This window comes from Lissotriton vulgaris, chromosome 7 (genome assembly GCF_964263255.1).
Source record: "Lissotriton vulgaris chromosome 7, aLisVul1.2, whole genome shotgun sequence".
NCBI lineage: Eukaryota > Metazoa > Chordata > Amphibia > Caudata > Salamandridae > Lissotriton > Lissotriton vulgaris.
In genome coordinates this window covers 1,514,975,027-1,516,109,829 of record NC_141695.1, presented here as the reverse complement: position 1 = coordinate 1,516,109,829, position 1,134,803 = coordinate 1,514,975,027, and the positions used below count along the sequence as shown (strand labels likewise).

The 1,134,803-nt window shown below is 46.2% G+C and overlaps 2 protein-coding genes across 2 annotated transcripts in view; one reads left to right on the top strand and one right to left on the bottom strand.

Moving 5' to 3' along the window:
* Nucleotides 1–99,833, bottom strand: part of LOC147705913 (uncharacterized) — a 336,615-nt gene extending 236,782 nt beyond the window's left edge. The window contains exon 1 of the mRNA XM_086929576.1: nt 99,731–99,833. Within this exon, the coding sequence (XP_086785702.1) occupies nt 99,731–99,833 (103 nt within the window). The remainder of the gene's footprint in view (nt 1–99,730) is intronic.
* A 138,601-nt stretch (nt 99,834–238,434) lies between these two features.
* LOC147705912 (inactive serine/threonine-protein kinase TEX14-like) lies at nt 238,435–961,222 on the top strand. Its single transcript, XM_086929575.1, has 17 exons — nt 238,435–238,573; nt 272,485–272,599; nt 274,670–274,835; nt 322,216–322,337; nt 323,029–323,083; nt 341,012–341,142; nt 509,059–509,175; nt 515,405–515,528; nt 591,579–591,769; nt 592,265–592,416; nt 592,642–592,832; nt 700,804–700,960; nt 725,316–725,656; nt 753,867–754,482; nt 754,883–755,076; nt 831,820–831,929; nt 961,030–961,222. The coding sequence occupies exons 1-17, from the start codon at nt 238,435–238,437 to the stop codon at nt 961,220–961,222; spliced, it is 3,114 nt and encodes a 1,037-aa protein (XP_086785701.1).
* Nucleotides 961,223–1,134,803: the final 173,581 nt, after the last annotated feature.

Here is a 1,134,803-nt window from a genome sequence, read left to right as displayed (position 1 = left end):
AATGGCACAGTTTTTTTGTAAAAGAATAGCTTTCATTCTGCTCAAAGTATCAATTCGTATAGAAGAGATGTTCAGTGAAGGCCATAACAGCGGCTCTCGGTCTGTCTTGGTTTTTGGAACAATACTTGCATACAGCAAGTCACCCTGGCTGACACAGTTACGAGATAGGCTAAACCTGGCAACATGCCACAGCAGCTGTGATCATTCAACATAATGTAACTTCTATTAGAAAGTTGCCTAAAAATTGGATCAATCACTGCAGCTGCTTAACCTTGCAGGTGGCAGGATAAATTGCTAGATGAACCATCGCAGGCCCTGTGTAAATTAATACCCTGACAAAGTAGAGAGTCGCTTAGTGCGTTCTCACAAATATCTCCACTAAGAAACACTTCTTTCCCCCCACTCCAACATCTGTGTGTGTAAGGTAATTCCCAGGATGTCTTGATGTATTCTTTACCCAACCTTTCATATGGGCCTGCTGGTATATGTTTTAAGCAATACTGAAAATGGAAAATTGTAACAGGCAGAGTGAGTGTACCGTGTATTATCCATTCAATGGCTGGTTTTTCAGCAACTGTAAATGGCAATCTTTCCAGTTTTTCAATGTTCAGCACCGTAAAGTCTGCTCCACTCTGCGCCAATTTGATTTGTTTATCTGTGAGATTGAATTCAGAAAATAATGACGTAGTGTTGATTAAACGCCAAGGCACAAAGCCTGAACAAAGGTTTTGTAACGTCCAGCCTAATTGAATGATAGAACTAAATTGCGACTGGACCATGTTGAAACATGACCAAACCCTATTCCATTATGTCTATGGCAGAGGATACTATGCTGTCCAAAGAATTTATCCTGGATGACAGAGTCGTTAACCCATTGTCAACTACTGAGAGAGATTTCTCTAAATTAATACAATCAATTTCTCGTATTCGTTCTGCAGTCACTGCTTGCATAATCTTCCATGCTTCATTATACATGGCATAGATACCGGGCGTATATAAAACGTTTATGATGCAATTTCTTAGGTCCTTGTAAGAAGTCCCTCAGGTCAGCGCCATCTTTAAGTAAAGATAAGTGTTGTTTCACTTCCTTCAGTGTAGACTTGTGCAGCCACTCAAGGCACAGTTTCCCTACGCTGTATGATGTTACTATCCCTGGATGCTGTCTCTGAACATATCTTGGATCTGGCCTAGTGAATGTGAACCCTTGTGTTTTATTCAGGAATCAATCTTGACAGTTGTTTGTGTCTGTGGGCCACATTAACAATTTTTTCCAACCAGGATCGGTTCTGTTGTGAAGCAAAATAGTATTTACATCAACCACCCCCTCTGAAGTGTTACTGGTATCAGGGATAGGTGTAGGTATGGACGGTTTGTTTAAATCTTTTATTTTGGCTAACCCAAGACAAGATGTCTGTTGAACAGTGTCATTCAAAAACATTATTTGCTCTGGGATGATGCAGGCTCTTAATAAAGCTTCTAATTCCTGCACCTGCCAGTCTTTTGTGCCCCAGACAGTTTTCGTTTCGATGTTGTCTTTCCAAAAGTCAAAACCTAATGTGGACAGCTGAGCATAAAAGTCAGCAGAATAAATTTGCTTTGTATATGTCAACAAACTTTTCATTCCTGTCCTATTAACATTTTTAAAGTAAAATGATTCTGGATTGGAAGCATTATACCCTGAAAAGTATGGAAATTTGTCATAAAATGTTTTTGAGCTACCCTTCGGTGGCGTAGGACAATGTTCCCATTGGTTATAAGTTAATACATTTCTAGGATTTGCAGAATTATGCAAGAAATGATGACCATAGTGATTATAACAATACATATGTTCATAATCTGATGAACCTTCTAAGTATTCATGATTTGTAAATTCTGCTGACATTTCTAAGTCTGACATCATATTATTAACAGTCTCGAAGTCCCAATCATCAGAAAAGGTACTAGATGAAACAAAGTCACTCAAGGAAATCTTGAATTGGTGTAGAATTTTCAACAGCTCTGCCGGATGAAGAATGTCATATTCAGTTCTGTCCCAAGCTATACCACCTGGTATGGGAACGGCTGTGATGTTCACTGATGACAAGTCTCTTAGTTCACGATGAGATGATTTGTGTGGCTTGAGGAGTAAGTTGATCTTCTTACTTGCTGAATCCTTTTTAACATATCTTCCATTTATCAGCATTTCCAAAGTAAATACAAGAGTCAACCAAAGTAGAAGAAAAAGTACACCCAACATAATTCAAAGTTTAATCCATGGTGAAAACAAATAAGTTTTTCCAGTTTATGAAAAAATACTGTAGCTTGTTCTTTAAAAGTTATTTTTACTGGCGTTGTTTCAGGTTCGCTGGATCCTTGGAAAACGTATCAAAGTTAATGAAATAGCCAGAGGCAGTTCTGTCAATTGTAGCAATTACATCAGGATTTTTTTTAATCGCTTGAACCACTTGATCACTTGTTACATTTGTGTAGTCAGTTGCTATTTCATTGTAGACAGGCGTTTCTTTACAAACTGTTACTTGGGTCTCAAGAGGTACAATTTCCATGGCTTTGTTACATAGTCCTTCATTTCGCACGGCAGATTCTTCAAAGGTGATGAGTCTCTCAGTTTGAACCTCTTGGATAGTAGCCAGATTAGGGGATTTGCTACATCTTTGGAGTCCACTGGCCTACTGCTTATGTTCGGCCACATGATGTGGTTTTACCAGGTCAATGGACACAAACCTGTTCTCCTTTTTACCAGCAAGGGGCGGAAGTATCACTGTTCTTGATCCGTGGATTGCTAGGACAGGTACTGGTTGTCTGCAAGAAGGCCCAAATTCCTTCTTGTCCACGATCTTTTCTCTGACTAGATCCCCAGTCTTTGAAATCCAGACAGGCCTTGCTGGGACGGATGGTTTGTCTTCAGTGGTCGTTGGCTTCACAAGTACTTTACTTTGTCTGGATATTATTTCATTTAAGTCCTGCAAAACAGCCAAATGATCTTTGATATCAAATGGTTTTTGTTCTACCACTGAAGTGTGACTATCAAGGTCCTGCACAATCATTCTAGTTCCAAAAAGGATTTCATAGGGAGTGATACCCCCTAGAGAACTTCTTGGCAGATTGTTAAGACTACGTTGGACACTTATTAGATGTCACCCGAGCCTAATAACCTAGCTGTAGATTGCTTTATGTCCCGTTTTTTCTCTCTCCACTACCGAATTTCCATCAGGATGGAATGGACTAGAGTAGTGCAATGCAACGCCCATATTGGCCATAGCCTCCTTGTAAGCTTGAGGACCTTGGTCAGAATGTAGCGTGCCTTGGCGTATGTGCCGATAAAGACTCACAAATCTTTTATAACAGTTTGAGTGTCAGCCGAGCGCTGAGGCCACATACAAATGAATCTTGAGCACGAATCCACTGCGACCACAATATATTTATAGTTACCATCCCTCTGTAAGGGACCGCAGTGATTTAGGTAACACAAGCTAATGGTTTATCTGAAATTAACAGGGGCATCTGCACAGGACTTTTCACAGTAGAGACTTTCATAGTTTGGCACATTTCACATTCCAAAACATAGTTTCTGGTCTGTTTCCTCATGCGCGGCCACCAGTATCTCTGTTTTAATAATGACACTGTGGCAGAAACACCTGCATGTGCAGAGGCGAGCCCTTCATGTGCTGTTAAGATTAGTCCTAATCTATGTTCCATGTTTGGAATTACTCTATCCCCCACTCCAGGGATTCAAACAAACGGAACATTATTTGCCTAAGTTATGTACCACTGTCTTTGCTTGAAGCAGTGATAGCTAGCATTATTTCGCTGTCTATTTTTGTTTTGGAACAAGTGAATGCAGCTACGGAAGCCGTTTGCACAGCTGCCTTTGTGGCTTCATCTGCCATTGAATTCCCTGCAACATGAACGCCATCACGTTGATGACTCAGTGTATGTATAACGTGAGCCTTTCTGTAGTTCTTGTCGTAACTGAACTACTTGTTCCCAAAGCAACTTATGCTTAATTGTGCCACCTTTTGCATCTTTGAAACCGTTTTCAATCCAGTTCTGCAAGTATTCATTGTAAGATTGAACACAGTAATACGAATCGCACACCATGAGTGTGGGGAATTCGCAATCAGTATTTTCAAGCACCATCACGAATGATTGTAGTTCAGCTCACTGAGCTGTACAAGCTCCTAGAGATTGAGTTTTAGTGATCATAGGTTGGAATTTGCCATCTCGCCAGCGACCTTTAATGATCTCGTACGCAGCACTATAAGCTTGTTTACCCTCAATAGCGGGCTGTGCTGATCCGTCTGTATACATTATACATTCATACTTCTCTAGAGGCAGCATCTCAGAAGGCAGAGGACATTCTTGTTCATATTGTAGAAATTCTTGTGTTTTTAAATAAGGATCAAAAACGTATTCAACGTCTGTCGCAGCAAGAGAATTAACCCATTGTATCCATCTCGGATGTAAAGCTTTTGAATTTGGAATGCTCGCTTTTGTCACCGCCTCTAAGGCAGGTACTGGTGTAAAGACCATTATGCGTTTACCCTGTGCGAGGGCTCTCTCTTTTGCTACTGCAGTTTTAACCACTGTCAGAATTTTTTCTGTAGAAGTGAATTTCATTTCTGCTTGTGTGTACAAGTGAGATTTATAAGCTATTGGTACTTTTTCTCCCTCATTAAAGGTTAAGTACGTGAATCCGCATTTTCCTGGGATGATTGGGATCACTAAGTTGCATACTTTCACGCGTGTTTGTAAATGTGTTGTTGCCAACATATCTTTTTTGACTGAACGCAATATTTATGTGTGTTTTTGAGTCCAATTAACTGTTTTGAAATCAAGTTTGATTAATTCGTAGAGAGGTTTAACCCTTTCTGCGTAATTTAGAAAGTAAGTTCTTCCGAAATGTAGGAAACCTAGAATCGTTTTTGGAGGTTGGAGCAGCACACATTTCATTAGAAAGTTAGTTGCCAGGCTTTTGCCTTCACTTGATAACTCATATCCTAGAAAAAGGACGCTAAGGTTGGCAATTCTCGATTTCTTAAAATTGAATTTATACCCTTCAGTGGCGAATCCAAGTATAATGGTATTCACTCTGTTCAAGTGCCTATCCAAATCATAATCTGTTAGATAGATGTCATCGACATATGATAATGCCTCATCATCATAGGTTTGCAGTAACTCTGTTACTCTGGCTGAAAATAATCCTGGACTATTCTTGAATCCCTGTGGGAGACAACAGAATCGACGCTGTGTCCCCATGATTGAGAAAGCGGTCAAATACCTACTTTCATGTGCAATATTTTGACAGAAGAAACCGTTAGAAATATCTAATGTTGTTTTATATTTTTTACGCACCATGTTATTCATTAGTGCTGCACTGTGTGCATTTTGTACTGCAAAAGTTTTGCAACAAGAGTTTAGATGTCTGTAATCCAAAACTAGACGATAGGTATTGTCTGGTTTGGAGACTGGAAACAAAGGATTGTTCATTGACGATGTGCATGTTTCAATCACCCCTTGATAATCATGTTGATCTAATATCTCCCTGACCTGTTTTTTTAGCTTTTTGCTTAATTGGATACTGCCTTTGTGCAGTTGGTTGATTTTTTAACTGGATTTTATGTTGAGGAGAATCCTCATCCCATCCTACATGATTTTTAGGTTTTGCCTACGCAACGCGCATGCGTTGCATTGGAGGGGACCTCATGTAATCGACTTGCTTTTTGGGGCAAAAACGTGCACACATTGCATTGCCATCAATGGCAACGCGTGTACGTGAGGGGATCTACTTACGGAAGCGCGCGCCGCCAAATGGCAGCAATTATCGCTCCCGCAAGTGCAGGCCCCCCTCCTCACCCCTGCTACCGCGCGAGCTTGTTCCTGCTAGTCATGGGTGAGAGTTTATCTTAGTGCGTGGGGTAGGTGTATCGCTATTATCATGGAGGGTGGTTTTGGTAGATGATACAGGACATGAGGACATATGTACGGGATGCCCAGAGGACCACGTGGTAGTGACGTAGTTCATAATTTCAAGAATGCTTAAAAATATTTAACTGGTGTAGGCCCCAGGGTAGTTTTAGTATAGTTTTGAAAATCAATACAAACTAGTGGCTAGCTTCAAACATCAATTGGGTCAATCACTCAGGTTGAAACAGCCGTAGAAGGGACCAACACCTTTTGGCAGGCAGGCATGGGACCAGATAAGCTGGGCAGTGCTTATGAAAGGAGCCGTTTTACAGTGCTTCGAAGAGCCCCACCCCCTTGATATCAGCAGCCTGAATTAGGAAATACCCGCAGATGGAAATGCCTTAGTCAGACTTAAATTATTCTTCAGACCAATAAATGTTGGTGGCGGATGTTGGTTGCACCAACTCTTAATGTGCCAGTGTTATGCAAGGGTTATTGCAGGATCCGTAGTCTGACCCTAACAAGCTAATGCCATTAGGATAAGGGGACGGGCCCAAGAGGCTGGACGTGAAGCAATCTGCATCCCAACCTCCCCGGGCCGCCCCCGGGATTGGCAGACTCCGCGGAGCCAGCATTAATGGCATTTCTCAGTACTGTGCCTCCTGACACTGGTATCAGCCAATCAGGGACGTCTTAATCAGCATTGAAGGCATTATCCAACCCTTTGCAGCGTGACTGTGGTATACCCCAATCAGAGATGTCTCATTCCGCAAAATGAATATGCTGCCTGGGGTGTGCAATGGCAAAACAAACCGCCTTTGACAATTAGAGCTCGTCGACGAATGATTGAACGTGTCCCTGTAGAACTCCCAGGGGAAATCGTTCAATGATAAACAGTATGCGCTGCTAATAAAATGCTTTCATGCAGGGTCTCTGAGTTACTTTCTACTATGCATACAGAGAATTACAAATATTATGCGGAAAGAAGCACGTCTTCAGTGCACAGGGAAATGGTCAGATTCAGGAGATGAGATGTAACAAGCAGCAGCTTTCGTTTTCTTAGTATTTTTATCGAGATCCAAAGGCACGCGTGAGACCCGGGCACTGTTAGATCTGTGCCTTTGACACACTTTGCCTGTTTCGAATTCCAGTTGACCATTTGCAAATGGTTTTTGCGGCCCCAGTTGTGTCATGGGGTGTTATAGAATGGACAATAAATAAGCAGCGCGCCACAGAAACAGGAAAGAGTTAAATAAAATACCGAATGAAAGCAACTACGCTCATAAGCATCAGAAACCCGGGGCCAAGATGCAGGTGTCTTCGACTGGGTTTGTTTCCTACGTAATTAAGTAACAAATCACAAAAAAACGGGTAATCGGAAACCCACGCCTCCCGTTTCCAAAGATTTTGGCCATTCTGGGGTCTCGAATATTTACATCTTTTAGATTCTCAGATAGCATTACGCCTAAAACATTGGATTGTCCACAGTGTGGGACATTTGCAAACCTGGAGTTAGCTTATATTTTCAAAACCACATTCTGCAAATGCATTTTGTTCTACACTGGGGAAAAAAATCAATGTGAAACAATCATCCCTTTGCCTCCCTCCCGCACAGCCATCCCTTAATTTATCTACAGGCTGGCGTGTGCATGTATGGTGGAAAATGCATGGCAAGTTTTTTGAGAGTCATCAAAGATTCCAATTAGTGTGAGTCCCCAACATCTGCAATGGGCACCGCGTTTACACTCCTGAGGCTCCAGGGAACACCCGGGTTCCGAATCCTATTGGGCGCAGAACGCATTGAGGAGTTACTCCCACCTGGCAGAATATCCCCACTCTTATAGACCATCAATTCCCTTATGTATCTGCAGAGGCTGTTTCTGCAAAAAGGCTGTGGAATTTGCGTGGCAGCTGAGTTTTTTTAGCCAAGTGAAGTTTCTCTTAGGTGAGGAAAATTAGCTTATATGTCCAAAATATAAAACACTGCATTCACATAACTCAAACAATTGAACAATTGAAAAACTATTTGAAACCAGTCCACTGGAATTTCCAACATAATCAAATCTAAAAAACACGAATGTCTACTGAGATTGTTTAAAATGCTACATATAAATTGCATCAAAGCACAGTTTGAGATTGAGCACACAACTATAGGACATTCTTACCACTCGTTTTTAAACATCTTTACCCATCTAATTATCACATGCCTTTTCCTGGTGGTTTTGTTGTAATAATTTTACGAAATAGAAAAACGCCCGAAAACCTAAACAATTGCATTTTTTTGCGGCTTGCACGATTCCCAACAACTTTCTAATTGGGGTGAAACCTACTTGCGTTATGCAGTTTTACCGCCCCTTAAATGAGGGGTTACACCATCACGAAAAGTAGAACCATTTTACCACGGTATTAAAAAAATCCATAATCATGGCAAAATTTGCAGAATTAATTTGCTACGCATTTATATTTTACGTTCCAATTAAAATAGTCCCTACTTATCTGGTGAAAGACAATTTACCTCTTATGTGTTTGCAACGGTGAGTGGTTGCTGAATATGCGTCACTAACAATGGTTAACGACTACATGTAAAATCGGATGCGACGAACACTGTCCTATTTAACATTCTTAAACTGGCTTGTTAGATTTATTCTGAGAAAATGTATCATTTTATTTACAGTCGTGCTGCATCAAATGCCCAACCTTGGAACAAAGGGCTACGCGGTAACTTGACCCTAAGGTATCAGAGGGCTTTTACATGAGCCCCAGTTACGTTACACAAGGATGCATTTATTTTTTGGTGGGCACGGGGAGATCAAGTGATTTGCCCAGAATTATATGATGTTGATCCGCGACTCGAACCTGGTCCCCCAGTGCCAAAGTCGGCATCTCTGACCAAAGTGTGGCTCACTGGTTAGAGGAGGCAGACCTGGAAGCAGAGGTCAGCCAGGGACCAGGGTTCAATTCCCGGCTCGGCGGGGTCTTGAGTCCTAAAATGTCCATGGACTCGTCAATTCTCGCTCTGGTGCCTACTCGATTCACGGGTTCACACTCTGCGACTCTGGGCAATAGCTTGTTTAATCTCCACAACGGCCCCTCGCGGCGGGATGCCTGGCTTTCACCTTGCGGATACCCTGCCGGGGTTATCTCACAGGGGAATACCAGGACGGGTTCCCTAAGCAAGCGCTTAGAAACCGCTCGGTGATTTGCGCTATATAAATTCCTGTACATTTACTTTTAGGCCACATTATCAGGAACGGCGAAGTCGTGTAGCATCCAGCAGCCCCTACTAAACATGTAACACTTTGTTAGCCGGGCGCCACTGTGTTCGGCATGTCTGTGGTCATGCCATGAAGCCCAGCTGATTTGTCCCAGCAGAAACAGGGCTAATGGGCCTGTAATTATCGGCGGATGCTTGAAACAAAACGTGTTTATTCGCTGGCTATTAATCCCATTGATGCCTGATTGACTATCTATTAACATTTAACAGTACATCAAAAGGCCGCTGAATAAACTTGTTAGCATTTCTAAGAAGGGAGGGCGCCAGGCCTTCCAAACAGTCATCAATTTCCTTATCGGGCTTATTTAGGGCTGCCCTTCACTCGCCAGAGGTAATTATGTGCTGTCCTAAAGGGGTCAGGCAAGGGGAGGCGCCTATTGTGTCACCTGCTCGGCCTGGGGACAGTGCAGTCCTGAAGCAGTTGAGGTGCGAGCTCCCCGGCCTGCAGGCTTAGATCGGGTCCGGCCTCTCCGGAGGGTGCTGGCGGTGACGCCAGACCACTGGCGCCATGCTCCTCTTCGCCATGGGTGCCATGATGCCTGCCATGTTCATCCATTTTGTCATACTGCCTTGTTTTTTGACTGTATTGAGCAAGGATTCACAACAGAGGAACATGGCTACTAAACGCTCATATATTATCCGATTTATTCTCCCTGCCTTCAGTTCTAAGTTGCCTGGACTTGCAATGCAATTGGTCTCGCATTTAAGCCAGTTTAAGCTATTGACATTGCAAATAACAATACCTTTTATTTTTGTTTCCGTTTTTAAAACAAAAATAAAATTTAAAAAATTGTCATTTACAATGCCAATAGCTTAAACTCGTGTAAATGCGAGACCTATTGCATTGCAAATGCTTGTTATATAATGCAGGAGCCTGGGCTACTGCCCATTTTCTGTCATAAGTACATTTTTTATTAATCGGAATGTTGTTGGAGAAAGCTGGCATAATGATGTCTTCGCCCTGTGGGCACTCCCTGACAAATTCAGGTGGCCAGTCTTGTTCAGCTAAAAGAATGTCATAACCCTGAGAGAGCTTCTCCCAAAAGACTGCTCTTATTTTTTTAGTTATGTCCCCCTCCCTCTGGAGTATTACTTCATATAACTTATGTGGGACAATAACCCTGGTATCTGCAGTTTCAACTTGGATGTACTCATTCAAGTCCACTGTCTCCAGATGATCCTTCAAGTTATTGCGAGCTATAGTGACTTCTGCTGCACTGTCCAACATCGTTCTAGCCCATTTCCCGTTCTTGAGTTGTGTCCTCAAGACCCTCGGCATGTCTTATTTTTAGACCTGCTACCTTGGTGAATTGAGTTTTCTTATTTTTTGGAACGTGTTGATCGTCTTTGGACTTCACGCGTTTTTCTTTTTGTTCTGATCGTCCTCTTCCTTCAGATTTCTGTGTGGAAGTTTGAAAGGTACGAGAGGAACGTGTATCAGTATCTTGAGATCTATCATGTTTTCTCAAATTATACCTGTTCCTGAGGTTATACCTCCTTTCAGAGGGCTCCTTTTGAGGAGACCTACCTCGGGACTGAAAACGCTTCTCTTTAGAAGTTTGTTTAGTGTTCTCCCACTTCTTTTTAGTAGTAGTAGGAGTGCTCTTAATAAAGACCTTTTCAGGACTTTCAGTCAGTTGGGGTTTCACTGGTTTACCACCCAAACTGTCTCTACCCAGTTCTTCATAGAATTTTTCAACTATTCTGGCCAGTTTATATGGTTGCTCAGTTACATCAAATTCCCTTAACTTTTGGCGGATCGCCACGGATGATGCTTCACCTTTAATATTAGCTAATATTATTGTTGAGACCTGTTTGAAATCTTTCAGTAGTTTCATACCCAGATTTAAAGCAGGTTCTGCCCCATATTCATTTTTAATCTGTTTCAGGACGTCTGGTATTACCGCCATAGACGGAACACCATGTGTTTTGGTGTAAATTGCAGCAAAGACTGTACCCCAAGTGTCGCAGTCCTCCAGGTGTGGTGCAATCCCCATTGGTAAACAGATTGTTAGAATCCTGTCTTTCTCATGAGGGTTAGTATCAAGAAATACTGCCTCGATTTGAGTAATTTTTTGAGCTATCCAGAATGGAATTTGTTCCTGTTTTGCGGGTAATTTACCAATGACTGATTGTATAGTCTGTGGTGTAATTTTATTTGTATTCCCCTGATAAGGGGTGTGATGCAGAATCCTTATTGCTGTTTGGACAGTAAAGGTCCGCATGACATATTGAACCAATAGTCTGTGGATTTTAATAAGCTCTTTTATCTGAACCAATAGTGCCACATCTGTCATATTTTCAATGGCAGGATGTGGGGTATAGCTGGCTAATACCGGCCATGTTGCTCCTGGTCTACCTAGTGGACCGAGCCTGGTAATGTGATGTGTATGTTTTAGGGCACCTTTAAACCAGAGCGCATGCTCTTGGTATGTTAGTGGAATTTCAACATCCTCGAAAGGAATGTATTCCTCTGGAGCTTCATCTTCTTTGTAGAAGTGAAACACTTTTGTTCCTGGATTTGCATCAGGGAAGACTATCCATGAATAGAATACCTCTATCTGATGATATTCGTGTGCCTTTATCACAAAAACTACCCTACGACCTCTAGATGATAGGCCATTTCTTATAAGTTTCATAGTGATGGCTTTCCTTAAAGTTTCTGGAATGCTTATAGCATCATCGTCGGTCTCTTGGAGACCTGTAAAGTTTAAAGCTTGTACGGCGTTGCTGCCTGTAGCTCCACCAGTTGTGGTGTTATCGTTGTCGATCCTTTTTGTTTAATGAAAGTTTGCAGAGCAAGTTTCAAGGAAACAAAGATAAGGTGCACAGTATTTTGGAACACTGTATCCTTCAATGTTGAACAAACCAAAAACTAATACATAGGATTTTTCATCCTACTCAGCTATGGCGGATATTATCCCTTTACCCACTCCAGACGTCTATTGGAGTATTTACGGAAAAAGGGGTCTCTGAGAAAATCACGACTGAGTTACTTTAGTATCTAGCGTTAAATTAGTGCCTTACCAAACGCTGGGCGCCATGTAGTGTAGTTCCTATATTCCTAATTGGCTCTGCGCATTGTAATAACGTATCCTATAGATTAGACGTAGGACTGAGGTCGACTAGGTCTCTAACGAATATATTAAACTTAATAGTGAGCTCCCCGGGGAACTTTGTACTCTGCTGTTAGACTTAATAGTGAGTGCCAGCTAGCTCAGAGGTCACTAGAAACTTTCTCGAATTCACAAGAAGGGATTTGTTTCTGACAACCGTATAAACCGCATTTGTTTCCCAAGAATAAGAATATATCTCTAGAGTCGCGGAAACAATAGATAAGTATTTCACTCAGTCAATCGTGCATGCTTAGTTTCAACAGAGTTTGTAGAGAAATAGAGAGGCGGGCGTTTTCAATAAAAAGGTTTATTTAACAGTCTTCTTTTTCATACAAGAGAAGTGAACTGCTACAATCGTTATGAAGACTGCAAAGTATAATGCGTAAAGCGAGAATAGTATTTTAAAATAATACTGTAAAAGCATTGTATGGTTTGTAAGCCATATAAAAATACATACTTAAATAACAATGACTAAATACTCAACTGGTGCTTCTAAATACGCCTACCCCAATGGACCTAACCTAAGTCTAGTACGCCAGAAGAAGTATTGTGTAGCATAGGTTTAGTTTGTTTTTACCAAGAATCTATCCAAAATTTCTCTAGGTTCTAATCAGCTCCATACCTTGGTTAGAATGAAGGAGGTCTGGTATCTCTGTCTCAGGACTCGAATTCCCAACACCCCGCAAGGGGAGCTTGGAAACACTGGAGCTGGATTCTCAGCGAGAGAAAGGCAGCCTCTTGATCAAGGCTGGAGAGTCGGCTTCCTTCTGTACTTGCTGTAGCGAGATGCGTCGGGCAAGTAGGTCTTCAAACTGCTCCAAACCACCGTAGTTTGCTATAGCAAGTGAAGGTATATTTATACCTTGAAGGTGTTTAGGAATGCCATAGATTGACGTAAAGTCGGGCATAATAACGTCAGGAAAGAACCCCTACGAATAGTTGTTCTATGCAAAGTACATGAGTTCTTGGACAAATCAATATTCAAGCAAGGGGAAGTTCCCTAACTGCTTAAGCCAGTTTTCCAAGAAATCGTTGTGACGTTTGTAACGGGTGGAAGTAGCCATGCCTGTATTTGGGTAGCATGGGCTATGCCTAAATAAGGGATTCATTTATATGCCTATATAAGGGCATGAATCGTGAAAATTCACTCGGAGCTTACAACGCCACACAACACTAGACCTCAACTTCGGGGGTGGGGCAGGGTGATGGGTGGTAACAGACCAACCCATGGAGGCGGGGCTAACACTTCAAACAATGGGGCAGAGCTATCTTTAGAGACAGTACGAGAAAACTGAGTGATAATGGTCAAGCCTTTTATGATTACAACAAAAGTTTTTTAGAGAATGATTTGACAATGTTTATAGGCCACTGACAGTGATCTTCCAAAATGGAATGAGTGATTTGTCTATTAAAGATTAGTTACAACAGATTTTAATACAAAGGATTTTAGAACCAGTTTTTGCAAAGTTAGTTCAAGATGGCAACCTCTTTTGACAATTCTCCCCAAAACCCTCCTATAATATGACAATGACCTCATAAAATATTTTTAATTCCATCATCAGAAAGACACTCCTGCCTGACTGCTTATTAAAGGTACATTTTCAGTCTACTCATCAGTACATATGCTTGTTTGATGCTATACACATAAAAAGGTCTCAGAACGTTGAGCTTATTAAGATAATGAGGTTGATTTCAAGATGTGTGACTGACAAGTCTCACTTTTGATTTCTAATGTAACTTTTATTCCTACAGAGACTGAAAAGGTGAGTGCCAATAATTTGACAATGTTACTGCCTATTAATTACTTTGTCAGGAATCAGTTTCTAAATTAAAATACTTGCTGTTAGCACTCCATATCAGACGTTTTCATGTGAGATGACTAAGCTACTGCCATGCTAGAAGCCACCCGGTTAAAGAGCTGGTGAAAAAGGTACCTGCCATGAAATACATTTTCAGTGAGTGATATTCAAGCATCCACAGGATAGACATATTATTACTTCAAGCACTGGAACACATAGAATGTATTTGATGGGCAATGTCCTACTGAGGTCACTCCAACAGAAATAGTAAATAGTGTCTCTTAATATCATATGTTTTAATACTTACTATACTTTCTCAGACTTTCTCAAACTCACTCCGCCTACTTTGGAGCATGTACGCACCAGCACTTACTTTGCTGGGAGGAAGCAGGGTCTGGGAGCATAGATGCCTAGTGCACTGAGGTTGTCTTCTGCCTCCTTCTCGCCTCCACACCTTCTATCTACAGCCCTCTCTGGCTCTCTGCTCCCTAGGCCAAGGCTCAGCTGTCGTAGCCAAGAATCAGCGCTCGATTTCTGGCATCAGTACTGCGTCAGCGTCTGCAGTCTCGACAGAGCCTCTCATTCCTGTTCCTGTAACTATGCTTTCAATTCTGTTCTGAAATCCCCAGCACATTAAGTGGCAAATCCATTACAATATCAAAGTTGTTTTGTAACTCTACACAGGCAACATGCATTTTAAAATGCTATAGTTAAGAATGTCTTCATAACTTCCTTAAGACGGACCATATACCCTCGGAATAGAAAAGGCAACCTTGATGGGAAAAAACCCTTACACATGGCTTGAACTATGCTGTGCCTTAACAGGGTGGTCCGCACCACGGATGCATCTTTACGACGCATTCCTTAACCATGCAAGTTGTCACAACAACTTCCCTTAAGGAAAGTGTTGTTGGATTGATGTTGCACTTTTAAGTCCAACACTTTCCCAAGTATTGCACAGACTGGAGTTGGAATAGTAAGTTATATTATTACAAGTCCAGCGCTTTCCCTGAAGCAAGTCGTTGTAAGCACTTGTGTGGTAACGGAATGCGTTGTAAAGACACATTCGTTGTTTGAACCGCGTTATTAAGGCAATTTAGAAAAGGGGGTGGTGATGAACAGAGTGTCTGAGTTAAACAGACCACTCTTACCCAGTCCAAAGATCAGGGCTTGATCCATCACCGTTATTTATCTCACTGCCCCATCCCAGCTCAGAACCTGGCTATATGCAAATCAGTCTGTCCCTGGCCCAGTGCATCATGGGAACAGGGCAGACTAAACTACCAAGCCAATTCTTCACCAGAAAGGAGACAAGCTACCGGGGACCGGTTTCTGGCATTTCAGCCTTCTTCGGCCCGGCTTGCTTGCATCCTGATGGAGCAGTGAGAAAGGGACTCATGTCTGAGTATACCCTGCCACACCTATAGTGGCCAAAAACGATTTAGAAAAGGGGGTGGTGATGAACAGAGTGTCTGAGTTAAACAGACCACTCTTACCCAGTCCAAAGATCAGGGCTTGATCCATCACCGTTATTTATCTCACTGCCCCATCCCAGCTCAGAACCTGGCTATATGCAAATCAGTCTGTCCCTGGCCCAGTGCATCATGGGAACAGGGCAGACTAAACTACCAAGCCAATTCTTCACCAGAAAGGAGACAAGCTACCGGGGACCGGTTTCTGGCATTTCAGCCTTCTTCGGCCCGGCTTGCTTGAATCCTGATGGAGCAGTGAGAAAGGGACTCATGTCTGAGTATACCCTGCCACACCTATAGTGGCCAAAAACGATTTAGAAAAGGGGGTGGTGATGAACAGAGTGTCTGAGTTAAACAGACCACTCTTACCCAATCCAAAGATCAGGGCTTGATCCATCACCGTTATTTATCTCACTGCCCCATCCCAGCTCAGAACCTGGCTATATGCAAATCAGTCTGTCCCTGGCCCAGTGCATCATGGGAACAGGGCAGACTAAACTACCAAGCCAATTCTTCACCAGAAAGGAGACAAGCTACCGGGGACCGGTTTCTGGCATTTCAGCCTTCTTCGGCCCGGCTTGCTTGAATCCTGATGGAGCAGTGAGAAAGGGACTCATGTCTGAGTATACCCTGCCACACCTATAGTGGCCAAAAACGATTTAGAAAAGGGGGTGGTGATGAACAGAGTGTCTGAGTTAAACAGACCACTCTTACCCAGTCCAAAGATCAGGGCTTGATCCATCACCGTTATTTATCTCACTGCCCCATCCCAGCTCAGAACCTGGCTATATGCAAATCAGTCTGTCCCTGGCCCAGTGCATCATGGGAACAGGGCAGACTAAACTACCAAGCCAATTCTTCACCAGAAAGGAGACAAGCTACCAGGGACCGGTTTCTGGCATTTCAGCCTTCTTCGGCCCGGCTTGCTTGAATCCTGATGGAGCAGTGAGAAAGGGACTCATGTCTGAGTATACCCTGCCACACCTATAGTGGCCAAAAACGATTTAGAAAAGGGGGTGGTGATGAACAGAGTGTCTGAGTTAAACAGACCACTCTTACCCAGTCCAAAGATCAGGGCTTGATCCATCACCGTTATTTATCTCACTGCCCCATCCCAGCTCAGAACCTGGCTATATGCAAATCAGTCTGTCCCTGGCCCAGTGCATCATGGGAACAGGGCAGACTAAACTACCAAGCCAATTCTTCACCAGAAAGGAGACAAGCTACCGGGGACCGGTTTCTGGCATTTCAGCCTTCTTCGGCCCGGCTTGCTTGAATCCTGATGGAGCAGTGAGAAAGGGACTCATGTCTGAGTATACCCTGCCACACCTATAGTGGCCAAAAACGATTTAGAAAAGGGGGTGGTGATGAACAGAGTGGCTGAGTTAAACAGACCACTCTTACCCAGTCCAAAGATCAGGGCTTGATCCATCACCGTTATTTATCTCACTGCCCCATCCCAGCTCAGAACCTGGCTATATGCAAATCAGTCTGTCCCTGGCCCAGTGCATCATGGGAACAGGGCAGACTAAACTACCAAGCCAATTCTTCACCAGAAAGGAGACAAGCTACCGGGGACCGGTTTCTGGCATTTCAGCCTTCTTCGGCCCGGCTTGCTTGAATCCTGATGGAGCAGTGAGAAAGGGACTCATGTCTGAGTATACCCTGCCACACCTATAGTGGCCAAAAACGATTTAGAAAAGGGGGTGGTGATGAACAGAGTGTCTGAGTTAAACAGACCACTCTTACCCAGTCCAAAGATCAGGGCTTGATCCATCACCGTTATTTATCTCACTGCCCCATCCCAGCTCAGAACCTGGCTATATGCAAATCAGTCTGTCCCTGGCCCAGTGCATCATGGGAACAGGGCAGACTAAACTACCAAGCCAATTCTTCACCAGAAAGGAGACAAGCTACCGGGGACCGGTTTCTGGCATTTCAGCCTTCTTCGGCCCGGCTTGCTTGAATCCTGATGGAGCAGTGAGAAAGGGACTCATGTCTGAGTATACCCTGCCACACCTATAGTGGCCAAAAACGATTTAGAAAAGGGGGTGGTGATGAACAGAGTGTCTGAGTTAAACAGACCACTCTTACCCAGTCCAAAGATCAGGGCTTGATCCATCACCGTTATTTATCTCACTGCCCCATCCCAGCTCAGAACCTGGCTATATGCAAATCAGTCTGTCCCTGGCCCAGTGCATCATGGGAACAGGGCAGACTAAACTACCAAGCCAATTCTTCACCAGAAAGGAGACAAGCTACCGGGGACCGGTTTCTGGCATTTCAGCCTTCTTCGGCCCGGCTTGCTTGAATCCTGATGGAGCAGTGAGAAAGGGACTCATGTCTGAGTATACCCTGCCACACCAATAGTGGCCAAAAACGATAGAAGGGTAGAAGGGTATTCTCAGATGTGAGACCCTTGCTCATTGTACCATCAGGATTCAAGCAAACCGGGCCGAAGACGGCTGTAATGCCAGAAACCGGTCCCCGGGAGCTTGTTTCCTTCCCAGTGTAAGAATTGGCTTTTGTAGTTTGGTTTGCCCTGTTCCCATCATGCACTGGGACAGGAACAGACTAATTTGCATACAGCCAGGTTCTGAAACTGGGATGGTGCAGTGAGCTAAAAAACGGTGTTGGATCTAGCCCTGATCTCTTGACTGGGTGAGAGCTTTCTGCTTAATTCAGAGACTCTGTCCCTCACCACCCCTTGTTGTAAATATTTTTGTCCACCCTAAGCGTGGAAGGGTATTCTCAGATGTGAGACCCTTGCTCATTGCACCATCAGGATTCAAGCAAACCGGGCCGAAGACGGCTGTAATGCCAGAAACCGGTCCCCGGGAGCTTGTTTCCTTCCCAGTGTAAGAATTGGCTTTTGTAGTTTGGTTTGCCCTGTTCCCATCATGCACTGGGACAGGAACAGACTAATTTGCATACAGCCAGGTTCTGAAACTGGGATGGTGCAGTGAGCTAAAAAACGGTGTTGGATCTAGCCCTGATCTCTTTACTGGGTGAGAGCTTTCTGCTTAATTCAGAGACTCTGTCCCTCACCACCCCTTGTTGTAAATATTTTTGTCCACCCTAAGCGTGGAAGGGTATTCTCAGATGTGAGACCCTTGCTCATTGCACCATCAGGATTCAAGCAAACCGGGCCGAAGACGGCTGTAATGCCAGAAACCGGTCCCCGGGAGCTTGTTTCCTTCCCAGTGTAAGAATTGGCTTTTGTAGTTTGGTTTGCCCTGTTCCCATCATGCACTGGGACAGGAACAGACTAATTTGCATACAGCCAGGTTCTGAAACTGGGATGGTGCAGTGAGCTGAAAAACGGTGTTGGATCTAGCCCTGATCTCTTGACTGGGTGAGAGCTTTCTGCTTAATTCAGAGACTCTGTCCCTCACCACCCCTTGTTGGAAATATTTTTGTCCACCCTAAGCGTGGAAGGGTATTCTCAGATGTGAGACCCTTGCTCATTGCACCATCAGGATTCAAGCAAACCGGGCCGAAGACGGCTGTAATGCCAGAAACCGGTCCCCGGGAGCTTGTTTCCTTCCCAGTGTAAGAATTGGCTTTTGTAGTTTGGTTTGCCCTGTTCCCATCATGCACTGGGACAGGAACAGACTAATTTGCATACAGCCAGGTTCTGAAACTGGGATGGTGCAGTGAGCTAAAAAACGGTGTTGGATCTAGCCCTGATCTCTTGACTGGGTGAGAGCTTTCTGCTTAATTCAGAGACTCTGTCCCTCACCACCCCTTGTTGTAAATATTTTTGTCCACCCTAAGCGTGGAAGGGTATTCTCAGATGTGAGACCCTTGCTCATTGCACCATCAGGATTCAAGCAAACCGGGCCGAAGACAGCTGTAATGCCAGAAACCGGTCCCCGGGAGCTTGTTTCCTTCCCAGTGTAAGAATTGGCTTTTGTAGTTTGGTTTGCCCTGTTCCCATCATGCACTGGGACAGGAACAGACTAATTTGCATACAGCCAGGTTCTGAAACTGGGATGGTGCAGTGAGCTAAAAAACGGTGTTGGATCTAGCCCTGATCTCTTGACTGGGTGAGAGCTTTCTGCTTAATTCAGAGACTCTGTCCCTCACCACCCCTTGTTGTAAATAGCGTTATTAAGGCAGGCGTGATTAATCCCTTTGTGGTTCCAACATACAACCGCAATTCAAAGTTGTTATTTAGATGTGCACTTGCTTTTGCATTGGTAATCTGTTTTACACAATATCAGACCTATGCTTCTTTTGGCAGACCCAGGCTTAGCTTGACAGCAGAATAAGGTTTCAAAAGCATTTTGATGCCAAACTACAATAGTTTGAAGAGACAGACACGGCAATGACATGCCTAAATAGTGTGCAGGTGTACTGCTTTCGCATAGACATGATCCCAGAAAAAATCTACGCAATGCATACGTTAAAGCAAATTCTACATCTGCCTTATAATGCACTCAGAGTAACTGATCATAGAGCTGTTTCCTTTAGGAAGCAAAGGTATGCCTCTGGCCAGATATAAATTATATTTCACACAATATATGGATAAGATATCTCTCAGTCTATCTACAGGTCAGGCATCAGCCATCTGACTTATCCTTCAGGTGAAAATGCTCCATCGCCAAGGCCAAGAGCCACAACCCAAAATGTCTGCTCTATTTCTTCTAAAATTGCCACTGACCCTGCTTTTAGTGTCTTATGACACACAATACATATATAATATAAACCTAAGCAAACAGGTATGAGTTGAGCTCAGTTGTTAATTGTAAAATGCAAAGAACGTCGTGAGGCACCTTGGTGTTGAGCTGACTAACATCAGAAAAGATATGAAGATAGTCAATAAAACAGCTAAACTTTAGATAAACATAGAAAGGTCCTCTAATTTGTGCAGGCAAACATGAAGTGCATTCCAAACAGAGAAAGCAACACAAGAGAAGGCCCATCCCCCTCTGTCCCCTGCCCCAGTGAGCTTTTCTAAATCGAGTAACTGATAGGTAGAATAAAGGGATTGCTTCATTGGAAAGCAGGCCCATAAGCAGAACGGGGCCCACTTCACCATAGGCATTGTGGGCAAAGCAGAGCATCTTATAATGGATCCTTCCTGAAACCGGCAACCTGTGCACCTTACAGCGAGTCTTAGGGAACGTATATCATTTCTTTAAATGAACCACAAGTCGCACTGCCATATTCTGAATGCATTGAAGCTTTTAAGTAGCTGACTCAGGAAGACTAATGTCGTAAGCACTGGTATAGTTTACTCTGAAAATGATGGCAACATTATCACCACAAGCTTTAAAGTGGCAAAGAATAAAAATAAGTGTTTTATTTGAGATCCTCATTTGTAGGTAACAGGGCAACATGTGCAACCACAGGATGAGGCAGATGGAAATGCCATAATTACAATCTTGACTGACGTCATTCAGTAGAGCAACAGGGGCAGCCTCAGTGCCTAAACCAGGCCACATACTAGCCCGGCTACCATCTAGTAATTGCGCTCTTCAAGATATTTAAAAAGTCTGTGAGCCAGAGTTTCTCACCAATTTTAGTGACTGCTAGCTGACGAAAATGAGCCTATAATTAGCTTCTGTCTCATGGTTCAAGTATAACTTCTTGAATGGGGTTTGACAACACCTTTCTTCTATCCACTAGGGACCGTGCAGCTGAAAATAGGTGTTATGTATGAAAGTAAAATCAGGAGAAACGATCGCAGACAAAGATTTTAGAGTACTGACAAGACAAAGGTTATTTGAGGATTCTGACTGTAGGGAAGGGCGGGGAGTAATGAGGAAACCTGCTCCTCTTCCTTCTTCACTGGGAGAGTTGTGCGAGTAGTGATAAAAATGGGTGAGGGATTGTAATCATTCTACATGAGATAGGATAAAACCAGAATCTAGGCAAGACATTCAAGAATGGCCTTGATCTTCTCATAGACAGAAAAGAGGCCACATTGTCACAAACACCTTGGGAAGGGGGAACAGTCCTTTTGACATAAAGCAGATTGGTGAGGTTGAAGACTCCCTGAAAAAAAGCGCTGTAGAAGTTTAAGGGCTGAGAAATACAAATTGAAATAAAAGAGATCTTAGATGCAGTCATTTATAGAGCATGAGTTGTTGATATTTATGTGGTGCATTCCTTGTCTGATGTGTGTGTAGATATAAATTTGGGTTTTGCTCAATACAAATAATTAATATTTTTAACATACAAAGGTTGGGGTGTTGCAGCACTGGCTCTCTTACCCTGACCTCAACCGGATATGCCAAACCACCTCCAGCCTATAAACTGTCTAAAGAGAAATTCCTGTCTGTTTATCAAATCATTTGTGTTGTGTTCTTTAGTGCTGTGGACTGCATGCTGGCAGTTTCAAGGAACCAGGAGCAAAGACATAGGTCAAATTAAAGGTCTCATTTAGGGTTTGGCAGAGTGGGAGCACCACCATAACTCTGTACCTCCATGATAAAATGGCTGGTCCCTCACTCTATTTAGAGTTGGTAGAAGGACCAAGTTTACACTGGGTAAGCTTAATCTGGCTCTGCTGGTTTAAACCTCTGACCTGGTGGCCCATCTGCTAAGGAGCCACCAAGTCATAATGATGGTCGTCCCAACCTATTGTGGGTTTAAATACCACCACTCATTTTGTAATCCTGATGAATAGTGGATACATGCAGGGAAAATGTAGAATGCCCCCAACATGCAGTGAGAAACCTTCCTCAAGTAGGCCACCTGCTTTTTTGTATTGAGAGTATATTTTCAATAAAAAAGGGTACAAAGTGGGAGCTTTAAAAATGGTGCCCACCTCCGCAAGACTGCAGGGCTCTGAGGGGGGTGTTGATGCCATGACTGCATCCACAGCACAGAAATCCGGGACAGGCAGGTAGAGATCTCTAAATAGGGTGGATGGTCCACTATCTGAATGCAGAGGCCACAGGTTTATCCCCCTAGCAGATCTGCTGACTGTCCATTAGGTTTTAAATGCCGCCCTAAGCATGGTTTACAAAATTATAGTAGGTAGGGAATTTGACATATCAAGCAATTCTGGTGGTCATTGTGGTCCATATCTATATATGATCCTGATAATGCATTCAGGTATCCTCTATGATGTTATCATAGTCCAAGAGCAAAGACAGAATTAGTGACTACAGGAAAATGTCTAAAACTGATGGCTCGCTTTACTCTCCAGCCCCACACACTCACATCCACAACCCATACATTCCAAAGCCCTAGTTTCTTTTATACAGAATTGTGCTTTCAGAACTAAGGGGCCGATTAGGATTGCGGTGATTCTGCATCCTCCGGGCCGGCGGAAGCCACCGCCGGCCCAAAGGATGCGGAATCACTGCAGCAGTGCCTCCAAAGACCCCCCGCCAGATTAGGATGGCTGGGGGGTCATCGACGGATGGGAAAACCATCCGCCGCTTTTCCGCCGCGGTCGCCTTCCGACCGTGGCGCAAAAGCTCTAATATGGTGGCGGTTTCTATCAGACACCGCCAGCCATATTAGGATGGGGCAGGAAACATGCTTTTCCACGGCGGGTTTTCCGCCGTGGAAAAGCATGTGGTCTTTTGAGTTTGGGGGCCCGTTGCGGGCCCCCAAGGTGCCAGGAGGTGGGGGGTGCACATGGGGGATACCTATGGTACCCCCCTGCATTTACATGAACAAAGCGGCAGGCACCGCGCGGTGCCTGCCGCTTTGTGCGTGTAAATGCAATACATGCATTTTTAACCTTGCGGCGGGTGCTGCTTCAAGCAGCACCCACCGCAAGGTTAAAGATACAGGATGTGACCGCCAGGGTGGCGGTCACATCCTAATTGCACCGGAGGGACCACCGCTGCCCCTGCGGACGGTCCCTCCACCTCTGGGGTGGCGGACGGACGCAGGTCCGTCCGCCATCCTAATAGGCCCCTTAGTTGGAGTTGGAGTTTTATTAAAGGCTGCACAGAATGCAGAAACATGGGCAAGCTAGGATGACTAGGTGACCCACACCAAGACATATATATTGTAAACTATGTCCCAATGTGGGTATCATCGTCAAATAAGCATAAAGACAGATTTGGATCAAATGCCATGGTTCTAAGTAATGTTGAATTTGGGCGATAATCAGTGCACACTGTAATTGCGGCTACCCCGGTATTCAATGGGCAACAAAACTAGCTTCACCTACATTCCCTATCTCAGAATGAATCATAACATGTGGAATCTGTGTTCAACACACTGTTTACTGCATGTTTTGCATTTATGTTATTTTATCCGGATGCATTTCCTCTGGGTCTTACTGGTGAAATCTGTCAGCAAAAAATTGCAGAATGTGGTAATTGATGAACAACTCAGAATTCTGATCGGTGTGCAAACATCTATTTGCATATAGACTCGAATTTTTAAACACAACTTTGAATCAGGGCCTAGATAAAGTATGTATGTTTACAGAAGGCTCTGTATAGGTTTTGTAATTACAGACTTGCCTAAATCCGTATTGCCAATTGTAGGAAGGTGGCTACCTGACTATGGTTACCCCAGATTTTTTGCCTTGTGTTTAGCTGGTTTTCGACTTAGTTGGCCTGGTTCCCTGCTAATCAGGGCCCCAGGCTATCTGCTCTCTCTGTAAAATGGATTCCATGTACCCTAGGTGCATAACTAGATTGGCTTGGGTCACCTTATCAGCCCCTGTACAGAGCACTATAGGTGCCCAGGGCATAGGTGCATCCAAGGCCTACCAGGGGCTGCAGCATATCTTTTGCCACCCCTGGCTGGCTATCTAAAATTGACACAACTGGCTGATCACTCAGCTGGGGCAAGGTGGTGTAATCACCCCTTGCTTAGATATAGTATGCCTATATCCAAACCTATCTGGACACATATAAACCTGTGAGCCACTCCTATGGCAGGCCTTAACAATCCTGAAGGCAGAGTGCGTGGTTTAATGTGAGATGGTGCTCTAGCATGAGCTGAGCCTGTCTGCAGCTGTCGGGACCAATTCCCTTAGCTGTTCCGGGATAATGCCAAACCATATACTCTTAAGCGCCTTATAATCCTCGCGGTTATATAGCAACTTTGGTTTGGCTTTATCAAAACATGTCGTGTAAGGTGTCATACGAATTGGAATACTACCCCCTCGCCAGTTCTGGCGACGGGGGTAGCATTCCACCCTTCTAGAGGGAGAAGACATGTTACTTTGCTGAAACGCGGTTGATTTAAAATGAGCCTCAGATCCACAAAATGGATGCCCCTGCCACAGACACGGGTCTGGCCTCCTGCTGCTGACCGAAACCCGGCAGAGGAGGCCTGGACAAAGAGTTTCCTGTCACAGGGCGGTGTCAAACCACCCCAGACAGGAGATAGTGGATTGGAGTAGGGAGGTTTCAAAGAAACCAGACACTGCCTGGGGAGCACAAGGCTGCCCCTTGCAGGATCCGGCCAAACCGGTTCTGGGGCCTCCCAGCCCCTGTCCCAGCGCGGCCAGGATCAAAGGAGAGGGGTGTAACCACCCCCTTCCTGGGTCCCACCCATAGGAGGGGACCTAGCAGGATGTCCAACCCCCTAGATTCGAATAAGAGGGGGAGCAGTCCCAACGGACTTGAGATCATCCTGAAGAAACATAAGAAACGAAATCTGGACCCTTCGACTTTCTACACGACGTGAGAAGACTGAAGAATCTCCCTTGTGGTCAAGGAGTGACCACCCTGTGCAAACAGGCACCATCCAGCCCTCGACCCTTGCTTTGTTGCAGTTCCCGCCGGAACTCGAGCGACCGAGATCGACGAGATCAAGCTTGCCTGCCTTCTACCTGCCCGATCCACAGTCCCTGCAGAGCTGAGACCCGTGGAGGCGACCGGAAGCGTGGGGCACGCCATCTTGAAAAGGCCACGAGACGCTGACCGTGCAGCCCACGAGTGACCCTCGAAGCTGTACACCGGGGTTTGAGAAGCCCCAGCCCCGAGCTCCACTTGCACCAAAGCTCACCCCTCCACACTCGACGAGTGCTGCGTGGGGCCCTTCTGCTTGTGTGCGCTTGACGCGTTGGCCCGGTCACTTGCCAGCTGGCTTGTGGCCCCTGTGCCGACGAAACTTGAAATACGACTTGCTTTTCTGGTTGCTCCAGATCTGCACCAGCTCCTGTGAAAAGGAGCACCCACTCTGACCCTCCTGGTTCGAGTGATAAGCAATCTCCCGGTTCTGCGTGGATTGCTTTTGCCAAGTGCTGTTTGCTGCAATCTTGAAGCCGACGGTGCTGACGGCGAGAGCCTACGTGGGACAGATCGTGACCTGCTCCTGGACATCGCAGATGCCCCAGAGCCCACGTGACAGCGGAGAGAAGCCTATCGACAACCGCCTGATTGCGCCCGACATTGCCTGGTTCCGTCCTGGTTCCACCCTGGTCACTGCTGAGTGACCCAGACTCTGTCCCCTCTGCTTTCAGGTACTTTTCTACTTCGATCCACCCTTGGATCGCACCGGACACTTCTGCTTCACAGCGCCTGCAGCTGCAACAGCTTCAAGCACCAAGAACCTGCGTGACAGAACCCGACGCCACTTCGACCCTGTGCACCCACGGCCTGTGGGTGAGGTAACTTTGCAACGCCGGTGTCCTTACACTGGTACACACCTCTAGGGTCTGTGTCTAAAGTTTTGTGTTCCTAGGTTCAGCGGAAGTATCATTTAATTCACTTTATCCAGCTTTTACGCACCATTGACTTTACATTGGTGCGCGCCGCACTTTCCGTGCTGCACCCGTCTCCTGTGGGCTACTCCCGACTTCATCATTGCTAGTCCTGACTGCTCCCAGCGAATCTCTAGGCCCTAGGCCTAACCATTGTTCGATAAGTGTTACTTATACCATTTTTTTAGTATATGGTCTGAGTGGCCACCCGCCCTCATCCATAATTGTGCAACTTTATATGTTTTACTGTGCTTTTGATTTAACGCTTGTGCCCCTTTCCTCATAAAGAGTACTGGGGAGTAATTTAGAAATAAATACATATATTTTTATAATATATACTTGTGTGGTGTCCTTTCATTTGATTACAGGATTGTATGTGGTAAAACAGCTCGCTTAACACGACCTCTTAAGTTAAGCCTTTAAGGCTGCTTAGTCCATGCTACCACTAGGATAGCTTGTCTAACAAGGTTGACTTACAACCTGACATCTTTGGGGTTTGTTTGGACTGATACCAAGTGGTTCCAGAATTGGAAACACTACATATCAGGCCAACTTCTCACATTGGTGTGCAGCGGTGCGGATTTGAGCTTGCTGTTTGTTTTACCATTGCAATCTTTACATCAAATTGAAAGATCACATCAAGTACCTCTAGGTACATATAAATCAAAAGCTTAGCATATTAAGTTCTACTGAACTTAGTAGTTGTAGATTAAAGGGATTAGCACACCCTGACTACAACTCACTAGCAAGGTACAGTAGGAAACCACTTAGTGTAGGTAAGTGCACCACTTACACCTCACTAGCAGTCATGTCTGATACAGGTAGAGCCTCAGGCTCTGCTCCTGTAATAGTTGATCCTATAGGGACAACATCCAGATATGACAACCTTAGCCACAAAGACCTGAGTGCCTTGTGCACAGCCAGGGGGCTAAAAAAGGGCAGAGGCCCTACCATTCCTTCCCTAGTAGCTCTCCTAGAAAAGGATGACTTAGATAAGGTGAGTCAGGCTCCCTTAGAATCAGGTGAAGGGATACACTCCCCTGAGAATGAGAATCTTCCAGAAGATGAAGAAGAGGAAGAGGAAGAGGAAGGCTCTGATTTAGAAGAGCCTGAAGATCAGGATCAGAGGGGAAACCAGGTACAGGTTGCCAGGCTTAACCAGGCCAACCTGGACCTACATGAGAATGGAGAGGGCCAGCACCACTCCAGATCTCATAACCAAATTCTCCCAGGTAACAGGAGGGTAAGATCTCAATCAAGGGACTCTCATCTTTCTAGTGCCTCAAGAGAATCTCAAAGAGGGATGACTTCCTCCCAGAGAAAAGAGCATAGGGCCAGGATGAGGGCTGTCCAACTCCAAATAGAAAGGGAAGAGGTAGCCTTGGCTCAAGCTAAACTTGCTTTAGCAAGAGAAAGAAAATTGTGTGGCTTAGATGCCACTGGTTGCAGCAATATTCCTAAAGAGAAACCCAGGTCCTATGATAGTAGAAACCTGACAAAGATTGTGCCCCCCTATCAGGAAGGGGATGACATCCACAAATGGATGACTGCTCTGGAGAGAGCCTGCATGGTACAGCAGGTTCCTGAGGAACAGTGGGCAGCAATCTTATGGTACTCCTTTTCAGAGAAAGGGAGAGATAGGCTCCTCACTGTCAGACATGAGGATGCCAGCAATTACAAAGTCCTGAAGAGTGTTCTGATAGATGGGTTTGGCTTAACCACTGAACAGTACAGGTTAAAGTTCAGAGACACCCAGAAGACACAGACTCAGGACTGGACTGATTTTGTTGATTGTGCAACTAAGGCTCTGGAGGGTTGGCTAAATGGCAGCAAAGTACATGACTTCACAGGATTGTATAATTTGATTATGAGGGAGCAGATCCTAAGTAATTGTCAGAACCAGCTCTTACACCAGCACCTGGTGGACTCAGATTTGACCTCTCCCCAAGAATTGGGAAAGAGGGCAGATAAGTGGGTCAGAACCAGGATTAGGCCTAAGAATCAGGACAATAACCAGAAGAAGGAGTCTACCAAGCCTCAAGATAAGGGTGGGGATAAAAGTAAAGAAAACACTTCCCCAGGGCCCCAAAACTCCAAGAAGGGGGGTGGGTCCCAAGACACTTCTTCAACAGAGAAAAAGCCTTATTGCCATGCCTGTAAACAGGTTGGGCATTACAAAACAGACAACTGTTGTCCCAAGAATGGCAATAAAGAAAACATACCTCCAAAGCCAGCTCCAACACCTCCTGTTACTGTCAGCAGTAATCCCCCAGGAAGTGGGAGCACACCCAGGAATCTGGGTGGGTTTACTTTTGGAGCCCAAGGGGACCCTGGCCTATCCAGGTCCCCATCCCCAAATGATCTTGTTTATGAGACTGGCATGGGGTTTGCCAACTTCTCTGTTTGCCCAAATACCTTGAGCAAATATAGACAAGAACCCATCATCAATGGTTTGAAAGTTGAAGCTTTTAGAGACACAGGGGCTAGCATCACCATGGTGGCTGACTGTATAGTCCCCTCTAAGCAACTTTTACCTGGTGCCACATACCAGGTAACAAACATTGATGGTATCCAAACAAATCATCCCATGGCAGTAGTAAGTCTCAGCTGGGGAGGTGTCATTGGCCCAAAGAGAGTGGCAGTGTCACCAAACTTGCCTGTAGACTGTCTACTGGGTAATGATTTGGAAATCTCAGCTTGGGCTGAGGTTGAACAGGAAATCCATTCTAGGATGGTAAATTCCAATGGAAAGGTTAGTGGGGCTGTACTGGCTATAGCCCCAATCCAAGATGTCCTTCCTGAAAAGGTTGGTAGGGCTGAGCAACTCTCTGCCCCATCTTTAACAGAAGCTCTTCCCAAACAGAATAGCAAAGCTGTTATGATAACAGCAGAAACCCAAACTGAGTCTCCTCCTGAAAAGGTTGGTGGGGCTGTGATGGCCACAGCCCAAACTCAAACAGATATGTGTGTTGTGAAGCCTGAAATGATGGATCACTCCACCCAAACTGAGAGCATGGAGGAGGAAGAGAAATCTCCCCCTCACCAGACAGTAGGACAGGATCAGCCTCCTCAGGGAACTGATCTTACCCCTGATGAAGGAACTGCCCCAGAGGTTGTTAGGCCTGGCCTGACAGAGCCTCTGATGGCAGTGGACCCTTCTCAGGTGGGATCCAGTCTGGAGCAGGTAACCTGCCCCTCTCTACCTTGCCTTAGTCAGCCCAGGGCTGCAGAGGACAAGAAGGACAGTGAGACCCAGAGGGCCCCCTGTCAAATAAAGCACCCCCATCAACAGATTAGGGGCACCAAAACTAGTAGGCCTAGTAAGGTGAAAACTTTAAAAACTCCTGAGGGAGCCCCCTTAAAAACAGTTAGGGACCTCCCACAGATGGATTCTGTTGGGCACAGCCAAACCTGGGACCCAAAGGGCCCAAACCTGAACTGTCCCTCCAGCAAGCCAAACAGAGGGACCCAGCCTCCAGCTTTAGGTAGCAAGAGGTTGACCCTGAGAGCACAGTGCAACTCAGTTGAAGAGAGAAGGGCACACATGGTGGAAGATAATTGGAGGAAGCTGAGTCCTAAATTAGTGGAGCCTCACTTCAAAACTCCATATTCAAACCAGCCTTCTAACTTGCAAAGACACACTCAAGGTAGTGATTCCCTATGGTGGAGACCCTCTGATACCCCTAGGGTGAGGGACTGCTTAGTGGACCATGAGACAGGGGGTACCCATGCTAGTGCAGGTACTTCCTTATATGGCCACTCAGGCAATATAGGCTTACCTGGCCAAGGATAGCCTTATCTCCTTTCGTTTGGGGGGGGGTTATGTAGGAAGGTGGCTACCTGACTATGGTTACCCCAGATTTTTTGCCTTGTGTTTAGCTGGTTTTCGACTTAGTTGGCCTGGTTCCCTGCTAATCAGGGCCCCAGGCTATCTGCTCTCTCTGTAAAATGGATTCCATGTACCCTAGGTGCATAACTAGATTGGCTTGGGTCACCTTATCAGCCCCTGTACAGAGCACTATAGGTGCCCAGGGCATAGGTGCATCCAAGGCCTACCAGGGGCTGCAGCATATCTTTTGCCACCCCTGGCTGGCTATCTAAAATTGACACAACTGGCTGATCACTCAGCTGGGGCAAGGTGGTGTAATCACCCCTTGCTTAGATATAGTATGCCTATATCTAAACCTATCTGGACACATATAAACCTGTGAGCCACTCCTATGGCAGGCCTTAACAATCCTGAAGGCAGAGTGCGTGGTTTAATGTGAGATGGTGCTCTAGCATGAGCTGAGCCTGTCTGCAGCTGTCGGGACCAATTCCCTTAGCTGTTCCGGGATAATGCCAAACCATATACTCTTAAGCGCCTTATAATCCTCGCGGTTATATAGCAACTTTGGTTTGGCTTTATCAAAACATGTCGTGTAAGGTGTCATACGAATTGGAATACTACCCCCTCGCCAGTTCTGGCGACGGGGGTAGCATTCCACCCTTCTAGAGGGAGAAGACATGTTACTTTGCTGAAACGCGGTTGATTTAAAATGAGCCTCAGATCCACAAAATGGATGCCCCTGCCACAGACACGGGTCTGGCCTCCTGCTGCTGACCGAAACCCGGCAGAGGAGGCCTGGACAAAGAGTTTCCTGTCACAGGGCGGTGTCAAACCACCCCAGACAGGAGATAGTGGATTGGAGTAGGGAGGTTTCAAAGAAACCAGACACTGCCTGGGGAGCACAAGGCTGCCCCTTGCAGGATCCGGCCAAACCGGTTCTGGGGCCTCCCAGCCCCTGTCCCAGCGCGGCCAGGATCAAAGGAGAGGGGTGTAACCACCCCCTTCCTGGGTCCCACCCATAGGAGGGGACCTAGCAGGATGTCCAACCCCCTAGATTCGAATAAGAGGGGGAGCAGTCCCAACGGACTTGAGATCATCCTGAAGAAACATAAGAAACGAAATCTGGACCCTTCGACTTTCTACACGACGTGAGAAGACTGAAGAATCTCCCTTGTGGTCAAGGAGTGACCACCCTGTGCAAACAGGCACCATCCAGCCCTCGACCCTTGCTTTGTTGCAGTTCCCGCCGGAACTCGAGCAACCGAGATCGACGAGATCAAGCTTGCCTGCCTTCTACCTGCCCGATCCACAGTCCCTGCAGAGCTGAGACCCGTGGAGGCGACCGGAAGCGTGGGGCACGCCATCTTGAAAAGGCCACGAGACGCTGACCGTGCAGCCCACGAGTGACCCTCGAAGCTGTACACCGGGGTTTGAGAAGCCCCAGCCCCGAGCTCCACTTGCACCAAAGCTCACCCCTCCACACTCGACGAGTGCTGCGTGGGGCCCTTCTGCTTGTGTGCGCTCGACGCGTTGGCCCGGTCACTTGCCAGCTGGCTTGTGGCCCCTGTGCCGACGAAACTTGAAATACGACTTGCTTTTCTGGTTGCTCCAGATCTGCACCAGCTCCTGTGAAAAGGAGCACCCACTCTGACCCTCCTGGTTTGAGTGATAAGCAATCTCCCGGTTCTGCGTGGATTGCTTTTGCCAAGTGCTGTTTGCTGCAATCTTGAAGCCGACGGTGCTGACGGCGAGAGCCTACGTGGGACAGATCGTGACCTGCTCCTGGACGTCGCAGATGCCCCAGAGCCCACGTGACAGCGGAGAGAAGCCTATCGACAACCGCCTGATTGCGCCCGACATTGCCTGGTTCCGTCCTGGTTCCACCCTGGTCACTGCTGAGTGACCCAGACTCTGTCCCCTCTGCTTTCAGGTACTTTTCTACTTCGATCCACCCTTGGATTGCACCGGACACTTCTGCTTCACAGCGCCTGCAGCTGCAACAGCTTCAAGCACCAAGAACCTGCGTGACAGAACCCGACGCCACTTCGACCCTGTGCACCCACGGCCTGTGGGTGAGGTAACTTTGCAACGCCGGTGTCCTTACACTGGTACACACCTCTAGGGTCTGTGTCTAAAGTTTTGTGTTCCTAGGTTCAGCGGAAGTATCATTTAATTCACTTTATCCAGCTTTTACGCACCATTGACTTTACATTGGTGCGCGCCGCACTTTCCGTGCTGCACCCGTCTCCTGTGGGCTACTCCCGACTTCATCATTGCTAGTCCTGACTGCTCCCAGCGAATCTCTAGGCCCTAGGCCTAACCATTGTTCGATAAGTGTTACTTATACCATTTTTTTAGTATATGGTCTGAGTGGCCACCCGCCCTCATCCATAATTGTGCAACTTTATATGTTTTACTGTGCTTTTGATTTAACGCTTGTGCCCCTTTCCTCATAAAGAGTACTGGGGAGTAATTTAGAAATAAATACATATATTTTTATAATATATACTTGTGTGGTGTCCTTTCATTTGATTACAGGATTGTATGTGGTAAAACAGCTCGCTTAACACGACCTCTTAAGTTAAGCCTTTAAGGCTGCTTAGTCCATGCTACCACTAGGATAGCTTGTCTAACAAGGTTGACTTACAACCTGACATCTTTGGGGTTTGTTTGGACTGGTACCAAGTGGTTCCAGAATTGGAAACACTACATATCAGGCCAACTTCTCACACCAATATTATCACCTTAGCAGCTATGGAACGTCCAGCTCCAGTGCTGAACGTTCCATTGCGCAGGTGCAGTTGGAACGTCCAACGGCCGACTGCAGCACTTCCGAGGTAGTGGTGCCGTCGGCCGTTGGAATAGGCGCAGCACTTAAAAGCCTCGAAGAGGTGTGTTGTACTTCCTAGTAGTTGTATTTATAGAGTGCTTTATACTCTTAATGAGGACCAGAATTGCATTTGCGGAGAAGTAAAGCACATCAGTGTCCGTCATGCGCCAGAAGTGGAACAGTAAGTGCTTGTCATGGGGCCTAATATTGAATTCATGCTCCAAGAGCTATGTTTTGTTGCTATGCTTCTGTGAGAATATGAAGATAAAATGAGTGTGAGAGTGGCTTCTCGAGCATTTACTTCTAATTGATGGACAGAAGTGTGAGAGCACAGTATATCCTAGGTGTCAAGTATTTTGTGTGCAGAGATGGCTGAAACTGCTGAAACTGTGTCAGCATGGGTGTTGGATAGAAGTGTAAAGCTTGCCCAGCTGCAAAAGCCAATAACTGCCACCTATGTTGTGGTCTGTGTATCTACAGTTTGCATCATATAGACTATGGGGCTACAAAGTGTAAAAAGAGGACAGGAGTTACCATTGGAGATGCAAAATCGGGAATTAAGGCAGTTATGGGAGTGCATCCAAACAACCCCAAAACTACCTCAGTTGAAGAAAAAGGCCATGTGAACATCACAGTGCAATAAGGCCTACAAGTCCCACAGTACACATTGCTAAAGCCACCAATTAACTGGTATCAGAAAAGTGGACAGGCTTTGGAGGGCTACCACATTATTTAGAATCACTGCTAAATCCTGATGACAGAAAAAAAAATCTTGGATTCTCTGTCTTTGGCTAAAAGTGTGGTGAAGCACCCCGGCTGTGTATGTGTGGATGTGGTGTGATGTGATGACTGGGCCCCTCACCCCTGTTAAAATATTCCCAGGAGGCACTTAGTAGCCCACCATGGCTCTGATTACAGGTTGTATGATACCGACAAGGTGCAAACTCCACAACAGTAATTACCAGTAGAGTGCAGCAACAACCCACCTGTACTGTGCAATTAAGAGTTAATCCCCACGGAATGGAAAATTACTGTGCAGACCTGGATTTAACATGCCGTAGTAAGCACATTATTTTCTTTTTTGTAGGGTTAAACAAGCCCATTTAGCACCTGCCCTCAGAAGGTGGTAAAAGTGTGCAGTGGACTGTTTCAAGTTGAGGATGGTAGGAGTGGATTGGGGGAAGGAGTAAAGATCGTTGGCTGGCTGTGGGGAGCATCTAATGCTTTCTTTATGCCTTCTCTGAGGTTTATGCTAAGGTCATGGAAGGGGTCTGGGTTACAATGCTACCCTTTCTAACAGTAATTTTAACTGCTGGGTTTTCCGGACACTAAAATCAGAATTGCTGTTCCTGCACTCAGTAACTCTTGGTGCAGAAACACAGGACCTTCTGTAATTGTGCAGAAAGGGAATTCTGATCTGCATTGTTCTCAATCGGGGCCCATGTCTTGTATCGGCTCCTTGCAAGAGAGTTGGCTGAGCAGAGGGAGCGCAACACTATGAGGTACAAGAAGCAATGATAAAACAAACAAACAAAGCTTCCTCTACGTATAAATAGCTTTTGGATGACCTCAGTGGTTGCAGTGAACCAGATCAATTGATAACAATGCTCCCACAGTTCCCATACTTTTTGTTACATACAACCATTCCAGAACATATGTTACAGATCTTCCAGGTGGCTCTGGTTGAATGGGAAGGGAGGGGGGTCTCCTGTTCAGTGAGGCCAAAGAAAAGGCAGACAGAAAAAAAATACAAGCCTTCTCACTGGGGCGCCTGACACCTGAAAAAATGTAATGCATGTAATTTGTTTATGTCGGGATTGGACCTCAGTGCAGGGTCACTCCTTAACTTTTTGCTATCGCCCCTCCTGTTTTGTGAATTTGCCTTGATACTATTAGGATTCCTTGCAATTTACCGCTGCTAACAGGTGCTAAATTGCTTGTGCTCTCTCCTTTACACATGGTAAAATTGACTACACCCAATTGGACCTATAATTTACTTGCAAGTCCCTATTAAAATGGTGCTACACGTATCAAGGGCCTGTAAACTAAATGCTACTAGGTGAACTGTTTATTGTACCACCCATTTAAGTAGCCCTTTAAAACATGTCTCAGGCTTTGCAAGCATACACATGACTTTTGGTTACAGGTATGGGCCCAAATTAATGTAATTTTTCATACCTGCATTCCCTTGTCTCCCACCCATCTCTTTTTGGGGAGTCTTTCTCATTGTTGGGTCAGAACTGATCTCCATGTTCGTATTGTTGATTTGCTACTGGCTGTTGCATTTCAACAAATTACTATTAATTGGAAGACTTCCTCTGCCATTTCTTTCAGAGCATGGTGGTATAATGTTTGTCATAATCACAGACTTGATATTGCTTTTGTTTTTCCTGCCCAGATGGCAGCCAAACGTGCTGACCTATGGCTTCCTGTCACGATGTATCTGGATAATTGTACAACTCGTTCATTTTGTCCACGACCTGCTCAGCAGGAGGTCTCCAAACCCCCCTGATGCCCTTCTCATTCCCTTTCTTTTTCAACATTATTATCTGCATATCTGCATTTGCATTTGCTTTTGTTGTATAAATATTGTGCCCTTTCTTTTTACTTTTTAGTGCCCATGATAAGTTTGTTGTAATTTCTCCAATTATACAGTATATTCAGATTTTTCTTCCCATGCTTCCCCTCCCCTCCCCGTTTTCCCCATATTTCTTTTGCTGTATTATGTATTGATACCTTGCATTATGATTAATAAACTTTTATTGAACTTAAAAACATGTCTCAGGCGTGCCTATGTATCCTGTAGTGTAGTTTTAGAATGCAAATTCAACCATGGCAAAATAATTCTTTTGCCAGGCCTAAACCTTCCTTTTTAATATATATAAACAGCCCCTAGAGAAGGGTGAATTGTATTTAAAAAGTAGGATATGTGTTTTTAAGTTTTACATGTTTCTGTAGCGAAAAACTCCCAAATCAATTTTTTCCTACTGTGACATCTACCTCGCCCTTAAGATAACATTGGGTTACCGTATTACATTTAATAAGTGCTAACTTTTGATTGGAAACAGTGAGAAAGGTCATATTTGGGCTTAAATAAATTGTAACTTAAAATCCTCTTTAATGGTAAAGTCGGATTGTAAATCACAATTCTGAAAATTCCACTTTTACAAAGTTGGCCTTTCCTTGTCCTAACCATTTCTTGCCTGCAGCCTTTGCCCTGGGTCACGCAGTTGGGGTTTGTGTATTCATCCCAGACAGTGGGACTGAGTGTTGGTGGGAAAGGCTATACTGCCAGGATGAGTGGGGATGAGCTGTTTCCTGTTCAACTTACATTTCAAAGGGTTGACTCCAGCACATTTACAAAGGAAGTTGACACATGTCTTTTGTCACACTAAACTACTTGAAACATTGGCAGAGGAAGGAAGGAACATTGCAGAATCATATGTGGGGGTAGCCTAGATGTTTACCCCACTAAAAAGGCTGCCACCAGGTAGAAATATTGGACACTCAGACCAACTCTTCAGTACACTCCTGGATCTATGGCGGACTTCAGAAGTGCTACCCCACTGTTTGAGGCATTCTTGCACTTCGGAGTTCTGCAGCTTGAGCCTACCTTGATGCTTGAACTCAGGACAAGCAGACTGACTCCAAGGGCATGTTGGCTGGCCTCCTTTGGGAGCTACAGTGACAATGTAGAAATCTTCACCATATCTCTGTCCATCGACAACAAAACCTCCTCCTAGAACACCGTTAGCTGCCTTGCCTTGCTGAACTTTACCTTCTCATGAACTTTTCCTTGAAAATATTTCTATGTTCAAAAAGAAAGCCAAGAGGGGGCGTGGCTAGCAGCTGAGCGCGATGGCTACCTAGTTGAAGTAATCCGAACATAAATCCGTGAACATAGCAATCTCCAGGGGCTGGAACTGAGGTCTGCGACCGGGCGGAAGCAGCTGGGGCAACTCCGGTGCTGGTCGGAAACCGGGCAGTGAAGATCCGATCGAGTGAGCAGGAGTGGCCCACAAGGGAAACGGCAGCCGGGGTCTAAAGTACAGCAGGAGAGCCGGCGTAAGAAGCGAGGGAGTGGAGGACAGAGCAGCAACGTACCGGTGAGGAGGGGTGCCCGAGGCTGAACCAGAGGAGACCTATACAGAGCTAAGTAAGGACAACAACCTAGCCCTCTCCCATCCCACGCCTACGGCAACAAAAGAACAGTACTCGCCGAGTAAGGAATAAAACACAGCAATTTATAAAAGCACGACTCGCGCTACAGAAACGGACCGCGCCAAACAGAGCCAGTGGTTCGAGGAGCTGAAGGCAGCGATGATTAACGCCACAACACCCTGAAGGGCGACCCCAGAGCTCTGCAAATGAAAAAGCGGGCCCCGGTCAGTAAAAACACTACAATAACAACGGTTAGCTGCGCCCAGCGTCGGTGATAACTGTGGGGTAGCTCTGACCTTGATGCAGCTGCGGTTCCACTCAAAGGCTAAAACACAGCCCCCCTGCTAACCTCTCTTCCACACTGATAGTACGGCACACACACGTGGGGGCCCAGAGAAAACGCAACACGTTAACAGCCACGGAGTCACGGCTACCACGTGGTCCGCACATCAACCCGCCCGGTTATATCCCACGGGCACAGAACGCATGGCTCCTAATAACCGGGAAGGGTGCAACTAAACTCTGATATTTAGACCCGCCGAGACAGTGTGCCCACCAAACCTCTCCCACTGAAGGGGTGGTGCAAAACATAGCACAGCAGTGAGGGGCAAAGGAAAAGGAGCGGTGACGCAGTTCAAGGCACAGCGACAAGAAGGGGCCCGGGACAGGGACGGATCACACTAACGCTCACCGGGGGTAAAAGGGCGATTAGAAGGCAAGACCCCTGGCGCTTACAAATAAGCGAGGGACGGCGTGGCAAGACCCACCACGACCCGTCACACACGGCCAAACAGCGGAATTGCACACAGCAGGGAATAAACGACCCCACGCGGAAAACACCATGGCAGGAAGGGGCCCTAAAAACAGCGCCACATAAGCCAAACTGGACAAATTTGGTTTTGAAAGAAACGCAACAACCCACTCAGAAGGACGCACACCGACAGGAAAAAGCCCGAACGGAGAAGGGGCAGGGGGGAAAAAAATCACTCTGGAAGACATCATGAAGGCACTGTCTTGCGTACAAACCACGGTGGGCACTATCTCTACCGACGTCTCATTGCTTCGAGCTGACTTACACAAAATGACGGACAGGGTGAAGGAAGTAGAGATAGTAACGAAATCTCTGGTCACGGACACATCGGAATTACAATCCGCCGTCTCTCAATTACAAAAAGAAAACAAACTGCTAGTAGAGAAGCTTGATGATCAGGAAGGGCGCGCAAGACGAAACAACGTACGTATAATTGGCATTCCGGAGATAGAAGGCAAACAAGCGATGCATCTCTACGTGGAGGAACTGGTGAAAACCAGGCTCCAACCCAAGGGACTTTCAAACTTCTTCTCCGCCTATACGTATGCACAACTCTACCATAACCTTTTTCCCAGACTACACTGCAGCAGTATCTAAACGCAGAAGGAGCTTTCAGGAGGTGAAACAAATATTGAGAGCCCAAGAGCTGCCATACTCTATGATCTTCCCTGCAAGGCTTCGAGTAGTTGCAGATGGAAAAACATGGTTTTTTGAAACGCCGGAAGCAGCGCAGGACTGGATCGAGGGATGGCGAACGGTGGGAAACCCGAATCATGGTAACAGACAACGCCGCCGACGAGAAGAAGAGGATGACCCCGGATCACAAGAAACAAGACACTCAGAATCGGAACAGACACTGAGCCGGGAGAAGGAATAGATGGATGGGCATGGCAAGTGCCATTGATGATCTGCCGATGGACCGGTCAGCAGGGACAAATAACAAGTATTATAACCAGGGCTGGGCCGGCCGAGATGGCGGACTGAGGTGGGCCCGAAGGATACGGAGGGCTGAGGCCTCCACTGGACCTCTTACCCCAGACAAGCAAGTTCTATGCTTTTGGGAGGGAAGGAGCACTCTGCTGAGTTGGGGTGGCGGGTAGTTACAATACCGCTAAGCAGGGAGGCAGGGAGGGCAGAGAAGGGAGGGGGGGAACAGTTGAGTTTTTTTGGAATTGGTTAGCAAAGGTTAGTGGCAAGGACTATAGGGAAGCGCAGCGATTGCAAAACAGATTTCTAGTTAGGGAGACGCGGTACACACTGCAGACCTGGCTTTGGTACACACAGGGGGAGCGTAATTATCACCCGTCCACAGACTACAAATTCACCGGCTCAGTAGCACCTCTAGCCGTACACCACAGACTGGGACACCCCGTGCTGTCACACACCACATATGGCGTCAAACTTAATACCTAATGGCTCGAGTGACATGACACAGAAAACATCAGTACACCCCCTTAAAGTTTTGACGTGGAACGTGAGAGGGCTGGGGGACAAAATAAAGAGGGGATTGATACTACACGCATTGAAACGTCATGGCCCGATGCTGGCTCTCCTCCAGGAGACACACCTCGTAGGAACAGCGTGCAAAGCACTAGATAGATGGGGGTACAAAATGGTCGCCCACTCCGAGTTTACCTCAGGGTCCAGGGGAACCGGCATATTGATTAGAAAGACGTCACCATTCCTGGTCCTGCAGACTAAGGTTGACGATCAAGGTCGGTTCGCAGCAGTTCAGGGCCAATGGGAGGGCAGACTCCTGAACAAAGTGTCGGTATATATACCTCCAGCACTCCTCTCGGTGGCTCTACCAGCACTCAGCGAATTCCTACTGACACTTCCGGAAGGGGACCTCATCCTGGGAGGAGATTTCAACACCACACTAGATGTAACCTTAGACAGATATCCTGCTTGACCGCAAACGCAAATGCCGTCACGATTCCAAGGATTCATAAACGCGATGGGTCTCATCGATATCTGGAGACACGCACATCCCGCTACTTGTCAATACACATACCACTCCACAGTACATAACACTCTTTCCCGGATAGATTATTTTCTACTCGTAGGCGCCAGCCTCCAAAACGTCGAGGAGGTGGACATACGACCAAGAGGCATTTCAGATCACTCCCCAATCATGCTGACACTCTCATGTCCAGAAAAAGCTCACCGGCGTGTATACCCCATTTATCCAGGTTACCTTAAGGTACCAGCCATTAAAAAAGAACTCCGTACAGCCACCAAACACTATTTTGAGGAAAACACGACGTCAGTAGAATCCGTTGTAATGGTGTGGGAAGCTTACAAAACGATATTTAGGGGACAGGCCATTGTGTCCATCACCGGTCATAAGCGATTACAGCAGAGAGAACTTACAGAGTTAGAACTGGCCCTCTCTGAGGCGGATAAAGCTCACACACTCGACCCAACACAGGACGCAGCTCATGTCCTGAAACTCCCCCACCAACAGTTCAAGGACTATCTGGAAAAGCGGACCATGGACAACATGACGAAGACTAAGCAGAAAATGTATGATATAGGAGACAAGGCCGGCAAACTGCTGGCATGGCTAGACAAGACACGAGACGGCACTAAAGGCATTTAACAATTACGATCACAGGAGGGTTCAGTTCACTCACACCCAGAAGAAATAGTACATTTACTAGCGGAACACTTCAAAAGGTTTACACTCCAACTACAATACTGACAGAAACAGAAATACAGGACTTACTTTGAGCAGATCGAAATGCCGACGCTGACATCAGAGACCGCATTAGAACTAAATGGGGAACTCACTTTAACAGAATTACACACTGCACTTAATGCAGTGAAATCAGGAAAGGCGCTGGGACCTAACGGGATACCCATAGAATGGTTTAAGCAAATGCCAGAAACACTAGGGCCATCCTTATTAGCGATGTACAATGAAAGTCTGGAGAGAGCGGAACTCCTGTTGGGCCAGTGTATCGCGACAATAGTGGCGATCCCGAAGCCTGGAAAACCGCCGGCGGAATGTATGTCATACTGCCCGATATCTCTTCTAAACGCAGAAGCCAAAATCTTAGCCAAACTGTTGGCGAACAGATTGATGACCCATCTGCCACAGTTAATTCACCCAGACCAATCCGGTTTCCTGCCTCACAGGAATACAGCTCTTAATTTGAGGCGTGTGCAGGGGGCGCTGGAGAGTGCCCCATTCCTAACGGGACCAACGGTGATATTATCACTGGATGCGAGAATGGCATTCGACATGGTAGAATGGAAATATTTGTTCGGAGTGCTACGGTGGGTCGGATTTGGCCATAAATTCTGTGCCTGGATAAGACTCCTATACACCAATCCTGTAGCCCGGGTAACTGCTAATGGCCATTTATCGGAAAAAATACCGCTAGCACGAGGAACGCGCCAGGGATGCCCACTATCCCTACTATTATTTGGACTAGTACTTGAACCCCTAGCAACTCTGATTAGGGCGACCCCGCTGCTGAAGGGAATCAGTTGGAGGGAGGGCTGGGAAGACCGCCTCTCACTCTAGGCGGATGATATTGTGGTGGAGTTCCTATTTTCCCAATAGGCTCTGCACATTGGAATAATATAAACAGCAGTGTAGACGTAGGACTGAGGTCGACTAAGTCTCTACTGACTATATTAGACTTAATTAGTTTTGCCAGCTAGCTCAGAGGTCACTAGAAACTTTCTTGAATGAACAGGGAGGAGTGAACTTCCCTGATTAGACAAGAAGGGATTCAGTTTCTGACAACCGCATACACATGACAACTTGCTCCCTCAGAATAAAGAGTGTATCTCTAGAGTTGTGTGAAAAAAATAGGCAGCTATTTCACTCAGTCAACCGTGCATACTTAGTTTCACCAGAGTGCAGAGAAATAGAGAGACAGGCATTTTCAATAAAAGGTGTTATTTATTGAGCAGTCTTCTTTCTCATGCAAGAGAAATGAATTGCCACAATGGCAATACTTATCATAAAGTAAAGTGCGTACAGTAAAAGTAGTGAAATAATACTGTGAAAGCATTGATATGGTTTCTTAGCCATATGGTACTTTAAAATGGATAAAATATATACATACATAAAAACATTGACTAACGTACTCAACTGGTGCTTCTAACTACGTCTACCCCGGTGTACCTGACCTAAGCCTAATACTTGGGAAGGAGTAAGTAAGTAGCAGTTTAAGTTAAGTTGGTTAAGATTGTTTTGCCAAGAATCTGCATCAAGAATTCTCTCAAGGGTTTAGTCAGCTCCGTACCTTGGTAATAGAATGTGGGAGGTCTGGTATCTCTTTCTTCAGGACTTGATCCCCAGGCAACCCGCAAGGGTAGCTGGAAACACCAGAGCTGGATTTTCTTGGCTGGAGAAAAAGACAGCGTCTCTCTCAGTGCGTCAAACGGGAGGGAAGGCTTCCATGGGCTCTCGGATCAGCTGGGCTCTCGGGCAAGTAGATAGCCGCTCTGCTCCAAACCACTGTGTGTTTGCTTAAGGCAACTGTTGGTATATTTATACCTGAAAGGTACCGAGGTTGACGTAAGGTTGGACATAAGACGTCACTAAGAACTAACAGTTCTTTCTGGACTCCAGGAGTTCTTGTTCAAATCAAAACAAAAGCAGGGGGGATTTCCCGGGCTGCTGGAGGCTTGGTTTGTTTAAAGAACGTGTTGTGCTTTCTAGGAGTCGATGGGAGTAGCCGTGCTGTGCTTTGGACTGCATGGGCTATTACTGAATATGGATATGATTCTTATGCCTTTATAAGGATATTATTAATTATAACCACATAAGGGCATGAATCGGGAATATCGAATTAGGGTCCTAGATAGAAACACAACAAAATGTTAGTGTATTTGACAGAGCCGGAGGCCGGCATACCTGAACTTCTTAATATCTGTAATACCCATGGAAGACTCTCGGGATACACAATCAACTGGACGAAATCGGTCATTTTCGTTTTAAGGGGACCCCCGCCAGCGCTTCCCTCAGACTGCGCGTTATTGATTGCAGAAGATTCCTTTAAATATTTAGGGATACACGTCATCAGAACCGCAACTGACTTCTTTGCTAAAAATTTGGCACCACCACTGGACAGGTTGAGACGTGACGTGATGCACTGGGCATCACTGCCCCTTACGCTGCTCGGGAGGGCGGCATTGTATAAAATGAAGGCACTCCCTAGATTCCTCTACATCCTAGAAAACACACCCAATCTCATATCACCCCACTACTTCCGTCAAGTAGCAGCACAAGTGTTGATCCTGCTCTGGGGCAACCGCCCAGCTCGTATAGCTCAAGCGAAGCTATACAAAAGCTGGTACGATGGGGGGATTGCACTACCGGACCTCCAACTATATTATTGGGCGGCACAACTTAAAATAATAAACCAATGGATTCACATACCCCAAGACGACCCAGCATACAGGCAGACATAGCACAGCTGGGAACAAATAATATGCTGGCAGTGCTGTATAACAAAAGATCAGTCTCAAAACTGATAGGCCCAACTAAACACACTGCCCAGCTCTGGCATGTGTCACAGACTCGGCTGGGGTGGAAGGGGGTGATAACCAAGATGACCCCACTGTGGCACACCAAGGCGCTAGGGCACCTACGACGAAATAAAGGATTCACACAATGGGACAGCATAGGCATATCCACGGTGGGAGACCTGTGGGATAAAGGAACGTTGCTGCCCTTTGAGCAGCTACAACAACAATATCAGCTGAGCTCGCAGGAGAAATTTAGATACATACAGATACGACACGCCTTATTGAAGGCACTACCACCTGACTCGGAAATCCCAGAGGCTCCGCCACTGGAAGACCGGCTGCTCACAGACTATAAGGAAACAGGGGCCACCTCATTCACATACAGGAAACTGCTAAATAACCTACCAGACTCCACAAATACACTGAGGCTTAGATGGGCGACAGAAGTGGGAGACTTAGAAGATCAGGAGTGGCTGGAAGCCCTAGCGTCACCTAAAGAGGTGGGAGTATCCAACAGGTTCAGACTAGTACAGCTCAAAATATTACACTGCATATACTATACCAGAACCACCCTACATAAACTACAGAGAGCACTACACCCATTCTGCCTCAGGAGATGTGGGGAGGAAGGCACCTTTTTCCACACCATATGGGATTGCCCAATACTGGTAAACTACTGGCGTCAAGTACTACGCACCATATCACAGACGACCAAGGTATCACTCCTACCACACTCGAGAAGGTGTTTACTAAATATATGGGAACCCAACGACCTCTCACGGTACATGCAGATCTGGGTTACCCTGGGCTTCATAATTGCTAAGTGAGACATCGCACTGAAATGGGGAGCAGCGGAGGTTCCAACATTGTCGGCAGGGTGCAGAAATATGGACTTGACAATGATCATCGAGCGCACAGTATATGCAAATAGGGGATGCCCACGAAAGTGGAATAAAATATGGATGACGTGGAATACTTACAGAGGGGACATATGCGACCCATTGCCAGAGTCAGAGGTAGATAGCTGAGACGAGGAGGGTGAAGAAAGTTAGGGAACATCCATAAGACCGAACAGAATAGGGAATCAGAGAGAAAATAGTACCGAAATGTGTGTAACAAAGAATTGTCTTGAAGTCGGTGACGTGATATAATTGAGTTTTGGGAATGTATCTGATATATGTGCTGCACAATGTCTTGCCACTTTGCTTATTGTTTCAATAAAAACAGTTTAAAAAAAAAAAAGAAAGCCAAGACTGGGCCCAATCCACCCCTTGTAGCCGAACCTCATCCCATCACAGTTGGCCTTACCTTTTGCCTTTGCCCTGGTTTTGTTCGATAAGATACCAGTGGTTGATGCTTTGATCTTTTAAGAACTAGTTTTCACTAAAAATGTAAAATTATGTAACTCTGATTCTGCTGAATGGATTTTATTTGTTTTGGTGTCATTTTATTCGGTAAATGTTACTCTATTTTTAAAAAATAGGTGTGGTGTGTTTTCCTGTTTGGTGTTTTCCCTTTATTACTGTTTGTGAGCTGCATAAATACTTGCACAGTGCCTTTAAGTTAACACCTTTACCGCGGCGAACATTCCCCCGCGGTGCGGGCGTTCGACGGAGTGGGCGGGGCTGCTTCGGCCAATGGTCGTGCGCAGCGCCCAGCAGATAGTGCACGCGTCGGCCACTGGCCGGCGCGAGCGGGGAAGGGTTTAAGCTTGATTGCTTTTGGGGTGCTGCAGCGCTGGTGGTGGCTGTAAAACAGAGCAGAACTCATCCTGAATCTGTGGAGTATCTTTCTAATGGTGCATTTCCCCGTCATCAAGGACCTACCAGGACAAAGATCAGCAACTTAGCGCTCTGACTGTGAGTAGCGCTACCTTGACTTTCACCGCTTTCCTTCTGGGGGACTGCAAGTCCCAAAACTTCCTCTGGCCACGCACACCTGGCCCGGATCATTGCCACGCCCACAGCCCCAGGCGCATTCAAATCACCTCGCCGCACTCGCTGTCGCGGGTGCCCCAGCGCTGGTGGTGGCTGTAAAACGGAGCAGAACTCATCCTGAATCTGTGGAGCATCTTTCTAATGGTGCATTTCCCCGTCATCAAGGACCTACCAGGACAAAAACCAGCAACCTAGCGCTCTGACTGTGAGTAGTGCTACCTTGACTTTCACCGCTTTCCTTTTGAGGGACTGCAAGTCCCAAAACTCCCTCTGGCCACGCACACTTGGCCCGGATCATCGCCACGCCCACAGCCCCAGGCGCATTCAAATCACCTCGCCGCACCCGCTATCGCGGGTGCCGCAACGCTGGTGGTGGCTGTTAAATGGAGCAGAACTCATCCTGAATCTGTGGAGTATCTTTCTAACGGTGCATTTCCCCGTCATCAAGGACCTACCAGGACAAAGACCAGCAACTTAGCGCTCTGACTGTGAGTAGCTCTACCTTGACTTTCACCGCTTTCTTTGTGGGGGACTGCAAGTCCCAAAACTCCCTCTGGCCACGCACACCTGGGCCGGATCATCGCCACGCCCACGGCCCCAGGCGCATTCAAATCACCTCGCCGCAGCGCTGGTGGTGGCTGTAAAACGGAGCAGAACTCATCCTGAATCTGTGGAGTAACTTTCTAACGGTGCATTTCCCCGTCATCAAGGACCTACCAGGACAAAGACCAGCAACTTAGCGCTCTGACTGTGAGTAGCGCTACCTTGACTTTCACCGCTTTCTTTTTGGGGGACTGCAAGTCCCAAAACTCCCTCTGGCCACGCACACCTGGGCCGGATCATCGCCACGCCCACGGCCCCAGGCGCATTCAAATCACCTCGCCGCAGCACTGGTGGTGGCTGTAAAACAGAGCAGAACTCATCCTGAATCTGTGGAGTACCTTTCTAACGGTGCATTTCCCCGTCATCAAGGACCTACCAGGACAAAGACCAGCAACTTAGCGCTCTGACTGTGAGTAGCGCTACCTTGACTTTCACCGCTTTCCTTTTGGGGGACTGCAAGTCCCAAAACTCCCTCTGGCCACGCACACCTGGCCCGGATCATTGCCACGCCCACAGCCCCAGGCGCATTCAAATCACCTCGCCGCACCCGCTCTCGCGGGTGCCCCAGCTCTGGTGGTGGCTGTAAAATGGAGCAGAACTCTTCCTGAATCTGTGGAGTATCTTTCTAACTGTGCATTTCCCTGTCATCAAGGACTTACCAGGACAAAGACCAACAACTTAGCGCTCTGACTGTGAGTAGCGCTACTTTGACTTTCACTGCTTTCCTTTTGGGGGACTGCAAGTCCCAAAACTCCCTCTGGCCACGCACACCTGGCCCGGATCATCACCACGCCCACAGCCCCAGGCGATATTTAACCGCCCTTCCTTTTCCGCGACCCGGGAATGCGCCGAAGCGTCCCGGGAGGAGCCCGGGACAAGGGCGGGCCGGTTTTGGCCTTTAGTGGCCGGAAGAGGCCGGGTCGGGTCACCTCTCTTGGCCCTGTGGACTGGATTGGAATGGGGTAAAAGGACATCTTATATTCTCAGTAAGACTTTACTTTCAATCCGGCTATTGCTATTTGTTAACTCTGGTGAACTAGAATATAGAGCAATACTAAGTACATCTGCACTTAGTTCGGAGTATTACATGTGATAATCTTACACAGCTAGACGCTAGTATTTGAAACAGTAGGAAACTTAGCTCTTGCTGATGCCTGCCCCAGAAATAAAGAAACAGATGGCCCTAAAACCCCCATTACCCAGCCTGACAGCGATCGATCGTATGCTCCAGAAAACAATTGGGGTAGTGGCTAACACCATTGAGCATACTGAACGACGCCTATCACTTCCTGCTGGGTCTCTCCCATTTTTTCCACCTACCAATACATCGTCGACTACAATTATTTCCTTGGATTCAATTTTGGCCCCATCCTTTGTCTCCCTCCCTGGTACCCACCATGTTGCAAACATTCATATCAGTCCTCCTACTATTGACAATGCATCGCCAGAGTTTCTGCCCGCGCTGCCTAGACTATCTTTGACTTCAAACCATCTTTACTAATGAGTCATTAACTAATCCACCATTCCAGGTTGAGGACCCTATAGCTATTGGGTCAGGTGACGCTCCTACAAGCCCAATCCTTATTCCCGCCTCCCCTTTAAATATAAGGAATGTCCGAGGGTTACAACCAGAGAGGCCAAACTTAATACAAATAATTCTAACCCTGAATATTTAGTTACTAATGATAATCTAAACGTGGGAGGGCTAATACAGAAACATAAGAAGGCACCTACAACATTAGCCAAAACACAGGGTCCAAATACTAAAAAAGGCGCGCCTGTCGTAACACCTGCTTTAAGTAAAGACAGCAGTCTTAAGGACAGAAATAATGATAACCCACCCAGCTCCTTACTCTTCCCTTTACATGATGAGGGCCTATTGAATAAAAGCGTATAGGAGATAAAGTAGACAATCTGGAGAAAGTTTTGCTTAGCCGCGAGATTACTCTAGGGCAACCATCTGGTGTAGCGAATCCAAAGCCCACTATTAAGCAATCTTGTCTTACTACACAGAACACTCTCACAAGTAACAGGACTCAGCCTCTACCTGAGCGCAGAACCATAGCTAAACATACAACGACCACTGCGGACATCACGAGTAGACCCCCACAAAAAACCTTAAGGGCAGTGGATTCTAAGGAGCTGGAAAATGTAGAGGGCACTATAGATCAGGGCACGAACCAGGAGGGACATTTAAAAGCGAACCGAAGAGCAGTAAAGGACCCTTCCCCGACCAGAAAACCAAGCAGGACTTTCTCACGCATCGATCTCCCCCCGCAATCGCTACCCTATACGGTGGTACTAGTAGGTGTCCCAGAACTACCCCAATGAAGATCCGAATCCTTCCCCGAGCTTCGAAATAAAGTGGCCCACTGGCTTAACAAGAACAGGCCCCTGCCTCCTGATTTGTCAGGGCCCATATTATTTGCAAGGAAACTCAGCTGGCTGGGACACAGAAAAAAGGATCTCCCGGGGGATTGCGCTGTGGTAAACTTCAGGGACAGACTGGTCATAGAATACATCTCCAACTGGCCTCCCCAGTTTAGCGATGGCAAGATATTTACCAGGGACTTGAGCTTTTTCTACCCCAACTTCACACATTCCAATCTATCAACTATAATAAGGGACACACTAATAGACCATACTCAGAGGTCGGGGGGAGAGATATAACATCCCAACCTTTAACTATTTTAATAGGCTCTCGGATCTGGAGCAGGTAGATTGACTCACTGTAAGGGCTCTGACTGAACCCATAGGCCCTAGCGCTTCCGTTAATTCTTTACCCTTAGATAACTTAGAACAAAGTGGTGAAGCAAATAACGAAGCACTACCGAATTCTGCACAGGCCAGTTCCCGTGTGGAACACGTGGAAGTAGCCCATAAACCCGGAACAACACGGGGTGATCCCTCGCTGGGCATTCTGTTTTGGAATGTCGCGGGCCTCCGTTTAAAGGCTGGAAACAATATTTGGTTCGATTTCCTCCACGACTATAGTGTCTTGGGTTTACAGGAAACGTGGGCTACGGTGGAGCTTCATATTCAGGGTTATAGAACTTTTTCTTCTCTAGCTTTACCATCAGCCTCCCTTTAACTGCTTTACCATCTCCCTCTGTCAGGGCAAAGGGGGGATTGGTCATATATGTATGCAACACCCTACTACTCCAAAGAATTGATTCAGTAAAACTGGAACCAAACTATCAAATACTTATTCTGCACCAAACTAGTGCTAATGCTCTGATAATAGTGAACTTTTATAACAACCTACTCACGGATGACCTAATAAGTGTAATTAAGGAAATAGGCCTCTGTCTCCACGAACTAACCACTAAGGCCTGCAAGGAGCTGACCATAGTTTGGGGTGGGGACTTCAACCAGACCCTGTGCAAGCATAGCGCCAACCTACAATGCGGTATAGCGGACGAAAACAACGATCCGATAACCCACTTTCCTCATACTGCAGTTGGGAACATCTTGAATGAAACCCTGTGTGGCTTATCCGAATCTGTTAATGAAAAATGCGAAAAATCTCAGAAACCCCTGAATTGTCTGCTACTTAACTGTCGTTCGGCAACGAAACATGCATCAGACATAGCTGCCCTCATCATCAATAAGGAAATTGACTTGGCCATCCTCACGGAAACATGGCTCAATGAATCATCATCTCCTACCATGGACCTCTTAATACCACCCCAATATAACATTGTCAGGTTAGACAGACCAAGGAATGTGGGAGGTGGCATAGCTTGCATTCACCTCTCAGAGATCGAGGTCTGCCAATTCCAATCTGACCCCTTAGACTCCTGCGAATACCTTGGTATCAATGTAAGAACACCAAATAATCAAAGCTGCATCTTGCATGCATTCTATCATCCACCAGGAGAGAATGCAAAGTTCATAGAACAATTGATGGAGATCATAACGACTAACTCTAACTCGGATGCCAACAACATATTCCTAGGCGACTTTAACCTCCACTGGGATGACGGCAATGACAAACTGGTCAACGCGCTTAAAGTCTTCCTCAGTGAGCTAAAACTTATACAAGCTTGCAACCAACCCACTCACTCACAAGGAGCGACCTTAGACTGGATTATTGCAAGAAAGGATAAGGCATCAATCCTCGCTATAGACCCATGTGACTGGTCTGACCATCACGTCATAACATTCGCGATACCGATAATGAAAAAGGGTAGGCCCGTGCAACCACACAAGCTCAAGAAACTGATCCGAGACACAAAAGAGGCTAATATAGAACTACTGGTTGAAAGGTGTGAGAAAGATCTGAAACCACCTTACAATAAACAAAATGTAAATGAGCTGACGGAGCACTATACAACCGTGATCGATAATATCGTCAATGACACCATGCCCCAAAAACTGAAAAAAGTCTCAGAGAAACCAAAAAATCCGTGGTTTAATGAATCATTGAACGAGGACAGGCGCAAACTGATAATGGCCGAAAGGAAATGGAGACAACATCCCTCCTCCCCGGAGCTGAAAGCCCTCAGAAAAACTAGAAATGAATACAATAAAAAGATAATCAACTCCAAAAAAGAATTTATCCGATCGGAATTGGACAGAGCCACAAACAGACCGCGAAAACTCTTCGAGATTTTAAAACAGCAGTCAAACAAACTAGCCAAAACGGTTCAAGAGAATACAAAAACTCCCATAAGCTGCGAGGAATTCTCCTCATTTTTCACGGAAAAATCCAAATTGCTAGAGGTTGAACTCTCAAATGCAGCAACTAACCTCTCGACCCTTCCTCCACCTAAAAATGAGGCCAATGTCGCAACAGAAGATCTACAAACAAAAAATATGGCAAAATGGGATACATTTGAATTATATGACCAGAGAAAGATCGCCAAAACGCTGGCGGAACTCAGATCGAACAACCACTATCAAGATCCTCTACCGGGAAAATGTGTAAATCAGCCACACTCTAGTTCCGATCTGGACCGAGATAATAAATGCCTCACTTGCACAAGGAACCCTCCCGGACTGCCTAAAAACAGGGCAGGTAGTGCCCATCATTAAAAAGCCGACAGCTGATGCAACAGACCCTAACAACTATCGACCAGTGACCAACATCCCTCTACTGGCCAAACTCATTGAGAAATGCGTACAGGGCCAACTAAGTCAACATATCGCTAAATTCTCACTACTAGACGATTGCCAATCAGGATTCAGAACAGGACACAGTACTGAGACTGCGATCCTGCATATTGTCGATGATGCCCTTCAAGCCTTAGACCGAAATCAAACATGCCTACTAATCCTCCTAGACCTGTCATCAGCATTTGACACGGTAAACCACGAAGTGCTAATGACCAGGCTACAAAACAGGATGGGATTGTCCGGAAACGTGCTGAAATGGTTCAACTCCTTCCTACAAAATAGGACTCAACGATTCTTAGTGAATCAAGCAATCTCTTCCCCGAGCCCCAATGAAATCGGGGTCCCACAAGGCTCAACGTTATCCCCAGATCTATTCAACTTGTATGTAGAACCTCTCATGGAGATTCTTCAACAATCACAGATATCCTATCACATGTATGCTGACGACACGCAATTATACATAAAGATCGCCTCCCTCGAGGACATTGACCTAATGAACAAGACACTAAAGAGAGCACTGCAATGGTTAACAATGAACCATCTGAAACTAAACGCCCAGAAAACAGAATTCCTGCTAATTTCACCGACAAGGAGCCAATCGGATGTTAAGGAATGGATTAAATTGGTGACGGCGCTAAATTGCACCCCGACCCTAGTTAACTCAGCCAAGTCACTAGGAATCACCTTAGACGAAAACCTTGATATGAAAGACCATATTAATTCAATGGCCAAGAGCGCCCGCTTCCACTTAAATTACTTAAGAAAACTGAAACCCTTTATCTCAGAGTCGGATCTAAAACTGGCTATCCAATCACTAGTTATCTCGAGGATCGAATACGGCTGCACCACACTAGCTGGCCTACCGAAAACATCCACAGCACCACTAAAAGCCTGCCTCAACGCAGCGGCAAGACTCATCACGGGAACGAAGAAATTCGATCATATATCTCCTCACCTGAAAGCACTAAACTGGCTACCCTATGAAGCTAGAATTCAAATGAAGATGGCCTGTATTACACATAAAGCGGTTCACTACAACACGCCTAGATACCTAGCCAAGAAACTTAAGATATCAGGAGGTAACAGAGCAACTAGAAGCGCAAAAGAGCTGCTGCTGCGACCAGCCTTTTTCCACAAGAAAAAAACTTACAACAGAGCATTCTCTGGAGCTGCCCCCAGAATCTGGAACTCACTCCCGCCAAGCATCAGGAAGATTCAAAATACATTATCATTCAAACGAGAACTTAAGAGCCACTTGATGAGTAAATACCCTACATAGAGATACCTACGGACTACTGAGATGATCAGTTATGCTACCAGAGGATTGTCCACTTCAGGAATGTTGGAAGATCAATACCTGACATCTGTCTATGTCCATGTACAAGCCGAGGCTAGACACACTCTGCTACCTCATTTACTTGTGATCCTGTAACTATATCTCACTGACAAAACTATATAACCTCTACCTCACCTATCTATTTATCCACACTATCCTAATATGCACTGGAATACCATATATCTCTACCTCACCGAGCTTGGTTTGAGACCAATGCTAATTGCACAGACGTTAAGAACTTATATATCTAATCACGTCCATTCATTATATTGCCTTCTACCTCATATATATGTTGTTATTATTATTGTTACTATAATGTCTATTTGTTATTCTTTCCTGTTAAGCGCTCTGATACCCACGGGTCTTGTACGCGCTATATAAAACACTATAAATAAATAAATAAATAATAAATTAGATCTTACCATCGTTAATAATCTAGTAAACCCTCCTGCACCTGTTGTTCCTACCTACAACGGTAGAGGAAGGCTTAGTATATTAGATTTTATATTTATATCTGGGACAGTAGGAACGGCCCTCTTAAATTGCAAAACACATGACATCGCTGTCAGTGACCACTACCCGAACAGCATCACCTTAAAATCTCCCAAGAATTGTCAGAGGCCTAATATAGAAATCCTTCTGACCCAGAATAACCTTATAATGGACAGAGTAAACGGCTACTCACTAAGATGGGAGAAAGTGGATCCGCTGGCTATTACAAGAACTTTGGTTACAAGTTTTAGGCAGGAGTTCGCAAACTGTTTAGATCCAGCAACCACAAGTGAGGGAATACTTGTTAATTTTTCCAAATTACTGATAGGAATTAAGGAAAACCTTTCCATTAAAACGAAAACTGGTAAAATCATCTCTAAGGGGTGGTTTGATAGTTCCTGCACAAAAGCCCATCGGGACTTGAAAGTAGCCCTAAGTAGTAAAGACAGAACGCCAAAGGAAATTGCAGTTCTTAGAAAGACTTATAACCAGACACTAAAAATTAGAAAGAACACTCTTATACAAGAACTCTGGTCACAACTCCATAGACCGTTTACTTTAAGAGATAGTACAGCGTTTTGGAGAGTTTTGAAGTCCCCTTTCTTATTAGTTACACCGGATAACCCCAGTATCGAAGTTGCGGTTGAAGAGCAGTCGTGGGTTGAGTATTTTGAGCGGATATTCAGCCTCCCTTTAACTGCAAATCGACCAGCTTCAACTGGACCAGAACAAATGCACTTCCCGCTGCCTATCCATATTACCCATGTGGAGGTAGAACTTGCCCTAAAAGCCAGTAAGAATGGCAAGGCGCCAGGCCCTGATGGGGTCCCAATTGATCTTTTTAAGTACAGCATAGATCTGTGGTCCCCAATTCTAACCAGGGTCCTTCAAGCAACACGTGACCTTGGGCTTATTGAATCATGGTCCCAGTCAATCCTCGTGCCTATCTTTAAGAAAGGGGACCGCCGACTCTTATCTTGTTATCGTCCAATATCCCTCTTGGATTCATTGGGGAAAGTGGCCGGTCGTGTTATCTTAGAGCGCCTCCAATCGTGGGCTTCAGATAACAAAGTTCTCTCTGACCTGCAATTCGGGTTCCGGAGGGATTGGGAACCATTGAGCAAGCACTTAATTTGTCCTTATTGATAGGGAAATATGGAAGCGCTAAGGGAGGGGCCCTTTACATGGCATACATTGACCTCTCCGCAGCATTTGACTGCGTCAATCACAATAAGCTGTGGACTATTTTAGAAGATATGGGTATAGAGTCTCCTCTTTTAACATTCTTGCGGGAACTATACTCAGACGCCACAGCTAAAGTCAGATACGGTACGCGGGGTGAACTAACAAAGTCGTTCAAAGTTGAGCGAGGGGTAAGACAGGGTTGCGTCCTGGCCCCGTTTTTATTTAACTTGTATACTAATGGCCTAGAAAAAGCCATGCTGACGGGTAGCCAGTGTAGGAAGGTGGATATCTGACTATGGTTGCCCCTAACTTTTTGCCTAGTATTTTGCTGGTTTTTGACTTAGTTGGCCTGGGATCCTGCTATTCAGGACCCCAGGCTTCCTGCTCTCTCTGTTAAAATGGACTCCATGTACCTTAGGTACATATCTAATTGGATACTGGGTCACCTTATCAGCCCCTGTACAGTGTACCTTAGGTACCCAGGGCATAGGTGCACTCAGGGCCTACCAGGGGCTGCAGCATGTATTATGCCAGCCCTGGCTGGCCATCCAAATCTGACACAACTGGCTGATCAATCCGCTGGGGCAAGGTGGTGTAATCACCCTTTGCTGAAGATATAGTATACCTATATCTAAATCTAAAATGGACACATATACTCCTATAAGTCACTCCTATGGCAGGCCTTAACAATCCTGGAGGCAGAGTGCTTGGAATTATGTGAGATGGTGCTCTAGCATGAGCTGAGCCTGTCTGCAGCTTTCGGAACCAAGTCCTTTAGCTGTTTCCATGATAACGCTATGCCATATACTCTTAAGTGCATTATAATCCTCGCGGTTATTGCTAACTTTGGTATAGCATTATCAAAACATGTCAAGTAAGGTGTCATACGAATTGGAATACTACCCCCTCGCCAATTTTGGCGACGGGGGTAGCATTCCACCCTTCTAGAGGGACACGACATGTACCTAACTGTGAACCCCGGTTAAAGTTAACTCGAGCCTCAGCATCACAAAATGGATGCTGCCACCACAGACACAAGTCTGACCTCCTGCTGCTGGGAGTCCTTTCAGCGAGGGAGGTTTGGACAAAGGGTTTCCTGCCTTGGGAGGTGCTAGCACCACCCCAGACAGGATTTTGTGTATTGGGTAGGACTGGGCTCAAAGGAATGAGACATGCCTGGGGCACACAAGGTGCCCTGTGCATACACTGGTTCAAACCAGTTGCTGGGGCACTCCAGCCCCAGCTCTGGCGCGACACCGGACAAAGGATAGGGGGTGTAACCACCCCCCTTCCTGGTCCCACCCATAGGAGGGACCTAGTGATAGTACAGCCCCCTTTAGCAGGATAAAGGTAGGAGCTGGTCCCATTCCAAATCAGATTAATCCTGAACTGAAATTCTGCAGGAAGAAACTCTGGACTTCGGCTTTCTACAAAGAAGACTGAAGAAATCTCCCTTGTGGGCAAGGAGTATCCACCCTGCACAAGCAGGCACCATCAGCGTCCAGCGGCTTCACTTTGTCGTCTTCCCTCGAGGATCCAGACTTCAGAGCCCAACGAGACCCGGATTCCCAGACCTCTTCGACCTCTACCTACATCTGCAGCACAGCTGAGATCCGTGGGTGCGACGAGACACGTGGGACCGGCCATCTTGGAGAAACTGCACTTCGCTTCCAGCACGACTTCTGAGGTATCCTCGACCAAGTACTTTGGGGACTGAGAAGCCCCAGCCCCGAGCAGCTCCTGCACCGAAGACCAGCCCTCCAGCATCCACGAGATCTGCGCGGGGCCCTTCTGCCTGTTTGCTGCTTGACGCGTTGTCTGGTCACTTGACGGCTGGCTAGTGGCCTCCTAGACAACGATCCATGACATCAACACTGCTGGTGTGATTGCTCCAGGCTGGCCCTTGCTTCCTTCCAAAAGAGAGGCACCCCGGACCCTCCTGGTCCTCACCAGACGTCTTTTCCACTCACCGCGTGGGTTGTCTTTGCCAAGGCCTGTTGACTCCAAATCCGGATCTGACACCGCCGACAGTGAGAGCCTGCGTGGGACAGCTCGTGCCTCCATCCTGGTCATCGAAGACACCACATGGTCCACGTGGCTACAGAGTCAAGCGTCCACTCTTCACCTGATCGCGACGACAGCCTCTGGTTCCTTCCTGGTTCCACTCCAGTCACTGGCTAGTGACTTTTAACATTGTCCCCTCTACTTTCAGGTCTTCAGCATCTCTGATCCACCCTTGGATCACACCGGACATCTTCCTCCTGGTCGCCTGCAGCATCTTTCCTTTCAGGCTCTATAGACTTCAACGCCGGAACCCGACACAACTTCGCACCAGGGCAACCGCAGCCTGTGGGTGAGGTAACAAGAGCATTTCGGTGCTCAAGGGTAGATTGACTCTCCTAGTGTCCAGTTCCACAGTTGTTTTAGTCCTAACTAGTCAGAATTGTCCGTACTCACCTTTTTCTTGAACTGTACTGTCCATAGACGTTGTTACGCATCTCGCGTTTGAGTTCACACTCTGCACACGCGTCCCGTGGGCCTCCTATTACTTACCTAAAGTTAGGATAGCGTAGTTCCAGCGATCCTCCAGCCTCTGGACAGCTCCATTACTTTAATCAACTGACTTATACCATTAACTTAGTATATGGTTTGTTGCGCCCCTAGGGCAACATTGTCACTTGTGCAACTTAACATATTTTTCTTAAGAGTCTTGTCATGTGCGTAGCCCTCTGACCTCATAAAGAGTTCAGAGGTGTTTGTTAGTTAATAAATATCTTGTTTATTTTCATAACTACCTGTGTGGTGTCCTTTCATTTGGTATTCAAGGGGTTATATGTGGTAAAACAGCTGGCTTCACATGCCAAAAGAGTTTAGCCTAAGACTACTTTGTCCATGCTACCATTAGGATAGCTGGTCTATAAGGTTGACTTACAACCAATCACCATAAGGGTTGTTTGGACTGATACAAGGTGATCACTAGAACTAGTGAGCATCATATATCAGGCCAACTTCTCACATTGGTGTGAAGCGGTTGGGATTTGAGCTTGCTGTTGTTTTTACCAAATATAATCTTGAGATATCATTTGAAAGATCACATAAGGTACCATAGGTACATATAACAAAGCTTAGAAATACTCTGAGTTCTACTGAACCAGCTGTTGTAGTGTAAAGGGAGTAGCACACCCTGACTACAACACTTAGCAAGGGATCAGTAGGAAAACCCATAGTGTAGGTAAGTGCACCACTTACACCTCACTAGAAAGCATGTCTACCACAAGAGAGAACACAGTGACTCCCCTTGTGGGCAGTGACCCTCCACAGGTCCTTTCCAGATATGCAGCACTCAACTTCCAGGAGATGAGACAATTGTGTACCTCCAGGCAACTGAAACAGGGTTCAAACCCTACCCTTCCTTTTCTGTTAGGTCTCTTAAAGACATATGAGGCCAGAAGGGCTTCTAATACAGGCCCCTCTAATCCAGCAGATGGAAGCATACCCCCAGTATAAGATGACTTTAACCTCCCTGAGACAGAAGATGTGGAGGAGGAGGATAGAGACTCATCTGATGGAGAGGTAGATAATGGTCAGAATAGAGTCAGCAGACTTACCAAGGCCAACTTAAGTCTACATGAGAATGGAACTGGGGGAGCCCCAGGCCCATCCTCAAGCAGGCCTAACCTTGGGAATAGACGAGTTAGGTCTCACTCCAGAGGCTCTAACAGATCTATTCACACCCATGTCTCTCAGGCATCTTCTCAGAGAGGGATGACATCCCCTCAGAGAAGAAAGCATGAAGCTAAGATGAGGGAAGTGAATCTGAGGATTGAGAGGGAAGAACTTGCCCTTGCCAAAGAGAAACTTGCCTTTGCCAGAGAGCAGAAATTGAGTGGGTTAGAACCCACTGGTGGCAGCATTATCCCTAGAGATAAAGACAGGAGTTTTGATAACAGAAACCTGAGTAAGATAGTGTCCCCCTTTAAGGTAGGGGATGACATCCACAAATGGATGACTGCTTTGGAGAGAGCCTGCAAAGTACAGCAGGTACCCCAGAGTCAGTGGGCAGCTATCTTGTGGCTCTCCTTTGAAGGTAAAGGAAGAGACAAGCTCCTCACTGTTAGAGATGAGGATGCTAATGATTACCAAGTCCTGAAAAATGCACGGATTGATGGGTTTGGCTTAACAACTGAACAGTACAGGTTGATGTTCAGAGACACCCAGAAAACTCAGTCTCAGGATTGGACTGACTTTGTTGATTGTGCCACTAAGGCTCTAGAAGATTGGCTACTGGGAAGTAAAGTTACTGACTTCACAGGATTGTATAATCTTATTATGAGAGAGCAAGTCTAATAATTGTCCGAACCAGTTATTACACCAGCACCTGGTAGACTCTGATCTGACCTCTCCACAAGAATTGGGTAAGAGGGCAGACAAATGGGTCAGAGCCAGGATTAGGCCTAAGAACCAGGGTGGTGACCAAAAGAAAGAATCAACCAAGCCCCAAGAGAAGGGTTGGAATAAATCTTTAGATCAAACCACATCAGGGCCCCAAAAATCCTCTGAAAAGGGTGGGTCCCAGAATCCTTCCAATACCCAAAAGAAACCTTATTGCCATACCTGCAAACAGGTAGGCCGTTGGAAAACTGACAGCAGTTGCCCAAAGGCCAACAATAAGGAAAATATTCCTCCAGGTAATACTCCAACACCTCCTGTTACTACTAGTAGTAATACCCCAGGTGGTGGGAGTACCCCCAAGAATTTGGTTGGGCATACTTGGGGAACTCAGATGGACTCTGGCCTAACCAGGTCCCCTACTACAGATACTCTTGTCTGTGAGACTGACATGGGGTTTGCCAACTTCACTGCTTGTCCCAACACTTTGGACAAGTACAGACAGGAGCCCCTCATCAATGGTCTAAAAGTTGAGGCCTATAGAGACACAGGGGCTAGCATCACCATGGTGACTGAGTGCCTAGTCCGCTCAAGGCAACTTATACCTGGAGCCACATACCAGGTGACCAACATTGATGGAGTACAGAGAGATCATCCCATGGCAGTAGTCAATTTCAGTTGGGGAGGTGTCACTGGTCCCAAGAAAGTGGCAGTGTCATCAAACTTGCCTGTAGATTGCCTACTGGGGAATGATTTAGAGATCTCAGCCTTGGCTGAGGTAGAGCAAGAAATCCATTTTAAAATGGTAAACCTCCATGGTAAGGTTAGTGGGGCAGTGATGGCCACAGCCCCAGTCCAAGATGTCCTCCCTGAACAGGTCAGGAGGGCTGTACCAGTCACAGCCCAATCTCAGACAGATTCCTTCCCTGAACAGGTTGGCAAGGTTGTGATGGTAACAGCCCATATCCAAACTGAGTCCCCGCCTGAAAAGGTTGGTGGAGTTGTGATGGCCACAGCTCAAACTCAGACAGATGACAGTGTTGTGAAGCTTGAAACTATGGATCACTCCACTCAAACAGAGAGCATTGAGGCAGAAGAGAAATCTCCCTCCCACCAGACTTTAGGACAGGATCAGCCTCCTCAGAGAACTTATCTGACCCCTTGTGAAGAAACTGCTTCAGAGGTAGTCAGGCCTAGCCTGGCAGAGCCTCTGATGTCAGTGGACCCTTCCAAGGTGGGAACCAGTCTGGAGCAGGTAACCTGCCCATCTCTCCCCTGCCTCAGTCAGCTCAGGGCTGTAGACGTCAGGGAGGCCAGTGGTGGACCCCAAAGGGCCCCCTGTCCAAAAGAACTCCCCAATCAGCAGATTAATGGCACTGAAGCTAGCAGACCTAGCCAAGTGAAACTAAAACAAACTCCTGAGGGATCCCCCTTAAACTTAGTTAGGGACCTCCCACAGATGACACTGTTGGGCACAGCCAAACCTGGGACCTAAGGGCCCCAAACCTGACTTGTCCCTCCAGTAAGCCAAACAGAGGAACCCAGCCTCCAGCTTTAGGTAGCCAGAGGTTGACCCTGAGAGCACATTGCAACTCAGTCCTGGAAAGAAAGGCATATATGGTGGATAGTGATTGGAGGAAGTTGAGCCCAACATTAGTGGAGCCTCACTTCAGTTCTCCATCCCAGCACCAGCCTTTTACTTTGCCAAAACACACCACAGGTAGAGAATCCTTATGGTGGAGACCCTCAGATACCCTTAGGGTGAGGGATTGCTTAGTGGACCATGAGATAGGGGGTAACCATGCCAGAGCATGCACCTCCTCATATGGCCACTCAGGCAATATAGGCTTACCTGGTCAAGGATAGCCTTATCTCCTTTTGTTTGGGGGGGGTGGATATCTGACTATGGCTACCCCCAACTTTTTGCCTAGTGTTTTGCTGGTTTTCGACTTTTTTGGCCTGGGATCCCGCTATTCAGGACCCCAGGCTTCCTGCTCTCTCTGTTAAAATGGACTCCATGTACCTTAGGTACATATCTAATTGGATAGTGGGTCACCTTATCAGCCCCTGTACAGTGTACCTTAGGTACCCAGGGCATAGGTGCACTCAGGGCCTACCAGGGGATGCAGCATGTATTATGCCACCCCTGGCTGGCCATCCAAATCTGACACAACTGGCTGATCAATCAGCTGGGGCAAGGTGGTGTAATCACCCTTTGCTGTAGATATAGTATACCTATACCTAAACCTAAAATGGACACATATACTCCTATAAGTCACTCCTATGGCAGACCTTAACAATCCGGGAGGCAGAGTGCTTGGAATTATGTGAGATGGTGCTCTAGCATGAGCTGAGCCTGTCTGCAGCTTTCGGAACCAAGTCCTTTAGCTGTTTCCATGATAACGCTATGCCATATACTCTTAAGTGCATTATAATCCTCGCAGTTATTGCTAACTATGGTATAGCATTATCAAAACATGTCGAGTAAGGTGTCATACGAATTGGAATACTACCCCCTCTCCAATTCTGGCGACGGAGGTAGCATTCCACCCTTCTAGAGGGACACGACATGTACCTAACTGTGAACCCCGGTTAAAGTTAACTCGAGCCTCAGCATCACAAAATGGATGCTACCACCACAGACACAAGTCTGACCTCCTGCTGCTGGGAGTCCTTCCAGCGAGGGAGGCTTGGACAAAGGGTTTCCTGCCTTGGGAGGTGCTAGCACCACCCCAGACAGGATTTTGGGTATTGGGTAGGACCGGGCTGGAAGGAATGAGACATGCCTGGGGCACACAAGGTGCCCTGTGCATACACCAGTTCAAACCAGTTGCTGGGGCACTCCAGCCCCAGCTATGGCGCGACACTGGACAAAGGATAGGGGGTGTAACCACCCCCCTTCCTGGTCCCACCTATAAGAGGGACCTAGTGATAGTACAGCCCCCTTTAGAAGGATATAGGTAGGAGCTGGTCCCATTCCAAATCAGATTAATCCTGAACTGAAATTCTGCAAGAAGAAACTCTGGACTTCGACTTTCTACAAAGAAAACTGAAGAAATCTCCCTTGTGGGCAAGGAGTGTCCACACTTCACAAGCAGGCACCATCAGCGTCCAGCGGCTTCACTTTGTCGTCTTCCCTCGAGGATTCAGACTTCAGAGCCCGACGAGACCCGGATTACCAGACCTCTCCGACCTCTACCTACATCTGCAGCACAGCTGAGATCCGTGGGTGCGATGAGACACGTGGGACCGGCCATCTTGGAGAAACTGCACTTCGCTTCCAGCACGACTTCTGAGGTATCCTCAACCAAGTGCTTTGGGGACTGAGAAGCCCCAGCCCCGAGCAGCTCCTGCACCAAAGACCAGTCCTCCAGCATCCACGAGATCTGCGTGGGGCCCTTCTGCCTGTTTGCTGCTCGACGCATTGTCTGGTCACTTGCCGGCTGGCTAGTGGCCTCCTAGACGACGATCCACGACATCAACACTGCTGGTCTGGTTGCTCCAGACTGGCCCTTGCTTCCTTCCAAAAGAGAGGCACCCTGGACCCTCCTGGTCCTCACCAGACATCTTTTCCACTCACCGCGTGGGTTACCTTTGCCAAGGCCTGTTGACTCCAAATCCGGATCCGACACCACAGACAGCGAGAGCCTGCGTGGGACAGCTTGTGTCTCCAACTGTGGTTTTTGCATTTGTCACCCCGAGTGGGATGGGTATGCTCAGACGTGAGTCCCAAGCTCTCCACACCACTGGATTCAAGCAAGCCGGGCTGAAGACGGCTGGAATGACAGAAACCGGTCCTCGGTAGCTTGTTTCTGGTCCAGGGAAGGCATGGATTGGCAGTTCGGGCCTGACTGTTCCCATGAGGCACAGGGTCAGACTGATTTGCATATGGCCATGTCTGAACTGAGGTGGTGTGGTGTGCAAAAAAACGATGGATTTAGGCCCAGATCCCTGTACTGGGGTGGATGTATGACATTGTTCTGCATTCTTTGCATTTGTCACCCCGAGTGGGATGGGTATGCTCAGACGTGAGTCCCATGCTCTCCACACCACTGGATTCAAACAAGCCGGGCTGAAGATGGCTGGAATGCCAGAAACCGGTCCTCGGAAGCTTGTTTCCTGTCCAGGGAAGGCATGGCTTGTCAGTTCAGGCTGGACTGTTCCCATGAGGCACAGGGTCAGACTGATTTGCATATGGCCATGTCTGAACTGGGGTGGTGTGGAGTGCAAAACAACGATGGATTTAGGCCCAGATCTCTGTACTGGGGTGAATGTATGACATTGTTCTGCATTCTGTCCATCAATTGTGGTTTTTGCATTTGTCATTTGGAAGCAGGCATGTCCTATGTAGTAGACCTGATTCGGATCCAGCCTCTTCTTTTGTGGCACCGCATTTGGACGGCATGTGAGACCACTCTTTTCCGGGGAATCATAGAGGATTGTCTTTCCCTAGATATGGCTGTAAAGATTGGCTGGATCGCTTATGTTAGAAAATTCTTTACCGACCTTGAAATGATTCAGTACTATCTTTCACCCACCTCAATAGCTGTCATCCCGAGAAAGAAGTTTAAAAAGATCTGCCTGGCCCACTTAGAATCTCTCGAGTTGTTAGTGAGGTCTCAAAAGTCACGGTCCAGCACTCACTTCAGATACAAACATCTTTTAAGTTCCAGCCCTATCTAACCTACAACTTTGAGAGATTCTTGTTAACCAGGTTTAGACTGGACATTTTCCACCAACTGGTCACCTTTCCTAAGACCAACATTTGGAAAAAACCTCTTCAGACTTGTCCTTGTGATGACAGCTCACCCCAAACGACAATTCATATCATACTGTTCTGTAAGTTTTACAAGGAACTGAGGCATTATTGGCTTTTGCCTATCCTCAAAGTCATGGGCTTACGTAGGTGCCGCCCAGCTTATTTGGCACTACAATTCTTAGACGCTGAACCTTTTGCCAGACTGGTAGCAATATTTCTGAAAGTAGGTATTAAACACAGGCAGAACTTGGGCTGAAATTTTATGTCAAAACACGCTGCGGTGTGCTAGCCCCCTGAAACTTAGATCCGGGTGTTAGACTCTTGGATCTTAGATTGCGCTATCTCAGTATTGTTTTTTAGCTTCTGAGTTCATTTGTTTAGCAGCTTGTATACAGGTGGAATCGTACAATGTGCAAAGACTTAACATACAATGTGAACGTGTCATTTGTTTTTAGCTTGTTTTTATCTGTTTTAGTCACTATCTTTTTAGTCGAATTTTAACTGGAATTTTTCTATATGTACTATAATGTGCTTTTTTCTTTTTGAGATATAATGAAAGGGTGTCATAAGTTGAATTCTGGAGTGTGTCCTTCTAATTGTAACTTATAAAAAAAACATTTGCACTAAGTGTAGTCTAATTGTGTATTACTAAACTGTTCGCACTTATTTTATATTAAAAGGACTGATTATGAGTTTAGCGGTACAGCGCCGGGTCCATCTCTCTGCAGAGCCGCAAAACCTGTGCTTAGGCCACCCACCAGATTAGGAGTATTTCTCATGTCCTGTGGGCTTTTTTCTGACGTTCCCACAGCAATGCCTCATAAAATGGACACCACAATGGGAGTGCAAAAAATAGCTCCTTCACAGCATGCATGGCTGTAAAGTCCATACCTTGTAGGAACTGGTGTGCATTCACACAGGGGGGCACATGTTGTGAAGCACCTTTCCTCTAAGCCACAGTTTTTATGGAGGAGAAACCGCCATAAAAACAGTGCTGAAGTGTAAACTTTCTTTTTTTAGCTTGTGAAAATACATTTTTGTGTTGTATTTCTTTATTGCATATTCAAACTATTTAACATAGAAAATTAAGTAGGGTTATACATACACTGGTCTGGGTTACATATACATTATCGATACAAACGTGTGACGTGTCAAAATAAAGTTTTGACACATTAATCCTACGGGTAACAATTGTCCACTGCAATTTACAAATGAGGGTGATAATGGGGAGAGGGAAGGGTAGGGGGAACCCCTTAAACAGAAACAAGATGGGGTGTATGTATGTGCATGCCTGCACAGGCACATTTGCTTGCCTCCTTCCCAACTGGACTGGGTGAGAAATACCAACCTCTCTAGGCACGCACACTCCTCCCCTTAACCCCCAACATTATTTATAGAAGAATGCGTCTCGCTTTGTTAGCACCTTGTTTCCTCTTGAGTGACGGACCAAGAAACAAGTACAGGAGGGACGTGGGGGCGGGGGAAGGTCACGGATACCGGATCGCCCCATAAAGATGATAGTAATAATGGCACTGAACACGACAGTAGTAAGAGTAATAGTAATATCAGCTGTTGTATACCTGTAGGTCAAACAGGAGGTCAGCCAACTGTCCCTTGTGGTCACTTATATAGTCCTAGGATCAAGGCAAGCAGGTCCAGTTTTCTTTAAGGTTCTTTAGGAAGCAAGACATTCTTTTGATTCTTCACAGGTCCAAGAGTATTCTGAGGTGAGATCTGCTGGGCCCACTTGTATGCCCAGTGCCAACCTGTGTGTGGTGGGCAAACATTTTTTAACACCCTAAACCAGTTCTAGTCAGTTCTTCCTGTCTCTTTGGGTATTAAACCAGCATGACTAGAGAGACAAAAGTGAAACAAGCTTAGGTGTGAGATTCATCTTCCAGTGGCAGGGTAAGCAACCTTTCAAGGTCAGGAAGGGGTTGGGCAGAGCCCTCAGGCCCTCCAAGCAAGTGAGAAGGCTCCCTTCTTACACCCACAGCCTTTTATCCTATGTCTGGGAGCAATGCACATCCCATCACAAGGAAGCCATCAGGGATGATATCTGGACATAGATAAGAAAGCCTTTTGATTATAGGAAGGAAAATTACAACTTTTTAAAAAGTATAGTTTCCCAAACAGTAATATAAAATCCGACTTTTCCATCAAGTTGGATTTTAAATGACCATTCAAATAAGGTCTTGACATTGTTTTCTACCTAGTCCCAATCTGAATTTAGCACTTATTAAACGTAATAGTGTAAACCAGTGTTGACCTCTGGGACAGCATGGCTTGCCATAGTAAAAAGGACCTTTGGAGATTTTTTTTAACTGTGTTTTATTGTTTTATATACCAACTCACAACATACAAACTGCACTTGTACATTAACAGTATGCAAACCACAATACAGTCCTCAATGCAGTTTAGGGTACGCTGCACACAAAGTATGTGCATAGGCAAGGTCCACAATATTGCATATGCCCTCGAGGGTGTCGAGAATCAAACTGCCCACTCCTGATCTGGCCTATCAGCACGAGTGTCTCCCATCTCCCAGTGCCTCTGAGTTGTTGGGGCTCCAAGACTAGGCCATCGAACTCTCTATGCCCCCCATATCTTTCGAAATTTCCAAGGGCAGCCCCTTAGTTTATATACTTCTCTTTATGCCTCCATACAGAGGGTCATACCTATCATGCATAGTTCCTTAGTCAGGGTTCCCCAGTCGCGCGCAATGTAAATTGTTTAATTTATTTATTTACTTAACTCCTTACCTCCATATGCCGGAGTTTACTACCCCCCACACTGCCTCTGCCCCGCCCCACCCCACAGCTCTCCCTGGTGAGCCGCTACTAAGCTGGGGACATTCTCATATGGTATGGAAGAAGGAGCTCACCGTGTCTGCATCTCAGGCAGCTAGGAGACTGACCTGCCCATCTTGAATAGCTCACTCCTATTGTTCTAAACCCTATGTGAGATTTTTAATTGGATGAACCTCAGGCTTGCTTTAATGGGGACCTCACATAGATGCATAAAAGCTGATTTCCATTCTAGGTCTTCCATTCCTCCTACATCAGCCTCCACCCGAGCTATGAGGTTTCATAAGTTGTTCAGTTAATTATTTATGAGTGTACGGTGCGTGTATGAAAATGCCTTGCTGGTCATCCATTCCAGCAATATTCGGCTTTCGTTAGGGCTACTACCCACCAAAGTGTTCAACTTTATGGATTCTGGTTTGGAGGTGTTTTTAACTAGTAAGTATCAGAAAATCTGGCATAGGTCTAGATTGTATTCATCTTGTACGTATCAGAATGTCTTCATTACTTCTCCTCTGACTCTGGGACACTGTTTGTGCCCAGTTATGTGGTGGCAGATGTGCAAGGGAGTCATTGCAGGGGCCTAAAGGTACGCAGGCAGTGGTGGATGAGGTGAGTCCGCCCTGGGTGGCAGGAGAGGGGGTGCCTGAGGGGAGAGTTTCCAGTATTACTTAGCATGACATTTCGACTATGTTTGTCCTGGGGAGGGCAGGCATGATCAGTGATCTATGTTTCTACATTGGTTGGTCAGTTTTTTTGGCAAAGTTCTTGGCAGGTTGCAAAGGTACTGGGTATGCTGGGTAGGCGCGTATTGACAAATCATATGAATGGGAGGATGATTTAGGATATTTACCCGGAAGTCTGGCAACTGGGTTATTATGTTAAGAGGTAAAAGAAAGAGTCCTCTCCTTCTTGAAGCACCCCTGGGTAAATGTTGCCTGTCTACAGAAGACACAACTCACAGATACAGAGATTGATAAGTTGGCCAAGAAGTAGATGGGGCACTTGTTTCATGCCTCTTATTCTCTTACACCAGGGGCGTACGGGTTTGGGTGGCCCCTGGGACACCGTTCTTGCCCAGTTATGTGGTGGCAGATGTTCAAGGGAGGTACATTTTTCTGCAGGGTAGGATTGATGGGAGGGCTCTCACATTGCTTAATATATATGCGCATAATGTTGATGACCCCTGTAGGAGAGTAGGGTCTGCAATCCTATGATCACCCGGACTTTTTGCTTTTGTTTCACTGGTTTACGACTTTCTAGGGCTGTGGGCCTGCTAATCAGACCCACAGCCTAGCTGTTCTCTCACTAAATTGATGCGTGTACCTTAGGTGCATTACCCAATTGGAACTGGGCCACCTTGTCAGACCCTGTAACTCAGGGCATCGGTGTACCCAGGGCCTACCAGGGGCTGAAGCATGTATTATGCCACCCCTGGCTGGCCATCTAAATCTGACACAACTGGCTGCACGACAGCTGGGGCAACGTAGCGTACACGCTCGTTGCTGTAGGTATAGTATCCCTATATCTAAACTCAAAATGGACACCCGAGTTCCTATCAGTCACTCCTATGGCAGGCCTTAACAATCCTGAAGGCAGAGCGCGTGGAACCGTGTGAACTGGGCTCTGGCACGAGCCAAGCCCGGTTGCAGCTTGCGGAACCAAGACCCAATGGCTGTTCCATGATAACGCGTATCATATCGGTAACTTCGGTATAGCGTTATCAAGACATGTCGAGTAAGGTGTCATACGAATCGAGATGCTGCCCCTTCACCAATTCTGGCGACGAGGTTAGCATTCCGCCCTTCTAGAGGGACACGACATGTACGTAACTGTGAACCCCGGTTAAAGTTAACTAAAGCCTCAGCTCCACAAAATGGATGCTGCCACCTAAGACACGAGTCTGACCTCCTGCTGCTGGGAGTCCTTCCAGCGAGGAGAGCCTGGACAAAGGGTTTCCTGTCAAGGGTGGTGTTCGCACCGTCCCAGACAGGGTTTGTGTATTCTGGGTAGGTAGGGCTTTGCGAGAAGGTGACTGCGGAGTGGCACCCCGGTGCTCACTACGCATCTGCCGGTTAGAACCAGTTCCAGGGGCGCGCGGCCCCTGACCTGGGGAAAGTCCGGCAGGGGAGAGGGGTGTAACTACCCCCCTTCCTGGTCCCACCCTTAGGGCAGGACCTAGTCATGTACCCACCCCTTTCTTTACGATAAAAGCCGGAGCGGGGACCCTTCCAATTTAGATCATCTTTGAATCAAGAATACTTTCTACGAAAGGACTTCGAGACTCTTCTCAAGATTTCTCCCTTGTGACTAAGGAGTAGTCACCCTGCATCAGCGGGCACCATCTAAGAACTCTGCGGTTTGCTGCAAGTCCTTCCTCAAGGATCCGACGGCCCAGCTCGACGAGAACCGGCTTCCCTGGCACCTCTGACCTCTACCCATGTCGTCAGCTCAGCTGAGATCTGTGGGTGCGACGAGACCTCGAGGGACCGGCCATCATCAAAACCTGCACGCTTTCTTAATCAGCACGACCATCGAAGTAATTCTCTGGTGAGTGCTTTGGGGTCCGAGAAGCCCCGACCCTGAGCAGCTCCAGCACCGAAGTGCAGTCTCCCAGCATCTCCACGATCTGCGTGGGGCCCTTCCGCTCGCTGCTCAGCACGTCGTCTGGTCACTAGCCGCTGGCTTGTGCCCTTCCTTGACGACATCCGACAACCAACGCTGCTGGTCTGGTTGCTCCAGACTGGCCTTTGCTTCCATCTTTGAGAGAAGCACCCCGGACCCTCCTGGTCCACTCAAGACGCCATTTTAGGCCCACCACGTGGCCCTGAAATCTGCCAAGGCTTGTTGCCCCAATCCTGGGCCCAGCGACGCCGACAGCATCAACCTTCGTGGGACAGCTCGCACCTCCATCCTGGTCGCCGACAACGCCTCCTGGTCCGTGAGACTGCAGAGCCTAGCGTCGCCCACTCACCTAGTCGAGGTGACGGCCATCCGGTGCCTTCCTGGTACCCTCTGACTACTGACTAGTAGTACGAACTTGGTCCCCTTTGCTTTCAGGTATCAACGATCTCTGATCCAGGCTTGGATCTCCACGAACTATTCATCACTGGTCGCCGGCCAGCAACTCCTTTTCTTCCGGCTCCTGGCTCGTCAGCGAAGACCCCGACGCCTGTAAGACTTGTGCAGCCGCAGCCCTCGTGGCTAGGTAACTTCGGCATTTCGGTGCCTGCATAGCCTCCTTACTCTAGGGTCCCAAGTCCCTCGCTTCCGACTTGCCTTATCGGGTCCGCCCGAAACCATTAGAACTTTCTGTGCCCTCGGGCATTTGTTTTAATTGTGCACTTGAAGTATTTTCCTAAGAGTTTTGTTCTGTGCTTAGTACCCTGTCCTCATAAAGAGTCCAGGGCTGTTGTGATTCTTAATAAATATACTGTTTATTTTCATAACACTTGTGTGGTGTCCTTTCACTGGGTGTTCAAGGGGTATGTGATGGTATTACAGCTGGCTTAACACACCCTCTAGAGTTTAGCCCGAAGACTGCTCGTATCCACGCTACTAGGATAGCTGGTCTAAGGTTGACATACAACCAATCACCATAAGGGTCGTTTGGAACGATACATAGTGGTCGCTAGAATAGCGAACGCTGCATATCGGGCCAACTGCTCACATTGGTGGCAGCGGTGGGATTTGAGCTTGCTGTTGTTTTACCACGCGTATCCTAAGAATATCTTGTGAAAGATCGCATAAGTACTCCAGGTACATATAACTTAGCTTAGAATACTCTGAGTTCTACTGAACCAGCTGTTGTAGCTCCTCAAGGCTTAGCACACCTTGGCTACAACTCTTAGCAAGGGATCAGTAGGTAAACCCATAGTGTAGGTAGGTGCATCACTTACACCACACTAGAGGCAGCATGTCAGACAAAGGCGGAAACTCTGAGTCTCCCCTCGTGTCAGTCGACCTTCCACAGGTCACCTCCAGATATGCTGCGCTTAGCTTTCACGAGATGCGACAGATCTGTACATCTCGAAAGCTAAAACAGGGTGCAAACCCTACCATTCCGTTTCTGATTGGTCTCTTGGAGACTTATGATGCAAAGAGGGCGGGTAACACCGACCCTTCTCATCCCGAAATGGAGATGCCTCCCCTCGAGGGAACCCGAGGTGACCCTGACCTTATCCATCTCTCCGCCGAGGGCGAAGAGGAGGACGAGGAACCAGAGACATCCGGGGACGAGGCAGACAAAGGTCCAGTCATAGTTAGTCAGCTAACTCAGGACAACTTAAGCCGGCACGAGATTGGTACTAGGAGACCCCTGGGGCCTCTCTCGGGCCAGCTTAACATTGGGAACGGGCGAGTTAGGTCTCTGTCGAGAGGCTCTAACAGATCTGTTCGAACCAATGGCTCTCGAGGCTCTGCTCGAAGAGGGATGACATCACCTCAGAGAAGAGTGTACGAAGCAAAGGAGCGGGAAGTCAAACTGCGGATCGAAAGGGAAGAACTTGCCCTAGCCAAAGAGAGACTCGCCTTTGCTCGAGAGCAAGAGTTGAGTGGGACAATTCCCACTGGTGGCAGCATTCCCCCACGGGAACCCAGGAGTTTAGGCACTAAGCACCTGAATAAGATAGTGCCCCCCTTTAAGCAAGGGGACGACATCCACAAATGGATTACTGCTTTGGAGCGGGCCTGCACTGTACAGTGCGTCCCCCAGAGTCAGTGGGCAGCTATCTTGTGGCTCTCCTTTGAAGGTAAAGGTAGAGATAAGCTCCTCACCACAAGGGTCGAGGATGCTAACAATTACCAGGTCCTGAAGAACACACTGATTGATGGGTTCGGCCTAACCACTGAGCAGTACAGGTTGCTGTTCAGGGATACCCAGAAAACTCAGTCTCAGGACTGGTCTGATTTCGTTGATTGTGCCACTAAGGCTTTCGAGGGCTGGTTGCTGGGCAGTAAGGTTACTGATTACCAAGGATTGTATAATTTGATCATGCGAGAACAGATTTTAAACAATTGTCAGAACCAGTTGTTGCATCAGCACCTTGTCGACTCGGATCTGACCTCTCCCCAAGAATTGGGAAAGAAGGCAGACAGATGGGTCAGAACAAGGGTTAAGCAAAACCAGGGCCAGAACCAGGGTGGTCGGAAGAAAGCAGACCAGAAGGGTAAAGATTCGAAAGGGGAACAAACTGACCAGAAGTCTTCGACAGGTCCCCAACAACCCAAAGAGAGGGGGGGTCAGGCTTCCCAGAAAAAGAAGAATCAAGAAGGCCAGTCGAAAAGGTGGTGCCAATACTGTAAAAGTAAAACTCACTGGTTTAGTGAGTGCACCAAGAAAGGAGGGCAGACTCCTACTACTGCAGCCCCTAAGGCACCTGTGCCCCCTAGTACAGCCAGCAGTAGTAGTGCGCCTCCCAAGGGACTAGTTGGGTTAACCTTGGGTTCTGAGGGGTGTGACAGCTTAGCTGGTACACTCACTCAGGCTGTCCTTGTCTGTACAGGGGATGTGGATATATCCCCTGATGTCAGTCCCAATACTTTGGGCAAATACCGACAGACGCCTTTAACAAATGGAAGAATGGCTCAGACCTATAGGGACACTTGTGCCAGCGTCACCATGGTGACGCCTAACTTTGTGGACCCTGGACAGATCATGCCAGGTACCGATTTCCTGGTGACCAATGCCAGCAACGTCACTACCAGTCATAGTATGGCGATTGTTGCTTTCTCCTGGGGAGGGGTAAATGGCCAGAAAAAGGTTGTTCTTAGTTCAGACCTCCGAGTGGATTGTTTGTTGGGCAATGATTTGGAGTCATCACGATGGTCAGAAGTGGAGCAACGGACTCACATGGAGATGTTAGGCTTGCCAGCACACGTGTTTGCTGTGACCAGGTCACAGGTCAGACGATGCCCCACTGAACCGGTGCTGGATCCTGGAACAACGGACCAGACACCTCCCAAGAAGAGGAGCAGTCGGGTTAAGGCTTCGCCTTCCCCCTTGCCCCAGGTCGAGGATCAGGACTCAGAGGAGGCTCACCTCCAAGAATTGCGGGAAACTGAGCCTAAAGAACTCGAACTTGATCAAGTTGAGTTTCTGGGCTCAGGGGGACCCACACGAGAGGACCTGGGGAAGGACCAGTTAGACTGCCCTTCTCTTGAACCCCTCAGACAGCAGGCTGCTGCTGAGGCTGCTGGGAACGCCACAGGTACCCACAAGGTATACTGGGAAGATGGACTCCTGTACACTGAGGCAAGAGACCCCAAGCCTGGCATGACCAGGAGGCTGGTCGTCCCCTTGTCTCAGCGTGGTTTCCTCCTTACCTTGGCCCACGAGATTCCCTTAGCAGGACACTTAGGCCAGACGAAGACGTGGGACAGGCTTGTCTCACACTTTCACTGGCCTCACATGAACGAAGATACCAAGGAGTTTTGCCGCTCCTGTGTCACTTGCCAAGCCAGTGGTAAGTCAGGTGGCACGACAAAGGCCCCCCTTATACCAATGCCTGTGGTGGGGGTGCCCTTTGAACGGGTGGGGATTGACATCGTCGGTCCCATGGAACCACCAACAGCATCAGGGCACAAGTTTATACTGGTGGTAGTGGATCATGCCACCAGGTATCCTGAAGCTATTCCCCTTAGGACCACTACAGTGCCTGTTGTGGCAAGAGCCCTAGTTGGAGTATTCTCCAGAGTGGGCTTCCCTAAGGAGGTCGTCTCCGACAGAGGTGCAAACTTTATGTCGAGCTACTTAACTGCTATGTGGAAGAAATGTGGTGTCAACTACAAATTCACTACACCCTATCATCCACAATGCAATGGGCTTGTTGAGAGATTCAACAGGACCCTGAAAGGGATGATTCATGGACTACCTGAAAAGCTTCGGCGTAGATGGGACGTCCTGATCCCCTGCCTTTTATTCGCTTACAGAGAAGTCCCACAGAAGGGGGTTGGCTACAGCCCTTTTGAACTTTTGTACGGGCATCCTGTAAGAGGACCCCTGTGTTTGGTGAAGGAAGGATGGGAGAGACCTCTCAAAAAGCCTGCAACCAGCATAGTGGACTATGTGCTGGGCCTCCGCTCGCGGATGGCTGAGTACATGGAGAAGGCATCCGAAAACCTTAAGGCCAGCCAAGAACTCCAAAAAGCTTGGCATGACCAAAAGGCTGTCTTGACTGTTTATCAGCCCGGACAGAAGGTGTGGGTGTTGGAGCCAGTGGCCACAGCAGCACTCAAGGACAAATGGTCCGGGCCCTACACCATCCTGGAGAAAAAGGGAGAGGTCACCTACCTGGTAGACCTGGGAACTCCCCGGAGCCCCCACAGGGTGCTCCATGTCAACAGGCTCAAGGCATATGTCGACAGGAAGGACATGAGTTTGCTCATGGCCATAGATGAGGGACAGGAGGAGGAGAGTGACCCTCTCCCCGACCTGCTCACTCAGAATCCTGACGATGGATCGGTAGATGGTGTTGTCTTTTGTGGCAGCCTCTCCGAACATCAACAGGAGGATTGTAAACAGGTTCTTCAATCCTTCCGGCATATGTTCTCTCTAACACCCAGTCAGACCACTTGGTGCACCCATGAGGTTGACACTGGTGACAGCTTGCCCGTCAAGAGTAAAATCTACCGGCAGCCCGATCACGTTAGAGTCTGCATCAAGAGTGAAGTGCAGAAAATGTTGGAGCTGGGAGTCATTGAACCCTCGGATAGCCCTTGGGCTAGTCCCGTAGTTCTAGTGCCGAAACCTCACACCCCGGGCGGTAAGAAAGAGATGAGGTTCTGCGTAGACTACAGGGGTCTCAATGCAGTCACTAAGACTGACGCCCACCCAATACCAAGGGCAGACGAACTTATCGATAGATTGGCTTCGGCCAACTACTTAAGTACGTTTGACCTGACAGCTGGGTACTGGGAAATCAGGTTAGCTGAGGATGCCAAGCCTAAGACCGCATTTTCTACCCCTGGTGGGCATTATCAGTTCGTGGCGATGCCCTTCGGTTTGAAAAATGCACCTGCCACCTTCCAACGGTTGGTGAATCACGTTCTCACTGGGCTGGATGACTTCTGTGCGGCGTATTTTGACGATATTGCTGTCTTTAGCTCCACCTGGGAGGATCACCTGGTCCACCTGCGGAAAGTGTTAGAGGCTCTGCAAGCAGCAGGTCTCACTATCAAGGCTACCAAGTGCCAGATAGGGCCGACACAGGTTGTATACTTGGGCCACCTCGTCGGTGGAGGCCAAGTTCAGCCACTGGAGAGCAAGATACAGTCAATCAGGGACTGGGCTCCTCCAACCACCCAGACTCAGGTTCGAGCTTTCTTGGGCCTGACTGGTTACTACCGGAAGTTCGTCAGAAATTACGGATCAATTGTGACTCCGCTCAATGAACTGACGAGTAAAAAAATGCCAAAAAAGGTTCAGTGGACAGCGAGCTGTCAAAAAGCATTCGATGACCTAAAACAGGCCATGTGCACGGCACCTATCCTCAAGAGTCCAGACTACTCCAAACCATTCATTGTCCAAACAGATGCTTCTGAGTTGGGTGTGGGAGCTGTTCTATCTCAACTGAATTTTGATGGTAATGACCAGCCCATTGCTTTTATGAGCAGACGGCTGACCCCCAGAGAGAAAAATTGGTCAGCTATAGAGAGGGAGGCCTTCGCTCTGGTGTGGGCCCTGAAGAAACTGAGGCCATACTTGTTTGGCACTCATTTCAAGATTCAGACCAACCATAAGCCCCTCCTATGGCTAAATCAGATGAAGGGTGAAAACCCCAAACTGCTTAGGTGGTCCATTTCCCTACAGGGGATGGACTTCACAGTGGAGCATAGACCTGGCACTGATCATGGCAATGCAGATGGGCTCTCCAGGTATTTCCACTTAGAACAAGAAGACTCACCTGGTCAAGGTTAGCTTATTGTCCCAACGTTTGGGGGGGTCATGTAGGAGAGTAGGGTCTGCAATCCTATGATCACCCGGACTTTTTGCTTTTGTTTCACTGGTTTACGACTTTCTAGGGCTGTGGGCCTGCCAATCAGACCCACAGCCTAGCTGTTCTCTCACTAAATTGATGCGTGTACCTTAGGTGCATTACCCAATTGGAACTGGGCCACCTTGTCAGACCCTGTAACTCAGGGCATCGGTGTACCCAGGGCCTACCAGGGGCTGAAGCATGTATTATGCCACCCCTGGCTGGCCATCTAAATCTGACACAACTGGCTGCACGACAGCTGGGGCAACGTAGCGTACACGCTCGTTGCTGTAGGTCTAGTATCCCTATATCTAAACTCAAAATGAACACCCGAGTTCCTATCAGTCACTCCTATGGCAGGCCTTAACAATCCTGAAGGCAGAGCGCGTGGAACCGTGTGAACTGGGCTCTGGCACGAGCCAAGCCCGGTTGCAGCTTGCGGAACCAAGACCCAATGGCTGTTCCATGATAACGCGTATCATATCGGTAACTTCGGTATAGCGTTATCAAGACATGTCGAGTAAGGTGTCATACGAATCGGGATGCTGCCCCTTCACCAATTCTGGCGACGAGGTTAGCATTCCGCCCTTCTAGAGGGACACGACATGTACGTAACTGTGAACCCCGGTTAAAGTTAACTAAAGCCTCAGCTCCACAAAATGGATGCTGCCACCACAGACACGAGTCTGACCTCCTGCTGCTGGGAGTCCTTCCAGCGAGGAGAGCCTGGACAAAGGGTTTCCTGTCAAGGGCGGTGTTCGCACCGTCCCAGACAGGGTTGTGTATTCTGGGTAGGTAGGGCTTTGCGAGAAGGTGACTGCGGAGTGGCACCCCGGTGCTCACTACGCATCTGCCGGTTAGAACCAGTTCCAGGGGCGCGCGGCCCCTGACCTGGGGAAAGTCCGGCAGGGGAGAGGGGTGTAACTACCCCCCTTCCTGGTCCCACCCTTAGGGCAGGACCTAGTCATGTACCCACCCCTTTCTTTAGGATAAAGGCCAGAGCGGGGACCCTTCCAAATTAGATCATCTTTGAATCAAGAATACTTTCTACGAAAGGACTTCGAGACTCTTCTCAAGATTTCTCCCTTGTGACTAAGGAGTAGTCACCCTGCATCAGCGGGCACCATCTCAGAACTCTGCGGTTTGCTGCAAGTCCTTCCTCAAGGATCCGACGGCCCAGCTCGACGAGAACCGGCTTCCCTGGCACCTCTGACCTCTACCCACGTTGTCAGCTCAGCTGAGATCTGTGGGTGCGACGAGACCTCGAGGGACCGGCCATCATCAAAACCTGCACGCTTTCTTAATCAGCACGACCATCAAAGTAATTCTCTGGTGAGTGCTTTGGGGTCCGAGAAGCCCCGACCCTGAGCAGCTCCAGCACCGAAGTGCAGTCTCCCAGCATCTCCACGATCTGCGTGGGGCCCTTCCGCTCGCTGCTCAGCACGTTGTCTGGTCACTAGCCGCTGGCATGTGCCCTTCCTTGACGACATCCGACAACCAACGCTGCTGGTCTGGTTGCTCCAGACTGGCCTTTGCTTCCATCTTTGAGAGAAGCACCCCGGACCCTCCTGGTCCACTCAAGACGCCATTTTAGGCCCACCACGTGGCCCTGAAATCTGCCAAGGCTTGTTGCCCCAATCCTGGGCCCAGCGACGCCGACAGCATCAACCTTCGTGGGACAGCTCGCACCTCCATCCTGGTCGCCGACAACGCCTCCTGGTCCGTGAGACTGCAGAGCCTAGCGTCGCCCACTCACCTAGTCGAGGTGACGGCCATCCGGTGCCTTCCTGGTACCCTCTGACTACTGACTAGTAGTACGAACTTGGTCCCCTCTGCTTTCAGGTATCAACGATCTCTGATCCAGGCTTGGATCTCCACGAACTATTCATCACTGGTCGCCGGCCAGCAACTCCTTTTCTTCCGGCTCCTGGCTCGTCAGCGAAGACCCCGACGCCTGTAAGACTTGTGCAGCCGCAGCCCTCGTGGCTAGGTAACTTCGGCATTTCGGTGCCTGCATAGCCTCCTTACTCTAGGGACCCGAGTCCCTCGCTTCCGACTTGCCTTATCGGGTCCGCCCGAAACCATTAGAACTTTCCGTGCCCTCGGGCATTTTTTTTAATTGTGCACTTGAAGTATTTTCCTAAGAGTTTTGTTCTGTGCTTAGTACCCTGTCCTCATAAAGAGTCCAGGGCTGTTGTGATTCTTAATAAATATACTGTTTATTTTCATAACACTTGTGTGGTGTCCTTTCACTGGGTGTTCAAGGGGTATGTGATGGTATTACAGCTGGCTTAACACGCCCTCTAGAGTTTAGCCCGAAGACTGCTCGTATCCACGCTACTAGGATAGCTGGTCTAAGGTTGACATACAACCAATCACCATAAGGGTCGTTTGGAACGATACATAGTGGTCGCTAGAATAGCGAACGCTGCATATCGGGCCAACTGCTCACAACCCCCACTTTTACTTCAGGCTCCAGGGTCTGATGAGTTTGGATGTTGATGGCCCGCTCATTTGGTTGGGAGATTTCAATTGTGTGTTGGCCTGGGAAAGCGATAGGCATCCACCCAAGGCTGACATGAAGCTAAGAATGACTGCGTTGTTGCATGAGGTGATGTTTAATTTGGGGCTGTTGGATGTTTGGAGGGCATGTAGACCATTGGACAGTATCTTTACCTGCCATTCACTTACCCACTGCACTTTCAGTAGGCTAGATAAAGAGCTGGCTGCTGGATTTTTGTTGCGTCCTTGCCGACAGTGCTGCACTTGTCCCATTTTTGTCGGATCATTCACCATTGCTCAGTAAGATGGACTGGGGTAGGTACACAAACTCAGAATTGGCCATGTCTTTTCGCATGTGGTGGGAAAAACTACGCTGCTGTAGTCTTTAACTGAATATTTGCAGGTTAATTGGGGCTCGAACAGTGCCTGAGCAGTCGAATAGGAGGCCATAAAAGCTGTGATGAGAGGGCATTGCCTGGGTTTGACCTACGGGGTGTGCAGGCAGTTGCTGCAGTAGTTGCCTACAGAGGAAGAAGAACTGGCAAGCTTGCAGAGGCTAGACCTGACTAAACCGGAGCATTCACAGGATGAGTGGAGGGCGCAGAGGAGTATAACGGAATAGTGGGATAGGCTCTATGCATATACACTTACACAGCACAATTTTGAAGGGAGAGTGCTCCCCGTGATTTATCTGATATAATCGGACAAAGCTGTGGCAACTTCACGGGTGGAGGTGTGGCAGCCTTTCAGTGATTCTTGGAGGGGTGAATGGGAGGGGCACTCATAGCTCAGTGGATCAGGTTTGAGTTTTACTGGGCCCTATGGATCTGCCTCAGCTAGGCACAGTGGTAGCTGGGTAATTGGATGTGGAAGTTACGCTGGAGAAGTTTAGGGCACCTCAGTAATTGATACCTAAGAAGAAGGCCCCTGGCAGGGGAGATGGATTCCTAGCAGATTTTATCAGGGATTTACAGCTGCACTGACCCAGATCTTATTAGAGGTCTTCTTGGAAGCCAAGGAGAAAGGGCTACTCCCGCCTAGTATGAGTAAATGCCTTATATGCATGCTGCCTAATCCAGGGGGAACGCTTCAGAACCTACATCGTACCAACCATTTACAATGACAAAAACAGATAGCAACGCATGCTGCCCGCAGAAATTGCGACTGCTTTTAAATCTTTTGAATTGTACCTGAATTTGCTGCATGTTGGTCTTTTAAATACTGTCTATTGAATTTGCTGCTTGTTGCTTTTAAATACTGCCTAGTTTGCACATACCTTAAGAGTTGCATCGCCAGTCCCCGGTCCGCCACAGCTGTTGTGCCGATCATTGCGGAGGGATGTGGCTCTTCCCCTCTCACTCGCATTTCCGGGGGTGGAATTACCATATAAGTGCCATGCTGAAACGGAGGCGCGCAGCAGGCATGCTGATGGCGCGCCAAAGACGCGCCAAAGGCAAGCACATCTGCCCCCGTCCGTGTCTTGAACGCGACTAGCGCTAGCCTCGCTACCCAAGACCACAATGCAGCTAGAATATCTTGGTCCAGAGAAGAGTTATTTGCCTTCTCCCGGGTGGGCTGCTTGAGCATAGCGTGTATAGACTTGTCTACTCTGGAGGGCAGGAAAGACAACCTGAGACCACAATGTGATTTTTGTTCTTTTGGCCAGGAGAGGCGGCCAGGGAAGGCGGACGGGTGTATGGCTGATGCTTCGTTATCTCCACCTACAGCTGGGCCACAGACATCGCAGTCTCAGATGCAGGCCTGCCTAATCAACTGTAGATCCCTGCCAAAACATGCAGTTGAGATTTGGCTAAATCTTGAAGCTAACTCTTAGGACGTCATGTTTTTAACCGAAACCTGGCTGAAAGAGAGCTCCAATCTCGATATAGGTCTAGCCATCCCAGATGGCTACAGGATGGTAGCAGCGAACCGGACTGGTAATAGACGGGGTGGGCTTGCAGTGATTCTCAGGAAGGATTGGGAGATCTCGGCAAGACAAATTAAATTAGCAGGTTCTATAGAGACTATGTTGTTTTACATTAGAGTGTCTCCTAGCTCTTCTTATGCAGGGCTGTTGGTCTATAGACCTCCTGACTTCCTGTCCTCTCATTGGCAGGAGTTGTTTGATATCATTGCAGACTTATCTTTAAAATATTCTAACTTTCTAGTTCTTGGCGACTCCAATGTCCACATGGACAATGATAACTGCCCCTTGGCCCTCCAACTGACCGATACTCTTACGGGGTTAAACCTGATACAAAGGGTGTCAACACCTACCCACGCAGCCAGCCATATGTTGGACTTGATTTTCTCCAATGATTATACCCTTAAAGTGATGGATCCTTTGCCACTGACTTGGACGGACCATCCTTTGGTTCACTTCACTCTAACTGGCCTGGTTGGCACCAACCAGCTGAGTTTAGAGGCTGAAGACAGAAGAAATTGGAGGAAGATTTTACCTGTGCACATGGGGGCAGAATTACAGGAAACACTCGCCCTACTTATAGGAGATCCCAATCATGATGCGTCCGCTTTTGATGACTGGATTATCCTAGCTCCTGATAAAATAGCCCCCATCAAGCCCATGAAACCAGCCAGGAATAAACCGTTGCCCCTTGGTTTACGCTGGAATTGCCCCAGGAAAAAAGCCTATGTAAACTGCTCAAACACCTATGGCGGAAAAAGTACGACACAGAGGCCAGAAGCACATATAGAACAGTATTAAAAAGATTCCACAGGCTAAAACGCAATGCACTGAAGGAATATTTTATGGATCAAATAAAATCCTCCGATAACTCTCCAAGAGAAATTTTTAAAAGTGTGCAGGGTTTTTTGAAGCCACATGCCCTAAAGAGCACGATTGATCCCTCAGCTCGTTTATGTGAAGATCTAGCGAGTTTCTTTCAGGAAAAAATGCAAGCTATCTATGCCTCCTTCCCCAAGATAACACCATATAGGCTACCAGCTAAGATTGTGCCTATGACCCAGCATGTGGAAAGCTGGGCTGAATTTCGTCCTTTTAGCCTGGAAATTTCTATGCTGGAGCTGTACAAAGTTAAGTTCGGATCTCCGGCCGACCCTTGCCTACCTAGATTTTATCAACTTTTAGCCTCTTGGCTGAACCCCCATCTCAACTTCATCTGGAATTCCTCTTTGAAAGCAGGTATTTATCCAACTAAGTGGAAAACAGCTTATTTTCAACCTGTTCTTAAGAAAGAAGATGCAGACCTAAAGAATTTTAGGCCGATCTCTCTTCTCTCTGTTCCGTCTAAGGTACTGGAGAGGGAAGTCCAAGTACAACTGACCGAATTCTTAGAATCTCACAAACTTCTTCATGACTCTCAGTCGGGCTTCAGGTCTGATAATAGCACTGAGACTGTTTTGCTGGAGGTGGGGGAACCTGTAAGGGAGACGGTGGAATATGGGAACTGGGTGATGCTAGTGGTGCTGGATTTATCCGCAGCATTCGATATGGTATCACACCATATCCTCCTAGAAAGACTTGCGTTTCTGGGAGTGACGGGAACTACCCTAAACTGGTTCCGCTTCTTTTTGGAGAGACGGTCTTAAAAAGTGTACCTCCGCCCGCATGTGTCCTCTTCCAGCCCCCTAGTATGCCGAGTTCCGCAGGGCTCAGCCTTGAGCCTACTCTTTTCAATGTTTACCTTGCCCCCTAGCTCCAATAATTGAACAACTGGGGGTGAAGGTAATCTCGTATGCTGATGACACTCATCTTGTGTTCTCTTTTAGGGACCACTCAGAGACGGCATTTACTAATTTCAAGCAGGGTCTGCTGAAAGTGGCGACTTGGATGACTGACAGTTGCATGAAGTTAAACGCAGAAAAAACATAGGTTTTATTTTTTAATCAATCTTCTCCCCCCAGGCCAGAACTCTGATGGCCCTCAGAGCTCAATCCCCCACCCCTTCCTGCAAGGTCGGCCAGGAACCTGGGATTTAAGTTTGCTTCCAATCTATCAGGCAAATCTCAGATTGGCCAGGTCTCTTCCACATGTTTTTGGAAGCTAAAAGCCTTGAGAAAATTTCTGCATCTTCTGCCAATGGACTGCAGAAAGTCAGTAGTCCACGCATTAGTTATTTCACAGCTGGACTATGCAAACAGCCTATATCTGGGTATGCCAGACTACATAATCAGGAAACTGCAGACTGTACAAAATACTGCAGCAAGACTTATTAGGAATGAACCATACCGCCACCATATCTACCCCCATCTCCGGAGCCCTCACTGGTTGCCGGTTAAAAGACGTATAAAGGCTTTGGCCTTGGCTTAAAGAGCAACTAACGGCTATGGTCCACAATATATCCAGCAAAGACTCCGGAAATACCCTCAAACAAGGGCTCTGCGGTCTAACCATCAGGAGTTATTGGTGACGCAGCGCTTCAGGAAGGCCAGGATTGGGATCCGGGCTTTCTCAGTAGGAACAACCTTGCTATGGAACATCTACGAAAGGCCAAATCGTAACGCATATTCAGAAAAGCACTGAAAATTTGATTGTTTAACTTGAATTAAGCACTCCCAGTCTCCAAGGTATACTGTTGCTCCTGCTGTTAGCGCAGGGACACCTCCGTTGGAGGTAGCTGCACGTTCCATAAATGTCACTAATAATAATAATATCAAAATTCTGTGTAAGCTCTTGGCTTCTCATCTGAGACGGATTATGCCTGACCTGGTTCATGGAGACTAGTGTGGGTCTATTTCCCGCTGCAGCACGACATTGATTCTGAGGTGCCTTCTGCATGTGCTCCATGAGTTTAATGACAGCCAGGAGAACATAGTAGTGGCCTCAATTGATATTAACAAGCATTTGCAATGCAATAGGTCTCGCATTTAAGTAAGTTTGAGCAATTGGCATTGTAAACGACAATGTCTTTTTTTAATGATTTGGTTTTTTAAACATAAAAAAAGGCATTGCCATTTACAATGCCAATAGCTTAAACTCAAGTAAATGCGAGACCAATTGTATTGCAAATGCTTGTTTTCAATGTAGTCTGGTATAGCTTCTTGTTGGAGTGACTGGGGGGGTTGAAGGGAGATATTGTGCAAACAGCACGTCCTTGCCAATGTCACACATTATTACCACCCTGAGGTGTGCACAATGCACCCCACTCCCACAAAGAGCACTGCATTTTGAGGTGTGCCCTTTGGTTTCTTGGTCCTCGCGGGAGTGTTATACATTATTTTCAAGCATTGTACATATCTATCACATAAGCAGTAAGTCAAATTAAGGATTGTTCACAAATGCATACCAATTTTATCTAATAGTAAATGAGAAAGCACTAGAAACAAAATCAAATTTCACTATTATATTTCCACCCCACTTAGAAATAACAGAGAACAATTGTGTTGCCTTGAGCATCACTGCATCTCAATCCATTAGACTGTTTGTTACTTTTTACAACAAGGGAAGTGATCTTTATAATATATTTGATGGCTTAAATCCTTCTTTAAGCAAAAAAAGGTTTTTATTTTTTTCAGCGCTTTTGGCATTCTGCATTGTTACTAAAACATTTTATGCCCTAACTATATCCTGCTGAACTTCTCTGTTCTAAATATACTAAATTGTCTGTTACATCATAACATGTATTCCGTGCTCATAAAAAGTTTGCTGAAAATGCACAATGCAACAAGGGAAAACCAAGGAGTAACAACAAGGCCGAAGGATAATGCAGAACAAATATATCCCGGCATCATTTCCTAGCTTTTTGTGTTCTGCAAGGAGAAAACGTAAAAAAAAAAAACAAAGTTGCAGACTTCATGGGGCACAGTTGTGGTGGTGGGAACGTGCCTGCCTCGTCTGCCAGTTAGTGAGTGTAGCTCTCTGTGGCAATCTGTTGTTTATTTATGTACGGGTTAGGCCCTCTGTCCTTGAGCAATTAACCAGAGCCATTAAAGATGTAAGAAGAGCCACGCCCCTCGAGTGCCCAGACAGAACCCAGCTGTGTAGGGATTAACTGCCCCTATGGAATCCGAGCAACAAAGGGTTAAATACATCCCTGCCGTGACTTAATGCCACCTAGTAGGTCCCTGCACACTTATGTTCCTATATTGTATTGTAATCGCATTTATATAGCTCTTACTACCTCTAAATAGGCTTCAAAGAGCTTATATGTCATTTTGTTTGACAAGGCTGTATCAACTGAACTGCGCAATTAGCATATTACATTTGTTGTAGGAGCCACACGCCAGCCCTGGAGATCTATATAAAGTATGTGCGTCTCGATTGTAAGTGATTTCTGCCATCGTGAGCCACCTACACTTATTCGTATATTAAGAGCACGAGGGGCATGTAATTAAAGTATTGTCTTATATCTCTTCTCAAGCATGACTTTTTTTTGCCCATCTGCCTTTATTATGAGCACATTTTGCTGTTCATCACTGTATTGAGTTGCTTTATTCTGACAGTATTCCTTCCTTTTTCCAGGGATGAAGAAGTAGCTCTCAAACTACACACACATGAGATACATGTCGGGTAGGGTGGTAACAAACCACTGATTTCATTTTTCCTGTTAAATGTATTAACAAAATACTTGTTCACTTAAGGTTTTTTGCAGTAGCACTTCTCACACATATGGTCCTGAAGAAAGCCAAGCCAACGATCTTTACGGCTGAAACATGTCGACCTCACTTCTAGCCAATAGATAGTTCAAATTATCCCATACTATCCATATGGCATCAGGACAATTCCTAATAAACATATTTTTTGTCCTTTTAGTCATTTTTATTACACACACGTTTATCACTTGCACTGCACTCCATCAGTCCTCACATACCTTGAACAAACAAAGAGGCTGAGACTGTTTTGAGAGTAGGAGGTCTAGTATTTATGCCTAAGTACCATCTTTGGCTACAGGTGACCCCGCTCTCTTGGTTTTCCAGATGACGAAGTTCCGCCAAATGGGTGGGCTAATGGAAACCACACTCAAGCCAGAGATTGTGCGAGTTATGTACTATTGGTGAACTGTAGTTGCTCTTATATGGGTGGTCTTTCTATCACACCAAACACTCCGGTTCCCTTCCTTTAGTTAATAAGGCACTTAGATTTTAGCCAGGATCTTAACCTCACTGTTTAACAGGGAAATCGACCTGTACAAGGCACACAGGTTGCCAGGTTTCCCCACCTTGGGAATCACAACAATTGTTGCGTGTGTTAGGTCAGGTGGCAATTCACCTAATACCCGGGCCTCGTTAAACCTGGCCAAGACATGGGGGCCCCAGAATTGACAGGGTTCGCTTACAGAACTTCGCTGGTATTTCGATAGGTCCTAGAGTCTTACCCTGGCTACATTAGCCCTACCCCCTCTGATACTTCCTCAAGATAGAGCTCATGCTCCACACAATGTCTGTCCTCTGCATCTAATGTCGTAAGCTGCTGTTCCTCAAGGATGGCAATGGAATTTTCTCTTAAGTGCAGCGTATCACAGCATGCAAGGCCCGTTTGCACTGAGTGAGCATCTCCACTATATCTTTATCCGTATCAATACCAGACCCATCTTTCTGCTTGAGCTCTCCCACCTACAGCGGGCGAGGACACTGAATCTTTCTTTTCAGCAAAGTAAAGGGAATATGTTTTTATGCAGCTCCTTCATAGCTTCACCATCTTAAATCTCTTAGCTATTTAGTCACCAGCTACCCCTCTGCTCTCTAACTTTAACTCCCAGTATTGCCATGAGAGGGGCATGATCCAAAATTCTCTTCTACAAATATTCAACATCTATTTTATCAGAGCATACCACCGTCAGCACAAATACATTGCCCAGCAAGGAGAAAGAATACTTCCTGATTGTGGGATATTTAGCTCTCCGACATCCAGAAGATCCTTTGTATGTTTAAATTGCACCGACAGGGATGCGCTGTCTGTCAGCAAGGGTTGTGTACTTCAAAGAAGGGTTTTTTTGGTCAGGGATTTCACCAGGCGCTCAGCTAATATACGCAAAAAAGTGTAATTTCACCAAATGGTCTGTATGGTGCAGCTAGGCAAGGGGATAAGCCCTATAACCGCTCAATTAAGTGGTGGTAAAAAACCTACACAGAAAAGACAAAGACCAAACACCTAGGCATTGAATCTTGCAAGGAATTATAAGACTGAACTTTACACTAACAACATTTGAGAACTGTTACTTCCATCTGGAGAATACCTTTTTGTCTCTATTACACCAATGTTTACATTACTCTGATTTTCTTTTATGAGTGCCTAGGTGCTTGGTCTTTGTCTGTCAGCAAGGGTTGCTTTTGGGGAAGTCCTGCCTAGTGTCCCGTCAACTACATCGTTAAAGTCCAACCTATTATGTGAATGTCAGCGGAAGATTCGAGGAGCTAGGGCCCTAGTGCATCTAATAATTACTTTTGGAGTCTAAGTGGCACATATATGCTAATGATGAGCATCGATTTATGACCCCTAGAGACCAGGACCCTGAGAATCTTCCCAATGGGTCCAACCACGTTTTCTAAGTTTGGACAGTACTATTTTGTCAGGATCGCAACTCCTCACAACCCTTTTGCATACCTGCCATGCCCTAGGACCACATATTGACCCCTGTGTAGGCAGGCACAATGGTTCCCAGTCAGGTGTATTTCATGCAGTACTACCAGGTCTGGGGCTTGTTGTCTAATGTATGGTGTAGGTGCTCCTCTTTGGAGTTTACTATTCAGGTCCATGTCATCGGGGCATGCGCCCAATGAGCTAGTGTAATGGTTGTCCAACATCTTGGGTCAGCTACAGTAGTCCCTCCTCTTAAAGGACTGATCAATATCAAGTCAAGTGTACTGTGGACAACTAAGCAAGTGACTCCATGCTGTCTCATGGGACAGTTCTCCACTGTCTCATGACAGCTACGTTGGAGATCCCATCTCAGGGAGAACCCAGCAATTGTACAATTGGCGCGTTGAACAAATTCAAACCTCAAACTCCCCAAATGAAGGACGCAAGTCGCAGCTTCCCACCAAACTCTCCCCACCCCATAGTTTCTGATAAGGCAGTATCTGTTGCTTCATAACTCAACTACCCTCAACATGTCTCAAAACAGATCGATGGCTGTCCACCCTCTTCCCATACCCTAACTATACACTTAAAATGTTGTGAGATCCTTGTGCATCCTTCGAAGTCTGAATTCAGCAGTATCACTGTGGAACAGGCCCCAAGCCACCCCAGGTGCTTCGCCCCACTGTACATCTGCAGTATGACCCTTTCTGCTGTTCCAGGGGGCTACAAAACAGTTTGGTTATCTCAGCCTTTTATGTATTGACAGCAGTGGTGAAGCCCGGTTGCCTCCAGGGTCATCTCACTGGCGGGCAAAGCAGAACTAGCAGTATAGGAGAGCTTTTACTCATATAATGATGAGTCCCTTTTCCAACCTGCACCGTACTTATTGGGTACTGATGTGGTCCATCCGCCTAGTCGGTGACAGCTGGGCCTGGACCGAGGGACTACCCTGCAGGAGTCTACTTCTCAGGCGAGTCGGCCACCAACACCAGCTTTCAGCAGAGGTCTCTTTCCTCCCCACCATCATGTTTCCTTCACGTCTTCAAAGAAGTCTGTTTTCTCTTAATAAATTAACTTGAGTCTTGCCAGTTAGGAGAGCATCTATTTAATCTGCATTGCTCATAATGTAACTTTCACTGCAGCAAATATTAAGTCTCTGCTGTGGGACTTTCACTGTGTAGTCCGGGATGATCATTACTTTAATCGAAGTCAGCAGCAATGTTTGCCAGGTTCAGGCGATCTTGAGGATAGTGTCCTTGTCTGCATAGTTGAAGCAGTCAAAGGATGACCAGTCTGGGAGGAGCTCCAAGTGGTGGCTGAGGGGCAAGAGACCTGTGGGCCTCCTCTACAGTCAAACAGGAGTAGAGTTAATTTTGTAGGAGCCAGGATAAAAACTACATATTGAAGAACTGTTTAGTTGCAATCCTTTCATACCTTCTGAAATTTCCACCAGCCACAAATTATTGCACCTGGATCAGCCCTCCACCTCTTTCGCTTGTCTTTCAAGTTGGAGCACGACCTCCCAAAGTTTTGTAAAGTCAGCCTTCAAACTGCGTTGTTCATCTTCAGCCTAGGAAACCTGGGTCTCAACCTCCATTATGTGGTCTGTTACCCTTCAGAGGTCTTAGCATAGTAAGGAGACCTCCACCCCCCACTCCATCTATTCATCCATCTAGGGCCTCTCTTACATCACGTATAGTCTGTATATGGCCACTAAAGAAATCAATCCTCTTCTGCTGAAGCCGATTCAGTGTGGCCCCCTCGGTCATGGGTGCATCCAACAGATAGATGCTTGGTGAACTAGTCAATTGTCCCTTAAGAGGCCTAGTGAAGTAGTGTGGCTCACTGGTTAGAGGCGGCAGACCCGAGAGCAGAGGACGGCCCGGTACCAGGGTTCGATTCCCGGCGCGGCAGGTTTCTGGACCAGGGTCAGCGGACTCGATAATTCTCTCGCCTCGGTGCCCACTCTGATCAGCGATCACACTCGGCAACTCTGGGCATTAGCTTGCCTCATCTTCACTAACGGCCCCACCAGACCGCCGGGGATGCCTGGTCTCACCCTGGAGATACCCATTAAGGGACCATCTCTCAGGGAAGCCAGGAAGGGTTTCGCAGCGGTCGAAGCGCCTTGGGACCCTACGGGTAAGTAGTGCGCTATATAAATGCCAATACATTTGACACCCTTCCACCTTCACCATCTTACGTAGTGTATTGTATATACTCCATGCCAGGTATTAAGTCTCACCTCAGAGTCACTGAAGGTAAGCTGGGTCCAACGAACATGTGTGTCAAATTGTTGTGTCCCCCTCTTGGTGGGGAGGTGAGACGGAAGGGAAAGAAAGGCCTACATCAACCACCTCTTGTCAGTTTGGGGTGAGCCAGCAAGATTGACTGCTCCACAACCCTGGGGTCTAAATGATTTCCAAGTTTGACCAAATGAAGACATGGGCCATCCCCCTCATGGAATTACAGCCTCTCACAAATGCACACAAATGGCTCCGCTGGCAGGGGTCTCTGCTGCCCAGTCCAGGACTACCTTTTTTTAGGCTGAGTTTAAGTTACTCTGCAGGGAGCTAATGCCCAAGAGTACCACCAAGTCTTACCCATGGTGGCACACCTTGTCCCATATCGGCTCCTCAACTGAGGGGTAAATGGCTCCTCAACCCCTCTTGAACAGTGTCTAGCAGAGTCTTAATCATGGCCTTTGTGCTATTTTGGGTGCTGTGACCGCTGCCAAATCTTATCAGCCTCACAGCCCAGCACCCTGCCATGTCCCACCTGGAAAGGGAGTTCTTCCACCACTGTGGTTGGGGACACCGGTACCAGACAACTCAGGTTGTCCCATGCTCCCACATTTGTGACCCATCTCACCTCCCCGTGACTGGGAGGAGCATGAGTGGCCCAGCCAGCATCGCGTCGGAGGGCTCCTTGGCAGACAGCTTCCTCCTGCACCAAAACCCAACCTCGCCTAGAGAGCAGCCTACACTCCACCTGCCTACTCGGTCTATGGTGTCCGGCCCAACAGTCTTTCCAGCTCTTGAGGTGTTCTCCAACACTGGATTTCTGCATTCCAGAGTTTAACGGCCCTAGGGAGCTTTGGTGGTCCGACTGAGGCAGATGGACTGCGACGTAATGAGGGATATGTGGGGTCTCAGGCAGGAGCCTTAAGGAAGCTCTCCTGGACCCCATACATATCCACTTATACTGCTGTGTGACATCGCTGACTCCATTGAGTGTCCCGCCAATCCTCCAGGGCACAGCGCTCTCTCCTGATATAGTGCGCTCACTCGTGCAATGGAGATGGGGTCAACCACCCTTACAAACTGTCTTCTGCCCTCGGCCCCCCACCCTCAAAAAGGCAACTGACTCAACTTCTTGGGTAAGGATGTAGCAAATTTACTCCACATGAAACAAGGTGGTATAACTGTAAACAAATGACATTACAGAATAGAAAATATTACATAGACATTGCACATATCCTATTTACATCCCCAATTGGGGGTAACATCATAGAGAAAGACCAGGTGAGAAACGTTCACATTATACATTTCGACCATTGCCAGAGACTGCATAGCGGATTGGTCCCTGTCGGGGCATCCCATGATTCTTGGTCATGCCCCACATAACCTTCGGGGTACCCGAGGTAGGACTAGAAGGGTAGGGCCACCAGCAGGTCAGCCCTCCTTTCAACCAGCCTGACCCCTGTAAGGCTTCTCCCGAATGAGGCGTCCAACGGTGCAACTTAGTGCCTTCAAGCATGTGTCATTACACGGCTATGATGGGCATCCATGTAGTGATATGCTGGGGTGGGTGGGTGGCAACCATTCTGTCCGGCTCCCACAGCACGTCAGGGGACAAAGAGGGAGTCTCTGGGGGGTAGCCCCACTTTTAAAGGGCTCTACTCTGCCCCCTCGCCTCTGTTGAATAACTCATGACCACTTCCTGTCATGACCCACTTCTTTGGTCCCCCACCCCTCCACGGTGGAGCGACTAATGAAGCCCACCTACAAATGGCCGATGGGCTCTTGGCCATTACAGTGTGCGGACACCTGCCTCCGCACCTTCACTTTCACTTTGCAGTTATCTTAAGACTACCTCTTTGGTTTACAGTATCCGCTGCGCACGGAACTCCTTTCGCAGCTCACCTCCCTGCCGCAAAACTTCCTCGTTAACCTATCAAGAAACTCACCTGACAGGTAACCCCACCATGGCAGCGCATGCCTCCCCCTGCAGACGCCAAACTCTGGAAAGACCGTAAAACGTTTCATTGCATCTGTTAACAGCATTAGTGTAGAAGTTTCAACATCAACGACTCAAATTTGGCACATTGTCACGTCCCGATAAAATTAGCTTGATCACATTAAGAAATAAAAAGGTAGACTGACCAGTCAGGTAATGTCAACAATAAAAAGTCATTTTAAAATCTAGCACTGGCAAAGCCTATCATTTTGAAGTTTGTATAAAGTGAAAATGCTCTCTCGGGCTTCAGCAGAAACACGTGGATGGCTGTATGAGTGATCGCCTTCCTAATACTGAGAAGGTAAAACTTCCCTCACACGCCTAAAAGTACGAAGTAGTTGTGAAAGCTTACAGAGACTCGTAGGGTGACCAACCGTCTGTAAATTTCACGGACAGTCCGTAATTTGGACCTCACGTCCGTTGTCAGTGAGGAAACCTTTTTGGACGCCTTTTGTCCGTAATTTTGGCCATCACAGGGAGCAGCACTGCTGGGCTCCTCATGCCTCAGTGTACATTTGTGCGTTCTGTAAAATAAAAGGCAAAACTCTAATGCTGCAACTTTAGCAACGTAAGAAAACAGTTTATATAAAGAAGCCTGTAAAATAAGTTTAAAAGAACGGGTTATCGTTCTTTCACTGTCTCATCATTTTTTAACTGAAGTATTTTCAATATTATATCCAACAAAGCCATGGTTGCTGCTTTTTTTTATTTAAGCAACTAACAACCATTGACAAAGCCAATAGTCCTGGTTTTTGTTCGTGTAATGATACTTGCTGTATTATATATCTGGATGCAATGACAGAAACAACATAATACCAGTCGGGCGGAACACTACGCTAGCGCTGATTTTTAGCCTAGGTGTTTTAAACTATGCCCTTAACCACTTGGATGCTAGGCATTTTCCCGCTGTGTGCTGGAAAATGCCATTTTAGTGGCACCATGACGAGCTCAGCTCGTCATCAGCACACGACCCCCGTGGGTGATGACGAGCTGAGCTCGTCATCAGCATTGAAGGGGTTAATTACATCGAACACCCACTTTGAAGAGATGCCCCAGTTTTTTACACCACTTCAAGCGCTGGAAACAACACCATGTCACAGTCACCTCACATCCTGGCACTGTGCATCATGTGTGACTCATGACTTCTTCGTTTTCAGTCTGCCTAAGTGCAGGGGCATAGTGAACTTTCCCCCACCCCACCCCTTGCTTTAGGAACTACAGCGATGGTGAAGTTCTTCATGGGCCTCTTCTATCTGCAACTCTGTAGACAAAGGCTCAGATCATAATGTGAAAAGGTGGGTGAGTAAATAAGTGAAGGAATGTGTGAATGGCTGGATGGATGACTGAAACGATGAATGGATGAATGAAAGGGTGAATGGATAGATAAAAGAAAGGATGGATGGATGAGTGGAAGTATGGATGAGGGAACAGGTAAATAGATGGATGTATGGGTGGAAAGGTAGATGGATGGGTAAAAGGGTGGATGGGTATATGAAAGGATGGATGGATGAGTGAAAGCTTAGATGATGGGCGAGTGAATGGGTGGATAGATGAGTGAAAGGATGGACGGATTGAATTGATAAGTGAAATGGTGAATGTTTGGATGGATGAGTGAAAGAAGTAGATGGACAAAAGGATGAATAGATGAGTGAAGAAGTGAAAGGGTGGATGGATGAGAGAACGGATGGATGGATGAGTGAAAGGATGGATGAGTAATAGGATCAATGGATGGAATAAATGAATGGATGAGTAGATGGATGGATGGATGATGGATGGATGGATGGATGGATAAGTGAAAGAGGGATGGAGAGAGAAAGGGAGGATGAATGACTGAAAGAGTGAATGGGTGGAAGGATAAGTGACTGGGTGGATGGATGAGTAAGTGAATGAATGAATGGATGGATGGGTGAAAGGGTAAATGGCTGAATGGATGAGTGAATAGATGGATGGGTGAAAGAGTGGATGGATGACTGTACGGATGGATGGGGTGAAAGGGTGTATAGATGAATAATGGATGGATGACTGACAGGGTGGATGGAGGGATGGATGAGTGTAATGATGGATGGAAGGATATATGATGGATAGGTTTGCAAATGGTTGAATATGTTTGGATATAAATGGGCACATAGATGAAAGGACAGAATGAATGGTGAAAGACTGAATAATAGATAAAATAATGATTACACCTTGTAGCACCCATTATCTTAAGTAGCATTTCCTATACATTGACTTTCACGTTAATATGAGTCAGTGTCTCTATATAATGTGTGTGATGTAACGCACTCCGACACCCTGTCCTACATAATTGGGATGAGTAACACTATAAGAGAAATTAAATACACATGAGAGACGGTCTAAGTGAAGATGAGGGGCACCATTGAAGGGTGATAGCACGGCAGGACAGGCCGGACCGGGCATCGGGTGTTTCCCTGGGAGGCTGGAAAGGAGGGGGGGGGGGCGGTTTTGTTACTGGGGGCTGGCACTGCAAAGTTCCTTATATATCCAGTAGTTTTCAATCAACAATACAAGCAGCTTCACTTATATTCAGGTGTGGTTCACCATTGTCTGGTGATTAATGTACCTGCTGGAGCGAGATGCGAATTTTGAATTGTCTATGGCAGCAAGTTGCAGCCATACTGAAAAACCGTGAAGTGCACGATTGTCTCAACCTAATATAAACCTATTTTGACTTGTACTTAGATGGTTGTCTATTTACTTACATATATACTATTGCGTGACCACCTCTGACGTATCTGTAAAACTTACCTTTTGTGCAGAAGTTTTGTCCTGAATTTTGACCTTTTGTCCTGAATTTTTGTCCTGAATTTTGACCCTTTGTGCTGAATTTTTACACTCACCGTCCGGAATTTGCACCTATGCCAGTTGGTCACCCTAGAGACTCGCTCCGTATGACGTAGCTCGGTTAACGGTGCTTGAAAGCTGTGGGTCATTATGTGCCTCGATGCTACGGGAATAAACTGCGACCGTAAATGTTTCCATACTATGATATAAGCGACCGGGTGTGGTCACCGCAGTGAGCTCTAAAATAAGCATCCCGTGCTTTCCCGTTATCGACCACCCGCCCCCTCTTCACACCAGCAACACAGGTGGTACTAGGTAAAGACATGTCCATCGCTGACTCCACCCCCGGCCCGCCGGAGTGAAAGACCCCCTCACCTGGCAGGAGCTTGGTCCGTGGCTCTCTGCACCGCAGTCTCCTCGCCCTCATTTTCACTTTGCTCCGTTGCCTGATAACAGCCTACTTGGTTAATTATAGCCGCACGCACACGCAGAGCAGGGCCCAAGAGAGCAGCAGCAACATACGCACGTCAAACAAGACCATCATAGGAAACAGAACTTCCCTATTTTCTGACACATACGAGTGAGAAACAGGATGGCATCAGCTGGGACCTCGCAGTGTTTTAAGTTTGCTGAAAAAGGCGGAGGGTCTTTAAAGGAGATGTGCGCTAGGAAGCACAATTAAGAATAATATTCGAGAAGCGGCTATAACTAACAGCATGTCCTTTCGCATCTGACCTAGAGCCTCCCGTCCCTCTGGCAACCATCCTCCTTGCCTAGCACTCCCTCGGCGGAAATGGTACTCCAATAGGAGTGTGATGGTTAGTAGTTGTGTTGGTGCTGTCAAGGACAGCGCTGGCAGGGCAACGGGTGGAGGAAGCTGCAGTGGCCCACGGAAGAGTCCCCAGCTATGGCACTTTCATACAAAGCACTGCCTGGGGGCTTTCCTCACCCTGCTGCTTCCCTCTTCAGCCCCCCCCCCCCCCTCGTCAGCAAGTTCCCGATCCTCCTTATGTTAGTACTACTGGTATTTCTGTCCATGTTCTCTTGTTTATCCTGGTGGCCCTCTTTCTTATGACCCTGCTTCTCCTTTTCTTTCTTCAGGTTCTCATGAACTTTCCCCAGGTCCTCCGGGTCTTGGCCCTCAAACCCTCACGGGGGGCCACTCCTGGGCCTCCAGGAGTGGCCAGTAATGATGATTTTGTCTGCCCTGCCCCCAGGGCTTTAAGTGCGATGAAAACACTGAGGGGTTGCTCAAAGTGGAGTGACCAATGTAATTAAGGGAGTGGTTTAAAAACACATAAGCTAAAAATCTGTGCTTAGCATGGTGTGCCGCCCGACTTGTATTTTGCTGTTTCTGTCATTGCATCCAGATATTTGATACAAGTAACATCATGGTTACAACAAGTCAGGACTATTGGCTTTGTCAATGGTTTTTAGTTGCATAAGATGAATTAGCAGCAACTATGGCTTGTATATAATATTGAAAAAGCTTGCACTTAAAGCCCTGGTGACTCCACAACAATGTTGCTGCTGCTGAGTATCAAAAAGAGAAGGGAAATCCAGTGAGAAAATGACTCTTCAAAGGATTTCCCTTCCCCTACAACGCTCACCTGTGCCTGCTGTCACTGCAGTCCGGAAATAAACGGACCGCCTAGGCCAGGGCACAAAACAGAGCCCAAAAGAGACCCGCTTTGAGGCCCCCTTTAAAGAACTGCCGGTGCTCAGCACCGGTGAGACGCGAACAGGGCTTTAAGTGGGAAAAAATGGGGGTGCTCTAAAGGGCGTGGCAAATTTCTTAAAGGGGTTTAAGGCAGAGCAGGGTCACAATGGTTGCTGGAGAAATCTTGCTGCAGGCCGTAAAAGCAGGGTTGTGCCGGTTCTAACCAGCTGTTGTTGTGCCGATGGCTGGCACAATGACGTAGGTGGTGCTGCATGTTCAAAGAGAAGGGAAATCCCGAGAGAAAGTGTCTCTCTTCAAAGGATTTCCCTTCCTGCTACAATGACGTCACACTTTAAGCAGTGCACGTGCATGCTCACCCGAAACACCAACAAAAACCGGGTCGTCTGGTCACCCTAACGTTGACCTTTGAGTCCCGAAAATAGAGACCCCTTTCGAGGCCCCCCCAAAAAACTGGGGGTGCTCAGACCCCCCCTCACTTAAAGCCCTGGACCCGGAACACCTAAAGCCCTGCCTGCACCCTCCTTTGCTCCTCCTCATGTTCCCAGTTCACATTTGAGTAGTGATCCTCGTCCTCCGAGTCATCTGGTCTTCTGGCTCTTTTGATCTTAATTGTCATGGTCGTCCTACTATTGGTCTTCCTTGTTTCTGGTAGTCCTTCCCTTTTCCTCCCAGTCCTCGCCCTCCTAGTGGCCTTTAACTACCTGGATTTACTCTTCATCTTCCTTGTTCATGTCCTCCCCCTGGTTCCTCAGTTTGACACTTCATGTTCTTTATCTTTCTCCTTTTCCCTAACTAAAGAGAATCAAGCATGCACCCCAAACAGTTGCAGACCTGGTTGCCTGCATAGTGAACCTACGCAGTGCAGAGATGCTGTGAGGGGCAACATTTGTTTGCAAGGTTGCTGGAGGTAGCAACTACAGTACTGAATACAAACAGCCAGCCACACACAGCTAGGGAGAAACACCTTTCCCCCATAGAAATACTAGCAATGAAGAAGGGAACACCTGCAGTAAAGTGACCCTAAACCAGCAAGGGACCAACTCAAAGCAGCATTAGCTGGGTTGTGTTTGTTTCGTAATTGCATTTATATAGCGCTTACTACCCGTGACGAGGCTCCAAAGCCAGCCGCGGTCCGTGCAGGTAACAGTGGTGGGGAGGGGGGGGGGGGGGGGGGATTTCGAAGAAAGATGCAGAGGGAAAATTAAATAAATTATAAATTTTTCCTCTGCATCATCCCTCGAAATCCCATCTAACGTGGCTCCACCGGTGTTACCTGCACAAACTGCGGCTGTTCGTATAGCTTTTTCTGCGAGTTGCATGCTACTCCGGAACCCATATAGGATTAGTGGGTAATTTGTATAGTGAAATATGAATGTAATTTGAGTGGTGGATATGTTAGTCAGTTATTTGGTTTGAGAAGGATAGTGGAGGGATAGAAGAAGGAAAAAGGATTGCATTATTATATAGCGCTTAATGGTATCTGTATCATACCGCTACGCCTGCCAGTCGTAATTTTTAGATCAAGCCTAACTGCGCAAATGCAGATTGGTTGAAGTGTATGTCATTCCAAAAAGCTTTTTTCTCTATGTTTTCTTGTGGGAATATTTCTCACGTTCTCCTACCCTGGAGTATTGGCCTATTACAGGATTCGTTCTCTTAAGGCTTTGTACTTTGTATTTACACACTCTTTGCTGCTTGTACATCAGCTTTTTAAACATGGCGGCTGTCCACCTTTCTTTTCAGTTTATTTACTTTTGCAGCATTTGCAGCAGCCCGCACTTTAGCTCCACATGTTTAAATGTAAAGCGCTGCGTGCCGCGAATGCTACAAAAGTAAATAAATAGATAAGAAAGGCAGGCAGCCACCTATACATAATTTCCAGGTTTGCAGCTTGTATGTCTGCTTTAGCTTTACACATGGCGGCTGCCTGCCTTTCTTTTCTATTAATTAGGTCTCGCCTAGCAGCGCACATGCACTGCTTAGGAAAAGACCTAAAACCATTGCTTTGGCTTTTCAGCCAAAAACGTGCATGCGTTCCATTGCCTTCATTGGCAACGCATGCACGTGAGGCAACTCCCTTTCGGGAGCGAGCTTTGACACCATATGTTTGTAATTAACTTGCAAACATATGGTGCCCTTGCTCGTTCCCAGAAGGGAAACAGGCGCAGGCCTCTTCCTGTCTTCCCTCCCACCCCCTTCTTTAGCACGAGTCGCGCGCATGTTTGTTTTCTTTCGCTGATTCACCTCAAACACATGTCACTCAAGCAGCTGCTGGGTTGGAATGCTGTCATGAAATGCCTCGTGTTGTACTAAAACTGAGTCTTCAGTGCATGCACTGTGAATGACATAATCACAATGCGACGCTAGCTAAATCGGACTTTGTACTCTTTTAAAAATATATATATATTTGCGTGTATACTGGACTGCTGATTTTAACACAGAGTAGCCGCAATGTTAGCCAATCAGAGATTCCGGGCCTTTTGTCTTATTATGAGCATACCCTTTCAAGCAGGCATAATGCACAGTGCACATATAGCAGCTGTGGAAGGCGCTCAAATCTCTGCTCTTACTTTGTATGCCAAATGAGTGCAAAGTTCGACACAAACACTAAACTACTGTGACTGAACGGCATTCGTGGGCAGCCATTGTCTTCAACCTAATTAAAATCACTGCTGATTCTTCGGCAATCGTGCTGATTGCATGCTGTAGCGCTGTGCTCATTTGTAATTAAAACCCGTAAAGAAATGTTTGTGAACAACCTGGTATGTCCTTTGTTAGAAATTGGATTTCTGGTTGGCTGAGGCTTGCGCCGAAGCCAGGCAGAAACCACCACTCTAGTCAGGGCAAGGGAGTTACACGCCAAAGATAACCCCTGCTCACCCCCTTGGTAGCATGGCACAAGCAGTAAGGCTTATCCCGTAGGCAATGTGTAAAGCATTTGCGCACGCACCCACCAGAAAAAACATCCCAGGCCCCCCACAAAAGAAACTCCACACAAGGTTATATCAAAAATAGCCTTTGTATTCTCAAAACACATCAGATAGTAATCACACCATATACATTGTGCCAACTGGCACAGGCAATATTTACAAGGGATTATGTACACCTGACAGGGCCACATGGACCACTGTCAGCATCAGCACTTGGTAAAAATAGATAACTTGGCCAAGGTGAACTAAATCATAAACATACAAGTAAAAATAGGTCATAGAACGTACAGCCAGTAAACACTGATAATCACTGCACTTGCAACAGTCTGTGCCATGAAATCCATCATGCACAGTATCCCACCAGTCTAACTACATTAGACCCTCACCACCTAAGTAAACCTTACACTAGGGGCATAAATCACACAGGGAAGTATAATCTCCCTAACATTAACCTAAACAGGCAAAACAACCTCATATCTAGAGGCATCAAACGATGTGCGCAAAACATACTATACACAGTACATTTCTTAACTCCCAAAGCATTAGCACATAATCACATCTAGCACATACATCACATTAGGGCCTGCGCCCTATAAATTTAACAACCCCCATGGCCAACTGGCCATCTAGGAAGGGGCTCAAATGCCCTATGTCCACAGAGTCAGGGCTGCTGCCTAAGCAGCGAAAGTCCAGGTTGTGCCACTGCACCAAGCCTAAACGTTGCAGCTGCCCACTACTTGCTGGGTAGCTGAGAACAAGAACTGGGCCGAAATGCTGCAGCTGGCCCTAAGTGCTGCACAGCTGTGGAAGGCCAAAGTAGGGGCAAAGGAGTGTGTCCCACTCCTGAGTCCAAAAAGAACAAGTCCCCTGAAAGGAAAACCTAAACGGTGCAGCTGCCCACTACTTGCTGGGCAGCTGTGAATCAAAACTGCGACATGGGCTCTCACTGGCCCTTTAGAACAACAATGCACCAAAACATGGGAGCCCTCTAGGCTTTAGAAATACATATTGTGTGGGGCGCTAGAGGGCGCGCTTGCGGAATGGCTGCCTAGACCTGCAGCTCCCGCTCCTTGGTCGCTTATCCTGCTGTGATCCTTCGCCACGGGGTGCCGCGGTGCCCCAAGGAGACCGGATTCCGCATCCGGGGGGTGCCATCTACAATCGTGCCAAGTCTGGAGTGGCTGCGACTCCCAGAGCCGAAGATACGGGCTTCTGAAATCTGCCCGGTGCCTGCTCTGGAGCTGCCTGTGGCGGACGCTTGGCTGCCGCGACTACGCGACCTCGGTGCCTGCCACGAGGCTCCCAGGCCGCAACGGACCCTCGTCTGCCCGATCCTGCTGTGCCGGCGTGCGGAGGGGACGGTGAAGGTAGGAGACTGCTGCCTGCTCTCCTTGGGTCTCCCCCCGGCCGTCACCGTGCTGCCACGGACGGCGGGCTGCTCCTGCTGCGACGCCTGCAAACGCAGCGCTACCTGGCCGCCGTGCCTGTCTCCCCCGGCACCACAGCCCCGTACCTGCGCGGCGATGCCCGCCTGACATCCTGGATCGGGTGTAGGAGTTGTGCCATCGAACGGAGCTCCCCTGACGTTACACCGCATGGCTGAGTTATAGTCTGTCTCGAGCACTGACTGCGCTGGGGGCTGTAAACGTATCACGCAGCTGCCATACTGAGAGGCACTAATCTGTATGCCGCGCTACTCCTGGTCACTGGCCTGCCTCCCTGGATCTGACCCTACAGCCCATCGGAGGGGGGGCGACGCTCTGGCCTCTGCACTACCTGGCTAGCGCACGGCGGGTGCCTGCTGCTGCAGCCGGGTGCCCAGGGCAGGACTAGCAACCACTGCCACTGGACGTTTGGCGACCTTTTAGCACTACTGGTGGCACCGGCTGCATTGCGGTGTACTTCAGTACACTGCGCCTGGGACCCTATTACCTACTCCTGGCTGTCTCCTACCCACAGTGCTCTGTCGCCTTATTTCTTTCCTTTTTGGCCTCTAACTTGCCTCCGGTCACAACCATGGGACGATCTGAGACTCGCCAGCCTAAACTGAGCTTCGATAATACACGCAAAAGCAACACGTCGGCGCAGATGAATCCGGGGCCCAGCGTACCGCCACCACAGCCTGCCCCACCCATCGCTCCTGCTGCGGACCTTACCAACCTGATACAGGAGATGCGTCAAGGCTTTGCCACCGTCGTAGAGAAGGTGGATGGCGTCACGGCCAGACTGGACGCCCTGGTCCATAAGGTAGATCGCCATGAGGAGCGCCTTACATCTGCGGAACAGAGGATCTCCGACAACACTGATGCCGCCGCGTCCCATACGACGCAACTAGCGAGAATGGACAATCTCCTCCGCATCATAGCGGCAAAGAATGAGGATTTGGAGGCGCGTAGCCGCCGGAATAACATCCGCATTACGAATGTGCCGGAATCCACTGCTACGGGCAGGATGGAGCTCTATGTGGAGAAACTGCTCAAGGGTTCGATCGGAGATGAAGCTTTCTCATCCCAATTCATTGTGGAAAGGGCCCACCGATCCTTGGCGCCTATGCCCCAGCCAGGCCTGCCACCGAGACCCATCATTGCTCGTCTTTTGAATTATCGGGACCGCGACACGGCCCTCAGGGCTGCCCGGACACAAGGATCACTGAGGTTTGAGGGCATTACATTCTCCATTTATCCTGATTTTACCCCGATGGTCCAGGACGAGCGGCGCAAATTCCTCCCAGTGAAGAAAAAACTGCGGGAGGCCCAAATAGACTACGCCCTCTTGTACCCAGCGAAGCTTAGAGTCACCCATCAGGGCAAGCAACGCTTTTTCACCAACCCGCAGAAGGCTGAGGATTTCCTCAAGACGATCCGAAGAGCACGCAGAGATGAACAGGCCCCTGCAGACGAACAAGAGAACGATGACCTGCCTCCTGAGCACCATGCAGACTAACGGATCTTACATACTCTGACTCACATTTGCATCATACCGGACCACTAGCTGGCATTGACTCACCACTTGAGAATTGGGGAGATGCGTGAGCGGCGATCGACTGGACACTGCACCCCAGTGGTAACGTATACCGAGGACCACTCTCTCGGCCCTAGACTCCACCAGGGACGGTACAGTTTGGAGCTATGGGCCGGATAGTGGCAGCGCGCTCTTTCTGATGTACCCCAATTGGGTGTTCCCCACTGACTTATTGTTCGTTTGGCCGTTTGCCTCTCTGACGTTGGGGGGGAGGGTGAAGAGGGGGGTTCATGTTGAGAGGATCCAAGGCTACTGGCATGTTTGGGATGCTGGGGTGGGTGGGGGGGGGCTAGTTTCTGAGAGGTTAGCATTGCATGCGCTGTGTACTTATTACTCCGCTTGGTGTATGACTCGGTCCTTTGGGGTTGGCGGTGGATCCTCTGTTTGGCCCTCTTGGGCTCTTTCGCCTTTGCTGTCGCTATATCCATGGCTGCTGTGAACACTGCTGCGCGACTGACATGTCTATCATGGAATGTCCGGGGGTTGAACGATGCTAAAAAATGCAGGAATGTTATTGCTTACTTGAATAGACATCATGTACAGGTTGCCATGCTGCAGGAGACGCACATGCCCATACGCAGGGACAACTCCTTTGGACTCAAATGGGCAGGTACCCGTGCCTTCTCCTCCTATTCGACATATGCGAGGGGCGTGGCGATTCTCATTGCCCGTGGTGTGCCTTTCCATCGCTTCGGGGAGGAGGTGGACAGGGAGGGGCGGTATGTCTTGCTGTGGGGCAGGGTAGGACATGACATCTATTTATTTGTCTCTATGTATGCACCGAATGTTGACTCGCCTGCCTTTTTTTCCACATTGTGGGGTAGGATTGTTTCGATAGGGGCACGACATGTCATCTGGGGTGGTGATTTTAATCTGGCGCTGGCGCCCCCCCTTGACAGGGCGGATGGTGTTAGCTCCTACAAGCCCCGGGCCAGAGAGATTTTGGAGGGAGTGGTGGAGGAGGGTGGTCTGTTTGATGCCTGGAGACACCTGTATCCCCACGGGCGGGAGGGCACACACTTCACACCTCACACTGGGACATGGGCGCGCCTGGACTACTTCTTGGTTACCCGAGACATTACTAAGGAGCTGATAGGGGTTGACCACTTGCCCAGAACTTTTTCAGATCACAGCCCTGTGAAGTTGCAGTTCAGGACCCCTGGTTGGGACAGTCCGAAACCACAGTGGAGGCTAAGCCCCGACGTGCTCCTTGACGGGCTCTTTCGCACAGAGCTGGGTGAGGAGATTAGAGAATTCTTCCCTAGAAACAAGGGCTCAGTGGAGTCGGTAGAGCACATATGGGAGGCTTTCAAGGTCACCATTAGGGGGTTCTGCATTTCCAAATGTCACGGGGTCCTACGTGCTATCCTGCGCACTATCACCACACTAGAGACAGAGCTGCGCGCACTGGAGCTCCAAATGGCGGTAGATGATGATCCACACCTGCAGGTGACCTTTAGGGACACGCTGTCCAAATATGAGGAGGAGGCTGCCAGGGAGGCGAAATATCGGGGTAAACACTGGGTGGCCCGGAGATACTGCGAGGGGGAGAGACCTGGGAATGTGCTGGCTTCACTCACACGCACGCCACGCGCACACAACACTGTCTTAGAGCTTACGGATGCAACTGGCGCCGCCATTAGGGAAACGGATGCGATCCTTACTACATTCACGACACACTACTCGACACTATATACGTCCACGGCGGAGGAGGACGCTCCATATGCTGAATACTTGAGCGAAGTGGCCCTCTGCTGGCTTAGCGATGGAGATAGGGAATTCCTTGCGGCGCCCTTCGAGCTCGATGAGATTCGCGAAGCCATCATGTCCCTCAAGAACGGTAAAGCCCCGGGGCTCGATGGCATCCCGGCCGAATTCTACAAGGCCTATATTGAAATCATGGCTCCCGTGCTGAGTGAGGTGTTTGCCGAATCGTTGGCTGATGGGATACTGCCCTGCTCTATGCGGGAGGTGGTTATCACCTCGCTTCTGAAACCGGACAAGGATCCCGCCTCCTGCGACTCTTACCGCCCACTCTCCCTTCTGAATTGTGACGTCAAGATCCTTGCTAAGGTCCTGGCCACGCGACTTTCACTGCTCATGACCAGACTTGTCCTACCTGATCAGTCTGGATTTGTGGCGGGCAGGTCTACGTCTCATAATCTCCGCACCCTTTTTTCCTTGCTCCGCACAGTCCACCCTGATATCCCTGTGGCAGCTGTGTTCCTGGACGCCTCCAAGGCGTTCGACTCGGTCGAATGGCCCTACCTCTTCTCGGTCTTGGCCAGCATGGGTTTCCCTAAACTGTTTTTGGCCTGGGTGCGCCTCCTATACACAGACCCCACGGCAAAAGTGCTGATAAATGGAAAATTGTCGCCACCCATTAACCTTACAAGAGGCACCCGTCAGGGGTGTCCGCTCTCGCCTCTATTGTTCGCTATTGCAGTGGAACCCTTGGCTTGCCGTCTGCGCCAATTACACCGAGCAGGAGCGGTACAGTGTCTGCAGCGGCAAATCGATGTATCCCTCTATGCGGATGACATAACGCTGTACGTCAAATACCCGGATCAACACCTTAATCCCCTGCTTCGTGAGTTTGTCCTTTTCGGAGGCCAGTCGGGCGTTCACATCAACTGGTCTAAATCGCAATTCTTTCCTCTCACTGATGCTGTGCACGACTTCCCCCTAGATTACCCATTGGTGTGGTGCCGTGAGGATCTCAGATATCTTGGGATTCGTATCGCACGCACCAAGGACGAGACACTCCGCTCCAATTATGGCGTAGCCGTGACCAAACTTACTGCCTCCGTTGATAGGTGGATCACTTTGCCTCTCTCCATGGCTGGTAGAGCTTCCCTTATAAAAATGATATTATTGCCCCGATTCCTGTACCTTTTCCTCAATATTCCCTACTACCCTGGTGCCTTTTTCTTCAAGACACTTCGCACGGAGCTGCGCAGACTTTTTTGGGGCGGTAAGTCTCCCCGTTTGAAATGGTCGACGTTGACCCTACCCTATGACCAAGGGGGCTTTGATGTCCCCGACTTCGAAACGTACTATTTATGCGCACAGGCGCATTACGCCTATCATTGGATGGCCCCTACTCCCTTCATGCCACATATAGCGGTGGAGGACTGGATAGTACACCCCCTCCCGCTGAATGGCCTGCTGCACTGTCCCGAGACTTCCATCACCACTTCGAATACCTCGGTTTCTTGCACGCTGGATGCATGGCGCCGTATTGCTCGGCGGCTGCTCTGCACGCTGCCCTACTCCCCCAAACTTCCCCTTACTTATCATCCACGTCTGGCCTTGCTATCGGAAGTAGGATTTCGACAGCTCTGTGGCAAGCTTCTTATCGTCTGCTGGGGAGACCTGTTCCACGACGGACTTTTCAAATCGGCCGATCAATTTTTTGGAACGCATACCCATTCGCCCCTTGACCTATTTTACTATATCCGACTACGTGCTGGGATGCGTGACATCCTACCTGACTATCCTGATGAGCCTGCGACCCTGCCACCACTACACTATCTTTTAGAGTCACAGGATGGGACACATTTGGTCTCTGGGCTCTACCGCCAGTTTCGCGGAGCTACTCCTTTACAGGCCTCTGCTGCCCGATTGCACTGGTCGGCGGAACTGGGAACAGATGTCTCGGATGACCAATGGAAATACTGCTGCGTATTAACTTCCCGCATCTCGGCCAGCTGCAGATTGAAAATAATACACTATAAATTCCTTCAGAGGATGTATTATACGCCGGTCCGGAAATTCAGGTTTGGACTGGCCGATAATGATCGCTGCGAACGATGCCGTGCTGAACATGCTGACTTTCTCCACCTGGCATGGTCCTGCCCCCAGGTTGCTGACTACTGGCGGCAGGTCATCGAAGCCGTCGCGGAAATGGTAGATGAGGAGGTTCCTGCGGACCCTCTGGTAGCCATCCTTGGATATACCAAGCTATTACCTAGGGAATGCAGAAAATTCATTGACATAGCATTGCTCTTGGCCAAGAGACGTGTTGCTTGCCGCTGGAGCAGGGGCAGAGCTCCCAAGTTCAAGGACTGGCTAACTGACTTGACATACTGCCAAGAACAGCACACCACCTTTGCTGAGCTATTGCCTCTCTCTTGCCGGCCTGGGAACATCTGGGGCCCACTGGTACACTATCTGCTTAAATGCTCACCGGACGATGCGCAGTCAAGCGATGAACCCGACACTCCCCAGGTACAGTGACACATTTCTAGACATTGACTAAACCCCTGGATAAATAGCGTTGCCTTCTTACCCCCTTCTGTGCCCAAGCGTCCTCCCTGCCACTTAGACGGACAATCCCACCTCTGGTAAACTATGTCCTCCATACCCTACTGATCCTGAGATTACGCCCCGCGAACTTCCACTCACACTAGCAGTCGAGACTAGGACAGTCAATCTCCCCGCGCAGCGCCACCCACCAAGATAGCCGCGATGCACCATTACCATACTCTAACGCAAAACAGTCATGCGACACCTCTTAGTTTGTTAACTCGTTGGGATGTTTAGTGGTTCTTGTTTCACAGACAACAAAACAATGGTGAGACTATTCTCTCGCTCAAAAAATCTGTTCGACTGCTGCTCATCCTCGCTTGGCCTGCTCCACCGGATACTAATGCGATGCAGTGACGCTCTATACTCTGCCGCCGGGCCCCCGGGATGCCGGCTTCCAGGCTGTGTATTGTTGCTCATCCATTGCTGCCGGCCTCCGGGTTGTAGGCGTTCCAAGCTGTGTATCCTACTACTTTTATCTCAATAAAGCAGATTTGAACCCCCAAAAAAAAAAAAAAAAAAGAAATACATATTGTGCACATGGGAGCCCTCTAGGCTCTGGTTGCGGGGGGGGGGGGCGACTCGATGGAAGCTTCGTTGGTAGGTGTGGCTGGACATGTCTCCATGTGACCCATTTGGATGTTAGCTTTGAGACAACTTCCTCACCAGGGTCTGTGGTTGGGTGTGGAGCAGACCTCTGCTTAGGTGCCATCGTGCTGGGGAGAAAAGGTCCTTGGTCCTTGGGCAGGCTGCGATAGGGATATTAATGCTTTTGATTATGGAAGGGGCAGCCACTAGCTTATAGAGTGTGCTCCTCTTAAACCTCCTTTTTGCTTCTTATTTCTGTCAGTTGGCTTATTTAGGTGCTCCTGCGGAGTCCAAGTGCCCTCGTCATCGGGAGCATGCCCAGGCCATCACACTGCCTCATGAAATGATGCACGTGTGATACTATAGAGCTCCAGGTCCTGGTGAGGTAATTGTTTAGGCAGCTTTTCTTTATATACTGCCTCTACACAAGCAAGGTAAGTAAGAGTGGGCTCTGCCTCCCTGCTGCGAGAGTTTCCTACCTAGAAAGAGGGATCAAAGAGACTGCAGCTGGGCTGAGTGGGGCTCTCTGAGATTCCACAAGCCGCACCCAGACCTAGCTGGGCTGCTTCCCTGGAGACCTCGGGGCACACTCTCTGCAGCGGCTGGCTAACTCTGCTCATGCCTCCCACTGCTGCTACTGAGCCGTGAAAGTCTGAGGGAGCTTGAGGAAGCTTGAGGAGCAGGCTGGGGCTATGTGGCCAGGGAAGGCTTGAAGGCGAATCCAGAGCCAAGCCGCAGGAACCCCTTTGGGCTGGAAGAGGTGGTGGGGTCCTGCACCCCTGGGCACCTGTTCCCCAGGTCTGGTCCACTGTGCCCCCTAAATCCTGTTGGCATGCTTGCACCATTTCCTGTCTCCACCAGCTTGCTCTCAGGGCTTTGCTGCAACCCAGCGCTCCACACTCTGCAGCAGCAATTGAGTTTCTTCCTCAGTGATGGGGTCTAGCACCTACCTGTAGAAGAGGGGCGGCCAAGATTCCAGTCTCTGCCTTTGGCTTTCTCCCCCTTTTAAAAATTGGGACACTGATACTACATTTACAAGAAGTTGCGATTCTACTTCCGTTAATTACTTCTTCAAACACTAGTGTAAGGGACGTGGCCCACAAATTGGAGCTCAATTTGAGTACATTTGCGGACAGACCACCCGCTCTTGAGCCTGTGATTTTTTATTTTATTTTATAGATTGTTATGTTTCTTCTATTGATGGGATCGGTACCTTCCATTCTGTGAAAAATGTGTCTACAACATTCATGTTAAACTCTGGATCACAAACTGATTAGGTTCTATCGATTTCTTTATGTAAATATACTTAATCCAAACTCCCTCTTCCACAGGATTTCCCTCGATTTTGCTCTCTTTTAGCAGGATTTTCCCAAGAAAGTCTTAGAACTCCCTCTCTTTATGCCAGTAAGACACCAATCGTTTTCTTTGACTTTTCCAATTTACCTACTAATCTCTTAACTGTATTTTTTTCTCTATTGTTAATTTCTAATTGTTATTTGCTGTACTTGTTAATTGGTTACGTTGATTATTGAGTATGTTTATTAATTGAGTTGATCTTGGTGCTGAATAACAAAACCTCCCTCAGTTGCTGTGCTCATGCCCGCGCACACACCTGCTTCACACGCCGAGGAGAGCCACCAGGCCCTAACTGTTGATGGCCGCCATTAACGAGACTTTGTCCATGTAAACCAAGAGAGTGAAGTGGAATAAAGAGCGGTGATTTCCAAGGGGGGCATTCCAGGACACTTTCAGCGCTACTTAGGAAGGCGGGGCCGGCATCGGCCATGTCACAAGTATGGCGGGTGCACCGGCCTCCCTCCCTCACGATCACGGAGGCAAGCCTGTCGCGCAGTAATGAAGCGACATGCGCGCCTCAAGGCAGGTTGGTCCCCGGTCCGGAATGTGACCCGGAAGTGATAGATTCACTTCCGGGTCACATGAGGTGCAAAGGTCAGGCCGGTTAGAACCGGCCAGGCAGGTAGGGGTTAAAAGGCTGAGGAGCGCGATGGTCTGCCTCTTGACTCCGCTCTTCGCAGCCTGCCTCACCAGTCTCTAGAGAGGCTGTAATTTGTTTTCTCTGTTTGTTTTTCAGGTGCGTAGCAGGATTAGGGAGCATCTTCTGTGTTTTTTTTCCCCCTCTTCTTTTTTGTCCTGCAGGTGCGGCATATACAGGCGAGAAGTGTCAAGTGAGCGGTTGGATGGCGGAGAACAGCGTTGCTGGAGAGGCGGTGGTTTTTTTTTCCCTCCATGTTTCTCTTTTGCCCTACAGGTACGGCGGATAAAGGGGAGCGGTGTCGGGTGATCAGTTGCGTCGCCCGTGCGTCCTGTTTTGGCTTCAGGAGACTCAATGCTCCCTTCAGACGCAGCATTCGGCGAGGGCGTGTGGTGACGGCCATGAAGACAGGATTCCTGGCCCGTTACCGCGTGGCGGAAGGGTGCTAGCGAGGCTGCTGGTTTACGAGAAGCACACATGGTGCTTCTCGAAGGTACCGCAAGGAGGATTTGGTTTCTCCAGAGCAGTTAAACGGGCGGCGGAAGCGGGAAGGCAGATTTATAGCACTAAGCGGATCTGCGCTTGCCTCCGCTGCCGAAGTTAGACGCAAAATTGCTCGCATCTTAAAGAAGCACGTGAAGCGTGTGAAAAGGTACCGTGTGTCTCAGGTGCATTGGCGTGAGAGTGAGTGTCTTTTCCAACCCCCTTTTTGGAGATTGTGTACGTTTTTGGGGGGCCAAGTCGCCTGTTTGATATCTAAGGCACATTTAGAGAACAGTCTGTGCCGTTATTTAAGGGAACAAGAGCAGTTAAGTAGATTGTGCATTGCTTTGGGCAAATTTCTTATTAACAGCCAAGGTGCATATTAGACCTGCTGAATACTGTGTGTGTTTCAATTGTAGTGCTTTACTGGTGTTATATAGAGTCTGCAATAATGTACAGCAACAGAATGCTGAGTGATGTGTTGTCAGGACACTCATTTCACTGCTTATCATTGTAGAGCACAAACAAGGAGACTCAACGCAGTAGGGTGTCAGTGGCGGCACGAGAAACATCGCCTAAAGAGGATACAGACAGGCCTGCATTTCACTGCTTCTGTGGGCCGCACGGGCTAGAGAATACTCGCCCAACACCCAGGTTAGCTGGTGTGGCACGGCTCCAGTTGCGTGGTTTGTGTGCCTCCAACAGAACTAAGGTAAGGTCTTGGCATGGTAGCAGGCCTGTGATACATTGTGGGGTCTATCTCAGCAGGAGTAATTACTTAAGTGCAGATAGCATTGTGTACGTGGTGTTATTGTTTAGCAACTTTATAAGTAACCCTGCCAGTGGCAACAGGAGTTATGGCCAGTATGTCAAAACGTGGCGAGAAGCGCTCCCGCATGGAACACATGATGGAGACAATGATGCGCAAAATGGTGACTATGGATAGGAGATGGAAAAAGGTTGATAAAATAGGGCAGAGCCTGGCAGATCTCAGAGCGAGAGTTGAGGGTCAGGGTGGGATGGTTGAGAGACCTAAGCGCACTGTAGTGCCCCCCAAGCCAAGGAGGGAATTGGATCCAATTCCCAGGCGGGCTAGGCCCAAGAAAGGGAAGATTCTGCCAGGAGCTCCAGTGCCCATCCCCCATCTCGGTGGGGACGGGGAAATGCCCGGTCCATCTGGTGTGTTTCCTTCGGGGGAGGGTCCCTATGGGGTCCCAGTCCTAGTGGTCCCTGTGGGGGGGTCCCGCAGGGGGGTTTCACCTGTCCCAGAGGTCCCTACACCTGTCCCAGTGGTCCCTATGCCTGTCCCAGTGGTCCATACACCTGTCCCAGTGGTCCCTACACAGGCCCCAGTGGTCCCTACACCTGTCCCACTGGTCCCTGCAGGGGTGAGCCCGCAGGGTGGGGTCCCATGAGGTGCCCCTGCAGGCACCAGTCAGGTCCCACAGGAATTAGTGGCAAAGTTAGCGGCGGTTCTCCCTTGAAAAATGCAAAAACAGAGGGCGGAGGCTATTGAAGACAGCACACAACAAATTGAATAGTGTCTTAAGGTAGCACAAAGAGGTGCACAAAACCAGAGAGTACTTCCCTCTTTACTCCCCACACAGTAGGAACTAGTCCCACTAAACTACAATTACAAAAAGGTTTCAGCACTCAAATATATCCAAGTAGATTATTCATAAATAGAGTCCACAAATTGACATTGTGACCAGGAAGAATTGTCCGACCTCGTGATGTGTTTTTCAAATGCAGATTTCACTTTATTTTAATCATCAAAAGTTCATTCCATTGTTCCACATAGCATAGCCAACGCGTTTCGTCTAATCAAAGACTTCTTCGGATCTATTGGGAAAATATACAAAATACACATAGTTTTAAAAAAAAGAGGAGCCTATATATACACATTACATATACTTTAAAATTTACAAAAAACAACAAACATACAACGAGCAAAATTCCTTATTGAATATTTACAAAATACAGTGCCGTACACACCATAGAGATACAGAGAGCTCCAATCATAGTTGATCTCAAATATAGATGACTCAGAAAGAACAAATTTCAGCCAATACCACAATTGCAGTTGGTCTCAAATGTGTTATTACAAAAACCATAGATGTCAGTCAAGGTCCTTGTTTGTTTTCAAACCCTAACATGTGTGTTCAGACATAAAATCCAGTAATAATTTAAATCAAAAAATAGATCAATCCAATGTATATATACCTATGTTCAATTAATAAAATTATGCAATAAACGTAGTGTGTTCTATACCTTGGAGTAGTGGTGCAAAATGTATCTCAATCCAAAGTGCAGTGGTTTCATTTCATCAGACAATATAGACCTTTCAATTTCTGAAATATTAAAACATTCAAACAATGAAATTCATCATCCCCAGGGAGAGGTGAGGAGATTAAATATAGTCAACACAGAAACAAGTATTAAAATAGCTTGAATACACAACTACCACGGAAAAAAGCAGAGAAAACCACGGAAATTGTGTATATTCATGCAACTAAACATAGTTTGGGAAATGACTTATTGTGAATTGCAAAGGCCTTATTTACCATTATTGTGCATTATCAAGCCTTATCTGTTTGCAATAGAGAACAAGGAACGCAAACATGGTTTAGGAACAGACTTGTTCTGAATTGCAATGGCCTTATTTGCCATTATTGTGCATAATCACGCCTTATCTATTTGCAATAGAGAACAGGGAACTTATTAAATAGCAATACGACTCTAGCTAGCCATGACAAATAGGATGCATGTCTACTTTGTTATGCATCGAGTCTCTGTTCAATGTCAATACGCCTCTAGCTGGCATTTACATTTGAAATGCATGTCTATTTTGTTATATGTCAAGTTCTTGTGGCATATTAAATCGGAATATTTGAAAACAAATATTCTCCAATTTAGGTCAGCACCTCTCGGTTTGCTCCTAGTTTAATAAAACATTGTGAATGTAAACCTGCTATCCCCACGTTCCAGACTGGTCTCGATACTCCAAAGTTTTATTTGACTATTGAGCACCAGTGTCCATTTGTCAAAAGAAAGGTTTGCTATTTCCATTTCTTATTTTTTCGACACAAACACATATCATTAGCCTTTATTGCTAAAGCGACCTGCGATCCCAGTTAACTGCCAGATTGAAACGCTTTGTATATTCATGAGCCGCACAATGTGATCTTATAAAAAAGTCCTGAGTTAGTCGTTGTAGCGCTGTCAAGCGGGGAAAGGAACGCCTACGCCACAGAGTGGGGCCTAATCTCCACACTGTGAAGGATTCCACACAGACACTAACTGACAGCTACGGCCAGAAGACCACGAGCGGTCTCGCGCCCATTCATTTATACCCGTCAGGCGAGCCCGCCGTCAGGGTGTATGAATGCGTGCCTGCGTATGTACGTCTGTGCATGCCTGAGTGTGTGTGGAAGGGCCGGGTGGCTCCGTCAGTACAGTGCCAGGTGAGCTTTGATTGCATCGTACCAACAAGGTGCAGAAACATCACTCGAGCAAACCCTTTATCATGCTCCATAGTCCCGATTCAATTATATTATCACAAGTTAACAAACGCATAGTAAGCACTGCACCATTTAAAGTAGGCTCCCGAGTAGGTTTAAGTGAATGAAAAAACGAGTCGTTTTTCACCTTGCACGTGGGATGCATACAGGCGCCGCCATATTTTGATGTGCAAAGGCACGATAGAGTTTTACGAACAGCTTAGCACGGCAGTGTTATTAATATCCCACCAGCAACTCACTAAGTGCTCCTAACAAACCCTACATGTCATTATCTAAAGTTCTCAATGATTTAAGCCGGTGCCGAAAAATATATAATTTAATAATCGCGACATTACTATTTTTGTCACCAACTTAAGCTTGCAAAATTACGAGTTAACAAACACATAGTAAGCACTGCACCATTTAAAGTGAGCTCCCGAGTAGATTTAAGTGAATGAAAAAAAACGAGTCGGTTTACACCTTACATGTGGGATGCACACAGGCGCCACCATATTTTAATGTGCAAAGGCACGATAGTGTTATACGAACAACTTTGCGTTGCAGTTTTATTAGTATCCCACCAGCAACTCACTACGTGCTCCTAACCAACCCTACAAGTCATTATCTAAAATTCTCAAAAAATTGAGAAGGTGATGAAAAATATTTAATTTAATAATCGCAGCATTACTATTTCTGTTATAAACTTAAGCTCGCAAAAAAAAACAGTATATGCGATAATATCCAAAATCGTCTTACCCTTTGTAGCCTAATAACTGCCTCACATCAACATCCGTAAGTTTAATTAGGGAAACCCGAAATGTCACAGACTCGCGTTTTTAAATGTGCCGACACCGAAGGAAAGAGTCACATGATGCTCACTTTCCTTAGAGTGTAACTATCCCCCACAACAAAAGGTCAGCTAATTTGGCAGCCATATTGAAGAGTACTGGATGAATGGCAATATTGTGCAAAACAACATATGATTTGCCATATAGATTGTGAATATATTCTAAACAACAATGTACAGTAAGGCGATCATATGTGGTAATGTAACCTGTGATTATTTGCCGATTACTTACAACTAAAAAATATATATGTTGCAGTGTAACACTTAATTGTCACCAGATAATGTTTAATCGATATTTTTAGAGCAAAAGCTTGTCATTAAATTCAATAACAGCGAAAAAGAAGGCAAAAAACAGACATGTGGAAACACGTCGTGTTCTCGTATCACTACTATATGTTAGGCAACGAAAAGACCCAAACGATGGCGGCCATATTGGAGGATCTGAAAACGCGAAACTGTGTTGATTAAACAACTACATGAATATCCCAGTTAATTTGTTGACGCATGGGCTAATAAGAGATGGCAGTTGATCTGAAGAAAATTGTTGCCAAAGGTGTAGATTAGATATCTATTATTATGTGGTTTGATATTAGAAACCACTATTTGCGTGGACTTGTCGAATAGAAATCAAAACGGCACCCATGTTTGAGAATGCCATATATAAAATATATTGGTCACCATTGTCAAGAATAAGCTACCCTTTATGTCATCTGGGTCCCCCCAGCATTTTAGAAGTACAACACACAGTGTCTGAAATCCCAATGTATGATCTAATAAATGAGTGCATGCTTAACACGTTCTGAGAATCACAACGTCAAAATACATTACCAAATACAATCAAGAGTTTTTCCTAAAAGAAAAGAGGGAATACAGTTTCAATGTGTGATCTAATACATAAATGCATGCTTAACACATTCTGGGAGTCACAACGTCAGAATACATTACCAAATACAATCAAGAGTTTTTCCTGAAAGAAAAAGGGGGAATACAGTTTCATTTTTCATGCACATCAAAGATTGTTTGTGACAAGAACTGTACATAATAGCAATAAATCAATGCATTCCTGATGTTGTTAATTATGTCTGATTCATAAGAAATAATGCATTTCATCATTGGTAATCAAACCAAAATTAACAGTTCTAAGCCGGCATATCCAAGACGCTTCACATTGTCTGAAAAGCAACTCTCTATCACCTCCTCTCTCCGGCATTTTAACATGATCAATACCAACAAATGAAAATGACGTATCTTTTGGATGTTCACGGTGTATATGTACGGCAACAGGGTATGAGTCATCTCTATTTTTGATTGCTCTAGAGTGTTCTTGAATGCACAATTTTACGCTACGGATGCTACTTCCAATGTATTTATTCTGACAAGAGCATATAACCATATATACTACAAAAGTAGTGTTACAGTTGATAAAACAATTTATGGAGAATTCCCTAGAGTTGCTACCTTTGAACTTCCTACTTTTGTTCAGTCCAAATTTACATATGGAGCAGTTTCCACAAACGTGAAAACCCAACGGTTTGTTTGGTAACCACGTAGTCACTGGGGCAGTGAAGCTCCTAACATAACTAGGACTGATCATGTCCTTCATGGTCTTACTTCTGCGATACACTACTTTAGGTTTCTTGGTGATGGGCAGTTTTATTGGGCCACCATTGTCAAGAAGATGCCAATTCTTTCTGAGAAAATTATAAATATGATTACTGAACATATTATATTCAGTAATGAACACAAACTCTGACTCATGCTTTTTCACATCTCTCTTCTTCCTTCCTCCAGAGATCAAGGTTTCATTTCTTTTAGGTGACACTGGTCTTTTCTCTACCTTTTTAAGACATATTTGATTGTACCCTCGATTAGAGAAATTGGTCTTGATGTTACAAATATTTTTGTTGAAATGTTCCTCTAGACAACATTACACCTCGCACGAATCAAGTGTGCACTAGTAGCATGTAGGTAGCTGTTACATGCAGTTTTTTTCTTGAAAATATCACTTTGTATTTTGTTATCCTTGATAAAAAGTTTCAAATCCAAATACTCTATGCTATCAGCGGAGTATTGGATAGTAAGATTTACATTCCGTCCGTTCCTATTGAGATAGAAAAAGTATTCTTTCAGAGTTTCAACCGAACCGTGCTATATCAGAATGATATCATCAATGTAACGTGTGTAAAAAATCACGTTATTGCTCCAGTTGTCTTCCCCCGGGCCCCAGACATGCCCCGCCTCATACAACCCCATAAAAAGGTTTGCATAGGATGGAGCAAATCTGGAGCCCATCACTGTCCCCTGTCGATGTAGAAACCATTCCCCATTGTGCAGGAATGCATTGTGTGTTAAGATTAACTCAGCCATAGTCAATAGCATTTCAGTATGTTCCAAGAACTGTGCACTCCATTTCTAAAGAAAGTGTTTAAGGGCCTTCATTCCATCTTGGATGTGAATACAAGTGTAGAGGCTTTCCACATCCATGGATACAAACATCAAGTTTTCATGGTCCCAATTAAAGTCCTCCAGCTTACATAGAAGATCAGAAATGTCTCTCAGAGAGGATGGTAAGTTCTTCACAATAGGCTGCAGGAAATTGTCTACGTATTCTGACATGTGCTCAGTGGGCCCACCATTACCGGAAATAATGGGGTGGCCCGGTGGAAAGGGGCCGCCCTTATGAATCTTAGGTAAAACATGAATACAGGGTGGACGGGAATGGTGGGCTAAGAAAAACTTATATTCATGATCCGACAGAAGATGAGACTCGTGCCAGTCCCATAATTTCGAGTTAATGTTTCCTTCTATTACAGTCATTGGATTCGCCCCAAGCTTGTCATAACACTCCAAGTCATTGACCTGTCTATCGATCTCATGGAGATAATCACTTAAGTCCATGAGAACGATATTTCTGCCCTTGTCCGCTTCCTTAATGACCAGGTTTGTGTCCTCCCTCAATGATTTTGATATGTCTCTTTAAGAAGCATTCAGATTGTCCTTGTGTATGCAACCTCTCATCTTTTGATGGAAATCCTCTAAGTCATATAGATAATTTGTCACTTTATTATAAAAAACATCGATAGAGGTTGTTTTGGCGGACGGAGGTATGAATTTGGATTTACATCGCAGGCCACTATCTAAAGTGTAGTCCTGGGATATACCTAAGTGGCCGCCAACCTGAACTGCATTACCTATAGTGTCTTCATCATACAATGAGGCAAGTAAGTGAGCGTGATGTATATCTGATATAGATGGCACAGACACATCATCACCAGAGGTAGACAAAGGACATCGAACAACTGGATTTTCTTCGAAACATTTCTTTATTTTGATCTTGCGAATGAATTTGAATAGATCTGTATGGGCATCCACAAAATCAAATTTATTTGACAAACAAAAACGAAGTCCTTTGCTCAAAATATTCTCTTCTTGTGTCGAAAATTCTCTAGAGGACAAGTTAGCAATGGACAAGGTGTTACATTCCAAAGGTATAGTACAACAATCAATTTCCTCTATAAGCATATCATTTACTTCTTGTTGCTCACATTTTGTGCCCTGGCCCTTGTGCCTGCCCTTGTGTTTTTTGCCACCCCTTCGCCTGCATTTTCGTTTGGTGTTCTCATACGATTCCCTAGCCTGTACCTTCTTACCTCCTGTAAAAAAATAGGAAGGGGAATCTACAGATGGCATGTTACTTGTTCCTTCTCCAGGATCACTTTCAAGAGTTGACAGTGAGGTGCTGCTAGATGTTATGCTCACAGTCTTCTCACTCTTTTTGTTGTCACTCTCTAGGGGTTTTTGCACATAATCATCATACTTTCGTGCAAATGTGAATATCTGCCTCCTCTAATAAGCACCCTCGTCTCTTTGTATCTTCCTCTGCTTTTTGTCCTTGAGATAGAGTCGATAATTGTTCAACTCTTTTTTTTTTTAAATCTCCATGTTCTTTTGTATTATTTTTTTCAGATTACTGTCATTAATTTCCTTTTCCAAAATTCTAATCTCTTCATTGATTTTTGAAACTTTCCTCTCAGCATTAACAATGAGTGTTCCCATCATTCTATAAGAGGCTTCGTAAAGCCCCTCCTCCTAATCTTTTAAAAGATCAGAGTCTAAATCTTCAAAATTAGGGAAAATTAGAATTCTTAAGCCCCTGGGTATTCGTTTATTTTCAATATATTTCCTCAAGGTGGTTCCATCACACCATTTTCCAAGTTTGCCTTTTTTAATTTTTCTAAACGCATAAATTTACTTTTTAGGCCCTCATTCTTATCAGTGGATAAGCTTTTTTGAGCTGCATTAGATGTTGTCTTGTCACTGAATATGTCATCAAACAACTCTTCCCGTTTGTCATCATAATCCATGATTAAAGCACAATATGTTACAATCCTGACCTTCAAAGTTGGTGCAGATAGCCCATATACAATTCAAAAATGCAAAAAGAGAGGACGGTTCTCCCTTGGTTAGGGAGAGCGGGGATGTTGCCAACATCAGTTGGGGCAAAAGAGGTAGGGGAAGACCCTTTGGCTGAGGCAAAACATATGGTGGCACAGTTTATTGCAAAACCTAGTGGTGCGCTGGGCAAAGGGCCAAGTACCCCAGCGTCTCCCCAACCAACTGGTGGGGCTCCCCCACTAGGAATCAACAAAGAAGTGCCAGTGAGCAGCCTGGGGAAGGAGAAGCTGATGGAGCCAGCTGCAGTGGTTCCAATCAGTAAGGAAGTGACATTGCCATTACTGGGCGGGAGTGAGTCACGCACCGGGAGGGAACATTTGGCCAGGCATGTAACACGTGAAGTGAAAGAAATTATATGGTCTGGAAGTTATGTTAATATGTTCTCTCTGCTTGTGGACGAAAGGGAAAGGGAGGAATCAAGGAAACAGAAAGATTGGATGCTTCCTAGTGAATGGCGTAGTGAATTGTTGAAATTCAGGGTAGAGGAGAATTTGAACAACTGGATTCGGGCTTTCTCAGTATGAAAAATATGGGGGCATAGGGTGGAAGGAATATGAAAGAAATTTCAGGAAGGCTAGGGCATCTGACCCATCCCTTTCCTGGGACCGGGTCGACACGATCTCATGGTTGGATCAGTTTGGGCCAGGACAGCCTGCTAATTCAGTGCAAACCTTCAACAGAGGTCAGACATTTCAATCTTCTCAGCCCTTTCGGCCATCCCAAACCACGGGCACTGCCCCTTGTCCAGGTAGCAGGGGGGGCGAAAGGGGACATGTTGGGATTTTAATATGTGGACTTGCACCAGTACCCCAGGCATGTGTAAGTTCAAGTGTTTTCTGTATGGTTTTAGGATCCCTGCACTGGATTACATAGGGAAAAGAGATTGCAAAAATCAACTCTCTGTTAGGACCAATCCTGGTTTGGCAGCAGCAAAAATTGCAAAAGAATTACGCTTGGGCAGAATAGCTGGGCCTTTTGATTGCATCCCTGTACACAATGTTGTCTGCTCTCCCTTGGGAGTGGTCCCCAAGACAGAGGAAGGGGAGTTTAGGTTGATTCATAATCTGTCAACCCCTTGAGGCAATTCATTGAATGACGCCTTCAGTGAGGAAATCTGTAGTGTGAAATATGCTTCCTTTGAATAGGCAGTTGAAGGGGTTTGGGCCCAGGGGCCCTGCTTGCCAAATCTGATATTGAGTCTGCGTTCCGTTTGCTGCCAGTTCACCCACTGGATTTCCACCTTCTGGGTTTAAAATTTTAAGATAAATTCTACATGGATATGTGCATGCCCATGGGGTGCTCCGTCTCCTGCGCATACTTTGAAAAATTCAGTTCATTTTTGGAATCGGTTTTTAGACAGGCAACAGGGCATCAGTACGTCATGCATTATCTGGATGATTTTCTTTTTCTGGGGTCAGCGGGCTCCCGGGAGTGTGCATGGGCATTGCAGGAACTTTGCGTGCTCATGCAGGCTTTTGGGGTTCCCCTGGCATCAGGAAAGACAGTAGGTCCAACAACTACAATCGAATTCCTGAGCATCGAATTAGGCTCAATACAGGGGTGTTTCTGGTTACCTACAGAAAAAATTAAGAACTTTAAGACAGCATTACAGCAATGCCTGGCAAAAGATAAGGTAACCTTACATCAGTTACAACAGGTGGTGGGTCAGTTGAACTTTGCGCTGAGAGTCATACCAATGGCACAAGCATTCTCCCGCTTCATCTCACAGGCCATGACAGGTCTCCAAGAAAAACACACACACAAGACTGTCATCTGAGGTACAGCAGGACAGGCGTATTTGGATGGCATTCCTGTGGGATTTCAACAGCAGGGTGGTGTGGCCCGGTCCACCCACTACTTATGCAGTGTTAGGTTTATGGACCCACGCTGCAGGCAGTGTAGGATTTGGTGTCATACTCGCTAATGAGTGGGTGGCTCAACATTGGCCAGTGTGGTGGGCGGAGAATGTTGTGACAGCCAACATTGGTTTCCTGAAACTATTTCCCATATGGGTGGCACTAACTGTTTGGCCAGAACATCTGTGTAATCAATCAGTGGTTTTCTCGTCGGACAACATGACTGTAGTTGAATGCATCAACCAACAAGCAGCACGGTGTAAAATGATCCTCCGCCTGTTGAAGGAGATAGTGTTGTTATGTATGGAATTGAACATGCAGTTTAAGGGTAAACATGTCCCAGGGGTCTTGAATAATGCTGCTGATGCACTCTCTCGCTTCAAGATGCAGGTTATCAGGGAACACCTACCCTCTGAGGAGGCAACCCCAACATTCTTCCCAGAAGTACTTTGGCATATTGGTGCCCCCAATTACTGAACCGCGTGGCAGCTAGCCTAGCTCCCAAGACCAGGAAAGCTTATGAAGGGGAGTTTTGGGCATATTGCGCTTTTTTGGGGAAGGATTGGGCTGAAAGCTGGCATGACACAGGGGCACCTCTATGGTATTTAGATAATTTGAATAAAGAGGGGCGCTTAGCGGCGGCAGCCAGGCAACATGTGGCGGCAATCTCCTTCGCGCAAACTAAGGACAGGGGGGATCCTACCAACAGTTTCATTGCTAGGAAGGCCCTGAAAGGGTGGCAATGCCTTCAGGGATCAGCACCAAACACGAGATGCACAATTGGGATAGAGCTGCTAACATCTCTACTGGCGGCTTTGGATGTCATCTGAGGCTCTACAAGAGAAGCTTTGCTATTCAGAGCCGCCTTTTAACTGGCCTTGTATGGAGCATTTGGGATAGGGGAGTTGGTGGCGCAGAATAAGCAGGATGTGAAAGGGGGGCTGCGGCTTGAACATGCAAAAGTGCAGGGCGACACCTTACTAATATCCGTTAGAAAATCCAAAACAGATCAAGAAGCCGCTGGTGCGGGGGTAATATTCGACCGTGCACATGGTAATCCTTGCTGCCCCGTGACTCAGCTAGAAGCGTTCCTGCAACAGAGAACTAGTACAATGGGGGGAGCATTGTTGATACATACAGACGGTACCCCGCTCACCAGGTTCCAGTTTAAAAGGGTCATGGAGATGGCAATAAACAGGGCAGGTTTGGATCCTAGTTGTTTTGGTACGCACTCGTTCAGGATAGGGGCTGCCACTGAAGCAACAGCTAGAGGTTTGCACACCAGCAGTGTAAAAAGGATTGGGAGGTGGTCCTCCAATTGTTATAAACACTATGTGTGGCTACACATGCTGTGAGTGGGGCAATTCGCACATGTACTGATGCATTTTCCATCTCTGCTTGCATTTTACAGTTTCTCGAACCTGTCACGCAATGGGGAAACTGGCGGCTGCGCATCAGCAGCAAGACCCAATACAAGGACGGGCACATCCACAGGAAGCAGGACCACATGTTGTGTGGGTTATTGGCCACTCATATGTAAGACGTTTGAATGGCCGGTTGGCAATTTTCTTTTCAGGAAATTACAAACACAGAGTTAAACAGGCCGGTTTTAGGATGTCATTTCATGGAAAAGGGGGTCTCTTCCTTAGTCAGTTCAGGGGTTTTGTCACAGATATTTTGGGTTACCATGGGCCCCACCTAGCATAGTTATCTTCCAATTGGGGGGGAACGATATGGTAAACCTGGGTAGAAGGGGGTTAATGGAGGCCATAATCTCAGAAGTGGGTTGGTTAGCTAAGAAATGCCAGGGGTGCACCATAGTATGGTCTCAGATGGTACCCAGATTAAAATGGAGGGAGGGAGATTCTGTAAAAGCGTTGAATCACTCAGTAAGGAGCATCAACAATAAAATAGAAAAAATGTTCAGCTCTCCTCAATTATAGACGATCGCCCACGGGTGTATCAGGGGGGAGCCGTGCATCTTAAAGGATGGGGTTCCCTTGACTAGGGTAGGGAATGAACTCCTGTTAGAGAATTTAGTGGCTTGGTTGGGGGGTCTCAAAGGCAGGGCATGACCTTTAAGTGAGGAAGTTGGTGGGGGGGGCAGATAGTCGGTCAACTACACTGGCCTGTAGCAGTAAGGTCATGATTGGTGAGCAGTAAATTTAAGGTCCTTAGACGGCAGGCCATTCTTGAATGGGATCGCCCAAGGGGAGGGACAAGTGGTCTCTCCTAGAACTCCAGGGGCAGTTACAGTCGGTTGGCTAGATGGGTGCGGGGGAGGGGGGAGTCACGCTTTCTCTAGGCCGGTTGGCCACCCTGCACGTGCACCATGACGCCAGTAAACGGCGCAGAAACGCAAGGGCCCCCTTTAATGGAGTTATTAGAGCGTACGAGGGTAACCAGGAGGGGGAAGTACCCTCACAGTAAACGCGCCCTCTGCGCATGCGCACTCCGACTGGAGGGCGTGGTTAATTGATAAGGATCTGACACCAGTTAGTGACCTTGCCGTAGTCCCAAATAGGATACGCAGAAAAGTAAATGCTGTATGATTATGGATGATATGTTAGATTCGGATAGGAAATACCTTTGTACTAGAATTATGTTAAGGTTAGCCATGTGACATCTGTATTTATCAATTGTATTCAATGTAATGCAAGTGTTTTTTGCGTACTCATGTAAATATTTGTTTATTTCAATGTTTGTTTAATTTTATGTTTAATAAATACGGCCGGGGTTGTACGATCCCCACTTCCAAAGAAATTCTTCTCATGCCAATTAAATAAAGTTTGATAAGGGAGGAGGGGGTATAGGTAGTCCCTGGCCATAGAGAAAGGCGGGCCGGCATCAGCCACGCCACAAGTATGGAGGGCGCACCGGCCCCCTCCATCTCGATCACAGAGGCAAGCCTGTCGGGCAGTAATGACGCGAGAGGCGCGCCTCAAGGCTGGTTGGTCCCCGGTCCGGAATGTGACCCGGAAGTGATAGAAACACTTCCAGGTCACATGAGGAGCAGAGGTCAGGCCGGTTAGAACCAGCCTGGCAGGCAGGGGTTAAAAGGCTGAGGAGCGCAAGAGTCTGCCTCTTGACTCAGCACTTCACAGCCTGCCTCACCAGCCTCTAGGGAGGCTGTAATTTGTTTTCCCTACCCACCGTTCCCTAAAGCAGATTATTGGTGTGGTGATTAATGATGTTTTTTCACAGGCTTGTTGCATATGTAATGGAATACAAGTGTATTGTATTAATATGTTTTGTTTCTTAGAACTTTATCCCGTTTACAGGCAATCAATCGTCGTATTTAGAGCTATTCCTTGGTCAGGCAGTAAGGTCATGATTGGTGAGCAGTAAATTTAAGGTCCTTAGAGGGCGTCGCTATTCTTGGATGGGGTTGCCCAAGGAGAGGGTCAAGTGGTCTCTCCTAGAACTCCAGGGACAGTTACAGTCGGTTGGCTAGATGGGTGTGGGGGAGGGGGAGTCACGCTTTCTCTTGGCTGGTTGGCCACCCCGCACGTACTCAATGACGCCAGTAAACAGCGCAGAAACGCAAGGGCCCCCGTTAATGGAGTTAATAGAGAGTACGAGGGGTAACCGGGGAGGGGGGCAAGTACCCTCACGGTAAAGGGCCCTCTGCGCATGCGCACTCCGACTGGAGGGCGTGGTTAATTGATAAGGATCTGACACCAGTTAGTGACCTTGCCGTAGGCCCAAATAGGATACGCAGAAAAGTAAATGCTGTATGATTATGGATGATATGTTAGATTCGGATAGGAAATACCTTTTTACTAGAATTATGTTAAGGTTAGCCATCTGACATCTGTATTTATCAATTGTAATCAATCTAATGCAAGTGTTTCGGCGTACTCATGTAAATATTTGTTTATTTCAATTTTTGTTTAATTTTATGTTTAATAAATACGGCCGGGGGTTGTACGATCCCCGCTTCCAAATAAATTCCTCTCATGTCAATTCAATAAAGTTTGATAAGGGAAGAGGGTGTATAGGTAGTCCCTGGCCATATAGCCATTCACTGCAGCCGAGAAGGCTGCAGGGGAGCTCTTGGTCCTGTCTGCGCACTCAGAGCCCACTTGCACCTCCTGTGTCGCCGTAGCTGTCACTGTGCCTGGTGTACTCACGGAGGCGAGAGGGTTCAGGTGTACGGCAGGGCGGTAAGGTGAATACTATCAGGTGCTTGTTCGGGTGGCAGTATGCGTTTTGGATGGCATCAGAAACCGGGAGACTCTCCTTGAGACAGATTTTGGAGGGGGTACGATTTACCAGTTTCTTTGGACCCAGCTGAGAGCATTGTTGATGGTCCTTTTTCAGACATCCAAAACTGGTGTGGTGTGGTGGAGGTGGCAGCAGGTGTTTATGATGGGTGGGTCACTGTTCTGGCAACTAATTACCCTCCTGTAAAACCTACTTTCAATTATCCTGATTTCTTTGTGACTCCTTCCTGGGCCGACATCGGCAAAGTGACTTATGTGCCTTTAATTCCATATCCTTTCGAATCTTGTCATTTCTTATTTTATTTTACTTATCTTACAAAACAGGAAGCGGAGAGCATCCTTGCTCGAGCGCTGGTGAAGTACAAAGTAACATATCTGCTGGGAGTCTTAACGCTGGGGCAGATGCTGATTTCTTGGGCCGATGGGGACTACGTGTCACAGCTTCCCTAGCAACACTGCCTTTGGAAATAGCCATGAGTGCCTTTAAAGCGTGACATGCTCGGAAGACGCATATTTTGGACTCTAGAGAAAAGTTATTGTAATTGCCCTAGTAGGTTTAAACTCTGCTGTCAGGTAAAATCTGTATCGGTCTGGAAACTGGTTGCCACCTGTGGAAAGCCTGTGTAAGGATGGAAAAACACAAGGGAGATAGTATTAATGTGGCAAAGAAGAGACCCAGATCTTAAAATACAATAATGCATTTCCTTAATAATGCAGTGGGAGTGCTTGAGCTCAAAATCACTCAGGTGGAAGATCAACTGACCATGCTTGCTACTGACTCCTCACCAGGGTAGCCCTTGGCCAGTTCAGTTATTGTGAAGTCTATGGGTCATGTGCAGCCTTTCGAATCTGGCGTTTTAGATCAAGAGGCAGAGGGGGACTCTCAGCCTCTTAACCAGGCACTGACATTCAATTCCGTGGCCCATCAAACAGAAAATTCCCCAGCCCTTACAGAGGTGCGTAGAAAGGCTTAAAAGGCAGGTCTATTGGCAGTTAATTGGGCTCCTGGATCAACTCTTTCTATGAGGAAAATCAAGAAGGCAACATCAAAAGTGGTGAATGAGATGACCGTGGATAATTCTAAGTTAGATCATATGGAATTTATCTTGCAAATTCAGAATGCTATAATCCCTTTAACTGTTTTATTAAACTAGAGGAAAGGTTGAGGAGGGTAGAGTGAACTTGAGAAACCAGCTTCATTGCTTTGGAGGCTGGATTCTGGCTCATGGCAGAGAGTTTATTCTCCGCATAGCGCACACCCTTCCTTGTTACAGTCCCTCAATCAGGAGACTCCAGGTTTGGGAGCTGTTGTGGGGGGGGGCAACAGAAAATAGTCACTCTAAGTCATCTCTAAAGGCTGCACAGGAAAAGCAGGATGGCTTGGGTTTGCAGGGGAAAACAGTGTCACTCGATTTAACTAATCTACCAGCCAGACAAATAATAGGAGAATATAGGTGGCCCTCAAAGGCGTTTCTAGAATTGCCACCGGCTTCCACAACATATGTCCGTGCCATGACCAATGTTACCTGGTTATCAGAGAGGGTGGAGGAGAGCTATTGTGAGCTGGCTCGCTAGCAGATTGGGTTTCGTAAATTCTCCGCATAGCGCACACCCTTCCTTGTTACAGTCCCTCAATCAGGAGACTCCAGGTTTGGGAGCTGTTGTGGGGGGGGGCAACAGAAAATAGTCACTCTAAGTCATCTCTAAAGGCTGCACAGGAAAAGCAGGATGGCTTGGGTTTGCAGGGGAAAACAGTGTCACTCGATTTAACTAATCTACCAGCCAGACAAATAATAGGAGAATATAGGTGGCCCTCAAAGGCGTTTCTAGAATTGCCACCGGCTTCCACAACATATGTCCGTGCCATGACCAATGTTACCTGGTTATCAGAGAGGGTGGAGGAGAGCTATTGTGAGCTGGCTCGCTAGCAGATTGGGTTTCGTAAATTGTTCTTGCCATGAGGAGTTTATCATGGTGCGGAGGGTGGAGTGGATTTGGGTTCCGGAAAAAGTGGGACAAAGAGATTGTATTGTGATCAATTTCAGAAAATCATGGAGTGTTGGTCAGATCTTGGCCAACGCTAGGACCCCCTTTGAAATGAATTCTGAGATTGTATTAGTCCCCTTAGGACATTTTTACCCTCCTAGGAGGCTGGGTGTCGGGCCGTCAATTTGGGGTGATATACCACAGAGGGGGAAAAAAATTTGACCCACCCTAATAGGGCAGACCCTCAGACAACCTCTTTTGTCCAGATTTCTATTAGATTTACACCCTTGTCAGACCTTAATGAGTTGGATTGACTACCCTCTGTGATCATAGGAAGTGAGGTGTAGCTGCGAGGGACAAAGAGTCGGATTACTATCATTTTGCAAATATTAAGTAGGAATGTGGCAGGGGTGAGGTCCCTACTGAATTATGAGTATAAGGTTAATTCTCTTAGATTCTATGAGGTTATTTGACTGCAGAAGACATGGGATAGCCAGGGGATTTCCTGTCTAGATGCCTATGCAGCTTTTATGCCCACGCAATTGCTTCTACCCATGGGAGAGCTAAGGGAGGTCTAGTAGCGTTTGTAAGGTTAGATATAGGATATATGATGAGGGTTGTTCTGCACACAGCCACTAATGTTTTAGGGGTGGTCTTGATATTTCTCCATTACATCCTGATGCTTATTATAAATGTTTATAACTCATCGAGCTCAGAGGAAACTATGGAGGGGGATTTAAGAACCATTCCAGAAGGGTGTTTTTTGGCTTATTCTACTTCTCGTATAATTGTGCTGGTAGGAGATTTTAATGTGCGCCCCTGCTTGGTGTGTGTAGGTCTAACGTAAGGGAGGATGATTCAGACCAGTACTCTGAGCAGTCTCATTTTACACATACTCGTAAAGGTGATGCTTTAAACACTCTTTTATCAAAATACAACCTCACTAATCTCCTGTCAAATCAATTGCTGTACTCCTCTGATATAGTACCCACCTTTAAGGGCAAGGTAGCTATCTCTTTTATTGATTACATATCCGTTTCAGTCAGTTTTTTGTCTTATTTAAACAATTAAAAAAAAAGTTGGAATAATAATAGAGACCATAACCTACTTGTTGCAGAATTTAGGTGGTTTAACATAAGGGAAGATTAACCCAGCAATCTATAAGGACCTCCTAATATTGAAGGCACAAGGATGTAGGTTATGATGGGGAAAGATTATCCCAGAAGATTTTATGAGAAAATTGTTACAATTATGCACTAGGGACTTGGATGCTTGTCTTCGTTGGGATAGTCCCGATCAAGTTATCTTGGTTGCCTTTTCTGGAAAGAAGGTAATTCCGGCTGGACCAAGAAAGGGAGAAGGAATGCTAAAGAGGGATATAAATGGTTCAATAAGAGTTGCTCTAAGGCCCACAATGATTTTAAACTAGCACTGCATCAACAACCGAGATCTAAAGAGACTGTAAGGCCAGAGCTCAGTATTTAGGGCATGGAACGATGGGTTGAAAAAGGAAGCCTTTGAACAGCTACTGTCTGCCTGTGAGTTCAGAAATAGTTCTGCTTTCTGGAAAGTGGTAAATCAACCTATACTAAATGAGGTAGTAGCTCCATATTTGGTTCAATTTATTCTTGCACAGGCATGACTCACACATTTTGAATTCATTTATGTGACCCATTTGAATGCCTACACTGACCCACGAGAGGGGAGAAACAGTTTCTTTTAATTCGGGAATTTGAGGCTATTGACGCTCTACCGTCTGGTAAAGTGCCGGGCCCAGATGAAGTCCCAGGGGACCTTTTTAAGAGTTGTACAGAGATATGGCCCCTTGTAGTAGCACAACATTGCAACGCAGCCGTAAGAGGAGATATTGCCCCATCCTGGCAGAAATCAGTTATTGTGCCGATATTTAAGAAAGTTAACCGGGCAGACCCAGCTTGCTTTCTTTAGTGGATGCTGAGGTGAAGATTATAGGCTGGATAGTGCTGAAGCATCTTACAGAGTGGGCTGAAGGAGGGAAGATCTTATCAGACATACAATATGGTTTTAGGTCTGGGCAGGGGTCGATTGAGCAAAATATGAATCTTCATTTACTGATCTCTGAATATACTGTGACGTGAAGGAGTCAGTTCATTTGGTCTTCATAGACCTCAGCACAGCCTTTGACACAGTGGATAGATCGAAACTGTGAGCTGTGTTGGAGGACATGGGAGTGGAGATGCCTCTTTTGGCTTTCCTGCGTAACTTGAATGCTTTATCTGAGGGGATCAGTCCGACAAGCAATCTTGAGGGAATGTACGGAGCACTTTAGCTTGGGTTGGGGAGTTTAGCAGGTGTGTATTGTAGCCCCCATGCTTTTTATACTGTATATTAGTAAATTAGAACTATTTTTGGTGGAAAAATGTAAAGGTGTCCCGCGGGTAAACAACAGGCCGATCCCGGCCTTGCTGTACACGGATGATACTTTACTAATGGCACCTACAGCAAATGGACTGCAACTCTTAATAGATTGTTTTTATGATTTCATGGAAAATTAGGCCTAAAAATAAATTGCTCGAAGTCTCATGTTATGGTGATAGGCCATAAACGTGTTAAAACAAAGACTTTTAATTTTGACAGCCATTTAATAGAAAATACTAATCAATGTTGTTACCTGGGTATTTGCATAGATTGCTAATTGAACTGGGACTCTTTATTGAGAACCCATGTGCAGTCCTTTAATGGGCTTGCTCATAGCACTGAGGCCTTTGAAAGATGGTTAGGTCATGTTCATATGAAATCTATTTTAGATCTTTATAGAGCAAAATGCATACCATCAATTTCTTATGAATCAGAAGTATGGTGATATATATCCGGTCACTGTATCCAGGTAGCTGAAAATATAATTTTGGGAAGGCTCCTGAGGCTGCAGCAGAGTGTACCAATGGAGCTAGCTCATGCAGAATTAGGATCAGATTTTATTTCAGATCTTATTAACGTTTTCCCAATATTATAATGGATTATTATGGATGAATATTTGGCCCAAAAAAAGAACTGGACCTAAACAGATTGATCTTGAAAGATTGTTTGACATTGAAATATAGTCTTCATTATTCCATGGATTCATTATGTCAAAAGTACCCTAGATGAACTGGGTATTCCACAATTGCTCTCTAACACTGAGAACATCTCTAAGCTAGAGGTGGGGCGGGTCAAGTAGGCGTTTCAGATTAAAGCACATGAATCAAGATTTAATAGCATGATGGCTAAAAAGTCTGGGGTGCACTATTTTATGGTCAAATCTATAAGTAATATAGAAATGTATCTGACTTGAGATATGCCAATTTTGCACAGATGTCTGCTATCTTACTTTCACTTGAATCTGTTTCCCTAATTGTTAGTAGGAGACATAGACCTTCAGAGCTACCAATCTGTACTTGTGATGGGGCCAGTGCAATTGGCACTTTACATGCAGTTTTTATATGCCATGAGTATGTATCTCTATGACACAAGTAAATCCACCCTCTTTTTATAAATTAGGATTTTAAACAAGTTCGGCCAGCTTTGTTATGTTTGCAATTTTTATCTAATGTCAAGGATTGCTTTTATGTAGGAAGGGTTTTAGCTCAGGTTTTCTATTCTGAGAGGAGACAAGTTTGGTCATATTTTAGGATCATTTTTATGACGAATTTTACCTTTTTTGCACTTTAATTATTTACTATGTTTAAATTGATTAAAGTAATTTTTGATTGATTGAGTTGAATTATTTGTGTATTAATTGCTAGTCATTTATTTTGTGGTACCAATTAAATGAATGTGTGTCATTCATTTGTTTTTGTGGTTGCTGGATTTCTGGGATAGTATGTTGGGAAGTGTTTTAAATGTACTTAATTGTAATAGGTCATACTTTATACATCCATAATTCTTAACCTATTCATTTTAATTTAGAATTACTGTTTTACATTTAGTAATCCTAAAAATGCATTTTTAAATATTTGTGAAAATATCTATTTTAAAACTGTTTAAGTATGTATATATATATATTCACTGAAAAAACCATAGGTTTCACACCAGTTATAGTTAGGAATTAGCATTTAAAAAACCTATTAAATTCACTGAAAAAACCATAGGTTTCACACCAGTTATAGTTAGCTGGAAATTTTACTGATATAAAACCATTGAAATTCCCACGTTATAGTTAGATGGACTCACTATAACTTGCGCGTGCAATGCACTGCTGATGACATCACATATTACATCACTCATGACATGGTCAGTGACATCACTCATGACATCACTGATGACACCATCCAGTGAATGTGTGTCTTTCTGAAAAATAAATATATTTTATATATGTATATGTAAAAGTTGATGGAAGAATAAATGTTTAAATAAGTGTCTAAATGGATGGTTTTTAAAAATTGATTGGTTAACTGGCTTAATAAGACATCATCAGCAGTGCATTGCACGCGCAAGTTATAGTGAGTCCATCTAACTATAACGTGGGAATTTCAATGGTTTTATATCAGTAAAATATCCAGCTAACTATAACTGGTGTGAAACCTATGGTTTTTTCAGTGAATTTAATAGGTTTTTTAAATGCTAATTCCTAACTATAACTGGTGTGAAACCTATGGTTTTTTCAGTGAATTTCATAGGTTTTTTAAATGCTAATTCCTTTGTATATCGAGTTTCTAACCTTTTTTTTTTTTTACAATTTGCTGTTTTTTTTAAAGTATTCATGTTTTTTTTATATAATTTTTTTCTTTTGCGCTCTGGGTGCGCGCTCCGGGAAGCTTTCAGCTAAGCTCTCCGGTAAGCTTTTCCGTGAGCTCATCTGAAAGCGCACCCAGAGCGCAACTGTCGTTCGTGAAAAAAAATATGAATGAAAAGTTAATAATAATGCAAAACATTTCGTACCATACAAATAAAATTAGTTTTTTTTAATAAGGAAAATGATTATGCATTTCTGTAAAAGTTTGATGACGTCACTTCGGCGCGCAACGTAAGTGCCCTCGGAAGCGCCTACGTTCGCGGCGCATAAACGCACGCAAAAGCGCCTACGATTGCGCCACGTTTGCGCCCCGGAAGCGCCTACGATCGCGCTGCGTAAACGCACCGGAAGTGCACCGGAGCGCGCAGCGTAAACGCGTCGGGTCATGTGACCCTAAAATAACACTTTTCATTGGTTGCTAACAGTTTTTTTTTACAATGAATGAAATCCCCACCCATTTCCTTCACTTCTTATTTCACTTTTGTGACTGAAAGACCTGCCTTTTTTGCTGTTGCATATTTCTTGGATAATCATGGCTGCCAGACCATCCAGCAGTGAAGATGACTCCAATGATTTCATTGATGAAGAGCCTCCTCAGCCGAAGGTCAAAGAGCATTTCATCTGGAAATTTTTTAAGTTTCCAGCAGACCAGAAAAAGGTGAATGCACCAAAAGTAGAGTGCAGGATCTGCAAACAGGTCCTGTCACGGGGTAACCCCCAAAAAAAGTATTCTTTTGGCAACTTCACCATGATTCGCCATGTGGAGAGGAGGCACCCCCAGAATTTTGCCCGGGAAAGTGTCAGGGCTCTGGCACAAGAGGTTCCCAGAGATGGGGCCTCTACATCAACAGGAGGAGCAACTTCTTCTGGTAGAGAGCAATCGCAGGAGCAGGTGGCAAACATACAACCTGCATTTAACCATGGGGTCGTCAAATGCAGATACTGCAATCAACTCCTCACCTATGGGGAGCAAAGTGTCCTGCTCATGGTTCGAGCATTGGAGAACCATCGCTGCCCTTCCCACCCCTAATTTTTTTCTTTTCTTTTTGCTCCTGTTGAGCAGTTTCCATTCCCTGTTTTTGTTCCTGTTCAGTTAAAAGAAGAAAACCAAAAGTTCTTTTCAGAACTACCTCCAATTCTCATCAAAGAGCTATATTCTTAAAAAAATGAAGAGTAAGTGAAATATAGTGCATTGATAATTGAAAGGAGAATGAGTAAGAAAGAACAGAAAGGTATGAGAGGTGAAAGGAAGTGAAGTAGGAGGAATGAAAGAAGGTGAGTGTTAGAAAAGAAAGTTATGACACAGTGAATAAACTGGAGGCCTCATTTCTGAAAAGTGACGCATCGCTACGTGAAAACAGCGATGCGTCACTTTTCTGGACGCACTCCTTATGACATTCCAGATATGTCATATTGAATATATGACTAATCAATTCGCAAGGAGTTACAGATATGTCAGTATTTCTGACGTATCTGTAAACACAAAAGTAACGCATTGCTGGAGTGCGTCACAAAAGTGACGCAACTCCAGTAATGTGTCCTTTCACATGGAAAAAGCACCATGTGAAAGGTTTGCTGTGAAGCAGGCGCAAGATTCTGGCGCAACAGCATCCTAAAAAAGACGCACTGCGTCATTATTACCAAGCTTTTTGCAGGGGAACACCCCCTCTGCATGCATTATACCTGACACTATTTTTAAAAAGTGACGCATCTAGGTACATGGGTCACTTTTTAAAACTCTGCGCCACATTATATCTGCATCAGGTATAATGTATGCAGAGGGGGCAATCCCTCGCAAAAAGCTTGGTAATAACGACGTACTGAAATCTATGAGATTTCTCTGCGTCACTTTTAGGATGCTGTTGCGTCAAAATCTTGCGCCTGCCTCGCGTCACTTTCATGTTTACAGATATGTGAGAAATACTGACGTATCTGTAACTCCTTGCAACATGATTCGTCATACATTAAATATGACACATCTGGAATGTCATAAGGAGTGCGCACAGAAAAGTGACGCATCACACCAGCAGTGTAATAAAATGTGCCTCGTTGCACTATATTTAAAGGATGCAACAGCATCCTAAAAGTGACGCAGTGAAATCTCAAACATTTCACTGCGTCGCTATTACAAAGCTTTTTGCGGGGGAACACCCCCTCTGCATGCATTATACCTCACGCAGATATAATGTGGCGCTTGATTTTAAAAAGTGACCCATCTACCTAGATACGTCACTTTTTAAATATAACGCAACGAGGCACATTTTTTTACACCACTGGTGCGATGCGTCACTTTTCTGTGCGCACTCCTTATGACATTCCAAGTAACGCATTGCTGGAGTGCGTCACAAAAGTGACGCAACTCCAGTAATGTGTCCTTTCACATGGAAAAAGCACCATGTGAAAGGGCTTGCGTCAGTCTAACACCTGCTGTAAAGCAGGCACAAGATTTTGACGCAACAGCATCCTAAAAGTGACGCAGTGAAATCTCAAAGATTTCACTGCGTCGCTATTACAAAGCTTTTTGCGGGAGAACACCCCCTCTGCATGCATTATACCTGACGCTATTTTTAAAAAGTGACGCATCTAGGTACATGGGTCACTTTTTAAAACTTTGCGCCACATTATATCTGCGTCAGGTATAATGTATGCAAAGGGGGCATTCCCCCGCAAAAAGCTTGGTAATAACGACGTACTGAAATCTATAAGATTTCTCTGCGTCACTTTTAGGATGCTGTTGCGTCAAAATCTTGCACCTGCCTCGCATCACTTTTATGTTTACAGATATGTCAGAAATACTGATGTATCTGTAACTCCTTGCAACATGATTCGTCATACATTAAATATGACACATCTGGAATGTCATAAGGAGTGCGCACAGAAAAGTGACGCATCACAACAGCAGTGTAAAAAAATGTGCCTCGTTGCACTATATTTAAAAAGTGACGCATCTAGATAGATGCGTCACTTTTTAAATATTGCATAACAATGCGCATTTTTTTAACACCGCTGGTGCGTCACAAAAATTGACGCACAGGAGGCGCAAAACTAGCAGCGCAAAGCCTTCATAAATATGGTCCTGGATTTTCCCCGTGCTTCGCCGGTGCGCGTACCATGCGCTTCCCCCGCGCAAAACGAAAAAAAAAAAAAAAATGTAATGCCCTGCAGGACCCTATTTTAGCCCCTACATCAAACCTAGGGGGTCAGAGGGGGTCTACTCTTCCCCCTTATGGCCATTTGCCCCTTTTTTTTTCAAACCCCTTGTGTCTCGATTTTACCGAGACACAAGATGGCGGCCGCTCCAGACTGTTTAGAATGTTTACAGACACCCAAGAGCCAATCAGCTTCCTGCGCGCAAGTCGCGTGTCGCGCCGGAAGCACCGGAGAGCGCCTATAGATATATATATTTTTTTTAACCTAAATTACTCGAAATCCACTGCAGCACATATCTTGAGACATAGCAAAGGCACATCGGGCTACCAGTCCCTTCAATTTTGCCAAGTTTGCTGGAAATCCATTCAGCCGTTCGGGCTAAAAGTGAAATCAACCGCCCTATGGAAATTAACATGGGGAAAACGCGTTTTGGGACCCCCCTTTAATCTCGGCCCCCGCTTGACGTATCCCCCCCAAACTTTCAAGGAAGGACCCGAGCTCGACGAGGCCATTTTCAGGAAATTTTCAGGCAGATTCATCAACCGGTGCCAAAGTTATTCCAAATAGAATTTTGAGATTTAACATTGAAAAAAATCCTAACTATAACTACCTACTGGCGACCGCCAGTAGGTAATATATATTTATATATATATATATATATATATATTCACTGAAAAAAACATAGGTTTCAGGCCTTATATAGTTAGGAATTTGCATTTAAAAAACCATTGAAATTGCTCCTATATAGTTAGTAGTACTAACTATATTTCGCGCACCCGCAATGCACTGCTGATGATGTCACATATTACATCATTCATGACATGGTCAGTGACATCACTGATGACATCTCAAATGACATCAATGATGACATCACTGATGACATCATCCTGTGAATGTGGTTTGCTTCGTTATTTAAATATGCATTATATATATAGCAATTTGCATTGAAGTATGAGTGGATATATAAAAATAAATATTTGGATGGAGGACTTTAACAATTTATAGTGTCTCACTAAATATAGTGGATAGTGACTAAACTGTGTGAATATCTGTATCACGTTGTCAGTTGTTGTGTAAACTGGTTCTCCAGTTGGTTACTAGCTATGTGAAAGTCTATATTAGTTATTGATTAGTTAACTGAGTATTTGTATGGGAGAGTGAATCTGTGTGTGGTTCGGTGGAGGGTGTGTGACTGCCCAAAGATGTGTGGATAGTTGATTCAGTAGATAAACTAGAAAAATAAAAGGCAGTGTATGTGTCAATTGTTGTATATAAATAAGTATACATAAGACTCAATGATTGTGTGTGTGACTGTATGGATAACTGTATACTTGTAATAATGATTTTATTCTACACTAAATTTGACTTACTATCTAAATAAATAGATGAAGTGGTGTTAGTATAAGTGTGTAGCTAAGTAAGTATGTAAGTATGATCCATTGTTTGCATAAGTGAGTAGGATAACTTCATATGTGAATAGGTTGTGTTTTGGTGTGTAATGTGGATATGGGTGTATAAGTATTTTTGATAGTGTTCTATTGATCATTGACAGCATGTATGAGTGAATCTTCAGGTAAGTGGGGTGTGTAGTGTTGGACACAGAGAGTCTGCCACGACACATCCTTTCCACTGTATTGTATGTCATGCTCACTTACATACTGCATCACAGATGAGGGCCATTATCACGTTGTTTGCTGTGCTGGCACTCTGCCTGTGTATGAGATGGCCATGTAGTGTGTCAATCATCATACATGTATACAATTCTATGAGAATATTTGATCCAAGTGTCCTCATATATGCCACCAGAAAGTATCAACTCTAGATGGGATCTCTCTGGGCCACTGGCACAAACCGATTTTGATTCCGCCTCTGGATTAAGTGCTTGGCCTACAGAGGTCACCCAGAGGTAGGCTGTCTCCTTGCCCAACTCCCGTTGCCGATTCCGTTACACCTTGCCCCTTGGGAGGACCGGACCACAAACCTCTGGCATAATCATTGGACTATTTATTTATCGGTCCATTCTTTCAGTGCAAACCAGACCTTAGTAGCGCCCTCTCCGCTACACAACATATCTGACTGGCTAATAGCCATGATGTTTCTTAGGCAATCAGCGAATCTTGGGGGGGCCTCAGATTTCCACTCTCTGCATATCTCCCTCCTTGCAATGACAATGACATAGAATAGAAACTGTGAGGTACTGTCTTTAATGTTATATCCGTGTGGCAGGCCGAAAAGGATCAATCTTGGACTGCAAGTAACTGATGTTAATAATACCTCCTCTAAAAACCCACACACCTGCCGCCAGTAGCTGGTAATTTCTGGGCAGTCCACAAACATATGTATATCATTAGCTGTAGGGAATTTACATCTTGGACAATAATATGATTCCACTATGATCTTTGATAGTTTCGCGGGAGTCCAGTACACCCTGTATGCAGTGAACAGGTGGTTCCTTCTGAGGTTAGCTGGTTTTATGATCTTCTGTGAGATTATAAATGAGTCTATGCAGACCTTCATCATCTCATCTGCATTGTCCGTTAACAAGTTATCCCAAAGTTTCGTGATTTCAAACTCTATACTATCCTTTGCACCCACTAATGAGTTGTACCAGAGTGCGACCTCCCCTTTCCATCCTTTCCCTCTATTGATTGAGTCTAGAATCCGGATCTCCTCCTCATTCCCCCAACACTGCCTCCTACACCAAGAAGACAATTGATAGTATTTAAATCTTGTAAGGGACCCCCCGTAAAGTTTGATAATGATTCCCAGTCCATTAGTTGAGAATTATTGCAGAGGTCACCCCATTTCACAAAGCCTGCCTCCCTCAATGGGAGAGCCAATCGACCTAATACAGTCTGGAGTGCCCGGGGAATCCCATATTGGGGCTTGGACATTGTAGTAGGGATCACCAGAATCTTGCATATAGACTGCCAGATCTTGAGTGCTGCCTGTAAAAGCTTCAAGCGGACCTTTTTGTAGTATTTTTGGTCCCCAAATTTGTAGAGGAAAAATTCTAGGCCTTGTGGCTGGTCTGATAACATTGCTCGAAAGAGACGGCCATGCAAAGAAGAGTCCAACTTGTTAGCCAGGAGTCTGAAATTCTTAAACTGAAAAGCGTAACAGTAAAAGAGCAGATCAGGGAGAGCCAGGCCCCCCAGCTTCAACCCCCTTCTCAATTTCCTCCACGCTATCCTAGGGGATTTAGTGGCCCAAATAAAGGACCCGATCTTCCCTTGAAGATTAGCGAAGTCTTTATGATTAAAGATCAGGGGGATGTTGTTACATAAAAAGGTGATTTTAGGGAGGATAAGCATTTCGATCAAGTTAACTCTACCATAAATATTCAAGGGTAGACTGCCCCATCTGATTAACAGCTTATTTATCTCCTTTACCACTATCTGCCAACTGGTTTTTGAAACGTCCGCTAGTTTCTGTGTGAGGTATATGCCCAGATGTCTAATTTTTTGTTTGGCCCCTGGTACCGGGGTCAGATTATTCCAGCTCATTATGTCAGTTTTTTCTTTGTTTATTTTATATCCTGACTCTGTGCCGAATTCTTCTGCTAGTTTAAATAATCTGGGAATAGCCTCAGAGGGGTTGGCAGTATAAAGGAGAAAATCATCAGCATATAATGCTGTCTTTAACTCTAAATCTCCCATTTTAAATGGTGTAATTGCAGGATCCAGTCTCAAGGAGCAGACAAAGGGCTCGATGTATATGTCGAAAAGAAGCGGGGACAAAGGGCAGCCCTGCCTCGTACCTCTGAAGATATTAAACCAGTCGGTCAGGCCGCCATTAATCAAAACCTTGGCACGGGGGCTCCTATATAGTGTTTTGACTCCTTCGATAAAGGAAGATGGGAACCCAAACTTTACCATAGTCTCCCATAGAAATACCCAGTTGACCTGATCGAATGCTTTTGCAGCATCAATCGCTACAATGGTGAGTGGCAGTCCTCTCTCTTCAGCTACATCGATTGCTCTGAACGCCTGAAATGTGAGCTCATTAAGCTGCCGGCCAGGTATGAATCCCCTCTGGTCTGAGTGAATAATAGTCTTGATCACTTTAGCCAGTCTAGTTGTTAATATTCCAGAAAATATCGTAAGATCCGATTTAGAAGGGAGATAGGTCTATACCATTCAATCTTTTTAGGGTCTTTATTTGGTTTTACTATCAAGGCTATAGTGGCTTCTGACCATGAGGGTGGAATATCACCTCCCTGTCTAAATATTCTGTTAAAGAGTGACAATAATACAGGTAAAATTTAATCAAGATTGTCCTTATAAACCTCCGTCGGCAGCCCGTCCGGGCCTGCAGCCTTGCTTCTACTCATCTTGTTCACTTGTGCCCTTATCTCGACTCGGTATTATCACTGGCTAAAACAGTTTTATCAGAATCACTCAGTTGGGGCAGATCCCTCGAATTCCACCACTGCTCCAATTCCTCAACTCCCAGACAATTATTTTCTTGATATAGTTCCTTCATAAAATCCCTTGCTTCTTCCCTGATCTCCTTATCCTTCGTTAACAACACCCCCGTGTCTCGCTGGATTAAGGAGTTGATGTTATTCCTACTCCTCTCGGATCTTGCTTTCCAGGCCAGAAGAGCACCGTACTTTTCTCCATACTCAAAGTTCTTTAGCTTAGTGATCTCCCATCTATCCTTGATTAATTTTTCCGCTCTTACTTTAAATTGTGATTGTAATTCTAAAAGTTCCTTTTCGAATTTCGGAATTTTTTCCCTATTCTCCAGGGCAGCCAGCTGTAGCTGTTGCTCCTTCTGTTTAATTGAATCAAGGTCGTTAATGTCCTTTTCCTTGATAGATCTTCTTTTATGAGCCATCTGAGAGCTCAAAATCCCTCTCATATAAGTCTTAAATGATTCCCAGACTATTTGTTCTGTGGCTGTGCCTATATTAAATAGAAAGAACTCAGTTGCACTATCCTTGACCTTAACTATAATTTCCTCATCTAGAAGAAGTGTTCTATCAGAGTCCATCTACTGTCTAAAGGTCTGGCCTTCGATTTAACCTTTAATTCGACAACAGAATGGTCGGAGAGACCTGCTGAGTTATATGAAATTGAAGCTATGTCTGGCATAAGTACACGGTCTACCAAAAAATAATCAATTCTGGAATATTGCCTGTACTTTTTACTGTAGAAAGAATATTCCCTTAAAGCTCCATGCTTGGCTCTCCATGTATCCTTCATAATATTTTTAAGAGCCAAGAAAGAATTTCTTGGAACATTATACTTAGCTTTGGAGGTACGATCCAACTGACTGTCAAAAACGAAATTAAAATTGCCTCCGAATATTACTGGCGCCGTGTGCTGTATCAAAATTCCCTCTACCTTCAGAAGGAAGCTGGAATTATCCTCATTAGGACCATAATATACTGCACACGTATAGGATGAACTACCTATAGAAAGGACTGCCACCAACCATCTTCCGGACTGGTCAGTATCCCAACTCTGGACCCTGATCCCTTTGTTTGCTCGAACAATTAAGGGTACCCCCCTTGTAATTCCTGTTTGCCTGGAACATAACAGATCCTGAACCCAACTGAGTTTCACGAATACTTGCTTACATAACTCAGCCTCTAGATGTGTTTCCTGTAAAAAGTAGACGTGGGATTCAGTATTTTAAAAAAATTCACAGACCCTTATTTGTTTTTTACGACTCCCCATACCATTTAAATTCCAGGAGAGAAATGTGTTACTTATTGCCATGCTAACAGCCATTATCTAGTTTGATCCAGCAGGTGGCCCCCATATGTAACTTAAACTGCTGACATGACAATTGTATGACATATGAGGACATTTCTATTTTTTCACCCCCTCCCCCGTGACTCCTCCCAAACCCTCCCCTGAGTAACCCTCCCATCATATCAGGCGTTGATCTCGCCTTTAGGGAGCCCCTCGCACTCGCGACACTACCTCTGTAAAAAGATTTCTTTCTTTTTTTTTTCACCCAACAAATTCTGCCCCATCTTAGTGAAAGCTGTCCTATTATTATTTTATTTTGAATGACTAATAAGAAAGAAGAAAAAAAAAGAGAAAAATATGTGTATGTGTACAACTAACTTACTTTTCCCTGAATATAGTGAATTTCCTAATTATACCTTTCAGTGACCCATTTGAATTGAGCCTAACTATTTCCTCATTTTTAACAGGAATTCGTCCACTTCCTCGGGGTGATTACAATTGTGCATTTTGTTATTCCACATCACCTTTAATAGGGCTGGAAATTTCATTTGCACTTGTGCACCCAGGGATCTGAGTTCTGGCATCCTGGATCCCAATTCCCACTGCCTCTGAGCTGTCCGCCCCCCTATATCGGATCTAATTTGGTATGGATTAGCCCGGTAGTGGAGGGTGGATCGTGCAAGACATCTGCTTAGTATTAGCTCCTTAACACTAAAAGTTTGAAAATTTACTAGGATCTTTCTAGGCGCCTTCCGACCCGGATGAAGCCTAAAGGGGTCTCTATGCACCCTCTGGATTTCAGCCTCAAGATCGATATCCAGCCGATCCTTCAATACCCCCTCACGTAGGAGTCTACAGACAAACCCTTTAATGTCTTCCACTTCCTCTCCTTCTGGTATTTTTAAAATTCTAAGATTGTTCCGTCGGGTTTGTATCTCCAGCCTTTCCATATCCATCATGAGGGACCGGTTTTGTACTTTAAGAGTGTCAATGTCTTTAGAGTTCCCCGAGGTGGTTTCCGAGAGCGTTGAAACCTTGCTCTCTAGTGAACTGGTCCAGGTTGCTATATCATCTAGTTTGGCTTCTAACAAGTCAAATCTATCGTGTAGCCTTTTTTGGTTAAACTCTGAGACGTCAAACTTTCCCAGTAAATCTTCCCGCAGTGTTTGAAATAGTAAACCGGTTATATCGCCCTCAGGCTCAGCAGCTGCCAAATTTGTAGATTTGGCAAGATCTTGAGTAGCTGGACTGCTTTGGGGGGGAGACTTGGCTGGAACATGAGGTTTTACCAGCGGTAGTTGAAATATCTGAGGTATATTTTGCTCTCCAGAACTCGCCGGGGCCAGGGAGGATGTGGAATTCCTGAGACCTGACCCAACAGGAAGCCCTTGTACTACTATTAGCTGGGTAGAAGAATCTCGGGGTCTGACAGTAGTATCAACAATAGTGTCAACAATAGTGCCCGACAACAGACCTACTTCTGGGTGTGCTGGAACCTCTAGGCTCTCGTCGTCCTGGATGGTCTCAAGGAGGGCATACCTGTCCCCCAAGGCCAGGGAGCACGAACACGCAACCTGATCTAATTGAGCTGTGGCCCCTGTTACTGACTTTCCCATTGTGCCCTTGGAGCTCTTGGAGCCCGCCAAGTGCTCCATGATCTGAAAGTAACTTTTAAGCGAGGGGGTGCTCTTCTGCGCCTGCAGCTGTCGGGTCGCCTTGGTGTTCCCACCCTTCTTAGTCCCCCACTTTCTTTTCTTCTTGTATGGGGTTAGAGGGGTCGGTCCTCCCTTCTCAACTGGCTCTGCCGATTCCCAGACCCCCTGCCATCGCAGGTCCTGTTTTGATCTTAATTGGTACCTTTTTCTTGTTTCCCCTGCCGCCTCTTTGGATTTATCCTGCCTGACCCCAGGGAGGCTACCCCTGTGCTTAAATGCGGAAGGTGTATTGCGGAAGATGTAAGATATATTGATTCTACAATGGTATTAGCGGAGCCGCCCCCCTCCCACAAGGGCCTGTCTTGTGGAGATGCTGTTGCTGCAACTTCAACTGCTGCTACTGCTACTACTGGTGATAGATTTGTCTCCATACAGACCTCCCTCCTTAATATCTCCTTACCGGTGTTTTGCGCCCCCAAGGACTTTGCTGCTGAGAACTGCCCCCAACACACCGGACCTCTAAAATGAAAAAGGAGTGCCCCCCAGGAGCGGTGCCACATACTCCTCCAGGTGCCCGTAACCTGGCTCTCGCTCTTGCTCCCTTCCTCCTGCTCCTGCCCCTGCTCCTGCCAGTCGAACCTCCGCCTCAGCCACTATTGTTACTTGTTTCTCGAGGTAGATTCCTATGCCGTCCCAGGTACAAGCTGGCTCCGCCTCCGCCGTCCTCGCTGTGCGCTGTTCTTGCATTCGCCTCGCCTCACTTATGCCGTAGCCGCCGCTGGAGAAAGAAAACAGATGCCAAACTGGTAATTGCCCCCTGGATTGTGCCAAAGAAATGCCCACAGTTTCTCACCGCATAGCTTAGGTGAGGCCGCTTATGGAATGCCTATTTTCATCGACTGTGCCGCCTTTAGTGCCGCCGTAGCGAGGAGCTCCGCGACAGCCGTCAGCCTGCCGCCGCCATGTTCCTCCTCTCCAGCTCCATCATGTCCACTCCTTGGAATCCACAGGATTATTCATTGTGTGAAGTGTGTAGCCCAGGACACTTGTCGTGCTTGTGTGCGCTGTGTGGCTAGCTCAATAGTGTGAATATGAAAGTCCGTTGGTGCACTCTGTTATTTCTATTTTGGTTGTTTTAATCTTTGTTGTTGTGGTGCTACGTCGTCCAAGTGCTTAGTCTGCAAGCACTATAATATGACACTATCGTTGTAAGACAGAGAATTCTATATTGGTTGAAGCGTGCACAGTTGCATAGACTCAAGAGGTCTTCTCATTTCACTCTCTTTGAAAATAATTCAATTCACTTCTTTTCTTGTTTTCCCAAAGGTTATATTTATTTCATATAATCTTAATTGTTTATCTCGTCATTCTTTCAAAATACAATCATATTCTTCATCATTTCTTTTATACCCAATGCATTTCGGGTCGAAAATTTGACCCTTCCTCAGTGGTCTATGAATAAGGAAAGAAACAGTGGCAACACATTGGCAAGAAAAGGGAAATAATATTGCACAACTTCGATTCACCATTTTAGAAGTAATTAAAAGCAAGAGAGACATTGACCCTCAAAAAAAAAATTGCGATCAGAATATTTTTGGATACAGAAGATGGGGAGTCTTTGCCCGCAAGGATTAAATGACAGACTAGAATTATCATGTTTTCTCTAAAATTATGAACTGCCATTAAGAATGTACTGTTTATTTGCATAATATTATAAGTATTGCTCTTACTTACATCCTCATTCAATATGGCCGACAAAATCAGTCACACAACACCTTTCAGAGACCTTAGCGTATAAATATCGACATATAGTCACTGATCAGGTTAATTTACATATACCGTTTTATCATAATGTTTCACTCAATTATAATCATTTCCGCTTTTAGATTGTTAATGATAGTGATTAAAACGGATAGAAAACACATCAGGTAGAACAAGCGATCATGTGACTCCTCCTATCCACTTGAACACCTTGTTAAAAGCCCACCTAAACAGTAAACCACATCCTTCCCTCGGATTGGCCATTCGATTGGACGCATTGAATGACGGGAAAACGCTACACGCACTTGATCGTTTTACTGAAGTAAGTTTATTCTCGTTACCCACAAGGACATTCCTGTATGTTCTTTAGTCATACATTTCCTGACGATTATTCACTTTTTATCACTACAGCGCTTTCAAACGAAGTGCACAGTTTAACGAACGCCCTGATAGTGGCAATTCAAACGGATGTATTATATCATGGGATACCGTTACTTGCACCCGAGTCTCTAACTGATGTAAGTTAATCTCCGCTAACCACAGAGACTCTTGTAGTCTCTTGAATCTATTGTTGCGATTAACCTGATACTATCCAGTGCTTCGACCCTTGTTTATCCCTATGATAATTTACAACATTTCCGACGTGAGGAGTCAATGTTTAGCATCACATCGAACATTCATGTCATTTTCCCTACAAACCCCTAGGTGAGCATGCTCTATTCCATATATGAGAGTGGACCCTGATCAGTATGAATATAACCATAAATGCTGATGGGCTAAATATAATTAACATCACGCTAATTTTAAATACTCTAATCACGATTTCCACTAATTAGTTTAAATCACATGACAACATACAGAAGTTGTTTGTTTCACTTTTCACGATGTAATGAATGACTAGTACACAAGATTATAACATAAACAGATGAAATGTGCAATGAGGTTAGCTCATAATAGTTTCCGTTTCTTTCCTTATTCATAGACCCCTGAAGAAGGCGCTGGTGGATTAATTTTGCACCTTCTTCATCAAAACAAAATAAGGAAAGCTGTGGAGTTTGCAATGGCACGGACAAATCTAGTCGCATAATTGACTCGCGCCACGCCAAACATTCAAGCCAGGTAAGTGCAAGGTGTGCAGCACTACCACCTAATATTCTTAAGCCTCATTAGGCCCTTGAATGTAATGGTATTAGTCCGTTGTTTCTCACAGCACAAACATAACTTAGTCAAAACTGCGGTGGAACACAAGATTAAATTCAGTATATATAGTGACTCACAAAATGTACAATCTAGCCCAAATAGATCAGCAAGTCTGCTGTTGTAGGGATGCTTCCAGTGCATCATTTTCAGCAATCGACAGGTAGCCAGCATGACGGGTTCTTCCAGGATTCAACTCATTGCTAAATTCTTGTAGTAAATTAATCAGAGTCACCGGTACAAGTTGAACTTCAACTCTTTATTGAATACTGGAACAGTGTAGTTCAAGTCCAACACAGCCCTCTGCTCTCAGTGATCTCCCCCAACATTCCATACTATGAAATGAAATGAAATGAAAAACGATTTTTAACGCGCAACTAAGCCCAGGTGGGCATCAAGGCGCCTGACCAAATAATACCAGGTAACAGAGAATAATCCTAATTACGGATATGCCCTAACAAAACACCAGGTCTTGTGCGCCTTTTTAAAGGAAGACAGAGAGGGTTACATCTTAATCTCAAGAGGTAACAAGTTCCATAGTTTGGGAGCAGCAATGTAAAAAGCTCTGTTTCCCCAGCGAACCCTTTTGGCACTTGGGACAACCAACAAATTCATCTCTGAAGATCTTAAAGATCTACCAGGCTGGTAACGGGTCAGCAGGGCACCAAGGGGATCAGAAGAACCCTCTGCCACTACCTCTATTTATACGTCTCTACATTATAACACATCGTATTTAACAATACATTGAGGCCCAAAGACAACACCCGGCTACTAGTTAAATAGAAAATAATCTTTTTAACTTACCTTGTGGTTAGCCAGTTACAATTCTCTGCTATTTACCCAGTTTATGGCCTAATCATAAATAAACCCAAGTTAATCAATGGCAGAATAAACCGCAGCCAAAGTTCATTATTTACCTAGTGGCTGCCTAATTAGATGGCACATATAGACAATAGGTGTTTCAGAGCATAAGGGAGGGAGGAGGGGAAAACATATATATATATATAAAGGTGAAAGGGAAGGGAGAAAGACTAGGACGCGTAATAGAGGTGGGCATGCCAAGCAAGGTTCAAACAAAATGTCTGTTTCTTGTTCGGCTGTTGTCCCACTGTAGCTGGTAAGCCAATATAGAGGCACGCCAACCAACTCAGGCAGTGTCCCTTAACTCCCTAATAACGTTTTATACAGGAAAAATTACTTGATGTTTTCCAATGCAATCCAAAGGTCGAAAGTGGGTGGGATCTATTGGGAAAGAAACTGCTAACCTTTTTTCATTTTCCGAAAACAGTCCCCATACTTTTTGTTAAAAAACAATCATTCTTAAATGGTTAATGCGGATCTTGAATTGTCTTAGTCTGAAATGGAAGAAGATGTTCTCCTTTACTGTAAAGTGCGAAAAAAGAAAAGTAAATATATGCAATTTCTGTATCCGCAAACGTGAAACCTGCTTGGGAGCAACATGGTTTTATTGATAAAACCATTAGAGGATTCATGGTGACAAAGATGTATTTGTTTTGCGAGGAACATTGAATCTGATGGTTACCAGATTCGGGATGTGTAATTTTAGCGGAAACCTATTTAACAAGCATTTACAATGCAACGGTCTCGCCTTTGCAAAAGTTATGGCTATTGGCATTGTAAATGACAGACTGTGATGGTTTTGAAAACAGATAAATAAATGGCATTGTCATTTACAATGCCTATAGCTTAATCTCTGTCAAAACACACACAAAAATGCCCCCTTCTCACACTACTTGGAGTACGATTTTTACATTGACCAAATAAACAAATTCATTAAATCTGGTCTGGTACATTTATTTATACCTATTATTCATATATTCTTTGTAGAAAATAGTATACTTCAAAAAGTTTGAAAGGCAGTCAAGGAATACACATGCCCAAAAAGGCACTTACGATCTTGAGCAGCAAAGCTAATATCTCTTAATCAAAAAAGCACTAGAAAATTCAACAGCAATAGAAGTGCACTTCTATTGCTGTTAATCCTGTGGCATCCGATATGAGTAACGTTGCTAAAAGCATTATATGTTTGTTTGCAACATAGGATTTAAGTAGACAGAGAAAAATATTCCTCCGCCCCTCCCACAGCGCCAGCCAGCGCAGACGGAGGTATGTAATTTACTAGTAATTTTCACTTTGCTCATGACTGAATGGAAAATACATATCCTACATACAGAAGCTATATGTGGTTATTTTCTAGATTATAAAGTGCGCCATCCACCATTGAAGAAAAGAGAGAATCTATTGCAAGAAGTGACTTTTGGTCACCAGCTTAGGAAGATACAGGTACAAATAATTTTTGTCCCAAACGACATGAGAGTTAGTGAAGAGGTCAATAGGTTGTCATTAAAACTTCATGTTTTTTTGCATCCTAAACAGATGATTAACAGAGCCCTGATGAGAGTTTGGGGAGTAATGACCCGAACCCGAACAAATCCACCAAGAGCCAACTATTACATCTAGTGTTTTTTTGATTAAGAGATATTAGCTTTGCTGCTCTTGTTATGAATTATGTTTCTTTAGGATTGAATTAATGAAATGATTTAGTGTATTCTAACTTTTAGCATTGAATTTTGTACATGTTTATTGGATGTAAGCTTTTTGTTGTATATATGATTTTGATGTCATTTCCTTAGTCGGTATTGTAAAGTTTTATGTGAATATGGAATGTATTGATTGATGAATAAGATCGTATAAAACGGTCCAGCCCTCCCTCAGCCCCCCAAGGACCTAACTCCTTTTTTGCGCAATATAGCTTAATCTCTAGCAAATGCAAGACCTATTGCATTTGCTTGCACACACACACACACACACACACACACACCCACACACACCCACACACACACACACACACAGAGCCACACACACAAACAGAGCCACACACACACACAGAGCCACACACACACATATTATAGAAATATCGCCTTGAAAAGGGACATGAGCCTCCCCTCAATAGAGCTCGGCTGACTAGAACCCAACACTGTGACATCAAAGTGCCATCCGAGGCCTCATGGCTTGGTCCCCATTTGTAATGACTCTCAATGTACAATGATTGTGCCCAGGCAAGAATGAATTAACATGTATAATTCCACAAGACATAGATGTAGGCCTATGGATATTTTTCAAATGATCACTAACCCAAAGCCAAGATTGTGGACTCTTTTGTTTCTTGGTGACCAGAACAGAAGTACTTTCATCCTAGTCCAAGGGGCATCTAATCTGCCGTAGAGCAAAGAGTTAGGGATGCGCCTGCTAAAATAAGCCTTACATTCTTTCCCTTAGAAAAATGCAATGGCTCAATTGTATTGAGAAAAGACTACAGATCCCAGAATGCATTATGTTATTTAAAAAAAGTTCAAAACTGGGACACAGAGTCCTAGCGGCCCATTAGGATGGCGGGCGGATAGCCCCCGCCATTCGTGCCGGAATGACCCCCGCCATATTAACATGGCTGGGGGGCCCGCGGAGGATGGAAAGACTGTCTGCTGCTTTTCCGCCCGCTGCGGAAAAGGGTTCTATATGGTGGCGGTGTCTATCAGGCGCTGCCAGCCATATTACAATGGGCATTTTTTTTCCAATGCCTTTCCGTGGCGGTAATGCTGCCACGGAAAGGCATGCAGAGTCTACCAGCTGAGGCCCGTTGTGGGCCCCCAGGGACTCCGGGGGTAGGGAGTGCCCCCTCTGCATTTCAAAGAACAACGTGGCAGGCTCCGCAAGGGACCTGTCACGTTGTGCTTTGAAATGCACAACATGTATTTTTACCATTGCGGCGGAAGCACAGCCCGCCGCAATGTTAAAAATACAGGATGCGCCTGCCACTGTGGCGGGCGCATCCTAATTTCCCCCACGGGACCCCCGCCCTTATGGCGGGCGGTCCCTTGTACCGTGAGGATGGCGGGCGGGCAAAGTCCACCCGCCATCCTAATAGGGGCCCTAGTGTTATATGGTCAAGCAACAGAAACTGTAAATTCATTAGTAACAGCATGGTCGTGTAAGGGAAGGCAGAAGCATTTGTAAAGGCAATTCTTTTTTTGGCAAATGTTTATAATTCCAGTTGAAATAATTTTAATTCTATGCAGTTTACACAATGTTACTGCTTTATTGCTTTTTCAAACCAATGGCTTACCCGCCCTATCGCATAGTATATTTTTTACAAGTAAAATTGCTTGTTTACATACCTTTTCATAATAAGCTGTCCGCCACACACCTGTTAAAATTAAGCCCCTGTAAAGAATTCCTTCTAGATAGATCGGCAAGTTACATGCGGACTGAAAACATCTGAAGTGATCAGCAGGTCATAAATTGGAGAAGGGACAAGAAAAGTGGATGAGACAAACAGATCAAGTGGGACAGATGAAAGAAGTGAGAGAGAGAAGCAGACAAAAGAGAGAGAGAATTAGAACAGACTTTTTCTGCACTGTGACTTAGCTGCCCGAGCAACCCGTGAAAAATCCCAACTTAGAAAAGGAGGAAACAAATATTTATTCGGCAGGATTCCTTTTGCTCAATGCATCATCATAGCCGGTATGATAGCTCAGTGAGTTCAGTGCTCACTGCTGTAATTTGTGTGTGATATGCAGGCCGCACAGTAATATACCCTCCGATCATTGTGAGGCTAACAGAGCAAATGCCACTGGGATAATCACAGCATTCAGTGTTTGCTAACAAGGGGTTGCCTCCTCTACGTAAAACATTTTTCACTGTTGTATTTTATCCCGATTTCTAGCTTTCAGCAAGCTTGTGAGCGACTGCGTTGATATCTCTGTATACATAAAGGCTTGTTCAACTCCCCTCCCATCCCCCTCCCTTTGCCGCCTGCTTGCTTTGTGTGTGAGTGAGAGGAAGGGAGCAGGGCGAGGGAGAAAGAGAGTGAGAGTGTGTGAAAGGACCACATCTTGTAAATGAGGTAAACAAATGTTTCTTCTAAGGGACTCCCTTTTGCTGTAATGTTAGCAGGTTATACAAACATGAAAGCTGGTGTTTTAAGATATGCAGGGTTATATTACTGCGAGACAGCAGTAATTCACAATCCAAACAGCAAACAGATCAAATGCTTTGACTTCCAAGCCCTATTTATGAAAAGCCCTATCTGATGGTATATATTATACCAGTAAATGTGCATGTTTAAATGTCTTTTGTGGATAAGCGTTCCATTAAACACCTGTTCAAATTAAGCTCCTTAATGGCTATACGGCAAATGCCAGGAGTGTTGTTTTTTTTTACCATATGTAAGGGTAAAGGCCCAGGCAAAAAGTACAAAGTCTGACAAAAACAAGAAAAAGGACACACCAATGTTTTTCATGAGGTTGGATTATGAGCTACTATGGAAAATTGCAACACCTACAGCTATAAGACAGAATATTCCACTAAGTCAAGTCAAGTCAAGTCATAAAATTTATATAGCGCACTACATACCCAGAGGGTTTCAAGGCGCTTAGGAAGGGGAGGAGGATTATTTGTCAAAAATCCACGTTTTAAGCTGTTTTCTGAACGCTAGGTGATTCTGGGTGAGGCGAAGGTAAGCGGGGAGTGAGTTCCATGTTGTGGCAGCTAGGTATGAAAAGGATCTGCCTCCCATGGTGGTCTTGTTGATGCGAGGTACAGTGGCGAGGGCTTGGTTGGAAGAGCGAAGTTGGCGGGAGGGGGTGTAGAAGGACAGTCGAGAGTTGAGGCTATCTGGTCCGATGTCGTAGAGTGATTTGTGTGCGTGGGTAAGCAGACGGAAAGTAATCCTCTTATTGACGGGTAGCCAGTGGAGGTCTTTGAGGTGACCAGAGATGTGTTCGTTGCGTGGGATGTCTAATATGAGCCTGGCTGAGGCGTTTTGGATTCGTTGTAGTTTCTTCTGGAGTTTAGCGGTGGTACCTGCGTAGAGGGTGTTTCCGTAGTCCAGTCGGCTCGTGACCAGGGCATGGGTGACTGTTTTCCTTGTTTCGGTGGGGATCCAGCGAAAAGTTTTTCTGAGCATGCGAAGAATGTTAAAGCAGGAAGAGGATACGGCGCTGACTTGTCTGTTCATAGAGAGTGAAGAATCCAGGATGACGCCAAGATTCCGTGCGTGGTCTGTCGGGATGGGTGCATTTCCGAGGGCTTCCGGCCACCAGGAGTCGTCCCATGCAGAGGGGGATTTACCTAAGATGAGGACTTTCATTCCTTCGTGTAGGTTAGTTTTGGCGGTGCTTGGGGTCCTTGGTGAGAGATAGGATCAGTTGAGTGTCATCCGCGTAAGAGATGATGTTGAGGTTGTGTTGGCGGGCGATGGCCGCGAGGGGGCTCATGTATACGTTGAAGAGGGAGGGACTGAGTGAGGATCCTTGTGGTACGCCGCAGATGATTTCAGAGGCCTCGGACTTGAATGGTGGGAGGCGGACTCTCTGGGTTCTTCCGGTGAGGAACGAGGTGATCCATTCCAGTGCCTTTCCTTGGATTCCGATGTTTCTGAGGCGTTGTAAAAGGGTGCTGTGGCAGACTGTGTCGAAGGCTGCAGAGAGGTCGAGGAGGATGAGGGCGACTGTGTCTCCATTGTCCAGTAGAGTTCGAATGTCGTCTGTTGCTGCGATGAGGGCGGTCTCAGTGCTGTGTTTGGCTCGGAAGCCAGATTGTGAGGGGTCGAGAGATTTGTTGGCTTCGAGGAAGGCGGCGAGCTGGTTGTTGACGGCTTTCTCGATGACTTTGGCCGGGAATGGAAGAAGCGAGATGGGGCGGTAGTTTTTGAGTTCGGTGGGGTCTGCTGTTGGTTTTTTCAGAAGGGCGGTGAGTTCAGCGTGTTTCCAGTCTTCTGGGAAGGTAGCGGAGTTGAAGGAGCAGTTGATGACGTCTCGGAGGTGCGGAGCTATGATGGAGTCTGCTTTGTTGAAGATGTGGTGAGGGCATGGGTCTGTGGGGGATCCAGAGTGGATGGAATTCATCAGGCGGATGGTGTCCTCAGTGGAGATTGGGTTCCAGGCGTTAAGGGTGTTAACGAGGGGAAGATGGTCGGCTGATGGTAGGGTGGGTTGGCTTCCGGGTTGGTTGTCAAAGCTGTTGTGGATGTCAGCAATCTTGTTGTGGAAAAAAGAGGCTAGGGAATCGCAGAGGGTTTGAGTGGGGGTGATGTCGTTGGAGTTGGCCGAGGGGTTGGAAAATTCCTTGACGATGTTGAAAAGTTCCTTGCTGTTGTGGGCGTTGTTGTCAAGTCGATCCTTGAATGCTGTTTTCTTGGCTTTTCGGATCAGTTGGTGGTGAGTACGGATGGCGCTTTTGAAGGCGTCCTTGGTGTTGGTGGATGGGTCTTTTTTCCAGGCCTTTTCAAGGGAGCGGCAGAGTTTCTTGGACTTCTTGAGGTCATCGTTGAACCATGAGGCCTTCTTGGTGCTAGGTTTGTGTTGACGTTTTTTCAGTGGTGCTAAGGTGTCGGCGGTGTTGGATAGCCAGAGGGTGAGGTTGGAGGCGGCTTCGTTGGCGTTAGAAGAGAGGGCTGGGGAGGTTTGAAGGAGTGATGTGGAGATCTGCTCCGTGGTGATTTTGTTCCAGTTTCTTTGTAGAGTTGGTTGGAGGTGGATGGTGGGTTTCGGCTTGTTGTAGGTGAAGTGAACGCAGCTGTGGTCAGTCCAGAGGAGATTCGTAGTGTGGCTGAAGGAGACATGATTGCTGGAGGTGAAGATGGGGTCGAGTGTGTGACCTGCGATGTGGGTGGGGGAAGTGACCAGTTGTTTAAGTCCGAGGTTGGCGAGGTTGTCCAAGAGGGTGGCGGTGTTGCAGTCGTTGATCTTTTCAAGGTGGAAGTTGAGGTCTCCCAGAAGGATGTAGTCTTTGGAGGGGAGCGCGTGTGGGGTGATGAAGTCTGTGATGTCTTCACTGAATTTTGCGCGGGGTCCTGGTGGTCTGTAGAGGAGAGTGCCTCGGAGTGTGGTTTTGGGGTCGATGTGGATCTGGAAGTGAAGGTGTTCGGAGTTAGCGAGGTTGGCGTCAGAGCTGGTTGAGATGCGGATTGATTTCTTATGGACGATAGCGATTCCTCCTCCTGTATGGTCGGTGCGGTCCTTGCGTGTGATCTTATAGTCATCAGGGATAGCGATGGCGATGTCGGGGGCGGAGGAAGCGTTCATCCATGTTTCCGTTAGGAAGGCGACGTCAGGAGAGATGGTGTCTAGTAGGTTCCAAAGGTCAATGGCGTGCCTGTGGACCGAGCGGGTGTTGAGAAGGATGCATTCTAGGTGGTTGGGGTCGGGAATCTGTGTTGTGGACGCAGCGGAGATGTTGTCGGTGCCGCTAAATTTGCAGGAGAGGCAGGAGAACGGTCCATGGGTGCGTCCAGGAGCGGCTTGGACGCAGTTGGGGGCGCGACCGGGGTTTAGGGCTAGGAGGGTGGCGGCATCGTAGGTAACGCGGGGGGGCTGGGCAGCGCGAGGGGCAGGGGGTATGGCGCTGGGCGCGGTCCAGGCGCGGACGGGCGTAGACGGGCTTACCTTTGGCGCACCTTCGGCGTGTCCGTAGCGCGTGGACGCTGCGCGTGGGTACATCAGACATAAATGGAGAGAGGAGGGGGCGGAGCGAGGGAGGGGCTGCAGGGAGGTGTGATCGTGGTGGAGGGGCGGGCTGGCAGGCAGAACAACAAACAAAATGGCCGGAAGTAAATCACCGCAAATATTTTAAGATCGGCAGCCAGGGAAAAGAAACGTGCAAGTGGGCAGAGGCACAGTTAGCCTTGAAAGCGGGCTCACACAACAATAGGCACAAGCGCTGCAGGCAATATGCAGTTAGATTTCAATATCGCGCTTTTTCAATGGTAATGAGCATGCGAGAATGTAGGACAAAATGCGGAGCAAAAATGCCAAGGGTGCAATCAGGAAGCTAGCGCTACGATACCCAGAGTTCAGGGAGCCTGGGGGAGCGACCGGAGCTGCGCGAGGCAGGAGAGTCCACTAGAGCCCTTTTTGCTTAAAATTATAGCCCTTAAAGGAGAGGCTATTGAAGGTTTTAGTAGGAAAGCAGCAGAGAATTATCTGGTGAAAAAACAGGATGCGTACGAATTGAGTGAGAGAGTTGGACATATTTTAGCTGTCCGAACTAGGCAACGTACTGCTGCAGCCGATATTAGGGAGATTCTGGATTCACACGGAGTCTTAGTTACAGATCCAGATCTGATAAGAGAAGTGTTTAGAAACTTTTATGTTGAATTATATGCTCTTGGGGATATAAGGAGCCTGGTTGAGATCGATAGTTATCTTAGCGATATTTCTTCCCCCTCATTGTCTCTTGAGGAGAAGGAAATATTAGATGCTCCACTAGGATTGTATGAGCTTATTGTGGCCTTGGGTAGTCTCCCCTCAGGGAAGGCAGCAGGGCCAGACCAAATCCCTGTCGAATTTTATAAAGTCTTCCAGAATGTGTTGATGGTCGATATGTTCAATATTATGTTACATACACAACGTGGTGAACTACCGCCCCCTGGGAGGAGTAGATATCGTCGTTATCGCAAAAAAAAGGGAAGCCGCCAACTCTCCCTGGCTCTTATAGACCTATTACTCTGATGAATTCAGACGTTAAGGTCTATTAAAAAATGCTGGCAAAAAGGCTCGGAGGGTGTATTGAAAAATTGGTAAGCCCTTCACAACATGGTTTTATACCCGGTAAGAGCACAACTCAGCACTTTAGGACAGTAATTACTAGGTTTGATGCTGCAGGGGTCTCGGGCGATCCTATCGCGGCACTCCTTCTGGATGCCGAGAAGGCATTTGATAGGGTCGCCTGGGAATTCCTATGGGCAGTAATGAAGTGGAGTGGAATAGGTAAAGGATTCACAATGGCTATACAAGCTCTGTATAAAGATCCATCTGCAAAGATTAGAGTAAATAGGGGGCATTCAGAGCCAGTTAACATTTTGAGGGGCACGAGGCAAGGGTGCCCATCTTCCCCGCTCCTTTTTGCACTTTATCTCGAGCCACTATTACGTAAATTGGAAAGAAATGTGGGGATTCCACCAATGATATTGAATGGCTGTACAATTAAATCTTTAGCTTATGCTGACGATGTGGCTATTTTAACCCCAGACCCAGACGCAGCTATTAGGTGCGTGGAAATAGAGGCTCATAGGTTTGTGCATTTGTCAGGATATAGTTTAAATAAGTCTAAGACGCAAATAGTCACGAACCAGTTTACAAGATGTGTTGACACTAGGGTGGTCGGATCTGCAACATATCTGGGAATTGTAATAACAGCGAACCTGGATAATTTGATAGAGATCAACATGGCTCCACTACTGACCAAGGTAAAAAAGGATTTAGAGAGGATGAACAATCTGCATCTCTCTCTGGTTGGGTGTACTAATGCAGTGAAAATGGTCATACTACCTAAATTCTTGTATTTATTTAGATCGATACGTCTTTTTTTTTTTATCAAATTGGTTTAATACATTGGAAGGCATATTAAATAGGTTTATATGGGCCCACCGGAAAACTCGGAGGGCATATAGATTCATGTCCATGCCAAGAGAAAGAGGTGGTTGGGGTGCGCCAGATTTTAGGTTGTACTATATGGCGACTGCTCTTAAATATATGCAGGGTTTGATAGGTGGTGGTGGTATTCTACAGAAAATAACAACTTTGTCCATAGAAGTATACGCAGCGGTACTAGGGCCAGAGGTAGAAAATTGTTTCCTGCACCATGTCGATTTAGGATACTTTATAAGGAAATCAGCCAAAACTATTGGTGCAGCCCTTAAAATTTGGAACGCCTTCTTGAAAAAGGCTGGATTGGGTAGATATAACAGATATGTTAAATTGTACAACAATAAATCCTTTCCTCCAGAAATATTTTCCGATTCAGTAATGTCCGCTTAGGAGGATAAAGGTATTAGGCAAATTGGTGATCTAAGGAATCCAGAGGGAGTAGCACAGTTCGATAATTTAGTAAGAAGATACAACATAGATAGAAGAGATTTCTTTAAGTACTTACAGGTTAGGAGTTTCCTGAGTAGTAAACAAGGGGGTCCAGTTGTATACAACAGTAATGAGTTCATGGAAAATATAACTACTGGAGGCGAGACCACGATTAGATCAGCTTATGCGTTTTTAGTAAAGGGTAAATCAGATTATATAGATAAATATAGGAATAAATGGGTGGAGAAAGTAGGGATAGAACCTGAAGCCTTTCAAGATTCACTGGACCTGGGTCGCACTATTCTGTGTTCAGCCCCCCTTCAATCCCAGCACTATAAGACCTTATACTCACTCTATTATACGCCAGCTAGGATTGCCAAATGGGGGGGATCAGAAGGGACAACTTGTCCAAGATGTATTTTCCCTGAGGCGGATATTCAACATATGTTCGCTACTTGTCCCCAATTACATACTCTAATTAAAGGTATTGAGGGATTCTTGGATAAATCATTGGGGATTCAGATACTTTTAACTCCTAGTTGGATTCTGTTGGGCATTGGAACAGAAGGAAACAAAGTCGCTCAGTCTGATTTCATGTTCTTGGCAATGGCAGTCTTCAGATTAACCTTAGCAAGGGCCTGGCTAGATACGACGCACCCACAACTGCAAATTTGGTTGGCAAACTTAATAGCTGCTTATAATTTGGAAAAACCTATATATGCTAGGAAGGGAAGGGTGGGAAGAGCTTGGGGTGCAAGAATATGGGAACCCCTAGCTAAATGGAGGGACGGGATAGGGTAATGTGATAATGCCTGCGTTTTCGTCTTAAATTGTAATTGTTATGTAGGAATATAGGGGATGTCTGAGCAATTAATGTATAACACTGTGGCTATGAACTCAATGATTACTTTATTTGGGAAAGGTGCTGTTCTGTAATACTATAATGATATTGTTTGTGAAGGAAACAAACTACCGTATGTATAATGTATAATGTGTGTGTCAAAGTATAATAAAAACAAGGTTTAAAAAAAAAAGGAACATTGCAACACCTTAACTTAACTGTAGCGATTGGCATAAATGAATTATGTTCATATTAGGAAGAATTAATAGATCAGTTAATAGATAGTCTTAATGGTTACCATAGATGAACATGTTAGGCACCGTTTTGTTTTCTAATATACCTCTATACTAACTATGTTAGAAAACAAGCGTATTTCTCTCCATTATTTTTATAATGGAGTGCCTATCCATATATAAAACTCCTTTAACATCCTCGCAATATAGAGCCATTGCTTGTGGCTGTCTTTGAGAGGAAAGAGAAAGGGTGGTGTCCTTTGGGAACCAATTAGTATTTCTTCCCTTTTCTCTTCTGTTCTTTACACCGCCACAACGAGAAAAATGCATCAGGGCCTTTAAGATAGAGAAGTCACACACCTGTGCACTCTCTAGGGAGCAGTAGACATATAAAACCGCCCCTGCTCTCAAACGCCAGAATTCTTCGGTTGAAAATCAGGCTCCCATCACGTCGCGGCATCATCCAATTTCAGAACGGTATGTTTTAATCGCATAATGACTCTGCTTAGTCATTTAGAGTCTGAACTCGCAGGAACGGACTATTTCTAACCTGCACCGCTTTTTGATAATTTGTATCTTTGCTAGGCTCCACCGAAGGGCTTTCCAGACTTCATCTGCGCTTTCAGAACTCTAATTGACACGCACGGCAGAAAAGGAAAACTGTTTGCCTCACCAGTTCGGTTACAACGAACAGGTATTTCGCATGCCATGCCGGTTTAATTATTTCGGACGACTGACACACGTCCTGAACTAAGCTAACAATAGTTATATGCATTTACTTATTTTGAAACAGGGTTATAAGAAAAGGACCGCGTTTGTTTTCTACCAGTAATATCCGGGGCCTGAAGCCGGTTTTATATCGATTTATCTAAATACTAAAGGGTTTTACACATGCGTTCAGGTAATTACTTGCTAAACCTTTAAGATAACATAGACTTTTCCGTGTTCTTTGTTCTACTAATATTATGCCTGTGAAAAAGCTTATCTAATAAGGGGCCTTATCTTCTGTCCTTTCAGTATCAAGTGAATGAAACTTGTTTTTAAATTAACCAAGAAATACACAGGACTTAAGTCACTAAGGAATCCCTGAATCATTATAAGCCCAGCATTTGATAGGTAATACCCCCTTATCCCTGGGAAATTAATATGATAATTTAGGAAATATCTCTCTTGAAAAAGTCAACTAATGTTAGTGCATTTCTTTTCCATGTTATTTTCTCTCTTAGCGTTTTAACGAAGCCTTCATTCACTTGGCTTCCTGCTTTTAAGATTTTCCTGGCTCCACCTGAGGTAAGAAATATAAGAAATGCAGGATAGTATAGGTAACAGAGCTTCTTTTCTAGAATTAAGATATGGATTAGACTAATGAACCAGGGATCTTGCAACAACTTTAATTGAATACTGTGGAAGCATAGGACCTTTTTGTTTTGTTATCTTCCCATAACAGATGACATCCCACTTCATTGTAAAGTTTCTTCGGGCACTTCAGATAGGTTACAATATGAGAGAAAGATATGAGGATAACTTCTTCCGAATGATAATCTAGATATGTTAAAAAGTATGGCATAGATTGTAAATAAATTCTTTCCCCCTCTTTCTAATAATTTTTCTCTCTTTTCTTTCTCTCTGTTTTTCCCCTTCTGTTTTTTTTCTCTCTCTCTCTTTTTCTTGTTCTCTTCTTTCGAGCTTTCTCTCTAATACGTTTTCTCTCTCTTCTCTTTTCCTTTCTTTCCTATTTTTTCTCTTTTTCTGTTTTTCTTGCTCTCCTCTCTCTAGCCCTAAAACATGGTGTATATAAGTCATTGATCTGTTTACACAAATGGTTTAAAATTAATTTTTGTACAAATTTTTGTATATATGTAGTTAGAGATAGTTGTATATAGGAAGCAAACTTGTTTAAATGTCCTCTCTAGCGATGTATCATGTTATATATGTATGTATGTATTTTTTTCGATGTCTGACGACAGATGGTAATACCACTGTATATAGTAATAAGGCTTTAACTGCGACTAACATAAGGAGATGTTATGACTCTTTGTTTGTTTAAATCTTCAATTTGCTGATATTGTCCTGAGGAAGACACAAAAAGGTGTGTTGAAACGCGTCGACAGAAATCAGCATCCTCAACAATCTTTGGGCATTATTATTATGTTGTGACCTATGTATATTTCTTTTGGAGTAACAGATTATTTTACAAAAATCAATTTTTATCCCTTCAATTTTAATTATGTGTATCAATGAATATGTTCATATCGATTTTTTATTAATGTAATTAAACTTTGTACTTTATCATATAGTATTTTCTTTTGAGTATCTTTTCTCCTTATGCTGTGTCCTTTTTCCTGTTTTTGTCAGACTTTGTACTTTTTGCCTGGGCCTTTACCCTTACATATGTTTGCTTAACCCTGACCCAGGAAATGTATCCCTTTCAGGGGGTCCCTGTTACCTCACCAGTTTTTTTTTTTACCTTCATAATGTGGATATTTTTTAATAGTAAATATAATAACTACTGTACCATAGGGCAACTTGATTTGTGTTAAAAAGATGGCCATTATTATAAAAATATAGACCCATGACAACATATGAAAAAGCCAACACACAGCACGGTACTAATAAAACATAGTTGAAACGCACTCACATGCGTGCGAGAGGCAGGAGCTCATGTGGAGAAGCGTCCTCGGTTACAAACACCTCGTGTAACTAACAGCGGCAGCATTTTAAAACATTGTTTGCACTTTAAAACAAAGAGATTACCACAAACATATGTTTAGTTTAGAAGAAAGTGCCTGTATTTTAGCCCACCTTAACAGTACTACAACAGTGCACTATAGAAACCAAAGGAGGGTAGGGCTGGGGAGAGTCAATGGCTGCAGCGCTACCCAGCGTGAACCCAAACAGCCCATGTACATTATAAATGCAACAAAGAAGACGCAGCCTTGGTTACAAACACCTCGTTTGACTAAGGCGAGAGGGGGAGGTGGGGGTGCAACTCTGTGTGGCTTGTGCTCTCCTGGCGCCTCTGGTCTGTTTACTGTTCACACATGGAATTCCAAACCAATCATTAAGCCGGATGGCTCCGTCTATGTTGTGCACCACTGGCGCCTTTTGTCTGTTTCCAGCAGAGAGGAAGGAGCTAGAGAAGCAGGAAGCACGCACTCCCTATACAGCCGGCTGTGAAATTGTAGGCACAGTTAGTATGCAAGATCTGCAATTGCTAAATGTAAACACATTTTATGAAACGTAAGAAGAGATGTCCACATGTTTGGGGCTATAAAAAAATGCATCATTGGCTGAGGGGAGGTGAACAGTTAACGGGGTAATGAAGTGGAAATGAGGACGATTTATTAATATTATTTTGCACCCCATGTACCTGGTTCTGTTTGTTCTTTCTTTTTTTTAAGGTAAAATTAAAAAAAACGTTATTTTTTCAGCAGAATAAACAATACTTTCCCCCCCCCAAAATTGGCATCAGTGTATAGAAAATACATGTGTACGTAGTTCACACTCCCAGCACGACTTCAACAGTTGCAGATAGAACAGGAGATGCAAGAATCAGATCCACGGGATACAGTGCAAGTATAGAAACTGACATAAGGTAACATGTGCGTAGTCATCAGGGTAGTACCCGAGCCCCTACTCTCCCTCCCCATCACCCGCCCCCGCTTCCTCAGGTCCCGATTCCTCGGACGAGAACAATGCAGCACTAGTAGCATCAGAGTCGCTGTCAGCCGACCCCACCGCACACATCATACGCCATGCAAGCAAGTCCTCCTGTAGCTGCTCATCTCTACGCGTATGTTGCATGTGCGTTTCTTCAGCTAATGTCCATTCCCCCACATCCCGAAGCCATAATGTCATATCGGGCGCCCTTTGTCCCATCCAGGTGATAGCCACCCGCCGTCTAGCCAGCACTAAGAGCAGCTGCAGCATCTTATATGACAGATTCCTCTTCTTAGGTTTGGGGACCAAGGCTAACAAGCAATAGATTGGGGTCAGGTCAAGACGCAGTCCCGTGACCCTCCGGATGTAGGCTACTACTACCCTCCAGAAGTCCCCGACTAGTGGGCACTCCCAAGCTAAATGGAGAAATCCGGCTCCTACTGAACCACACCGAGGATAGGCATCCGATTTATCCGCCGCAATGCGGCGCAGAGCAACTGGGGTTACGTAAGTGCGGTGCATGAAATTAAAATGGATTAATTTGAACGTTACACGATACCTTCTTGGTGAGCGTCCCTATCTGCCCCCGCTGTCCTGGGTCCAAGGCAACCCCTAAATCTGCCTCCCACGCCGCCCAGGAGTCGCATCTCATCGCTGTATATAAAAGCGTTATCAATCGCCGTCCCGCGCCGCACAATAGCAAGATATTCAAAGTATGGGACACCTGGGGCGCCTCAAGGAACTGTGGCCACGTCGCTCTCGACATGTCCCGCAGGCCTCCATAGTGAAGGTATTGGCCCCCAGTAAGACTGAAGGCCACGATAGCTCTCTCCAGGGTCACAAAGGACTCGTTCGGGTATAAGTCTGCCAATGTGTCGCAGCCGCCCTCACGCCATTCCCGAAACTACATGTGCTCTTCCATTAGAGTGACCGGTGCCAATATCCATATTGGCAGCTCCCTATGAAAAGGGGCCCGTCTCAGCACTCTTTCCACCACTCGCTGCTAGATCCCCGCAGTATGCCGAACAATATACGGCAGGTTGCCATCCGCTCCTCTGCCACGCATCAGAGCCAATTACAACGCCTTCTCATCTGCGCTACCAGCCAGGAGTCGCAATTCCCAATTTTCCTCACCCGCGAACCAGCGCGCAGCCGGAATAAGTTGGGCCACGTAATAGTAGAGATCAAAGCGTCGGGCCTCCAAGCCCCCTTCCTCCCAGCGTCTGACCATCGTACGCAGCGCAACTCTGCTGCGTCTGCCTGCCCAGAGCAGGGAGGTAAGCATCGTATTAAGCTTGTTGAAAATTCGAGGAGGAAGAGGACAGAGGGTATTCTGTAGGATATACAATATTCTAGGCAGCATCACCATCTTTGAGACGGCCAATCGTCCCATGAGAGAGAGTGGAAGCGTATTCCAAAAGGATACAGATTGTTGTAGGGAACTAAGCACACGGTCGGCGTTGCGGGCCAGCAATTGTTCATCAGAGACAGCCACCTGAATACCCAAATAGCGGAAGGCCTCCATCTCCCACCGCAGCCCCAGGGGCGGGAAACCCACACAAGGGTCTTCACCGCATCCCGCAAGGGGAAAGATCAGGGATTTCTCAGGATTAAGACGCAGCCCAGAAGCTGCACCAAAGCGTTCCAAGTGGTGTAACAGGATCGGTAGCGACTCCCGCGGGGAGGTCAGGTAGAACAACGCATCGTCCGCATAAAGCGAAACCAGGTGTACCACATCCCCCACTCGTATTCCCCAGGGTGCCATCTCCGCGCGTAGTGTCACTGCAAGGGGCTCAATCGCCAGAGCGAACAGGAGCGGTGACAGGGGGCACCCCTGGCGGGTGCCCCTGCCCAACCGCCACTCCTCCGAGCGGGCCACTCCGAGCCTGACCCTGGCCGCAGGTGCACTGTAAAGGATACGAATCCAAGTGCAGAAAAGGGGCCCCATCCCGCTAACCGAAGCACCTCCAATAGGTACCCCCAGCTAACTGTATCGAAGGCTTTAGCCAGGTCTATCGAGACCAGGACTTGAGGATCCTCCCTATCGCGCACCTCATGTAAAACGTGGTTCAGACGCCGGAGATTCATGGCGGTGTTGCGGCCCGGAATGAACCCGCACTGATCATGATGAACCAAGTGCGTCATATGTGGAGCCAGCCGGGTGGCCAAGATCTTAGTAAGAATTTTGGTGTCGGTATTGATTAAAGTGATCGGCCGGTAGGCCGCAGGATCACAGTCATCCCCACCCGGTTTCAGGAGCATGCAGACCTCACCCTGCTGCATGGTGGGCGGGAGCACGGCTCGCACCATCGCTTCATGGTAAACCTGCAAGAGATGGGGCGCGAGGGTATCAGCAAACGCCTGGTAAAACTCTGGGGGAAAACCATCTCCACCCGGCGACGTAGCATTCGGCAGGGCGGCCACCGCCACCTTGACCTCATGAAGCGTCACTGGAGTATCCATGACCTCAGCATCCTCTTTAGAGAGGGTTTGAAGGGGCAAATCCCAGAGGTATGGCTGATAGGACGCATCTGTCACCAGGGGGTCAGCAGTATAGACCTTCTGCAGATGTGTGCGGAGCACCGTAAGAAGGTCCCGTTCCGAGTGTACTAGGACCCCAGCGGGATTTCTCAACGCAACAATCCTCGCAGGGGCCGATTCCCTTCGGAGAATCCAGGCCAGCAATCGGCCCGACTTGTCCCCCTCACGGTGAAGGCGTTGGCGATATCGACCAAGAGTGAATCTATCTAGCCAGTCTAGGATATCATGGACGCCTTCTCGGGCTGTCCGCTCAGAGTCCATGTTCGACCCATCCGGGTCCGGTAAGGACTGGTAGTGGCTGAGGCGCTCCTCAGCACTCGCGAGGTCACGGAGCAGCTGTTTGCGGACTCCATATGTCAGACTCATACAAGCGCCCCGCACGACTGCCTTAAGGGCATCCCATTTGGTCGCAAAAGGGATATCACCCACTTCCCAGTTCAGGTCCAGATAAGTACGCAGGGACTTCTCCACATGGTCCCGTCCCACCGGATCCTGCAGAAGATCCCCTGGCATCTGCCAGGTCCTTGGGCGGGAGGATCGGTCCACCCACTGTACCGTGCACGTCACGGGCGAATGGTCGGGTAAGAACCGGGCCTGATGTGTGACCGATAAACAAGGGATGCGCCAATGTTGGCCGCAAGGACCCTGTCGAGCCTGCTATGTGTGTTATGTGTGGGGGTATAGCAAGTGTAAAGCTTCAGTCCCGGATTGCCGAGGCGCCAGACATCTACAGCACCCAGATTCTCCATCACCTCCCGGAGTCGTGCCGTCATCCGAGGTTTTGTACCCGCCCGGGAGGGGATGCCTGTCCAGCAGTGGATCCAGTACACAATTAAAATCTCCAAACCAGAGGAGGGGGGCATCCAGGTCCGTCGCTATAAGCTCCTGCAGGCCGGTAAAGAAACCCGGGTCATCTATGTTAGGTGCATAAGAGTTCACCAGCAGGAAGTCCCTCCCATCCAGTTTCACACGTATAAGAACATATCTGCCCTCAACATCAGCCTCAACATACTGGACTGCTAGGGGTACCCCGGGAGCCACCTAGATCAGAACCCCCCTAGCATAGGTAGAGAAGGAGGAATGGAACACCTGACCCCTCCATTTCCCTGCCAATTTAAGAGCACCCTCTTCATTCAAATGCGTTTCCTGTAGGCACGCCACCGACACTCCATGCCGACGAAGGAAGGATAGCACCCTATGCCGCTTGGAGCAAGTACCCAGGCCACGCACGTTCCAAGTTAAAAATTTGAATCCCATAAGCGTTGGTCTTGCCCATCCGGGCACCCAAGTTTAACCTCTGCAAACAGCCTCCTAGGGGCACAAACAGTAGTACACACTATGCCAAAAACAAATACCCCCCACAACTCCCCCCAACCCCACATTACCCGCAACCACCCAACCCCTGAAACAGTCCCCCCCCCCCTCCCCCACCCACAAGGAGGAATGACTCAACAGGAAAACACACCATCCCGGTCATCCCACGCCAGTACCATCCAAAAACAATAGGACTCAACACCCCATCAGAACCAGTCCCCCCCCACCCGCGAGCAAGAGGACAGCAACAACCAAGAACGCTACTCTGCCCTTCCCCTGCCAGTGCCAGGACGTGCACAGCCACCCCATACACCACACGCACCCCACACTCACACACAACCAACCAAAACCACCCACCCTCCCCCCCAACTCCCCGAGGACCCAATGTTCCAGGACAGTCTCTGGGAATGTTCATGAAAGTCAGTTCCAATGCTGGGCGACGGTACGCCATAAACTCTTGGACCTCGCACCACATCGCCTCGGCCAAGATGGTATCCATCCTCTTATCAGCCCACCAACCAGGGTTCCCAGCGCCAGGTAGAGACAGCATTGGGCAGGCAAAAACCAGGAGGGGAAACTCACCCAACCTCCCAGGGCAACAACATTTTAACAAGACAGTACCTCATATCAGAGTTCACTTAGGCTGTGTTTCGGAGAGGGCGGTTTCCGGTATCACCGGGGGAGCAGAGTGTACATCCAGCAAAGTTTCCTGCAAGGTATCTGGGACCAGGATCTCCCCAGGTGCAGGGGCCTCAGGTGACCCCGGAGCGGCCCCCGCTGTCGATGGTCTCACGTGGAGCGCCCCATCCTCACCTACGGTAATCCGGGGCTCGGGAGAACCCCGGGATCCAGACCTGCGATCCCCCTGCCTCGCCGGCGCCTCGGGGGCCCGGGTCCCCCAGGTCTCTCGGGGACCACCTCGCTCACCAGGAGGTAGGTCATCTCCCCGTATCTCGAGCCACTCCCACACCTCCGCCGGGGACTCGAAGAAGTGAGCGTGTCCTTGGGAGAGCACCTTGAGTTTGGCCGGGTAAAGGAGCATGTATTGTAGCTTCATGTCCCGGAGTTTCTGCTTGACTCCCAGGTAGGACTTCCGTTGCTCCTGCACCTGTTGAGTATAGTCAGGGTAAATGGAAACACGACTATTTTCAATGGTGATGGAGTCCATTTCTCTCGCGGCCCGTAGAATACAATCACGATCCTTATAATTTAAAATCTTTGCAATGATGGCTCTAGGTGACTCGCCTGGGCGTGGAGGGGGAACCAGGGCCCTGTGTGCCCTCTCAATAACAAAGACACTGGACAGTCCGGTCGGGCATAGCTGGGTACGGATCCACGTCTCCAAGAAGCGTTCAGCGTTTCCCGCCTCAAGGCGCTCCGGCACGCCTGGGACCCTGATGTTGCTCCGACGGGCCCTGCCTTCCGCATCTTCCGCTCTCCTCTCCAGTGCACGGGTAGTGGACGTCAGGTGCGCGACCAATTTCTGCAGGGAGGCCACTACAGTTCGCAATTGTGCGATGTTGCCCTCCGCGTCTGAGACCTTGTCCGCCACCTTACGGAGGTCCGTCCGGAGGAGATTTACATCAATCGACACAGTCTCGATCTGCCTCTCCAAGGCAGAATGGGATCCCTGGATTGCCTTCAGGATCTCTGCCCGGGAAGGTTCATGCGGTCCATCGCCCCCATCGTCCGGTCCCGTCTGCCGCGTGATCCTCTGTGATGGCAGTCTTGGGGTGGTATACTGCACGATGGTGTTGGGTTGGGAGGATTTCGCAGTCCTATCCTTGCGGGTCGTCATCCTGGGGGGCAGACCGGGAGCCCCCACGAGGCGCCTCAGCTAGGACTCGCCCGGTCCCACCGGGTAGGCACAGATCCCAACAGCAGCGCGAAGGCGGAAGGACCGGTGGAGAGGACAAGTCAGCAGGGCGTACCAGGCAAATCCGGCCCAAGCGACGACCCCCACCACCAGCAAAGGGAGAGCGTGGCAACCAGTGGGCAAGATACACTCACCGAGCTGGGCGGGAGGACCTCCAAGAACCAGATTAAAAGCAGCTTACCGCCAACCAGCGCACCTCAGGCAAGCCCCCTCCAGGTCCAGGTGCAACAATGTGATTTTCAAGCCTCGTGGGGCAGCACAGTCCGAGTTCCGCTGCCACACAGGGGGGGGGGGCGCTCCGGCAATCGGGGAAAATAGCACGTAGTTTATGGGGGAGCCCCAGATCGCCCGTGTCCCCCAGGAGTCGACACTGCAGGACGTCACTAGTTACAGCGCCAGTGCAAGTTCCACGCGGAATGGTCTCCGCAGCACCCCGCAGTAGGGACGGAGGCCGCAATCCCCACAGCCGCAGGGAAACCACAGGGGACAGTCCGCGCAGGCCGCACCGGCTCCCAGTGCAGAGGCGGGTCTTAATGCAATTAGGTCCGGCGGGCCAGCGTCCAGCTCTCGGCGATTTCACCGCCTCAGTCCCCAAGAAGTCGCATAGAGCCCCAGGCACCAGTGGAAACACTTACCCTGAGCTGCTCTCCGCAGCCGGGAGCACCGGTGTAGGATAGGGTCGGTGGGGGGAGGGGCCAGCACCTCAACCCCCTGCACAGGTCAGCGGGAGTCACCGGACCCCAGCTCAGCCCTCCACTGGCCTCTCAGGACGTCCACTACACGTCTCCGACCATCGGGAGGTCCGCCGTGTACGCGAGCACCTCCCCAGATACTTCTTCAGCAAGCGGGCCGCACGCACCGCTACTCTCTCGCGCAGGCCCAGTCCGCGGTCTCGCGTAAAGACAGGCGGAGCCCACCGAGCGCCGCGGTGTTCTCCGGCAGCGTTAACGGGGCACCGGAGGCTCTCCTGGCGACGTGGTGGTCCCAGACGGGACGAGAAAGGATCTGGACCGTCAGCAACCCTTTGGAGGGTCCAGCAAGGATCTTTTTGGCAGTATATAAAGGGTCCTCGGACGGAGCTGGTGAAGCTCACGTCCTGTCGGCCATGCTGCTTGGCCACGCCCCCTGTTTGTTCTTTCTTTACTTCCGGAATATTAATTTTTTTTAATCAGAGGCGATGCTGGAAAGAAAGACAGAGGGAATGCTGCAGAGAGTTGTTTAGAAAAGAAAGATATAAATATTGAGGAGATGGACAGGAGGGTAACATTCTAATGATTGATGCAAGTCTTTCTGTGGCAAGCCTGTCACTTTTAGCCAGTCCTTTGTCCTACATCATTTGGCAAGCTGTGATTTATGAGAAGTTACTTTAAAAAAATCAGCGCCAGCACAGGACAGGGTGCACAGCCAGCGCCAGCACAGGACAGGGTGCACGGCCTGCTCCCCTCCAGGGCGTCCCGCTACAGAGCAGCGGCAGGCAGCATTTTTTGGGTCAAGAGTATTCCTATCAGGAGAAGTACTTTCTTTCCATAAACAAAGAACAGATGCACAAAGGCCTTGATTTGATTTGTTGACACCTAGCACAAAGATCTTGCAACAGTAACATGAACCCACTGAATTGCACAATACTTGAGGAAAGTGCTGGAAAGCTTCAAGAAAGGTCTGGCAAAGCACGTGTGAAAATGTCAGGGCTGCCTGAAGAACTATGCGTACTGCGCCCCTTTCAGCCCCCGCCTCCTCCCCCGCAATCCAATCCGGCTGTATGCACGGGCCAGTGGCCCCAGGCTTGAAAGGGGCCCCTGGCCCACGCTGCTGGCTGCTTGTTTGACGTATCCAAGGCACTAGAACTGTTTTCAAGTACACAGCTGCCCAAGGTCACAGTCGCCCAATGTGATTAAGCGTGAACTTCAGGGCATGCATCATTGGGGACACGCTGCAAATAAACAATAACGGGCCAGAGCTCTCGAGGGACCCTCACTCGCACTCGCAATGAGCGCCTGCGTCAGCGGGGATTAGCACAGCAGGTGTAGTGGCACCGGGGACCACGGGTGCGTGGGGACCGCTACCCCAGTTATAGCTGTTTCTTTGGTAGAAAACCACTAGCTGGGCCCATTTCATGGCTTACAGCCTTGCTTCGCCCCTGCGGCTATTACCCTATTCGTAGCCGACAGATACCTCACAGATTCCTGCTACAACTTTGCCAATACATTGCCTGAGCTCTGTTTTTGTAAGGAAGCCTCCAGCAGAGCAGTGGTCGGACAGTCGGAGGAAACGCTGAGAGCCGGTAAGTGTAGCGCTGCGTGAGGCGCAGCTCCGGGTCCGGGCACCCCACGCCGTGCAGCTAGCACGGATGTGCCAGTATTTCCTCACTGTATACTGCCTGGGGATGTGGAGTCCTTCCTGCCCCACCCGGGCAGGGTGCCAGCGCCTCTCTGCACCCCGGGCACCTCTCCGTCTGTAGCAGAGGAGGGTGAGGCGGCCGCTGGTGTGGCCCCTGAGGAGGCAGCCCCAGCTCTGCCCGGGCCCGCATCTCTGTGCAGCCCCCTGTCCCTTCTGTGTGGGAAGGGGCCCCTCCGAGGCTTCCGGAGCTATTGGTTCATCTTCCACCCGCGACGCTGCCGCCTTACCTACCACAAGGGGCCCGCAAGATCCAGCGCTTGGCAGCATCGACATCTCCGACGCAAGCTTCGGCCTCAGCCCCGAGGAGGAGGGCCTGTTCCACATCCGGAGCGAGGGGCGCGACTGCGTGCTGAAGGTGAGGGGGGCGGTGCACTCCAAGTGAAAATGGGGGCACTAAAAGTTTAAGGGAAGTAAATAGGACCTGCCAAATGGGAAGCTTTGGGTGGTGGAAGGGCTGCAGTGCAAAGGGTGGGTGGGTCTTGAAAGTTAGAGAGTAACGCTGTGAGTAACAAGCGCTGGCAGTGACGTCGTGAATTTCTCTTTGTCTGCCGACTTACGTGTGTGGTAAAAGGTTCCTTATCTTCTTTATGGGGCCAACTGTTTCGCCCCATAAAGAAGATAAGAAAGCTTTTACCACACACGTAAGTCAAGGAGCTCAGTCTGAAAAGGACAGGGCTGAAAGAGAAAAAAGAACGTCACTAGGACCTCTTCTCCAATGGCTGGCCACCGTTTAGCATGAACGGTGATGCCAGGCAGTGGAAAAGAGGGGAGGGGCGTAACCTCGCTAGTGAAAGATACTGAATGTCGTTAAATCTCGCCAGCTCGACTGCGCATGTCTGCGCAGCCATCGCAGGACGAGACCCAAAAAGTCTGTACTAGGTACACTGTAAGCACTAACACTGAATCTTTGTGCACATTTTGCGGATGCTTATTTTGTTGTGTGTGCAGCCTATCTTATACTCGGTGTAATACATTTTTTTAAAAAACGAATAACTTACCAATTCGCCGTGCTTTTTGTCACAGGCACTTCATGGTAGTATAAAAGGCATGTGATTAATTATTCTCCAGTATACCAGCCAGGATTCAAATCGTTACTCCTCGGGTTACTCCTAGAAACATTTGAGCTGATTGCATTAACCAAGTGTGGATGTGTTACTTAATATAGCTACCTGTAGGTAAAAAGAAACGAAATAATTAAAGAGTATTTAGATTTTTGTTTTTATGTACGTCTCTGCCTCCAACTCCACAATCACTGACCACGCCCTGACGTACTCAGGATTGAAGATCCCATACACGTATTACATTGTCACACACACTGAAGAAAATTTCCTTATTAATGATATTGTTTTAAAAGAGGCGTATCATATCTCATACTATTACGCAACGTTCGTTGCATAATTTACACTCTAGACCTGTTGGTGGGTCGACGCCAACTTTTGCTACAACGGCCAGTCTAGAACAAAACCGGTAAGGATTGGTGAAGCAGGAGAGCGATAGGGTAACTTCATCGCAAGCACATTATGTATATACGAGGTGTTTTTTCTGCTTTACCCTTTTCCGGCTCAACCAGCACGCTCTCGTTACGTTAACGTGGGCGCATGCGCAAGTGATACACTGGTGCTAGTGGTGTATTTGACGCACACACGCGTTAATTGAAGTCTTGTCTAATTGAATGTCGGCGGAAGGAACTAAACTGGTGTTTTAAAGAAGATCACCTGAGTCATAAAAAGAAGCTCAACAGAGAGTCCCAGTTCTCCGTGGAAGGCTAAGGAGGTAAGGGGGTCTTTGAAAGGAGTTTGGGGTCGACCTGTCATAGAACAACTTAAGATCGCTGCGTTTGAGATTGAATACGTGATGTTAGTTTCAGAGAGACAGTACAGCAGGCTCACTGCATATACGGTGACCAACTGGCATGGGTGAAAATTCAGGACGGTGAGTGTAAAAATTCAGGACAAAAGGTCAAAATTCAGGACAGATGGTCAAAATTCAGGACAAAACTTCGGGACAAAAGTTATGTTGTTACAGACACCTCAGAGGAGATTGTGCAATAATATATAAGTAAATAGACAACCAACATAAGTTCAAGTCAAAAAAAGTTTATATTAGGTACCAGGTAAACATTGTTATTTTCACGAAAGCTCTAACTTGTACAAATGTGTGACCAATTGCATATGCTTGTTTTTTAAAAGTAACTGGAAAAGTTACTTCCATCTAATGTGTTACATTTTTTTAGGTCGAGTTTAGAGGCAGGTTGTATGCGCTGCTCTGCAAGACTTGTTGTGGTGGAGTAGCGAATAGAATCCCGCCCACTCTCTGCCCATATTTGCAATTGGCTTGTGTTAATTGTCGGTCCTAAATGCTGGCTTCTGATTTGGAAATAGGCTTGTTAGTCTGTCCTTAGAACCGCCTCCTCTTCATTTGTCACCTCCAATGGCGACTGACACCTTTACTTCCGTTGTTACACAGTACTTGATATTTTAGGCTGTAAGCAATATTTTCTTTAATGAGGTTCTCCTCCTCAGGCACGACATGCTTTGGTACCTTCTATAACCCCCGCCCTCCCTTCTGTTGTCTCTGCATTCTTCACCCGCCCTCCCTCCAGCTGTCCATGCCTTCTCCCTCCACCCTCCCTCCCGCTGTCTGTGCCTTCAAAATCCATCCCGTTGCCCGGCCTCCCTCCCGTTGACCGTGATGCCAATAGTTTACAATGCAATAGGTCTCGCATAAATGCAAGACCTTTAGCAATTTAAATGCTAGTTCTAAGATGCTGTAGAAGGTAGCAGCAAGCAGGCATTTTAAATCCCATCTCCTTTCTAATGTCAGAACATGTCAAGTTTTATTAGGCGATGGCGACGGCCTAAAGTCAGCCGGTCAGGGCGCTCTGCCTCCTACAGAAATGCTCTCTTCCACATCTTGCGGTAAAAAAAGCGGCATTTGCCTTTCAAGAGCAGCCTATATTAGGTTAAAAAAGTCTGACCCTTGAAGCCGAAGTTTGCTCTCCACACTTTCAGGCATAATAGGCCGTAAGTGATGTGCCTCAAGTGTCTTACATCGCCTCTGTATTTATAACATGTAGAGGATGGCATTTTCAGGAATTGCTAGTGGGAAGGCAAGAACACACTGTGCTGAAGCACCTTGCATGATTCGTTGGCTTTTAGGCTGGGCAAAGCAAGACTCCATGATAGTGGGGGTGTTGACAGTGTGTCTTAATTTTAGCGATGGTTCTCTGAGCAATGGCACCCATCATTTCTCAATAAGAGGCTTGTTTAAGCAATGGTGTGGGTTTTACATGCTGTAATGTTCTGTCAAATTCACCTTTATGATGCACATACATTGGTTTCGGTTTTTATCTGAGGCATTGCTTGTTGTCATGATTGTGTCACGTAACAAAGGTGGTGTGTCAGCTGGTGTTAAAATCTGTTTCAGGCGTCTCACATGTGTGCACTCTTAAACCTTTATTTGTGCAGCACCCACTGTAAAGTCTGGAAATTAAATATTGAAGCTTTCAACATGCAGGTTATGTACTAGTCATATGTTTTTCTCTTCTCGATCCTTTGTGCGCACAGGATGCCTCACTCGATGACAACAATGGTAACTGAGACAATTTCTCCCACGGAATTATATGAATAAACATATTATTAGTCAGTTTAATGAATACATCTTACCAAGTGGACATCTTGAGAATCCACTCAACTGTAAAAAGGATGAAGGATCCAAAGACGTTTCCAAGCATACTCCACATTTGTGCTTGCCATCGTGGACCTATTGGAATGAGTTCAACTATTGCTGCTTTACAATATACCTAAAAAAACATTGACAGAGCCAATAGATCTCACCTACGCGAGCCCTTGCAGCTCTGCCAGTGCTTGTTTTCCTTGCCTCCAGGCCCACCACATGCCTTAACTGCCCAGACCGGTCCATTGTCATTCTGTATGCCACAATTAGCCAACATACAGAATGACAGTGGGTCCATCATAGTCAGTGAGAGGTTGGGGAGGGGTTGCTCTTCAGCACAGAGGAGTGCGAGGTGGCTCCAGCAGGCAGGTTTCTCAAAGGTGAGCAGTGTAGGTCCCTGTAATCCCCCAAATTACGGACAAAAGGTGTCCGTAAGAGGGCTCGTCACAGACAGCAGACGTGACTTACAATTAACGGACGGTCCGTGAAATTTACGGATGGTTGGTCACCCTAACTGCATAACGAGTAGGAGCCATCTTTTGCTAGTGTCTTCTGACTCTTAGTTTGCCCATTGCCACGGCGCAAGGCTGCATTATGAATGCTGTGGATAGGCCTGGGCCCTTACCACTGTCAGTGATGAGACGCGTATAATGTACGGGTGAAAGACCACATGCTGTCTTTGACCATTTTTAGGTCGTGCCTAGCGGCATGCACTAGCCACAGCTCGCTCGCTCCAGGAGGCATGCTGTAATAGAGTATGCACTGGAAGCTCCGCCCATATTTGTCATTTGCTTCTGTCATTGACCTTCCTAAATGTGGCCTTCTGATTCCTAAATAGGCTTGTTTGTCCCTCCTTAGTATTACCTTGTCTTCATTTGTACCCTGTAATCACAAGGAGATGATGGACGTAGCGCTGAATCTTTTCAGACAGTAGCCCCCCTGTCACAGATCTTGTTGAATCCATCATCATTCTTTAGCTCACTTCGCCACCTCAGTTCAGACCCAGCTATATGCAAATCAGTCTAGACCCTGTCCCTCATGGGACCAGTCCAGCCCGAACTGCCAAGCCAGGTCTTCACTGAACCGGAAATAAGCATCCTGGGACAGGTTTCTGGGTAACACCCTTCATCAGCCAGGCTAGCTTGAATTCAGTGGCAAAGTGGGCAAGGGACCCACGCTTTGAATGCCCTAAGTTGGCAGGGTAAGCCCAGACCAGAGATCTTTTGATGAGAAGCCGTTTGGGTGCGTGGTTGTAAGTGGCAGTGAAGTCTAAAGTGGTGTGTTAAAAAATTACTGGAGGGTGAGTGGGTACTATTTATTAGGGTGATTCCTCTGTCATTGTTAAAACAAAGTGTGTAGTGCTGCTCTAGGGGATATTATGTCGCTCTGTAGCTAGGTATATGTCCCTAATGGACATTTATAATGGTCAACATGTTTCGGCCTTTATGTGGCCTCAGAAGGAGATCCAAAGTGCTTCACCAGGACCAAAGGAAGGTCAGTTTTAGTATCAGTGGCGACCTGAACTAATCAGTGCCACCAAGTTTGTAGAATGGAGTAGCGTTTCTGAAAAGAGAGAAAGTGTAGGACAAAAGTATAGTATGGTTAATATCTTTTCATTATAGGTTGTCCGGGTCTTTCATTGGAAGGCCTGGTGTGCATTACCCTTAGCGTTTTATCGCTATAGGTTGGCATAAGTGCATATATAATAACAGTGATGAGAATAATTGAAATGATTTGTCTCAGCATAGTGACAGACATACATAAATAGGTATAAGATCAATGATTAGATTTTGCCAGTGTAGTTCTATATCCATACGTTTACTCTGTCGTTCATACAGTACCCCTAGGTAAAGTACCCAGGTTGATGTGACTCTATAAAAAGGCTCATTCATCAGGTAAGTATATGAACCATAGCTGTCTAGGTAGATAATATCGCAAAGTAGGACCCACCATTGATGGCAAACCTCTAGACACTGTTGTCTTGTTTTTTTACAAAATACATCATGTTTCTCACCCCTTAATAATAAAGTCAGGACCTCATGAGATCAGTGAGGGCCCTCTGGTACAGTGAAATGAGAGAAGGCAAAGAAAATATTATTATAAGGTTTCGTTGTATCCCGCTGTTGTTGTCAATAACGTATGTTGTTGAGAAACAAAACCGCGTTTGTTTTGAAGACTAGGAAAAACTTAATAGCTGTTATACGGAGTCCAGGGACGATCCCCGCATGCTGGATGGATTTGCCCTGTACAGCTAGGGGGAGTTGATAGTGCACGGAGTTGTCACATTTCGTTATGATTTATTGGGTTTGGAGGGCTGTGCTCTGCGTAGATGTATGCAGCTTCATAGTGCCGCACTTATCAGGCCAAAAAGGTTCTAATGGGTCAGTGAACTATGCATGAAAATCAGACCTTACTCGCATTTTAGCGGGTTTGACACAAAAAGACAGTACATGTATTAATGAGGCTTAGTTTTAAGAATCAATTGTTTAAAGGCTAGGTCTTAATAAAACCAGAGAAATGTTGCCTCACATACTGAAAGGGTTTTTCCTTTCGATTTTACCCACAGTTCTCCCTTATTAGCAGGGCCGATCCACCTGCATGCCTCTCCCAGTCTCCGCAGGTAATGGGAAGGTTGGCCCCTATCCCTTATATAGCGGAGGTGTGTTGTCAATCAGTGAGTTAATTACATGTTAATGGGAGAGTGTGTTACGTGATGCGTGGGCGCCATCTTGCAATGGGGTGTTTTGAGTAGATATATTTCTTGATTCTTATTGTCTCAAGCTATTGTTACCAGCGAGTGTCCTATAATGAATTCTTTATTTTTCTAAGTGTGATGGTTAGTGGTGCAGGTAGTAAAAACTTACTAGTACAATTAAGCAGATAGGTTTATAGGGCACGGGCGCCATCTTTGAGTGGTGTAGTTGGTAGGGCAATTGTTTGACCATGGGAGCCATCTTTGAGTGGTATCGTGATACGTTATTTTTCACTATATGTGAACAGTCAAGCTCCATTTCTAATATTCAACATGCAAGGTTTTGTCCTCAAACGAAGTGTCTGAGGTGGCCTGTATTCTGAAAAAATAACATATGTGTGTATTGTGTGTCTCTATAGTTTACACATCATTATGATAACTTTGTTTTCAGAATTGGGATGAGAAGAGGTTGAGTGTGTGGTGGTCATTAGGCTACACTACCTCAATGCACATTATTTCAACGTTTAGACCATGGGTATTTGTCCGTAGGTGGTAGACCCATCTTTGTTTATTTTGAAATAGTGTTCTATTAGACCATGAAGGATTGGACTCTATCACAGTCCAGGTCATTTGATCTGGTGTATGTCCTGTTTCGATGCAGTGTCTGCTCATTTTAGTGGTGTTTTTCTTGCAACATGTATTACTTCTGTGTTCGTTCACTCTCGTCCTCACGTCTCCGGTTGTCATTCCTATATAGAGGAGGTTTCAAGGACATTTTACCATGTACACACAGTTTTTAGTAAATGCGTACCTTTTTTTACTGGTGGGGTAGAAGGACAGGTGAGATGGTGGGCATAAAGGTGGGGGGGCTTAAAGAGTCGAAGACAAATGATCTGAAAGCCCTCTCTCTTCTTTGTGCAAGTGCAGACATTTTATGATGTGCATTTCCGTTCTTGTAGTTAAAAAGATATACCCTTTGGACTAGAGAACAATTAATTAAATCAGAAATACATTCACCACATCCATACACTTGGAACAACTCCAAAAAGGGGTAGAATCTATGACATAAAAATCTTTTATTTGTTACAAGGACAATCAATCAATCAATCAATCAGCAGTATATAGCGCGCTACTCACCCGCTAGGGTCTCAAGGCGCTGGGGGGAGGGAGGGAGGGGGGAGTCGCTACTGCTCGAACAGCCAGGTCTTGTGGTGTTTCCTGAAGGAGAGATGGTCCTGGGACAATCAATCAATCAATCAATCAGCAGATTTATATAGCGCGCTACTCACCCGCTAGGGTCTCAAGGCGCTGGGGGCAGGGGGGCGAGGGGAGTCGCTACTGTTCGAACAGCCAGGTCTTGTGTTGTTTCCTGAAGGAGAGATGGTCCTGGGTCAGCCGTAGGTGGGTGGGGAGGGAGTTCCAAGTCTTGGCTGCCAGGTAGGAGAAGGATCTTCCTCCGGCGGTGGTTCTGCAAATACATGGTGGCGAGGGCGAGGCTGGCGGATCGGATCTGGTGGGTGGATGTGTAGAATGTGAGGCGCCTGTTGAGGTATTTGGGGCCAATGTCGTGGAGAGCCTTGTGTGCGTGGGTGAGGAGTCTGACGTGATCCTCTTGCTGACGGGTAGCCAGTGCAGGTCTCTCAGATGGGCAGAGATGTGGCTGTGACGGGGGATGTCCAGGTTGAGTCGTGCAGGAGCGTTCTGTATGCGCTGGAGTCTTTTCTGGAGTTTGCCTATGGTTCCTGCGTAGAGGGTGTTCCCGTAGTCCAATCGGCTGGTGACGAGGGCCTGGGTGACCGTCTTCCTGGTTTCGGTGGGGATCCACCTGAAGAGCTTTCGGAGCATGCGCAGGGTGTTGAAACCGGATGACGAGACGGCGTTGACTTGCTTGGTCATTGTGAGGGAGGAGTCCAGGATGAAACCCAGGTTGCGTGCGCGGTCAGTTGGCTTGGGGGCGGTGCCCAGGGCCGAGGGCCACCAGGAGATGTCCCAGGCAGAGGGGGATGGTCCTAGGATGAGGACTTCCGTCATGTCCGAGTTCAGTTTCAAACGGCTGAGCTTCATCCATTCCGCGACGTCTTTCATTCCTTCGAGGTGGCATGTTCTGGCAGTGGCGGGGTCGTTGGAGACGGAGAGGATTAGCTGGGTGTCGTCGGCGTATGAGATGATGTTTAGGTTGTGTTGGCGTGCGATGGCTGCAAGGGGGCTCATGTAGACGTTGAAGAGGGTGGGGCTGAGCGAGGATCCTTGCGACACGCCGCAGATGACTTCGGTGGCCGCGGATCGGTAGGTGGGAGGCGGACTCTCTGGGTTCTTCCGGCAAGGAACGAGATGATCCACTCCAGGGCCTTCCCTTGGATTCCAGTGTTGATGATGCGCTGTATTAGTGTGCGGTGGAATACGATGTCGAATGCTGCTGAGAGGTCCAGGAGGATGAGGGCCGCTGTTTCTCCTTTGTCGAGCAGGGACCTGATGTCGTCGGTGGCTGCGATGAGGGCGGTCTCGGTGCCGTCGTTTGCTCAAAAGCCGGACTGCGAGGGGTCGAGGGATCCGTTAGACTCGAGGAAGGCAGAGAGTTGTTTATTGACGGTCTTCTCGATGGCTTTGGCAGGAAAAGGGAGGAGCGAGATGGGGCGGAAGTTCTTGAGGTCCGTGGGGTCTGCGCTGGGTTTCTTCAGGAGGACACTGAGCTCTGCATGTTTCCAGCTCTCCGGGAAGGTGGCGGATGCGAAGTAGTTTGGGTGCGATGATGGAGTCGGCTTTGTTGAAGATGTGGTGTGGGCAGGGGTCGGTTGGGGAGCCGGAGTGGATGGTGTTCATCATGCGGGTGGTGTATTTGGTGCTGACCGGGGTTCAGGTGCACAGGGTGGTTGTGGGGGGCACTGGTTCGGTGGTCAGGTGCGTGGTCTGTGCGCCGAAGCTGTTGTGCATGTTGGCGATCTTGCGGTGGAAGAACGAGGCGAGTGAGTCGCAGCGGTCTTGCGAGGGTGTGATGTCGTTGTTGCAGGCGCTGGGGTTTGAGAACTCTTTAACGATGCTGAAGAGTTCCTTGCTGTTGTGGGTGTTGTTGTCCAGACGTTTTTTGAATGTTGTCCTTTTGGTGGTGCGGATCAGCTGGTGGTGTTTGCGGGTGGCGTTCTTGAGGGCTGTAATGTTTTCTGTTGTCTGGTCGTGGCGCCAGGCTTTCTCGAGCGTGTGGCAGGTTTTCTTGGAGTTTTTGAGTTCGTTGGTGAACCATGAGGCTTTCTTGCTGCCGAGTCTGCTGGGAGGGTTCTTCAGTGGTGCGAGGTCGTCGGTGCAGTTGGTGAGCCACTGTTTGAGGTTGCGGGCTGCTTCGTTGGGGACCCTCGTGTTGGTGGGAGGGTTCTGGCTGAGTAAGGTGGTGAGTTGGTCGGCGGTGATCTTGCTCCAGCTTCTGCGAGGAACCTGTTGCGGCTGGTGGTGGGTCGTGGTTCTCCTGAAGTTGAAGTCGACGCAGCTTTGATCAGTCCAGTGTAGTTCGGTGGAGTGGCTGAAGGCGATGTGCTTGCTGGCTGAGAAGATGGGGTCTGGCGTGGGGCCGGCGTAGTGGGTGGGGGTGTTCACCAGTTCCTTGAGTCCGAGGTTGGCGAGGTTGTCCAGCAGGGCGGTGGTGTTGCTGTCATTGTTGTTCTCCAGGTGGAAGTTGAGGTCCCCTTGGAGGATGTAGTCCGAGGAGGAAAGGGCGTGTTGGCTGACGAAGTCTGCGATGGCTTCACTGAATTGTGTGCATGGTCCTGGTGGTCTGTAGATGAGAGTGCCTCTGAGGGTGGTCTTAGGGTCGGTGTGTATCTGGAAGTGAAGGTGCTCGGCGGCGGTGAGGGTGTCGTCGAAGTTGGTCATGATTCGGATGGTGTTTCTGTGGACGATGGCGATGCCTCTTCCGGTTTGGTTGACGCAGTCTCTCCGGGTGATATTGTAGCCATCCGGGTTGGCTATGGTGATGTTGGGGGCTGAGGAGGCGTTCATCCAGGTTTCCGTGAGGAAGGCGACGTATGGTGATGTTGTGTCGAGGAGGTTCCAGAGTACGACGGCGTGTCTGTGGACGGAGCGGGTGTTGAGCAGGATGCACTTGAGGTGAGTGTTGCTGGTGCCTGGCTTGGCGGGAGCTGTGCCGGTTCGGCGGCAGGAGAATTTGCAGGCTTGGCAGGTGAAGGGTCCGTGGGTGCGTTTCGGGATGGCTCGGTAGCAGGCGGGGTTCCGGCCGACGTTGAGTGCGTGGAGGGTGGCGGCGTCGTAAGACCTTCGTGTGGGCTGGCATCGACGGGGGCCAGGGGTCCTGGCGCTGGGCGCGGTCCAGGCGTGGACGGGCGCAGACGGGCTTGCCTTTGGCACGCCAGCGGCGCGTCCTCGCAGCTGCCGCCAATTATTACGCGCAGGTGAGGGAGGGAGGCTCAGGTGGGAGGCGGGGGGACGAAGGCGACCAATGAGGAGCTGGGGGGGGCGGGGCCGCAGGGGAGCAGCGGCAGGAAATCAGGGGACGGTGGCAAGAAACAGCGGCGAAATGGCGGAGGGGCCGCCTGAAGAGCAGGAGCAGGAGAAACAGCAGGCAGGCTGCGGCGGAGCTGCAGGAGAAGGGGAGCGACCTACCAGAGGTCAAGGGTCACACAGTATATTAAAAAAATGATTGCATTACAAATCAAAACTCATTATATCCCAATATTAAAAATCTATGCCTAGGTTATCACAATTAAAATTCATGGTTCTCACAACAAATATAACATCACTTAACAGCAGAAACAGCAGCAAGTCAAGGCCAGATGTGTACCACTGCTTTGGTTTGTGCTGTGTAAACACCCCTGATTGTGATGTGCGTCCTTTTGCACATCTACACGGTACAGCTGCGTAGTTTCTACAAAGTCACTTGTGTGTGATTCCATCGTGCAGTTCTGGCTGAACTGAAGATTGCATTCTGGGACTTGCAGTTCACAGCTTAGGCATGCGAATCCTGGCCTTGAAATCTGCTGATGGTTAAAATGCATGACAGGCTGAAAGTATCACACATGTGACACTACACCACTGGCGGTACACTGATTTTGTTGCTTACCCTCTTCATTTAATGTTGGCAAATCTGTTTCATTCCCCTTTTCACAAGTTATGCATGGATCAGAATTTGTCTATGTTAAATTGATATTACACACCAGAGTCGTTTTATAAACAGCTATGTCATATTTTTATTACAATAGTTTCCCCATTTTGCCCTATTGGCCGGCAGCAAAGTCTGATTTAAATCATCAATGAGCTATTGCACAAGATGCAAAAGTGGTGCAGATAAGTCTGGCAATGCTTCAATTAAGGGCGGCACAGCACCCAGGATAATGTGCTGCATGACTAACCATTTATAAGGTCCCAAAGGCGAGACCTATTGGCTATGCCAGTGGTTCACAAACTGTGCGCCGCGGCTCCCTGGTGCGCCGTTATGAGTAGCCAGGGGCGCCGCGCACGATTTGTGAAAGATAGCGTCCGGCCAGACCTGAATGCTGCATGAAGTTTATTCCAGTCGCAGAGCAACATACGGTGCAACATGTGGGGGAGTTAAAAATGCCACCTGCAGAACCCGGGAACATGGTTTAGCCAAAGAGCCCACTGCTGCATTACGTGCGCACGTACTTTCAAAGACGTAGCCTCCGCATTACTGGCATACTCAGCTCTGACTGTGGCGTTGAGCGTTATTGCTGCCTGCCGCGTTCTGCCGTGCCTCGTGGGACCCTCTTCAGAAGTTACTAAAATAGCCGGTAAGTAAGACTAGGGCTGGGAGTGTTAGTTTGTTTAACTGGCATGCGAGGGATTACTGTGTGGTTGAGCAGTGAGTAGACTGGCTGGCTACTTTGTTCAACAAGCAATGATGTGTCTTTGGAGCTGCTCCCTACAGCTCGGTCATATCGCATGAGGCGGCTGGGACATATTTGGTGTGACCCTGACCACTGACCCTGAAAGACTCAAGAACCGTATAATCATGAATAGAAAGTACTAACAGGCAGGGTGTTATCAATCAGAAAAGGGGGTTAAGAGCCGTCCTTAGTAGCGGCATGGTAACTATCACACGGCGCAGAGAGATTTTACCTGGTTTGCGATTCTTGAGGTTAGAAAATGCAGCATAAGGATGACTTGTGCGTGCTTATTCCAGTCAGCGCATTTTCCCGCAGTTTAGTTTCCAGCATTAATTTCCTATGTAGAATGTTAAAGCTCCGCCATAAAACCAAAGGCCTTAATTATGATTTATTTTTTAACGAGCTCCATGCAGCCCGACTTTTTAGTGTACTGCCGTAATGTAAATGCTGGTGGTACTACTATTATTAATGGATGCCATGCCGATCTTCTGCCCAACCTCAGTTTTTTCACTAACTAGAATAGACTCAGATTTTACACGATCTTGTCAGTATTTATGTATCCAGGACTAGACCTCTTTCTGTCATACCTTTTCTCTGAACTTTCTAACCCAGCACACCGATCGCTATTAGTAAAATTAAACTACTGGACTCACGGCACTAACTTCAAATACGTCACAGAAAACGACTTTGAGTTGGAAGGCTGAGAAACCCTTTCCTCCTCTTTGCTTTGTGGTTCAATATGCTGCCTTATTCCCAATTGAAAGCAAAATCACTAACAGTCAACCGCAGAACAAGAGGAAGGACTCCGCATTGATAAAATTGTTCTTCAGTCAACAAACAAATAATAAAGAAAACACCCATCGACTGCCGACCTGAAATCTGTTCTTTAGCTAGGCATATGTAACCAAACACTAGATTTAGGTATACACAAAACATAGAGGAGCACTTTTATGAAGTAGTATTATGGAATATTTATATTAGGTGTGCTGGTGTGGATACAAGTTTAATAATGTCCTTACTTAAATAAATGTAATGACAATACGCAGTTACTTGTACATTCACATAACGCCAGAAACCTCTGGAGCTAAGTCATGGAAACATATTTGGCTATTAATCTTGTGTATAATTTCTCACTTAACACATTTTTATTAAACAACTGATATATTTTTATTTTGGTACAAATATGATTATAATACCTTCATTGCATCCCAAATAATTTAAGGAAGACAACAGGAAGTACTCCCGAGGTTGGGCTTATATCCCCCCCACCAGCCCACCGGTAAAAAAATGGTGGGGAGCCACGGCCAACTGCCAATTAGGTCATGGGGAGCCACAGGTCAAAAAAGTTTGGGAACCACTGGGCTATGCCAATGCTTGTATTTATAGTCTCTGGCCGCGCCTAGCCAGAGGGTATGGTGCATGACATCAGGGGCAGGGTTGAGCTCCTGCAGGGGCCAGATGGCTCACTACATCACTTTCCCACTTTGCTCCAAACTAGGGTGTCCAGATTTTGAGAAGCAAAAACCAGGACAAGCCAAGACATAAAAGTAGGACTACATCTTTTGTTCTTACTTCTATATGTGGCCTGTCCCGCTTTTTGCATAGCCGTGTAAATATGTGCGCATACATACATGTACACGTAAACAACCCTTATTGGTTGTTGTAAAGGTAACCTTATAGACAAGCTATCCTAGTGGTAGCATGGACCAGCAGTCTTAGGCTAAAACTTCATAGAGCATGTTAAGCAAGCTGTTTTATCAATTATATTCCCTTGAGTACCAAATGAAAGGACACCACACAAGGTATGTATCAAATATATATGTATTTATTTCTAACACAACCCCTCTGTACTCTTTATGAGGTCAGAGATCGAAATACATCACAAGTTACTCAATTAGCATACTATAAGTTGCACAAATACAGTTATGCCCTAGGGGCCTCACAAACCATATACTAAGTAAGTGGTATAAGGACCACTTCAGGAATAGTGAATAGGCCTAGGGCCTAGGGAATCGCTGGGGCTACACTAAACAACCAAAGGTTAGGAAGTAGGAGGCCCACGGGAGACACGTGCAGTGTCTAAACACAGTCGCGAGTTACCATTGAGAACGTAAGAGTTACAAAGTTACTGTTTAAGGACACTTCTGGATGGACTACGGTAAAACCCCTTTAAACTAGGACACTTCGAGAGTCAAGACCCACGGGAGCACCGGAGTACTCGAGTTACCTCACCCAGGTAAGCCGGGTGCATAGGTGCCTTTTCGTGTCGGGTTTTGCCGATGTTTTCTATGGAGATCTGCAAAGAAGTGCTTCAGGCAACCAGAGTAAAAGTGTCCAGGTGGACCCAAGGGTGGATCGAAGAAGTGAAGAACCTGAAAGCAGAGGTGACAGAGTCTGGGTCACTAGCCAGTAACCAGGAAGGAACCAGGCGATGTCGAGTTGATTTCAAGTAATGAGGTGAAGCGTGTCTCTGCAGCCACGAGGACCAGGAGGCGTCGACGACTACCAGGAGCTGGATTCGAGCTGTCCCTCGAAGGATCTAGTAGACTGTGGTGTCGGTATCCGGACTGGACCCAACAAGCCTTGGTAAACGCAATCCACGCAGGAGTTGAAGATTGGATTCGGAGCAGACCAGCAAGGTCTGGTGAGCTTCTCCTTTGTAGGGAAGCTGGAGCAAGCCTGGAACAACCAGCAAAGCAGTTTGGTTTCAAAGGAAAGTCTTCGGAGGGCTAACTAGCCAACAGGCTAGCAACCGGGAAGACGCGTTGAGCTGATATGCAAGAGCAGGCCCCACGCGGCACTCGTGGAGTGTGGAGGGCTGAGCTTTGGTGCAAATGGCGCTCGGGTCTGGGGCTTCTCATACCCCAATGCACAACTGCGAGGGCGCCTCGGTAGTTGCACTGTTAGCAAAATGCAGGATGGCCAGGGTGTCCGGTCCCACGTCTCTCGTGTCCGCCATGGGTCTCAGCTTTGCTGTGGATGTGGTCGGAGTCAGAGAAGTCTGAGACTCCAGTTTCTGTGTCGCTGAGTCTTCGGGTTCCGGTGGGAGCGTCAGCAAAGCAGACCGGCAAGTTACTGGTTGTGCCTGTTTGCACAGGGTGGTCACTCCTTGACCACAAGGGAGATGTCTTTAGTCTTCTAGTCGGTATAGAACGTCGAAGGTCCAAGAGTTTCGTATCAGAGTTTCATTCCAGGATTATCTAAAGTCCTGGGGACACAGCACCTATCTTTACACTAAGAAAATGGGCTGGATTACCTACTAGGTCCCTCGTATGGGTGGACCTGGGAAGGGGGTGGTTACACCTCTTTCCCTTTGTCCAGTTTTGCGCCAGAGCGGGGCTGGAGTGCCCCAGCAACTGGTTTGAACCGGGCTATACATGGAGCACCTTGTGTGCCCCAGGCAGTGTCTGGAAAAGCATCTTTCCATTCAACCCACCCTGCCCCAATATACTACAGGCTGTCTGGGGAGGAGCTAGCACCTCCCTCGACAGGAAACCTATTGTCCAGGCCTCCCTTGCTGGAGTTTCCCCCAGCAGCAGGAGGTCAGACTCGTGTCTGTGGCAGCAGCATCCATTTTCTGATGCTGAGGCTCTGTTTAACTTTAACTGGGTAAAGTAGTAACTACATGTCTTTTCCGTCTAGAAGGGTGGAATTCTTCCCCCGCCGCCAGAATTGGCGGGGGCGGTAGTATTCCAAAGTGTTTGACACCTTACACGACATGTTTTGATATAGCCAAACCAAAGTTAGAATTAACCGCGAGGATTATAATGCACTTAAGAGTATATGGTATGGCTATATCATAGAACAGCTATAAGTAGATGGTTCCGAAAGCTGCAGAGGGGCTCAGCTCATGCTAGGGCACCCTCACACATAAAACCAAGCACTCTGCCTTCAGGATTGTCAAGGCCTGCCATAGGAGTGACTTATAGGTGCATATGTGTCTATATATATATATATATGGGTAGATATAGGTATACTACATCTAAGTAAGGGCTGATTACACCACCTTACCCAAGCTGAGTGATCAGCCTGTGGTGTCACTTTGGATGGTCAGCCAAGGGTGGCATAATACATGCTGCAGCCCCTGGTAGGCCTTGGATGCACGTATGCCCTGGGTACCTATGGTACACTATACAGGGGCTCACAAAGGTGACCCAATACCCAATCAGGTAATTACCTAAAGTACATGGTTTCAATTTAGAGAGAGAACAGCTGGGCTGGGGGTCTGATTAGCAGGCCCACAGCAGCCACACTAAAGTCGAAAAAACAGAAAATCACAGCAAAAAAGTGGGGCTGACCCTAGGAAGCTGACCCTACTCTCCTACAAGAGGCGTCTGTGAATGGTGCGTATATCCTTACAGAATGGCCTGACTTTTGTCCTAAAAGCTTGGGCATTTACCTAAAATTAAGAAAAGTGTCGGACACCGAGACAGTTCTATTGAAACCGGGACTGTCTGGTGAAATCTAGGAATTCTGGTCACCCTACTCCAAACCTTCAACCTGGATATTCTGTTTGAAGTCCTTAATCTTCTGATTTTTCTTGGGATGGGGCCGTAGGTCACTCTGCTGATAATGGAGGGTCTTTTCGAACCACCTCCCTGGCTCCTCTCTGACGGCTCAATTGTACATTCTTCCCCAGTTGCCTGGCCCCTAAATTGTTCACTGTGTGCAGTCTGTGACTGCCATGTTGACTTGGTAAGTGCACCCACTTGCCAGTCCCTAAGCCTTCCCTTTTCTTCATATCAGACACCCCTATGGTAGGCCCAAGGGCAGGGTGTATTGTAGGTATAATGTAGGACATGCCCTGGTGTGTGTAGCATGTCCTAATAGTGAATTACAGCCCTTTTCACTTTTCACTATTGCAAGGCTACCTGTTCTCCATAGGCCAGAATGGGCAGTTAGATTAATGCATTTTATAATCCTAACTGACTCATGGAACATGGTAGAAATTAGAATTTAGTATGTCTGAACTCAGAATGATAAAATAAATCTTTTAGTAAAGTTGGTTTTAACATTCTGTTTTTGAAAATATCACTTTTAGAAATTAGGTATTTTCTTGCCTAACTATCCAAAGCCTGCCTCTGTTAGGCTGTGTATTCCTTGTCTGGAGTTTGAGTGACAGGGCTGGCGGATCCCAAGAGACAGAATGAGTCCGCCCAATGGTGAATAGGGAGATCTACATCTAGATGGGAGGGAGGAGTTGCACCTGGGACCTGAATAGGGCTGGGCATTCCCTCTACAATGCTGGCTCCACCCCCTGGCGTGCAGCTGATGTCTCCGCCCTGCACTGTGAAAGAAGAGAAGGAATCATGTCAACAAAGTGCTCCAGGGCTGTGCTTTCCCTCCACAATGCTGGCTCCACCTCCTGTGGAGCGTCTGATGTTTCTGCACTGTGAAAGGAAAGAAGGAGTCCTGTAAACAAAGTGCTCAAGAACTGGTTTGGACTAGGCAGAGGCCTCTACCTTCAGACATCAAAGAGAAAAGCAGTATAAATATTGCGACTCAGACCCAAGGACTTTAGATCACTTCTGGGAACAAGAAACCTTTTGCCAAGGAGAAGAACCAAGGAAGCTGCAGGAGTTTGGACTGCCCCTCTGCCAGTGTGCTGTTTTCTGGGTTGGCTTGCAGTGGTTTCTTTATTTCCAAGGGAAAGGAAAAGGAACTTTTTAAGGACTTTTCAACATCTTACAGAATATTCTCCAAGGGCTTAAATTTGCGCTTGCCTCCTGCTGAAGTCTCAGGGACAAAAGACTTCATCTCCAGCTCCCACCTGAATTTCCTTGCTGGGGATTCTAACTGCAGAAGCCTGCGCGTCGCTGGGAGCTGGAAGCGTGTCGCAACGAGAAGAAGCGTGACCCCGCCGCAGCTGAGATCGTCGCATCGCCGGAGAAGCGTGCCGCCATCGCATCTCCCAGGAAGCGTGTCTTTGTCGAAGCTGCCTGCTGTCGCATCACCGGAGAAGCGTGACGCCATCGAGAGAGTCGCCATCACATCACCGAAGTAGCGTGTCGCAGGGCCTTTCACGGCTCCAAAGTACAGAGTCGGCGCAAGGCTGCCAGGGCGTCTAAGCATCATCGTCGCATCAAGGGCGCCATCTTCTCGCATCGCAACAGGATTGTTGCATCGCATCGAGGCGCCATCTTGCGCATAGCAACTGGACCCCAAGCCGAGAACCTACGCATCATCCCCGCACCGGTAAGGATCACGACACATCCCCATCCCTATATATAAAGAATACTTATTTTTATAAAACCTGTGTTGTGTCCATCTGTAGTGTTTTCACTGTATTACTGTGTATATGCACAAATGCTTAACACACTGCCTCTGAGATAAGCCTGCTCGTGCCAAGCTACCAAGGGGGTGGGAAGGGGTTATTTAGAAGTATAATCCCCTTATCCTGAATTAGAAGTAAGGGTCCCTATTTGGACAAAGGTGTATACCATTTCCAACTAGAGACCCCCAGATCTAACATTCACCACGGTTTTGTTGACCTTGAGATCCGTCTGTCACCATGGGGTATCCAGTCTCTTGGATTTCTTCATATTCCAGTCTCTCCTTACCAGAGACCTCCACCCTCTTGAACCATAAAATGTTCCGACTTACTGTCTCCTCACCCTTCTGTACAGTCACTATCATTCCTTCTGCCTTCATCACTGTCTATACGCCTAGTTCAAATGGCGTTGTGAACTTCCAGCTAGGCCTCCGATCCTTGAGTAATACCCGATCACCCAGTTTCAGGTGGCGCTGGGCCTCTCTCTTCTGGATCCTGGCTCTCAGAATGTTTTGTGCCCTCCTGTGCTGGGTACCTTCTGGATCACTCCAGTTGTTTCCATTCTGTGTGTACATGAATCGTGTCATGCTTGTGGCCCTTCAGCATGAGTGTCCATGGGGGCAATGCTGTTCCTGAAGGAAACAAAGGCTGACTTCCAGGCTCTCCGCTTCATGTCTGGCAATGTGCATTGACTTGTTTAGTGTCCACATGAACCTCTTGACTCCCCATTTGCCTGAGGCCATTGTGGGTGTGATGCGACGGTGGCGTATGCCTAAGTGACTGAGCAGATTTTGGAGCTCATGTCTATGGAAAGGTGGCCAGTTGTCTGTTTTGATTTTTTCAGGGAGCCAAATTGGGCTAGTGCCTTTTTCAACGCTGGTGCCACATTCATAAAAGCTGTCGTGTCAGTGAGCTCGAGAATGGGGTATTTTGAGTGGCTGACCATGAGGACCATGGTGGTCCTTCCATCTGGAAAACTGCCAAAATCCATGCTGACTTTCACCCATGGATTATTACAACGCCCCTCAGTTATAATCGGTGCTACCACTTCCTGACTACTGGTAACCAGATGTAGCGTACTACCTTATCAGCTCATTCACTAATGCTTCCAGTCCAGGGAGCTTCACCTTCCCTAACAGACAAGAGTTTGTTTTTGCCATCCCCTGATGCCCACTATGAGCAAGCACAGCCACCTGCCGTGCCTTGCTCTCAGGAATGACAGATCAGTGGCCACACAAGGCAAGACCCTCTTGTGTGGCACTGAGCTCATACTAGACCCTTCAGAACTGAATGAGATGCTCTTTGTCTGTACCACTCCAGTAATTGGCAGTCTGCAGAAAAGATTGTCAGCTCCCTTGTCGTTGAGTCACCAGCACTTCTACAAGCACTCTGTCACCAGTGGACCACCCTAAACGCATTCTGAAATTCCTCCGCAGCAGATGATATCCTAATACTTCGGCTCTTGTACCGCTGTAGACCCAGGTGAGTGGAACATTTTGTTATATACCTGCTTCCCTCGGCTAGCTGACGTTGGTGGTAACCAGCATTGAAGTCCAATTTTGAGAATCATCTGGCCCTGTTTAGATCAGCAATTATATTGTCCATAATTGGATTGATGTGCCTCTCCCTCTTCCTATAGGGCTTGTTTGGGAGGCGCATGTCGATGCATAGGTGTATCTTGCCGGGTTGCTTGGGTTTCTCAGCGATCTACATGGGTGAAACCCAAGGAGTTGGACCAAACACCTTCGTGATCGCTCCTAACTTCTCCAGCTTCTCCAGCTCCCATGTCACCACCCAGGTAGAGTGGCACACAACAATGACGTAGTGCCACCGGCTTGACAAGGTGTACGTTGATTAAAGGGGCTCGCATGCAGCCTAGTCCTTTGAGCAGGCCAGGGAATTGGTTCAACAGTTCGTTGACTTGGAAGGCCTGTACATTTCTTGGAAATAAAACCTGACCCAGATCTTCCGCTGTGTGACTCCCTAGTAGCGTGTCTGTTTTTTTGTCAATTACGTGGATTGCCGCTGTGATCTCTTGGTCGTTCGACTGAATGCACACTGTCATTAATCCTTTCAGTGGCACTGGTGTATCCCCACTGTACATGCATATCTTGGTGTGGGATGGGGACAGAGCTGGCCTCTGACGAAGGCATTGATATTGTTGGATGCCCATCATGTTCACAGAGGCTCCAGTGTCATTAGAGCCTTAACAGCTGCTCCAGCAAATTTCACCACGCACAAGATTTGTGGCCTTCTGTGCCTTTTAAGACATTCTGCTAATTAAATAAGGAACAATTTGTCCTGTTCCTCCTATGGGGACTCCTCAGTGTCCGACCCATGGGTGGCTCTTGACAGCTCCTTAGAGCTTTGGGTCATCCATCGAAAGCTGCCTGATGGCTTTTGTCCGGGTCTGCCTCCCCCGGGCTACTCTGCCTCTGGGTCCTCCCCTGCACACATTCTCAAGCATGTTCTCCCCTGAGTCAAGCAGTTCTCCAGGAGATGCCCTTTGCTGCCAAAATTCCTGCATTGTTTAGTCACCAGTGTGGCTGTTGCAGCCCTTGGTCGAGTGGTTCACATCCTTGTGAAGACGGCATCTGTATGCTCCACTTTCATACTGTGTGACTTGCTGGGCATTTGTGCTATAGCCATGTCCATTTCTGTGCAACCTCGCCATAATAAGGATGTCATCCATGCTGATGTTGAGCTGTCTGAGTATCAGGCCCATTCATTTCTTGTTCCGGCACCCTTTGATGATTTGCACCCTGATCTCCTTGGGCTAATCGTCCACCATGCTTGTGCTGACTAGTTCACGAAGTGTGTTGTAAAAATTGTCAATGGTTTCATTCTTGCACTGGTAGGCTTGCGGTTCTTGAAGCACTCGGAATTTGGATTCAGCTGCAGGTCAAAATGAGTGTTGAGGGCCCTCACCGTTGCATATGGTGATCCACTGCTCCTGTGTTGGCTCAAATAATTTATAGATTTCCTCCCTGCATAGGGGAGTAGCAGGGAGCACTTAACATTCCCATCATTCTTCAGGTGTCTATGAAGTAGTTAGTCAGTTTCCCCACCCATTTTTTCCACCTGGGCGCAGCTATGGCAGATTCAATAAGCTCCCTGAACTGTTGAAGAACTCCTACCAGTGTGTGTTGCTGAGGAACAGGTCATGGAGGTGACCTTTGCGCCGGCGCTGCACTGGCGTCATCTCCCATGATCCTGGCAGGGTTGACTTAACCAGATCACCAACCCCGAGCTCAGGTGCTGTGCTTTACAACCAGTCAACATTAATATCCTCCTTCTGCCCCCGCTTTTTCCCCCAATCATCTCTGTTCACTGCTTTCCTTAAGGTTAGTCTTCTCTTAATATTTTTTCTCTATTTCTCTTTTCTTCTCTCTCCTCTTTGTACTGCCCCTTTTCCATTTTCACTTTAGTTTTTTCTCTTAATTATATATATTTTTCTTTCTTTTTTTCCGTTTGATGTTGCCATCTGGCATGCGGCCCGAGGGCTTGCTCTACAGCGGTCAGGAGCTGTGGGTGAGGCGCATGTACTTCATTAGCGGGAAATGGAAGTTTAGCCTCTGTGCACGCAGAGCTGCTCCGCACCTCCATGCACTAGTGTTACAGTCCCTCTCCACAGTCACAGGGCACAGCGGTGCCTCGCAGGCTAAGCTGCGAAACTCACTCACCTCCCACGTCCCAGTCGGGCTGTACCGCAGCTGCACGGGAGGCGTCAGAGCGGCAACAGCAGTTGGACGGAGAATAGCGGTCAGGTTCATGGCCACAGCACAGCTTGCAGGCCCCCTGGGTGAGTCCTTGTCGCCAAATGTGACATGGTGGCCCGCCCTATGAATGCTGTGGATAGGAGCCATTACCACTGTCAATGAGGAGACATGTACACTGTATATAGTATGGGTGAAAGACCACATGCAGTCTTAAGCCCCTTTATTTGTAGTCTCTTGTCGCGCCCTGCCAGAGGGTGTGGTGCATGACATCCGGGGAAGGGTTCAGCCCCTGCAGTGACTGGGTGGCTCACTACACTCCTATATTAAAAAAAGAAATGTCCATTTGATGTTCTGGGATCTTATTCAAGTACTCATTTTTGTCGGATGCATTACTGTAGATAAGATTTTAATAGTTTTTCAGTGAGAAATGGCCCCCATCGTAGCTTCAAAAAGTTTGTATCACAATTACTTGATAAACTGTTCATTACTGAGGTCTGAAGCAAACTTGGGAGCCTTAACTCTTGTTGAGCTTTGTCTAGTGAGTCAGTAGGGCTGGTACTCACTCGTAGGCGAATGTCATGAATAAGCCATAGAAGTGCTCCTCTGAGGAACTAGCTCAGAGACAGTTTATATAATAAAAGCCTGATTTCATCTGCCATGTGTCAGAGGTGCAATGCTAATGTGTGAGTTTGTCTTCCAAAATCAGATCTGTCTCCATATGGACAACCGAAAGCAAGCGCAGCGTGCTCAGGGTTGTTGTAGCCTTGAACAGAATGTACAAGTGTTGTAATAAAATAATTTTTGTTTTAAACTCTTTTTTATTGGCATTTTGCTATTACTACACATATACATAATTGTGACATGAGGGAACCAACTTACAGTATAGTCCAACCTTTCACGTAACAGATGACTTTCAAATTTGTCTGTTCCCAAATATGATTACTAGGCCTCGAGATTATTAAATGCAGGGCGTTCCCTGATAGTTCCTCAGTTATGAATACTAAAAAAAAGCATTATGAATACTAAAAAAAGCATGATCACTTAAGGAAATTATTGCAATTTTCAAGGAGACAGAATAAGAGATAAGTCAAAACAAAAGAGTAAGAGGACGCACTTTTCCTCTTAATAGACAGTCCTGTGACATTATAACTTGAGGATGCAACTCTACTAACATGTTTGCACAAAAAGAAAGGGAAAAAGGAAAAGGAGGAGGAAGAAAGGAGGAAGGTGAAATAAAAGTGCAGGGGTGGAGGGAGAGCTTTATCACTGATGTCTGATCTCATGTATAAACCCAATGTGATGCCGTCATTCATCATGTATGCTAATAAGGGGGGAGGGGAGATCTCAGCAAATGGGCATCCACACCCAGACCCCCACTCCTCAGCCATGTATCGCATATTATCCCATGTCCAAGCTTTGTCATTTATTTTGTGTAACATGCGGGGGGTTCATAAACTGCAGGTGTTCATTTAGTTTTTAGAACACATCTGCGCCAACATTGCAACGCTGTCGACAACAGTATCCCAGGGTTTTGGATCACTATTCAGGGATTAAGTAGTTTGGCCTCTAAAAGATCTATTTGTGACGTCCACCTAGATTGTCCCATTTCTTCTTGGTAGACCCCATCCTGCCACAGTGTGATCCACTGGAGCTGAGATGCTAAAAAATAAAGTTCGAAGTCTGGTGCCCCCAGGCCTCCTTCCTCTGGAGTACGCTGAAGATTTGCCAGTGAGACCCAGTGTTGGCACTCATCCCAATTCAAGTCATTCAGCAGGGCGTCCCGTTGTGTGAACCAGGATGCCGGCACATTCACTGGTAGATTTGTAAATAAATATAGGAGTCTCAGTAGCATGACCATCTTGGAGATCGCAATTCGGGTCATAATGGATAACTTGAGCGATCGCCAAAAGGGTACACAGGATCTCAGGGAGCGGAGGGCCTCTCCTAGGTTACTATCTCAAAGGTCTTCTGCTGTGTGGAATATCTGTTTCCTAAAATACTTAAAGGAGATGGGTTACCACGTCAGATCTAGAGGTAAGCTCAAGGGTCTCTCCATCTCAGGGGTGACAGGGAATACATGGGTCTTGGCTTTGTTGACCCAAAGGTTGGACTCTGTTTCTAAGGCTCGTAGGAGCTCCAGAGCTTTGGGAACACCAGAAATCCAGTCTTACAAATAAAGGAGTAGATCATCCGCATAGAGCCAGATATGTTCTCGCTCCTCGACCACCAAGCCCCAGCCCAGACCTCTCTGTCTCAAGAGCTCTACAAGGGGTTCAGTAGCCAGGGCGAACAGCAGTGGAGTTAGTAGACATCCCTGCCATGTGCCCCTGCCTACCTGATACCAAGGGGAGAGCATTGTGCCGGTCCTAACTCTGCCTGACGGGCCGTGTATAATAGTTTGACACATTTGATCCAATTATCCCCCAGACCCATCTGCCTCATCACAGCAAGTAGTAAATCCCAGCATACCATATCAAAGGCTTTTTCAAGGTCCACAGACATCAGCATTGCTTCCTGGTTAGCACTTGTTGCAGGGTGGTGTATTACATGGTAAAGTCTCCTGATGTAGTCGGAGGTGTCACACGAGAGAATAAATCCACTTTGGTCTGTGTATAAGTGCCTTCAGGCATGGGAGCAGCCAGAGGGCCAGCATCTTACTGGAGATTTTGAAATCTAAATATAGCATAGAAAGGGTACAGAACTCTGTGACCTTATCTCCATTCTCCTTAGCTTTAGGTAAGGGGATAGCTACGGTATCATTGGTGGAGTCCGGGAGGGTACCGACCCGCCAGTATTCTGCAATTGGCTTTTTGGGGTGTGGGGCCAGAATCCCAGTGTATGCAGCAGAAAAATTCAGTTGGCAGGACAACAGGACCTGGCGTCTTACCAGTCGCCATGCCCTTGATGGTTGTTCAGATAATAACGGGGGCTCCCAGTTCAGCCCGGTGTTCTTCAGTCATTTTTTTCAGGGGTATTTGACAGGAACATTGTTAGAGCTTCCTCCGGTAGGGGTACGGGAGCAGAAAATAAACCTGTGTATTAGGCACAGCCTCATTATTAATGAGTGTGGGGGAGTACAAGAGCTGACCATAATTTTCCGAATGTATGACAAGAGAGATCCTCAGGATTCCGGCCCAATAAGCTACACTAGAAGCCGGCAGGAATTCCCTTCCTCATTGTGAACTCTTGCAATATATTGTTTATAGTCGTGGGCCCGCAACCTTTCTAAGGTGGTATTGTAATAATTTCTCGTCTCGTCTCTCGGATCTCCTCTAAGAGTTCGGGTTGGGTACCAAGAGAGGTATCTAGTGTGTGTAGTTTGTCCTCCAAGGCCTGGAGCTCCCTCTGTAGCGCCACCTGGATGTCAGCTGTTTGGCTAATGCATTGGCCTCGTATTAGAGCCTTGAAAGCCCCCCATTCTATTGGGCTTGAGGATGCCGATCCTTGGTTACTAGTAAAATAATCAGAGGTCGCTTCTCCCACGGATTTGCGGTAGCATGCGTCTTCTAGTGAGGCTAGGTTGAGCAGCCATTTTGGGGCGGGTGGACGTTCTCCTATTAGTACAAATCGTATTAAAACAAAGTTGTGATCTGATTTTTTTGTTTGATCTGTTATTAAAAAAAAAACCACTTTTTATATGTACATGAACATCAAGCGACATAATTATAATACTTACCATACAGAACCAGTAGGTAGGTAACAAGTCCAAATCTTAAATCAACAGCTCGATGGCATGGTTACATTAATGAAATTATGTACAACTGGCGCATATAACCTCCCCCCTCCGTCAACAAAGCAGTACAATCACGTTATGGTACATTATAACTCAACTATGCAATTTTCGTCAAGTACATAAGCACATCACTTATGGCTTCAATCTGCCATATCACATCAATCTGTTTATGCAATCAAAACATTTTATGAAAACCACCTAACGTGGAAAATGCTATCAGGAAGGGGAGGTTGGGAAAGGAAACATGAATCTCACTTGTCACAAAACAGGAACTTATTGACTATCATATGGGTGAACAACAGGACTGCCACGAGAAATGACCGTTCAGTTTTGGGGTACAAGAAACTTTGTCCATACATCAGCGCAAATATGCCCATATATAACACCCTGTTATTCCGGAGTGGGACCATCCAGTGGGTCTTCCGACGCCAACAACCCCTGTAACGCACACAGCATAGCACTCCATGCAGCAGAAATTGAGAATTTGTGCAAACCTTGCGTATCCTCCAGTACCAGGGAAACCGCCTCAGCCTTCACCCAGTTCAGCATGATTAGGAACCAAAGCTTCATCGGTGGGGCTCCTCCTCCTTCCACTTACGGGTAATCAATCATTTGGCCACAATGAAACCCAGATCCAGAAACCGGGTGGACATATGTCTCCCATGTCTGCGGCACCTCCCTATCTGTGCCTCCCAATAAGCAGTCAAATCAGGGCAGGACCCGAGCATATGTAAAAGATCGGCATTCGCCAGCTTGTAGCGCGGGCAGCACATGTCCTGTCTGCCTCCCACTTATTTAGCAATGGATTTAAGTCCATTAAATTATGCTCCCTGATCGATTCCGCAAACCACTTCACTAAGGGGCGTCCCGTACCCATAACATGTAGGTATTGCATTAGGACATGCGTCGAAGGCTCCTGCGCGATGTCTCTCCACTAGTGCCTCATCGCGGCCGTCCAGGAAGCATAATGTAGAAATTGGTCTGGGGAAAGCCTGTCCTTGTCCGTGATAGCGAGGAACAGTTGTAATGTACCCTCTTCGTATAGGTACCCTAGGGTCGTTATGCCAGCCCTCACCCAGTCTGTAAGGTCCACACCCCGTATGCATCCCTGCACGGTCAGCATACCTAAAATAGTCACAACCAACGCGTACAGTGTGACGTGTCTAGTGAGATGAAGTGCCCTGCAAAAGCGTTTCTGCAACATAAGGACCAGTAAAGGAAGAGGTTCATTCGATCTGTTACAAGGAAGAAATAGGGAGAGGATCCTGTCCGGGGAGTTCGGAGGCTCACGTTCCGCCCAGTCAGATAAATGTAGTTCCTCCACCCATTTTGCCACCCACAGGATTTGAGACGCCAGGAAATAATGTTGGGTAGGGCCAACCCCCCCTTGAGCAAGGTAGGTACAACTTCGCCAGTGCCACACTGCACCGCAAGTTAATCCAGATAAAATCCCTAACAATCCTTTCCAAAGAGCAGAAGAAGGCCACGGGTAGGTAGAGCAGTAGATTAGCAAAGTAATAAAGGAGATGTGGTAATATGACCATTTTGATTAACTCCATTGTACCTATAACCAAAAGGTTATTTTATTTATTTGCAAAGTTTTATATAGCGCCTACTAGCCCCGGAGGTATCAGAGTGCTCTACATGAGGATCAGTGAGTTACAGGTTGCATAGAAAAGTATAGACATCGGAAAAAGAAAAAAAAAACATGAGGTTACACAATAATGTGAGATAATTAGCACATATACACGTCTTATGGGGAGCCAAGAGGTAGAGGGGGAATGGTAAATGGGATCAGGGGATGCCGGTAGGAAAACACAACGGGGAGGCCAGGAAAATGATGTCCGATGTCCGGCTGGGTAGGTGACGGCCGGAGGTGAACCAGAGCCAAACTCCTCTATAGCTGCATACGATAGCCTCACCGGGCATCAGCCAAAGTAGCTTGGGCACTGCAGTATTATTTGCAAAGTTGTATATAGCGCTGGCTAGACCCGGCGGTATCAGAGCGCTTTACATGAGGCTTATAGGGAGTGAAGAGGTAGAGTGGGAGTGGTAAATGGGTATAGGGAATGTAGGTAGGAAAGCACAACGGGGAGGCGAGGAAAACGATGTCTGATGTCCAGCTGGGTAGGTGTCGGTCGAGGGGTGAACCAGAGCCAAACTCCTTCATAGCTGCATATGACAGCTCCACCGGGCATCAGCCAAAGTTGCTCAGGCACTGCAGTAAGAACAGACAGTTTTTCGTTTCTGCCCAGGGGGCATCGTTAAAGTTCCATCAAGAGCACCAGTCATGGTGTTGCTGGTAAACGCCGTCCGCCTCACCCTCCAGCTCAAGAGTGGATGTTACCGCCCTCGTGATGTTACCATCCATAAGATTCCAATCATTATGGTAAATGCGGATCCCCAGATACCTGAACGCCACCAGCTGCCATAGTACTACCGTCCCGTCCACCTCCCAAGCCGGATATTCCGTACGAGGATTAAAGGGGTATAGGCAGGATTTGCCCCAGTGCAACCCCAGCCCAGTTAGAACAGCGCAGCGGGAATTGTAAGGAGTTGTTCCTTGATGCTCTGACCTTTGCGGCAGGGAGAAAACACAAGGGAGTGAGAAGCTAGTGACCGGTGGGCGCCCTGCGTTTTGACTACACGACTGACTTCATAATTGAAGGTGAAGATTTGGTTCTCCCCCCGGGGGGTGTGTACACTCCTGGTACATAGAACTCTCATAGTGTTTGAGAGTGGGAAGAAAATTACAGATATTTTGACCCTTGTCCTAAAGAGACCTAAAGGAATTGTGGGTTGAAACGCAACAGCAAACGCGTCGACAGATATTTGAGGAGTCCCAGAAATTATGATATTGGCTTGAGAGTATAGGCGCAGACCAGTGGATAAGAAAAAGGTGTGGTACCTCTGGCGCTAAGAGGACGACCTCAGTGTGTATCACTGTAATGATATCCAGGCTTGTTCCGCAGGAGCGTCAGGAATCTGGAGAGTAGTCCTCAGCCTTCCCCAACGGCCCTTCGACTCTATCAGACTCTAGAGTATCGGATGGCACGCCAGGGGAAAACAGGGAAACAAAACAAGGAAAGGCAGGGAAAGAATAGGTCTTGGCTGTGGAACTTCAATGTGGACTCTTGTTGAGGAGGCAGGCTGTAAGGGAAGGAAGACGTTACAGCCTATACTGTAGTACAAAACAGCGTACATAAACAATGCCTACATACATATGTAGACTGCACCTACCACTGCTAATAGTCTGGACCTTGAGATACCACTGGTGGGTAGAATTGGCGTCCGCTCTCTCTGTGCTAGAAAAGGACCAAGAGTATAAGCACTCTACCCCACTCTGTTCTAGTATAATAAGAAAGTGATATGTAAATCTCACCACACTATCTTTATCAAGGATACTTGAAGAGCGCCCAAACTCTATTCCAAGGTGAATTGCACTTGTGCGAGCCATTATTCTGATAAATTGTACAAGGTGTAATCTGCCAAAGAATATCACACTAGTCAAATACGACATTAACCACATACAAGATAATAATAGAGGCAGCGTGATGCGCTGTTACCGTGATTCCAGTTGCTGAGCAGCGAAACACACTGGTCCACGCAAGTGCCCCAAACAAGAGTATTCCAAAATGCCAAAGGGAAGGCTGGTTGGGTGGTTCACCCAACGGGAGACAGCTCCGGCTAGTGAACCAAAATATGCAGCAGGCAGTACCCGGCCGGATGACGGGGAAGGACCCGGCCGTCAGGCGGAGCACCAGGAGCAGGGGTGTCTGGGATAAGCAGTACCCGGCCGGACGACGGGGTAAAACCCGGCCGTCGGGCGGAGCACCAGGAACAGGGATGTCTGGGATGAGCAGTACCTGGCCGGACGACGGGGTAAAACCCGGCAGTCGGGCGGAGCACCAGGAATCAGGGAGTATGAATGGAGAAAGGAAATAGTAAACAAACACGAGTTGCCTCACACGAGTTTGTGAAAAAAAAACAATAAAGAAAACAGAATTAAGAGTGTCAGCGCGGTAGAGGAACCGCCAAGGAAGGCCGCCGGGTACAACAGAACAGACCTCCAGTACAGAGGACACGGAGAAACAGAACAGGAAACCCAACGAACAAAACCGGAAGTCAGGCAAATCCCACGGGGTCAGAACATACGGAAGGGGGAGCTAGACGCTAGAACGCAAAGCGGCGTTCTGTTGCCTTAGTGCGTCTTTTTTTTTTTTTTTTAAATTTTTGAAAACCTTTATTGCACAGTAGAATCAAACAAATACGGGCCTACAACCATCCGGCTGGCCTCGGCAGCATTTGAATCACAGTAGCAAGCTATTGGGCGACCCGGCAGCATATTAACGCAAAGCAAGATTAAACTGAGTTACACTGGAAACATTTGCGCCACCGGGAAGTAGGAGAAGTGAAGGTTTAATTTTAAAGTTTTTAGTATGTCCATAAAAGAAACAAGAAGGGATCAGAGGCAAAATAGACCATCCAGGACATAAGTGGGCAAGTGTCAGCATCGGCATCAAGCAAACAATATCAGCTAAGCAATTGACCGCAGAAGACTAGGGCAGGAGAAACTTTAAGCAAACATTACTACAGACGGCGGCTACTACCCACACCACAGCGATCCACCCAATGACCCCGAGAAAAAGGGGAAGAGAAAAGAGTAGAAGTAGAAGAAATAAAATTAAGGCCCATATAAACGAAAACGAACAAAGGAAGACCCGCCCCACCCAACACGCATGCAGAGGCTACGGCCTACCCCCCCCTAGCAGTGTGTCTGTCGCCCAAAAAAGAGTACCCGAAATACAGAAGAAGAGAAAAGAAGGAAAAGAAATCACAGAAGGCCGGAGGAGGGCCCATATAAAATGAACAAACAATCAACGTATTCATCCTCGGCCATCCCTCCTCGGATCCCGACCCGACACCTTAATAACGTACACCACCCCAGCAGTCCCGGTTATCCATCGACAATGTCAGCATCAGACCACATTAGAGAACGTGAAGACAGCATCAGCCTTGTCCCCGTCGATCCAGCCAGACAATGAGATCCAGGCGAGCAGCGGCCATCTTAGACGGGAGTCGCAGATGTAAAGACCATAACCGGATCAAAAACCCTTCGCAGAGGTCTGTCCCACGTAGTGCCAAACAGTCAGTAGCTACCCAGTAAAGGTGGAAACACAGCAGCAGTACCTGAAGGCCGACTGACCAGGGCCATAGCAGCAGTCCCATGATAGAGCAGGGGGGCCCACCGGGGGACCACGAGGTAGGCACAAAGCAAGGCGTCCAGCAAGTACTCTCCAGCCGATGGACAGGGTCTAGCGCCTCACTGCCCAGCGCATCCTGAATGGGTGACCCGGCAGCCGTCTCGTCCGGAGTCTTCCGTGCCTCCACATACGACAGGAGATACTGGCCACCACCGCCGATCGCAGGGTGTGGCAAGGCGGGCAGAGCATGACGAGCAATACAGCAATTCGGGGGCTCACCAGGCACCGCAGCATCCAGTCGGTCCTCCAGGTCCCGGGCGTTTGCACGCATAAAGGATCGCAGGTCGCGCAGGGCGTTCAGAACAGCAGCAATCACAAAGGGTTCCTCAGCAGCAGAGTTACGCACCTAGAGGGCGTCGCCATGTTGTCGTCCTCGGCAATGTCCGCCAGTGCCCATCTCAAAAACAAAGCGCCAGCAGTGTTCCCAATAAGCACAGTCGTCACGGGGCAACTACCGCAAATCTGTCTCCGGCTGCCCGGACCTAGCTACAATGCAGCACACATCTCGAAGAGTGCCCCGTGCAATATTCCGAGGGCAACAAGCCGAGGTGCAGGGCGCCCGGTGAAAAATGGCGTCCACCGTAGCGCTGAGGAGTGGGGAAGCTCCCAGTGCCGGTCCCAAGTCGAGTGAGGGACACAATGTATCTCCTGCCGCAGTCCCTGGAAGCGAGCGTGGAAATGTGCAGGGCCGGGCGGTACACTGTATCAAGTGCTGCAACAGTAACTCGCCAGCCGCCGGTCCCTCCCACTGCAAGCGTCCGCTGTTGCCGGGTCCTGGGACAGCCGTCTCCGAGAACAAAGACCCGGTCCCTCACACGCCGCGTTGAAGCGAGACAAGGACGTATCTCTGGGCCCACCGCAAGATGCACAGCGGGGATTACACCATCCGAGTCAGGAGCACAACCCGATTCCGAAGCGCCGACTTTTATGCAGGATGGACTTCAGGATCTGCAGCGATTCGGGCAGAAAGCGGGCGGGTCAGCGGAGCCGAGGAGTCAGGCGGCCATCATGGTTGCAGGCGTGGCTCCTCCTCCTTAGTGCGTCTTTTATAGTGACAAGGCAATCGGGCTTCTTCGCAAGAGGGACCTCGGGGCATGAGAATCACTCGGATTTAGGAGTGTGGATCAGTAGTTGTACATGTTACGGTTCTATATAGGTTGTATATATTGTGTATATGTATTATATTGTTGTTGTTATAATGATTTGTGTCTTTTCATGTTGTATGTATATTATGTCTGAGTTATAAGTAATTGATTCCATGTCCCGCTGAATAATATGTGTTCTTATTTGAATTATAATAGTCATATTTTTGAAATACTGAAACAATCAGAGTAATTGATGGTACCTTGATTGAAAATAAATTATTGATTGATCCCTCCTTACCGTTCCTTTTTTGCACATCCCAATCCAGCTAGAGACGCAAAACACCTCAGTGGGGCAGGGATGACTCGCGGGATCGCCTGAATATCTTCAACATACAACAAGATGTTGTCCGCATAAAGCGAAACTGGATGTGTGCAATCCCCAAGACGTATCCCCCATTCCGGTGCCTAATTTTGTAGTGTCATAGCTAATGTTTCAATCACTAGGGCAAATATCAAGAGGGAGAGGGGGCACCCCTGGCAAGTCCCTGCTCTATCAATATAGGGTGAGAGAAGAGAGTCACGAGCCGCCCCCCTCCCACAGGAGCCCTATACAGTAATAAGGCTGAGAATGTATGGCCCAAATCCGAATCGATGGAGCACAGCAAACATGAAGGACCACTCGACCGTGTCGAAGGCCTTCTCCAAGTCCAGCACACTACAACCGACCATCGGCCACTCCATTGTAGCACAGCGCATCACCCATAACACCCGCCAAATGTTACGGGATGTGCTGGGGGCCAGAACAAACCCATTTTGGTCTTGGTGAACCAATTGAGGGATCAAGGGCGCTAACCGAATTGCCAGGATGCCCGCTAAGATCTTATAGTCCCCATTCAGGAGCACTAAGGGGTGATATGCCCCACAGAGATGGGGTCCCTGCCCGATTTGGGAAGCATGCTCAATGTAGCTTCCATCATTGAGGTTGGGAGGGCACAGGTCTCAAGCGCCTCCAAGTAAACCTTAAGCAGCTATGAGATTAAGGGGTCAGCATATGACTTATAAAATTCATGGGGAAAGCCGTCTGGACCTGGAACATATCCTGATGGCAAAGTCCTCATCGTCCTCCTAAGCTCGTCCAGTGTGAGCGGGGCATCTAGTTCCATCCGCTATTCCAGTGACAGGGCCGGGAACGGAAGTCCCTCTAGAACAGCTGAATCGCCCTCTCCGGGCCTGTTGACCAGATTTATAAAGCGGTGTGAAATGTGTGGACAGCTCATTGTGGATTTCTAAATGTGTGTGCCAAAGTTTTCCATCCGAAGAACGGAGAGCCGTAATAGGCCCACCGACTGTTCCTGTTTAATCACCCAAGCGAGAAGAGGTCCCGAACGGTCCGCTATAGCGTGCACTGATGCGGAGTGTATTGCAAAGTTGAGTTAGCGCTGCTTGTCCAGGAGCTCCACATGTTTCTAGCATGCCTCCTCCAACTCGACCAATCCCCCGGCATCTACCACTGCCCTAGACTCCTACGGCAGCAGAAGTCTTTCTACATTAAGCAGATCTGTTTCCACCTGCTGTCGCAGCCAAATCCCAAACACTTCCCTCTCAAATTGACTTTCATAGCCGCCCACTCCACCAACGAGGAGGAGGCAGTCCCCTCATTAATCGCAAAGTATTCCTCTACAGCCTCTAAAGATTGAATCCTCAAGACGTTTTAGATTGGAATACACTGCATACCTACAGGAAGACGTGCGGGGACCCCGGACATGCCAGGTATCACGTGGCCCATGGTAGAGCTAAGAGAAGTGAACATCAGTGAATAGCGCCCCCCCACTCGAATCCCGATAGTTAGCACTCGAACATGCACAACAACAATTCCAATGTCCCTCCCTTAGACTCTCGCAGCAACAGGGAAATGGGAATAACCAAACAGGGAAAGAAGAAACCTTATGAGGGCAACCCCCAGAACATTGAGCTGTCGTCCAAACAAAACATACAGCAACCTAGCCGCATGTCCTACTGGCCCTGAAAAGATGGGGCGACCCGTTAGTTGTGCTACCATGCAGGGTAGGCTCCCATAATTCCAACATAATCAACTAATAGTGCATTGCCATAGCATATTTCCAAAAGTCAAGAACAGACTCCAGTGTACCAACTCCACCCCATCCGGATTCATGAAGGGACACAGATATTAGAAATATTAAAAAACCCCTTCCCCCTCCCACAGCAATTCAAACAACAGCACCCAGAAGTGTCATTTCAGGACGACCATTTTCATACGATACCATCCGCCATCTGGGCTGTAACGTCTGGCATTCTCAGGTACACCTTATCCGATGAGTCCACTATTGAGGAGCCCTCCCCCCGAAGAATGAAAGGAAGTGTCTACTTTGTCCTTCGCCATTGCTGCGTCTGCCATCTGCTTCTCAATACGTACCACCTCCTGCCGCTCCCTTCGGATCTGGTCCGGGCCAGGCACCGTCGCCGACGCCAGGAACCACCTTCTAGAACGTCGTCGCCAGGATCCTCTACCACCTGCTTCCCCAGAGTATGTTGCAGTAGTGCCCATGGATCTTGGACCAGAATACTGACCTGACTTCTTTAGCCAGTCCCAAACATCCTGAGGCATGTCAAAGAACCTGGACTTCCCATCCGAGACAACTCGGAGCATAGCCGGGAACATCAACGAATAGGAGAGATTGAGCTGCAGAAGCTGACGTTTAACCGTTAAAGACCTCCACTAGCGCTGGACTTTGATTGTGTAGTCAGGACAGAACAACACTTTGGTGTTTTCATATTGAATGTCATCCAGGTTCCTCGTGTCCCTGAGGATCACATCCCGATCTCGGAAGTGTAGTAATTTGAAGATGAGGGGCAGTGCCTTGTCACCTGCGGCCGGCTTCCTGCCTGGGACACTGCTGGAGAGTAGGATCTGCTTCTTATAGTTACCCCCACTTTTTGCTGATGTATTACAGTTTTTCGACTTTAGTCTGGCTAGGACCCTGCTATCCAGGACCCCAGCCTATCTGCTTCCTCTCTAAAATGATTCCATGTACTTTAGGTACACTCCAGTTTGGTTACTGGGGCCCCCTTCCGAGTCCTTAGTAAATGGTACACTAGGTACCCAGGGCATAGGTACCCCAGAGGCCTACCAGGGGCTGAAGCATGCATTATGTCACCCCTGGGCAGCCTTCCAAAATGATACCACAGGTCTGCTACAACAGCCTGTGTGAGGTGGTGTATGCAACTTCTTTCTTAGATATAGGTTCCCTATATCTACCTTATATCACTACACATATAAGCCTATCAGTCACCCCTATGGCAGGCCTTATCAATCCTGAAGGCAGGGTGCTGCGTTTTGTGTGAGGGGATGTCCATGCATGAGCAGGGCCCCTCTGCTGCCTTCAGAATCTATTCTACAGGGTTGTTCTGTGATGCAGCCAAACCATATACTCTTAAGTGCATTATAACCTTGCTGTAAATGCTAACTTTGGAATGGCTGCAAGGAAACATATTGTGTTTGGTGTCAAACACTTTGAAATCATACCCACCCACCAGTCCTGGCGGCGGGGGTATGATTCCACCCTCCTAGAGGGAGAAACAGGACCACACTGGTACACCCGGTACCAGCTTAACAGATCCCTGGCATCACAAAATGGATGCCACAGACACAAGTCTGGCCTCCTTCTGCTGGACGCAACTCCGGCAGGGGAGGCCTGGACAATAGGTTTCCTGTCACAGGGAGGTGTCACCACCTCCCAGACAGGCTTTAGTGTATTGGGGCTGGGTGGGTGTACTCCAAGAGTGCTTTGAAGTCGGCACTGGGGGCACATTTGGTGTCCCTGTGCATAGCCCAGTTCAAACCAGTTGCAGGGGCTACCAGCCCCTTCTCTGGCGCGAAACTGGACAAAGGAAATGGGTGTACCCACCTGTCTTTCCAAAACCCCCCATAGGTGGGTCCCCGGAGTTTGTCCCACCCCTTCCTTGGGTTTAAGATAGAAACCACTGGCAACAGGACTTTAGATTACACCAGGACGAAACTCTGATAGTGAATTCTGGAACTTCGACGATCTGCATGACGCTGGATGACTGAAGAATCTCCCTTGGAGTAAAGGATTTACTCCCCTGTGTGGCAGGCACCAAAGACGCATCTGACCGGTTTGCATCTCCGAAGCTCCCGCCGGACTCCGAAGAATTTGCAACACAGGAGGTGGATTTACATACTTCCCCTAGGCCGACCGAGTCCCCAGCAAAGCTGAGACCCATAGCCTTTGTGGGTAGAGTGGAACCGGAACCCCTGGACACCGTGCACTTATGCAAGTGCATCTGCTTCTCGACGATCCCTGAGGCTGAGCATTGGGTTACTTGTAGCCCTGACCCTGAGCAGCATTTCCACCGAAGATTGCTGGCCTACACCCCACAAGTGTTCCGTGAGCCATGTGTGTTTTCTCTCGAGGTACCTTCACGATCCCTGGTCCGTCGACTGGTGGGTCCCTGAGAAGGCAACTTTAACTTTTTTTTGGCTTCCCTGGTTGCTCCAGATGTGCCCTGACTCTCCATCGCTGGTGGAGTCCCCTGGACCTTGCTGGTCCATACCGAAGCATTGATTCTCTTCCTGCGTGGGTTGCTGTTGCCAAGGCTTGTTGTGTTCAATCCGAGCACTAACGCCGCAGCACTCGACATCCTTCGTGGGACAGCTTGAATTCAGCTCCTGGTCGTCGACGACGCCTCCTGGTCCTCGTGACTGCGGAGTCAAGCTTCACCCCTTCGCACCTGAATCACCTGACATCAGTGGGCATTCGTCTATCGTGCCCCTGGTCACTGGCAAGTGACCCAGACTCAGTCCCCTCTACTTTCAGGTCCTCACATCTTCGATCCAGGCTTGGATCACACTGGACACTTTTCTTCTCTACGACAGCAGCACTTTGCAGAAGGTCAACATTGAAAACCATGACGATTCCCGACACCATTTGACGCCTATGCACCCGACTTCCCTGGGTAAGGTAACTCGAGTACCCCGGTGCTCCTGTGGGTGTTGGTCCTAGAACCCCTTAAGTCTAAAGGGGTTTGCTCAAAGTCCTCTCCTAAGTTTCCTTAATCTTAAAAATTCCAACCACGACTTTCCCCATAGAAGCTAACGGTGCTCACGGTTGTGTTCTCACACTACATGCGTCCCCCGTGGGTCCCCTGTGTCACTACCTTAGGTGGTTGCTTGTGGTCCCAGAGATTCTACAGGCACTAGGCCTTGTGTCTAGTCAAGTCGTGGTTCTTATAACACTTTCTTAATATATGGTTTGGTCCCCCCTGGGGCCCAGTGTATATTGTGCTATTTACTGAAGTTCTATTTTGTTTAAAGTGTGTACCTTGCTCTGTAATCTTATAAAGAGATTACTAGAGAGTGTTTAGTAAACAATACATATATTTTATATATATACCTTGTGTGGTTCTCCTTTCATTTATACATTCAAGATGTTATAATCTGGTAAACCAAGCTACTTTACACTCCTTAAAGATGTAGCCAGAAGGCTGCTCTCCATAGCTACCACTAGTATATCTTTCAATAAAGGTTGTCTTAAATCTATCATCAATTAGGGTTGTTTGGACTGGTGGAAGGTGCCCACAATAACTAGTGGACAGCATATGCCAGGCCACCGTCTCACAGACACGATACGCTCGTTCTATGGTTAAGAATGGGGAGAACTCCGTGTGTGGTAAGATGGTTTTACGCCAGTGCTCCTAGAAGCCGACCTCTTCCTGACCCTCCGCATCTTCCTGCAGCCCAATCAACCAGACATTGTTCTGTCGCGAGCAGCCCTCTGTATCTTCAATGTGATCTTCAAGATATCCGATCTGAATCTCATGGGCCTTTTGTTGTTTTTCCTGGAACTCCATGGCAGGCTTTAATTCAGCAACCTCCTGTTCTACGTCAGCGACCCGATACTTCAAATTACAGTGGTCAGCATGCAGCAGGTTGCGGTCCAGAGCTACCTTGTCCAACTTGGCTTCCATGGATGCACTAGAACGTTCAATGACCTATAGGATAGCATCTAGGCGATTATGAGGAGCCGTCGGCTCCCCCATCTTCTGTGGTGGATCAGCATCGGCAGCACCCACCGTCTGCGATGAGGCCCTTGACCCATTCCCCCATGTGCATACCATTCTCCCATACAGGACCAGGCATGTCTGCAGTACCCCCAACCTGTCCCACGGAGTGTGCTGTACAGGTGCTCCCTCATACAGCACTCTCCCAAACAATGCCACCTCTTCTTGATAAGGACCTGCCAGCTTGGCTTGTCAGGGTGGCCCACACATATGCCTCCCTGCGTATACTGTCTGTCCGATCTTGGGCCACCAACCCAAACTGGCTTCAGTCAAGCGCCACCATCCATCTTATGGCTCACTTCAGGCCTACTAGGCCCTCCCACCACTGTCTGCCTCCGGGCAGCCCCTGGTACAACCAAACTGTCTCGTTGGGGATTCACTGGGGCTTCGCTCCACCATTGCTGGCTCCAGTCTGCACATGGGCACCTCTGCACCTTTCCCACCAGCAGTCAAGGGGGCAGCGTATATCCTGACTCGGCTGCAGCCAAGGTACGCCTCACTCACCCCAGTTCTCCACGGCCGGATCTCCTGCTGCCCGCTCATATACGGCGACAGACCCAACTGTGCCCCCGGGAAGCAAGGCTCAGTCAACAGCGCTCCGCTAGGTCGGTCGCGACCATGGCTCTTCCACGGCTCACCAGTGCGCTAATGCGTGCAGCGGAGGCCCCCGTATTCACAGGCCAATTTGCTCGCTACCTCCCACGACCCGCGGGGTGACTTTTCTATTTCTCCGCCTCGCCCCCCACCCCGTCATGCGGGGGTACGGACTATAGCGATGTCCGTGTCAGGGCGGAGAGACCCAGCCACAGGTTAACTTGAAGGAAGATGGAGAGGGAAGAGTTAAGCCTAATGTTATCTTTGATGATGATTTGCTTGCTAGATTTGCCGATTTAATAGAAAGTAAAATCAAAACCATTGTTAAACCTCTACTCACCAAAATAGACAAATTACAATCTGAGGTTAAAAAGTTAGGTGGGCAGCTGAATAAAATAACAGAGGGTGTTGATAACGTTACGAAGTTGGTAACAAACTTGGACAATAACATTGGGGAACTTGATGATCAGGAGGGGGAGAACAAAAATGAAGTATTACATAATAATCCTCCAACTCAGATACCAGTCTTAAAAGCTAACGGAACAAATAATAATAGTAGAGGGGACGGTTCTTTAACAGTTGAGATACCCCCTGCACAAGCTCAGCTAACTGACCCTCTACAATTTATAGTCGAAGCCTCACCTGTTGTTCTAGTACTGGCTAATGTGCCGCCCTTAGAAGCTGGTATTGAAGAATCCCCTTCCTCTCTGTCTAATAAGGCACTGCAGTGGCTTACAAATAATATGAGGCTAGCCCCAGGGGGGGGCCAACAGCTGGCTCAAGAGATTAAGACTGCTAAAAGGGTTTCATGGTTAGGAAATCGCCCCAAAAAATTTAAGGGGGATTGTGTGGCAGTAAGTTTCTCACACTCTGGTGTGTTGCCAAACATCCTCATTAATTTACTCCCACCCCAACGTAGGCAGGGTTCTGTTGTACCATTAACATTGAAGTTCTTTTATGGAGAACAGCAGAACGTCACCTACCCTAAGACACCAGCCTTTGGATGGGACAATAACTGGGATGTAAATAATAGATGGGGCCGTGAACAACACCAGAATATTGTAAACCATCCCGCTCCTTTAGCATACCATAATCCTTTTGCTCAACCCCTCTTATTGTCCAACCGATTTGCCCCTCTATCCTTTTTGGATCATAATGACTGACTTTTGTCAGAACATCCTAATCAAGCAGAGAATATTGTGCCAGTACTCAGTATGCTTACTTGGAACATAGCGGGTATCAGGGCTAAAGTAGGTAACGCAATATGGACAGATTTTACAACTAAGTATGACATTATTGCATTGCAGGAAACCTGGGATACAAATAACAGTTTCTCTCTAGATGGCTACAGTCATTTTTGTATTCCCGCTGTGGCTAGCGCAGCGGGAAGAGCTAAGGGAGGATTGCTAAGCCTCTTTAAACTAGACATTAAAGGTAGCCTTAAGAAATGTGACTCAGGATCCGAGCAATGTCTCATTGTTGAACTGTCTTGTGTGGAATCTCCCAACATTTTGTTTATAAATTTTTACAATTCCAACGCAGTAGACTGTACATCATATAGTCTAGGTAGATTGGATTATTTCTTGTCAGTCTATAGTGAAGACGTTAATGCCTTTGAAATCATATTTTTGGGTGATTTTAATATACACCCTTGTTCACTTATGTGTGTTTGCGACGACTTAGAATCCCCTCCTAATTGTGCGCCTGTTCATCTTGAACATAATAAACAGGGGGGTTGTTTAGAGAACTTTCTAGCAAGATGGAACCTATACGAATCCAGTTGTGGGGAGGGGGGGGATAGGGCCCCTACTTTTAAGGGAACAGACAATGGCTCTATTATTGATTACATTTTTATTTCTGCATGTTTTTTACCTAAGGTTTTAATGTATAGAACTGTGGTCTCCGCCTTCAGTGATCATAACCCAGTCTCCCTGGACCTAGTAGCTTCTGACCTTATAGGGCGTAATTATGGCCCTTGTTATGATAAACGAGCGCTCAAAGTTAAGGACCAGGGTCGTAGACTGAAATGGGATAGTATAATCCCAGAACCCTTCGTTCAAGAGGTACTCTCTGAGGCTGAGGAGGAGGTCGGTGTGTGTTTATCTAGTGTGTCCAATGATAGGGAGGTGATTCTTGCATTTAGTAGCATATGTAGTAAGATAAACTGTAGGCTTTCTGTGACTAGCAAACCTAAGCTGAAGACCATTAAGAGATGGTTCGATCACAGTTGCTCAAAAGCACATTCTGTATTGCTCAATGCTTTAAAAACCGTACCGAAAAACCGTGATCTTATCACCACTAGTAGAGCCCTATATAAAAAGGCTATCGCAGAAAGGAAAAAACAGCTTAAAGACGAAGCCTGGACACAACTCACTGATCCAGCAATACTAAAAAATAGTGGAGAATTCTGGAGGATTGTCAACCAACCCTTATTTACTGGGGAGGATAATTCCCCCCTTGAAACTAACATCCCTGATGAGGGTTGGATCAAACATTTTAGTGACATCTACTCAGATCACAGTAATGGTGGATCTAGGGAGCAGGAGGTGAATATTATCCCCGCTGGGAACCATTTGCACTTTGAAGTTAAAGAAGTATTATCTGCTATAGACTGTACCCTGAAAAAAAAGGCACCGGGACCAGATGGTGTTCCTGCAGATGCCTTTAAATGCTTCCCTAACTTTTGGTCAAGACTACTTTGCAGGGTCTTTAATGCCTTAAACCATGATAACATTCCTAAGTCATGGAAAACATCTATAATTATTCCTGTTTTTAAAAAAGGAAATAGACAGGATCCTGCATGTTATAGACCAATCTCACTGATAGATTCTTCAGTTAAGATTTTAGGGAGAGTCATATTAGCTAAACTGAATGAATGGGCTACAGAGAATAGTATCTTGACTAATGTGCAATATGGGTTTAGACCTTAAAGAAGCACCCTGGATCAATGCCTTAATCTCCACTTGCTGATCGAGAAATATACCAGGGCCAAGGAGGGGTCCATGTACCTAGGTTTCATGGACCTATCCTCTGCGTTTGATATGGTTAACAGAACAAAGCTCTGGTTAAAATTACTTGACATGGGCCTGGATAGGACCATAAATAATTTATTGGCCGACCTGCACTCTGACCTTACTGCAAAGATTAGAGTTTCCTCGAGTGGAAGGTGTACAGATGTTTTTGCCTCTGAAAAAGGAGTCAGACAGGGATGTATACTGGCACCACTTTTGTTCACGTTATATGTGAACGCTTTGGAGCCTGCTCTTAGGGGCGTGACTAGCGACATCCCGCGTGCAGGGGATCAGGGGATTCCTGTTCTCCTTTACACTGATGACGCGGTTCTTCTTGCACGCACCGGGGTGGGGCTTCAACGACTCCTGGATGCCTTTGAATCCTTCATGGGCTCACTTGACCTGAAAATAAACGCTAAAAAATCTCAGGTTATGCTTATGGGCAGGGCTTCTAGTAGACCTTTTCACAAAATCTTTCTCTGTGGGCAGGAAAAGCTTGCTCGTGTATCCTCCTTTCCCTACTTAGGGATCACCTTTGATGAGAAAGGTAGCTGGGGTCCCCATGTTAATAGTAGAGCAATCATGTTGGCTAGGACATCTGCAGCCTTTATGGGTTCTCTAAAAAACTTGGGGGTATGCCAATTGCAGCTGTTAGTAAAATCTATAAGGCCAAATGTATCTCAGTTGCATCATATGGTGGCTCATTGTGGGGATATAGGGGAGTGGAACCCATACAGATAGTGGAAAACAAATTCTTTAGATCTGTTCTTGGCGTCCCCCAGTCAACTCCGTCCTATACCGTCCATATGGAATTAGGGGAAAGCTACATCTCAGACCTGATAAAAATAGCACCTCTAGTTGCCTGGCTGAGGATGTGGCTCAACTCAGAAATTCCTCTAAATCACATCATAATGAGAGACTGTTTGTCCTTAGACAAAGTGCATAACATCAGGTGGCTGACGTATATTAAGGAAACCTTTTTGAGGTTGGGGAGGCCTGAGCTCTATACTGTTATTGACTCTGTAACATCTAAAGATATTGTTTACACTAAACATGCAATGAAGGAGCTCCTATCCCTGGAGAGGGAAGAAATCGAGCTGAAAAAACCTAGTGTCAGGGCCAGTTTATTATTATCTATACCTAATGGTCCTGATAGCTATCTTAACGTGGTGACTCATCCCTACCACAGGTTTATTTTAACTCGTTTTCGCCTCAATTTGATACATTTTAATCTGGGCTTTTATCCTGTATGGAGTACCCCAGAAAAGGCGCCACCCTGTTCCTGCGATCATTTCTCTAAGCAAAATACCATGCACTTTACAATGTTTTGTAGTCACTACATTGAAGCTCGGAGACTGTTCCTTGTACCTATACTTAAGGAAGCTGGATTCATTTTAGTTAAACCTGCTCTTATTTATCTACAACTGTTACAAACTCCCAGGATTATGTTTCACGTGGCTAGTTTCCTGGTGAGAGCTATTAGAAGCAGGAACATTAGATTAAAAAATGTGTCTACTTCCCTCTGTAGTACAGACTCTGCACTTTAGTTAGTCTGTTTGTAACCTTCCTGGGACAGTAATTATAGAAAGCACTGTAACAGGGTCATCAGATGCTAGTAATGAATATTTCGCTGGGGACCTCCTTAGTATTTTTAAGTCTTTTTAAGTCTTTTTGCACACTAGCACTTTGCATATTAGCACTTTGCACTTCTTTCTCTTGTTGATATAAACTGCAACATGATGTATGATGATTTTTAACTTGTTATATTCTAATTGTTTTTAATTGCTCTTAAATGTATGCATTGCTTGTATTGTTATTAATGTAACATATATTTGCCATTGTCTTTGTATGATATTAAGTTATCGCAATAAAGTATTTTGACTGACTGACCCAGCCACAGCCGCCCCGCCCAGCTGCTCAGAATGTCAGGCCTCTAGCTGGAAGCCGGCACTCCGCTGTATATCTCGGCCAACCTGCCCTCCGGGTCCCGTGTCGATCAATGCCGACCCCCGGGGTGCGGGAGGGCATCACCCACTTCCTGATGGAACCAGATGCCGGCAATACAGGAGAAGTATTCCGGATGAAGGGGATATACGACGGAGCGTTCTAAGAACGAGTCCGCCATGCTGCTCCTGTTAGCCACGCCCCCCCAAAAGGTTGTGATCTTATATAGTTCACCCTAAATATTCGGAGTGGACCACGCTCTGGGCCAGTTTTTGGGAGCACTCAAAACAATCTATTCTGGTATGTAAGCTATGGACATGGGAGGAGTATCAAGATGCGTTTGTTTCCATGTTGCTTTCTCCAAATGTCCCCAGTGTCCTACCCAATCTCGCAGCCCTTCCGCCATTCTTCTCACTGCAGTCCCCATTAAGGGGGAGTCAAGAAGTCTAGTTGTACATCTAGTACACAGTTGAAGTCACCCCCTATTAACAAGTTGTCTGGTGACGTACCTGCCATGTGTGTGGAGAGGGAATGGAGAAAGGTTGTCTGATCCTGGCTGGGGGCATGAATACTCCCTAGTGTAAACTCTTTACCTCACAATCAGCCCTCCAGGAGGACATATCTGCCTTTTTTATTGGTAATCAAACGGATCAGCTCAAAAGGTGTCCTGGCTCATACCCATATTAAAGTCCGCCTGGCGTATGCCGAGAAAGAGGTGGCATAGAGTTGGCCCTGACATCTTCGCCTCAGCTTGCCCATCTAAGACCCAACTAAATGAGTCGCCTCCTGGAGCATGGCCACCTGGTACCCTCTCCGTCTAAGCTATATGTAGATTGTATGCCTCTTAGAGGCTGATCACCCCCCACTAATGTTCCAGGAGATGAGTGTCATTGAGAGTCTGAGGTTATCCATGTAGGACAATGTTGCAATATATCCCCTTCCCCCACTTAATCTCCCTGATCCTATACTCCACATGCAAACAAAAAAGCGAAAATAAGGGAAAGGGAAGAAAACAAAGGGAAACAAACAATTCCCAACAACAACTCCCAGACCCCAGGACAGTATAGCAATTGCTTACCATCCAAACTGTGAAGTACAAACATATGTTTAGCGAATTTCAACTCTGGTCAGCCTATATGGGCCTTACCAGAAGGGGCTTGCCAAGAGGGGTGTATCAAAAACACTCTGTGCCAGCCGATCTCCTAATTAGTAATTTATGATTCTCCGGGCAATATATTGCTGTGCACATAATAGATTGCAGGCAAGGGCCCCTGGTAATGGCACACAGCTCTAGATAAATCTGTCCCACCCCCTTCCCCTTCCTTCCCATCTGAGTTCTACACAGTGTCATAACATCAGTGCAGCTTTTGGTAAAGGATATCAGATTATATTTTCTGCCTTCTGAAGTGTCACCACAGGAAGGCCAGTCTCATTCCCTCGTGAGGAGACAGAGTCAGATCTTGCTGATTTCCTTTTCAGGGGAGGAATCCATCTCCAGGGTCTTCTGCGGTTTCGACTCTCATCTCCACTACCACCTATAGTACTGCCGCTCTCTCTATTCAGTCTGTGAAGGAGACGGTCCACTCCTGGTTCTGCTCTGTGTAGCCCCACGGGGGCGCCTGAGCTTCCCTCTCCTGGAAGGTAATGATCTTGGGTGTGTCATCTGGAGGGTTGTCCCAGGACTGTATGCTTCCAGCCATGTCCAGGGTCTTAAAAAAAATACCTGGCGCCTTCAATTGCTATTCTAGTCTAGAGGGAAACATCAGAAAGTATTGTATGCCATTGTCCCTGAGCATCTTCTTGACCTCCAAGCAAGAGGCTCTTTTGGCCTGTACCCCCACCGTATAGTCTGGGAATATGGACACCTTATTGTTGGCCACAACAAAGGGGCCCTTCAAGCGCGCTTTTTGCAATGTAGCATCACGATCTCTGTAGTTTAGTAATCTGGCCACCACCAGTCTGGCTGGTCTGCCTGGGTCCAGCGGCCTTGATTAACTCGATGGGCTCGTTCCAGCGCAAAGAAGGAAGTCTGCGACTCTGGGGCCACTTCAATTTGCAGCCAGTTTTCCAGAAAGTCCACTGTGTTCCCCTTTCCAATCTCTTCTGGCAGGCCAGTTACTCTTATGTTATTCCGCCTATTGCGCCCTTCTTCATTTTCAGCACGTTTCTCAAGGAATTGAACTCTGTCGGGCAATTGGCTGGTGAGCATCTTGCATTCTGGTTTGAGCTAGGTGATGGGGGTTCCCACTCCCTTGATGAGGTCTGCTAATTTGTGGTGTTCTGCCCTCAAAGACACAGGCCCACAGACACTTTGCCTATATCTTGCTGCAGGAAAGCCTAGGTGTCTGTTATGGGCGCCGGGATCTTGTCTAATTGGAGCCATATGGGGTCCACAGGGGGGGTGCACCCGTATCATTCTCAGCTGGAGCATCGTAAGCCGGGTCCTGGGTTTCAGGTGGGGCTCCCCCTGGCCTGGTTTTGAGTTCCCCCATCTGCGGCAGGGTATGTCAGGTGTCCCGAAAATCCTGCGTCGTATCACCAAACACTCACTAGCAGTTCTCTACTTCCACACAGTGTTGGGATCTCACCAATCTCTCCCCTCAGCAACTAAGTTCGTCAGGCCCAGGGTGGCCCCATCACCAGCGTTAGGAATTCCAGGGCAAACACCAGCCTAGGATGGTACCCAAGAGGGCAGTTCCTTCACAATCAGTCCTAGCATGGCGATGGGGTCACTGTGGATCTCTGCACGCTGTTTGTGTCTGCTCCTTCCTGGACCCTCAAATAAGCGGTTGGCAAAGAGATGCCGTGAAGCTGTCCCCCGCGCCCCCTCACAGGTAGCAGATTCTGTATGCAGCTAGTGCCAGTCCTGCATCACGACCTACAGGGCTATTTACCTTACACAGGATCTCAGGTCTCAATAAGTCTCTGGAAGTGCAGTGTCCATCCTTGTCTGCCCTGTGGCCTCCAGGGTGTATCATAGTCTTCCAAAGCAGGTATAATGATGACCATAACCATGTGATCTGCCATCCATCCACTAAGAGGTGGCTCTGCTCCAGGGGGGCACAGGGAACACGACGCCACGCGTCCAGACTAGGTGGCCTTCAGGAGTGCGTCTCCTACCAGAGCCACCTCGCTCCTTTGCGACTCTTCAGGGGCCCCTTGTCCTGCAGCAGGCCGCACAGTGTCCGATATTGAGGCTTGCTGATCTGGTCCTCCCTCAGCCATGTGTTCCCAAAAATGCACATCTGGGCTTCCACTGCAGACTGCTCCGTGGCTGCAGTGCGGGACTCTGCTCCTTAGCCAGGCTCCGGCCACACTCACTGCCCTACTCCTGCTAGGCGTGGCGGCATCCCAGAGTCTTGCATGGCGGCCTCCTCTGGTAGTCAGTCCTGACGGTGCGGAGGCCTACTGCTGTCGACTGTGGAGCTGTGGCGCCATTGGACCTCAATCAACATGTGCCCCTTTAGCAGCCATCCAGGCCTCAGGGATTCCGCTTCTGCTGAGGGGCCGGCACCACCTCTCCCCTCCAGGCCCTCACAGGTGGAAAGGTGATGTGTACCACATAGTGCCTCATCACACATCACATGTGTCAACAGGTCATCACACATCAATTGTGCAACATGAACTGATATGCTGTGCTATATCAGTGCCTGGCACACCTAGGGCCTGCTCATGTAAGTATGAAATGAGACAAACTTGATAGACATCCTTGTGTTAACCGTACTGCTACATCCCTGCCATGTGTGCGCTTCGTATCACTATTATAATGCTGCCATACGTCAGCAATGCAATGTACCATCCCCCTGCTTTGACTCCAGCATGTGAAACGCACTGTGTAAAACGCATCGTACCCCTGCATTCACATCTACGTGTGAAACGCACTGTGTAAAACGCATCGTACCCCTGCATTCACATCAGCGTGTGAAACTCACTGTGTAAAACGCATGGTACCCCTGCATTCACATCAGCGTGTGAAACGCACTGTGTAAAACGTATCGTACCCCGACATTGCGTGCATATGTGCGCATCGTTTCAGTATTAAAAAAGTGGCATACGCGAGTGAACCGTACCACGACATTGTATGCGTGTGTGCGCATCGTTTCACTATTAAAAAAGTGGCATACGCGACGTGAAACGCGCCGTACTTGTGTGTGGATCCCCAAAAATACATAGGGGACACCTAGGCTACGAGTAGTAGGGCCAGAATGCAGGCTGGTGTACATGGATATTGAGATTTGAGTGTGTGCTACAGGTGTCCTGCAAAAGTCAGTTGGGCAAAACGACACAATGTTGCAAAGTTGTTGTGGAGATGAAGCTGAAATTTTGAACCATGCAAATGTGTGTCAGGGCCTTATGTTAAAAGTGATTGGATGAAACGTAGGATGCTAAGTAATTTGGCCTATCACACTGTACTCCTGATACTGAAAGCCCCTAAGCAGCACTGATTTAAGGCTGCATGTGGCTGTGAGAGGGCACTTGCCTGCACAACATTGGAGTGGACCACACTGCTGCTGTCTCTGCATTCCCTGGACTCTGATTTTGCTGACCATGGAGAGGGCACCTGCATTCAGTGAGGAGGAGAACCAGGCCCTCCTGGATGCCCTCCTACCGAACTACAGCAAGCTGTATGGGAGACCAGGGGAGCAGGTGAGTGATGACTGCACTAGCTTTGACTGTATACCTTTTGTGTGAGTGCCACTACAGCCATTGTGTATTTGTGGATCAGACATGCAATGTGGTTTGGCAGTGAGTGCAGGGTGTGTACATTGTGGTGTCTTCCATGCAGAGCATGTTGTAGTAAAACTGTGTTTACTCCTTACTTGCATTATGGTGACTGTGACATTCAATGCATACTGATTTACACATTCTGCTGTGCCACACCGTGCATGCTTTTTTTGGCATGATTTAATGAGCTGTAATTGTGTTCACCCCAGAGTGCCAGCTGAATGTACTCACTGATGTTTATGGTTATTCTTGACCTGTGGTGATTTTGTACATATGCTGTGTTTGAACTCATGGACATTGAAGGGTGTGAATGTTCCTTGTCAGCTGGCTGAGTGTGTATGTGATGTTTTGCACCTCAGCTGCATGGCGTATGCAGCAGCTGTAGCCATCTGATGAGACAAGTATGCAGTGTTGTGTGCATGACTTGCACAGTTAGCCCAACACCTGTGGCACTTCTTTGTCAAGTGTGACATGTGCAAAGTGAGGGTTGTATACAATGTTGAGACTAACAGGCAAGTGATCTGTGCCAGGGTGTGTATGTGTGGTCTGCTGAGGGTTCGTAGGTGTAGTGGGATTTGTGACAGCATGTCACGTGCGGTCCAACACCCTGCAGTTGCATGTGTTGTACAGTGTGTGCCATGATCAGTGAGTGTATTGAACCCCTTATGCCATCTGTTGCCTTTCTAAGGCATGTAGTGCATTTGTATGTGCCCACTGGGCAAATTCAGATGGACAATGATGCAAGACCCGTCAGCATCCTATGCCCTGTCCACATCATCAATGTAGTGCAAGTGTGTGTTTCTGGGACATGCAGCAGGTGTAGTGATTTTGTTTAACTTTCTCTTCCTGACAGGTAACTACCTATGAGCAGGGGGAGATCTGGTCGGACATTGTCAGGGCTGTTAGGTCTGTGGGGAGCCCTCGCCGTCGGCTGATCAACATCAGGATGTGGCAGGACATCCGGTGTTGGACCCGCCGTATTGCCCGGGTCCAGCAGAAGCTGGAAGCTCCATGCCGGCATGGCGGCAGACGTCACCTCACCCCCCACAAGCTCCGGGTCCTGGAAGTGGTCTTTCCAGACCTCCATAGGCAGTTGCAGGACGGACAGCAGCAAGGAGGGGGTAGGTACATGTCTGTTTGTAGTGTTGTGTGTCGCATGCTACTTGAGGTGCTCTGAAGCCTGTGAACACTCCCACAGTTGGGTGGTCTGGTGAGACAGGCTATTGGTGCATTGTAGTTTAAATTCACCATATTCATCTGCTGCTCTTTTCCATCCCTTCCCCTCCTCCACATGTGACCTCTGGTTTGTGTGTTTCCATTTTTTCACATGTACTTCTAGGGTGCAAGGTCATTAGACAGCACATTGATTTGCGCATCATGTGGTTGGGAGGTCTGTGACATGTGTTGTTACCTTGCCTGTGCCACGACCTGTGCACTGTGTTTGGTATTCATATTTGTTTGCACTGATCATGAGTATCAACATAGGAGTGCAACTTATATGATTCAGACCCTACCAGCATGCATGAGCCATGTTGCATACTCATACATGATGTACATCATTTGCAAGATTTGCATAGTGACAAGACGGTTATTCATGAGACAGTCAGCAATTTCTTGACCCACAGATCTGTGTGCCCACCACAGTACCCTGAAACACCCTCGCCTCCTAATCATGTGTGTCATCCAACACTGCGCCCATTCTATGTGGGTTCACCATGGGTGTGCCTCAGTGGCATTGGTCACTGCCATACTTTGTATTTATCATGTGTTAGCTACATCTGCACACTGTCCATGGATACATAATTTAGCTTGTGCATACTCACACTGGGCATTGCCTGTGTGTCTATTCTCAAGAATATGTTGCTGATTGTTTGTGAATAATATGGATTGCCAGCCACAGAAGGTGACCTTGCTGTACATTTTCAAAAGGCGCTGCACAGTTTTTGATACCCTGATTCTCATGTTTAACTTATTTATTTATTTATTTATTTATTTCGGCCAATTGGCCATAAAAGACACACATATATACATACATAAAGCAGAGGATCATAGCAATATACATACATCAATACTTTTAAAAACAAATGACTTTTAAAATACAATACAAAATTAATTTTCAGCAACCTCTTTTAAACATGTTTCATTTAGCAGCAGGAGCATAAGCTTGTAAAGGAGTCCTACTCAAAGCATCTGACCAAATTTCCTACGAACAATATACATAGAAAAGAGGAACCTACTGATACTGAATACAATAAACTGGGCAGTATTAGTTTTTATAATCCTATATGCTGTGAGACAAGATCTAGTTCCTAGGAGAACACACATGGGTTTTAGCCATCTCTTTCGGGCTTTCGAATACGCTTTGCATTTAACTTATTGAGCAGTTTCAAACACATTAAAGGAGTGATGGGTGTCTTGTGCAGAAGAGGTGTGATGGGCCTGCCTGTTTGGCCTTGTCAGTTGTGAACTGTGGATGCCATTTGTGAGTTAGAGTTATCACTATGCACTTCCCCTGTGATGCTGGACAGTGCTGTCATTGGGGGCTTTACAGGCTATATTGTTTGCTTACAGAGATGATTGTGCCTCAAAGATTTTTGCAACATGTATGTAGCTGCGGTGCTTCGCTGTTTTGTCCTAGTACGCACAATACAGTGCTCACATTTCCCATGTGGTTAAGGGTGTGTCTTTCTATGCAGCAATGATTTTGATCTTTGCAATTGCAGGCACATTAGCTTAAGCATTGTCCTGATTTTGGACATGTGAGCCACTTCACATGACAACCAGTGTGTGTTATGTGCTAACAACTGTATGATCCGGTGATAGCATCCCCTGTGAGGAGTGACACATTTGAAGTGATGTCACATTGATGAATGTCCCTAGGCACCCCCAACACTTGTTGAGAGTTGTTAATGTTTGGAATGTGTTCATATGACAAAATGTGTAGGTTACACTTATGTGTCTGCATTATAGTTGTCTCACAAGGTAGTGCACACCACACAACATGTGCAATGTTTTTGAATAAGCAGGCAGGTTTTGAATGAGCCCAGTGTTAGTGGTTAATGGTGTGCCTTGATCGACATAGGCACATAGGCAGTGTGGCTCACTGGTTAGAGGCGGCAGACCCGAGAGCAGAGGACGGCCCGGGACCAGGGTTCGATTCCCGGCGCGGCAGGTTTCTGGACCAGGGTCAGCGGACTCGATAATTCTCTCGCCTCGGTGCCCACTCTGATCAGCGATCACACTCGGCAACTCTGGCCATTAGCTTGCCTCATCTTCACTAACGGCCCCACCAGACCGCCGGGGATGCCTGGTCTCACCCTGGAGATACCCATTAAGGGACCATCTCTCAGGGAAGCCAGGAAGGGTTTTGCAGCGGTCGAAGCGCCTTGGGACCCTCCGGGTAAGTAGTGCGCTATATAAATGCCTATACATTTACATTTACACATTACATTTACATAGACATGTCCTCACAGTGGGCTTGAGTGCTTAACACTCCTTTGCTGTACAGACTGATGTGTGTCAATCCATCAAGACCTCTGTTGGACCATGTATATGGTATATGGTCCACGCCATTTATTTCTAACAGTGTTTCATCTTGAAGTGTACAAGCTGTCTCAATAAATTTGTCTATGTAGTTTGTGTGGATTTCCTTGTGAGAGATCTTTCGTGCAGGCCCATACGTGTTATGTTCAGAAGATGGATATTTTGCAGATGCTAAACAAGTTGATTATGTGAAGTATGCAGAGTCAGAAGATGCCAAGTTTTTATGCCATTACTATTTACTAAACACTACTTCCTGGGCTCTGGGAGTGGTGTAACCTTGGGGAGTGAGGTGTGTTACTTTGTCCTGAGGGGAAACACAACAGTTTATTTATTTGTGAACTTGAGGTGGCATAACTTCATTGTATAAGATCTCATGTGAACAAACAGAACCTCCTCAGTGTGACTCTCACTCAAGTTGTGGCCTGGTCTGTTATTTGTATCCTTGTGTTCAAGTAGCATTGTGTCTATACCAACTGTGCAGTACTAGTCTTAAATATGTGCAGAGTTATGTTGCTGTTACTCATGATGCATGTCATGATTTGCAATGTGCCCAAATAAATGTGAGTTCATGTTTCAGATGTGTACAGGTGACTGATGCATTTTTGTTTCTTCTCCTTGCCAACAGCATCATCAACCGACGCAGGAGGAGACATTAGCACGGACCAGGAGGGGGGACCCAGCCGCAGTGCCACCAGTGCTGAGGAGTTGGAGGGAGCCAGTGGCACCGAGGGTGAGGGGAGTCAGGCGGCCGGACCTTTGGAAGGCGACACTTCGTATCATGCGGACGGCTCAGCTTCTGACTCTCAGGAGGAGGGGGAATACGCTGCCACAGCTTCTTCCACCACTGTGTCTGTCTTCACCTCCTTGAGACCCATCTCCACCCTCCCAGTTGCTAGGGTCCCTTCTGTCCGTGCTGCCCCCATTTCTCCTTCGTCCCTGGCACCGCAGCCCCTGCCCCTGTCTCCCCTGCTGCCCTCAGTGCCGAGTCTGTGGACCTACTCCGGCAGATTCATGTTGATCAGACATCAATGCTGACTGTCCTCCATGGCCAAACTCAGATACTGACACAGTTGTTGTCATTCATGGAGGGAATGTCAGCCTACATGTCTGACCAACGTCGGAGTCTATCATCCATAGACTCCTCACTGACGGCAGCACTTGCCCTCCTGCAGCGGCCCGTCCCCCCCCCACTCCTTCAGACCCATCCACAACCCCCTCATCCATACCTGTCCACAGAACACGCAGACACACAAGATCACACACACCAACAGACCCACCCAGCACACCACCACGGAAGTCTAGGCGCAGATCTCCAGGCAATCTCAGGGGGATGCAGGCACACCCACAGGGACTGGGGTCAGACGGCAGGCACGTTGACACAGACACAGTCCTTAAGACTCAGAGCCCTCTACCTCCACTCCCATTGTGTCCCCCGGTGCAGGAGGTGGTCTGGGGGAACTGGCAGCAGTGTGCAGCCATGAATTTCTTACCACCTTTGGCGCTGTACAGGCCACTGAGGAGGTTCCTCCCCCCCCTGCACCCACAACACTTACCCTTCCCTCTAATGTCCATGCGGTGCCGGCCACTGACCCAGATGATGCCCCTCATGGGTACACAAACCTTTAACTACATCATGTGCAGGCAAGTTTGGCGGTGACAACCTCCACAAGATTCCAGCAACATAAAAAACTTTATTCTGGACTGGCCATTGGCCTTCATTTGAGCCTGGACTCATTTATGAACTACATTTCGTTTTGGAGCTGCATAAAGCTTTTTATTTTTCATTCAGAACTATTGCATTTCAGGTACTTGCTTTAGCTGCTGTGTGCCTAGGAGTTGGTGTCATGGCAATGTTTTGGTATTGTGAAATATGTGTATTTTCTAATGGTAATGAGGCGGACCATGGTATCTATGTGCCATCACAATGTAGCAGCTAATTATCTTGATTTGTGTGTGTTCAGTTTGCCTACAGACATTGTCCAAAAGAGTGTAACTTCCTCAGTGACACATGAGATCTTCAGTACAAACAGTTGCACAATTGTTGTGGTGACTTTTGTGCACATTTCCTATTTTTTTAAACATTCCCTTCAGCTTCAGCAATGGCCGTGCCTGCTCACAAATGAGTTTTGCTCATTAGTCTGTGCCATCCATGCTACTCACTGTACTTTTGTGTTTGTAGTATGTAGTAATGCCTTCATGGACACCTTTTGCAAACTATGCAGATGTATGATCACAGCCTTACCCTTATGTTTGGTTTTGTTATGCAGGGTATTTGTGCACACGACTCACAATTTAGTGCTTTGTATGTAAGGGGTTTCAACCCTGTTCCTTCCATGAGGGAGTACATGTTTCACCACCTGGACATTCATATCAGGCCTGTGTTTTTCCTTTTTGCTCTATTTCTTTTGTGTGCGGTTACATGACTATACACTATAGCAGAGGTCTCCAACCTTTTGTATAGTCAGAGCTACTTCTAGCCAGTGAAAATCGTCGTGAGCTACTAAACCCGAATCAACTCGCGCATTTTTCCGAGAGACCCCCCCCCACGCCCAATTTCATTGACTTTAAACCTAATTTCATCAGAGCCCATACTGTGGTTTGAACAAAATACCCAAGACAGGCCTGACTTAAGAGTTCCCTAGAACACCAAAAGGAATGACTTTGGATTTTTGACGCTTCAAGACATTTCAATTTATAGGTCCAAAATTAAGGTCCAAAATTAAGACCTTCCAGTAATAGTTGTCATTGAAATAATCATTGTAATGCGGCTCAATTAACAAACATACATGGAAAGCAATCTTACCTTCAATGTGGAACTGATTTGTTCTTATGCTGCAAATAATCATTTGGAAACATGCTCAAGATTCTTCTCTCCAGCTACGTTTTATTGTGTTTGTAATACAGGCCTGCAGTACACATTGCATTGTTCTTGTTCAAATAATAAAAAAGCTTTGCAGGGGGCTGAAGATTCTTCTCTGCAGTGACTTTAATCTTGGGTTTAATAATGAAACAGATTTGTGATTTCACCAGGAACTGTGAGCTGACAATTGCGCACTCCTGAGGCGGAAGCCGGGAGTTTTTTAACACTTGCTTATTACTTTCACCTGTGTCACCTGTTTAAACTTGTACTTTTAAAACATACTTTCACCTCGCGCTAGCTAAGCGCCAGGGCACCTACCTGCACCAAACCTTTGCGAGCAGCGGATCTAGCGCTGTCTCCTAGGTAAACAAAGCTGAGAAAACACGCCAATCTCGGCGAGGACGGAGGCCACGCCCCCGGAAGGCCACGCCCCCCCCTGTCGGGTATTTAAGCGCTGAAACACGAGCGCCTAAGCCTGACAATTGCGCACTCCTGAGGCGGAAGCCGGGAGTTTTTTAACACTTGCTTATTACTTTCACCTGTGTCACCTGTTTAAACTTGTACTTTTAAAAGATACTTTCACCTCGCGCTAGCTAAGCGCCAGGGCACCTACCTGCACCAAACCTGTGCGAGCAGCGGATCTAGCGCTGTCTCCTAGGTAAACAAAGCTGAGAAAAAACGCCAATCTCGGCGAGGATGGAGGCCACGCCCCCCGGAAGGCCACGCTTCCCCTGTCGCGTATTTAAGCGCTGAAACACGAGCGCCTAAGCCTGACAATTGCGCACTCTTGAGGCGGAAGCCGGGAGTTTTTTAACACTTGATTATTACTTTCACCTGTGTCACCTGTTTAAACTTGTACTTTTAAAAGATACTTTCACCCCGCGCTAGCTAAGCGCCAGGGCACCTACCTGCACCAAACCTTTGCGAGCAGCGGATCTAGCGCTGTCTCCTAGGTAAACAAAGCTGAGAAAAAACGCCAATCTCGGCGAGGACGGAGGCCACGCCCCCCGGAAGGCCACGCCCCCCCTGTCGCGTATTTAAGCGCTGAAACACGAGCGCCTAAGCCTGACAATTGCGCACTCCTGAGGCGGAAGCCGGGAGTTTTTTAACACTTGCTTATTACTTTCACTTGTGTCACCTGTTTAAACTTGTACTTTTAAAAGATACTTTCACCTCGCGCTAGCTAAGCGCCAGGGCACCTACCTGCACCAAACCTTTCCGAGCAGCGGATCTAGCGCAGTCTCCTAGGTAAACAAAGCTGAGAAAAAACGCCAATCACGGCGAGGACGGAGGCCACGCCCCCCCGGAAGGCCACGCCCCCCCTGTCGCGTATTTAAGCGCTGAAACACGAGCGCCTAAGCCTGACAATTGCGCACTCCTGAGGCGGAAGCCGGGAGTTTTTTAACACTTGCTTATTACTTTCACCTGTGTCACCTGTTTAAACTTGTACTTTTAAAAGATACTTTCACCTCGCGCTAGCTAAGCGCCAGGGCACCTACCTGCACCAAACCTTTGCGAGCAGCGGATCTAGCGCTGTCTCCTAGGTAAACAAAGCTGAGAAAAAAAGCCAATTTCGGCGAGGACGGAGGCCACGCCCCCGGAAGGCCACGCCCCCTCTACCCCCTATGCTGTCACCGGAAGCGCAGCGGGAGCGCCGTTTGCGCGCCAAAGGCGCGCCCAAGGCAAGCCCGTCTGCGTCCGTCATCGCCACGACATCGCCAGTCGCCAGTCCCCCTGGTCCAACCAGGCCCCACATGGTCATACGGTATGACCGTGAGGAACTCCTTTCCATAAATCTTAGCCAAAGATGTCCTGAGGCTACTGGCACCCTGGGCCACTCGCAACTCCATTGCAACCGCTGCCATTTTTCCACCGACATTCCTTCTCGCGTCTGGGAAAACCGAGGTAGAACTACAAGCCCGCCCCTGAGGATACTCCAGCTTAACGTCAGATCCCTCTACAAACATCATCTAGAGGTAAACTCGCTCCTATTGGATGAAAATCCTGACATCCTCTTTCTCTGCGAAACATGGCTACGAGACGGCGTATCCACCATCCCTAACCTGATGCTCCCAGATGAGTTTCACCTGGCCACCATAAACCGCGATACCTGAGGCGGTGGCATAGCAGTAATTTATAAAAAACACCTCATCTGCTCTTTTACTAAAGAAACTCTCCCTGACTGCGAATGCGCCCAATTTAAAATCAGCATTAGCCCTCAGTTCACGATGTCGGGTCTATACAAAGTCAAAGTCAAAAAGGTTTATTGCATAATTAATTAAAATTATTACAATTTTCACATTATAAATAATAATACAAAGTGTAAATATGTTTGGTAAAATTAAGTCTCCTCCCTTGTTAAAAATAATGTGGGACGATATTTTAAAAGTTTCTTCCGGAGATGCTCCCGCTGTCTTTGAATATCAAAAATGTTTTTGCTTGTTTATACAAACTTTACCACTCGTTAAAATCAAGGCAGCCTTGGTGTCCTGCTTCTTAACCTTCTCCTCGTTCTACTTGGCTCAAACTTTTTTTCACTTCTGCCAAGAATTTTGTTCCCTGGCAAGCCATCATAATAGAACTCCCTCCCAACCAACAAGTTACTGCTTGTCTGCAGGTGCGGATATTTAGCTCATTGCAAATACCTTTTAACAGTCGTTGCCGTTGTGCCATAAGTGCAGGACAGACACACAAAAAATGAGCTAATGATTCTGTTTTATAGCCGCATAGTCTGCATTGCGCAGTCTGGTGGTTACCTTTCCAGGATGGTAATAGATCCTTCGAGATGTGCATGCCCATCCTATAATCTGTAAAGGCTCTTTTTAAATGCACGTTGAAGTGAGAGGTTAAGTAAGCGTGTGGTAATCCTGCTTTGAAGGAATTGATAATGGTCCAGCCGTGTCGCCGTTTTAGTAGTGTCCCTTTATCTTCTTGAAAGGATTTTTTCCTTGCTGCCTTGTTGGCCCATCTGCTTATGCTTGTTTTATCCATCGCGGATTCCCATGCAGCTTCCAACTCCAGCTCTTTTACGCAGATTTTCAGGTAGTTTCCCCAGGAGCACGGGGTTCCGGTCTCCCCTTGATTTTTTATAACTTCCCAGTTTAGCCAGTCCATGGATTCCGGGTCTGCAGATCTAAGTTTATAGCACAGTTTTACGAAGCCGCTCATGCTCCTGTATTTCTGGTTTTTGCAGACCAAATTCAAGCCTAACTTGCGAGGCTGAGGCACATCTTGGAAGATTAAAAACTGCTTTGTAGATTTTAGTTTGGAGCTCATTTAGTAAGTCTGTTTCCTTGCCACACCAGGTGACTAGACCGTAAGACAGAGAGGGTAAAATTTGTGCCGACATGACCTTCAACAGATGTTTGTGATTTGGACAGTCCATCTTTGTTTTTAGTAGACGGTAAGCGAAGATTAGGGTTTGGGCTTTTGCGCGTATTGCAGTTCTATGCTCTGTTTGTTTTGCGCCCTGAGATATTGTGATTCCGAGTTACTTGTACGACCCTTGTTCCTTCACCTATGTCCCGTTCACCATGCATGTATATCTTAGTTTCTTTGGGTCTACCAGACGGACCACTTTTGTTTTTTCTTTGCTTAGGTCCAGACCCTCTTGCTTTAAGTATTTTGCTAGTAGGTTTAGAGCTCTTTGTAGACCAATTGGAGTTTTACTCAGCAGTACTATATCATCTGCATATTGTAGGCAAGGAATTCGATGATTAGCCAATGATGGAGGGTGAACTTCATCCGTCTCCAGCACTTTTGCGAGGTCGGAAAGGAAAAGATTAAAAAGGGTGGGTGCTAAAACGCAGCCTTGTTTTAGGCCCTGGTACGTTGGTATACTCCTCGTGGTATAAGCTCCATTTCCCAATTTCACCTTTGCCCATGTGTTTTGGTATAGAACTTTTATTGCCTTTAACAGTTTGGTCGGAATCCCCCAACACTGTAGCTTACCCCATAAACGCTCTCGGTTAACTCTGTCAAAGGCCGATTTGATATCGACGAAGCAGGCGTACAACCGTGCCCCTTTGCTGCCATTCTATATCTTAGTAATGACAGGCAAGTGAGGTTGGTGATTGTTCCCATTTTCCGCCTAAAGCCTGTCTGGAACCAAGGAATTCTGTTTGATTCTTCAATCCATTCTTGCAGCTTTAAAAGGATGCAGGAGGCGTAAAGCTTTGCTTCTACATCTATCAAAGATATAAGCCTATAGTTTGTTGGAATACGATGGTCACCATGTTTAAATATTGGGTGAATGACGTTACCCTTCCAAGACGCGGGAACCTGGGCATCATTATAAATATGATTGAAAAGTGGCATTAGGGTATCTGCCCAGAATTCCGGCTCGTATTTGAAGATGGCGTTGGGCAGCCCATTCGGGCCTGCAGCTCCTTCAGCTTTTAGTCTTTTAATAATTTTACAGAGTTCTCCTCTAGTAGTTAGTTCCGGGAATACCGTCTCCTCTTTTGAACCCCCCTTCGTCCCTAGTCCTTCTGTACCTGTGTTGTTGATTCCCGTCTGATCATCCTCAATTAAATTTGTTGACCTTATGTCGTTCGAGAGACCTACTGTTGTTGTGCAATATAGGGATTGTACGTGCTGGGACCAAGCGTCAGCTCCTACTCCTTCTTCCTGATGGAGTTTAGATCCTTTGTTTAGATCATTAATAATGCCCCAAAAGTAACGGCTGTTAGGATGTTTTCCTGCACTTAGGAGTTTATTCCATAGCTTTTCCTTGTAGGAGGATTTTGCGATGCTCAGTGACTTTCTATAAGCGCTTCTGGCTTCGATCAGGTCTCCCTTGTTTGCTTGTAACCCCAGTCTTTTTTGTCGTGCTAGATCTCGGGCCGCTTTGGCTACCCTCCTTTTTTTTGTTCTTAGTTCCATGTTGAACCAAGGCTCCTTTTTGAAGGTAGACTTGATCTGTGTCCCTGGTGTTGCTGGGAATTTATGGAGAAGGTCCAGGACCAATTGCTCCCGATTTTTTACAAGATCTTCCTTTTTTTGCAGCCCGTGCTCAAGTATTCGAGCTGTGATGGCGGACCGAATTTTTTCCAGCCCTTCTCCTCGCCATTTTAATTTCTCTAGGTTGAATTTGGATGCTTGATGAAGTAGACAAGAAAGGTTCGGTGCCAGAGTGGGCGTGGTGTTTAAGGTAGTTATTTGGGGGAAATGGTCACTTTCTGGCCGTTGAACAATTTTGAAAGTCTCGACGCCTGGAACTAGGTCGTCGCTTACTATTGTATAGTCTATCGTTGAGTGAGCCCTTCCACACAGGTACGTAATACCTGCCGGCCTGTCCCCCCTCGTGTTGCCGTTCAGAATCGTCAGACCTAGTTCTCTTAGGTTAGAAGTTAACCTCGGCATGTTTCCTTTTGCCCTGTTTTTGCCGATTAGGTCACAGTTGAAGTCCCCGGAGATTAATAATGAACATCCTGAATGGGTTTTTTGCATCAGTTTTATCAGTGACGTTAGGCTTGTTTGTTTTTCTTGGTGTGACTTCCGTTCCGGGTGGATATAGACGTTGAGAATTATGATTTGCCACTGCTCGGACCCAACTGCCAGAGTTTCTGTGATTCTAGTCACTTGCACCCAATTAAGGCCTACGTCCAGTGCTTCCGATGTCCAATTGTATTTTTGGGTTATGTGAGTTGATAGGCCTCCCCGGGGGTGCCCAAAGTTTGAGAGTCTTTCTGCCAAGATGTGGTGGGCCTTGAATCCTGGTATTACTGTGGGTGATAATTTCCATGACTCCTGAATCAGGATTATATCTTGTTGGGAAAAGAAGGCTTGTGTGTCATGGTCCAGCTCCATTTCTTGGAAGCCGTGTACGTTCCATGAACAAACAGAGAGGTTTGTTGTTTTTTTAACACTCTGCATTTCCTCCCTCCTGCATGGAGTCATTGAAAGGTTTTTCTCCGTGTTAGGGACCCTTGTTACTCAAGACCATAGGAACCCAGGACCAATCCATTTTGTCCCGGCCATGTTGACTGGTTGATTGCTTATTTACTTTCAAGATTACCCCATCCGTTGAACTTGATGCTGCTGATGGTGAAGTAGCGCGTGCACCTAGTAGACAGGAAAAGGGAGACCCTTTTTTTTTCGTTCCCCTTTGTTTCATTGCGGGTACTTTTTTGTAACAGGAATGGATATCTTGGGCGTGTGTTTCGTACAATCGATATTCCCCATGTTTCAAAATGATCTTTTGTGGAGAATATCTTGTCTGTGATGGCCTTTGAGGCCCACGTCGTGACGGTGTCTTCAGAGTCTGTATTCTGACGGTTTCTTTTGAATTCGACAGCCAGGAGGTCCTGTGATGTTATCTCACTTAGTGCTGGTGTTTCATGAAACAGTTTTAGCAAGTTGCCTCGATTAAGGATATCCTGTGGTCCCTTTGAAGGATATTCTGGAATAAAAGTTAGCTTGTGATATGGAGATTCAGAGTGATGAGAGAGTTTATTGGAAACTTGCAGGAAGCCTGTTTTGGTCAGTTGAGGCTTCGTAGATTCATTAAGGTTGCTACTTTTGGGGGGGGAATCTTGTTCCTGATCCATTTTCACTGAGTTCGTCGTAATTATTGTGCTTTGGTTTTGTCCAGGATTGGACTGCTCATACGGCAAAGGATTGTGGCGCGTTTGGAGTAGGGCGCAGGAGCGCTCGTTTTCCGAAACAGTGACGCACATGCGGGCAAGTGCGGTGTTCCACTTTGGTCCTGAAATTCCTCCTGGATTTACATTTGAAGATGTTACCAATTTCAAGGAGCTGGACTGTGTACTGGGGGGCGTCGGATTGTGATGGTTGGCCGATTTTAGATGGACTTTGTATGCCAGGGTTTTCTCCCATGGGTTGTCTGGGCTTTGTTTGCTCTGGACCTCCGTTATCTATGATATGGGTAGAGTTGGTAATTCCTTGCCTTGGGTTGTGGTCTTTCGTTAAGACTGAACTTGTTTCTCTTTGGTCACTATGGACTGTAGCTAATGTGGAATTCGTTGGGCAGGATTGATTAGCGGATAATGTTGTTGCTCTCTGCCTTGATTCCCCGTCCCTCACGAGGATTTGGGTGTCTAGTTTGTCTGACGGCTGGTTTAGTTCCTCCTTATCGCCTTGCGGCGTGGTCATTAAGGTGGAGTTGGTTTCCTGGGGGGTATTTACTTTAAAGATCGGAAACAAGTTGCCTGGTTCTCTGTTTTGTTGCTGTTTATACTTTAGTCTGGCTTTCCTGGCCTTTTTCTTTTGTCTCTTGGTTGCTATTTTTTCCTCTTTAAAGGAAATTTGAGTGGGCTGAGTTGTTTCCGGATCTTGTGCTGATCTTTCTGGCCACGCTTCCCTTAGGTAATGTTCTGAAACCTTTCGGTGGTTGCTCGTTAATTGCTCCATTATGCTTGACCTATGGGGTGGATGTGATATTTCCGGAGTAAGATTGGTTGTTTTTTCGGCCGGATTGCGGGAGTGTCTTACCTCCCCTAGAATGTCCATCAGGATGGCCGGCAAACTTGCTAATTTTTCAATTATGAGACCACAACCACAATAACACTCTTGTTTGTTTGGGCCGATATGGGCGTCTGGTTTCCCCTGGTTTGTTACTAATGATGAAAGTGAGTCCAATTTTGTGTTTATGCCTGCAATGTGGCCCGCCACTAAGGTGATGAGGTCAATCTGCACCTCCATTTTATTTGATTGATAGTTCAGGACTTTTATGGCTTGATCTAAAGAACTTAATAAGGTCCTGATCCATGTGGACGGCTGATCTCCTTGTGTCTTGTTTGAATCTTTGGTGTCTATATCCATCGAGCTGCCTGATGAAATAGTTATTGGTGCAGTTTGATTTGAGTGAAGGTCATTTATTGACGTGGTGTTACTGTCATTTATGGTAAGGTTAGGATGAGTTCTTTTTTCCACTGGGCAGCGTGGGGTAGACATCGCCAAACCTAGACTCGGGTATTGATTTTTCGGACTCCGCTCAGTTCGTAGTGCTCTACCTTGAGTGTCTAGGTACATAGATATTCTCTCCGTTAATTCTTCCAATTCGGAGTCGTTCGATAGAAACAGCGGTTTTTGCCATGGATCTCCGTCTCGTAGGGATACTGTAGGAGAATTGCTATGGGTTGCCGGTCCCTCGTTGGGCCTTGCCGGACCATCGTTAGGTCTTGGTGGACCTTTGGAATCCATTACTTCAACCAGGTCGGTAAGTGTTGTGCTGTGGCTTGCCGGTCCTTCGTTAGGCCTTGTTGGTCCTTTGAGATCCATTACTTCAACCAGGTCGGTAAATGTTGTGCTGTTGTTAATATTCCGACTACACTCCTTTGTGATGGGATCAACCACAATGTCCTTTGGGATTTTGGCGTGATCTTTTTCCCCTAAGTGGGGGTTTGAATGATGCACTTGTGCAGTAACGATCGCTGAGTTTCCCTTGGGTGTTGGGCCCTTAGATTGTGGTTGGGGAATTGACCCTTGTTGACCGTCGGTCGTGTTAGATGGGCTTTTATCCGGTGTAGGGAGTATGTTAATTGGGGAAATAGGGTTAGGCAAGTTGCTGGCCTCAACTGTTGGTGCGTAAATTGCTGCAATGGGATCCTTTAGATAAAAGAATTTTAGGAGCCCTGATTTTCTTGTAGGATTTGATGTCATTTCAGGGGTTGGTACTGAGACCAACCTCTCCCTTGGGCAGGATTTGGCCCCTGACGGAATGTCTTCTGCGTTTTGCTTCTTTGATTTTTTTGAGGGCTTTTTGTTTTCAACCGGGTGTCGCGTTCTCCCTGATCTCATTTTTCCCCGATTGGGGCTTGGGCCCGCTTCTTTCCGCTCCTTGCCCCCCTGATCTTTAATGAGGGAGTACTAGGGACTTGGTGTCTTGGCGTCTTGGCGTGGTCCAATAGAGGTTAATACGGGTCAGCACGGGTCAGCACGGCAGTGTGTGAGGGATTGGCGGCGAGGTTATACGGTTCTTAGCCAGCTAGTGGGAGAGCTTTGCTCCCTCTTCCTCTTTACCCCCGTCCTTGCGCCTGGCACTTCCGTTTGATTTCAGTTTGAATTTTTTCTCGCTGAGTGTCTGCCGGTCTGTACCAGTCTGTGCTGGTCCGCTGAGGTGCGGGCTGTCTCCCGATGTTTTACGCCGCCCTCTTCTCCCCTGGACTCCTTGCAGCGCAGACTGCAAGACTAATTACTTGACCGACTCCTTACTCCCCTCCTCTGAACCCCACTGAGCCCTACTTGGTCCCGGGCTAACAGTGGGTTACAGTGTGTTGCTACTGATGCCTGGGGAGTGCTAAAGGAGTCCTCTGTGGACTGTGAGACTATGGGCAGTGACTACAGTGCTGGCAGTCCGGAGCAAGTGCAGGTGGGTATGGGTGAGACTTAACTAATGCAGGGGTGCGCTCTCACCTTGCTCCTTCGACACCTCCAGCCCACTGCTCCGCTTCTCTGCTTGCCTGTGATCCCTTCTGTCCTCCTCCCATCCGCTCTAAAATGCAGGAAATCGCTGCTGTTGCCTGTTGTTGCCTGCTGCGAGCCGATTGGCTGGGTGCCCGATTGTTCTACAAGTGCCTCTGGAGTCAGGGAGTCTGTCGCTGCCACTCGACCTCCCCCAGCCGAGAAGAGGAGGGGGAGGGAGCGGGGGGGGGGGTCGCTGTGGAGTCCGGACTCAGTTCGAGCGTCCTACGGGCTCGGGCTCAGGCTTGGCGTGGGCGTGGGCGTGAGTGCAAACGTGGGTGTGAGCGTCACCCGAGTCACCCGGGTGATCCTGAAGTTTTGCCCGGAATTTGCCTGAATCAGTCTGACCTTGCCTGGGTCCCCTTTGCAAGGCGGCCGTGGCCCGCAGCTCTCCTGCGGCTCCCGTTGTTTTAAACTTCGCGGGTCTCCCGACTCTCCTTCTTTCCTCTGGTTTTTCTCCCGAGGTTCGGCGCCTCTTGCAAGGCGACCGTGGACCGCAGCTCTCCCGCGGCTCCCGTTGTTTTCAACTTTGCGGGTCTCACGACTCTCCTTCTTTCCTCTGCTTTTTCTCCCGGGGTTCGGCGCCTGCTGAATTGCCGCCGTGCTGTGCTCACTGCACACTGCTGCTGTGCTGCTCTCTAGCGCCACCGGAAAAACGGTTCTATACATTTACCGCCCACCAGGCCCTGCCTCCAGGTTCATTGACGCCCTTCTCGAGACGTCCACGGCACTCATTACCAAATCCGCCAATTTCACGATTCTGGGCGACCTTAACCTGCACTTTGATCTATCTAACGATCACACAATTGCTAATCTCCTCACAGACCTTTCGGCTCTGCAGCTCAACTCCCTCATCCATGTTCCTACCCACATAGCCGGCCATACCTTAGATCCGGTTTTCACCAATATCCAAGAGGCTGCCACTGAGATCCCCACCCCGATGGGATGGACGGACCACTACCTCATCAAACTAACGGTCCCAGCCCCAGGACGACACTATACTACTGAATCCAACCGTCGCTTAAAAAGACCCTGGCACAAACTCTCCACCCCCACTCTTCATGAAACATTAGGAAGATTCCACTGCGAAGACAATCAGGATATAGATACGACCTATACCGCTTTTACCACCTGGATCACAGATGGGCTTGACTCTCTCATCCCAGCTAAACTTACCAAGGGACGACTCACACCCTCTAATCCCTGGTATGATGAAACCCTTAAAGCCATGCGTAAGGACTGTAAGAGAGCCGAGCGCCAATGGAGGAAAAACTTTGACGGTCAGGATAGAGCTAACTACTTATCCAAGCTCAAAACCTATCACAAAGCCATCAGCACTACCCGCGCAGCTTTCTATGCTGAGAAAATCAGCTCCAACCCGAACCCATCTAAAGTGATCTTTGTCAAAGAATTACAAAACCTTAGGTCACCCTCTCCCAAAATTTCATCCAACGAACATTGCGAGCAACTGGCCACATACTTTGTGGAGAAAGTTCAAAAAATCTACGCAACTTTTCTGCAGAATCCTCCTTACTCTGAGGATGGCAAGAACCCAGCCTTCACCAGCACTCCTCTCACCCAAATCCCTGCCATCACGGCTACTGAGCTGATTAAACTTTGCAAGAAAGTGAAATCTGGCTCCCCGGCGGACCCCATGAGCCCTTCTCACTTTCTGGACTCGATTGACTTCTTCCTGCCCCCCATGATGGATATTCTCAATCTTTCCTTCACTTCTGCTTCTGTACCCATAGCTTGGAAGCATGCGTGGGTCTCCCCTATAATCAAAAAACCCACCCTGGACCCATCAAAACCGGAAAACTTCCGACCAATATCCCTCCTCCCCTGGATATCTAAAATAGCAGAAGCCCATGTCAATGGCATTCTCTCTAAACATGTGGATCTAAATGGAATCCTGGACCCATCCCAAAATGGCTTTAGAGCGGGTCACAGTACCGAAACTGCCCTATTGGCCACGACCGAACATCTCCGGACGATTTTAGACTCCGGTCAAAGTGCTGCGCTGGTCCTTTTAGATCTCAGCGCAGCCTTTGACACGGTATCTCATGACATCCTTCTGAAGCGTCTGGAGATGGCCGGTGTGTCTGGCCTCGCGCTCGCCTGGTTCCACTCCTTTCTTAAGGACAGATCCTTTAAGGCATCAGCTCCCCCATTTCTCTTGAAGTCCCTTCCTATAGCACAAGGAGTCCCCCAGGGTTCAGCGTTGAGCCCCTCCCTCTTCAACCTGTATGTCCAGCCGCTTGCGGATGTGCCCAAAAAGTGGGGGCTCACGCTGGTGTCGTACGCCGACGACACCCAGCTGGTCGTCACCCTCACGGAAAGCCCGTCCACAGCGGCATCCAAGTTCAGAGAGGGCATGGCAGCAGTGGCACAATGGATGACGGATAACTACCTCCAACTTAATGCCGGAAAAACCGAGGTGCTCCTCCTTGGCAGAAACACCAGCCTATGGAACGAGCACTGGTGGCCGTCATCCCTTGGCACCACCCCACTCCCCAAAAACTGTGTAAAAAATCTGGGAGTTTGGATGGATGCCAACCTCGGCTTCCAATCACACACTAAAAAGGTGGCAGCCACCTGTATAGGTCTCCTAAGAAACCTCAGGCCTATACTCGGATTCTTTGATCCTAAGGTTCGACAGTTAATTGTCCAAGCAACCATCTTGTCACGCCTTGACTATGCGAACGTCCTCCTCCTGGGAGCAAACACAGCAGAAACGGCTAGGTTCCAACGAATCCAGAATGCGGCAGCTAGAATACTAGTCGGCCTCCCACGCAGATGCTCAGCCAGAGCCACCATTCGCAAACTCCACTGGCTGCCTGTGGAACACCGAGTCAAATTTAAAGCTCTCATCACGATCTTTAAAATTGCCAAACAGGGAAACCCCCCTCTGCTACGAAACCTGGCCTGCCCCTATGTCCCTGGGCGTGAACTACGCTCCTCCAATCAACTTCTTCTGAAAGTACCCAGAACAAAGCGCTACCGTACTGGAGGCCGCTCCTTTGGCGTTCTCGGTCCCAAACTTTGGAACGATCTTCCTCTCAGCATTCGCTCCATAGATTCTCTGTCTTTCGCAAGGCAATCAAGACCCTTCTCTTCCCTACCACCTAGGGTTTCTTTCCACTTCCTCCCTCCTCCGCTCAATAAGGTGTGTGTTTGTCTCTCAGCGCCGGGACGCCCCTTTGCTGGGGTAGCTGTTGCGCTTCACCAAACATAGAATAGAATAGAATAGAATATTGATTACGACTGCATACAAATAATTTCAGTGAGAGACTTGACATTGCATGGTGTCCAGTAATGCCTTGTAATCTGGGGTGTAGCTTGAGAGGGCAACTCTTATGGAGTCATTTAAATGTTCGTCAGTCAGACGTGTGCGAAACTTAGATTTTATGAAGTTCATATCGGAAAATGCAGATTCACAAAGATAGGTAGAGCCAAACAGGGAAAAAAGTTTCAATGCAGCTGCGTGGATGTTCTTAAACTTTTCTGCATCTACAAGACTCCAGAAATTAATGTCAGATTACCTTGATTTCAATTCAATGTCATTTTGAAGTGAGACCATCTCCATTTCCATGGTGTCAGAGTCAATGTTCAGAAGAACACTAATTTTCACTGAAAGGTCACTAACATCCACTTCCATAAAGGGGTTTGAAGTGAACATCACACAGGGCTCCAGTTCCTCAGTTGTCTTTGATTTGTGTAAATAAAAATTTGTTCTCCCACTCTTGATGGAAGTTGAAAGTCTTCACCCTTTTGGAGGGACCCGGCTCTTCACCCATCATTGGTTGTTGAGGCTGTAGCAAGAGTAAAAATGTTGATGAAGTCCACATCCAATCCATAAAAGGCAAGAATACCGCATGGACACCTTTTAATAATGCTGTAATGCAGACCATTAAACCAAGGAAAAGACTTTCAACCACACACAGAAATGTTGAAATATCACATTCACTATTAATGGTGGACCTGGGAATGCGTAAAATAAATGCTATGCCACCCCAGGTGAGGCGTAACAAGGAGAACTACCTTTATTGCTTCTCTTTTTCCCATAACTCCTATTGTGAGGCCATTAATGAAATGATATAAAGGTATAACCTAGAGCTCATAGAGCAGACCCATGATGCAGGAAGACCAGTGATTCCAACCTTGAGGGAGATAGGCATTGCTCTATTATTGATCATATTTTGATATCTGAAAATGTCCTAAGATTAATAGAAACTTTGATGATGCCAGCAGTCAGCCCTGTGAACACCAGCCCCTACTATTGGTCCTTAGAATTAGAACAACCTATAGGGATGGGGAATGTTTAGCATCACATATTGAAACACAAGGTAATAGTGGAGTAAGCATTAAGTGGTCAGATACATATGTGACCTCTTTCCTTAATAAAATAGTACAGGACAACCTTTTGCAATTGAAAGCATGTATGGATGGGAATACCACTTTGCCCCATATCATCGCTGCTTTTTGTAATATCACAGCTACTATTGCAAACAACTTAAAAACCACAGGTAAGAATATCTAAAAAAAGAAATACTGGTTTGTTCGCTCATCGCTGCTCAAAAGCAAGTCAGGACCTTACAAAATCCCTAACAGTTAGGCCAAGAAATAGTGAAAAGATCAAAACCATGAGAACCTCTATGAACAGCCTCTAAACAAGAGAAAAATAGCGATACAAGAGACGGCATGGGATACAAGTGCAGGCAGCTGATACACAAGATATGACTTTATTTTGGAAAATAATGAATAAACTCTTTCTCAAGGACCAGACATTTTCTAAGGTGGAGGTCCTAGTTCAACGGTCAGACTAGCTGAAACACTAGGGTAGGATATTCAGTCCTAATGATGATAGGATAGCAGTGCGTGAAAAAGCGATGTTTATGATAGGCCCCTCCCTTCTAATACTGTTTAGCCAAGAAGAAGTGATTAATGCTCTGCAGAAAATGCACTGATGGTAAGGAGCCTGGCCCTGACGGGGTGCACATAGATATTTTTAAATCCAATATCCTTCTTTGGGCAACCATACTGACGAGAGTGTGAAATTCAGGCTAGTGGCTTCCTGTCTGTAACCTGGACTGAGAGTATTATTGTACCGAATTTCAAGGAAGGGGACGGGTGATGCAAGGTGTTATCACCCCACCTCTTTTATTGATTTGACAGCCAAATAGATGGGTAGGGTCCTTTTAGAGAGGCTGGAGACCTGGGTGGATGAGAATTATGTGCTTACGAATTCCCAATATGAACTTAGAAGAGAGATAGGGACCATGGAACAATGAATTAATTTACATCTTATTATTAGTAAATACACTCTTTCTAAAGCAGGACACATCCATTTATGTTACACTGGTTTAAGTAGTGTGTTTGACCTTGTAAATCATGTAGAATTATGTCATATGCTGGACAAAATGGGCGCCCTCAAAGAGATGACCATATATATGTCAGAATTATATGACTGCTTGTCTGGTCGAGTGCGATATGGGTCAAAAGGTGAATGTACAACATGCTTCAGGGTTACACGTGGGATTTGACAAGACTGTGTTCTCACTCCCCTTTTGTTTTTCCTTGGGATAGATGAATTATTGCAAAACCTAAATGCTGATGCTCCTAAGGTTGGCAAGCGAGCACCCCCCGCACCCCACCTGTTCTCCTATACGCAGACGACTCGGTTTTGCTATCAAGACACTGCTGGGAGTCATATCCACACACCCCCATACTGTTGGCCTATGCTGGGAGTCATATCCACCCACCCCGATACTGTTGGCCTATGCTGGGAGTCATATCCACCCACCCCTCCTATGTCTGGGCACTGCTGGGAGTGATATCCACACACCCCTCAGATGTGACGCACCGTACCCAAACATAAATGGCGTGTGTGCGGTTCGTATCACTATTGCAATACTGATATACGCGAGCGTGTGACGCATCGTACCCCAACATTCACGGCATGTGTGCGGCTCGTATCACTATTGCAATGGTGATATACGCGAGCGTGTGACGCACCGTACCCCAACATTCACGGCATGTGTGCGACTCGTATCACTATTGCAATGGTGGTATACGCGAGCGTGTGATGCACCGTACCCAAACATGCACGGCATGTGTGCGGCTCGTATCACTATTGCAATGGTGATATACACGAGCGTGTGACACACCGTACATGTACACTTCCGGTGTTGTGGTACGTTGTTCTCACCGTATGTTCCGTCGTCGGTTTCTGTGCACAAGGTTTAGGCGTACAGGACTGGGATGACTCGGTCAATGGGGTTCATTGGCGTGTCTGTCACGTACCGGGGTGCGGTTCGGGACGGACTTTTACGGTAGTTTTCAGCTCCCGTAGCAATAGGGTCGTACGGAGTGTCGCCGAGATGACTCGTACTTGCTGTGCCGGAAACTGATGCCTGTTTACGTACGGACGGCCAGTAGAGCTTGAACCAGATATGAAGCGTATGTATTATTTGTTCGTTCGATGTTTGGTATGATTCGTATGTTGAAATGCTTTGGGTTAGGATCGTACATCATCGTACGTACGGGGACGTTGTAGTTGCACAAATCGTATGGGAAAAACGGACTGTACTCCGATTCGTGGGGGATTTTACCGGATCGGAATTGGCCCCTTGGTGTGCATGGTAAAAATTAATAAATCCATGTCTTGTTAATACCATGACTTTAGTAAAGGACCAATTTTAATTCCAGAGCACAAAAAGAACTAGAACACATGAAAATTAGTATCAGAGTCAGATGGATGTTGACAAATCAATACAGCAACAATGACAGTGGTTGAGGAACGCACTTGCATTAGGTGTCCTTGAAAATGACCACACTTGCCTCCCTTCTACCAAGTGTCTTGCTGATTTTTCTTTGTTGTCCTGCTATTACACACTGTTCAGGGGTAACTAATTTTCTGACAGCCCAGCCATGCTCTCTCGCACATACTAGTTCAGCCCCTGAACACAATTAAAGAGAGGGAGATGGCGTTTGTGTTTTGAGTCTTTGAGGGAGGCATGACAGTGGCTGTGGGTAGGTCACTGTGTACATATGTGTCATGCTGGTGGCCTGTGTAAGGGGGCTTGTGTTTTTATTCACACTGACTACCATCTCATTTGCCTTTGCCCATTGCAGTGTGAGTACCTCTTTAATGCCGAAGGATCTACGTCCACCCTCAGGATGTCCTGTGGAGCTGGGCCTTCCAATCGATGACAGCTCATTTTCTGCTCACCTTCACATTGGAGCCAGTAAAGGGCAGCTTGGGAAGGTGAAGAAAATCCTGCACACAGGTGGGTTCTACAACCTATATTTAGACATTAAACATTGGGGGTCAGCGTTTTCTTATTGATCATAGGTTCTGTATGTACCACTTCTGATATTGAAAAAAAATAATATTTATCTTCTCATAGGAATTTTAAGAAGGGCATTCTTGTGTTACACACCCTAGTTCTTGGCAGCTGGGCCTACGTAGTGCCCTTGTACTAAGTTAACTGTGTATCTACCACTCTCCCACATTAGTACTCTACTCATCACTTACACACTTTTTTAGGTGTTGTCATGTTCTTTGGTTTGACGTTCCACTTCTTGCCCAAAAACACCAGGCCTGTTGTCTACTTCTCATCCCATTGCCTGTTCACCCATGCCCAAGTAACTGATTTTCTCTCCTCTATCAATTACTGAATAACCCTCTGCTCATGATTTAGTCTAATCCCAGACAAACTGACATCATCTGTTATGCTTAATTTACTTCAATCATTTGTCTGGGGCAACATTCTTCTCGCTACTTGGGTTCAGAACCTAGCAGTTTTCATCAGCATCAAAATCAGACTTAACGTCTTTGTCAACCATCAACCACCCTTATGGCAAACTGCTTGACATCCTCAAGATCCTTTTCTATCTCCTGTCCCTGCTTGATCACTACACTCAACCACTGAAGTATTAATTACGGCAGCTGTCTCCTCCTCCAATTCACCGAGTACCTATCTTTTGCATGGTCCTCTTGTCCACCTCCATCATAGGGCTTTGCTTCTAGAAATACAGTGTAACAAGCCAAAGCACCTAATCTACATGCACTGTAAATTGCATCAGGCAAGCAGACTGGGTGTATTGACTTGCCCCATTACATGTACTCAACCTCTGTACACTCAGCTTTCATCCACTCGTTTTTGCCATTCATCATCACCTTTCTTTCGTGGAACCATCTTTTGTTTCATTAGTGTTCTCTTTAAATTACTCCAAGGTTTAATTAAAAATATGACTAAATTCTAATCCAAAAATGCCAAAAACAGGGCAAGGGGATCACCAAAAAGAGAAGGTTGGAACCAGGCCTCAGTCTTCATGTTTTTTGCAGCAGTTTATTCACACTAAAATAAACGGTTTGCATTCATAATGAAAATGTCTAGATTACTGATGATTATTATAATGTCTTCTTGATTTATTGTCAGATGCCCATATTTTTATTTTCAGTATAATATTTGTTATTGAACGTGGTGAGACATACAACTAAATAATGCACATTGAGAAACCTACACCACTGTATAATGCAATAAATGACTACTTTTTGCACTCCAACCATATTATGATGTAATCCATGTTCCGAATGCTTACATTTCCACATTAAGTCAGTTGGGTTTATTGTATAGTAAAAGAAAAACATTACGAAATATGCCAGACATTCCATTGTAACATAAAAAACACTCTAATAGTCAGTTAAAATTAGCAGTGCAATTTCTCCTTGCAAGGACGGCTTATTGATAACATTGCAGGTGTGCCAGATTTTATAAAAGAAACTTTGCAGAGATAGCATAAAGTTGTTCCAATATTATACAGGCTGTGCTGAGTCAGTCATTATTGATCATTTAATTAATCTGCCTCACATTATGGGATCAACTCAAGCTGAAAAAAAATTACAGTTCGCATTAATTAAACAAGTATTCGCAAATCCAATAGGTCTTGTCTTTTTAGCTGTTGGCCTTGCCAATGCTTTCTGCAGAAGCTGTGTGACATCAATAGCAATACAGCTGCTGCAATGTTATGTCTAATTGTGTAAAGCGCATTGTCACACATAAGGGTATCCTGGCTCTGAGCCGGTGTTTGTGTCTGGCCTTTCCTTTTGAGGTTCTTATGTGGAGCGGGAGATCGCTCCAAGTTTTAGGAGCAATGTAAGAGCATGCATGTCCTCCTGATCTGATTCTGTGTTTTCAAGGGAGGTGTGTGAGTAGGAGTCCTGCAGAGCAGAGATTTTCTGGGAGGTTGGCGGAAGTATGTGCGACTGTTCTGGTAGGTGGGGCCTAATCTATAGCGTGTGCGTGTGAGGAGTTTGAAATAAGCACGTTTGTGGATTGCGAGCCAGTTGAGCTCCCTGAGGTGTGGTGTGATGTGAATTCTGTGTTGAGGATGAGTCTTACTGCCGAGTTCTGAATGGTTTGTAGTCTTCTGGTGAGGCGCTTTGGGATTCCGGTATAGAAGGCTTTCCCATAGTCTAACTTGCTGGTGACTAGGTCTTCCGTGTCAGTTTATCTAGTGTTGCTCTGGAGCCATTTGAAGATTTTCCTCTGCATCTTTAGGGTGTGGAAGCAGGATGCAGTGATGGTGTTGACTCCTGCAGTCATATCCAGTTTGCTGCTGATAATGATTTTGAAGTTCCTGGCATGGGTTCTGGGTGTGGGCATGGGTCTAAGTTGGGACAGCCATCAGTTAGAGTCCCATAATGAGCTGTTCTTATCAAATATCACTGTCTGTCTTGTTGGTGTTGAGAACAGTTGGCTTTCATCCAGTTATCAACTTTGGTCATGCAGGCGGTGAACTTATTTATTGTGTTGGGAGTCTTGTCTGAGAGAGCGAGAGCTGAATGGCATTGGCATAGGAGCAGATGCTGATGTTATGCTCAAATGACATTGGCCAAAAGGATCATGTCATGTCTGAGTTGAAGAGGATGGAGCTGAGCAATGACTCTTGAGGCACTCTGCAGGTGAATTTGTGTACTTCCGACAAGTAAGGTGCCAGGCTGACAGCTTGTGTTCTATCATTTAAAAAGGAGCAGATTCAGAGGAGAGTAGGTCCTTGGATGACAATCTTGTGCAGGCGCTTGTTGAGGATGGGGTGTGAGATTGTGTCAAATGCTGCAGAGAGATCCAGGAGAATGAGTGCTGCTGTGCCTCTTCTGCCATGGATCATGCAGATGCTGTCTGTAGCACTGATGAGTGCTGTTTCTATGCTGTGGTTGGGCTGGAATGCAAACTACTTGGTGTTGAGGGGCTGGTGGTTTCGGATATGGTGGTCAATGAAGCGTCAGTTGATTAGTTTCTCTAAGACCTTTGTCATGTATGACAGGTGGGAGATAAGTCTGTAGGTGGAAAGCGGGACTGAGTCAGCGGATCGGTCTGGAGCAGGGGTGAGACATTTGCATGTTTACAGATGTGCAGGATTGTGGCTAAGTCTATGGAGCTGCTGAGGATGGGTGTTAGTGATTCTCTGATTGGTAGGCGGCCTTTGGTGTAGGTGTAGTTAGGGGCAAAGGTCAGATGGAGCCCCCAAGTGGATAGACTTCATGGTAGCAGCATTTTCAACAGTGTTGACTGTGGGCCATTGGGTCCAGTTGGTCCTTCGTCTGTAATGGGAAGTTGAGTTGCAACACTGACGTGGTCTGGTTGAGGGTCAAAGTTGCTGTATATGCAAATGATAATTTTTTAAGGTCGAAATCTTCCAAGAATTTGTTACAAAATAAGTTGCAAATTGGGGTCATAGCACACAACTAAAGCTGTCTGTAGGTGAAACCAAAAAGATAAGGAAAACAACATGACATAACGGGGATATAAAACATATCCAGAGATGTTATCTCTGGATCTGTTTTATGTTTTCCTAATTTCCTAATAGTGCCCTTATATTTTTACTGGGATTTTGAGGGTTGTCGTCTGTATGTAAGGCTAATTAAGGACTTATAACAAATGATACTTAGCGAGTTGGCAGTCTACCCATACATTACATTTGCTGGAGCAGAAAGTTTCTCTTTTGTGAAAAACCATTTATAATCGCTCGTTTTCAGATTGGTCTTTCACCTGCTTGGTATTGCCTTTCAGGTCACCATGCAAGCGGTTGCTACTCTCCGTAGAGAGCTATACATTCTAAGCTCACTAGAGCATAGACAAAAATTACTAATGTACATTGGTCAAGTTGACACTCAGGGGGTCATTAGGATGTCCGCCCCCATCCTCCCGTGGAATGGGACTGCCCACCATTTGTACGGGGGTCCCGTTGCTGACAATAGGATGCGCTCGCCACACTGGTGGGCACATCCTGCATTCCTGACATTGCGGCGGGCGGTGCTCTCAGCCACAATACCAGGAAGGCATGTTGTGCATTTCTATGCACAACATGGCAGTCACTGCGCGTGCCTGCCATGTTGTGCATGGAACTGCAGGGGGGTACCTCCCCCCATGTGCACCCCCCCACCCCCCAGAATCCCGTGGGGCCCAGTACGGGCCCCCAATGGCGAAAACTGCCTGCCTTTGCCGCCTGCATTAAAGCTAATATGGATGGCGGTGTCTCCCAGATACCGCCACCATGTTAGCAGCTTTTCCGCCCGGTCGACTCTGCGACTGGGCGGAAAACCGGCAGATGGTCTTTCCATACGCCGGGGTCCCCCCGCCATGGTAATGTGGCGGGGGTAATTCCAAAGCGGGTGATAGTTTTTAGCGGGCGGTGGCGATCCGTCCGCTAACCTAATGGACCCCTCGGAATCATCTATGTACAATAAATCTGCCCAACACCCTTCACCTGCCAGCCAGCACCTCCACTTCAGAGAGCTTAAGATAAATTACCCTTATCTTTGTTGCAAGCCCTTTACATACTCCTGGCAATAATCCTAGTTTATACATTTTTGCTGGAAAACAGTAAATTCAATTTTTCTTTTTTTACATTGGGAGTAACAAAGTCAAGCCTACCCTGATAGAGTAAATGTCTCCATTGAATTCTTCCCATTGCCCTGCTGAGCTATCCACCCACATGCGCCCACTCTAGTTTTTATCATACAATTCTCCTCAGGTCGCACTGTTGCATTTGCAGGAGCAGTTAGTAAAGGGATGTTCTGACCACTGCAAGCTGTAGTGTCTGTGTGCGAGAATCTCAGCGTCGCACGTCAGTGTGTCGGCTTGGAAGTTGTGATTTCCTCTAACTATCTCAGCAAGGTGTGATGTTTATATACCCGAAGGTATCTTCAGTGTTTCTACCTTGCTGTGCACTGTCGGACTCAGGATGATGTCGGGAATGAACCTTGTACATAGTTATTATGGAGGAGATGGTAGTCCTGCTGAGTTTCCGAGAATCCAGGCTCCTCATACATAATGTCTGAGGCTATTGTTCAGGGTAAATCCCACGTTGTGTAAGGAGTACTGTAACTAGATAAAGGGTAGGTCCTAGCAACCCGTTATGTATGTAATGTAGGGCCGAATATAGGCAAAAGTTTGGGATGTTACCCAAGCCTATATTGGTGTACCTATATGGAATATAACACCGGTAAGAGTGAACAGCTGTGGAAACAGGGAGACATCCATAAGTTTGTGCATATTGCAACTCGCCCGCAAAGCTATAGTCAAGCATATTCCTGGTCGAACAGCTTATATTTAAATTTGAGAGCCTCAAAATGTACTTGTGAAACATCTTTACATTTTCATTAGTCTCTATTATTTTATTATCAAGTCCTAGAAATCCAAAACAAAGATACTGGTTTAATTATTGCTTTTTAGGTCTCGCACCTAGCGATGCAGCGCGAAGCGCTGTCGCCAGCGAGACCTATTGTTGCTGACTTGGCTCTCAAGGGAGACAGAGATGGCCACGCGCAGGGCTTTTGGCGATTGGAGCTCGTGCACACGCACGTACAGCCACGCAGTGTGCACATCTCTGTCTCCCTTCTGAGGCAAGCCTCAAGCAGCGTTACTTTCACTTTTCACATTCCCTCCCGTCCCGTCCCCCCCCCAATGCTAACCTCAAGGCAGCTTTGCTGCCCAATTGAAGCCCCTACCCCCATGCGCTGCCCTGGCTGATGCCCTGGCTGATCAGCATCTCTTTGCCCATCTAAACAGGTATGGCTGGTCAGCCATCTTCACTGCCTGATAGCGCCACTGCCCATCTCTGCATTCACCACTTCCCCCCTTTGTCCTATACCACCACGCCCCAGGTCCCCCATGCCCCCAACCCCCTCTCTCCATCACCTCTGCACTGAGGACGAGCCTCCCACTGCCCATCGCCGCATCCTATCAGCAGCGAACTGCTGCTTGCCTGATCACCAGCACAGCAGCGGGCAGAGGGACTCCTAGTTTGCAGGACACCGTACAGACCCTCGACGCTCAGAGCCCTCGCTGCCCCCCACTATGGGAGCCGACACCGTGCACCGTCGAATAATCCCCCACTCACCCGGTCTGCGGGGGGAATCCTCCTCCGCACTCCCTCTATGGCGCCAGGGCTCCCTCTGCACCACGGGCGCGAGCCACAGGCCACGCTGATGTGCACGCTCACAGCGTGCACGCTCACGGCGTGCAACAAGCGCATGGCGCTCTTTAACTTTTTTCATTTGTGCGAATTGGCTCAAACTGGGCAGGATAATCAGGGAGCACAGCTGGCAGGAGCCAACGTGGGCAGCGTCTTCAGGCCCAAACAGAATGGAAGGGGTAAGTTGTTAATTTAATTTCATTCATGGTGGCTGCTAGAAGGAATCCTTTCCCTCTGAAGAAAGTGTCCCTCCTGTATACCACTATGAAAATGGAGCAGTGAAGTATGCTGGCCTGTGTAGAGGCTTTGCAGGTGAAAAGTGAGCACATTATCTGCCCAAACTACTCAATATAATGTATAACTGTAACTCTCAAGGTAGAATCTGCACAGTTTAAAGTCTGTGTCTCTTGCCAAGTCAAGAGCTTACTATGCTGCTGACTCAGGTTTTTCTCTAGCGCGCGTTTTTAATTGTATTTACTTGCAGCTATCACTGCAAGAAATGTATGTATACATCAAACCATAACACCATGCGCTGCTGGTGGCTTACATAAATCGTCTTTCGGAAGCAGAGCTTGCACGCGCCCAGGTAAACAGTGTTCCAGGAGAGCTCCTGACGTAATCGAGAGAGGGCGGAATGCTGGGGTTTGTTTTGGAACTTACTGTGGAGGTAGTGTGTTTGCGTAGGGGTTTGGTTAGGCGGGAGTTTACTCTGAAATCTAGGCAGAGGCTGTTATGATAAAGATGTACAAGCATGGCGAAAGACGTAAATTAATGTATTCCCTGCTGCAGGTGGCTAAGGAACAACACTCCCTAATGCTGTCGTTAGGAGTAGCCGGTAATCCCAGCGGGGCCTGTAACATAAATTACTGCCCCTACCGGGTTTACAAGAATACATTTACGAAAACATACATCCCTGACTGAGCCAAAGCCTCATGCAATGTGTTTGCTGTCCTTATATGCATGGACATTCTCTCAAGTTTCCATAGTTCGTGCTTGGCTAGTTTATCCAGTGCAGATTATATGCCCTATGCATTCTGGTACTTGTAGTCCTGAGATTTTATGCATGAAACATGACTGGCAATGCCTGAATGCAAAAAAAGGGGCTTCATAGCTTCTCACACACGGAATTGAGAAATATGAGCGCTCTGCAACCCATTCCGAAGTTGAATGCAGTATGACCCCACCCAGAAGCTGTGAATGTCTGCTACTAACAGAACAGACTGTGAGGTGAATGGCCTGCCTTATTACATTGGGTATGACCACCTCAGAGGCATGACATTTCTTTCAGTAACAAACCTTTACACTGCAAGATATTCAATCAATTAATCAATCGGCTGATTTGTAGAGCACACTACTCACCCGTTAGGGTCTCAAGGCACTGAGGAGGGGGGGGGGGGGGGGGGCGGGGTTGACGGGGTTCGGGTATTAATTCAGTGTTTATACAAGCATCACTTTGAAAACTACAGGGGCAAAGCGTTTTTCTAACTCAAAAGCCTTTCTCAACACCAGAGCCTATTGCAGTGCCTTCTCACCTTGGTGGAAGAGCGATTTACGCACTAACAGTGCACCCTCAGGACCAGAGCCACCACAGATGTGGGCGGCATCACTGACTTGCAGACAACGGGCCCTAAGAGTCTAGCACAGAGTGTCTGCATACCCTGAGGCTGCACGCCACCCTGAGTATCAGAGTTTATTACAGCATGCTTACAGCTAGAGCCAGGGGGCTCATTCAGTAACACTTTATTCTGAGCATCACAGCTCAGTGGGTACATACAAGATTGTCTTTTCAACTATTGCAAAACTGCTCCCTACAGGAGGGTAGCCTATCTCGCTAACGCCAACCCGAGCATCAAGGACTAGTGCAGGGATTTGCACAAATGGAAAGCAGAGTGCTCCTTACTACAAAACCATTGATTGCTTACTGGAAAAGCTGGTAAACCTGAGGCTCTAAAATAGCTCTGTGGACTAAGGCATCTGTGAGTAACCTGAAGGTCACAGGTTTAGATTATAAGAGGTCCATTGTTCCAAGGTCTATGAAGTGAGTGCCATTCAATTATTTAATGAGTATCACTTGTTATCGGTGCATTGAAACCGTTCAAGTTGTAGAGTGTGTGATACAAGTTGTGTAATTATTATTATGGCATCTTCTGTAACCAGTTTACTGCTCCACTGTAATGCTAGGCTCCAAGGTGCTTTCCTTGGCAGAAGATTGTCAGCCCATAGGCAGCTGCAATTCCTGGAGGGTGGAAGCATAGACCTGAGCCAATCTTGGGTGAATACATATCACATGCCCTGTCCTTTTTAGGTCTCGTCTATTATATTCCGCAATGAATTAATAGACAAGAGTATTGGGGGCAAACCAAGGTCTAAACCATCGCGGATTTCGTCGAGTGCATGTGCTCATGCACGCGCTTGCCATTTGCTCCCGCCTGCCTCTGAGAGCTTCACTTCAAAGGCATCCGCTCCCCCGCCCCCTGCTTCACACTTTTCCGTGTCTCGCATTTATCCTCCCCCACCTAATATCTGCTGTTGCTGCCCACGGCCTCCCCACTGTCAGTAGGGTCCTCAAAGTATGCTTGCTTGTCATGTTACTTAAACGAAGAGTACATGCCCGCCGAACAGAGAGAATCTCGGTTTCCCAGTCTTTCTTAAAAATGTAACATGGAGATGTTAAAAGAATCACTGCTTAATTATTTTTCCTGTTAGTGCACAATGATCTACTTTGCATCGGTATTACGAGAAAGAGCTGCGTCTTCTCCTTTATCTTTAGTTAATTACCAATGTGTCTGTTGTCTTCTTGCCAAGAAGCAGGGGTGTGTTCTTCTTCTTTTCAAAGTATATATTTTTTGTTCTCCTAAAAAACATCCTGCTTTCACTTTCACGGCCACGAGGCCGTGAGCTTCACTTCAATGGGGCGCCAATGCTTTCAGCACTCCGCTTCCCCGCAACCAGCATTCAACAGCTTCACCCAAAATATAGCTTGTATTCACAGGCTTTTCCATTCATTTCAAGCTTGACTCTATGGTACTGGCCGCTTCACAATTTTAATTCACTTATTATTCTCCACTGATATTTCCAAAGTATGTTTCCTTATAGCTCTAAGCTCTTCACAGGTAACAGCAGTTAAACACAGCAGTTTGTGGGCAGGTCACTCATTTCCAGATTTAACCCTGATAGAGAGAGACTCCCACTGTGCCGGCAAGTGGCTCCAGTTTCTGCTGCAGCTCCACCCCCCACCCGCCCCTAACGAGCGCATTATGCAAGGCAGACACACAGACCAATTCAGCCTTCCATCCTTCTAATGATGGTAAATTGATTCGTATTAAATTGAGTGATTTATACACCTGTTATTTGCAGTGCTTACAGAACTAAGTAGCGTTTTGTGAAGCGCTATATCAAAGCAAATATATAACAATTTATATATAATGAACCATGAACCCTGGGCATCCCGCTGTGTTTTTCTTGTCTGCATGTTCCTGCTGTCACCATTGGGCTGCTGTAATCGTCTAGATTAGGACACTGGTCCTGCCTAGTTTGGCAAAATGTTAAAACAAGCGCCTTGTCTGTGTGTCTGTCTGATTGTGGCGCTGCATCCGGGTGAGTCAGACTTTATAGGAAAGCTGCCATTTCTGGTCTTGCAAGATACGATAATGGTCACCTTTGTTATTTCCTTAAAACAAAAGGCTACTTTTTACGTTAAAGATAATCTTAACGGGCTCTTCTTCTTTTCAAAGTATCTATTTTTTGTTCTCCTAAAATACATGGTAACGCGCGCCCTCCTGTGTCCATATAGGTTGTCATAATTCAGTACTTAAGTATAGCCCCTTCGACAGAACCCAAGTCAAAATAGACGTCAGCGATTTGCGAATAGAGTTCAGATTCTATCACTTTTTGTCTTGTCTTAGTTTTTTTTTTATTTTGAATGTCATCGTTTTATCTTTCCCTTACTAAAGCCTGCTCATTCTTCTTCCATCAATTCCTGATTTCTGCTCTTTTCATCAATACATTACCTTTTTTCTTTGCTTGTATTTCCTCTTTAATATGATGTTGATTATGAATGTTCAAAGGCAACGACACCTTTGATGATGATAGGAACAACAACGTACATTGCTTCCTCTTTTTTATATTATGCACCTCATTGCTTCCTGTTGAATGCACCTTTTGTGCATCACTCAGCACCACTACAGCATCACTCAGCACCACTCAGCACCACCACAGCACCATTCAGCACCACCACAGCACCACTACAGCATGACTCAGCACCACCACAGCATCACTCAGCACCACCACAGCACCACTCAGCACCACCACAGCACCACTCAGCACCACCACAGCACCACTCAGCACCACCACAGCCCAATCACAGCATCACTCAGCACCACCACAGCACCACTCAGCACCAGGCACTCAGCACCACCACAGCACCACTCAGCACCACCACAGCATCACTCAGCACCACCACAGCATCACTCAGCACCACCACAGCACCGCTCAGCACCACCACAGCAGCACTACAGCACCACTCAGCACCACCTCAGCACCACCACAGCACCACTCAGCACTACTCAGCACCACCACAGCACCACTCAGCACCACTCAGCACCACCACAGCATCACTCAGCACCACTCAGCACCACTCAGCGCCACCACAGCATCACTCAGCACCACCACAGCACCACTCAGCACCACTCAGCACCACTCCAGCACCACTCAACACCACCACAGCACCATTCAGCAGCACCGCAGCACCACTCAGCAGCACCACAGCATCACCACAGCACCACCACAGCATCACTCAGCACCACCACAGCACCACTTAGCACCACCACATTATCACTCATCACCACCACAGCACCACTCAGCACCACCACAGCATCACTCAGCGCAACTCCAGCATCACTCAGCAGCACCACAGCATCACTCAGCGCCACCACAACATCACTCCGCGCCATCACAGCATCAATCTGTGCAACCATTCAACAACAACTGGTTCAAATATGTTCTCTCAATGTTTCAAGCTTCATTACAAATGTCACAAAAAGATGTTAATATTTCACTTCTGTTCTTGGATTTTCATCACAATAAAATACACTGAACATAATCTTCACAAAAGTTATTTACAAAAGTTTAAGCTAATGCCATTATAAATTACAATCACTTTTATTTAAGTATTAATTATTTAAAAAAATTAAAAGCCATTGTTATTCGTAATATCAATACATCTAAGTCACGTAAATACAAAACATGTTGCATTACAAATGCTATAGGTGTCACATTTGCGAAAGTTATAACTATTGGCATTGTAAATGACAAAGCTATTAATTTAGCTATTTTCAAAACCAACACATAAATAAAAAAAATTGTCATTTACAAGACCAATAGCTCAAACTTTCCTAATGCGAGACCTATTGCATTGCAAATGCTTGTTCTATGTTCTATTCATATGTGACACCGTTGGTACTGTAAACTCCACCCTTCGCTCAGAGCCTAGGGAAAAAAGACAGTTCAACTCCAAAAAGTGTAACTGATTCTTTTTCAAGTAACTCCAACCCTGTTCCTCAGCTCAACAGAAGTGGTCCAACACATCTATTGTCTTGAACTACACACAAACCCTCTCAGCATCTCACCATGTACACTTGCCTTCAGCAAGAAACTCCTCTCACTCCTTCAGGAAGAAGTGGATGTCATTAAAGAGACGTCCACTTTACAGAGTGCTGCTGCAGCATCAAGGAAGTGATGTTTATTCTCTCTCTTCTTTCTCATTCCAAAAACAGAAGGCTTCCTAGGACTATGCTTGCTCTTGGTCCTCTCAACAAATACATCCTATCAGAACATTTCTGCATGACAACTCTGCAGATGTTCCTCCCCCTTCTCAACAGGGTAATTACTTGACGCTACTTGATCTCAAAGACGCCTTTTTGCACATACCCGTCCACCTGGTTTATCTACGGTGCATTCGCTTTGTGGTAGGCGGACTACTCCATACACTATTATTTCAAATTAGTTCCTTTCAGGGTCCCCACCGGTCATAGTCTTCACAAAGTGCCTGGCAGCATGGGCTATGCATTTGTGAAGGGGGTATTCACGTCTTCCGCCCTACCTTTAAAAAAAATGTATGTTTATTGGCATATCCGCATAACAGCAGTATATTGCGAATACAACAGTTATGCAATACAGAAATGACAGCCAAATAAAGCACCTGGTGCACGTACATAGCATGCATAGTGCTGGACATCAGCAACATTACATCTGTAATCCACCCTAGGCGAGACAGTTGGCAGACAAGCAAATATAGTGGCTTATAACATAGCACATGGACCTATAGACCAGGGTATGAGGCATAAAATTGTAGTGGCTTTAATCAGGGTTAGTGACATCAGTTCTCATTGACGCTTCTGCAGTGTCGGGGGGATCTGTGTCTCTACTTCGCAGATAGGCAGTAAAGCATTTCAAAATATCTTTAGGGTGATATTGTAGTGGTATGAGTTTCCAGAATACAGACAATTGTTCGTGGCAGTAAGACACATCTTTAAGCCAGGCCTGGAACGTAGGGGCCTGCTACCTGCCCCAATGCATTGCAATCCTGTGTTTAGCTAATAAAAGTAGCATGGTTGTAAGTCTGCTGTGGATATTTGGTATCTCTTTTACATATCGTAGTAAACCAGTTGCAGAATTGAAGGGAAGTGATGTACCAGTAATATAATGTGGTGTGCTTAAAATCTTGCACCAGTAAGCGGCAACTTTAGGGCATTTCCACGCAAGATGTATAAAGGTGGCCTGGTATTTGTGGCACCGTAAACAGTGGGGGTCGGGAGACAAACCCATCTTAAGTAGTTGTGTTGGTGTGCAGTATAATCGATGTATGTATTTGAAGTGTATGAGATGTAGTGGCTAGTTAGACAACAGCATTTCTAGTTGGCCAGAGCAGAAGGCCCAATGGGTATCTGACAGATGAGATTCTAGGTCAGAGTTCCAGGCTTCGCAAGCTTTCAGGATAAGGAATGGAGTGGCGTTTTATGTGTGTTTGCAGAGATGTGTTATCACTTTGCGCTGTGACGAGCTCGTATATATGTATTCCAGTCCAGTAAGGGTCGGCGGAGGGGCAGAAAAAGTCTTGTGGAGCGCACAACATGTTGCTCGCAATTTTAAATATAGGAATGTTTCCAGCGGCTTGGGAGTGGATGGGGCTCTGCCTTCTGGTGGGGGAAAGAAATGGTAATCAGAGTATAAATCCGCAAATGTTTTTCTACCCATTGTGGTCACGCTCCTCATTAGCTCCTTTGTTCTATAGTGGTGGGAGCATGGAGATGTTGGCAAGAGGGATAGAAGAAGCATACAGAATAGAAATACCAGCATGTTTTCTGAGCCCTTCCCATGCATAGCATACACTTTCCACAGTGTTAATCTCAGCCCTAGATGTTTCATGACGCAGGATTGGTGCTGTTGTGAGCGGCCAGGAGGAGGCTTTGTCACGCTCGATGGCCAAGTGTAGTTGGAATGTTATGGGGTGAATCCAGCAGTGCAAGAAATGGGCCTGTGCACACTAAGCATAAAGCTGCATGTCTGGTGCTCCCATGCCCCCCTGCGAGTGTGGCAGTGTAAGCAATTTATAAGAGGCCTGAGGCTGCCCCCTCCCATATCAGCAATATCAAACTGGATCGTAAGCGTTTGGAGAAGCTAATGGTCGGTGGGATTGGGGAATGTGGGGAGTATCATCATTTTTGCTATTGCAATGCAGCCTGCCACAGACAGCGGGAACCAAGAGCGTGCTGGAACCCGGTCTTCCAGCCAGCCAACTGTGCCCCCATAGTTGGCCTGCCATTCTTCATCTGGGTCCCTGCTGAGCCATATTCCAAAGTATTTGGTCGGGCCAGTTGCCCATTTCAAATGATAATCTGTAGGAAATGGCAGGGTGGTGTCTGTTAATGGAAAGAGGACTGACTTGTACCAGTTTATTTGAATACCTGAATAACCCCCAAAGCACACAACCTCTTGCGTCAGTGGGGTAAGTTTGACCGGGGAATACATGTGTAAAGGGTGATGTCTTCTGCCTATAATGATAATACTACCCCCAAGGATAGCCTATGCCCTTGTCAGAGTGATGTTGACGGAGCCTTGCTGCTAGGAGATCAATGGCGATGAAGAACAATAGTGGTGAGACTGGGCACCCTTGCCGAGTGCCACGTGTGATTAAAAATGGTTCAGAGATAAGGCTGCGCGGGGTCTGTGGAAAGAGTATATAGGAGCTGGATCTGCTTAGGCCTAATCACTGAAGCAGTGGAAAAAGATATGCCCACTCTAGCGAATCAAATGCCTTAGTGGCATCAAGAAGTGTAGTTACTGCCGCTACCTGCGGGTGTAAGTGGTACATGACTGCAAAAATGGTGCGGAGTTGTGTGATATAGATTGGCCTGGAATTAAGCCCTATTGGTCTGGCCTCTCGATAAGCATCAGCAAAGGCAACAGGCAGTTTGTCAGCACCTTTGCAAATATCATATTGTCTATATTTATTAAAGAGAAGGGCGATAAGAGTCACAATGCTCGGCTGGTTTTGTCGAGCTTGAGCAATGTAGCAATAACTGCTTTCCTTAATGAAACGGGGAGGGAGCATACGGCCATGGAATACTGGTACATCTACAGGAGGCAAGGAACTAGGAGCAGGGTGTATTCTTTATAAAAGGCTGATGTTAGGCCATCAATGCCTGGGGCTTTATCACCCGGTAGGCTTTCAATCACTTTATCAAAAAATCCATCAATCAGGGTATTTGTAAAACCCGCTACTCACCCGGTAGGGTCTCAAAGCGCTGGGGGTGCTGGGGTGCCGCTCCGTTTCAGCAGACGAGCCAGGTTTTGAGGGTATTCCTGAAGGTGTTTTGGGAGGGGGCACGTCTGATGTCTACCTGTAGCTCATTCCAGGTCTTGGCTGCGATGTGAGAGAACGATCTTCCGCCTGATCTAGTTCTGCAAATCTGCGGGGTTTCGGCCAGTGCGAGGTTGTAGCATCGCAGGTTTCTGTTGGGTACGTGGAAGTTGGGCGTTGTCTAGCCATAAGAATTAAATAGTATCTAGATATGCAGACAAATGTAAGAAATAGGTAGTAGTGTTCCCCAATGGGAGAAACCACACATCAAATAATCACTTAGTATATATGTCTTATAGTCTAGAGCGTGTGACCTTTTTTTCCAAAAATTAGAACGGGGTGCTAGGACAGCTTGTAACATCTACTACCGAAAGATGTTGTCAGCACATTAAACATTAACATGCACATACATCAGCTCCTAAAAGCTTAATCAGCACACCCTTATGTGTATTTATCAGTCCAACTCTAGTATAGGATTAATTCAAGACCCAAAGAAGATACACTATTAGTACAATTCATTCTAACAAGTGTAGATTAATCAGTATTATTCGTATCCAACAGACAGTCCAAGAACAAATTAAACAATCTTTAGATTTGTGTCTTTATTGATTCTTTTTTTTAAAAGATTCCCAGCACACGATCTAGCCGACACATGTTTTGTCTGTACTCAGACTTTTTCAAGGCTGGAAAAGTAAATGCGTACAATAAAAATTCCCTATATCTACAAAATACAAGTATTATTTATACAAAAATGAAAATTATAGTTCTTCACTGATCAGAGCCATTACAATGTAAGTAATCATGATTACAGTTTCAAATAGAAGTATCTCAACATTGATACAAAGTTTGTTCTACTAGACTGGTATTATGAATCAGAGAGAACAAAAAAATGAGGCGGAGAATCTACGTAACATAGATATTAATGGCCCTCTCTAGGGCAAGAGAAAAGGAGACTAATTTTCATATGCATGCTATAAGAGAAAGTTGCCTAAAAAGACGGTCAGAACCAGTGAAGTCATCTCAAAATAGGTCATTTGTGAATACCACCAACAGCAGAAAGGAGTGTCCCGGCACCATTCACCGCTGTGGAGGTGTACTGAAAATAAAACAGTCACCCATGGCATAAAACCTGAATAATGAGACCCACCGGTATGGGAATGTAGTAACAGTTGAATCCAACAGCGAAAAGGCACGACGGTGCATCAGACTGCGTGTGAAGTTTTCTTGCGTATGTCGCTTAGAATAACCAATGATCTAGTAACACAGAGTAAAGACATTTAGTAGATAATACCAAATATCGGTAAAACTGTAAGCGGAGGATATGAAGGAATGGTCGCGAATATATCACTAAGACCAAAGTATATTGCGCATTAGCGAAAAGTTAACCTAGCCTCCTAGGTATGGGAAAAATGTGCTCAAATCACATGTGCGTGACCCTGGTATGTGACCAAGCTGACTGTCTACATGTCAATCTGGTCTTAGGTATCGGAGAAGAAACCAAACCCGTGCCTGGACAAATAAACCGCAGATACGAACATAGTTTATAAGTGATGTTGCTCAGTACAGTTTAAAGAGATTTAGAAAAACGATTTAGTAAAAAACAGCGGCACATACCTAAAACACCGCCTGGACACGCGTAGATACACAGGGGACATGTGATGAATAGATCTACCGAAAGGGATGGTCAAGCCATGTGAAGATAATGATGACAAGCGTTACTAGTGATAAACCTCACCTCGGTCAACTGTATTATGTATAAGCTCGTATTGTTGCTGCCTCACGGTTATCCAATACCCCTGCTCAATGCTGAACTGTTCTCATTCTAATACAAGAGAACAATAATGAAAACGGAAACTATAAGGGTATCCTCGTTGTGGGAAGCGTGGATGTAAAGTAGACAAAACCACTTTAAAAATGACCTACCTCTTAAAAGGCATGGAGCCTCAATATGTATATATCATGTGGGAAGTTCAAATGGGTATGTAGCTTGAGGAAATAGTCAGAAATACTGCTACAAGTCCGTAGTAAGAATGTACCTGACAATAAAAAAACAATAACCCAATCGATAAATAGATTGAAAGTGCGTGTGTCAATAGAATATGTCCACATGGACGTGAACTTTGTACTCACCGAGGTGGAGCCTAACGCGCGCCTAAGATGGCCGCGTAGGTGAGCAGCTCCGCCGGGACGGAACCCTCACCCCTATATCCTGAAACAATCCTGAGACGCTGTCTCGAAAAACGGTCTGCGGAGATTCCGTGGCACCCCCCTGAAACAACTTCGGTCCCGCTGTGAGATTGGGACCCGAAGCGACGTGCGGCCGGCCGCAAGCTGAACAACAACCGCAGCCAAAACCGTAAGTGACCGGCCGGATCGGAGCATCATTAAATGTGGCCCAGAAACGAAGAGGTGGACCTGCGCAAGCTGTTCTGAGGCCCCCCAGGCTGCGCCTACCCACGCAAATACTGTGAGCAGCTACCGGAGTGCTTTTAATGCGGTTTGGGCACGGCTGATCTGACGGGGACGGGGGCACGGTGGCTCAGCTGGTGCACGTGTTTGCTGCAGACGTGGCTCCGGTTCCACGGCAGAAGTGAGGGCTGAAGCGGCGGATTGAGAGACGCGGCCCCCGGTGTTGCGGAAGCTGGGGGCCTTTGGGGGCGTCGCCCTGCTGCTGAGCGCAGTACACCGGTGGACGGCTCCGATCGGCCACAGTAAGCGCAAGAGGCGAGATTGGCTGCCTCACTGAATGAGGACCTTGAGGTGTGTGTTCACTTGATTGGCTCGGTTGCAGGACAGAAGCTTGAACATCCTGCCCCCCCTGCCCCCCTTCTCCCCCCGATCACCTGCGCGAGGACAGAGAGGATCGGCGAGGATATTGTGGAGACTTGGGCTTTCTGGATTGCCGGTGTTGCAACGATTGGTACCTGGAGGCGGTTGGTGACAGGCGAAGAGTGTGGCCTGCAGGTCGATCCAACACCCGGGGGGGGACAGAATATATTGAGGTTGGTGGGGTAGGGGGGACCGGTGTTTGGGGGCAGCGGATATATTTACAGTACAGTTTGGTGTGGTAGTGGACGCTTTGCGTACTGTTGGAAGTCCTGGCAGAGAATAAAACATGGCATCCAAACCTGAAACCGAGAAGTCCCAGTCTCGGTCCTCTAAGGGATCTTGTTATGTCCAGACTAACAAACTGGACCGATACACGATGTCCAAGGGGTCACCACAAGACTTGAAGAAGGTGCAGGACTTGGGGAAGGAACTGACTGGCCCGCTGGTAGAGCAGATGCTTCTTGATGTTATGGCTGCTATAGACGGGGTTAGAACATCCCTGGGACAGAAAATGGAGTTGCTTGATCATAAGTTAGATACAGTGACAATTGAAGTAAATCTTATCCGTGCGGATCTCACCAAAACTAGTGAGAAGGTTAAGCCCCTAGACATTAAAAGAATGAGCTTGACAGATGACGTGGCATCGTTACAGCGGAAGGTACGGGAACTCAAGAGGGCCGGGGAGCTTACGAGCCGGAAGCTCGACGACTATGAAGGGAGTGCCCGAAGAAACAACGTCAGGATCGTTGGGGTTCCCGAAAAGGCGGATTTATTCGTAGGAGATCTCGTCCTCAACCACCTTCATCCCAAAGGACTGAGTAATTTCTTTACTGTCGAACGGGCACATAGAGTCCCGGGTGGAAGGCCAAGGCCTGGGGCTCTCCCACGTCCACTGATTGCAAGAGTACTTAATTTTAGGGATCGAGATGCTATACTGTAGGCCTCCAGGTCGGGCGACCCTCTGAAATTTGAAAATGCTAACCTCTCCTTTTTCCCTGATTTTACACAAACAGTGCAGAGACAGCGCCAGGGTTTCCTGGGCATTAAAAAGAGACTCGGGGGAAAGGGGTTTGAAGTATGCCATGATGTTTCCGGCCCGACTGCAGATTGAGCTTAATGGGAACTGTGTTTTTTTGATAATCCGGACATTGCCTCAGACTGGTTGGATGCTCAACCTGAGCCGGAGACTGAGAAACCGGGAAATGTAGAGAAGGGTGATGAGTTAGAGCAGGAATAGAGGGCGCCGCCTTTGGAAATAAACATGGGGGTGTCCGGCAAACGTGTTTTACCATAATGACCGTAAGAGATGAGTGCCACTATTGACATGTGGTTGGGAGCTAAGGGGGTGGGGGGGGTTCTTAAGAGCTGTCTTTCTCCTCATTACTATCTTTAGTTAGTCGGTTAGTTAGAGTATGGGGCGACAGGCACACTGCAAGTTGGGGTTACGCGAAAGCCAAGAGCAGGGGTGCAGGGCGGGGGGAGGAGAGTTGGGAATGTTATTATTGAGGTGGGTTTTCTTTTGTTTCATTGATTTGTTTGGTGTGTTTTCAGTTTTTGTCCAGGCATCGGGTGGGACTGCAGCATTTGTGATTTGCAACAGACAGAGGATCACCGCTTCCTTTTCATGTTTGATGGTGGGGGGTAGGGAACTGAAGATTTTGAGTTGGAATGTGAATGGGTTGGGGGACAAAATTAAACGTAGTATTGTTCTTCAGTACCTTAAACGTCACTCACCAGATGTGGTCTTGCTCCAGGAAACACATTTAGTTGGCAATTCCTGTAAGGCTATACATAGAATGGGGTACAAGTTGGTGGCTCATGCTGGTTTCACGTCGGGATCCAGGGGGGTGGGCATTCTGATTCGAAAGGTGCTCCCATTGGTGATTGACTCTACGCTAGAGGACGACAGAGGCAGATATGCTGGGGTGACGGGTTGTTTGAGGGGCATGTCCTTACCCTCTTGTCGGTGTATATCCCTGCAGGTATGCAGCCCACTACTTTCGTTGATCTGGGAAAGCTCCTGTTGGATCTGCCAGTGGGACTTTTGATCTTGGGGGGGTGGGGTTCAATGCAGTTCTTTCTGGAAATATGGATAGGCATCCCCAGCGGGATACAGGGCGCACTCAGCAATGGCTGCCCGACTTTCTAGATGCAATGGGCTTGGTGGATGCCTGGAGACTGCTCCACCCAGACCAGATGGAATACACTTTTCACTCTGGGGCCCATGGTAGTCTCTCTCGCCTAGATTATTGTCTGGTGCCTGCAACCCATGCATCTTATATAATTGAGGCGGTTCACCTGGCCAGGGGCGTTCTTGACCATTCCCCTCTCTGGTTTTGATTTTGTGTTGCTTTCGGTTCGGCAGGGAGGGTAGAGTAGCCCCTATTAACCCCTGGTATATGCGTAACCCCAGACTTCGTAAGGACCTCATCAAGGTACTAGACCATTATTTTGTAGAAAATAAAGAATCTGTGTCCTCCTCTGTGTCTCTCTGGGAAGCCTTTTAAACGGTCATTAGTGGTCAGGCACTGTCACTAATAGCTGGAGTGAAAAAGGAAAGGAATAAAGAGGTAGTTGAAGCGGAGGCTGAGATTTGCCGCTTGGAGAGAGAACTGGAGCAGGATGTAACTCGGGCTAAATTGCATATCCTGACTCTTAAGCAGCATGATTATAGATCTGTAGTCACTGATAGTGCCAGGGCTCTCGGCAGGGAGCAGCAGGGTCGACTTTACGACCTTGGAGATAAAGTAGAGAAACTTATCGCTTGGTTGGACAGAAAGGATAGGGCGGAGCGTGTCGTCCCAGAACTTGTTACTGCTGAAGGAGCGCTGCTTACCGATCCCCAGAGTATTGTCAATGGCTTTGCGACGCATTTTCAAGCGGTGTATACCTCGGTCTCGGATCGGCCAGAGGAGGACTCCCATTCACTGCTCGGGGACATACGGCTCCCGTGCTTGTCCGGGGAGGACTGTGATTTTCTGGATAGCGCCCTTACGACAGACGAAATTGCCCTGGCTATCCGCTCCTTGAATTTGGGTAAGGCACTGGGACCCAATGGGCTCCCAATTGAATTGTATAAGCTTAGGCCGTATAAGCTGGCTCCTCACCTTAAGGATATGTTTGTTGAGGCACGTGAGAAGGGGATACTTACTTATGATCAGAGAGTGGCATCGGTGGTGGTCATCCATAAGGAGGGTAAACCGAAGACTAATTGTGCTTCTTATCGGCCTATTTCCTTATTGAACGCGGAGCCCAAAATACTTGCCAAGCTTCTCTCTAATAGGTTGATTAAGGTTATTAGCGGACTAATTCACCCAGATCAATCTGGCTTTATTCCACATAGAAATACAGCCCTAAACCTACGTAGGTTACATGGCGTGATAGCCAGGGCTCACACCCTGCGGGACCCAGCCATAATCACTTCACTCAACGCAATATTGGCTTTTGATACCGTAAAATGACCGTATTTGTGGGCAGTCCTGGCTAAATTTGGATTTGGCCCTGACTTTATCCGCTGGGTGCGTTTACTATATACTGAACCACTCGCTCAGATAGTGGTTAATATTCGAGTCTCAGCGCCCTTTCTTCTCGGTCGAGGCACTTTGCAGGGCTGCCCCCTCTCCCCCCTTCTTTTCTCGCTGGCCCTGGAACCCTTAGCGACCTGGATTCGCTGGGAGCCGTCTATTCGAGGCATTCGTTGGTCCCTTGACTGGGAGGATTGAATCTCCCAGTATGCGGACGATATTCTACTCTATCTGACCTCACATAGGAAGTCCCTTATTGTTGTTTGTAATGTGTTGGCGTCCTTTGGTAAAAACTCTGGGTTATCAATCAACTGGGGGAAATCTCTCTTATTTGTTCTTAAGGGGAAGACCCCGGTTCCTCCGCGCAATTGCCCTATCCAGATTAACATGGATGGTTTCAAATATCTGAGGATTTTTATCTCGCTGGAACCGGTGATCTGGTATGCGAGGAATCTCCTCCCTCCCCTGTAGAGGCTTAGCGGCGACACGGCTAATTGGAAGAAACTTCCCCTCTCTTTGTTGGGGCGAGCAGCCCTCTTTAAAATGGGAGGGTAGACCCAGTACTGCTTTAGCTAAACTGATGCTTCCATGGTATGATGGTGGTGTTGCCCTCCCGGACATCGCGCGATATTATTGGGCCTCCTAGTTAGCTGCAAGCAACCAGGGAACATACGGGCCAGTGGCGGACCCCAGATATGCAATGGATAAGTGGCTCCTCCCTGGAGGTAATTACAACAGGGCGCTGTACTCTAAGTCAGCGAAGTTGAATTTGACAGGGCCCACTAAACATGCGGTGAGGATCTGGCACGATGCCACGGGTTCTTTGGGTTGGCAGGCCCGGCTGACATTAACCACCCCGCTGTTTGATTCGGAACGTCTGGGTAGGCTTTGGAATAGGAGAGGGTTTGATAAGTGGGATCTGATAGGGATATCAACCATCGGTGATATCTGAAGCAAGGGAAGGATTAAGACATTCGAAGAACTTCAGGTCGAGTTTGATCTGATGGAACTGAGTACTTTCGATGTGCGCAAATCCGACATGCATTGAAGGCGGACCTACCTGATGCCTCACCTCTCGAGGATAGAATTTTAGATGGCCATCTACCTGAGAAAACTATCTCTTTGATCTATAAGAAATTAATTAATCATAGGGTAGACATCTGGGGTAAGATCCACAACACTAGTGGCACAGACACAATGGACTACACTAGGTTACATGATTGCAAAGGGGAATATTGCTCAGCAGTGGGGATCCGAGCAGCCTCTTACACTCGAGGGCTGGAAAAATGACCTGGATTGGTGTATGTTTCGTGAAAAGACTGTTTACATAGCGAGAGGCCGGCCTCAAAAGTGGGCATCAGTTTGGGGGCTTTGGAACCAATATAGGGGAGAGATCTGTGTGCCACCTAGGGACTCTGTGTTTGATGTGCCCCCATCCCCCTTGAACGCTTGACACAAATGTACCTTGATCCCCGCTCCCCCCCCCTAAAGATGTAATGTGATGTTATGACGTGATTCTTCTGTACTGTGCTTTTTCTCTTGATGCCTTGGTTTAATAAAAAGAAATATAAAAAAAAAACTTTGTACTCACCCCTGTAGTAGGATAGTCCACAGTGACTAGCAGCACGGCAGTCCACTCGCATAAAGTAAGAGGAAAAACGAAGAGGCCATCTTGGAAAATGTAAGGTCTCAAGCACGCCTGACGTGATCTGCGTCGGAGTGAAGTGCATGAGTCCAGGTCCGAAGTAAAAGTTAACGGGGGCAATAATAATCTGCTATCTTGTTAGGTTGCTCTGTTCGTTGCGAAAGACGCATCAATCATTGGTCCGGCAGAATATTAACCCATGTATCCGAAGCGTAGTTAAAGTGAGTCACTTGTTAACATTGAGAGCGGTGTCAGTGTGCTCTCGATTCCGACAGATTGCTAAAAACTATTACCGAAAAAATAGTTTGGTGAAAGCCCTGGTTGCCATGGGAAACAATGTTGATTGAGTCACGGTGACATGATATGAGAGAGTGTAATGCTCATGGGTCCAGTGCCTTACTATACGTTGTAGTGTGTGGAGGATAACCGCCATCTTGTAGGCATGCCCTATTGGTCATGCAACATCGATTATGTATAAAAAGGGCAAACTGAAGGTGTCCTGGGAGGGGGCATGTCTGATGTCTACCGGCAGCTTGTTCCAGGTCTTGGCTGCGATGTGAGAGAACGATCTTCTGCCTGATCTAGTTCTGCGAATCTGCGGGGTTTCGGCCATTGCGAGGTTGTAGGATCGCTGGTTTCTGTTGGGTACGTTGAAGTTTATTGTGTCGTTGAGGTATTTAGGTCAGTTGTCGTGCTGGCACTTGTAGGGGAGAGTGAGGATTTCTTCTGCAGTTATGGGTGAATCTAGATATTCCCAGTGGGCGTTGTCTAGCCATAAGAATTAAATAGTATGCAGATATGCCTTAAGCTTCTCGGAGTCAGCTCTTAGGATGGTGGTAGAAAGTTGGGCATGGAAAGAGGTTATAACGCTTGTGAGATCAGCTTGGGAGGAAATGGTTAGGCCTTCTGCGTTTTGGAGCTCTGCCACATAAGCTGAAGCGTGTGGTTTCGAAGTAGTCCTGCTAGTGTTTTTCCCAAGGTGGTGTCCCTCGCCATCTAAACGAGCTTGGGCTTCTTTACCTTAATGGTGTGTTTTGCGAATCGCTTAACCTTGGTATTCTGACAATTTGTTCCTGATATTGGCGAATATGGAGGCGTCCTGGGAATTAAAGAAGTCCAATTAGAGGTTACGAAAGTCCACTTGTATTCTGGAGAGCATCCAGCGGATAGCTTTAACCCTTTCGATGCTCATGACGAGCTCAGCTCGTCATGATGCACAGTTGAGCTGTGCTGATGACGAGCTGAGCTCGTCATGAATAATGTACTCAAGCATTTTCCAGCACAGGGGGGGAAAACGCCTAGCAGCCAAGGTGTTAAGGACTCCAGATTGTTTGTCAATGCAGACACCCGTATGACTACCTTAGAAGCCTCCCATAGTGTGGAGGGAGATTGCATGGAGCCTGCATTATGTTCAAAATGTTCAATAATGGCTACCCGTATTTCTTCCCCGTATACAACGTCCCACAAACGAGCCTGGTCGAAAAATGCCAAATAAATGCCCGGGGCAGAGTGTGGGGGGCCTGTAGAATGAGCTTTACTTGTGCATGATCAGAAAGGGTGTATGAATAAATGAATAAATGAATGAAAAAGACTTTTTAGAGCGCCTAGCTACCCCAAGGCATCCCAGAGCTGTATGGCAGTTGACTTATAGACCTGGTCCAAGTCTGAGCATTTTTGTATATTAACCAAAAGTCTATTCTTGACCATTTGTTATGATGTGAGGAGAGGCATGTTTCTTCACATGCATCGCAATGTGTAAGACGCCAGGTATATTGTAAGTGGTTGCCAAAGATCTAGGTATGCAGGGTTTTGTCCGCCTTGGGACGGGGATATCTGTAGGTCCCATATCTGTCCATAGAGAATTCAAGTGGGATGTTGAAGTCTCCCCCCATAATACGGTCCAGGAGCCGAAAGTCCAATATATGGTGCCACACCTCCGTGAAAAACCCTGGGTCATCACTGTTGGGACAATACAGTGCGGACAGAAACGCAGGGTGTTTGTAAAAGGTGCCTACTAATATAACATAACGTTCTTCCTTATCACACAGGAGATGAAAGGTTTGCTAAGGGAGATCCTTTTTTTAATAATATTGTGACTCCCCTGGCATAGTTGGAATAGGTTGAGGAGTACATTTCGTCCCACCCCCTTGTGTGAAGCTTAGCTGCAGGGACTTTGGCCAGATGGGTCTCTTGTAAGAAACAGTCATCAATTTTGTGTCGGTTAAGATAGGAGTGGACCAATCGTGTCTTTCTGCCATCATTTAGCCTACGTATATTCCATGTGAGGCTGTATGGAATGGAATTAAACAGCGTGACATAAGCTGAATTTGTAAAGGCCATGAGTGCAATGTGTGATGCAAAATTTTACCTCTGAGCAACAGTGCATGGCAATTAGCCAACAATTAGAAAAGTGGCCATACATAATATACTAAGGGAAACATCAATCATCGTCACTTATCGGAGTTCCTGTAGAAGAGTGAGGTGAAGTCGCTGGGGATCGATGAGTCTTAGCCACCTGTTTGGCTAATTCTAGGGCTGATTTGGCATTGGTGAAAAAATGCATTTTGCCCCCGTAGGATATCCTCAACTTGGCAGGGTATAGGACAGCGTTCGGCATGCCATCTGGTTAAATAATCTTCTGGGCCAGTAGGAAATCGCAGCGGGCTGCCTGGACCGCCATAATGAAAGCAGGAAAGAAGAAGATATTGTTACCTTGATGTTGTATTGCCCCACATTTTCAGGCCAACCTGAGGACCACACTGCGATCCCGATAGTTCAACAGACGGGCTACGATAGAGCAGGGATGGGCACCCGTAGGCGGCCTTGGACCGAGCTATCCATGGGCCCTCGAATTGATGAAAACTGGAGATAGGTCAGTTACAAATATGTCCGGCAACAGGGTCTTGATGTAGTCCTCCATTCTTGAAATGGCAGTGGTTTCCGGAATTCCTATTATATGGAGGTTATTGTGTCTTGACCGTCTCTCCAGATTCTCATTCTTTGCCTTAAGTAGCTCTAGCACTTTGTCCATCCTCAGTAGGTGTTCCTTGGATTTGTATGTAGATTGTCCGCGTCTGAAACCCTATTTTCCGAGTGGTCCAGTCTCGTATCATGCTTGTCTACTCATTGTTTAACATGGTCAAGTCAATTTGTGAGAAGATACAGTTTGGAGTCTACAGATTTTAGACTTGCCTCAACATCCAAGAATCGTGTGGGGACCTGCATCCTGCAAGGTAGTCTCCTCCAGCTTTGGCATATCAACTTTAGGATCTTGAGTATGCTCAATTTGATGGGTAGAAAGCCTGCTCTCAAAGTAGATATTTGTAAGCTTAGCATCATGTTTACCCATTGTGAGACAGATGGGGAATCAGTGCCAATATGTGGGTTGAGTCTTGCAACCATAGTGTGGTAAGCGCCAGTGGATAGATGCTCTATCCCTTCGGTGCAAGTCAGGCCAGAAGGAGATAGGGATGTCCTTCCCGGTCACATGAGGCCCTACCAGACCTCTCTATACTGGCAACATAGGGGTGGAGGGGGCACAAGCAGGCCACAGCTCCAGTTCGGCCCACAGCGTCAACAAAACCGGTGGAGTAACGAGCTGGTGCGAGGTGATGTTAATAGGTAAGCAGACATTTGCTGGCGATCGTATGCACATTAGGTACAGGCCCTTCATTCAGGTTGACAAGGAGAGAGTGGTTCTTAGAACGAATCCTAGGTTGCTCCCTTTCCACCTTAATTAAACCATAGATTTCCAAGTCTTCATGTAGTGACCTGATTCGGTCATGGAAAAAGCTATGCACATGTATGGCGGAAGAGCATTTATGTAGTCAACAGGATGAAGCCTTTTTCCGAAAATTCTATCAGATCTTTGTTGCCTTTGCAAAACAACACAGAGGGCATCCCATCTAAAAAGTAGACCTAGATGGATAGTCAGATGTATTCAAACCTGCTACCACAGCACAAACAGAGACCTATCTGTTCCACCCAGAGCATACTTCACTTGTAAGAAAAGAGTGATATTTGCAAGACAACCTCTTACATATCACCAGACACCTTTACCGAGCATTACTGTTGTGGACGTCTTTGTCGGCCAAGAGGCCATGGTGGGCTAGATGGAATCTACACGCTAGCCACTGTTTACAGAACACACTTGTTTACAGTTTATGCCAAGCATGTGTATCTACAGCCACACATGCTAAGAACGAAATATGCTACTTATCCTATACAGATCTATAGTGCTGTAGATTCACATACATCCACCCTCCACCCTAGAAGCCTGCCTTTTGCATATCATGCTTACAGTATTTCCATGAACTTCGCGCTTCACATACCATATCGATGTTGCCACTTCATACATACTCTCACCCACTGTGCGAAAAGAACCCAACATGTCCAATACTCATGTGCAATGTACATCAGTAGAAGGATTCACACAAAAACGTATGACTTGAAGTACTTGTTCAAAGAAAACAACTTACAAATGTTCGTGCCCAACACTAGATGGCTATATAATGCTAAGTAAGCATGTGAATCAACTCATACTGCAAACAGATGCTTACAGGACAATTAGTATTTTCCTTGTCTTCAAATTCAGCCATAAAAGGAATGGCTACCACTGAGGCAAAGGTATGTCCCATCCCAGTACCTTTTGTTTTTAGGTAGAAATCCCCATTGAAGAGCAAGTTGTTTCTCTTCAAGGCTTTCTTGGCAAGCTTGCCGGTGAACTTATACGCAATCCTATGGTTTCTTTTTCTAGATGAAGTTCCACAACAGCCAAAACAGAGTGCTTGAAAGAAACTCTGTTTATAGGGAGCCAATGTAGTTTGGGAAGTCCTGATCTTATAGAGGACTGTTTTCGGGGTTTTTGCAGTAACCAGGCTGCTGCATTCTTTACCCTTTGGAGCATCCCCAGCCTGCCCTTTGAGATCCCCAAGTAAAGTATATTACAATAGTCCAAGCGAGATACCAGCTATATAACCGTTTTTTTCCGATTCAGGTAAGAACCACAGAATTTTTCGAACCATCTTTAATACTCTAAAATAAATGGCAATCTTAGTTGTAATCTGATTTGCAAAGGAGAGAGAGGGGTTGAAGATGATTTTCAGATTTTTAACTTTTAATTTGGGGATAAGAGTAGGTCCAATTCGCATGGCCACCAGGCGGAGGTCCAAAGCGAGGGTTGTTTCTCGATTACCAGCACCTCTGTCATTCCTGCATTCAGTCTCAGGCAGCTAGAGTCCATCCACTCTTCAAGATTCTCTGAGCAGGCTTGAACTTTGCTGCTGCCCTGCCGTCATCTTGCACCAGTGTGATGATCAACTGAGTGCCATCAGCATAGGGTACAATTCTCACACCATTGCGTTTAATCATGTCAGCCTCTCACCTTGCAAGGCTGGTCAATCCATCGTACCCCCCGGCCCCCAACGCACCAGACCCTCAACACGGAGCCGAAGAGGGGGGGGGGGGGGGGGGGGTAGAAGGCAGTAAGCCCTTTTACAAAAAACTGCACAGGCAAACCAAGGGCTCTCCTGCCAGTAGCAGACAGTCGTCCTTACCGCAGATGACACCAATGTCGACATCTAAGCCAGTCTCTCAGACCACTTGGCTCTTCAGGATCTGCCCACCCTGTGCTTGTCCGGTGTGGGTGAATCGCTTGGCTCAACTGTGGCCTGCGGGTCAATGGCAGTCTTGTCTGGCTTCCATGGAGGTGCACTGATCGTAATGGCGTACTCCTCAGTCGTGGGAGTGTGCCAGGAGCATAACAGTCCCTCCGGGTTATGGTCACTGCACATTGTAGGATTTGCATGGAACGACCATCTTTTCCCCCCGGCTCCTTGCGGTAAGCTTCTTTCCCCGTTATGGTGTCCACTACATTGGTGCCAAACAGTTTTCTGCCTTCTAACGGAGCCAGAGGGCTCTCGCCACCACGGGTCACCTATTGCTCCCTGTTTGCGGCTGCAGGGGTTGCGGATTGAGCTGATCACTTGGTGGGACGGGGGAGCAGCAGTTCAATAGGTGCAGTCTGCCATCTTGCCTGGCCAACATACCCATGGTCTCTAATTTGAAATGATGCTTGTCTTTTTCTAATTTTGTGAGCTTGTGAAGCTCTGTAAACTCACTGAATTTTGTTTCTGTATTTGCAATTTATCTTGACAAGGAGATCGTCACTCTCAGCCAGGGACTCTGCTCTTCCTCTAATTTTGGAATCTTTTAAATCCTTTTTTTGTTTGCAGATCCTCTGTGATGTCTTGATGAACAGGGCCATTCACTTTGTACTGTGTGTAGGAAAGTGCCCTTTTTGGATGGTCACCTCTCCACTTTTTGCTCCATTGCTCCATTGCTCCATGGCAGCTACCCTGTGGGGTTTTAAATTTTGAAAAATGGAGAATATTATGGCACCCATTGGGGAACATTTGAGGTAAGAACTACTATAACCAGAATGCAAATTGTTGCCACGCCCATATGGGCGGAACTATAAATTCCACAGCGAGTGCGATGGGACTAATTGCTGCCTTTTCTCCATAAATGCCGGAGTCATTGATAAAGGGCATATTTGAAAGCTGGAACAAGCGATGGTGTTTCCCCTGCATGCCTTGCAAAATAAAAGGAAGCGACCACGATTGTGTGCTGCGCCTTCACTGTTGGGCTTCACCACACATGCCTTTGTGTTGAAATGCCAGAAACCGGTCCCCGGTAGCTTGTCTCCTTTCTGGTGAAGAATTGGCTTGGTAGTTTGGTCTGCCCTGTTCCCATGATGCACTGGGCCAGGGACAGACTGATTTGCATATAGCCAGGTACTGAGCTGGGATGGTGCAGTGAGATAAATAACGGTGATGGATCAAGCCCTGATCTTTGGACTGGGTAAGAGTGGTCTGCTTAATTCAGACACTCTGTTCATCACCACGCCCTTTTCTGAATCGTTTTTGGCCACTATAGGTGTGGCAGGGTATACTCAGACATGAGTCCCTTTCTCACTGCACCATCAGGATTCAAGCAAGCCGGGCCGAAGACAGCTGAAATGCCAGAAACCGGTCCCCGGTAGCTTGTCTCCTTTCTGGTGAAGAATTTGCTTGGTAGTTTGGTCTGCCCTGTTCCCATGATGCACTGGGCCAGGGACAGACTGATTTGCATATAGCCAGGTTCTGAGCAGGGATGGTGCAGTGAGATAAATAACGGTGATGGATCAAGCCCTGATCTTTGGACTGGGTAAGAGTGGTCTGCTTAATTCAGACACTCTGTTCATCACCACCCCCTTTTCTGAATCGTTTTTGGCCACTATAGATGTGGCAGGGTATACTCAGACATGAGTCCCTTTCTCACTGCACCATCAGGATTCAAGCAAGCCGGGCCGAAGACGGCTGAAATGCCAGAAACCGGTCCCCGGTAGCTTGTCTCCTTTCTGGTGAAGAATTGGCTTGGTAGTTTGGTCTGCCCTGCTCCCATGATGCACTGAGCCAGGGACAGACTGATTTGCATATAGCCAGGTTCTGAGCTGGGATGGTGCAGTGAGATAAATAACGGTGATGGATCAAGCCCTGATCTTTGGACTGGGTAAGAGTGGTCTGCTTAATTCAGACACTCTGTTCATCACCACCCCCTTTTCTGAATCGTTTGTGTTGTAAAGGCATGCGTGGTAAAGTTATATGCGGGGTAAAAGATTGAGGAGTGATAGTACTGCGGAGTAATTGCTCAGGCGTTGTAATAAATGCGGAGTCATGGTATGCAGGATTTTAGTTTTCGGAATAACGTCACAATATTCGTAAGCAGGAGCTCACTCATAATAAGTTTTTAATGGTACTGCGCACTCCATACATTACTAAAATGTCTTATGGTACAACACCCTCTCTCCCCAAATAATTCCAAGTTCCCCTGAAGCCTACCTCCGACTTAGTGTCTCTGTCTCACCCCTCCCCAGGCTCTCTGTCCCTGGCTGTCGGTTACCACTGGCCACACTTTGGTTTTTCCAGTGCTCATAAATGGTACCAGCATTGGCAAATCCATTAGCAGTGACTGCTATTACTTTTTTATATTTTCATGATGGACATCACATTACATATAAATGCAACATGGCAGCCATGTTGAAAGTTTAAAAAGTAACATTCCAAGATTCCCAGCCAAAGCTGTTTAAATTGCCAGTGCTACGTGATGTAATTTTGCAACCAATGACAAGGCCAATAGCTGTGGCCATTCATCTTGGAAGGTGTTTTTCTACACTTTCAGGATAGCTACCACCTTGTCTTGACCACTGTTCCCTTTAAGGTGCTTGTGCGCACACCTTTCTCGCTGCAGGCGCACACTGGCGTGTGTGGAGCGCACAGACACACAGGACATCCCGCAAGATTGGTTGCGCCGCCGCTTTAAAAATGCGAGTGCACGAAAAAACGGCATTTCCTGGAAGCCGTGTGGACGGCAGAGGAAAAGTCAGGAGTGCCGGTAAGTCTGTCTCGGCTTGGGGCATTTGAGCTGAGGGCACTGTCAGATTTGGGCTTTTGTTTAAGTATTCATGTTAATTGCAGCCCCTTCACGAGCTGTGATTAAAATGAATACTTAAACAAAAGCACACAATCTGCCCCGCAGCTGCTCTTTAGTAACACAAGAATACAGCAACCTTAAAAACACAGCATGTACTTTCAGTTTAATCTGAATGCAAACGCCCTGTTTTTAAACTTGCTGTACTCTTTTGTTAGTAAATATTGGCAGCTCTATATTGCGCAAACTTGTCCCAAAGCTATTGGAGTGCTTTACAGGGTTAACAATTATATTACACAAAAGATGTGTCCAGAATCACGGGATGGTGTTCAGATGCCAAGACTCGATCCTTCTTCCCCTACCCAGCTCCAATGTCAGCAGCTCTAGCCATTACGCTACAACCTCTCCATCAAGGACTAACCCAGAATACATGAAATGTTGTCAATATATAACTAAAGATGTATAACATCAGCCAATCACGAGCCAGGATATGGGGCTATAGTGCCCAGAGTGCTAACTTGATTCAACGTGAGGAAAACGTGTTTTTAAAACGATTAATTTGTGCACCGGCTACGGCTTCAACTGAGATAGTACATAGGTAACTTGGCATGAATTATGTTAATGATCTAATTGCTTTACGTCCCCTGTCCTTATGGCGCTCAATCTGGGCAAAGGAAGAGACAAAATTTACCCAGGATGTAATTTCTGATTGTTTAAAGCTCGATCGCCGCTCAAATATCCCCTGGTTATGCCACATACAACACTGGTATAAGACACTGTACTGCTACAACATCTTTGAAGATTTAACAACGGGGTTCGTGTTGTCGAAGCGGGAGCTTAAAGTTTCATTCCTTAAACATACAGATAGGATTAGAACGGAAAGATATGTAAAACAAAGTACGTTTAATCTATATCTAGAATATAACAATAATGAAGGCTTCCAAACTTACCTAACTATTGTTAGTACCAGTTCCCACCGTTTTGTATTAACACGTTTGCGGTTGGGAATTGTGCACCATCTTGTGGCATTTCCTACAATTAAGAAACCCGGTACATGTTTATGTCCCTGTGATGGCAAATCCAAACAGAGTATTTGTCACTTTTTGCTATTTTGTAACTTTTATACTCTTAGGAAATGTTACCTAAAACCCATCTTTTTAAAATACAATATGCGTAGTACAAAAACAGCAATGCAATTGATGTTTAATTTAGAGACCCCAAATGTATGTTTCTATGTGGCCACTTATATTTTAAAATGTATTTTTGCACGGAAATCAATTATTGTATGAACTCATCCAATGATGCATTTTTATGACAGCTTAGCATCCCCTTTTTATATGTAGAAATTGTATATCTCCAATACTTATATCACTTATAGCACTTTATACTGCGATTTTGCACATGCCTTGTTACTGGAATGTAGTGAGAAACATTTCTAGAGCATCCGGTTTTGTGCTGCTAAATGTATACTGCACTTTAGGAAGGATGGTATAGTCATTTTGCACTTTATTATGCTAGTTTGCACATCTACTTCCAGAGGTATGCACTAAATAGGCACCTTAAATGCCAGATATACGCTGCTATTGTATACTGTGTTCAGAAAGAACGATATTGCCACGTTGCACTTTATCTTGCTACTTTGCACATGTACTAGTAGAAGTATGCTCCAATGTAAGTTGTACATATGTAAGGACGATTCAATTAATCTTGCAATTTAATATTGCTAAATTTGCACATACATCAGTATACAAATGCACTAAAAAGCACTTTAAAGACTGTCGGATATGTGGTGTTAAATGTATACCGTTTTGAAGTAATCATGGCATTTGGCAAACCAAAATTGATATAAATATATGCTGTTTTTATTTTATTTTATGTTGTTGCTATATGGTTGTATTCATACATACCGAATAAAGCATTTTTGAAATTGACTAACCCATTTTCAATCTTCTGTACAACAAAGTTGTAGTTGTTGCTAATTTATGCTACCAACAACCAGTGACAAAGTCATGGTCCTGGCTTGCTGTAGGTGTATGCTACTTGTTGTAGTATCTGGATGGAATGACAGAAGCAGCAACATACCAGAGCTAAACACAGATTTTTAGCTTAAGTGTTTTTATGCCACGCCCTTAATTACATCAGTCATGCCCCTTTGTGAGACCTCCCATATTTGGCACTGCACACACGCGCCATCTGGTTCCTGGCGCACATATCCATGGTTGCAGCGCACAGAGACCCTCCACTACCGCACATAGAGGAAAAAAATTAGAGGGAACATTAGTCTTAACTATTCAAAAAATAGCACTTATGGTCTAATTTGTTTTTTATTAGGTAGCACTGGTATATTCCTGGGCTTCCCAATGTGATTCTTAATGTCCTTTTTTAAAGGAATGGATTTTGATTCAGAGAACAGTGCTGGCCAGACACCCCTCTTCCTTGCAGCGTTGTTTGGTCAACTGGAGACTGCTGATTTTCTTCTCTTGCATGGAGCAAACCCTAACCAGTGAGTATCATTCTGTTTCCCCATAATATAGATACTGATTATGCATCTTAAAAGTTGCAAGGGTAAGCCTCTGCATGAGTCCAGGTAGAGCTGTATAACTTTTTGGATGGCTTGATATGAGTTTGTGGTAGGTCTGTGTAGGTCCACTAGTTCTTAAGTAGATTTTGTTTAATTCTTTGTGGTTGTTGGGGGAAGATTTGCTGTGGGTTTGGGTATGCCCCTTTATTTTCTGGATTTAAGAGAATATCTGTATGGATATGCCAGTTGGGAATAGGTTTATGTATTAGAATGTGGTTTGGGATTGACCTGTTTGATAAGGGTATCTAGATCAGGGGCCTTTCCAACCTTTGCACTACTTTTGAAGAATTATACACTTTGAAAACTACTACTAAACATATTATTTGCATTGGTTTTAAAATGGGATATGAATCAGACAGGATTACTTTAGAGACCACCCAATGCAGGATTACAAGTGGTGATCACTTCTTTGAATCAGGACAGGGATACAATCTGCAGTGTCATAAATATCTTTATAAATCTGAAAGCCTCTACATAAGTAATGAATTGCCAACTGTGACAGCAGACCTTCTCTGGAAGCAAGGGGAATAACATCAGCAAAATGTCTCTAACTTAGCATTAGTTATCTTTTAACTTCCAATTTACATATATTTTCAGAATGTACTCATCTTGCTTTCAAACATCAGATTATGAAAAAATATATATTTTGCTGTAAAATGAATAGTTTTCATTTGTAATAAATATACCCTGGAAAATTGTTCCAAACAGAAGATTATTAGTTTGTGTAATACATTTTCATTTTCAATATTTACTAATTGAATACATACCTCACATGGATCTATTATGTCTCACATGCCCTTGCAATACAATGACATGCCAGGTATGGGAACCATAATGTCAAGGATGCCCCAGTATTACATGGTTGGCAACATTTTGCCTAAACCACCACTGGTCTATAGCTGAACATGCTCCTAATGATAAAAAACAGTAGGTGAAGACTGGCCATCATTATAACAGAGATGGCTGCCTTTGTGCCATCGTTAAAAAAAGAAAGGGTACCTGTTTGGCATGATTAGGCCAAGGAATCCCTCTGGACATCAAGGATAGCCATGATTGTGCCAGCGCTGGATACCATACTACTGAAGATAATTTACAATATGTCAAAGAATGTCAAAGATGCACATTATTAGTTCAGAAGTAGCCAGCAATATACTATGGGACAAATACATTTAGGCAAGGATGCTAAAAGTGGGTGTAGAAGGTTCACCATTAGCGGGATCTCTTTAATCCTAGGGACTGCTAACATTAAGATAGGAAAGGTACCAGAAATGAATCCGTATTTGCCATTGAGAACCACAAAATGCCTTGAATGTCTCAGAAGCTACTGATTAGCAACAGGGAGGTACACAATCTGCCATTGAGAATCCCCTCTTAAGAGAGACACACTTATACTGGGTGCTTCCTTGTGTCTGGACACATCTATACCTCTCTGAAGAGCTCTAATGAAAGCAAAACACGTGCGAGGGGTTGCCTTTATTCTTTTCAGTTTGGCTTGGTTGGTATTTTACCAATTCAAAGCTGTAATACTGTACCTGGAGTGAAAAAAGGTTTTTGTCATTTTACAGCTTGGCATGGATGGTACTGTGCTGGTCCTATGCTTAATAACTCTGATGTAGAAATGACAAAATACTTTTTCCCTTTCTATCTCAGCTTGGATGGCACTTTGCTAATCCTATGCTTAAAGACTGATTGAAAAGCAGACATTTGAGATGAGCACATTTAGGAGTGTCTCTGGTGTTACAAGTGCTCTAATTAGGAGCTGCTTTCCGCCGAAATTTGAGAACTACCCAAAGTTCTCTGCTTCTTTTTTATATATACACACGCACCCCCCCCCCCCCACACACACACACACTCTTTATACACAGGACATAGGTTCTGGCATTCTTGGGCTGCGATATAACTGTTTCCCTTAGTACTCTACTGCTTCTTGGGAACTGGCTCGCTGCTATGTTAAAAACCCTAATTAAAAAATCTCCTTTCTCTCCCTTGTAGCAGATGTTCCAATGGTAGCACCCCGGTACACGCTGCCTGTTTTTCTTGCAAACCCTCTCTTCTGCTGAAGCTTTATGAGGCTGGTGGAGACCTACGTCTGCACGATGGGGAGGGCAGAAGCACCCAAGACTGGGCCAAGGCGGCAGGGAGAGATCGTAACTGCAAGGTAGGTACTATGTTAGACCTGTCTAATTCAGGAATATTTAGGTTGGGATAAAGATGACATTGTATGGAACAATTTCAAGAGCATAACTATTCTGCTTCCAGAATGCCTGCATACAGAATGGGAATTAACTGGCAGTATGTGGGAAAAATGAATTGAGTAAGAGAATTGGAGGAAGGCATGCATAGGGTGTAAAAGGAACGATGGTACACTGTGATGTCCTAAAAAGGATAGAGAAATGGATGGTGTGAAGTTGTCGTTGAGGGATGTTGCACCTTTGTGGGACAGATGGAGATTGAATCCGGAGTAAGGACAAGAATAATAATGCTGAAAGGGAAGTATTGCTAAAGAAATGGAGAAACCAGGGATGCTTGTGGGCTTCACTTGTGCGCAATGCTTGCTACACCTGAGCTGCAGAGGGAGCTTTTGGTTCCCACTTCTGTAGGCTGCGAGTTGTGTAGTACTCATGCATCCAGCCATCTCCCTTGATATGTAGGATGTCCAGTTTAGGTGATAGCGACCACCTGAGGACATTGATTCACGGTCTAAAAATAGGTAAAATTGATGCATTTGTCATTCCAAGCAATATTCTTTCTATCTTCCCTATAGCTTTCTCTTAACTCATTGAGGCCAGACTTCCTTTGTACAACATGCACAGGTACTACTTGAGCAGGCTTTTACCTTTGGTTATGTGTCTTTTTTGCTGTCATGACGTTATACATGCACTTTTAGTGGATCCCTTGTAAGCTCTAATAATGGACTTCAAGCTGCAGAGAAGTGCAGTCTTATTTTTTTTAATTCTTTTTTTGTCCTCATTTGTCAATATATGCTAAGATGTCAAAGAAGATCCTTTTGACTAAGACAGGGGTGCCCGGTCTCTCCACACGGAGGGGATGTAGTAAACATCCCAGGCTAGCAGTTTTCCTCCCGTCTGGACAAAGGACTGTCTCCTCTGAACCGGTGTAAAGAAAGAGTGGCTGGACTATGCTCAAGGAGGATTCTGTGCACCTGATTTATACCTCTACTACCTCTGTGCACAGACGCAGTACGCCTACTACTGGTGCCACCCACACGCCTTCACACCACAAGTCGAGGTGGAGGATGGGGACGCGCATCCTGTCCCATTGGCTGGAATCCTTACACATACGCACAGGGTCACGCCCACGACAGAGATAAACACAATTGACCCCACTATAGCTGCTTGACAATCGATTGGCAAGCTGACGAAGAAACTTCAGATTTATGCCTTCCGCCATGCCGATCGCACACCATGCCTCACTTTCAGTCATGGAAGAGATGGGTTGGATTCGCTTGCTGCAAGTGGTTGGTATCCGACAAATGCATGATATCTTCATTGATGAACACTTTCTCACGTCTGAAGACCTTTAGTACATTACAAACCAAACACCATTATTTTGCTTCACTGTTCATAGATTGAAACTTGCATTCCAAAAACATTATGAATCATATCCCGTGGAACCACCCACATTACAGTCTTTACAGTTGTTGCTTGTGGCACCCTCAAGGCGGGAACTGGTAACCAAGCTATATAAGTCAGTACGTGCTGAAATTGTACATAGGGAAGACCGTAGCTTGAACACTGTACTTGACACCCTACTGACCTCGACGGAATGGGAGCACATATGTACACTGACAGGCAGACTAACCCCCAATGGGAACCTCAGGATAATTCATTTCAAATATATTCATCAGATCGATCATACACCGTCCAAACTACACAGGATAGGTCTCCGGGACACAAGTAATTGTAAGCAATGTACTACACCAGATGCAGACTTTTCGCACTTGGCATGGCACTGTAACCTTGTCTCACAATACTGGACGGCAGTCGTTAATTGTTTGCAGGTCATGTCCAATCAAATCTTGCAGTGTACACCGGCGGTCTGCTTGTTGTGTTACGTACCTCAAGTTAGGGGCACTATGAGAACATTTTTGAGGATAGCTCTGTTACTAGCAAAGTGGCGGGTGGCTCACTGGCCCCCATGTTGATCACTCACTGGCTGAAAGACATGGTGTACTGCAGAGCAGTGCTTAATTTGTGCCGGTGCTTTCCGGTGCTTAGCATCAGCACTTAATTATCAGGGCCGGGTCTACTCATCTGCTGCGCACGTCACACATTGATGTTTTTTCAAATTTACCGTGACTGTACTCAGTGCGTGCAGCGCAGCGTGTTCACTGTGAGTCACACGGCAGTTAACAGTGACTAGTTGCAGATGTGTGAGACTCTTTAATAACTAAGCCTGCCCTGAGACTGAGTCCAAGTGCTAGAGAAGATTCATAAATTAATAAATATATGTTCATCAGGGCAGCCGCGGGCCACGGCCCTTAGTTCACACTACAGTGCAATGTTAACTGTTGCAGACAGAGTTGCCACTTGCCGGTGGGCGTGCCGCGGGACACAAACACTTTGTGCGGGCTGGTTGTTGGTTCTGATGGGGGGTAGGGTCTGTGCACGAAGCGCGGGGCAGCGTGCGCAGATTGTTTCACAAGGCCACACCCACCATAACCACCGCAGCTCCACGTCCATCCATGAGTCATCATCGTCGTTGAAGTCAGCCGCTACCCGACCTGACCGACGACATTGAGCCTGGGCACTGTGGGCAGGGCAGCCTCTGCAGTCATCGATGGTTTAATCCATCATCATTCTTTAGCTCACTCCACTACCTAGTTCAGACAGATTTAACCTAGATCAGTTGACTGGGGGTGAGTGTTTGATTTGCTCAAACGCTCAGTCCATCATCCCTTTTGGTTTTGCTTTGTTCGCCCTAAGTTGGCATGGTATGCCCAGACGTGGGTCTCTTGCTCACTTTGCCACTGGATTCAAGCTAGCCTGGTGGATGACGGCTGATTAGCCAGAAACCGGTCCCAGGATGCTTGTTTCCGGTCCAGGGAAGACATGACTTGGCAGTTCGGGCTGGACTGTTCTCATGAGGCACAGGGTCAGACTGATTTGCATATGGCCATGTCTGAACTGGGGTGGTGGAGTGTGCTAAAGAATGATGATGGATTAAACCCAGATCAGTTGACCAGGGGTGGGTGTTGGATTTGCTCAAACGCTCCGTCCATCATCCCCTTTGGTATCGCTTTGTTCGCCCTAAGTTGGCAGGGTATGCCCTGACATGGGCCCCTTGCTCCCTTTGCCACTGGATTCAAGCTAGCCTGGCTGATGACGGCTGATTAACCAGAAACCGGTCCCAAGATGCTTGTTTCCGGTCCAGGGAAGACATGGCTTGGCAGTTCAGGCTGGAAGGTTCCCATGAGGCACAGGTTCAGACTGATTTGCATATGGCCCTGTCTGAACTGGGATGGTGGAGTGAGGTACAGAATGATGATGGATTAAACCCATATCAGTTGACTGGCGGTGAGTGTTTGATTCGCTCAAACAATGCATCCATCAACCCCTTTGGTATCACTTTGTTCGCCCTAAGTTGGCAGGGTATGCCCAGACGTGGGTACCTTGCTCACTTTTCCACTGGATTTAAGCTAGCCTGGCTGATGACAGCTGATTAGCCAGAAACCGGTCCCAGGATGCTTGTTTCCGGTCCAGGGAAGACATAGCTAGCAGTTCGGGCTGAACTGTTCCCATGAGGCACAGGGTCAGACTGATTTGAATATGGCCATGTCTGAACTGGGGTGGTGGAGTGAGCTAAAAAATGATGATGGATTAAACCCAGATCAGTTGACTGGGGGTAAGTGTTTGATCTGCTCAAACGCTCTGTCCATCATCCCCTTTGGTATCGGAGGTTTACATTAGTTTCATAAACCCCGAACTAGATGTCCCACAGTTTCCAAAATTTTGTTCTCTTACCCTGCTTAGTGGCTCTGTCAAGGGTCGCTACTCTTTATATTGATCGTATCCATTCTGTCTCTATAGGGGGAAAGGGGAGTATCCATTTAATGCACAACTCTCTTTGTGCAAGAAGAATTAAAACAAAAGTTTGCATTTTCCACCCCGCCCGACAGTACCCCAAAGATTACTATATCCAAGCTCAACTTTAGTTCTTGACCCACAAGCTCCCATATAATCTTACCCACTTTATGCCAAAAGATCTGGATCGAGGAGCACTGCCAAAACATATGAGCTTCATTCGCATTTTCTTCTCCACATTTAGGGCATTTCTTCACTGCCCGACTTCCCGATTTCGATAATTTCTGAGGAGTCCAGTAGGCCTTAAGGACAGTGAAAAGATGATTCTTTCTCAGACGAGCAGATTTCTCGTAAGACCGTAGATAAGACATAGATACTTGCCATAAAGCCTCATGATCCTGGTCTGTTAGTTCCCTCTTCCAGGTCTCCATTAATGCATTTTGAGCCTCTTCTTCTGCCTGAATCAACATCCCATACCATTCTGTGACTTCTTTCCGCAGAAGGGGGCATACGCGCATCCTCTCCTCCATCTCTGGGTTCCCCTTACCATCTTTGCTTTGCCCAAGGTGTTTGCCCAACTTTCCAGTTGATAACATTTAAATTTTTAGACCGAGTCACTAGAGATCTCTGATAGTCTCTGCCACAAAATGAATTTGGTGTTTTCTAAACGCTGTCTCCAGGGATAAATACCGCACTCACGCAGGGGGATTGCTAATGAGGCCAAACGGCAGCCAGGGGTACCAGGGGAATCCCAGATAGGGGCAGAATCGCTGTAATATGGTATTTGCAAAGAGAGTCTTATGTAGTACCAGATCTTGACTGCTCCCAAGACAATCTTTAGTCTAACTTTTTTTTTAAATTTGAGATGACCAAATTTAAGAAGATTCTGAATGGACTGAGGGATCGTTTATGAGAGCCCTAAAAAGGGGAGCCACGTAGGCACTGCCCATTAGGAGCTAACGGAAATTCTTTAAATGAAAAGCGCGGTACTATTGATATAGATCTGGGGTAGCAATGCCTCTGTGCTCTTTTTTTCTTCGTAATTTCTTCAAGGAGATTCTGGGGCTTTTATTTCCCCAAATAAAGCTAGTAAATTCTCCTTGCACTCTCTTAAACCATACTTTCTTGAATTCTAGTGGTATGGTGTTAAACAAAAAATTCAACTTTGGGAGAACCAACATTTTTTAAAGATTAGATCTACCAAGAAACAATAGAAGAAGCGCTCCCCAAACCTGAAGTTGTTTTTTTTAACTGTTGTAGCTAGCTTGTCGGAATTCACCTGAGCTAACTTTTCCAGAATATGAACTATTTGGACCCCCAGATATTCAATTTATTGTCTTATGAGGTTACTCCTATAATGGGTATTTCATTGCATCAGCTCTGTTTTTAGCTGGTTAATGGCATACCCAGATACTTTTCCAAATCTTTCCAGAGTCTCCCAGATAGCCATAAGGGAGTTGGGTAGGCCTCCAGTAAAAATCATCAAATCGTCGGCATATAAACCGATTTTTTGCGACCAACTGTAATTGACATACGGTTGGGTGCTCCAACTTGCTCTTAATTTGCAGGCCAAAGGCTCAACATAGATGTCAAACAGTAGAGGGAAAAGGGGACATTCCTGTCTGGTCCCCCTACCAATATTTATCGATTTAGTAAGGTTCCCATTAACAAGGACCTTCGCAGATGATTTTTTGTAAACTGCTTTACTTGCTGCCAGGAAGACTTCTCCTAAGTTAAAGTGTTCAATCATCCTATACAAGAACGGCCAGCTGACCCTATCGAAGGCCTTGGCAGCGTCCAGGGTCATCACTGTCAAGGGATTACTGAATTCCCTCGCTGAGTCAATAGTGTTGATTAGTTCATCAGTTAACTCATGAAGTTGCCTCCCCCTCATAAAACCTTTTCGATCAGCGTGAGTTAGTGTTCCTACCACCTTATCCAACAATTTTGTGAGAATCTGGGTATTAATTTTATAGTTGTTGTTAAGGAGGAAAGTTGGTCTATATGGTTCGCAGGAACTCAGGTTTTTTTTTGTTTTAAAAGTATGGTTATAGTAGCTACATCCCAGGACAATGGCAGATTCTGTCTATAAATAAAAGCAGAGTTAAAAATGTGTAATAGTATTGGAACAAGCTCATCCCTCAGTATGGTATGAATCTCATTTGGGAGGGAATCTGGCCCAGTGGCTTTTCCTTTTTTTAGGCCCCTAATAATGTGAAGCGTTTCCTCTAGGCTAATGGTACTATTTAGCACGTCTTTTTCAATACCCTGCACTGAAGATAATTCTAAGTCCTGAAGAAATTCATCAATTTGTTCATCGTCCACCCTCACGTCTTCTGTGTAAAGGTCTTGGAAAAACTGAACAAATGCATTCTCAATCTCGCCTTGGTGAGAAATTATATCTCCTGAGTATTGGCATCTGAGGTCTCTAATCTGATTTCTTGTCTGGTTGGCCTTAGGTTTCCATGCACGCAGTTTGCAGCACCCCTTTCCATATTCGTGGTGCGACAATCTGCTGGCCTCCCATTTTTTCTTAACGATTGTGTCAAGATAATCAGCACTCTCAGATTTTGCTGTTTGCAGTGTTTGCTTAGTTTGCGATACATTTAAACCTCTGGGATTTTGTTCAAATTCTAGCTGCTAACTATGTATTATAGTTTTCAACGTTTTCATATCGTCTTTAACTTTCCAGCTCTATGCTATACACAGGCCGGTTAGAATACCACCTTAAGTAGGCCTTATATGTGTCCCAGACAACATGGAGTGGAGCCAAATTCAAATTAACAAGAAAATAATCGTTTGTAGCATTTTTCAATTTCTCCACTACCTGAGGATCTAAGAGCAGGGATCGATTTAAGGTCCACCTGCGAGGAAGTGGCCTAATTCTTAACGCAATCTCTAAAACCACTGCAGAGTGGTCATAGAGGTGTTCCAGGACATGGTTAACCTTTATGGTATTCTTACTAATACATGGGTCCACAAGAAAGAAATCGATCCTAGATCGGTGGCTACATTTTTTAATATGAAAAGTAAAAACTCCCCCACCTGTCCCAACCTTATCTCCCTTCAACCCCAATATATATACGAGGCCGATATCTACCATCAGTTGTTTCAAAGTGGTTTTCATCTCAAGGGTTGCAGCTGCTACCCTCTTAGACATCGTATCATGGGTTGGATCTATAACTACATTAAAGTCTTCATCTAATATTATAGGATTGTTGGTATCCACCAGGTGAAGGAGTAGAGTACATAGAGAGGTCGGATCATCTATATTAGGGCTGTAATATCCCGCAAAAGTTAGCCAAGATCTGAAAATTTTGGCCCTAGCAATGGCCAATCTACCAAGTGGGTCGACCAAGGTAGCTTGAATAGATTTTTTTTTTAAAGTAGTGCGACTCCCTTTGACGAGTAGGCTTGAGTAGTACACACATAATGGTCCACTCACTTTTGCACTTTGAGTATCTCAGCCCAATCCTCTTTTGATAGATAGGACTTTTGTATTAATAACACCTCGCTGTCTGAAAGTCTCAGGTACTCTAAGATGTATTTCCTCCTAGGGAATACTATGAGGCCATTAACGTTCCAAGATAAAATTTCCAGTTTCTTAGGCCTTTCTGAGCGCATCGTATAGATGATCATTAAAGTAACCTAACTTGTCTGGCGTGCCTAAAATAGCTTTATCTAACTGGAAGGACAAAACTGTATTGCAATCTGATTGAATTACACAAACAAATGAGGATTTTTTCTTTTTTAACCCATATGCTCCCCCACCCAATGAAAAAAGAAAACTTTTTTTATTTTATTTTTATTTTATGCCAGTGACCCCGCCCTCCCCCTTCCCCTCCTTCCCACCCCAGGGAACCCTCTCAAAAGTGATAGAGGTATATAGGTAGTTACCTCTAATTTTGGGCTCCAGTGCTCCAAATGGAACTAACAAATAATGTTAGATGTGCTTTCATCTGTTCTATCAATCTGCTAACTTCAATGGGGTCTCTAAAACAGTGCATTTTATTATTCCACATCACTTTTCGGGAGGCAGGGTAACGGAGACTAGCAGTAGCCCCGAGTCTTCGCAATTCTTTAAAGAATTTCCCTACCTCCCATTGTCGGTCTTGTGTGGTGTGTGAAATATCAGACCTGATGCAGAAGGACCAGTCTCCTTTTTTGTGTGTACCTGCTTTAGAAGTGTGGTCTTGTGGTTCATACTTCTTGAAGTACGGTAGCCACCCTACACGTTTTTAAAACTTGATGGCTGGCGAAGGTAATTTGTTCCAGACCTCAGCTTTCGCGTTCTATGATTAATAACTTTGGAGTATCCGTGAGGCCTTAATTAAGTCTGCACTGAACTTTATATTGTCAGAAGTCGTCAATTGGCACAAATAAACTTAACTCTTTGGCTACACAAGTGCACTTTTTCTGTTTCAATGGTTATGGCTAAATTCAGCACTGATGGCATGCAGCACATAAATGAGATACCTTGCAATACTACCTTTACCACTGTGTTTAGATCTCTACAGAACACATGCTCAGATTACTTACCGTAAGCGTCATTACCCCAAATCGTTGTCTTCCTCGTAACAGTCAAAACAAAATGATGAGGCTGCTCTTCACCAGCCGTCCCCCTATACAAGTAAAAAATGTATTTTCCCCTACCAATACGGCTGAATCAATTGCTTCCTGTGTGAACCTACTTAGGAAGGGAAAAGCTGTAACACTTCCTGAAATATCAAATTATTAAAAGAAAATACATAATCAGACAGTTTTATTCCTCATTCCAACTAGGGAAGGGAGGGAGGTAGGGCGTGACATGTGACTGTGACGAGGAAAACAATGACTGAGTAATGAAGTTTATCAGTAAATAATCTGACCATTACCTCCACCTCAGTCTTTCTTGTGCTGGTCAGAACAAAATGAGCCGATAACCAAGCTGAATAAAGTTGCTAACAGTGAAAATAACAAAATCAAAGGGCGGCATTAAATACTGCTACACCCATTGTATTTATTTGGCAAAATAATTATGTTATTGTTTAAAGGAATGCTTCTCTAAACGAAAAAGACAAAATTCCCTACATATTGTGGGGCAGATTTACAAGCCCCTTGCGCTGTGATTGCGTAACTTTTTTTGACTGTACGGCGGCGCAAATAATGCAGCCAATTTACAACGGGACGCATTGAGAGAGATTGAAAGCCCTGCATCACATTATACCTGTGCCAGGTACAATGTATGCAGGCTTGGCATTCACACGCAAAAAGTCATGTAGAACTGACGCAGTGAAATTTACAACATTTCACTGTGTCACTCTACGCCTTCACTGCGTCAAAATCCCTACGCCTGCCCAGACCAGGCATAAGGAATGACGCAGGGCTTTTTGTATGGGACTCACCTATCTGTTGTGGCACATTGCTGGAGTTGCGTCACTTTCATGAGCAACTTCAGCGATGTCACTTTTGTGCCAACAGATGCGTCAGTATTTCTGACCATTGGTTAATCCTTGCGCCATGGAGCACTGTAATGTAAACACAGCACATCCATGGTGACGCAAGGACATTTGGCACTGGCGCAAGGAAACTGACGCATCTATGCAGATGCGTCAGTTCCTTGTAAATCTGCCCCAAAGTTTGTCGTTGAAAATAAAGGTATTGTGTAGAGCTCACATTACTGCTTCAAAAATGCCCTATAATGATGTTAATCTTGAGGGGACGGGCCTCGGAGGCCAAGAAAGTATACACCCCACACCGAACTCCCAGTCGCCGAACCGGCTTTTCGTTAACCTTGGTGATGATGAGGCCTGTTCGCCTGCCCGGGACTCCCTCAAGCCATTTGGATGACAGGGTGGTGCACCAGGAGCAGCGTTAGAAGTGGGCGGGATCGGAAGGGCACGGCATGCCCCTACTTGAAAAATTATCTCAGTCCGTTCCCCTACTTCTTTATTTTTTAAAAGCGTCCCAGGACGGCAGGAATGTTCCTAATTGAAAAATATGGCTTTCGCATTCAGCCATGTCCCCTGTGTGGTGCACATCGAGCAAGGCCTCTGCAGTGCCCACGGCCTCCTCCCCCTTCCCCTCTGTATCTGGGGGCAGTGGTCTGCAAATCAACACTGAAAGGGCCATCAGTCTTGGGTTAGCACGCAAAAACGGCTACCTCTGATGGCCCTGCTGCTGCAGTGATTTACAGGTATTTGTCATACTCCTTTTCACCCCTGAGGCGGAAGCCGGGGGCCCTTCAGCACTCTTGCTCTATTTTGGATTCTGCTAAACGCTAAATGGAGGTTATTGATTTCTAATAACCTGATGTTTTAAAATCTGTATATATTTTAACCGGATAGATTTTATGTATCCAGTTGGCCCTACCTTGGTGCAAGAACAACGTTGCCCAGGGCGGCCTCTTACCCCCTCCTCAGCTGTCAAGCGACGCTAGTTTCGGGCGCTCGGCGCTGAACTCACTTTGGGCGCCATCTTGGGTAGGGGTAGGATCGCGGTCTAGATGATCGACGATCCCGCCCTCCCAGGATACAAAAGGAGTCCTTCTTCGCATACTCGAGGTATTTGTCATACTCCTTTCCACCCCTGAGGCGGAAGCCGGGGGCCCTTCAGCACTCTTGCTCTATTTTGGATTCTGCTAAACGCTAACTGGAGGTTATTGATTTCTAATAACCTGATGTTTTAAAATCTGTATATATTTTAACCGGATAGATTTTATGTATCCAGTTGGCCCTACCTTGGTGCAAGAACAACGTTGCCCAGGGCGGCCTCTTACCCCCTCCTCAGCTGTCAAGCGACGCTAGTTTCGGGCGCTCGGCGCTGAACTCACTTTGGGCGCCATCTTGGGTAGGGGTAGGATCACGGTCTAGATGATCGACGATCCCACCCTCCTCACGCCCCCTACAGTGGATATAAACATCAGAATCCCCCGTCCGCGCAGCGGGCGGGGGCAGCGGGCGTGCCGGCGGCGCGCCGAAGGCGCGCCAAAGGCAAGCCCGTCTGCGCCCGTCCGCGACCGGACGGGACCAGGGGCCATACCCCCTGTGCAAGGCAGACCAGAATGTAGCAGATCGATAAGGTATGACTCCACCACTTTAAAAAACCTAATGCCCCCAATTATTCACACCTGTCGGCATTCCATCCATCCCTACTCTCCTTCTGGGATCTGCTCTCACTGTAAATTCTCACTGACCAGCTATCAAGATAAGCCACACTCTGTCAAAACCTACAAAATGTTTCTTTTAAATTGTCGGTCATTGACTAAACATGCTGCGCAAATGTCTCTCCTGCTAGAGGAAAATGAGCCAGATGTAATATTCCTGACAGAGACGTGGTTAAAAGACGCTTCTGACCCGGATATTACTTCCATCTTGCAAATGGGATACACTTTGCAGAGATTAGATAGATTAGAAGGTAGAGGAGGTGGCTTAGGCATCCTTCTTAAAAATCACTACCTCTGTAGGACCTCATCGGCCGCTATTTCTAACTGTGAGAGTATGCTCTTTACACTTGAATTCTCACCTACAGACTCATTTTCTGGTGCGCTTATCTACCGCCCCCCCAATCAAATAGGAGATTTTATTGATTCTCTTCAATCTAAAATAGCTGACTTAGTGGTTAGTAGATCCTATTTCTCAATATTAGGAGATATAAATATCCACTTAGATGACCCCAACAACTCTACGGCTAGTGCATTTTTGGATAGTATGGCAGCTCTCCAGATCATACAGAAAGGCTTTGAGCCTACGCACGAAAAGGGTCATCTTCTCGATGGGGTATTCAGTAATGATAATAGACTGGAAGTAGGGACCCCACTGCCTCTTACCTGGACAGACCACTATTTAATACCCATACAGTGGACTCCAGCTATGTCACCACAGCCCCCCCCTCGTACTACCCTATTTGGGAGAGACTGGTCCAAAGTCTCCCCAGACCAATGGGCTAACTTGCTTTCCGCTGCCCCCCCCCCCAAAATGTGACAGACCCGGCACTGCAATATGAGAACTACATCAAATGGCTGTGTACAGCCCTGGACTCTATTGCACCTATCAAAGCCCTCAAAGAAAAAACTAAATCCAAGGACTCACCCTGGTACACTCCCCAACTTAAAGAACTAAAAAGGGTGTGCAGAAGACTTGAAAGAAATTGGAGGATTTCTCGTAGTAAGATAGATAAAACCACTCATCTTGAAGCCATCAAAAAATATAAAATAGAAATTAGACGTACTAAAACCTTATACTTCGAGGAAAATTTTTTAACTGCCTCCAACTCTTCCAGAGAAATCTTTCAGATAGCAAAATTCCTGATTGACATCCCCCCGGTTCCTGCTGATCCGAGTAAAGCTCAGGCTCGCTGTGAGAGTCAAGCCGAGTACTTTCATAGCAAAATACAAAAAATTGCCTCCGCTTTTAAATCACCTAATCTATCCCAGGATATGGGAACCATCTCACCTAACGTCATGGCTCCAAAATTAGATGAGTTTCCACTGTTGGATGAGAACTCACTTGGGGCTATCATGTTGAAAATTAAATCAGGATCTCCTACGGACCCTGCTCCTCCCTGCCAGTTAGTAAAAATTGAGAATACTGTCAAACCTGTTATCCTTAACATATTAAATACTTCTATTACTACAGGCTCAGTACCCACCGCGTGGAAATGTGCACAAGTTAAGGCTTTGCTGAAGAAACCCACTCTGGACCCGGAAAATATGGCCAACTATCGGCCTATTTCCCTCCTTCCGTGGATCAGCAAACTCTTAGAAAAACACATCAACACGTCTATCACTCAATTTTTAGAGAATCATCATCTCCTCCACGATTCCCAAGCTGGTTTTCGTCCCAAATTGGGAACTGAGGCGGCCCTCCTGGCGGTAACTGAGCTGGCCAGGAAACAAATGGACCAAGGCGGCACCACAGTAATCATGCTACTCGACCTTAGTGCCGCCTTCGACACTGTTAACACCAGCATTCTCCTTCACCGCCTCCACCAGATGGGAATTTCTGGGAAGGCCATGCACTGGCTCCAGTCCTTCCTGGAGAATTGCTCCTTTAGGGTTGTTGAGGGCACTACCTATTCAAAAGTCTGGCCCTTGGATCAAGGTGTACCCCAGGGCTCTTCATTGAGCCCTACTCTTTTTAATATTTATATGCAGCCTTTAGCTGATATAGTGCACTCATTCGGCCTTGATATAGTAACCTATGCCGATGATACGCAATTAGTCGTATCTATGAATCAGGCAGACTCTCCCTCTTCCAATCTAAGTAACTGTCTGGTAGCGGTGGCTCAGTGGATGGCTACCTCGCATTTAAAATTGAATGGCGAGAAAACTGAGCTCATGGTGTTAGGCAATTCAACCATTCCCAGTCCTTTGTCAGACTGGCCACCGTGTATGGGCCCCACGCCCCAACCAAAGTCCCATATAAAGAGCTTAGGTATTTGGTTGGACTCCAACCTCAGCTTCATGCAGCAAGCTACTACTCTCTCCGCCATATGCTTCGGGCTCATGCGTATGCTGAGAAAGGTGCTGCCTCTTCTCCCCTTTGAAGCTCGCAGAATAATGGTTCAAGCCATTATTTTGTCCCGCTTGGATTATGGGAACTCCTTGTACTTAGGCGCCCCCTCATTTACAATCAAAAAGCTACAGGTGACTCAAAACGCCGCAGCCCGCCTCCTATTAGGCCTCAACAAACGAGAATCAGCTACCATGGCCCTGAGGAAACTGCACTGGCTTCCTGTTAAGGCCAGAGTGTTGTTTAAATCTCTTTGTATTATGCACAAAGCCATGTGGAAGAATGCCCCCACTATGATCTGCTCCCTGGCAAAACCCTACCTTCCTCACAGATCCCTAAGATCTAGTACTGCTTTCCTGGCTACTGTCAACAAAATCAGACGTACCAGATGGGGCGGACGTTCCTTCTCCTGGAATGCCGCAAAGGAATGGAACTCTCTGCCCACTCTCCTTCGCAGTGAACCTAGCCTTTTAACATTTCGGAAGGATCTGAAAACCTACCTGTTCATTTAACTTTTTCCCTTTTTAGTATGACGGTACTTAGCGCTACGAGGCCTCCGGGTTGTTTGCGCTCTATAAAACCCGATTAATAATAATAATAATAATAATAATAATAATAATAATTACTGCCAAGGCTACCTGCCTGCCCCCACTGTGACCAATATGTGGTAAATAAAGTATTACCCTGTCATCATTTCTATACTTAAATAAACAGAGGGTCATGCATATAAAGAGAGGCAGAGTCCGTGGTGTCCGATTCAAAAGGGCTTTATTTCAGTAACTCGAGTTAAGGGAGAATCGGGTTCCATCACCACTAAGGTTCAGGAAGGGTCTTCTGAACTTTATTCACAGAGTACAATATTTATACATTGAATATACATTGAATTGCATAGAGAAGGAGGAGCGCTCCAGGCAGAGCAAGAGAAAGAGAGAGATAAGAGCATGTGGGCGTTCATGAGGGCGTTCACTTGAGGAGTCATAGGTGAGTCATAGGTGGGTGGAGACATGGAGGGGGTCTGCATGGCCAGCTGGAACCTTTGCCCTACTTGTGTGCGTAACTTGGTCATGACTTACTCTCTCCGCCATATGCTTCGGGCTCATGCGTATGCTGAGAAAGGTGCTGCCTCTTCTCCCCTTTGAAGCTCGCAGAATAATAGTTCAAGCCATTATTTTGTCCCGCTTGGATTATGGGAACTCCTTATACTTAGGCGCCCCCTCATTTACAATCAAAAAGCTACAGGTGACTCAAAACGCCGCAGCCCGCCTCCTATTAGGCCTCAACAAACGAGAATCAGCTACCATGGCCCTGAGGAAACTGCACTGGCTTCCTGTTAAGGCCAGAGTGTTGTTTAAATCTCTTTGTATTATGCACAAAGCCATGTGGAAGAATGCCCCCACTATGATCTGCTCCCTGGCAAAACCCTACCTTCCTCACAGATCCCTAAGATCTAGTACTGCTTTCCTGGCTACTGTCAACAAAATCAGACGTACCAGATGGGGCGGACGTTCCTTCTCCTGGAATGCCGCAAAGGAATGGAACTCTCTGCCCACTCTCCTTCGCAGTGAACCTAGCCTTTTAAAATTTCGGAAGGATCTGAAAACCTACCTGTTCATTTAACTTTTTCCCTTTTTAGTATGACGGTACTTAGCGCTACGAGGCCTCCGGGTTGTTTGCGCTCTATAAAACCCGATTAATAATAATAATAATAATAATAATTACTGCCAAGGCTACCTGCCTGCCCCCACTGTGACCAATATGTGATAAATAAAGTATTACCCTGTCATAATTTCTATACTTAAATAAACAGAGGGTCATGCATATAAAGAGAGGCAGAGTCCGTGGTGTCCGATTCAAAAGGGCCTTATTTCAGTAACTCGAGTTAAGGGAGAATCGGGTTCCATCACCACTAAGGTTCAGGAAGGGTCTTCTGAACTTTATTCACAGAGTACAATATTTATACATTGAATATACATTGAATTGCATAGAGAAGGAGGAGCGCTCCAGGCAGAGCAAGAGAAAGAGAGAGATAAGAGCATGTGGGCGTTCATGAGGGCGTTCACTTGAGGAGTCATAGGTGAGTCATAGGTGGGTGGAGACATGGAGGGGGTCTGCATGGCCAGCTGGAACCTTTGCCCTACTTGTGTGCGTAACTTGGTCATGACGTGCAACTAACGTGTAACTGGGGGGAATCTGGGGGGAGCTGACTTTCGGTCTAGTAGAGAAGCCTTCAGTGTCAGGACGACCTGCACATCTGGTATTATCTGATATCTTAAGTTTGGAGGATGTATTGTCTGAAGTAAAGGTCGCTCAAGCAAAGGTTGCTCATCACCAAGAGCCGGTGTGGGCATATATTTCTTCTTGCATTGCGTGGGGGCCATGTGCTTTCTATGGATGCGAGCTCTGCAAATCACTTAAACGGAGACAGAAAGGCTAAGCCCTATCTCTGCAAACGGGTTCTGTTTACCTTCTTCACCAGGCAAGAATGTGATTCTGTAGAGCAAGCAGATAACTGTGTGCAAAATACTGTCTTGGCACCCCTGGCTGGGCCCCTTTCGGCTGAGCCAGAAGAATGCGAGAGGTCAGGGATACATAGCTGAGCTGCAGCTCTCAGAGTGTCTGGAGGCATGAAAACCTTAATTCGGGTCCTGGCTCAGACTGAGCCACAAAATGGGTTCATTTCGGTATATTAAACGTGCACAGTGCAAAAACATGGACAACACGGGCCTCAATGCAATATTAACGTTTCTTTCATGGAAGGCTTGGTTACTGACATTCTAATGTGGGACGAAAATGCAGAGGCCTCATTATTCAGGCCACTAAGGGAAAATGCATGGATGACATGCACATACACTAAACGTGGGGTACAAGCAGGGGACACATTGGCCACGTAAAATTTCTATTTCCTCATTCCCTCCTTGTCCCCTACTGTGCCCTTCAGGACACATCTATATTCATGAGACCGTATATCTGATCATACAGCATCATTTGTTCGTCTTTTCTCTTTTGTATACGTGGATGGGGAATACAGGCAGTGGCACACAGGCCGCAAATCGCCGGGCCACACTGCAGACAGAGACAGCAGCCGAATATCATAAGCAGTATCATTCCTAGGAATGATAACATTGTCCATCCCCATCCCGATATTACACCCCAGAGCCAACTGGACCAAGTCCATGGGTCTTGATGTATCTCGTGAGCTATCTTGTGGAGCCTTGTTATTGCTGCGTACACAGATGGCGCGTTATTTGGAATAAACACGCAACAACTGGAGCTGATCACTCTACAAGCCCCGCCCCTATCTGCCAGGATGACGTCAAGAACAAGGCGATTCTGAAGAACAACAAGTCGCATGGCAGACTGCTCCTGGGTCAAGTTCATCAGGGCAGATGCAGTCTCATTCACTACTGCTTCTAGAGTTCTTGTTAACCTGCGTATGAGTTTACTGTTATGGACGGGACCTATGAACCAGAAGTATCCTTTAATGAAATCTGTATATTGCTCCCAAGCTGTCTCAGTCTGATCAACCACTGGGGAATCGGTCTCCCTCCTGTGTCTAACATGCTCTAGTCGTGAATCTTGATGATAATGGGACGGGGCTAGAAAGACAGGTGGCAGCAGGAACGCTATATAACATGTCCCCCCCCAGTCTGAGGGCAGATGTACATAGGCTGTCTGACCGCAAATGAAATAGGAATGGCGGGAAGCTTTGAAAGAAGACTTTCCTTTATCATTAAACTCGACTACAGCATTACACTCGCTGTGTCCCAAATGTACCGATCCTTTCTTTCTAACGCACAATTCACCTTTTACTGGTAGGACTGTAATAGATTGTGGACTTGTATTTTGCTTGGGCTGAACATTCAGAATCATAAAGCTAAGGGAAGCATTTCCTTGCGCGTACTCTTCATTTTCTAGATCAGTCCCCTTCCTTTGGGGAAGACCGTCTTTGTCTGGAAAACATGCCTCATGCATTACTGTATTCAAGTTTCCCCATATCCAGACACCCTGGGAAACTGCGGACTTTCTGTCTAGTGATGACATTAAAGCAAACCATGCTCCGCACGAACCATTGTGCGAGAACGGAAAAGGGAAGAGAGGCAGAACTCCCTTCGTTTTCTGATAAGGTGGGAGTCGGCCACATACCCAGCAATTTGTTAAATTGCTAGTCTGATGAGAATGGTGCAACATTCGAATAAAAGTATTGTTGCGCAGGGCTAGTCGATATGACAGTTCATGGGGTGGCAGATCACTGAATGTATGCTCTACAGTGTCATTAAAGGAAAAGTGCATATGTGAGGCAATAGGAGGAAAGAAAAATGTAGTGTCAAGCTGATACATATTATAGTGATACACAGAAGAGACAGAAAAATCAGAGTTACTATACATCTACTGCGTAATATCTTGCAGTAGTTTTCTTTCATTTTGCTCTTTTTACTATTCTGGTCTACGATCTTATACATGTCAGGGACCTGTCTAACCGATTCACCACCTAGTGGACTTAAACAATTAAACGCTGTCTGACTTTCTAGATCGTAACTTGGACCTATATTCTTGCTGTGGAGTCTTTTCTAGCAAAGGGGGCTTAAAGTCCGTACTGTGTTTAGTACTTTCTGTATTGTCCTTTGTCTTTATCAAAGTTCCAGAGTATTTCTTACAATGATGGGCGTGAAGCCATCCTTTTCTTCCTTTGACTTTGATGGCTGTCCTCGTGGTCAGTAAAACTAATTTCGGTGTCTTCCAACGCGGCTCAAGGGGGCTTGATCGATCAAAGTTCCGAACACAAACAAAATCTCCAGGGACTATGGCATGCTCCTTGACCTGGGTGTTGTCAGGGAAGGCGGCGGCAACCTGTGAACGACAAGAGAGTAGTGCAGACATCAAGGAAGCCAGGTAATCTGTCAGCATGTTACTGTCAACATCAGTTATTTTCTTAGGCAAGGCGTACCCCACATATTCGGTGGTCTACCGAAAACCACTTCATAAGGAGATAGGCCTGTTCTGGAATGAGCTACCATACGCATGTAAAAGAGGGCAACCGGCAAGGCTACCATCCAATCCACGCCTTTTTCTGCACAGATCTTCGCTAATCTCGTCTTAAGTGTCTGAATATGGCGCTCTACGAGTCCTGCTGCTTCAGGGTGTCGTACACAATGAAACTTCCACTGATATCCTAACAGAAGGGACACTTGTTTCATTAATTCAGAAGAAAAAGGCTGACCATTGTCTGAGTACACAACACGGGGCAATCCATATCTGGGGAAGAATTCACGCACCAATTGCCTGGCGGTGGTCACAGCAGTATAATCTGGGACTGGGTACGCTTCTGTCCATCTAGAGAGTGCACACACAACTACCAAGACATACTTGTAATCTCTACATCTGTCCATCTGGATATAATCCATCTGGAGGACTTCAAAAGGATGGTCAGGAGGATGAAATCCGCCTTGTTCCACCGGAATGCCTTTACCTGGATTGAACTGGCAACAGATCATACATGTACGCACTTTTTGTTTCGCTGCTGCACGCAGGTGCTTGTTAAACCAGATATTCTGTAAGCTGTCTAGCATTGCCTTCTCTCCTAAGTGTGCTGGACTATGTGCTGTGTTTATGATCACTTGTACCATAGAGTCTGGGAGAAACCATGTAGCTTTGCCTTTAGTCATCCAACCTTGGTCAGTCTGGACCCCTCCTTGTTCAGTCCATTTCTTTATTTCATCTGAAGTGGCATGTGTCTGTATGTCAAGTACATCTTGTGAAGGATCCCTGACTGTCATGCTTTTTGTCAGTAATGGTACCTCTGTCTTTGTCGTGTCTGCTGGTGTCTGGGCTGTAAGTTTAGCTGTTCGGTCTGCCAGGCCATTACCCTGGGAAATGGTGTCTGTAACTTTGGTGTGTGCTTTGCATTTCAGGATGGCTATGGCTGCAGGTAAATGTATTGCTTCTAACAGAGCCTGAATAAGCGGACCGTGCTGAATTTTAGTACCATGAGAGGTCAAGAAACCTCTCTCCCTCCATAACACTCCGAAGTCATGAACAACGCCAAATGCATATTGTGAATCTGTATAAATGTTCACTTTCAAGTTCTTAGCTCTTATGCAGGCTTGTATCAGAGCGATGAGCTCTGCTGCTTGTGCTGACAGTGTGTCTATTCTGTGTGTCTCTATGACTTCAGTATCAGTGGTCACGGCATATGCGACCACTAACTCTCCCGAACTCGTTCTCATGCATGAACCATCTACATAAAGTGTCAGGTCAGGGTCTGGCAGTGCAATATCTGTCAGGTCTTGTCTTGGTTTCGTCACTGTGTTCAATATTTCCACACAGTCATGTGGTGCGGTGTCTACTGTACCTGAGGGCAAAAGTGTAGCAGGGTTGAGAATATTACATCGTCTGATCTCTATGTGTGGCTGAAATAACGTCAGTTCATATCCTGTCAGTCTCGCTACAGTCAAGTGTTGTGTCTGTGTCCTGTTCAAGAGAACTTCCACTGCATGTGGTACCTGGACTGTCAGGGGTGGCCCAGCACTATGGAGTCACTTTGTCTTATGGCTAGGGCTGTTGCTGCAACTGATTTCAGGCACGCAGGCAGAGCCTGGGCCACTGGGTCCAGTGTACTAGAAAAATAAGCACAAGGTTTGTGTTTTCCTGCTTGATCTTGTGTGAGGACAGATAATGCTGTTCCATCTCGTTCAGTGACGAAAAGCATAAAAGGTTTGCTGCAACAAGGAGTCGCTAAAACTGGCGCTTGACATAAGGCTCTTTTTAATTCTTCAAATGCCAAGGTATGTTCTTGTGTCCAAGGGAGGACAGTCGAAGACGCTGCCTCCTGTGTTGTCAACTGTATGAGTGGTTTGGCTAGATAGGTATACTGGGGAATCCATTGTCTGCAGTATGAAGTGAGGCCAATGAAGGCCCGTACTTCCTTTTGTGTCTTTGGCTGTGAAAGGTTAGCAATTAACTGAATACGTTCTTGTGTCAGCTGTCTACCCCTCTTGGACAGCAAGTGTCCAAGGTACACCACTTGCTGTGCACAGAATTGTAACTTCGAAGGGGACACTTTGTGCCCCTTGTCTGCCAGAAAGTGTAAAACTGTCAGTGATGCATTTTCGCAGTCTGGTTCTGATCGAGCTGTAATTAGGATGTCGTCTACGTACTGGAGCAGTGCAGTGTTGGTAGGCATGTTAATACTGTCCAGCTGTCTCTTTAATGCTTGGCTGTAAATGCTAGGACTCTCTGTAAAACCTTGAGGAGCTCTCGTAAATTTAAAGCTGCGTCCATTTAAACTGAATCCGAAGAGATACTGGCTATCTGGATGAATGGGAACACTAAAGAAAGCATTCTTCAAGTCAATGACAGTAAAGAACGTTGCCTCAGAATCAATAGCAGTCAGTAATGATGAAATGTCTGGAACCACTGGGTATTGAGGGACTATACATTTATTCAATTCTCGAAGGTCAACAACTAGTCTGTAAACAGGTGGTGCATAAGGGTCTGTTCGTTTAAGAATAGGGATGACAGGTGAATTACATACATTCGAGTCAGTCTCCACTACCACCCCTTGTGCAATGAGTTTGTCAACAATTTTCAATAAGGCTACTACGGCATCAGGTGGTAACTTGTATTGTCGGATACGTGGAAGTACTACTCCTGTCTAGAGAGTGACACGGTGTGGTGTAATATGCATGTAACCTACGTCAGTCGGACCTTGTGCCCATAGGTGCTGTGGTACATTCTGGAGTCTGTGGTTGAAATCCTTCAACACATAATGTCCCTTAAAATCACGTAAGAACAGTCGTACTCCTTCCGGAGGACAACAGATAACTGCTCCTAGTTCTTTTAATGTCTTTATACCAAGCAAGTTTTCTGGACATGAATCAGTAAGTAACAAGTCTGTGGTACGTGACAATGGACCAACCCCTAGGGAAACTGGTTTCGATACTTCGTTAACTATAGGCTTTCCTGAAAATCCCAGGGAAACATTCTGTGAGCCTGAAAGGGGTGCCCCTGGAACCTCGTCATGGCTGATGGTAGTTCTGCTCGCCCCTGTGTCAATCAGAAACTTTCTGTCCTTTCCCAATACACAACTATGTACATAGGGACCCTCTTGATCTACAGGAACCTCAATAAGGGGCAAGCCAACTTCCCTCTCTAGGCTGTTTCATGAGAACTGTTGGTATTCTGGATAGTCCGACTGCGTGTACTGATACATTTGTGTCGGGGCATTAACAGGCGGTGGTGGGGGTGGAAAATTCGCTACTGTCTGTTGCGTGTTCTGTGGGGTGCTATTCTGCCTAGGAACGTGTGGTCGTTCTTTGGTTCTGCCTGTAGCTATATTGTGTTTCAGAACAGCACAATCTTTTACAAAGTGACCTGGCTGTTTGCAATAATTACAGTTCCCTTTAACAAGTGTCGTACCATTTTTGTTCGTATTTGCCGGCACCGTTTGGGCAACCAGCACTTTCATTTTCTTCTCTTTCATGCGTCTCTTTTCTTGATCCTGCTCTTCTCTAATTCTGTTCTGGTGATACTGTAACATTTGCAACATTTGTGAAGGGCTATTTGCTTGCCAAGTACTCTCAACCTTCAGTACTCTATTCTTGATCTGGAGTAAGGAATTCTCTACTAATTTGCTCACGAAAAGATGAGGATATGACTCGCTACTGGGCTTAAGGCCACTATTAATAGAAAAACATTTCTCGAATCTAGAATAGAAATCACTTGTGTCCTCGTCTTGTTTCTGTTTACAGGCTGAAATAGCATCCCAGTCTTCCTTTTTAGTAATCAATAGTCTCGGCAAAACCTGTATTAGGAGTTCAGCGAGTTCTCTAGCTTTTTCCCCAAGACCAACCCCCGGGTGCCTGCCTTTATCCTCTGTTTCCAATTCTGCCCAACTTAACTTTTTCTCTCCCACCTCCCAGTCTTTTTCCTTAAGCTTTTCATAAATACCTGCAGGCAACAGTACTTTCAATAGTTTCAGAATGTCAGCGTACGTATAATCTCGGATGCGGAGAATGTCTTTTAATTCTCGGTGAAACCCCCCCGGGTCTTTATCATGGCAGGGCAGCATCTTTTTCATTTCCAGTATTTCTAATTTCGTCAAGGGTGTGTAAACATACACTCGCTGAAGCTCACCCGCTGCATTTTTGACGGGATGTACCTCTCGTAGGGGGTTCTGTCTGTCTATGTACAGGTTCTTTCTGTCGTGGTGTGGGGCGGGAAGCATGCATGTGGTCAGAGAATTCAAGTACTTATGTCGTTGATCCAAGATGACATTAATTAAATCAGTACCTAGGCCTGTCCATTTTTCCAGAAGTATGTCGTCCAGTAATTTATACAAGTGACCAGGATCAGAATATTGACTCTCATACAACGTTATCAAATGTTGGACCATGTAAATACCGGCCAAACGCTGTTCGTTCGGCGGAAGGCTCTAGAAAGTCTGAGCCACTATGTCATTGCTATATATGTTAGAATTGGACACCCACTGGACGGCTGACCGGACCAATTCCTTTTCGTGTGGGGTGTGAGATCGCTCGCTCTCTACCCGTCGTTTCAGGGCTTTTTCAGTAGCTTGGAATAGATTTTCAAGAGAATATCCTTCTTTTATAGCCTGTCCCTGTTTAGGGTAATCGAGGCACTTGGGCCTGTCAAACTGTCGTGCTTTGCCTACATAATTCATTTTGTCCTTCGCCTCATTTTCTGACTCTAAATCTTCCGTTGATGACTCAAACTCTTCTCTGTGTATTTCTATTATTTCCTTTCGTATTTTCTTGTACATAATGTCTGTCTGTCCCTGTCTATCATGCCGACCGGCATCTATGCTGTCACTCCATTCTGTCAAACCATGCCTTACATCTCCGTCTCCTGGGTCTTGTTCCCTGATCAGACAGTTAATTATAAAACGTAGGATGTAGTTCTTAACCTCCACCTTTCTGTGTTTCATGGCCTCTTCTATGCACTCGGGTCCCTCCCCCGTTCTAATGAAATGGTATATTTTATCTAGATGTTCCTTCATGTCTGGTAAGGTGACCAAATAGTCGACGGCTTTTCTTAATCTTAGTGAAAACACGAGCATTGAACCCTTTCCTGGTACTGGATCGTATATGCAACGTGGAATTGCTACATCTACAGAAAACTTAAATGGCGTTGACGCTGACGTAGGCGTTAACGTTGGCGCTGGCATTGGCACTTGCGTTGGCGTTGGCGGTGGCCCCCCTCCCCCTACGGCCCCTGGCCCTACGTCGTCTTTCACGACCTGCTGAAGCTGTTGGAGCTGAGCCGCTGTTGGGGGCGGAGGAAAATCTGCGTTTACATAATCCGGTGCGGGCTCCTCTAGATAGGAGGAAATAAAAGCTTCAGAGGCTGTCGGCTTCGTTCTAAGTACTCTAAAGGGTACTGGTGGTGGCGTACGCGACCTACGGGGTATTTCTGAGGGGGTCACTCTAGCTAGTTCTTCTGAGAGGACGGGATAAATACCAGCAACGAGGACATTTCTTTCTCTATCAGCCTGTTCTGCCTTGGCCCGTTCCCCCTCCTCCCGCAGTTCTTTTTCTTTGGCTTTTTCCGCTGCTTGTTTATTTCTCTCTGCTTGGTGGAATTCTTTCTCTGCTCTCCTATGCGCTTCTTTACGCCATAACTCAATGGCATCTTTCTGAGACGGTCTTGCTTTCCTTTTCCATAGCGCTTCCTCTACTTTCATAATGCATTCAGAATTTCATGTTCCTGAGGCAGGCCATCTGTACTTCTCCTCTAAATCCTTCGTGTAATCTACCCATAAGTCTAAAAACAATATGGCATCTAGCCCGTGCTTGTTATACATGTAATGACCAGGTGTGTCTCTAGGCGGGACGGGAACTGACTCTTCAAGTATTCCTTTCCTGGTCCCTATCTGACGTAATTTCGAAAACAGTGGCATGTTGAAACTTTGGATTCAGCTTTATCAACCAACTTAACGAAAACACAATACACACAAAAATAGTCTGATTGAAACAACCATTCACACTACAACACTAAAACACTAAAACAGATACATTCTGATACATGGGGAAAAACATGAACTTGAAAACAGTTAACTTTATGCACTGGAATACAGTACAACCATACCGGTCTAATAAAGAGACGCGTCTTTACCGTGCCTACCGAAATGGACCCGTCTTTACTGTGCCCGTATGAACGAGACACGTCTTTACCGAGCTCAAATAAATGAATCCGTCTTTAATCTTTATGCATTCCCAATAGCGGTACTCACCGGGAAGCAGAACTTGAAGGCCTCGGAAACTTGATACTGCGTGAACTCGATACTGCGCATGCGCCTCGGAACAGGTGGACCTCTGGAAACCTCGGACCTTGCTCTCTCACGGCTTGGACTCTGGTTGGGATGATCCGCGATCCTCACCGCCTCGTGTGGATCCCCGGTCGCATTCCGTCTCCTCCGTGGGCCTGAGGGAGTAAGCAGGAAGTCCCGCTGGCGTGTACACTTTGAAGTCCGTCACGGCTGTAGAAGGGGGCAAGGGCTGGACCTACATCACCGGCGCGTGGGGAAGGGGATTTGTCCCTATTCGGGCGCCAGATTTATGTGGTAAATAAAGTATTACCCTGTCATAATTTCTATACTTAAATAAACAGAGGGTCATGCATATAAAGAGAGGCAGAGTCCGTGGTGTCCGATTCAAAAGGGCTTTATTTCAGTAACTCGAGTTAAGGGAGAATCGGGTTCCATCACCACTAAGGTTCAGGGAGGGTCTTCTGAACTTTATTCACAGAGTACATTATTTATACATTTTATATACATTGAATTGCATAGAGAAGGAGGAGCGCTCCAGGCAGAGCAAGAGAAAGAGAGAGATAAGAGCATGTGGGCGTTCATGAGGGCGTTCACTTGAGGAGTCATAGGTGAGTCATAGGTGGGTGGAGACATGGAGGGGGTCTGCATGGCCAGCTGGAACCTTTGCCCTACTTGTGTGCGTAACTTGGTCATGACATGCAACTAACGTGTAACTGGGGGGAAGCTGGGGGGAGCTGACTTTCGGTCTAGTAGAGAGGCCTTCAGTGTCAGGACGGCCTGCACATCTGGTATTATCTGATATCTTAAGTTTGGAGGATGTATTGTCTGAAGTAAAGGTCGCTCAAGCAAAGGTTGCTCATCACCAAGAGCCGGTGTGGGCATATATTTCTTCGTGCATTGCGTGGGGGCCATGGGCTTTCTATGGATGCAAGCTCTGCAAATCACTTAAACCGAGACAGAAAGGCTAAGCCCTATCTCTGCAAACAGGTTCTGTTTACCTTCTTCACCAGGCAAGAATGTGATTCTGTAGAGCAAGCAGATAACTGTGTGCAAAATACTGTCTTGGCACCCCTGGCTGGGCCCCTTTCGGCTGAGCCAGAAGTATGCGAGAGGTCAGGGATACGTAGCTGAGCTGCAGCTCTCAGAGTGTCTGGAGGCATGAAAACCTTAATTCGGGTCCTGGCTCAGTCTGAGCCACAAAATGGGTTCATTTCGGTATATTAAACGTGCACAGTGCAAAAACATGGACAACACGGGCCTCAATGCAATATTAACGTTTCTTTCATGGAAGGCTTGGTTACTGACATTCTAATGTGGGACGAAAATGCAGAGGCCTCATTATTCAGGCCACTAAGGGAAAATGCATGGATGACATGCACATACACTAAACGTGGGGTACAAGCAGGGGACACATTGGCCACGTAAAATTTCTATTTCCTCAAATACAATGGTCACATCAGGATGCTTTGGTGCCCCCCCCCACACACTCAGCCCCTCTGCCCTTTATTTTTGGGCTCACGCATACTGAGGGACGCCACCTGGAAAAGAAAACAAGCATTGGCATAGCCAATAGGTCTCGCATTTGGGATCTGCTGCATAACTAAATACTTATAAGGTCCTAAAGGCGAGACCTATTGGATATTTCAATGCTTGCTACTTGTTTTTCTGCCCCTCTTAGAGGCCCCTGAGCTTGTCTCCGTACAGAGAGATCTGCCCATTCTTTCCTTGGACACGTCACCTTCAGCTCACGGGACCCCGCGGGCTGCCAACGACGGCTGCCGGACACCTCACCTCCTGTACAGGACTCAGCGCCAACAAACCACCTGGGTACCTTGGAGGCACTGGCTCTGAGGAGAACAGCTCAGTGTCTGCAACTGGGACTGTGAGAAACCAGGGAGCCTCTTGATAAAAGCAGGAGCCACCAGGGCTCAATGGAAACCAGAAGAACTCTTCAGAACGCAGTGATCTCTTGTTAAGATCAGGAGCCACCCTGGCCACGTCAGTGAACATGAAACTTTTCATAGCACACCAGCGCTGATGGCAATAAAAGGAGTCAACAAGGCCATGTCAGACCCAATCCATCCTTCACAACATACCTGGGCAATGATAACATCAGGAGCCAAGGTGGTCATGTCAGAACCAATCCATCCTTCACAGCATACCTGGGCAATGATAACATCAGGAGCCAAGGTGGTCATGTCAGAACCAATCCATCCTTCATAGCATACCTGGGCAATGATAACATCAGGAGCCAAGGAGGTCATGTCAGAACCAATCCATCCTTCACAACATACCTGGGCAGTGATACAGGAGGAGCCAAGGAGGTCATGTCAGAACCAATCCATCCTTCACAACATACCTGGGCAGTGATAACATCAGGAGAAAAGGAAGCCATGTCAGAACCAATACATACTTCACAACATACCTGGGCAATGATAGCATCAGGAGCTAACAAAGTCATCTCGGAACCAATACATCCTTCACAACATACCTGGGCAATGATAAAATCAGGAGCCAAGGAGGTCATGTCAGCACCAATCAATCCTTCACAATATATCTGGGCAATGATAACATCAGGAGCCAACGAAGCCTTGTTTGAAACCAGGAAGCTGCTTAAGAACACATGCAGTCCAATGATAAAATCAGGAGCCAGCCAGGCAGAGCCAGGAAAGAGCAGCGCTCTGCAGTGTAGCGTCTCTGTGAATGTAAAGTAGGCACCAATCAGGCCGTGCCACGCACATGGACTCCTGGTCAGGGAGTCCTGGGGCTGTGCCTATGCCAAGCCGGAAGTCGTGTGCTCACGTGGGTAGGTCTGTGCTTAAATTCTGGCTCCATGACCTGTGGCCCCCCTGGGGCCCCCTTACTACCCTGGCCATCCTCACTCAACAGGGTTGGCTGCATGATAAGGCAGAATGACCTACTGAAAAACTTCAGGTCTGAGCCTTTTGAAGGCCGGGAGAGCTGGAAAGAGTCAGTCACACAACAGGAGTTAGCACCTGTGAAAGGTCAGGAGAGCTGGGCCGTGTCAGTCACATGGCAGGAGTGAGCACCTGACAGGACAGGAGAGCTGGGACGTGCCAGTCAGAAGGCAGGAGTGAGCGTCTAACAGGTCAGGAGAGCTGGGCAGAGTCAGTCACAAGGCAGGAGTGAGCGCCTGACAGATCAGGAGAGCTGGGACGCGCCAGTCACAAGGCAGGAGTGAGCGCCTGACAGGACAGGAGAGCTGGGATGCACCAGTCACAAGGCAGGAGTGAGCGCCTGACAGGTCAGGAGAGCTGGGCAGAGTCAGTCACAAGGCATGAGTGAGCTCCTGACAGGTCATGAGAGCTGGGACAAGCCAGTCACAAGACAGGAGTGAGCACCTGACAGGACAAGAGAGCTGGGCAGAGTAAGTCACAAGGCAGGAGCGAGCGCCTGACCGGTCAGGAGAGCTGGGCAGAGTCAGTCACAAGGCAGAAGTGAGCGCCTGACAGGTCAGGAGAGCTGGGACGAGCCAGTCACAAGGCAGAAGTGAGCGCCTAACAGGTCAGGAGAGCTGGGATGCGCCAGTCACAAGGCAGGAGTGAGCGCCTGACAGGTCAGGAGAGCTGGGATGCGCCAGTCACAAGGCAGGAGTGAGCGCCTGACAGGAGAGGAGAGCTGGGATGCGCCAGTCACAAGGCAGGAGTGAGCGCCTGACAGGTCAGGAGAGCTTGGATGCGTCAGTCACAAGGCAGGAGTGAGCGCCTGACAGGACAGGAGAGCTGGGCAGAGTCAGTTACAAGTCAGGAGTGAGCACCTGACAGGTCAGGAGCGCTGGGCAGAGTCCGTCACAAGGCAGGAGTGAGCGCCTGACAGGTCAGGAGTGCTGGGCAGAGTCAGTCACAAGGCAGGAGCGAGCGCCTGACAGGACAGGAGAGCTGGGATGCGCCAGTCACAAGGCAGGAGTGAGCGCCTGACAGGTCAGGAGAGCTGGGCAGAGTCAGGTACAAGGCAGGAGTGAGCGCCTGACAGGTCAGGAGAGCTGGGACGAGCCAGTCACAAGGCATGAGTGAGCACCTGACAGGTCAGGAGAGCTGGAACAAGCCAGTCACAAGACAGGAGTGAGCACCTGACAGGACAAGAGAGCTGGGCAGAGTAAGTCACAAGGCAGGAGCGAGCGCCTGACCGGTCAGGAGAGCTGGGCAGAGTCAGTCACAAGGCAGAAGTGAGCGCCTGACAGGTCAGGAGAGCTGGGACGAGCCAGTCACAAGGCAGAAGTGAGCGCCTGACAGGTCAGGAGAGCTGGACAGAGTCAGTTACAAGTCAGGAGTGAGCGCCTGACAGGTCAGGAGCGCTGGGCAGAGTCCGTCACAAGGCAGGAGTGAGCGCCTGACAGGTCAGGAGTGCTGGGCAGAGTCAGTCACAAGGCGGGAGCGAGCCCCTGACAGGACAGGAGAGCTGGGACAAGCCAGTCACAAGGCAGGAGGGAGCGCCTGACAGGTCAGGAGAGCTGGGATGAGCCAGTCAAAGGACAGGAGTGAGCACCTGACAGGACAAGAGAGCTGGGCAGAGTCAGTCACAAGGCAGGAGTGAGCGCCTGACAGGTCAGGAGAGCTGGGCAGAGTCAGGTACAAGGCAGGAGTGAGCGCCTGACAGGTCAGGAAAGCAGGGACAAGCCAGTCACAAGGCAGGAGTGAGCGCCTGACAGGTCAGGAGAGCTGGGACGAGCCAGTCACAAGGCAGGAGGTAGCACCTGTGAACAGTCAGAAGGGCTTAGGCCAAGTCAATTACAAGACAGGTGTTCACCCCCGAAAGGCCAGGAGGACTGGGCCGTGTCAGTCACATGGCAGGAGTGAGCGCCTGTAAATGACAGGAGAGCTGGGCCGAGTCAGTCACATGCCAGGAGTGGGCGCCTGACAGGACAGGAGAGCTGGAATGTGTCATTCACATGGCAGGAGTGAACGCCGGTGAAAGGTCATGAGAGCTGGGCCGTGTCATTCACATGGCAGGAGTGAGCGCCTGACAGGACAGGAGAGCTGGGCCGTGTCAGTCACATGGCAGTAGTGTGCACCTGACAGGCCAGGAGGGCTGGACAGAGTCAGTCACACAGTAGTAGTGTGCACCTGACAGGACAGGAGAGCTGGGCTGAGTCAGTCACATGCCAGGAGTGAGCGCCTGTGAAAGGTCAGGAGAGCTGGGCCGTGTCAGTCATATGGCAGAAAGATGGGGAAGAACTTTGGGGGGGGGGGGCAGAGAGACGGGAGGCGGGGAAGCTCTAAGAGGGAGATGTGGGGCAGAGCTTTGGGAGGGGCAAAGAGAAAGGAGGAAGGGAAAGCCCTAGGGAGAGATGTGGGGCAGAGCTTTGGGGGGAGGGGGGGGGAGAGAGACGGGTGGAGAGGGAAGCGCTAAGGGGAGATGTGGGGTATAGCTAGGCTGTCCGGAATTCGGTTAAAACCGAATGTAGCCGATAATACCATACCAGATGAAAATCAGCTGACTCGGTTTAAACCGAGTGTCGCTGATTTTCAGAGTTATTGCATCATTTGGCCACTTGGTGGAGCCAAAACTTTACATGCAAACGGCAATTTTGGCTCGCGAAGAAAAGCAGCTCCGAAGGTGAGTCACCCCATTAGGTGTGAATGGCCCAAGGTCCAGGCCAACACCAGTCACCCTGCCTGGCTCACGTGGGGGGGGGGAGAGGAGCTTTTGTTGTCTGCCGTCTGTCTTACTGCGGCCGCCGCACCCACGTACTTAACAGGTCTTTAAAAAGACCATTTGCTTAACGAGTCTTTGTTGTTATTTCGGCACTTCTTAGAGCCCCTGCAGGTACCCTGTCTCCGGCTTTGCTCATGACTGGGCCCTGCTCCTAGCCGCTGAGGGCACCCATTGTGGCTGGAGCCAATCAATCAGCCCCTGCACTGCTGCCTTTGCTCATCTTGCATAGTGCGGAATATAGCTACACAACAATCGTAGCGTGAACTTGGCCCAAAGCTGTTAGCGCTTTTTCCCCATATTAGTGGCCACTCAAAATAAAAAATAGTAAGATGAATAGCTGCTCAACGGCACAAAATCTGCACTTCAAGTCCTGGCAGGAGTTGATGGAATCAGGTGCGGCAGCATGAGGGGCGTGTGTGTGGGTGGGGGAGGGGGGGGGGGTGGGGGCGGTGAAGCAGTCCCCGGCGATTGCAGCTGTCAACATGTGAAAGGTTTGAGGGGTCAGGCCGGGCAGCTTCCACGCTCCTACGAGTTATGTTTTATTGTTACCAGATGTCTGAAGTCACAGCAGATACTTAGTTGGTTTATAATAGCGAGTGAGAGCGCGCCTGAGCGTAATCTCCAGCTCGGCTCGCAGCGCCCTGCCCGGCAGTTACCAGATCTGAAAGCATCGGCCCCTTTGTTATTGAACCACGGCGCCATTCTGGCAAGGTTATGTTAATTATGTTAATTCTAAGGTGCAACACGTCAAAGATGAAACGACTTGCGAGTCAGTCTTGTTACACAAAAAGTATTAGTTTGCAGAGATAACGTGTGAACTACTTTGAAATATCGCATTTATATAATCAATAACTTGCAACTATTTAATATAAATTGAATACGGATGCACATAAAAAATTGTCAGACTGAGGTGACTATCAGATTAACAGAAGAGTGTTCCGAGAAAAATATGAAGACACTTTTGTGGAAAAAAAGGTCTGGCATTAGCTCATGCACATAGCAATTAAAATGTTTTACGTAAAACCCAAAATGCTCAAGAATGAATTTAACTCGACACACTCCCAGCTTTTAGACCTCCCTCTCTAAAATAATCATGACGGATTGCAATGTGGGATTCTGCTTGAGATCGAAACCGGCCATTTCTTGTGTCTTCTCCCCATCCCCACCACCTCCCCAGTGCAGTCAACCACACCCCTGATTCATGGTGCATAGCCACGCCTCTCTGGTTAATTCAGGGACAGGGCAGGAGCCTTGCTTTTAATTATTTATTTATTTATTTATGCATTTTTATATAGCGCGGACCCCGATGTGCCCTTATTAACATGGCCAGCCCACACTGAGATCGCATGTAATGGACGCAGCTAATGAAGACTTTTGCAGTTTGTTTTGTCTGTGTTTTTTTTGTTCATGTGTGCGTTCTTGGAATGTGACATTCCTAAGACTTCATTTGATGAACAGCCTCTGTTCATGACGCGTTGCTCTCTTGGGAGAATATCCAGGTTTTAGTGAATTCAAAAGTTTAAGAAAAGGCTTAAGGCTGGCATGTGAGAGAAAAGCGCAACTTCACAAAGCACAGACTGGAATATGTTATCAGCCTCTCCCAGCCCATGCTCCTACCGCCTGCCCCCCCTTAACCACAACACCCCACACTCTCAGACCCCGCCTTCCTTCCGCCTGGGGTCTGGCAACAGCCCTGAAGCGGTCGGTGAAGGGATGCGGCGGTTGCACTCAGCACCCAGGGAATGAGGTTCGAGGCACGGACACATACATCACATGAGATCTCAGCAGCAGGTGCAATAACACACTGAGCTACCAGCTCGTGGAGGTTACAAGGAGTACTGGATTCACACCACGGATCTGCTGATCATTACATATCTCCCGCACCCGCAGCTGACCTTCAGTGGGGAACTGGCACAGTCTGCTAAGCGTGTAATGAGTTGTTTTCTCCTGTCTGGCTTGGGGTGGAATACACAGCAGCGCTGGTGGTCCTCGCGGTGGCATGCACAACTGAAAGGACATGCGAGGTAAACAAGAAGCGCAGGTGACTTTTCTTGGCAAGGAGCAGTCAAATGAAAGGCATTAAGGCACAGACTGCAGGCAAGAAGGCGCACTGATTGAAACGCTCACTGCTGACATCTGTGGCGATATGCGTGCTATGGGCTTGAATCTGAGCAGTGATAATTGCAGTCATTTAGAAGTGCGTTAACTGAAATCCCATCACATTGAATAATAGTAACACGTTGTTAAAAGTACCTAATAACAGAAGTGCACAATGAAGCTCTACATAAAACAAGCCATTGGTATCAATTGGCCAATTGCAGTTAGTTCTCTCCGGTTCATGTATTGTTAGAGCTGCCTGACAACATTAAAATTCAGTTGATATATGCCTTTAAGGCAAACAGATTTAAATAATAATGGGTTTTTGTCGGTGTAAATTTTAATACAGTAAGGTAAATCCAGTAAAGATTCATCATAAAATCTTTATTCAGCATGTAAAAACAAACATTAAAGAACAAGATAACTCAGCAAAAGTTACAGTGCAAATATAAAACACATGCGCAACATTTAAATAAATAACTTTTAATTACCAATCATCAATAGGACAAGATAAACAAGCATTGGCATAGCCAATAGGTCTCGTCTTTGGGACCTTATAAGTGTTTAGTTATCCAGCACAATATCCTTGGTGCAACAACATCAACTGTTGCATGGCTAAACACTTATTAAGGTCCCAAAGGCGAGAACTATTGACTATGCCAATGCTTGTTATATTTTATTTTTTCTAGTGCCGGTTTTCAGAAAAGACAGCATTCAATGATTTGGTGCTTTCCCACGACTATTTCATTTAGAACACCAGTTTCCAAACACAGAAATTAACATAAGATTGCATTTCCATTTGGGAAAATACGAGACAAATGTCATTAATTCACTTTGCTGTTTTAGTTTTTCAGTTTCCAGTTAGAATTAGTTTGACGTTGACTCAAGGGTAGCATTGACATCTAATTAAAGGACACATGCACAAAAGAGTAGGTTGAGGCAATTCACAAACAGTTATACTTTATTCGAGGACCCTAATGCTCCCAAAGCTCTGTGGCACGGTGTCTACATACCATACATCAATGAAGAAAGCAAGCAATAATAAAAGCAAAGCGATCCATAAGCACCTGTAAAACACTGTTTCAGTTGTTTTTTATGGCGCGAAAATGAGTAACCACTGAAAAGCACTGTTTTTTTGGGGTATTGAAATCACTGGAAAACACTGAAAAAACACCACCAGATTTTACCGAAAATAGAAACTGAAAACAGGAAAGCCTAGGTATAGCTTTAAGGGGGGCAGGGAGACGGGTGGAGGGGGAAGCTCTAAGGGGGAGATGTGGGGCAGAGAGACAGGAGGAGGGGGAAGCCTTAGTGGCTAGGAGTAGAGATGCAGACAGAGGCTCAGAGGCCTGAATGCATTTGTACTATACTATGTTTGAGCAGCTAGCTGACTGACATGAAAGAGGATGGAGCCCTTGTGGGTTTCCACAAGTCAGATCAGATTCTCGTGAAGAGTCCCTTTCCCTTCTAAGCCCTGCTTAACACTTGGATACAGGATGAACCTTGTATTCATGTCCTCAACGTTTGAGACAAAAAATACTCATTGCTTTCTGAACAATGAGAGTAAAAGCGTTAAGGTAACATGTCGTTCCTGCTTAGATTTCCCACGCTTTACATAATCCTGCATTCCCTATAAGTGTTTGCTTTTTCCAGAATGTTGTTACTTTTTTTCAGGCAGTGCAAAATTTTTATTGAGTCACATCCACGTGTTCATAATGGGGCAGAATCGGGTTGTAGCTGATGACAGTGTGAGTTTAAACCGTTTATTAACCTCCCTGGTGTTTGTTGAAAATATGGGCATATTATATGGTGCTCTCACAGAATTGGGTGACCTATCCAGAAGGCTGCATATACAAGGCCGATCGTTCAATACTGATGCAGACTTTAGCGTTTGAATCAATGGCTGATTCACCTGGCCCTTTGCATTAAATTCTGCAGAACTGATGCAGTTTGCTGGTGTAGGACTGCAACAGAACAAACGTGGTGTTAGCATCATTAGGGCACAGTTCTTTAGGAGCTTAGCAAATAACTTGCAAAAAAGGATGACCATGAATAATGCATCAAATATTTCTAGATGCACAACCACAAACATTGACGAAATAGAATACAAAGATTTGGTACATAGAATGAAACTCCTACAACCAGTTTCTTGTCCAGATCCAGTAGACATCTTATATGGTGAGGGAGAATTACAAAACCTTTGTAGCAGGTTTCATGTATTTGATACCAGGCAGTACATCATTGATTTTAGAGAGTACAAACAAAATAGAAATTGCATCCCTGAAACCATTAGTGCACATTATAGACACCTTTTATACCACCACTGCTGAATGTGAACGGGGCTTTAGTGTAATGAATGATGTGCTCACACCACTGCGGAACAGAATATCAATCAATCATCTGTCTTCTATAATGTTCATGGCTTATGATTCCACTTATAAGTGTGTTTGGGACATTCTGTGATTGGAAACATGTCCCACATTGTAAATGTATTTTAATGTAAATAACTTATATATTAAACCTCAAATAAACATGTCTTTCCGTTGGTAAATTAAATAACGTTAAAGCTGTAACTGGTCAGTGAAATGCCGAACGTACTAAAATTGGTATGTTTTGCTCTTTCTAGCCACACCTCTGACTCCGCTCACTGATCCAATCCTCAGGTTATTCCTGCCCCCTGATTCTCCGCCCACAGTTCCCCTACTTTTTGTCCCCCACTTCGACCACTGACCAGGAGCAATTTCAGGAGCAGCGATGGCCACCGCATCCACCAGCATTCTCGCGGCCTGGGATCTTGCAGCTCCGGAGTCGGAGGCATGGCCACGGGCATCGTTGCTCCTTGCAGCTCCCCCGCCTGCCTTCAGAGACGCTTGGGGACTCGATCTCACGAGCATTCTTGTTGTGCTAGACACAGTGATCAGGGAGGAAGTCAAGCAAGGCCCCGACGAGAGGTAGCTGCATCAGGACTCGTCCAGCTGAATGGTGAATGAGGGGAGGGCGATTTTCCCTTCACCAAGCGTGCCACATCATACCTAAAAGATCAGCACAGACTGTGACAGGGGAGCCCAATATAATCTCGGGAAGGGAAGGAGTCAGGGAGCCCATAACACAGAGCACCTGTGAAGGCCAAACCTCCTAGGGTGTGAGGACAATTTATTCACAAGAGTAGGACACCCTGAACCAGGGAAGCATGGACTGTCAACTCTTTGTAATGAGAGATAAAGAGATAGGCAGTGCCTAATTAAAAAAAAAAAATCAGCACAGGGGCCCAAAGATTTTCTTGAGGGCCCACTGCAAAAGCAGCCGAATGCTGGATTGCATAGACCTGTGGGTAACTAATGTCTGTTTTCCACCCCCCAACACTGCTTGTGTCTTTGTCTCCCTCTTACAGGGTTTTTTTCGTCTATGCTTTTTCCTTTTTTAAAGTTTTCCTATCCCTTCTTCTTTTTCCGCCTTTATCTCGTACGTCGTCTGAATAACAACAAATGTGTCCTATTCCTTCAAAAAAGAGCTCAAGACCGCACCACCTGCACAAATGAGGTACGGGAGATGTAGGGCTTTACCCGGATGCCCCTCGTCAGTTGGACACCATGTTTACAATCCGAGGCTTTCGTTTTAGGTATCTTTGTTCTCAAGTGTGTTTATACAAAGTGGTCTACTGGGGCATATCAAGACTACAACTCACAGAATACACCGAATGGTTAAATTACCATAGCTGCCAAGGTTTCAGATTGCTGTGTGTGAAATTTTCATAATTTCAGTGTAATTATGAGTCAGCTGCCGCAGGTGTTTGCACCAGTTTTAAGATCTTAAGTTTCTCTTTTCTCAAATCGGTCCAATGTCTGATATATGTGTTTCCCTCGTCTTCATTGCTTGATTTTTGCTTGTAAGAAAGTTTCACTCATACTCGTTGAAATGTCACTCATAATTAAACTATAATTATGAAAATGTCACACATTGCAATCTGAAACCTTGGCAGCTATGCACTCGGCCACTGGCTGGAGGGGGTCTCGGCCCATACCAGGGTCGGACTGGGCCACCTCACATCTGAAATGATTTTCTTCATCACACTGCCTCACAGGGACAGCCCTGCCTTCGCGGAAGATACATAGAACACCTCATCTGGCGCTCCTGCGCACTGGGCAAACCCCCACTCCATATAGTGGCCCTGGCGTCTTGCACTGCCCTGGGACTGAATGCTTTCCATTCAACCTCTGAGCTTCTTCCCTTCTTACCAGGCTGAACCCTGTCCTCCTCTTGGTGCACAGCCTGATCTAGACCAGCTCGGGAATTGCCACTACCATCATCCTGGTACTGCCAACAATAAGGCCCAGAGAGTGTCACCAACGTGGGCCGGAACTGACCTTCCTGCTAGACCTAGACCAAAATTCACAAGTTTACAGCCCCAACGTCTGGAGCCCAAATAGCTTCAGACTCCGCAGGTCTAGCACTTCCAACCCCGAATCCTGGCAACGAGGATGCATTTCTCCAGACCATTCAAGCCTCTCGCACTGCCTCAACGCTTTTTGCAACAACGCCCTGCGTGGGATGGCAGACAGAGTCTCTTAGGCAGCAGTTGGAATGTCCAAACTTGAAGACACAGTGAGGGAACTTAAGTCAGTGGTTTCCTGCCGTGGACGTTCATAATGAGGACGCTGAGGGATGGACACGTGGATTTAACCTCCGATTCAATGGGTTCTCAAGTGAGTTGAGAGTCCCATGGCTAAACAATTTTTAGAGACCTGCATTGCCAGCTGTATGCCCAAATGTCAACTCTCCACTTGCTTTCATGTCGATCGAGTGCATCACTTCCTGGGAAAGAAGACCCCCTGTGCCCAATGATCGTAAACTACTGAACTACAGGGACGCGATCATTAGAGAAGTGTGCAGGTCTGGGATACCCCAGTTCAAGGTACACCGTATTAGGATTTTCCCAGGCTATATGCCCCTGGTTCAACAACAGCAGACATCTTACCGCAAATTTAACGTAAACTTGGAGCCCTGGGGGGCCGATACATACCCCTGTTTCCTGCAAAACATAAAGTGCTCCACAGCTCCAAATCCCTCTTTTTTGAGACCCCAGAGGCGAGATGGAAATGGGCATCAGAACAACAGCCCCTTTTGTGCAATTAACTGCCCCCATCGGGGGCAAACTCCATGCAGCGATATGACACCAAGGGATGGAGCCCAAGAGGTTGAGGAGACAAAAGCGTCAGGGCTCTTCGACACAGATGCTATCAGACTATGAGGATGATCCCCTCAACAGTGCCCAGTCATTCTAGCAGGACCAACTGTGGCCAATCCAGACAGTTTCATGTTAGATCTAGGCTACTTCAGGTATGATTGACTAAGTCTACCACCTGCTTATACCTTATTTGTCAGCACAACTATATCCTTTCCACAAATGATCTGGCTAGGATCGGCCTGGGACACAGTTAATGTTTTGTTTAAGGGACGGTGACATATTCTTCTAAGGCAGAAATGCGCATTACCCTGTTCCAACTGACAGAAGAAGAAATACATGAGAGGTATAGGCTTCACTCCGCTACCATCTTAGACCTGATACGTAACCTGCATCCAATCCTGGAGCATCAGATACGCAGGGCACGAGCAATTCCACCACATATGCAGGTCCTATGTTCCCTCACCTACTTGCATCAGGTAGTTACCAGGGGGTGATAGCTGTAGCTGGAGGGTCTCACAAAGTTGACTGTCACACTTCCTAAACACCTTCCTGGATGCCATACTTCAAAGAATGCACAATTACATCCGGTTTCCCAGCACATACCAGGAACTGCATAAGACCAGGATGAATTTCTATCAGATGGCTCAATTCCCACATCATTGGGTGCATTGATGGGACACATATTGTAATCTGTCCCCCCCTCTGCTACTTGAGTACGTATATCGGAACAGAAAATCATATCATTCAATCAATGTCCAGGTCATTTGTGATGCATCACACATCATGGCTGATATAGTAGAAAAATCCCAGGAAGTACGCATGACTCTTACATCTTCAGGCATAGTGGAATCTATACACGTCTGACTCTGGGAGAATTTGGAGAAGGATACCTGCTAGTTAAATGCATGTGACACACTCTGATGTATACCTTGGATCTATCTAGTTGCCTCTGATTAATATTTCCTCCTTTCCCATTTAGGTGCGTGCATTCAAACTCACCCCATTTATCAACCCATCTACCCCAAGTGAGAGGAGATACAATGCTACCCATAAGTCTACGCGAAATGTGGTGGAGCGGACATTTGGACACATGAAAAGCAGATTCTGCTGCCTCTACAAAAGTGGTGGTGCACGGCAGTACCGCCCCAAGATATGCTGCAAAATCATTGCTACCTGTGCCATGATACACAACCTGCGGTCAAACACTCACACCCAGTCAAAAGATCTGGGTTTAATCCATCACCGTTCTTTAGCCCACTCTGCCACCCCAGTTCCGACATGGCTATATGCAAATCAGTCTGACCCTGTGCCTCATGGGAACAGTCCAGCCTGAACTGCCAAGCCATGTCTTCCCTGGACCGGAAGCAAGCTTCCGAGGACCGGTTTCTGGCATTCCAGCCGTTTTCAGCCCGGCTTGCTTGAATCCAGTGGCAAAGTGAGCAAGGGACTCACGTCTGAGCATACCCTGCCACACTTATGGCGGCCAAAAGCGGTACAAAAGGGGGTGGTGATGGACGGAGCATCTGAATCAATCAAACACTCACACCCAGTCAAAAGATCTGGGTTTAATCCATCACCGTTCTTTAGCCCACTCTGCCACCCCAGTTCAGACATGGCTATATGCAAATCAGTCTGACCCTGTGCCTCATGGGAACAGTCCAGCCCGAACTGCCAAGCCATGTCTTCCCTGGACCGGAAACAAGCTTCCAAGGACCGGTTTCTGGCATTCCAGCCGTCTTCAGCCCGGCTTGCTTGAATCCAGTGGCAAAGTGAGCAAGGGACTCACGTCTGAGCATACCCTGCCACACTTATGGCGGCAAAAAGCGGTACAAAAGGGGGTGGTGATGGACGGAGCATCTGAATCAATCAAACACTCACACCCAGTCAAAAGATCTGGGTTTAATCCATCCCCGTTCTTTGGCCCACTCTGCCACCCCAGTTCAGACATGGCTATATGCAAATCAGTCTGACCCTGTGCCTCATGGGAACAGTCCAGCCCGAACTGCCAAGCCATGTCTTCCCTGGACCGGAAACAAGCTTCTGAGGACCAGTTTCTGGCATTCCAGCCGTCTTCAGCCCGGCTTGCTTGAATCCAGTGGCAAAGTGAGCAAGGGACTCACATCTGAGCATACCCTGCCACACTTATGGCGGCCAAAAGCGGTACAAAAGGGGCTGGTGATGGACGGAGCATCTGAATCAATCAAACACTCACAACCAGTCAAAAGATCTGGGTTTAATCCATCACCGTTCTTTAGCCCACTCTGCCACCCCATTTCAGACATGGCTATATGCAAATCAGTCTGACCCTGTGCCTCATGGGAACAGTCCAGCCCGAACTGCCAAGCCATGTCTTCCCTGGACCGGAAACAAGCTTCCGAGGACAGGTTTCTGGCATTCCAGCCGTCTTCAGCCCGGCTTGCTTGAATCCAGTGGCAAAGTGAGCAAGGGACTCACGTCTAAGCATACCCTGCCACACTTATGGCGGCCAAAAGCGGTACAAAAGGGGGTGGTTGGTTTGATTGGTTCAGATGCTCCGTCCATCACCACCCCCTTTTATGATACACAACCTGGCCACAAAGAAGGGAACCCAGTGGAAATCACAGATTCGGACTCAGAGGATGAAGAAAGCCCACCACCACATCACTGAGCAGCAGGTGTTGCAGGTGTTGTAGGAGCCGCAGATGGGGGACACAGATGTGGGGAGATCACACGCAACTATTTCTAAGTAAGTAATGACACAAAGCTGATACTGATATTCGTATAACAGTGTTTTATTGTCCTTATATCAGGCAATATGTATGCACACCACCTCACAATACTGGCCTTTGTGCCTTGGGTTGCCCCTCATGGCATGTCAACACTGCATGCACATTGAAAACCCCTTTTACTGGGTCACATGGGTTACCTCACCCATCAGCAAATGTTAGCCACAGCATGGACTTATTTTCTGCACCCACACCCAGCAGTGCTTCACTCAGTGTGCACACTTCCCTCCCTTGACAACTGTTCTGCTGATGGCCCTTACCTTGCAATATGCCGTCTGGGCTCAGCGATAGGTGGAGTGATGCAGCTGCGGCTGGTGACCTCCTCACTGCCTTCACCATCCCCAGACCCTCTGGCAGCTATCTTGGCTGTTTTTCATGGCGCCTTGCACCACTTTCACTCTGAAAGTTGCTGCATAATGGCTGTCTTGACACAGTCATGTCACTCATGCATTCTGCATTGGCTCTTTGACCCTCAGCAACAGTGGTGTTCAGTTCATTAATGCCCTCATTGATGTCCCTCATGTTCTTGTTCAGAGACACCAGCTGCCGTTGCATTAATCTCATTGCATTTGTAGCCGCTGCACCTTCACCATGGTACCCTCAAGACCCGCAAAGACACTGGATTCCTCACCCTGCTCAGACAGACTTTGCGGCCTTGGTCTGCGTCAGAGACCACTGGTGTGGCTACGCTGTATGGGTGACTATAGGTCGGGAGACTGTGCTGGCTCTTCAGGCATGGTCTGTGGAGCTTCCTCGGTCTCCTCCACTCCCCCCTCCATCTCCTGTAGTGTTTCCACAGTGTACGTCCTAGGTCTTGGTGGTTGCCGTTGTTGAATTGAAGTTGCCGACACGCGGGACGCTTTCATTTTAGCGCCAATAGGGAATGCACGCCTGAATTATTGCGGGTTCCTTACTCCTGGGAGATTTATAGTACTACATATTTATATCTATATTGTCAGATACGAAGTTCAGAAACCACACAATATACAAGGGTTCCTTACCCCTGGGATTGTTTACCTACAACGTAACCTCGAAAATGTATACATACGACTAACTGATACCGCGTGTTAGATCTATAGCACTACACATCTATATTTATATCGTCAGGTACGAGGTTCAGAAACCACACAATATACAAGCATCGCTGTCCCCCAATTATCTTCATTATTAATAGGAGGACTATACTATATTTTTGTAATCTGAGAAGATATCTCGCTGGACGAATATCTTTTCTGACTGGGAAGGAGGCTGAGTACCCCTTATTATAATCTAAACGATACTTAATGATCGAGAACTATTGGGAAACTTTCATTACAATTGTCCTGAGGAAGGTGGTCTAATTTTTCACACACCACCGAAATGCGTCGATGCACAAGGAGTAATACTGGGTCAAGAAATTGAGGAAAATTCTGAATCATTGTTTGAATTTAGTCCTTTACCTGTACCTCCTTTTTTATTGGAATGTTGGATTTATTTATTTTATAGTGTTCCGTCCTGTATGTTTCCCATTTTTAACGAAATATAGTGTATATGAATAAATTGTCTAGATTTACTTTTATTACAGTGTTTTCACTATTATTTTTATATTGTTTATATTGCTTCCTTGTTGTTTACTGTTCTGAAATGGGTTGTCTTTATATGTTTTGTCTGTAAGAACTAGTCTTTCTACGGTAATTCGCCCAAAGGGAATTATACTTTGACTTATTGTCAATTGCGGAACCCTATCCCTCTGGCTTTGGGGTCCCTCTCTCTTTTATTAGAGGTGGTGTAAGTGTGACATCTGTGGCTTTCTGCGACTCTTCCTCCCCAATATGTTGTTGCCCAGGTGCCTCATGTGTCTCCCTCTCTTTTACCTGTGGTGCAGGTTCGCCTGTGGCTACAAGATGTCCATTTACTGACTTTTCTTGAAGCATTTGTATTACTTTAAATTTACATGATTTGCTATTCACACTAACAGTTCTCCGCTTGGTTATTGACTGGTGTGAGGCCCCTGCGATTGTGTACACAAAAGTCACTGCTATGCTATATTAGTTTTGAGACTACATCTCCCATGATGCATTGGGTACAGAGCAGGAATATCGTCGTAAAAATATCGACTAACCTAAATATCGCTGCAAAAATATCTACAGGAAGAAATATCGATGACAAAAATATCGTCTGACCAGAATATCGACAGACAGGTAAGTAATATCGTTAACATTAATATAGTTGTAATAAATATCGTTTACAAAAACATAGTTTACAATAATATCGTTTTTTAAATAATTATAAGTAATGTAGTGTTTTTAATGAATATTTGTAGTCAAAGTAGTATTTTTAGTAGTATATTATTATTTAATAATGTATTTTCAGTTGAATTTAGTATTAATAGTTCCGTAGCGGGTTGTGGGTTTATAGGGGAGTAGGGTGGGAAGTAATTTAAATATAATGAAATAATACATTAATTAATGTTTTTAATGAATATAAATAGTGTAATAAATAATAGTTAAATAATTTCAATTAGTTAATTGAATAATAATTATGTAATTAATTATGTTAATTTTTTAATTAATTTTAGGTGTGTGTACAGGATTTTTTTTGTGAAAATGTTTTTGGGTAAAGGGGTATTTTTAGGGTTCAGGGTCAGTTTTCAGTTTTTGGGTAAAGTGGTATTTTTAGGGTTCAGGGTCGGTTTTCAGTTTTTGGGTAAAGGGGTATTTTTAGGGTTCAGGGTCAGTTTTCAGTTTTTGGGTAAAGGGGTATTTTTAGGGTTCAGGGTCAGTTTTCAGTTTTTGGGTAAAGGGGTATTTTTAGGGTTCAGGGTCAGTTTTCAGTTCTTGGGTAAAGGGGTATTTTTTGGGTTCAGGGTCAGTTTTCAGTTTTTGGGTAAAGGGATATTTAAATATAATGAAATAATACATTAATTAATGTTTTAAATGAATATAAATAGTGTAATAAATAATAGTTAATTAATTTCAATTAGTTAATTGAATAATAGTTATGTAATTAATTATGTTAATTTTTTAATTAATTTTAGGTGTGTGTACAGGATTTTTTTAGTGAAAATGTTTTTGGGTAAAGGGGTATTTTTAGGGATTAGGGTCAGTTTTGGGTTTTTGGGTAAAGGGGTATTTTAATTATATGTATGTATTATTGTTGTTATATAAAGTAATGTGTAAAATCAATTTATATGTCCACATTTATTAAGTTTATAATTAAAAAGTGTAGTAAATTTTTTTGAAATAGTTAAAAAATAAAAGTAATGTAATGTATTTTGTTAATAGTACTTATATTTATTTATTATTTAATGTAATTTTAATTATTTTAAAAAGTCGATATTTTTTACATCTATATTAATTACAACAATATTTTGGAGTCGATATTTATGTACTTACCTGTTTAAGTATAGGGTGTCGATATTTTTGTAAACGATATTTTTACAACGATATTTATGTCAGCTATATTTTTGTAATTGATATTTTAACACCCTACCGATGCATTGCTGGTTGTTATCAAAATGTGGACTGGAGTGGAATTCTTACCTGCTCATGGTGGATTGGGGAGGGGGAGGGTTCAGGACAGGCTGTGCATGCATCTTTCCTCGTCTGGTGTTGTCTTGGGCTGAGCTGTCCACGACTCCTATGCCACTTATGCTCTCAGGCTAGATGGTGGAATCCACCAAGTCATCCAGGGGTGATGTTGCAGGCTCTGTGGAAAGGCCCGCCACCTGTCTTTTTGGCTTGCTTCAGCATGTCTGCTACCCTCTCCTTTGCCCTGGAGCGCAAGTCATACAAGCGCTTCTTTAGGTTGTCGATGGAGTACTGTGTGACCCGAATGGCATTGATCTTGGTATGTATCTCCTTCCGGATCTTTCTCTTCTGCGATTCAGGTACATGCGGTGATTTCTTGCCAAATAGTTGGTCATGGGTCTTCACCACTTCCTCAATCAGGACCTCCAACTCGTTTTCATTAAACCTGTGCTTCCTTTTCCTTTCTGCAGGTTCCTTTCCCTTCTCCTATGTATCCATCCTGCCAGTTGGTGTCTGCCTGAACACTCCTGTGCAGCTCCTGGGTGTGTGCTCCTGCTCTCTGCCTCTCCCAAAGCCTCAGGCACTCAAAAACAGCATGGGTGTGGCCACTTCCTGTATGTGATGCCATCAGGAAGCACCTGAATAACAGATTTGCTAATTTGCGATTTTTTGAAATTGCGATGTCACAAATACAGAATCTGTATTTGAGTTCGGTATTCAGGATAGCGAGTTTTAGGGAATCGCTAATTATTTGCGATTTTTTTTGCTACATAGCATGTTAGCTATTTCTTAATAGCGTTTCAGTAAAAATCGCTATTAAGGACTCACTAAACTGATTTTACCTTTAGTGCCTAGAAATGCATACCCTTGGAGAAGATCGGTGGTGGGCACAACCAAGCCCCTTCCAACCTGTTGAATGCTAAAACATAAATTGATGGACAGAATGCAGAATAATGTCAACATTCACCCCAGTGCAGAGATCTGAGCCTAAATCCATCGTTTTTTTGCTCACCATGCAATTCCAGTTTGAACCCAGCCACATGCAAATGAGTCTTGACCCTGTGCCCAATGGGTACAGTCCAGCCCGAACTGCCACGCCAGGTCATACCTGGACTGGCAACAAGCATACTAGGACCGGTTTCGGGGTTTCACCGCTCATCAGCCAGGATAGCTTGACCCCAGTGGCATGGAGAGCACGGGACCCACATCTGGGCATACCCGTCCCACTCAGGGTGACAAATACAGAAACAACAATTGATGGATAGAATGCAGAACAATGTCATACATTCACCCCAGTACAGATATCTGGGCCTAAATCCATCGTTTTTTTTGCTCACCATACCATTCCAGTTTGAACCCAGCCAAATGCAAATCAGCGTTGACCCTGTGCCCAATGGGAACAGTCCAGCCCAAACTGCCAGACCATGTCCTCCCTGGACTGGAAACAAGCATCCTAGGACCATTTTCGAGGTTTCACCCCTTATCAGCCAGGATAGCTTGACTCCAGTGGCATGGAGAGCACAGGGCCCATGTCTGAGCATACTCGTCCCACTCAGGGTGACAAATGCAAAAACTACAATTGGTGGACAGAATGCAGAACAATGTCATACATTCACCCCAGTACAGAGATCTGGGCCTAAATCCATAGTTTTTTGCTCATCATTTGTTCTGCATTCCGTCCCTCAATTATGTGTCTTTTGCTTTCTCGCCCTAAGTGCGCTGGGTATGCCCAGACGTGGGTCCCAGGCTAACTGTGCCACAAGATTCAAGATATCATAGCTGATGAGGGGTGAAACCCCAAAACCGGTCCTAGGATGCTTGTTTCTGGACCAGGGAGGACCTGGCTTGGCAGTTCGGGATGGACTGTTCCCATGAGGAACAGGGTCAAGACTGATTTGCATATGGCCAGGTCTAAACTGGGGTGGCTTGGTGAGCGAAAGAATGATGGATTTAACCCAGATCTCTTGACTGGGGGAGAATGTTTTGATTTGTTCTGCATTCCACCCATTAAGTGTGTCTTTTGACTTCAAACCTGTCGCCCAAGAAGTATAACTTTGATCACTTTTAAGAATGTTTTCATGATTGCTGTGACTTCAGCACTGGACTTAGGGAAATGTCAGTAGGTGAGCCGTATGTATTTTTTTTTATTAAAAATGATTTGGTTGGCATTGCAGGAATATTGTTGTCTCACTTTCTTCTCTAATTCATATTCAGCGGTTGAGCAAAGTCTCCTTATTGTGGATATAAATTAAGTGCTATATTGTTTTTGGGCTTGTATTAAATCCTAAATTAAAGAGTGTTATTTCTAACCATTGAGTTTGTCGATCTTAATGGGACAAATTGACTCACTGTCGTGCATTCGGAAGGTATGTTAGTGTCATACTTTTGGCGACTTGACACACATATTGTAATGAAGACACCAATATGCTATTTTAATAACTATTCGGGTAATCCACTCTATGAACAGCAGTTTGCTATTAGCATACAAGACATCATCCTATTTGTTTATCCTCACATATTATGTGACCAAGGGGCACTCCTGTGTCTAACTGAGCTTAGGAGTACTTACCCTCGTGTCTGATTAAGAGCGAATTTCAGGCAATTTACCATATTTTCTTAAGCAATTAATACTTAGCATTACTGCACGTTTTTCTTCCACTGTTTTGTGTGCTGTGCTTCACTTGTGTTGTTCCTTACTTAGCAGCTTTGTTTTTACTGATCTGAAATACAGCTTTGTTAATTCACAATATTCTGATTATATATTTTCATTTAAATTTGTATTTATATTTTCATGCTCATGATTTCACCACAGAGAATCGTCAGTATTGCATACATCACAAATATATATATTTTGTATTATTTGTGTGACTCACATTTTTCTCATGACAGTAACTACTGACACTAAAACACTGACAAAATATGGATCTTTAGTTCTGAAAAAGACCGTCGATCTGGGAGTGCATTAAATTAGCACCCAAAACATGTTGATACAATGATGGTAGGGTGATACGTGTCCTAAGACCATCCAGAACTATTATGATTTTAATCCTCTCAGAAGGAACCCTCAAATAAATCAGTATAATTGGGTATCCTGTTAAGACATGTTTAACTTATGCTGATCCCTATGTATATATATTGAATCTTTATGACAACGCTCCATTGTTGTAATTATTACAGTGCAATTGGGGTTGTAGCCTGCCCAGTGATGAAGCATACCACTAAAAAAGTGGGTTAGGGCTGTATTCCTAAAAAAACATGGAATCACACGAGAAGGTGGAAACCTCATGATGTTTCAATATTCTTCATGTTTTGTTATTATAAATGGTAGGTCACTTGATTATGCCTCTCTCCTCTTCTTTGTGTGTTTAGGCTTGTTCTGTTACCTTGCACCCCTGTCCTTCCAAAGGCCCAGGTCTGTCACTGCTGTTCTTGTTGCAGAAAAGACTGACATCTCTGGCAATGCCTGATGAATCTTGTCTCCCAGCAGGTTTTGGATTGCTTGCAGCAATGCCTGGTCCACACGGCCCTGCTTTTCCGGTGCATCAGTGACCCTTCTATGCTGCCTGCTAATGACGAAGTCAGAAGCCGCCTGTCCCTTAGAGGGCTGCGGTAAGTCTTAAGGCTCAGGCTCAATGTAATGTGTTCTCTTTGAAGAATCTACTCTTGTGTATCCAACCTTTGAGGTCAGATCTCTGTAAAGCCTTCTGTCCGCCGCTTACCATGGTCTCTCTGTTTCAGTTCCGATTGCCCTTGATGACTATTGTCAGAGCATTCAACCTAAATTCACAATATTCAATAACAATTAGACAGCTGCTTTCATTATGAGATGTCTAGAATTGTTGATTGTGCGGGACAGCCTGGTGGTTTATAACACCCATAAGATGGTGTTTCGATGGATGTGAAGCATTTAGAATAAAACGGTCGCAAGAATTGACTGTTTTGATATTGCTTCTCTGACTTAGAAGAGAGGCGAGATCCCAGGCACTGATAATTCATCTATGGATTTTGCTGCATTTTGAGCTGCCATCTCTTATTTAGTGGTTCACCTTAAAGCAATTGATTCTTCAATTCTTTGTGAATGCTTTGGTGTGATATCAGCAGAGCACACATTGATAACGCCTACCATTGTCTAAGTCCCCTTACTACTCATCAGGGCCTTGTAGTATTTATATCTGCTTCCACAGCACAGTCGTACCACCCTCCTTTTTCCCATTAACATGCCATCTTTCAACCACTTATTTATTAGATATTTAATGCAGAGGAACGGATTGTTATACTGATCAGGCACCTTTTTCCACAGTGTGTCCCCCAGCTCCTGGCGTCCTAGAAGCCCCAGACATTTGATGTTCAGAAGGGTAAGGTCTGAAGTGTGTTTCTTTTCAGTTTTGTATATTTATGTTCATTGCCCTGCACTTGTATACAGAGAAAAATAAGGTACCATTCACATTTCTGCTTCTTCACTTTGGGGACGCCGTCCATCCGTGTGGTACCCCGACTCGAGCCCTACATAGGGCAATCATTCGTCATTTTTAGGTCTCGCCTGTCGATGCGCATGCGCATCGAGCAAGGCGAGAGTATTGGCACTTATCCGCTCTTTATCCACACTGCAAGGAATCGTGGCGATTCCTTGCAGTGCACGATAAATTTAAGCTCAATGCGCATGCGCATTGAGCTTAAATGCGCGTGCACATGCCCCCAGCCGCCTACTCTCTCCCCCAGCTCCGCCCCCTCACTACTTGATTGCACGGCCGCTAGGCCGTGCCTCCCCTACTCTCCTCCCCCCTCCTCCTCTCCTCCCCGCCACAGCAATGCAGAGCTTGTTTTTTAATTTCATTCGGCCGCGCGCAGCGTCACTTTTACGTCCACATGGCCTGTCCTTTATGCTCTCCCTTGTTTCATACTGGCCGCTAAACGCTCTAATTGAAATGAGGTAATATTTCCCTAATTATCAGTAATTTGCAGGCATTCACTAGCATTCCTCACATCGCTGTTCTAGAGCGTGCGCGCGCTTTAACGCTCCTCCCCCTCCCCGATCACAGTGCGCGTCTCACAGCTGGACCTTTTCACCTGGCTGAGCTGTCTCCCATGTGTTCTCTAGGGTAGGTCTTTACTGTAAGGGGCTCGGGTCGCGTCGCTATGCCCAGCCTGTCCCCCACCATCTCCTCTGCTTCCTTTGATGCCCCTGTTTGACTTGCACTTTACATGCGGATTAAACGACCTCCGCTGCCCCGGGAGACGCAAGAGCACTTACATTGCATTCACCAGGCCCGGAGTCCATCGACGTCACCACCAAGCCGCGCTGGGATTGGCGCAAGCTCTGAGGGTTACCCCTGCAATGATGGGGCTTGTTTTTCATGACCACAGATCCAGGAAGAGCCACGAACCCTGTGAGCAGCTGAAAAAGAGCAGAAATGAAACCGAAACCACTAGCTGGGGCTGTAAAATCACACAATAGCCAGTCATCGGCAAGCAGTCTGGAGCTTCCGTCTTCGCGGTGAGTCTGCCCATACTTTTTATGACAGTGAGTCACAATAGATTACAGTGGGCTCCTAGGAACACACCACACAGGCCGAGCAATATATTTCATATGTTTGTAAGTGGGACTTAACCCCTAAATGTATTTTTTCTTCGCCTCAGTGCTTCTTTTCTTTATCCCATGTCCCTCCTCCACTCAGCCCCCATGTCTCTTGCCCCGGTACCCTTTGCACCCTCGGTTTTACCCACTTCATGTCTCCTCTTCCAGTTCGTCCCTCGGGTTTCCGGTTCCTTTTCTCCTGGCACTGCCTGTTATACTTATCTCCTGCCCCCACCCAGCCAGTTCCTGTCTCTGTCCCCATGGCACGGTCTGTTTTTAGTGTCTCTGTATCACCTGCCCTCTCCTCCAGTCAGCACCCACATCTTTTGTCCCAGTTTCCCCAGCACTGTGTTATCTATTGACCGATCCGCTTCTCTTGTCTACTGCCCCGGTAAGATTTATTTTAACTGTCTCCCGTCCCTACCTTCGGTGAATTTCTGTGTCTTCTGCCCCTGTGTCCCTGGAACTGCCTTTTCCCCTCTCACTCTCTCAGGCTCAGTACTCTCGGTTTGTGTTACCTGATGAGCCTGCAGCCTCCCTGCTCTCTATCAGCACGCTGACTACTGATGAGGGCAACAGTTATTAAAATGTGAAATTTACCAGCAAGGCTATGTATACATTGTTGTGTTCCTCAAAGACATTTATCTTTTTGTCATTCAGTGGAGTCTTTCCTGCTAGGATCAACAGAGCAGCTTTGTGTTACAGTAATTAGTTACACGATAAGCTGGTTTCCAGATTAGTAACCGTGAAATGAAAAAGTCCATCTTATTTATGAATTTATAAAGCAGAATATCTACTTCAAATAAATCATGGAACCAGGGAGACATTAGTGATGATTTAATGGAAAGGAAGTGTCTCCGTAATGCTACATTTAGACACCGACATTAACTTTGGTCGGGCTTTTGTTACTGTGTTTTCAGACTGTTATTGCAGCACATTCTTTCATCCACCAGCGAGGTTTAAAGGACACTCCACAGCCACAGTGGCCTCCGTACTTCTGTGGCAATAAGTCAGACATTATTGCTCTTGTATAATGCCTGCCCTTCAGCAGTTTCTTTTCGAACCAAACATAACTGTTCCTTTAAATATTTTACAGAAAAGTGTTTTTAATGGTAAGAAGCAGTTTCGGAAGTCCTACAAATTGCCATACTCTCAAAGTACTTCTCGAGAGCGGGCTCTTGGTTTTGGTGGAGTGGCGAGAGGGTTGCTTTTTAACAACATTTCGCGCCAGTCTTGGATTTAGTTCTTTGTTTTGTAAATAGTAGCCTTTTTACCTCCTGTTGACTGCTGACGTTCATATAATATTTGTATTTCTGCAGGAATTTCGGTAGATGTCAATGCCTTTGGAACATTTAGCACATTATTCTCAGCAATAGTGCTCCATTTAGCAACCATCCTGGGACCTTCGGGAATAAGCTGTGAAGTGCTTGTTAACTCCTACAAAGTAGCTACCCGCATTAGGCACAGAAATGGCGGAAGGCATGCTCTCACCAAATCTCAAATGAGAAAAATGGCAAATACTACAATCTGTAAAAGGCAACAAAATGGAGCCTCCATTTTAAAACGTAGCATACAAGTACTGGTGTGCTAACACTCATGATTATTGTTGTATTATTGAACACCTTAGGTGTTCAATAATAACGGGTAACATGAAGTTGCTTAACTGTATATACCTGTTATCTCACGAATGAACCAGTACAGAAGTTGAAGTGAATAAGAGAATTACAGTTTACAGCTTTTACAGGTCTGCAGTTTCTGGTATCTTAGGTTTTTTATGTGTACACTAATGTGCATGCAGGCCTTTATGTGTGTTCAGACTATTGGTTATACAAAAATGCTTTAAAAAAAATTGTTCGCCCTTACTCTATATATCTATCACCCTCACTCTATCTATCGCCCTCACTCTATCTATCGCCCTCACTCTATCTATCACCCTCAATCTATCTATCGCCCTTATCAATCTATCTATCTATCTATCGCACTCACTCTATCTATCGGCCTCACTCTATCTATCTGTCGCCCTCACTCTATCTATCGCCCTCACTCTATCGCCCTCACTCTATCTTTCTATCGCCCTCACTCTATCTTTCTATCGCCCTCACTCTATCTATCTTCGCCTGCACTCTATCTATCTATCCATCTATCTATCTAACTAACTATCGCCCTCACTCTATCTATCTTTGCCTTCACTCTATCTATCCATCTATCTATCTATCTATCTATCTATCTATCTATCTATCTATCTATCTATCTATCTATCTATCTATCTATCTATCACCCTCACTCTATCTATCGCCCTCACTCTATCGCCCTCACTCTATCTATCTATCGGCCTCACTCTATCTGTCGCCCTCACTCTATCGCCCTCACTCTATCTATCTATCTATCTATCTATCTATCTATCGCCCTCACTCTATCTGTCGCCCTCACTCTATCTGTCGCCCTCACTCTATCTGTCGCCCTCACTCTATCTGTCGCCCTCACTCTATCTGTCGGCCTCACTCTATCTGTCGCCCTCACTCTATCTGTTGCCCTCACTCTATCTGTTGCCCTCACTCTATCTATCTATCGGCCTCACTCTATCTGTTGCCCTCACTCTATCTGTTGCCCTCACTCTATCTATCGCCCTCACTCCTATCTATCTATCTATCTATCTATCTATCTATCTATCTATCTATCTATCTATCTATCTATCGCCCTCACTCCTATCTATCTATCTATCTATCTATCTATCTATCTATCTATCTATCTATCTATCGCCCTCCCTCTATCAATCTATCGCACTCACTCTATCAATCGCATCACCACAGCGCCACCACAGCATCAATCTGTGCAATCATTCAACAACAACTGGTTCAAATATGTTCTTGCAATGTTTCAAGCTTTATTCCAAATGTCACAAAAAGATGTTAATATTTCACTTCTGTTCCTGGATTTACGTCACAATAAAATACACTGAACATAATCTTCACAAAAGTTATTTTTCTCTCACCCTCAACCCCTCACTCACCCTCACCCACCCTCACCCACCCTCACTCACCCTCAACCCCTCACCCTCACACAGTGCAATAGGTCTCGGAGCATTTGAGTTAGAGCTTTTTAGAAATGTTTATGGCTTTTCTTTTTAATTCTTTAGCATTGGCTACAGGAAACAAAAATGCTAAAGATTTACAAAAATAAACCATAAACAATTCTAAAAGCACTAACTCTAATGCTGCGAGACCTATTGCATTTCCAATGCTTGTTTCATGGTGGCTTTGAGCCGATGGATGGTGGAACGAGCTGAGCAGTCTAAGTGGTCGAAGTGCATTAGTGGAAACCCGATTGCTAATACATATTTTCTTGCCATTATCTTCCCCCTTATGTTAAGACTAGATGAAAATTCGGAATCCCTCTCAATTTCTCCCTTCCCTGCCCAAGGTATTGAGAGTACAATGTACCTCAACTCTTCTATTTGTGGGTGGATTCATTTGTCTGCTGGATTTGTTAGTGCACAGTAAAATAATTGTTGCTTATAATTTTAACATTGTTGAACGAAACACTAAAATGTAAACATAATTCTCTCTTGGTGGCTCATTGATTATTTTTCCAGATTTACAGATTGATGCGCCAAATTAAAGAGAGGCTTTAAAACTTTACGTGCTTGTTAATTTTAACTTAGATTTGTTAACAGAGTTTTGGAATGAGCTACAAAAAAATGGCTTGATGGAATGACGTCAAATTTGTCAAGCTGAAAGAGGGCAATTTCAATAGAATGGTACATGTGCTTCCTAGTAGGCCAGTGTACTTAAAACCGGCATAAAAACCCTTTTTCTGTTCAGTAGACATCTCTGAGAAATATGATTTGCATTGTCACAAATAAAAAAGCATTAATTGTCTTTGAACTACCGTAACCTGAAGACATAGTTTAACTGCACAAGGATGATTTAAAAAAGGAAAGAAAAGAAAGGAAAAATCCCTATCAAAGTAAAATATTCACCCTCCGGCCCTAGCATTGATGTGCACTTCCCTTAAGGCGGAGGTCTACATGTGATTAAGCAAAATGCCTCTAAGCCCGGTGCAGGAGAAGGGATGATTGAAATCGTTTTACTCATTGATTCATGCTGTGTGGAAGAGGGGAGCGAACAGACCATAGGATGAGGAGAGCTGACCCAGAGCTCCTCTATATATGTACTACAGTATGCATTCCTTATTATTTTCTTGATTACATCAGGCGAGGAAGATTTATCGATCTGAAGGCCAGACTTAACAAGCACTGGCAAACACAGTAGCTCTTTCGTTGCCTGTCAGCCTTTTGAGCTTGTTTTGTTTTGTCATGGTTTTTGCAAAAGCTTATTGTTGGTTAAGCGGTCAGGCCCTCGTCAGTATGAAAAAACCTCTTAAAAGCAATCATATTTTTCGGTCTCAAAAAGTTCACTTTGCCAGTCTTGGGCAGTGACAGAACTTACTTTGTGTGTGGATGTGCTGCTTGCGAAAGGGAAGAATGCTGTCACTCACAGTAAAGTTAACCAATTGTAGAAGTAAACTGTTCTGTTGCCCCATTTTGGATGCTGTACTAGGTGCAATAAAAATGTGAAAGACAGATTAACAGGCAAATGGATGAAGATGGCTGTCTGAAAGCCCCTATAAGTAAGAATAATATAAATACAATTTTATAAATACAAAAGGTCTTGGCTAACACCAGACCTACACATCGTAATAAAAATATAGCAGACTTGCTACCTTTTCCTATAGAAAAAGCACTCTCCACTGCCACTGCAGTTGTGGTCTTATTCTTGGCTTAGGCCAGTGTTTGATGGCCGAACCAAAGTCATTGGAGTTATACATTTTGGACCAGGTTAGTGTAATAGGTGACATCCTTGAGCGATGTTCTCCATCTCTTCCCCAGCTTCCCCCTTAGCGACTTGCAAGAGTGGGATTGGGGACTTTAGAAAAAATGCGACAGAGGGTCTTTATGGCTCAGTAAATGGTCACAGCCCCTGGGGATGGCACACCAACTTGGGATGCCTCCTCGGCGGAATTAATTAAGGATGAACTGCAGTAAATTTCTGCAGAGACATAACATACTTTGTCTCAAATAACTCGTAATAAATGTTTAGAGAGAGTATAAAGGGAACCACGTCAGTCTTCTTCTCCCTGCTTCTTGTTATTTTTTTGTTGCCCATTGAGCTCATGCGGATGTTTTGAATAATTATAGTGAATAAACACCTTTCTACTTATCACCTTCTGAAGTCTGCATCCCACACCGAATTTGGAGTGTCCCTGAAGACTGACTTGCCTTTACCAGTATTTCTTAATTAAACTGCCTGTTATTCTGTCAATTGTCATTATTTGTTGCTGTGCTTACGTTATGGGCCAACATTAACATGCCGAATGCGTCCCTAGTTCATTATAGCTATCGTTTTGATGGGCTTGTTCTTAATGTCATAAGAGGTAACTTTTATAAGATCTGGTTGTGTTTTTCTCAGATTTGAGAACATTTGCTAGCTTTCTGCTTTCTTACTTCTAACTTACTAGTTTGAAATCTGTGATGCGAAACCTGCTTTTCATTGGGTATAACCAGAGAGTAACTGAATGAACTTTGAACCCATTCCTCCGTTACGTTTGGGGATTGAGAAACAACTGGTGAGCTTGGAAAACCATTAGCATGTGCATGCACCCTTCTCAGACTACCTTTTCCTGTATACCACTGGCAAAAAGATGCAGCTGCCTTCCATCCTGGCTGTGGTTTCTCTTTCTGGTTGAAAGAACCATTCTGTTTGCTGCACAATGCAATCTTTTTTGAGTTCAGAATAAAATTTATTGAAAATAAAAAGGTGTCAATACAGTAATACAATAATATTGAAGAGGAGCAAAATAAGTTGGTGAATCTTTGCAGACATAATCAAATAAAATAAAATAAAAAAAATAAAAAAATAAAAATACAATAAATATATACATCAGTTGAAAATCAAGTTAAAGCAAATATTGAGAAGGAAAATTGAAAAAGAATAGCAAATCTGTCATACATGAAAATGGTTAGGAACGAGTAGGTCAATCAGGGAGGTTTGGAAACTTCTTGTTGAGTTGGTAACAAATGAAACGATTTTTTAGCAGAGGCATCAAGGTACATTGTTATAGGGAGCCACAAAACAGTGCGTTTCATCGCCAATTGAGGAGGAAAAACAAAGGCAGTGTCTGCTCAGGAATATTAAGAGTATTGTAGATGTAGGAACCTATTCACAAACAGCCTCTTGTAGTGCATTTAGTAATCGTTCAGCAGTACTACTAACATAAACGTTAAACATGCCATTCACAAACCTATGTGCATAGGTGCCCCCTCCGCCTTCGTATCTTATTCTGTGCTGGAATCTCGCAGAGTCCTTACACACCTATGGTTACATTTTAGTAGTAAATGCTGGGGATGCAGCGGGAAGTGTCTGGAAGCAGGGGCATACCTACTGTTAAAATTGAGGGCATTTGTTAGGTAAAAATAAATAAAATGAAATGTTAAAATATATCTATACAAAATCACAAATAATGTGTTTAAAATTTAATTGTAAATTATTTTACTAACCTTTTTTAAATTAAAAAATTAACAACGGTTATTTTTATTAAAATTACTTTAAAGTAATTCTTTACATCACTCCTAATAATTAATAATGCATAATTTAAATTTTATTTTTACTTTAGTGAGGACCTATTTTTTATTTTAAACTACGGAAAAAATTAATTTAGTTTAATATTATTCATTAATTAAAGGTTGCATTCAAAAGTAAATAATGCTGTAGCATTTTCTGTATTCTTCTACATTTAAAATAAAAACAATTCATTTGTTTTTTTTTTGATAATCAACTTTATTAGGCATTTAAAACAACAAAGGAAATTCATTGGTTTCAGCACATTCAACACATACAGTAATGTACAATCGTTAAGCCATATAGGTCGGGTCAGTCTTTTCCAGTCCGTATACAAATCTTGTATCGTTAGACAAAAGGCAGGAGTCGCGCAGTATATCTCCAGTCCCGGTGGAATGAGATTGAACCACTTTCCCCAAATCCTGTGGAACAGTTCAGTTGCCCCCCTGGCTTCAAAGAGGGCCTCCTCCTGGGTCCCGCACCAATCAACCCCCCTCCTCCATCCCCCCACGGTAGGCGGCGCGGGACCAGTGCTTAGCGATGTCTCTTTTAGCCACCGCTATCGCCGTCCCCAGCAGGCGCTTGTCCGACCTGGAAACATCCAGACCGTCAAAGACCCCCAACAGCAGCCGGCCCACGCTCCACCCCCCTCCAGAACCCGGCCAACCCGGGGCAGAGCCACACCATGTGATAGAAATCTGCGGGCGCCAAGCCGCACTTTGAGCAATCTGGGGAGGGTTGTAGTTGGGCGCGGAAGAGGCGCTCAGGGGAGAGGTAGGCCGCATGCAGATAGTAAATTTGGACCAGGCGTAGTTTGGCCGATGTGGTTAGGGTTCTAGGCGCCATGAGGGCATCCCTCCATTCCGCCTCCTCCAGGGGACCCACCCACCCCTCCCAGCGAGCGCACAGCGTGTCTAGGGAGGCAGGGCCAATATTGACTAGGGAACGATAGATGCGGGATACACCGCCCCTCCCCAAGTTTCTCATCATCACCTGGGCCTCCAGCGGGCTGAATTCCGGGAAGGGAAGACTGGCAGTGGGAGATGCGTCTGGAGCGCGTGGCGCAGCTGCAGGTATCGAAAGTGCTGGGTGTGGGAAAGGGCATGGTTCTTCTGTAGGTCCGCGAAAGCCCGGATGCGATCCCCGACCCAAAAGTCCCCCAGAACCGAGACGCCAACCAGATCCCACCGACGGAACCCGTCCAGGGCCGCCACTTCCCGGAGCCAAGTGCCATGCCACAGTGGTGTTTGTCTAGTAAGTTTGTGGTTCCAGCCCGTGTAGCGCAGAGCTGCCCGCCAAGCCATGAAAATCATCCTAGTAATAGGTGCCATAGAGTGCGGCACAGGGCTGCCATACAAGAGGGCTTGGATTCGGGGGAAATCCCTCTCCTCGAGTTCCACCCGGTATGCTGGGTCGGACCAGCCGCCCCATACCAATCATGGACAACAAGGAGTTTGGAGGCAAGGTAGTAGAGGAAGAGGTGAGTCACCCCCAGTCCCCCGTCGTAAGGGGGAATTCGGGTGCGTGCCAGGGATAAACGCGGGTGACCATTCCCCCATAGAAAGCGGGTCAGAAGACCGTCTAACTCGCGGAACCAAGCGCGGGGGAGGGAGAGGGAAGTGTTCTGTTGGACGTAGAGAAAGCGCGGGAGGATCATCATTTTAAAGAGTGCGCTCCTCCCTAAGGGGTTGAGGGGGAGCGACTGCCACTTTTTAAGATCAGCCTTCATTCGGGAAACCAAGGGGGCAATATTCAGTGCCCACTCCAACTCTGGCAGGAGGGATATCCATATCCCTAGGTATTTGACTGATTGGCGCCGTAAAGGGATGTCCGACTGCCAGTCGAAGCAGTCTCTCGAGGGGTGTAATGGGACCAAAGTAGATTTAGCCGTGTTGAGTCGGAGTCCGGAGACCTTTCCGAAGGCCGCGATGGACAGGAAGCTCTTGGGGCCCGAGGTCGCCGGTTCTGCCAGATACAGGACCACATCATCAGCGTAGAGGGCTATTTTATCTATGTGGCTCTTGTTTCAGGTCCAGCCTTGGACGAGGGGGTCCTGGCGAATGATCGCTTCCAGGGGCTCCATCGCCAGTGCTAAAAGAAGAGGTGAAAGGGGACACCCCTGGCGCGTGCCTCGATGAATTGGAAAGGCCTCAGAGAGCACTCCATTGACCAACACCCGGGCCCGGGGGTTGGCGTGGAGGACCCCGATAAGACGGCGGAAGAAGGGACCAAATCCCATCGTCTCCAGCACATCCTGTAGGTAGTCCCAGTTCACCGTGTCAAAGGCCTTTTCAAAATCGAGGAAAAGAAGGGCCAGGTAGGGGGAGAGTCGAGCACGGTGGGCTAAGGCCAAGTGGAGGCGCCGGATGCAATGGCGAGTGCCCTTATCAGGCATGAATCCGCACTGATCTGGGTGGATCAGGTCCGGCAGAAGAGTCTTTAGCCTCTGGGCTAGTATGGTGGCGTAGAGCTTAATCTCTGTGTTGATGTGCGAGATTGGGCGGTATTCCGCGCAGCTCGTGGAGGGCTGGTGGGTCTTGGGGATGACCACTATTGTGGCCAGGTCGGATTCGGAGGAAAAAGTTCCGGTGTCTGCCACATGGTGAAAAAGGGTCAGTAGCTGAGGGGCCAGGGTGGCCCGGAAGGCGGCATAATATTCCTGCGGGAACACGTCAGGGCCAGGCGTCTTGCCGGGATGTAGGAGGGGAATAGCCTCAAGCACTTCCTCCAGGGTGATGGGGCGATCTAAGGCCTCCCTGGAGTCCGGCAGCAGCGAGGGAAGCAGAGCACCTGTCTCCCCCAGCAGGGCGGGCAGGAAGTTCTCAGCCGGTAGTGCCGCGTATAGATTCGTGTAGAAGTGCGCAAAGACGCCTGCTATGGCCTCCGAGGTCATATGCAAGGTGTCGTCCTGCGCCTGGGTCTCCGGGATGATACGTTGGTTTTTGGGGTATGACACGAGATTGTGGAGGAGCTTACCATTTTTGTCGCCTCACCCGTATATGCGCGTCACCGAAGAGCGCCAGAGCATCTGGGCCGAGTTTAGGGAAATCTGCCGAATTTCCTCTCGAATTAGTGCTAGTTGCCGGGTAAGGCCCGCGCGTTCGGCGAGTGCTTGTTCCGCTTCCATCCGCGCCGCCCTGGACTCCAACTCCACGAGTCGGGCCAGCTGGTTCGCTCGTTTGGCGTGTACAAATCCTCTAGCCATCCCCCGAATCATGGCCCGGTCGTATCACACCAGGGCTGCATGACAGCATTGAAGTCGCCCCCCACCACCGTCATGCCCCTTGGGAGGATGGAGAGGATTCCCGTAAGGCAGCGGAGCATCATGGAAAGAAGGGCAGGCAGGATGTACAGGCTCAGGATATTCAGGGGGCATCCTTCCAGCACACCCGAGATCACCACGTAGCGCCCCTGAGGGTCGGTGTCAACCCGGGTGAGGGTGAACGGCAGGTTCTTCCTAAGTAGGATTGCCACCCCCGGGACCCAAATGCAAACCCGGAATGCCAGACCATCGCAAACCCACAGCGGGCCAGGAAGGTACACTGCGTGCCTAGGAGGTGGGTCTCCTGGAGAAGGAGGACATCCGCCACATGGCGGTGGGTTGCTCGGAGGATGGCCACGCGCTTAATGCAGTCCAGGAGGCCGTTAACATTTCAGAAGAGGATGTGGAGGGGTTTAGTTAGGGTTTAAGCCATCAGGGGGAAGGCAGTTGTGGGAAGGCGGATGAACTCTGGGGGGAAGACCCAGGAAGAGGGGAGAGTCAGCACCGCACAGGACCAGGGGGAGCCAAACCAGGCCTTCCAGCGGACCAGAGGCGCCAGGGGCCGATAGGGAGAGGGTGGGCAAGGGGGGTCAGCCGCCCACGGCTGCCTACCGTGGCGGTCCGTAGGCGGCCAAAAATAACAAACCAGTGAGTCATGGGGACTAGGAGTCAGAGGGAGACCCTTCCACTAGGATTTGCATAGGAGGAGAGCTGCAACCTGCCACCCGCGAGTGGCAACAACATGGGCCGAGGAGCTGCAAAGTCAAGGCAAAGGGCTGCCCGTAGGCGGCTAAAAACAACAACCAACCAAGGGGAGCCAACGGACTCCCTACCCACCCACCCTCCCAACACCAACATAGCATCGACAGGGGGCTACTTTGGGCCAAACTGGCGAGGTGGGAAATCCCTACAAATCTTCCAAACCAGCTAATCCTGCTGCACTCTGAAACTTGGGTCCAGATTAAAATTGGAGCAGGTGATACCCTGTCTAGAAAAATTCCTACTACCAAAGGGCTGAAGCAGGGTTGTGTACTGGCCCCAACTTTGTTCAAACTCTTTGTCTCGGATCTTTCCACCGACTTGGACAACTGTAAAAATCACACACCGAACCTGGGGGGCTTAACACTATCGAACCTCTTGTATGCCGATGACCTCCTACTAATTAGCCGTACTCCGATCGGTCTCCAGCATCTGATAAACATCACAAGTACCTTCGCAGACAAAAATGGGCTGACCATAAATCTGGAAAAATCCAAAGTAATGGTACTAAACCAAGGTCCAAATAAACCCCACCTACGATGGTCAATGAAAAATCGGCTGCTGTTCCCGGTAGAGAAGTACAAGTATTTGGGAATCATATTCGAAAGAAACAGCTCATTTTCCAAACAGAAAGCCTCCATCAAAGGCAGAGGAACCGTATTGGCAGTTGCTTTAAAAAACATAAAGCAAAAAATAACCGGCCCTAGCCTTCTCCCTCTGCTAGAAGTGCTTCGAGCGCGCCTCTTGCCCTCCATCACCTACGGAAGCGAAGCAATGAGAGGTAGGGATGAAGTCACCCTGGACATTGTGGTTGCTAAGGCCCTAAGAATAATATTCAATCTTCCGCAATTTACCTCACCAGCGCAAATAAGATTAGAATTCGGACTGCTAAAGCAGGAAATCTCGCGGCAAGGGGCCTATGCCAATTGCTGGTTCAAAATAAAGGTGGCCGCGGCGGGCACATTGAACTCACACCTGTGGTTGGAAATCTCAAAGAGAAACGAATGCCCAGCGAAGTCCTACCTCCAATCAGCAATCAAGCTGTTAGCTTTACAGGACCTATGGGACGTATGCCCATCCCAGAAAAATGTTAAGGCCCTGGTAAATAAATCAGTAAAGATCGCATCTCTAGCAGAAGACAAAGCTGCCCTTAGTAGGAGGTCCCATGGCTGGTTAATAATTCAGAGCTATGTGTCAACAAAGCCCCAACCATACCTAGGAACAGGTTTCGCAAGAACAATAAAAGAACAGTTCCTTCATCTGAGGTTGGGAATCCTACCAGCAAAGCCTCACCTTCCTCCATGGAAACGCACAACCTCTACCAACTGCTGCAGACTGTGTGGAAATTTCAACAAAGACATAATACACCTACTATGCATCTGCAACGGCTTGAGAGAGGAAAGGAGACAGTTTCTTAAACAACTCCTGATTGCAAGTCAAGTTCGATCTTGTAGGGAAGCGGTAAAGGCCTGTTTTGAGGGCAGCAATATCCGTCTTTCCTGCAGCCTTGTTCGGTTTATGAGGGAAGCGAACGCTAAGCTAAGTCGGGAAGACCCCCAAGTCATCGGCCTTTATCCTATGCTATCGCACCTATGAGTCAAGGTCAACAACCATCTCTACTTGCGCTTTGATTAAGTCCTATAAATAACTCCCTGGTTGCTAAGCTCCCAGCAGTCAGTATTGCCTGGCAGTGAGCTCATTGACTCGTTCTCCAATAAATATCATTTCTGGGTGTGGATCCGCCAATGAGAACAAGCCCTATGCTGACTTATCTTTTTTACTAAGAAGAACTATTTTACCTACACATTTTTACTCCTTTGCAATTTTAATGAACTACAAAATATTTGTAATTTTGTAACACCTTTTAAAGGAGAAGCTGTATCTTGTGATTTAATGTTTTACGTGTTTGCGAAGATTTTAATTAATCATGCAATAAAGTTATACATACCTACCTACCCCCCAAAACCCCCCAACCTACACTTCAAAACAGGAAGCATCTGTCGACCTATAGTCATTCCCACAAACAAGAAACAGCCCCTAGAAGGGGAAGGGTGCTAAACTAAAACGGTTAGCAAGGGGTAGGAACAGTAGTCAAGCCATTAGGGAGGACCCCCCTCCATGGTGTAGGATGTTTACCAATAGTGACTAGTGAAAAGTCATCACATTTCAAGGATAGGAGAAAAGAAGGGTTACATTCTAGAGATAGGCCTGTGTCTCTGGGGTGGTGCGGAAGAAATCTCAAGCCCCCAGCCGCAGGGCCTAAAGAGTTTCAGTGGGTCCGGGTATCAGGCCCCAGCCGAGTTTAGTCCTGGCGCCTTGAACATGGGCGCGGGTTTGGGCCCCGGATCAGAGCATTGTATTGCGGTGATTCCGCCAGTCATGAGTCCGAGTCCTCCTTGGATCTGAGAATCATCGGGCTCCTGGAGAGGTCGGTGTCCGACATCGAGCGTCGTAGGGCGTCTGCAGGTCCGGGGGCACCGCCCAGGTCAACCAGGGACGGAGCCGATGGTGGAGGTTTAGGAGCACTCCGGTGCGCCTGGGGTGAGGTCCGTCAGGCCCTCGGCTCCGGCGAGCGGGACCCTCCCCCTCGGTGCGCACCCCTCCTGCGGAATCCAGTCCTGCGGCGCCTGGGCTTGGGCGCAGCGCTGTTCCGTCGGTCTGGGGCACTTTGGGGCGGGGACCGGGTCGCAGGCAGCCGGAGGGGCCTCTCCTCCATGAGCTAGGTCCGCGCCACCTGTGGGGAGACAAAGAAGAGGGTCTGCCCCTGAAAGAAACCTTGAGTCGGGCCGGGAAGAGGAGCCCATAGCGGATGTCCATCGCCCTGAGTTTCGGCTTCACCTTCTCGTAGGAGCGACGCTGGGACTGGATTTCCCTTGAATAGTCCGGGAACACCATAATCCTTGTTTCTCGATAATGCACCTGCCCCAGCTCCCTGGCTGCTCTCAAGATGGCGTCCCTGTCGCAGAAATTGAGGACACGGAGGATGAAGGGCCGGGCCGGGGCTCCCGGCGGTGGTTTGGGAGCTAGAGATCAGTGGGCGCGCTCGATCGTGAACCAAGGGGAAAGCTTCTCCTTGGGCATCCAAGTGCGGATCCAGTCCTCTAGGAAGGTCGCTGCATCTGCCTTTTCAACCCCCTCCGGGAAGCCCAGGAGGCGCAAGTTACTCCGGCGCGCCCTGTTTTCGGCATCCTCAGCACTACGGTGGAGCTCCGAGGTCTGGGACTGGAGGCGGGCCACCTGGGCTTTAATGGTGGAGACATCATTTTCTACAGTGGAGATCCGGGACTCAGCTTCTGTAATTCCTTCCATGGCTTTGCGGAGGTCCTGGCGAATAAGGGACACGTCAACCCTTAACTCTCCTATCTTGGTCTCGACAGACGTTTGGGACGCCGAGATCGCTTGCAGGATAGTCGCCAAGTCCCCTCCAGCCGGGCCAGGGCCAGGTTTCATCTCCGCGCCAGATCCCCGGTCCACCGTAGCGAATTTGTCCAATGTTGTTTGGGACGTTGGGCCAGAGGCTGAGGACACGCGGGGTTTGCCCATAGTTGTGGAGGGCCAGTCGCAGGGTAGAACACCTCGGCCGCGTGACAGTTTAGGTGAGGGATCCTCAAGTTTCTATCTCACGCAGACCGTGGCACCACCGAGGAGAGACGGCTGGGGCGGCGGGCTGCCCAGTGCGGGGGCTGTAGTCCAGTTGTAGTCTCTGAAGGTTGATCCAAGCGTGATCGCACCCCCGGGGGAAGGCTTGGGCCCGTCAGCCCTCAGCGAGGTCGGGGAGCAAAGTGGCTGCGGCTCCCCAGCTGAGGCCAGGGCAAAACACGGGACGAGGGCCCACTCGCCGTCCCAGGGATCCCACCCCGATCCGCCAGTCGATCGGGCCTCCTCGCGGTGGGAGGAGGGGAGGGCGGGAAAGCCCCACTGCACACCGCACACCCCACCACCCGACAAGATGGCCGAACCCCTCAGCACTGCGCAGCCCCTCAGGTATCCGGGCGTCAACTCACCGGGCCGTCGTCAGTGGGTAGGTTCCGGGGGGAGTCCCAGCCACTAAGCAAGTCACAGGGACACTGACTCCCACGCTGGGGCGGGGGGCCGGAGGCAAAAGGATAGGGTCTCTCACTGCACAGCTAATGTCCGCAGTCGCGTCCCCCAAGAGGGCATGCCAGCACTGCCCTCCAGCGTGGACGCGCATAGGCCGCAGGGGGCCCTGTGGTGTGGTCGCAGGTAGGGCAGAGAAGCGTCAAGCCACCATCTTAGGGCTCCTCAGGGGCCAACTGGGACTCAAGTGGTCAACAGGCCCCCTCCCGGAGCTCCTCACCTCTGCTACACCTCTGCTGCCACTCCTCCAATATGGATCTGCCCGGGATTCTGAAGAGATGCTGGCCCAGCACCGACAAACACCACTAGGGGGCCGCTGTTTTGTCCGCAGGCCTTCAGTGTATCAGAGCCGGCAGCAGTGGTAGGGCCCAAACCAGCACGCCAGGACCAGGCAGGCAGGCAGCGCGAGGGAGGCTTACCAGAAACTCCCTGCATCCGGGGGGCGCCTCTCACACCCACAGCTCCTCCAGCTCGATCTCGGACGGGTCCCCACCGCCTCGGCACTCCGTCCCCAGCCCCGGGCACCGAAAGTCCTCCTTTGCTGCCATACAGCGACCCTGGCTCCGGAAATCGGAGGGCACCAGCCGGGGTCTGCCGCCTCGCCCCCTCCGCTGCACGGGAGGACAGGGATGCAGGCACGCCGCTCACCGGGGCACCGAGTGGGAGAGGGGTCCGGGTATCACCAGGAAGACGCCGGAGCGCGCTCACTGGGGGCCGCCATGCTGCCGGCCGGCCTCCGGGACCACAGGAGTGAATCAACGGCTGGGAGCATTAAACCGGATCATCAAGGGCACCAGCGGAAAGCAAACCCCACAGGGATCCGCACTGAGTAAGCTGATGACATGCAGGAAGGCAGGTAACGGCAGATGTCATAGGGATGGCGGAGAGGGTCCAGAAGCACTCTTAGAGTGCGACCGCCATCGTACGCCGCAGGCCACGCCCCCAATTTATGTTAATATGTAACATAAAAAAATGTTAGTTAAATAATGTGTTTAATATTTCTCTATCCTTTACTATAGGGAAATGTCAGGGCTCTCTGTTCTCTAAATCTAATTAAAGGCCTCATCCACTTTGTGACTCAGTAACCCTAGTTTGCTGGAGGACCCCCAACTCGGTTCTGACATTGTGTATTAGTGTATTGAGAGCTTTATCAATGTTAAAGAAATAATATAGTCAGCAGGAGCTCTGAATAGAGAGGAAAACATTGGACCCTGCACCAAGTGGCTGAAATAACCATATGATATGATATTACAACTGAAAAAGCCACAGAGTAATTGTTAAAAGTGATATTTTCCATTTCAGACATGTACAGTGCTGCCACTTGGAGATCAAGACTGTCTTTAATAATGTTTTATGATATCAATTTTGATACCAGTGTAGTTGCTCAAGTAGGGAGGTCTACCCTCATAAGTCTCTTTTGGCAATACATGTATGCTTCCTCTTCCTTCTCTTCTCTCTACCAAATGGCGATAATGCTCACTGTGGCACACTAACTACCTAACTACTACGAATGATGATAAAGGACTCGAGACGGAGAAAGACTTGTTAGTTATATTGTCCGTCAGTAGTATATAATCATAATCACGACATACCGATTCTTCATTTCCTGTTGATGAAAGATGCATGTTATCTATCATGAAACTCCAAGTAAATCCGAATTCACTGGTCTGGTGACCATCACAGCGGTTGTTCCCTGTCTGGCATCCTTAAAAACGTTAAATTGCAACCTTTGCTTTTTTAAATTGTGTCTTAAACAGAAATATTTGCATAATGGACTTTCCATTTTTAATTAATGATATTTTATTAACTGTTGTTGGATCTTGCATGACCTGCTGGAATATCTTCTTAGTTATTGTTATGAGGAAGTGATCCCCAATAGAATAGTACCACTAAAAGTAATTAACTTTAAGATACTGTTTCATTAAGCCTCCATTGTGCTTTACTAATTAAATCTCCCATGTGTTTTTTGCAGCAGTGCCTGACTGTCAGCCTTTTGTCAAGACTCATTGGTTCCACTCCCGTGGCTGCTGATATTGAACTCTTGCGATCCTATAGTGAGAGGGATCAGACCTATGAAAATGGACCCTACAGTCTCATGAGGAAGTGAGCACAAGGAATGGTGAAGAGAGTGGAAACATAAGAGGGGTGAAGTGTGCAACATCAAAACATGATGAATGGATAGATAGGATGAGTTTGGGTGGAGGATGGCCAAATTGTTGTGAGGATACAAGACCTCTAAAAGAATGGTCCTTAGGAAAGGGCATTACAATTAATTCTTGGATGCATATCCTTGTCTCAATAGATTGAAGAGTGCTTGTTGATTCATGTGGGACAGAGGTGAAAAATCTTTTGAAAAAGAAAGATTACTAATTTCTCAGGTAATAAGGAAAATAATATTGTTAAACAATGGTGTACTCCTGCAATTAGATTAAAGAAGGAGCATATGATTAAGAAAGCAAATACCTTTTAAAGCTACTGATGACACAGGGTACACTGTCAGGAAACTAAAGAGACACAACAATTAGGCCTGGTCCTGAAAGAAAGCATTAATTGACCAGATATGAGATATTGTCTGTCATCTTTGAAATAATTAAGATATCTTAAATTCTGTGAATATATAACAATGTGACAGAGACAAGTGCTCAGTGTCTATGCCCTAAGCCTCTGGATCTCTTTTGATAAGCCCCTACATGTTGTCCTGGACACAGAGGCAAAGTCGCTTTTGAAAAAATGAAAATTTGCAGAAAGTAGTATTCTCTATAGAGAAAGTCAAAATGTAATCAAGAATCCAGATCAATGATTACCCCGTTAATTGAATGGTATGCTCACTCTTGTGTAGTAGGATTCTGCCTGTTGGCCAAAAATGGTTGGCTCTGTTGTATTATGTAATTTAACATTTAACTGGTTCCCAAATCTCAAGGAGTTTCAATACTCCATCAGCATTTTAAAAAGAGGACCCTAGACAACTTTGCCATTACTGGTTGTTCTTCACCATCTAATTCTCTCTAATATTCATACAAGGTAGAATATATCTGCACATATGCAAAATATTTGAACACAACTGTACTAATCAAACCAAAAATCAAGACCCTGATTATGAGTCTGGCGGTCCGTGGAATGCCAAACTCGCCGGGGCGCTGTGGTGGTGCTCAAGCCACAGCTGCACCAATTGGTCCAACCGCCCTATTAGGACTGTGACGGTCAGACCGCCATTCCACTGCCACAACCACCAGGGAACCACATTCCTGGCGGTCCCTCGGCTGTCTGAGTACTGCAATATGCTTGGTGGTGCCTCGAGACACTGGCAAGCATTTTGTAACTTTCCTCACCACCATCGGTGTCATGGAAGATCTTTCTCTATGTAACTGCTGGCAGTAACAGAAGCTCTTGCCCCTGTGCATGGGGGTGCATATAGGGGGGGACATGTTGTGCCCCCTGCAGCTATGCACCCCCAGTACCTGCACTGGAAGGAATGCATAACATGAAGCATTCCTTCCCGTGCAGGAACATGCACTGGCAGTCCAACAGCGGTGATGTTTAAGGCTCACAAAGAGCCTTTAAGCAGCACAACCGCTGGACCACTTACCGCCTGCCCTCCAGACCACAAGATTACTTGTAATCTGGTGGGGGAGGCGTGAGTTTTGGCGGTCCTAGAGTGGGCGGTGACATGCCACACTCGTCAGGACATCTGAAACTCTTAATCAGGCCCTTACTGTTTTTCTTTGTTAAGCAATTAACCAAAGCATAAGACGAAAATAATCCATTTGGATGACACCACCAATCTTGATACATTGTATTTAGCGCAAAGAAGAAAATTTGCAATGATGCCCCATTGCAAACCATATGAGTACAAGGAATTAAACATTAAACACCGCCCCCTTGAGAATTCTAGCAAGCCCTGCAGCTAGTCAATTAGGCAGGTTCTTTTTCTGCGAGGAAAGTTTTGAACACAATCCTGCATCATTCAAAACTGTTTTTTTAAGTTCAGAACACTAAATGTTTGGAGGGTTTTACCTCCACTTGACATCTTGTGACAATTTATTTGTCTCTAAGCCGTGGTCGAAGGAAAAAGTGTTCATTTTTCCTGTCCTTCAGTGGCGGGGTTTCATTTACCAGTGGTTATGGCCAACATATGGTGCTTTTTTATGAATACCTGGCCTGTGGAGGAACATAATCGTGGAATCAGGGCCATGATGCTTGCATGGTGTGTTTTCCTGACTTTAATTTCATAAAGGACTGTGGGACGTCCCGGAAAATGTCATACAGGTGACTGAGAGACAGGAAATGGGTTCCACTCAGGGCTAAGTCTGGTGAAATTAAGCACAGAATATTACTGCCTCAGTCTACTTCTGATTCTACTAGGAGAGTCCTCTATTCCAAACCCTCTTCTTTTCAGCCCTACTTTTCAGCCTCTTCTGGAGGTGAGTGGACATCAACTTGTAATCACTGGTGTTCTGTTTGATTTTGAGGTGGCCAACCTCTTGATGGCTTCCATGCCAAGACATGAAGAGGATTATTACGCCTTTTTTTCATCTCCTCCTGTAGACATAGCAGTCACTATCTCTTCTGATAATCAGACTCATCCAAGACCTTCATGGATGAGTTCTTATCATGAGCTTCCTCAACCAAGCTCTGGAATCCCATGTGGCCTTTATTCTCTACAAGCCACCCACATCAGGAGTGGTCCCTAAATAAACTGCATCACAGTTCAAGAGATATTTCTGCCAGGCTTTCACACATGAAACATAGAGCAAATAAGGATACAGGCAGACACAGATGTCATGCTGACTCCCAATCTGAATGCCCCATTCCAAAGATAGAGAGATGATGCAGGCCTTCAGCTCAGGACTCTGACTCAGATGCTTGGTGGGACCACTCTGAAGTTTCTGTTAAATCTAGGATTTTCCCTATAGACAACCTGGTGGCGTTCTGTGAGCTCCTGAAAAGAGCTATGAGGAAGTTTGATCTGCAGACCACCACATCTAGAGTCAGCATTTCGATTACTTTCGTGACAATCAAAACAAAAGTATTTAGCTGTTTACATGTTCATCTTTTATGGTTTCTGTTTAAACCAAAACGAAGATTATTATGATTATTACTTGATGATCCTGTTCCTGGACTTTTTTCTAAGACCGAACAAGGAAGATTTTATTGAAGTATGAGTATGAGTATGAAAAAGGCTTTATTTCGATAAAAACATATCTTAAAAGCACAAGCATAAAATCAACATTTGGGAGTAACAGCTCTTTACATCAAAATGAAAACACAAATGTCAGCTTATTACATCTTCTCGTTTTTTATAAAAATATACATTTCTGCAACAGAGACAGTCGCATTTCAGAAGGATAAGATTAAAAGTATTTACACCAGTAAGTAAAACATAGAATTAAACATTTTCTCTCAGCCTTTTTAATCTGATGGACCAGGCCCATCGCAGGAATTTTGCAAGTCCACATGCTTACAACAAACTAGTGTCAGATTTGAGAATACGCAGCGCCACAGAATGATTTCTAGTGCCCACTTCTCTGCACAATGGCTTGAACCAATGGCTCCTAGGTGCTTTGTATGCCGTGCATGCAAACAGAAAGTGCGCCATTGACTCCACTCCTGAATCGCAATTGAGGCAAGAAAGACATGTTTGGAAGGGGACTTTCCAGCGGGCGGTAAATTTCCGTATTGGTAGTGTACCAATCCTGAATTTGAAATACAGTGCCCTGTCGTAGGATTTGGAGATGGTATCGAGATAAGGCTCAATGTGCGCTACGTCCTTAATCCTCAAAAAGTCGTCCGATATTTTCCCCAATTTGGGATCAGAGTTACGCTTGTTTACTGCCCAGGTCCAGTAAAGTTACTTTAATACTGCTTTCGGTGGGGCGGATTTGTTCTCCCATGCCTCACGAAGACCCAGATCACATAAAAGAGATTTAACATCTTTAAGCCACTTGATTCTATCCCATCCCAACATAGACATCACTTCCGACAAACCTTCCGCGTACTTTGCTAGCTCCGGTGCTCGCCATAGCCGAGCCCATAATAGAAGTGGTCGGAGCTTTTCCAGATCATTTATTGAATGGCAACCCAGGTCCAGCAGCAAATGAACTAAAGGAGTACTCTAGGGGAGTGCCCTTAGACCTTTGAAGAAGCTTTTTTCAGATTTACACAACAGCTCCATGTTGCTGGAGCCCCAGAGTTCAGCTCCATATAGGGCTGAATTTACAGCTCCGGCCTTGTACATTTCAATTACTGGACCAATTGGTCTGGTTGATGCAGAGCGCTGTTCTTTGAAGATAGCCCCACTACCCTTTTATGTCTTAAGAGCATTTTTTGCATGTGAGGGTTCCACTTCATTGAATCCGAGATACGTATTCCGAGATAGTCAAATTCCATAACCCTTTCTAATAATACAGAGTTCAGAACTGGGCCCTGCCAGGTTTTTTCAAGGGGTTAAATATTAGATACTTGGTCTTTTCTGTATTTATCACAAGCCCCCTCAGGGTACAAAAAGACTGGAAACTATACAAAAGGCTCTGGAGACCCGCTGGGGATTTAGAAATGAGGAGAGTGTTGTCGGCGAACAGGAGAGTTGGAATACGCTCGCCCGCCAGGGATGGAGCATCGGATGGACTTTTCAAAAGATGCTCCACCACACCATTCACATAAGGTGCGAACAGTGTGGGGGCAAGAACACATCCCTGGCGGACACCCTTGTTCACCGGAATTCTACTAGTCTTCTGGCCCTGAGAGCCCCACCTCACTTGAGCAAAGTTTCCTTCATGGAGCCTCGCTAGTAATGACAGAATGTTTGATGGAATCCCCATTTCAGTCAGTACCCCCCACAGGCGTTCACAAGGCACCAGATCAAAGTCTTTAGATCAATAAATGCAAGAAAAGACTGCCTTTGCCTATGAGAACTGTTTTCCAGTAAATCAGTAACAGCCTAAAGGCCTGCTCTATTGTCCCTGTTCCAGAACGAAAACCTGCTTGATAGTCCGAGAGAATTCTTTTTTTTTCCTCTGCCCATTGTAAAATTCTCTCTTGAAGTAAGAAGGAAGGGATTCTCACTTCAGATAATAATATAGGGGTAGCAAGAGACAAAGCTGGTATGGCCTCAGTGGTTATTTGCCATGGTATCTCAATGAGGCAGTCCTCCTGGCTTAGGTGTACTTCTTTACCCCCTCAGGTGCAACAGAAGACTCTAAAATGAATTTTAAATGGAACATCTCTTTCTAGTCCTTACGCTGATGAAGAAATCCAGAAAATAAAGATGCAGGTGGTGATCTTAACATCTGTTAAGCTGGAGAAAAGGTTGCAGTTTTAATCATTCAGAAATATTAATTCATTAAAAATAACTAGCAGCCCATCCCATTTTGGAAAGGTCAGTGCCTGGAATAAAAACATGCGGCAACAGTCCTTTTAAAAGCAGAAGTCCTTCCAAGGAAGAGGTCATGGCAAACGTCTTATGGTAATGGAGAGGGCACTAGGAAAACAATGACTCTATTTCTATGCCTTTAACTACTAGCACCCTGGTGGGAGAGAGTATTTCCAAACCATCCTCCGCTTGCCTAAAAATTAGATAGGATTAGTGGAATCTAGTTATTCTCCAGTATTGAATCTTTAATTAATTCACAAGCTTGAATCTTCCCCGTCGTCATGCTGGGAGTCCCACTGTATTTAAATAAGCAGGACTAACAGGAAATTATTAGATAGCATTGTGAAAGCAATTGAATTTGTTAACCAATTCCAATCCTTATAAAAGACCCACACTTCAGCCAATGAGGTAAAAGCCCTCAGACCACAAGCCCCTGCAGAGCCACCATACCCCAGATTTTTTTTGTGTTTGAAAAGCTTTATTAATATAATAAAGGGTAACAAATGACAAAAGGAAGGAAGATACAAAATATATGAGAGAGTAAGAAGCATAACATTCCTAATGTCAAAATTGGAGTACAAAAAAGCACTTTATGCAATTTTAAAGGGAAAGAGAGGGTAGGAAAGAAGAGAGAAAGGGGAAAAAGCAAAATGGGAAAAGAAAGAGGTAAAGGCAATAAAGGCAATCTGCAAAAACTGTAAAATATGTCAAGAAACATTGGGGGAACCAAGAGAGATAATAAACATCATCAAAAAATAAATGCAATGAGATATAAATACAGCAGATAATAAAATCATTTAAGGGGTTTAAAATTCTCAGAATTGAGTAGTAACGGTTTCTTTTGTGTAGCTAAACGATCTAAATAAACAGTGAGGAGAAGCCAATAAAGTTCAACATTACAAGGAGGTTTACAGAAGGAGGCAAAGGAAACATCAAGTCTATGAAAGTGACAAACAGAGTTCCACCAATGTTGCATGGAAACATTTGCAAGAGATTTCCAATTGGAAGTGATATGCTGAAAGACGAGAGCAAGCATAAGGTCAAAGAGACCACAAGAGTGCGAAGGTAAAGTAAATGAATCTGAGAGACTACCTAGGAAAAGAATAGAAGGTGAGTATGGAATAGAATGTGGGAAAATCTGAGAAATGCAATGCCAAACCTGTTTCCAAAGAGTAGAAACCATAGGACAATAGAAGAACATGTGTAAAAGGTCAGCATCAGGCGAGTTACAAGACCAACAGGCAGAATCAGAAGAAGAGGAAAAGCGAGAAAGGGAAATAGGAGAAAGATAAAGTCTGTGATATAAAAAGAAGAGAGACTGAGTGAGAGAAGCAGAGCGAGAAACCTTTAGGGTTTGAGCCAGAGTCTATCCCAAAGGGAAGTAGGCCAAACACAGCCTAGATCAGCTTCCCAGGAGAGTTCAACTTTAGATTTAGGATGATCCGGGTTAGGAGAAGAAAATAATTTGTATACAAGAGACGCTTTAGGAAGGGTAGAAAGTAACACCAAGAGAGAAGAAGGGGGAGTGAGGGATAGCGTGGGAGACAGAGAATAATAACGCTTGAGAATCATTCCCATAAGAATGGTATATTTATGCAAGAAGGAATGAGGGCAAGAAAATTGATGTTGGAAAATCAGAAACGAACAAGGGGTGGTACCATCAAAGATCTGATGAACCCATATAATACCCTTTCGTCTCCAAGAGGTTCAACAGATAGGTCTAATATTAATAAGAATAAGCGAATTGTACCAAATGGGTTGTTGTAAAATGGAATCACGGGAAGTAGATGAAAGGGAGAATAAAGGTCGTAGAAGGGAAGAGGTATATTTAAATAACGGAAAAGATTCATAAGGGGATTTCGAGGAAAATTGGAGTGGCTCTTCAAAAGAGAAAGGGGACAGGAAGGTATGTTCAATAGAGAGCCAGAGAGGAGAGAAAGGGGAGGTTTCACGTGAAAGCCAACGTGAAGCTTGACGAAGTGAGAAGGATTTATGATCTAGACGGAAGTCAGGGAAAATAAACCCCACCATTGGATATGGATCTGCGAAGAGAGAAGAGAGAGATTCTAGACTTTTTGCCTTTCCAAAGAAATTTAGAGATGGAAGAGTCAAGACGTTTGAAATGTAGAGCAGATATATGGACGGTTAGCATAGAAAGCGTGTAGATAAGAATAGGAGCAATCATCATTTTAATAGAGTCTAGTCTATCCGACCATGAAAGAAAAAGTGGATTCCAAGAGAAGAATAAATGGTCAATACGGGAGAGGACAGCGGACATATTTAATTTGACAGAGGAAGTGATAGAGTTAGAGAACCAAATCCCAAGATATTTAACCTTGGTACTACTCCAGGCAAAATCTGTGGAAGAGAAAAGATGAGGGAGACAGAACTTCGTTAAAGGGAGAATTTCTGTCTTATCCGAATTAATCTTATATCCAGATACAAGGGAAAACTCATCAAATTCGGCTAATAAAGGGGGGATGGAGGATTCCAGGTCTAAAATGAACATAAGGATATCGTCAGCGTATGCAGAGAGTTTTAATTAGCTTTTCTCCATAGGGGAAACCGGAGATAGAAGTATTCTGGCGAATGGAGGACAAAAAGGGTTCAAGAGCCAAAACAAAAAGGAGCGGAGAGAGAGGACAACCTTGACGAACACCTCTTTGAAGAATGAAAGAAGAAGAGAGGTGACCATTAACAAGAACAGAAGCTTTGCGAGAGGAATATATTAAAGATACAAGAGATATAAATTTGACACCAAAACCATGCCAAGTAAGAGAAGCGAATAAGAAGGACCAATCTACCCGAAAAAAAGCTTTTTCAGCGTCAACTGAAATGGCAGCCAAGGGGAACGACAGAGAGGGCTTATTCAGGACATTGAGAAAAAGACGAGAGTTATCAGAAGTAAGCCTACTTTTGATAAAACTACATTGCTCTTTGCCGACGAGATGTGGCATAAAAGAGTCCAATCGTAAAGCAAGTAATTTGGCGAAGAGTTTATAGTCAACATTAACTAACGAAATAGGACGATAATTTTTGCAAAACTTCGGGTCCCTGCCCTCCTCCGGAATCAAACAGATGGTTGCGTCTTGAAAAGTGCCCGCAGCAGAAACCGAAGAAGCAAAAGACTGAAAAAGTCTTAATAGCTTGGGCAGAAGAAGAGCAGAAAAATGTAAATAGAATTCCACTGGAAAACCATCAGGACCAGGAGTTTTTCCTTTAGTAAGGGAAGAGAGAGCTGCAGAAAGTTCGTAAAGAGTAAGATCGAGATCAAGGGAGGCAAAATTAAGATGAGGCACAGATGGTTTAGGACGTTTCTCAAAGTATGAATGAAGCATAGAGGAAGAAGGAGGAGATTCTGAAGTGTAAAGTTGCTGGTAGAAAAGTTGGAATTGGTCAAGAATCTTGTCGGTCTCATGAAGGAGAGTATTATCAGATGAGAAATTAGATTCAATACAAGTGCGTTCCTTGCGGGCTTTAAGATAATTAGCCAAAAGTTTGCCAGATTTATTACAACCACCGTAATACAGTGCACTACTCCGAAGAAGTATAGAGGAGGCATTATCCGTAGAAAGTTTGTTAAAGATAGCAATAGTGGGGCCAACAATTTCAATGCGTGGATTAGCCAGGCGATAGATGAGCTAGCCCCAGAGGAAACCAAGAAACCTAGAAGACGATTAGTTACCTCACCTTGGTATACTGCTGACTTCAAACTAATTAAACTTAAATGCTGTCACTATGAGCGGATCTGGAGATCCGACTACAGCTTCCAACATAGGAAGGAATATACCAGAGTCCTACTTGAATATAAGATAAAGATACAACAGGCCAAATCGGCCTTCTTCACCCAAAAAATCCAAGAGGCTTCAAACTCTTCAAAAGAACTATTTAAAACTGTCTCAAACTTAGCTAAGAGTCCCCGTGACACTATCTTTGTCCTGGATCAGAATTTTGTGGGCTATCTGGCTCTGTTCTTTCAGCATAAAATCCAAGCAGTCTATGACGATCTCCACAATCTATCAACAACAATAGCAATGAGCCACAGGGAACAGACAATACCAGTTACAAACCAGCTTTCTCAATTCTCTCTTTTAAATGAAAAACAGGTCACAAACCTGCTAATTCAGATTAAATCAGGTTCACCCTTGGACCCCTGCCCTTCCTACATACTTCATCTGGTTCCCGAGACAATTAGCTCAACTCTGACCCCTCTTTTGAATGAGGTTATAGGCTCTGGTATCTTCCCCCATAGATGGAAAAAGGCTTGTATAAGGCCCATTCTTAAAAAAGAATCCCTGGACCCTATGGAATCTAAGCACTATCGTCCGATATCGTGCCTTCCCCTACCGGCCAATATTCTTGAAAAAGCTATGAACCAGGAACTAATGGAATTCATAGACCAAAATAATATACTAGATTCCACCCAAAATGGCTTTAGGTCATGTCATTCCACGGAATCCGCTCTAATCATGGCCACTGAGGAAATCCGTAGGACCATGGACGAAGGAGGAAGAGCTGCCCTGATCTTGCTAGACCTAACGGAGGCATTTGATACTGTCAATCATGGGGTCCTACTGAATAGACTCGGAACAATAGGCATTACAGATACCGCCTTAACTCTACTCAGGTCCTTCCTAGAAGCCCGATTACAGCAAATACACTGAGAGGGTCTTCAATCAGGAGAGTTCTCTCTCCCATGCGGCGTCCCCCAGGGATCGGTGCTCTCCCCGACTCTATTCAATTTGTACATGACCCCTTTGGCAGTACTTATAAAATCTCATGCTCTGCGTCTAGTGTCTTATGCCGACAACACCCAATTAGTGGTGTCACTCTCCCAGACGGTGGAAGCCACAGCAGAGCGCTTTCGTAACTGTCTCCTAGACGTTAAGAGCTGGATGAGTGAGAACATTTTAAAACTCAACACTGAAAAGACCGAGGTGATTGAGTTTGGCCAAAAACCTTCCATCTGAAGTCACCTTTGGTGGCCTCCTGAAGCTGGTACATACCCAGTCCCAGCTAAAAAGGTTAGGAACCTCGGTTTCATGATTGATAAAGAACTAACCTGTACAGCTCAAATCAGTCAGGTTACATCGGCCTGCTTCTTCACAATCAAGGTTCTCCGAAAAATCCTGCCATATATTCCTTTTACTTTGAGGAAAATAGTGATGGGAGCTCTGGTATTGTCCCGTGTAGACTACTGCAACGCACTGTACCTAGGTACGGGGGAAAAACAGCTTGCAAAACTTCAATCAATTCAAAATGCGGCAGCCAGAGTCTTACTAGACCTTCCAAAGCGCCATCCGACATGGCACACCATACGGCAACTTCACTGGCTCCCTGTCAGGCGTAGAGTCCAATTCAAGGCTCTCTGTTTGGTCCATAAGTCCCTTAATGGAAGAGGGGCGGAGGACTTGACTAATTTATTCCCTCGCTATGTGCCACCCCGCACATTAAGATCTAGCAGCCGAGACCTAATCTGTATGCCTAGAATAAGTAGAGCTCGATGGGGCGGCAACTCTTTCTCTTACCAGGCAGCGAAACTGTGGAACACCATGCCTATCACGCTACGCTCTGATACGAACAGAACCAGTTTTCGGAAAGCGTTGAAAACCTGGCTTTTTTCTATGCTCTAACTGGCAATCCTGTTCGTCTTCCGTCTATAGCGCCAAGACGCCTCGGCATAAGCACGCTTTATAAATAATTCAGTCAGTTAAAGGAAATTTTGGCGCGCAAAAGATCTGGTGACATACATTTAGCAGAAGAGGTATAGAATTGATGTTCCAACTTTTTTAAATGGGCGAGAGAAGATTTCAGTTTCTGAAGAAATTGTTTCTTTTTCCGAGAAACAAAGTCGATAATAAATCCTCTTGCCGTGGCTTTGAAAGAGTCCCAAATAGTATGGGGGGGAATATCAGGGGTAGAGTTGGTGAGAAAGAATTTGTCAGAGAAAGCACAGAAGGAAGAGGAGAAGTTAGGATCGGAAAGAAGTGAAGGATTGAAACGCCACCGGGAGTACTTGGGGTGAGGGGGGAGCAGGTCAATAACCGTAGTAACGGGAGCATGACCTGAAATTACAATAGACTCAATAGAGGAAGAAACAAGATTCTGAGTGAGAGGTTAACAGAGAAAAATGTAATCCAGCCTAGAGGCGGACGCATGAGGGTGTGAGAAAAAAGAGTAATCAAGAGTGTCTGGATGCGTGAGTCGCCAGGAGTCTGAAAGGTTAGTTTGGGATAAAGTGTCCAGAAATTGCTTATGGGGCTTGTGGGGAACAAAGCGAACAGTGGACTTACGGTCCAGAAACGGATCAACAATTTGATTACAATCACCACCTAAAAGGAAGAAATCATCTTTGTGTTGTGTACATTTGCTCATAATGACCGGCCAAAACAAACAATTGGGTTGAGTAGGACCATAAACATTGAACACAGTTAATGGAATAGAATTAAGCAATACTTTAACCAAAATCCAGCGACCCTTTGAATCTTTTTCCTCCAGTAAAACTTTACATTTGAGCTTTCTTTGAATCAAAATGGCAACCCCATTCATTTTATCATCCGTTGGCGATAATAAAACATTACCCACCCAATTCCTTTTCAATGTAAGGGATTCAACATTATTGAGATGAGTTTCTTGTAAAAGAACAATATCAGGGTTATAGGAAGATAAGTGGGAGAGTACCCTCTGTCTTTTAATGGGATTAATAAAACCTTTTACATTCCATGAAATAACTCTAAATTGTCAACTAGAGTAAATATGATAAATAAAAATTCTAGAAACAGGAACATTGCAAATACAATGGAAAAATTCAAAAAACATGTGAAAAACAACTTGCAAAAGAAAGAAACGTGGGACCAAGTCTGTGAGCTCTCTGGATCGATAGAGAAGTTGAAGAAGGCATATCCAAGGGCTTTGGGAGAAAATAGGTAAAGAACTCAATAGGGTCGTCACCCTCCAATGCCTCCGGAAGGCCATAAATACGAAGATTGTTTCGTCTATTCCTGTTTTCCAAATACTCAGTGTGCTGCTGTAAGGCTAGGACTGATTTTTGTAAGGAGGAGATGCGCTGAGCTCGCAACGGAATCTCCATAACCTGCTGTTCTACAGAAGATATTCTACTGTCCATAGACGTCCATTTCTCTTTTATTAGCTGCATTTCATTATTGGTAGACTCCACAAATGGGCGTAAAGCTCCTATTTCCTCTAAAATTAGTTTCATGGAGATGGGAGACGAAGGTTTGTCCTGAGACGGAGGATCCTGCTTGAGGCGTTTTGAAGAAGTATTTGGAGGTGACTCCTTAGAGGACACAGTCTGAGCAGAAGAAGAGCAGTTTGGAGCAGCGCCCGCCATTGGTGGTATGACAGAAGACGTATCAGAAGATAAGGACGTCGAGTTTTGTTAAGATTTTGATGAAGTAAAAACAAATTTGGGTTGACACAGTCTGCCCATAAGAAGTTGAAGCGTGTGACAGTAAAGGCAGGAGAAACAGTCTCAAAGGAATGACTGAGGCAACGATATGGAAAACAAGGAGGGAATTCACCCCAGCAAGTGCATGTTGAAGAAAAAGAAAAAAAACCTTGAACTTTCAATACACCAAAGAGGCGCCTCTCATACAAGGGTGGCACAAAGCAAAAATATGCCCCTAGTCACATAGGAGAGACATTAAGATAATGCACTGGTACAGTAGGGTTAAAAGTCTGCAGACATAAAAAGCACAAGATTTAGGTCAGAGGCAAGGTCTCCATGCAGGGAAGCTAAATAGATTGAGCCATGCGGACCTTGCAGGTAAGTTCAAAAACATTGAAGGAATGCTCCTGGCAGCGCTACAGGCAGGCAAGACAAAATGGCAGGAGGGACCATTTGAGGGAAAAACACCATACTGAGAAAACTAGGAAAGCTCACCGTAGGTGGAGTGATGAAGGCAAAGGAAGCAGGACCCAGTGTCAGAGAGTGATAGTCTGCATCAGGGGACCCGAGTTGAGCGGCAAAACCATCCAGGAGACAAACGCTGAGAAGGGTCTGAGAAAGCCGCGGCTCGTGAGGAAGCCGCGGCGCATCTCAAAATGGCGGCCGTAAGTAGCGCAAATATCGCGTCGGCAGGAGCTCAGCAGAGACGAGGCAAGAGGCGCCCAGGAGAAGCCATCAAAGTCCTGCCAGGTTCCAATATTCAGGAAAGCAATCCGCAATGAAAAACGGCTCCCGCACTGCGCAGCTAGGTAAAAGAACGCACCCAAGCGCGGCGGAGCTCCACAACTACACGGCCATCGAAGCCACGCGCCCCATAACCCGGATTTTTAACCGCACATTCTGTGAGAAGGAGTCTCCATGAGCGCTGCTCAGTTCTTCCTACTAGTGAACTTCTGACCCTGCTCTGTTCCGCTTAGGAATGTTCTTGAAGGAATTCAGCCTAAGGTGTTCTGTATTTACTTCATTTCAAAAGGTCAAAAAGATCTAAGATCAAATTGTTCAGACCTTGCAGAATTTGTGGGACGGCAAGGCAGTTTTCAAAGGATCCTCATAAGGACTGTTTATATAGCTTACATCCCAACCATATACCAAAGAAATGTAGATATTGCAGAACATTTTCTGCCAAGACTCTGAAGGACAGAGGGGCCTGATTAATATTATAGCTGCAGAAGAAAAAGTCCAGATTTGAATCATGCTCAGATAATGAGGAAAGCTCAAATTGCTCTACACCTGAGCGAAAGTGAAAAAATGTGGCTCTACCTCATCTCAAACTGAGTCGAAAAAGTTAAACGCTGGAAAAACAATTAAAAAACTAACTAACTAACTAACTAGCCTCTAAAGAGCTATCTACAAGCCCTGGTCACACAAGACTATCAACATCTGCTTCTGTGCCTCACAGTCCTCAAAAATCTTTGTCAGCAAGAAAGACTCCCTCGACGGACCCGTCGACAACAGCTCTGTCGTTGAGGGTAGGCAAATTGAAATTGTTGTCTACGGCTGCTGTCAGTTCTGCACCTACGACGAGTGCTCCGACAACAGTGACAACAGCTTCGTCGACGAGGTGGGTGACTACAAATACCTCATCATCGGCCGCATGACGATGACCTCGTTGACGACATCTCCGTCTACGATAGTGTTCAAATCCCCAATGTCAATACAGGGTCGATGACGATGATTCACATAAAGCGCATCTCTCAGTTAACGATGTCGTCGACGGAACAGAAGAAAGATACTTTACAACTGGAAACTGCATGGATGACATCGTATTTGACATCCCAGAGCAAGGTATCTCCACTTCCTACATCACATCTTCCGGATATTGAAGAGTCTGCGGATGCAGGTCTTCCTGGACCAGCGTACAGCCCTGCACAATTAAGTGTGAAGTGTCAAGACACTGACAATGAGGAGGAGTACCAAGGGGATACTGCTGAGTATATAGAGAGTGATTTTTCTTTTAAAGATCGTCTTCTGCCCAGCCGCACCAATATGATTCTTTCAAGCAACACTATAACTACGAGGAGGACTATGAGAATATGCCACCTTCACTGTTGACACCATAGCAGTGCCAATTTCAACTGTCAAGGAACTCAGGCACATGCTGGATGACTATTATAAATGTTTTCTGGAACTATACAATTTCTCTGCATTCTGGGACGCCCTGAAAGGGAGCATGAAACACCACTACCTGATGCTTTGGAACTTCCTCCAGCTCAAGAGAGTATGGTGGCCCCTCAGGTAATAAACATTACAGATCACTATTTTGAATGCGATCCGGACAAGCAGCCGGAGGAAGGAGAGGTGGTACAAGACACAGACCCTGCAGGTACGGAGTGGGATGACTACATTGCACCATCCTCTCCGTCTCATTCACCTTCCCCTGCCAGTTCCCCACCAGAGAACGTTGGCGGGTTCCATGAGTTATTGGAACGAGCATCTAAAATATTTGAGTTGCCTCTCCCTACGAAAGCAAGCAGAATGCTTTCCTTATGATTTTAAATTCCACTAGAAAATCAATAAGAGACATTTCAATGCTAAGCTACATTTGCAAGGAGGAGCTAAATTAACAAAGAATCCGGCTTTGGTCAAAGCTTGGTTCAGAGAAAGGACACAAAATATAAAGCCCCTGATTCTTCTCCTGCAAGTTTAACGGGACGTCCATGATCAGTCAGTTGTTTTGCAGGTGGCGCAGCATCACTCCTGAAACCCCTTGCCCCTTGCCCCTTGTGCAACTCATCCCAGTAAGGATGGCAGAAGACAGGATAGTATAGGAAAGTGTTTTGCAGAAATGGAGGCTACGTCTATCAAATCTTCAAATGCCTTAGCTATCTTGGGCCTCTATGACCCTCAGATGTGGTCTGGCTTGGCACCCTTTCTAGACCATCTCCCTGAGGAAGAAAAGGCAGAGGCAAAAATTCTTCAAGAAGGTGCCAGGTGCTTTCTGCCAAATGGCAGGGGCGATAATCATTCACAGACAGGGGTGGTTGAAGGCTACCTCTTTCTGCCCTGAGGTTCAGTCAACAATCATGGATATGCCATTCGATGGCGAAAGTCTATTTGAAAAACCCGTCAATGACACCCTTCAGGGAATAAAAGCAGATACGGAAACAGCACGTTCCCTAGGAACATTCTAGCTGCAGCGTTTTCAATCGTCCCATGGAGGATGAGGTCAATACCAGCAAAGATCCTCTTGTCAATCATATAGATACTAGCCATATCTGCAACAAGGCTATCAACCACAATCTACTGCGCAACAACTGTTTTGAGCCTCTACCATGCTTTACATGCAGCAATCAGCTCACCAACGTCCTCCAGCAAGAGGAATATCCCAGGACAATGCCAGACTTCAGTAACGTTTCAGTTCCACCAGTGACTTCGCACCAACACAAGCCTCAAAAGGGCCACTACCTGTCTGCTTGTTATCATCAATGGCTCAATATATCATTGAACAAATGGGTGTTGGACATTATTCATCAAGGTCACACCTTATAATTTGACAAAAACCCTCCCAGTCTGCCACCTGTCACGAGAAAGCATCAATATCTAACTCTATTTAAGCAAGATAATTCAGTTCTTCTCTTAAAGGGAGCAGTAGAGGACGTTTCTCAGCAACACTGCAGAAAGGGCTTCTACTCAAACTTCTTTTTTTTTTGTTTGTAAAACATTTTTTATTGTTGAGAAATAAACATCAGCAATACAATGACATTTCAGAGGAAGTAGTACATTAGGCGTCATGGGTACAGTAGGTAAGGGGGCGTGGCTGAACACGCAATGAGAGCGGACGTCTCGGGGTAGAGCTCCGTGAGAAGCTCCCCCGCCGCAGGCCAATTATCCGGATAAACACATGCAAATGATGCCAGACTATTAACGGAGGTACCTGTAGTGTATATCTACCCCCTGGGAAAATTTGAGGCGATTTGACAACACGGCGTTTCAATCCTCCGTGAGTCCTCCCGAAGCACCCGGACTGGGCTCACTTCCGGTCGGCAGCCACAATTAACAGAGGCCAACAGAGGCCGGGGATCCGGCTCGCGTGCTGGGCCGCATCTGACCTTGGCACCAGACGTCCCCTGTTTTGAGACAGCGGTACGGGCGGACCGGGGACACAGCACCGCTTCCCAACCTCGACTGGCCAGAACCGCAGGCAACGATCCAGCTGACGGAAGGTGCGCAGAGACGGGCTGAGCCTGTTCCAGGTTGCTGCCCGGCACTATTTGGGACTGGGAATCCGACTCTCACACGGGGCTGTAACGGTTACCTGCAACGAGGTGCTCCCCGATTGTACATGCGGAACAAGCCAACCAGGGACATGGTGCTGATCTCCACTCGCGGCTGCGCCGGCCTGGGGGTCTCCGGTCACTTGGTTGGAGATATACGGGGAAGGGCCCACACCAAAGCGCACCCAGTAACTTTCAAAATGGCGGCACCCATCTGAGGAGATACGCGGAAAGCGGTGACTGGAGAGTCCGCTGGAGCCCACAAGCCTGGAATTGGGGGCACGGAGCAGCTGGGGCCTGCAGCTGGGGGACTGAGAGGAGCACGCTGCTATATTGTCGCTGGGAACTAAAAGCTCTGTGCCTACATTCCGCCTACAATGCAACCGGCCCTCTGGTTCCCGAACGGTGAGCATCACACGGTGATATACATGCAACACGACCAGCACGATCCCTCCCTGATACCGGCTGTGAAGCACATCGACACCACGGGCATAGGCAACCGCCGAGGCATTCTTTAACCTGGGGACAGCCACTTATATGCGGGCACCACTGGCGGCGAGAGCGCCTACTATTCAGTATTGGGGGCACCGCCCTCCAAGCTGGAGCAGCGTACACCGCAGGCACATCACTGAGCCCTCTGAATAGCAACAATCCTCATATGACCAACTGTTCATTTCTCCCTGACAACTGGGCGGGAAACCTGTCGATCCCACTCTCAATCGAAAGCCCACACTAGAAGAGGAGTGCATAGATCAAATGCCACCGTGACACTCACCTCGCTATAGTTGCTGTTAAGCCGGAGTCTTACGAGGGGGACGAGGTGAGAGACCTTGGGAGCGAGACGCGGACTCTCATACGTCATCCCACAGCATCCCCATTAGCAGGAGTACATCCACTCCCTACACAGTGCTACATAGCTGTATCATCGAGCGCTTGGCCCCTAAACACTGGACATTTTTCTGTAACAACCGGTGGCCCTGAAAGGTGGTGAGCAGCGCACACTGGGCGTCACGCGGTCCATCCCAAGACCTGGTGAGTTGCACTGAAGGGCCCCAAAGGGCAGAGGTGGACGACGAAACGGTGCCCAGCAACGTAATTGCCCTGGCAGTACACCCCGGTGCTCCTCCACCCAACTCTTGCTGCGCCCAGGATCCTGCTGTGTCTCCCATGTCAGGAGGGACCAGAACGAGAACGGGAGCCGGTGGTACACAGAATAAGGGGAAGATGGCGAAGCAGGTTGAATCAGATCATACTGCCTCCAAACTTGATACGATGCTGTCGGCAATGGAGAGACTAAAGGAGTCTATGCAACTTACCCGCACTTCATTTTGAGACAAAGATTGACGGTGTGGCTATTGATTTGACGCACCTCCGTGATGACCACAAAAAACTGACTGAGAGGACTGCTACCCTGGAAACCACTGTAGCAGATATATCGCCCAAAGTTACGCAGGTCGACAAACAAGTGCGTGACCTTCTGAACAGAGTGGAATTTTTAGAAGACAGGGCGGAGGATGCGGAAGGACGTGCGAGAAGAAATAACGTGTGCATAGTGGGACTGCCGGAGCACTGGGAACAAAGGGAAACGGCAGAGCACATGGAGAACTGGCTTCGGGAGCTGTTACCGGAAGGTACCTTATCGCAACACTTTGTAGTGGAGAGAGCCCACCGCGTGCCATCCCGCCCTCCGCCAACAGGATCCAATCCTTGACCTATGCTCCTGCGAGTTTTGAACTACCGAGACAGTGACGCCATATTACACGAAGCCAGGAAATTGTCGGATATCAGAATAGACAATGCGAAAATCATGTTCTTCCCTGATTACACAATTCAAGTACAGCGACAGCAACATTCCTTCATGGCAGTGAAGCAGCAGAGACTTAGACGCCTGGCCTTCAAGTACTCGTTGCTATTTCCGGCTCGCTTGCGCGTGGCAACCCAAGATAAAACACAATTCTTCGACACACCAGAAGCAGCCGAGGTCTGGCTCGACTCTGGAGTGGACGTGGAACCCAGGGAGATGCCACCTAAACCACGCATGGCCACGCATGCCCCAGCGCCAGGACGCCCCTTTGCTGGGGCATCTGTGCGCTCAATAAATCCAGATAACATAACATAACATAACGCAGGGATCGTGGAACCCGATGACGCAGACACAGGAGACCATCACCGGCGAAATCACCGCAAACAGAGATGGAGATAGGACCCACTCCCGACCTCGTGCACAGTGAACAACAGGAAGCCCTCCGCATGGTGGCGGAGAGAAGTGGCTCGCAATCTCCGGGCCCAGCACCTAGCACCAGCCCCGATAACCAGGGAAGCGACGATGAATATCTTTACGGTCTACCGGACACTCAAGTATCGGAGGAAATACCAGATGTCACGCCGCAGACGGCGGACTTGATTATCTAACCGCGGCCATAAGTTCCAACTCAACGCTTGCAACTGATTCGCCGTCCCCACTGGGACACCATGTGCTGCAGCTTTCACAGCCGCTTAATTGCTGAGGTGTCTGCCTCTGTCACCTACCCTGGGACTTGGAAAGGCACCAGGTCACTGCAGAGGGCAGAAGCCATACAAGCAGCAGGTGAACAGAGATACAAAGATGGTGGGGTGGCCGGACCCCTAGAGGTGAGTGGCCTGCTGAGAATACATGGAAGTGGCTCCTGTAGATGGGCATCCTGACTTGACAGTCACAGACAAGCCAGGAACTGAACACTGACATAGGCAACTGGCAGCCATGCAGCTACTGCCTGCGGTGAGGAGATACCACTCCTCACCTGGTATCATGAAACACTTAGCGACACAGATCTGATAGACTCAGCAACTCCCCCATTGAACTTAAGTACACTTTGAGCTCGCTAGAGCGTTTGGACGACAACATGTTCCGTTGTCGACTTTTGGAATTATGGTTATGGGTATGCTGTTTATGAGACTAGTGCCTATACTTCTTTACCCGACAGTGCGCTTCCGAGATGGTGCGAAAGGATGGGAAATATATACTGTGACTAGTGTGTGCCTGAATAACCAAGCGACTGGGGCGGGCGGGGGGATTGGACGGGTGGGGGGCGATGAAGACTTCAAAAGACACCATGGCTGCGATTAAATTCTGTACCTGGAATGTGCGTGGGATGCATACGCCCTCGCGCAGATATCAGGTATACTCCTATCTCCTGCATCACCAGGTTCAGATTGCCCTCCTACAGGAGACCCATCTGACTGGTGCAGAGGTGCTCACACTTCGCCGTAGATGGAGGGGGCAGCTATATGCAACAGGCTTTTCTGCGTTCGCACGCGGAACCCTGATTTGGATAGGCCCTGGGGTTCCATTTGCACTAACACACAGTACCATAGATCCTGAGGGACGATATGTGTTTGTTCAGGGCAGATTGGATGAGCAGCCGATAGTAGTGGCCTCCATATACGCCCCAAACACTGAACTGGGGAAGTTTCTAACACGGTTATCGACAACAATAGCACCCTGGCCCGATGTGCCACTTCTGCTGGGGGGGGGACTACAACAGCGTGCTAGACGCTACACTAGATGGCTCACTTCCTCCCGCAATCACTGCGCCGGCAAGCGGGGCATCAAAGGCGCTCCTAGACTGGGCAGCACAATGGGACTTGCAAGATGCGTGGCGGGTCCGAAATCCTGGAACGCGTATGTACTCATACTTTTCCGGTGCCCACACCTTGCATGTCCGATTAGATAGGTTTATGCTAACCAGGGACTTGTTACCACATGTCACCGACACATGCTATCTAGGCCGAACACACTCTGACCAAAACCCTCACACCCTAGACTTTGAGTGGGAACACCCACATCCACCGGTGCCCACGTGGCGACTTCAGCCGGACGTCTCACTAGACGCACAGTACCGGGAGACTTTATCGGGGCGCATTTTGCAGTATTTTGAGGATAACCGCGATACCGCGTCTTCAAAGTAGTCACCCGGGGTAATTGCCTAGGCATGCAGGCGGGACTGCGCAAGCAGGTGAAAGTGGAGACTGTCCTAATGGAGCGCGAACAGGAGGCGGTGGGAGGTGATGACACGCCACTGGTGACAGCCAGGGAAGAACACGCTCGGCTACTGGATAGGTTGAAGAATCTCAATTATGCTGCGCACTCGGCACAAACTCTCCATGCAGGGGACAAGCCGGGCAAACTGCTCTCTTGGTTGATACGTCGCGACGCCCAAACGACCCCGGTCCTCTCCGTCCGCACAACTCGGGACACAGAAGTTTATACACAGAGAGCCATACACGAGACGTTCACGACCCACTATAAGTCTTTGTACCGCTCCCGCTTGCGAGTCACCGACGACGACATAGCGGAGTATCTATCACTATTACGCCTGCCATCGGCCACTAATGCACAAAGAGAGGAATTAGGAGCGACGCTTACGGAGGAAGAGATGCGTACAGTCATATTTTCTCTCTCCAATAGCAAAACACCGGGTCCAGACGGACTACCGGCGGAGTTTTATAAAGCCTACTCTACCATTCTAATTCCCGAATTGCTTCGGATGTATGGGGCAGCTATAGAAGATGCCATGCTTCCACCATCTCTAAATGAAGCTAATGTGATCTCTCTACTCTCAAGTGCAGGGATGCACTTGACCTGGGATCGTATAGAGCACTTGCACTGCTCAACACAGATTATAAAATCCTGGCGGCAGCGCTGGCTCAGAGGTTGGCACCCTTAGTCCCTACCCTGGTGCATGAAGACCAGAATGGCTTTGTACCAACTCGCAGCACAGCCTATAACATTCGACGGCTGTTCCGAGTCCAACGCTATGCCGCTTCCAGATGGCCCCACTCGGGTTGCGTGATACTCGACCTGGAAAAGGCATTTAATTCGGTGGAGTGGCCCTATTTTTTGCAGGTGTTGGAGAAATTCGGTCTCGGTGATGCATATATTCAAATGGTGGAGCTGCTGTACCAAGCACCTGAGGTACGAATTCGCACGGGGAGGCTGCTCTCTGATAGAGTGCGGATTCGCAGAGGCTCCAGACAGGGATGCCCCCTGTCCCCACTGATATTTGCGCTTATGATGGAACCACTGGCGGAGCGACTCCGAGTTTCCAGGGCGACTTGGGGTATCCCACTGGCAGACGGGGTGCATTCGGTGTCCCTGTACGCTGACGATTTGTTGATCTTCAGAACTTTTGGAGACATGTCGGGTTTACGCATAAATTGGGTAAAATCCGGAGTGTATTCGTTTGCGGCTAACATGCCGGAGTGCGATGTCGAGGTAATGGGGGAGCGGCTCATATGGTAGCCGACTGTCTTCCGGTATTTGGGGATCCAAATTTATCGCAACCCACTTGACTTGCTAGAGGGCAACCTGGTCAGAGCCATTTCGGCACTGACGGCTCAGGTCACATTTTGGAACTCTCTCCCGCTCAATGCCCCAGCCCGAGTCACACTCATGAAAATGATTGTACTCCCGAAACTGTTGTACTATTACGCAAATCTACCAGTATACGTCCCAACCCATATCTTTTGAGAACTTGAAACCCTAACCAGACGCCTAATTTGGAACAAGGGGCGCCCTCGGGTAGCGTTGAAAACTCTCTATGCGGCAGCGGAAGCTGGAGGATTGGCAGTCCCTAACCAGGAACTGTACTATTTAGCGGCACAGCTGCAATGGGTCGCTTACTGGCTGAGTGGCAGGAACTTAAACGATCTGGCCACAGTGGATACAGTAATGACTGTGCCGCAGATACATGCGCTGTTCCATCCTTTAGCCAAGGGCCGCTGCCCCGATCAAATACACTTAGCGGTGGCAAGGAAATGCCATGCGAGAAGCCTTAAACTCACGAACTCTATAAAGCCCTATGACTCAAATCTGCCACTCTTGGGTACGCCCTGGGAGGGAGGAACGCTATCGGAGACTGCACTAAACTGCTGGACGTCTGTAGATCTGGAGGACTTGGGAGATCTGTACGAGGAGGGAGCTCTAATCTCCTTCGAAACTCTGGCGGCCAATACTGACTTGCCACCAGGACAATTCTTAGTCCACGCAAAACTCCTTTACATACTGTCGAGGGCCTGGGGCGACCTCTCTGACGAGCTGCCCACGCACCTACTGGTGCAATATCTGCACATGATGGGAAATGGTTTCCAAATAGTGCACTGGCTTGCCCAAGCGCTGCACTATCACACGCAATTTTCGTCCCAAAAACTGAGAGACAAGTGGACTGCGGATAGAGGTCACGACTGGTCCGATAAGCAGTGGGCAATGATACTAGCTGGGGCGGGCAATGTTCCGGGAAACTCAAGGTTTAGAATAATCCAATATTATATAGTGCACCGGGCGTATTTGACTCTAGATAACCTAAATCGCTATTTCGGCCTCACCACCTCGGCATGTCCCAGATGTGGACTGTTGGATGCGAATCTATTGCATGTCCTCTGGGGGTGCCCTCCCCTTTGTAACTATTGGGTAGCGGTATTGACCTCTTTGTCGGCGGCAACGGGGGGCTCCTTGCCACATACATGGGAAGCCTGTCTTCTGGGACTATTTAGGCGAACTAAACAAACAAAAGTTCAAGAGCGATTCTGGGACCTGGGGCTGATAACAGCGAAGCGCCTCATCACCACGCGCTCCCCCCCGAGCGATGGACTGGCGCAATTCCTTTAATAACTGGGCCGGGGCAGAGAGTGTGGCGCTGCATAGGGAAGAGACAGCCGGGCTTCGCATGTACCCTATAGCACACTGGGACGCCGCCCTGTCCGCACATCACCAAACGTGTCAGCAAATGGGCATTACTTAGACGTTTAACCGACGTTGATCACTCTGTCGCCAGTAACTTCCTCAGATACCCCATCACGCTCCTCCCCAGGGCCCTTTCTCCTCCCCCCCGCTGTCCTCCCCTCTGCCCTCACCCTTGCCCTCTCTCCCCCCCTTCCCCTGCTCCGCACTGGCCCCCCTCCCCCCCAGGCACATTCCCCATAGGAAATTCTGATCAACCCTTGCGATAGCATAATATCGGACACACTTGCTTCCCCCGCCCCAGACCGCCTATCTTTAGAGAGGTGCATATACACATATACACTGTTTGCTTGTGGGTACCTAGTCTCCTGTTTCTATGTCTTTATGATTTGTTATATGTTGACACTCATTGTTTTATTGAGTCTAGGAGTAAGATTTGAATATGTATAATATCAAGGGTATATGTGTGAAACCTTGCTTTTACCTGTATGATGTAATGAGCGCTTTCACAATACTAATCCGGAGAAAAGATATGTAGAAGCAGTTTATAGTTCCTGTGGGCAAGCGACCACTGTTGCTTCTGTTATACATTGTAATATGGACTATACATGTAACTACTGCCAAGGTAAGTGCTGTGATGCGTTATTAAGTCAGATTTGACTGTTGTATCTTTCACAATATGCATATCCAAGAGAATGGACATGAAACCATGCTCAGTTGAGTTGCCTAGCCACTGTTCAAGCATTGTCAAATGGCTTGATGTCTGCATTTTGTAACAATAAAAATATTCAAACAAAAAAAAAAAATTAGATACAAGCGTAATCTACCACAGTGAGCTATGAACTGCTGGCAAAGACCTGCATGCAAGCTGCGTGGTACAGGTTAGAAAATTATGTTTTTTCCCAGTATTCCAGTATCCTGATGTTGCTAAAAAAAAGGTTTCTTTGGGTAGAATAAATCCCTATTATTAAAGTAAAAAAAAAAAATGGGTACAGTAGGTAAAGCACAGTATACATAAAGAGAGAGTGGGAGGTCTAGGGTGAAGGGGGATCTTCGACATTAGGAGTCAGGGGAGGTTGACATATATCTCCCCGATAGGAGTTCCACAAGCCCCGAACACAAGACCATTTTTTGGAACATCCACTGGCCACATACACAGTTTTTTTCTCTAAACATTGCCCAATCCTTTTTCCCAGTCATGAACTATAGGCGGGAGCAGCGCTCCCCATCGCTGGGCAATATTTCTCTTGGCTAGCATTAGTCCCAACGTGACCAATTGTATCAAGCAGACATTTAAATCAGTCGGTTCCCAGATGTTTAACTAACACCTACGGGCTTGTACGGACGAGGCAGTACTAATGATATCATGAATGTCGCGCCAATAGGGTTGGATCAACTCGCATTCCCAGACTATGTGAAGATAGGTTCCCAGCTGGCCGCATCCCTGTCTACAGGCACCCTCGTCTGCCCTCCCTGTCTGTACCAATTAAGGCCCCATTACATATAACCCGTGTAGGAATTTTAGTTGGACAAGTCGGAGACGAGCTGGTATCGCCACCACTTTGGGAGAGGAGATAGCCTCCTGCCACTCCTCATCGTCCATCTCTATGCCATCTCTGGTCCACTTCTCTCGGAGGGCCTGGAGAGGATCCGAGATGTTGTTGATCAGTTTTTTGTATATCAGTGAAATGATGCCGTCAGGAATATAGCCATCTAATATTCTATCTTCCAGCGGGCATGATTCCGGTAGCCTGACCCCGGGCTGTAGGTGGGTGCGAAGTGCGTGTCGAACCTGCGTGTAGTGGAAGCGTTATGAGTCGGCCAATTTGTACTGTTGCTGCAATGTGGCGAATGACTTAATGTCTGATTTTTCCCACAGATTGCCTGTATGGGTGATACCTACGAGATCCCATTTGTCGAACCCCTTACTTCTCCACAGATTGCCCAGTTGTTCGGAATCCCATAGCCGCAAGTGTTAGCTTGCGCCCCCAACCAAGGCGCTTGGTGGCCACATGCCAGACGTGCACTGCGTGTTTAGTGGGGCCCATAAGCACATAGCGCCAGGGCCTGGAGTAAAGGGCTCTGTTGAAGTTCCCTCCAGAGAGGAGCCATCTATCCATGCTATAACCTGGGTCTCTAGGTTGGGCCTAAGTACAGTGGTTAATGGAGGACAGATGAGATGCCCAGTAGTACAATTTAATATTGGGTAGGCTAATGCCTCTATCGTACCAGTTCAAGAAAAGCTTGCCAAGAGTGATACGAGGCATGCCATTCCACAATAGATCCCTTTGGAGGCTCTCTACTTCCCTGAAATATGATGCAGGTATCAGGTCCATGGTGTTCTGGAGGGCATACAAGAACTGGGGTAGAGGCATCATTTTGAAGAGGGCAGCCTTCCCTAGCAGGGAGAGGGGGAGCGACTTCCATCTATCAATATCTTTACGCAGCCGAAGCAAGGGGGGCCGGAGGGTGTGAGAATAACGGAGAGAGGGATCCAGCGAGAGATATTTAAATCCTTCAGTACATGTCTGTATGGGACACCCATGTGGCGGAATAGGCAGTTCACCCGCTACTACGAAAAGGAGGGACTTGCTCCAGTTTATGGAGTAGCCGGAGTATCTACCAAAGATTGTAAGGATATCTAGAACCACTATCATGGATCTTCTCGGAGAGGTCTGATACAGAAGAATGTCGTCAGGGTAAAGGGAAATATGGTCCTCCCAGTCCGGAGACCACGCATGACACTAATCATCGGGTCCTTGCTTATCCAAGCTGCCCATGTTTCCAGCACCAGGGCTAACAGGAAAGAGGATAGGGGGCATCCCTGACGGGTCCCCCTACCCAACTCAAAGGTGGCTGATTTTCTACTGTTAACCACAACTTGGGCCATAGGCCCAGAGTGCAGTAGCTTCACCCATTGTATGTATTTCGGGCCAAACCCCATTTTTTCCAATACTGCCCACAAATATGGCCATTCGATGGTGTCAAACGCCATGGCAGCATCTAAAGAGACTATGGCCGCCGGCTCCAAGATGGAGGCTGCCCTGCCTAGAACCCCGTGAACCCTACATAAGTTCAGTGCGGTGTTGCAGTGGGGTATAAAGCTGGACTGATCCGGGTGAACCAGGGTCTCAACCACAGTTAAAAGCCGGTTAGCAAGGAGCTTAGCCAGAATCTTGGGCTCCGCATTCAACAGGGATATCAGCCTATAAGACCCGCAATCGGTTTTAGGCTTCCCCTCCTTGTGGATGGCAACAATAGTGGCCGTCCGTTGGTCCAAGGGCAGGAGTCCCAAGTGTCTGGATTCCTCGTACATAGCACTTAGGTATTGGGCCAATCTGTCCGGCTTGAGTTTGTACAGTTCAATCGGCACCCGGTGTAAGGGACCTTATTGCTGCTGCTATTTCTTCATTGGATATATTACTCTCCATGAAGTCATGGTCAACCACTGACTGTCTTGGTAAAACAATATCAGTGAGCATCAGGCGGGAATTGTCTGTGTAATATGGGGCAGCCGAGGTGTAGACTGCCTCAAAGTGGGCCGCGAAACGGTACACAATGACTTGTGGATCTGTTAGGGACTCACCCTCATGCCCCTGGAGCTCAGGTACTAATCTACTTGCCCAGTCTCTTTTATCCGGCCAGGCCAATAGTTTCCCAGCTTTGTCGCCCACCTCATACAACCACCCCTGCGCCGCTCTCCCCAAGGGCTTAGCCTGGTCTGTCGTTAACACCCTATAGTCCAGTGTTTGAGTTTGAGAAGGTGGAGCTTATCAGGTGTGACATCCGAGTCTAACTCTGCTTCTAATCTCCCTACCTCCACCTCCAGAGCCACCAGCTCCCTCCGTTGTTCTTTCTTCTTCCCTGAGATAGAGGAAAAGGCCTAGCCCTGAATCACCGTCTTAAAGGCCTCCGAAAGCATCTGCGGAAATTCCAACGAGCCCTCATTCTCACTGAAATAATTATCAATGGTCGCGAGGAGTTCGCGGCAGATAAGGGGATCCCGAAAATACCACGAGTTAATGGGGGCCACTCACCCCACCTGTTTAGAGTGAAGCCCCACATTAAGCCAGACCGGTGAGTGATCAGAGATGCCTCTAGCTAGATGTTTTACTTCTCGGACATGGGTAATTTGAGATGCAGGGACCAAAAAATAGTCAATTCTAGATAGGCTCCAATGTGCCCTGGAATGAAAGGTGTATTGCAGAGTGTCATGGTAAAAAAGACCCTCCAGCCATCCACCAGCCCCATGGATTCTAGGAAATCAGGCAGCCAGCATGATGAATGAGCGAGGTCGCGTGGAGGATGCCACCAGAGACCACAGAATTCAAATTCCCACCCAACACCAATAGGCCCTCAGGGATATTTAACAACAGCGTACCCAGGTCCCTAAACATGACAACATGGAGGCCCGGGGGCACATAAATCGAAAGGAAAGTGACAGGATACCCCTCCCAAGTGCCCAAGACCTCAACGTACCTCCCTCTTCCGTCCAACCAGGTGTTCTGCACTACCAGGGGGAAGGACTTTTTCATCAGTATTGTATGCCAACTCCTCGGAGCCCGTGGTGAAACCTGCGTGGGCCAGCAATACATAACCCCCTCTGTGCAATGCCCTACATCCATTACCAACTAGATGAGTTTCTTGAAGTAGGATAACCTCGGGGGCATGACGTTTTATATATTGAAGAACAAAGCTACGTTTGATTTTGTCCCCCAGTCCATTGACATTACAGCTTAACAGTTTAACCCCACTGTCCCAACCTGATGCCATTGCAAAGTATACAATTTGAGATTACAGAATGTGTTGCCACTCCCCCAATCAATGTTGCAATAGTAGTTGCTGATGTGATAAACACTTCAAAAACATAACAAAAGACCCCCGCCCAACAACCCCCCCACCCCGCTGCCCTGCACTCTGGGCTTGGAACTCTGCCCATGAAAAACTTGCAGAGTGCCTGTCGCCCTAGAAAAATATTCAAGAAAGAAAGAAGAAGGATTAGAGGGGAGAAATTAAAGCACACCGTTCCCGGCTCAGAAAAGGCAAACGTAAACCCATCCAAAAGCAGTTACATCTAATTGAGTCCACGAACCCAAAGGCTACGAAGATGTAGACCCCCCCACCCAGGCCCGCCCCCCCACAACCCCGTCTACTTAATCCAAACTCAGCCACTGCACGGGTCACCACCTCAGTCCGGTTGACTGTCCTCACTGTCACCACTGCCACAGTCGGCCGGGCTCCTCACTCCACGGCTCTCAATCCAGTCTGCCATGGCCTCGAGATGCTCAAAGAACCACATTCTCCCCTCCGCCTCAATCCGAAGACGGGCCAGAAACAGCATGGAATATTTCAGTCCCCGCTCCCTGAGGACGCGCTTGACCGATAGAAACGACCTTCTCTGCCGTTGCACCCTCTGCGTAAAATACGTAAAGAAGGAAATGTCCGACTTTTCGTACCGCAGGGGTGCGCCAGCCCTGGAGTTCTGAAGGATAATGTCTCTGTTGCGGAAATTCAAAACCTGCGCCAACATGGGCTGCGGGGGAGTGCCCGGTTTGGGACAGCCGCCAGGGAACCTATGGGCACGTTCGATGACAAAGACCTTACTGAGGCCCTTGGGTTGCAAGTGTTTCAGAATGAGGTCCTCGATAAAAAGATCTGGGGTTGGTCCCTCTGATTTCTCCGGAACCCCCAAGATGCGCAGGTTATTGCGACATAGGCAGCCTTCGTAGTCGTCCAGCTTGAGGTCAGTAAGTTTGCGGAAGTCCTGGAGGTTTCAAATCTCTCCTTGGAGCTGTGCAACTTCCCCAACGAGACACACGGTAGTAAGTTCAACTTGCTTGACCTTCTCGTTCATTTTGCCCATATCGGCCCTGATGAGGTTGACAGCGATTGCCACTGTATCCAAAGAAGCCTTAACACCAGTGATGGCAGCCTTTACGTCTTTCAGCGAGATTTCTTGCTCCTCCTCTCCCAACCCCCCTGAGCCGGAGTCCCTGGGCTTCCGGGATAGTTGCGTGTCCTTCGGGACAGTATAGCGGTCTAATTTGTTAGACTGCGTAGCCCTAGATCCACGGGCCTCTGCAGCCTTGAGACGTTCCATCGTGACCCCCTCCGTGCTCCACTAGTCCGGCCCAGGTTCCCCAGCGAAGTGGTAACACCACCTCCAGTCACAAACCAGGAGCCGGCGGATGCTGGGGGTGCCAAGGTGTCCCTGTGCACGATGAATTGGACCTCTGCAGGGCTATTTCAAGAAGGCGGTCTGCCTCCTCATCTGCCATGAGAGTGGCGGCAGTGCAAGGGGTCCTGCTGAATTATCAATGGCCATGTGCCCTCACTTGGTCACCCGTAGGTCGCGAACCTTAATCACCCCGGTGCAATGGGCCCGCCGGTTACACCTTGGCAACGTGGGGGCCCAGGAGTCCCGTGTATGCTCCCTCGAAGGCAGCGCCAGCCCCGCGGGGTCTGCGGCGGCGCAGTCAGGGTCCCCTGATGGTTACTTGTCCCTCCTGCGACCCCCGCCACCGTCTGTAATTCTGGGGGGGATGGGGGAGGAGCAATGCACTACGGGCACCCGCAGCACCCGAGACCGCCACAGGGTAAGAGTCAGGCGGTAATGCGGAGCAGTTGAGCGGCCCGCCTACTTCTCCTGAGGCCCCGGTCCAGCAAGGCTGGAACGTTCTTTACTCTCAGGCGGCCACCTCCAACTGCGGCACCACTGCGAGTGCAGGCCAAGTCCTGTGGAGCTCCATCTCGGCCCCACGCCGCACTGTGGGTCCCGGCACAAGTCCAGACACCAGTCCCCACCTCCGCAGCAAGGGGTGATGGGGGGAGCCATGCACTATGGGCCCCCGCAACACCCGCAACCGCCACAGGGTAAAAGTCAAGTGGTAATACTGGGCAGTTGAGCGGCCCGTATACTTCTCCCAAGGCAGTCCCGGGCTGTCCTCATAAGCCACAGGGTCAAGGGGCCCCAGTCCGGCAAGGCGGGAACTTTCTTTGCTTTCCGGCGGCAGCGCCCTCCAGACGTGGCGCCACCGCCAGTGCAGGCCTAGTCCTGTGGAGCTCCATCATCGCCCCACTCAGCACTGTGGGTCCCTGCGCAAGCCCAGGCTCTAGGCCCCACCTCCGCAGCAAGCGGATCTTCAGTCTCTGATGTCGGAGACAGATTGGAGTTAGCGGGTTCGTGTCCGCTGTTCGTCAGACGCACAAAGCTGCGATTGGGCAGGCCGGATTGTCAACAGGATAGACAGTGGGATGGGGCCGGTCCCGGAGCTGCACCTTACGTGGCCATCTTGCCTCACTGCCTGGCCACGCCCCCCTCAAACTTCTTCTTAATAAAAAAGAAGAAGTGTGGCAAATGGAGACAGGTCATGGACCTCAGACGCTTGAACAAGTATATCAAGAAACAGCCCTTCAGGATGCTTTCTTTGCAAGAGAGCCTATTGATCATCAACAAAACGGACTTTATGACATCTCTCGATCTCTTAGATGCCTATTTTACCATCCCCATTCACATCAAGCATCAACAGTTCCTACGGTTCGAGGTTGCAGCGTTCCATTATCTGTTCAAAGTACTGCCTCTTGGCCTCCAACCTGCGCCCAGAGTATTCATGAAGTGCATAGTGCCAGTGGCGGCCTTCTTAAGACAGCAGGGGCACCAGGTTTATCCATACTTGGGCGACTGGCTAGTCAAAGGTTCCACATACCACTCTGCACAAAACTCTTCATGGGCTTGTTGTCCGCTGTTCAAATCACTTGGGCTACAGACCAATATGGAAAAATGACCCCAGTCAATCGTTAGTGTTCCTTGGAGCTGTTCTGTACACCAAGATAGCAAAGGCTTACACTACAAGATCTTGCATACAACGGGTCAAATGCAAAAAAAAAAGTCTGTTTAAGTGAGAATGTACAGATCTATGCTGGGGGTGCTATCCTAGTGCATTCCATTGATACTAAACTGCCGTTTGCAAATGAAGCCACTACAGGAACAACTGGATGTCCAGTGGATGCAGGCTCACGCTCGTTTGACAATATCCGCGTCATCACCCCAGCAACTAAAGAAACTCTGTCATGGTGGGAAATACACCAAAATATATCTACAGCCCTCGCCTTCAAGGCGCAATGCCCCAGTAACATTATGAGTACGGACGCTTTCCTTCACAGATAGGGGTCACATCTTCAGAAGCTAGAAATTTATGGAAAATGGACTGCCCAAGAGAGACAAATGCATATTTACCTTCTAGAATTGAAGGCGGTGTTTCTAGGATTATAGGCATTCTTCCCCAGGATTTGCGGGTCTCCTGTTCTAGTAAGAACAGACAACACCACCACTATGTTATACTTGGCCAGGCAAGGAGGAACAAGATCACAAATACCATCATCTCAGGCTCAGAGATCTGGCAGTGGTTGCTGAAGTACAACATCTCACTTCAAGAAGAGCATGCCCCAGGCATACTCAACACTTTGGCATATGCCCTAAGCAGGTCCACCTGCCAATGCCACAAATGGGAATTAAAAGAGGTACAGCAGGCCTGGGTCTTCAAAAGATGAGGCACCCCAAAATTGGATCTTTTCGCAACACTGAACAACATGAAATGGAAAAGGTTGGCCAGCACATTCCTTCAGAAGGGGCTGTGAGGGAATGCTCTACAACTACGATGGACAGGTATCTTTGCTTATGCATTTCCACCCAGCCTGAACCTCTCATCCCAAGATTGCTACGTAAAATGAAGTGTGAGCCATGCCATCTGATTTTAATAGCTCCAATTTTGGCTCACAAAACTTCTGAAGATGTTGGTGTCCCTGCACATTTGCTTCCCACAATCTGATATCCATGAACGAAGGAGCGATAGTGCACCTGCAAATAAAATCTCTCAATTTATCCGCTTGCCACCTCTTGACCAGTAATTCAAATCCCTAAATATTCAACAAGAATGCAGATCCATTCTAGAAAACTCAAGATCTTTCACTACAAATAAAACTTATGTTGTAAAATGAAAGAGTTTCTGTCACTGGTGTGTCAACAACAATCTGCATCCTTTTCAATCTACACCAGATCAGCTATTTCCATATTTACTTCACTTGGCAAGATCAGAATTGGCGCACTCGTCTATTAGAGTGCACTTAGCGGCAATTTCTAGATATTGAAGAAAGCCTTGAGAAATATTGCTTTGGTCCTCCAAGGGATTCATGAAAGGCCTTTTCAGGGTGTTTCTACCGGTAAAGCGTCCAGCAGTTCCCTGGCAGTTGAATACACTCCTCGCTCAGCTCATGAGGCCACTTTTTGATTCTATACATAAGGCACACATCAAATATGTATCCTGGAAGACAGCGCTCTTGCTGACCCTGACATCAGCCAGAAGAGTAACAGGATAAAGAACTGTTAAGGAGGAATCTTACATTAATATCTAAAGTTCCGAATGAATTCCACCTGAATGAGCCTATAATTTTGGGAACATACTTCAGGAACCCATCATCTTCTGCGGAGAGGGCATCCCACTCACTAGATGTAAAACGCTGTTTGAGAATCTACATTGATAAGACAAAAACCTTTCGGAAATCTGACCAGCTGCTCATATCTTTTGCACCTCATTGAAAGGGCTACGCTCATGAGAAATAGTATATCCCTTTGGATATCCTCTACTATAACTTTTTTACCACAAACAAACAAACTGGAAGATCGTTGTCTTCAAAAGTGACTACACACTCAACCTGAAGGATGGCTACTTCCACAGCCTTATTCGCTGGACTATCGCTTCCAGACGTTTGTAGAGCAGTAACATGGTTGAATGTCAATACTTTTATCAGACACTACTGTTTGGATTCAGCATAAGGAGATTTGGTGGTTGGGCCCATCGACGGGTAAGATTTAAGTATGTGAATCTATAAAAGATATCAATACTGGAGAACCACTGTGCGCCAGTAACTTGTTTTTTATGCAGAATGGCTACAACCCCCCCCCCCCCCCCCTTCCACCCAGTAGTTCAAATCCTGCAACGAATAATGAGACCCATGCTCTTCTAGAAAATGTTGTAATAGAAAAGATGCCAAGAAGTAACTGGAATAAAAGTCACTGCGTGATTGAGAGGAAAGCCAGATTGGCATTAGAGATTGGACTTTAAAAAAGGGGAATAATGGGTGGGAAATAAATTATAGAATGTAGACTTCATCAAATTTTTGTGCATCTTCAAGAGGATGATTGGCAGTGAGCTTAGAATTTGCAGGATGCCTATTTTCATGTGTGCATTTGATTTCTAAGGTTCAAACTTAAAAAGAAATTTTATTAATACAAAGTTCTTCCTTTTGGAGTGGAATCTGCTTCCAGAGTGTTCTCAAATGTTGTATCAGAAGCTCAACTATTTCAACACAAGAAGGTGGATAGTTTAGCATTAACTGAACAATTGGTTGCTCAAAGGATGCTATTGTCCAGTTGTCTTCTGTGCCTGCAGTGGACCTAATATTCAGTTTGGTTTTTTAGCTGAATTTAAAATAGTTGTTAGTTACCTGAATAAACAAGTCCAAACTTAGGTGCGGTTCTCTGCACAAAATGAGAAGTGTATTCCTCAAGAGGTTTTTGCTGATGGATCATAAGCGTCTTTAACACTGACTAATTTAGTTTTCTATAATCACAGGTTCGCTTGCTTCATGCAGCTTCTGATCTGGGATATGCACTGCGTATGAGACTCAGTCAATGGTTCAAGAAGACAAGAAACTGAGACGATAAAGTGAAGCTGTCTTTACATGCTCTACAGTCCTTGTGGTTGTGGTGCAAGAGGAGGAACCTTCTGTCTGGTATAACTTCCCATCATCCATTGCCTTCATAAACAATAATAACAGATGTCTCTCTGGAGGGCTCGGGAGCCCACATGGAGAGTCTAACGACTCACGAACTGCGCTCCCCTACGGAGAAGGGGTACTACATCAACATGTTAATTCCAACTAGTAATCAATCTAGCCTGTCTGCTGCTTCAGATGGACAGTATTCCAACCATGTGCTGCTATCTGATCAAGTGTAGGTGTTCAAAGTCCAGGGTGTACTCAATAGAAGCTCAGTCAATTTGGCAATGGAAGAGAGACAGCAATGCTCATGCCAGGGTTTCAAAACACAAAGGCAGATAAACTGTGTCACCACTTGCCAGCCCTGTATAAAAGGAGTTTTAAATTATGTTGTGCTGGCTGACTTCTTCTATTGAAGACATCCACTAATAGACTTTATTTGCAACTGAAGGAAACAACACATTCCCCTCTTATGCCTCCAGGCTGTGTCCCCGGGAAATGCACTTTCAATGAGCTGGACTTTTTTTCATATATTTTAATCGGATTTAGGTACTAAATAGCATGGGCACTTGCCGGCACGAATACATGACATCTTATGCAGTTCAGAGCTAGCAGTGAGTGTGTTGCTCAGTTCAACAGTGTTTCACTGATTGGTCATCGCCTCTACTCGCCCAAGTCTTTTTCATATGGCCGCCTCTGTGTGTGCCTGCCATCTCACCCAGTAGAATCTCCACTCCTATCTTGTCTAAACCCCACAAAGATTAGTATCAGCAACATTACAACGTTTAACTTAACTTTACCCAGTGTCATGTTTATAGTCTCTCATTGCAGTTGTTCCTAGTTTGCTGCTCAAGTGGTCCAGGACGTCTTCAGCCAGAGTGTATGACAGATGAGCCTAGTGTTGAACAGGGATGCGTCTCTAAGGCTTGTTTCCATCTGCAGCCAGTCCAAGTATTCTTCATCTGTATCTCCACTGCCCCACCTCCATCATTGCAGTGGTTCCCAGTTGAACACTGCCGGGGAGCAAGGAATTGCCTATTACACTTTAAACTGTATGTTGTCAATCTAGCTCTAGGAAGCTAGAGATCACCTCCCCCCACAGGTCTGCTAATGGTTGTGTGTGGTGCCCTCTGTGGTCCTCATTGTGGATCACCTCTCCTTCAGCCACCATCCAGGTTCTTCCTTCGGTTCACCGCCTACTATCAGGTAGACAGTGGGGGGACTTCCAATAATGGGCAACATCTCTACACGCTATTCCCAGGGCAAAATGTCTTACCCACCTTTTATGCAGGCTGCCGTTTATATAACCCAAGGAGGCAAATCGCCACTTTGGGCAATCACTCGTGATTGAGAGTGCACTCAAAATCCATTGTGACTTGTGATAACAAACGTGTTATGAGCAGAAACAGAAAGTCCTGCTAATATTGACCTCACATCCAGCCGTGGGGTGCACCAAATCGCATGTCCACATGGACACACCTGTTTGTACAACAAGGAGACCAAGTGCTTGCCCTTGCCAAATGTTAATATGGTCCTGAAGAGATCATGCGAAGGTGGCTCTGGCTCAAGTGCCCCAAAGAAGCGGCTCACAGCCCGGGTTAGCACCCCATATGTTTGAAACTGGATACCGGGTAGGCTATCCTTCGTCAATAATGTCTCCAAGGGCTAAAAGAAACCCTCTGAATAGCATTCTCCCACGGTTTCCACACCAACCGCCATCCAGGATGACAATCGCCGAGCAGTAATATAACTCCCTCGAGCGTTCAGTCAACCCACCAGCGGCACTGCCGAGGCATAGTGGACAGACGATCTAGTCTGGCAGTATACCAAAATCAAACACCTAAGAGCTACATATTTATTTATTTATGTTTATTTATGTGCTTATATAGCGCCTGACTAAATCCCCGAAGGGATATCTCTGCGCTAGTGATGGATAAGGATATTTGTCCCACGGCTGGTCATTAACAGAGATAGTGAATCATAAGCTGATTAATTAGTAGTAAAAAGGTGGGTCTTAAGGGTCTTGCGAAAGGATAAATGGTTGGTGATAAGTTTGAGATGAAGGGGAAGGGAGTTCCAAAGGACGGGTCCTGAGTGTGCCAAAGCACGACCTCCCTGACGAGATTTTTTTATTTTAGGGACCTGTAGTAAGTGAAGATTGCTCGATCGAAGTGCTCGGCCTGGCACATATGGTAAAAAGGCTTTAGTCAGATATTTGGGGCCCTTTCCTATCAGGCACCTATGAATGGTACACAGAATTTTGAACTTCGTGCGTTGACGCACTGGCAACCAGTGGAGTTTAGCTAGTAGAGGGCGGGAGGGGGTTCTAGATGGAGCATTGAGAACTAACCTCGCCGCCGTATTTTGGACTACTTGTAATTTGTTTAATTGGCCTTCATTAGTTGACAGAAGAAGGCCATTGCAGTAGTCCAATCTACTGATCACTAGTGCCTGGACTAGGGTTTTCCTGTGACTATCGGGTATATAGGGAAACACCCTTTTCAATAGTCCGATGGCTCTAAAGCAGGTGCCCGCAACTTGGTTGACATGTTGTTTAAAAGTCAAGGCTTGATCGAATAACACCCCCAGGTTTTTGACGGTCTGCTTTGGGACAGGAACTGGTCCTAATTCTGTGGGCCACCACTCCCCGGACCATAATGTTGCTGCCTCCCCAAACAATAAAACTTCTGTTTTGCCCACGTTGCATTGTAGGCAGTTCTCAGCCATCCAACATGACACAGCCCTCATGCCTTCTGCAAAGGATTTTTGCAGGGCAGGTGTGAAAGTCTTAAAGGGGAACAGCAGCTGGGTGTCATCAGCGTAGGATATCGGGGTAAACCCATATGGCCTCACTAAGTCGGCCAGGGGGGCCACATACACATTAAATAATGTGGGGCTAAGGCATGAGCCCTGTGGCACACCCCTGGTGAGCTCCCTAGAGATGGATTTATGGGAGCCCAGCCTGACTTCTTGAGAGCGACAGGAGAGGAAGCTTTCTACCCAAGACAGGGCCGTCCCTCCCAGCCCTACACCCCTCAGACGGTCGAGAAGCACTTCATGAGACACCGTATCGAAAGCAGCAGACAAATCCAACAGCACCAGAATCATAGACCCCCCACTATCCAGTGTCAACCTGATGTTATTGGTCACTTCTAGTAGGGCCGATTCGATGCTGTGGTTTGGCCTGAACCCTGATTGAGAGGGGTCCAGGCCTTCTGCTGCTTCAAGATGATTCGATAGGTGGGTGTTAACGTGCTTCTCCGGCATCTTACCGATGTAGGGTAGGAGGGAGATAGGCCGAAGATTGGACAGATCTGTCCAGGGGGAAGCGGCCTTCTTCCTAATGGGGTTTACCACCGCTATCTTCCATTCCCTCGGGACTTGTCCTTTCGTCAGTGAGATGTTCATAACTGACTGGATGGAGGGCCCCAAGATGGCAATCAAAGGGGCTACCATTTTAGCAGGAAGGTGATCATTCGGGGAGCCAGTTTTCATGTGGTTAATGAGGAGTGGGAGGTCTGAATCGCTGACTGGTGGAATAGTAAGAAAGGTGTTTTTAGTCTGTGCAGGGAGTGCACATGGGGGGGAGGGCCCTGTTACTGTGCCTTGTGAGGCCAAGATTTTATTATAAATCAAATTGATTTTGTCCTCAAAGAACATGGAGATCTCATCACACAATGTCTGTGAGGCATCGTCAGGGCTCTCACTTGCTGATGGTTTTACAAAACTCAGCAAGATTTTAAATAATTCCCTCGGACAGTTTCCCGCCTCTTCTAGTTGTAGGGATATATTATTTTTCCTTGCAATTTTTATATTTTTATAATACTTTGACTGAGCTTCTAAAAACAATTTCCTTTCTTGCTCATTTTTTGATTTCCTCCATGCTTTTTCTAGCCTCCTACATTTCTGTTTTTCTTTCCTGAGGTCAAGGGTATACCACTTTTCTTGTTTGGTAGGAGGGTACTGTTTATGAAGTTTTAACGGGGCGAGAGAATCAATGGCTAACTTAAGAGATTTATTGTACTTTTCCAGTGCCTCTTCAACTGAGTCTACTTCGGTGAACTGGGGTTGTTGCCAGTGTTCACGCAAATTCTCAACTGATATTTTATGCCATTGACGACGAAAAATGGGAGGAGGTGGAGTTCTGGATTGTCGTTTGGTGGGTCCTGCCAGATAGAACTCAATCAAGAAGTGATCGGTCCAATGAATTTCTGTAGCAGGAAGGCAACTGATTTTGGTGCAGTTGGAAAAAATAGAGTCAAGGGTGTGACCTGCTGTGTGAGTTGCCCCACTATTTTTTATCTCTAATCCAAGATTGGACAGATCTGCTGTTAGTTGTATTGATTCATGATCTTCAATGTTGTCCGTATGTATATTAAAATCTCCAAGGAGAAAAAAGTCCTCCTTAGCTCTGACATGGGGGGCCAGTATTTCCAGAAGAGACAGGGCAAAATCTGGATTCTGTCCCGGTGGGCGATATATTAGCGCGCCCTTCCATGAGATGTTACTTGACAGGGTAATTTTGAATATCATGATTTCCAATAGGGGGGTAGAGCTCTGTTCTATCATAGCTATCTTAAAGGTGTCTTTAAAAATGATAGCTAAACCTCCTCCAGTTTTAATAGGCCTATCCACATGTATGATTTTATAACGCACTGGAACCCCTAATGTTATAGCAGTGGAAGTATGGGGTTTCATCCACGTTTCAGTGAAGAAACATATATCGGGTTGCTTGGAAAAGATCAGATCCCAGATCTGATGTTGGTGTTTTGGAAGGGACCGTACATTAAGGAGAAAACACTTAAGTTCTATAGGGGAAGTAGATATGGGAACATTAGCATGAGAGCTGTCAATAGGCACCATTGATTGATAACGACATTGTCGGCAAGAGAAACAACCCTCAAGTAGCTTGCAGGATAATCGTGTAGCACAGGTATGCGTAGGTTGAAGCTGGCGCAGGGAACAAGCAGAATACGAAATAATACGAGTACCTACAATAGCGGGGTCCATAACACGAGGGCCCTAGCCCCTACGCTGCGTCCTGTCGCAGACGGGCAGCTCTTTGGCGGGTCTTCGGCAGGGCTGCGCGCGATCGCTGCGCGCTCGTATTCCTGCGAGGGCTAAATAACCCACAGGAAGTCAAACACTAGAGCGCTACCCGCTCTTCGTGCCGTCCGACCGGAAGTGCCTGCAGGTCCCCGCAAGGAGTGTCAGGGAGGCGGCTCCGGTGATCAGTAGTGGCGTGTGGTGCAGGGGGGAGATGAAATTTTAAAAATACAGGTTTTAAAACACACAAACACTGTTTAACAAAGCGCTAACAAGCACTTACTGCCCAGTACAGGTCAAATTGCAAAGCGGGTCGGAGACACTGCCACTGTCTCCTTCCCACAGCGAAATGCGCTCCTGCTCCGCCTAAATAACCCACAGGAAGTCAAACACTAGAGCGCTACCCGCTCTTCGTGCCGTCCGACCGGAAGTGCCTGCAGGTCCCCGCAAGGAGTGTCAGGGAGGCGGCTCCGGTGATCAGTAGTGGCGTGTGGTGCAGGGGGGAGATGAAATTTTAAAAATACAGGTTTTAAAACACACAAACACTGTTTAACAAAGCGCTAACAAGCACTTACTGCCCAGTACAGGTCAAATTGCAAAGCGGGTCGGAGACACTGCCACTGTCTCCTTCCCACAGCGAAATGCGCTCCTGCTCCGCCTAAATAACCCACAGGAAGTCAAACACTAGAGCGCTACCCGCTCTTCGTGCCGTCCGACCGGAAGTGCCTGCAGGTCCCCGCAAGGAGTGTCAGGGAGGCGGCTCCGGTGATCAGTAGTGGCGTGTGGTGCAGGGGGGAGATGAAATTTTAAAAATACAGGTTTTAAAACACACAAACACTGTTTAACAAAGCGCTAACAAGCACTTACTGCCCAGTAGAGGTCAAATTGCAAACCGGGTCGGAGACACTGCCACTATCTCCTTCCCACAGCGAAATGCGCTCCTGCTCCGCCTAAATAACCCACAGGAAGTCAAACACTAGAGCGCTACCCGCTCTTCGTGCCGTCCGACCGGAAGTGCCTGCAGGTCCCCGCAAGGAGTGTCAGGGAGGCGGCTCCGGTGATCAGTAGTGGCGTGTGGTGCAGGGGGAGATGAAATTTTAAAAATACAGGTTTTAAAACACACAAACACTGTTTAACAAAGCGCTAACAAGCACTTACTGCCCAGTACAGGTCAAATTGCAAAGCGGGTCGGAGACACTGCCACTGTCTCCTTCCCACATGTAAAAGAAAAGCCTGGTTTTATGAGCCAGAGTGAGTTTCACTCCCATTTGTAGAGCCAGTAATGCACCTTCCCTGCTTAGATCTTCGAATTCCTCCAACTCCGCCAGGATGAGCCACACTATCTACTGGGTCAGCCATTGCAGCTGGACTCCCAGGCCACCTCTCAAGGAGGGTCTCTGCAGCGACACTCGGCCGTCACCTATTACAGATCAGCTCCCTGATCAGGAGTTTGAGAGATCGGAACCAAGCTTTTGGCACCCAGATTGGAAAATGTATAAAGTGGTATAGGGCTACCTGAGGTCTTGGGAATGAACAATGTAGGTGCTTCTTTGGTGGTGTTAGACAGGCTACCGCACTCCAAGGCACCACCATACATTGTAGCCAGCCTTTGCCCCATTTGAGGAGCATATGTTTGGTAGACTTTGGCCGGAAGTCTATCTGTATCGTGCATCTTGCCTCAGGCCATACCCTTAATGCCTTCTCTAATTTCCTGTTCAGTTATTGGGGCAACCAGCGCTTTCCGGTCCTCCTCAGGGAGTTGCGAAAAGGCTGCTCGATTCAGGAATAGGTCTAGTGTTTCTTTTGGTAAAGGAGTGTTGGGCTCGTTTAGGGTCCGGTGTTCATCTTTGAAAACGTCATGTATTTCCGTTTAAGTGTAAAGCATTTCTCCCTCAGGCCCTGCTATCTGCGTGATGGGGTCCCTTATCCTTGGATCGAGTCACCCATGCCAGCAGCCAGCTTGCTCATCCACACTCAGTATGCACTGTGGTAAGACAGTTCCGTCTTCTAATGGGGTGGACCTTTTCCATTACCACAGGCGAATTGGCCAAGGGAGGAACAGATCTAGCTAGGGAAACATCCACCACACAATTATAGTTGCCCCTAAGAGCATTGGGAGGTGAGGATCGTGCATGAGGATTTGGGAGAGGGCAGTCAGGAACGTCATTGATTGACTTTGGGAGCATAAATGCTGCCTATGAGTAATCAAAGCCCATTAAGCTTCACTACCACAATGAAATTACAGCTTCCCTCGTCAATGTATGTCTTATCTACCTTCTGTGGAACTCCCAGTCGGACCCAATTCAGTGCATATATCTAGCCTCTCCAGCATCTCTGCAGTTTGATTGTCTCCCCCACTACCAATGAATCTTGGTAGGGGGAGCCAGCAGCCTCAGCACCTATCGTGTTGGCCTCAGTGCCCCAACTCCTTCACAGTAGAATAATTTAGGATTATCCTCCTCCGGAGCTGGACCACAAGTCCCTGTAAGTCGTCATAATGCTCCCTTTTTTGGAACACTGAAGGCTTTCTGATATGGGAACAATGTAGGGAGAGGTTTCTCCCCCCCTCAGTTGGGAGCGTCTCCAAGGGCGTGTACAAGCTCAGATCATAGTCTAGATTATAAATCATTCCGCCACCTAGAAGTCAACAGTGGCCCAGGGGCAAGGTCATTAGGTAAGATCTCAAGAGTCCCCATTCCCAGAGGAGGAGGTAGAGTGGCGGCTTCCCGGTGAATGCCCTGTCAATGTTCTCAGGGTGGATACTGTGCCGATCGCTGCTACTCGGTCCTTCACATTCTGTCTTTTTGTCAGGCGTGTTCCGCATGTGTCTTCCCAACGTTCCCGACGGCAGCACCCCTGCCTCCGGTCTGTACTAGCTTTGTAAACCTCCAGTCAATCCCAAGCAACTTGTGGGTTGTCAAAAAACTGTGTACGTCCTTCAATCATGATTTTAAGATGGGCTGGAAACAGGAGCTTGTACCATACACTAGCCTCTCTCAGTTCTTTTTTAAAGGTGAGTAAAGACGCCCTTTGATGCTGAACTGCAAAGGTATAGTCTGTGAAAATTGCCGCTTCATCGTATTCCAGTTGGAATCTACAGGTTTCTCAAGCATGTGTGACAGATGTTAGGAGCAACTACCATGGTTAACCACTTCTCAAGAAATGGAGACATATTGCGCTCCTCCTCCCTTTTAAGGGAGAACAATAATTCTGCTGTTACGTCGGCTGCATCTTTCAGCATCTTCTGCTCTATTATCCAGCAAGTCTGCCTGGCAGTGCAGGACTGCTATTGTCTTCTGAATCCTTGAGACCGTAGTTTCCATTCCTGCAATCGCCTAAGAGTTTCACTTCACTTTATCTGCAAGTTTGCCTGATCATCGCTTAAGATATCTGTCTCTATTTGCTCCCTGTGCTCTTGTGCCCACCACCAGGGAGCCAAATTGTGGGACTTTCCACTGTCATAATAGGCTTCTGGACCCTCCCCTGGATGCAAATACTTACTTCCCGCCATTTGGACACTACTTGGAGGTTGCCATCTATTCCAATCCATGCCAGGTTTTGTGGAAGCCAGCGTGCTCATGCCTGAAACTCCATCACCTAAAATTCCCTGCTCAGTGCTTCATCTCCACCCCTGCAGGCCAAGGATGGTTGAAGGAATGTAGCTCACCTGTAGCTGGTTGCTGCTATCCTGCTCACACCTGATGCATGTGATTACTGTGAGCTTTTTTAAGCCCCAGCTCCCTTCAGTCCAAGGTTAGTCATTGTAGATGTGTTCAGGTGAGAACAATCCTTGTTTCCTGAGCTTTTGAATTCTTTGTTTTCTGAGCTTTTGTTTCCTGGTTTCCTGAGCTTTTGATATTCCTTAGTTCCTGAGCTATAGTTCTTCTTTTGTTCTTGAGCTGCAGCTATTCCTTGTTCCTGAATAGCACTGCTTGCAGTGCTTGCTTGATTCCTAAGCTACAGCTATCCGTGTTCCTGAGCTAGCGCTGTCTTCAGTGTTTCCTTGAGTCCTGTTCCTGAGCTGTAGCTATTCTTGTTTCGGAATCGTTAACTGCCTGCCGTTCTACCTTGTTTCTTGTTCCTGAGCTATAGCATTCCTTGTGCCTGAATTAGCACTCTCTTCAGTTCTTCCTTGACTCCTGATCCTTAGCTATTCCTTGTTTCCTGAACTAGTACTATATAATGCATCATCAAATCTGCTCTCTTGTATTTCCCTTGTCCCAGCTTCTGCTTTTTCTGTCTTCCATTTCAAATGTCTTGCTTCTAGTTTCCTTTTATGTTTGTTTCTTGCTTTTTACCAAGTGTGTCCTTGTTTCCCTTCTTACCTGTTAAGCACTCTCCTTGCTAGCTCCTTGTCTATTGTGCTTTTGTTTAATTCTACACCATTGTTGTTACTGCCTTGTGCGTTCTCATTTTGAGTGCAGGATCTGTGGACATAGCTGACAATCTAGGTGGTGTTTCTTGTCTACTGTGACTATAGTCTTTGAGTTACATTTATAATATCACCATAGGTATCCGCTTCACAGACCCTGCCTTTGCATGTATATCCTATATGTGGGTGTTTGCAGTCAGTATCTGTAACAGCAGTTGTGGGTGAGAAACTTACTGAGCTTCTGAGTGCTTTACCCCACATTCCCTTAATTGTTAATGGTATGTGTGTATATATATGTGTCTTGCACCTTCGTCCAGGCTGTAGTTATTCTGAATGCTAAATTGTCTCTTGAGTGCCCATCCTTTCTGAGTCTTCGCCATCTTGTACACTTGTGCAGGCTTCCCCTTTGGATCCCTTTTCTCCTCTTACTTCCTGTGTGATCCTGGGCAGTGCTGTACTCCTCTTTTTGCTTATGTTTTCTACCTAGTCACCAGTCATTGCCTAAGTCCCCTCAAGTATGGGTAAGCCTGGGGCCCCCTGCACCGTGGGGGCTGCAGGGACGTTTGTAACTCCTCTGGTGTCTGTATTCTCCTTGTTGCCGCTCCATGTTCCCTTGGCCCAAATCTGTCCAACTGGCTGGGCCTGAGGGTTCTGGAGCTAGTGCACTGCCATCTTGGTGTGCAGCTAGCCATGCTCCCTTCTCGATGAACTGGTTGAGAGTTTTTCTCTAGGTTCTATCAATCCTACTTTTGCCAAATTGAGACTCAGCAAAGCAACAGTAATTTTTATCACAATAGATTACCATGCCAATGGTATTACCTTGACCTTCTTCAGTGATCCCTTCTGCTGCACAAGAGGGTGCTGATCAAGCTGGACCTGCTGTCCAGGATTTTGTTATGTTATGGGCGTTTTATAGAGGGTGCTGATCTAGTTGGTCCTGCTGTCCAGGATTTTGTTATGTTATAGGGGTTTTATAGAGCGTGCTAACACCAAAAGGTGTCTTGGCGCTAGCATCCTAAAAAACACACAGCACCTGATCAGAGTTAAGAAATGTGAAATGTAGTGGTAATGCTGCTAACATATGAAAGCCACCATTTTCTAGGGGTTCGTTGGCTTGCTGCACTATTCTCCATTTCTGAATAATCTCATGGAGAAAAAGGAAAAGCTACTTGCTTGAATTCTGGTTCTTCATCATTACTATTCTCTCCGAATGTCTAAAATATCCCCCCCCCCCGCTTTAGGATCACATATTTTGAAATGTCTGTTATCAGAATGTATTTTTCTATTTCTTAAAAAAACGGACTGCCAAAACTGATTCCGTACTGGTCATGATGGAATAGGCTAGGCTTCCAAGATGCTTAATGTCAATTCCTTAGGCATTAGGGCATAATTTTCAGTTTTTTGTTTTGGTCTTAATACATTGTATAAAAATAGGTGTTTTAAGCCAAATGTACTGTGTTTGTCATATCTTTTGAGTATTTGTTTATAAAAAGGAAAACAGTAAATGTTGCTTTTCATTGTAGTTTTGTCTCTTTTTTTGTTTTATTGGAAAACAGGAAGAAAAGTAATTTCAATTTGTGTTCCGGGATCTTGCACTTGACATGATATTTTGTCTTTATGAATTCAAGGAGAACACCATGTTGAAGAACCAGGATTACAAGTAAATCACTGTTCCCTTACCCTCTTATACAAAGAGGTTAAATGGGTTGCCTACTTGTTAGTTGAGGAAAAAGAAACTTGTGCAATTAGCTCAAACTTATTGCCTATATTTTAAATGTTCTTTTCCATGTCGGAAAAGCAGCACCTGTACCTTTAATGGGTATGCGCTACTTAATAAAAAACGTTTTAATGTTTTGAATAGCAAATACAGGAAGGCAAGTGTGCTGTTCCTTGTAAGCCTCACTCCCTGCAATGGTATTCAGTCACATGGATCACAAATTGCTAGCTGCCGTATTATTAATTCATTCAGAATTCCAAAAACTTTATTCGAATACCAGAGGTATCCATAAAGGTACAAATACAATAATATTGGTAAGATAAAATAAGTTTAAAAACGCACACAATAAAACAGCTACGTTAAATTCCCCAACAGACACATTCAAAAACAGTACTTCCAATAATTACAACAAATGTAATCAGTGTTCATAGACCCACGAACTCTGTCCATCGCTCTCAGAAAAGCATCTACATGGACTATCACATCATTGTCCGTTAGTTGGAATAGGACATTTGAGGCTTCACTGATATTAATAATGTATCATTTTCTCATGAGGGGAATCAAAAAATGCCTGTTATACAATTCATAAAGTCCACAAAAATATTCGAAATGCAACATTGGGCGGAGTTCTTTTCACAAGGGCATGGCAAAAGATCAAGATTCGTGTTGTAACCCAATGGAAAACATAATAAATATTTAATTTTGCCAGCCTTATGACGAAACAATAAGCTCTATTCCCAATGCCCTGGTGTTCTGGTCATGTGTCCCGCAATCTGATCTAGCAATACAGAATCTATGTACGCATCAACCCTTTTTCCGTCTCTCAATGAGCAAGATAGCTAGATCATACAAAGCCTGCCGTAACTGTCTTTTAGTGATGTTAAGGTTCCTCTCCGGGTCAGAGAAAACCTGCTGCTGATTAACTGAGCGCAGGCTAGATTCCACACTAGCTAACTAAGTGATCTCATGACCCTTGTCAAAACTGCCTTGTTAATATTCATTAGGCAGGTTGTTTTGCAACCCTCCTATGAATAGAGCATTTTCAATGCAACCTGTTAGTACATAGCTTGCCTTGCATTTGAATTCCTATTCATAAACCAGTAATTTTTAGAATTTCACATCCCAGTTTTGCAAAAAAGAATGATACATCGGAACCTAGGTGTTTTGTATCCCACCAAGATATGAAGTCCAAAATTCACCAACTGCTCATAACCTGCATCCGCTCATGGCAGTTTCTACATATCTTTCTGCTTGTTCTTGAGTAGTGTTGCAGTTGTTGCAAAGAAACATTTTTGACAAGTCCTACAGACCAAGTTTGATAGTACTGTAAACATCGATATAATTCTTTAGACAATTCACTAATTTGCCAAGTATGACTTGCAAAGTTTAGCCAGCCTTAACAGCCTGAGAGACCTTTTGGTGCTGAAAATCTTACAACCCTTTAGACGGGTAACCTTCCTCTCAGCAGTACGTTTTTTCTATAAATTATAAAAAAGTATTGAAAGAAGAGGCTTTTTTAAACAATAACAATGTTTGTAGCAGAAAATGTCAGTGGACCATTGAGAGGATGTAGATCTGCTGTCATCTGTTTCAGTTCTCTGGACATATCATTGAATTTCTTTGTTAATCAAGGTCATTGGAATAAGAATTGTTTATTAATCTGAGTTATAAGAAAGATTTAAGGTCTAATTCTGCCTTAGAGTTATATGACCAATGTGGTAATCAGATTCAGGAGCCGTTAATAGCTGAAAGAACCAGCAATCTCCTCTTGTGAGGTGTAACAAGAACATAATAAAAGAAAAAGAGTACCTTCCTTGATTGGTTGCTTTCAGAGGACAGCTAACTTCGCTATATCTTTAAAGAAAAACAACAAATCTTGAACCCTGATAAGTGTCTCCATGTTGATGTTCAACTGATGCACATAAAAGAATGCATGTCGTAGAGCAATTCCACCATGAATGTTAACAAGCATTGGAATAGCCAATAGGTCTCACCTTTGGGACATTATAAGTGTTTAGCCATGCAACAGTTAATGTTGCACCAAGGATATTGTGCTGTAGAATTAAATACTTATAAGGTCCCAAAGGCGAGACCTATTGGCTATGGCAATGCTTGTTTACAATACAGCGATGTATCTCCGGAGGGTCATTATAAATATATTAAATAGTGTACTTATTATTTTCAGCTTCAAGAGGCCCAAAGATTTGGACGATGATAGGCTCCTTTGTCAGGCCCAGCAGACACGGGGGCGGAGAAAGACATTTTGAATTGGAGATAGAGAGAAGACAGAGGGAAAGAGGGGCAGGAAGCATAAAGAAAGGATAAGATAGACAAATGATAAAAGAAATGTGGAGATGGGTGGAAAAGGCACGACAGGCAGAGAGAAAATACAGGAAAGAAGAGGGAGAAAGGTGGAAGTAAAACAAGCAGGAAGTGGAATACGGGAGGGGGTGGCAAATGGTGAGCACTTTCGCGGACGTTTTGATGTTCTCAGTGGCCACGCGGCTCACTGAGAACATCAAAGCGGCAGCGAAAGTGCTCCCAAAGGCTGCAGGCTGACAAATGGTGCGCGCCCCTGGCGCACCTGCACTGTACCTCATCCGCCTGCAGCCTTTGGGAGCACTTTTGAAAGCCCCTTACTAAACTCTCGCAGAACAACGCATGCGCGTTGGCTCAGCGAGACCTAAAAAGGAGACATTCGTTTTTTTTTTTAATATCCTGACATCAGTTGGCATCAGAGGAGCTCTTGGTATGGAGTCACCACACACCATTAAAGCACTCTTGAGCCCTAACTCACGAGTGATGTAGTGTTGTCATGAAATAATTACTTAAAAAATATTCACACTGTTGACATATTATCTTATGTAAGCATGGAAATCCACATCAAAATTTTAACAAAATAATGTTAACAAACCAACTACATATTAACTGTAAGTAGTAGTAATAAATCTTTATTTGATTATGTATAATCATAAAAGATAAAAAACATAAAATCCACATAGATACATTAAAAACATTAAAATATACATTCCCCCATAATATGCTCATATTGCACAATGTATAACACATTAGGTACAATTTGAGGGAAAGGAAGCCAACCTATATGTCGCATCATTGTAAATTAGGCACACATAATTTTATTCCAATATAGGGGTCCTTTTCAATAGGTCCTAACTGCCAGTATTGTCACATAATCAGGTAATAACTGTAAATATATAAAGGCTAGTCGAAATTGGATGAAACCCCTGGATTTTAAAAGCGGTATTAAGTACTTTTTATGTAAAAATTCATAAAATTTTAAAAATAAAATCAAATGTGTCAAGGTTTGGGGGAGCAGGGGCGTGGCCAAACAATATAGCCGACAGGACGTGAGCCTTCCGAGCTCCCTGTTCCTCTGCCCGTAAATCCTGATATTATCCGGCAAAACTGCTTGAAATTTGTCGTCCGCCGCAGGGGTCGAATGGTGGTGATCCCTGGAGCTTATGAAGCGGAGCTGCAGTGATCCGTGGACCCAGTAGCGCTATGGCAAGGAGGTGCGTTGCTCGGGCCTGCTGAGGAACGTCCTCCTGGAAGGGGCCTCCCTGTGGGCCTGAAGATTGAGTGTGGCTTGTCTGCGGCGCTCCCTCTTTACCCCGGGGCGGCCATCGGACATCCTGAAGCCAGATCGACCAGAGGCGAGCTGCAATCTTGCCAGGGATCAGAGGATCTTGCAGAGGACGCCCACAGAAGTGTTGCCCATATGGCAGACACCCTGGCCTTGACTGAGCGAGGCTCCCAGGCACGCTGCCCTGCTTCGGCGCCCGGGTATCAGTTATTTTGGAAGGTGCAACGGAACTGGCCAGCCTGGGGGGATCAGGTGGGAGGGTTTGAGGTGGGCACGGTTCCCCTGGTCAGGGCCTGAGGAGCGGAGTGGTCCGCTATGAGCCCGGCCGGCCACGTCTGTCCTTGGTGCCCATCCCTGGCTGTGGGAGTGAGGGCCACAGGCGGCGGTGTCAGTGAACCGAAGTTGTGGGAGGGAGGTCGCTGTGCATCGGGACCCCCCTCACCCCCGAGTCCGGTTTCAGTGTTGGAGTGGATCAAGAGGGCAGTGGCCCTGGTCTGCAGTGTATTGTGGCCCTTCTAACCTGGAGCTTCTGTGAGCAGCTAAATACAGAAAACTGGCAGCAGTTGTGGGGTGAGTGGTGGGACTGACTGCTGGCTGCAGTTCCCCCCGCCCCCCCCTTAGACTGTGAATCAGTTGGTCAGAAAGCTGAGTAGCTTTATGCTTAAGGAGGCCCATTGGTGTTGATGTGCTAATTGTCTTGTCAGTGAACTTTCGTAGGGGAGAATTAGCGGCATGCAATTCACATCAGCAGACGCACCGCGCATATGCGTCAGAGTTTGCAATGGGCAAAGAAAAGGCCCAGAATCTGACTGGAACTAACACCATTACGCAATGTACCACCCCTAGACACTCCCCCAATAGCTGACCAGGCAGACTGGGGGACAGAGCGGGACTCAGGGGTGGGGTAGTCCTGAACCTACCAGGCACACGTTATGGCAGCTATACAGGGCTCGAGGAAGGCGCTTGAAGACGGAAAAGACACTGTCTCCAGAGATGTGAATCTACTACAGGCGGGCCTTTGCAAAGCGGCAGACAAGGTCACAAGTGCTGAGGTGGACATTGCAGAATTGAAATGCGGGGTGGCGCAGATGACCGTGACCCCGAAGACCCTGGAGAGTCGGGCCGAGGAAACAGAGAGGAGGGCAAGGCGCAGCAATATTAGTGTACTGAGTATACCAGAGAGAGCGGAGCAAGAAGCAGCTGAACAGTTCTTGGAGCACTAGATTCGTACCCAGCTGTGCTCTGAGGGACAGTCGGTCATGTTCGTAATAGAGAGAGTGCATAGAGCCCTCATCCCTCCCCCACCCCCGGGGGCACCACCCTGAGCCATCATAGGCAAAATTCTCAACTACCGGGACAGGGACTGTATCTTGAGGTCAGCCCGGGAACACCAGAACCTTCAGTATGAACATGATCAAGTAGCAGACTACACCAAGCAAGTCCAGGACCTCCGAAAATCCATCTTAGAAGTAAAACGCAAGTTGCGAGACCTGAATTTGCTATACATGCTCCTTAATCCTGCTAAATGTAAGGTATTGTCGGGGCAGGGAGCAGTTCTTCGACTCCCCGGAGGATGTCTGGGAGTGGCTGGAGATCCGGTGGGATGTGTTGCCGCCTTGAGATGCACGAGGACAGAAAAGATGCGGGGAGCACGCTCGGATAGGGGCTTCCGGCAGCGCAGCGACCGAGCATAGTTGCAGAGGATAACGGTGGGTGAAGATGGGTCATTGCAGTTGAACACTTCTGCTGAAGGAGAGGTGGACATCAACACTATGGGGGCTGCATCTAATGAACTGAATGAACACGATCAATCTCCTCAACCAACAATGTACACTGTGCCCGAAACGTTGATGAAGGTTATTTCTCAGAAAGGGACTAAAAGATTGAATACAGGGCACTAGCAGTAACAGTGTATAAAGTTGGTTTCTGATGTGGGAGGCCGCTAGTATCAAATCAAATCAAATAAGCTTTATTCGATTTATCAATAAATCATAAAAGCATACAAATACAATTTATACAGATAATTTAGGAACAGTTTTCATGAAAAAAGTTGCAAAAAAGAAGATAAAACATTTCTCCAAAAGTTAAAATCTACGGCAGTCATATGGATGAAGGGCCTCGATTTACACTAATCAGTCAAATATTAGCATGTATTAGTTAACTCATTGAGTTTCTAAATTTCAGCACTGACATTAAAAAGCGAGAAACAGCAAAGATGACATCCACGTCTTCTAAAAGCAATAATTTTAAATATGCAGGTTTGCATGTTCTTATCCCCCAGCGTTTAAGTAAGGGTAGAAGAAATAATTTCCTCGGGCTGGTATATAGATTACAAAAGAACATGATGTGTATGTTACTTTGTGTTGAGTGGTCGTCGCATGGACATATTAATTTCAGTGAGGCCCAGTCATTCTGTTTCGGCAAAGTGACCAAGCGGAAGAAAATCCCTAGGCGCAGCCTAGTTAAAAGCATGCGAGCATAGGGTGCTTTTTCAATCCCAAGATAAAATTGTAGGCCTTCGCTAGGGGTAATTTGCTGATAGCTCAGGGTTGTGTCTTTAAGTTTCTCAGTGTCCCATCTAACACTTTCTAAGTGTATGGATAATAGTTTTTTGAGGGCCGGTCTAGTCAAGGTTTGCAGGGTCTCTGGTTCATCGTAAAATTCAGAGTGTCCGATGTTAGAAAACATCGTTTGTACGTATCGCAGCCACTTGACTTTTGCTACACCGTCCAAGGCCATGCAGTCTTTTATGAGGTTTCTATTCAAATTGCACTCCTCTGTGGTCCAAATCTTATGCCAGAGCAAACAGGGTGATATTTTTATGATGTCGCTAAGGTATTTAACGCCGGTCTCAATGTGAGTCATAAAAGTCGACGTGGTTTTTGACACACCTAGTAAGTAACAAATGAAAATGTTCTCGCAAGTTTGTAATGAGGACACGTTCTCGAAACCCCAGAGACCTGCGCCATATGTGACCGTAGCTATACACTTTGCCCGGTAGATCTGTAACATTTCTTGAATGGGTTTACCGCCAATTTTGGCTGCGAAGGTTCTTAAAGCACCTATGGCACGGGTGAAGGCGAGTTTCCTAGCTGACACTGCGTGTTTCCACCTTCCCCACCTGTCAAACACAATGCCCAAATAGCAAAAAGTGTCTGTAGTGGCAATCTTTTGCTGATCTAAGTATATTGAGCATGATGGTCTGTTGTTCTTTTGGGAGCAGGGCATGGAGAAAGTTTTAGAGATGTTCACCTTTAAATTTCTTTTGCCCATGTAGGATGAAAATTCATTTGCTGCTCTCTGCAAACCTACTTTTGTCCTAGACATGATTGCCGCGCCATCGGCATATAAAAGAATGGGTACAGGCCTGCCATTAACAGCCAGATAATCGCTTGACAGAGTTATTAAGCTCTCAGCGATAGAGTTTATGTAAAATGTGAAGAGCAAGGGCGCAAGTATGCAGCCTTGCCTCACCCCTCTGTTTATGGCGAATTTTTGTGAACATTGCCCCTGGGTCCCAAATCTTACTCTGGCCCCTGCTTCTCTATATAGTTCTTTAATAAATGTGAGGATAGTTGAGTCCACCCCGATGTCTTCCAGTGTCGACCAGAGCAGCGCGTGGTCCACGCAATCGAATGCGGAGCTGAGGTCGACAAAGGTAACAAAAAGATCCCCTTTTTTGGCCTGCGTGTATTTAGAGACTAATAGGGACAAGTTTAGGCTTTGCTCCAATGTCCCTAGTCCCTTTCGGAACCCATATTGGAACTCCGAGATAACCTTCTTCTCTTCTTCCCAGTGTTGTATCCTCTTAAGGACAATCCTGCCAGCAACTTTCATGAGTCCGTCCAATAGCAAAATTGGACGGTAGCAAGCAGGGTCGTCCCTATTCCCTTTTTTAAATATGGGAACTACGATTGCGTCCGACCAGGTGGTAATAAAGCCGCATTTATTTCCCGTATTTAATACATTGGTTAACAAGGGAACCCAGAAGTCCGGTTCTGATTTATATAGATCCACTGGGGTGTGGTCGGGGCCGGGGGCTTTACCTAAAGGACTTTCTCTAAGGGCATCTTCCACTTCTAACGTGGTAAAGGCCAGTTCAATAGGGTAAGGAGGTGCTGGAGAGACAGTTAGGTGGTTATCCTGAGTTATGCTATCTGTGGGTGAAGTCACCTTGCATGGGTTCGGGGCATTACCCTGTGTGTTGTTGGAGTAAAGATTACTATAATGTTCTACCCAGAGCTCAGCCGTTATGGCCACTTCTACAGAATTATCTCTATTTTTTGAGTTATAAACAGATCTTATGACTTTCCAGAAGGCATTGCTGTCCTTGTTCATGGCGGCTTCCCCCAAAGCTTCCCAGGCCTCCTGCTTCAATGTCGCCCTCCGCTGTTTAATAGCCAGCTTATAATCGTGTCTCGCTTGACGAATTTGAACTCTATCTTTTGGGTCGGCAGACAGAGCTTTCTTTAGGATTTTCAGTGTAGATGTGCATCTAGAGTCAAACCACCCACGAGTATGCCTCCCATTGTCTTTGCAGCTCCTAGTCAGTGCATTTTTTATATGGCGCTGAATGTTAGAAAAAGCAACCATGATGCTCTTTGGGTCAGTATCTTCCTCTAAGCAAGCAAGTATGTCCGTGGAGCAAGAGGATAGCAAGTTTTGAAAGAAGGATGTTGGGTTCATTTTCTCCCATTTAATTACATACCCATTGGTCTTAGTTAGGGAAACCTCAAATGGGTATAGAGCTCTACTAGGTTCCTTTACTTTGCCCTCCATGAGATTTACCCCGAAGGTGAGGGGATAGTGATCGCTCATGGGGTCATCCCCAGTTTCCCAGAAGGTTATAAAGTCAGGATAGGTGGGTGATATCAAGGCAAAATCGATTGTGGATTTACAACCTCTTCCATTATACGTTGGGGCAAAGGGAACAGGGGGGGAGCATGCCTGGTTGACAAAAGTGAGGTCAAAGGTAAATATAACATTGTTAAGAAGGGACCCCATATTGGTGTGAGAGAAGTGCAGAGGACCGTCCTCCCCGTGATCCGAAAGGCCGCACAAACCTAACTCGGAAGACGGACAGACGGAACAATTGAAATCACCCACCCACAACACTATGTGATCCCCCGAACCTTGATCTCTCAGTTTGTGAATGTGATGGATCATTTTTTTTTTTTTTTTTTTAAATATATTTTTATTGCAGGAATTAGTAAATCGTTACAATATCGACCAGCATTGTATCATAAGCGGTATCTACAGAATAAGACCCTCTGCCCCCCCCTCGTAAGTTCCGTACACAGCCATCCGGCCCACAACCCTGGGGTCGGGCGGCGAAATGCAATGGGGGATCAGCAGGCTGCTTGAGCTGGTCCGGATGATTCACTGTCCGTCATCTGCTTTTCTAAACAAGCCTATAAACCCAAAGGAAAACCCCCACCCGCAAAGGACTACTAACTAAAAGAAACCCACCCAACCCCACCACCAGCGCCAGGGAGCTACCGATACAGGATCTGCCATGGGACCCACGGGGAAAGCAATAGGACCATCAGTACAAACGTTTACCGGGACTCGGGGCGAGTCGCTTCTTCATCTTCAGAGTCGCTGGGGGCACAATAATCCCTGAGGGCCTGTACTAACATTTCCCACTCCAACACTGCCTCCTGCGCCTTCTCATTACGCTGCCTCCAAGCTAGTTGATATCTCAGCGCACTCTCCCCCGCCGCCCACTTCAAAAGCTCACTGCGCCATCTGCTGCCTGTCGGACCAACTCGTGCCTTCCAGTTCCTGGTCACCTCTCGTTTAGCAAGGAGGAGCCCTAGGTCGACAAATTTACTAGAAATTTTATTCCTGGGGGTGTGGGGGAACCAGTGTAGGAGCCCCACCGCCGCATCAAATGATAAAGATCTCCCCGTCACCTCCTCCAGGGTCGTTTCTACTTCCTGCCAGTAAGATGACAGACCTGGACAGGCCCATAACATATGTAGGAGGTCCGCTTCCTGAGCTGGGCACCTAGGGCATGCCGCCGAGTTCGTGGCAAAATATCGCCTGATTTTCACCGGGGTCAGGTACGCTCTATGGAGAACGTAATAGTGGACCAACTGAAAACGGGCGTTGCGTGTGCCCTTCCAGGCTCGTCTCACCAACTGGGACCAAGTCGTCTCCGGGATCTCCCTACCAATGTCCTCCTCCCAGCGGTTTCTTAGAGTGGTGAGAGGAGCCAACCCTTCGTTAATCAACCTGCCGTAGAGGCAAGTGACCGCCTTCACCGTGCCCGCCGATATCATCACGTACTGGCACACCTGAGATAGGGGGGGTTCCTCCTGCCCGTTCTTCCAATGTGCCTGGATCGCTCGCACAATGGCCGAGTGTAGCAGGAAGTCACCACGGGGGATCTCGAAGCGGTCAATAAGATTCTGGAAGGGCAAGAGCGCTCCGTCCTCGTACAGATCCCCAACCAGCTGTAAGCCGGCATCCTCCCAGGCCGCTAGGCGTGACCAATCCCCTCCATGGGGGAGGGCCGTCAGCATCCCCAACGGTATTTCAGGCGCGTATGGTATCCTCAGTTGGCCTCGGGCGTGGGCCCGATTCCAACACAGGCGGACAGTCCGCTCCTCCATCGACAAGTCCCGCAGGGCCAAACGTTGTCGCAGTGCTATAAAGGAGAGAACATGCCTGGCCATGCCCGTCCCCCTCCCGTCTTCCGGGCCCCGGAATTCCCTGGCGATCTCCTGGGTGAAGGTCTGGAGCTGCGCCGCCAGATAATACTTTTCAAAGTCCGGCACCGCGAGCCCCCCCTCGTCTTTCGGCCTCATCAGGGTTTTGAGGGCCACCCGCCGGCGGCCCGTCCCCCAGAGGAATCCGACCACCATGGAGCGTAACAGTCGAAACGTGGCCGGTGGGATCCAGATTGGTAAAGTCCGGAAGTAATATAATAGCCGGGGAAGCGCCACCATTTTAAGCAGGGCGATCCGTCCCGCCACCGAAAGCGGCAGCGTAGCCCAAAAGGCCATGCAGCCTCGGAGTGCTCGAATGCCACGGACAATGTTCCCATCTAGGAGGTCGGGTTGGTCGTGGTAAACAAAAACCCCAAGGTACTTAAAGCAGTCGGGTTCCCACCTAATCTCCCCACTGAGGGCAGGGGCGGGAGTACCCCTGCGCACCGGAAAAAGACAGGTCTTGGACCAATTCACTCGGAGGCCCGAGACCTCCCCGAACTCTGTGAGCGCCACCGCCGCCCCACGTAAAGCGTCGAGCGGGTCCTCCAGGAAGAGCAACAGGTCGTCCGCATACAGCGACACATAATGCGGGCCCGCAGGCGTCCACAAGCCCGTGTAGTGGGCTCCTGACCGAAGGTGCAGCGCGAGTGGTTCCACCGCCAGCGCAAAGAGAAGTGGGGACAATGAACACCCTTGCCGCGTGCCTCGTTCCACCGGATATCGCGAGGAAATCAGTGGCCCCGCCCGGACCCTGGCCGAAGCAGAGGCATATAGAACCGCGGTCCACCTGACAAAGCCCTCCCCAAGGCCGAATCTCCGCAGCACCGTGCAGAGGTAGTCCCACTCCAGGCTATCAAAAGCCTTCTCTAGGTCCACCGACAGGACGACCGGGGACGGGGCATCCACGAATGGTTCCCCTAACAAACGGAACAACCTGCGAATATTCATAGTCGTGTTCCGCCGTGGGATGAAACCAGCTTGGTCTTCATGCACCAGGGAACTCATGTGTCCCAGCAGCCTCGAGGCCAAGATGCTGCTCAGTATTTTATAGTCCACCGTTAACATCGATAGGGGACGGTAAGACCCCGGGTCGGACGAGTCTCGGCCCGGCTTGAGGAGAGGAACCACCAACGCCTCACACATCGAGCTTGGGAGTCGCCCCAGCCTCTTCGCCTCCCTGTAGACCACCAATAATCGAGGGGCTAGGAGGTCAGCGTAAGCTGCATAAAACTCCACAGGCAGGCCATCCAGGCCCGGGGTCTTGTTTCTCGCCATCCGTTTAATGGCCCCGCGGATCTCCCCCAATTCAATGTCAGATCCCAGGGCTTTCGCCACTTCCTGCTCCACTGTGTGGAGCTCCAGCGGACGTAGATAATCATCAAGTCGGTCAGGGTCTCGTGCGGAGCGACTACGGTACAAACATTCGTAATAATGCCGGAAGCAGCTAAGAATCTCCGGTTGGGTGTGTACCTCGGTTCCGTCTGCCTTACGCATACTTGTCGTCAATTGGGACCGGCGCGTAGGGTTGGCCAACCACGCCAATAATGCGCTCGATCTGTCTCCCTCTGCGATGGATCGGACCGTATAGGCCTTATAGTCAAAACAGCGGAGCCGTTCGACCTCTGCCGCCACCTTCTCCCTCGCCTCCGCCGTTCGTAATTGCAATTCCGGGTGTCCCGGGCGGCGAAGTTCAAGCTCGCGGAGTCTCCGATCCGCTGCATCTAAATCAGCTAAGATAACGCGCCTTATGCCCACCTTCTTAGAAATACAGTAACCCCTCACCACTACCTTAAAAGCGTCCCACTCCAACGCTCTAGTACTCGCGGTGCCGCCGTTGGATGCAAAATATTCCAATATCCTGTCCCCCAGGTCAGCCCTGAAGACACTGTCCTCAAGGATCTCGGGTTGCAGCTTCCAGGTGGGCACCGCCGGCGTCCCGGGGAACCAACGGAGGTCCAGCAGGAGGGGGTTATGGTCCGAAATGGTCCTGGACAAGTACTCAGACCGGACCGCTGCCGAAACCAGTTCGGGCGACCCAAGAAAGCCATCTAGTCTGACATGCAACTCATGAAGGCTCGAGAAATATGAATAATCCCTAGATGCGGGGTGATGCGCCCTCCAGATGTCCGTCAAACCCCAGCGGGTCTGCCAATCCTGACGACCCTTAGCCGTGCGACGAACCGGAGAATCTGGAAGCGGTGGATGCGAGCGGTCAATATCCACATCCACTACAGAATTGAAGTCTCCTCCAAGCAGAAGGGGCCCGGAGAAAAAGTGGGCCAACGAGCCCGATAGCCTGGAAAGGAAGGCAGTCTGGTCCATATTAGGAGCATACACACAACAAACGTTCAAGTCCCTCCCTCCTAGAGTGCCCGAGATGGCCACGTAACGCCCCTCCGGATCTATCACTGTTCTCGTGACTTGAAAGGGGACCCCTGCCCTGATCCATATTAGCGCCCCTCTGGCATAAGCGGAGTACGACGTGGAAAAGACCTGCCCCCGCCATCTACGCTGTAGCGCCGCCCCTTCCGCCTTGTTCAAATGAGTTTCCTGCAGCAGCGCCATTTGCACTCCCCTACGCACCAAATAAGCGTGGACCTTGTGGCGCCTGGACATAGTATGAAGCCCCCGTACGTTCCAAGTGACACATTTCAAGTTAGCGACATCAGCCATTGTCCCATATTGTTCTTGCACAGTCCCCCCATCCGGGTCCCAACAAAGAAAGGACAACCTTCCTCCCAGCACTGATGGCGGCCATTTTCCCCAACCAAAACCAAACAACCCAAGAACGAACCAAACCCTCACCCACCCACCCCAGAACAGGACCCAAACTGCACCATCTAGATCCCATCCAAACTTCGCCTTCCATCCACCCAGTAACCCCTACCAATCCCACGGTCGCCACCGTAGGAAGGCCTTAAGGGCCAGGTGCGGGCTGGGCGGAGGCAGTGGGCCCTCGACGCCCAGGCCACCAGGACTATAACAAGCCCTAAACAGTGCCAAAACCTCTCGGGGCAGAAACAGGGGCACCCCACCCCTCCCTCCCTGTCTATCAGCAGCAATGGACGGCAACCGCCTCCCCCCTGCCGGGCCCCCTCCCAAAATAAGGCAGCACACCCCGTTACCCTTGTCCATCCAAAAGGTCCTCCACCGATTTCGGTGTGATCACCGGTGTGTGGCCACTATCAGTCACTGAGTCCTCCGAGTCCGATGGTGCCTCCTCTTCACCCAGGTTTCCTTCCTCCTCAACGGCTTCGTCCCGTGCACCCGACAACTCCGACAGTTCTTCCAACACTCCCCTTCGTTCCGACGACGTCTCTGCAGTTGAGGGCCCACCCGTGCGGCCGCGGCGATTCCTGATCCTCCTGGATCGCCGTCTCTGTTCCGGCTCATCTGCCTGTTGGGACGAGGAGCCAAAGCCATCTTTCCCTGACCTGTAAAGTTCAAGCCAGGCACAGACATCCTCCGGGGTGTCGAAGAACTGAGTTTTGTCATCGACTATGATGCGGAGCCTTGCAGGGTAGAGGAGCGAGTACTGGATGCCCTCGCTCCTGAGCTCGCGCTTGACCGCCAGGAAGGAGAAACGCTTGCGTTGAGTCTCGTAGGTGTAGTCCGGAAAGATGTTCACCTGACTGTTCGCTACTTTGAATGGACCATTATGTCTGGCGGCATTGAGGATCAAGTCCCTGTCCCGAAAGTGCAATAAACGCGCCACCACCGGCCTCGGGGTGCGTCCCTGTTGCGGTGGCCGTGCTGGGACTCTGTGGGCCCGCTCCAGAGTGTAGAAGGAGGATAGCCCCTCCGGGGCCACCGTGTCACGGAGCCAGGTCTCTAAGTACGCCACCATGTCGCCATCCTCGATCTTTTCCGGGAGGCCCACTACACGAATGTTGTTTCTCCTGTTGCGGCCTTCCGCATCCTCCGCCCTTTGCTCCAGGGCCGCAATTCGGGATAGGGCATCCTTCATCGTCGCAGCCAAGGTTCGCTGCGCCGGCTCTAAGGTTTTCACCGAGCTCTCCACTTCCTTGACCCGGTCCGAAAGTTTGCCGTGGTCCGCTCTGAGGAGGCCCAGGCTCGTCGCCACCTGGGCAATGTCCTGTTGGAGGGCCGATCTCGTGGTCGTTATCGCCTCCAGGACGCGGTCGAACTGTTGTTGCATCGACGCGCCACCAGAACTCTTTGGGTCCTCATGCTCCTCTTTGTCCTGGGCTTCCGAGTCCGAGGCGGTCGGGGTAGTCCCCTTGGCTCCCCTGGGTTTCCCCATGTCGCCGGGGGCACTCCGTGAAGGTCCCGGAGTAGGTGTCTCCGGGTGCAGATGTCGATCGCGACCCTCCCGGTTACTGGTCCTCAAATCGAGTGTGGGAGACCTTCTTCTCCAGGGCCCGTGGAGACTTCTCTGCTTCGGCTCACGCCACCGCCACGGCGTCCGAGGGCACCGATGAGGGGGCGGAGACAACCGTCGCCGAGTCGGGCAGGCTCGCTCACCCGCTAGAGACCCGGGGTGAGGGTCACCAACTCCACCGGACGATTTGTGGCGCCGAAGTGTCGCGCCTCCCATGGAAGTGGACTGGCCGGGAAGACGTAGCTAGGTGCGGAGTCGTGAGTCGGGCCACCGCCTGGATCACAGAGCGTCCGCTCCCGGGGTCCCCTATAACGTGGGCATCCGCCCGGTCACCCAACCGAGTGCAAACTCGTTGTAAAAAGTCCGATCCAGTAGACAGCCAGTGCACAGAGCAGCCGGGGATGGCAAAGTTGGGAGCAAGTCGCTGCTCGCGACGCTCCTCCAAGTCAGTGGGTCCGACCAGGGGGACAAAGAAGTCCGGGCGCCATGTTGGGTCGCACTCCGCAACTCCGCAAACGTCGGTTTAACTCCGGAGCAATTCTCGTCCGAACCCCTTCAGGGGCCCCGGCAGGTCTTCGTCGGTCCGCTCAGCAGAATGCGGGGTCTGGGGTGCCCCGCAGCCTCCGAATTACAGGATAATACCGGGCTCAGTCCCGGAGCCGAGCTCTCAGGCGACCATCGCCATCGGCGCCCAAGCCACGCCCCAGAATGTGATGGATCATAATATTCAAGTTTGATTCCACTTCACTAATTGGCAAATTATTATAAAAATTCACAAGAATCACCTTTTGCGAAGTGCCCCATTTGAGTAGTATGATTTGGAAGTACTGATTGGATTGGATGTCGCAGACTTTTACATCCCCTACGTTCGAGATATATATACACAAGCCCCCCTTATTGCGACCCTGGGCTGATGGCACAGCTGGGGAATTGAAGGTTCGGTAACCCAACATGTGCGCTTCCTCTATAAGCCAGGTTTCTTGTAGGCATAGGATGCCATACTTCTGCACAATCTCTAACCAAGGTTTGTGGGTGATCTTACTACCGAGGCCTGCTACATTCCAAGAAAGGAGAGAGTGCATTGGGTTTTTTGTTTCCTGTGGGTGATGCCCTACATTCCCCGCTGTGCCTGTCCGAACTTGCGAGGGTGCAAGGTCTGCCTGTAGATTGGCCTGTGCGGTAAGGGCGGGCTGTTCCGGGGGGTTAAAGTCAATCCCAATGTGGCTTGGAACTTGGGGTATGGGCATTAGTTTTTCACTTGGGACAGTCTCCATTAGGGGAATTTGGGCATTGGTAAGGATTGGAGCGACACTGATTCCCAGTCAATCCACCTGATCCAGGCACTCAAACCTGTTCATAGTGGGCGCTCCTTCCCACCAGTTGTTAATGGGTTGCCAGCCATCCCCATGTCCTTTCCATCTACGATTGTGGGCTATTGACCAAGCCCCAGGTGGCTCAACAGTCTCTTTTGGAGGATAGAAAAAAGTGAGGGGTCTGGTGACAATAGATTGGTCGGTATCCTGTGAGTCCCATATAGTGATGTGTTGGGCTGTGTGGGGGTCTGCAAATGAAACCACTATGCAGTCTCCAGGTATGGATTTATAGGTACGACCCACCCATGGCACTCTCCTAACCATTAGAACCCTAGTCCTGACAGTATTGGGAAGCTGTCTATTGATGTTAAGCCAGTGAATCACCTTATTCTTTAAGGACCACTGGGTCTCCATGGAATGCGGGTCAAGTGGTGGTACACCAGCCAGTATAACGACATAGGGCCCGGCGTCAGGAGGGAGATCAATGTAACCCCCACGAAAGTTCTGGCGACCATGGTACTGGTTGGTTATGTGCGCAGTAGAGGGGATATTAGTCTTTTTGGGCTTGTGAGCAGCCTTAGGGATAGGGTTGGGTAAGGTCTGGTTCTTGGGGCCTTTTGCCACTGGTGTTGGGAGTTTTGGTATTAGGGGAAAGGGAACGTTTGGCTAAGATCGGGGTTTGGGTATTGGGGTCGGTTTTGGTGGGGGTAAGGGCAAGACCGGGGGCAGCATTTCAGGGGCAAGGGAACTAACGTTAGTTTCTGGAGCCGGGTGAATACCATCGTCATCATCCTGAGGAGTACCCTCAGCAATATGAGGATAAGTTGCTTCCAGTTGTTTTAGGCTAAGGGTGGCCAGGGAGACTAAGGTCTTATCCATCTCGAGAAGATTGTTCTCGATACGTGAGAGTCTGAGTTCCAAAGGTGACAGTAATTGTTTTAATGTGACCCAGACAGTCTTGAGGAAATCTTCGTCGTCATCCCCCTTATCTCTATCCCTCCCTGCCTCACTTTGCCCTCCCTCTTTGGATTTCTCACCGTGTATGGGGAGATGCCCTTGAATAGGGTCAAGGACCACGTTAGGATTACTATGTTCCCTGTCCCCCCCTATTAGGTGGTTATCCAAGTTTGGTGCTTGTATGGTCTCCCCCGTAGTGGGTAGTGTTCGCCTATTGTTGAAGAACTGCAACCTTGCAATTTTTGCTTTTTTGCGGGCATAAGCAGATCTTGCATTGTTTTTCTTTTTTAGAGTTGGACCATCTTTGTTTTTAATTTAATTTTTTGCTACAGGGGGAGAAAGGTCAGGGGGGTCAGGACTGTCCGGCAAGGTAATGGCAGTTCCAGGTCCAGTGGGCGCGATTCCCTCGAAAGTTTTAGGGGGCACAATAGTTAAAATGGGTATAGACTCTAAAGGAAGGGAAAGAGGTGGGGGAGCATGGTGAACGTCGGCATGAATTATGAGTGGGGGAGGGCAGGAGGCATGTTGTGGAGATGCAGCAGACGCGATTTTCCCTAGGGAGGATTTTTTAGAATTGGCAAAGGTCTGAGAAAGCCTACGTGCCGCATCAAGCTCGAGTGACACCCTCTTCTGCATTTTGGAAATTTCAGCATCAATTGCTAAATTAGTCTTCACAAGGAAATCATCCAGTGTCCCGCTGGGCTTACTCAGCCCCATAGCAGTTTTACTGCGACTGCCCCGTGTAGTCATGATATATTTGAATTGCAGTACCCACAATGTACTTACTGCAGGAAAAGGAACAAGTCAGATAACAAGAACCAAGGGGGGTGGGCCAGGCCAGTCCTCTATGTCCTCGAACGGCCTCAAACGGTCCCGCCCTTGTCCCGGGCTTCTCCCGGCGAGCTCCCGCGCAGCGGTATTCACACGTTAATTTATAGCTCTTACGGTGATCACCCGGTCGTTGGGGGCGGGGCGGGGAGGGAGAGCAGCCCAGGTGGAACGGGCGGGGTTACTGGGACTCCTGGGAAATGTAGTCCCAGCCCTCTTGCTCGCAGCCCTCAGCCCCTGTCTTACCCCAGCAGCAGCTAACAGCCCACGAAGGAGAGCGCCCCTCTGCGAAGCGGGACCCGCGCAGCGGGTTCCGCGAGGCGTTGGTGGAGAGGCAAGGAATCCACGGGCAATCCAAACAGCAAGGCAGGTTTGTCAAGGTGTCCCACGAAGTGCAGGGCAAGCCGGTATTTGATCCCCCGGTCGTTGGGGGCGGGGCGGGGAGGGAGAGCAGCCCAGGTGGAACGGGCGGGGTTACTGGGACTCCTGGGAAATGTAGTCCCAGCCCTCTTGCTCGCAGCCCTCAGCCCCTGTCTTACCCCAGCAGCAGCTAACAGCCCACGAAGGAGAGCGCCCCTCTGCTAAGCGGGACCCGCGCAGCGGGTTCCTCGAGGCGTTGGTGGAGAGGCAAGGAATCCACGGGCAATCCAAACAGCAAGGCAGGTTTGTCAAGGCCGCTAGTAGCTTGGACATGGGGGGGAGGGGGACTGAGACAATTTTAGACGGGAACAGAAATCGCGAAGGGCATAAGGTACTAGATCATAGATATGTATGAGGGGTATACACCCTGCAATATTAACAGGCTTATAGATAAATTAAGAGTGGGCGGATTGGTGACAAGAACACTGACTCTTTTGTTGCCCTTGTTGGGCCTAGTGGGATGGTGTGTACGTCCTGGCACAAGCAGAGGGGGGGCAGAATCGTTAGTGATGTTAGTCGAGCATTGTCCGTGGATGGGGGGGTTGTTTTGTTTTTTTTTTTTTTTTTTTGTGTCATATCAGTTATGTTCTGAATAAGAGCGGGTTACTACAGGAGAGAGGTGAGTCTTGGCACATGGTCAGATGGGATGCGCGATTAATTAAATATGGCACGCGAGGTAAAGTTCCTTAGCTGGAATATTAGGGGGTTGGGTACCTGCACTGAACGCCACAGACTCCTCTTGACCCTTAAAAGACACAACATATGGTTTGCATGCCTGCAAGAGAGGCATTTGGATGACGTTGGTGCTACAAGGCTGGCGAAAAAATGGAGGGGCCAAGTGTTTTATTAATCGTATTCTACTTATGGTAGGGGGGCTTAGATCTGGGTGGCACCCGGTGCTCCTTTCACGCTACAGTATACCGAAGCAGACGTTTAGGTTCTCTTTGTACTATTGAGGGGCAAGCTGGATGGTAGGGACATACCCATAATAAACACCTATGCCCGAATATTGATGAGCCCACCTTTTTCATGACACTACAGGATTTGATCACCACAGAGCTGGATATCCCAATGTTGTAGTTAGGAGATTTTAAATGCGTGCTGGATCATGATTTTGACAATGCCCAACCAGAAAGGGTACCAAGCTGCTAATGACCAAGCAGTTGCAGAAGGTGATGCATGTCCTGGGACTTAGGGATGTTTGGCGAGATCACCACCCAACACGGAAAATATTTACATGTTACACACCCACCCATAATACCTATAGCCGGCTGGACACGGTATTGGCAACGGATTAACCGGTATTTTAAGCGGTGGAAATTACTCGCTTGGCACACTTTCAATCTGATCATGCGCCGGTGTCCTGCTCTGTTCAGGATACTACTGGGGAGCAGGGCCCCCGTACTTGGTGGCTACCTGCTGATATACTTGAAGATCAGGTTGGTAGAGAGGTAATTTCAAATGCACTGCCATTGTACATATCTCTTAATTGGGGGACTGCTGGCAACAGGGTCAATGAGTGGGACACAATGAAGGCGGTGGTTCTGGGGGCAGCAATGGGATTAACGTATGGCGTTCGGAAGCAATTGCAGTCCGAACTGCTGGCTAGAGAGAACTCACTGGTAGAGCTCCAAGCAAGGCCGCAGGGGCAGGTTGATACTCAGGAACGTGAACGAGCTTGGCGTGAGCAGGTGGCAGATATGTGGGATAGACTGGACAAATATATGCTTACTAAATACTGACAAAGATTGCACGCAGAGGGGGGCAGGTCCGGTCGACCCATGGCATGGATATTGCACTGGGAACAAGCCCCCCGTTTTTCACTAGCTTGCGCAGCCAGTCAGGCGAGCTGGTCTATACCTGTGCTGGGATCCTGGAGCTATATCTGCAGCACCTAGAGAAAGGGAATATATGGCTGACCACTTGGTTAAGGCTGTGTCTAACATTCTATTCTCCGAGGGTCTTCGTTGAGGACGCTGCCCGAAGAAGCTAGGGCAGAAATGGATGCGCAGATTACGGAAGAGGAGATAGTGAAGGCAATAGCAGAAACATCCAAGGCTAAGGCTCCGAGGGGCGATGAGTTACCAACTGAGTATTATAAGGCATATTCAGCGAAGTTGGTCCAGCCATTGCGCTGGAAACTTAATCAGTACTTTGATAGCGGGATATTGCCTCCAACAATGCGCGAGGGCGAAATCTGTATGATTCCTAAATTAGAAGTACAGCAGTATTGGTTCAATGTAGTAGCAAGAATTTGTGTAGTGGGGGGAATCCTGGAAGAAGCTACACCAGAACAGTGTCTCCTGGGGTTGGTCCCGCAACGCAGGAAACGGAAAATGGTCAATAAACTAACATAGTTAGCATTAGTATTGGCAAAGGGGAGGGTGGCTATCTGCTGGATGGGTGAACAGGCCCCAGTACTTGAAAGCTGGATAAGGGATGCGGTGAGTGATCCCTGGTGGAAGAACTGCAAATTGAGGCTAGTAGTAAGGATGGGAAGCAAGAGGAGGACATTGTAATTTGGAGAGAGTTATGCAGGGAATTGTTGAATCCAACGGGGATTGGAGGTGAGCAGGACAGTGGATCTGACAGTAGTAGTGACATGTAGAAATTGGTGCATGGGCAACACCCTTGCTCAGTATGCTGTTAAGTATATTGCAATGCCATAATGTATAAATAATTGTGAAATGTCTATAGGATGCAGATGCATAATGGAAATAAGTCGAAAGGTATTACAGTGCGTAACTCTGTTGTAGGACCGCTCAGTTATGGTGCAAAATATTGAATAAATAAAGTTTTTTTAAAAGGTTTGGGGGGAGCAACCTTCACAAGGACAGGTTAAGAGTGCATGGGGATCATACCGACCTCGGGGGAAAACAAATCATTGTACGGATTTTCTTTAAAAACAAAAGTTTTATGGAGTTTAATATAGTGCAAACTTGACCCAAATCGGGTATCAGAACGCTTTACATAGCACCAGATGGGTTACATGAGGACATATTCATTTTTTTGTTAGGCACGGGGAGATTAAGTGATTTGCCCAGAATCACAGGATGTTCAGCGTTGTTGCCGAGACTCTAACCCAGTTCCCCAGATTCAAGGGCGACCGCCCTACCCGTTAGGCCAACTCCTCTAGAGCCCAAACAAAATTTTGTAAGCAATGATCTGTTCCAAGGATGTCTAACAGCTGTGAGGTATGGTTAGGTGTTTAACACAAAAGAAAAGGGGGAGGATATGGCCTTACTTCGACCTCCTCAGGGTAAACCTCATAACACTTAAAGAAGTAAGGACTGTGGAATTGCAATTTTTAGATAAGATACAAAGTGTAGCAAAGTGCAATGCTTTGTAAAAACTGCCCTCACCCACAACAAATTGTGACATGCTTCATCATAGGGCTGCTGCGACACCTCTGCGCAGACCAACGCTAGAGGTGGAGCATTAGGGTGGGGAAGGCAATACAAACACAGAGAAAACGGAAAAGTGTCCAGAAAATAATGAGTGCAGATTTAAAGTCTAAATCTAACTAAGGGACATCCTCATAATCATTTTATTTCTAGACTCCATTAATTAGGGTTAAAAAGGTATCTCCCTACCTAAGGACAGTGGTGATCTAAGTGTATTTAAGTACCCATCACCCCTCCTTTCTGCATAAATGTCAACATGTTTCAGCGTGATTGCATTACTCGCCCTGCTTTCGTCAGGACTGTCCGGTCCCTGTACTCAATCGCTTTCTGTTTATATAAGAATTGTATATCTAATTACTCCACCTGCTAATTTTAAGTACGGCTGGTTCCGTACTCATACTCCTGATAGGATCTGCAAGTGAAGAAAATAAAGATACAAGTGAAGAAAGTCCTTATGTAGGATCTCAATAGTACGTAATGTGATGAAAAGTGATAAAAACTCTATTTACTATAATTGCTATGTTCATCTCATATAACAACCCATTCGGTGTGTAGGGGTCTTCATAATTCTTATTTTATCACCACTAGTGTAGGGTCCATGCCCCCTATTGCTTGTGAATTCACCACTGCAAATTTATTGAAACCATTTGTGCCTATTCATAGGAATTTTTTGTGCGAACACACCTATCAATACTATATAAGAAAATCATGCTTTAAATGTAGACATTTGAAAGACCCTCGCGTAAAAACATTCTGTTCTAATGCCAGGACACCGGGTACATCTTACCGAGTTTCACTTAATGTGCCGCCTGAGCTGGCACGAGAGGAGAGAGCGACCCCTTGTAGTCACACACTAGTAGGGAGAATGTGATTTTATGCACTGGATTAGACAAAGACACATCGCCCCATTGTACTTCTCTATAACCTTGATGCACTTAGTATTCACTATTCTGTTCATTAAAGGAAGAAATTCCTACGGAAAAAGGCATGTCGGTACTGATCTGCCCCTCTTCTGTATCACTCAGTCAGTGAAAATTCCTGCTTCACTCTGTCTCCAATGTAGACATCTCAATGGCGTTAGCTGTACGCTGACTTAGCTCAAATTTGGACCCTGCACTGACATAGCCCAATTCCCTCCTTCCTTCGTCAAGGGTGGTGCGCCTCTACACAGTTGTCCCTCCTGGTGCTGTGTAGGTACCGGAACACTGCCCTCATGGTGTAGATTTTATCTCTCTGCTTCCCGTCACATGTGTCCTGTGTGACAGGGGTGAAAGCGTTGTGGCGTCATCACGCATGGGTGTCTGTGCGCATCAGAGTTGCTGGAGCGCTAACTTAATCGGCCACTCGAGGCTGAATGTGTAAGCACACCGACCGACATGGTTGCCAAGCGACTGGCCTTCATTTGATTTTTCACAATCCCTGGTGAGGATCTCATCATTAAAAAGGGGTGTACTGCATTTACTACCAACTTATTTATCCGAGCAGGGGTGTAAGAATTTAAATGTAGGAACTATTCTATATTGGTGTAATGCTGGGGCGTATTATGAATACTAAGTATAATTAAAACTGTAAATCACCAGTGCGATAGAGGAGGCTACCAGTAATGACTGGATTTCAGAGCAAGAAGGTAATTTCCTGTCACAATGCGATCCGGTAGTACCATACTTTTACAGGCTGCCGTAGGTGCACAAAGCTAGCAGACGGCCTCCTGGTAGGCCGATTGTTGCAGGTATCGGATTTATACTGGAAACCCTGTCACAATTTTGCGATTTCTTCTTGAAACCCTAGGTGCAGAGCAGGGAGGCCTACCTTAAGGACACCTCTGATGTCCTTAATTTACTCAGAGACATGGACTTTGACCTTGAAGAGGAATTCCTGGTGGGGTTGGATATTGAATCCGTATACACCAACATCCCCCAGATGGAAACACTCAGGGTAGTCGAGGAGATCCTTTATGCGGAGGAATGGCAATACTGCACCCCCAGATCATTTATCATCCATTTGGCTACGATAGCGCTCACTAAAAACTTTTTTGAGTATCAAGGGAAATACTATTTACAAACACAGGGGACATCAATGGGCAATGCCTTTGCGCTTAACCTAGCAGGCCTTTATGTCTCCACCTTCGAACAAATGTACATCTTCACTACCGGAAGTCTATGGACTCCTAACATCAGGATGTGGATGCGTTTTATAGACAACGTCAATCTCATTTGGAAGGGTGATGAACAGTCAGTTAAGAACTTCCTACAGTGAAACTACACAAGTGAAACACATCAAAGTTATTAAGAACTATTGAATACCTAATTTAAATGGCTTGAGCCTGGATAAACCATTGTTCTCCTTCAGGAGAAGCTCGATTATCAGCGGCCACCTAGTCCACACGAGACCACGCTTGGTAACACAGAAAGAGCAACAAGGCTTGTGGGAGCTCCCCCCGGTGATAAGGCACACCAGATGTGGCTCCTGTGATGTTTGCAGACTCACTGTGAACACAGTGTAGACACGGGTCTAAACTACCCATGGGAATAATGCAGGCATACAAATTGCAATTTATCAAACGTAATATACATGATCAGATGTCCATGTAATGTAATGTATGCTGGGATGACATTGCGAAAAGTAAAGGTTAGGATAATGGACAACAGAAGTAATATCAGATGTGTAAAACAATGACACGTTTCACAACACATTAAGCAGAAATGAGACACACAGTGGATGATCTGTACAGGACAGAACTAGTCAAGTCAAGTCAAAAACCACTTTATTCGATTTAGTTAAAAATCATAAAAGCATTCTACAATCACAAAAAAAAGGGGCAATACAAATTCATGAGAAATTGCAAAGATCAATGGAACAATAGTATTTATATATTCACAGTTTAAAAACAATTAAAAAAAAAAACATCAATGGTAATTTATATATTCACAATTTAAAATACAATTTAAAAAGGAATAAATATTTAGCTAAAAATTTACAAGTACAAAGAACATTATCCATTTCATCCTTCCGTGCGAAACCCTTATGTTACATTTTAAGTCTTCTCCTCCTGATCCTAACAGCAGCAACAAGATAATGGACAGAACTAGATAAACCCTACATCGCACCCAACATGAGGGACTCTAATAGGGTCTTGTTTTTACGAGGACAGAAATGGGCTTACAGATTACGCAGCCATGAGCGTGGCCTTAATGCTGAGATCCCATGGACTAATTTAGGAAGACCATGAATGTGTAATCACCGTACTGAAGCACTCAACGATAAAATCTTAGCCAATAGGAGCAGCTGATTGGGTACATGCAGGACCCCTCTGTACTTCAGTCTATTGATAGTAACTCGTATCGACTGTTCATTAGTACTAACACTCAGCTATTTCTTATTTAAACTCACAGTGGATTAATGCAAGTGGGGTTCGCAATGCCGCGACATCTAAAATACAGCGGGCACAAACCTTAATAGCATTCACTGCGCCAGCGCCTCCACTGTTTATACTTATTATTGATAATAGTTACAACATTTAAATTATTACACCCCTACATGGATAAATATGATGAGAGATTCTCCACAGGGATTGTGAAAAATCACACGAAGGCCAGTCACTCGGCAACTGTGTTGGTCAGTGTACTGGCACATCCGGCATTGAGTGGCCGATCAAGTTAGCTCTCCAGCAACTTTGACGCACCTAGACGCCCAGGCTTGATGATGCCACATGCTGCCGCCCCGATCACACCCGACACTCCTGACGGGAAGCAGAGAGATAAAATCTACACCATGAGAGCAGTGTCCCGGTACCTTGCACGGCACCAGGAGGAACAACTGTGTATTGGAGTACCAACCTTGACGAAGTAAGGAGGGGTCTGGGCTATGTCAGTGCGGGGTCCAAATTTGAGCTAAATCAGCGTACATGTTACGCCATTGAGAGGTCTATATTGGAGACAAGAGTGAAGCTGCAGTTATCACTGACTCGTTGATACAGAAGGGGGGCAGATCAGTACCGACATGCCTTTTTCCATAGGAATTTCTTCCTTTAGTGAACAAAATAGTGAATACTAAGTGTTTCAAGGTTATAGAGAAGTACAATGGGGCACTTTGTATATGTCTAATACAGTGCATATAATCACATTCTCCCAACTAGTGTGTGACTACATGGGGTCGCTCTCTCCCCTTGTGCCAGTTCAGGCGGCACATTAAGTGAAACTCGACATGATATACCTGGTGCCCTGGCATTAGCACCCCAACGCTTTTATGCAAGGGTCTTTGCATGTCTACATTTAAAGCATGATTTTCATATATAGTATTGATAGGTGTGTTCGCACCGAAAATCCCTATAAATAGGCACAAATGGTCGTAATAAATTAGCAGTGGTGAATTCACAAGCAATAGGGGCATAGCCCCTACACTAGTGGTGATAAAATAGGAATTATGAAGACCGTTACGCACCGAATGGGTTGTTATATGAGATAAAGGTAGCAAATATAGTAAATTGAGTTTTTATCACTTTTCATCACATTTGCATAATTTTGAGATCCTATACACTGACTTTCTTCACTTGAATCTTTATTCTCTTCACTTGCAGATCCTATGAGGAGTATGAGTACGGAACCCACCATACTTAAAATTAACAGGTGGAGTAATTAGATATACAATTCGTATATAAACAGAAATGGATTGAGTACAGGGATCCAACAGTCCTGACAAAAGCCGGAGGGGGCTTGTTGACCTTTATGCAGAAAGGAGGGGTGCTGGGTGCCTAAATACACTTACCTCACCATCATCCTTAGGTAGGTAGGGAGATACATTTTTAACCCTAATTAAGGGAGCCCAGTAATAAAATTAGTTCGAGGATATCCCTTAGTTAATTTTAAACTTCAAATCTGAACTCATTATTTTCTGGATCCTTTTTCCTTTTCTCTGTGTTTGTATTGTCTTACCCACCCTAATGCTCCTCCTCTAGCGTTGGTCTGCGTAGAGGTGTTGCAGCAGCCCTATAATGAAGCATGCCACAATTCATTGTGGGTAGGGGCAGTTTTTACAAAGCATTGCACTTTGCTACACTTTGTATCTTATCTAAAAATTGTGTTTCCACAGTCCTTACTTCTTTACGTGTTATGTGGTATGGTTCGGTACCTGTCACGGTTTTCAGTAGCAGAAAGTATCTATTGGTGTGCATCTCCAACTCCCTGGCTTCCCTCTCGCCCTTTCACGTGGTCTAAAAAACGTTCCTTGAGTAGGCTCCAATCTCCTTTTTAAGGAACGATGGCCTATTAAAAAGGTCCATACAGAGGGAATGGCTAAGACCTGGAGTGAGATGGCCGCCTGTTCTTCTAGCTCCGTAAACCCTATCCGACTTCCGTCTATTCTGCACTAATATCCGACTCCCCGGGGCTGGGGAACACACCCGAAAGCAAGCGAGAGGTCCTCTGCCTCCACAATCCGTCTGAGCCCGAAGTTCTGGTTCCCGTCAAGGACGGGCCTACAAGGGCCTTGGAGCCAGGAGCTCAATTTTGGTGACCTGCTGCCGAAGGGAGGGCCTGGAGCGGCCTTCGCAGTCAGCGCATGTGGAGCGCGACGCACCCCTGTTGATAGTCACGTAAGGAGCGGATATCCGACGGAATCCACAGAGCCTTATCCGTTCCAGAAGCGCCATCGACGGCAGCTCCTGGGGCCTATAGAGAACGCGTTCAGTGGCCGGCCCATGAGTTGTTCTCGAGGTGCGGGACCTGCGACAGCAACGACTTGGGAGCACTCCAAGAGTGAGGTGAGGTGAAGGGGGGCCCTCAAGGTGTGGGGACAGTGGCGGGTCCCTCTCTTCTCCCCCCCCCCCCCAGTTGATTGCACCTTAAGAGACTGACCTGTGGCCCTCGCGGGGGCTCTGATGAAAGCAAGGAGCTGGCCCTTCCCCCATTTTCACCAAGAGGCAGTGAAGTGTGACAGGCGGCGGAAGCCGCGAAAGGAGTAAGGCCTCAGTGATTCTTCTTGTGAGGCTGAAAACCACTCAAACGGCTCGTCTTGCCTCCTACTCGTCTGTGGGCTGTGCTGGCATCGTGAGTGGCGGTGAATGACGTCCAGGCAGTGTCGGATGTGACCAGATCCATCCATTTCGGCTCTCGCCTACATGGAAGGTTGAACTTTTGGGGTCGTGTGGCACCCCAGGTGCCCCTCAGTGCACTCCTGTTTGCAATTCACCTACTGTTAGACATCGGGAGACTGGGTCTCACCTCCATGCCGAATAGGCCTACGGCTGGCACCGGATACAGAAGCTCACAATTTTGTATTGACGGCACTTCAAGATGGCAACGGAAAAGAGCAAAGCTGCAGGTACGAGGGGACTGAAATCAGTGCAATCAAATACGCTTGACCATTACACCCTCCCTAAAGACATGCTCCAGGGCCACCAATCTGGGGGTGGCTCCATCAGTGAGCATGGAAGAGAAGACCAGGAGCTGTCCTTAAAAGATGTTGAACATAAAATAGACACCATTGCTATCGAGGTCAACCTGATCCGAGCCGACCTTACCAAACTTAATGAAAAAGGTGGAACTCACTACTTCTAGTCTGGTGGGCGATGTTGCCCAGCTTCAAGATGAACTTCAGGACATGCAGATATTTTGCAAAGCTACTGAGCTCAAACTGGATGATTATAAGGGGCGCCTACACCGCAACAACCTGCGCATCCTTGGGTAACTGGAAAAAGCTGAGGGTCAGACTCCTGACCTTTTTGTGGAGGAACTTATCTTACAACATCTACAGCCCAAAGGCCAAAGTTCTTTGTTGTTGAAAGGGCACAGAGTCCCTGAAGGTCGTGCCAAGCCCAGAGCCCCTCTGCGTCCAATAATGGCGAGAGTACAAAATTTCCGGTAGAGACGTAATCCTTCAGAATGCTAGAAACAGGGCCGCACTCCGATATGAGAACGCTGACATCTCCTTCTTCCCAGGTTTCACACAACGAATGCAGCGGCATCGACGGTCATTCCTCATGGTGAAACAGAAACTAAAAGAAAAGGGACGAAAATACTCCATGTTATTCCCAGCACGTCTTTGAGTGGAAGCGGAAGGGAGAACCTGGTTCTTCGAACAAGCGGAGGAAGCGGCTGACTGGCTTGAATATCGGACTGAACGGGCTGCACGAGATTGCAATGCTGGAGGTGATGCTGCCTCCCCGGCTCATGGTTGACGGGGCCGAACTGACACGATGACTCCCCAGTACGGACTGAATATTGGGTCGGGCCGGGAAAGGTAACGGGCTGTGGGGCGGCCCCGCCTTGGGGGAACCTTCCCCTCCTGATGACTGACACCCAGAACTGTGGTGTTTGACTCACCTGGGGACTTTATGGTCTTTCATGGGGGGGGGGGTAGGAAAACGGGATGCCACGTCCTTACATTTTCTGCTATTAGTTCTATTTCAGGGCGACAGGCACTCTGCAAGTTTTCTATGGGCAGTTTCAAGCCCATTGTGCAGGGCAGCAGGGTGGGGGGAAATTGTGTTCTTTTCTTGTTATGTTTTTTACATCAGTATTTGATTTTGATTCTATTACAGAGGATACTGAAGCCTTCGAATTGAATGACAAGTGCTATGGGAGACAGAAATTTTAAAATATTGAGTTGGAATGTCAACGGGCTCAGAGACAATATCAAGCGCAGTGTAGTTCTCCAATACATTAAACGACTGGCATTGGACATAGTCCTGCTCCAGGAGACACAACTGATCGGAAATCTAGGTAGGGCAATGCACAGAGGGAGATACAAAATGGTAGCACATGCGGGGTTTACTTCCAGCTCCCGAGGTTTGGGTATCATGGTGAAAAACACTCTCCCCCTTGCTATAAGATCCACATGGACAGATGATCGGGGCAGATATGTTAGAATTTCGGGGAGGGCCGTCCCATCACTTTGATGCCCATGTACGTCCCTCCAGGCCTGCAGGGTACCACATTTGCGGACCTGGGTGCTGTCCGACTCACTATTCCAGATGGCCTTTTAGTCCTTTGGGGCAACTTTAATGCAGTGGTATCTGATACACTGGACCGATATCCCCCACAGGAGATGGGGTCCTCTTCTCCCTGGCTGCCTGACTTTCTCGAAGCCATGGGACTGGTTGATGGTTGGAGAACTTATCACCCAGACCAGGTACAACACACCTTCCACTCTGGGGCACACCACAGCCTCTCCTGTTTCAACAACTGTCTAGTGCCAGCAGCACAAGTCACATACATACACGAAATCAGGCACTCAGCTAGATGCATCTCAGATCACTTGCCAGTATGGGTCCACATGGTCCTCAACCAGAGCACAGTGGGAGGATTAGCCACAATTAATCCTTGGTACCTTCGTGATCCAACAATCCGGAAAAACCTTATGAAAACCATGGACGATTACTTTTCTGACAATGTGGGGTCTGTGTCCTCATTCCAGTCTCTATGGGAAGCATTCAAGACTGTACTTTGGGTCAGGCTCTGTCATTGATCTCTGGCTCAAAAAAAGACAAACAAAAGAAGTCCTAGACATCGAAGCCGAAATGTATAGATTGGAGGGAGACCTGGAAGCTGGGGTTGACACCAGAGAAACTCCATTTACTTAGCCTGAAACAACACGGCTACAAGGCCCTGGTTACTGATAGGGCTAAAACTCTGGGTAGGGAGCGACTGGGCAGGATTTACGATCTGGGACATAAAGCAGGGAAACTCAAAGCGTGGCTGGACAGAAGGGAGTGGATGAGCAGACTGGTCCAGGAACTCAGGGTGGAAGACGACATCTCCGTTACAGAGCCACAAGAAATAGTTGACAGATTCGCCAGTCATTTCCAGACAGTTTACACGACAGTGACCTCACACACTGAAAAGGACTCTCAAGAATTATTGTGAGACATCCAACTCCTCAGCCTTTCCCTGGTAGACCGTAATTTTATGGATGGTGACTTGACAACAGATGAGATAGCGCAAGTGATCCGAACCTTAAACTCGGGGAAAGCCCTTGGTCCCAATGACCTCCCCATCGAACTATACAAATTGCGACCTGATAAACTTGCACAATACATCAAATCTATGTTTGAGGAATCCAGGGAAGTGGGAACGTTGCCTAGGGAACAGAGGATAGCCACCATAGTTACCATTCATGAAGGAGGAAAACCTAAGACAGATTGTGCCTCATTTAGGCCACTTTTCCTTCTGAACGCCAGACCTGAAATCATTGCCAAGCTCTTGGCCAATCGCAGTAATCAGTGGACTAGTGCATACAGACCAATCCGACTTTATGCCACACAGAAATACAGCCTTGAATCTGTGTAGAGTCCATGGAGTAATAGACAGAGCACATACCCTCCAAGAGGTAGCAGTGATCGTATCCCTGGACGTGACTATGGTGTTTGACACTATTGAATGGCAATACCTCTGGGCAGTTTTGGCAAAGATGGGATTCAGCCCGAACTACATCAAATGGGTATGTCTCTTATATGATGATCCCCTAGCCCAGGTGGTAGTGAATAATAAATTGTCAGCTATGTTCCGGCTTAGTCGGGGAGCCCGTCAAGGTTGCCTGCTTTCACCTCTCCTTTTTGCCCATGCCCTAGAACCCCTAGCAGCCTGGATCTGATGGGATCCTTTGATACGAGGATTGCTGTGGTCCTCTGACTGGGAGGACCGCATCTCACTCTATTCTGATGACATATTGCTTTATTTGGCCTACCCTAGGAAATCCCTGATAGTGGTGCTGGATATTCTTGCAGTATTCGGCAGATTATCTGGATTCACCGTCAACTGGGGTAAATCCCGATTATTCGTTCTTAAGGGGGAATTCACATATCCCTCCGAGAAACTGCTCAATACAAATTAACACTGTCGGCTTTAGTATCTGGGGATTTTTATCTCTCTTGATTCCTCAGTCCGTTATGCCCAAAACCTTCTTCCCCCCTCCGTAAGCTTAAAAAAGATATTGCCAGTTGGAAAGCACTTCCACTTTCTCTCTTGGGCAGGGCTGCCCTGTTCAAAATGAAGTCCTTTCCTAGGTTCCCCTACGCCTTACAGAACACCCTAGACCCTTTTCCAGCTCGTTACTTTAAGGAAATTGAGGGCCTACAGAGGAACTTACTGTGGGACGGTAAACCTCGAATCGCCCTGAATAAGTTGACGTTAAACTGATATGACGGAGGCATCAGCCTCCCAGCTATTAAAAAATACTACTGGGCAGCACATCTAGCAGCCGTCAACCATGGCACATATGGTCGTATTGACGATCCTGGTTATGCCATGGATAAATAGCTTCTTCTAGGTGGCAACTACAATAGGGCATTATAATCCAGACCTAAACGATACCCTTTAACTGGCCCCACCAAACACTCCGTTCAATTTGGCATGATGCCACCAACTCTCTTGGATGGGGACATAGATTGACTTTAGCCACCCCACTTTGGGATTCTGAAAACCTGGGTAGTCTATGAGATCCATAGGGTTCAACAGGTGGAACCTTATTGGCATCTCATATATTAAAGACATTTGGGGGGAAGGAGGGGTCAAGTCCTTCACTACGCTGCAGACGGAATACGAGCTGGCAGACACTGAACGCTTCCGTTATGTAGAGGTCCTCCACTCTATCCTGTCTTTATAAAAAATTAACCAATAATATGACAGATCCCCTCCAGGCACTGTGGGAGAAATGAATACGAGATGGGGTTGAGATGGATGATGAGGATTGGCAAATGGCAGTGTCCTCCCCAGAGTGGTTGCTATTCCATGGCGCCTTAGGTTGGTGCAGCTTAAGATTCTCCATAGAACATACATCACAGGGTCCCGTTTGATACACATGGGGAGGTCAGACAATGGGGAATGCAACTGGCGCTGTGGCCATATGTGAACATTCATGCACATCATTTGGGAATGTAGGTATATCAGTGCTTTCTGGCTCAAATACATGACACAATCAACAAGGTGCTACATGTCTGTCTCCGCCCAGAGGCGCGACGGTGCCTCCAGAATATATAGGAACCTACAGACCTGAACACTCACTAGACACAGTGGGCTACGCTAGGGTTCATCCTTGCTAAAAGAAATATTGCCCAACTCTGGGGCGCAGCCATCCACCCACACTAGAAGCCTGAGAAAGGGACCGGGGGGCATATTATCAAGGGGGTTTATCTCTGCTTTTTTGGCTTTAAAAGCCAAGAAAGCGGAGATAAAATTATCTCCCTATTACCTAGCTGTCGCTAACACCAGTTAGCTACAGCTAGTAGGAGATAGCGACCATCTTGGGCCCCGCTTTGCATGTCAGTGATATTTATCACTAATGACATGCAAAGTGGGCGTGCAAAGATGTTAGCGACTGAAAACAGTTGCTAACATCGCTATCTCCTATTACCAACTTTTGGAGATATTCGCTCTAAGCGCGAATATCTCCAAAAGCTAACACCTGCCCTGAGCAGTTCTTAGCCATGTTATCCAATGGGAGGTGGATAACATGGCTAAGAGCATTAGCTCGGTAATGCATGGATATTGCTGACTTTTCAGCAATATTCATGCATTACGGCAATTTTTATCGCATTTGCGATAAACCTTGGCAGCTCAGCTGTAAATTTTTGTCTCTAACCAAGCAATAGCGATAATTATCGCTATTGCTTGGTAATATACCCTCTTCATTGGTGCATGTTTAGAGAGAAGACATTGTATTTGGCCAGTGGATGCCCCAAAAAGTGGTCTTGTGTCTGGGGTTCTTGGAATATCTACTGTGGAGAGATCTGTGTACCGCCTTGTTGTATTGAACAAGATAACCCCCTACCCTGTGAAATTCCTCTTGTATGTAATGATACATCACTTATCCTCCTATGCTTATTATGATGTACAAACTGGCTGAATCCTCAGTACTGTTTAATTGAACCAATGTATGCTTAATAAAAATAATTATAAAAAAAAGGTCCATACAATCTAAGGAGCAGGCAACATTTTTGATATAATTTAACCACAGTATCTTGTGACCATAATACATCCGAGGCAGTCCTTAATGACGCTCTTTTTAAAATTCAATCTCTTGTCACACGATACTGAGATCCAAAGTAACAATGGGGGCATTTTTACTTGATCCTCCACATACTCCAATCTTAATTATGCATGAATGAAAAAGATGCACTAATTATGTCCAGGCCCAATCATTTTTGACAAAATGGGTCACCTTCCTGGTGTATCACCTTGCAGTTACGGTACCTCCAAATTGCTGCACCTTAGGTCAATACTGGGAGGCATTTCATTCTATAAATATGCAGGTGGGGCAGAGTGGGTTTATTTCCTATTGACAAGGAGAATCTAAACAAAGAGCTGCAAGCTATACTAAATGTAGAGCATTGGTTAGATATGGAGGTAGGCCAATTGTTCTGGTAGTCAAAAGACACTCCCAGATAGGGAAAAGTAGGGATCCTCGCAATTGTTTGCCCCTTGATATCGAGAGGTCTAGTTTTTGCAGTCTTCCTCCCACAGACCACATAGTGAGTCTTAGAGATGTTAGTGTCCAGGTCCAAGCCATCCGTAAAAGCAACAAAAAGATCCACCAATAGCTTTAGCCCATTTGCCGTTCTAGCCATCAATACTGCATCATTAGCATAGAGAAGGGACGGCACAATAACTGATTTTATCTTGGGCAAGTCAATCCCTTTGTCTATCAGACAGGTATTCAAACAATATATTTATAACAAAAATAAAAATGGCGCCATCATATAACTCTTTACCCCCTGTGGGAGACTAAATGCTTGGGTACACTTCCCCTCCATACCATATCTGACACAGGTATTGATGTCCATATATAGGGCTCTAAGAAAATTTACCAAGTGGAAAGGAAGTCCTAAAACATCCAGTATGTCCCAAAGTTTGACCTGTTTACCCAGTCAAGGCGCTACTGAGGTCCATAAATGCAGGAAAATGGAACAGTTTCACAACTGCATATTTACCTATCAAGAGGTGAAGGTTCAAACATTGTTCCAGGATGCCCATCCCTTCCCTAAATCCATATTTGACAGGGCAAATAATATCATTAGTTTGGGCCCAGGCTTATACACTATATAACTTACCACCTTCACGATTGAGTTTAACAGAGAGATCGGTCTGTAACATGTGGGATCCTGCCTATTCCCCTTTTTGTAGACTGAAACTATGGTGGCAGAGTTCCAAGACTGGGGTAAGACTATCTGGGCCATAGAATTAAATACAGTAGTCAAAAGAGAGACCCAGAGATGAGGTTCTGTCTTATATAAATCCATAGGTGTCCCATCTGGGCCAGTGCTTTGTAGGAGGGGCTTCTGATAATAGCTGCCTAAACCTCCTCCGATCGCCGAAAAAGCGAGAGAGGGGAGGAGTTGGCCTAATGGCTAGGGCGCTCGACCTCAGACCTGGTGAACCGAGTTAGAGTCTCTGTAATGTCGCTAAAACCTCCTGTGATTCTGGGTAAATCACTTAATCTCCCCGTGCCTAACAAAAATTAATGTGTCTCCTCATGTTACAATAACTGGTGCTATGTAAAGCACTCTGATACCCGGTTCGGGTCAAGTTTGAGCTATTAAAAACTCTGCCAAAAAAAACTGATCTCAAGCGGGTACAAGCCACCATCTTTATCCGTAGGTACAGGCATAACCGTGTCCAAACCATAGATCCTATGATAGTGAGCCATCAGTGAGCTGTGGAAATAGAAGAACCCATTTTATGCTGAACAGCCATATTGGGCTGCCTTCCATTGAACACTGCCCAAAAACCCCTAGAGTCACTAGTTACGCAAGTAGACACCAGCTGTTTCCAAGAGGTCTCCTTGAGCTCAACTTTCCGCTCCCTGATAGCTAATTCGTAGGCCTTTCATGCTTCCTTGAGGGTTCCTTGTTGTGAGGTTTAAAATGCAGAGCCTCATGCAGGTTCTTGCTAGCCTGCCTGCATGCTTTATCAATCCAGCCCAATTTTGCCCCTATGTTTACTCAACATATCCCTCATAATGGTATTAGTAGAGGTATTTAATTTGTTGAAAGCTTACAGAATTGTGGCAGGTGATATTCCAAGAGCTAGTAGGGGCTTCTGATAATACCTACGTTTGAACTAATTATAGATTTAGACAGAGTTGGGGTTGGGAGGTTGCACCACTTTATCCTGAGTCCCATATCTTTCACAATGAAGCCGGTCAGGCCTGGATCGGGCTTTGCACCCAAAGTGACGTTTACTCGTAGACTAATTTCAATTGGATTGTGGTCGCTGTAACAGGTTTTGTGTACCCTCCATGGGCTGACCTAGTCGTGAAGAGACCTTGATGTGAAAACATAGTCAATAAGAGTCCCTTTCCCCGTCCTACAAAAGTGGGCAATTCCTAAGACGGCCAGGCCGCTAGACATAACATTTCTCAAACCGGCCTGACCAAGTACATTCAGTGGCTTATGTTCCTTCTGATCAGAGCCTGAATCACTGATGAAGGAATCTTCAGTTACAAAAGGATTACTATAATTTGGATTAACTCCTAATTTAGCATTAAAATCACCACCTATTATGATGTTGAAATTTAAGATAGGCATATGATCTATCCTCTAGAATAGTTACTGCTTTAAAAAGGGCCTCAATCTGACACCCAGGATTACTGATAGAAATATAAAAATTCACCAGGAAAAAATGGAAATCTTTAGAGACAATCATCCATAACATTTTTTATCCGATTGTGACTCAGGGAAGCTAGAAAGACCCTTAATTCCTTTGAAAGCCGAACCTGGGTGGTTAGCCCACCTCATGATCTATGCCCACAGGAGGGGGTTGCTGCCATGTTAAAGCTTTCATAGCCATCCCAGCCAACTAGCCCTTGGGCCCAGGTTTTCTGGAGCATGGTAATGTATTGTATTGTAATTCCATTCATATAGCACTTACTACCAGTAACGAGGTGTCAAATCGCTTTGTCGGCGAGTAGCATGCTACTCCTGAATTCATACAGTGTTAGTAGTGAATTAGTATAGTCAAATATAAAAGCAATTTGATTGGTGATTGTTAGTGAGTTATTTGGATTCAGAAGGATAGCGAAGGGGTAGAAGAAGTTAAAAGGTTTGTATTTATATAGCGTTTGCTGCCCCTGATAGGGTGTTGAGGTGCGGCGGGTATTATGCTACTCCAGACCATAAAATATTAGTGGTGAATTAGTATAGTGAAATATGAAATTAATTTGAGTGGTGAACATGTTTGTCTGTTGTTTGAATTGAAAAAGATAGTGGAGGGATAGAAGGGAAGGACTTAGACTTTTATTTTTGTTTGTTTGTTTTGGAGCTCATTGCAGTAGGAGGAGGCTTAGGGAGGCGGAGGGGATGAGTAAAAGGGAGGTGGAGGGAGGGTGCAGAAAGTCTTGTTTTGGGGGATCTGAATATTAAAAAGTAGGTATAAGATGATGCAAGGAGGGGTGGAGTAGGGAAGAATCTTCAAAGGGTTATTTTGGGGCTCATATTAGTGGTATGGGGTTTGGGATATATGACATAGTGGAGGTAATGGATATATTGATAGAGGTGTAGGATTAGAAATAGGCTAGTGCATTGGGAAGAGTAGTAGAAAGAGGTTTAAGATGAGTCAGAGTCGAGCTGGAGAATATATCGAGAGCGGTATAGGGTGAAAAATAGTGTAGCGCATTGGATATGCTGAATTAGAAGAAAAGTGATAAATAAGTAAAATTAATAAATATATAGATCTAAAAGTAATACAGATATAGATCCATAAGTAAATGAAAAGTATATATATGCATAAAGGAAGGTAGTATATGTACATTAAAGATGCATGAAAGAAACTATGGCTTTCAAGTGTTGTACTTTAAATTAGTTTTATTTACTTATTGATGTATATATTTTTTGTAGACCAATAGTGAAGCAATTGAGGATAAATAGTTATATCAAGATTTAACACAGTCTAACCTCTGCTGCACACGACCAAAGGCCACATACTACAGGTGTTGGCCGCCTCTGGTGGATATGAGATGGGGCGTATCTGCATGCCAGCCTCTCTCCCAACTCCTGCTGCATACTGCCTAAGTCTGTGCACAGTAGGGGTTGGGAATACAAAAAAATCTCATTAAAAACTCTTGAAATGCAATTAAAAAACACAGTTAAAACTTGAACTGTGGTCCTGGCTCAAAAATACAAACCACTAAAATTCACTATCTGTGGCATGCAGCACGCAAAACAAACATCATAACTGATGTCCAGCTCCATGTAGAAAACACACATTTGTCAATGAATGATATGGGAGAAAACGCAGTCTAGCAAGAGCAAAACATTGCACAAATTATTGAACTCATTTTGTGCATAAATAGTGAATGTCAGCAGTTTTATGGAAGAGTACTAACTCAGGGCCCGATTCACAAAAGTAATCTGAGACAAAATCCTAACTTTGTGACTTTCGTTATTCACTAAAGGCATTTAGTTGTAGTAAAGTTAGGATTCCTAACTTTTCTACTAAATGCCTTTTGTGAATCCCGAAAGTCGTAAAGTTAGGATTTTGTCTCAGATTACTTTTGTAAATCAGGTCCTTTGTTTTTAACTGTGATATATATATATACACACACACACATACACACACACACACACACATATATATATATATATATATCAGTCAGTCAATAACTTTCTTTCGGCCACTAGGACCATAGAAGTGCATCATTACAAAAACTCAGTAGACATAAAAAAAATAGAATGTGTGAAAACTCACAATCAAAAATCGACAGTCACGCAGATTATAAAAGGCTCCGTTCTCTTAAAATCCATTAAAAAGCTGCCATTGGGTTAATGACAGACTAAAATATTCACAATTAAAAACAATAAGTAAAACGGAAGGCTGAGGCAAGATTCCCAATTTGCTGAACCCTGTTGTGACCTTTTACAGTTTCATTACGTAAAACATCCCAGAATGTTACTTTAGGAAGCCCTGCCGCATGGACCCTATAGTGTTTAAAAAGCGTGATACAGTGAAAACGATTGGAGGGTGGGTATCGTATTTCAAGACACAGTAGGCCTCTAAGCAACGCCCAAACACTAGATTTGTACATATTTGAATTAACCAGCGTTTGCGAGGCAGGTGGTCAGGCCCGGACTGGCCGTTGTGGGCACCAGGCAATCCCCAGTGCGCCGCAAGGGTGGGGGCCGGTTTTGGGCCCAGGGGGCCGTTTTTGTTACAGGGCCGTTTTTGCAGCATAGCTGAAAAAAAACCACAAAAAAAACGGTCCGACAAAGAGCTTAGTCGCAGCCCCAGGGGGCCGGCCGAGCACTTTGCCGGTTTTGGTATGCAGGGCAGAAAAACAATACATGGATTACAGACTCTACCCTGTAATTGCACTCTGGACAATCTCCCATGTTCTCTGTGGCCCATTTGCAAATGTGGCTCATTAGTGGAAGGTCCCCATGTCTAAATTGTATATACAATTTCCTGGCCAGATATATATATATATATATATATATATATATATATATATATATATATATATATATATATATATATATATACACACATAACGTACACACACACAACATATATACATATATATATATATCTATATATTACCTACTGGCGGTCGCCAGTAGGTATATATAGTTAGGATTTTTTCCCTATGGGATTTCTGAAAATTCTATGTCTAATAACTTTGGCGTTTGTGGACGGAATCGGCTGAAATTTTCAGGAAAATGGCACATTTTGTTTCCGAGCAGCTCCTGGAAATTAGGGGGGGTTTCGTCAAGGGGGGGCTGAGAAAAAAGGGGGGTCCCAAAACGCGTTTTTAACATTGAGTTTTCCATAGGGCGGTTGGACTCACTTTTAGCTCGAACGGCTGAATGGATTTGCACGAAAGTTGGCAAAATTGTAGGGACTGTTAGCCCGATGTGCCTTTGCTAGGTCTCAATATATGTGCTTCAGTGGATTTTGAGAAATTAACGTTTAAATCAAGATATATATCTGTAACAGCGCTCCGGGCAGCGATCCCGTTCGCGTACTTTTCGCGTTTCGGAACTTTGCGCACGGAAAGCTGATTGGCTTTTAGGTGTGTGTCAACATTCTAAACAGTCCGGTGCGGCCGCCATCTTGCCTCTCGGTAGGATCGAGAGACAAGAGGAGGCCAAAACAAAGGGGGAAATTTCGATAAGGGGGCATAGTAGATCCTCCCTGACCCCCTAGGTTTTATGTGGAGGTTGTAAAAGGTCCCTGCAGGGCAAAAAAAAAAAAAAAAAAAATTATTTTTGCGTGGTGAGCGCCTAGTACGCGAACCGGGAAGCGTTCTGGGCAGCGTACTATAAGGATAAAAGAATGATAGACTTTTCTAATACTGTATGTTAATTATTTGTTGTTTTTGTTGTTTTTTTTTGTTTTCTTTATTTTTTTTTTTTTTTTTTATGATTGTGTTTCATACTTTATTAAACTATCTAACATTTCATTGTCAGAAATGTCAAAATTGAATATAGGGTGTAACTTTTTTTCATTTTGAAGCAGGTTGTCCACTGCTTCAACACATTGTAGAAGTTCGTGGTCTCTACTTTCATCCATAAAGTCATCAATTTTGTCTTGGCTGCTCTCCTTCAGTTCAATTGAAAATGTAACTTGTTGTTCGCCTTCCATTTTGCCTGAAATTTTGGATAAAAAAATATATATTAGTAGAGATAGGGCACTGTTGGGATTAATTTTAGATAGGCAGTTTTTATCAGTGAATTTTTCTTTTGGCAGTGTATAGTATCAGAGTGGAAATAGGACTATAAAAAAGTGTATGTGATTTAACGAAGAGAAGCCTAACTCCATTCATAACTATAACAGAGAAGTCTATCTAAATCCATAACTACTACAGAGGGATAGTGTATATCTATCTGAAAAAGTCTACCATATCAAGTTATAGTGCACAATATACTTCAGTTTTAAAAATAACAACTTACCTTCAGAAACAAGTTGAAGTCTTAGGTAAGTATTGAAATGTGATGTACAACAAGAAGTAGTAGTCAAAATGGCTGTGTTTTCTTCTCTTCCTTTATATATATTCAGGTATATAACCAATCAAATATCAGGTAATAAAAGTAGAAAATGAAAGTAACATTTTCATTGGTTGTCAATTCCAACACTTCAGATGTGTTTTGTGAAGTAATTTACCTCAAGGTATTTAGAGAGGTCTAAAGGCTTAATGGCTAAATGGAATTTCAATCAAATTTGTGAAAATGAAAGGGATTGTTATGTAGTATAAGCTAATCTATATTTGGTGAGAGTGTCTCCAGTCCTTTTTCTGTGAATTACTTTCCCACCTTTTTTTTGGACCGCTTCCCGGGAAGCGGTTTAGTCCGCGAACTAGAAGCGTAACGGGAGTCCACCATTTTGTGTTTCGGTCGAATTAAGATATAAAATGGAGGTTAAATAATGTTCAGAAAGGGTAGAAGGGGACACGGTACAAGTATTTTGACCCCCCAGGTTTTCTGAGGGTGGCTGAGGAGGTCCATATGTGCGGAGTAAAAACATTTTTTAAATAATTTTGGGCGGTTAGCTTCCAGTTCGCGTACCGGGTAGCGCTCTTTGAGCGTAGTTTGTTGAAAATTACAGAAATAAGTTAGAGAGAAGTATTAATTGTGAGTGATCAGATGAAGGGTAGCTCTGAGAAGAGCTTTTGGGTTTATGGTACATTTAGGTACTTATAAGTAGGTACCAATGCACAGTCTTAAATTCAGAATGAAAATTCTGTTGCCCTCATCTGAGAAGTGAACTCCATCTCCTCTGTAGATATCTTGCATGTAGTAACACAAGTTATTATTGTACAGGGAGCCCATTCCATGGTCTCTCATGAAAGCTGAAACATTTGTTTACATGCTTCCTCGCTTTCTCAATTTGTGGACCAAATTCGTTGGACCACCTCCATTTCTGTCTTTGGCATATATTGGAATATACCAAGGCAGTTTGAGGAAAAAGTGCCATTAATTGCTCAAAGGTGTCCTTTAAAAGCATTTCCAGACCTACTCCTGTTAAAGTGCCCAAATCATTACCTCCACAATGCACTATTAACAGGTCAGGTTTTGGCAAATGCATAAAGGTTTTCACCAATGGTATCAATTGGTGACATTTTAATCCTCTTTGGCCCAACCATTTAATTTCCACATCTTGTAAATTGAGGTTGTGTAAATTTCTGTTGTCAGCATACCTTTGAGCCCAGTGGATGTAACTATGTCCAACAATCCAGACGTTAAACATGGTGGGAGAAGGTTGGGCTGCAGTCAGTTGAAGTGTGGTAATGAAAGGGCAGTTGAAACAGTAGGAGTTTGTAAAGAAAAAAAACTGTGGATTTCCAATGCTAATGATTCATTAGCAGTGATTGGTGCAATTCCATTTCTGAAAACAGAAAGTTAGGGTGCATGGATGTGTTCTTGAAAGATGTAATTTCAATGGTCAAGGAAGAAACTTTTAATGAAAGATTGCACTGGATACGCAGGTGCACTGAGAGTTCAGAGTTCAATTGAAACCTTGTTGTGTGAATTTGCAAACATGAGAGGTCTTCCAGGAGGTCGTTGCTATGGAAAAAAGGCAGAGAGGGCAGAGGGGGGAAGGGTTTTGATTTGAAAAAAGTGAGGGAAGAGTTATTATTGGCTAATATGAGAGATATGTGAAATGAATATCTGTATTTCTGTGCTTTCAATAGCTGCAGCCTCTGGAGTGCATCCTTTTTCTTCTGCTGAAGACAATTTGGTGTATTTCTGAGACTGTTTTCAAAACTCAAAAAGTATTTGCTAAGGTGAGAAAAGATTTATTTTTTTTAGATAGAGAATAGTATGATTTAAGGAGAAAATGATGAAGAAAGCTGTGTTTTAAAACTGGCTTTGTCTGTAGTGATATAGAAATAGATTTTGTTACTTTGAGAAATTGTAATTGCATATTCGGTGTAGGATTCTGGAATGCAGTAACTCAAGTTATTGTTGTATATGAAGCGCATTCCATGGTCTCTTATGTAAGCTGAAACAGATATGTTGTTTTTAAAAACCATTTTTGAAATCAATTACATTTCTGGATATGTACTGCTAGAGCTTCATAGGTTGTTTTGGGTCATATTTATAAGGCATTTGAGTGTCTTTGATGTTATTTTTTCATTTTTAAATGGAAAGCATTCCTCATGGGGCAAGTGCCTTGTAAATACGCTCTCACCTGCGCTTGGCAAATTTAGATTTTGATTATGGGAGTTACATAGCCATGTTAATAATGTCGGAAAAATGGTGCTAGGGCATTCTAGAAAACGCTTTCATGTGTCTCAAGGACATTTTCAGTCATTTCCTCTTGAATGCAGGTATACAATTGATTTATATGCTGTGTTTAAAAACGATTCTTTTCTATGATGTTATTTTTTCTTTTTTAAATGGAAAGTGTTCCTCATGGGGCCCTGAGCAGTTCTTAGTCATGTTATCCAATGGGAGGTGGATAACATGGCTAAGAGCATTTGCTGAATAATGCATGAATATCGTTGACTTTTCAGCGATATTCATGCATTGCGGCCGTTTTTTTTCGCATTTGCGAGCAGTTCTTAGCCATGTTATCCAATGGGAGGTGGATAACATGGCTAAGAGCATTTGCAGGATAATGCATGAATATCGCTGACTTTTCAGCGTGATATTCATGCATTGCTGCCGCTTTTTATCGCTAAGGAGAAAATGATGAAGAAAGCTGTGTTTTTAAACTGTGGCTTTGTCTGTAGTGATATAGAAATAGATTTTGTTACTTTGCGAAATTGTAATTGCATATTCGGTGTAGCATTCTGGCATGCAGTAACACAAGTGTGCTTGGCAAATTTAAATTTTGATTATGGGAGTTACATAGCCATGTTAATAATGTCCAAACAATGGTGCTGAGCAGTTTTTAGCCATGTTATCCAACATGGGCTTCGATTGGATTTCCACAGAGCATATTATGAAGCCCATTATCGCCGCTTTATCAGCCGTTTTCGGCCGATAATGCGACGATAATTTTAGTGCACAGGTTTGATAATATTTCCCTACATTCGCAGGGCTAGGTGATAGGCTGAGACCAGCCTGGCATGTAAAATGGTTGCCGTGCACGACAAAATTGTGGCATTGTAAAAAAGGCAAGTTGGCGCAGACATTGTGTCTCAATAAGGAATCATTTATAATAATGTGGCATTTTATCAAGCCTGTGCGCTAAAATTATCGCCGCTTTATCGGCCGAAAACGGCCGATAAAGCGGCGATAATGGGCTTGATAATATGCTCTATGGATTTCCAATCGAAGCACATGCTAGATGTGAAGACATCTAAAATGGGCTTCGATTGGAATTCCACAGAGCATATTATCAAGCCCATTATCGCCGCTTTATCGGCGATAATTTTAGCGCACAGGCTTGATAATATGCCCCAAAATATTTTATCGCTCTGAGAAATTGGTGGTCAACACTTCCTGATTTCCATCGAATCGAACGTTAACAGACGTCACGCAGCAAAAAAAAAAAAAAAAGCTCACGCACAGCCGCTGGAACACATGTATCAACATATATGAGACTCCTCAGCCACCCTCAGAAAATATAAGGGATTAGGATACGTCTCCCGCACCTCCTTATTCCTAGTAATTTAATTAAAACGAAGCACAAAATGGCGTATTCCCGTGCAGTTTGCGGCCCAGTTCGGTGTTTGGGAAGCGGTTCTATCGTGAAAAATATATTTTTTTTATTTTCCCCAGGGGACCCTTTAAAAATCCCAACAACATTCCTAGGGGGTCAACAGGGGTATACCTTGCCCCCTTTCATTAAATTTCCCCTTCGTTTTTCACCTCTTCTTCTCTCTCGATCTTACCGAGAGATAAGATGGCGGCCGCTCCGGACTGTTCAGAATGTTGACAGACACCGGGGACCCAATCAGCTTCGCATTGCAAAGTTCCGTTTCGCAGGTGGGAGCGTATTTACAAGAAACTTGCACCATGAAGAACGCTTTCCATTTAAAAAAGAAAAATAACATCATACACAGTCATATGCCTTATAAATATGACCAAAAACAACCTAAGAAGTTTTAGCAGTACATATCCAGAAATGTAATTGATTTCAAATAATGACTTACTTCATTGGTAGGCCTTCACATGTATTATTTCCTTTGTTTTCTTAAGTGAAAATCTTATCTGCAACCATGTGTTGGCCTTACCTCAAATAAACAAAACAGGCGATGGACTGAATGAGGATCAATGATACACTTTCACCCCAGTCAAAAGATCTGGGCCTAAATAAACCTGTAGATAGGCCACACTTTATCGTTATTCTGAATTAATCATTTAAAATATTAGGGAGAGATTTATGACTGTTGTATGCCTGTTTTGTAGCACTGTGTGTCATTTTTGTGATGCAGTGCTGGTGCAAAAGATTTGCTATGTTAAATAATAAGTAGGGCATTAAGTTTTTGATGACTGTTATTCATTTACTGTTTGGTAATAGTGGTTATTAACATTTTTTATTATATTTTTCAACAGATTCAACTGCAGATTCTTTCATAGTTTGGAAAATGCCTACAAAAAATAGAATTAGAAAGGCTAGAAAACGTCAAAGACAGCACGGTGATGTTTTATTGCAGCAGTCCTCTTCCCTAAATACTTATCAAAACACCAAGAAAGCTCCGGGTAAGAGCACAAAATCTTTTTTAAAAAATATTTGTAGTAAAAAAAGTATTTATCGCCAAAATGTTTCAGTTCAGAAAAAGAAGAATAATTTAAATGGAAAGGAAAGACCCATGAAAAATGTTATTGGTAGAGGAAGAGATAACTCTGTGCATGATAGTAGAAGGAAAGAACAGTTTAGGGATATTCGAAAACGAATGTTCCGTAATAGGATAATAGTTAATTTAATAAAAAATATTAAGAAATGCAAACAGAAAGCGGCATTTTATAAAAAGAAGAAAAATGTCGAGAAAATTATTGATCATGCTTTTGAAATTAAGCGAAAGTTGTTTATTTTGGTAATCAATAGAATTAGGAAACTAAGCAAGGTAATTTCTGATTTCAAAACAAACAGTAGATGGAAGAGAGTAGTAAATCGTAGCAACTTTTGTGAAGTTTTTTCCGGAGAATGGATGCATAGTTCAAGTTCTGAGGCATTTTTTAATGAGGAGAGTTATTTTCAGGATAATGATTTGGTGCATGCAGTTGACACCAGTGGTCGAGCTTATGAAGTGAAGGATGGGTGTCCAGTTGAAAAAGAAAAACTTGTGACAACAGAGACAGAAGAGGCGCTAAGTGATGAGGTTTTAGGAAGACGTCCTAAGGGTCCTGTGTACATTTGGAAGTGTAGTTCTATTTGCAGTGTGCGACAGGTTTCCATCAATTTGCTTTGTGATTTTATACGGACATTTAATAAGAAAAGTTTGAAGCAGAAAATGAAGTTGTTGCAAGATTTAGATCCTTGCAGAGTGAGACAAATGACAGGTTTGCGTGGTCATTCACTGGCTTGTCTTTCCAGGAGAGTATGCCAGAGTGTTTTTCATCATTTCAGGATGCTAGCAGTGCATCATAATAAAGTGAGAAAATTAGTGAGAATGTTGTATTATGCAAAGAGTCCAGCAATTATGCTTAAACAATTATGTGCTGCTCTTTTGCATGGTTCTGAAATAGATGTGAAGAATATTTGTGAAGAAATTGAGTTTTGTTACTTTAGTAGTAAAGATGAGAATGTTCAAATTGACCCTGAAGTAGAGAGTAATGTGGAAGATAATGTACAGGTTTACAGTACAGATAATTTTCAGAAAGAAATTGCCACGTTTCAGATGAAATCAAGTGAGAGGCCTAATTTCACTTGTGTTTGTTGTCGACGCACTTATTATAAGAATCAGACTAAGGTAGTGGATTTATATGCAAAAAGTGAAAGGGAAAATAATAGTGAATGGAAGGATTTTGCCACATACTTGATGGTAGAAAATTATTTTGATTTGGGATCGGATCAACGTGTGTGTACTTATTGTTGTAATAAATTAAACCAAAACCAGATGCCTGCTAGGGCAGTTCATAATAATCTTGAATTGGTTGAGATTCCTTCTGAATTGAAGGATTTAAATACTTATGAATCTATTTTGATTCAAAGTATCCATCCCTTTCAGGCTATTGTAAGAATGGAGCCAAAGACAGGGAAGTTGCCTCCAGCAGATTTACAGAGAGGATTAAAGGGAAGAGTTGTTTATTTGCCTTTAGATTTGAATAAAAACATTAACACAATTGGAGTAGAAGAAGTGGAAGAGGAACCTCTGGTTATCTTGGTTAATGGGGTTCCGACAAAGAATAAGAAAATATGGCAAGATTTAGTGGATGTTAGGAAAGTCAAAAAGGCAACAGTGTATTTGAAGAAAAATAATAAGTATTATAAGAATGTGTATGTTGCAGAAGAGGAAGTAAGTGATGAAGAGGATAGCGATTTGTGTGCTGGCCAAATTGAGAAAGTAGAGGTCTCTAAAAGTGAAGAAATATATGAACATTATAGTGTTCATCCTTTGCATTCCAAGGAAGTCATGGGGAATGCTATTGAGTTGTTTCAAATGAAACAAGCCAAAGAGAGTCCCATTAGTGTTTGGGAGGAAAGTTTGGAAGCTCGGTGTTTCCCACAGCTATTTCCCACAGGTCGAGGAGGAAGATATGATGAGCGATCTCATCAAATTCCTGCGTCTGAATACCGGACTTTACGATTGTATGGAGAAGATCCTAGGTTTCGTCAATGCATTCCCTATTTGTTTCATCTCCTGTTTGAAAGCGATCTGTCTGGACTGTCATATGCAGTGAACCACATCTTAAAAAGTGGTATACAGATGCGAAATATCTCGGCAAGAGACTTTATGCATAAAGTCAATGTCCAAGATAGTATTTTGGATTCTCACTTAATTAATCTCATGGCGTGTCAGCGTGGTACTAATGAGTACTGGTATCGTCGTCATGGTGATTTAAAATGTATGCTGAGGAACTTAGGAACTCCGACATGGTTCCTCACTCTGAGCTGTGCCGAGTATGGCTGGGAAGACTTACTTGAATTTCTACGAGAAGCAAATGGAAATATTGAAAACATTGAATTCAAGACACCTGGAGAACTGTGTTCTTTGGATCCTGTGAATGTATGCAGGTACTTCAATCATACATTTGAAGCTATGATGTCTTTCATCACAAATAAGAAGAATCCACCTCTTGGAGAGGTGTTGGATTTCTTCTGGAGAAAGGAGTACCAAGCAAGAGGTGCTCCTCATATACATATGTTGTTGTGGATCAAGGATGCACCTAAATTTGGAACAGATCCCGATCACTTAGTGATGAATTTCATAGAACAGTATTCTACGTGTGCTGTTCCAAACGCAACGGAGAAGAAAAGCCTAAGAGAACAAGTTCTACGTTTCCAAAGCCATCGTTGTGGAAAGTACTGTCGTCGTAAATTCAGAAACAAGGACAAGTTCTACACCAAATGTCGTTTCAACTTTCCACGACCGGTGATTTCTAAAGGAAAAGTGAACAGTTTGATGTCTTCACTACGACATAATGTGACGAGGAAATCACCCAAAAATACATACAATTTGAAAAGGAACGAAGAGTCTAAGTACATCAACGACTACAACCCAGTGATTTTGTCCATGTGGAATGCTAACATGGATATACAGTTTGTGGGTGACAACTGTATGGCTGTGGCTCGGTATGTGACATCTTACATCACCAAAAAAGAAAAGACAGAACTGAAGGATATGTGGGAGGACATTTCCCATGAAAAGAGCCTCAGCAAGAAGTTGTACAGTTTCAGTCTGAAGATGTTGTCGCATCGAGAAATCGGAGCTTACGAATGTTCAGATCGATTGTCTTCAGCAAGTCTCTATGCCAAATCCAGGAGTATTGTTTGGGCGAGTCTTGGTCTTGCTGCAACGCGAAATCAGGTTCTAAAACCTGTCCGGGAAATTGAATATTTGGCAGAAAAGGAACCAAACAGTACCGACATTTTGAAGACCAACATATTATCCAAATCGAAGCAGCCACCTTGAGAATGTTTGTCTATATGAGGTTCTACAAAATTATATATTCAAGAGGAACATCAAAGAAGATATTGAGAAAGGAGTGTATGCTGTAATTGGAAGTGAGGGATGCCTGGTCAAGCAAAGAAAATGCCAATTAGTAAACCATCGAAAATTGAGTGGCGAATCTCCAGAAAAAAAGGAGTTTTTCTATTTAGCACTTTTGCAACTTTTCAAGCCTTGGCGTGCAGAAGAGGAACTGCTTGGAGATTTCCTCTGTTACGAAGACTCTTTCACTGCTGCTAAGGAGACCATAGAATGTCCTGCTTTTCACAAATATCAAGAAATGCTAACTTTGGAAATTGAGCAGGAAGCAACGATTGCAGCCGAGATTGCCAGAGACAGTTCTCAGGACAGTCAGAGTTCTGTTTCATTGAGTCAAGATCCACTGGGAGGACCTATTATCGAAAATGAAGCTGCCACTGCTATGAATGAAGTGGAAAGAGCCATGGCACATGCTCAGGAGGATTCAGTTAACTTAGAAGACTTGGAAAAACAACTCAACGTTGAGCAGAGGAAAATATATGATGAAGTTACCAAGCAAATTGAGCATGGATTAAGTCATGAGAAGAAAGAGTGCTCATGTACATCGTTGAAGCCTGTCCGACTGTATGTGAGTGGAGAAGCGGGAACTGGAAAAAGTTTCCTCATTAAAGCAATTTCATGCTATCTGCAGGAAAGGACTGAGTCATCGCTATCTTGTGTTGTCACCGCTCCTACTGGACTTGCAGCACATAACATTAAAGGTATTACTTTGCATCGTCTACTGATGCTGCCGGTGGAGCATGACAACAAATTACAATACAACAAATTATCTGGGGATGCTTGCTGTGAAGTTTCAAGAGTCTTGAGGAAAATGAAGCTACTTATCATTGACGAAGTAAGCATGGTTTCCAATGTCATGCTTGCCTTTGTGCATTTGAGAATGCAAGAAGTACTTAAAACTGAATATGATGTGTTATTTGGTGGCAAACACATCATTGTTTTCGGAGATCTGCTGCAGCTGACACCAGTAAAAGGACAACCTGTGTTCAAAATACTCACACATGAAGATACCAGGAAGTGCTTAGGGAGCATTGGCAACGTCAATATATGGTTAAACTTCAATTATGCTGAACTGCATGAAAATATGCGTCAGGCAAAAGATGAAGATTACAAGAATATTCTAAAAGATATTAGAATTGGAAAAGTGACCGAGCATGGAAAAGAAGCTTTAAATGCACGATTACTTTCAAATTTATATCCCGGACAAGAGATTGTGGCAGAGAATATTTTTCAGAAAATTACTGAGAAGAAGTCCGGAATATGTTTGATGCCAACTCTTGCAGAATGTGCCATCTTCAACAACAAAATGTTGAATTTAGAAAAGCAAGAGATTGTGAAACTTGAAGCTATTGACAAAATAGAGCATATGGGATCAACAATTATTTTGTCAGAGAATTTGAAATCAAAATTGGATTCATTAGAGAAGACTATATCTAAAACAGCGGGTTTTGAAAAGACTCTGAATGTGTGTTTAAATTGCCGAATCATTTTGAGAAGGAATTTACATGTTGAAAGAGGTCTGGTAAATGGATCAATGGGTAATGTTGTTGATTTTGAGAAATACAAAAGTAGAGATGGAATTGAATTTTTAAAAATTAAATTTGATGGCATTGAGGAAGTACAGGTAATTGGTCGTTGCTCTGCTAGGTTTTTGCTTGTTAAAGACTTATATGTTCGCCGTAAACAGTTTCCTGTTTGCTTGGCATATGCGGTAACAATCCATAAATCGCAAGGTTTAAGTGTAGACAGTGCATTGGTGAATAATGGCAGTTCTGTTTTTAAGGAGGGTATGGCATATGTGGCATTGTCACGAGTAAGAACTTTATCGGGATTGTACTTGATTGACTGTGATGTCACAAACATTTGTGCGGATCTAGATTGTGTTAAGGAATACAATAGGTTAAGAAGAGAGTATGCGCCACATTTGCCTCAATATCCTTTGTTTGAGAAACGTGTGGTAGGCCAGAAACGTAGAAATATCAGTAATAGTAGGGAGGTTGTAGCAAAAAGACCAAAATTCGATGAACCGAAAATTGTTAGCAGAAAGAAAGTGGATTCTGTTGAAGATGTTGTCGGTTTTCAATTTGAAAACAGTTCTGGTGTCAACTGCTATGCAAATGTAGTGGTTAATGTTCTCTTTTCACTAGAGAGTTTAAAAGAACAGATTCTGTTGAATTCAGAACAAATTTTATGCTCTTTGTTGAATTCTGTTTTCGAGAAATGTAGCACTGATCGTACAAAAGTAGAAAGTGTGTCTGAAGTTCGTTATCTGTTAGATGAATGTTCAGGTCAAACAGACTTCTCTGAAAATAATCAGCAAGATTGTCAGGAGTTTTTAATGTATATGCTTGATGTATTGCAAGATGAGGGTGTAGATCACCTGTTTGGGCTTTCTTATCAATGGCAGCATGACTGCGAGAACTGTATGGTATCAAGTACAACTAGTGTAGACTCAGAAAGATTTATTTATTTAACTTTGCCAGACAGTAAATCAGTCTCCTTTAATAAGCTAGTAAATGCAGCGGATCACAACATGGAGTGTAGCCAATGTAAATCTGAAATGATGTCAACATTATTTATACGTAGATATGGACAGTATGTTATTTTAATGATCCAAAGATGTAGGCCTGATGGATCGAAATTGTCAACTTTAATAAAAAAATTTGTGGCTTCTCAGCTTTCAATATCAGGAAGGACTTTTGTAACTCTAGCAATTATCTATCACGATGGTCCTTCAACAACATCAGGACATTATACAGCTTATTTAAAGGCTCGAAACGGCTGGTCATTCTGCAATGATTCCGTTGTAACTTTCAAAAAAAAATTGCCGTTTGACCTTAAAAATTCTTACCTGCTGTTTTTAAAACCAAAATTTTAATGAAAGAATCTCGGAATTTCCTGTGAAGAATTGCAAAAGATTCATGAAGTAGAGGGAATGTAAGTCTGCAATGCTGTCATGATTATTGGTCCAAAAGTTTTAATTATAATGTCAATTTAAAAATTCAACTATATAAACCTGATGCAAGTAAGTCTGCTTCATAGTAAGTAGTATCAGTGTCATAGGAAAAGGAGAACATGAGTGACAAAGAAGGGTAAGATATTAGTAGTCCAGGATTGTGAAAATAATCTTAAATGTTTTCTTTTTGAAAGTTGCGAAAACAGAAAATGTCGGGATTTGATTGGAAGAATTACAAGACTTGCGAATCGCGGCAACATGATTTGGCCTAATGGAAACATGTGATAGAATGAGAGAAGTCTTTTCTTGTATGTAACATATTTTTCGAATCGATCGAGGTTTTCTTTCAGAAAGTGGCGGGCTGAAAATATTTATAGCACAACAGAGTGGAAGCTGTTAATAGGAGATCCTTCGACGTCATTGAAAGTAAGTTAATTTTAAGGAGTTTTGAATTCAGATTTTTTAGGTTGTATGGGTTTTTTAAACACAATCATTTTGATTGTGTTTTTTTTTCCCCGCTGTTACATGATGAATACCTTGAAGTCACTGATTTAAGTGAAATTTCATACATTCTGAGAACAGCAAAAATAAACCATTTAACATGTATAATTAATATTCTGCTTTTTGTACTTATAAAATACATTTAGAAATGTGAGGTAGATATGGAGAAACTGAGTCTTCTGTAAGTGTCAATTTTAATGCTTACAGGCCTGTACTTCTGTGTACTGTTTTTTTTAAAAACTGAATAGGCCTCACCTTAAAGAAACCTCTTGAAAGGACACATCTTATTTGCATTCTGAAACAATCATTTAAAATGTTAGACACAATTTTATGATAGCTTTACATCTCTTTTGTGCTGCTATTGTATCACTATTGTGAGACATCAGCAATGCAAAAGAAGCACCATGTTCCAAAATAGGCCTCATTTCTTCAGCATGAAGATATTGTTACTTTAAAATATATATCTTTAGGATTGTGTAGGGGACGTAGAGAAGCAGAGGCTTCTGTCAGTGTCAAAGTTCTTTAAAAACTGTTACTTATTGATCCTTTTCCCTTCTTTTTTCTAATTTTTAAATACATGTTCTAATATTTTTGCAAATGTTTGTTCTCTCTTTTACAGATTGAAAGTATGAAAAATTTTCTTTCACAGTTAACAAGAATTATAAGGTAAATGTTTTGTACTTTTTTAACCCGCATTCCACTGCTGATGATGTCACTGACTATGTTATGAATGATGTAAGAAGTGGGCATGTTTTACTACAATGGTAGGTCTTGACATCTATTATCTCCTCTGTATTCTTCAACAAGCATTAATTTTCATATGCAACCCTGAGTACGGTTCACTTTATGCAAAAACAAGAAAAGAGAGGTCAGATCAGGCTATTGATCAATCTAAACGCAAACTTTACAGACCACAGTTCATGGAGTTAACACAAGATTCGACTATCACAACCGATTTGGGTGATAAAGAAAGCCCTCACACACTGACCTAGTCAGTGTCATGCTTCATCATCGGGCCCCACCGACAGAGGCCGAATGCCTCTGTGGTGTGCTACGACGCCAGAAAGACTGCGGAGCAGGTTTTGTGTTTGGAGGGCGTGCTCTTGTTTACAGTGAAAGGTTTAAAAGTGCCTGAAAAAGGGTATCGAAAAAAATATATTTAATAAATGATCCCTGAGGCACAAAGTAAGGAGTATTATGTGTCTGTATTTACATGCCAAGGTTTAAGGTTGGTAAAATACAGAATATACTCAATTTTTTAGTCAACATGTTTCAGCCATAAGGGTGGTATATTACCGTGGCATTCTTCAGGACTACACCCCGGCGGTATGGGCTCTCTAATCACCCACCCTAACCTGGGGACGTGAAAGTGAAAAACAAGAAGTGAAAAAAGTGCATAAAAATAATGGAAGAGTGAATTACTCAATTCCAAAAAATACTCCGTAAATTTGGAGTGTCACTGCACTTTCAAAAGGGGCGCTACTAGCACCATGGGTCTCGGGAGGGGATCGGAGCGACCTGGCACATCGCCCTCAGCGCTCTCGACCCACTGTTAAACCTGTTTGTGGCCTCAAATCCGGACCCCGAGGATAGCATTCTGTATTTTACCAACCTTAAACCTTGGCATGTAAATACAGACACATAATACTCCTTACTTTGTGCCTCAGGGATCATTTATTAAATATATTTTTTTCGATACCCTTTTTCAGGCACTTTTAAACCTTTCACTGTAAACAAGAGCACGCCCTCCAAACACAAAACCTGCTCCGCAGTCTTTCTGGCGTCGTAGCACACCACAGAGGCATTCGGCCTCTGTCGGTGGGGCCCGATGATGAAGCATGACACTGACTAGGTCAGTGTGTGAGGGCTTTCTTTATCACCCAAATCGGTTGTGATAGTCGAATCTTGTGTTAACTCCATGAACTGTGGTCTGTAAAGTTTGCGTTTAGATTGATCAATAGCCTGATCTGACCTCTCTTTTCTTGTTTTTGCATAATTAACCGGGGACTAAGAGAGTGTCCTCATTCTCCCTACCTCTCCTTTTGTTGTTGAATACGGTTCACTTTAAACAAACTTTTAGAGAGGACACACCTTATCGTGACTCTCAATCAATCATTTAGTCTATCACATTTCACATCTATCAGTTCTCCTGCTTTATTTCTTTAATCTTTACTTTCCTGTGTTTGCTACTTCTCTCATTCCTTTCTCTATTACTTAATTATTCTACTCCTTCCAATATTTTTTTCACTGCCTCTCTTTTCATACTTTTTCATTATTATTCACTAATTCTGTCTCTATTAATGTTACTGTTTCTGAATAATTTCCAAACATTTTTAAAACAAGAACAGTAAGTATAAGGATAGGAAACAGACATTTATGTTACAAGAAAGACAGCTATAGGAAGTAAACAAAAGATACTGTTACTCGCAATCCACTGCTGATGATGTCACTGACTATGTCAAAAATTATGTAATATATGACATGATTAGAAGTGAATTGCGGGTAACAGTATGTTTTTTTTACTCCCTATAGTTGTCTTTTTTGTAACATAACTGTCTGTTTCCTAATACTTACTGTTCTTTTTTTTAAAAATTTTTTTTGGTTCGCTCATAGTTCGCGTACCGGAGTGCGAACTAGGAGCGAACTAAAAGAAATAGAGCTTGGCAGAGTTCAAAGACTTCTACCAATTTTTTTTTATAATGGGAAGGTAGTTCTGAAAAGAACTTTTTTTTGGCTTTTTGTTATTTTAATTTTTTTTTATTATTTTTCTGAACATTTATTATATTTTTTTGATTTTTTCAGAACATTTTGTTTTTTTTTAATTTTTGGGGGAGGGGGGAAACAAAAATGATTCATCGAAGAGGGCTCAACAGGAGCAACAAAAAAAAGAAGAATTTATTTTTGGGGGCGTTTTGGACATGCATGATTTTTGATTGCTCTCATTATGAGAGTTATGCTACTTTCTCGGTAGCATAATATTTGATTGCACCACACGCACATTTGTTTCACTTCCCCCATGTCCATTTGAATATTCGGGATCAACTCCCTTGCTTCTGGTCCCGAAACTTCTGGCACGACCGATCTTCTGGCTATTGCTGGGGAATTTTGTTGTTCGTCCCGAAGCTGAGCAGCACTATAGTTATTTGGGTGCCACCTGCTCATGTGCCTGTGCATAGTGAAATTCCCAAAACTATATTTTTTGTCCGTCCCTCTCGAAAGGCGATCATCACAGATACGGCAGAAGACATATCTGGTGTTCACTTTCTTTTGTCCTGGTGGAATTTTAAAAAATTGCCAGATGAAATTTTCCTTCCTGTTGTACCTCCTGGGCTCCTCTGGCAAATATTCAGGTTCTTCCTCCTCTTCCTGATCTTCCTCTTCTGGAAAGATTGGTTGAGTAGGTGGTCCTTTTTTTCCATGAGGAGGTGGAGGTGGTGGTGGAGGAACACTACCAGAAGCAATAACTGAAGCCATTTCTCTGGAATGTAAAACGGTCTTTCTCTCACCAAGATGAAAGTCAGAGTGAGGAAAGAAGGAGGGGTTTTCATCATTTGGGAAAAGCCAAAGTTCTAAACCAATGAAAAGTGTTAATTTTAGATCACATGACCTAGTATTACATCATTAGGAAACCAAAAGTGAAATGAACTAATGAAAAGTGTTATTATCGAGTCACATGACCTGCTGTCTTTACGTTTCGCGCTTTGCGCCGCTATCCAATCCGCTTACGGGTCCGCTAACTTGGCGCGTCGGATAACGTATTACGCGACAACGCAAAACGTCATGATAACGTAACAGTTACGCTTAAGGAACGATTACCGGTTCGCGCACCAAGTCGCGGCTTTGAATTCAGCTAAAGGGAAGCTGACCGGTTCGCGGACTAGGAGCGGAACAACATTTTTTTTTAAAAAAAATGTATAAAAAACATGTACAATATATTTTATGATTTAAAGAAGAATACATTTTAAAGATACAAATATTAGCTTTCAAAAAACCATTGAAATTCAATGAAAAAACCATAGGTTATAGTCCATATATAGTTAGGAATTAGCATTTACAAAACCTTATTTTACTCGCATAAAACCATTGAAATTCCATATATAGTTAGATGCGCTAACTATATATCGCGCACCCGCAATCCACTGCTGATGATGTCACATATTACATCATTCATGACATGGTCAGTGACATCACTGATGACATCACTGATGACATCTCAAATGACATCACTGAAGACATCACTGATGACATCTCATTTGACATTACTGATGACATCACTGATGACATCTCAAATGACATCACTGATGACATCACTGATGACATCTCATTTGACATTACTGATTACATCACTGATGATATAATTTATGTGATAATACATCTTCAGACTCTAATATAACCTTAGATACACTCAGTGTAAACAGGCACTCACAGACTGTCACACATCCATAGAGTTACCCACACACCTAGTCAGTCATGCAAAGGATCAATCACACCTCCATTTCCTCAACTATACAGTTATACACACCTTAATTATTCAAACATATACTAACATATATTTACTCTCTTATACAATCCTTGATACAAGTTCACAATGATTCATACAGCCACTCACACATTCACTGGCTCTTATGTTCAGTTATTTATATATGTCAACTCTCACATGGAGTGTGTTTTACATATGTACTTACTTTGACATGTAGAACTGAGATATCCATTCACTCACCAATATAGTCATGCACACAGTCAACTGTCCATACAGCTGTTTCTACATGCACTTTTGAACCCATACACCTAGGGAATCAACTGCTCACACATTTATGCACAGAGTTATACACCTCCCAGCCACCCACACACATACTCAGTCTCCCATACAAATACTTGGGCAACCATTCAATAACCCATATAGTTACTGATATAGCTACTGATTTAAACATGCAGCAGTTTACAAAAGAACATAAATAATGATTGCCAAATTAAGACACTTTAATGACTAACCCATGCACTCAGTGAGACACATTTAATCATTCTCTCATACAGTCAGTCATGCACCTACTAAATCCTTCTTCCAGACACTTATACATCCACTCATTCTTCAATATGTAAGACATATTTTAACTTTACAGAAACATACAGTCACTGGATGTTGTCGTCAGTGATGTCATCAGTGATGTCACTGACCATGTCATGAATGATGTAATATGTGACATCATCAGCAGTGGATTGCGGGTGCGCGATATATAGTTAGCGCATCTAACTATATATGGAATTTCAATGGTTTTATGCGAGTAAAATAAGGTTTTGTAAATGCTAATTCCTAACTATATATGGACTATAACCTATGGTTTTTTCATTGAATATATATATATATATATCTAGTCACTTTGTCCGACGCCTGCACGTCTCAATCCTTGTGCTTTCCAAAAATGACGAACAAGTCAAACCCAATCCTGGTGCAAAATTTCAGTGCTTTATTTTCTCAATAGAATTACCACCCAGGAAGCCCGCATGACGCGTTTCACCTCTAGCCAGAGGCTTGATCACATGATGTGCTGCTGAAACTGATAAGGGTACTATATATATATATATGTATATATATATATTGATATACACTCACAACCTACTGGCGGTCTCTGATGCAGATACATAGATGATATTCTGGTTATCCAGTAGAGACCAGTAGCTATGGTACCCGCATTTGTAATATGGATTATCAGTCTGGACCCTCAGCTCAAGTTCACATTGACCACTTCGGAAGAATGCATCTCACACCTCATTATGGAAATTAACATTGTGAATGGAAGGATGACTACAAAAACCTACAATGTCAAACTTAGTGACAAAATGAAGCCATTCTGGGTCCACCAACTTATCCCTTATGCCATTAATATTCCAGCTAATGACTCTCCGCGAAAGTCCAAACTCACTAATGGGTGTAGTCTCAATGGCCAATTTACTAGTACTCTGCTCAGCCAAGCTAAGAGACCTATAGTTGGGACCACAGGCGGGAATGCCCTGGAGTCAGTCATTTTGGTCCAGGTCAGGCAAGGGGCAAAATCTATTAGCAGTAGAGATAGCCTGTTGTCCAGGAGGATAATATTTTATGCTGCCCCTCATTGAAAGATTAGGCGGTAGGCATTGATTAAAAAAACATGTGGGACAATATTAATATCTGTAACCATATTAGGCAATGAATCAGAATGTTGGATTAATCGCTTAGTCTAAACAGGAGACCTACAGTTGATTACAACACACCTCTAAGGTTTTGGACATGGGTCCAATCCACCCAACCCACCTAACAAATAGAATATCATCATAGTCCTAGCAGTTAAAATGTGTATTTTTTGCTAACCAATGACAAACTTTGTTTTTTAGTTGAACATTAGATTCTATAGTATTAGCACTAGTACATGGTACCCCTGTACAAATTGCTACATAAGGACAGCATTCAGGAGGTATATTCAGACAGGGAGATCCTGCTACTTGTTCCTCTCCCCCTCCTCGCACTCCTGCCCCTATCTCCAATCGATGTTAACCTCCACAAGAACACATTACACCTCCCGTTATATTCCTTGGAGGTTGCAATACGGGAGGTACCAGCTGTTGGGAGATCTTCTGGGGTAGCTTAGTACACAAATATCCGAAGCTTCGAGGACTAGGCATTGAGACAAAGTCTCTCTACCAATTGGAGCATTCGCACCCAAACACTTGGGTCCCATAGGATACAAGAAAATTAATTGAATCCTTAATAGGCTCGATCCCTTTTGGCAGCTCTGTAACAGCTGACTCCAGTGCAGAAATTCTTTCAATCAGGGAGGCAATACTTTTCAAAATGGTGTCTTTAATTTTGCCAAGCACCATGGTCCAGTCTATATTTACGTTGCTTGTTAGCTCTTGGTTAGCAGTGCTATCCTGATTTATTGGTGGATAAGAGGAACCTTTAGGGCTCTTGGTTGTTCCAATGTGTTTTGCTTGGCACTTCCTTTTAGGTAAGGGTGAGCAAATGCTATTGTTAGGAGTTTCCAATGCAACTCTGTCCTGGGGGCATTTCACTAGCGAAACGTTGGAAAGGTTTTGATTTGTCTCCTCACCTGGCTGGACTTGAGGGGCATTCTGTAGATCATGCATTAAAGTGGCCCCCAGCATAATGCCAAACCCCCCTGCTACATCCAATATTAGCCAAAGGAAAGTCCAAAGTAGGGCTGTTTGTGAATTTGATGGTAGTATCTTTGGATCATGGAACTTTATACTTCCCATTTTTGTACTTTCACGGCTTCAAGCCCAATAGTCAGAGATCAGACTCAGTAAAACCACAAAAATATCCGCCAATGTTGGAAGGAAAGGTACGAATTAATAAACTGTTATATGGGGACTTACCCACCATGAGGGCCTGCTGGTTCCTCAATGTATGATGGGGGACCCAGCACAGACTCCTCCACGGGGATGACGGGCCCGCTCTTGGCCCAGACTTCGCCCAGGCTACTCCCAGGCGCGTCCCGCGCTGCAGAGACACCTCTCAACTATTGATGGTGCTCCCTCACCCGTTGATGACATTGGGGCCTCTGGGCTAAGCGGAGGGCAGCAGGGCAGAAAAAACGTCAGTGAATCGAACGTCCCCATATTTCCTACATTATGTTTAAGTAAAACCCAGAACATTCAAATTCACGCTGGTTGTAAATTATCTCTCCCAGTTTGTTATTCTCATTTGAAATGCTAGGAGACGTTGCCATCTAATATATTTGGGACAGACAAAAAGTACAGCGATATGGGCACTGTACCTTTTATCCTTATAGACAAAATCCCAACGGGATTCGGTGATTTATCCACTGTCCAGAGACACTTGAAAATCCCTATGCAGAAGCTCATGACAGGATGGGAACATTTCATTTTGACTACCAATATTTAATTATATGTATTTTATTAAGGAGTATGTCATGCTTGCAATCAAGGAAACATGGTAGATGGCCTACTGAATATATCTGGTTTTGCTGTTCTTAACTTTGTTAGTCGTGACCCTAAAGAGCAAGCACCATAGTCACACCATAGTCAAAATGTGATTGTTGCAATAGATATTAGCTTATGGTCACAAGTACCATGTTTGACATTCGTCTACTAAAATCATGCCCATTCAAATCTCTGTAGGGTGAAAAAATCCACAGGGATTCAAGGCTTCATTTCCTAAGTAGGTGTTATAAATCAGGGAGGAAATATGACAAAGCCTTTATTGCAGAAGAGTCTAGACAAGAATGTGCTATTTTGCCTACTCTGTACTAGCGGTTTCAATACCAAGAAGTTAGGCAATTATGACCCTAGGCCTTTATCTCCCAACAATGATTTAAGATGGGCCTTTCTAGACATTTTATTGCCCAGTACGTACTGACCAAACAGACAAGGTACTACTACAATTTATAGACAAATTCGACTTACTATTAATCAGTGTCATATATTTTTAGATAAACCTGCTCAATTTTATTGTGGAGCATCTTAATTTTGTATTAGACGTCTTCAACCTTTTCCAACAACTGGCTTATGCTCAATATTATATCATGAGTTCAAAGAGGCCACGTTATGCAGACATTAGCTCTCAGTCTTGATCATGTGTTTGGTTTGTTGTCAAACCATAAACAAATCATAAATACACCTATGGGTACATATATAAAATGAAAGTTAGGGCAAATACTGCCTTCATTAATAATTCATGTTTTCACAGTTCATAATATTAATTCCTGAAGATTGCAGTTGATTCTCTATAATCATGACAACATTATTTCAAAATCACTAGCACACACTGTTTACTGCATATTTAGTAACTTTTCTCTTAATGAAGGGCATTTGGTTAACGTATACTCCTACGTCTCTTGTTTATAAACTTTTTTTATTGTAATTGATACGAAAGTAAGGCACGATATGGCAGACAATATGATTACAATAAAGTGGAGCAATGTCCTCTCCCACTCTAGAACCATTGCAATAACTGCTAAATTTGCTCAATTACATGAAATAAATAGTGGATAAGGAACAGTATAAACAACCAAAAAAAAACATAACTGTGACCAGCTGCAGCAGGTAAGTATATCAACATACTATCCAGGTTCAGCCATTAATCTAGCATCCCAAATTCTCAGCAGGGGAGGTCTCTGGCCCTAGGTTCTGAGAGATAGCTGTGGAGCAGTCCGCCAGCAGGCCCACCTCCACCAGACTATCACGCATGTCCTCCCGTAGTTCCAAGTCTCGTTCAGCATTATTGTCCATGTGTACTGCCCGTAGTCTTCTCCCCAAGTTAAACAAATAATCTCTTGAACAATACTATATGTAGAATCACCTAGACCACTACTAGATTGAGATGTATCTATGACCTACCAGACAACCACACTGGTATTTCTTCCAGCCCACCCAACAAAATAAAATCATGTACTAACTTATTCAATTGGAAAATTACAAAACATGTTTGATTTAATTATTGTTATCACAATGTACAAAGCATTCCTATAACACAGTTAAAATCTCATGCAAATATCTCAAACAAGTCATATAAAACAATTAATATATTAATCACAATATCACACAGAACATAAATCACAATAAAAACCACCATGGACCGTTAACTCTGTAAATATGTGATATATACATATTCGCTAGTCGCTAATCGCTAGTAAAATGTAATCCTGAGCAAATCTACTATTTGTACATATATATATATATATAGAGAGAGATAACTCTAACCACTAGTATATGTAGTAGACCCTTGTACTCACTACCATTCCTATGTGATTCTGTGATTCTTAGAGTTTATCCATTTGTATCACTTCCTTGAGTGACTTTACAACTTGTACATTTGCAATTCGTTCTCTGTTTATATCTCTTCCCTGAGTGGCTTTACAACTTGTACATTTGCAATTTTTCTCTGTTCATATCGCTTCCTTGAGTGACTTTACAACTTGTACATTTGCAATTTTTTCTGTTTGTATCTTTTATGTAACTCATGTAATTCTAAATCCTTATGTATCGGAACTTGTTCTTTTGTACAGCGCTCTGACACCTTCGGGTAATGTTCGCGCTATATAAAATTGCATTACATAAATTAAAAAATAACGTTTTTAGACAATATACTCTGTCATTCAATACAACATATCCTATGGGAGGATTATTGAACACCCGGCCTGCGTGCACTCCTTATCTTGCAAATACAGGACCGAGTTGACTCTGGGATTATGTTAATCAATATGCGTCGACCCGTTTCGATGGTTTGAATTATTATTCCATCTTTATCCAGACCGTAGATTGAATTTTCTCAGTGGTCGTTTCTGATTTCTATGTCCTGTATAGAGCAAACATGTATAGAAAAATATATTTATATTCATCTAATACATAATATCTACCCTGTCGTGATTTAAAAACACATCCTGTACATTGTCACTTCACTGCAATGGTGCCCCTTTTCTCCCCCCCAATTACATTGAAGATGCACATAACCTTACATCAAACATTTATCAAAACTCCCCTTTCATGAGTGTGTTTTAAGCATTACACAATATGCAAGGTAATTAATCTTATCATTTACATTCCACTGTTCACACATCTAGATAAAAAAAAACCATATGTCCAACCCATTGTACATCCCGATCATCCTCCCCAAGCATTGCATGCCAAAGTTTCCTGGAAGTTTTAACTTTCTTAAAACTCTCCCAGTTTTTGATCCCACTAAAGCTGGTCACTCTAAACCCTATTGGCTCTTTTCCCCTTTCATTTCTACTCTATTTCGATGGTAACTGAGAGTTGGTTCAATTACCTTTTACGAAAGGAGAGTCCAACCAAACTTTGCAATATTATAATATCAGATTTCTCAGTCACTTGAGTCTGCTTCTATTTAAAACCGCAGTCTAAATCTACATCAGCCTCTATTTAAGTTAATATCTCTTATAATCAATTTGTGTTTAGTTTGGGTAGGATCTACCTCAAGGATATAAGGAACGCGGAATTAAGGTACGTTAACACAATAATGGTGATTTAGGTTTAGGGATAGAGTTAAGTCTGGCCACCAAGTAAATATTATATTTTCGTTCATAGGTGCATGCAAACGGCAACACTGTGTACAAGTCAAATTTGAGATGTTGAGCATATGTGACTCTGTGGGATATATACAAATAACCTGACCAAAGTGAGATCCTGAGAGAGCGGTACCTCTTGTCAGTTGCACAACGGATGCAAGGCATGCGGCTCCTGTCCCCGACTGACGTCAGTTACTGATCCGCACCTCGTGTGCCTCTTTTGCCTGGAGCACGACAACGACCTCAAGTCGAGCTCCGACTGCCAGTCAATGGTACCGAGGGCTTTGCGGGAGCGGTCCCGAAAGCTGCTTGAGCACCGGTGGTCGGCTCCACGCCGTTTGAGTTCCCGGTCGCGAGGGAGGTCGAGGGACCGGTCGCGGAGCCATCACCACTCGTCCAAATCATCGAAGTCTTCGCACCCGGGGTCGGGTAAGTCGAAGCACAAAAAGAAGTCGAAGAAGCATCGTCGCTTTTTGACTTCTCCCTGTCGTCGGCTGACGCGATGAGGGATGCGGGAGGTGCCCCTCCCCCTGCTCCGTGCGCTTAGCCCGAAAATTCGACTCCAGGCTTCCCTCCCTCTCTGGGACCCGGATTAACTCCCGCCCAGCTTCGATAGTTTTACAAAGCAATGCATGTCATCTTTGGGCGGCCTGAACCTGTCGGCATGTCTTTGGGCCCCGCTGACTCTGTTGGGGGGGCCTATGCCTTCTCCGTATTTGCTCCAGCCATGGCACCGCAGGCTCCCCTTGGATCTAGGCCTGGATCCGGATCGGTGCCAGTTAACCTTATTACACTTCCATCGGCGCCGCTTCCTCTGGCACCGAAACCGACACCGGTCGTGTCCCCGGCCAGCTTCGACCCCAGCCTCCATCCTGATGTGGACCCGGAGCCGGACCAGCGTCGTCCGATGCCGGATCTGGCGCCAAGTCGGGTTTTTCTGCCCCTGTTCACTTCTGGGGTCCCTTTTTGGCCAGTTTGGCAACCTGAGGATGAGGAGGAAGACCGGAAGGGGTCAGGTGACCCTTTAACTGATCAGATGGGATCTGAGGAGGACTGGAGAGAGGAACTGGGGGATGCCAGTGGTCTTGACACATCTCCTGACCGTGGCATGTTGTCTCCTCCTACCGTGGCTACAAAGGAGGGAGAGTCGTATACAGTGGTGTTGGCCTAGGGTGGCCGAGGCCCTCAACCTTCCTACAGTGGCAGTCAGAACTAACCTCCTGACAGAGGTGCATCAGCCGGCAGCAAGCTCTTCAGAGCCCCTGCTGCCGTTTATTGTGGCCCTTACTGACGTGCTTTTGGGCACATGGTCCAGGCCCAACACATGGGCGCACGTGGATAGGATGATTTCCCGATGCCTCCGGGCGATCCCACTTTCCTCTCCCTACAACCCACCCCAGAGAGCATGGTGGTTCAAGCCTCCACTTCCAAGAGCGCACTCCCTTCCTCCCCACCGGAAAGGGAATACAAGAAGCTGGACCATCTTCGGAAGAAAATGTTCTCTTCCGCTAGCTTGGGACTGCGGTCAGTAAACACTGCATGTCTGTGTGGGATACGTTTGTGCAGGTGCTGCCTCAGTGTCCGGAGGAGGCCCGGACAGTGCTCTCCCTGATTGTTGCCGCCAGGAGGGATGCGGCTAAGTTTACCATCCGCTGTGGGCTGGATACCGCCGACTCTCTAGGCAGGACAATTTCCACGTCTGTAGCCCTTCGTTGCTTTGCCTGGATGAGATCGACCGGCTTTTCGGGGGATGTCTAGAACACCTTGATGGACATGCCCTTTGATGTCCGTCGCCTTTTTGGCGACAAAGCAAACAACGCTCTAGAGCGTTTCAATGACTCACAGGCTAGGGCCAAGTCCTGAGCCTCTCCAGCCAGCCAGCTCAGTCAGCTTTTTGCCCCTTTCGTGGCTATAGAAGGTGTGCCCCACTACGTTCCGCCCAGAGCCACAAGCCAAAGCAAGTTTCCCGAACCTTCGGGCCGCCGGGGACGTGGGAACCGACACTGTGGATCAGGAGGTGCAGGCGGGCCAGTCCACCAACCCCCCCTCTGCAGCAACCCTCCTAGTCTGACCTTTCGGGCCATCAAACGCCAATGGGTGGCAGGATTCACCATCACCTCCCCCACTGGCGCACCATCACGTCGAACAGGAGGGGTTTGCAAATAGTCCGAAGGCGCTACTCCCTCCCCTTCGAGCCTACCCCTCCAGCCATTCCACCTCAATACAACTGCATGTCGAAGGATCACCTGGCACTTCTCCAACAGGAAGTTTTGGTTCTCTTGGCCAAGGGAGCCATCAAGTGCTAAACTGCCCCAGAAGTAGGTTGTGGTTGCCATTCCTACTACTTTCTGATTCCCAAGAAGCACAAGGGCCTGCATCCTATCTTGGACCTCGGGAACATAAACCGCTTCCTCTGGAAGGAGAAGTTCAAGATGTTGACGCTCACTCAGGTCTTGTCTGCTCTCAACCCTGGAGTCTGGATGGTAGTGTTGGACTTTCAGGACGCTTATTTTCACATCCCGTCCTGCCGGCCCTTACCGTTACCTGCAGTTCACAGTAGGCCACAAGCATTTCCAGTTTACCGTGCTCCCCTTTGGCCTTACCAGTGCCCCTCTGGTGTTCATGAAAGTGATGGCGGTGGTCGCAGCGCATCTGCGCAGATCAGGGGTTCCAGTCTTGCCCTATCTCGACAACTGGCTGTTGAAGGCGGGCTCGCCCCAGGCAGTCATCTCCAACCTCCAGACTACAGCAGACCTCCTGCATTTGCTGGGGTTCTCCATCAATGTGCCGAAGTCACACCTGATTCCTTCTCGGAAGCTCCTCTTCATTGGAGGGGTTCTGGATACAATACAGTTTTGGGTTTATCATCCCGAACCGTGAGTCTGGGATATTCGGGCTATGATTCTGATCTTTCAGCCTCTATCCAGGGTTTTGGTTCAAATGACTCGGAGGCTGCTGGCCCTCATGGCCTCCTGCATCCTGCTGGTCAATCATGCCAGGTGGCATATGCAGGCTCTGCAGTGGGACCTGAAGTTCCAGTGGGCGCAGCATCAGGGTAATCTGTCCAATTGCATCCAGATCTCGGAGGGCACTGCTCGACAGTTGCAGTGGTGGCTCACGAACCAGGATTGGGACAACACAGATCCCTCTCACTTCCCCACCCAGAGCACACGGTGGTGACGGATGCATCCCTTCTGGGATGGGGCGGCCACATGGGAGAGACGGAGATAAGAGGCCTCTGGTCTCCGGAGAAGTCCGGGCTCCACATTAACCTTCTGGAGCTTCGGGCGATTCGTCTTGCACTCAAGGCATTCCTTCCTTCTGTCTGGGAAAAAGTAGTGCAGGTGTTCACGGACAACACCACCGCCATGTGGTACTGTAACAAACAAGGCGGGTGGGGTCGTGGACCCTATGCCAGGGGGCCCTTCATCTCTGGATATGGCTGGAACATCAGGGCATATACCTGGTGGTTCAACACCTGGCTGGTTCCCTGAGCACCAGGGCGAACTAACTCAGCCGTTGATGCATCATGGATCACGAATGCCATCTTCACTCGGAGATGGTGCAAGGTCTCTTTCAACAGTGGGGAGAGCCTTGGATGGATCTATTCGCCATTGAAGAGAACGCGCATTGTCAGCAATTCTGCTCATTGGAATTTCCAAGGCGCCACTTGCTAGGCGGCGCTTTTCGACGCGAGTGGAGTTGCAGTCTGTTGTACGCCTTTTCGCCTATACCACTTCTGCCCAAAGTGCTGAAGAAGATCAGGCTCAACCAGGCCCAAATCATTCTTGTGGCTCCGGATTGGGCATGAAGAATCTGGTATCCTGAGCTGCTCAACATGGCCATCGATCCTCCAATCAGACTGCCTGTTTGGGAGGATATTCTGTTGCAGCAGTAGGGGACGGTCCTCCACCCGAACCTGTCCAGCCTCTACCTCCTTGTGTGGAGATTGAGCGGCGGCAGTTGAAATCTTTCGACCTGCCTCCCGAAATTGGCGATGTAATCTTGGCAGCCAGGCATCCCTCCACTAAGACGGTATACGCCTGCCGGTGGAACAAGTTTGTGGCATAGTGCACAGCAAAGACTGTGGATCCCTTTTCTGCCCCTCTTTCTAAAGTTTTCTTGTTCTTTCTTTAGCCCAGCAGAGCTCTGCTCTGGGTACTATCAAAGGCTATCTTTCGGCCACCTCCGCCTTCCTTCGGCTTCCCGATCAGCCTTCTCTTTTCAAGTCCCCGGTTCTTAATCATTTTTAAAAGGCATAACTCATCTCTTTCCTCATATTCCATTCATTATGCCTCAGTGGGACTTGAATCTCATTTTAACCTATTTAATGTGTGCTCCCTTTGAGCCGCTTCACAACTGTCCTTTGAGACTCTTAACTCTTAAGACTGCATTCATGGTGCCATCACTTCTGCCAGAAGAGTGAGTGAGCTCCAGGCTCTTTCCTCCAAGCTTCCTTTCCTGTCTGTCCATCCGGACAAGGTGGTTCTCAGGACCCGTCCATCCTTCCTTCCTAAGGTTGTCACTGCCTTTCACATCGGGCAGACCATAACTTTGCCCACCTTCTTTCCGCCTTCGCATTTTTCGAAAGAGGAAGAGAGGCTCCTTTGTCTGGACCCAAAACGTGCGCTGTCTTTAGTTCTGGATCGCACAAAACAGTTCCGGGTGGATGACCAACTCTTTGTTGGCTACGTGGGCGCCAAGAAAGGTCGGGCCATACACAAACTATTTCTCGATGGGTTGTTTTGTGTATTAAAACATGCTATTTTTTGGCTAAAAAGGAGCCTCCAATGGGGCTATGCGCCCATTCCACCAGGGCGATGGCAACCAATACTGCCTTGGAAGAGGAGTTCCTCTACATGACATCTGTCAGGCAGCTACGTGGGCATCACTGCACACGTTTATGAAACACTCCTGTCTGGACAGCCAAGTCTGGAGAGACAGTTTTTTGGCTGTTCTGTTCTCCAGGACTTTCTGGTGTGATCTTGGTTCGCAGACCCACCACCGGGTTTGGTATTGCTGGGGTATCTATTCTAAGGTAAGGAATCTATAACTTATGTGTTTCTTTCAGATGAACAAGTTACTTACCTTCGGTGACAATTTATCTGTAAGAAACATTAGTTAGTTATAGCTTCCTTACCACCCTCCTCCATCCTCACCATTCTGCGAACTGATTTGTAGGGTTAAGGATATCTTTTCAGGGCTCTAGTTTTGTGCACAAGTAGTCAGTGTCTTGCATGGCTCTGCGTTTCTAGCGCGGAAAGTCATGTACAGAACTGACGTCAGCGCGCCAGGGCGGAGTCTAAGTAGCTACCGCTACGTCATCCTGGTGACCATGACGTGCAGAGGTACTGCTGACGAAAAAACTTTCCGGATCCAGTCTGACACCTGGAAGGAATTCTAAGGTAAGGAATTTATAATTAACTAATGTTTCTTACAGATATATTGTCACCAAAGGTAAGTAACTTGTTTGTTGGGTTTATAGGGGATAAGGCTGGGGGAGTGTTTTAAAAATAACATTTTAAATATTTTTTAAAATGTTAAATATTATTGAAATCTTAAAAATTGTCTTGTAGGGGTGGGATGTTGGGTCTATAGAGGATAAGGGTGGGGTGATTTAAAAATAAAATGATATTTTTTTTTTTTTTAAATATTTAACTTTTTTTATTTATTAGGAATGGGATGTTGTGGTTATAGTGATAAGGGTGGGGAGTGTTTTAATCTAAACAAATTAAAATTAATTTGGATTTTAGGAGTGTGATGCTGGGGTTATAGGTGATGATGTTTATTTTTGTAAATCATTTAAAAAAAAATCAAATGAAAGTTTGGATTATGATATGTAAATGTAGGTATAATGTGTATTATTTATATGTTTCTATGTATTTTTTATGGCAATATTATATTTAAAAGTTATATCTTTGAATACTTTTATTGATTTAATATAGTTGGGTTTGGTAATATAAATGTATATATGTTTTTTGTCCAGCACCTTCCCTGACTGAATGTAGTTTGGAGTGGGAATAGTAATTTATATTTGTTTAGTGTCCAGCACCTTCCCTGACTTAATGTAGTTCAGAGTGGGAATAGTCATTTATATATGTTGGTTGTCCAGCACCTTCCCTGACTTAATGTAGTTTGGAGTGGGAATAGGAAATTATATGTGTTAGGTGTCCAGCACCTTCCCTGACTTAATGTAGTTTGGAGTGGGAATAGTAATGTATACATGTTTGGTGTCCTGCACCTTCCCTGAGTTAATGTATTTTGGAGTGGGAATAGTTAATTATATTTATGTAGTGTCCAGCACCTTCCCTGAGTTAATGTGGTTTGGAGTGGGAATAGTAATGTATACATGTTTGGTGTCCTGCACCTTCCCTGAGTTAATGTATTTTGGAGTGGGAATAGTTAATTATATTTATGTAGCGTCCAGCACCTTCCCTGAGTTAATGTGGTTTGGAGTATGAATAGTAAATTATATTTGTTTAGTGTCCAGCACCTTCCTTGACTTAATGTAGTTTGGAGTGGGACTAGTAAATGATATATGTTTAGTGTCCAGCACCCACCCTGAGTTAATACAGTTTGGAGTGGGAATAGCAAATTATATATGTTTAGTGTTTAGCACCTTCCCTGAGATAATATAGTTTGGAGTGGGAATAGTAAATTATATATGTTTAGTGTCCAGCACTCACCTTGAGTTGATACAGTTTGGAGTGGAAATAGTAAAATATATATGTTTAGTGTCCAGCACCTTCCCTGAGTTAATGTAGTTTGGAGTGGGAACAGTAAATTATATATGTATAGTGTCTACCACCTTCCCCGAGTTGATGTAGTTTGGAGTGGGAATAGTAAATTATATTGGTTTAGTGTCCAGCACCTTCCCTGACTTTTTCTAGTTTGGAGTGTTAATAGTAAATTATATGTTTACTATCTAACTCCTTCCCTGACTTTTTTAAGTTTGGAGTAGGAATAGTAAATGATATATGTTTAGTGTCCAGCGCCTGCCCTGACTTAATACAGTTTGGAGTGGGAATAGTAAATTATATATGTTTAAGGCCCAGCATCTTCCCTGACTTAATGTAGTTTGGAGTGGGAATAAAACATTATATATGTTTAGTGTCCAGCACCTTCCCTGACATAATTTAGTTGTGGAGTGGGAATAGTAAATTAAATATGTTTAGTGTTTAGCACCTTCCATGACTTAATGTAGTTTGGAGTGGAAATTGTAAATTATCCAGGTTTAGTGTCCAGCACCTTTCCTGACTTAATGTAATTTGGAGTGGGAATAGTAAATGATATATGTTTAGTGTCCAGCACCCACCCTTAGGGCCCGACTCTGATGCGGTTTGGAAAGCTTCCCAACCAAATGGGTTTGGGAATGGTTTCCAACCGAATCGAATCGGGAGAGTCCAATCGACCGAGTACGATGCATCCGGATGCTTCCAGATACGATTTGGTTGGACTCCCAATGCCTTCAATGGGAGCCTTTGTTCTGTACGAATGAATAGGCTCCCATTGAAGGAAGGAGGGGCTGAGGCAAATCGGGCACCGCACCCTGTGGCCGGCACCCCCTGGTGCCTGCCACACTGTGCATGGCTGGTAAGGGAAGTCCCTCGGGTACCCCCATAGGCCTGATTAGGAAGGCTCCAGGTGCACGGGGGTCCACTACAGGCCCTCAAAGTCTAATTCTGACTGCTAATTTGAGTCAGACGGCACAATTCGGAATGGCTGTCCAAATCCAACATCGTACTCGGTCGTTTAGAAACGCGGCCCGTAGAGACGTACAATTCTGCTCCGTACGTCTTGGTAATTCCAAATGCCGTAGGGTTTGGATTGCGATATTCCTAACGCCTAACTCGTATCATATTGGGGGGGAGGAGTTGGCCTAACGGCTAGGGTGGTCGACCTCGAATCTGGGGAACCAGGTTCGAGTATAGGCAATGACGCCGAACATCCTTGATTCTGGGCAAATCATTTAGTCTCCCCGTGCCTAGCAAAAAAAAAAATGGATGTGTCTTCATGTAAGTTGCAACTGGTGCTATGTAAAGCGCTCTGATACCCGATTCCGGTCAAGTTCGCGCTATATAAAACACTGTAAAAAAAAATACTCAGTCAGTTGGAAACCTTTCTGAGTCGTTGGAAAGATACATTCCAGATCCGATTTGGACGGAGCAAATGCTGTTAGGAGGCCTTCCTAACCGCATCAAAATCAGGCACTTAGTTGGTAGAGTTTGGAGTGGGAATAGTAAATTGTCTCTTTTTTAGTAAATTATATATGTTTAGTGTCCTGCTGTTTCCCTGAGTTGATATAGTGTAGAGAGTTGATATAGTGTAGAGTGGGAATAGTGAAATAATAGTTCTTTAATTTGTAGTAATGTTAATGGTACAAATCTATGTTTAAGTGGTAATAGTATTTTCTCAATGGGGGTCTTTATGATGGCAAAAAGATCGACAGCTATGCGGTGGCAGACCTAATGCCATCGAACCGCGATTTTCCCCCTGCCACATTGTGATGGCCGGGGATCCAGACTGCAACCCTGGCAGACAAAGACCATCTGCCACAAAACCGCCACAGGCAAACATACCGATTGTCTGGCAGAGAGGTCTGCATGCATAAAATGGTGGCGGTGCCTAGCAGGCACCATACGCCAAATTAGGATGCTGTCTTCAGCCAGCCTTTCTGTGGCGGGTAAACTGCCATTAAAAGGCTGGTGGAGATTGGCTTTGGGGTCCCGTTGCGGGCCCCCCTTGTGTCTGGGGGTGATGTTTGTGTACTTACATTTCACCAGTGGCAGGCACCGTGTGGTGCCTGCCACATAGTGCAGTGAAATGCACAACATGCATTTTGAACATCACAGCGTTAAAGTGCAAAATGCGACCGCCATGGTGGCGGTTGCATCCTAATTGGGTGTGCCGGACCATTGCGTGTATTGCGGACGGTCCCGGTCCCGGTCACCACCACGATGGCAGACGGAGTCCAGTCCATCTGCCATTGTAATCGGCCCCTATGTGTTGAAAAAAAAAATATTTGTGTGACATAAATTAAGAAAATTATTTGATTGTAAATACAGAAAACAATTATTATAGAAGTTAAATGCAACACAATATTTATATTTTATTAAAGTTATTATTTTCATTAAAAGAGTTACATAAATAATATCCATTTTTGTTTCATTAAACATTTTTAAATATTATTGCCATAAAGAGAAATAATACATTTGTTATTTATGGATACATTACATATTTAGTACATATTTCAACATAAACATATCATTTTTAAGTATAATCAGTATGAAACAATTTATATTTTTTTATAATGTAGAATTTGGTAAATATGTACTTTTTTTACAAATAAAGATGTCGTTTTTCACTAGTGTTTATAATCTTTTTATAGCACAGGGAGTCATTACGATGGCGGACGGACTACCATCCCTCTGCCATCGTGCCAGTGCTTGGGACTGCCAGCCTGGATTGCGGGGGTGTCACTCACAAGATTACGATGCGACCGCCACCAGGGTGGTCACATTGTGTATCTCTGACATTGCGGCGGGTGCTGCTGGCTGCAGCACCCGCTGCAATGTCAGAAATACTGTGTTTGTATTTCCCTGGACTACGTGGCAGGCAGAACGCTGTGCCTGCCACCTGGTGCAGGGAAATGTAGGCGGTACGTTAGGTACACCCCCAGTGCATGCCCACCATCCCAACACAAGGGGACCTGCCATGGGCCCCCAAATGCAAACCCGCCAGCCTGTGAATGGAGGCTTCACCTCCATACACCGGCTGGTGGGGAAGCAGCATCGTAATATGGCTGACGGTGCCTGCTAGGCACCACCACCATATTGTTGGTGCAGGGTGGGTCCACCATGATTGCCTGTGGCGGACCCGTGGTGGACGGACTTTGCGCCTGCCAGCACACCGCTCGCTATTATATTTGGCGGACGGAGAAGTGCTTTACGATGGCAGTGAAACCGCCACCGACAGGCTGTCGGTCGCGGTTTCACCGCCACCGTAATCAGCCCCATAGTTTTTTGGTACCAGTTATAGAATATTTATTTACTTTGTAAATATGCATTATATAATTGAATACAGTGTACATTTTTTACAATTTTCTCATTTTATGACTTTTTTACATTTCTTGCATATTTTTAAATAAATAATGTTATATTTTGTGTAATATTATTTAAGTTGTAAATATAAATAAAATGATTAAGGTAAAAGATTTTGAAAAAGAAAAATATTTGTTAACACACATTTTTTCATATTTTTAGCATTGGTAAGTTTACATATTTTATTTTAATGTATAATAATAAATATTATTTATTTTCTAATATTTATTATAGTTTAACATTTTTTAACAATAAATAAAAAACATATAGTACATTAGTAATATGAATTATAATGCTTAACAAAATATATAGTATTGCATTTGTAATGTACATTGATTTTAATGTAAAATAAAAATTTTGTTAATTTGTTTAGGTAGCTATTTTCTAAATTAAGTTGTATTTTGTAGTCTACCTGTGTTGTTTTAGGTCATTTCTGAGGGAAGAAGCTCGAGGTTGGAAGCTGCTTTGCATCAGTCAAGGTAAGATTCATTTTATTACTTTTAGGCTTAATTTAGGTGTAGTTTGAAGGTATTTAAGTACTGTATAGTGTATGTGTTGTTTGGATTTTGTGTTTTTGGTGCGGTTTAGTTAGTTGATTTGCGTTTGCGAAATGTGGTTAGTTCATTGATAGGTAGGTGTTAGGATATGTATTATATGTTTAGAAAATAGCGTTATTAGTGTCTGTTTATGTGTGTTTTTTTAATGTTATTATTGTGTATTTTTGAGGGATGGATTGTGTAATTTTTTCACAGGTTTTTGTCATTTGGAAGTTGCCGTTGGGAGAAGCATGCTTTTTTTTTGCTTTTTTTAAGGAACATTGTATTAGTTTCTAATAAAGTAATAATTATTTTGCAGTTCCTTCATTTTTCGGGTTTTCCGGGAGCGTTTCCTTTTTGTTTCCATTTTTCGGGTTTTTAATGTATTGGAGTCTACAGATATGTTGTTGCCGGATTATATTTTTTACAGTTATATTTTTCCATTTTTAGGGGGAGTTGAAAGTAAGTATTGGGATCTTTACATGTTTGGATTTATTAATGACAGTTTGGATCCAATTCTTCAACGACACAAAAGTATGTAAATTTTAATTATTTATAAGGGGGGAAATGTAATTATTGTATTCTTTATTGACATTTGTAAATATATACAATATATTTATTATGTCAAATAGCTTTTCCGAGTAAGTTAAAGTTAATTGACATAATTTTTATTTTTTATATGTTTGTAGAGAAATGTTTATGTAGGAATTTAATGCACAAATACTGTATTGCTATGTTTTTGTTGTACTGTTCAAAGTAGGGATTTAGCTATTGTTTCTAGGTATTCGAGCCCTTTAGTGTTTGGGTAGAGTCTAACAGCCTGATTCATGAAGTAAAATTGCGCCCGCAATCGCTGCGAAAATGCAATTGCGGGCGCAATTTCCGTAATCGGCATTCAACATCAAAATAGCGAATTCGCAAACACAGAATTGCGAATTCGCTATTATATTCGCAGAATCCCGGCAGGTGAGCATTAGCGAATCGGAAAATGCGAGAAACCACGGATTCTGCGAAAAAAATAGCGAATTCGCTATATAATCGCTATCGGTATTCAAGAAAAATCGCTAATAGCGAAAAACCCAAAAATCGCATTTTGTGCCGCGCAAAATAAGGACAACTCAAAGCAGGTGGTAACCATAAAAGCCATGCAAAAAAAACTTTCAAAAAACCGTTGTCCAATCACCAACAGGTTCTGGCCTGACCAATCACACATAAGGACAATCATCATCAGCAGCATTAGGAGTCCCACAATGCCAGGAATGTACATGGTGGTGAGGCGTCGAAGGCTACAGCGATTAGCACGGAGGAGACGCAGGATCCAGGACAGGATATTCCGCCAGCGGGTCACCTTGCTGGGCCAAACCAGAGAGCAGATATATGCTAAATACAGGCTGAATGGGGAAATGATAATGCAGCTAATACAGGACCTTGACCCCCTGATGCAGCACCCAACAAGCCGTACCAATGCGGTGCCTACACATGTGCAGGTATTGTGTAGCCTGCACCTCCTGGCCTCCGGGAGTTTCCAGGGGATAGTAGCGGCTGCTGGGGGGATATCCCAGCCCACCATGTCACGCTGCCTCCACACTTTTGTTGACGCCATGCTCACCCAGCTACACCGTCACATCAAATTCCCCGCCAGCCAACAGGAATTGGACATGACCAAGCTACAATTCTACAATGTAGCCCATTTTCCACATGTGCTCGGATGCATAGACTGTACCCACGTCGCCATCTGCCCACCAGCTGCCATGGAGTATATGTTCCGCAATAGAAAGTCCTACCACCCCCTCAACATCCAGATGGTCTGCAATGCTAAGACATACATCACTGACATTGTCGCACAGTACCCAGGGAGTACCCATGACTCCTTCATATTCCGGCACAGCGGCCTCCACACACGACTGGTCAGGGGAGAGTTTGGGGAAGGACACGTACTTGGTAAGTACACTTTGTTGAAAATGTCACATTGCTAAGACGTAACAGCGCAGCACAGGCAATCACCATCTGCTCCTCTCATTCAGGTGACAGTGGCTACGCCCTCCGTGAATACCTCCTGACCCCATACCTCAACCCTGCTACACCCCTGCAACGGCGCTACAATATTGCACACATACGGACAAGGAATTGCATAGAAAGGACATTTGGCCTGCTCAAGAGCAGGTTCCGCATACTGCACAAGACAGGTGGGGCCATGTATTACAGTCCTGCAGTGTGCTGCCGCATTGTGGCTGTCTGCGCAATACTACATAACATTGCAACCAAGCGCCGGATACCTGTTGACATCTCTGGCAGTGAATCTGAAGGGGACAACCGGCCACCTGCACATGCGCGCCATGCACATGGGGAGAACCCAGCAGAAGGGCACAGACGTCGCAACCACATCACAGTGAACAGTTTCTAGTACAACCTCTTCCATCACCCCACAAATCAACAATGCATGCAAAATGTAATGATGACACAACGCTAATGTGTGTAGCAAAATAAATGTATTTGTTCAATTCACAAAAAAAAATAAGGTTCCAGTACAAATAACTCCCACTAACAGTATTACAGCATACTGTTGTGTATTAGAACATGGCAGGCTTAACGTCAGCCTGTGCCAATGAAAGTCAAAAGTTCTCAAGTGCGCCTACTGCGCGTTGCGCCCAAGCGCCTCTGAGGGGCATCCTCCTCCGGGGCTTCAGGACCTGGCGTGGGCCTGGTGCTGCGGCTGTGTGGTGGGATTTGTGAGGCTGAGTGGCTGCTGACGCTGGACGCCCCCTCACTAGCATCATCACCCCCCACAGTGGATGGTATTGCTGGAGGGTGTAGTGCCATGACGGCCGTGGTGAGGTGCTCCAGGACCCTGGTCATGTCCTCACTGCACTGGACTAGTTGGTGCTGCTGTGTTAGGGAGCGCCGCGCCAACAGAGAAGTTGCATTTGCAGCAACATAATTTGCCCTGCTGTATGAGTCCAGCCGGCTCATGAGTTGACGGTGGCAGCGGCGTGCTGCACTGCACTGTGTGGACATCGCAGCGGTGTTGGCCTCCATGGCTGCAGCCATGCGGGCCATTCCCTCACCCACACCTGCCATGGCTGCAGTCATGTTGTCTAAGCGCTCCCCCACACCTGCCATGGCCGCCCTCATGCCGTCCATGTGGTCTGCAACTGTGGCCACATTGCGCCCTATCATATGGAGCTGCAGCTGAATGGCTCCTTGCTGTTGTGCCTGGCGCTGGTGTATCCGCAACATGCGTCTTTCAACGCTGAGACGCGCCAGTCCCTGTCCATTGGCCCACCTGCTTGCTGGAGTGGAGTGCTGGCGTGACCTGCCACGCCTGCCCTGCTGGCCTGAGTCTGTGGCTGGCCGCTGTGTGGCAACTGGCGCGGGCCCGGATGTTGTGGCGACAGCTGCTGGGGGTGTGACAGCTGGTGTTGCTGGTGCGCCAGATGCAGGGGGTGTGACAGCTGGTGTTGCTGGTGTGCCAGATGCAGGGGGCACAATGGTAGCTGCCCTGGCTGCGGCTCTAGGTGGTGCAGCAGTAGCAGGAGGCACAATGGTAGCTGGCCTGGCAGCGGCTGTGGGTGCTGCACCAGTCGCAGGGGGGACACTGCAGGTGGATCTGGCTGCTGGTGTTGTAGCAGCGGCAGGGGCTGGTGCCTGGGTTGGTGGTAGCACCTCCTCCTCCTGGACCTCCTCATCAATTTGCAGCCTTTCACTATCGCTGCTTTCGCCACCTGTGGGGGTAAGTGGAGGATCATTAGTTGCATGTATCTGGCAGACGTGCAGTTGCTACATGCATGCTGGGTGACATTCCCTGTATGGCTGTGGCTTTGTGTGCTTTGGGACCTGTCTGGCTGCATTGTGGTACTACAACATTGTGGCCACACTACATCTCCCACAATGCATCAGGACATTCCTTGATGTGCAACTATGGCATGCCTATGGGACATTAGGGGAGCCTATTTGGTCATGGACATTCATAGGGGGCAGGGTCGCAGTCGCATACACTTACCTTGGGTGTCTTGGGTGGTGCGGGATGAGTCGAGTCGTGTGAATCCTATACAGGCCTCCCTCTCCAGGGTGTCCTCCACCTGGTCCTCCATGGCAGTATTGGGTGGGACTGTTGGTCCACCACCTTCAGTGCCCGACGACTCTCCAAGACGCGCCGCCACCTTCTCCTTGGCACGGCCTCGGAGGTCATACCACCGTTTCTTTAACTCCTCTAGGGACCTGTCCGCCACTCCCACGGAGTTAACAGTGGAGGCAATCCCCTGCCATATCCTACGTTTCTCTTGTTCAGGGACCCTCCTGGAATCTTTTCCGAACAGTTTCTCATGGTTGGCCACCACCCCCTCTATCAAGTGTTCTAGCTCCTGCTCGGAAAATTTGAGTTTCCTTTTGCGCCCAGAGGAGCTGCTGGTGCCAGGTACAGGTTCCTCAGACATTGTAGCAAAGTTGTGGATGTGTAGTTCTCTCCTGTAATGCAGCAGCTCTCCAACTTGCTCCCTCTCAGTCAGCCTCACTGTGGAGAATGGGGGTGGGTACTGGCAGCTTCCTGGTTGTGATGTCATCACTGGGCTCGAAATGCGACTTCCCGTTTTCCCGATCTCGCGAGTTTGCGATCTCGCAAATAGCGATATCGCAAATAGCGATATCGCTATTTGCGAGTTCGCAATCCCGGCGCGGGTAGCCGAAAATAGCGATTTTTCTGCGATTATCGGTAATCGCTAATGGAATTTGCGATCGCAATTCTTCATGAATTCGGTTTTGCGATTTCTGAATAGCGATTCGCTTTTTTTCGCTATTACAGAATCGCAAATGCCGTTTTTCATGAATATGGCGGTAACTTTGTATTGTAGGTGCTCGAACATTGTTTTAGTCTGTTTAGTTAGTTTAGTACCTAGCTGTGTTACAGACTGTTCAAGTCTTAGTTGTTGGTGGCTTTGTTCCTTTTGGAAGGATGCAGTAATTTATGTAGGGTTGGTTGGGTTCTGCCTGTTGTGGCTTGGAAAGCATTATGCCATCCTTCCACTAGTTTTTGCTTCATTGTTTAGGGTACTGATATATATATTCCACCATGGTATGTGGTATTTGGGCTGTCTCTTGATCTGTGTAACCTTCCCGCCCACCCAATAGTCGAGTAGGGGACTTAGTTTTTGTTCATTTGTTTGGTAGTAGTGGCTTTCTATTAAGAGATTGTAGTCAAGTCAAGTCAAGTCATAAAATTTGTATAGCGCACTACATACCCGGAGGGTTTCAAGGCGCTTAGGAAGGGGAGGAAGATTATTTGTCAAATATCCACGTTTAAGCTGCTTTTTGAACGCTAGGTGGTTCTGGGTGAGGCGAAGGTAAGCGGGGAGTGAGTTCCATGTTTTAGCAGCTAGGTATGAGAAGGATCTGCCTCCCATGGTGGTCTTGTTGATGCGAGGTACAGCGGCGAGGGCTTGGCTGGAAGAGCGTAGTTGGCGGGATGGGGTGTAGAAGGACAGTCGAGAGTTGAGGCAATCTGGTCCGATGTCGTAGAGAGATTTGTGTGCGTGGGTAAGTAGCCGGAAAGTGATCCTCTTATTGACGGGTAGCCAGTGGAGGTCTTTAAGGTGCTGTAGTGTTTGTAGTGTTTTGTTACATCAGTTATTGGCATGTATGTCAGTGAAATACATTTTTTATTTCATACGCAAAATTGCTATCAGTTGCATATTCTACCCTGAGTGGTCGATTCCAATTCTGCAAAAAAATGCCTTCCGAATGCCAATCGTAGGCTTATCTTCTGACCGACACGTATCCAGAGCTTTTTCCAACAAACGTGCAAGTACGATACGTTTTCCAGGCAAATCGCAACCGAATCTTCATGTCCGATTTGTGCACTATGTCAGTACCTAACAGGCTCAGGAAACACGTATATCGCGTCGTACACAGGCCCAATGCAAACTAATTCCGGATACGCAAGTACAATGCGGTTTCGATATGCGACGTACAGGGTCGCGCCTCCGGCACGTCAAAGCATTCAGACGAGGCGTATGAAAGTTCCGAGTCGTGCCAGAACGCGATCAACGGGTACGAGACGGAGCAGCCAGGTATCCAATTGCGCATGTGTTCCCTATACTGTACACCTACCGCTACTGAAGCGCACGCCGCAGAAGGTAAGTCATACATCTACCACACACCAAATTGTCATGAGTACACAAAAGGAAACACCACTATAGGGGGTGGATGCTTATCTCTCCCAGCATTGTCCACCCCAGAGGGGAGTGGATGCCTATCACTCCCAGCATTGTCTACCCCATAAGGGGGTGGATGCCTATCACTCCCAGCATTGTCCACCCCATAGGGGGGTGGATGCATATCACTCCCAGCATTGTCCACCTCATGGTTGGTGGATGCCTATGACTCCCAGCATATCCCAATCATAGGGGGGTGGATGCCTATCACTACTAGCATATCCTAAATAGAGGGGTGTGGATGCCCATCACTCCCAGCATTGTCCACCCCATAGGGGGGTGGATGCCTATGACTCCCAGCATTGTCCACCCCATAGGGGGGTGGATGCCTATGACTCCCAGCATTATCCACCCCATAGGGGGGTGGATGCCTATCACTCCCAGCATTGTCCATCCCATGGTGGGTGGATGCCTATGACTCCCATCATATCCCAACCATAGGGGGTGGATGCCTATCACTATTAGCATATCCTAACTAGAGGGGTGTGGATGCCCATCACTCCCAGCATTGTCCACCCCATAGGGGGGTGGATGCCTATGACTCCCAGCATTGTCCACCCCATAGGGGGTGGATGCCTATCACTCCCAGCATTGTCCACCTCATAGGGGGTGGATGCCTATCACTCCCAGCATTGTCCACCCTATGGTGGGTGGATGCCTATGACTCCCAGCATATCCCAACCATAGGAGGGTGGATGCCTATCACTCCCAGCATTGTCCACCCCATATGGTGTGTAGGCAGAACACTCCCACTTATGATCAGTCAAAATAGTGTTTATGTGTGTATACTGACACCACAATTTAGACATGACTAACAACATTTGACAAACTTCCATCACTGCAGTGACAAAGAGGTGATTGTGGGGTCAATCCCCCAGCATCATTAATCACATAGTTGGAATGGGGTATAACCTCACTCACTGTGGTCACAGTTAGTTAGTATGGGGTTAAATCCCACAGCATAATCAATCACATTGGTGGTATGGGTCTAACACCAACACCCTCAGTCTAGTGACACCAAGGTGAATGTAGGTCTCACACCCCTAGCATGTTCAAACAATAATGTGTGTCTGGGTGACCAAACACACAAGCAATGTCGTAACCATTTACTGGTTGGGTGCCAAACAAACACAGGACTGTTGAGGCTAACATTGTACTGTGAGTAGAAATACACACATCCGTGTGCAGACAACTATTGCCATTGTGTTATAACTCTTTCGGCAAACTGCAAATGTACAATGTAAGAAGTGACAATCAAAAAGCATTAACACACTCCTTCATTCATATCAGCTAGACACAAATACAAATGAGCATACCTGAAACTACCTATTTGTTGAGCTCCACTTCCACACCCTGGGAGCTATGGCAATATGACTAAACATAACAACTCATGTGCAGACTGAAGATGCATGAGTCCCAGGGCCAGTACAGAAAATGAAAACTAACAAACATACACCACAAACCACACCAAGCCATGAGAACTACATGGCTGAAGATGTACATAGACAACCAAACAGCCAAGCTCACTAAAATAGATTACAGATCAACTACACGCTGAATTTGCTAGCGCACAGGTGACTCATGGAATACTAAATGTGTCACATGTGAGTTTGCACACAGTGCAGGCCCACATCTCAAACCAACCATGGATTACCCCACAATGAGCACATTTTACTGGGGCACACACATCACAGACACGATAAGTGAAATAGGCCCAGAAACAACTGTCCCACTCAGCACACAGCAAGATTTACACACATTAACATCTGTAGGGACTACATTCATGGACTGAAATGGTAATTGAACACAGGGACAAATACTAACATTACACACACCATGGCCCCCGGATAGGTCACATAGAAAATACATTGCCATTAGAAGATTTACCAAATCTCGAAGCTCAGCTGTGTCATGCATGCCCCTGGCAGGGGTCATCCATGTCATAAGTACACACTGTCATGGAGACAAATATCACAATACACTGAACACTTTGTTTGCATCAGCCTTTGTACATGTGTGTCTCCAGAGTCATCTGCATGTAGTCAAACTGCATGTAAACCAAGTTGTACTATTGAGACAGATGATTTGTTAACCAGCAAAGCGCTATCAAGCATGTCAGCCGTAGAGGAATGTACCAAAAAATGGTACAATGTGTACACATGTCAGCACGACCTATCTGTTAAAGTGTAAGTCCAATATGGCCATGTCTCAAAAGAATATCACATTTCATGAAGAAAACATTGTCGATCTTGACAAGCTGCAATAGCGGTCAATGCTGACTCTGATACCTTTGTTAATAGGACACATATACCCTTGACAACATGCGGACCATCACATTGCCCAATCTGGATTGTCCCCAACAAACAATTCAACTGCAATTTTATTACAACAATTCACAGACTTAGGAACATGAAATTGAAAGCTCAAATAAAATGAATGCTTTATTCAGCCATTGTATATTGTTTCCAAGAAGAGAAAATACAATGAGGCCAATGGCCAGTCCATTCCAACAAGTCTCTTAGGGGGATATAATGAACTCACTCTCCCTCACCTGCCTGCACTGCTCGAAGTAGGGGACATCTCCCCTTGGAGGGGCATCTGTAAGGGCATGGGGGGGCCGCAGGGACATGACTATGGGTGAGCCACTACGGTTTATGGAGGGATGGGAACTGGCGTGGATTCGCTCAACACTGCAATGTCCGGTTTGGGTTGAGAGTGTGTTGGCTCCACTGAAGTGGCCTGTTCATGTTGAGGGTGTTTTGGCTCCACTGAAGTGGCCTGTTCATGTTGAGGTGCGGTAGCTCTACTGAAGTGGCCTGTTCATGTTGAGGGGGTAGTGGCACTACTAAGTGATCTGTTCATGTTGAGGGGGGTGGCTCCACTGCAGTGTCTAGAACAGACTGGAGATGTGGGTAAGTTGAAGGGGACGTGCTTGTGTTAGTGGGGGAAGGCCTTAGTATCTTTGGGATTTTGTAATGGTGTGTGTGTGTGAAACTGTCATTGGGTGTGAGGTCTGATCCTTGGTATGTTGTGCCTGGGACTGTGAGGATGTGGAGGTGGGGGGTGAAGTGTGTGATCTTTGTACAGGCACAGATTTGGGTGACCTGGGTGATTTACGGGTGGGGGCCTTGGCCTTGGGCAGTATGCTCATATGTCATGTGTCCTTTCCAACCCAATATCAGGATTGCACGGTGTGAGATCTATTCAGGTTTTTTTCCCACCCTCCGCTCTCCCCTTCTCTGTTGCCTTGGGTCTCTTACCACCCCTGCGACCCATTGGTTCAAGTCTAGGGGCTCTGCCACATTCAATGGGTCTTTTATTGGGGTTACGATGTCTTTTTTTCTGGTGACGTCTTATGTTATGTTATGTTATGTTATATTGGATTTGTAGCGCGCACTGTTACTCTGGAGTGTCCTGGCGCGAAAAAGAGCAAATGAGGGAGCAGGAAGCGAGTTAGTAAATCATGCTGAACAGGTGTGTTTTTAGCTGCTTCTTAAAGATCTGAAAGTCCGAGATGTGTTGGAGAACAGCAGGGAGTGAGTTCCAGGCTTCCGCCACTTTGACAGAGATAGACTTGCCTCCCAGTCAGACTCTGCGGAAGCGAGGGGCAACCATCCGGCGTTGTGCCACTGAACACAGATGGCGTTTAGGCACATAGAAAGTGAAACGCTTCCTAAAGTAGATGGGGCCCAGACCGTGAAGCGCTCTGTGGGCCAGAGAGATTGCTTTGAACTGCACCCTCTGTGCTACCGGAAGCCAGTGTAGCTCACGTAAGTACTGACGCGCGCTAGATCGCGTTGGGGCATTAAAAAGAAGCCTAGCTGCAGCATTTTGAATAGTTTGGAGCCTGCGCAGCAGATAATCTGGCAGCCCCAGGAACAATGCATTGGCATAATCCAGTCTTGACACAATCAGGGTGTGGGTGATCGTCTCTTTCGCTGCTCTTGGGAGAAAAGGAAAACATTTCCTAAGAGTTTTGAGGGTGCCGAAGCAGATTCCCGTAAGTTTTTTTATGTGGTCGCTGAAACGAAGGCCCTCGCTCAACCAGATGCCCGGATTCTTAGCTGGCCCTGCTTTGGGTACCGGGCAAGAGAAGCCTGGGGGCCACACACGAGTCCTGAAATCCTCCGGAAACTGGCCATAGAGAAGGACCTCCAATTTGTCCTCATTACATTTGAGGGAAGCCATTGAAAAACCGAGGCTAGGTATGTCTGAGCCGTATCGATGTTCAGGTTATCATCATCCCAGGTGAAAAGCAACTGCGTATCATCTGCGTTCACGATCACTTTAGCCCCCAACTCCTCTGCCAGGTAGACAAGCGGCGTCAGGTAGATATTAAAGTGAAGGGGGCTAAGGGTAGAACCCTGTGGCACCCCAGTCTCCAAATTCCTGTCAGAGGAAGTACATGAGCCCATGCACACCTGCTGTGAGCGGGAGTCCAGGAAGGATTTATTCCATTGCCAGACCAGGCCCGAAATCCCTACAGCAGAAAGCCTGTCCAGAAGCCGCTGGTGGGGCACAGTATCGAAGGCGGCAGAGAGGTCGAGTAAGATCAGGGCAGCTCTGCCGCCCCCGTCCAGACACTCTGTTAAAGCCTCCAACATCAACACTAGGGCAGTCTCCGTGCTGTAGGAAGATCTAAATCCTGACTGGCCTGGGTGGAGATACCCTGATGATTCTACGAAAGCCTCCAGCTGCCGAAAGACCACTTTTTCACATACTTTAGCAGGAAGCAGAGAAATGGGTCGATAGTTGGCCGGCTGCAGGGGTCGAGAGTAGGTTTCTTCAGGAGGGGAAGAAGTTTAGCACGCTTCCATTTGGCAGGAACGTAACCCAACTGAAGAGAAAGATTGACCATGCCCACTACTGCTGGGCAGACTACCTCAGCTACACCCACTAAGACCCGCGCAGAGCAGAGGGCCAGTACATGCGCCTCAGTAGTGGGTAGAAATAACGAAAGCACGGCAGATCCTACTCGAGGCTTTGAGAAGGGATTAGAGGAGGGGATCCCAGTTGGCCTAGACGCAGGGCCAACACTCCCTTGAAACTTGGTGATTTTATCAATAAAAAATGAAGAGAGCTCTTCGCACCACTCGTTAGATATGGGTAGCGTGCTTTGTTCCGCACAGGGGGAGAGAAAACTCTGCTCAATCGCAAAGATTTCCTTGCTGTTATTCCGGGCCAACATAATCCTCACTGTGAAGTAGTCGCTCTTAGCCTTTCTAATGGCCAAGTGATATTCTCTCTGGGCTAATCGTAAGTTCGCCTTGGCTGTTGCACAATAGTTCTGACGCCAGCAGAGCTCCAGCCTCTTGCAGCCCTGTTTCAAATCCCTAAGAGTGGATGAGTACCATGGTTGGCGGGGAAGAGAGCGCCGGGTGTTACTCCGTTTACCCTTTGCGCAGGATCTAACACCCTGGCTGACCCAATGATCGAAACTAGCCACAGCCCCCTCTAGATCTGTAGCAGGTGTAGGGAGGGACTGACCCAAGAACTCCGAAAATGCAGGGAGATTTACCTTCTTGGCTGGTGGACCGGGGGGAAGTGTGGGATATCTACCAGACTGAATGTCCTCCCACGAAAACCTAATCAGGAAGTGTCAGTCCAAGTTGTAGGCTCGGGATCTATGACTGATATGGGGAAATTGGAACAGACCAGATCAATAAGGTGGTCTCCTGAATGAGACGGGAGTAGCACGTGTTGAGTGAGCTGGGCGAGGTTCAGGGCATCTAAAAGGGCCCTGGCCTCCGGATTGGAGGGGGTATCTAGATGAATATTAAAATCTCCTAACAGGAGGTATTTGGGGTAGCGAAGGGAGCGTGGGGCAATGATGTCCTCCATTGTTTTCAGAAAAGCTCCCGGAGGGCCTGGGGGACGATACACCAAAGTCCCCCCTAAAGTAAACTGGGGAGAGATGGTGAGGACAAAATCGAGTGCATCTCCCTCTGCCCCACCCCTTATGGCTTCACTGGTGAAGCGCCACGATTCCCTAAGCACCACCGCTATCCCGCCTCCTCTACCGTCACCCCTATCAGCCCTTTTAATTTTGTAGCCTCTAGGTATAGAAAGTTCCACTACTGGGGCGCTTGATTCCCTAAGCCAAGTCTCCGTGATAAACAGAACATCCAGCATGTCATCTGCTAGTAGCTCAAAGATATCAGCCGAGTGCTTGACCATAGAGCTTGCGTTGATAAGCGCTGACTGAATATGATGAAATTGTCCTTGAATCCTACGTGTGGACTTGTTGTCCTTCATGATTATACATTGTAGTTGCAGGCTTTGTTATCTGCTATGCTGTTTCTTCACATCTTCATCTGACTCCACATGCGGTTTGGCCTTCGTATTTGTGGGGTTGCTTCTCAGAGCGGTGCTCTGCTCTTTCCTTTTACTTTTCAGGATACAGTACCTGGCAATGTCCTTTATGATTCTATTTTTCTTCATTTTTGCACACTGTTCTCATATTCTCACAGTTTTTGGTGGTGGCTCCGCATTGTGGCGCGGAAACGTTTCTCAGACGGAAACTGACGTCACGTCTGTGAACTACATCAGGGCAGAGCCGTGAGGCACTGTCCCTCGGTGCGCAGAGGTGCTGCTGCGGAAAGTTTTCTTGATCCAGACTGATGCCTGGGGATATTCTAAGTTAAGGAATCTGCGGCTAGACTGTGTCTCTACCAGATACATCGTTACGGAAGGTAAGTAACTCATCCTTTAGACTAAGTGCTGTACAGCATTTATTGCCTACTAGAAATGCCACATTCTAAAATGCTCATTGAGATGGTTGATCTGAATTTGACTAACACTTTATTTTTGTTTAAGGGGGACTTGTATCATCTGGTTCAAAGTACAGTAATGGGGAACTGGTTTGCTCCATCTTATGACAATCTGTTTATGGGTTTGTTTGAGAAGGGGCTTGCCTGGGCCTCTGCTACTAGCAAGATGGATGGATCCAAGTTTTTCTGGGGGTGTTTTATTGATGACGTCCTGATTTCATGGATTGGTTCCCAGGTGCAACTGCAGGAGTTTCTGATTTACGTGAATGATAATGCATTTAATGTGCCGTTTACTATGTGTTCTAGAAGTGAAACTATAACATTTTTAGATTTAGAACTTGATGTCATGGATAATAGGACTCAAAGTAAGCTGTTTAGAAAACCTATCACTGCTAATAACATTTTGAGAGTGGAGATTTCACACTCACGATCGATTATTGAAGTAATTCCCTATGGGGAAATGATCAGAATACAGAGAAATTGTAGTGAGGATCATAAGTTGAATAGAAGGGTTTTGTTACGTGGCTATGATGGAAATCTGTTGAAAAATTCAGAATCCACACTGTGGCTAGGGATCATACCCTGGTACAAAAACCTAAGGGTAAGAGAATAACAGCTTGTTTGCATGGTATATTCATGTGCTCCCACCAAGACATTGCGTTAAAATGATTGTAAGTAGTGCTGAAAATTGGGATAAATTCTGTTAAGAGTATATAAGCATAATTATAGATTAGGATAGGCATGGAGCATGGACGCAGAGAGGAGTTAAGAAAGAGAAGAGTAGTACTTGTAATAGGAGGCAGCTGTTGTTTGATACATGACCTAGTCCAATCAAGCAACATGTTGGGGCTTAAGAATGGGGAGTGACATGAGTGTTAGTACCCAAAATCGGTACCTTGATTCTAATGAGGCTTAATCTCCTGAAACTGTTGATCTAGTTTGTCCCAGGTATGTGGGCTGGTGGACATCTTAGGTTGGAAAACCATGCACGCCAATTACAGATAAGTAAGTATTCAGAGCATTTATATTCCAAATATGAGTATATTCACAATAGTTACCATAAGTCTATCAGCGTCCGTTCAGCAGATATTAATTTAATACGGGTTTCCAGGGAGCCACCTATCTCAAGTGAATTTTCCAAAAATGTTGAGGTTTACCTTAATTATGTGTTTACGGTGTGAGTAGATATTTTCTGAGTTTTGATGGATGAGTTCCTGGCTAAAAATCTGTTTGAGGGAACTTGTTTTTCCTTACAATTGCAGCACCGGTTTGCTGACAGTATATGCATTTTACCTAGTTAAGCTGGTGTCCAAAATGCTTGATGAAGAGAAAAGACCTTGCATTGTGTTTGTATCTGGTTTACGTTGTTTTTGCAACCATTTTGTCCCAGTTTATTGGCCAGGCTTCATCGAATAGGGGGCTTTATTTATGGTATGAAGGTCTTTGTTCCATGTGAATTCAAGAGAAGACAGTGTATTATTGAAAGTTGACTTAAAAACCCTATAGATTTCTGATGCCAGGTTCACCATCTGTTTAGGTTGTTGAGTAGAATGGGTAAGCTTGGACTTTTCATTTGACCAACTTTGTAAATTTCTGTCTTTAACTGAAAGAATCCATAGAATTCTATATTTGGGAGAGAATGCATAACTTGTGGTTCTGAAAAGTAGAAAGGCATACCAGAAAATTCTCAATCTTTTGCCATGAAAATGCACACTGTGTACAGTCAGGTCTAAGGGTGGTGTATTTCTGATTTTAATTCTCCTGGTATGCCAAAGAGCTTGTATGATGTATTTAGAGATTGGATTATTTAGTTTCTTTATTATCTAACTAAAGTATGGAGATAGCTATATCAGGTAGAATACACCAAATTGTTCCAAGGTAAATGGGTTCATTGTGAGTCACCAAATTATGAAGCCGGTATACAAGGTCCTTTACAATTTCTAGCCAGACTTGTTGGGAGGAGATAAGAGAACCATAGAGTGCCTTGTCTTACAAAGAAGGCAGGCTGGAATGTGTCCCAGTTTGCAAGCTTTTACAACCTCCAACTTAATATACTAAGCAGAGATTTCTTTTGTTGAAATTCATCCCTCTTCATGCTCCATTGAAAGGTGGAACATGATACATATACCATATACACAATGGGGAAAAGAGGGAGGCTGATGAGTAGCATACTAGATATTACGTGGGTAAATGATGTGATCATAATTTTCCGTGTTCTAGACCCTCCTCCCCAAAAACTTTTAGCTAGTGTCTTTTCTTCATTATATATCACAGGTTCAGTCATATTGCTAGAGAACCATATGCCTAGTTCTTTTTTATGAATTTAGGTTTTGATTGTAAGACAAACCTTTTTATTGAATCTGGGAGATAAAGAGGCAGCTTTATATCCTGGGGTAGATCTACTTTGTTGCAATGGCGACAGAGTATTTATACCACAAAGATAAAAGCCTGCCCACCAAAATCATACGTGGATGGACTTTTAAGTTTAATCACAACAGAGACTACTCTATCTTCGCCTTTATAAAACCCTTCTGATTGCCCTACGAAGAATGAGCCGTCAGAGGCAGATCTTTAATTCCGCCCATGAAATTTGGATCAATGGCCAGCACAATTAATAGAGGTAAACTGGGGCATCCTTGGTAATTTCCTTGGCACAGATGAAAAGTTTCTTAGAGAGTGCATTTTATCTAATTCTTGCCAGATTATAATGTGTTCTCATAATGTGAAGCTCTAGAGAGATGCATCTAGATATAACCAAGATACTTTGTCAAATGCAAATCACATGGCACAATACGCTAGTGTTAGCATGTGCCATCCTACTTTTAACAAAACCAGGTAGTGGTGGGTGCATTAATTTGCCAGTAGCTCTTTTCAACCTTGCTGCAATGATTTCCCCATAAATTTGGCGTTCGTTATTATTACTCCTACGGGCATGAGGTTTTTCATTTGTGTGTTTGCCCTTCTGGGTTTTACTATAATAGTTGCTTCTGTTGCTGTGCTTGAGCCAGCTGTTCATTAGCAAAGCGTTGCATCAGTGATACAAGCGTGTCAATGATTATATCTGAGAATGTTTTTCAGAGCTCTTCGGGTAGCTGTCGGTCCCTGTGAATTTGGCTCAACATATGGAAGAAAACGATTTTAAGTACCCTCAGACCCTTGTCCCCCCACATCTTCCACAGATTTATCATGGCCATCGCCCCCAAACTTCGCCAGACCATCAACTGTTTCCTCGAGACGGCCCCATTCCCCGACAACTGGAAGCACGCCGAAGTCAACACCCACTTGAAAAAAACCCTCCCCAGACCCCACAGACCTCAAGAACTTCAGGCCCATTTCACTGCTCCCATTCGCACCTTGGTCATCGAAAAGGCCGTCAACACCCAGCTAGAAAACTTCATCAAAGTTAACAACATCTTGGACTTTTCCCAATCCGGAATCCGCAGCAACCACAGCACCGAAACTATCAGATGGATCCCCGCTGAATTCAGAAAAACGGTCACAGACTTCCTCATCACTAGCAGATTGGACTACGGGAACGTCCTCTATGCTGGAATGAACAAACAATTCTTCTGTAAGCTCCAGAACGCCAATGCTAGACTGATCCTGGTCATCACCCACCGAAACCACATCACTCAACACCTTTGCAACCTCCATTGAAAGAAAAATAACCTTCAAACTCCTCATGCATGCTTACAAGGCCCTCCACAACATCGGACCTGCTTACCTAAACAAAAGCCTATCCTTTCACACACCCAAGAGAAACCTCCGTTCAGCCGACGTCTCTCTGGCCACCATCCCACGCATCTACAAGACCAAAATGGGTGGAAAGTCCTTCTCTACCTCGCAGCCAAGACCTGGAACGACCTCCCCCTCCACCTTCGGTAAAGCCCTTCACTGCGCCAGTTCAGGAAGGACCTCAAGTCATGACTCTTCAGATGAACAATGCACCCACAGTAGCCCACCCTCCAGTGCCTTGAACCCTCATAGGTGAGTAGTTGCTCTTTACAAGGCCCTGATTGATTGATTGATTGATTGATTGATTGATTGGTTAGTATTTCAGCTCTCTCAGTTAAACTCTCTAGAGGTTATTGACAATGGTGTGTTTAAGGAAAAACGAATGCCTTCTCTTATTTCGTTTTCATTTTTCCTGCATTTAGGTTTGCATATTATTCTCTGAAAATGTTTGCAATCACTGTTATATTTGAATTTAAGGGAAAGGTTCTTGATCAGTCTTTGACTGGAGGGATTAGAGTTGTTTTTAACCCCATCGCTGCTGTGCATTTTCCCCTCCTGTGCTGAAAAAATTGAAAATGCCTGAGATCATGACGAGCTCAGCTCGTCATAAGCACAGCTCCACTGTGCCTCATGACGAGCTCAGCTCGTCATGAGCATCGAAGGGGTTACATTTTTACAGAGCTAGCATTTTGCCAGCTTTAAGTGACAATGTTTGTTTCATTTGTTTTTTGTACCCAGGTATAATATATTTTGCTTAGTATCCTATTGTAGCCATACTTTAGGCTTCCTAGTGTCTAAAGATGGAGCAGCCTTTTGTCCTGCTTCTATTTAGAATCCAGCGTTTTAATTACTTCCACAAGGATGTTTTTCATTGATATCTTATATCTAACTGCTGTATGGTTGTCATAATTAGGGCTGGGCGTAGTTTGCGTAGTGCCACTACGCACACTACGCAGAATTTTGGAAACAAAATTGTGGAAAACGGGGTCGCGTCCTGAGGGTCCGTTTGCCCAGGACAGGGGTCCCTCGTGCCTGGGCAGACTCCCTGATCTCCCCTGCCTGGTTGGAGCCCGGGAGCCCCGGAGCCCTGCAGCCCCCGAGCCCTGCAGCCCTGCAGCCCCGGAGCTCTGCAGCCCGGGAGCCCTGCAGCCCTGGATCCCTGGAGCCTCGGAGCCCTGCGGCCCCCGAGCCCTGCAGCCCCGGAGCCCTGGAAGGGCAGGCGGGAGCTCTCCCGCGGAGGCTCGGGGTAGGCTGATTGGCGTCATGTCGGTCCTGGAAATCTGGTCGCACTTTTCCACTCGGGCATCTGGTCGCACCCAATGCTTCCCAATGGTGCGACCAGATGGCCGGGCTTCCCTGATCCCAGCCAGGCCTCCAGCAGGTCGGGCACGTTGGCGCCCTGGGTCCTCTCCGTTACTCGGCATGCACAGGTTCCCAGAAAGAGGGGTAGCCTTCCTCCGGATTACTAGGGGCAAGGGTATGCCCGGACACCCTTCCGTGGCTGGCTATTCCCTGTCGGGGACCAGATGGGCGATGACCGGGCAACAGCTACCAGGCGTCCTGGGCTCCCTCCTCCAGCCCGCGGCATGGCAAAGTACCCGGGATGGGCTCCGTGGGTCCCGGGCAGTCCTCCCCGTGCCTGAGGCCCAGCGTGGGGTTTCAGAGCCCCCCTGAGCCCTGCAACCCGGGAGCCCTCCAGCCCTGAATCCCGGGAGCCCTGGAGCCCCGGAGCCCTGCAGCCCGGGAGCCTCGGAGCCCTGCAGCCCGGGAGCCCCAGGAGCCCTGCAGCCCTCGGAGCCCTGCAGCCCTCGGAGCCCTGCAGCCCCCGAGCCCTGGAATCCCGGAGCCCTGCAGCCCCGGAACCCTGCAGCCCCGGAGCCCTGCAGCCCCCGAGCCCTGCAGCCCCGGATCCCTGGAGCTTTGGAGCCCTGGAGTCTCAGAGCCCTGCGGCACCCGAGCCTTGCAGCCCGGAGCCCTGGAAGGGCAGGCGGGAGCCCTCCTGTGGAGGCTCGGGGCAGGCAGATTGGCATCATGTCGGTCCCGGCCATCTGGTCGCACCTTTCCACTCGGCCATCTGGTCGCACCCTTCTACTCGGCCATCTGGTCGCACCCAATGCTTTCCAATGGGGAGACCAGATGGCCGGGCTGACCTGGAAGTCCAGATGAGGTGCCATTCGCCTCCCGGATCCCAGCCAGGGCTCCAGGAGGTCGGACGTGTTCGCGCCTAGGGTCCCCTGAGCCGTGCGGTGCGCACTTGTTCCCAGAAACAGGGGTAGGCTTCCTCCGGATTACTAGGGGTAAGGGTATGCCCGGACACCCTTCCGGGGCTGACGGTTCCTTGCCGGGGACCAGATGGGCGATGACCGGACAACGCCTCCCAGGCGTCCGGGGCTCCCTCCTCAAGCCCGCGGCGTGGCAAAGTACCCGGGACGGGTTCCATGCGTCCCAGGCAGTCCTCCCCGTGCCTGAGGCCCAGCGTGGGGTTTCAGAGCCCCCACTGAGCACTGCAGCCCCGGAGCCCTGCGGCCCCCGAGCCCTGCGGCCCCGGAGTCCTGTAGCCCGGGAGCCCTGCAGCCCTGGAGCCCTGCAGCCCTGGAGCCCACGAGCCCTGCTGCCCTGGAGCCCTGCAGCCCTGGAGCCCTGCAGCCCCCGGAGCCCTGCAGCCCCCGAGCCCTGCAGCCCCGTAGCTCTGCAGCCCTGCAGCCCAGGAGCCTCGGAGCCCTGCAGCCCCGGAGCCCTGCAGCGCCGCATCTCTGGAGCCTCGGAGCCTTGCGGCCCCCGAGCCCTGCAGCTCCTGAGCCCTGGAAGGGCAGGCGGGAGCCCTCCCGTGGAGGCTCGAGGCAGGCAAATTGGCGCCATGTCTGTCCCGGCCATCTGGTCGCACCATTCCACACGGCCATCTGTTTGCACCCAATCCTTCCCAATGGGGCGACCAGATGGCCTGCGCAGGCTGAGGTGGGATCCCGCCGCGCTTCCAGCGGCGGGCGCACCACCGGCCCGTCTCGCCCGCTCCGTCGGGGAGGTGGAGCATGAGCATGCGTGATAGGACCCGAAAGATGGTGAACTATGCCTTGGCTGGGCGAAGCCAGAGGAAACTCTGGTGGAGGTCCGTAGCGGTCCTGGCGTGCAAATCAGTCATCCGACCTGGGTATAGGGGCGAAAGACTAATCGAACCATCTAGTAGCTGGTTCCCTCCGAAGTTTCCCTCAGGATAGCTGGCACTCGGAACCCCCAGTTTTATCTGGTAAAGCGAATGATTAGAAGTCTTGGGGCCGAAACGATCTCAACCTATTCTCAAACTTTAAATGGGTAAGAAGCCCGGCTCGCTGGCATGGAGCCGGGCATGGAATGCGAGTGCCTAGTAGGCCACTTATGGTAAGCAGAACTGGCGCTGCGGGATGAACGCAGAATCTTGACAATATAAGTATCTTATTTTGTGTCGTAATTCTTTATTGACTAATTAAAGGAAAATAAAATCCAGGAATAAAATATTAAAGCATAATAGACCCACAATGGTCTAGTGAGAGTACATATATCATTAGTGATACTCGCAGAATAAGTTAAATAGGATAAATTGTAACACAAGTGAATAGTATAGAAGCATTAAATTGTTACATATAAAAAAGATGAAATATAATGCATATTAGGAATGGTAAAATCAAGAAATCCAATAAATAAATACATAGATAAGTAAGAAAATAGGTCAATAGGAAGATAAATGAATAAATAAATAATAAGTGGGAAGATATATGATCAAGTAAGTGTATGAATAAATGGTACAGTGAGTAAATAAATAAAGAAAAAGAAAAGAGAGGAAAATAATGAGAAAAGTCACAGACGATCTTTGTCCTGCGTGCAACGCCAGTTCAAAAACAATTGTACATTTGTTATTCTTTTGTCCATATTACAAATCCTCAAGGAAAAAAATTGATAAACCAATTGTGTAAAGTAGTCAGTCTGGGTCACTACCTCGAGTTGTTTTTTAAAAAAATTCTTTTATTGATATATAACAAATAATGAAACAAAATTAACAATTGCATTGGGGTAGATCGACGTTATTTCTGCAGTGCTCGGAGCAGAGGAAGTCTCGCAAACAGATTATGATACACAGAATGGTATAGAACATAGGATCAAGGAGAACCCTGAGTATCCGAATCAGACCGTCCGGCTGCGGGAGCACAAATGTCGCCACGGTAAGCATTCCTCGGACCCCAAACTTTTATCCACTTTTCAGGGCAGCCTCTCGCAACATACACGGCACGCTCCCGGAACATACACCAGTCCAGATCCTGGGCCCATTTAGTGTGCTGCGGTGGTTGGGCTGCTCCCCAAAGCTGTGCTATATTACGCTTCGTAATCATGCAGGCCAGTGTAACCCATTGCTTTAGGTATTGATTAAGATCCGTGGGTTCCCAGATATTCAAGAGACACCTGCGCGCTTCTAATCTCACCTCACAGCCCAGAACCTCGTTCAATGTGTCGTGAGTGGCGCGTCAATAATTCTGAACACTATCACAGTGCCGCAGTATGTGCAGAAACGTATCAACTTCTCCACAGCCTCTCTTGCATTCGCCATTCGTACTCCATCCCATCCTCACCAGACCCGGACCCGTGACATACGATCTATGTAAGATCTTTAATTGGACCAGACGCAACCTCATCTGTATCGCTACTACTCTAGGAGAGGACACAGCTTCAATCCAATCCTCATCGTCTATCTCCAAACCACCAGCAACCCACGCAACCCTGAGTGACCCTAACGGGTCTTCCATGTGTTTAATCAATTTTCGAGAGATCAATGAAATGGTTTTCTCTGGTATATGCCCATCCAATACACGGTCCTCAAGAGGGGAGGCCTCGGGCAGGGTTTCCCCCGGTAGCACATGGGAGAGGAGGGCATGCCTGACCTGCAGATAACGAAACCGCTCATTATTATGAAGGTGATGCCTCTGCTGGAGCGGTTCGATGGACAGTATTTCCCCTTTCCCCCAGACATCTTTAATCTGACCGACACCAATCAACTCCCACTTGTCAAATCCTTTGGTGGTCCACAAATTGCCCAATTTGGCAGAGCTAAAGAGAGGAGTCGTGAGAGACAATCTCCCTTCCCATCCCAGATTCCTGTTAGCCGCATGCAAGGTAGGACCTGTGAGAGAAAACCGTCCCAGACGATTATACAAGGCCCGAAGGAAATCTCCCCCGGACGATTGACTACGATCCATAGAGTATCCAGGGTCTCCAGGCAAACCATAAACTATATGGTTAATAGCCGCCAACTGGGAGGCCCAATAATATTTCTTCAGATCAGGAAGCCCAATACCTCCATCATACCAGGCCAGGGTGAGTTTAGGATAAGCGATACGGGGTCTACTATCCCATAGAAGTTGTCTCTGAAGCACCTCTACCTCCTTAAAATATTTAGAGGGAACAGGGTCCATAGCGTTTTGGAGAGCATATAAGAACCGAGGAAGCGCCAACATTTTAAACAATACTGCCCTACCCAGGAGAGACAGAGGCAACGCCCTCCAGCGCTGAATATCAGTGCGTAATCTTGCCAGCAGAGGCAACAAGTTCTCCACATATCTTTTCTTGGCATCCAAGGCAATATAAATTCCCAAATACACATAGCCCGTGGTAGTAATTTGAAGGGGGCAGGTCTGTGGAATCACCGGCGGGTCACCCGATAATACTAACATTACAGATTTCGCCCAATTAATAGCAAAGCCAGAGAATTCACCAAACACTCTGAGAATGTCGAGAAAGACAAGCAAAGAGGATCTAAGCGAAGTAAGATAAAGAAGCACATCATCGGCATAAAGCAAAATTTTGTCTTCCCAATCCGGGGACCACCGCAGCCCACGCACAGACCTATCCCATCTGACCGAAGCTTCCAAGGGCTCCAGCGCCAATGCAAACAGAAGGGGCGACAGAGGACATCCCTGCCGCGTCCCTCTCGCCAAAACAAAATCACAGGATTGACAGTTGTTCACAACAACGCGAGCCAAAGGGGCAGTATATAGCAGGCGCACCCATCCAATAAACTCAGGCCCGAAACCCAGCTTCTCCAACACAGCGAATAGGTACGACGATTCGACCCGGTCAAAGGCCATGGTGGCATCTAGGGACACCAACACGGCTGGTTGCGACAAATCTCGGGCCCTACCCAGTACTCCGTGCAAACGCCGGAGGTTCAACGCAGTGTTGCGGTGTGGCATAAAGCCCGACTGATCCGGGTGTACCAAGGTGGAGATCACTTTTACCAACCTGATCGCCAGTACTTTGGTCAAGATCTTGGGTTCCGCGGTAAGCAAAGAGATGGGCCTATAGGAAGAAGGGGAGGTTCGGGGCTTACCTGGCTTGTGGATGACAACTATATTTGCGATCCGCTGATCATAGGGGAGGCTACCAGACTCTTCACTCTCAAGAAACATGGCCCTAATATGCGGCGCAATTTTGTAAGCATTCAATTTAAAGAGTTCAATCGGAATACCATTGGGACCTGTCGCCTTCCCCGAATTAATACTCTTGATGGCACCCGCTATTTCATCATCCGTAATCGCAGAATCCGTATACTTCCGATCTTCTTCAGACAAGCTAGGCATGATACTGTCTCTAATCATCTCGGCTTGCTCAGTATATGCGTCTCAGGAAGCATAAACACCCTGATAGTAGCAGCCAAAGGAATCAGCGATCCTCTGAAGATCTGTAAGAGCCTCAGGACCATCACTCTCAAGCTCAGGCACCAACCAAGAGGTGCGTTCTCCACGCTCAAGCCACGCTATAAGCTTGCCAGCTCTATCACTGTGCTCATAAATCCTACTCTGGACATCGTTATGTTGCGTTACCGCGGATTCCCTGGACAGCCTGTAAAACTCGTCCTGCTTGAGGTGCAGCTGATGTTGATTCTCAACTGAAACACCGCCAGCAACTTGCTTCTCCGAATGAACAATCTCCGCTTCAACAGTATTAATCTCCGCCAAGCGCCTCTTTTTTTTATCCGCGATGAGAGACAGGGCCTCTCCGCGTAGAACAACTTTATACGCCTCCCATAACGTCCGCGCCGAATCCACCGTACTCTGATTATATTGAAAGTACTGTTCCGAAGCCCTACATATTTCTGTCCTAATGACGGGGTCTCGAAGGTAAAAACCACAGTAAGACATTGTTCTGCATTCTGTCCATCAACTGTGTTTTTTGCAATTTTCGCCCCGAGTGGGCTGGGTATGCTCAGACGTGAGTCCCAGGCTCTCCACATCACTGGAGTCAAGCTATCCAGGCTGAAGAAGGCTGATAGCCAGAAACCGGTCCTTGGATGCTTGATTCCGGTCTAGGAAAGACATTGCTTGGTAGTTCGGGCTGGACTGTTCCCATGAGGTACAGGGTCAAGGCTGATTTGCATATAGCCAGTGTCTGACCTAGGGTGGTGTGGAGTGCAAAAAACGATGGATTTAGGCCCAGTTCTTTGTACTTTGGTGAATGTAAGACATTGTTCTGCATTTTGTCCATCAACTGTGTTTTTTGCTTTTTTCACCCCGAGTGGGCTGGGTATGCTCAGACGTGAGTCCCAGGCTCTCCACATCACTGGAGTCAAGCTATCCAGGCGGAAGAAGGCTGATAGCCAGAAACCGGTCCTTGGATGCTTGATTCCGGTGTAGGAAAGACATGGCTTAGTAGTTCGGTCTGGACTGTTCCCATGAGGTACAGGGTCAAGGCTGATTTGCATATAGCCAGTGTCTGACCTAGGGTGGTGTGGAGTGCAAATAAACGATGGATTTAGGCCCAGATCTTTGTACTGTGGTGAATGTAAGACATTGTTCTGCATTCTGTCCATCAACTGTGTTTTTTGCAATTTTCACCCCGAGTGGGCTGGGTATTCTCAGACGTGAGTCCCAGGCTCTCCACATCACTGGAGCCAAGCTATCCAGGCTGAAGAAGGCTGATAGCCAGAAACCGGTCCTTGGATGCTTGATTCCGGTATAGGAAAGACATGGCTTGGTAGTTCAGGCTGGACTGTTCCCATGAGGCACAGGGTCAAGGCTGATTTGCATATAGCCAGTGTCTGACCTAGGGTGGTGTGGAGTGCAAGAAAACGATGGATTTAGGCCCAGATCTTTGTACAGGGGTGAATGTAAGACATTGTTCTGCATTCTGTCCATCAACTGTGTTTTTTGCAATTTTCACCCCGAGTGGGCTGGGTATGCTCAGACGGGAGTCCCAGGCTCTCCACATCACTGGAGTCAAGCTATCCAGGCTGAAGAAGGCTGATAGCCAGAAACCGGTCCTTGGATGCTTGATTCCGGTCTAGGAAAGACATGGCTTGGGCTGGACTGTTCCCATGAGGCACAGAGTCAAGGCTGATTTGCATATAGCCAGTGTCTGACCTAGGGTGGTGTGGAGTGCAAAAAAACGATGGACGTAGGCCCAGATCTTTGTACTGGGGTGAATGTAAGGCATTGTTCTGCATTCTGTCCATCAACTGTGTTTTTTGCAATTTTCACCCCGAGTGGGCTGGGTATGCTCAGACGTGAGTCCCAGGCTCTCCACATCACTGGAGTCAAGCTATCCAGGCTGAAGAAGGCTGATAGCCAGAAACCAGTCCTTGGATGCTTGATTCCGGTCTAGGAAAGACATGGCTTGGTAGTTCGGGCTGGACTGTTCCCATGAGGTACAGGGTCAAGGCTGATTTGCATATAGCCAGTGTCTGACCTAGGGTGGTGTGGAGTGCAAAAAACAATGGATTTAGGCCCAGTTCTTTGTACTTTGGTGAATGTAAGACATTGTTCTGCATTTTGTCCATCAACTGTGTTTTTTGCTTTTTTCACCCCGAGTGGGCTGGGTATGCTCAGACGTGAGTCCCAGGCTCTCCACATCACTGGAGTCAAGCTATCCAGGCTGAAGAAGGCTGATAGCCAGAAACCGGTCCTTGGATGCTTGATTCCGGTGTAGGAAAGACATGGCTTAGTAGTTCGGTCTGGACTGTTCCCATGAGGCACAGGGTCAAGGCTGATTTGCATATAGCCAGTGTCTGACCTAGGGTGGTGTGGAGTGCAAGAAAACGATGGATTTAGGCCCAGATCTTTGTACAGGGGTGAATGTAAGACATTGTTCTGCATTCTGTCCATCAACTGTGTCTTTTGCAATTTTCACCCCGAGTGGGCTGGGTATGCTCAGACGGGAGTCCCAGGCTCTCCACATCACTGGAGTCAAGCTATCCAGGCTGAAGAAGGCTGATAGCCAGAAACCGGTCCTTGGATGCTTGATTCCGGTCTAGGAAAGACATTGCTTGGTAGTTCGGGCTGGACTGTTCCTATGAGGTACAGGGTCAAGGCTGATTTGCATATAGCCAGTGTCTGACCTAGGGTGGTGTGGAGTGCAAAAAACGATGGATTTAGGCCCAGATCTTTGTACTGTGGTGAATGTAAGACATTGTTCTGCATTCTGTCCATCAACTGTGTTTTTTGCTTTTTTCACCCCGAGTGGGCTGGGTATGCTCAGACGTGAGTCCCAGGCTCTCCACATCACTGGAGTCAAGCTATCCAGGCTGAAGAAGGCTGATAGCCAGAAACCGGTCCTTGGATGCTTGATTCCGGTGTAGGAAAGACATGGCTTAGTAGTACGGTCTGGACTGTTCCCATGAGGCACAGGGTCAAGGCTGATTTGCATATAGCCAGTGTCTGACCTAGGGTGGTGTGGAGTGCAAAAAAACGATGGATTTAGGCCCAGATCTTTGTACTGTGGTGAATGTAAGACATTGTTCTGCATTCTGTCCATCAACTGTGTTTTTTGCAATTTTCACCCCGAGTGGGCTGGGTATTCTCAGACGTGAGTCCCAGGCTCTCCACATCACTGGAGCCAAGCTATCCAGGCTGAAGAAGGCTGATAGCCAGAAACCGGTCCTTGGATGCTTGATTCCGGTATAGGAAAGACATGGCTTGGTAGTTCAGGCTGGACTGTTCCCATGAGGCACAGGGTCAAGGCTGATTTGCATATAGCCAGTGTCTGACCTAGGGTGGTGTGGAGTGCAAGAAAACGATGGATTTAGGCCCAGATCTTTGTACAGGGGTGAATGCAAGACATTGTTCTGCATTCTGTCCATCAACTGTGTTTTTTGCAATTTTCACCCCGAGTGGGCTGGGTATGCTCAGACGGGAGTCCCAGGCTCTCCACATCACTGGAGTCAAGCTATCCAGGCTGAAGAAGGCTGATAGCCAGAAACCGGTCCTTGGATGCTTGATTCCGGTCTAGGAAAGACATGGCTTGGGCTGGACTGTTCCCATGAGGCACAGAGTCAAGGCTGATTTGCATATAGCCAGTGTCTGACCTAGGGTGGTGTGGAGTGCAAAAAAACGATGGATGTAGGCCCAGATCTTTGTACTGGGGTGAATGTAAGGCATTGTTCTGCATTCTGTCCATCAACTGTGTCTTTTGCAATTTTCACCCGAGTGGGCTGGGTATGCTCAGACGTGAGTCCCAGGCTCGCCACATCACTGGAGTCAAGCTATCCAGGCTGAAGAAGGCGCAAAGCCAGAAACCGGTCCTAGGATGCTTGATTCCGGTGTAGGAAAGACATGGCTTAGTAGTTCGGTCTGGACTGTTCCCATGAGGCACAGGGTCAAGGCTGATTTGCATATAGCCAGTGTCTGACCTAGGGTGGTGTGGAGTGCAAAAAAACGATGGATTTAGGCCCAGATCTTTGTACTGGGGTGAATGTAAGACATTGTTCAGCATTCTGTCCATCAACTGTGTTTATTGCAATTTTCACCCCGAGTGGGCTGGGTATGTTCAGACGTGAGTCCCAGGCTCTCCACATAACTGGAGTCAAGCTATCCAGGCTGAAGAAGGCTGATAGCCAGTAACCTGTCCTTGGATGCTTGATTCCGGTGTAGGAAAGACATGGCTTAGTAGCTCGGTCTGGACTGTTCCCATGAGGCACAGGGTCAAGGCTGATTTGCATATAGCCAGTGTCTGACCTAGGGTGGTGTGCAATGCAAAAAAACGATGGATTTAGGCCCAGATCTTTGTACTGGGGTGAATGTAAGACATTGTTCTGCATTCTGTCCATCAACTGTGTTTTTTGCAATTTTCACCCCGAGTGGGCTGGGTATGCTCAGACGTGAGTCCCAGGCTCTCCACATCACTGGAGTCAAGCTATCCAGGCTGAAGAAGGCTGATAGCCAGAAACCGGTCCTAGGATGCTTGATTCCGGTGTAGGAAAGACATGGCTTAGTAGTTCGGTCTGGACTGTTCCCATGAGGCACAGGGTCAAGGCTGATTTGCATATAGCCAGTGTCTGACCTAGGGTGGTGTGGAGTGCAAAAAAACGATGGATTTAGGCCCAGATCTTTGTACTGTGGTGAATATAAGACATTGTTCTGCATTCTGTCCATCAACTGTGTTTTTTGCAATTTTCACCCCGAGTGGGCTGAGTATGCTCAGACGTGAGTCCCAGGCTCTCCACATCACTGGAGTCAAGCTATCCAGGCTGAAGAAGGCTGATAGCCAGAAACCGGTCCTTGGATGCTTGATTCCGGTGTAGGAAAGACGTGGCTTAGTAGTTCGGTCTGGACTGTTCCCATAAGGCACAGGGTCAAGGCTGATTTGCATATAGCCAGTGTCTGACCTAGGGTGGTGTGGAGTGCAAGAAAACAATGGAGTTAGGCCCAGATCTTTGTAAAGGGGTGAATGTAAGACATTGTTGTGCATTCTGTCCATCAACTGTGTTTTTTGCAATTTTCACCCCGAGTGGGCAGGGTATGCTCAGACGTGAGTCCCAGGCTCTCCACATCACTGGAGTCAAGCTATCCAGGCTGAAGAAGGCTGATAGCCAGAAACCGGTCCTTGGATGCTTGATTCCGGTCTAGGAAAGACATGGCTTGGTAGTTCGGGCTGGACTGTTCCTATGAGGTACAGGGTCAAGGCTGATTTGCATATAGCCAGTGTCTGACCTAGGGTGGTGTGGAGTGCAAAAAACGATGGATTTAGGCCCAGATCTTTGTACTGTGGTGAATGTAAGACATTGTTCTGCATTCTGTCCATCAACTGTGTTTTTTGCTTTTTTCACCCCGAGTGGGCTGGGTATGCTCAGACATGAGTCCCAGGCTCTCCACATCACTGGAGTCAAGCTATCCAGGCTGAAGAAGGCTGATAGCCAGAAACCGGTCCTTGGATGCTTGATTCCGGTCTAGGAAAGACATCGCTTGGTAGTTCGGGCTGAGCTGTTCCCATGAGTTACAGGGTCAAGGCTGATTTGCATATAGCCAGTGTCTGACCTAGGGTGGTGTGGAGTGCAAAAAAACGATGGATTTAGGCCCAGATCTTTGTACTGTGGTGAATGTAAGACATTATTCTGCATTCTGTCCATCAACTGTGTTTTTTGCAATTTTCACCCCAAGTGGGCTGGGTATGCTCAGACGTGAGTCCCAGGCTCTCCACATCACTGGAGTCAAGCTATCCAGGCTGAAGAAGGCTGATAGCCAGAAACCAGTCCTTGGATGCTTGATTCCGGTCTAGGAAAGACATGGCTTGGTAGTTCGGGCAGGACTGTTCCCATGAGGCACAGAGTCAAGGCTGATTTGCATATAGCCAGTGTCTGACCTAGGGTGGTGTGGAGTGCAAAAAAAACGATGGATTTAGGCCCAGATCTTTGTACTGGGGTGAATGTAAGACATTGTTCTGCATTCTGTCCATCAACTGTGTTTTTTGCAATTTTCACCCCGAGTGGGCTGGGTATGCTCAGACGTGAGTCCCAGGCTCTCCACATCACTGGAGTCAAGCTATCCAGGCTGAAGAAGGCTGATAGCCAGAAACCGGTCCTTGGATGCTTGATTCCGGTCTAGGAAAGACATGGCTTGGTAGTTCGGGCTGGACTGTTCCCATGAGGCACAGGGTCAAGGCTGATTTGCATATAGCCAGTGTCAATCAATCAATCAATCAAAGCATTTATATAGCGCACTACTCACCCAGAGGGTCTCAAGGCGCTAGGGGAGGGGGGTCCGCTACTGCTCGAACAGCCAGGTCTTGAGTTGCTTCCTGAAGGCGAGGTGGTCCTGAGTCAGGCGGAGGTGGGTCGGGAGGGAGTTCCATGTCTTGGCGGCGAGGTAGGAGAAGGACCGTCCCCCTGTGGTGGCTCTTCGGATGCGGGGGACGGCGGCGAGGGCGTTACCGGTCGATCGAAGCTGGCGTTTGGGAGCGTAGAATTTGAGGCGGCTGTTGAGGTATCCTGGGCCTTGGTTGTGTAGGGCTTTGTGTGCGTGGGTGAGGAGTCGGAAGGTGATTCTCTTGTTGACCGGGAGCCAGTGCAGGCCTCTCAGGTGTCCGGAGATGTGGCTGCGACGGGGGATGTCCAGGATGAGTCGTGCTGAGGCGTTCTAGATCCGCTGGAGTCTCTTCTGGAGTTTGGCGGTGGTTCCGGCATAGAGGGAGTTGCCGTAGTCCAAACGGCTGGTGACGAGGGCCTGGGTGACCGTCTTCCTGGTCTCGGTGGGGATCCACCGGAAGATCTTACCTAGCATGCGCAGGATGTTGAAGCACGACGAGGAGACGGCGTTGACTTGTCTGGTCATGGAGAGGGAGGAGTCCAGGATGAAGCCCAGGTTGCGTGCGTGGTCTGACCTAGGGTGGTGTGGAGTGCAAAAAAACGATGGATTTAGGCCCAGATCTTTGTACTGTGGTGAATGTATGACATTGTTCTGCATTCTGTCCATCAACTGTGTTTTTTGCAATTTTCACCCCGAGTGGGCTGGGTATGCTCAGACGTGAGTCCCAGGCTCTCCACATCACTGGAGTCAAGCTATCCAGGCTGAAGAAGGCTGATAGCCAGAAACCGGTCCTTGGATGCTTGATTCCGGTCTAGGAAAGCCATGGCTTGGTAGTTCGGGCTGGACTGTTCCCATGAGACACAGGGTCAAGGCTGATTTGCATATAGCCAATGTCTGACCTAGGGTGGTGTGGAGTGCAAAAAAACGATGGATTTAGGCCCAGATCTTTGTACTGGGGTGAATGTAAGACATTGTTCTGCATTCTCTCCATCAACTGTGTTTTTTGCAGTGGTCTCGAAGGTGCCAGGGGTTGATAGGCGCCACTCTACCCACCGTAGTCTGTCCCATCTCAACTCGAACCCAAACTGGGGAGTGATCGGAAACTCCTCTACCCAAATGGCGCGCTTCCCTGACAATGTCCGCCATGGCCGCCGGCAATAGGATATAGTCAAGCCGCGACATAGAGCCATTTGCCGCCGAGAGATGTGTATAGGTATGTCGTGCAGGATTCAAGAGACGCCACACATCAATCAGACCCAATGATTACAAAAATTTGGGGGAGCCATTGACGCAATGGGGGGAGCGATCTCGGCGGGATACGGTGTAAACTGCCATCAACGACGGTATTAAAGTCTCCACCAAGAACTAGAAGACCAAGTGGGAGTGAAAGAAAAACCCTAGGAAGATCCTTAAAGGTGTCAGATTGGAGGCCCGGGGGAACATAGATAGTGTAATGAATTCCAAGCAGGTTCCGCAGGAGCGTCAGGAATCTGAAGAATATTCCACAGCCTTCCCCTACGGCCTTCCGACTCTATCAAACACTAGAGTATCAAAAGGCTCGCCAGGGGTAAACAGGGAGACAAAACAAGGAAAGGTTGGGGGAGAAATAAAGAGCTTGATGGTGGTCTTCAGAGTGGATGCGTGGCAACTCAGAATGGACACTTGGCAACAGAGGTGGGCTGTAAAGAAAGGTAAGTATACAGTCTATCTAGTTTAAACACAATATACATATACACCCTGTTAATATTATGTATATGATCACTACATACCACATTTGTTTTGTTTATGTTGCAGAACTGATATGTAGGATAATATTAGGGGTTCGTCTTGAGCTGTTACAAAAATGATAGAAAAACAATAATAAGCAATCTCTTCTAACCCTGTATTTATTTATTTTATTTATTTGGCATACTTATATAGCGCGATCTGTCACCCAAAGGGCATCCTGGCGCTTTGACTAGATAAGCCACAGCTAACGATGCGGGATTAAGCTGCTCTAAGAACAGATACCAAGTTAGGCTATTCTAGGAAACAGATGGGTTTTCAGCCCTTTTTTAAAGGCAAGAAATTCACCCTTGCTTCTTAACGAGAGCGGGAGGGCGTTCCAGAGTCTGGCGGCCGCAAAACTAAACAACCGTCCACCCATCCTTACTCTCTGCACTTTAGGAACTGACACCAAGTATGCCGAGGAGGAGCGCAGGCTCCGGGATGTGGTATACCAAGAGAAAAGGTTCTGTAGCATCACAGGGCCCTGTCTATGTAAAGCTTTGAAAACAAGGCAGGATGCTTTGAAGAGAATCCGCTGGTGAACCGGCAGCCAATGTAGATCTTGTAGTGCCAGAGTGGAAGAGGCAACGCGTGGTCGAGATAATGCCAATTTGGCTGCCATATTCTGGACCCGCTGCAGCCTGCCCACCACCGTTTTAGGCGCCTCCCGAAGTAGTGCGTTGCAGTAGTCCAATCTGCTTAGGATCAGACCCCGCACTACCTCTGGCCTAGCCTGGGCCGGGAGAAGGGGTAGTACCTTCCGAAGCATCCGAAGTAACATCATGCAGGTGGCCACGGACTTATTTATAAATAAATCCAATTGTAGGTTAGGGCCAAACATGACCCCCAGATTGCGAGCAGACTCTGCGGCCGTCACCGTCCCCGAGAAGGAAGGAGGCCAGCCATTGGAGCAGTAGAGAACCTCCGTTTTAGATCCGTTGAACTGGAGGGAGTTGGACCGCAACCAGTTCGAAGTGGCCGTCAGGCAGCCGTGGAAAGTCTCTAGAGAGACGGCATCTTTGCCCTCCAATGAAAAAACCAACTGAGTGTCGTCGGCGTAATTAAAAACCGATATGCCGAAAGATTTGATCAGTTGGATCAGAGGGCGGAGGTACAAGTTGAAAAGTATGGGGCTGATGGCCGAGCCCTGTGGTACCCCCTGCCCCACTTTCCGCACATCCGACCTGAAAGGCGGCAGAGCCACTACCTGCTGTCTGTTGTCCAGATAAGAGACTAACCAGTCCCTGGCCAACCCCGTAACCCCACTCTCCTCCAGTCTTCTGATAAGGGTGGAGTGGCACACCGTGTCGAACGCGGCCGACATGTCGAGCAGCACTAAAAAGGCTGCCCGACCTGTGTCGACCCGCGCCCGAAGATTGTCTAACACGGCTACCAGCGCTGATTCTGTCCCATGCGCTGGCCGAAACCCAAACTGGGCCTCATCCAACCATTTGTTATCCTCCAGAAAGCTAGATAGGGAGCGGGTGACCCACTTCTCCAGAATTTTAACAGGAAAAGGGAGTAGGGAGATAGGTCTATAGTTAGACAGACAGGTGGGATCAAGTGAGGGTTTCTTCAGGAGGGGAGAAACTACCGCTAATTTCCAACTCTCCGGGACGATTGCAGTAGCCAGCGACTGCTGACAGATGGAATACAAAGGGTGGAAGAGTTCATCCTGGAGTGCTTTCCAGATTTCATGTGGAAGAGGATCTAGCGGCGAACCTGAGGATACCGTCTGTGCCAATTTACAAAACTCCTCAAAAGAGGGCAAAGGAAAGCGGTTTAGCTGGGGATGATTAAGAGGGGCAGCCGGAGATCCCCGACAGAGATGGCTAGAGCTGGGAGGTTCCTCCGGAGCTCCCGGACTAAGATACCGGTCACTCTCCCGAGGTCGACTGGAAGACTCTTCCGGAGCTCCCACAGCGAGAAAGGAGTTTCTCGGGTGGGGTCGACTGGAAGACTCATCCGGAGCTCCCGGGCCAGAAAATGGGTAGCTCATCCGGGGTCGACTGAAGGTCACCTCCAGAGCTTCCAGGTCAGGAATCAGACGACTTGACCGAGGTCGGCTAGAGGATTCTTTCGGAGCTCCCAAGTCGAGAGACGAACAACTCGGCTGGGGTCGACTGGAAGATTCTGTCATATTTTCCATGGTAGAATTACTAGATAGACAGTCCACTGGAATGGGTGGAAATAGAGGCTCCTCCGCAAGTCCATTCAAAATCGTGGAAATCTTATCCTCGAAAAAAGCTGCCAGGGAATCACATAAAGTCTGTGAGACTGGGATAGTATTCGTGGCACCAGCCGGATGGGAAAGATCATTCACAATCTTAAATAAAGATTGAGATTCGTTGGTTGACTGATTTAGTGTATTCTCCAGATAGAGTGCCTTAGCACACTTAATCTGTGCTTTATATTCCTGAAGTGTCGATTTGAAAACAGTTTTATCCGCTTCTAGATAGTGCCTCCTCCACACCCTCTCTGTCTGCCTGCATCTCAACCTTAGCTGCAAAAGGTCGGGGTGTACCAAGGCATCGCGCGATTCTGTCTGTTCTCTGATCGGCGCAATGGAGCTACCTTATCCAGGGAGTCAGACATCTGTCGACGTAAGCTGGCATAGCTTTCGTCGACATTGTTTCCCAATACAAAACCTTCAGGAAGAAGGATGGGCAAGGTCGAGGATCTAAAAAGTCGGGACCAAGGTCTACCAATTTTAGTATTGCTCTTCCCTGTATCACCCGTGGCTGCAGGAAGGCTAAGATGAAAAAGGACTAGCGCATGATCTGTCCAGCATTGGGGCAAGATGTCATTCACCACTACATGCTGGGCGCCAGCAAACACCAAGTCCAGAACATGGCCTTTCTGATGTGTCGCAAATCCGACCAGCTGCTGCAGCTGGATGTTCATACAGGCCTGACAGAGGTCATGGTAAGCAGATTCCAGAGGCCATTTGGCCACAGATTAAAATCTCCAGAACGATCAATCTATTATGAGAGTTGGAAAGATCATAAATGAGATCGATAAAAGTCGGGAGAGTAGAGGGGGCCTTGCCCGGTGGTCTATAGCACAGCACCCCTGAGTATAGGGTTTTCTGCTGTCCTTTAAGGGAAAAACCCATGAGCTCAAAGCCCTGCACCTCCTTAATATGCAGCTGAGATAGAGCCAGGGTTTCCCTAAAAATAAAGCCAATACCACCACCTCTGTTATTCACACGAGGGGTGTGTCTGATTTTATAGCCCTGGGGGCATGCCACACCCAGTTCTACCTCACAATCCGCACAAGTCCATTTTTCCGTAAGGAAGAGCACATCGAGTCCACAGGACTCAATAAGGATGGCAATCTCCATATGGTGCTTACATAGAGAGCGGACGTTCAGTAGGCCACATAGCAGTTGCTCAGATTTAGCCACAGGAGCAACCTGCTGGGGTCTGAGCTGCAGGAGATCGTCCCTGGAGGATACTAAACGAGGGCTGGGCGACAGCACAGAGTGAACGGTCCTAGGCACGTCCGTTGCGCGAACGGGCGCAAACGGGCTTACCTCTGGCGAACCTCCGGCGTGCCTACGTCGCGCCCGCTGCGCGCCAACGCTGCGCGCCAACGCTGCGCGCTAAGGAGGTGGCCATTTTATACACAGAGGTGTCGCGAGAATCCTGTGAGGGCAAGCCACTGGCCCCTCACGCAAGATGGCGCCTAAAAATAGTACTGACCTTTCGTGGTCCCAACCCAATATGGCAGCCAAAAGCAGCGAGAACCTGAAGACCCCCCTGCTAACCCTCTTTCCCAGCAAATGTGTGTGCCAGCCAATTAATATGCGGGTAAGTCCTGACTGAAAGAGCCCCCCACACAAGAGGAAAACAGTGGCGTTCTAACGCTGACCAGCGCGAGCGCAAACAATAAGTGCCAAAGTTACAAAGTTACAAAGTAAAACTAATATAGCAAATAGATTAAAAGTTAAAACAGCAGGTAGTAACAGCATGCGTCACGTAGCAGGCAAGTAAGTGTTAAGAATCTGATGTGTTAAACTCTCACTCTGTATGTTGTAGAAGGCTACTGGGAGACATCCACTATTCTGATGGATATAATAGTGAGCTGGTGCGAATACCACTGATCGTTGCATGGAAATCTATGAAACAAGACATTCATTCAGGTTTTCCATTATAGCCACAACATCAACAAACATATATATATATATATATATATATATATGCAGCGCACAGCGCTGTTACCGTGATTCTATGTCGAGATGGTTGAAATCTGCACCCCACTCAGGTCCACGCAAGAACTCCAGAACACATGTGAAGCTGGCCAAGGAATGGGTAAAAATGAAGATGTGCCTAATAGGAATCCAGCATTAAGTGGGGGAAAATAAATCACAGGATAAGTGCTCAGCCGGATGGCGGAGAAGAACCCGGCCGCCCTGCGAAGCACCAGTAAGTAATAGGAAGGGGGAGGAAGGGAACCTAACTAGCTATGGAGGTCTAAGTACAAACCCAGCCGGACGGCGGAGACCAAGCCCGGCCGCAGGGCGGAGCGACCCAGGTAAGGAGGAGAACAGAGGTTGAGCCCGGACGGACGGCGGAGATCAAGCCCGGCCGCCGGGCGGAGCAACATAGGATTAAGGAAGAACAGAGGCTGAGCCCAGCCGGATGGCGGGGAAGAACCCGGCCGCCGGGCGGGACTCAAGGAAGGGGGTTTAGTACACGTTACAGCGCAAACTGTAACCAAACGAAAGCGGACATCAGGAATTGAGATGCCAGCTAACCAAAGGAACACTGAAGGAAGAAGGAAAGCCGGAGCCCGCACAAGGACGCGAGGGCCGGAAACACTCCCACAGCGTATTCGGAAACGGAATCACCAAACCGGAAGTCAGGCAATACAGGAACAGGACAGAACACCAGAACGTAAAGCGTTGTTTCGTGCATCTTGGTGTCCTGAATAGTGGTACCATTTAAAGGTACAGTGTTGTAGGGAAATCGGGGCATGACAGATAGAAAGAAAGGTGACAACTTTACCCCCGACCCTCCCAGAGACACCCACATATCTGCCCCGCTGATCAGACCACGTATCTTGAATCTCCAATGGAAAGGACTTCTTCACCAAGATTTCAACCCCCCTTGAGCCTGTCGAGAACCTGCATGTGCAATCAGTTGATATCCCCCTCTATGAAAGGCCATGCAACGGTTACCAACAAGATGTGTCTCCTGCAAAAGTACCACATCGGGTGTCAGTCAAAATATCTTTATTCGGCTTATTTAAAAACCATACAAAGAGAGAAAAAGGATAAAATACATTTCATACAAATTTTTTTTTTCCTATTTACACAAAAACAATGAATGTTAACAACAAATTTTTAAAATGTGACAGACAATTAAAAATGCGTTTGACTTAGATAACTAATCTTGACAGACAGCTTTCACCCTTGAAGCGGCTACCAGAAAATTAGCAATGCAAAAAGTAATGTGGGGATTAGGCAGTAATTGTAAAAAGAGCAGAGCCGGTCTCACTTGAGTGAAGCCGGCCTCTTTAAGAATAGGCAACAGATATTTTCTCCTTGGCTCTAAGTACAACCCACAAAACATGACAAAATGCATTGTATCTTGCACTGAAAACTGGTCGCAGCTACAGGGCGGGGCTAATTCTGGCTTCTGCCAATTATTAAAAGAGCCTAAATAAAAGTGTAACAAATTAAATCTAAATTTGGTTAACAGGAACCTATGGAAGGGGATTGTGACAAAACCAAGGTAGGGTGCAAGTGATGGCGAGTTAACCAGTAAACAATGATCCCTCACTGCCGGTTTTACCAATTCGCGTTCTTCGCGGCATGCTTCCTTCCTTCCCATAAAAGACTTTTTCACAAAGTCAAGGTCTTGGATCCTAATATTCTCAGGGGAGGTAAAAAGCTTCGGGCGGCCTAGGTCTGAAAATGCCCTGGCCAAATAGGCCAGCCAAGGAATCTTGTTGGATTTATCCAGGGACAGAACATCAGACATAATCTTATGATTTAATGGGAGTTCTTCATTCATCCACATTTTTAGCCAAAAAATCAAGGGGGCCATACTCAGCTTATCAGAAAGAAACTGTAGACCCACTTCTTTATGAATGGAATAGGTTGGGGTCGACTGGGGTACGGAAAGTAGGGTTCTGATAAATCTATTCTCCGCTCTCTGAATTGGTTCCACATTTACATATCCCCACAATGCGGAACCATATAGTGCGATAGCCACAGATTTACTGTTGTAAATTTTTAGTATAGCTTCCATAGGTCTAGCCCCTAGCCTACCAGCAAAGCCCAGGAGTGCTGATGATGATCTAATAACAGCCAACCTCTTAGCTCTTACCTGCGGACCCCAGGACCCTTTCTGATCGAACAATATGCCTAAATATGGGAATGTAGATACCCTAGAGACCGTGTCCCACCTGCATGTGAATGTTTTGTTTCTCTTCTTGCGACACTCTTGACCCACCACCATTGTATGTGACTTGGTTACGTTTATTTTAAGGTCTAGTTGCTCCATAAACGAACCAAAGGCATTCAAAAGGCGCTGGAGGCCAACTCCCGTGCGTGCAATCAGCACGGCGTCATCCGCATACAGGAGCGCCGGGATCTTTGTCGCTCCTGCACGCGGGACGTCGGCTTCCTGCCCACCTAGGTGTGCACCCAGGCCATTGATATAGATGGTGAAGAGCAAGGGGGCTAAAATGCAGCCCTGCAGCACCCCCCTTAATGATCTAAAGAGAGGGGTACGCCTACCCTCGTTCGTTACACGTACACTTGAAAAGAGTTCTTGGTGCAGGGTGTCTATAAAGGTAACCAATGCCTCATCAATACCCATCTCCAACAAAATAGACCACAACTTTGTCCTATTGACCAGGTCAAAAGCCGAGGAGAGGTCCATGAATGCAAGATACACGGACCCCTCCTTGGCTACAGTGTATTTGGAGATGAGCAAATGTAAGTTGGCGCACTGTTCAATGGTCCCCTTTCTTTCCCTAAAGCCGTATTGGATTTCAGACAACCCGCCACAGCCCTCGACATTCTCCCTCAACCTGGATAAAAGAACTCTACCTAGAATTTTTACGGATGAATCCAGAAGGGATATAGGCCTATAACAGCCTGGATCATCCCGCTGACCTTTTTTAAAAATAGGGACAATAGTAGAGGTGTCCCATGAGGCAGGTGCAGGGTTACCATTGACTGCGTTGAACACGTTTGCCAAGACTTCAGCCCACAATTTTGGTGAGTACATAAAAAAGTCGGCGGGAACACCGTCAGGGCCAGGTGCCTTATGTTTTGTAGTAGACAAAATAGCTTTTTCCACCTCATCTCGGTTAAAAAGGATGGGGCGGGTGGCTGAGATTGTCAGCGAGACATCTTTAATCGCATCAACAGTATCCCCGTAGACGTTTTTAAAATGAGACAGCCATTTTTCGTCAGAGATAACGCAGTCCATGGAATCGTTATTATCATCTGAGAAAAAGGGCTGTTTGATAATCTCCCAACATTTTTTACTATCCTTCAGGACTGCCACCGAAAGGAGACTATCCCATGCTTCTTGTTTAATGGTGTCCCTTCGTTTTTTTACGGCTAACTTATAGATCTTCCTGAGTCTGGTAATCTCGTCTTTTACCCTAGGGGTATTTTTTAGGGCTGCCAGCAATGATCTATGTGCTTTTGAGCATGCTGTATCAAACCAGCGCTTATGTCCTGGGGTTCCTTTTTTTGTCTTTGCTAAAAGGTCCTGTGACACCTGTCCACATATTACCTCAAATGCCTCCACAATTTCTTGACCCTGGGCACAAGGATTCTTACAAATCTCGACCTGTTCCTTAATCTTTAAGAAATTTTCGGCATAAAATTTTTCCGGTACCACCTTTGCCCATTTCATGCGTCTACCTTGGTCAGTAGTCCTCAGGGAGTGGGCGGTTACTTTCGATGGGGATGGTCCCATATGGCCTCCCCACGCCACTTCAAGTTCTACCGGATTGTGGTTGCTAAAATGTGATTGTACTGTGCGGTAAGCAATAACCCGGTTTAAGGTACCTAGGGATACGAATATGTAATCTATAATTGTACCTTGAGGAATGCCAGTGAAAGTTGGCAATCTGGTGCCACCATCTGGTTCATACAGGTCAAAGTTGGCAAGAAAATCTTCCAGCTCCTCTCCCTCTGTGGTATGTTCAAAATGAGGTCCCTCAAGTCCATCATCCCCTTCGATACTACTTCTCCTACAGTTTAAGTTACACGGATGAATATTAAAATCACCTAATAAAATATATTCTGTGTCAAACTTAGTATTCTGACTGACCAAATTTAAAATGCTATCTAAGTCAATAATGTTACAACCTCTATAATCACTATTCCCTGAGTTGTAAAAATTTATGTAAATGGTCCTACTGGTGTTATTAATCACTCTTTCTACCATCAGGATGTTGGGGGAGTCGGTGCTAATCTGCCTACAGCTTCCCTTTAGGTCTAAGGAGAACAAGATTAAAAGGCCTCCCTTGGCCCTCCCCATACGACTGGGAACAGCTGCTTTGGTGAAACTAGTGAACCCATCCCACCAAAGATTGGCAGAGATGTCCCAGGTTTCCTGGAGGGCAATAATGTGATGGCCTAAAATGAAGCTTGACCATGCTTTATCCTGTCGCTTGCCATTTAGCCCTGCTATATTCCAACTTATCAGTTTACAGGAGTCTATAGGTGTCTTGGTTTCTGGATGCCGCACCAATGCCCCTTCGATCTCTCGTGGTGTTTGGGTTGCTTCATTAGGTCCCACTTTCGATAAGCTCTGTAGGTTATCACTGCCAAGACCCTGGATCGAGCTGAGCTCAGACAGATATGGCATGGGGAGATGATCATGCCTAGATGTAGTTTGATCTTCCTGCCCTGTCTGAGGGATGGACTCACTGGGATCTAAACCATTAGTACGTAGGCTATTCTGATCTAATTGTTGAACTATAGCATCTTTTCCCAGGTTAGTGACCTCTATATGTCAGTCACAGTCATTTAGGTTGGATAAAACTCCATACCTGTTCCCTATTCCCAATCCCCAATCAAAAGGGGTGGGCACCTGACCCCAACCGTTTACTGCTGTGTTCCACATAGGCTGAGGAGTATTAGGGCGCATCAAGAAATGATCATTTCCCTGCCTGGCCATGAACCTATTTCCCTGGCCTCTATTATCATATCCCGGAGTACTTGGACCCCACCTATTTATGTTGGGCCAATTTAACCCTGGTGTTCTGGCCATTGGCCCTATCGAAAAGTTGTGTTGCCCTGTCCCACGACTAATCATAGGGTGAAAGCAGTCATTGTTAAATCTGGGTCTAGTTTCCCCACCCCAGTGGGCAACTCTTGCATTCCTCCTAGGCCTGGGGATATTTGAAGAGGTCGCAATCTGAATGTCGTTATAAAAAATTTTTTCAGGGTAAGGGGGACTATGGAACCGCTTCTACGTTGAGGTGGGAGGATGTTAGCAAGAACATCGGGTGAATGACGCCTGATAAGCTGGCTAACCATCCCCCTCTTAATTTTGTCACCCAGACCATTCACGTTCCAACTCAACACCCGGATCCCCGATCCATGATTAGAGCAAGACATTCACCCCACTCCACACGCGCACATTCAAATCTGTCAACACCCAATGCAGTTCAAAACGAAACTGAAACCAAAAGAAACAAAGAACCCCCCCCCCCTTCCTCCAAACTCCACCCCCCTCCCTGCACCCCTGCATTAGGACAACACCCCAACCCCAACTCGCAGTGTGCCTGTCGCCCCTCCCAACAATGGTAACTAAAAGTAGGAAGAGGAGGCGCCTGCCGCACAGCTCCAAACCCCTTCCCCCAGGAATCATGCTGGAGGAACAAACGTATTAGCCCAAAGCATTACTGTTACACGTTAAGAAAAGGTTATATCTACCCCCCGTGTCCAAAAGTCAATTGAGTCGCATAATACAGAAGTCCATCATTCCGGGCCCTGCCGCTCATCTTCAGCATCTTGTCGACGGTCTTCGGCACCACCAGCCAACACAGTGTCTAACCAATCCAATGCCACCTCTGCATTGTCAAAAAACCATGTCTTCCCATTCGCTTCGACTCTTAGCTTGGCTGGATATAGCATTGAGTATTTCATCTCTTTGTCTCTCATCCTCTGCTTGACTTGGAGGAAACTCTGACGCATCCTCTGTACAGCTTGTGTAAAGTCCGGAAAAAAAGGACACTGTAGTATTTTCATAACATAGCGGGCCGTCTGCCCGTGAGTCCTGAAGTATGACATCACGGTCCCGAAACAATTCAGGACCCTCGCGATCATGGGTCTAGGCGGCGCCTCAACTTTCGGCGGCCCGCCCGGAACTCTATGTGCCCTCTCCACTGTAAAAAGCTTGCTGTGTCCCTTAGGCTTCAAATGTTTAAGGATCAGGTCTTCCACAAAGAGATCAGGAGTATGATCTTCTGCTTTTTCCGGTACACCTAGGATGCGAACGTTGTTGCGCCTATTACGGCCCTCATAGTCATCCGAGAGTTAATAGTGGGCAACCCAGTATACCCTTGAGGGTTTGGGCAAAAAGTATGATAGGGTGAAGATACCTTCAAGGGATTTTAGTAAAACAAGAATTTTGGAATCACTTAAGGAATGAAATCGTGGGGGCTTAGTGATTTGAGGCCACTAGTGCTGGTTATGCAACAACAGAGATTGATGTATATTCAAGACTGTCACTTGTTAGTGATCAGAAAAACGAGAGAGCAAAAAGTGATTGAAAGACGGGTGTATATTTAAAAAACTATTTAATCTTTTATCAAATCAAGTTAAAATGTTGGGTACAAGATGAACAGCAATGATGCAGAAGGGAAAATACATTAGTCTACACAGCCCTTACTACATCAATTGCTCAAGCTTTTCTATCTATCACAGAATTAATTCAACATTCAATGGTAGATAAAGCCACAGTCGAAGTTTCGGTCTCTATTCTTTCGTGTAAGAGACCATCCTCAGGACATGGATTTCAAATCTTGAGTACCCTAGAAACGATAACAGATTAATAATTAAAATACTGTCTCTACCCATTGAAGGGATAATCTACATCATATATATAACACCCAAAAAGCTCTCAATTATCAAAAATGAAAATTATATTTGAAAATACCTATTAATGGAGACACAATCATAGCAGTTGTGAGATAACAGATTCAATCCATTTTATGAGCTTTCAAATTTCATCTAATATTTACACCATAAATAACATTCAAAGGATACATTCCACAAATAGAATCATCGTCTTTAAGGAATGCTTCACTCTTGCGTAATGCATATCCTAGTCACTGTTAATGGCGACACAGTCATAGCAATTATGGAATACAAAGTTTTCAATACAATTTATGAGCTTTCAAATTTCAGCTATTGTTTACACTGTGACTGACATTTGAAGGATACATTCTGTAAATTACGCCAGTGCCCGCAATGAATAACTTTTCCCACCCAATCTCGTTGTAGCTTGGCTGATTCAAGAGTGTCTAGATGAGTCTCTTGTAGAAGAGCAATATCTGTTCTCTTCTTTTTTAGATAAGAGTGAACTTTTTTACGTTTTATAAAATGCGTAAGGCCATTAACATTCCATAAGATTATGCATAATGGATGAGAGAAAGAGGTTGCGTTCCCTGCCATGTGTTTTAAAGACGGTGAGAATTAAGAAAGGAGTAAAATATATAGGTAAAGTCCGAACAAGTATTGAAGGGACAGGTTACAAGAATAAAAGGGGAAAAAAAGGATAAAATAAGAGATTATATGGGGAAGGGAACGAAAGAATGAAGGAATGTAGGAAAAAAGGGTGAATAATGAAGAGTGAATAATTTCCGGGTAAGGAGAAGATTAAGCGATAGGAAGTCGTCGGAGAGGCTCAAGGAGATTAAAGGGTAAAGAAAAATGAATTATATGTTAAATAGGATAATAAGTAGTGAAAAAAGGAAAGAGAATGGAAATATAAAAGGAAGGAGGGATATATGTACTGTGTAGGGACACTACAGTGCTACTGGGATAGAATTTTTTACTGCAGGTCTAAGCTTTCGGGCTATTCGTACCGGAGGAGCCCCTTCCGGCAACTTGGTATATGATAAAAGACAGTGTTTTAGTAATCAAACAATTAAACAAGGCATTCTTAGCATAAAAATACTAATAAAGGCACAATGTAAGAATCAACAAAGATAAATATTTTTCAGTTAGCTATTGTTGTATCTAAATCAATGTCACAGTATAATTTAATAATAGCCTGAATAAATATAGGGATTGTTCAAATAATATATAAGAATAGCCATGAAAAGATTATATCATAATTATCGGCTTAAGCTAGAGAAAGTAAAGAAAAGAAGTAAGAAGAGTGTGAAAAGGTACAGATAAAAGGGGAGTATGATAACACTTAATATTTATAATAGACTCACGACATATTGAAAACATAAACTATTATTCATGTATATTTAAAATAATCTAAATTGTCTATTTACGGAGTTTAACAGTATACAATTAGGAATATAAATAAACAGTATTTGGAAGATATATCTATACTAATATAATAAAGAGAGAGCCCAAACCTTTGAGGCGGGTAATCTCAGGAACCACAGCACCAATCACAACACCCAATACAGCGTTGGAAAGGGCAGTTGCAGCAGAAGGACATAGGCTATGCAGCCGCCCACCATATACATTTAAAAGGTAAAAGAACCCTGCCAGCAAAGTAGTCCCTTGTGGGCGTGTCTGCGTTATGCTGTGGGTGTGTGCTGGGGGGCGTGACAAACGCTGGGGGCGTGTGCTATGTTCCGCCCTTCATGCCATGTCTCATATCGTGTGCTGTGGGCGTGTGCTGGGGGCGTGGGCGTGTGTGGGGCGCGGGATTACGGAAAAAAAAGCGAGCATTGTGCCCAATATTTCATTGTTTTTTCTTCCCAGGTTCTGTACATTCCAGCTCCGGGTGTCCACCCTGCTCCCTCTAAATACCCCTGCACCCCATAATCATAACCCACCCTTGCTCCTTAAAATACCCCAATACCCTTAAACACTAACCCAACTTAACCCTATAAATATACCCTGCACCCCAAAACCCAAACCTATCCCTAAACCCTAAAAATACCCCTGTACCCCAAACTCAAACCTAGCCCTGAACCCTATAAATACCCCTGTACCTCAAACCCAAACCTACCCCTGAACCCTAAAAATACCCCTGTACCCCCAAAACCCAAACCTAGCCCTGAACCCTAAAAATACCCCTGTACCCCAAAACCCAAACCTAGCCCTGAACCCTTAAAATACCCCTGTACCCCAAAACCCAATCCTACCCCAGAACCCTAAAAAGTACCCCTGTACCCCAAAACCCAAACCTAGCCCTGAACCATAAAAAATATTCCTGTACCCTAAAAACCAAACCTACCCCTGAACCCTAAAAATACCCCTGTACCCCAAAACCCAAACCTAGCCCTGAACCCTTAAAATACCCCTGTACCCCAAAACTCAAACCTACCCCTGAACCCTAAAAATACCCCTATACCCCAAAACTCAAACCTAGCCCTGAACCCTAAAAATACCCCTGTACCCCAAAACCCATACCTATCCCTAAACCCTAAAACTACCCCTCTACCCCAAAACCCAAAACTATATCTGAACCCTTAAAATACCCAAACACCCCAAAACATATACCTCAGTACCCCAAAACATATACCCCTATACCCATACTTACCTTATCCAAACATTAAAAAAACATGCTTTTACCATTCATGTATTTACAACGAATTTCGTTGTAAATGTATGCGTGGTAAAAGCATATAAAATGTAATGCCATGCGTTATAATGGCATTGCTGAGTCATGGTACTTTCGTAATGAAAGTATGCGGAGTGATGGTATGCGGAAAGAAGGTTGCGGAATAATGGGTGTTTACCCTCCCCCGGTAAGTACATTGGTGGCACGGTGGGCCACATCTCCAGCAACATACTCATACTTTTTCACCACCGATTTGAAAAATGCACAGGTCTGTCTCATTGATGGCCAGCACGACATACACTTTTAGACACACCTCCCGCCACAAGTTCTAGATTTGCGAACTTTAGAGCTGGGGAGCTACGTTTGAATCTCGGCATCAGCTCCACATCCTATGATTCCAGGCAAATCGCTTTGTCTCCCCGTGCCTACCACAAATGTATGTGTTCTTCTGTAATGTAAATTGTACTCATGCCATGTTGTCGAGTTCGCGCTATATAATATTGCAAGGAAAAATAAAGTGGGGAAAGTCGAGTTCACACACTGCTGAACGCGCACTCTTAAGTGCATCGGCAGTGCACTGTGAATCAGAGCGTTTCAGAGGCCTGTCACAGATAAGAAATGCTATCAAAACGAAATCCTACAAAACAATATACTACTGGCCGGCAGCAATTCGTACCCGGACAAAGTCGGGACGAGCTGCTAGTTAAAGATAAAAAGGGTATAAAAGGCTTAAACATAACATATCTTTGAAATAAAGGCAGCTATAACTAGAGATTAAATGATTTCCTAAAAAAATATTATCACAGAGAGGTTTTACCATTGCAAAATATCAATACTGTATAAATATATATCATTGCAATTACATATTAGGATAGATGAATATAAGTATTATTAAAGTTAATTAATACATAGGTTAGATACAGGATGAATAGAAAGAAGAGCATGAAAAAGAAGATTTAAGAAAAATAAAGTATAGTGGTGCTTATATTTACTAATAGGTGTATGTGTTGGAACCACAGCCAGAAACGCATAGGTTTTCATTGCCCGTATGCCCCGGAGATTCCGTTGAGCATGTGTACAGCCCTCTCGCATGGAGGGGACTGGTCCGCACTAGCTGTTTGGGAGGAGCTTGGGGTCCATATGCTGGGGGATCTATATAGAGATGGGGTGCTGCTATCTTTTCAAGACTTGCAGAGCACCTATGAGTTGCCGCGGGGAGACTACCTGTTACATGCTGCTTTGTTAGCGGGTATCCAGCGACAGTGGAAGACGGGTTATTGGAGCCCCCGACATCTTTAGGCTGCCAAGACATCACCAAGGCGGCGGGCACGTTCAAAGCTATCACATGTCTCTACAGGCGACTGTCGACCGAGCGGCTCCCGCTCTTAGATACTCTAAAGAGTAAATGGGAAGTGAATATTGGTAACCCCATTCCGAAGACAAAGTGGCCACAGCTGCTGAGGTGTGCCTGGAAGGGTACGCGCAATGCTCGGTTCCAATTGGTTCAGTGCTTTACTTTACACAGTGCCTATCTGACACCGGTCAAAATCCAACAGTATTTTGGGGGATCACAATCACCGTGCCCCAGGTGTAATGCCGACGGTGCCGACTTCAGCCATATGTTCTGGTCTTGTACAGAGCTGGGATCCTACTGGGAGGAGGTGGTAGCATGTTTAAATCAGGCGATGGGACGCACAATAGAGGCGGAGATGGGGGTCTGCCTTTTGCTTTGGTTTCCACACATCGCCAATACTAAGATTACTAGCAAGTTCTATGATTTGGGACTAATTATGGCCAAAAGGGAGCTCACCATGCACTGGAAGTCCAAAGCTGGGCCCAGTTACCAGAGGTGGAAAGCGAATTTTCTGAATTGGGCGGGCAGCGAAGGGACACTCCGCCTGCAGGCCGCTAGGCGCACAGCTAATAAAAAGGCTCTGGACGCAGCCAGGGCATGGGAAGCATTGGTGGCTGAACATCAGGTCTCTACTAGGGAGAGTGAGGACACAGACGAAGTGTGGCGGGACGGGGATGGAGAACCCATGAGAAATAGGGGAGAGATGATATACCACACCGCGCTGCGACTGAGGGCTGCCTGACACATTCCAGGTTTAATGGTACTAGCAAACTAGGGCGGAGACATGAGAACCGTGTAATTATTCGGAGGAATTTCCTGTTTATTATAGCTTGGTTGTTTTCTTCCCTCCTTTCTCTCCGGATTGATAGGTTGATGAGGGAACAGCTTTGCAGATGGCGCTTAGGCTGGCCAAGTTAGGGCACACTGACGGGGGGCAGGCGTAGAGGGGGGGCGTTGGGATTGTTGGGGAAGAATTTTGCCACCTAATCCTGAAATGGTTCGTCTAATGATCATTAGGCCATCTACGCAATGGCCATGTCGAGGTTGCATGACTATATGTTATACATGCTATTGAAAACAATAAAAATTCTTTAAAAAAAAAATAGAAGGGTCTGCAACCTCACTGCGGGCGGGAATGCAACTGCAGATATGTAACATTGTAGCAGTGCACTCTCAGCCAGAGCTGAGCTGCACTTGCAGGCAAGATCTTTAACTGTTTATTCACTGAGCCACTAGCTGCTGGCAAGTATGCCGCGAGCAGCAGAGCCGGCGCACCGGTGGTACAGGCACTGGCGTGCGCATTAACACCCTGGTGTAGCCAGTTTCAGAGTGGCATTAGAAATGCGTTATAATGCATTTCAGTGCTGTGATGCGGAACACCGCATTGAAATGCGTTAGAGTCACACCTAATGCGTGATACTTGGCAGGCCTGTCGACTTCTTGATAGGATCTCTCACCCATTCTTCTAAGTAGCGTTGAATAAGGATCTTGGATAAGGCATGTTTTAGAAACAGTATATTGTTACCTTTTACACATGCTGGGGGACATTTTTCACCAGCACCGAACCACGGATTACGTCATAATTTCTTCGTTGACATGATTTCATGACTCGAATGACATTGCAATAAAATAATGTTTGGGGTCTGCATTGCAGGGCCTTGCTTGGCCCTCGCAATGCTTTTTTTATGGCTTCGTCTTTTGTCCTTGGGTACGTGTCGTCTGTCTTCGTTTTCTTCTACTTTTTTTTCTGTGTCCTACACTGTTCGTCCTCTAAATACGTGAGTGTTCTGTCTCTATCTCGGCTTCAGTCCTAGAGTGCTTTGCCTTTGATTGGTTCTGAGGTTCAGTCCGCATTTCTGTGCCGTTCATGCTATTATGGGTTCTGTCTTTGTGTGTTTTACCTGTGAGCCCATTGTGAGTTCCGTCCCAGTGACCCAGAAACCATGTAGCTAACAATAGTTTTCTTTCTCCCACTTTTTCCTCAGCTTGCTGTGGAGAGGACAGTTTGTTACAGTGCGTGAACTGAAGCAGCCTTTACATCCTCGCTGCAACAAACCCCGTGGCACAATAGATCTTCTGATTACGGAGCAGCAGCATTGCAGGTACCAGCAGTCATATAGGCTCCACTGGGGGAGAGTCTCTAATCCTTGCAGGTTCTGAGTAACATAGTAGGAGGAAATGTAATTTTTAACGCTGTAAGTATCAAAAGCGTTCTGCACTGAACATTTCATTCATGAGAGGCCCAAAGCACAGTGATTGCCAAAGGGAAGAGGTTGGCAATGCAAGGTACCACAGTAAGATGTTTTCAACACTGCAGTTACCAAGAGGTCCCAGCCGACCAAAATACCAAGGTGATAGCAGGTAACAAAAAGAAATGTCCTATTACTTACGGTAATCTTCATTACTCCGGGTCCCGTAGTCCTCGACACCTTCCTTACTAAATGAGATTATCACTATCTCTGACAGAAAAAGAAAAAGAAGGAATGCTGGGCCTACCCTCCCCCTCCCGCCGGGAGTACAAAAGGGTACATGTCCCAGCATTCCCTCTGAAATACCAAGCCAAAGGATGAAGGCCGGCAAACAGGGCGGGAGGGAGGGAAGTCATGAAGGTGTCGAGGACTACGGGACCCGGAGTAATGAAGATTACCGTAAGTAATAGGACATTACCCCCAGGTCCCTACGTCCTCGACACCTTCCTTACTAAATGAGACATACCAAAGCAAACCCCGGCATTCATCCCACAAAACACAACAAACAACCAGTACAGCAAAAACCAGGCATTTATTGAGCACAGAACAGAAATCACGGGCGAACACAACCCAACACCCCCAAAGCAAAACCGCCCTCATCACCCAGCAAATTGAGGAGACGGTAATGCCTGATGAACGTATTGGAAGACGCCCAAGTGGCCGCCCTACAAATCTCCGAAAGAGGGACACCCCGGATCTCAGCCCAGGAGGCCGCCACCCCCCTCGTAGATCGACCTTGAACACCCACAGGAGGAGGGGACCCAGAAAGAGAATAGGCCAAGGAAATGACCTGCTTCAGCCAGCGACCAATGGACACAGACGAAGCCTTACGCCCACGGCAAGCAGCCCCAAAAGAGACAAACAGGGAGTCAGTCAACCTGATAGCCGCCGTGCGCTCAAGATAAACACGCAAAGCCCGGCACACATCCAACAAGGACCAACAAGGACCACCCGGGGAATCCATAGCAGAACCCAACTCAGGCAAGACCAACTCCTGGGACCGGTGAAATTGAGAAGCGACCTTAGGTACGAAGGAGGAATCAAGGCGGAGCACCACCCCGCCCTCCGAAAAGGACAGAAAAGGCTCCCGTGACATCAAGGCCCCCAACTCGCCCAGGCGCCTGGCAGACGTGATGGCCACCAAGAACACAACCTTCAAGGTCACAAACTTCAAATCCACCTCCGACAAAGGCTCAAACGGAGGACTAATCAAGGCCCGAAGGACCAAGGGCAAATCCCACAGGGGAAAGGAAGGCCGGGAAACCGGACGAGAAAGAGAAAAACCGCGGAGCAGCCTGGAGACCAAATCCTCATCATCAGACAGATTACCCCACGGGGAACGAAAAGCCCGAACAGCCGCCCACTGGGCACGCAAGGTGGACACAGCCCAACCTTTCTCAAAACCTTCCCACAAAAACTGAAGCACCGCCTGTAAAGAACAGTGCAAAGAGGAAAGGTCCAAGGCCGAACACCAACGACTGAAGTTACCCCAGTGGCGATCATAGGACATGAGAGTGGAAGGCCTACGGGAACCCTGGATGGCAGCAGCTAAATGCTCCGGCGCCACCCCTGCCTCTCAACCTCCACACCGACAGCCGCAAGCGGAGAAGAGACAGTGGTGGGGAGGACCGCAGGGGAGACGGGGACAGAGGGAGGAACCAAGGGCCCCGCACCGCCAGAAGACGTACTGTCGGAAACCAAGACCTCCGAGGCCAAAAGGGCAGAACCACAACCACCTCCCGATCCTCCAGACACAGACGGGACAGAAACCTGGGGATCAGCGCCAGGGGGGGAAAGGCATAGAGCAGGCGGGATGGCCAGGGAACCGACAGGGCATCCACCCCCCAACAACCTTCCTGCTGAAACCTGGAGCAGAAGCGTGGAAGCTGCGCATTCAGCCGGGAGGCAAAGAGGTCCAGAAAGGGACGCCCAAACTTCCCGCACACAAGCCGAAACGCAACCCGGGTGAGAGACAACTCCAGAGGAGCCGGAAAGCAGCGACTCAGGACATCCGCCGCACAGTTGTCCACTCCCTTGATATGAATCGCAGTCAGAGACAGCAGATGACCCTCCGCCCAACAAAACAACGGAACCACCACTGCGTTCAAGGAAGCCGAACGAATCCCCCCTTGATGGTTGAGATAGGCCACCGACACCATATTGTCCGACCTCACCAGGACGTTCCTGCCCAGCAAACACACCCGAAAACCCATCACGGCACGGGACACAGCAGTCAACTCCCGCCAGTTGGAAGACCTGCGACTCTCCAGCAGGGACCAGCGACCCTGAAGGGACTGAGAACCCAAGGTCGCCCCCCACCCCAAAGCGCTGGCATCCGTCGTCAACACCAGCGACGGAGAGGGCTGCAAGGGGAGCCCCTGAGACAGATGGACTGGATCCGACCACCAAAGCAGTGCAGGCAGAACCACAGGAGACACCGGCACCAGACACTCCCAATCGCGGGACAACGGATCCCAGAGAGACAGAAGGTAACACCACATGGGGCGGAGGTGAAACCGAGCCCAAGCCACCGTAAAGACAGTCGCCGCCATCAGACCCATAAGACGCAACCAGAGGCTCACCCGAAAGGAACCCCCCGCCTGGAATCTGCGGGCAAGGGACAACAGGGTCACCACCCGAGGATCCGGCAGGAACACCCGGTTGAGGTCCGTGCGAAACCGAGCCCCAATGAACACCAGATCCTGCGAAGGAGTCAGGCGGCACTTCGGCAGATTGATCAGAAACCCGTGCCGCCTCAACTCCGAGCATACCAACTCTCTCGCCTCCAATAACAGGTCCCGAGAGGGAGCATGGATTAACCAATCGTCTAAATAGGGATACACCATCACCCCCCGGAGATGAAGCCAGGCAACCAAGGGGGCGACAACCTTCGTAAAAACCCTCGGGGCAGAGCGAAGGCCGAAGGGCAGAACCTGGAACTGAAAGTGGCACCCCTGAACACAAAATCTCAGGAACCGACGGGACCTTGGATGTATTGGAACATGATAATAGGCGTCCTGCAGATCCAGGGTACACATGAAGTGACCCGGCAGAACCAACGGAATGATCCGCTGCAAGGTCTCCATGCGGAAGGGAATCCGCAACACCCATCGGTTCATGACCCTCAAATCCAGGACCAGGCGAAAACCCCCGGTATTCTTGGGCACCAGAAAAATCAGGGAATAAAAGCCCGACCCCACCTCTGAAGGAGGAACCGCCTGAATGGCCCCTTTCCGAAGAAGATCCTCCACCCCTTGAACCAGGTGGGCCCTCCTGGACCGGCAAGCAGGCCAGGGTGTCGGGCGGAGGCCGTAATCTGGAGGGGGAACAGAAAATTCCACCTCGTAACCCTCCCGCAGAACACCCAACACCCAAGCGTCTGAACATGACTGAACCCAGGCATCTAGGAAGAAGCGCAGCCGCCCTCCTACCAACAACCCGGGAACCACAGCCAAAGAGTCAGGAGCGAGGCTTCGGGGGAGGAGGAGACCTAGCCTTACGGTCCCGACCCCCGCCAGAAGAGAACCTTCCACGGCCCTTCCCAAACTTCCCACGAAAGGAAGGCCGAAAGAAAGATTTAGACTTAGAGGGGGCAGAAGATGCAGGAGCAGAAGCAGACCCTTTAAAAGAAGAAGAATGTTTCTTTTCCTTAAACAGTTTGTGCAGTTTGGTCTCCAACTCCCCCCCCAAACAGCATAGAACCCTGAAAAGGCAAACGCAAGGCACAAGCCTTTTGCGCGGAGTCTGTCTTCCAGTCCTTAAGAACAAGACTGCGACGAGCTGCCACACAGGCCCCACCAGAAAGTGCAGCAGCTCGTACCACATCAAAAGACACATCGGACAGAAGTTCAACCTGCCGCTCAATGTGTTCAAGAAGACCAGAACAGTCCGTGGCATCGTCCATTGACTGGTACAGAGACTTAATGTCAGATAGCAGAGACTGCGACAAATATGTACCATAAACACCGGCCCTCAAGGCCAGATGAGAGCCAGAATAAACCTTCCTCAGAGCCCCGTCAGCCTTCTTATCCACAGGGTCCTTCAGCACAGCGTCCTCAGATAAGGAAGTGCGACCCACCAAACTCGCAACAAACGAGTCAATGGGGATCGAATCCGGAAGATCCGTAGCCATATCCCGGAGGGGGTAAAGACGGGCCATAAAACGCGGAACCATAATGCGATCCGGATCCGCCCACTCCCTCTTCAGGACATCCCTAATAAAGGGATGAACAGGAACATCCACCGCTGCAGAACTCTGGAATTGGCGGAGCAAAGAACCCCCAGAAGTACTGGGAACAGCGTCATCAGCAAAGCCCATATTCTGCTTCACGTGCATCAGGATACCGGGAAGAGCGTCCTTTTCAATATACTTCCCCTTCAGCTCAGAGTCACCAGCCCCAGCCGACTCGTCAGCAGAAGAAGCAGAAGCACCGGAAGCCGCAGCAGGCACCTTGCGTCCGGCACCACCAGAACCCATTTCAGTAAGGGTCTCCCTGATCAAGCGCTTCAAGCGCGCATCCCCACCCCCACCACGGTGTCTGGACCGGGCAGGAGAAGGAGAACAAGATACACTGGAAGAAGAAGAAGAAGAGGAGGACCTCTCCCTGTGACGCCTCTTCCTCGAACTCTTCCCCATCCTGAACAGCAAGGAACAACACAGGAGGCAGTAGCAACCAGCAAAAATGCACAGGAAAGAAACACCGCTACGCGGTACTCACCAGCTGCCCCCGTTTTTATAATCAGGAAAAAACGACTGGGCAGAAGCGCCTGACCCTGTCCCAAACCGGAAGTCAGGCATCGACGTCACAGGAAGGCATCATCCAACCAGCCAACCCCCGACGCGAAGTCGGCCGCGCCCCCTAACAAGCCCGGCAGGAAGGAGGGGCGGCCATCGGGCAGACGCGAGGCCCACGCGGTCCCACATCACAGCGCGGCCCCCAGGAGCGCCAAAAGAAGCCCGCGCCACTCCCCCCAAGCCCGGCAGGGAGGGAGAGGCCATCCATGCCGCCGAGGACAACGAAGCCCCAGCGGAGGTAAGTTCGGCGCAGGAGCCGATTCCATGCTCCACGCGCCACAGCAATCCCTGTCAGAATGACAGAAAAAAGAAACAGAGGGAATGCTGGGACATGTACCCTTTTGTACTCCCGGCGGGAGGGGGAGGGTAGGTCCAGCATTCCTTCTTTTTCTTTTTCTGTCAGAGATAGTGATAATCTCATTTAGTAAGGAAGGTGTCGAGGACGTAGGGACCTGGGGGTAATGGCCTGTGGCACTGCAGGCACACCTGAAGGAAGAAACAAAACGGTAGAGACTCACCACTGGAGCTACCAAAGCAGGGCTATCCGCACAGACGACTGAAAGGGGAGTTTCTTACCTCTGTAGGTTCCAAATGGTGATGCTCACTGTCTGAGCTGTCGTTTTTAAAAGGACAAGGAGTCACTGTAGGTCCCAAAGTAAGTCTAAATAGAGCGATTTTCAGTACTACAGGTAGAAAACGCGAGACTTCATTATCTCAGATACCAGAGGGCAGAGTCTCAGTGCTGCAGGTACCAAAAAAGAAGGGAGAGGTAGACAGCACCACTAATACCAAATGAGAGAGGCTCGTGCAGTTATATTTACCAGATTAGAAACGTTTGGTTCGAAATTGTGTGGTTCTTTGTCCACCAGGTATCAAAGCACAACAAGTACACATCGTAGCACTCAGCATCGTCTGTAGCAAACGAGGGCCAAAATGGTAGGCTCTACAACCTCTTATGTGCCAAAAGGGTGAGTTAACTCATTAAAGTAGTTACTAGAAAGGAGGTCTGAGCTTGGTAAGTACCATGGGGCAGATGCTTTCACCATTGTCATTAACCAGGGTTGAGCTTCACAGCCATGGGGAGACTCTTACTATGCCGTGCCTTACACCCAATTGCTCTGCTCGCACCCCAGTGTAACAATGTCTTGGTTGCAACAGCAGTCCTTATATGTTAGTATCAAAGTACATGGTTCGTAGCAGTACTTGACCCCCATTATAGTAGCTCAGCTCTCTGGGAAATGTAAGAACATTGGTAGGACTGATCAGATCCGTCATCTTTTTTTCTAGTAGCCTGCATCACCCCAACCTGCTGCTGCTGATTGCTTTGTGCTCCTCTCCTGACATGAGCATCCTTCGTCTGGTGTATGAGAGAGTTGAGATTACCTCACTGTATTGCCTACTACATACAAGGGTAAGAAAGAGCTAGTGGCTGTGATTGGGAGAGCCAGATGCATGGCCTATTGTAGTACTGTAGTGTGTGGGCAATGAAGATTGTTGTTGGACAGCACAGCAAGGACAGTCCCAATTTGCAAGGATGAAGGTACCCGTGGTTGTTAGGGGGTTTCAGAATGGCACAACTCTTCCAAATGAAGCAAAATAACAAATGCTAGGAAATCCTTGTTAAAAACCTTTTGGATGGCAAGGCTTGACAGCTCATGATTCTCTGTTGTCCCGCTCTCCAACCCATCTTGGGCAGGTGGGAATTGCTTGTACCGAGCAATACATCCTTATAAAGAATACTTCCAAGGTTTTAGCGTTCTCCAAAAATGAGCATCACTCCATGACCTAAAACCCCACACAACCACCCTTAAAGGCAGGCCATTCCGGGTTTTGTTTTTAGTTACAGGACTTTTCCATCTCTTGTAATTCCTCTTTTGTGCAGTTGGCATTTCTTTGACATGTTCATGTCCTTGACACTTTGCTTTTAACACTCTCTCTTCTAATGTGATGAAAATATACAGTATAAGTAAATGAACTAGCCTCCATTTGCAACATATGCTGCCCATGGTGGGCTTAAAGCAGCATCTTGGATTCACCAGTCAGTTCTCCACTCCTTTCCCACACAAAGTCTACATTTCATGTTAGGAAAAACTCCTTTTGGTAAGTTTCTGTGTGTTGGAATTCATCTGAGGTCTCGGAGGAGCTATCTTCTGTCCATGTCATAAAGGTGACTGATGCTTAGGGAAACCCTGGACTTCATTGTGGGAAGGTAGCTGGCCCATTCCAATATGAAGGATGTAGAACTGGGCTTAGTCACTGATGCCTTCTGGTACAGGTAAGATGATCGCAAACACCCCTTAATGAGGGGATAATCTGGACCATAAAAAGTTGATAGATCCGTTCTAAAATCCAGTGCTTGAGAGGTTGTTAGGCATGACTCCCTCATGGCTTGGTGTCTGTTGATCACTTTTGGTATTACCTGGGAGTGTGCTCTAGCAAGCTCAGAAAAAAACCCAGGCTCCGCTCCGTTTCATTGAAAATGCTTTTCGGGTGAACAAAATATTTCTGATTCACAGTTGTACCAATTTTGCTATCAGAGGGTGATTTAGAAGATTCTTTCTGAAAACGCTCAAAACATGTACAAGGGAGTAGAGAAAGAAAAGCAAAGTTATGTACTGACAACTTCAGAGTTCCTGATACTAGGCCTTACATTCCAGCTGAGACTTCACAGGTAGCAAAGGTGAATGTTTAACCTTCATTACATCCTGTGCCAGAATTGCTAAGTATTTATGACTTTGAAGAATTCTTTAACAACGTACTTCTTTTCTCTGCCTCGAGAACAACCATTTGGCACTTCAGTTTACACCTGAAAATGTAGGTTTTTCTGTGTATTTGGTCCTGACTACACATTTCTCTGAGGATATTGCTACCCCCTGCCTCTTATTTAAATTAGCGTTTATCTATGTTGTTTCAGGTCACAGACCTGAACATTTTAATTGTTATTCAACACAGATAATGTTGCTCCCGTGTTGCAATATGAGTCTCTTACTTTAATGGCGAGGTTGCTTCCTCCTGGTGTTCATAAGAGGAAGTGCAGCATGATTGAACAGGTAGTACAACTTTAAACATAAGAGACTGTCGTGGAATGATTTCTTTCCCTGTTTCTTACTGACCTGCTAAATCATGTGTAGACTGAAACATTTCTTAAACTACGTCAGAATCTCTGCTTATTCCTGATCAGGATCAGGAACCTTATTGGATACTGATAATTTCTTGCCTGTTAAAAAAGAGGTTTCTAATCATTCCCCACCTAAGAGCAGCAGGGGGACCCAGCTACAGGTTCTCCAGATTCTGATACTGAAATTGAGCCTGCCTGCTATCAGAAAACTTCCTTCTGTAATACCAGATACAATTTGTGCCTGGCTCTAATCTCCATTTACAAAACTTGGTTTCTTGGAGCTTTTTCATAACTGATTTAATCTGTGTGTGTGAAAAATGTACTGCTTGTGGAGCAATCTCTGACTGAATACTGTAGTGCCACTTGGACTACATCTCGTTTGGAGCCTTCACCATAATTATTTTCAACTTTAAGAAGGAAGGGCCATGGATGAATCCTAAGTTGCTATGGCTAACTTTGCAGTTCAGTATGCCATTTTTAGTGTAGTATTTTGTTGAGGGGCGATTCAAGAACCTCTTCTGATAAGATTGCTAAGATAAGAAAAATGCAGGTTAAACATTTCTACCTTAAGTTGTGCTTTTCCCTTTAATTACTATATCTATTTGTAAATCATTTTAGAATTTGCAAAATGGATAACATTTAGAGACATTTTTCCGCTGGATGCAAAGATTTTCTCTTCTGGCTCTCAGAGTGCAAGGAGGAGGCTTGTCACTGTTAAAGATTTATAAGGATCTAGTTGACTACTGGTAGTTACAGCTCTCTTTGCATTCTGAGGCATGCATGGTTGCATGCCTCTTCTGTTCCTAATGATCTACAGAGCAATGTCATGCACCAGCTAACCATTTGCCCACATTGTATTAAGCAGATGAGGCCCTTGACAAAATCAAAATCGGTGCTGCAGTGGCAAAAACCCCAAGTGAAGTCTGCAGCCTTTACAGGCCCAACCAGGCTGACAAGACGTAACGGCCTTCTTTAGCCTTAATAGCCTAGTATATATTTAGTCTCAAACCAGATTCTGCAGCTGCATCATTTGCTGCAAACAAGGATCCTTCAAAGATTTCAGGCTGACTTTCCATCAGTAAAGCAAGCTACGCTTCTGTAAATCTTGGAGCAAACAAAACCTCGTTTGGCGACGGAATATCGTCCTTCCATCTTCTGTGAATGCCTGTAGTTCATCATCCGAAACTCCTCAATAGACCACTTATACTTTGATCGCCGGTCTCAAGGGGAGCCGAGTAGGTTTACCGCCAAGACAGAGCCTCGTAACAAGTAATTACGGGGACATATGACTTTCCCGCGATTGACCATGAGGTTCAGTGAAACCTCAGAAAAAATATGCCAATGAATTGCAAGAAAAGAGTATGTATATTCATAAATTAATATAGGCATACTTTTCACTTTTTGTTTTGGAGTGGTACTCACAGGGCTGGACCCTGTTGTAGTCCTGAAGAAGAGCTGTGGGGTACAGCTCGAAACTAGTTGACACTTTTACTAGGCACTGTGTTTCATAATAAAACCGGTTTACCTAGTAAACCACCCCATTTTTAATATATCCACTAGGAGCCTGAAAAAAGTTAGTTTAGCTCACTAGTAGGATATTTTTAATTTTTCACTCCACTTCATTTTCCCCTTTCTCTCACATTACACGACACATAGTCTTCATAAAAAAGTGCTCCTACGCAACTGCGATAGTCGCAGCACGCCTCAACCCGTAGAGGGTTGAGAAGCCCCAATGATGAAGCATGTCACCGTGAGGAAACTCCGGTGAGTGAGGGGACTATAAAGAAAAAGTTTTCTTTCCCTGTTTTCTGAAACAGACCTAAAGGTGTCATGTTCCAGTAGTTAGTCAGGTTCTCTGGATCTGAATTTTTCAGATCTTTTTTGAATAAGTATTGCTGTGGAGGGCGAACCTGGCTGATCTCTCCCTCTACCGCCCCCTGTTTTGTATTTCTGAATACTGTATTGCCACTTGGACTATATCTCATTTGGAGCCTTCACCATAATTATTTTCAACTTTAAGAAAGAAGGGCCATGGATGAATCCTAAGTTGCTATGGCTAACTTTGCAGTTCAGTATGCCATTTTTAGTGTAGTATTTTGTTGAGGGGCGATTCAAGAACCTCTTCTGATAAGATTGCTAAGATAAGAAAAATGCAGGTTAAACATTTCTACCTTAAGTTGTGCTTGTCCCTTTAATTACTATATCTATTTGTAAATCATTTTAGAATTTGCAAAATGGATAACATTTAGAGACATTTTTCCGCTGGATGCAACGATTTTCTCTTCTGGCTCTCAGAGTGCAAGGAGGAGGCTTGTCACTGTTAAAGATTTATAAGGATCTAGTTGACTACTGGTAGTTACAGCTCTCTTTGCATTCTGAGGCATGCATGGTTGCATGCCTCTTCTGTTCCTAATGATCTACAGAACAATGTCATGCACCAGCTAACCATTTGCCCACATTGTATTAAGCAGATGAGGCCCTTGACAAAATCAAAATCGGTGCTGCAGTGGCAAAAACCCCAAGTGAAGTCTGCAGCCTTTACAGGCCCAACCAGGCTGACAAGACGTAACGGCCTTCTTTAGCCTTAATAGCCTAGTATATATTTAGTCTCAAACCAGATTCTGCAGCTGCATCATTTGCTGCAAACAAGGATCCTTCAAAGATTTCAGGCTGACTTTCCATCAGTAAAGCAAGCTACGCTTCTGTAAATCTTGGAGCAAACAAAACCTCGTTTGGCGACGGAATATCGTCCTTCCATCTTCTGTGAATGCCTGTAGTTCATCATCCGAAACTTCTCAATAGACCACTTATACTTTGAACCTTCCTTCAGTCCCTTCTTACTTTACAATAAGTCTCAACGTTTTGCTTTGCAATGCATTCCTACTGGCTTTTTCAGTGCTTTTGTGGATGGTGTTCAGAATCGACAAATAAACAATGCTTATTACTGATGCAGTACAGCATTGGCAAAAAGGGCAAAGTGTGTGTGTGTGTGTGTTTGTACACACCTCTTGTGATCACCTGTGCAGATGCTTCTCAGCACACATGTATGCATACGTCATTCTACCATTTTGTTCTCTACCATTCCAAGATGGCGGTCACCCTTAGAGTCGCAAATAAAAAATAAAGTAAACCACTGAAAGGTGTGCAAACATGGGTTTTACGAAAGAACCTACTCAGCAGAGCTAGTCAGTTTCTGGGCTCTCCTAAAAAGTTTTTTTTTTATGACAGTTGGGGAAATAACAGAGAAGCAAGGGGAAGCAAGTAAGCTCCGCAGACAAGTGGAGAGAAGGTTATCAAAAAAGCAAAATAGGACTGGGGTGTGTATGATGGGCAGCAGTGGGCAGAGCAAGAAAACAAATGCACTCCCACGGATTGCTAAAAGCAAAAAACAAGCAGTTCTGTAAATGTGGGCAGAGGAAGGGTACAAGTCATCACATCAAAAGTTTGACATACAAGCAGTATTCCAGGAGAGAGCCGAACACAAAAAGACAAAAGAAAGCCATCGAACACGAAGCAAGCAAATCAGATAATCCAAGAAGCCAGCCAAGTGTAATCATTGTGTTAACCCAAAGCCCACTGTAAGTATAAGTATTGCCACTATAGGGCTTTCGACAACAGACAGCTGCAGCTATCTGCATGTGAGACCTGATGAGGCTTATGGTTTTTATTCCAGGTACTTTCTTGTAGCCAAAAATAACAGGGTCACCAAGCAGACATTTCTGGTTGTGTCAAAGGTAGAAAGGGTTGTATTGTCAGTTGCAATATGTTGCTGAATTTAGTGCAAAGTTATGAGTATGTGTTATAGGCTTCTTATTAAAATGGTGCTGACCCAAGCCATCTTTTATCTGTTTGAGAACTCCCCAAATCTATGTCTCGGTCATAAGAAGTAGCCACATCAGAGGCAACTGGTGACAAGCTAAAAGAAAAAGGCATTGGTGGGTTGTGTTTCTTTAGTGCTATGTGATCATGATGAGTTTCATTCTGACGGTTTGCCACTCAGTTGAATCCAAGCAAAGGTTTGGTGGATTCCCAACTTGCAATCATAGAGGTGCCGTTCGCTGTGGTGTGCCTGCTGCTGATTAGAGGAGCACTTTACCGGGGACTGCGAGGACCAGCATTCCGCCCTGCTCACAGCTGAGTCCTCTTCCCCTGTTGTCCCCGCCCCTGCCTGGACGGATTTAATCGACAACACCTCTCCGCCTCGCGGACGCGCGCGAGCGCGCACCGGGCCAAGGGCGGGCCTGTTCTAGCCCTTTACAGACTGAGTAAGACCGGACCGGGCCACCCCTCTTGGCGTCTGACTATTTGCGCCAGTGCCCAATAGGCACCTACTCATTCTTGGGCGGAGGACCATTGTGGAGTAAGGACTATGACAACCTGGGAAACCAGAAGTAAAGCCACAGCGTCGAGTAACATGGTGGCAGGTACTTTGGACAATTTTCTGCTTAGAGCAAGTTCACTTGTGACTAATGAATTAACTAATCTAGAAAGACGGCTCTCTCAGGGAATTGAAAGTGTTAGAAGATCCTCATTGGGTCTAATAGCTAATGCCAAAACCCCTGAAAAGGCCGGGGATTCCCCTACTGCCATCCTAGACAGTATTGATCAAACAATAACCACTGTACTCTAAGAGCTTAGGTGCAGCCCCGTAATGCATAGAGACCCCCTCCCGGTTATTCCTGAGGTTAATCCTGTGACATCAAACGAAAACAGTGTGTCATCCGGAGGTGGGCACGATTCTACTACTCCTCAGTCACGAGGAATTAGGGAAGGGGCTGTCCCAAAAAGGAAACGAGAGGCACAGGTTAGGGGTGGAAAAAAGGCTAAACTAGACAAAGGGCCCACTAATTCTGAGACCGTAGGCCCCACAGCAGTCAGGGTGGTCCCTCCAGCTAATAATGATATTAGTAACCCACCCCCCCAAATCCTGCCTGTGGCGCAGCACACCGCATTCAGATTTGGGGATGTAGCGAATGCTAGGGGTGACCAGCTCACTCACGCCCTCGGAAATATTTTGAAAACTTTGCTTGACCCCCTAGTTGCTAGACTTGATCGTATTGATCTTAGGCTACAAACAATAGAAACAGCCACCGGGGGGCATGGTGGACCATCTAAAATCTTTGGGAAGCACGCAGAGGGCCCCTGAAGCTAATGGGGGGGGGTGTTTTTCCACCCAACCTCCCCATTTCAGTAACCATCCCTGCCCAAGTAATCCCCCCTATCTCAGTACAGAACACTGATTCTGCTGTATCGGTTAATTCTAATAGGTTGGTCAGAAAGGCTTCGGTGAATGTTGAGTGGTCTAATGCTGATGGCAAAAGAGTGAGGTTGAAAAAGGTAGTCAACTTACCCCCTGAGGCTGCTCCCCACGTAGTGGTTTTAACCGGAGTTCCCGAGCTTAACAATTCAGCAGTAGAATCTTTTGTGTCTTTGAAAAATTAAATAGCTAACTGGCTGAACACCCATAGACCCCTTCCACCCCCCATATCTCAAGTGAAATGCTAATGGTCAGAAGGGTTTCGTGGGTGGGAAATACTAACAAAAAAATCAAGGGCGATTGTATTTTGGTAAACTTTAGGAATCCTGGGATTGTCTCGCATATCTGCAAACTGGCCGGGCAGAATGGCAGATACCGCAATCCAGACACTCCCATTGTCATTATTTTACCCACCTGCTAACATCCAACCTGAACCTGGGCTTGAAGAGGGTTGGACAAGGGTGGGACCTAGCAGACACAATAGAGGGTTCAGGAGTAATCTTTATGAGCCCTTTGTGCCCACCGACTACTTTCACATCAACAGGTATAGCTGCCTGGACCAGGTAGACTGACTGCACCATGAAGCTGGTTCTGGGGGCCGAGATGGGGGGACGGGCGCTTCGATTCAGTGTAGCGGCCAGGAAGCAGGCAGTGTGAGGATCACTCACCCAGGGATACCGGTGGCTGCTTCTTCTGGGCCTAATATCGATAGTCAGGCTATGGGGCAAGCATCTTTGCATAATGTGGCTACGCTTTCCACCGATGTAGAATCCACCTCGCGAACCCAAGGTCCCCCATCTGATTCTACACTACTAAAAATTCTATCGTGGAATGTGGCAGGTCTTCGTAACAAAATGGCCTGCCCTGAGTGGGGCTCTTTCATAGATACGAATGATGTATGTCTCTTCCAGGAAACCTGGGCGAGGGAAGAACAATTTCGATCTGGTTTTGCCTCATACTCAGTCCCTGCAAGGTGGGGGGAAAGGGTAGACCGTCGGGGAGGGTTAACAATCTGGGTGGGAGTCCACTTGGGCTGTAGCACCAGGGTCATGGATACTGCAACAGAGGATGTGCAATGTGTGGTCCTAGAGTGGCAGAATGGCTCTAGACTCGCTTTGGTCAACATTTACTCTAGACCTGTGAGTATTACATCTGAGTCCAGAACCATTGAAGAGCTCTCCGCCTTCCTAAATGAGATCGCCGATGGAGTTACATTTGTTTATAGGGGGAGACCACAATTCTCATTTTGAGCCACTTGTGGGCCTGTTGGATGGTGCAAACCAGGAAGAGGATGAGCATTGGAAAATTCATCAAGTGGTGGGTCCCCCTACAAGGTCATGGGCACCACTGGCCGTACAAATTACGACCCTGACATTGAAGCACTCTATCAGGGCCTGCAATGGCCGTGTAAAATCGGATATCCCTTCAAGGTGCACTTTTAATAAACCTGGGCAGGAGTCACGCCTGGATTATATCTTTGTGGAGAGCTGTGCTTGGCACAAGGTCCTTGATTTTAGGGTGGTACCTATGGGAGAAAGCAATCATAATGCGCTGATCTTAGACTTTTTATCCCCCAGTATCTCCAAAGATACCTGCATCACAGAGTGCTGACCAGTCAATAGGGTGCTTTTATCAAGTAACAGGCGTAGGGTTAGATGGGATAAATTGATCACTCACCCAGACCTAGTGGCGGAGCTATATGCTCGGGTAATTCCGGTATTGGAAGCCGCTGGCTCCTTAAAGCTGCAGCATCCCCTGCCTGAAGTATATATAAGTCTAGGTGATCTTAACAAGGAACTAGCCAATACCTTAGCAGAGATTTTAAACCCCCCAGGTTCTAGAGGGAGAAGTGCCGGTAACAAACCCACCTGGTACAATAAGGCCTGTAGATTTTCGAAAACTGAACTCCTCGAGGCCCTGAAACAAAATAATAACAGGGAACTTATAAAACAAAGGAGGATAGTATATCGGCAGTTAATTCACCATGCCAAGGTTGAGTGGGAGAATAAGAATTGGGAAAACTTAACATCTGCATTGTCAATAAGAAACGCTCGGAAGTTCTGGCAAATTGTGTGCACTGGGTCGGCTGACCCCGTTTCGGGAGTAGCACCTAACATCGCTGCGGAGGTGTGGAAAGAACACTTTCATACCTTGTACCAGGGGGATAACTCTACGAGGACCTGGCTCTAGGAGGATTAGTTCCTAGTTTTATGGCTGATACGACCAAGCTTGATTTTACTGAGGGAGAAGTTAGGGCTGCCATCTCCAAACTTCCATCTGGTAAAGCCCCAGGGCTGGATAAAGTGCCCAGTGATCTTTTCAAACACGAACCCAGGGTCTGGGCCCCCTATCTAATGGTTATTTTTAATGCAATTTTGGGGGGCATGGCGGTCCCAAGTACTTGGCTGGGAGCAGAGATAGTCCCTATCTTAAAGAAGGGCTCACCTCTGCTCCCAGCCAACTACAGGCCAATCAGCCTCATTGACGTGTCGCAAAAGCTCTTCACGAGGTTAATTCTAGACCGCCTCTTAGATTGGATGGAGGAATTCGACATCTTAAGCCCTTACCAAGCTGGGTTCAGAAAGAATGTATCCACCACGGACCAGATTTTTCGATTAACCATGCTTTTCTGGAAAACTGTTAAGATCGAGGGCGGCTCACTATACACAGTCTTTGTGGATCTTCGTGCGGCCTTCGATCTAGTCCCTTGCCGGAAACTGTGGAGTATGCTTTCGGAATTGGGTATTCCTCCCCCTCTTCTGAAAATGATAATTCGACTCCACACTGTGAATTACGCACAGGTCAGGTGTGGGAAAGATGGTTCTTTGTCAGCTAGATTCCCAGTTGGCAGGAGGGTAAGACAGGGGTGCGTCTTGGCGCCCACCCTGTTTTGCCTCTACGTCAACGGGGTAATCGCTCACCTGAATGCGGTCCTCAATAGCGACGCTCCAAAGCTTGCTGGGTCTGGGATCTCTGCGATCATGTTCGCAGATGATACCCTATTACTCTCCAAGACCCCTATGGGCATCCAGCGAGTTCTGCACGGCTTTGTGTCTTTCTGTCAGGATCGGGGGTTAGAAATAAACACCCTGAAAACAAAATTCATTATTTTTAACCCTCCGATAACAACACGCCCGAGCCCCTCGATAGGTGGAGTCCGGCTTGAAAGAGTTCAGACGTTCGAGTATCTGGGTCTCACCCTAAATGAAAATATGACCTGAGTACAACACCAAATAAAATCCCAACTAAAGCTCTCTCAAAAAGCGGGAGGCATTCTCAAGCTCTTAAATAAATCCTCTGTTAAACCAATTGGCCCACCGCTGGAAATTTATAAATTGCAGGCACGTGGGGCGGTAATTTATGGTGGTGAACTGTGGGGTCACAAGTGTGCACCCGTGATCGCCGTCACAGAGAACACATTTTTAAGACAGTTGGTATCACTGCCCCCTACCACACCACTGCTGCCGCTCAGGCTTGACCTGGGCCTTGGACCCATAAATGAGGAACTGGGCCTCAAACCCCTAACTTTCTGGAGGCAACTCTGGGTAACCCCAGAGCTTAAGAACTACAGGCAAGAGCTTTCAGAGGTCCTAAGTCTTCCGAATGCGCGGAAACTTCCTTGGTTGAAATACGTAAGAGAGGAATTTGAGAGATTAGGCCTCTCGTCCATGTGGTCTGACCCAGAGTATGCTTGCAGAAATTTATCGCGCAAGTACCTGGTCAATTTGTACCATGAAAGTAACCTTACCGCTTGCTTATCGAATGTCCAAACTGGTACTCTGTCCCGCATGTTTTTTATGACTAAAGATTTTTATAAATTTGAGTCTGTCCTCGACTATGTCAGTCAAGTTGTTTTTAGGAAGTTGTATCTCCAATGGAGACACGCCTCTTTGCCAATAAGAGCCCTTACAAGCAAGTGGTGTTTACCTACTCCCAAAAATTGTCCTGCTTGTACCTCGGAGCTGGAAAATGAATTGCATGTTGTGTTTTTCTGCCCTGTTTACCAGAAAGCTAGAAAGAAGTGGATTATTCCCATTTGTAAAAACTTGAGGCATTGTTCCCAAGCTCATAGAATACTTAAAACTGATCTTTCTCCTCTAATTATTTTTGCTGTAACTACATTTTTAGCAGCCATGTGGAACATTAGAAGGAAATATGTGAATATTGCTGGAAATAGGATCTAGTAGATACATTTGTATAGTTGCTAGGGAGCTTGATCTTTAACTCTAGATGGGCAGGGCTATTAGTTGATCATGTATCTATCTATGTTTACTGTCATGCTTTTTGCTGTGATGAATTAGCGCCTAGGATACGCGATGGTTGTAGTTTTTACAGTGTTTCAATGCAACGTAGCAATTTTTAATTGTTTAATCTAATGTGATTTCTTTTATGACAACATTGTCGAAATAAAGATGAAATGATGATGATGAGAGGTGAGGTTAGAAGTTAACCCTTGGTGCTAAGCACAGTAATAAAAGTAATCTATTACAGCCACTCTTAATTGTATACTGCTTAACTGACACCTAGACAGATATTTGGGGTCATTTTGCAGTAACCAAAAAAATGGACTGCTTGTAAGGCTCCTGTAGAAGCAGCAGACTGTGACCCAGAAAAAAAAGTGACGAGAGAGCAGTAAATAGACTTACATGGCTGGCACTTCTGCCTGCAGGTGCCATTCACACTTAAGGCCTGTTTTTCTTGGGGCTTGTAAAACACCAGTAAATCACTGCCTACTCTTAAACAAGCTCTGTTTTTTAACAGTCAAAAAGGGAAAGGATCTCAAGAGAATCTCTTCCTTTTTAGGTCGAGCCCGGAGCCAGCATGAAAGCGCTGCTGTGGAGTTGATCTGTTGTAGTAGAGTACGGGAGAGAAGTCATGCCCACTCCCCCGCCCATCTTTTTTATTGGCTTGTGTCTTTGTCTTTTCTAAATGTTGCCTTCCGATTGGTTTATAGGCTTGTTTGTCCCTCCTTATGACTGCCATGTTGTCATTTGTATCCTTCGATGGCTACTGCCCACTTCACTTCGAGTGTTGCACAGTATGTGTTATTTAGAGTGTGAGCACTATGTTCATCCCGTGCCTCCCCCCACGCAGTCCGTGTCTTCTCGCCCCGCCTACCCCCACTCCCGTTGTTTGTGCCTTCTTGCCCGCTCATCCGCACTCCCATTTGCAATGCAATAGGTCTCACGTAAATGCGAGTCCTATTGCATTGCAAATGCTCGTGGTAATAGTATTGTGACGTCGCTTCAACACTGCCGGAGCACAACCGTAAACACGAGTTCTGTGAAGCCATTTAAAACCGTTCTGTGGCAGCTCTGGGGACAGTAGTGTAGGACATATTTACAGCGACGTCACAGAGATATTTCGGCGGCAATGAACAACGGCGGCACTCCAAAATGTATTCTTCAAGGGCTTAAGAAGCCCATTAAATCAAAAACAAAACAAGGGTTGGAATTGTCACAGCATACCGTCACTGTTGAGTATATTTAGGCCGAAGCCTAAACAGATGCACGCCATAGATGACATGGGTCTGTCTATGTCTAATTAGCTAAATGTACTCCCTCCCGCAACCATTATTGGCGAACTGGCGTATTTGAGTATTACGATTGGTGCAGATTTCTGAATTGGTCAGCAGTGAATCCAGTTACCCACTTTGAAGTGGTAAGATTGGAGGTGACAGAAGTTATGTCATGCACGGAGCAGTGTTTTGGACTTGACCTGCAATGGGCGGTTGGGTTAGGTGGGGTAGTGATTAAACTGACCAAGCACGGTATGGGGTTCGGAGTTGGGGGAAGGCAGGGACAGTGTCACACTAGTTTAGGAGTTGGTGCGAGCAAAAGGCAGGTAACAGCACTTCGAGTAGTATCACGCTGGGACAATGGGTGTTTCCCGGGAATACAGGGACTCACATTTTGGGGCGGCTGTGGGCACGTCACAAGTGTAATATTTCAGAGATCGGGGCAGTGGGAATTTCAGGCGCGGGAACTACAAGTGTAGATCGAGAGGGAGAGCAGTTGGGATCATGATTCATCAGCATGCAAAGAGCAAATCACACGTGCTCAACTATTGAATTAAAAAATATTAAGTTCTTGAACGGGAAATGAACCATCAGCACGTCTGAAATATTTTATAATAAAATTATAGCAATCAAACACTCGTGAGCTGTTCTTTGTAGATATGTGTACTGTTACAGTAACAGAGCTCAGACACAAGGCCTAAAGAATATCACATCTTCCTTATAACAAACTTTTAGAAGAAATGTGCTCATATACAGAAGGTTTGTTGAAATGCGTCGGTGGGAAAAGGCAATCCTTCCAGGAAACACAATTTACAAATGGTTTTGATGACGGCCGTTGCCAAGGTGGCGGGGGTGGGGCATTTAATGTCAATGATGTGGTGTTCTTTTTTATGGGCTGTTACATGGAACAGGCAGCTGTCCTCATCTGACCACATCACGAAATGACGACACCTAACCCCTCTGATACCTACGTTTCTTTTCGGGGCCCTAGCGACTTACCCGACCTGTGGTTCTTTTCAGTGTCCTATTGCCCCTTGTTTGGAGCATTGGCTCCTCACTGCAGCCAGCGGCCTCTTTGCGTGTCATATAGTGCAGCAATGAGGGGCAGTTTGCTTCCTTAGGAGATCCCATTCACACTTGTGCATTTCACGTGTGATAGTTGTTCGGGAAGTATAATTTATTAAGATTTGGTGGGGAAGTGCCTGGGAGCTGCCATATATTTGGCGACCTTGGAGTGGTTAAAAGGGACAGGCCGGCTGCCTTGTAGATAGTTAGTATTCCCACAAAACAGTACGGAGATAGCGGCGTGGGGTGAGCCCTCGCTGTAAAGCTTGGTAACCTCGATGCTGAAGGCACCATTAAAAAATATATTTCACAAAGCTCCACAACATATTCTCTCAGCCTTTTCACATCTCCCCTCACTTTAAAGCCTTCCATGTGGTCTGGTTCCTCCATGGGAATGCACACTGTAATGAAAGGGGTGCAGCTCACTTTTGTCTTGCATTAAGGTGGTCCAAAAAACTACCTGCTGACTATTGGATCTTCACAGCAGGTTACTGTTTTTTAATCTCCTTCTGGTGGTTGCTCACCATCCCTTCACCTTGGTGGATATATAATACTTTGCCTGATAATGTCACTATTTATGCAAAATTATCACCCATTGTGTCTCCTCACCTGTGTATCTCCTAAACGGATCATTTTCCTGTGTAGAATACACATTTCTGTGTACAGGGATGGTTCGTGAAATGTTCTTCTCTGATAAATACGAAATTTACACACAAGTGCTGCTATATTGTCCAGGGCTGTCTTGTGCTTTAAAGTTGGTAGACTTTATACATTTTATACAACACTTATTCATAATATGGACTTTATAGTTGACAGTTACTTGTTCATGCTGTATCCATTCTGAATTCACTGTAGCCTCCAATTGGACACCTTCTTTTTTATGTTTCAAAAGCTTTATTTGAATATGAGCAAGAAATACAGAAGACCAGCAATACAGAATTAGTATAACAAAATAGAAACATAATCTAAATGGCTAGTGTATAAACAAGAGAAAGCTGTTTACATTTTATGAGGAGCGGGGTAGGGAAGGGGAAGGGAGGAGGAAGGAAGGGAAGAGGGGAGGGAAAACTCTCGCAGAATTATAAAATAAGATACTACATATTTACAATGGAAAGTGAATAATAAACCAAACATAAAAATAAATACAATAATCTGATCAAGCAAAAGCAAAGTACAGAGAAGATAAAAAATTCAAGGAGGTTTACAATTTTCAGAATTTAAACGAAAATTATTTGGTAACTCTAGTGTATCTAAATAAGTAGTAAGAGGTAAGATCTCGATTAAGTATTGGTTTGCAAGAGGAGGCAAAAGCAATATCAAGTTGATGAAAATGGCAGAGACTATTTCACCAGTGTTGGATAGAGAGTTTTGTAAGTGATTTCCAATTGAGAGAAGTGTGTTGAAAGGCCAAGGCAAGCATAAGGTCAAAGAGACCATAATTGTGAGGGAAAAGATCTAAAGAATTGGAGAGACTCCCAGAAAAGAGAAGAGGAATGGAATAAGAAATGGAAATATTAAACAAGCGAGAAATATAGGGCCAGACTTCCCCCAAAAGTTTGAAACCGAAGGGCAAAGGAAGAAAAGGTGTAGAAGATCAGCATTAGGAGAACTACAGGTCCAACAGTTGGTATCAGTAGAATGAGAAAATCTAGCTATAGAAGTAGGGGTAAGATAAAGTCTGTGATAGAGGAAAAATAGATATTGGGTAAGAGAAGCAGATCGAGAGATTTTGAGAGAGCAAGACCAAAATTTGTCCCAGAAGGTAATAGTCCATTCACATCCTAGGTCAGATTCACATGAAATTCCAATTTAGTTTTCATGCGTTCTGGAGTAGGAGCTGAAAAGTCATAAGAGAAGCTTTGGGTAAAGAAAGAAGTATTTTAAGAAGACAATTTTGAGTAGAGGAGAAAGGGGAAGAAGGATGGGAATAAGAAACATCAAGAATAACCACCATTAGAATAGTGAATTTCTGCAGGAAGGGCCAGGGAGAATGAAATGAGGATTGAAATTGGGGGGAAAAGCATGGAGACAAGCCATCAAAAAGGTTTTTAACCCATGTTATACCCATTAATCTCCAAGATTTCCAGAAGATTGTTCTATTATTGATAGTAATAAGAGAGTTATGCCAAAAAGGGGAAGCTAAAAAGGATTCTCTAGAAATAGATTTTGATTGTATCAAAGCTTTCAATAAGGAACAAGTGTATTTAAACAAGGGAAGAGAAGTATGAGATGTTTGGGCAGAGAAGGCTAGAATTCCCTTTAAGGAAGGGTAATAATAAGGCTCGTTCAATGGAAAGCCAAAGGAGATGAAAGGGGAAGGATCAGAAAGAAGCCACTTCGAACCCTGATGTATGCAGAATGATTTATGATATAAACGAAAATCGAAAGTTCACACCCCCGTTAGAGTTTGCCTTACGAAGAGAAAATACGGAGATCCTGCGTTTTTTTTTCTTCCAAAGCAATTTGGAAAGGCAAGAATCAATTTGCTTGAAGTCGCAAACAGGAATATGGACGGGAAGCATGGAATGAGCATAGATCAAAATAGGTGTAATCGTCATTTTAATTGAGTCTAGCCGGCCCCAACAAGAAAGAAAGAGAGGATTCCAAGAGGAAAGAAGTTTGTCAATCCTAGATAGGACCGCAGTCATATTTAATTTACCAGAAGAGGCGATGGAGTGGGAGAACCACATACTTTAATATTTTATTTTAGAGCTATTCCATGCAAAACCAGTGGAAGAGAAGGAGTGTGGAAGACATTTAGTAAGAGGAAGGATTTCTGTTTTATCTGAATTGATTTTATAACCAGATACAAGGGAGAAGGAAGTGAATTCATGCAATTAAGGGGGATCAGAGATAAAAAGTAGAATCTCATACACATAAGCGAAAAGTTTTAAGTGTTGGTCACCATAAGAAAAACCAGATATAGATCGGTCTATTTCCTCTGATGTTGTGCTTTGTATTTGATCCATCATGTATGATGCTCTGATTAGATGCAGATTTGTACTCTGATTATGCTGAATCTTTCAATAAAGGTTTTTGAAAGAAAAAAAAATGAGGAGAGGAGAAAGAGGGCAGCCTTGGCGTACTCCATGCTGAAAAGGGACATCGGATGAGGCAGATCCATTAATTAGAACCAGGGCTCTGGGAGTAAAGCATAATAAAGTAATTAGCTAAATCAATTTGGGACCAAAACCGTGCCACATCAAAGATGCGTATAAGAAGGACCATTCAACCCTATCAAAAGCTTTTTCAGCATCAACCGAAATGGCCACTAAAGACGTAGAGAGGGAAGGAATTTTATTTAAAACATTGAGAAAGAGATGAGAATTATCTGAAGTCAATCTACCCTTAATACATCTACACTGCTCCTTACCTACCAAATGAGGCATAACTGAGTTTAAATGTAAAGCTAGTGTCTTGGCAAATAGTTTATAGTCAACATTGACCAGGGAAACCGGGCAGTCATTTTTACAAAACAAAGGTTCTCTGCCTTCTTTATGTATGAGGCAAATCGTGGCTTCCTGAAAAGTACCGTCTGTTTTACCGGAGAGGGAGAATGAATGAAGTAAGGGAGTAATAGGTGAGAAAAATGCAAATAAAACTTAACGGAAAGCCATCCAGGCCGGGAGTTTTTCCTTTCTTTAAAGTGCTTAGAGCAGTGGATAATTCATCAAGGGATAAGTCTGTGTCAAGATTAGAAAGATTAAGATGAGAATTAGACGGGGTTGGTTTATTAAAATAAGATTGGATGAGGGAACTGGAAGGAGAAGATTCTGGGGAATAAAGATCTTTGTAAAAAAGGCAAAATTCGTTAAGGATGTCTTGATCTTTGTGGTTGAGAGAATCATCCGAAGAATAAATAGAATCAATCACAGTACGGTCTTTACGAGTTTTCAGATAGTTTACTAAAAGTTTACCCAGTTTATTTTGACCTCCGTAGTAGCAAGCACAACTACGAAGCATTATGGAAGAGGCATTATCTCTCGCAGTTTTATTAAATGCTAATTTGGCACTTATCAGAGCTGGTAAGACCGAATCCGCCAATGAAGTATAAAACTTGTGTTCTAAAGCTTTAACGTGCCAAGGTAGCTTAATGCTGTTGAAGAAAGTATTTCTTTTTTTTTTTAGACAAAATCTATAATGAAACCTCTTGCAGTAGCTTTGAAGGAGTCCCACAATATATGAGGGGAGGAAGTGGAGTCGCTATTTAGGTCGAAAAATTCCTTTGCAAAAGTATTGAAAGAGAATGAGAAAAGAGGGTCAAGAAGAAGAGAGTTATTAAAGCGCCAACAGGAGGACCTGGGCTGTGGAGGGAGTTCATCAAGGTCAGTTATAATTGGAGCATGATCAGAGATGACAATAGGTTCAATAGAGGAGGATAACAAATTTTGAGAAAGAGACGGAGAGAAAAAAGTATAATCTAAATGGGAGAGGAAGTTGTGAGGCGGGGAGAAGAAAGAAAAATCCAGAGTGTCAGGATGGGAAAGTCTCCAAGAATCTACAAGGTGTATTTGGGAGATAGTGTCAAGGAAATGTTAATGAGATTTGTAAGGATAAAGCGTACCTGGGATTGGCGAACGAGGAAAGGGTCTACAACTTGATTGCAATCACCTCCTAATATAAAGAGATCATCTTTAAACTGAACACATTTCTGTGTAATCAGAGGCCAAAAGGAACAATCGGGGCTAGTAGGGCCATAAACATTGAAAATATTCAAAGAAATGTTATTGACTAACAACGTAACTAGCATCTGCCTTCTGTGTAATTTTCTTGATATATATCTTTACAATTCAACTTCTTGTGGCATTAAATGATAACACAATTTTTCTTGTTTGAAGTTGGAGAGAATAAAACTGAACCCACCCATCCTCTTTTCAATTGTAAGGCCTCAGTCTCTGTAAGATGGGTTTCTTGTAAGAGAACCAAGTCAGTGTTATAAGTGGCAAGATGGGATTATATTCTCTGTCTTTTAATTGGGTTGATGAAACCTTTCACATTCCAAGAAACAACTCTGAACCCATCAAAAATACCGAAAAAGTGGATAATGTTGGGTTTTTCTTTATAAAAGCAATAAAATATTTTCAACAAAAAGAAAACATAAAAAACAAAATATACAGTAATAAAAAAGTAAGGTAAGAGGGGAAGGAAAAGAATAGGTAATAAGGAGATGAATGAGGAAGAAAATGTATAAGAAGAGAACACAACAATCAAGAAAAGGGAGGGGAAAACGACAGGAAAGAGGAAAGGGAAGAAAAAAGGAAGAAAAAGTAAGAAAAAGAGGAATCTGAAAGAAACGGGTTAGTATTAGATTCCTTACCTTAGAATATCCCCAGGCGTCAGACTGGATCCGGAAACTTTTGCGTAGCAGTACCCTTGCGCGTCGGTAGGCGTCGTCTGCGGCTCCGCGTCCACGTCAGCGTCATTGGCGCCGGGATCATGTCGCCGGAGTATTTAGATGCCGCCCTCGCGCGCTGACGTCAGTGCTTCTTTTTTCCGCGCCAGCAAGCGCTGATCCGGAAAAAGTTGTACCCTTAGTCGATTTTTGACTAACTTTTTCAATCCTTTTTGATCATCTTTCGAAGTCTCTGAACTCCGACGGTGCCGGTGGGGATGCCCAGGTTCAAGCCCTGCGTCGATTGTAACTGACTGATGTCGGTTACCGACCCCCATCGCCGGTGCCTTCACTGTCTGGGCCCCAACCACGACGACAAGTCCTGCTCCAACTGCTGGGCCCTGATGTCGAAAGCTAGACAGGAGCGGTCCCGGAAGCGGCTTGAGCTCCGGCAGTCAGCCCCGCTCCCCTCGAGTTCTCGGTCCAGAAGGAGGTAGAGGGACAGGTCGCGGTGCCGGAGTTACCACAGTTCCGGGGGTCGTCATCAGTCTTCGGGCTCGAAGTCCTCAGGTCAGAGGCACAAGAAGTCAAAGAGGCGACATCGCTCTTCTGACTCCCCCCGACGCTCGCGCGGAGCGGCTGGGGGTCGGGCAACAGCGGCTCCGCCGGCCTTACCCGCCGGTCCCTGGGCAGAACGCGACGCCGGAGGAGATCGAGGCCTTCCTCATAGCCATGAGGTCGCTCACTCCTCCGTCGGGTTCCGCAGCGCCTTCGGGCCAAGCGGCCCCGACTGGGTCCCCAAGCAGGCCAGGTGCTTCGGCGCCGTCGGCGACTTCGGTTCCGACGCCGCAGGGCCCTGCCGGATCCGACTCCGGATCCGGGTCATCGCTGTTCGACCTCACAAACTCGCCCGGGCCGCCCCCCAGGGTGTCGCCCCGGCGCCGTCCTAGGACGACGCCGTCCCTGGTCCTACCCTCGATTCGGGTCCGGCGTTGTATTCGACGCTGCTAGGAGATTTCTTCTTCTACGACCCAGCTCCATCCTTTGACGCTGAGTATCAGGAGATGGGTGGCGAAGAGGATTGGGAGGGGTCTGAGGACCCTCTGGCACGTGAGTGCCAGTCTTCCCAGGACTGGGCAGGTGAGCTAGGGGAGGCCAGTGGTCTGGACACTTTGCCCGACACTGGTTTTGTCTCCCCTCCTACCGTGGCTACGGAGGAGGGGGCTGCCTATAGTGTGGTGCTGATGCAGGCTGCCAAGGCCTTGGGCCTTGAGCTCCCCGTCAGGGCCGTAAGGACTAACCTCCTCACTGAGGTCCTTAAACCGCAGGCAAGCTCGGCTGAGCCTCTGCTGCCGTTTAATGAGGCCTTGTCAGACGTTCTTCTGGGCACTTGGTCCAAGCCCGCTACAGGTCCGCCTGTAGATAGTAATGTGGCCAGGCGCCACCGCCCAGCTCTGGGCGACCCTTGCTCCCTGTCCACCCACCCCACCCCCGAGAGCCTGGTCATCCAGGCCTCTAACTCATTCCCGATGGCTCCCCCGATCGAGAATCTAAGAGGTACGAACAGTATGGAAAAAAGATGTTCTCCTCACTTAGTTTGGGGTTGTGGTCTGTCAACACCTCGTGCCTCTTGGGCCGTTACACCCACTCTCTGTGGGACACGGTCGCGGATGTGCTGCCACAATGTCCGGAGGGGGTCCGGACTAAACTCACCCAAGCCCTTGTGGAGGGTCGAGATGCAGCACAGTATTCCATCCGGTGTGGGCTGGATACCACGGACTCGCTGGGCAGGGCGATGGCAACGACGGTGGCGATTCGTCGCCACGCCTGGCTGAGGTCCGCCAACTTTTCAGCTGATGTCCAAAACACCCTTATGGAAATGCCGTTTGATGGCCGTCGCCTCTTTGGCGACAAGGCAGACAGTGCGCTTGAGCGCTTTAAGGACTCCAGGGCTACGGCCAAGTGAGCCTTGCTATATAGCACCTGACCCACGCAACTGATGAGTTTTATAAATTTTAAGGATGTGTTTTTAGCTATGTGATATTCGACAACTGTCCCTTGGTGTTTAATTCTTTTTAAATCCACTTATTGTATAATCTTTTTATTGATATTTTATTTAATGGAAAATGTGATTTTATGTTTCACTTTTATGACTTAATTGTCGAATAAAGTTTATTTGATTTGATTTGAATCCCTTGCTGTTCAACCTGTACATCAGACCCCTGGCAGAGGAGGCCAGGAGCAGGGGGCTGTCCCTGGTGTCCTACACCGACGACACCCAACTGGTGTTTGCCTTCTCGAAGAAGTGCGACAACAACTTGGTTAAGTTTAAGGACGATCTCTTGGCAATCTCGGACTGGATGGTGGCTAACTATTTACAGCTGAACGCCAGCAAGTCTGAGATTCTCCTCTTTGGCAGGGATCGCGAGCTCTGGTCCGACCAGTGCTCGCTGGATCACCTTAAGCCCGCCCCTCGCCCCAAAGAGGCAGTGAAGAACCTGGGCATATGGTCCGCCCGCGCCAGAAAACTGTTGCCTTTCGCTCCTATCGTGGCCAAGGAAGAGGCGCCCCCACACGTCCTGCCAGCCAGGGCCCGCAGACTAACATCCAGCAAGGTGGCGGACATGGTAACCACCGTGGCGGCGGTCGGGGACAACGGTGATGTCAGTCCACACCTACCCCAACAGCATCCGCCTCGAAACCCTCCTAGTCCGAGCTTTCAGGCCCATGTGATGCCAGTGGGGGGCATGGTTCGCCATCACCTCCTCCACTGGTGCACCGTCACATCGGACAGGTGGGTGCTGAAGATCGTCCGAAGGGGCTACTCCGTCCCCTTCGAGGCGACCCCCTCCAGCCATGCCACCGCAGTACCACCGCGTGTCGGGGGATCACTTGAGTCTTCTGTGAGAGGAATTTACGGCCCTCTTGGCCAAGGGGGCCATCGAGCGCGTTCCTGGGCCAGAAGTAGGGTGTGGTTGTTACTCCCACTACTTTCTGGTTCCCAAGAAGGGCAAAGGGGGCCTACGCCCTATCTTGGACCTGCAGACCGTCAACGGCTTTCTCCGGAAACAACGTTTCCGATGGAAACAGCACACCCAACAAGGGCAACACATCACTCCAGGACATCAATTAAACAAGAACACAAGCGGGAACATGGAGCGGAATACAATACATTTCCAATGAACCTGTAAAAAGGAAACAAAGAGTTATGCATATAGAAGCAAAAGGAGCAATAAAGATCAAATGGAATATGCTGTAACAGCAAAGTTCAATGCATATTCAACAGAGTAACTTGACAAAAGGAACACTATATTCATGATCCAGATGGAGGAGTAGCCGTTTCCATTGAGGCAGTAGAGTGAGAATGAATCTTCTAAGATCAGCCATATCTTCAAAGGAGGACGTCTTGTTCAAGAAGGCAACCTTAAACAGGCAGGGATGAAACAGGCCATATCTCCCACCTAAAGAATGGAGAGCCGGGCGTAGATCTAGGAATTCCTTGCATCGTTTGGCAGTTGTGGAAGCATCATCTTGAGAAATAAATACTTTTGTACCATGCCAATTTAGCTGCTTTTTGGCTTTAGCACCATTCAACACCTGCAGAAGGTCAGTGAATTGTAGAAATAAAAGAATTATTCCATAAGGTTTAGATGGAGCAATGGAGGAAGATAAACGTGGGCCAAGTCTGTGTGCTCTTTGTATATTCAGCTTGGTTGAAGAAGGAAGACCTAAAAACTGAAGTAAGAAGGAAGTGAAGTACACAACAGGATCATCCCCTTCAAGGCCTTCAGGAAGACCGTAAATGCGTAGATTGTTACACAAATTTCTATTTTCCAAGTCTTCAGCCGATCATCGCAGTTGTGAGACTGCCTTCTCCTGAGAGGAAATTCTAGAAGAAGAGTCTTGTACCTCACTTAGCTGCTGTTCCACCACAGTGATACGGGACTCCATAGACGACCACTTATTGTCCAAGGTTTGAAGTCGGGAGTTAGTTTCTCAATAAAGGGTCGGAGGGCACACATTTCTTCCAAGACAATGTCCAAAGAGATCGGTGACGCAGAGGAGGAGAGGGAAAATCCTGTTTGAGTCTTTTGCCTGTAACTGAAGGTAGTTGTGATTTGGAAGCCATGGTCACAGGAATTGTTTTACCAGTAGGACAGACCCTTTATGGCAATATCACATGTAAGAGTGAGGAATTGTTAGAAGTATTGTCCTTGGTATTACAGGTAGCAGGAGCGTTTGACTACAGCCTCTTGGTATAATGAAGTAAAGTTTTGCTCCTTCCCATGCAGTCAGGTGAAAAGACCTCACAAAAAATCGCAATATCTACAAAAAGAAGAATCTTCCAGTGTTGTGAAATGTTTATTCAAGGAAAGTGCATAAGAGATGTAGAAAAAGTAAAAAATAGGTTTCCAGGGTGACACATGAGGAGATTTTGAGGAGAAACGTGGCAGAAAGAGGAACAAAATGGCGGTCGCTAGGCAGCTAGGGAGTCACCTGAATAATTCTGCCATTTCTCGATATATATGACGGATAAAAGGAATATTTTCCTGAAGAGGGCAGCGATATAAACTGTAAGCGTAAGGAATTGTTAAAAGTATTGTTCTTGATAGCACAGGTAGCAGGAGCGTTTGACTTCAGTCTCTTGGTATGCTGAAGTAAGGTTTTGCTCCTTCACATGCAGTCTGATGAAATTTCCTTACAGAAAGTCGCAATATTGACAAAAAGAAGAATCCCCCAGTGTTATGCAATGCATATTCAAATAAAGTGCATATAAATGTAGAAAACGTCGGAAATAGGTTCCCAGGGTGATATATGAGGAGATTTGAGGAGAAACGCAGTAGAAAGAGAATTAAAATGACGGCCGTTAGGCAGCTAGAGAGTCACCTGTATAATCCTGCCATTTCTCCAGGTGTATGACTGATAAAAGGAATATTTTCCTGAAGAGGGCGCATTCCGATTCAGGAATATACCAGCATGCTGAGCAGGAAGACGCTGGAACCGCTGAAAAAGAATCCCGGAGTCCGACGAGATGAGGAGCTCCATCATCAGGCGGCCATCTTGGGTTACGATGCACGCGATTCCCCCTCCAATTGGACACCTTATCCGATTCACAGTACTCAGAAACAAAGACAATCGAGGACCTATTGTTATATTCCATCGTGCTGAAAACAGGAGCTGCTTACGTCCTGTCTGTTGTGTTATTCTGGTGCTTCCACAATAGATTTGTTTAATTTTATTTTTTAACTTGAAAACCTTCAATTACTCCACATGGTGTAATGGAGTAATTTTTCACAAAAAAGCGTAATGTGAGATGCCAGAAATTACACCAATTATATTATCGTAATTGAAATTTCGCCCAAAATCTCAAATTGGTCATCTGTTTTTCCAGGAAGGACTGCAAACGTTATAGTTCACCCTCCTATGAGCAGGCTTGAGATGAGTTCTCCATTTTGTTGGAGGCTTCTACTATGTCTTAGCTTTACATTCGCAGTAGCTTGAATATATTTTTTCGGTTGACTTGGGTACAGTATTTTACTGTATGGGAGCACTGCATTGATGATAAAATAAAGGGGATTTGGGAATTCCTTTCATTTTCCAATGATTTATGGTGAGTGCTGCAGGTTGCTGCAAAGCAAGTTTAGAAACAATACATGGCTATATGGGCACTCAAAGGGTTTACACAAGCCATAGAAGTTACAGCAGCATAAATGGGGGATCATGCCCCTCTTCTACCATAGTTAAAAGTATGGACATGCCCAAGGATGGACTGATTGATTTTGCTTTGTGCTTACTGCTGAGGATTGATACTGCAGATCGGGCTTCAAGCCCCCCTTCAGGCACCACTGCATTACCACTGCTAGGGCCCAGGAATTATGCTGCATATACCAAGTTATTTGGAAGGGTTAACTATGCGCCAAGAAAAAGCAACTTATGCAGAACAATGTGGCGCATTCTCTGATAGTTTTGCTTCCTTATTTTTTGTACAGGTTAATACACTCCGGTTAAAGGTTTCACCCTATTAGTACCAGTTTAACATCCAAATACATAATTAAGCAACTAAGGGAATCTGTCAAACCTTTGTTAAGGACTTTCCATTACAAAGCAGCGTATGTTGTAACTTTTTTTGTAACTTTTGATACCTTTGAGCTAGAAACAACGTTTTTTATTTTTGTCAATATGCAACATATCCAGCAGTTGGTGGACCATGTGGCAAATCCTTAGTTATGGGGAAACACCACAGCAGCAAAATGGCATAGTTCCAGTGGCTCTGTTCTCTGCCAAATAAACCGGGGGTAATAATTTTAATGATAAGAAATAAAACACATTATTAACATAATGGACCGTGATAGGAATTGTAATGCTTTAGATGGAATGTTAAATGTAACTTCTAAATCGTTTTGTTGGTGTTGCGAGCTTTGATTTTACAAACTTTGTTGGGTGCAGCTAAGAGACTGTATTCTCTGTACTTGTGTGTTTTCCATCAGTTAAAAACAAGTGTTGCTTTTCTCAAGTTCCTAAAAGGTCTCTTCACCTGCATGGCTGAAGCAAGGTCTTATTAAGGCTGGAATACCCAGCGTAGGAATAAGTCTGGATCCAAGGTAGAATTTAAGTCGCCCACAAACAATATTGAACTCAATTTAGATTTATTCAGAGTGGGCTTACCTGGAATTCTGTCACAGACCTGGCCATACTGAATGTGTGGCAGAAGTCTCTGGTCTTTCGGATCTAATCTAAATGAATTTTAGGAAAATTCGAGGGGTGTATACAAATTGGGCTGACTCCTAGGGATCACTGGGACTGAGGTTACCATCTCATTCCAGGTTAGGTACTTGTGGACACTGTCTCCACTCGTGAACTTTTGACCTTCAAATCATTGATTACAGGTGTGTAAGTATAATGGAAGCAAAACAAGACTACAACCCCCAGAATGCATATGCTATCATTCTAAAGATTGGATATGGTGTCTGACCTGGAGGCAGATGGTTACGCTAACCTGTATACAAATATTAAATTATGAGGCTGTGCACAGTATTGCTACTCTTTAATCATGGTGGACTTTTTACTTCTATCTGGTAATAAGTGCGTACACAGGTTAACTAAATGTATTTGATACTTTGCTCATTGGAGATTTTTTTTAACTTTAAGTGCTAGTTAGGTCTCGGCCTGCGCTGCACTGCGTAAGCAGTGGGCAGAGTCCGAGATTTTATGTTTTGGCTACAGTGGGGTTTGAACCCGCCTTCTTCTCCATTGGCTGGCTTCCTAAACAGAGGCCAGCCATTGGAGAAGAGGGGCGTCACTCTGTTCAAGCCCCATTTTTTTGCGATTCGGGGGCGTGTTTTTTGCAGTTTTTAAGCCGTGACGTCATCCGTCCCTCAACTGCTAAAAACACGCCCCCGAATCGCAAAAATGGCGCCGCTTTTGTGACGCCATTTCTGGACGACCGCCGCCGGAGGAAGTCCAGAAGCTGGCGGTGGTGAACTCTAGGACTAAACGGCGCACATGGCCACTCATGGATGCATTAGCATGTATACTTCTGCCTCGCGCTCTCAGGTCGGCACTCGGGTCCAAGCGGTGCTGGCCGGCTGCATCATGTTTAAGGCGTTGTTCTCCCTCATTTCGCCACAGTTTTGCCCAGGGCTGGATCCCAGCGCACTCTCATGGCCCGTGTTTCTCTCGGAGCTCAGAGTCTGCCCCCCACCCCTCCCTCCTCTTTCCGCGGTACCCCCAACCCTTGTTGTGTGTAATGCGGTCTCTGACATAGCCACGTATGCTTTTCGTTGTTTGTTACTCTAATGGCTCAGAGTCTGCACCCCACCCCTCCCTCCTCTTTCCGCGGTACCCGTAGCCCTTGTTGTGTGTAATGCGGTCTCTGACATAGCCACTGAATATTAGAACACGCATCTTGAAAAAAGCTCACTGCATTCTTTACATTTGCAAATGTATGCTTTTCGTTGTTTGTTACTGAGTTTATTAGGGGTGGCTCTGTGTTTAATGCATGTGCGTTTGTACATTCTCAGTGAATAAAACCATGGCGGGTGAAAGACTCGATGAGTTCAGTGCAGAGTGTGTTCAACAAATGCAGTGCCCGCGTATTTGAGTGCAGTGCTTGCTCAGAGCAACTGTTCAGTGAGCACAGTGCCTACTGGGGTGGGGATGGCAGAACTTGTGCAATGAGCACAGTGCCTGCTCAGCAGGAACAGTATGTACTCACTGAGTTAAACATCTGAGTGCAGTATCGTGGTAACACAGCACCTGCCCTAAGGGTGCTGTACTGATTGCGGACCACAGCACTGGCCCACTAAGTACAGTACCCACCGTAGGAGCACACTACCGTGCCTACTCTCTCATCGCACTGCATGCACTGCCTGTGTAGTGCCCGCCTACCGGTGCAGTGCCGCCTGTGTTAACGCAGTGCCTGCTCCCGCGCCCGGCAGCACTCGCGCTACAGCGAAATCTGCTATTTCTGCACATTCTACTTTCAATACAAACACGGAAATTCCCAAGATGAAAGCAGCCGAAGAGATCCTGAGAGGGGGGCTGTAACAGGGAGGGGGCTGCGAGAGGGATCGAGATGTGTTTATCCATTACAGATTTTTAAAACAACTCCGGCGTCTTAAATAAAGAAAATTAATGCCAATGTCTGCTGCATGATCGAGCTCATTAAACCCCTCTCCCCACAAGCGCCGCCACCTGCAGACACATGGTCACGACCTCAGTCCCAAAGCAAACACCTGCCTTCAATGGGGCACAGACGGAAAGACTTCCTCGGGCCTTGGAGAGGGTCTGCAGCGAGCTCCACCTCAGCCAGGAGCTTCTCCTCAGTCTCACCCCCAAACTCACCCTATGAGTTCTTCATCCCTACACCCTCCATCCTCCCCTCCCTTCCCTGCCCTAAGACAAGCACCCATCACCCTCAATGGGGCAAAGATAGAAAGACTTCGGCCTGTGAGAGAGTCTATACCGAACTTTCCCTCGGTCATGGGGTTCTTCTCTGTCTCTCACCCCCCAGCCCCACACTCTGTGTCACTCAACCTACCAGCTCTTTATCCCCACACCTTCCCACCTCACTCTCCCTCCCCACCCCAACACTAGCACCCGCCATCAATGGGGCACAGATGGAAAGACTGCCTAGGGCCTAATAGAGAGGGTCTGCAGCGAGCTCCCCCTCAGCCACCAACATTTCAGCAGTCTCAACCCAAACTCACCCTACGAGCTCTTCTGCTCCACACCCTCTCCTACAAATGCTTATTATAAGTTGAAAGTGCAACTGGTGTGTTTTACCTGAGTGAACAGCTACAAACGTGCGTTGTTCATAAATATGTATGGTTTTATTTGGTGTTATTTTAACCAAAAACGTAAAGTCTACTTTTATAAAGTACAATAAAGAGGGCGTTTTTGTCTACTGGGGCCGGGGGAGAGACACAGATGTCTCTCAGGGACTCCTGGTGACACAGACAGCTCATTGCCTACTGTGTTTCAGTGCCTGCTGGGGAACACACACTCCTCTGAGTTGACTGTGTATCTGCACCTACTGAGGGACACACATAGCTCTGAGCAAGACTGTAATTTTGTACCTGCTGGAGAAACACTGCTCTGGACAGGATGTGCTCCGGCCTGGTATCTTGTGTGGGGCACATAGAGCACTGGGTAGTCTGTGACACACATTGCCCTGAACAGATTGTGTTTTAGTTCCTTTTAGGGGACACACACTCCTCTGAGTAGATTGTGTATTGGCCTGGAATGAATGACGTCAAGTCACCTTTCCTAGCCTTGGCCTTTGAATATCTCTAGGAAAATGAAAGGATTCATCCTTTTCTTTAACCTTACATTATTTGCGCCGCGCGCCCTGGAGTGTTTAAGATATAGCAGCCACAGTACAGCGCCTCCGGCACTCATTCTGGGCGCTCTATGGTTCACTTTGTCCTCATTTCACACCCCCGGGTCTCCCACAGCTCAGTCTCCAGAGAAGATGCCAAAAGGGACTGATGCGTGTCAACAGTGCTCGCAATAGGAAGAAACTCTATCTCCATCTACTGTAATTACCCATAAGGAGTGAGTCAAATTTATATCACCCTCTTCAGCTCTGCCAGGGTATTTTTCCTTTTTTAATATAACAACTTTAGTTGTGTAGCGCTTAACCCCTTCCATGCTGATGACGAACCCCAGCCTTCATGCACTACGGTGCTCGTGTGCTGATGACGGCTGGGGTTCGTCACAGCCCGCCCCTGTTCGTGTTGTTTACAGCACACCAGGGGAATCGCGGCCGCATGGAAGGGGTTAAACCAACGGGTCTGTGTTTTTAAACGCTGTAAATGCAAAATGTCTCAATTTCACAATGCCCGATGGATGGAAGGCTCAGTCAGCCTCGCAGGAATCCACAGACCACCTCACGTGCCGGGGACACGTGTTCAACTCACTGAGCCATCCTGCCGTTCATGATGAAAGCATTTACCCGGAGTGTAGTGTAATGATGGAGATGCAATCTGGGAAGATAACTAACCTGTTGTTTACGTAGAGTTTTACGCTGCCGCTGCACTTCTGGCGCAGGCAGGCAGGATCACAATGTCATAGAAGAGGAGGGGAGGGAGACAGAAAGGCAGATACAAAACAACAATCTGCCTCAGCGCCAGACAGGCACGCACAGTCATAAAAGAGACAGAAAGCTTGAACATCAGACACACTACAACAGTCAGAGGCAGGAAACATCAGGCAGTCATGGGACACGCAGGCTGACAAAACAACAATCTGACTCAGTGAGAGGCTGACAGGGTCACACAGTCAGAGAAAAGACAGGAAGATGGAAGGGCAGACTCACAGCAACAGTCAGATGTAGGCAACATCAGACAGTCTTGGACACACTGACCAGACAAGAACAATGTGACTTCGTGGCACAGGCAGGCAGGGTCACAATGTCATAGAAGAGGCAGGAAGAAAGTTACGGGTTCACATCTCAAAATCAGTTCAGCCTTCTATGCTTACAGGGGTCAGTACATTGAGCGCCATTATAGCTACTAAGCTTAACTAACATCAGATATTTAATATGCAGAAAAATGCTCCAAAGTGTTCTATTAAAAAAGGCACTAAAGTTACTGTTTTTATTCCTTTCAGATCCCACTTCACCCACAACCTATTAGTAATTCAGTGCTTAATTTGTAAATAAAAAAGTGCCGGGCCCAAGGCATTGCTTACCAGGCCACTGCCGGGGACGCCTTTCCTTTCCGTTGTGCCATATAAGTGTGTTTGTGTGCCTGAATATTGTTTTGTAGGCGGCTCTATGTGTGGGTGGCTCTGTCTGCGTGAGGGTGGCTCTGTGTAGGTGGCTCTATGTGAATGACTGTGTGGGTGGCTCTGTATGTGTGTGTGGGTGGATTTGTGTATGTGGCTCTATGTGGGTGTAAATGGTATAGGTCATGCATATGCGAGCGATTAAGCTATTGGCATTGTAAATGACAATGCCATTTATTTAACGATTAAGCTATTGGCAATGTAAATGACAATGCCATTTATTTATGATTTTTAAAAAAGTAAGGAGCAATGCCAATAGCTCTACCTTTAATAATGCTGAGACCATTGCATTGTAAATGCTTGTTTTTGTTTACACATTAATGCCTCTGGCTGTAGATTTTTTTATTATCAATGTGAATTACATACTAGTGTATAGAAATCCAAGGAATCTGGACTATACCATTCTGTTGCCCTAAATCATTCTGAAGGATATTTGGTGTCTTGCTAGTTAGCTAAAGGAGGTACTTTTTCACTTCTTAAAAAGCCACGTTTGAAATATTTGTCATGCCAGTTTAAATAAATGTGGCCCAATAGAATCTAATTTCTTAAGTGTACTAGTAGAAAAACACTTAAAGTTGTATTGATACAGTGGAGAATTTAATTTCCATGTTATTCACCTGGCACAGTTTAACTTGAAAAAACAAAGCTTAAGATCTCAAAGATTCCATGTTAGGGAAACTAGCTGGTTGCTTAGATGGGCAATTTTTTGGGGAGGTTATCTTGCTGATTAGCTTTAACTAATTGTGCTTTCATTCCTTTTAAAAGTCTAGATACTTGTTTATTACTACTGGAGATGAAAAGCAGCATGGTTTGAAGTAAACTGTGCTGACCCACAGAAATGAATGTGCTCTATATTATGGATCAAAACCAAATTCTTGCTGGTTTGAGGTGTCATATCAATTATGCAAACCAGTTTAGGGAACTCTGGGTGACCTGCTGTGTTTAGGTGGAGAGAGCTGCTTCCTCTCATAGATTGCATCCTCAATGTGGCCGACACCATAAATCTGCTCACCTCAAAGAGTTTTTCTAGCACAGTTTGATGGGTAGAATATGCATATTTGTCATCATTGGTGAGATGGAAAAGCAACAAAGCCTTCACACATGAAATCTAGGAGCAGCTAGGTATTGTCCCTGCAAGCTGGAAAATGATCCTTTTAAACATGGTGATGCGCAGAGTGTAACATGCCATGTAACTCCCTGAGGTGTGGAGGGCTGTTGCCACTTTAATAATTCAGTTGAAGGAAGTGACGCGATTAGGGCCACCCGAGTCACTCGCGACCACCTCTCAGCCTTCCATAAAAATGAAGAGTCGGTCTGACAGTAGAGAATACAAACCAAAGTAATTTATTAGTCATACACTCAAGCTGAATCCTGTCCGACCAGCCTCCTTAGATAGCTGCAGAGGGACTGACTCCCGTCAACATGGTAAAGTTAAGTATGCAATTCCAGCACCTCCAAAAGACCCACCCAGACTGTAATTTTCCAGCCTGGGCGCTAATGAACAAAGGAGGTACAGAAGGATGAGCCCGGGTAAACGCTATCTTAGTTTCAAGGTTACTCTTGAGTGGGGGCAGGCCTACCTATGAGGAAAGGCATGCAGATATAGAATGATCTATTCATTAGTGCAGCAAAGCTCAACCTTGTCTCTGCTGTGAAGCTCAGTTTCCCAAATCAACATCCAATTTTTCCTTGCCTGTAAATCGCTGTTCCTTGATATTTCAAGGCTCAGTTTCGCCAGGTGTGAATGCACACCATTGATCCCTGTGTCATCAAAAAGGGAGCATACAGGGCCTTTGTCATGTGTCAGCTGGGCCCACACCCATGGCGCCAACCTCCAGAAGGTTGCTGATGCTCCCCGCAGCAGCCAGCTTCCATATGACTTATGCCCAAAGAGAAATGTGTAAAGAAACTTTTTGGAAGGCGGCTGGTGGCCATGTCTGCCTTTTGTTTTTCTTTTCATGGCACCTCATAATGTCCCCTACCTCACCCATCCTACTCCTTCCAAATTTGTAATACATAGAGAATTAAAGATGACGAGTGGATGAGAATGCCATATTTGGTTTTTGCCAAGGGCACTCTGAGCAAAGGAAAGTTCTGCATTCAAGTAGGCCCCAGAGTCCCCAATGTCCCTCTCCTAAACAAAGAAGGACAGCCAGGAGCTAATGACAGAGCCTTAGCTGAGTAACACTCCTCCCCCAGAACCTGTCCTACATTCCCTGACATCCCTACTCTCCACCTGTATACCCCAACCAGACCTTCTGATGACATCTTTCAAGTGATCTCAAAAGGTGTTAAATGTCAGTGGATTTGTCCTCAGAAGTTAGGAAAACTACACGCAAAAGGAGTGGTTATTCCCTGGACTGTGTACTTAATCCCCATTATGTGAACAAAACTCAGAATTTGGTGGATAAACTATATCCACAACACTTCATCAGTAAAGCCAAAAAGAGAGCTAGAAACAATCACAGGGACACTTCTTGGAGACTCACAAGAAACCAGAGAACAACAGAATAGTGTGTGTCACCACCTTTGAAACCCACGCTAATTCCATGAAAAAAAAGAATTCTATGACACCAGAAAAGCCTAACTACAACTTCATTAAATTTCAAGAGAACAATGTTTGCCTTTAACCCCTTCCAGGCTCATGACGAGCTGGGCTCGTCATGAAGTAGCCTCCTACCAGGCTGATGACGAGCCCAGCTCGTCATGAACAATGGACTTTTGAAAATTACAGCACCAGAGCAAAATATCGCTAGCAGCGATGGTGTTAAGAGAGGGAGATCACTCTAATACCGCCTGGTACACACGAGACCCAAACATAAGAACACAGATCATACACTCCAGATGATGTGGGACCTGCCCATGGTAACTGCCCACTATCTTTGCGACCAATGTAACATCTGCCCACTAGCAATAGCGGCAAAGACATAGAACTGGGCCTACGCATCCCTTAGGTGCTCAAGAAACATACAAATTGCAACAGTACCAATGCGGTATACATACTTGTATGCAAGTGTGGTTTGAAGTATGTGGGCATGACCACCAGAAAGGTCAGATTACCCATCAACAAACACAGAAGCACCTGCTGATGCAAGAAATCTATCACAAAACTGTTGCATCACTTTTTGTCCTCTGGTCACTCCCAAAAATAAATATGCCTTGTTTGTCACCGAAAAACTGACATCAGCAGCGACTATGAAACAGCTACTGACAAACAAACAACGATGGATCTATAGACTATCATTTCATTTTCATTTCAAATAGCTTTATTTGACAGCATGTGTCAATAAAGCATCATATAGCATCTATACAACAATAAAATCTGTACAATAAAAAGAGAAAGAAGATCATGTAATACAAAAGGTTATATAAAAGTCTCATGAGATAAAATTAATAGCAGCATATTTGGTTAAAAACATTACACAAGTATCATAAAAGAGATTTCATTCTAGGACACTATGTACATATAGGGAAAAAATCAATTCTAATAAACAGTGTACAACCATGTTTAAGGTGCTATTGGTATCTGTATCATAATTCATATTTTGAAAGTTAAGTGGTAGACCAGTCTAATATATGGTTGAACATATATGATAAGTCATAAGTGTCTACCCTGGGGTCACACCTTGTATGGCTCTGATTCTGATTAGCCAGGCTCGGCCTAAAAACTTTTCCACTCCGCATGAAAATAGGACACTGGGATCAGATTTTTGAATGCGCAGCGCAGACTGGAAGTCGCGGGTGCCAATGTCGCTGCATATTGGTTTTAACCACTAGCTCCTAGTTATAGCTAATGCAGGGCAAGTGAAGAGGACAGGGGCAATGCACTCAACCAACGTTCCGCAGCAAGGACAGTGCTCTGTCAAGTACTCGGCTGTATGCCACTTTGCCATATGGGTGTTAACCGGGAGCGTGCCAAACCTAAATTTAATGTACAGGGTCCTATCTCGTGGGACCTGGATCACATCTAGGTAAGGCTCCAGGCATTTGGCTTGCTTAAACAAGAGGAACTCTACTGTCAATCTGCCCAACATTGGCTTGCATAATTCTTGTCTGTCAAACCAGTCCCAATAGTATCTCTTAAGTTCCGCTTTACACAGCTAAATGCACCAAAAAGGTTTTTTTTAGGATGGCCATGCTACTTTTATTCATTTTAGCTGTCATTTTGATTGTCTTCTTTATCTGAAAAGAATCTTTTATCAATGTTTTTAGAAACGTATTTAGTGTTTTCATTTTTTTTTATTCATATACTCAAACTTGAAGAATTGTATTCTATGCACTCGCACTTTTTGGGGTTTATTGTGGTACATTTAATGTTCTGTTTTTACGAAAACAGTCTGCCAATGTTGTACTGTATGCATTGCAATATTATGGTTGTGAATGACCAAATAAAGTTCGAAAGAAGAAATTGTAAATAACCGAATAAAGTCACTGTGAAAAAAAATAACTTTGCAATGAAACCCCATTCATAGTATGAGCAAACATGTAGAGAGCACTAAAAATATCTAGAAATCCATATGTACATTTACATATATACGATTTCTAAAGAAAGCGGATTTCTCTACATTAACAATGCACAGTGAATTGTGCCCTTTATGAAAAAGAACAAGTAGGGAACAACCCTTACTATTCTCTTTCCAACCTTGAAGCTAAGCAGGACACTCTGGAGGGAATCGGGACTTCAGCTCCCAGCATCCCACTACTGACACAACAACATCGTCATCATGAGCGCCTCCAGGAACCAGCACAGACCCTGTAAATAGAGTACACCAGTGCTTGACGGCGGTCTGGAAGACGGTAACATTAGATGTAACTACAGTGCTTGATCCATGACAAAGTAAGTGACAAAAAAAGCGTTATTGAACGCGAGCAAGAGGTTGCATTACACGAGCGATATGTCCAAAATATTACACTCGATTACACATAAGGGGTTCGGCAGGACCTTTAGACAGACCGTAGGTCAGTAATTAGACAAAACTAAGTATCCGGGCTGCCTCATGCATAACCGAGCCCCGTGATACACGACAAGTGTAGGTCAAAAATGTGTGTACATAATGATTGGAAATGTTTGTTGCACGCCATTAGTGCGAATTACGGGGGACATCGCTCAGTGCAAAGTGAACAAAAGAGGATAACCCTGGTCATTTTTCTATATGTATCCCATTAAAATGTTTTGCACAAATACAGGCTTCGTGGGAGGTTAAAAAACAGACTAGATGTCTGTCATAGACCGCACAAGGCCTGATGTAATACAAAGCTTGTGGCGAGACCATTTGAAAGTATTATTGAGACACAGAGGTCATTTCGAACAGGCATTACACTCTGCCTCTGGCGGGAGCAAACAATCTTGGGGGAACCGAATGAACAGCAAGATGTTTCTCACTGAAAAAAACGAAGTTGTCCACAAGAAGGACGTATTAATGATGCGCAATGCCCCGCAGCCCCACCAGTGTCTTTCCATCAGACAGCCCCAGTCTTGTGCACACTGACATTTTCATGGAATTTGGGGGCAGATTTATGTTGTGAATGCGCCACGTTTGCGTCACGCAACTGTGGCGTAAACGTGGCGCATCCCTACGACCGATTTACAACGTGACGCATCTAGGCAGATGCGTCACGTTGTAAAGCCCTGCGCCGCTTGTGGGCGTTCCGGCGCAGGGTGGGCGTTTCAGGGGCAGGTGCGCCTCGCAAAAGTGGCTGAGTGAAATCTATAAGATTTCACTCAGTCCCTTTTAGGCCAATGCTGCGTCAAAACCCTGCGCCTGCTTGAAGCAGGCGTAAGGCTTGACGCAGCATTGGTCAGATAGGGCACCCCCGAGCCTTGCTGGAGCTGCGTCGCGCTTGCGACGCAACTCCAGCAATGCGTCACTTTTACGGCACAGATGCGTGACGCATCTGTGCCAATTTTGCCCCATGGTGCGCCGCATTGTAAATGCGGCGCACCATGGGTGGCGTAGCTGCAGCGCACGATAACTGGCGCATCCCTGGGGATGCGCCAGTTATAATAAATCTGCCCCTTGGTTTTTCAAAAACAGTATAGTGTACGCCAACTATAACTCAACGGTATTGGGAGCTGTTTTACTCATCATGCCCCAACCGGTGCTTGGAAGATGTCAGAGAAAGGACAGCCTCAGCCCTAGCAAGCTATGTTCACCGATCCTAAATCTATTGGACTCTTTTGTAACAAGCCCTGGGTCGCTTCATGAAGCTCAGCAAAATTCTCTTAGTGGCTCATATTCTGCGTTCATTTGTGCTTTGGATAATTGGTCTGCCTGTACTATCCAATGGGGTCACAAAATTGTGTATTGGAAAGACTGTCAACTGGATGAAGTTCCTATACAATTGTCAGAAGCTACACACAAAGTTTATTGACAGCTTGTCCTCCTCTGCGGTGTGCCTCTTGTATCTTTGGACTGAAAACTCTGGTATCATAGTGGCTTGGGTTTTTTTTTCTGTCAGCTCTGGGTTTGAGCACTGCAGCCACTGACGGTTTGGTCACAGTCTGTCATGTTTCCTGTCGTGTCAGTACCATATACATTCCATATGTGAAGTGGACAAGATTCTTCACAATTTTGTGAAACTAGTCGCTCATTGGTGCCGAGGAAAATTGAGGGCCTACATAGGTGAGACATCTTTATTATTTGACAATTCTCAGGAGGGTGGACCGTTAAACCGCTGTTTTGCGGTTTGAATAACGATGCATGAGCCGTTCATGATGTGCGCAAACTTACTTGCTCCATGGGGTCGCATGGAGGTGCGGCGAGATCTTCAGCGCCATCGCAGTTGCTAGGCATCTTCCCGAGCTGCTCTTTGACTTTTTACAACAAGAACGCGCTGGTAGCCACCCGGCCCAGCGCATTTTACGTGCCACCATGTTTTTAGGTTTCGCCTGGCGTCCGGTCAAATGTTATGGAGCACTTTCCATTTTCTAGCACCAGAAGTTTATTCAGGTCTCTGCTGCATGCCGTGAAAAAAAAAATAATAAAAAGGAAAACAAGGAGATAATATAAACCCTCATAAGACAGTGGCTCTCACCTTACTCCTACACGGCAGCATCTGGGACGAGATGAGGCTTCATTCAGTGTCTGTTTGTTTTCAGTGACGCGCACCCCTCATTCAGCAAAAGACAAGTTTCTCTTATGTACTATGGCATGTGACATTTATTCAAGCTGGCAGTGTACATGGATTACCACAGGAATTTCTTTCCACGTTGGATTGTCAGCTTCTGGCTATCTCACGAACGCTGGTGTGTGCGATGATTATGTGACATGCACACCCTAAACTTTAACATTTAACAAACATTAATGTGACTCAGTGTCTAAGCCTATTGTGTGCTTAGTTGGGATAAAACCATATGCATTTATGTTTTGGCATTTGATACATCTCACGTACAAAATGTTTTTCTCCACACTTGTACTGCATGGGATTGTTTGGTCGGTTTCGTTTGCTCATCATATTACGTTCATGGGCATTGGGTACACACCTTCATGGATTGATTGTCCATTTCACATGTATACACTTTACACTTTATTCTTCCCTACATAGGGATGGCAATGGGTTCTAACCCCATTTGCTCATATTTCATCTGCCTCAAATGGGTGTTTCTCCCATTTACTCAGGTTCAAGTTGTGTTTACCCTCACTTAGGGTACTAGGTTCTGGGTTTCAGCCCCATTAACATTTTCTTACCTTCCTTATGTCTTGGGTAGGTCATGGGTGGCAGTCCCTTTTACTTTAGCTTTCACCCTTATGTTGGGGGTAGGTCATGGGTTTTAGTCCCATTTTACACATACTTGCTGTACATTAATATGCTTACACAGGGTATCCTTTCATGGGTCATAGTCCCATTTACATTAGCTTTCCTCCCTTTTGTCAGGACCTGGGCCGGGAAGGCAAAGCCGGACCAGATGGGGGTTCGTGTTAAACGCCCTCTGGAGGCCGGAGCCCTCCCCCGCCCCCATTTGCCTGCCGGCTAGGCTGGTGGGGGTCAGGATTGATGTGATGCTCCCGCAGTACCCTTGGGATACCTCACGGCAGGGGTACAGAGGTAGAAGATGGCAAGGACTCTGCCTCAGGAAAGGTAGAGTAGATGCTCAATAAGGTCCTTGGGGTGCCACACGGCAGGGATCCCTGGGAGAAGGGAGGGCCCACCAAAGGGTTCCAGGGCGAGCGGGATGGCACTTGCATCCCGGGCAGGTCCAGATGGACACCCTTCAAATCGGTAGCAAGCTGAAGCCTAGACCCGTGAATAGGAAGCCCAGAAAAAGGGGAGCCTCTCTTTCCAGGTAATTGAGGAGGCTTGGTCCATAATGCAAGAGAAAGAATTGCAAAAGTTAGAACATGGGCATTGAATGTGTTATGACCATGATCGTTGGAAATGTATACAATTTTATTTAAAACATTTTATGTTGATGAATGAACTGCAACCTTTTGAGGCACTTAGGAATGTTGTCAGTGGTGATTTAAGGTAAAATCACGCAGTTGGTGGAAACGATGGAGGGGAGCAGGGCGGGCCGACTTGCCGACTGGAGGGGGTTAGGACCCGGGCTGGGAAGTCGAAGCCTGACCAGATGGGGGCCCGGGTTAAATGCCCTCCGGAGGCGGGAGCCCTCCCCCCGCTCCCATTAGCATTCCGGCTAGGCCGATGGGGGGCAGGATTAGCCCCAGGAAGAAAAGTGAGCCCCCCCCCAATCAAGGGGTAAGTAAGGTAGTGCGAGGGGGATAAGAAGGGGCCAACACCTGAAGTAGGCATGTTGCATCCCCATCGCAGGAAGAAGAAAGGAATCCCACCCACCCACACTTAAGGACATGGGCATCGCAGCCGTTGAGGGTAAAGAGTAGCGGAACAAACACAAGGAAGCTAGTGGAAAGAGTGTTGTTATTTACTGAGGGGGATTTTATTTTTTCTATTGCTCCCTCTTCTTTTTTTCCTACACATCTTTTTGCTCTTTCCTTTTTGTTCTTTCTCACTGCATTTATTCTGCTGTATTTGTGTCCCTCACATTCATTTCTTGCTATGGTTTTCCTTGTTATACCTTCTTTCAGTTAACCATATTTATTGCTTCTGTTATATAAGAAAGGGGGATATGTAGTGTCCTGTTAATATTATTATTCTACTGTCATCTCTCTCCCTTCTCAGCCCATTGTGAATGTGCTGTGTGCTGCATGGAATGTTGGATTGATCATGCGTATTGCAATGTTGGGTGCCTGTGTGGATGAGGCGTGACAGTTGGAGAATTTGCTGAGCAGCAGGCAGGCAGCTCCTGGTGGGGTTGCTTCATTACAACTCTTCTACTTGTAACTTACTTCAATAAATCATCTTAATCAAAATTTTGCCAGCGTGGACTTCTTTACTACAAACTCCTATTCCATCTTTGGTTGCGGCCACCCTGGTGGTACTATCCTACCAGGGTGTGGATAGGTGGCGATGATGTAGCATGTCACAATAAAGTGAGTGAGGCGTCTACTCGAATATCTTTGGATGCTCAAGAGGTACAAGGCAAGAGCTTTCTTCTTAGGATAGGATCCTTATTCTTTCTTTACCTATTCCAGTTCTTTTGTGTGTGACTATTAAATTTAGGAGAGTGCAGCTGGTCTCATAGCCTCTTGATCTCCGTTTTGGGATAAAAACGGAAGTATTTTCTTCTACCTAAAATATAAGCACTGGGATGGACGTTACATAATTGTTTCTATTTTTGACTGTTGAATTCTGAGCTCTTTCCCCAAGCACTACCTTTCATAGAATCCCGCGAAAGCCCACTGTCAGGGTCCAGTAACCCCAGTTTGCAGTGGGGCCTACCGTGCAGGACTGATACTTGAGTTCTGCCTTTAATTCCTGAAGAATAATCAGTTTCCTTATGGAGTATTATGGCAGCGGAAACAATATTAAAATAGCCATACAATACTTTAATAGGGAAAGTACGCCGATGCTCCCTGCTTCGACCTACTCAGAGGTGTACGAGTCCTGAATCAGAGTAGTAACAAGACACAAATAAAGACAGAAAAAAACCTCTCAACTAAATAATCTAGAAAAAGAAGGGGCATATCAGCAACAACCAGCGATAATTATTGCTAAGCGCGCTTAGCGGTAGGATAATTATCGCTGGCTATCGCTGGATTTTATCGCGGAGATAGCACGCTATCAGCGACGCTTATCTCCAAAGCGATCAAAATTCCAGAGTTAACTGCCAAATGTGCAATTATTGCTAGAAATCCAGCGATAATCGCACAATGATTGGCGATACCTTGTTGATTGGGCAGGGGAGACTTAGCCACCTTCCATTGGATATAATGGCTAAGTCAGATTGAAAGCAGGCGTAAGAAAAGTAGTGATAAGCGCGGTTAGCGCTCATTTTCTTATCGCCATGCAAGTTAGTGGGAGGTTTGTTGATAGGAGAAATGTCGGTTAGCGACATTTCTCATGTTATTTCTGGGCGGAATGCCCACTTTGCATCTCATTAGAGATGCAAAGCTGGGTGTTGATAGAAAGGGCGCTAAGGCAAGGATTCACGCGATAGCGTGACCTTATATAGTGCCAGGACGCCCCAGGGTAACCATTGCGCTTTGCAAATTTAATTAACATAACATAACCTTGCTGATAGGGCGTTAGGATTATCGCCGCTTTAGCGGCAAAAAGTGCAGCTAAAGCGGTGATACTGCCCTTGATGATATGCCCTGAAATTCCTGAGAATGAACACATTTTAGCGCACACTAATGGATCACAAATACCTGATAAACTTAGAGCATTCAAATATTGCAAAACAATACTATTCAGCAGAGACCACTTATGAATCATGGATAGTAAAATGAACAAAATATGTGAACTAAATAGAATAGGTAGTATACTGGCAGCTCACCTTAATTTCAAGAACAATTGTTGCTTTATTAGGGCTACTAGAAGTGGTAAAATTGTTTAACTGACAAAAAAGAGATACCAGTGTCCTTCCAATATATTCTGCAAATTCCTACAAAGAGAACAACCAAATCTTCACAAAAGTGTGTGATGCCTATATCTAAGATTTAAATCTGCCATCACTAAATACTAACAATAAAGTAATACTAAAAAAGCCAATAGATATACAACATGGGAGGTCCAGCAACAGACCCACATTGGCTCCCTGTCCTGGGTTGCAAAAGTACTCAGGAGGCTATATTAGACCCAGTTGAAACATTATTAAACAATTTTGACGACACAGGTGAGCTTAATTGTAGAGTAATGGAAGACCTAAAATTGACATTCCGAGAGATAGGACTTGTATACACCAAAAATGATCGTCCTGTGTCATTGATTAATGTTGATGGCAAGATACATTCCCATTTTTTTGTGGCAAGCTTAACGTCATTCACTGATACACCCTCTACAAACTGTTTTAATAGGCAGGTAAGAAACCAATAATATGAAACTATTCAGTTATATACTGGATAAAAAACTTTCTTATCTGGAACTAGCCCTGTATGCAGAGAAGTTTTTCGCCAAGGTCATGTAGCCTAGTGTTTCTGTGCCCAGTGTTGCTAGATACGAACTGTGAGATGCTTACATCAAAATGATCTTTGCCATATACTGGGCCCCAAATGCCAAAGTTAGGGTAAAAAGTGCCATGTCAGATTAAATCCGCCTAAATCAAGGTATAAGTCAAGGTTGCCCCTTATTTCCCTTACTATTCCTGCAGTTCATAGAACCACTATTCTTATCTCTGAGTAAACACCCCAATATGTGTCATTCCATTAAAATCTGACACAAATTAAATCTGACACCTATAAAGAGGCAGCATATGCAGAAGATGTCTCAGTATGTACACAGAACGCTGATACATCAGTTTGCACTTTACTTGGTCTCATTAATTCATATGCTAAGGTTGCATGATTCTCCTTAAACAAGGAAAAAACTGAAGTCCTGCCACTTAACAGCTTATGTTATTCTTCTGTGATATACGAAACAGGACCACAATGCTACATAGAATAATATAGAACGTGGAAAGATTGTAGCTGAATAAGTTAAATAATATGAAAATATGACAGTTGATAAAACCGAAAACGTACACGATTAGTTGTTTGTAAAATGTATCACATGGAGAGATCGAGTTGAGACCATAAAATAACATCATGATACATCTCTTATGAATTTCCCAACCACTAGGCTTCACACTTGAATCTCTAATGCAGTCTTTAAAATAGATGTGCAACATGTCTCCTATTTTATCAGGTAAGGTAAGAAGTTGATACAATCAACAAATATATTATGATTGAAGAAAAACATTGGAGGTCTCAATTTGTTCAACTTTCTGAAAAATGGAACCCCCCTTCTTTATTGACAGGGCGCTCAGTGGTTCACTACGGAGAACCATAAAACCCTGTTATTGTTAAACGTCAAGAAAATGTGGTGCCACCCTCTTCCCTACCATTTACCTTAACTATCAAATTTAACAAAATCAGTCATCTAACATTATTAACACTAACTGATAAAAGACAATTAAACCAGTAACGGACGAGAAAGGTAACCAGAGCTATATAAATGCCACAACAGCATAGCCGAAACATCAGACTCAGGAGAGAAACTATATTGTAATCTAGGAGGTTTGCCTACTCAGCTGAAAGCGGCAATCTCTAAACTAGACTATTGCATTATACATGAGTTACTTTTAAAATACTCTATAGTAGGCCATGTAGCTTCTAAAAACTACTAACTATAAATGCCTCAAAAATAAATAGTAAAATGCTGGCCAAATGGGACTCATTCATTCATTCATTTCATAAACTTTATTCGGGTAACTTAGTACCCATAAAAGCACATCATAATTAAGATAACAATCAAAGAGTTTTGAAGACACCTGGTAATATAAAAACCCACAATGATATAACCACAATAGAGTGGTTACAAAATAGAAATAACTTCATTGGTATTAAATAGATTAAAAAATCACTGATGTAGGAACATTATATCAACCTTCAATTATACAATGATAAAATCTCAGGGATCAGGCATCAATTTACGTGCTCTAGCGGAGATTCTAAGGAATGTACTTGTGCAAAAAATCAACTGCATGAGTACACCTTCTCCAGACTAATAGGCCCTCTCTTTTTAAAAAATGGGATTAAAAGCCACTTATATTATACTATATTATATTAGATTATACTATATTATATTATATTATATACACAATATTTTATATAATATTTTCAAAAAAATAGAAAATGTAATATTGATTGACCAATCTTTCCATCGCAGGGACATGGTATATGATTGAGATTGGAGTGGTAACCAAAAGGAAAACATAGTGCAAATCTGACAGTTCCTGCTCTTAGACGGAATAATAAGCTTCTTTCCCAATGACTCATGGGTAAGGTGAGATATATTGGTAAGGGGTGATAGTACTGTTCGATGGTCATATAACTAAGAACAGTAGATTTTTTGGATTCCAAATCTATCCTCTCTGTGTTATATAGAGAGTAAAAAACATCTCTCAAGTCCTTTTTAGACACAGTTTCAGCTGAGCTTGGGTCTAAGTAAATACATTCCATGTTAACACTACGCAAACTTTTTTGCACAGCGCTCAACCAAGGGATATCCATCCCTTTCTCGCACATGAGACAATCATTAATAATCTCTCTGGTAAGGGAGGCAGCCTGGTTCTTCCATATTGATAACCAGAAAAGAGCAGGTCGAGCACGTATAAAATTAAGATTGAGTTCTCTAGGGTAAATGTATTGCGGGGTCGAAATTGGGATACCCAGCAGTTTTCTGCAAAACCTGTTTTCTTCCTGCTGGATACAAGAATTCTTTACAGTACCCCAAATTTCAGCCCCATACGTAGCCAAGGGGATGCAGTGTAATTTGTACATTTTTGAATAGCTAAGATAGCTCCAGTAGTCCTAGGGTGGGGAAGGCTGAGAATTGAGTTGGTGGCCTTTGAGAACTTGCTCCTGGAGTGAGCAAAATGCTCAGTCCTGGAGCCGTTCGCAGTAAAGACCAACTCAAAATATGAATATATGCAAGTAGGTGTCAATTTCTGGCAGCCTCCTGCAATAGAGCTCAACTCTCGCTTCCCAGGGCCGCAGGACATTAAAAACGATTTTTTAAAGTTAACATACAGGTCCAAGCCATCCATATACCGTACAAAAGTTTGGACTAGAATACGCAGAGAATGTGGTGTGCGGCCTATAAGAACTGCATCATCTGCGTATAATAGCACAGGAATTGGTTTACCATTAATTAAGGGGACATCATGAGTTAGTTTTCAATGAGCTATTCAACCCATTGATATATATAATAAAAAGAAGGGGGGCCAAGACACAACCCTGTCTCACCCCCCTTCCTACCTTAATAGGACCCGAGACCTCTCCACCCATTCCAATCCTCACCTGCGCCTGAAGATCTTTGTTGAGGTACGGTAAAAAGTGTACCAATGGCTCATCCAGCCCATATGCCAAGAGGATTGTCCACAGCTTTGACCTATTAACAAGGTCAAATGCTGAGGACAAATCCATGAATGCCAGATAGACTGGAGACTTCCGTGCAATGGTGTATTTTCCTATAATCAAGTTAAGAATAAGGCATTGCTCTGTGGTACCCACCTTGCTACGGAATCCTAACTGGCATGGCTCTAGAATATAATTATCTGTTGTCCAAGTTAATATTTTATTAAAAAGAACTCTCCCCAATATTTTTAGAGTATTATCAATTAATGATATTGGTCTATAGTTACTAGGTTCGGTCCTGTCTCCTTTTTTAAAAATTGGACCTATAATACTCTTAGCCCATGTTTCAGGTAAAGTGGCGTGAATTAAGCTTTTAAAAACATTCAAAAGTAATGGAGCCCAAAAGTCTGGTTTCCACTTGATTAAATCGATAGGCAGCCCATCTGGGCCAGGTGCCTTATTCCCTATCTCTGATTAATAGCTTATTCCACTTCAGAGATATTTAGCTTTATGGTAGCCAATGGGCCGGGCTCGTAATAGTCTGTCTCTGGTTGGGGGGTTGCATACATTTTTGAAAAATGATTTTCCCAAGCTTCACTGGAGATGTTACAACTGATGGGTGTTAATAGCTGGCCCATCGATCTGAGGTCCTTTACAGCAGACCAAAAAATACTGCCCTCTTTTATGCTAGCGGCTTCAGAAAGGGTTTCCCAGCTTTCGGTTAGGAGAGCTTTCTTCCTATTCGAGATCGCTGTGTTATATTCTCTCCTTGCCAACTGAACATCTGTTCTACATCTTGGATTAGATGACAACATCCTATGAAGGTTCCTGTTGGCCAATGTACAATCTCTATCATACGATCTGGGAGTACTTCCTACCAAGGATGCAGGTTTTGACAGTAGAGTTTTTGTGGCCTGACAAAGTTTAGAAAAATCATAAATAACTTCAGCATATGTTGGTTGCAATGACGGGCAGGAATTTTCAAGATGCATATTGCCCTTAAGTAATTTTTTTAACACTTCTCTACGGTCAACACTCTTCCATATTAGTCTTAGATTATCAGTTGAAGGTGTGAGATTCGTGGCCCCGCGTTTTAAAGGGAACACTGGTCTAGGGGCTGATATCAGCACTATTTTAATAGGGTTGTGGTCCCCATGATCCGTGGCAATGACCTCTGCGGCCTTTAACTGATCTTCAAGAGAGGGGGAGATAAAAACAAAATCAATAGTTTAACAACATCTCCTTCCCCTGAAGGTTGGCGGTATGTGCTTGGTTGCCTTAGTGCCTCCAACCAAATCCATAACATTAGCCAGGCTATGTGATCTTAGGAACATTGCTAGCTCTATGCCCCTATGACAAGAGGGTCCAGAATTACTTATCCATGCAACACATTTCATATTAGTGAGCTTGGCTTTAAAATCGCCCCCCAACACAAACCCTGTTGGTCTCTCCATATTAAACTCAGTGTCTAAATTTGAAATAAAACCAAAAAGCCCAATGAAGTTCCTATTAGGAGCAGAGTAAAAATCGTTGTTGTAAAAATTTACCAGGTAAAAACAAACTCTTCTTCTAAAAAGCACAACTTGGTAATTTTGGCTATTTGTAGGGAGAACATTGAAGCTACCTCCAGCAGCCACATTAATCCCAATAAGTAGACCTCCCGATGGTCTACCCTTTGTGGGACTTGGGGCTACTACACTAAAACAATGGAACCCTTCAATGTATAGGTCTTCGGTGGTCCAAGTCTCCTGGAACATGACTATGTCATGTTCCTTTATGATACAAAGCCAATCCTGATTATCAAGCTTGCTTTGGAGCCCCACCACATTCCAACTTAGAATACTTAGATCGTCCCCCCTGTTGGCCCTAGTCATAACTGAAACTGTAACTGCCCTATCTGTAAGAGGTAAGGGTGTAATACCAGGTTGGGCCTCCTCATAGACTTGTGTTTCGGGCATCAACAATGGTTGTCAGTCCTGAGCATCTAAATTAGAAAGTGTATGAAATCTATTCGTTACCAGCGGGAATTCGTTAAAATCTGTAACTAATGTGGCTGATGGGTTATAGAAATGACCTAGGGAGAGTGCACAAATACCAGTATTTTGAACAAAGGACTGCTCTCTAGTTGTCAATATACGGCAGATCATTTGTGGTCTCCGGAAATTGAGAACAATGCAGTCACCGTTAATATCCTTGTTCGATTGGCCGACCCACCCTACTCTCCTGGCCATGATAATTTCATCCATTGAAGATGGGTGAAAACCTTTATGTTTACAAAGCCAATCAAATGATTTATTCCGAAGGTCTGACCAAGACTCCCTCTGAACTCCAACAAGACTTGGGACACCGGCCAAAACCAACACATAGGGGCCAGAGGCAGGCTGTAGATTCAAAACATCAGTATTTGGATTTAAACATGCATCCCTAGGGCGATCTCCAACATCGTTAATGTGGTCACCCACAATAATATCTCGCTGAGACTGATGACACTTCACACTTCCTACGGCCAAGTTTAAGTTATTTGAATTATGTGCTCTTAACATACCCTGACTTTCTCTCCCAATAAGGATAGGTTTAGAGACAGAATAGTCTTCACGATGGCCGCAGGATACACAAGATTTTACAGGGGGTATGTCTGTGCGGGGAGCATTAGTATCAATTTCAACTCAAAACCTTGTTTGTTAGCCACGGGTATTATAGAGTTACGTCCTCCCACATCATTAGAAACATTATTCAACATCCCACCACTTAATTTGTCCATAGCAAAATTCAAATCCCTAAGCTTCCCCAAAAGCAAATCAAAGATTTTAGCAATCATATCCTTAATGTTGGCCAGCGTAATTTCAGGAGATTCTATTGCAACCTGTGTTGGTGTAATTCTCCCAACCGCACCCATATCAGTCACTTCAATCTTAGGCTAGGCGATAGTATCAGTCTGAGTCCCGACCGAGTTTGTGCTGACAGTCTCATGAACATTTATGTTACTAGTTGGTGGACCACTCTTTTTTGATTTGGGGTTTGGTTTGGGTTTGATAGGGACAGCATTTTCCTTCCTTTTCATCGGTTGGACAACTGGTTTGGTGTTTCTGTGTAGCTTAGCTGCTTGCCCCTGGATATGAATACAAGGAGCATCTGCAGCAGACATATTGGGAGAATCCACAGGTGGCAGGGGTAAGATAGCAGTGACAGAATCAACCCTCACTGGTGTTGTATTTCCTGGGGTTAGGCATGTTATATTAGGAGCTGCTGGGCCCCCCAGCGACAGGCGTGAGTTTATTGTGACTGGGTCCAAGGATAGACGTCTCTCCGTCAATTCAATCTCATGTGTGAGGAGTGACTCGGCCCTCACAATAAAGGCATCCAAAGTCCGAGCCACCCCTCTCCGTTTACTCATTATAATTTAGTGTTAGCCGGTTATCGTGCAAACAAAGCGACCAACCAGTTGAAACAGTGGTAAATGCAGTCAATTGTTAGCATGCGCGTCACATTATCTTATGGCAGGGTGATCTCGAATGAGTATTGGGACAACAGTACAGCTAAAAAGGGCACTACCAAGGCCAAAGATCCAAATAGCGTGGCCCAGCCTCGCCTCAATCGGCCTCTGACGGCCACAGACTGGCCCGCCCTTGGCCTGGGCTTCGCCCGGTGCTGCCCACGCGCGTCCCGCGACGTGGGAACCCTGTGTTCCTTATAAGCGCCTCCTGGCGCTTGGGAGGCGTGGTGGCGGCGTGCGCGCCGCGAGTGCTGCCGGGTACTGCAGTCCTAAAGCAGTACAAAAGGGGGTGGTGATGGATGGAGCATCTGAATCAATCAAACACTCGCACCCAGTCAAAAGATCTGGGTTTAATCCATCACCGTTCTTTAGCCCACTCTGCCACCCCAGTTCAGACATGGCCATATGCAAATCAGCCTTGACCCTGTGCCTCATGGGAACAGTCCAGCCCGAACTGCGAAGCCATGTCTTTCCTGGACCAGAATCAAGCATCCTAGGACCGGTTTCTGGCTATCAGCCGTCATCAGCCAGGATAGCTTGACTCCAGTGGTGTGGAGAGCATGGGACTCACCTCTGAGCATACCCATCCCACTCGGGGGTACCAAATGCAAAAACAACAGTTGATGGACAGAATGCAGAACAATGTCATACATTCACCCCAGTACAGAGATCTGGGCCTAAATCCAAACATATTACCATGGTTGAAGGTACCCAAACGAACCCTTTTTTGCAACATTAGGATAATCGAAGACTGGGGAAAAACATAACACTCTAATTCATACCTTGGAGTTTGCATGCAGCTCTTACATGACAGTTAATAGCTCACTGTTCTATGTCAGGATTTTAACTTATTAACTGCAAGTTACAATAGGGTCTCTCTGACCAAAGCAGTAACCCACTGACCTATTCACATTAAGTGATCTGCATGGCACATGTTCTTAGCAGCATGCATATTAAACCTCGGCCATTCCTTTTCATGAGTTAAACCTTCCACTAGACAAAACACAATCTCTCTCTACTGAGAACATTAGTCACTGGAGTTATCATGACATTTTTTTGCTTCCGTAATTTGTTGGGGGCCAGGAAGGAGGCAGCAAGTGCTTTTAAAACCATATTAAACGTACAAACATGACGCCCCCACCCGAAGTTAGCACCTGGTGCGGTTGCACTGCCCTAGAGCCACCCTGCTGAAGGGGCCTGTGACCTCATCGACTTAGTCACTGTCACTCTATGGTGTGCTGCTTCATAGGTCTTTCCCCAAAACTGGAGGTGAACTTCATGGATTGTGGTGGACTGGCCTTCAAGGTCCATCCACACTTGCCACCGCTAGGGTCAACCTGCTGCTTCTAAGACACCTGGGGCCTTATTTATGAAGGCCTTGCGCCACCGGTGCGTCACTTTTTCCCATGTTAAAAGTGACGCACCGGCGGCGCAAGGCCTTCATAAATAAGGCCCCAGGGCTTTTAAGATCTTGTGGCACCTTCTAAGGTCTAGCACAGAAAATGTACTCCCTCAGGAGAGTGGCCTGGGAGTTAGGTTATTGAGGCAGAACGTGGTTCCCCAGTTCCAAATTCAGCAGCTCCAACCATAGCGCCACATCCTCTCCCCCACTGAACACCATACTGCTCCACTTAGAGAAACATGCACTGCACTGACTCACTATAAACACCTGGATGTGACTCAATTCAAATTACGCACTAGACAAGAGCAACATGTCAGAAAAAGACAATGTTTCCAGCAAAAATGTTTTAGGTCTCTGCCTGACGTAAGCAGCGCATGCGTTGCTCTCGTCATACGAGACTTCTTCGATTCTATACGATTCCAGAAGCCTCGACCCTGCTCCGCCTTCAGCTTTCATTCGTGTGCGTCGTTTGGCGTCACAAATTATGCCAAAGGCTGTGCAATGATTGCAATGAAGGCATGTCAGTCCTTCCTTGTTGCCACTCTGTCTCCTTTTAGGCATGCCCACCAGGATTGGATCTTTTACCCGCGGTGTTACACTATTGCCTTAATTACTGGGGAAGCACTATTTGTTTCCCCTTCCATCTGTCTATCTCAGAGACACTTGCTTAAATGTTGCCGTCTACCAGAATACCAATCTCTCACCCCGTTTCCCCCTTCTTGCGATTTCGCCTCTTTTCCTTTCAGTTCCTGTCACGCTGTAATATCATCTATCCCCCTTCCACATCAGTCCCACAAACTGTTATTTTATTAACGTGTGGTATGCATTTTTTTTATTTAACGTTCCGTGCTCTCTCAGGCATTTCCTGTTGCTGACCAGACAGAGAGTTGGTTGCCGTGTCAATGATGTGGCTACAAATGTCCATATATTACAAGGGGGTGATTCAATTTAGGAAATTAGAGGCTGGAATCATATACTAATAAATTCATAAACATAAATACTTACAGTATTTAGAGGTATTTATGTTTATGAATTTACAAATGTCCATGGCGCTAGTGCACATAAAGGTACTGTTGTGGGGCTTGTTTGTGTTTACTCTCGAGCCGCGTCATTCGATGTAAACCCCAGCCAAGGCACAGTTGTGCTCAGTGAACGAATAGCCCCCCATCTTCTCCCGGATCCATTAAGCAGCCCTGGCCCTCCTTTTGTTGGCCTCGCTGTGCTTTCACTTCCGCTCTTTTCTTTTAGGGCTGCTGCCCTGGGGCAGTGACACAGATGTCCCTCGGAGACAGAGGTTTTTTTTTTATTTAATTTTTTTATTGAGAGTTCATAGAAGACAAATAGACATTACAAGACACATTTGTAGTAGAATTAATACAGTACGAAACATGAATACAAAAAACGTCTTCAAAATTCATAATTTCAAAGCTTGATTATAAAGTGCAATGTGCGTGATTAAAAACAATCTAGCAGACTAATATTGATATTAAGAAGATGTGGTTAGGGTTAGATGACATCAAAGAAGCTAGGAATCAAACACGCTCCAACATTTCTCATATTTTTTAAGAGCCCCTGATCTCAATGCATATTTTCTTTCTCTACCCTGGGTTCGTAATAATTTTGCCTTCCATGCCTGAAAGGTTGGTACAAGATCTGTTTTCAAGGACTGCAATATAAGGGATTTAGCTATTAAAGAAGCTATGAAAAGGGACTCATCGTATGGAGTGTGGCTCGAGGAGCAGCCTAGGATGGGAATTAGGTCATCGAGTATTATAGTGGTTTTGAGCTCAATGGAAAGATATTTTTCTATTTCCTTCCAGAATAACTGAATTTTTTAACACTCCCAGACAATATGTTTCCAGGTGCCTTTTTCTTCACACCGGAAGCATTTGTCCGCGACTTGGGGGAAGATATTATGTAAAAAAGAGGGGGTTCTGTATATTAACCATTTATTATAAAATTGCATGCGTTTGAAATTAGCTCCGCGGAATATGGTTTTGTTAAATTTATTATCTTATCCCATACCTGCTGGCTAATTACAATATCTTCCCTCTTTTTCCACCTCTCAATAATCTTGCTGGAGGATTCCTGCCCTTTATTTTCTTTTAGTATTTTAATCCAAATACTCATCTTCATTTGTATTTGATTGTTCAAAGCTGTAGAGATATTTTCTTTATTAAATACATTTCCTATATCAAGCCCTCTGAGTTTTGGATTTAGCATGAGGAAGGACCAGTTCAAGATTGTATAAGAGTGATGTATCTGACTGGAAATTACATCCCAAGATTTCCACCTATTACCCATCAGGAAGTCTTCAATTTTCTCGAAGCCATTCTCCTTCCAAAGATTTAATATATTATTGTCCATGCAGCCAGCTTCTCCTAGACTTAGATTGATTACATTTGTTGTATTACTTAATTTAGGAATATCATAGAATTTAAAAAACAGAGTTTTCAGCTTAAAAATCCACTGTAGGGACTTGTAGCGTACTTTCTTTGGATCTTTCGTGATTCTAACCGGGTCAGTGATTTTTGATACTGACAACATCTTCTCCATAAAAAAATTGTCTGCCTCGTGAGTTTCTAAAAAGAAAAACCTATAACTGTGGTGTGCAAAAGACGCAAAGTAGTATTCTCTAATATTTGGAAGGGACAGCCCTCCTTGTATGGATGGTAGATATAAAGTGCTGAGTGCAAGCCTGGGGGGTTTTTTTGCCCATAGAAAAGAGGAAATCAATGCATCTATTTTTTTAAAGTAGGAGGCCTGGATTGCGCAGGGTACGGCGCTAAAGAGGAAATTAAAAAGAGGTAAAACCGACATACGTACTAACGCTGCCCGTCCCATTAAAGACAAGGGTAATAAATTCCAACGATCTAAAAGCGACCCCACTTTTTTTAATAAAGGTGGAAAATTAAGCGAGTACAGATCGTCCAGATTATCCGATATAAATATTCCCAGGTATCTCTTTGGGTCTGTATTATATATCTGCCTGAATTCTGGTACTAAAGTGTCTACAGTGCAGTTGGCTAAAATAATTTCCGTCTTGTTGACGTTAATCTTGTAGCCCCCTAATTTTTGAAAGTCAGAGACATTTTTTAAAATCTTCAATTGACTTGAGGGTTTAGATTCTAAAAAAAGGGCAATATCATCTGCATATAAGTTTATGTTTGTCATTCCTACTACTGGGGCAGTCTCGGTCTTTATATCCCTAATGGCAATCGCCAGTGGTTCAATAAATAACGCAAATAAAATTGGCGACAGGGGGCATCCTTGTCGCGTGCCTCTAGTGACCTGACAAGTCCCAATATTAGTGTTATTGATGATGATCTGTCCCTAGAATTCATATAGAGTGGTTGTAGAAGAGAGATAAAAACAATCGGAAAATTGAAACTGTGCAAAATTGCGAAAAGGCAGTCCCAGGACACTAGATCGAAGGCTTTCTCCGCGTCTAAAAGCCAAATTTGAGCCTTCACCTTGTTAGTCTTAAAATAATCTAGTGCCTCCACTAAAAATGTTTTATTGGAATGGAGATGCCTGCCTGCAATAAAACCACACTGATCATGAGCTACCAGAGATCTTACTATTTTATTTAATCGGTTTGCTAAAAGTTTTGCAAAAATGTTATAGTCTGTGTTTAGGAGACTTATTGGTCTGTACTAATTTATATTTTCCTTGTCCTTTCCTTTTTTTAAAATACTAACCACCACCGGTGAATAAAAAGAGTCCGGTGGGGGACCTCCTTGGAGTAGATAGTTGACTAATATCAGAAGTTCTTTACGCAGGGTGCCTCCAAATTTTTTAAAAAATTCAATAGGAAGACCATCATCACCATTGGCCTTACCATTGGGGAAGGACCCTATCACTTCATCTAGTTCTAATTATGTGAAATCCTATATGAGGTATTTCTTGCCCTAAGCATCTAATTTAGGTATAGCGAGTGGCTCTAGAAATTCCCCAATGGAGTCGGATGTAGCACCTTCAATTGCTTGATATACTCCCTCGTAGTGTTTCAGAAACAGCTCACCAATGGAGGTGGTGGTCTTAGCTTGTACTTTAGTAATGGGGTCCGTTAGTTGGTCTATCCTATTTCGGGCCTGCTTTTCTTTGGCTTGCCAGGCCAAGAGCTTCCCTGTGTATTCGCTCTCCTCGTATATCTTTTGGGCGTAAAGATTACTATTTGTCTCGCCTAAGTCGTAGTAAAAATCCTTCATCCTGCGCTTTGCCTCAGAGAGCTTTTGCCCATAGACCGTATATCTAACCCTGTAGTGCTCTTGGGTTGCCTGCGAAATTTCAATTTGTAGATTGTTTTTCTCCTCCCTTCTTGCCTTCTGCTTTGGTATTTCTTTAGACGTAATTAACCCCCACAAGGTGGCCTTAAATGCATCCCAGGTTGTATTTAATGGGGCTGTACCTCTATTCTGTGCAAAAAACTGCTCAATCTTTTTTTCAATATCTGTACACCATTGCTGGTCAAAGAGGTTGAGTTTGTTACCATCTTCTTGCAGGCTTTGCTTCGTGTACCCCCAGTTTTACCTCCATGCAAAGTGCCGCGTGATCCGAAAAAGCATTTGGAAGATGGGTATAATTATATATCTCTAAATCATGGGATGTTAGAAAAAAATCTAGCCTAGATGCAGAGTTGTATTTTGCTGAATGGCATGAATATTCGCATTTAATGGGATTTGTGAATCGCCAATGATCAATAACATCAAGGTCTATTTTGCAGCTTTGGACGGCCATAACAACTTGGGGTTTGTTCTGTCGACGGTCTTTTTTGGAGGAGTCCAATAGAGGATTTTGTAGAAGATTAAAGTCTCCCCCCCATATTATTGGCCCAGGGAGACCTGTTATTGCATGCTTTAACTGTAAGATTGGCAGAAGGTCATCTAGAATTGGTGCATAGATTGTGGCAAGAATAACATTAACATTGTTTAATTTACCATGTGCAACTGCCCATCTACCTCTGGGGTCCATAAATGTCCCTTCCAGAATAAAGCCTACATGTCTTCCTATTAGTATGCATACTCCTCTCTGAGCCGACCCAGCAGTTGAGGATATCTTGTGGCCCGCCCAACTTTTGAAGATTTTATCTGACTCAGCCTGATCTCTATGGTGGGTTTCTTGCAAATAGATTACATCTGGAATGAGATTTTTTAGCCAGCACTCGATGGCATTCTTTTTGCGGACATTATTCAAACCATTTGCATTGAAAGAGATAAACTTCACCATGCTATTTGTTCTTCAAAATACTAAAAACGTCTATAAAAACAGCAAATAATAAATAGATATATCCAGGGGTATTTTAAACCTCGGCTTGTGCAAGTGGGCAATAAACAGGATATATGTATAGCAGCAAATAATCATAGGGGAACTACCTCTCTTTGTGCAAATATGCAAATAAGCAGCAGAATTGTACAATAGCAGCAGAGCTTGAAGGGTTATACCTCCCCGTGTGCAAAATATGCAGATAAACAGCACAGCACAATTATGTAATCTTATCCTGTGCAAATGTGCAAAAAGCAGCAACAGTATTTAGTAGTATACAAAGAAGAGTAACGTCATGTTGTTTTAAACCTCTCCATACGTAGATAAGCAAATGAGCAGATAATTCAGCACTGTTAAAAAATAACAATAGTGCATAAAGCTACAGAACTCTCCTTGTGCAAAAACCCGCAAAAAAAGCTGTGCAATTGTATGATAGCAGCAAAACCAGAACATATTAATTGATCTTTAAAGTGACGAGTGCAAGATATGAAAATTAGATCACCCTTTTATGCAAAAAAGCCTTTTAAATGTAGCATTGCTCGTACTATAATTGTGTCGGCACAAGATAAAGCCAACTATTGCAAGGCCCGTAAAGACTATCAAAAACTTGTCCTAAAACAAAAAACTGATTACTTTTCAGAGAAAATATTGAACTCTCGTAATAAATCAAAAGATCTGTTCAATATCGTGAATGATCTCAGTGGTAGCGACAGAACTACTCCATCGGTCACTCCTACTCAGGATCTTTGCAATTCATTGAACTCTTTTTTCTTTAATGAAATCTGTACTATAAAACAGAGTATTTCCAGTGCTTTGTCCCCCCCTCCTCTGGATGATGCTTATTATAACCCTCTTACGTTGGAAACTTTTCCCCTTATTGATGGTAAGACCTTGTCCAATCTTTTTACAAGGGTTAAATCGGGCTCACCTGATGATATTTGCCCCCCGCACATCTTGAGAGAGGTGGGGACAGCTATTCCTGAGGGCGTGCTTCCTTTGTTAAATGGATCACTTCTACAGGGTAAAGTTCCTAACAGCCTTAAGAAGGCTCTGCTTATCCCTTTGATCAAGAAAGTTGGAGCAGATCCGCTTGATCCGTTAAATTATAGGCCTATATCACTGCTGCCTTATAGTTCTAAGTTACTGGAAGCCCACGTCTGTGCAAACGTGTCTAAATTCATAGAACAAACAGAATACCTTGAACCCAATCAGGCTGGCTTCCGTTCGTGCCATTCAACCGAAGCAGTCATATTGGCGGTACAAAATACTTTGAGGCGGAATGCGGATAAAGGAATTCACCAGGCCCCTGGTTTTACTCGACCTTTCGGCAGCATTCGACACGGTTGACTATACCATCTTGGTCAACCGTGTCGAACAAGCTGGCCTTAGGGGGCCTGCGCTGAGTTGGATCCGTTCCTTTATCACTGACCGCACTCAATCAGTAAGATTGGGCCCTTTTACAGCTCCCACTATTTCCACCACATGTGGAGTACCCCAGGGCTCATCTTTGTCACCTTTACCTTTTAATTTGTACCTGCGCCCACTACTGTACTCCCTAAGAAATGCTAAAGTTACCATCTTTAACTACGCAGACGATCTGCAACTCATCTTCCCTTTGAACACCAAGGACTCAGTGGAGGAATTTCATAACACCATGTCACACATTCAGGGTTGGATGAGTTGTAACCATCTGAAACTTAACCCAGGCAAGACTGAATTGGTCTTGCCTGGGCAGAGTGAACTAAGTTGGAGCCCATGCTTTTGGCCATCTAGCATGGGGGCTCCACCTACTAGATCGTCCTCAGTTAAAAGCTTGGGAGTATTAATTAGTGAGGATCTTTCCTTGAAAAGACAGGTAGGCACGGTAGTGTCGTCCAGTTTCTTTCAACTAAAAAAATAAGGAAAATAGCCTGCTTTCTCACGCAGGCCGCCCTTATCCAGGTCATAATTGCCCTTGTTTTGTCTCGACTGGACTTCTCCAACAGTCTCTACTTGGGGCTCCAAGCGGGAGAGTTAAAACAACTTCAGCTGGCCCAGAATCAGGCCGCCAGCCTTATTCTGGGACTCTCAAAATGGCAATCTATCAGACCTGGTTTGAAACAACTACACTGGCTGCCTGTTGCGCAGCGAATCGCATTTAAAACTGGGTGTATTATTTTTAAATCTTTACAAGACTCAGGCCCGAAGTTCATAAAAGAATTGTTCTTTAGATATAATCCATCTTTAAATCTCCGCTCTGCTCAAAAATCTTTATTGATTGTTCCATCCTACAAAAGGAAGCACCTTGGTGGCAGCTGCTTCGACCACCTTGCAGCCACCTTTTGGAATTCGCTTCCCTTACAATTGAAACTGAGTGGAGATCTTCTTAGCTTTAGACATTCCCTCAAAACCTGGCTGTTCTCGCAGGCCTATTGCTGAGCTGTATCTCACTTTTAACTGTTGTGTTGTGTTCTCTTTCTATAGCGCCATTTCTATTTCTATTTAGGGGGTTTTATAGAGCGCTTGGTGACGCACAGCAGCGTGTCCCCGCGCTAAGGAGCTGATACCTGCCAGAACTTACAAATGCAGAAAAACTACTGTGTGAATAAAGCAGTCTTCAGCTTGGCTCTAAAGATTGTTTCTGAAGGTTCTAATCGCAGCGCCATAGGTAGCTTGTTCCATCTGGATGCTGCGAGGTGCCTAAAAGATCTTCCACCCATCCGGGCTCTGGACACCTTAGGAATTGCCAGGAGTCCTGAGCCGGAAGATCTCAGAGAGCGAGACGGCTCATAGGGTGTCAGCAATCCTTTCAAAGGGAGCGGAGCTCTCCCGTTGATAATCCGGTGGCACGTTCACAGGGCTTTGAATTCCACCCTGCTACGGATCGGGAGCCAGTGCAGAGACCGGAGGGCCGCTGTGGAGCCTGCTCTTCTGGGTAGTCTAAGCACTAGTCTGGCAGCGGCATTCTGGAGAACCTGAAGACGGCTCAAATTCTTCTCCAGAGTTCCCAAGTAGAGAAGATTGCCGTAATCCATCTTAGACGTGACTAGTGCATGCACCAGGGTTTGGCGGGCTCTGATAGGTAAGAATTTTAATACCTTCCTGAGACTTTTGAGGGTCCCAAAGCAAGATCCAACCACCTGATTGATCTGGGGACCAAAGGTGAGGTCAGAATCAAACCAAATGCCCAAGTTCTTTGCTTTCTGGCAAGGGGTGGGTGCTGGACCCAAGCACGACGGCCACCACGCCGACGTCCATGCCGATTGGCCTCCCCCCACCACCAGTACCTCGGTCTTGCCTCCGTTGAGCTTGAGGCAATTGGCGGACATCCAGGCCGCGAGGTCTTGCATGCAAGCTCTGAAGATGTCCGCCGAGGGACCGGGCGCACGTGATAGGGAGATGACCAACTGCGTGTCGTCGGCATATGACACCATTTGGAGGCCGTAACTCTCTACCAAGGAAGCGATCGGGGCAACATAAAGATTAAAAAGAGTTGGGCTCAGGGACGAGCCCTGCGGCACCCCTTGATCCAAAGAGATGCGCTCAGAGTAATGGTCGCCCTGCCTTACTTGGAAGCCTCGGCCTGTAAGAAATGAGTAAATCCATTTCAGTGCTGCCCCTCTCACCCCGCCTTTGCTCAGACACTGTAGCAAGATGGAATGTGCTACAGTGTCGAACGCCGCACTGAGGTCCAGGAGGTTTCAGGCCATGGTTTGACCCTCATCAGCACCTTGCCTGAGGGTTTCGGTAGCCCTAAGGAGGGCAGACTCCGTAGAGTGACGTGGCCGAAACCCGAATTGCGTAGGGTGAAGGAGGTTGCTTTCTTCCACAAATTTCATTAGCTGCTTATTTACCACCTTCTCCGCTACCTTAGAAAAGTAAGGCAGCAAGGAGATGGGGCGAAGATTATCTAACTTCTCAAAGCTAATGTTGGGCTTCTTACGTAGGGGGAGAACCACAGCCTGTTTCCAGTCCTCTGGTATGGAGCTGGATAGGAAGGAGATATCCAGCAAGTGTCTGATATAGGGTTCTAGTGTTTCCAGACTGTCTCCCAGCCTTTTTGGGGAGGCGGGATCCCGAGGGGAGCCAGATTTAACAGATCTGCAAATTTTAACTAAATCCACCGGTGAAGGGGTGGTGAAATTAAGTAGCAGATTTTGATCGGCTTCATCACTCAATAAGTCTGCTGACATTTCCGCTACAGGAGGTATGTGGGGAAAAGCAGAGTAAATCTTAGACACTTTATCTCCAAAGTAGTTTGCAATGCGATTGCATGCTGCTACTGAGTGATCTTCCTCTAAGGTAGAGGTTTTTGGGGTAGCCAGAGTTTTATATATGCTGAACAGTTCCCTATGCCATGAAGCCCCCGGGCGCACGTGCGCTTAATAAATACATATTAACATAACATAACATAACAGTATGAAAACAGATAATTCTTCAAAATATGAACTCTCTTTTTCCCCCCTGCAACACCCCCTTCCCTCCCCCCCCTTGAGTGGACGGAAACCCCCCATGTCCCACTTCCGCCCTTCTCTGGTATTTCTTCAGTTTGGATGCCATCTCGTTGCATCCTTATGTGCTTCCTGTCTCCACCATGGGCCCGCCGTTAAGTGATAGTGAATACAGCAGCGAGGAGACAGAGGTGTGGTTTCATCTTCAGAGCCTGTCTGTCTACTACTCTCTCTCCACTACTGACTCTCTACTACTCACTCTCTACTACTTTCTACTACTCACTCTCTACTACTCTACTATTCTCTCTCTACTACTCACTCTACTACTCTCTACTACTCACTCTCTACTACTCACTATTACTCTCTACTCACTCTCTACTACTCTTTACTCTCTACTACTCACTCTCTACTACTCACTCTCTACTACTCTACTCACTCTCTACTACTCACTCTCTACTATTCACTCTACTACTCTCCCTCTACTACTCACTGTACTACTCACTCTCTACTACTCTATTACTCTCTACTACTCACTCTCTACTACTCTCTACTACTCTCTACTACTCTACTCTACTCTCTACTTACTACTACTCTCTACTATTCACTCTACCACTCACTCTCTACTACTCTACTACTCACTCTCTACTACACTCTACTACTCACTCTGACTCACTTTCTACTACTCTCTACTACTCACTCTCTACTACTCTACTCTCTACTCACGCTCGACTACTCTCTACTACTTACTCTCTACACTCTACTACTCACTCTCTACTCCTCTCTACTACTCACCCTATACTTGTGTTGTCCAATATGACGTAATTACATCAACAAGTCCGTGAGTCAACCACAAAAGATGTCTTTATTTATGTCATGCAATGTGGATGTGCTAATAATAACAACAACATCAATAAAAAAGATTTAAACCATAAAAGCGTTCACCAGGAGAATACTGCCAGCACCTATTGAAGGGTACTTCTCACTTGGGTGAGTACAAATCCATTTATAATACTCAGGAATAGTATCTATTGTGAGGTCATCTTCAGTTCACTACGTTCTCATACACGCACCAAGCAGTAATGTTGTGTTGCTCAAATATGAATTTATCTTTAAAAGACAAAAGGTGTTCGGCAAAACAGGAATAGTTGCTCTAATTAAACATTTTGGCTGGGAACGCAGTTACAAATCGGGTCTGAGGACTGTCTCAAAGTATAATCAGTCTGAGTGAGAATTTATAGTTTTTAGGTATCATAAAAGTCTTTTTGGCAATTCTTGTTTGGTAAAATAATGTGGGACTTGTCTGTGGCGTTGTTGCACTTATCTGGGGAATTGACCTGAGTTTCCTGTTTGCGTGTTTGTCTGCCGGCTGTGTGCCATCTCACCTGTGACCTGTCAATCAGTTACCCCAGGCCTAGGTCAGAGAGACTGCATGACCACGTATTTTAGAGTCAGGGTTGATGGAGAGTTCATGATGGGCGAATTTGATATTAGTAATGTGATTCATTCGTATATGCGAGTGTATTATTAGAAGCATTGGCATCGACTTTATCATATCAACATTAGGACGCGCTTTTGTTCACACCGAAAGATGGTCTTGCTGGGTTGTCTGGCTTTTGTCTCAGTAACACTTGAATGGGTTGTTTTGACTACTCAGGAAACACCCCTGAATTTCTATCTGACATCTACCAGCACATAAGTGTAGACTGATGGATGACATCTCAGTCTTCAGTAAAACGGATACTGACATCATTAGCAACAATTCTACGCTGTATCGCTTTAATACTATACCAAGCAGGTAGTCTGTGTTGCCTAGCCTGTGCCATTGCAACTTGTACCATCCTGGGGCTAATTTGGCTCCCTGCAGAATGGGCTGTTCCAGTTTACTGACGGAATTTGCTTGCTGGATTACATGTAACAGGAATGTGCCACCCAAAGAGACACTAGGCAGACTGATCCTCGCAATCACAAGCTATGCGCTACCTAATTGAGCACTAGTGTCTATAGTCCTTGAAAGAGGACCATGGGCCGTGGTCCTGGACCCTCAAGGGGAGTGGAGAGTTCAACATTATGAAAGATCTCGAGAAGAGGCAGAAGGAAGGACTTTCACTGTGTGGAAACCATATTTTGAGGATCAGTCACATCCACATTTGGTGGCTAAAGCCAACGTTTTTTCTTAAATATGAGTTTATGACATTTACACTCTACATAGACATGACTTCTCTGCAAAAATCTCACAGAAGAACCTATAATTGCCTCTGTGCTCCATCAGAGAGACCAAGACAAAGCTACGTCATCGATCTGGAAAAAACAATAGCATTCTGGTTCCACACTTCGCTTCTTCCTGCTTACAGGTTGTGTGGGTTTGAGGAAGCCTTCAAGCATGCGTTTCGGCTGCATGTAACTGGCTCAGCAGAGCCGTCCTCAGCCCTCCTCCGACAGTGTGTCACTCCACGCCTGCACTCAACTAGTAGCGACCGAGGCTTAATACTCACTTTAGATACCTAGTCTGAAAGACGTTACAGTATCTGTTGGTTTACCATTTTGCTGCTGCTAGGATTGACCCTTACGGCCAGACCATATATATATAGATGAAGCAATTTGTATAGGATAGATTTATTGGATTGTTTTTTTAAAAATTATATTCCATGAACATACTTGACTATTCAATTGAAGAAGCAAAATACTTTTTTACACTCTTAATCTGTGTGCATTTTTTTTAGTGTATCTTATATAGCGCACAGCTACCCCAACGGGGTGTCCCGGCACTTCCATTGGGAACCCGTCCTGGCTTTTCCCTGTGAGATAACCCGTACTGGGCATCCCCAAGGTGAAAGCCAGGCATCCCGCCGCGGGGGGCCGTAGTGGAGATTAAGCAAGCTATTGCCCAGAGTTGCAAAGTGTGAACCCATGATTCGAGTAGGCACCAAAGTGAGAATTATCGAGTCCGGGGACACTTGGGCTCAGACCCTGCCGTGTCTGGAATTGAACCCTGGTCCCGGGTCTGACCTCAGCTTCCGGGTATGCCTCCTCTAACCATTCAGCCACACTGCTCCACTTCTCTGCATTTGGTATCACATAAAAATGAACACAAATATGGAAGATGGAAAGCCAGCTCATGCTCCTGCCTGTACGTCCCATCCTAGCTTAGGACGTTTTCAAGACTGAGAAAATGCATGTGTGTTTATTGTTCTCAGCAGTACTCTGAGTCTTTGAAAGTTTGATCTATCAACGCATAAACCTCTCTGCATAAAATGTGCCTTTTTGAGGTCGCCAGACTGCATTCAACTGGAAACAAAATAGAAGTAGGTGACTTTGTTTGTCCTTGGACTAGAGTGGGAAATGTTTTCTTACCTATTCCTTCTGTAGCTCATGGAGTTCAGCATGGATCATGTCAGACCTACCTTGTGGCCATCTAGGTGTACAATAATTCCTCTAAACAGTTGCATTAGTTACTTAATGATGTCGTCCTAAGACTGTTAGGCAACCTTTTACTTTTGTTACCTCCAGTCATAAAAATTCATCTGGCTTGGGAGTGGTTCTTGGAGCCCCTTGAACTAATTGTCTCTAGTGTCATTAAATTGGTGTTTGTTGTTAGCCGCAGTTGCATCAGTTGCAAACTCAGTGAGCTAAATAGCCATGCACTATTATTATGAAAGACCCAGATGTCCTTAAAACGTATCCTACTAGAGTTTGTCTAACAGCCTCATAGAGTAGTACATTTCGGGGCATTGTCTCACCATCAGAGATATTTATGCTCAGTATGACCCTGAGCAACGTCCTTAGTCTTTCAGGCATGCTCCCATTTACTTCCTTTGAAATGAAAACACCTAGGTTACTGACTCATTCGCTACAATCTTTCCACTTTGAATGCTAATTTCAAATATGTTAACCAGGTCAGTCAGGCTTTGCTGGAAACATATTTGGCTAATTCGTGTACTTGACAGCATGTTGTCACCTAACACACTGCAATCTTTTTTGTGAATATTTTCAAATATACCGTTGAATGGCTGGGATGTAAGTGGAAGTAAAGGTTGCTCACCTTAGTACTAGGAGTCTTTCAACCTTTCTTTGTTGGGATCCAATCACCATCCTCTCGTTTCTGGCTTGGTCAAAAAAGAATTCTACTTGCAGATGACCTAATGCGAGAAAAGAAGTTGGATGTGTCAAGTGGGGCATGGGACCCCACTGCCAAACGGAGCAACTTTTAGTTTTCTTGCTTGACCTGGCGAGTTGTATTCAAGATGGTCTAATTTGACAACGTTTGCATCTACAGTAATTTGGATATACAACTTTTAACTGCAAAATGTTTATACGGCATTCCGATAGATTCCACTTCTTAAATCTTTACTTTTTAAAGTCATGTTCCTCTTGGGCTTTTAATCTTTGTTTATCTATTCAACTCATAGGCCTATAAACCTATGGCACCGAATGACTGTAAATATATGAGTTGAAAGGTATACCCTGCCCTGGTCTTAAATCAGAAAAATATGGAACCCATCTCAACAGCTTTGTTGCAGTGATATTGTCATGGAATGTGGTATTAATCCTCTTACAGTATGCTTTGTGCATGTTTTTGATCTCATGAAGAAAACATATTACCTCACTGCAGACCATGTTCCGTATCGGTTTTTGCCACATACCATATTGTGGTGCGTCTGTATCCAAGCTTGAAATGGCAAAATTGATTACAGAATGCATGTGAAAACAGCCCTCTATGCATATGTCTCTGTACCGCTAGAAAAACCTTCTCAGTTAGCTCAGTCATTTTCAGAAAACTTAAAAATCCTCCTCTTACCCACCCTCTTCCCAGCACCTCAATAGGATCCATCTACTTTGGTTTTCTATAAACGCGCTTACATGTAGGCCATGTTATCTAGTCTGTCCTGTCTAATCCTTCCCCACTCTCTAAAGTATCCTCTAATAAGAGATTTGTGAACGCTTCTGCATGCCCCTCTAGATTCTTAGTGCAGGATACATTTCCCTGTTACAAAGTGCTCTTATTGTCCCTTTCTGGGCTAGAGAAATGCTTTACAAGTACACCTCAGGAAAACAAATATTGGCATAGCCAATGATCTCGCATTTGGAACCTTACAGGTGTTTAGCCATGATGTTGGTGCACCAAGGATATTGTGCTGCATTACTAAATACTTGTATGTTCTGAAAGGCAAGACGCATTGGCTATGGCAATGTTTTTATAGCATAACTATGTTTCTAAACACTACTACAAATTAATGAATTGTGTGCTACTGAAAAATGTGGTTCTAGCTTTTTTTGCTTAAAAATCAAATGTGGAACAACTTTACAATTAGTTTTAATGCTAAAGTAGCCTGAAGGGTAAAACTACAAAATGTACCTTCTGAGCAATGTGCAGTAATGTTCTTTTAGCATACATAAAACACCCAATTAGAGCTTGGTAGTTTGTATTTTATTTTTCAGCTATTGGCATTGCTAATATGTGTTGTGTTTTTTGGCACCTTATAAGTGTGTAACCAACGATATTGGCAATGGTTGACCAGGAATAACTGACAAATGTTTGTTAGATTAAGTTTTATGGCAAGAATTTTTAGTTAACATTTGTAGTGCTTTAACCCCTTCGATGCTGCGGACGGCCCCTGGCCATCCCACATGACGGTGGGCGTGTGCAGATGGCCAGCCGGGGGCCATCCGAACCCTGCTCATTGATATGAATCCCAGCACCACTGTAGAATTTGCGCACCTGTAAATGTGTTAAAGTAAGTTGAGTGGATAAATAAATATTTCTGATGTACATTCATACATGTTTTATAAATATATTAATTCTGTTGCAATATACTTTAATATGTTTGTAATAATGCCACTGCAAAATATTACTTCACATGTCTGCAGTAAATATGGCATAAGTGCATCAGATACGTTTTACACATCTGTATTGATCATAAACCAGTCCATTAGAAGTTCATTGATAATATCCATAGATTGATATGTTTCAGTATTGTGCACTTGTGTTGTTATTGTAGATGGCCCCAGAAATCTGTGCACACGCAGCAGCCACATGTTTGAATGAAAGCTGGGCTGACTCTTAGTTTTATCGTTCCTATAACTTGAGAAGAGAGGCAGCATGTGCTAGGAGAGAGCGCTTGTTTAGATAGTGTGTGTAGAGAGCAGCCCATTTTAATGTATTATACTAAAATACATGCTAGCAGATATTTGTGACAAAATACGATTATTTTTAGTGCAGCTGCTAGATATGTAGCACATTTATTGGCAGAGATCAACAAGCCACAAAAACAGATGGCCCCAGAAATCTGTGTGCACACAACAGCCACGGGTTCAAATTACAGCAAGGCTGACTCTAAGTTTCATCCTTCCTATAACTTGAGAAGAGAGTCAGCATGTGCTAGGAGTGAGCGCTTGTTTATATGGTGTATGTACAGAGCAGCCCCTGTTTTAATGTACTATACACAAATACATGCTAGCCGATACTTTTAACAAAGTACGATTTTTTAAGTACAGCTGTTAGATATGTAGCATAGTAATTGGCAGGGATCAAAAAGCCACAAAGTTGTTTAAAAGGAACCGGTTGACAAGGGAGGGCGAGGGTGAGGCAGGCAGTGGAAGGGAAAGTAAAGAAATATAAACAAGCGCACGTAGACACATTAATTAAAAAAAGATGGCTCCTGCACGCCGCTGCTCGCTCCCGCAAGGTGGATACCACCACAAGCACCAGTGCTTGAAAAGTACGGACCGATTTCTAAAGGCTACTCTAGGCTTGACCTAAAAACGAAAGGTAACTCATTTACTTTAGCTGCAGGACGAATGGATTCTAAATCATCTACGCAAGAAAATCATTTTTGGTGTTTCATATGGATAACATCCTCTATAATCTTTACGTCCGTAGAACTCCGATTCAGCTTGGCCATGCTGAGGTTTTTTTTAAATCCACGAACAGACTTTTTGTTGCATGTAGTGGCCTTAACTCTAGAAATGAGGTGTCATAAGCCACAATTAGCAGTAATTATTGGAGGCCTTGTACTGACTTAAGATAGCCATGCTCATTCAGGTGTAGGTAAGTCAAGGTCGGGGAAGTTTCCTACACAGAACCCACTTAGGTGAAGCCACATTCTTTTTTAAAACACTTGCATAGTAGACAGTTTAAGAGCTAATGGTCACCTTGGCTAAACAGTATGTGACTTTGCTAGCTGCTCCTTGCTCTTCAGTTTTTGAAAATTGTGACATTAGTCTAGAGTGAGAGAGAATGTGCTATGAATAAATGCACATGAGTAGAATGTCCTATTACTTACCGGTAATCTTCATTACTCCGGGTCCCGTTGTCCTTGTCCTCTTCTTACTACACAAGTGAGATACTCTATCTCACCAACAGGAAAAAGAAAAGAAGGAACGCTGGTACACCCCTCTACTGGGAGTACATAACCGTACTCTACCCTGCATTCCTCCTGAACCACCAAGCCCCTGATGAGGGCAGGAAAGCCAGGGAGGGAGGGATGCTATGAAGGGGATGAGGAAAATGGGACCGGAGTAATGAAGATTACCAGTAATTAATAGGACATTACCCCCAGGTCCCTCCTGCCCTCATTCCCCTTCATATAACACAAGTGAAAATACCCAAGCCACAAGCGGCCATCATGGCACAACAAACCACCAGGACAGAGAGCCATGGCAAACCCAGCGATTTATTAAAAACAGTACAAAGGTTCTTGGGCCTTGTTGGGCCGACTGTTGAGTTTGGGCTGGTTGCCTGTTTTTTATGAAGATAGACCTCAGGGGTCTTGCCTCCTCACAGGATCAGATGGCATCACACTATGCACCATAAGACGCGGCCGGCCCCTCAGGGGTTGTAGACGAAACGCTGTGTACAATCATGCTTCCTGCGTGGACTCATAACGATATTAATGTATACTGCCTAGCTACGCGGACGGCTTAACGCTGTGTATCAAATAGACTTGTGTTCGGTGTGTTGTCTGAAAAATAATACAGATTTGAAACAAAAACAGTTAAAAAAAAAGAAAAGGGGACGCACCGAAGCACCCCTAAACCAAAGTTAGCATCATCCCCCAGAACATTCTGAATCAGGTAATGCCTAACAAAGGTATTAGCAGAAGCCCAAGTTGCGGCCGTACAAATCTCAGAAAGGGACACATCACAAACCTCTGCCCAAGAAGCCACCACCCCCTGTGTAGAACGTCCCTGAACCCCAGCCAGAGGAGGGGTGCCCAAAAGGGAATAGGCCAACATGATTACTTGCTTCAGCCAGCGACCAATGGAGGAAGTGGAAGCCCTGCAACCTCTAAAGCCCACCCCAAAGGAAACAAACAGGGAGTCAGACTGACGAAAGGGACGAGTATGGCCCACATAGATCCGTAACGCATGGCAAACATCCAGAAAAGACCAGGAAGGATCACTCCCATCCACCTGATCCGCACACAGAGCAGGCAAGACCAGCTCCTGGGAGCGTTGGAATTGGGACGGAACATTCGGAGAAAAGGACAAATCCAAACGCAGAACCACACCATCATCAGGAAAGGAAAGAAAGGGCTCCGAGCCATCAAAGCCCCCAACTCCCTAAGGTGTCTAGCCGAAGTAATAGCCACTAAAAAACTACTTTGAAAGTGACAAACTTCAGATGAACGTCCTCCAAAGGCTCAAAAAAGGCACAGCCACCAAAGCTTTCAACACCAAAGGGAGGTCCCAAAGAGGAAAAGAAGTCTGAACCACCAGACGCAAAATGTAAAACCTGCACAACAAACGAGAAACAAGGTCATCCACATCAGGCAATTTCCCAAGGGAGACGGAAAGCCCAAATAGCCGCCCATTGGGCCCTGCAAAGTTGAGACAGACAGACCCTTCTCAAACCCTTCCCAGAGAAACTGAAGAACATCAGACAAAGGACAATCCAAAGAAGACAACGCCAGACCCAGACACCAATGCTCGAAGTTCACCCAGTGATGACTGTAGGACCTAAGAGTAGACAGTTTCCAGGACTGCTGAATCGCCAAAGCTAAATGCTCGGGGATACTCCTATTCCTCCACCCCTGCCTTTCAACCTCTGGAGGGACAACATTGAAGTGGACCGCAAAGGAGACAGAGGGAATTGGAAGAAACAAGGACCCTGAACAGCCAACAAGTTCAGAGTGGGAAACCACGACCGGCGGGGCCAGAAGGGCACCACCACCTCTTGATCCTCCATCACCAGCCGAGATAGAAACCGAAAGATCAGACAAATGGGAGGAAAGGCATACATCAGCCAAGATGGCCAAGGGAGGGTCAGAGCATCCACCCCCCATGACCCCGCCTAAAGGACCCGGGAGCAAAAGCGGGGAAGCTGAGCATTGTACCGGGAAGCAGAGAGGTCAAGATAAGGATGACCAAACCTTACACTCACCAGACGAAAGGCCACCGGAGTCAATGCCAACTCCTGGGAGGCAGGGAAGTACTGACTGAGGACATGAATGAAGAATGAATGAATGAAGAATGAAGAAAGTTCTTTAAAAAAAAATGCACTGCGACCAAGCGGCTTCCTGGCGCTGAAAGTAGAAAGCTAAGGAAGATGGAGAATGCTGAAAGTAATTCAGCCGGAATACGCTATGGAGAACAGATGTGTCTTGAGGGCTTTACGGAATTGGGGGTAGGTTGGGATAGACCTAATTGACAGAGGGAGGCTGTTCCAGAAACGGGAAGCCAATACCGAGAATCTGGTGCCTCCCGTTTTAGATCTACGAAACCGCGGAACATTAAGGAGGTATTGGTTGGAAGAACGGAGGTCGCGGGTGGGAGTGTAAGGGATGATGAGTGAATTGATGAAGGCTGGGGCAATACGAATACGGGCCATGAAAGCCAGGCATCCCATCTTAAAGAGAGATCTTTGGCAGATTGGAAGCCAGTGAAGGGATTTCAAGACAGGCGTGATGTGAGAAGATTTGGGCAGGTGATGAATAATTCGAGCAGCCTGGTTCTGAATGGCCTGCAATCGGCGCAGTTCGTAAGCCGGGATGCCCACGTAGCGACTGTTCCCGTAGTCAAGACGGGAGAGAATCATTGCTAGTATAATAAGTTTGAGTGCATCGGTGGAGAAGAAACGGTACACTTTCCGAATAATACGGAGGGAGAGAAAACAAGAAGAGACAACGGAGCTAATCTGGGCATGCATGGAGAGGTCCCCACTGACTTTTAATGCCCAGGGTCTTTGCAGAGGCCGCTGGTATGGGCGAAGGGCCAAAGATGGAGGGCCAAAAAGCAGGCGACCAGGGGGAGATGAAATGGCCAGTCAGGACCAACTCCGTCTTGTCCAGATTGAGCTTAAGTTGGTTACGATTCATCCACTCCGAGATGAAAACAAGAGTGGAATGGAATTTAGGTAGGGAGTGCAAGGGAGAGGAAAGGTCAAAAACAAGCTGGAGGTCATCCGCGTAGTTATATACGGAGACCCACATGTCAAGGAGAGAAAGAATAAGGGGACGAATGTAAAGATTAAAAAGAAGAGGGGACAGGGAGGAACCTTGGGGGACCCCACAGGGGACCATACGGGTTGGGGCAATGTGGCCAGACAGATGGACAGCCTGAGTCCGCCCATTAGGAAAGGAGGCGAGCCAAGAGAGGGCGGTACCCTGAACGCCCGCTGCGCTGACCCGGTCGAGAAGAATGGAATGGTCGACCGTGTCAAACGCAGCGGACAGATCAAGTAGCACCAAAGCTTGAGGCAGGTTGGAATCCACCTTGCTCTTGAGCTCATCTAAGACGGACAGGACCACTGACTCGGTAGAGTGAACTGGGCGGAAACCTGCTTGGTGGGAGGCCAAGAGATGGTTATCCTCAATGAAGGAGGAGAGACAAGAGACAATGTGGCTCTCCAATATCTTACCACGGTAGGGAAGAAGGGAAATAGGTCTTAAATTGGAAGGAAGGGAGGGGTCTGCCCCAGGCTTTTTTAAGATGGGGCAAACTATTGCGGATTTGAAAGATTGCGGAACTAGACCTGAGGAAATAGAAAAGTTTAGAAGTGAAAGAAGGGGATCAGGACAGTGAGTGAAGAGCTCTCTCAGAATGTGAGCTGGAGCACAATCAGCCGGGGAGCTTGACTTCACTTTCTGAAGTAGTGCCAGAAAGGAGTTTAGAGAAATGGGTGGAAACTGATCAAGGAACGAAGAGGGCAGGGGAAGTGAAAGGGAAGAAGAGGAGAGAAGGGGTGGATTAGTTGGAGGAATATTGGATTTGATCTTTGCGATCTTCTCTAAAAAGAAGTCGTTAAGAGACAGACATAGAGCTTGGGAGGGGACGGGGTTGGAGTTGGCTCTGTCCGAGGCGACTAAGTTGAGAACTATGGAAAAAATGTCCTTCGGTTTGTTGGCTGATAGAGATATTCTTTCCGAAAAATACAAAGTTTTGGCTAAAAGAATAGCCTTCTTGTAATTAATCAAAAGAAACTTATATTTGGATCGCAGAAGGGGACAGTAATTGCGTCTCCAAAGGCGTTCAGAGCGCCTAAGGTCCAATTTGAGAATTTTCAATTCGTCTGTGAACCATTTTTGGGCGTCATGGGGGCGGCAGGTCTTGACTTTTCTAAGGGGGGCAACGCGATCACAAGTGGAGGACAGCCACTGATTCACAGCGTCTGCTTGAAGATCAATAGAGAGAGCACCTAGGTCAGGAGGAGAAGCAGTGAGAGAAGAACAGAGGAGGTTGAGATCAAACCGATTCCAATTGCGAGCTGTGACATTCTTAGACAAAGGGGATTTTTTTTGGGCTCCAAGCTTAATAGGAAATGAGATTAAAAAATGGTCGGACCAGGTGCAGGGGACGATTGTGGGGGAAAGAATAATACAGCTGGCTGACCATATCTGATCTAAGGTGGGGCCGTGAATATGGGTAGGGGAGTGAAGGTGAGAAAGAAAATTAAGACACTGAAGAGTAGCTTAAAAAATCTTTAGAGGGCAGGTCCTCCCTAGGATCACCTGGACAGTAATTAAAATCTCCGAGAAGGAGCACTGAAGAATTGTTGACCACAAGTGGCCACGAGTGGCCAGTAATTCTTGTAAGACAGGCACAAAAGTAGGCATATTCTGAGGGGGACGATACATTAGAACTATTGTGATGGGAGCTAAAAGGTTAACTGAGCGAGCAACCAAAAAATCTATATCAGGTATAGGAGGATGGGGAAGAAGCTGAAACTGAAGATGGGAACGAATGATCATCGCCACACCCCCGCCGCCCTTACCAGCTGGACGATCCGCCCTAAGAGCGTAGTACGAGTCGGGGAGGGCGGACAACAGATCAGGAAGGGAATCAGCAGAAAACCAAGTCTCAGTAAGAAACAAAAGGTTCGGGGCGTCAGTGTCCAGTAAGTTAAAAAGCTCAAACTGGTGCTTGCTGCTGATCTAGTGTTTAACAGGCAGGCAGTTACCATAGTGGGTGCGGGGAAAGAGAGGGGAACGGGGGAAGGGGGAGTCTGTAACCGGGGAGAGAGCAGCGCGGGTTCAGGCGAGGGGGTTGAAGGGACAGAGATGCCCAGTGCCGCAACGTGCATAGACAGGGAAGGGGTGATGGACTGTGTTGTATTTAAGGGAAGAAGTTGAGCTGGGGTATAGGTAAGGGCTGGGGCAGAGTCCGAGGCCCCTAGTCCCTGTCGGTCGCGGACGGGCGCAGACGGCATGCCTTTGGCGCGCCTTCGGCGCCAGTCCGCTGCGCGTACGGGAAAAGCACATTATTTATAGGGAGAAAAAGGCAGAGGGGGCGTGGCCTATTGATGGTGGGCGAGGAAGTTGTAGCCCGCTGCAGCTAAGTAATCTGCTGCGCGGGAATGCCCAGAGTGACAAGAGCGAAAGTACAAGTCCCCAGGAGAGGGAAGTAGGTAAGTAAAAACACAGTCAATAGACAATTGTTTAAAAGAAAAATTACAGTCCTAGCGTCTCCCGGCTTCCGCCTCAGGAGTGAGATTATTAGCTTCTAGATGGCGCTCGCATTCAGCGCGTTTAAAAGCCCTCGGCAGGGGGGGCGTGGCCTATTGATGGTGGGCGTGGCCAGTGGCCTCTGGAGAATGGCGGCGAGGAAGTTGAAGCACGCTGCAGCTAAGTAATCTGCTGCGCGGGAATGCCCAGAGTGACGAGCGAAAGTACAAGTCCCCAGGAGAGGGAAGTAGGTAAGTAAAAACACAGTCAATACACAATTGTTTAAAATAAAAATTACAGTCCTAGCGTCTCCCGGCTTCCGCCTCAGGAGTGAGATTAGCTTCTAGATGGCGCTCGCATTCAGCGCGTTTAAAAGCCCTCGGCGGGGGGCGTGGCCTATTGATGGTGGCCGTGGCCAGTGGCCTCTGGAGAATGGCGGCGAGGAAGTTTTTGCCCGCTGCAGCTAAGTAATCTGCTGCGCGGGAATGCCCAGAGTGACAAGAGCGAAAGTACAAGTCCCCAGAAGAGGGAAGTAGGTAAGTAAAAACACAGTCAATACACAATTGTTTAAAAGAAAAATTACAGTCCTAGCGTCTCCCGGCTTCCGCCTCAGGAGTGAGATTGTCTTCTCCTTAGCTTAGCCCTGTGAGCCTCCCAGGGCTCACAAACAACTCAGGGGCAAGGTGGGAGCGGCGCGCTGCCTTCCGGGGCCGCTCTACCACTGGGGACAATGCCGCCTGGATGGAGCCTCTCCGGGCTCAAGAACAGAGAAATGCCCCCCTGAGCCTCCCTGGGCTCTAAAACAACAATGACTCACGTTGGGGGAGCCTCTCAGGGATCCGCCACCCCATTATCTACCCCCCGGATGTGAACAGCCACCAGAGACAAGATGTGCCCCTCCTCCCTGCAAAACAACAGGGACACCACAGTATTCAGTGAATTGGACCGGATACCCCCCTGGCCACCATCACCGTGTTGCCCGAACGAACCAGCACATTGCGGTGCAACAGCTGACTCCGGAACCCCATGACTGTCCGGGACACAGCAGACAACTCCCTCCAATTTGAAGACCAGGGACTCTCCATAAGCGACCAACAACCCTGAAGGAAGTCCGACCCCAATGTCTCCCCTCACCCCACTGCACTGGTATCTGTTGTGATGACATCCGGAGGGGGGGACTGCAGAGGCAGACCCCTGGCGGGATTGTCCAACAATGTCCACCAGCGCAGAGCTGGGAGGATCAAGAGAGACACAGGAAACAAGAGGGACAAATCGTGAGACAAAGGATCCCACCGAGACAACAGGAAGGACGAAAGAGGACGCAGATGGAAACGCGCCAAAGGCACCGTGAACACCGTAGCCGCCAACAGACCCAGAAAGCGCAACCATGGACGGACCGGAAAGGAATGACCCTCCAGAAAACGACAAGCAAGGGAGCACAAGGTCACTGCCTGAGCCACCTGCAGGAAGACCCGATTCAGATTGGTGCGAAAACGAGTCCCTATGAATGTCAAGTCCTGTGAGGGCACCAGCTGACACTTAGGGAGATTCAACAGAAACCCATGGGCCCCTCAAGGCTGAACACACCACCTCCTGATCCCTCAACAACGAAACCCTGGAGGGAGCATGAAGGAGCCAATCGTCCAGGTAAGGGTAAATCAGAACCCTCTGAAGATGCAATGAAGCCACCAACGGCGCCACCACCTTGGTGAACACTCTGGAGGCCGACCGCAGGCCGAAAGGCAGGGCCTGAAACTGATAATGCCTCCCGAAGACAAAACCTTAGGAATTGATGAGATAGGGGGAACCAGGACATGATAATAAGCGTCCTGAAGGTCCAGAGTGCACATGAAATGACCCGAGAGAACCAGGGAAATCACACGCTGAAGAGTCTCCATCTTGAATGGCAGATGCAAAACAAACTTGTTCAGGGCCTTCAGATCCAGGACAAGACAGACACCCCCATGTCACCTTGGGGACCAGAAAAATGATGGAATAAAATCCACGACCGCTCTCCACAGGAGGGACCTCCTGCACCGCCCCCTTGTCCAGCAGCGCTGTGACCCCAGACACAGCTCCGATCTCTTGGATGGACAAGACGGTCAGGGAGTCGGACGGACCCCAGAGTCCGGAGGAGGATCCGAAAATTCAATGATGTACCCCAGTATCACAATGTCCAGCATCCACAAATCTGAACAGGAGGACATCCAGGATGGAAGAAATAACCAAAGCTGACGTCCGACCAAGGATCCGGCGCCGGCCACCAGATAGTCAGGAACGAGACTTCTCAGGAGGAGACTATGCTTTCTTGTCTCGACTTTTGCCATACTGTAAACATCCCCTGCCACATGAAAACTGCCTGCGAAAGGGAGGATGGATGAAGCTCTTGGGCTTCGAAGAAGCCTGCGCAGAGGAAGGCTGTTTGAACGAAGAAGAATGTTTCTTCTCTTTAAACAGACGATGCAATTTGCCCTCCAATTCTTCTCCACACATCATGGTACCCTGAAAGGGCAATCGCAACGCAGAAGACTTCTGACCCGAATCTGCCTTCCAGTCCTTCAGAACCAAATTGTGGCGAGCAGCACACAAGCACCCAGAGAAAGGGCCAAGGCACGCACCATGTCGAAGGAAATATCAGACAGAAACACCACCTGCCGCTCAATATGATCCAGAAGCCCTAAATAATCAGTCAAATCATCCATAAACCCATACAGGGACTTGATATCTTGAGTAAGTGACTGAGCCACATAAGTCCCATAAGTGCCAGCCCGGAGCGCCAGATGAGAACCAGAATAAACCTTCCACAGGGAAGTGTACTTCTTGTCCACAGGATCCCACACTACAGCATCCTCAGCCAAAGAAGTAGGACCCATGTGACTGGCCACAAAAGAATTGATGAGAATGGAGTCCGGCAAGTCCTTGGCCTTATCCTGAAGAGGATAGAGTTTCGCCATGAAAAAGGGAAGCATAATGTGATTAGGGTCCTTCCATTCCCTGTTAAGGACCTCCAGGATATACGGATGAACCGGAACATCAACCGCAGCAGTGTTCTGGAATTGGCAAAGCGAAGAATCCCCAGAAGTGCTTGGTGCATCATCGCAAGGAAACCCCATATTCGCTCTCACATGTTTCCACAATTCCGGTAACATCTCCTTGTCTATGTATTTGCCCGTCAGGTCATCACTCCCCAACCACTCATCCTCAGAAGCAGAAGAAGGCGATGATAGGGCCCGACCAGACTTCTTGGACCTAGGTGCTCCACCCATCTCCAGCAAGGTCTCCTTAATGAGACGTTTAATCTTGGCCTCGCTACCCATCTTATTCCATCTGGAGCGCGCAGGAGAAGGCGAAGAAGAAGAAGCAGAGGAAGAGGAGGAGGAAACATCAACATGCTGGGTAGAGTATGGTTATGTACTCCCAGTAGAGGGGGGAGGGGTGTACCAGCATTCCTTCTTTTCTTTTTTCTGTCAGTGAAATAGATTACCTAACTTGTGTAGTATGAAGGGGACGAGGACAGAAGGACCTGGGGGTAATGACTGTTGAAGCAGAGAGGGGTGTATAACGTGGCAAGCTCTAAGGGTAGATAAGGTTGCACATGTGCTTTTTTTGCTCCGTTCAATGTTGTGGTCCCTTTCTATGATGGGGAGGAAATGCCACAAATTCAGAAGAACAGTAGTCATTCATTCCTTTCCTTGATGTGACCCAACCTAAATCCACTAGTCTCTCTACTTGTCATAAACGAATGCTGGTACTCATGGTGTGCAATCTGCACAGCATGTGAAACCAATGGAAAACCCCATTATCTCTTGAAGAGGTGTTTCCCTGCAGACTATAAAGCCATCTTTATCCTGAGCTTTACTCTCTGCGCTCACTGTTTCCTATTTGCCTCAGCTGCTGTGTCTCTGAAAATTAATGATATCTCTTGTGTGCCTGAATGAGGTCTCTGGATTGTTTAAAGGCATGAATTTTATTGCATGCTGTTTCCTTCTCGATCTCACAGAGAAATGAGTTCCCTGCACTCCGGGAAGATGAAATCACCTTACTCCTGCTGCAGATTTGTGAAGCTTTGATGTTTTTACACTCCCAAGGATACATCCACCGTGCACTTACCTCACACGCTGTGCAGTTGGTCACATGCCGCACCGCTAAGCTGAGCAATCTAGAGTACATGCAGCCCAGGTACTTATCAAGGTAGGAGTGACTTACATTGCATACACGCATAGGTATGTAAGATATCAGAAACTTTAAATACATGTAGCAAGCCATATATGATGGAACATCACAGAGGAGTAAAGTGCATGCATCCAAGACACATTGGAGGCCACCAACCTGGAGTAGATGCACATAAATAGGTGCCAGAGAGTAATATCAGGGTGCATACAGCCGAAGAAGTTTTTAGAGAGCAGCAGTCTGGTACCTGCAGACTAGCTTTGTGTCCAAACTAACCCCACCTTAAAGTATATGCTACCTCTATAGTCATGAGAGAGCTGCATCCCAGGGTAGATTCAAACCCATGGGCTCCCACCAGATCCAGGGGGGCGGGGAGAATGTCAGAATTGGCAGATCCCTTTCTAATACCAGTGCTGTCCATACTGATGTTCCTGAGCTATGTACTTGATGTCTGGTAAACCTATTTGGACAGATCCCAAACAGGGCATATCTTTCAGTGTTTGTTGTCTGTTTCAGTACAATGAGCTGTACCGCCAGGAACATCTGGTCACACACCATCCCAGCACCGCTCTTCAACTGGCTGGCCCCTGAGGTGATTGAGGGACGTCCAGCTTCCTTGCGCTCTGACTTCTACAGCTTCTGCACCATTATGCAAGAGACCTTTACAGGTGAGGATGCCATTGCTTTGGGCGAGTTGTGAGATGGATTATATGTGTAGCCCCTCACTTTGTGCCCAACTGTGTATCATCTGTACCTCTGTAATCCAAAAATGTGTGTTTGAAGTGGACGTGTGCTTTTACCACAGGTGCTGTCCATGGTGTGTCTCATCTTGGGTGTACTCTCACCTGTACTGCTCCATGGTATGTTGCTCACTCTGTCCCTTCTCTTTTTAGGCACCATTCCCTGGAGTGGAGCTGATGGTCTGACTGTAAAGAAGATGGTGGAGTCTGGGCTCTCCTTAGCAGCTGATTCCAGTGTACCTCGTGCCTACTTCCACGTTCTGGAGACTGGCCTCAGCCCGAGGGAGCGAGATCGTACCTTGACATTACAAGATGTGCGCTATTCTTTGCGACGTGATGTGAAGGTAAAAGTGTCCTTTTTCATATGTTCTTCATTTTGGGATTTTCTTTGAAATTGTTAAATATATTATCTCTAGTCACATGTGGGATCCTGGACCAAATTTTAGTTTAAATGTTTTTCTTTTTTTTATTATTATTATTTTCAAAAGAAAGTATGTTTACAGTAGGTAACATTGTCTTTCTTTTTTTAACGAGCCAAACAAAGTTAATTAAAATCAAACTCCATAAAACACATGTGGCACAATAAATAACCCTTTCGACCCATTCAAAAATATCCCAATAAATAACATAGTGAATAATGCTCTTAAGCATTAGACCTTACATGAGTACTGTGAGAAGGTGGCCTGGTATATGCTGTCCACTATTTAAAGTGGGCACATTGCACCAGTCCAAAACGATCCTTGAGATGTATGAGGCCAAATTTAGAAAGCTATCCTAGTTGTAGCTGTGGAGAGCAAGGAAAGAAAACAAGTCCCTCGTCTAATTTTTGGATCATGTGTTGCACAGTAATCATGTACAATACTAATGGGGTTAAACATATACATTATTTGAACACAATAGTTGCATGTGACATGTAGATTCAGTGGAGACAATAATGCGAAAAAACAAGAATATTTTGATAAAAATGTACAAATCGATTTTTATTTATCATTACATTAAAAAATAAACATGCGTTTTAAAATAATAAAAATATATTAAACAAGCATTTATAATGCAACGGTTTCGCCTTTGGAAAATTTAGAGCTATTGGCAATGTAAATGACAATGCCATTTATTTATCCGTTTTCAAAACCAACACATAAATGCAAATTTTGTCATTTACAATGCCAATAGCGCAAACTTTTCCAAAGGCGAAACCGTTGCATTGTAAATGCTTGTTTGTTTTACTTGCGGCTAGCATCACATGTACGTTCTGAGAAAAGGAATGAAGTTAGTGTGAAAATGCAAAAAGAAACAAAAAAAATAGTGTCACAATCCTTTTATGCACTCTTTTTTTTTTTTTTTTTTTTTTTAAGGGTGAAGAAAAAAAAACTTTATTGTTTCGACAGAATAAACAATACGTTCCCTCCCCAAAATTGGCATCAAAGTACAGAAAATACATGTGTACGCAGTTCACCCCCCCAGCCCGGCTCCAACAGTTGCAGATAGAACAGGAAACGCAAGAATCAGATCCACGGGATACAGTGCAAGTACAGAAACTGACATAAGGAACATGTGCGTAGTCATCAGGGTAGTACCCCAGCCCCTACTCTCCCTCCCCTTCCCCCGCCACCCCTTCCTCAGGTCCCGATTCCTCGGACGAGAACAATGCAGCACTAGTAGCATCGGAGTCGCTGTCAGTCGACCCCACCGCACACATCATACGCCATGCAAGTAAGTCCTCCTGTAGCCGCTCATCCCTACGCGTATGCTGCATGTGCGTTTCTTCAGCCAATGTCCATTCCCCCACATCCCGAAGCCATAATGTCATATCTGGCGCCCTTTGTCCCATCCAGGTTATAGCCACCCGCCGTCTAGCCAGCACTAAGAGCAGCTGCAGCATTTTATATGTCAGATTCCTCTTCTTAGGTTTGGGGACCAGGGCTAACAAGCAATGGATCGGGGACAGGTCAAGACGCAGTCCCGTGACCCTCCGGATGTAGGCCACCACTACCCTCCAGAAGTCCCCGACTAGTGGGCACTCCCAAGCTAGATGGAGAAATCCGGCTCCTGCTGAACCACACCGAGGACAGGCATCCGATTTATCCGCCGCAATACGGCGCAGAGCAACTGGGGTTACGTAAGTGCGGTGCATGAAATTAAAATGGATTAATTTGAAACGTGCGTTACACGATACCTTCTTGGTGAGCGTCCCTATCCGCCTCCGCTGTCCCGGGTCCAAGGCAACCCCTAAATCTGCCTCCCACGCCGCCCAGGACGGAGACACCGGAGGCGCCGAGTCGCTTCTCATCGCTGTATAGAAAAGCGTTATCAATCGCCGTCCCGCGCCGCACGATAGCAAGATATTCAAAGTATGGGACACCTGGGGCGCCTCAGGGAACTGTGGCCACGTCGCTCTCGCCATGTCCCGCAGGCCTCCATAGTGAAGGTATTGGCCCCCCGTAAGACTGAAGGCCTCAACAGCTCTCTCCAGGGTCACAAAGGACTCGTCCGGATATAAGTCTGCCAATGTGTCGCAGCCGCCCTCACGCCATTCCCGAAACGACATGTGCTCTTCCATTAGAGCGACCGGTGCCAATATCCATATCGGCAGCTCCCTATGAAAAGGGGCCCGTCTCAGCACTCTTTCCACCACTCGCTGCCAGATCCCCGCAGTATGCCGAACAATATACGGCAGGTTGCCATCCGCAGCTCTGCCACGCATCAGAGCCAATTGCAACGCCCTCTCATCTGCGCTACCCGCCAGGAGTTGCAATTCCCAATTTTCCGCGCCCGCGAACCAGCGCGCAGCCGGTATAAGTTGGGCCGCGTAATAGTAGAGATCAAAGCGTGGGGCCTCCAAGCCCCCCTCCTCCCAGCGCCTGACCATCGTGCGCAGCGCAACTCTGCTGCGTCTGCCTGCCCAAAGCAGGGAGGTAAGCATCGTGTTAAGCTTGTTGAAAATTCGAGGGGGAAGAGGACAGAGGGTATTCTGTAGGATATACAATATTCTAGGCAGCATCACCATCTTTGAGACGGCCAATCGTCCCATGAGGGAGAGAGGAAGCGTATTCCAAAAGGACACAGATTGTTGTAGGGAACTGAGCACACGGTCGGCGTTGCGGGCCAGCAATTGTTCATCAGAGACAGCCACCTGAATACCCAAATAGCGGAAGGCCTCCAACTCCCACCGCAGCCCCAGGGGCGGGAAACCCACACGAGGGTCTTCACCGCATCCCGCAAGGGGAAAGATCAGGGATTTCTCAGGATTAAGACGCAACCCAGAAGCTGCACCAAAGCGTTCCAAGTGGCGTAACAGGATCGGCAGCGACTCCCGCGGGGAGGTCAGGTAGAACAACGCGTCGTCCGCATACAGCGAAACCAGGTGTACCACATCCCCCACTCGTATTCCCCAGGGTGCCATCTCCGCGCGTAGTGTCACTGCGAGGGGCTCAATCGCCAGAGCGAACAGGAGCGGTGACAGGGGGCACCCCTGACGGGTGCCCCTGCCCAACCTCCACTCCTCCGAGCGGGCCGCTCCGAGCCTGACCCTGGCCGTAGGCGCACTGTAAAGGATCCGAATCCAGGTGCAGAAAAGGGGCCCCATCCCCGCTAACCGAAGCACCTCCAATAGGTACCCCCAGCTAACTGTATCGAAAGCTTTAGCCAGGTCTATTGAGACCAGGACCTGAGGATCCTCCCTATCGCGCACCTCATGTAGAACGTGGTTCAGACGCCGGAGATTCATGGCGGTGTTGCGGCCCGGAATGAACCCGCACTGATCAGAATGAACCAAGTGGGTCATATGCGGAGCCAGCCGGGTGGCCAAGATCTTAGTAAGAATTTTGGCGTCGGTATTGATTAAAGTGATCGGCCGGTAGGCCGTAGGATCACAGTCATCCCCACCCGGTTTCAGGAGCATGCAGACCTCACCCTGCTGCATGGTGGGCGGGAGCGCAGCTCGCACCATCGCTTCATGGTAAACCTGCAAGAGATGGGGCGCGAGAGTATCAACAAACGCCTGGTAAAACTCTGGTGGAAAACCGTCTCCACCCGGCGACTTAGCCTTCGGCAGGGCGGCCACCGCCACCTTGACCTCATGAAGCGTCACTGGAGTATCCATGTCCTCAGCATCCTCTTTAGAGAGGGTCTGGAGGGGCAAATCCCGGAGGTATGGCTGATAGGACGCCTCTGTCACCAGGGGGTCAGCAGTATAGACCTTCTGCAGATGTGTGCGGAGCACCGCAAGAAGGTCCCGTTCCGAGTGTACTAGGACCCCAGCGGGATTTCTCAACGCAACAATCCGCGCAGGGGCCGATTCTCTTCGGAGAATCCAGGCCAGCAATCGGCCCGACTTGTCCCCCTCACGGTGAAGGCGTTGGCGATATCGACCAAGAGTGAATCTATCCAGCCGGTTTAGGATATCATGGACGCCTTCTCGGGCTGTCCGCTCAGAGTCCACGTTCGACCCGTCCGGGTCCGATAAGGACTGGCAGTGGCTGAGGCGCTCCTCAGCACTCGCGAGGTCACGGAGCAGCTGTTTGCGAACTCCATATGTCAGACCCATACAAGCGCCCCGCACGACTGCCTTAAGGGCATCCCATTTGATCGCAAAAGGGATATCACCCACTTCCCAGTTCAGGTCCAGATAATTACGCAGGGACGTCTCCACATGTTCCCGTCCCACCGGATCCTGCAGAAGATCCCCTGGCATCCGCCAGGTCCTTGGGCGGGAGGAGCGGTCTACCCACTGTACCGTGCACGTCACGGGCGAGTGGTCGGATAAGAACCGGGCCTGATGTGTGACCGATAAAACAAGGGATGCGCCAATGTTGGCCGCAAGGACCCTGTCGAGCCTGCTATGTGTGTTATGTGTGGGGGTATAGCAAGTGTAAAGCTTCAGTCCCGGATTGCCGAGTCGCCAGACATCCACAGCACCCAGATTCTCCATTACCTCCCGGAGTCGTGCCGTCATCCGAGGTTTTGTACCCGCCCGGGGGGGATGCCTGTCCAGCAGTGGATCCAGTACACAATTAAAATCTCCAAGCCAGAGGAGGGGGGCATCCAGGTCCGTCGCTATAAGCTCCTGCAGGCCGGTAAAGAAACTCGGGTCATCTATGTTAGGTGCATATGAGTTCACCAGCAGGAAGTCCCTCCCATCCAGTTTCACACGTATAAGAACATATCTGCCCTCAACATCAGCCTCTACATACTGGACTGCTAGGGGTACCCCCGGTGCCACCCAGATCAGGACCCCCCTAGCATAGGTAGAGAAGGAGGAATGGAACACCTGACCCCTCCATTTCCTTGCCAATTTAAGAGCACCCTCCTCATTCAAATGCGTTTCCTGCAGGCACGCCACTGATACTCCATGCCGACGAAGGAAGGATAGCACCCTATGCCGCTTGGAGCAAGTACCCAGGCCACGCACGTTCCAAGTTAAAAATTTGAATCCCATAAGCGTTGGTCATGCCCATCCGGGCACCCAGGTCTCACTTCTGCAAACAGCCTCCTAGGGGCACGAACAGTAGTACACACTATGCCAAAAACAAATACCCCCCACAACTCCCCCCATCCCCACAACACCCGCAACCACCCAACCCCAGAATCAGTCCCCCCCCCCTCCCCCACCCATAAGGAGGAATGACTCAACAGGAAAACACACCAACCCGGTCATCCCACGCCAGTGCCTTCCAAAAACCAAAGGACCCAACACCCCATCAAAACCAATCCCCCCCCCCCCCCACCCGCGAGCAAGAGGACAGCAACAACCAAGAACGCTACCCTGCCCTTCCCCTGCCAGTGCCAGGACGTGCACAGCCACCCCATACACCCCACGCACCCCACACTCACACACAACCAACCAAAACCCACCCACCCTTTCCCCCAACTCCCCGAGGACCCAATGTTCCAGGACAGTCTCTGGGAATGTTCATGAAAGTCAATACCAATGCTGGGCGACGGTACGCCATAAACTCTTGGACCTCTCACCACATCGCCTCGGCCAACATGATGTCCATCCACTGTTCAGCCCACCAACCAGGGTTCCCAGTGCCAGGCAGGGACAGCACTGGGCAAGCAAAAACCAGGAGGGGCGACCCACCCAACCTCCCAGGACAACAACATTTTAACAAGACAGTACCTCATATCAGAGTTCACTCGGGCCGTGGTTCGGAGAGGGCGGTTTCCGGTATCACCGGGGGAGCAGAGTGTACCTCCAGCAAGGTTTCCTGCAAGGTATCCGGGACCAGGATCTCACCAGGTGCAGTGGCCTCAGGTGACTCCGAAGCGGCCCCCGCCGTCGATGGTCTCACGTGGAGCGCCCCATCCTCGCCCACGGTAATCCGGGACTCGGGTGAACCCCGGGATCCAGACCTGCGTCTCCCTCGGCCTCGCCGGCGCCTCGGGGGCCGGGTCCCCCAGGTCTCGCGGGGGCCACCCCGCTCACCAGGAGGTAGGTCGTCTCCTCGTATCTCGAGCCACTCCCACACTTCCGCCGGGGACTCAAAGAAGTGAGCGCGCCCTTGGGAGAGCACCTTGAGTTTGGCCGGGTAAAGGAGCATGTATTGCAGCTTCATGTCCCGAAGTTTCTGCTTGACTCCCAGGTAGGACTTCCGTTGCTCCTGCACCTGCGGAGTATAGTCGGGGTAGATGGAAACACGACTATTTTCAATGGTGATGGACTCCATTTCTCTCGCGGCCCGTAGAATACAATCCCGATCCTTATAATTTAGAATCTTTGCAATGATGGCTCTAGGTGATTCGCCTGGGCGTGGAGGGGGAACCAGGGCCCTGTGTGCCCTCTCAATAACAAAGACACTGGACAGTCCGGTCGGGCATAGCTGGGTACGGATCCACGTCTCCAAGAAGCGTTCAGCGTTTCCCGCCTCAAGGCGCTCCGGCACGCCTAGGACCCTGATGTTGCTCCGGCGGGCCCTGCCTTCCGCATCTTCCGCTCTCCGCTCCAGAGCACGGGTAGTGGACGTCAGGTGCGCGACCGATTTCTGCAGGGAGGCCACTTCAGTTTGCAATTGTGTGATGTTGCCTTCCGCATCTGAGACCTTGTCCGCCACCTTACGGAGGTCCGTCCGGAGGAGATTTACATCGATCGACACAGTCTCGATCTGCCTCTCCAAGGCAGAATGGGAGCCCTGGATTGCCTTCAGGATCTCTGCCCGGGAGGGTTCATGCGGTCCATCGCCCCCTTCGTCCGGTCCCGTCTGCCGCGTGATCCTCTGCGATGGCAGTCTTGGGGTGGTATACTGCACGATGGTGTTGGGTTGGGAGGATTTCGCAGTCTTATCCTTGCGGTTTGTCATCCTGGCGGGCAGACCGGGAGCCCCCTCGAGGCGCCTCAGCTAGGACTCGCCCGGTCCCACCGGGTAGGCACAGATCCCAGCAGCAGAGCTAGGGCGGAAGGACCGGTGTAGAGGACAATTCAGCAGGGCGTACCAGGCAAATCCGGGCCAAGCGACGACCCCCACCACTAGCCAAGGGAGAGCGCAGCAACCAGTAGGCAAGATGCACTCACCGAGCTGGGCGGGAGGACCTCCAATAGTCAGGGTAAAAGCAGCTTACCGCCAGCCAGCGCACCTCGGGCGAGCCCCCTCCAGTTCCAGGGGTAACACTGCGATTTTCAAGCCCCTCGGGGCAGCACAGTCCGAGTTCCGCTGCCACACAGGGGGGGGGGGGGGGGGGGTGCGCTCCGGCAGACGGGGAAAATAGCACGCGTCCCCCAGGAGTCGACACAGCAGGACGCCACTAGTTACAGCGCCAGTTCCACGTGGGATGGTCTCCGCAGCACCCCGCAGCAGGGACGGAGGCCGCAATCTCCACAGCTACAGGGAAACCACAGGGGACAGGCCGCCCGGCTCCCAGTGCAGAGGCGGGCCGCGGTGTAAGCAGGTCCGGCGATTACACCGCCTCAGTCCCCAAGAGGTCGCGCAGAGCCCCAGGCACCAGCGGAAACACCCACCTCGAGCCGCACTCCGCAGCCGGGATCTCCGGTGTAGGATCGGGTCGGTGGGGGGAGGGGCCAGCACCGCAACCCCCTGCACAGGTCAGCGGGAGTCACCGGACCCCAGCTCAGCCCTCCACTGGCCTCTCAGGACGTCCACCACAGGTCACCGACCATCAGGAGGTCCGCCGTGCACTCGAGCGCCTCCCCAGCCGGGAGACTTCCTCAGCAAGCGGGCCGCACGCACCGCTACTCCCTCGCGCAGGCCCAGTCCGCGGTCTCGCGTGCAGACAGGCGGAGCTCACCGAGCGCCGCGGTGTTCTCCGGCGGCTTCAACGGGGCATCAGAGGCTCTCCTGGCGACGTGGTGGTCCCAGACGGGACGAGAAAGGATCCGGACCGTCAGCACCCCTATGGGGGGTCCAGCAAGGATCTATTTGGCAGGATATGAAGGGTCCTCGGACGGAGCTGGTGAAGCTCACGTCCTGTCGGCCATGCTGCTTGGCCACGCCCCCTTTTATGCACTCTTAAAAAGCTGGATCTAGGCCCAGAGGCATTGGAGCGCTTTACGTGAGTACCAGAAAACATTACATAGGGTCATAGTTTCATGTAGATTAAGTGATTGCCCAGAATCACAGGATGTTGAATTGACGCTAAACTTGAACCTAGTTTCCCAGTTTCGAAGTCAACTATGGCCACAACATGTCCTGGTTGACTAAAGTAATTGTCATCTGGCAGACAAAGGAGAAGCGCAGAGCCTGATATCTACTTTGCTTGTATGGAGTGGAAGAGTACAAAATTAAACTGAAGAGCTCCCTTGCTGGCCCTCACCAACCTCCACCACCCACTGCTGAAGTCCTCTCCCCTGCTGCAGTACCCTGAAAAGTAAGTGCTAAAGGCTTCCCTTCAGCAGCTCTTTGCAGACATTCACACCTGGAGGGAAGGGAGGCAGGCACAGCTCACGCTGTGACAGTCGGAATGGAGCAGCCCATTGTCATTCTGCCTCGGACATTGGCCTGCTGGCATGACTTCATGGGCATGAGAGGGCCTGTTTGCTAGGGCTGTAACAACAGCCGTTGACGCTGTGCACCAGGGGTGGAGTCCATAGTAGGCCAAAAAAACAGTTCGCCAACTGGCCTCAGCCAGAGGCCCATCAGCCGATGCCAGACTGCCTGCCTTGCCAATCCGAGGCTGCTCTTAGAACTCTATCACCTCATTAAGATAGACCATACTCACGAGCAGGACTTTAAGCAGGATGAAAAAACTGGGGAGTTTGCAATGGCCGATGCAATTAAAGGCGTGACTTATAAAAACATAAGCTAAAAATCTCAGGGTAGTGGGCCGCCTGACTGGTATTTTGCTTTTTCTGCATCCAGATATATGATACAACAAATAACATTATACCTACAACAAGCCAGGGCTATTGGCTTTGTCAGTGGTTTTTAGTTGCATAAGATAAATAAGCAGCAACCATGGCTTTGTTGTATATGATAATGAAATTGCTTCAGTCCTCAAATGATGAGACTGTGAAAGACTAAAAAGCGTTTCTGTGAAGTTATATCAAAGGTTTTGAGCAGTGATTCTGCAGCAGAATTAAGGTTTTTTTTCATCCAGAAGGATAGGGCAAAAATGGAAAGCCAATAGGGACCTGTCTCAGCGCCCACTTTTAAGAACTGACGGTGCTGAGCACCAGAATGGCCCGGCCCACTTACAGCCCTGCCCATTAGCACTTAAAAGAAGCCCCCAACATCCTGCACTGTAAAGAGAAAAGAAAATACACACGATAAGGTGAAATGTTATGAAGTCGTTTCTACCATATTCCTAGTTTTTTCTGTTAGCAGCGACATCAGGTCAGTACAATGTTTTAAATAAGCTGGTACCGAGTACTGGCAATTTTATTTATTGAAGGAGCGTACCTGCACTGCTGAAGAAAAACCTAATACTTTTAGTTGGAGAGTACCGGCACTTCTCAGAAACAACCAGGTACAGCACTTCTATTTTTCCATTTCAATACCTGCGCTTCTATTATTCAATTTCAAGCACTGGGTCAGTACTTAATGGTAATGCAAAATTAAAACATTGTATCCCTTTAATAAATAATTGAAGAAGGTTTGCGTTTCCAAAAATAGCCCCGTCATGAAAAAGACTCCAATTTTGAGTAAATTGCATTTTCCCCACATATTCTACTACTGTTAGAACATGCCTCCACCAAATCCTCTGAACGAAAATGAAAGGTGGTGTCAGATTAACAATGACAGTTACTTGGGGGCACGTGAAAAACCATCATTTTCAACCAAACCACCACAAACACCTGTGACCACCGCTCTGGCTGAGAGCATCACAAGGACACGGTGGTACCAGCTGACAAATTTGCACACCATTCAGCGTTACTGTACAGTCTCCTGATAGGGAAAGCCGCGCGGTTATTCCAGTACCTGTCAGCCAGCTCCAGCACCTCTTGCACATTGCCGGTGCAGACGCGGATGCTGCCAGTGTACATGTACTGGATGACGGCCTCAACTGTCTCCATGTCGGGGCCATTCTCGGAGCTACATTTGCGCATCTCCACGCGGCCGGAACGTCGCAGAAGAGCCCCTGACGCCGCTGCTCATTCTGCCGTGCCGAGAGCTCAGCGCAATGCCAGGGGTAGCGCAGTTCCTCCGCCGTCAGACACAGAGACTTAAGTAGACACACAAAAGACTCCGGTATGATTAAAAGCCATTTTGAACTCGTAACCTCCCATGGCTTTCTTAATTGACACTGTCAGCAGACTGCCTTGATTCGAATGATTGCACAAATGCACACGATAGTGTGAATGTGATTGAAAGCACAGTGCCTCAATGGACCCTGCTCTATCAAACACAGGATGGTGAGCATACGGACATGATGCAAATGAGCCTTGCTGAATAGTTCAGCTGGGGCTCAGATCAGGGTAACAGAAGCGGTCCCTTGGGTGCCATAGACAGCATCCACTCCTACTCACCAGCACTCCAAGCCAATGAGCCTACCCTTTCATGAGTACCCGTACTCTCCTTGGCAGCAGAGGCGTACTGGTACTCAGAGTGATAAAGCTAAGAAGTGCTGGTACTTAATACTGGTGAGTACCGGCCAATTTAAAGCACTGCCCCACACAGTGATCTGCCAGACTAGTCTATCGGGCACTGCCCGATTGCCCTATTGACCAGTCCGACCCTGACTGACCTATAACATATGGTTTACTGCCACACCAATCACTTAGACCAACTTATCTACCCAGCAAAACATTCCACTTAACACAGTGCTTGGATCCATCACACAACTATCCTCCACCACACCACGGTTAGACACTATAGCACTCACATGCACCACAACAATCTCCACCTTCATATATTTTATCTACTCTACACCACTCCACTGAATCACACAACTGAACGCTTCAACACGTCTGGTGTTCTGTTATTTATACTTCATATATAGCTCAAATCACCAATAGGTATCTTGGCGCTACTGGATAGTAACAGACATCTACCAACAGAGGTCACCATTAGAAGAGGGAGGCTTTCACTCATTTCCTGTATTGGCTGTAGTTCAGACAGACAGGAAGGTGCATAGGAAGCCCATTCCAATAGACAGGGGCCAGGTAAGCCTTACCTGCATTGCACTGCTAAGCTTCACCATTCCCCTGAACAAAATGCTTAAGTTCACTTCACCACTCGCGTGCAACACACGGCTAAAATGCCCCACAGCACTCACCTGCGTCACACTGCTCATCTCTACCACACCACTCAGCTGAATCACAAAGCTAAGCTCTCACCCATGCATCACCTGCATCACTCTGCTCAACTCCACCACATCACTCCGCTTCACACAGCTCAACTGACCACCATACCTCACACCGCTCAAATCAATCTGCATGACAGTGCTCAAAAGCACCACACCACTCAACTGCATCAAGCAGCTCTACACCACCAGACAATTACCCTGCAGCACACACCTCATCCCCACCACTCACCTGCATCACAGTGCTCAACACCACCACACAACTACCCTGCAGCACACACCTTAACCCCACCACATCAGTCACCTGCATCACGCTACTCAACACCACCACACCACTACCCTTCAGCACACAGTTCAACCCCACAACACCACTCACATGCATCACAGTGCTCAAATATACAGACCAGTCACCTGCATCACACTGTTCTACGTCATCACCCTACTCACCTACATACCACTGCTCAACTCACCCTCGTACCTCGCCTGCATCACACTGCTCAACACCACAACAGCACTCTCCTGCGTCACACATCTCAACGCTCCACTACACCTGGCCTGCACCACTCTACTCGGCTCTACTGCGCCAAACTCCGCACCACACACTTTCTTACGCCACACGAATATTGCTCACCTTTATTTAGTACACCGTTCACCCCCACAGCTCTAACAGAGACAGCCCTCAACTCTACATCTCTTATTTCTACCACGCGACACCTCTGCGCCAAAGAGGTGACCTTCACAGCACTGCGCCCTAACTCTTGCATCTACAACTTTCCTTTTCCATATAACATCCCCAGAAAAGTCGCACGCATCACAACGCTTCCCTGCTCCACAACACTCACCTGGGCTTAGTGCTCTACGGAGCGGCGCTCACCTGGACCCACTGTCGGTCCTGTCGCAGAGAGAGAAAGAGAATGGAGGGGGCGGCATAGAGAGTATCGCAGAAGGAGTGTGGGGGGGTGAACTGCCGCTGGAGGGTAAGGGGGCGACTGCTGGCAGTGCTCTGCAAGAAAAAAGAGGAATGACAGCCCCTACAAGTGAGTGAGCGAGGGGTGACAGCCACACCAAGGGGAGAGAGACTGACAGCTGCTGCAGAGGGAGAGGTGAGGGAAGCACCTGCAGTGGGAGAGGGGGAGTAAAAGTCCCAGTGGCGAGAGAGGCCGGTTGAAAGCCGCTGTAGGAGCAGAGGGGTGGCAGCCCTCACAGTAAGAGGCAGGGTGCCGGGAGCTCTTGATGGCGGAGGGTAACTGGTGTCAGCCAGCTCTTGCCGCAGAGGAGGGGGCAGCATCAGCCCCTGCAGGAGAAGGAGGGGGTGGGGAACTACAGCGGTCTCCAGGCTGAAACTTCCTGTACCCGGAAAGGAAAGACACCCCTAAAAGTAAAACGCGTGTCCCTGGGATCATGCGCTCTTCAGACGGCTCTCTCCACAAATTCTCCCCCCCCCCGGTTGCCGCGCTTCCGCTCCCCTCCTCGCTGTGATCGTTGTCCTGCAATTACTCCCGGCTCAGTCAATGGATTCTCTCCCCCGTCTGGCACTCTCTTACCCTCCACCTCCAAGCCTTTGTTTTTCGGTCTCTATCCCTGTCTCTTGAAACCTCTATACTGGATGACGGCCTCAACTGTCTCCATGCCGGGGCCAGTCTCGGAGCTACATTTGCGCATCTCCACGCGGCCGGAACGCGCCTCCTGGAAGTGGCCAGACAGCAGCGGGCTGAAGTAGTCCGTGGCTGCGGCAAGTACGGACCGGTGCGCCCGAAACTCGCGACTCTCTTTTCCAAAGGCCAGCGTCACGTCGCAGAAGAGCCCCTGACGCCGCTGCTCATTTTGCCGTGCCGAGAGCTCAGCGCAATGCCGGGGGTAGCGCAGTTCCTCCGCCTCGGCCTCCGCCCCGCCTGGGGCTTCCGCCTCCTCGTCCATGGAGGCCGTAACTTGGCCTTCGACGGCCCCCGGTCCAGGACTCTGTGGCTTCGGGGAGCCTGAGGCTGCCACCGTCGCCATCTTTGCTATCCTGTCAAAGCTCTGCACCGCCCAGCAACGGCGGGTGCCAAGGAAGTGATGTCCATCACAGCGTGGCCCGGGACAAAGGTGCGGGACTTAAAAAAAGCCCGAGAAACGCCCCTGAATCGCGTTTTCCCGAGAAAGCGTGATTGACAGCCTCTGTCTCCCAATGGCTAGCCTCCATTTATGGAGCTAGCCAATGGGAAACAGAGGCGGTCCGAACATCCCTACTGTAGACAAAAGTTTTCGATCTGGGAGGGGCACTGCGTGCCCCTCGCCAGGTCGAAACCTAAAAACAGTTCATTGTTACAACATGTTTGTGTTGATCATCTGAGCAAGAAAACTACACAAAAGTCGACGCAGCGTTTCGGTGCAATTAGGATCAACCACCTTCTTCATGGCAAAGTTTTCTACAAGATTTAAAATTAAACAATGCAACACATTATACTATAACCCCAATTTGAAATACAAATTCAACAGTATAAAACAAGTACAAGACAGCATATGATTCTTTTTTATCATAACCTACCTATTAAAATACAACCATGTATCCCCTGTATGATTCAGATGGGACACGTTCTTCCAGTAGTTTTTGTGTGAAGGAATAAGGAAAATAACCTAAAATATAGTTAATCACATTGTACTCTGCATTCATACAGAAACAAGCATTTACAATGCAACGGTTTCGCCTTTGGAAAAGTTTGAGCTCTTGGCATTGTGAATGACAAACTTTTTATTTATGTGTTGGTTTTGAAAACAGATAAATAAATGGCATTGTCATTTACAATGGCAATAGCTTAATCTCTCGCAAATGCGATTTGTATTGCAACTATTTCATTTATCATTTTGCACTACGATGAAAACTGGCTTGTGCATTTACTCCTGCAGAAGAGTATCAAGAGGAGAGTCAACAGGTGTCCCTGTAGGAGGTAGTGTAGTCAAGACTGTGCAATACAATACATGCTCTCTTCCTAACTCACTTGGTCTCGAATACACTGCACCACCATACATTGCGACACAAATCTGGACATACATTAAAATGAAAAACCGCCTGTTTGTCTATAGTTGATTGTACTTGGTGGCCTTGAGAGAGGAGGCAGAACTGTGGTGAAACTGCTGTGTTTGTGTGTACGAGGGAGTAGAGGAGTCGTATTTGTGACAGAACTTCTGGGTGTGGGCTAAGGAGCTGGGAAGACCTGGCACAAGAGTGGAGGAACTGCAGGGCGCACTGGGGCAGTACGCGATGCCGGTCGAGACGCCTTGGTAAGAAGCACGGTTGCATCACTCTGCACATGGGTGGCCGGCAAGCAGGGCTGTACCCCTATGTCGGAAGCAGAGTTGTATCATCCAGCGCTTGTATTGCCTACGTGTGCTCTGCTGAGATGCAGGGCTGCACCCCCCCCCCAGGTTGCTTAGATTGGATTCAGGGTTGCATCATCCCCCGCATGGCTAGGAGACACGGTTGTGAAGGCAGGGGTGCAAGGAGGCGCCGCCCAGCGCATGTCAGAGGCAGGCTCTCGTCAGCTAGCGCTTAGCTGAAACGCCCTGTGACTCGCTTGGAGGCAGGGTAGCATCAACCAGAGTATGGTAGGGACCTCGAGCTGCATCAGCCTGTGCTAGACGGGACGCAGCACAGTGCTTAGGTGGGGAGCAGGGCTGGACGGCCCGGATGGTGCAAGTGCAAGGCTGGAATGCAGGATCGCGCAGCTCGGACGCAGGGTGTTACTCGCCGGTCTCTGATATGACACACAGGACTAGTCCCCGGTGATTACCTGGGCTCAGGGGGGAGGTCCTCGGGCCCGGAGTGAATGGGGAGGGCTCGACACATCGACAGGTGCAGCAGGCTGATGTAACCCAGTGCAGCAGGCAGCAGCGGGTCCTTCATGGGCAGGCCGGGGAGAGTCCTGGTCTGGGAGGGGAGGAACCCCGCGCAAGCACGTGCAGGTCAGACCGTTGAAATACAATTTGTGAGACATGAGCAAGAGAGAGGCGGGAGGGCGAGAGGAGATCAAGGAGGGTGAGGAGGGCAGCCAGCGGAGAGAGGGGGAGGGTTGGGGGACGAAAACAAGGAGAAGAGAAGGGGCGGGGTGAGGGGGGACAAAAATAAGTGTGTGAAAAGGAGACAGGGTTAAGAAGGAAAGGAGAAGGAGCAGATGGAGATGAGGGAAGACACAAAAAAAGTGCGGGAGAGGGAGAATAGAGACAGAGTGGTGGGGAGAAGATGAAAGAAGTGCGCGAGAGAGAAGGGAGAAAGAAGAGAGAAGCGAGGAGCAACAGAAAAAGAGAAGTGAGACATTCACAGAAACGGGTGCAAAGTTGAAGTAAAAGACGCAAGAGGAGTAAGAGAAACGAAGAAAGGGGCGGTAAGTTAATACAGAGGTAGGTGGATGCAGACTGTGGTCACTGATTTTGACTCCCGACTTAAATGAGTTGAAAGAAGATGAACCCATGACAGACTTCACAGGTAAGAACTCTTACAGAGCGGACAGGGCACAGCGGCAGCTGAAGCTGCAAGTGAACCGGAGGCAGCGTCCAGAGGCTCCAGTAACAGGCTGTGTGTCACCGGCGTGTGGAGAGAGAGTGAAATGTTCCGTTTGCACTTCTGGTGTGGCACTGACTTCTACACTTCACTCAAAAAAGTTTTCACAGGCTAAACCAAGTGTCTGTGTCAAATGGGAGCCATTGCTCTTCCAGAGTCACAATGCACCAGTGTAAGAACCGTTTCCCTTAGAAAGCACATTTGTTGTGTGTCACATAACAAGGACGAAGGGAGATTGCTTTATCCTCCCTCCTGCCAAGTTTAAAATAAGGTTCCCCTGTTCCCCCCATCCCCTCCACCCCCGTCCTCTGCCATGCCTCGCCTTCTCTTGTGATTCTACCTATTTAAAGCTGTCCGTGGGGCATCCAAGAAACACTTTTTACCTAATTTGTTGTTTTATTGCTTCATTGCCTGACCACGATCAGGGTTTTCCAAGGCTGGATTCCCCTCAATACCACGTGACTTCACCATATTGAGAGGATACAATGGCGTCTCAGCGGTCTCAAAGCAGTGAGGGTGGGCTCCTTACTAAGACGGGTGGTCGCACTGAGGCATCTGAGCACTTGGGGGCTACATTTTACAATAGCATTCTAGGAACCAGTGCTTTAACCGGGATGAAAAAAACTGAAGGGTCACAAAGGGGCGTGGCCGATGTAAATAAAGGCATGACATAACACATCTTGCAAAAAAATTGTTCTTAGCATAGTGTGCCGCCCGACTGGTATGCGAAACGGAGTCGGTAGCTCAAACCTCGGATTTCCCAAGTCACGTAACTTAAGGACCCTGGATGCATTGTTTTAACACCGAGCCTCAGTTCGATTATTTGCCAAATGTAGAAGCGCTTATAAATGAGGTAAACACTGTTAGGCACTAGGAATAACGAGCATTTACAAAACTGCCCTGCATAACCTGTAACCCGCTCGCGTAAAAGGGAGGTAGTAAAACAGGACAAAGGAGACGATGGGGAAATAATGAGAGAAGGAAAACGGGTGGGGGGAGGGGGGTATTCAGCCATATGGAAGAGAAGTGCCTGGAGGGGAGCGGGGGTGACTCACAAAGATGAGAGGAAGAGAAAATTGTGAGAGGCGGCAATGGATGGACATCCTCAAAACCAGTGCTTGGAGGTCCCCGAAACCAATAGCGCTGTTAGGCCTTTCTAATGGCATACAGCGCTACATCAATATATGCTAATAAAAAATAAACGTATGGCAAATCAGAGATAAAATAGAAGGGAGAGGGTCAGACAAAGCTGGGGGTCGAAGGACCATGGAAAGTCGCGGAAAGAAGGACATGGTTGATAAAGAAACGAATACAGCAGCAAAGAAAAGCAAGGCAAGGCAGAACAATGACGGCGATTGCACCCACAAATGCATGCATGCCTGTCAACATTGGCGAACACCCGCATAGAAGAATTTGAAGCTGACATGGGGAATGTCCGATTTACCCCTGTAGGCTTGCACTTCAGGCAGTTGGACAAAGAATGTAGACAAAATGTCATGGAAAGAAGAAGGGTGTGAATTTGATGGGGCGGAGAGAGAGAATAACAAGCACCTACGGGCACACGGACATCCTGCTGGTTTTTGCTGGAGTTTTGTATGCGTTGGTCGGTCGGTTAAAATGTTAATACTAAAGCCAGTGATTAAACATAAAGTACATACGGCGCGGCACTCGTGAAACGGGCGCTGTGCTGAGACAAAAATAACAAATCACGAGCATTGCAAAAGTGCTCATGCTCTATGGAAAACTAGTGGGTAGCACAGCAACCAAACGGCGAATCGGGAGCAGCGGATCCGTGTTCGAGCCTCGGTCTGGTGTCAACATTCTGTGAATCTGGGCAAATCATTTACTTTTCCCCTGCCCAGCTAAAGTCTACTGATTTAAATTAAACAAACAAAAAAAGATGGCACACGGAGACAAGCTAATTTGAATTAAACAAAAGATCACAAGCAGAATGCGCGTGGCTTCTATTTCCCGAGGCATTACTCCATGGGCGTTACCTTGTGAAACAAGCACTCACCTGGGGAACTCGGAAAAACATGAAGCACACGGACAGGGGGCGGGGGCGGGAACGGACAGCGGGAGGGGGGTCGGGAAGGCTTCCTCCGTTGGCGGGGGGCGGGAACGGACAGCGGGAGGGGGGTCGGGAAGGCTTCCTCCGTTGGCGTGGGGGGGCGAGGAGGGGGGGGGGGCAGGACGGGATAAAAACAAAACCAAACAGAAAAAATACATTAAGAGCAAAAACGTTAAAATACGTAAACTTACAAAGTGAAAACACATTTATAAACAAAATGCTCCTTACCTGATCGCCTCGTGGGAACTCGAATCTTGCAGCCAACTCCAACAACAAACACTTGTAAAAAGACGAAAACAGGCCTACTCAAAAAAAAAAAAATAACACACAACCACCGCCGCGATGACGATCAGAAGTGGGTGGAGAGGGAAAAAATCACGGGAACGCCCACGGATCTGGTCCGGCCATGACGGACAGATCTCTGTTCCAATGGCTAGCCTCCATTTATGGAGCTAGACAATGGAACAGAGGGCGGGACTAAGAGTACACTGTAGAGACATAAGATTTCTCTGGGGGCAGAGCTAAAGCTCCGTGCCCCAGGCGAAACCTAAAAAGGGAAATACATATATATTGAGCACCTTGTAATAAGCATAAAATAATGCGTTCATTATAGCGTACCTTTTTATGTGGTACTCTTCTCTCACATGATACATTCGTAGGAGCCCCCGATAAAGTTTATCGCTATATATTAGCGTCCTTAAAAATATAAAAATTGAATATCAACTTCTCTGTGTATGTCTAGTATTAATAAATATAGCGTTTTAACGGAAAATGTTGGTGCTTACCGTTAAAAAAACAAGTATACCTTCATCAACAAATTAGGTGAGCCCTGATTAAGCTTTTGTTTGTTGGTGTACCAATATCTCTCTTTGGGAGTTCTACTGTGAGACAAAGATATTATGCTTAATAAATATCTAGAGTCATTTTTCATGTAGATTTTACTCTCTTTTCTTGAACTACAGGCTGGACAATACCTGATTCTTTTTATGTGGTACTCTTCTCTCACATGATACATTCGTAGGAGTCCCCGATAAAGTTTATCGCTATATATTAGCTTCCTTAAAAATATAAAAAATGAATATCATCTTCTCTGTGTCTAGTATTAATAAATATAGCGTTTTAACGGAAAATTTCGGTGCTTACCGTTAAAAAAACAAGTATACCTTCATCAACAAATTAGGGGAGCAGTGATTAAGCATCTGTTTGTTGGTGTACCGATATCTCTCTTTGGGAGTTATACTGTGAGACAAAGATATTATGCTTAATAAATATCTAGAGTGTCATTTTTCATGTAGATTTTACTCTCTTTTTTTGAACTACAGGCTGGACAATACCTGATTTTGTTGCTCTCTTTGCATTGCAACTCAAAGGTTAAAATCTGTAACAATTTAAAAAAAGAGACAACAGCCTTTTAGAAAGGTGTGTTGGATTATTTTGTTTTAACTACTCCTAACTATGTTCTAAGATTATTTGTCTATTGGTCTTAGTTTTGTGAAGTTACTCTCTTGAGGGTATTGTGTACGTTTTAAGCTCATTATATTTAGGGGCTAAAGCATGCTTATTTTGGATGCCCTACATTCACGCATGTGTGAATGTCATGTATGCTGTGGAGAGCAGCCTTCAGGCTTAATCTTGAAGGGATTTTAAGCAGCTTGTTTTACCAGAATATCACCTCCTGAATGACTAAATGAGGGAGAACCACACAGTAGTTATATAAAAATGTGTATTTATTAATATAACACTCTCTACTATCCTCTATACGAGGATAGAACACAAAGAATACAAGAGATCAATTGAACAGTTGTAAATAGCACAATGCACAATGGGCTCCAGGGGGAGACCAAACCATATACTAAAATAGTGGTATAACAGTCACGACTGAGATCAAGACAAGGTCTAGCGCATGTAGAATCGCTGGGATCCCAAGGAACCACCCAAGGTGAGTAGACAGGGACCCCACAGAGGCCGGGTGCAGTGTGGGAACATCACTGAGGGCTCCCTACAATTCTATGGAGAAGTCGCTGTTACACTTTTAAAGTTTAAGGACCCTTCTAGGAGGACTTCGAGCGAAGCCTTTGGAACGTAAGACTTTGAAGAGACACCCCACCCGTGGATACCGTAGTACCCAAGTTACCTATCCCAGAGGAGCCGGGTGCATAGGTCTGAAGTGGCGTTGGAAACTCCTGTCGTTCTCAATGGAGGGCTGTGAAGAAGTACTGCTGCTGTAAAAATGAAAAGGGTCCAGTGGAATCCAAGCCTGGATTCTGGAAGTGAGGAACTTGAAAGCAGAGGTGATAGAGTCTGGGTCACTTCAGAGTGACCAGGGGCTCGGGAGACAAATGCCCACCGATGTCGGGTGCTTCAGGTGCAAAGAAGGGATTTTTGACTCTGCAGCCAAGAGGACCAGGAGACATTGAGGATGACCAGAAGCCGGAGGCGAGCTGTCCTAAAAGGATGTCGAGTGCTGAGGGGTCGGTGTCCGGCTGGAGCACCAATAAGTCTTGGCAAAAGCAACGAACGCAAGAAGGTCAAACACGTTACGTGTGGACCAGCAAGTCTAGAGGACTCACCAAGCAATGGGGAGTCAGGGCACGCCTGGAGTAACCAGGAAAGCCCAGGAGAAATCAGGTAGACCCTCAGGGGAACCCATTGGCCGAATGACCAGGAGTCGCAAGGGGACCTTGAGCAAGATTGCAAAGCACCAGCCCACGGAGCACTCAGTGCGAGGAGGCCAGAGTTCTTTGGTGCAAATACTGCATAGGGTCAGGACTACACGGAGTCCAGTGCACAAGTTCGGGAATCGACAACAAGCATATGCAACTACAAATGGACGTGGTTCACAGGTGTTCAGGTAATGCAGTCGCCTCAAGGGATACTGGCCTTAAACTCACTGACACCTCAGGTTCTTTACTGCAGGGCGAACGGCGGCTGGATGCAGGGGTGTCTTTTGAGGTCAGATTTCACCTTACCGGGCCACGCGCAGTTGGGGGGTCTCCGTGCTGAGGCTGCAGGCGATGTCGGGGAGTCCTGGAGGGGTCAACCCACGGTGGACTGGAGTTCTTGAGCGCAGGGGGACTTTGCTTGAACCAGTGGGCCACTCAAACTCAGGCCGTAGGCGATGGGTGCTTTGGTTTTTCCAGACGTTGAGTTTCTTTTTCCTCAGCAGGCTCAGAGTCTGCCTTGGAGTTTCTTTCGAACAGAGCTGTTGTTCACATGAGATCCGTTTTTTGTTGAAGGCAGTCAGTCCTCCCAGGGTTCTGGAGGTCGCTGGCTTCAGGACAAGGTGACTTTTGGTGCAGGATCTCTGGAAACTGCAGACGGGCCGGTAGGGCTGTGGCCAAGTCAGTTGTTCTCTGCAGTCTCCTGTGCTGGGCATCTTCTTTTGTCCTTCTTCTTTGTAGTTTGCCGTAATCAGTCTTCTAGGTTCAGGGCTGACCCCTAAATACTGGATTTAGGGGCCATTTTAGAGGTCTCGAGGTCAGTAGCCAATGGGCTACTGACCTTAGGTTGACTACACCCTTAGTGTGCTCACCCCACGAGGGGGAGTGAGCACAATCCCTAATCCTGATTGGGGAGTGCCTGCCATCTGCAAGATGACAGACACTGAAGAGCGGGCTTAACCTTGCCTCCCCACCTGGGGGGCGGGGTTGGCAGAGGTTGACACACCTTCTGGACTGGATAATTTTTCCCACCTGTATTCCCACCTAAAGGAGGGGCGACAGGAAGGGGGCCTGCTCCTGATAACATTAGAGGCTGGAGCTTGCATTACAAAGGCAGCAAGGTCTTTGAAGCTCCCCTGCCACAGATGGCTCTTCCTGGCCTGGGGAAGGTGTGACTACCTCTGCCCAGGAAAGGCTTTGTTTCTAGGCTTAGTAAGTGAAGGCTCCCACCCCAGTGATCCAGAAACATGTCTTGTGGTGGCAGGCTTTTGTGTACCAGTCAGGGAACCCACCAAAGGCTGGTCGTTTTCAGGGGGCATCTCCAAGATGTCATCTGAATGCATTTTTCAATAAATCCCACACTGGCATCAGTGTGGGTTTAATGTGCTGAGAAGTTCGATATCAAACTTCCCAGTTTTCTGTAAAGCCATTATGGTGCTGTGGAGTTCATAATATCTGAAAGAGACACGTTAGTGATAGATTCCTTACCTTAGAATATCCCCAGGCGTCAGACTGGATCCGGAAACTTTTGCGTAGCAATACCCCTGCGCGCCGGCAGGCGTCGTCTGCGGCTCCGCGTCCGTCGTCGGCGTCGTGAGCGCCGGGATGACGTCGTCGGAGTACTTAGACGGCGCCCATGCGCGCTGACGTCAGTTCTTCTTTTTTCCGCGCCAGCTAGCGCAGATCCGGAAGAAGCTCTACCCCCAGTCACTTTTTGACTGAAAACTTTTTGATCTTTTTGATCTTCTATTTAGTCGACTTCTCGACTATCGGTGCCAGGGATGCCCGGGTTCAAGCCTTGTTCGAAGTGCGGCCGACTCATGTCGGTCACGGACCCCCATCGCCGGTGCTGAAGTGCTTAGGCCTCGACCACGACGATCGATCCTGCTCCGACTGCCGGGCCCTGACGTCGAAGGCTAGGGGGGAGCGGTCCCGCAAGCGTCTCGAGCTGAGGCAGTCGGTCCCGCGCCGCTCCAGGTCCCGGTCCCGGTCCCACGGGAGGTCGAGGGACAGGTCGCGAGGTCGGAGTCATCGACGTTCCGGGAGTGGACACCGATCGTCTGGTTCCAAGTCCTCAGGTAAGAGGCATGAGAGGTCGGAGCGACACCATCGATCCTCCGACCCGCCCCGACGCTCGCACGATGCGGCCGGGGACTCGGGCGACACCGCCCACGCGGCTCCGCGGGAGTCGCAAGCGTCGCCGCCTGCCCCACACCTTCGGGTCCCTGGGCACGGCGCGTCGCAGGAGGAGGTCGAGAGGTACCTCATGGCCATGAGGGCCCTCCCTCCCCAGTCGGTTCCCGTGGCGCCTTCGGGCCGATCGGCTCCGTCTGGAGGTCCTTCCGGGTCGGGCGCTTCGGCCCCGACGACGTCGGGTGCTTCGGCCCCGGCGCCGCTGGCGACTTCGGTCCCGGCGCCGCACGACCTCGCTGGGTCCGGCTCCGGATCCGGGACCTCGCCGGTCGACCTTACGACCTCGCCGGCGCCGTCCCTTCAGGTGTCGTCCCCGGCAGCCGATGTGGTTGCCGCCCCCAATGTTTCCTACGGTCCTACTCAGGAGTCGGAGGGGCGCCGCTGGGCGCCGATTCCGTCGGCCTTTGGAGACTTCTATCTCCACGAGGAGGCCCTGGCTGTTAATCCTGGTCTCCAGGAGCCAGGTGACGAGGAGCAATGGGAGGGGTCCGAGGACCCTCTGGCACGTGATTGCCAGTCACATCAGGACTGGACATATGAGCTTGGGGAGGCCAGTGGTATTGACACCTCGCCAGACACTGGATTTACGTCGCCCCCGACTGTGGCTTCGGAGGCGGGTTCTGCTTACAGCGTAGTGTTGACGAAGGCAGCTAAGGCCTTAAACCTTCAGCTCCCCGTCGCGGCCGTGAGGACTAATCTCCTCACTGAGGTCCTCAAACAGCAGTCCGGCTCCGCGGAGCCCCTCCTGCCGTTCAATGAGGCCTTGTGTGACGTTCTTCTGGGCACTTGGTCCAAGCCCGCCACAGGCCCCCCTGTGGACAGGAACGTGGCCAGACGCTACCGCTTGGCACCGGGCGACCCATGCTTTTTGTCCACCCATCCCACCCCCGAGAGTCTGGTCATCCAGGCCTCAAACTCCCAAACCGCATTCCCGTCGGCCCCGCCCGACAGGGAATCCAAGAGATATGAACAGTTCGGGAAGAAGGTTTTCTCGTCTGTGAGCCTAGGGCTGCGGTCTGTGAACACCGCCTGTCTCTTGGGCCGCTACACCCACACCCTGTGGGACACGGTTGCGGAGGTGCTGCCTAGATGCCCGGAGGAGGTCCAGGCTAAACTCAGCCAAGCCCTGGCGGACGGCCGAGATGCAGCACGCTTTTCTATCCGGTGTGGGCTGGATACTACGGACTCACTGGGCAGGGCGATGGCAACGACGGTGGCGGTTCGACGCCACGCCTGGTTGAGGTCCGCCAACTTCTCGGCCGATGTCCAGGCCACCCTCCTGGACATGCCGTTTGATGGCCGTCGCCTCTTCGGCGACAAGGCAGACCATGCGCTGGAACGTTTCAAGGACTCCAGGGCCACGGCCAAGTCCTTGGGCCTTACGGCCCCACGCTAGCAATCGGGTGCCTTTCGCTCCTTTCGTGGCCACGGAAGGGGCGCCCCACCACGTACCGTCAGCCACGCGCCGCAGAATGTTCAGCAACGCGGTGGCGGACGTGGGAACCGCCGTGGCGGTGGTCGGGGCCAGCGGCGAGGCCAGTCCACACCTCCCTCAGCAGCCCCTGCCTCGAAACCTTCCTAGTCCGAGTTTTCAGGCCCATGTGACGCCTGTGGGAGGCAGGGTTCGCCATCACCTCTCCCACTGACATACAGTCACTTCGGACAGGTGGGTGCTGCAAATTGTCCGAAGGGGCTTCTCCCTCCCCTTCGAGTCGTCCCCTCCATCCATGCCACCTCAATACCACCGTGTGTCGGGGGATCACTTGCAACTTCTGCAAGAGGAGGTTTCGGCCCTCTTGGCCAAGAGGGCCATCGAGCGCGTTCCTGGGCCAGAAGTAGGACGTGGTTGTTACTCCCACTACTTTCTGGTACCCAAGAAGGGCAAAGGGGGCCTACGCCCTATCTTGGATCTGCGGAACGTCAACGGCTTCCTCCGGACGGAGAAGTTCAAGATGCTCACTTTGGCTCAGGTCCTGGCTGCCCTGGACCCAGGAGACTGGATGGTAGCGTTGGACTTGCAGGACGCCTATTTCCACATCCCCGTCCTGCCGGCCCACCGGCGTTACCTGCGGTTCACGGTAGGCCAAGAGCACTTTCAGTTTACCGTGCTCCCCTTCGGCCTTACCAGCGCCCCACGGGTGTTCACGAAGGTGATGGCGGTGGTCGCAGCCCATCTGCGCAGGCAGGGGATATCAGTCTTCCCCTACCTCGACGACTGGTTGTTGAAGGCGGGCTCGCCCCAGACAGTCGTCAGCCACCTCCAGACTACGGCCGACCTCCTGCACTTGCTGGGGTTCTCCATCAATGTGCCGAAGTCACACCTGTGTCCCTCTCAGAAGCTCCTCTTCATCGGAGCGGTTCTCGACTCAGCGCGGTTTCGGGTTTACCCACCCGAACAGCGGGTTCGGGATATTCAGGCTCTGGTTCCCATCTTCCAGCCATTATCCCGGGTCTCGGTCAGGTTGACGCTGCGGCTTCTGGGACTGATGGCCTCCTGCATCCTTCTGGTGCGTCACGCCAGGTGGCGGATGCGGGCTCTGCAGTGGGACCTGAAGTTTCAGTGGGCCCAGCATCAGGGCAACCTGTCCGATCATGTCCTGATCTCGGAGGGCACTGCGAGACAACTGCAGTGGTGGCTCACGGACCGCGACTGGGTCAGTGGCAGACCCCTCTCCCTACCCCAGCCGGAGCACGTAGTTGTGACGGACGCGTCCCTCCAGGGCTGGGGAGGCCACATGGGAGAGGCGGAGATCAGAGGCCTCTGGTCTCCGGCGGAGTCCCGGCTCCATATCAACCTTCTGGAGCTGCGGGCGATTCGTCTAGCACTGAAGGCATTCCTCCCCTCTGTCCGAGGGAGCGTAGTGCAAGTGTTCACCGACAACACCACCGCCATGTGGCACTGCAACAAGCAAGGCGGGGTGGGGTCGTGGACCCTCTGCCAGGAGGCTCTGCGCCTCTGGCAGTGGCTGGAACATCAGGGCGTGACCCTGGTGGTTCAACACCTGGCAGGCTCTCTGAATGCCAGGGCGGACGAACTCAGCCGCCGGTGCATGATGGATCACGAATGGCGTCTGAACTCGGACGTGGCGCAAGGTCTCTTTCAGCAGTGGGGAGAGCCTTGGTTAGATCTATTCGCCACAGAAGAGAACGCGCAATGTCTTCAGTTCTGCGCGTTGGAATTTCCAAGGCGGCACTCGCTCGGAGCCGCTTTTCGTCGCGAGTGGAGCTGCGGTCTGTTGTACGCCTTTCCGCCTATACCACTTCTGCCCAGAGTGCTGAAGAAGATCAGGCGCGACCGGACCCAAGTTATCCTTGTGGCTCCGGACTGGGCACGAAGATACTGGTATCCCGAGCTACTCAGCATGTCAGTCGATCCCCCGATTCGTCTGCCTCTTCGGGAGGACCTTCTGTCGCAGCAGCAGGGGACGGTCCTGCACCCGAACCTGTCCAGTCTCCACCTACAAGCTTGGAGATTGAGCGGCGGCAGTTGAGGCCATTTGACTTGCCTCCTGAAGTCTGTGATATCATTCTGGCAGCCAGGCGTCCCTTCACAAAGTCGGTATACGCCTGCCGGTGGAACAGATTTGTGGCATGGTGCACAGCAAAGGCTGTGGATCCTCTCTCGGCACCCCTTTCGGAAGTGCTGCTCTTTCTTCTTTCCCTGGCCCAGCAGGGCTCTGCTCTGGGCACTCTTAAAGGGTACCTTTCTGCTCTATCAGCCTTCTTGAGGCTACCAGATCAGCCTTCTTTATTCAAGTCCCCTATTGTGAGTAGATTTCTGAAGGGCATCACGCACATGTTCCCTCCTGTTCCCTTCGTGATGCCCCAGTGGGACTTGAATCTTGTTCTCACTTATCTGATGTGTGCTCCCTTTGAGCCACTGCATAACTGTCCTCTTCGTCTCCTTACTCTGAAGACTGCCTTCCTGGTTGCCATCACCTCTGCCAGGAGAGTGAGTGAGCTCCAGGCTCTTTCTTCTTCTCCACCTTTCCTGTCTGTTCATCCTGACAAGGTGGTGTTACGTACACGACCTTCCTTTCTGCCCAAGGTTGTCACGGCCTTCCACATCGGGCAGTCCATTACCTTGCCCACTTTCTTTCCGCCTCCGCATCCCTCGAAAGAGGAAGAGAGGCTCCACCGTCTGGATCCAAAACGTGCGCTCTCCTACTACCTAGATCGCACACGCCAATTCCGGGTGGATGACCAGCTCTTCGTTGGTTACGTGGGCGCGAAGAAGGGTAAGGCTGTGCACAAGAGGACCATCTCTAGGTGGATCATCTTGTGTATCCAAGCATGTTACTCCATGGCGAGGAAGGAGCCCCCGGCTGGATTGCGGGCTCACTCCACTCGGGCCACGGCGACAACAACTGCCCTGGGCCGAGGTGTCCCCCTGCAGGACATTTGCCAGGCAGCTACGTGGGCCTCGCTGCACACGTTCGCAAGACACTACTGCCTGGACAGTCAAGTCCGGAGGGATGGCTTCTTTGGCCGTTCCGTCCTCCAGGACTTTCTGGTGTGATATTGGTTCGCAGACCCACCACCGGGGTTGGTATTGCTGGGGTATCCATTCTAAGGTAAGGAATCTATCACTAACGTGTCTCTTTCAGATGCACAAGTTACTACTTGTGTAACGATATATCTGTAAGAGACATTAGTTAGTGATAGATTCCTTAACGACCCACCCATACTCCCCGTTCTGCGAACCGATATCTAGGGTTAAGGTCATCCCCTTTCAGGGCCCTAGTTTCATGGCACCAGTGTTAGTTCTATCATGGCTCTGCGTATCTGGCGCGGAAAAGCTGTGTGTCAGAACTGACGTCAGCGCGCATGGGCGCCGTCTAAGTACTCCGACGACGTCATCCCGGCGCTCACGACGCCGACGACGGACGCGGAGCCGCAGACGACGCCTGCCGGCGCGCAGGGGTATTGCTACGCAAAAGTTTCCGGATCCAGTCTGACGCCTGGGGATATTCTAAGGTAAGGAATCTATCACTAACTAATGTCTCTTACAGATATATCGTTACACAAGTAGTAACTTGTGCGACACACTCCCAGCACCATATACTGGCATTACTGCACTTAAAATGTCTAGGAATTGGTCTAGCAAAACACACAAGATTATGGACGGAATTTTGCACAATGGTCTAGACACTGTAGGGGTACAGGGCTCATGCACCTGTACCCTCACCACTGGTATAGTGCACCCAGCTAGAGGGATGGCTGACCTATGCCACGGCAGTGGGTTGTAGGCATGGCACACGGATGTGTACCATGTCGACTCTTCACTGTGTTCTGCACCAAAACACGCAGCCTGCAATGACCATGTGTGTGTGAGTAAAGGTACAGGGCCTCTAAAGGCGGTACAATTAGTGCTGCAACCCTTAGAGGCCTTCCCTGGCCACAGAGACCCTTGTACCCAGGGTACCTTTTACAAGGGACTGTCTTGTGACCAGAGAGGTGCCAATTAAGGGTACAAGGTACCGTTTTTGTGAAAGAACGCAGGCCCTGGGAACCTTTTTGGCAGGGACCCAGGGCACATCAAGTCAAAGCAGTCTGGCAACATGTTGAGGGGTTACTGTAACAGAAACCCTGCTTCCTACATCCAGGTCTGGTCATCTCCTGAGAAGTTCCTTATTTTGCACCAGACCATCACTTGGAGATTCCGACTACAGTCACCAGCCACCATTTCTGGGGGAAAGCAAATATGTCCATTGTGTTAAGCCAATCTCACACTTCTGCCAGGGCAGGGAGGACTGGGGTACTTTTTCCTGTTGCAAGATGCTCTGCACCTCTGTAGTTGGATGGAGAGTCAGGGAATATCCTTGATCATGAACCACCTGGCGATATCCGTCAATGCAAGGACGAGCTCAGCTAGTGGTACCCGCCTCTCAGCTGCTCCTCCCTCCCACCTCCCCATATATGCCGGACGCTGCACAGCTGCGCAGCGGACACGTGCAGCGGGTGTGCCGCTGGCACGCAGAAGGCGCGCCTAAGGCAAGCCCGTCTGCTTCCGTCCGTGCCCGGACTGAGCCCAGCGCCAGAACCCCTGGACCCCGCGAACGCCACGACACCAGACTCAACTACGGCACCAGCACACTCAACGCCGGCCGAAACCACACCTGTCTCCAGGCCACCCCGAAACGGACCCACAAACCCTTCTCCTGCAGCACCTGCAGCTCCACCTGCGACAGAGCCACTAAACCTCCAAGGACTGAACCCAACCACCTCTGCTGCATACTCCTCAACACCCGCTCCGCACGCAAACACACCGTCGAGCTCTAGGATCTGCTCAACACCTCCGCCCCAGACGTGGCCTTCCTGACTGAGACCTGGTGGAACAACTCCTCGGCGCCCGACATCGCTATAGCCATCCCAGGCGGCTACAAGATCACTGGCAGGGATCACGCCAACGGAATCGGAGGAGGAATAGCCATCGTCCACAAGTCCACCCTCAAGGTCACCACCCATGCAGATGACACCCTGAACACCGCCGAACAACTCTACTTCCGGATCCACACCCACCCCAACACCACCCTCAGAGGAACGCTCATCTACAGACCCCCCGGACCCCGGGCTCAGTTCAGCTACCCCATCGCCGACCTCGCCAGCACCCACACACTCGGCTCCATGGACTACATCCTCCTCGGGGACCTGAACTTCCACCTCGAGAACAACAACAACGCCAACTCCGCCACCCTGATCGACAACCTCGCCAACCATGGCCTCACACAACTCGTCACCTCACCCACCCACGCCGCGGGCCACATGCTTGACCCCGTCTTCTCCACAGGCACACACGTCGCCTTTGACCACACCACAGAACTCCACTGGACCGACCACCGCTGCATCCATTTCACCTTCAAGAAACCAACCACGCACCACCGCACCCAACAGCTGCCTCGCCGCTGCTGGAGCAAAGTCACCGAAGACCAGCTGATCACCACCCTTGCCCAGAACCCACCCGCCGACCCCACCAACCCAGACGCTGCAGCCTGAAAACTCAGACAGTGGATCGACGACTGCGCCAACACCCTCGCCCCGCTCAAGAAACCCTTCAACAGCCACGCCAGCAAGAGAGCCACCTGTTTCACCGACAAGCTCCAGATCTCCAAACGCGCATTCTGGAAACTGGAGAAGATATAGCTCCACGAACCCACACCGGACAACCACGCAGCCCACAAGGACGCCACCCGCAGACATCACCACCTCATCAGATTAGCCAAGAGATCCTCCTTCAAAGACTGCTTGGATAACAACGCACACGACAGCAAGGAGCTCTTCAGCATCGTAAAGGAACTCTCCAACACCAGCGCCAACGCCAACGACATCCCGCCCTCACAAGAACTGTGCGACTCACTAGCCATCTTCTTCCAGCACAAGTTCGCTGACATCCACGACAGCGTCAAGACCACGACCACCAGACTACGCCAGACTCCACCTCCCCAGTCAACACTACCAGCGCCAACCGCCTGACCTCCTGGTCCAACGTCAACGACGACGGGACACGCAAGGTCATGAACTCCATCCACTCAGGATCTCCGTCAGACCTGTGCCCACACCACGTATTCAACAAAGCAGACGCAGCCATCGCACCCCAACTACGGAAGGTCATCAACATCTCCTTCGAAACAGCAACATTCCCGGAAAGCTGGAAGCACGCCAAAATCAACGCCCTCCTCAAGAAGCCCAAGGTGGACCCCAAGGACCTCAAGAACTTCCGGCCCATCTCCCTGCTCCCGTTCCCGGCAAAGGTCATCGAGAAAATCGTCAACATGAAATTAGCCCGCCACCTGGAAGACAACAACATCTTGGACCCGTCCCAGTCCAGATTGAGACGAAACCACAGCACCGAGACAGCCCTCATCGCCGCCACAGACGACATCAGGCGCCAACTAGACAACGGCGAAACATCAGCCCTCATCCTCCTGGACCTGTCAGCCGCCTTCGACGCGGTCTGCCATCGCACTCTAAAGACACGCCTCCTAGAAGACGGAATCCCAGAGAAGGCCCTTGACTGGACCACGTCCTTCCTCTCCGGCAGATCCCAGAGCGTCCACCTCCCACCCTTCCGATCCGAAGCCACCGACATCATCTGCGGCGTCCCCCAGGGCTCATCTCGTCTACATGGCCCTCCTTGCACAAGTGGCCCGCCATCACAACCTCAACATCATCTCCTACGCTGACGACACCCAGCTCATCCTCTCTCTCACCAAGGACCCACACACCGCCAAAACCAACCTCCACGAGGGAATGAAGGCCGTCGCCGACTGGATGAAGAGCAGCCTTCTGAAGCTGAACTCGGACAAGACGGAGGTCCTCATCCTCGGACCCACCCCCTCAGCCTGAATGACTCCTGGTGGCCGACCACACTGAGAACAGCACCAACACCCACTGACCATGCACGCAACCTAGGATTCATCCTCGACTCCTCCCTTTCCATGTCTAAGCAGGTCAACTCCGTCTCCTCCTCCTGCTACAACACCCTCCGCAGGATCTACAAGTGGATCCCGACCGAAACAAGAAGAACGGTGACACAGGCCCTCGTCAGCACAAGACTGCACTACGGCAACGCACTCTATGCAGAATCCCAGCCAAACACCTACGACGGCTACAACGCATCCAAAACGCCTCCGCCCGACTGATCGTCAACGTCCCCCGCCGCAGCCACATCACCCCCCACCTGAGAGACCTACACTGGCTCCCCATCGACAAGAGGATCACCTTAAAGCTCCTCACCCATGCACACAAAGCACTCCACAACGCCGGACCAGCCTACCTGAACAGCAGACTCAGCTTCTACACTCCCACCCGCCAGCTCCGCTCCGCCAGCCTCGCCCTTGCCGCTGTCCCCCGCATCCAACGAATGACCTCCGGCGGCAGATCCTTCTCCTACCTCGCCGCCAAGACCTGGAACACCCTCCCTACCCACATACGGCAGACGCAAGACCTACTCGCCTTCAGAAATCTCCTCAAGACCTGGCTCTTCGAGCATTAGCAGCACCCCCCTCCCCACAGCGCCTTGAGACCCTCACGGGTAAGTAGCGCGCTTTACAAGTACTCTGATTGATTGATTGATTGATCATTGTAACTCCCTTGCCCTGACTAGAGTGGTAAACATGCAGTGTCAAAACATTTGCATGTTGGAGTTCTCTGGAAGAGATTCTCCTACTTCAAATTCTGAAGGTCATTTTCATGGCTCCAGATTGGACCAGCAAAGTGTACTTTCGGGAACTTCTTGGCGTAAGCCTAGACCGGTTACCTCTCCTTATCCAATATTGATTCTTTCATAGATTTACATGCTTGAATCTTCCCCATCGCCATGGGGGGAGCCGACTGTACCAGTAATATAAACGGTCCAAATACATTAGCATTCAGAATCACATTCAAAACAAAGGCATCGTTAGCCAATTAGCATTGTTTTAATACATCCAAACTTCAACCAGTCAGAGCAGAGACCCCACAGCACTCATACCCTGTAGAGCCACCATACTTCAGATTTCTTACCACACCACATGTGTCAGGGAGTCTCTTTAAACTGATTCTGAACCTCCAAGCAACATCTAAAGTACAGTGTCTGTGGGAATATTTCCCTATTTTGACCATGTCTGAGGAAATCCAAAAAAAGACTTTTCAGGCCTTGTCAATTCTGTGGAAAATCTAGACTCTTCGCTGAGGATCCTCATAAGAAATGTTTGTACTGCTGTTACCCTCAGCACAAACCCAAAGAGTACAAATACTGTTACACTTTTTCTGCTAAAACCGTCAAGGACAGGGAGGCCAGGCTTCTTCTCTAGGTCCAGAAGAATGCTCAGTCTGAGTCTGGATGTGAAGAAAGAGCACACTCTTCCTCAAAAAGGCGTAAAAATGGGGACTTTTCCTTATCTGACAAGGATGTAAAGAGGGCAAAATACCATAGCAGGGATATCTGTGTTGAGAGGTTGAAAAGCAACTAGCCTGCTGAGTCTTCTTCCTTTTCAAATGCATCTGTTCCTGTCGCACCTTTCAAGGAAATGTCTATGAAGAAAATCCATACGTCTATCGATCCCTCTGCGAAAACGATCCAATTGACGGTCGCTTAATCGGCGAGAAAGGCATCATCGCATGTCTCCCCTTCAGTTCTAGTGACTTGTTAGGATTTGCAGCATGGGCGCTGCAGAAGACCTTGACATGTGTTTTTCTTAGGTCTCCCCTATGTCCTTTACACACGTTCCCTACTGCTTACTGAACTCCCCTTCATGCTGATAGTTTTGAGACGCTCCCTTATCCACGTAAAGGGACGCGTCTGAACGTAGCCATTGCTTGGCTTACTGTTCCGGTACCACGCCCCTTTCCTTGCTTCCTGGTCTCGAGAGGCGCCTTCCCTCGGCGTTCGCTGCTTTGCTCCTGTTTCCTCTCGTACACTGGAGGACCTTCTCTACACCCTTGGTTAATTGCCAATCCTCTATTTGAAGTCGGATAGTCTCCCTTATATTCCGACTATCTTTCAGCACAGCGAGTGGTTCTCCGCTCTCACCGGGACCCTATTTCCCCGCCCTCTGAGCTCGGAGTCCTTCGGACCTCTGTCTAGAACACATGTCAATGTAGTAAAGGGGTTGCCCCTTGGATCTTGTTTAGTGTGTTACTGCATATCCTATTTTCTTACAGCACTGACTACACCTGCAGACCTGCATCAGCCCTGTTGTTTAACCCCTCGTATGGGGAGAGTGGTGGACACTCCTTGGGTTTTTCCCCCATACTTTTAGGGAACAGCTATCAGGAGTATATTTACTGTTGCATTCTTGGTACTGTTTTCTGGAGGTTCGAGGGATTTATCTTCGTTCCCGTGGAATCTGGCTTGTATCCTTTAAGGTCTGACATGACTATGGTAGCATCTACAACGGCGAAGACCAGGACGATGACCACCACATTTTTGTTGCGGAAAAATACGCTGGCGACGTCCTCAGCTCCATCTCGGCTGTTCTGTTGACAAAGATAATATCCAGGGCTACATCAGTGATGAACCCATTGGAGGCACCTTTAACAACCTTGTCTACGGTTGTAAAAGACAGTTTTGATATCAGCAAAGGACATTCCAGCGCCTGCTCATTATGGCAATTCAAAAAGTTCTCCTTTATTCTCAGTGCGCCTGCTGGAGATGCAGGAATCAGGGGACGAGAGTCTCTTTACCCTGCATACAGCCCTTCAGAACTTAATGTAAAATTTTAAGAAACAGAGGAGCAGGATACTTAAAAAGGCCCTTTTTCCTATCTAGAGGGTTATTTCTGTTTCCAGAACAAACGCCAGGAGCTGGCTCAACAATATGACACATTCCAGGGGCACTACTCCTATAATGAGCCTGTTGAAGAAAAGCAGTATGACCAGGGGGGTTCTTCTTGTGGTCCCTGTATCATTAGTCACCAGTTTGTGCATATTGATTAATGACTGTTATAAATTGTTGCCTGAGGGCAACGTCCAAACGCAGCAGACTCCGATGTGGATGAACGTTCCTGAGGCAGTAGTTCTGCCAATGAGTCCTGTTAGGATGAAGCAGAAGGAAAGGTATGTGTTAACACCTGTTATTATTGCTAGTGATGGAGACCAGCAGCCTGAAGAAGGTAACATTTCTTTTGACTCAAAAGGTCACCCAGAGTGGGATGACCATGGGGGCGCCATTATCTGCATCGTCTATCCCAACCCCTGCAAATTCCCCTCCAGCTGATATTAGTGGCTTTCATGAGCTCCTCTAAAGAGCGTCCAAGCATTTCGACTTACCACTCCCAGAAAAGCAAAACAAATGCTTTCTTTATGACTTCAAGGGTACGACTCAGCGCATGCTAAGATCAGACCCCATTGTGGAATGTATCTGGCTGGAGAGGTTGAAGTTGATGAAGACGCTGGCTTCAGTAGCTGCTATGGTTCCAAAACTGGATTAAAAAATATAAGGCCCCTCGCCAACTTGACTTATAGTTCAGCCTCGCCTGGACTCTGTTACAATGCAAGCAGCCCAGCGACGGTCAAAACATCCATCTACCCCTTGTTCAGCCCCTCCGTTCAAGGAGGGTAGAATGTTGGACAATAACGGCAAGCACTTTTCTGCCATGGCAGCAACATCGATTAGGGCTTCCAAAGCGCAGGCCATTTTGGGGAGATTTGACTTTCTGAAGTGGTCTGAGCTGTCGGACTTTCTTGACTTTCTCCCAGAGGATAAGAAAAAGAAGCTAAAGAGATACTGCTGGAAAGGAAGAAGGCTTCCATTGAGATCATCAATTTCGGCCCAGGATATTTCATCTACTGCCTTTCACCAAATAGAATGAGCTGCTGTCTTACATCGCCAGATTTGGTTAAAAGAAATATCATTCCACCCAGAAGTGCAGTCTAAGATTCTTGAAATGCCATTCAATGGAGAAAATCTTTTTTGGAAGCATGTGGTTGATGCCTTGCAGTCCATAAAATCAGACACAGCAACGGCTTGTTCCTTTAGCACCTTACAGCAGTGGTGTTTCCAGACTTTGCGAGGGGGCAGAGGAAGAGGACAGTTTACCCCATGAGTACCTTACTAGCAAAACAGGTACCAGCCTTACTCCTAACAGGGGTTTCGCTCAACATATCCTTCCCAGCCAACATACAGAACGACCGCAGCATCCTCCTACGCTAGGTAATCAGCACAAAGCGTCCTCCGGTTGGAGGAAGGTCACAGCACAGTCCTAGATGGCAATGATACTTCTCAGGCACCAGTCACCTCAGTCCATCCTCGGTAATTCGGAAATTCCCTATCCAAATTTTAACATTCGATGGAAGAGCATATCTTCAAATGGGTGTTAGACATAATAGAGAACGGTCACACTCTGTAGTTTGTTCAAAAGCTTCCCAATTTTCCACCACACAAAACACTGCATCGTCATCTGTCTCTGCTGAACCCGAAAATTAATGTTCGAGGCATGTGGGCCGCTAAATTCATATCTTGTACATAGATCGCCGCCTAGTGTTAGGTCCGGATGATTGCACCTTGTTGTCCTGGAAGAGTCTTTGAAGTATCACGAGATAGGTGGCTCCTCCCCTGCACTACAGTGCGCATGGGCATCCTCCCCACCTTCAGATTGTTTTTTTCCGCCACTGGGTTCGGATGTGTTCCGTGACTCTCGTTCGGAACCTACAGGAAAAACTTGTTTTCTTCAGGCCAAAAGGCCTCTTTAAGCGTCGGTATTGTACTTTGTTCGGTTCTGAGTTAACTTATCCGGTTTCCCGGATACTTGAGCACATGTGCTCCCAGCTTTTTAGGCCCGATCTACGATTGACATCGACGATGGAATTCCAAGCCCCGTTTAAGCGTTGCCCGGTCTGTAACGCGAAGTATCCTCTCTCAGACGTGCACCCTGTGTGCAACAGGTGTCTGTCTCCAGACCACGACGAGGAGAGTTGCTTGGCCTGTTCGAAATTCAGGTCGGAAGAGGCGCTCACTCTTCGACGTGAGGCGAGACTACCGGCGCGGAGAACGTCGGATGTGGAGGATATCTTCGAGGCTGGGAACAACGAGGGCGTCCAAGAGGAGGAACCGGAGCACTTCTCCGACCCGGCCTCCTGTCAAGTATCTTACTACGGAGAAGAGGTAGACGATGGGAACATCGAGGACGATGAGGCCGTCGAGGTAAGAGACAACGGTATGGCCATTGGAGCCGCAGAGGGCGGCTCCAGCGATGAGCAAGACCCAACCGAACCTTCGGGGGTCGACAGTGACACTGTCTTGTCAAAGGCTCAGGTCGAAGCATCGCCGGAAGGCCTTAGCCAAGATCTTTATACTCATTCTACAGCCCCGCAATCTGGCCCGGCTAAGAATATTTCAGAGCCTTCGGTAAGTACGCCTTCGAAAACGAAAACGAAACTGACTAAAGACAAATCGAAACCGAAACTGAAACTGGTCAAACCAGTATTCGTTTTGCAAAGCCTCGTTCCATCGGATCCTAAGAAGGCTCAGAGTGTCATTACCCCTTCGGGGTCACAGAAGGGTGCCACCCCGAAGATCGGCACATCCAAGAAGGTCCCAAAGAGACGGAGCGACGTCATATAAGTCTGCCCTCGGGGGCGTGGACAATGAAGACGGACTTGAGTCGCAGCCGCCCCTCAGTCCGAATGCATACAAGTTGATGCTGGTGAAGGTTCTTGAAGACAAGCACAAAATGGCTGTGTTGGAACGTGACGCATCAAGCCGCAGCCATTTTGGGAATCCCGGCGGAACACCTGGCTCGAAGTTGGCGATGGCCGTGAATAAAGTCAAACAGCCATCGGGGCCTCCACCTATAGTTTTTGGACTGCCTCCGACTGCAAGACCTAAAACGTCTAAGCCGGCACAGGCCACCGACCCTGGTAATATGATGTCAAAACTTAAGGGAACGACCGCCACTCCTGAAGGCGTCGGTTCCACTCCACCTTCTTCTGAAAGCTCAAAGAAGTTGTACATTGACTCTGCAACCGGAAGACTCACCCTTTTTAAACGGAAGATCTTACCGGAGAAGCCAATGGAATCCAATCAAATTCCACTCAAAAGGAAAAGAGACTCTGCTTCCTCGCCAGTTCTTTTCGAGTCCGTAAGGCCTTATGGACAAGCCTTTACTCATTCCCCCACACGCACTGAGAATGGTGGGGGTGTTGACCAGAATGACGAGCAATTCAACTATCCTGATGAATCTAATCAGGATGACTCGCAGGATGTGCTCGATGATCAAGACACGGCGGACACTCAGTCTTACCAAGTAAAGACAGCCCCCGCAGAGGATACTGCGACGTTCAACGCTCTAATTGAAAGGGCAGCGTTGAACCATGATGTGGTCATGCATGCAGCCCCAGTTGAGGAGGACTTTCTGTTTGATACCTTCTCTACGTCGGACAGATCAGTGAAGACGCTGCCGATGCTGAAGGGTGTCCTTAAGCAAGCCAATTACATTTTCAAGGACACAACCAGAGCAAGGGTGGTGAACCCACGTATTGAAAAGAAATACAGGCCTGCTCCTGTGGACCCTACGTATATCAGGGGTCATTTGCCATTGGACTCTTTGGTGGTCTCCAGTGCCCGGAAGAGGGTGAACTCCCAAACAAGTGGTGATGCTCCTCCCCCAGACAAAGAATCTAAAGTATTAGAAGCCTCTGGGAAGCGAGTTGCTGCGCAGGCGGCGAATATTTTGAGAATAGCCAATACGCAAGCTCTACTGGCTAGATATGATAGGGCTCACTATGATACACTAGAGCAATTGTTGCAACACTTGCCTGATGCATATAGAGAGGGGGCGGAAATGTTGATTCAGGAAGGGAAACTGATATCAAACGCTTCTATCAAGTGTGCCCTAGATTCCACAGACACTGCAGCTAGGGCCATTAACACTAGTGTAATGCTAAGGAGGCAGGCATGGTTACGAATTTCAGGGTTTAAGCCAGAAATACAAACAAGTTTGCTCAATCACCCCGTTAATCCAGATTTCTTGTTTGGGCCTGACGTTGACACGATTCTTGAGAAGATCAAGAAGGACACTGAGACGGCTAAGTCTATGGCGGCCTTGCAGTCTCAACAGTTCAGAGGGGATTCTTTTCGTCGCTCAGGTTGTAAAGGGCGGTCAAGGGGGCAAACATCTCAGCAAACCCAATACAATAAAGGTGGTGCACAGACCACCTTTAACAAAAACAATAGAGGTGGATACCGTGGTAACAGTACCAAAGGCAGAAGACGTGGAAATAATAACACCAGGTCCTCAGCAAATACCAAGCAGTGATGTCTTGTCACTGCCCCCGGACCATATAACACCGGTCGGGGGACGACTCCAGCAGTTCCTGCCAGACTGGGAAGGCATTACCACAGACAGGTGGGTGAGGCAACTTATCCAGGACGGGTATTGTTTAGAACTGACATCCACTCCACCCGACATACCACCAAGACACCATCCTATGTCCACAGAGCACTTAACCTTATTACAGCAAGAAGTTGCCAGCATGCTGCAAAAACGGGCCATGGAACTGATGCCTCTAGAGGAACACGGAACAGGGGTGTACTCTCTCTATTTCTTAGTCCCAAAGAAGGGCGGGTCTCTCAGACCCATTCTGGATCTGAGACCCTTGAACCTATACATCCTTTCAGAACATTTCCACATGCTGACTCTGCAGCAGGTCCTGCCGTTGCTCAGTCAGGGGGATTTCCTGGAAACTCTGGATCTGAAGGATGCATATTTCCACATACCCATACATCAGGTTCACTATACAAAACAAGCATTACCAGTTCAAGGTGCTACCCTTTGGAGTGACCACTGCTCCCAGAGTGTTCACAAAGTGCTTGGCGACAGTGGCGGCACACCTTCGGAGACAACACATTCATGTCTACCCTTACCTGGACGACTGGCTTGTGCAAGCGAAGTCGGCCCAGCAGTGCGCCAACCACGTGTCCCGCACAATTCATCTTCTGCACAATTTGGGATTTTCTCTGAACTACCCCAAGTCGCATCTTCAACCCGCTCAAGTACAGCAATACTTGGGAGCGACGTTGGACACTGTGACAGCTACAGCACAACCAAACTCAGTGCGAATCGACAGCATGCAGCTGCTGATTCGCAAATTCAGACCACAACACTCACTACAGGCGCGAGTGTTTCTGCAGTTGATAGGCATGATGGCCTCCTGCATCTTCATAGTCCCGCATGCGAGACTGCATATGCGTCCGCTCCAGGAGTGTTTAGCACGACAGTGGAATCGGGCTCAAGGACAATTGATAGACCTAGTGTTGGTGACCGGTCATGCGTACAACTCTCTGCATTGGTGGAATCCACGCAACCTTTGCAAGGGACAACCGTTCCAAGAGCCTGTACCACAAGTAGTGCTCACGATGGACGCATCCCTCCTGGGGTGGGGGGCACATCTCCTTTATTATAAGGTGCAGGGACTATGGTCGGATCAACAGAAGAGGATGCACATTAATCTGCTAGAATTTATGGCAATCTTCATGGCACTCAAGGCTTTCAAAATACATCTGTGCAACAAAGTCGTGTTGATCCGGACGGACAACATGACGGCCATGTATTACATTACATTCAGAAGCAGGGAGGTACTCACTCTCCACAGTTGTCACACTTGGCTCAGAGCATGGCTCAGACCATGTGGAAGTGGGCCATTCAGAGGAACATTTTCCTCATGGCGGAGCACCTCCCGGGCCAGGACAACCAGATGGCGGATCTGCTCAGCAGACACAGCCATCAGGTGCACGAGTGGGAGATTCAATCCTCGGTGCTGCAACCGTACTTCCAGTAGTGGGGACATTCATACATCGACCTGTTCGCCACAAATAAGAACGCAAAATGCCCAAACTTTGCCGCCAGGTTCCCACACCCGCAGTCTCAGGGCAATGCGATATGGATGAACTGGTCGGGCAGATTTGCGTACGCTTTTCCGCCGGCCCCGCTCATACCTCTGGTGGCACGGAAACTCAGACAGCACTCGATGACTCTCATCCTGGTTGCTCCTACGTGGGCGAGGCAAGCATGGTACACCACGTTCCTAGAACTTTCCGTGGTGCCTCATCAAAGACTGCGTCTTACACCCAGTCTTCTCACCCAGAGCCATGGCAAAGTTCAGCACCAAGATCCGCAACAGTTAAACCTTGCGATATGGCTCCTGAAGTCATAGAATTTGGGTATCTGAATCTGCCTCCTGATTGTATGGACATCATCAAGGAGGCAAGACGGCCTACCACTAGGGCCTGCTATGCTGCCAAATGGAAACGTTTTGTCATTTACTGTTCCAACCATGACATAAATCCGCTGGATGCATCGACACAGAACATTATTTGTTACCTGTTACATTTATACAGATGCAATCTGACATACAGTTCTATACGTATTCATTTGGCAGCAATAGCGGCTTCCTTACAGAACAGGCAACACCTTTCACTGTTCCGAGTGCCAGCCATAAAGGCTTTTATGGAGGGACTCAAACGAGTCATTCCACCCAGAAGGCCACCTTCACCGGTCTGGAATCTTAATATAGTTTTGACCAGACTGATGGGACCTCCTTTCGAACCTCTCCACTCTTGTGAGATACAGTTCCTAACCTGGAAGGTTGCCTTCTTAGTAGCGATCACGTCGCTGAGACGGGTTAGCGAGCTGCAAGCCCTAACCATTCAAGAACCTTTTATACAGGTTCACGCAAATAGGGTGGTGCTACGCACTAACCCTAAATTCATGCCCAAGGTAGTTTCTCGGTTCCACATTAATCAAACTATTGAACTGCCAGTTTTCTTCCCTAATCCAGACTCAGTAGTAGAAAGATCACTGCACACATTAGACGTCAAACGAGCTCTCCTGTACTATATAGACAGGACGAGGGATTTCAGGAAGACTAAACAGCTTTTTGTTGCTTTTTCACCACAGCACAAGGGCAAACCCATTTCCAAATCAGGTATAGCCAGATGGATTGTTAAGTGTATTCAGATTTGTTATCAGAAGGCTAAACGCACACTAACAGTCCCCCCAAGAGCGCATTCCACACGCAATCTAGGGGCATCCATGGCTTTCCTGGGTAACATTCCATTAGAGGACATATGTAGAGCAGCCACATGGAATAACATACATACATTCACCAAACACTACTGTGTTGATGTACATTCCAAGCAGCAAGCTGCTGTAGGACAGGCTGTTCTTAAGTCCCTCTTTCAGGCTGCTGCAGCTGGCTGGGGCAACCACCGCTATGGGAGAAACTGCTATTTATTCTATGCACAAGATATGAATTTAGCGGCCCAGATGCCTCGAACGGAATATGCTACTTACCAGTATGCATCTGTTCTTGGCATGTAGGGCCGCTAACATTCATATCGCCCGCCCATCCTCCCCGGTGCCTGTTGCAGCTGTAGTAGTCAGAATTATTTGTAAGCATGGTCATCTTGTATTGTATTGGACTCCATCTCTGCCACAATGGCGAAAAACAACCTAAGATGGAGAGGATGCCCATGCGCACTGTAGTCCAGGGGAGGAGCCACCTATCTCGTGATACTTCAAAGACTCTTCCAGGACAACAAGGTGCAATCATCCGGAACCAACACTAGGCGGCGATCTATGCACAAGATATGAATGTTAGCGGCCCTACATGCCAAGAACAGATGCATACTGGTAAGTAGCATATTCCTTACTTCTCTCCAAGGATGCGATACAGGAAGTCCGGAGGTATCAACGCAACACAGGGTTCTTCTCCAACTTCTTCCTCATCAAAAAGAAGTCAGGAAAATGGAGACAAGTGATGGACTTCAGGCTCTTGAACAAATTCATCAAAAAACCACCATTCAGGATGCTGTCCCTACAGGAGATTCTGCAGCTTGTAAATAGATGGGATTACATGACATTCCTGGACCTTCTAGATGCGTATTTCCATATCCCCATTGTTGGACTTGGCCCTCTTGGCAGGGTCATCCCTGAATTTTTTGCCTGCCTCCAATATTCTCTCTGACCTGTTTTTGTTGGTTTAATGACTCTGGGCACTTTACCACTGCTGACCAGTGCTAAAGTGCATATGCTCTCCCAATGTAAAATATATATGTGATTGATTTCCATGATTGGTTCATTGGATTTACTGTCAGTCCCCAGTAAAGTGCACCAGGAGTGCAAGGGCTTGTAAGTGCCAATATTGCTAGTGGGCCTGCAGCGCTGGTTGCGCCACCCACAGAAGCAGCCCTTTAAAATGTGTCTAGGGTCTGCCATTGCAGAACCTGCGTGCAGTCTGGTACTGTCATGCTGGCTGGGCAAGTGCACACACTTGCCAGCCTCAAAACCTTCCCTTTGCTTCATATTAGTCACCCCTATGGTAGGCCCTAGGGCAGGGTGCATTGTAAGTGTAAGGTAGGACAAGCCCTGATGTGTGTGGTATGTCCTAATAGTGAATTACAGCCAAATGTGTTTTTCACTATCTTAAGGCTACCTGTTCTCTTAGGCCAGATGAACTGATGGAATTATTACACCCTATAATCCCAGCATGCTCAGGGAACATGGTAGAAAGTCAAGTTTAGTATGCCTGAACTCAGGATAATACAATAAACTTTATTAAAATATGTATTTTAATATCCTGTGTTTGCAAATGCTACTTTTAGAAAGCTAGCATTTGCTTGCCTAACCATTTCAGCCCGCCTCTGCTTGGATGTGTATCTGACTGTCTGGGTTGTGTGAGTGACAGGGCTGGGGGATGACAGGCGGTGAATGCAAGGATTACACCTTAGTGGGAGGTGGGAGTGCCCCTGGACTCTGAATAGGGCTGTGCTCTGCCACCACAGTGCTGGCTCCGCCCCCTGGGGAGCGACTGATGACTCAGCCCGACACCTGGCCCAGGAAGGGAGAAGCACTGTCAACAAGGTACTCATGGCTGCCCCTATCCACACAATGCTGGCTCCACCTCCTGTGGAGCATCTGATGTGCCTGCCCCTCACACTAAAAGCAGAAGCCAGAGTACACCCAACAAAGTGCTCAGAGACTGAATGAAGTTATGAAGAGGCCCCCCTGGCCTGTGAGAACAAAGAAAATGCTGTATAAAAGTAGGAGCCCTGCTCCTTGTAAATCAGAATCCTGTTTCCCACAACGAACCTCTGCCCAACTAGAAGGAGAAGAAGACGCTGGAAGGACTGGCCTGCTGATTGCCTTGCTGAGGAAGGAGAGGAAAAGACTTTCTGAGAAGACTTTGCTGACTTGTGCTTTGAAACATTCTCCAAGGGCTTGTCTGAGCTTGCCCCCTGATCTGAACCCCAGGACCAGTGGGTTCATTGTGCCTTCGCTCGTTGCTATCTGCCAGCCGTGTGTGCCTCCCGCCAGAGTTGAGTCTGCGCCCCTCATCGCCCCTCCTAGGGCTGTGGCACTCGGGAGCTCGCTTGCCCTTCACCCGTGAGAGCCTCACTCTTGGAGTCGCTCTCTGCCCCCGGGTCAGGCTGCCTGCTCCTCTGCCCCTGCCTGCCGCTGGAGCGCGTTGAAGCGATCACTCGCCCCTCCTGCCGGAATTTCCTCCCGGCCGGTGACCTACGCCGAGACTGCAGCCCGCACGTAGGACCGTGCCCTGCTGTCCCCGCTCGCCGACCCAAGGAGTTTGCAGGCTGCGCCGCCCCCCCTGTTGGGAGACCTCAGTACCTCCTGTACCGAGGTTGTGGGCCGCGCTCGCCTGTGTGCCCGCACCCGCCGCAGATAGAAACCCTAAGGCACTGATCGGACCGAGTCGTGCTATTCGTGCACGACTCGGCCAAACCCGAAGGAATTGAAGCATTTCTGAGGATCTGACATCGGGCTAGGGGCCCGCAACGTGTTGTTTCCCCTTTCGCACCAGCCGCTTCTTTAGACTGTACCTGAACTGTAAGCGGGGCATCTCGCACCGCTGTGCGCATCGCATTGCCTGATTGAACTGAACGCTTCGTTCCTGTAGCCTTGAACGGTACGCTTCGAGCCTCCTTGCACCGCAGTACGCCGTGTACGCTTGCTCACGCGAGAGGCGTGAGCATTGGCAGGACCCGGTGTACGCAACTCACACGGGATGCGTGAGCCTTGACAGAGTGTCCTGATTTCACCCGTTCTGAGCGCACGGAAGCGATGCCAAGCGTTCAGTAGGCCTAAGACTGGCCTGGAGCACCTAACAAGTACAGAAGGAGCCCTGGTAAGAAGAGCATCACGTATTAGCCAGAGAGGCTAATAAGAAATATCTAAGAGACTAAGAAGAAAGATTTTGGAACATTAACTAAGAAACGTTTGCCTATTTACAATCTTGTGGCTTAAGAAAAACGTTATTATCGGTCTTGTGATAAGTCTTACCTGCATATATATATATATTTTTACATAAAGTGAACGTATTTTTATATAACTACAGCCTGGTGTCCATTTGTGGGGGGATTTGTGTGGTTACTGTGTGTGTTATTACAAATGCTTAACTGACAAACGCCTGGAGAATAACCTTGTTTGCTCACGCCACGCACCTAGAGGGTGAGCAAGGGTAATTCTAAGGGGTCATCCTTCGCCCTGACTTAGAGGAGAGGGTCCCTGTTTGTCACAAGTGAATACTTGTGCCAACCAGAGACCCCCAATTCTAACATTGGACGCAGCAGTGAAGATTTGCGAATTTGCATTTGTAGTTAACATACAGTGAATTGCTGATCACCACATAGTGAGAGCAGACCTATAACGCAGCCACAGATTTTATTGCTTTTATAATTTTGCTGGGAGATCTCCATGTGTTTTTGAAAACTTCATGCCTGGTCCAGTGAGGATGGAAAAGGCAGCAACCAGATGCCTGTCGCCAGAGGAGTTGGCAGACAGGGCACATGAAATGGAGATGGCAAAGTTAGCTGGACAAATAGAATTGGAAAAGCAAAAATTGGCAATGGAGGCGCAAAAACGCCAAAGAGATCACTTCTTGAAAATGAGAGAACTTGATTTGGAGCTTGAAGCCAGAAGGGCTTCAGCCCAGCAACAAGAGATATGTGTAGCTCAGAGACTGAGCTTTGCTGAGTTGGAGGTGGAGTCCAGCTCAGCTGGTGGCAGCAACATTCAGGTATCTAGTGCTGACATCATAGTGCGCGCACCTAGAGATATGGCACCTGACTTGGAGGGGGTTAACTTACACCAGGAGATTCAAGGGCATGAGGTAGCTCCAGAAGTGCGCAGCGTCCCCGAAGGGAATAGGATAGCTGGCGTAGGAGTTCATGGTCCTAGTGGTGGGAGGGATTCCCCCATGGTTAAGGTCCTGGTGAGTGAGTGTAAAGACCGCCCAGAAGAGTGTGGGCTGTGTGACAGAGACAGTCCGCTACTGTCTGGCCAGTCTCAGAAGAATGGTGTGGAGTATGTGTGTGAGGCACTGGATGGAGAGGTGAAGGATAGTTTGGTTAACCCCGCTAGGGGGCTGTGTAATCCAATTGTGGGAGAGCATACTTTAGGTCCCAGTTTTCCAGAGCTATGCCAACACCTGTTTGAGAGTGAGTTCTCTGACCCCAGTGAGCTCACATTGGAGGCAGACCTTGTGGTGGATTCCAGAGGGTCTGGAGAGGCATTGGGGTGTGATCCTGTGAGGAATGGCTCAGGTATCTTCCAGCCCAGAGTGGTGAAAGTGGCGCAGAGTAGCCCAGCTAGGTCCTGTAGTAGTGAGAGGGGTGTAGGGCCTCACGTCCTGTCCTTAAGGGGAAGGAGTGAGAATGGGTTTTGTCCCGGTAGTGCCCAACCTCAGTCTCAGAGCCTGGATGGTTCTTTAAGGGAACACCAGGTGGGGAGCCTAGGCTGTCCGGATGAGTCATCCTCTGAGGGGGATCCCCCAGTAGCTAGAGAACGTGGAGGCTCTGTAAACAGAGCTCCACTAGTTCTGGTGTCTGGCAGTACCCCTCCAGTTGGGAGGGTGCAGAAGTCCAGAAGGAGGGGCGAGAGGGGGAAAGAGTCCTGAGTGGAAGAACCAGTGGGTCAGGGGGCAGCCAGAAGGGCTGGGTCCCCAGTGAATGACCAGGGGGACACCACTTCTGTCCTGGGGGATCTTCCCACACTGTTAGAGGAACAGGGGTTGGGAGATCTGAGCCAGGCAGACTGTTGCACGGCACACGAGCTATGTGCCACCCTCAGGGGAGGCATGCATGCTCCCCGAGAAGTCCTGGTGCGCCAGGCAAGGGTTCAACTGCAGGGTTGGGTCCCTGAGTGGGAGAGCCAGGTTCAGGTGTTCTCTGACCTGGAGGGTGGGACCACTGTAATCAGTGTCCTGACCCATGCCACTTCTAGGGGTACCACTCCAGTGGGGAGTGGGCAGTACTCTGGAAGGGGGTGCAGTGGGAGGGAGTCCTCGCCTCTGACCCCGGTTCACCTAGAGGGTTTAGACCCTGGGATAGAGGGCCAGGTGCAGGGTGTCCCCCCCCTGACCTGGTGCCCCAGTTGCAGGATAGCACTCCTGAACTGGTGGGCGAATTGTGCAGGTCACCTGCCACAGGTGCCCATCAAATTCTGGAAGGGGTACCACTCCAGGTGGGAGCGTACAGAGCCCCAAGGAGGAGGACCAGGTGTGGGAGAGCCCACTCCAGTCTTTGGTCCAGCCGCCAGGTACAGGCCTGGAGCTGGTGGGTCAGTGCCAGGATGACATACCTGCCCTGACAGGAGGGAGAGTGGACAAAAGGTGCCAAGCACCTGGGGCTACTGCCTCCGCTTCTTAACGCCACAGAGGTTTGAAAGCCCTGAGAGGCATAAGGCCTGGGTCTCAGCCCTGACTACTGTCAGTGGCCACTGTGATGTGATGACTGTCTGTTGGGACACACCTGTGAGCAAGTTAAGGTTAGAGGCTGCACAGGTGGCGTCCACAGAGGAAGAGAAGGGTGCCCCATGGAGTAGCTGGGTGGACCCTGAAAGTATGGACAGAGGATTTGAAATAGGTTCAGATTGGCGTAGAACTGGAATGTGCCCCTGCTGTTGCGGGCCAGGTCCATGTTCTATCGCCCAAAGCAGGGAAGCCCATCACAGTGGTGATTGGTCTACCCTGCGTTTTGGCTGGAAGGGGGCTTTGTTGGACTTGGCCCTCTTGGCAGGGTCATCCCTGAACTTTTTGCCTGCCTCCAATATTCTCTCTGACCTGTTTTTGTTGGTTTAATGACTCTGGGCACTTTACCACTGCTGACCAGTGCTAAAGTGCATATGCTCTCCCAATGTAAAGTATATATGTGATTGATTTCCATGATTGGTTCATTGGATTTACTGTCAGTCCCCAGTAAAGTGCACCAGGAGTGCCAGGGCTTGTCAGTGCCAAAACTGCTAGTGGGCCTGCAGCGCTGGTTGCGCCACCCACAGAAGCAGCCCTTTAAAATATGTCTAGGGTCTGCCATTGCAGAACCTGCGTGCAGTCTAGTACTGTCATGCTGGCTGGGCAAGTGCACACACTTGCCAGCCTCAAAACCTTCCCTTTGGTTCATATTAGTCACCCCTATGGTAGGCCCTAGGGCAGGGTGCATTGTAAGTGTAAGGTAGGACAAGCCCTGATGTGTGTGGTATGTCCTAATAGTGAATTACAGCCAAATTTGTTTTTCACTATCTTAAGGCTACCTGTTCTCTTAGGCCAGATGAACTGATGGAATTATTACACCCTATAATCCCAGCAGGCTCAGGGAACATGGTAGAAAGTCAAGTTTAGTATGCCTGAACTCAGGATAATACAATAAACTTTACTAAAATATGTATTTTAATATCCTGTGTTTGCAAATGTTACTTTTAGAAAGCTAGCATTTGCTTGCCTAACCATTTCAGCCTGCCTCTGCTTGGATGTGTATCTGACTGTCTGGGTTGTGTGAGTGACAGAGCTGGGGGATGACAGGTGGTGAATGCAAGGATTACACCTTAGTGGGAGTGCCCCTGGACTCTGAATAGGGCTGTGCTCTGCCACCACAATGCTGGCTCCGCCCCCTGGGGAGCGACTGATGACTCAGTCCGACACCTGGCCCAGGAAGGGAGAAGCACTGTCAACAAGGTACTCCTGGCTGCCCCTGTCCACACAATGCTGGCTCCACCTCCTGTGGAGCGTCTGATGTGCCTGCCCCTCACACTGAAAGCAGAAGCCAGAGTACACCCATCAAAGTGCTCAGAGACTGAATGAAGTTATGCAGAGGCTCCCCCTGGCCTGTGAGAACAAAGAAAATGCTGTATAAAAGTAGTAGCCCTGCTCCTTGTAATTCAGAATCTTGTTTCCCACAACGAACCTCTGCCCAACTAGAAGGAGAAGAAGACCCTGGAAGGACTGGCCTGCTGATTGCCTTGCTGAGGAAGGAGAGGAAAAGACTTTCTGAGAAGACTTTGCTGACTTGTGCTTTGAAACATTCTCCAAGGGCTTGTCTGAGCTTGCCCCCTGATCTGAACCCTAGGACCAGTGGGTCCATTGTGCCTTCACTCGTTGCTATCTGCCAGCCATGTGTGCCTCCTGCCAGAGCTGAGTCTGCGCCCCTCATTGCCCCTCCTAGGGCTGTGGCACTCGGGAGCTCGCCTGCCCTTCACCGGTGAGAGCTTCGCTCCTTGGAGTCGCTCTCTGCCCCTGGGTCAGGCTGCCAGCTCCTCTGCCCCTGCCTGCCGCTGGAGCACGTTGAAGCGCTAACTCGCCCCTCCCACCGGAATTTCCTCCCGGCTGGTGACCTACGCCGAGACTGCAGCCCGCACGTAGGACTGTGCCCTGTTGTCCCCGCTCGCCGACCTGAGGAGTTTGCAAGCCGCGCCGCCCCGCCCGCCCCAGTTGGGAGACCTCAGTACCTCCTGTACAGAGGTCGTGGGCCGCGCTCGCCTGTGTGCTCGCACCCGCCGCAGATAGAAACCCTAAGGCGCTGACCGGACAGAGTCGCGCTGTTCATGCACGACTCGGCCAAACCCGAAGGAATCGAAGCATTTCTGAGGATCTGACATCTGGCTAGGGGCCCGCAACGTGTTGTTTCCCCTTTCCCACCAGCCGCTTCTTTAGACTGTACCTGAACTGTAAGCGGGGCATCTCGCACCACTGTGCGTATCGCAGTGCCTTATTAAACTGTACACTTCGTTCCTGTAGCCTTGAACGGTCCGCTTCGAGCCTCCTTGCACCACAGTACGCCGCGTACGCTTGCTCACGCAAGAGGCGTGAGCATTGGCAGGACCCGGTGTACGCAACTCACGCGGGATGCGTGAGCCTTGACAGAGTGTCCCGATTTCACCCGTTCTGAGCACACTGAAGCGCTGCGAAGCGTTCAGTAGGCCTAAGACTGGCCTGGAGCACCTAACAAGTACAGAAGGAGCCCTGTAAGAAGAGCATCACATATTAGCCAGAAAGGCTAATAAGAAATATCTAAGAGACTAAGAAGAAAGATTTTGGAACATTAACTAAGAAACGCTTGCCTATTTACAATCTTGTGGCTTAAGAAAAACGTTATTATTGGTCTTGTGATAAGTCTTACCTGCATATATATATATTTTTACATATAGTGAACGTATTTTTATATAACTAAAGCCTGGTGTCCATTTGTGGGGGGATTGGTGTGGTTACTGTGTGGGTATTACAAATGCTTAACTGACAAACGCCTGGAGAATAGCCTTGGCTGCTCACTTCTCACTCTCCAAGACAGTCAACCAGGGACTGTCTGAGCCTATTTCGAACTCTAGGCCTCAAGCTGAACAGGGAAAAGTAGTCTCTGTTCCCATCCAGGTCAGTTGTTTTTCTGGGGGCAATTCTAGATATGAATGCTGCCAAGGCTTTCCAAAAGCAGACAGGATTCATAGCCTCAAGCCAATAACACCTTCCCTCTCCGCAAGAAGGTTCACTTCTGGCCGGAAGTACAAGCCATTGCTGGAAATGATGCCATCCTTCATCCCAATGATATCAAACTGTTATCTTCACGTGCATCCATTGCAGGACCAACTAGATGAACAATGGGCTCAGTGTCAGGACACCTTCAGGGACACAATTTCAATCACCTCAAGGATGAAGCTGGCAATGTCTTGGTGGAGGAACACAGACAATATCTCTCAATGTCTCTCATGCTTTCCCGTTCTGCCCCATATACTTATGACAACACAACAGATGCCTCCTTGGAAGACTGGGGGCTCACCTGCAGGATTTGGAGATTCATGAAAAATGGACCGCTGAGGAGGCATTATCACACATAAGCCTTCTAGAGCTGAAAGTGTCCTTCCCAGGCTCTGCAACTCTTCCGCGTTGGTGAGAACAGACCACACTACAACGATGTTTTATCTCACCTAACAGGAGGGAACACAATTGCAGATTCTGTCACCTCGAGCTGAACACATCTGGGAATGGTTACTCGCTAACAACATAACCATGAAGATAGAGCATGTCCCAGGAGTAGAGAACGAATGGGCGGATTCCCTGAGCAGGACCGGCAAACAGTACCATGAGTGGGAACTCCATCAGTGGCCTTTAACACAAGTGTTTCAGGGTTGGGATTTGCCAAACTTGGGTCTCTTTGCTACTGTTCTCAACAAGAAATGCAGGTAATGCGCCAGCAGATACCCACAACCCGTATCCTGGTGAAATGCATTCCACCTTGCATGAATAGGGATACTCGTGTATGACCATTGGAGGATCTTCTGTTGATCAATGAGGGGCAGATTGACCATCCACAGATATGTTCTCTCAACTTGGATCCTTATGACAGTGAGTTCGGAACACTGAACATGCCTAAGGATTGTAGATCGATTGTCTGGCAAGCTAGTGCTGACTCCATGAGTAAATGGTATTCTGCAAAATAGAAGAGGTTTTGCCCCTGATGTAGTTCTCAATCTCTGCATCCCCTCTTCTCTTCTCCAAAGGGGATTTTTTCTTATCTGCTGCAGCTAGTGAAATCAGGACTCCATTAAGGTCCATCTGGCAGCTGTTGCCAGGTTTAGGAGGCGGACAGGAGAACTTTCATTATGGTCCAGCAGGCTGCTTAAGGATTTCATGGAGAGACTTTTTCGAGCCTATCTAGTAAAGTCCCCTCCTGTAATATTGCAGCTCAACAGAGTCTTACCTCAGCTCTTGTGAGCTCCTTTTGAACCAATTCAAAATGCTGACTTGAAATTTGTTTCTTGGAAAGTAGTTTTTTTTCTCGCGCTCACCTCCTCAAGGAGAATTGGTGAATTTCAAGCCTTGACGATTCACTAGCCATTATGTTGTACATTGATCTCCTTGTCTTTCTGCTTAGCCTGTATGAATGTGTATTGGAATGTTAGAATGTTGATGTGAGAGCAGAATGTTGGTGTGCCTGGTTGTGAGAGAATAGACAGTTGGAGACTGAGGGCTGAGCAGCTAAGAACCTGCTCCTGGTGGGGCCTTGAATTATACTTGAATATACAATCTTCTATCTAGCCTAAATAAACCTCTACATGAAACTTACCTCATGACTACGTCTGGGGTCCTAACCATTCATCTTTGTAACACATATCTATGGTTTCAGGATAATTTGGTCATTTTGCAAACTAAACCCAAGTTCATCCCAAAAGTGCCAACACCTTTTCACCTCAATGAACTCATCGTAGTGCCACCATTCTTCAGTAAGCTATCTTCAGCAGAGGAGAGTGCCCTGCATTTTCTAGCCGTCAGATGTCTCAAGTTGTATTGCAACAGAACGAAGACTTTCAGGAAATCTTATCAACTCATGATTTATTTTGCTCCACCAAGAAAAGGACAATCTCTGTCACAGGCAGGTATTGCTCACTGGGTGTCTGCAACCAACACCTCCTGTTATGAGAAAGCAGGGCGAAGCTAAGGGAGTACCTCTGATAAGACCTATATTACTTTTTCAGTGATGTTCTTCACAAATACTTTAGGAAAGGATGCTATATGTAAGAAAAAGTCATGTGATTTATTCAAAACATTATTTTATTATTTTTCTCTTTTTGCCTTACGGTTTATATATTTAAACATAAATACAAATTACTTTGTTGAAATGGAAAATAAATTCTAAATAACAAGTTATCTGAATCCAATTAAACAAAACATAATACAATTAAAGCAAAAGAACCCCAAGCAATTCATCTTATTCTGTTATCATTCATTCCATCATACATACCACTACACTCACTACCCAATCTAAAAATACAAATATGGACATAATTAACAAAAAATCCCATTAGACTAACACAAAATTGTTCTGGAAAGACCTCTATAGATATTGAGAGAGAAGTCCTAAAAATTAATCACATTTTGATTTGAACATTATGTACAAAAGAGACAAGTTAATAGTGCATATGAGGGTCTTTGATGCGTACGGCCTACGTACGTTTTGGTGACTGCTGATATTTAAATCACCTTCTTCAGGGCCAAAAAAGTAGGGGAAAACAAGTGGACAGAAAACAAGTACATACACCAACGACTAAAATACGGGGGTTCATTAATTTCTGAAAAGTGAAAAAACATTTATAAATATGTTGACATTACATAGTACAAATTTTTAACATTTCTTTTGATGCATCCTTATGAGAAATCGTCCTGCCGGATCAACATGCATATAAGTTATTTGGCATGCTCTAGTGTTAAGACTTAAGGAAAGACTTCTAAGACAGATTCTGCAAAAGGTCATAGTGGGGAGCAGGAGCTCATAGTGGGGAGCAAAAGAACACCCGGTGTTGTGTAATACAGGTTGGATTCGATATATGTGCCAAGAAAAGATTTGGTAGTATTGCCAAGGAAGAGAGAGGAAAAGGTTTAGAAAAAGTGATTGATTGCAGCTAAGTCATTGCGGAAAAAGGGATTATCATACAGCTATCGGGCATTACCTATATTTAATAATAGCAATGGGTCCAAGGTCCCCTGCTGTATAGATTTGAGAGAGGACTCAGTTTATCCATATAATAGCTGCATCTGAAAGGAACAATGACACCTTGGAACGGAAAATAACTGGAAAGGAGGAAGCAAGATGGCGGCCGCTACCGCAGCCGAGTGAGGAGCTACGTGGCGTTCTGCCTGCACCCGGACCGCCTTTTAGCCCATGCCTTGACAAGCTCCCTTTGCTCAAGTACCGGACTCGTACTTACTTACTTGGGAGGAGGTTCTTTTTCCGGAGCTGTGGCCGATTGAAGTATCACGGCTTGTGGCGAGCTTTCAGACTCTGTGAGCACGGGAGTGCAGGAGCGGGACGAGTAAGACGCCGAGTGGCCACAGGTGTGGGGCTGCTGAACCGGAGCTATGTTCAGCCCGGTGCGCGGCTTGGTTTGTGATAGTCTGCACCCGGCTCTCAACCAACAGAAAGGAAAAGGACAGAGGAACCTGGAACTCTGCAACATTGTTGCAATATTTACACAACGGCAGCTTGGAAATTTTTTCTCTCTCGTCTGACAGACCGGCTGAGGGTAAGAGAAGGCGAAAGCTAATATATTCGAAACTCTACGTCGTGACTTTTTTTTCCCTTCTCTCCTCGTGTGTCTGGGCTTAAATTGATACAGACCAGGCCTGCCCTCATTTCTATCCTTTTGATCCCTTGTAACTGTGTGCATTGGTACTGGTGGGACTTTTTACAACAGTGAAATACTGGTACTGCTATAAGTGGAGTTGCTTGTCCTGTCTGGCTTTAACTTACTTAAAAGGAGATACGGAAAGTTATGGCACCTAAGGGCAGAGGGGGGAGAACAAAAACAGCTGCTAGTTTAGCCGATGGAGATAATCCAGTTAGCATGGCGCCTAGCAATGCTGAAAGTACTACAATAAGACCTGCACCAGAGCTTAATTCTCAAGATAGCTCTGCTCCAGAGACTCGTGCTCGCCAGCAAAACTTGGTCAGTAAGGAGCCTACAATACCTGATCTATTAAAAAAAAAATGCAACTTTCCCAAATAAGAATATTATGCAGACACCTCGAGTTCTCACCAAAGGGAAGGCGCAAAGAGCACATGGAGCCGCTATAGCTGACCCATCAGGCGCTGTTTCAAAAAAGCGTGGCCACAATACTCCACTCACCCCTGCAAAATTAGGGGATGCAGCTCCCCCCCCCCTTGGAAGAAGAAGACATTGATAAAGATGTTGATGAACTCTGCCAAGCGGTTGGCGAATTCAGAGTCTCACCACGAGTTAATGTAGGGGGGGGTGTAGAGGAAAATGGGGCTGCTCTAACTATAAACTATGCTGAATCTATTGAATCAGGAGGTCAATTTTATTCTATGTCTGATGTCTCGCTTATATCTGACGGAGAGAATGACGAGGATCTGATCAATGAAGTTCACCTATCCTCAAAGGATTGGGCTGACGAGGGCACTCAAAACTCTGAGGAAGAACTTCTGGGCTCCGACAACTTGATGAATGAGGGGACTCCAAATACAGTTCGCAAGGTTATAGAATCCCAAAACCCTCCATTGAGTGATAATGTCGGTGCAGTCGCTCAACCGCAGTGGGAAGGAGCTGGAGCAGCTCCGGAAAGTCAACCTGAGCTTCAAGAATTTCTGGAAGGAGATGAGGAAATCACTCTTAAGTCTATTTACAATTTGCAAACTTCCATTTACAGGCTAATCATGGCTCACAGAGAGGAGACTACGGAGGAGGGGCTTCGTACGCAAGAGGCTGTGCGAAAATTGCAGAATGTAGTACGTCGCTTAGCCAAATCTAGTAGCGAAACCATCTTAAGAGTTAACGAGACTGAAACCTGTATCTCTGCTGTAGAGGATGAACTGTCTACACAGAATAATTCAATTAAGGACTTGGCAAATACCAGGCAGGACATTGACTGGAAACTGACCGACTTGGAGAATTGAGCAAGGCGCAATAATTTGCGCATTTTGGGGGTTGCAGAACGTTCGTAGGGGAGAGGCATTTGTCGTTTTGTTGTGGACTTGTTTTCCGATGCCTTTCCAGATCTCCAGGGGTGGGTCTGGGATAAAGACATCATTAGAGCTCATCGTTTTCCCTTTAATCAAAAGCGTGATCAGGGGGGGGGGAACAAGAATCCAAGAGCTATCCTTATTTGTCTGCAAAGTTACTTACTCCGTGAGATTTTATATGACCAAGCTAGACCTTCAAAGACTAGAAAGGGATTGGGGCATGAGTTTTTTGTAAGGCCAGGCCAGATTTCTGTCCAGCAACAGTGCAACAACGTTGGAGGCTTAAGCAGCTAATGGCTCCAATCCAGTCTAAAGGCGGGCAAGTCTTTTTGTTAAACCCTGCAAAGCTCAAGGTGGTACACAAGGGGAAAACCATCTTCTTTTCGTCTGATATCAAGGCACAGCACTTTTTAGATGAAATGTAATAAGATGACAGGATAAAGGGCTTTTCTTTTCCTTTCTCTTAAGCGTATTAGGGAAAAGATATACGATTATCAAAGGCCCGGGTGGATCAGGCAGAACCACTTAGCTCATCTTCACTTTCCATCAATGAGGGCTTTTGCCCTTAAGCTTCTGGTGGTGGGGTTTCGGGAGGAGGGTGGGGTAGGAGGGGGGTCTGTGGGGGGGGGATGGGGGTAAAAGGGTGATGTGTTGGGTGCAGGGAAACACAGCTGAAGGATGCTTAGTTTTGGGATATTTGAAATATGTATGGTTGAGTTCAATAGTAGGAATTTTTTGTCTTTGCAAATGTAGGATTAACTGCGGTATTACACTAATACAAGATAATGGCTAAATTTTCGATCTGTTCCATTAACGTCTGCGGGTTGAATGATAAAAGAAAAAGAGGCATAACTGCTCAGGTGTTCAAAGCTATGCGAGTTGATGTAATCTGTATACAGGAGACTCATGTATCCTGGTCAAATAGGGGATGGCTCAAGGACCTGGGAATGGAGGTTGTGGGATGCTCTCGTCAAACTTCAATGACAAGGGGGGTGGCCATTTTGAAGAGGTTTGGTCTGGGGGATGTCAAGAGAGTCAAAGAAGACCCGCTGGGACGATGGGTCATTGCTGAATTTAAACTTTGGGGGTCGCTCATTACTATTTGTTCAGTCTATGCCTCCACGGTTGACGACCCCACAGCTTTCCATCAATTAAGCTTAGAGCTGGCTTTATGGTCACCCAAGTAAATCATATGTGGGGATTTTAATCTCCATTTGGATGAAACATTCAATATTGGTGGAAATACACAATATATGGGGAGAAAAAAGAATGTATTCAAAGCAGTTAAGGGGATTGTCCAAGAATACTGTATGATAGATGTGGGCTTTGAGAAAAGGGTGGAAACTTATGAATATACTTTTTTTCTGCCCCACATCAAAAACATTTTAGGCTGGATTACTTCTTAGTGGCAAGGAACTTTTTCAAGGAGCTGACCCAGACGGAATACAGAGTCTTACCCAAAATTGTATCAGACCACAACCCCATTATGCTTAGTTTTGAGTCAACTTTACCATTTAATCCCCGGCCATGGTCTTTCGATCGTAAGCTTCTGTTCGATGTATCTTATGTTGAACATATGAATACTTGGATCCCGGAGTTCTTTGCTAACACTAAGGGTTCTGCCTCGTTAGAGACAGTTTGGGACGCATTCAAGTGCGGGGTTCGAGGAGAAACTCTGAGCTACTCTATAAAAAAACAGAGGGTGATTCGAAATCATGAGGAATGTGAGATGAATAAATTGAGACTAATAGAGATTCGTCTAATGCAGGCTTGCAAGAAGGGGCTAGCTACAGACAATATTGTTAAGGAGTTACTGGCTCATAAGGTTAAGACCCATCAGGGATTTGCTACTAAATTTGCCCAACAACTTGCAGCTTTCCGAACAGAGGTATATGAGGTGGGTGAAAACTCAGGAAAACATCTGGCTAAGAGGGCAAGGCAAAAGGCTGCTTTTGCTAGTATTGATAGAATTAATGATATTAGAGGTATGACAGTTAACTCCTCTGCAGATATACTTAAAGTGTTCTGCGATTTTTATCTTCAACTTTACACAGATGATACGGAAGGCGATTGCTCAGATCGAATAAATCAATTTATTCATCAGGCCTTGAATGGTACTTTATCTATTCAGGAGAGGGAGAATCTGGACTTGCCCATTACTTGGGAAGAAATTAAGGGGTCGTTATTATCCTTGGCCTCCGGAAAGGCTGCAGGTCCCGACCTCATTCCTTTGGAGTTCTTTAAACATTTTCGAAACGTATTAAAAGCAGAACTGGTGGATTTATTTCTAAGAGCTCAACAAGGCCTAGCCCCTCAGTCCTGGCAGGATCCATTATAACTGTGTTTCTTAAAAAGGGCAAACCTCCTCTGTTACCGTCATCCTTTCGCCCCATTTCCCTCATAAATGCTGACAGCAAAATTTTTTCCAAAATCTTTGCATCACGCTTATCTAATGTCATATCTTTATTGGTTTCCAAATATCAGCACAGCTTCATCCCTTCTCGAGTCACCGCGGACCACATCCGACGAGTGATCATGTTTTTGGATTGGTCCAAAGCAACCCGGTCTAGGGTTGGACTCATATTTTTAGACGCTGAAAAAGCTTTCGACCGGGTTGCTTGGAACTATTTATGGGATGTGTTAGTTAGGAAGGGACTAGGCCCAGGGTTTCTAACAGCTTTAAAAACTATGTACACTGCCCCAAAAGCGTGTATTCGAATCAATGGCCAACTCTCCCCTTTTTTTTTGATTACTAGGGGCACCCGTCAAGGATGCCCTTGCTCCCCCTTACTTTTCGCACTTTATATCGACCCCTTAATTAACCGGTTTATCATGGAACTAAGGATTAGCCCCATTTGTTTAGCGAATATGAATTATCGAGCACTGGCTTATGCTGATGACATCGTTGTAACAACCACCGACGTGCAGACTGCTGTTCCCGCAATTAACGAACTCGCTAAGCAATTTGGGGCATTCTCAGGGTACAAACTAAATATAGAAAAGACACAGATTTTATGTACAGGAGACAATGTACTTCTAAACATTCCTACTGCTTCAGAGGTCACATATTTAGGAATCAGATTAACTTTGCCCATAGAGAAAATACCTGAACTTAATATAAGTCCCGTGATATCTCAAATTAATAGCTTGCTGCAACGTCTAGATAATCTACACCTGTCACTGCATGGTAGACTCAACATTTTAAAAATGTTTAAAAATGTTGATTCTGCCAAAAGTGTTATACTTGTACCGTACGATACCGCTGGAATTTTCCCCTTCTTGTTTCAAAAGCTTAGAAAGGACCACATCTAGTTTCCTATGGGGCTACAAGCGTCATCGGAAAGCTTTAAAAAAAATGGTACTGAGTAAGGAGTGTGGAGGATGGAATGTTCCTTATTTCTTCTTTTATTATTTAGCTGCAACGCTTCAATTTATTAGACCTCATAATTGGTGATAGAGCAGAAATTACCTTATGTCAAACTCCGTCTATTTATGAATTGATTATGGGTGAAGAAGTGAAAGGCAGTTTTCTCAAGGTTGTAGAGCCGAGCTACCATAAATAGACAAAGTATAAGACATTGAAGTCAGCCTTTGGAGCTTGGCAGAAAGTACGTAAGCTTTTGTCCATATCTAAACTAAATCCTTACACCCCCTTAGTGTCTCCCAGGCTTCTGCCAAATATTTTCTGTGATCTCACGGTCTACAGGTGGGAACAGAAAGGACTATTATATCTAGGTGATTTGTTTAACAACGGCCAAATTGCATCTTTTCAAGAACTGCAGACTAAATTTTCGCTGGCAAGAAATTATTTTTTCAAATTCCTTCAGATCCGCAGTTACCTACAGAGCCATACATTTATCACTTCAGCGAGAATGACCAAAAATGTCTTTATTGGAGCTTCTCTATAAAAAAACGCCTATAGGCCCTCCTTTTGAATGCTCTCAATGCTATTGATCTGAAGCTTTTATCCATCCTGCCCACGCATCAACAAGGGCATCTATTAGATCCGATATTCACGAACTGTAAGGGCATTGAAACCTCCACACCAGTTCCACTGATATGGTTTGACCATAGTATGGTGCCATTTAGAATAGCTAAAAATACTATCACCAAGTCACATGCGAAAAACCCCCCTTGCAGACGCCGTAACTTTAAAAAATGCACCCCGGAAGTGCTGCTGCAGGAACTTACCGAACATCCCCTGGCAACAGGCACTTCCCTACAGGAGGTATGGGACAACTTTGAATCTTGGCTAACAAAAGCGTTAGACAAAATTGCCCCATGGACGACCAAGCCCCCAGCTCGACAAACTAAAAACGCCCCCTGGTTCTCTGATAAATTGAAAAAGGCTAAAGCACAATGCAAATCCACTGAACGAATGTGGAGGAAAGACTACACCCCAGAACTCAAAGAAAAGTATAGAACCGAGCTGAAAAAATACCAAAAATTGGTACGATTAGAGAAGAGTCTTTATTACAAAAGCAGAATTATGGAAGCCAAAAACCCTAGCAAAGAACTATTCGGCATCTACAGAGAAATCACCATTCCATCTCGCCTGGATACTAAAGACACCTACTCCACAGAGATATGTGAACAGATAGCCGATTTCTTTGTGAAAAAGGTAGAAAATATTCACGCCACGTTTACCAGCAGTACCAGGTCAGATAATAATAAGGCAGAGACTCTAGACGCCTGCCCCCACAAACCCCAGTTTACCAATTTCAAGACTCCTAATAATCAGGAACTGATGAAAATTATAAACACCATCTGTTCAGGTTCCCCTACGGATGCCTGCCCTCCGGAACAGTACAAAGCGGTCATGGAAAGCGTACTACTGGATCATATAAGCAACATGATCACAATCTCATTCCGCGAAGGCATTGTCCCGAGAAACTGGAAATCTGCCCAGGTAATACCACTAAAAAAGAAACCGAACATCCCAATCACCCAGCTTCCAAATCTGCGACCAATCTCACTTCTCCCTTTCTGTGCCAAGATCATAGAAAAGGTGGCCAATCTCCAACTCATGGAGTTTTTGGAGAAAGAATCTCTCCTCCACCCCTCCCAATCAGGGTTTAGATCAGGCCACTCAACGGAATCAGCCGTTCTGTTCTCCACCGAACAGATTCGGAAACTGGTGGATGAGGGAGAGACAGCAGCGTTGGTCCTATTGGACCTAAGTGCAGCATTCGATACCGTGCTGCACACCACGCTGCTGTCCCGGCTCTCAGACATGGGAGTTAAAGACTCTGCTCTCAACTGGTTCCAATCATACCTCACTGATAGAACTTTCCAACTTCATTGCCCACCCTTCAAGTCATCTCCTCGCAATGTTAGCCATGGGGTTCCACAGGGCTCAAGTCTGAGCCCTACCTTATTTAACATCTATATGGAACCCCTGGCACACATTGTAGAGGAATTTGGGGTGGGCATTGTCAGCTATGCTGACGACACCCAGTTGGTGTTCAAAATAACACCAGACAGTAGAGACTTAGCCTCCAACTTCTCAAACTGTATGCTAAGGATAGCATCATGGATGAACGCTAACTGCCTCCGTTTAAACGGAGATAAAACAGAGGTATTGATTGTAGGGAAGAATCCCACCGTCTGGTCACATACCTGGTGGCCTAGCGAATTGGGAGAACTACCTGTGCCTGCAGAGAAGGTGAAGAACCTCGGAGTCATGCTTGACCCAAATCTCTCAGGTAGAGCCCAAGTAAACAAAGTGACAAGTAAATGCTACAGCACCCTTAAAGTGCTGCGCAAAGTACTTGACCTTCTGCCGATAGAAGCGAGAAAAACCATAGTCCATGCCCTAATATCTCCCCATCTGGACTATTGTAATGTTCTCTTACTGGGGCTCAATCAAAAGAGCCTGCACCAGTTACAATGCATACAAAATTCTGCAGCGCGACTGGTGCTCGGTCTCCCTCGCAGAGCATCGACAAAAAATGCGCTGGCCAAGCTTCACTGGCTCCCTGTTAAAGAAAGAATAATATTCAAAACTCTCTGCTACACACATCGCATTGCCCAAAATAAAGGCCCTAGCTATCTAAGGGGCCTCATTACCATCCACAGGCCGATCAAAAATCTTAGATCAGCGGGCACGATGCTATTTAAAATCCCTCGCATCAACAAAGCTAAGATGGGAGGAAAATCCTTCCGCTATTTAGCCACCAAACTTTGGAATGCCTTGCCAATTCAGCTACGTATGGAGCCATCAGAAACAAGATTCAGAGCCAGACTCAAAACTCACCTATTTCCCAAAAACTAATCCCAGTTCACCCGTCCTTTTTTCTCTAGATGGTTTGCATTTGCAGTCAGCGCGGGGACACACAGTTTTGTGCAGCCAGGCGCTTAATAAATGCTTATTATTATTTTATACAAGCTTGATTCAAGAATGTGGGGACGATATGGAACAATGCCAGCTTAAATGGGCTACTAAATTAGGTCTCCCTGGTATTGATGTTTTGTCTTCAGTTAAATGTGCTTCATTGTGTTTAATCACAGGGATGATGAAATCTCAGCATTTTATGTGCATACACGATCTTTACTATACCCCCAGCAAGGTTGTCAAGTGGAGCTCTACCACTGGAACGACCTGTAGTCGCTGCGGGTTGTATGCAGCTAATGATTTGCATATGTTTTTTCAATGTCCTAAACTTAGGAGTTTCTTTCAACAAATTGAAAGTTTTCTTGCAGTTGTTTTTAATTGTGATATTTCAGTAAACATCGAGATGGTGTTGTTAGGAATGGACTTTTCTATTTCTAGATCAAGATCTGTAACTTACTTTTTATTTATTTGTATGGCAGTGGCTAGAGCATGTATTACTAGGGAGTGGATCAATCCAGATCCCCCTTCTTTTTTTACTTGGCGTGAAAAATTATTGTTTATGTATAATATTGAGTCTGCCATATATAAGTTGAAAGGTATCAAAAGAAGAATTCTGGGGGAGAAAATTTGGACCCCAATTGCTGATTGGATTTAATCAACCTCTGGACTTTTTATGATTTTCTTATGTTCTGTAACATCCCAAAAAAATCATTCTTTTTTTTGCTGCTGGCTCATTTGTATTGCTGTATTTCCCTGTAATAAAACAATAAAACTTAAAAAAAAAAAAAAATGAAAGGAACAATGACATCGATAAGGCTCTATTTTAGCTGACAAGTATGTGGGTATGTAGTTGAAACTCATAGGGGAATACCTGTTAGGTAATACGTCCTTTCTTTATCTTGATTTCTAGATATTGTATGAGGGCCAACTGCTCGCAGAGTTTACAACTTAATGTAAGTGCTTCAGGTGATTCTACCTAGGGATTTATGACAAGGTATATTAATACACGTATACCTTTATATAAACTTAATTCCTAATTAATTACGCATCACATAGGTTACTATATTTACCTGGTATTTATTCTTGTGCTATCGGAAAGGGCAGGGTAAAACTTTCCTTCCTGTCCCTGTTGTGAAGGTAGCCGATGACAATAAATCACATCGCCATCTAGAAAGTATAATGACCCCGATTCGTTTATGCAGTGCGATTAGTTTGTTACAGCCTGTCATTGTTTGGAGAGAGTACTAATACTGCGCTGTATTGGCCGATTTCTGTTGATGCATACACACTGTGTATCTTAAAAAACGTGCTGGAATACGAGTATTTGGGGCTACCGCACGTTTATCTGATGTTAGTACAGTTTGCTCGCTGCTATCGTAAATTTAGAAATAATTTGGAAAACTGTAATACCAAATTGTATAGCAAGGACTACTTAGAAGCTGAGGGCTTAATTACGCGTTTATATAAAGATTACGTGCTGCCAAATGGGAGTATCACCGGAGGCGCCCTAGTCCAAACCGATTCTACACACGTGTATATAAAAGATGCACGCTACGATGTGTGCAAAAACGCAGCGCGGTAAAGTTTGTTGTAAGCCGCTGTGATACGGAGCTCTCTCTGGGGTAATCTTACAAGTTTTGTATGAATTTCAATCGTCTGCAGGGGGTCCTCCGGTATGCGTGCCGCTACGGAAACGTCATCAAACTATTTTCACTGTTTACAACAAGGAGGTACACTGTTTTTCAAGTCCAGTTACTCTCTCATCCAGTATGCCTTGCTCATGTGCCTATTCAACAGTGAAAGGCTTCCCTTTTCGCTTATTGAAGATTGTGGTTTATCTCAGTGATGGTTTAACCGATATCTGACTTCAGGTAGGTCAGTTTGGTTTTGAATTTTTATATCTATAGGAAAAAAATAATTTTTGTTGTTTTGGATTGAGTACAAGCTTATTGTTATCCTGCTCTTGAGAGCTCTGGCACCCAGTCTGGGCCTTTTTACCTCGTTTTTGGAATCTCATTAAATCCTTAATGGAAGGGGGTTTCAGGGGCTTGACTCTTAAAGATGCATTCTTAAATATGCAAGGTATGGCATAGTTTTTTTGAGAGCGCTTTTTCCTTCTCATTTCCCCCCAAATCATATTTTTCCTCCTTTTAGGGAAGGTGTGCAGTAAGAGTACAATTTCTCAACAAGTCCAGATCCTGCCCGACAGGCGGTGTTACTTTTTTTAATTCAATCCTAGCCATAATGCAGGTCAAGCGGACCCCTGGAATCAGGTGAAGTGATAGTAATCCCACCAAATGGGACTGATTTGGAATGCAGTACTTGACTTAGGACAGAGGCCCGCACCCGAAGGTGGCATAAGGAGGCCTGCAAGGTTAAACCACGCCAAAGGCCCAGAAATGGAAGGGACAAAGAAAGCAGGAATTGGCCCCCCCTCCCCCAGGAGGAGGAGGAAGGGATGAGGGCAAAACAGTACCAAATAGTTGAAAAGGGTGCAAATCCCACCGACCAATGGGGAGCGCGGAGCAGGGTTCAAAATGTACCACTTAGGACAATCTAAAGGAGGAAGCAACATACAAATGCCATAACGTATTTATTTTTAGCCCTCCCTATTTCGAAAAACTAAAATGAGCAGGCGATTTACAGAACAGAGTACCTCAACTAACGCCTTCTCAAACCGTAGCGCAACACCGAGATTAACACACTCGGTCACCATGGTTACGTAAACACAAGGCTCAGACCAATAGGGAGTCTCTGAACGCACAACTAACGCCCATTAATATGACCCGGAAACAATACCAATTGCTTCCGGTCCGGTAAGAGCACCACAGCGCATTCACGTGAAAGCGGAGGAACGGGCGCAAAAGGTAACATAAGGAAACACCGCGAATACGCCTCTACAAAACCGCAAGTATAAAACTGTGCTCCATCTAACTTCCGGATTCCTTTTTTCTCCCCGTAGCCCATTCTAAGAGCTCTACCACCGAAGGGAGTGTGCATAATAATTGCACGAGGTAAAGCAGGGATTTTAATACACGCCGACGGTCACTATGCCGCTCTCCTCCTCTCCCCGCCCATACGCATGTGAATCCAAATATCTTACACCGCGCTGTATTTCCCGCATTTTAGCACTATGTTTCACGTATAAAATACGCAACGCCCAGTAAGATCTACCTCACTCACAAAGCACTTTGAGTATACTTCACAGCAGAATAAGTAAATATAATAGAGACTATCACAATTAGTAGCAACCTTTATGAGCACAATATGGCTACACAATCCGAGTGATACCTACGCTCGTCCACAAGACATGCATGTTGATTCACCCAGAAGCATGCTATAGCCAACTGCATGAGACAGGAAAGTACTAGGGAGAGTTGACATTGCCGCAAACAATAACCGGTCATGTAAAGTATTGTCATTTTATAGTTGTTTATAATTGGTAAATGTGAGAAGCAAATTTTGCTTAACGTGTGTCCCCCCACTCCTCCCCTCCCTGTATGAGTGTTGCAAACTTGTGTTTACTCGTTACAGGTACCATAAGACCTCCAAACATAGGAACAGGTCAATAACCTTTCTCCTTTTTTCACATTTTCGAGCACTTCAATTATTTAACCCTTCACTTCACTCACTATTGGTCCTGATGAATGCCCGTAAGTCCTAGAACCCAGGCAACCAAGGCAGAAACATGTCGACCTATTTTCAATCACCCCCCCCCATTTTTTCTAATTCCATGACTCTAAGTGCAACTATTACTCATTATCAAGTCAACAAGCTGCACTATAACAGAGTTTACCAGACCATAAACCAGACTGAATAAAATTTCCTTTTGCTGAGTTTTTGGTTTTTTAACAATTTTTATCTCTGGCTCACAGTGCACCAACCTTGGGTAAAATACCTCCGGGTGGAGGCTGCATAACGAAACTAGACCTTATGATTATGCACACACGTGATATAAAAGCGGAGAATCAAGATATACCGCTCTGAATCCACCTTACCCATCACGTGCATGAGGGTCTTTTTATTGGGACACCCCTTGCTAGTCCTGTACACTCAAGGTTGAGCAGGACAAGTGATCCTTTCTCTTTTGATTGGCCTATATCTACCTGGAAAATGAATGGATCCGTTTTCCACCTCCCCTCTTTTGATTAGAATATTGTTAGCAGCGCACAGCTGTGGGAGTCTTCAGTGATACTTGGATCAGAAGAATCCAAACGAACTGCCAACGACATCTGACAATGGCAGAAAATTTGGGACTAAGTTACTCCATTGAAGAGATTAACGAAATACTCGCTAGACCGGCGAGATTTGCGAACAGTGACCTCACTCAAACACTTTCCAGCTCGGCAGAATGGGACGAACTCACAGAACTAAAAAAGGAACAAGTAAGAACTGCAGTCCACGGGATAATTATGACAGAGTATCTAAGGGTAAATGCGGCACCAAGAGGACTTTGGGTCACCAATGCGCCAAGGATCTTTTTGAAAGACCTGGTATTCAGAAAAGACTGGTCTGCCATTTCATGGAAATGCACGAGGGACTATTTAGTCCTAATCATCAAAACAGCTACAAGACTGACAGATGAACTGATGGTGAAAATTCAAATCTTGGAAACGAAAATGAACAGTACGGTCAACATCACCATATATAAAACAAAATTGGATGAAATAAATAAAGAAATGAGTGAATCTCAAGAGTATTTGATACAGACCAAGCTACAAAAATTAGCGAAAGAACTCAAAAAATTCTCTCTTGAAAAAGTACATCCTTACAGTAGTAAAGATCACAATATGGATGATAACGCCTCTAATTATGGCTCAGACAGCAGTACCTCCAGTACCAATTCAGACCAAGGAAATTACAATTCTCGCAATTCTCAACATAATCAGCAGAACAGAAGAGGCAACCGCCATGGACGCAATTTTTGGCGCCCCCCTTTCTTCCAAATGGGCAATCCAGGGATGCCCTTTCAACCTTTCAATCCACATTTCCAAGGTTGGATGAATCCATACTTCCAAGGCCCCCAGATGATGAACCACCAAATGCAATCACAGGGAGGGCAGAATTACCAACAACGCATTCCTTTTTTAGGGAATGGCCGGACATCCGAGAGAACACGGAGAAGAGGAGTGACCTGGTCAGACCAAACCAGACAAGTCCAGACCAGGAGCGTGACCAAGGCCAAAGCAGGAACATCCACGAATCCCTCATCGTGAATCTCACAGACAAAGTTCTGTCAGAGGAAGAGACAAGTGTACTCAACAAGGGCTTGGGATATATTCCCACTCCAAAACTAGATGTTTTCAAAACGAAGTGTGAGATGGCTGAGTTTTGCCGCAAAATGAAATTAAAAGCATTTTTCCAGAAAGACCAACCGCCTAACAATGAAGGGGACACAACCCTGAGAAAAAAGTCTTCCTTTTGCCCATTAAACTTTCAGATACCCATTGAGATACAAACCTTCGAACAGGCAGTTTTTAAGGGCATTGATGAAATAGCGAATGATGTACAGAAACCTTTCCAGAACATCACAAGATCTGAACAACAGGCATTGAACGCTCTGAAGAATGACCATGACATTGTCATAAAACCGGCCGATAAAGGCGGAGGGATTGTCCTATTGACAAGTACAGGATATCACCAACAGTGTATGGATCTACTGTCAAATGACAAATTTTACAAAATCCTCACAACAGACCCCACATCCAGGCTCCAGAGAACTGTCGCAATGATGATAGAAGAAGGAGAGATCAACAACTGGATTTCAAAAAAAGAAGGGGATTACCTACGGACCACTACACCCTGTACCCCCTACTTCTATTCATTACCTAAGACCCACAAGGGGCGGATACCACCACCACCACCTGGACGCCCAATTGTGTCTGGCATAGGTCCGATTCTCGAACCCCTTTCAGAGTTTGCAGATCAATACCTACGACCACTCGTGCAAAAAACCCCCACGTATCTTAAAGATACTAGGGACCTTTTGAACCACCTACAGCACATCGATTACTCACCAGACACTATGCTTCTGGTAGGGTTTGACGTAGAAAGCCTATATACTAGCTTACCGCAAGAGAAAACCATGGAAACTCTTGAAAATATACTTTTCAACACCACCTGGATGTACAAAACTCCCAGACATTTTGTTCTGGAATGCTGCCGACTGGCCCTAATGGAGAACTTCTTTCAATACAGAGACACCCTGTATTTGCAATGCCACGGGACTTCGATGGGCAGTACCTTTGCCCCCAGCGTGGCAGGGCTGTATGTGAGTACTTTTGAAGACACGTTTATTTTGAACCAAACCAACAATCCTTATCATCAATGTATACTGTTTTGGAAAAGATACATTGATGACATTTTTGTTATTTGGAAAGGGGATCAAGCAACCTTGTCAGATTTCCACAAATGGCTGAACCAACAGGATGCCTGTCTACAGTTCACATACTCTGCAGACAAAACGAGCATTGACTTCTTAGATGTTACCATCTATGCTGAAGCAAACACCCTTCAAACTAGGACCTTTTTCAAGACAACTGCGAAAAACAGCCTTTTGTCCTTTAAGAGCTTTCACCCAAGACCTCTACGAGAGAACTTACCCTACAGCCAGTTCCTCAGGTTACGGCGTAACTGCAGCAACATCTCAGAGTATAAATCACAAGCTAACGATCTTTGTAAAAAACTTGAAGCCCGAGATTACCCAAAGAAGATCATATCCAACTGTAAGAAACGGGCCAGAAACCAGAATAGAGAGGCACTTCTGGACAGCATCCCAAAGACTCCGCAAGAGGAAATCCTCACATGTGTAACCACATACAGCCCTATGACAAATAACATCAAGAAGATTGTCAATAAAAATTGGCGGATACTGACATCAGGTAACCTAACTTGGCCGAAGCCTAGATTTGCAAATAAAAGGAGTAGAAACCTAAAAGACATGCTAGTTCATACAAGACCACCCCCTAAAACACCAAGAGACAATGTCTCTCTGTGGGGCAACCCAAGAGTGACAGGCCACTATCCATGTGGCTCGTGCTCTGTCTGTGACCTCACAAGACCAACAAAAGAAATACAGCTCTTACCCAACTTCAAATGGACATTGAACAACCATACCAACTGTAACACGACGCATGTTGTATATATGATCACATGCCCGTGTAAATTAAATTACATTGGGATGACGTGCAGGAAAGCAAAGCAAAGAATTTGTGAGCACAGGAGCAGCGTGAAATGCAAAAAAAGCACGACGAAAATGGCCTCACATTATCTAGAGAAAGGCCATACTGTTCTTGACCTACAATGGGTGATTCTTGAAACCTTAACGAATAAGGATCACAATGCGGAGAGAACCCTATTCGAGAAAGAACAGAGATGGGTACATAGACTCAAGACTGACACCGAGGGACTGAATGACAATATACCTTGGCTGTCTTTAGTAAGAAGGTGATTACTCTGTTATAAGACCAGACCTACCACTAATCATAAATAATATAAAACACTCATGGTGACCATTACATTCTCCATTATGAAAGATGAAACTGTGCCCTAATGAGAAACATATTGGAACACCAACGAAAGGAGGAAGCAACATACAAATGCCATAACGTATTTATTTTTAGCCCTCTCTATTTCGAAAAACTAAAATGAGCAGGCGATTTACAGAACAGAGTACCTCAACTAACGCCTTCTCAAACCGTAGCGCAACACCGAGATTAACACACTCGGTCACCATGGTTACGTAAACACAAGGCTCAGACCAATAGGGAGTCTCTGAACGCACAACTAACGCCCATTAATATGACCCGGAAACAATACCAATTGCTTCCGGTCTGGTAAGAGCAGCACAGCGCATTCACATGAAAGCTGAGGAACGGGCGCAATAGGTAACATAAGGAAACACCGCGAATACACCTCTACAAAACCGCAAGTATAAAACTGTGCTCCATCTAACTTCCGGATTCCTTTTTTCTCCCCGTAGCCCATTCTAAGAGCTCTACCACCGAAGGGAGTGTGCATAATAATTGCGCAAGGTAAAGCAGGGATTTTAATACACGCCGACGGTCACTATGCCGCTCTCCTCCTCTCCCCGCCCATACGCATGTGAATCCAAATATCTTACATGGCGCTGTATTTCCCGCATTTTAGCACTATGTTTCACGTATAAAATACGCAACGCCCAGTAAGATCTACCTCACTCACAAAGCACTTTGAGTATACTTCACAGCAGAATAAGTAAATATAATAGAGACTATCACAATTAGTAGCAACCTTTATGAGCACAATATGGCTACACAATCCGAGTGATACCTACGCTCGTCCACAAGACATGCATGTTGATTCACCCAGAAGTATGCTATAGCCAACTGCATGAGACAGGAAAGTACTAGGGAGAGTTGACATTGCCGCAAACAATAACCGGTCATGTAAAGTATTGTCATTTTATAGTTGTTTATAATTGGTAAATGTGAGAAGCAAATTTTGCTTAACGTGTGTCCCCCCACTCCTCCCCTCCCTGTATGAGTGTTGCAAACTTGTGTTTACTCGTTACAGGTACCATAAGACCTCCAAACATAGGAACAGGTCAATAACCTTTCTCCTTTTTTCACATTTTCGAGCACTTCAATTATTTAACCCTTCACTTCACTCACTATTGGTCCTGATGAATGCCCGTAAGTCCTAGAACCCAGGCAACCAAGGCAGAAACATGTCGACCTATTTTCAATCACCCCCCCCCCCATTTTTTCTAATTCCATGACTCTAAGTGCAACTATTACTCATTATCAAGTCAACAAGCTGCACTATAACAGAGTTTACCAGACCATAAACCAGACTGAATAAAATTTCCTTTTGCTGAGTTTTTGGTTTTTTAACAATTTTTATCTCTGGCTCACTACTGCACCAACCTTGGGTAAAATACCTCCGGGTGGAGGCTGCATAACGAAACTAGACCTTATGATTATGCACACACGTGATATAAAAGTGGAGAATCAAGATATACCGCTCTGAATCCACCTTACCCATCACGTGCATGAGGGTCTTTTTATTGGGACACCCCTTGCTAGTCCTGTACACTCAAGGTTGAGCAGGACAAGTGATCCTTTCTCTTTTGATTAGCCTATATCTACCTGGAAAATGAATGGATCCGTTTTCCACCTCCCCTCTTTTGATTAGAATATTAAAATCACAGCACGCGCCAATATCCCTCACTGCTATTCGGGTGTGTACAACATCAAGAAGAGGATCAATTTACCTTGACTGGATCCAAAGAAGGACAGTGGAGTGCATCCCGATGATCCAAAGAGCCGACTCCTGCGAGACTCAGAGAACCCCCTCTACTCCCATTCCACAAGAAGAGCCCACTCAGGGACCATCACTGACACGGGCCTGGGCCTCTGTCAGCGGGGGAGCCATATTTCTGAAGCACAGGTACATTGCATCAGAGCCACTGTAAGCGCTGGACCTCTCCGCCCGAGGAAATGTAATTAAGACTAACTGTAACGTGCTGAAGTCGGCCCCGCCCGCCACAGGTGCGAGGCAGCAGCATTGAGCCCAATGTGGCAAGAGGTGGCACAAGCCACGGGGAGCTGCTCATCTGCAATGTTTGATTGTAGTACACTGAGCGGCCCACCGCAGTCATGCAAGGGTTGGGACTGAAGCAACATCCATCAAGAGACAGCACGAGCGTTGGGGAGCGGCTCCGAATCCCATTTTGACTGCAATCGATTTTTCCTTGCCACATACCTATGTTGTGCCCATTGGGGCTGCTGCCTGTCACCGGACGCCGCCCTGATTTGAACGCCGCCATCACTATCGCCATCTGGATAACAGGGGACTACATCACCCCAGCAACACACGCGGCAGTCTCGCCGTGCATCACGAGCGTGAGCACCAGGAGGTGCTCATAAGGGGGGCCAGGGCTCCTGCGGGGCGAAGCCCGTTTTTCCTTGTCCCATACCTCTGTTGTGGCCATTGCTGCTGATGCCTGTAATGTAATGTAATGTAATGTAATGTAATGTAACAGAGCATTTGTACCGCGCAGCGATCGCTCCAGGGAGCATCTAGGCGCCAGATACTGATCCAGAGATATAGGAAACAGGTTAGGAGTAGGTGAGAGCTACTCCAACTGTTACACTAGGGCTCTAGCGCAAGTGTCCTGTAGCTTAAAAACCCAGGTTTTCAGTCCCTTTCTGAAGTCTTTTTCATTGTCTAGTGCATGTAGAGAAGGGGGGAGAGTATTCCAAGCTTTAGCTCTAAGTACTGGGAAGGATTTGCCACCTCTCGTGCAAAGCCTAAAACTAGGGACCGACAACAAGTTCGAACTAGACGATCGGAAATTGCGTAAAGGATGGTATCTGGCAAATCTCCGCTGTAAGTATTTTGGTCCTAGGGCATGAGTGGCTCTGAAGGTAATTATCAATATTTTGAAAAGGACCCTCTTGGTTATTGGTATCCAATGCAGTATATTTAGTGCCGATGTTGCAGATTTCTTTGGCCATTTGAGAACTAGCCTGGCTGCTGCATTTTGCACCATTTGAAGTTTATGGGTGGTGGTTTTGGTAATCCCTGCATATAGACTATTACAATAGTCTATCCTCGATGTCACTAGGGCCACTGTTACCGTCTTCCTGGCCTCCAGTGGAAGTAGGTCGAAAAACTTCCTGAGTCCTTTGATGATGGCGAAGCAGGTCCCTGCGACCTTCAGGGCTTGCTGCTTAAAAGACAGATTGCTGTCAAAAGTGATCCCTAAATTCCGTGCCGATTGAGTTGTGTTGGGCGGGATTTCTGCCTTTTCCGGCCACCAGGTTTTGGGAGTGAAGTTGTTATTTAAGCCCATAGGTACGATCTCTGTCTTGCCCGTGTTGCATTTTAGATGATTAGACTTCATCCAATTGAATGTAGCAGTGAGGCAACCTTTGAGCTTTTCTTCCCATTCCTGTGTGTCTTTGTCCAGGACCAGTATCAGTTGAGTGTCGTCGGCATAAGCCACTACATCAATTCCAAATGTCGATATTAGCTTAATTAGAGTAGCAGTGTAAACGTTAAACAATGTTGGGCTAAGGCTCGACCCCTGTGGCACGCCCATCTTAATTTGTTTTTCCTTAGATCGAAATTCGCCCAGGGTGACTACTTGTCTCCTGTCACTCAGGAAGTTTTTAATCCATTCTGTCACTGGACGCCGCCCTGATTTGAACGCCGCCATCACAATCGCCATCTGGGTACCAGGGGACTACATCCCCCAGCAACAAACACGGCAGTCTCACCGTGCATCGCGAGCGTGAGCACCAGGAGGTGCTCATAAGGGGGCCAGGACTCCCGCAGCACAGGACACGCGCGGGCATGCCCGGGCCGGCGGGCCCGTCCGTGCCCGTCAGGGTCCGGAAGAGGCTGGGCTGGGCCACCCCTCTTACATCTCCAGAACCTTGAATGTCTGCTTTGTTGCACTGTTACTTACTTGCCGCCTACCGGAAGAGGAAGTAAGGACAAGCTAAGGTGTTTAATTGCAGCCTCTTGTTTTATTATTGTCGGGTGGTGACCATAGGTCAGCTTGGACATTTTTGGCCCGGGCAAATCTAGAGGGCCCGGGAGAGAACTCACAGAGTTTCGTTTAAGGCTCTGGACCATCTGGACTGTCCATTTGTTAGGTCAGCTAAACTGGTCATCTGATCATCTGGTGGGATGAGTAAGCGGAAGGCAAAGGATTCCATGGTGGGGGGGAGTGTAAAGGGGATACTTAATGCATTTTTATCGAGGGCAGAGTCTCTATTAGTGTCAATCAAAGGAGAGTAACCCTTATGTGTCAAGGGAACAGGGTATATAAAGCTAAACAAAAAGAGAGAGAGTTCCCTTGAGTTCCTACTTTCTTAATTCGGACTAGTCAGTCCACTATCGTATATATGACCCGCAAGCATTCAATTACTTCATACTTCCATGGAACCATCAAAAAGAGCACTTACAGTCTAAAATCATATGTACTACGTAGCCGGTAAGTTGTATGTTGTAAGCAAATTAATTTTTATTATATTTAAAAACAAAACCAAATATAAAAAGCCTTTCAGTTAAAAACATGCACATATATATATTCCTTATGACAGTTGTTATTTGCATCAGTGTACTGTTGTTGGTTTCAATTCAAAGGTACATTACTTCATGGCAGGAATTTTAGTAAGCAATACATTCAAACACATTTATTTTAAAATGATTTTTTAATGATTTTTTAATAAAAACCAAGTCTTGGTTTTCAAAAAAATCATTGTAAAATAAATGTGTTTGAATGTATTGCTTACTAAAATTCCTGCCATGAAGTAATGTACCTTTGAATTGACAGAGTGCTTTAAAACCAACAGTACACTGATGACTTGTTGTAGATATGATGTTACTGGTTATAGCATTTATCTGTATGCAATGAAAGACACCGCCAAATACAAGTCGGGCGGCACACTATTTTAGGCACAGATTTTGAGCTTCCGTGTTTTAAGCCATGCCCTTACCCACATTGGCCACGCCCCTTTAAGAGACACCCCCCCTCCCCCAGTTTTCATCTCAAACAATATGTTATACCCACCAAAGCTGCTGTCTCTGTCTCTGTCGAGTTTCGGCATCAGCTCACAAACCTGTGAATTTGGGCAAATCCCTTAATCTCCCCGGGTCTACAATAATTGACCGTACTCTTGTGTAATTCAACTGGTCCTCATGTAAAGCACTCCAATACCTGCTGGTCGGGTTCGCGCTATACTAAACTGCAACAACTATTGCACAAAGGAAAGGAGACAGAACACTGATTAAAAGAAAAAGAAGCAAAGTAAAAACATCGAGTTCAACACAACCATGGGGAAAAAATGTCTCTTTTCAAACCTACCTGACATGTTCCTTATTTTCAGTATAATAATGTGACAGTTAGGAAGGAATAATTTCACTATGCCAACTTGCCAGTGCAGATGATTATTATTATTATTATTTTGGAACAATTGTGCACTGCATCTTAATGCTATTTTGTCTCGGCTCTGTATGTATGTCCTCTAACCCCAGCAGGCTCTCCGTGCATGCCTTGGGGCATGGGACTTGATCCTGTCCATAGTAAGCAACATGGCCGGGCTATGCCGACAGTTTTGCCATTTCACATAGCTGCAGGACAAAGCCATTCTAAAAATCCCCCTCCAGTCTAAGCAGGGTTGACCGCATGGAGCAGGGTGCAACAGATTCTACCCTCCTTTAGCAGCAGTGCGCCGAGATGCCGCTAGCGTCTCTCTTAATGGCATGCATGTACGCTGAGCGCAAAGTAGCTAGGTTTCTCTCAGTGAGGCAGAGGGGTCCTTGACAGGCCCCTCCATGAGGGGGGCTGTGCTTGGAACTTAACCTGTGAATCTTAGATTTTACATTGATGTCTTTTGGACCACTCAATTGCTAATATTTACTACCTGGGGAGTGGGAACAGAGCGGTACAGTAATTTGCTGCAAGTCCACCACATCCAAGCTACATTTGGGCAACCCACCCACACTAAGCTTCTGTCTGTTCAATCATCGTCCATACTTGAATCAAATGGATTGAAGGCGACCAACTCAAGCTGATGGAGAAGTCCATAATGTGTCACATTACAGTATGTGTAAAATGTTCAATTGCCTGTGCATCGTCTCAGTCGTATACACCGTCAAAGTAATTTCAATAATTACTGATTTCAGTAGGGGTGAGCATTGGCTGCACCAAGACATCAGCAGCAGCGAGTGCCGATATGCAGCAAGGATATGAAGGTTAAACAGGACTGGCAGGGTACCACAGGATGCTTCACTTTTTGTTATGAGACTGCCTTCCCCATAGCTGACCCAGCCAGGTGGTGTAGGAGGGGTTGCCCTCAGAGGGGGGCAGGGTCCTCAAGGTGTGGGGGTACACTTGGTGGAGGACTCTGGCTGACATAGTGTATTAAAGCTACCTACATGTCCTCTCCTTTCAGCCGAGCAATACTTCCAATCTGGGTGCTGGTTATTCCACACCGGGGTGGGTGCACCGATACAGCTACACAGCATGCAGTCTAAGTCTGCTGTTACATTGGGGTTGGATTCTGTTCAGACTGTCCTCCCATTCTCACCATCTACTTGTCTGCTTCCTGGTATACATTAACAGACGTTTGGCACTGAGCTACTCACGCCAGGGTGGCGGCAGCAGCAGGGTGACTCAGCATTGACAGATCGCTTTCAAACGGTGATTGACTTGAGGCTATGAAAAAAATAAAGGGCTGGCAATGTCCAATCAAAAGGGCTGTGCAAACGTCTGGGCCAACTCAGCAAAGTAGTTGCGCACTGAACCTGAGACCATGTTACAGGTTGGTCCGGTTAAAAAACATTCCCTGCCCGGATATTCTGTCGAACCAGGCCGAGAGGAAGCGGACATCTACAAGGGTGCTGCGGTCCCTTGGTTGGGGAAACAAGATGTTAAGCGCTATAAGGCTACAATGTAATAAGGAAAGTGGGCATGCCCATTATTTAAGCGATGATTTACAAAAAGGGGGGTGGTGATGAACAGAGTGTCTGAGTTAAACAGACCACTCTTACCCAGTCCAAAGATCAGGGCTTGATCCATCACCGTTATTTATCTCACTGCCCCATCCCAGCTCAGAACCTGGCTATATGCAAATCAGTCTGTCCCTGGCCCAGTGCATCATGGGAACAGGGCAGACTAAACTACCAAGCCAATTCTTCACCAGAAAGGAGACAAGCTACCGGGGACCGGTTTCTGGCATTTCAGCCTTCTTCGGCCCGGCTTGCTTGAATCCTGATGGAGCAGTGAGAAAGGGACTCATGTCTGAGTATACCCTGCCACACCTATAGTGGCCAAAAACGATTTACAAAAAGGGGGTGGTGATGAACAGAGTGTCTGAGTTAAACAGACCACTCTTACCCAGTCCAAAGATCAGGGCTTGATCCATCACCGTTATTTATCTCACTGCCCCATCCCAGCTCAGAACCTGGCTATATGCAAATCAGTCTGTCCCTGGCCCAGTGCATCATGGGAACAGGGCAGACTGTGATGGTGCAGTGAGCTAAAAAACGGTGTTGGATCTAGCCCTGATCTCTTGACTGGGTGAGAGCTTTCTGCTTAATTCAGAGACTCTGTCCCTCACCACCCCTTGTTGTAAACATTATTTAAGCGATGGCAGGTAGCTGTACTTATTGTGTCTCACCCCCTGTCCCCATCCACTTGTCTGTGCCATGGCTCACATTGGCGAAGTTTGAAAGGGCATAACTTGCGCTAGGAGGGGACATCAGCTTGGAATCACAGCAGTTTTACACTGTAGGCAGAAGGTGAGGGGCTAGCATGCAATATGGCCATGTTACAAAGCGGATTACGGGCGGTCAGGTGGGAGGCCAGGGCATTACATGGGCCATACACAGGCAGAAGGGTACAGTGCCAGGAGCAGCATGATTTCTGAAGGTAGCTATGGGAAATCATGGGTTGTCATTCCATATATGGTTGTGCTGCGACTCCAAGGAGGCCTTGCTCTTCGCCCTTCAGGACAGGGTTATTTACTGATTCAGGCTGACAACTCGCCCCTTACCAAAGTTCAGGTTGAGCAGGTTATGTAGGCATACTTGACACGGTCAGGCAATGCAGGTCCTGACAAGCGCTTTTGCAGTCACTCATTCTGGAGGGGCAGCAACTGCAGCTTTCAGGGAGGGCATGACCCTCTTGGGGAGGAGGGATCTGTTGCAAGATATGAAGTCCTCCATGTGTAAGCTAAGCAACAAATTGGGGGCTTGTGAGTTACGGTGGTCAGAGATAACCCATCGTTTCGTGTGGCGAGGAGCCCGGTCAGGGGAGGCTGTGCAAACCTCGGGCAGGAGAGTTAACAGTGCCATGAATAAATGTACTGCACAGAGGGGGTTTGACTATATCAGGCATGGACTTGTTTTGATGGACCTGGAAGAGGCCCTGGAATCAGCAGGATGTAGGTAAGAATGCCGACATTGGTGGGGGGCCCTAGTTGTGACGGTGGCCACACTCAGAGCTGTGGCGGAGTTACAGGGTGATCCAGAGGTTGAAAGGTACACGGGGTACCCTCTTCAAAAGCACAAGGGTGCAAATGCCAAATATCCCTAGGAAGTCCTCGTGGTGAACCCTGGAGAATCGTGAGTAGAGGGGTTGACTGGCGGTCCAACGGTGAGAGGGGGTATCCCCTCTCCAAAATTGGTAAGCACCGATTGGCTAGGGCCACGGTGCAATTTGGCTCATCAGGTGGGCAGGCGGCGGAGGGGCTGCCTGCCCGTGGATCGCTTGTAAGCTAACCCACCATGTTGGCATAATTTGGGCTGCAAATAAACCTGCAGAAATTTTCTCCACGAAAAAAGGTGTCTTGTCTGTTTATTTCATCAGGAGATTGCTGTATGTGTGATGGAGAGTGTGTTGCCGATATTGGCACTATGCGGCTGCCCGCGGTCCACGCAGGGGACCCTCATAAGAGGGCGGTCCTCTTAGTGCTACATGAGGGCACACAATACAGCCTAGTGCTGAGTGACCCCCTCTGGGTTCGCGCGCCCCGCGCCATTTCTGGATATGGGTGGACAGGGAGATAGATATAAGTACCTCTCCCGCCTACCTGGTGTCCTTTTTGGCCGCTACCCTTCACGCCGTGTCCCTCCCTACTGCTTACCCAGCATATATTCAGGGGGTGGGGTGGGAAAGTTGTTTAACTTGTTATTATGTGTTGCAGGCGTAGTTACCCCCTCCCCCGGGCATCCCCTCCCCAAAATTGGGAAGCACCAATTTGCTAGGGCCATAGTGAATTTCTGGCTCATCAGGTGGACAGGGAGCGGGGGGCTGCCTGCCCTTGGATCGCTCGTAAGCTAACCCACCATGTTGGCGTAATTTGGTATGCAAATAAACCTGCAGCAATTTTCTCCATGAAAAAGGGTGTCCTGTCTGTTAATTTCATCAAGAGATTGCTGTATGTGTGATGGGGAGTGTGTTGCCGATATTGGCACTATGGCCAAGCGACGATGGCAGAGCCAGGCAGCAGCAGGCACCAGGATGAGACTGATAAGATCCTAAGGGCGGCAAGGGAACTGGAAGTCCAGCATGGGAAAGAATGACTACTAAGGCAGCTAAGAGTCCAACCAAGTGGACAGTGCATCCTGGAGGAACCCAGCGACAGCAGGGAGAGCTAGTTAACACTGTAAGGATCTCCCCATTTAGAGCGAAGGGAGAGAGGAGCCAAAAGAGCGGGAGCGCAACGTCAGCAGGGGTGGCAAGAAAGCAATCGAAACGAAAGAGGCCAAGGAGCTGGGGGCAGCTAGCTTACCAACATGATAAGGCAGAGGCACGCTTACTATGCAGTGGTTTTGAGAAAAGGTTTAAAATTCCAGTCACAGGTCACATTAACGCAGGGGAGTCACATAACCTTCGCTCAGCGCTCTAACACTCTGAGATAGAGCATAAGGAGATCTAGGAAGAAAAAGATATGAGTGGGGTAGAAGGCCCTCTGGACCCTGAGCACCCACCAGGTCTGGCAATTTCCTCCCTGGAAAGAAAGAACCAATACAGATTAATACACCACTTTTTATTTCTGGATGGGGAGTTAATTAATGATGGGATCAATCCTGAGTATTGCGTGGTTGGCAATGCATCTGTGAATGATGCTATTGATCTATTGCGCGCTGCCTGGTGGGGAGCCTTGATAGCAAAGTAGGACTTTAAATCTGCCTTCAGGCTTCTGCCAGTGCACCCTGAGATCTACCACTTCCTGTGTTTCAAATTTGAAGGGGATACATATTTTGACATGGCATGGCCCATGGGGTATTCTATAATATGCACGCACTTTGAGCAATTCAGTTCTTCACAACTCCATTCAGCCTTTTGTCGAGACTCAGAGCTGCTTGTTTTCACTGGTGTAACGCTGCATCAGATTTAAGCCATTTCATATCCCTCCACTTTCTTTCAAACAGTCAGGCCTTGATCCTTTCTGACCACTGTATGGCAGCCGCCATCTTCCCCTGAGCTCCGGAAAATCCAACTCCTGTCTGCACTTTTTTCAACTTCACACATCAGCAGAGTGCAACCAGTCTCTGCGCTCAACTCTGGGTGGTCTTTCCCAGTCCAACTCTGGGTGATCTTTGCTCCTCTTTTGGCCAGTGGTTGTCTTGCGTAGTAAATGGTGTGTAATATTTTAAGCTCAATTAGTCTGAATTCAGACTTACCAGTGACTTTCCTAGGATAAATGTGTGCCACATGCCACTCCCCCTTGTTCAGAGTCCTGATGTATGCCTCCTGGAAGTTTTTCTTTAGGGTCTTCTGTGTCTGGGATATTGCATGCCTTAGTACTAGTAATGAGAACACACTGCACTCAAATGGAGGCACATCTTTAACATCACCCCAAGCATAGAGTGTGCCACTCAGTTAGTGCAAGGAGCTGTAGTGGCAAATGTAACGATGTTGTATTTTGACAAGGCATGCTGGACTTGTAGGTATTTATAGTACTGGTAAGCAAAGAGAATTTTTCTGGACCCCTCAAAACATTTTAATGCTGTCAGCATCTCACATACCCTTGATGTTCATATTACATCCCGCTATATAAGGGCATTTTCCTCTCTCCATATTTGAACAACTTGATGATTAAAGCCAAATCATTGCAGGCATTTTTACAGGACCTTAGTGTGACACTCAACTTTCCACAGGTTATAGATTAGGGGCTCCCACTGCTAATGGCAAGTTCTTCTTTTTGGCCTCAACTATGCTCACTGGTCTTCTCCAAATGCATGGCAGACCTAATAGAGAGGGGCACCTTTATGTACCGTATTAGGATGACCGACAGATTAAAGGCAACCCAGTACAGCAGTTTCAGGGGGACTTGCAATCAATATTGAGTCTTATTCTGAGCCTTAGCTTGCAGATCATCTATTCTAAATCAATCCTCCAAACTGTTCACAGTATCTTAGACATTCTAAAAATGTTATATCAGCTTTGAGTTCGTCTACCATTTGTGCCTTTCGCAAATTAGACCATAGTTCGATGGATAGTATCTTGCACACTCACATGCATGCCATCAGTAGGCAATCAGTATTTTACTTTGTAAACTCCAAGCCAATCCACAATAAGTATCTATTTTTGCTTTCATAGGGAATACCCCCTTCCAGGAAGCCATACATACATTTGACAATCACTAATGTATTGATTCAAACTCCTCAGCATATACACTAGTGGTTATGGTTCTCTTCATTACTGATTTGTTTGGCCTATTATTCTCCACTTGAGTATGTCTCTAAACCTCACCTCCAAATGAGGTGTTTTTTTAGCTCGCTGCTCTAGTATACTGTTTATGGATATTAGCGAGAAACCACGCAATAAAGAAGGAAAAGTTAATTACCTCTAATCTTAGTTCTCTGTAATAGGTATTCTCTCTGAATCCCTAAACAACCCTCCCACATCTATGAATTCCAAAAGCATTATTGGAGAACTTAAGGATGTCTTGAGATATACTGAGTTGCCTTAAATAATACACTGCCTGGCTGACATTGCACTGCATGATGGGAAGGCTGCAGCCGCCTAGCATTCGCTGAAGTGCATTTCAGTTTGCCATTGTATTTAGGAAAATATTTTGCGGACAATTCAGAAAGTAATTTTTGAGTATGTGAAGTAGTACTCATGGGATACTACTTTACATGCTCCTGAATTCAGCGCACACATCTTGTGTGAAATTTTGCATACTCCTTTCATGTACTTTGGGCACGATTCACAAAGTGTAGTCCTGTAGAACTCCTGAATTCCAGGAGTAGGCAGCAGTACTTCTGTCTTATTCCTGGAATTCAGGAGTAGGCAAAGAGTACTACAAAAATAAGTCACATCTAGTCATACACTATTCCTTGTTAATCCGTTGCAGTGAGTTTGGTTCGGGTAAGTGCGACTTATTCTTATAGTACTCTTGGCTTTCTCCTGAATTCCAAGAGGTAGCAAACAAAACTTTTGTCTTACTTCTAGATTACTCCTATAATTTAGTACTGAGCTAGAAGTACAATAAGCATAAGTCAAAGAAAACTCTTCAGGCAGGAATGTGGGCATGGCAAAACCAAGTGGCTGGAAAATGGGGAATAGCAACTACAAAGTGGGAAGAGAAAAGCGGAAAATAAGGTGGGCTTCAGGGAGGCAGATGCAAATGCAAAACAAACCTACCCAAGGGTAAGCCAGGTTCAGTTCACTAAAGTTACATCAATATCAACTCCAGTAGTATTATAGTTCAAGGAGGCTCAAATCTACTTCTGCCAAGCCTTGGCGTATGCCACACGTCAAACATGGCCATTCACAGGTAGTACAGGAAAATCACCTACAAATCAGTGGAGATAGGGAGGAATGCTACCAGCATAAAGCCCAACACACCAAAATAAATTAATAGATATAAATGTCATATTACTTTTAAGATTGTCAACACTCATATGCACATTGTACAAATGTAAAAAATATTTAAAAATAAAATGTCTTTAAAAAGCGTCTTATATTGGGGGCGTGGCAGAAGCAACTAAGATGGCACACACATTTTGCTAGTCCTCCTAACCCAATGCCCAGACATCCTACCCAACCCTACTCACACTGTACTCTGGCAGTGGCAACTATCAGATTTCCTACATGCCTGGCTCCGATACACGACTTTCTGTTGCAAAGAAGAGATTAAACTCTTTTTTTTTTTTGTAGAATTTTTTTTTGCACAGGACTTAAACTCAAAATATCCATACAATAGCGATAACCTGCTACATACTTTTTCATTTACATTACGTTTTTCTAGTGGGATAGTAATCGTACAACAGCACTACATCAGCCAAATAAAAGAAGATTGAATAAATAATAGGCAGTGAACAGACAGACCGTAAAAATACTTAACACCATTATTCCTGAATCATATCATGCCGAATAGCATCACATTTCTGTAGTGTCGTAAGACCTCTGACTATAGCCAGAGCTTTTTCACACTCAAAAATTACCGTAAAGATACCCCACCACTCCATTACATTACGTAGCTTCGGAGAAATCCATGCCCGGGCTATGGCTAGTCTGGCAGAGACTATAGCTATAGTTAACAGAGCTCTCTTAGCTCTGTCCGCATTGTCTCTAGAGCCCAGCATTATCTCGGTTGTAGTAAAAAACACTTCCAACCCAAGTCGATTTCTTAACACAGTCAGAACCGCTTGCCAAAAGGCCACTAACATAGGGCACTCAGCAAATATATGAACAAAATGTTAACTCCATTTTCCCCACATTTAGGACACCCCGTCCTATTACTTAAATGATGAGTGGCTGTTTGCTCCCAACTACCTTATCAGGTGTATAATACAGCATGGATATAGTTTTAAATTGTTGAAGCCTTAAATTAACAGACCATACTGCCTCTTTTGCTGTAGATAGTGCTGCTTCAAGGGTTGTACCAGATATCTCCTCCGCAAGAGTTGCGCTCCATTTCTCAGCTAGGAGATCCATAGGATCCAATCTTCCCTGACTGAATATTTGATACTCAGCACCAATTAATTTGCCCTGTCTAGGTTTATGTAAAGAAGTCATTAATTGATGAGGTACCACCTCCCTAAGTCCTTGTGACCTCATAAAATAATCCCTGAGTGGAAGATACTTAAAATAATGCTGGTGTGGTATAGAAAAAGAGTCTTTCAGGTCTTGAAAGGTACGAAAACCCTCTAGATCATATAGATCTTCCAGTTTATCTATCCCAAAACTGACCCAAAGTTTAGCTAGTCTGTCTCAAAATATATCTGGAAAGAGTGGAGTATCCCAAAACGGGAACTTAGTGAAATAAGTCAGCCCAGAATACGTGGTAGATATGTTCCGCCAGACCATAGCTATACTCCTCAGGATCCTAAATCGTACCCTCTTAAAGTAGTTGGGGTCCTGTATCTACTAGATTCTTGATTTAGTAAAAGCCTTTGGCTGAAATCTTGGTCCTTATTGGAAAAGAGGATACGAAATCGGCTCGTAAATGAAGCCCAATAGTATAATTTAAAGTCAGGAAGTGCTAAACCACCTTGGCTGAATGAATATTTTAAAAATGTAATAGCCCGTCTTGACCGCCAATACCCCCAAATAAAACTATTTACTAAACCATCTAGTTTCTTAAAAAACAAATTTGGATGTTTCAAAGGAATAGACCTAAAACAAATGAAGAAACCTGGGAGGAACCGTCATTTTGACAATATTGCATCGTCCGATAATACTAATTGGAAGTTTATGCCATTTTTTAAGGTTCTTAGCCGTATCATTCAATAGAGCTTCATAGTTTAATTTAATGATGCTTTGTATCTGAGGAGTAAGATGAACGCCAAGGTATGTAGTTTCTGAACAATGTCCATTGGGGTTTCTGGTGTATAATTCAATAAAATCTGGGCCTTGTCAATATTCAATTTGTATCCAGAGAAGGTACCAAAGCTGTTGGCCTCTTGATTAATTAATTCTACAGACCGGGCTGGATCTGTCGAGAAGATTGCAATGTCATCCGCATAAGCATTAAGTTTTAACTCATTAAGTCTAGAGGATAGTGGCTGGATACCTTCATGCATCATAAGTATTCGAATAAAAGGTTCCAAATACAAAGCAAACAACAGGGGAGATAAAGAGCACCCTTGTCTTGTACCCCCTTTTTATACGAAACACCCTAGCCTGTAAACCCTCATAGCTTAATTTGGCCTGGGGTGAGCGATAAAGCGCTCTCACCACTGTCAAATATCGATCAGGGATTCTCATTGCTACAAGGGTAAGCCATAAATATGCCCATGCCACCCGATCAAACGCTTTTTCTGCAACCAAAAGCATCATTCCTACTTTGACGTTAGTTTGCTCCGCTAAATCAAGCGCCATAATGGCTGTATTAATATGAAGCCTAATAAATCCATGTTGTTGCTCCGAAACCCACTTTTCCATAAAGGGAGAGAGACGGCTAGCCAAAATTTTCGCAAACCATTTGGCATTAGTATTAATAAGAGAGATCGGGCGGTACGAACCACAAGATGCAGATGACTTGTTTTTCTTTAAGAAAAAAAACATGTTTTTATTATCCAAAGAGGAAGGCACCATACCTGTTTCTCCTATTTCCTTAATAACTCTTACAAACAGTGGAGTTAGAATGTTTTAAAAAACTTTATAGAATTCGTTCGGGATCTGTTCATCCTCCGTAGACTTCCCCATCGGGAGAGACGCCAAGGCAGGCAATATATTCTCTACTGATATCTCCGGCTCTAATTGGGTGTCCTCCTGGGCTGTTAATTGATGCTATTTGAGCTTTATCTAGATAGCCAGAGATCTCCCCTTGGTCAGCCAGGTTTGAAGGAGCATATAGATCTTCATAAAAGAGAGCGAATTGTTCCAAGATTGCCTTTGGTCCAGTGTGAATCACATATTCCGCCTCCTTAATCTCAGCAATCCTACTTTTAGCTTTTTTATCAGCAATTTTATAGGCCAATATTTTCCCAACTTGTTTGTGTATTCATATTGTTCAGAACTGAATATATTAAAGATGACTGCCGCCTTTTTCTTAATGATCCCTAATGCCTTCTCCTTTCCTTCTGCTAATTTCAAATAAATTGAAGATTGAACCTCATCCTGTCTTCTAACAGTTTGAGCATGAGATAGTTCCATGCCAGTTAAAGTAACCAGGGCCGCCATAGCCACAGCCTCTGTAGTTTTATTCTTAGATAGTATAAATTACTGAGTAATACCTCTGACGTAGGCCTTCATAGCATCCCAGACCATATAAGAAGAGGCTGTGCCAAGATTAAAACTCATAAAGTCAGCCAAGAGTTTACCCTTATATAGGATATATTCATCTTCAGATAGTAAATAGCGTGGAAAAGAAAAAGGACGGGCTATCTTAGCAACCATTGACTCTTGGACTGTTAATAGTATTGGGTTATGATCTGAAGTGATCTTAGGGCAAATCTCCATCTTTGTTGTGTTCAAAGCCACATTACTAACCCACGCCATATCCAACATCGAGTATTGCTTATGTGGGCAATAATAAAATGTAAAGCCCAAGGAATTTGGATAAAGAGCTCTCCAAGCATCTTGTAAATCATGGAGCCTTGCCTATTCTAAAATTGAGTTCCGCACTTTCAACATCTTAGCAACTAATCGTCGGGAGGTTGTATCTAACCTCTGATCCATAATACAATTGAAATCTCCCATGACTATTAGTGTTCCCTGGAATTCAAGTAAATTAAGCATAAGCGTATTAAAAAAACATAGGGTTGTCTATATTAGGCCCATATATTGCTGCTAAGACATATTTAATCTCATAAATCACTAGTTGAACAATGGCCCACCTTCACCTTGCATCGGCCATAACCCGCTCAATATTATACTGCAAGAATGTACTAGCTAAAATAGCCATCCCTCTTATTGACACTGTTTGAGATGCGCAAACAACAGTATTATATCCTAATTGGTTAAGCAATGTCCGATGCTTAAATGAGATATGAGTTTCCGTTAACAAAACAAAGTGCGGGCGGTACATTTTCAACTCTTCTCACACAAGTTGGCACTTACGAGTAGCATTCACCCATTCCGATATAAGAATTTGATCACTGCCATTTTATAACAACTAATTAAATTTGTGCAGATTTCTTTAAAGCCCCTTGAAAAACCACTCCCCCTAAAGAGAAAAATGTCCTGCCTAAATCCTTTGCTTTTTCCCTATGCCCCTCCCCAACCCATCTTCTCCACCAACCTGTGTCTTAACAAAGGAATCACCCCCCCTCATTACTGTCTAGAAGACAGCATTTTAGGAAGTCCAGCTGCAGAGTATCCCAATAAGAAAGGTAGAAAAAAAAGGTGGGGGCAGGGGAGGGGACTGAAAGGTAATATTTTCCCCTCCCCAAGCAATTTAGACATGTGCATGTGAAACGACAAGAGTATGCAGAGTAAACATTGCCAACTCTAATTAACTATGCTAAAGATAAGAGAGAAAAAAAACACATAAATGATTTAGCTATTTCCCTGGTTCCTGTTTCCAAGACTTCAGGACTTCCTGAGCCTATTCCTCTGAGGACACCAGCCTAATATAGCCGTCCTTTATTATTTTTAAACGTCCAGGCTCCTGGAGATAGACCTGCACCACAGCTGCTTTCAAAGGGTCAATGAGCTGCCAAAGTCTCCAGCAGCGATCCACTGTATCCTTGCAAAATTCAGATCTAACAAACATTGAAAAAGACTCTGTGCGTACTTGAGTAGTAGGTCTGCCTTTGATTGATATCGCTTGTCGTAATACAAAATTGCCTAGACATATAAGAATGGGTCTAGGAAAACGGCCAGGGGGTGTGTTAATAACCAATGGTAGCCTATGGGCCTGTTGGATTTGACTATCCCAGTCCCAATCAGCCAAATCTGGAAAGGACTTCTAGAACAGATCGACAACATATGTTTGGCAGTCCGTTCTTTCCTTCTGGTACCCCGAATACTCGCAAGTTATTGCGTCGTTGACGGTTTTCTAAATCTTCAACCTTCATCTGCATTGATCTTATTTGAGTCTCATGTATTTCCATACTTTTCAATGTTTGACTCAAGTGATCTTCAGTGCCAGATACCCTCTGTTGAAGCTCTGTAATATCAGAAGTAAGAGAAGCTATCTGATCTTTCACCTCTGCAAGAGTGGATCTGATGACGGAATTGTCAGCTCTAGCCTCAGCATAGTACGCCTGAGCTTCTGCCCTTTGTGCTTGTAGTATTTTAAGAATTTCTTGCAGCGAGCTATGTTCAGCTGCCTGGCTAGAGCCGTCGATCTGGTCAGTTGACTCTTCCATATTTGCTTGTGTAAGTAACACCTTTGGCAAAGGTGTTGAAGGGGAGAGCATCGATGATCGTTTCTGGCTATTAATATCCCTAGTATCCTTGCAGCTAATAGCAGCACCATTGTTACCCTCCTCTGCCACTGAGGGAGCTGGAAAAGCCTGAGTAGTTGGAGGGAGCAGTTCAGGACTTGAGCCAGATAATCCAGAAATCATTTTCTTCACCTCCCCCTTCTTTGTAATCCACTTTCGAAGTGGGCTGCTAGTTGTCACAGATTTGGCAGATTTAAAAGAAGTATCTCCTTGCTTATCAACAGTCTTCTTTTTGTTCTGTCTCTGAGCCCTTTATTCTCTTTGTTTAGCGGAGTTCCCTCCTCGCAATGTTTGATAATAGATTCCTCACAACTAACAGTTATCCATTCATTAGTAGCAGAAATTGGATCTTGCAGCTCTTTCTGAGTCGCAGAGTTAATTACTAAGATATCTGTCCCTCTAGCATATTAGCAGCTAGAGCCTTGTTCCAAAGTCTGAGAAGCGGATTTCTCATAATCCTCACCTGCACTAACAGTGCCCTGATCCACATCCTCAGACATTTCCTCTTGATTTTCAGAGTCTACGCCATGGTCATTTTTACAGAAAGGTATTAGCCTTGGTTGAATATCCTGCGAAGTCTGGAGGGATTGTGGCAATTGAGCAGCACAAGAAGTCCCTAAATTTAGAGTAGGGAATTGGGAGAGAGCAGATGTAGATGCAGACACAGTCAAAATCTCCCCTGAGGCTGTTAATACTGTTAATACTTTATCATCCATAGATTTAGACAACCTTGTATCCATGTGTATTTCTTTGCTCGCAGGTGAGGACACTGCCTTAATTAATGCACTCATCATATCCGAATCCGGAGGATAGATAGCTGCACTCCCTGGATTGATCACAGACGTAGCTTTCCCAGATTGCAATACTTTTAAAATAGACCGACCTACCCATGGGGCAGATTGTGTTATATCAGCCTTTTCTCTTTTATCTTCCCCTTCCTCATTTACTTTTTCAGCTGCCCCTGTATTTGCCAATACTGCTGCCGCCCGAGCGCCAGCACGCCCTTCCTTCACAGGGTTCAATTTTGGAGGACCCATGATCCAAATTTAGCAGCAGAGAAGGCTATTCGACAGATTATAATCCAGTTGAGGAAGGAATCGGTTAGAATGCCCAGGACAGCCAGCGGCAAGCAAGAAAACCTGGAGTGGAATCCGGTCAGTGAGAAGGATCATACGAGCAGTTTGTAATATCCTCAAAAGCTGAAGCAGATATCAAATACAAGCCCCCTTCTTGTTTTCGTCTTTCGTATCTTTTTTTATATTAGCCCATCAGTTCTGCAGTAGTCCATCAGCCCAGCAGTTCACTAATCCAAAAATCCCAGCCGCGTCTCTTGATTTTTCTCTTTACACGTGGGAAAGAAGTCAGCGCAGAGCGGAGCAGAGGTGCTGGAAGCAGGATGGAGACGGGCGCGGTAGAATTCTGGTAAAGTTCCTTTTTGTTTGTCAATTTGTCAAGCAAATTATAAGCTTCTCACGTTTCTCTTGATGTTGAGTTTAGTCCTTCTTTGTCATCTCCACCGCCTGCATTGCTTTTTGCCGGTCAGTTTCCCTTTGGGAGCTCCGCAGTGGTTTCCCGGTGGCGGCATCAGTCTGCCATTTCTCTTTTCCTCAAAGATCAAGATTAAACTTCACTACGGCAAAGCGGGGCAAATTCCTAACCAGGGGAAATTTGAAAAATATACACATATTGCTACTCTAACTCTTTCACTGGCACTACTGCCTCCTCTGTGAACCCGTGAGCCACAGGAGTTGATTCTTCCCACTACATGAAAATCATTCTACAAGTTATTCAGTACTCAAGTATAGCATTAAAAATTAAATGCAAATTTGGTTGGAGGTCTCCCTTGTGACTAGGGGGCATATGTATCAAGCCCTTTTCCCGTTCGCAAACTTGCTGATTCTCAAAATCAGCCCGTTTGCGAACGGGAAAAGGCCTTTTGGGATGTATCATGCCAAAAGGGCATCTCAAAATAGGGAATCGCAAAATTTGCGATTCCCTATTTTGCGAAAGCATTTAAGGAATCGCAATTTGCGATTCTTCAAATGCGATGTAACATGACCAAAGTTGTGCGATTTCTCCTTAAGAAATCGCAAATTACCACCAACTTCAAGTTGGCCACAGCTCCCTTCTTCCTCCGGTGAGCCACTCTCACTGCCTCAGTCTCTATCTTCTAACCTCGATCTCTTGTCCATACCCTAAGTCTTTGCTCTAAGAGTCTATCCTCTCACCTCTCTAATTGTTTTCTATCATCTTTGTCACACCTGGCGTGTTACCTTATACCCTGTATTTCTGAATTGCCCTCTATTCATTCTAGCCCTGCCATTTTTCCTCTTCACTTTTATCTATGATCTGCTCTCTCTCCCCTCGATTTTGGCTCTTTACTATCACTCTTCTAGCAGTGATTAGCTGTGTCTCCGTTTTATCATTTGTCTGATTTTTTTCCTCTGTCCTGTCCTCTACATCCTTCCATTCTATCGTCTCTCTTCTTAATGCTCTCTTCTTCACATCATGGCTGCTTTCTCTTTGTATCTGATTTGCTCTCCTTTTCTTCTGCTTAACTTCGTCTTATCTCTCTCCTCTCCTGTTGTTTCTTTCTCCTCTTTACTCCTGCTCTCTCTCTCATCTATAACACTGCTGCTGCCTGTGATGCCGGTCGTCAGCCTGTATATGTCCCTGCTATTTTGAACTCTGCATTGTCCTGTTGTCATTCCTAAAGAAGTGGAGGATGATTTGTTTTACTTACCTACACCGAGTGCAAAAACAAAACGTACGCCAAATGAAAAGGCTTTTTTGCATATATTAATCAGTGCGGTATGACTGGGTTTATTGCAGAACAGATGGCTGCTCGAGCACAGCAGGTGATGTCACTGCTAGAGCTGCCTGTAATTAGTAGGTCCAGGGATGGCGACGGCATCGGCATCCACTGCTCAGCTTGCTGCGACCCTGACTGATACAGCACAGGCATTGACCCCAGCCGTAATGCTGCCAATGCCAGTAAGTATAGATGTGGTGCCTACTGGACTCACGCACGCTCAGCAATTACCATGCTGCGGTGTAGCGCACAGATTCTACGGGTGATGCCATGGCGCACAAAAGTTGTTTTAGTCCACAGCCGCATAGAGCACGTTGAGGATAGCAGCAATGTTATGTTATGTGTTATGTTATAATGTTTATATAGCGCATGGCTACCCCAGCAACAGGGCGTCCAGCGCTTGCGAACATGCCTAATTACAGGGCGGCCCAAATGAAGGCGACAGAGTGCCAGATCACAGGGGAACCCTAAACAGAAGAAAACAACCAGGTTTTAATGTGTTTTCGAAAGAGTAGATGGTTAGTAGTAGTATGCACTCTTAAAGGGATAGAGTTACAGAGTTTAGGGGCCAGATACCTGAATGACCGGCCCCCGGCTCGGCACCTTTGGATCTTGATGGTACAGGCAAGAGAGAGGTCCGCAAAGCAGAGAGCACGCAACGAGACATAGAAGGAGCAGAGTCCCTGCAGGATTTGAGGGCCAAGGCAATAGAGAATTTTATGAATGAGACACAGGGTTTTAAATTGAATGCGTTGTTTGACAGGCAGCCAGTGCAACCTACGCAGAACCTGGGAGGTATGGCAACGTTTCGGCAGTCCGAACAGAATGCGGGCAGCAGCGTTCTGAGCCCTTTGCAGTCTGTTAGTGACTGTCAAGTTGGAACCAAGCATAAGGGCATTACAATAGTCTAGATGGGATAAGACCATACCTTGGACGATTGTCTGACGGATAGAGGGTTCAAAGAAGCCAAGAATGGGTTTAAGAGAATGTAGGCGGCCGTAGCAAGTGCCAGCCACTCTTTTGGCATGGAATTCAAGGGTAAGTGAGTTGTCTATAAACACACCCACATTTTTAACTTCCTTCTTGGGAGTAGGAGGCGGGCCCAATGTAGGGGGCCACCAATGCTCATCCCACTTCTGAGTGTCACTGCCAATAAGGAGAACCTCGGTTTTAGATTAATTCAGTTGGAAGCAGTTCTCTGTTATCTAGCTGGAAATGGCCAAGATGTCTTCTTGAAATTTGGCTCTGTGTCATTAGAGAAGGTAAAGATCAATTACGTGTCGTCCGCATAGGAAATTAATTTGATGTTACGTTCCCTGGCCAGCATTGCCAAGGGGTGGACATACACGTTAAACAACGTGGGGCTGAGGGCAGAACCATGTGGGACACCGCAGCCTTAGGGGAATCTGCTGGATGAGTACGGCGGAGCATGGACCTGGAAGGAACGGTCAGATAGAAATGACACGAACCAATCCAGAGCTCCGTCTCCGACTCCTATCTCCCACAGTCTCCTAAGAAGGATCCCGCGGGAGACCGTGTCGAACGCCGCACTCAAATCCAGCAGGACCACAGCTGAGGTGCTACCTATGTCCTGTGTCACCCTTAGCTATTCCATAACGGTCAGTAGGGCTGATTCTGTGCTATGATTGGCGCGGAATCCGATCTGGGATTCTTCCAAAATCCCATTAGTCTCCAAAAAATCTGTCAAGATGGAATTCACGTATACTTCCGCCACTTTCGCCAAGTACGGAAGCAAGGAAATAGGTCGGAAACTTTCTGGCTTGGAAGGGTCCAGGGTGGTTTTTTGTAACAGGGGGACAACCTTGGCATGTTTCCAAGATTTGGGAATAGTAGCTGACTGAAGAGATCTATTGATCAACTCCCGCCCTTCAGTCATAATGGAGTCCTGGAAAAGTCAGAACGTCTCTGGTTTAACAGGATCTTCCGGGGACCCAGACTTGATTTTTAAGGCCAGAAGTTCCATATCAAATCTGTGAAATGAGTGGAAGGGTTAGGAGTGAATAGGGGAGGTCCGGTGGGTCTATGATAGAGCTAGAAATCATAGAAGAACCACCAGAGTTGAATGAGTTATAGATCCCTTGGACTTTATTGACAAAGAAGCAGGCGAGCTCTTCGCACTGCAAGTCAGATACTATTGTATTATTAGTCCCCTCAGGTGACTTAGTCATCTCCTTCACTAGCGCGAAGATAGTTTTAGTGCGATTAGTGCTGGAGTTGATCAAATCAGTGTAGTAGCTAGCTTTGGTCTTTTTTATAAGCCTATGATAGCCTTTACTGGCGGTTCTTTGGTTTTAGCCAAAGGGTCGTAAGATCGCCTCCAAATACGCTCAAGTACCTTACATTGCTTTTTTTTTTATTGTGAGTGCCTCGCAGTACTATGGGTGGGACTGTTCGCGTTTAGGCCTCGACATTTTCTTAGGGATGAAGTGATCCAAAGACTTATTGATCCACTCTCTATAGGCTAAATCAGCCTCCTCCAAGTTGCTAGATCAATCTGGGCGGGAATTTATTAGTCTGGCCTCAAACAGGGCACCATCAAGTTTATGCCATGGGCGCCTCCAGAGAGGGGGAGGTAGCTTTTCCCTAGAGCTGGCTGGGATCTTAATGGAAATCTGCACCAGGAAATGATCCATCCAGATGAGGGGGCTGGGGGTAGAGGCTGTAGTTCCATGGATGTTCGAGAACACCGGGTCTAGCAGGTGGCCTGCCAGATGAGAAGACCCTTCAACCAGCTGACATAGCTGGCAGGCTTCTAGGTCGCCCAGGAACTTCAGTATGGCCAGGGACTCGTGGGACTCAAGATGGAGGTTGAGGTCCCCCAATATGCTGAAGTTAGCTGATTGCAAGGTTAGTGCTGAGACAGTTGAGACTAATGACTCCTGGAAAGCACTCGCTAGCCCGGGGGGGCGATATATCAAAAGCCCAGTGAGGGTGAAGATGTCTGAGACCCTTAACTTAAATAGAGTGCTTTCACAGTTGGCTATGTTTGTGGGGGAAAGAGTACAGGAATAGATAGTTTTAAAAATCACCGCCAGTCCCCCACCCCTTCCTTTGAGTCTATTCTGAGTTTGAATAAGATAGCCAGGGGGGAAGGCCAAAGCTGAGATAGCCAGTGAATCATTAGTTAACCGCGTTTCTGTTAGGAATAACAGATCAGGAGAACGATCCGTGAGGAGCTCATAAACATCCTCATGGTGTTTAGCTAGGGACCTGCAGTTAAGGCTCAATATCTGTAGGTTCGCAGTAGTTTTTTCCACTGAGGCTGTAGCCGATGGGGTGAAGACAGCCTCCGTGGCCTCAAAGCCGCAGTGGTCACACCACAAGTATTGTGAGCTAGGGTGCCGGAGATGAGCCGCACAAACCGACTGACATTGAAGAGCCAGCAGCTCACGGGCAAATGGGGCCATTTGGGATAACTGTCAGGCCAGGGATCCTGGCCACTGGCGACGGACCAGAGCGGACGGGTGCAGACGGGCTCGCCTTTGGCGACCCGCCGGCGGTCCGCCGCGCGCGTCCGCTGCGCGGGAGAAGATGGTGTTTCCTAAGAAGGCACCGGTCCCGCCTCTGATGAAAATGCTACGTCCACAGGGGTCGGCCAAAAGGTCGAAAACGCCCTCCACACAAACTGCACCAGCCGTGATGGAATGAGGCGGCGACCGAATTAAAGGTACAGTGAGCTCCTTCAATAGTACACTGTAAAAAACACACAACTTTATCAGGCAAGAATCAGGGTTTTAAAATAGCATTTATGAAGCACACACTCGCCGCTGCGGCATCTAGTACCTCAGGCGTGTCCGCAGCGCGGGAGAAGATGGTGTTGCCTAAGAAGGCACCGGTCCCGCCTCTGACGAAAATGCTGCGCCCACAGGGGTTGGGCAAAAGGACGAAAACGCCCTCCAAACAAACGGCACCAGCCGTGATGGAACGAGGCGGCGACCAAATTAAAGGTACAGTGAGCTCCTTCAATAGTACACAGGAAAAAACACACAACTTTATCAGGCAAGAATCAGGGTTTTAAAATAGCAGTTATGAAGCACACACTCGCCGCTGCGGCGCCTAGTACCTCAGGCGTATCCGTTGCGCGGGAGAAGATGGTGTTGCCTAAGAAGGCACCGGTCCCGCCTCTGATGAAAATGCTATGCCCACAGGGGTCGGGCAAAAGGTCAAAACCGCCCTCCACACAAACGGCACCAGCCGTGATGGAACGAGGCGGCGACCGAATTAAAGGTACAGTGAGCTCCTTCAATAGTACACAGTAAAAAACACACAACTTTATCAGGCAAGACTCAGGGTTTTAAAATAGTATTTATGAAGCACACACTCACCGCTGCGGCCCCGAGTACCTCAGGCGTGTCCGCTGCGCGGGAGAAGATGGTGTTGCCTAAGAAGGCACAGGTCCCACCTCTGACGAAAATGCTACGCCCACAGGGGTCGGGCAAAAGGTCGAAAACGCCCTCCACACAAACGGCACCAGCCGTGATGGAACAAGGCGGCGACCGAATTAAAGGTACAGTGAGCTCCTTCAATAGTACACAGTAAAAATCACACAACTTTATCAGGCAAGAATCAGGGTTTAAAAATAGCAGTTATGAAGCACACACTCGCCGCTGCGGCGCCTAGTACCTCAGGCAATGCAGGGCTCTAGGATATGCTACTCTGGCTACGCAGCAAGTGGAAAGTCCACATTTACTTTAGTTTATTCTTCCTCAAGAGCCCTCACTCCCAAGTTCCAAATGCGCTCTCGCAGCTTCCATGCCTCAACTCCGTCATGAGCCAGCCCCCAGCTACATTTATCCAATGGGAGGCTTAGGCTCAGGCAGTGGCAGGGTGCAGCAGACTTCGGGGAATAGAATGCAAGCCATAGTTTGTCGATGACTTCTTGGATGTGTGATCGGCATGATGACATCATTACTAACATGGTGATACACAATCATGCTTGCCTGGACAGGTGCATGCTGGCCTGTCTATGAACATTTACCAGCCAGTCACCATGCAATGTATGTTATACTTTTTTTTTTGTTAACAGTTAACATTGAGACCACCACCTGCAGGGTCAGAAATTGTAGCCCTGTAACCCTGTGAAAGAAGTGCCGGTGCTGAGCACCTGAAATGACCTCCTCAAATTAAGCACTGAGAGAGATGAAAGGCTGAGGTAAAAAGAGGAGTCGGGTATAAAGCTGCCACTCTGGTGAAGGAAGGGGCAGGATGAAAAGGTAGAGCCTATGAAGTGCTGGTGGGGAGTGTCACAATGAGAGATTGAAAGATAGTGATAAAAAAAGTGACTGGGTGAGAAATGGAGAGCCACTGGTGAAAGGAGGGACAGAATGACAAGGGGAGAGATAGCCCATGAAGTACCAGAGGGGAGTGCTATTAGAAGACAGTGAAAGACTGAGCTGAAAGCAGGAAGCCGAGAGACTCTGGTGAAAGGAGTGACAGTGTGACAATGTGAAAGGAAGGACAGTGTGACAAGGAGGGCGGAGAGACAACAATAAAGTAGTGGTAATGTTTTTATGCATGTTATTTTATTTGCAATGGAGATTTTGTTCTTAGTAAATTGGAGCTATTGAGTCTGTAAATCAAGCGATCGGCGCTCAGGAGACAGAGGGACGGGAAGTAGCTCAGGGTGGAGGAGTGGGAAGATGAGAGGCTGGGACTGAAGAGCAATATGGGTTAACAGTGAACAGCAGGAGGGGGTGTTCTGGGTACGGGAGAACAACCAGCTGTTGGACCAGCACCTTCGGAAAGGCAAATCAATTTGTTTGCCAGTGTGAAATAAAGAAATGCAAATACATAGTGAAAGTGACTCCGTTCTTAAACAGTGAAAGGCGTTTTTAAAGTCAAAGCGTTGCTATTTAGAAAAAATAAATAAAGATGCGAGGGGATGCCGATTGCTCACTGCTACACCTCCCTGTGCATTTTCCGATGTGTTTACTTACTTCTGCGTCTGAGTCGAAACAAATAAGTGGGCAAATTAGTCTTTTGGATCTGACAACAAAGGTTTCAAATCCTCATCACGTGCAGCTAAAAATCTCAAATAAAAGCATGGATGCTAATCTAGATACAAACAATCCCAATCAGCATTTGTCTTGTGCATTTAATTTGTGAAACAGTTACATTCTTTTTCTAAATTGCGACTTCCAAGGGAAACAAAATGGTAATGATTTTTTTCTTGCGCGTTATTTACCTTGTTTGTTCTGAGTCGGTTCCCGAGTCAATTCTTACCCCACATGTGTGGGTAGTATGATGTTACAACGCGTGCTGTTACATCGCATTCGTTACAACGACTGCGATGTTACCACGCTATGCCTTTACAACGCAAGTCTTTACATCGACTTGCGCTAGGTGGCGTGCTAACATTAGAAAAGTGTAATTTACTATTCCAACTCCAGTGCACTTATCAGTAGGGATGGTGTTGGGATAGTAAACTACACTATTTTTAATGTTAGTACGCCATCTAGCGCAAGTCGATGTAAAGACTTGCGTTGTAATGGCATAGCGTGGTTACATCGCGGTCGTTGTACCGACCGCGATGTAACAGCATTGTGGTGTACAGACCGCGTTGTTAAGGATGTTTCCCCATGTGTGAATTGCCAAGTTTTTACACCTTGCAGATGTCCTGTGTTGGAAGAAAATGCTCATCTCTTTAATTCAGGAACTGTGGAACTCCATCGGTGTGGTGCTGCTTCAGTCTCTGCGCGCACAGGAAAATATCAAATTCAGCATTGAGGGGTGTAAAGGAGACTGGGGGTGTAAAGAAGACTGGGAACGTGAAGAGTGCGCAGTGGGTGAAGGATGATAGCAGGCCCGGCTTTAGCGCTGGTGGCGCCTGTGCGACAATGTTTGTTGGCGCCCCCCCATGACCACCTCAAACTTAAATTCCCTCACTAGCACCCTTTAACAGTGACCAAGGGCCAGATGTAGGAAGCCATTACCGGTCGGTAACGGCCGAGATTAATGAATTTCGGCCGTTACCGACCGGTAATAGGCTTTTCTGATATAGGGGCCGAAATTAAGGATTCGGTAATTAACCGAATCGGTAATTTAAGGAATCGGTAAATTACCGAATTCTTAAATACCGATTCGGTAAATTACCGAATTCCTAACGTAGGGAGCACTTAAATGAGTGCTTATCCCATGTTAGGATTCGTTTTTACCACCAACTACAAGTTGGTGGAATATAACGAAAACCCCCCAAAAAGCAATTTTAAGAAAATTGCTTCAGAGCCATGTGCAGACATACACGACCTTAGGGCATGTATGTGTGCCACATGTGCACCCATACACAATTGAGGGGCGCAACAGGGTGTCAAAGTGCCACCGTTCAATGTTTTCCCCATTTACCAAATCAATATTTACCGATTCGGTAATTAATATTCATTCCTATGGGCCTCCAGGCCCATAGGAATGAATGAATGACAATTACCGAATCGGTAAAAAAAAGCAAATGATAACCTCCACACTCTGAGAGAAAACTCCCAAGATGTGGATTTCATTCGTTTTTCAGAACCAAACTTCTGCTTTACCAGTTTGTATCTGAAAAAATAAGTACTCTCAGAAGTGACGGTGGCCATCTACCAAGCTTTCTTTACCTTGAAAGCAACCGCCATGACAGCAGCTCCTTTCTTTGTAAAGAAATTACTGCTGGGCCCAACAGTCATCTCTGAATTTGAATTTGGCGAATGCTAGTTGTTAGATTTGGGGGTCTCTAGTTGGCAGAGGTAGGTACCTTTGACCAAATAGGGACCTTGCGTCTAGTCAGGGTAAGGGGTACACTCCTAAAATAACCCCTGCTCACCCCCTTGGTAGCTTGGCACGAGCAGACTGGCTTATCTCAGAGGCAGTGTGTAAAGCATTTGTGAACACATATAGTAACCCAGTTACAACTCTACAGATGGACACCACACAAGTTGTAGTATAAAAAAAAGTATTTTTAGATAGACTTCCACAATACTGTACTTTAAAAATGGTAGAAATAGCTTATTCTTTTTAGATGTAAAATGCGACACTTTAAGTTCAATGTACCTTTGGATGCATAACGCTATACAACAAAAGTGTTGCAGGGAAGGTGATTTATCGGTTCCTCACACTCAAGAAAGGTGATGCGTCGGGTCCCTACTGCTGCATAGGGTATGCGTCAGTTCTTCTCCGCTTGGGGAGGTGATGCGTTGGTTTCTTACTGTGCTTCTGTGGAAATGCGACCAGCAGCGCCGTGATGCGATGAAGATCCGGTGCAATGAAACAAATTGGCGTCTTCTTCTTGTTGGGACAATGATGCGTGCACGCCCGACGGCCGTGCAGCGACTCAATGATTATTCTGAGCCGCGACAGGCCCTGCAACACGTTTCTTCGGTGATGCAATGGCATCTGCTGCGACGGCGACACTCTTCTCCAGTGATGCGAGGCGCTTCGGGTGATGCAATGGCAACAGCAGTGGCATGCTTCTCCTGTATGCGACGGCGTCTGCAGCGACGGCGACACTCTTCTCCGGGGATACAACGGCTGTGGCGGCAACACCCTTCTTTGTCTTGGGTCGCGCTTCCAGCTCCCAGCAACCTGCAGTCTCTTAGAAGGCCCAGCTCGACAGCAAGCGCTTCAATTCCCAGCAAGGGAAGGCAGGGGAACTGGTTGGTGAAGTCTGTTGTCCCTGAGACTTCAGCAGGAGGCAAGCTCTGTCTCAAGCCCTTGGAGATCCTTTACAAGTTGATTTGAAAGTAGCACAAAGTTTTTTCTCCTTTCTTTGGCAGTCAGGCAACCACTGCAGGCCAATCCCCCAAACAGCACTCAGCTTCGGGATAGTCTCTTCCTCAGTTTCTCTGGTTCCTCTCCTCAGCAAAGGTTCTTCTTGTTTCCCAAAAGGGATCTAAAGTTCTTGGGTCCGGGTCCCAATATTTATACTAGCAAATCCTTTGTCCTCTGAAAGTAGAGGGTCCTGTACCCAGTCCAAACCAGTTCTGTGCAGTCCTGGAACACTTGGTTGACAAGACTCCTTCTTTCCTTTGACAGAGTGGGCCACGGACATCAGACGCACCACAGGAGGTGGAGCCAGCATTGTGGAAGGCAGGCACAGCCCTATTCAGGTCCCAGGTGCAACTCATCCCACCCATCTACATGCAGATAGCTCTATTCAGCCCTGTGCTGACTCACCCTGTCTCCTGTAATCCCCAGCCCCTGTTACTCAAACTCCAGACAAGGAATACACAACCTAGCAGAGGCAGGCTTGGATACTTAGGCAAGAAAATACCTACTTTCTAAAAGTGGTAATTTCAAACACAGAATGTTAAAACCAACTTCACTAAAAAATTTATTTTATCATTCAGAGTTCAGGCATACTAAACTCGAATGTCTACCTAGTTTCCTGAGTCAGTTAAGATTATAAAATGATATAATCAAACTGCCCATTCTGGCCTATGGGGAACAGGTAGCCTTGCAATAGTGAAAAACGAAAATGGCTGTAATTCACTATCACGATATGCCACACACATCAGGGCATGTCCTACCTTTTACATACAATGCACCCCGCCCTTGAGCCTACCATAGCAGTGACTAATATGCAGAAAAGGGAAGGTTTAGGGACTGGCAAGTGGATGCACTTGCCCAGTCAACATGGCAGTACCAGACTGCAAACAGGCTCTGCAGTGGCAGACCTGCGAAACACTTTTACAGGCTTCTTCTGTGGGTGTCGCAACCAGTGCTGCAAGCCCACCAGCAGCATTTGATTTGCTAACCCTGGGCACACTCAGTGCACTGTACTAGGGTCTGACAAGTAAACCAAACCAGTCAATCATGGAGTCACTAATCCATACATCAATTTACAATAGGGAGAACATATGCACTTTAGCACTGATCAGCAGTGGTAAAGTGCCCAGAGTCATAAAACCAACAAAAACAGGTCAGACAAAATACAGGAGGAAGGCAAAAAGTTCAGGGGTGACCCTGCAAAAAGGACCAAGTCCAACACTAGTCCTTCACTGTGGCGGAGGCAGTGTCCTCTGCCACCCTGATAGAATGTACTTGACTGCGAAACCTTAAGGCTTAGCATTGCAGCTTTGATTATTCTTATCCTAAACTCAGGAACTCTTTATTAGACTTTTGGTTTCTGTACTGGTTCTGGTAGGTCTGTATCCGGTTACATCAATGATGAAAGTATGCTTCGGCAAATATTGTCTGTATATAATTGCCAATACCAAGCTTAAAGCCTTGTATAGTGCCATGATCATGAATGTATTGTTCTAGATTCTATGATAAGGGCAAATAGCAGAAAAGACAAATGGCAAACTTATCTAGTCCCCAATGAACCTCCCCTCTCTCAGATGTGACCTTGGTTCCAGGAGGTTTGTAGCTTTCTATTACACATTTGATAAAGGAGCCCGGAAAACATCCTGGGGAAGGTATCTTCTAAATAGTTTAATATTATCTGGCACTTGTTTGACCTTGGATAAATGCAGTGAATATATCCTAAATGATTACATTTCCAGATAGTTAGATATGGTGATCTTTGAGATCTAGGAAGTGCTTTAAGCTGACCTCACCGCATGCAACATCAGTTTCTGCCCCAGTGGTTTATTGTTCCCCGAGTCTAATTTTTTGCTTAATCTGTAAATCATTTATTTTTTGACAATAAAAAGAAACAAAGTTGCAGTTTGCTTGTATACCACGTACATAATTGCCACACGATTCTCCATATCATTCCAGGGGCCTCTACAGTAGTCACATACGGCTCTTACTTTTGCCACATTTATGCATTAGTAGACATTCGTACGTAAAAGTCCCTTTGCGTAAATCAATTGCATCTATAAGTACCACACCTTCAATTACCACAGTAAGTTCAATCATGTAATCATTGTACATATGTGTATCCTAAGAGTGTTGAACCGAGCCCTATTCTTATACCCCTCAATATTCCAAATTTGTACAGTATAAACAATTGCAAGATGTTGGTATTACCAGTGTCAAAGGTATTATGAAAGAACACTCAGATTATAACCCACCAACATGAGGAACGTTCTTAAACTTCAGGCAACCCCATGCTCAGCGCCCCCTCCCGTTCCCCTATGACACACGCCTCCCCTCTCTAAGTTGCAATAAAATAAACCTTACCAAAAGCATGACTTTGCCATGAAGTGTGATTATTATATATAATGTCAGCGTTAGCGGTCCAAACGCTGTCCGCGTGCCACCAGTCGTCCGTGGCTCTCCCCTTTGACCGCATTTTCTTGAAGGAGCACGGGAGTGCTAGAGGGGGAGCCCCAAAGGAGTGCGCCAGGAAGAGAATAAGGATGACAGCAGTGGGAGCCATGGACACCGGAGCTTGCCTGCAGAAACATTTTCGGTTTTAACTTTTGTAATTTTATACTTTGGTCTTAATGTAATGGTTTTAAGTAACCACACAATAAAGTTATTCATTCATTCATTCATTCATTCATTCATTCACCGGAGCGAGGCGGTTTTGCCGACTGTCAGCACGGGGTCTGAGGGTCCCCAGCCTGGGAAAGCCTTGCTCAGAAGACTGGTGCCTCTTGGTGAATGGGCACCGCGGATGCCGATGCATCTGTGGTAATGACTGTCTGGTTCACATAATTTTTGTTGATCGGTCTCCTCCGACCTTGCGTTTTGTGCCCATTTCTAGTCTTTTTTCAACGCTGTGTTTCATAAGTGGCATAAAGACATTATGACATTTTCCTGGTTTTTTAAATTCTATTCATGTTCATTATTGGCTTTCTCTGGTTTTGGCGATATTATTCCAGCATCGGACTTCGACGTACAAAAGACCGTCAAGAGGCATTATGGGATGTGTCGTTTTTTCCAAAGGCTACGGCAGGCATTTATGCCGGGATTACACACATGCGGTGTTCAATAAGCGACCTTGGACACTTCTGAACTGTACGATCCCATGACCTTGTGTCCAATTCAAGTGCATACAGTGAGAACTCTCATTCGGGCTCAATATAAATAAATAAATAAATAAATATTGTGCAACATTGTTCCAGCTGCTCATTTTCGCAAGTCGATACCGTCATAAATTTTCATTTGTGTTAAATACCACGGGTTCACGTTATTGCGACCAAAATAATGCCCTGAACGATTTACACGGCGTGTTCTTATCCCATATTTTGTAATCTAATGAGGACTATATTTTTAGAGGGCTTTGGCGTCCCATTTCATTTTATTTAGCTAAGTGCACTTTGGATTAATTATATGACGTGCGCTTTAAGAAGCAGGCTGGTGACTTTGAATTCCTGCACCTAGCGCAACAGGCTGATTACGGACATTCTTTGGCAAATGAAGGCAGTTTAATCATAATGCTAATTTGTGTACTACATTGTGTTGCATTCTTGTTTTAATTTCATACTGTGCAATTGTATGTTTTATCAGCCATATTCTTTTGGTTTAACAATAGTGCTACCACAAAACAATGGGTTTATGTTATGTTTCTGCTTTAAAATGAAAATATGTCTTCCATATCCATGCTTATCTAAAGTGGAAGGGAATATAAGAATGGTCCGTGACTCATTCAACATGAACTAAGTTCTGATATAATAAATCTGTGTTGTGTAAAAGTTCCGACACTGGTAATTAATACCTAAGAAAAATCACTACCGTAGAGCAATCAAGAACATATTATGAATGCGTATATTTAATCAGGGAACAGAATACAGAAGCGCCAGAGAAGCCAATATCATTTGCAATTAGTTTATTTAACCAATAAGACTCGAAACACAATTATATACAATCGTAATAGGTTGCATGAAGGGAGAAGGAGGGGAATTTAGGATGTGATAGTGTGGGGTAGTGAAAGTGAAGGTCATAGGTTTGAGGAATAAACAATTTAAATAATTCTAACAGTTACTGGTAAGAAGACCATATATTTACAAAAATTCCTTCAATTCAACCATGCAAAAAATGCACTTTTAAAGAAATGGTCGGCAGGGAAACAGATACAGGTCTTGTGAGGGTGGAGAGCGTCGACGTTTCGACTCGACTAACGTAAATAGGAGGATTCGTGGACCTCAGCTGCAAGTCTTCATCAGGACGGGGTATGGCAACCTGGGGGTAGAGAATGTGAATTACTCCAGCACTGTGTACAATCGATTAGATCTAGACAAAAGTGCTTAGCGGAGACACTAACCTAATCCTGGTGCCAGACTGGCGACTCAGGTAAGTCGAAGATCGCTGTTATCCGACCATGTAGGAATAGGGGAATGGTCAAAATCACCCGATTCTCAGGAGCCACAATGTGGTTTCCTCACCTCTTGATTGGATGTATCAATTGCCATCCAAGTTGTGGGCCCCAAGGATACCCTAGTCTCAAATTGTGAATAAATCACACTTCCAGTAAATGTAAACATATTAAAAGGCACCAGGTCTCTCACATATGTAACTATGGTGACATGTCAACTGTCAAACTACTAACAAATGCCACGCGAGACTGTTGCACAATTCTAGCATTATATGGATAAATAAATAAAAGGAGAACTAGCCTCCAAGGGCTCAGTGAGTGCCCCACCGATATCGAATGTGCAGCCAGTTAAAATGATATAACGAATAACACACTTTGCAGAGGACTATTCTCGAACCTATGTGTTTTAAGGCATCATGATCTGAGAGGGTAATAGGCTCTTGTTCTGCTCTGCCTCTTCTATAATGTGTAGCTGTTGCTTGTCTATTAAGACAGGCATGTTCTTACATAGTGCAAAAAGTAGATTTATGTGAGAAGTATGAATTTTCATACATCAATATTTTCACTTTTGCGACTTCACAGATTCAGCTCCACACTAATGAAGGATCTTGGCTTTTCCCCCTACTTTTCACCAATATTGATGTAACTTAAAACACCAATTGTTCTTTTGCGGACTACACCATTTTTGGAAGTGTTACTCTCTGGAATTTAACCTTACTCTGGTTGGGGACATATTGCTAAACTAATGTGACTGGTCTTTTGGTATAAGAGTAAGTGAGTGCTATCTCCCATCCTTATGTTTACGGAACATCTCTAATTAACCAGTATTATCCTGTTATTAATGTACCCACACCTGTTGCTTTTTTCTTGGAGGATGACAAAAGTTGCAAAGAGAAGCTTAGGCTCAAGCAACATTATTTTTGGGGTGGCATAGTCTGTTAATGTGATTCTTCTCTTAGCTTCATATTACATATCTGTCAACTAGGCACTACAAAAGTATTCTTTAAACTAGTTTGTCTCTTTTTGGAGCTCATGCTGATGATGAGGTCCCTTCGAATAAATTGGAAACAGAGACCTTAAAATCAGTAAGCATGGAAAACCTTTTTTTTTTTACAGAGATCCTGTTCAAGGGATATCATAGAAGCAAACAACTCATTTATATTACGTGTCAAAAAGACTGCTCAAGGGATATCAGAGAACGAAATAGTGCACTCTTATCCTTTACTAAAAAAGACTGCTCCAAGAACAGCGGCTGCTACATCGGCTAGCATTGGAGTGACAGACATCCTCCTCTGGCAGATGCAATGACCCACATCTTGCAGTCTCTGTAGGACTAGCTCCTACTAAGTAATAACGCCTTTCTACTGCACCACAGAACAGCACCCTGGCGGGATCCATCTCCTTGCAAGGCATTGGGCAACAAAGGGCACATGAATGAAAGTTATTTTGTGAATGTTAAATACAGATGACAAACCAGTGGTTCTAGTAGCAGGTTATCTATTTACTTTCAAATCTTTTGTGATCCAGCTTGTATGCTGAGATATTCTACCTTTTATGAATTCAGAGTACAACCATGATTAATAAATAGAATTCAAAGTAGGTATCTTTTTATTATCCCTCCTTGCACCTGAAGCAAGGATACCCCTGTTTACCGTTTAGCAGCTGTGTGCATTTCTAAGTTTGCAGCACTAGGACTTTGATCAAGCAAATAAGGTGATACCAGCATACTGTACTGAACCCAGCGCGAGATGACCAATGATCGTTGGGTACAGCTGCGCTGAAGGGATGCGGTGGAGGAGTGGTGATGAACATTGCAGAGGTCCGAACAGCTACTAGGCAGCTTGTTTCAGAGTTATTTAGAAAGTAATTGTTTTGCAAGATTTTGTCTAAATCTAAAGGATTGTCTGCTTACTCACAGACGGTGGACCGGCTGGGCGACCGTTGAGTGCGACTCCTGTTGACTGGATATCTGGGGAGCTGAAGTCTTAGAGGTTTTCCCGTGATTCAGCTGAGGGTGTTTGAAACTCCCCGGTGTGTGTTTAAATACGTACATTTGGAATATAGATTTTTGAGATCCAGAATCTATAACCTAGAGTATTAAGGAGAGCCCGACTTGTATGCCCTTGACAAGGAGGTTGGCTGTATCCCCAGAGGTGTGTCCCTTGGGGGGACCACTTTAGTCTTTAAAGTACCCCTGTCCTGATGAAGCCATAAGAAACTACTGGCGGAAACGCGACCGCGACTGCGTCGACATCTGCTTAAGGAGTCCTACCACATTGTATATTCTGTGAATAATATTAGGCGCCTTGAATAATCATTACTCTGCTTGTGATTATAAGGAATAATAACTTACGCGCTATAAGGACTACCTTGGTTGTGATATTCCACTCAAACTGAGGAGTGGGTATTGACAGGAAATTGATTGTGTTCTTTTTTCTTTTTGTTTAGCGTACACTGTTGTATATATAATGTATATATTGCATTTATAGGTCCTTGTCTTCTGTCTATTGTATATATTTTGGCCACCTTGTCTTGCGATTCATATAATTGTCCTTCTTACTTTTTCATCCTTTGGATGCTCCTTGCCCAGTTATGGGAGGGTAATTTGGGCAGAACCCCTTTTTATTACGTAGTAGACATCCTCCTCTGGCAGATGCAATGACCCACATCTTGCAGTCTCTGCAGGACTAGCTCCTACTAAGTAATAACGCCTTTCTACTGCACCACAGAACAGCACCCTGGCGGGATCCATCTCCTTGCAAGGCATTGGGCAACAAAGGGCACATGAATGAAAGTTATTTTGTGAATGTTAAATACAGACGAAAAACCAGTGGTTCTAGTAGCAGGTTATCTATTTACTTTCAAATCTTTTGTGATCCAGCTTGTATGCTGAGATATTCTACCTTTTATGAATTCAGAGAGTACAACCATGATTAATAAATAGAATTCAAAGTAGGTATCTTTTTATTATCCCTCCTTGCACCTGAAGCAAGGATACCCCTGTTTACCGTTTAGCAGCTGTGTGCATTTCTAAGTTTGCAGCACTAGTACTTTGATCAAGCAAATAAGGTGATACCAGCATACTGTACTGCACCCAGCGCGAGATGACCAATGATCGTTGGGTACAGCTGCGCTGAAGGGATGCGGTGGAGGAGTGGTGATGAACATTGCAGAGGTCCGAACAGCTACTAGGCAGCTTGTTTCAGAGTTATTTAGAAAGTAATTGTTTTGCAAGATGTTGTCTAAATCTCTAAGTGATAGCTATGGTATCTCTATTTGACTTATGCTGTACTTGATGACTGAATTAGGGCAGCCATGAGTGTTTAACAATGGTCTCTGTTGCAAGAAACTATTGCACCCATCTGTAGACAGGCTAGTTGCAGATGAGAGGCTGCAGCAACTAGCCCTAAAGGGTTAGCATTCCCTGGAGCGCCCAAGGAGCATACTGCTGGCAAAACACTACCTTTGTTCACAGTTTTGGGCAAGCTCTAAAATGGTCCTCAATGCCTGTGATTCTTTGCTGATAGAGAGGAGAGTTCACAGCCAGGAGATACACCAGATAAGAATAGACAATTATCCCTAGAAAGTATAAGTATATGAAGGAAATGTCAAGATAGCCCCTGAAGTCCTTGAGTGCGAAGCTGTTTGAGTGGGTTTATCAGGGTACCTTTGGTAGGTTGCAAAAAATTGTGTAGTGGCTCCTTTTTTGCATAGCCACGGTCTCACAGAGAGAAAATAATTAGTTGAGCTTCTGGCCTAAGCACTTTCAGAAGATTAACCTAAGGACAAGTATGACACTGAACAGGAACCAGAACCAATTGAGACACAAAGATGGTCAAAGTGGAATATTCCTAAGGGACCCTGAGACAAGTATTGAAGGTAGCAGCAAAGGAGAGCTATCCACCAGACCAATGCCTCCACCACAAAACTTGATAGTCCCAAAGCAGAATATTTATAGTCAGGAGTTCTGGCTCTCACAAGATAGCCTACTTGCATAAAAATGGTGCCACCCCAACCCACCCCACAGCGACTAGAAATAGGTGAATTGGACATCCTCTACCCATCTGGCCTATCACTTACATTGGCTGCGGGCCTAAACTATCATATGTATAGGCAAATGTGTGTTTGAAATGTCTTGATGTTCCATTAATTGACTGATTTGATTACGTCTAGTGAAATATCCCCCAAAGTGATATGCATTAACACCCGTTTCCAAATAAGATGTTGATTAAAATTGTAAAAAACTGAAGTACATAAAAAGTAGATCACTCATGTGGTATTGATCTTTCTATGCAAGGCCAGTACATGCTGTTAGTATGACCGGTTGTAAAGAAATCCATTCATGCTATTGACCATACCGGCATGTAACTGTTTGTGTCTCAGATCTTCAAGTTAACATTGTTGAATTACAAGTTGCTTTCAATCAGGAGAGGAAAGTTCCACAGTCGCAGACTTAAGTATCTAAACATGAATTCTTCATTAAAGTGTTAAAACAATATATACATATATATGCCTGCTAAATTGTGTTTCAGGATCCTACATATAGGCAGAGATGTTCTACTGTTAACTAATTCATATAAAATATTCATGATGAAGAACATTGATTACAGGTATATTTTCCTTTTTCCCTCCCCTACCCCTCACAGCCACTTCAGGGTCAAATGCTCCTTGTCTTGTATGATAAAACGATCAAACATATTCTAACTGTTCTCGAATCCTGCTTTCGTCTCAGGATACAGCCAGTACGTCTGCTGAACGGCCTGTCTCTCAGAGCCTGAGCCAAGGTGTGCCTACCATATACCCTCTCCTTGATGCCAACAGGATCAATTGTCTTCATCAAGACAGTGTTGATGCAAGGAACCCCCCTTGTGCTTCTTCCAAACATGCAGGTAAAGTGAAAGAGGAGGACTGAAAATACAGCCTTTTAAACCAGGTAATAGAAAGTGTGCTTAAATATTTTCAATATCATACTCTCACATCCAGGGTTCAGATGATGGGACTTGGGACTAGAGCTCTTTTTGCAGAGAACATCAGAAAAAGTTTAATGGGGAGTTTGTAGTACATGGGTGGTAGTGCAGAGGTCAACCTATATGTCTACTGACTCCTGATACCTTAGGAATTTTCCTTTGTTGAAGGCGGGCAGACATTTTCTTATACAACAGCTATAGCTTTATGCATCCATTTTTGTCCAGCACATTACTTTCATGTTTAAGTGGGGAGAAGATGGAGAGTTCCCCCCTGAGTGGTGGTATGTGGGAAGACCATGATGAACTAGTCAATTTGGTGCTTCACTGGTCAAATAGAAGGGTAAAATTGCCTTCAAGGGACTTATTCAGTCTATATTTTGTTAGTTGAAATTATTCTAGAAAGGATCAATGGATCATCCTTGGGGTGAATTAATCAAAACTGATCAATTTATATTATCAACATATAACATATAAACAAAGACACAAGGTGTATACGAAAAGGTTTTTATCAAATAGTTCATTAAATCAACTTCATATACAGATAAATAAACAAATACGATTTTAGGACTGTGGGTACACATATAAATAAATTGCTAAGTGACTCAACAGAACCTAAAAAACACCTATCCCAAAACACATTGAGTAAAACAAAGAGGGGGATGAGATGTATTGTCGACGTTTCGGTTTCTTAATAATGATTTGATGAAACCATCCTCAGGACCATTATCAGTGCTGATCTGTATAGAAATATTGTAATCTGAAATTCAAAAGATATTTACAGTTACAATAGTGTATTGACTCTATATGTAACACCTTGGTAACAAAACAATAAGACTAAACTGTCATGACAAGAGACAACATCATAATATATACAACATAAATCTAGACATATTCCTACAAACAATAAGGAAGTGTAGTTGGTTTGTTTAGAGACAAAAAAGCATTTCATCAGTTGCTGCCACTTTGTCTGAACTGAAACATCATTTATCATCTTTTCGCACCATTAAATCAGAAGTAAACCAAATAAAACCATTGAGATCGAAAGCCTCTAATACATCCAGGTCAATTCCTGCATGTCAGACAGTTAGAGTAAATCACATGTACTTGTTAAAACCACATCAGTAGTATCAATTATATGGTTGTATAAACTAAAGACACTGGTGTAATTACTTCATGATTACATTCTGGACATTATTATTTTTCATTTAGTTGAAGGAGTTGTGTATCGGATGTTATATGACACCATTTTTAAACAGTGTAAACATACACATATTAATCTAAATAGTTTAAATACCTGCTCGCAAATCCCAATCACAGTTTCACGCAGTGAAAACGTTGGTGGATCACAGTATCCTAATGCCTTAACTGAAAGTTAAAATTCATTGTTTAGGGACTGGAAAAAATTCACTCAAAACAGACCTATTTATTTATCAGTAGACATACCTAGTGGATGTGGAAAGCACTCATCAAGGCTGGATATGAAGTCAAATCTTCACTCCCATGCATGTATATTATAACGCAGAAATCGCCTACAAAGAATAATAATGAACATTTTCTAAATTTGTGTCAACCTATGGAAAAGAACCGACTTGTACTAGGGAATAGGTCTTACCCGGTGTCACTCGTGCGGAGTCTTATCTGCTTTTTAGACACAGTCTGAAGTAATTGTGACCAGTATGAATTTTAAACAGGTCAGTAAACAGTCATTTGTCCTGCAGCGCCTGTCAGATAATACAAAAAAATGTGCATGTTAGGTGCACAAATGTCTCGACGTTATCAAACTTGTAGCAGTTATAATAGGCATTTAGACAATTAGCGAGGCGTGTGTCTATATGTATTAGCGCTACCGAACTTGTAGCGGTTATAGTGGCCTTTATAGCATTAGGCCACTATAACCGCTACAAGTTCATTTGTGCACCTAACATGCACATTTTTTTGTATTATCTGACAGGCGCTGCAGGACAAATGACTGTTTACTGACCTGTTTAAAATTCATACTGGTCACAATTACTTCAGACTGTGTCTAAAAAGCAGATAAGACTCCGCACGAGTGACACCGGGTAAGACCTATTCCCTAGTACAAGTCGGTTCTTTTCCATAGGTTGACACAAATTTAGAAAATGTTCATTATTATTCTTTGTAGGCGATTTCTGCGTTATAATATACATGCATGGGAGTGAAGATTTGACTTCATATCCAGCCTTGATGAGTGCTTTCCACATCCACTAGGTATGTCTACTGATAAATAAATAGGTCTGTTTTGAGTGAATTTTTTCCAGTCCCTAAACAATGAATTTTAACTTTCAGTTAAGGCATTAGGATACCGTGATCCACCAACGTTTTCACTGCGTGAAACTGTGATTGCGATTTGCGAGCAGGTATTTAAACTATTTAGATTAATATGTGTATGTTTACACTGTTTAAAAATGGTGTCATATAACATCTGATACACAACTCCTTCAACTAAATGAAAAATAATAATGTCCAGAATGTAATCATGAAGTAATTACACCAGTGTCTTTAGTTTATACAACCATATAATTGATACTACTGATGTGGTTTTAACAAGTACATGTGATTTACTCTAACTGTCTGACATGCAGGAATTGACCTGGATGTATTAGAGGCTTTCGATCTCAATGGTTTTATTTGGTTTACTTCTGATTTAATGGTGCGAAAAGATGATAAATGATGTTTCAGTTCAGACAAAGTGGCAGCAACTGATGAAATGCTTTTTTGTCTCTAAACAAACCAACTACACTTCCTTATTGTTTGTAGGAATATGTCTAGATTTATGTTGTATATATTATGATGTTGTCTCTTGTCATGACAGTTTAGTCTTATTGTTTTGTCACCAAGGTGTTACATATAGAGTCAATACACTATTGTAACTGTAAATATCTTTTGAATTTCAGATTACAATATTTCTATACAGATCAGCACTGATAATGGTCCTGAGGATGGTTTCATCAAATCATTATTAAGAAACCGAAACGTCGACAATACATCTCATCCCCCTCTTTGTTTTACTCAATGTGTTTTGGGATAGGTGTTTTTTAGGTTCTGTTGAGTCACTTAGCAATTTATTTATATGTGTACCCACAGTCCTAAAATCTTATTTGTTTATTTATCTGTATATGAAGTTGATTTAATGAACTATTTGATAAAAACCTTTTCGTATACACCTTGTGTCTTTGTTTATATGTTATATGTTGATAATATAAATTGATCAGTTTTGATTAATTCACCCCAAGGATGATCCATTGATCCTTTCTAGAATAATTTCAACTAACAAAATATAGACTGAATAAGTCCCTTGAAGGCAATTTTACCCTTCTACTTTCATTACCCAAGCCCTCAAGGGTATTCCGGGTTGCTCACTTCCTTGATTATCACTGGTCAAATAGCAGACTATAAAGTCCTGTACTACTTCACAGCCACGTCAATTTTGTCAGTCAAGTCCTCTGGGTGGGTAATACCTCCAAACCCGGTGCCTCCCATTGTGTTGTGATTAGCTTTAGAGACAGGTGGATGGCTGCAGATATTTTATATAGGCTAAGTTTTCTTGGGCCCCCAAACTGCATTTAAGATTCTTTCATTGGGATATTTCTACAAACCACATGCATGTTTACCCACTTCGCTGCTGCCCAGAGACTCTGTTCTGACCTGCAACAGGTTTCCCCCTATTTCAAACTTAGACAAGCTGGATTGACTCTCCGAAGTGGTGACCCCTTAAGTCACTTGCAACTTGTTGATCGAGCGAGGGTCCCCCAAGTCTGCAGATATTAACATGCCTCTTTGACATGCCAGACACAGGTTTTCCTGGGCCCTGGTTATGATAAACTCAACCAATGTTCATAGCCTCATGGAATGTTGTGAGCCGGGCAAGCAAGTTGGATAGGCAAGACAGGATCCATTTCATTAATCGTTATGCAGTCATCTGCCTACAAGAGACCTGGCTTAAAGACCCGGTCTTTATGGAAGGGTACACTACCTACTACATACTGGCCATTGCAGGAGCTATGGGCTGGGTCAAGGGGGGCCTTTTTACTTTTATTTTCCTCAGCTTACCTGCCCAAGCATTGTGGTCGAATTGTAGCTTTGTATATTACCAGGTGATCTTGCTCCAGTTTCAATCAACTTGTCTTTTATTGGTTAATCTGTATAATAATGTTTTCAACATCTCTAACACCAATTTTTCAGGCTCACTGACGGAGGATATTGATTTTTTTTTTTTAGAAACATTCCAGGGGACTGTGCTGTAATACTTCTAGGGAATTTAATATGATATCTTATCAGTTCCGTTCTGCTGCCAGCATCTGCGGCCTGGTGGACTACTTAGAGGTCCCTTTTACCCACTTTGCTCACTGTCCTCAGAGAGTTGCACTTAACATATTGTTCACCAAACTTAGGGGCCGATTATGATAGCGGATAATCCGCATCCTCAGGGCCGGCGGAAGCCACCGCCGGCCCGGAGGATGCGGATTAACCGCTGCGGACTGATAAAAGACCCCCCGCCAGATTAGGATGGCTGGGGCATCTTTTTTCCGTCCGCCGCTTTTCCGCCGCGGTCGCCTTCCGACCGTGGCGGAAAAGCTCTAACATGGCTGGCTGTGTCTATCAGACAACGCCAGCCATATTAGGATGGCGGCGCTCCTATGTCTTTCCACAGCGGCATTTCCGCAGTGGAAAGGTATACAGTGTTTTCTTTGGGGGCCCGTTGCAGGTCCCCAGGGGTGAAGGGGGGTGGTGGGTGCACATGGGGGGTACCTATGGTACCCCCCTGCCTTTGCGTGCACGAAGCGGCAGGCACCACGCGGTGCCTGCCACTTCGTGCATGCAAAGGTAAACATGCATTTTTAACATTGCGGCGTGTGCTGCTTGAAGCAGCATCCGCCGCAATGTTAAAAATACAGCATGTGACCGCCAGAGTGGCGGTCACATCCTAATTCGCACGGAGGGACCACCGCTGCCCCTGCGGACGGTCCCTCCTCCTCTGGTGTGGCGGACCGACTCAGGTCCGTCCGCCATCCTAATAGGCCTCTCAATTTGATTTTCCCTGTGACTCCCTGGGCACAGAATCAGTTACCACACCCACTTTGGAGGGGCACTGTCTTGCTTCTCCTTTCAGATAATACAGCTCCCACACAGTGGCTCAACACTCGGCGAGGCAGGAAACATTAACACAAAACAAACAACACCTTCAGATAAGGGTTTTATTTTACAAAATGCAAAGACTGTCTTTTTAGAATAAGGCTTGGGGTTTTATTTTACACAATGCTCTCTAAGAGAAAGAAAGGCTTTCTCAGATGCCAAATGCTCAAAATTCAAATACACATAGAGATGTATATGTTTATATGCAAGCAACAATAACACACTTTATGCAGGTGCCAACAAGTCAGTTTTACACAAACTCCAAATGGTCCAACACGCAGCAACACGCCTAGTGTAGAAATGGCCTAGGAAATCGTCTGCATCGGCAGCCCTAGGAACGCTCCACTGGCTGCCAATCCATAAAAGAGGCCTGTTTAATATTCTGATAATCACCTTCAGAATATTTCACTCTTCAGGTCCACACTACCTCCGGGCCAGATTCACGTGGTATTTACCTTCCGGAAATGTTAGATCCTCTAATGCTAACTTGTTAAAACCACCAGCATTTAGATATGTCTCAAAGGGAGGAAAATCGCTTGCAGTACTAGGCTCCAAAGCATGGAACCAACTCCAGAACCAGCTCCATCAGATCCAGTCTGAAACGCTTTTCAGGAAAGTCCTAAAACTTGGTTCTTTTCAGCCCCGGACACCCTATGAATGATAGCAATCACGCTCCAAGCTGCACAGTTACAGCATTTTCGAACTTGGTCGAACTTTCACCCGATGTTGTGGACCAATTTTTTGCGAGTCTGTCTGATATGATGTTCTCTCCTAACAACGAGAATAACCCTTAAAAACAATGAGCACACAGCGTTCCTTGAACTCTGAATTCGGCCTTCAGTTTTGTTAAACAATGCTACTGAAAACATTTGGAACTATTTTTTTTCCCCTGAAAGCGAAATTATTTTTCTTTTCACTTCAAAAATATTTACCTTTTTTCTGGCACAAGGAACTCTGCTTAAAGTAGAACTATTCTTAAAGAACAGAGCTTCTATTTTTAGAGACGTTAGAGACAATATTTACCTCAGCCTCTAGCACATGTACAATATCGTATAAATATGTGATGAAATGGTCTCGACCTTCTTTTCTGTATACAGAGCCATTTCATGGGTAATTTTCGCAATTCATTCAGCTGATATATATGCATTTAACTGAATGATAACCCTGCTTGAAAAGCGTACAGTACCAATACTCATTTTCGTGTATAAACCATACACCATTTCAAATGCAATGTATGTATTTTGGGGTGGGTTGGAAAACACACATGCATTGTTGTATGTTTATATTGCTTAATATTTAGTAATGATGGACATTAATACGTGGAGTGGGTGTTTTATTTCTATCTAGGACCCTAATTCGATATTCCCGATTCATGCCCTTATGTGGTTTTAACAAATAATATCCTTATGAAGACATAAGAATCATATCCATATTTAGTAATAGGCCATGCAGTCCAAAACACGGCAAGGCTACTCCCATAGACTCCTAGAAAGCACAATGCTTTCTTTAAACAAACCAAGCCTCTAGCAGCCCGGGAAAACCCCCTGCTTTTGTTTTGATTTGCACAAGAACTCCTAGAGTCCAGAAAGAACTGTTAGTTCTCGGGTGACGTCTTATGTCCAACCTTACGTCAAACCCGGCACCTTTCAGGTATAAATATACCAACGTTGCCTTAAGCAAACACACAGTGGTTGGGAGCAGAGCGACGTTCTACTTGCCCGGGAGCCCAGCTGTTATGAGAGCCGACAGAAACCGCCCCTCCCCTTGACGCACTGAAAGAGACGCTGTCTTTTTCTCCAGCCGAGAAAATCCAGCTCCGGTGTTCCCAAGTCACTCTCGCGGGTTGCTGGGAGATCGAGTCCTGAGAAGCGAGATACAAGACCTTCTTCATTCTATAACCAAGGTACGGAGCTGATTAAAACCTTAGAAAGAATTCTTGATTCCGATAATTGGCAAAAACCTAATTTAACTTAAACTGCAACTTACTTACTCCTTCCCACGTATTAGGCTTAGGTCAGGTACACCGGGGTAGGCGTATCTTAGAAGCACCAGTTGAGTTTGTTAGTCAATGCTTTTATGTATGTATATATTTTATCCGTTTTAAATTTTTTATTGCAGATTCACAGGAAGCCACGGACAATCAATTAGGTGGTTCAGGTATAAATCATAAATCATAAATAACGCATCTCAATGTCAACAGAAGGATACACGGCCATTTAGCCCACATCCCGAGGGTCGGGCGGAGACTCATGATTGAGCACTGTAAGCTCTGTTCCACATGTAACTGTAGGCTTTTAACAAGCATTCCTAGTATCTGCTTTTTTTTTTTCCTCCCTTTTTATTACTGAACCCCCCCACCCCCCTAACGAACAAGAACACAAACTGGATATCCTAAACACATATGCACAAAAGGAAAATAACAGCAATTACACTTTAATCCCCCCCTTTGTCTCTCTATTGCCTGCAATGTCCTTCACAGTTCTGAACCAGAGATCACAAATGCCCTGCAGTATTCCGCAAGTTTAAGATATGTCGTCGAACCCTTTGTAGAGAGGTCCCAGTGTCCCGTTCCATACTCCCTGGAGGCCACCCTCCCTCACAACCCCCCATCAAGCCCATGGTATTGTCTCCACTTAGACCAGACCCTGCGGAATTTTTTGGGACATCCCCTAGCCTTATAGGTCACCCTCTCGGCCGCCATATACAGATCCAACCCTCTCCTCCATTCCTCCAGATCTGGCGGATCCGGCGCTCCCCAGTGTTTTGCGATGTCCCTCTTTGCAACCACCAATGCAAGCACTAAAAATGTAAGGAGTGGGCGGGTCAGGTCCACCTCGGTAGTCATGCCGAGCAGTGCCAGCCTGGGATCTTGCGGGATCGGGGCCCCTAGCACCTCCTCTAGCTCCTTGAATACTTGTGTCCAATATGTTTGTATTATGGCACATGTCCATATTGTGTGATAAAAATCCCCCTGTCCCTGGTGGCATCTAAGGCATCGCGGGTCCTCCACCCTCCCCATTTTGCTCAGCCGTAACCTATCGTAGTAAGTTCGGTGGAGTACATTGAATTGAATAAGCCGTAAGCGTGACTTGTTTGCCTCCTCCCGGGATGCATCAACACTATTTCCCAGTCCAGATCTTCCATTTCACCACCTCAGCCTCCCACGTAGTCCTAAGTTTTGCTAGATCCCCTAACATATGGTTAGTTAGCGTTTTATACGTCAGGGAGACCGCTTTTCCCGTTATCTGTTCTTGGAGGGAGTCTCCCCTCCAGCGGTGCATATTCTGGGATGTCTGTGAGTGTGATGTGTTGGGCTCGCCAAGCGTGAGGTAGCTGGAGATACTTGAAATGTTGTGTAGTATGTAGCCCGAAGTCTGATCTAAGAGCTTGGAAAGATTTTAAGTCACCCTTGGCTATCACATCCCCTATGGTAGAAATGCCTATGTCATCCCACCTTTGGAAACCCCCGCAATTTATGTAGTTCCGTTAACCACTGGCAGTGCCACAACGGAGTTTGCCGTGTGGGCCTTTTATCCCAGCCCATGCGTTTAGTGGCCTTCGTCCATGCAGTTAGTGTTATGGACGTGGCCGGGAGGAGGGGAGCCCTTCTAAAAGTCCCGTAGAGATAGCACAGTAGGTTTTTCGATGATAGCTTTGTTCTCTCCAGAACGTAGGTTGGGTGGTCCGCCGGGGCGTGCAACCAATCATTTATTGGTGTTAGATGTTCCGCCCAATAGTAGGCCTCTAGGTTGGGAAGCGAGATCCCCCCACTGTACTGATGTCTTTGAAGCGTGGACAGAGCCACCCTGGCATGTTTGCCTAGCCAAAGGAAGGATCTCAGGTCCGCATGTATCTTGTGGAAGACCGTCGCTGGTATCGGATAATACTCATTTTGCAGAGCATAGAGGAATTTCGTCAGGATGATCATTTTGTACATGGCCGCTCTGCCCAGTAGCGTTAAAGGGAGCTGTCGCCATCTGTCCATATCTTCCACCGCATTAGTCATGATCCGTTCCAGGTTTCTATGGAACAAGAGGGTCGCGTCCACGGTGATATAAATCCCGAGGTATTGGAAACCTTCTGTGGTTGTCAATAGGTTTTCAGGCAACCTCCCCCACTGGTTGTGTCCCCCCGGGTCATAAAGTACGGACTTATGCCAGTTTATCTTGTGTCCTGCCTGTCCACCGTACTGTTCCAGTTCCCTGAAGAGCTCTGGGACTGAGGTTTCTGGTCTGGTTATGTAGAGCAAGACGTCGTCTGCGTATAGCGAGATCTTTTCTGTTTCCGGGTTGGTATCGTTGCTTGCAAAGCCGTGGATGTCTTCGTTGTGTCGGATCCTGTCTGCTAGCTTTCAATGGTGAGCGTTAAGAGGAGAGGGGACAGGGGCATCCCTGACGAGTGCCCCTTTGAATCTGGAACTCACAGGAGAGTATCCCGTTCACTTTCACCCTGGCCCTCGGAGCAGCGTAGAGAAGCTGTACCCATTTAATAAATTTTGGTCCGAAACCGAACCTGCCGAGCACCGCAAACAGGAAGGGCCAGTGCACCGCGTCAAACGCCTTTTCGGCATCCAGGGAGAGGAACCAATGTGGATCACTACGCCCCTTCACCTCTTGTAGCCAGTTATGTGTTCCTCTAAGGTTCAGTTTAGTCGCTCTGTCCGGTAAAAAGCCTGATTGATCTAGATGAACCAGACCTGTAATGACCTCTCTTAGGCGGGTCGCCAAGATGGTTGCTAGCAGCTTCACTTCCGTATTTAGCAGGGAAATGGGCCGGTAGGAGGCACAGTCCTCTTGTGGTTTGCCCCCTTTATAGATTGGGACGATTGTCGCCTGAGCGAGATCCGGTGGGAGCTCTCCCTCATTGAAGGCATCCGCAAAGAGGCCTCGAAGATGGCGGGTCAAAAGATCCGCCGCACGTTTAAAGAGCTCCACTGGGAAGCCATTAGGGCCGGGGGTCTTGCCCGGTCTCAACTTGGTGATGGCGTTAGTGATGTCATCCGCTGTTATGTCTGCCTCCAGGTCCTCCATATGCTCGGGGGATAGGACCGGTAGGATCGTATCATCTAAATATTGTAAGGCTTCCTCCTGGGTTGCAAGGGCACGAGCTGCGTAGAACTGTTCATAATGAGCAGCGAAAGCTTCCGCAATCGCAGCATCGGTGCTAACAGTGGTGCCATCTGTCGTAATTATACTGTCTATCTACCGTGACTCCAGATCTATCAAGGCCGGAGTCCATGACATCGTTAAAGTCGCCTCCCACCACTTGTATAGTATCAGCTGTGTCCAAGAGTATGTTAGCAAGCGCTGTGAGTGTACGGGACTGTAGTTTAGGTGGGGCATAGACAGAGATGAGGGTATAAGTGTGTCTGTTCCAATTGCCCTGAACTCCCGCATATGTTCCTTGAGAGTCAAGCCAAGTGCGGGTGATGCTGAATGGTGAGGTCTTTTTCACGATGACTGCCACCCCTCTGGAATCGAATGTATACCCCGCATGTGCCAGAACCCTGTATCGACCTCTAGCAATGAAGGCGCATTGGGTGCCCTTGAGGTGTGTCTCCTGCAAGAAAATGATGTCCGGGTCTACCCTTTTAATGTAAGCATTTACCAGACCATTAACATTCCATGTCAGGATGTTCATTCTCTTGCCTCCCTCGTGTGGGGTGCCTACGGTACTTGCCATTGGAATACTTGGTGATTGCATGTGTTAAGACTCCGGCACTTGCAGGTGGTGTGGATGTTCAGTGCGTGCTGCTGCATTTTTCAAACTAAAACGTTCCCCCCCCAACTGTCCCCACCCGGATCCCCCCCAAAACAAGCTTGAGAACCCCTTCCCCCACCCTCCTCCCCACCTCCCTCCCCTTCCAGTCTTATCCCAGAGCAGGACATAACTATCCGTAGGAGTAGGCCTGTCGCCCACCCACCAAACCCTCCCTTCACTGCACCCAAAAAACAGTAAAACTTATAAAAACAGGGGGGCGTGTCAACTTGCGTGCTTCCCAGAGACGGGCTGCCGTTTTACATTTTCCACTTTCACCACTGTTCCGAGGGGACATTGGCTCGTTTGTATCTAGGACCCGCGCCACCATCGATTAAGACGTAGAGTCTTGGGTCTCTGTTTCGGGTGCACTATGTTGTCCAGACAAATCTTGTTCCATCACCCGGATCTCAGTCACCAACGGATGTACAGATTGAGTTCCATCCTCGTCGTCTTCGCCTCCAGATGTGCGACTATCAGGTCCTTCCTCGTCCTCACCCTCCGAGCGCGTATTGGATCGTAGAGTGGCAAATCTTGATCCTGTCGCTGCCGCACTTTTGGTGGAGGCCGAACGTCCTTTCCTCGCAGTTCCAGTGCGCCGGCCTCTGTAGGGCATCGCCGGTGGTTGCCTCTTAGATCTTCTAGATTTCAGTCTCTGTGCCTTCAGTATTTCCCAGTTGGCAGTATTTCGCAGGGCTCTATCCGGTAGGCCTCGCCCAGCTTGTTCTCTAATGTTTAAGATCAGACGCTCCTCCAACCATTGCCACGCGTCTTCCGGGTGTGTGAAGAAGAGGGACTGTTCTTTATATATCACCTTGAGTTTGGCCTGGAAGAGTAGCATGAAGGGAATCTTTAAGTCTCTAAGCTTGGCCTTTACCGTGTCAAACGATCTCCTCTGTTTCTGGACCTCCTGGTTATAGTCCGGGAATATCATGATATGTGCGTTTTCAAGCCGGATCTCTCCCATCTTCCTCGCCTCCCTAAGAATCAAGTCTCTGTCGGCAAAGTTCAGAAAACGCGCGATGACCGGTCGCGGTCTCGCTCCCTCCGGAGGTTTTGCAAGAAGGGCCCGATGCGCCCTTTCTATGATGAAACAGGGCGAGAATTGTACAGCTGGGAAGGTTTCCATTAGCCACGTGTGGAGGAAGGTCACCATATCCGACTTCTCGATCCCTTCTCTAAAGCCGACAAAGCGGAGGTTGTTCCGCCGCGCTCTGTTTTCGGCTTCGTCCACCTTCCAGAGCAGGTGGCGGTGGGATGCCTTGAGCTCCGCCATATCTTTCCGAAGGGTCGTGATTGAATCTTCGGCCTCGCCCATCCGCATCTCTGCGGTGGTGACCCTGTCGGACAAGTTTCGGAAGTCCTGCCTCAGAAGTGTCACCTCCGAACATACCTCGCCAATCTTAACCTCCAGGGCTGCTCTGGATTCCTGGATATCCGTTCTCGAGGCCTGAATGGCTTCCATAAGCAATGCGGTATCCGAGCACGGTCCGGACGCAGCAGGAAGGCCCTCCGTCACCAGACGTGGCGCAGCATAATTGTCCATCGGCCCCTGCTTGAGCCCTTTGGGCAGCAGCTCCTTCTTGCCCATGATTTGCCGTGTCGCTGCGTTGGGCCCACCAGTGGGAAGGATAGCACCTTTCGGCCGGGCTGGAGAGTGTCGTCACGAGGGCCTCACGGGTCTCGGTCTTCTCTGCTCTGCAGGTGGTGACTGTCGGTGTCGTAGCGCTCCTCCTCCGGTGTTCACAACCAGGCCCCGGGCTTCCGAGCTCCAAGTAACAGGTAGCAGTGTTCGGGTCAGTGGCCAGGGACGTTCGGCAAGGCTCCGGGCCGCTCGTTTCACTTTGCGGACTCCGCAGTCGCCATCTTGGCAGGGGAGGGAGGAGGGATCTCCTTCTGAGTTCTCTAGCATCCAGATCTTGGACGTCCGGATCCAGTCGCCGATAGCCTGTCAGTGTCGCCCTCTCTCTCAGGTGCGGGGCACGGTCTCCGAGTGGGGAGGTCGGGTGTCAGTTCCTCCGCCGCTCTCTGCGCGTCACGGCCGCCATCTTGCCTTCGGCTCGGCACTCAGAGCAATGTCGGAAAGCCCGTGTAGAAAGCGCTGCGAGCAGAAATTCCTCACGATTTTGCACTCTCCAAGGGCACAAGAACCCCCGATCAGATTCCAGTATTGAGATGGCGATTTGGGTGGTCTTAAAGCCGGATTTCTAGGCAGCTCGCCGGGAGCTCCGGAGCCGCACGTCTTAGCCCGCCATGGTGTTGACCACGCCCCCCTATTTTATCCATTTTAAAGTATCATATGGCTAAGAAACCATATCAATGCTTTTACAGTATTATTTCATAATACTACTTTTACTGTACGCACTTTACTTTATAATAAGTATTACAATTGTGGCAATTCATTTCTCTTGCATGAGAAAGAAGACTGCTCAATAAAATAACACTTTTTATTGAAAACGCCAGTCTCTCTATTTCTCTGCACTCTGGGGGAACTAAGCATGCACGATTGTCTGAGTGAAGTAGCTGTCTATTGTTTTCACACGACTCTAGAGATACACTCTTTATTCTGAGGGAGCAAAGTTGTCATGTTTATGCAGTTGTCAGAAACTAATCCCTTCTTGTCTAAATCAGGACGGTTAACCCTTTCCTGAACATTCTAGAAAGTTTCTAGTGACCTCTGAGCTAGCTGGCAAAACTAATTAAGTCTAACATAGTCAGTAGAGACCTAGATGACATCAGTCCTACGTCTACACTGCTGTTTATGTTATTCCAATGCGCACAGCCTATTGGGAATATAGGAACTACACTACACAGCAATTAACTTCTTAGTGGCTCTTTTTCCCTTTTCACTATGCCTTTTTTTTCGTTTCTGCTTTTTTCTCCTGCCTACTCTTCTGATTTTTTTCACTTTTACTAAAAGAGGTTCCATATAGATGAAGAATGAAAAATGTCCTAGCTATCATAACGGAAAGTTTTCATTCTATTAAGGACTCGGAGGCGAGGATTATGCTATCATTTCTTCACTTTATTGAATAGTAGCCATTTAAAGATAACAACAAAAAACTACCATTCCCATGAGGCCCTGGGAATGAGGCAACAAAGTTAACAATAGAGTCACAGGTAGACTGTCCAAATCCTCTCCACCAATCATGGGGCTTCAATCAGTTCATAGTCCTCTGTCATTACCCATTCTCTCTCTTTCGTCGTTCGAGGTCAGCAAGCATGGACAGTTCATGAATCTTGTTCATTAGAATCCCCGCCTGAAAGCAAACAACATAGTTTAGGTGACAGCACTGGCTAATGATTAGCCCTGCAAGGGGAAAAACAACATAGAGCACATCTATGTGCACAGTGAATGTTAACAGAAGGAAACAAAATAACTTACTTACTCCACTACGAGGGTGGGAAAGTTACAAATGAAGTTGTACCCTGATAGGATAATCCTCACCTCTGAGTCCTTAATATAATTGAAACTTTCCGTTACGATAGCTAGGAATTTTGTCATTCTATGTCAGGACCGGAGGCTAGGATAATGCTAGTTTAAAGCTTACTCACCACCAAGTGAGCCATCTGTATTACTGGTTTGAAGTAGAACCACTTAAACGTAGAGTCCGAAGACCAATCTGCTGCACTGAGAATGTCTTCTTGATGGGTTCCCAAGGTAAAAGCTTGAGAGGCAATAGCTCCTCTGGTAGAATGTGCCCCAAAGACATGTAGGTCTATGCCTGCTTCCTGCATCATCCACCTCACCCATTGTACAATCGTGTGGGAAGAGACAGCTCTATGGGGTTCCTTTATAGCAATGAGCAACTGACGCTCTCCTGAAGGGCGGGAACTCCTCCACAGCTCCTCATGGGCTTTAAGGCAAGAGACTACGCACAGCTTGGTAGAATCCGGGAAGGCTGGGTATAAGATGGATTTCGTCCCACTCTTATTGCGTCTACAAATCATGAACGTAACCCCTGTCGATGAAAACATCCTCCCGGAAATGTCCAGGGCCAGGACATCTGAAACTCGTCCACTGGAGATCAGACAAAAGAGCATGGCCAATTTTGCAGAGAGCTTGTTTCTAGAGAGGAACCTGTTCGGTAATGAGGGCAAAAACAGATTCAAGAGTTGGTTTACATCCCAGAGGGCTGAATATCGGGGCTCTGTAAGTAAGGAAAGGCGTATTCCTCTAAGGAGGCGACAGACAAAAGGTTGTTCCCCTACCGGGGAGCCATCCGCCATAGCGTGTCCCACCCAAATAGCCGAGCGGAATGTGTTAATAGATCAATAAGCCAAACCTTCCTCAGCCAAAGAGGCCAAAAAATTCAGGATAGCTGTCACATCTGCTGCCACGGTATCGAGACCATGTCGCATACACCAACGGTACCATTTTCTCCAGGTGGAGTAATAGCGTTTGACAGTTCTATCTGCCCAGACCTTGGACATGAACTTCTCAGTCGCTCTCGAAAGACCTGGGACCTCCCATCGTCCCCTGTAATCCGCTACACCATTAGGGCTAAAGAGCCTTGCACGATGAGCTGGTGAGGATCCTTGTCCGGATTTAGGAGGAGTGCTGGAAAGCTGGGGAGAGGGATTGGAGAATCCCAAGAAATTTCCAGAAGAACTGGAAACCAAACTTGAGACCTCCAAATTGGGGTAATCATGACCACGCTCACCCCTTGGCATCGAACTTGGACTGAGGCCCTTGTTATCATGGCGAACGGGGGGAAAGCATAGCCTAATTCCTCCCGCCAGTCCTGCAGGAATGCATCCGTCTTCCCTGCCAGGGGATCTGGTCTCCAGCTGAAGAACCTGGGAAGTTGGTGATCCAAGCGGGAGGCAAAGAGGTCCACCAAAAATGGACCCCATCTGCGATGGAGGTCCGCAAACACTCCAGCGTGCAGTTTCCACAGGCTCACAATGTGAAAATGGCGTGATTGGAAGTCCGCCACTTGGTTGTCTTGTCCGGGAAGGAATTCCGCCATGACTGAGACATGGTGATCGAGGCAATACTGCCAGAAGTTTGCCGCTAGGTCTGAGAGGGCTTTCGTTGTTGTGCCCCATGATGGTTTATGTACTGGAATGCCGATATATTGTCTATCTAGAGAAGTCTACAGAACCGGATCGAGTCCTTGGTCCAGCATTGGATCGCAAAAGAACCCACGAGTAACTCCAAACAGTTTAAATGTAATCGTTGTTCTAGTGGAGGCCATACACCTTTCGTGATGAACTCGCCACATCTTGCACCACAGCCAGATCTGCTGGCGTCTGATTCCATAACGATGTTTGGCGCTGAAACAACAGTTGCTCTCCCTTTCCAATCCTCCATGTTGGCAAGCTACCAACTGAGTTCTTCCTTGACCTCCGCTGAGAAGTTCACCTTCTGGGAGTTGGAAAGACCTCTCCGCAGGTGGGTGGCCCTGAGGCGCTGCAGGGCCCAGTAGTGCAACTGCCCTGGAAAGATGGCCTGGATCGAGAAAGAGAGGAGTCCGACGATGCAGGCCAGCTGTCTGAGCGAGATCAGCTGTTCAGAAAAACTGGAGGAATCCCCTGTGCGGAGGGAATATGGGAATAGAGAGGTAGGCGTCCTTGAGATCAAGGCGCCCCATCCAGTTGTGAGGTCTGAGGATGTCCCGGAGAAGGTGAATCCCCTCCATCTTGAAGTGGCGATAGACCAGCCACCCGTTGAATTCGCGGAGGTTGAGAACTGGTCGCTGACCCCCGTCCGTTTTGTCCACCAAGAAAAGGTTGCTGATCAAACCTCTGGGATGGGGCATAGTTACCGCAATCCCACCCTTGTCCAAGACGGACTGAATCTCCTGATCGACTAGGGCGGTGTCTGCCAATGAGAACCAGATGGGGCATGGAGTAGTGAAATAAGAGGGTTCCCCATAGAATTCTATATGGAATCCCTGCACTGTTTGCAGGACCCAGGTGTCTCCTATGATTGAAGTCCAAGACTAGAAAAAATGCGCCAGACGGCCCCCTACCTTTTAGAAAAGAAGATGGGAGAACACACACAGGAAAGGTTGGAGGCACCACCGCCTCTGGCTCCTCTGTGTTTGCTATGCCTTCCTCTGGTCGGGTAAAAGTTCCCAAATCTGGCCTAATCCTGATATTTGCCTTGGTTGGAGCCGTGTCCCATGTACTGGTTAGGGCGGCCAGACGAGCGGCCCTATCCTTGTCCTGCCCCACAGAAAACCCGAGGATGAAACACCTTTTTGATCGATGACTGGGCTTTGTCCAGGGACGTAAAGGTGTTGACAAACCTCCCCAGCTCTTTAATAAAGGGTTCCTTGAAAAGGCCATCCTGTGTGACCGAGCCCGCCTCTGAGTCTGCTAGGTCTTAAGTTTGGGGTCTACCTTAATGAGCAGGGAACTGCGCCGTTCCGTAGACAGGGCCTAGTTGGTGTTGCCTAGGAACACCACTGCGCGTTGCACCCAGGAGGATAGGGTCTCAGGGGAGATAAGGGATTCTGAAGACTTAGCCTTCGCCGCCATATCTAGGATCTTTGTAAGCGGGCCTAGAGTATTCAAAAGCTTGTATTGGCAAACCCGCCAGGACCTATCAGTCCCCTTTTTTGGGTCCTTGACAAACTTCTGTAGGAAGGTGGCCATACGAGGACCAATATCCGGTGTTAAGGCCACCTGCCCCCCAGAGATGGACATGGGCATTCTGCCCGGAGTTTGTTGCGGGCATCCCTCTTCAGAGGCCTACCAATATGGCTTGCCACATATTGGGCAACCTTGTCTGAGGGGGCCCACTCCGAAGACCTTGGGTGAAGTATGTCATCCGGGTCAAGCACATCAGCCCAAAATATCCCTGTGATTGCCATTCCCCGGGTCAGTTGAAGGCTCTGACGGGGATGTACTGGCCAGAAACGCCTGTTTGAGGCAGGCAAAGGCATCAGCGTCCACCCGCGCTTCATCTGTGGGGGCTGCTGGTCAGTGGGGGGCTCATTAGGAGGGGTAGTGGCCGGCAGGCCAGGTGCAGCTCTTGCATATTCTCTCAAGCTTGCGCGAAATGTCGAGACAGACGACTCTCTAAGGGTGCCATAGCTTCAGAGACCGCCCTATGGATGGATGCAGCAACTGTATCATAAAAGTCGTCATCCCACTGTAGCGCAGAAAGAGGGTCCTCCTCCCCTAGGTTGTCTATGTAGGGATCCATAGCTCTTATGAGTAACCCTGATCCCAACACCAGGTAAGGTGTCAAATATAACTGTGACAGGGTATGTCAGGTATGGGGGGCTGGGTGTCAGGGTATGTTAGGTATGGGGGGCTGGGTGTCAGCCTCTACTTTGGGCGGGCAAGGTTCACAATTCAGGTGCAGTTGTTCTGAGGGGGCCTTCTGATAGAGGGTCCCGCAGGTCTTAATCGAGCCTGCAATACTGACTCCACTTGGAGCCTAGGAAAAGCTAGTTACAGACCTCCAGGGCGTATTGGCTCACACACATACCTAACGGCAGCGGTACAGACCTGTGGAAACGGGCGTAGACACAAGCAGGCGAATAAGGCTTCCCAGGGTGCTGCGGCTCCGGCTGGAATGGTCGGAATTCGGAGCTTGCGTGCCGCCGGTTTTAGGCGCCAACGGGCGCCCTCTGGCGGTCGGAGGAACACACCGCCAAGCCGGCACCTTTCATATACGGCCATCAGAGAGCTCAGACGCTCCCACAGCCTGAATCGGGTCGACCCGAGTAGCGGGTGACTCGATGAGCAAACTTGAAAAGAAAAGGCACATAGTTGAAGGCAACACTGAAGGCGTGTGGCAAAGTGGGAAGCGCACCGGTGAGGGCCGCTCGGTGCTCGCATCAGGTTTAGATCACTGAATCACCACAGAAGCTGCACTAAGCAAGTGCGTATAGCAGATGATTAAACTACGCTTCAACAATTTCAATAAATACCAAACATAAATAAAATATCTGGCTGCAAGCAGCGAAGAAAGAGGTGGAATGGATAATGACAGAGGACCATGAACTGATTGAAGCCCCATGATTGGTGGAGAGGATTTGGACAGTCTACCTGTGACTCTATTGTTAACTTTGTTGCCTCATTACCAAGGCTTCATGCGAATGGTAGTTTATTTGTTGTTATCTTTAAATGGCTGCTATTCAATAAAGTGAAGAAAGAATAGCATTCTCCTCGCCTCCGGTCCTGACATAGAATTGTCAAGGGTTTACAGCAATGCAGGGTAGTACTTTGATCCATGTATGGCCGTGTTTAATTTGGGCTGGTGGTTTCCGGTGCTCCCCAGAGGCTCTTAATTGTTAGCACTGATGCTTGTGACAGTCTGTGGCGGCGCTGTCTTCCACAATTGGTTACGAGCACAACAACAGCTGTTTATTAATTTAATATACATTAACAATTTCCTAATGCGCGATCCCTAATCCATTGTTATAGCTTTGGGGGCCTTGAATAGTATAAATTGTCACACTTGTAGGAGTGTGATGCTTAGTAGTTGTGTTCTGACTGTAATTAGCAGCGCTGGCAGGGGCAGTGATCGTTCAAGCTGCTGTGTCCTCCTGACCAGGGCCACAGCACTTTTTGTTTTACAAATTAACCACTGCCATAGACCAGTGGTACAAGTTGGCGGGGACGGAAGGGCACGGCGTGCCCGTACTTCTAAAAATGATTTCAGTCCGTTCCCATACCTCTTACTTTCCACAAAGCATCCCGGGACGGCAGGAATAGTCCTACTTAAAAACAAAAACTTTTTTTTCCATTCCGATTCCGGGGGCTGCTCGCACTTCTCTGTTGAACTCCAGCAGAGGCTGCAGCAGCCCCTCCCCGAGCTCTCACAGACGGTGGGCAGGCGCATTGTTATTCCGATTGAGGTCGATTATCCCCTTTCGAATGACAATGCACCTGCCCTTTGCCTTTAGCACAGGGGTTTCCAATCTGCAATCTGTGTGCCGCGGCACCCTGGTGTGCCTTTAAAACTAAACAGGGGCGCCGCGAACAGGTGCTATATTTAATAATTATCTACCTCCTCTAAGTCAAAGTCTCGAGTAAACTTTTAGCTCAAATTTCAGTTCTCATCAGCCCGGGCGTGCTGAGATGCCAAGGAATGCATCAGTGTGAAAGAGTGTTTGAACTCTGAGGCAGAAGCTGCAGCACATTCGTAAGGAGTATTTCACTGCAAAATATACGTTATGTTTTTTACCACGCAATATGAAACCAATTGCCTTGAATGGACACCAATAGAAAGTAGGTTGCATCACTCACACACATAGATTACTGATGCTGTTTGTTAGTCATTTTAACTCCAGCTGCACTCAAATTCCTGATTTTTGTTGATGGCTGAGTAAAAGTGTTTCTGTCTGAAGTCAGTAGAGGGCTGTGTCTTACAGGAGCCAATCGGGCTACTAAATGTTGCATGCAGGACTCTTGGGCCAAGGGGGGCGTTTGGAGGGCTGGGGTGGGGGTGGGGTGGATGGGAGATTCCAGCAAACGTCTCAGCATGTATCACTAATTTGGGGTGTTATGCACGTACCACCAGAGATGGTATCAATGTTTAATTTGGTAGCTGTGCATGTTGAGGTGGATTTGGGTATGTTAAACTGCACAAACGAACAGACACTTCCCTGCTAAGCTCCTAATTGTCCCAAGGATTGTATATGAACAGCAGGGTCTGGAGCTGTGTAGTGGACTGGACAGAAGGCTGTTTGCCAAAACGAATTTCAGCTGGTGTCAAATTTAACAGCATTGGGCCAGCGAGCCTAAAGCTACAGCTCTTGAGGTGGATGCTAGTAACTATGAGTGGGCAGTCTGTACAGCAGTCTCACAGAACTGAGTTACTTCTTGGCACTATGTGAACTTTGCTGTGGTTTTTGTAGCCTTTAAAATTGCTTTGTCCAGAGCCAATGGAATTAAACATCCTGTAAAGTAAATAGATTTTTGAGAGGCAAATGCTCTTTTGGTCAGTCTCTTACCCTCTCTTCTGAGAGTGCCAAGTTTTGCCACTTTTGCTTTTGTGCACTTCACACAGACCACCGAGTACTGTACCACATCTGACTGATTTAGATGACTAGTGACCTGTGTCCAAATTATGGAGTGTGATCTTTTTCTTACAACATAACATTTCATCATTATTAACATAATGCTATTTTGGGATCTTTAGTGCCCTTGAGCATTGCACAAAGGTGTCATGTTGTGTCTTGGCTCTGCCCAGTGGAGTGTTCGTCCATTGGCTTTTTGGGTAGATTTTTTCATGTTCACTCGAGTGCTTGCATTGAACTGGATGACAAATAATGTGCTAACTATGCTACTCTACATTCACCCTACTGCTGCTGGCATGCATTGGCACATTAAATCAATCTTGCTAAAGGTGTAAATGAGAAATATTTAAGTCGTCCCCCATCTATCACCTGTTCGACTCGGCTCCCTGGAATGAGCTCCTCTAGAGGCAATTTTTTAAAACAAAAGATAGTATTCCATATGCAGACCTCAGATTATTGTTTCTAGCTTACTTAACAAATTCAAGTTTTTCATTAAACAGCTGTCATATTTTTAATTTGTTACATCTATGATTATAATACCTTCATCTGCTTCATCCCAATTATTTTCAAGGTGAAAAATGGAAGTAGCCCCAAATCTGGGCTTACATCCCTTCGCCCACAAAAAAAGTAAAATAATAGGGAGCCATGGCCAATGGCCAATAGGTCAAGGGAGTCATAGGTCAAAAAAGGTTGGGAACCACTGCCTTTAGCATATCAAGTGCCAGTGAGATCGGAGTTGGTGATCACAGAGGGCTTTCGCCAGAGTACTGTGGGGAACTTGACACCTTGTGTAATTTGTCAATGTTGTACATGGAGTGAACTGGGCAGGAGCAGTGACCAGACAGAAGAGGCTACAGGAAAGGAGAGGTACTAGGGCAGGAGAGGTGACCGGGCAGGAAAAGTAACATGGCAGGAGAAGTGACAGGCCAGGAGAAGTGACAGGACAGGAGAAGGGAGGGGGCAGGGGAATTGACGAAGAAGCAGTGTTGATCGAGCAGGAGTACTGACTGGACAGGAGCAGTGAAAGTGTAGTAGCAAGCCTCAGCAAGGCCCACCAGTGCAATAGGTTCGCCCTTCTCTGCACTAAGTCCTCAGACCAATATGAGGAAGTTGGCCCAGAAACTGGAATAGAAAAGATACTGTTTATTACACCTCATGAGGTGGTGCTACGGTTCAGACAGTACCTTTCAATTTTGTAATACGTGTTGCAGTTACTGTCGGTTAGAGCTTATATAAGATTTCATTGTATCATAAGCCACCGTACTTCTCCAACTTGTTTGCCTGTTATTCTTTCTCCCCTCGTATTGTCTTTCCTTTCCTCCTTGACTCGGTACAGGCTTGTGCCCAGTTAACTGTGGCTTGCTCCACATCCTAATCCTGTGTATATTCACTAAAACCTTTGAAATAAATACCTCCTTGTCCGGCTGGACATTGGAGTAAAAGACACACAGTCCTTATTTAAAGTCTGTGCTTATTATTTCACGTTACATCCACTAAAAGCTTAGGACCTTTGTTTGCCTTAAAATAGGTATTGCAAGAAGTAGCACACCGAACTAAAATAGCATGGTCTCTTTATACCCACACGGGGTCCAAAGAAGGCGGTACAAACACAGAAGCAAGTTTTATGTACATATAAGGTAATATAGAAAGGCACAATCGATCAGTGGGAGGAGCTAACGGTTTTGGGAACTGGTAAACACATTCCTGTCTGGTACTAATCACTAACAGCTGTAGACCCTACTGGGCATACGCGAAAGTGGGGGATGCTAAATATAACTCGTTGCTGGGCAGATTTCAAGCGCAGTTAACAGGAAGATAGGACAAAGCACATGGTCGACACGTGGTAGCATGTGGCAAACAAAAATGGTTGCCATGAATACAAAATGGAGTCCGCTAAATGTCATGATAATAGCTAAACATGAGATGTCTTCTGCTAATGCTTAACCTAAATGCTGTCAAACTACAACAAAAGGACAGGAGCAGGCGTTTCCCAGGGCGACTGGAAGGGTAAGGGGCCAGTTTAGTTTGGAGGGACCAGTTTTGTACAAGTGCAGGAGTTTTAAAAACACTGCAAATTTCTTTGTATATTCAGCAGGTTTTGGTCAACAATACAAGTGCCAAGATAACTTTGGTGATCAATGTACCTGCTGGAGAGAGATCGGAGCATGTTTTGTCTAGTGGCTGTTTTACTCATCTAAGGTAGTGCAGAGGGGTAATATGCCTGCTGCAAAGAACATGTACCATGCATATCAAAGAGCAATATGTTTTGTGCATAGTTCAGTGGGTTCGGGCTGGACTGTTCACATTGGGCGCAGGATCAAGACTGATTTGAATATGGCTGGGTCCAAACTGGAATGGCATGGTGAGCAAAAAACGATGGATTTAAGCCCAGATCTCTGAACTGGGGTGAATGTATGACATTGTTCTGCATTCTGTCCATCAATTGTTCTTTTTGCATTTGTCACCCCAGTGGGGCAGGTATGGTCAGACATGAGTCCCATGCTCTCCCTGCCACTAGAATCAAGGTATCCTGGCTGATGAGGGCTGAAAGCCCGAAACCAGTCCTAGGATGCTTGTTTCCAGTCCAGGGAGGACCTGGCATGGCAGTTCAGACTGGATTGTTCCCATTGGGCGCAGGATCAAGACTGATTTGCATATGGCAGGGTCCAAACTGGAATGGCACGGTGAGCAAAGAAACAATGGATTTAGTCCCAGATCTCTGAACTGGGGTGAATGTATGATATTGTTCTGCATTCTGTCCACCAGTTGTTCTTTTTGCTATATTATGACTCAGCAGCTAGCTGGCTGACATGAATATGTAGAGCCTTTGTGGGTTTCCGTCTAGATTCTCCTGAAGAGTCCCTTTCTCTTCTGAGCCCTGCTTAACACATGTGTACAGGAGGAGCCCTGTATTCATGACCTCAATGTTTGAGACAAAAAATAATCATGGATTTCTGAACAATGAGAGTAAAAGCATTAAGGTAACATGTTGTTCCGGCTTATATTTCACAAGCTTTACATAACCCTGTATTCCTTATGAGTTTTTTCTTTTTCCTGAATTAAACATCAAATAAACATGTTTATCCATTGTTTTAATTAAATAACGTTATAAGCTGTAACTGGTTAGTGAAATGCTAAACGTACATAAAAATGTGTATGTTTTGCTATTTCTAGCCACGCCCCTGACTCCGCCCACTGATTCAATCTTCGGTTATTCCGCCCCCTGATTCTCCACCAACAGTTCCCCTACTTTTGTTCCCCCACTTCGACCACTGCCATAGACTGTAACCTGTCCTGAACAGTGCATTTTCGAATTGCATTTTTTGGTGATCTGCATCCAGTGTTCTGCTGAAAATGGATGTGCCCTACCTATTTTTCAGGAATCCCTTACTTTGAGCTGGATGCACGTGACATGAAGGGCCCCGAGAGGGATGTGCCTAGTGGACATGACATGCAATGCAGTCCTTCTTTGGGAGAGGAAAGGCATTCAGACTGCCTGGTATCCTCCCCCCTCTCTTCTGCCTCACTGGGAACAGAACAGAGCCCCTCGACACCCTCAGATGACACTTTCGCAGGGCCTGCAGCGTGGAGACTTCAGACATCGACTTCCACCTCTTCAGAAAGCAGCTGGATCCTGGAGACTACAACTGAGGACACCGAGGTAGACGAACTGCGCACAGAGCATGGCCCAGAACACAGCAGTCTAGGGTACCTCGAAGCGGTATGTGTCCGAGCCATTCTTTCGAGAACTTATACAAGTGCATATGTTGGTCAAATACTGTAGAAAAAACGTACTGCTTAATTGTTCATTCATGTAGTGCTGTCACGTAGCCGTTGGCACGTCGCAGAGCCCTGCCGACATGGAATACTCAAAACAATAATACAAGAACAGAGTACATAGGTTAGGATTAAAACTACACCACATGGAACATAAATATAGCATAAACCAGAGAGGTCCATATATTTACTCTGGTGGTTTATATTGAGTGAAGATACCACCTTTTGACACTTTAATGTCTCATGCATATTATGGTTGAGGTAGTTAAAACTGGATAGATACCTGTAACATGCAAGTTAATATGGCTCGGCGGTTGCTTATTTATGATTATTAATTAGCAGTAAGTTAAACTACAGTTGCATTGAAGCAAAGGTTCGATAGAGGGCGTTAGGAGTAGGAGTTTGGCGAGGGGCGATGTACATGCAGCAATAGAGCGGTTCACCTGCAAACAGCTGGAATTTGTTCCATCTCATAATCTTCGTTATCCGTAAAATCATAGTTTGGATAGTTCGATTCGTTTTCTGACTGCACCTTTATTCCTAAGGAGTAAGTGATCTAGAGCCCTGGGCATTGCACCTGTGTTAAGGTTTGCTCATTGGCAAGTTTTGTTTTCTTAAACTGTTTGAGGGGGGAGGGGGTTGATATTGACTACATTTATTCTACTTGTCAAAATGCGATCTGTTTTATTAAGGTAATCATGAGATGTGTTTTAAAAAAGGTATTTTATCCGTGTAATATGCTTTTATGGCTGTGTTTTACTGCCGAAATAAAGTCTATCTAAGTAGGTGTTAAGGTTTTGTTGGCATATGGCCTGTGGATTTTCTAGAGAGAGGCGAAACACTCTCTGAAAGTTCAAGCCAAGCTCACCTTGAGGTCCTCTTGGTAGGGACATAACTTATTTAATAATGTTAGAGGAGTGTGAGCCTAAGATTTCCCAGTGAGCAACAAGGTGTACCCAACTAAAAATGATAGGATGGGCTGGGGTGATTGGACGGTGGTAATGAACAGGGTTAAGGACATTTGTTTTTAGTTATTTGGGGAAAAAGACTAGTTAGCATGGGACCTTAGTGAGATAGTCTGGCGTATTTTGTACGCTCTAGTCCAGTTCCTCCTCACAACTCTGCGTTGTAGGCAGGATTCACACTTAGAGAGAGGAAACAACATGGAGTAATGTGCCAAAATCCATAGGTGGCTGCGTGGGAACACCCACTCTCCACCGATGCAAAGCCTTTCCAGGACAGAGTAAAGCATGGCAGCATTACTCCAGATTCACCAAACCACACAGGGCCACACAAGGAGGCCGTGTGTGGCTTGGTAAATCTCATTTTAGGCTTTGCGTCGCCCTGCGTGGTGCAAGGTCGACACAAAACATTGATAAATATGGACCTAATTGCTCAGATTTGTGTACTGAAGAACATTGCAATGTATTTTGTTCTACTGGATTTTACAGTTGTCCATTGCTTTGAAGCAAGTGATTGGTAAGTTTTGAGCTATCTTTACTGATTATTTGGCTTTGATGCCATTCTAAGTGTTTATGGATGTAGTAGGTTTAATCCAAGTTTTTCACAGTGGATACCTTCATTAATGATAGAATATCGTTTGGCAGTATACGTTGTAAAGATGTTCCACTGAGGGGACATACCGCTGTATGACTTTGAGCTATGTTGTGCATATGAAGGTGACCGGAATTGTGTTTATTGTGAACTGTTGTTGTAGGGTGACTTGTAAGTGTGACTTGAGGTGGATGCACCACTGATCTAGCTAACAGTGAACCATCTGGGTGGCTTTTAGCTGATTGCCCCAGGGGGTGTCTCCTCATCCACTGGCATTGACAGAACACCACAGTGCAACAACTTGGAGGGATAATACTATAGAAATGGTAGGTGGAACCAGGCTGAGGCAGGAAGAGGATGGGAGACAACGAGCACAAATTAACTGCCCCCTTCCATTTGTAGATGATGATGAGAGGCCTTTAAGTAGACACAACAGAAAGAAAGAAAGTGGGAAAAAAGATTACAAAGATTTAACTCGCTAAGCTATCTTAAATGGACTACATTTGTAAGACCTTACAGTTAGTCAGTCAGTCAAAATTTACTTTATTTGGTTTATCACTACCATAAAGCATACATATTCAAAATTTCAGTTAAATAGCAGAAGATAAAAATTCATTTACTTAAAATATATTTTCTCATTCCTTATTTAAAACATTATATTCCTGACCCTGTCTTTAGTCTGTTTCAGCTTTTAAAAACTGAGTCTCTACAAATTTCATGAATTTTGCCCCGCGGCATATTAGGATGTTTGAACCTGCTCCCATCCAGCTGGTGACTGCTTGCCTGCAGGTACGGATCTGCAACATATTTAAAATTGGTTTCAGTAAAGTTCTTCTCTCGTCTTTGGTGGATTCACATGTACACAGGAGATGGCACAAAGATTCCGTGTGGTAATCACATAGTCTACATCTTGGTCCCTGGTGTGTGTTTTTCCATGACGGGATCAAGTCTTTTGAAAAATGATCACCCATTCTGAAAGCCATAAATTTCATTTTTAAAGATAGCCGAAAGTGTGCCACAAGGTAGGGTTGTGGTTTTAATCGTTTATACGCGTTTAAAACAGTCCATGCATGTCGCCGTTTGGCTAAAGTCTTTTTATCTTCTATCAATGATAGAGCTTTAGCATTTAGCTTGCAAATCTTTTTAAAGGATGATTCTTCTGGTTGACTATTCCAGATCTCCTCTATTTTGAGGGTTTCTAGTGATGCTCGCAGATCATCACCCCATGAATTAGGTTCCTGTTGGTCATATTGTTTTTTAATTTCTTGCCAACCTAGGTTATTTAATGGTCCCATTTCCGCGGATCTCAATTTCCAGCACCCTTTCACTAGGACTGCTTTCCTTTGATATATTTGATTTTGCAAGCCAAATTCCAGCCTTATTTGTGCCGGGGCTGATCCTTTGTAAAGGTGAAACACAGATTTATATATTTTTGTCTGGAGGGTGTTTAGGATGGCTGCTTCTTTCCCATGCCATATTTCCAGTCCATGTGAGAGGGATGGTAAAACTTGGGCTGCAATTACTTTTAGCAGATGGTCGTATGATGGGCATTGCAATTTCTTTTGGAGGGTTCTGTACGCAAAGCTCAGTGATTGTGCTTTTGCAGCGATGTTTCTTTTTTGATCTAAAAGGGACATATTTTTACTTATTGTGACCCCCAGATATTATGTAAGACCTTACATGCAATGCTCTTGTTCAGGTGCATTAACCATCTAAGCTATTTTAAGGGGACTGAAACTGTAATCATTGGTTTCTCCGGTATTTACAAGGCAAGTCAGATAAAAAAAATCCTGAAAATCATCACAATCCAGAGCAGTAACTAGACGATCAAACATGCCATAAGTATTTTAGAGCTGTCTCTACTATTCCTAAAATTTTTTAATGTACACAGAGGCAGAATTGCTTTTTTTAAATATATATTTTTTTTATTTGTCAGCGATTGGATGATACATTATACAAACAAGTAAATCAAAGCAGTATCTATGCTAAATATAAACCAGTATCAGACACAATATCACCAGTGAAGGCAATAAAAAAAACAGATAAAAATAAATAACAAAGAGGGGAAGAATAATATCTGTGAAATCAATAAGGACTAGCCTATTTGTGAATTTGCATAGACTCAAGACTGTAAGACAGGGTAAAAACCCTTTTGTTTGTTCAGGAAGCCCTCACCCACCAACCTGGTTGGTGACATGCTTCATCATCGGGCCAACCCAGTGACACAGAGTGTGTCCCGGGTGTGCTTTGACGCCTGAATACAGGGGAGCAGGTATGTTTCTGAGTGTGCAGTGTAGTGACGTGAAGGTGAAAGTTTAAAAGCTATACAGGGATCCCAGTACCCAAGGGTAAATTATAGTTTAATACCTGGGTCACTGTTAGCATTATAAAAAGGCTGATGGATGTTATAGGAGTGTTAATTAGGGTCTCCTACATCCAGGTGTGGTCTACATGTTTCAGCCAGGCCTTTATGATTAAAACTGGCTTTCCTCAGGACCAAAGTGTGTAGGTGCAGATGACTTAATTTTAAGTGATTGTGTAATATTGAAAATGTGTAGCACTCGCTAAGGTGCTTTACATGTGTGAGGGGGATTCCCTCTTAGAGCATTACTGGACATACAACAAGTATGACAAAACACACATACAGGGGAGAGTCTTAGTATGGTAACGTATTCACAAAACAGTTTAATTTCCAATATCTATTGTGCTGTGTAGACGATAAATAAGCGGCAAATGGTGTTCCATTACTAAAGCACTGATTGGGGGATTATTTTGTAAGGCACAAAAGAGTGGCTCTATATATAGAGCAAATAATAGGGGTGATAGAGGGCACCCCTGACGAGTACCACAAGACACGGAAAATGCAGATGACAACAAGCATGAATATGCCAATTTAGAGCTAGGCTTGTCATATAAGGCTTTTACCCACTTCTTGAAACTACTCCTGATCCCAAAAGCATCAATTGTAGCCCAGAGGAACTCCCACCCCACTTGGTGAAACGCTTTCCCAGCATCTAATAGAATCATACCAAGTGGGGTAGGTATTGTCTAGCCACATCAAAAGCTGTCACTGCCATATTAACATGATTAGTGGTGTCTCTATTTTGGATAAACCTGTGTTGTTGAGGAGAAACCAGGCTAGGCATCACAGGGGCAAGCCGATTTGATAATACTTTTGCGAAAATCTTGGCATCAGTATTTATGAGCGAGATTGGTCTGTATGACCCACATTACTCTGCCAGTTTATCCTTTTTTAGGGAACAAACAATTTGTGTCATATTCCAGGAATCAGGCACTTGTCCACTGACGCCAATGGCAGCCTCAAATCATCCTTATAGGTTTTATAGAATTCCAAGGGTACAGAATCTTCCCCCGCTGCCTAGCCCGATGGTAAAGCCTTAATTGCCATCTCTATCTCCTCCCACTAGGTCTCAGCTACCTCCTTCCCCATTCTTGGCAGGGAGCACCCCTGAATATAGTCAAGGATATCTACCTACCATGGCTGTATCGTAGATGTATATAGTGCTTGATAGTATCTAACAAATTGCTCTAGAATCTGTTGTGGATGCCTATAAAGTCTACCAGCAGGTCCCCTAATGGATTTATTATGAACTTTGGCACTATAGTCGGCTATTTTATAAGCCAAGATTTTCCCAATTTTCTCCCTATACTCATACTGTATCTGACAATATTTATTATATTTGTTCATACTCATCTCCTTAAGTTTTTTCCTCAACCCCAATCTAAGATTAATTACCTCAAACTCCAGCTGTTCTGAGTCGCCCGCCCCATTCAAGACAGCCTCCGTATGTAAGTCTTCTGCACTACGTATTGCTGAAGTCATCTCTTTGAGTACCTGTCTATCGATTTTATTTTGGCGCCAGATATACTGTTGAGTATGCCCCCTAATAACTGCTTTAAATGTATCCTACACCAGGATGGGAGAAGCTGACCCTGTATTCTCCTCAAAAAACCTTTCGATTTGTTCCCGGGTCCTAGCTAAATATTCCACTTCCGATAAAAGATACCTAGGGAATGTAAATAACCTAGGTAGCCTACTCTCTTCATGGATCTTAAAATTAAGGAGAATAGGATTGTAATCTGATATTACTTTTGGGCAAATATCTATTTCTGATGACCATAAAATTCGTTCAGATACCCAAGACATATAAATTCTAGAATATAATTTATGTGAGGCAGAAAAGTTGGTGTACACCGGTATATTTGGGTGCAGTGTTGTCCAAGCATCACTAATAACCTGTAATCGGCCCAGTTCCCAGATTGCCCTGCGTGTCCTCCATCCTATGAAATGCCCCTCTTCTTGTAGTATCAATCCCATAATCCAAGATACAATTAAAATCACCCATCACCACCCGTTCACCCTCCCAATTCAGCAGCTTCATATTTATATTATCCACGACTGTAAGGATACTTCTTCTCTTTAAACATAATCTGCGAGATAGCCTAGCGACCTCCTTTATCCGATGTTGTCTTGCAAACTGTTGCCCTAAACCGTTTATTCTTCAATATTGCAACCCCACGAATAGAGGCACTTTGAGTAGCGCATAATATCTCTTCGAAACCTGTTTTAAACATCCCTGGTCTTTATACGAGAGATGTGTCTCTGTTAGCATAACCACATTTGGGTTGTACATTTTTAGCCTCCTGCCACTAATTGCTTCTTAATCCTGCTGTTTAACCCCGCCACGTTCCATGCTAAACATTTGACCCACTCTATGTTAAATAAAATATACTGCACCTTTTAGTAACCATCTTAGCTGTCTGAATATGATACTCGACTATACATTTATCATTAATTTTCACCCAAACGTTGACCTTCCTTTTTTTTAAACCCCTAACCATTCCCTCCCTCTTCCCCAATCTCTACAAGAGATTGGCCCTCCCCCCTCCCCCACCAACTAGAAGGAGGAATCCTCCTCTTTTTGAAGCTGCAGCTGGTTTGGCAGCCCCCTAAGAGTCCCAGCCACAGAGGTTCCCGAGGCTTCTAATCTCTATATTATTTACACATGATTAAGAAAAATATTAAACGGAGGAAAGCATTAAAGTGACATTTTTCTACCATACACCACAAATAAATCCTTCCATTGCAGGAACAAGGAAAGAAAAAATCTGCCTTTTCTCCATCTTAGCCCGCCCTCTCTTTCTGTAGTATCGGGTTCCCAAGGCCTACATGCTCCGAAGATAACCCACTTACATCGAAAGAACTGTTGGCACGGAAACTGAAAAATTCAAAGAACAAGTTTATTAAGACCCCATGGGGTGGTGGTACATTCCTACAGCACCCTTCGGTAATGCAAGAAGTATCACACCGAACATCGGTGTGACTCGCTCTTTTATACAATTTGCAGGTAATAAAACAATAGGCGGTACAAAGTTACAAAGCGTTATGTACATATATGGTCATTTTTGGAACACAGCCAGCTCATTGGAGGGGTTACAACTCCGCTGGTCAGTTTGGCGGCACATTCCTGAGGGATGACTGGTCAGTGGGGACTGCGCATGTACGGGCTTGACCAGTACTAAAAATAGCCTGTTGCTGGGCAAACTCGAGTGGTCAGTGGCACGGACAATGGACTAAAGGGCACGCTGGCCACGAGGCCGCTTATGATCTAAGATGGCCGCCGTAACACACAAAATGGCGTTTCCGAGTATAGTCAAGTTAAGCGGGAAAACGTGTAGCACAGCTAAGCGCTAACTCGGCCATCGTCAAATTACGACAGACGACCCTTTTAGCGTTTAGCTGAAGCTACCTCATAGTGAACATAATCAGGGTGTTCATCTTCAATATCGATTAGCATTATTTGAGTTACTTCTTTATGAAGCATCATTTTACCATGAGCAAGAGCTCGTCTTGATGGTATGCAAGCCGATAAGCACATAGAACATAAAGCAGGGCCACATGAATACATAAGCATACACCAAACAGTATCCCCACAATGATGCATAAAATCGTTAGCAATTTCCAACCCCAAGTGGTAAGCACTGACCAGAACCACCCTGAAAGAGTCCAAGTTCCATTATCCGGGTGTATTTCAGCAGCTATCTTATGCAATTTCGAAATGGCATCATAAACAGATGGTGAATTGTCAGGTACATATACACAACAGCTGCTTCCGATGATTCTACATGCCCCCCCACGGTCAGCTAGAACTACATCTAGAACCATTCGGTTCTGGAGCGTAACAATCCTAGAAATCTGAAGTTCTTCGGTAATATTCCCTAATGCGATAGCAGTATCATTTGCTACAGCCTCAACAACACGGGTCAGTCGTCGTATCTTTCGACTATTCAAAGCAGCCCCAACAAAGGAAAACAGTCCCAAATTGAAGTCCACATACTGTTGTAAAGCAGTGTCCGTCTGGTCGATGTCGTCCAGAACAACAGCATGTTTAACCCGATTCAGCACGAAATCATGATAAAGAATATAGTCATTATGATACATTGGTGGGGCAATAAATACAGGGGGCAGTACAAAAGATACATAGCAAGTGCCTAACCATCCCAACGGGAGCTGATGATAACCCTTCGTTCCACAAATAAAATACGTATTTCGAGATGCTACAAACGATATGCCATTTGGGCTGTCAAATGTAAGTGTAGTATTGCATTCGCTTTTCCCAACCGATATTGTACCTTTATTGCGTATACACAAATCAGCTTTAGTGGCAATAACATTAATAACATGTGAGCTAGAGACATTAATGTTACGTTGGTTGCTGTAAACACGTGGGGCAGACACGTTATCAGGGCGGTACTCCTCCCATTCGAATCGAGTACCCTCAGCTCGTGGATACCCATCCCGGTCATGGTAACAAATTTTATTCAAACGGAAAAGCACCCCCCCTTTTGTTGGCCATCTCAAAGTGAAGAGGAGAGTATACCAGGCATTGCAGGATCCATTGTGTGAGAACGGGAGTGGAATGAGTGGAGTGCCCCCTTTCTTCTGGTGTCCGGGCAACATCCCACACACCCAGCAATTAGACGTGTTTGTCATGTTATGTGTATGATGCAGGATTTGAATAAAGCTATTGTTCAAATAAGTCTGTCGGTGCCGTTCTTCATGGTAAGGCAAAGTGAAGTGAAAATGTTCAGATGGAGCCGGGGTAGTCGGCTGCAAATGTTCACGTGCAGGCACCACAAGTTCAACTACCCAAGCTATCACTGCTATTACCACAATCGTTAAGACAAAGAGGATGGCACCAAGTATTCTTTTGTCCCGTGATGCAGAAGACGCCATAGTTCAATTATTTTTCAAAGTCTCAAATAGTTCAGAAAGTTCACAAATTCTCAAATGTACATGTGTGTGTATTACACCTAAAAAAGAAAAATACGGTGCTGAGCTCCGAGGTAGCCGTTGTTTTCTTCTCCAGGGTCAAGACGGGTGTCGCTACTCTTGGCAGAACTGATCCCCCCCCCTTGAGATTCCCGGCTTCCGTTTCACAAACCCCAGAGCGGTAACCAACCAGTCTCGAAAACTCAAAAAAAAATCTTCCTATCGTGGCCGCAGATTATAGCGCTCTCGTCCAGAAACAGTGTGGTCCGGGAAGGCTCCCTCAACTTCGGCCGATGTCACAGCTGGGCTCTTTTCTTTCTCCAAAATCTCTTGGAAGTCGGTCAACACAGCAGGATTCACCAGATCAGGAGAGACACGACGGCAGTGTGTTGAATGTATCCACCGCTTCCTATTGGTCACTCGTACAGCTGTTCGAGTCGCCAGGAGGACCTGCTCGGGGCCTCTCCACCTCGGTTCCAAGCTGTTCGCCCTCTCAAACGATTTAATCATGACGTGGTCACCAGGGCGAAGATCATGGCCTTCTCCAGTAGAGTTGTCAGGGAGCGCTTCTCGAACCTGTTGATGAATAGAAAGTAAATCATTTGTTAATCGTGCCAAATAATCGTTCATCATTATACAAGGCACATCATGTATCAATCGTGGCTTAGGCACCCCCCAAATATTCATAGGCCTTCCAAACACCACTTCATATGGTGTGAGGCCTGTTCGAGAGTGGGGGACCGATCTGAGAGAGAGCAATGCTAGCGGTAAGGCATCCGGCCATTTTAATGACGTGGACGCCACAATTTTAGCCAGTTTTAGTTTCAACGTGGCATTATACCGCTCAACAAGACCTGCTGACTGAGGTTGGAACACAGCATGAAACTTCTGCTGAATCCCCAAGCCTTTCAACACATACTCCACAATTTTCCAGACAAAATGAGGCCCATTATCGCTCCACAAAAAGTTGCAAACTCCAAATCGAGGGAAATACTCCTTGAGCAAAACCTTAGCTGTTGTCAAAGCTGTATTATCTTTCGTGGGGAAGGCCTCAACCCATTTGCTAAAAGCACACACCACCACTAAGACATACTTAAGGTTATTGCAGCGCTCAAGCTGGATGTAATCCATTTGAAGTACCTCGAATGGTGCAGAAGGTGGAACGAACCCTCCTTTCGGAGTATGGGTCCCCTTTGCAGGATTGTGCTGCAAACATATCAGGCAGGTCTGCACTACTCTCTTGGCAGTATTAGCAATCTCGGGATGCTCCCAAACTCGTGTTAACAGTCGAGTGATTGCAAGAGCCCCCACGTGCGCCAACCCATGTGTCATCTGGACCATCGCTTGCAAGTAAGCTGCAGGCAATTTCCATTTCTCCATGTCCTTGCTTCTCCAACACCCTTCATCATCTAGCACCCCATCTGCTGCCCATGCCGCAAGTTCTGATTCAGTAGCTGATTTCTGAATATCTAATATCTCCGCTCTAGCATCATTCCATCGCTCAGCTTGGGATTTTGTCACGTACATGGGGGAGTCAGTTCGGGACATAGCCGTTTGTCTCGCTATGCTGTCCGCAAAGGCATTTCCCTGACCCACTTCATCGGTGATCTTTTTATGGGCGCTACATTTTATTATCGCTACTTTCTTTGGACAAAGCAACGCATTTAGGAGATCACGCACCAATTCTCCGTGCATAATGTGTACTCCATGAGAAGTCAAAAACCCACGTTCTCTCCAGAGTAGGCCGAAGTCATGTGCTACTCCGAAGGCGTACCGGCTGTCTGTGTATATGTTCACACATAGGCCAGAACTCAGTTCGCAGGCTCTTGTCAAAGCTATCAGCTCTGCTGCTTGAGCCGATTTCTGTGGTATTCTAGCTGTTTTCACCACTGTCTTAAGTGTCGTGATCGCATAGGCTGCGGAAGTCGTGCCATCTGGCAGCCTCAAACACGATCCATCAACCCACAGTTCCCCATCCACATCTGGAAGTGGCATACCCTCTAAGTCAACACGACCCTTTGTCTGTTCCTCGGTCGGGAAAACACAGTCATGATGTTTTTCTTCCTGACCCTCCTCGACCGGATAGGGCAATAAAGTGGCAGGGTTCAGGGTAGCACATCTTTTCAGTGTGATATGTGGCGCCAACAGTGTAAGCTCATATCCTGTTAACTGTGCACTTGTGAGATATTGGGTCTTTGTTTGATTTAGCAGGGCATCTACTGCGTGGGGAACTAACACCAACAATTTGTGCGATAACACTATTCCCTCACTCTGCCGTATAGCTACTGCTGTTGCTGCAACTGCTCGAAAACACCCAGGTAACCCTCGTGCTACAGGATCAAGGATGGCAGAAAAATACGCACATGGCCTCTGCTTGTCCCCGTGTGTCTGCACTAACACTGATAACGCGCACCCATCTTTCTCGTGTACGTACAATGTGAAAATCTTTGTGTAATCTGGTGTACCTAATACGGGGGCAGAGCAAAGGGCCTGTCTCAATTGTTCAAAAGCATTCTGACATTCATCTGTCCATTCAAGAGGCATTGGCGTAGCTTTGGACAGTAACGCTAGCAAGGGTTTTATAATGTGCGAAAACCCCATGATCCACTGCCAACAAAAGGACGTTAACCCTATGAAGGCGCGTACATCTCTCTGTGTGCGGGGGACTGGTGTATCTAAAATCGCCTGAATTCGATCTGATGTTAATGCACGCCCCTCCTTAGACAAAAGATGACCGAGGTAGGTCACCTTGGGTCTACAGTATTGTAGCTTTTTCTTAGAAACCTTGTGATTATTCTGTGCCAGAAAAGAAAGCAGCGCAATCGTACTCTCCTCACATTGTGCATAAGAATCTGCAGCAAGCAGAAGGTCATCCACATATTGGATAAGGACAACCCCCGACTGTAACTCAAAGGAATCAAGCTGTCTTTTCAAAGCCTGGCTGTAGATACTCGGGCTCTCAGTGTAACCTTGAGGAACACGACAAAATCTATACGATTTATTATATAACGTGAAGCCAAACAGATATCTGCTATCGGGATGGACAGGGATGGAAAAGAAAGCATTTTTCAAGTCAATTACACTAAAGGTCGTTGCCGTTGGTGGTACCAGTGTGAGCAAGGTCGTAATGTCGGACACCACCGGGTATTGGGGAATGACAATTTTGTTAATTTCTCTCAATTCAATAATAAACCGATAGACTTTGTCGTCAGTATCTCTCTTAAGGATCGGAAGAATAGGGCTGTTACAGACATTATAAGGAACTTCTTCCACCACTCCTGCAGTTATCAAATCTTGAACAATATGAGTCAGGGCAATTTCACCTTCCCTCGAAATCTTATACTGTGGCACCCGTGGCAGAGATGCCCCCTCCTTAACAGTAATATGGATAGGTGGAATACGCATCTCCCCCACATCCGTGTCTGAGGTCGCCCATAACGTGTGCGGGAGAGAGGCCAAAGCTGGAACGTCTAGTATAGTATAAAACCTATTTGGGTCAGGGTAATTGTCATTCAGGATGACCCGCACTCCCTCAGGAGCGCACCGTATCGTTGCTCGAAAATATTTAAGCAAATCAATGCCCAGGATATTATCTGGTGTATATGGCGATAGCAAAAATTGACCAAAACTAAAAAATTTGTCAAGACAGAGTGCAAGGGGTTTTGACAATGGGCTAGGGGAGGGTGTGCCATCGAACCCTACACATGTTATCATTTCGCCAGACAGGGGAGCCCTCGGAACCAATTTCTTTGACAAAGCGCTACGAGTAGCTCCGGTGTCGACTAGGAATTGATCAGTAGAACCCAAAATGCCCGCTGTTACATATGGACCCTCCTGATCTACCGGCACTTCAATTGGTTCCGTACCCCATCCTACGCAGTCCTCTGCATGCACATAATACTGGTGCTCCACATTCTCACCCTCCAATATCTGATATTGGTTTCGTCTATCAAAAGTATTTTGTTCGTCCTGGCCACGGCCCCTCTCCTCAGCCCTTCCACGATCACCTCCACCACCTCTCGCCCCCGTATAACCGCCCTGCGACCTACCGCCTCCTCGACCACGCTGGCTACGTTGTTCACGAAGTACCGGACAATCTTCAGCCCAATGCCCAAACTCTTTACAATAAGCACATTGATCCTCCGCTATATCCGTACGACCATACGACGTATTTCCTCCACCTCGTCTACCTCTTTCATTCCCTCTACCCTGTGTTCCACGAACCTGTGCCAACATCACCTTCGTTTTCAATTCTTTCGCTTTTTTATCAACACTTTCTTTAGCCTCCAACTCCTGCCGCTCATAATACTGAGCCATGGTCAACAAAGACGGAGGGGTCGCCGTGGCCCAGGAACTTTCACTCGATTTCAATCGCTTTGCAATCTCCGGCAGGAGATTAGCCACATACTTATCTACAAACAAATGCCGACCTGTATCGTCTGTTAAAGATTGACCACTGTAATCATGAAACGCCTCTTTGAAGCGTGTAAAGAAATCTGAAACCGTTTCGTCTGGCTTTTGTTTGCACGAGGCTAACATAGTCCAATCGATCTTTTTAGAAGGTACGAGCGTTTTTAATTTAATTAAAATAGCTGCCGGGAGGTCTAAAATCAACTGGCAAGGCTTACATGCCGGTTCCCTATCTAAATCAGCTGCATTTATTTCTTTCCATGTTCCCTAAGTATTGTTTCATCATTATTTTTATGAATTTGTCTCCACATGTCAGGCGGAAGTATTAACCCAAAAAACAAATCTATGTCAACAAGAGTCATCACACAATACGAAATAGCCCCTTCCACCCCTTCATAGAACGCTGCCGGATTTTTACGAAGGTCAGGTAAAGAATTTTTCAACGCCATAACATCCGCTCTATTCCAAGGCGTATACACCCAGTTATATATAAAGTACCCCTTCGCATCCTTTGACATTTTATCATCATCTGTACCTTCCCCTTTTGGTGGAACATACAAAGGTGCGGCTTCACGCATAGGCATAACGTGCATCACAGAACTCTTATCTGAACCCCGGAGAGAACACTCCTTAGATTGCCCACTAGACTCCGGCCCGGACTCCTTATTCTTTTTCCGCTCCTCCCGCAATCTGGCAGTCTCATCTCGCAGCTGGATCAGTTGCTTGTAAAAGGCATCGACATCTGCAAAATCAAATAAACCTTTATCCAGATTCTCACGATGAACTGACACAGCCTTAGGTTCTAGCGTATCTGAAAATTGACGATATGCGGTAACAGCTTCATTTGCCAAAGTAGCCAAAAAATACAGTAATTCTTGTTCTGTCCACTTACCCCTTTCAGTAACAAGTTCAGACTGAGAAACAAAATTCGTATTCACTCTACGAGCCCAACTACGTAAATGTGCGGATCTCTCCGCAGAAAACCTGACACCAGATACACCCTTCTTTCCCGGCTTATCCTGTCCTTCGTCGTCCGAGTCTGCAGTTGGAGCCGTAGGCGAAACGTACGGAGGCGGTGATCGATCTAGCAATGAAAAATCATCAATTTCATTATTAAGGACAGGATAAAGCGGTCGTCGAATAGGGAATTGACCAGTCGTTTGCAATTTGCGTTCCCGTTCCTCCCTCTCTTTCTTTTCCTGAGCCTCCTGTTCCTCAAGCTGTAAAGCCTTATCTCGAGCAGCCTTGCGCTGCTCTTTGTCCGCCAAGGCAACTTCACGTTTCATTCGCTCACGCACCGCTTTCTCCCACATTCGTACACAATCAAACATGTTTTGTCTAGACCTTCGTTGAAACAAACATTGCTCCACAAACTGTACTTTACGCACATCGAACGACCCATGTAGAGGCCATTGCAATTCAGGATCCGATTTAGCTTACTTATTCCATAATTTACTGTACATTATAGGGGGAAGGCCAAATTTGATATACATGTCCCGATTTGGTGTTCCTTCTGGGGGAGCCGGCTGTGCTTCCGCTAACCTAATTGTGGTACCATTTCCAAGACAGCACATCCCTCGGAGTGTGCTTAAAACAGGCATGTTCAAAAAGTGTCACGAAAACGCGACACCGTATAAAATGGCACTTACAGTACTTCACACAAACGTGCCGCTCAAAGGGAAAAAAACAAAATTAGAGAAACATCTCTACATGCCTGCCTATGTGAAGTGCACTACACATATATATTCAAAGTTCACAAATTCACAAATGTTAGCTAACTCAAATCAAAGTCATAGGTCATAGAACTTCGGTAAGCGTCCGAGGACTACCTTACCGATCACAAATCATAGAACTTCAGTAAGCGTCCGCAGACTACCTTACCGATCACAAATCTTACCCAAAGCCTCAAAGGTCCAGATTCCAACTGCCAAGGTCTTTTAATCGAATCAGCCAAACGGCACTTTATCCAGCAACACAGACGATCGAAAACTCAGTCGGAGACCGGCGCCACCTGGAAGGTCAGATCGGAAGGAAAGGAAGAAACACCGTAGGTGCCAAGACTCGGGTCACTCAGTGGCAGCGCGCGTCCATGGCGAGTGTCCAAACCTTCGTCACGACCTCTCCTTCGGGCATCCGAGTCGCCGATGAGTCCCTTCGTGGTCGCCAATTTGTAGTATCGGGTTCCCAAGGCCTACATGCTCCGAACATAACCCACTTACATCGAAAGAACTGTTAGCACGGAAACTGAAAAATTCAAAGAACAAGTTTATTAAGACCCCATGGGGTGGTGGTACATTCCTACAGCACCCTTCGGTAATGCAAGAAGTATCACACCGAACATCGGTGTGACTCGCTCTTTTATACAATTTGCAGGTAATAAAACAATAGGCGGTACAAAGTTACAAAGCGTTATGTACATATATGGTCATTTTTGGAACACAGCCAGCTCATTGGAGGGGTTACAACTCCGCTGGTCAGTTTGGCGGCACATTCCTGAGGGATGACTGGTCAGTGGGGACTGCGCATGTACGGGCTTGACCAGTACTAAAAATAGCCTGTTGCTGGGCAAACTCGAGTGGTCAGTGGCACGGACAACGGACTAAAGGGCACGCTGGCCACGAGGCCGCTTATGATCTAAGATGGCCGCCGTAACACACAAAATGGCGTTTCCGAGTATAGTCAAGTTAAGCGGGAAAACGTGTAGCACAGCTAAGCGCTAACTCGGCCATCGTCAAATTACGACATTTCTGCCATCCACAGAGCACCTTTATTGCCTCTGTCCCTGAGAGAAATATATAAGATTGACCCCCATGGATTACTTTAGGTCGGGCTGGCTCTTGGGAGTGTGCTTGCACTCCAGTGGCTTTCATTGGGTCAATCAATTGCCTGGGCTGCCATCTTCTGTCCATTGTAACCTTACAGTAATCAGAGCGGAAGAAAATTGAGTAACCATCAATGGACATAGGCTATCTAGGACCAGCCCTTAAGTAGACTGCCTGACATAGTAGGAAATTGCCAAAATAAATCAAAAAAGATCTGGGATATCGATTGTCCTGCCTCTTTTGAACCATTGGCAATATTTGTACTATGACAGTTCTGGGGTCTGAACCCTCATGTCCTTCTGGAATGCCAAACATCTTCAAATTTTGCCTCCTCTGGCGATTCTCTAGATCCTCCAGCTTGAGTTGCACCGTGGCCAACAGATGGTCTTGCCTCTCAGTTATGCCTGACGTTTTCAAAGTTATTTCTTCCGTATCTGCCACTCTCTGTTGAAGTTCAGCCAACTCAGCCGTCAGTGTCCCTACTTTTGTAGTGACTTCTTTTTGAGCCTGCTGGATACCCTGAGTGTCTGATCGTACTTGGGCAAATAGTTCTCTGGTTTCTTCTCTTTGGGCTTTAGGATTCTGAAGTGGAAGAAAATTGAGTAACCATCAATGGACATAGGCGATCTAGGATCAGCCTTTAAGTAGACTCCCTGCCGAAGTAGGAAATTGCCAAAATACATCAAAAAGGTCTAGGATATCGATTGTCCTGCCTCTTTTGAACCATTGGCAACCTATGAGCCCTATGAGCTCAGTGGAGAAGTGTGGCTCACTGGTTAGAGGAGGCAGACCTGGAAGCAGAGGTCAGCCCGGGACCAGGGTTAAATTCCCGGCTCGGCGGGGTCTTGAGTCCTAAAATGTCCATGGACTCGACAATTCTCGCTCCGGTGCCTACTCGATTCACAGGTTCACACTCTGCGACTCTGGGCAATAGCTTGCTTAATCTCCACAACGGCCCCTCGTGGCGGGATGCCTGGCTTTCACCTTGCGGATACCCTGCCGGGGTTATCTCACAGGGGAATACCAGGACGGGTTCCCTAAGCAAGCGCTTAGAAACCGGTTGGTGATTTGCGCTATATAAATTCCTGTACATTTACATTTACATTGAATCTGGCAATCCCAGTCCCAATCCTTGAGGTCCGGAAAAGATTTCTGCAATATTTGTACTATGAAAGTTCTGGGGTCTGAACCCTCTTGTCCTTCTGGAATGCCAAACATCTTCCAATTTTGCCTCCTCTGGCGATTCTTTAGATCCTCTAGCTTGAGTTGCACTGTGGCTAACAGATGATCTTGCTTCTCAGTTATGCCTGACGTTTTCAAAGTTATTTCTTCCGTATCTGCCACTCTCTGTTGAAGTTCAGCTATCTCAGCCGTCCGTGTCCCTACTTTAGTAGTGACTTCTTTAGAGACTGCTGGATACCCTGGGTGTCTGATCGTACTTGGGCAAAGAGTTCTCTGGTTTCTTCCCTTTGGTCTTTAAGATTCTGAAGAATCAGTGAAAGCATCTTGGTTTCATTTCTCTGTTCTTCCTTACTTTCCAGATCCCCGGATAGTTGCTGCAAGCTTGTTTCCTCCAGCGAGACCATTGAGACTGGCCCAGGACCAGATTCTAAATAATCCATACCTTCAGCCACTAGCTCCATTGCCCCGCCACTTTCATCGGTCATACCAGTCTCTGATAGCCTTGATATTATATTTTTGACCCCCCCTCCCCCCTTTGCTTGAACCCATCGCCATATAGAACTATCAGCTGAGGTTCCTTTTTTCCGCTGTTTGGCCCTCTCATCCCTGATTTCTGATCTCCACCCGAATGTTTTTTCAATTTCTTCACAGCTTTTGAATTTTGTTTTTTGTTTTTAAATGCTGCTAAGCCTGGTATTTGCTTCTGCTGTCCGACCGCAGACACATGTTGCGAAGCTGAGGGGGTTTGGCTCTGTTTTTGTATCTGATCAGTGACAGAAACCGAGGACGAGGTACTAAGATTGCCCAGTATCAAATCATTAGGCGTGGTTGCTAGAGTAATGGGGCTTATAGGGGTCCAAAGATTAGCAGTCTCATCAGGAATTAAACAGATGTACGCCTCTCTCTCTCCAACTTTAAGAGCCTTGACCTCCCTGGACATTCCAGACAAATCCAGAGTGATTTCTGATTCACCAGGGCTAACAGCGAGGCTCTCGCACCCCATCACCAGAGGGTTCCTCTCCCCATCTTTTTTTAACTCAGATTCAAATCAGAAATCATCACGCTGCCTTAGCCTTCCTTGGCCTGAAGAGATACCTGCTAGTTATTTGGAACATTTTGTCCTGGAGAGATGGGCGCCGCTTTACTTTGTTGCTCACTGATAGCCTGGCTCACAATATCCGCTAGTGTGTTACAATTAATAAATGTATCTGCTTTCGCCACCATACCGGAAGAAAACAGTTCCGTAGACTTCCTCGACTGTAGAAATTGCAGCACAAGTTTCCCCAACTTTCCCTGCCCAGTACTTAAATTGGAGGAGTCTACCCTCTGTATCTCCATGTCTCCCATATCTATATTGCCACCCGAGTCACTGCCATACTCACTGGCGCTCGATTAGTAGCTCTGGTGCTCCTGACTGTAGCTTTCCATGGGGCCATATTTCGTCACGCCACCAGATACAGCTTCACCTCCGAGCAGCCGCTAAAACCACCTCGCCAGCTTCCTTGCAGATTCTGTATGTATCGGTGGGCGGCCAAACACTCGGCAACCCTGGTATATGGCAAGCGCCTGGGGCCAATCCTCACTATTGCCTGCATCCAATTCCACATGCCCAGCAGCAAGCCCAACAGCAGGAGTGGCTGAATCTAACAGCAAGTCCGCCAGTGGATGCGTCCGTGAATCCGTCCGGTAAACAACTTCACCCGCGATATTGCAGTTCTTACCGTTTCACCACTGAGAGTACAGAGACGAAAAAGTATCAGTGATAGACTGGCAGTGTGGCCAGCCTTCCTTATTCTGAATTCTGCTTTCCTCTACTATAGTCCTTCCATTGTAGCTTAAGCCTCCAGAGCTCCTCCGTGATCGACTCTCTGAGACGGCGTCAGTCCGCCATCTTGCTCCTCCTCTACAGAGGCAGAATTGCTATGGTAAAGAAAAAGAATAGCTAGAGTTTTACACCACCTGCTATTTAAGTACTATTTCCAGGCCCTCCAATAACTTCATCATACACCAAAATGTTGAGTATTCTTCTCTGAGAATGGTGGTGACGCTACTGAAGGTCATGAAAGGCAATGAGAACACCTACTAGATGCTCCTTAATGTTTCTGTGATGGGGTAACACTGTTTCGTACTTTCATAAAGAATACCTATAATGCAGGGTGACAGGGGTTGTTTTATACCACTTAGGTGTCATCCCTCAGTAAAGAACATTCTATACTGACAAACAAGCCATCTCAGAGTGATGTATATCATGGGAGGCATATATGTCCCTCTTCTAAGGTCACAAATGCAACTATGACTCCAGTAATTGGGTTAACCATGTGTCCTGATTTATCAGAACGTTCGTTGTTTACAATGCTTCAGAATGACACAACATGAAGCACTATAATAACTAAACGTTGGGATCCTATTGAACTGTCAGTTAGGTTTACCTATTTATGTTGCTATTTTCATCCACAAACACTGTTCCCATGGCCCTCTGTCACACTGCAGATACAGATGGATGACGCCCAGTATCAATATGTGAACAAAGCCCCCTCCTCCCTCTGTGTCTCCTCGGACGCTATCTCCAACCAGTCTGCACCGCGACGTTCACGTACCTAACCCAAATGATGTCTGGTCAGATCTGCTTGTGACACGCCCCCTAAGGGGTCATTATTTATACCCTAAATCTTGGCTGAATATACTAACAATATTGCAGTTTCAGTAGAAACTTGCACCTTGATTGGTTGGCACAGGTGACATAGGGATCTTAGCATCCTGTTCTCATCGCAAGTCCAACCCATACCGGTTCTGACAATAGGGGCTTAATGCTAAGAACAATATACATAACATGTATCAATAAGAACATCTCTTGCAACATCTTAAGCAACAAAATGAATCAATCCTTTCGTGTCTCTCTTTCACATCGCACACAAGGATGACACCGCCCCATGAACACTGGTACGTTGGCACGGTGACAGGAGTGTACAGATCATTGTGGCCTTGACCTATGTGTCTTCACTTGATGCACTTGGCAGTTCATGCAGCTGGTACATTCTTCTGCGCATGCGTCTCTCATTCAGCACACTGCTAATAATTCTCAGCCATGCTGGATTCTTAGGCAGCCATTTTTATTGTGGGCCCAAATGTATACTAAAGTAAAACAAACATAAAGGAATATTAATTTATGAAGTAAAGCCCATTATGTTCACCTCCCACCATTCTAATACCATGTAATAATTATTACCTAGCGAAAGATATTAATTTAAAGAAGCTTTTCTATTATTAGTGCACAACATGCAAAATGTGCAATGTACAACATAGCATAAACATGCACCCGTGCACATTTTCAAAGCGCAAACAATTAATACATGCTCATAGAAACATGCTCTAATGTTTTAGATAGCTTTTCATGCAAATTGCGTTTGCCCCACGTGTAGTGTTGGTGCATGGTTGATTAATTAATACATATTATAAGAAAGATAAGTTATGAACCGAATATGCATTGTCTAAATATGCAACAAAGCCAAGGTCTCTTGAGATGGGAACAGAGGGAGAAGACTACAAGGAAAAGGAGCTGGGAGGAGAGAACACACATTCCATTCTTATCTTCAAGGCTAAAGAGACCACAGTAAACCTTCTGAAGTAAACTGAAATCACAATTTTTTCTACACTACAAAAACACATGTTAATTCAGAAAGTGCAAAACACATTTTCGAAATTAATGTACATTCTATAGTGAGATTAAACCCCAATTATTCACATTTAAACATGGCTGTTTAATTTATTGAGCATGTTTTTTTTCATGAAAGCGGTTTAGACTGAAAGCATCTTGACCAGGCCTCATTCATGTGTCATGTGTTTTCACTTGCACCAAAATTCTGCGTGCCATTTTAAAATGCAATTTGTCTGAAACTTAAATCAGAGCAATGCATAATCTAGGTGAAATCTAAGCTACATCAGTGGCACCAGTGCAAAAAGTTGTCAGAACTCCTCTAAACACATAATATTGCTATTACATCAATTCATGAGGATGAGCTTTAGGAAAGACTTAAAAACCTGGCTGTTTGCGAAAACCTAAACATCGTGAGTCAGGTTGTTCCAGTCATCTATGTATCACAATTAGCGCCAAGATGACTCGGCATTCGCTGCGCTCTATAAATAACATTTCAAATCAAATTAATTATATTATTTACCTCTTTCATTTCATTTTTTAAAATGTTGCTATTACTTACCCGCACTATACCACTAGTAACAGTACAATATAGTGCCTTTTGTACATAAACAAGTCATAACACTTTAACAGACTTTATGTAACATATATTGTACAACTACTCAGCAAGCTACAACTTAAAAGAAAAACCAGGTTATTATTAATCCCATAGGCGACGCCTAATGCATTTACCAATGCTTTTAAACTAGTTATCATACTCTGTCCAGAACTTGGTATGTTTCTGAGGGCAAGATGGCCGCTGACTGATTGCAGCAAGAAGTCGCAGTTCTCCCTCCCTCCTCCCAAGCCTCGATTATGCTATGAGGAGTGCTGGAATGCTGGAGATCCCTTACCTAGCAAATTACCAGATAGCGGCATGGATTCGTGATTTTTCTTCGCTCCGGTGGGTGCTGTGGATTACGGCAACTTTGGAGTGCTGGCCTGACTGGCTTCCCCAGCGGTGGCGGCGGCTTAGAGGCAAGGACAGCATGGCACCTAAGGGGGCCCAATCAGCCAAAAGACACTGATGTTCAGAAGGAGAAGCAGGTGAATACTAATGGCAAGGAGTCACTGAAAGATCCAGCAGCTTTGACCTCTAACCAGCGCAGCTCAACACAGCTGCGGAGAGGCATTACAAAAAAGCTAGTCGACCCGCGAGGCAATGGCAGTGGTGGGCCCGCGGTGATCAGCGGCGGGAAAGATTTTGATGGAGTTATCGGTAAGTCGGCATCAGTAAAGGGTGGCGTACATGGGGTAAATCTAAGGACCCCAAAGAACTTGTACTACGGCAACCTACCTTGCAGGAATCCTTTTCCGCGAAGGCAGCGGAGGCAGCAGCGATCGACTCTGGAGCTGCACTGTCGGAGGACGCTGGAAGTGAGGTTGCTGGGCAACAAGCGGAAGCAGAGCTGCAGGCAATTCCCGGGGAGAAGAAAGGCAGTTCGAGTGCTGTCTTTGCAGGGCCCATAGCCGATGTTCAGGACATACAGAGCATGGAAAAAGGCAAGTCTCCTGATCTTGGTTGAAAGCGGAGTGACTGACGGTTGTGGTGCTAAACTCGAGCAAGTTGCTGGCGCCACTGGAGGGGCAGCTGGGGGTGCAGAGAGTTTGTTGAGTAATGAACTGACTAGACTTGGAAAAGTCCCCCCTGTGGTTTCTGCTGTGTTTGGAAAGGAGGGGGCCGCGGGACAGGCTCACGTGTTAATACAAGACAGGGGGATTCCTGGTACCCCGGATGGAGAATGCTTTTTTCTCTCACTGATGATACGGACTCCCTGTTATCAAGCGAGGGAAGCTTGGTTAGCAGCTCTGACTCGGACTCTGCAGTACGTTTGTCAGTTCAGAAGGCACCGGCGACTCATAGGGGCTTTCAGCAGAAAAGGTCAAAGTCAAAATCAAAACCCCCTTTCAGTCCTTTAGACGCTGGGGCTAACAGGAAACTTCGTTGGGACTACTCTGCGACCTCATATCTTTACCAGGAGGGTATGGTAGGTGACTCAAAGCTGGTCCAGGACAATCTAAGTAGCCGGCCTCAAGCCACATCACTTGATCTTTTGTACACTACCCAGAAGCAAATGCAGGGTGAAGCCAGATCAGAGAGCCAAGCAAGCAGCAAAGAAAATCCAGAGCTCCATGAGAAAGATTAATAAATTGTATGATGAGTTGGCAGATAGGGTCGCTCATGTTGAGGAAAGAACGGGGAGGCTTGAAGACGATGTCAGTAGATGGCAATCATTCAAGGAGGCACAAAAGAAGATGGCAGAGGATGTCCAATGGAAGTTGGAGGATTTTGAGAGCGTCCGAGATGAAATAATATAAGGCTCTTGGGGGTTGCGGAAGGGGTCGAAGGACAGGATGTCAGGTCATTCGTTATCAATTTGTATAAGGGGGCTTTTCCCGAATTGACAACCTGGGGGTGGGAGAGTGAAGTTCAGAGAGCACACCGCTTCCCACTGGCTCCCCAAAAATTCTATGGGGCATCTCAGGTTGTAAGACCTCAGGCAATCCTTGTCTATGTCGGCAATTTTCTTCTAAGACAGGAGATTATGGAGAAGGCAAAACCAGAGGCTAGACGTACGTTTGATTGGGTCACCTTTTTTGCCCGTCCGGATTTCTGCCATGCCAATGTAGAAAGAAGGTCGAGGCTTAGACAGTTGATTACACCCCTCCAGAACTTAGGACATGAGGCATATCTATTGTATCTGGCAAGGCTTAAGATCATTGTTAAAAGGCATGTTAGAATGTTTTTTTCCGAGATCAAGGCCCAACAGTATCTTGCAGAATTAAAGGAGCAGAAGAGAGGATGGGGGGTTTGTTTGGTTTTCTGTTTTTTTGGCGGGAGATCGGTTCCAGATAGAGGGGATTTTCCCTAGGAATTGTTGGTATTAAGGGGCACAAAGCGTGGAAGTTTTAGGGGGAGCGGGGGTTGCGACTGCTGCAGTCTAAGCTGTCACACATAGGTCATGAGTGACCTATTTGCCTGTATGGGGGTGGGGGGACTGGGGGTAGTTTTAACGGGGGACTGGATGTGGGGGTGGGATGGGGGTTTACACGGTATAGCACACCAAGTCTGAGATGGTTGAGCAGTCATATGAGGTATATCAGCAAAAGAATGAAACATTTTTCACAGGAGATGAGGAAATTACGTAGTGACATATTGGCTATCTTGATGGGACAGGTATACAATGTATTCTAATGAGTATAAGAATTGCTTCTCTCAATGTGTCCTGGTTGAATGACCACATGAAAAAACAGCGCGTTGCGGCTGCCCTGAGATTAATGCGGCTGGATTTTGTTTGTCTCCAAGAGACACACGTAGAAGGGACAAGGGTTATTTAATCGAACAGATGGATTTTAATCTACTTGCACATTCGAAACAGGGGACCTAGACCAGACGGTTGGCTATTTTGTCAAAAAGAAGGGATGTTAAGGTTAAAAGAAAGAAGGGAGATGAATGGGGAAGATGGGTGTTGGAGGAATGTATAAGAAATGATCAAGTAGTTACTATAAGGTCGGTATATGGATCAACTGAGGATGATCCGGATGTTGTTGAATTTTTAGACTCAGAACTGGCTTCCTGGCCTGAGCCGGTCATTTTGAGCAGTGATTTTAACATAAATGGAGTAGGGGTTCTGGGTATGGAGTATGGGCAGTGTTATGGAGGCTGTAAGAAAAAAACATGTCGAACGATACTTAATCTGGCACGTCATAACTCCTTAATTGATGCATGGGTACGGCTGAATCTGCTAGACGATGGAATTACCTATTATTCCGCTCCACATAAGGTCTGTGTCAGATTGGATTATTTCTTCATATCAAACTCTCTATTGTCAAAAAGTCAGATAGAGACGTTTCTTCTAATGGTCTTTGATCATAATCCACTTGTTTTAACATTGAAACTGGCAGGTGGGGATAGGCGGGTGCGAACATGGACTTTTGAAAGAAGGCTGCTCATGGACGATGGGTACCTTAAACATATGACAACTGGATACCAACTTTCTGGAAGAATGATCGTGGTAGTACTTCCTCAGGAGTAATCTGTGATGCTTTTAAGGCTGGCATTCGTAGCGAGACATTAAGTTATAGTCTGCATAGACAAAAACAAGAGGAGATTAGAGCTAATAAGTTGGTTAAAGCAGTCTCAGAGGCAGAGGAAGAGCTGACTTTGGCAACTCGGTCTGGCTCCTCACCGGATTCGGCACTTTTAAAAATCGTGTGTACTAAAGCAGAGGTGAATGAGGGCTTTGCTATTAAGGCAGCTGCGACCTACTTAACAATAAGGGAGCAATGCCATGAACTGAGCGAGCGAGTGGGACATACCCTCGCGGTTCGCACAAGACAGAGATCGGCTTCGGGAGAAATCAAAGAAATATCAGATGGTAAAGGAGGTATAGTTGTTGATGCAGAGGGGGTTAGGGAGGTATTTAGACAGTTTTATGCTAAACATTATAGCAAGGATCAGCCAGGGGACCCCCTAGATATCCAATGGTATCTCGAGGATGTTTCTCTGAAGGAGCCAGGGAGGCGCTTGATGTACCTCTCAATCTCAAGGAAATTACTGCAGCACTTAACAGTCTCCCTTCAGGTAAAGCTGCGGTGCCTGACCAGATCCCCATCAAATTTTATAAAACATTTCAAACTGTGATACGCCTTGATCTGGTTGATACAATCTTACAGGCCCAGTTAGGAAACACTGTGCCGGATTCTTGGGCAGGCGCTGACATCATTGTGATCCCTAAAAAAGGTAAATCACCTTTGGAACCGGGGTCATATAGACTTATTACCCTTATGAACTTGGATGCCAAGATCTTCTCTAAGGCAATGGCTCTTAGGTTGTGTAAGATTATAGTGCAATTGGTTAGTCCTACCCAACATGGTTTTATTCCAGGGAGGGGTACCGCACAACACGTCCGCAAGGTAATTACCCTATTTAATGCCAAGGAAGTCTCAGGAGACCCCATGGCGGTTATGTTTTTGGATGCAGAAAAAGCATTCGATCGGGTCTCCTGGGATTTTCTCTGGACAGCTTTAACTTGGCTGGTATTGGTATTGGGGAAGGGTTCATAAGGGCAATTCAGGCACTTTATCAATCCCCTACAGCTCGGCTTAGAATCAACGGAGGGTATACCTCAGCAGTGCAGATCAAACGGGGTACTCGACAAGGGTGCCCATGTTCACCTTTGTTATTTGCGGTATATATGGACCCGTTGATCCGCAAGCTGGAGCAAATGATCAGATCCTACCGATTAGGGCTCAGGGCCAATTTTTTAAAACTCTGGTCTATTCAGACAATGTTGCGATAGTGACTCCTTCTCCTGTTAGTGCTATCCCGGAAGTAGAAAGGGAGGCTGCGATATTTGGTCAGATCTCAGGCTATGCGTTAAATGGTCCCAAGACACAGATTATTAAGAATAGCCAGGTAGTATGCGTTGATGTACGGGTAGTTAAATCTGCTGTGTACTTGGGGATTTGTATCTCAGCAGATCTGGATAAGATTGTGGATCAAAATATTGAACCTATAATGGCTAAAAGTAAGAAAGATCTTGATAGGATCCACAACCTTCATCTCTCTTTGGTAAAGCGCGCTAATGTTGTGAAAATGATAATTTTGCCTAAATTTCTTTATTTATTTAGGACAATCCCACTGACTTTTGAAGGCAAAGGGTTTGTTGCAATTGAGCACCTAATTAATAGATTTATTTGGGCACAAGGGAAGACCAGGAAAGCCCTTCGTTTTTATAACTCTCCCTAGGGACAGGGGAGGATGGGTGGTCCCCGATTTTAAGTTGTATTATTGGGCAGCAGCCTTCCAGTACATGTGTGGGCTGATGGGGGGGGAGATACCTCAGATCCACAGGTTTGGATAGGCTTGACAAATATATACGCAATACTTATTGGCGAGAATGCAGAAAACTGTTTTTTGAAATATACTGACCCCAGTTATTTTAAAAGAACTAGATTTAAGACACTTATGGCAGCTTATAAAATCTGGGCGGCATTCTGTTAAAAACTGGGGTTGGTCAGATTTAATGCCTATACTCGAATCAATAGGAATTCTTCTCTCCCGGCAGAAATATTTGCATATTCTGTTATGACTGATTGGGGGCCACAGGGAATTCGGAAAGTGGGCGATTTAATGAAGTCTAACGGAATCCTTCAGTTTACTGATATTTAGGAGAGGTATGGTGTGGCTAGTAATAATTTTTTTAAGTTCTTACAAGTCCGGAGCTATCTAATAAATAAAAAGGGAGGCTCTGCGGGGTTTGGGAAAAATAGGATATTGGATGTAATCGAGGGTGGGGCAGAGTGCTCCATTAGGAGGAAGCTGTCTGTCTTAAAAAGTGATGACCTGAAAAAACATGGAAGGAAATGGGCAGATACGCTTCAGGTGGACCAGAATTGTTTTCAGGACTCTCTTGAGTTGGGGCGGACTATACTCTGCTCGGCAGCATTGCAGGCCCAGCACTATAAAACAATATACTCCCTGTACCATACACCCGCTACGATTGCGATTGCTCAGTGGGGGACGACAACAGGAATTACCTGTACTCGGTGTAATAGTACTGAAGCGGATATTATTCATGCCTTTGCATTATGTCCTCAACTATATTCGCTGCAGAGAGCCATTGAATCCTTTCTGTGTCAAACTCTAGGAATTAATGTTACCCTTACCCAGCATGGATCATTCTTGGGGTAGGCGGGGGCGATGAGCAATGTAGCTTGCATTATTTCTTATTTATGGCCATGTCAGTTTAAAGAATCTGTGTGGCAACAGCTTGGCTGGATAAGGTAACCCCAACCTTCCATCAATGGTTGGCTAGATTGCTCTCTGTGTATAATTTGGAAAAAGGGATTTATGATGGGAAAGGGAAAAAAGGTAGAATGCTTGGAAAATGCATTGGGGATCCTATTATGAGATGGAAGGAGATTGTCTGAAAACAAATTCTCTTTGAATTTATGTTTTCTTTTTTTTATTAAGAATAATGACTGTTGTTCTGTTCTTTTTGTTTGTACGCCTCGAATAAGTGAGTGTGCTATATGTAAAATTATTTGATTTATTGTTCGGAAACAGAAAAACGTAATACAAAAATATATATTTTAAAATACTCGGTCCAGGCTTATTGAAAGTGCATGTACCAATGCCTTACTTGTCTTTTATTTAATGGAATTGCCTTAGTTAATTTTGTATCTTTTTTTTTAGAATACGGACACCAGCAGATCCTCACCAGGTATAGCCAAAGAACCTCCACTGGATTCTTCCGTCCTTCCACAGGAGCACTTCATATCAAGCCTGCAGGAATCAACCACCCTGCTAGAAAAGGCAGACACATCACTGCAGCTACTAGAGAGGCACTTTCTCAAAGGCATTGGAGTTCTGGAAGCAATTGCCAACCACACAGAGTTATGCTCCACCCGGGGGGCTACTGCAAGTGTGCAGCTGGATGACTTTGCAAATAATTGCTCTACAAAACCTCTTCCACATTCCACGACCAAGCACCTGCAGCATGGCCCCACTGAAGTGAAGCCCCAGCTCAGTAAAGAGCAAAGACCTTCAGATCGATTGCTAAAAAACACTGGTTCTGTCACCAAGATAAAGATTCTTGGTCCACCTTCTGAAGTCAAAGCATCACAAAAGAAGCACAAAGGTGATCGGATGGATGGAGCGAGGATTGTATCATGCAGTGATGATGGAGGATTGGACGATTCAGCAATTATGTCACACCAAGAGCTTGCGGGCTTCATGCGGCCACCAACATACCCCCGACTAAAATCAAACCTGGGCCTGAAATTGCAGGCTAGTAGCACCGCTTGCAAAGGTAATTGTCCACTCAGAGTGAAGAGATGCTGGCTCATAGATTGCAGAAGAGCTGTGGCCGGTCACAGTCCGTTGTGACACCCAGACAAAAAGGCACTTCAGGTCAGTGAGAGGTGTGCAGTTTAATTTCCTGGAGACTTCTTCTAGCACCACTCCGTTAACTGGAATAGCAGAGGTATTATGTGAGTGAGGATGTGGATGCATTGGTTAGCCGCCTCTATGTCTTAGTGTTTGTACAGCTGTGGGCCCCCCTGGGAGACAGAATGGGCGGGGCCAGTGCATGTTATATGCTGGTTCCACTCGAGCTAGCACAGCTTCTCTACCATTCCAGAGGTTACGAAATGTACAATTCAGCCACGCAGGCCCCTCAACTTTCATTTTATGACACCTTACTTTTTCAGAAACATCCAAAGAAGTTGTTGATCCAGTCTGCAAAGGTCTGTTCTTGGTGACACAAGAGGCTGAAAAGAGAGCTGACACTGGAGTTCCAAGAGGACAAAGACAACTGTGTTGTGAAGTGAAACAAGTACATAGCCTCTCTCTGCAGAGCATCATTGATCTCACACATCGCTCACGACAGGAAGACAGGCAAAAGGTAGGCCCTTAACCCAAAAACATCACATGTTGCAGGTCAAACAGCATTCCCTCATGCTTCCTGTTTTTTCTCTTTTCACACATATCATCTTTAATAGAATGACATACTGTATTTTAAAATCCTTTGGCACAAAGTTGAAACCCCTAGATTGTTTATGGGGATCTCCCCTAGAAGTGGACATGGCATACGTTGATATGCATCCTGATGAAACATCATGATGACTTCTTTAGGCTGAAAACGCATATCATGAAGGACGCAATTTCACTCTACTTCAGAGATCCAACTCCAAGACACAACTATGTCTATATGAGTGTTTATACACAACTAATCAGAGCACCAAAACACTTTATATGCAGCCCAAAACACTATTACCCCCTCACAGCTCCTCAACAAGATGGGCTGCCACCATGACAGGCACCTTTGCAACCACACCTCTGCATTAAATGAACATAGTCATGGTGGCGGAATATCCATATAGCCACAAGGCATTACCCCTTTACTCACGAGCAGATGCACAAGTAAGCAGTACTTGAAAATCTCTTCTGAATCCTAGCCTACCTCATTCTCAAGTTACTGCCTAAAAATATCTCTTTGTAGACTATTTTGAAGTATGTCAGTCTACATAAGTTTCACTCCTTATCTGAGGGTAGAACTCCAATATTGGTTTCTGATATAATTTTACAGTTGACTCATTCTCCCACTGAGAAATTTATTCAGAAAGATATCCATACAAAAGTTGTAAAGCTTAAAATGACATCTTGTGATGCTTATAGGACAGATACGATCTAATTAGCTGAAAGGTAAATGGAGGATGTACTCCAAAATCAGGGTCAAGATGTGTGTATCTATAGGCTAGATCTAAATACATTATATATTGTTTAATAGTAGACACGATTTGCGCAATGACTTTTAGCAAATTCAAAGGTATTTTTGTGAACTGACCTAGGTACTAATAGGTCGGTTCGGAAAATGTCAAATCGCAGTGGGACTCGATTCAACCTGCCTCATAAGTGTTAATGAGGTAGGTTACAAATTGCAACCCACTACAATTTGCTGTCATCACAGTAATGGTGGCCTGCTGGGGACAGCAGACCACCATGTCTATGATTGCTGTTTTTTTCAATGCAGCCCACTTTCCCTTAAAGGGAAAAGGGAAACATTATAAAAGATTTAAAAAACGTGGGAAAACTATTTTATTTGTTGCTGTAGATACGCATGCTCTGCATATTTCTGCCATCTAGTGTTGGGCTTGTGCAACTTGTTATTTTTCCGAAGAAGTCTTCTTCTCACGAGGTCTAGTGACTCAATCTATTGCTAGTAATGCACATGGGCATTCGTACTATTTTTAGATTTTTTTTTTTTTCGCAGTCTGGTTCAGACGTGTTCTCACCAAGCTCCAGTTAATCGTCTTGTGGTGGTGTCACGGGCCAGTTTGGATCCTTTTGATGCATTAGTGTAACAATTGTCATGTCTTCCCTTAGTCTAGAAATGTTGCACACCCTCGTTTGGTTTCACAAAAGAGATTTTTCTATGCCCCTTTTGGGGCTTAAGCCTCCTCGGCATTTCTCTGCACTTTGATGAGCAGAAATATTTCATTCGTAAAGGAAGGGACTCCATTTCGAAACTGCCTGAAGTGTTGCTCTGGGTATCCATGGTTAGACCTCCATTGGGGCCCGTATTACACAAAGTGCCCCGGTGGCAAAGCAGGTTTTTGCGCCCTCTTTGTGTGCGCCCAGGGCACTTTGTTATTACAGAAGGGTCCGCGGACGCTTGTGCGGCCTCTTCTGTAATACCAATAGGGCTGATGCAGATAAAGGGCCAGCGCTATCTTCAACGGACATTCCCTCATTTCCATGGGGGTGTGCCCCATGCAATAAGAGGATCCCTTTGTCTCTGCGCCTGCGCCGTATTGCAGACGTGGCACAGAGGCAAAGAAGCTTTCAGGAGGTGCACTTGTAGTGCGCTATCTAAAAGGTGGCCCACTGTCAGTGTGTTCCCTGAGAGCAGCCCTCTGGAGAGGGGAAAGGGGTCCTATGGAGCCCGAGACATCCCCTTGCAAATCACTGACTACATCCGCCTGCAAGGGGATCTCTATTCCCCTTTAAAAATGCAGTTGGATTGCACCCTGCACTGTGAAAACACGAAGTGCCATCAAAGCAGCTGCTCTGTTCTTCACATGGATGCGCTGCCCCCAAGGCAGCAAGAGTTTGTAGCTGCCCTGAGGGCAGGGCATTCATCATGATACGGCGCATTGTCCTTTATTGTGCTGGGTGCATCTTTTAAAAGGTGCACCCAGCACAATGAAGGAAAATGTGCCCCATGTTTAATGTGGCCCCAGGTGTCTAAACTCTGTCTCTGGAGCACTGCGAGGCCTGCTGTACTACTTGACTCGCATTCCATAATAGGAAGACCATGAGCTACTGTCTAACTCAACACCTCCCATCCATCTCCATGTCGTATCATCAGTGACACACTCTCGATGTCTTCGGTGATCAGGACGACAAAGTCGAGCCGTAACCAGGGACTTCAGCCTCAGAGGGTCGGTCTTCTCTTTAGAAGAGAGCTCTAGCTCTCTATCATCATCCATCGAAGATGCCAGCCGTAGGACCGTCCCCCTTCCTACAAATTCCCGGTACTGTGGGCGAGTGCCACATTCAAAGGGGTCCAGCTTCGAGTCCAGAAGCCCGCAGGAGGCTTGCAGTCTACCACTGCTAGAAGGCCATAATTGGCAATGTCAACATGCATTGGGCTCAGCACCTACGCAGCTCCTGGCACTAAAGCAGGTCCCAGATGCACGCCATTCATCTTTGACTGCCCTTTTGGCACTGGCTTCAAAGATACCCTCAAAGCCATCTTCAGACTCAAAATCCTCGGAGCTGAAATCCTCCCCAGTTCCACCAGACTATTTTCAGCACCAGAGCGCATTCCTCTTCCGCCTCTGAAGATTAAGGTCAGCCCATCCTCCCTCACCTTCAGGGTGAGCTCGGAGCCCCTTAGCAGGGATCCTCATCCACCTACAGACTGGTTGGATCCTTGCTCAGCCTCCTCCAAAATCCAAAGATCCCACTCCTACAAAATGAAAGCTGGCCTTTGAGAAGGCCCTCAACCCATCAGAAGAGCCAATGCTCAAGGTTCCATGGTGTTGGGCAAGAGGCACCAGTTCATCACCCCGTGCCTCGTCTACCTCCACCTCACCATTCCCCTACTCCTCCGTTGACACCTTCTCCACTCCACCACTTCCTGACCCCTCTTCTGACTCTTTTCAGTGGTTACCACACTCTAGGATTGGATGAGACAATCAAGGATCTCCTCATGGTCTTTAAGGCACACCTTTAGGCCCACACCCTCAAGACAACTTGTGAAATGTTTATAACTTTGACTCACCTGGGGATACTAATCCCCACCTGTACCGTGCAAATCCTTCCCTGCCTGATGACATCACCTCCTACCATGCGGCCCTCCATAGGTCGGCCAAATACCATAAGGTTGAGATGCATACTCTACCAGAGGATAATGATTTCTTGCTGAAGACTCTCTTCCACCCATCACTCCATGCAGTACCTCCCTATTCTTAAGGGAATGCTTAAGCCTGCTCCTGACATCTTTAGGGAGCATGTAAAAGCCTCGGTTATTACCCCCATGTTCAATAAGCAATAAATGGTCGCCCCTCTGACCAGTATCAGACAACTTCCACCGGATGACTTTGTTACCCATACCACCTACAAGCGTGTCAATGCCCAGGGCACAGGCGATGTACAACCTCCAGACAAGGATAGTAAGAAAATAAATGTAGAAGCTAAATAGGTCGCTGCCTAGTCTGTGACACATTGGTGTAGCGCCAATTCTGTCAGTTTACTTTCCTGGTCCAAGAGGTTGCATTGGAATGAAATGGAGGATCTTATTCCGCACCTCCTGGACCAGTACAAAAATAGGGGCTTGTGCCAAGCGGCAACCTTATCTCTAACACCAATATTCAGTGTGCCCTCAATGCCAGTGACACTGCAGCCTGCAGGATAATATCAAGCGTCCTTTTCTGCCAACATGCCAGGCTGCATGTTTCCAGATTCAAACCGAAAGTCCAGCAGCACCTGCTCCAACTGAAGTTCGATGGGGAGCACCTCTTCAGACCGCAGGTTGACCAGACGCTCAAGAAGATAAAGAAGGACACTGATACCGCAAAAGCCATGGGTGCATTACAAATACCTTCTATCTGTGATTCCTTTCATTTGTCTCAGTACAGTGGAGGTTACTAGACCACCTCTCTTGAGGCATCCACCTCTTTTCAGAGACAGAAAATGTTGTAGACCTCTCCCCGGGGCTACTATTGACTCCCCCCTCCTTCTACCCCCCCCCCCCCCCATAAACACAAAACCTGTTGGGGGGAAAACTACAGTGGTTTCTGTCCCAGTGGGTAAAAATCACCTCGATCAGTGGGTCTTTGACATTATAAATCAAGAGCTTCTACACTGTGTGAGAGCCTATTTTAGAAATATCCTGATCTGGGTCTAACTGTTGTTTTAAACTTTTTTTTAATTGTGGGTGGGGTCATTTAATCTTCACTCGACTGCTGTTATCTTTGGGAATGAATAGTCTTACCTTGCCTTGTTTGCACTTGTTTATTCTGGATTCCTCTTCTTCGTCCTGTGGTGCCTGTTTTAGCCAGCAGAGACATCGCTGTCTCCTTCCTTGGGCCATATTTCTCGGACAACAGCGAGGAGCGAGGGAGCACTCTAGCTTCTTTTTATAATGTGCATTGTGGGGAATAATAGGTGTGCAGATGCTTGCTTCATCAAGAGCTTCTACACCGTGTGAGGGGGTATTTATAAAATATTATCCTGTTCTGGGTCTGTTGTTGTTTTTTTTTTGTTGAAAACATGTTTTATTGAATTTTCAAGGTACCTTGCATGTGAGTATCCGACATATAGCAATTGCATGCAAGATGATATCATGTTACACAATTTGGGATACCTGTAAGATACACTTTGTGAATAGAACATATATAAAACCAAAACTTCAAGCTGACTGTCCCACCCCCCAGCATTGTAGGCTATTATTTACAACATCTGCACGGTGAGAATAAAAGTCAGACATAATATCATATGAAATGGCCATTAACAACCAATAGGAGCAGATACTTAGGGTTTTTCCGAGGGAAGGGGGGAGAAGATCTATACCCCGATAGGTAGCCTATCTAGACAACATTTTCCTGTGCTTTTGTGGGCATCCCCGTGCTTGGAAGACTGCCATTTCTGCCCCAATGCAAGTGTCAGACGCCCGCCCCATTTCCCTATTGTCAGCGGGGAAGTTCCTTTCTAAAGCTGAGCGATATCCTGCTTGGCAATCGGGAGCGCTAAGAAAAGTAAGTGTTGCTCTTACCAGTTCCCCCCTATATCTTCAGTGCTATGAAGAAGGAACAGTCGAGAATCCGGCGGGATGTCCCATTACTCCTTAAGGCAAGTCCGAACCTTGCACCAGAAGCGCTATATTGCCGGGCAGCTCCACACCGTGTGAACATTTGACCCCCTCTTCCCTGTCACAGCGTAGGCACAGTGGGGAAGCTATAACTCCCATTTTCCAAAGGCGAAGGCATGTATAGTGTACCCTATGTCCAAATTGTCCTATGTAGCACCCCTACGACTGGCGATAGCTTCTGTCCAATCATCATCAGTCAGTTCAGGGATCTCATCCTGCCATGCCTTCCTAGTTCAATGCAGGGTCGTGGTGGCATGTGTAGTAAGTGTTTGATAGACCTGCCTTATTTTGTGAGTGCCCAGGTCCCCCATATGTAGGCGGCCTTCCAGTGGGTGAAATTCAAGGAGGTCATCTAGGTGTTGATTCGCTGGAGTGAGCGCGTGGCGAAACTAGAGATATTTATAGAATTGGAGTTGCTGGAAAGATTTTAATGTTGTGCCTCGCATGACATCTCCTAAAGTTCAGATGCCAATGAGATTCCACTGGAGGAATCCCCTCAAAGCTCTCACCTGGCGCAGGTTGTTACCCTGCATTAATGGCGTAGCCTGGGTCAGGCGACCCCTCCATCCCATCTGTCGTACCTTATATCTCCACTACTGAATCGTCGTTCTACTGGCGTGGGGCAGAGAATCAAGTTTCTGCGTGCCATATAGCAACCGCAGGAGAGTAGTCTCTCCCATTACCGCGTGTTCTAGGGCATACACCGGGTCTGTAGCCGTATTGTACCACCAGTCATTTATGACCAGGAGATGGCGGCGTAATATGAGTAAACTTTGGCATCAGCAATGCCTCCACAGTATGTAGATTGTATGCATGTCTGCAGGGCCACTCTTACCGCCCCTCCGCCCCAGAGGAATTTATTAAGTATAGTATTTATCTGCGCGAACCAGGACCTCGGGATATAATACGGAACATTTGTGAATCGATACAGCACACTGGGGATAGAAACCACTAAAATAATTGCTGAAGATCCATACAGCGAGAGAGATAGGGAAGACCATATAGAGGTCTCTTCCCAAAGCCGAACAAGAAGGGGATTGATTTTTCTCATCCAGGATGTCTTGGGGCAAGGCGAAACATATACCCCCAAATATTGAAAGCCACCCGTAGCATACCTAAGCTCAGACGCCCATGTACCTCTACCCAGCTGCCCACAAACTGGGAATAACACAGATTTGGAAGGGTTGGTATGGAGGCCGGAGGTCTGACCAAAGACTCGACGAATCTGTAAAATACGGGGGCCTGATATCCATGGGTTGGTAATGAAAAATAAAACATTGTCAGCATATAATGCTATACGATCTAATTGTTAGTTGGGACCGTTGAAAACCGGGAGCACCGGATCACAGCAAACCCATATCGCCTGGGGTACTACTGCCAAGGCAATGGGAGCAGAGACAAGGGGCAACTCTGATGTGTGCCGTTACCAATGGAGAAAGGGTGAGAACACTGACCGGCTACACGGACTGAAGCCATAGGTTTAGTATACAGCAGGCGTACGTATTCCCAGAAACGCAATCCAAAATTACTAGCCTTCAGGAGCTGGAAAAGAGACTCCCAGCTCAAGGAATCAAAGGCCTTATCTATATCTGCAAGGAGTATGGCAGCGGGACGTCCCAGCTCAGGAGCCAACGCCATAGCGTTATGAACCCAGCAAATATTTTGGCGGGTGGCTCGATGTGGCATAAAGCCGGATTGATCCAAGTGGACCAGCTCTTGAATGCAGGTCCGCAGGCAATCTTCTAAGACCTTCCCCAGGAGTTTGGGTTCAAAATTAGTTAGGTAAATAGGGCGGTAGGAGGATGGCCCTTCTGGAGGACGGCCTGGTTTTAAAAAGAGAACTATCTCCGCCTGACCCCAGTCCCGGGGTGAAAATTGCCTGTCAAGGGCCTCATGTATTTTGTCCAGCATGTGTGGACCTAACATAGACATATGAGAGCGGAGAAATTCCATGAGGAACCTGTTGGGACCCGGGGCCCGCAGATAGCGCCGCCGTTAAGTCATCTATCATGATGGAGGAATCCAAGTGATCCTGCATTTGATCCGTCAATCTCCGGGGAGGAATATCATGAAGGAATTCTACTATGAGGTCCTCCGAGAAATGGTCCCTCTGTATGTCTAGTGTTGCAAAGTAATGTGCAAATTTGGTAACCAGCGCTGCGGGGGATGAATGTAAAACACTGTCACTACCTCTAATGGATGGAACCACAGCAGGGGTGTTACCTGCCTGACAGAGTCGATGTACTATTTTGCTCGATTTGTCCCCCACTTGAATATTCGGTGTTGAGGTGCCAACCATATATCCTTAGCCTCGTAAGTAAGGTGTTGGTGTAGCCGTTGTTGCGTGAGAGAGAGATTACGATAAAGGTTAGGACTCGGGTCTGATTTGTATTGCGCTTCGAGAAATGTACATTTATCCTCCAGCTCTGTCCTCTGGCAGAGCTCTTACGCTTGTCATTTGTCCTGTATCTAATATCCACCCCACAGAGAGTAGCCTTGCATGCCTACTTGGGCTCCTTAGTTGGTGCTGAGTCAATGTTCAGGGTGAGATACTCTTGAAGTGCATCAGTCAAACACTCTTAGTAGTCAGGGTCTCTGAGTTGCCATGGGGACATTTGCCACCGAAAGGAGGCCCTCTGAACGTGCAAGTGGTGTGTCACCCTGACTGGGGAATGATCTGACAACCCTCTGGGAAAGTGGGAGACCTGGGAAAACCTATGCATCTAGGTTTGTGGTGCAAATAAATAATCTCGGCGGGACATAGACCAATGGACCATGGACATATACATCTAGCCAGTCTCAGCGGGATGGTATTTTCGCCATAAATCTGCCCATCCCAACGTCCCAGCAAGCAACGACAATTTAGAAGTCTGGGCTGAAGAACCTACACCAGTTCCACGGCTCCTATCAGGGGGTGCCATGGTGTTTCAGTCTCCTCCCAGAAGAGATAGGCCCTCTGGAAGTTCGACCCACAGCAAAGTGATGTTGTCTACAAATGTGTTCCCAGAGGCTGGGTTGTATAGATAGTACCCAAGTTCAGTGGCTTCCCATGGAGTGTACCCGTCAAAAGGACATACCGGCCTCCAGGATCTACCTAGTGTTTAATGTGAAGGTACGGAACACAGCGGTGAATCAGAATGGCTGATCCCCGAGAATATACAACAACAGTTAATATCTGGGGGTCTGGGAATAAGTCAGTAAGTCAAACAAAAGGACCACTATACCAAAACATGCAGAACAGCATCAGTGAGAGAGAGTAGGTAATTGCAGGCCAAGTCAAAGCTCAAGAGTATGTGGAGAAAAATATTGTTCCCATCAGAAGCCACACTGTACCGCCCTTGTTGTCATCATTTGGGTTCTCCTTACCCAGGAGACGTAACGGCCAGTAAGTTGTTACCGTGACCGAGATGTGATATGAGGGCAGAACAGAAAGGAATGTTAGTGGCTAATGAAAAAAGCAGTGTATGGTGGTTAAAGTGAAAAGTGAGGAGTAATAGTAAAATTAGGTGAATTGGGTGGAGAAAGAATTTTATTAATATCCCCCAATCCCTAAGATTAAAAGGCAGGTGTGGGTGCAGGTTTTAAATAATAACCGCACTTTATAGTGGTCGACATGTTTCTGCATTCACAAGAAAAGAGTTTCTAATGCATTCTTCAGGACCTAGTTGGAAATACACTACTGCTTTATAAATAATGATTGAAAATTAATGAAAAAATAATGAAAAAATATCACCTGGGTGTCCCAGGCGTACTCAACCGTATACCATATATGTTGGTTGAGAGGCTTCACCCCACCTGGCTGCAGCGCAGGTAAAAGGAGCACCGCTCTTTCCGTCGGTGTCTCCGGGCAGTCTTCAGAGAACCCCTGGTGAATCCTGCATGGTACACCTGTTGATACCCAAACTGGGCCAGGCATGCGGCATTAATACCCAAAAGGTAAGTCTCCTGCAAAAGAAGGATATCAGCTCCAAAACGTTTGGCCTGTCTGAGAATGGCTCCTCGCTTTATTATATTAAGCAGCCCTATGTTAATTCAGTCAGGTGGGATGTTACTGGCTGGGGGCGACCATATGTTAGGTATAGGAACCAGATAGACTAGCCTGCCAGTGGAGAGTGGGACATGTGTCTGCGTGTGTGAAGAAATAGAAAACTATGAAACTCTAACCCAGAAAAACACCCTTCCTACCCATCCCCATTCCCCCGATACCCCCAGGAAATCAGAGCAACTGTTGCGGTAGAGAACGGCCAAGGATCCTGCAGTGGAGCCCAGAACCCTCCCTCCATTGGATCCCAACAGTATGTGGAACTTTAACATTGGGGTACACGTGTCCCGGTCAGTTCAACGTTAGTGGAACGCGTCTACCTCTACCCAGTGCCGGATAGACTGGTTTGTGTTGAACTGCTCCAAGTCAACTGCAATCTATATGTGAACATGCTAGCGTAAAGTAATCAAGGCACGCGCTCAGGGCCGGATGATCGTTGTGTCGAACCAGAACAGTATGGTGGCTTGGATTTCGTTTTACGTGGTCTATGTTTTTGTGAGCTTCTGGAGGAGTCAGATTGCAATGATGGTGGGGAATGAGGTTTCAAATGCATCCGCTTGTCAGACCTAGCACAGACCGCTTCAGATGAGTCAAAGAAGTATGTCTTAGAATTATTCACCACCCAAACCCTGGCCGGATTTAGCAGCATGTAGGAGATATTCAAATCTCATAGACACTTTTTTGCTGCTGTGAAGGATTGCCACTGCTGCTTTACCAAGCAGGTATAGTCTGGGAAGATCATTATGGGCTTTGAGTCGAAGATTAGTTGATCTCTGTGCGATCGAGCAAACTGCAACACTGTATCTCAGTCCGCATAATTGTTTAGCCTGGCGATAACTGTCCTCCGAGCCTTTAACCAAGAGGCAGCCTCCTAGTGAGCGCCCGATGAGCTCTCTGAACTACGAAGCACGTGGAGAGCAGTTCGGCAAGCAGCAGATCCTTGAGCCACAAGGTAAGGAAGCAGTTCATAGAGTTACCATTGCAGCCTTCCGGAAAACCTACAGAGCGCAAGTTATTGCGCAGTGCGCTGCCATCTGCGTCCTCCGCCCGAGTGGCTAGTTCTTGAGATATAGCCGTGAATTTAATGACACGCTGCTGGAGGGTTGTAACATTGTCTTCTACCATGGGCACTCTCGTCTCAGCTTTAGCGATCCGATCCACAGCTTTTTTCAGTTTCTGACGTAAGAAGGAGACTTATGTGCCCGCTGCGCAGATCTTGACCTCCAGCATGTCTCTTGCCTCAGTGATGACCGCCAACAAAGCTTCATAGTCCAGGATTGGGCCAGATGGGGAAGTGCCACTCGCAGACGTTGCATATTGGTCCATGGTACTCTGTTTCTAGCTCAAGGCATTGGGCTTATCTTTCCCCATTGCAAACTCTCGTCACAGCCACGACAGAGAGACTCTGGTTAGGATTTGGCTGGTCACAGGATCCCTGCCGCACCATTCCAACACTTAGGGGGCACCTGAGAAAGCGCAACGGCCAGTCCTCACGGAAATCCTCACTGTAAGGTCACAAACCGCACCAGTCCTAGCCCAGCCGCCTCCGCAACCCACAGCAGAGAACCAAGTAGGCTCCTCTAGTGGGACCTACCACGCCGGACCACCAGCCTGCCACTCCCCCCCAGCAGCCCCAGCTCCGCAAAGCAATCCTCCTTCGACGCGCAAAAATAGGGCACTCAGTGGGTCCACTGTTGATTGAATGTCGTACTGTGCGTCGTCTGCCCCAAACCGCCTGGCGGTGCCAATGATATTCTCTTTGCCACATAGCAATAGTGAAGTGCCCGCAGGGGGTCCAAGAGGGTGGCGCACATGTCTCTAGTGCCACAGAAGGGATCAATGTACAGGCGGCATACACGATGCTGCAAGCAGGCCGAGGTAGAGACGCAGGACCCCAGGCGCCGCCCCTGACAGCAGGAGCACCGCCGGCCGCCGGCCGGCTCCCTGGCACTGTACCCTGGGAGAAGCACAGAAATGCCTCCTGGGAGGCCTCACCAGGAGTTCCACCCCTGTGCCCCTGGTGCCCGTGACCCAATCAGCCATCCCCCACCAACCGGGCTCCAGAGCAGACTAACCCAACGGTCCCAACCATGATCGGGCCTGCCCACGAGGCTCCCCGCAACCAGAGCCCCAGCAGCAGGGAAAACGTCCTGCAGGTTGGGAAGGAGATACACCCGCAACGCTCGCCTTGGCCCCTCCTGTTCCTCCCGGCTCCTCACCTTGAGGAAGGCCCTGGTCTAGTTGCTTACGGCATCCCATAGAGGCCCATGGTGCCCGCAGCGCCAGGCCCGATCCACGCAGCCTCCCAGACAGCTCCCGCGGCCGCTCACAGCCGCATCTCCGCCTCACTCCGGATACACTAAGGCAGAGACAGTTCTCTCGTCGTTGGATGGGTGCACTGATTTGGTAATTAGAGGATTATGTTGGATTAAAGAGGTGGACGTGCGAAGCTCGCTAAAGCTGCGTCCGCCATGATGGCTTCCCAAGCCATGCCCTCTAACTGTTGTTTTCGGGAAAAAAAATATTTATGGGTGGGGGGTTTTAATCCTCACTCTACTGCTGCCTTCTGTGGGAATCCTCAATTTGTACATTTTCTTATCATGCCTTGTTTGCACTTGGTTCATTCTCCCTCATCCTGCGGTGCCTGTCAGAGCCCCCAGTTACATATCTGCCTCCTTCCATCAGCCATATATCTCATGCCACAGTTTGGATCGAGGGAGCAATCTAGTTTTTTTTTGTTATGGGCATTGTGGGAGATAAAAGGCACGCCAATGAAAAGCCTGACTCCGCCTGGACACCGCCTGGGGCCAGGAATGCTTCCCGATTTTTATCTGGAGGGTAAGATCGATCAATATTCACACACCAAGCTCATGGGCTGGAGTTCAAAAATTGGGTGGGGAGAGTGCGATATCTTTAACCCTGTCTACACTCCGGTGGGGCATTGAACGCATTGCAACCAACACTGTGTTAACGTTGGATGTTGGATCCCCCACACCTAACTTCAAAGAAAGTGGCAAAGGCAAGTGAATCACCTGTTTAAAGGTAATCTTCTGTGCCTTAATTAATGCTTGGTCCATGGTTAAGCACATCATCAAATTCATAAGTTGATTCTGTCCCAAGAATTAGACTGTTTGTTTATTACAGAGACCTGTGCGAGAGAAGATTCTGGTCCTGATCTTGTAGCAGCCGTAACTCCAGATTATGCTATTGGTAGGCTTAATGGACCCTGTGCTCAGGAGGAGGGCTGGCCATGATTTTTAAAGATTCTTTAAAGTATACCCTACATGTTCGGCTCAATTGATATTTTTTTGAAATGGCACCCTCCAGAATTAAAGTTAATAATAATTCCACGTTCTCTGGGCATTTGATCTATCGCCCCCCCTGGCTTACGTACAAAGTTAATCGTGACATGGGCCCAGAATTGGAACTCTGTATTGCCTGCCCCAGTTGTACCATTCTTGGATACCTACATTTTCACCTGGAGCACACTGATTGCATGGACTCTACTAGGTTTATTGAACTTATGAAGGACTTTGATTTCAGACAATTGGTGAACTCATCCACTTATATGGCAGGACATACCATAAATTGTATTTTTGTCCATCATGGAGATCTGGGGATGGGAGATCTTCTCCCTCTCTGCTGGACTGACCATTGTGCGGTACGTTTTAAAATTACAATACAGAAGGCCAGAGGTCAGTTGCAGAGCAATATCACCATGCATGTTTAGGGGGTAGAATACATTTTCAGCTGGAAACTTAGAGGTGGCATTGTATGAATCTTTAGCAAGGCGCTCACACTGCCAACATATGTGTGCACATGAGTGTGGATGCGTCGGCGACCATCTTGGACTTTTGTTATACTTTGTTACAAAAACAAAGGAAGATAGTCGCCCCTGCGTTGCCATGCATACTGCTTGCTGAAGACAATACTAGAATGCGTTTTTCATAAATTATAACAAACAGACAAAAGTGCTGCCCAAATTGAAAGAGCCTCTGCAGAATCAAGTTTTATTTGTCTGGTTTTGAGTAATGGTGTGTGTATAAAGACAAGAAAGTGTAAACGATTGGAGAGATTAGCATTGATGGAAACATTTGTGATAGAGTGCAGAGATTATGAAGGTGTGAGTGAGTACTTAGTTACGGGAAACATCCTTTACCACACAGTGTGTTTACAACGCAGTCATTACCATGACCGCCACTTGCTTTAGGGAACGCAGTGTTGGACTGGTGTTGGATTTTAAATCCAACATTTTCCCTACTGATACACCGACTGCAGTTCAAATAGTTATTTATACTATTCCAAAGTCCAGCACTTCCCTAACGCAAGTCGTTTTAATGACTTGAATACTAAAGAAAATGTTGGTAACAATGCATCCATGATATTGACTGAGTTGTAAAGCCACGCGTGGTTTAGGCGTACGAGGTTCCGTCATACAACCCTTGGTTGACTGGAGTAAGTGATAAGTGATGGTTGAATGAGTAAATATGTGAAAGGGTGTAGGCAAGTTTCACAATCTTGCAGGCAGAGGCAGTACTAAATGTCAATGGAGCAAAGAACTGTTAATATTATGCCAGTGCAACCATTACACCGGAGTGCATTAAATAGGTGCACTTGCTGTAGCACTAATAAAAGCACCAAGAACCACTTGGAAAAAAACTCTGGGCATGTTCTTTGAACTAAGCACACAGGTAGAGTTCTGCCTCTTTCTACTGTAACAAACAACAAAAGGATCCCTGGTTTCTGACAGTATTTAAGATTATTCAAGTTAATGCAATACTGATCGACATTCCAGTAACTCCATAGCCAGCTTGTCCGACAAGCATGCATACTGGTTCAGGTTTGGTGCATTCGCAGCAAATCCGTTAATGATTTATTTAATTTCATAGTTGCTTTATGTAAAACAAAACACACAGAAACAAGATCTGGAGTAAATATAATGTTACAAATGACACAAGAATTTATAGTGGGCACAGAAAGGAAAATACATGGATGAGAGAGTAAGCCATTACAAGGCAAAGAGGTCTCATCCTTAATTTTATAATGCCCTATACAAACATGCTCAAATTCTATGACACAAAGGACCGTCCTGCCTACTACAACTTTCCTCTTTATTCATGTGCCAAAAGACAATCCGATTTACCTTTATGAGTCAGCCAGGTTTTCTGAGCAGTTGGATGGACTATTTCATTATCGCACTCAGATCCTCTCCTAAATAAGAAAATAAACATTATTATTGCTGTAACCATTTATGCCTTTACCACAAATTAATTTACCACACAGTCTTTAGCACGCATAGACCATTACCATGCACATCTTTACCATGCATGTCTTTACCACGAACATGCATAGAGGTACATTATTAGTACTATTACCATGCATATCATTACCACGCAACATTTTAAAACACATATAATAATATGCTAATAAATATGGGTAAAACAATTAAAATTTAATTTAGTAGAAAAGAAATAGTTATTGGATGAAATATTTGTTTTTTTTAAACATTGTTATGAATAACACTTGTGCGTTGTGCATATGCACGTAACTGAACACAACACAAGGCATTGCAGCATAAATTGATGCAGTGCATGTCAAGCTTATGCAAATGTTTCCAACATAATATTCCCACACAGCTGAATGCAAAGGAATAGCACACAACACAAGATTGCAAAACAGTATTAGATCACAACACAACACAACACAACGCTACATTTATCAGGAGTTTAAAGAATTGTTCCCCACACTCCAATTAAAAAAAGAACACATGTCAACATGGCAGATACATTTTATAGAATATTTTACTTGTGTAACCATATAAACATCTGTATTTCTTTTATTTTTAAATATGCAGAGACCCTTGTCCCCAACCAAGATGGCTGCACATACTGAGAAGGAGGTCAAAATCGGTTTAATTTTCACAGATAAAAAAAATATATTTAGTTACAATTTAAAATAAAATGTACTTTCTAATGCTTATTTTATTTTTAACCATTTAATACCCCCTAAAAACATACAATAACAGCTGTCCACCATTTTGTCGTCATTGGTGCCCTGCCTCTGCCGTGACTACATGCACCACAGAGACCAGGAGAGTCAAGAGTTCCAACAATGCCATCAACGTATACAGGCATTATAATGCCCGTCTGGGCCCGTCCGGGCCCAGCCACTCTGCCCTTTACAGCCCGTAACGACCGCACTTACACTCGCGCGGACTTATTAGCCTTAAACCCCAACAAACAACCCTCCTGCTCACGCATTCTGAATGGAGATACCCAATTCTCCGGTTGTGACTTCTGCGACCACGCCAATCAGAACACGGCACCCAAGGGCTTGCACCTAGGCCTACTAAACTGCAGGTCACTCGTGAAACACTCACACGAAGTGAACCTCTTAATCACAAACAATGCCTTAGACATTCTGTTTCTAACAGAAACCTGGCTCACCCCCAGTAGTGGCCCAGACATCGTTCTAGCACTCCCCCCCGGGTACGTCATGTGCTCACTGAACAGACCAGAGGGAAGGGGAGGTGGACTAGCGATAATTCTTAAAGACACCCTCACCTGTAGAACATCTGATGGTAACATCAAGGGATACGAAAGCTGCCACTATACAATACAAATCTCCCCAGTTACCTCGCTATCAGGAACGCTGGTATATCGTCCGCCAGGCAATCTAGAAGACTTTCCGAACAAAATTATTGACCAGACTTCCATTAAATGTACGTCCACCACTAACTACCTACTATTAGGAGACCTGAATGTACATTTCCTGGACCCGGATGACAAGCAGGCCAGTGAACTACTCCAGGATTTCACCTCAATGGGCCTTGACCTTAAAAACCCACAGGCCACTCATGAAAGAGGGCAACTGCTTGATCCTATTCTCTCCAACATCCCCAATCTGAGAACCCTTGACCATATCCCCCTTCCCTGGACGGACCACTTTTTGGTCCCCCTAGTATGGGACATCATCACCCCGCCCCCTCCACCTCCCAAAACCAGAACGTATACCAGACGATGGCAGAAACTGGAACCAGATGTTTGGGCAGCCAAACTCAGGGAAAACGTTCCCCACCCCCCCACGACACCTTAGCAGGGGACAAAGAATTCAGCACCTGGATTACCCAATCGCTCGACGCCATTCTGCCTAAAACCCACTCTCTGAAACATACTAAGAGAGTTAATCCCTCACCCTGGTATACCCCGGAACTCAACCTTCTGCGTAAGGCTTGCAAAAGGAATAAACGTATCTGGAGGAAGGAAAAAACAGAGGAACAAAAAGAATCATTCCGTACCTCTGTAAAATCCTACAAAAAAGAGCTTCGCATCACCAAAACTAGCTTCTACGAGAATAGAATTAAAAACGCTGCCTGCTCGGCCCATGAAACCTATTCAGTTCTTAAAGAACTCCTCCACGCCCCTAACCCCCCACTTAAACCCCTCGATCCCAAAGAAGCTGAAATTAAATGTAACAACTTAGCCACCTTCTTTGACGAGAAGATTCAAAAATTCTTCTTACCATACCCCCCCCCGAACAGGCCCACACAGAGCAGGATCTCACCACCACCACCACCAATCTCCCTCTGCTGTCAGCCCACCCCCAACCCTCCCTGGATGCTTTCGGCCCCGTAACAACGGAAGAAGTAGGAGCAACGCTGGCCTCAATCAAAAGCGGCTCCCCCCTCGACCCTGCACCCCTCCGCTTCCTAAAAAAAGTGTCGAGCACCATCATCCCTCCCCTCACGGCCCTGATCAACTCCTCTCTCTCGGAGGGCATAGTCCCCCCCAGCTGGAAAGCTGCAGCAGTCAAAGGTCTATTAAAAAAACCCTCCTTAGACCCGCAGGACTTCGCCAACTATAGGCCCATATCCCTTCTCCCTGGAAACAGCAAGATCGCAGAGAAGCTGGTAAACAAGCAATTATCGCTTTACCTAGAAAGCAACAACCTCTTAGCGGTCTCCCAGACAGGGTTCCGTCCAGGTCAGGGCATGGACATCGCCCTCCTGGCAGCGGTGGAGAAGGCCAGAAGCATTCTGGACACAGGAGGATCAGTGGCAGTGATCCTCCTGGATCTCAGTGCGGCCTTCAACACTGTAGACCATCCCACCCTAATCCACCGACTGGGAGAGATCGGACTAAAGGGTACGGCCTTGAAATGGCTAGAATCCTTCTTATCAGGACGCTCCTTCCAGGTGCGGGAAAACGCCAGCTGCTCATCCACCATCCCCCTCCGGTGCGGACTACCGCAGGGCTCATCCCTGAGCCCTACGTTATTCAACGTGTACATGGCCCCACTGGAGAAGAGAGTCAGCTCTTTCGGCGTGTCAGTTATCAACTACGCCGATGACACTCAGCTGGTCGTAACCCTTTCACACCCCCACCACACCCCATCCGATCTCCACAGCTGCCTCTCCGAAGTCCACCAATGGATGAATCTCTCCTCACTGAAACTGAACGGGTCCAAGACTGAGATCCTCTTGATGGGCCACAAGGGGCCATCTCTGCCACCTCACCTTTGGCCCAGCTGCCTAGGTGACCCTCCCGCACCCAAGGAAGAGGTCAAGAGCCTTGGTGTGTGGATCGAGAAGGACATGAGCTTCAAAACCCAGGCTAAAAGAACGGCAGGGACATGTTTTGGGCTACTCAGAGCCTGCAGGAAGATCTTCCCCCTGCTCCCCGATACCGCAAGGAGGCTCCTCATTCAGGGTCTAATCCTGGCAAGATTAGACTACTGTAACGCCATCTACCTGGGAGCCCCTGAAGCCACCCTGAACTCGCTGCAAAAAGTCCAAAACGCCGCCGCCCGCCTACTCACGGGCACACCAGGAAGATCCTCCGCCAGGCCGGCTCTTAAATCCCTCCACTGGCTCCCAATCAGAGAAAGAGTCGTCTTCAAGGCCCTCTGTCTGGCCCATAAGACCCTCAACAATAACGGCCCCCCTCTTCTCAAAGAACTCCTAATCCCATACAAAGCGGAGAGAGACTTCCGGTCTAGCGTAGAAAATCTTATCGTAGTCCCTAGAGTCAGAAAAGCCAAGACCGGTGGCCGTCGCTTCTCGGTTCACACGGCCAAACATTGGAACCATCTACCACGAAGACTCAGGACAGAACCGAACTACCTCCAGTTCAGAAAAACCCTAAAGACCCTCCTTTTCCCGCAGACATAATTTCATCAGACGGCTGAACCCTTGGAGAAACAGGTCAGCGCTGGGATGCTCTTTGAGTTACTACGCGCTTTATAAAACCATTAAATAAATAAATAAATAAACTACTAATGCTATCACAGACACAAATAATTATACATAAATGTCTTTAATTTTTCAGACCATGTCAAGGTTATCTCCAACATGTCTGTAGATTTTCAAGTATTACCACAGTGTACAACATTTAATTAAAATATTATGTAGGGCCTACTCAGATCGAGGACTGAACAGTGTCTGGGGCAAAGTTACTATTCTAACTCTGCCAAGTACTTACCCCAGGTAAGGTGCTCTACAGTGTCTGAGGGGGCAACATGACTATTATAACTCCGCCAAGTACTTACCTCGGGGAAGGTGCTTGACAGTGGCTGGTGATCAAAATAACTATTCTAACTCCACTAAGTACACACCTCATGGAAGGTGGTGGACAGTGTCTTGGGGCAAAGTTGCTATTCTAACTCCACCAAGTTACCTCCGGAATGGTGCTGGAGAGTGTCTTAGGGTGCAAAATTGCTGTTCTAACTCCACCAAGTATGTACCTCTCGGAAAGTGATGGATAGTTTCTGGGGGAGGGGGGCAAAATTACTATTCTAAATCAACCAAGTACTTACCTCAGGAAAGGTGCTGGGCATTGTCTGGGAAAAATGACTATTTTAACTCCACCAAGTTACCTCAGGAATGGTGCTGGACAGTGTCTTAGGGTGCAAAATCACTATTCTAACTCCGCCAAGTATGTCCCTCAGGGAAAGTGATGGATAGTTTCTGGGGGAGGGGGGCAAAATTACTATTCTAAATCAACCAAGTACTTACCTCAGGGAAGGTGCTGGGCATTGTCTGGGGGAAAATGACTATTCTAACTCTACCAAGTTACCTCAGGGAAGGTGCTGGACAGTGTCGTAGCGTGCAAAATTGCAATTCTAACTCCACCAAGCACTTACCTCAGGGGAGGTGATGGACAGTGTCCGATGAATCAAAGTTACTATTATAACTCCGCCAAGTTCTTATGTGAGGGAAGATGCTGCACAGTGTCTCAGAGGGCAAAATTACTATTTTAAAACTCTGCCAAGTACTCACCTTTTTTTTTCTTGTCCTTCGAACTAAATCATTAGACATCTTCTGAAAAGGGATGAATTCCAGTGACCCAATAGCAGACACTACAAATTGAAGACCTCCTTAGAAACGAAATCAGGAGTAGAAAAGTAAGTAATTAAAAGAAAAAACAGTAAATAAAAATAACTATATACATGAAAATCAGAAAATGTTTTACGTTTTCTCTCTAACCTTAAATAGATATTCAACAAACAACAACAGCACTGAATACATGTCTAATTTAAGCAAATCCACCAAGAAATTCTTGGACCACATGAGAATAAAAAATAAATCTTCAGATAAATGTTTTTTCAATAAAAATAAAATACCAAAGAAAACATTGTTCTTTTCACGGAGCACAACCCTAACACTATTTTCTCTCTTTTTCAACAGGATAACTAAACATTTTTTCTCTGAATAGAATTCATGAATGAACCATTCATTTATTTATTTTTAGCAGCCAGATGAACCTCAACAAAATTAAAAGACAGCATTGTTACCTTACACTCATATATTTGTTTTGTCTTTTTCTCAACAGATCACTGAAGCATGGGAAATTCAAAGGAAGCAAGCTACATTCCATCCAGATGTGGCAATAGGCTATAAAGGATGGTGGCTTCATTTATTGTAAGGAGAGATTAACTGAGGAGTCATTGGAGGTGTGTTGAGTTTTTTTATCCCTTGGCAAAGGCTGAGCAGTTGTGCTTGGTGACACTGTGGAAAGAAGCACAGACTATAACCACTCAGCCTCTGCAATGGAGACTGAAGTTTGAGAAAACATTCAACAAATCAAAATATTAGCAGCCACCTCCAATGAACCATGTGGCCCATGGTTGAGGGAGGTGGTCCAAAACACCCCCATGCATGTTGTCAGTAGTATGCCCACAATACCAAATTTAGGGAGAAAGATTCAAAGACAAAAACAGGTGAGTATTCTCCAATAACAGCCCCACAATCATACTCTGGTATTAACATCCCCCCAAAATTACTGTATCTTTTGCTTATGAACCTTCCCTATTGTATGATAATGAGAACCCTCTGAAATTATTACAAAGCTTTAGTAGAGTCCATAATTTAGTAACCTTGGACGATAATGATATTTGGGTAATGGATGGTACTTTTAAGTCAACTCCCCATCCATTCACCCCCATTTACATTATTCATGCCAACATTAACAACACTACAATACCATTAGTATATAGTTTGCTCCCTGACAAGCAGTCCTCAACTTGCACTGAATTTTTATCAGTAATGAAATCCAAAACATTGAATAAAAGTCCTGGGAAAATTATAATTGACTTCTAATTCCAAATTTTTCCTTCAATTATAAAACGGTATCCTAACACACAACTTCAAGGATGATTTATCACTTTTCCCAGGCATATTGGCAAAAAGTTCAAAAAAGTCCTTAGCTGAGGAATACATGTCAAACAGTAAACAGCTATGAATTTAAATAACTAATATCTTAGTGTTTTGTACCTCTTGAGTATGTAGATGGATTCTACACATCAATTATTTAGTCTGCCTACTTTAACCAAAATTTTAAAAAATTGGCTCCACTCCTACATTTTTGCAAAAACACTTGGATTGGCCATCTAAGCAGGTTGTGTCACAGAAGGAAGCCAAGGTTTCTCATTGACTGGTGGAACTGTTACGTAACCTGTTTAGAGGAAGGCGCAAAAACAAAAAATGGCATGAAGGGTTGGCATAATTTGTTCATTAAGTCTATAGGAAAAACTCACCTATAACCTATATCATTTCATGGAATTTTTGTAAAACAAAGTTTCCAGGATATGAGAATGGCACAATCATTGGCAGGTAATTTGAACCCTTGTGTATAAAAAAAAAGTAAAGAAATGTCTGAATGACTATTTTCAAACATCCATCAATTTCAATATATGGGAGCTTCAGACGACCTAGACAAAATTGCATTCATCTTACACTGCGAAAACAACTAATACTTTCTGAAATTTCTTGCTTGTTTTGACAACATATTCAAATTCAATTGGCATTTTTTAAATACATTTTTACAAATTTAAATCAATGTTTGCGTTCTTACCTGTATTTATCTTCTTTCTTTGACTCTTGATATTGACTGGTGATATTTCATAAAACCTGTTACCAAGAGTCCTGAGTAATCCAACAATCCAAATAGTTAAGTCCCAATCCAGATAAAACCATGCACTTGAATTATTTTTTTTAAACTCCAAACATTCACTTTTTTGCCATTTGTTTGAAATTGTGTTCCTGGATGAATGGGATATAAGCTGTGGTCAAACAGTAACCACAATCCTAGTCAAGGTAAGTCACAAACACACTCAAAAGTATTCTGTGCTCACCCTCTGGTAGCTTGGCACAGAGCAGTCAGCCTTAACTTAAGACGCAACGTGTAAAGTATTTGGGCAACACCTCAAACACCAAACCAGTAAAAAATGCCATGCAAGAAGTTTCCACAGAAGTTAGAAACATAGGTCTTAATTAATAAATAAAGCAAGACCAAAGTGACAAAAATCCAATGAGTAAAACCGGAGATAATGAATTTGAAAGAAATAAGAGAAAATAGTGCCAAAAAGTGGAAAAAAACATTACACACAGTCATTACAACACACTACCTTTACAACACAGCTGTTACAACACAACTGCCTTTACAATGCAGCCTTTACAAAGTATGGGACTACCACGCATGCCATTACAACGAATTATAAGGTAAGTATTGAGGATGTTTTAAGTTTTAGGGTGGGTATGGGTTATGGGTTACATGGGAATAGGACTTTTTTACTCCTACATCATCCAACACTTTCCCTACTGTTGCACTCACTGGAGTGGGAATAATAATTTTTACACCTACACTTTCCAACACTTACCCTACTGTTGCACTAACTGGAGTGGGGGTAATAATTTTTACACCTACACTATCCAACACTTACCCTACTATTGCCCTAAAAGTATTCTGCGCTGTAATGGTATGCGTTGTAATGGTATGCATTGTAATGGAATGCGTTGTAAATGTAGTTTCAAAAAATGCATTTCAATGGCATGCGATGTAAAAAATCATGTGTTGTAATGGTAGCTGGGATGTAAAAAGCATGTTGTAAAAGTATGCGTTGTAAATGTTTTCTGTTGTAAAGTCATATATTCCCAAACAATACAAAGCACCAAAAAGGGATATCTGGTCGTGCTGAACCAGGACACAGTCAAAAGTGTAGGCAGACTGCCATGGAGAGCGGGTCGGCTACAGGGACTAGATTTGACCTGCTGAGCAAAATTACCTTAGACTGGCTTGTATTAACGTCCAGGATCCTGTCGACGAGGAGGATGATGTGGGTTGCAACTGAAGTGATTTGTTGATGTAGTAGCAATTTGCCGGTCCTCACAGTGGCTGCTATACGCTGGTCCTGATCTGCGCAGCAGCATCACGCGTTGGCTCGAATGAGCGCTTTGCAAAGTTCTCGGAATCATCATCGTGGCTGCTGTTGACAGAGATAAGAACACCTCGGGAAGGGGTGATCGTCGCGCAGTGCTGGCCAAAGGCGATGCATCAATCCTTGCAGTAGAGGCGGTGGGCCAGTTCTGGTCATAGAACCGGGGCAATGCATAGATTGCAACCCATGCAATGGTGCTGATGCGCCATTTAAGAGATGATGCGTGGGTTTGACTGAATACCAAGCACTTTAGGCCCTCCTCCAAGGGTCCAGGACTGGGGTAGTACCACTTGGCAGAGCAGACTCAGCGATGGCAGAATCCAGGTGCATAAGCAGGATAGTAGAAAGTCTTTTATGTACCTGAGTATTCAGATTAGGAGGTCAGCCGACAATCTCTTGGAGTGATTATGGGTTCTCGGGCTGAAGTGATTCAGGTGCAGTCCTTCTCAAAGCACATCAAGAAAGTAGTTCTTCCAGAGCAGTAGTCCAGCAGGGTGGCAGTCCTTCAGCAGCACATGTGTTTTTCCTGGCACAGTATCCACTAGTCTTGAAGTGTACTGAAATGATAGGGTCCGAGATGCAGTTCTTATACCAATGGGTGCCTTTGAAATAGGGGAGACTTCAAAGAAGGATATTTGTAGTGCACAGAGGTCCTCCCTTCCTGCCCTGGCTCTAGAATCACTACAGGGAGGTATTCAGCCCTTTGAGTGAGGACAGGACACAGCCTATCCAGGTATAAGTGTGAGGCTGTGCCCAGCTCCTTCCCCCCCAAACTCTCAGGATGGCCCATCAAGTCACACCTAAGCTCCCATTGTGTGTGGCTGCTTTGGGATAATACACAAAGTCCAGCTGCCACCCTCCCTGGATGAGTACAGCGACAGGCTGCAAGCACACAGGCTAAAAGCAGGAAAATGCTGAAGTTCCAGAAGTAAATACCCTAAAACAGGGCATCTTTGGCCAGTAAGGCTGAGCCAATGAAAATGTTGACATGAAACTGACCCACAAAGAAGCTTATCTTATACTGTATGTCAACACTGTTTTCAATGGACTTAATGAAATGAATGAGATTCAGATCTTGTTTCCACTAAATTTGGTGTCATAATCTCAGAATGGTTCCATAGCCAAGAATGCCTCTAACATAGCATTTCCATTCTGTATTCGCTTTGTAGTCCCTCTTCATACATATATTGTCTTTTCAAACTACGCATTCTGAAATGCTTGCTAGAGAAACCCCAGTTAATACTTTCTACCATTGCACCAATCAGATGCATCGCAATTTATAGGATATAGTTTTATTTCCAGCTGTCAGAAGCCCCTGGGAGGCAGAGTATGCACGAGGAGCCAGAAGAGTAAAGTCTGTCTCCACTGAGAAATTGAGAACCATTTGCCCAAGTAAGTGGTTTTTCATTTTGCGTGCTCTTGAAGGTCATGGAGTTACGGACTCGAATAAATTTTTTAAGTAGCATTGAGCACGTAAGTCCACTGTTATTTTAAGGCTTCACTAAATTTGAAAGGCCTTTTTCTAGTTCGTTTATTGACGGCAATATAATATGGAAAAAAAGGGAAGCATCGGGAGTTGGCTGCATGTCATTTTAATCTAAGAGTAAAATATATCCTGCTAGTAATCTCGAACGCGTAAATTCACCATCAGTTTATTGCTCCATTGCATTTGAAAGCAATTTCTCGGTTCTGTGAGTAATGGTAATATAAATTGCCAATATCAGGACCATCGGCATTGGGCCGAACGGTATCTCTATTAACTCCTGGGCAGCACACTAATTTGGAGCTTGGTATTTTGCTGTATTGCTCAGTAATGAGCCATAAGGCAAGGTTTGCCCCTTGGTTTATAGTTTCTTCGTGTTGTAGATTGTAAGCTTTTTGAAGCAAGGCAGATTTAACAGTGACGCAGGGACCATGTATTAAGGAAAAGACTTCTAGTTACCTGTGTCTTTTTGGAATTATCATCAGGGGCAATGTGTGTCTATTAGTTGAATATAGCATTAAGGTAACCTAGCGTATGTACTTGTTTCAGGTATATTCATTAGAAGAGTCAGGAAATTGTGTCTTTCCAGTTCTTGTATACAAAAGTCATATGAATATGAGGTAAATTCATTGGTAGCCCGACAATGCTGTCAATGACGCTTTTAGACCCGCCATATGAGTTGTAAGGTAGTGATTGATATTTTTATGTTTTTCTTATAGCGGATAACAGTTCTGAGTCCTGAGGAGAACCCTTAAATAAGTTATGGGTTTGAAACGCATTGACACACATCTGTGGAACCAACAAGAAAAATTGTGGCAGTGGCAATCAGGGCAGAAAGGATTGTACAATTTGGTCATAACACTCCTGGTTACAGTAGCTTTGTTTTTGTGTGTTGTCCATTCTTATGGAGTAAGCAAATTAATTGTAGTGTTATGTGAAAACAATTACCTTCTCTGGTTTGTGAAAGTAAAATCCAGAACTGATATATTTTGTTTTATTAATAATTGTTATTTGTTTTTTCAATGTTTGCAAACTGTTGTTTGTATCCACTAGTTTTGTATAAACTGTATGTCGGGTGGGATTAATGTATTGCTAATACATGATATGTTTGTATTGTACTTCTGTGTATGATTAATTATGAAAGAATTTATATGATTAATGATCAAAAAAATAAATGGTTATTAATTATAGTGATCATGAATAAAACTATGTATGTGTAAAAGAATAGTCAGTATTGGCATTATTTGGTTTTTAAACTTTCTAAAAGTGGCATTTTCAAGATCTACTGCCTCTACATTAGGAATAACAGAATATTAAATGTAATAAGGAATCTCCAATGTTATCCTACGAATGAGTGTAGGCCTTACATTAGCAAAAAACAAATTTGGTCGTTTTTCACTACCAGTACATGTAAAACTTAAATGTACATGTCCTACCTTTTAGTTCCACAGTACCCTGTCGTATAGGTACTTAGGGTCTACCTTTGGGGTGTCTTATATGTAATAAAAGGGGAGGTTAATGTTTGGCAATGGGTTTTAAATCCTTAGTTGACATGGCAGTGTCACACTGCCTTCAGGCTGCAATGGCAGGCCTGGGACCAGTTTTGGAGAGCTACCTAGGTGGGTGGCACAACAAGTGCTGTAGGCCCACTAGTAGCATTTTATTTGCAGGCCTTGGTTTATTTGCAGGCCTTGGATATATGGCATACAACGCTACAAGGGGCGACTAAGTAAATTAAATATGCCAACTAGGTATATGCCAATCAAATCATGTTTAGGGGATTGACCACAAACAGTTTAGCACTGGTTAGCAGTGGTAAAGTGCACAGAGTATATATATATATATATTTTTTAACATATTTTATTACGTTTCTGCTTTATATAATTGCTGTTGTACAGGCGCACATACTTACATTTCCGAGGTGGATTCGATACTATTATCTCTACATAGTCCGTATCTTCTACCAACATGTTTGTGCATTAGTATATGGTTACACATATCCAGGGTGCACAGAGTCCTAAGGGAAACAAAATGAATTCAGAAAAATTGGAGGCAAGCAGGCAAAACGTTTCATGAGGGATGTCATTTGTGATGTCATAAGCAGTGCATTGCGGATCCCGAGTTGTAGTTAGCTCAGCTAATTATAATGGTAATGCACTGTTACTACGCGGGCATTACTACGATGTGCTTTTTCTCCGCATTTTTTAGTGCACGTTTACCATTACTACGCATGTTGCTACATAGCATGCTTTTACTTCACAAATGCTTTTAGTACGTATTACTTTACTATGCAGTGTGAGTTAGGAGGAGAAGGGATGTGACGAGGAGAGAGGTAAGGAAGACTGTATCTTTTTTAAGGGTTGGAGTTTGAGGATGGATGTTTTATGGTTTAGGGTAGTGTTGTAGTGTTTGTGCAGTGTAGGGTAGTGTTTTAGGGTTTAGGGTAGTGTTGGGGGGGTCGAGTAGGGTGGTGGTAAAGTATAGGGGACCGAGTGGGAGTAGAGTTAGGGAAGTGCTGGGGGTAGTGTTTTAGGGTGTAGGGTAGTGTTTGTGTAGTGTAGGGTAGTGCTTGAGGGTTTAGGATAGTGTTGGTGGTTTGTGCAGGGTAGGGTTTCAGTGTGGGGGACGGACTCGTAGTAGGGGTAGGGACGTGCTGGGGATAATGATTTAGGGTAGTGTTGTAGTGTTTGTAGTGGAGGGAAGTGTTTTAGGTTTTAGGGTAATGTCGGAGGGTTGTGCAGGGTAGTGTTTCAGTGTAGGGGACTGACTCGTAGTAGGGGAAGGGTTGTGCTGGGGGTAGTGTTTTAGGGTAGTGTTGTAATGTTTGTGTAGTGTAGGTTAGTTTTTTAGGGTTTAGGGTAGAGTCGGAGGGTTGTGCAGGGTAGTGTTTCAGTGTAGGGGACTGACTGGTAGTAGGTGTAGGGTTGTGCTGGGGTAGTGTTTTAAGGTTTAGGGTAGAGTTGTAGTGTTTGTGTAGGGTAGTGTTTTGGGGTTTATGGTAGTATCATTGGGTTGTGTAGGGTACTGTTTCAGTGTAGGGGACGGCTGGGGTAGGGTCGGAATGGGGGCAGTGTTTTAGGGTTTACGGTAGTGTCAGGGGGTCATGTAGGGTAGTGTTTAAGTAAAGGGGACGGACTGGGAGTAGAGGCAGGGTCGTCCTGGGATTAGTATTTTAGGGATTAGGGTAGTGTTGTAATGTTTGGTTAGTGTAGGGTAGTAGTTTAGAGTTTAGGGTAGTGTCGGGGGGTCGTGTAGGGTAGTGTTACAGTATAGGGGACGGAGTGGGAGTAGGGTTAGGGAAGTGCTGGGGGTAGTGTTTTAGGGTTTAGGGTAGTGTTTGTGTAGTGTAGGGTAGTGTTTTAGGGTTTAGGATAGTGTTGGTGGTTTGTGCAGGGTAGGGTTTCAGTGTGGAGGACGTGCTGGGGATAATGATTTAGGGTTTAGGGTAGTGTTGTAGTGTTTGTGTAGTGGAGGGTAGTGTTTTAGGGTTTAGGGCAATGTCAAAGGGTTGTGCAGGATAGTGTTTCAGTGTAAAGGACGGACTAGTAGTAGGGGTAGGGTTGTGCTGGGGGTAGTGTTTTAGGGTAGTGTTGTAGTGTTTGTGCAGTGAGGTTAGTTTTTTAGGGTTTAGGGTAGTGTCGGAGGGTTGTGCAGGGTAGTGTATCAGTGTAGAGAACTGACTGGTAATAGGGGTAGGGTTGTGCTGGGGTAATGTTTTAGGGTAGTATTGTGGTGTTTGTGTAGGGTAGTGTTTTAGGGTAGTATCATTGGGTTGTGTAGGGTACTGTTTCAGTGTAGGGGATGGACTGGGGGGTATGGTCGGAATGGGTCAGTGTTTTAGGGTTTGGGGTAGTGTCAGGGGGTCATGTAGGGTAGTGTTTAAGTAAAGGGGACGGACTGGGAGTAGGGGCAGGGACGTCCTCTGGTTACTGTTTTAGGGATTACCGTAGTGTTGTAATGTTTGTGTAGTGTAGGGTAGTATTTTAGGGTTTAGGGTAGTGTGAGGGGGACATGTAGGTAAGTGTTTGCATTTAGGGGCAGGACTGTGGCCCAGGGTAGCGTCGTGCTAAAGGTAGTGTTGAAGGGATACGAGTAGTGTTGAAACGATTGTGGTGTGTAGGGTAGTGTATTTTCCTTTAGTATTGTGCGTAGTGTTGGGCTGTTTATTTATTTATTAAATGTATTAAAAATATTTTAATAATTTTATAAGTGTTTAGGTAATTATTAATAGAAAAAAAGCAATGTTAAACTATGCTGTGTATTATATTACATACCCGAGAATTAATAAAAAAAATATATTATAAATTACTCCCCCACCCAAAACCTCTATTTCCCTGCAATCCCGTCCCAGGGTTTAGGTAACTTTTAAAAAAGAAATATTAAAAATGGTCCATCTTTGCGTAGTAGTGGTATGCAAAGTAATTAACAGTGAATTATAAGAAGATTCTTATATTATAAATGCTTTTGCGTAGTAATAGTTCGCGCATTAAAAATATGCGGAGTAATGGTAGTTGCGATGTAAAAGCATTGCACTAAAAGCATGCGTAGTAATGGCATGCTAAGTAGCGTCATATATTCAATTATAACTGCTGAATTTCACTGGTTTTGTGCTATTGCAGCCTTAGCCTAACTATAACGTCCCTGTAACCTTTGTTTTTTTCATTGAATTTCTAAAGTTTTTTTAATTCAATTTCCTAACTATAACAGTCCTGTAACCTCCGTTTCTTTCAGTGAATTTTTAGGGTTTTTCATATTCTATTTCTTAACTGTAGCGTCTCTGTAATCTTTGTTTTTTAAGTGAATTTCTATGTTTTTTGTAACCAGTAGTTGCATTTGCAGAGTGGTAGAGAAAGGGGGCGGGCCTCTGACCAAATTTCAGAAATCCTGCTATGTTAGACTTACTAGAGGTAACAAGAGGGTATATGGACCCCCAAGAAACCCTCAGCATCCAAGAGGACTACATTCCCACAACCAGCAATGTGCTCGGAGGTACGTTTGCTGAGTAGTGGAAAAAGGGGGCATGGCCTCCGAACACCTCTTAGCAATTCCACTTTGTGGGATTTACTGCAGGTACAGGAGGGCTTGTTGGCCCCCAAGGACACTCAAAAGCCAAGAGGACTTCTTCGCCAACCTGCAATGTGCCAGGAGGCGCGGTTTCAGAGTGGTGGAGAAAGGGGGCATGTGCGCCCGAAGTCCTTTCAGCAGATGCGCTCTATGGGACTTACGGCAGAAACAGGAGTGCTAGTTGACTCCCAAGGACACTTTGGAGCCAAGAGCACTTTATCCCCTACCAGCAGTACACCAGGAGGTGCGTTTGCAGAGTGGTAAGGAAAGGGGGCGTGGATACCGCTGACTTCTCAGCAATCCCACTATGTGGGACGTACTGAAGGTAACAGGAAGGGTGAATATCATTTAGAATTTTTATTTATGATGAATACTTTTACCCCGCATTGCATGATGTATTATAATGCTTTCTTTCACCCCGCATACCATTACAACACATAGACTATTACCACACATCTTTTGCAACCTAAAAGGTAAGTTATATTATGAGTATTAAGGAATAATAATTCATAATAATTCAAATAATTATTATAAATATTTTTTTTAAAAATCTTTAAATTTACCATGATTTTTCAATTTGAAATATATATTTTATGTGTACCTTTGTAAATATTTTAATTTTTAAATAAAAAAAGAAATATATGTTTAAAAAATATTAGAGATATTAAAAGGAATCTAGAATTAATTTAAATATTATTATACAGTCTGTAAATATTGCAATTTAAACTTTCCCACAGTTTCGCACAGTAAGTAATATGAGAAATGTACTCTTATACATGAAAATGACGAAAGCACTAGCGCGTTTCATACTTTAGTTTACACAGCGTCGCGAGCAAGAACGGCTTCTAGTGAGATCTGCGATGGGGTAAGTCACAATTTATTTTGATAGTAATAGAGTAAAAAATGTTTTAGAAATAGAAATGAAATAAAGATTAATGATGTTTTACAATATCTTTAATGAGTTTTAAAAAGCATTGTATTAATAAAATATTTGCATTACACAAAATGTATGCAATTTTGACATCGAATATTTTACAAAGATTATCTCAAATAAAAGACAGTCTGTATGTTAATTTTTTTTTAACTTTATCACATTGCTGACTAGTATCAAATAACCAAAACAAGCACCAATATTGCCAATAACTTAGTATGGGGGCCTGAAAGTGACCACACGGCCTACTCAATTAAACAGTAGATTTTAAGACCAACTATTTCGTCCAGAATAAATCATTTATTTTACTCGATTTCTACAGGTAAACCACCCGCCTGCTTCCATCTCTCTCTACAGGAGCGACCCATACGTTTTTTTCAAGTAAGCCGCTCACGTTTACAATTGTTTTTAATGTCTGAAACTTCAGATATCGTGCCCGAGTCTGATATATTCCCTTTGCATTACACAGAGCTCACACTTTATTTAAAGACACGAGCCAGTCACGAAAGCAAACATGTGAGTACCGTGCTGTATGGTGCATGTTGTAGCGAGTTCCTTTACCCTGATGAAGAGTAAAATAGATACAGTATTTAGTTGGGTTGTCATTTTGTCTGTTTCAGATTCTGTGAAAACAAGCACCGGAGAGGTAGGATGAGTTCTTCCCCCCTTTTTATTAAGAAGTGACACAGCTTTGGTCGTCTTTTTAGACTGACTTCTGTCTGTCTTCTCATTCACAGCTACGTGGTCCTGAAGAGAATTCCCTTGAAGAAAGGGTTTTCGAAACGCGTAGACCGTTTTTCACAACACTAGGACGTTCTCAAAAACATCAAAGTCTTAAAAATAATTGATTTGATTACCTGTGTTGTTTTTGGAATTTAATTGTTGTAAATAGCTTATGTTGTAAATTGATGTCAGTTGATTCTATGTCTGTTATGTGTATGCATGGTTGAATGTTTGTATTGAGTGTTAGAAATGTTGGTGTGAATAAATGTGGAGTGAAATAAGCAATGTACATGTCAATTTTGTATGATATATGTTTTGACTCAAATAATTAAAATAAAAATAATTGATTTATTCTGGACGAAATAGTTGGTCTTAAAATCTACTGTTTAATTGAGTAGGTCGTGTGGTCACTTTCAGGCCCCCATACTAAGTTATTGGCAATATTGGTGCTTGTTTTGGTTGTTGGATTTATTGAGGCTTGTCCTTATTGCCTGTTAGCCCAGACCCAGTTTTGGTTACGATAGTATCAAATAACAGCATTTCATTTCGCAAACCGTCGCGAGCAAGTACATATATAAGAGAGATCTGCGCAGTCATAATTTAATGTTATTTGAAATAAAATAGCAGGCTACCTTTAGAGTAAGGATAGAGGAGGGAGGTTTATGTTTACTTTGAAGAATTTACAGTAGTTTTGTAGGATACGTAAACGATGAATTATTCCTATGCATGTTGCTGTTCTAACGCTTACTTAGGATGAATATATCAACCAATTAGGACACGTGTTTGTGATTTATTGCATTTTAAAAGTAAGTCCTTGGGTACTGATAAATATCTTATTTCCAATTCGGTAATGCGTAGCATTTTTTATTTAAACTTAGCATCGGATTTACTCCTATGGTTACTTCGTAAAAACAACAACTTTAGAAAGCAGATAAAAAAGGATGGATTTATGTTTTTCATCAATCAAAAAAAAAGAATAAAAAAGAACATTTTATCATTGGAATATTTGTTGCTTTTTTGCCAGCAGATTTTAAATGTAAAGTTTTTTTTGGGGGGGGAATAATGCAAAGTTAAATGGAGTTCTAATTCTGCTTGAGTAATATGAATCAGTCTGGATTCTTAAACAACCGCATGCTTGGATAAAAGAAAACCTCATATGTATTTATAGAAACCTGCTTTTTTTATTAAGCAGAAAAAAAACGGCAAGTAAATAGCAATAGGTGTAGGTTTGGATTAGTAGTGTAGGATGTGTGCAATATTGTCTAGGTAGTCTGAAGCCACCATCAACGTAGATTGTTGAAGTTGACCCAATAGTCTTTCTGACATTTCCTTATTTCTTTTAGAAGTTCATGGGTTCAGACTACCAGACAAAGATTATGTAATTCTCATTTCTTGGAAACTTTGCTCCTTCCTCAAAATTTCCCAAAAATTATAAAAGTTGGGGTGAGATTCACCAATAGATTTATTGAAGGAGTTGTGCCATCCCTCTATGGCATTATTGTTTTTTCTTCACCCTCTAAGCAGGTCGTGTAACCGTTCCAAACTTGGATAAGAAACCTCAGGTTCCTCCTGCCGCCTGATCTGCTTGGATGGCCAATCCAAGTGTCCTCGAAGTAATTTAGAATGGGTGCCAATTTGCCTCATTAGTTACAAAATAATCTGATTCTGCAATTGATTTGTAGTACTCTTCTACATAGTCAGGTGAAACAAAACACATTGCAGTGAGTTTTTGTAATTCAAATTGAAGTTTACTGTCAGTTATGTAATTCTCAACTAATAATGTTTTTTGAATTATGCACTAATAGCCCTGAGAAAAGTGAAAATAAACATCCTTGAATTTGGGTTTCCGGGTATGGTTTTGCTTATGGTGTTAATCATTGATAATTCGAAGTCAATTATTACTTTTCTCGAACTTTTTGTTTTGAGTTTTAGATTTTATAACTGATAAAAATTCAGTATATGTTTAGGATTGTTTATCTGGGAGTAAACTGTAGACTAAGGGTGCTACTATGTGGTTAATATAGGAATAAATAGTGTATATGTGTGAAAATAGGTGGGGTGTGGTTTTAAATGTGCCATCCATCCAAATATCACTACTTTCTAATTTTAAAAGATTACAGGGTGTGCCAAAAATAAGATTAAGTTTATGAGGGTTTTTGTTGTTGTTTAAGAGAAAGTTTTCATTAGTAACAGTGAATGTTAGTTTGTGAGGAATGTTAATATCTGAAAAGGTTTGGGGAGTTACGCGATGCAGGTTACTTGCTTGTTTTTTGCATTGGTTAATTTTCCTTGGATTGTGAATAGTAGGCATTAAACTACCAACATGCATAAGATTTTGTTGAGACACCTCCCTCAAAATTGAACCACATGGGTAATTGGAGGTGGATGCAAGGTGGTTCATCTAATTTATATTTCCCCTAATCTCAATCTCCATTTCATAGGCAGAGTGGTTATGTTCTGTGGTTTTCTCCACAATGTGCCCCAGAGTAACCGCTCTGCCTGTGCAATGGGATGAATAATATTGCACTCACCTCCAATGACTCCTGGGTTTAGTTAGTCTATCCTTACAATATAGGTAGCCTGTGTGATTCAGAAGTCTATTTCCTTTTGCAGATGACAGATATTTTGCTTTTCGTCTTGTGAACATTGCTTCTATGTCTGTAAAGAATTGAGAGTATGTTTTTTTAGATTGAGATGTATTGTTTAAAATTGTTTAACCTGAGGAGAGAATGTGGTTAGTTTTAATGACATGAAAAATAATTTATTATGTATGATTTTATTAAACAGTTTAAAAAATGTGTTCAAATCATGGATTGTTGTACTCTGGGACAGTAAAAAGAAATTGCTTCAACTTTGAAAATAATCTTTCACATTGGTTGTTTAACTTTGTTGTTACCTGTAAATGGAAAAGTAAGGTAATTTAAGTTTATGTTTCTAACTCTCACCTTTGATATATTAAGTTGCATTGTTTTTGATCTGTTAGGAGTATATTTTTTTGGGTGATTTTCCCTTATTAAATATATTAGATTCAGATTTAGGATTTATTTTGGATTGCTGTTAAAAAAAAGTTGATTTAAATGAGTTGATAAGTTATTTCAATTTCATTTTTTGGAGGGAAAACATATTGTTAATTGCTAGGATGCAGTGTTACTTTATACGAGCAACTGCCATGCTTTTAAAATTAGATTTATCACATCAACACTGATCAGCACTTTCCCGACTGCAAACACCCCTTGGAATTAGAATAGTTATTTGGCACCAAAAAATCGTCCAGCACTTTCCCTACTGCAAACACCCTTTGGAGTTTGAATAGTTATTTAGCACCCCAGCAGTTTCCACCACGTTCCCTACAGCACACACCCTTTGGAGTTAGAATTGTTATTTGGCACCAAAACATGTCTAGCACTTTCCCTAATGCAAGTACCCTTTTAAGTTAGAATAGGTATTTGGCACCCCAACACTGTCCAGCACTTTCCCTAATGCAAGCACCCTTTTAAGTTAGAATAGGTATTTGGCACTCCAACACTGACCAACACTTTCCCTACTGCAAACACCCTTTGGAGTTAAAATAGTTATTTGGCACCCCAGCAGTGTCCACCACGTTCCCTACAGCACACACCCATTGGAGTTAGAATAGTTATTTGGCACCAAAAAATGTCCAAAAAACACAGTTGATGGACAGAATGTAGAACAATGTCATACATTCACCCCAGTACAAGGATCTGGGCCTAAATCCATCGTTTTTTTGCACTCCACACCACCCTGGGTTAGACACTTGCTATATGCAAATCAGCTCTGACCCTGTGCCCCATGGGAACAGTCCAGTCCGAACTACCAAGCCATGTCTTTCCCAGACCGGAATCAAGCATCCAAGGACCGGTTTCTGGCTATCAGCCTTCATTCAGCCTGGATAGCTTGACTCCAGTGGTGTGGAGAGCCTGGGACTCACGTCTGAGTATACCCAGCACACTCGGGGTGAAAATTGCAAAAAACACAGTTGATGGACAGAATGTAGAACAATGTCATACATTCACCCCAGTACAAGGATCTGGGCCTAAATCCATCGTTTTTTTGCACTCCACACCACCCTGGGTTAGACACTGGCTATATGCAAATCAGCTCTGACCCTGTGCCCCATGGGAACAGTCCAGTCCGAACTACCAAGCCTTGTCTTTCCCAGACCGGAATCAAGCATCCAAGGACCGGTTTCTGGCTATCAGCCTTCATTCAGCCTGGATAGCTTGACTCCAGTGGTGTGGAGAGCCTGGGACTCACGTCTGAGTATACCCAGCACACTCGGGGTGAAAATTGCAAAAAACACAGTTGATGGACAGAATGTAGAACAATGCCATACATTCACCCCAGTACAAGGATCTGGGCCTAAATCCATCGTTTTTTCCTCCTGGGTTTAGTTAGTCTATCCTTACAATATAGGTAGCCTGTGTGATTCAGAAGTCTATTTCCTTTTGCAGATGACAGATATTTTGCTTTTCGTCTTGTGAACATTGCTTCTATGTCTGTAAAGAATTGAGAGTATGTTTTTTTAGATTGAGATGTATTGTTTAAAATTGTTTAACCTGTGGAGAGAATGTGGTTAGTTTTAATGACATGAAAAATAATTTATTATGTATGATTTTATTAAGCAGTTTAAAAAATGTGTTCAAATCATGGATTAGTTGTACTCTGGGACAGTAAAAAGAAATTGCTTCAACTTTGAAAATAATCTTTCACATTGGTTGTTTAACTTTGTTGTTACCTGTAAATGGAAAAGTAAGGTAATTTAAGTTTATGTTTCTAACTCTCACCTTTGATATATTAAGTTGCATTGTTTTTGATCTGTTAGGAGTATATTTTTTTAGATGATTTTCCCTTATTAAATATATTAGATTCAGATTTAGGATTTATTTTGGATTGCTGTTAAAAAAAAGTTGGTTTAAATGAGTTGATAAGTTATTTCAAGTCCATCAACTGTGTTTTTTGCAATTTTCACCCCGAGTGTGCTGGGTATACTCAGACGTGAGTCCCAGGCTCTCCACACCACTGGAGTCAAGCTATCCAGGCTGATGAAGGCTGATAGCCAGAAACCGGTCCTTGGATGCTTGATTCCGGTCTGGGAAAGGCATGGCTTGGTAGTTCGGACTGGACTGTTCACATGAGGCACAGGGTCAGAGCTGATTTGCATATAGCCAGTGTCTAACCCAGGGTGGTGTGGAGTGCAAAAAAACGATGGATTTAGGCCTCAGATCCTTGTACTGGGGTGAATGTATGACATTGTTCTACATTCTGTCCATCAACTGTGTTTTTTGCAATTTTCACCCCGAGTGTGCTGGGTATACTCAGACGTGAGTCCCAGGCTCTCCACACCACTGGAGTCAAGCTATCCAGGCTGATGAAGGCTGATAGCCAGAAACCGGTCCTTGGATGCTTGATTCCGGTCTGTTAAAGACATGGCTTGGTAGTTCGGACTGGACTGTTCCCATGAGGCACAGGGTCAGAGCTGATTTGCATATAGTCAGTGTCTAATCCAGGGTGGCGTGGAGTGCTAATAAACGATGGATTTAGGCCCAGATCCTTGTACTGGGGTGAATGTATGACATTGTTCCACATTCTGTCCATCAACTGTTTTTTACCAAAAAATGTCCAGCACTTTCCCTAATGCAAGCACCCTTTTAAGTTAGAATAGGTATTTGGCACCCCAACACTGGCCAGCACTTTCCCTACTGTAAACACCCTTTGGAGTTAGAATAGGTATTTGGCACCAAAAAACTGTCCAGCACTTTCCCTACTGCAAACACCCTTTGGAGTTAGAATAGGTATTTGGCACCAAAAAACTGTCCAGCACGTTCCCTACTGCAAACACCCTTTGGAGTTAGAGTAGTTATTTGGCACCCAAGCAGTGTCCACCACCTTCCCTACAGCACACACCCTTTGGAGTTAGAATAGTTATTTGCCACCCAAACAGTGACCAGCACTTTCCCTACTGCAAACAACCCTTGGAGGTAGAATAGGTATTTTGCACCCCCAACACTGACCAGTATTTTCCCTGCTGCAAACACCCTTTGGAGTTTGAATAGTTATATGGCACCATGAAACTGTCTAGCACTTTCCCTACTGCAAATACCCTTTGGCGTTAGAGTAGTTATTTGGCACCCCAACACCGACCAGCACTTTCCCTACTGCAAACACCCTTTGGAATTAGCATAGTTAATTGGCAGCCCAACAGCGACCAGCACTTTCCCTACTGCAAACACCCCTTGGAGTTAGAAAAGTTATTTGACCCCCAACACTGGCCAGCACTTTCTCTACTGCAAACCACCCTTTGGAGTTAGAATAGGTATTTGGCACCATAAAACCGTCCAACACTTTCCCTACTGCAAACATCCTTTGGAGTTAGAATAGTTATATGGCACCATAAAAATGTCCATCACTTTCCCTACTGCAAACACCCTTTGGAGTTAGAATAATTTTTTGGCACCCCAGCACTGACCAGCACTTTCCCTACTGCAAAATACACTTTGGAGTTAAAATAGTTATTTAGCACCAAAACACTGACCAGCACTTTCGGTACTGCAAACACCCTTTATGCTTTAGACTCTAAATCTCACCTTAGTTAAATTAATAAGCTATCTTCTATCTTCTTTGTGGATAAAGATCAGGTAGCAGTTTTGTACTTCTTCAAAATAGACTTTGCAAACTGTGGAATCTTCTTGGCTTGCTGTTAAAAGAAAAAAATATTTTAATATTTTTTGGAGACATACATTTCATAATTTTTAGGGTGCAGGAAGGAATACTTATTGTCCTGAATGTTAGATTATGTGTTACTTGATACTGACCTGCTGTTTATATCATCAATGAATTTCCTTTGGTGAATTAGAAGAGTGATTTTTCTTCTTTTGAACGATTTATATTCTGTGACATATAATAACAAGACAGGATCATTTAAAAAATGGCTTTTGATGTTTACATTTTATTATCATCCTTTAGTATAAACAAATTTAGTGACAAATTATTTTTCTCCTGGAAATACTTTTTGGTGTTTTATCACCCTTTTTTTTACTGACCTTGAAATTTTCATATCTGCTCAAACCAACCATTGCATTTTTTACAAAAATTTGCGTTGGTAATTTTTTAAAATCTTTCCTTCAGTTTCATGCACAGTTGTAGGTGGAAAAAACTATCTTAATTAATTTTTTTAGTTTTGTTACAATAATGCTTTCAATCATTTTTTTAGACTGTATCATTGTTCATTGATTTGCAATGTTGAGAACAGTTTTTTTTATATTAACTCTTCTCTTCAGAAAACTTTTGAGCTGTTTGTATTCAGTCACTTTCAGTTTTTGAATACATTGACTCTACTGTATTTACCTGTGAAAATACCTTTGACAGATGTTGCACTCCTTTTGTAGATTTCTCACAGATGTTGAATGATTCTGAAAACAATAACAGGTCGTGAATTTCATTATTTACTTGTTTTATATTGTTAAGCTTATCTATTTTTTTAGATATAATTTTTATTAGACAATGTATCTATATTTTTACAGCTAAATTTTCTATGATGGTCTTATTTATTTTATTAGAATACTAATTATTCCGTCAAGGTATCTTACATTTTTTATGAGTTAGATTTTTGACTTATGTGAAAAACATTTATTTTAATTATTTCACTTACATACTATGGAAAGAAACATTCGAGCATTAGTCGTTTACAAAAATCTTTTCATTGCTTTTCATTGAATCTTTAAAAGTTAGATTTTGATTTTTAAATTTAAACTTAATATTCCGATTACTTTTTATATTCATTTATTTCTGATAAAAACAATACTTACTTTCTACAATAGATGGCCGTGTTTTACAAGAAATGCATTTGCTTGGCTGTGTGAAGATAAATTACATCCTGTCTCCGTGGTAGTTAGTGTTCAAATGATAACAACATGGGTGTGGTTTGATTTATATGTTTTAGTTTGAGAAACAGTTTACCATTTTAAAATATGTATCGGAAACCTTGCAAAAATGTGTTGCTTACGCTGACTGAATGTATAATTTTATCTTTTATTTTTTAAAAAGCATTTATAAAATGTATCCATTTTGAAATGGTCGCTATTTTGACTTTTAGAGGTCACAGTCTCAATAATGGAAATAGTAAAAGGACCTGTTTTCTGTTTTTGTTTGTGGTTTCTTCAGTTGATTAAGTGATGTAAATTATTGCTCTGCTATTGAATATATTTATAACGTTTTTCAATAAGTTTATTTTTCTGGCTTAAGTTTGCAGTAGTTATGTTATAAATATAAAAGGTTTAAGTAATTTAGATATTGTTTTTAAAATTTGAGTATTTATTTTATTAATACAATTTTAAAGGTACTTCATCTCCCAAAAACGATTATTTTCCTGGCATCCCGTACCTGTTGATAAGTTAAAAAATGTATTTTTATTGTAATTTAGAGTTTTTAATTTAATACTTGATGATTAATTTAATTAACACCCTTTTAAATTACTTACCCACCCAAAACCCTTATTTTCATGCCATCCTGTGCCAGTCAAGAAGTAACATATTTAACTTTTTTTAGAAAATATACAGATTAAAATTAATTCTCAAGTATTATTTTGAATGCCACCAATTTTAAATTGCTTACCCACCCAAAACCCCTATTTTCCTGCCATCCCGCGCCAGTGAAGTAACATAAATTAAATTTTATATGGAAATATACAGATTCAAATTAATACTTGAGTATAATTAAATTACTTACCCACCCAAAACCCCTATTATCCTGGCATACCATCCCAGTAGTTAAGTGACTAAATTTGTCAATTTAATATCTTTTTACATTTATTTTTCGTTGCATGGTGAAGGTGCTTTTAGTAGTTAACATTAAAAATGAGTTCTATTTGCTTCATTGTAATAATTTGCGAGTAATTGTATTTGCATTGTGATAAATTTGTTGTAATGGTACACAAAGTAATTGTTTGCGGGGTAATAACATATTCAACAGGAAGGGGACTTGGCCCCCAAGGACCCTCTGCAGCCAAGGGGACTTCATCCCCCAACCAGTAGTGGGCCAGGAGGTGTATTTGCAGAGAGTTGCAGAAAGGGGGGGTGACCTCCGACGACTTGCCTGTTCATGTGTTTATATTTCTATATAATGGGAGTAGGACAGTATGGCCCCCCTTCCCTGAGCTTGTTTCAGCCCCGGGGACCCTTTCCCCTGGGGCAAGACTATTTTGAATAGAGAAGGGAGGGCACACGGACCCTATGCCTAGGCCAATTTCTGCCCGGGGGACCACCTTTCTGCACCACTTTGCAAAATTATTATTTTTTTAATTTAAGGGAGGGGCTGAGCGGCACCCCTCCCGGGCCGATTTCGGCCCCAGTTACCCCATGCCCCAGGATCTGGACACTTCCTTATTTTTTTTATTTTGTAAAAGGGGAGGGGGCCACAATGCCCCCCTCCTTGGGCCATTTTTGGCCTGCGGGACCCCATCCCCCAGAACCAGTGGTCCCTGCCAAGCTCTCTGTGTCCTGCTGGAGCTGGCTTTGCTTTTGGAAAGAGTGAGCTGCTGAACACACTGTCCTGTCCATAAGCAATTCTGCTCCTCTCTCAGCAAACAGGAGCATCTTTTAAACTTTTGCTTGCTGAAAATTGAGCGGCGTTTGCTATGGCTTGGCGGGAGCGTTGAAGCTCCAGCTAAGCCATAGCAAACAACTATGTCTTGAGATGAGCATCCCGGGACATAGCAGGAGCCGGCCCATCTTTGGCTCCAGGAGGGTGGACACGCGGCCCCAGTCCTTTTTTAGGTTTTGCCTGCACAGCGCTTGAGCTCTCCTTGTGAATCTCTTTTATTTAATATATCTTAAAAGGGGGCTCTTATCAGTTCCTATTGATATGTCCAAATTACTGTGTTCATTCGCTTTTGTTTGGAACTTTATTTTTGTTAACTTCCCCAGGCTGCAGGCAATATTTCTACTAAAGCTGTTCACAATGTTTAAGCCCCATTCACTGTCAAGATAAGATCTCTTCCCACGGAATAGGCAGACAGCTTCTAACAGTATGCTGGAATGCATTCTTTTTATTACTTAGCTGTGTAAAGTAGATGCTTCAGCCTTAGAACATTTATGGCATTTTGTATTCATATCTCAGTACCTTTCTTTGCACTTTGTAGGAATGATCTGATTGTTTTGTTGGCCTTAATCTATTTGGTCATTATAATCAAATTTTAAATGTTGTAATAAACATTGCACATTAAAAATAACATTATTATACGAGAGCTATGCTTTATTTTACTACTAAACAGGCAGCCACAAGTGCATTTACCTTGCAGACAACGGGGTCATGATTTGAATGGGCAGCAGATGCAGTGGCATTGGGCCCAAAAGCTCCAGAACCCCACTAAATATCGATTATTGCTATATTTTACAACCCAACATGCAGTCACAAGTGCAGTTCTCTTTCAGGCATAGGGTCATGATTTGAATAGTACAGCAGTTGCTGTGGCACTGGGCCAAAAAGTTGTCAGAACTCCTCTAAACACCTAGTCCCCCATTAGGATGGCAGGCGGACTTTGCCCGCCGGCCATATTCGCGGTACTAGGGACCGCCCGCCATAAGGGCGGGGGTCCCGTTGGCAGCATTAGGATGCGCCCGCCACAGTGGCGGGCGCATCCTGCATTCCTACCATTGTGGCGGGTGGTGCACTCAGCACCGGCCGCCACAGTGGCAGGAAAGCATGCTGTGCACTTCCATGCACATCATGTCGGGCACCGCGCGGTGCCTGCCATGCTGTGCATGGAACTGCTGGAGGGTACCTTAGGTACCACCGATGTGCACCCCCCACCACCCCCCGGAGTCCCTGGGGGCCCACAACGGGCCCCCGCAGGGATTCTCCGCATGCCTGCGGCATTCGATTTTGCCCATCATAATATGGCTGGCGGTGTCTGATAGACACCGCCACCATATTATACCTTTTCCGCCCGGGTCGCCTTGCGACCCGGGCGGAAAAGCGGGTCCGCCCGCCATCCTAATGGGCCCCCTAATATTGCTATATTTACTACTAAATAGGCAGTCACAATTGCTGTTAAATTGCAGTTGAAAGGGGCATGATTTAAATGGGGCAGAAGGTCCTGTGGTACCGGGGCTGAAAGTTGTCATAACTCATCTAAATTTATATAGCTATATTTTACTACTACTAAACATGCGCTAACAAGTGCAGTTATCTTACAGGCAACAGGATCATCATTTGTATGGTGCAGCAGGTGCAGTAGCACCAAGCCGAAAAGTTGTCAGAACTCCTCTTAACACATAATATTACTATAACGAGCGATTTACAAAAAGAGGCCTAGACTCTCGGTACTGCACCTATCAAGATGTAGGGTGTAATCCAAAGGAGTGGTGCTCAGATCAAAGGAAAAGAGCCTCCTGGGTCCCCATAAGGGGATATAATCCACAAATGTATACACAAAAGAAATCATCAGTCAGTCAGTCATAAGCTTTTATTCGATATGCAAGATATCTTGTAAGCACATTTAAAATACAAACATTACAGTCTCCAAAAAAATCATCATTCACTCTCTATTATTTGTCCGAACTCGACAAGTAAGCCGCTCACGTTTACAATTGTTTTTAATGTCTGAAACTTCAGATATCGTGCCCGAGTCTGATATATTCCCTTTGCATTACACAGAGCTCACACTTTATTTAAAGACACGAGCCAGTCACGAAAGCAAACATGTGAGTACCGTGCTGTATGGTGCATGTTGTAGCGAGTTCCTTTACCCTGATGAAGAGTAAAATAGATACAGTATTTAGTTGGGTTGTCATTTTGTCTGTTTCAGATTCTGTGAAAACAAGCACCGGAGAGGTAGGATGAGTTCTTCCCCCCTTTTTATTAAGAAGTGACACAGCTTTGGTCGTCTTTTTAGACTGACTTCTGTCTGTCTTCTCATTCACAGCTACTTGGTCCTGAAGAGAATTCCCTTGAAGAAAGGGTTTTCGAAACGCGTAGACCGTTTTTCACAACACTAGGACGTTCTCAAAAACATCAAAGTCTTAAAAATAATTGATTTGATTACCTGTGTTGTTTTTGGAATTTAATTGTTGTAAATAGCTTATGTTGTAAATTGATGTCAGTTGATTCTATGTCTGTTATGTGTATGCATGGTTGAATGTTTGTATTGAGTGTTAGAAATGTTGGTGTGAATAAATGTGGAGTGAAATAAGCAATGTACATGTCAATTTTGTATGATATATGTTTTGACTCAAATAATTAAAATAAAAATAATTGATTTATTCTGGACGAAATAGTTGGTCTTAAAATCTACTGTTTAATTGAGTAGGTCGTGTGGTCACTTTGAGGCCCCCATACTAAGTTATTGGCAATATTGGTGCTTGTTTTGGTTGTTGGATTTATTGAGGCTTGTCCTTATTGCCTGTTAGCCCAGACCCAGTTTTGGTTACGATAGTATCAAATAACAGCATTTCATTTCGCAAACCGTCGCGAGCAAGTACATATATAAGAGAGATCTGCGCAGTCATAATTTAATGTTATTTGAAATAAAATAGCAGGCTACCTTTAGAGTAAGGATAGAGGAGGGAGGTTTATGTTTACTTTGAAGAATTTACAGTAGTTTTGTAGGATACGTAAACGATGAATTTTTCCTATGCATGTTGCTGTTCTAACGCTTACTTAGGATGAATATATCAACCAATTAGGACACGTGTTTGTGATTTATTGCATTTTAAAAGTAAGTCCTTGGGTACTGATAAATATCTTATTTCCAATTCGGTAATGCGTAGCATTTTTTATTTAAACTTAACATCGGATTTACTCCTATGGTTACTTCGTAAAAACAACAACTTTAGAAAGCAGATAAAAAAGGATGGATTTATGTTTTTCATCAATCAAAAAAAAAGAATAAAAAAGAACATTTTATCATTGGAATATTTGTTGCTTTTTTGCCAGCAGATTTTAAATGTAAAGTTTTTTTTGGGGGGGGAATAATGCAAAGTTAAATGGAGTTCTAATTCTGCTTGAGTAATATGAATCAGTCTGGATTCTTAAACAACCGCATGCTTGGATAAAAGAAAACCTCATATGTATTTATAGAAACCTGCTTTTTTTATTAAGCAGAAAAAAAACGGCAAGTAAATAGCAATAGGTGTAGGTTTGGATTAGTAGTGTAGGATGTGTGCAATATTGTCTAGGTAGTCTGAAGCCACCATCAACGTAGATTGTTGAAGTTGACCCAATAGTCTTTCTGACATTTCCTTATTTCTTTTAGAAGTTCATGGGTTCAGACTACCAGACAAAGATTATGTAATTCTCATTTCTTGGAAACTTTGCTCCTTCCTCAAAATTTCCCAAAAATTATAAAAGTTGGGGTGAGATTCACCAATAGATTTATTGAAGGAGTTGTGCCATCCCTCTATGGCATTATTGTTTTTTCTCCACCCTCTAAGCAGGTCGTGTAACCGTTCCAAACTTGGATAAGAAACCTCAGGTTCCTCCTGCCGCCTGATCTGCTTGGATGGCCAATCCAAGTGTCCTCGAAGTAATTTAGAATGGGTGCCAATTTGCCTCATTAGTTACAAAATAATCTGATTCTGCAATTGATTTGTAGTACTCTTCTACATAGTCAGGTGAAACAAAACACATTGCAGTGAGTTTTTGTAATTCAAATTGAAGTTTACTGTCAGTTATGTAATTCTCAACTAATAATGTTTTTTGAATTATGCACTAATAGCCCTGAGAAAAGTGAAAATAAACATCCTTGAATTTGGGTTTCCGGGTATGGTTTTGCTTATGGTGTTAATCATTGATAAATCGAAGTCAATTATTACTTTTCTCGAACTTTTTGTTTTGAGTTTTAGATTTTATAACTGATAAAAATTCAGTATATGTTTAGGATTGTTTATCTGGGAGTAAACTGTAGACTAAGGGTGCCACTATGTGGTTAATATAGGAATAAATAGTGTATATGTGTGAAAATAGGTGGGGTGTGGTTTTAAATGTGCCATCCATCCAAATATCACTACTTTCTAATTTTAAAAGATTACAGGGTGTGCCAAAAATAAGATTAAGTTTATGAGGGTTTTTGTTGTTGTTTAAGAGAAAGTTTTCATTAGTAACAGTGAATGTTAGTTTGTGAGGAATGTTAATATCTGAAAAGGTTTGGGGAGTTACGCGATGCAGGTTACTTGCTTGTTTTTTGCATTGGTTAATTTTCCTTGGATTGTGAATAGTAGGCATTAAACTACCAACATGCATAAGATTTTGTTGAGACACCTCCCTCAAAATTGAACCACATGGGTAATTGGAGGTGGATGCAAGGTGGTTCATCTAATTTATATTTCCCCTAATCTCAATCTCCATTTCATAGGCAGAGTGGTTATGTTCTGTGGTTTTCTCCACAATGTGCCCCAGAGTAACCGCTCTGCCTGTGCAATGGGATGAATAATATTGCACTCACCTCCAATGACTCCTGGGTTTAGTTAGTCTATCCTTACAATATAGGTAGCCTGTGTGATTCAGAAGTCTATTTCCTTTTGCAGATGACAGATATTTTGCTTTTCGTCTTGTGAACATTGCTTCTATGTCTGTAAAGAATTGAGAGTATGTTTTTTTAGATTGAGATGTATTGTTTAAAATTGTTTAACCTGAGGAGAGAATGTGGTTAGTTTTAATGACATGAAAAATAATTTATTATGTATGATTTTATTAAACAGTTTAAAAAATGTGTTCAAATCATGGATTGTTGTACTCTGGGACAGTAAAAAGAAATTGCTTCAACTTTGAAAATAATCTTTCACATTGGTTGTTTAACTTTGTTGTTACCTGTAAATGGAAAAGTAAGGTCATTTAAGTTTATGTTTCTAACTCTCACCTTTGATATATTAAGTTGCATTGTTTTTGATCTGTTAGGAGTATATTTTTTTGGGTGATTTTCCCTTATTAAATATATTAGATTCAGATTTAGGATTTATTTTGGATTGCTGTTAAAAAAAAAGTTGATTTAAATGAGTTGATAAGTTATTTCAATTTCATTTTTTGGAGGGAAAACATATTGTTAATTGCTAGGATGCAGTGTTACTTTATACGAGGAACTGCCATGCTTTTAAAATTAGATTTATCACATCAACACTGATCAGCACTTTCCCGACTGCAAACACCCCTTGGAATTAGAATAGTTATTTGGCACCAAAAAATCGTCCAGCACTTTCCCTACTGCAAACACCCTTTGGAGTTTGAATAGTTATTTAGCACCCCAGCAGTTTCCACCACGTTCCCTACAGCACACACCCTTTGGAGTTAGAATTGTTATTTGGCACCAAAACATGTCTAGCACTTTCCCTAATGCAAGTACCCTTTTAAGTTAGAATAGGTATTTGGCACCCCAACACTGTCCAGCACTTTCCCTAATGCAAGCACCCTTTTAAGTTAGAATAGGTATTTGGCACTCCAACACTGACCAACACTTTCCCTACTGCAAACACCCTTTGGAGTTAAAATAGTTATTTCGCACCCCAGCAGTGTCCACCACGTTCCCTACAGCACACACCCATTGGAGTTAGAATAGTTATTTGGCACCAAAAAATGTCCAAAAAACACAGTTGATGGACAGAATGTAGAACAATGTCATACATTCACCCCAGTACAAGGATCTGGGCCTAAATCCATCGTTTTTTTGCACTCCACACCACCCTGGGTTAGACACTTGCTATATGCAAATCAGCTCTGACCCTGTGCCCCATGGGAACAGTCCAGTCCGAACTACCAAGCCATGTCTTTCCCAGACCGGAATCAAGCATCCAAGGACCGGTTTCTGGCTATCAGCCTTCATTCAGCCTGGATAGCTTGACTCCAGTGGTGTGGAGAGCCTGGGACTCACGTCTGAGTATACCCAGCACACTCGGGGTGAAAATTGCAAACAAGCATTTACAATGCAATGGTTTTGCCTTTGTTAAAGTTAGAGCTATTGGCATTGCTCTTGACATTATTTTTATTTATGTTTTTTTTAACATAAATAAATGGCATTGTCATTTACAATGCCAATAGCTTAATCTCTCGCAAATGCCACACACAAACACCCACAGAGAGCCCCCCCACACACACACACAGTGCCCCCCCACACAACCACACAGCGCCCTCCACACATACACCCACACAGAGCCCCCCCCACACAGAGCAGAAGTATGCTACATTTAATGCGAGTCACAGGGCTGTGAACAGCATTGCGACAGCGACACAATGATTTGAAGAGGAGTTTGTGAACAGGCTGCCAATGAAAAGCTTTCTTGTGAGGAGTAATGCGGGGACGGTGTCTTAGGCCATGTATCAGCCTGGCTGCTAGGTCTTGGATGCATTCGAGACTAGATATGGCGTGCCTAGGAAGTTGCTTCAATGTCACCCTAGGTTCACAATGTCAGCAGCAGCAGTCATGTGTACTGTGACTAACCAATGAATCTATATGATCAGACATAACGCCATCCTCTCCAGTACAATACAACAAATTCCAGGCAGCAGAGATCAGTGGCGACCGGCATAACTCGCCGGTGGCAAGGTAGGCGTGGGGTGGGGCGTCACAAGGGGGAGGGGGGGGGGGGGGGGGGGTTGGGTCGCACATGTTCAGAATTAAAAAAAAAAAAAGTACCTTGATGCAGGGTTTCGCATCTTCTCTGCTCCCATGTCTTCTCAGCTCCTGCTCTCTGGCCTCCAGATCCAACAGGAACGGAATAAGGCAGCCAGGCTCCCTCCTGCAACTCCGGCAGCCGAGGCAGCGGTAGGGGGGCGGGAACGGGGCCGGGGAGACACGGAGAGCGAGGCAGCGGTAGGGGGGGGGAGGCGGGAACGGGGTCAGAGACACAGAGCGAGGCAGCAGTAGGGGGCGGGAACGGGGTAGACGAGTAGACGATAAGCCACCATGGCAACAAACATGGTTATCTGAGTTTAATATTTAGTAGGTGATCTGGAAAGTCACCTTGGTTTTTCATTCCCTGGGCCACCTAGATGTACTGAAAAGCTGAAGAGTGGGTCGGAAAAAATGTGTACCTCATTCACTTCTCACAATTGCAGTTTGTAGGCCTTTTAAAACCGACAGTCTAGGTGATGCTGGAAGCTCAGCTTTCCTTACAATGGGTGAAAGACCGCATTCTATAACTAGGGTTGGAAATGTCACGTCTTTAGCAAAGAAATACTATTTATAATGTTTCTGATCTGTTGCAGCAATTAAAAAATAGACTTCTTTGATTGGGATAAAGTCAGACTAACCAGGTTGGGAAGCACAGTGGCAATACAGATGACAGGGCTCCCCAGCTCCTGTTCTTAACACAGTTTCACTACAGCCCCTTAAGGATACGTTATCTCGCATTCAACAAAGTTTCAACAATTTTATGTTGTCAGGAAAACAACCCAGAGCTGCAGCCATAGACCTACAAACCAGATGACGAGTGAGGTCTGGACACCCCAGCCGTTATGCTCTTATATTATGCAGCCAAGCTAAGATACAGCAAGAATAACTGGTGATTTACGTATCAGAAAACTGCAGGTGCACAGACTTGGCAAGCACTTTGGCTCCCAAGAAACATACCATGGTGTCAGAACTCCTCTCCAGTGAAACGGGCCGTGTATTTGTCCTGGAATGGGGGGGGGGGGGGTGGGGGGGTTCATTGATAAAGCAGTGTTTACTCACTGTTGTGTCACGTATGACCCTGATAATCGGGAAGTCAGAATTCAACCCAGCATTTATGGAAGAGGGATCACATCTTTTTAACAGATCAAAATAGATTATCGGTGGGGGGCGTGCAGCTCCGTGGCTCCCGGCGAGCTGCTTTAATCCGACGTCTCAAACCTGCTCAAAGTCCCGTTTTCTCCACCAAAAGGACCGCGACAGACCCGAAACAACACTAGGGTCCTACATTGAAGCCCGCCGCAGCCGTAACCTGGAGAAACGTGGCTCAAGAGGTGCGCCGGTCCGGACCCTGGCCCAAGATGGCAGCGGGGCTCTGAGAGCTAAGTCCGGAGCCGGGAGGCCTGCCGAGTAGCGGAGGCAGCGGGAGGCCAGAGCCGCCGACCGGGACACAGCGCTCAACAGCCACTGGCCCAATACACTACAGGAATTGCCAGCAATAACAGAATTACTCGAACGGAAGCGCACCAGCGCTTCAACATGCACTGACTGCAGGCAAGTTTGGAATGCGTCTATGTAACTCAGAAACATGTGTAACAACATAAGTCCCCACACCCACCCTCATACATCCACACAACCACCAACATACACAAAAGCACCCACCACCATATATATGTAGAACTACACAAGGTCATACGTCCACAAAAGCAACATTGTAACCCAGCACACAAAAGTGAAAAAATATGCACAAAAAATTCCTAGATTCACAGAAAAATGTAAAGTCAGAAGGGAATTAAAGGTAGCTAATATGTTAACAATAGTGTCTTCTTAAAATGTAAGAAGTGATGAAATTATTGAGTTAAGGTTCTACCTTTGCTTTATATCACAGTTCTGTCATACTCAGTTAACCTTACCTCTCACAACTTCAATACAGTCTTGCTATGTTACCCACTTTTTCAAACAAAATGTAGCACACAACACAATATAAAACATGAATAACTTCATCATATGCCAAAACACTACTATAGTATGCCATCACACTCACTGTAGATGTGTCCACCTAACATCTTAGGACAGCACATTCACCATCATACAGCTGCCCACTAAAAGTTATATATGACCACTCAGGTTCCATTATGTGCTACTAGCCACAAGTATATGCCCACTCCCACCCTTCAGACAACCACTTTCATACACCCACAAACATATCCATACACACACCTGCGAATGCCGACACGTCCAGCCTCATCATAAACGCACACACTCATCATCATATGCCAGTACAATGATGGCCAGCAAGTTCCTGCACAGTTTTTATTTACCAGTGTTGACGCTTTACCTCTCTGAGACCACAGTCAAACAATCATACATTCTTTTACAAATGTATAAACATAATCAATGATTCCGTCAAACACGTCTCATTTTAAGGTTTCTCGAATAATATAACACGTGGAAGTTAAGACTGAATTAGTACAACGGGCCATGACACCCCTAGTGCTCTTGCAATCTTCTTTCTAAAAATGATTTTGCTTCCTCTGTTGGGATACCCGATGTAAAACGTCTGTAGAAATGCAAAGTGTGCCTTTTGTTTATGCCACGTGGGAAGTCCCACTACCGAGCACTTCACAGCTCTTTAGAAATACCATTTGTATGTTAATGAGGCCTTGCTGTACTTAACCTCTTCTTAGGCCCCTGCAGCTCCACTATCCCTGGAATCACCCGGCGGCCGGCCCCCACAGAGCAGCAGAGTCTCTTAGACTCGCGCTTCAGCAACCAGCAGTGTTTGAAGGCACGATTTCCTTTTTTTTAAAAATACAACACGGGTACGATGTCTAGAAGGTCAGCGGGCCGCCAGGGAAGGCTTGCCGGGCCGCCACTGGCCCGCGGGCCGTACTATGAGTACCCGTGACCTACACAAATCCAGAGCCTTTGGAGGGGGTTGAGGATGGTTTGAGTGGGGTTCAGGCTGGCCCTGATGTCTCCCAGGGGTATGTGCTCTGGCTGTGATAAAGGAGTCCATGATGCCTGCACTAGGAGGGAACCACGCCAGCTTTACAAGTAAGCAAGCCAGGGAGGCCTGTTACAAATAGGAGTAACCTCTCCATGGCGCCTCCTACACTTCTCTGCTGACTGCCTACTACAAAGAGGATTGCACTGCCAGCTGCTTAGCATGGATGGTAGCTCTCACAAACAAGTGAAGGAGCAAAACCGCCAGTCCTCGGTATGAATGCAGACTGAAGCATGGACACAACACCCTGCTGACAGAGACCAAAGAGGAGGGGCCGAGCTCTGGCAGGCAGTGCTCTTTGGACATGTGCACCTGGTTTTACGATGAGAAACCCGTGCTGCTACCGTGCGTCCCCCCTCCTCCAATCACAGTGAATCATTCAGAAGAAGCAAATTGGCACCTGACACACCTCGAAAGTGGTGTACACTAATAGAAGCAAAGGTCAGTTTGCCAACGTGCTCTGCTAGTGTCACATAGATTGAAGACTGGACGGTCCAGGGGTTTTGGGAATGAGATATGGACCTGTCAGTTCCAGTCGCTGGTTCATCTGCATACTAAAACAGTACTAAGCTCGTTTCGTAAGACCTGTGGAATGACTGGGCAGTGTGAGTGAGCAAATGCCGGCTCAATAAAGGTATTACAACTGGGATAATTCCTTTCTCTGCCACCCGGTCTGGAACGCCATTGCTCCATACACAAATTACTGATCAAAAGGACAAAGCTTAATTAATTTACTTGATCATTTGAAGCCAAGAGTTCTGAATGGGAGGTTTGCTCCACAAACGTTCTACGCACCTTTTCTAAAATTGTAAGTCAATGACATATATCACTTTTCTGATGATTCTAGCCTTCCATCACTGTCACGGGTTTGAAATCCACCTTAGGATAAATAGTGACAACACTGCTCAAATAATCCAGATACATACTACATACAAGGCAACACATGTACAGCCCTCGGTGTGATCAGGGCTGGCAAGAAGTTAAAACAGATAAGATGCGGGCCACATCCATGTTGCAATTAGTGGCCCGGTCGGAGCGAACAGAGAGAGTGCAATCTGCAATAGGTTCTGTTCAAGGTATGGGCTCTGAGGGAAGAAAACAGTCAGCTTAGTACAAGGCACCCTAGATCCAGCAGGCGAGGTATCCATCCAACTGAAAGATATTTGTAATAGAAGTCACTAGTAAGACATAAGGGGCCCTAAAAAGCAAAAGCGCCTATTAAAAACGAAAAATTAGAGCTGTAGCTAAAATCTTAACCTCACCAGGAGCAATGCCCCGAATAGAGGAGAAACGGCACTGCAGGAACAGGGCGGCCCAGGCAGCGGTAGGGGGGCGGTAACGGGAGCCGAGGCAGCGGTAGGGGGCGGGAACGGGGCCGGGGAGACACGGAGAGCGGGAGAGGGGGTGGGAACCGGCAAACAAGCATTTACACTTTTCTGATGATTCTAGCCTTCCATCACTGTCACGGGTTTGAAATCCACCTTAGGATAAATAGTGACAACACTGCTCAAATAATCCAGATACATACTACATACAAGGCAACACATGTACAGCCCTCGGTGTGATCAGGGCTGGCAAGAAGTTAAAACAGATAAGATGCGGGCCACATCCATGTTGCAATTAGTGGCCCGGTCGGAGCGAACAGAGGGAGTGCAATCTGCAATAGGTTCTGTTCAAGGTATGGGCTCTGAGGGAAGAAAACAGTCAGCTTAGTACAAGGCACCCTAGATCCAGCAGGCGAGGTATCCATCCAACTGAAAGATATTTGTAATAGAAGTCACTAGTAAGACATAAGGGGCCCTAAAAAGCAAAAGCGCCTATTAAAAACGAAAAATTAGAGCTGTAGCTAAAATCTTAACCTCACCAGGAGCAATGCCCCGAATAGAGGAGAAACGGCACTGCAGGAACAGGGCGGCCCAGGCAGCGGTAGGGGGGCGGGAACGGGAGCCGAGGCAGCGGTAGGGGGCGGGAACGGGCCGGGGAGACACGGAGAGCGGGAGAGGGGGTGGGAACCGGCAAACAAGCATTTACACTTTTCTGATGATTCTAGCCTTCCATCACTGTCACGGGTTTGAAATCCACCTTAGGATAAATAGTGACAACACTGCTCAAATAATCCAGATACATACTACATACAAGGCAACACATGTACAGCCCTCGGTGTGATCAGGGCTGGCAAGAAGTTAAAACAGATAAGATGCGGGCCACATCCATGTTGCAATTAGTGGCCCGGTCGGAGCGAACAGAGAGAGTGCAATCTGCAATAGGTTCTGTTCAAGGTATGGGCTCTGAGGGAAGAAAACAGTCAGCTTAGTACAAGGCACCCTAGATCCAGCAGGCGAGGTATCCATCCAACTGAAAGATATTTGTAATAGAAGTCACTAGTAAGACATAAGGGGCCCTAAAAAGCAAAAGCGCCTATTAAAAACGAAAAATTAGAGCTGTAGCTAAAATCTTAACCTCACCAGGAGCAATGCCCCGAATAGAGGAGAAACGGCACTGCAGGAACAGGGCGGCCCAGGCAGCGGTAGGGGGGCGGGAACGGGAGCCGAGGCAGCGGTAGGGGGCGGGAACGGGGCCGGGGAGACACGGAGAGCGGGAGAGGGGGTGGGAACCGGCAAACAAGCATTTAAAAAAGCAAGCACTCACCTGGACTTCTTCCGGGTGCCTTCAATGGCGGACCAGATTCGGGGGCGTTCCCGGCTTTCGCCTGACGTCGCGTGACGTCGGCAAAAGCCAAAGAATCTCGGGAACGCCCCCGTGTCTGGTCCGGCATTGACGGACAGGCCCCTCGTCCAATGGCTAGGCTCCATTTATGGAGCCAGCCAATGAATGACGAGGGCCGACCCAAACCCACACACAGTACTCATTAGGTTTTTGCTTGCGCAAAAAAGATGCGCAGAGCGCATCTTTTTGGCGAGGCCAAAACCTAAAAACACAGTTGATGGACAGAATGTAGAACAATGTCATACATTCACCCCAGTACAAGGATCTGGGCCTAAATCCATCGTTTTTTTGCACTCCACACCACCCTGGGTTAGACACTGGCTATATGCAAATCAGCTCTGACCCTGTGCCCCATGGGAACAGTCCAGTCCGAACTACCAAGCCTTGTCTTTCCCAGACCGGAATCAAGCATCCAAGGACCGGTTTCTGGCTATCAGCCTTCATTCAGCCTGGATAGCTTGACTCCAGTGGTGTGGAGAGACTGGGACTCACGTCTGAGTATACCCAGCACACTCGGGGTGAAAATTGCAAAAAACACAGTTGATGGACAGAATGTAGAACAATGCCATACATTCACCCCAGTACAAGGATCTGGGCCTAAATCCATCGTTTTTTCCTCCTGGGTTTAGTTAGTCTATCCTTACAATATAGGTAGCCTGTGTGATTCAGAAGTCTATTTCCTTTTGCAGATGACAGATATTTTGCTTTTCGTCTTGTGAACATTGCTTCTATGTCTGTAAAGAATTGAGAGTATGTTTTTTTAGATTGAGATGTATTGTTTAAAATTGTTTAACCTGTGGAGAGAATGTGGTTAGTTTTAATGACATGAAAAATAATTTATTATGTATGATTTTATTAAGCAGTTTAAAAAATGTGTTCAAATCATGGATTAGTTGTACTCTGGGACAGTAAAAAGAAATTGCTTCAACTTTGAAAATAATCTTTCACATTGGTTGTTTAACTTTGTTGTTACCTGTAAATGGAAAAGTAAGGTAATTTAAGTTTATGTTTCTAACTCTCACCTTTGATATATTAAGTTGCATTGTTTTTGATCTGTTAGGAGTATATTTTTTTAGATGATTTTCCCTTATTAAATATATTAGATTCAGATTTAGGATTTATTTTGGATTGCTGTTAAAAAAAAGTTGGTTTAAATGAGTTGATAAGTTATTTCAAGTCCATCAACTGTGTTTTTTGCAATTTTCACCCCGAGTGTGCTGGGTATACTCAGACGTGAGTCCCAGGCTCTCCACACCACTGGAGTCAAGCTATCCAGGCTGATGAAGGCTGATAGCCAGAAACCGGTCCTTGGATGCTTGATTCCGGTCTGGGAAAGGCATGGCTTGGTAGTTCGGACTGGACTGTTCACATGAGGCACAGGGTCAGAGCTGATTTGCATATAGCCAGTGTCTAACCCAGGGTGGTGTGGAGTGCAAAAAAACGATGGATTTAGGCCTCAGATCCTTGTACTGGGGTGAATGTATGACATTGTTCTACATTCTGTCCATCAACTGTGTTTTTTGCAATTTTCACCCCGAGTGTGCTGGGTATACTCAGACGTGAGTCCCAGGCTCTCCACACCACTGGAGTCAAGCTATCCAGGCTGATGAAGGCTGATAGCCAGAAACCGGTTCTTGGATGCTTGATTCCGGTCTGGGAAAGACATGGCTTGGTAGTTCGGACTGGACTGTTCCCATGAGGCACAGGGTCAGAGCTGATTTGCATATAGCCAGTGTCTAATCCAGGGTGGCGTGGAGTGCTAATAAACGATGGATTTAGGCCCAGATCCTTGTACTGGGGTGAATGTATGACATTGTTCCACATTCTGTCCATCAACTGTTTTTTACCAAAAAATGTCCAGCACTTTCCCTAATGCAAGCACCCTTTTAAGTTAGAATAGGTATTTGGCACCCCAACACTGGCCAGCACTTTCCCTACTGTAGACACCCTTTGGAGTTAGAATAGGTATTTGGCACCAAAAAACTGTCCAGCACTTTCCCTACTGCAAACACCCTTTGGAGTTAGAATAGGTATTTGGCACCAAAAAACTGTCCAGCACTTTCCCTACTGCAAACACCCTTTGGAGTTAGAGTAGTTATTTGGCACCCAAGCAGTGTCCACCACCTTCCCTACAGCACACACCCTTTGGAGTTAGAATAGTTATTTGCCACCCAAACAGTGAACAGCACTTTCCCTACTGCAAACAACCCTTGGAGGTAGAATAGGTATTTTGCACCCCCAACACTGACCAGTATTTTCCCTGCTGCAAACACCCTTTGGAGTTTGAATAGTTATATGGCACCATGAAACTGTCTAGCACTTTCCCTACTGCAAATACCCTTTGGCGTTAGAGTAGTTATTTGGCACCCCAACACCGACCAGCACTTTCCCTACTGCAAACACCCTTTGGAATTAGCATAGTTAATTGGCAGCCCAACAGCGACCAGCACTTTCCCTACTGCAAACACCCCTTGGAGTTAGAAAAGTTATTTGACCCCCAACACTGGCCAGCACTTTCTCTACTGCAAACCACCCTTTGGAGTTAGAATAGGTATTTGGCACCATAAAACCGTCCAACACTTTCCCTACTGCAAACATCCTTTGGAGTTAGAATAGTTATATGGCACCATAAAAATGTCCATCACTTTCCCTACTGCAAACACCCTTTGGAGTTAAAATAGTTATTTAGCACCAAAACACTGACCAGCACTTTCGGTACTGCAAACACCCTTTATGCTTTAGACTCTAAATCTCACCTTAGTTAAATTAATAAGCTATCTTCTATCTTCTTTGTGGATAAAGATCAGGTAGATGTTTTGTACTTCTTCAAAATAGACTTTGCAAACTGTGGAATCTTCTTGGCTTGCTGTTAAAAGAAAAAAATATTTTAATATTTTTTGGAGACATACATTTCATAATTTTTAGGGTGCAGGAAGGAATACTTATTGTCCTGAATGTTAGATTATGTGTTACTTGATACTGACCTGCTGTTTATATCATCAATGAATTTCCCTTGGTGAATTAGAAGAGTGATTTTTCTTCTTTTGAACGATTTATATTCTGTGACATATAATAACAAGACAGGATCATTTAAAAAATGGCTTTTGATGTTTACATTTTATTATCATCCTTTAGTATAAACAAATTTAGTGACAAATTATTTTTCTCCTGGAAATACTTTTTGGTGTTTTATCACCCTTTTTTTACTGACCTTGAAATTTTCATATCTGCTCAAACCAACCATTGCATTTTTTACAAAAATTTGCGTTGGTAATTTTTTAAAATCTTTCCTTCAGTTTCATGCACAGTTGTAGGTGGAAAAAACTATCTTAATTAATTTTTTTAGTTTTGTTACAATAATGCTTTCAATCATTTTTTTAGACTGTATCATTGTTCATTGATTTGCAATGTTGAGAACAGTTTTTTTTATATTAACTCTTCTCTTCAGAAAACTTTTGAGCTGCTTGTATTCAGTCACTTTCAGTTTTTGAATACATTGACTCTACTGTATTTACCTGTGAAAATACCTTTGACAGATGTTGCACTCCTTTTGTAGATTTCTCACAGATGTTGAATGATTCTGAAAACAATAACAGGTCGTGAATTTCATTATTTACTTGTTTTATATTGTTAAGCTTATCTATTTTTTTAGATATAATTTTTATTAGACAATGTATCTATATTTTTTACAGCTAAATTTTCTATGATGGTCTTATTTATTTTATTAGAATACTAATTATTCCGTCAAGGTATCTTACATTTTTTATGAGTTAGATTTTTGACTTATGTGAAAAACATTTACTTTAATTATTTCACTTACATACTATGGAAAGAAACATTCGAGCATTAGTCGTTTACAAAAATCTTTTCATTGCTTTTCATTGAATCTTTAAAAGTTAGATTTTGATTTTTAAATTTAAACTTAATATTCCGATTACTTTTTATATTCATTTATTTCTGATAAAAACAATACTTACTTTCTACAATAGATGGCCGTGTTTTACAAGAAATGCATTTGCTTGGCTGTGTGAAGATAAATTACATCCTGTCTCCGTGGTAGTTAGTGTTCAAATGATAACAACATGGGTGTGGTTTGATTTATATGTTTTAGTTTGAGAAACAGTTTACTATTTTAAAATATGTATCGGAAACCTTGCAAAAATGTGTTGCTTACGCTGACTGAATGTATAATTTTATCTTTTATTTTTTAAAAAGCATTTATAAAATGTATCCATTTTGAAATGGTCGCTATTTTGACTTTTAGAGGTCACAGTCTCAATAATGGAAATAGTAAAAGGACCTGTTTTCTGTTTTTGTTTGTGGTTTCTTCAGTTGATTAAGTGATGTAAATTATTGCTCTGCTATTGAATATATTTATAACGTTTTTCAATAAGTTTATTTTTCTGGCTTAAGTTTGCAGTAGTTATGTTAAAAATATAAAAGGTTTAAGTAATTTAGATATTGTTTTTAAAATTTGAGTATTTATTTTATTAATACAATTTTAAAGGTACTTCATCTCCCAAAAACGATTATTTTCCTGGCATCCCGTACCTGTTGATAAGTTAAAAAATGTATTTTTATTGTAATTTAGAGTTTTTAATTTAATACTTGATGATTAATTTAATTAACACCCTTTTAAATTACTTACCCACCCAAAACCCTTATTTTCATGCCATCCTGTGCCAGTCAAGAAGTAACATATTTAACTTTTTTTAGAAAATATACAGATTAAAATTAATTCTCAAGTATTATTTTGAATGCCACCAATTTTAAATTGCTTACCCACCCAAAACCCCTATTTTCCTGCCATCCCGCGCCAGTGAAGTAACATAAATTAAATTTTATATGGAAATATACAGATTCAAATTAATACTTGAGTATAATTAAATTACTTACCCACCCAAAACCCCTATTATCCTGGCATACCATCCCAGTAGTTAAGTGACTAAATTTGTCAATTTAATATCTTTTTACATTTATTTTTTGTTGCATGGTGAAGGTGCTTTTAGTAGTTTACATTAAAAATGAGTTCTATTTGCTTCATTGTAATAATTTGCGGGTAATTGTATTTGCATTGTGATAAATTTGTTGTAATGGTACACAAAGTAATTGTTTGCGGGGTAATAACATATTCAACAGGAAGGGGACTTGGCCCCCAAGGACCCTCTGCAGCCAAGGGGACTTCATCCCCCAACCAGTAGTGGGCCAGGAGGTGTATTTGCAGAGAGTTGCAGAAAGGGGGGGTGACCTCCGACGACTTGCCTGTTCATGTGTTTATATTTCTATATAATGGGAGTAGGACAGTATGGCCCCCCTTCCCTGAGCTTGTTTCAGCCCCGGGGACCCTTTCCCCTGGGGCAAGACTATTTTGAATAGAGAAGGGAGGGCACACAGACCCTATGCCTAGGCCAATTTCTGCCCGGGGGACCACCTTTCTGCACCACTTTGCAAAATTATTATTTTTTTAATTTAAGGGAGGGGCTGAGCGGCACCCCTCCTGGGCCGATTTCGGCCCCAGTTACCCCATGCCCCAGGATCTGGACACTTCCTTATTTTTTTTATTTTGTAAAAGGGGAGGGGGCCACAATGCCCCCCTCCTTGGGCCATTTTTGGCCTGCGGGAACCCATCCCCCAGAACCAGTGGTCCCTGCCAAGCTCTCTGTGTCCTGCTGGAGCTGGCTTTGCTTTTGGAAAGAGTGAGCTGCTGAACACACTGTCCTGTCCATAAGCAATTCTGCTCCTCTCTCAGCAAACAGGAGCATCTTTTAAACTTTTGCTTGCTGAAAATTGAGCGGCGTTTGCTATGGCTTGGCGGGAGCGTTGAAGCTCCAGCTAAGCCATAGCAAACAACTATGTCTTGAGATGAGCATCCCGGGACATAGCAGGAGCCGGCCCATCTTTGGCTCCAGGAGGGTGGACACGCGGCCCCACTCCTTTTTTAGGTTTTGCCTGCACAGCGCTTGAGCTCTCCTTGTGAATCTCTTTTATTTAATATATCTTAAAAGGGGGCTCTTATCAGTTCCTATTGATATGTCCAAATTACTGTGTTCATTCGCTTTTGTTTGGAACTTTATTTTTGTTAACTTCCCCAGGCTGCAGGCAATATTTCTACTAAAGCTGTTCACAATGTTTAAGCCCCATTCACTGTCAAGATAAGATCTCTTCCCACGGAATAGGCAGACAGCTTCTAACAGTATGCTGGAATGCATTCTTTTTATTACTTAGCTGTGTAAAGTAGATGCTTCAGCCTTAGAACATTTATGGCATTTTGTATTCATATCTCAGTACCTTTCTTTGCACTTTGTAGGAATGATCTGATTGTTTTGTTGGCCTTAATCTATTTGGTCATTATAATCAAATTTTAAATGTTGTAATAAACATTGCACATTAAAAATAACATTATTATACGAGAGCTATGCTTTATTTTACTACTAAACAGGCAGCCACAAGTGCATTTACCTTGCAGACAACGGGGTCATGATTTGAATGGGCAGCAGATGCAGTGGCATTGGGCCCAAAAGCTCCAGAACCCCACTAAATATCGATTATTGCTATATTTTACAACCCAACATGCAGTCACAAGTGCAGTTCTCTTTCAGGCATAGGGTCATGATTTGAATAGTACAGCAGTTGCTGTGGCACTGGGCCAAAAAGTTGTCAGAACTCCTCTAAACACCTAGTCCCCCATTAGGATGGCAGGCGGACTTTGCCCGCCGGCCATATTCGCGGTACTAGGGACCGCCCGCCATAAGGGCGGGGGTCCCGTTGGCAGCATTAGGATGCGCCCGCCACAGTGGCGGGCGCATCCTGCATTCCTACCATTGTGGCGGGTGGTGCACTCAGCACCGGCCGCCACAGTGGCAGGAAAGCATGCTGTGCACTTCCATGCACATCATGTCGGGCACCGCGCGGTGCCTGCCATGCTGTGCATGGAACTGCTGGAGGGTACCTTAGGTACCACCGATGTGCACCCCCCACCACCCCCCGGAGTCCCTGGGGGCCCACAACGGGCCCCCGCAGGGATTCTCCGCATGCCTGCGGCATTCGATTTTGCCCATCATAATATGGCTGGCGGTGTCTGATAGACACCGCCACCATATTATACCTTTTCCGGCCGGGTCGCCTTGCGACCCGGGCGGAAAAGCGGGTCCGCCCGCCATCCTAATGGGCCCCCTAATATTGCTATATTTACTACTAAATAGGCAGTCACAATTGCTGTTAAATTGCAGTTGAAAGGGGCATGATTTAAATGGGGCAGAAGGTCCTGTGGTACCGGGGCTGAAAGTTGTCATAACTCATCTAAATTTATATAGCTATATTTTACTACTACTAAACATGCGCTAACAAGTGCAGTTATCTTACAGGCAACAGGATCATCATTTGTATGGTGCAGCAGGTGCAGTAGCACCAAGCCGAAAAGTTGTCAGAACTCCTCTTAACACATAATATTACTATAACGAGCGATTTACAAAAAGAGGCCTAGACTCTCGGTACTGCACCTATCAAGATGTAGGGTGTAATCCAAAGGAGTGGTGCTCAGATCAAAGGAAAAGAGCCTCCTGGGTCCCCATAAGGGGATATAATCCACAAATGTATACACAAAAGAAATCATCAGTCAGTCAGTCATAAGCTTTTATTCGATATGCAAGATATCTTGTAAGCACATTTAAAATACAAACATTACAGTCTCCAAAAAAATCATCATTCACTCTCTATTATTTGTCCGAACTCGAGACTACAGGGGGCACTCAGATTACGTGTGCTGCTCCTTGAATTACTTTGCTGGATAAGACTTAGCTCACCTGAGGCGGAAAGCCGGGTGATAGTTAGATCGTTTTTTAAAATTAAATCATTTATTTGTGGAAATAATTTGCGTCTGTTTTCATTGTTTTTAATTCACTGCACTGACCATCTATCCTACTTTCCTCTTTCCCTCCGTGCTGATACACCCGATTTGTGGTCTGTGGCCGGAGCTGCCCTTGTTTATCCTGTGCACGGTAACTGGCAGAACTACAAGTCCCAGCGCCTGCGCGCTGCACACGGGACTACAAAACAAGGGGTGAGCGTCCGCTCGCGAGAACTCGAGACTACTGGGGGCACTCAGATTACGTGTGCTGCTCCTTGAATTACTTTGCTGGATAAGACTTGAAGAAGTCTCAAGAAAAGGGACGAGATGCGTTGACTACGTTGGTGTGAATATTTTGCATATTGTCAATAAAGAACTTACAATATACGACATGTCTGAACAAATTTAACTGATCTTGACGAATTCCGGAAATAAATTACGTCAACTAAATAATGGTGGAATCCAGTATTGCAATTAATTAATTTTGTGTTGACCCGAAAAGACAATATATGGAAAAATAATAAATAGTTAGTGCTGATCTCTTTTGTACATAATATTACTATATTTGACTACCAAACAGAGAGTCACAATTGCAGTTACCTTGCAGTTAAAAGGGACTTGATTTGAATGGTGCAGCAGGTGCAGTGGCCCTGGGGCCAAAAGCTCTAGGGATCCCACTAAACTAGATTATTATTCCATTTTACTACAAGGCAACAAGTGCATTTATGTAGCAGGCAATAGGGGCATGCTTTAAATGGTGCATCAGGTGCAAAAGCACCAGGCACCCCACTAAACACCTAATATTGCTATATTTTACCACTAAACAGGCAGTTGCAAGTGCAGTTACCTTACAGACAACAGGGTCATGATTTGAATGGTGCAGCAGGTGCAGTGGCACCGGGCCCAACATTTATCTGAACTCCTCCAAACACATAATATCGCTATTACATCAATGTATTCTATTATTTCTTTCCTTCATTTCAGTTTTCAAAATGTTGCTATTACTTACCCGCACTATGCCACTAGCAACAGCCCAATACATTGCCTTTTTGTACATAAACAAGTCATAACATTTTAACAGACTTTCTGTAACTTATATTGTCCAACTACTCAGTAAGCTACAACATATAACAAAAAATAGCTTATTATTAATCACATAGGAGAAACCTAATGCATTTACCATTGCTTGTTTGGAGGTGGTGGTCAATGGGGCTGCAGGAGGGGCCACATGGCCCCACCAATAATTAAAGTTAAAGACCTGGGATGTGGCGTCTCCCGTGGCTGAGGGGGGGGGGGGTCCGCACGCCCCCCCACCCTCGGCATTTTTTATTGTAAAGGCCCGGGGTGGAGGCCCCCGGGGCTGCGAATGGCTCCAAGAGGCCCCCTATTTCATTAGTAAACAAGCCAGGGAGGTGGTGGTCTACGGGGGTGCCGTGCGGGCACAACCCACATAATTCAAAACAAAAAACCTGGGGAAGTGGTGGTCTCCGGGGTTTAAATAAACCCCAATAGGGGGACCCCATGTGCCCCTTCCTTTTTTTTTTATATGCGGCTGGGATTTGGCCCACCAAAGGGCTTCTTTTAGGGGGAGCCACCGCATCTTTTTTTTTTTAATTGCCCCGGATCCGCGGATTCACCCACAAATTTGCATCAAAAATTAAATTACAAATAATACTTTTAACACCCGGCAAGGTCCCTCTGGGATCCCCCCACCCACGATATCTTGGGGGTCAGAGTATTCCTTCCCTGCCCCCTTTTCTTTGTTTTTTACTTTGTTTATGGAACTCTGATTCAAACCGAGTCTCAAGATGGATGCCAACACTTCTTGGTTGAAATGCTGGCAGCCAATCAAATTTCAGTTGGATACGCGAGTCCACTGCAAGGTCTCTCGTCCCCACATATCTATATTTTTTTAACTTCAGTATCTCTGAAACTACTGAACGGATATACACCAAATCACAAAAAGCACACTTTCCGGACCAACATCTAGCTTTCTGCCAAATTTGGTGTCATTCCATTCAGCGGTTCAGGTTGTAATCGTGTTCAAATAATGAAAAATCCCATAGACATAACATGGGGAAAACGCATTTTGGGACCCCCCCTTTTTTCTCATGCGCCGCTTAACTGATCACCAGAAACTTTAACCACAGCAGCTGAACCAAAAAGGTGAAGTTTTTGGAGATTTTCGTGAAGATTCGTCAAGCGGCGTCAAAGTTATTGACAAGACAAAATATGCCTTTTCATATGGAAACGTTGGCCCTAACTACCTACTGCCCATCACCACTAGTTAATACACACACACACACATTTAACACAAGAAAATATATAGAGCATATATAGATCACTTTAGAACATGGTAGTCTTTCTAAATAATTCATTTAAAAGGAGTATGAGAGAATATATGTATCTCTATTCTTTCTAAATAATTCATTTAAAAGGAGTATGAGAGAATATATGTATCTCTATTCTTGAAGGGGTATTAAGCCCAGCTAATGATGTGTACTTTTAAGAACAGCCATGCACTTTATGAAAATATTAGTACTGCACTTTAAATGCACACTTGAGCAGTAGTACTTTATAAGAGTTGCCCCCTGTTGTATTCAGGCAAGGGCCTGCCATACGGGAGAGAGAGGGGGATCGATAGGGATCGTTAGGGCCGACTAGGTTAGTCCCCCCCACATGCTGGAGCTGCAAGAAAGTCCATAGCATAAAACAATTCTATTTACATATTTTTCCCCACAGCGAAGGCAGTTTCATGCTTTCTCATCCACCACATGCATTCCAGAAAGGCCTGCACCAGCAGCTTACCTCCGGGTAACTTCATGTGGTGTCAGTCAGCCAGCACTGCATACAGCAGTCATTCGAGACTCCTTTGAAAAGCACCATCACCGATCCACCTGTGGCCCCCAGGTCAAAACTAGAGATCCTTCCAACTGTCAGTGTCACCCATATCCAACAAGTGATAGCTTAAACTGACAGCCACCCTTAAGGTAAGTTCCTACTGCAGCTGTTTAGGACAGAGGAATAAAAATTCAAATTTAATTCATTTTAACTTACCTTATTTAGGCTGTCAGCGTCATAGCAGCCAAGGTTTCAGACTGCTATGTGTGACATTTTCAGAATTTCAGTGTAATTATGAGTGACATTTCAACGACTATGAGTGACACTTTCTCCAGATCAAAATTCATCAATGAAGGAGGGAAATATATTAAATTAAATTAGAGCAATGAGAAAAATATAAAAATGCTGCAAAGCACCTGAAATGCACTAAGCCTCAGGCTGAGAGACAGAGCAGTCTAAGGCATATCCAGCAGCTAGGACACTGTAGTGTTTATCATTTTATAAATGAGTCTCTCTCAATACTTACACAGTTGTTTTTAAGTTCTTCATGGAATGGCTTGAAACTGCCAGCATGAATTAGTTAATATACAGATAAAAATGTCCTGCTCCACTTTCCATCCGTGTGCTTTAACAACTAGCGTATTTTTGATGCACAGTTTAGTTAGGCTAGCCATTCACAAACAAGGGCACCACCTTCAAGAGACACCCACCAGCCTCTCCTGAGCCGCATTTAATTGCCTATCGTGACTTAAGTAAAGCACAGTTGTTGGCTGGCCCACCACGAAGTGAAAACGAATTGTGACAGACTGCAGTATGCACAAAAGTAAGGACACTATAACCTCCAAAGAATGTTTTTCTAACTAAAAATGCCCTCAGTGTGCCGCAAAAAGTGACTTGTCAACATGAAAATTAAAAAAATACTTGTGATACCGTTCTTCAGTAATGTGCCACAAATCTTAAGTGCGCATTGTTCACAAACGTGCTCGAAGTTTAAAAAATCTGTGAAATTATGTGCTGAACAGAAACCGAAATGACATGCAGCTGCTGTTAGTCAGATAGTTATGAACGTTTAGAAACGGTAATCCGAAATCCTTGCATGAGTCAAAGAAACATGTAATTCCCTGTAAATCAACACCTGTGTTAAAATGAGCTAATGGGGAAAAGAAACAAGAAATATAGAAGCTCGAGTTCTCAAATTAAAACTTGCACCGGAGTTGGCATATCAAAATATGTGCGGTGACACAGAGTAAAGCCGGGGGCACAGATCATTTGGACCATTCAGCCCCTCTCTAACTTCCAGAACATTTAAGCACACACTTACTTTAGAAGAAATTGCAGCTGTGGCCATCTCAAGAGCTCGAACAAAAACGGGCCTCTGTAAACTTAATTCAGAGGTCCTAAGGGATATGAGTGGGTATATGGAGTACGTCCTCCCTTACAAATACTTTATAACCGCAAATACTCCAAAGGAGACCTACTATGAGACCCACTGGATCAATGCAGGTAGCGCAACTGGGAATAGGGAACTTATGAATAGGGTGAGATTAAACATCAACTCACTAGGGATGTGTATGATATGCTTACCATATCTATGTAATGAGAGGGGGGCAACACTAGTTGTTTTTAGTTACCCTCACACACCCTAGTGGTGTCATGCTTCATCATCGGGTCACCCAGACTCCTATAGGTCAGGGTGAGCTCAACCACAGTGTTGGGAAGCTCTTGTGATAGTGAAGGCAAGTGGATCTAAATAAAATACCTCAATCAGACCCCAGGTTTCCCTTTATTCATGGGTCTGGTTGGGTTGTTAAAAATAGAGTAAAATGGGTCTTACAAGGATTTTTATGGTCCTATGACCCTAGTGAAGTGCTGACATGTTTCAGTCCTTAGGTGGCCATAAAGGTCCCGGACTTTCTTCAGGGCAAAAATGAGTTACCCCCCTTATGTGTGGGGCTAATTAAGTAGGGGAATACACTACTCTATCAATGTAGCGAGGGAAGAGTAGCTTCTCCTCGTGTTAATGTGTTGATAGTGTTGTGAGATGCCAGGCTCCATCTGCGGAAAAGATTATGGCAAAAAACACATTATCAGATATAGACATTCTCCATATTATTGTGTATAATCCCACGCGTGGAACACTGACTTCACAGTGAACATGCCAGTCTAGTGGAGAGCACGAGTGCTCTCATTCTATGTCACTCAATCTTTTATGTAGTGGCATTTTCATTATGTGACACCCAATTATTAGTGTCAAATATCACACACTATTGTAATCAGAGGATGTGACATTGTGAAGTGAAATACCAAAACAGTGGTCGCAGTCTCAATTGCAGTAAAAAATCTCCATAAAAACACACCCATACATGTTCAAAAATCGTGTTTACCGTTCTTCACACCAGCACATTCATGCATGTCATGCAACTATCACATCATCCATAGTAGCACTTACCCAAATTACGTTGGGCGTAGGCTTCTCAGTCAGCAAGACAACGGGGCATGCTCTCCTAACCAAAGGGTGTTAGTTAAGTAAGTGTCGGTATCGGTAATGTTGTAGTAAGCATAAGATTAGAGAGAGCATCCAGCGTGTAAAAGACCGATTATACACGGTCCGAGGTTAATGCGGGATGGGGGCGGGCGTACTACTTACTTATTGTGAGGACGCTCCCTACCGGAAAACATACGGTCTCGCCTCCCGGCTCACGGTTGCTGTTCTTGCCGGAGCCGGAGGCGAGCAATGTTTATATCCGTGTTGTGCGTGACGCGTCTGACGTCACGGCCGTAAATAGTCCCTTTCCCGGCTGAATGGATGCCGGGAATTGTAGTTTAAAGCTCCGGTATCGGGCTGAATGACTACGAAAAACGGGATAGTTATACAAGCTACTGTTTGTGGGATGCATATCTCTTTTTAGTAGGTATAGACACCCATGCTATAATTGTACTGCAGCAATACTAAATACTATGACATATAATGACTGTGATGCTTGCCAATGTAAAGCGTATTTGCAATCAAATTATGGAATTATTCTTGTTGCTTGGAACCATGTCGCGGGGGCATATTTATATCGCGACGAAGTGTGATGTAATCATGATACATTAAAGATGGAAGCACAATATATAGAAATATATGCCAAATTAAAAATCACACTTTTTGCATTTATCATGACCGATTACGCTGGGCTTAATTAATAAATAAGAGATAGTGGCACAATATATAGAAATATATGCCATGTGAAAATCACACTTTTCGCTTTTATCATGATTGTTTGTGCTGGGCTTAATGGGTAAACAGTCTGTAATCTGTTGGATCACGGTGACTAGGTTTTATTTAATTGATGACTCCGTTTTCCGCAGTACTGGGGTCAAACAAAGGTGGGAAGCACAGGAAGTAAGGATAATCAACTCAGGAGGCATTTTATTACAGACTAACTAAGATCAGTATGTATTGTTCAATATATGGATCGTTCCTTTCAATGTTGACAACAAGGACTTCCATAGTATGCTTAGTTCTTAGTCTGTTACTGTATTAATAGAATGGGGGTCTTGGTTATATCTAACCCTAATATCATTTTCTCAATTGTGCCCACGGTATGGAATCATTAAGGCCCATGATGTGAGTTTTGAGACAATAGACCCACCGCTGTTCTTTCTCTAGTAGTATTGTTTTCAGGTTATTGCCCGGCTTAATTTTCTCGATCACCGTCCATTTTATATCTGTGTCCTTATGATGTTTCTCAACATAATGAGCTGTAAGTCTGGTAGCGGTGATTGTCCTCCTTATTGTGCTACGGTGTTCACTAATACGTGTCTTTATCTTTCGGGAGGTCATTCCCACATAGGACAATTGACATGGACATTTGATCAAGTAAACTACTGCCTCCGAGTTACAATTTGTGTGGCATCTTTGTTCCCATGGTGTATTTAAGCCAAGATCCAATTGTGTAGTGTGTTCAGTAAATTCGCATGCCACACATGACCCACATGGATAATGTCCCATCACTGGAGTGGTATTCCAAAGGGTCGTTTGTGTGTTTATTGTTGGTTTGAAGCTGTTGGTATGTGCAAGTGAATCTTTTAGACTCTTATTTCTTTTAAATGAAAACATCGGTTTTTCATATTCCAGGTTATTGGATGTTAAGATGTTCCATTTTTTATTTATGATCTTTTTGATCTGATTTGACGAGGAATTAAATGTGGTTACACATATAAGTTGTTGTGGTTCAGTTCTCTCATTGGTTTCGAGTAGGGACTCCCTCTGTGTGTTCCTTGCTCGCTTCCTGGCATTTTCAATTATTCTTACAGGGTATTTTTTTCTCTTTCAATTTACTTGTCAGAATAGCTCGCCTCTCTCCCTGTAGCGACCGGCCTACCACATCAGGCTCGCTCTGGCTGGCTCAGTTGCACTGGCCATCATGGTGGGCCATGCTGGGTCATCGGGCGCGCTTGTCTTGATGCAGCCGGCCACAGGATTGATTACCTCGCTGTCGCCTCGCCGGCTGTGACCTCAGGCTCAAGCTAGGAGCCATTTCGGAGGTCATCACCTGCCCATGAACTGAAGCAAAGGGAAAGCAGTGTCTCTTGAGTCGAGGCGTCACTGTAGTAGCGCGTGGGCTGGCAAAAAAAAGATGCCCAGGGCCGTCATTGGTAGCGCTTTCGCGTGCTACTAGATTGATGGCCCTGGGACCCACTTAAACTGTACGGCCTGCGGCGCACGTGCTCTTGCACTTTCAGATACACGTGTGGTGAACTGACTGCTAAGCAACAGCCACCACATGTGCCCATCGCCCCCAAAACAGTGCCGCCTGGGGCGGACCGCCCCCTCCCAGCTACGCCAGTGCTTTATCCAACTATATCTGGGCTACTCCTGGGATAATGGGGAAGCGGAAGGCATTGGAGGAGAGCGGGGAGGGAAGCGAGGGGGGGGGGGGGGGGGGGGCAAAACGTAATATTAGGAAAAAGCCCAAAAAGTCACAGAAGGTTGCTGCAAATAATTGTGTCATGGACCGAATAGACACAATTATTAGCGATTGTGAGGATATCCTCGAAGCAGCACTTCTTAAACATGTATATAGCAACACCAAACCTCATCAGAAAGAGAAGCTCTATGTATACCAAGCTAAGCCAGCCATCCCAGATATGTTTTGCAAAGCCAGAAAGAGTCAGTTGCCCACCTCAACCATTAAGGCCCAGGACCAAAGTGCTTCTCTACCAATTGTAATTGATCTGGAGGGTGGTGAGCTTTCTCTAGATGTAGATCATGTTGCCCACATTGATCCAATCGTCATTTGCACCAACAAATTCCAACCACTTGGAGATGCACAAATGCAAAACCGGGTACAGGTGATTAATTGAATGCGAGTACAAGCTCAAATTCAAACTAATAACCCCCCTCAAGAGCAAATTACTACTGCAGGTATGCAAGTGCAGACTCTAGAAAAGATAACACAAGAAGTTTCCATATTGAGAGCCGAAGTGCAGGTAATGAAGGGTTCATTGGAGGAGATACTTGTACTGGTTAAATCTTTAGTTTCGGGGGCGGGACCACAGGGTCAGTGCAGCTCACAGGGAGCTAATAAGATGGAACCCTTATTCGGACCTCCACCTAAAGACTACCTGAGTCCTCGGATCAACCCAGACCTTCCAGTTAATAAAGACCTGGGAGAGGCAAGTTTAAACACAAAACTATATCCAGTCAAGAAAGGTCCCATTGGCTCGAATGCTCAATCAGTGAGGCACACAGTCCCTGCCGCAGACTTTGCCAATATCATTACACCGCATGGCACACAACTAGATAGGACGATCTATCATCCCCTTAGGTACAAAGATTATGCACACGAGGGCTCAAGGTTCCCAGGACCTGGCTTGGGGTCAATCAGAGAGTATAAGCATAATACACATAAGCTGCCAAGAATTTATATGGCTAACGTCCCAAAACTAACTCCAAATGGTGGCATTGAGAATTGGGATTCCCTAACGAACAAAGCCATCCATTGGATAAGGCAAGTGAGAGGTTGCTACTCGGTGATTGGGGAGGACTTCATAGCTGCACGAAGGATTTCTCTCCCAGGGACCGTATAGATTGCAGGGTTGCTCTAGCCTTGAGATTAATGACTGACTAAACCTTAAAGATTTACCCAGGGTTCAAAAAGGTCCTACTATTACATCCTCTAAGGCGGGACCTACGAAGAAGCCATCGTCCCCTATTGTAATTGTGGCTCCATCGTCGGAAGCTGATGGTGTGTTAGGAATGACTGTCCTATCAACACCAAAACAATCCATGCCCCAGACCCCAGATCCTACCCTACCCGAAAGCAATGTCTCGAGTGGGTTTTTTGCAGAACCTGTTATTATACTGGGCACACATCTACCAGGAATGGCTAGGTACCCAGCACAGCATAATATAACGCCTCAGATTTTAGAGACTCCCCCAATAGAATGTAATATTTTGAGCTGGGACATCGCAGGACTTAATTCAAAGCTAAGCTTGCTTGAAGTGCATACATTTGTAGAGGCACATGCAATATGTGTCTTTCAAGAAACATGGGCCGAAACACCCCCGTTTTGCGATGGGTATTTAAACTCCTCTGTAGGAGCCGATAGGGGAGCAAAAGGAAGGCCCTTGGCTGGTTTAACTATTTGGGTTCACCAAGAGTTTTTGGCCAATATCCAGGTTCTTTCCACCCAGAACAAGGATATACAGGCGATCAGATTGACCACTCGAGATCATTTATAAATAGTCTTATTTAACATCTATGTCAGGGGCACTATGGGGAAAAGATCGAGAGTTTTAGCGGCTCTTGAAGACCTCCTTGATATGCAACCTGATGCTTCCAAGGTGATAATAGCGCGGGACTTTAATACATTGTTTTAACCCCTTACCGTGGAAGATGGACACTGGACCGAGGTAGATGATAGTAAATGGGGGGTTCCGCCGCTATAGCTAAAGCCTATTGGAAAATGGTCGGATGTGGCCATTCAATTAAATAGCATCTGCATGGAACAGGGCTTACGGGCTCTGAATGGGCACACCAATCAGACAGGCAAGGAGCGAATACTTTTAACAATGGCTTTCATGCAAGGAGAATAGACTATGTCTTGGTAAGACTGTGCCTATGGCATCTGGTGGTGGACATGAAGGTCATTGATAGGCTTGAAAGCAACCATAACCCACTTTGTGGTTCTCTGTATTTGAATTGTCAAAAGGCAGATTCACACCTTAGAGATAGGCATCACTTAGGTGAGGTTGTTCCCACCAACGGCCAAAGGAGTGTTAAGTGGGTACAGATAAGAGATTCGCCAGACTTATTAGATAACATCGCTTAGAGCTTAGATCTCGCTATTAAAGACCTTGAAGCTTGTGTATATCAAAAAAGAGATCCTACTAATATATTAAGTACTCTCTCCACCTTCTTTAAACTCTTGCGCTTCTACTTTGTAAAGCAGGGGGAAAAGCCCAAAGCGTCTGCCTCGAAAGAGGGGCGTTGGTATTACATTGACTGTCGGGAGGCGCGCCTGGCCCTAGGGAAAGCCATAAAAGGGGGCGAGCCAATAAAGGTTCGCGAAGAGAGGACACTCTACATGCTCATGCAAACAAAAGCCAAGAAAGCCTGGGATGATAAAAGGTGGCAGGAATTAAGGGGCGCTTGTGCCACATATAATCCAAAGCAATTCTGGCACGTCTACAAATGGTCTACCGGGGACAGGCTGAGCGCCCTCAAAATCACGTCTCCGTATCTGACTGGGTAAACCACTTTAAACCTCAATATGCTTCAACCCCATAATCGGGCGATAATGACTTTGTAAGTGTGTTGTACTTGGAGGAAACTTTCACCAAGGCCGAAGTAGAGTCTGCACTGAAATCAGTATTGCCGGGAAAAGCACCAGGGCCTGATGGCATTCCTGGCGACATTTTTCTACATGATAAAGCCAGATGGTGCAGATATATCCTCTTGCTATCAAATGCGATTGCACAAAGTGCCCTGATACCCGTTTCTTGAAAAAGCACGGAAATCATCCCTGTCTATAAGAAATGGGACAAAGCAAGCCCGGGGAACTATAGGCCTATCAGCCTGATCGACTGCCTCCAGAAAATAGTTGGTAGGATGGTGCTAAATAGATTACAGGGGTGGATTGAGAAGTCTGGAGTTTTATCTCCATTGCAGGCTGGATTCCGAGCGTTCTTAAGCACCATCGACCAGGTGTTTAGATTTATCTTAATACACTGTAAGATTGTGACAATAGGCAAGGGTAGTCTTTATGCCGCCTTTGTAGATCTTAAGGTGGCATTTGACCTAGTTCCCCGTTGGAAGTTATGGCTAGTTCTGAAACAGTTTGGGATCCCTTTAGACCTCTTGACTCTGATAAGAAGGCCCCACGAAGACAACAGCGCCCAAATTAGATGGGGGGGCGGGGGGGGTGGCAGGGGGAAGTCACTGAATTGTTCCCTATAGAACGTGGCGTGGGACAGGGATGTGTGATGGCCCTTACGCTATTCTCGTTATATATTAACGGGATAGTTGAATGTATGAGCGCAACACCAACTAATGCCCCCACACTAGCAGGAGAAAAAACACCGATATTGATGTTTGCCGATGACACATTGATCTTGTCCAAGACGCCTAGTGGGCTCCAGAAAGCCCTAAAAAAATGTTGAGGACTTTTGCTCACAGAGGGCCTTGGAGGTCAATATGTCCAAGACAAAGCAAATGGCATTCAATGCGCATAAGGCTAACTTGAGGGGTTTCAGTATGAAGGATGGACCGCTAGAATCAGTAAAGGAGTTCACCTATCTAGGGGTGAACTTCCAAGGAAACATGAAATGGGATCGCCAAATCGAACTAGCATCTCTTAAACTCAGGCAGATTTCAGGGATTCTCTGTCAGGAACACAATCTTTCTCACTCTAAGCCCATTTGCCCAGTCCTAGAAATGTACAACTTGAAAGCTATTAGTTCAGCACTATATGGCTCGGAAGTCTGGTGTTGTGAGAATCTTGTAGCTCTTACCATCTCAGAAAACAGGTTTTTAAGAAAAATCACGAGACTACCCCTGAATACCCCAATGAGCCCATTATTAATTGATCTAGGCAAAAAACCTATCGCAGCAGTTGCCAAACTGCGTCCTCTTCTGTATTGGAGGAGACTATGGATTACACCAGAACTTGCAGGCTATGCAACAGGTTTCCTAGAACAAATAAGGGCCGATACCTCACACCGTATCAAATGGTTATGGGCGGTTAGAAATCTTTTGGCGGATCTAGGCCTGATCTCGTTGTGGGTAGATCCTGTAAACTCCCATTTTCCAACAAAAGAGGTGCTAAAGGCTAAATATTGGGAATGGTTTCAGGGAAAAAACACCAGGCAATTAGTGTCATCTCGCTTCTTGGACCATAAAGCTATCCCAAAGCTGGAATCTTACTGGGACGTTATCACTAAACCACTGGACCGTAAGTTGTACTTCCAGTTCAGGGTGGGAAGGCTCCTGGTGATATCTTTTACAGTTAAAGGGTCAGCTCAAGTTACATTTAAGTGCCCGGGGTGCAGATCCCGCAACGAATCCCTGGCCCATATCCTTTTTGCCTGTGTTGCTAATGTGGCCCGCGCCGGGCCTGGCTGTTCCAAATTTGTAGGCTTTTGGGCACAAGGCGGGTAGCTGTAGCGGAACGCATTCTGCGGACTGACACTTCACCGCCCATTGTAATAGCTATGGCAACATTTTTAGGGTGGTCATGGACTTTGAGGGCTCGCCTAATAACCTAGAGTGTGTGTAAAAATTGAGGCGCCCCAAAGTAAGGCTCATATCTTCGAGCTCCTCATGGTGGGGCAGAGTGTGTGTCCCAATTATGTCCTATATGTTTATATACCAGGAAGTATATTAGATATAATGGTATTTTACCTAACAATGAGATTTGTACGTATCTTAATTGTTTTATTTTGTACTCTAAAGAGTTTTTAATTGATTTTAATTCATCAATCTCACATATTGGTGATGCAAAATAGTTTTATTTATATGATATATGTATGTCTTCCGAGTGCTTTATGTTTTTGTATAATTAATTCCATTTGTATTATTGTGAATCGCTTTTATGACTGTAAATTGTCGAATAAAGCTGTTAAAATGGATGGTGTCACACGATTTGCAGGACTTGTATTTTCCTATACCAGTCCTGCTATCCAAGAATAGATTGTCTGTTTTGTTGATTGTTTGACTCACTACCAGTTTATGGTCCTTCCTTTTTGACTTACAATACCCCCTTAGGTCTTTATGAAGGTCATATCAGTGGTTGAAGCTCATCTGCTCAGATCAGGGATATATCTGTTCCTGTACCTCAGTGACTGATATAGGCCCACCACAGCTGGTCTCTTATCACCTTCAGCTCTCTCCCTTAACTCTGACCTGGGTTTTTCAAACAGTCACCCCAAGTCAAACCTCCTTCCCACAGGACATCTGCCCTTCATTGAGATCATGTTGGGCTTGATTGCTCTGAGGAGGTTCTCCCATGTACAAGCCCATGGTATGACAACAATGTTAGAGTGTGGTAGCTTTTTTTCCGGCACTGTCAGTCCTGAGGCTGCTAGGACTCCTTGCCTCCTGCATACTGCTTTTTCCACATGCCCAATTGCACACTCTGGCTCTTCATCTGAATCTCCATTTTCAGTGAGTCCAACGCATGAAGATTATTCTGATCCTTGTCACTGGATTGTGCCATGCCTTTCACAAGAAAGTACCTATAGGCATTAGGGTGCATTCAACTATGGGTAACTACTTCTTAGCTGTTGCCCATGAGCGTTGTCATTGTGAACATCTGTCAGGCTGCCTTGTGCGCCTTGATCCACACATTCGCCTGGTACTATTGCCTTCACTCTGAAGTCTGGAGGGATGATCATTGTTCTAGGACCGAACTGAAAGCGTAGTGTAATTCCCTCCTCAGACTCACCTCGTTGGAGGTCCCACTTGGCTAGTAATTCACCTGATCTGGAAACGGGGAAAATAAATATCAGAAGAAAATGTGACTTATCTTTCTGATGGATACTCAGTCCCCCTGCAGATTCCTCAGGAACCAGCCTGCCTTACTATTCTAAGGGAAGGCATTGATGATTTTGGTAATAGAAACCTCAGTTCTTTTGTACGCTGCCATAATTCAGTCTATCGTATCAGTCTTTCTTCGCTCCGTAGATTGTGGAAAAGAATGAGAAAGGTCATCTTCCGGGGGGGCATCTTATATGGCTCTAGGGCTTTATCTATAGTGGAAGGCCTGGAGCCGTTGCTGGAGCCACGTGATCCCTTCTGTACTAAGCAGCTGTTTTCAAGATGCTGCGTCAACTCACCATGTTCGGAACATTTTGGATGATAGACGGAATACATCGTTTCTGGGATCTGAGCAAGTGTTCATCAACTTTACAGGCTCCAATGGCCATTTGTTTCCTTTCGATGTGGGAGGAGGTCAGAGCTGTGAGAGCTCATTCCTCTACACACAAGGAGGGAATCTGTGTTCAGGAATACAGATGAAAGGCATGCAGCACCGCTGGTGCTCGGTGCTTCTGGTGCTTCTGGTGGCAGAGTAGAGACTGCTGCATTATACATGGAACTGGAGGTCACTGTTCCACGTCCGACGTGGATTAACAACTTCTGTCTAATTTAAGTGGCCTATGGTATGGTTTTGGATTTGACATTTATTGGCAAGTGCTCACTCACCCCATCATCAAATATGTCCTGATGCGGTGAAAGGCATTATTATCATGAAATTTGTCTGGTTCCTACTAAGCCATACAGTTAGTCCTCTTATAATTCAGCAACTATTTCCTACTTATCGGGCAGAAGCACATCTGTGCATTTTTCAACACCTTTTAAAGGAAGAGCCCCATACGATCCCGCTTTAAATAATTAAATACGTATGAACAGGATGTAAATATGAATGTCGTCCTCCATCACCACCCCAAGAACCACAACGCTGGCTAAGGTTAATTCTTGTCAATTTACCCCACTAATGAGAAATGCTCCACGTTTGTTGGGCCAGGGTGTATATTTCATATGTATTAATGGCCATGAGTTACCAGAGGCACTTGCCAGGCTAGGAGTTCAAACTTTCAGTTGTTTGATTTTAGCAGAATCAGGTAGGGTGTTGCTTTGTGATATTTTGTCTGTAACGTTTCTCTGTCTCCATGTAAATCCCTGGGCTCCTATAGAGATGTCAACAATTATAGGCGGGAAGAGGGGGATCTAGAATGCCTATTAAAACAAGTCACTAATCTATTGTTTCTTTCCATGTCTTATCAAACTACAGTTTTCAAAAGATGTTCCAGAAGTAGCAGATGTATTCCAAAGTCCAAATGCTCTCTACGTGTCCAGTGAGAAGAAGTCCCCTCCAGACCGACCTTTCACAGAGCTGCAATCGTGAGTGGAGCATATGAAACCTGGTGATTTAAACTATGGTATTAGGACTTGTCGTTGGAGCCCCCTTTTTACACAGTGGGACTCTCCTTTAACTGTACCCTCCCCTATTCAACGTTTCCTAGCAATATCCTATCATATAAAGCATCACTCAAGCTATATTCTTTCTGGTCATGCCTCTCTACAAAGTGCTGTCCTACCACAGCTCCTTCTACCAGTGTTGTCACACTGCCAAATGGACCTCTGCCTTATTGCTTTATTAGATAGCCTCTCTGGCAGACTTTTTAGTCTGCCTCCCAATTGCTATCAATTCCTTGCACTTAACTTCCCATAATCAGACTGTTCGGACAGTATCCTCTAATAACATCCTCTCCAGTTTCACATCCTCTCAGTAAACCTCTGTACTCGCAGTATCCATTCCCAGCCAGCCACTTCAGAAATATTCTTTCCTATCAAACCTCTCCCATGAACCCTGGGGCAGCTTCTCACAGCAGTGCCGTCTCGTGACAGTATCCTATCCTAGTAATTTTTGCTGATGTTCTCCCCTAGTCAGCCTGTCTTAGGAGCATCTACTTCAAGGAAAATAATTTCAAATTATCTTGCTCCTTGGAGAAAAGAGATTCTAGGGCAAGTTAGAAGGAAGCGGTTATGCTCTGACCTTTTTTACTTCTAGCAGCAACCAAAGGGCTAGGAGATCGCACGGCACAGCTGGCAGAACAAAAAACCCAGATACTGACTGCTTCTGGAATTATTTTGCCTTATAATAATTGTTGCTTGTTGTAATTGTGCTCTATTGTATTTGTGCCTATCTCTTTCCTGTTGACATTTCGGCACCCTTTTCCAGCCGCTGAACCCTGCGGCCCCTCCCCTTCCCTATTTAATGGCAGCCACTGTGGGGATGACCGAGCAGGACCTCTGACCTCCTGGCCCAATTCCCACTCTCTGCCTTAACAGCTCAGCTGTGATTTGACTGCCGCTGCACCCGACACCTCCTCCTGGAAGGTGTTCAAGGCCCTTCTGTTGCCTGCCTGCGTGTCGCTCCCTGACTGCTTCTGGAATTATGTTGCCTTATCGTAACTTTGCCTTGTTGTAATTGTGCCTCATTGTAGTTGTGCTTTACAGTATTTGTGCCTATCTCTTTCCCTTTGACATTGTTTTTTGGTTTTCAGTTCCCTTTTCCCACTGTTAAACCCCTGCTGCACCTCCCCCCTGCCAACACCCGCACCTGCCTCCAAGCTGCGCTTTCCTCCTCCTTGCCAAAGGCAAGCCCGTCTGCGCACTTTCACAACCCACCACGACCAGCGCCAGGAACCCTGGACCTCTGACCATCCACCGCTATGACTCAGCTGCCCTCCTCGCACTCAACCCCGGAAAAAACATCAACTGCCAGCAGTCGACCTCGAACACCACCCACGGCCAGTTCTCCTGCTGACACTGCCTACAATCCTTTACCATCCACAGCACCCCGCGACCGCTGCACCCGCACCAGACGCCTGCACCACCGAAGCCCAGAAGTGCATCCTCCTCAATGTGCACTCCCTACACAGACACGCAGTAGAGATCTGGGATTTCCTCAACACCCTCCCGCCAGACGTTGCCTACTTCACGGAAATCTGGGCATACGCCGCCTCTGCCACCTACATTCCCGACGGATACAAGATCCAGAGGAAGGACCTCCCCCACTGCCCAGGAGGAAGACTTGACATTGCACACAAGGGCTCCCTCTGACCAGGGCTTTAAGTGGGCCGGGTCTCACCGGTGCTGAGCACCGGCAGTTATTTAAAAGGGGCCTCAAAATGGGTCTCTATCGGGCTCCGTTTTGTGCCCTGGCACAGGCGGTCTGTTTTTTTCCGGACTGCAGTGACAGCAGGCACATTGATGTGCGCTGCTCACACTGCTCACTTCTCACTATTGGAGAAGTTACGGCATGACCTCATGCCAGGTGAGCGCTGTAGGGGAAGGGAAATCCTTTAAAGAGAGTCATTTTCTCTCTGAATCTGCCTTCTCTTTTTGAAACTTACATTGCTTTTTGTTGTTGTTTTTTAACTCTTTTTATTAACAGTGCTCAGTCTGATTGACATATCCATCCATAGGTCACATTGCATCGGAGATAAACAGGCAGTGTAAGGCATACAGAATAATCACAGTTAGCCAGCATCAAGACAATCACAGTGGAACTCATTACCCGAGGCGTCCCCCATCCCCCTATATCTTCTCCAAGGCCCCCAGATCTTCTTCCACTTCTTAGGGCAACTCCTGCTCTTATAAATAGTCTCCTCTGCCCTCTGGCACCAGTCCAGGTCCCGCTCCCACTGGTCCCACTGTGGAGGCGCCGACGCCCCCGCCAGGCCCTGACGATATTTCTTTTAGCTATGCCAGCCGCCATGGCCAGCTAGAGTTTCCCATATCTGGTCCAATCAGTGGGTCCCTTTATCATTAAAAGCAGTCATTTGGGTTCCCTCGGAACCGGAGACCCCACCACCTCTGTCATTATGTCTGTGACCTTGGTCCAGAATGTAACGATCTCCGGACAGTCCCAATGAATGTGGTAGAAAGACCCTTCCCCTCCGCATCTCAGAGCACACAGGGAGGACTGGCACCCCCCAGGTATACTACGGAGTGCAAGGGTATTACACCCGGTGCAAAATTTTAAGTTGCGCCACCGGAACTGGACTCTGATCGCAATTTCCCGCGGGCTTTGCAGGGCGTCCTGCCAATCATCGTCGTCCAATGGGCCCAGATCCCTCTCCCAGGTCGCCCCTTAATGACACCAACAAGTCCGGCATATTGTTGAATAACTTGCGGTAGATTGTGGACGTTGGCCTGTCTAGAATGGGATCCAACAATAACCGATCCTCCATGGGGGAGTATTCCGGGACTGACACGTCCCCCCGAATATGGGATCGCAGTGCGTGTACAAGACACATGTAGTGATAGTTCTGCGAGTCCCGCAAGTCATATTCCTTCTGCAAGTATGCAAACGAGCGCGGGGCATCACCCTTCCACAGGTCCCCCAAATAGTCAATGCCAATGAGCTGCCAGCCCTTGAAGCCCTGCAGCCTGGTCACCTCACTCAGCTGCTCCCCATAAGGTAGTCTGACCCGTCATGGACCCCGGCCACCCTAGAAACCGATTCGCTTCTTTTCAGCATTGGACCACTACTTCTGTGTGTGAGGTCAAATCAGTGCACACCCTCCTGGTGTACAGTAGAGACTCGCAGTTTCTGCCCGGCATCACTGAGCGATCTACTCTATAGGCCGGCCCAGACCTATCCGTGTACACCCAGTCGTTCACCACCTGGAGCTGGGATGCCCAGTAGTATAACTGCACGCCCAGCAGGGCCAGCCCACCGTCGTACACCCCCCGTGTCAGCTTACGAAGCGCGATCCGCGGGGCACCCCCATCCCATAGAAGCATCCGAACCGCCTGAGACACCCTCTTGAAGAATCCCGACGACACCTGATATGGGGTGTTCTGGAGAAGATATATTAGGCGGGGCAATGCCAGCATTTTGAAAATGGTTGCCCTGCCCATCAGGGATAGAGGCAGCATGCGCCAGTGGCTCACATCCGTGAGTACGCGCCTCAACTGGGGCTCGAGGTTTCGGGTGAAAAACGCTGCCTTGTCTCTAGTAATAAACACCTCCAATTACCTGAAGCCATCACTTGCTACCACCGCCGGACATCTGGATGGTATCCACGGAGGTGGGCCGGACAGGGGAAAGATGACCGATTTCGACCAATTGATCCTATAGCCCGAGTAGCTTCCAAATAGTTCAAAGAGGTGGAGTGCCTGCGCCATGGACTGGTAGGGCCTAGCCATGTAGAGCACGATGTCATCAGCATAAAGGCTAATTATGTCCTCCCAGTCATCAGCAAAAGCCATGCCCCGAAATGAGCAATCCCTTTAATCCAATGCGCTAAGGGCTCCAATGCCAGGGCAAATAAAAGGGGGGCTAGGGGCAGCCCTGTCTCGTACCCCGCCGGAGCTGGAAGACTCTAGAAACCGTACCATTCACCCGCACCAGCGCCGCAGGTTGTTCGTACAGGAGGCGCACCCAACTGCAGAAGATCGGCCCAAAGCCCTACCTCCGCAGAACCATGAAAAGGTATGGCCATTCAATACTGTCAAACGCCATTGATGCATCCAGGCCATCAATGACGTCTGCGTGTCCCCCACCCCTTCCGTCATGTGCAGTACGCCATACAGATGTCGCAGATTGTGCCTGGTACTTCTTCCCTGCATAAATCCTGACTGATCTACTTGGACCAGGTCAGGCAGTAACGGGAGCAGCCTGTCCGCCAGAACCTTCGCTAGCACCTTTGCCTCCATCTTTATGAGGGAGATCGGCCGGTAGGAGGAGCAGAACTCAACCGGCTTGCCTTCCTTGTGTATAACAACAATTGTGGCCTCTCTCTGGTCCGTTGGTAGTACGCCGACCTGACATGCCTCTAGGTACATCCTGAGGAGGGGCCCCGTGACAATACTTGATTGCTTCTTGAATATCTCAACCGGCAATCCATTAGGACCCTGCGCCTTGCCCGATTGCAAGGAGCTGAGCGCGGCTTCCACCTCCTCCCCTGACAGAGCTGTCTCCAGGGCAACACTCTGGGACTGCGACAGGGTGGGAAGTGCAAAATCCTGAAGGAATTCTGCACAATCCTGCTCCTCCCTAGTACACACCGGAGTATAAACCTCCTCCAGGTACGTCGCGAACGCCTCTGCGATGTCGGTACTTGTGGTCGGCAGGGCGCCCGACTTATCGCTCTTTCGTGAAAGTACAGTCTGCGAGCGAAACTGATTTGAACCCCCATCATCCCAGATGGGAAAAATTTGGCCATATTAGTCTTGATGACTCTCTTCAGGGAATCTATGCCCTGAAATTGTAGTGTAGTTCCTATATTCCCAATAGGCTCTGCGCATTGGAATAATATATTCAGCAGTGTAGACGTAGGACTGAGGTCGACTAGGTCTCTACTGACTATATTAGACTTAAGGTTTGCCAGTTAGCTCAGAGGTCACTAGAAACTTTCTCGAATAAAGGAGGAGGAGTTTAACCTCCCTGGATAGACAAGAAGGGATTAGCTTCTGACAACCATATAACATGACAACTTTGCTCCCTCAGAATAAGAGTGTATCTCTAGAGTCGTGTGAAAACAATAGACAGCTATTTCACTCAGTCAATTGTGCGTACTTAGTTTCACCAGAGTGCAGAGAAAAGAGAGACAGGTGTTTTCAATAAAAGGTGTAATTTATTGAGCAGTCTTCTTTCTCATGCAAGAGAAATGAACTGCCATAATTGCAATACTTAATGTAAAGTAAAGTGCGTACAGTAAAAAGAGTATTATGAAATAATACTGTAAAAGCATTGATATGGTTTCTTAGCCATAAGATACTTTAAAATGGATAAAATATATACATACATATATACATTGACTAACGTACTCAACTGGTGCTTCTAACTATGTCTACCCCGGTGTACCTGACCTAAGCCTAATACGTGGGAAGGAGTAAGTAAGTAGCAGTTTAAGTTAAGTTGGTTTAGCCAAGAATCTGATTCTAGAATTCTCTTTAAGGGTTTAGTCAGCTCCGTACCTGGGTAATAGAATGTAGGAGGTCTGGTATCTCTTTCAGGACTCGATATCCCAGCAGCCCGCGAAGGCGCCTGAGAACACCGGAGCTGGATTTCTCGGCAGGAGAAAAGACAGTGTCTCTCTCAGTGCGTCAAAAAGGAGGGGCAGCGTCCGTGGGCTCTCGCATCAGCTGGGCTCTCGGGCAAGTAGATAGCTGCTCGGCTCCAAAACCACCACCGTGTGTTTGCTTAAGGCAACGTTGGTATATTTATACCTGAAAGGTGCCAAGTTTGACGTAAGGTTTGGACATAAGACGTCAATAAAGATGTCACTAAGAACTGACTGTTCCTTTAGTATTCGCAGGAGTTCAATGACAAATCAAAACAAAAGCAAATGGGGATTTCCAAGGTTGCTGGAGGTTTGGTGTGTCGAAAGAACTCGCTGTGCTCTCTAGGAATCTAAGGAAGTAGCTTTGCCGTGCTTTGGACTGCAAGGGCTATTTGATAAATATGGATGTGATTCGTATGCCATTATAGGGATATTATTGATTATAGCCGTACAAGGGCATAAAATAGCAATATTGATTTAGGTTCCTAGATAAAAACACAATAAAATCAGGATCCCCTTCTGACCCCTACGCTCCTTAAATCCATAATACAGGAGGTTAACCCTTGTAATAACTCCATCATCAATTCGTCCCTCCAATCAGGGGAGATTCCCCCACAGTGGAAGGTAGCGTCAGTGAAACCGTTACAGAAAAAGACGCTACCAGACCCCACAACTTTGTCCAACCTACGACCCATCTCTCTTCTCCCTGCCATTTGCAAGATTACAGAATCCTATGCTAACAAACAACTGATGGCATTCCTAGAAGAAAATGACATTCTGCATCCCTGTCCAGCAGGTTTCAGGACCCACCATTCCACCGAATCTGCACTTCGGTCATCCACCGAAACCATTCATGCTGCATTGGATCAGGGCAAACTGGCTGCCTGATCCTATTAGATCTCTCTGCAGCATTCGACACGGTATCTCATGCTATCCTTTTACATCGCCTCGCTAATGCAGGCATAGCAGGAACCGTGTTCGAATGGTTTAAAAACTACCTGGCACATAGGCGCCAGATTGTTATGTTGGGCGATTTCTGCTCAGAAGAAAAAACAATTAAAACAGGGGTTCCGCTGGGCTCCAGTCTGAGCCCCACTCTATTCAACCTATATATGGTCCCCCTACTAAAATTAATCTCTTCCTATAACATCAGTATTATCGCCTACGCTGATGACACCCAGCTTGTTCTGACCCTTGATAAAAATCAATCCAATGCAGAACTAACACTGAAAGAATGCCTGTCAGCAACCTTCAAGTGGAGGTCACACAACCATTTAAAATGTAACTCAGCAAAAACTAAGATTATTCCTTTTGGTCCTAATAACTGTTTCCCTCCACAAGATTGGTGGCCTGAAAAGGCAGAAGCTCCCCCAATGACTATCAATGCTGCTTGAAATGTAGGCATTAAGTTTGACAATACCCTGTTATTTAACCAACAAGCCAAAGAAGTAGCAGGGGTATGCTTTGGTATCATCAGGAGCATCAGAATTTTTTTGATTTTCTCCCTCTGATTGCCAGACGTACGGTCGCTGTAGCTCTAATAATATCCAGGCTGGACTATTGTAACAGTCTGTATGCAGGGCTAAATAAATCAGCCCTGCACAGACTTCAAATGGTCCAGCATGCAGCCACTAGGCTGGTCCTCAGACTGCCTAGAAATTCTTCGGCCTCTGGAGCTTTGGATGCCTTACATTGGCTCCCAGTACATAAGCGCATCCTGTTCAAGGTTCTTACCATCACATACAGAGCCTTCCACCATCATGGCCCACTGTATTTGCGCAAGTACTTCAGACAATACCATCCGTCACGAGCACTCAGGTCCTCCACAGCTAACTTGCTCTATGTCCCCAGGTTCAAAATGACGACAAGAGGAGGAAAATCCATTGCAGTCATTGGCGCGAAGGCATGGAATAAGTTACCTCCATTCCTGCGTCAATCTGTCATTCAGGAATCTAAGCGCCAATATACTCCCTGGAGTGGTAGCGCGCTATATAAGTGCCATTTCATATCACATCACATCGCGCACTGCCGCCACCCAAGAACGTTCTCTGTCCCTACGTTCCAGCCACGCTAGGAGCTTTAGGGCTTTGTCTCCGACATCATGTATACGGTGCTGCGTGGCATAGGCACAGGCACAGGCACAGGCACGCGCCTCGCCCTCTGCTAGGACACTGAGCTCTTTCTGCTTTAGTTCCAAGGGATGGCGACTCTCTGGCGTGGAAACCACCTCCACCCCCCTTTCCAATTCCGTGATTTCAACCTCGAGCCTACTAATTTGTGAGGATTCCTCCTTCTTTTTTGGCTCCAATCAGTGCCTGTGCCTACACCCGTAAGACGGTCTTATACGCCTCCCACAGAACAATATGTGATGCTACGGACCCCTGTTTTTCCTCAAAGTAGAGCTGGGAACCCTCCCTGAGCTTGGTGCCAGGGATCTATCCGCAGGATCGCGGCCTTATTTAAGACTGGCCTCCTCAGGGTGGCACCCACCGGCGAGTGGTCCGAGAGACCCCGAGCCATGATTTGGGGGTCTGAAAATTCCCCCAGTTGATCAGTCTGAGTCAGGAGGTGATCCAGTCTCACGAAGGACCCATGCCTGGCCTTGTCTCACAGTGGGATGATGTTCCGGCCATAGATCGCTTAGGCCAAAAGACTCCAGAAAGCCCTGTAGTCCCAACTCCCCCTGGTATCCCCGCCCCCGATCTGTCAAGATCCGCTGTAAGGACTGCGTTCATATCTCCACGCACCATGAGCGTCCCAAATGGAAGATCCGTCAAGAAGGCCCCCAGTTGAACATATGTCGTTGAGTGGAGGCCCGGCAAGACATAGCTTGAGCAAAAAACAATTGTACGTCCCTCCCATCTACCCGCCACTGCCACCATGCACCCCAAATCATCTGTCCATTCCCCCGAAAGAACTATAGGGAACGTCTTGGGTATGAGGATGCCCACCCCCCTGGATTCAGATGTAAAGCCCGAGTGGGCAACCATTCTGTACCCAAAGCGATCCAGGGCCCGACAGCTGTTCTCACGTAAATGCGTCTCCTGCAGGAGAACCACGTCCGGGGAGTGTCTCTTCAGGTGTTGTAGTACAAGGGTTTGTTTACCTAGTGTCTGGGAGCCCAAGAAGCAATCGTGTCCCACCCACTGTTCGACTGGAACCTACAACCTTGTCAGGAACTACCCGCCACCACTGCCCCAGAGGAGTTGACAAAGAGCTGAGCATAACCAACCCGTTTCTAACACCCCCCACCCCCCCTGTCACAACCAAACACCCCATCCCCCCAACTCCCCCCTTCCTACCTCCCTGCCAGGTGAGCCTCCAAACACCCACCAGTGAAAAAAGCAGAGTGCCGGTCGCCCCAAATCCACAACAAAGAACACACCAGAGGAAACATGGGATCGCTAGCCTGAGAAAGATGCACATGTATCATGTCGGATCATACCCCCTCCCATACGAATCACCCCCCCCTCCCGGTGCCCTGCTTGCCGCCACCGATGACATCAGTATGCTACTCGACCAGGGCCACACCGCGGCCCTCATCCTCCTAGACCTCTCCGCAGCCTTAGACACCATCTCCCACCGCACTCTTGCAACCAGACTCCACAACATGGGCATACAGGGGACCACACTCAACTAGATCTGCTCTTTTCTCGCTATCAGATCCCACAGGATCAGACTCCCACCCGTTCTCTCTGAACGCACAGAGATCAACTGTTGAGTACCCCACATGGCCCCCCCCTCGCCACCATCATCAGACAACATTGGAACATGGGCTCAGCATAGTATCTTAGGCCGAAGACACCCAGCTCATCCTCTACCTCATGAAGAACCCCAAAGACACCAGACTCAGCTTCCTGGAAGGAATGAAAAACATCTCAGCCTGGATGAGCCACAGCTGCCTAAAGCTCAACTCGGAGAAGACAGAGGTTCTTGTCCTCGGACCCTCCCCCACTGCTTGGGACAACACCTGGTGGCCCTTCCCCCTTGGAAACCCACCTACCCTGACGGACCACGCCCGGAACCTCAGCATTTATTTGGACTCCTTCTTCACTGTGACTCACCAGATCAACGTCGTCGCCTCTACCTGCTTTAACACCCTCTGCAAGACTTTCAAGTAGATCCCCCCTGAAGCCAGAAAGACCATCACCCACGCACCCATAACCAGCAGGCTGGACTACGGTAACGCCCTCTATGCTGGAATCAACAAATCCCTGCTACACAAACCCTAGACCATCCAGAACACTGGAGCCAAACTCGTCCACGGCACCCCACAACACGAGCACATGACAACACCTGCGAGACCTCCACTAGATCCCTGTCGAGAAGACAGTAACCATCAAGCTACTCACCCACGCCTACAAATCCCTCCACAACATCGGACCCAAATACCTCAACAAAATAGTCTCCTTCCATGTAACCAAAAAAAACCTCCGCTCCACTGACCTCGCCCAAGCAGAGACCCCATGTATCCTCAGAACCAGAGCAGGAACCACATCAGGACTAAGGCCTGGAGCCAGCTTCCAGTGAACATCAGACTCTCCCCCACCCTGCACACCTTCAGGAAGAACCTCAAAACCTGGCTTTTTGGGTGACCCGGAGCTGCACCCCCCTCCCCGGCACCCGAGTAGTGCGCTCTATAAGCCCCTGATTGATTGATTGACCCCTCACATGTGTCTATTTGGACCACTGCGGCCCCTTACAATCTGATGGGGCTAACAAGTACATCTTTGTGGCAGTGGATTCATGCTCTAGATTCCTGTGGGTTTGGCCTCACCGCTCCGCTGACCCCCAAAGTGTTGTAAAGGATTTGTGAGTCTTCATAGGGACATACTCAATTGGCACAATACATTCCGACTGTGGCCCTGCTTTTAGCTCACGGGCTTACAAAGAAGCCATGGGAAGTTTGGGTGTAACATTGTATTACTCCTCCCTGTATGTCCCAAAGGGAAATTTGATTGTGGAGAGGAAGAACAAGGACTTAAAGTGATCCATAAAAGCTAGGGTATTAGGCTTAGGTGGCAGTTGGGTCAAGCACCTATATGGGTCCAGAGGGCACTTACCAACATGCCAAGAAGTTCCCTTGGGGCCATACTCCAAATGAAGTTCTGTTCAGGATAAGAATGTGGGTACCAAACCTCGACTGTGGCAGCATAGTAGAGGATGAAAAACCATTTGACATCAGTGATTGTTTGGCTGTTTTACAGGAACTCAATGAATTCAGGGCATTACACAGCAACGTACAAGTAAAATGCACCACCACTGGAGAAGTGAAAGTTGTTCCTGCAAGACCTGCCAGGGTCCTGTAGATTGGGGACCTGGCTGTCAAAGAAACAAGAACAGTACTTCTTCCGCCCCTTGCCAGATGCAAAGACAAGAGATTTGTCTCGATTTATCTGATCAAACCACACTATGTGGCTGATTCCCTTGCTTACACACTTTGAGGGTTGGCAAAACTATACACTAGACAGTGAGAATACATTAGATGCCATACTACACAATGGTTTTTACAAGTCATCAGACCCCAATTGGAAGGGATGGTTGGTTTGGCCTATCGACACAAATAGGTGTCAGTAAAGACTCAGGGGGACCACCGAAGGGTATAGTATCCATAGGCCTGACCAACTCTATGTACAATCAGGGGTGGTGACATCTTACAATGTTGGGAAGTTATGCCTAGAGAGGCTAAAGACCTCGACACTGCACCAAGTGAAACAACACTTATCCCTTCTCTCTGATGACATGGATTTTATAGATGTTTTGATAGGTCCCCAGAAGCCACATCAGAAGCGCTTCTTGTATGTATACAACAAGCTATGTAAAATCTCACAGCAGGAGGCTGGTGAGAGACTACATGAAATAGACAGGGTTAACCTTGAAAAGGCCTTGGCTATGGTCAACAATTGTATGACCACACTATCATCCAAAATGTATTCAATGGGCAACATTGTGTCTTCTGCAATATATATAATGGAACATGATTTGTCTATTCTACAACATGGACAATGGCAATTGCTGTTCATTAGATTATTAAGCTGAATGCTATATTCATTGCGTTCTGGCCACGCACCCTGGCATTACATCAGTAGCACTACTCTGTTCTATGTATATGTCACGATTGCAGATGACATTTCCAAATCCAAGATGGCGGTTCTCTACCGCGCATGTGCGATGAAGTCAGGCAGGTTGAAAAGCCTGACTTCTTGTAACATCGATGCTTCGCGTTCTAGTGTTGCACCATTTCCTGTCTATGGACTTCCTGCCTCTCGCGTTCGGCGCGAGCCTGTGACTGTTTGCTTTTTCAATCTCCTGGATTCCCTCACTGGTTTCCCGCCAAGATTTTTCCTTTAGTTTATCTCCCATTTTTTCGCTCTCCTTCTCAGGTACAGTTACCATCAGGTCCCCGTACTCTCCTTGCAGCCGGACTCCTCTGGTGGGAGATAGCGTGTGGGCAGGACTGTTTTTTGCTTGGCTCCGCAGACCGGCTGGATTTTGTCCCGCGGGTCTGCCGGGTCTCGTGGGGACGGTTCCGTCAGCGGTGCCTCTCGCTTGGACAGGGTTCCGCTGCGCGTAGGAGTTCTCTCCCCACATTTCCCTCTCTTATAGAGCCATTTTTTTTGTTTTGACGGTCTCAACAGTCTTCAATTCTACAGTTGCTGGAGTTTATTACATCGCCTGGATATCCCTGGGTTCATGGTAACAGCGCGCTGCGCTGCTTTAAGTACTTCTGATTTCCAACATTGTTTATATTTGTCTTATAGGATGTTGGAAGAACTATTCATACTTCTCAAGCCTTATTTGTGACTCTTAACAGCCTTGGTGAGATAAATGTGTTATGAGGATATAGTAGCCACTGTAGTTTTGAGACTAGTATGCGAGGTTATAACACATGTTTTTTCCTTCACAGAGAGACAAGTTCTTTATGCCTCCACTGAGGGTTCCAGTCTCGTTATAAAGTACCGTGCCTGTATAATTAGGTAACTTTCCGGAATTGGTTAAACTAGAGCTAACCTGGTATCGTCTCCTTGGGCTCAGTTAAAGTATTCCTTTCCTTTACAGAAAAATATACTACCTACCTGCCAGCAGCGAGAGGGCTGAAGTACGAAGATTGTCTCCCCCTTTTTTCCTTGGTTTTTTTCCCTTCTTTCCCCTATTTACCATTGCGCTCTAGAGTCTGATAGGGGCAATTGGTAGTAGCGGAAGGTTGAGGACCTATCAACGTGTTCCTGGCATCCCTGACGCTCCTGCAGAACAGTAGTGGTAAGATCCTTACAGTGTACAACCTAACGGAAAGATAGATGATCATGGCATGCAGAGATGCAAAATATACCATGTTGCACATTGAAAATTGTAACTAATTACCTTTCACAGTGGCTGAGTCACCTTTCACAGAATGGTTAATCCATGGCTATATTACACTGCCAGTCACGACATTCCCATTTTAATACTGTCTCGAATACCATCAGGTAGAGAGGTATGAAGCGCTAAGAGAAGGATATATACATGAGCACTGGGAATTACTGTACAGATGTAAATGCAAGAATGGGGACATTGACATTTTTCTCACCGGTTCAAACTGTGAAAGTGCTTCAAGTGGGTCCTTAGTTTGCAAGGACATTTCGCTTCACATGGCCTGTAATGCGTAAGTTGCTAACTTGTCATGTTACTTGAAGGGTTCCCCGTCTGCTGTGATTCAACCGGGTGTTCGAGCTGCTCTTGAATGGGAGCCAAATGTTTTTTTTTAACTTTATTTTCAATTTTACCAAAAAATAGAAGGCATTTAGTAGTAGTAAAGTCAGGATTTTGTCTAAGTTTGACTTAAGACAGACTTAAGACAGACTTAAGTTAGGATTTTGTCTTAAGTCTGTCTTAAGTTTGTCTTAAGTTTGTCTTAAGTTTGTCTTAAGTTTGTCTTAAGTCAAACTTAACACAAACTCCTAACTTTACTAATACTACTAAATGCCTTCTGTGAATACCAAAAGTAGTAAGTTTAGTATTTTGTCTTAAGTTAGTTCTGTGAATCGGCCCCACAGATTTGGCAATAGAAATAAGTGAAATTGCATTAATCTTGAGGAACCTACTGTAAGCCATCTCTCCTCCCACTTCTTAACCTTATACTGTTTCCACTCTCCAATTCAATCAACCCATTTCTAAGTTGAATTATTGAGGGCGCTCCTCGCTTGTGCCCCCCGTGTCATTCTGGGTGATCACTTCCGTCCCAGGGTCTGATTCCGTATCTGAGTCATCGTCAGAAGAATAGACTATGAGATTGGCTGTCAACGCCTGCCAAGTGTTTATTGTGTCTTCGAGTTTGTCATCTTTCCTCCTTAAACATAGGTGCATTTCCTCCGCTAGTGCCCACTCTGACACATCTTTATGCCACACATGTATTGTTGGGGAACACTGAGATTGCCATGTAATGACCACCCTACACCGGGCTAAAACCATCGCCAACTGGCCAAATATATAGGTCATCTTCCTTTTCCGTGGAAATTTATACAGTCCCAGCAGGCTGCACTGGGGGGTCAATTCAATATGTAGCTTGTGTCATTTCATTGACTACCAGTTACCAAATGGAGCGCACAGCTCTGCATGACCACGCCAGGTGTAGAAAGTCTGCCTAGCTGGAATTGCACCTTGACATGTGTCTTAAGTTTGTCTTAAGTCAAACTTAACACAAAATCCTAACTTCTGATAGATACATCTGCCGTGTGGATTCCTCACCTTGTGAATATCCCCCTTGCGCCAGCAACATTCGGAAATTCTTTTTCGTAGCCTCGCGCCGACGTGGATAGGACGTCACAGAGACACGGCTCCGCTCGCGACTCCGCTGACGTCACCGACGCCTACAATAGGCCCACGCCGGCGTGATGACATCAGTTCCCTTTTTTCCGCGTCGTCGACGCTAACGGTTATCGGGAATCTCTGTAGCCTTTTGGTACCTTGTTGCCATTTTGTTGGTTAATTCTGCTTCTCTGTATCCAGTTTCTTCGTAAAATGTCATCTAAGAAGACCGGATTCAAGCCCTGCAGGGAGTGCGGTAAAATGATGTCCATTACCGACCCCCATGAAGACTGCATCTGGTGCTTAAGTTCCGACCATGATGTGGAGGATTGTTCTTCATGTCGGAAGATGAATCCGAAGGCCCTGAGGGAGAGAGAAGCCAAACTTCTGGTTGCGAAGGTGAAAGCTGGAAAGGAGAAGTCGTCGAGGTCTCGTTCTCGAAAGGCGAGGTCGAGGTCCAGGGCGAGGTCGAGATCTGCTTCTCGAGAGAGGTCGTCTTCGAAGTCGGCGTCGGATCATGTTTCGAAGTCGAAGAAAAAGCACAAGAAGAGGAGACATGAGTCCCGACGCCGGTCTGGTAAGGAGTCGGGCTCGAGGTCGAGGTCGAGGTCACCGAAGAAGGTACGTTCGAAGGTGGTTACCCTCGAAGTCTCCGAGCATGAAGGTGAGGCCTCGCCATCTGAGTCGCGTGGGCGATCTCCATCTCCGGCTCCGAAAGCTGCCCCGGTTCCGAGTCCGTCTCCGGCGCCGTCCCCGGCCCGTGATGAGGAAGAGGCCCGGGAGGATGTGGATTCCGCGCCTGTCGAAGAGCCGAATCCGATCCCTCTTCAGGACCGGCCTGATGGTTTTCAGCCGCCCTTTCCCGCTCCAGGCCAGGACCCTTCTGCGTTTCTTAACGCAATGTATGGTGTCTTCTCGAGGGCATGGTACCCCTCTGGTGCGCCTTCGGGCCCCACGGGTCCATTGGCATTCAGCCTGGGAGTTCCTCGCTCCTATCCTCCGGCTCCGTTTATGCCCTACATGCCGGCTCCGGCGCCGCATTGGCATTTCCCGGCTCCGCCGAAGTCGTCGACGCCGATTCCGACTTCGCCTGCTCCTGGTCATCCTCGAGGGCATTCTTCTGTGCCGTCGGATTCGATACCGGCGCCGGCCCCGAATCCGTCGAAGCCGCTGGTGGATCCGGTTGCGAGGCGTGTTAAGGAGAGATCCAGAAGAGAAGCACAGCGCCTTCTGGAGGAGCAGAGTTATATGGGCTCTCAGTCTGACGTTGAAGAAGGTGAGCTAGAGGAGAGCTGTTTTGAGGAGTTGGCAGATTCCGGGACCCTTGATTTCTCTCCAGAGTGGGAGTTGCCCTCAGGCTCGGGTGCTCCATCTAAGGATATTCAGCCTTACCATCTAGTAATGAGAAAAGCTGCTGAGCTTCTTCAATTGACTCTGCCTACAGTGGAGTTCAAGTCAAACCTCCTCACAGAAGTCTTACATTCTCCTAATTCGGTGGTTGAGCCTTTACTTCCTTTCAATGATGCCTTGACTGACCCTATTATGGAAGTCTGGAAGAAACCCTTGTCTGCCCCTGCGGTTTCTAAGAGTGTTGCAAGGAGGTACAGGGCCGCTCCTGAGGACCCGGCTTTTCTCTCTTCACATCCTTCGCCGGAGAGCCTGGTCATTCAGGCTGCCTGTTCGAAGAGGGGTCTTAGTGCCTTTCCGCAGGTTCCTTGTGAGAAGGAGGCTAAGAAACAGGACCAGGTGGCAAAGAAGACCTTTTCATCGGCCAGTATGGCCTTAAAGTCTACTAATGCCACATGCCTAATGGGGAGGTATGTTCATGCCCTGATGGACTCCTTACGTATCCTGGCCCCTAAAATTCCTGAAGCAAGCCGAAAGGATTTTGAGGAGGTGATCAATGACACTCAGGCGGCTGCCCGCCAGGTAATTCAAAGTGGTCTGGACACTGCTGACTCTGTGGCTCGAATTATGGGCACCGCTGTTGCGACAAGGAGATCTGCCTGGTTGAAGTCATCGGACTTTTCGGCTGATGTTCAGGCAACTCTGCTTGATCTCCCCTTTGATGGCTCAGGTCTCTTTGGGAAAAAGGCGGATGCTGCTCTTGAGCGGTTCAAGGATTGCAGGGCAACAGCGAAGTCTTTGGGCCTCCAGATCAGGGGCGCTTCTTCCGGCAGGAAGTTCAGGGGCTTTGGTCGCTCCTTTCGGAATTTCCGGCAAGGCCAACAGCAGCAGCAGCAACAGCAGCAGCAGCAAAATTCAATGTACAGATCGTACAGGGGAAAACAAAGAGCGCGTCCTCGTGGACGTCAGCCCTCCTCTTCCTCCACCTCTTCCAACCCCCCTGCCGCAGAAAAGCAGCCCTAGATCCGCTATTCAGGATCATGTGGGTCCGGTTGGGGGTCGGCTTACCCATTTTCTACAGGATTGGGAATCGGTTACGTCAGATCTTTGGGTTCTCAATCTTGTAGAAAATGGGTATGCCCTTCCCTTTCGGGAATTCCCCCCTGTTTACCCTCCTTGTCAAGGTTTTTGCACCCAGGAACATCTGTCTCTTCTGCAGGAGGAGGTTCTAACTCTGTTACGAAAGGGTGCGATAGAGGTGGTCCCAGAGCAGGAAAGGGGTCAGGGATGCTACTCCCGGTATTTCCTGATCCCCAAGAAGGATGGCAGGCTTCGTCCTATCCTGGACCTCAGGATCTTGAATCTCTATCTGAAGCAGGAGAAATTCAAGATGCTCACCCTTGTTCAGGTTCTTCAAGCGTTGATGGAAGGAGACTGGATGGTGTCGCTCGACTTGCAGGATGCGTATTTCCACATCCCAATCCTGAAGTCGCACAGGAAGTATCTCCGTTTCACGGTTGGGTCACAGCACTACCAGTTTGCGGTCCTTCCGTTTGGTCTTACTACTGCGCCTCGAGTCTTCACCAAGGTGATGGCGGTGGTGGCAGCGCATCTCAGGAGATCGGGGATACCTGTGTTTCCGTATCTAGACGACTGGCTGATCAAAGCGGAGTCGTCAGAGAAGGTGCTCCATCATCTGCAAGAGACAACTCAGTTGTTGTTCAGGTTGGGTTTTTCGATAAATGTACCCAAGTCTCACCTGGTGCCCTCCCAGCGCAACCTGTTCATAGGTGCCGTACTGGACACTACTGTTTGTCGTGCATTCCCTCCTCCTCAAAGGATTCGCGACATACAGGAAATGATTCCTTTGTTTTACCCTGGAGCGGTCGTTCCAGTCCTGAAGGTCCTTCGCCTGCTCGGTCTGATGGCTTCTTGCATTCTCCTGGTCAACCATGCACGCTGGCACATGAGGGCACTCCAGTGGTGTCTCCGCAGGCAGTGGTATCAGCACAACGGAGATCTCGGGGAGTCGGTGAAGATCTCCAGAGAAACTGCAGCGGATCTGTCTTGGTGGAGCGTGGAAGGCAACCTGTCGCAAGGGAAGCCTTTCCATCTACCTCCATCGGTGGCCACGGTGATTACGGATGCATCCACTCTAGGGTGGGGTGCTCACCTGGGGGATCTGGAGGTCAAGGGTCTTTGGTCTCCAGAGGAAAGGTTGCTTCACATCAACCTTCTAGAGTTGCGGGCCATACGTTTGGCGCTCAAGGCCTTCCTCCCTTCCCTTCGCGGTCAGTCGATCCAAGTCCTGACGGACAACACGACCGCGATGTGGTACATCAACAAGCAGGGAGGAGTGGGGTCGCAGTGTCTCTGCAGAGAGGCTCTGCGTCTCTGGTCCTGGGTTCAGGATCATCAGATTTGCCTGATGGCAAATCATCTGGCCGGAGTTCTGAACGTACGTGCGGACAGTCTCAGCCGGCAGTTCTCTGCCGACCACGAGTGGAGGCTTCATCCAGAGGTGGTTCGTCACGTTTTTCGGACGTGGGGGACCCCTCGGGTGGACCTGTTTGCCACTCGCGAGAATGCTCACTGCCCGTCATTCTGCAGTCTCCAGTATCCGATGCAAGGAGCCTTGGGGGACGCGTTTCAGTTGTGTTGGGGAAGTCAACTCCTTTACGCGTTTCCTCCCATACCCTTGATTCCTCGGGTTCTGAGGAAAATTCGCCAAGACCGGGCCCAAGTTATATTGGTCGCCCCGGATTGGCCAAGAAGGGTGTGGTATACAGATCTACTCCACCTCTCCTCTCACCCGCCGCTCCGTCTCCCTCTCAGGGCAGACCTCCTCTCTCAGATGGAGGGGCAGGTTCTACACCCCCACCTCCAGACATTGCACCTTCATGCCTGGAGATTGAACGGGGCAACCTGATTTCCTATTCTCTCACACCTGATGTGGTGGATGTCATTTTGTCTGCTAGACGTGACTCCACTAAGACTGTCTATTCTTATAGATGGTCTAGGTTTGTTGTTTGGTGTGGTGAGAATGATATTGACCCGTTGAGAGCCCATTTATCAGATGTGCTCCGGTTTGCTCTCTCTTTGGCTCAACAGGGGCTGGCAGTTGCCACAGTTAAGGGCTATCTTTCGGCACTGTCAGCTTTCATTTGCTTGCCTGATCAGCCCTCTCTTTTTAAGTCACCTGTTGTCCTGAGATTTTTGAAGGGTCTTGTAAATAAGTTTCCTCCTACCCCTTTTAATGTACCTCAGTGGGACTTGAATCTTGTTCTGACTTTTCTGATGGGCTCTCCCTTTGAGCCTCTTCATAAATGTCCTATGAGGCTTTTAACCTTTAAGGCAGTTTTCCTAGTTGCAATTACCTCGGCAAGGAGGGTGAGTGAGCTTCAAGCTCTTAGTTCCAAGCCCCCGTTTCTGACCATACATGCTGATCGGATGGTTCTAAGGACCAGGGCTGCTTTTCTTCCTAAGGTGGTGACTCCTTTCCACCTTGGTCAATCCATTACCCTCCCTACCTTTTATCCTCCCCCACACCCTTCCAAGGAGGAGGAGAGGTTGCACCGTCTGGACCCCAAGAGGGCGGTGTCTTTTTATTTGGACAGAACTAGAGACTGTCGCTTGGACGATCAACTCTTCATTGGCTTTGCTGGCTGCAAGAAGGGAAGAGCGGTCCATAAAAGGACTTTATCAAGATGGATCGTTCTGTGCATAAAGATCTGCTACTCTTTGGCCGGTAAGGAGCCTCCAGAGGGTATAAGGGCTCATTCCACTAGAGCTAAGTCATCTACCTCTGCTTTAGCTAGAGGTGTTCCTGTGGAGGACATTTGTAGGGCGGCAACCTGGTCTTCCCTCCATACTTTCGCGAAGCATTACTGCTTGGATACGGAAGTCAGGAGGGACGGCCACTTTGCGCGCTCTGTCCTTCAGGATTTCCTGGTTTAGAAGAGTGGACACCCTCCTCCGGGAGTGGGGACTGCTGTGGGACTCTATTCACAAGGTGAGGAATCCACACGGCAGATGTATCTATCAGAAGAACAAGTTACTTACCTTCGGTAACGCTTTTTCTGGTAGATACTATATCTGCCTGTGGATTCCTCACTGACCCACCCGCCTCCCCGTTGTCCACTCTTCTATGCCAGAGTTATTGTACTGTAATGTATATTTGTTTTGATGTCTAGGAAATGTTTCATTTGCTTCCTGCATTTGCTTTACACTGTGTGTTTTGCCTTGACTATCGCATACTGTACATATTGTTTTGTATATATCTACTGTCATTGGTCCGTCCGTGTGCCTCGATGGCACGGAAAAAAGGCGGAACTGATGTCATCACGCCGGCGTGGGCCTATTGTAGGCGTCGGTGACGTCAGCGGAGTCGCGAGCGGAGCCGTGTCTCTGTGACGTCCTATCCACGTCGGCGCGAGGCTACGAAAAAGAATTTCCGAATGTTGCTGGCGCAAGGGGGATATTCACAAGGTGAGGAATCCACAGGCAGATATAGTATCTACCAGAAAAAGCGTTACCGAAGGTAAGTAACTTGTTCTTTACTACTACTACTAAATGCCTCCTGTGAATACCAAAAGTAGTAAGTAAGTTTAGTATTTTGTCTTAAGTTAGTTCTGTGAATCGGCCCCACAGATTTGGCAATAGAAAGAAGTGAAATTGCATTAATCTTGAGGAACCTACTGTAAGCCATCTCTCCTCCCACTTCTTAACCTTATACCGTTTCCACTCTCCAATTCAATCAACCCATTTCTAAGTTGAATTATTGAGGGCGCTCCTCGCTTGTGCCCCCCGTGTCATTCTGGGTGATCCCTTCCGTCCCAGGGTCTGATTCCGTATCTGAGTCATCGTCAGAAGAATAGACTATGAGATTGGCTGTCAACGCCTGCCAAGTGTTTATTGTGTCTTCGAGTTTGTCATCTTTCCTCCTTAAACATAGGTGCATTTCCTCCGCAAGTGCCCACTCTGACACATCTTTATGCCACACGTGTATTGTTGGGGAACACTGAGATTGCCATGTAATGACCACCCTACACCGGGCTAAAACCATCGCCAACTGGCCAAATATATAGGTCATCTTCCTTTTCCGTGGAAATTTATTCAGTCCCAGCAGGCTGCACTGGGGGGTCAATTCAATATGTAGCTTGTGTTATTTCATTGACTACCAGTTACCAAATGGAGCGCACAGCTCTGCATGACCACGCCAGGTGTAGAAAGTCTGCCTAGCTGGAATTGCACCTTGACATGTATCTGGGCGAGCCAGATCTATTCTATGGTGATGCACTGGTGTTAAATATGTTCTCTGCAAAAAGTTATAGTGTATGAGCCGAAAGCGGGCATTACTAGAGATAGTATGCGTTAATTTGCAGGCGCGCTTCCTGTCAGCTTCTTCTATTGGGGTTTCTAGATCGACATTCTAGGCTGTCAGAGCTCATTGAGGAGCTTCTTTTGTGTCCGAATGCATAGCTTTGTATAAAAGTGTGATCAAGTGTCTGCTCGTTCCGCATGTAAGAATTATCTCAAGAGTATGGGAGAACGGAGGGGCTGCAGGGTAGCTTGGCCACACATGCTTAGCCACCTCCGCCAGTCAGCCTGTTGCATGAATTGACCCTGGCCCAATTTGAACTCCGTTCATGTATCCTAAAAGGAGATGAAGTGCTTATCTGGGTAAAGGGCCCCCAATTGGTCGCTACCCCCTCCTCCATTCCCAAAATGACATATTGGGTGACATTTGTCTGACGGGTTAGAGGTTCCATATTGAGAGCTTTCTATGGAATGGAGCTCAGCCGAGAACTGTCACCACGAATGACTGCCAGGCTGAGGCCGTTTGTTTAACTACATAAGGGGTACCTCCAGGCATGTTTGTTCCCTCGATTAGAAGATCAGGGAGATGTCCAGCTGCCGTTTCCTTCTCCAGCAACTGAGTTTCCCGGTTGGGGCTGTGTCCAGCCATCTAGCTTCATGTTGGAGCTGGGCCACATCGTAATGGAGATCCAGGCTAGGGACCTGTAATCCACCCAACTCTTAGGACCTAGACAATGAAGTCAACACCATTCTACTGTGATTGCCTGCCCACAAGAGCGAGATAAGGAGTGAGTTTAATTGACGGAACATTGAGATATGAAAGGGGCATATACTGTTTTGCAGTGTGTATAGGCATCCCGGCAGGAAAACCATCTTCAATATGGCAAGCCTACCCATCAAGGACAGGGGAAGTGTGTTCCAGAAAGAAACTGACATCTTGAGGGCATCTATGATTATGCCCATTTGAGGTGCAATTGCTGTTCCCCACTATGAGCAATGTGTATGCCCAGGTACTTAAACAAAGTCAACTCGCAGCGTAGACCCAGGGAGGGAGGCGAGTTGCCGGAGCCTCAATGAGAGAGGCGAGCGGGAAGATGGGAGATTTAGTGTAATTATCGCCTCCATGAGGCTCTGGAGCTCTGGCAGGGCGGTGAAGGGTGACAAGATATAAAATCATCATCTGCAATACAGAGATAGGACAAGGTGAACGTTGCCTAAGTATATACTGAATGGCCAATGGCTCGATCATGAGGGTGAATAATAAAGGGGACAGTGGGCAGCTCTGTCTGGTGCCACGTCCCAATGTTCAAGGATCCCATCACACCCGTCCCACACGGACTGTTGCAACAGGATTTGTGTATAAGAGCTTGATACATTCCCCGTACTGTGGACCAAAGCCTGCCACCCTAAGAACCTCCAAGAGGTATCCCTAGTCCGCTGTGTTGAATGCTTTGCTAAATGGATAAAAACCAAAGGCGTCTCTGTTTTCCTGCCCCGGGTCTAATGTAGTATGTGCGTGAGTCATCTGAGGTTCATGCCTGTGTGTCTGCCTGGAATAAAGCAACACTGCTCATCTTGAATTAGGTTGGGCATGTGAGGGGCTAGATGATTAGCTAATGCTTAGCTGAAGATTTTAATGTCGTAATTTTTGATTGTGGTTGGTAGATTTGCTGCTTGGTTCAACCCATCTCCCCCGGGTTTTAGGAGAATTGCGATTTCCCCCTCCCGCATGGTATGGTGGAAGCATGCCTATGTCTTTGGCCTTGTTGAAGACTTCTAGCAAGCTAGGGTTACCTCCGTCTTTTAAGTCTGATAGAATTCGTCGGGGAACTTGTCTCCCCCGGGAGGCTTCGATTGTGGTAGCATTCCCAGAGCTGCCTGCAATTCCTCGAGTGATAGGGGAGCTTCGAGTTCCACAGCAGCCTGTTAATTGCGGGATGGATTGGCCCTCCAGGAAAGGCATGTACCCAGCTGGTGTAATATTAGGGTCCATAGAGTACACGGTCTGTAGGTATATTTGAATGTATCTGCTATGCCTTGCTGTGTGCCCACTAGCATGCGCTCTTGGGTACACAGGTGTGATATTATTTGGGGGGGATGTTCTCTTCGCAGTATCCATGCCAATAGGTGGCCCGTTTTGTCCCCCTCCCTGTGTAGTCTCTGTGAGTATTGTTTTATGGTGTATTTATCAAGTCTAGGCCAGAGTTCCTTAATACGCCTATGTAGGACTTGATCTGCCCGCTGTGCAGTCTGGTACGATAACTTCCTAGTTTTGAGTGTGGCCAGTTGTGTTTTGTGTTTGTGTAAGTCCTTCTGCAGTTGTCGACGTGCCCTGTGCGCATTCCCCTTAAGACTGCTTTTAGGGCCTACCAGTCCTTGGCTCTGCCCGTTGTGGACCCCCTATGTATAGTCAAGTATGAAGACTTGGCTTGTGCTAGCATTTCCTGCCCTATGGGATGTGTGAATACATCCGCCTGCAACCTCCAATATCTACAGCCCTGATATGATCTTCCCCAACTCCACTCACAGCTGACGGGGGAGTGGTCGGAAAGGTATTGCTCCAGGTGTGTTACTATCACTTCCTCCAACATGTCTTGATTGGAGCACAGCACTCTATCTAGTCTACTAAAAGTATTGTGTGTCATGGAATTAAATGTGTACCCTCTTTGCGAAGGGTGATTCCGCCTCCATACATCAGTGAGACCAAAGTTGCTCATGACGTCCTGTAGTGTGGCTGTCATGAGTCGCTTAGTGTTTTGTCTAGGGTCGTGACCAGTCTAAGTCTCCATCCAGAATACAGTTAAAGTCCCCCAACCATATTACGGGGGTTTCCACCTCCTGCATTACCAGATCCTGATCGCTTGGAAGAATGATGGGTCATCATTGTTGGGGCCATAGATATTGAGGAATGCGATTGGCTTACCGTCAATGGAGCCATGTAGTAGGGTTTATCGCACCTCACATCTGTCCCAAATAGGTCTTTGAGAAGGGGACTTCCAGTGCCATCCATATAAGTGTCCCTAAAGCATAAGTAGCATATGAAGATTGATATAGTTGGCCACTTCATTTCTTCTTGAGATGTGCTGCCCCTGCATCATCCGAATGAGTTTCTTGTAAGAGTACAATATTTATCTTATGTCTCCTAAGGAATGAAAGCACCCTATAGTGCTTGTTATATGAGTGTAGATAAAGCGAGCGGGTTTGCATTGGTGGACAGGAAGATGTGGCGCTCATGCGTGTATGACTGAAGAGCGAATCTGTAAAATGCAAATGTATCACGGTGCAAACAAGTCAGGGGAAACAAACCCAAAGTAACAACCCTTGTACTGGTGTAGGAAACCTATACAAAACAATAGAGAACAAAGTCCTGTGCACACGTATCAAAGGAAAATAGGTTCTAGTGTCAGAACCCCATTGCAAAGATAATGTTCGTATAGATAAATGATCGTCAGACTCGAGGTGTTGCCAATGATGAAGATTTATCAATCAATCTTGATCAGTACAAACAATGATTGCCAACCGACACGTGTTTCGTCACATCGTGTACTTGATGTGACTCATCAGGGCTGTAACTCTCGTGATATGGAGTCGCAATGCCGGAGTGTAAGTCCGGATGGTTGCCAAGTGGCATGAAAAGACGGCCAATGCCGTTAAGTTGAAAGTGTAGAGTAAGTAAAGGACCGGTAAGTCCCAGGTCGGTAACAGTAGCGAGTGGCTCTCGTTACCTGGAGCTACTGAACAGACCCTTGCACGTATCCGTGCGGTCATCTACCAACGATACAGACCCCTGCATCCGACCTGGGACTTACCCTTCCTTTACTTACTCTACACTTTCAACTTAACAGCATTTAATTGCAAAGAACTACCCCCCCCCCCCAAACCATGGACACATGTAAAGTAACAAGTGTTCCTTCTGCATCCACCACTGTATGTGCCAGGGCTCGCACATCATCCTTCACCCTCCAACGGGGACGGGAGAACAAGGTAATGTAAAAGCGTGGGCTCCCAGCCCAACCCATAGCTTCAGCTATGGTTGGTGATGTCCTGTGTTTTTAAAGTCATTACCCCCTGCAGATCCCAGTCCAAGTGTGACATATTCCCCCACTCTTTAATTCTATCAATGCCTGCATTGCTCCATGTCCGTTTCCAAGCCCCTTAAACAATAAGGGTACAGCTGGTTGTGGCTTTATGACTTCTTCAATGGTGGAACTGTCTCTATGATGGTGTCCGGCGCAAAGTCCAATTGTGATTCCACCTCATCATCCGCTGAGTCAAGGGGCGGCAGCTGCCACCCTCAGTGCAGCTTTCAGTGAGATTTGCATGCGGACAGTGCCATCTTCGTGTTCGCTAATCGTGATCCTTTGCAAGTCCACAGGCTCTCTGTTGGTTCCGACAAGAGGGGGATTTTTGTTGTTGTCACCTCTTGCCCCGCCTCTGTCCCGGAACGCCCTGAACCTCTCACAACTGGACCCCGGCCGTGTCATGGGCACCACTTCACTCATGTCCAATCTGTTTCAGACCTCCTCCGGACGATCGATGAAATGTGATTTCCCCTTAAACAGGACCTTAAGCCACGATGGCTACAACAATATATTTGAGGTTTAAGGAGCAAAGTTTTGTTTAGCTGCATTGAAGTATTTACGCTGGTCCTGGACCAGCTTTGTGAGGTCGGGATAGATGGAGAAGCATCCACTTTCAAACTGAATAGCAGCGTTTTCCCAAGCAGCTCTCAGTATACAGTCTCTGTTCCTGTAATTGAGGATCTGGGCTATTAGAGCTTGGGAGGGCACCCAGTGGCGGAGTAGGGGCTGGATCCCTGTGTGCTCGCTCCACCATGAAAGGCCATGTGGCTGTAGGACCATGTTTCTAGGAATACCTCAGGTGTCATGCCTTCAACTTTTTTGGGAAATCCCAGTAAACGGATGTTACTCCACCTTGAGCGGCCCTCTGCACCCTCCGCCCTGGGTTCTAGATTTGCTTTAGAGGCAGCCATTTGGGCAACCTGTTGTTTCAGTGCAGCCACTTCCCCCCGGAGTTCCAGAATATTTCCATCTGCTGCCTGTACTTTGTCCCCTACTTTAGGCCGATCAGCGAGCAAGAGATTAACATCAATGGAGGCTGCCTCCATTTTATTTTCAAAGGCTGTCCTGAAACCATGAATCACGGCTAGGAGTTAGACCGTGGATGGCTCCGGGATCCCATCGTTGGTCTGTACCTCTGTTTTCTGGCCCCCCTTGTCTCGTAAGCCTGTGATGTTGCTGCTGCGGAGTGGTATACTGGGTAGTCCTATTTGTTGAGTGGGAGCGCGGGGCCCGCTCCTTCCCCATGGTGTCCCGGGGGTCAACCAGTTCCCCCAGCACTGCTGAGCAGAGGGTTTTCAACTAGGAATCTCTGGGCCGGTCCGCCACAGTGGAGCCAGTCCATGCCAGTACCCGCTGCCCAGAGCTCCCTCCCCCCGGTCTCTAATTGGCCCTCGTGCACCAGTTAAGGCCAATTGAGTGGTAGGTGCTGTGTAGCAGCCGCTTGTGCTGTTTATGCTGCTTCAGTAGGCTTCCTGTGCCCCAATGGAGGTCAATGGAGAGGCTGATGCAGTAAACGGGACGCTTAATCAGTCTATGTTGTCTGCATGAGTCCCTCCCCAGCACAAGGGACTGCAGTGTACTTCTCTGGCTGGATGGTTATTATTGCTGCCCACCAGCCCGGCAGCACGACGTCTACCCCATGTCGTGTGGGTCTCTGTCTTCTGGCGTTTCACTTCAACAGGATCCGTAGGCCAGGCGATCCTATGGCGGAAGGGCCCTCCCATGGCTCACCGAATGCGAGGGTCTGCTGGGCCAAGGAACGGTCCTCAACTGACGACAATCCCTGCCGGGCTCACAGCCATCCCCATTCACTGGATAAGTGCTGCGGATAGGGCCCTGTGGTGGATCGATATCCTGAGGCTGTCGGTCTCCCGGGGGCTGGTCTATCCCCAGTGTGGAGTATTTGTCTTCAGCAAGGAGCAGCGCGGAAGGGTCCAGATTGGGGCCACTACCCCTTCCGTCCCCGGCACCCAGGAGCCGCCGCAGTATGAAATTGTGTATGAGTTTACTGCTGTGTACTGCTATCCGCACAACTGTGCTGATGTTTCCTTGCAGGCTTGGGCAGGCTGCTTTCTGGGTCAGTCTCTCCCCCAGCAGGAATTTTGGTCACCCCTGCACAAGGCGCCATGGTTTGTGGGCACCAAGAGGTTGAGGCACCGCCATTGTTGCCGGACGGCGGCAGCAGTGGTATCAGGCTGAGTCAGTGCTTCCGAGCATCCACTAACCAATTCCCACTGCAGTCTGGGAGCAGGCCCCACCAAGGCCGCAGTCGCCAGTTCCACGTCAGCTGCTCGAGTTTAGCACTTATTGTGCTGGGTGCTGCTTACATGGGCTCCATGGATGTTCCCTTTGCATGATTTGGTCGCAATGTGGAATAAGCTGCAGGATCTATGAAGAATTGTGCATTGGGTTAGCCAAGAGCTCAGGGGCTCACGTCCTGTCGGCTATGTTGCTTGGCCACGCCGTCCGAATGGGAGCTATTTGATGCTGAATGATCAAGGATGTTGTGGGATGCTACCAGATATTGCATATCTGGTCACAGTGAGTTTGAGGGTTAGCAAGAATTGTTTCCACCAAACCACATAGTTAGGCAGGCAACGCTATAGCCTTCATTGAATGTTTTCTTTATGCGGTTTGATTCTCTGAGCAGACTGAAAGCCATGCCTTTTCCGAAAGATGTGGCCTTAACCTCAGCCCGAGAGACATTTGATCTCCAGGTTGCATGGTCTTCATCTGAGATACAGGCACTAGTCCATACAAACTTCCTGCTCCATTTCAGGGAATTGGTTCATTGTATCTTTAACATGTCTGATGCAAGGGGCATTGTGCACATATTTAATAATATAGGTTCTGGACTGTTGAGCCACATTCATACAATCTACGGAGTCATTATAGCAGTCACACACTCCGTATTGGGAAGCATTTTTGGAGGGCTTCTATTGGTCCTAGTACTTGTAATGGACATCCTGGTTTTAATTTTTCTGCTTCGCAATGGACGTCCCAGTTTATTGAGAGATGGAAGAAGCACAGCTGGTGCCACGTTGTCGTGAACGCATGATGCTACATCTGGCACACCTCGGCTTCGGGAGCTAAGTGAGTATTGGTTCCTTCCTATCATTCAAACTAGTCTGGTTTGACTGCATCTTGCCTGAGTTCCGCTGCCTATTCTGCGGATATGAACGCGTGCATGTTGGACCTGTGTTTGACCCTTCAATTGGTTGTCCCACCGGACATATACCTATTACTAGACCCCTTGAAGGCCCATGTGTATCAATGTCCTCAACGTATTCCCATGATGATGACGGCATTCTTAGAGCCTTCAGGGGATGCTTCAGCTCCTGGTGGACAATGGCTCTACCACAGGCTCACAGGTGTTGAATGCCTCCTCAGCTGCTGCTGTAGGAACCAAAGATGTTCACCTTTGCTCCATTGACCTGATAAAAGAGGTATTACAGAGACCGTCGTATGTGAATCCGAGCAACAGTGATATTGCGTCTTCCACAAAGAACACATAAATATTTGGCTCTCAGTGTGATGGGAACAATTCTGCCTTTTTCCAAAACCAAACCAAATTGAAATGAGAAACATTGTTTTGTTTTATTTTTCTTCTCTCACTGAGAACCATGGCTTTTGATGTGCTCGGTCAGTCTAATCATATATTGATTCTTTAATGGACTTGAGTGCTTTTTTGAATTTTAATAGCATAATTTTTTTTACTTAGATGTTTTGAGACATTGGTTTTATCACAATGTTTTTATGCTTTTTTTCATAATCAACTTTATTGATTTTATAAAACAAGGAAGATTAGCACTGAGAGCACAAGCACAGGTTTGCATAGAAGACATAATGGGTGTAAATAATAATGTACAACTATAGACACAGCAAGTATAGACTCTACATGACAGAACTAAACAATTTACCGCAGGTTAGAGTCCCTTCTCCTGGGTCTCTATTAGCCCATCTGATCTGTCCATTTGCTCCACACTGTTTGATATCTGTCCGGACATCCCATGGCCTCAAACAAGAGTTTTTTTGAGCGGCGGTCCAGTCCACCCCTCGGCGCCATTTAGCTATGGGGGGTCGGGCTGTGACCAGGTCATGGCAATATCCCGCTTGGCCACCATGATGGCTGTTCCCAAGAACAGTTTATCTGCTCGAGAGCCGCCCAGACCATCCATAAAGCCCAGGAGAAGGCGCATAGGGTTGTGGGGTACATGCCAGCCCAAAATGTGTGTGAGTTCGGTTACTATCTTATCCCAGTATTTCTGGGGACGTGGGCAATACCAGACTACATGGTAAAAGTCTGTAGGCTGGTGTCTGCAGCGTGTGCATTCTGGCGAGGAGCGCAGCCCTGCTCTGTGCAAGCGCTCTGGAATAAGGTATGCAGTGTGGAGGTAATAGATTTGGATGAGTCAGAGCCTAGCAGAGGCAGTAACAGTTTTGGGAGCCAATAGGGCGTCTCGCCAATCCTCGTCGTCAAGGGGACCCAGCCAGCCCTCCCAGCGAGTTCTAAGTGAGTCTAGAGACACAGGGCTGTTGTTTGTGAAGGTGCGATATATGCATGAGATGTGTCCCTTCTCAAGATTCCCCATCATGACTCGCGCCCATTGCGTATGCCGTAGACCTGAGCGGCAGGCCAGGAAGACAGTGCGGGTCACCGTTGGGAGGGCCTTTGGAATAGGGGATCCATACATGAGTGCTTCGATTCAGGGGAAATTCCAGGTCGTGCAGTTCAGTTTTGTAAGCTGGGTCCGACCTTCCTCCGGTGAACCAATCATGGAGAACCAACAGCCTTGTGGCCAAATAGTATGGTAGCGATCCGTCATGCCCATGCCGCCTTCAAAAGACGGTTTGGAGCCATCCGCTGTCTTCCATCTCCCCACAGAAACCGTGTGTTTATGGCGTTGATCTCTCAAAGCCAAGTGCGGGGATAGTGGAGGGGAGTATTCTGGATAACATACAGGAACTGGGGGAGAATCGGCATCTTAAATAACGCCGCTCGTCCGAGTGGATTAAGCGTCAAGATTTGCCAACCACTAACGTTCTCTCTGGCCTTCCTAATAAGAGGAGTAATATTCAGTGCCCACTCCAGCTCTGGGAGCAGAGCCGCCCTTATGCCTAGGTACTTAAATTACTGAAGCCTAATGAGTATGTTAGTCTGCCAGTCGAAGCATTCCCTGGAGGGATGAAGAGGTATGAGGGTCTATTTGGCTGGGTTCAGCCGGAGACCCGAAGCTTGTTCAAAGGCTTGGAGGGATTGGAGGCATCCAGGGCAGGAGCGAGCCGGGTCTGCTAGGAAAAGCCGGACGTCTGCATGTAATGCAATTTTGTCCACATGGTGGTGTCCCCACGTCCAGCCCTGACTCTTTTTGCCTGCGCAGATGAGGCAGGCCAGGGGCTCCATCACCAGAGCGAAAAGGAGTAGGGAGAGGGGCAGCCCCGTCCGGTGCCTCTTCGGCTTGAGAGCACCTCAGATAGGGTTCCATGAATCAGCACTCTAGCCTTTGGCTCAGAGTATAGGGCTCGGACAAAACTTCGAAATTGTTGGCCCATACCCATTAAGAGCACCTTGTCAAGGTAGAAGTAGTCCACTGTATCGAAGGCCTTCTCAAAATCTACGAGAAGGAGCGTCAGATAAGGAGTGAGTGCCTGGCGGTTTCCAGCGCTAGGTTGAGGAGCCTTAGGCAATGTCTGGTGCTACGAGCTGGTATGAAGCCGCATTGGTCCCGAAGAATCAGTTTTCTTAGGAGCGGGCGCAGGCGTTGGGCCAATATAGTAGCGTAGATTTTGATTTCGGTGTTAATTAGGGAGATCGGCCCGTAGTCCGCACAGATGGATGAGGGCGGTGGGTTTTAGAGATGACCGGGGTAAACGTCCCGACCTCAATCACATGTTGGAAAGGTGGGGAACCAGGAGCTCCAAATAGGAAGCGTAGTATTCCTGAGAAGAGCCATCAGAGCCTGGGGTCTTACGAGATGCCAGATGAGAGATCGCTGCAATTATCTCCTCTAGAGTGAAGGGAGGGTCCAGACTATCCACTTCAGGACGTGGCAAGCAGGGAATGTGAACCCAGAGGGGGTCGAGAAAGTTTGTGCGACTGCCCTCCAGCCTGCGAGCTGAGTATAGGCAGGTATAATACCCTTCGAAAGCCTGTGCAATCTCAGGTGAGGTACGGCAAATGATGCCTGAGGGCTCATGGATCTCAGGCACAATCTTATTAGTCAGGGGATATGAGGCCAGCCTGTGGAGGAGTCTCCCGTTTTTATCCCCCTAGCCATACACACGGGCAACCAATGAGCGGCACAGCAATTTGGCAGACTCTAGCGAGGTCTATTTGATTTCCTCATGGACGGGTGCTAATTGCCTGTTGTGAGTTTCAGACCGAGCCTTGGCAAGATCGGTTTCTAGTCAGACGACCTGCGCCTCAAGAAGGGTTAGGCGACTATCTTGGGCACGTCGTTGTGTCTAGAGTTGTCTTTTGGCCACCCCCCGGATGTCAGCTTTATTTGCATTCCAGAGAGTGCCAGGTGAAGACACTGAACCCAGGTTCGCGAGGAAGAAATGTTGCAGCTCCTCCTTGACGGCCTTGTAGAACTCTTCGTGTTGCAGGAAACAGGCATTCAATTGCCAGATAGGGTGTAGCCCGTCAGGGATATCGCCTAGGTGCATGAGCAGTGCTGAATGGTCTGAGATTCCTCAAGGAAGGATGGACATGGAGGTCACATGTTGATGGCATAGGGCGGGCATGAAAATCATATTGATACGTTCGTGAAAGTGATGCGCCGCCGAAGTATGTGTGTATTGGGAGCATCTGGAGTTCCAGACCCACCATATGTAGCAAAGGCCCAGAGTCAGTTTCTTAGCATGGGTGAGCCTGGAGGGGGAGGGGATGCCTGTACTGTCGAGATTGGGCTGCATGACCTCATTGAAGTCTCCCCCCAGAATCATCTGACCCCAGGGCAGGGTGGAGATAGTGTGAGTGAGATGTTGCAGTGTTGAGGCAAAGGTCGTGGGGGACGTATATGGATAGGAAATTGAGGGTGGTCCCATACAGCATCCCTGAGAGAGTAGCCCTTGTGGGTCCCTAACAACGTGAGAGGGAACAAATGGGAGGGACTTTTTGAGTAGGATGGCCACTCCTCAGGAGCAGGATATCAGGGGAGTGTCGTTGGGCGTATTTCAAGACTGCCATGCGTTTAATGTGATCAAGCAGGCCATTGACATCCCAGGACATGACGGGAGAGAGTTATATCTTTGATATGCGTGTGTCATGAGGGACAAATGGTGCATAGGGCATGTTGGATCATACCCTGTGGCGTGTTCCGAGCTGGGTGTGGGACCCGTTGGGAGAGATCTTAGTGAGTGGGGCTGCTGTGAGACTGTAGGAATCTGGTGCTAACGTGCTTTGTGCTGTCGGAAAGGAAACTTGTAGCAGAAGCAGAAGACATAAAACCAAACAATAGTCCTAACCCCTCCCACCCATACTTCTGGAACTGAAACATCTGTTGCCCTACAACTGAGGGGAACAAGCCAAACGAGAACGCTTAGCGGGAGATTCGTGGTGGACCCCTCCACCTTTGTAGGATGTAAATGCAGCATTGACAGTGTTCAAAGATCTGCAATCCGCTACTGCTGGGTATACATCTCTGGTATACAGGTATTTATGATTCTCTATGTCTCTAACGTTGACCTTCTGGGTTTGCTTCAGATGACTGGGGTCCAGGAGAGATCCGAGTCCAGGCTGCATGATCTGGGGTGCCCAAGTGGATGCGTTCCCTAGAGGAATCCTCTGCGGATCTGTTTCTTTGCCGGAGCCTGGAGCCCGAAGGACCGCCCATATTCCCAGGGTCATGGATGGCTGGGCTCAGGGATCTGGGGGTGTCCGTGCACCCCCGGCTCGCCCTGCAGGATTATGTGTGTCTTCTGCGTTGCTTTGGAGACAAAGGTCGCAGGGCCATGGAGCCAGAGTGTGCAGGGATGGAGTGCAGTCGATTCTCAAGGGGACGCTCCTTGGTCAGCCAAGTCCAAGCGGCCTGGGGGAAGTCAAAAACTGTGTTTTGCCCTGGAAAATGACATGGAGACGGGCTGAAAAGAGGAATCTGTATTGGAGGCCAAGAGTACGCATTTTCTGTTTGACCTCTGTATAGGAGCGCAGTTGGGTCTGCACTTCCCTGGTGTAGTCGGGGAACACCATGATGTTGTGGCTCTGAAAGTTCAGGGTGCCCAGGGTCCGAGTATCTCGCAGGATCGCATCACAGTCTTTGAAGCTGAGGATCCGAGCGATTATACGGAGGTGTGGAGCCACGGGTTGTGGTTTAGTGCGAGGGCGCGGTGGGCCCGTTCGATTGCAAACCAGTGTGAATGCATGCCTGTAGGCATCCAGGACAATATCCACTTTTCAATGAAGATGGCCATATGCCCTGTTCGCTCTCCTCCGGAAATCCCACCAGGCGTAAATTGTTGCAGCGCAATCAAATTTCAGCGTTTTCGGCCTGTTTGTGTAGCTCTTTAGTGTGGGATTGCAATTGGTTGGGCCATTTGTTTCTTCATTTGGTGTACATCGTCTTCACCTGTGGAGAGGCAGGACTCAGCCTCCGAGATACGGGCCGTAGCGTTGCGCAAATCCTGTCCGATGAGGGACATGTCAAAGCGGACCTCCCTGATCTTCTCCTCCACTGAGGTCCGGGATGCGCTAATTGCCTTGAGGATGGCGGCCCAATCATTACCTTGGATAGACTGGCCTCCCAACCCCCACTGGGGATTCGTGCTCAACGGTGGTGAATTGGTCCATTTTCGTCTGTGTTTGGGTGGCAGAGAACTTATGGCCCCGGTCCCTCCCAATTTTGACAATGGAAATGATCCAGTGGAGTCAGAGCCAGAGTGTTTCTATTTCAGACTCCTGCTGTCTGGGATCACCAGAACCTTTGATCACCTCATATGGTATCAGGATGAGGGCGTCCCAGGACTCAAGATGCAGGGATCATGAATGGTGGAGCTCCATGGGTCGGGGGGAGCAGCCACCTCATAGAGTCCTGTGAACGGATTTAGTTAGAAGGGTGCACAGTAGTCCGAGGGGAAGGCGGAGTCCCATTGCCCCAAGACGTTGCATCTATAGGTTGACTGTGACCCTGGATGGAGCTCCAGAGTTGGGGGGCGGGGGGGTCACTGAGCCAGGTCCACCCCAGCTGTGAGATAGGGCAATCAGACGGCCACAAACCACAGAGGTCTCTTATGTGGGAAGTTAGTGAAGGGGGGCCCCCTCCGGGATCAAGGAGCAGTTCAACGTGTGGACTCTGCAAAGTTGCACCAACATCTCTCCACCATCAATTGTGTATCCCCAGGGGGTCACCTCACCTCGTCGTCCGGACAGACAGCCGCAGTCTCAGGTCGAGCTCCAGTAGCTCAGTTGGTGCAGTTTTGCAAGGGGGGGGGGAGGCGGCTGAGAGGAAGTGGCGCGGGAATCTGGGTGCACGGCGTGGCAGATGGCTACAGTCTAACCCACACACCTGACGATTAGTATATCTGGTCCGGCCATGGCAGCGATGCTCGGGGACCTCTGGGGCAAGTCTAGGCTGCGACCTTGCTTGTAGACGGGTGGGGGGGGGGGGAACCTCCTCCGTTCACCCCCGGATTATGGAAGGGCACCTCTTCAGTTTATCACCCAGCGGGATCCAGCTCTTGCGGGGTGTCCCGAAAGAGGTCGAGCAGGCAGGGGCATGAGGTTTCAGATTTCAAGAAGTGGGGATGGCGGGAGGGCCCTCAGGGGTTGCGTGGGACCGTCCGGGTGCAGTGGCCTCTCAGTGAATGGGCGCAGACCAAGGCCTCCCCCAGGCTATACACCCCCAGAGCGTCGGGGACAGAGAGAACTCACTGACGTCCTCTCAGGCCCGCGGTCTCAACCAGCAGCGATCCGCACAGGTCCCTGATCTCCGTCGCACAGTGTGGCTTAGGTCCGAACAGCCTCCCCTCCACGTACCAGCTTTAGTCCAGTTCAGTGGGCAGTGTCGAAGGCCACGGCATATCAGGCCGGATCTCCTCTGGAGTCTCACCTCCTCCGTCTGCTTCAAGGGGAGGGGCAGCCACTCTCGCCCGCTGGTCGCTGACGCATCAGACACCGCCAGGGAGACAGGCCGTGGGGGTGATAGGCCTCCGCTGCAGCATAGATCTGCCGGAGAAAGGGCAGCCAGGGCAGAGTCAAAGTGGATCAGGGTTCCAGGACACCCCCGTACTTGTAACACGGTGCAGCGGGCCCTGGGTGCCTGTCAATCGCTTGTGCTAGCGGGTGTCCCGCGACTCACTGCAGAGCCTCTGGGATCTCGGGAGACGGGAACGGGAGGCACCGGTAGGTCACAGAAATGGTCTTGGCAGCAGGTGCCTCAAGCCAGCGCCAGACAAGCGCCCAGACGGTTGTACGCTCTCCGCTGTCTCAATGCTGCATTCGGTAGAGCAGTGGTAGTGTGTAAGGGCTAGGTAGTACTGTCGATGGCTGTGGATAAAGGAGCGGATGATGGAGAGGTCCGGAGCACTCTTACAGTGCGACCGCCATCTTGATGCTCCAAGCCACGCCCGGTTTTAGGCTTTTTAGCACGCTTATTTTAACATTATTTGACCATGTCAACATTCAGATGAGGGGTGAGTGTCATGTATCCGAACCAAGGTCTAAGTAGCAACGTGACCTTTTACCTACATTTGTCCTACCTTGCTCTGCAGAACTGTTCTAGCACTTATCTTTTACCCAGTTATGTGCTGAATAGATGTTGATTGATTTCCTTGAAACAAGCCTAATTCATTATTCATGTGAATTCTTAGTAAAATCCTCTGCACATGACGTACATAACAGGATTAACATACTCTGTACAAAAGCCATTGCTTTTTTCATTCTAGGGGGACAGTAATACTTTGCATAGGAACAATTTTGTTTTTATTAATCTTTTTATTAAACAGTATTGACATGACAAGGAATTTTGAAACATGATTAGGAGGCAGTATATATTTCAAGCAGCCTTACTAGGTCACAGAGATTCAATACACAGTGTACAATGCATGACATCTACGGGGGTGTAAGATTTTCATTATCATTCAGTGGTGTCGGTGGGGTGCAGATGTCTCCCCTGTATGAGTTCCATGACCCCCAGAACCTGTTCCATTTCCTGGGACATCCTCTAGCTATATAAACTGACTTATCTCAGAACATGCACCAATCTAGATCTTCCCTCCACCTTTCTATCCTAGGTGGTTGGATGGCTCCCCAGTTCTGCGCTATATTCCTTTTTGCGATCATTACTGATAATGTTGCCATTGCTTAGTGTAGGAGGTGAGGTCTGTCGGTTCTCAAATGTTTAATAGGCATCTTCGCGCCTCTGGGTGCAGGTCAATCATTAGGACCTCACTGAGTGTGCGGTGTATGGCAGTCCAATAGGTTTGTATATATTCACATTCCCATAGAATATGGATAAAAGTGCCCTCTTTCCCACATCTACGTCTGCACTCCCCACTGTCAGCTCTATCCCATGCGGATCAATCTGGGGCCAGTTATATATATCCGTGTAGAAGTTTGAGTTGTACCAATCGTAGTCGTGCTTGTATTGCCACCTCCCTCGGAGAGGAGACTGTGTCTTGCCAGTCGTCCTCGTCTAACTCAAGACCGTCGCTTACCCATTTTTCCTTGAGCAATTGAAGAGGATCTTCCATGTTGTTAATTAGTTTTTTATATATCAAGGAGATGGCCTTTTCGGGCAAATGGCCATTGAGTATACTGTCCTCCAAGGGAGAAGCAGGAGGGAGGGCGGATGTCGAGATGATGTGGATTCGGAGGGCATGCTGGACTTGGAGATATGTATAATGTTCAGTGTCTGTCAGTTTGTATTGCTTCTGGAGGGAGGTGAACGGGATGATTTCATCTTTGACCCAGAGATCTTTGATCTGGGAAATTCCTATTAGGTCCCATTTATCGAAGCCCTTGGTTTGCCACAAGTTCCACAGTTTTTGGGAGGGGTTGCCAGGGTAAGTCTTCCGTCCCACCCTAGAAATGTATGTACTAGATGCCAGATATGGACTGCATGTGCGGTTTGGCCCGGTTAAGTGGTATTGTTTAGAATAGAATGCTCTGCCATAGTCTCCCCCTGGGAGGAGCCATCTGTCCGTGGCGTATCCTAGATCGTCAAGGCGACCATAGGCCCCCTGGTTAATTGCAGGTAGTTGGGCTGACCAATAATATTTTTTAATGTCTGGGAGGCTGATGCCTCCGTCATACCAGTTCAGGGTGAGTTTGGTCAAAGCAATCCGGGGATTCCCATCCTACAGGAGATCCCTCTGAAGACTCTCTACTTCCTTAAAATATGATGTGGGAACTGGATCCATTGAATTCTGGAGGGCATAAAGGATGCGGGCAGGACGATCATCTTGAAAAGAGTAGCCATACCCAACAGAGAGAGGGCAAAAGATTTCCAATTTCTCGTCCTTTTTCAACCTTTGTATTGGTGGATGGAGGTTGCATGCGAAACGGAGCATGGAACGTAGTCGGATAAAGATGCCCAAATATTGAAAGCCGTTATTCGCTATCTGAATTGGGCAGTTCTTCAGGAGGTCTGGGGACTCCCCCTGGAGGACATAGACAACAGATTTAGTCCAGTTTATAGTGAAGCTGAAATATGTATCAAACACTGCCAGGATATTGAATAAACATATTAAGGAGGCTCTCGGGGAAATCAAATACAACAGAATAACATCTGCATATAGGGATATCTTCCCAATCCATGGACCAACCCATCCCAAGAATCACCGGATCCCTTCAGATCCATGCGGTAGGGGTTCCGGGCCAAAGCAAATAGTAGCGGGGCAGAGGACACCCCTGGCGGGTGCCAGAGCACACCTGAAACGTTGTTGATGTGCGGTTGTTCACCACTACTTGAGCCATTGGTTCTGAGTACAGTAGCAGGATCCAACTCACAGAGCTGAGTCCGAAGCCCATCTTGCTAAGTACTGCAAAAAGGTATGGCCATTACACCATGTCAAACGCCATGGTGGCGTCCAGTGACACCAGCACCGCTGGGTCCTGGATAGTTGCTGCTCTGCCCAGAACTCTGTGTACTCTGGGCAGATTTAAAGCTGTGTTACAATGCGGCATGAAACCTGATTGGTCTGGATGTACAAAGCTGTGTCTATCACTTTTACCAACTGGAGCGCCAATATTTTTCCGAGGAACTTGGTCTCTGCGTTAAGCAGGGATATAGGTCTATATGAGGCACAGCTGGTTTTGGGTTTTCCCTACTTGTGATTGACTACTATGTTGGCTATCCTTTGGTCCATGGGGAGTGTCCCTCTTTTCCTGCTGTCCATAAACATCGATCGAAGATATGGGACTGTTTTGTCTGATCCAAGCTTATAGAGCTCAATTGGCAGGCCATTGGGGCCCGAGGCTTTTCCAGAATAAATCGCCTGTATCGCCTGAGCTAATTCCTCATTCGAATTGGACTCAAGGTATTCCCGATTTTTATCCATCAGTGTGGGAAGCAAAACATATTGGATTAGAGAGCAATTATCTTCGACTGAGTATTTCCTTTCCGTACCATACACCGTCTGATAATATTCGTCAAACCGGTACGCGATTTGCTGTGGTTCAGTGATTGGCTGACCCCCTCTACATGGAGCTCAGGCACAAGGCGGCTAGTCCATTCTTTCTTATCTAACCATGCGATTAGTTTCCCTGTTTTGTCTCCATGCTCGTAGATTCTGTTTTGCGTTTCCCTTCCTTGGGCTCTAGCTCCGTCAGTTGCTATGGCTGTGTACTCATCTTGTTTTAGCTGCAAGAGGTGCTGGGGTTACTGGGTTACTCAGGGGGTTACTGTCACATCTAATTCACTCTCCAAACTAAGGACATGTCCTCTGCCTGCACCAAGTCTTTCTGTTTTTCTTTTTTCTTGCCTGCGATCAGGGATAATGCTTGCCCACGAATCACCGACTTGTAGGCTTCCCACAGCGTTTGGGCTGACTCTACCGTACCCTCGTTTTCATGGAAGTAGTGGTCTGTGTCTTGGAGTATTTTCTATTGGGTGTCTGGGTCTCGGAGGTACCATGGGTTAATGGGAGCGATTCTTCCCATTCTCCTCTTGCCCAGAACAACATTTGTCCAGATCGGTGAGTGATCAGAAATACCCCTACTTAAATGGCACATAATCTCGAATGTTGAGTGCCAGTGCAGCTGGAACTAGTACATAGTCAATGCGCGAGAGACTATGATGGGCATTTGATAAGAAGGTATATTGAGCCCTGTCTGGGTTGTGTGCTCTCCATCCATCCACCAGTCCCATGGCTTCAAGGAAGTCAAGCAGCCACTAAATTTGCGGTTGTGAGTTCCACCTGCTTAACTCGCTCACTGTTCTTGTTCAGGTCCGCCCAGAGCAAGTTAACTTCCACGGTGATTGCATCCATCTTGTGTTCCAGTGATGTTTTAATCCCTGCGATGGCCTCTAGGACGTCTTTGAGCGTAGGTTCTGGTTCTGTCTCCAACTGTGTTCCTCCACTTATGCCAGTATGTGAAGTGTCAGCAACAAAGTTTTAGGGAGAGTGTAGCGGTCCAGCCTATGCTGCTGCACTGGTTTGTTGCCCCTAGTTGATTACATTATGCCTTGGTCTCCTGTTTTAGCTGTGTCAATAGGGAGAGTTGAGTGGAAGGTCAACAAGCTGGAGTCACTCTTGATGTAGGGGGCAGCACCCACACTCCGCTCGAGATTGCAGGTGGTCTCTTGAGGCTGGTATTACAGTCAGGGAAGTGCCAGGCGGATGCTTGCAGCAGGGTCCTGTGTAATGTGTGACTGACTCTACAAACTCCAATGGGGACACCGATTCTGTCTCTCGCTAGGGCCCTGCGTTCAGCAGCAGCTAAGCGCCATGTCCACCAGGAAGGTCAGCAGCGGCAACCATCCCCCAGCGACGATGCCCATTGAGACGAGACAGGCCGTTATTTCCTCGTTGCCCACGTACTGTATTTGTGCAGTGAAATCGGGGGATGTGCAGTTGTGTGGGCCTCTCAACTGGCTTCTGGGTACCTATCAATGGGGACTACGGCCTGAAGCCCACCCCTTTTGTTGCTCTATGAGTAGCACTGGGCATCCGGTGTGGTGCGCGCCTCCGCTGCCACCCACCCGGTTTGCCCCAGATCTGTTGACTGGGTGTGAGTGTTTGATTGGTTCAGATGCTCCATCCATCACCACCCCCTTTTGTACCGCTTTGTTCGCCATAAGTTGGCAGGGTATGCTCAGACGTGAGTCCCTTGCTCACTTTGCCACTGGATTCAAGCAAGCCTGGCTGTGTGAGTGTTTGATTGGTTCAGATGCTCCGTCCATCACCACCCCATTTTGTACCCCTATGCCAAACCGGGCATCTTTTCGGGAGTGGGGGTAGGATCAGGGTCCCCTGATCCTTGAATGTTTAGTACTGTTAGCCCCACTTGTGTGCTTCACTGATCCCTCTTAATTAGGTATGCTCAATGCAATGAACGTCTGTATGTATATCCTCATGGACCAAGGTTCTAAATACACTTTCTTCTCCTCTAGATTCTTATTGCTCACAGGCTCACGTCCTGATGATGATCTCAGTAACTTGAGATCGAAACGCCATCGACCTTTCCAACAAAAACTCCCTTACCTTCATTTATTTGTGGAGTTTTGAAAATTATGATTGTTGTTCAATGCGATGTATTTTAAAATGTCACCTACACACCTTCCCTTCACACACCTCTAAAGGCTTTGGTGAGCACTAGAAACACTACGTAAAAAATATATGATAGTTTATTTATGAAGATAATACATGTGTTGTCAAATAAATCAAAACCTTATGTCCATGTATACTAAATAACCAAGTCCTCTGAGGACTCTTCATGAAATTGTTTCTCTGACTTAATCTATTGTGAAATTACTTTAGCCCAGGCTACCAGAAGACACCTTGGACCTCCACCTAGATCATTGTTTACAAAAGTATCGTACTTCACCCTGGGTCTCAGTGCTGGGGTCCCCTTGTTCCTTAAAACATATCTCTAAACAATCTCTTGTAGTACGCAGTGAGGCCTAGGTAGGCTCTCACTTTGGTCCGAGTCTATGAGAGGCTGAACCTTCCTTCCACCAACCTGGTGGCATGAATACACTACTGATCCCTTTCCTATCTGGCACCTGCTGGCCTTTATAGTCAGGCCAACCCATTGCAGGGCCTGAAGAATCCCGGTAATGCTGAAAACAGCGATGTCATCCAAGTAGGCTGAACTGACGTTTTCTAGTCCATTCAGTACCTGGTTAACCAACCTCTTGAAGGTGGCAAGGGCATTATTCAGTCCAAAAGGCAGTGCTTTGAAATTAAACTGGCACTCTTGGGTGGAGAATTCTGACCTCTTCTTGGCCCCCTCCGTCAGGGCGATCTGCCAATCCCCTGATGTCAAGTCAAAGATAATGAGGAAATTGACAGTTCCTAACAGATCAATGAGCTCTTCATCTGTGGTGATCGGGTGAGTGTCTGTCTTGGTGACTGAATTGAGGCTTATGTACTTCACAGAGAACCTTAGTACTGGGGTGGTCCTTGTGGGGCAACCTTGGGTACCAGTACTACAGGAGTGCTCAGTTCGGAGAAACTCAAAATCTTCGATACCTCATCCATGATGATGGTCCTCACCTTGTCAGACAGCCTGTTGAATTTGCTGTCCTCCGTATCTATGTCATGAGTGCACCAATCAGTGAACCATGGGGTAAGTGAAACTAGAGATGCAAACTGCCTCAACAAGTGGTGATAGTCCCTCTATTGCTTGGGGGTTAAGGTAGGGGAGAGGACAACGTATTCCACTGACTCCTCCTGCTCTTCCGAAGACAGGTAGGTGACCTTCTCTTTCTGCTCCCTCACCTCAGAGTTTTGTATGACGTTTTAGGATCCGAGTGAAATTTCCAGATTCATGCTCTTATATAGGTACAATTCACATTGCCCTAATATAGACATAGAAATCATACTCTTATTTAGACATAGCCCATGCAGTCCATATACAGGAATGGCTAATTCCACCCGTACCAAAACGTCACAACGATTTCTTGGAAAATCGGCTTAAGCAGTCAGGGACCTCCCCTTGCTTGAATATTGATTTGTCCAAGAACTCATGTACTTTACAAAGTACTATTCCCTTGGGGTTCTTTTCTGGCATTATTATGCCCGACTTTACATCAAACTAGGCACCTTCAAGGTATAAATATGCCTTCACTTGCTCTAGCATGACGCAGTGGTTCCTAGCAGCTCGACTATCTACTTGCCCGACGCAGCTCGCTACAGCAAGTGCCAAAGGAAGCCGACCCTCCAGCAGACGCACTGATCTAGAAGCTGTCCTTTCTCTCACTGAGAATCCAGCTCCAGTGTTTCCAAGCTCCCCTTGCGGGTGTTGGGAAATCGAGTCCAAAACAGAGATACCAGACCTCCTTCATTCTAAACTAAGGTATGGAGCTGATTAGAACCTAAGAGAAATCTTGGATAGGTTCTTGGCAAATGCTACACTATACTTACTCCCTCCAGCGTACTAGACTTAGGTTAGGTACATTGGGGTAGGCGTGTTTTAGAAGCACCATTTGAGTATTTTAGTCAATGTTATTTATGTATGTATTTTTATGGCTTAGAAACCATACAATGCTCTTACAGTATTATTTTATAATATTGTTCTCACTGTACGCGTTATGCTTTGCAGCCTGCATTACGATTGTAGCAGTTAATTTATTTTGCATGAGAAAGAAGACTGTTCAATAAATCCTTTTTATTGAAAACGCCAGTCTCTCTATTTCTCTGCAAACTCTGTAGAAACCAAGCATGCACGATTGACTGTGTGAAATACTTATCTATTGTTTCAGTGATTCTAGAGATACATTTCTTATTCTTGGGAAACAAAGTTGTCATGTTTATCCGGTTGTTAGAAACTAATCCCTTCTTGTGAAAGTTTCTAGTGACCTCTGAGCTAGCTGGCACTCACTATTAAGTTTAATATATTCGATAGAGACCTAGTGACCTCAGTCCTACATCTAAACTATAGGATATATTATTCCAATGCGCAGATCCTATTGGGAATATAGGAACTACACTACAAGAGAGCCTGGTCCACCGGTCCTACAAGGCCTTGGGCTCCACAGGCTTCATCACCCACACTTTTTGGCCACTCTGATACTCTGCCAGAGTGGCCTTCTGGTTGTGCCAGTGCTTCATGACTTTTTTGCTGACCTCCAGGTTTTCAGTGGCCTCTGAACAGAAGCACCTCATTTGAGATCGGAGGACCCCACATAGAGCTCACTACATCTTGAGGGTTTTTTTTTTTTTAGTTTGCTACCATCCCTCATACACAACACTGAAAGGTCCACACATAGTGACCATAAGTTAAGTTCAAAGTGACTGAACCCCACTCCTTTCTGAGGCCCTTCCCTTAAGGCAAATAGCTGGCATGGTGGCGATATGTCCCAACCAGGCCTCTTGGGTTCTGGCAGGCCTATAATCCTACCTTTCAGAGTCTGGTTGCAACTTTTACAGGCCCTTTGGTCAGAGTTGGTATAGAGTGGAGAACGTGTAGGTTACCACATACTCCTTCCATATAGACTTCATGTAAACAGACAAGAAGTTGGAGCCCCTGTCAGATACAACCTCTTTGGGGAAACCCACATGGGCAAATTTCCAAATCAGTGGCCGTAGTCACCGACCTCAGGGATATGGCTTTAGTGTACCCTGTGGCATGGTCCACCAATACCAGGATGAACCTATTGTCTAAGGAAGTCTTGGGATCCAGAGGTGCATTAATGTCAATGCCAAACACAGGGAATGGAAGCAGGGGAGGCTTTGTGCTATGTTTCTGATTTCATTCTCATCCAGAGGCAATAAAAGTGGATGACCAGTTGATAAAAGTTTTGACCTGCCCCAAATGTCCTGCCAGGGGGATATCATGGGTCAGCTCCAATAGGAAGGTCCTATTGCCCTGGGGGACCACCAACTCAGGGTCCTTACACTCACTATACAGGAGAAACTTCTCCCAGTAAATGAGATGATCACCTGATGTGTCACTAGCTGCCTGGCCTCAGGCTGCAGCTGTGTGCTCTCAAGAGTATGGCACTCCTCTACGCCTTGCAGAACTCTGCCTGAGACAACCTCCCCTTCATTTTGCCACCTGGCTAACTCAGGCGGGTCTCCCAGGACAGTAGCATCTTCCCCTGTAGTTTCAGGGTATCACCCTCGGGATCAGCTTTCTCCGAGACAGTAGATGAACTTTCTTGTGACTCTGTTTCCCATCGAAGAAGGTCTACTCATTCCAGTAGAAAATTGGAGTACTGTTTGGGGGCAAATAATTCTCAAAATAAACTGACAAAAGGGGTTGGTTTCCAGAGCATCTTCAATACACATGACATATATAGAATACCGTTGTAAAGTGCTACAGGAGTATGACCCATAAACCACGTTGGGATTAGGATAGATAATCAGAATAAACAAACAATATCCCAACTGGTATTACTATGAAGGCGATTAAACATGTATGCATTAAGCCTATCAGCGCAGTACATGGCACATCCTCGAGTGTGGCTTATCCAAATCAATCCATCAAATCCGAAAAAATTGTTTGCATTGTAAATTATTTGGAGCCACACTGTTCTCTTGACTCACTGTATATATTCAAGCACCTTCATTTTTTGCTCTGTTAATGCTGATCACAATTGTCACTTGCTTCGCCACCTTTGTGTCACTTGCACATGCCAAGCACCCAGTCCAATTCCGGTTGTTTTGATATTCATTTGCGTACAGTGCTGCTACAACTGTATATCTCTCTTTTCTTTAATTATACAATGCCATGACCACATTTAAAAAACTAATTGAGTCTCCTTGTTTCTGTCCACCTAATGCTTTATGCATACATGTTTAATCGCCTTCATATTAATATCTAGAATAGAATGGAACATTTGTACTTGAGGAAAGGCCTACGTTGTGCGGAAATTTCAGTGTGATCTCCACTATCCAGATTGTCATAATCTCAAGAGTTATCACCTAGGTCAAGAGGCAGGGATGCTGGTGATTCCCTTTTTAGGTCGAGGACTATCGGTTCTGCCGTAAGGCAGAAACCGGAAGTCGGAGATTTAATGATTCTTAGAGTGCTGCATTTATCCCTCCCTCTTTTTGCTCTTTCTCCATTGGCTGGCTTCCTAAATGGAGGCCAGCCATTGGAGGAGAGAGCCATCCCTCCAAAGAAGCCCCGTCTTTTTCGGATTTGGGGGCGTCATTTTTGCTGTTCTTTAGACAGTGACGTCGTCCGTCACTCAGAACAGCAAAATACGCCCCCAATTCCGAAAAAATTTCAAAAGCTTGTGGCCGCCATTTTAAGTCTTCTTGTGATGAGGTAGGCTGCTGTCCTCGTTTCCCGCTGTCTTTTTCCCGCCCCCCCTCCCGCTGTCCGTCTCTGTTTCCGCCCTCCTCCCGCTGAATCGGTCGGCCGTTGTATTCTTTCCCTGCCGTGGTCTTTTTCCCGCCCCCCTCCCACTGTCCGTGTTTGTTCCCACCCTCCTCCCGCTGATTAGGTCGGCCGCTGTGGGATTCGGTAGCTGTTCCCGGCCCTTTTTTTTTTTTTGTTGCTGCGTGCGGTTTTTCTCTTTGTTGCCTCCTTCTCCTTGTTTGTTACACGCTCCATATCTAGCGCTGTTGCTGTGGGAGGCATTTGGGTTGAGGGCTTGCAGTCACCCCTCGCTCTGCTGGGTGGCGGCCGAGAGCCTGCGCTGGGCCCGAGGAGCTCTGCCCACAGCCTGGCGAGTGCACCCGGAGCTCCGGCACCGCACACGGCTGAGGAGAAAGAGGAGGACCAGAGGAGCTCAAGGCCGAGGTGCAAGCTCCCCTCGCACGGCATCGAGTGTGTGCTGACAGCCCGCGCCCCTGCCGCCCACCCCGGGCTCTGCCCCTGCTCTGCGCGGTGACCTCCAGGTAAGCAGGTACGAGTCTCTGGGGCGGCTGTGGCACTGGCGGTGCAACCAGGAAGAGCGCGGGGACTGGCAGGCACCGGGAGGGATTCCTCTGCGCACAAGCACGGTGTGACCCTCGGTGCCCCCCTGTCACCGTCCCCACCTGCCGTGCCCTGCCTCTGTAACTCACTCTCAAACCCTGCTTTTCCGTCTTGTCCAGCTACCCACCTACCCACCTAATATCCTAAGAGTCCCGAGCCCTGGTCCCGCTCTTCCCCTGAATCCCCCCGCCCTCATAGACACCCCCGTGCCACGTTAGTGCCCGTGCACACAGGCGGCAGCTAGTTCAGTGCCTCGGAAGCGCGGCCGCTCGGGAAAGGTTGCTTTGGAGGGAACCTGAGGCCGGTGGGACATTTATTCCTATGGACACATCAGCTACACCTAGTTAAGCTAGGAACCCCTCGGTCGGGGTATTTGAGACAAAATGGTAGACATGTCAGAGAGGACTGGAGGTGTGCAGGTCCCCTCACACATCCAGGTACGGTGGACATTACAGTGGTGGGGAGCGGGGGTTTGCGGCCAGTAACATTACACGTTTATAGTCTCGATTATACGGCATGTTATGTGGCGTGATGCACGGGTGGTGTGGAGAGTACCCAAACATGTCCATCATCTCTGGTCGTGGCTGATTTGCAGTTTATTGTATACACAGCACCGTTGTCCTCCCGCTGTGTCCTGTTGTACTGTACTCTACTGTATTGTATAGTTATTTATAAATATGTGTGTAGACTGTTTACTATGTTAATGTGTAAGAGGGTTGTGTTGTGTATTGTGTCGTGCTATGCGCCATGAGAGGCCAGTGTGTGTGGGGCGCTGCTATGCACGTTTAAGAAGCGCATGTGTGCAAAAGTGTCATATTTGTGTGCCTGGTCTAAGGGAGTTGTGTGTGTGATTGTGAAGGGGTTGCTATGTGTCCGAAGGTGTGTGGGCATGGAATAGGTGTGACTGTGTAAGGGATTGTGCAGGTGTGAAGGAGTGTGCAGGTACGATTATGTAATGGGGATCGAGCTGTCCTGGGGTATATTGTGTGCACGGGCACTGTAGGTCTGCACATGCGAGGGGTGCAGGTTGAGTAACAGAGGTATGTGCGCTTCTAAGAGGGGGTGCATTGTGTTTAAGCGTGTACTATGTGTGCAAGTGCTGCAGTGCGTATCAGCATTCTAGGTGTAAATGTATAAAGGTGTAGTGTGTGAAACAGCACAGGGCGTGTAATCTGTAGATGTTTTTATGCATATGGTGCAGTGTGGGCTAATGGAAGTGTAGATATTCGTATTCACTGACACAACGTTTACTTCAAGTACGCTGCAAAGGTGGAACATGCTCACATGTATATGTCTGAGTGGATTGCGGTGTTAAGTGACTACATGGATGGCGTGGAGGTAAAAGGCTGTACTCCGTCAGACGTGTACCGTGTTCAGTGAATTAACGGATGTTGTATGAAAGAGGCCGCGGTCCCATCACACCTGTGCAGTGCTCGGTGAATGATTGATGTTGAGTGACAGGCCGGGGTCCCATTTCCAGCCCCTGGAGGGCTGAACTATGCACACACCGACATACGTGTATGCATTTCCTTTCACCATGTACAGCGTCGACGACTCCTCAGCAGACTCCTCGCGCCCCTATTCTGCCCGTTTGTTTGAAGCCCCCGATATAAGGAATCGCATACACAAGCAGGCGTGATTCTATCCCTGTTTGTATATTTTCTGCTGCACAGCTTTTCCCGCCCCCTCCCCCCGCCCCAACAACCAATAAGACAATGTCTCTTCAGAATACATTGTCATTAGTTTGCTGACTTTCAGTTTGAATTTGTATTTGTTGAACCTGTACTCGGTGTTTGTAGTACTTTGTGACAGGGGAATCAGGTTCAGGTCTTGGCGTCGGCTCAACATTCTGTGATTCTGAGCAAATCACTTAATCTCCTCGTGCCTACCAAAAAGCTGAATGTGTCCTTCTGTAATTTAACTGGTGCTCGTGTAAAGCGCTCCAATAATTTCGTGTCGAGTTCGCGTTATATAAAACTGCAAAAACCAAAAACAAAGTGTTGTGAGATAGGATAGGCGTGTTGGGGATAGATAACATGAAGAGTGAGTGTGTGTAATGGCGTATGTGCCCCATGAAGTCACTGGTGAGAGGTTGCCCCTCATAGACCCCTGGTTATGTGGGCATGCTGGTTCCCTGTTCCTCTGCCCTGGCATTTGGCACTGATCTCCCTCTGCCCAACCTGTTTGATGTCTACCCATATGAAGCATGACTGGGCAGAAATTGCATCGTTTATCAATGAAGAATTCACGGAAAGTGGTGCTAGAGGTGATAAATGACCCACCCAGTGCCCATCAGTCGTTGTGCCAACCAGAATATCCAGCTGCCACTCCATGTGCCCAGTGGCTCTAGTAGGGTGCACCTAGAACCTCTTTTCTGTGGTAGCGGGCCATGGCTGTTTTACAGTTAGTAATAATGCACATGACCTTTGTCGTCTTCCCTGTTTTCTTGCCCACACCTAAAACACTGATGCCCAGCTACACCCGCAGACATCTCTGGAGAAGACATCACTCAGTGCCAAACTTACCCCTAGATGTGGGCAACCTGATGCAGGCTGAACAGCAGAAAGCAAGCTGTGCTGAGCCCACAAAGGAAGGCAAACTGCAAGGAGAGCTGCTCTCCATTCCAACTTTAGATGTTGCCTTGCTGGCCATCTCTGCGCTCAAACTTGTGTCTTGAAAAAAAGAACAAAAACAATTTTTGTTGCGAAGCTTTTACAGCTCACCCCCCGCAGTTCCCTTCATTCCATCGAGGGGGAGTGGCAGGGCCGATACTGCCAAGCTTTCAGTGCCCGGCACTTCCGGTCAAAGGCTTCGCACCTGCACTTCTAAGCAGATCTGCTGCACTAGACCCATCACTTCTCAGCAGGTCTTGCATACTAGTACCTGCACTTCTCATTGCATTTGCTTTCCCTCTTTCGCACGTACGCACTTCTCAAAACAGGGCTGCTGCTCTTCTAATGGACGATGTAAAGTACATTCTAAGCAGGGTTGCTTCTCTTCTAATGGGACAGTGTAAACATAATTCTAAGCAGGGCTGCTACTCTTCTATCGGGACTGTGTAAACAAGCTCATAAGCAGGGCTGCTAGTCTTCTAATGGGACTGTGTAAACAAGCTTCTAAGCACGGCTGCTGCAGTAGTAGTTTATACAGGGCTTCAAGAGGTGCGGGGCTCGCCATTCGCAGACCTGTTAAAAATTAAAAACCAGCGCTGAAATACCGCCCTTCGTGACACTATGACTATAGTCATGTGACCCGAGTCTAGGCCTGGCCCAGAAGACTCTCTGAGGAGGCTGTGTGATGCTGCGGTGGCTCGAGCTCCTGCAGCTTTGAGAAGTAAGTGGGAGTCGTGGGGTGCTGCAATGAAGCCTGTGCGTGTGTGATTATGTAATTCCAAAAGAGAGCGCACTATCGGCAGATGTCACAGTGGGTGCCGGTCGGGTACAAAAATCACTGTAATTCACAGAAGTTTTGTAGTGTCCTGGCATGCCTGCATGTTGCTCTATTGCTAATTTATTATTTACCATGTTTGAAACTGTTCTTGTCCGCCTAATTGGGGTGAAAGGTGAAGTGGGCCTCTTTCGATTAGAACGTAGCATTTTCCCTTCCATTTCTGCTTTTGGCCATCTCTCTCCTCCAATCTCAACCATACCCATTCTTTTTATTATCTCTTTCCCTCTCACCTCCTTTTGTCTACCTCCTCCACTCTCCCTGCTCCCATTGTCGCTCTCCTCCTCTCTCTCCATTTTTTCTCTTCTTCCTTCGCTTTTTCCTTCTGATCCCTTTACCTCCACCTTTTTTGTGCTAAAAGAATGATAATACCTGTAATCAAGTGTGTGTATCCGTGCCTTCCTTTAAGTTCGCTGTGCTGGCTCTCCTGCCCCCTGGCTGTGCTTGCTCCCCTGCCCCCTGGCTGAGCTTGCTCCCCTGCACACTGGCTGTGCTTGCTCCCCTGCCCCCTCGCTCTGCTTGCTCTCCTGTGTGTGTGGCTCTGGGTGTTTGTGTGGGCTCTGGGTGTGTGTGTGGGCTCTGGGTGTGTGTGTGGGCTCTGGGTGTGTGTGTGTGTGGGCTCTGGGTGTGTGTGTGTGGGCTCTGGGTGTGTGCGGGGGGCTCTGGGTGTGTGCGGGGGGCTCTGGGTGTGTGTGTGTGGGGCTCTGGGTGTGTGTGTGTGGGGCTCTGGGTGTGTGTGTGGGGCTCTGGGTGTGTGTGTGGGGGGTCTCTGGGTGTGTGTGGTGGTCTCTGGGTGTGTGTGGTGGTCTCTGGGTGTGTGTGGCTCTGGGTGTGTGTCTCTGGGTGTGGGTGTGTGTCTCTGGGTGTGTGGGTGTGTGTTACTCTGGGTGTGTGGGTGTGTGTGTGGCTCTTGGTGTGTGGGTGTGTGTGTGGCTCTGGGTGTGTGGGTGTGTGTGTGGGGCTCTGGGTGTGTGTGTGGGGCTCTGGGTGTGTGTGTGGTGGTCTCTGGGTGTGTGTGTGGTGGTCTCTGGGTGTGTGTGTGGGGCTCTGGGTGTGTGTGGGGCGTTGGTTGTGTGTGTGGGGCGTTGGGTGTGTGTGGGGGGGCGTTGGGTGTGTGTGGAGGCTCTGTGTGTGCGGCTCTGTATGTGTGTGTGGGTGGCTTTGTGTGTGTGGCTCTGTGTGGGTGTAAATGCAATAGGTCCTGCATTTGCGAGCGATTACGCTATTGGCATTGTAAATGACAATGCCATTTATTTAACGATTAAGCTATTGGCAATGTAAATGACAATGCCATTTATTTTTTGTAGGTGGCTCTATGTGTGGATAGCTTTTTTTGTAGGTGGCTCTATATGTGGGTGGCTCTGTTTGTGTGTGGGTGGCTCTGTGATAATGACTCTGGGTGGCTCTGTGTGGGTGGCTCTGTGTGGGTGGCTCTGTATATGTGTGGCTCTGTGTGGGTGTAAAGGCAATAGGTCATGCATTTGCGAGCGATTAAGCTATTGGCATTGTAAATGACAATGCCATTTGTTTATGATTTAAAAAAAAAGTCATGAGCAATGCCAATAGCTCTACCTTTAATAATGCCGAGACCATTGCATTGTAAATGCTTGTTGATAATGGTAGTGGGTTTTTTCATTTCTGCTGCAAGGTTTCTATGATTTCCCTTTTCTTTTTTGCCAAGTTTATGTGTTTCTTTGGAATCATCAAGTGGCTCTATTAATTGATCTCACATGGCCTGCTGCATATTTTTGAAGGAACGACGATGGATCCTGGGTTTCAGAAGCAGTTTTTTATCCTCTACCAATTGTTAGCTGGATGTATAAAAATATAAAGCAGCATTGGCTGCACAATATTGCAAATGTGTGGATCTCCTTGTAGCTGATATATTGCTTGAGATCATATGTTGACATATCTTCATACATGCAATCTGTTATTGACTTCCAGTATCGCATTCCACCTTCCAACTTGTTTGTTTCTTTTGAAATCAACGCCACCCATAACCCCCCCCACCCACACTACATTATAACACATCATTAAACTGTTTTCCAATGCCGATCTCCCTATCAGCTATGTACAAATATTCCCCCCGGAATATGTTCCACCCTCCCCAAATCTGTTCCCATTTCTTGGGCAAGCCTCTGTTTATGTATACTGCCTTTTCGGGCACCATGACCCAGTCCATGTTGTTACACCAGTCTGTATGAGTTGGCACGGTCTGCACTCCCCAGTGCTTTGTAATATTGCGCTTTGCTATTATCATGCCTAGGGTTGCCCAATCTTGGGCTGCATGGTTCAAGGTCCATGGTTTCACATATATTTAAAATGCAGCATTTGGGATCTGGTGGTACCGGAGCACCACTGACTCTTGTTATTGTGTTCATGATCGCTTCCCAGTATGTTCGAAGAGCTGGACAGTCCCATATCGTATGAAAGAATGTTCCTATAGCCCCACATTGCCGCAGACAGAGCTGGTCGTCAGCTCTCTCCATTTTAGTTAGTGTCAGCCTGGAGAAGTACATCCTGTGGAGCACCTTGAGCTGCACCAGTCGTAATCTAGAGGGTATTGCCACCACCCCTCTGGAACTCTAGCGCCGCCTGCCTGTCTGTATCATCTAGCTCCCCAATGTTTGCCTGCCTTTTCTAGCAGAGACTCACTGTAAGGTCTAGCTGGTTATTACTTAATTTTTGATAGGTCAAGGAGATAGCCCTCTGGTCAATACGTTCCATAAGCAACCTATCCTCCAAAGGTGAAGCCTCTGGGAGGGTAATCTCTGGTGTCACGGTGGCCATAAGAGCATGTTGAATTTGGAGATATCTGAACTTTTCTGTTGCCGCCAAATGGGATAACCCTCCCCTTGACCCAGAGGTCGCCAACCCTTGAAAATCCTATTAGGTCCCATCGTTTGAACCCTTTACAATTGCCCAACCGCCCAATTTCCCTGTTCCCCAGAGTGGGGTGAACTGTGTTGTCATATTGTACCAGCCCAGCTTCTGTGGGCTGTATGCCATGCATGAACTGTGTGTGAGTGAGTCCCGTGAGGCTTCTCCCTTGAGCTGTGCTGTGGAGTGCCCTCATAACCCCTCCCTCTCCTAAACAAATCGGTCCATACGGAATGCAGGTTCTGTCTGGGGTGAATGGATCCACTGGTTGAGAACGGCCAGCTGAGCGGCCCAATAGTGCATCTGTACGTTAGGAAGTGCAATGCCCCCATCATACCACCTCCTGACCAGTTTGTTCAGGGCTATTCGGGCCAGTCTTCCTTCCCATAGGAGGTTGCATACTTCTGTCTCTATCACCCTGAAATATGATGGGGAACATGAAATTGGTGTATTTTGCAGGGTGTATAGAAACCTAGGCAGTGCCATCATTTTGAAAAGTGCTGCTCATCCTAGTAGAGTCAGGGGAAGGACTGTCAGTGTTTAGCATTCCTGCGTAGTCCTTTAGGGGTTCCTGAAGATTCTTGTACATGAAGTCCTCTGGGCTGTCCGTAATGGAGATCCCGAGGTATCGAAAGCCAATCCTTCACCATTTTCACATCACAACCCCTGGGCAGTACTGAAGGGGAGCCTCTAAAAACATACAGTAGGCAGGTCGCTCCCCACGCTGCTGCATGGCTCTGCCTGCATTGTTTTTGCCTAATCTTGTATTTTTCCCCTGTGTATAACTTGCTATCTTGCCCAGACTTGTTTTTATTCCCCTGTGCCTGTACTGGCTTTCTTGCCCAGACTTGTTTATTCCCCTGTGCCTGTACTTGCTTTCTTGCCCAGACTTGTTTTTATTCCCCTGTGCCTGTACTTGCTTTCTTGCCCAGACTTGTTTTTTTATTCTCCTGTGCCTGTACTTGCTTTCTTGCCCAGACTTGTTTTTATTCCCCTGTGCCTAACTTGCTTTCTTGCCCAGACTTGTTTTTATTACTCTGTGCCTGTACTTGTTTTCTTGCCTAAACTTGTTTTTCCTTCCTGTGCCCAGTTCTCCTGCGGCCCGCCCATTTTTCCAGCCACTGAGTCCCTGCGGCCCGCCCACCTGCAATCCCATTCGCCACCCGCTCCCGCCTCCCAGCTGCTCCTCCCTCCCACATCCCCTCATATGGAAGCCGCGCTCAGAGGGAGGGCCGCTGGCGTGCCGCTGGCGCACCTAAGGCAAGCCCGTCCGTGCCTGGACCGCGCCCAGCACCATGACCCCTGAACACCACGAACGCCGCGATGCCCGACACCGCTACGATGCCAGAACCCTCCACGCACTCAACACCGGACGATCACACACCTGCTTCCTGGCCGCCCGAAGTGCACCCACGGAGCTTTCACCTGCCGGAACTGCAGCTTCACAAGCATCTGCCCCACCATGCTGCCGACCAGGAAAGAACCCAACCACCTAAGATGCATACTTCTCAACACCCGCTCCGCCCGATAACATGCCGTTGAACTCTGGGACCTACTCGACTCAACCTCCCCAGTCATCGCCTTCCTGACGGAGACCTGGGTGAACCCTGCCTCGGCACCCGACGTAGCCATAGCCGTCCCGGAAGGCTTCAAGATCACCCGCCAGGACCGCACCAACAGAGTGGGAGGAGGAATCGCCATCGTCCACAGGAACACTCTGAGTCTCGACCACCACCGACGACACACTCAGCACCGCTTAACACCTGCACTTCCAGATCCACACTGACCCCAACACCACCCTCAAAGGAACCCTCATCTACAGACCGCCTGGACCCCAACCACAGTTCAGCGACTCCAACGCCGACTTTGTCAGCACACACACCCTTGCCTGCTCGGGGACCTGAACTTCCATCTCGAGAACAATGACGACACCAACTCCACCACCTTGATCAACAATCTAGCCAACCTCGGACTCAGACAACTCGTCACAACACCCACCCACTTCGCCGGTCACTCGCTTGACCCCATCTTCTCCGCAAGCCCCCACGTCTCCTTCAACCATACCACCGAACTCCACTGGACCGACCACCACTGCATCCACTTCACCTTCAAGAAACCCACCACGCAGCACCGCAACCAACAGATGCCTCATCGATAATGGAGCAAAGTCACCGAAGACCAGCTAACCACCACCCTCACCCAGAGCCCACCCGCCAACCATACAGACCCGACACCGCCGCCCGCAACCTTAGACAGTGGATCAATGACTGCGCCAACACCCTCGCCCGATCAAGAAACCCTCCAACAGTCATACCAACAAGAAAGCCAGCTGGTTCACTGAAGACCTCCGGGCCTCCAAGCAAACCTGCCGAAAGCTGGAGAAGATCTGACTCCGTGAATGAACACCGGACAGCCATGCCGCCCACAAGAATGCCACCCGCAGACACCATCTGCTCATCAGATCAGCCAAAAGGGCCTCCTTCAAAGACCGCATAGACAACAACGCGCACAACAGCAAAGAGCTCTTCAACATCGTGAAGGAACTCTCCAACCCCAGCTCCACCACCAATGACGTCCCACCCTCGCAAGACCTGTCCGACTCGCTGGCCACCTTCTTCCACCGCAAGATCACAGACATCCACGACAGTTTCAACGCCATGACCGCCCCGACAACCACTGAGACCTCCGCTCCCACGACCACCATCCGCACCAACCGCCTGCTCTACTGGACCAACATCAACGACGATGACACCATCAAAATCATGAACACCATCCACTCCGGATCTCCGTCAGATCCATGCCCACACCACATCTTCAAACAGCACATCCACCACACCCCATCTCCGGAAAGTCATCAACACCTCCTTCGAGACAGCAACCTTTCCGGAGAGCCGAGATCAATGCCTTACTCATGAAACCCATTTCGGACCCCAAGGACCTCAAAAACTTCCGGCCCATCTCCCTGCTCTCGTTCCCGGAAAAGGTCATCGAGAAGACCATCAACGAACAACTGACCCGCTACCTCGAGGAGAACAACATCCTGGACCCTTCCGCAGCAACCACAGCACCGAGACTACCTTCATCACCGCCACAGATGACATCAAGTCCCTGCTGGACAACGGAGAAACGGCGGCCCTCATCCTTCTGGACCTGTCAGCAGCCTTCGACACGGTCTGTCACCACACACTACGAACACGCCTCCACAACGCTGGGATCCAAGAAAAAGCCCTGGACTGGACCACCTCCTTCCTCTCCGGCAGAACAGAGAGCGTCCGCCTTCCCCCTTCCGCTCCGAAACCACCAAGATCATCTGCGGCGTACCCCAGGGCTCATCCCTCAGCCCAACTCTGTTTAACATCTACATGGCACCGCTCGCCCACGTCGCCCATCGGCCTGACCTCAACATCCTCTCCTACGCCGAAGACACCCAGCTGATACTCTCCCTCACCAAGGTCCCCCACACCGCCAAAACCAACCTTCATGAAGAAATGAAGGCCGTTGCTGAATGGATGAGGAACAGCCGACTGAAGATGAACTCGGACAAGACGGAGGTCCTCATCCTCGGATCCAACCCAGCCTGGGACGACTCCTGGTGGCCGACCGCACTGGGAACTGCTCCAACACCCACCGACCACGCACGCAACCTAGGGGTCATCCTTGACTCCACGCTCTCCATGACTAAACAGGTCAACTCCGTCTCCTCCTCCTGCTTCAACACCCTCCGCATGCTCCGTTGGATCTACAAGTGGATCCCCACTGAAATTAGAAGAACAGTCACCCAGGCCCTTGTCAGCAGTAGGTTGGACTATGGAAACGCCCTCTACGCAGGAGCCTCGGCCAAACTCATGAGACAGCTCCAACGCATCCAGAACGCCTCTGCACGCCTGATCCTCGACATCCCTCGCTGCAGCCACATCACACCCCACCTGAGAGACCTGCACTGGCTCCCGGTCAACAAGAGGATAACCTTCAAGCTCCTCACCCACGCACACAAGGCACTCCACAACTCCGGACCAACGTACCTCAACAGACGACTCAGCTTCTACACTCCCATCCGCCAGCTCCGCTCCGCCGACCTCGCCCTCGCTACAGTCCCCCGCTTCCGAAGAGCGACCTCAGGCGGCAGATCATTCTCCCACCTCGCCGCAAAGATCTGGAATACCCTCCCCATCCACCTACGGCAGACCCAAGACCTGCTGACCTTCAGAAAACTCCTCAAGACCTCGCTTTTCGAGCAGTAGCAGCATTCCCCACCCCAGCGCCTTGAGACCCTCACGGGTGAGTAGTGCCTTTAAAAATGATATGATTGATTGATTGATTGATTTATTCCAATTAATTGCATATCTGGAGTATTCCCCGTAAGTCTCAAAGATACTCAGTTGTCTAATCAGGGAGCCCTTCGAGGGTGCCATATATAGTCAGATATCTTCCGCATATAAAGATATCTGATCTTCCCACTCCTCCGACCATCAGAGTCCGCGAATGATTGGATCTCTCCTGACCCATGCTGCCAGAGGTTCCAGCACCAGGGCAAAGAAGAGCGGGGAGACTGGGCAACCCTGCCTCGTACCTCTTCCCAGGGAAAATGTGTCAGAGAGTCTGCCGTTGACTACCACCTGCGCCAGTGGCTTTGTGTATAGCAGCCTTATCCATGATCTAAATTTGGGGTCTAACCCCATGTGTTCAAGGACTGCTAAAAGAAATGGCCATTCTATCGTATCTAAGGTCATACAATCATCAAGGGAGAGGATGATGGCATCTTCTCGGATAGTATGTCTTCAGCTCTAAAATACTTATTTTTATTTAATTTATATTGTGTATTCCATTGAATTACAATAAAGTTTAAAATAAATAAAAAAGATTTAAAATATTTGTACATACTATAATATATATTGACTGAATCTAATAGATTAAACAATGCCTTTGCGTCAGAACATGTTTCAGTATCACATGTTGTTAACATTGATTTTATCAAGTCCAGATGTGAAGTAGATAATCTTGTGCAACCAAACATAGAATGTGGTTTGCCTTGCAAGGGACTATGACAAAGATTACAGTTGGTTGCTAAAGAGAAGAAAATGTTCCACCATAAGTTGTCCGTAGTCTGCACACATCCCATTTTGAAATGTGCATAACAACGACAAATCCACATGCACAGGTTAGCTTTCTGATAAAATTGCATGCCTTTTGTTGGTAAATAGTTGCATGTTGGCCAATGTTTTTATGTCCATGAAGTAACTGAAGTCATTTTTAACCCGTTCGATGCTGATGACGGAACCGCTCCGTCATCAGCTGCGGTTGGGCTGTGCTGATGACGGAGCGGTTCCGTCATGGCCCTGCCGCCGCGCCTGCGCGGCGCATTCTATTGAGCGGGCGGGGCCATGACAGAACCGCTCCGTCACAAGCACAGCCCAACCGCGGCTGGTGACGGAGCTGTTCTGTCTCCAGCATGCGGCCGCCGAGCGGCCGCCCCGCCCACTTGGCGCTGCGGCGGAATATCCGCCGCAGCGATGTGGTTAAGACTCTGGGCCTTATTTAGATCTCAGGGATGGAATACTCCGTCACAAACGTGATGGATATACCTTCTGCCGCATTAAGATCTCTATAGGAAATAATGGGATCGTAATATGGTGGACGGGATATCTGTCACATTTGTATTGCCCTCCGCCAAGATCTAAATCAGGATTTAGAAAAGGGGGTGGTGATGAACAGAGTGTCTGAATTAAGCAGACCACTCTTACCCAGTCCAAAGATCAGGGCTTGATCCATCACCGTTATTTATCTCACTGCACCATCCCAGCTCAGAACCTGGCTATATGCAAATCAGTCTTTCCCTGGCCCAGTGCATCATGGGAACAGGGCAGACTAAACTACCAAGCCAATTCTTCACCAGAAAGGAGACAAGCTACCGGGGACCGGTTTCTGGCATTTCAGCCGTCTTCGGCCCGGCTTGCTTGAATCCTGATGGTGCAGTGAGAAAGGGACTCATGTCTGAGTATACCCTGCCACACCTATAGTGGCCAAAAACGATTCAGAAAAGGGGGTGGTGATGAACAGAGTATCTGAATTAAGCAGACCACTCTTACCCAGTCCAAAGATCAGGGCTTGATCCATCACCGTTATTTATCTCACTGCACCATCCCAGCTCAGAACCTGGCTATATGCAAATCAGTCTGTCCCTGGCCCAGTGCATCATGGGAACAGGGCAGACTAAACTACCAAGCCAATTCTTCACCAGAAAGGAGACAAGCTACCGGGGACCGGTTTCTGGCATTTCAGCCGTCTTCGGCCCGGCTTGCTTGAATCCTGATGGTGCAGTGAGAAAGGGACTCATGTCTGAGTATACCCTGCCACACCTATAGTGGCCAAAAACGATTCAGAAAAGGGGGTGGTGATGAACAGAGTGTCTGAATTAAGCAGACCACTCTTACCCAGTCCAAAGATCAGGGCTTGATCCATCACCGTTATTTATCTCACTGCACCATCCCAGCTCAGAACCTGGCTATATGCAAATCAGTCTGTCCCTGGCCCAGTGCATCATGGGAACAGGGCAGACTAAACTACCAAGCCAATTCTTCACCAGAAAGGAGACAAGCTACCGGGGACCGGTTTCTGGCATTTCAGCCGTCTTCGGCCCGGCTTGCTTGAATCCTGATGGTGCAGTGAGAAAGGGACTCATGTCTGAGTATACCCTGCCACACCTATAGTGGCCAAAAACGATTCAGAAAAGGGGGTGGTGATGAACAGAGTGTCTGAATTAAGCATACCACTCTTACCCAGTCCAAAGATCAGGGCTTGATCCATCACCGTTATTTATCTCACTGCACCATCCAAGCGCAGAACCTGGCTATATGCAAATCAGTCTGTCCCTGGCCCAGTGCATCATGGGAACAGGGCAGACTAAACTACCAAGCCAATTCTTCACCAGAAAGAAGACAAGCTACCGGGGACCGGTTTCTGGCATTTCAGCCGTCTTCGGCCCGGCTTGCTTGAATCCTGATGGTGCAGTGAGAAAGGGACTCATGTCTGAGTATACCCTGCCACACCTATAGTGGCCAAAAACGATTCAGAAAAGGGGGTGGTGATGAACAGAGTGTCTGAATTAAGCAGACCACTCTTACCCAGTCCAAAGATCAGGGCTTGATCCATCACCGTTATTTATCTCACTGCACCATCCCAGCTCAGAACCTGGCTATATGCAAATCAGTCTGTCCCTGGCCCAGTGCATCATGGGAACAGGGCAGACTAAACTACCAAGCCAATTCTTCACCAGAAAGGAGACAAGCTACCGGGGACCGGTTTCTGGCATTTCAGCCGTCTTCGGCCCGGCTTGCTTGAATCCTGATGGTGCAGTGAGAAAGGGACTCATGTCTGAGTATACCCTGCCACACCTATAGTGGCCAAAAACGATTCAGAAAAGGGGGTGGTGATGAACAGAGTGTCTGAATTAAGCAGACCACTCTTACCCAGTCCAAAGATCAGGGCTTGATCCATCACCGTTATTTATCTCACTGCACCATACCAGCTCAGAACCTGGCTATATGCAAATCAGTCTGTCCCTGGCCCAGTGCATCATGGGAACAGGGCAGACTAAACTACCAAGCCAATTCTTCACCAGAAAGGAGACAAGCTACCGGGGACCGGTTTCTGGAATTTCAGCCATCTTCGGCCCGGCTTGCTTGAATCCTGATGGTGCAGTGAGAAAGGGACTCATGTCTGAGTATACCCTGCCACACCTATAGTGGCCAAAAACGATTCAGAAAAGGGGGTGGTGATGAACAGAGTGTCTGAATTAAGCAGACCACTCTTACCCAGTCCAAAGATCAGGGCTTGATCCATCACCGTTATTTATCTCACTGCACCATCCCAGCTCAGAACATGGCTATATGCAAATCAGTCTGTCCCTGGCCCAGTGCATCATGGGAACAGGGCAGACTAAACTACCAAGCCAATTCTTCACCAGAAAGGAGACAAGCTACCGGGGACCGGTTTCTGGCATTTCAGCCGTCTTCGGCCCGGCTTGCTTGAATCCTGATGGTGCAGTGAGAAAGGGACTCATGTCTGAGTATACCCTGCCACACCTATAGTGGCCAAAAACGATTCAGAAAAGGGGGTGGTGATGAACAGAGTGTCTGAATTAAGCAGACCACTCTTACCCAGTCCAAAGATCAGGGCTTGATCCATCACCGTTATTTATCTCACTGCACCATCCCAGCTCAGAACCTGGCTATAAATCTTTTTGTCCACCCTAAGCGTGGAAGGGTATTCTCAGATGTGAGACCCTTGCTCATTGCACCATCAGGATTCAAGCAAACCGGGCCGAAGACGGCTGTAATGCCAGAAACCGGTCCCCGGGAGCTTGTTTCCTTCCCAGTGTAAGAATTGGCTTTTGTAGTTTGGTTTGCCCTGTTCCCATCATGCACTGGGACAGGAACAGACTAATTTGCATACAGCCAGGTTCTGAAACTGGGATGGTGCAGTGAGCTAAAAAACGGTGTTGGATCTAGCCCTGATCTCTTGACTGGGTGAGAGCTTTCTGCTTAATTCAGAGACTCGGTCCCTCACCACCCCTTGTTGTAAATAAATAAGATCTAAATCAGGTACTCTGTGCTTTGATTATTTTCCCTACCCATTCTTGAAAGTGGTCTTGGACATTGCATAGGCTATATGATTAAAGGCTATTGATAACAAATACAGCGAAATAATTTTTTGTGTTGCAACACAGACAGTTCCTCAAATCCACAGTGCTTTAAAGAAATAACTTACTTTCCATATCCTCATAGTTTCTCCATATATACAAAACAAAATATTAACCATGTCTAACCCTACTTTGAACGCCTTCCCCAAACAACTCTTTCTACCATCAAAATAGGCTTTTAACAGGTGCTTTAAACCTCAGATAAAATGTGATGGACAATTTATAGGATTCAGAATCATATAATAGAATGCCTGAGATCGTTGCCATGTGAACATTTAAGAGCAAGAGTTTTTTTGATCTATCCAGGTGTGTTAAACATGTAGATCATTACCTTCGCATTTAGGTTTAACTGCCTGCGTTTTAGAAAATTCCTTTGTTGAATGATTATTTCTAAATTAAAACCCTAAGTAAGTTCATTATGCCTCTTACACCTATTGGTTTTTAAAGGACCAATTAAAATGATTGACAGGGTTTGATGAGCAAAAATCACGATCTTAGCTTTGGAGACATTTATCAATAGATGCGTTTTTGCAAGTTTTCTGAAAGCTATTTAATTTATTCTACTGACTCACTGAAGTGAGATCAAATAAGACCATATAATCACACCTTGATATTTTAATTTTTCCAATCTGCAGAATAGCAATCCACAGCATCTGAATGTTGAGGGAAAAGAGTTCTATATAATAAGAAAAGTGAAGGAGCCAAAAAAACCCTGCTTCAGTTATTTTTCTACATATCTCTATCTAGAGTACTTTTGGAAGGGCCCAAAAGGGACCTGACCCATGCGTTTGTTTGACGTTTTAGCAACATGGCTAGTGAACCTGAAGGGATGGGCCATTAATGCAATTTAGATCACAGTTTTGCCTTATCTACCTCATTCAAGGCAGACTAGAGGTAGGTGAAGGTGGCATATACATTATTTCTTATCTATGGGATATTTTTCATGTATAGTAGTGTCATCAATAGTTGGTCTACCCAAATTTAACCCACATTCCTAAAAAGAAATTAAGTTGTTATCTACAATTTAATCTAATTGTCCTACCATGAGAGTTTTCGTGAAAAGTCCTCACGCAATATTGAGCAGATCGATTGGACGATAATATTGCAGAAGTTCCTTATTTCCCTTCTTAGATTCTGGGAGGATTAAAGAGTCTCTCTATGATGATGAAATAGTAAGGATGTAAATGCAATATTTAACAAGCATTTGCAATGCAATCGGTCTCACCTTTAGGACCTCATGTGTATTTATCTATGCAGCACATTAGCTTGGGTGCTGAAACATCTACTGTTCTTTAACATGGAGGGGAAAGCAGGCACCAAACTGCGTGACATGCCTGGTATGGGAACACATGGACAGAAATATTGCCTTTCTGCAGGAAATGGTAAAGTCCAAAGCTCTGTTTTCTATATAAAATCAGTGCCTTCGGTGGTCATATCACTGAAAATACAAGATTTGAAAAAACATATTGTCTACGGGTGCTCGTGGATGACAATTTCTATGGACTGGAATCTAGAGAATGCTAAATTGATTCTGGTATTTTACTGACCTCTGCTGGTCGTTTTCTATCAAGACAGTTAAATAGAGGCAGTTGAACAGAAACGGAAGCAGACAAGTCCTAGGGCTGATCTCCAGAGCCCACAAAGTACATACACATATAAGTATATACCAATGTATACAAGCATTTGCAATGCAATCAGTCTCACCTTGAGGACCATATAAGTATTTAGTCATGCTGCGTCTGTACTGCAGTTGCAATGTGGACTGAGACGTATCCACTGAACAGAACACAGCCCTTCCAGTGCAAAACAAGCACAGTGCATTTTAAAAAAAGATACACATGCATATTATAAAAGCAATCATTTTTCAAACTCTTCAGGAAGCGAGTACACGTGCTTTAGAAACATTTGGTTATTTTTCTAAAGTGCACACAAGCTTGCCGAAGATACACGCCCACACTACTTCAGCAATAGAATGCTTTGGTATATGCATATGCATGCTTTAGGAACAAGCATTTACAATGCAACGGTCTCGCCTTTGCAAAAGTTAGAGCTATTAGCATTGTTAATGACAACATTTTTATTTATGTGTTAGTTTTGAAAACAGATAAATAAATTGCATTGTCGTTTACTAGGCCAATAGCTTACTCGGTTTTATATTTCTAATCACAAATGTATTTCATCACTTAAACCACGTATTCTATTCAAGAGGTTGTCAATCTTGACTCCAGACTGATCACGGGCAATGCCCCTATACTGCTAAATTTCCAGGTATCAGAAAATCCAATAATTGTAGCCTCTCACCTATAAATATAATACAGAACCCTGTGCAACTTTAGCTAATATTCTATGTAGGCAACCTGCGGAATTGACATTCTCTCGAACTGTAGAGCAAAAAGCAGGGGGCAGAAAATACTTTGAAGGCACCCTGCACCCCCAGTCTCCCTTCTTGTAGCATGCATGGCGAAACCGGGTGTTAACATGTTTTGTAACAATGAACAAGCTGAGTAGAAAGGCTCAAATATGCTTCTTACAAAAATGGCTCATTACTGTCTGAACTCTGTCAATGTGAAAACATATCCTGCGCCCGAGATATCAGATCCCCTTTCATCGCTGTCTGCTTCTTTCTTTATCAGATGCCAGTCCAGGCAGCCTCATACCGGCTCAATTCTTTAGACTCAAGTCTGCTGCATACTCGCTCAGTAGCCACTTGCGATGAGTTTCACATGGGACAATGATAGGGTGAGAATACTCAACTCACCCATTACTGCACTCAAATGCCTCACGAGGAAGAGCGGGACGGAAAGTGGAGCCAGTGGTCAACAAGCACTCACGAGTAAACAAATCCACTCAAAATTTATGTTGTTCCGATGTTTCTGCCAGAGCTTCCCCCAGCCCCCCCTCCCCCGAACAAAACCTAATGGCGTAGTATTGTTCATTTCTCATTTCAATGGAAATGTTCAGCAGGCTTAATATCAATGCACAGAGAGGCCGCATGTTATCACAATGAATGTACAGCTAGGTCCTGCGATATCACAATGCGCTGCGACGTCACCGCCCAGCATGTTCCCATTTTGTCTCAATGCACTAATGTGGCCTGTAGCATCACACTGCGGATGACATCACAACGTACAGTGGTACCTAATGTCATTACAATGCTGTGGGCTCCATACATTCATACAATGCGCAGCAGGAGGCAGTCACACACTATCACAATGCACAGATGGGTCCTCGGAAATCTCAGCGCAAGCACGTGTCACAACGCACAAAATGCTCACATTTCACCACAATGTACAGTGGAGCCGAGTGAAATCCCAAAGCACAGAGGGGGTCCTACAATGTGGAGGTGGGATCCGTGACATCACAGTGCGCAGTGGGGGTCGCATATTATATTCTCGATACACACAAACGGGTCCGTCTACAAACACAGGAGGCGCTTGCTGTCACAATAAGTTTTACAACTAGTCGCTATTCACTTGGAAGGCCATAAAAGTACACACAAGTGATTAAGTGACGTGAAACGCAAGGCTATTGCCAGACAGCGCAACCGCTCCAATAGTGCCCACAATGACACTAATAGCCTTGTGGCACTTTCAGTCACAAATCTTTCCCACAGGCGCGCCACAATCCCGCTGTGCACCGCAAGTAAATGCATAAGGTGAGAGGGGAATGCAGCAGAGAAATGAAGTTTCACCCCCTTACTCCTCCGTCCCACCCGGTCAGATCATAAACCGCGTGCACCAGGGCAGGGGCGGAGGCAGCTATTTCACCAGGCCAAGGGGGTGGTACAGGCCTCATTGGGTAAAATGGAGCAGGAAGCTCACCTCTGTCACCCGCAACGTCCCCAACTAATGCCCAAGTGAGAGAGATAGGGTTACGGGTAGTGAGGGCGGGGGAAGGGTTCACTGAGGGCTGGCTTGATGCACCGAGGGTCGGAGAGGGTGGGGGTGCGTAGTTATTTTAATTGCAGAGTTTAAAAGTTTTAATGCGGATGAAGGCGTGTTTAGTGCGCGAACCAATTAACCAGTCCATTATATATACACATCAACAGAATATCAAAAAGATACAGTATTACAGCTGGCAACCTAGAATATCGCAATAGGTTCAGTTTTAATAAGATGAAAAAATTGCTCAATGATGACGTATAACGGATGGAGTCTAAATTTTGCTACTCCAACCTTAACCATAAATATAAAACATTATATGGGTCCTGTCCTATCCATATGTAAACTGCTCCCTCCCCCCGTAGTGCATTGTCAGAATTACGAGTTAGGGGTTTTTAACATATCCTATTATTATTATATGTGTTAAATACCTCAACCTTCGACAGAAAAAAGAAGGTGGAAAGTTTACCTATTTACCACAGCATGTGGACCTTGGTGCTTAAACATCAAACTCCAGGTTATCCCTCAGAATCTCGGAATCTCACCCCTTGCCGGGCCACGCAACCCCGGACACAGCTGCAGGACTGCGGCGTTGCCGCCGGAGGATTCCTCGAACAGTGACCCGGAGTCCGAGCCCGGAGCCCCTCAGAAGCGCATCCATAAGGTGTCCACCTCCGGACAGATCCGGCAGAAGGCTTGGGGGCGGGCACGAGGCGTGCAATTAAAAAGCCAGGGAAAGTGGACAAGAAAGCACACAGGCCCAGACCTCCACGAGAACCCGGAACTAGAAGAGTATGGCTTGGGAGAGAATAGCTAAAATGATGTGCAGAGAAGGGAACGGACAGGACACGAACAGAGGCACCGGGGAGACGAAAGGGCGCATGATAGAGAGAGGGGTGAACGGAGACTGGCCAAGTTTGAGTGAATTTATTTTTATTTATTTATTTATGCGTTTTTATATAGCGCGGACTTTACCCGAAGGCATCAGAGCGCTTCACACAAGGAACAGAACTGTTACATGAGGAGAACATTACACGTGAACAAATTACAAAAGCAGACGTTAAGTTACATGAGGTAAAAGTGACAATTGTGAGCAAACAAAATATATGAGGTAGCAAAGGTGCCATGAGGAAAAAGTGACAAGTGTGCAGGTTATAAGAGAAAACAAAGAACAAATAGAGGTATAATACTGCAAAATAAGCTAGACACTCAGGCACAGTGAAGTGTATGAGACAGTCATTTCAGTCAAAACTACCGGTTCAGTCGCGTGGAAATGACATGTTAGAGAAAGGCGCAGCGGAGAACAAGGGCTTCAGGGTGAGGGGTAAATTCGGGAGTGTATGATACGGGCGGGAGAGGGCCTTCTGGGGACTCGGCGAGATGAGGGCAGGCTGTACGAGACCGAATGGGACATGCTTGCTAGGGACGCAAAGGCACAGCAGAGTGACTGAGGGAGAGCCGGCGAGAAGGGGGGGCAGGCGTAGAGGGCATGGCTATGGAGATGCAGGAAAGGGCAAGTTGGATAGGGGCAGGAGCGAAGGGCACGCCGAACAGGAGAAAGGGAGGGCTAGCTGCCGAGGAACGTAGCTGAGCTGCCGGAGACGAGAAGAGGACATGCTTCAGTACAATTGGCATGGGCATGCTGAGGTCAGAAATGATAGAGTATACACTGGATAGTCGATTTGAGGAGTCTTGGAAACAGCTACAAAAATAAACAAGACGGCTCTGCGGAGCTTCGCAAGTAAGATACTGCCCGGCCGCCATCTTCGGAGAAATGACATAAAAAAACCTTTGAAGAAAAAAAAAAAACAACCGCCCACCGCCGCAATGCCGTTCTTAAAGGGGCGGAAAGCGAAAAAATCGCCGGAACGCCCACAAATCTGCTGCCACAATTACGGACAGATCTCTCTTCCAATGGCTAGCCTCCATTTATGGAGCTAGCCAATGGAAGAGAGAGGCGGGACAAAGCCCCGTACTGGTAAACATAAGATTTCGCCTGCGCAGTGCTACGCCAAGCGAAACCTTAAAAATGAGTACCCAAATTCCGTGCATGCATTGTTAAGCAATAGTGAGCGAGTGCAGAAACAGGCATATCTAAACTGCTGCTGACCTGTGGTCAGCCAGCCATTTGAAACACGTTGCGATAGCTGACCAGCGGGAAGCTGAATGCATGCTTAAAGCCAAACAGGATTGCTAAGTAAAGTTGCAATGGGAGGGAATGAGCCATGTAGGGGCAATTACATGTGAAAGACCAATAAAAAAAAGCGAGCATTTCAGATTAGAGAGCTATACCAGGGTGAGCCCAGAATCTCTCACCTGCTGCTCACTGAAATGATATCTTAAATTGAGGGCTGTGCACGACTGTTTATTGAAAGTATCTCTAAAACTGTCCTCGCCAAGCTCCCCACCAGGCATACGCCCCCTGATCCGAGGTCCTGTCCCTGTTTGTTCTTGACATGCACGAGAGCTACCACAAACCTGTCTCAATGTTGTTAAAAGGTATTATATATATATGCTGTCCTATTCCCTTCACCTTTTCTTAATATGTACCTTTGAGTGAATTTGTAACCAATCAATCTGCAACTCTCTCCATGAATAACTGTTGTACATATTACTAATGTTACCTACTGCCATGTCACTCGCTTTCCATATGTAATTCACTTCGCTCTATTGTAAAGCGCTCTGAATCCTCTGTGTAAAATACACGATATATAAAAATGGAGAAATAAAGAAATAAAACTGCGACTGCCCCTGCCAGAGAAACCGGTCCCGGGTGGGCCCTGCAGATCGTGGTAGACCCGCCTTCTCCTCTTCTCCTCTTGGAGGCTGCCTTGAGCAGCACAGTGCCCCTAACTACCCCTGCTTTCTCCCAGGAGCTTGTGGCAAGTAGAGAGTCCCATCGATTTAACAAATGAGAAGGTTCTGTTTAAAAAACATACAAACACAGTGAACCCTGACCACAACTCCTGAGGCGGAAGCCGGGAGAGCGTATTGCGACTTTTAAAAAATTTACTTGTTGCACTGTCATTTAGCTGATATCTTTTAACTCACCACGCCGCAGGGCACCTGAGCAGCACAGTAGGCACGGGCAGCGGATCCTAACGCTGCCGCGCTGCCTGCACCTGATCACTCCTCACGACGAGCACCGTGAGGACTCAGGCCACGCCCCTTTTAGGCCACGCCCCCCTGACCTCCACCCTCAAGAAACCGTCTATGAAATGTGCCTCGGCCGGAAGCGCTGCGGACGAGCGCCTAAGGCAAGCCCGTCTGCACCCGTCCGCGCCAGACCGAGCCCAGAGCCCATTACCCCTGCCCCACCCACTCTACTACCCCTAAAATACTCCCAGGAAACACTGCATAGGCTAAGGGACCTACCAGCCGTCCCCTGTAGCGGCTCTATTACCTTAGAGGAAGGACACTCTCGATGTCCAAATTGCCCCTTCAGGCTCACCCCACACTCCCCCCAACCTAAACCAATCTGGCTCGGCATGGCCCTGATTAATTGCAGATCCCTCCCGAAGCACCAGACTGAAATCAGTTTACTCCTGCAGGACTCGGAAATCGTGGCACTCTTTCTCACAGAAACCTGGCTCACCTCAGACTCTGAGCCAGATATCATCCAATCCCTACCACCTGGCTTCCTTATAAAATACCAGAACAGACCCTCAGGTATTGGAGGGGGGATAGCGATCATTTATCGAGACTACTTGTCCTGCCAGTTTAAAGAAAGCCCCATCTTGGACTGTGAAAATGTACATTTCGCCATCCATCGGCCCCCTTCTACCACCCTCTCAGGGATACTAGTGTATCGCCCACCAGGACCGCGACGATGTTTCTGTGACTCCCTAATAGACACGATCTCCTTCCTCGCATGCTTATCCCCGAACTTCACGGTCCTGGGAGACTTGAATCTCCACTTCGATGACCTCTCCAACAAGACAGCTGCTGATCTTAAAGCAGATCTAGTCTCTATAAGTCTCCAGCTACAAAGCAACCTACCTACCCACATCAAGGGCCATCTGCTGGACCCCATATTTACCAATCTTAGAGATTGGCAGTAAATTCCCCCATCCCTCTCCCATGGTCTGACCACTTCTTAGTCCCTTTTAAACTAAAACTCTCGGCTGAGGCACCTGAGATGCTCCCCCCCCAACCACCATCCCGCCCGTGGAAAAACTTGGACATAAACTCCTGGGCACAAGTACTTTCTTCCACCATACCAGTACTGGACCCAGATCCTTCCAGAGCAGATGTCCAACTACACGAGTGGATTAACCAATCTCTAGACATCACCCTGCCAGTCAAATCCCTCCCCCAGCACTAAGAAAACTGCCAAATCCCAGTGGTTCTCCCAGGAATTACGAAATCTTAAAAAGAGATGCAAAAAACTCGAGCGACTCTGGAGAAAAAACTGGACGACGGAAAGCAAAAACGAGTACAGGGCTGCCATCAAGCTGTACAAAAACTCTATAAAAAAACGCAGGCTACCTTTTTCGAGGAAAAGATAGCAGCCGCAGCCAATTCTGCGAAAGAAACTTACTGCATCGTACGCCTACTCACGAAAATCCCAGACCCCTTACCCACACCCGACCCATCGGGCACCAGATGCAACCAGCTGGCTGAGTTCTTTTCATCAAAAATCGACAAAATTATTACCTCACTCCCTGGCCCCACCTCTTCCCAAATCCCTGCCATCCCACCCCCCTGTTCAGAGGCGCCATGCATTCGAACCCTCCCCCAGATCACCACAGAGACATTTCTCTCCACCGTACAAACTGTAAAAAGTGGTGCCCCTTCCGACCCAGCTCCCATGAGCAAATTAAAATTGGTCGCCTCTACGGTGGCACTTCCTTTTACCCACCTTATCAACGCCTCCTTTAAACTGGGCTCTGTTCCGTCCAACTGGAAGAAAGCCACGGTCAAGGCTCTTCTAAAAAAAAACCTCACCTTGATCCACCGGACCCAACCAACTTCAGACCTATATCGCTTCTCCCTGCTATCAGCAAAGTGGCTGAACGAATTTCCAACCACCAACTCTCTAACTTCCATGAAACCAATAACCTCCTACGCCAATCCCAGACAGGGTTTAGACCTGGTAAGGGAACTGACACCGCTCTACTAGCCGTGGTCGAGGAGGCAAGAACCATCATGGACGCAGGAGGATCAGTGGCAGTGATCCTCCTCGACCTGAGTGCCGCCTTCGACACGGTGGACCATGCCATCCTCCTCCACCGGGTAAGCTTGATAGGAGTCGCTAACTCCGCCCTGTCCTGGATCAAATCCTTTCTCGAAGAAAGAACCTTCCAAGTGTCAGATGGCACCGCCACGTCCAAAGCCCTGCCCCTTCATTGTGGGGTTCCCCAGGGCTCCTCCCTGAGCCCCACTCTTTTTATTGTTTACATGTCCCCTTTAGAGGACATTATCGCTCCATTTGGCATAAAAACAGTCATGTATGCCGATGACACTCAGCTGGTGGTCTCTATTAATTGGCCTAGACAATCTGGCTACATGCCTAGACAGCGTTTTCCAATGGATGTGTGAATCTCGATTAAAGCTGAACGGAGATAAATCTGAGATACTTCTCCTGGGAAACCCACACAAGCTCCCTCCATCCCACTCTTGGCCGTCATGCATGGGAACGCCTCCCACCCCCAAACCCGAAGTCAAAGGTCTGGGCATCTGGCTGGATCAAGACCTCAACTTTAAGACCCAGGCCAGAAAAACCTCAGGCACCTGCTTTGGCCTCATCCGTATGGCGCGAAAAATCCTCCACCTGATCCCCTTCCAATCAAGGAAAATACTGATGCAGGGGCTGGTGAACTCCAGACTGGACTACGGCAACGTCCTGTTCTTGGGGGCACCAGCATCAGTTATTTACAGACTGCAATGCGCCCAGAACGCTGCTGCCAGAATCCTAACTGGAACCAATACGAGATGTTCGGCTAAACCAGCACTTAGAAGCCTACATTGGCTCCCTGTCAAAGAAAGGATTACCTTTAAGACCCTATGCATCTCGCACAAAATAATGCACGACAGAGGCCCACCGATTCTGCGACCCTTGATCAAACCCCACAAATCCAACAAACAACTAAGATCAGACTCTCTCTCCCTCGCCAGCGTTCCAAGAATAAAAAAGGCCCGATCCGGGGGGCGTCTGTTTTCTTACAACGCCCCAAAACTGTGGAACGCCCTCCCAATTGCAATGCGGAGAGAACATAACCTCTTGGCCTTTCGTAGGCAACTAAAAACTTTGTTCTTCCCTTAATCCTCTCAATCTCCTCTTCTACCTCTCCTCTGGAACTTGGGTCATGCCAGCGCTGGGACGCCCTAGGGTAGCTACGCGCTTTATAAATCTCAACTCAACTCAACTCATCTCAACTCAACTCAACTGACTCCAATTTAGAATGAAAGTCTGCACGACCTGACTTTTCCGGAACTTGGAATGTACCAAGATAGTTCAGTGGGTTAAGCCGCATGCTGCCGTGATCCTTGTGTAACTTGCCGAGGGCAACAATAATAAATCGTAGATGATTTCAGAAACATAACTTTCCGGATGGATGCCAGTTCCACTTTCTGGAGCACACCATCGTCTACAGGTCCTGCCCAAATAATACTGTTCACATGATCTCTGCCTACCAAACAGTTAAATAACCCAGACACGTGCTGCTCTGCAAAACTAAGTACCGTTTTGGCAAAAAGAAAACATACTCTCATTTTCTTAGCATGAGTACAAACAAAGGTTGACGCTGTAACTTAGGGGAGATATCATTGCAAATTAAGCATTTCGATTTCTATCTGACTGCAGAGAAAGGGAGTGTTCCGTTTCTATCTTTTTTTGCGTGCTCTGTGCGAAACCCTTCACGAACGCTCTTTGCCTCCAAAAATCAGTGCTCGACTGGGACGTAAAATAAGCTGGGGCACAAACATAGGACTCCATTCGTGGATTAGATGCCTAAAATGATGACCCATGTTTGCAAATCGTTGTAAAGATACGCCGTGAACGTGTTTTGCAAAGTATGGTGACTGCATGCATCAGATGTCATTACAGGCAATGTTTGCTTAAATATTTAAAAAAATCAACAGTAAAAGCGGTCCAGCAAACCATAAAACAGGCCCACAAACAGACGAAAAGACATTCCCGCGCACTGCCCTAGTGGTTCCCAAAGTGTGCGCCGCGGCGACCCGGTGCGCCGTGATGAGAAGCCAGGGTCGCCGTGGCGCAGGATGTGGGTAGTGGAAGCTGCCGCTTCAGAAATGTTCCATCCCTTCCCTGTGAAGTGTGGCGTATGGTGCACCCCGAGCGTCTTGATTAGGCCATAATACAAGATGAAAGAAATACGAAACGGCCTGACAAAGCAAAGCAGATGAATAATTGTAGAAATAGCAAGGGACACAGGCGAACCTGTTTGGGTTAGGTCCTATGTTCCTCCTAATCTGCGCGCCTGGGCGGCAGCCACAGTGTACTTATCACCGCACAGGGGGCCTCAAGGAGTGCACAAAATAAAGGAATCTCCTGCTGACAGGAGAAATGCTCTCGATGGCCTGCTAATGAATAGGTGTGATATTTTTCCTCCTGAAGGTGCGACTCCCCTGCCCCACCATCTGCATTCTCTGAAGAGAATCAAGTGACAAACTGTTTTTGAGATGGCAATAGCAGACAAGATGTAAACACTTTGCAATCATTTTTTTGCGGGTACTACAATTTTTATAATAAAAGCAAAAGATGTTGCTACTACAAAAGCCTCAGCCGATCCAAGAAAATAGTGCCATGTTCAACCTTTAATTAGGGAGGTAGAGAAATGCCGAGCTGGGGAAAAAAATGAGGCCGGTTGAAAATTACTGCCATAAAATAATCTGCATCTCAGACATGCTGCTCTCCACCTCTAGGATGCACATTTCCCTAATAAACCAACTTTGTTGAAAATGTTTCGATATTACATTCTTCCCTGTGTGCACATTTGAAAGCTGCTTTCCCTTTCCCTGTGCAGAAATGATTTCCTGACTTTTCTCATATGTACCAGTGCATGGAAATCATAAAATTCCCTTGTTGCAAAGGTGCTGAGAAGTGCCAGAAATCTCCCTACTAAAGCAAAAAAATTGCAGGTAACCGGTATCAGACAGGACCTGCCCATTAAAAAAGATTCAATTAGAACATCTGTTTGCTCTTACCTCTTACCTTACATTAACATTAACATAGTGGCATGCCAGTTGATTGCTGGGACGTTGCCTTCAGTCCATCATTAGAGCAGTTGCCTTTGTATATATGGGATGATATAGACCAGTGGTTACCAAAGTGTGTGCTGAGCCCCGGTGATCCCCCCCTCACCCCCCCCCCCCCCCCCCCCCCACCGGTAAAAAAAATGGTGGGGAGTCACGGCCAACTGCCAATTAGGTCAAGGGAGCCACGGGTCAAAAAAGTTTGGGAACCACTGGACTAGCCCATGGGGCGCTGCCTGCCGTTGTGATCCCTTTCAACTCCAGGGTTTCTGAAGCCAGGGATCACCCCCCAACTGAGAAAAATGAAATGCTCTGATGCTGCCACCTTCAGATCTCTAAAAATAGATTCTTTAAAGAATGGTGCCAGATGCTGAACAAACCAGAAGGAAAGTTCAGATGCCAGTGTAGGTTTCTTTTGTGGGGGCGAGGTGGGGAGGTTAACCTCTCTGTGGCCACTGGTCTAGATAAGGGGGCAACCCGCTCCTCTCACTAAGGGAGCCTGCACAGTGTAGAATGCATTTGTTTATTCAGCAGCAGTATCTGTCCAATCAGAAATACAAGCTGCATTGACTGTACTTAGCGCTGTGAGGGGTGATTAACATAAGAAACAAAGTGCCGCAGTTAGGTGTGGATAAATTGTGCAATGCATGGATAATAGTATTGAAGCCACACGCACATTTAGGGGAATTATATTTATACAAATACTTATGAAACAATAGGGCCAATGCACAAGTAATGTATTTGTCAACGTAAGGGTGTAACAGAGAAGAGGTAAAAAAAAATCAGATACCGCACTACTGGTGGAGAGCTCATAGATTATTATTATTTTTATTTTTTTTTGTTCAATAAGTTTATTAAATTTTAAGAAGTATAAGAAATAGTTAAATACAATATAAAGTGATACAATCAATTAAAATTGATACATAAGTGAAATGTAAGAGACCCATAAGGGTTATGCCAGTGAACCAAAATATCCGTGAAAAGGTATCACTATTATGAATGGAAGAAGTAAAAAGAGAGAAAAAAAAAGGAAAGAAAGAAGAAAGCGATAGAAAGGAAGATAGTAAGAAGAAGGAAAAAGAGAAGAATAAAAGAAGTACAAGGGGGGAAAGGAAAGAGGTGGGCGTGGAGAAAAGGAAGGGAAGGATCCACTGCAGTACTACAAAAACACACCACACAAATAAGAAACAGCAATCAATTAGAAGACACAAAAGGATACTGGTCAACCAATCCCTTTGAAGCCAAATCCATATATGCATCCAGAGCTTTCCAAACATTACTAGAGATAGTAGGGGTAAGATGAGCCACATCAACTGAAATGTGTGCACTTCGTAAAAAAGAAACCCATGCCCACCATGTATGATATGATACAGAAGAAAAAGACTTCCATTCAATAAGGATTACCTTAACAGCAACTGTCAATAAAAGATCCAATAATTGCAAATCTAAGGTATCCAATGGCAAAAGGCACTCGGGAAGCAAATGGGCCCAACAGAACCATGGGAAAGGAAAGCTGGAAATCAGTATTAAAAATTAATATAAGATGTTTATTTATGAGATCCCAGAAGGGTTGTAAAAGAGAACAGGTAAAAAACATATGTGGATAATCACCAGTAGCCAGACCACAGCTCCAACAGAGATCATCATCTTTCAAATTTAGCAAATGTAAATGCATAGTAGTCCAATGTGGAAGGTCGATAGAGAAAGATTTGGATTGGGTTAAAGAGGGGGCAATCTTAGCACGGAGCGACAACTGTCCAAAAAACAAAAGTCAAAATGATGTTAAACTTGCAAGGGAGGCATATAAGCGCATTCAGATGACCTCAAAGAAGGCATGGGAGGAGGCGAGCTTGGCAGAAATGTTGGTAGCCACCAAAGCGAAGGACACCGTAGGGTTTTGGAGGCTAGTCGCCAACGGGAGCCATGTAGGGAGAATAGTGAAAGATGTATATCTCGGTGAATCCACATGGGTGAATCACTTCACGACTCTATATCAAAAATTTGATAGTGGTATAGATAAATGTAGCAAGATAGCATCATGGGCACCTCCCCAGATTGAGCGCCTAGATTTTTCTATTGACGAAACAGATATGGCAATCAGTGCATTGAAAAATGGTAAAGTCCCGGGTCTTGACAGAATACCTGGAGACTTGTATAAGCACGATATAAAGGTCTGGGCACCCTATGTTAACCACTTATTTAATGTGTTATCTAGCAATTGTAACTTCCCTGACAGCTGGCGGGGTGCCGAGATTGTTTTAATTTTCAAAAAGGGCAATCGGTCTGAACCTTCTAATTATAGACCGATTAGCTTAATGGACATCCTGCAGAAATGATATTCAAGGCACATTCTAACCCGTATAAATTATTGGCTAGAGGAGAAAAGGGTACTTACAAAACTGCAAGCTGGGTTCAGGAGTAAGGTCAGTACCATCGACCAGGTTTTTAGTTTTTTCTGCCTTTATTGGAAATACGTTTTAATCAGGAAAGGGCATTTATATTTCGCTTTCGTTGATTTGAGAGCGGCATTTGATTTAGTGCCACGGGATCTCCTTTGGAGGTCCCTTGATGAGGCTGGGATGCCAGGATGTCTTCTGGCTCAAATAATTGAGCTGCACGCCAGGAATTTCGCTAAAGTGAGATGGGGTCCTAATGGTGAACTGACCCAAAATATACCAATAGAGCGTGGCGTTCGTCAAGGATGCGTCTTGGCCCCAACTTTATTTTCACTTTTTGTGAATGATATTCCTGCTCATCTTGAGGGCTGCACGAATGATTCGCCTCAACTTAATGGAGAAAGGGTGCCTGCGTTACTTTTCGCGGATGATACCATCTTGATTTCGCAAACTAAGAAAGGTCTCCAGGTGCTACTTAACTCCTTTAGTGAATACTGTGACAAGAAAGGGCTGGAAAAGTAATGTAAATAAAACAAAGTGCATGGCCCTAAATCCATGTAGGCCGGATAAAGGGTGCTTAACTTTAGATGGTCAGGATTTGGAATTAGTTGACCACTTTTCTTATTTGGGGGTTGAGATAGACTCCAAATTTACCTGGAAACTCCAAATTCAGAAAAGTAAGGTGATTTTTGCCCAGAACATTACACCAATCATCAGTAAGTTCAACGCAAGTACAAGTAAGGCAGTGACACCTGTTATGGAACTTTTTAAATTCAAAGTCCAACCTGCAGCTCTCTATGGGGCTGAGATTTGGGGGCCGACGGCGAAGGACATCTTTTCCACCATGGATAATAAATTCATGCGTAGTATTGTAAGGGTTCCTACAAGTACCCCTTTAGTGCCTCTTCAACTGGATCTGAACTCTAAGAGGACAGATCATTATGCCACTCTTAGGCCTCTAATGTTCTGGGTAAGATTGTGGCTCACACCAGAATTGGACGATTATAGGAAAGGGTTACAAGAAATAATGGGCTTAGACTCACTGAACTCTATTCTTTGGCTCAAACATATTAAAACATGGTTTTCCATCTTAGGTCTCCCACAGTTATGGGAGCATCCCGAAAAGCTACCACACAACACAAAAATTATGGTGAAAATTGTTTTTTGGTCCTTTATAAATAACCAATTAGTCAATGGGAACAGATGTGGGACTCTAGTGAATAACCTTGTAACTTTTAAGGGCGAACCCTTTTTTGAGCTGTTGCTTGATGAAGTTGAGCCCCCCCTTGCAAAGACCCTATTTATGAAGTTTAGGTATGGAAACCTTATGACTAACTACATAAAGGAATACTGGTCTAGGAAAAACAAAGACGAAACCTATGTAGCAAGTGGAAATTGCCTAATGTGTGAAGGAAATTACAAGGAGGATGAGGTTCACATATTGTTTTTCTGCCAAGCGTATTCTGAGCTGGGATGCTGCAGTGAGATAAATAACGGTGATGGATCAAGCCCTGATCTTTGGACTGGGTAAGAGTGGTCTGCTTAATTCAGACACTCTGTTCATCACCACCCCCTTTTCTGAAGCGTATTCTAAAGCCACGAAAAAATGGATCAAACCCTTGTGTAACATTTTTGGAATTAGGTCATGTAATTTGGCTTATAGAATAATTAAGTCCGATACTTCCCAGATCATTGTTTTTAGTGTCAGCAGATTCCTTCATTCTGTTTATATTGCCAGGAGCAAAATAGGTCTAAACTGTAACTAAAAATGTATTACCATTTACTTGCATGATCCAACGGTAGCACATCCAACCATGCAGGCATGTGTTGTTATTAATACTACTTATTGTATCAAATTTTAAATGATTGTACATTAGTAAAATTGTAAGCTTTTTTTATGTATGTATTGTGCAATCTTTTATGGCAAATTGCCGAAATAAAGAATTAATGATGAATAAGGATTACCTTAACAGCAACTGTCAATAAAAGATCCAATAATTGCAAATCTAAGGTATCCAATGGCAAAAGGCACTCGGGAAGCTAATGGGCCCAACAGAACCATGGGAAAGGAAAGCTGGAAATCAGTATTAAAAATTAATATAAGATGTTTATTTAGATCCCAGAAGGGTTGTAAAAGAGAACAGGTAAAAAACATATGTGGATAATCACCAGTAGCCAGACCACAGCTCCAACAGAGATCATCATCTTTCAAATTTAGCAAATGTAAACGCACAGGAGTCCAATGTAGAAAGTCGATAGAGAAAAATTTGGATTGGGTTAAAGAGGGGGCAATCTTAGCACTGAGCGACAACTGTCCAATCAACTGCCAGGTTTCCGGAGAAATATGCTAAGTAAGCTCCTTATCAAAATGATGTAACCATTTTTGTTGCGTAACAGTATGTGAGGCAGAGGAAGTAGAAGACAAAAATGTATAGATTTTTGAAGCCACATGACCAGATCTAAGCCACAAGGAAAATAACATAATAGTGGGAGAATTGGGCTCCAGGTGTAATTTAGCAAGAGCTACTTTAATTTTTAGAAATCCAAATTGGAGAGCGAGAACTGTTGAGCTAAGGAGGAGAAGGGCAACGGATCATTATTGGAGTCATATAGATGGCAAACTAACGACACTCCTTTAGAAGTCCAGTAAGGGATCAACGCGGGATCAATACCAAATTTTATTCTAGGATTACGCCACAACGAAGACCACCTCGATTTATGAATCTGGGTAGCTACTTTCTTATCCACAGACCTAACAGCTGCAACAGTATCCAAGATAATTGAGCGGAAAAACGGAATAGATAACGTGGATGTGGTTAAAAAGGAAGAAGTTGGTAAGGGAAATGAGAGATATTGCTCAATTAATATCCAGGAAGGTGTGTGAACAGGAATCGAGGAAAACCATAAAGCAACTTTGGAAGCTAAAAAAGCCTCCTGATATCTCTCCCAATCAGGAAAATTACAACCACCCATCTCATAAGTTTTTCTCACGGACTTATATGCAATTCTAGCCCTCTTGTCGCTCCAAAGAAACTTAGAAGTAATGGAGTCAATCTCACGAAAAAAGAAAGAGGACAATTTCACCGGAAGCATAGAAGAGACAAAGTTAATGATAGGAGTAATCATCATTTTTAGAGTTTGGATACGACCCCACCAAGAAATATGTTTAGGGGACCAAGTATCTAAAAGTTGACGAACTTTGAGTAAAGTTTGCGCCTCATTATATGCCACCCTATCATAGAGAGTACCACAGAACCAAATTCCTAGGTATTTGAGATTTTTAGATTGCCACTTAAAGCCACCATCACCCATATGCGCAGGGAAACAATAAGCATTCAGGGGGAACATCTCAGTCTTGTCCCTGTTAAGAGTATAGCCAGAGGCTTTAAAAAAAAGGGCAATAATATCTGTAAGCGCGGGAATAGCTGATACAATATCATCCGAAAAAATAATAACATTGTCCGCATAAGCCGTTGTTTTTATGCAACGCAAACCAAAAGTAAACCCCTTGATATCTGGATGGAGATCAATTAATCTAAGAAGGGGATCAATAGTTAATAAAAACAAAAGCGGGGATAAGGGACAGCCTTGACGAGTACCTTGACGAAGACTAAAAAACTCAGAGGTAGTCCCATTGACTCGGATATTCGCTCTAGGTTGGGCATATAAGGACATAACCATTTTAACAAAAGAATCACCAAAATTATGTGCACGAAGAACCGCAGGGAGAAAAGTCCAAGACACCTTATCAAAAGCCTTCTCGGCATCTAAGGCTAGAGCAGCAGCTGGAAGCGTAGACCGCTTAGCTGTACCTAGAATATGGCAAAAGGTACGAATATTATCTCTAGCAAGTCTACCCTTCACAAATCCCGTCTGAGAGGAGTGGACCAAAGAAGGAATATAAGATTCCAACCGTTTAGCAAGAATCTTAGCAAAGATTTTAGCCTCCATATTAAGAAGGGAAATAGGGTGAAAGTTTTTAGGGTCTGAGACATCTTTTCCTTCTTTTGGAATTACTACAATAGTAGCATCCGCCGCAGTACCTGAAACCGCGCTCTCTTGAATAAACACGTCAAAACAGCTTTAAGGCGAGGAACCATAGAAGGGAGAAAGGTCTTATAAAACATGATAGGAAATCCATCTGGCCGAGGGGCTTTACCAGACCGAGTAGACTTGATTGCATATATCATTTCATCAGATGTAATCAGGCCACCCAATTTCTCCCCATCCGCCGTAGATACAGACTGAAGAGGAATAGTTTTTAAACATTCTTGGCAATCTTCAAACGACGACTGATTAGTGGGGGTATAGAGAGAACTATAAAAATCTCGAAACACCTCAAGATTCTCCTTAGTCTGAAATTTTTTAATACCAGATCTATCAGTAATAGAAGAGATCTGAGAAGATTTAAAGTTAGACTCCTGAAATTTCAAAGTCACTTCTAGAATCTTACCAGCAGGATTCTTCAAAAGTAACTGTTTGGATTTCTGGACCTGAACCCAAATATGAGCTCTCTTGGTGACGATAGTGTTGTAGGAATATTTCAAGGTTTTAATGGATTGCAACAATTGTTTATCAATAGTAAGTCGAAAAAGAAGCTCCTGTTGTTTAATACTATCTGCTAAATCAGCGAGTTCCCTTTTGATGTCAGCATTTCTTTTCGCCATAACTTTAATAATGTGTCCCCGGAGTGTACACTTAAAAGCGTCCCATAAAACCACCGGAGAACTAACTGAGCCTTCATTATCAGAAAAGAAATGTTCAATCTCATCATGTATATTTTGAACTTGAACATCGTCATGGAGAATTTCCGTATTGAGTCTCCATGAGGAAGGTTTTCTCTTAGGAGCTAGATTTAAGAGAGAAAAAGAAACAGCCTCGTGATCTGAGATAAAAATAGGACGAATGTATGGAGAAGAGGAATGTTGCACTAAAGACAAATGAACTAAGAGATAATCAATACGAGAAAAGCTAGAATGAGGGGAGGAAAAGAAGGAAAAAACACTACCCATAGGATTATGGAGACGCCAAATATCTTGAAGATTCACAGAAGAGCACATATTTAACAATTGTTTATGAGCTCTAGGAGGACGGAAAGAGAAAGCCGAATTTCTATCTGGTACTGGATCTAGTGGTAAGTTAAAATCACCACCAACGATAAAATTACCATTATGAGGTGTAAGAGCTAATAGTTTAATGATCTTTTGTCAAAAAGAAGGATCATTATTATTTGGAGCATAAATGTTCAGAACATAAAGATCAGCAATACCATCAGACAATCTAGATAATAACCAACGTCCCTCAGCATCATGCTCAGCAGAAATCACAGTTAGTCCAGATTATTTAGAGATAAGTGTTATGACCCCATTCTTCTTGCCAAGGGCAGCCGAACACATCACATCAAGAACCCACTCTTTCCATAATAACAACGCTTATTTATAAGAAACTTTCGTTTCTTGTAAGAGTACTAAATCTGAGGATAGAGATTTACAATAGTCAAGAAATTTAGGCCTCTTAACTGGATGATTTAATCCCTTAACATTAAGTGAGACTACATTTAAACCAGACACAGTCTACCACAGAAATAAAATCCGAGCAAGAAACATGGTAGAGGGAGTAAGACATCAAACAAAGCCCTCACAAAAGACCAACAGCTATCAGCATAACAAAAAAGCACTACCCGAGGATCCAAGAATAAAAAGAGAAAGAAGGGGAAGGAAGAGAAGAGGAAAAGAAAAAGAGAAGCAAGAAAAAAGATTAGAAAGGGCAAAAGAAAAAGACCCACCAGGGGAGGGCTATAGAGGACCAAATTCATACCAGGGGGGACATGGATGGGACAAGCAAGAAGACCGCCAGGGAACTGACAATAATCAAATTAACAACTCCATAATAGACAAAAAAGTAGATGATAGGCACAAAAGGTAATAAAAGAACCAGATAGAAGGGAAGAACTTTAAGAAACCTCTGAACTATAAAAAATGGGAATACACAGGCGCAATACATATTAAAATACAGACATTATGAATATATATGAACAAGCAATAATAATAAATACAAGTCAATCTAAAGAGCAAGCAAACAGCTATGTGTAAAGAGTAAGCATATATCCTGTATATGGAACCTATATATTAAATATGTAGAATTAAGGCTCAATACATACTGTAATAAAAACATCATGAATAAATATGAGCCAGAAACTAACAATAGATAGAATTCATCAAAGGAGAAGACAAACAATGAACTATATACATAGAATATAAGCAGAGTGAGTAAACTAATCATACAGAAGAAAGAGGCAGAATTAATACACAATAAATACTGCAATATGAATAATATGAATAAACCTGTAAACTAATCATGCTTATTAACTAGTCAGAAGGAATTCATCATAAATATTGTAAGAAAAACATCATGACTAAAAATGAACCAAAGCTAACAAGAACTAGAATTTCATCAAGAGAGAAAAATTATATTCAACTATTCGTAAATAGAAAAAATAAAGCCAAAAAAACGAATCAAACATAGTAAACAGACAGAATTAATTCTCAATAAATACTGTAATACAAAAAACAACATGAATTAATATGAACCAGAAATAACAGTAAGTAGAAGTGTATCAAAAGAGAAACATACAATAAAGCATTGGGATAGAGTATACAGGGAACCTGTAAATTAATGAAACATAATAAATAAGTAGAATTAAATACTGAAGAGATGCTGTAAAACTAAAGAAACAACATAAATAAGAACGAACAAGAAACAGTAATACAGAACATTCCGTCCAAAGAGAATAAAGCAATCAGGTATGTGTACCAAGTATAAACAGAACATGTATCCTGGCCACAAAACAAATAGATAGAAGTAACTAATTGAAGAATATAGACATAGAGAAAGGAACATAAAAAACATCAGATCTGAAGAAAGATAAAAACTGCCAACACATGAAATACATCCGATGTATAAACATAGGGAGTACATCAAGTGAACAATGCATATAATATACAGATAGCAGGAATACAATGAGATATAGAACAACACAAAAGGAGGGATAAACATAAACAATAAAGCATAAGCAAAGCCAAATTATTAGACATAAAAAAGATCAAATACAAACAAAAACTACATAAAAGAGGAAAGGATATGAAAAGATACAGAAGAACAATAAGAAAGGCCGGAACCTTGAGGTCTAACGGACAGCACAGCAAATAGAAGAAAACATCGTAAAAACTGGAAAGAGCAAAAAGAACTAATAGTTATATTTAAGAGCAAAACCACAAGCTAGGCAGAGGGAAGTACAAATAAATGAAAAGAAACACAACAAAGCTCAAGGAACAGAGGGACCAGGAGCAGGGGAGGAATCAATTTGAGATTCAGACTGATTGTGTAGGAAAGTGGAAAACTCAGAAGGTTCATCAAAAATACGAAAACGACCCTTAAAGGTGATACGAAATTTTGAAGGGCCCGCAAAGGAAAAGGGAATCTTCATGTCAAATTGAGAAAGCCTTTACGTCGAATGACAGTGTCTCTAGCAAAATCCTGCGAGATAGCAATCCGGTGACCTTCCCAGTGAACCGCCTTGATCTTCCTCCTATGGGCCAATATTTGCTCCGAATGTTGGTGACGTAGCGGCTTAAAAATGACCGCCCTTGGATGTGTTGAGGATTTGGGTCGAAAAGTAGGCACTCTATGAGCTCTTTCAATTTCAAAGTCTTTCTGAAACGAAATTTGCAAGGTAGAGGGAACAACAAAATATATGGAAGGTTCCCCTGGTTATTAGACACAGGTAGGGGTAGAGTACTGCGAAAAAAAGAAGAGACCTGTGGTTTGTAGTAGACTCAATAGGGTCAGGGATGCTGACTGGAACTAAGTTATACTAGGGAAAAACTTCTTTCTAAAGGTCCTTAAGTAATCACAACATGATATAGTAGTAATGAGAATATCAAGCACTGTCCATTTATATACCTCCACAAGAAATTATATTTAATAATCAAAGTATAACAGGTAAACACACAACAGTAAGGTAAAAGGTATAAACACAATTTATTAAAATGCCTCCCTGTCAGGGTTACAATCTAAATAAAATCCAGTAAAATATTCACGAAAGTGAAATAAATCTACCTGTTGGTAATTTTTGTTGCAATATGTGTACAAATTGCGCAACATTGATGAAAGTGGACATGATTGAGCACAATGGCATCAGACATAAAATAAAAAGTTTCATCAATTGCAAAAATACGCAAATTGCTCCTACGGTTATGGTCTTCCTGCTCCGTAAGGTCTCTCTGAAGGGCCGCCAAAGAACGCTCCATTTGTTGAAGAGATTTAGAATGTTGGTGCGTAGTATCTTCCACATTACTAATACGAGACTCTGCAGTGGTGACACTAATAGACAAATCTTTAAAATCATTCCTGAGAGCTGCCACCTCAACTTGCAGTAAGTCCATATTAGTCTTGGTAGATTGTGCGATATCATGCACAGTATTGAGCCTAGAAAGAATAGTATCCAATGTGGTAGCAGAATCTTTCTGAGATGACTCTGGGGTAGGAGAGTTTTGCTTAGACCTCTTTAGAGCACCTTTAGAGTCTTTGGTAGTGGAAGGAGGACCCATGTTGTCAGCCATAAGGTAGCACCAGAAGAAGAGCCCAATAGCACAATTTGTAGAAAAATATAGATGAAGAGAGGGCCAAAAAAATAACAAAAAAGCAGGTTAAGGCTCACAAACACATAAGAGACATGAGGAAATGTGTGGAGAAGGCAACTCACAAGGACTCACTGATATTTAAACCTGTGTGGGCGACAAGCAAGGACCATGGCCGTGGCATTAGAGCGCAAAATGGTGGTCAGAAACAAGTGAGGAAAAATAACGCCATGATAGTTTCCACAAGAGCGTAGAAAAACAAGGCTGTACAAGTGCCGAGCAACCTCTAAATCAGGTTAAGCAGTGCAACAACCCAAGTTGGTCAAAATACCATAGCGAAACAACAGAGGTAGGCCAAAGATGTCAGTCATGAAGTCACATCAAGTAGAAAGACTCATAAAAGTGTCCGCAGTCATTGAAACACATATGTGAGACCAATAGTAGAGAAGTATAAGTAAATATCTTTGGCCGGCGCGCTCCTGATTGCTTGGGCAATTTTTTAACTGTGTGTATTTGCGATTACTGGTGACTTACTTGCGCTGCTGGTCTTCGCGCTAAAGAGCGTCTAGGGCTCTTTTTAGTTCGCGCTGCTTCTTAGGTTCGGATCAGTAGGCCGGGGAATTAGATCAGGCTCACCTGCATTTTAATTTGGCTTACACCCGCATTTGGCGGGATACAGGTAGTGTAGCGGGTCCGACCGCCATCTTGGGTGGGGGTCAAGGCTGGAAGCACTTCGGGCGCCATCTTGGTGAGGGCAAGGGACGCTGGAGGTGGACTTCCGCGCCTGGTAAGCTTATTAAGGCTTCCAGGCTGCAGCCTGGTTAGATCTTTGGCCGGCGCGCTCCTGATTGCTTGGGCAATTTTTTAACTGTGTGTATTTGCGATTACTGGTGACTTACTTGCGCTGCTGGTCTTCGCGCTAAAGAGCGTCTAGGGCTCTTTTTAGTACGCGCTGCTTCTTAGGTTCGGATCAGTAGGCCGGGGAATTAGATCAGGCTCGCCTGCATTTTAATTTGGCTTACACCCGCATTTGGCGGGATACAGGTAGTGTAGCGGGTCCGACCGCCATCTTGGGTGGGGGTCAAGGCTGGAAGCACTTCGGGCGCCATCTTGGTGAGGGCAAGGGACGCTGGAGGCGGACTTCCGCGCCTGGTAAGCTTATTAAGGCTTCCAGGCTGCAGCCTGGTTAGATCTTTGGCCGGCGCGCTCCTGATTGCTTGGGCAATTTTTTAACTGTGTGTAATTGCGATTACTGGTGACTTACTTGCGCTGCTGGTCTTCGCGCTAAAGAGCGTCTAGGGCTCTTTTTAGTTCGCGCTGCTTCTTAGGTTCGGATCAGTAGGCCGGGGAATTAGATCAGGCTCACCTGCATTTTAATTTGGCTTACACCCGCATTTGGCGGGATACAGGTAGTGTAGCGGGTCCGACCGCCATCTTGGGTGGGGGTCAAGGCTGGATGCACTTTGGGCGCCATCTTGGTGAGGGCAAGGGACGCTGGAGGCGGACTTCCGCGCCTGGTAAGCTTATTAAGGCTTCCAGGCTGCAGCCTGGTTAGATCTTTGGCCGGCGCGCTCCTGATTGCTTGGGCAATTTTTTAACTGTGTGTATTTGCGATTACTGGTGACTTACTTGCGCTGCTGGTCTTCGCGCTAAAGAGCGTCTAGGGCTCTTTTTAGTTTGCGCTGCTTCTTAGGTACGGATCAGTAGGCCGGGGAATTAGATCAGGCTCACCTGCATTTTAATTTGGCTTACACCCGCATTTGGCGGGATACAGGTAGTGTAGCGGGTCCGACCGCCATCTTGGGTGGGGGTCAAGGCTGGAAGCACTTCGGGCGCCATCTTGGTGAGGGCAAGGGACGCTGGAGGCGGACTTCCGCTCGGCCGAATACCAGATAAGGATGGAGTATCAAACGCGCAGCGGTTACGTGCAGCGGGCGCGTCGTAGGCGCGCCGGAGGTGCGCCAGAGGTAAGCCCGTTTGCGCCCATTCGCGCAACGGGCGCGCATAGGGCCGCTTCCTCTGGTCCACTGCACTCCCATCGTCTGGTGTATTCTCGGGCTGCCTTATTGGAAGTAAGACCTACTCAGGCGCCCCCGACTCGGAGGGTTATTGCTTTAGGCCCTTCACAATCTCTGTCTTGCGGACTCCTTAATGTTAGGTCGCTTTGCAAGCACCATACTGAGATTGCCTTCCTGATTGAATCCTCAGGGTTGGACGTTCTGTCCTTAACAGAAACGTGGACCCGGGAGGACTGTCTGGTTGAATTAGGATTGGCCTGCCCCCCAGGCTTTAAAATTATTCACACCCCTCGTCTGAAGAACAGAGGTGGTGGAATCGGTATCATCTATAGAGAGTCGTTGGGTCTTTTCCAGCTTAAAATCAGCGAGGTTTCGGGCTTTGAATTGATGGGATTTTCCATCAAAGACTTGGAAAGAACACAGCTCGCAGGGGTGCTATGCTATCGCCCTCCGGGCTCTGCTCCCTCCCTATCAGACTTTCTTGATCTGATATATGACCTCTCGAATTCTCACTCTAAGCTGCTGGTCCTGGGGGACTTCAATCTTTGGCAGGGTGGACCTCTGGATGGTGCGTTCACGACACTCTGTCAAGCTTTTGGTGATATTCAGCTGCAGCAACTGGTAGGCTCTGCGACCCACAGAGGAGGTCACGTCTTGGACCTGATTTTCGCTGACGCTCAATCAGTAGTGGTCAACGATATTTTACGCCAATGCTGGACTGATCATGCACTGGTGGCCTTCTCCCTTTGTATAGGGGTTTACCCCGTTGAAGCTGCCGGGGTAGGAGTTTCGAAACTGGGTAGACCTTGGTCTCGACTCTCCAAGTCATCTTCACCACCTGCATTGCTACCGGCCAACTTTTGTCTGAGCAACTCGGTGGAGGAAAGTTATCTTTCCTTATGTCAGTCTATCACTGACTCGTTGGATAAGCTGGTGCCTCTTCATAGGTCTCGAGGGAGAGTGGACCGTGCCTTCCCCTGGTACACGGAAGAGCTACGACTGCTTAAGTTGAGCTGCAAACGTGCTGAGCGCGCGTGGAGGAAGCAGTACTTGCCATCGGCAAAGGCCTCGTTTAGGCTCGCACTGCAGGGCTATAAGGCGCAGATCAAGTTGGCAAAGGCGGCCTTTCTGGAATCCACCTTGAACAAGGCGCCTAATAAATCTCAAGCCCTGTTCAAAATTGTCAGGGACTTGTCTCACCCAGTGTGTGTGGCCAACACGGTCGTGGCGTCGCAGGCCCTGTGCGACGCACTGGTGGGTGCCTTTGAGGAGAAGACTGCAAAGATCCTAGAGGGCTTAAAAAACCCTCTGCCGGCGGCCCTCGGTCTGGGAGCTCCGGTTAGCCCGCTCAGTCGACCCCGGTCAGTCGGGCTTTGTCCTGTCGCGGGAGCTCCGAACGGGTCACCCAGTCGGCCCCAGCCGATTGGTGCAGCTCTTATACAGGGTACTCTTGGAGTGAGAGCTCCGGGTGGTCCGCCCAGTCGACCCCAGACGGGTGCATCTGGCCCCAATCTGGGAGCTCCGGACGGAACACCCAGTCGACCCCAGCCGAGTGACCCAGGTCTTTGCTTGGGAGCTCCGGAGATCTCATCCAGTAGACCCCAACTAAGACGGTTTCCCTGTCCCTCTTATGAGGAATTTTGCAGCTTGGCACACACGGTCGCCTCGGGCTCCCCGCTCGACCCATTACCTCCCAAATTTTGGAAGGTTTTCCACGCAGAACTCTTTCCGCCTCTGCATGCCATCTGTCTCCAGTCCCTGGAGCTGGCCTGGGTTCCTGATTGCTGGAAGTTAGCAGTAGTGTCACCTCTGCTTAAGAAGCCAACGTTAGACCCTGCCTGTCTCTCCAACTACAGGCCAATCTCCCTGCTCCCATTTCCTATTAAGATCATGGAAAAATGGGTGACCCGCTCGCTCTCAGGCTTTCTGGAGAACATCGGTTGGTTTGATGAGGCACAGTTGGGCTTCCGCCCCGGACACGGGACGGAGTCAGCACTGGTAACCGTACTGGACAACCTTCGTACGCGTGTCGACAGTGGTCGGGCAGCCTTTTTAGTGCTGCTCGACATGTCGGCCGCGTTCGATACGGTCTGCCATCAAACCCTTATCAGAAGACTGGAGGAGTGCGGGGTCACAGAGAGTGCAAGAGATTGGCTGGCTTCTTATCTGGGTAGCCGGCAACAGCTGGTTTCGCTTCCTCCATTCCGCTCTGAGCCAAGGAAAGTTGGACAGGGGGTTCCACAGGGCTCGGCCATCAGCCCTATACTTTTTAATCTGTATCTTCGCCCCCTGGTCCAGCTTATAACATCTTTTGGTGTCTCGGCTTTTAATTATGCCGACGACACCCATCTGGTCTTTTCTCTGGAAGGAAACAACGCGGTCTCGCTGGAGACATTTCATCGCTGTATGGCAGCCACAGCGGATTGGCTACGGGCCAACTCCCTCCAATTTAACAGCTCTAAGACGGAGGTGCCCCACTGCTCCAGTGACCGAATTCCGCGGGTTCTTCCAGAGAACTTCTGGCCCACCACCTTTCCTGAACCAGTAGCGGCGGCGGAATCAGCTCGCAACTTGGGGGTAATCTTCGGCCCAAATCTACAGCTTGACTTGCACGTAAACAAAACCATCTCTACGTGCATGATGCTGTTACGCATGTTGCGTAAAGTTCTGCCCCTTCTCCCCGCCCAGGCCAGGCCAGAGGTAGTCCGCAGCGCTATTCTAAGTCGTTTAGATTACTGCAATGCTCTACTTCTGGAGGCCCCAAAAAATCTGGTGGGGAAGCTACAACGGGTGCAGAACATGGCCGCCAAGTTGGCTCTCTCGCGTTCCAGGTTTAGCTCTTCCACTCTTGCTTTAAGAGACCTGCATTGGCTCCCGGTGCATCTGCCAGTGGTGTATAAGGCCGCGTGTCTGGTGTTTAAGGCAGTACACCAACAGGGCCCAGTTCCACTTCGTGACATGTTTGCTTGGTACTCTGCCTCGCGGCCCCTTCGCTCCTCTTCGGCTAACCTGTTGGTGGTCCCGAGGTTCCAGAGAGTTAGGATGGGTGGCCGCTCATTTAGTGTTGCAGCGGCCAGACTTTGGAACTCCCTGCCTCTCTCTCTGAGAAGCCACAAGGACTACCTGCCGTTTAGGAAAGCGTTGAAAACGCATCTGTTTCCGAAAACTGCCTGAGCAGCGAGAAGTGTAATTGTCCCGAAGTTCAAAGCGCCAGGATGCCCTCTGGGTGACAGGCTTGCGCTCTACAAGTATACAAATAAATAAAAATAAATAAATAAATAAATATCACCTCATGTTAGCTTGAAACGTGAGTTCCGGTATACTGCCACTGCGCTTGAGACAGAAAACGCGAGCGACGCCACCACAAAAACAAAATGGCGGCCGCTTGCGAAATTCAAGGAGCGGAGCTTCCAAACCATGTAAAATTAAGTTCCTGCCTTCTTCAGCAAGGACAGCGCACTTCAATACGCTCACGGCACATTCCAAATCAATATGCCGAATTCAGGACGAAAAACGCTGTCAATAGGGATCCCAAAATCTTCCCGACTGCCGCTGTTGTCCAGGAGCTCAAGCGCGATCCACCATCTCATAGCGGCGAGCAAGCCACGCCCCCGAGCTCATAGAAAATATAAACTGGATCGCATCACTTAAGCCTCACAGGCTCGAGAGCAGAAACAGCGAGAAACTTGAAACACGTTCCCTCGCTGTGTTTAATATTTCGAGCAGGAAACTGCTCGAGTCCTTTGGATATAGCTCACTCAACTGTTTCTCTGAAAACATAGGCGCGGACTTCGTTTTATCTGGGCCAAATGCAATTGGTCTAAGGTGCCCAGATGGAGTCAGGCAGAGTTTGGCTTTGCAGTTCTTTCTTATGGAGGTGATAGAGAGGTTGCTTAACCACCGTTTGATGGATGTTGCCATGATTTACCTAGTGAGCAGCAAGGGCGGTTAGAGGCTTGAGTTGGTGCTGGTAGAGTAGCGCCATGGCAGGGAAATGAAAATGTTGAGTACACAGGATGCAGGTTCACCGCCGTACAGCTCCCTCCAGTCTCCCAGTCAAGCCCGCGCTGGTAAATCTGCCGATTGTTCACCCTCTGTAAGCGGCGGCCTGTGTGCAGGTGACCGCCTCAGCCCCAGCAGAGGCACACAAGGGCCTGATTATGTTATTGGCACTTCTGTGCCAATGCTCCACCACTTCCCCTTCCTCCCGCTATGTCGGTAGCCTCCTGCTCCGCTCTGAGTCGCAGTGAACCGGCTGCATTCTCACAAAAGGCTCACTCCAGCGCATCGCACCTCCCCGCGCCAGCGCCCCCTTTCTGAAGCAAAAGACGCTAGTAATAAAGGCCTCACTGTGAGGGTGGAATATATTTACACAGCACACACAGCAAAGTGTATTGTAGGGAGAAGCTGTGACTAGACAGTCAGCCAGCTCAAAAACCATCACCGCGCACCAGAAGTTGGACTGAAAGTTGTACTAATGTTTACTGCCCTCAAGACTTCCTGGGGCTAGCTCTGCCCTTGGTCAGGAAATCCACCTGAATTCCAGTTTTCTCTGCTCTCAGCGTCGGTTTCACCGGGCAATGGGGGTAGGCTCCTGCTGGATTCTTAGGCTCCTGCTGTAGCAAGATCGCACCAACAAGCGGGGTGGACTCCCGTCACGACTCCAGGCAATGCGGGGAAATCCAGGCATCACAAGCATGTTAATGCGCACTTCTTTAAAAACAGGCATTTGCAATGCAATAGAACTTGCATTTACGCGGGTCCTATTGCATTTTAAAAGGGAGTACAGGCGGGCAAAAAGGCACAAACTGGAGTGGCGGGGTGGAGTACCAAGAAGTCATGGACTGCGAAAAGGGAGGGGGTGAGCCACAGAACAAAATTGTGTTTACAGTAAAGGGGCCGATAGCCATGGAAGGACACAATTGGCAGAATGGTCGTCAGTAGGAGGGATTAACAAGCCTAAAAGCCAATGGGAAGGCTGTATTTAGGACCTAAGCCAATGAAAAAGATGGGCTGGAGAATGGGCGGAGCTTCCACAAAGCTTACACACTATAGTGTATACTGCATGCCTCGCAAAGCGATGGCAGCGCATTCACGCTGCAATGCTAGGCGAGACCTAAAAAGGGATTATCAAATACTTACCCTTTCAGAAGAATAAGGTTGAAGTATAAAATAGTTACTTCACCTGTGCCTTCTGTTAATGATACTCTACAAGACTTAATGTGTTTTAAAATAGGCTATTAATTGAACTACAAACCAAGCAGGTCAACATTTTTATAGGATATTTAAGACAGATGGAGAATTGGGAGTGTTAGACTTAAAAGGCTCTTGAAGGTATATACATATCTTATGGTTAATCAAAAGGAGACTAGTTTATGCATTACGAGGTTAACAAAAGTCAAGGACTCAAGTATGTTACCTCAGGGGGTAGGAGCACCTGGTGAGTGTACTCATGAAGCCCTCACCCACCAACCTAGTTGGTGGCATGCTTCATCATCGGGCCCACCCAGTGACACCTAGCGTATCCCGGGTGTGCTTCGACGCCTGATTACAGCGGAGCAGGTATGTCGCTGAGTGTGCGGTGAAGGGTGTAGGAAGGTGGATATCTGACTATGGTTACCCCCAAACTTTTTGCCTGGTGTTTAGCTGGTTTTTGACTTAGTTGGCCTGGGATCCTGCTATTCAGGGCCCCAGGCTGATTGCTCTCGCCTTAAAATGGACTCCATGTACCTTAGGTGCATAACACAATTGGAATTGGTTCACCTTATAGGCCCCTGTAACAGTGTACCATAGGTACCCAGGGCATAGGTGTAGCCAAGGCCTGCCAGGGGCTGCAGCATGTATTGTGCCACCCCTGGCCTGGCCTCCATATTTGACACAACTGGCTGATCACTCAGCTGGGGTAAGTTGGTGTAATCACCTCTTACTTAGGTACAGTATGTCTGTGCCTAACCCTAAACTGGACACATATGTTCCTATCAGCCACTCCTATGGAAGGCCTCATCAATCCTGGAGGCAGAGTGCTTGGAAATATGTGAGATGGTGCTCTGGCATGAGCTGAGCCTGTCTGCAGCTGTCGGGAACCACTCCCTAAGCTGTTCCGGGATATTGCCATACCATATACTCTTAAGTGCATTATAATCCTCGCGGTTAAATGCTATCTTTGGTTTGGCTTTATAAAAACATGTCGAGTAAGGTGTCATACGAATTGGAATACTATCCCCTCGCCAATTCTGGCGACGGGGATAGCATTCCACCCTTCTAGAGGGATACGACATGTGTGTAACCTCAACCCCGGTTAAAGTTAAACAGAGCCTCAGCATCACAAAATGGACGCTGCCACCACAGACACAAGTCTGGCCTCCTGCTGCTGACCGAAACTCGGCAGATGGTGGCCTGGACAAAGGGTTTCCTGCCTTGGGAGGTGCGAGCACCACCCCAGACAGGATTTTGTGTATTGGGTAGGACAGGGCTGAATAGAATCAGACATGCCCGGGGCACACAAGGTGTCCCCGTGCATAGGCCAGTCCAAACCGGTTCTGGGGCCTTCCAGCCCCAGTCCTGGCGAGGAGCTGGACAAAGGAAAGGGGGTGTACCCGCCCCCCTTCCTGGTTCCTCCCAGAGGAGGGACCTAGTAGGTGATCCACCCCTCAGATTGGGAATAAGAGCGGGAGCAGTGCCATTGCACAGCAGATCATCCTGAATCAACTTAAAACTAAGAAGACGACTGGACTTCGACATTCTGCTGCACAGAAGACTGAAGAAGAATCTCCCTTGTGGCCTAGGAGTGGCCACCCTGTGAACACAGGTACCAACCAGCGACCCGACGTCTGCTTTGCCGCCGCCTCCCGCCGGAGACCGAGCCCAGAGCCCGACAAGAACCAGACTCCCAGACCTCTCAGAGCCCGATCCACAGTCCCTGCAAAGAAGGGACCCGTGGAGGCACCGAGTGACGTGGGACCGGACCTCTTGGAAGACACTCGAACAGCTGACTGCGCAGCTTCTGAGGTATCCTCGACGTTGTGCTTTGGGGATTGAGAACCCCCACCACCGAGCAGCCCTTGCACCGAAGATCAGCCCTCCAGCATCTCCACGATCTGCGTGGGGCCCTTTTGCATTATGCCACTCGACGCGCCATCCCGGCCACTAGCCACGTGGTCAGCGGCCATCTTGGCGACGAACCCGAAGATTTACACAGCAGGTCTGGTTGCTCCAGACCTACCCAAGCTCCTGTAAAAAGGAGCACCCGCTCTGACCTTGCTGGTCCGAGTGTTGAGCATCTTTTACTTTCTGCCTGGCTTGCCTTTGCCAAGGCCTGTTTGCTCCGATCGAGGTGCCGACACCGCCAACAGCGAGAAGCCTGCGTGGGACAGCTCGTGACCGACTCCTGGACGTCCTCGACCCCGGGTATCCACGTGGCTGCAGAAAGAAGCTACCCGACAACGCCTGTTTGCACCCGACATCGCCTGGTTCCACGGTAGTCACTGGCTAGTGACTTTGAACATTGTCCCCTCTGCTTTCAGGTCTTCACATCTTCAGATCCACCCTTGGATCCACCGGAACTCTTCTCATCGAGCCGCCTGCAGCATCTTCAGCTCCAAGCACCATCGACCAGCGTGACGAAACCCGACACTACTTCGACCCTGTGCACCCGCTTCCTGTGGGTGAGGTAACTCAGCTCCGCCGGTGCTCCTGCACTGGTACACATCCCAAGGGCCTGTGTTTTAAGTTTCAGCTCCGTAGGTCACTCGGAAGGTTCCTAACTTTCTAACTTTGTGCTTTTTACGCACCATAGACTTTGTATTGAAAAGTGCGTGCACTTTGAACACTGCACCCGAGTCCCGTGGGCCTTTCCCGACTTAGTTATTTCCAGTCTCGAATAGCTCCAGCGATTCCCAAGGCCCTAGGCCTCTTCACTTTCCTATTGGTATCTCTTATACCACTTTCTTAGTATATGGTTTAGGTGGCCCCTAGGGCTCATCCATATTGTGCAACTTTTGTGTATTTTAAACTGTCTTGTGATTTAACGTTTGTGCTTCTGTGCTCATAAAGAGTCCAGGGGATTTTATAGTTAATAAATCAATATATATTTTCAATATATATCTGTGTGGTGTCCCTTTCATTTGGTATTCAAGGGGGTTGTGTATGGTATAACAGCTGGCTTCACATGCCTTTCAGAGTTTAGCCTAAGACTGCTTTGTCCACGTTACCACTAGGATAACTGGTCTACAAGGTTGAATTACAACCATCATCATAAGGGTTGCTTGGCATGGTACAAAGTGATCACTAGAACTAGTGAGCATTATATACCAGGCCAACTTCTCACATTGGTGAGCAGCGGATTGGGATCTGAGCTTGCTGTTGTTTTACCATTACAATCTTTGAGATTATCATTTGAAAGATCATACAGGTACCTGCTAGGTACATATAAAACAAGACTAGTATACTTAAGTTCTACTGAACTTAGTTGTTGTAGAGCAAAGGGAGTAGCACACCCTAGCTACAACTACTAGATAGGTTTAGTAGGTAAACACCAGTGTAGGTAGATTGCAACACATCCACCCACACTAGAGCAATGTCTGGAGCAGAGGGGTCCAGTGGACTTACTCCTGTTGAGAGTGACCCTCCAAGGGCACCATCCAAATTTGCTATTTTTTCCTTTAAGGAATTAAGACAGCTTTGTGTCTTAAGGGGTCTGAAGACAGGGCCTTCCCCTACTACAGACCACCTAAGAGAGCTCTTAGACCAGTCTGAGACTCTAAAGCCCTCTAAAGCAAACCCCACAGGGGATGCTGAAGGAGGCCATCCTTCAGAGGATGACACTGTAGACACCCCTGCCCCTATCATCCTGGTAGATGAGGAAGCCTCCACCACTGGAGCTCCTCAGGTAGATGTAGAGGAAGAGGAGGAAGAGGAGGAGGTGGAAAGCAGTGAGTCAGATGATGACAGAGATAGTCAGGTGCTGGTCAGTAGACTGAACCAGGCTAACTTAAGCCAACTTGGGAATGAATCAGGTAACAACCCATTCAGACCCCCAGGTGGACTTAACCAGGAGCCTAGGAGGAGAAGGACTCACTCAGGTGACTCTGACAACTCCCATGCTTCTAGAGGTTCTCATGGTCACTCCAGAAGGAGGATGACTAGCCCTCAGAGAAGGGAACATGAGACCAAATTGAGAGAATCTCAAATTAGAGAGGCTGAATTGAGAGTCCAGAGACAAGAGTTAGAAATTGCCCTGGCCCAAGAGAAACTTGCTAGAGCAAGACAGCCTAGAGAGAGTGGATTAGGATCCACTGGTGGCAGCAATATCCAGAAGGATAAAGACAGGTCCTTTGATACAAGAAACCTGAGTAAGATTGTGCCCCCCTACAAAGCTGGGGATGATATCCACAAATGGATGACTGCACTTGAGAGAGCCTGCATGGTACAGCAGATCCCTCAGGAGCAGTGGGCAGCAATCTTGTGGCTCTCCTTTGAAGGTAGAGGCAGAGACAGACTCCTCACAGTTAGTGATGAGGATTCTAGAAACTACATGGTCCTGAAGAGTGCTCTGATTGATGGGTTAGGCTTAACCACTGAACAGTACAGGTTAATGTTCAGAGATACCCAGAAGACACAGACTCAGGACTGGTCTGAATTTGTTGAGTGTGCCACTAAGGCTCTGGAGGGCTGGTTGCTGGGAAGTAAGGTTACTGACTATACAGGATTGTATAATTTAATTATGAGAGAGCAAATCTTAAGTAATTGTCAAAATCAGCTTCTACATCAGCACCTGGTTGACTCTGATCTGACCTCCCCACAAGAATTGGGTAGGAGGGCAGACAAATGGGTCAGAACCAGGATCAGGCATAAGAACCAGGGTGGTGACCAAAAGAAAGAGACTACCAAGCCTCAAGAGAAGGGTGGGGATAAAAGTAAGGAAAATACTTCCCCAGGGCCCCAAAACTCCAAGAATGGGGGTGGGTCCCAAGACACTTCTACATCCCAGAAAAAGCCTTATTGTCATACCTGTAAACAGGTGGGGCATTACAAAACAGATAGCTGTTGTCCCAAGAATGGCAATAAGGAGAATATACCTCCAGGTAAGGCTCCAACACCTCCTGTCACTGTTAGCAGTGGTCCCCCAGGTGGTGGGAGCACCCCCAAGAATTTGGGTGGGTTTACTTTTGGAGGACAGGTAGACTCTGGCCTATCCAGGTCCCCTAACTCAGATACTCTTGTCTATGAGACTGGCATGGGGTTTGCCAATTTCACAGCTTGCCCAAACACTTTGAGCAAGTATAGACAGGAGCCCCTCATCAATGGCTTGAAAGTTGAGGCCTTCAGAGACACAGGGGCTAGCATCACCATGGTGGCTGAATGTCTAGTCCCCTCAAGGCAACTTTTACCTGATGCCAAATATCAGGTGACAAACATTGATGGCATAGAATCCAATCATCCCATGGCAGTAGTCAATCTTAGCTGGGGAGGTGTCACTGGCCCAAAGAGAGTGGCAGTGTCAGCAAACTTGCCTGTAGATTGCCTACTGGGTAATGATTTGGAAATCTCAGCCTGGGCTGAGGTTGAACAGCAAACCCATTCTAGAATGGTAAATCTCCATGGAAAGGTTAGTGGGGCTGTAATGGCTACAGCCCCAATTCAAGATGTCCTTCCTGAAAAGGTTGGGAGGGCTGAGCAAACCTCAGCCCCATCTTTAGATAACTTCCCTCCTGAAAAGAGTAGCAGGGCTGTACTAGTAACAGCCCATACCCAAACTGAGTCTCCTCCTGAAAAGGTTGGTGGGGCTGTGATGGCCACAGCCCAAACTCAAACTGATACCTGGGTAGTGAAGCCTGAAATGATGGATCACTCCACCCAAACAGAGAGCATTGAGGAGGAAGAGAAATCTCCCTCCCACCAGACTTTAGGAAAGGATCAGCCTCCTCAGGGAACTGATCTTACCCCTGATGAAGGAACTGTCCCAGAGATTGTTAGGCCTGGCCTGACAGAGCCTCTGATGGCAGTGGACCCTTCTCAGGACTTCAGGACCTGTAGTGCCTCCTTCGCACACCGGTATGCGAAGGAGGCACTACAGGTCCAGAGCAGGCTCTGCCCAGAAAATCTGGTCAACCCCTCGCCACTTCACAACCTTGGAGCAGAATACTGCTTAAACTAACATGTTTTGAGAAGGGAATCCACCTCTCACACATAGAAAAACACTTTAGGGCGTGTATACATATAGTCTGAATTACACACCCACTAGTTTAATCACATACACTTATTTTAATATTAGTCCTGAAGAAAGCCAGCATATTCATAAGGCACTGGCTGAAACATATTGACCCACCAATGGATGTGGGAGGTCGTAACTCGCCTCTAACATCCAACAGCCTTATTTTTAACCGCTGACGGTGGCCCAGGTATTAAAGCTTAATTCACCTTTGGGTACTGGGACCCCCGCCAAGCCGTTTTAAATCACATTCATAACACCCTTCACCGCACACTCAGCAACATACCTGATCCGCTGTAATCAGGCGTCGAAGCACACCCGGGACACGCTAGGTATCAATGGGTGGGCCCGATGATGAAGCATGCCACCAACTAGGTTGGTGGGTGAGGGCTTCATGAGCACACTCACCAGGTGCTCCTACCCCCTGACGAAACATACTTGAGTCCTTGACTTTTGTTAACCTCGTAATGCATAAGCTAGTCTCCTTTTGATTAACCATATATAACCCCCGGGGATAAGGACTAGCTTTCTGGTCCTCTCTCTCTCTCTTGATACGCAATCATATACATATCTTAACCAGAATTTTTAGAAACACTGCTCCAGTCAAGGAATAATACAAAATCAAATTTGTTGTATATTTCCCCTAATGAAGGAACCAGTGGATAAGATACCATGCTTGTGCTATTTTAATTTCTTTAACCTTCCTATTATTGTGGAACGATGTGTGGCAATACACGTTTGTGCACTCTGATGATCCGTGTATGGCATAAGGAAAATGGATTATATTTCAAATCAAATCCTTCTAGGCCACGGCCTTCTGGTCTTGTCTCTAAAAAACAGTGAGAAAATAGGGCAGAATAGTTCACACATGATCATTCCATTTTAGTATATTATTTTTGTGATAAATAATTTCTCCCTCCCTTCGTTTGAGCCTAACTGCAGGGGTTGTACATGGTTTCAACTTTATTTTGATTGAGTCACTTAGAGTATCTATTCGGGAGTGAAGGCATTTCATCATACTTGCACACCTATAGGATACTAAAACATAATCAATGGTGATTTCGTCAAACCTCAAAAGGCTCTATTAGACCTAAACCAGTTTTGGGTTTCTGTGATCTTGTATGGAGAGGACCTAGCTTGGCAGGTCAGGCAGGACTGTTTCCATTGGAGCAGGACCATGACTGATTTGCATATTGCTTTGTCTAATCCGAGTTGGTGTGGTGGGCAAAAAATGATGGGTTGAAATACTACCCGAGTGATTTCCAATGGTTAGACAACTCCCAAGCATATGTATCTAACCTCTCTTGAGTCATTTGTTCTCCAACAATTATCAATTAGGGTTGCCTCTGAAAATGTAGTGTATGGAGAGGTGTGCATTGAATCATCAAAAAGAAAGATTAAATAGAAATAACAAAGATTAGTACCACTTTAGCTGAGGTAGTTAAACCTATCATATATTGCAGCTGGAGAGACACTAACTGCAGCACAGTGCAGATTCCATGTTAAAGAATCTAATTTGATAATTTCTTCAAGAGGTATACCAATTGATTGAATTACTCTTAAATTAGGAATTATGTGCAGTACTTGAAAAACATAAAATCACTTCACGGAATAACAAACATCCTTGTCAGGTAATACATTTTCCAATAAGAGCTTTGCACTATTTGTGGTAGATAACAATCTTCAAATGTGGTTACACTTGCATTAATCAAATAGATGAATTTAACTTTGTCTTCTCAGCCTGGTTCTTTTTGTAGCTAATCACATCTAGCCCCCGCAATGTCACAGTCAATATCCATAACTGGTCTGGATATTTTGAGGTATCAGTCACAGTTACTAAATACTCTTGATTGTGAACAAATGCAAATAAGAGGACAGTCTTGTACCCTCTACTTTTGAGATCCTCCCCTGTTTAACTGAACTATTGCCTTGACCATGACATAGAGGGCAAAGGGAAAATAAGACAATGGTGTAGCTGAGTTTCTGATTTTTACTCAGGGAGTCCTTTACCTGGTAACTATTCCTATGCCAGTTCGATGGGTAAAGTGAGTGATGCAAAACGTAGGGATTGGTAAATCTGATGTAATCTAAGGATTTGTAAAGATCATGGCTACTCTGAGGCTTCCCAGCCCAACCCTAAACCAGAAGACCCTAGAACCAACTCCCCTGCAAACTGAAACAAACACCTGATTGACAAATAGCCAGGTCTTCAGGGATTTGAAAGATGATTTAGGTTCTTTTTCAGTTTGAGTAGCAAAAAACTCCACAGATTCTGCACCAGATACTTGAAGGAGCGGCCAACCCATCTAGATCTGTTTCAGTGCTGTGCTGTGGTCTAAATCCTGATTGGGTGGAGTAGAGGAGTTTGTTAGATTCCAGAAAGAGGGAGAGGTTTTGACTAACATGTTTCTCCAGGAGCTTAGCCTTCCCAGCAAGAGGGAGATCAGTCTACAGTTTCCCAGACAGGAAGGATCTAGGCTTGGCTTTCGCAGCAGTGACTTCACCACCGCTTGTTTCCACTGTTTGAATACTGAACCAGAGGATAGTGATAGATTAGTGGTTCTAGCAGAACAGGAAGGATGCTGTCAGAGCCTTGTGCTAAAACGTGGAGGGGTCTGGGTCAAGTGGGGGGGGGGGGGGCTTGACTTGACTAGGCCAAATAAAGATGAAAGCTGGTTGTGGGTGATAGCAGAAAAGGCCTAAAGGCCTTGTTCTAGGCAGGCCAGGGGTTGTCTGTCTGTGGGTATCTTGATCACCTTTGTTTTGCCAGGAAAGGAGGAGCATACATCTATAATTTTCTTAGAAATGAAGGAAGCCAGTTTGGTGCAGCGATGAAGGAAGCCAGTTTGGTGCAGTGAGCGACTAACGGTGTTGGGGGTGGAACAGTAGTGGCTCCTCTGCTAAGGCAAAGGAGGGTTGACTCACTGCTTTTAAGCAGTACACATAAAGGAAACATGAAATGGTAATAACTATGAGTTATTATCATTGTATGTTTCCGAGCTGCTTAGCAATTTCTCTCTAGCCTTTTGCACTTTTTCTTAAGGCCTAACAAATGAGGGGAAAACCAGAGAGATTTTTAAATTTACTGTAAACTATTGCAAGTTTTCACCAGAAAACCTGATCCAGGGAGTTGTTATCCAGTTAAAAAACTTGAGGACATATTTACTAGGAAATGGCACAGCGCGGTGAGCAATTTTGCAGTGCTGTGCTGCGTCATTTTAAAAAATGCACTGTATTTACAAGAAAACTGCACACCATTGTTTTTTCCCATGTGCTACAAATAGCTGCCTAGCGCCAACAAAGACACCCTAGTGCCCTACTTCAAGGGTGCCTACTTTGAGGGATTATATCCTATGGCACTATGGTGCAAGGGTGTCGGTGTTGCAGGGAATAATTGTTTATGTGCAGGAAAGGACACTTTCCTAAACATAAACAATCTTTAAAGCTGATTTGCTCTTTCTATGTGTGCTGCAGAATGCTGTATGTGTGTACTTGGCCCAATTTACAACTCCACAGTAGGATGGACCACAGTAGGATGGACCCACAACACCATAGTCAAAGACCCCAACCGCAATGGTTGTGGCCCGGTATCCCCTGGTGTCTCTGTGGCCCCACAAATCAGGACTGATGCAAGGTAATATTAAAAATCCCACTGCAAAATGGGGTCCATCTTATATGATTGCTCTGCCAATTCACAGCTGCTTCTTTCTCCAGTATAGCTATCTTAGAAATTCCCATCGATGAAATCCTGCTTCTATTTCCTGCAGTCTAAACAAAGACTGCAGAATTCATAAAGACTGCTTAAGAACTGGTATTACTTTCTGATCTATTTTTATCTTCAGTAAATGTCAACTGCTTCACTTTAGTGCCATGAAACTTCAGTGATAGTTTGTATAGTAAATACATTAACATAACAAATGCTTTTGAAATATTCTCTTATGTCAGGCAAGAAATGGTTGACACATTAACATAATAAAGAGCTATCAACCATACAGTTGACTACATGTAGCACACAATATAAAGTAGCTTCAGTTTCACAGCAGATTCGGCAAGCTTTGTGTAAGCACCGGTGGGATTTGAGTAGCTTCATCATGAGCGACATTGTGTTGATGATGCTTTGTGCCAGAAGTAAGATCTTCATAAGTTTGGTTGAGTAAATTGTGACCCAGTGACTAAATTCTTTTTTTCCAATCTGCTTATGACACTGGAACTTTCTGCAATTTTTTTCCCACTTTATTGTGGATGTTACAACAAACCTTTGGGTTTTAAACTCAACGAAGAAGAATAAATACACATGTTGGTGACAGACCTACACTTCCGTTCTTGTGCTGTCGGCTATCAAGCATTACACCAAATGGTCTGATCTTCATATCAGTCAATAAATCGGAGAAGATCTGGTAGAGAGCAGTAAAAACAATTTACTGGCCTTAAGACGGGCTTAACAATTGAAGATATTCTCTGTGTCCAAGAGACCTATTCCAATAGGATCCCTTGGGGTGCTACTTTAAGAGTAGGCATCATCTTCAGAATACAGGACTTAAAAGAAGGAAAAACAGCTTATGTTTGCTCAAAGCCCTAGAGTTGTTTCTTCCTTGTCCTACTGCATCGTTCACCCTCTGTTTTGTGGAAGCAGTGCCAATCTGGTAAATTAGAGGTATCCTCCCTGTTACCTTCTGCCATTCCAGATGGAAGATTTCCATAAGTCTATGCTGCCCATCTATAAAGGTGACCTTCCTCTTTTGTCACAGCCTACTCCTGAACTGGGCAAATGCTTGGCACAGTTCTCTTCACTCCCTGGACATTCTTAGGTCAGTACGCGGACATGCTGGAGCGGCCTGTGCAGGTAAGAGGGGCGGGGAGGAGTGAAGGGGCTCGACAGACTACGAGAGAAAAGTTATTATTTATTTGATTTTCCCTTGTCGTCTGTCAAGTCCCTCCCCCTCCTGTTTTTAAATGCACGGGCTGCTCCTGTGGGCATCAGACCTGTGTCCAAATCAAAACCAGTAGGACCTCGGCAGATGGCTCAGATGCCTCCCAAAATGCCATTCATGGTGCTGCTCCCAGGGCCTGTATTCCCAAGAAGGTTGAGGCCCTAGTTCCTCGTGACATTCCTCCTCTGCCATAAGCAACCCTGGATCAAAAGACCGCCTCGAAGGTGGTCTTGAAATGATTTACTGCTATCTCTGAAAGTAATTTACAGTGCTATTCACTTTGACTTTTCCATGATGCTTGGAATGAGGTTGATTAGGATTCATCTGAGGATGCATATGAGGAGATTTAGGACCAACGGAAGCACATCACCCTAATATCATCTAAAAAAAATTATTTACATCTGTATTGCAAATAAAACAGTACAATAACCAGAATTAGAATTTCCTTCATATTACACTGGGCTATTGGAGGAATAAGCATCTTTCACCAAAGTTCTGTCCAAGGCAGTGGTGGAGCTTGAACTGCCTCTGGTATAAGTTAGTCAACAGGTGGAGCCATTGTGTGACTTAGAGGCTCTGATTATGCAAATATTTTTTTCCACCATAATAGCAGCCCAGAGACCAAGAAAAAAAGAACTACATTTCACAAGAGCATGAATCCTAATTAGTTTATCCTAATTAAGATACACCACACAACCTTAAAATACATTAGAGAAACAAGTGCTTCTCTTTGTTTTATTTCTTTAGAGCTGCTGAGCATGGCCATCGGTCCTCCGATCAGGCTGCCCTTTGAAAATTATCTTCTGTTGCAGTTGAATAGAGCAGAAACAGTTGACAGCTTTCAGCCTTCCTCCCGAAGTCTGCAATATTATACTGGCAGTCAGGCGTCCCTCCACCAAAATGGTATACACCTGCTGTTGAAGCAGGTATGTGGCATGATGTACAGAAACGATTCAGAAAAGGGGGTGGTGATGAACAGAGTGTCTGAATTAAGCAGACCACTCTTACCCAGTCCAAAGATCAGGGCTTGATCCATCACCGTTATTTATCTCACAGCACCATCCCAGCTCAGAACCTTGCTAAATGCAAATCAGTCTGTCCCTGGCCCATTGCATCATGGGAACAGGGCAGACTAAACTACCAAGCCAATTCTTCACCAGAAAGGAGACAAGCTACCGGGGACCGGTTTCTGGCATTTCAGCCGTCTTCGGCCCGGCTTGCTTGAATCTTGATGGTGCATTGAGAAAGGGACTCATGTCTGAGTATACCCTGCCACACCTATAGTGGCCAAAAACGATTCAGAAAAGGGGGTGGTGAACAGAAAAGCAGGGTTACCCCCATTCTGCTGCCCTTTCTTCTCTTTATTCTTTCACTTGTCCAGCAGGGCTCTGCTTTGGGCCCCTTGAAGGGCTACCTCTCTGCTATATCAGCCTTCCTGCAGTTGCCTGACCAGCCATCCGCCATCCTTCTTCAGATGCCGTATTGGACATAGCTTCTTGAAAGGTGTTCAACATATGTTTCCTCCTTCATCATGACTCAGTGATGGCTTAACCTAGTTTTGATGTTCCTGGTGTGCACTCTCTTTGAGCCCTTGCACAGCAGCTTTCTCAAGCTCCTTACTATCAGGACGTCCTTTCTGGTGGCACTAACATCTGCCTGGAGGGCCAGTGAGCTAGCTTCTGCCCATGCTTGAAAGTTTACCCAGACAAGCTAGTTCTACTAACTAAAGCTTTCTTTCTGCCAAAAGTTGTCACTCCCTTTGATGTACACCAGTTCATCACCCTGCAGACTTTATATGCCACATCCTTCTAAAGAAGAGGAATAACTTCCCCAACTTGGTCTAAAAAGAGCATTGCCATTCTACCCTGACCACACAAGAAAGTTCCGGGTGGAAGACCAACTCTTCATGTGGTATGTGGGAGTGAAGAAGGGAAAGGCCGCACAGAAGCGGATCATCTCCCGGTGGATCGTGCTCTGCATTCAGATTTGCTATGCACTGGCCAAGAAACAACCCCCTGAGGGCTTGTGTACTCATTCCGCCAGGGCCAAGGCTGCCACTACTGCGCTAACCCGCGGAGTCCCAGTCCTGGGCATCTGCCAGGCAGCAGCATGGGCCTCTTTGAACATGTTCGCAAAACACTACTGCCTGGACAGACAGCTCTGTCTTGATGGGCATTTGGACCATTCGGTCCTGCTGGACTTTTTGGTGTGAAATTGTTTCAAAGACCCACCTTTAGCAAGGTATTGCTTGGGTGTCTATACTAAGGTAAGGAATCTGCAGCTAAAAGTCTCTATCAGATGAACAAGTTACTGACCTTCGGTAACGCTTTAGCTAGAAGAAAATCGATCCAGCTGCAGATTCCTTTATGACCCACCTATTCTCTGTGCTCTGGAAATCGATTTCTAGGAACAGGGCTGTCTCCACTCGGAGCCCTAGTTTTCCACACCAGCGGTCAGTGTTCTTTGTGGCTCAGAGCTCCTGGAACGGGAAGTTGGGTAAAGAAACCGACGCTGGGGTGGCTCCGATAGAAGGACCACGCATGTCCCTTCCATCACGTCCCTTCCAGCGCGGATGACATCGAAGACACCAAGCTGAGCCAATTGACACCACCTATCGGTGCGCGGTGGTACTGCTCACAAAATAATTCTGCCAGTCCCAGTCTGACATCTGGGGATAATTCTAAGCTAAGGAATCTGTGGCTAGATAGCGTCTTTACCAGATAAGCTGTGAAGTTTTTCAGTAGAAACTCCGGAAAGTTTTGCCTATCCTATCCTGGCAGTTTCTTAGTGAATCAAGAAGAACCCTTCACACCTTGGATGTCAAAAGTGTTTTGATATTCTACTCTGAACAAAGGATGTTATGAAAACTAATTGTTCCTAATCTCTGGTTAGTACAAGCCTAGCTTCTATGAAACAGCCTATCTCAAGGTAGATAGTTTTTTGTACTGTAGTTTGGTAACAGCGAACAAATTGATTCCTGGGAAGTCTAGAGCCCATTCTACTAGGAGCCCAACCTCTATTGATGCACTGTTAAGGAATGTGACTATTTCAGAAATATGCAAGACTGTTACATGGAGGTCCATCCTTACATTTACAAGACACTATTACCTTGATTCAGAATTCAAGGCAGATGCCCAAGTCTGAAAGGCTTCCTTAATGATTCTTTTTGTGTAATTATGTTTGCTGTTTGCTGTTTGCTCTCCTCTGTGCTTTCTTTTGTGGGATGGGCTTGCTGTGCTATTCAGTGCTCATATGTATTGGTGTTGACGCCCTGGATGAGATGGTTACTTACTTACCTGTAATGCAGGTTCTGATGAATACTTCTACCTGCAAAGTCCTCACATTTTGAATTTCCCCAAGTGCCAGACTGGAACTGGAAATGTAGCAATATATAAATTTCTTTCTTTTTTTTGTATATATAAATTTCTTTATTCGGTATTTCATAATAGAAATCCATAAAAGCAATGTTATCCATATTATTACAAAAGATAAAAAAAGAATCAATTATACAGTAAGATTGAAGAAGAATGGTTAAAAGTGAATCACTTCACATTACATTGAGTTCATTGTTCTGTGTTATGAGCATCTTCCTCACAAATTTTTTCTGTGCTTAAAAATACATTTCAGGAAATTAACAACATGATAACAGGTAGATTCAGAGTCTAAAAGCTGAAGACGTAACATGGCAGGGCGGTACTGTCTAAGACCCCACGATTTCAGCAATGGTAGCAGCCAAATTTTGCGATGAGTATAATAATACTTGCAGAACAGTACTGTATGTATAGTAGTCTGGACTGATGTGTCATCGCAGGGACAGAAACCTAAGGTTGGCTCCCAAGTGTTTCTCATGGGAAAGGCTACTAACCGATGGAAAAGGTTTAATCTAAATCTGGTTAGTAAGAATCGGTCAAAAATACCAATTTCAAGCGTTAGATAAGGCTGGATTGTAGCGGTGGACTGAACCATAATTGCATGGTGGACAGAGGCTTTCCCTATTTCGCTGACGAGCTTTAGTCCATCTAAATGGCTCAGAGCCATTGCTTTCAGGTCCTTCTGAGATATCTCACTGATCTTCGCTGGTGTGGTGTAGTGTAGCATATCTCTAAGCCTAAGTCAGTGAGAAAGTTTCTAATATAGACAAGCCATCTTATTTTTGCCGAATGATCTAGTGCCATTGAATCTGCCACAATCCCTTTAGTTAGCATGTTTTTATCGGAGGTCCAAATACGCCGCCACAGTAGCAATGGTTTGATTTTTTTACCAGGTCCTCTATATGTGGTATGCCTAATTCAATGTGGGATGCGCATGTAGAAATTCGTCTTGGTGCCGCAAGGAGGAATCTTAAAAATTAGTTTTCTGCCACCTGTAGAGCACTGACATCCACATGCCCCCAGATGCCAGCCCCATACAGAGCTGTTATCTGGCATTTAGCATTGCAAATTTTCAGTGGTTCCACAGGCGACCGTTTGCCCAGTTTTTGTGAAAAGGACATCAGGGCAGCTATTGCCCTCTTAAAACAATGCTTTCTGGCCTCGACTGCCACTTTCCAGTTCAGTTTTTCGTCTATTGTAATGCCTAAATAGGGATACTGGGCCATCACTTCAAGTTTTTGGTTATTAAGGGATATATCCCTGGGCCGTTTTCTCCCTTTACCTGCCACCATTACAAAGGTCTTCTTGGTGTTAATGTGGAGGTCAAGACTGCCCATGAAATCCGCGTACCTGGACAGCGCCTTCTGTAATTCACGCGGAGTATGGGCCAGAATGACGGCGTCGTCTGCGTAAAGCAGAGCGGGAATCAGGCGTTGTTTTACTTTCGGGAGGGCCTGGGCCGCCCTTAAAAGCTCCGTCTCCAAGCTGTTTGTATACAAGGAGAATAAAAAGGGGGCCAGGACACATCCCTGCCTAACTCCATGCTCTACTCCAAAAGGTGCAGACAACTCACCCCTCAAACCGAAACGGACTCTCGCGGAAGCCTTGGAATATAGTTCCCTCAGAAAGTCTAAAAGTGGGGGGTCCACTCCCATTTGTGACAATACTGACCAGAATTTTGAGTGGGACACGCAGTCGAAAGCTGCGGACAGGTCCACATACACCATATAGAGCTTATCTTGTTTTGCGTGAATGTATTTTTCCAAGATCATTGATAAATTTAGGGCCTGCTCTACTGTGCCGAAATCTTCCCGGAAGCCAAATTGTAAATCGGACAATACACCCCTTTCCTCTACCCACTGCTGGAGTCGCTCGAGGATGACCTTGCCAGCAACCTTGCCCAGCAGTAGGCTCCTGGCGGTCTCCTTTTTTAAAAATTGGGACCATGATGGACTTTGTCCAGGATTCCAGGAGCCCCTCTATTGCGGCTGCCGCACATACCCTGGTAAGTATAGGGGCCCAGAGGTCCATGTTGTATTTAAAGATGTCCACCGGGAATCCATCGGGCCCCAGAGCTTTTCCATTTTTACTTAATTTAAATGTAGCAATAGCTCTCCTGTATCTGCAGTTGGTGTCTGCTCCCTCTTGACATTGGTTGTCCTGTGAATGTGTTGTCACTGGAGACACTGTACGCAGACCACAGTCTGTTTCCATTCACACCCTTCAACGTGGATCCAGAGCTCCGTTCCCAATCTTGCTGATTTTATGAAGACTTCTACATTTCTACCACATTGTGCTAGAGAACGATGTCACCACCGAAAATGAGAGGATTGAAGCATCTGCCGAGCAGATGTTATCATGCATCCACAAGAGGTGTGTTAGTGGTGCTTGAGCTTCAGCCACAATTCTAATTTGTGTGACAAATGTTCCCTTATCCACCCTATGGTGAGTCAATGAGGGAAGCACAGCTCTCGGTCACTGAACATATGAAGAAATTACGATCAAAGAATAGATGCTGCTCCTAGTCCAAGTTATAAGGCCAGTTGCAGTCCCGGTCTTCATGTCCTCTCATGAAAAGTTTACTTCCTGGTCAAAGTCTTCTGGTGGGCAGAAGCATAAAAAAGCCAGACAGAACTCGACCCCCATCCCGACACTTGAAATCTAACGAGAAGGCACAGGGGCTTCAAGATAGACATTGCACTCCTGGCGTCCCCCAAATCTGACCCGGTCCTGCAATCGGTCTAGGTGTGCCTCAAATTTCCCAGCTATCTTTGATCTTGCAGCAGATAGCTGCTCCCTCTGTTGTGCTTTGAAGCCCTACAGAGTCGTAGGTGTCTCCAGTTAGACTTTTGGATCGCCTGTGCCTTCTGCTTCCAGGTCCACCCCACTCTAGTTGTGGCCGCTATACCCACACCTCAGTCCACGCTGGTCCCATTTATATGGACACCAAACCCACCGGTTCCAGCCCAAGATGTGGTCTTACTGACCCCAAACAGACATGTGCCCAGGGATTACCCATGTTGTACAACAAGATCACAAAAGTGCAACTAGAAGTCATGGAACCAGTCTCTCATCCAAGACCTCTGACACAACTGTACTACAGAGATTTGAGTCTCTTTTTGATCTGGTTCTGATCCAGTGTAGGATGAACTTCAAGTCTCTCAGAACACTAATGATGATGGGAAAGGGACAACTAACTTCTCTTCATTATATTGATGATGCTTTGTATTTAGCCCTCCAAATGCCAGTGGGCACATCTAAAACAAAGTTGGACTGGCCGTTTGGGTCACAAGCAGAAGAAATTGCCTGTTTTTCGGTGGTGGTTAGGAGGGCAACTTAAATTCTACACTTGCAGTCACTCACTATTGATACAAAGATAAATGTGTTAACTCTGAATCTTCAACCAGGATTGGCTTTATCTGAGCCATTACTTCTTTTCATTGAAGCGCCTACTGATGCTCTTATGGCGAATTAGTCCAAGCTAAGCCATGCTTTTGGCCTTTGATCACTCGAACCATTGGTAGGCCACAGCCCAGCTCCTCGTGACCTGGGTTCCTATCCAAACATCTTACAGTAATAGACCAATCTTTTGCGCAGAGAATCAAAAAAACATTATGCCTTTGGAATAGATGTTTTCTTTAGCTAGTTTAGTTTATTGTTTATTGTTATTAGTTAATAAAAAACATTCTTCAGTTAGTTTAGCCCTCAGATCCATTAACAAAGGCATGCCAAAGGCGAGCCCATCAGCGTCTGTAACGTGGCCAACACCAGCCATGCTGACCAGTCTTCCACCCATCAGGTCAGTGTGTATTCTAGAGATTCTCTTGCCTTAAATGTCAATCCCCGTCATCCTCAGAATGCTCTTTTTCCATTTTGTGAGGGTCAGAGTATTTACTCTTGAGAGGTCTACGTCATAAGTTTAAACATTAATAGAACTGCAGAGTCGGAGTAAAATACCTACGGGGATGGCTCCCCCTCACTGCCTTGGAGTAGGGTTATTAAGGAATTGCAATTCCCAGTGGGTTTTAAGGTATGCCTCATTAACTGCAGGTTGCTACACAAACATATGTCCAAGATTGCTCTCCTGTTTTGCTGACAACACATGGAATGTTGTATTCCTAACTGAAACACGGTTGAAGGATAGTTCCAATATGGAACTGGCTGTAGCGATTCTGCCAGGATACCACATTCTGTCTGCCAATCAATGTTGGTTGGCGATTATTTTTAGGAATTTTCTCCTCACCTTCAAGCCAGTGTGGAAATATGTAGGATCTTATCTTCAGTAGTACATTGGCCCCCTCCTCTTTCTCTCTCCTGCTGACTGCCCAGCAGCTGTAACGCCACATTATTTAGCAGCATCGCACAATTTTCCCTGCAATACACTAATTTTACCTTTATGGGAGATTTTAATGTTCATACAGATGTCCCTAATTATGCCCAAACAACCCACCTTACTCAGACGCTGGCTGATTTGAATCTTATCCAACATGTCCAGGCATCTACTCATAGAGAAGTGTGGCTCACCGGTTAGAGGCGGCAGACCCAGAAGCAGAGGTCAGCCCGGGACCAGGGTTCGATTCCCGACGCGGCAGGGTACGGAACCAATGTCAGCGGGCTCGATAAATCTCGCCTCGGTACCTCTCTAACTGGGCAATAGCTTGCTTAATCTCTACAATGGCCCCCTCACTGCCGGGGATGCCTGGCTTCACCTTGGGGATGCTCAATAGGGACCATCTCACAGGGAAAGCCAGGGCGGGTTCCCCAGCGGTACACAGCGCTAAGAAACCCCAGGGTGAACGTGCGCTCTACAAATTCATACCAACATAACATAACATAAGGTACATATGCTGGATTTAATTTCTGCCAATATTACTAGTATACAGGCTAACACCCTGGAGCATCAGATCTAGTCTGATCACTTTAGCATTTCTTTCACATTTCAGGGAGCATGCCCTTATAATAGAATACCCCATCCCCTAGGGGCAGTTGATTAAAAAAATCACAGCTGAGGTATGCCGCAGTGCGACAGGCCTGCCTCTGGCACCATCAGCCGTTGCGGGACCACTGAACTCAGGGAGCAGCTGCTGCGCCTGTGGTGTCGCTTTCCTGACTGGTCCGCTGCTGTGGCCCAGGCCCAGTGAGGGATCCTGTGTTGCGGCCTGGGTCGAGCAGTCTGCGGGCAGTGTGAAGGCCTTCCGCAACAAGTTTTTTTGTGGGCTTGCTGCCACTGACTGGTGAAGGGGTCCCCAGGAGGAGGACCCGGTGGGTACTTCTGCCCCTCCCTGTGAAATGCAACACTGCAGGGGGCTGCTAAAACTCGGCAAAAATCCCCTCTGCTCACCTGTTAGAAATGGGGAAGCTAGAAACTCCAGTCGAACTAGTATCAAAAACAAGTGGTAAATACCGAACTGGAGCAGGCTGCGGAGAACCCCTCCGGACGACCACACAGTACACTGCAGTCACATTTGACAGTGAAATCCGCAAACTGATGGGAAAGTGCTTCGGGACCCTTAAAGTCCTGAGGAAAATCCATGATCAATTACCTGTCAATGCAAGGAAAACAATAGTACATGCCCTAGTCACCTCCTACCGCCTGCACTGGCTACTTGTGGAGAAAAGAATATTGTTGAAGGCAATGTGCTTACTGCCACCAAATCATTTAAAAAAAAAAAAAGGTCCACAGTATCTCCAATCACTGGTAGCAGCCAATGGTAACTGTACCGAGGAAACAGAAAGCAAGAATGGGTGCACGCTGTTTCAGATACCTGGCAGCTAAGCACTGGAATTATTTGCGTGTGGACATAAGAGCTGAACACTGTGAAACCACCTTCCTCAAAAATCTAACGACATGGCTTTTCCCCCACTATCAAACCTGAGTAAATGCCCTAGAACTACTGTCACATGCCTCTAGAGCTGAGTAGGTTTCTCTATACTGCCTAGCTGAGAGTCTGCTTCTTGCGCGTGGACGGTGGTGTAACCATGCGCTTCATAAATGGATAAATAAATCGGCACCTGAAAGAAATTCTGCTGGATGTCAGTCAGTCAAATTATCTTTATTCGATTTAGTTAAAAATCATACAAAGAGCATAAAGACATATTATTTACAAATAAAATACAATTAAACAATTTCATTTCATCGAATTCAATGTGACAGGGTGTTACAGTAAAGAATAGAATTTAAAAATCTATAAAGGCAATTTATACATGGAAGTTTTCCAAATTCTTGAGTGTACTTGATCTAGCTGCCGCCACTAAGAAATTTGCCATGCAAAATGTAATGCAGATATTTTTCAATGATTGTAAATAAAACATGGCTGGTCCCACCTGGGAGAAACCAGCTTCCCTTAGAACAGGTAACAAATGTTTTTTTCTCTGTTCAGAAAAGAAATCGCAAAACATAATAAAGTGCATGGTGTCTTGTACAGAAAAATTATCACAAGAGCAAGGTGGAGCTAACTCTGGTTTTATCCAAGTGTTAAAACTGCCCAAATAAAAATGAATAAGATTGAACCTAAATTTCGTTAAAAGAAACCTGTGAAATTAATTAGTGACAAAACATAAATAAGGTTCAAGTGCAGGTGAGTGAACTAACATATAATGGCGTCTAACTGCTGGATGTCAAGAACATTTTGCGCCAAGATCGACCTCCTTACTAGCCACCATGAGCACATAAAAGAGCGTGTGGATAAACAGGATGACCAGCTGGGGCAGTTGGAGAGCTAGTAGATCCAACATGGGGGACGCCCAGACCAATTTGGGTGAACACTTGCATCGCATGAATAAAGTCCTTGAAATAATAAAGCTAAGAAATGAAGACCTAGGGGCAACCTTCTGGTGTAATTACCTCTGCATAATCACAATACCAGAGTCTACTCCCATTGATAAGATGGAGGAATTTGTCGAAAGTATGCTGTGGTCCCTGTTCGCAGATGCACTCTCTCCTGTCTTCATTGTACAGCGAGCAAATACAGACCTTGGAACGCACCTCCCTCTAGGCAACTCAGCCCAACCTACAGTGACCAGACACCTCAACTACAGGGATCACGATGTAGTCCTGCGCCTGGCCAGCGAATATGGATCTTTGCAGTAGCAAGGCAACACTGTTTAATTCTACCCAAACTTCACCATGGCAGTGCAGACATCCCGCTGGGAGTTCCTCCCGGCCAAGCGCATCTTACAAAAGGCTGACATCACCTTCTCTCTGGTGTTTTTAGCCAAGCAGCAGATTCATCTCGGTGGAAATCCCCTCCACTTTACAGATGCTAAGCCATGCTCAAGTTCTCGTGACAAATTATGGAGTGAGGTTTGAATCCCAAAGCTTCCCACATCCTATCTGATGACTGCCGCTGCAGCGACAACCAATAACCCTGGGCAGAGCTGTTAGCGCTAATGTGCTTTGAGTGCTGGAAGCGGATTCTTCGCCTACACATTGACCACTAACAAAGTGCTGACTGCATCCTTGTCCTTGCGTTGAACAACTACCGCTGTCGTATTCTCCTGCTCTCAAAGTTACAAACTACCTGAGCACTCTGCCCAAGCCGAACTATCCACGGGTGCAATTGCACCAGATGGGCTTCCTGGTCCTCTTGAGACTGGGTTGATCGCTTGGTTCCTGGCTACCTCTTGGGATGACTCCCACCATGCATGTTGTTTTTCAAGATAGAGTTCTGGGTGGGGGCAGACTGGGGATCCTCAGCCTAGTTCGGAGTTTGGAGTGGGGGGGGGGACGGGTTTCTAGTTCGATGGTCCTATTTTTTACCTCCTACATATCTTCCCTGGAAGAGTAACTTTTTGAGTTCTCACATGGCACACACTTGGCCAATCCTGGACAGCCCCCATAGCTGCATGACACCTCCCTTCAGACACTGTGATGATCACAACTAGCTGCCTGACCTGGCATGGCAGTGGTCTGAACGACTAATGAAAAGCAAGACTAATTCATGCTTTTCTGAACAGACACCATATTGACATCTGGTTCCTCCAAGAACTTCACCTCACTCCGTTGACACACGTCTCCCTCTACTCTAACCAGACACAAGGAACTGCCAGACTCCGCCTCAAGGGCTCACCCTGGCACCTGACACAGGCCATATGAGACCCCGATGGGCGATATGTCATTTAAGCTACTACGCTCCATCGACACCCGGTCATTTTGGCCTCCATTTATAGCCCTAACACTGACAGCCCCGCACGAACCCCACTCCAACACGGCTGCACTGCTCCACACCTTAATGAGAGACAATGGACTTTCAGACATTTGGAGATACATGCATGAGTGAAATGAGGATCGCACTTGCGTTACGTTGGCGTATGGCACATGGTTGCGCATAGGCTGTAGGCTGCTCACCTGGAATGCACTCATATGGACCACCGGAGTATCACACCTACCCTTCATGCTCTTCAGTCACGCTCCAGTACTCCTGGAACATTCCCCGCCACTGGCCACCTCACCTTTCGCCCATGCATGTATCTCCAAATGTCTAAAAGTCCATTGTCTCTCATTAAATATATGGCATGTATGACACAGGGTGTCCCTCTTACTGCCTGGTCCCTGAGGATTAGGGCACTACAATTGTTCCAATTCTAGCATATCAGCCTTCTCCTTCTAACAAGACCTCCTAGAAGACAATCCTCCCTGGTCTAGAGCTCCCCTACAGAAAGTCAATACATACAGAGCACCATAGTTATTTGTTAGCATTCCACTGAATTTTTTTTTACAGCTCTCCCACATCGACGAGGATGTCACAATGGTACGGCTCAGCTTGCGACTCCGCATGACGTCATCGGAGCCATAAGAAGACCTCATTGGCGTGCTGACGTCAGTTCCCTTTTTCCGCCGCCATCAACGCATAATGGTTTTTCTAGATCTCTCTATTTCTTTGTGGTTAACATTGTCACAGTTTTCTGTAATTTGTAGCAGTGCAATGGCTACTCAGAAAAGGCCTGAATTAAAACCCTTAGGAATGTGGGGGTCATATGTCATTCACGGAACCCCACAAAGATTGTCTTTGGTGCATGTCGTCCGACCATGACGTTGAGGGATGCTCTTTGTGCCGCTGTTTGAAGCAAAAGGCCCTTAAGGAGAAGGAGAGGGAAGTGAAACTGTTCATGGCCAGGGTGAAGAAGCAGATGAGGGCTCAGAAAAGTACACGGTCTAAGTCGCTGATGCCGCATACCTCGAAGTCGTCGAGGATGCACAAGAAGAAGGGGCATCATGGTTTCAGATGCCGCTCTTCCAAAGAGAAGTCACTGAAGTCGGAGTCCCCAGCTTTATGGCGTCATAGGAAGGTTGAGATATCCCCTTCCCCTACATCGCAATTGACTCGGGTACATTCTATGTTTCCGATGGTCTCTCCAGCGCCAAAGGAAGTAACTCCTTTGCCCCTGACCACTCTGCCCCCGGCTCCGGAGTCTCTTGGGCCGCAGCCAGAACCAGCCCTACGAACTTGGGCGGTTCCAGATCAGGCTGTTCCGTATCTGTATTAAGGCCACAGACAGGAACTCCCTCCTTCACTATCATTCTTTCCACCCCAGAGCACTCCGGGACAATTTGCTGGTTGGGCAATTCTTAAGATACCGGCGCAACTGTTCCTCCACTGAAACTTTTCTTGATCAATCCACTGAGTTAGTCACCAAACTCCAACAGCGGGAGTACCTAGTAAAGGTGATCAAACGTGCAAAGAAGAGGGCCCTCAATACACCGCGTGAAGCTTTATTGGAACGCAATGTGAAAGAAAAACAAACCTGCCTCCCAGTGGTGACGACATTTGATCCTCTTTCAACAAAGATAAGACAGAGCATAAGAAACACTGGTCCATATTGGATACCACCGCCGACAAAATGCCGGCGCCGCGTTTCGCTTTCAAGAGGGCGTCCAATCTACGAGACAAGTTGGTCCATACACGGTATCCCAATGCCGTCCAGGCAAGTACCATCCCTGCAGGACATTACCCATGTGGTAATTGTTCGGTATGTGGGTTAACATCAGCTACAAAAAGTGTGACGCTGCGTGGGGGCAGAACATGGTTTATCAACCGGTTTTGCAACTGTAACACAACAATGTGATTTACAGACTCAGGTGTGGTTGTGGTCTGTATTACATTGGTCTTACTACCCGCAAAGTGAAGATACGCGTGCAGGAACACCTTAGCACAATTAGAGCCAAAAAACTTACCACACGATTGGTGCAACATTTTCAGGTGTTTGGACATGACCCCAAAGATCTAAAATGGACTCTTTTAGAAAAAGTGGCGGGCGATACACACAATCTGGATAACATCCTGGCAAGAAAGGAAGCAAAATGGATATTCTCTGAGAAAGCGGACCAGGAGGGGTTAAATGAGAATATTGAGTGGAATAAAGTGAGCAGGCGATAAATCCATACTGGCACATATCATTCCATCAATATAACGGCCTGTATACATATTATTGCGACAGTGGTCCTGGTACTGGAATATGAGAAATGAAGTGTATTGATAGGTACTGACCAGTACACCGGCAACTTCCCTTACTGAACATTTAGGGAGTCCTTTGTGATAGGACAAAAACGCTAACTTCATAAATACTATGAGGATAAATTTGTTTTTGGGGCACTGCTTGACCTTCCGACTGCTAGAAATTTTTTAGACCTTTTTCTAACATATAAATAACTCCCTCATTGCCAGTTGTGTACTTTTTTTCTCCCAATTTTGGAAATTGCAACAATAAATTATCGGGCATTTGCTGGGCACAGGGGTTAGACTACATTGCAATCGTTGCAGACTTGAATGAGTATGACTACACACTGTGAGGGGCCCAGTTGTGAATCGACAGCGTAAACGGCACGTACCATCTAAGCCCATTCTAAGATGGTCGCACCGTGTTACGTGGTAGGCGGAGTCACGTACCCCACCGGCTACTTCCAGTTCCTCAGAGCTACGCTGTGTGAGGATCGTCGGAAGCGCCGGAGGGACTCGGCAGCAGTAAGAGAATGTGTCGGACTGAGTGTTGGAGTGAATGAGGGACCCCCGTCCACTAGCATACCTAAGAATGAATGGTGCCTGAGTTGGAATTAGACGGAGATACGTTCCACAAGCGTCATGGTTGTATGCTGGAGCGCGGTTCACGCGGTTGTCTACAGAAACGGCTGACAATAAGTAGCTCCATACTGACTTCACTTTGGGGTCATAGGCAGTATTACACTTGCTGACGTTTGTAGCCCGGTGAGTGAGATCGAGTACTCGATACTTGGTGACAGTAAACATGACGGCATTTTGTAATTCTGCAGTTAACGGAACGAGTGAGAAGGAGCATTGTTGTGACCTGACTCGCCAGCTGGCGTAGGGGGCCATAGGTGCTGTAGAGTGAATGCGAGCCATGGTACATTTCGAAATCGCCATGACCATGTGATTTTCTGCCTTATTTTTACCGATTTGTGCATGTAGGTGGCTGAGACAACTTCTAGCCATTACTGGACACGTGATCACGTGACACGGTGTTCAACAGAAGGGTGCCGGTACGTGCAGACTTGGCACCCTCAAGGTAAATACGATCAATTGGCATGTAGAAATGTGTGGTGCAATGGTATTGCCGTCAGGATACCCTTCTATTGAAGAGGTGTAGTACAATCCCTATAGTGCTCTGGGTTTTTATTCACACAGGTCCTGGTTCTATTGAGAAGACTGAGAATAGATAACCCCTCGAATGCCCTGATGAAATCGCTGAAAGTTGGAGCGATGAAACATGTCAGCTTCAGGATAAAATAATTATGGTATACAATTAACCATTTTTAAATGGCAGGTTTTGCAGCAACATAATAAAAACGAGTAGCCAGCAAAACCCTGCCCTGTTTTATTGGTTTGTCTGGTTAGGGGTTTGTTTATGTACACAACATTTCACATCAGTGTTTATATGGTTGTCACTGGTTTCTTTTCACCACTATTCTTGCGTGTGCACGATTATCTGTTTTTGTGCATTTCTGTCTTTTCACATAGAGAGAGTGGCCAGGGATGAGAAGTGGGTACGCCGGTAATTGCTAGCTGGGAACCCCCTCTGGTGTTACTACCGTGAGGCACTCTCTCTATTTTCTACACCTTTCTGGTTGTATTGAATGTGGACCTGTGTGTTTTTACAGTAAACAATCACGCATCTTGACCATAGGACCAGTGTTATTTTGACACATCCAGGGGATATATATTGATAAGAAGATATCAGACCCCGGTTTCTGGTCGTGTATATGGATGCGTTTTCGAATAGGTGAGGCTTCAGTTGATTAAATGGTTCCGTGTCCATACCCATCTTTTCCGGCTCCAGGTATGGATTCTTTGCATTTTTTTAATGAAATATATGCCATGTTTACCAGGGCAGTTAACACATCTGGCGCGCCTGGTGGCCCGTGGGACGGCTTTCTTTCAACATGGGCTTACCCCATCATTATGCCCAGGCACCCTTTGTGCCTTTCATGCCAATGACTCTGACTTGGCCTCCCACGACGCTTAGGTTCTCTACGCCGATCCCATCCCAGGAGGGAAGGATGGACTATTCTCGAGTGCCGCTATGCTCCGTTCTGGCGCGACTTTGTGTGGCAGCTCCAGCCATCCCAGAAGGGCCTCCATTGACGTCGGCTCCAAAGTCACTGACACCGCATCTGGTGCCACCGACACGGACAGCGAAGATATGATCAAGAAGGGAGTCACAGACGCTTCTGGAAGAGGAGAAATTCCAGGAGCAAAGGGGAGATACAGCATCCCATGCATGATTTTGTAGGGCTTCAGGAAGCTAGTGGGCTGGATACATCACCAAAGTGAGAACTCTCTTCTCCCAAAACTCTTCCTTCCCAGGAGGTTTTTTCTACCATTCTGTTATAAGAAAGGCTGCTGACCTTCTGGACTTATAGTTGCCCCCTACAGAGGTCAGATCAAAACTTCTGATGGAGGTTCGTCACTCCCCTTCCGTTCAAAGAAGCATTGACGGAACCCATTCTGGAAGTTAAGGAAGAGCATATGTCTGCCCCAGCGGTATCCAGAACTGTGGCAAGGTGATACAAAGTTGTACCTGGGGATCCAGCTTTTTTATCGACGCACACGTCACCCGAGAGTTTGGTGGTTCAAGCTTCCTGTTCCTAGAAACAATTCTCAAGTTCCTTTCCGTTCCCTCCGGGGGATAGGGGCTAAAACAAATGAGTGAGCTAAAAAGGTATTTTCATCGGCCATTGTGGCTTTAAAGTTGACTAATGCTACATGTCTGTTGGGACGCTACATCCATGCATTGGTGGACTCGGCTAAGGAAGCGTTTCCTAAACGGCTAGAAGCTGTCCAGGGCCTCTTCGCAGAGGTTCCATTGGACACTCAAGCTTCGACCAAGGCAGACTCAGTGACAGTGTTTTAAAGATAGTAGAGCTACCGTTAGATCTCTAGGTTTGCAATCTCAGCCTAGGGGGTTTGGATACCGAAGATTTCAGGGCTTTGGAAAGGCTGCTTCATTTTGGTTCGACAGCATCAGCAGCAACAGAACCCGCTGTATAGAGCATACAGAGGGAAGGGAAGAGGTTGTTTGCGAGGATCTGCTCGCCAACAAATCTCTTCCTCCTCGTCTCCTGTTCCCCCGACTGTCTCAGCAGGGAAGCAGTTCTAGATCCCCCATCTTAGAGCATGTTGGACCCGTGGGAGGTCGGTGTCCCATTTTCTACAAAATTGGAAATCTGTTACATCAGATCTTTGGGTTTGGATCTTGTAGAAAATGGGTATGCCCTTCCTTTCCGGGAGTTTGCTCCTCCTTATCCCCTCGTCAGGGTTGATGTTTGGAGGACCACCTCTTGCTCCTGCAACAAGAGGTTCTGTCCTTTCTACAGAAAGGTGCGATAGAGATTGTTCCAGAGCAGGAAAGTGGTCAGGGATGCTACTCCCGGTATTTCTTATCCCCAAAAAGGACTGGCGATCGGCTCCGATCCTAGACCTAAGGGTCTTGAGATTTTACCTCATACAGGAGAAATTCCAAGATGTTGACCCTGGCTCAGGTTTTACTCGTGCTGCAGCAGGACGACTGGATGGTGTTGATTGATTTACAGGATGTGTATCTACCCATTTCCATCCTGAAGTTGCATCGGAAGTATCTCAGTTTTACGGTGGGGTCTCAACACTATCAGTTTGCAGTCCTCCTATTCGGTCGTACATCCGCACCACAGGTCTTCACAAAGGTGATGGTGGTGGTAGCAGCGCATCTCAGAAGATTGGGAATTACTATTTTCCCCTAGCTGGATGATTGGCTGCTGAAGGCAAAGTCGCCAAAGATGGTGTTTCATCTTCTACACGTAACACAGCTGTTGTTCGACTTGGGTTTTTCGATAAATGTATCCAAATCACACCTGGTGTCCTTTCAGCACAACCTGTTCATAGGAGCAGTACTGGACACTACTGTGCTTTCCCACCTCCCCAGAGGATTCTAGACATCTAAGCTATGATTCCAATGTTTCAAGGTGGAGCGGCTGTTCCAGTCCTGAAGGTTCGGTGCCTGCACGGTCTGTTTGCTTCCTGCATTCTGTTGGTCAACCATGCACACTGGCACATGAGGGCACTCCAGTGGTGCCTCTGCAGGCAGTACTTTCCACAGAATGGGGATCTCAGGGAGGTAGTCAGGATCTCCAGAGACATTGCAGTGGAGCTGTTATGAAGGAGTGTTCTAGGTAACCTGTCTCAAGGGAAGCTGTTTCAACCGCCTTCTCCAGTGGCCATGATGATAAAGGATGCCTCCACTCTGGGTTGAGGTGCTCATCTGGGGAATCAGTAGATCAAGGGTCTTTGGTCTCCAAAGGAAAGATTGCTTCACATCAACATTCTAGGACTGTAGGCAATAAGTTTGGCTCTCAAGGCCTTTCTTCCCTTCCTTCACAGTCAGTCAGTTCAAGTCCTGATGAACATCACTACCTCAATGTGGTAGATAAACAAACAGGGAAGAGTAGGGTCATATCGTCCCTGCAGAGAGGCTCTGCAACTCTGGTCCTGGGCTCAGGACCATAAGATATGTGTGGCTGCAAATCATCTGGCTTGGGTACTGAATGTGCATGCCAACAGTCTTAGTCTGCAGTATTTGGCTAATCACGAGTGGCATCTTCATCCGGAGGTGGTCCATCACATTTTCAGAATGTAGGGGTTTCCCCAGTTTGACGTGTTTGCCACTCACTAGAATGCAAACTGCACGTCTTTCGGCAGTCTCCAGTATCAGATGCGGGGAGCATTGCGTGACACGTTTCAGTTAGATTGGGGCTCACAGCTTCATTACACATTCCTTCCCATACCCTTGATACCTCTGGTTCTGAGGAAGATTCACCAAGACTGGGCCCAAGTCATATTGATCGCCCTGGATTGGCCAAGAAGGGTGTGGTTCACAGACCTTCTTTGCTTCTCATCGCACACTCTGCTCCGTTTCCTTCTCAGGGTAGACCTCATCTCGCAATTGCAGGGGCAGGTTCTACACCCCCACCTCCAGAGTCTGCACCTTCAAGCCTGGAGATTTAACAGTACAACCTTAGTTCTTTCTCCCACTAGATTGGTGGATGTTATATTATCGTCCAGAAGACACTCCACGGAATCTGTCTATTCTATTAGGTGTGCCAAGTTTGTTAAATGGTGTGGAGAGGGATCAATTGATCCTTTGCAGGCTTATTTATCTGATATTCTGAGTTTTGCTCTTTCCTTGGCTCATCAGGGTTGTGCTGTAGCAACTGGTAAAGGCTACTTGTCTGTCTTGTCTACCTTTCTTTGTTTACCAGACCAACCCTCTTTTTTTAAGTCTCATATAGTCATGAGATTTGTTAAGGGTCTCACTAACACGTTTCCTCCCACTCCATTTATCATGCCTCAGTGGCATTTAAATGTAGTTCCTACTTTCCTGATGGGCTTTCTCTTTCAGCCTCTACATAGTTGTCCATTGAGGCATCTGTCATTTAAGACGATTTATCTGATTGCGATTACCTTGGCTAGGAGGGTTAGTGAACTTCTGGCTCCTAGTTCGAAGCCCCCTTTCACCTCTATTCATGCAGATAGATGGTTCTGCGGACCAGAGCTGCTTTCCTGCCTACAGTGGTCACTCCTTTCCTCCTAGGACAATCTATTACTCTACCCACTTTCTATCCTCTCCCTCACCCTTCTAAGGGGGAGAAGAGACTTCACCGCCTGGACCCTAAGAGGGCGGTCAGCTTCTACCTGGACAGGTCTAAGGACTTTAGTCAGGACAACCAACTCTTCATTGGATATGTGGGAAAAATGAAGGGCAAGGCTGTCTGCGAGCGAACGCTGTCACGGTTGATCATCCTCTGCATCAAGATATGCTACGCCATGGCAAAGAAGGAGCCTCCTGAAGGTATTCAAGCTCATTTCACCAGAGCTAAGTTTTCTTCTTCAGCTTTCTAGAGGTGTTCCTGTAGTAGACATTTGCAATTTCTCCACGCCAACGAGGACGACTTCACAGAACCATGGCTCTGCTCGCGACTTCGTGGACGTTACTGGAACCGTAAGAGCCTCGTCGGCGTGATGACGTCCGTTCCGTTTTTTCCGCGCCGTCGACGCTAACGGTTTTTCTAGGACTCTCCGTAGTTTCACTTGCTACTTTGTGTTTCTGTTTGTATTCTGTGCTTCTTCTTGTTTCCTTTTTGAGGATGTCGTCGAGGAAGTCCGGGTTCAAGCCCTGCAGGGTGTGCGGAGGACATATGTCCATTACAGATCCGCATGAAGATTGTGTCTGGTGCCTGTCGTCGGATCACAACATCAAGTGTTGTGCATGCTATAGGAAAATGAATCCGAAGGCGTTAAAGGAAAGAGAAGAAAAACTCTTCATGGTGAAGATGAGAAAGGAGAAAAGAGGTAGAAGAAGGTTGAGGTCTTGTTCCAGGTCGAGGTCAGACTTGAAGTCGACATCGGGACATGCTTCTAGAGCCAAGAAGAAGAAGAGGCATTCTTCAAAACGCCATTCTGATAAAGAGACTGCGCCGAAGTCGACCTCTCCTACTCATCGACGCCATAAGGACTTTGTGTCTCCTTCTCTCTCGAATCAGGCTTCTCCCGCAAGATCGGTTTCGCCTGCAGCTTCTACAGCTCGATCTCCGACACCGGTTCATTCACCGACTTCGTAACATTCTCCGGCTCCAGTGGAAGCGGTTCCTGTGCCGGATGAGCAGGCGACTCCATTGGCTCCGCCGTCGGCGCCAGCTGGCCTGAACACGGTAATGCCTACATCGGAATCTGTTCCGGGGGCCTATCCTCCTTTCCCTGGCCCGGGTCAAGATCCCTCGCATTATCTTAATGCTATGTACGAAGTTTTCCATAGAGCTATGTACCCCTCTGGAGCGCCTTTGGGTCCCATGGGTCCATTAGCGTTTAATCTGTGGGTTCCTCAGGCCTATCCCCAGGCCCCCTTCATGCCATTTCTTCCGGTGGCGCCGTCTTGGCATTACCCGGTGCCGAGGACATCAACGCCGTTTCCATCATCTCCGACGCCATCAGCTCGACCTCGATCGGCGCAGGCTGTGCCTCCAGATCCGTGTACGACGCCGGCTCCGGATCCATCGGAGTCAGTATTGGCTCTATCGACGCCGGTACCCAGAATGAGGTCTAGGAGAGAAGCTCAGCGGGTTCTTGAGGAACAGAGGTTCAGTTTGGAAGAAATGGAGGAAGGGGAGATTCATGAATCAGATGATTGTTTTGGAGAATTAAGGGAAGCAAGTGTTATTGATATGTCTCCAGAGTTGGAACTTTCGCCTACGTCTGATGCTCCTTCAAAGGATGTGGTTCCCTACCACACAGTAATAAAAAAGGCAGCAGAACTGTTAGATCTTCAGCTTCCCACTGCTGAATTTAAATCTAACATTTTGACAGAGGTTCTTCATTCGCCTTCTTCAGTAATGGAACCTCTACTGCCTTTTAATGAGGGGATCACTGAGCCTGTAATGGAGGTCTGGCGTAAGCCCTTTTAAGCTCCGGCTGTCTCTAGATCTGTTGCCAGGAGATACAGGGCGGCTTCAGGGGATCCAGACTTTTTAACATCCCATCCTTCTCCTGAGATCCTTGTGGTCCAAGCTGCCTGCTCAAAAAGATCTTCTGGTGCCTTTCCACAAGTTCCGGCTGACAGGGAATCGAAGAAACTCGACCAGTCTGCTAAAAAAGTGTTTTCTTCGGCAAGCATGGCCCTAAAGTCCACTAATGCCACCTGTCTTTTGTATCGCTATATCCATGCTATAATGGACTCGGCGAAACAACTTGCACCTAAGTTGTCTGAAGAAGACAGACAAAATGTTAATGAGGTTTTGCAAGATACTCAAGAGGCTGCACGTCAGGTCATACAAAGTGGTTTAGACACTGCTGACTCTGTTGCCAGAATCATGGGATCTTCTGTGGCTACTAGAAGAAGTTCATGGCTTAAATCATCAGAGTTCTCCCCAGATGTTCAGGCTACACTTTTGGACCGTCCTTTTGATGGTTCTGGACTTTTTGGTAAAAAAGCGGATGCAGCTTCAGAAAGGTTTAAAGACAGTAAGGTAACAGCCAAGTCTCTGGGTCTTCAGGCTCAATCTAGAGGCTCCTCATTCAGGAGGAACAGGGGTTTTGGGAGGTCGTCCTTTCGGACCTATAGACAGCCTCAGCAGCAGCAACAGCAGCAACAGCAGCAGCAAAACACCTTATACAAATCCTACAGGGGCAGGAAAAGAGGTCGCTCACGAGGCCGTCAGCCCTCCTCCTCCTCTTCCACTACCTCCCCTCCTCTTCCACAGCAAAGCAGCCCTAGATCCACCATTCTGGATCATGCTGGTCCTGTGGGTGGTCGGTTTACTCATTTTCTTCAAGATTGGGAATCGGTCACTACAGACTTTTGGGTTCTCAATCTTGTAGAGAATGGGTATGCTCTTCCCTTTCGGGAATTCCCTCCAAATTACCCTCCTTGCCAAGGGTCTTGCTTGGAGGATCACCTTCTTCTCCTGCAGGAAGAAGTGTTAACTTTACTAAAAAAGGGTGCAATAGAGGTGGTTCCTGAGCGGTAAAGGGGTCAGGGATGCTTCTCCCGGTATTTTCTGATTCCCAAGAAGGATGGCAGGTTACGTCCAATCCTGGATCTCAGGATCTTGAACCTCTTTCTGAAACAGGAGAAGTTCAAGTTCAACCTTGCGCAGGTTCTTCAAGCGTTGCGACAGGAAGATTGGATGGTGTTGATCGACTTGCAGGACGCGTATTTTCATATCCCGATCCTGAAGTCGCACAGGAGGTATCTCCGTTTCACTGTAGGGTCGCAACATTATCAGTTTGCGGTCCTCCCGTTTGGTCTTACTACTGAACCTCGAGTCTTCACCAAGGTGATGGCTGTGGTGGTAGCCCATCTCAGGAGGTTGTGGATTCCAGTTTTCCCCTATCTGGATGACTGGCTGATCAAAGCAGAGTCGCCAGAGAAGGTGCTTCATTATCTGCAGGTTACAACTCAGCTATTTTACAAATTGGGTTTCTCGATAAACGAGCGTAAGTCTCACCTGGTGCCCTCTCAGCACAACCTGTTCATAGGGGCAGTACTGGACACTAATGTTTGTCGAGCATTCCCTCCTCCACAAAGAATTTTCGACATTCAGGAAATGATTCCTTTGTTTTACTACGGAGCGGCCGTTCCAGTCCTAAAGGTCCTTCGCTTGCTCGGTCTGTTTGCTTCCTGCATTCTGTTGGTCGACCATGCACTATGGCACATGAGGGCGATCCAGTGGTGTCTCCGCAGGCAGTGGTATCAGCACAACGGAGATCTCAGGGAGTCTGTGAGGATCTCCAGAGAAGCTGCGGCAGATCTGTCTTGGTAGAGTGTGGAGGGCAATCTGTCTCAAGGAAAGCCCTTCCATCTACCCCCATCGTTGGCCACAGTTATCACGGATGCCTCCACTCTAGGGTGGGGTGCTCATCTGGGGGATCTGGAGATCAAGGGTCTTTGTTCTCCAGAAGAAAGGTTTCTTCACATCAACCTTCTAGAGTTGCGGGCGATACATTTGGCACTCAAGGCCTTCCTCTCTTCCCTTTGCTGTCAGTCGGTTCAAGTCCTGACGGACAACACTACTGCGATGTGATATGTCAACAAACAGGGAGGAGTGGACAGTCTCAGTCGGCAGTTCTCTGCGGACCACGAGTGGAGGCTTCATTCGGAGGTGGTTCTTCACGTCTTCCGGACATGGGGAACTCCTCTGGTGGACCTGTTTGCCACTCACGAGAACACTCACTGCCCGTCATTCTTCAGTTTCCAGTATCCATTACAGGGAGCGTTGGGGAACGCGTTTCAGTTGAGTTGGGACTCTCATCTCCTTTACTCGTTTCCTCCTATACCCTTGATTCCTTGGGTTCTGAGGAACATTCGCCAAGACCGGGCTCAAGTCATAAATATCGCCTCGGATTGGCCAAGAAGGGTGTGGTATACAGATCTTCTCCACCTCTCTTGTGCCCTCCGTCTCCATCTCAGATCAGACCTCCTCTCGCAGGGGCAGGTTCTACGCCCCCACCTCCAGAGCTTGCACCTTCATGCCTGGAGATTGAACGGGGCAACCTGAATTCTTTTTCTCTTTCTTCTGACATGGTGGACGTTATTTTGTCTGCCAGACATTCTCCACCAAGTCTATCTATTCCTATAGGTGGTCCAAATTTGTTCATTTTTGTGGGGAGAAGTCTATTGACCCTTTGGGGACTCGCTTATCCAACATCCTTCAATTTGCTGTACAAGACAGTTCGGACAGTGGACCACTCCTTTTTCAAAGCACCAACCCAAGTATTACCAAAATATTCAATCTTCAATAAACCAGTGTGCACTTTTCACATGCTCCCTGTCCCCAAAGTATATCCAAAACTTGGAAAAAAAATCTATATTTTTTCATAGATGAAAAAGCACCCCTGCGAGAGTACGTCTCCACTAGTCACGGGAGATTAATACGTCTTTGAAATGTCCTCTTATAAAGATGCTGAGTCGTGATATTATAAAGTTCAATGTTCCATTTAATAATCCACTCATAGACACCAGCCAACGCGTTTCGTTCTGTCACCAGAACTTCTTCAGGGCGCAATCGATTTTTCAAGGCGTGGGGTATTTTCAAACAATATTCCTTATCCAATGTTTTCTCGTATCGGCACGTTTTTATTATATTGGATATCCAGCTACGGTGGGCCCATATATTTAAGTACTTCCAAAGATTTCCAAATATCAATCTGGTTTTCTTATTGGTATCAAGCAAGGCATTAACCTCATATGTTTGAGAAGTGGTTCAACGCAGTCAAGTAGTCCCACCTCTTGTTTTTTTCTTTCAAAAACCCAAATGAATGTCTCCTTTTGGTAGTTACCTTTTGGGTCGATCCAGTTGTCACGAAACCTGCGTCACAGTATCCTGACACGTTGTCTGTCCGATACTCTCGGCTGTGTCAGCGTTTCTTTGCTTGTCAGACCAGCCGTCTTTGTTTAAATCGCCCATTGTTTTACGTTTCATTAAGGGCCTTACCAACAAATATCCACCCACTCCATGTATTGTGCCTCAATGGGACTTAAATCTTGTCTTATCCTACTTGATGGGTTCTCCCTTCGAGCACTTACTCAAGTGTCCCTTGAGACTATTGTTTCCGGATGCGGGAACCGAGATTCGTCAACTCCACGAGGAAGGCGCAATACTGCCTCGACCTCATTGAACTTGTACAACTCACAAGTTCAGAAACAACAAAAATAAGGGCACCGGCAAATCATCTGTTGCCGCCCTTTCCATTTCTAATAAACCACCCGATCAGGACCGGGTTGGAATTATCACCGGTCCCCTGACCCAGTCATTGACTAATTTTATCAGCCCTGAAGAGTCACAGCCATATGTTGTGATGAAACACGTGTCGGCTTGACTTGTATTTACAGTGGTTCCCAAGTGGGGAATACTGTGGATGAATAAAAATCTTTGAAAGACTATACGCTTTGTCCGGCTTATCCCTACTATCGCTATTCTAGGACAAACCAGTCTTCCTATATATATTGTGTGCTCTGGACATCTTGCATAAACCTAAAGACAAGGAGGTCCTTTGTCCTTCTTCCTTCTCAGAGGTTAAGGTTTTTCCTCTGGCCAAGAAGCACCAACTCAAATACTTTTCTCAAGAACCTATTGACCATTACTCTACCGTAACTAGTTGTGCGCCATTTTTCTGAACATTTAAAAAAACGTTTCGCTGATCTCTAAAAATCTACGAAGAATACCCGTGATAGAGAACTAAAGTTACAGCTTAGTGCCTTAACGAGCAACCTAAAATACCCTATGGAATATGGATAGAGACACATCCCAACAGACTGTGATTCCTGCAGTTAATTATTCAAATTAGATTTCATTTATTTTTAAACAAGTATTTCAAGCTGGATCACGTTGTGTCTATAGTCTGTATCTAAACTCAGTTACACCAGATATATATATAATTTGTGGTAAAAGGGAGGGAGCCTCCGAAGGGCTACAAGCATATTCAGCCTGATTTAGAGTTTGGCGGACTGGGTACTCCCCCACAAATGTGGCAGAGTAACCTAATTCAGTTCAACTATTAACCCTCCATTTTTCAGTCATGCACTCATACATGGCAAATCTCTAGTTACCTGTAAATCCATGTCTGCCTGAGCATATATGCTATGTAGTGTTCTGTACACTATATCCCAGTTGGTGAATAGTCTTTGGAGACTTTTACCCCTTGCACACAACAGGAAGTACTAAAGGTATACAGAATGATCAAGAATGAGATTGCTCAGTAGAGGAATAAAGGTGCTTCTCTACCTTTCTTCACCTCCGCTGTAGGTTGTACCTCTTCCCAGGAAAATACACTGTCCACTTGTCCCCATTCATTCCTTTCTGATATTTTGTACCTCTCTTCACTAATAAGAGGGTACGCTAATATTACACCTGTTGGTACATGGTCTAAGACTGTATGCTCCAAAATCACATTTAGATAAATTAGGAATACTGTGTACAACCTTTCTAAGAATATGCCACGTTGGTTTACTGATATGCCACTCTTTTGTTCTCTACTTAACTTAATTTTATGTTTGTTGGATTCATGATGTATTCATGATGTATGTTTTGTGTCAAAAGAAGAAACTGAATAGACAATCTGAAGGTTGGTTAAAAAGAAGAAATGCCCAGACCCATGACTAAATTAAGCTGTCTGTTTCCATCCCCTACAGACTAGATTTGATGCAGGAGATCATTGATGAGTTAGCTGGAGCCGGTGAACCATCCACTCTCACAGCCTTCTGGGGCCAGGATCATGTTGCTAGGAAGAAAAAACTAATTGGCCATGAAGTAATCGGGGGAGAAGAACAACAGGAGGCCCGTAAGTGTGTGAAAGCTGCCCCAGGAGGGTCTGAGATGTGGTGAGGCAACTAGCTGTTTCTAGGTTAGCTGTGAAGCATATGGACAATGTTAGACATGTAATTGCCCCTGATATGACCTAGAAGTACCTTAAGCAAAGTGTGCTAGGGAGATGTGCCAAGTCCTCCCATTGAGAGCCTATTGTGTAGTGAGCCATGCAGGCGCTTCCAGGCTGCTCTAGCAGCACCATGAGCAAAGTGAGGCTTGTAGGCATGCCCAGGTGGTCTGACCAAGGAAATCAGTTGTTCGGTCTTGTTAATACTACAAGAGTCTCTTAAAAGAAGAACAGTATTAGAAATCAAAATTTAAAGGAAAAAACCCTCACCAACCCTTAGTTGGCATGCTTCATCATCAGGTTCCTCCTTGCACCACTAACACCTTTGTTAGTGGTGTGGGCTACTACTCTCCAACAATTGGAGAGCAGCTCTTGAGAAGATGTTTACGTGGTTACACCAATGAAGGCTCTGTGGTGTAGGTGGTGGTGTGCAGAGTGTAAAAGATGAAAGAGAAAAATGGGAGATTGAAACTGCCTCTCTTCCAATTTTAATGACTGAACCGAGGAGCACAATTAAAAAGAAAGAAAAGAGGATATAACTTCACACAGTGTGATAATGGGTTAACATGTTTCTGCCAATACTACTGACCCTACAAGTAGGTTTGTGCCACACTGTACTTTCATACGGAACCTGCATATGTTTTTGCATTCTATTATTTCCTGGGAATTAGTCTGAACATCCTAGACAAGATCAAACAACAATGCCCCTTATTATTCTCTCTGGTTAGGCACTAGCACCCAGACATAACACAAGAGCTCAGCTGCTGTTAATGAGCAGATATGTCTTGTCCTATAAAAGAGTACAAGAGAGTAGGAAACACACATGGAGTGAGAGTTGAGACAAGATACTACGTCAGCTGAGATGTTGAAATCCACCTATGTATGCTAAGATACGGGGTCTGCCACTAATCCCAGAGATCTTTGATATATAAACATTTAGCTTCAGTGGAGGGGGGATAAGCTACTCTGTCTTATATCATGACTGGGCTTTTTGCAGACTATGGTTCAATAGCCATGCTAACTGTGTTTCTGATAAGTATTTGTTTTCTAATTGTGGCACGAATACTGCATTTTAGGACACAATAGTTTGAACAAACACTCTAAACTTCCTTTATGTCTTATATTTATCTTATTGTGGACGGATACGAGTGAGAGAGTAAAAGGGTGTATTCTGTTACTGAGATCCCTGAGAGGGTCAAGAGTGTTGTGTTCTGGGGTGCCAATTCACCTGTTTCTCAGGTAAAGTTAGGTGGGAAAGTGAGGCACTACAGCTAATCAGACTCAGGCTCATAGGTACTGAGGTGTTATGGTGACTCCGTCTCTACATGCTGATGCTCTATGGTCCCAACCATAATTCAGTTCCTGAGGAAAATCCCTGCAATAAAAGCAGCTATATTCAAAGGTACTTTTCTATTACATTGATGGTGAAGGTGAAGTCCCTTTCCTTATATAAGAAACAACCCAAAAAGTATTATATTGGTAATAGTATCAATTTGTACTTAGAAATAAAATACTCATATTGCCTGATATACAAATGACTGGAATAACCAGAGAAGAATAGTAGACGATTCAGATCAAACTGTACCAAGGAATATCATTATTCATGCCTGTAACGTGGATCTTCAGCCTAAAGACTCATTGTTGCTACTGTTTAAAAAGGCCTGTCCTTCAGAGTTCTCAGAGATCCCCAGGGGCCTATCCATTACACACCAAAACAAATTAATCTCAACGTGGGCAGCCTCAAGATAGAGCCCTGTGAGTATTGTATTGTTGCATTTGCAGCAAATGTTACTACAATATTCAGAGATCCTCATCTTCACCTTCCTCATGGTCAGACCAATGTGGCGAAGTCCACAAGCGCATGTGACCATATATATTAGGCCACCACTGTTGCAGTTACCAAAGTGGTTCAATTTGCATGAGGCTTGAGTCCAAAGTCAAGTTCTGTGGTTTGTTTAGTGGCATACCGTGCAGGAACCACATGGAAAAGGGCCTGTCAGTCTTGGAAGAGACCAGAGAGACTCTTGGATGTTAGGTTTCTTGCTGTGAGGTCTCATATGGACCAAATCATCCTTGAAATTAGTGCCATGCTAAAAAGCATACATAGGGGGTTGCTAAATTCATAGACCCTGTATTCAATATCCTCCAATTCTTTCTGATGGCTTTTTGTATGAAGGATGAGACTACAGTAGGTGCTAACATAAGTCAAGCGTTCACTGGTAGTAGTGGATGGCCCTCTAGGAAGCACCCCTATTGTTGCTCTTTAGCCCTTTATAGGTTTGTTGAATCAAATGTGTGGGGTACGGTCTCTCTGCCAGTTGTTTGTTTAGGGCTTTCGCAGTTTCTTATAGTTGGTCAAATTCAGAACAATTCAGGCTGATTCTGAGGAATTGGCTAACTGGTCATTTGTCATGCAAGAACTTCGGATGGTAACTGCCATATCATAATAAAAAGTTCCTCGCTATTGGTTTCTTATACAGTTCATCCTTGGAATACAGCAAGAGATCCAATAAAGGTAACAGCTCTCTGTGTAGTTGCATGGAAACCTAAGAAAAGTTTTTATAGCATTGATCCACTGTAGGAAGAGTGAGATGACCTCATCAGTTGACTCAGTCCAGATGACATACAAGTTATCCAAATACCTCTTCCAAAGTTTCTGTTGATTATGTTAAAGGTTACCCACTGTGTATATATGGGTACGATAGCCCGAAGCACACCCTCTCCTTTTATCCGTAGATTTCCTTTTAAATTAATCTAGTTTAGCGTGCATACACTCGATTAGTGCTCAGTTCCAAAGCACTTTCTGTAAATAACAGATTATAGCCCCCAATTTGCGGGTCAGCGAGGTGCACAGCTTTATGAACAAGGTAGTTCAAATGAATACACCTCAACCATATTTTGTCCAAGTTCATCCATATTTATTCCACTGTCTTTTTCAATATTTGGTATCACATTAAAGGGTACAAAATGTGTTATTCTTATGCATGTTATTTGCTCCGTGATTGCCCATCCAGGCCTATTAGTGAACCGTTAAGAATTTCAATGCTCCCAAAAAGTCCACACATCACACCCAATGCATTTCGGCTCCTTAGCCTTCGTCAGTGGTATCTATGATTTAAAAAATGCATGTCAGGCACATTGTTTTACATCCAACGTAACATAAAATTAATCTCTGTGACATTACCCTGTTATTCCCTGAAAAAATAAACATCCTCTACATCCATAATCCCACCCATGCCCAAACCACCTGCATAACCTTTTCACCTAAATAAAAGTAACTTGATTCATAACCCTTCCTGTGATGCAAACATTATATACAACAGAAATATTCTCTCCCTTATAGTGATCTAAAGACTCATTCATCCCTATACCAAAAAAAAAGGATTTACAATGACCGCGATTCCACTCCCCAAGTCCACTCCACCATTACCAGTGAAATAAAGTTTTTTTACACAAAAACCACCCAATCCTAATTTCCCTCGATAAAATGCGCAACCTACATAATTCCCTCCACATACCTGATGTAAACCTGCCGCGCGCTACTTTCCTCATGCACGCTTACTCTCCATAGTACCCAACCAGTGCACAACGCACATTATTTAAGCACACTTTCTCCAACCCACCCGTATGTCATTAGTGAAAAATATCAACGTAATGTCAGCCCTCCTTTTTCTTAACCCACATCCTCATTTAACATTTGAATTACCACCGTCATTCTCTATATACTATTCAAACTGTGTGATTAACTCCCTGTGCAAATATAACTTCATAAACAGTATTGTGACTATATAATAAACCAGTGTCCCAAACAGATCATGTAAACAAGGTTGGTTTTTAGTAAATCCGCTGTAGCAATTATTTTAAGACGTATCCTTTGACGTGTATCTGAAGTCCCTAGTTTCTTCATTATTCTTCCACCGCGGGGTGCTAACGACATTGGAACTGCATGAATAAGTCCAGAAAAATGATAGCCCGAAGCACACCCTCTCCTTTTATCCATAGAGTTCCTTCTAAATTAATCTAGTTTAGCATGCATACACTCGATTTGTGCTCCTTTCCAAAGCACTTTGCGTAAATAACAGAATATAGCCCACAATTTGCGGGTCAGCGAGTTGCACAACTTTATGAACACAGTAGTTCAAATTAATCCACCTCAACCATATTTTGTCCTAGTTCATCCATATTTATTACAGTCTTTTTCAATAGTTTGAATCACGTCAAAGGGTACAAAATGTGTTATTCTTATGCATGTTATTTTCTCCGTGATTGCCCATCCAGGCCTATCAGTGAGCCGTTAAGAATTTCAGTTCTCCCAAAAAGTCCACACATCACACCCAATGCATTTCAGCTCCTTAGCCTTCGTCAGGGGTATCTATGTTTTAAAAAATGCATGTCAGCCACATTGTTTTACATTCAATGTAACATACAATTCATCTCTGTGACATTACCCTATTATTCCCTGAAAAAATAAACATCCTCCACATTCCATAATCCCACCCATGCCCAAACCACCTGCATAACCTTTTCACCTAAATAAAAGTAACTTGATTCATAACCCTTCCCGTGATGCAAACATTATATACAACAGAAATATTAATTCCCTTATAGTAATCTAAAGATTCATTCATCCCTATACCCAAAAAAGGATTTACAATGACCCCGATTCCACTCCCCAAGTCCACTCCACCATTAGCAGTGACATAAAGTTTTTTTTCACAAAAAACACCCAATCCTAATCTCCCTCGATAACATGCGCAACCAACATGCAGATGAGCCATGCTGGGGGCAAATGTACTGATCGTTGAAGTTCCGGACACCTGAAGATATGACTCTTCCTGGAACTGGAAGAAATTCTCATAGCCAGATGGGCACATTTGATGATGAAAGAAACAGGAGTGCAGAAACCTGGTGGATCTTCTCTCAACAGTGCATCTACTGTTCTCAATGTGTCGACCTGCAGAATGCATGTATGGAGGGACTCAATGTTCAAACTCATCAACAGATCATCATTTGGATCAAAGCTGAGGTCCTTAAGCATCTTAAGGACATGCTTTGTGTCCTGGAGGTAGGACAGGATGTTAAAAAAAAGTGGTTGCAGAAATAAATCAGTAAATTGTGACAAAGACTCAAAAAGTGAGCCAATGGCAGGCACAATGAGTCTACCCGGAGGAAGTTGTTGTGGTGTATGAATTTTGGGTAGAAGTAATCTACTTAGAATCCTTGACTTCTTCTACAAATCAATGAATAATCTTCTGTAATCTCCTAGTCGGGTCTTGTTTTAGAAGCAAATAGTTGTTAGTGTTCCTCAGTTGTCAGTGACAATTATCCTCGTATGTAATAGAGATCAGGATCGCAGTGGCCCACCCTTACCCGGTGGTTTGATTGTAATGGTGGGGTCTGAGCCCAATTTCTTGATGATATCCTGTTCACGGTTGGAAATATGACGAAAATATTTTTTTGTTTATTAACCTCTTTCTCAAAGTTTTTGAGGACATCTTCTCAAAGGTGAGACCTTCTGATGGTATCGTAGTCAGAGGGGGATTTAAGGTAGAGTTCTATCTCAGACCTGTTTTGATTGTCTTGTGTAATTTTTGCCAAATTGTTGATGTACTTTGACTGATTGTGCCCTAAGTTCCTGCCAACCAGGTACCCAAAGCCTATGTTCTTTCCCTAAACTGCATTGATACAAAACCCAATTGGCACTCTTTGGCCACATATCAATCCTTTGTAAATAGTACCCTAGGTACCGAGGGCACTGTGGCCAGGTAAGGACTCTAAGGGCTGCAGGACTCATTGTACCACACTTAGAGGCCCTGTACCTTTACATAGACACACACACACACCGCCCTTGCAGGCTGCGTGTTTTGGTGCAGAAAAAGAGTCTCTGTGTGCCATGCCTACAACCCAGTGCCTTGGCATAGGTCAGTCACCCCTCTAGCTGGGTGCACTATACCAGTGGTCAGGGTACAGGTGCATGAGCCCTGTACACCTACAGTGGTTATACCAGTTCTTATGCAAAAACAACAGTTGATGGACAGAATGCAGAACAATGTCATATTCAATTCAATTCAATAGAGACTTTATTTCGGTTTTTGCACAAACCATAAAAGTACATATACATTGATAAGAAATTTAAAAATACAATAATTATACACACATATCAGATAAAGTGCCAGAAGTGCAGAAGTACGGTATCATCCTTACAATGGGAAAAAATAACTAATACATTTGTCACAAAAGGAGAAAAAAATCATTACTTGTCCATACAATTTCTCAGCCTAACAGTCAATTAAAAAAATTCAGTAATATGGAGAATACTGTCATTGCGCAAAAGTTGTAAGTACATTAAAGCCGGTCTGATCTGAGTAAAATTTTGTTTTTTTAAATGAGTTACCAGATAGCGCTTGCGTGGGTATTCATAAAATCGACATAAAAATATAAAATGCAGCATATCCTGCGGAGACTTTCCGTCGCAGCCGCAGGGTGCTGCCGGTTTATTAAAAACAGCAGTTTTTGGCCTAATCAGTAGATGATGAAAGAGATTTAACCTTAACCTTGTTAACAGGAACTTTTCATGAGAGGTCAGTGAGCCCAACAGGTACGGCTCTGCAGTTTCACATGTTTTCAGCATGACAAATTTTCTCACACTTTGTTTCTGGAGCTCCACTCCTTCCCTCTGGATCTTCCTATCCAAAAGGAAGTCCCGTTTGATTACCTCCAGATCCCCCTTTACAATCTTACTTGGGTGGTCAAACAATTCCAAACGACCAAGCCTAGAAAAACTAGATTTCACATATTTTATCCAAGGGGAGCTCATTGCTTTATCCTGGTTCATATAGTCCCTCACAATCATGTGTCGGTGGTATATCCTGGTTCAACCACAGTTTTAACCAACAGGTCAACGGGCGTAAGGAGAAAATGTCACTTAAGTATTGTGTCCCTAACTCTTCGTGTACTGCAAGATTAGGCGTGCCTGTCGGAACGCACAGGATACGCTTCAAGAAAGAGTTTTAAACAATCTGTAGCTGCTCACCGGCCGCATACCCCCAGATTTCACTGCCATATGTGGCAGTTGCCACCGATATTGCATTATAAAGTTTCAGCATGGCACTGGTAGGTTTTTCCCCCAGTTTCGATGCAAAATTAAAAATGGAGGCATTAACCCTAACCAGTTCCCCCTTCTTTTTGCAAGATGAGGACCCCAGTTAAGTTTAGAATCAAAAAGGACCCCAAGATACGAGAATGTTTTTGAAATGGGAATTACTACGTCAACAATTTTAAATAAAAAGTTCCTTCTTGGTTGTTGGCCAACTTGCATGATAAAAGATTTCGAATTGTTGACCATAAGGTTGAGACACTGGGTTACTGTTGAACAGCCACTACAAAAACCATACTGCGAGATGGACATATTATTTTCTAACGCCCAGTCAGAAAGTCTCTGTAGTAGGATTCTTCAGACGATTTTAACCATAGAGTCTATTATTGAATTAGGCCTATAACAATGTGGGCTGCCTTTGTCCCCCTTCTTGAAGACCGGGACAATCGTAGAGACACCCCATGATTGTGGACATCCATGTTTCACCGCAGCATTGAAAACAGACTCTAAGATAGGTGCCCAAAAGCTTGGTTCAGACTTAAATAAGTCTGGAGGAATCCCATCGGGACCGGGCGCTTTCCCGGCTGTTAGTCCCTCAATGCCCTCAATAACCTCCCTTCTATCAAAACGAATCATTTGTCCATTAATACAAGGGGCAGGGTTGGGCATGCGTCAACCAAGCAGCAATATAATTGCTTAAAATGTACTTCCCACTCCTCCTTTGATATGTAGCATTCCAGACCGTCACCCAGTACCTGGACCAGGAAAGGTTTCTTCATTACTGCCCAGAATCTGGAGCTACACCGCAAAGTAGTAGGGTCGAGGATCTCTCTCCATGCCTCCTCTCTTAGGAAATCCTTATGTTTAGCAATGGTAGATTTGTAATCTTTACGGCGCAATTGAACTGTCGCCTTTATTCTGGGTTTAGCTGCAAGTGCCAACCTTAGGTTTCTAGCTGCTTTAGAGCAATCTCGGTTGAACCACTTTGGTTCCACAGTCTCTAATTTCTTTTCTGGAACCGACAATAGCTGTGTCACCTTGTCCGATATACTTTGGAAGGCTGTAAGAACCTTCCTCGGCTGTGTCCCTTCTTGCATACAAACCATGATTTCATCTGCGCAAGTGGCTTTAATGTCTTTGTACAACATGTCTGGGGTGATCTTAGACCATCTAAGATGACGTCTCTCATCAGTTGTGCTCACCCTGCCAGAAATAAGATTTGAGCATTCATTAGCTATCCAGGGACCCCTCAAATGTACAGTGAGCGGGTTGTGGCCACTGAATTCACTGTCTTCAATAGCGAAAGAGTCCACAAAGGACTGCATTGAGGATGTTACTAATACATAATCAATAAAAGTTCTCCTTCCATGGCCCTTGAAAGTCGGGGTCTCAAAACACTTGGTAGGATCCGTCAGTGCCATGGTCAGGGATAGATCCAGATCGTTCAATAGGTCATTAAAAAGTTCCCCCTCTGTCGTGTGTTCCAAATGCATACCCTCGGAACGTGAACATTGCAAATCCGAGATACTTTTCAGAAGGGGATCACCACAAGGGTGAACATTAAAATCACCCATAATCATAAGATTATGGATGCAATCCCTCATTGAATTACTAATGAAGACATTCAGTGCTGATATCTGACTGATAACTGAGCATGAATTGACAGCATTATAAAAATTGACCACACCAGCCATACAGTTGTCTCCCGTTAGAATTAAACCAATAATACCAGAATTGCTTGTTAAGACTCTGCAAATTTTACAAGATAACGCAACAGAAATGAACGTAACCATTCCCCCCTTTGGTCTTCCCCTAGTTGTTTCTGTTGCAGGGACATCAAATTATTATTATTATTATTATTATTATTATTGCATTTATTGAGCGCACAGCTACCCGGAGGTTTCCCGGCGCTTGCCTTGGGAACCCGTCCTGGCTTTTCCCTGTGAGATAGCCCCTACAGGGCATCCCCAAGGTGAAAGCCAGGCATCCCGCCGCAGGGGGGCCGTTGTGGAGATTAAGCAAGCTTAATGCCCAGAGTTGCAGAGTGAGAACCCATGATTAGAGCAGGCACCGAAGCGAGAATTATCGAGTCCGTGGACATTTGAGCTCAAGACCCTCCCTCGTCAGGAATTGAACCCTGGTCCCAGGTCTGACCTCAGCTTCCGGGTCTGCCTGCTCTACACCGTGAGCCACACTTCTCCACTTCTCCATAAAATGCCTTGTACCCTTCAAGAAAATAGTCACATTCAACTGACCAAGTCTCCTGCAGACAGATAATCTGAAACTGCTTGATATACCTAATCCAATTGCAATCCTCCATTTTAGCACCCAGTCCAGCAATGTTCCAGGAAATTACATTGTTTCCACTCAGTTTTACTAGTGTAATTTCTGTATGTTCCACATCGGCCAATTCCTCTATTTCCTGACCCTCAGATTCCTTGCGTCAATCGCACACCTCCAGGCCTGAGAGTGAATCAAATCTGTTCTGCGTTACAACATTGAACCCATTCATACAATGACTATCAACATTGTACAGATATGCTGCTTCAGGAACCGGGGGCTGAATTGGGGTAAATGGTCTAATTTTCCTAGAATTAGGAGGGGCTTTGATTAGATGGGTATAAAAATAACCAAGTGGGCGTACACATACACTGTTCACATTGTAAACTAAGGAGGCTGCTCTTAATAAAACTGTTGCCACGTGTTGGGGATGTTTAAAGTTGACAACAATACAATCCCCACTAGATGTTTTTTTGGACGGGCCTAATCAGTTCACCATTCTAGTTGACAAAATTTGATCAGAGTATGCGATTGGGAAACCACATTTGTTATTCAGCCATGATACTGTTTTGTTTATTAATGAATCATGGGATTCCTCATATGACTGAGCAGATTGACAATCAATGGGCGGGACATTTGTTAGGACAACCACATAAGGTGCACAGTCTGGAGGAAGGTTGATATAACGGCTTCTCTTTACTTGTCTAATGTCCGGGTTACCCTCTGGAACTACTATAGCCTGTTTATTCTGACTGATTGGAGTTACAAGATCAAGTGGGGCAGGTTCAATTACAGTTATTTGCTGGCTAGTTTGCTGTGTGTTCATTCTGCCAGTACCCTGCCCATCTCCATTATGGCCCTTATCCACAGCCTTAAGTCTTACGGCTGAGACCGAGGCCAGGTGTGTTGCTATCAATCCACCTAGTCTATTAACTTCTAGGGCCATAGTATCCAATTTAGATGCCAGGGGTTTCATTAACTCTTCTATCTTTGCCTCTATTTTTGCTTCAAAAGTGCTAATCAATAGGGCAAATTGCTCCGGATTTAAATTTATGGCAACTACATTTTTACCGACATGTGAATCAGATCCACTAGTATGACTATTTGGGACTGATTGCGCTATTTCTACTCTTTTTCTACAATACTTCCCACCACGTTTGGTCTGTGATTTTCTGCAAGATCTCACTGGTCTAGAGGTAGGCAATGGCTTTTCTAAGGCCTCAATAGATATATCGAGTACATTTTCCTGGGACTCATCATGGACCCGCGCTCCAGCTACTATGACAGACCTGTTGCCCACATCAGGGATATCAGCAACAGCTGAATCTACAACTGGGGACGACATATCCTCATCTGACACCAGATGACTCCCTCGGCCTAGCGAGGCCCTACATTCGTTATTAATTTGATTCACCTTTTTTACCAGATAATTGTCCATAGTGCCCAACCCAGATGCGGTCTTATCAATTTTGGATTTAGACATAGTCAGAATTTGGGGAAAGAGAACAGACTTCGAATACACTTTATCCTGTTAACAAAAAAAATAAAATAAAAAAGTCTCACTTGGATGTATAGTTCATTAGATGCAGAACCAAGGTCTGTGGCCCAGCCCAGCCTCCTCTGGCCTCTGAGGGCCTAAGAGGGCCCGCCCTTTGCCCGGGCTTCGCCTGGCATCCCGTGATGCGGAGGCCTCGCTGTTTTGATGCACCTCCTGATGCTGAAATGGGGTCAGAGGGCGCGCCGCCGCTTGGCCTGCCGGGAAGTGTAGTCCCGGGGCGGCGGCGCGAGTAGTTCTGCAGTAGTTGACTCTTGGCGGTGCCGGCCTTCACTCCCGCTGCCCCAGAGATGCAGCTGCTAGGCCCGGTGTCTGGCTTCGTCCGGCAAACCAGGTGAGAGGTCAATGTCATACATTCACCCAAGTACAGAGACCTGGGCCTAGATCCTTGTTATTTTGCTCACCATGCCAATCCAGTTTGGACCCAGCCATATGCAAATCAGTCATGACCCTGCGCCAAATGGAACAGTCCAGCCCGAACTGCCAGGCTAGATCCTACCTCCACTGGCAACAAGCATCCTAGGACCAGTTTCGGGCTTTAACCCCTTCGAGGCTATTGACGAGCTGGGCTCGTCATCGCGCTTACCTGTCGTGCGCGGATGACAAGGCCAGCTCGTCACGTAACGCGGTAATTTCGAATCTGCCGCGCACAGCGGGAAAAGCCGCCGCAGCGATGCGGTTAAGACCTCTTCAGCCAGGATAGCTTGACTCCAGTGGCATGGAGAGCACTGGACGCACGCCAGGGCATACCCTTTCCACTCGGGGTGATAAATGCAAAAACATCAATTGATGGATCGAATTTAGAGCAATGTCATACATTCTCCCCAGTACAGAGATCTGGGCCTAAATCTATCATTTTTTGCTCACCATGCTATTCCAGTTTGGACCCAGCCCTATGCAAATCAGTCTTGACCTTGCGCCCAATGGGAACAGTTTAGCCCGAACTGCCAGGTCAGGTTCTCCCTGGACTGGAAACAAGCATCCTAGGACCGGTTTCAGGCTTTCAGCCCTCATCAGCCAGGATAGCTTGACTCCAGTGGCATGGAGAGCATGGGACCTATGTCTGGGCACACCCATCCCACTCGGGGTGACAAATGCAAAAACAACAATTGATGGACAGAATGCAGAACAAGGTCGTACATTCACCCCATACAGAGATCGGGGCCTAAATCCATCATTTGTTTGCACACCATGCCATTCCAGTTTGGATCCAGCCATATGCAAATCAGTCTTGGCCCTGCGCCCAACGGGAATAGTCCAGTCCAAACTGCCAGCCCAGGTCCTCCCTTGACTGAAAACAAGCATACCAGCCAGGATAGCTTGACTCCAGACTCTTAGACATTGTAAGTGCTGTAATGCTATTAAGAGTATATGGTGCTGGGAGTTTGTCATTAGGAACTCCACGGCACCATAATGACTTTACTGAGAACTGGGAAGTTTGGTATCAAACTTCTCAGCACAGTAACCCCACACTGATGACAGTGTGGGATTTAATTAAAAATGCACTAAGAGGGCATCTTAGAGATGCCCCCTGAAAAACGACCTAACACTAGTGTCCTAGCTGAGTAGCTGAGTGGCTGCTTGCCAGCTGCCACCGCCAGACATGTTTCGGGACCCCTGGGTCGAGAGCCTGCTGCTCTTGGGGGTCTGAAACACTACACATCCTGGTACGAGGTACCAAGCCTCCTGTCCCAGGATGGGCAGGGTCCACGAAGGGGAGCTTTAAAGGCTTGTGCCTTTGTGAGCTACCCCAGCCATTTGCTCTTTCCAGCAACGGGCCCCCACCAGTTCTGACACCCACTTTGGCCAGGAGAATCAGCAGAAAAATGAAGTGAGGAAGGACGGTGTGCTCACCTTTGCCAACCCTACCCCTCAGGTGGGGGAGGTCAGGTGAAGCACAACTCTCAGTCCCCACCTCTTGCAGATGGGGTGACCCAGCCAACCAGAGAGAGGCATAATAGGGGGTTTACGGACCCCAAGGAAGGGACCCATTATCCCTACCTTTACATACCTGTAACGCCCCAAAATCTAGTATTTAGGGGCAACCCGGTACCTTGCCTCCTCAAGCAAAAACCGACAAAAAGAAGAAGGACCGAAGAAGCTGTGTTAAACTAAGAAGAGGAGGACGCCGACTGATTTGGACCCAGCCCTATCTGCTTGTCTGCACCTCAAATCTGCTCCAGCAAAATCCTGGTGTGTCCTGCAGCTAGCAGCCCTCAAGAACCCGAAAGATCTGCTCTGCCTTCCAAAACCAAGACTTTGTCTCCTGTGAGCACCGGATTTGATCACCCAGAGACTCTGGCTCCTGCCAAATCCGTGAGTCTGCACCTAGTATGCACCCGATGCCCACCACCACCACAATGAGATCTCCCCGGCGATGCTGACCTGAGAGCTGGTGATCTCTGACCTGCCTCGAATCTCCAATCGACGCCTGCAGCCCCTTTCTGGAGGATCCCTATGACCGTGACCGGAGCTAATAAGAAAACCCGCTGCCTAAAGACACCCCTGCACTCGACGTCCCACGGCCTTGGGTGGCCCAATGACAGTGTCCCAGCATCCCCAGGCATCCCAACGTACCTCTACAGCCGTTAGTCACTTCCAGAAGATCTTAGTCCCTGAGACAGCAGTGTTTGTTGCAACTGGATAATCTATATTGAAAACAACAGGGCACCTGATACCAAACCAGCACCCTGCACCCAGCTGCCCCTGCGCTGCTGAGGGTGCACTCTGTGTGCTAATCTGGATCCCCTTTGCCCTGAGCCTAACACCAGGAGCTTTGCTCCCACAATCTTGTGGTCTTCTCGTGAGCAGCCACAAACCAGAGGCCCCCTATACCCCATTGGATAACATTGGGCCTCAGCCCTCTGCACCCGGTCGTCGTAGTGTCGCTGAGGGTGGTCTGAGTGCAACCTCAAACTAGGGGGAACACTGGTTCTAACCCCAGAATAACAACTCCCATAAATAAGTACTTACCTGCAAACTGATAACTTAATTTCCTCCCATAGGACTGCATTACCTGCTTTTCCTTGAAAATTCTTTAAAGTGTGGAGTTGGTTTGTATGAACCATGAAAAACTGCATATGTGTAAAAACTGAATTACTTACATTTTGTCTAAGGACTGTTTCAGTATGATATCTAGGCATATCACACTGATTGGCAAAAATAACGTGACAGGTAATCCAATAAGTAATGTGCACAGGAATCTATAAAGTAACTAGAAAGTAATTTCTAACTGTCGACTTACCTGTAAATCAATCAACTGCAGTTAAACCTCCATTCAACTGTAAATCACAGCATAAGATTTTGCCAAGTAGTATTTCACTTACCTGCACCAGGCTTGGCTTGGTTCTAGAAATAAAATAACTAAATAATATTTTGATACAAACAAATTGGTCTGAGTTCAGTCTTTGAATTTGTGACATAATTTCTTGCCTGAGAGAGTACAACTAATGCTTAACACTACCCTCTGATAAAGCCTTGCTGCTCACCTACACTACCACAAATAGAGAGTAAGGTGCTATTTACTTTTACGTCTGCCTACCTTTGGGATTCCACTGCACTCTGTGCACATTTAAACTCATTTTGGTATAGTATATGCAGAGCCAGCTTCCTACATCTGTATATCTCTCTCAGAAGAAAGGTCAACAAATAATCTTAACCTTATCTTTCTAAAGAACTGAGATACTTGTTTTATGGATGATGAAGGCATTACTAATATTGGTAGTTACAAAACGCAATCCTTTGTTGAGATCAGTTGATTCCTCTTCCATGAGACAATAGTTATTCAAGCTAACAATCAATTGGTCTTCTGAATTGCAGGTGGTATGGGTTCCATGGTCATACTCCTGGTTTGACGAGGAGATGACTGTGAATTGCAAGTGGTATGGGTTCCATGGTAATACTCCTAGTCTGACGAGGAGATGGCTGGGACGCCAAGGTACTTACTGGGAACCACTTCTACTGCCTTTTGGTCTTCTGGAGCCTTATCCTCAACAAGGCACTGTGTGATTTCCTGAAAAAAAGTAGGTTGGAAAGGAGGAACTGGATAACCCCAAAGTTTGGGCCATCAGGCCATCAAAGCAGGAGGATGAGTCCTAAATCCAGGTCCATGTGATCCTCTCATACAATTGGGACCAGATTCAGTCTGAGAGTCATTGGTTGCTTTATCACTACTGCTCCAATCATTATAATTTGACGTCCACTCATCTTTATTTTTCCTTCAACCCTTAGCCCTTCTCTTGCCCTTTGTCTCCACAGGGACCTAGAAATAATCTTTTAAATAGGGGTTTATTTTTCCAATGGAGAAGCCTTAAATGTCCTTTTCAGTTATGTGATCTTACAGAATTTTCCAGAGAATAAAACAAATCTAAATACCTAACTTCAGTTGCCTACTGGGATGATTTCATCTTGCTTGGCACTATAACCAAACAGTAGCCTTCATATGAGACCTCTGCAGGATGAGTTGAACGCACTGTTGGTGCTATCTCACATCTCCTTTGTAGCCTAGATAAACAATACATATCTAATTAAATCATCTTTCCTATGGTGTGTAGTCAAAAACGATACCAATTCAGGACTATCCTTCATGCCCCAGGAATTCAGTTATTTAATAATAATAGATGGATCTGTAAAAGGCTCATGTACTCCTGATGTAGAAGGCTGGGTTGTAAGAATTTTCAGCAAGAGGATTAAGAACACAAACCTTGATACCGTAGACATGTGTTCAAATCCTGGACCATTTAAAGGAGCTAAGTTCCTTTCTACCAAAATAAGTCAGTCCGGGGGGCGTGGCCGAGACAGCGATGTGAGCGGACGCGTCTCGTGCGAGCTCCGTCGCCCCGCTGTGTAATCAGCTTGTTTTAGCGACGTCTGGGGGGGTTCTTTCACCTGGGGGCCCCCCGACCACTGCGAGCCCTGCCAGCAACATCTCCCGGAGGCGAGTCCTGATTGTTGGGATCCCCGCTGCAGACGCCCGGAGCCCCGGGATCTCCGCGATCGGCCCCTGGCCGCCATCTTACCGCAGGGTCTGCCGCTGAGTCCCCTGGCCCGGCTCTCCCGGAGCGGAGCCGATCACCGACGCTGGCGAGGAGCTGGTGACCCCCTGAGCCCTCTACGTGGCGAATCTCCCTCCGTGGTGCTGATTGCTGCCTGGGCGCACCATCGAGGCTGCTGGCGCCGGGCTGCCCCCGGCTGAAGACGCTGCGACCGCCCGGGCGCTACGATCAAGAGAGGCCCCGGCTTGGGCGGGAACGAGAGGCCGGACCCGGGGAGGACGCCGGAGGCTCTCCCCTCACGAGCCCCAGCTCCAGATCCTACATCCGCCGCGGGACACTCCTGGTGAGCTGCAGCCTCCGCGCCGCCCCCTCCCCCTGTCTGTCCCTGGCGGGGTCTGGCATTAGGAGGGCCCTGCTTCAGCCCTGACCGCCATCTTGTCCCCCTGATCGGCTGCTTGTGGGGCTGCGTCTGGAGGCGGGTGGCCGACTCGCTCGCCCATGCGATCCCCTGCCCTCGAACACCCTGCTGCTCTAGCGAGTCTTGACGAAGGGCTGTGGGACTACCCGGGCACTGCACTACTTAGGCGGGAACGAGAGGCCGAGTCTTGCCACAGCCACCGGAGGTTCCCAGCCTGTGGGACCCGGACCCTGGCCACCACGGGACGACTGCTGATAAACGTCTTCCACCACTCCCCCTGCCTGCACGCCGCCTTGCCTCCCCGGCAGAGCCATCTCACTCGCCCACGCAGCCCCCCTGCACACTGGACCCCTGCTGCCCTGGCACACCTTGCAGACTGACAACGGGCCAGCCCTGCCTCAGGCTTGTGGAGGCCCTATCGCACCCCGCCATCTCCTGCCTTGCGGTCTAGAGCCCCTGATCGTGGGCCCTGGGTTGCTGGATCACCGGGGCACCTGTGAGACCTCCCTTGGACTCTTCTCCACCGCGGACCGGGGGCTACGCGCAACAGCTTGCCCTCCCCCCCGCTATCCCTGGACGCCCTGAGTGGACCATGACCCGTGGCAAAGGGAACAAGCCGGACCCCCCAACGGCGACGACCAGAGGTGCGTCGGTGGCTTCCATGTGGGGTAAGGCGGGCTCGCCGCCATCTTCCGGGGGCCCCTCAACATCAGGGGGGAAGCCTCTGCCGCCTGCCGACTCCCCCCCAGTGACTCAGGCCTTCATGTCCTCCTTCATGGCTGACTTAAAGTCCGAAATTGGGTCCCTCAGGACGGAGGTCCACTCGTGCGTCAAAGAGCTGCGCAAGGAAGTCACCGACCTCGGCGACCGGGTTGATGGTCTGGAGAAGACGGTTGACTCCCGCACCGAAGACCTGGAGCAGATCTGGCAGAGGGTGGCGACCCTGGAAGAGCAACATATCCAGCTCCAGATCAAGCAGGAGGACCTGGAAAACAGGGGGTGCCGCAACAACCTTCGCATACGGGGTGTGCCACTCGGAGAAGAGGGGACTGATACCATGGCCTACGTGGCCCTACTCCTGCACGCGGTGTGGGGCGAGGAAGACGCCCCCCCACCGCGCCTCGATCGCGCACATCGAGTCTTTGGAGCGGGGGGCAAAGCGGACCTCCTGCCCGACATTGTCACCAGGCTCCACTACTTCACGGAGAAGGAGGCCATACTAAAAGCGGCTAGAGACAACCCGGACCTGCGGTATGAAGGCCACAAGATCCAGATCTTCCAAGACCTGGCTCCCACCACGCTCCACAGGAGGAAGGTCTTCCGCCCGATCACGGAGAGACTCCGGGCCCTCAACGTTTCCTATCAGTGGGGACACCCTTTTGCCCTCATCTTTAGGTGGGAGGGCAAACGAAGGGCCATCCGGTCCTACCGAGAAGCGGCGCAATTGCTTGATATGCCGGGGTCCCCGGACCACAGCCCATCCCGCTCTCATCACCCGGAGAGGGCCCCTCCGCGCCCAGACTGGTCCACTGTGCGCAAACGTCGCCGGTCCCCCCCAGTGGATAGCCTCTCCGCCTCGCAGACCAAGCAAGACATTATCGCTCACATTCGCTCCCTCGAGGGCGACCGCGAGGAGCAGGCCTCCCAGCTTCTCGCCTCTGGCACTGAAGGAGGGGACCGCCCTTCAACTCCAGAAGACCACTGAACATGATTAACGAGACTCATGCTGCCCTGAGCCTGCACTCGTCCCCTGGGCACCTGGACCTGTCCTACCACGCCTCGGTGACCTGACCCTGCTGTTCTTGGGGATGGGGTTCCCCTCCTCTCTAGAGGGCCGCCTCCGCGGCTTACCCCCCTGTGGGGGTCAGGGGGAGCGGACGATGGACTTCGCCCCTCTCGGGCCCTGCATCACATCGCCGAGCTTCAGTGCCCTCTTGGCGCCTGGTCCGAACTTGAGGGCCCCCCGGCTCGAACCACCCCCAGACTTCCTTGTGACAGCGGGGTGGACGGGCTGCGAGATGACCGGATTTCATTTCACTCACCCAGATCTCCGCTCCCTCCCTTTGTCCCGTAGGAAGTGACATTCCTGTGTTCATCCGAACCCTCGGGTAGAGGATGTCCGGTACCTGGGACAATGTACAATGGCCCTGTTGGCCTGTTTTGGTTGTGTTTCTTCTCTACGCCCTTTATCTTCTTTCTCTCTCTTTTCTTCCTACTTTTCTCTCGCGCTGCCCTTTCTTCCTGTTCTCTCCCCGCGCTTGCAGAGGGGTGGCATGGTGGGACCTACGGGGGTTGGCACGCTGGGGGCGAGGTGAGGCTGACACTGCCCTGTCTGGGGGGGGGGGATGCTTCATTGGTACTTGCGCAGCTCCGCCCCCCCTTAGTGCGATGACAGCGAACATCCCCGCGCCCTTGAAGGTCCTATCACTCAATGTCAAAGGGCTCAACTCCCGCAACAAACGGAATCAGATATGGCGCTATCTCCTGCATCACTCCCCTGACATTATCCTCCTCCAGGAGACGCACCTTCTAAAGGGGGATACTAAGCGCATGGCGCACCCTAGATACCCCACACAGTTCTGGGCCTCCTCTGACACTAAGACGGCGGGGTGGCAATCCTCTGCAGGGCTGGCTTCAGACGGGGACCCACGAAACCCTTCAAGAGTGCTGACGGGCGTTTCCTCCGAGCCACGGTGCAGATGGGTTGTGCAAAGTTCACCCTGGGATGTGTATACGCGCCCAACCAGTCGCAGGACAAATACCTCCAGGCGCTCCTACGAGACCAGTTCCCACCAGGCGACCCTAGCGTGATCTTGGGCGGAGACTTCAATCTAGTGTGGGACCCTGAGTTAGACCGGGCGGGGGCCTCCTTTAATGGCACGGGGGCAATGTCCTCTACCCTTAGAACACAGCTTACAGACCTGGGACTCATGGATGTGTGGCGCTACCACAACCCGGGAACCCGGGACTACTCCTTTTATTCACACTCCCATAGGACATACTCCCGTATTGACTATCTTTTCACCTCCCTTGAATTGGCCCGAGACTCCTTGACTGCCGCTATATCCGACATTTCCCTATCGGACCACGCACATGTGGAACTTTTGCTACAGGATCCCCTGGCCCATGCCACTCGTGAGCGGAGGTGGGTACTCCCGCCGAGTATCCTTCGGGACCCGGAGGATGTTGCCAGCATCCGTGACGCCATAGACTCGTACTTCGCTATTAACGATACCCCTGACTTGCCCTTCCATACGGTCTGGGATGCCTTCAAGGCCACCATTAGGGGCCACATTACCTCCCTGGCGGTGGCGCGGAGGAGGGAGGCGTTTAAGCTAGAAACCGACCTGGCTAGTGAGATCAAACAAGCGGAGGTTCGGGACAGGGACTCCCCCTCACAGGCGTCCAAGAGAACGCTCGCCAACCTCAGGGGGCAACTCCGCACGCTGCGCACCAACAAGGCAGAGCGCTCCCTGCTGGCGCTCAAACAACGCTACTACGAGGGCGGGGACAAAGTTGGCCGCCTGCTGGCAGGCAGGCTGCGAGCGCGTGCAGCCAGGGCCCACATCGCCAACGTCAAGCGGCAGGATGGCACCTGCGCCACCTCTGAAAAAGCCAAGCAGGAAGCCTTCGTCACCTACTACTCCTCCCTGTATGCTGAGGAGCCTACCTCTGCGGAGGCGCGGGAGGCCGTTCTTACGGATTTTGAGGGGTCTCCGCTGTCCCCGGCATGTGCAGCTACACTTGAAGGTCCCCTGCAGGAGGAGGAAATAACGGAGGCCGTCAAGGACCTCCCCACTGGGAAAACCCCGGGACCAGACGGTCTGCCGTTGGCCTTCTACCGCTTATTTCTGTCCCAGCTCCGCCCGCACCTGCTGCGGCTGTACGGTTCCTTCTCTGACACCACTGGCCCGTCCCCTGATATGGGCCTGGCGGAGATCGCCCTGATCCCCAAGCCTGGGAAAGACCCTGACCTGTGCGCCTCCTATCGCCCCATCGCCCTCCTGAATACCAATCTTAAGATCTACACCAAGATCCTGGCCAAACGGCTGGACCCGTACATGCCGGGATTAGTAAACCCGGACCAGGTGGGATTTATTCGGGATCGACAGGGGCTGACAACGTGCGCAGGCTGGCACACTTAGTGGGGAAGGTACGGCATTGGGATATACCGGCCTGCCTCCTCTCGCTAGACGCAGAAAAGGCCTTCGACCGGGTCGACTGGACCTTCTTGCGAGCGGTCCTCCAGAAACTTGGGCTTGGCCCTAAAATGATCTCTAGGTGCATGGCCCCATATCTCGGACCACAGGCCAGAATTCGGGTCAACTGCCAACTAACACCGCCGCTCTCGATTCACAGGGGCACGAGGCAGGGATGCCCGCTCTCGCCACTCCTGTTCGCCCTAGCGGTGGAGCCGCTGGCGGAGCTGATTAGGCGCACTCCTGACATTCACAGAATCCCCCACGGGGGACGTGCCAACAAAGTGGCGCTGTTCGCGGACGATCTGATCCTTACTCTTACGCGCCCTCCGGACTCCCTCCCGGCGGTGCATGCCGCCCTCTCCCTATTTGAACGAGCATCTGGCCTTAAGATTAACCACACCAAATCCTGGGCGCTTAACCTCACCATCCCTGAGGAGGAGGTCAACTTCCTGAAAGGGGTTGCACCCTACCGTTGGGCGGAGAACCACATCAAATACTTGGGTCTGGACCTAACACCCCACCTGGACTCATGGTCCGCGCGGAACTGGGCATCTTGCCGCAAAGAAGTCCTGGCGGACCTGCGGAAATGGAAGCCCTTGATGATTTCCTGGCTATGGTGGCTCAACGCGGTCAAGATGTCGGTCCTCCCCCGTATTCTCTATGTTTTCCAGTGCTTGCCCACCCCAATCCCGCTTCACTGCATTAAGAGTCTCCAACGCGACCTCACGTCCTTCATCTGGGGTGGTAAGCGACCCCGGTTTTCACAGAAAGTCCTCATGGAACCGAGAGACAGGGGCGGCCTCGCCTGCCCGAATCTTCTCCACTACTACTGGGCGGCGCACCTTCGGTTCGTCATAGAATGGGGTGCACGCGAGAGCGACAAGCACTGGTTCCACATGGACCGGGTGGTCACGGGGCGCACCATATGGGACCTGCCTTGGCTACCGCGCGTGGTGCGATCCAGGAGTGCATATATGGCGGTCCCGATGAAAACAGTTCTTGACGTCTGGGACAGGGTGGCGGTGTCCAAGGGCTTAACCACGTTCCCCTCTCCACACACCCCCATCGCTGGTAACCCGCACTTTCCCCCTGCAGCCCGGACCCGCGCTTTTGAGAGTTGGACACAAGGGGACTGCAGAGTTATAGGAGACCTCTTTCTTGGAGGGGCACCTAAATCATGGCCCGACTGCAGGGAAGAATTCGGTCTCCCCTCGACCGCCGGCCTGCAGTATGCCCAACTGCGCCATTGGACTATGGGAGATGACATGTATCGGGCTGCCACCAGGGCCTACACGCCATTCGAGAAACTGGCACGCTCCCTCGGGGGGCTGAAAAGACTTATCTCCCAGATCTATAACATCCTGCAGCACCCCACCGCTCCACCCGCGCACCCCTACCAGAGACAATGGCAGTCGGTGGCCGGCGCCGATATCACGCCTTCTCAGTGGGCCCGGCTGTGGACTGACATCCCTAAAACCTTTCGCAGCATTCCACAGAGGGAAAACGCATACAAGATGCTTACACAATGGTACTATACCCCCCTGAGACTCAGCAAAATGTTCCCTACTTCCTCGCCCCTATGCTGGAGGTGTGGCACTGCGACTGGCGACTTCGTACACATCTGGTGGTCATGCCCTACTCTAGCTGTCTTCTGGAAGGAGGTCCTCAGTCACATTAAGAGGGTGTTGGGTTTCCCCCTACCTGAGGAGGTTTGCACGCTCCTGCTGGGCATTCGACCCCCTGCACTTAGGGCCCTCACGCGCAGCGACTGGATCCTCACACTTCACATGTTAGACGCTGCCAAGCAACTCATTGCTCTGTACTGGAAGCGGGCTAAGGCGCCGCCGATAGCCTCCTGGTTTGTGCGCCTCTGGCAGGTCCTGACTATGGAGCTGCTCACGGCGCGGATACAAACGAGGGGCGTGCGCTTCAAGGCAGTGTGGGAACCCCTCGTGCGACATCTGTGCTCCATCAGCTATGCCCGCCACATGCCCCCCAGGCTTCGTGCTCTGCAGCTATTCGAGGACGCCCTCATCCCTGCTGACCCGAGCAGACTAGGTGCTTAACTGCTCCCCCCAGCGCAGGCGCTGTTGCGCTCTAACGCGCCGCACACCCGCTTGCGTTTTTGCCCCCCACCCGGCGACTGATATCCTCCCCCCTGGCCCCTCTCCCTCTCGCTACTGCTCGATCTTCTTCCAACTTTTTCTTCCTTCCTACTTGCCACTCTGGCTTCCGTCCCCCTACGGGGCAGTTTGGGCCCCGTTGGGCCTTTGAAAAACGTGACACTACAGCTCATACCTCCATACGCGCCTCCCCCGCACAACGGTGCAACACCCGCACATGACCACCTCTTGCTATCACTACCCCTAAGCCACGCGGCCGGCCCCTTCTGGGGGTTGTAGGCAGGGCGCTGTGTTAATACTCCAACCCCCCCCTGGTTGCTCACACCTTCAAGTTCTTCTATGCGCGGCCGGCCCGACACGGGGTTGTAGGCTTATCGCTGTGTTCACAATAAAAACAGATTTGAACAAAATAAGTCAGTCCGGTCTAATACGAATGAGCAATACTGCGTCCATGTTCCACATGAACAAGCAAGGAAGCCATCCCTCACAAACTGTCTCTGAAGAGACACATTTATGGGCAGGGACAATTCCACATGGCATATCACTGTCGAACCGTAAGTACCCACATACGGTGTCTCGGTGGCACGGGAGCCTTCGTATGCAGGAGGAACAAGGGTTTTTGGTATAGCCCGGGCTATGGAACAGAGTCCCAAGCTAGTCAGCAACAAGACAGAGGAGGCTGCTGCTTCACTCTGCAGCGTACAAGCCTTATATACACATTTCCCCCACAAACATACGTAGCTTAGTCATGCCAGTCTTGGTTCAGAAGGGGAGGATGTTGAAACAGGTGGCGTAACCAAGTCTTGCAAAACACGATGGGCGTTTGCAGGAGTCCAGTCCGGGGGTGGTGATGTAGTGTAGTTCCTACATTAGCCATGGGGCTCAGCGCATTGGAATAACATAAACAGCAGTGTAGACGTAGGACTGAGGTCATCTAGGTCTCTACTGACTATGTTAGACTTAATTAGTTTTGCCAGCTATCTCAGAGGTCACTAGAAACTTTCTCGAATGAATAGGGAGGGGTTAACTTCCCTGATTTAGGCAAGAAGGGATTAGCTTCTGACAACCATATAACATGAAAACTTTGCTCCCCCAGAATAAGGAGTATATCTCCAGAGTCGTGTGAAAACAATAGACAGCTATTTCACTCAGTCAATCGTGCATGCTTAATTTCACCAGGGTGCAGAGAAATAGAGAGACGGGCGTTTTCAATAAAAGGTGTTATTTTATTGAGCAGTCTTCTTTCTCATGCAAGAGAAATGAATTGCCACAATTGCAATACTTATCATAAAGTAAAGTGCGTACAGTAAAAGGAGTATTATGAAATAATACTGTAAAAGCATTGATATGGTTTCTTAGCCATATGATACTTTAAAACGGATAAAATATTTACATACATAAAAACATTTGACTAACGAAATCAACTGGTGCTTCTAAGATACTCCTACCCCGGTGTACCTGACCTAAGCCTAATACGTGGGAAGGAGTAAGTAAGTTGCAGTTTTAAGTTAAGTTGGGTTTTTTGCCAAGAGTCTGAATCAAGAATTCTCTCTAAGGTTTGAATCAGCTCCGTAGCTTGGTTATAGAATGAAGGAGGTCTTGTATCTCGTTTCTCAGGACTCGATCTCCCAGTCACCCGCAAGGGTGACTGGAAACACCGGAGCTGGATTTCTCGGCGTGAGAAAAGGCAGCTTCTTTCCCGGTGTGTCAAAGGGGAGGGATGGCTTCCTTCGGCTCTCGCATCAGCTGGGCTTCGAATAAGTAGATAGCCGCTCTGCTCCACACCACTGTGTCCTGCTTAAGGCAAGTGTTGGTATATTTATACCTGGAAGGTGCCGTGTTTGACGTAAGGTTGGACATAAGACGGCAATAAAAGATGTCACTAATAACTGACTGTTCCTTTAGTGCTCGCAGGAGTTCTATGACAAATCAAAACAAAGACATGGGGGACTTCCAGGATGCTGAAGGTTTGGTGTGTTGAAAGAACTCGTTGTGCTCTCTAGGAATCTAAGGAAGTAGCCTTGCCGTATTTGGGCTGCGTGGGCTATGACTAAATATGGGTATGATTCTTATGCCTTCACAAGGACATGATTTATCATAACCACATAAGGGCATGAATCAGGAATATTTAATTAGGGTCCTAGATACATTCACAACACCCACTCCACGTATAATGTCCATCATTACTAAATACTAAGCAATATATAAACATATAGGTATGCATGTGTTTTCCAGCCCACCCCAAAATACAATGGATGCGTTTGAAATGGTATAGATACACGAAATGTGTATTATACTGTACGCTTTCAAGCAGAGTTATCATTCAGGAAATGCAAATATGAATATGAATATGAATATATATGAATAGCGAAAATTAAATTTATGAAATGGCTCTGAATACAGAAAAAAAGTTGAGACCATTTCATCATAAAGTTATACAAGATTGTACATAGGCTAGATGCTGAATCGAAATATTGTCTCTAGAGTCTCTAAAAATAGAACTTCTGTTCTCTAAGAGTAGTTCTACTTCAAGCAGAGTACCATGTGCCAAAAAATGGTAAATATTTTGGAAATTTTGGGGGGAAATTATTTCGTTCTCGGGAAGGGAGAAAAAATAATGTCACTGTCTTTTTAGAGTTCTGTTTATCAAAACTGAAGGCTGAATTCAGAGTTCAGGGAACGCTGTGAGCTCGCTTTTTCAAATATTATTCTCGTTGTTAGGGGAGAACATTACTTCTGATAGGCCGGTAAAAAATGCGTCTACAACAGTAGCTGAAAGTTGGGCCAACTCCGAAAAGGTGGAACTAGTGCATATGTGCGATGCATTGCCATCCTTGATGTCAGGATCAGCAATGTTCACAGAAGGTTGTACCTGTGTGGTGCCGCTTTCATCTCGTACCTCACCGCCACTTAATCGTAATGGTGAAGTCTCAACGAATGCCGTCATCAGAATAGGTAGCTGCTGGGGACAACACGTTGCATGAGTCGTTAGCGGACAAAGCAAAGCGTCGATATCCAATGGTACTGCTGATGGTAGTGTAAGACAAACGTCCAACACGCATTCTTCTACGCATAGCAGACATCGAAGCACAGGTAAGATGCAATTTTGCCAAATTGGTCTGAATGAAAGAAACCAGGTAGTGTTCAGATCTCTTAGCCAGGCAAATCCGAGGACTTTAGTGATACGGTCTCTGTATAGTATTGCTAGGATCGTTTCTTCCATTGTTGCCAGAGTTTTGTCTGTGACTTGGCTAGCCATATCAGAGCAGAAGGAACAAAAATAAAATTCCTGCTGCGAGTCCCAAAATAAGAGGCAGGCCACCGAAGAGCGAATGCACAAAATTCGGGAAGATGCCAAGAACTGCTTCGAAGAGTGTTAGCAGTCCCGAAAAAATCGTCTTAAATACATGTGCGATGCCACTGGTATCTGACATGTTTAAGATTTGACTTAACATTTCTAAGAAATGCACCGGGCAATTTGTCGATAATAGGGTATGTATCTCTGCCGCTGTCCTTGCAACTTGCAGGTCATACGTCTCTTTGGACTAGGTTAAAGGCACAGTTGTCTGTAAAAGAATAGACTTCATTCTGCTTAAAGTATCAATTCGAATAGAAGAGATATTCACATAAGGCCATATTGCGGCCTCCATGTCTGGATTGCTGTTTGGATACAATACTTGCATACAGCAAATGACCCTGGACGTTACAGTTAAGAGATAGGGTTTTCCTAGCACCATGCCACAGCAGCTGTGATCGCTTATTAAAACGTAGCTACAGTTGGAAAGCTGTCTGAAAAATGGCTCTATCTGTGTAGTAGGGGTGCCCTGAAGATGACATGAAAGGTTGTTCGAAGAACGTTCACAGGCCCCATGCAAGTTAATACCTTGGCACAGGAGTGTACTGCTTAGTGATTTTTTACAATCCTTACCACTAAGAAATACCTTTTTTTTCCCTTCACTGTAACATTTGTGTGTGTAAGGTAAATTCCAGGTCGATTTGATGTATCCTTTACCCAACCTTTCATACAGGCCTGCTGGTATATATTTTTGGCAGTATTGAAACTGAAAAGTCGTAATCGGGATTGTAATCGTGCCATGTATTATCCATTCATTGACAGGTCTTTCTGACATTGTCAATGGTAATCTCTCAAGTTTTTCAATGCTCAGTATCGCATAGTCTGCTCCTTTTTGTGCCAAACTGATTTGTTTATCAGTAAGGTTAAAGATAGAAAACAATGACGTTGTTTTGATTAAACGCCATGGCACATAGCCTGAACGCAGGTTTTGCAACGTCCAGCCTAGCTGTACAATAGAACGTAATTGGGACTGGCCATGTTGTAACATTTAGTAAGAAACAGGGGGAGAAGGAGGATAAACAAAGCTAGGTCGGCCTCCAGTTACATATATCAATATATCAAGAACCCACAGTAATGGGTCCAGAGACTTAGTTTGTATGTATGGTTACTGCATAATTAATGTCAGTGTTTACCAAAGAAAGAAAAATTTCTTTCTAGACCCCCTCACTCACCGGGGTTTCCCCACGGTGACATGCTTCATCATTGGGGCCATCCCAGTTCTCTACGAAAAGGGGCGTGCTGCAACTAGCGAACTACTCAGGAGCACTGTATTTGTGAAAGACTATGTGTGGTGTGAAGTGTTGTGGTGGTGGAGTGGATGTGTGATTAAAAATACCGTGCTAGTGGGCCTCAACAATTTATTCTGCTCCTAGTTTGGTATATTAAAATGGGGTAACACTGCTATTTAACCTTGAATTGGGCTAAATCAGTGTTTTCTGGTCGACATGTTTCAAGCTCCCCAAGCATTTCATCAGGACCATACAGGGCCCAGCCCTGTATATACCACTCCTATATTTAAATAAATAGGATTGTTTCACTATGCGCTGTTAATTTAAAACATGCGTATTATACATACGATTTGTATCTTACTGACGTATCTGTAAAATAGAATGACACATGGTTAGTGGCAAACAACCCCTCCTTAAGAGCAAGGGGATCACACATGCGTTTCACATTTTCTAGGACGTGGGTGTCCCTTGTGCTCTTTATCGGTGTGTGCAGGCTTTCAAATCCAGTGTAAACAAGATTGTTGTGAAAAAACGTGGTTTTGTGAATTCACACATATAAACAACACCGGAATTAATGTGACTATAGACAGGACACACAACACATATGTATACAGTTTCATCATGGCAAAGGTATATTTACATGTATCGGTGCCTAATTGCACTTCATGGTCTCAGGCGAGGGCGGGATCACCTCGTAGAAGCATTGCTGTTGAGTTTTTAAGGCAATTGTTAAAGTCGCGTTTCTTTAGAAAAACGCGTTTTTAGTGAAGAGTATCAAACCCTTCCTATGATCGATATACAGATTATATCTGTTAACGCTTTGCATGCCTGTACCTGCTTCCTTATCGGCGAAACCGCTCGGTACTACCTACTCGTTCCTCACCCGGCCGCATATTGACGGCGGTCGGGCGAGCGGAGTATTTGAAGTCACCGCCCTTCCGGGTTCTCGGGATTCTGCAAACTAGACTCACTGGTGTAAGCGTCCATCTTGGGAGGGTGTTTAGCGAGGCGGGACAGGTTTATTAACAAAAAACCTCTGCGATGCTGTTTTAGAGCGATTTTCTAGATAAAGATATTTTTACACAAATATCCCGAAGTTCTGCTTTATTACTGAGTTATTTTTACAAACTTTTCGGGAAAACTACGACACGCTGTTATTTGTGTACTTGGATTGATTCCAGGTTGGATCAATGGAGGCATGGTTGCTCGTGCACATAGTTCCCTAATAACGTCTAGGTTTGGTGCATTCATATTTTATTGTGCAGTGTCCTAGAGACTGATGTCTCTTTTGATCTTTTAACGTTTCAACAGGGTTAGACATGTTCTCAGATTTGATAAAAGGGTTGCTGTCTTTATCTCGATCTGTTTAGGATTTTTTGCATTTAGAAATGACAAAATTTTATAATTCAGAACGGTCTGTGAGGTGAGTCCCATTAGTCTCTGAAAGCCCCCCAGGGAATATCATCATTTAACCCGAGGGTGTCTGTGTGTAGTCTGAACACCCATCTCTGCTCACGTTCATGCAGAATTTGTTCCAGGTTGTCTTTGTTTTTCACAATTTCTAACACTACCCATGTCAAATCATTGGGTGTGTGATTCTGCTCTATGAAGTGGTTCGTCATCCTGGTGGTGGCTCGCTTGCACCTAATGTTGCTCCTATGTTCCACTATGCGGGTACTGACCTTCCTGGTGGTCATACCTACATAGTGTAAATTGCAGGTGCATGTTATTAAGTACACCACTCCGCAGGTGTTACAGTTGGAAAAACCTCTTAATTCCCATTTTGTGTTATTGTTGAAATTTACAGTTTTTGTGACTGATGTTAAATGACAGACACTGCAATTGTTGCAGGGAAAATGTCCATTTGGGAGTGGTTGAGTTCTTATTGTGGGGTTTGTGGGTGCTGGCCGAGTGTGAACCAGAAAATCTTTTAAGTTCTTTCCCCGGCGGTGGCTAAACATGGGGGTGGGTATTGTGAGTCCACCACTGTTAACCACAGGCCAATGTTTCTTGATTATCTTTGTCACTGTGTCCGATACTTGATTGAATGTGGTGATGCAGATTGGTCTTGTGTTTTCTGATTGTGATTTCTCCTTTGGTTCCAATAAAGCATCTCTGTTGTTATTTCCTGCCCGTTTTTTGGCTTCTTTTATTAGTTTGTTGGGGTATTTCCTGTATCTCAGCTTTTTGCTCAAGTCTTCTGCTTGAATCTTATAGTCTTCCTTGTGGCTGCAATTCCTTCGCAGTCGCAAGAATTGACCAAAAGGGAGGTTTTGTCTGAGGTGGCGAGGATGAAAACTGTCATATGTTAATAGACAGTTATGAGCTGTTTCCTTGAAATGGGTTGTTGTGGTTAGGTTTCCTGAGTCCACAAATATGTTCAGGTCTAGGAACACTAGACTGGTCCTACTCATGGAACTCGTAAATTTCAGAAAACGGTCTTGCATATTTAGCCATGTCAAGAAAGAGTTTGCTTCCTCTTCCGTACCCTGCCAGATTAAAAAAAGTCATCTATGTAGCGTTTCCATGTCAGTATCTGATGTCTGTAAGGATTGGTCTCATTAAGAATCTTGGTTTTTTTCCAGTTGATGAACATACAGGCCCGCTTTGCTCGGCGCAAAAGTGCTGCCCATGCTAGTCCCGTGCTGTTGCTTGTACAGCGTGGGCTCAAAACGAAAAAAATTCTCAGTGAGTGCTAATTGGCAGCACTCCATCACCACATGTCGTGGGGTATGGTATTTCCGCTCGCTTTCGAATAATACCTCTTCGAGTATCTGTAAAGTTTCTCTATGTGGCAGACTCGTATATAGACTCTCCACATCCATGCTGACAAGGATGCTGGATGTGGGGTCAAAATTCAGATCTTTCAAAAGGCAGAGCACGTCTTTGGTGTCTTTTAGGTAGGTATCTGTGTTTTGTACCATTGCTTTGTTGCATAGTTCTTTTTTATTCACTGATGGTTTGTCGTAAGTGATTAGTCTTTCAGTTTGAACCTCTTGAATTGTAGCAAGATTTGGTCTTCTGCTATTTCTTGGTAGTCCACTGGGCCTACTACTTATCATTGGCCACATGATTGTGGTTTCACCAGTTCGATGGAAACAACTCTGTTTTCCTTTTTACCAGCAAGTGGCGGTAGTACTACTGATCTTGTTCCGCTGACAGCTAAGACAGGTACTGCTTTTCTGTAAGAAGGCCCAAATTCCTTCTTCACCGCGATCTTTTCTCTGACCAGATCCCCAATCTTTGGAATCCAGACAGGTCTTGCTGGGACAGGCGGTTCTTCAGTGGTTGTTGGCTTAGACTTTATGTTACTTAGACTTTTTCTTGTTTCATTCAAGTCCTGAAAAACAGCCAAACGATCTTTGATATCAAAGGTTTTTTCTTCTACCACTGAAGTATGACTATCTAAGTCCTGAATTCTCATTCTAGGGCCGAACAATAGTTCGTATGGAGTGAAACCTTTTAGAGAATTTCTTGGCAGATTGTTAAGACAACGTTGGACACTTGTTAGATGTTTGATCCACCCATCATCCAAACCTAATACCTTCGCCGTTATAGATTGCTTTATGTCATGTTTTTTTCTTTCCACAACCGCATTTTCCTCAGGATGGAAGGGAGAAGAGTACCGCAATGCAATGCCCATGCTGTTCATGTCCTCTTTGTAAGCTCGAGAGCTAAACGCAGGACCCTTATCAGAATGTAGCATGCCAATTGCGTATGTGCCGATAAAGACTTGCAAATCTTTTATAACAGTTCTGGCGTCAGCCGAGCGCTGGGGCCACATCAAAATGAATCTCGTACAGGAATCCACTGCGACCATGATATATTTATAGTTGCCATCCCTTTGTAAGGGACCACAGTGGTCCAGGTAAACACATGCTAATGGTTTATCTGAGATTAGAAGGGGCGTCTGTGCTGGTCGTTTTACTGTTGATACCTTCATTCTCTGGCATATTTCACATTCTAGAACGTCATTTCTAGTTTGTTTTCTCATGCATGGCCACCAATATCTCTGTTTTAATAATGATACTGTGGCGGAAACACCAGCGTGTGCAGAAGCGAGCCCTTCGTGTGCCGCTAAAATTAGTCCTAACCTGTGTTCCATGTTTGGAATTGCCCTATCCCCCACTCCAGGGATTTGAGCAAATGGAACATTATTCGCATCAGTTATGTATGAGTACTTTACTGGAAAGCCTTTCGGGAGTGTTTTTCTTTCATCTTTTACTGAAGCACTGACAGCTGTCTTTTTTTGTTTTTGACCGGGTGATTACAGCTACGGAAGCCATTTGCACAGCTGCCTTCGCTGCTTCATCAGCCAATGAATTCCCTGCAACGTGAACGCCATCACGTTGATGACTCAGTGTATGTATCACGTGAGTCTTTTGTAGTTCTTTCTGTAAAAGAACTACTTGTTCCCAAAGTTTTTTATACTTTATTGTGGCACCTGTGTCATCTTTGTAGTCAGTCAAAATCACTTTATTCGATTAATTAAAATCATAAAAGTACACAATAAAAACATGATGATAAAAACAGTAAAAGAAATACTAAAAATTAGCCCTGATATTTTGCATATTAAAAAATTATTTACACAATTCAAATCTTTTAGATTTTCTTTACAAAAGGGGAGAACATTCATAAACCATTTATATTGTACTCTCTAAGTTTCTTGGATCTTACAGCTGCAACAAGATAACTTGCGATGTTAAATATAGTCCAGGTATTATTCAACAGTTGAAGATACATTAGAGCTGGTTTAACCTGGTGGAACCCCAACCCTCTTAAGAGTGGGATGATGAATTTTTTCCTCAATGTTGATTAATGCTTACAAAAGAAAAGAAAATGGGTGGTGTTTTGCATTGAACAGTTATCGCAGTCACAAAAGGGAGCCTTGTCTGGGGTGCACCATGTCTGATAGTTTCCTAATAAAAGATATACCTGGTTAAACCGAAATCTGGTTAAGAGCCAACGATGGAAAGGTTTGGAAACAACTCTTAGGTACAGTTCCAGGGAAGGGGAAGTGACTAGCAAAAAGTGCTCTCTCACAGCTGGTTTTGCTAGTTCCTCTGCCTCTCTTTCCAGTAATTTCATGGACAAGAAGTGCCTTTTGACCCAAATTATATCACCTTTGACAATACCTTCCGGGTGATCAAAAATTTCTGGTCGCCCCAATTTAGCAAATGTTACTTTGATGTAGGATAACCATGGAATTTTGATCCCCCTTTCCAAACCGATACAATTTCTTAATATTAGATGGTTCAATGTTAGCTCAGGATTGAGCCAGGTTTTGAGCCAACACATGAGGGTTGCTAAACTAATCAAGTCACCAACAAATCCCATGCCTAGCTCTTGGTGAACAGCAAATGTTGGGGTAGGCTGTGGGACCGTTAGAAAGGAACGAAACAATTTATTTTCAACCCTTTGTACCTCTGTCATGTTTGTATAGCCCCAGATTGCTGAACCATAAAGGGTTAGGGCAAGACATTTGGCCTTATATAATTTAAGGATTGCTTCACAGGGTCGTCCCCCCAAACGCTGTATTAATTTTAATAGTGCAGAGCCCGCTCGTACCAAAGCATTCTTTTTTGGCCGCTTCTGGCCCGTCCATGAGCAACCATTGTCAAACAGGACCCCCAGATATGTAAATGCTCTCACGCCTTGAACCTCAACCCCTCTACAATAAAAGGACTGTGCTCTGTTCTTGCCTGGCCCCACAGCCATGACATGAGACTTAGAGTTGTTAATCACTAGGTCTAGGGATGACATAAACTCCCCAAAACGGTGCAATAGCCGTTGTAGGGCTAACGGGGTACGTGCTAAAAGAACAGCGTCATCCGCGTATAGGAGCACAGGAATGGAACGGCTTCCTATATGCGGGACGTCCTGGGTAGCCGTTTCGAGGGATTTGTCTAGGGCATTGACATATAGGGTGAACAGCAAAGGGACCAAAATGCACCCTTGCCTCACCCCTCTCCCAGATCTAAAGTGCCTAGTGCAGGAGCCTTCTTGTGTCATTCTGACGGTCGCTTGTAAATCTCTATGAAGATCTGCCATATAAAAGATCAGGCTGGCGTCAATCCCAATATCCAATAGAGTTGTCCACAGCTTTGATCTATTAACTAGATCAAAAGCTGTGGACATGTCCATGAATCCCATATAAATAGAGCCCTTGCTGGATACCGTATATTTGTTGATTAAAAGATACAGGTTGAGACACTGATCCACAGTGCCTCTACCGGGTCTGAACCCATATTGGGACTCCGCAAGAATGTTATTATCTGAGACCCAATCAGATATCTTTGCCAGCAGGACCTTACCTAAAATTTTTACAGAGGAGTCTATGAGAGATATTGGCCTGTAACACCTTGGGTCTCCTCTCTGTCCTTTTTTAAAAATGGGAATAATGATTGATTGATCCCATGAAAGAGGAAAGCCAGAGGAGGTTGAAGAATTAAACACATTCTGTAAGATTGGGGCCCAGAGTGTAACATCTGCCTTGTACAGATCAGTAGGAACTCCGTCGGGACCAGGAGCCTTGTTGCTAGCTGAATCAATTATAGCTTTTGCCACCTCTGCTTCTGTAAACTCTAAAGGTGCAGGAACTGGACAAGTAACAGGGGGCACAAATGGGGCATGTACTTCGTTGCTTGCATAGATAGCTTCGAAGTGTTTAACCCAGTCATTTTCAGGGATGTTTAATTCGAGCTTGTCATTGTCCTCACCCAACAGCAATGGGCCATTAACAATTGCCCAAAATTTAGAGATATCCTTTACAACCGCGTCCGTCATAAGGCTGTCCCATGTTTCATTTTTGCTTTCTGATTTACACCTATGTATGCTAGATTTGTATTCCGTTCTAAGTTTAACTATTAGGGCTTTATCTCTCGGTATTGTCTTAAGAGCTTTCATTAAATTTCTGTGAGCTTTTGAACAATTTGAGTCAAACCATTTCTTTGCTTTTCTCCTGGTAGGCCTTAAAGGGACAGTTAGAGCTTTAGCAATTTGCTTGCAGATCTCACCAAAGGCTCTGATGGTCGCCCCTGGAGTAGTAGCCCCTTCAGAGCATTTAGCGAAATCTTCACACCTCTTAGTGCGCAGGCTATCTAAAAGGTGGGCTGGAACTATTTTTGCCCACTTCAGCCTTCTTCCTTGGCCACTAGTGATCACGCTGATTTGGGCCCTAGGATTGTTAGGGCCATCCACACGTGAAAAACCCACTTTCAGGACCAAATGGACTGGGTTGTGATCACTAAAAGGAGTGTTACGTGCATTATATGATATTACATGGTCCAGTAGAGCTGGAGTCAGAAATATGAAATCAATAATTGACTCCACTCCTCTTGCACTATACGTTGGTACTCGCTCATTTCTATCAAGAAAACCAGGCTCAAAGAGGCCTGCTCCTGCCAAAGTGTCTTCCAATGATTGGCCCCTCTTAGTGTGTTCGAAATGTTGGGGAGATGCACAAATTTGGCTATACTCATCTTTGTAACCGTTTTGAATCCAAGTCTGCAGGTTCTTATTGTAAGAATGGACGCAGTAATGAGAATCGCACACTATTAGTGTGGGGAATTCGCGATCCGCATTTTCAAGCGCCATCTTTAGGGATCTTATTTCAGCTCGCTGAGCTGTACAGTTTCTGAAGGATTCTGTTTTAGTGACCATTGGTCTGAATTTACCTAAGCGGCACCAACCTTTAACAATCGCGCACGCGTTGTTGTAAATTTGCTTTTCCAAAACAAAATGTTGTGCAAATCTGCCTGTGTAGATTACACGTTATTGTTCTAGAGGAAGGATTTCGGTCGGCAGAGGATATTCATATTCGTATTCCAGATTTTCTAGTTTTTTCATATTCGGATCAAAATAGTGTTTCACGTCTTCTGCAGCAAGAGAATTTTCCTATTGTGTCCATTTCAGGTCTAATGCCACTGCCTGTAGATTGCGTGGGCTTCTCAATGCCTCAATGGCTGATTCTGATGTATAAACTGTTAATCTCTTGCCTTGGGACAGGGCTCTTTCTCTTGCTACAGCGGTTTGAACCGCTGTCAGACTTTTTTCTGTGAAACTGAATTTCATTTCAGCTTGAGTGTACAAATGTGATTTGTAAGCTATAGGTACCGTTTCTCCCTCATTAGAGGTCAGGTATGTGAATCCGCATCTTCCTGGGATGACTCGGATTACCAAATTGCGTTCGTTTGCACGTGTTTGCAGTTTTGTTTTAGTTAACATGTCTGTCTGTAATGATCTCAAAATTTCTGTATGTTTTTGAGTCCAATTATTTGGTTTGAAATTAGGTTTTATTAATTCGTAGAGAGGTTTAACCCTGTCTGCATAATTTAGAATGTATGTTCTTCCAAAATTCAGGAAACCTAGTATTGATTGGAAATTCTTCAGCGTTTTAGGTGCTTGGAGTACCGCACATTTCTCTAGGAAATTGTCTGCAAGGCTTTTGCCTTCACTTGATAATTCATATCCTAAAAATAGGACAGTTAGATGGGCTATTCTTGACTTTTTAAAGATGAATTTGTAACCTTTGGATGCGAACCCAAGTATTATGGTGTTCACCCTTTTCAAGTGAGTCTCCAGGTCATCGTCTGTAAGATAGATGTCATCGACATAGGATAATGCCTCATCATCATACATTTGTAGTAATTCTGTTACCCTGGCTTAGAATAATCCTGGGCTATTCTTGAATCCCTGTGGGAGTCGGCAAAATTGTTTTTGCGACCCCATTATTGAGAAAACGGTCAAATACCTGCTTTCAGGAGCAATGTTTCGACAGAAGAATCCATTAGAGATATCTAATGTTGTTTTATATTTTTTGTGCACGGTGTTATTCATTAGTGCTGCACTGTGAGAGTTTTGGACTGCAAAAGTTTTACAGCAGGAGTTTAAATGCCTGTAGTCCAAAACTAGACGATATGAATCGTCTGGCTTGGAGACAGGAAACAAAGGATTGTTCATTTGTGAGGTACATGTTTCAATCACCCCTTGATATTCAAGTTGATCTAAGATCTCCCTGACTTGTTTTTTAGCTTCTTGTTTAACTGGGTATTGCCTTTGTGCTGTAGGTTGATTTTTTAACTGGATTTTGTGGGGAGGAGAGTCCTCATCCCATCGTACATGATTTTTATATAAAGCAGGGGCTTGGCCATTTTCTTGCAAATGTGTCTTTTTTATGAATCAGGATTGTGTTGGACTCGGCCCTCTTTGGCAGGTTCATCCGAGACTTTTTGCTTTTTCCTAGCCTGTTTCTGTGACCTGGTGTTGGTGATTTTAGGCCTCTGCGCTCTTTTTCACTGTGGTACAGTGTAAAGTGCATGAGCTCTCTGTGTATGTGGGGTGAGTGACCTGCCCTCCCATAGGAATGAATGGGGAATATGTATGCCCATGGTAGTTCCTGATGTGTGGGGAGTGCAGGGTCGAGTTGGGTATGTGAGAACTCGTGAGATTGAATGCTGTGCAATGATATATGCGGCATACTTGTGTCTAGTGTAGAAGTGCCACTTTTCGAAGTTGGCATATTTGTGTAATTTGTGCCTGACGTGTGATTGGCTGGAGCCTGGCTCCAGGAGTGAGCCTAGGCCTGCTTGTGGATTGACTGTCTGGTTTGAGGGTCCTGAATGGGGCTGGGTTTTCCCCACACAATGCTGGCTCCATCCCCTGGGGTGCGTCTGATGTCCCTAGCCTGGCCAGTGAAAGGAATTCCCTATAACCAGTTCTAGCTGGTTCTCACACTGCCTGCACCCTGCTAGACAAAGGATTTCTCTGTATAAAAAGGGGCTGTGTCCCCTTACAAAATGTTCTTGTTTCTGACTTGAATCCTGCCAGGGGCGTGCTGCTGCTTGGGCTCAGGGGAAGGCTTGCCTCACTGAGCCCTTCCCCAGCCCCTGGACACCTGATGGACTTTCCTGTTCTGGGAGCTGCTGGGCTCCACCTTATGTCCTGGACTGCTGAAGGACTTTGCTGCTTTTTTCTGGGCATCTAGCGCTTTGGAGCGCTTTATTTCTCCCCCAGCGCTTGAGAGCGATTTATTTTTGCTTACAGCGCTGAGAGCGCTTTACTTTGCCCCTAAGTGCTTAGTAGCGCTTTTATTTAGATTCCCGAGGGTGCCCACCCCTCCTCTTCCGCCATATAGAATCACCGCCATCGGCCCGAGTCATTGTCGGAGCGGCCGCACTGTGATTGGCTCGCTCCGGGGGGCTTGACTGGAGAGGCCGCGCTGTGATTGGTGCAGCGCTGGAGGCTGCGCCAATGAGCCGCGCTGGGATTGGCCAGCGCTCGGGGGGAGTGGAGAAGAAGAAGGCGCCTGCCGCTGTGGGGCACTCGTGACCGAGGGGGAGCCCCGTACCCAGAGAAGAGGTGGCTGGAGGTACCGGCGGGGCTCCGTTCCCGAAGAGGAGCCCCGCGCTGTGAGAGAAGCCTCGCCCGCTGCACCAGCGCTGCCCAGAGGAGCCCCCGCTACAGGAAGCCAGTTGGTGGGGGGGGGGAGAAGGGAGGGGTGCCGGGACACATTGTCGGTGTCCGCCCCCCCTCTAGCAGCACGATCACGTGCTCATTGTGCTGGTGAAGCCACAAGGGCTTCAGGGGGCATTGTGATATTCAGAGCCCATCGAGGCTCCAACGCGGGGGCACTTTGTTACAGCTTCGAGTCCACGAGGGACTCCAACGACGCCCGCATCCTTGGATATCGGAGCCCCGAGGCTCCTGGGGCCAGTTTGTGTAATTAGAGCCTGAGAGGCTCACAGTTGTTTCCGAGTCCCGCGTGAGGGACTCCAACGTTTCGGGCATTGTGTCTGAGCCCCGAGAGGCTCCCGTCCATATTTGATTTACGAGCCCAGCGAGGCTCGAGGTGCCATTGTTTTAAGAGCCAGAGAGGCTCATGGGGGCATAATTGTTCAAGAGCCTGTGTGGCTCCTACCTTTTGGCGTAGTTCTGTTCAAGGGCTAATGAGAGCCCATGCCATAGTTTTATTGATGTCCCAGCTGCCCAGCAATTAGTGGGCAGCTGCACCGTTTAGGCCCCTGACTTTTGGACACAGGGCGTCCTAGCCCCAACAAGGCCAGTTGGCTTAGGGACTGCCACAGGTAGTGGCTTATGTAAGTTTTGCGCAATGGGATGTGGTGCTAGGAAATGTAATGCATTTAATATGATTACGCACCTTGATCTTACACCTCTGAATGTTTTAAGGCATCATGTGTTTTTGTGCTATTGAGTTGTGGTCTGGCACTTCTGAATGTTTTTATGCATCATGCGTCTTCCTTGTTCTTACACCTCTGAATGTGTTTTTATGCATCATGTGTCTTCCTTGTTCTTACACCTCTGAATGTGTTGGTTTATGCATCATGTGTTTTTCCTGTGCTGCACCTCTGAATGTGTTTTTGATGCATCATGTGCCTTGTTCTTACACCGCTGAATGTATGTTTTATGCATCATGTGTTTTCATTCCCTACACCTCTGAATGTTGTGATGCATCATGTGTAATGTGTTCTTGCCTATACCCCTAACTGTCTCATGATACTTAGGTGGTTGTTCTTTCTAGTACAGGTGGTCCTAGTGAGGTCCTGGTTCACTGCGTGACATTCTCCTATGGTGTTTAGGGTTGCGTAGGTGGTACTTTCCTGTTACCAGTGGTTACTGGTTGTGTGCTATATTTGTGCTACAGTGATTTTATATCCTATATTCTATGTTCTCGAAGTGCTATTTCTACAAAGTGCTGATTCTGACAGTGGCCCACGTAGCCCTGTCCTGTGTAAATAATCCCTCGTGAATATTGCCCGTGCCAGTTGGCACAATGTTTATTGTGTGATTACTTTTTCTTTTGTGTTTGTTTGCTGGGACTTGACCTCTGCTGCCGGTAGAGCTTGCCTGCGCTTAAGAAACTCTGAGCGCCTTATCCTCCACGAAGCACTACCTCTTGCCCCCTGAGGACGTTGGGGAGCAGGACTCTTTAAAGACTGTTGTGGGAATTGTTAAAGCAGGGCTGCAAGCGTGTCTGTTGTCGGACTCCAGTTCCCAGGAGTCCCTGCTGCTGACCTGACCCGAATCACCTGGGACGCTCTCCCTGTTGGCCACGCCTCCCCTTGCTACTCCCCTATAAACACCGCACGCTACTACCGCTGCGCGGGAGCGTGCCGGGAGAAGCCCGGGACAAGGGCGGGACCGTCTGTGGCCGTCAGAGGCTGAAGTAGGCTGGGCTGGGCCTTGTCCCTTTGATTTTTGTCTCATTCTTTTTCTGCCCTCTTGAATATATTTGTTGTTTTGCTTTGGAGTGTTATCTTATTGTTTTGCCTCTGCAAATTGTGTTGTTCCTCTGTTAACACAACTATGACGGCAAAAAAACTTCGTTCTGGTCGCGTTCTAGTGGGAAGGTCTGGTTCTAAAACTAAATCGAACCCCTTACGTAATAAAATTAATTCCTCCCTGCAACTGAAAGGCCAATGTCAACTTTTTAGTTTATGGGAAAGGGGAAAGGACAAAGTTATGATGGATACCTTACACCCTGATGCACTAGAGGGTAAAGTGTCAGAGCCAGCTCTTTTCATTGCTAAGGATAATACACCCCCGATTGGGGTTCCTGCCTCGCTCCATCTCGGATTTCCCTCCTCCGAAACAGTGGGGGGTCTCCCTTTGGCTATAACTGATTCGCCCAGGCAATTGGAACTTCCCCATGAGGCTACTGGTTGTATTTCCTTAAAAACTTCCAATGCCATCTCTTTACAATTACCTCATTCTATAGTGCCTAATCCTTCCCATTTAACCATAGAGAAACCTACGATTTTTCCAGATTTATCCTCTACCCCTGTAATTCCGGAGGGAGACTTTACTTTACCTGACATTGATCTAATGTCGCAAAAAAGGCAGTTGGAACTCTTTCATGCTGATGCCAGGGCTAATTCCAACATTATTGAAGCCCCTTTAATTCCTAGTCCTCGCCCTCATAGTAGTACCCCTTCTAATAAATTTGATTTTTCTCTAGCTCAGTTAAATTTTACCTCCTGTTCTGGCACTAATTTGAATAATATACCTGTGAGCCCACCGAGTGCTAGTGATAATCTAATCTCTAATTCCCTGTCCTCCCTGGAATCATTGTTATCATCAATTCTTCGTTTACTGGAAAAATTTGTTGGAGGTTCGGATTGCGTCCTTGATACGGTAACTCAAATCCTAAGGGTGCTTTTACATAATAAAGGTGGGTCCGTTCTCGGGTGCCATCCAGAGCCTGACAACTTAGTTGTGCTTTACATGGCCTCGTTCGAAAAAAAGTACATCTACCCTCCAGAGCACAACCCATACCGAGAGAATCTCACTCTCTGGCGTCGCTTTATTGACGACATCCTCATCTTTTGGAAAGGGGACCGTTCGAGCTGTGAAGCCTTCTGTGAATGGATCAATTTACAGGACCCCTTCCTTAAATTTACTGGAACCATCTCGGAGACGTCAATACCGTTTCTTGATCTTACCATCAATCTAGAATCTGAAGCCATAACCACCTCGCTGTACAAGAAGGACACGGACAGAAATAGCCTTCTTCTCTACCAAAGCCACCATACTAAAGCCCTGAGAGACAATTTGCCCTTCGGGCAATTCCTTAGGATCCGGAGAAACTGTAGCTCCGTCCAGGACTTCAGACAAGAGGCCCAGACCCTACAACATAAGCTCCAAGACAGAGGGTACCCCACCCGGCTGCTGAAGAAATCGTTCAAAAGAGCATTGAACAACCATAGAGATGCCCTGCTAGAGGTACACCCCAAAGAACCAGATGACACAATCACCTGTGTCACCTCCTATACCAGACATTCGTCATTTATTAAGAAAGCTGTGATGACACATTTGGGGATTCTGAATTCCACAGGGATGGCACTGGCACGACCACGTTTTGCTTTCAAAAGGACTGCCAACCTGAAGGACACATTGATCCACACCCGCCCAAAGAAATCACAAACCCGACCAGTTAGGACCCTATGGGATCTTCCCCCTGTGACTGGACACTACAGATGTGGTTCTTGTGTGGTTTGCCCCCAAACTATTCAAGGCAAAACGATCGAACTTCCAGGAGATTTTGTCTGGACTTTAAACAAACACACCAATTGTAACAGCTCAAGATGCATATATATATTGATATGCCCCTGTAGAATGCTGTACATCGGGATGACGATGCGCCCGGTTAAACAACGTATAATGGAGCACAACAGTAACATCCGATGCTCCAAAACACACACCGGGCTCTACGAACACTGTAAGGAACACAAACATACCACTGATGACATACAGTGGACAGTTCTAGAATGCCAACCAGGTATGAACCAACAATCCCTGTTCAGACTGGAGCAGAGATGGGTACATCGTCTGCACACTGACGAACACGGCCTCAACGATGCGGTGCCTTGGACAATGCTCACCAGATAATTTATTGCTGGACCTTTTTGTCCTAATTATGCCGGGCACTGCTTAAAATTACGAAACAGAATGATCTTAGTATCCTTTGTTACCTTGGATAGATCAGTAAGAGTGCTCATACCAGCACCCGAGCAGGGTGAATACCATGTTGACAATCCCCAACCCCCTTCAAAGATGGCGCCCATTTTTGCCTTCCCTCCATGTCCCCGAGTGAGGGCCTTCTTCAGTGTCTAGTACTGGCATCCCATCACCTGGCAAACACGCCTTGGCGACTTACTTTTCCTTCCCTCCGCGCCATCAAGCGAGGGAATCTTAGATGTCTACCTCCGGCACTCGATTGCCTCGGCCATTTACTTTTCCTTCCCTCCGCGTCCCCGAGCGAGGGTTGCCTAGATGTCAACTACCGGCATCCTATTGCCTGGCAACACGCCCTGGCCACTCCCACCCCCACCCCATTGGCCACACTAATCCGCCTTAAACAGAGCTCCCGGTTAGCCACAATTCTACCGGCTGACCTGCGGGATCGTCCGCAGTGGGATGGGTAGGTGACTAGACGCCTTCCGCCAGGAACTCCAAGGTAAGGCACATATGCTCCGTTTGATACCTACCGCGTGCGTTCCTTCCTGAGCGCCGCGACGGGACCAAGCACCAAGTAGTTATCCGGTAAGACTGGCTGACCGCCTATCCTTAATCTAGCGGTGACGCTTCCTCCTTGCAGGTGGTTCTCACCAAGTCCTGGCGCCATTAGGTCAGCTCGAGGAAGCCTCCCGAGTACAATATACGGGTAAGATTGCTCCCTCATTCACCAACACTAGAATATCCCGGCTTCGTGATTTGGTTGACGTTAAGGGTTAGTCACCAGCAATACACCGACGCCATCTAGTGGCCTTCTTTGAATCTCTCAAAGAAATGTTGGGATACTGTTTTTCTCTCCACAAATGTTGTCTCAATTACTATTCACAATAACGCATGCCATTGGCACTTTGATAGCCCTTGATCTTTCAAAGTTTTTTTGCATGACAAATTTTCAGCAAAACCGGCTGGCCATCACTAAGCATGCTACCTCCGAGGGCAGACCACAGGCATGCCCACCCACTGTACGATTTAAACAGTCACAAAACGCGAGTTGTTCCGCGAGTTGTTCCACGTTTTTCACAATGACGTGTGGCGCCTCTCTCTGATGATACCTTTCTCTCCCCTCTCTCCCATGCAGTTCTGGGAAGGGCCCTGAGGAAGGATTACCATACGACACCTACCAGGTCGTATACTGGGCCCCCTGATCACTGGGGGTTCCATTGCAATTATCTGAGCACTTTCTGGTCCTGACGAATTGCCCCCGTGGCAAGAAACATGTTGACCATTCACCCACTAAGGGTTGAATGAGGCCAACTACCTTGAGGGTTCCGCCGCTATTCCCCTTATATATTTTTAACAAAGCAGTGAGCCATACCAATAAAAAAACTTAAATTTTGGACTCTACTGACTTTTTTTACTTCACCCACGCTCACTTTTGCACAAACACACATTACCCCCTCGCGCAAGGCCCCTTACATCCATACACCCTATGGCGAAGGAATAGAAGATCCCCACCAAAGAGCAGCATTTACTGTTGCCCGACAGGCATTGCACCGCCAGTCTGTCGCAGGGGCAGGGTACCAATGATGACGCTGGACGATCGCCGGGTGGGATTACAAATGTAGTCCAACCGGCGACCTGTGTGAGGTACCCCTACAAATTCCGAGAGAGGGTTCACAACACTCACTTTTCTCACCTGTTTTGACTTAATCAGAGAGAAGCCAATGACAGTCTTCTAGTTGACTGTACCCGGGGAACTCTGTATCCTTTTTTGTTGATTAACTTAGTTGTGCTCTCAAATAATGATAAGAGGTCTCCAAATGAAATGGTAACTTTAGACCCAGCTCAAATGGATTTACATCCCATTTCTGAAGGTCAGAATGGAAATAAGTTAGCAGTCACATTGGCGGTTCCTATTGTCGACAATGGGATTTCTGCTGGAGGCAACTGTGTCGTCATTCACGACGAAGAGATAGAATCCTTGTCTGTCTCTACCGTTACTCAAAACTTAGAAGTACCTCACTTATTCCCCATATTTTCCACACATATAAAAAAAGAGGAAGAGGCTCTTATTGATTCCCCAGGTATTGGTGAAAAGGCAGCCTCCATAAAGCATAAAAAGAATAAAATAAAAAAGAGGAAACCTGTCCGGAGATTCTCTAAAAAAAGACAGAGGAAACTCACGTTTGAAAATAATTTTGAGGCCGTAACAGAAAAATCCTGCCTGAATGAGCAGTCCCTCGATTTACATGATGATATAATTGGTCCACCCAAAGTGGATCAAGCGACTATTGTTTCTGGTCTCACAAGTTCCTCTAATCACTCTCATCCTATTGTTTCGTTATTACCTGTAAATCTTTTACCTTCTACTCTTAACCCCCTGGCTAGGCCTTTTCATGACTCTTCTCCAATTGTGCCTATCCCCTCTGTGCCGTCTAGGGAGAAAGTAAATGTAGATACTCTTTTTTTAGGCTTTTCTCCTCTATTTGATACTGACCTTATCCTAAATAGATCGGTTCTTCTTAAATGTTTTCATGAGATTGAAAGTCTAAAATTAATTCAAACTTCGGACCTGGAGGTGGTACTTCTTTCTAACGTCACTTTAGGGAAAACTGCAAGGGTCAAATTTTTTTCTAAACTGGTTTTAAATCACATCTTACAGTGGGCAGAGGAATTACAAATCAGAGGGATTGATGTTACCCCGTTTTTCGTAGAGGAACGGAGTAACAAATTATCCACCAACTTGCCAACAATCTCTGGTGTAAATTTGAATCCTACAGATTGGTCCTCAGTTAGATCCGAGGATTTAAAAATATGTGTTTCAAAAAATGAACGGCAAGTTCTCTATAAAAATCCTCCTCTTCCTAAACAAGCTTCGATGGATGACAATTCAAAATGGAGTTGGTTGCCCGGTGTTCTCTCTAGCAAATCCTCTTCTTGCCTTAAACCGCATCTACATTTTTAACACTGATCTGAAGATAATCTCAAGGAATATTGCGGGTTTCAAAAACAGCCAGGAAAAACTATTATTCTTACGTTCTTTAGAAGCTGACGTTATTTGTCTTCAGGAAACTTGGGTGGAAGGAAAACTAATGTTGGATAAAGAGTACTTTGTTCTAGATGGTAGTGCATTGCCCTCTAGGAGAGGTCATGCGAAGGGTGGAATAGCATGTTTACTGTCCAATAGAATCAACTGGAATTATTCCCACCATTTAGAACCTAATAAACTGTTCCAGGCAATAACTTTGAAAAATCTGATTAAGGATTGCCCAAATAAATCGCTTGTTTTAATAAATAACTACATTCCCCCAAATACTTGTTTTAATGATGGTTTAAAGTCACTCTTTTCCTTCATAACTAAACTTATGGATTCTTCTCCCCCACCTTATATATTGTTACTTGGGGACCTTAATTGTAAGATCTCTAATTGTGGCCTTGATTTGTTTAGAAATAAACTTAGGGAAGAATCTCTTCATATCCCTCAGGCTGTGTTTCCAACTAATATTAAATCCAACAAAAGAGGTAAACTAATTCTGGAAGGTCTCTCTAAGGTGGATTGCCTAATAATAAATGGTAGACTCCCCTCTGAAACCCCTGCAGCTTTTACACATAAATCAAAAAATGGAGATTCAATTATTGACTATGTAGTTGCAGATTGTTCCTTCTTTTCTTATATGAAGGATGTTTCAGTTGTTAATTCTGAACTTAGCGACCACAAGGTGCTGACGCTTACAGTTACTCTCAGACCTTCTCAGGCGGATTCCTGGCACATTGACACTGATTTGGTGAATTTTGGCTCCAGTTCAGGGAAATGTTACTGGAATCACCGTGCTTTTGAGTGTTTGCTGAGTCTCTTAACTTTTACCGTTGAGAATTTGTCTCAATGGGATGGGAGGGAACTATTAGGCTTTGCAGATTTATTAGAATTAGTAACCTCAATAGCTAAGAAAGTCCCCTCTATTGAAAAACCTTTAGTATTCCCCGAATCGCTTCGGCAATTAAATATTGAAATAAATAAATTGATAAGGGGTCAATACTTATCATTTAATCAGGAAGGGCATCATAAATTAGCATTATTAAAAAGAAGGAGATCAAGGTTGAAGGCCAGATTAAAAAGAGATAATGAGGATTCCTTATGGATTAAACTCCGAGAATCCTCATATAAGGGTCAAGCCAGGACATTTTGGTCATTAATTGGCAACGGTTGCGGCACTAGATCCTGTCCTATGCCAATTGCCATTGATGAGCAGATCTGGGTTCATTACATTGAGAATTTGTACAGCAGCAATGATCCACAACGGGATAACGATGTTCCTTATGAGGACTCTGGCTTATATGTACCCCCGTCCGAAAAGGATATCGAACTAGCCATTAGGGGCATGCGCTCTTCTGGTGCGATGGGTCCTGACTAGGTCCCCATTTCCATTCTTAAACAACAGAGCAAATTATGGAGCAAAATTCTTCATCCAGTGTTCAAATCTTGCTTTATTAGTGGCATCGTCCCCCCCATCCTGGAAAGGGAGCATCCTAGTCTCTTTATTTAAAAAAGGGGCCAGAGACCTACCCAAAACTATCATCAAATTGCTTTGCTAGATGCCATTGGCAAGGTCTTTGCAAAATGTCTTCTTACTTTAATTAACGATTGGGTATCCAAGGCCGAAATTTTGCCCTTTGAACAAACTGGTTTTTGGCAAAAGCACGGTACTTTAGATAACTTGACTGCTCTCCAGGTTATAACGGAGAAATATGTTAAAGTTCGTGGAGGACGAGTCTATGGCGCCTTCATCGACTTCTCCACAGCTTTCGATAAAGTGGACAGAACATTGCTGTGGGGAAAGTTACTCGATTTAGGGATGCCATCCTTTCCGTTTAAATTAGTCCGTGCCCTGTATTCGGACACCTGGAGCAGAGTGTTGCTAGGCGGGGAAACAGGACTATCTAGAACCATTCACACGTCCAACGGGTTAAAGCAGGGTTGCCTGCTGGCTCCTCTGCTGTTTTCCCATTATACAGTTGATTTACCTCAGGTCCTCTCTGCATGTTCAGGTATTGCTCCGATCCTGGGGGGTTCCCCAATTGTATGCCTTATGTATGCGGATGATATTTTGATTCTTGACCTAACGCCTAAGGGACTGAATAATCGCCTGCATGCCTTAAATAGGTATGCAGAAAAACATTTCCTGCTGATAAATATTGCAAAAAGCAAAGTGATGTGTATGTCGGGTAGGAAGAAATCTAAATATGCGAACTTTCTTTGGACAGTGGGGGGTCAAAAATTGGAAACAGTGAAATCTTATACCTTCCTTGGTAAAATTGTTATGAGTAATTTAAGCGAAAAAGCTCATATAGCTAATAATTCCCGGAAAGCTATTGTCCAGGGAAAGAGTTTATTATCCTTATATAAGGCTAAAGGTAGAAGGCATTTTCGATACCACTAGATGTATTTCGAGCAAAAATCCCTGCCTCCTTACTCTATGGAATAGAGCTAATTGATATAAAAAACTGGAGATTTTTAAATTCCTCGGAAGGAAAAATTTTACGTAGCCTTGTATCCGTCAATACAGCTAGTTCAACAGCTGCTCTTAGACAGGAATTCGGCTTACGTAGTAGCTGGGTCCAAGGTTTGGCGGGGATCGTGCGCTGGGTTTTCAGCCTAGCAAGGGGTGAGCCAGGCACGCCAAGACATCTTATAAAAACTGAGTTGCTGGGAAATTTTAACGATTATTCATTAAGTATAATTTTTTTTAGATTTGCTGTGAGTCATTTACAACTGGATAAAGCTGTTTTATTTTCTTTGTCACCATATCAGTTAAAAACCCTTTTGAAGTCTTCCTCGTGGGAACTAGGGTTTAGACCGGATAGAGAGCTCCGCACTTTGAAAAAGGGTGTTACTCCAGTTAGCGACTCCTGTCTGGTGAGGAAAGCACAACCATATGTTCATTGGAACATTCCTCATGGTGTCAGACGCCTACTGTTTCTAGTAAGACAGGATTTACTCCCTTTGAAATTGCTCTTGTCCAGATGGTATGGTTCATCAGCTGTCTGTAATTTTTGTCATATGAATGATCAGGACTTGCTCCATGTTATTTTTGTCTGTCCAGCTCTGATGTCTTATAGGCGAAAATGGCTAAGACCCATTTGCCTTCAATTGAATATTCTGTCTGCCTCCGCTTTTAGTTCGGCCATGATCAATCCCCCCATTGAAATGTTTTGCTTTAAACTGTACACATTTTTCAAATGTTTCCTGGATTTGTATTAAGTGGTAATTTAGATGCCTTGATTCCTCTGTATTCTCATTTTATGTATTTGTTTGTATTTTTATCTATGATTTTATTGCATGTATTTCTATGTCTTTTATGTGGATCTCGTGAGAGTTCCGTTATCATAAATAAACAAACTTGAAAACTTGATTACTATCTGATGTGTTTTGACAATACAGAAGTTATTTTTATATAACCTTGTGTGGAGTTCCTTTTGTGGTGTGCCTATGATGTTGTTGCTGTTGTGTGCTGGCGCAAATGCTTTACACATTGCCTCCGGGATAAGCCTGTCTACTCGTGCCAAGCTACTAAGGGGGTGAGCAGGGGTTATCTTGGCGTGTGACTCCCTTGCCCTGACTAGAATGGTGGTTTCTGCCTAGCTTTGTCGTCAGCCTTAGCCAACCAGAAATAGGCAGTTCTAACAATTTGAGAAGGCAGGCATAATCATTTCTTCGCCATGAGGGCACTCCCTGACAAACTCTGGTGGGCAGTCTTTTTCAGCTAACAGGATGTCATAGCCTTTAGAAAGATTCTCCCAAAAGAGACCTTTTATTTTCCTAGTTTTATCTCCCTCTATACGTAATGTTATTACATATAGTTTATGGGGCACGTTAACTCGCGTGTCGTTTCCACCTGCATGTGTTAATTTGTGTCCACTGTCTCCAGAAGATTCATCAGGATCTTGCGAGCTATGGTAACTTCTGCTGCGCTGTCTAGCATTGTCTGTGCCCACTCTCCGTTTTTCAGTTGTGTCCTCAGAATTCTCGGCATGTTTAATTTTAATACTTGCTACCTTCTTTCTGGGAAATTGTGATTATTTACTTTGATGAGCAGGATCTTTGTCTTTGGACTTGACGTGCTCTTCCTTGTGTTCTGACTGTCCTCTTCTTTCCGATTTCTGTGAGGAAGTCTGCAAAGATCGAGAGGGACGTGTATCAATATCTTGATATCTGTCAGGTTTTCTTAATTTATCCCCATCTTCAAGGTTATATCTTTTCTCAGAGGGCTCCCTTTGGAGAGACTTGTCCCCTCCTCCTGGAGACTTATTTCTCTGTTGGGGAGACCTTCCTCTGGACTGAAATTGTTTTTCTCTGGGAGTAGTTTGTTTATTACCCTCCCATTTCTTCTTCTGAGAATTGAGATTGTTTTTAATAAAGGTTTTTTCAGGATTTTCAATTAGTTGAGGTTTTACTGGTTTACCACCCAAACTATCTCTGCCTAATTCTTCATAGCATTTTTCAATTATTTTAGCAAGCTCAAACGGTTGGTCTGTTATATCTGTTTCATTCAATTTTTGGCGGATTGCCACACATGCCACTTCTCCTTTTATGTTGGCTAGTAATATAGCCGAGACCTGCTTGAAGTCTTTCAGTAATTTCTTACCCAGAGTTAAAGCAGGTTCTGGACCGTATTTGTTTTGAATCTGTCTTAGTACATCTGGTATAACCGCCATTGACGAAACATCATGTGTTTTTGTGTAGATGGAAGCAAAGAGCGTGCCCCAAGTGTCACAGTCTTCCACATGTGGTGCGATCCCCATTGGGAGACAGATAATCTTAATCCTGTGTTTTTCGTGAGGGGTAGTATCAGGAAATACTGCCTCTATCTGAGTGATTTTTTGAGCTAACCAAAAAGGAATTTGTTCCCGTTTTGCGGGTGTTTTTCCAAGACATGATTGAATATTCTGTGGTGTGATTTTATTTGTATTCCCCTGATGAGGGGTGTTTTGAGGAATTTTAATTGCAGGTTGGACTGTTGAAGTCCGCATGACATATTGGACCAATTGTCTATGAATTTTAATTAATTGTTTCAGCTGAACCAAAAGTTCTCCGTCTGACATTTCTTCAATGTCTGGGTGTGGTGTGTAGCTGGCTAGAACCGGCCACGTGGCTCCTGCTCTACCTAGTGGACCAAGCCTGGTGATGTGATTTTGATGTTTTAGGGCGCCATTAAATAAGAGCAGGTGCTCTTGGTATGTTAGTGGAATTTCAATTTCCTCGAAAGGAGAGTATTCCGCTGGAGATTCTGCTACTTTATAGTAGTGGAACTCACGTGTCACAGTATGTGCTGCTGGAAAAGTTATCCAGGAATAGAATACCTCTGTCTTCTGATACTCATGTGCCCCTACCACAAATACAACTGTACCACCTCTTGGTGATACCCCATTTTCTATAAGTTTTATAGTTATGGTTTTTATTATATTGACTGGGATGAGTTTTGCATCAGGGTCTGCATTTTGGAGGACTGTGTCCTCTGCTAAGAGTTGATCTGCTAAAGCCTCTCTGTCTCTTTCTTCTTCACTTTCCATCATTTTTACTGACAGAAGTTTCTTTGTTGCAGACCAGGTTTTGTGGAAACAAAGATTAGGTGCACAATATTTTGGAACACTGTATCCTTCAACGTTGACTATACCGTAAACAAATACATAGGATTCTCATCCTACTAAGTTTCGGCGGATATTAACCTTTCACCCACTCCAGACGTCTATTGGAGTTTTTACGAGAGAAAGGGGTCTGTGTGAAAAGCACGACTGAGTTACCCTAGTATCTTGCGCTAGATTATTGCCTTACCAAACGTTGGGCGCCATGTAGTGTAGTTCCTATATTCCCAATAGGCTCTGCGCATTGGAATAACATAAACAGCAGTGTAGATGTAGGACTGAGGTAATCTAGGTCTCTACTGACTATGTTAGACTTAATTAGTTTTTGCCAGCTAGCTCAGAGGTCACTAGAAACTTTCTCGAATGAATAGGGAGGGGTTAGCTTCCCTGATGTAGACAAGAAGGGATTAGCTTCTGACAACCATATAACATGACAACTTTGCTCCCCCAGAATAAGGAGTGTATCTCCAGAGTCGTGTGAAAACAATAGACAGCTATTTCACTCAGTCAATCGTGCATGCTTAATTCCACCAGAGTGCAGAGAAATAGAAAGACGGGCGTTTTCAATAAAAGGTGTTATTTTATTGAGCAGTCTTCTTTCTCATGCAAGAGAAATGAATTGCCACAATTGCAATACTTATTATGAAGTAAAGTGCTTACAGTAAAAGGAGTATTATAAAATAATACTGTAAAAGCATTAATATGGTTTCTTAGCCATAAGATACTTTAAAACGGATAAAATATTTACATACATAAAAACATTGACTAACAAACTCAACTGGTGCTTCTAAGATATGCCTACCCCGGTGTACCTGACCTAAGCCTAATACGTGGGAAGGAGTAAGTAAGTTGCAGTTTTAAGTTAAGTTAAGTTTTTTGCCAAGAATCTGAATCAAGAATTCTCTCTAAGGTTTGAATCAGCTCCGTACCTTGGTTATAGAATGAAGGAGGTCTTGTATCTCATTTCTCGGGACTCGATATCCCAGTAAACCTCAAAGGTGACTGGAAACACCGGAGCTGGATTTCTCAGCGTTAGAAAAGGCAGCTTCTCCAGTGTGTCAAAGGGGAGGGGGGGCTTCCTTCGGCTCTCGCATCAGCTGTGCTTCGGATAAGTAGATAGCCGCTCTGCTCCACACCACCGTGTGTTTGATTAAGGCAAGTGTTGGTATATTTATACCTGAAAGGTTCCGTGTTTGACGTAAGGTTGGACATAAGACGTCAATAAAAGATGTCACTAAGAACTGACTGTACCTTTAGTGCTCGCAGGAGTTCAATGACAAATCAAAACAAAGACATGGGAAATTCCCAGGTTGCTGAAGGTTTGGTGTGTCGAAAGAACTCATTGTGCTCTCTAGGAATATAAAGAAGTAGCTTTGCCGTATTTGGGCTGCGTGGGCTACTACTGAATATGGGCGAGATTCGTATGTCTTCATTAGGACATGATTTATCATAACCGCATGAAGGCATGAATCAGGGATATTTAATTAGGGTCCTAGATACATTCACAACAGCCCATATAGTTCTGTGCAGTGCGTGCATGGTAAATGCATGTAATAGGAGTATATGTACCTGCGAGGAGTACATACATGAAGGTTGTAGTGTTGTGCAACGCTTATATGGACAGCGTGTGTGTTGGGTGCATATGTGTCTGCAAGTGGCACAATATGGAAAGGCTACAGTGCTGTGCAGTGCATGCAGAGTGGTGAAATGTGTGTTGAGTGTATGTGGCACAATACATAGTGGTAACAGTGTGTGTGCTGCATATATACACTGAGTGTAAGTATGCCAGTAATTGTACATTGCATGGAGGACCCTGGGTTCAATTTTGGGAGACCCAGGCTTTCATGGTAAAGACATGAGGAGGTATAGGAATCTCCACAGCCAAAATTTGTGTATTGCTGTGTTTCTGTGAGCTGGGTGGGACGGACTGGGTAGGACTAGGATCCCACTGTACACTTCAAAGGGTGCTCTTTGATTCAGGGAAATATCACAAGGAAGGGACGTGGACACATCTCTGGTATCTGAGCTGATAAGGGAATCATAAAGAGTAGGGATGGGAGCCTGAGATTAACCTTTTGATCATATTTCTGTGGCTGACATCCAGGTGTGAACTTTAGTCACTCCCATAGCCTGTGTAGTGGGACTATCAGCTTCAGACTCTTTCCTGCCAAGACAGCCAGCTTTTCAAGAAGGAGAGGAGGAGTCTGTACTTCAGAAGAATCAAAACTCCAACGTAAAACTTTAAAGACACAGACCCTAAACTACTTTTGCTGTCTGGAAATGGACTATATGAAGGGAAAGTTGAGACCCCATACATTTTCTTCCGGCAAGCACCCAGACAGGCTGTCTGAGGAGGGGAAGCTCTACAGGACTTCTGCCTGTGACCAGAACTGGTGGGCCAAGGCCTGCTAGTCTTTTTGCTGGGTGAGGGGACATCACCCAAGGAAAGCAAGACCACTGGCCCTAAATCTTAGAGCACCAGCGCCTGTCTGCTTGCCAAGACTAGTATGCTCTGTGGGGAACAGAAGAGTGTTGGAGGGAGCAATGTACGGTGGGGACGATGTCGAGTGGACTCACAGTGTGAGGTTGAGGAGAACGGCTGCTGCACCGATAGGGTTGCTGCCCATGGAGCAGAACTGAGTCAGCAACCCCCATGTGCCAGGAGAGGGCCACTGTGATGATAGTTGTGGAAAAGATTGCCTTGCGGTAAAGGCAGAAGTCTGCGCAGCTTCGTTGCAGCAATCCCATATGCCAGTTGGGGCAGCCATGGAAGACTGCCTTGTGGAGAAGGGTCAAGGCCTGCGTACCACCATTGGGGCAACCCTGCATGCCAGGAGTGGCCAACATGTTAAAGACTGCCGTACGGCAAGAGGCCAAGCCTTGGGTGGGAGCTGTGTGGCAACACTGTATGCCAGGAGGGGTTGCTAGGAGTATTTGTGCCAAACCGATCGGGCCAGAGCCTGTACGCTGTGAGCAGTGGTGGCCCACATTTTGCCAGAAGCAACAAGGACTGTGACTGACCCGACTCCGTAGAAGGAGTGAGGATTCCGAGGAAGCCTTGCCACCCAGCCCTGGATTGAGCATAGGAGCATTGAAATCACCCCACCCCCTTTTTGAGAGTATGGAAACTTATCCCAGGGGAAAAGTGAAAGAAGCACCTCCAAGCGCTGACAGAGGGTGACCGGGAGAGAGCCTGTGTCTGCAGAGAGCAGCCGCTGAATCTGCATTCAGCCAACTCACCTGAGCGGGACCAGAGCAGCTGTGAGTGCCTGCAGATGGAGCGCACTCCAAGACTCTAATGCTTCATTCCTGATGGAGAGGGTAAAACTTGTTTTCAGGCCTACCTGCCTCCGGGTTACTCACTGCTTATAGCGCTGTGGTGCTAAGGCATGTTTGACTTGACTTTAATAATTGGAGTGGACACTTGAGATATGGCCTGCTACTTGAGCATTCCCTGGATGTGGCCACCAGTGAATGGCGAATAACCCCTATCACATTGCAAGAAGAGTGAAACAGGGACTTGCCATTGAAACACCTGAGCCCCAATCTCAAGGGGGGAAATGTGTTGTTGTCTGTGAATGTCATAATCTTCCTTTGAATGAGTAGAGTTAGAAATAAAATAGTCCTCTTTTTCAATAAAAGTGAGTATTTTGCTGGACATTGATTTATTGCTGTTGCTGCATCTCCTTTGAATTGTGACCCCATGTCCACTAATCTATTTCCACTTCTCCCCCCGAGGGTGCCTTTGACTACTCGTTCACGTCTACCACAGAGTGTCAAGTACAGAAGAGGTACTTGGCCCAGTTGCTCAGGATCCATTTTAGGGCAGGCCACGGGACATCAACAGTAAAAGGCCTCAACTCCCAAGGCTGAACCCAGTAACCCCTGTGTGCACTGTGGCTCTCGGAAAGGGGTTCTGACAAAATACACTTTATAAAGAACTATGATTACAGATAAGTAACATTTCCTTTAGCAAGATAAGTGGGGACATTCCATCCTGAAGGCTTTGGAAAAAGTCAGTTGGGTGATGTATCCAGGTTGTAGGCAGATATCCTGGTAGAGAAGCATGGTTGGCTGGATAGTCTTTACAGGCCACATTGAAAGGCCTAGACATCAATGAAGCTGGTATATGTGCACAAGCTGCAATATGTCAGATGTCTTTTTGACAGTCTCTAATCCTTCTTTCTTTTCTAGAGCTGCTTTAAGTGAAGAAAGCAAACAAGACTGGGTGCCTGAAGAGAAATACAGGAAATGTGTTGGATCTGCTCTGATAAGTTGGCCCGAGAAAAGCACTTGCCAACTGAGGAGCCTCAAACACACACCGTTAATATTAGATAAGGCACCTTCTTTCAGTCAGCCAAGGATATGTATTTATATGGGGCTTAAAAAATCAGGTAAAAAGGCAACATCTGTAAGACTACTCCTATACTACCCCATTTAAAGCTCTACCTAGTATTACCTTGGATAGAATATGTTCCCACATCCCGGACCACTTCTCTTCCCAACTTTCAAGGCTCTGTTCACACACAGTCCTCCTCTGCTTCTTGTAGCCTCCCTCTCTCACAGCCACGGTTCATAGAGAAATCACCATTCTCTTGTACCTTACTATTTCATTCATGCATAATCACATGAACACAAACCATTGCCGGCAATTGAAAAAGAACATTGTTTGATCATTCACTGTAGAACAATGCAGATACGCTTGCCAGAAACAGAACAGTCAAGATCAAACTTGACTGATCAATATTTAACATTGACCTTGCAGATCAACTTGAATCAAACAAGAAAGAGAGAACATCAGGTTTTATTGACTCAAATGTACTAAAAAAATCTTTTAGTCTTTACTCATCCAGGTCTACCAAAAACAGCAATCTCCGCTTCTCCGTTGAAACAGAGAAGCTGTGTTCTACTTTCCCAACTGCAGAATAGAGAACATGTTTGACTGACCAAACTGGAAGATATTTCTTTGGATTCTAATGGCTCACCTCTACAGGGGACATCCAAAGTATACTGGCCTAAGAGTAAGAGTAATCATTGAGTTCTATTTAGCCATCTTTGCCAGAGAAACCAATTTCCTTTACTGATCCAACCCTACCAGAACAAACATGAAGCTCTAATGAATTCTATGTACCCAAGAACCTCAAGCTCTTTTGACCCAAGTTCGCAGAGAGAATATTTGACCATACTGATTTAAACATACGAGAGAAAATGCCAGGCACTACTGAAACAAATGTAATTTACAGAACATTTGGTTATTGTAACAGACTATACAAGCTCTACTGTGGCGGCTGTACCAATAAACATTGTGCTGTTCTAATCCACAGTTCAAGAAAAAATCAGATTATTTTGACAAGACTATACCAGGTAAAACATGAGGCTTTTGTAACCAACCTGTACCAAATGGAATATTGAACTCTACTGCCCGAGATGTGGCAGAGAATAATAGCTGACTCTACTGAAACAGCCGAACCAGATAACATCACATGTAAATAACCTGGCTGTACAAAAGAACATTAGGCTCCACTGACCCTCATGGACTAGAGACAATTTTTGTACCAGAGAATTTCAAACTCTACTGACACAATTGTACCTCAGAACATCAAGCACTATTGTATCAGTTGTGTCAGTGATGATATTAAAGTGTGCTGCCCTACCTGTTGCAGACAGAAAACAGGTCTCTATCCAGCAAACTGTACATGAAAGAGCATTGATCTTCACTGATCCAATTATATCAGAGGCAATTGTTTTTCACTGATCAGTATTGGCAATCCCTCCCAGTCTTCCGACACAATAGTATCAGATCAAACAGGGCTTTTTTTGATCCAACTGCACTAGAAAATATCCTCCTCAACTGAGCATGTTCTACCAAAGATCATCAAAATACTGACGTAACTTTACCAGTCAGTTATACCAGAGAGAGCAATGGGTTTTAGTAACCCATGTGGGCCAGACTGAGCATCATCTTCGTCCATGGTTGTTTTGTAGGTGAAAATAGTGCTTGTTGCCCCTGTTGGACAGCTGAATGTCAACTGCTTCTGGTTTTAGGCTGTGGGTTAAAAAATTGTTGTAGTCAGAAGCTGACTTACTAGGCCTGGACTGTTCTTACCACTCCATGATTAGGAAGATTAATCCTTGAGACACATTAGATTGTTTCTTTCCCATCTTCCTTCTCATTGCTCTTTCACTTCTTTTTCTTATTTCATTCACATTAACTCGCGCATTCCAGTCTTCTAGGGTTAGGTAACAGGATTCGTTATTCATGTATCCACTCTGCAAACTTTAGAAGCGGATGCCTTTCATGCCAGTAGGATGACACTGTCCCCACCACATCTCTCTGAAGTTTTTGAATCACAGTGTATTCCTCTGTTATAAATGTTAAGATATTAAAATATATTGGTTGTATAAATAATAAAAAAGTGAAAAATGTGAATGAGCCTTTTCTTCTGCTGTAGTTTTGTTGGCTTTTAACATGTAAGTCCTGATTTAGAGTTTGGCTGAGAGTGTACTCTGTTACAGTGGTGACAGACTACCCTCGCCAAAATGAATTTCTGCCTGCCTCATTTAGAGTCAGGTGGACAGATACACACAGCTGCTGACATACACCTACAACAGCTCAATGGAGTTACGGCCATCGGAGGTTTTGCCATTTGCCTGCCCACCTTATTTAGAGTGGGCGAACAAATGGCAAGCTTGCAGTGTCCATCACCACCAGGTAAAACCTGGCAGACAGGTGCAGTGAAAACTGAAAAATTACTCCCATGCAATGAGAGAAAAATCCCATGCGAGAGGGTCATTTTCTTTCATTTATTTAAAAAAATAAATGCTGCCTTGGGACTTTGTTTTTGAAGATAAAAAAAAATAAGGTTTTCTGTACAGCTCCAGCATGTTGATGAAGCCATTCATCAAACTTTCAATGCATCATCGACACAAACCGTTCCTGCCAATGCAAGAGATGTAGGCTGGTTCAGCAAACTTCTCCAAATGTGGCGGTCGGGTACTCCTCAAGGTGATGGAATATTGTACCCCATCCCTCTGACGGAGTAAATCCTGTCCTTCTAAGTCAAAATCAGACTCTTAATTTTAATGTAATTGAGCAGGGAATCACAAACACTTGGCTTTGACAAGGACTGTACCAGAGCAACTACACTACACAACTTGCCAGAGCTCTTTTCACTCCAGCAGTAAAATGTGGAGCCACCCCACAGTCCCCCATCAATATTGTATCAATATTTGCTGCAAGCAAACACCATGTGTTTCATGAATTATTAAAAAAAGTTGAAGATGATACTTGGTATTTGTTAGAGTGTTTTTGATTGTGGCCAACCTAGCCCTTTCAGACTGTTATTAGCGTGTACCTCTTTGTTGCAATACCAGTATTTTTCCAGTCCTCACTCACCTGCTTGCCATTAATTTCAGGTAAAATTGAGAAATAAACCTTTCAGTATGTTCTGTATTGTAAATTCCAAGTAAAAAAATATTGTGTGGCAGTAGATGTATGCTCATAAATGTTTTTGTTACGAGTATATATTTTCGGTTGCAAATACTGTAAATATGTCATTTTCTTTGTTTAGCAATTGGTTTATGTCCTCAGAGGATGTTAGATGTTGTCGTTATTAATTGCATCCCCAGTTAGAAGCAGCGTATCCTTTGAGGTCAAATAAAGCGTGCTGCTAAACTGAAGATTCCTCACTGTGTAGATACCCCCAAGCACCAGGCTGGATCCAGAAATTATTCTCAGCATTGCTCCTGTGGGATCATGCGGCTCCATCTCGAGTCCGTCCCACCCTGGAAGCAATGCCAGACCCACATATATGCGCCACCCCTGTGTTCGCAGTCAGCTTCCTTCTTTCTTTGGGCAGCCAGGCTTCTAATTGGAATCACACAACACAATGTAGTCCAGCATTAAAATCCTTACATTAGCACATCACCTTTTTCTCAAACAAACTGGTGCTGTGGTCTAGGGTGGAATTCCTGCCTAAGATCACAACTCCTTTTCATGTCGGACAGTCCATCACACTTGTTTTGCCTCTTTCCCCTGAAGGAAGAGCAGGGACTCCATTGAGCGAAGCCCATAAGAGTGCTGAATTTTTACATCAATCATACTGATCCAGCAGAAAAAGGGGAAAACATTTCTACCCATTTATGATATCCCTAATTCAATTATACTGGATATTTTATAACCATGTGTTCAGGGCCATGAGAACACAACAATCACTTACAATTATCAGTCTTCCGATGAACCTTTTTGTAGAGATAATAAGGGCCACAGTAATGAAAAGACAGATAATATTCCCTTCATGAGGACCTATAACGAAGGAAATACCTAGCTTACAATCATAGTCACAATTTTGCAATATGTCAATAACTTCAACAATAAATGGCAAACTCTGATAAGTTATCAAGTCACTTTGATCTAATATTTTAGAATATGAATGGTCAATACATGTATAGAATAAAAAAACATTATAAGATTCTTCATTTGAACAAGGTTACAGGTCAAATCAAAAGAGAAATAGAGTTTATAATTAATTCATCCCAATATCAATTACAGGCATGATTGGAGAGAAGAAGAGACAAAAGGTAATAATTCATTGCAAATATCAATAAGCAATTCTATTTTCATACGAACCTAGGGAACTAATGCACAATGTGAAATAGTTAAGAAAAGCTAAACCTTCGGCCGAAAAGGTATAGCTTAAGGCATCACCAGACGATGAAGTGCAAAGGTAATCAGGTCAGCCACAGTAAGGTATAACAAAGACAACAGCCAGCAAGAGTAGCACAGAAAAACAGCAGCAAGGCTCTCCTCTCTTAGAAGCAGCTATTCCAAAAAATGTATTTCATACACTTGTAGTTATACTCTTAATGTTAAATGTCCAACTTCCATAAAGTTACATTCACAAATTCTTTCACAATCTTATTGGTTCTCAAAATAAGTTGATCATCATCCCATCCAGTTTGTCTAGGCCTACTCAAACTGTCCATTGATAATTCGAAAGATGTCATCCTTCCGTGGAAGCAGGAAAAGAATCTTGCAACTTAATCCACGTCCTCGCGCACACTCCACAACAGCTTGCTACATTTGTCGACAAAAACATTCACAGAAAAATAATATTTAGCACAAAGAGGAAATTCCTAAAGATTACTTTGTGCACAGCTAAACAAACTAAACAGCATTTAAAAACGAGTGATGGACAAAATACATTTCTTCAGAAGCCTACATTAGTGAAAGGGAGATTACTTTAGCAGCTGTTTGTCTTCTAAAGAAAATTAAACACACTTCAGTTAAATGATCACAAAAAAACCAAGAGAAATCATTATTTAGTTTTTAAATTTTCTCATTAGACACATTTATATGAATTATTTCTAACTATTTAGTATAATAATTAATGCTTTCTCATTTTTTAAGAAAAGAATATGCATTTACACCAACATTTCTGAAAGCGTTTTCCATTACTTTGCACTTCATTAGTCTACTTCTGAAAATCTAGTACATGTAAAAGGAGTCTCTCTTCTCATAATGTTTACTCCATATGAAAGGAATACTTTATTTATTCATGCTTTCTGCATGTCTAATGCTACTTTCATTACTACACGTGTTGTTCTTTGTCTTGCACATTTTCACGTTGACTTGTTAAAAGTCACCCATGTTTTTTTTTTTTTTTGAAAACCTTTATTGTAGCATTCAATAAAAATACTAGTATGGGCCTACAACCACGGGGGCCGGCTGCTAAGAAATTAAAATCCCCATGATCACTGTACAAAACGGCTCATCAGCCGACAATCCCGAGGTCCGGCAGCGATTCAGGATAAGAATTGTATTTAGGAATGCACAGAAGGGTACAGGATGAGACAGAGGTTTCATTTTATATTTTATATGAGAAGATCAGGTGCTATACAATCAACAGAATGCGGGGGACAGGGTAAAAATAGGATTTGCATGAAATAACCACTATAATAGAAAAGTGGCACCAGAGCATTAAGACCTGTACGAGAGATAACAAAAGACACATTCCATCTTGCTCCGGCACACCGAGCCCGCCCACCCAAAAGTCAGGATATCATTAGAACCTCAGCACAAAATACGAGCACACAATAAGAGTCTAGAAGATTCATAGCAATACTGATCCTTAAAAAGGGGAAAGGAAGAAAGAAAGAAAGGCCATAGAAAATAAAAAAGGCAAAATAAAAAAAAAGCCTCCAACCCCCCACCCTGCACCCCTGCAAATGGCTATAGCCTGACCCCATTAGCAGCGTGCCTGTCGCCACTAATAACTAAAACCCCAAAGGTAGGAGAAGAAACGGAGGAGGGCATTTCCGTGTGGGCTCCCGGCCTCTTTAGACCCCCCCGCCTGTGACAGCCACCCCCTATCATTCGAACGATAGGGCCAGGCCCGGTTCCGTCTGCAGCATCGCGGATAGGCGCGTGTCCAATTTGCTCACCAAAGAAGTCACCCATGTTAATACGTTTTCACACCATTAGTCATTTGTATTGTTAATCACACACATATGGGCAGAATTGGTCAAGCAAGATTTATTTCACAAAACATCATGCTCCATCAATCCCCCATTAGATGGCGACTTAAGCCATCACACAAACAATAAATCTGATTATGATCTCATTTGTTTCAGAATGAGGTCGTTTTCATCTGTTTCAGTCTAACACACTCTACATCTTTCATTTCTTCATAATAAGCTTTCTTTCTGGCTTCTATATTTTTCTTCTCTCTTTTTCTTTCTTGCTCTTTGTTTAATCTCCTTTGTTTTGAATCTGCAACATTTGTATATCAAGAAGATTACTATTAGTATGCCAGCCGCAATAACAATTATTGGTGTTAGTATTCTCCCTAACAATCTATTACTTAGTGTTAAAAACAAATTACCTACTGAGGAAAAACCCTTACCAAGTTTCTCCCATGAACATCAACCTTCAGTTCTGTTAGTTCATTACGCAAATGTGTAATGTTACTGCTATATCCCAGACAAAAGTAAAAATCTAGAGGGATACAAGTGCAACAACTTCAGCATGCTGCAGACTCCACACTCTTTTGCCAATAATACATCTAGAGCAAGTCGATTTTGCAGAACCATGGATCTCATAGCCACCATTTCTGTATCAATTATCAAAAACCCACCAGCAGTATCTGTTGATAAACGATCAACTACTGTAGACAATTTTCAAATTTTATGTGGATTCAAAATAACTCCCACTGAAGGTATCAATGCACCAAAAATATTCCCCACTAGTTTGGCAGCATTAAGGCATCTTTTACTCCATGTTAGTTTCTTTTCATTGGTTCCATGTTTTTCATCCACATGGTAGATCTTTGGGAAAACTGTACCCAGATAACAACACCAATACCAATGTTGTGGCAATCTACAATAAGCATTTCTACCACACACATTATAAACTCCAGGATAAATGGGATCAGTCCCACCTCTTAATCCCCAACTTCCTGTAATTAGGAAAGTATGTTCACATTCACTAGAACCAATGAAATAATTGCTATATTCAGTCTTTTGTCTTAGTAAGCAAAGCTTCCCTTTGTGATGCCAGTATAGAGTCATTGCAGCATATGTCCCAACTTTCTTATAATTACCCTCCCAATGAGCCCATGGAGATATTTTAGTATTTTGTTCTGCAGCTTTTCTCTTAAACACTTGTCGCCTATCTTCTACAGTATTTATGAATTCAATTTCTACACTATGTAGGCTACAGGTCCAATTATTTTGTTGCGCATATACAGTATCCATTGTTTTAGTGGTATGGAAGAAATCTCCCATATAATCTGCATTCCTCGCACTACTCACTATATTCATGTTCTTCCTAATAGGAATTTCTAGAAATACTAAATCGTAATTAGAATAGAAGTACTGAAACTGTTCCTTACCATAGAATAAGTTAGTTAGTACACTACACGAAATACCATATGTTTGTGGAAGGTGGTGATAGGTCACCCCTTCCGACACAGACAATGGTAATTGCATGCATACATAACAATCTCTTGCATCCATAGTATCCACATATTCATACAATAATTTGGTAAAACATTCAACGGAAAATCCTTAATAGAATTATCTTGATTTTAATCAATTCCCTGTTATTTTTTTTAATATTAGTCTCTGGATCTTCTTTAAGACTTTTCTTTTCATTAATTCCTATATCATCATCATTATTAGTAGTGTTAACTTTAGTAGAATACATAAGAAAAGGCACTATTAAAATTAGTATTAATCAGACTAACAACATTAAAAGGACACATATAAAGGAAGCATTAAGACATCTTGGCCTAGTTAAATCCTGATTTTGATCACCAGTCTCATTTCTAGCCATTTTGTAAGAAAACCTATAAAAATTAAAATTAGTCAAAACTTTTTTCGTCGTTTGATAACATTTGTATACCACACACTTTTTGCACATTTTTGAGCCTTAATTTGTGTTGCCCACACTTTTTTAACCTTTTCGAGCCTTAGAGCCTCAGGTCAAGATTTATTTTCAAATCTCTGCTCTCTTTTTCTGCACCCTTTTCTCTAGAACAGTTCGTTTAGGGTGGCTCATATAATGAGTTGCTTCTAAAACATGATTCGATGATTTATTTTTCCCAAGCGTTTGTTGCAGCTGCCGAATATGTCCATTCAGGTGCTGTATATGTATTGTTTGGTATTCGTGCTCTTTTTGTTCTGCATACTATATTTTCTTCTCCTTCAGTATCACTTTGACCTCATTTACTAAATGTGAGGAGTTGGCCGGGTATATGATGTCCACTATTCTAGTGGGCACCATGCACCAGTCCAAACGACCCTTATTGATGGTGGTGGTAAAGTCAACCTTATAGAAAGCTATCCTAGTGGTAGCAGTGGTGAGCAGCCTTCAGGCTAAGTCTTTAGAAGTGAGTTAAGCTAGTTGTTTTACCAATTATAATCCCTTGAGTACCAAATGAAAGCACACCACACAAGGTATATATCAAATATATATGCATTTATTCTAAACACACCCCCTCTGGACTCTTTATGAGGTCAGAGGTAAAAGTACAACACAAGGAACTTAATTGCATACGATAGGTTGCACAGTATACGTTTTGCCCTAGGGGCCTCACAAACCATATACTAAAATAGTGGTATAAGAACCATGTGAGGAATAGAAAGCAGGCCTAGGGCCTGTGGAATCGCTGGGGCTTCTAGGAACAACCAAAGGTTAGGATGTAGGAGGCGACGCGTGCAGTGTCTAAACACAGCCGCGGGTTACCATTGACTTTCTATGGAGAACGAACAAGTTACAATTTTAAAGATTAACTGTACAAGGAGGTGAACTGCGATGGAACCCTTTTAGACTAGGACACTTGGAGAGTCAATACCCATGAGAGCACCAGAGTACTCGTGTTACCTCACCCAGGGAAGCTGTGTGCATAGGTGTCTTTTCGTGTCGGGTTTCGTCGTCGATTCCAATGGAGAGCTGCGAAGAAGTGCTGCAGGCGACCAGAGGAAAAGTGTCCGGGTGGACCCAAGGGTGGATCGGAGATGTGAAGAACCTCAAAGCAGAAGGGACAGTGTCTGGGTCACTAGCCAGTGACCATGATGGCGATGGGAAACTGCCAGCCTATGTCGAGTGATTTCAGGCGAAAAGGTGAAGTTTGTCTCTTCAGCCACGAGGTCCAGAAGGTGTCAAGAATGACCAGGAGCTGAATTCGAGTTGTCCCACAAAGGATCTAGTTGACTGCGGTGTCGGTATCCGGATTGGACCTAACAAGCCTTGGCAAATGCAATCCACGCAAGATGTCGAGATTGGCTTCGGTGCAGACCAGCAAGGTCTGGAGAACTTCTCTTTTGGGGAGAACTTGGAGCAAGCCTGGAGCAACCAGGAAAGCATAGGAAATCAAGGATTGGTATTCTTGGGGGCTCCATAGCCAACGGACTAGGAACCGCGAAGACGCGTCGAGCTGAAATGCACAAAACAGGCCCATGGGACACTCGTGGAGTGTGGGCCTCTGAGCTTCGGTGCAAAACGTGTTCGGGCGGGGGCTTCAAGCACCCCAATACACAACTTTGGTATCCCTCGGGAAGTAGGTGCAGGTTGCAAAATGCAGGATGTCCTGGAGTTACGGTCCCACACCTCTCATGTCCGCCACAGGTCTCAGCTTTGCTGGGAGCGCAGGTCAGTGTCATAGATGTCTGGAAGTCTGTATCCTGAGTCGCAGAGTCTTCGGGATCCAGATCGAGCCTCGTCAATGCAGGCCAGCAAAGATGCAGTTGGTGCCTGTTTGAACAGGGTGGTCACTCCTTGACCACAACGGAGATTTCTTCCGTCTTCCAGTCGATATGTAATGTCGAAGGTCCAAGATATATGTTGCATGGTTTTGTCCAGGGTAATCTAAAGTCCTAGGGACTGGGGTTCTATACTTATAGTAAGTTTAGGGGTTGGACTAACTCTAAGGTCGCTCCTTTGGGTGGACCTGGGGAGGGGTGGTTACATCCCCTTCCCTTTGTCCAGTTTCACGCCAGAGCTGCGGCTAAGCCCCCCAGCAACTGGTTTGAACTGGGAAATGCATGGAGCACCTTGTGTGCCCCAGGCAGTGTCTGAAAAGCATTCACTGAATGCAACCCACCCTGCCCCAATACACTAAAGCCTGTCTGGGGAGGTGCCAGCAACTCCCCGGACAGGTAAACCTATTGTCCAAGCCTCCTCTGCCGGAGTTTCGTCCAGCAGCAGGAGGGCAGACTCGTGTCTGTGGCAGCAGCATCCATTTTGTGATGCTGGGGCTCTGTTTAACTTTAACTGGGTTTACCAGTAACTACATGCCTTCTCCCTCTAGAAGGGTGGAATGCTACCCCGCCGCCAGAACTGGCAGGGGAATGTAGTATTCCAAACTGTTTGACACCTTACACGACATGTTTTGATAAAGCCAAACCAAAGTTAGCATTAACCGAGAGGATTATAATGCACTTAAGAGAATATGGTATGGCTATATCATAGAACAGCTATAAGGAGATGGTTCCGAAAACTGCACCCAGATAACAACACCAATACCAATGTTGTGGCAATCTACAATAAGCATTTCTACCACACACATTATAAACTCCAGGATAAATGGGATCAGTCCCACCTCTTAATCCCCAACTTCCTGTAATTAGGAAAGTATGTTCACATTCACTAGAACCAATGAAATAATTGCTATATTCAGTCTTTTGTCTTAGTAAGCAAAGCTTCCCTTTGTGATGCCAGTATAGAGTCATTGCAGCATATGTCCCAACTTTCTTATAATTACCCTCCCAATGAGCCCATGGAGATATTTTAGTATTTTGTTCTGCAGCTTTTCTCTTAAACACTTGTCGCCTATCTTCTACAGTATTTATGAATTCAATTTCTACACTATGTAGGCTACAGGTCCAATTATTTTGTTGCGCATATACAGTATCCATTGTTTTAGTGGTATGGAAGAAATCTCCCATATAATCTGCATTCCTCGCACTACTCACTATATTCATGTTCTTCCTAATAGGAATTTCTAGAAATACTAAATCGTAATTAGAATAGAAGTACTGAAACTGTTCCTTACCATAGAATAAGTTAGTTAGTACACTACACGAAATACCATATGTTTGTGGAAGGTGGTGATAGGTCACCCCTTCCGACACAGACAATGGTAATTGCATGCATACATAACAATCTCTTGCATCCATAGTATCCACATATTCATACAATAATTTGGTAAAACATTCAACGGAAAATCCTTAATAGAATTACCTTGATTTTAATCAATTCCCTGTTATTTTTTTTAATATTAGTCTCTGGATCTTCTTTAAGACTTTTCTTTTCATTAATTCCTATATCATCATCATTATTAGTAGTGTTAACTTTAGTAGAATACATAAGAAAAGGCACTATTAAAATTAGTATTAATCAGACTAACAACATTAAAAGGACACATATAAAGGAAGCATTAAGACATCTTGGCCTAGTTAAATCCTGATTTTGATCACCAGTCTCATTTCTAGCCATTTTGTAAGAAAACCTATAAAAATTAAAATTAGTCAAAACTTTTTTCGTCGTTTGATAACATTTGTATACCACACACTTTTTGCACATTTTTGAGCCTTAATTTGTGTTGCCCACACTTTTTTAACCTTTTTGAGCCTTAGAGCCTCAGGTCAAGATTTATTTTCAAATCTCTGCTCTCTTTTTCTGCACCCTTTTCTCTAGAACAGTTCGTTTAGGGTGGCTCATATAATGAGTTGCTTCTAAAACATGATTCGATGATTTATTTTTCCCAAGCGTTTGTTGCAGCTGCCGAATATGTCCATTCAGGTGCTGTATATGTATTGTTTGGTATTCGTGCTCTTTTTGTTCTGCATACTATATTTTCTTCTCCTTCAGTATCACTTTGACCTCATTTACTAAATGTGAGGAGTTGGCCGGGTATATGATGTCCACTATTCTAGTGGGCACCATGCACCAGTCCAAACGACCCTTATTGATGGTGGTGGTAAAGTCAACCTTATAGAAAGCTATCCTAGTGGTAGCAGTGGTGAGCAGCCTTCAGGCTAAGTCTTTAGAAGTGAGTTAAGCTAGTTGTTTTACCAATTATAATCCCTTGAGTACCAAATGAAAGCACACCACACAAGGTATATATCAAATATATATGCATTTATTCTAAACACACCCCCTCTGGACTCTTTATGAGGTCAGAGGTAAAAGTACAACACAAGGAACTTAATTGCATACGATAGGTTGCACAGTATACGTTTTGCCCTAGGGGCCTCACAAACCATATACTAAAATAGTGGTATAAGAACCATGTGAGGAATAGAAAGCAGGCCTAGGGCCTGTGGAATCGCTGGGGCTTCTAGGAACAACCAAAGGTTAGGATGTAGGAGGCCCATGGGAGACGCGTGCAGTGTCTAAACACAGCCGCGGGTTACCATTGACTTTCTATGGAGAACGAACAAGTTACAATTTTAAAGATTAACTGTACAAGGAGGTGAACTGCGATGGAACCCTTTTAGACTAGGACACTTGGAGAGTCAATACCCATGAGAGCACCAGAGTACTCGTGTTACCTCACCCAGGGAAGCTGTGTGCATAGGTGTCTTTTCGTGTCGGGTTTCGTCGTCGATTCCAATGGAGAGCTGCGAAGAAGTGCTGCAGGCGACCAGAGGAAAAGTGTCCGGGTGGACCCAAGGGTGGATCGGAGATGTGAAGAACCTCAAAGCAGAAGGGACAGTGTCTGGGTCACTAGCCAGTGACCCTGATGGCGATGGGAAACTGCCAGCCTATGTCGAGTGATTTCAGGCGAAAAGGTGAAGTTTGTCTCTTCAGCCACGAGGTCCAGAAGGTGTCAAGAATGACCAGGAGCTGAATTCGAGTTGTCCCACAAAGGATCTAGTTGACTGCGGTGTCGGTATCCGGATTGGACCTAACAAGCCTTGGCAAATGCAATCCACGCAAGATGTCGAGATTGGCTTCGGTGCAGACCAGCAAGGTCTGGAGAACTTCTCTTTTGGGGAGAACTTGGAGCAAGCCAGGAGCAACCAGGAATGCATAGGAAATCAAGGATTGGTATTCTTGAGGGCTCCATAGCCAACGGACTAGGAACCGCGAAGACGCGTCGAGCTGAAATGCACAAAACAGGCCCATGGGACACTCGTGGAGTGTGGGCCTCTGAGCTTCGGTGCAAAACGTGTTCGGGCGGGGGCTTCAAGCACCCCAATACACAACTTTGGTATCCCTCGGGAAGTAGGTGCAGGTTGCAAAATGCAGGATGTCCTGGAGTTACGGTCCCACACCTCTCATGTCCGCCACAGGTCTCAGCTTTGCTGGGAGCGCAGGTCAGTGTCATAGATGTCTGGAAGTCTGTATCCTGAGTCGCAGAGTCTTCGGGATCCAGATCGAGCCTCGTCAATGCAGACCAGCAAAGATGCAGTTGGTGCCTGTTTGAACAGGGTGGTCACTCCTTGACCACAACGGAGATTTCTTCCGTCTTCCAGTCGATATGTAATGTCGAAGGTCCAAGATATATGTTGCATGGTTTTGTCCAGGGTAATCTAAAGTCCTAGGGACTGGGGTTCTATACTTATAGTAAGTTTAGGGGTTGGACTAACTCTAAGGTCGCTCCTTTGGGTGGACCTGGGGAGGGGTGGTTACATCCCCTTCCCTTTGTCCAGTTTCACGCCAGAGCTGCGGCTAAGCCCCCCAGCAACTGGTTTGAACTGGAAAATGCATGGAGCACCTTGTGTGCCCCAGGCAGTGTCTGAAAAGCATTCACTGAATGCAACCCACCCTGCCCCAATACACTAAAGCCTGTCTGGGGAGGTGCCAGCAACTCCCCGGACAGGTAAACCTATTGTCCAAGCCTCCTCTGCCGGAGTTTCGTCCAGCAGCAGGAGGGCAGACTCGTGTCTGTGGCAGCAGCATCCATTTTGTGATGCTGGGGCTCTGTTTAACTTTAACTGGGTTTACCAGTAACTACATGCCTTCTCCCTCTAGAAGGGTGGAATGCTACCCCGCCGCCAGAACTGGCAGGGGAATGTAGTATTCCAAACTGTTTGACACCTTACACGACATGTTTTGATAAAGCCAAACCAAAGTTAGCATTAACCGAGAGGATTATAATGCACTTAAGAGAATATGGTATGGCTATATCATAGAACAGCTATAAGGAGATGGTTCCGAAAACTGCAGAGGGGCCCAGCTCATGCTAGGGCACACTCTCACACAAAACCAAGCACTCTGCCTCAAGGATTGTTAAGGCCTGCCATAGGAGTGGCTTATAGGTTAATATGTGTCTATATATATAGGTAGATATAGGTATACTATATCTAAGTAAGGGGTGATTACACCACCTTACCCAGGCTGCAAGGGCAGACCTGTGGTGTCAGTTTGGAAGGCTAACCAGGGGTGGCACAATACATGCTGCAGCCCCTGGTAGGCCCAAGGTGCACCTATTCCCTGGGAACCTAAGGTACACTATACAGGGGCTCACAAGGGTGACCCAGTAACCAATCTGGTATGTACCTAACGTACATGGTATCAATTTAGAGAGAGTACAACTAGGCTGTGGGCCTGATTAACAGGGTCACAGCCATACTACAGTCGAAAAACCAGTGAAGCACAGCAAAAAGTGGGGGTAACCATAGGAAGCAGACCCTACTCTCCTACACTAAAGGTTTCAATTATTGTATTGGGAACCTTTTCATTTAAAGTGTACTTCTCTTTCGTGACTCCTCTATGCCATTTGACACCTCTTCTTGCTTTTTTTCTGGAAACACTGTCTATTTCATTTGATTCAAGACTTCTTCTCAATTTGTGCTGGCAATTGTAGTGACATCAACAAATCTTTCACACACTCTCCGTTTCGTATTAGTGAACCAGAAGAGGTTAAAAACCCACGCTGGGACCACAACTGTCCAAAGTCATGCACAACTTCAAAACCATATTGACTATCCGTAAATATGATTATTCTCATGTGCTTTCCAAGACAACAAGCCATTGTTAGCGCAGCCAATTCAGCTACCTGTGCTGAACACACTCCTTTCAACCATGATGCTTCAATAACGCTCGCCACTGTACAAATCACATATGCAGCTCGCAAGGTACCTTCTTGATCTCTGAAACATGATCCATCCAAAACAGTACAGAATCTGATTCAGACAAAGGAGTGTCCTGTATATCAGGTCTCGATTTTGTACACAACTCAGTAACATTCAAACAATCATGATCTGCCTCATCCACCACCACCTCACAGCTCTGATTTGGCAACAAGGTAACTAGATTTAAATTTGTACATCTTGTAACTGTCACATTTTCAGCTCCCAAAATCACTTTATCATATTTTGTTAACCGACTGCTTGTAAGATGATGTGTGCGAGTTCGTTTTAACAAAATCTCAACTGAATGTGGCACAAACACTCTCAATGGATGTCCCATCACAATTGTTTCATTCTGCTCCAAACTCATACAAGTAGCAGCAACTGCTTTTAACCAACCAGGTACAGCTGCAGCCATGGGATCCAATGTGGCAGAGAAATATGCCACTGGACGGCGGGCTGTTCCACGCATTTGCGTTAGACCTGAGAGTGCACATCTCTCATGTTTGCTGCAAACTGATGCAACATTCTTATAGAAATCTGTTATCCCCAATGCGGGTGCTCGACACAAACTGTCTCGCAACTCCACAAATGCTTTCATGCATTTATCATCAAGATGTATTGGAGCTGACACTTATTTGTGCATCAGTCTTTGTAATGGCTTGGCTATCAAGGAAAAACTGAATCCACTGTCTACAATATCCAAGCATTCCCCAAACCATTAGAAATTCTTTCTGAGTTTTTGGTGGATTAATTTGCAAAATTGTAATAATCCGACCTTGAGACACTTTCCTTATTCCTTTCTCAATTATGTGACCCAAATAAAGAATAAAGAACTTCTTTTTGACAAAATTTTAATTTTGCTGTTGACACAATATGCCCACTTACTGTCAAATAGTTCAGTAGAGCAATTGTATCTGTCACACAAGCCTATTTTGTCTTTGATGCAACCAATAGGCCATCTATATATTGCACCAGGACCGAATCATTAGGTATTACTAGTGATTCCAAGCATTTCTTCAATATCTGATTGAAGATTGATGGGATCTCGGTATACCCTTGAGGAAATCTACACAATGCCAAAACACGATTTTCGAACCAGAATGCAAACAAATATTGGCCATCTGGATGTAAAGGTTGTAGGAAAGTAGTACGGTTAGCCCCACTTTTTGCTGATGTCACACTGTTTTTGGACTAGTCTCCCTTAAATTGATATGCATGTACTTTAGGTACACTCCAGATTGGACTCTGGCATACCCTTATCAGTCCCTAGCATATGGTGCACCATGTACCCAGGGCCTAGGTACCCTAAAAGCCTCCCATGGGCTGAAGCATGTATTATGCCACCCCTGAGAGGCCATTCAAATTGACACAACAAGCCTGCAACAGCAGACTGTGTAAGCTGGTGCTTGCACCACTTACTTAAGATATAGGTTCACTATATATATATATATATATATATATATTCACTGAAAAAACCATAGGTTATAGACCATATATAGTTAGGAATTTGCATTTACAAAACCTTGAAAATTCACTGAAAAAACCATAGGTTAGAGACCATATATAGTTAGCTGGACATTTTATTGACAAAAAACCAATGAAATTCCATATATAGTTAGTTGCACTAACTATATATCGCGCACCCGCAATCCACTGCTGATGATGTCACATATTACATCATTCATGACATGGTCAGTGACATCACTGATGACATCACTGATGACATCTCAAATGACATCACTGATGACATCTCAAATGACATCACTGATGACATCATCTAGTGTCTGTGTGTTTTTGTAAAGTTTAAATATGTTTTACATATTGAAGAATGAGTGGATGTATGGAAGACTGAGTGTGTGTGTGGCTGGCTGGGAGGTGTGTGACTCTGTGCATATCAATGTGTACTTGTATCAGTGATTGTATAAGAGAGTAAGTATGTGTTAGTATATGTGTGAAAAGTATGGTGTTCTGTGTTTAACTGTATAGATGAGGAAATCGAAGTGTGATTGATTCTTCACAGGACTGACTAGGTGTATGAGTGCATATGATAGTGTTGTAATAATGAGTGACTGTATGTATGAGTGATTGTATGGGTGAATGAGTGAATGTGTGTGTAGACGTAGGAATCAGTGAGTGCGTATGTAGTAACTGGTATTGGTGTGTCATGATGTCATCAGTGATGTCATTTGAGATGTCATCAGTGATGTCATTTGAGATGTCATCAGTGATGTCATCAGTGATGTCACTGAAGTATGGTGTTCTGTGTTTAACTGTATAGATGAGGAAATGGAAGTGTGATTGATTCTTTACAGGACTGACTAGGTGTGTGAGTAACTCCATGGATGAGTGGCAGTGTGTGAGTGTCTGCATAGGTGTATGAGTGCATATGATAGTGTAATAATGAGTGACTGTATGTATGAGTGATTGTATGGGTGAATGAGTGAATGTGTGTGTAGACGTAGGAATCAGTGAGTGCGTATGTAGTAACTGGTATTGGTGTGTCATGATGTCATCACTGATGTCATTTGAGATGTCATCAGTGATGTCATCAGTGATGTCATTTGAGATGTCATCAGTGATGTCATCAGTGATGTCACTGACCATGTCATGAATGATGTAATATGTGACATCATCAGCAGTGGATTGCGGGTGCGCGATATATAGTTAGTGCAACTAACTATATATGGAATTTCATTGGTTTTTTGTCAATAAAATGTCCAGCTAACTATATATGGTCTCTAACCTATGGTTTTTTCAGTGAATTTTCAAGGTTTTGTAAATGCAAATTCCTAACTATATATGGTCTATAACCTATGGTTTTTTCAGTGAATTTCATTGGTTTTTTAAAAGCTAATATCTATAGCTGTAAAATATATTCTTTATTACGTGACGTATCACGTAGCCACGTGAGACGCCTCATGACGCGTCGCATAACCGTGACGTATCGGTTCTGCAGCGCAAACAAAACCCGTAACGTAAGCGTGCCGGAGCACGCTTACAGATATATATATTTTTTTTAACCTTAATTAGACAAAATCCACACGTGCACATATCTTGAGGCCTTGCAAAGGCACATCAAACAAACAGTCCCTACAATTTTGCCAAGTTTGCTGGAAATCTATTCCCTTAATTTTTTTTTTACTGTTTCTCTTGGTTTTCCCCTTGTTACGCTTACCGGGACGCTACCCGGTACGCGAACCGGACGCACCAAAAACACAAGATGGCGGACTCCCGTTACGCTGCCGGTTAGCTGCCCGGTTCGCGTACCGGGAAGCGCCTCTACCGCGAAAAATCGCGGGGACTTTAATATCCCCCTCATAAATCCTAGGGGGTCAGGAGGGGTTTACCTTGCCCCCTTTCCTTCATTTCCCCCTTCTTTTTTCACGACATCTTGTCTCTCGAACCTACCGAGAGACAAGATGGCGGCCGCTCCGGACTGTTTACAATGTTGACAGCTACGCTGCCGGTTAGCTGCCCGGTTAGCTGCCCGGTTAGCTGCCCGGTGAGCTGCCCGGTGAGCGTACCGGGACGTGCCTCTACGGCGTAAAATCGCAAAATGTTTTGCCCCGCGGGGCACTTTAATATCCCCCTCATCAATCCTAGGGGGTCAGGAGTGGTCTACCTTGCCCCCTTTCCTTCATTTCCCCCTTCGTTTTTCACCACATCTTGTCTCTCGATCGTACCGAGAGACAAGATGGCGGCCGCTCTGGTTTGTTTAAAATGTTGACAGACACCGGAGAGCCAATCAGATTCGCTTCGCGAAGTTCCGTTACGCGTCAGGTACGCGAACCGGGGCGCTAACCGGAGCGCTGTCACAGATATATATATTTTTTTAAACGTTAATTTCTCAAAATCCACTGGAGCACATATATTGAGACATAGCAAAGGCACGTCGGGCAAACCATATCTACAATTTTGCCAAGTTTCATGTAAATCTATTCAGCCGTTCGAGCTAAAAGTGAGTCCAACCGCCCTATGGAAAAATGAATGGGAAAAACGCGTTTTGGGACCCCCCTTTGTTCTCGGCCCCCCCTTGACGAAACCCCACCAAATTTTTAGGGGCTGCTCAGAAAAAAAATGTGCCATTTTCCTGAAAATTTCAGCCAATTCCGTCCACAAACGCCAAAGTTATTAGACATAGAATTTTCAGAAATCCCATAGAGAAAAAATCCTAACTATATATACCCACTGGCTATCGCCAGTAGGTAATATACATTTATAAACATATGTAATCTGCATATCTATATAAATATAAATGCATGCATACATATACATATATGCATACATATGCATGTTATTTACATGAAAGTTTTAAAAACACTAATAAAAGCAAAGCTAAAAAGCCACCTCATTACAAACAGAATGGCTTTAACTTAAACGAGGGCGAGATCTATTGCATTTTCAATGCTTGTTTACTTTGGTTCTATCAAGAAGGCATTCAGATGTGTCACACATTTGCCATAAATTCTGAATGTTAGCACTCTAGTTGCTCATTAGATCACTGTAGTAAAGCTAGTGCTCACCAGGGAAGTCTGCTGCTAATCATGGTTTGCAGCCATTTTCCCGCATTTTTTATCCCGCAGACTTTCAGTCCGCATACCATTATCCCGCAAGGTCATTGAGCTCGCATACCATTATCCCGCATTTTTTCAAAACGCATGTGCATTTATCGCGCATGCCTTTACAAAGAATTACGTTTTAAAGGCATGTATGGTAAATGCATTTGCGTTGTGAAAACCACGATGACGAGAGAGGTAAGTGGGTTTGTGTTAATTTTTTCGTGGGTTAGTGATTGTGTAGTGTAGTGTAGTGTTGTGTAGTGTAGTGTTGTGTTAGTGTAGTGTAGAGTTGTGGTGGTTGTTTAGTGTAGGGTCATGCTGGGCGTAGTGTTTTAGGGTTTAGGATAGTGTTGTAGTGTTTGCGTAGTGTAGGGTCATGCTGGGGGTAGTGTTTTAGGGTTTTGGGTAGTGTTGTAGTGTTTGCGTAGTGTAGGGTCATGCTGGGGGTAGTGTTTTAGGGTTTAGGGTAGTGTTGTAGTGTTTGCGTAGTGTAGGGTCATGCTGGGTGTAGTGTTTTAGGGTTTTGGGTAGTGTTGTAGTGTTTGCGTAGTGTAGGGTCATGCTGGGGGTAGTGTTTTAGGGTTTTGGGTAGTGTTGTAGTGTTTGCGTAGTGTAGGGTCATGCTGGGGTGTAGTGTTTTAGGGTTTTGGGTAGTGTTGTAGTGTTTGCGTAGTGTAGGGTCATGCTGGGGTGTAGTATTTTAGGGTTTAGGGTAGTGTTGTAGTGTTTGCGTAGTGTAGGGTCATGATGGGTGTAGTGTTTTAGGGTTTTGGGTAGTGTTGTAGTGTTTGCGTAGTGTAGGGTCATGCTGGGGTGTAGTGTTTTAGGGTTTTGGGTAGTGTTGTAGTGTTTGCGTAGTGTAGGGTCATGCTGGGGTGTAGTGTTTTAGGGTTTTGGGTAGTGTTGTAGTGTTTGCGTAGTGTAGGGTCATGCTGGGGGTAGTGTTTTAGGGTTTTGGGTAGTGTTGTAGTGTTTGCGTAGTGTAGGGTCATGCTGGGGGGTAGTGTTTTAGGGTTTTGGGTAGTGTTGTAGTGTTTGCGTAGTGTAGGGTCATGCTGGGGGTAGTGTTTTAGGGTTTTGGGTAGTGTTGTAGTGTTTGCGTAGTGTGGGGTCATGCTGAGGGTAGTGTTTTAGGGTTTAGGGTAGTGTTGTAGTGTTTGCGTAGTGTGGGGTCATGCTGGGGGTAGTGTTTTAGGGTTTAGGGTAGTGTTGTAGTGTTTGCGTAGTGTAGGGTCATGCTGGGGGTAGTGTTTTAGGGTTTAGGGTAGTGTTGTAGTGTTTGCGTAGTGTAGGGTCATGCTGGGGGTAGTGTTTTAGGGTTTAGGGTAGTGTTGTAGTGTTTGCGTAGTGTAGGGTCATGCTGGGGGTAGTGTTTTAGGGTTTAGGGTAGTGTTGTAGTGTTTGCGTAGTGTAGGGTCATGCTGGGGTGTAGTGTTTTAGGGTTTTGGGTAGTGTTGTAGTGTTTGCGTAGTGTAGGGTCATGCTGGGGGTAGTGTTTTAGGGTTTAGGGTAGTGTTGTAGTGTTTGCGTAGTGTGGGGTCATGCTGGGGTGTAGTGTTTTAGGGTTTTGGGTAGTGTTGTAGTGTTTGCGTAGTGTAGGGTCATGCTGGGGGTAGTGTTTTAGGATTTAGGGTAGTGTTGTAGTGTTTGCGTAGTGTAGGGTCATGCTGGGGGGTAGTGTTTTAGGGTTTTGGGTAGTGTTGTAGTGTTTGCGTAGTGTAGGGTCATGCTGAGGGTAGTGTTTTAGGGTTTAGGGTAGTGTTGTAGTGTTTGCGTAGTGTAGGGTCATGCTGGGGGTAGTGTTTTAGGGTTTAGGGTAGTGTTGTAGTGTTTGCGTAGTGTAGGGTCATGCTGGGGGTAGTGTTTTAGGGTTTAGGGTAGTGTTGTAGTGTTTGCGTAGTGTAGGATCATGCTGGGGGTAGTGTTTTAGGGTTTAGGGTAGTGTTGTAGTGTTTGCGTAGTGTAGGGTCATGCTGGGGGTAGTGTTTTAGGGTTTTGGGTAGTGTTGTAGTGTTTGCGTAGTGTAGGGTCATGCTGGGGTGTAGTGTTGTAGGGTTTTGGGTAGTGTTGTAGTGTTTGCGTAGTGTAGGGTCATGCTGGGGGTAGTGTTTTAGGATTTAGGTTAGTGTTGTAGTGTTTGCGTAGTGTAGGGTCATGCTGGGGGTAGTGTTTTAGGATTTAGGTTAGTGTTGTAGTGTTTGCGTAGTGTAGGGTCATGCTGGGGGTAGTGTTTTAGGGTTTAGGGTTGTGTTGTAGTGTTTGTGTAGTGTAGGGTCATGCTGGGGGTAGTGTTTTAGGGTTTAGGGTTGTGTTGTAGTGTTTGTGTAGTGTAGGGTCATGCTGGGGGTAGTGTTTTAGGGTTTAGGGTAGTGTTGTAGTGTTTGCGTAGTGTAGGGTCATGCTGGGGTGTAGTGTTTTAGGGTTTTGGGTAGTGTTGTAGTGTTTGCGTAGTGTAGGGTCATGCTGGGGGTAGTGTTTTAGGGTTTAGGGTACTGTTGTAGTGTTTGTGTAGTGTAGGGTCATGCTGGGGGTAGTGTTTTAGGGTTTAGGGTAGTGTTGTAGTGTTTGTGTAGTGTAGGGTCATGCTGGGGGTAGTGTTTTAGGGTTTAGGGTAGTGTTGTAGTGTTTGTGTAGTGTAGGGTCATGCTGGGGGTAGTGTTTTAGGGTTTAGGGTAGTGTTGTACTGTTTGTGTAGTGTAGGGTCATGCTGGGGGTAGTGTTTTAGGGTTTAGGGTAGTTTAGTTGTTTAGTGTATGCTAAAGGCATATTCGTTCTAAAAGTTTTCATTATTTTAATTTGCGGCCTAATAGTACATGCAGGATTTTTTTTGCGGACTGATGGTATGCGGGATTTCGTCATATATTCGCTAATCATACTTTCTATGGCAAAATGAACCCCCTCATTTTGTTCCTTTTTAAATTAAATGTTTTAAGAGTTACCACTTTATTCCAATCAAGATGGCTTCAGGTGTGCCATACCTTTGTAATAAGTAGGACTGTTAGCACTCTAGTTGTTCTTTAGAACACTCTGGGACAATCTGTCATTGGGCTATAGTTGGGCTACATCTGGCTGATATTTGGGCTACATTTGGTTTTTTGTCTCTGGTGGCCATCTTTGGGCTACATTGGGCTACATTGGGCTACATTGGGCTACATTTGGGCTCCAACATATATATAGCCCAATGTAGCCCAATTTATATTTTTCAAAGTTAATTTTCGTAAAAACCACTGGAGCCTATATCTTGAGACATAGCAAAGGCACATCGGGCTACCAGTCCCTACAATTTTGCCAAGTTTGGTGTAAATCCATTCAGCCGTTCAGGCTAAAAGTGAGGCCAACCGCCCTATGGAAAATTGCATGGGAAAAACACGTTTTGGGACCCCCCTTTTTTCTCGGCCCCCCCTTGACGAAAACCCCCCAAATTTTCAGGGGCTGCTCAGAAACAAAATGTGCCATTTTCCTGAAAATTTCAGCCAATTCTGTCCTCATAAGCCAAAGTTATTCGACATAGAATTTTCAAAAATCCCATAGGAAAAAAATCCTAACTATATATACCTACTGGCTATCGCCAGTAGGTAATATATATATATATATATATATATAAATCACTACACTTAAATACCTATCAGTCATCCCTATGGCAGGCCTTAAAAAGGCAGGGGTGCTGGGTTTTTCATGAGAGGGTGCCCCTGTATGAGCAGAGCCCCTCTGCAGCCTTCGGAGACCATTCTCCACGGTTGTCTGTGATGCAGCCAGACATATATGTTTATAACCTTGTGGTAAATGCTAACTTTAAAACAGCTACTTAGAAACATGTTATGTTTGGTGTTAAACTCCTTGAAATCATACCTCTACACCAGTAACTGGTTTAGGAGGTATGAGTCCACCCTTCCAAAGGTACGTATGTGGGTCACTGGTCTACCCGGTACCAGCTTTCTCAACCTGGGCAGCACAAAATGGATGCTGCCAACCACAGGCACGATTCTGCTCTCATGCTCCTGAGCCAAGCTCGAGCAGAGGAAGGCATGACACTAGGCATCCTGTCACAGGGAGGTGTGACCACCTTCCAGACAGGGTTTTGTGTATTGGGGATGGGTGGGTGACCTCTGAGAGTGCCAGAAAGTCTGCACTCGAGGCACATTTGGTGTTCCTGTGCATAGTTCAGTTCAAACCAGTTCTGGGAGCCATTTGCTCCTGCTCTGGTGCACAACTGGACAAAGGACATGGGTGTAGCCACCTGTCTGTCCTGCCCCTCCCCTAGGAGGGTCTACAGAATTTTTCCAACCCTTCCAATGGGTATAAAGTGGGATACCTAACTATAGGACTTTAGATTTTACGGGGACAAGATTCTGCTAAGAGGAAACCAAGTACCTCAACTGCCTGCACTATGCTGGACAACTGAAGAATCTCCCTTGGAGTAAAGGAGTTACTCCCCTGCAAAAGCAGACACCTAAACGCATCTGACTGGTTTGCTCCTCCTGAGGACTCTGAAGATTTCAGCAACACAGGAGGTGGGTTCCCAAAGGTCCCTGAGGTCGATCTGCTCTCTCAGCAATTCTGAGACCAGTATCCCTCGTGGGGACCTGCAACCCGAACCCCTGTGCACAGCATACTTTTGCAATTGCCTATGCCTGTTGAGGATTCCCGAGCTTGTGCATTGAACTTCGTGTAGTCCTGATCCTGAGCAGTACTTGCACCTTGTTTGTTCTGGGGCTTACTTGGTTGCTCCAGGCGTGCCCTGACTCTCCAGTACTTAGAGAGTTCCCTTAACCTTGCTGGTCCACACGGTAATCTGTTTCCTCTGACTTCGTGAGTTGCATTTACCAAGGCTTGTTGGTGCTCCAGCCGGACATCGACCTCTCAGCACTTGACATCCTTCGTGGGACAGCTCACCTCCAGATCCTGGTCATCCTCAACGTCTCCTGGTCCCCGTGGCTGCAGAGTCAAGCAACCCTTCTTCACTCCTGAAGCACTCGACATCGGTGGGCATTCGACTACTGAGCCCCTGGTCACCTGAAGTGACCAGACTCTCTCCCCTCTGCTTTGAGGTTCTTCTCACCTCAAATCCAGGCTTGGATTCCACCAGACATTCTTCGCCCTCTTGGCAGCAGTAACTCTTTGCAACTCTCCATTGAAAACGACAAAGGATTCCGACACCACTTGACCCCTAGGCACCCGGCTCCTCTGGGATAGGTAACACAAGTACTTTGGTACTCACTGGTGGGCTGGCCTTAGAACCTCCTATGCTCCAAAGAGTTTGCTTGAAGTCCTCTTAGAAGTGTCCTTAACTTGTAATTTTACAACCGCAACTTTCCGATAGTGTTGTACGGAGCACGCGTCCGTGATTCCTCACTGCACCCGTCCTCCGTGGGCTCCCTGTGTCACTCTTCTGGGTGGTTCCTTGGGGTCCCAGCAATTCTACGTGCTCTAGGCACTGTGTCTAGTCAAGTCGTTGTTGGTATACCAATTTTTTACTATATGGTCATTCTCCCCCTGGAGCCCGCTGTGTATTGTGCTATTTACGAATGTTCTATTGATTCAGTATTGTGTACTTTCTGCCCTAGTCCCATGTAGAGACTAGTGGAGAGTGTTATATTAATAAATACATATTTTTATTTAAACACTGTGTGGTTCTCCTTTCATTTAGTCATTCAGGAGGTGATATTCTGGTAAAACAAGCTGCTTTACATACCTTCAAGATTAAGCTTGAAGGCTGCTCTCCGTAGCTACCACTAGGATAGCTTTCAATAAGGTTATCATTGACCTCGGACATCATAAGGGTCGTGTGGACTGGTAGAGGGTACCCACTTTAATTAGTGGACAGCATATCCCAGGCCACCTTCTCACAAAGGTATTGAGAAAAATGCTTGACAAAAATCAATCAATGTAAGCCATTCTGCTTCGCAGGGAATTAGATAAAGAATCACAGATGGATTTGGCACTATTGAACAGCAAGGTATTACTACCTGATTTACCTTGCGCAAATCCTGTACAACTCGGTACTTTCCATTAGGTTTGCAAATTCCCATTATAGGTGAGTTGCATGGACTCCCCAGAATCTCCTTTAGTATGTGTTATGACTTTGAAACACAAACAAAACACAAATGCAAGAATTACCCGATCCTGTTTGTATATGTGCATGTATGAGACATGAGTAGGCAGATGAATGTTAATAGCCGTAGGAATTCTGGAACTACGAATCTCAGAAAACCTTCAGGGCATTTTTTCCTGTTTGATGTCATGGAAATATATCAGTGCTTAAAACTATAAAAGGCCTGCCCTCGTATTGTCAGGTGCTTGGCAATCCGAGTCGGCGTCGTCAGACTCCCCAGGAAACATCCGTTCCAGGTGCGCTCTGTTCTGTGAAGTCCGAGGCATGCACTAGCTCTATGGTCTGCGCTCAGGAGAGCGTGCAGATATTGCAAAAGCTGCAGAGGTCTTCTTCACCGTCGGCTTCTTCGGTCTGCTCTCAGGAGAGCATGCAGACATTTCTAGGATCGCATCCACTCTCTTCATTGATGGCTGAGCTACTAGCCTTCTGACATCCTGTTTTTTGCTTCTACCCCACACACAGGTGCGCAGTGGATTGTTTGTTTTTCTACTTTATTATTTTACTGGTGCTCCTGCTGATTTTGTGGTTGTTTTTCTCTCATCGTGCAGGAGTGCTTACCTTTCTACTTGGAAGGATTATTCCAAGAGCAGAAGCTCTCAGCAGGCTACCCTTTATCTACGGTGTGACTGGGCACTTGGACCCAAGCAACAGATAAGTTCTTATGAGCGATAATTTATTATCTGTGGAGACTTATGGTTCTTACGCCTTGCTCTTATTAGACTAATGGCGATACGTCTCGGATGCCTGTTGTATGTGTGGAATGTAAGTAGGATTCAATAGGGGAAGTATTTCACATTCTAGATTACCTTACACCTTATACTTACCTATGTCATTATGTTTCACTAAAGTGCACAGTTATCAGGCTGCAAGGCCTAGGGAGAAGAGAACCTCTTCCATCTTACCTCACAGGGACTGTGCTGTCGATTTCTCGACAGCAGTGTCTTTTTGTTGTTTTATCCTTTATTCTCTTTTCCCTGTGTGGTGTCTCATGATCGAGTTGTGTATTATCAGCTCCCAGGGGACACCAACAGTGAGAAAAAGGTATACTAGCATTGTACATCGCCCCTGCTGATCATCTGTTGCAGGTTAGTGGCTTTCATTCTGACTTCCTGACAGCATGCCTTGTTCAATCAGCATTTCAATCACGTGTTACTCCTGCAATTGTCTCATGGATCATTTTGTAAGGTTGTATTCTTGGAAATTCTGCATTTGGTTAACTGTAATTTGAATAGGAGCTACTCCTTTCATCAATCCAATGTCTTTCCATGAAAAATCCCACACATCTGTCAACCCTGTATCTCTCAATTCAACAGGCAAATCATTTGCTGTAAATATAGGATATCAATCATTCTCTTCTGTACCCTGCCTTGCCATTTTAAAGACCACAGCTTCATCTTTATATGAAATGCTATTCCATCTGGTATACAACAATTCATTTTACAAAGCAAGTCCCTTCCCAATAGGTTAACTGAACTTGTATCACACACCACAAATCAGTGTAAATTTTGGAATCCTCCATTCTGCACTTTCATTGGTTTTGTTACTGGGGTCTTAATCAATTTGTTCGAAACGTATACAACTTGGTGTTTTTCTCCTGAGAGGGGTAGGTTGGGAATTTCCACAGTTCTTCCACTGGGACGGGTAGCACCAATATCTATGAAGATCGTAATTGAATTTCTGTCAACGTCGCCATCCACATAGAGACCACACTGATCTACCTCTAAGGATGCGCCAAGCACATACTCCTCTTCCCCCCTCAGGCACCGTCATTGAGATGTATCTGAATCATTATCTTGCCATTGCATCTAATATTGTGAAGCCACCTGCACATTTGAATTTATTTGATCATTTGTATGAAAATCAATATTTGCACTGTATTTCTGTACTTGACCTTTCACATTTTGATTTTGCATAGGAGCTTGAGGCATCTGCTGGCCCTGTCCTTTTCAACTTCCATTTGCTGATTCTCATTCTGGTGATTAATCTGCATTGTTTCTCACGCTTCCAATACCCCAACTTGCCGCACGCATGACAAGGAAACTTCTTTTTCAATTCATCTCTATTACCTCTACCTCTTCCTTGTGGAATCGGTATAATTTCTGTCACAGTATTTCCATTCGATACTACACCTCTCATACTGGTAGTAGTTTGACCAATTCCTTGTTAACCTTCTAAATATTCTCTATTCTCAAATCCTCCTTTATTCGCCGCTTTCATCCAAGCCAACATTAGTATTTCTTTTAGCTTCTTGTGTCAAAGTCATCACTATAATACTTTGCATAACAATGAATCTCATCAGTTGTCTTGCTCTCCCAACAAATCAAATGCTGCTGAATCAGAACACTAATTTCTGGTCTCAATCTATACACAAACCCATATACAAAATGTCCCATATCTTTGTCAGTAATGTTTTCAATACCACTGTACTGTTTGAACACCTGTAGAAGCCTTTCATATTAAGCACGCTCTGTCTCTTTCAATACTTGAGTAGTTCTGTCTATTCTCACCCAATCGGTTTCTTTTAGTGAAATCTTCCTTTTCAAGTAGGTAATGACCTGATTATGTTTTTTTATAACCTCTTAAAATGGAGATCCTGTTTTTAAATCTTTTGGATATTCTTCGTTAGGCCAATCTACAGCAATTATACCCTGAACTACAATATCAAACAGACCATCCAAATCTTTCCACAAAACGTATGAAACCTTCAAAATTCTTTCTACTTGCTTTTACCATTCCACTGGTTATTCCCTTAATATTGAGAAATCATTTGTAAATGATAATATATCCTGCCTTGACCATGGGACATGCACATATCCACTTCCTGGGTCTTCTCTCATAGGATATATAACTGCACCAACTGTTTCTGCTCCTGTCTCCCAGCCAGATTGGCGTTACTTATGATTGTATGAATGTTAGGTCTCAAAAGGGAGTTTATGTTGTGTAGAGAATGTAGACCAGACCAGTCCTTGTAATGCATTCATTAATGTAGCCTATTTGATTAATTCAGCTATTCACATTATTGTAGTTTCTAGTCTGATTTTTGTCCCTCTGCTTTCTAGCAGATTTTCCTGCCGAACCTTAGAGCACTATAAGCTTATCCAACCCAGGATGCGTCCCCCTGTAGCAACTGATCTGGGTGGGATCTTCTCTACTTCAGTGTCCAGGGTTTGGACCTCCACAGCAAATGACCAGAATTGAAGCAGTTACAACTCCCTCTTTTCTTGTCTTTATTGAAGGCATGAGACCGAGTTGCTATTTGTAAGTCAATAATTTTTGTTTTAATAAACCCTGGAGTCCTTGGTTGGCCCCTGGCACCAGTGATTTTGTTAGTGGTGGCTGGTGAGCTTTGAAAGTGTGGCGCATAACAGTTGGTGATGAGTCATGTTGTGAACGAAGTGAGTGAGTCCAACTGACAAAAAGGGGCGTTGTGTGGAGGGCAGAGTCCCAAAAGAAAATTCGGGGGGGGGGGGGGGGGGGGAATGGCAAATGGTGCAATTTAAAGAAAAATTGAGAAAACAAAAAGGTTTACCATGCAATTGTGAACATGTAGTCTTTAAATATTTAAAACATTAAAAATTGACCCACATATTCCTGCAATGAATATGTTCCATGTGCAGTCCCAGTCTCACAATGGGTGGCAAATGAATCAGTCAGCCCCAGGGTACTCTAGCATGTAAGGGACTTGGTGGCGGTCAGGTAGATGGCAATCGGTCTGCTTGCAAGATATTTGAACATGCTGACTTGGGGGAGAACATTGTTTCTTTCTTGGTGACACCTTAGCCAATACCCCAATCAAAGCTATCTTATTACCCATGGTCAAGTAGGATGTGATCTTGTGGTATTTTCTATTACATAGTTAGAATTCCCCTCTGGCTGTGTTTTGCAGTATAGTCCTGACCCAGGAGAAAGGGTATTCCTGATGGGACAATCTACATAAGGGCCACTGTGACGAACACCCCATATTCTACCCACTCTGACAAATCTACAGACTTCGTGGAAGCAAGCTGAATTAGAAAAGTATTTTTATACACAACTCTTGGCACCCAGCGAAGCACCTGTCCTCACATGACTCAGACCTGGTTTGCAGGTCTGGAGCTGTAAAATAACATGTCCATTTTTTTTGTTGAGAGGAAAACGTATGAACAAAATTAAATAGACACGGCGCTGCTGTTTATCAGCAAATAGTCTCAAACGGCTTACGTGATGTAGCAAGTTATTTGACAGCAAAGATTCGACGAGTTAAACTGGTGACTAAATCGGAAATTACATTTCGGAAAACAAAAATAATCGGGAGAAACATCCAAATAAAAGAATGAGCAATTTTTAAGAAATGAGGACAGGATTAGGGAAGTGTTAATAAGTGTTTAGCCAGAGCTATCGGCTTTGCCAATGTCTTTAAACTATGTTTTAGAGCACTGTGGCTGCTGTGCAGCATGTTGAAAAGTTACAACAAATGTGTTATAAGCATTTTTCTGACCTTATATATAGCAAAGAAGACATTATGTATAAGTGAATGAACCTACTAAAAAATATATAAAAAATGTCTTCTATTTTTTTAATCCTTTTTAGGTCTCGTCTACGAAGCGCATGCGTTGCATAGGAAAAAGACCTTTAGCCATCAAGTCGGTTTTGAGGCCAAAAACGTGCACGTGTTGCATTGCTTTTGCAGTGCATGTTTGGCGATTCCCTTGCGGCAGCAAGCAGCGGCGCCATATGTTATCAATTATCGCTGCTTGCTCCCGCAAGGGAATCGCGCAGGTCCCCTCCTCTCTCCCCTCCCCCTGCTGCCGCGAGAGGTGCACGCTTGTGCTTGTTTAAGATGTGGTTGCCCCTTAACGATGCGGAGAGCCCCTTAACAATGCGGAGATGTCTCATATGGCTGGAACTACCAAGCTTGGCACTGGGGAAACAGGCTTCACATCTGGCACAAAACCGGTCATTCTGGACAAAAATTAATCCTCCCCCGTGCCAGGAAAATTGTGTAATATGTTCTAGCGCTTATGTAAATTGCTGTAATGCCCTCGGGCCACCTGCGCTATATCGCATAGCAACAAAATAAAGAGCAGAAAGTGAAAAAACGTTGTCACACTGGGTGACATCATCTTCCAGTCCTTCTCTATGGCGGAAGCGTTGTTAAAAGATCTGTGTACCAGCTGTGCTGCTGACTTTTCTTTAATTTAGCTTGATGTTTCAGAATACTGTCTAGCGTTTTCCATTATGGTTGGCTCGCACTGCATTTGTTTCTTACCGCATCATGATTGGCTGTTCCTGGAGACCGTGTGCTTCCTGTTTGTTACTCGCTCTGTGATTGGTGAGTGTAGCCGGTGCAGCATGCCGGCTGCTCAAGAATATTGGCGGAGGTCGGCCGGAGGTTGTTGTGGGTCCCGGCGCCTTAGAACCAAGTTGTCTGCGTAAAGGGGGCCCGGCAACACCACAAGGGAGTATCAGGGATTAAGAAGGTGCCCCCCGGGAACTGGAGAGGAGTCTTATGCAAAGACCTGTCTGTGGCCAAAGAGGTAGGACAGGAGGAGAATCTTTTATTGGGGTTGCTAAGAGAATTTCAAGAGCTGCAGTCTGGGGCTGCCAACTGGAAAAAAGATCACTCTTCATCTAGTCGGGATGTGAAGTCATTAGGGCAGGCAACAGGATATATGCGAGATTAGGTTGAGGGAGCGGCCCGTAAGCACCAGCAAGTGGCACTGAGCCTTAAAGTAGGGGGAAGTGGCTCAAGACATTGGAAAGGGCAGGAGGGAGTGATTGGTCATAAGTTAGATGCACTGAGGGTACTCTATTTGCAATTTCTTAGTCATGCTGCCTCAGCCGATCACTGGCCTTTGTCATCCTCTCTTCCAAGCTCCAGCACAGTTAGAATGAACAGCGTGATCAGCGAGCGACTCCACAGAGACAGTTGTGGGCGCTGCTGTCCACCCAACACACCACGAGTTCCTGACAGCTGCTTTCAGGGAGGGTACCATTGTGCCCTTCATGAGTTACAGGCTTTCAGCAAGCACCAGGGTGTGCCTCTCTGCTGTCGGCCACCAGAACTCTTTCACCAGGGTCTACTCTACAGCTAACAGAGCTGAAAGGAACAATGGCTCCCTGAAGCTCCGGGCTTCGGTATCTGGGAACGCCACGAGGAAGCATGGGGTTACCTGATGTCTCCCGGGCATCTGAGAGCTGGGTCTAGGTGCTGGATGGTCTAAATTTACTCTATTTTTTCTTGAGGTTTGTCCCTATGCGCTTTATCTCTTTTCCTCTTTCCACCTCGGCATCCTTACTCTCGGCCACACCTTTCGCTTTACCCTGCTCTCCTGCGGACATCGCTCTCTTCTCTGCACTTCTCCCTTCTCACTCTTTACCTCACCCTCCTTTCTCTCCACCCCATCTGCCTCTGTCATAGCTGCGGCTTCCTCTCTGTCTCTGACCTACCCTCATTTTCCCCTCATCTCACCGACCTTTTATGCTCCACCTTGTCATCCTCTGAAAGTTCATCATGCATCAACCTCCTACAGAGCTGCACTCTCTGCATCACCATCTCCTCTCCACCTCACAGTTGGCGCTCTGAGCCACAAAAGTGGCGTAATGAAACTTGAGGGGGCTCCTTTGTAAAGTACAAGAGCGCTCGTCGCCTGTGTACAGTGCTGGAGGGGTCCCCATGGAGCTCGGCCCCACCCCACCTCGGAGGCTGCGGGGGGGCTAATGTTACACCTCTGAGTCACACCATCCTATATCTTCTTCTCACCCTCCTCTCTCCCCACCTCACCCTCCTCTCACCCCACCTCATCCTCCTCTCTCCCCACCTCACCCTCCTCCCCCCCTTACATCATCCTCTTCTCTCCCCACCTCACCCTCCTCTCTTCAAACCTCACCCTCCTTTCTCCCTACCACAGTTCCCTCTCTCTGCTGTACCCTCATCTTTCTCTTGCTTCATCCTCCTTTCTTCACCTCGCCATTCTCTCACTGTGTGTCAACCTCCTTTCTCTAAACCTCACTCTTGACCACCTCTCCATTCTCTCTCCACCTCACCCTCTTCACTCTGCCTCACCAACTTACCATATTTCTTCTCTCCACCTCATCATCCTCTATCTCTCTCTTCCTCACTATCCTTCCTTTCTCTACCTCCCCATGTTCCCTCTCCCCTAACTCTCCTTTCTATCAGACTCCCTATTACACTCCCCTCTCTCCACCGCACCCTCCTCTCTCTCTACCCTACCCTCCTCTATCTTCACCACCACCTCACCCTCCTCACCCTCTCTCTCTCCACTTCGCCCTCCTCTCTCTCCACCCCACCCCTGACTCTCCACATTACCCTCTTCTCTTAGACTCACATCACTGATGCTGCAAATGGGGTACTGTTTTTGTGTATGTAAAGGAAACTTTGAGACCTTATAAGTGTTTAGCTATGCAACAGCTGATGTTGTTGCGCCAAGGATATTGTGCTGGATAACTAAACACTTAAAAGGTCCCAAAGGCGAGACCTGTTGGCTATGCCAATGCTTGTTTGTTATGGAGAGGGGAAATAAACCAATGGCGAGTGGAGGATGGGAAATATTACCTGAATTTGAACATGCATTTAGTAAAATGGCGAAATCACCCATTACTTTGCGGCTTATACTTCAACCCCATTACTTCACAAGCGTTACAACGAATGCGTCGTAACAATGCGTAGCCTTTAATACGCAAGTTGTTACATCGCATGCGTTGTAATGGCTATCCACATCTTTGTGAGGAAACTGATGCGGTTCCGTTTCCTCACAACGACGTGCACCTCTGACGCCGCTGGAAGCCGGAGAAGAGAGGAATCACACTTGAAAGAGAAGAGAGGAACCACGAAGAGAGAGAGGTAAGAGGGTCTGTGTAGTTTTTAAGGGTTTAGGGTAAGAGGAGGGTCGTGCAGGGGGTAGTCTTTTAGGTTTTAGGGTAGTGTAGGTGTGTTTTTGTAGTGTAGAGTAGTGTATTTGGGTTTAGGGTAGTGTCGGGTGGTCGTGCAGGGTAGTGTTCAGTGTAGGGACCGGACTGGGGGTAGGGGTAAGGTCGTGCTGGGGGTATTGTTTTAGGGTTTAGGGTAGTGTTGTGGTGTTAGTGTAGTGTAGGGTAGTGTTTTAGGGTTTAGGGTAGTGTCTGGGTCATGCAGAATAGTGTTTCAGTGTAGGGACCGGACTGGGGTTAGGGGCAGGGTCATGCTGGAGGTAGTGTTTTAGGGTTTAGGGTAGTGTTGTGGTGTAGTGGTGTGTTGCGGAACTTTATGTACCTAGGAATGGATGTGCTTTGAATGACCAGTTTCAACAATTCATACAGCACTGTATATATTTTGTTCACATTTAGCACTTTTTTCGCACCTTTTTCACCATATCACTTGCGCCAATGGACCAAATGTAAATCCACCCATTTCTAATTGTGCAGGCTGTCCCTTGATCCGCCTTGTCCTGAGGAAAACCCGTTGTGCCTATTAGTCAATCTTACACCTCTTGGGGTCAAACTGTCAATGTGCTTGTGATAATCCTGTCCCTACTATCTCCGCCCAACGTGAAATGGAATTTTGAAATCCCAAGCGGTGCAGAGCTTTATGTACCTAGGTATGGATGCCCTTTGAATGACCAGTTTGAACAATTCGTACAGCACTGTATATATTTTGTTCACATATAGCACTTTTTTCACGCCTTTTGCACCATATCACTTGCGCTGTTGGAACAAATTGTATGTTTTGAATTCTGACAGCCTTCTGATGCTATCTTGACACCACAAAATGTAAAGGATATATGGATTTATCCTTTAATACAAACTTTGACTGATTTACCTTTTTTGGTGTGTTTTTTTATTAATGTTTTTTGTTTATTCTCGCTTTCCTTTTCATGAATTATTACTGAAAAGTTTGGAGTACTGTTTTCTGTTTTTTATTGGTTATTATTCAGTAAACCATGAATCAATTCTGTACCCGACAGAACCAAATTCTCCACATTCTTATATAACCAGGTTCTGAGGGGCACTGGGCAACCCCATTATACTAGATGTATATTGGGGCAGGTGCATACCTGCGAGGGTCTTTTCACATTAATTGAATCACACATATTAGCCCTCAGTATGTTAGACAAAGAAACACTTTCCTACAGTGAGGAATGCATTGCCAAATTGATTAATAAACAGGCTGAGCTCAATCTACTAGACCCTGGGCTCACACCAGTAGAGAACACTTTCAGTAAGAAACTAGCTAGACTTGAGAGGTTAGAGAAGAAATTGGTGCATACACGCCTACAAGGACACCTCCTTGCCAAATACTTACATGCCAACATTATACCCAAGGGCCTGTAAGTCAGAAACGAACCTGCAACTTTCACAGATCTACCAAAATTCTGAGAAGGATTCAGCTTCGTCGCAAACAACTATTCCAGACATTGGATGGTATTGAGCGTTAAAACTGCCCTTGAATACGTGAAAAAGCTGGGACAAAAAAAATCTCAGAATTGAAAAAAGAGATACTAGAAGAGAGAGCCTTGACAAACGTAAAGGAAGCCCTGAAACGTGCTGAAAAAGTAATTTCTGAGTTCAATACCATCACCGTGAATAAAAAGCTTCACACGGTAAGCAAAGACATCATGGGGTATGACAAAAAGACCACATACCTGTATTTGGCTGATTACTACTACTTTCAAGACAGCCAAGGCTTCTTTACTCACAGAGGAAGACAGGGTCCCAGAAGATTCACTACCTTCTCTAACTTGTCCATTGGAAGCAACTCAGACAGTGAATCTGAGCGACTAGGTACGAGTGGAGGAGATTGTATATACAATCAAGGGCAAAGATACCAAGATACGTACAGTGGTCCATCTTCTGCCCTCGCCTCCTCCTCCTTTTTAGAGGAACGACCTTGACCACCAAACAGAGGTGGGAATCAAGAGACTGTATGGGGTAGGCCAAAAAGATGGAACAGGGGTGGCAATACACAAAGGGACAACAACAGAGTCAATTTCTACCCCCAAGAGAGTCACCGGGAGATCCCGACATGGCGGCAGACATACAAATGGTAAATCATCCACCCAACGACGTCCCCCCTCTGGATATCCCAAGTCGGACAGGACTTGTTGAAGACAATCGCACCCTGGAACAGACTGCGAACACGACCATGACCCTCTATGACCCCAACCGTGACAAATCTAACCACATCTTCAACATCTGGAGCCATGTTCTATCCCTAAGAGAAAGCTCCATCCTGGCCAAAGGCCTCTCCTTCGTACCAACTGCACCATTGACTCCTTCAACACGAAACTGGAATTACAGCAATTTTTTCAAAAAGTTTGATTAAAGTATTTTTTCTGCAAAAACGAACAAACCACTAAGCATCCCACGCTACTAGCTTCGAACCACCTCCCATATTCACTCAGTCTGCATACCTGATGAGCCAGAAAATACTTGCCTTGTGAGAGACACAATGAACATCATTCAGATCTTGGAGAACCAGCCGTTTGACTCAGCAACACAGCTCTTAGTCACTCTGGATGTGACCTCGCTGTATACCAGCATTCCCCAAGACCAAGTGATTTCTTGCACACACAAGGTATTGGATCAAAGACCGACCCCACACAGGATACCCACTGAGTTCCTGGTGAGCCTTCTAGAGATAGCATTGAGGTGCAACTTCATTATTTTTCAAAAGACTTTCACCTGCAGTGAAAAGCAACGAAATGTAATACCCTACTGCAATAGTCTTCTCACCATCCCAGGAGCCTACGTGACAACTTACCTTACGGACAATTCCTAAGGTTGAGGAGGAACTGCTAACTGAGAAGTAACTTTTTCAAGGAGACAGACACCTTGATCGCCAGATTAAGGGAGAGGGGTTACCCCAAAGGCCTGTTGAAACGTGCAAGGAAAAGGGCATGGTATTGCCAGAGACAAACCCTACTAGAAGTAAGAAACAAAACAGAGACAGAAGAATTGTTAGTCTGTGTGACTACATTCAACACGAGAAACCATGAAATGAAGAAAATCATCAGAAAATATTGGAACCTAGCGATTTCAGAAATTAACATGACTACTGATGCTGTCTTTGCCTTGGTACCACCCAACCCCCCTGACATCAGAACACAACTGCAACTACCTGCACTCATAGGCCATTTCAAGGGCAGCAAATTCACAATTGAAGGTGCCTTCTTCATTCACCATGGATGAACATTTCAGTTTCCACACCACACCAACTGCAATAGCACCAATGTTATCTACGCCATCTGGTGTCCCTGTGACAAACTCTACATTGGGTAGACTATACAGAAAGTGAGGTGCCGGTGCCTACAGCACTGCAGCAGAGTGTGCTGCAAATCCCAGGGAGCACCCTTGGTGGAACACTTCCTAGACAAGAACCATCAAGCAGAAGATATCAGGCGATGGGTTCTGGAAAGGGTCCTTCCACACTCAAGGGGTGGTGATATGGTGGCATCACTCAGTTTCAAGGAATGTAGATGGGCCCATCGACTTGAAACCGTGAATGATGGACTGGATGAATTGGAAGAGACCAGTAGATAACTTGGCCTCCTAACAAGGAGATAAGTCAGCCACTGGTACCCTTCATATGTGTTCTCCCCTTAAGCCACACACACATATGGGCTCTTAGTAAACCCATACATACTGCACACCATGTGCAGTTCTTTGATAATATTCAGAATACAAAGGTACCTAAATTCTTCAGCATCTACCGTTGTCTTCACCAGACATGTAACATACATTCATGGTCAAATCTTCATATGTTGCATGCATAATTGATTTGCCACCGCCACCCGATGTAAAGACTAAATGGTTTAATTCCAACGGTTTTAGTGAACCACCCACCTGGTACATGTCATCATCGTTAAAACATCAAATAGTGGCTTTAAAATTGATTTGAATTACAAATTTCGCTGTGCACTGCGGTCGTTTATCTGCTAGAGCGACATGTAAATAATTTCTGAATGTTTAATTATACCCACCAACATATGTATTTGTCTTCTAGTACATTTACCATCCCCTTCAGCCTCTAAATAATTCTTGATTTATGGATTCTATTGTTTTTCTAGTAGTGGATTTTAAGTCTTTGGCACAACGTTCTGTTATAGTGAACTAACCACCTTGTACCTGTGACCCCTGTAATATCGTTGTTAAAAAATCCAATGGTGGCCTTAAATATCGATTCTGCTTTTCCCTGTGGTAGTTTATCAGCTGAAGCAACATGAGAATAATATCTGGATGTTATATTTTACCCACCGATGTATTTATCATGTAGTACATGTACCAACCCCTTCAGCCACAAAATAACTCTTGATGTATGGGTTCAATTGTTTTCCATTAATGGACTTCAATACTGTGGCACAACTTTCTATTTGTTAATAGTTTAAGGCAAATTGTCATACATTCTAAATATTGGAATTCATGATCGTCCGTCAACATGCATTGGTATTTACTCCAGACTAGGTCCCCCAGATGCACGTCACTGCTGAAACTTGTAAAATCAATGTCATCGATAAGCCCTTGCTTTTCGTTCATCATCAGCTGGGCCTAATTAACCACTGCCTGCAGGCATTCCTAATTATGCTCCTGCAGCGGCACGTAGTTGACCAGCTGAACTCTATTTACTTCAGCTTCCGCTCCAAGCACACGTTTCTCAGTTGCTGAGCCGCGCTGGAGAGGTAAGATGTTGCCACGCTTCCCTAGCAATTCCACACATTTCTTCCATACTTGCCTGCTTCGAATAGCACCATTCCATCTTCCTAAGTAAGACTGCACTCCATGCTTTACTAACCCTCGCACTCCACTTTGCACGGAAACTTTGATTAATTGTTCCCAGAACAGCTTTTTGTTAAGACCAGAGGCTATTTTAATCACATGCATTCAATCAACCTCATTCTGATGGTCTTATCACTGAGGCACTTCGTGCTCATTCACAAGTGCCTTTTTAGGTCTCGCCTAGTGTGGCAGAGCATGCGCTGTTCGCTTGTCGAGATTTATTGTTAAGGAGGACTATCAGGAGAGGGCTTGAATCACCGCCCCTCATTTCCATTGGCTGGCATCACCGTTTATGCTAAACGGTGGCCTGCCATTGTGAATGAGGGGTTTTGGTTCACGCCCTTTCGCCTTCGATCCGGACTTGGTGGCCTGCTGTCGCAAAGCACTTTCTTATCTTTATAGGGCCATGTGTTTATAATTAAAAACACATGGCCCCATAAAGACAAGGGATCCCCCATGCTCCGGCTGCAGCGCTCTCTTTCACTTTCGGAACCGCGCTTGTTTTTAGGTCTTGTGTTTAGCGTTGCAGCGCACTGAGCTGCTCACTCTGCGAGATCTCTTGTGATGAAGGAGATTTCAGAAGGGGGCTTTAAGCCCCACCCCTTATTTACATTGGCTGGTGTCACTTTTTATGGTAAACGGTGGCCTGCCATTGGAAATAAGTTTTCTGGGTTGCCTCCCTTTCGCTTTTTGTTCCGGCCCACCTGGACTGGCTCGCCTGCTTTCCTTCTGTCATGAAGCAGTTTCTTATCGCAAAGAGGCGTGTTATATAAACAAGCCCTGCGATCCAGTCCGGATGGGCCATCCCAAAAGGAGACAGGGTGCGTCACGCTTTCACTTTAAAGCGCGATGCAAAAATAAATAGCGTGAATGGCGAGCGCTTGGTTTTCTTGTTTGCTTCCCTGCAGGTCCTGCTGCTTGCACCTTTGAGAGGAAGTGTGCACACAGCCGCCACTGGCACATCTGCGAACTTCCTGCCACACTCCAACGCCTTAATCCAGTGCTCTCTACCCTGGGCCGCCTCTTCCTGTCCTGACCGGCACCGTCCGAAGCACTGGTCTACAATCTGACTGAGAACTCATCAAATCCAGCACCGAAGTAGCGGATCAGTCCCCATCCGTACCGGCTGCAACTTACTGTTTGCCGCCATGTCCAGGAAGCAGAGAGGTGAGGGTCTGCTGCTTGTGTGCACTGGAGTGTTTGATGCTGTTCTTTGGGGTTCTCCATCTATTCTCTCTGTTCTCTGCTCCATACATGGAGAGATTCACTTCTTCTGAACTTCAGAATTGTTCTAACTCAGTTGCTATTTTCTGTCCATCGTCCCACCCCTGTTTCATGTCTGTTTTTGGTCGACATCTTAACCTCCCCCAAAGCTCTACTGAAATGGTCACTGTGGGGCTCCAGAGGATTTGTTGCTAGTATTCCATCCACCAAGTTGTTTTCATGGGCCCGGCCCTACATCTCTCCTGTTTCTTACACTCTAGCCCTCCTGTGTGTGCCCCCTTGACATTTGCATGTTTGCTGCAGTGGTTCAGGTGAGCTATGGACATGTCGACACCGGTTACACATAACCTTACACACATTCTTTGTATCTTTAAATATGTTGCACATGAAGCTGCTTCTTTGCAATTTCAGTGGAAATGATTTCTTGCTTGTGCCCGTACTCCCATTTCTGTTTCTCAAAAGGCAGTTTGTTTCAGCCCTCAGATCCTGACACTCCATAATTGTAGTTCTGAAATGCTGTGCAAACACGCTCCGGCTGTACTTCTGCTCTGTGTGAGGCAGCTTGCTGATGCTCCACCAGTAGAAAGCTTTGAACAAGGCTCAGTTTAAAGTCCACTTGAATTCCTCAGCTGCTTTCAGTGACTTTCTTAATCTGTAGTTCCTTCACACCCTAACCACACTGTCCTGACACTGCGCCTGCACCCCATGGTGTTTGCCACTTTGTACTGTGTACTGGCACTGCTGCACCCCAACATGTCGGCCACCTTTTCATTTTGACGACACAGCTTCTCCCCAGGGCGTGTGTCACCCTTTACAGTGTGTTAACACTGCTTTCGCTCTCCACTGCTTGTGCCACTTGTTGCAGTCTACTGGCACCGTTTCTGCCAGCACCCACCTCCCGCCACTTTCTACGGCATGCATTACAATTTGCAGTGTGCTGGCAAGGCGACCTCTCCCTTCCATCCACAGTTTGTGCCACCTTTTGCTCTGCAGTGTGCAGGCATAGTTTTTGCTCCTGTGTGTAGAAGCAGTGTTGGCACAGCCACAATTTATACCTTCTTTCTAAAGCACCCATTTGGTTCCATTTATAATCCCCGTAGAGACGAGGGTCATCACCACCAAAATTTAACTGTAACTGGTGGAGGCAGAAGAATCAGATGGGGTAATTTTGTGCAATCACATGACGAGGTAGTGGAAATGTACCATCAAGTCGCAAATACCCTAGAGAGAGTCCTCCCTCTTCCGGTGGACAAATTAGAAACCGTCCACCTAAATGTCTTATATAACATCCACTCAGAGTTCATTGACAAAATGGCTACCTTCTTTTATTCCACTGTCACCAAGAAGGATCGCCCCCGTCTAAATAAATGGTACAGCTCAACGTGTAGACGGGCAAAATCCATTCTCCTAAGGGAGGTTAAAAGCGGTTCTACTGAAACAATCAGATTAGCCAGATCCCACTATAAGAACATTGTCGTAAAGGCCAAACAAGATTAGGAGGAAGACAGATGGGCCAACATCAAAACATCATTGGACAATCGTGATCACAGGGCCTTTTGGAACCTGGTAAAATCTGGCCGGGCCGACGGCCCCTCTGCTATAGCCCCTAACGTAAGCGAAGAGGCTTGGACTCTGCACTTTAAAAACAAAACTTGTACTCCCAAACTAACGGTTTTCCTCTTAAGGTCCCCACCCGACCCCTAGATGAGCCTGCAGAGTGTAAAGATCCCAAAAACCCAGTTTCGGGGGTTCCTACACTCACCATGCTAGAAGTTCGAGCAGCCCTGAGGTCTCTACCCTCAGGAAAAGCGCCAGGACTCAATAGGATTCCGGGTGACCTATTCCTTAGTGAGCAGAAGGTATGGGCCCCATATATCTGGGTGTTGTTTAATGCCATCCTCCAGGGCATGGAGGTCCCGCACATCTGGCTTTGAGCAGAAATCATCCCCATCTTCAAAAAGGGCTCCCCCCTTGATCCTGTGAATTATCGACCGATTAGCCTCATTGACATCTTGCAAAAACTGTTTGCCCGAATACTACTCTGTAGGCTACAGTTATGGATAGAAGATCACGAGATTCTTACCCCCCTTCAGGTAGGGTTTAGGGCTAAGGTCTCTACCACAGACCAACTCTTCCGACTACAGCTAATTCACTGGAAAAGTGACCAAGGGGGGAGGTAGTTTGTACTTGATCTTCCTAGACCTCTGATCTGCGTTTGATCTCGAACAAAGAGAAAAGCTCTGGGCCATACTGCAAGAAATGGGCATTCCCTATCACCTATGCCAAATGATACAACGTCTGCACCAAGGCAACTACGCCAGGGACTGCTACGGAAAAATGGGAGAGCTTTCGGCTCCCTTCAGAGTCGAAAAGGGGGTCAGGCAGGGGTGCGTCCTGGCCCCCACACTCTTCTCCCTATTTCTTAACAGCCTGGTAGACCACCTCTTAGGATCAAAGGACCTAGATTCTCCTCGCCTGGCAGACCGTCTTGTTCCAGCTCTAATGTTCGCTGACGATACGTTACTTCTATCCAAATCATCTATGGGTATACAGCGAACAAAGGAAGCATTTTGCAAATTCTGCTCACTAAGGAACCTGGAGATTAATCTCTCCAAAACCAAATACATGGTTTACAACGCCAGAACGGTAAATTGTCCCCACCCCCATCTGAACGGTCTGGCCCTGGGAAGAACCTCTACATTTGATTACCTGGGGATCACCTTGAACGACCGTATGGACTGGCGGTCCCCGGTGGCCAAAGCTAACCTAAAACTTGCACAGGTATCAGGGGGTATCTTGAAGGTACACAACGATTGACCCCCAAAAATCTTAGGTGCCCCACTAGAAATATACAAGGCCCAAGCAAGGGGAGGAGCGCTATACGGAGTAGAACTCTGGGGCCATGCTAACGCAACCACTCTGGAAGCGACGAGAACGGCTTTTTGAGACGATTATTACGTCTCCTCCAGAGCACTCCTCTACTCCCTTTGTGTTTAGATGTTGGCTTGACCCCAATTAGGGTTACAGTTTTTAACCGCCCCTTACTCTATTGGAGACGTCTCTGGTGTACCTCCAAGCTTATCCATTACAGGGAGGAACTGAAGGACTTCCTACTTTCTCAGGGTGCAGGGAAGATTCCCTGGCTCATGCACATTAAACATCTATGCCATTCATTGGGAAGGGCTGATTTGTGGCTTTCCCCAGAACAGACATGTCCCCGTATATCCAAAAAATCTCTTGCACTCGCACTCAAGGAACACCACCTGGCCAATATATTACAGAACAGTGATATAGGGGTGCTAAGCTCAAGATTTTTGGAGATCAAGTGCACATATCGTTTTGAACAATTTTTGGACAGTATTCATCCACCCCTTGCAAAAAAACTTTATGTACAATTTAGACACGGAACAGTACCGGTAAGGGATTTTACGAACAAGTGGGCAGATGTAAACTCAACATCTAAGGGCTGCCCAGACTGTACTGCCAGTGTAGAATCCGACTTACATATCTTACTTTTCTGTCCCTCCTATGCCATCACAAGAGCCAAATGGATCATCCAACTCTGTAAAATCTATGCATCAGGAGTTACCAGGAAGTGTACCGCATTTTAAGATACGATTCCTCTCCCTTACTGGTATTTGTGACATCCAGATTCTTATTCTACATGTGGTGTCAAAGAAGGGACAATCTTAAGGCGCTTGATACTGCTCACAGCATCTAGGTGGTTCTCATCTCTACAAAAAAAGGAGGGGGCCGGCAAGTGATCAGACTCACAAACTCAGCTTTCCCTGCCTGTATCTAATGCTCTCTCCTATGAAATAGAACTGCCTGTGACCAATCTTCATTAACATTTTAAAAACTATTAAAAAGGATTTTATTGTTATTATTCAGTCATAACCTCAATATTTTATGTTAAAATGTTTGTTTTTAGCTTTACATGTCAGACAAGTCTAGTGTTGTATTATCTTTGTATTGCTTTTATGGCCTACGGCTGAAATAAAGTTCTTTGACTGACTGACCTTCTTTCCAAGGATGCAGGCACAGCTCGAGCACCTCAACAGTGTCTAGGATGTGGGCACTATTTTTACATCTTTACAATTCCTCCCGTACATTCAAGGTGAGGGCGTAGTTGTTGACCCCCTCGCTTGTGTACCCTCTTTGCTTTGGTATTTCCACCGGCCTCTCGTGCGCATTCTCTTCCTAGTGCTGGCACCGTCACTGCAACATCCCTTTTGGGGGAATGTCACTGTCCCTGCCCCCCCCCACCCCCGATCCCTAGAGGGGTAGTGCAGTCCCTGACCCCCTAACTAGTCTATAGCCCAGTTCATGTCCTCCCTCCCGAGGTGGTTCGGCAGTCCCAGTTCCTACTCTCCCTCATAGCATCTTCTTTCCCCACCTCCAAGGATGCCGGCCTAGTCCCGGCCCTCTCTCCAAGGGTGCAGGTGCGGTCCTCGTCCATACTCAAGAGGGCTGGCACTGCCCTTGCCTCCCTTCCACGATGCTGCTCTGGTCCCTGCCCCTTCGGTACTGACCCAGTCCTCCCTCTCTCTCCCAAGGGCTGGTGCGGTTCTTACTCATCCTCTATAGGGGTTGGACAGTCCATGCCCTCCCTCGCTGGAGGCTGGCTCCTCCCTGGCAGGTGATGTGGATGGTAAGTCCTGGTGAGATGCCCCCATGCACCTGGGGCAGAGCTCCAAAGGTAGAAACCCAGGGCCAGGTGCAGATTGATAGCAACTTACACACTCAGCCATCACAATAAAGGTCTGAGAGTCTTTGTGTGTGTATTTGTGCACACAGGGTTGGGGGCTGCCGTGCTCACAGAACCAGCTTTGTTGGCATGAGGAGGTGACCCAGCAGGGACTAGTCCTGAATTCAGGTGGGCCTTTCTTTACTCTGTCTCTCGTTTCCAGCTACAAGTTTCAAAAGTCTGTTTCTGTGCATGAAACAATGGTGTGGTTTGTGCTTTCTCAAAGCAATAAAACCCGCCAATATCGTTTCCTTGGTCTCCTTCACCCAATGTGTTTTACTGTAGAGAATCAAAGTGGTGCTTCTTTTATTCCGGTTATGGACTAACGGTGTTTCCAAACCTTGATTTGAAACATATTATTCTGAGTTGTTATGCATCCTAATGTTGTGTGCCTCAGTTCGGCACATCAGACAAAATGGCAGTATTATGATCAATCCGGCACCATGCCATTGATGATGGGGTGGGTGTTGGCTTGTGCGATGGTGCCTCGTGAGAACTAAAATGCCACTTGCCATGGTAGGCTTTTCTGTCTTTGTCCAGGCATTGACCCAGAGCTTACATGTCAGTGGTCACGTCCATGTGCGTGCCGGTAGATGGGTTTTGAAAGAAAATCTGGTGAAGCTCTCCTCATTGCAAGAAGGTGTGATGTAGTGCTTAGGCTGTGGATTGTGTAAACAGGTGTCCTGAATTCTGTTCCTGCCATACCTACCCACTTGGCCACTTTCTCTGCCCATGGGATTGATTAGAAATAGACTGAACTCTAAAATGATGTGTTAACACTTTCATGTACATTTACTCTCTTCATGGGTATGGGTTAAACCTGTTCGCAACTTATCTCCTTCCAGCAGGCTTGGACACATAGCTGGTGGTCCCCTTGAGCCATCAATTGTGAGGTTGCCTGATCTCCCCTCTAGAATGACATACACTTAGTTCTACTCACTAGGACCTTTTAGTGGTTGCAGCTGTTCTCACCCTGGAGTCTGCAATAAATAAAGCGTTTGGTTTGGGGTGCGGTAAGTGTAGCAGGTGGGAAGGTAGAGTACTGAAATATAGACAACAAAAGACCCAGACCTGTAGAATGACAAAAAAAGAATAACATCTCCGTAGACAAATTTGCTTTTAAGCTCTTGCCTCCAGTTCTAGCAGTAGAGTTCGAATAGCATTTTAATCCAGTGTTGCAACAGCTGGCAAATGAGCGTAACTGGATGTGATCATTTTTAAGAGGTCGATGTTTGTGCTTGGTCTTTCTTTGCAGGCTATTTTTTGGGAGTCTTTATTTTCACACAGTATCGTAAGATGTGGCTGACCTTTGGAGTTAAGGGGATGAGCTTTATGTTTGGCAGGTGTATAGATTTGTACCTTGCCATTAAATGGTATGCAGTCATAGCCACACCTCCAGCACCCCGTTTCTATGCTGCATCATCTCGTTGTCTTAAACTGTAGCTCGGGTGGCAATTGTCCTGAGTACAAGCTAATTTGGGTTGATGCAGAAAATCTCTGACCAGCCTTCCCATGATGCGGCTTCACTCATAGCCCTACCGTAGAAGTTCAGTGAGTCAATTGTAGTGTAGTTCCTATTTTCCCTATAGGCCCTGCGCATTGGAATAATAAACAGCAGTGTAGACGTAGGACTGAGGTCTTCTAGGTCTCTACTGACTATGTTAGACTTAATTTAGGTTTGCGCCAGCTAGCTCAGAGGTCACTGGAAACTTTCTTGACTGAATAGGAAGTGATCAGCTTCCCAGGCTCAGACAAGAAGGGATTCAGCTTCCGACAACCGCATAAACATGACAACTTTGCTCCCTCAGAATAAGAGTCAATCTCTAGAGTCGTGTGAAACAATAGACAGCTATTTCACTCAGTCAGATGTGCATACTTAGTTTCACCAGGGTGCAGAGAATAGAGAGACGGGCATTTTCAATAAAAGATATTATTTATTGAGCAGTCTTCCTTCTCATGCAAGAGAAATGAATTGCCACAATTGCAAGACTTGTTATAAAGTAAAGTACGTACAGTAAAAGGAGTATTATGAAATAATACTGTGAAAGCATTGATATGGTTTCTTAGCCATAAGACACTTTAAAATGGATAAAATATATATACATATATACATAAGCTAACGTGCTCAACTGGTGCTTCTAAAATACGCCTACCCCGGTGTACCTGACCTAAGCCTAATACGTGGGAAGGAGTAAGTAAGTAGCAATTTAAGTTAAGTAGGTTTGTTGCCAAGGATCTGTTCAAGAAGTCTCTCTAAGGGTTTAGTCAGCACTGTACCTTGGGAATAGAATGTAGGAGGTCTTGTATCTCACTCTCAGGACTCGATATTCCAGTCACCCGCAAGGGTAGGCTGGAAACGCCGGACCTGGATTTTCTCAGCAGGAGAAAAGACAGCGTCTTTATCAGCGCGTCAAAGAGGAGGGGCAGCGTCCGTGGGCTTCTCGCTTCTGCTGGGCTCTCGGAAAGTAGATTAGCTGCTCTGCTCCAGAATCACCACTGTGTGTTTGCTTAAGGCAACGTTGGTATATTTATACCTGAAAGGTGCCGAGTTTGACGTAAGGTTTGGACATAAGACGTCAATAAAGATGTCACTAAGAACTGGTCGTTCTTACAGTGCTCGCAGGAGTTCTATTACAAATCAAAACAAAGCAAGCGGGGCTTTCCCAGGTTGCTGGGGGTTTGGTGTGTCGAAAGAACTCGGTGTGCTCTCTAGGAATCTAAGGAAGTAGTTTCTGCTGTGTCATGGACTGCAGCGGCGAGTTACTGAAATATGGCTCTGATTATTATGCCCTTATAGGGATATTTATTGATTATAGCCGTATAGGGGCATAAGGTCACAATATTGAATCAGGTTCCTAGATAAAACACATCACCCACTCCACGGTTTTATGTCCATCAATTACTAAAAACTTAAGCAATAAAGATGCATGTGTATTCCAACCCACCCCAAAATACAATTTGCATTTGAAATGGTGTATGCGAAATACACGGAACGTTAAGGTACTGTACGTTTTTAAGCAGTGTAATCATTCAAAAAATTTGCATATATATTCAGTTGAACAATTTGCGAAAAGTACACATGAAAAGTCTCTTAATTTACAGAAAGGAAGGTCGAGACTATTTCATCACATATAAATGAAATTGCTTGTGAGTATGCTAGAGGCTGTGGTAACATATTGTCTCTAGATTATCTAAAAATAGAAGCTCTGTTCTTTATGAATAGTTCTACTGTAAGCAGAGTACAAGTGCCAAAAAAAGTAAATATTTTTGAATTTTGGAGAGAAAAAAAATTTAGTTTCAGGGAAAAATATAGTTCCAAATGTGTTCAGTAGCTTTTGTTATTTCAAGCTGAAGGCTGAATTCAGAGTTCAGGGGAACGCTATGTGCCGGTTGGCTCAAAAGTTATTCTTTTGGTTCAGGGCAGAACATGACTTCAGATAGATGTGCAAAAAAACAGTCTACAGCTTCAGGTGAAAGTTCAACCATGGTTGAAAAGGCTGTTACCGGGCAGTCGTGAGAATGATTGCTATCATCGATTTCAGGATCAGCAATGCTCACAGAAGGTCGTACCTGGGTGATGTTGCTCTCATTCCTTACTTCACTGCCACCACCTAATCGTAGTGCAGAAGTCTCAACGAATGCCGTCATCAGGATTTGTAACCGCTGGGGACAACACGATGCATGAGCCGTTACTGGACTTAGCAAAGTATCGACATCCATTGGTACTGCTGATTGTAGTGTAAGACTGGTGTCTAACACGCATTCTTCTCCGCATAGCATACATCAAAGCACAGGTAAGATGCAGTTCTGCCATATAGGTCTGAATGAAAGAAACCAGGTCATATTCCGATCTCTTAGCCGGGCTAATCCAAGGACTTTAGTTATGCGGTCCCGGTAGCGTATTGCTAGGATCGTTTCTTCCATCGTTGCCGGAGTCATGTCTGCGTTTTGGCTTGCCATATCGGAGCAGAAGAGTCAAAAATAGGATTCCTGCTATGAGTCCCAAAAGTAGTGGTAGGCCACCAAAAACCGAATGGACAAAATTGAGAAAGATGTCCAGGACTGCTTCGAAGGGTGTTAACAGTCCCGAACAAATTGTCTTAAATACATTCGAGATACCACTGGCATTCTACATATTTAGGATTTGGCTGAGCATTTCTGTGAAATGCACGGGGCAATTAGTTGATAAAAGTGTATGTATCTCTGCCGTTGTCCTTGCAACTTGAAGATCATACGTTTCTTTTGATGACGTGATGGGCACTGTTGTCTGTAAAAGCACAGACTTCATTCTGCTTAAAGTATCAATTCGTATAGAAGAGATATTCAACTGAGGCCAAATCGTCGCCTCTGAGTCTCCAGGGCCGTTAGGATACAATGCTTGCATACAGCAAGTGACCATGGAACTGACGCTTAGGAGAAATGCTTTCCCTGGCACCAAGCCACAACAGCTGTGGTTCATTATTAGAACGTAACTCCCGTTAGAAAGTTGTCTAAAGAATGGCTCTGTCGGTATTGCAGGTGTGCCGTGCTGGTGGCATGAAAGGTTATTTGAAGTCCCCTCACAGGCCCCATGTAAATTAATACCCTGACACAGAAGTATGCCGCTCAGTGATTGTTTACAATTGTTACCAATAAGAAATACATTCTGGTTTTTGTCACTATAACATGTGTGTGTATATGGTAATTTCCATGTTGTTTTAATGTACCCTTTACCCAACCTTTCATACTGGCATGCTGGTATATATTCTTGGCATTTTTTAAATTGGAAAGTTGTTATCGGAATTGTGATAATCCTGTGTATTATCCATTCAATGACAGGTCTTTCTGACATTGTCAATGGTAATCTCTCAAGTTTTTCAATGCTCAGAATCGTATAGTCTGATCCTTTCTGTGCCAAACTGATTTGTTTATCAGTAAGGTTAAAGATAGAGAACAATGACGTTGTGTTGATTAAACGCCAGGGCACATAGCCTGAACGGAGGTTTTGCAACGTCCAGCCTAGCTGTACAATAGAACGTAATTGGGACTGACCATGTTGTAACATTAGCAAGTCCTGATCTATTATATCTATAGCAGATGATACAATACTGTCCAGTGAATATATTCTGGAGGACAGAGTCATTAACCTGTTGTCCACAACAGAAAGTGATTTCTCCAAATTAATACGATCAATTTCTCGTATTTTCTCAGCTGTCTCAATTTGAGTCACTTTCCATGCCTCGTTGTAAGCAGCGTATATACTGGCCGCTATAAAACGTTTTTGACGCTGTTTGCGTGGTCCCATTATGAAATTGCGCAAGTCAGCACCATCTTTAAGTAAAGACAAGTGTTGCTTAATTTGTGCCAGCGTGGATGTTTGTAACCATTCAAGGCATAGTTTCCCTACACTGTATGTTGTTACTATCCCTGGATGTTGTCTCTGGGAGTATCTAGGGTCTGGTCTGGTCATTTTTAACCCCTGTATTTTGTTCAGTAATCTATCTTGACATTTATTTGTGTCTGTTGGCCAGATTAACCACTTTTTCCAATCAGGATGTGTTCTGTTTTGATGTAAAATCTTGGATACGTCTATCTCAATATCTGTGGTAGCGTTATCAGGTATTGGCTTTGGAATAGACGGTTTGTTTAAGTCTTTGATCTTGGCTAGGCCAAGACAGGTCGTTTGTTGAATGGTGTCATTCAAGAACATTATTTGTTCTGGGATCATGCAGGCTCGAAATAATGCTTCTAGGCCTTGTACCTGCCAATCTTTTGTACCCCAGATGGTTTTTGTTTCAATGTTGTTTTTCGAGAAATCAAAACCAAATGTAATCATTTTTTCATAAAATGCTTCTGAATATATCAATTTAGTATTTGTCAGCATGGTTTTTGTCCCTGTTTTATTTAACAGTTTATAATAAAACGTTTCTGCATCACTTGTGTTAAAGCCTGAGAAGTATTGGAATTTCTCATAGAATGTTTTTGAACTGCTTTTAGGTGGAGTAGCACAATGTTCCCATTGATTATATTTAAAAACATTTCTAGGTTGAGCAGATTTATGCAAATAGTGGTCTGCATAATGGGTAAAACAATACATCTGTTCATAATCGATGAACCTTGCAAATAATCATGTTCTGTAAATTTTGCTGACAAAACTAAATCCGACATCATATTATTTATGCTTTCAAAGTCCCAATCATCAGAGAATGTACCTGGTTTTACAAAGTCACTTAATGAAACCTTAAACTGATGAGGATAATTTCAAGAGTTCGACCGCTCCATATATTTCGTAATCTGTTTTGTCCCAAACTACCCCGCCGGGTATTGGAATGGCTGTGACATTCACTGATGATAGTTCTCTTTTCTCGATGTGAGATGACTTGTGTGGCTTCAGAACTAAGTTGATGTTCTGACTTGCTGTGTCCATTATACTGTATTTTCCCTCAATGAATTTTCCCAAACAAAGTACCATGATGAGCCAAAGCAGGAGGAAAAATACCCCTAGCACAATGCAAAATTCTAACCATGGAGAAATAAGATAGGTTTCTTTGAGTTGATGAAAGAGTTCAGTTGCTTTGTCTTTAAAAGTCTTTGTTGCTGGCGTCACTTCAGGGTCGCTTTGATCTTCAGAAAAGTTATCGAAATTGATGAAGTAGCCAGATGCAGTTCTGTCAATTGTTGGAATTGTTTTTTCAATTTGCCTTTCATTAGCACATTCTGATGCTACAACATTGTAGACTGGTGTTTCATGACGAACTGTTTCAATTTGGGTTTCAAGAGGCACAAGTTCCATGACATTGTTGTTGCATAGACCTTTTTTATTCACTGCAGGTTTATCAAATGTGATTAGTCTCTCAGTTTGAACCTCTCGGATTGTAGCAAATTTTGGTATTCTGCTATTCCTTGAGAGTCCACTGGGCCTACTACTTATTATTGGCCACATGATTGTGGTTTTACCAGGTCGATTGATACAACTCGGTTCTCCTTTTTACCAGCAAGGGGCAGTAGTACCACTGATCTTGTTCCGTTGATAGCTAAGACAGGTACTGCTTTTCTGTAAGAAGGCCCAAATTCCTTCTTAACCGCTATTTTCTCTCTGACCAGATCCCCAATCTTTGAAATCCAGACAGGTCTTGCTGGGACAGGTGGTGTGTCTTCAGTGGTTGTTGGCTGCTGTATTAACTTTATGTTGCTCAGGGCTTTTCTTGTTTTATTTAAGTCCTGTAAAACAGCCAAACGATCTTTGATGTCAAAGCATTTTTTCTTATCATTTACCACTGAAGCATGACTATCTAAGTCCTGAACATACATTCTAGTTCCAAACAATAGTTCGTACGGGCAAGTTCTTAAGACTACGTTGGACACTTGTTAAATGCTGGACCCACCCATCACCCGAACCTAATACCTTTGTCGTTATAGATTGCTTTATGTCTCGGTTTTTTCTTTCCACAACCCCGTTTCCCTCAGGATGGAAGGGACAAGAGAACCGCAACCCAATGCCCATGCTGGTCATGGCCTCCTTATAAGCTCGAGAGCTAAAAGCAGGACCCTGGTCAGAATGAAGCATGGCAATTGCGTATGTGCCGATAAAGACTCGCAAATCTTTTATAACAGTTCCGGCGTCAGCCGAGCGCTGGGGCCCCATTTTTATGTGAATATAGTCTTAAAAGAAATTAATAGGACGCTGGATTTCATGTGTAGATAGCCCTATACTACCTACAGAAATGGCCATGGCATTACTCCAGTTGGCTCGCTACTGCGGTCTCTGTTGCAGTCTGGACAGCTCTTTGCAAATTTGTAATGTTGCAAGCTCATCCCCGGCCACCAGTATTGTTATTGTAATTCTGTCATAGATTCCTTCATCTGTTTGTGCCTTGGATCTCCACCCATGTGTGCGTCTGCTATTAAAAAGATTCTCCGCTTCGTGTTTGGAATTACCCTATCCCCCACTCCAGGGATTCGAGCAAAAGGAACGGAGTTTGCATCAATTACTTATGTATAATTGAGTGGATAGTTCACAGGTAGTGCTGCACAGTTGCCTTTTGAAGACGTTTTTACCGCCAGCATGGTTTCCCCGTCTATGTATTTTTCTGAACGCTTTTTTGTGGCTACGGAAGCAGGTTTAGTTGTTTCCGCTGTGGCAATATTAGCCAATGAATTCCCTGCAACGTGAACGCCATCACGTTGATGACTCAGAGTGTGTATCACATGAGTCTTTTGTAGTTCCTTCTGTAAAAGAACTACTTGTTGCCAAAGTATTTTATGTTCGATTGTGCCACCTTTTGCATCTTTGAACCCGTTTTCAACCCAATTCTGCAAGTATTCATTATAAGATTGAACGCAATAATATGAATCGCACACTATAAGTGTGGGGAATTCGCGATCGGTATTTTCAAGCGCCATCTTAAATGATAGTAGTTCAGCTCGCTGAGCTGTACAATCTCCTAGAGATTGCGTTTTAGTGACCAGTGGTCTAAATTTTCCTTTGTGCCAACGACCTTTAACAATCGCGCACGCAGCACTGTAAGCTTGTTTACCCCCAACTGCAGGTTGTGCTGATCCGTCTGTATATATGATACATTCGTATTGTTCTAGAGGCAGGATTCCAGTTGGCAGAGGACATTCATATTCATATTGTAAAAATTCTTGTGTCTTTAGATTAGGATCAAATTCATATACTACCTCTGTTGCAGCAAGAGAATTAACCCATTGGATCCATCTTGGATGCAGAGCTTTAGCATTTGGAATGCTTGCTTTAGTTACCGCTTCTAAGGCAGGTATTGGTGTAACGATTATTATTCATTTACTTTGTGCTAGGGCCCTTTCTTTTGCTACAGCAGTCTGAACCGCAGTTAGAATTTTTTCCGTTGAACTGAATTTTATTTCAGCTTTTGTGTACAAATGTGATTTGTAAGCTATTGGTACCGTTTCTCCCTCATTAGAGGTCAGGTACGTGAATCTGCATCTTCCTGGGATGACTCGGATTACAAAGTTGCGTGTATTGTCACGTGTTTCTAATTTTGTTTTAGCTAACATGTCTGTTTGCAGTGATCTCAAAATTTCTGTGTGTTTTTGAGTCCAGTTAATTGTTTTAAAATCAGGTTTTATTAATTCGTAGAGAGGTTTAACTCTCTCTGCATAATTTAGAATGTAAGTTCTTCCGAAATTCAGGAAGCCTAGAATCGATTGTAATTTCTTCAGCGTCTTTGGTGCTTGGAGTACAGCGCACTTCTCAAAGAAGTTATCTGATAGGCTTTTGCCTTCACTTGATAATTCGTAACCTAAAAATAGGACCGTTAGATGGGCAATTTGTGACTTTTTAAAGTTGAATTTGTAACCCTCTGCTGCGAACCCAAGTATTATGGTGTTCACTCTTTTCAAGTGAGTATCCAAGTCGTCGTCTGTGAGATAGATGTCATCGACATAAGATAATGCCTCATCATCATACATTTGTAGTAACTCTGTTACTCTGGCTGAGAATAAACCTGGGCTGTTCTTGAATCCCTGTGGGAGCCTACAGAAATGTTTATGTGACCCCATTATTGAGAAAGCGGTCAAGTACCTGCTTTCTGGTGCAATATTTTGACAAAAGGAATCCATTAGAGATGTCTAATGTTGTTTTGTATTTTTTGCGAACTATGTTATTCATTAGTGCCGCACTGTGCGAATTTTGTACCGCAAATGTTTCGCAACATGAGTTAAGGTGTCTGTAGTCCAAGACTAGACGGTATGAAGCGTCTGGTTTGGAGACAGGAAACAAAGGATTGTTCATTTGAGAGGTGCATGTTTCAATCACCCCTTGGTATTCAAGTTGATCTAAAATCTCCCTGACTTGTTTTTTAGCTTCTTGCTTAATTGGGTACTGCCTTTGTGCAGTAGGTTGACATTTTAACTGGATTTTGTGAGGAGGAGAGTCCTCATCCCATCCTACATGATTCTTATATAATGCAGGTGCTTGGGCTACTGCCCATTTCCTTGCATATAAATATTTAGTGTGAATTGGAATATGATTTGAGAAGGCAGGCATAATCATTTCTTCGCCATGAGGGCACTCCCTGACAAACTCTGGGGGCCAATCTTTCTCAGCTAACAGGATGTCATAGCCTTTTGAGAGGTTATCCCAAAACAGACCCCTTATTTTCCTAGTCTTATCTCCCTCTATACGCAATGTTATTTCGTATATTTTATGAGGTTCGCTAACTCTGGTATCTGCAGTTTCCACTGGAATGTATTCATTCGTGTCCACTGTCTCCAGATGATTCATCAGGATCTTTCGAGCTATGCTGATTTCTGCTGCGCTGTCTAGCATTGTCTGTGCCCACTCTCAGTTTTTCAGCTGTGTCCTCAGTATCCTCGGCATGTTTGATTACTTTAATACTGGCTACCTTCTTTCATGGAAATTGTAATTTTTTACTTTGAGCAGGTTCCTTGTCTTTGGACTTGGCGTGCTCTTCCCTGTGTCCCTGTGTTCTGACCGTCCTCTTCTTTCCGATTTCTGCGAAAAATATCGAGAGGGAAGTGTATCGAAATCTTGATATCTATCAGGCTTTTTTAAATTATCCCTATTTCTAAGGTTGTATCTTTCTTCAGAGGGCTCCATTTGGGGAGACTAGTGTTCTCGATTCGGAGTTCTTTCTCTCCGCCGAGGAGACCTTCCTCTGGACTGGAAAACTTTTTCTTTGGGAGTGGATTGTTTATTTCTATCCCAGCTCTTTTTAGGAGTGTTTAGATTATTTTTAATAAATACTTTTTCAGGATTTTCAAGTAGTTGGGGTTTTACTGGTTTCCCACCCAAACTATCTCTACCTAGTTCTTCATAGCATTTTTCTATGATTCTGGCAAGCTCAATTGGTTGATCTGTTATATCTGTCTCTTTCAATTTTTGGCGGATCGCCACAGATGCTGCTTCTCTTTTTATGTTGGCTAATAATATAGCCAAGACCTGCTTGAAGTCTTTCAGTAATTTCATACCAAGAGTTAAAGCAGGTTCTGGACCGTATTCATTCTGAATTTGTTTTAGCACATCTGGTATTACCGCCATGGACGGAACACCATGTGTTTTTGTGTAAATGGAAGCAAAGACTGTGCCCCAAGTGTCACAGTCCTCCACATGTGGTGCAAGCCCCTTTGGAAGGCAGATAGTCAGAATTCTGTGTTTCTCAACAGGGGTAGTTTTTGGGAATGCTGCCTCTATTTGAGTTATTTTCTGTGCTAGCCAGAATGGAATTTGTTCCCGTTTTGTGGGTGTTTTTCCCAGACATGAATGTATATTCTGTGGTGTAATTTTATTTGTGTTCCCCTGATGAGGGGTCAGCTGTGGAATATTAACAGCTGGTTGGACTGTTGCTGTCCGCATTACATATTGGACTAACTGTCTGTGAATTTTAATCAGTAATTTTAGCTGTGCTAAAAGTTCTTCGCGTGACATTTTATCAATGTCTGGATGTGGTTTGTAGCTGGCTAGAACCGGCCATGTTGCTCCTGGTCTACCTAGTGGACCGAGCCTGGTGATGTGATCATTATGTTTTAGGGCGCCTTTAAACCAGAGCAGGTGCTCTTGGTAATTTAGTGGTATTCCAATATCCTCGAAAGGAGTATATTCTTCCGGTGGTTCCTCTATTTTGTAATAGTGGAACTCGTGTGTTGTATTGTTTGCCGCTGGAAAGTTTATCCATGAATAGAATACCTCTGTCTGCCGATATTCGTGTGCCTCTATCACGGAAATGACTGTACCACCTCGTGATGACAGTCCGTTTTCTATAAGTTTTAAAGTTATAGTTTTTCTTATGGTGACCGGAATGAGGATAGCATTCCGGTCATTCTGTAGGAGACTCGACAATCCTCTAGGAGTTGATTTGCTAATCTAGCTGCCTCCCTTTCATCTTCACTGTCTGGCATTTTACTGTCAGAAAGGTTCTTGTTGCCGATCCGGTTTCAAGGAAAAAAAAGATTAGGTGCACAATATTTAGGAACACTGTATCCTTCAACGTTGACTAAACCAGAAACTCTACATAGGAATCTCTTCCTACTAAGTTCCGGCGGATTTTAACCTTTCGCCCACTCCCGACGTCTATTGGAGTATTTACGGGAGAAAGGGTCTGTGTGAAAAAGCCCGACTGAGTTACTTTAACGTCTTGCGTTAGTTTTATCGCCTTACCAAACGTTGGGCGCCATGTAGTGTAGTTCCTATTTTCCCTATAGGCCCTGCGCATTGGAATAACATAAACAGCAGTGTAGACATAGGACTGAGGTCTTCTAGGTCTCTACTGACTATGTTAGACTTAATTTAGGTTTGCGCCAGCTAGCTTAGAGGTAACTGGAAACTTTCTTGACTGAATAGGAAGTGATCAGCTTCCCAGGCTCAGACAAGAAGGGATTCAGCTTCCGACAACCGCATAAACATGACAACTTTGCTCTCTCAGAATAAGAGTCAATCTCTAGAGTCGTGTGAAACAATAGACAGCTATTTCACTCAGTCAGAAGTGCATACTTAGTTTCACCAGGGTGCAGAGAATAGAGAGACAGGCGTTTTCAATAAAAGATATTATTTATTGAGCAGTCTTCCTTCTCATGCAAGAGAAATGAACTGCCACAATTGCAAGACTTGTTATAAAGTAAAGTACGTACAGTAAAAGGAGTATTATGAAATAATACTGTAAAAGCATTGATATGGTTTCTTAGCCATAAGACACTTTAAAATGGATAAAATATATATACATATATACATAGGCTAACGTGCTCAACTGGTGCTTCTAAAATACGCCTACCCCGGTGTACCTGACCTAAGCCTAATACGTGGGAAGGAGTAAGTAAGTAGCAATTTAAGTTAAGTAGGTTTGTTGCCAAGGATCTGTTCAAGAATTCTCTCTAAGGGTTTAGTCAGCACTGTACCTTGGGAATAGAATGTAGGAGGTCTTGTATCTCACTCTCAGGACTCGATATTCCAGTCACCCGCAAGGGTAGGCTTGAAACGCCGGAGCTGGATTTTTTTGGCAGGAGAAAAGACAGCGTCTTTCTCAGCGCGTCAAAGAGGAGGGGCAGCGTCCGTGGGCGTCTCGCTTCTGCTGGGCGCTCGGAAAGTAGATTAACTGCTCTGCTCCAGAATCACCACCGTGTGTTTGCTTAAGGCAACGTTGGTATATTTATACCTGAAAGGTCCGAGTTTGACGTAAGGTTTGGACATAAGACGTCAATAAAGATGCCACTAAGAACTGGTTGTTCTTACAGTGCTCGCAGGAGTTCTATTACAAATCAAAACAAAGCAAGCGGGGCTTTCCCAGGTTGCTGGGGGTTTGGTGTGTCGAAAGAACTCGGTGTGCTCTCTAGGAATCTAAGGAAGTAGCTTCTGCTTTGTCATGGACTGCAGAGGCGAGTTACTGAAATATGGCTCTGATTATTATGCCATTATAGGGATATTTATTGATTATAGCCGTATAGGGGCATAAGGTCACAATATTGAATCGGGTTCCTAGATAAAACACATCACAATGCCACAGGCCTCATTGCACCAGAATCGACCCAGACATCAACGGGGGCCGATGAACAGTACTCTTCACGAGTCTTGCTCGTTGACTACGGGATGTTAAAAAGAGGGAATCAGATTAGTTCTTTCCTACACCCTACTTCAGTGCGGCTGAGACAGCCTCACCCTTGAATCAGAAAATAGACTTTCACAAACCGTTAAAGAATGTGACTGCGGCCGAACAAAGAATAGCGCTTACACCCTTAAACACACTCTTAACAAGTGTTTGTGAGACAACTGGTATATTAAAACCAGGCAATCAAATTAAAACTGCCCCGAACCCCTCATCAGGACAAGTAGATATAAAAAAAACAGGTAAAGAAAATAGGTCTTTCGCCAACTTCTTGTGAATGAAGCTGGGACAGAATGGAGAGTAAAATTAAGGAACCAGAATGGGATTATCCCAAACCCCTTCAGGGCACTGAGTAGCATAGACCAGCTATTACAAACCAGGATCTTGACAATGCAAACACTTCATAATAACGGCTGGAGTAGCCTGCGGTCTGTCATCAGGAAGCAGAAATAATTATTTAATAATCCTTCATGTATATTCCTACTCAAGGCCAGAAATTAAAGCCAGGGTACATGCTAAGTGTTTTTTAAGTCCCTTCTGGTGGCTGCTGGGAAAGCCTAGTTACCAAGGCCACAGCTCTGTAATAGTAATTTTCAACCCCCTTCATTAATACAGACCAAACAACACAGATTCAAACAAGAATTTGCAATGCAATAGGTCTCGCCTTTACGAGAGTTTGAGTTATAGGCATTGTAAATGACAATGCCTTTTATTTATGTGGTTTGAAAACATGCAAGCGGTGCGTAAACACACACTTTGTACTTATAGTTATTGCTTACGAGAAGCAAGGCTGGCAGAAACTGCGCTTTTTTTATGCCTGCTATTAGTACAAAATGCGTGTCTACGGATCGCTTTCAGGTTTTCAAAACACATAAATGAAAGGCATTGTCATTTACAATGACAATAGCTCAAACTCTCACAAAGGCAAGACCTATTGCACTGCAAATGCTTGTTTCATTTTTCACGAGCCTTTATACCTACCCTTGCGTTTTTTAAGGAAAATTAGTTAAGTGGACGCAAGTTTCGCATGCATTCAATGCATAGTTGTTTTTATCAAACAACCCTCTCATTCGTTTTGCTTGGGTCAGATTCACAAGAACACTCACCTGTTAATTACCCACAGGCACAGCGCCAAGGGATTACTTCCTTTTTCCACTTTCAACAATCTGTGGCACGACATATCTCGGCGCTACTCGCCTCAGCTGGCTATGCATGCATATTTCGTTGGCACATGCACCACAGTCACTGCAAAGCTATTAGTAATACTGCTGCCCTTTTCAGTTTTCCCACCAGTGACTCATTACCACCTGGTTACCTTTCCCATCAGCTTCAGAACCATGCTCCACCATTGATGTGATCTTTCACCATCAAGGATCTCACTTCATTCATTGCCTTTTTAATCCAACCCACGGTGGATCAATTCCTGAAGACCTCCCGTTCATTAATTCTGCTAGGTCCACCGTCATCTTACCACTCTGTCCTTTCTTCATATCAAACACACCAATCTAAATCCACACATTTCTAATTGTGCAGGCTGTCCCTTGCTCCGCCTTGTCCTGAGGAAGACCCGTCGCGCCTATTAGTCAATCATGCACCTCTTGGGGTCGAACCATCAACGTGCTTGTGATAATCCTGACCCTACTCTCTCCGCCCCAGGTGAAATGGAAATTTGAAATTCCAAGGGGTGCGGAGCTTTATGTACCTAGGGATGGATGTACTTTGAATGACCAGTTTCAACAATTCGTACAGCACTGTATATATTTTGTTCACATTTATCTCTTTTTTCGCAACTTTTTCACCATATCATTTGCGCCGTTGGAAAAAAAAATTATGTTAATGAATTCTGACAGCCTTCTAATGCCATCTTGACACTACAAAATGTAAAAAAATATATAGATTTATCATTTAATACAAACTTTGACTGATTTGCAGTACTGTTATCTGTTTTTTATTGGTTATTTACTGTTCAGTAAACCAGGAATCAATTCCGTACCGACAGAACCAAATTCTCCACATTCTGAATTACAACATGAGCAGCAAACGGGCACTAGGGGAGAATCAACAGAAGCTAGATTCCGAGGGCAGACTGAGGTGGTGCTGAGTGATGCTGAGGTGGTGGTGTGCTGATGAGGAGATATGCTCAGGTGATGCTGAATAATGATCAGGTGATGCGAAATGGTGCTGAGGTGGTGGTGTATTGGTGCAGAGGTGATTCTGAAGTGATGCTGAGTGATACTGAGTTGGTGCTACACTGATGCTGAAGTGGTGCTGAGTTGCTCCTGAGGTGGGGCTCAGCTGGCTCACTGATGCTCAGGTGGTGCTGTGTTGGTGCTCAATTGCTGATGAGGTGAAACTGCATTAGTGCTGAGGTGGGGTTTCCCTAGTGCTTAGGTGGGGATGTGCTGGTGCTGGATTGGTGCTGCGCTGGTGCACTGATACTGAGGTGGTGCGGTGCTGATGATAAGATGGTGCTGTGCTGATATTGAGGTGGTGTTGCACTGGTGCTGAGGTGGTGCAGCACTGCTAATGAGGTGGTGCTGCACTGGTGGTGGTGCACCGATGAGGAGATGGTGCTGTGCTGATACTGCACTGATGCTGAGGTGGTGCTGCACTGATTAAGAGGTGGTGCTTTGTTGATGCTGAGATGATGCTGGGCTCATACTGAGGTGGTGCTGTGTTGGTGCTCAGGTGATGCTGAGTGATACTGAAGTGGTGCTGAGTCATGCTGAGCCATGCTGAGGGGGTTGTCCTGCACAAATGCTCAGGTGGTCTACACTGATGCCGATTCGGTGCTGCACTGATAAGGAGATGGTGGTATGCTGATGCAGAGAAGGTGATGTGCTGATGCTGAGGTGGTGCTGTGTTGGTGCTTCGGTGATGCTCAGTTATACTGAGGTGGTGCTGAGTGATGCTGAGGTGTGGCTGACTCATGCTGAGGTGGTTGTGCTGCACTGATGCTCAGGTGGTTCTGCGCTGATAATGAGGTGGTGCTGTGCTGATGCTGAGGTGGTGCTGTGGTGGTGCTCCGGTGATGCTGAGTTATACTGAGGTGTGGCTGAGTCATGCTGGTGGTGAGGTGGTGCTGCCCTAATGCTGAAGTGGTGCTGAGTTGCTGCTGAGGTGGTGCTGTGCTGATTTTGAGGTGATGCTTCGCTAGTGCTGAAGTGGTGCTGCGCCGATGATGAGTTGGTGCGGCACTTGTGGCGGTACACTGATGATGAGGTAGTGCTGTGCTGATTCTGAGATGGTGGTGTGCTGAGGGCTGCAGTGGTGAGGAGGTGATGCTCACATGATGCTGAGTGATACTGAGGTGATGCTGAAGTTGTGCTGAGTGATGCTGTGGTGATTATTTATGCTGAGGTGGTCGCGCTGCACTCATGCTCAGATGGTGCTGAGCTGGTGCCCAGATGGTGCCGAGTGATACTGAGTTGGTTCAGTGCTGAATTGATGCTGCACTAATGCTGAGGTGGGGCTGTGTTGATGCTCAAGTGTTGCTGCATTGGTGCTGAGGGGGGCTGTGCTAGAGCTGATGTTGTGCTGCACTGATACGGAGTGGTACTGTGCTGATGCTGAAATGCTGCTGTGGTGGTGTTCAGGTGATGCTGAGGTGGTTCTGAGTCATGCTCAGGTAGTGGTGCTGCGCTAGTGCTCAAGTGGTGCTGATCTGGGGCTGAGTGATGCTCAGTTGGTGCTGTGCTGAGGTGATGCAGTGCTGATGCTGAGGTGGTGCTCTGATACTGAAGTGGTGCAGCATTGGTGCTGAATTGCTGATGAAGTGGGGTTGCGCTAGAGCTGAGGTGTGGTTGCGTTGGTGCTGAGGTGAGACTTCGCTGGTTGTGGTGCACTGCTATGAGATGGTGCTGTGGTGGTGCTGTGCTGATGCTGAACTGGTGCTGAGTGGTGCTGAGTTATGCTGAGGTGGTGATGCTGCCCTGGTGCTCAGGTGGTGCTGAAATGGTGGTGATATGCTACTGCGGAGGTGGTTCTGTGCTGATACTGAGATGGTGCTGGGCTAATGCAGAGGTGGTGCTCCACTGATGCTGAGGTGGTGCTGTGCTAATGCTGAAGTGCTGCTATGTTGGTCCGGAGTTGCCGTTGAGGTGGTGCTAAGCTGATACCCAGGTGGGATGCTGAGATTGTGCTGATGTTGAGGTAGTACTGCACTGGTGCTGAGGTGGTGCTGCACTGATGCTGAGTTGGTGCTGGACTGATGGACTAAGCAGCCTTAAAGGCTTAACTTAAGAGGTCATGTTAAGCGAGCTGTTTTACCACATACAATCCTGTAATACCAAATGAAAGGACACCACACAAGTATATATTATAAAAATATATGTGTTTATTTCTAAATTAATCCCCAGTACACTTTATGAGCAAAGGGGCACAAGCGTTAAATCAAAAGCACAGTATAACATACAAAGTTGCACAATTATGGATGAGGGCGGGTGGCCACTCAGACCATATATCAAAAAAGTGGTATAAGAGATACCAATCGAACAGTGGTTAGGCCTAGGGCCTAGAGAATCACTGGAAGCAGTCTGGACTAGCAATGCTGAAGTCAGGAAAAGCCCGCGGGATTCGGGTGCAGCACGTAAAGTGCGGCTTGCACCAATGCAATGTCAATGGTGCGTAAAAGTTACACAAAGTTAGTTTAAAGGGCACTTCCGCTGAACCTAGAGGAACAAAATTTAAGACACAGACCCTAGAGGTGTGTACCAGTGTAGGGACACCGGTGTTGCAATGTTACCTCACCCACAGGAAGTGGGTGCACAGGGTCAAAGTGGCGTCGGGTTTTGACACGCAGGTTCTTGGCGCTTGAAGCTGAAGATGCTGCAGGCGATGTGAAGGAGAAGTGTCCAGTGGATCCAAGGGTGGATCTGAAGTCGTGAAGACCTGAAAGCAGAGGGGACAATGTTCAAAGTCACTGACCAGTGACCACCGTGGAACCAGATTGGAACCAGGCAAAGTCGGGTGCAAACAGGTGATGAGGTGTTGCTTCTCTCTGCAGCCACGTGGACACGAAGAGGTCAAGGACGTCCAGGAGTCGATCACAAGCTGATTCACAAAGGCTCTAGCTGATGGCAGTGTCGGCAACTCGATTGAAGCAAACAAGCCTTGGCTAATGCAAGCCACGGGGAAAGTGAAAAAGGCTTATTACTCGGACCAGCAAGGTCAGAGCGGGTACTCCTTTCTACAGGAGCGAGGGCAGGTCTGGAGCAACCAGACCCACAGTGTAAATTGTAGGTTTCGTTGCCAAGATGGCCGCTGACCACGTGACAAGCAGCCGGGATGGCGAGTCGAGTGGCACAAAGCAAAAGGGCCCCACGCAGATCGTGGAGATGCTGGAGGGCTGATCTTTGGTGCAAATGCTGCTCGGTTGTGGGGCTTCTTAAACCCCAAAGCACAGAGTCGAGGGTGCCTCGGGTGCTGCGCAGTCAGCGTCTCGGGGGTCTTTCAAGATGTCCGCTCCCACTTCTCTCGGTGCCTCCACGGGTCCCTTCTTTGCAGGGACTGTGGATCGGGCTCAGAGAAGTCTGGGAAGCTGGGTCTTGTCAGGCTCTGCACTCGGGCTCCGGCGGGAGGCGGCGGCAAAGCAGACGTCGAGGTGCTGGGTGGTGCCTGTGTTCACAGGGTGGCCCCTCCTAGGCCACAAGGGAGATGCTCTTCAGTCTTCTGTTCATCAGAATGTCGAAGTCCAGTCGTCTTCTTAGTTTAAAGGTGATTTCAGGATGATCTGAGTGGCATTGGCACTGCTCCCACTCTTATTCCAATCTGAGGGGTGGATCTCCTGCTAGGTCCCTCCCTATGGGTGGGACCAGGAAGGGGGGCGGTTACACCCCCTTTCCTTTGTCCAGGTCACACTGGAGCTGGGGCTGGGATGCCCCAGAACCGGTTTGACCGGATTATGCAAGGGGAAGCCTTGTGCTCCCCAGGCACTGTCTGGTTTCTTTCAAACCTCCCTGCTACAATCCACTATCTCCTGTCTGGGGTGGTGTGACACCTCCCTGTGACAGGAAAGCCTTTGTCCAGGCCTCCTCTGCTGAGTTTCGGTCAGCAGCAGGAGGTCAGACATGTGTCTGTGGCAGAAGCATCCATTTTGTGGATCTGAGGCTCTTTTAAAAATCAACCGCGTTTTAGCAAAAGTAACATGTCGTCCCCTCTAGAGAGGTGGAATGCTACCCCCGTCGCCAGGACTGGCGAGGGGGTAGTATTCCGAATCGTATGACACCTTACACGACATGTTTTGATAAAGCCAAACCAAAGTTGACATATAACCGCGAGGGTTATAATGCACTTAATAGTATATGGTTTGGCATTATCCTGGAACAGCTAAGGGAATTGCTCCAGACAGCTGCAGACAGGCTCAGCTCATGCTAGAGCACCATCTCACATTAAACCATGCACTCTGCCTTCAGGATTGTTAAGGCCTGCCATAGGAGTGGCTCACAGGTTTATATGTGTCCAGATAGGTTTAGATATAGGCATACTATATCTAAGCAAGGGGTGATTACACCACCTTGCCCCAGCTGAGTGATCAGCCAGTTGTGTCAATTTTAGATAGCCAGCCAGGGGTGGCAAAAGATATGCTGCAGCCCCTGGTAGGCCTTGGATGCACCTATGCCCTGGGCACCTATAGTGCTCTGTACAGGGGCTGATAAGGTGACCCAAGCCAATCTAGTTATGCACCTAGGGTACATGGAATCCATTTTACAGAGAGAGCAGATAGCCTGGGGCCTTGATTAGCAGGGAACCAGGCCAACTAAGTCGAAAACCAGCTAAACACAAGGCAAAAAATCTGGGGTAACCATAGTCAGGTAGCCACCTTCCTACACAACCCCCCCCCCAAACGAAAGGAGATAAGGCTATCCTTGGCCAGGTAAGCCTATATTGCCTGAGTGGCCATATAAGGAAGTACCTGCACTAGCATGGGTACCCCCTGTCTCATGGTCCACTAAGCAGTCCCTCACCCTTGGGGTATCAGAGGGTCTCCACCATAGGGAATCACTACCTTGGGTGTGTCTTTGCAAGTTAGAAGGCTGATTTGGATATGGAGTTTTGAAGTGAGGCTTCACTAATTTAGGACTCAGCTTCCTCCAATTATCTTCCACCATGTGTGCCCTTCTCTCTTCAACTGAGTTGCACTGTGCTCTCAGGGTCAGCCTCTGGCTACCTAAAGCTGGAGGCTGGGTCCCTCTGTTTGGCTTGCTGGAGGGACAGTTCAGGTTTGGGCCCTTTGGGTCCCAGGTTTGGCTGTGCCCAACAGAATCCATCTGTGGGAGGTCCCTAACTACTTTTAAGGGGGCTCCCTCCGGAGTTTTTAAAGTTTTCACCTTACAAGGGCTACTAGTTTTGGTGCCCCTAATCTGTTGATGGGGGTGCTTTATTTGACAGGGGGCCCTCTGGGTCTCACTGTCCTTCTTGTCCTCTGCAGTCCTGGGCTGACTAAGGCAAGGTAGAGAGGGGCAGGTTACCTGCTCCAGACTGGATCCCACCTTAGAAGGATCCACTGCCATCAGAGGCTCCGTCAGGCCAGGCCTAACAACCTCTGGAGCAGTTCCTTCATCAGGGGTAAGATCAGTTCCCTGAGGAGGCTGATCCTGTCCTAATGTCTGGTGAGGGGAAGATTTCTCTTCCTCCTCCATGCTCTCAGTTTGGGTGGAGTGATCCATCATTTCAGGCTTCACAACAACCGTATCTGTTTGAGTTTGGGCTGTGGCCATCACAGCCCCACCAACCTTTTCAGGAGGAGACTCAGTTTGGGTTTCTGCTGTTATCATAACAGCTTTGCTATTCTGTTTTGGAAGAGCTTCTGTTAAAGATGGGGCAGAGAGTTGCTCAGCCCTACCAACCTTTTCAGGAAGGACATCTTGGGTTGGGGCTGTAGCTATTACAGCCCCACTAACCTTTCCATTGGAGTTTACCATTCTAGAATGGATTTCCTGTTCAACCTCAGCCCAGGCTGAGATTTCTAAATCATTACCCAGTAGACAGTCTACAGGCAAGTTTGGTGACACTGCCACTCTCTTTGGGCCAATGACACCTCCCCAGCTGAGACTTACTACTGCCATGGGATGATTTGTTTGGATGCCATCAATGTTTGTTACCTGGTATGTGGCACCAGGTAAAAGTTGCTTAGAGGGGACTATACCGTCAGCCACCATGGTGATGCTAGCCCCTGTGTCTCTAAAGGCTTCAACTTTCAAACCATTGATGATGGGTTCTTGTCTATATTTGCTCAAGGTATTTGGGCAATCAGATAAGTTGGCAAACCCCATGCCAGTCTCATAAACAAGATCATTTGGGGATGGGGATCTGGATAGGCCAGGGTCCTCCTGGGCTCCAAAAGTAAACTCACCCAGATTCCTGGGTGTGCTCCCACTTCCGGGGGGATTACTGCTGACAGTAACAGGAGGTGTTGGAGCTGGCTTTGGAGGTATGTTTTCTTTATTGCCATTCTTGGGACAACAGCTGTCTGTTTTGTAATGCCCAACCTGTTTACAGGCATGACAATAAGGCTTTTTCTCTGTTGAAGAAGTGTCGCGGGGCCCACCCATTTCCTTGGAATTTTGGGGCCCTGGGGAAATCTTTTCTTTACTTTTATCCCCACCCTTATCTTGAGGCTTGGTAGACTCCTTCTTCTGGTTATTGTCCTGATTCTTAGGCCTAATCCTGGTTCTGACCCATTTATCTGCCCTCTTTCCCAATTCTTGGGGAGAGGTCAAATCTGAGTCCACCAGGTGCTGGTGTAAGAGCTGGTTCTGACAATTACTTAGGATCTGCTCCCTCATAATCAAATTATACAATCCTGTGAAGTCATGTACTTTGCTGCCATTTAGCCAACCCTCCAGAGCCTTAGTTGCACAATCAACAAAATCAGTCCAGTCCTGAGTCTGTGTCTTCTGGGTGTCTCTGAACTTTAACCTGTACTGTTCAGTGGTTAAGCCAAACCCATCTATTAGAACACTCTTCAGGACTTTGTAATTGTTGGCATCCTCATGTCTGACAGTGAGGAGCCTATCTCTCCCTTTCTCTGAAAAGGAGTACCATAAGATTGCTGCCCACTGTTCCTCGGGAACCTGCTGTACCATGCAGGCTCTCTCCAGAGCAGTCATCCATTTGTGGAGGCACAATCTTTGTCAGGTTTCTACTATCATAGGACCTGGGTTTCTCTTTAGGAATATTGCTGCCACCAGTGGAATCTAATCCACACATTTTTCTTTCTCTTGCTAAAGCAAGTTTAGCTTGAGCCAAGGCTATCTCTTCCCTCTCTATCTGGAGTTGGACAGCCCTCATCCTGGCCCTATGCTCTTTCCTCTGGGGGGAAGTCATTCCCCTTTGAGATTCTCTTGAGACACTAGAAACATGAGAGTCCCCTGATGGAGATCTCACCCTACTGTTGCCTGGGAGAATTAAGTTATGAGATCTGGGGAGGTGCTGGCCCTCTCCATTCCCATGTAGGTCTAGATTGGTCTGGTTAAGCCTGCCAATCTGTACCTGGGTCACCCTCTGATCCTGATCTTCAGGCTCTTCTATTACTGAGCCATCCTCTTCCTCTTCCTCCTCCTCTTCTTCATCTGGAAGATCCTCATTCTCAGGGGAGTTCACCCCCTCACCTGAATCTAAGGGAGCCTGACTCACCTTATCTAAGTCATCCTTTTCCAGGATAGCTATCAGGGAAGGAATGGTAGGGCCTCTGCCCCTTTTTAGCCCCCTTGCTGTGCACAAGGCACTCAAGTCTTTGTGGCTAAGGTTGTCATATCTGGTAGTTGCCTTGGTAGGGTCAACTACCACAGGGGCAGAGCCTGAAGCTCTTCCTGTGTCAGACATGGCTGCTAGTGAGGTGTAAGTGGTGCACTTACCTACACTAAGTGTTTTCCTACTGTACCTTGCTAGTGAGTTGTAGCCAGGGTGTGCTAATCCCTTTAATCTACAACTACTAAGTTCAGTAGAACTTAATATGCTAAGCTTTTGATTTATATGTACCTAAAGTACTTGATGTGATCTTTCAATTTGATAAAAAGATTGCAATGGTAAAACAACAGCAAGCTCAAATCCGCACCGCTGCGCACCAATGTGAGAAGTTAGCCTGATATGTAGTGTTTCCAATTCTGGAACCACTATGTATCAGTCCAAACAATCCCTTATGGTGTCTGGTTGTAAGTCAACCTTGTTAGACAAGCTATCCTAGGGGTAGCATTGACTAAGCAGCCTTAAAGGCTTAACTTAAGAGGTCGTGTTAAGCGAGCTGTTTTACCACATACAATCCTGTAATACCAAATGAAAGGACACCACACAAGTATATATTATAAAAATATATGTGTTTATTTCTAAATTAATCCCCAGTACTCTTTATGAGCAAAGGGGCACAAGCGTTAAATCAAAAGCACAGTATAACATACAAAGTTGCACAATTATGGATGAGGGCGGGTGGCCACTCAGACCATATATCAAAAAAGTGGTATAAGAGATACCAATCGAACAGTGGTTAGGCCTAGGGCCTAGAGAATCGCTGGGAGCAGTCTGGACTAGCAATGCTGAAGTCGGGAAAAGCCCGCGGGATTCGGGTGCAGCACGTAAAGTGCGGCTTGCACCAATGCAATGTCAATGGTGCGTAAAAGGTACACAAAGTTAGTTTAAAGGGCACTTCCGCTGAACCTAGAGGAACAAAATTTAAGACACAGACCCTAGAGGTGTGTACCAGTGTAGGGACACCGGCGTTGCAATGTTACCTCACCCACAGGAAGTGGGTGCACAGGGTCAAAGTGGCGTCGGGTTTTGACACGCAGGTTCTTGGCGCTTGAAGCTGAAGATGCTGCAGGCGATGTGAAGGAGAAGTGTCCGGTGGATCCAAGGGTGGATCTGAAGTCGTGAAGACCTGAAAGCAGAGGGGACAATGTTCAAAGTCACTGACCAGTGACCACCGTGGAACCAGATTGGAACCAGGCAAAAAATTTGGGGTAACCATAGTCAGGTAGCCACCTTCCTACAAGGAGGTGGTGCTGCACTGATGCTGGGATGGTGCTGTGCTGATGTTGAGGTGCTGCTGTGTGACGCTGAGGTGGTGCTGTGCTGGTGCTCAGGTGATGCTGAGTGATACTGAGGTGGAGCTGAGTAATGCTGTGGTGGTGCTGAGTGATGCTGAGGTGGTGGTGCTGCTCTGGTGCTCCGGTGATGCTGAGCTGGTACCCAGGTGGTACCGAGTGATGCTGAGTTGGTGCTGTTGTCAGTTGTAGCTGTGCTGATGCTGAAGTGGTGGTGTGCTGATGCTGAGATGGTGCTGTGCTGATGCTGAGGTGGCGCTCATCTGAATCTGAGGTGGTGCTGCGCTGATACAGTACTGATGCTGAGTGATACAGAGGCACTTACCACCATGGCTGAGGAAGGATGGCAATGAGACCTGCAGGCTTTGTAACTCCAGTAAAGGTGACATCCTTCACGTAATCTGCTTATGTGAAAACTTGCAACTAGCCCGTCAATCGCTTCTCAAAGACCAATGTAAGCAGAGAGGGATTGGTACCAGAAGGCAAGCGGTGCTTGCCTGTTTGAATCCATCAAATACGCAACTAAACTGCAGATTTGCGAAAATTCTTGAGTGGCAGAACAGAGAACGCCAAAACTGGCGGAGAATATTACAGAAGCAGGCCGATAAGCAGATGGACACTGAATGTCATCTTTCCGAACACAAATGTCTAGGACTAGTGCTACATGGTGGAGCAAGTAGAGCCCATGGGGCAATCACAGTAACTGGCTGAACAGGACTAGAGCTTCCTAACATAGAGTCCAGGACTACAGATAGTGAAAAAAGAAAGCACTCTATCCAGCTTTGCTGAGGTTCTTCATAATTAATTTTCTATTTTATGACCTATTTTAAGTGTTTTATAAGGTGTTTTAAGAAAGTTTGATACTTGTGTTGCAATGGTTTTAATTAACTACACAAATAAAATGTTCTTCTTCTTCTTTATAAGAGTGATACAGAGGTGGTACCTAGGTGGTGGTGTGCTTGTGTGGAGGTGGCGCCCAGGTGGAGCTGAGTGATACTGAGGTGATGCTGAGTGATGCTTGGTGGTGCCTAAGTGGTGCTGTGCTAGTGTGGAGTTAGTTCTGAGTGATGCTGAGTTGGTGCTTCACTGGTGCTAATTTGATGCTGCAATGGTGATGTTGCACTAATGCTGAAGTGGTGCTGCATTGGTATTTAGTTGCTGTTGAGGTAGTGCTGCGCTGACTAAAAGGTGATGTCATGCTTATGCTAAGATTTCGCTGTGCTGCTGGTGAGATGGGGCTGCATTGCTGCTGAATTGCTGTTAAAGTGGGGTTTTGCTAGTGCTGAGGCTGTGTTGCGCTGGTGCTGAGGTGGGACTGTGCTGAGGTGAATCTGCACTGGTGGTGGTGCACTGATGTGGAGGTAGTGTTGTGCTGATGATGAGATGGTGCTTCACTTATGCTGATGCACTGCTGGTGCAGAGTTGGTGCTGCCCTGGGCTGAGTTGGTGCTGCGCTGATGCTGAGTGGTGCTGCGTTGGTGTGGAATTGCTGATGAATTGGGGTTGCACTAGTGCTGAGGTGGGGTTTGAGCTGGTGCTGAGGTGGGACTGTGCTGAGGTGTAGCTGCACTGGTGCACGATGTGGAGGTAGTGTTGCGGGTTGGTGCTTTTGTGGTCCTCAAGTGGTGCTATGCTGAGGTGGTTCTGTGTTGATGCTGAAATGGTGCTGCGCTAATGCAGAGGTGGTGCTCCACTGATGCTGATGTGGTGCTGTGCTAATGCTGAAGTGCTGCTACGTTGGTCCTGAGTTGCTGTTGAGGTGGTGCTAAGCTGATACGCAGGTGGTGTTGTACTGATGCTGAGGTGGTATTTTGCTGATGTTGAAATGGTGCTTTGCGGATTCTGAGGTAGTACTGCCCGATGCAGTGCTGGTGCTGAGGTGGTGCTGAGTGATACTGGGGTGATGCTCAGTGATCCTGAGTTAATGCTTTGCTGGTGGTCTGGTGGTGCTGAAGTGGTGCTTCACTGGTGCTGATTTGATGATGCACTGATGCTGAGGTGGTGTGCTAATGCTGAATGGGCGCTGCATTGGTGTTGAGTTGCTGTTGAGGTGGTGCTGTGCTGATGCTGAGATGTGCTGTGCAGATGCTGATGTGGTGCTACGCCAGTGCTGAGTTGGTGCTGCACTGGTGGTGGTGCACTGATGAGGATGTGGTGCAGGTTTGATGCTGAGATCATACTGCATTGGTGCCTAATTGCTGATGAGGTAGGGTTGTGCTAGTACTGAGGTGGGTTTGCGCTGGTGCTAAGATGGAGCTGCACTGGTTGTCGGGCACAGATGTGGAATTGGTGCTGTGCTGATTAGATGTTGCTGTGCTGATGTTGAGGTGGTGCTGCTCTGATGCTGAGTTGGTGCTCCCTGGTGGTGGTGCACTGATGAGGAGGTGGTGCTGTTGTGGTCCTCAAGTGATGCTGTGCTAATGCTGAGGTGGTCTATGCTGATGCTGAGTTGGTGCTGCGCTAATGCAGAGGTGGTGCTTCCGTGGTGCTGTGCTAATGCTGAAGTGTTGCTACCCTGGTCCTGAGTTACTGTTGAGGTGGTGCTGAACTGATTCACAGGTGGAGCTGTGCTGATGCTGAGATAGTTCTGTTCTGATGTTGAGGTGGTGCTGCACTGGTGCTTAGGTGGTGCTGCGCTGATGCTGAGTTTGTGCTGGACTTATGGTGCTGCACTGATGAGGAGGTGGTGCTGAGCTGATGAGGAGGTGGTGCTGCGCTGATGCTTGTATGGTGCTGTGTGATGCTGAGGTGGTGCTGAGTGATGCTAAGAAGGTACTGTGCTGATGGTGACGTAGTGCTGTGCTGGTGCTTAGGTGATGTTGAGTGATACAGAGGTGGAGGTGAGTCATGCAGTGGTGGTGTTGAGTCATGCAGAGGTGGTGATGCCGTTCTGGTGCTCCGGTGATGCTGAGCTAATCCTCAGGTGGTGCCAAGTGATTCTGAGGGTATAATAAGTGATGCTGAGTTGGTGCTGTTGTGCTCAGTTGTAGCTGTGCTGATGCTGAGGTGGTGCTGTGCTAATCCTGAGGTGGTGCAGTGCTGATACGGTACTGGCGCTGAGTGTAACACAGGTGGTGGTGTGCTTGTGTGGAGGTGGTGCCCAGGTGGTGCTGAGTTATACTGAGGTAATGCTGAGTTTGTGCTGAGTGATGCTGAGTTGGTGCTTCACTGTTGCTGATTTGAAGCACTGGTGGTGTTGCTCTAATGCTGAAGCCGTGCTGCATTTATGTTTAGTTGCTGTAGAGGTGGTGCTGTGCTGACTCAGAGGTGATGGTCTGCTTATGCTGAGATGGTGCTGGGCTGTTGCTGAGATGGTGGTGTGCTGAGATGGTGGTGTGCTGAGATGGTGGTGTGCTCATGCTGTGGTGGTGCTGCCCTGGGGCTGAGTTGGTGCTGCACTGATGGTGGTGCACTGATGAGGAAGTGGTGCTGTGCTGCTGGTGAGATGGTCCTGCACTAGTGCTGAATTCCTGATGAGGTGCGGTTGCACCAGCGCTGAGGTGGGGTTGCACTGGCGCTGAAGTGGAGCTCTGCTGGTTGTGAAGCACTGATACAGAGGTGGTGCTGTGCTGATAATGAGGTGGTGCTGTACTGATGTTGAGGTAGTGCTGCCCTGGTGCTTAGGTGGTGCTGCACTGATGCTGAGTTGGTGCATGAGGTGGTGTTGATGCTGGGATTGTGCTGTTGTGGTACTTAGGTGGTGCTATCCTGATGCTGAGGTGGTTCTGTGCTGATGCTGAGATGGTGCTGCGCTGATGCTGAGGTGGTGCTCCACGGAAGCTGAGGTGGTGCTGTGCTAATGCCGAAGTGGTGCTACGTTGGTGCTGAGTTGCTGTTGAGATGATGTTGCGCTGATTCACAGGTGGGGCTGTGCTGATGCTGCACTGATGCTGAGTTGGTGCAGCACTGGTGGTGGTGCACTGATGAGGAGGTGTGCTGATGCTGAGATGGTGGTGTGTTGATGCTGAGGGGGTATTGCATTGATGCGGAGGTGGTGCTGTGCTGATTCTCAAGTGGTGCAGTGCTGGTGCTGAGGTGGTGCTGAGTGATGCTGAGTTGGTGCTTAACTGGGGCTGATTTGATGCTGCACTGCTCGATTTCCTGGTTCAATCCTTCACGTTCAAATAAGCAGTTGATTGGTATGTCTTAAATGTGCATGGAGGGGCATTGCGCTCTTTTGCATCGGATTGCATGTGCTGGAACTGCAGAAACGGGTACACAGAAATTTGATGGGTTATAAGCTGTTGTGGGCACAATCACAAAAAGTGCCATTGTGTACAGAACACACAAAATCTCTGTTTTTGAATGCGCAAACGACCAAAGCTTTCATTAAGTTATCTGCATCGAATGTAATGTTAAATTATGAAATACAGAAACTAGAGGCAAGGGCCGTTGAACCACGAAGTATGAGGTAGGGAGCGTTAGGTGAATGTTATTGATCATACAACATGGGCACGGCTTGCACACCATGTACACAAGTTGCAGGAATATCACAACCCCACTCGCTAGCTTTCCACAAGACCAAACACATGGCGCAGCCATGCCCCCCTCTTTTAATCATTGCATTGGAAGGGGTTTTCAGCACCATAAGTATATTATGTACAAAGAGATAACTTCAATGTCCCCACAATACAAGGAAAAAGCACACTAGCAGTATATTTCAACAATGTAAAACCATACAAAAAGAAGGGGTTAGAAATCCCCCTAACAATAGTTTAAGAAATAGGTTTCTGAAATTTGAGAAATTAAACAAAACGGAACTATCGAAATGGTGGGATGGAATAACACTGAAGAACTCTTTAGGCAACAAGTGTATTCCGAGAGTATCAGGGGTTTTGGCATTTATGATGTTCCTTTCCGCCGGCCCTTTAATGGCAGTGAACCAGCCATGAAAAGGCTGGTGGAAAGAGACTTTAGGGGCCCCTAGCGGGCTCCCCTTGGCATTCAGACACAGGACCTCGAGATATCCCTGCACCAGTGCAGGGATATTGCATTGTATTGTAATTGCATTTATATAGCGCTTACTACCCCTGACGAGGCGTCAAAGCTCTTTTTCAGCGAGTAGCATGCTACTCTGGGACCCATAGAGGATTAGTGTTGAATTAGTATAGTGAAACATTCAAGGACATGTTAAGTGGTGGATAGGTTAGTCAGTTATTTGGATTTGCAATGATAGCAGAAGGATATTCAGGAAGCCCATAAAGGATTAGTGGTGAATTAATATGGTGAAATATGAAGTCATTTCAGTGGTGGATATTAGTCAGTTATTTGGAGTGAGAAGGATAGCGGAGGGATAAAAGGGAAAGAAAGGTTTGCATTCATATAGCACTTGTTACCCCTGATGGGTGTTGAAGCGCTTTTCTGGCGAGTAGCACGCCACTCCGGAACCCATAAAGGATCAGTGGTGAATTAGTATAGTTGAATATGGAATTTGAGAAGTGAACATGTTAGTCTGTACATTTTGATTGAAAAGGATAATGGAAGGATAAAAGAGTGAAAGATGTTTTTTTTTGTTTCTTATTGTTTTTAGCAGTAGGAGGAGGCTTTTGGATGAGTAAAAAGGAGTTTTGGAGGGGAGGAGTCAGAGGAAAGAGTTTAGAAAGGTTTTTTTAGGGGCTCTGTATAGTAAAGAGGTGTCAGATGATGCAAGGTGGGGTAGAGTAGGAGAGAGTCTAGAAAGGGTTATTTTGGGGATCATAGTAGTGGTATGGGGTTTGGGATAAATGAGAGTGGATGTAAAGGATATATTGATAGATGTATAGGATGAGAGATAGGGTAGTGCATTGTAAAGAGTAGTAGAAAGATGTTTGAGATGAGTCAGAAGGTTAGGGTAGAAGATATATTGAGCGAAATATAGGCTGAGGAGTAGGGTAGTGCATTGGAAATGCTAAATTATAAGAAAGTGATAAACATATAGATCCATAAGTTTGTGCATGTGGATGGTATGGGGTGGGTATTGCTAAATGGGTTAATGAGCAGCATTTCTGGCCCTGGCCCTGGTTCGTCTCGAACAGGTTCAAACAAGCAACTGCCCGTGTCCTCTCTGCCCTTAACAGGCTCAAACAGGCAACTGCTATTGTCCTCTCCGCCCTTAACAGGCTCAAACAGGCAACTGCCCTTGTCCTCTCTGCCCTTAGCCTCAACACCCTAACCCTGGCCTTTTATAGCCTTAGTAATCAGGTGACCCCTTCAGCCAATGGGAACCCTAGCCCTAACACTATCCAATCACAACACTAGCCCTAAAATCTAGAACCAATAGCAGACCAGGACATTACAGCCAATCTTAGCCCTAGTCCAAGCACCCAATCAGTTCAAAAACCCTGATCTCTACGTCCAATAGAGGCCTTTGCTCTACCGGTAGTCCCAACCCAAGTCCAAGTAACCAATGGCACATGAAACCCTAGTCCCTACTTTCAATAGAAAGCCTAACCCTACTTTTAGTCCCACAACTAGTCCAGCAACCAATCACACCAGAAGCCCTAATCGCTACTTCCGATTAAAGGTCTAACCCTAGCCCTAGTCCCACACTATTCCCAATAACATAGGAAGTCCCTACTTCCAATCGAAATCCTAACATTAGCCCTAGTCCCAACCTTACATTGATTGAATCACAGACTCAGAAACCAATCAGAACCCTCAAATACCCAACCAATGAGGACACTAACCCTAATCCAATAGAAACACCAGATACAACCACCAATCAGTGTACACATGTACCAACCACTAACAGACCATATAAGGTCCTAGTGACCTCAGACAAGGTTTGCTGGCCAGGGAGTTGGAAGCTGCTTCTCCTGTTCAGAAGACAGGCTCAATCCACACTTTGGACTTCTGCAGTGAAAGGCCTCACTAACTTGAAATCTAATAATACGGTTTGAATAAAACTTTACTCCCTCTCCTGGCCAAAAACCGAAGTGCACAGTCCCTAGTAAACACAGTCTAAGCAGCTCACAGAAGCACCCTCTGATGTAGAATATCCCTATTGCTGGGGGGGGGGAGGCAGGAGGGCTGGTTTCACTGGCTTGTGAACACAAAATAGTGGCTGGGGGGTGCACCGTTTTAACATACAGGTCTTAGCACAGAGCAAAGGAGAAATTTGGAGGGAAAACTGAATTGTCACCAGGAATGAGAGGGATAAACTACAGAGTTTGGACTGCAAATCCCAAAATTCAACACGTGAAATGGAAGCAATCATGGGCAGGGAAAACCACACGTTTAAAACACAAAACAGGTGATAAGATATGCAATCACAGGCAGGTTAAAACTACAATTTTAAACTGTAACAACCACAGGCAAAGACAGTAATCACAGAAAGGGAAAATCGTTTTTAACAACTTTTGTTTTGGGGAAGAGACAGCACTAGTCTGTCTCCTTACCACTTCCTGGACTCTGCTCACTGCAATCTGGGGCACAGGAAGGCTGCAACTCACAAGATGGAGGAGAATAACTTGGGGTGCACCCAGCAAAACCTTAAGGGGCCTGGACAAGTGTGAGAGGATGGCTCAGAGTTGCCTGGTAGCTTAATAGCCAATGGTCTGACTAAATGCACACTTTGAACTTCTGCAGGTAAAGGCCTCTCTAACCGGAAATCTAACAATACTGTTTGAATAGAACTTTACTCCCTCGCCTGGCCAAAAAACGAAGTGCACAGTCCCTAGTAAACACAGTTTAAACAGCTCTCAGAAGCACCCTCTGATGCAGAATATCCCTATTGCTTGGGGGGTGGGGGGGGGGGGCTCGTTTCACTGGCTTGTGAACACAAAATGGTGGCTGGGGATGCACTGTTTTAACATATAGGTCTTAGCACAGAACAAAGGAGAAATTTGGAGGGAAAACTGAATTGTCACCAGGAATGATTCAACACGTTAAATGGAAGCAATCATGGGCAGGGAAAACCACAAGTTTAAAACACAAAACAGGTGATAAAATATGCAATCACAGGCAGGTTAAAACTAAAATTTTAAACTGTAAAAACCACAGGCAAAGACAGTAATCACAGAAAGGGAACATCGGTTTTTTAACAGCTTTTGTTTTGGGGAAGAGACAGCACCCGCCGCATGCAAAACACCTTTCAGAATTTGTAGATATATTCTTAAAACCGCTGGTGGTTAATTTACCTTCTTACATCCATGACACGATGGATGTATTGAACAAGCTGCAGGGTGTGGTGTGGGAAGAGAACATGAGCTATGTCACATTAGATGTAGTAGGATTATATACTTGAATAGATAAAGATCGAGGACAGCGAGCCTTGAAACACTTATGAATAACTACTGTACACTTAATCATCATTATTTGATCTATGGCTGGAAAAGAGTATAATCTTTGGGATTATTGAACAATCTTTTATTTAATGTAACGCTCCTTTTCAACTGTTGTCAATGTCCCCACATTTTGAGAGAAGAAGAAAAAATCAACCAAAGACTTTCGTACTTCTATTTACTTTCCGTATTTGGATCTTTTGATGAAAACGTGTCTCCTTTTGTGGGTGGTTAGAAGCGAGGGGCATTCTAAGTATGGAGGCGATGCGGCCAGTTTATGTTACAGGGTAATGACACTGGGCACCAAGAGGGAAGAAACAAAGAGAAAATGGCCAATCACTGCATGGCTGGTTATAAAGCTAAACGGTGATTGGCCCTATTCTGTGACCCTAATTTGAACCTCCCAACATCATGCTCCCTCATGTTCAGCGCAGAACAAAAGCTTAACTTGCACATCCTGAGCCACTCCAGACACTGATTTAAGATTGGCTAGAGCAATGAAACACAAAGCTCCTTAGGAGACTTGGATAGCTGTGACTGTGCTCCCAACTTCCCCAGCTCACTAATTGCAGAGAGGGAGAGACAGCCTCTCAAGTGTGCATGTGGTGCAGGACGGTGAAAGGCACCAGTCCAACTTGACATGCGCACTTCACTACACTTGAAAGGGAGTGACCCACCTCTGCAGTCAAAGCCCCACCCCCTCCCATCCTAACCCAGGAACAAAAGGCATCCACAAAACTGAAATAAGAGCACCACTGCTGTATGGTCAAAAAAACAATTTTCTATATTTAATACAGGGGCAGAGGTAAAAAAAATTCAGAGGTTTCATGCCTTTCCGCCATCATAGAGAAACCTCCCCTGGTTTTTGTTTCTAGTGACACCTTGAAAAGGAGCCAAACTGGATACTAAATCTAGTCCTGGTAAAACTGTTTCCATTGCTCCAAAACGTCTGGAGGCCGCAAATACAATTGGGCCTAGGGGGCCTCTGTGGGTGGGACAGCTGCATCAGGTCTTTTATTTCAATACATTTTTATTTCAATACATTTTTATTGGTTTTTACAAAAGCAATACAAAGAAAAAGGCAATATAAAAGAAAACATAACTGCAATAAAATGTCATTCGTCAGAATGGATAGAAGGAAGTTGTTCCGATAATCCCGTTGGGCACTGGTTTTTACAAATGGTACAGTTGTGATGGCAGAAATAACAAACCAAAACTGATAAGTGTACATATGCTTAGCTGCCTGTTGTAGGCAGGTTACAAATAGTGTAATTGAGATGGCGGAGATAACATACCAAATCAGATAAGTGTGCACATGCTGGGCTGCCTGCTGTAGTCTGGTATCCATCAACCCTTTTGGGTAGGTCTAAGTAGTGTCAAGGGGACCCGAAGTACCAATTGGGAAAGTATGTAACTTAGCATTTAAGGACTCCTATTACATCTCCAACAAATGGCTGATTAAAATAAAGGAACCAGCTCGGGGTCAAAGAGTATTCCTGCTAACTGCATACAGCCTGTAACTCTGTGATCTAACAGTGGTTTGATAGGGTGGCGTAGCTCAATCCAGGTTGGTGATAGGGTGGCCGTAGCTCAATCCAGGTTGGTGATAGGGTGGCCGTAGCTCAATCCATGTTGGTGATAGGGTGGCCGTAGCTTAATCCATGTTGGTGATAGGGTGGCCGTAGCTCAATCCATGTTGGTGATAGGGTGGCCGTAGCTCAATCCATGTTGGTGATAGGGTGGCCGTAGCTCAATCCATGTCGGTGATAGGGTGGCCGTAGCTCAATCCATGTTGGTAGCTGCAACAGGGCTTTAAATGGGCTGGTACCTTTAGTCGCTGAGCACCAACAGTTCTCATTTAGCAAAGGGGCTAGCGAGTACTCTGCTGCTGTGCCTTCCTGTTTATTCAATCCATTGCGCCGCTTACTGCCGCCCTTGACATTAGGCACAGCTGGACCTTCGGTAATTATGACTCTACTGCTCTGTAATCCTCTTAGTCCAGAATCCTGTTAATGAGGGAAGCTGAGCTGAGATGAGAAGCAGCAACTGCAGTCTGAGCGATCAGGGACCTAGCCTCCTTTCAACTAGCTCAGTGCTGGAAAGTTGGGGATCACACCGGATCCCAGTTCCTAAAGCTATTTCTGGGCCTGATCTGGGATCCAGTTAACCCAGTGAAATGGGTTGAATTTGTCCTGGTATCACTTTCCGACACCATGGCACAATTCAGCAATGCCCGCATGTTGTCTGCATTCTGTTCGGGGAAGCAACCTGCAGGCAGCGAGGGTGGGGGGGCGTTCTTATTTTTATTTCCAACTGGACCCTAAACTAAGGGCTCTTTTTTGTTTTTTTAACAGAGTTTTATATAGCACGAACTTGACCCGAATCGGATATCAGAGCACTTTACATAGCACCAGTTGCATTACATAAGAACAGATTCATTTTACTTTTAGGCACGGGGAGATTAACGGCCACATGCATCATTTTTGCTGTTTGAGATTCCTAAATTGCGAAAACTAAGGAATCGCAATTTAGAAATCGCAAACGGCAATGCATGAAAAATTCTCATTTTTTATTGCGATTCGGTATTTTTCCTTAATTGCGATTCACAATTTGCGAATTGCAATTAAGGAAACCCTTCCCATTGATTCCTATGGGCCAAAAGGCCCATAGGAATGAATAGGAAGGCATTCACATTTTGCGAATTTCATTTTGCGAATCGCAAAATGTGAATGCAATTTCAAGGGTGCAGGGGGGGGTCCAAAGAACCCCTCCCTGCACCCCTGAAATTTACCTTTAAGTGCAATTTACACACACACATGACCCAAGGACATGTGTGTGTGTAAATTAAAACTTTCAAATATGCAACTAGTGCATGTTTGAAAGTTTTCGGTAAATTAGCATGAAGTTCAACTTCATGCTAATTTACCCCTTCCAAATTGCGAATTCGCAATTTAAAAATAATCATGCATTGCATTTAGGAAATCTGAAATTGCGATGTCCTAACTGCAATCGCAATTTTAGAAATCGCAACATGGTTGCGATTCCTAAAATTGCGAAATACATGATGCATTCCAAATTAGTCAATTGCATTTGCAAACGGCCGAAAATTGCGATTCGCACCGTTTGCGAATGCAATTAACTTTGATGCATGTGGGCATAAGTGATTTGCCCAGAATCACAGGATGTTCAGCGTCATTGCCAGTTGCATTGCATGAGAACACATTCATTCTACTTTTAGGAAGGGAGAGATTAAGTGATTTGCCCAGAATCACAGGATGTTCAGTGTCATTGCTGAGACTCGAACCCAGTTACCCAGATTCGAGGTCGGACGCCCTAGCCATTTGGCCAACATTTAAAGAGTCATCAGCCCGCCTTTTGTTCACATATCATCTTGGCTGGGAATCATCTGTAGCCTAACTCTTGGACAACAATTCAATGGAAGGAAGCAAAGGCACAACACTTGTTATCACTTCACAAGTACTTAAGAGAAACTATGATATGGAGAGAGGTGTATAACTTTGCTAAGCTTCCTATGTAAGACATGCATGCACTGTAAGGATGCCAGATTTTTCTGTCTGTATGAGTAATTACACTAATAACGATTTACATGCGATTTAAACACATATCTTACATACTTGTAGACATTATATGTTAAGAGTGACCAGGAGGGAGAAACACAAAGTCAGGATATAAAACCTAAAGCAGTGTTGGGCTTATTTTTACTAACAAGCCTTTATCAATTCCCAGAGGATTCCTTCTTTGCCATCTTAGAATCACAGCAGATTAAGAATCTAAACCCATGATTTACAGTTTGCATGCAGCACCTTCATGCAGTAAATAGATCACTATGCTATAGTAGAATGATTGCAAGTTATAAACTGTAGGTAACAAAATGTTCTCAGTGTACAAACTAGTAGTCCCCTTACTTATCTATATAAAATACAAATCTGTGATCTGCATGTTACACAATGTGCTTTGCAGCAGGCACTTTACCCCTTCATGTGACTCAATGGATTAAAACTGTGTGTGGACAAAACACAGCACTCTCCGAGAACTGCATTAACCACCAGTTATCTTACTGCTATTTTATTCCCCTCAAAACTGCCGGGCATGCAAAGATCTCTGCAAGCAGATGTCAGATATTTTAAAATGCAGCCTCATTGTGACCAATTAAGTATGCTCCAACATGTTTGCTGACACATTTGTGTTGGCAATTTCTTTGTAGCAGATTTTTATTTCTAAATAAATGTATAATTTGACTGTCAGTCTCTAGGGCGCTTTGTAGGCGTTGTTTCCAAATACTGAATCGGTATGCTGTATATCAATGCATTGCGAAAGAAATCTGGCTGGTAAACATTGGTATTTTATAGATGTCTCAAAGGAAAAGCTAACACATTCCCAAAAGAGAAGAGCTCCCTTTCCCACATGTAAATGTAAAAAAAGTTTGTTGAAGAGTAGGCAGTGGTGCCTCCTCCTAAACAAAAAAAGAAACTTTTCTTTTAAATGCATTAAATTTTAATTTAAGGGGAAACGGCTGCATTCAAAATTATTGCTTTATTTAAAAACAATCACAGACTTGTGGTCTTTATTCTAGGTGCAATGTTTTCAGATTGATTGGTTAGATGTCTCTTTTCACTGTTCTGGGGTTTGACTGTGCATAAGCCGGAGTACCCCCAAATATTTGGGCCTGTGGGATCCAAAAATTCCTAGGGCCAAAAAGTGATGCAGGGGCTTTATACCTTTAAAAAACGGATCTACTTTGTGATCTAAGGCTACTGAGATTTTTTTCCATACCCAAATGTTCTTATAATTGGTGTAGCCAAGTTCCATACTCTGAGTTCGCATCAGACCCCCACAGAGCAGTGGATTGAGTACTTTGGGTTCTATAGTGTCACTAGGTCGTCTCAGTGTAAATGGACAGTTAATGCTTGTGGCTACGGATTTTTATCCCTATAATGAGTGTGTTGGATCTAATGTCTTCAGCTAATGGTTCCATATAGACTGTGTAAATAAGTTGACGAAATGCCCTGTCTCATGCTCCTGCATACCTTAAAAATGTTCAATATCATGCGGTTCAGTCTCGTACATCAGCTCAGAACCCACATTTTGTATTTTGGGCCTAGACCCAGCTTATCTTAAATTAGAACTTTTGAATGTTGGGAGCTCCATTGAAGACAATGGAGTGTTCTCTGCTTCTAAGGGCCGGTAAAGGCAAGCAGAGCAACATTCCAATGTTTTACAAAGGCCTCTTGGGGCTCGAGGGGATTTAAATCCACTCGAGCTTCGAGAGGCCTTTGTTTAATTTGTTAGAAAATTTTGCCAGAATTTTGGCAGAATGTTCTAATAGCGTTATAGCCCTTCGTAGCAGGGCTATACGGACTATTAAAGTCCTGGTCCCTTGTTAAAGTCCCTCACCTTCGGCTCAGGCCTTTAACGCGGGAGTGGGCCTTTAATAGCCAATATAGCCCACTACGGCGGGCTATAAGGCTATATTATATTCAGGAAGGGCTAACAGATGCGACCAGACCCCTTCTCAGTGTCTATCGATAGCAGTTATGCGGTTTCCTAGTATACGTTACATTATCAAATATGCGTAGCATTGATCTAATGTTATCAGTGTACCCTCTGTCCAGCACACTTCTGGTTTGGTTGAGGTCCATCAGACCCTGAATGAACTGGTTTAGTTGTTGTGCCAACATGTCAGTGAAGTTCTTGCTGTAGGAGACATATGGGTCTGTGCAACTCACAAATTGAGAGCTCTTTTCTGGGTTTAGGCATTATAGTTGTAACAGCTTCTTTAATTGTGTCGGTAAGGGTGCCTGAAGTCACCATTGAGATGTGGATGTACGTTAGTATCGGGTTATTGAGGGCTAAAGGTCTTATAGAATGCTCATGTGTAGGTGTGAGGGCCAAGGCCAGGGCTTTGTAACCTGTAGTTGGGCAATCTCTGAGATCACTTCTTACAGAAAGCTGTCTGTCTGCTATAGCATCAATAACGGTGTGGTGGACTATAGCACCTTCTCTGGGGTGTCGTCTGCTGTGTATAGGCGCTCGGAGACGTTTCTGAATGTCTGTGCGATATCTTCGTCTGCTCATAGTTTCTCTCCTTTTGTGTTGGTGTTATATGACTCTATCTTTGTGTATTTCAAGCCTTTGTTTGCAGACAAATAGTTTACCTGCCTTGTTCCCTTCATTATAACTATGACACGTGTTAAGTAGAGTGTACTTTGAGATATCAATGTCTAGTGAGTGGAGTTGTTGTTGGCCAGTGGCAGCTGTCGCCAGACCAAATGTGCACCTGTTAGTTTATGATTAGCTTATAGGCCTCTCACCTTTCCTTCTGGTTCTATTGCCTTGTTTTTCCCTATGTAATTGAATTTCGATGTTCTTATGATAAACATGCCCAGTATTACAGACATAAGGGTATCCCAGAGGGCCCTATGTGTGTCTTAACATTTTCTTGTAAGAAGCGTTGTATCATTCCTTGCATTTCAGTTTGGATGTGTTCATTCCTAGTGAGGATGTCGTTTAATATCCAACTCTGGCCAGAGCTACATATGCGAGAGTCCCTCAGGGTTGCATAAACTGGGGAGTGGTCTGACAAGAAAGACATGGGTATCTCAGCTTGCTCTGTCCTTGCCAGAATACAGGAGGTGCCTAAGACGTAACCTAGTCTGGTGTATATGAGATGGGACTCTGAGTGGCACATAAAGTCTCTAGAGGTAGTGTTCAGGGAGCGCCAGATACCTATCAGGCCATGGTCGTTCAGCCACTCCACTTCACTGCTGGATAATGCATCTCTCTGGCCCATGTGCTGCACTGATCTATTCAGAGTTGAATCAAGCACAATATTAAAATTGCTCAGCCACCAGGACCTCCCTATCTGTAGTTGTCATGACCTTTCATAGGGCCGCCTCTTTGATGAATTTCTCCTAATCCTCCTTCGGCGATTTTGTCAACCATATTTTGGACTATCCCCTTAAACTCATTTGCCATCCGAATTCACATGGGTTTGTCCCTGAGTCAGTATCCTTGTTCAGTATCCCAATGTCAGTGATGCATATCAACAACCACAGTTTAGTACCACTGTTTTGTGTTCCTTCAGTGAGTGGCAGTGCCTTATTGTCTGTGTGCATGCCATCACAACACATTTTTAAAAACTACACTTACTACCCATTCCATTACAATGCATTCCATTACAACACATACCATTACATTGCATACTATTACAAGGCATAATACTTTTAGGACAATAGAAGTGTAAGTGTTGGATAGTGTAGGGGTAAAAATTAACATTCCCACTCCACTGAGTGCAACGGTAGGGTAAGTGTTGGATAGTGTGGGGGTAAAAATTACCATTCCTACTCCAGTGAGTAAAACAGTAGGGTAAGTGTTGGATAGTGTGGAGGTACAAATTACTATTTCCCATGACCTACCTTATAATGCGTTGTACTGGCATGCGTGGAAATGGTTTGGGTTGTGGCGTTGTAATTGCTGCATTGTAATGGCATGTGATGTAAAGGATGTTGTGTTGTAATGACTGTGTTGTAAAGGTAGTGCGTTGTAATGACTGCGTTGTAATGGTTGTTTCCTTATTATGACCTGCATTTTCACCACCCACTTCATGGTAGGGCCCTTGCCATGAAAAGGTTGGTGGAAATGCAGGTAAGGGGCCCTAAAAGGACCCCAAACCGAATCTGTCCATGAGGGTGCATGCAGGAGGGGCACATGGTGGCCCCTGTCAAATTGCACCTTTGTTCCTGCATGGTGTGTGCCTGCCACACTGTGCAGGAACGTGCTGCATTCACGGCGGCAGTATGCTTGTTAGGCTCTACTATGATTCTATTACACCGCTGCTGTGAGACCGCCGCATCAACGACTGCCCTGGATTAAACTCGTAATCTGGCAGGCAGGTGCACCACGGGCTTGGCAGTCTTCCTGGGACCTCGGTGGTGCCGGTCCCAGCTGAAGACTGGCAAACTCGTGATAAGCCCCTTAGTCTCAATGTTTGTGTCCCATGTCAATGGTCCAGTCTTACTGTTGCCATGTCAATATCTCCATGTCACTTTTGGTGCCCATGTGTCAGTGTTCAAGTATCTGTGTACCTGTGGAAGTATCCCAGTATCACTGTTGCCATGTTAATGCCCTTGCGTCAGTGCCCCTGTCATCATGCATATGGCAGTACACTGATATGTTGACGCACAAGGTTAGTGTCTCTATGTCATGTTGATGTACTGGTTATGTGCTGTAGAGTCAATGTCCTTGTTTACTAGCATCTCCCTCTCAGTGTCTCAGTGAAACTTCCCCATGCCAGTGTTCCAGGATTAGTGATTTTGCCCATGTCAGTGCTCCAGAGACGCTGTTCTCATGTCAAGATTGATACAGGTGTTTCGGCGTTGTGCAAGTGACCAAGTGTTCAGTGTTGATTGGCCTGTGACATTATACTATTGACAGTACCTATTTTCCATTGCCCCTGTGGTAGTATTCTCTTCTTAGTGTTCTAGCTTCAGCCTACTTTTGTCAATGTTGATGCTCCTGTGGCAGTGAGATAGGACCCTGTTGCTATACCTATGTCAGTTTTCTGGTGTCACTGTGACCTCCTCAACCCACACGTTTCAGTATACCAGCATTACAAAGCAGTGCATAGCCATATCTACTATTAATGGCCATCTGCTACATTTTCCCCCTGTGCTGGTGAGAAAACTGGATGCCTAGCGCATTGCACACACCTTTGCGTCATACTTTTTATACAGGACACATACTCTTCCAGTGCAAAATCCTATGTCTAGACAATTTTTATAAAATTCTACACATTGAATGTGGGTTCTTATATGGTGCAGCACAAATGCAATGTGTGAAACGATAGGAGAAATTAAATCGTTTGTCTAAGTGTGCGCCTACTTCAAGGATAAGTGATCTTTTGCTGGAAAGCCCGGCCTTGATATCTTTCTAGATCAGGCTCTGTGTCAAATAACATGGGTGCTTGCACTGCAATGCCTAATTACCACCCACGTAACTCACCCATGATGCAAGTGGTGTAAAGCAGCACAATGCGCAATTTGCTTTTAGAAAAATACATCTTTCCAGCAAAAGATACCCTTTGTGCTGGAACGCAAATCCTTTCCCCAGACTTTGTGGTGGCTCAAAGTCTCAGTAAATATGCCAGATATTTTTCCGAATGAGAGAGACATAAAAAGAGAGAGAGCGGGGGCGTGGCCAAGATGGCGACGGAGTAGGACGTGCCTGCGAGCTCCTCCGGAGCCCCAAGCCCTTCATCGCCTTGTATAGCTGTCCTGGGGCGATCTTTGCTCCGGAATCGACTTTATTGGGGTTACTGAGGTGCCCCGAATGCTTTTGAGCATTTTCCCGACGAGCTACGACCAAGACCGGCGGACTTAGCCGAGGTGTTGAGGCGGTGACGCACATGCGCTAGTGCGGCCTACACTGCATCGCCCGGAGGGCATCGGCTGCCATTACCCGGGGGCCCCTGGGCCACAGCGACTTGCCGAGAGGAGCGATCGCACTGCAGGATCCCCTGCCTGGGGCCGTCACGAACTTAATCTACCCCCCTGTGGCTCATCTTGGCTCACATCGCCTGGACGGAGGTGGCGAGGAGGCGCCGACCTGTCCGGCGGCTGCTGGACAGTGTAGAGAGACGAGAGGAGAGGAGGTGCTGATCCGATCCTACCCCTTATAGCCCAGGGGCGACTCAGCGGACATTGAATGTGCACGGCGACTGCTATCCTCTGATAGCCCCGGCCTCCCGGTGACAGCGGAGCGAAGGTCCCGGGGGGTGCGAGGGAGCGTGGCTTGATATCCTGGGGCGCTCCCAGTGATCGCGGAACGCGCGGGGGCTCGCCGAGGCTCCTCATCATGACGACGAGGAACCGCATGAACAGGCCTGGGAAGGACGGCCCTGGGAAGGGTCCATCGGGATCGCCTCCCAGCTCCAGCAAATCCCCTGCGAAGGAAGATGGGGATGGCCCGGTTACAAAGGCCTTCCTGATCAAACTTTTTGCGTCCATTAAGGACGACATCACGGAGCTGAAATCACAACTGGCCTCCGATCTGCGCGAGGTCCGCCGAGATGTGGATGCCATTGGAGAACGGGTGGCGACCTTGGAGGAGCACAATCTAGGCCTTACTGGTGACGTCCACCAGTTACAGCAGGATATGCTCAGGCTCCGGGAGCAGAACTTAGACCTTCAGGCCCACTGCGAAGATTTGGAAAATCGGTCCCGCCGCAATAAATATTCGAATCTGAGCTGTACCCTGGGAAGGAGAAGGTGAAAGCTTGCGGGAGTATGTGGAGGCCCTTTTCCTGCAGGTTCTAGCGGAGGCGGACCTCTCGGAGATCCGCATGGACAGAGTGCATCGAGTTGGGCTGCCACGTGGCGCGCGCTCGCCGCCGCCGGACATTTTAGTTTGTGTCCACGACTTTCAATTAAAAGAGAGGATCCTACGAAAAGCCAGGGATATCAACAACCTGCAGTTTCGGGGACACAGCCCCCAGCTCTTTCAGGACTTGGCGGCCTCCACATTGCAGAAGCGGCGGGACTTTCGCCCGTCACAGCTTTCCTGCGGGACCACGGGGTGTCCTACTCCTGGGGCCACCCCTTTCGGCTCATCTTTAGATGGCAGAACAGACTGGTGCAAATACGATCCCTGGCGGCTGCCAGGGATCTTCTGGGCATGGAAGAGGAGGCCGCGTCGGCTGGCGCCAACGCTTCCCCGAGGAGACAACGCCGTTCCCGCTCCCCGGCATGGCAAAGAGTGGGCCGCCTTGATGTGGCGGAGGGCCCGACTCCCTCGGCGAGCAAAGTGAAAGGGGAGAGGTCCTTGCCTCGGTGGCTTTGGTGACTGACTCGGGCCGGATAGACAGCTCTTCGGCAGCCTAGGCTTCCCCAACGGCGGCCCGTGGGGCCGGAGGGGCTCTACCACCTCAGGTACATTAAGGGACCGTACTCCATTGAAGGGTTACCCCGACCCTGAACTCGAGGGGGGCATTACCCGGGTCTTCTACCCCCGACCCTTATGGTCATGTCCGGCTGCTTCTTTTCTTGATATATTTGTTTTCTTTCCGGTTCTGGAACTGTTTTTTCTACTTAACCTCTTGGGGCTCCTTTGGATTGGGGGGGGGGGTTGTTTTGGACTGGGCTCAGTGGTGGTAGCGGTGGATCTGGTGTGTTTGCTGGTGTGGTCGGGTTGTTTATGGCGCTACAGGGGGCACTATGTAGAGCGGGGTGTGGGAGGGAAATGTCTAAATGATGCCTTTCACGATAGGTTCCTGGAATGTTAAAGGCCTTAATTCCCCCCAAAAGCATCAGAAGGTGTGGAAATATATTATAGATCATCATCTGGATGTGGTGGGACTGCAGGAGACTCATTTGGCCCGCAGGGACGAAACCAGGCTTAAGAATAGGCAATACCCACTGATATACAGGTCTTCTGCCGCCACTAAGCATCGGGGGTGGCACTTCTGTTCCGCTCTACACTGCAATTTCAACCCATGGGGGTGCGTAGTGACAAGGAGGGTAGATGGCTGATGGTGAAGGGGATGCTCCTAGGCAAGCTCTGCACGTGGGTGGTTCTCTATGCGCCGAACACGGGCCAAAATGGGTTCCTTGAGGCTTTCATGCGGGAGGTGGGGGATTTTGGGGAGGGTGCTTTGATAGTGATGGGGGACTTCAATTTGGTGTGGGACAAAGGCCTGGATTGCTCGCATCAACAGAGGACGGAGGCGGGCCTCTTCTCCCCCGAGTTGCGGGATGCTATGGACAGTCTGGGTCTCATTGATGGCTGGCGCGCCCTCCACCCTCACACTAGAGACTACACGTTCTTCTCCCATGTTCACCACACGTATTCACGTCTCGATCACATCTTTCTGAACCAGTCATTACAGGGGGACCTGCGGGAAAGTAGGATATTCCCGCTCTCTGTGTCAGATCACAGCCTCTTGGCTGTATGCCTGACTTGGGCCCCGGGGACGTCCCCCCACCGCAAATGGTACTTCCCTGTCTCACTTACATGAGATCAGGAGTCGAGCACTAAACTCAGGGCGGCCATTGGTGAATTCTTTGAGTTTAATAAAGAAGGGGACACCTCGGTTTTTACCCAATGGGACGCCTTTAAGGCGACGACACGGGGCATGTGCATTGCGCTGAACTCCGCCCTGAACAAACTTAGGCGTGAGGAAAGGGAGGCGCTGGAGGCGGAGCTGGCGACACTTGAAACTGCGCACAAGCAGAATCCTTCTCGAAGGACGCTCCGTCCGCTTGCAGCAGTGCGGGGTAAACTCAGGGCCCACTATAATAATCGGGCGGAGTATACCCTCCTGCGCTTACGACGTCTTTCTTACGCACAAGGCAATAAAGTGGGGAAACATCTGGCTCGACAGCTCCGCGATAAGCGTGAGAGAGAATATGTGGGTGGCATCCGGGCGCCCTCGGGCGCCTTGGAGCATCGAGACGCGGCCAAGGCCGAGCTTTTCGGCAAATTCTATGCCACCCTGTACTCGGCGGATAGCGTGGTGCCGGAAGATCAAGAGGAGTACCTGAGGGCTCATCCTCTTCCGCAGGTTTCCAAGGAGTGGAATGACCTTTTGGAGGACCCCTTTACTAGGGAGGAAGTGTTGGCCGCAATTAAGTCCCTTAAACCGCTTAAGGCGCCTGGCCCAGATGGCTTCACGGCACCCTTCTATCAGACCTTTGCCTCTGAGCTGGGGGACTTCCTGGTGACCCTTTTTAATGGAATGAGGGAGGCGGGCCAGACTACGAGCTCCATGGCGGAGGCGATGATTTCGATTATCCCCAAAGCCGGGAAGGACCCCTCGAAGTGTGAATCATACCGGCCCATAGCTCTACTGAATGTGGACGCTAAATTATACTCCTCCATCTTGGCTGCACGGCTCCAGGACCTTATGCCTGTCCTTATTCATCCCGATCAATCGGGATTTATAAAGGGTCGCCAGGCCCACGACAACACCAGAAGGCTGATACACTTGATCGATAAGGCCAATCGCTTCAAGATCCCGGCGGTCTTGGTGGGCCTTGACGCTGAAAAAGCGTTCGATCGGGTAGACTGGAACTTTCTCTTTGGTACGCTGGCGGCCTTTGGCTTTTCCCCAAAATTCATAGATATGCTTCGGGCCAACTACCACAGTCCTCGATCAAGGGTCATGGTTAATGGCCATGTTTCACCCTTCTTTGTACACTCCCGGGGTACGCGGCAGGGCTGTTCCCTATCTCCCCTACTCTTTGCGCTCAGCATTGAACCCCTAGCCCTTAGGGTGCGGGAGGACCCGGACATCAGTGGTCTCCCCTTCTCCGGAGAGCAACATAAAATCTCCCTTTTTGCTGATGACATTCTATTGTCACTAGCGGACCCGGGAAACTCCCTTCCGCGGGTACAGGAGGTACTCTCTCAGTTTGAAGCTGTGGCAGGTTTTCGGGTCAACCCTACCAAGTCATACATCCTTAACCTCACGCTACCATCTGCTGAGGTGGACCGTATCCGGCCGCTCACGCCCCTGTCATGGGCCAGCTCCTCTTTACAGTACCTCGGGGTCCGGCTGACCTCATCCGTCACTACTCTGTATGCAGCCAACTTCCCACCTTTGCTGGCCCAGATACCGACTGAGCTTAATCGGTGGAAGCCCATGTTCATTTCTTGGCTGGGCCGCGTCCATGCTGTTAAAATGACGATGCTCCCTAAGCTCCTATACCTGTTTCAAGCGCTTCCTATTGCTTTAGATGGGGGCTTTTTTAAGCGTGTTAAGACCATGATCCTACATTACATCTGGCAAGGGGGTCGCGCTAGACTTTCCTTTCTCACGCTGCGACGGCCTTTGAAGAAGGGTGGGGTCGGCCTCCCAGATATGCATCTCTATTATAAGGCGGCGCAACTCCGAGTGCTGGTCGAGTGGACCCAGATGGAATCGGAGAAGCACTGGCTGCATATGGATAGGAGTGTGGCGGGGAGGTCGATATGGGACCTGGTCTGGAAGGCGAAGGGGGATCGCCCTCGGAACGCCTATATTAGCACGCCTACGAGTACCACCCTGAAGGTCTGGGACTCGGTTTCTAGCGATGAGAGGTGGACTTCCTTCCCGTCCCCCTTCACCCCTATACATTTTAACCCGGCCTTTCCACCGGCTCTCACGGAGGGCCCATTTGATGGGTGGAGAGCGGGGGGGTGTTACGCGCTCACGCACCTGTTTCATGGTTATGAGCCGCTTACCTTCCACAATTGCATGCGTGATTATGCGGTGTAACTATCCGAGCGTTACCGACATGCTCAAATGCTACACTGGGCGTTGTCGCCGGAGGTGCGAGATGCAGCGACAAGGCCTCCCACGGATTTCGAATCCTTTATCACCCGCACCACGTCCATGAGAGGGGTGATCTCCTTCCTGGTAAACAGTCATAATATTGATTCCAAAATATAGAATGGACATAATATCGAAGTAAAAATATAGAATGGACAAAATATCGAATGGAGACAATATAGTGGTTAAAAATATCGATTTTAAGGTAAGTAATATCGATTTTCAAAATATAGAAGTCAAAATATCGAAGTATACAATATAGGCATTAAATATATCGATTTTTTAATAATATCAATTTTTTTAAAGTGTTTTGTATGTTAGTATATGTGTGAAAGGTGTATATTAATTTTTGTAATGTATGTTTAATGTATTTTAAGTAATGAATTTTATGTTATTTAATTTTTGCGTAATTTAATTCTGTAGCGGGTTGTGAGTTTATAGGGGAATAGGGTGGGAAGTAATTTAATTATATTAAATTAAATATTAATTTTTAGCAATTATTATTAATTTTTAATTACATTTTGCTTTTTAGTTCAGTAGCGGGTTGTGGGTTTATAGGGGAATAGGGTGGGAAGTAATTTAATTGTAATTAATTAAATATTTTTATTTATTTATTGGTATTCATTTTGAATTTATTGTATTTTTTAATTGGTAATTAATTTTTATTATTTGCCAATGAATTTGTATTAATTGATTAATTGTTAATTATGTTATTTTTCTAAATTTATTTTCTGTAGCGGGTTGTGGGTTTATAGGGGAATAGGGTGGGAAGTAATTTAATTGTAATTAAGTAAATACATTTTTTCATTCATTGGTATTGATTTTAAATTTATTGTTAATTAATTTTTAATAGGTAATTAATTTCTATTAATTGGCAATTCATTTTTATTAATTGGTAATTATTTTGTATTAATTAAATATTTGATAATTATGATAATTGTATTAATGTATTTTCTGTAGTGGGATGTGGGTTTATAGGGGAATAGGTTGGGAAGTAATGTAATTGTAATTAATTACATGTTAAAAATACTTTTTGTGTATTGATAATTAATTTACTGTTAATTTTTAATTGGTATTAATTTGTATTATTAATTAGTTTTTGTTATTGAAAATTAATTATTTGTTAAATAATTATGAATAGGTTATTCATTTTTAATAACTAATATGTAGTTGTATTTCTAATTAATTATTACATAATATTAAATTGGTTAATAATTTCAATTAATGTTTTATTGGGATTGATATTTAATTTATTTTTAATAATATATTAAATCATTACTTTCCCTACTGTTAAACTCACTGGAGTGGGAATAGTAATTTTCACCCTCCCGCTATCCAACGCTTTCCCTACTGTTGCACTCTCTGGAGTGGGAATAGTATTTTTACCCCTACGCTATCCAACGCTTTCCCTACTGTTGCACTATCTGGAGTGGGAATAGTAATTTTCACACTTCCGCTATCCAACGCTTTCCCTACTGCTGCACTCTCTAGAGTGGGAATAGTATTTTTTACCCCTAGGCTATCCAACGCTTTCCCTACTGTTGCACTCTCCGGAGTGGGAGTTGTAATTTTTACCCCTATGCTATCAAATGCTTTCCCTACTGTTGTACTTTCTGGAGTGGAAATAGTAATTTTTACCCTTCGAATATCCAACGCTTTCACTACTGTTGCACTCTCTGAAGTGGGAATAGTAATTTTTACCCCTACGCTATCCAACGCTTTCCCTACTGTTGCATGCTCTGGAGTTGGAATAGTAATGTTTACCCTCCCGCTATCCAATGCTTTCCCTACTGTTGCACTCTCTGGAGTGGGAATAGTAATTTTTACCCTTATGCTATCCAACGCTTTCCCTACTGTTGCACTCACTGGAGTGGGAATAGTATTTTTTACCCTCCCGCTATCCAACGCTTTCCCTACTGTTGCACTCTCTGGAGTGGGAATAGTAATTTTTACCCTTACGCTATCCAACGCTTTCCCTACTGTTGCACTCTCTGGAGTGGGAATAGTATTTTTTACCCCTACACTATCCAACGCTTTCCTTACTGTTGCACTCACTGGAGTGGGAATAGTATTTATTACCCCTACGCTATCCAACGCTTTCCCTACTGTTGCACTCACTGGAGTGGTAATATTAAATGTTACCCTCCTGCTATCCTACAGTAAAATATTGTAAATTTTGTATTAATAACTTAAATTAATTATGTCTTAATTTTAAGGTTATTTGAGTATTTTTAAGTATGTTTTAGTTAATTATATTTATTATTTCATTCATTTTAAATTACTTTTAAGACATTTAAAAAAAATTGATATTTTGACTGACTATATTTTTTACAGACTATATTTTGGATTCAATATTTTTGTACTTACCTGTTTGTAGATAGGAATTCGATATTTTGGCAGTCTATATTTTGGTGACTATATTTTGGTAAGTCTATATTTTGTCCTTCTATATTATGTCAGTGATCCCTCCTTCCTATATGACCTTCTGCTGGCCACGGCTATCTCGCCACGCCCTAGATACATGAGTTTGTGGGAAGAGCACTTGGGTCGGGATATCTCTGATGAGGAGTGGACTCACCTCTGGCGTGACCGGCACAGATTTAATCATTCCATTGACCTTAGGGAGGCCCACATGAAAACGATGTTGGACTGGTATCTTTACCCAGCCCGGTTGAAAAAGATCTTTTCCTCTACGTCGGATAGAAGTTTGCGAGGTTGTGGTCTCTTGGGGGATTTTCGCCATATTTGGTGGGACTGCCCTGTCATTCGCCCCTACTGGGAGGAGATACTGTCCCAAATCAAGGATGTGTTGGGTTACCCGGTTCCTGACTCGATAGGCTTCGTTCTCTTGGGTCTCCGTGATCCGCTCCTGGAGCATCAGACCAAAGCGGATAAACAAATCCTTTGGCTCTGCATGGGTGCGGCCAAGCTGACCTTGGCGGCGGCTTGGAAAAAGAAGGAGGCCCCTGCACTTTCCCTCTGGTATGCTAGGTTGTGGAAACTTCTGAGTATGGAATGTATGGCGGATGTTTTTAGAGGAGATTTCAAAAACGTAATCTTCAGATGGGGTTTGCTAGTTCGCTTCCTTTCTCAAGGTTTACCGTCAGCGGTCTGCCCGCCCACTTTACGTGCACTCCATTTGTTCCAAGTGTGAGAGAATGTTCGGATGTGTGCCTGTTACTGGCTGCCACCACTGGGGGGGGGGGGGGGGGGGTTGGAGGGTTACAGGAGTTTGGGGGGGGTGTTTTGTTCTGTCTATCTCTGTGGGAGGTGGGTCTTTGTGTTTCACCTCGCTGCATTGTTTTCTTATGGCCGAGAAACGTGGAGGCGCAAATTAGACTGATCGAATGAGCCCCTGGCTTGGGCGGCTTTTGCCTGGCGCCACTGTGAACAGATGCCTTTCTATAGACTCCCCGCTGGGGGCAACATTGTTGGCTGGCGGACTTTGAGAATCATCCTGGCTGAGGTGCCCGCGTTGTCCAATCTTCAGCAATATTACACTCCTATGCCATGTAGAATGAGCTCCTGCGAGGGCTTTTGTTGCATTTACTGTGTTTCTATCCTTCCCTTACTTCCCTTTCTCTTCCTTCTTGTACTTTCAATAAAATATCTTTAACAAAAAAAAGAGAGAGAGCGAGAGACCCACTTCAAAAAGGTAGAGTTGACAAGTAAAACATGCATATTACTACTGCATGCATTGCGGTGTCTTCAGCAGCATTATGATTCTCCTCTATAGTATACTGATTTCTGTAGATGACCATGCAGGAGCAGTTTCGCCTAGCATTTTAAAGTGAAGGAAAGGGTGTGAATTTTGCTTCACAATGCAATGCAGGTCTGTAATTTTGGCTTGCATGCTGAACATATTCTGAAGTAAAGGAAGTGGTAATATTAGCTAAGCTTTTATTTTGAAAAACTATCTCTTGCTTTTAACCTGGACCCATGCCTACTTCCAGTTGTAGGTTGGGAGGCCTAAGCCTTATTTTAAAGGTGCCTGTCACCGCCATTCCCCTGTGTCTACAGCCCTTTGGTCTTGTTTTCCCCCATTTTGAACTGGAGGGCGCTATGTCCAAGAGCCAGATGACCAGAGAAGAGGTTACTTGACTTCAGTAACAATCTATCTGGTGAATACTCTGTCTTCCTGCAGATTCTTGACCTCATGATCCTCCCAGTTTTCAGACTGGATCTCGAAACCTGAAATAGCTCTCATGCCTCAGGAGGTGGCGACATGCCTCCATCTTGACTCTGGTTTCTCCCCAAGATGTAACATCTTAGAACACTGTACAGTGCCAACGCCCTGCTGATGACAGTTCCTGTCCTTATTTACATACCCTTAAATGCAGCAACAAAACCAAGGACAAAGCTGCAAGGCAGTGCATAAACCAATATCAACAACTATACCTCAGAGTGGGGAGTTGGGTGGGAAAGGTTTGTATGTATGTATGTGTGTTCTTGTAAAGCGCACTGCTGCCCTGAGGCGTCGTGGCGCTGTAGACCGCTGGGGAACCCGTCCTGGCTATCCCTGTGAGATGGTCCCTACTGGGTATCTCCAAGGTGAAACCAGGCATCCCCGGCGAATGTGGGGGGCCTTTGTAGAGATGAGGCAAGCTAATGCCCAGAGTTGCCGAGTGTGATCCCTGGTTAGAGTAGGCACCGAGGCGAGAATTATCGAGTCCGCTGATCCTGGTCCACGACCACGCCGCGTCGGGAATTGAACCCTGGTCCCAGGCCGTTCTCTGCTTTCGGGTCTGCCGCCTCTAACCAGTGAGCCACACCACTCCACAATAACAATAGCAATAACAATAGGTAATATAGTATCTACCAGAGTTCAGTCATATTTGTCTTCTGATGGATACTCCTACATGCTGATTCTTCACCTTTATGAGTCGATGGCAATACAGTTTCCGACAGAGGCAGGTTTGAGTATAACTGAGGACAAACCATGCCATAGGATGGGTCCGATACTTAGCAAACCTAACTGAGAGGCAGAGTATGCCCAAGACACATAGGCTAATTCCTAGGTCCCTTACACTGGCACAGCAACCAGAGAGTAAGAACTCGTGCTAGTGGAGGAGTGGCATTGCCTCCAGGGCACAAACCTGCAGGTAGAAACTAATGTTCTCCCAGAGCACAATACCATACCAATAGAAGGGTATTGCTGTTAAAGCTAGCAAAACCTAAACATCTGGGCATTGGTGCCAAATGTGCACAAGACTCAAATAAGTCTAGCAGCCCCAGAGCAAAGGTACCACCTCATCAGCCCCCAAACAGAGGCACAGTACAGAGCTTGACAGGGCTCACAGGGGTCAGATTCCGCCTCAGGTGAAGGTGGGCATGGTTTGGAAGGGCGCATTACAAGAAAACTACCCAAATTACTTCAAAACACCACCCCAGCTACCAGGAGAAAATGGAACAGACACACCACCATAAACAGAAAACAATAAGGTAAATATCAGTAATCAAGGCAACGCCAAAGTCCATCCCCAACATTGAAGACAGGACAACACCTCAACAGCCAAGCAGCAAGCAAACCAGCAGAGGTGTGATCTGGGGACTGGTGGACAGGAAGAACACATGGCAAGCAGAAATGCAACCAAATCCTGTTGATAGCCATGAAGGCCACTCCATCCAGGGTGCATCAAAGAGTAGGCATCCTGGCAACTCACACCATCAAAGAGGGTTTGCAGGCCTAAAGGCTAGCCAATCCCAGAGAGAAATCAGAAACAGGCAAGGACACCAAACACATATCAGAAGCGAGTAGCAGGGTCCAGAAAGAACAGAATACCATTATTCCTCCTCATTCCCCATCCTCCCTGGGAAACCTATCATGGGCTCGATTAAAGGAATTGCTCATCAAATCTGCCAAGAGCTGCTCCAATGGATATCAGTGCCAGAGTGCACCTGAGAAAATTATTTGCAGCAGCTTAACCCCACTCTGAAACAGCCACCACACGTAGCAGCAAAGTGGGCAGATGGGGTAACCCAATCATCAACATAATCCACAGACATAAAGGCACACCCATCTATGCAAGAAATATCTGCAGAGCGAATCAATCTGCCCAGAATCCAGTGGTCACCAAGCCAATGGAACCCAAAAATGGTGGTAACACGTAAGGACTAAGGGCCAGATGTAGGTCGGTCGGTAACAGCCGAAAATCGGTATTTTCGGCCATTACCGATCGGTAAATAGGTGATAGGTATGTAGGGGGCATTATTTTACCGAATCGGTAAAATTACAGATTCGGTAATTTTACCGATTCGGTAAAATAAAAAATCAGTAAATTTACCGAATCTGAGCCACCCAGATGTAGGTGGGACTCTTCAGAGTCCCAGAGGCCTTACCGAATCGGTATTTTACCATCAAATCCAATTTGATGGTAAAATACCGATTCCGGTGTGCATGCACATGTGTGCATGCACACCTATGCCATGTGACAGGCAGACCTGTCCTTAGGGCATGTATGCCTGCCACATGGCACCCGAGCCTGTTTTGGGGGTGCCAGAGGGTGTCAAAGTGAAACCCTCTGCACCCTTGTGAAAATCGGTATTAACCGATTCGGTAAATACCGAATCGGTAATGCCCATTCATTCCTATGGGCTTCAAAGCCCATAGGAATGAATGGGCATTACCGATTCGGTATTTACCGAATCGGTAAATACCGAAATCATCCGAATCGGTATTTCAGCACATCTGGAATACCTACATGTCCACCCCATAGATTTACCGATTTTAAATTACCGAATTGGTAAAATTCGGTAATAAAAAATCGGTAAATCTATTTCACCTACATCTGGCCCTAGGTTGGCCTACGCAAAAGTTGTGGAGCTGAGCAACCAAACTTCAGGGTGAATCCGCCACCATATAAAAGCTTGTAGGGTACCAAAAACACCAGGTCAATAATATGCAGTTCAAACAATAAAAAAAGGGCAAACAACATGGCCAACAAGAGAGGCAGAAAGGCAACCAGTGCGGGTTGACACATTAACCCCAAAGAGGGTGGAAGCCTTAAGGTTTAGCCTGAACCTCCCCGGAGACATCTGAACCTCACAAATGGGGAAAGTGACACGGGAAAACAGATGAACCCATGGGCATGGCAAAAAGAGTCTGCCAAATCCAGGGCACATCTGCAAAGTCGGCTAGCAGTGCCAGACCTATCATGCTCCAGGGCTGCTATGCCAAGTCATGGGTGCAGAAGACAAAGAGGCTGGCCCATGCTCATCATGGCGATATCGGCCTGCGATCCGATCACTAATAGCCTCAGCTGAAGTATGCATACCACAGGGCACCCACAGACAGACCCCAAACACTTCAAAGTAGGGTAACAAATGGGCTTATTTACAAGCCTCTTGCACCGCTGGTGCCTCACATTTTTTGACACACCAGAGGCTCAGTGTACTGGCCAATATTTACAAGGCCACAAAAAATCACCCTGCATGGCTTTCCATGGCCTGGTAAATGCGGCCTCTTTTCATGCATCACTCTGCGTGCCATGCCATGGGTGTTGCTGTGGGTGTTCCCATGCAACACCCATGGATTCTGCTGCATTATCAGATTTATAACATTTCGTAAACCTGGGAATGCATCAGAATCCTACGCCTCCCAGTGGAGGTGTAAGGAGGCACAACGAGGAGAAATACTTTTATTTCTCTTTTCCTCTTTCTATGCGTGCTGCATTCTGCCACCTCGGGGCAGTACATCAGGCTGTGCAGAGGACAGGCCTGAATATCAAGGCCAATAAGTGCTAGATAGGGTAGGGTTCAGTGGTCTACTTGGAATCTCAAGTGGCAAGAGGCAAGGTGTATCGTATCCCCTTTAGGCCAAGATTGAAGCTATTTTGCCTGCGAGCCCCCTCAAGACCCATACAGAGGTGAGAGCCTTATTAGGCCTCATGACTATTTTAGGAGATCTGTCAAGGGATATGGCACCATTGTTGCATTTTGACAGAGCTGACTTCCAATAAACAGCCCAGACAGGTGATCTGGACGGAGGCATTCCAGAACACTGTTTTGACTGCCTGAAGGAGGCCATGTGCACAGCACCCGTGCTCAAGGCCCCTGACTTCTCCAAGGAGTTCATTACACAGCCATATGCCTCAGAGCATGGCATAGGGGGAAGTGCTTTCACAGCTAAATGGAGAGGGCCTGGATCAACCTGGCGCCTTCATCAGTAGGAGGTTGCTCCACCTGGAACAGAGGTGGTGGGCAATCGAAAGGGAAGTCTTTGCAGTGGTCTGGGCACTGAAGAACCTGAGATAATGCATGTTTGGTGCTCACTTCTGGGTTTACACAGACCACATACCCCTCAGATGGCTAATGCAGATAAGGGGTGAGAACCCCAAACTGTTGAGGTAGTCCATCTGCCTACAGGGAATTGACTTTACGCTGATGGTCTCTCCAGGTTTTTGCACCTTAGTAAAGTTAACTCCCATGTGACTGGGTAGCTCTCCCCACTTTCAGCTGGGGGACATGTGTTAGACCTGGCATCCTTGGCATGGTTGTCCCCCTAACATTTTGCCTACAGACATCCTGTTTTTACTGGCTTTGTTTTTGCTGGGCTTAGGACTCTGTACACTTTGCCACTGCTAACCAGTGCTAATGTGCTTGCTCTCTTTGCTTAAAACAGGTTAGATTGGCTTATACCCAATTGGCATATTTAATTTACTTGAAAGTCCCTAGTAAAATGGCACTACCTGTGCCCAGGACCTGTAAACTAAGTGCTACTAGTGGAGTGGGGCCCTACAGAAACCCTTTTGGACTTACTCTCGTCCTGCAGCTGGTTCGTGGAGTGAAGTGACGCTGCCTGCTTGTGTTCCGTTTCCCTGGTGGGACTCGTGGTCCCAGGGTGCTCCGGCTCCTTTCCTCACCGTCAGAGGGCCGAATTGACATCAGCTGCTGCTGCTGGGGGAGGCCCTGTCATCGCGCTACAAAGCGCCGCCTTCCCCCACGCAGCGTGGGCCCTACAGAAACCCTTTTGGAATTACTCTCGTCCTGCAGCTGGTTCGTGGAGTGAAGTGACGCTGCTTCTTGTGTTCCGTTTCCCTGGTGGGACTCGTGGTCCCAGGGTGCTCCGGCTCCTTCCCTCGCCGTCAGAGGGCCAAATTGACATCAGCTGCAGCTGCTGGGGGAGGCGCTGTCATCGCGCTACAAAGCGCCGACTTCCCCCACGCAGCGCGGGGCCCTACAGAAACCCTTTTGGACTTACTCTCGTCCTGCAGCTGGTTCGTAGAGTGAAGTGACGCTGCCTGCTTGTGTTCCGTTTCCCTGGTGGGACTCGTGGTCCCAGGGTACTCCGGCTCCTTTCATCGCCGTCAGAGGGCCGAATTGACATCAGCTGCTTCTGCTGGGCGAGGCGCTGTCTTCGCACTGAAAAGCGCCGCCTTCCCCCACGCAGCGCGGGGCCCTACAGAAACCCTTTTGGACTTACTCTCGTCCTGCAGCTGGTTCGTGGAGTGAAGTGACGCTGCCTGCTTGTGTTCCGTTTCCCTGGTCGGACTCGTGGTCCCAGGGTGCTCCGGCTCCTTTCCTCGCCGTCAGAGGGCCGAATTGACATCAGCTGCTGCTGCTGGGGGAGGCACTGACATCGTGCTACAAAGCGCTGCCTTCCCCCACGCAACGCAGGACGCGCGAGGGTGAAGCCGGGAGAAGCCTGGGCAAAGGGCGGGCCGTCTGTGACCGTCCGGGGCTGGCCAAGTCTGGGCTGGGCCACCTCCCTTTATCTTTGTTGTATTTTGGTTCTTTATGTTTTTTATGTTTGTTTATAGTCCGTAAGGTAGTGTTGTATGTTAAGTGAAGTGCAGTAGTTTATATTTTTGGTTTTCCCTAGTTAGTGTCCCATTGTCCTGTTTTTCTTTTATCCAGGTTCTCCTTGCTCACCATTAGGGTTGAGGTTCCACTATGACACCCATTCCAGGAAAGGGAAGGGGAAAAACTAGCGCTACTAGCATAACGGGTGGGTCTATTTCTAGTACTATGGACCAGTTTATAACGCGGGCAGCCGTTGTATTGGAACGTGAGATTGCTCTAACCGAGAAGAGACTTTCTCTCTAACCTATTTTTAATAAAAGCTCCTCAATGGGTACCTTAAGGGGCGCAACCACGCCGGACCGCTCTTCCCTCCACTCCTCTAGAGAGGTAACTGGTTTGAATACCAGTAGTGTTGTTGAAGGTTCAGCGGTATCTGCTGATAGTTCCTCCGTTGCTCCCACTCTATTAAGGACACCATCGAGGCTGGGCTCTGTAAGTTCCAATGTATTACTGACTAAACACGGGAAAAGGAAGCGTGGGGGAGGAGCCCAAAAGGGTAGAAACCCTAAACTAGCTAAAACTACTACCCAGTGTAAAGCCACTGCACCCCTGCCTTCTGAGAGTTGCAACTTTACCAGCAAATAGGGACTCTGTAGAATTGCCATTCCAGACTTCTGATAAATTATTGGGCCAAATAGAGCACCTTATGAAGTCTCTGATGCTTCCCCTTTTTGAGAGGATTAAAGGGATTCCCGAAAAATTGGGGAACTTGGATAAGTCAGTTAAAACTAACACCTTGGCTTTAGAGAAGGCTATTTGTTGAGGTAGTGATCAAACGAGTCCAGGTCTAGGAGGCCTAACTCAGGATTCCGGTACTAACCTATCGACTATTACTAGGCATTCCTTGCCCATAGGACCCCCATGCCAAAACCAGACTGAATTGAAGGCCATAAATGAAGAATACTCCGGCACTTTCACTAGTAAGAGTGCCTTAGTACCACGGAGTGTGGATAGGCAGGAGAGGGAATCACCTACAATGGGAGCAGTAGCCACCCAAAATGAGCAGAGGGTCATTGAAAATACAGGTAGGAAGTCAAAAACACCCATTATAGATCTCCCGCCTGACTCAGCTCCCTACACTGTTATTCTGTCAGGAGTACCTGAGTTGCCACAGGGCAAGTTGGAAAACTACAGGGAACTGAAGAACAAAGTCATTTTTTGGCTTAGCAACTTTAGACCTATACATTTCTTGAGGGCATTGACCTTTTGAACCCCCCCCCCCTATCTCCCGCAGTGTGGACTCCCATCCACTATGCTGACTGCACAATTCACCATCTGGGTTTACTGATTACGAATAGACCACCTGACTGCACAATTCTCTATGCGGGTTTCATGATTACGAATAGACTACCTGTCCCACTGGTATTTAACTTAGATTACTCCACCTATCGGAGATGCCATTACTATAAATTTTGCCATCCTTTTCTTACTTTGAAAATGCCATTACTCTCAAGTGTGCCAACCTTTTAAATCTGAGACTCATTATCTCCCCACTGCTGTCATCGCTGATGATTGGTATACCTCTGCGAGGCGCCTCTTGGCACACCGCCGAGACCTACCACAAGGCCCTTTGCTCCGGCTGAGATGTATGATAACACTCTTCAGTCTACAGCACTAACCATTTGGCCAACCCCTTCTTGGACATCTATTCCAGTTTCATTATCCACCTGCACTATCTTTGATAGTTTTCGCTCCCAAGATGGCCGCCGCATTGACCTGTTTGTTTCTCTGGCTCAACATCGATGTAGTGTTCACACTGTGTACCTGGACCGGCGCATGCGCAGTCCCCGACGAGAGACGCCACGCCCCCGGCAACACTGACTCGGCGGATTAGCGATGGCTCTTAAACCCGGGCTCTCCACCGGGCCCGCCACCAGCTGCTCTGCGCCCTGACCAGGCGCTGCTCGTGGGGGTAGGTTACTCGGCTTGGACTGAGCACTGCCTGAGGTAAGCAGATGGGGTGTCTACACTTTGAGCGACGCCCAGAACCACGTCGTTGGCATTTGATAGTTTGTGGTGAGCTTCGCCTCGTTTTACCCCTTGTCGGCAGTTGCGTGGAAGACACTTGCTTCCCGGATAGCACGGTCTATGTGAGGCTCGTCCGTTTTTCACAGACGGATGCCGCCGATCTACTTGCATGGCACGGCCTCACTCCCATCCCTCCGCATGTTCCCCAGCGGGGGCGGGATACTGGCAGTGTGCAGCCTTGTGGGTTGGCGTCTCCTCGTGGGAACGGACGGCCTTGGTTGCCGCGTGTTGTATAATAGGCAAAATTGATCTTTACACCAGACAGACTTTGGGCTCGAGGAGAGTTTACTACTTACTTGAGCTGTCACTGATGAGCCAGATGGGCTCCACTATAACGGTTTGACAACACATGCCACTCGTTGTCTCCGGTCTTGTAAACATGCCCCCTGCTCGGCATCTTTCTCTCCCACAGGTACCATACCCTTATTGCTGGTCCCACTGGAGCAGTCTGTGGGGCACCTTAGGGAACTTCCCAGGGTAAGTACTCAGCCCTTTTTTCCTCTGTTCCTTCGTTCGCAGCGTTTTCATTCTCACTCTTAATTGAGATTGTCTCCGCATAACTAAGGGTAGTTTGATTTAAAAAAAAACTGTTTTTGGTTATGCTTTTAAACATTTCTGTGTGTGTGTGTACAATATAGAGTACTTGCGAACTAGTTTCCAACAGACTATTGCACTTACCACGATCCTCTGTTGCTTGTTTTTTATTTCCTCTAGGTCGCTTTACTAAAGCAGGACCAATTGGCCTGCCCATCCACAGACCTATTCAATAAGGTTGTAATTTATTATTATTTTTCACTGTGTAGTACCAAACACCTAGGTCCTGAAGAATTGCCATTAAGGCAAGAAACATGTTGACTGACCTGAGGGTAGTAGATATCTTGCTCTGGACCTTCTTGGCATATATTTCCCCTCCGACCCCTTTGAACCAAGGGAGTCAACCACGCTAATAAAGTACATTGTGGACTGACCCACCTTTTTTATCCACATTCACTTCACGACTACACTTTCCCTGCCCTCTCACACGCATGCACCATATGGCTGGAACAAATGTTCTCCGATAAAGAGCCCCGGTCTCGGGAGCCCGTCAGACATTGCAGCACCAGTCTGACGAGGAGCAGAACCCATATGATGAAGCATGACACCTAGTTTACTGGGTGTGTGAGGGTTTCAGTTCCAGCAAGGGAATTTCCCCCTTCCTTTTTTCTCTTCACTACACTCACACGGCCTTTTACTTTCCCGGGGAACTTTGTACCCTCTTTTGTGCTACTAGTTGTTTGGACTTGTACACTGGACCCCATTAAACAAAGTCCATTTCGATTCCTCCCTTTTGTTAAAAAAATTCATTCTAAACTCCCTGGGGCACCTTTGTCTGGCTCAATGAATACATCTGTAGGATTTTCTGGCACCCCTGTCTGTAATCCGGTCTCTTGCCCACTGCCTATCACAATTGGTCCATATAACTTGAAGGCTCCGCTTATTTTGACAGCTAGTTGTGGTGAGAACTTATTGGGTTTGGATTTGTTGAAAAGGTTGTATGAAACATTACATTGTTCTCCTTCTGGTGTGCATCTCACACTAGGAAGGAAATTAACTTCATCAATGTACTTGTCCCGAGACCAATTTCCACCTGAGTTGCTTTCTCTCCCTGAAAACTCTGGGCTACAGGCCCAAATGATGTGGGCCGTCTTGAAATTTCACACTATGTTGTTACACTTAAGCCTAATGTCGAATTGCCACGTATTCCTCAATACAAAATATCTAGTAAAGGTTGAGAGAGCGCTTTTGGCTATTATTCATGATTTGGTTCAGAAGGGTGTGGTTGAGGAAACAAGAGGAAATGTGTGCAATAGTCCTGTGTTGCCGATTCTTAAAAGAACAGATCCTTCCCAGCCCCCTGTTTATAGATTTGTGATTGATCTACGAGAAGTCAACAAAATTGTTGTTCCACAGTTTCCTGTCGTCCCAGACATCACAGCCCTGCTGACGATGATACCTGCTTCGGCACCTTGGTTCTCTGTGATCGATTTGAAGAATGCTTTCTTCAGCATTCCCATCGCTGAGGAGAGTAGGGATATTTTTGGCTTCTCTTTAGGAGGTTGAAGTTTCCAATTTAAAAGAGCACCACAAGGTTATTGTGAGAGTCCCTCTATTAATAGTCAGGCTCTTAAATCCCAGCTTGATACTTTCCCTTTGCCTTCAGGTGCTACCCTTATTCAATATGTGGACGATTTGTTGGTGGCTGCTGATTCAGAGGATGTTTGTAGGGACGTGACTGTTGCACTGCTGCACCATTTGTCTGATCTCAATCATAAAGTGTCACCCTCCAAATTGCAGTTTGCCCGCCAAGAGGTTACCTACTTAGGTCATCTCTTGTCGAAGGATGGAAGGCGATTGACCCCAGAACGTATTCAAGCTATTGCACAAGTGCCTGTGCCGACTACACAGAGAGAAGTTATTGCAGACAGTGGATCCCCAATTTTTCCTTATTAGCTAAATCTTTGTTAGCACTTACATTAAAGGATACCCCTCATCCGCTTCCTTGGACTGAGGAGTGACAGAAGAGTTTCTCTGACTTAGGTACTGCTCTGTGTTCTGCTCCTGTGTTGGGTACTCCAGATTATAGTAAGCCTTTTAGGCTCTATGTCCATGAGAGAGAGGGTTGTGCATTGTCAGTCTTGACCCAACAGTTTGGAAATAAACAGAGGCCATGTGCCTATTTTTCAGCCACCTTAGACCCAGTAGCTAAAGCATTGCCTAGCTGCCTCAGAGCTACAGCAGCGGCAGCAATCTCTATTCGCCAATCTGCTGGAGTAGTATTGGATAACACACTTACTGTTATGGTACCACATGCCGTGGACACTTTGTTAAATAGAACTAAAACACAACACCTCACGAGTGCTCGTTTATCTGGATATGAGCTAATGCTCTTGGCAAGTCATGTACATATTAAACGATGTAACACTTTAAATCCAGCCACATTGTTACCACTCCCAGATGAAAAACATGCCCAGGAGCAGCATGATTGTCTTCTCCGCACAGAGGAGGAAACGAAAAGCAGGATTGATCTGAAGGATACTCCACTTAAGGACCCGGATGGGATCCTATGGGTAGATGGGTAGATGGTTCCTGTTTCAAACTCCCTAATGGAGAAACCACTTCAGCCAATGCTGTTACTACCCTGCATACGATTGTTGAAACAGCACAGATCAGACACAATTCAGCCCAGGCAGCTGAGTTAATAGCCTTGACCAGAGCGTGTGTGTTGTCAAGAGGGAAAGAGTGAATGTCTATACAGATAGCCAATACGCCTTTGGCGTGGCACACAGTTCTGGTCGCTTGTGGAAGGAGAGAGTATTTTTTACATCTCACGGAACAAAAATACAGCATGGTCAATTGGTGACTGACCTTCTTGAGTCGCTTGCTTTGCCTACACAGATCGCAATCATAAAGTGTAGCGCACACAAGAGGGTCACGGATTATGTTGGTTGTGGGAATGCTTTTGCGGATGAGGTAGCAAACACTACAGCTAAATGTAAATGCACTTGTATTTATATAGCGCAAATCACCGACTCGGTATCTAAGCGCTTGCTTAGGGAACCCGTCCTGGTATTCCCCTGTGAGATAACCCCGGCAGGTTATCCGCAAGGTGAAAGCCAGGCCTCCCGCCGCGAGGGGCCGTTGTGGAGATTAAGCAAGCTATTGCCCAGAGTCGCAGAGTGTGAGCCAGTGAATCGAGTAGGCACCGGAGCGAGAATTGTCGAGTCCGTGGACATTTTAGGACTCAAGACCCCGCCGAGCCGGGAATTAAACCCTGGTCCCGGGCTGATCTCTGCTTCCAGGTCTGCCTCCTCTAACCAGTGAGCCACACTTCTCCACTAGAGCTAGAGATGCCACAAGTCGCAAGTATGTTGCGGGCCCTGCAAATTGGGTCAGAGAAGCTGGAAAGTGTGAGGACACAATAGAGAGTGTAAGATCAATTCAAGGAGACGCTACAGAGAAAGAATTGAGTAAGTGGAAAGAAGGCACGGGAATGTTAGATGCAATGGGATGTTGGACGGAGTTGTCAGAACACCAGCGTTGGCTGTTGCCAGACGCCTATGTGTTGCCTGTAGTTACTATGGCACATGTCCAGCCCACATCAGTGCAAAGGGTATATGCAAGGTTTTGGCTCCGGTATGTTAGAATGAAGGTATTCCGAAGTGTGCGGAAAATGTGGTGAAACACTGCATTATTTGTCTAATGCATAACCCAGGAAAGGGAACCCCAACTCCAGCAGGTCATTTTGCTCCCCCGACATACCCTTTTGAAGTCTTGCAAATTGACTATATTCACATGGATCGGTGCAACAACCTCAAGTATGTCCTAGTGGTGGTATGTGCTTTCTCCCGATGGATAGAGGCCTATCCTTTGAAGGATAACACTGCTTTATCAACTGCTAAAATTTTGCTTAAAGAGTTCTTCCCTTGATTCCGTTTGCCGCGGATTGTCTGGAGTGACAATGGGAGTGAATTTGTGGGCCAAATTATGCAAAAAGTGTGTGCTGGTCTTGGTATTAGACAGACATTCCATGCGGCAAACCATCCCCAATCAGCGGATTTGGTAGAGTGCTATAATGGCACTCTCAAGCTCAAATTAGCAAAGATTCAGGCCAGCACAGGTCTCGCCTGGCCTGACGCTTTACCTTTAGCTCTCTTGTCTACCAGGACCACTGTGCATTCTCGAGTGGGACTTAGCCCCTATGAGGTGGTTTTCGGACGCCCAGCAAATATCTGGGGAGTCCCTCGTCCAAAAAAGTATTCAGACATACCATACCCAATGTTGATTGATTCCTTACATGATTTGAGTACTAAATTGAGTGTCTTCGTCAACAGGTTCAAAGGGCTTTGCCAGAAGCCTCCACAGACCCAGATCACTCGATCAAACCTGGGGATTGGGTTGTGTGAAGAACTTTCAGAGAACCAAAAACCTGGAGCCCTGTTGGACAGCCCCTTGCCTATTACTCCTTGTCACACGCACGGCGGTGAAAGTCCAGGGGAAGAAAAACTGGGTTCACGGCGTGCACTGCAAAAAGGTACCCTTGCCCTTGCCCTTCGACCAGTGGGTCCGCAGGGGCATAGGTGAGTCTGAAAGAGAGAAGATTCCCCGTTTCGTACCTTTTAGTAGTGCCAAGTTGGATGGAACTCAGTCCGAGAAAGAAGATGATGATATTCTTCAAGAAGCTATACCACTACATCTTCGAATAGACACCACAAATCCAGAAACATTGTTTCAAGATCAGACTATATCGAATAAGAGACACTACAACCCCGGCCTGGAACTATCAAAGACATTTGAACTTTTTTTTTTATTCCTTTTGTTGCAATTTTTACGAGATTATTGATATGCCATCTGTCCCCGTTGCAGGGTCACGGTAGGAGTCTTGGACTGTACTCTGTTTTGGTGGCTAGGAACAGCAGGATTTGCAGTGTCATAAAAACAAATAACTACAGCTAAGTGATTGAGGAAGATTGCCGTGAGCAACAACTTTTTTTAGAAAGGATGGATGGTACATCAAGTAGGGAAAATAAGAAGACAAAGATGAAGCAGAAATACTGTAAATTATTGCGTAGTCGATTTGGCGTTACTTTGTGTATGTCGATGTTTTTATGCATTTTATTAGCATTTGCGGGTTGGATTGTTCATCTTCTACAGCCAAAACCCTTTTCTGATTCTACTTCTTTGCCTTCTCGCCTCTTTGTTTCTCAACATCAGACGCATGCCCTTCCCCCGCATGAGCAGATAAGAAGGATTGAATACCTGAATAACTTGTTCATTCAACTATTACACCAACACCAATTAGCTGTCAACATAACTGAATTTTGGGTATGTGGACTCATGCCTCATAGCACGCATAAAGGCATGCCCTACCTAGTACTTCCCTTCTCCTATAAAGGATCGGCCTTGGCATACTTGGCTATGTTCTCGGCCTAATACCATAATCGACTAAGATACCCCATTGGTTCGTTCGGGAGCGGAATGGATTTTAGCCATAGTAGCTTGATAAAGGGAATAGTATCAATGGCTAAGATTGTAGATAAGAATAAGATACCCATCGATGAGAAACGAGCATTCGAAGGTTGGAATGTGACTCACTATATCACTAGCCTTAGTGATAAAACAAAGCAGGGAAAGTCTCCCCCAGTATGGACAGTACCCCATCAAGGTAATTTTTGCCTTCAGATTAACAGCAAGAAGACTGATATACAACAGAATTGTTCCCATACGTATGTTTTCACATCCCAGAATTCCCCTCCATTGGTTCCATCTCAGGGTACATACTTTGTCTGTGAGGACAGAGCCTATACATGGCTCCCGTCTAACTTCTCAGGAACATGCTATATAGCCTTTTTGCTTCCCCCTACATACACTGCCCCTTCAGGTCATCACAGAAACAGATATGGTAGAGGGATAATTGACGCCAAAGATACAGCGGGACAAGAAGGAGGTGATTTCCTTAAATGATTTCTCCCTTTCTGGGGTCCAATGGTCAACAGTAGGCATATCAGGCAGCTGACCTGTGTGGTCGAGACCACCATTGATGTTACTATAGGTGCTTTAAGTAACATTACAGCAGAACTTCAGGCTGATCATCTCATGACATTGCAGAACAGGATTGCACTAGATGTTATCCTAGCAGACCGAGGAGTGGTCTGTAGATTGATTGGATCTAGCTGCTGCATTTACGTTCCTGATGACGCTCCAAAAATATACCAGGCCATCTCCAAATTGCATACCATCTCCGAGTCGATTCATCAGGACGAAGGAGACTGGTCTTTGGTAGTTGGTTCTGGGGATTATTGTCTGTTTGGGGATGGAAGATACTAATTTTCCTTGGGTCGATATTAGCCATCACATTTTCTTGTTGCCTGGGTATACAGTGTGGTCCCGCCATTTGTGGTCTACTTGCCACTATGTGTGTCCCAACACCTGTGTCCAAGAAGACAGAGAATATTAGGATGATGGTACAGCAACAGTTTGATGAACTTATCGCCATTGAGGTCGACTCCGACTCAGACTAACATGAGTTTGGTGCTTTTGCCTGAGTAATGGCAAAAGGAGGGTCTGAGGTTCTGTATTTCGCGACTTTGTTCGTGTTCGGCTGCCATTTTGCAATTTGCGTCCATTTTGTGTTGCCCTCACTCAGGCAGCACAGCCAGCCAGGTATTTCTTTGTCGTTTTCCTGCATTCACATACTAAGTAACCTTTTCGCCTCTATTTACTAGTCTAGTGTCAGGGTCTGACCGAGTACAACAATCCATGTCTCAATAACTAATCCCCGTCCAGACTATCTGTAGGTTCGCACCATTCTTTCTTGAGGCTATCTTATCTGCTGTCCTTCACCATTCCCTCCATGAACTCTCTGATTCCACAATTGCCCTTCTTAAACATACAAATGTGTTTCTTCACCTGCAAGTTGGATTGTGTGGGTTCATTTGCAAATAGCTTAAGGGGTTGGGTAACAAGAACAGCCAACAACCAAGCTTGTTTGAAGTTACGTAATACTTTGATTTCCGGCCCCTCGTATTTGTCTGATTTGTATCTCTTGGGATTGTTCATTGTGTATCTCAAATGTATATAAACCTGTGTGCCACGGAGTTCGAGAGCAGTCTCCTTTGAACATACTTTCTGTACTTCAGGGACAACTGTGCTGGCTGCAGCTAATAAAATACGATCTTCTACCCCAACGGAGTGTCCGGTGTCTCTGTTCGACCAGGCAGGAGAACTCGAAGATTTAGGCGTACCCTGCGCTGCCGGGCCCTTATGGCTGCGGTTCTTCAAGACTGGCCCTGATTTTACTACTGATTTTGTTCCTGTGATTGTGTTGGTATGAAGGCTGAAGTAGAAGATACTGGGGCACAGTTTGAGCAAGGTGGTAATTGTAGTCTTGGCAGAGGCTGGGGTTTTGATAATAACATACCTAATCAGACTATTAATAATGTACAAATGAGGAATGGTCCTTGCCACATCCATGAATAGACAGGCTATTGAAATGCAGTTGTAGGTTAAATCCAAACAGATTTCAAAAAGAAACACAATTGGCTCACCAAATGCAGCAGAATATAAATCAGATGTCACAAATGGGATGATGTAGTCAGCTACCTATGCCCTACTGGCTTGTGTGCGGAACATACAGAATCCAAAGCAAATTACCTCTCCTCCTTCCGTGCACCAACAGCAGAACAATATGCATGGGTTTCAACAGAATTGCAGATTTCAACAAAAACTCCAGATGATGAATGGTGGTTTTTCACAATTTTCTGGCTCATTCTGTGTTCTTATTGGAGCAAGTACAACACAATGACGGTGCCTGAAGGGGGATGAAGATTGCATATTTAGTGCAGTCTTTTGAGGTAGGCCAGAATGGCTTTTTGTGGAAGAAGAAGTGAATGGCCATCCAGTATTATTTTTGATTGATACATTTGCCTCCTGCTCTACGGTGAGACTGATTGAGGTTCCAACCATACACCTTTCATGAAACAGAAGTCCAAGTTGTGGGAATATCCAATCTAATAAATAAGTAGCTGATAAGTTGGCAGCTAATGTCCATGTAAACATTTGGCCAGTCTCGGATAACCATGAGATTATAATCAGTGAGATGAGTCCAGTTAATGTGTTAGGTTGAATTGGGTAATTTACTGTACAGCAGATGTGTTGCAATTCAAACAAAAGATAGGGATTTTTAGAAGTTAAAGTAAAATCACAAGAGTTAATGTTGTGCTAGGAGTTTATAATCACACAAATACTGAACATGTTTCTTGGCGCCTGGCTGGTGCAAGAGACTACAGCTACTACATCAACCTAAACCTATGTAAAACAGAAAAACCTATAAAAAATACATGAGCTCAATCCTAAAATCCCTTTTGAAAGAAAGTTTAAATCTGTAGAACTACGTTTTTAAAGCATTTTAAAAATACAAGTAAAAAATGGTTTTCTGCATGGTGATGGGCAGAGTATTCTAGAACCTCCTCGCCACCACTGGAAAAGCTCTTCCCGCTTGAGGAGCATGCAAATAATTTGGGAACTGTAAGAAGAAAGACATCCATGTTGCAAAGGGACATGCTTGAAGTGTACATCATAAACCTTTTCCTCAAATAAAAAGCACAGAATTATGAATAGCATGTTGTACTATACCAGGAGATTTAAAGATAATCCATTTAGCCCCTGGAAGTCAGTGTAGGGTACACAGTGCAAAGGGAGATGAAGCATGCCAGAGCAGGCTAAGAACTAGCTTGGCTACCATTTTTTGTATTATCTTTACTTTATCCAACACAGCCTGAGCAGCACCCAAGAAGGGAAAAATAGAATAATCAAGATGGCTAAAAATAGTTGTCACAACCACTAGACTTCGAACTGCCTACAACAACAGTACCACAATGTTCCTGAGAACCCTCAAGAAGAAGAAACGAGAAGAGGTCAAGTGATTTACCTGCTTCACCAGCTTCAAATTCTCTTAAGAATAGAAACAAAGATTTTTCCTGAACTGAGTTGGGAGAAGGGAAAAGATTGCATAGGGGGCGGATTGTAGAGAGAAAAGTTCTAGCCAGCCTAAACAGAGCCCCCCACAAAGCCTCTGGTTTTTCAGTATCAATATGTTTCCAGTTTTCACAGTGGAAGAAATACCTCTAGATTTAAGGCATACTATGAGCAAGGCGGTTTGGCATTTTTCAGGAAAAGAGATTGGCTTGATCAAAAGTGCAGAACCAGTGCAGATCACTGTAAAACCAAATGTGTTGTATCCATGTACTCCTTCGTATAAGCTTACTTGTGATGCAGAGGGGGGAATTGCTCCTGTTATTGATAATATGATTGAACAGCTCATCCTGAAATACATGTTATTGAGTCCAAGCAACTCTTCAATCATTGGAATAAGGAAGCCTAGTAGAAAATGGAGAATCATGCAAAATGAATGTGTTGTGATTCCTTCTCATCCGGCGGTACCATATCCAGCAGTAATATTGTTTCAGATTCCAGCAGAAGCTCAGTGGTTCACAGTTATTGATTTGTGAAGCATTATTCTCAATTTCTCTTCAAAATGACAGTCAATATCTCTTTGCATTCAAATTCTGGAATCTAATTCTGGTGCCTTATAGCATTCCACAGGGCTATACAGAAAGTCGTTCTATTGTCTCCCAAATCCTAAAGAAGAATCTGGCAACGCTAAATATACCTTTCGACTCAGTATTAGTGCAATATATGGATAGCCTACTGTTTGCAGCTAAAATGAGAGAAGGCTGTAAGCTTGACACAATAGTGTTTGTGAGTAACTTAGCCAGGAATGAGTATAAAGTGTCCCCTGCTAAACTGCTTTATTCTCAGGAAGAAGTGCTTTATTTGGGACACCAACTTGAGAAAGAAGTGAGGAAGATGTCTAAAAGCCACGAGTTCTGAAAATGAACCCACCTACAACTCGGAGAGGAATTTAAAAAGTTTTTTAGGATGTAGGCTACTGTCATCAGTAGATTCCAAGGTATTTCCTTGATTGCAAAACCTTTATAGAGGTTGACTCGCATTGATGTGAGAGTTCCGGTACCATTGGACAATAAGGGCCTCATTTATGAGGTTTTGGCGTAGGGCAGCAGTGCTGCAAGGAATCTTGCTATTAAGGCAACAGTGGTCCCTTACAAGCATTAATATTTAATTAATAAATATAGACGAAGTCGTTACTATATTGCAAATGACATACCCAGCCGGGCAGAGGTCTTGGTATTTACTTTTCAGTCAATGTAAAACATAATTCACACACAATATACAAGACAGGGCACAAGCCTGCACCCTGTTTATCACACAGACAAAAGGGAAACAATTAAAAGGAAACAAACAAAAGGGCTTATAGGCAAAAGCTTAGCGTTCTGTAAACTTGTTAATTGCACAGTTTAGATTATGTAACAGAACAATATTGACACCTTCACACTTTTAGAGGGCATATAAGTAATTCCATGTGTATAAGGTGCACATAGTTGTCAACGGCGTTTCGATCCCTTTACCACATTGTACGGATATCATCAGGACATGTAATGTATGCCTAATAGTAAAACAGCCTCATTTGCCATTGTGCAAGCCAGTGAGATCGAGGCTTGGTGGTATGCCGGTTCAAGGAGTATTCGAATAATTAACTGTAGAGACAAGGTGGTGTCAGTCAGATAAAGGAGTGCTTCGGTGAGACCGGAGCATGGAGTGGGCGCTGGAGAGCCATGAGCTAAATGCCAGCTAGGGAAGGTCAAATGAACCACAGTCGGAAGAAGGAAGAAGGACGTTCGGGTTACCCGGTTCAATGACCAATAGTGAGTAATCCCGGTGCTGCTCAATCGCCGGTGTCAGGAATCTTGCAGCACTGCCCTGCATCAAGACAGAAGGGCTGTGACATATCTATGTGATATGGTGCATTCCTGTCCTTTTCCCAAGAACCAGCGCACAATAGGATGCCCTGTGCCAATGCAGGCACCCTTGCACCATGGTGCAAGGGTACCTGCATTGCGAGGCTGATTGATTTTGTGCAGGAAGGGACACCTTCACGCACAAAACTTCCTGCACAAAATTAATCAATTCAGGCGATTTCCTCTTTGTATGTGTGCTGCAGAATACAGCACACATAGAAAAAGGAAAAAACAAGGAGAAATGAAAACATTTCTCCTCATTGAGCCTCTCTAATGCCACCCCTGGGTGACCTTAGATTCTAACACATTCCCAGGTTTTACGATTTCTCATAAATCTGGGAATGCTTCAGACTCCATGAAGGTTGTTTAGGAACACACACAGCAACACTCATGGAACGCCCCTTTCACACGGGTTTCTGCGTGAAAGGGGCACATATTTACAAGGCCATGAAAAGCCACGTAAAGTAGCTTTACATGGCCTTGTAAATATTCCGGGCACATTGTGCCACCAGAACGTCAAAAAAGTGACATTCCAGTGCCGCAAGGTGACTCATAAATGAGGCCCTAAATATTTACAAGACTTCCTAGAGCTTAAACATAGTTTGTGTAGCAACCCTGCTTTAGGAATGCCCAATTGTAAGAAAGAATGCGGTGCCATTGAACAATGAATGTTTATAAACCTTCCAAGACTTTAAACACAGTTTTTGTAGCGCCCCTGCTTTAGGAATGTCAAATTAGGAGCAAGACATTTATTTATTTTCGGAGATGGGTTTGTGCTTTCAGTCCTCACACAGAATCATGGAGGGGACATACAGACAATTGCTTTTTTCTCAGCAACATTAGATGCAGTTGCCCCCGCACTTCTGGAATTCTTTTTTTGTTTTAAAAGTTTTTATTTCTATTTTGTACCAAACAAAAAACGAAAGAAAGCATACCACATTTAGTTACAGTCGTGCAAAGGCGAACATATACAATCCATATCACATATAGTCCCACATCATCATCCCTTCGGGCGATTCGAACCTGCAGGTCCCACCCATTCACAGTTCTTCACTGCTGGGTCTCATGTTTTATCCCCTTCTGGAGTGCTCGGGGACAGACAAGTTGGCAGTCATGGCTATGGTTAAAGGTGGGACCTCTCAAAGGCCCACTAATCATCACCCAGTCCTCCATCTAGCCCATAATATGTCCTCAATTTGCCCCATACCCAATGGAACTTTCTCGGGCAGCCTCTCGCCTTGTATGTGACCTTCTCTGCCGCCATGTACAAATCCATTCCCGCCTTCCATTCTCGAAGCTGAGGTGTTGCTGCTGCTCCCCATGTTTTAGCTATATTCTGTTTCGCCATCACTAGAGCTAACATGGTGAAAATGAGCTGCAGGCGGCCTAAATCTAAATTCCCGGGTATGCCCAATAGTACGAATTTAGCGTCCAGTGTTTCTAGAACCTTGCTTAATTCCCCCAACACCTTTTACCAGTGGGTCTGTATTTCGGGGTAGTCCCAGATGGTATGATAGAAATCTTCCTGTGTATGGCCACATCTCAGACAATTCGGGTCCCTGGCATGGCACATGCGGTGAAGCCGGGCCCTATCATATTAGACTCTTTGTAGTATCTTATATTGGATGAGATGAAGACGGAATTTAATGACCACCTCTTGATGGTGCATTAAGGCTGCTTCCCAGTCTATGTTCTCAAGTGTACCTAAGTTTAGTTCCCAGGACTCTCTCAGTTTCCCCAACCTGTCTGGTACATTATTATTCAAGGTCCAATATGTCAGTGATACTGCCTTAGTAAGTATGTGTTCCTGTAGTAGGCTCCCCTCTAATGGTGCATACTCAGGCAGCAAGAAGGATAAGGAGCCCTCCACCTGCCAGGCATGTCGAAGTTGTGCATACTTAAAAAACTGGGAGTTGTGCAACTCAAATTGTGTCTGCAGCAAGTGGAAACTTTTAAGTTTACCTTTGGCTATGATGTCCCCTATGTTATAAATGCCTATGGCGTCCCACACCTCAAAGCCCTACAATTTGTGGACTTCTTTTAACCAGGGACCGTGCCAAAGAGGTGTCTGTTTAGTAGGTTTGTGAGCCTGCCCCAGTGCCTTCAACGCTCTGTCCCATACCTCTAGCGTGACTTGTGTGGCCGGGAGAAGTCGTTCCTTACCCCGTCCCTCATAGAGATAATATTTGTATATGCGGTTTGTCATAGTGTCTTTTTCCAGCTTATAGGTGGGGTGGTCCGCCGTGGTGTGTATCCATTCATTCACCGGGGTTAGATATTCCACCCAGTAGTAGGCCTCTATATCAGGCAGCGAGATCCCCCCATTATTCTGATTGTGGTGTAATGTAGTCAATGCAATCCTCGGTTGCTTCCTGAGCCATAGAAGGGAACGTAATTCTGCGTCCTCCGCCCAAAAGGTCTGCCAGGAGAAGGGGAAGTACTCATTCTGGAGGGCATAAAGGAAACGAGGCAGAGTAATCATCTTAAACATAGCCGCCCGGCCTAGGATTGTGAGGGGAAGAGATTTCCATCTCTCTACATCTGCTGCAAAATTGCTTATGACCTATTGAATGTTTCTATGGTACGAAATCCTCTTGTCTGTGGGGAGGTAAATCCCTAGATATGTAAACCCAGTATGTGCTATCTGTAGGGCCCCAGGGAGAGTGGGCCAAGCAGCCAAGGTTCTTGGGCTGTAGATGACAACTTGTGCTAGTTTATGGTGTAACCTGGGTATGCCCCCATAGAGGTCCATGACATCGAATAAAGCGGCAATCGTGATAGTCGGTGGGTAATACAGAGCGGATGTCATCCGCATTGAGTGAGATCTTTTCTTCCCCAGTATCTGTTGGTGGAACCCCCGAATCTCTGAGCACTGCCTAATCACGCAAGCCACTATCTCTATCGTAAGAGTGAAGAGAAGTGGAGATAGAGGACAACTCTGGTGCCCCGTCTGATGAGGAATTCTCCAGAGACCTGGCCATTGACCTTAACCCTTGCCTGGGGATCCCAGTACAAGAGACCTGCCCAGTGCCGAAACTTGGGGCCTATACTGAATTTAACCAAGGTGGCCTCCAGAAAGGGCCAATGTACTGCGTCGAACGCCTTATCCGCGTCTAGGGACAGGAGCAAATGCGGGTTGTGTTGGTCCTGAACCTCCATGAGCCAATTGTGGGTCCTTCGCAGGTTCAGCCGGGTCGCCCGACCAGGCAGGAAGCCAGTATGGTTCTGGTGTACTAGAGTAGTGATGACCTGACAAAGCTGAAAAGCAAGGATAGTCGCCAATATTTTTACTTCTATACTAAGGAGGGAGATGGAGCGATAGGAAGCAAAGTCAGTGGTGAGTTTCCCCTGCTTATGAATAGGGATAATCGTGGCCATCTGCAATACCAGGGGCAGGATTCCCTCTTGGGAAGCATCTTGAAAAAGCTTCAGGAGGTGTGTGCCTAAAAGATCAGCGCACCTCTTATAAAGTTCTATAGGGAGGCCATTTGGGCCTGGGGTCAGGACGTAATCTGGTTATAGCCAGTTTGATTTCGTCCACAGTTATATCCGAATCTAGACCCTTCCTCCCATTGTCATCTAATGATGGGGTATGAAGGTCCACCAGATAGTCTGTTATGGCCAAGGGCACCCTCAAGTCTCGGGACTCATTGAAGCATTGATAGTAGGATGCGTATGTCTGTACTATCTGTGTATCCTGCATCTGTGTTATTCCCAGGGAGTCCACCACACTCGCCACCCAGCGGGCT

Bases quoted from the DNA above. Each gene is read 5' to 3' on its own strand.
- LOC147705912 (XM_086929575.1), top strand. From the start codon at position 238,435: ATGCCGAAGGATCTACGTCCACCCTCAGGATGTCCTGTGGAGCTGGGC. The intron at 322,338-323,028 runs GTAAGTCTTAAG...CTTTTTCCACAG, and splicing joins CTGTCCCTTAGAGGGCTGCG to TGTGTCCCCCAGCTCCTGGC. The intron at 831,930-961,029 runs GTGAGTGGAGCA...CATCCCCTACAG, and splicing joins CCTTTCACAGAGCTGCAATC to ACTAGATTTGATGCAGGAGA.